Source organism: Myotis myotis, unplaced genomic scaffold (genome assembly GCF_014108235.1).
Source record: "Myotis myotis isolate mMyoMyo1 unplaced genomic scaffold, mMyoMyo1.p scaffold_m19_p_20, whole genome shotgun sequence".
Lineage (NCBI taxonomy): Eukaryota > Metazoa > Chordata > Mammalia > Chiroptera > Vespertilionidae > Myotis > Myotis myotis.
Genome location: NW_023416325.1, coordinates 6,338,452 through 7,491,884, shown reverse-complemented (window position 1 = coordinate 7,491,884; position 1,153,433 = coordinate 6,338,452). Strand labels below are relative to the sequence as shown.

The window sequence follows — 1,153,433 nt, the reverse complement described above, 5'->3', positions numbered from 1 at the left end:
GGACAAGAAGGGGTGAAGGGGAGATAGGTTACGTCAACTTTTACTTAAATGATGTTCATTTTTGGGGGGGGAGGGGGATGGCATCATTATTATCTTCAAAAAACAAATGTGTATTGGCATCTGCTGTCTTTGAGATGGCTCCATAGTTAGTGGAATCGTTCGAATGGCCCTACTTGTTACAAGAGATTATCAAAAGGAAAAAGAACACATTAAGCTAACTTTTTTGTTGTTTTTAGGAGGTCCAGGTTAACCAAATCAGCCTCCATAAGCCCTCCTAAATTCCAAGAAGAAAAACCACATGATTGTTCATGTGATGTATAATTAAATTATTGTAGCTGGTATGCTGATTTGAGGTTGAATTTACGGTACGCTAATGTTAGAGTTTTATGTATGCTATGTACACTTTATAGCACGTTGGGGTCTCTTGTCTAACCAACATATACAATACACTTTTATGCCTGTTTTATGTGAGCCGGAGTACAATTTTACTGTTTTAAATGAGTACGAAAGTATATTGTTATATTTCTCCCATTATATCGTGTTGTTGGTGCTGCCTATGATTTATCGGATGCCCAATGCCTGATGGGGCACACAGCTCCCAATGATAGCAACCTTCCTACAGGGAAATTGGTATTTAGTTTATAACTAACCAGTTTAGTATGAGATTCCTAGGAACGCAGTTACAAAATGAGCAAACCGAATGCATTGTTCTCTAGAAGTAAACTGCTGATTTTGTTGGTTTGTTTTCTAAAGATAAAGATCATAGTTCTTCATGGTAGAACTGCAGGTAACTGCCCCCCTCCGTAAGTGAAAGTGATTACCGGTCTCTCAGTGGACATGACCAGTGTCGGTCTCTAGTGATGTTCCATTTAGAGTCATTCCTTTCTTTCCCCGTATGCAAATGTTCTCACCGCAAATAACACACTGGAAAGGAATTTTCGAAAACCTTCTGTCCACATCCAACCCTGCTTATGAGAATGACTTGCTTTGGACCACAGGGTGGTAAAGGGAAGCAGATCTGAATTTAAGTCCATAGTGTGTGTGTGTGTGTGTGTGTGTGTGTGTGTTTAAAATATATTTTTATTAATTTCAGAGAGGAAGGGAGAGGGAGAGAGAGATAGAAACATCAGTGATGAGAGAGAATCATTGATTGGTTGTCTCCTGCACACCTCCTTCCCCCACTGGGGATGGAGCCTTCAACCTGGGCATGTGCCCTGACCAGGAATCGAATCGTGACCTCCTGGTTCATAGATCGACACTCACCCACTGAGCCATACTGGCTGGGCCACAGTGGTTTTTGTTACTCACATTCTTTCTTCCTATTGTTTGGGCAGTTGTGTTGCTGAAGCAAGCAGGAGGCACCATTACTTATCTGATCCTACGTCCCTGCTGTGGGCCCCCTCTCCCGTCTTCCTCTGTCCAGGTGTTCTGATTGTAATCCATCGCCTTCCGGTGCATCAGGGAAAGTCCGGGAAGCTCTGCAGCCTCTGCAAAGAAGGGAAAATGCCGTTTAAGGTGCCAGAGGGAAAAGCAATGTGACGACCCCCTTACCCCTGAGGCGCGCCCCTTGTGATGATGGCCCCCTTCTTCTCTGACCCTTCCGGCCGTGACATCCCACCCCCAGATTAACCGGCTCCTGTGCACTTGTGTATGTGCCGTCAGCCAATATCCTGCGGCCAGAGCGGCCGCAACCTTGATTTGTTTTCCTCCTTTACAGCTCTGTTGCTGGAAGAGGGGGTTGGAACATTTAATTCGGCATTAAATTCTATTCTGGGGCATCGTCCCCTGTGGCAAAGGTGATGTGGATGGTTTGCATTTATGATTTTGCTCAGTTCAACTCATTTTTATGCCCAGGGAAGAGTTTCTGCTCAGGATTTTTTTTTTTTTTGCTTCTCTTGCAGTTTTATTTCTGATTTCAGAGAGGGAAACAGTCCGCTTTCCTTTTGTATTCAGACTACTGGGGTTTTTTTATTCACTAGAAGTGTTGGCAACAACCTTGTTTCAGCGCACGCGGGCAAAACAGACAGTGCCTTGGCCTTCTGAGTGCTTGTTCCATTCTCAGGTGCTGGCCTGCGCCGGGCAGACGCGGTGGGGCCCACACACGTGTCGGGGAGGGGCTCACCGCAGCTCTTTTTCTTTTTGCATTTTCGTCTCTGGTTATTCACGGTGCGGGGTACAGCGGGGCGTCCGCTTCTCTTCCTCGTCTTTATCCTTGAATCACCTTCACCTGGTTGACAGCCAGCTTGCTCTGTATATTAGCATGTCAGAACCACAGTGCGCTGGAAATGATCATCACTTCTCCCAAGGTGAGACCTCTCACAGCCTCACCGCTTTGCTGAATCGTTGCTGTTCCGCAGACCTGCCGACAGTCCCGGTCTCGCTAGACCCCACAGCATTCCTAATCGCTGGTTCCTGTGAACAGACGCGCCCACTGCCCTCTGTTTCTTGTTAAGGTGTCCCTCGCTTCCAAATCCTTTCTCTACAAACACGAAAAATGTTTGCCCCCAATTTCCTCCTTCTGAGCCAGCACTGACCACATCAGTCCCCTCATTGTTCTTCTGGCTTCTGTCTGGTCTCTTCCTTCCCGGTGTGTCCCTGACCAAGGGCTGCCTGTGTATGGATGCATGAGCCACTGGGGAAGAAAACCAAGGCAAGGAGAGGAGAGAAACTGAGGCAAGGAAGCGTCTCAAGAAAACCTAGGCCTCACTCCCCATTTCTTGCCCCTTGATCACTGATTTTTAAGTCAATCCCTTTTTAAAATATATCTTTAATGACTTCAGAGAGGAAGGGAGAGGGAGAGAGAGATGGAAACATCAACGATGAGAGAGAATTATTGATCGGCTGCCTCCTGCACGCTCCTTACTGAGGATGGAGCCTGCAACCCAGGCATGTGCCCTGATGGGAAATCGAACTGTGACCTCTCGGTTCATAGGTTGATGCTCAGCCACTGAGCCACACTGGCCGGGCTAGGTGAATTCTTGTACCTGGCACCCTTCTGATGGAACCTTTGTTCCACACCTTCATGACACATGTTACAAAAGAGCCAAGAGTCCCAAAATGGAGTCACTTGTGCTAAGCCCCGCATCAGCACACTAAGGCTTAATACCTGATCTAATTGCAGTTGTGGCCGCTCCAGGAATGTAACCTGGAGCCAGTCAATCTGGAATTACCTGGTCAGCAGTAGTGAGGCAGTTGGCCCCAATGACCTCTTCTTTTCTTCAACAAAAGCTGATCTTGCTTGGAACAATCCACTCTTTGCTAGAAACTTCCTTTTCCCACCCCCTTCTGCCTATAAAAGCCTCTTTTTGGAATAGCTCCTTGGCGCTTCCTTATATTTATTTGCTAGATGGGATGCTGCCCAATTCGTGAATCATTAAATAAAGCCAATTAAATCTTTACATCTACTCAGTTGAATTTTTTTAACAGAGGAAAAGAATAAAAAAGGAGAAAAAAAAATCACAATAAAACTGCCAATTCTCTCCAGAGCCGGAGGCTGTTGAAGACAAAAAGGATTGTTGCAAAATATATTGCAAAAGAGAAACAAGGAAAAAACCTACAGTTGTTCGCTGTGCCTCGTCTATTTCTACAATTCCCCTGTTAATGGATATTTGGTCTGTTTCCACCAGTAGCTCAGGATGTGAGTCACCAGGCATCAGTCCTCTAACTGCACACAGACCTTGCTTATGACACTACAAAGTCGTGGTTGTGTCCCACTGGGAATAGAATCGTCCACAGGGCAAGTAGGCACTGTGAGTGATTCCAGCATCCACCACTAGATGGAGCCCTTGCTATGCAAACATCCAGCCCCAAGGGCCCTGGGGTAGCCAGTGAAGCATTTGGGGGGGGGGGGGGGGGGCGCAGGGGAGAAGGGGGAGGCAGCATGTTTTAAGAGTGGTACTTGAGTAAGAGAATCTGTATCTCTTCCAGTAAGCCAGAAGCCCAGCTGCTATTGCAGGTGCTCAAAAATTCTCAGTATGTAGATTTATATACATAATATCCCTGTACACCGCCCCTCCCCCCCCCACACCTCCATTCCCTTATCAACTACTTATTGGAGGTCTGGATGGGTCCCATGGCAGCCTCAGTCCCTCCCAGCATCTTTGCAGTAGCTGGAAGCTCTTCATTTTGGGGTGAGGCTCTCTGGCTTCATAAACATGCAGCTTCCATATAATTAACTGTCTAATTGTTCGCCCACACTGAGCCCATGTGTGTGTTGCTAATTATGATTTATTTAAAAACCCTCTGTTTACCATTCTTTGTTCTCTCTGTTGAAGGGCCAAGGGAGATATTTGATTTGTAAACTCTTCTGAATGGTGGGTTTTGCTTTCCTCTGCACTCTCTGGACGTCTCCTTACAGCTTCAAAATCCAGGTAACTTCTTTTACCTGATTTGCAGTGTACCTGCCTGCTCTTTGCTCCTTCTCCCTCCCAACAACCAAAGGTACAAGGACAGGTGTGGCTGTACTACTTGCAGAAGAAGTAACTACCACATTAAATGCCACATCAATGTATCTGCTGCCTCCAACTCTGTATTAATATCTGTATAACGTGTGCAAATCTGGCCCTAAGCCTCAACCCCATGCCACTCTCCCTCTAGAGAACATGAGGAATCCTGGGCCACACCACAGGTCCTCATTCTCTCCCTTTTAGTTAATTATTACCTAAACTAGAGGCCCAGTGCATGACATTGGAGTCCTGGGGGGGTGGGGGGGATTCCCTCAGCCTGGCCTGCACCCTCTTGCAGTCCAGGACCCCTCGGGGGATGTCCACCTGCTGCCACCACTGCACTTACCAGCCGTGAGCCCAGCTTCTGGCTGAGCGGGCGCTCTCCCTGTGAGACTGTGAGAGTGCACTGGTCATCAGGGGCAGCTCCTGTGTTGAGCATCTGCCCCCTGGTGGTCAGTGCGCATCATACGTTCAGTTGATTTGCATATTCGCTTTTTATTATATAGGATGAAGGCCCCAGTGCACTTGCATATGGCATTTTACCTGTAGCTTCAGGGAGGCTACCTACAAAGTGAAGTTTGCATAAAGTAAGCAGATGCCACACACAGCAGATACGTGCCCTAAGGTGAGAAGAACATTTGATTAGAGAGACCTGAATAAGCAAAGGATTAGAAACCATACAGCTTGGAGCTCAAGCAGCTGGGCTGGGAATGCTGAGGACTAACCCAGGACTCTTAGGTAGAACAGTTGAGCTGCACTTCCTTGGTCAACAGCCCAAGCCAGGCAGCTGAGCTATGGGCAGGGACCCTGGTTAGTAACTGCTGCAGCCCATCTCTTCTCATAGATTCACTGTGGTTCTTTTATGGAATTTAGATTTAATTTAGTGGAGGAAGATTTAATCTAGCGTTTCTGTGATTGGAACAGAAAACCCCCAAAAACTTCTGTTTAAGAGCAGGTGGTAAGAACATAGCCACTTGGTTGGCAGAAAAGGATAAATTACATGTTTGGAAATGGTTTTTGAGAGATTTGACCTCTTCTGCCATCCTCTCACCCAGGCCTTGCCTGCCTTCCTAGGCCTGGGCCTGAACTGACCGGACATACCAAAAGGGTCACAGAGCTCTGGGCACCGAAGTGATTCTCTGTGAGGTGAACTCTGCCCGAAAAGCCTGGAGATAGGAAAGAGAGAGCAGAAAAATTGTTCAGTCTTTTTCTTCTTCATGGCTTATTTGTAAGCGTGGTGGCTTTCTGGAGATGACTACTGGATTGGTTTTCTTGTGATGCTGTGGTCATCTTGTTAACGCATGAACTTGGACCTTGTGTTTGCTTTTCCTCCTTTATTGTTTCTCTTCCTTTCCCTCTCATCCTTGTACCTGGCATTTTACCTGCCCCTCCCCTATTAAGTGTTGCATGAGTTTGGTCCCAAGAACTGTTTTCCAGTAAACTTAATATTTACTGAGTTCTTGCTGAGTGCCGGACATGGTTCTCAGTGCTTTGTACGTTTTAACTGCTCTCTTCTCCATAGCAGCATGATGAAGTAGGTACTATTGCCATTTCCGTTGTACAGATGAAGAAAATGATAAAATGATACACAGAGGGCTTAGGTGACTGGCCCAAGGTTACCACATTAGTACACCTCAATGCCGAAATTTAGGTCAGACATTGTGGCTCCTCAGTTTGTACTCTTGCCTCTTGAAGAAGGAAGCACTGTCAGAGCATCGTCTAAGGCCCTCCTGTTTCGAATATCACATAGACTGGTTCCTTTAGACAGCCTTCCCTAATGAATAAAGTAGAGCTATTCTTTTGAGAGGAAATGGAACTTTTATAAAACACTCTGCATTGCAAGAACGCCATTTATTGAGTTGCTGCTATTGTCACAGGCTGGGTTCTGAAAAGAAATCTATTCATAGATCTATTTGGTTTTTTTGTTGTTGTTTTTGTAGTTTGGTTGTTGGTTGTCAGTTCTGTCTGTCAATGAACAGTCAGATAGCAACCTTTCCCTAGACATACTTAATTAAAATTTTCCAAATATGGGTCCTAGAATTCTGAAGTTTTTTCAGTCTCCCAGGTAATTTTGGTAGGAGGCCATGTTTGGAAACCATTGACTTTGAATTTAATAAGGATATGCAATTGACTGTGTCTAGCTCACCGTTTGCTGTCACCAGTGCCCGCCCAGATTTCCTCTTGGCACTTACCACTCTAATACATGCAGGTGGTGTCCTCATGTGAGCTTTCTAGGTAATTTTAATGATCAGTTTGTTTAAGAAACACAACACTTAAAAGCCCACTTCATGTAGGTGTGACTTGCTCCACCCCTAGGTTTGTGGTGAAAGCAGAATTCCAAGCCCAATATGTCCTACTGCTTCTTCAAGGTCCTCTCTCCGATGCCACCTCTCTTTACCTCCAGGGAAAAGCTGGGACACAGTATATGATGAAGCCTAGAATCCTACGCCTGCCCCCACCGAAGGCATCTGTATTACCTACCAATAGAATGAAACATCTGAATGGTTTTTCAAAAAAAAAAAAAAAGCTCCTTTCTTTTCTTTTCCTCTGCCATGACCAGGTTCTTAACATCCCCTACTGGGATTATTGAAATGTCTTTCTAACTCATTTCCCTGCTTTCAATCATCACTTCTAGTCCTGACACTGCCAATACAGCCTTTATCATGCCGTTCTCTTCCCTAGAACCCCGTGGGGACTCCTCATCCCTTATCTATGAAATGGAGCGAAGCCCTCTTGATGGTGTACAAAGCCCTCCGCAGTCCACTTCCCACCCTGCGTCTCCCGTATCTCCTGGATGATGTATGAGTCAGCATTCAGGCAGGAAGAAAGAGACCTCTCTGGGTATTTGGACAGAGAAACTTTAAAATAGGGAGTTGATTAGACAGGTGTTGGAGGGCTGAAAGAAACCAAAAGGGAAGATTGAGGTATTACAGAGCTTATAACTACAGGAAGCGGCTACAATCCTAAAGTTCTGGAGTGTTTTCACTTTAATGGGAATTCCCAAAGACGGACAGTTCTTCTAGAGCAGTGGTTCTCAACCTTCCTAATGCCGCGACCCTTTAATACAGTTCCTCACGTTGTGGTGACCCCCAATTTCATTGTTACAAGTTGAACATAATTAAAGCATAGTGAATAGTCACAAAAACAATATGTAATTATATATGTGTTTTCCGATGGTCTTAGGTGGCCCCTGTGAAAAGGTCATTCGACCCCAAAGGGGTCGTGACCCACAGGTTGAGAACCACTGTTCTAGAGCCTAAAGTCTATATTGCTAATGGTAGACTTTCAGATATTTAAAACAGGCTGTGAGTGCAGGTATTTTTGGAAGCCCTCCTATTCACACTTGTGTTCTACACAACTCATTTAAATTCACACCCAGCGTGTGCGTATCCAGCATTAGTATATACTAAGCATTCCATGAAGCACTTTTGCATTCGTTGTATCCTGCACTTCATCCTTGCAGCAACTATGAGGTAAAAATCATCATCTCCTCTTTATACCTGAGGACACTGGAGATCAGAGAGATCAATAACTTACCTGTGAGCACACGGCGAGTCAGTGACAGGGCCAGGCTTTTGGATGCCTGGTCACTGCTCCTTTCCAACAATTCTGCTTACACGTGAGCTCAGACCCGATGTGGACCCTGATGCAGAAGGAAACATTCAGGTTCCAGGAAGGTCCCTGGGGAGAAGTCTTTCTTCTCCAGAGAGCAGCAGTATTTGGGTACATATTTCTGCAAAACATCCGCCCCCGATCATGATGCCTGAGTTTCCTGCTCCCAAGAAGAAACTAACCCAAAGGGTGAGATCCACAGCAAGACCCCTGGCTGGGAAACCAGGGCCTTTTCCATTGGGTCATTGGACTTGCCTGACCCTGCTGTCTCAGTTGTGAAATTAGAGGGTTTGGTGACATGATCTCCAAGGCCCTCTTCAACTCTAAGTTAGAATGAATACCCCTTGTTTTGAAAGATGGGGTCTTCCACCTTTAAGGTCACAGCCTCTGTTGGCTCTGTAAGGACTCTCAGAAAATGATGAAGCATCAAAAGGGCTGGGAATCTTGAATCTCTGGTTAAAAATCAGCTATTTGCACCGAAACCGGTTTGGCTCAGTGGATAGAGCGTCGGCCTGCGGACTGAAGGGTCCCGGGTTCGATTCCGGTCAAGGGCATGTGCCTGGGTTGCGGGCACATCCCCAGTGGGGGATGTGCAGGAGGCAGATGATCGATGTTTCTCTCTCATCTATGTTTCTGACTCTCTATCTCTCTCCCTTCCTCTCTGTAAAAAAATCAATAAAATATTAAAAAAAAATCAGCTATTTGGGGAGAGGAGCTTCAACTGCCAATTTGTGATCTGTGAGGGAGATGAATTAGCGGGTGTCAGGCCCCAGCATGGACACGTGGCCCCAGCGTAAACTCTAGTTGTCTAGGCTGACCACCCACGACAAGTCCATACTGATGAACCAACCCAGTCTTCGCTTGCTCAGTAGTTGGAACAGGCCTGGAGTTGCCTTGGTTAGATGCTAAATAATTCATGACACTCTTCCTGCTATTGTTGCCTTGAACAGCTCTTGACTCTGCCCTTTGCTGCTGCTCCCCAGAGCTCCCGTGAATTATCATTTGGGGAGGAGGACATGTGAGAATGCCAGCCTCAGGGGAATGGAGACAAGCATAGTCATGGTTTCTATGGCACCCCTGAGACCCCAAACTGCTGAGTCTCCCACATCTCTTATCGTAACATTTAGAGCTGCCTTGTAGTTCACCCGAGGACATGTTCCGGGGAAATCATAGAATATTTATTAGCATTATTACATTTTCTCCTGCACCTTTCATCCCAGAGGATCCCCAAATGCTTCGCTAACAAAATATCCAGGGAGATTTCAGCTATTTCTAAAATCGAGCCATTGCTCTATCCTTTTTTCTTTTCAACCCACTCCCTCTATTTGCCTTCCCTCCATCCATTGCTACTGAACTTTTAATATTCTTCATTGCCGAACAGATAACACTCAAATGTCTTGACCTGGTTGTATTAATTTCTTATGGTTGCCATAGCAAATTACTACAAGCGTGTTGCTTATAACAATACACATTTATTTTCTTAAAGTTTTGCAGGTCAGAAATTCAAAATTTCTCCCATTGAGCTGCCATCAAGGTGTAGGCAGGGCTATGGTCCCTCTGCAGGCTCCAGAGGACAGTCTGCTTGCCTCTCCCACTCCTAGGCCTGTGTTCCTGCATTCTTTGGCTCATGGCTCCTTCCAGCATCTTCAAGGCCCACAGCGTAGCATCTTCGATTCTATCTCTGTTCCATCTTCACATTGCTTTCTCCTCTACTCTCAAACCTGCCACAACTGCTTAAAAAAACACTTGTGATTTCATTTAGAGTCTATTGGATAATCCAAGAGAATCTCATCACATCTGCAAAATCACATTTGCCATATAAAGTAACAATCAGGTTCCAGGGATTAGAGTTTGGATACCTTTGGGAGCCATGATTTAGCCTGACCGCACTTGGCAATGAAAGCTCTTTCCACATGACCAAAGCCAACATTTAATTTCTCACTGCTCTCTGCCATAGACCATATGCCTTAGCCAAACTGGGCTGCCCAGTTCTCTTTAAAAGTCTTGCTTCTTATTGCTTCTGTGTCTGCACTTACGATTTTCTCTTTGTTTGGACCAGAAATGCTTCCTTTCTCCCTTGATGCCCTGCCCTCTGCACTCACCTCAGGTCGAACAAGTCCCTCTGAAATGTGTGCTGTTCCTGCAGTCTCGCTTACCTGTGCTTCTGTACAGTGCTTATTGGCTTCCCCACTGAGCTGCATGCTTTCCACACATGAGGACTCTGACCCTCAGAGGACCCACTGCCTGCCTTCCACATGGGGAGCCTTTGGTAAACGCCACAAACATTATTTCGTGGGGATGATAGGACGGAGAAGGCTTCCAGGTTGACTCTTCAAGCTATGATTTTGTCATTCAACAAATATTTATTGTTCATTTAGAAATACTTATTAAGTTTTCCTCTGATTCCAGACCAATTCATAGTAATGAACATGATGCCTTAGTCATGAAGGAATTTAAAACCAAGAGGGGACTTTGGACACCCAACAAGTAAGTATGACTCCTGCCAAGCATAAGATAAGAGCACCCAGCAGGGGGCCTATCTGACTTCATGATGAGAATCAATGAAAATTAATTCAGCAATTAGAGATTCTACTAAAAGGACAATCAAACATCCTAGCTTAGCTTAGCCTGCTCTAAACATGCTAAGAACACTTCCATTAGCCTACAGTTGAGCAGTTAGTTATCTTAAGTTTCATTTCAAGATTACTTGCCTTTCTCTTCTTTTCACCAGAAGCAAGAGACTGAGATGGGCGTTTCGTAAACATAATGGATGTGAAAATGCAAAACACAATATCCCAAACCTGCTGGCAACACAGTACACTGTAGAGCAGCAATTTTCAACTGGTGTGCTGCAAGAATTTTAAAAACACGCCATACCTGACTTTTTAGTCAGAGGCATTGACCTCTTTTCCATTAGATTATAAAATAAAAAAGCCAACACAACAATAGCCATCCAGTGTGAATACCCTGTCTTGAACCATTTAATATATAGGTCATATAACAGAGTTGCATCTTTTTGGTCACATCACATAATAAGGTTGTGTCTGATTGTTTAATTCTTGGTACCAGAAATCTTTATATATTAATATAGGCACCTGATTTTTATAATACTCACTTTGGAGCAAAAAGAGTAGGCAATTACTGTTATTTTTTTTTGTAACTCAATCAAAATTATACCATTATTGTCAGATCATCAAAAATATATTTTTATGTGTGTGGCAGAATTTTAGTAATTAGTTTATATGTGCCATGATATGAAAAAGGTTGAGAATCACTGCTGTAGTGTATCAGTTGTTTACTCTTATGATTATATGGCTGACTGGGGGCATCATGAGAGAGTGTCATACAGCACTTTGTTAGCCTGGGAAAATATCAAAATTTGAATGCGCCTTGCTTTTGCACCATCATAAATATGATAAATTGTAAGTGGAACCACTGTAAGTCAGGGACTTTCTGTACATCTGTGTAATCAACACCTCGGTGAAACCTTATAAGCCTGGAAACCAGCTTTCCACATTTGTTCTTCTTTTTAAGATTATCTAGGCTATTTTAGGATTTTTGTATTTTCATACATTTTACAGTTAACTTATTTATTTTTGTAAAGTGTCTGGCTGGAAATTTTACTGATAATGCATTGACTCTATAGAAAATTTCGGGAGAATTGACACTTTAACAATACTGAGTCTTCTAATCCATGAACATTGTATATCTCTTTATTGATATATTTTTAAAATTTCTCTCAACAATATTTTGTAGTTTTCAATGTAGCCTCTGACACATACTTTAACTTTATTCCTAAATATTGTCTCATGGTGTTATTGTAAATGGTATTTTAAAATTCCACTATCCAAAGTTTGCATACTATTTGTATAGTGACTTTGTATATGACATTATTTTAGTCACTTCTAAGTTCTAATATTTTTTTTAGTGGATTTGTTAGGGTTTTCTACATAAATTCTCATATTACCTATGAATAAACAGAATTTCTTACTTTTCAATCTTGATGGTTTTTAAAATTTACTGTACATGCCTTGTCTTACTGGCTAGAACCTCTAATACAAAGTTGAATAAAATAAGTAAAAAAACCCACATTCTGTTCTTTAGTTTGGATAATAAATAGGAATCTGTCTAAGCTCACTGACCCTTTGTTCTGAAATCTCTAATCTGCTCTTACAGTACATTTCATTCAGTACATTTCATTTCACATATTGTCATTTTAATGTTAAACTTTTTGTTGAGTCCTTTTTATGTCTTCTTACATTTTCATCTATTTTCTTAGTTATATTTATATTGTCTTTTAAAATATGCATAATAGCTATTTTAAAGTTCTTGTCTACTGATTCTAACATTTGGGTCATCTTAGGATCTGTTTCTATTGACTATGTGTGTGTGTTTTTTACTACAGGTCACATTTTTTTCTGTATTTTTACATATTAATAATTTCTTATTGTATGCTGGACCATGCAGATGATATAGCATAAAAAAATTGTACTTTTTAAAAATAGATATTTTTATTGATTTTAGAGAGGAAGTGAGAGGGAGAGAGTGATACATCAACGATGAGAGAGTCATTGATTGGCTGCCTCCTACACACCCCCTACTGGAGATCAAGCCTGCAACCTGGGCATGTGCCCTGACTAGGAATCAAAGCCATGACCTCTTGGTTCATAGATTGATTCTCAACCACTGAGCCACGCTGGCTGGGCCAATTGTCCTTTTTAAAGAAAGCTGTATTTTGTTCTAGTAAGCAGTTATGTTATTGGTGTGTGTGTTTGTTTGTTTTTACTCTTAGAATTTTTTTGATTTTTTATTAAGGTGAATCCAGTTCAGCTTTGTCTTTAGTCTTAGGGTATAGTTCTTACTTTAGGTTAAGGTATGGTCCTTACGCCTAAGTGACGACCTTTCTGAAGTCTGAACTGGATGCTGATGTTCTCAGCGAGTTTGCTTTACTCTGTCTCCTAGAAGTGTGTGTAGACTTCTGGTATATCCATTCACCTCTAAGTCCCAGAGTGTCCATTCTCTATCAGGCCTTGTGGACTCTCACCACTTTTGAGGTCACCCTTCTGTGCAACTTTCTCTGCTTCTTTATTCTCTCCTGAAAATTTAAAAATCTTCAATAGTCCTGATCACTGGTATCTGTTTTCAGATCTCAGAAAGGCTAATAATCTCTGCTTGAGCAATAGTTCCTGGTGCCATTTACCAAAGTGTTCCTGGGCTGGAAGCATGTGCAAATGTAAAGCTCATTTACATGTTTTCCTTTACTCTAGGATTGTTGTTCTGTGCTTCCTGTTGTCCAATGTCCATCAGAGTTTCCCTGTACATTTTACTCAGTTTTATAGTTGTATACAGTATGAAGCTAAAACCAAAGTCTCACAATTGCTTTTTAAACTTCAGACTGTTTGGGATACTAATATAGGTTTTTCCTCCCTTTTCTTCCTTTTGCTCCCTTCCTGCCCTCCCTATTTCTTTATCTTCTGTCCCTCCCTCTCAACCTTTATCCTTCCCTTTCTTTTTTCCTTTTCTGCTTTCTTTTTTTCTGCAATCAAAAATGTAGTATCAGCCAATCCCAGAATTAGTAACTTTTCCCACCGCTTGAAATTCATCAGCATATTACCCCCTTTGAATATTGATAGCATGCATTATCTTCCTGGACCCCTCCACAGGTGAAGGACAGTGACTATTTTGAATGGCAAGTTCTAGGTCAGCAGAGAGTATACAATGGAGTTACATAGTAAGTTTCTTTGAAGGCATTTATTTGGCGACTCAGGTCTCTATGTTTCTCGACTGACTGTGTCCCCAGGAGACAGGTAAAGGTGAACTAATGAAATAATGAATGTTGAAAGAGAACGGTCTACCAAATGTCTACCTGTATGAAAAAAAGAAACTTTTAAATCAGTTACTCTTAAAGACAAAGAGGTTAGAGTTGTTTTTTATTTTCAGCAGCTACAAGGGCATCTGCTTAAATAATTAGGATAGAGGAATAATTCCATTATCTTTTGGGGAGCAGTGCATCAGGTGGTCAGTGGACTCTATAAGTCCCACAGATCCTGTCCTTTCCTCCCCATTCTCTTCTTGGAATTAGACCATATGCATTTCAACTACCTTCAAGTTCTCCTCAAGTTTTTGGTCACTAGCCTGTTACAGGTGCTGATCTCTTGCTTCACAGAGGACACAGTAGGCAAATGAAACAAGTGAAATAATATTTGCTTACTAGAGAAGAAAATTTTACATTCAGTGGTCTTGGATGTTACAGATGAAGTTATGAAACTAGCTTATACTTCTGATTCATCTGCTTCATCTCATGTGAAAAAGAAATATTGAGCACTTCATCTCTTTCTCTATTATATCATGTTTCATCTTGTATTGTTTTAAAGTAACATATTTATTTGTTACTGTCTATTTTTCCCACTATAAGGTCCATTAGAACAGACTCTTTGTAGATTTTATGTATTACTCTCCTTTAAGAGTCTAAAGAGAAAATAGTATGTTCTCAGTAAGCATTTTTTTTTTTTTGCATGTGTATCTATTGCTTTCTGCTAGGTTACAAATCCTTGAGGATATGCAGAGTATTACCTCTAACATTTGGCTGCCTGTGGAAGGCCCTCAATTAATAGTGATTGAATGATTTGATGAGTGAATGAAACCTCCGAACATTTGAGTGAATGTCAATAAATATTAAATTGAAAGAGTGTTTGAATACTCAGCATTGAGAAAAAGAGGCAAGAGGCAGAGCTTGGAAGGGAAGGAGGCAGGCTTGATTTTTTGTGAATTTCCTCCTGGCTATGGCCAGCAGCTACACAATCTCTTTCGGTGGCTTCTGTAGAAACACCGATTCCAGGCAGAGTCTTGTCGAACCATGGAGGTCAGGCGCTGGAGGTTGGGATTCCGCAGCCTTTTCCTGGCTCCGTTATGCTGTCTGTGCAGAGTGACCTTGGAGAATCACAGCCTCTTTGTGCTGCTCTCTCCCTATGGAGATGAGCGAGCAGAAGAGAAGAGCTTTCTTCCCCCTTCCCACATAAGTGTTTGTTTTTAGCCTCATGAATTTGCCAGAGTGCTTAGATACCAAGGTGACAGACGTCAGGGAAAATGTGACAGCAAAATAACTTGTTAGGAAGACATATAGAAATAGAGTGCATTCCTAACGGGGTATGGAGCAGGGGGTCCGGAATAATCTAGTGAAAAGTTGGCAGATCTTTTTCTGAATTCAGTAGATGGGCAGGTTAGTGCTGACTCAGACAGGATCTTGGCCAAACTTAAGGACATGAGGTAGTTCTAATGAGCATTGATCCGAGTCACCCCACAGGGATCTTCGGTAGGGCAGGAATGGCAGAAGCTGACGCCAGAAAGAAGTAGACTTGAATGTGCCACCCATCTTCCCTCACACACTTGGCCTGCCGCGACGATTGCCATTCCAGTACTGAGAAGCTGCCTCAGAGGGTATCACGTATCCTAAGGTCCCACAAATCACAGCCTGCTCCTCTAGCTCAGGCGTTCTGCAGTTCCATTTCCGTTAGAGTAGTAAATAATACTGCCAGGGGCCAGCAGAGATGGATAGCCTCTTACTATTGGTGTTTTGGCTTCTTTGTTGCTTGTGTGTAGGTTGGAAGGGGGTGTGGGAGTTTCGGGTAGAGATAGTAATGAGGATGGGGAAGGGTTTAGGGAAGAGACTCTGGAGAGAGTAAAACCTGTCCTTATTTTGTTAATATCTTCATTTACAGTCACATCAAGAAAGAGAGGTACTGAGAGCAGCCTGGGGTTGCCATAACAACTGATAAACTGTAATTAGTCAAAGAAGAGGGGATAGAGTCAAGAATACCAAAAAAAAAAGTCAAAACAAAAAGACCAAAGAAAACCCTAAACAAAAAAGACAAACAACAGAAAACAGAAAGAACGAAAAGAGTAACTTTTCAATGTACATTGATATAATATAAATGTGTGTTTTATAACACACTAGAGGCCTGGTGCATGAAATTTGTGCACTCAGGGTTGAGGTCCCCCAGCCTGGATTGCAAGAGGGCACAGGCCAGGCTGAGGGACCCCACCAGTGCATGATTGGGGCTAGGGAGGGATGCAGGAGATTAGCCAGCTGGGGAGGAACTGAAGGAGGTCTCTAGGGCATGCCTGTCCCTTCTCGCTCAGTCCTGATCGTACCCCAGCAGCAAGCTAACCTACCAGTTGTAGTGTCTGCCCCCTGGTGGTCAGTGCATGTCAGCAGCCTTAGCATATCATTATGAGCATATTACGCTTTGATTGGTTGAACTGACGACTGGACGACAGGACACTTGGCATACTAGGCTTTTATTATATAGGATTAGTGGGGGATATAGGATAATAAATAAAATATTGAATGGGAGATGAAGAAAATGACAACAATTAGTGTAAGATTAAATTTTTTTAAAAATTGAAATTCTTAAGGGGAGGGATTTGATTTGAGATAAACTAGAGAAATCTCTCTCTCTCTCTCTCTCTCTCACACACACACACACATACACACACACACGCACACATGCACACATGCTCATGCACACACTCCAGGAGAGAAGTATCTTGGAACAATCAAGCAAAACCAATGATTTATAAGATTAGTGCCGCGATTTTTAAGAGTGCATTTCCCTGTTTGAATTGATGCATTATACATGGCGGGGGATGGCGGGCAGGGGGGCGGGGGAGTAGCATTTTATCCTCATTGGTCAATGCCATTTCATGCCTTCCCCTTCACCTCATAGCCCACTCTCCTGTGCCACATTCACTGTCCCCCTGGCTGCCTAGAGAACTGTGCCAGCAAGAAGCGACTGAGGTCCAGTGCCTGGGAGATGGGATGGGAGGTAGCAGGCATGCTCTGTAGCGTTCGTCAAAGCCTGGGTTGTTCAATTTCAAGAGATAAGTGTGATTATTCATTCAATAAGTATTTTTTTCAGTCCCACATCCCAAATATATGTTGGGCACAAGGTGTGGGAGAATGGACACATATGGTTTGTGACCACAGTGAAGTTGCAGTTTGTGTCTATAATTGAGAGCAAAATTTAGGGAGTTGGGCAGGGAGGGAACCTCATTGTTTCTAAATGCTATTTACAAGCTCTGCTGGGAATCAGAGAGGGAGCCCCTCCATGATGGCTGACCCAGAACAGGAGGAGAAGAGAGAGCTGAGGCTTGTGTTTCAGGAAGAGGCATAACAAGCCTGTTTTCATGTGGAAAAGGGACCCAGGTGTGTGAATTTCAGGAGATTAAGATTCCCAGTGTTCAGTCAGGCCTGCGTCTTTCACCTTTGCTGACTGACACAGAGATCCCTTTTGCTGCTGATGTTAGCCCACCTTCCTTCCCTCTTTCGAGCAGGGAGGATCTTGGTTCCCTCCCTCGGCTGGACAACTGTGCCTTCAAGAAGAATGAGCCTGATGAAGCATGGCTGTGTCTGTTTTCAGTTAGAAACATTAGCAAACTCAACTACAAAAGGCCACCTCGCAGAACAAAAAAACTTGTGATGTGCAAAGTACAATGGAAATCTCCCGGCTGCAAACAGTAGTATCTGGCTGCCAAGACAGAGGGACCTTGCAGAAGATAGAGCATGAAAGGGATTCGGCACAAAACAAAAGTCAGAACACAATGGTATATATTTCAGGCACATGAAAGGATGTGTGGCAGCAATACTAAAGAGACATGAATTTCCTACAGAATGGGGGCAGAGAGGGAGCAGATACCCAATCAGCCAATACCATTGTGACAGAGAAACAGATTTGGTCCTATAAAGGGAGAGAGGAAAAAGCTTATTTTTTATGAATTAATCTCTAGTCGGGTTTCAGAAGTTGTTCAGAAACAAGCGAGCATATGAATAATACATACTGTACACAGGCCGAGAAACACAGAGCTATCTCCAGTTGAGATTTTGAAAATGAAGGCATTAGGAGAAATCTAATTGAGTAAGGGGACCAGAGAGAAGGCATCTGAAGGTGGGGGTGTGAGCAGCAGCAGGGAACAGATGCCCCTGGGGGGGAAATGTACATTTCTTATCTCCCCAATTAGGTTTCAGATTTTGGGATAGTGGGAGTAATCTTTTCATCTTTTACAGACTTGTATTTCCCAGGTTGCATACCACAATACTTTGCACATAATAGATGCTCAAAAATATTATTAGATGAGTTGATTCAGTGTTGATGGAGCGATGCATTTGTCTGGTTGTTAAGCTGGTAATTATTGTAACACTAGAGGCCCGATGCACAAAATTTGTGCAAGGGGCTCGGCCCTCGCAGCCCCGGCTTCCTCCGGAAGGTCGTCCGTACAGTCGTTCTGCTGTTCGGCCGTCCAGTCTAATTAGCATATTATGCTTTTATTATTATAGATTGGTATAAAAACAGAAAAGAAGAAATCTATATTCATGGGACCAACATTAATACAGGCGAGGCACCCTTCAGTTGCTTAGATTGATAGATAAGTCCAGGATGGTGAGCCTCTAGTGATGTTTTATGTGGTGGTACATTGCATTGATTAGCCAATCTCCCCAAAGTAGCATGCTTACTTTATCTAAAAGCTGCAACAGTGAGCTGAAGTGGGAGGTCTTTATCAGTGCCTCCACAGAACAATAGTCCCACAAGAAGCTCTGTGGAAAAATAATTCCATGGTCAATTAAACTTAGGAAATGCTGCGTTCTATATTCCCCTCATTACCATTTAAAAGACTCAGAGATCCTACAGTAAATTGCCCTGTTGAACCTTGTTTAATCCAAGGCTTTCCAAGCTAAGTTGACCAGGGAAGGTTTCTTTTTTCCTCTGTTTCCTTCTTCTTATTTTAAATACTCATTAGCTTCTTTCAGAACTAGTTTTCCGTGGAGTGAACTTTGAGGAACCCTGGTTTGGGGGACTGCTAAGAAGCAGGGCATTTGCACAGTGTTTTCCATGCTCTATGAATGGGGTGAGGTTGGGAAGAGGATCTAATACAAGGCCCATTTCCCCAGTTGCTTCTGATGTAGTAGGAGAGACCTACCAGCAACCATACACATGCCCTTGTCTCTGACTTTAACAATAGGCTGTGCTCCTTGTCCAGCACACAGCAAGTGAGATATCATCCGGCAGCATCTTCTCACTCCACCCCACCCCACCCCAATTATATATAACTAGAGGCCCGGTGCACAAAAATTTGTGCACCTGGGGGGTAGGGGGGTCCCTCAGCCCGGCCTGTGCCCTCTTGCAGTCTGGGACCCCTTGGGAGATAACGACCTGCTGGCTTAGGCCTGCTCCTGGGTGGCAGAGGGCAGGCCCAATCCCTAGGTGCAGCCCCTGGTCGGGCTCAGAGCAGGGCCAATTGGGGAGTTGGGGCGCCGCCCCCTGTCATGCACAGAGCAGGGCGATCGGGAGGTTGTGATGCCACCCTCAGTCACGCTCAGGGTAGGGCCGATTGGGAGGTTGGGGCACCGTCCCCTGTCACACTCAAGGCAGGGTCGATGGGGAGGTTGCGGCGCCACCCCCTGTCACGCACAGAGCAGGGCCAATCAGGGGGGTTGGGGCTCTGTACCCTGTCACGCACAGAGCAGGGCCCATCAGGGGGTTGGGGCACCACCCTCTATCACCCACAGAGCAGGGCCGATCAGGGGGTTGGGGTGCCGCACCCTGTCACACACAGAGCCGCAGGGCTGATCAGGGGGTTGGGGTGCCTTCCCCTGTCATGAACAGAGCAGGGTGGATAGGGAGGTTGTGGCCCCGCCCCCTGTCACACACAGAGCCGCAGGGCGATCAGGGGGTTTGGGCGCTGCCCCCTGTCACGCTGATCCCGGTGCCGGGAGGCCTCGCGGCTCCGCTGATCCCGGTGCTGGGAGGCATATTACCCTTTTACTATATAGGGTAGAGGCCTGGTGCATGGGTGGGTGCCGGCTGGTTTGCCCTGAAGGGTGTCCTGGATCAGGGTGGGGGTCCCCACTGTGGTGCCTGGCCAGCCTGGATGAGGGGATGATGGCTGTTTGCAGCTGGTCACACACCCTTCAGGGTGGGGGTCCCCACTGGGGTGCCTGGCCAGTCTGGGTGAGGGGCTGAGGGCTGTTTTCAGGCTGGGGGTGACTGAAGCTCCCAACCGCTCCTTTTTTTCTTTTTCTTTTTTATTCTGGGCCAGCTTTAGCTTTGAGGCTTGGCTCCAGCTCTTAGGCCTCCGCTGCTGAAAGTAGGTTTCTGGCCTTTGCTTACAATGTTGCGATCCTGCTGGCTGAAGCCCAGCGGACTAACGCAGGTTTCTGGGGTTTTGTTTAGCTTCTATATTTGTTACATAGTTGCTTAGAGTTGCAGTTCAGAGGCCCGCAGCGGCAGGCGGGGAATGTTGGAGTCCTCCATCACTGAAGCAAGCAAGCCTCATGTTAGTTTCAAGCTGCCTGGCTGCTGGCCGCCATCTTGGCTGGCAGTTAACTTGCATGTCGCCCTGATTAGCCAATGGGAAGGATAGCGGTCGTATGCTAATTACCATGTTTCTCTTTTATTAGATAGGATACCTCCTTTGCTTGGGTCATCGCCTCCATCCCTAACCCAGACAGCCTTAGACCCCAATCATGGCCACTGTGGTTTGTGAGTAAAACTATGAGCATGCCTTTCTGCTGCACAGACCTACTCCTACAAACTACTGCCACCCAGTGGCCACAGAACAGCTGTCACTATTATTCATGAATGCCTCACTTAGGCCCACACCACAGCTACTTGGAAGAGTGGCTCCAAGCATCTTTTGTTATTCAAGGATGCAAGGAGCTGCTCCAGGTGACTCTGGCTGCTGACACTCTGAGAAAACAGGTCATATTGACCCTGTCATACATCTGTGTTCATAGCTACATCTCACAGGGAATGAGACCCACATTCCTGAGCTTCTACCAGCAACCTGGACTAAGTTAGATGAATCTGCTCTCATTTTCCTTGTGTGAAGAGGTCCTACCCAGTAACAGAGCCCATGGGGTAACTAGAGGACCTCTGTGATGATACATTTTCAGCCAATAGTATTATATGATCCCCATGTGCACTTCCCCCTCTACTGGGCAGCGTACTCCTCATGGCTGCTCAGTGCTTCCTCCCGGATCAATGAAACAAGACTGACGTATCCATGGAGATGACAGCTCCTGCTTCTCCCTTTGGAGGTGCATGGTGAAGAAGAGGGAGTTGACTTCTCCTATTAAACTTAGTTATTTGCATTTCTGGCCTAGTCATTCATTATCTTCCATCATTGCACCCATATACACCTTCTATATACTTTCATCTCACTCACTTTGGTCCCATCATAAGACCTATAGCGATTTTGCCCTGGCTGGTGTGGCTCAGTTGGTTGGGTGTCATCCCATGCACCGAAAGGTCACTGGTTCAATTCCTGATCGGGGCACATGCCCAGGTTGCAGGTTCATTTCCCTGTCAGGGTGGATATGAGAAGCAGCTGATCGATCAAGGCTTCTCTCCCTTGCTCTCCCTTCCTCTGTTTCTAAAAAATCAATAAAAACATATTTTTTAAAAAGGACTAAAAAAAAGACCTATAGTAGTTTTCAGATTAGACAGTCCTAGATGTACCAGCTTTGCCACTAACTATGGGACCCTGGGTAGGTTAACCTGCTTGAGACTCCAATTCTTCATTTAGAAAGGGAGGCTGATGTAGTTTATCATATTCAGCGGTTCTCAACCTGTGGGTCGCGACCCCTGAAAATACATCCTGCATATCAGATATTTACATTACGATTCATAACAGTAGCAAAATTACAGTTATGAAGTAGCAATGAAAATAATTTTATGGTCGGGGGTCACCACAACATGAGGAACTGTATTAAAGGGTCGCGGCATTAGGAAGATTGAGAACCACTGATAGATGATCAGAATGTAGTACAGAGATCCTCATATATGGCAGGCACTTAACAATCACTGGTTTCCTCACTCTTCTCAATTTTCCTCCAGATCAATTCTGTCCAGTAGAATTTTCTGTGATGATAGACTTCTTTTAGATCTGTGCTGCCCAGCATGGGAGCTACTGGCTGCATGTGGCTAAGTTGCACTTGGAGTGTGGCCAGAGCAACTGAGAAACCAAAATTTTATTTCGTTTTATTAATTTAAATAGCCACACAGGACTAGCGGCTACCATATTGGATGGCACAACTCCAGTTCTTTGTAAGCGAACCAGCAGCTTTTAATGGGCCCAGATAGGGCAGCTGCCCTGCCTCTCTGCCTCTGAGGCCTCGAGAGAATTCACGGACCTTTTACTGCACATGCGCCTCGGGGAAGAAGGCTGGGTCTTGGTATTTCAAATACATTGGAGCTAGGAGAAAATGTTATGTGCCACAGAAATGTCAGAGAGCCATTAGACTCTATCTGACATTATTCTGTACAACTGGATCTACCTTTCCAACCACTGATCCAGAAATGAAACAACGATATTTGCCAAAAATATTTTAGAACCTTGCCAATGAGCAGGTTGCAGCACCTAACCTCATGTGAAGTCACTTCCCCCTCAGACCGAAGCCAAGTTTATAAAAGTCAGGGTCTTGGAAATGTTAAAACCATTAGCGATAGGGGGTTTGAGGACTGAGGTGGGGGGAGTGAAAATGTGGTGAAAAATCAGAATAACATTCACTATTATTTTTGCAGCCCAATTTACATATCTAAAATCATTTTGCTAAAGAAGAAACATAAAATGTATTATGTATAACGTGATTTGCTTATAAAATTAACATTTAAGTAAAATTAGAGACGCGAAGAACTGGGAAAACAAAATGGAAAAAATAGGAGAGAACAGATTTTTTACCGATTTATTTTCTTTACATATTTATTTAACACAAAGCCTCCTCAGAGGGAAAAGTGCCTTCCAGATATTCCCTCTCTCTTTCCCACTCCATCCCTCCCTTTGTCCTTTGTTCCTCCCTGCTTTCTCTCTTGGGCCCTCACATCTTCATCCGAAATACTTCCTTTTCAATGAAGCCACTTTCTTGCTGTAAGCACCGCAGTGCAGAGCAGCGAGCTACCTTCTCCTCTAAACCACCTCCCCAGTTGCAATGATTTTGGAGATTTCTCAGATGGCCCTCCTTTAGGGTTGGGCATCCCCCATTGTTTCCCATTTCCCTTCCAGCCCCTTCTTATCCCGTCAGTTCCTTGTCCCGTTCCCCCTGCTCTCAAGCCCAGGGCCCCATAGGGAGCTGGTATTGCCCAGTGGTCTGTTTCTCTTTGGCTTCTGTGCAGACTCATGGATCTTGCGAGTTTGGTCTGTGGGTAGGTTGTTGGTGAGTGAGAGGAAATGAGAACTCTAATCATAATGACTCCTACCTCCTAACTGTGTATCATGGGCCAAGTACTCTTCTGTTAAGCACATTGTTTTCCTTATTCCAAATGCCACAAGTACACAGCTATAATCACCCTATTTCCTAGGTGGAGAACGTGTGGCTTAAGGAAGGTTAACTTACTTGTCTGAGGTCATGCAGTTAAGCGTCTGAGCCAGTCTCACGCCCAAATTTAAACCCAGTTTGTGTGACTCCAATCTTTGGCCTAGAACCCACTACCTAGCAGTGCCCTAGAACAATACAGAGCCTGTTTACAAAGAGCTCTATAGTTTGAAATTTTTCTACACACACAGGCTAATGTGATTTTCACTGAAACAACTTTGATGGGAGAGAGATGGGGAAACCAAGGTCCCCATTCTAGAGATGTGCAAGCAGGTCAGGGAGGTCAAGTGACCTTTCCGAGGTCACACAGTAAATGGTGCTGCTTGTGTTCAAATAGCACTTTCTGACCAGAAGTGTATTTCTTGCTTCACACAACAAGGGGAAATGCCTTTGGAAGTGATGTGCACACACATGTGAACCTTTCTGACCTGATGCCAGTGGGGGTGAGGGGGAAGCTGGCATAACCAAGGAGATTTCCACACAGTCTGGTCTCCACATCGAGTTTACAATAAGGACTGCGGGACGTCAGGCGAGAAGGCTTCTGGTCTACCTCGCTGCTTTTGTTTATTTGTTTTTCCTTTTAAAATATTTTTTATGAGGCTGCCATAAAAACACTCATTAGGCAGTGTTGATTTTCATTAATGTTGATTCTCCAAGAGCTTAATCAATCTTCTGTGACCAATGACCTCAGTCCCGAGGGAGAAGAAGGCTAGTTAACAAATTAGCTTTACAGATTGCAGGTAAGGCCTGCAGATGTGAGGTAGCCCGGGCTGCCAAAACAGGACGTGGATTAGTGGTTTCATATGCACAGAAACAACAGCATTAAACTGCCTCCGTGCTGTTAGCACATGCATCACGAGAAAGCAGCTGTCCTCCTTCCCCTCACACCTCTCCCCTCCCCACACTCCTTCCCGGTGCTCACTCTCACCCTCTGTGAAATCTGTGCTTTGAAGAACCTGCAGGCAAACAGCACATCTGTGGTTAGTGGGAGGGAGTGCAAGGCCCAGATGCACAGAGGACAGCGGGGAGGGGAGAGAGCACAGTTACTGGTGTCGACTTAGAGCCTAGCAACCTCCCCGAGCTCTCTGATTGTTCACAGTTGACAGCAGCCACCTTCACTCTCAGATGCTATTCCCCACCCAGCTGACCCCCCCCACCCCCCGCCCCGATTCAGGGACTCCTTGCTGAGTGTTAACGAAGCCCCTGTCCTCTCCGGTGGCTTTTCCAAAGGCCGTATTTCCTGGACTGGTGGCCTCCTCATTCACTGGAAGCCACCCCGGGAGCCTGAATGGGAGTCATGGGCCTTGGGACAGAGACGGGACTACGACAAGCTTTTCCTATTACCCCGTGGCTGTGTCTGGTGGCACGACCTCCCCCCTCACACCTGGAGTTCTGCCGTCTGTGCTGGTCATCTGGCCCTCCCTCTGCTGGGCATCTGGACGGGAGGTGCCCATCCTCCTGCAGATCCTGGAGGGGCTGGAGTTGGGGCAGCTGGACGCCAGCTGCACTTGACTCCCAGAGGGCTGTCCCAGCTGCCACCTAGTTATACCTTCTTAATGTCCCTGTGGGGGCAGGAGAGACAGGGCCATTTTTCTCATAGAGACAGCTTCACAGGGACAGGCAGGGAGGAAGAAAGGAGAGTGGAGGGGTCTCCTTGGAGGAGACCGGCTGGTGGGCTGGGTGAGAGGTCCTGTTGGTTCAGTTGGCAAAGGCCCTTCCCAATTTCTGCTTCTGTCCCCTCAGGCGCAGGCACTGGGCTCACTGCTTGGCTGTGCTCTGGTCACAGATCTCTCAGGACAGGACAAATTCGCATCCTGGTTTTCACCCGAGGCAGCTCTCTGAAATGCCCTCAGCCTCCAGGTGCTGTGCACAGACACGTGGGCAGGGTTGCCTGCAGGTGCTCACAGCCCCGTTAAATGCCGCTCCTGGCCTGGGCGGCGTCCCCAGATGGCCCGGCTTACACAATAGGGAGCTCCTTCCTCACGCCCACCGGCCTCCTGCTCTGCAGCCTGCAGTGCAGTCACATGTGCGCAATCAGGCCACTGCCAGGAGCTCCGCAGCCTCACAGCGCAGAGAGCTGGGTCCTGAGGCTGCAGAAGCCTGCAGAGCGGGCTGTGGGGTCAGGGTGGGAGAGAGTTCAAACCCCGGCGCCTGGGAATGAACTCTGGTTGCCCAGGAAGACTTGGTGAGGCCGCAGATTTTCTTTCTGCCTGCATTCCTCTTCATTCTTATTTTAAAAATGTTTAAATATATTTTTATTGATTTCAGAGAGAAAGGGTGAGGGAGAAAGAAAGAGAAACAGAAATTAATGAGAGAGACTCATTGATTGGCTGTCTCCTTCATACCCCACACTAGGGATCGAGCCTACAACCCAAGCATGTGCCCTGACCGGGAATTGACCCGTGACCTCCTGGTTCATAGGTTGACCCTCAACCACTGAGCCACGCCGGCCAGGCCGCTCTCATATAAATTGATCACATATATTTTTTGAGTACTGTTACTTGCAAAGCCTTTGAGTAGGCTCTGAGGAGAGCCAGACAAGGATAAGACTAAATGTCCTGGCTTTACTCAGGACCATGGTCTCTGACTTCAGTGACCTTTCTTGCTCCCATGGGGAGGGCCTGTTTTATGGATGTAGGACTATTTCCTAATTTCTGTAAGAGTTTACTGATGCAATGACCCCTTAGTTTTGTGCCCCCATTCTTTACTCTGAGCATACTAGCTATTTGGCTAGTATCTAGCACGCTGCCTGTTGCTTGTTGGTTCTCAATAAATATTTGCTGAATGACAAATAAATGGACCTCTTGGGTAGAGCCATAAATATCCCTTTCTATGTCCTGGGAGGAGGGTCCCTATTGATCAGTTGCTATAATTTCTTGAGCACTTGTCATGTGTGAGCCACTGTGTTCGATGACTTAGATACATCAGCTGTACCCTTTACAACAATGCTGCATGGTGCATGTGTAATCCCAGTTTGCCGATGAGAGAAGGGAAAGACAGAGAAGTCAACTAAATTGTTCTAGGGGCATAACCAGGAAGGGGCACTCCAGGATTCAAAACCACATTTTTCAGTCTTCGGAGCCATAGAGTTTCCCCCACTGTTGATGACCAGATATGATGATCTGACCATTGGGCAGGTGTTTCTACCCACTGGTGAGAATATAAGAAAAGTCAACCAGTGGAGGTAAAGTCACGGGCCAGAAGCCCGCTGGAACGGGGAGATCTCAGTGATGTTTTGGGTCACTGCTGAGGAGAGTTTGGGACTCTGGGTCCGACCAAGGCTCCTCTCTTCCTCCATGGCCCTGGGTAACCTCAAGCCAAGAGCTCCCATTACCTTCTCGGGGATCACAGGTGCAGATAGTGTAGAAACAGGCCTGCAAGCTCTCTCCTTGAAGGTGGGCCCAGCCTGAACTTGGAACTCCGACTCAGATGTGTCCCAATGATCCTGGACATTCTCCCTAAGAGCGATGACTTTCAGCAGCAGCCGTCCCCTAGGCCTGAAGAGAGGCGGTGACCTCAAGGTGAAAGTCTCCATATCCTATTACCAATCCAATTACCTGGCACTTGCAGGTTAGATGAGAACTGCCAGACCGTAACCCCACAATGGATCATTTAGTTCTGTGTCTTGTCTCTGACAGTAGTCAGGCCTGAGAGTCCCACTCAGGCGCTCCGTGTTGTCATCTGCAGATTCAGCAGCGGGCTTTTCTCTAAATGAAGGAGTAGAGCCAGTTGTGGAAATGGTGAGCAGCACAGAAACCCACTGTATTACCGCACTCCCACCAGTTCCAGCTCTGATACCCATATTCGCAAGCTCATTGAATGAATATTTACTGAACAGCTACTATATGCTAGGCAAGGATAGATACTGGGCATACAATGGTGGGAGATTTCTGCTCGCATGGGCTTTCATTGTAATGGGGGGATACAGGCAATAAGCAATTAAACAGATGGATAAATATTACGATAATTGTTTTAACTTGTGTGGAAAATAAACAACATAGCATGATAAAGAGGTTGGATAGTGATGGAGAATGGGTACTCTGACTATCAGTGGCCAGGGCAGGTCTCTCCAATGAGGTGACATTTCAACAGAGTCTTGAAGGCATTGCAGGGGCACGAGGAGGCTTTTTGAAGGAAGATATGTGGGAGATATCTGCCTTTTGTCTTCGATATTGAGGGCTGGAGAGGTCTTGGTGCTAGAAGTAGAAAAAGAACCAAGTGCGAAATAGAAATATATTTGGTTGCTTGAGGAATAACAAGGTGGCAGATGTAGTCAGGGAGGAGGATGTGAAGAGAGAAGTAGAGATGATTTCAGGAAGATAGTAGGGGTCCAGATCACGGAGGCTCTATGGACCACGACGTGACTCTGGCTTTTATTCTGAGTGACTCCGGAAGCCATTTGGTGGGTTTTGAGCAGTATAGTTACTAAGCATCCTTAAACAGGTCTTCAGACAAATATTTGTTGAATGAATACATGAGATGCTTGTTGGACGACCGAGAGAACAAATATCACCGAATTACACAAGTAACTGCTCAGACACAAAGGGTTCCTAGAATAACATACTGTGTCCATATTTGCTCAGGAGAGATGTCTTCCCTCCGAAAAAGTGATTAGCTGTTGGCTACTTTGCCCTTTATCCTCAAGCGGAGGGTGGATCTTGTTGCTAAGAGCCGAAAAGCAACAGCATAGAGGGCAGGCCATGCAGTCCAGTATCTCCTGGGTCTCAGCGATTCTCCTGCCTTCTCAGGAGTGGCAGCCCCTCCCTTCCCCAATGACACTTTCTCTTGAGGAGGCATCCTTTCTGTCTCTGCCCAAGTACCTTGTCTCAGGGCTTGGCATTCCGCATCACAGTCCCAACCTTTTTTTTTTTTTTAATATATTTTTATTGATTTCAGAGAGGAAAGGAGAGGGAGAGAGAGATAGAAATATCAATGATGAGAGAGAATCATTGATCGGCTGCCTCCTGCAAGCCTCATACTGGGGATAGAGCCTTCAACCCAGGCATGTGCCCTGACCGGGAATCGAACCATGACTTCTTGGTTCATAGGTCAACGCTCAACCATTGAGCCACACTGGCCCGGCCCATCCCGTCTTGAGTCTTAAAAACAAGTTCATTCTTTAAGAGTCTTCCTCAAACAGAATGGGCAGCTAAATCCCCTACTTGGACATTCCCTGTTTGCACTGTCTCCTGTTTGAATGCCTTGCTTTACCCTTCTCCCTGACTCTTTTTCTTGCAGGATCAAAAACTTCCCTCTCCCCTGATTCATAGTTTGACCAAGGAGCCTGGGCCATGGTTTGCACTCATTGCTCTTCCAGAAGCAAAGTTTCTTGATGCCAAGAACATGATTTTCATCTTCCCCAGCCCGGTGCCTGCACACGGTGCTCACATAAATTTTTTCTTTCACGTCCTTCTTTCCGTTTTAGGCTTCTCTCCTCCTTTTATCTTTGTTTTCTTCTTTTTCAAATTGATTTTAGGAAGAGAGAAAGGGCGAGGGATAGAGAGATAGGAACATTGATGAAAGACAAGCATCATCCATTGGCTGCCTCCCGCATGCCCCCTACTGGGGGTCAAGTCTGAAACCTGGACATGTGCCCTGATCAGGTATAAACCAGTAACCTCTTGGTTCATGGGTCGATGCTCCACCACTGAGTCACACCAGCTGTGCTCTTGCTTTTGTTGTTAATTAAGCAGCATGATAGTCGTTCAGACAGCATGTTTTCAGTTTGGCGAGTCTTTGGGCGCATGGCGTCACATGCGTGCCAGGTTCCAATCAGGTGACTGGATTTTTTAAAAAGCTTTTGTTTTTGTTTATTATACAGGTAACACGTGATCACCATCAAACAATTACAAAACATGGGTAACCCTTCTGGGTATAAAAATCAGCTCTATTTTACCACCCCAAGAAAACTTATTATTTTGATGGCTATCTTTCTGAGTCCTTTTTCTAAAATGCAGGCTTTTTAGAGGCCTCGTTTGCTGGGCTACTTGCAAAACCCAGGGAAGAGGTGAGGGTGGGGGTGAGGGCATGTGCTTGGGGAAGGGCACCAATGAGGCTGCCTACAATCTGACTCTGATCCACCCATGGCATTTCCTTTCCTTGTCAGACCTAAGGCCCAGGCTCACCACCCATCACCATCTATCTTGTGGTCAAAGCCACCAGCAGTGTGGCATTCTCATGTCAAACACTGGCACCTCCGAACTCCCCTTTCCCTTCTACGCCCGTTGTATGTCACCTCCTGTCCTAGACTTCTCGGGCCCTCCCATGCCTGCCCTGGAAGGTCCCAGGCATCTTGCCTACACATCTGACATCCCTCAGTCACAGAATGCAACATGTATCCACCTTCATCAGGGACTTCATGGGCTTGCCTCATTTTCCCACCCGAATGTTACTACTTAATTGACTGAACCCACAGAAAACAAACATGTGCTGATCGATAGAGAAATAATTTTGCAAATTGTGGGCATAAATCTTTAGAGATCTGTGTGCACTGCCATTTGTTAACATGCTGAAAAGGTAAATCAATTTTCTTTATTAAAACACAATTGCTTTATCTATTACTGGTCTAGGCAGAGGCCAGCAGACAGGGTGTGGGGAGGAGTCGGGGAGGAGGCTTGGAACACCTTTTTGCCTCTTAATCCAGCGGTCATTTGTTAGTCTAACAAGGGTCAAGTGTTGGGGAGGAGATGAGAGTTTCCAGGCTGGCAGATGCTTTCATGTTAGGAGAAAGCAGCGGCCATGGGCTGGTGTTAGCATGTAGGAAAGACCAACTTGAGATTGTGGAAGGGGCACTAGATAAAAAACAAGAAATCTTTTATCTCCATCATTCCAGACGGTATCAGCCAGGGGAAATTAGATTAATGCTGTGGTAACAAATTCAACACCTCAGTGGCTTCAAATAAAGTTTTATTTCTTGCTTACACCACATAGCATTGTTTGTCAGAGTGGCTTCCAATTAAGTTCTATTTCTTGCTTATACTGTATAGCATTATTTGTCAGAGGGGACCAGGCTGATGGAGGATTCCCTTCTCAAATTTGGCTGTTTCACATGGCAGATGAAGAGAGGAGATGTCAATTAGTCTCTTCTGCTCTCATTCATTGGCCAAGGAAATGGGGCCGGGGAAGTTCCATCTCATCACGTGCCCCGATGGTGGAGAGGCAGAGCACTTGTGAGAGGTTCTGACAGCCTGCAAGCTGGGACCTCTGGCTTAAGCTGCCTTACAGTGCGTGGTGATGTTGTGTCGCCTCGTCTGTGAGCACTGGGTGGACACTACTTTTTAAAAAATATATATTTTTATTGATTTCAGAGAGGAAGGGAGAGAAAGAGAAATATAGAAATACCAACGATGAGAGAGAATCATTGATTGGCTACCTCCTGCACGCCCCCTTCTGGGGATTGAGCCCACAACCCGGGCATGTGCCCTTGACCGGAATTGAACCTGGGACCCTTCAGTCCACAGGGTGACGCTCTATCCACTGAGCCAAACCAGCTAGGGATGCAGTTTCTTCTTTGGATTTGATATGACAAAATGACAGAAACAAAGATTCAGAGGACTGAGGTTTACTGTGTGCTATGGTGGACCAGGGCATGCGAAGGGGGGCAGGTTCGTCCATTGCCAAGTCCCGGCTGTCCTCAAGGTCCCTCAGACAAGCATGGGCGCGCTCACACTTCTCAGTAACTCACTGTGTGCCAGGAGCTCTTCTCAGCTTATTTCATTTAATTCTCTCACCATCAACACTTTGCAAAAGAGAAAACCAAGGAATGGGGCGTTTAGGGAACGTGTCTAAACAGACACGGGCAAAAGCAACAGAGCCAGACGTGCACCAAGGCGGTGACTTCACACTCTCCACACATGTTTGTAATCTCGTTGGGGCCAGAACATTTGAAAAGTCACATAAGGTCGTGGGGTGCCCGTATAGTAATATCAAAACAGCACACAGAAGCCACCAGGAGGTCATTTCCACCCTCTGGGCTCCAGGTGGCCTGCTGCAGCGATTTCTCTGACTCATGATTGCAGGGCCCTCTTCCCTGAGGTCCTGGGAGGCAGGAACTGTCTCCATCATTTCTGTCTCCCAGCATTCAATCACCCCCTGCATCTGGTACATACTAGGGGCTCGTTAACTATTTGCTGAGAGAATAAACATGGTGAGATTTGGGTTCTTCTCTTTTATAAAGGATTTGAAAAATCTGGGGCTAGGTCACTACCTGAGTAATAAAGAATGAGTAATAAAAACTCCAAAATTTGAGGTGGTTGGAAATAATATATAGTTTGATTTTTTTAAAAAATGTATATATATATATATTTTATATATACATAAAAATAGCAAATGTATTTTTATTGATTTTAGAGAGAGGAAGAGAGAAAAACATCCATGTGAGAGAGAAACATTGATTGGCTGCATCCTGCATGCCCTCTACTGGGGATCAAGCCTCTAATTCAGGCAGGTGCCCTGACCAGCAATCAAACCAGAGACCTTTTGGTGCATGGGACAACACTCAACCAACTGAGCCACACTGGCCAGGGCTAAATATATTTTTTATTTATTGATTATTTTAAAAAGAGAGAAAGAGAGAGAAACATTGATTTTTGTTATTCTACTTATTTATGCATTCATTGGTTGCTTCTTGTATGTGCCCTGACTGGGCATCAAACTTGCAACCTTGGTCAGGGCCAGTATGATTTTTTTTAACCAAGGAAAGAAGGCTGGGAGATATAAGAATGGTTTGTACCTTCAGAGCTTTTACAGCAAGCATGTCAAACTCAAAGGCTAACATGGGCCAAATAAACAAGGTTTAAATTTATGTGGGCCGCAAAAAAAACAAAAGCTTCAATTTTATAGAAACAGGTTTACTTCGATAGAGACATGCTGAATACAAAGGGCTGAAATAAATGAGTCATCATTAACATAAAATAATAGAACATTTTAATAAAAAGTAATATTTTTTTCTTGAACATTAACTTACCAGACACTGAATAACTGCACAAATTAATAAGCGTAATGCAAATAAATAAACCTATTTTTCTTGTTCTCCAATAGCAAAATAATTCCTGTTCCGCACACCAAACAAGTCAGTCCAAGACTAATGATGTGGCAATCAGCTGCTAAAATATTCACTGCTAGTATTAGTGGAGAGAAATGGTGCGCCTGTGCAGAAGGCACAGAAGGGAAATGAATGCAACGGATTATAGTCATCAGTCATTAGTGAAGGTTGTAGTTCATTATTAATAACTAGGGGCCCAGTGCATGAATTTGTGTACCTTGAAAGGAACTGTGGACTGTGAGGCTGCAGTGGGCACAGGGGCAGGTTTCGGCCCCTTGCCACCCCCACCCCTACCCCCCGCCCCCCCCCCCCCCCGGCTGCCGGCAGCCCCAATTCCCCCCACTGCTCCCTCGTGCTGGTGGTACCAGCCCTGCTTGCACCCACTGATGGTGCACAGCTTTTGGGGCTGGCGCCAGCACTTTGATTAGAGTAGCTCTGTTTTGTTCTATATATTGAGGGTCCACGCAGGAGACCTGCAAATCCTGGCTCTGTTGCTTCTTGCCTGTGTCTTTGGACAGGTTCCTTAAGCTCTCTGTTCCTCAGTTTTTTCTTGGGAAAAATAAAAGGATCTTGTTCCTTGAAGCACACAAACACGAATGGCTTAGGAAGTACTAGTGTAGGACTTTGCCTTGTTTGTGTCTCCCTCACAAGCATCATGGGAGCCATGAGGGAGGGAAACTTGCTTCTGGGAAATCGGTTGCTGCATTGACTCTTGAAACAAAACATTCTCTATGCAGATGTGCGGAGGACAGCCTCTAGGTGGGCTGAAGGGGAGGTCCTGGACTCCTCAGCCAAAGAACTAGGAGCACATCAGGCACAGGCTTGGCGAGGGAGGGGATCAGAGCTTCCCCGCAGACAGTGACTCTAGAACAAAGGGGAGTGGGTGGGAGAGGCATCAACAGCAGAAGGTGGCTGATTGGGGTGGAGGCGGAGGCCAAGGGGATGGCCCACCCATCCCTCTTAAACTGATGAACAGACGGGCAGACATGGTGGAAAACAGCAGGCTCTGAGGCAGGGAACTTGGGTTCAAATCCTAGTTACATGATGTCATGGCTGTGAGATGGCTGACATTCTAAAACGTCTGCATATAGTATAAACTCGGCATGTGCGTAGGTATTAACTGGCAGTATCAATAGAGGTATCGATCACAGGCTCAACACATTTTAGCTGAAATCATTTTGAAGCTAAACAAACAAACCTATTGCAAGGAACGTCATTGCTAGAAGGACATACTCCTGCCTTGCAGATGTGTCCTTGCTCATGGGATAAGATAGGACAGGAAACGCTGGCATGGAGAGGAGGGGTCAGTGCGTATGGGGGAGGTGGGCAGAAACGCCCTGGAAAAGCCGCCATGGGTGGAGGGGATCTGCTCAGAGGCACAAAAGGAGGGAAGTAGAATTAGGAGGGTCTGGAGGCCTGGTCCCTGGTGTCACGGGAAGCCATCTGTCTGTCCATCAGCAGTGGCACGAGCATGAGCTCCAATCTCAGAGGCCAGGCTCCGGGTTGGCTGTGAGGAATGGGCCAAGGCTTCGAAGGGCCTTTTTGGAGCTGGTCGTCCAGAGGTGATGGAGGGTTCTGGGGGAGTCGGTGGTTCCAGCTGACAAGATGATGGCGTAGTGAATAAAAAAAGAGAGGAGAGGAAGGAGGAAACCCATGATAAATCCACCTTTCGCAGCTGGTGGAGACAGATAAGCACTCCTCCTCGGCATTAAAGATGGCTTTTCTCCCCTTTGCTTCTTCAAGTTTATTGAAAATGACTGCAGGTGGATTTTTCCCTGCTTGGCCTCCTGTTCACCGGACTCTCTGACCTTTCCTGCCGGGCCTTCCTCCACCAGGTTCTGTGTCCTTGTACATGGACGTGAGGAACTGTAGTGAAGAACATCCTGTGCTCGGTGGAACCTGAAAATGCTACAGGGAGGGTCTCTCCAAGGACCAGCTCAGCCCTTGTCCCTGGTAGGCTCCTTCCAACATGCGATCCCAGTGTCTACACCAGTGATGGCGATCCTTTTGAGCTCGGCGTGTCAGCATTTTGAAAAACCCTAACTTAACTCTGGTGCCGTGTCACATATAGAAATTTTTTGATATTTGCAACCATAGTAAAACAAAGACTTATATTTTTGATATTTATTTTATATATTTAAATGCCATTTAACAAAGAAAAATCAACCAAAAGAATGAGTTCGCGTGTCACCTCTGACACACGTGTCATAGGTTCGCCATCACTGGTCTACACGAATCACTGGTCTTTCTTCCTCCTCCCCTCCCTTATCCTTTTCTTCTTATCATTTCTTCTGTAAGTACTTATAATTCAACTTCTACTGTAGTGACGTGTGCGCACTCTTAACGCTTCCTTTATGTGTAAAGTAGCTCTAAATCGTTCTCTGCACTGTAGTGACAAGAAACCTAGGATTCAGAGCATTACTGAGGATTAGTAACACAAAACTCCCAATAATAGCTATTATTAAAAAAGAAGGACATTTATTTTACTCTTGTTTTAAATAACGCTTGGAAGCAGCCAGTGCAGGGGTAGTATGGTGACTGATGAAATTGTTAGATATATAGATTCTGCCATTATGAGGTGTGGCCCCCATCCGAATGGGTCTGGGATGGCCACTAGAAACAGCTCCAGCCATTATATATATGTATATACTGTCCTGTACTGATATATAGATAGATAGATAGATAGATAGATAGATAGATAGATATAGATATAGATAGATATATAGATATAGATAGATAGATATAGATATATGAAATAGGTCATGAAGGGGCAAAATCTCACATACAACTTGGTCACATGCCATACCTACTAGCAGCTAAAAGGGGGACTGGAAAATATCAGGGCCTGGATAGTTGGGAAGGCAAGCAGAAGTGTTATCAGAGGAAAACGTGTCTTGTCTTCCTCGGTTGTTGCTGGGGGTGGAATCCTTGCCATATTCCAAGAAAAAGGAATTTTCTGAGACTTACACAGGAGAACAGGTGACTTTTATTTGCATGGAATTAAATCCCTGCGTTTCCAAAGCCTTGTTTCCCTTAGTCCAGTCATAGAAGAAGTGTAGCTGGGGTTTCAGGAGAGCTGGAATCAGAGCCAGTGTCTGGAGTTTCCAGGCCATGTTGGAGTCAGGTCCAGTCCAGCATAAGACTAGTTGCAGTCCATTAGTCCATTGTGTGTGGGGGTCTGCTTGGCCATGGGCCACAGGGGTGAATGAAAGGAAGCAGGAACTAAAGGGTCCTGCAAGCCAGGAGCTAAGTGCAACCCGCGAGAGGAACCAAGAGAGTAAACTTCCTCTTTTTGTGTTTTTTTTTTTTTAATTTTATTTTATATTTTTATTGATTTCAGAGAGGAAGGGAGAGGGAGAGAGAAACATCAATGAGAAAGAATCATTGATCGGCTGTCTCCTGCATGCCCCCTACTGTGGACTGAACCCACAACCTGAGCATGTACTCTGACTGGGAATTGAACCATGACCTCCTGGTTCATAGGTTGATGCTCAACCACTGAGTCATGCCTGCTGGTAAAGAAAGTGAACTTCTGCCCTAACCGGTTTGGCTAGGTGGCTGGAGCATCAGCCTTCGGACTCAAGGGTCCCAGGTTCGATTCTGGTCAAGGGCATGTGCCTTGGTTACGGGCACATCCCCAGTGCGGGGTGTGCAGGAGGCAGCTGATAGATGTTTCTCTCTCATCGATGTTTCTAACTCTCTATCCCTCTCCCTTTCTCTCTGTAAAAAATCAATAAAAAATATTTTTTAAAAAAGAAAAAGAAAAAGAAAGAAAGTGAACTTCTTTGTTCAGGGGATTATATATCCCAAATTTCTGTGTGCTTGCAGTGGTCACGCCCATTATGGCCAACCATCTCTGTTCCCAGGTGTGATTGACAGGCAAGTATCTTCCCTATATCATAACTTTACAGGCATGCATCTATCTTCCCTTTGTCCAGTACCCTTCCCCCAGTGTTTCACAGGGAACATGCCTATAATGTCTGGCCTCGTCTTTGTTCCTTTCCTATTATTAATAACTAATCACAATAGTACCATTAGGACATCAGGGGCCCAGTAGATCTAAACTGTCCTGTACTAAGGGATACACATCTGGGTTTTAGGTGTACAGGCTGTGTCCTGGGGGAGGAGTGTCAATTCTTGGAAGTCAGCACCTAGGATTTTCTGGCTGGATAGGGAGGTGGCTCAGAGATGGAGGCAGTTAGGAGGAGGTAAAGGAGAGAGTCCCTGATACATCCCTGAAATAATTCCTAAAGCAGAAATCTGACCTCTGGAGATAGGCTGCCTGAGCCTCCGAGAAGGTCAACTCCCACCTCAGCTTTCTCTTCTTGAAAACGGGGCTTGCTATTTGATAAATAAATCATGCAATCTTCCCTTCACACCCTGCCCCAAATGAAAACACGCGCCACTTCACAACTGGTCACTGTGAGCCCCTGACAATCAATTACCCACCGGAGATGAAATTATTGTTTAATGGCTCCTGGAATGGTCTCCCACTCAGACATTCATCACAATCAATAATGCATCAGCAGGGACAAAAGAAATTACCAGCCTCCCGCTAAGTGAAAGAGCTCATTTATGTGCAGCACGGTCCCTTCATGCCTCCTGAGCAGGCCACCACAGGTGGGTTTCCACATTGTGGAGCTCCCCACTCCAGGGAGGCGGGAAGTAGGCTCTTGGGTGAGTAGGCATGCAGCGAGCAACTCAGGCTGGGCAGAGTCGAGGCAGGTCCGGTGGGCGGGCCAGAGATGGGGATGGTGAACGCACTCTAATGCCTGGTTGAATGACTATTGGGTGCTGACTATGTGAGGACCTGGAAATACACAGATAAAAATACCCCCCACCCCATCTCTCTCAAAAAGCTTGTAGCATGGTGGAGAAAAGGGGTTCTAAGTAAGTCATCATGGAGTAGAACAGTGAGAACCAAGTCTCTGGATAGGCATGGAAGGCTTCTGTGAGGAGGGGAAGCCTGAGCTCCCCACTGGAGGGCAGGACTTTGCTGCCATACAAGGTAGGGAGGGCCTGAGACAGGGGTGTGTGTCTTCCTGCTACTTACTCATCATTTCTCTCATCAGTCCCTTACTTTTCCCCCCAATCTCAACATTTTGTGCTGTGCCCACTTCACAGACGGGTAAACTAATCCCAGGGAAGCCAGTGATTTGTCTGAAGTCATGGAGCGGTTGGGCATAGAGCTGGAACTGGAATTCACTTTTCCTGATTCCCTAGCCTAGAGCTTTGCACCCTTTGCTGTGCCTGTGGATCGCCTTAGAGCAGTGGTTCTCAACCTTAGCTGCACATTAGAATCACCTGGGAATCTTTTTAAAATCCTGATTTCTGGGCCTCATCCTCCGGAAATTCTGTTTCTTTGTTACTAATGTTGTGGCCTCACCCCATAACAAAGAAACAGAGTTTCCAGAGGATGGGGCCCAGAAATCAGGATTTTAAAAAGATTCCCAGGTGATTCTAATGTGCAGCCAAGGTTGAGAACCACTGCCTTAGAGAGAAGGAGCAGGTTTATTTTACAGGCATTGGCCCTCATCAGGATCCGTACCTGCTAAAAGCTATGGGGAGGAAGGGCTGACATAATGATGAGCATGCTTTCAATGTAAGACGTAAGACATGCAAATAAATGATAGCAGGGCCGTTGAATGGGTGTTTAGTAGAAGGAGTATAACAAAGTAGCACAGAGAAAGGGATAATCAACTTTACGGGGGGCGGGGGACGGGAGGTGGGTGGGTGGGAGAAAACTTTCCAGATAGGCTGGCGTCTGGGAAGTTAGTAACAGCTGTCTTTACTGGGATACGCATAGCCCAGCTCCCAGTGGCCTGGCAATAACAACAAATTCTAAGATTATATAATGTCAACATCGCACCTGTCTGTTACCCAGCTGCCCCACCTTCTTGCCACGTGGGCTTCCTGGCTAGGACGGAAATTTACTTCTTCAACTACCCCGTCATCTGTCCCCGTCTGAGGTTCGTTTCCTTTTGAGCCGAGTCTGGGAGCTTGGCAATAGTGAAGCGACTAGGCCTGCATACATGCAGCACTCCCTGCCAGAGCAGGAGTGTTTTATTATGATTAAAAAACGTTATTCCTTAGAACAACAATCTATACTGGTAATTATGTGCTGAGGCCCATCAGCTCTGTGCTCTGAAGGGTGCAACGTTATTGTCGAGAGCACTCGATTGCTTGCCTCTTGCTTTACAGTCTGGTTTGCACGTTAGGCCCCATCCTAAATATTAATGGAATGAGACAGTGGTAAATCCAGAAGCATGGATGGGCTCCACCTGCAGATCCCCGCTTCCCAGCAGAGATGGGCAAGGCGAGCCCCGACCAGAGCAGCTGCCGGCACCTCCACCTGACAATGAGCCGCATGGAAGGTGAGGCTTCTGAACAGAGAGGGAGACGCACGCACGGAGAGGCCGCCACAGCCAAGGCAGAACCTCCTGCCTTTGATCACGTTTGACGCCTCTCCGCCAACTTAATTTTGAATTTATTTTCCCATTGGCTCACCGTCCTGAGCACTCATTACTTTCAGCTAACGAGGCCTCCTTCTTGCTTATTCACTTTCTTGTCTACTCCGGGCCTCATGCTCCCTCTCTCCCTGGCTCCGTTTCAACACAAACACAGAGGCTTATTTCAGTCATAGTTTTACAAAACCCAAATCAAGGAAGTACATTTCTCTGTGACTTGTTTTTCTCTTAACAATGTATCGCAGAAATTCCTCTGGGTCGATAGATATAGATCGAGCAAGAACACATTCGTTTTAGTCGTTGAAAAATGTTTTGCGGTGTGAGTTCTACAGGGCGCTTCACCTCCCCCGTGGAGGGCATTCCGTTTCTTTCCACTCTGAGTCCCCACAAACTGCACTGCGGTGCATGTCTTCGTACATACGCTCTCTAGCTCTCCACTCTCATTCTTAGATTTCGGTGCTAATAAGTGTGATTTATGGGCAAAGTATATGTATATTTTGAATTTTAATAGCTCTTGATCTTGCCAGATCATTATAGCTGTTCACATCCCCACCAGCAGTGTTTGAGCGCACCTTACTTCTGGGATTTTTACCAGGTTAAAATCTCTTTTTTAAAATGCAACTACTCTGAATTAAATAGAACCAGTGGCATGAATACAGACTGCCGGATATCAGAGGGGCGGGGAGTGGGGGATTGGATAAAATAAGGTGAAGAGAGTAGTCAAAGATCGTATATGCATAGCCCATGGACCCAGTCAACAGTGTGGTGATGGCCAGGGGAGGGGTGGTGGGGGCTGGGTGGAGGTGGGCAAAGAGGGGTTGAAATGGAGGACATCTGTAATCGTGACAACAATGAAAAAAGAATTGGAGGATTGATAAAATATAATAAAGTAATCTAAACCCCCACCCCTGAAAAATGCAAATACTCTGGAAAGGTGTTTAACTAGTAGTCAAAATAACAATGCCTAAAATTTATATAATCTTTCTGCAGTTTATGAAATATTTTTATCACAATTATTATCTCACCCAACCCCCATAGAAGTCCTTCCAGATGGTTTTTATAGAAGCAAGAACTCCAGGATTGGAGTGCAGTGACCTTCCCAGGCCAGATGACTAGTTGATGTCAGAGGGACATCAGTGCCGGACCAGATGACTACAGGGCACTTCTTCCTCTACCCAGCTCTGTCTCTCCAGGTAAGCGGATCATTTAACCTCGAGGTGCAATGAAGAGTTCTGGGTCCGTGCTCAGGGCCTGGTCCTGCTACTGACTACCTGGCTGGCTTTGGGCAAATTATTTCACTTCCTGTGCCACCAGTTACTTATCTGCAGAATGAGGGGTCAAGTGAGATGCTCTCCCAGGTCCCTTCTGCCTCTAACAACAATGGCTCTGACAGGACTGACAGGGTACCGAGGCCCAAGGAAAGGGGAATGAAATCTAAGGGGGCACAGGGTACAGCAGGGAAAAGGGGGAAGGAATTCTTTAAAATCACAGAACACGGTACAAGTCACAGGTGTTTGCATATCGTGGATTAAGGCCACCAAGTTTGAAATGTCTAGCAGCGTAACGCCTGGCCCATAGCGCCTGACACTTGGGATTGTTAATACTATTTGCAGTGGAGCTGGTAAGAACCAGACATGGGAAAAACTTGGTTTCTTCTTTCAGCAACTTGGGGAAAATATGTAACTGATCTTGGGGCACGTGTGCACAGTTACTTATAAATCCTGGCATTTAAAGACGTATACCTGCCAGACACAGCATTAGGAGCTTGAAATACATCGAGCTATTTTCCCTGGAGGATGGTCACATTCCCATTCTGTACAAGGGAGTTTCCAGCAGATTCTTTAGGACAGATAGACTTCCACCTGCTCAGCTGACTATGGAGGTGACTTTTTAGAAGCCGCATCTTGAGGTGGGGGCTTTTTCACACAACCCACTTGTCAGTCCAGTGTCACCCATTCTGTTGATCATATTTTTCTGAGTATAGAAGTAAGACATAATAATTATCAAGGTCAAAGTTACCATAAATAGCCTTCAAGTCATTAAAAACAGTTTTTTAAAACATAGTTGAGCCCAGCCAGCGTTGCTCAGCAGTTGAGCATTGACCTATGAACCAGATCACGGTTCAGTCTCTGGTTGGGGCACATGCCTGGACTGTGGGCTCCATCCCCAGTGGGGCGTGTGCCGGAAGCAGCTGATCAATGATTCTCTCTCATCATTGATGTTTCTATCTCTCTCCCTCTCCCTTCCTCTCTGAAATCAATAAAAAGATATTAAACACAATTGAGGTCACGCTGTGTGTATATGTGTGTCTGTAATTTTAAGTCCTATTTCTCCAACTAACATTATAATGTCAGCATTTTTTTGTACTCCCCCAACCTAGATAAGATTTTCTGTCTAGCTTTTCCCATCATGGGCAGGTAGAGAAGCTGGGAGAGGAAATATGTTTACAGCTGCCTATTGTCTTTCAAGGCAATGACTGCCCTTTCACTGTTGAAATGAGGTTCCCTTGGATCCAGCCCATGAACAATCAAATGAGGGGCAGAGCTGAGCAAGGGCAGGTGGGAGTGGTCCCTGGATTGAGGCTGGTCTGGGGAGAAGGGCCCAAGAGCTCCCACTCCCTGCATCACGTGTCCCTTATTGTCTTGGAGAAGACAACGTGATGAAATGGAGACTGTTGGGTACAGATGCCTTGATTTGGTTTATTTCCCTATGAAAAATATATCAAGATATAGGAGGATTGGGCTAAAGAGGCATCTTTTAAAATGTCTGCATATTTGTGCAATGGAATTTTAAAACTGTATGTGAAAATAGTTTAAAACTGTAAAGTGACACCTGAATAACACTAAAATCATCATTAAATTTAACTTTGTTGTTTGGGGACCTCATGTTTAGTCAGTATTTTAAATACTTACGTTTCGTGTGAGTGTTAAGTCACATCTGTAAAATTAGTAGTAGTATTAATGCTTACTTTTTTTATTTTTTGAGGACCCAATGAAATAATGTAGACAAAAGTGCTCTGTAAATTATAAAGTAATAATCAGATGTCAATAATAATAATAATAGGTTATTATTAACTTAGCCATCCTTTCTACCTTTCCATTATCTGAAACTATTCAAGCAAGACTTCCGTATCTTCAATCAATTTCTGCTGATGAGTATTGGAGATGCCCTGACACAATGAAAGAATAGGCCTAGTTATGTGGTCCATGGTGACTCCTTATACATTGCTTGATGGGTAAAGTGGAGGGACTAATGCTATCTCTGGACACTTCATGGCTTTATGGCCCTGACACTTAGAATATGTATTATATATATATATAGTGTATATTATATGTTTAAGTGTATTGATGAAGTGGTATAATGCTTGCCATATCATCATGGCTTATTAATGATTATTGTTAGTTGAAGGTCACCTTTAGCTCCGTGATAAAAGGCCACTTATCACATGTTTTGGCTGACCAAAGAGGACAGGTTCTGATTGGCTAGTGGAGAAACCTGGGGCTGCTAAAACATGTTTCTCTAGAAAAGCCGAATGGAGTGAATGACAGTAAGATTGTTAGCACACATCTAAATATTATGACCTTTATTCATAAACATGCAACTGAGAAAGTGCTGAGCCCATAGATTCGATTATGGGACGCAGATTTTTAAACTCAAAATAGCAGGCCAAGCGCCTGCAACCAAGTCGTTTGAGGGAAAACTAAGAAAGGAGCAGGTTTTTGGTTCAGGTTCTGTCTCATATGCACAGTGTGGGGGAAGAGCAGGCATCTTGCTCCCCCTCTCTCCCCCCCCCCCCCCGACTTGCATGGAGTTGGCATTGAACTTGGGATTCACCTCACGGTGCACTCCTGGGTTGTTATCCCACTCAGCCTGCTGCAGGCTCTGGCGGGGAGGGGGGGGGGGGCTGCCCTGCCACAGCAAGAGGGCTCTCCAGGCAGGGGAGGGGGTTCGGTTAAGTCTGGGGGAGGGAAGTTCCATTTGAGGTCAGGCTTCTTACAGACAAGATGCGGAGCCCTGGGAATTGAAGCCATGTTTCTGAGCAACGCTGGCAAATGAAGCTGGGGATGGAGGGGTGGAGCCGAGCAGGTACCCAGGTCAAACCTGGGAAAGGAGAAGAAAGAGAGCGAGGCAAATAGAAATCGCACCGTGCCTGTGTGTCGCTGTAATCTAACATGACTTTCCCCTCTGTCGGCGAAGGGGGGCACATGATGTTAACATTCATTATCATGTCATATTCGATTGACTGCCAGAATTTATTATACTTTCTGCTGTTACGCACAGAATACTGACAAAACCCATTCCCTTGCCCAAGAAAGGTCTCTGCTTTCTAATCTTCACAGAATAACAGGGAGGTGGAAGGCCATCAATACCAGAGTAATGAGTGTCAGAGTGAGGCCGGGCCCACAGCACCTTCATTCCAGAAGCAGCATGAAGAAGGAGGGAAGAAGAGGCGATGGAGGATGTGTGTCTGCCTCAGGATAATAAAGCACGCAGGTGGGGCTGGGTGTTTAACCAGGTGCAGAGCTGCCGCTGATGGGGTCATTGGCTGTGGGTGTGTCAGTGCAGAGGGTCAACCATGTGGCTCAAACAAGGTTCCAGTGAGAGCCGAGGACAGCGATACAGGAAGGAGGAGAAGTCATTCCCACCGTGAATGTAATCCAGTTTACCGGTGTACATGCATTTGGCGTAAGTTCATTAATTAGCTCAAAAATTATTTATTGAGCATCCCTCCTGGGCCAGGCATTGTGCCAAGCTCCCCAGGATACAGGAACAGACAGACACGATTCTTCAAGTGTAACAGTCTCATGGGGCCCGGGGACAGACACTCTAACAGCTATTGGACAATGTGCTAAATGGGGTAATGGAGTTTCCTGGAGTCACTCAAATACTTATTAAAACGATTTGTTTAAGACACTGAGCTAGACGCTGGAAATATGGGAATACATAAACAGGCTCTCTGTCCTCCGGGACTGCACCGGGAGTGCTGGGAGCACAAGTGGGGAGGCCTCTAGCACAGATCCCACCTGGAGGGCAATGACACAGGAACAGTGCTGGCATGGACTCTTGGCTGGTAACTAGCAACCAGTTAGATGTGGGAGGGCAAGGGTTCAGGAAGAGGGACCCATATGCCAAAGGCTCAGAGCAAGGAAGAGAACGTCTGGTTGAGAAACTTCAGCCAGTACTGGGCGTGCTGGAGCACAGGGTGAGTGAGCAGGGGTGGCTGGCAAATCACCAGTCCCACCCTGCAAAGGGCCATCAGCAGAAGGCATATGGCCTTGAGGAAGTCACTTTTCCAGGCAGTATTTGCTTTCTAGCCTGTCCATTGCCCCCAATTTAGGGTTCCTTTGCCTATTTCCAACCTGCTCCCTCTTGACCTCATCTTACAGTACATTTCTTTCAAAAAAATTTTTTAAATTGATTTTAGAGAGGAAGGGAGAGAAAGAGAGAGATAGAAACATCAATGATGAGAATCATTGATTGGCTGCCTCCTTCATGCCCCCTGCTGGGGATAGAGCCAGCAACCTGGGCATGTGCCCTTGACTGGAATCGAACCCAGCAACCTTCAGTCTGCAGGCTGACGCTCTCCACTCAGCCAAACCAGCTAGGGCCTTACAGTACATCTCAATCAGCGTTTTCATCTGACATAATATTAGGTGACAAAAGCTCATGAGCCTAAGGGGGCTTACATTTTAATGGTGACACTAAACCTTGGTGGGACTCCAGACCGTAGGCCCCAGAGAACTGAGTGGGAGGAAGGTGGAGGCAGTAGTTTTCCCAGCACCTCTCAGATGAAGCTTCCTGCTCATAACCCTCATCTGCATAGGGGAGGTGAGAACAGAGAAAGTGAATCCTGGGTGCCCGAAGTTCAGGTAAATCTGTGATTAAAGGAATCAGACTGCTAATGGCCAGAGCTGTGTGGGGGCCTGAATTCCCCAAGGACAGTACTCAGGCATAGATTCTTGCCTTATTGTTGGGAGACAGAAAAATTCCCGAGAGGTTTTGTTTTGTGCATTTATCTTAGTCCTGAGGAACATCATGAGGAGTCTAAATATCCTCGGTGGGGGCCAGAGACTCAATGTTGTAAATGCCAAAGGGATAGCTCTCAGATGGAAAGCCGGGGTTATTTATATTAGGGTGATTCAGATTTGCCAGAGCCCTAAGGATGGGTCAACTGAGGTAAAGTAATTTTACCAGTTTCCTGTAAACCTACAGATCTATTTGCATCTTTGTTTGTATAAATTAGAATGATCATTTACATATGCATTTGCATACTGTATAAACTCTGTGTACATAAGATGAGATTAATTCATTGCTCTGATATGTAAGTTGTAGCTGACAAGTACAGCCATGAGGTATTGTGGAAATGGCTCAGGCTTTGAAGCCTCTTCCTGCATCCACCACTTATTAACTATATGATTTCTCTTGGAGTCTCTGTTTTTTGTTTTGTTTTCCACAAATAAAAATAGATAAAATGATATTCACCTTACCTATCTATTGTTTAATGCTCAGAGACTTGAATAATAGAGACAGGTGTCTAGCACAACGCCTGGCACACGGAAAGTGTGCAGTATCAATTTGTTCTTTTGACCTCTCAGGATTGTGGCCCAAAATGAGAAGAGCATGAAGAATAGTCTGCAGCATCAGCCCCTGTCTTCCCTTGCTAATCTAGCCCTTGCTAATCTCCTACTGCAATTGTGGAGAGTGGCTACAGCGTTTGGACAGGTTCAAGCCTCAGACTAATGAGAGGGCAAGGGCCTCCCGTGGCAAAGCCACGTGCAAGTCCCAGTTTGGAGGGCAAAGCCCTCCCAGCACAATTATAGCCAAAGGCTATAGTTGTAAACTTGACCTTATGGTCCGAACCTGTGGTCCCAGGTGGCTAAGTGAGGTAGGCTGCAGGAGGTGCAGCAAGTGCTGCCACAACAAAGCTTGATAAAGTTCAAATGCATGTAATTGAGTAGATTTGAAACCCATGAGAACATTGTAAACATCTTGACCACGCCCTTACTTTGCCTCATGGAATCTGGCTATAAAATAAAGACTTGGCTTGCAGGCTGTGGCACTGTCTCTCCATCCGAGAGTGGCATCCCACTTAGCCCCAGCCTTATTTTCTTGTCTGTCTTCTTTAATCCTGAGCTGAGCATGGCACATTCCCTAGTCTAGTTCTCCAAGGAAGGGAGGGTTGTGAGATATATAAGCCTGCCTGACTGCATGGCTTGACTCCCTCACCATTTTAGGAAATATCCCCATTCTCAGGGTCTCATTCCTCTCCTTAACCAGTGTGGATTCCATGTTCAAGATGAATCTGCATATGCCAGGAACTCTCCATTTCTTTGCTCCTCTATCATTTCTTCATGCTCACCTGGGAGAGTCAGTCCCGAGCTTACTTCATGTGTGGATCATGACTGGAGCAACTGAGGAAGCCTGGAGGAGAAGACTCGTGACCATGTGGTGTTAGGTAGAATTTCTGGGAAGCAGATGCCCAATGGAGTTTGAAGTGGGCAGGGGAAAGGGTAACCCATCTGAATGATAAAGTTGAAGAGGGACCAGGGTAAGGAAAACTTTCAGAACGGGATGAATTTGATACACGTGAGAGAGGAAGGAGGGCCTTGGATCCTGCTGCAATTCTGAGAAAGTCTTAGCCAGCCCAGTGAGGAGCACGGTGCAGAGCAGTCCCATGAGGAGACCTTTTTCTGTGCTCAGTTATGGGCTAGGATCTGCCAAGAAGAGCATGGCTTTGACTCAAATGCCTGTCAGATCCCACTGCATAGGGAGGCTGTCAGCTAACTGCCCTCCTCCAGCTGATTCAAGTTCTCTCTTGAAAGGGGGTCTGAGTTACACACCTCCATGGCTACTGCACAGACTACTGGGGTTCCTTTAAATTGAAACCAAAAATATAAAATGGATCTTTAGCACTGCTGGCCCATCCTACAATTCCCTTAGTCCAGCGGTTCTCAACCTGTGGGTCTCGACCCCTTTGGGGGTTGAACGACCCTTTCACAGGGGTCGCCTAAATACATCCTGCATATCAGATATTTACATTACGATTTATAACAGTAGCAAAATTACAGTTACGAAGTAGCAACGAAAATAATTTTATGGTTGGGAGTCACCACAACATGAGGAACTGTATTAAAGGGTCGCGGCATTAGGAAGGTTGAGAATCACTGCCTTAGTCAGTCAGTTTTCCCCCATCTGAGATGACTACTTCACATGTTCATTTCTCGTCTGAAGTAACAAAACTTCCTCTTCTACTCTCAGATAATTTCTTACTTTATTTCACTGAGACATAGCAGTACTCAGAAATAATCGACCACCCTAACCCTATCGCAATTCCTGCATCTGCACCCACATATTCTGCCTTTGTTCCCATAAGAGTTGATGAGCTTTGTGCTTGCCCCCATCTAAAGCAGACCCTCCCACTTGTGTGCTAGATTCCCTCCTGCTTCAGTGCTCAAGAACCTTGCTCCTCACTCCTCATCACCCAGCAGGGATGTCTAGTTGGCATCTTCTGCCTCCCTCTCAGTAATACTCCTTGAGATGGTTGTCTGTACTCCATTTCTTTATTTCCAGATTTTTATTGATCTCAATCCACTAAATATTTTGTTGTCTCCACCCCACTAGTGAAATTGTTTTGTCAAGGTCATCTCACATTACATCTTACTTGACTTCTCACCCACATTTTGCAGTGTTCTTTTGCTCTCCTTCTTGGAAAACTTTCTTCACTTGGTTTCAGACTCTGTGCTCTTGGTTTCCTCCTTCTCCTTGGTCACGCCTGAGTTTCCACTCCTAGTATCTCCTAATCACCACAATCTCTTAAGTCGGAATGCTGTATGGCTCAGTTTTTATACCTCCGTCCTACCTAAATTTACTTCCTACTTCCATGGCTTTAAATAACAACTACTTACTGATGTCTTCCATCTCTAGCCCTGTCCTACTACTTAGAAGTGCTTCCTCTCACCTGGCTAGGGTCTCTCATTTCCTGTAACCCACACAATTGCTCTTCATAGCCGTAGTCATCACCTGGCCTATGTAACCTAGGTAACCTATGGTTTGATTATTCTTCATCTTTACACTGGAATGATTTTTTTTTTGTTTTTGGTTTCTTTGCTCACCACTGAACCTCCAGCTCCTAGAATGTGAAGGACACTTAGAAAGGCCTCAGAAAATGTTAAATATTAAGGAAATCAAGTAGCTTCTTTGTCTTCAAGGAGCTTAGCAGTCACATGTGGAGACCAGGTAGTTATATAGTTTCTCTTATCCTTTCAGGCACCTTGTTAAAAATGGCTTGATTTGACTTGTATTTATTTGCTATAATTACATGTGGGAATCAAGGGAAAAGAAAGTCCCAAATGTGATAGGAAAGAGTCTCCAGAGGGCTTCCTTCCAATCACTGAAGCTGGCAGACCCCAGTGCTTTCTGTTTGGCTTAAGTATATCAGTATAGTCAAAGCATATGGAGAGGGGGAGAGTTCTGGGTTTGCAAATGCTCTTGTCTTGCAGTGGTGGTGTGTGGGTTGAGGTAGAGTGTTCAGTCAGAGCGAACACTTCTTACTGAGAATTCCATGATAAAAATGAGTTCGAAATATCATGGCTCTACCAGCAGATTGTTTTATTCTTTATTAGATTTCCAGCACAGAGCCTAATGCCTCTCACACGGTAGGCACTCAATATATATCAGCAAAATAATCAATTCTATTGTGTATTACACAGGCGGCTTCTGTTGAGGCTGATGCTACAAATGAGAATCCTGGCCAAGTCTGGTTGGAGCTGTTAGCAACGTGTAAAGGTGTGTTCTGGAGAAGTCTTATTGCCCCTCCTGCCTATACCTCTGTAAAATGGCTAAGACCGCTGTGGTTGAAAGCAGCAGAGACCTAATAAGAACTGGCTAAAGCAAAGTGGCCACCCTGATGTAAGTACCTTGGGGTATCTTATAGGATTCATGGAGTCTGAATAGCAAAGCAGATCTGGGCAGACCAAGAGGCAGCTGTGTCTCTGGAGGAAGCATAGCTGGTACTTGAAATGCTGGCAGGAGCCTCTTCATCTTGCAGATCAGTTTTTCCCTGCTGCGGGTTGGCATCTTTGTCTTGTGTTGGATATCAATTTCTACATATGGCAAAAAACATGACCACCTGTAACGTTCAAGATTTATGGCTTCAGTGAAATGAAGGAGGCCCATATGAATCTCTCATAAATTCCAGTAATCAAGGAGAAGGGAGCTGTTGGTCCAACTGGTTATAGGTGTAGCATCTTGAGCAAATCAACTGTGGTTAGAAGGTGGACTTGGATAGGAACACAGTAGCTCACATGGAACTGGCAAATTTGGGGGATGGAAATGTGGTTCTCAAAGAAGGGCAGTCACGTACCTGTTAGCCTCATCCACCCCCTAGGTCAGTGGTTCTCAACCTTGGCTGCACATTAGAATCACCTGGGAATCTTTTTAAAATCCTGATTTCTGGGCCTCATCCTCCGGAAATTCTGTTTCTTTGTTACTAATGTTGTGGCCCCCCCCCCATAACAAAGAAACAGAATTTCCGGAGGATGAGGCCCAGAAATCAGGATTTTAAAAAGATTCCCAGGTGACTCTAATGTGCAGCCAAGGTTGAGAACCACTGTTCTAGCGGCTGGTGCCCAGGCAGCCTCCACAATCCCACAATCCTCTGGTCACGCACTTCCGGTTTTTCTAGCTCCTCCTCAAGTGATGTTTCCTTCAGTCGCGTTGTAAGTCCAGGGCCTCTAGCTGAAGAGGATATTTTTGGGTGGCGTTGATAGCTGTTTACTATTTGGAATCTGAAGTTTCGGGAGCACAGCCACTGCCATGAACATGTGGGTCCCAAGCGGACTCATGAGACAACCGCCCATTCAGTCCACGGCTGGCACCTCCTGGTTCGCAATGAGAAAGGTACTGTGCTGAGCCGTTTTCTAATTGGAGTTTCCTCTTCCTTCCCAGCACACCCCACGCCTACTCCCGCCAACCACACCAACCCCGCAGACCCTAAGACCTTCCCCCCTGTTTCTTCGACTTTCCCCCGTCAAACTCGCACCCTATCACATTGCCTAAGGGCGCCCCTAACCGCTCCCTGGGGGACGGGGCCAGCCTGGGCCAGGGGCCTGGTGTTCTGGTCGCTGGTTGTTCTGATCGTTACGGCATTAGGGTAGCTGGCTTTTTATATTTTATGTATATTTAGATAGCATTATTACATTCTTTTATGTGCAGGAAACCGTAGTTAGAAAGGCTAAACTATTTTCCAGCAATCACAAAGCTGGGAAGTGCAATGATCAAGATTTGAACCCAGGCCACCTGAGTCAAGAGCCCACAGTTGTACCCTCCAGGAATGACTTTGGAATCTAAAGACCTGTTCTGGCTGCTTTACGCCTTTAGAGAACTAAGCATTTCAGAAAACTCTGCTTCTTTGGCTAGTTACTTAATTGCCTGAACTAATCTGTATAGGATGTCACCTGCTACCTGTCCCTGGCATCCAGGTGCCTCCCTTGCTAAAAAAAAAAAGAAATAAAAAGCTGCCCTCCTCCATGCACGTTCTCTTAGCATTTCAGCCCGCTTTAAGCTCTCTTCTGTGTCCTATGCCTTCACTCTATTCTAAAATTACACAAGTGGTAGATGCAGAGATGGTTCCAATGTGACATACCCTGACCACCTCATCTCCATTACACTCAAGATACAATATGCGACCAGTGTTCTAATCTCTCAATCAACAGATGGATTTATTATTATTATTGTTTTCATGCAGTAGTAGAAATCATCCTTTAGCTTCTCCAGTGAAGGACTTCTGGCACTTGTTTGAAAGGGTTAGGGCTAAGCTTGCTTTTTCTCTCTCTTAAATTTACTGAACATTTAACATGGAATTTGAGTATGGGAAACTTTTGTCAAACGTGCTTACACAGCAGTTTTTTTACATCAAACATGGCCAGTTAGGATGAGTCCTTAACTGATTGTTTTCTTGGCATAAGACATTATCTCTTGTTCTAAGTAGATAGGAAACTGAACAAAGTAATTAAACTTTACCACCCCTTCCCTGGGACTCTACCATGTTTGTTATTATTTATGATATCTAAACCCCCTGGCTATCCTTACCACTTATAGTCCCCTTTCTACAAATACCCTTACAAATGATACAAAGGGTATTTGAAGTCAACCTAACAATCTCCTAAAACATTGAAGAAGCAGGAGAAGAAAGTGGGCATCATGGCTAAATACCACTCCCCCTCACATTACACAGACACACACATGCACACACATACACGTGTGTGCACACACATGTGCACATGCACACACGTGTGTATATATAACTCCAAAATATTACACACAAACACACATACACTCACACCAGAAATTTTTTAAAAAAATAAGTGCATATCTAGTCAGGATTATTTATGTAAATGCTTTAAAGAATGGGCCTAAAGCAGCAGCCTTTTGAGCAGTTTCTATCTATTTCATCTGTTTTCATCTAAGCAGTACTTTAATGTCTTTTAACTGTATAGTTTTACGTGTCACCACTGATGTTAGTCATCAGATAAGCACAGTGGAGTGCTGGCATCGATCTTCTTTATGGGGCATATATATACAAAGTTGCTTCCACATTTGTACACGTGCTCCATATTTTTGGGACCTGAAACTGACAGGAGAAATAATAAACCAACTTTGTAAAGTAACAGATTCCCAATAGTTTAGGGCATTGAGGAAATCTTGACAACCCTCTTTATTATGATGTATAGACCGCATTCATACAGCAGCAGACATTTATTTTGTTGCTACCAAGTTCTAGGCACTCTGATAGGCATTGGGGATACCACCATGATTAAAATATGGGCTCTGCTTGAGACTTTTAGAGTCCTGAGAGGCAGGCCTGGGGATAAATGAGATGAAACAAAACAATGCAATGATTTAAATGGAGCATCGTGGGAGCAGAGAGGAGAGAGCAACCAACATTTTCCAAGAGTAGGGTCAGCGAAAGCTTCAGAGCATAAGCACATTTGGTGCTTCCTAAGAACAAAGAGTTAAGCGAGGTAGATTCAGAACTGAAAATAGCATTTATTTTACCTGAAAAAATAGGACAGTAAGTGGGTGACAAATTGCTCCATGTTTATTTCTTCCTTAAGAAATGGAAATATTACAAGTCACTGTGAACAATTTTTCCTGCTTGCCAAGGTCTGACCCTATCTCATGTGGGAGAGGAAAATAATGAAAAGGAGCTATGATAGCTGCCTTCAAATATGTGAGGTGCTGTCATGTGGAGAAGAAATAACACTTGCTCAGGGATCCTCCAGAGGGCCATGGTTGGGACCCAAAGGCAACAATTACGAGGAAGGAGATTTTAACTTCACGCGAGAAAGAGCTCTCTCTCATGGAACTGGCTGTCTTGTGAGTCAATGAGCTCCCCATCACCTGAAGGATTCAACCAGAGCCAGAAGAAATAACCAAGCTCAGGTTTCTTCTCTGTAATTGATTTCAGAGAGAAAGGGAGAGGGAGATAAAGATAGACTATTAATGACGACAGAGAATCATTGATTGGTTGCCTCCTGCATGCTCCCCAATGGGGATTGAGCCTGCAACCCGGGCATGTGCCCTGACTGGGAATTGAACCGTGACCTCCTGGTTCATAGATTGACATTCAACCACTGAGCCACACCAGCCATGCTAACCCAATGCTTTTATCATTGGATACATGGATTTGTGCTTGATTGGGGAGTAGAAAGAGGCTTTGGGGGAAAGGATGAGGCAAGAAGGCACAGAGGTGGTGTTTAGAACAAAGGATTCTCACTTCTTTCTCAAGACCTCCAAGTGGAATAATTCTACCCTAATATCCACTCAAACTTCTTTGCATTTCTGGATGGAAAGAGGTATGGATATTATCGCTCCGATCCTACAGAGCAGGAAGCCTCTGAAACGCAGCCAGGATAACATCTACCTTCCATTAAGCTAGGAGCAGGGGACTTATTTCATTCTGAGATGGCGCTGCTTGCAGATTCTCAGAAGAAAGGGAGGCAGAAGGGCAACGTAGTGTTTACTTCTAAAGCTCGATTTTACATACAGGGCCCGCCAAGGATTCAGGGCCGCGCTTCAAGTGAATAAATCCCTCCAGTGTCAGAGACATAAGACGTTGTCAAGCTGCCTGTGAGACAATGTGATCATAAAGTCTCAGAACTGAAAACCCCCCAGTCACCTTGGTAAGAAAATAATCCTCTCTCAAGTGATGCTTTGTAGTTTAATGGAGTTGCTCCCTATCCGGGAAATGAAATCTGGGGTTGCGCTGCGGGAGGGGCTGGGCAGCCGAGGAAGGATGCTTTTTGCCTCCTCTCTCACTCCTGGGCCTCCCTGGGCTGACCCCAGTCTGCTTTTATAGCCCCAGTTCCCATAACTGTCCTATACGAAACACATGCCGCAGCCAAACTGTGTATGCAGCCTGCCCGGGGAGGCCATGGAGAAGAGTTCCAGCCAGGGAAACGGCTCCGGTGGGGCAGGGAGGGGCCCACCTCTTAAACGTGGGCTTGGCTGTGTAGGCAGGGTAAAGTTCAAAGGAAGGCCAGGCTGGACTTGGTTAGATAGCCAGAGAGGGACCTAGTGATCATACATGCACCTGGAAGGTGACCAGGGGCAGGAACCCAGCAGCAATGCCCCTTTCTTGCCAGTGCAGGCCTGGCCATGGTCCCAGGGAGTCCGTGTGAGGGTGGAGAATGGAGCAGGAGGAGGATGGCGATTAGGCTGAGGCCAGGAGAGGCGTCTCAGGGCAGGAGACGGGGTATCAGCCAGCCCACATCCTTCCCGGAGACAGAGGAGTTTCCCTGAAGGAGGCTTGCAACAAAAGCCACTTCGGTGTGGGATCACACTGGAAAGGACTGATTGAGACAACCCTGTGCAGAAGTGGTGGGCACACCTGGTCCCATTGGGCTGTGTGCTGGAATCTAAATGCCAGTCATCAGAAAGGATCTGACCTCAAGGACCCGGCAGTTCCATCTTACAATGGCCAGAGAGATACTCTACGTGGAGCTTTGTGAAGGCGACAAAAGGATTTAAGTGTGACAGCATTCACAACATGCAATGAGAACTGTCTACAGTCCATTTTCCACCGCGCAACATCGAGCAGAGAAAGCGCAGGCTTTCAGCTGCTTTTCAATAAGGAATTGCTGATAATCCCTACGGTGGTTAACCCATTTGGTTCTGATTAGTCCAGGTGCTCCTTGAGCATCTCCCATATTGCTCTGAACTCAACACACCTATGCTAGTGTAAGCATTTCTTGCTAAAGACACTTACTTGCTGATGCACTTTTTTTCAAAGAACAGTTTTTAAGCCCTGAGTCATTATTATTAGCTGATTTCTATGGAAAGCTATATTTCCCCCTAATATGCTCCTCAGATAGCTGGTTGTGCTGACATGTCTCTGAGGTACACTCCATCCTGAGCACCCTGACTTTTATCTGAGGTGGATGAGACCAGGTGGATAGACAGGAACCAGATCAGAAAGGGCTGGTCATATGTGTTGAAAACCTAGCTTTGAGCTTTATACTATGGGTAGCGTGTGTGTGCGCGCACACGCACGGTCATTAAAAGGCTATTAAATAGAGCAGTAGATGAGTCTAGAAGTAGAACATTGAGAGTGGGTGGCAGAGAAGCTAAATCCTCAGAACCTGTGGGCTTGTTATTTGGTTTATCTCTGGAGACTGGACCTTTCAGACATCCTCCAACAAGGCAGCCCATCTCCCAGACAGAGTGAACTGCTCATTTTTCCCACAGCACATGGACATGAGGAGATTTTTGAATACTTGTACCTAGAGATACAGGGTAAAAATGAATGAAAACAAAAAAGATAGATTTAGGGGATATAGTGGTACTTGGTGATGAAAATGGAGTTGACTTTATTTTTGGAAGGTTAGATTAGAAGAAATTACTAGAGAATCGAATTTGTCCTTTATTTGTCTGGGAATGGATGCGTTTGGACTTGATTCCAGTATAACTCTTTGGCCTTGGGAAGCCTGTGAGACCACATTTCTAGGAGGTTTGTCAGTGGCTGGGCCACCTGCATAAGGGAGGTGACTCACGTACAGAGCTCAGCTCTTCTGTTGTGTGAAGGTCCAGGTGACCTTATGAGGAGCCTCCCAGTGGTGGGTGGAGTAACACTGGAAGCTTCTTCAAGGCCTTTGGTCCTTTCTGCCTGTCAGGATAAAAATTTAGGATTGGTGACTGAGGCTGCAGTGAAGACAAAGTCCTGTCAAAACTAGAACCCAAACGGGGTCTCTGCAAAGCCGAGGGGGTGCAGTAGTTTATGGAGGTGCGAATGCTTCTTGGATAAGTAAGCAGAGTCCCTTGGTCAGAAGAAAGCAGGACATTTTGTGAATGTTGCAATGACTATAAAACTGTTATTTCTAACCCTGAGATGGGTGGTGTCAGTGATAAAACACACCAACCAGGAAACAGGGTCAGTTAGGTTGGAGAAGATTTTCCAGAATTCCTAGTTCCTCCTTTGGCACAAACAGACCTGGTGCAGATATCTCTATACTTTGGTACCTTCTTGATAAACAATCACCAAATTTCTGTTGCTGATTGTGTTGATAATAAGTTAACTCTAAAATAGTCCTAAGAAAGAGAATACTATGTTTGCCAGCCCAAGAGCAGGAAATGCCACATTGTTTTCAGCATGTTGAAGGTATAACACAGTAAAGGAAGAGGAATCCTAAGAAACTGGCTCGTGAAAATCCTTGTAGGCCATTTTAAAAGATTTAAAGTGAAGCCCATTAACACATTTAAAACTGGAGGATAAAGTAACATGTTCATACTTGGAGTTCAGACAGGTAATGATGTTATGTAAGGTTTGAGGTAAAGAGACTTGTTAAGTGACAATGGGATGATACAGACAAGAGATAATGAATATCTAATTATCTAATTAAGGCCTTGGCTTGAAAGCATGAAGCAGATGAGAAGAATTCAAAAACTAGAAAGTACATTTGGTCTGACTTAGTGATTGTATTGGTCAGGCTTCTCTAGAGAAACAGAACCAATAGGATAAAATCCTATATATATAAATTGGCCTCAATGATTTGTTATGGAAATTAGGTAATTGATTATGGAGATCGAAAAGTCCCATGATCTGCATCTACAAGCTGGGAAACCAGGACCGCCAGTGATGTAATTGGGCCTGTGCCTGAAGGTCTGAGAACCTGGGACCATGGGATAAGTCCCCGCTGAGTCTGAAAGCCTGAGAACAAGGAGCATCTTCGTCCAATGTCTGAGGGCTGAGAAGACAGATGTCTCAGCTCAGATGAATGAACTCTTCCTCTGCTTTTTCTGTTCTACCTGGGCCCTCAATGGATTGGGTGATGCCAGTCCACAGTGGTGAGGACAATCCACTCAAGGCTACTGTTTCAAAGGCTAAATCTTCTCCAGACACATGTCACAGACACGCCCAGAAATCATGCTTACCAGCTACCTGGGCATCCCATAGCCCAGGAAAGATGGGACATAAAATGAACCATCACAGTGATGAGTTCATATGAAAAGTGACTTAGAGGGAAGAGACAAAGGTGACTGTCAGGTTTCTGGTTTGGATGGTGGGCCTGTCAAAGTAGATGGTGGACCAATCAATTATGACAAGACACTTAGGCAGAGGAGGTTTTGGGGAATGGAGGGCACCTTTTAGATATGCTGAGTATGAGGTATTGTGAGACAAGCAAGAAAAATGATCTGTCTAAAGCTCTGGTTAGAAGTCAAGGTGGACATTTGGAAGTAGAAGACATTAACTTATGGGTAGCAATTAAGATAATGAAAGTGGATGTGCTGGCTTAGGGAAAGCCATAAGCATACATGAGGTAGAACACATTGGGCCTATGGGGATCAGGTGTTCTGGCCTGGAGATTCATTCTTCCCTATTTTGACAGCTCAGCAAGATGCCAACTAGGCAGTCCTGACTTAGCTCAGTGGAACAGCTGGACTCCAGAGCCCGTCCCTCTTTTTAGTACTGCCATGTTTTTTGAAAAGGAAGTTCCCAGTGTTAAATTGTTGCCTGGATTCCCCTGTCCCTTCTCAGCTCTCCTATACATGTGTAGTGGGACACGAGTTTTTACAAAGTGACAGGGTCTCTCTCAGGGCCCTTCCCAGAGTGCATGCAGCCATGTCCAGCCTACACAGAGCTCTTAGTGGGTGAGCTCTCAAGGCTGCATGTTCTCTGCCACTCCTCTCTCATAGGTTCCCCTCAGTATATATTTTTTTTACATTTTCAATGCATAACACCGGGGTGGTGGTGGTCATGGTAGATGTGTTTCTGTGCCCTTGTCCATGACCTCTGCCCTTAACTGACTTGAGGGAAGTAGACCTGGATCAGTGAGATGACCTGAAAGCAAGGTTCTTGGTAACATAATACCTAGACTTTCACTGGAAATTAGCTAGAAAGATAGGTGCACGTAATTTATTCCAATCAGAAGTCAGTACAAGATTTTATGCAAGAGAATGACGTGACTTTCAGTTCTCCTTTGGAGTATTAGCATAAAATTTCACAATAAAATTAAAAAGCAGACCCTTTCAGACTGTTTTTGAAAGTAGGCTCTCAGAGTAGAGAAGGGGTCCTGGACTCCGGACTCTGGTTCTTCCTCTAGAAATGCCTCAGTGTAATTTCTTTCTAGCTTCTGTTTTGGCCAATTCAGCACAATGGGGACAGTTTCACTCTAAGACCCTTCCTTTTAGACCCCTTCAATATACCGCTGCAAGGCCCAATGTTTTCACTCTATTTTAACATTTTATAAATACTTACTCAAATGAGACTTTACTAAAATTAAGGACTTCTTTAAATGACAAATATTTTATAGCAAATAAGTATTGAGTGTTTACTTCATGCAGGGGGTTGTCTAGAGTGCATCACACACAAAAACGTATTTGATCTCCACAGCAACCCCATGAGGTAAGCCCTGTGATTATTCCCATTTTAAAGAGAATGAAGGGCCGAAACCGGTTTGGCTCAGTGGATAGAGCGTCGGCCTGCGGACTCAAGGGTCCTGGGTTCGATTCCGGTCAAGGGCATGTACCTGGGTTGCGGGCACATCCCCAGTGGGAGGTGTGCAGGAGGCAGCTGATCGATGTTTCTCTCTCATCTATGTTTCTGACTCTCTATCTCTCTCCCTTCCTCTCTGTAAAAAATCAATAAAATATATTTAAAAAATAAATAAATAAATAAAGAGAATGAAGGAAGGTCGTCAGAGAGTTAACAACTGTCCCAAGATTCCTCAGCTAATCAGTGGTGGAGTCAGGATGTGACTGAGGACAGTTGGCCTCCGTGGCTCTTAACTGTAAATGCTCTGATCTGATGCCTCTTTGTAGTAAACAGAAAATAACACACCTCTAAGGAACCTTGCAGTCTATGGCCTGCACTCTCGGGTTCAGAGTCCTCTCCATAAGTACTTCATGGCAAGTAGTAAGTAATTTCTCCCTTCTGGCTCCTAGACTAGTTTTTTGTTCCAGACATCAGCTCAGCATCCAGTGCTCAGGGGTCCACATCTGAACCTCTACCACTGAAAACCCAGGCCCTAGGGATCTTTCACCAAAGAGGGAGGTAAAAGGAGTCCTTTCCTTTCAATAGTCTAGAGTTCTGGCTGAGGCATCTGTTCTATCTGGGAGATTGGCAACAGGAATTCTGTCCTTTATCTGCCTTGGCTCCACCTCCACTAGGGAGTGGGTCTCAGCTTTGTATTTCATGAACAGAGAAACTCAAAATACAAACAGGAACTGCCCACTTGTTCCACCCTTGTGTAGGTTGCTGTGTGGGGTGGTTGGCAATTTCTTGATTCCTCTAGAACTCACCTCTCTCCCTCTGTCTCCGTCTTCATTTTTGTTTCTTCCTCTGTCTCTATCTTTATTTCTGTTTCTGTCTCTGTTTCTCTCTCTGGTTCCCATTGTGACCTGCCTCTGATTTAATTAATCACTAGCTTGCTGCCTTCCCCTCTGGCTAGTCCATAGGTGCCCTGGCACAGCGATTTGCCCTTTGTTCTTGTGGCACCTCTCACTTGCGCATGGCAGGTTCATACAAATATGCGTTTGATGGATGAATGAATTAACTTCATGGAGTCCAATCCTATCTTTTAGTATCCAGTCTCCTTCCCTCAGATTCCTCTCTCAAAAGGCCTTCTGAATTGTTTAATTTGTTGAATATTTTAAAAACAGATCATGCAGTTCAGCAGTAACTTAATATATTCCTCCAGAATCTTCTGTTAATTAACTTAGTGATTTAACAACACAGGACTTTGTCATTTTATAGTGCTTTGCTAATACTTCATTTTTATTCTTATCTTATTTCCCCACCCCCTAAGCTGAGATAATTTTTACTCTCTCCCATGCAGCACTTTTTATCCCTCATAATCAATATTAATTTCATTCCCAGATCATATTTTGAGAGGGAGCTGTTTTCTTGGTTCAGGTTTGGAGATCAAGAGGTAGTTTGTAGAGTCTGTGTTTTCAAAGAAAATTTCTTATTAAGATCATTATCTGGCAGGCTGGCAAGATGATTTCAGTCTTGTTGGTGCAGAACTCACACGCTGATGTGTTGCTGCTTCAAGGTGACTGGGCGACTCTTCAAGGTGGGTTGCCACAGCTTGGGTGAAGTGGGCATGGCAGGTGCGAGGGAAGGAAGCCAACAAGCAGGTGGTGCTTGCCCGGTCGCCCTGGATGCCCATGCAGTTGGCACAGCGGGACTTGGCGTGGGAAGACTGAAGCACACCTCTCCAAGCTCTCAGCGGCATTTGACACTGTACGGAATGAAAGTTCTAGGAACGAAGCCATCAGTGGGAGTGGGCCAGCAGGAAAAAGGTGGGGAAGCCAGTGAGCAGATATCAAAAAGTAACTTTGAGGAGACTTGCAAGTGATTGGAGAACACGTCTCTGGATATTGGTGGGGAACTTTTGCTCCATGTTCCAGGCACTTCGTTAATTCAAGGCATTTCATTTGTTATAACACAAGGGTTTTTTGGTAGATTTTTTTTTTATTCGGGTGAATAATAGGATTTACTTGTTCATCATTTAAAAAGCCAAGAAGTTGCTATACAATTGCAGAATGGGAACAAAATAAGAATATCACTTTTGTTCTTTTTGGAATCAGCATCCTGAAAATTCAGAATGAGTCTTTATTTTCTTGGCTTGTTTTTTTGGTCAGGAGAATATTATCAACTGAGTAATTATGCAGCGGTTCACATGGGGGAAACAAAGACAATGGAGGTAGCTTTTTAAACAAAGGGAAGGAAAGAACATCATGGCTCATTCAAAAAGGAGGCCGTCTGATTCATAACTAGATCCATGAGATGAGGGAACTGGAGGCAGAGCACATCCAGAGGGTGGGAATGAAGCCTTCGTATTTTCTTTACACGCACACTCTATTTCTTTTCCCCCACTCTCTAGTTTAAACAGCTAAGTGAAAACTGTCCTAGCACCATTTCCCTTTCTCCCCGTCCCTTGCCAATTTTCTTCTGCTCCCTCTCTCCCTTTATCTGCTTCTTCTCTCTCTTCTTTTTCTCCTGTTCAACATTTCCTCCAAATTTCTCTCTCAGATACCCCCCAAGAATACATGCTCAGTTTAAAAAATGACCATACTTGCTTGGCTGGGGTGGCTTAGCAGTTGAGCATCAGCTTATGAACCAGGAGGTCATGGTTTGATTCCTGGTCAGAGCACATGCCAGGGTTGTGGGTTCAATCCCCAGTGTGGGGCGTGCAGTAGGCAGCTTATCAATGATTCTCTCTCATCATTGATGTTTCTCTCTCTCTTCTCCCTCTCCCTTCCTTTCTAAAATCAATATAAATATATTTAAAAAGAAATCAATAATGACCATTCTTTTCTTCAGGTGGGTTTCTTTTGGGTGGGTTTACATACTTGACGGCTCCTACTCAGAGCAGCAGGGTCCCCGGTACACCCATTTCAATCATTTCTTTGCTACGAAGGTCCTATTACGGTATGTTTTGTATTTTCATTTTCCCGATTTCATTTAATCTTCAAAAGCACCTGGAAGGAGGCAAGAAAGTATCTTCCCAGTTTTGCAGATGAAAAAAGAAAACCAAACCAAAACAATTCCCATGCTCAGGCTGCCTTGACTAGTAAGACAGGCTTCGGAGCCAAAGCATGTTTATTTCTTTATTCCAAGCCCGTTGCTCTTCCTCCCTCTCCAGCTTTCCGGGAGCACTGCAGCACTCTCCTAACTTGTCTCGCCTTCTCTCCTGCCACTCTGCATTGTGTTCTTCAAGTAGAAGCTCAAGTGGTCCTTTCGAAGTGCAGATCTTGCCGTATCATGCCGTCAATGGCTTCCCTTTGTTCATAGGATCAAGAGTAATATATTTCACGTACCCACAGGTCAGTGCGTGGCCCACCTATCTCTGGGCTTCATCTGGCCTCTGCTTCCCAGGCTCTCTCCTCTCCAAGCACATTGCTCTTCTCCAGCCCCTTGCTTTGCTTGGCCCCTCCCACCACAGCCTCTTGCTCTGCTCTTCCTGTTCCTGCCTTCAGGTTTTGGCTCAAGCATCGATTCTTTGAGTAACCCTTCTTAAATACCTTTCTTGTACACCACCTCCCCCCCCCCCCCCAAGTAGATCCCTTTCTTCTATCTTCTCAGGGCACAATAGAAATTTTACACTCATATGTATGAAATGTTGCATATACCTTACAAATATATGATTAACATTTATCTCCTCCAGTAGACATTAAGCTCCATGAAACCAGAGGCTATGTCTTTATTAGCTCACAATTATAATCAATAGGTGCCCCAAAACATTCATTGAGCCATGTCAGTGATAATAAAATTGTGATTTTATTATCAAGAAAATAGGATTGTACTATGTGTCTTGTCCTGGGAGGGTGTGATTTGGGGGCCTGGCCAACATAACAGTTTCTTTGGGGATTGCGCGGAACACAGTGGTTAAATATGAAAATTAAAGGCAGCTCAGGATATCCTTGAAAGGTAACCGAAATTATTAAAGAAGGTGGTAAGTAGCACACAATTCTCTGTAAGTGTAGCGTCAAATGCCACGTCTTTGGTGAAGTCTTTCTTGATCACCTCAGGTCCAGTGGATGTTTCCAGCTCTTTTTCCCTGCACACCTAATACAGTCTTAAATGTTTAAATACCTGGATCCCCAACTTACCTCCAACTCTTTCATGGCAAGGATCATCTGTTTCTATTTGTTTGTCCACTTCATCACATGGTTTCTAAAATGGCAGGAGTTTAATATTTGTGGAATGAATGATCTTGCACTTACTAAGGAAAGCCAGACCACACCCATCTACAATAGAAAGAACTGACTGAACTAGTGTACACAGAGTTAAAAGGGTAATATTGGATCACAAGCCAATGAGGAGTCATTTCCAGCTTTCTTTGTTCTCGCTTCCACCCCTACATCTGCTTCACTAAAGAATGATGAGAAATAGATGATATGAATCTTGTCCTCCTGGTTATCATCCCAGGTTTATTATATCTCTTCCACGGGACACTTGTGGTTTATTGTCATACACACCCTGGATCTAATTTTGTCATCTGTAAGGTTTGTGACCTTAGACAACTCACTTGGGCTTCCTATCTCTCACCACGAAGTAGAGATAATATCGTCTTCTCGAGGTTGTCACGTGGCTTTTGAGACAGGTACCCATTTCACCAGCCTGTACACTCCCAGCCTCCCCTTCTCGCACCCCAGGAGCCCTGGCCCACCTAAGAACGTTTTGTCTGTCAGAAGCCTCCACAGTTTTCCTTCGCTTCCTCCTAATGAGAACTTGGCCTTTGACAGCTAGTTCTTCGTTTTGTGTGTGTGTGTGTAATGCAGAATCAAACAAATGAGTAAAAGGAGTCATGACAAGAGAAGTGGGAGGTAACAGAGCAAGGAATAAAAGAGCAGGGCCTCATGGGGAGAGACTGGGGGTATCCAGAGAGGGCTCCATAGGAGCTCTGGGGCAGGGCAGCAGTGGAGTTGAGAGTCAATGTGTTATGATTCTTTGTTTTAAGAAAATATTGCTCTGTTGTTTTTTTTTTTTAATTGGATTCTCTTTATATAGTTTAAGAGAGTTAAACTGGCAATTTCTTTTAAACTTAGTTATGACTTCCAGGCTGTGTCCCTTTGCATGAAACACTACTCCAGGACTGCACCACATGGAGACCCAGATCTCCTTGAGTGCAGACCTAGATGATGCCCGGCACCTCATGGCCACTTAATAATAAACTACTTCCATTCTTCCTACATCCTATGGTCTTAACTGACACCATCTGGGTCAAGTAGACAAAGTGAAAAGGCCGACGAAGGAAGTTATTGATGTAGGTCCCCCCCTGAAGCCTCCTTCACTTCAATTATTTGAGTGTTTCTAGGAGAAATGTGTTTGAAGCTCAAATTACTCACATAATTGATCCGTGTCTCTGCTTCACTTGCCCCCGAGTCAGAAAGCACTGCAGTTGCAAAGTTGGTTTCTGGGGTTCACTTTTCTTTCCTGGGTTGTTTGTTGAAAATGGTGAATAACATCTGATGCTCTCAAGCCGGCTGCCAATCACAAGTGAGATGCTTGGGTCCAACTGGCTAGATGTGAGTTGGCAGGCAGGTCAGCCTCTGGGGCCCGGGCTGTGTGATGATTCAAACCGCCAGAGCCTGGAGACCTTTCCAATCGATGTGGGCAGGTTCAGGGCTCTGCAGGGAGGCTCTGAATGGCAGTTAAAAAAAAAAAAAAAAGAAAAGAAAGAAAAGAACTCACAAATAAAACCCAAGTAGAGAAAGATTTTAGCATCAAAGGAAATACATGGTATGAAAGATGGAGAGAAGTTTCTGATGATTTAAACCTCATTGGCTCCCGCCTCTCCCTCCTGACTCTCTTGTCTGCGTTCTGGGGAAAATGGAAAGAAACATTCTTACTGATTTTTGTCAAGTGAAAGATGCTTAATATGGTAATCAGCCCCTCCTGAGGAGAGTGTGTGTGGCAGCTCGCAGCCCCAGCAGCAATGATTATGCAGCCCCAAATTGTCTCCGGTCTTGGCTGAGACCACAAAGGTGAAGGAGAGAGGGGGGAACCGAAAGAAGATATTTTAATCATGCATCAAGGGGCATTCTGGGCTTCTCAAATCATGGGGAGCAAAGCTGGTAGTGGGGGAGGCTATACAAATCCTGGCTAGTTTTAACCTTGACACTTACTGAACCTGGGTTTTGGTCATTACTTCTGTCTTTAATTTCCATCGCTTCGTCCCCCCTGCAGGGACCGGGCACTTGCTTAGGAACCTGTGCTGAATCCTAATCGGCTTGTGTTCTCACATGCCCGCCGACCTTGACATCAAAGGGTATGAGGGACAGCCGTGGACCAGGCGGACCCGCTCCTTTAGCCTAGCTCCCCTGACTGGATAACAGTGGCTGCTGCTCTCCCATTCAGTACCGGTTTGGGGTATTCTCAAGGCCCATCCAAACCAGCTTTTACCCTCAAGGCGTTCAGAGGGAGTCCCTTTAGCAGCGGTTCTCAACCTTCTGGCCCTTTAAATACAGTTCCTCATGTTGTAACCCAACCATAAAATTATTTTTGTTGCTACTTCATAACTGTAATGTTGCTACTGTTATGGATCGTCATGTAAATATCTGATATGCAGGATGGTCTTAGGTGACCCCTGTGAAAAGGTCGTTTGCCCGCCAAAGGGGTCGCGACCCACAGGTTGAGAACCGCTGCTTTAGAGCAAGCCTTGCTTAGGAGCCGGGTCATGGTCTCTCGCTGTACATCCATCACCTGCCCATTCAGCCCTTTACCTGGAGGTGACATGACTTGATGAAGACGTGAGCTTTGGAGCCAATGACCTGCTTGCTCAGTTACCTGCCAGTTGTACCTCCTTGGGAAGGGGTGGGATCACCAGGCAGATTACAGACCAGCCAGGAGAGATAGACAGACACAGAGGCGGAGCAATGGAAAGAGAGAGTGGCAGGAACTAGCTCACTGCCTGGCTCGTCGCAGGCCCTCAGGCCAGGGCAGGCGCGCTCAGCCATCCTGCAGACACGGACCTGGCTCTCTGCCCGACACTGAGCTGGGTACCAGGGTCACAAGAGGAAAAACATCCATCCCACAGAGAACTATTTGGGAATCTAAGATTATTTTTAATCGCTGGCATAAAGAAACTACAGACTACACTGCAATCTTTGCGACTGCGGCAGCCACGCCTGAAGATCGCTGTGCAGTACAAATACCAGGCAGGCATTCTGACATGTTAATGACATCTCCCACCAGAAGCCACCTCAGTGTGCCTCTGGGCTGGTTCACATCACTGGTGATTAAAGAAACAAACACAAGGGCTTGCAATAAACATTGAGAGAGCTGCTGCTGTGGACTATGAAAAACGCCCTGTGGGTGAGAAACAAAGGCTTCAGGGAAGATCTCACTTTCTCAGTCACAAGGCAACGAGGAAGTTTGTGGACTCAGAGACGGGGAGGCACTCGCTCTGAGGTCCGGGTCCCAGGTAATGAGGGCTAAACTATAATCTGCTATGCTCTGTCCCATCTGCTATGCTCTGTCCCCAATGCCTGCAGAAGTGGGACCCTATTGTAAAGAGGGCTCTATAGTGCAAGCTCTTTAAAAAATTTTTTTCTCTCTTAATTGATTCATGTATACATTGCAAGCCTCTCTAGCAGAGCTTCGGAAAGGAGATATTTGGGGATGGGAGAAGGGATAGGGTTTTTAGTCAGTCCCATAGCCCAGGGCCTCTGAACCGTTTTTTGTACAGGGATTACTCAGGAATTTCCTTGATTTGGGGCAGGGCCCGAGAATCTGAATTTCTAAAGATCTGGGGTATTGCTGGTCCTCAGACCACACTCTGAGTCACGAGGTACAACCTTTCCGCTATCATCTGCCCCTATGCTGAGGGCCAGGAGCACTGGGCCTCAGTCAGAGCCAGGAGGGGCCTGATTCAATCGATTTCCCTCTCGGACCACATATTACATCCTGCTGGTTCTGCTGCAGCTGGGCATCACACTGGATTTGTCAGGTGCGTCCCCCAGCCTCCTGGAGACCCCTCGGAAGTCAAACACCCGCTGCACGGCTTCCAGGGAATGAGCCAGCAAGAATTCTACCTCTGATGGCTGCCGCTCTTCCCAGGTTTCAACGATGATAATTAAAGGCCCACATGTTTCCATCTAAGTGTTGGCGATCGGCTGGCAGGCTTGAACCCAGCAGCTTCCTCGGAGGTCGATAAGCATTGGGGAAATATTTGTCATGCTGAGCAGGGCGCCACAAATTGCCCGGCATCTGGAACAAATTGCTGTCTGGGTACCTGGGCTGCAGAGGAGCAGGCGAGAAAAGGTGATTAAAGGAGAGAAGCAGCGGCTCCTGGCTTTGCAGGCAGGAGAGGGGGGCCTGCAGGACCATGGGGATGCTGTGCAGCCTCCGTGTCCAGTGGTGGGGAGCAGCATACTCCTGGGAGAGCTGGGGCGCAAGTCCACTTGCTAGCAACCAAGAGAATGGGGTTTGCAGAGAGTGTTGAGAAAGGTGGACTCCTGAGAGGGGGAGGCACTCACTACGGATAGAGTGTCAGGTCACACTGAGGTCCAAGTCCCAGACCCAGGCATTGAGGGCTAATCTATCACCTGCTGTGCTCTGTCCCAAATGCTTTACTCTGTGAATCCTCCTAACAACCCTTTGATGTATGTAGGTTCTTTTTTAAAATTTTTTTAAACATTTTTATTGATTTCAGAGAGGAAGGCAAAGGGAGAGAGAGAGAAGGAAAGAGGGAGAGAGGGAGAGAGGAAGGGAGGGAGGGAGAGAGAGAGAGAGAGAGAGAGAGAGAGAGAGAGAGAGAGAGAGAGAAACATTAATGTTGAGAGAGAATCATTGATTGGCTGCCTCCTGCACACCCCACACTGGGGATTGAGCCCACAACCCAGACATGTGCCCTGACCAGGAATCAAACCATGACCTCCTGGTTCATAGATCAGTGCTCAACCACTGAGCCACGCCAGCAAGGTGAGGCAGGTAGGTTCTTTTTTATTCCCATTTTATTGGTGAAAGAATTGAGGCTCAGCGAGGTGAAGCGAGTTGTCTGAGAACACACCCCTGGTAGGTGAAGTCGCGGTGACTGAGGAAAGTGGGCAGCAGCCTGTGGAGACACTGATTGCAGACTCAACAAACAGGCCAGGGTGCTACCAGCAGTCTCTCCCCTCCTGTCAGTGCCAACTTCCTGGCCATGGGCACTCCTGCAGGGCAGAATTCCCTCTGCCCCTGACCTTTCCGCCCACTGCAGCCCCAAGTCCAAGTCCGCATCACACTCATTCCTGCCTCAGTCCCTTCCTCTTGGTAATACCATCCCGATTGCCACTGGAACTCTGCATGTCCCACCTCCATTGCCTCTTATATATGTCCTCTGAAATGACCAAGATGACAGGTGGCAGGGCTGACAAACCTTGCCCACGCTGGCCGGGCACTGGGAGTGGGCTGCCCCTCGCAGCCCTACTATGCCATTCTCCCCACAAGGGGCACCTACAGCTTTGAGGCTGGCAGCACACTGCCCAGCAGAAGCTTAGCCCTGAGTTCATGACCCACAACTGCTTCCACTTGGGGCCACAGGCAAAGGAAATGACACATTAACCTGGCAGCCATGAATATTCGTGCCCTGGAACTTAACATAACTCACCAGTGTTCTCACTTGTTCTCGGCCAGTTCCACCCCTAATGCTTCCCACCTTCGAACTGTTCTCTCATAGTTCCTCTCTTCCCACTTCTTGAACTCTTTCTTCCCTTTAATTTCTTCCCCTCTCTCTGGAAGTATACTGCTTCCCCTAACAGGCTGACAAAAGGCCATTCCAAACATATATTCACTTCCTAGACCCTGGAACCTGTGGCTGTCATGTTAGGTGGCAAAAGATGGGATTAAGTTAAATATGTGAAGGAAGAAGTTTATCCTGGGTTCTCTGGATAGGCCCTGCATTCAATCATAAGTGACTTTATGAGAGAGAGATGGGGAAGTTTTGGAAACAGATACACAGAGGAGAGGCAAAAACAGAGACCGACAATTGTACTAGTCAGGATTATATATGTAAATATCTGTGAATATGATTATACATGTATATGTGATTATATACTATAGACATATGAGAATCCGTGGAGAGAAAGAGAGCTTGAGAGAGGAGTTAACTATGAAGCACTGGCTAACATGATGATGGAGGCCGAGGAGCCTCACACGATCTGCTGTCCACAGCTGGGCAGCCAGGAAAGCTGCTGGTGCGGTTCCATTGAAGTCAAAGGCCGAGGACCAGGAGGGCGGATGGAGTGAGTCTCAGTCTAGGGCAGGAGGGGGCCCATGCCCCTGCTCAAGGGTCAGGAGAGAGAGCAATCTCCCTTCTGCCTTTCTCTTCTCTGCAAGCCTCCTGGGGTTGGAGGAGGCCACCCACATGGAGAGGAGAGTCTGCTTTACTCACTTCAGGATTCAAATGCTAATCCCACTGGAGCACCCTCTGGGTACTCCTGGAAGTAATGTTTAGGCAAATACCTGGGCATCCTGTGATTTAGTGAAGTTGAGGCATAAAATGAGCCTCCACAATGTGGGAGTGGAACAGCCACAAGCCAGGGACTGCCAACAGCCCTAGAACCTGGAAGAGACGGGGACCAGGATGTCTCGCAGAGCCTTTAGGGGGTGTGCAGCCCTGCCCACACTCAATTTGGGACTTGTGTGCGAATACATTTCTAGTGTCTTAAGCTACCCTGTTTGTGGACATCAGTTGCAGCAGCTCCAGAAATGAATATACCCCATTGAATAAAATCCTTTTAAACACTGTCTCTCCCCAGCAACTTTTGAAGTTCTTTCCCACCCTTATTATCCCAATTTAATAGTCTGTACTCTTTCCACCTCCTCACTCTGTGTACTTCCCCTCATTGCCCTACAATCAATCTTCCTGGCCCTAAATAGGATGCCAGTAACATGTCCAAGGTCCGGCCCATTGGCCCGGCCTGGTGTGTTCCCGCTTCCTTCCTCTCTGACATCACAATGGCTTTGTCCGTCCTTTCTGTGCGGCTCCTCCTTCTTCTGAGGCTTCCCTTCCCCTGCCAGTCTTTGAAACACTGACTCTCACCTGGATGCTCTCCTTGGCTTACCTCTCCTCTCAGTCCACATGCCCTACCCCCACGGGTCGATGGCCATTTGGGAAGATTCTGCTCAAACCTCATTTCAGACCTGAATCACGGCTCCCAAGCTAAGCTGACTGTAACTCCTCTGGGTTTGCTAGGATCACAAATAGCCATCACACATTGCCACTAAACCAAAAGGGTATAAAATTTATCAGAAGAGGCCATTGACACTGCAGGATTCACACACACAAACTTTAATGAGAGCCCGTGTGGTCAGCCGTCCTTGCTTTCCAAACATTCCTTGTCCTGCTCTGTGATGGCTCCGCCTGAGGGGGAGTGGAAATAGCTTCTCTGCAGCTGGGGGTCAGGCAGGCCTCAACCTTTGCATCAGGCAGCTCCATCACAGGTTGTTTTTTCTTTTCATTTCTTTTAAGCTCAGTCAGTAGTTTCCGGGGAAAAATGGAAGGCCATCATTTGGCATGAGCCGAGCCCATTTGCCACTGGCTCATCTGACCATGTGATACAGTCACTCTTCCAGCTGCTATCAAATGAGAAAGGATGAGCAAAAGGCCTTGGCGAGGAATAAGTAAAGGGGTTGGTGGCTGCCTAGCTCAGCTGGAGAGGTGGCCCAAGGTGCTGGAAAGTACAGTGGTTTGTACTAGGGTAGGCCTGGGCCTTTATATTTTGAGGAGCAGCCAACAACTCTGAAAGCTGGGAATCAGATCATTTTCCTGAGGACAGTTTCCCAGGCAGAGGTATTTTCAGCATTTAGACACGCTTCTCTGAGAATCAAGCTGCCAGGTCGGGGTGGACAATCCCCATCTTCTCCCCTACCCTAGGCTACTCCTCCGCTTTATCTTGGCATCAGCCTGGATGTAATTATTGCCTTGAAGTCCCATGTACACCTCACACTCAGATTCCAAACTGAATGTGTTAACTTTTCCCTCTTACATTTAAATTTTTCAGTTGCCCTTCTAAATCTCTCTTGAATCTTCCCTCTCTCCTTCATCCTGAAACTCCCTTGATTGTACCGCCTTGGACAAGCTCTTGACCTCCGCGGACTTAATTTGCTCTTCTGTAAAATATAAATTTTAATAGTGCTTTTCTAATAGAATTACTGTAAAAATTAAATATGTAATACATTGAATTTGAATGAGGTCTGGCACATAACAAGCCCTCAATAAATATTAGCTCTATTGTTATTGGTTTAAGATCTCCACCATCTTCTCTACATAAAACAATGGTGTTATTGACTAAGAGGCTTTCTTATTTTGTCCTGCTCAACACTTATTCTTTCCAGAGCTCCCTGAGTGACTGATGATTTGACACACAAATCTAAGTGTATCATTTCTCTTTTTAAACTCTTCAATGCTTCCCCATTACCTACAGGATAAGACAAGGGTTTCTTAAGAAGGTAAATGAGCTCCTCCGTGACACAGCTCCTGCCTAACTCTCCAGCCTCGCCCCTGGCATTTCCTGACTCATATTTTATTTTCCGTCAATACTAAACTGTGCAGATAATAACTTCATCGGGAGATAGAGGAGTGGGTGCCTGTACTCACCGTAGTCATTTTCTCTGACGCGCCCTCCCCCCACATCAAACCCACCTCTTTGTTCACATGGCCAACCCTCGTCAATTTCAGACTTAGTTTGTGTGTGTCCCCCTGTATCCCTCTGCCACCACCTTTACCGGCAGTGTACATACCGAACTCACAGCCTCTGTACATGTCTAGATCATAGAACTGAAAAACCCGAACACCTGTGATTTTGTTTCTCTCCTCTCCACACCTTTATATATATATATATATACGTATATATGTATATATATGTATATATATTTGAATTATTACAGAGAGGGAGAGGGATAGAGAGTCAGAAACATCCATGAGAGAGAAGCATCAGTCAGCCGCCTCCTGCACACTCCCCACTGGGTATGTGCCTGCAACCAAGGTACCTGCCCTTGACCAGAATCGAACCCGGGACGCTTGAGTCTGCAGGCCGACTCTCTATCCACTGAGCCAAACCGCTTAGGGCTCCACACCTTTTTCTTCTTCACATTCACCGCATGTGGCACGGCACACAAGTAAAGGTCTGATAGTGTTCGCTGTGCTTGTTGTCCCTTCTGTGGAGGTCCATAACATTTGAAGTCAGTTAAGGCAACAGGGCTGGGTATAAAATGCAGAAGACTAAAACACCAGGCTGAGACGGATCTAGGGGAGTGAAAAGGCTGGGGGTGGCCACATGCACAGTCCTTGAAGTGGTCCCTACTAGAGGCTGACTGAGGGAGGTAGAGAGGGTTTTAGTTGGGTTGCCTGTCACTTAAGGGAACTCTTCTGCCCCTTGGCAAGCATATGGGGCCAGTCCCCCAGTCCAGGAAGGCCCAGGAACCAGAGCGAGCAGGTGCCAATGCCTCTCCATAGCCACACGGGGCATGGAGAGCTGGTTCAAGTCCTGCCATGAAGGATGATTGGCCAGACCAAGGTGAGGAGACTCAGGCAGGACCCAGTCGTCTGAACACAGCATGACAGGGAGAGGGGTGGGGTAGGCGTTGATAGCCACGGTGAGGATGCCCAGTGCCGTCCTTGGCACTGTTTCGTGGAAGAGAGTGGCAGCTGGAAGCCCTCGGGGCCCCGGTGCCAGGGTCCTGGTGAGGAAGGCCTTCATTGCAAACTTACTGGGTCTTGCTGGCCCCGCAGTGTGCCGTGGTTTTTCGTTCTTCGATGCAGCATCGGCTCCGTGACAGCGTGCTTCATTGTTGTAAAAGCGCACACTTCCACAGGCAACAAGCACAGGGGTTGGGAGAGGTGTCCCAATTTCAGAAATAGTAAAAAAAAAAAGGAAGAAGCCACCGAATTCGTCTTCTGCAGAGAGGAATAGCTTTCATTGGCTCTCTGAGGACCCTCTCTGGAAAGGGGCATGACTGGTCCCACAGGGAGGTGCAGGCAGAGCAGGCAACCTGGGAAACAGGATGCCAAGAGGGGGGCAGGGTGCTCAGGTTACAGTGGGGGAGGGGCAGGGAACCCTCTCCTGCCTCTGAGACCTCCTGCCAGCTACACCCAGGCCCCAGTGCTCCACTGTCAGGCTGCAGAGGCCCTGAGGGCTTCCCTGTCCCTCCTTTTTCCACCCCTCCGAGGAGCAGGCTGGCCCCATTCTCCCTTTGCAGGCTGTCTTCCAGGATTTCTTAGGAGATCCCAGCTCCTCAGTCTCCTGTCCAAGGGCTCTGCGTCCTTCTCTGTCGTGGAAATGCTGCCCTGTGTCTCCCCGAACGCAGGACAGGTTGGGTTCTCTCCTCCAAGGAGCCGAGGAGCAGCTGTCTGTCCCTCTTGCGGGGGTTTTGTGCTGGTTCTTCATCTTTTCCTGGGTTTGCCACCCCAGATGACGGATATTCCATATGCGCCCTCTTCACCTCCTGTGCACTGGCAAGAAGCAATTTATCACTGAATTTTTAAAATCCTCATTAAGGCAAATTAAGGCAGCAAAGCTGGCAACAGAGGGTTTTTGGGAAAAAAAAATAGTGTTCATGAAATATTTATTAAAACAGCCATTGTAATAAATATTTGAAAAGCAGTTATTAACGTTAAATCATATCAGTGTCAAGCATACGTTAGACACCGTCTGTTCCGCTAATTGAGTGTCAGGGTCAGACGAGCAGGTCGGTGTGGCAACGTGTTCCTGCGCTCTGCTGGCTCCAGGGGTCTCTAGCCAAGGCCACTCCAGAACCGAGGTCACCCCGACCTGGGGCTCCCCCAGAACCGAGATCACCCCGACCTGGACGGGCTCCCCCAGAACCAAGGTTGCCCCAACCTGGAGGAGCTCCCCCAGAACTGAGATCACCCCGACCTTGGGGAGCTCCCCCAGAACCGAGGTCACCCCAACCAGGGGCTCCCCCAGAATTTAGGTCACCCCAACCTGGGTCCCCCCAGAACTGAGGTCACCCCAACCTGGGTCCCCCCAGAATTGAGGTAACCCCAGCCTGCAGCTTGCCCAGAACCAAGACTGGCCCTACCTGGAGGAGCTCCCACAGAACTGAGGTCACCCCTATCTGGAGGAGCTCTTGGGGAGCATGGCCTCTAACAGCTCCTGGTCCAGCTGGAGAAAAAGGCAGGAGGTTGGAGCAGCGGGAACTTGGCAAATCAGCCGCAGGAGGGAACTGCAGGGTCCCTGAAACTGAGAAGCGATCTGCCCAAGATAAAGATGTCTTTGGAGACGAGAGTAGCAGACTCACTGTTAGTTAATCCCAGGAAGTACCGGTGGGCCCTGGAATAAGCCCTGAGCCTGGCCAGTGTCGGCTTCACTGCACCATGCTGGTTTTGTTTCTGTTTGTTTTGCTTTTCCTCTTCACAGATGCAATCTGTCTGTCCATCTGTGACCCTATCCGACCCAGCGCCTCCAAATCCCACGTCTCCCCATGACATGCACTGGATGTATTCATGAGGGACACAGCACATGCCTGCCTGTGCGACCGTAATTCAGACTTCTCCCTAAATCAGTGACGGTGAACCTTTTGAGCTCGGCGTGTCAGCATTTTGAAAAACCCTAAATTAACTCTGGTGCCGTGTCACATATAGAGATTTTTTGATATTTGCAACCATAGTAAAACAAAGACTTACATTTTTGATATTTATTTTATATATTTAAATGCCATTTAACAAAGAAAAATCAACCAAAAAATGAGTTCGCGTGTCACCTCTGACATGCGTGTCATAGGTTCGCCATCACTGGCCTAAGTCATCCTCTGCATGTCCTGCTCTTGATTTCGCCCGCCTCCATCCTGGCACATGTTTTCTCACTTCCATCCCTACCTCCTGGGTGGCTACTTATTAGTCTTTTTCTTTAATATAAAAGAATTGTAAAGGAGGAAATGCAGGCAGTTCATAAACTCATCACCCAGAACCAACGCTGCCATCTGACCCTGCTCTTTGGGCCTCATTGGTGGGGCTGTGGCTCCTCTGTCCTGGTGGTTGTCCCGTGTGTCCCACCCTCTGCAGGGACATTGACCCTTCTTCAGTTCCCAGGGCTCTCTGAGCTCCTTCTGGCCAGGAGGCTGCTGTGTATGCTATTGCCTAGGCCGGGAATGCTTTTCTTGACATCTTAGTAATAAGCTACCTCTTCCTCCTCCTCCAGTTCTCTGCTTAAATGCCTCCTCCTAGGGTCCTGTTCCTATGATAGGCTTTGGTGGCTCCTCATACCTGTCCTCAGACCTCATCCCAGCTGTCGTTTTTCTGTCTGAGGGACGATTGGACCCATGCCTGCTTTTCCAACCTGCTCTGAGATCCACGAAGAGAAAGATGGCCGAGCCCACTTGAAATGTTAGCACCTGGCACCGAGCCTGGCCATCCACAGAGCAGGTGCTAAATAAACATTTGTTGAGTGAATACATTAAGGAGAAAATGAATAGGTGGGTCTCCTCACAACTGTGTTGCAAAAACCCCTACAATTGACTTCATATAAACACATATTTGCAGATAACTACATTTATGAACCACTCTACACGATGCCGTTTATTTAACACAGCGACCAAACAATAGGCATATTCCCATGCTCTAGTTCTTGTGAAAACAGGACTCAGAGAAGTTAGGTAATGTTTAGGGCCATACAATTACTACAGAGTAGGTCCCAGGCTCATTGGCTTCTGATTTCATTCTCTCTCCAGTACATCTCGCAGCTTCCTTGAAAGGTTAGCTTCCTCGTGAAATATTCCAGCGCATAAACCACAGCGAATATATGAATGTAAAGGCTCGCTTTCTTGGTGCTATTGTTTCCTCCAGTCATTCCCTGTGACCACTGCCCAGGAAAGAAACCTTATATCTGGGCCTAAGGTGGGTTCCTTGCATCTATACAAACACACACAAGGCAGTGGTAAAAATTGGATTTGGGAAGTGGAGCATCGGTGTGTTTAGTGGTGCTGTTCAAAGCAGACAGGTTCTGAGACGGCTGGGAGCCGGGGCCTCACTAAATGGATTCAGGTTACTGAGTCCCTAACAGTCCAAAGCCTGCAAGATGATATCAGCGTACCAGCAAACATAAAAATAATAGAGCTGTTCAAACCTGATGAGGGTGCAAAGCCAATTATTATTTTTCAATACAGTATAAGCAGAATGATTTGCCAATGGGGCAGGAGACTTATCCCGCGAATTCCCCAGAGAGTAGAATAAATGTTAATTCTATAAACTACAATCTCATGCAAAGCAAAGCAAGAAAATAAATCCGAATGTCAGGATAATAACAGACACAGTAAAATCAATATTGATTATTTTGAGAAAAAGGCAGTAAAAATGTTAAGTTCTAAGGCTAAAATTATACTAAAAGGCTGGAGTTTAAGCACAGGGCATGGCTCAGGGATGCATATAAAGCATTATGTGAGCATCAATACGATATTTTATTTCTCGTGTCAGCACGCTCTGCTTTATGGGAGGCTGCGGCTGCATGTCTAGGGCCCTCAGAAGTGGAAGGCAGGGGGAGGCCCAGCGGTTGCTATTAATTAGGATGTCCTGGGGCCTATCAATCTCTTGCCTTTGTGTTTGGCCCTGTCATACGTCCCCCTGGCTGTGGGGAGAATGATGGAGATCTATGTGTCCTTCACACTCAGGTAACTGAAAAGAAGAAACCGAGAGCAGAAACAGCCAGGCAAAGAGTAGCCTGGGCTTCTCTGTAAGATGATGTATCTCACCAGGTGGTCACGTGCTCAGCTCAGCTCTTGTCTCTGAAAGGAGGTCTCTGCCGTCAGGATGAGGAAATCTTTTCCCCCTGGCGACTGGCTGGCCCGGGGAGAGGAAACTGAACACCCAGCAGAAGTAAAATGCAAGATCAGTTCGTTTATTTTGAAAGAGAAAGTGGCCGAAGCAGATGAGGCAACGAGAAAACACATTTCAATGAAGTCAGGCAGTGCCGTGTTCCCGGGGAGGTGTGGTCTCTGTTCTTCACCCTGCAGTTCAGTGAAGGGAGTCGGGAAGAGGCAGAGGAAAGAGCGAAGGGTGCAAAGGGTGCATTTACAGGGGAAGGAAAAACACGGAACTGGGGGAAGAGAAAGCGAGAGGGAGATGAACAGTGGGGGCCCCAGAGGAGAAGTGGGCTGGTAAGGTGAGTCCTGCCCCTGCTTCTGAGTAGTTTCCTGACCCCAGGCAGCCCATTACTCACCCTGCTCCCCATCCTCCTCTGTAAAGGAAGAGAGGAAGGAAGGGTAAGAGGAGGGAAGGGTGGGAGGAGGGAAGGGTGGGAGGATGCCTGCTGACTCCTCCACCCCAAGGCCCAGCAGGCTAAGATGCTCTCGAACCACCATGACCTGTCCTCACCTGGGCTCTGGAACTCAGTGATGTTCCCCTTTATTAAATCTGCTTTTAATGTTGTAAATTAAATTTCCACCAAGAGAATACATGCTTGCGATAATAAACCGAACAGCAGAGAGCAGCTGATGATGCAAAAAAACCATCCCTGGCTCCACCCTCACCAGCCTCTAGTCCCCATCCCTCCTTAGCCCCTTTAGGCCAGTGGACTTGAAAAAAATCTTAGAGCTTCAGTCTCACTTACCCCAAGGGAATGACAGCCTAGTCTCTGGGGTGGGAACAAACACCCCCCTTCTGTGAAGCTCCCCACGTCTCTGTGACATGGAGCCAAGGTGGAGTCCATGTTTTAATCTAGGGCCTAACAGCAGCCTGGGAAATCAACTGAAAATTCCATTTCTTGATTTTTAAATTTTAGTCAGTATCCATATATGACTTCAATATTATGAATGGTGAGAACTTAAATTATTAATGCTCCCTTCTCTCACATGCAAGATCTCTCAATATTTGACATTTTTTATTGTTTTAAAAATATCCTATTTGATTACATTATATAGACTTAAATCCTTATTTTTGCAGCATCAACTTCTGACAGTATCTCCTGCATCGTTTCTGGGGATGGTGAAGGGTATTAAAGCCCAAATTCGCCATTTTTTCTTTCCTCCCCTTCTCTGTCCTGCCCCTTTTCTTGCATCCACACAGCTAATACATCATTTTCTTCTTGGTCTGTGGCCCAAACAAGGCTTCTGATTTTTGTCCACGGGTGTTTCTTTAAAAGTTTAAGACTGGTCCTAGCCTGTTTGTTTCAGTGAATAGAGCGTCAGCCTATGAACTGAAAGGTCCTGGGTTTGATTCCAGTCAAGGGCACATGCCCCGGTTGTGGGCTCGATCCCCAGCGTGGGGTGTGCTGGAGGCAGCTGATTAATGATTCTCTCTCATCATTGATGTTTCTATCTCTCGCTCCCTCTTCCTTCCTCTGTGAAAGCAATAAAAATACATACAAAAAAAGTTGAAGACTAGTAAATAGCATTTACATTATTGTAACCATGAAAAATATTACTCAGTGACTGGCAAAGGAGAGTCCTGGGCTTACGTTTCCCTCCTGTGGGAGCACCCTCTGAGAGCCTGTTCCCAGAGCCCCAGTCAAATAGACTCTTCTCACACCCTGTCACTTGCTTAAAATCATACCTCGTTTTGCATTGTTTCTTATGTAGAACGTGAATTTCTTGTACAATTTTTTTTTTCATGGGGAATTAATTACCTTTCTCTTGGACCACTGCCTTTGTCATGCCTTCAGTTATTTTTCAAACTCTCAATTATACCGTCTACCCTCAGAAGTCCCCATTTCTTCCTGCTCACCTCTATTCTGGAGCTCCATCCTCCATCCTCCAATCTCTATGCTGGACTTTTTAGACTTCACACACCACAGCGGTCATGGTATGTCCTCTACTGCTCTCTTCAATGAAACCCTGTCTCTTGGCTCACACATTTCCCTCCTCTGGGGTTATGGAGTACATCCTAAAATATTTTCCTAACAAACAGTGGCCTAGAAGTAAATTTTTTTAGCTCTTACATTTTAAAATATATATTTTTATTTAGCTCAGAGAGGAAGGGAGAGGGAGAGAGAGAAACATCAATGATGAGAGAGAATCATTGATTGGCTGCCTCCTGCATGCCCCCTACTGTGGATGGAGTCCCCAATCCGGGCATATGCCCTAACTAGGAATTGAACTGGTGACCTTTTGGTGCATGGGACAATGCACAACCAAGTGAGCCACACTGGCCAGGCCTGTGAGTTCATTCTTATGCAATAATGGAGAAAGTATCTTCTTGCATCTCTCTCAGTTGATGATGATATGATGATGATGATAATGAAAGTTATTTTCTGTTTTCAAAATTATGTCTTTTTCTTCCAGGGTCCTTTACTTTGTTTATCTAACCCCTTCACTTTCCCACTGCTGGTTCTCATATTTCCAGCAATTCTTATTTGTATATTAATATTTAAGAAGGAATTATTGAGAATTCTGACTTTGGGTTCTGGGTGGTATGGGGCAGAACTATACAAAGAATACCAACACACTTACCTAAAAGTCTTAACTTTCCACAATTTGTTCCACTTTTTTAGAAGCCATTTCTCCCCTTTGTCTTCAGTTTGACTTTTCATTTCCTCCCTTTGCTGTGCCTGCTCACTCCTAGCCCAGACCTCATCGGGCTCCACGGGGCAAGCAGGATCCCACCTCATCTGTTAGCCCCTCTGAGGGCTGTTAGCATTGCTTTCTGTCTCCACGGAATGCATTAAAGTGCCTGTTTGTAAGCAACGCCCACATATCCAAGCTCCTCTTCTCATAGCTTTTGCATATTATCTTTTTCCTTTCTATACTTCCGTTTTAGTTGTTTCTTAGGAGAAAGAGGAGGCAAAGTTGCGTGCTTCTAATCTACCATTTTAACCCTAGCAGAGTATTTTAAGTATTAAATTGTTTCTAGATAAAAGGTCCTCAGCTTCAATTTATCCTTCAGTCTCCTGAATTTATGTTCTGGATAAGACAGCTATCTGAGCAAGAAAACATTCTCTGGACTCAATTGTTGGGGATCCAAAGAATATTACCCCAAGCTAGATAAAACCCAGTCAAGGACTAGTGGTTTATATCCTCTGTGATAGGCACACTGGTCATAAAACGCCAGTCTCAGAGAGCCAGGCAGAATCCGATGCGCCTCTCAGATGATCTGGTAATAGCTACTCATTTCAACAACGAGGAAGCGGCAGCTCAGAGAAATGAACCTGCCCAAATCATTCAGCCGATGAACCTAGAGCTCCTCTTATTCCATTGTTCTTCACATAATTCCACCCTTAATTTTCATTAAATTGGTGTTGATTAGAATATAATTCAGATCTTTTACCGCGTAGTTAAAAGGCTGGAATGAGTAGACATAGCTCAAAAAGGACAAATGTGATCAGACCCGAGAACCACAGCACCTAACAGCAACTTCAGAACGAAGCTCACCCTATTTTAGGACATTTCTGTGAGGACCACATGGTGGACTCAAGACGACCATGTTTTCTACATGGCATGTTGGGGACCTAGTCCTGCAGAGTTAGTACTGGTGATGGCCCCACCAGAGCAAAGCCGTGTGGCCCAGAGGTCCTGGCTGGGTCAGGGGGAGCACCGTGCCTGAAAAATGACCCCAGGGGGTACCTTCCCAAGCAGGTGGCTGGTCACATCATGCCATGGGTGCCAAGAATCCCTGGAGGTTTTTCTCTAAGGGCAAGTGAATGTGTGTTATTTACAAAGCAAATGATCTGAGTCGGTTGGAGATTATATTTCTTTTTAAGTCAAAGAAAAAAAGAAAGAAAGAAAAAAGAGGATAATGAAGCCCAGCCCAGGCCTGGCTCCCATAAAAGCTGATGTAAAACAGATTTACGGCGGGGCACCGCTGGGCTTTTATGTGCAGCTGAGCTTCAGACGGGGGCACATCCATCTCGGAGGAAGCCGGGGTGAGTGAGATTTAAAAGGCAGCCTTTCTTTGTTCCATAATAGGTTGAACACTTCAGAGTAAAAAAGAATCAAAAGGTGTTAAGCATGATATTTATAACGGCAACATTGCACACCTATTTTGGTAATAAGCTTTAAGTACTTAAGACATAGAATCATCTTATATTTCACATGCGAGGCTGTGTCTCGTCCTTTGTAAATGTGTCACACAGGACGGATGTCAATGCAGCCGGCACACAAATGGTTGTGGAACCCGGGAGATGATGTCCAGGGCCTTAGTTAGCTTAGCGTTCAAAAGGTCTTAAATTCCCAGGATGGTTCGGAAGGCATGTAAATGGATTATTTCACAGAAGAGAAGAGTTTATCTACATAATGGGAAAGCCCTGGGTAGTAATTACAATGTTTATTTCGCCTTCCAGAAGTTTAGTCTATATGTCATGAAATATTCAGAAACTGAACACATCCAAAGAGTCCCCCTCGTCACCTGTGTTTTGTTAATCATGTCAAGCAGAGTCAGCAACAGCCCTGAGAGTTTTTGCATGGAGGTCATTGCTTTATAGGGACTTCACAAGGTCTTGGGAGAGTTGTCACCAACACGTTTGGACAATATGGTTTTCATCCAGATGACTGGGAGGAGAGAAGAGGGGGTTGAGGGAAGCCAGAGAAATGGAGACGTTTCACTAGTGCGACCAGGTGGGAGGAGAGGCCCCAACATGGCACTAAGATCAGGAAAGAAGGCAAGGAGCTTCCCATGTGTGTCTGTGTGAGGAGCTGCTGCAGACGCTAAAGGCAGGTTATGCTGGAGGAGGTGAGAATGTGTGCCAGAGTCAGGTGAGGACAGCGGAGCTTTGTAGAGAAAGTTGAAATGAGAATAATGTCTCCGTCCATATTGAGTGCAAAATAATTAGGTGAGACAGGGGAGAAGATAGAGGAAGACGTGCAGAGAGGGAAAGTTGATTAATTTCCCCACTTCTGGTGTGAAAAGTTCATCAACTGAAAAGCCAAGAGTGCATGAATATCTAGGTAACAATGCACTTCACTGTCACAGTGGCTTCCTTAATTCATTCCTCCCCACCTCCTCCCGGCTCCTGTCTTAGGTGTATAATAGGAATGTACATATTTTTTGCATCTCCATGGATCTCCAAGTTCCTGTATGAACTCCCTGGGAGGGTCAGTGGCAAGCTCCCACTGTTAGATAAAGAAGAAGAACTTAACACAGGGTATCAGGCCAGACTTTCCTGGGCTTGCGCTGTCCCCCTGACCAGGGCAGAACCGTCTATGGCAGTGGTTCTCAACCTTCTGGCCCTTTAAATACAGTCCCTCATGTTGTGGCCCAACCATAAAATTATTTTTGTTGCGACTTCATAACTGTAATGTTGCTACTGTTATGAATCGTCATGTAAATATCTGATATGCAGGATGGTCTTAGGTGACCCCTGTGAAAGGGTCGTTCGACCGCCAAAGGGGTCGCGACCCACAGGTTGAGAACCGCTGGGCTCCAAGGTCATCTTGAGGGCCTCAGTGATCTCTGCACACCCGAGAGGGAATATGAGTTAATATTGTCTGCCTTTTTCTATAAGAATTTTCAGCGCACTAAGCTTTCAGTTTTCAACAAGAACCACACATGTATATTAATAAATATGTATGCTTAAAATTTTGCATAAATTTCATGCCCTCTTCCTTCCTTGTCAGTCATGGGCCCAGTAATAGCAGCAGTGAGTGTAAGAACAACGTATGCATTTTTATGGTCACATCCTCATTTTCTGGAAGATTTCTGAGTAGGGAAGAGAGCTGTTAGCTCTCAATTTACGTGTATGTTTCTCCAGGGTGAGCCAAGTCCAGATGTTCATAACACCAAGCTGAGTACACATTTGGCAGCTATCCGGGTTTTGTTCGGTGGGCACAGCCCTGACCCTAAGGTACCTGAGACGCTTTGATCTAATCTTGTCCAGATCCAGCCCTGAATTTCTCACCCAGTCACCCTCAGGCTCACCCTCATCGGTTCACGACTCGTCTCTATTTTGCTCTGTGCTGTGTAAGTGATCTCCTGCTTAGGTTGTCCCCACCCCCTCCCCAGTCTCCCAGAAGCCTCCCTGCACACTCTCTGCAGTGTAAATGACAGGGGGAATTTCATTAGAGCGATGGAATTTAATTATCCATTTTTAGAATTGAGCGAGGATGCAAGGCTAACAGCTCAACACTTGCCAGAGGCGCCTGGGGGACCATCTTCTGAAGATGAGTGTGCGCGGTGCGTTCAGAGCCTGGGTTTTCATGCTTCCTCTGCAGCCCTTCAGAGACGCTGCTCCGTCCCCCACTGCCAAGCTCACCTCAGACCCTGCTGGGTTCTGAGCCCGGATCCCAGGCAGAGAATCCCAATCATTAGATCTCACAAAAGGCTCTATTTTGATCATGTTTCCATTTATCTTGTTTTTGTCACTTACTCTTTATTCCCGATCATACATGCGACCCGGCCAGTTTATTGCCTTCTTCAATCACGGAGTGCTAGGCCCCTTTGAGTTATTTTTTTAAAGTTGGATTAGCCAGTTGGAGGAGGGAAAAGAGAACCATTTCAGTTTTGCCCCCGTTTGAACCTAGTGCCTCTGCACCTCCCCCTGAAGAAGTGGGAGGATGTGTGCCCTGTGAAGCCACCTGCAGGCCTGAGTGGGTGGATGGAGAGTTACCATGGGCCCCTGGCTGGGGATGCCGCCCTTGGAAGCCTTTCCCCCCAACTTCCTGGATGACATGTGCGGGCTCCCGTGGGTTGAATAATACATGATATGTAGGCACAAGGGGCGTTGAAATGTGAGGAAACGTGTCCAGGTTTTCTTGGTTTGCTCATTTCTCCTTGACATCCGGTTTGACTTACCTAATGTTCAAGCTTTGTAATATTCCAGGACTCGGGGAAAAGAAGGAACCTTGGAGTCTGTCAGAATCTCTTTTTCAAATATCTTCCTCTCCCTTCTGACGGTTGGGGTAACTTGGAGCTTTATAGCTCAGCATCCTAAACTCTCTCCTGAAGTCCAGGTGTGTCTCTCTCTGCTCCGAACCGACATGCCCATGTGAGTGCAGAAGGCCTCTCAAATTAAACATTTCTCAGCATCTTGATTCCCACCCCCCTAAACCTATTTCTGCCCCAGCCTTTCTTATTTTAAGTGATGAAAACACCATTGATTTATTTGCCCAAGCCACTATATTCAATTACTTAATTGAGGCTGTCTCCTTGCTTCGCCTTTTTTCTTAATTTCATCACCCTAAAAATAAACTCTAACAGCAAGTTCTATCAACTCTCACAAAAAAAAGCATCTTCTTTTTATCTCTACTGCTACCCTTTTAGACTTAGCTACCATAAACTTTTATTGGACTTCTTCAAGAACCTCTCATCTCTCTTGTTCGCTCATCTATCAATCATTTATCTACCTAATTTTAAAATAGGGTATAAAAGAACATTTCTTACGGATTAATAAAGCATAAAAGAGCATACAATAAAAAGTGCACTTCACAATATGCTACCACATCTACAACAAATAGCAAATAAAAAACAAAACTAAATAACCTTTAGGCCAAACCATATGCAATTGCCAATGTTTTTTTAAATCATTTTGACCTCTGAAAGTGGTGGTTTAATATGGTTTGACCTATTGGGTTCTTAGTTCTTATAAGCTCTTTTAAATATTTTGCAATGTATATACATACAGATAAATACAAAAAAACCTGTAACTTCTGCACCCCTCCACCAACCCCCATTTTGTACAAAAAGCAACAACCTTTATAATCTGGTTTGTACCAACTTTTTTTCCATTCAGTAATATATTTTGAAGATATTTTGTTATTTGTAAGTAAAGAGTGTCTTTATTTTTAAGGACTGTTGAACAGTCCTATTATATGGATAGACCCTTCCCAAATCACCTTCTCTGCTCTTGACAGACATTTGGGTTGTTTTCAATATTTTCTCATTATACAATGCTGCAATGAATAGCCCTGTACACACCTTGCTTCATAAGCACTAAACTCTCAGCTAAATTATTTTCTGTTACTCTACCCTTCCTCTAATCCATTCTTTAATAACAAAGGTGATCTTTTTTTTTTAAAAAAAACCTTTTTTCAAAAATATATTTTATTGATTTTTTACAGAGAGGAAGGGAGAGGGATAGAGAGTTAGAAACATCTATGAGAGAGAAACATCGATCAGCTTCCTCTTGCACACTCCCTACTGGAGATGTGCCCGCAACCAAGGTACATGCCCTTGACTGGAATTGAACCTGGGACCCTTGAGACTGCAGGCTGACGTTCTATCCACTGAGCCAAACCGGTTAGGGCCCAAGGTGATCTTTTAAAAACATAATTCATGCCTGGTGGGTGTGGCTCAGTTGGTTGAGGGTCATCCCATGTACCAAGAAGTTGCCAGTTCAATTCCCAATCAGGGTACATGCCTAGGTTGCTGGTTCAATCCCCAATGGAGTGGGGAGCAGGGGTGCAGGAGGCAGCCGATCAATGATTCTCTCTCACCATTGATGTTTCTAGCTCTCCCTCTCTCATCCTCTCTCTCTAAAAAAGTCAATAAAAATTTATTTAAAAAAAAACATAATTCAAATGATGCCATCCTTATGCTTAAGATCCTCCAATGACTTTTTGTTTAAAATAAAATCCCCAGTGTCATGACAGGTGTCCAGGGCCCTCAATGGTTCAGCATCTGCCTGCTGAGATCTCCACGCTCAACCTGTGTCCGCTCCCCCATCTCCCCAGCCTCCAGCCTCCTGCCTCCTCTGTGCTCCCTTAGTCTACCTTACAGGGCCTCTGCGTGCTCCCTCCTGGACCTTCACATTGCAGTCCCTTTGCATTTAGACTTTAGATTCATGCAGTGGGGTGCTGGTGAGTGTTCACCAGCCAGCTCTCTGGAGGAAAAGAAGCCACCGCGATACTACGCAGCAGTTGCTAATTGGTGTAAATATTCCGCCTACTTAAAGCTGCCAATGTGACACCAAAGTGCTAGCAAAATTGTGTAAATCTTAACACTCTGTCTGAATTGGTAGCCAGCTCTCCCACCACAGTGCTTCAGAGATTGCTCTTCCTAAACACCTAATATAAAGTAGGCCCCCATCTCTCTTAAATCCCTTTCTTTTCTCTTCCACTTCAACCATTATCACTATCACTCTCATCTTTTCTTGTTCAATTACTTATTCCAGCTGAGTTCCAGGAAAGCAGAGACCTTGTTTGTCTTCATCAAAGCTTCTATTTCCCGTGTTTAGATTGGTACCTGGAAAGTAATAGGCACTCAGGAAATGTTTGTAGAATGGATGTGTGAATGAATGGATTCCAGTCACCGATTAATTTCCCAGCCTAACTTTGACTCCAAAACTTTAAACATTGTTCTTCCTAGTTTCCTACCTCAATGTGTTCCAAAATTCTGATGTGACTCTCTCATGTGACCAGCCACCGTTCAATGTTATTGGTGTATGTGGTAACTGGTTCCTTGATTGCTTAAACTGCAAACCTCCCTGATTCTGACTCCACTGCAGCCTCTGTCCCAGGTACCACCTCCAACTAGGAGCCATTTTGGTTCCCATTTCTGTGCCTTTGCATGTAATACTCACCTACTCCTACTTGAATATTTCCTCTTTTCTCCCTTTTTAATTATCAGTCCTTCACAGTCCAACTCAAACCCACTTCCTTCTTGAAGACGACTCCTTGCTCTTCAACCCTTATAGATATTTTCCTGCCTGAACTTCTATTGTATCTACAGTTGAGAAAAATTTCAACTCTTGACCTAAACATAGAGGGTACACTTAAATATCCACTGTATCCCTGATGATGTTAATAAATTGAAGTTAATTTTCTTATGGGTTATATAGAATGTTTTCCTTTTTGGAAGGAATATGTTAGAAATATTTAAGAATGAAATGTAAGAGGAAAAACTAAGATGGCGGCATAGATAAACACTGGGAAATTGCCGCCTCCCACAACAATTGAAAAATACCGCAAAGGACAGAGTGGACATCACCCAGAACAACAGGAAAGCTGGCTGAGTGTAAATTCTACAACTAGAAGGAAAGAAATCACACTGAGAGCCAGAGGACCTGCGGAGGTGAAGTGCAGAGGTACGGCGGCTCGCGCGCATGCGGAAAGGGGGTGGTACCTGAGGACGCGGCTGTCTTTTTGAATCACAAGCTCCCGACTGCCCTGAACTCCGGTTCCGGGAAGTCTCTGGGGACCCAGGACTCATACGGGGAGAAGCTGGACTGTCGGGCAGCGGGCGAACTTGAGTGCGGCTTTCCCTCAGAGGTGCTTGCAGCAATTACCGGGTCACTGAGACGCGCGACTCCTTAGGAGAATCAGCCATAGCTGCTTTCTCCGCCCTTTGATTCCCTGAGACCCCACCCCACCCAGGCTACGGCAGAGGCTTTTGCATGTGAGTGTACCTAACTGCAGCCGAGCCAGGCAGACCCGGAACTTCCAAGAGAAGGCCCAAGGCCCCGCAGTGGCTTGCATTGCTTCACAGCTGAATCTCTTCGTGGCTCCTGCTGTGTGGCCTCAGGCAGAGGCTGAATTAGCACCTCCTTAGATCCAGGAGCCACTGTACCCCCACTGGTCAGAGGGGGACCATCCAGATTGCAACTCCTCAGATCCATAAGGGACACACTCAGGGAGCAGACTCAGTGAACACCAAAGCCCCACTGAAGCAAGTCTTGCTCCAGAAGGGTGTCTTCAGCACAGAAGTTCTCCCACTTCAGACACAGCTGATTCTCACAGCCAGTTGGCCTGGAGGTCAATTCCTCCCAGTGATCCTACAACAACCAAGGCACCAAGAGTGTCCACCTCAGGTAACTGGGGAGGCTGAGCCACTGGGCCCTACAGGACACCTGGCGCGCAGGGCCACTCTATCAACACAGGGAAGCAGCCAAAATGCGGAGACAAAGAAACAGGTCACAAATGGCAGAAATGGAGGAAAGCAAACGACTGGATATAGAGTTCAAGGCCACGTTTATAAGGTTTTTCAAGAATTTTATGGAAACCGCCGATAAATTTAATGAATCCCTCAATAAGTACAGTGAGACCATGGAGGACATGAAAAAGGACCAACTAGAAATTAAGCATACACTGACTGAAATAAAGAATAATTTACAGAGATCCAACAGCAGACAAGAGGATCCCAAGAATCAAGTCAAAGATTTGAAATACAAAGAAACAAAAAATACCCAACCGAAAAAGAAAAAAGAAAAGAGATTCCAAAAATATGAAGATAGTGTAAGGAACCTCTGGGACAACTTCAAGCGTACCAACATCAGAATTATAGGGGTACCAGAAGGAGAGAGAGGGCAAGATATTGAAAACCTTTTGAAGAAATAATGACAGAAAACTTCCCCTACCTGGTGAAAGAAATGGACTTACAAGTCCAGGAAGCGCAGAGAACCCCAAACAAAAGGAATCCAAAGAGGACCACACCAAGACACATCATAATTAAAATGCCAAGAGCAAAAGATAAAGAGAGAATCTTAAAAGCAGCAAGAGAAAGACAGTCAGTTACCTACAAGGGAGTACCCATACGACTGTCAGCTGATTTCTCAACAGAAACCATGCAGGCCAGAAGAGACTGGCAAGAAATATTCACAGTGATGAATAGCAAGAACCTGCAACCAAGATTACTTTATCCAGCAAAGCTATCATTCAGAATAGAAGGTCAGATAAAGAGCTTCACGGATAAGAAAAAGCTAAAGGAGTTAATCACCACCAAACCAGCATTATATGAAATGCTGAAAGGTATTCTTTAAGAAGAGGAAGAAGAAAAAGGAACTCTTACCATTTGCCACAGCATGGATGGAACTGGAGAGCGGATAAATACCACAGGATCTCACTCATTTGTGGAATATAATGAACAACATAAACTGATGAACAAGGACTGATCCAGAGACGGAGAGGCATTGATTGGACTGTCGGGCCTTGGAGGGAAGGTAGGGGAGGGTAGGGGTAAGGGGGAAATATCAACCAAAGGACTTATATGCAAGCATATAGGCCTAACCAATGGACACGGACAACAGGGGGGTGAGGGCATGAGCCGGGCGGGGGGGGGGGGGGGGTAGAGGGTAACGTGGGGACAAGGACACATATGTAATATCTTAATCAATAAAAAATATATTAAAAAAAAAAGAATGAAATGTAATGATGCCTACAATTTACTTGCAAATTATCTTTGATATGATGTGAGAAACAGAGAAAGAAATTGAGAGAAAGAAGGGGGGGGAATGTTAATAATGGTTGTTTATAAATGAAGAGTGTGTAAGGGCAACTCAGCTGTGCTGATGGAAGGCTTGTGCAATTCATAAGCACAAGAAAGAAACCCAATGTGGAGGGGCTGAGGTTGGAAAGGAAAAGCAGCCTTCAAATTAGTTGGTCAGTCTAGCAGCACTGGCTGCAGGGCATTTCCCTTGCAGGGGCTTCTGTGCTCACAAGAGTGTTCATGAGGCTGTGACTCTCCTGATTACCTGGTGCTGGTTCCCCAGGTATATATATATATATGCCCAGCCACCATGTGGGCCGGTCCCAGGGCACATTCTCATGAAAGGCCATGTCCAATACCTCCATCCCATTCTGTGTTTCCCCAGTCATCTGAGTGCACAGCACCTCACTGGGGCTAAGGCTGGGATATGCAGATCTGAGTCAGAGAAAAAGTGGTTGATGTCTCCATTGCCATGAAGTAGTGGCAGAGAGAGCCACCTGGAAAACTGTAAACTCATAGTGCTTAAGACAAGGCTGGCCCAGCTGGTGTGGTTCAATGGTTGAGTGTCAATCTATGAACCAGGAGGTTATGGTTTGATTCTGGAACAGGGCACATGCCTGGGTTTTGTGGGCTTGATTCCAGTAGGGAGCGTGCAGGAGGTAGCCGATATTTTTTTCTTTCTCTCCCTCTCTTTTCCTCTATGAAATAAATAATACATATATACAGGGTTAAAGGTTAATCCTAGCAATCCTAGCCAGGGAGGATAGTAGCGGGAATTTGGATTAGAAGTTATCTAAAATTTCTTCCCAATTTTATGGTTCTACAATTCTATATAGCTCAAGACAAAGAATGATTTTTATCCCTATATGTAAAACAAATTTGAGAAACACCCTATATGTTTTTATATATTCATTTATAAATTATGTTTTATTGTACTAATGTGTTGCTTACATAATAAAACTCATACATACAGATTTTCAAAGGGAGACATTACTTAAAAATAGACAAGCTAATATTTTCTTCTAGGTTCCTGTTGGGTAAACTTACACCCCCCTTGAGTGTAAGCTTGATAGTTTGGAGACCTCTGCTATACACATAACGTTTCCTTTCTCTGTTTCACCCAGTACAGCTTTGCAGGACCAACGGGATTTGGACAGAACAAAACTTCCAGGTGGGCAGTTCGCAGAGCCATTTCAAGTACAGGCGCTGTGGAGTCAGAGTCACCAGATTTAAATCCTGGCTTCACTAATTTCTAGCCAAGTGACCTCACATCAGTTACTTAATTATATAAACCTCAGCTTTCTTACTTGTGAAATGAACCTAATTATAATAATAGTACCCAGCCCAGCCAGTGTGGCTTAGTGGTTGAGTGTCGACCTATGAACAGGAGGTCACTATTCGATTCCCCATCAGAGCACATACCCAGGTTGTGGGCTCAATACACAGTAAGGGGGGAGGGTACAAGAGTCGGCCAATCAATGATTCTCTCTGATCACTGATATTTCTGTCTCTCTCTCCCTCTTCCTTCCTCTCTGAAATTAATAAAAATACATTAAAAATAATAATAGTGTCCACCTTGCAAGGCTGCTGGGACAAATGGAGATAAAGCATGTAAAATGCTCAGTATCATGCCCATAACAAGGATTCAATAAACACTGAGATTTGAAGATTGATCTACGCCTCCCCCTGTCAATCATCTCCTTCCCTAGCATATAGTTCATTGTGCTTTTGAGGGAAAGTCCACACATCTCAGTGAGCACTAAAGCTCCCAGCTACAAAGTTGGTTGTGCCTGGGCGGAGGTGCCTACTGCTTCTCCCTGAAAAGTGCCTCTGGGACCTGTTCCCATGGAGGTGCCTTAAGGTGTGGTCTCATCATGGAATTCAGTGCTATGGAAAGACCTAGAAAAAGATTCCCCTTATAGGAGATGGGCCCAGAAACACAGAGGAGAGATGCAGAGTGCCCTGATTTTGGAGATGACCTGAGAGGTTCTGTTGACTCCGTGCCCCCCTCCGATGCCTCTCTTCCTAGACATAAAGTTGCCTCCTCTCATTATCTTTCTTTCTTTCTTCTTTTTTTTAAATCCTCACTCAAGGATATTTTCCCATTGATTTTTAGACCGAGTGGAAGGGAGGGAGAGAGACACACAGAGAGAAACATTGATGTGAGAGAGACACATAGATTGGCTGCCTTACACTGAGTCAAACCAGCTTGGGCTCTGTTTTTTTTTTTTTCCCCTTGAGTACAGTGTATTTTAATTTTTTTCTGGAATTTTTCTCCTGGCTGAGATTTAAAAAATAAGAGGTGGAACTGTATTAGTTTTGTGACATTGGGGAAATCATTCATCTGAGTATCCACGTATTAATCTGTACTGGGCATATAAATTAGAACAAAAATGGGTGATGGAAGGAAAAGTGCTTTGTATATATTTCCCTACATATGTAAGGGACTGTTTTTGGTGTTTCCTTTGAGGGGAAATGGTATGATAAAATTATGAACAACAAAACAGAAACTCTATTTCGATATTCCATGCCTCTGTTGATCCTATCATTGAAAGATCCTATCATTTAGAGCGCACGCTAGAGCAAGAGCAATGAGGGAGAGAAGGAGAGAGAGAGTTCCCAGTGTAATTTAAATGAGCAGACTCAGAATTAGAGGGAAGCAAAATGAAGGGTGAGGAATTTAACTATTATAATTCTGATCTATTGCGCCATCTGAAAAGACATCTATATGAACTCCTGTACAAGCAGCAATTACCTGGAAAATAAATGTAATAAGAATCTCCTAAGTTGGCAGTAAAATTAACATTGCTGAATTTTAATTAATAGGCTAGCCTGGAAGAAATATATTTCTCCTTAGATAAAAAGAATGGCCTTAACCATGGAGGAAGCTCATCTAAATCAGTGCTTTCGGTAGTTTTTTTCTTAGCTTCCTGGAGATTTTTTGCACTCCCTGTATCACTGGGAAAACCTTGAGAATCTGAGTATTAGAATATAGCAGCTCACTCCACAGAAATGGTGTTGATCACTAGCCTCCTTTGTGGGCCTCAGTTTCCTCATTTATAAATGGTGGAAGGGTGTTGTGGGTGGGCCAGGAGTGGATCCATGACCTCTTGGTTCTTTTTGCCTTTAATGCTCTTTGTGTTTTGATCTGGACACACATTTTAGGCTTCTCTGTTTTCTGTTTTAAATATGCCCCTAATGGCAATAGTACTGGAGAGGGGTGCCAGACACAGAGTGAGGAACTTTGTGTTATTAACTGTGGTCTTCATGGAAACCTTTTGAGGTAGCCATTATTTATGCACCCATTTTATAGATGAGGAGACTGATGCTTGTCAAAACCTCACCCATGGCCATCTAGCTGGGCACCGAATGGCCATGGGTGGTAACAGAGATAATAAAAATTATCTGAAGTTTTTTCACTGCAACTATGAGGAATCCCAGTGCTGCTTTTGAGAGTCAGAGAAATGCCCTGCTTATGGGCCCAGCAGGGCCACGTCTCTCAGAAGATTCATGAACCCCCTAACCCCCCTTCGCCTGTGGATTTGCTGTTCCTCCCAGTCCCATCAAATGCAATGCAACTCTTTCCTTATTCTGGTAGTCCAGACATTTTATGACTACCTTCGGTTATTTCTTCTTCTTTCTCTAGATTCCAGCATTCATCAAATTCCATTCTTCTCTTACTTAATTAATTCAGTGATAATGTGTCAGATACTGCATGAGAAACTTAATAATGGCTCCTTAATTTATATAGTGCTTGAGAGTTCCAAAGGCATTATCTTATCTTTAATCTTCACAGAGGCCCCTTAAATGGATGATCGGTATTTTACAGATGAAAAGATGGAAGCTCAGAGAGGACCACAGTCAGACAGGACAGAGGAAGGTGTCTAATGGAGCCCAGGGCTTCCCCACATTTAAAGTCCAGTGCGCCCTGCAACATGTGAACAGGAGCTTCTCCTCAGGGGCTCCTGTATTTCTTTTTCATGTTTCATTTTCACAGTTTCTGCCAAAGTCTGTGTCCCCATCAGCTCGCCTCCGTTTCTGTGACAGCCTCGTAGCTGGTGTCCTGGATTTCTGCCTTCTTTCTTCAACCCAGATTTAAGCTCTAATTGCTTGTTTTGAACCATACGTGGATCCCTATTGGCTTAGGTCTAAGTTACACTCCTCTATGAATCTTTCGAGGTTCTCCATAATCTCCAATTGCTCTATAATTTCAAGTGCATGTCCCGCCTTCCAGTCTCCCTATCATCCTCCAAATACAGCAGCCCACTTTGCTGTAGTGCTCACCAGCACCTCTGGTTCATCATTGCGTCTCCAGCACCTGGCACCATGCCATGCAGACGGTCGGTGCCCAACACCTTGAACAAATGGTCATGGCCCTTTATATTCTATCCTCATCAATGAAGTCTCATTTCTTAGAGGCCCAACTTCAGCACATGGGGATAATCCTGAATTCTAGTTAATACTTAGAGTCTATATCTTTGCTATTCAAAGTGTAGACCAGCAAGATAAGCATCACCTGGGAGCTTGTAAGAGATGCAGGATCGCAGGGAACCTCAGGCTTCATTAAGATCTGCATTTTAATGAGGTAGTTGGTATGCACATTAGGTTCCGAGGAACATTGGACTGAAGGCTCATGATGAAATGGGCCAAGCAGAAGCTTTAATTCATAAATGCCCGGGTTTGAATCCCAGCTTTGCCACTCATTAGTTATGTGACCGTGAATAAACTTGTAAAATTCACTGGGCTTCTGTTTCCTTATACATAAAACGAGGATCATAATAGTTCACCATACATGAATGAGGCATTCTGTATGCCTTCTTACTCATGATCACAAACCCATGGGATATTCTTATCCCATTTTAGAGCTCAGAAAACTGAGCCTGCATGGTACTAGCCAAGTAACATCACACATTCGCTGGCAGCGTTGCAATTCAGAACCAATCAATTTGATGATGCATGCCATTTGTACTCCACTGTTCTGTACTCTCTGTCATCAGGGTAGATCACCTGTTGTGAAGACCAGATAGGATTCAAGTTGTTATGTGCTTGGAGCCCTAGCAAAGCTGCATACGAATGTGATTAGGCATTAATTGCATTACTAGCTGGAATTCTCTATTGCTTTAAATATTTTGCTTTGTTTCCTGGAAGTTAATAGTGTCCGTCTTTATTGTCTGGGTAGCTGATGAATTTGAGGTATCAATTCTTGTCGCAAACAAGAAATATCAGATAGACTCTGAATGTACATGTGGATGCTTGCACAAGCTGATTAGTGATGAGCCAGAGATGAAATGAAAGGAGGCAGAAAATAGGGGAGAGGAAGATAAATTGGCATCTGATTTATCGGAGGGATAGGAAAGTGTGAAAGAAAATTGATTAGAAGTCAGACTAGGAAAGCAAAAAAGATGAACTGGGACTGTTTTAGATTATTCAAAGAGGAGAATATCTTAGTTCTGCAAAACCAGGGAAGGAACTGATTATTGGGTTTTCGACATGGATTTCCATAAGCGGTGCATTGAGTGTAGTGGTTTTTCAAGGAGTTAGGCTTTCTCATGCCAGGCTTTTTGTCCTTTTTGTGTATTAAGGTATTATTCACCTACCACTGCTGCTGTGGGAGTTTTAAAATGTGAAGAATAGCCCAAGAGGCGTGGCTCAGTGGTTGAGTGTTGACCTATGAACCAGGAGGTCATGGTTGGATTCCTGGTCAGGGCACATACCTGGGTTGTGGGCTCAATCTCCAGGGTAGGGCGTGCAGGAAGCAGCTGATCAGTGATTCTCTCTCGTCATTGATGTCTCTCTCTCTCTTCCTCTCACTCTCTCTTTCCTCCCTTCCTCTCTGAAATCAATAACAAATATATTAAAATGTGAAGAATAAAAGGGTGATCAAAGAAAGACCTTAGCAATATATAGAATCTAGAGAGAGTAGGTATTGTGCCTAGAAGTAGGAGCACAATTTGTAGTATCACCAAATGCATCTACTGTCACCACTGGACTGTCCTCTTGCCATGGGAACAGGGCGGTCACCACTGGGTCCTGAGCGCAGCTTTCATAGAGGGACCCAATTAAATTTAAATTTCAGGTGAACAATGAATAATATTTTAGTATAAACATATATTTCATAGAGAGTTTGAAACATACTAAAAATCACTTGTTATCTTTTTATTTGCTAAATCTGGAGACCCTAAGCTAGGAAGTAATTGGCCCCAGAATTGTTTAGAATCTACCAGAACCTAAACCTGTGACTTGGTGTCAGGGCTCAGCTGGAACCTGAGCCGAGTTCCTGGAGGGGGAGAGATGAAGGTGGGCGCGATGCGGGGAAACAAAGAGGCCTGGCCTGGGCCTCAGGACATCTGCATCCCAGCCCCAGTGCCGCCCTGCCTGGCCAGCCTGCCACCTCCGCCTGCCCGCTGGCTGTGTGGCCCCTGTGGTTCTCGCCACAGTTCCTGGCAGCAGTGTAGGCTTTGTGACTGGGCTTTGGAGCAGAGGACACTGGAGTCATCGCAGCATAAACAGGTGTCGTTTCCAGGAAGCAAGGGTTTGGGCAGAGCGGTGGCGGTGAGGCGGGGATGTCTGGGGCCTGTGCGTGGAAGTGAGGGTGTGGAGAGAATTTACATGTAGAAACGGAAAGCCTCTCTACCCAGAGCCAATTGCAGCGCAGACCGGGGCGAAATTGCTGTTCAACTTGGCGTTTCATTGCCAGGTTTACCGACAAAATGAAAGAGAAAAAACAAAGCCTCTTTGTTTTATGAACTTGTGGCAGATTATAAAAAAAGGAGGTAGGGAGACTTATACTCCCCAGGTGGGGGCGTACTTGGTTCTGCCAGGCCTGTGTATAAATATGAAAATGCTGACGGATGAGCCCAATGCATCCTCGGTCCAGGATGAGCAGCATGACTGGGTCTTGGGTAGACCTTTCATCTGTGCCTGCACCAGTGAGCTCCGCCCTCCCCTGGAGCCTGGAAGCTGCTTGTCCTCATTTCAGAACTGGGAACGCAGAGGCCAGAGAAGGGAAGTGACTGTCCCAAGGTCACAGGTAGACAAGGTGGTAGTGGCTGCCGGGCGGAGCAGAGGCAATGCTCTGCAGCTGGGCCTAAACCAGGGGTGGGCAAACTTTTTGACTCGAGGACCACAATGGGTTCTTAAACTGGACAGGAGGGCCGGAACAAAAGCATGGATGGAGTGTTTGTGTGAACTAATATAAATTCAAAGTAAACATCATTACATAAAAGGGTACGGTCTTTTTTTTTTTTTTAGTTTTATTCATTTAAAACGGGCCAGATCCGGACCGCGGGCCGTAGTTTGCCCACGGCTGGCCTAGACTCTCACCCCCTCCCACCCGAAAACCTCCTTCCACGCCTGATTGGGGAAAACAGGCTGCCTGGACGGCCTGGGAACAAACATGTGGCATGTCCCCCCCGTCCTCCACACATCCACAGCTGCCTGCAGGCCCGGGAGCCAACTTCTCTGCAGCTCTGTGGTCTGCCGTCCCTCCCAGCTTCGCTCAGTCTGATGTGTGTAGGGATCAGAGCTTGTGGGGTCGAACAAGAAGCCAGCAGCTCTTCCGTAATTGCCACTGATGTGGAAATACAGGAGCAAATGAGCAGCGATTCATATGTCGCTGTGTGACAGAACAGAAACCTCTACTGAGGAATTAAAGCCATAAATATCCTACAGGGCGCTTACCTGGGAGCATGTTCCCGGCATCTGGAATGGCAGCTCATGGCTGTCAGCGTGCTGCTACAACGCGGCTGCAATTAAGCGGGGAGAGCAGAAGGGACAGCGAGGGGAAGTGCTGCGGGGAAGGGATGAGGGCCGTTTGCCACTGGGAACCTGGTGACAAAAAGGCCCCTTTACCCTCCAGTGACCACGGTGACTAAGAGGCCCCCACCCACCCCTGCACAGAAAGCCAGCTTGTGACAAAAGGCCCTGTCCTTGCAAGAGGCATTAGCAGCTTTGCGGCTGGTCTCCCATCTGGTTGACAGCAATGTGACAGCTCAGAGTTTGAGCTCCCGGAGGGGACAGAACTGGAGCCGAGAAGAGGAGAGAAATTGCGGCCTGGGAATGCCCACGTGGCTGCGTCTGGGCATGCTCCAACGGGCCGAGAGAGACAGCACATCGCTGCCAGGGATGAGTGAAATGTGCAGAAACCTCAGAGAAATCAGTCGCCGATCCTTAGCAGCGGGACATTTTGCTAATGGGGATATCTTTGGCCAGATGTTTGCTGTGTCTGGGGCTGGGAGGGAGGTTGGCGGTGTGGGTTGCGTCTTGGGCTAAAAGCAGCTGGCCAATGTGATTCTCTCCTGGGACGAGAATTCCCAGGCCTGGCGCTTCTTGCTGGGACCAACAGTGCTGCTGAGTGAAACGGATCCTGAGTTACTCACAACAGTTTGCAGTGTCTTTGGGGCCTTGAGCTGAGCACTGATTGGAAACACCTCACCTTTCCTTCCCTTTACCGCCTCTGCCCAAAGCCCCAGCCCAGTGGTCGGCAAACTGCGGCCCCGTGAGTGTGGCTCTTCCACAAAATACCACGTGCGGGCGCGCACGTACAGTGCGAATGAAACTTCTGTGGCCACACTCAAGGGGCCAGAGAGCCGAATGTGGCTCGCGAGCCGCAGTTTGCTGACCACTGCCCCAGGCCATGTGCTCCTGTGGGTGAGCTCCTCCTTGCAGACCCTTCCAGGGAGCCAGCCTTTAGGAAGGTGGCTTCGTTTTCCTATTTGCCAAGTGGGAAGAAACATATTGCATGTGCACCATCTTTGGGTACTAAAGGGAGTGACTCATGGTCTGAGTTTGAGGGCTAAAGTCTTTTTTTTTAATTAATATGTTTTTATTGATTTCAGAGAAGAAGGGAGAAGGAGAGAGAGATAGAAACGTCAATGATGAGAGAAATCATTGATTGGCTGCCTCCAGCATACCCCACACTGGGGACTGAGGCTGCACCCCGGGCATGTGCCCTGATGGGGAATTGAACTGTGACCTCCTGGTTCATAGGTCGATGCCCAACCACTGAGCACACTGGCCAGGCGAGGTCTATAGTCTTCATCCTCTGGTTCACCAGAGGAAAGCGCCAACTGAGAGGGGGCAATGAGGAAAACAGAAGGGAGTCCTTCCCCACAATTAGTTAGAGATATAATTGAAAGTACACTTCTTTTTCTCTTTACAACAATTTTGAGATGGAGATAAAAATAAACAGCAGGGGTGGAGATGTAGGTTGTCTGATGTCATATCGAGGCAAAAATGATTAAGCATTAATTAGTTCTAGGTGTTTCCCCTCTTCCATGCAACTCCCACTTTAGTCTCTAGAGCAGTGGTTCTCAACCTGTGGGTCGCGACCCCTTTGGGGGTCGAATGACCCTTTCACAGGGATCGCCTAAGGCCATCAGAAAACACATATATAATTACATATTGTTTTTGTGATTAATCACTATGCTTTAATTATGTTCAATTTGTAACAATGAAAATACATCCTGCATATCAGATATTTACATTATGATTCATAACAGTAGCAAAATTACAGTTACGAAGTAGCAACGAAAATAATTTTATGGTTGGGGGTCACCACCACATGAGGAACTGTATTAAAGGGTCGTGGCATTAGGAAGGTTGAGAACCGCTGCTCTAGAGCATCTCCAGTGAGTGCAGGCTGGGACCAGCAGAGGAGACAAATAAGGGTCCCACGCTGACAATCTCTCCAACAAAGTCAGGCGTGACAGTCACCAACCAGGTGAGAGCGCTGCTCTCTGCCTGCTTTCTGGCGCCTCACGAAGGCCGCAGAGTAAGTCAGGCTATTTTCTCCACCTTAACACTCACACATGTTGCTCTAAAATGCCTGGACTTTCCAGCACTTTCAAGACATTGCGGGGAGGAGTGTGGGCTTAGAAAATAGTCTCCACTCCAAATCCTGACCCTCCCGCCCCCAATAACCATGGAACTGTGAGCAGACTTTCTCCTGAGCCCCGCTGGCTTAGCTGAGAGTGGGAAGAAGAATCTTCATCTGCCAAACCAGGTGCTGAATTACTTCCGTGCCCCTTGCCCTCAGCAGTAATCACCAGATGCCACCGTGTCTGCTAACGGACAGTGAGAGAAAATAGGACAACATCAACTCTTATTTTTGTGTTTATTTCTGTGAGGGGAGATGGCTGGTGTAGGCCCCATGACCTCTGAGTTTAGACCCAAGATAGTGTGTTTGCTAAAAAAATGCAAAGATAGTATGTTTGACCTGCTAGGCACCCAGAAATGGATGGATATCTTTTATTTATGCAAATAAATAAAAAATCAGTCCAACTGGCATAGCTCAGTGGTTGAGCGTTGACATATGAACCAGGAAGTCAAGGTTTGATTCCTGGTCAGGGCACATGCCCCGGTTGCAGGCTCAATTCACAGTCCAGGGCATGCAGAAGGCAGCCGATCAATGATTCTCTCTCATCATTGATATTTCTATCTCTCTATTTCTCTCCCTTCCTCTCTGAAATCAATAAAAATATATTTTTAAAAAATCAAAGAATTGGAAAATCTTCCAGGCATCTGAGGCCCAATCTTTAGGATATAAATATTACATAAATCAGAAAATTAGGTTCGAAGCATTTAAGAATATTTGGAGATCCCCACTAAAGAGACTTGACCTAGAAGAGTATAAATCATATTTTACCATCTATGTAAAATAAAGAAGGGAAAGAACTGATATATTTGCTTATACATAGTACTACACTGTTTCTGGAATGATTCGTAAGAAATTGGTAACTGGGTGACATTAGGGAGAGGAACTTAGTCAAGTTGATGAGGAGCTAGAGGAAACAATTTCATTGGATGTCCTTCATATATTTTGAATTTTGAGCCATGTGAATGTATTGATTACTGATTTGAAGTAAAAAAAAAATTAAATGAAAAAATAGAGATTGTATCTAGTGAAAATCAAGTTACCCAAATGTTTGTAAAAACATGCCATGGAAAATGCACTTCACAAATAAAGTGCTGCCCTGGCTGGTGTGGCTCAGTTGGTTGAGTGTCCTCCCATGCTCTAAGAGGTCTCCTGTTCTATTACAGGTCAGGGCACATGCCCAGGTTTCAGGCTCCATCCCGTAGGTGGTATGCAGGCGATGGCTGATTGATGTTTCTCTCTCTCTTCCTCTCCTTTCGTCTCTCTATGAAATCAATAAAAACATGTTTTTTTAAAAAAACCCAAAATGTCAATTATAGTTAATACCCAGAGTAAATCACCTAACTTTGTATCTGTTTCTGTCTCACCAAAAGTGAATGCCCAGAAGTAGTAGTATTACGTTACCTCGTGTGTGTCTGTGGATGGTGAGCTCACCTGGTTAGGGCTCAGCCCCAGTGAAGCTGAGGCCGTGGATTTGACTGGCAGGTGACCAATGAACTCCACTCTGTTCAGGGGGTACAGATTGTGCCCCTCATCCTGATTAGCTGACTGTGAATGCGGCTGTTGTCCTTGCAGGAACAACACTGAGTGAAAGTCCGATGAGAGCCACCTAAGTTCACTGCTGAGTGGAAAGACAAGAAAGGGATCAGAGGTGCCCCGTGTGAAGGTGGAGGCAAACAGCCGGGTAGTGTCAAGGTGAGAAGAGCTTGGCAGATACAACGGGGATACGTGCACACAAGTGTTCCTCTGTGGCAGGAATGGGTCTGTCAGATGACAACCTAGCACAGCGGTTCTCAACCTGTGGGTCGTGACCCCTTTGGGGGTCGAACGACCCTTTCACAGGGGTCGCCTAAGACCATCGGAAAACACATATATAATTACATACTATTTTTGTGATTAATCACTATGCTTTCATTATGTTCAATTTGTAACAATGAAATTGGGGGTCACCACAACATGAGGAACTGTATTAAAGGGTCGCGGCATTAGGAAGGTTTAGAACCACTGGCCTAGCAGGTTTCATCAGTCATCAACCACCCTCTCCTTCCATTCGTGCACATGCCCCTCTTCCATCTGTGATGCTTCGATGTTATGGCCAGGGTTGGCACAACTCCATAAGTGTGTGGAGATGGGATAGAGATGAGGCTAAACTACCTAAAAAGCTTTACTAGAAGTTCAAACTAAATATCTGAACATATGTTGGGGAGTCTTCAGACCTGGAATTAATTCCTCCTCTGATTTCTGCCTAATAGTTATGCATGAGAAAGTTTTCCGAGATTGGCACGCAGAGGGCATGGGGACACATGTGGGAGGGAGAAGCAGTCTGGGAAGCCTTGACTTCCCTTTTTAGTACTGGAGGTTTTCTAGATTCCACTGAGGGTGGGAGTGGGTTGGGTGGATGGGGTGGGTTCTAGTCCCTGTCTAACCGGATCTGTCTCACCTACAATTTCCTACACAAGATTCTCAGGCCCCCATAGTGTCAGCCAGGCCGGGATCCTAATTTTAATAACATATACTTGTGAAACTTTTTACATTTCTAACCCTGCCCCCATGTCAAGTGTTTCAGTCACTGGACAGAATAAGCCCATGAACTAGACTATCTCCATTTTACAGGTAAAGAAACTGGGACTAATCTCAAGTGTCTCTCTCAGTGCCAGGTATCAAGAATCAGACAGAGCTTTGCCGATTCCTAACACAGCTATTTCTCACACATAAATAACATGTCTTCGGATGCTTAGTATCTATGCTTTGAGGTCTGATGAAAAAGCCAACCAGGAGGGCATGCGGTTGGTAGGGAGTTTGCTCACAAATGAAGTTACAGCCCTTGAACAAGGTTTTCATTAGCAACTAGATTTAAGGCCAAGTCCAGGCTCGTTCTCATTTCACCTGAACTTGGTCCTAACAGCTACCTGCTAGTGTTCATTTGTGCTCACCTGGCAGGAAGTTATTGGTAAATATCATGTGTTTACCCAGTAATTACACCCCCACGCAGATTAGTCACTAATTACACTCAGCAGGTGCAAAAGTCATTAGTACAACACGTCCCGACACTGGTGGTAAAGGAGACACACCGTTCAGTATTAATTTGGGAATTGTATATTATTTACCATATCTGGGGCGATTTTGCCACAGAACAATCACAAAGAGCTCTGTGGCTCACCTGCTGAAGCCACCTGCCAGTGCCAGTCAGGGTGGTGCCATTGCTCCCTCCTACCCTCCCTGTGTGAATTATGGGGCAGCCCGACTGGGAGGGGCACTTGGGGTTGCCATTACCCGTGTGTGTCTATCCTAAGCAAATTTAAAATCCAAGACCAGCATCCCCGGTGCCCCACATGTTCCTGAGCTGCTGTGTTCTCAGGGAATTCAAACTAATTTTAATATTAGCCCTAAGCAAAGCATAATTAGAGAGATAAATCTTCAGGAACTCTCTCCTACCCAGACCTCTCCACTGCCGCCTCCCCCCCTCATCCCACCTCCTGCCATAATGCATTATGAAGCCACATATAAATGGATTGCAGAGCGTCTGTGACAACACTCAACACATATTTTCAGCTAATTGAAACTGGTTCCAACGCCAGGCAGACACCAGTGGTGTGGCACCTGGGAGGGTGGGACTGTCCCCGCCTTCGGACACTGAGAGGAGGGAACATCTGCGTGTGGACCTCCCCTGCTCATCTCTCAGCTGGACACCAGCACATCATTTGTTCCTGGAGAACAAATCACTTGCTCGATGTGGCCACAAGAACCTATAAAGTCAACGGCGAGATATTTCTTCCCCTAAATGGTGCTGCCTCGGACTTCAAAAGCCCATCTTCACCTCCAGAAATAACTGTTCGTCTTTCATAGCTTTTTATCACTGCAGAAGGACTCTCCTTGTTTCTCCTTGAGGGGCACATGCAGGCAAGCAGGCAAGTGTCTGGTAACTTAAGGAAGGAGGGACCATGATGGTGATAGAGTTGCCCCCTGAAAGCCTGGGTTCGTGGTCTGGAAGGGTGGCCAGGCAGGGAGTGAGCTTCTGTACGCCCGGATGGAGCAGGGAGAACTGGGCCCCCGTAGACATGGGCTCAGTTATTGAGAGAAAGGAAGGTATACAATTTAGGGAGAACATGGCATGTGAATTGGATAACTTGGAACTCTCTACTTCTTTCTTTAGAAATGGGCTTAGCTGGTGATTGCAGGACATCCTGGTTTAGAAGACAAACGCTCTTTCTCATTCTTCAAGGGAACCCTGGACAACCAGCACAATTTGCTTCCTAATTCAGGGGTCTCAGTGATTTCACTGGAGGCTGCTTTTAAAGTGCTTAGTACTTTGCTGAGAGCATCACCATCACAGCCTGTGAAGTCCATGCCAGAGAGAGACTTGGGATAAAAGCCAGGCAGCCCCAGTGTGGGATGCACCATGACAGCTGGGTCAGCCACTTCCTCCCGGGAAGGGCATGAAGGATCAGGTCAGAAATCCTCAGGCGCCAACCCATTTCCTCAGGTCCCTGAGCCCGGGCTCTGTCTCCCCAGCCCCACCCCCCGCTGATGCGGTTTTCTTGGGGACACCTCAGGAGTTACTGACAGCAGAGCAGAATTGGAGCCGTCTGTTCCTCGCACATTTCCCACACCTTCTTTACCCTACAACTGTCATCTTTGGCTTTCTTTTTAGAATCCTGCTCTTTATATTACAAGGTGTTAAAATGGGGGAGGGGGCAGTGGATCACAGCTCAATTAGAGAATTATAGAGTCAGCTCGCCCCCTCCACCAACGCCCACCCATTTCTAATCCTGCCCCAAGTTCTAAACTGGAGGGGCCCATCAATCCGCTTACCAGCACCCCAAAACCTTTTCTTCCAGGCCTCCCTGTTATCCCGATTCCATGTGTGGTTAGCACTCTGGAGCAGTGTGGTGTCTGGCCGCCTCTGAGAAGCGCAGGTCTGTGAAGAAGGCTGGTGCTGAAAGAGGGGTACACAACCCCACCCCCACTCCTGCTCCCTACGCTTCTAGCACTCCTAGGGACTTGCAAATACATCCCACACAGGCGTCCCTCCACACCCTTTCTCCTGCTCTTTCCTCTGTTTGAAATTTCTTCTTTATTTTTTTGTCAGGACTCATTCATCAACCAGCTCAACCATCAGCCCATTTATTGAGGCTTTTCCCAGTGACCTATTGCTGACCTGGTCCCTCCCCCGCTGAGTCCCTGTTGCCCTGAGGCACAGGCAGAGCATTGGGGGAGAGGGGAATGATTCTTCCATTACTTTGCAGGCTTCTTGTGGAGAGCTGGACTCTGTCCCATTCATCTTCACATCCTCAGTGCCAAGGATAATACCTGGACAAAAGCAGGCCCCACGTGGGACCGGTGTGGGCCTAACTCCCAAGGGAAGCAAGGCTTTCCCCTGATCGAGGGCCACCTTGACCTTCCTGGGGGATCCATGGGAGAGGACTGACATCTCTTAGACCTACTATGTGCTGAATGCAGTGACAGGTCCCTTCCATCTGTGACACTGGTTCTCAGAATAAGTGGAGTAGGCACTTCCATCCCCTTTAACAGAAGAGGAAAGACTTCGAGAGGCTAATAAATGGCGAGCCCTCTGCAAACCCCTGTTTCTCTTGCTCTAGAGCACAGATATGTTCCCTGTGTTGCCTCTGCAGGGGGTTCTCCTCCTTGCTGGGAGCACCCTCTTCTGAGACCTCTGCCTTCCTTCCTGCCTCACCTCATGGGGGTTTGTCCGTCTTCCTTTGCACAGTCTGTCTGACCCTGCCGGTGGGAGACCAGGTGACATTCTCCTTCTTCCTGTGTCCCGCCTTCTGATGAAGGCTCTGATTTCACCAAAGCGGTTCTGACCACATTTCAGGCCCCCCTTGTGCACGATTGCTGCTTCCTGATGGCCTTTGCATCGTTGCCTGGGAGAGTCAGTCTGGCTCTGGAGTGGTGAAACCATGAATTCATGTTGAATGTGGGAAATTCACAACTGCTGCTTGAAAACAGTTTAGTTTTCCAAACACACTCTCTCTGAGCTTTCCCCTCCTTCTCTCTCATAAAATGCCACTTATTGGGCCTTTCAGCCATAGAAAGGCTTTATATGATCTATTAGATGCTGCCTGAATTGCTGCTGCTTATTTATTATGATTGTATTTGAATTGCCGTGGAGAGCCGACAGTGACTTGGCAAAGGGCACCCAAAGACAATGCCACAATATTGCTTTCATGAGACAGCAGCCTGGACTGCACAGTGGAGAGTCAGGACGCAAGGAGCAGAGGAAGGGACCGGCGGGCCTCTGGGTGGCCTGGCTGGTGTGGGGTGGAGGGTTTGCAATGAGTTGCTCAGTTGGGTTCTGTGTAGGGTAAGTGCCCTTAGACCAGTGGTACTCAACCTTCCTCATGCCATGACCCTTTAGTACAGTTCCTCATGTTGTGGTGGCCCCCAACCATAAATTATTTTCGTTGCTACTTCATAACTGTAATGTTGCTACTGTTATGAATCATAATGTAAATATCTGATACGCAGGATGTATTTTCATTGTTACAAATTGAACATAATTAAAGCATAGTGATTAATCACAAAAACAATATGTAATTGTATATGTGTTTTCTGATGGTCTTAGGTGACCCCTGTGAAAGGGTTGTTCGACCCCCAGGTTGAGAACCGCTGCCTTAGACGCAAACAGCAGAGAATCTTCCCGAATGTTGTGTAGCACTTCCCGAATGTTGTGGGGTTGACTTGAGTAAACGTGCTGAACTTCCTGTACCCAAATCACACTCTCAACCCAGTCACAGGCTTCGCTGGGATCCAGCTACACACCCTCTCGCCCAATCCCCACTGCGATGAGTGGCTAAGGACTGAGGGAATGCGGCATCTTTGCTTTCCACTCACTGGCCAGCCTCACATTCCAAGTGGCCATTGACCTGCAGGGCCCACCTACACCAAAACGCAATACTCAGTGAAAGGGCTATGCTAGGAGCATACAAGCTGGGCCATCACAGTTCATTCATTCATCAGAGCTTTTAGCATATGCCAGTCCTGTGCTCCCTCCTCCCCCCCACCCCTGCCTCCATTCTTGGTGATGGCGTTAACCAGTGGTGGTAGGAGCTACAAAGAATTATAAGACCCAGTTTCCGTCTTCATGGAGCTCAGTCTAGTGGGGTGGGTGAGGGGATGATAGGTACGCAGGCACCCAGGCTAACATCACGCAGCATGAGCAGTGTCGGCTGCCCCTCCTCTCTGCTCCAGCGCTGTGTCATCACCAGATGGCCCACGTGAATGTTTGCAGGTGCACACCCACCTGTAGACACGACCCCTGTCCTCAGGGTCACGCGTTCCTTAGAAGGAAGGAGGAATGACAGCTCTTGAGGAAACAATCACCCATGTGTCTACTGTTTCAGTGATGGCTCGTATCTTTCTTCATCAGAGAACACATCACGGATCTTCCCTCCACACCTTGGGCTTTCTGGAGGAAAAGAGGCTGTAGGAAACAGTGTTTCTGCCTCGGTAGGATGAAAGCGTCAACAGAGAGGCCAGGGAGGAGGGGGTGGAGCAGTGGGCAGCCCCAGCAGGAAGATACAGCTTTCAGCGGTGATGAGTGACGGGGGGAGCCAGGGCATGATCTGCTCCCTGGAGGATAGAGGAAGTGGGCCGTCTGTGTGCAGAATGGCCGGGAGCCAGGCAGGCACGGGGAATCTTCAAGGGGATAAATACTGAGAGATTTCCATCCCTTTGGGACACGTGCCAGGGAAAGAGGCCAAGATTCCAGGGAACGCAGCCAGGACAGGGTTATTCTAATCCCTAGGAGGATTCATTTGCCAGCTCCTAAAGCAAAAGCAAGCAGCGCCCTGAAATGGAGACTAGCTATTTCGGAGCAATTAGCCATCGGTGCCTGCTGCTGTCTTTGGAGAAACTCCAGAAGCCAGCGAGGTAAGGAGGAGGGCAGGGAGTTGTGGTCCACTGTGAGGAGATGACTCCATCCTGGGTGCCTCTCTTCACCTGACAGCTCGCTGTGAGTGCAATGCTGGACTAGGGGGTCCCAGGGACCCCGGCTCCCACGGGGTCCACACCCTGCCCTCAGAATGGCACCGGCCATCACAGCTTCAGCCCACAGGACACTCCACAGCTGCCGAGAGTGTAACATCCGGGAGGTTAAACCAGGCCAGAGTCTCTGCTCCCATCAGGCATTCTCAGCCAGGGACCCAGAGACACTTTAGAGAATTTGCCTTTGGAGGCCAGTGAATCATTAGAAATTATTTATAACAACAGAGAAAGGCCCTAACTCCTCCCATGCTGTCATTAATGTTCCAAAACCATGTCACTCCCCAACATGGCCTCTTTTAGAAGAACCAGCAAGACCCGGACACGTTGGGGGCGAAGGTGGAATTGGGGTACAATCTGCACTCAAAATAATTCGATTGCTACTGCACAATAAAGGAGTAGCCGCTGCCTTTTTCTCGTTCCTGTTCTAGAAAATTTCCAGTCTCTGGTGTTACTGACTTCCCTGCCGTGGGCTTTCTTTCTGGCTTCCTACGGCTTAGCACTCCTGGTAACAGCTTCAGCCCGCCTACCTTGGCCTGGGACCCTACATAATCCTGGGGTGTGCGTCTTGTGTCCAATTCCTGCCTGTTTCCAAGACGCTCCTATGGGCCATGGCCACGCCCTGGAAATAAATCCATTGGAATAGAATGAGATTAGATGCCGCCAGAGTTGAATAAAACAGCAACAAACTTCCAACTTCACGAAGCTATATGATGTCTTTACTGTGCATCGCTGCACTGAACACAGTGAGAACTGATCAGGAGGGAGCTGTCCCAACTGCCCCCATAAATGAACACTGAGGAGGGGAAGCTGAGAGGAATAGGGTACGGAGATGAGCCACCCTAGCAAAGTCAAGTGTAAATGCAGAGTCCCCAGAACTCCTTAAGCAAGGCTGTCTTTTGTACATTGAAAAATTAGTTTCCGTTTCTCATGTGCACTTGACCATTCTAGGTCCTGGTCCATTTCCCACCCCACCCCACCGCCAGCCACCTCCCAACACAGAGGTACTGTTCAGGCACCACCCACAGCCAGGACTGGCGCCTCCATGCCCTTGCTCCGAGCTAAGAGAACATGCACTTCACACTGTCCTTTCCAAGTATTTTGTGATAGGACCTTTGGGGTAGGTTAGCATCTTACTAGCCTGAAGTTGAACTTGAATTACCTTTTGAGGAATCACATCTCTGTGGACCTTTGCTGGGACGATATGTGAGTAACAGGGAAGAAAGACCATGATCCCAGCAATAGTCCTCAGGAAGGAGTCCCAGCCAGTCTGTGCTGGATACTGACATGGATGAGAGAGACGAGATAACAGAATATCATAGAGGAGCTTGGGTGGCTCACCCCAAAGGGCTTCATAGGAGTCCCCACTCCAACTATTAAAGAATAACAGAGTTCCCTGCTACTCTCCCCTTTCATGGGGAGAGCAGGCTGGGAGCTGCTGATGCCTGGCATACGGAGACTTCCAGCCCCCAAAGCAAGTGTGGATGCTTGGCATTTCTGAGAGCTTCCCAGTCTCTCAAGATTGGATGTGGAAAGAGAAGTCGGGGAGGAAAAGGAATGACACTGTTTCAACTCACTGTGACCTCCATAAAGAACAGTAACTGACCCCATATTTCTGACCCCATAGGAAGCAGAAGCTGACCCCATATTTCTGACCCCATAGGAAGTGGTAACTGACCCCATATTTCTCACCTCCATAGAGAACAGTAACTGACCCCATATTTCTGACTCTCAGAGGGAGCAGTAAATGTGCAGGTGACGCCATCTCCCCATCATGGATGGGCTTATATTGCTTTAACTTCCCAACCATGTTTCCCAAGGACTCACATTAAACAAGCTGGTATTTCCAAAGCACCCGCCTTTTGGGAGGCAAGCCCAGGGCAAGGCAGTCTGGGATTCAATTTGTGTGTTTTTTTCAGGGTCTAATGGAGGTGAGGCCTCTGCCTGTGGTGCTGGCCCTTCTCTGAAATCCCTTCGCTTTAGGTCCAGCTCATTCCCCCACAGCACCTAGACGCATCCTCCCTGCACCATGGGGGAGCCGGCTGCCCTGCTGGACCCTAGGCTTCTGGGCGCAGAGGCCTGCCTGGCTTGGCTTAGTCCCCCTGTCCCCCCCCCCCTTCTGGGGCCTAGCGCAGGGCCCTGGGGGGGCCAACAGCTGGGTAGCACAGAACAGGGGTGAGCAAGTCTTGGGTCCATTCCCTCCCCATGTGCTCCCTTGCCCCACAATCCTATATAGGTCACAAAGAAGATGAAAGGATGCCCACAGGATGTGTGGAAAGGAAGGAGAGTCATCTTATTTCTTTGCTTTAAAGATGGGCAACATGGTATACCCAGGATCGTCAAGTCTGCCTGTGTTTATGGTGGTTTCAGCGGGTTGGCTTCAGCGGGTTGGAGGAGTGCTTATCTTGCCCCTGGTGATTTCAGCGGGTTGGAGGAGTGCTTATCTTGCCCCTGGGCCATTGCCAATTCACCTGGGGTGCATTGTCTGCCGGAGCCATAATCAAAAGCGGACTCTGGGCTCAGGTCATGCCTGGGTTGGTACATTAGTTCGCATACCAGCAGGGAAAGCGTAGCTGCCAAGCCCCCTGTGAGCGTTGGCTGTAACTCAGGGTCATATGGACGAATCCCAGGCCAGAGAGGCAGCCTGCTGGGGACTCTGGGGACAGGACCTGGAGGGAACTCCTTTGTGGCCACAGACACCCTCCCCTGCCACCTGGGGCTCCCCGCCTGCTCTGCATCCACTCGCCAGCAGGGGGCTCTGCTAATGGGAGGGAACCTGTTGGCAGGCCCTGCTGAGCCCCAGCTCTGGCAGAAGGGCCCTGACAGCCTCCAGGACCAGAGCCAGAGGGTAAAAAGGACTTTGAGAATTCAGAGTGGGGACTGGCGCGCAGCAGAGAGGCCTGCAAGGCCCACGGGAAGTTGGTAGCCAACTCAGGCACAATCTGCCGGCCTCAGCGGGAAGTAGGGGCTCTGGCTGGCCCGCTGCGTGTGGCTGCACCATCTGAACATCTTGATTTGCTGCTAATTGAACAGCCTGGCACCCGCAAAACCATGTGACCCCCATGCAGCTGAGACCAGAGACTCGAGTGCCCCTGGCTCACCGCAGAGCAGGGAGAGTCAGCTGCCTGGGGCTGCCCAGAAAGCTCACCGTGCCAGGGAGAGCGGTCTGGACAGGGCCCCCAGCCAGCGACATCCAAGGGTCTGGCCTCAGTCCCGCAGAAGGCCTGGCTCCAAGGTTCCTCTTCACAACCCAAGCCCTGCAGCTGGCAGCGAGGGGGTCATCAGAGTGAGGGCAGTGATACCTGGACCAGCCCCCTGTGGCCCAGTGCCTGCCGCTCACAGGCTGCTTGCTGATCCTCTCCACAGCTCACAGCATCTTGGGAATGATGAGGCTGCAGTCTCAGAGAGGTTAGGTACCAGGTAACATCTAACAAGTGGTAAGGCTGGTGCAACTCCAGTGCTGCTGGACTCCAGAGTTCATGCCTGGCAGCCTCAAAAATGGTCCAATCTGAAGAAAAAAGAAATTTTCCTTCTGTGATTGACTTATTTTCACTCAGCATAATGCCTTCCAGGTGCGCCCATGCTGTTGGCTATGGCTGGCTTTCCTTTTCCAGGTGGAGTAATATTCAACTATATACCAGTATATAGACATTTTCTTCATCAGTTGCATTTAGATTGTGTCCGTATCTGGGTCACTGGGACTTATGCTACAGTGGACACAGGAGTGCAGATATCTCTTTGAGAACCCGATTTCAATTTTGGGGGGATAAATATCCAGAGGTGAGATTGTTGGATCCTATGGTAGCTCTGTGATTCCACTTGCATGAAGTAGAGTCCAAACTCACAGAAGCAGGGGATAGAAAGGGGCTGCCAGGGGCTAGAAGAGGGGAAGGGGGAGTAAAATTTCAGTTACGCAGGATGAATATGCTTTTAATGAGTTGCTGTACAACATTGTGCCTAGAGGTTCAATACTGTGTCATGCCTTGAAAAATCTCATAAGAGGGCAGATCTCATGTGAAGTGTTCTTACCACAATAAAATAAAATTTAGAAAACAGGAGTAATAAAAAGAAAGGAAAGAGAAGGGTAAATGCAGTAGGAGCAGGGAAGAGAAAATTAGGTATATGAATAAGCCAACAGAGACTAGAATAATAACACATCAATAAAGCAGATAAAGAAGATATATTTGGGAGAAACCAAGATGGCGGCATAGGTTAACGCTGGAGATTGCTGCCTTGAACAACCACTTCAGAGATATAACTAAAGGACAGAACGGACATCATCCAGAACCACAGGAAGGCTGGCTGAGTGGAAATTCTACAACTAGGAGGAAAGAGAATATCATACCCAGACTCAGAGGAGGCGCAGTGCTGAAGTGAAATACTCAGGTGCGGAGTGCGCGCACAGAGCGGGCTGGCGGCTGAGGGCACGGTTGTTGTTTTCATTCGGGAGGGAGTTTCAGACTCTGAGCTCCAGATCCGGGTGAGTCTCTGGGGACCCAGACTCAAACGGGAGAAGCAGGACTGTCTGCCTTCGGTCGGAACTCGAAGGCAGCTTTCTCTCCGAGGTTTGCAGCGGTTGCTGGGACTCTGAGAGGCAGAGCCCCTAGGGACGGAACTGAGAGCAGCCATAACTGCTTGCTCTGCCCGCCCTGTAGATCCCCAGGGACCCGCCCCGCCCAAGCCCTGCGCAGAGCCATTTGCCGGATAGCCTCAGGCAAAGGCTAGATTAGCACCTCCCTAGAGATCCAGCACAGAAGCTCTCCCACTGCAGACACAGCTGACTCTCATAGCCAGTTAGCCTGGAGGTCAAATCACCCTTGGAGGTCAAATCACCCTGGTATTACCGACAACAATCAAGGCTTAACTACAAGACTGCGCACAAAGACCACTAGGGGGTGCACCAAGAAAAGATATAAAAATGCGGAGACAAAGAAACAGGACGCAAATGTCAGAAATGGAAGATATAGAGCTCAAAACCACACTTTTAAGGTCTCTCAAGAACTGTCTAGAAGCTGCCGATAAACTTAGTAAGGCCCTCGAAAAGACTGGTGAGACCGCCGATAAATGTAGTGAGATCCTCAAGAAATCTAATGAGACCCTCGATGTTGTGATAAAGAACCAACTAGAAATTAAGCATACACTGATTGAAATAAAGAATATTATACAGACACCCAACAGCAGACCAGAGGAGCGCAAGAATCAAGTCAACGATTCGAAACGCGAAGAAGCAAAAAACACCCAACTGGAAAAGCAAAATGAAAAAAGAATCCGAAAATACGAAGATAGTGTAAGGAGCCTCTGGGACAGCTTCAAGCGTACCAACATCAGAATTATAGGGGTGCCAGAAGATGAGAGAGACCAAGATATTGAAAACCTATTTGAAGAAATAATGACAGAAAACTTCCCCCACCTGGTGAAAGAAATAGACTTACAGGTCCAGGAAGCGCAGAGAACCCCAAACAAAAGGAATCCAAAGAGGACCACACCAAGACACATCATAATTAAAATGCCAAGAGCAAAAGACAAAGAGAGAATCTTAAAAACAGCAAGAGAAAGAAACCCAGTTACCTACAAGGGAATACCCATATGACTGTCAGCTGATTTCTCAACAGAAACTTTGCAGGCCAGAAGGGAATGGCGAGAAATATTCAAAGTGATGAATACCAAGAACCTACAACCAAGATTACTTTATCCAGCAAAGCTATCATTCAGAACGGAAGGTCAGATAAAGAGCTTCACAGATAAGGAAAAGCTAAAGGAGTTCATCACCACCAAACCAGTATTATATGAAATGCTGAAAGGTATCCTTTAAGAAGAGGAAGAGGAAGAAAAAGGTAAAGATACAAATTATGAACAACAAATATGCATCTATCAACAAGTGAATCTAAGAATCAAGTGAATAAATAATCTGGTGATCATAATAGAATCAGGGACATAGAAAGGGAATGGACTGACTATTCTTGGGGGGGAAAGGGGTGTGGGAGATGCGGAAAGAGACTGGACAAAAATCGTGCACCTATGGAAGAGGACAGTGGGTGGGGAGTGAGGGCGGAGGGTGGGGCGGGAACTGGGAGGAGGGGAGTTACGGGGGGGAAAAAAGAGGAACAAATGTAATAATCTGAACAATAAAGATTTAATTAAAAAAAAAAAAAAAGAAAACAGAAAGAAGAGATCCATGATGACCCCGTCAGTCCTATCATTCATGAATTTCTTTGAAACTTTTTGATTCTAAACATGAGTGAGGAAGCCCGGCCAGCATGGCTCAGTGGTTGAGCCTCGACCTATGAACCAGGAGGTCACGGTTCAATTCCCAGTCAGAGCACATGCCCAGGTTGCAGGCTCTATCCCCAGTAGGGGGCGTGCAGGAGGCAGCCAATCAATGATTCTCTCTCATCATTGATGTTTCTCTCTCTCCCTGTCCCTTCCTCTCTGAAATCAATACAAATATATTTTAAAAAAACAACAAAAAAACGTAAGAAAGACCTAGAGCCCTGTAGTAATCGCCATCTTGTTCTCACCTGAAACTTCAAGTCTAAACTGTGCTTTTGCATCTATTTGGTCTCCATAGCCATCTAGGGGGTAGATATAGTCTCAACTTTTTTTTCATATGTGGGTAAACTGAGGTCCAGACCATGAGGAGGCACCTCTGGTAGCACAACTGGTGCCCACCTTTGGACGCAAGCTTAAGTGTCCATCCACCCAGCACTTGGGCCATGGGCAGAATCGAGGTGGGAACAGAGCACTGATCTGATCCTGGCGTGAGCTCTGAAGTCCAATCCCTTGCTCCCAGCTTGGATTTGGCAAATGCTAACGAGTCTGTCCCAACCACCTTGCTCATTCCTGTGCCGCCATCCTTCACATCTCTTTGTTCCATTATTAGGTTAATGCCAGGGATTAGGTCAGGGCGAGGAGGCTTTGATGTAGCGGAAGGAGTGTTTAAGTGTCTCTCTCTCTCCTTGCACCTAAGTGCTTCTCCCTCCTGGAGGTACTGAGGCAGGGAGGGCAGGATGCACACCGGCGAGGAAGAGCATGTGTACAAGAGCATGTGTCCCTGTAGATGAGAAAGGTGGCAGAAAGGGAGGGAAAGGTCTGGAGTCTCACATTTTCTTACTGAAAGTAAAAAATCAATCCCTGACCTTAAAGAAGTTTATGAATTTCTAGCGTAGGAATCGATGGCCATCGATTTTGGGGGCTTTGCATGGACTGTGCATGAACACTAGAAAGCGATGAAAGCTGTATTTTGTTGGGCTTGGAATCGGAGTAAGCAGGTGCCATTTCTACCAGGTTGCCAGGAGTAAGAAGGAATAAAACAAACTCATTCTGTGTAGGCCTCGGTGCAGAGCCGGGGCCTCGGGCTGTGACTGCTGAGTTCTGACACCGACTCTGATCAGGTGTCAACATCACGGATTCCTGAGCTCCGTGTCCCAGTCCTTTTCCTCACACCTGCTTCCTCGCAGCCCCAAGCCTTCTCCACACGTAACCTCTCTTCCCCAAGATAGTTGTCTAAGCTTAGATGTACAGGGTGAGGATTTGCTAAGTAACTGGAAAATCTCGATCTGGTAATAATTAGGGCCTCTGGCCAGTGTCCATCGCCGCATTTGCTTGATTCTGAGGGATAGGTTATGAATGGTTGGATGATGAGCCCTAACGGCACAGAGGAGAGCTGACGGGAGCATCAGTGGGGACCAGGGCCCTAGAGGGGGGTGAAATCAGCTCCTTGAGCTCCCCATGTCAAGTCGTACAGGCAGAATCAGCAAAACATCAGCCTTTGAAAGCCCACGGGCAGAAGCCAGGCTTCCTCAGCGCTGGCATTTTTCTAAGACACCTTTCTCTTCACTTTTGTGTGTGCATGCATCTCTCTGAGTGTCCGGGTCACATGTGCTGTGTTCATATACACACATGCATACATATATATGGAGAAAGAATCATGGGAAGAGGAGCCGCTGTTTCCTTTGTTCTCTCTCACAGGTTTGCAGGTATTTGGTCTGGAAGGAGCATCCCCTGGGGGAAGGGATGCTGCTCAAACAGTGCGGAGTCTCCAGGACCCACTGTGGACACAGCGAGGGAGGAGGGGCTGGGAGGGGCTCAGACCCCATCTGCAATGCAGACTCCTACTCAGAGCAGCCCTTTGCACAACAGGTTTATGCATGTGAAAAAACAACCCCTTAAAGGTCCCTGGGAATCCTGGCTGAGAACACACACCTGCTCTGCGGTCAGTAAACAGTCATCTTTGGCCTTGGAGGGAGGAGGCCATGAGAGAATGGGGAAAGGAAATGCTGGGGCAGATTTTAAAAAAGCGTACAATGGGGGAAAGGGGTGAGCCAACCAGATGTCAGAGTTTCTTGCTTAATTTGGGGAAAATTAAAATTCACTCAAAAATATAATAAACAGGAAAATAGACAGCCCGGGAGCCTGCATGAGCCAACTTCTCACAAATTGGTCATTCTAATCACGATGGGGAAGCAGCTGAGAGGATCATCGGGGTTAATCCCTCTCCCGTCAGCACCGAGGCTGTGTCCCAGGATGGATCTCTCTGCCTGGGGGATTCCTCTTCATCTGCACTGGGTGGGGGGATCATCGTGAGAGAGAGGAGCTCAAAGGAACATTTATTGAGCTAGACAAGGGTTTTTTAACCCTGAAACTATGGACATTTGGGCCCAGTAATTCTTTGTTGTGGAGCCGTCCTGTGCCTTTTAGACTGTTTAGCACTGGTTGAGAAACCCTGAGCTAGACTCTGTGCTGGCACCTCACACACGTTATCCCAAGTTGTTGTCCCTGCAGGCAGGACTGACTCCCTTCATTTGACAAGGAGAAACCAGGCTGGATCCAGTTCCTGAGCTGCCTGACTTCAAGGCCTGGGGTCTCTTAGTGACACCAGATTCGCGCAGGAAAGGAGTCTAGTCCACATTCCCTGGCTGAGGGCACATGGCAAAGCTTGGAGAGGCCTGCAGTAATGCCTTCTGTGGTCCAGTTTGACCTTGAATGTGACTTTAAGACTTCCTTTCCCTTACCTCTTCTTCGCTTCAGCCTCAACAGATTCCATGAGTGAGTCTATCCTTTAGCTTAAGTTAAATCTTGGTTTGCTGAGAGAAGGGTAGGAAGTAGAAGAGGAAGACGATAGAAGGAATAATACGATAAGCTGATTCATATCTCAGTATGAATAAATTCGCCAGACTCAAATTCACTGGATTTCAGTACCTTTCCCTACCAGCTCCTATTTCAATGAGAATAGAACTGAAGTCAGAGACTGTGTAGGAAAAAGCAAAGGAATACCCCTTCCTCCTGATATTAGAAATGTCATAAAAATATTGTGTGCGTTAGTTAGGTTTCTAAGTCAGCTCACTATTTTAATGTTTGCAGTGATGCTGTCGTTGTGATGAAATTAGTATTATTAGTGGTGTGCTGTGTGGTTCATTCTCAACCGAGGAGACCACTCATGAGAATCAAAATACTATGAAATGAAAACACTTCTAAATGTTTATTTTCAAAATGTATTGCTATTTTTCTACTTAGGGGCCTATTTATTCTCACCTGAAATTCTCTAATGATCCCTACATAGGTCCCCCTGTCTTTTGTCTTCATTCTACTCATTTACCTGTCTCTACCCTCTATATTTGTGTGCAACTAGTGTTGCCATATTAAAAAATCTGCCCATTCCTGTCCTCTTACAATGCTCCAAAGGCTCCTTCTCAAACCTCAGGATAGATTTTTAAATTCCTTAGCATGACTCAAGACTTTTCTTAATCTGAGTTAGACCTATTCTTTGACACTCCCACACTGAGCTTAGATTTCAATCACACAGAACTGGTGGAAATTCTCCAAATGCTATTGGTATTCTCATTCCTCTATAAACGCTTGCACCTGCTGTACATTTTGCCTGAAATATCCTTCCCATTTTTATCCAGCTGGCTAACTTCTTCTTGTCCTTGAAGACTTATCCCAAGGATCCCTTCTTTCTAGAAATCCTACTTAACTCCTTCCTCCACTGTCAACTCCCATTGCTTCCCACACTATCCCATGCCGGCCATGATGATATTGTATGTCATACCATGTGCAAGATAGCTGGTTATTTCTCTGTCTCCTTCACTAGCCCATGAGTATCTCAAGGGCAGGAAATATGTCTTTGTCATCATTTCATCCTCAGTGACTAGCACAATGGCTGACATTGTGGAGATGGAAGAAATACTCAATAAATGTTTGTAAGATAGCTGGCTAGCTGTATCCATTAATCATTGGTGGTTCAGCTCAATCATTTACCTTCTCTTTTTGACACTCTAACTTAGATAATATTCAAACCTTAAAATCTATCAGAAACCCTCTCAGCCAGATCTTCAGGAACTAGTAAACCATTTTTGGGGGGTGTGTGTGTGGTGGAGGGGTGGAGGGGAGTCAGTTTTTATTATGCCTCTGTGAAGTATTAAGTGATTGAGCCTCCATGTTCAATCTCTTCCACCATTCAAATGCTTAGAAGCCAGAGGCAGTGAAGTTGGGAAACACAGCAGATGTCGGGGTCAAAGCAAAGGGAGTTTCTCCTGCCTTTGATGGATTTGGAGTTCCCTGCTGATTCATAGTTATTGTTCCTTATCCACAGGGCACCTTATATGTTCAGAATGTTTAAGAATCATTGCCATTGGGTCAGGGCCATCCCAAATGGTCGTTATCTTTATCAGCTATTTGTGTCCTCGGCATCACTAAGATGGCTCTTCCCATGCAATAAGCGCTCCATACCGGGATCTGCTACCTGACTGACGTTAGCAGTGCGTTCTCCTGCAGGAGAGCAGGAAAGACAAAGAAACCTGCCCTATGTAGGTTGCCTTACTCCAAGATGGGGGGCGGTAAAACTTCAAGCTGTGCTGAGCTGAGCATTCCATGTAGAAACTCTTTATTTATTTACCCTGCTCACCCCCCTTTCCTCACAGCTGCAAATGACTTTGGATAACGAGTGTGGATGCTGAAAGGTGTTAGAGATGTGTTAGGAACAGAAGGTTTAGAGTTCTTCTCAGCTGTTAATAACTTCTGAGTCCCTGCTTAGCTAGTGCTGACCTAGGGACGCAGCACAGGAGCCCTACCCCTTGGCCTCTTCCCAAAGGGCTCTGCTTTTGCGGAAGGTCATCAGAGCGCTGCCAGCCATGGGGTGGAATGGGGGGCGGGGGGCATGGCCTGTGTGATTCCGGGGAGAAATCACGTGCCTGATGTCATCTGGAGAAGGAAAAAGCTTTCTACTTTCTAGACTTCAGCAGATGTATTTGTCAGCCAACTAGGCTACCATCTTGGCAGTCCACATGGTCAAGCTATGGAGGAAATTAATGAAGACTTTGTAATAATACACACACAAGTCTGATATGTAACCCATTGGTAATGGGTCGAGTGGTTATAGAAAGATAACTGAATTTAGGAGCTCCGTTCCCCCCCTCCAGCCCCCCCAGCCCTAGGAAAGAAAGAGGAGGGTGAGTCTTAGGAAGTTCTGTGGAGGAAGATGGGCTTTTCCCTAGAGAGGAAGGCATAGGTGATAGGCTTGCATTGTAGAGGTGGGAGCTATACATTCAGAGCTAGAGTTGGAGCTTTTCCAGAGAGAGGCAAGAGGACAGGCCCATTCTTCAGCACAACCCGGGTGTGAGACCTGTATTCTGCAAGGCAGGCTGCAGAAATGAACGTATTTAAGCCTACCTAATGCAGAATGCTCGAGAGATGGATGGCGGATGAGAGAAGGACAAGGGCCAATGCTGGGCAGTGATGTCCACAGATGGCTGAAGCTATAGAAAAATAGAGATTGCGACCATCATTAAAGTCCATGGAGGGTAAAAGGGAGAATGCCACAAATTACTGAGACTCAAAGCTGGGAGCTTACAGCAAATTAAGTCTGATTTTGAGAAATAAAGTATAGTGACATTTATTGGACTCTGGTAGCACATCAGCAACATGTTCATGGGGAGGCCAGGAACCTTAGAGACACATGGGGATAAAAATAACCAAATTGCTGGTTAAGCTTCATGCTACATCAGCCATCGTACATAGTGTGGCTATAAATAACATCACTCCCGTCCTCGAAGAACTTGTATTCGGAGAAATTCTGATAGTCTGTGGTTTCCTAGGAGTTTAGAGGTGGTTGGTACTCACTAGAGAAGGTCATCTGGGGACAAGCTAATTTTCAGGCCATTTTGTTGAAGCCACATCTAAGCTTGACTCCATTGGATATAAACATCTAGTCTTCGAACCCACATCCTTCTGCTGTAGCTGAAAGCAGGGACTCCAGAGTAAGGGCGGACTTGGGTTTTACTCTGTGACTGGTGCTTGCACGACCTTGGTGAAGTCCCTCAGCTCTGTAATCTCTCAGTGTCTCCATCTGAGAACGCAGTTCTTAGTAGCACCTTCCTCATGGTGCTGTTTAGTATTAAAAATGGCATGGAATTTGCATCTTAGCAGAGGAGATGGGCTATCTACAAAGAAATAAATATTTATTCTGGTGCCAAGTGATAAAGCGTGCTGTGCAATAAAAGCAGGGCAAGGGGACAGATAGTTGCCCGGGGGTTGATGTTTATTTAGCTAGGGTGGCCAAGAAAGACGGTCTTTCAGCAGAGTCTGGGTGGGGGTGGAGGGGAGGGAGTGAACTGATGTGCAGAAAGCACACACTATCTTTCATGTCCAAACAAAATGCCCCATAACTGCTGGTTACTCTCTCATTCAGATATATAGAGACTGATTCGGGACAAAGTTTCTACTCACAAGCACAGAGGTTGGTAGGCAGAGATGTTAACTCTGTTTCTTGTATCTGAGTCAAGGCTCCAGCAATGACAATGGGAATATGATGTTCTACCTTGGAAGAGCCCTTTACTATCCAGACACCACCCTTGAAAGATTGGTCAAGCAGATGTAAAGGATAAGATGTAAGAAAACAAAGGGATATATACAGGGCAGATATAGAACATACAGGGTGTGTGTGTGTGTAGAGAGAGAGAGAGATTAAAGAGAGAGGAGATGCTTTTCAAGTTGTGTTTTTTTAAAATACAGGATATATTTTGAATCAATGGGTTTCAGTGGATTCTCAGTGGGTCTCTGAGCCCCGAGTTTCTTGCAGTGCATTAGCTGGACTGTATGAGGAATTGGGTTCCAGAAAGCCACGCTCGTTTGTTCTCAGTTCTATATGCTCCCCACCCTCCCACTGCTCTGATGTCAACTTCTGACATTTTCCATCGGGCAATTTATACACTGTCACCTGCCGGCCTTCCATAGTCCTCGTGTTTGTTTGATCTCATACAAACTCCTCTCTCCGGTCTGTTGATGAAATAATAAATCTGGGACCTTTGAAGATAGTGCACGGTAGGAGAGCACAAATGAAAATCTTCTCTTGATACTTAAGCATTCTGAGTGCCGAGTCCCCAGTGCTGATGGGGTCCACGTCGTGCACTTCCTTTCAGACACATCTAGACAAATCCGTCAAGCAGGAATCCCTAAAAGCCTGTAATTTTCCAGGCAATATGGGACATATCCCACTGGTAATGGAAGAGTCTTGTAAAGCCACAGGATCCCGAGCTAAGCTATCTATTTATTTGATTTAAATTGTTTTAAGCACTTTACAGTTTGTGATGTCAATTCTCACATGATTTAACTTCAAGACTTGGACCTGACCTTCAAAAAACTTCAAGTCCCAAATAGCATGCTTATTTAGGACATTAATATTTGTAGAACGCTTTTTGGGTATCTCCCAAAGAAGTAAAAAACTTCAGAAACTTAATTAATGCTGAATAGAGTTGAGGGTCTTTAATCTGGAATCCACAGTCTCCTTCCGGTGTTTTGCAAGCCGTCTCCACATCTCTCCCATAACCCTCTGCTCTACCCCAATGCCGGGCATTGCAGACACAGCCCTGCTATCCATGTGCCACCCATTACTGAGAATTAACTTCAAATCCCACTTCTTTTAGGCACACATCTTGGTGCTCTTTTAAAAATTGACTTTATATGTTAGAGCAGTTTTAAGTTCACAGAGCAATTGAGCAGAAAGTACAGAGATTCCCCATATCTTCTCTGCTTTGCACACTCACAGTCTGCCCCCACCCCCCCACACACACACTCCATTGACATCCCCAGCAGAGTGGGACATCTGTTACCATTGATGAACCTACAAGGACACATTATCACCCCAAATCCATAGTTTACACATTACCACTCGCTCTGAGTATTGTTCGTGTTGTTGGACAAACATATAATGACATATGGCCATCATAGTATCATACAAAATAGTTTCACTGCCCTAAAAATCCTCTGTGCTGCACCTATTCATCCCCTATCCCCACCCTCTGAAACCACTGATCCTTTTACTGTCTCCAGAGTCTTGCCTTTTCCAGAATGTCCTATGGTTGGAATCGTACAGTATGTAGCCTTTTCAAATTGGCTTTTTTCACTTAGTAATACACATTTAAGGCTCCTCTATGTCTTTTGATGACTGGATGGGCCATTTCTTTTTAGTGCTGAACAACATTGGCTGGCTGTGCTGTACCTTCCTGCTCTTTTTAAAATTATGATAGTTCTATAATGTCTAGACCTGCTCTGTCTGGTGCATGAGCCGTTAGTTACATAAATAGTGTGGCTATTTAAATGTTAAATAATTAAAATTAAGCAAAATTAAAAATTTAGATCTTCAGCCACTTCGGCTATATTTAAATTGCCCCGTAGCCATGTGTGGGGGGTGGGCACGGTGTTAGGCCAGATGCGGAACATCTGCATCATCACCAAAACTTCTGTTGGAGAGTGCTGCTCCACACTGCTGCTGCGGCCACCAGGCATGCTAATGTGTTGAGGCTCCACTACAGTTGGATACCTCACCACATTAATATACATTGACTAATTTCATTCTATTACAACCCAGTGAGGGTGGTGCTATTATGAGTCCCATTTTACAAAGGGAAAAACGAAAGATCACAAGCATCACAAGTGGCAGGGATGAGGCTGGGGCCAAGTGTCCCCGACCTCAGGACTCTGCTCTCCACAGCTCCACAGCCTTCCTCCCATTGGCTCTGGGTCATTGCCTTGGGACTTACTCTACTTTCAATCATGAAATATCCTCAGTGAAGCGGGCCTGCACATCATCCATCCAACACTCTCATTTTACAGATGAAAAAACTGAGGTTTCAAAATGTGGATGAGCTGTCTCTGATCACACAGGTAAAGCTATTGGCAGAACAGAGACTGTAAGTCCCACCCCCTCCCTGGCAGCCTGGCAAGCCTTGGCTGGCCCTGTGTCCTGGAATGCAGGGCTGTGGCATGCATTCTATCTGATGAAAGAGCAAGGGGTGTCGAGAGTAGAGGCCATGGTCAAGTTTTCTCTCCCAGGGACATGGGAAAGATTGGTAAGACAGATTATCTGTAACCTTCCTTCCTGGACTAAGGTTTGGCTTCTTCTGAGAAGGACAAGTTGCAGATATGAGGTGGTGACAAAGAACCAGGTGGCCGGCTGTCAGGAGCAATACCTCATTCACCCAACAACACGCAACAGGTATTTATTGAGCAGCCACTGTATGCCGAACACTGCAGCAGGACCTGGTGTCCAGATGTGAGAAAGGCTCAAATGAGATAGAATACGATTTGCAAATTCAAAGCTAGAAGCAGGAGACAGAGCAGGAGCTGGGAGCAGCAGCCAAGCATTTGCAGGATGGGAGGGAGGAGCCAGAGCAAGGTCATGCTTTTTGCAGAGAAGAACCCTGTGGGTGATGAAGTGGCTCCCTCAGAGGATGCCTGGTAAATGCTAAAAGCAAGATCAATTTCTGACTTCTCCTCCGTGTAGGAGGAGCATCGTGACCTGGGTGGAGGTGCCCTTAGCTACAGAACCAGCTGTGGCTTGGTATTTACAGCTGGAATTTACATGCATCTCTGTCTCCCCCTCCCCCCCAACTCCCTCAAACAACAAGGCCTCCTTCCAATGCACATTTGAGCTCAGTCTCCCTGGGGAAAAGAAAGAAAGGGGAGGGTTGGAGGGATGGAGGGCGACGGAGGAAGCGGCTGGCTTCCAGTTGCAGGAGAGAGTCACTGGGTCCTGACTATTGAGAACTGGCCCCAGCCTGCCCGCACAGCCAAGGCAAGCTGGGAGCAGGGCATTGTCTGGAAGTCTTTACAAATGCTGCATGGACTTCCACTCCCCTAACAGCCTGGGAGCAGCCCAGAGGACCAGACTGTGGCAGTCCCCAGCGCAGTGCCAGGCCATCTTGGCTGTTCGTCCTGGGCTGGGCCTCAACTCCACTGGTGCCCACTGCCACAGCTTCTGTGCGGGTGAGGCAGCCCGTGCCCTTCCTGCCAATGGACAGGTGACAGCTGTGGGCTCCTTATGCTCCCCTCCTGCCCTGTCCAATCCAGCCCTGAGCTCACTATCTCTCAGCCCTGTCTCTTGTATGCCTTCCCCCCCTCTGCCCGCTCAGCCCACCCTCCCACCCCCCATTCTATGCCACGTCCTTATTTTAACTACCTGGTGCCTTCTCTGAGGACAAAGTCTCTAAAATATTGGCTGAAGCAAGAAGGGGGTGTTTATTGCCCTCTAATGTGTCTCCTTGCTCGCTACCCTCGTCATTCGTCCATCTGTTCTCAGACTCGGGGTGACTAGAGTGACCCTTTTAAACATCACTTATACCGTGTCACTCCTTAACTCAGAACTCCCTGATGACTGCCATTCATTTTGAGAGGAAGCCATGCTCCCTTCAAGGGACCGCAGAGCTGTACATGACCTGACCCCTTGCTCATCCCTCTCCCTCTTATTCCCTTGGCTCCGGCCACACCGGCTTTCTCGCTGCCCCTCAGACACGCCAGTGTGCCCGGGCCAAGGGCTTCGCTCTTCTCTTTCCTCTCTCTCTTGCCCCAATAAACCATGACCGATGATTTAAATGCCGCTCTTCCGAAATTTCAGCCTTATTCCAAAGAGCTTGCTTGCTTCCTCAGCAAGCCTACCAGACGGAGAGAGACTTTGGGTTTTGTTTGACATTAAGGAAGGGTCAAGGGCCATCTGAAGGAGTTAGAACAGTGATGGCGAACCTTTTGAGCTCTGCGTGTCAGCATTTTGAAAACCCCTAACTTAACTCTGGTGCCGTGTCACATATAGAAATTTTTTGATATTTGCAACCATAGTAAAACAAAGATTTATATTTTTGATATTTATTTTATACATTTAAATGCCATTTAACAAAGAAAAATCAACCAAAAAAATGAGTTCGCGTGTCACCTCTGACACGCGTGTCATAGGTTCGCCATCACTGAGTTAGAAACTCAAAGACCCTTGACATGCTTTACCCTCACCTTCTCTCCCTTTCTTTGTGGCTTCGTTTCTCACACTCTCGCAGATGCCACCGTGGTGGAGTGAGCATTGCCTGAGAGCCAGGACAGCCCGCTGTGTGAGCTTCAGCGTCAGCACGTTACTTCTCTCCGAGCCTCAGTTTTCAAATTTGTAAAATAGGGATAGAATGTGCATCTCACGGTGATTATGCAGACCAGGCGAACAGGTGTGAGGAGGCTGCTGATGGTGCCAGATGCGTAGTGAGCACGCAGTCATCTCCACTCGCTCACCACCACAGACACTGCCCCTCCTCCATCCCAGCTGGCATGAGGTTGCCATCTAGTGGGCATGCAACTCGCAGGCAGCTGAGAGGGGCTAAGCGGGGCTGGAGCAGGGACCACATCCCAGGATACTCCCGAGGAGGCAGCGTGGATGTCCGCTCTGGCTCTGAGGTGTGAGCATTTATCCTCTTGCTTGTGTGGTTCCCAGCTCAGTCCCCAGATGTGGGTCTCTCATGAATCTCTCATGGCTCCCTTCTAATGGCGAAGCAGAAACCCTACTCTGACCCCACTTGGATCTTGGTCATTCTTCCTACCAAGTCCTATTCTACCCTGTAGGGGCAACAGGGCAGAAGAGCATCCCAGGCGGAGAAAGCATCGGGGCCTGGCCCCAGAGGTTAGAGAGTGCCTGCTGCAGTGAAGACCTGCAGGAAAGGCAAAGAACTTGCTGAGAGGTGAGGGTGTAGAGAATTAAGGGCTAAGAGGGTGGATGATCAGAGGGCTGTTGAAATATTGTAGAGAGGCTCAGAGAAAGGGGGGGCCAGGGAGATGAGGAGTGAAGGAAGGATTTGAATGGGGTCTGAAGGACGGGTAGAATGTGGGTACTCAGAAGAGAAATGAGGGTGTTCTGTATGTGGGAAACAATCAAGAGGGAAGACAGAAGCTTGCAAGCAGAGCCTGTGCTCTGGATTTGAAGTCATAGGATGTGGATTGGAGTTTCACATCTGGATCTCGGTCTCCACAATCACGGGGGGGGGGGGGGGGGGAGTGGCCTAGTTCCATAATTGTGGCTTTTCATGATAGTATTCCATTATAGATAGATATAGGTATAGATATAGATATAGATATAGATATAGATATAGATATAGCTATAGATATAGTTATAGATATAGACATAGACATAGATATAGATATACGGTAGGTACATGTAGATATAGATGTAGATGTAGACGTAGACATAGACGTAGATGTAGACATAGACTGGACATGGACATGGACATGGACATGGACATAGACATAGACAAAAAGTATCTATCAATGGACACCTGGGTTGCTTCTATCTTTGGCTATTGTGAATAGAGCTGCTTTGAACATGAGCGTACAGATATCTCTTTGAGACCCTGTCATTGATTATTTCCTAGAATTGGAATTGATGGATGGTAACATGGTAATTTTATTTGTAATATTTTGAGGAACCTTCATACTGTTTTTCATAGTGGCTGCACCATTTTATACTCCCACCAAGATTGCAAAAAAGTTCCAGTTTCCCACCTCCTCATCAACACTTGCTATTTCCTGATTTTCCTTTGTTTACAGTAGCTGTTCTAACAGGTGTGAGATGTGCCTCACTATGGCTTTGAATTGCATGTCCCTAATGACTAGTGATGTTGAGCATCTTTTCATGTGATTTTTGGCCATTTGTATATCCTCTTTGGAGAAATGTCTATTCAAGTCCTTTGCCCAATTTTAATAGGACTTGCTCTTGAGCCAAGCATTTTTACTGTTTACTGTGATAAGTTAATAAATACAAAAGAACAGGGCGAGCTGGGTGAAGAGTTTATTAGCTCCGATTCCAAAATTCTAGCTGGTTGACTTCTCACCTACCCCACTGGCCTGATCAAGCCTCCTGCTCAGAGTGGCTGTTGACACTGGTGGTGAGAAGTTCCCACCCACCAGGAAATGGCTGGTGAGAACTGGGGCTGGCTTCAGGGCCCTACATTTCACCCACAATGAAGTTGAAGAGAAAATTATTTGTATTAAAAAAGAATCTCATTCTTTCCTTTTTCCTTTTTGCAGCCCAACATGAAGTAATATTACTATAGCAACACCCATAACAACTATTACCACCACCCTCTTCCCAATACTCCCCCTCCCCAGCCACCACCACCCTGGAACAAGTGTTCTCTGTGCACCATGTCTGGTACCCCATGCCTAGAATCCATCAGGATTCAAATCCCATAGGTGAGAAATAGCCAGCCATCTGCCATTTGATTGGCCAAACATGCTAAGCATCTGAAAATGGAAGAAAATGTGGGTGTTTCTTTCTTTATTTCTTCTTCTTTAAATCCATACCAGAGAATAATGAAGCTGTGGCTAAGAATGCTAAGCAGCAGCTTCAGTCAGCAGGGTGGTTTATAGCGATTAACTTATTCCCTTGGAGTGTTCAGCAACCAACCAGAAGGCTCTCCCAAGCCAAGCAATTTTATAATTAAGTGATAATTGTTTTTTGGAGGTTTTTTTTTTCTGGATAGCCTAGAGAAAGATAAACAGCTGCAGGAGTCAATAAGCATCAAGGTCATGGGCTGAATTATTTACCCAGTTTCTGCTATTCGTCTTAAACTCATCTCCCTACCAGGAAAACGTATGTCTATTTTCACAGAAGTTGTAAAAGCATACCTGGTTTAGTTTCACAGTTGCTGTTACTGCCTTTGCCTTTTCATGACTGAGCAACATTGCTGCCTCACTCACAGAGCCTAGAGAATGGGCACATGGAAGGGTCTAATGACAGGGCTCCTTCGTGCGCTGAGGGGGTGGGTGAAGCCTGGCTGGGCACCAGGTGGTAGGAGGTACTGGGATTAGGGGGTAGCAGGCTGTGTGCACCTCATCCCTGTCCACTTCCATGATAACCACAATAGCTTCCTAACAGGTCTCCTAACCTTCTGCTTTGTAGTTTCCCACACACTATGATTCTGCAATTTTCATTCTAAATGATCCTTTCTAAACCCAAATGTCAGTGCCCTGTAACAAGAACTCTCCAGGGCCATCCTTGCTCTCTAAGGATCACCTAAATCTACATGCATTTCTTAGGAATTTTGTAGCAGCATGCCAGCTGCACACACCCAGCCTCAGATCTCGTTGCTCTCTGCCTTCGTGTCTAAACTCCTGCCATACTTCTTTGGGTTCCTCAAACATACAGTGCTTTCCCCCCTCAGGTTCATCTCAGCTGTTGGTCCTGCTGGAATAATGTCTCTCTGTTTCTCAGGGCAAGCCCTACTCACCCCAGCTCCATCAGCCCATACGTTTTAGTTTCGGTCATTGCCACTGCTTGGGTCCTCCCAGAATATCTCCCCAACCTCATGAAGGCTGGAGTCATCTGAATAAAAGGACCAGGCTTATGTGAGCATGTATTATATCACTAATAATAGTTCCATGTCTAGATTGTAATAGGTAGTATATATGTGTGCAGTTGATGAAGGAATCTCGTAAGTTACCTTGAACCACTGAGAAGAAAGAGGGCTCCAGGCAAATGCCACTGAGTGGAATGTTGCTATGGAATCCTAACTGTCCCTGTTGAAAAAGCATGTTGCTTGCCTTTGATTGACCCTCACACAGACAGAAAATAGCTGTGATGTTTAAAGAGAGCACAATATATAAAAATTAATGTAAAAATCTGACATATTGAGAGTTGGTTATCTGTTTAGAAGACTGTTAGTCTTCTATGCAAACCAGTCCATTTAATTGTATTTTACAAATTGAATTAATTTGTATACAACCTTCAAAGAATATAACTGTTCTATGAAACAGTTAGACATCTGTATCAAAACTATGCACTATTTTGGTGAGTCACTAGCTCTCTTAGACAAGTATATACATATTGGTTAACATGTACAGGAATAAAAGGAGCTTAAGGGGACAGTGTCTAGGTAGATACATTGACCTCTACCAATTCTGAATTGAGTTAGAAACACCTACATACAAAATAAAATTTACTTATTGTTATTCAATGTCCTTTTCAGGAACATTTCCAGTTTTTCCTCTTTGGTAGGTAGGCTGATATGTAACTTTGGGTTTGCTAAAACATCTCTATATGTCTATATGGTGCCAAATATTTGAATGGAAAGTTATTTGATATGATGTGAACAAAATCTCTGGATAAGGAACTTGGATTTTTCCTTTTCATTTGGAGTTTTTTTTAAAAATATATTTTTTTTATTGATTTCAGAGAGGAAGGGAGAGGGAGGGAGAAAGAGATAGAAACATCAATGATGAGAGAATTATTGATCTGCTGCCTCCTGCACGCCCTGTACTGGGGATCGAGCCCGCAACTTGGGCATATGCCCTTGGCTGGAATTAAACCTGGGACCCTTCAGTCCTCAGGCCGATGCTCTATCCACTGAGCCAAACTGGCTAGGAATTCATTTGGAGTTTTGAGTGCTTGCAGACAAATGTAAAAGTACATGGTTTTCTATTGGGAGGTCCTTTGGTCTCCTCCTGGGCCTTGGATGTTGACCCTGACACTAGGCCAGGGACCAGCTTCCGGCCCAGTGATCTTACAGGACCCTGCACAGCTTTGAAAGAGCTTCTTGACCTCTCTTATGGGTGTAGATCCCAATGATGCATTCGTTTTTCCCTTTTGTCTGTCCTCCACCCCCAGCAGCTATTAATGAACCCAAAATCAATCTGTCTGGTTCCTTGATAAGATTAGAGGACTTCCACTAGTCTCAAAACTGCTCATAGGAAGCCAGATGAAGCAATCAGTTTATTGTGAACTTTCTTTCTCTCCTCACTCTGCATCTCTGCTATTGATTAAGTAATAGCACCCTGGGGCTTGTTCCTGATAAAGCAGCTTTGGAGAAAGCAAAAAGGGATGGTCTCCACACAGTCCTGGCTGTTATTCTCTCTCCAGGAACCAAACCAGGGACAGCTTAACTTAAGTAAGGCAACATGTTAGTGCTCAGCAGCCTCTCCTGAGAATCCTGGTTTGAATCTGAGATTGTGTTTATCTTGAGAAGAGATTTTCCACTGGTTAGACAGGCCCTAGCCTACATAGGTGCCAGAAAGCTCAACAGATACTCCACTGGCTGGAAATAACTCTATAGCAGGAACTTGAACCAGGTTCTCTGAGTGTTCCAAAATCCGATTCTGTTGTTATTCTAATCCTAGCAAACAGGGACTAGGAGGGTAGCAGTGTCTCCATAATGACCACTGAAATAAAAAAGCCTGAGATCAAAAGGAAGTGCTGGTATGCTGGCCAGTGAGGCTCAATTGGTTGGCGCGCCATCCCATACGCCTGAAAGGTGTTGGTTTTGATTCTGGTCAGGGCCCATACCCACGTTGCAGGTTCGATCCCTGGTCAGGGCACGTTTGGAAGGCAACCGATCGATGTTTCTCTCTTACATTGATGTTTCTCTCTCACATCTGTCTCTCTCTCTCTCTCTCTCCTACCCTCCTCCTCTCCCTTCCTCTCTTTCCAAAATCAATTTTAAAAAAAGGAAAGTGCTGGAAGTAGGAGCAGCGGGCCCTGGGAGACAAGAAAGCCTGCATCCTAAAAACAGCTGAGTTTAGGCCCAGGCAAATGATTAGGTGATTAGAAAATACGTACTATGCGGTATGGAGAGCAGGCATACTTCTCCTTTCATGAATTAAACAGCCAACAGAGTTAGAAGAATGATGGGCTCATCTCATTTCACACAAATTGACACTTGAATTTATATATGTGTACATAATGTGTATATATATAAATATATATGTATGTGTATATATATCACATATATATGCTGCAATACTTTATTCAATACCTATCTCTAGAGGGTTTTCACTTTCTTAAAGACTATGAATAACTGCTGGATTTTTAGAAGATATTTTCATTATATCAAGGATAAAGTTAGCAAGCACTAACGTAGGGAGGCAAGAGGTGGGTTTTCTTTTCAGAGTCCCTGTCCCCAGTTAAAAAGTGATAGCTTTTATGTTTTCTTTACATACGGACAACACAGTGATTGCACGAGAACTTTGAATTACTATGCAAAGTTACCAGTTCTGATGGGCAAAGAAAATTTAAGAGGTACTCTATTAGTCAGGATTTATTCTGAGCTGCTATTACAAAGAGACCCACTCTTGTTTAAGCAGTTCTTACACAAGAATAAAAATCTCAGACTCTTTATCAAAAGTGCTTCTCGGTCAGTAGAAATTTGGATAGAAGCATGGGGCTCACACGCTATTTCTCTTAAGGCACAATCAGGGAGTGGCAGACCTTAGTCATGTGGCCACACAGCCGAGGGAGGCTGGGAAACCCACCTTCAGCTGGGCAGCAGTGCTCCCAGGTGAAAGGCAGGAGTTCTGTTATTCAAGGAGGAAGGGTCGAGCTGTATTGATGGACAATCTGCAGGCTCTTCCACAAGTGCACACACAGGAGGAATGCAAGACAACGTGGAACTCAAGATAATGACCTACTGAGATAGTGAGTAAAATGAAAAAGAGGAGAAAAAGTAACTTAAGGAAGGTAAAAGGGGAGTCATCTAGGACTTGGATAAAGAGGGCCAAAGACAGATGTGTACGGAAAGGTGGAATTAGAACAGGAAAGAAGTATGCATAGTCTCCTTTCTAGTTTTCTAAAATTTAAGTTAAAACTAGCTTAGCGAGGGCTTACCTCTAATCATTTGGGATGCTTGATCCCGTTCGTTCTAATTATTTGGCAATCCCACAGGCAGTTCACTTTAATTGGGCTGTATTTGAAGATCTGCAGTTCCTCAGTCCTTTATTTTGAGCTGCCCCTCTTTATTCCTGGTGATATCACTTGTTCTGAAGTGTATGTTATCTGAGGTTAATATCATCTCTCCAGCTTTCTTACTGTTAATGTTTGCATCACATGTATTTTGAAGATCATATTAGTACCTTTATATTTAGAGGAGGTTCCTTGTGCTCAGCAAATGTTGATCTTGCTTTTGTATTCAGTCTGGGAATTTCTGTCATTTACATGGTACATTTAAACCATTTACATTTAATGTATTTATTGATAGAGTTGAATTTAAGCCTACCAGTTTGCTACTTGTTTCCTATGTGTTCCATGAGCTCTTTGTTCTTATTTTATCATTTGCCTTTTGGACTAGCTAATGATTTTCTATTATTCTATTTTATATCCAATATTGGCTTATTAGCTATCTCTTATTTTATTTTTTGGTGGTTGTTCTAGGGTTTCTAATATGCGCTTTACTTATAATAGACTGCCTTGAAACAATATTATGTCATTTCTTGTATAATGTAAGATTCTTACAATAGAATACTTCCATTATTCTACCTATCCTTTGTACAATTCTAATAATACATTTTATTTCTACATATATTGTAAGATCACATAATACATTGCTTTTTACTTTAAACATTCATTTAATTTTAAAGAAATTAAAACATGAGGAAAAACACTGATATTTTAAAATGCTCTTTATTTCTTTGTGTAGATCCGGGTTTTCATCTGTCATCATTTTCTTCTACCTAAATAATCTCTTTCAATATTTCTTGTGGGGCTGATTTACTGATGATGAATTCTTTCAGGTTTTTACATTTTTGTCTGAAACAGGTTTTATTTTATCCTTATTTTAAAGGCTATTTTTAACTTAATATAGAACACTAAGTTACAGGTTTTTTTTTTCTCTTCCCTTCAGTTTTTAAAAGGTGTCATTGTATTGATTTAAGGCTTGCATAGTGTTCCTCTCTCATTCTTATCTTTTTCTATACATAATGTGACTTTTTTCCTCCAGGAGTTTTCGATATTTTGTCTTCATCACTGGTTTTAAGCAATGAATTATGATGTGGGGGTTTTTTTGGGGGGGGGGTTTACCCTGTGTAGAATTCATTAGCCTTATTTCATATGAATTTATAATTTTCATAAAATTTGGAAGAAACTGGAGCCATTATACAGGTGTCCCAAAAAGTTGTATATACACTTTGTCCATTAATTCCAATGGGTTAAGTCTGAAAATAAAGAAACAATTAAGCTATCAGCTGCTAAATTGTGTATACATTCTTTGGGGGAAACACTGTGTTTTTCAAATGTTATTATACCTCATTCTCCTTTCCCTCTCTTTAGGTTCCCCTATCACATGTATGTTAGACTACATGATATTTTCCCCCAGTCATTGAGACTCCCTTCATTTCATTTTCAGTGTTTTTTCTCTATTGGTTTCATTTTTGCTAGGTTCCATTGTTGTCTTCAGATGTACTGATTTTTTTCTTCTGCAGTGTCTAATCTGTTGTTAATTTTATCCAGTGAAAAATTCACTTTAAATATTATATTTTTTATTTCTAGGACAATGATTGGCAAACTGCTTCTGTAAACAGCAGATAATAAATACTTCAGGCTTTGAAGGTTATACCGTCTTTTCTATTGCCTGGTATCCAATCGAGACTAAGGGGATACATATGCAGATTTCTAAGGTTCACTTTCTATATAGCTTCCCGCTTCCTGGAACTCTGTCCTACAACTTCCAGTTGCCACAGGTTCCTTGAACTCCAGTCTTCCTCTCCTTAATTTATAAAGGCTGCTGCACTCTGGTGGGGGTAGGGGTAGGGGTGGGGGCGGCCTCTTCCTGAATGCATGGCTCAGACATTGGCTCCCTACAAGGCACATTTCAGAAATTTTACAGATGGGCACTGTATTGACAAAAGATTCATCAACAATTTTGTTAAAAGGTCAAGGCCAGTGTTGTTAAGCCGAGAAGCCAACATAACAGCAAAGTGTACAACCTAGAGGCATGGTTTCTCAATTGTTCTTGGGGATTATTGAGGGACCTATGTAATTAGTAGCTAATTTTACCCAGATTAGAAAAATGATTGTGACTATTCTTATGGGAATATCTTGCACTACCTAGAAATTGGGTAACCTTGGGTTTTGAAGACATAAGTATTTGAGAGTTGAATAAGGCTTTATTTGAATGTAATTCTAAAGGGGTTATCTGGGCTGGCACATAATATATACGCCTATACTTTCCCATTCAACCAAATGAGGAGGCTCTCTTCATCTCAAAAGATGCTGCTTTGCGAGACCACATTGACAACCATTAGCCAAGGTCAGAGGAAGGTTTTATGTGTGGCCGGAGCCCCAGAGAAATAGCCCTGCTTAGTAGCAGGAATTGCAGGAACCCCACCTTCCCTAGAAAGTAGGAGTCTATCAAGAATCTGTAGAGTTCAAGTTCATTTGTTCAATTTTAAAGAGTGCCTTTATCTAGTGGTGCTTTCCAAGAAAGCTTGCTTTTTTACTTATATTTTTTTTCTTATCTTGGAAAAAAAATATATGCTCCTGTTTTGAGTTCATCTGAGCTCAAATTCTAGAGGAAAATAGTCTTATGCTGGCTTTTCCTTGTCATTAGAATGCAGAATTTGACAGTGTGTGGGAGGTGGGCTTTCCGTCCTGGTGGTAGGACTGGTGCTGAAATAGCTTTGCATTCATCCAAGAAATAGATTGAATGAACCAGTGAAGTGAAACTGCCTTCTTGCCTTCATGGAGCTCATCTAATCTAGTGATAGAGAGAGATATTTAAGAGGAATCACACACATAATTATAAGAGTACAGTTTGGATAGTTTCGGGGGGAAGGGTGTTGAAAAAGCCTAAAGCGGTCAGACCTAGTGTTGGGGATTTACCTTGGTCTGCAGGTGAAGGCTGAGAAGTAAAAGAGGAGAAGTTAGGAGAAAAGGGACAAGTAGATGCGGATGCGGAGATGCAGAAGTGAAAAGGACCTTGACAAGTCTAAGGAAAGAGAAAAAGCAAATGTGAAGGGGCCACAGTGAGAGAGAAGGAGATTTCAGGGCGATGAGGTGCTGCTTAGGAGCTCAGTCATGCTGGTCCATAGAAGCCATTCTAGACCTTACCTTTATTCTAAGATCAATGGAAAACCATCACATGCTTTTCATGACATGATCAGGTTTGCCTTTGTGAAAGAGAATGGACTGGAAAGAGGTAAAAATGGATACAGAAAGATGTTGCAGAAGGGTGAACGTGATTTTAATAATTTACAGATGGTTTCCACCATTCTTTAGTTCTTTTGCATTCTCCAACCAAATTAAACACTCTTTTGTAACACGTAGGGAACAGAAGTCCATTTATTAGGTACGTGGACAATGAGGAAAAGAGAGAAATGGCACAAATTACCTGCCTCCCCCCCCTCATCCCCCCCACTGCATTATGCCAAATGTCTGCCAGACTCTTCCTCGGGAGGGAGATGAATATGGTGCTCACAGGCTCATGATTCCTCTGAGCATGCCCCGCCTTTCTCATCCTGGAGAGCACCTGGGGAAGGATTGTGGATATCAGGGTAAAATTTTACCCTGATAAAAAATTTTAATGAATTTGGGTATCTACCAACCTCAGCAGTCCTGGTCTGTGGCCAGAGTTCTATAATTCCTCCCCCACTTCTGCTTTTTTTGAACAAAACTGGTTTTTCATGCATCTGCATCCTGAGAAACAGAGGGGTTTTTGTCTCTGGACTTACTTCCCTTTCCAGGAAAGGGGGTGGGGGACACCAGGGCCTGGCTCTCATTGGCTCAATACTTCTCTCTGACTTAGGGAGACAGGTTTCATCATTTAAAACAATCAAAAGACAAAAACAAGCACCAACCAAACAAACACCACCACCACCAAAACCTCAACCCCTTATCAGCAACACTTACTAGTAGCCAGTCATAAATTCATTTTGATTCTCATTGTTTAGAATCAAGCATATTGAATAACTGGGTGTCAACACTGACATGGCCTTTCGTGTGTGTGTGTGTTGTGTGTGTGTGTGTGTGTTGTGTGTGTGTTGTGTGTGTGTGTGTGTGTTGTGTGTGTGTGTTGTGTGTGTGTGTGTGTGTGTGTGTGTGTGTGTGTTGTGTTTGCTAATTTTTTCACTTATTTGTTTCAGTGGTGGGGAAAGAAGAAAATCAGGAGAGGAAAATTCCTGTGTAGAGGCTTCATGACTTTTCTTTTCTTTTCTTTCTTTTTAAATATATTTTATTGATTTTTTACAGAGAGGAAGGGAGAGAGATAGAGAGCTAGAAACATCGATGAGAGAGAAACATCGATCAGCTGCCTCCTGCACATCTCCTACTGGGGATGTGCCCGCAACCCAGGTACATGCCCTTGACCAGAATCGAACCCGGGGCCCTGCAGTCCGCAGGCCGACGCTCTATCCACTGAGCCAAACCGGTTTCGGCCTTCATGACTTTTCTTCTCATCATCCAGGGCTAGGTAACCACAAAAACACTGTTTTAGAGCACTTAGGGTAACAGATATTTTAAAAATACCCTCTTTGGAGACCTTCTCTGTGATAAGATCATTTGAGTCTAAAATTATCCTGCTGTATTCAGGCTCAGTTTCCATTTCTCTTCTCAGAAGATCGCCAGAAGAGTTTCAAGTAATGCTACTTAGGTGTGGTCTGTGGACAGGCGCCAAGCCCTGAGGCATTTGTCACTGGTCTGCGATGAGACACATGCACAAACGGAAAGTAATCCTTCAGAAATTTGTTCTGTGGAATCTAATCATAAAGAATTTGGGCTGGTATTCTATATATCTTTTTTTAAAATTTTCCTGGTAATTTATTTCAGTCATATTGTATAAAAGCAATTCATCAATAGCATATTGGGAAAAAAATAACAATGACAACCTGGTCCTCCCAGTACTATTCCAATTATTTTTTGCACCTTTTGGATCTATAGTGGATCTATAATTATTACAAAATAAAAGTAAAAGAAAAAAAGGAGCATGCAAAAAAAAAAAATAGCTGGTCCTTCACTACAGAGAGAGAAGCACCTAGTCCTTACAGCACTAGCTTTGGACTGAGTCAGCTATACATGGAAAGAGTAACTTAAAACCCTAAGTTCATGGTCAGTAGATGTGGGGAGACCCATCAGGATGTAATCTGCTATTTTTTTTAAATATATTTTTATTGATTTCAGAGAGGAAGGACGATGGAGAGAGAGAGATAGAAACATCAACAATGAGAGAATCATTGATCGGCTGCCTTCTGCATGCCCCCTACTGGGGATCGAGCCCACAACCCAGGCATGTGCTCTTGACTGGAATCGAACCTGGGACCCTTCAGTCCACAGGCTGATGCTCTATCCACTGAGTCAAACCAGCTAGGGCTCTACTGCTACTTTTTAAAAAATCCATTACCTATTACTACAATAATGCTGTGTTAGCCAAACAGACACACACACACACATAAAGCCCAGTGGCATAGAGTGATGAACATTAATTCAGCTTAGTGGCAGCTTTTCTGGTCTGTTCTCACTCCTGTGTTGTAGTCAGCTGGTGGCTGAGCTGGGGAGTAGCTGGTCCAGGATGGCCTTGGATGGGATGTCCCGGGTCTGGTCCAAGAGGTCTCTCAGTCTTCAGCAGACTAGCTTGTCCTTGTTCTCCTGACAGATACAGGATGCTACAAGAGCACACAGGAGCGGGCTGCAGGGCCCTCCGAGCCCAGGCTCACAACTGGCCCAGCGCTGTGCTTACTGCCTTCTGTGGGCAAGTCAGGAGGCCGACAGATTTCAGGGCGCGGAAATGAGCTCCACTTCATAAGCTACTGGATAAAGAAAAGGAAAGAATTGGGGCCATTTTGCAATCAACTCAGCGGGTCTGCATCACTGCAGCAGCTTCCACATTTTCCAGGATATCACAGTGATCTCAGATTTCAGAAGCTGGTGCCTGACTCCCCGGCCCTACGGGCTATTGATGAACTCATTCCCCTCTCCCTCCAGCGACCAAAATAAACACAATTAATTGATTATTGTAGACTGCTGATGAACTTGGAAGTGACTTTAGAATCTTTCGGAATTGGATTTACGAATTGAAATCTATCACTCAACACTGCGCTTCTGAGCAGTCAGAAGTAGCTCAGGAGCCACCACAGACCCGCGGGGGCAGCATGTGAGCACTGCCTGGTTAGTGATAGGTGACTCCATCCCTAGAGTTTAACCTTGACCCTATGGGTCCCACTATGAGTCACTGTAGCCAATTACAAGACCCATGGTCATCTATCTACACAACTGAGAGGCAGAAGAGCTAGGCCTTGGTCAAGGAAGGCATGTTGGGCTTCAGGCGGGTGGGGCTGGGGGGCTCCTGGGAGCTTCTCTGGGTTAAGAACCAGTGTCATTGTGTTAGTTTTGAAATTATCAAGGATAGTAAATGTGGTTACAATACTAGAAAGTTTCAGGGATGGCACAAACCAAACCTGAACACATTAGGTAACATCTTCGGTCTGAATTTAGCACATGGATAAAGTCATTCTTTGGTTGTTCTCCTATAATCCTGAGCATTGGAGAAGGTGAAGGGGACTGGGAGCTGCAAGGGAGGAGGGGAGTCCCTACTGCAGGAGTGACATCCTTCCCTGACATGCCTGAGCCCAGCCAGCCCACGTGAGCCACGGAGACTGGCTGGAAGCAGGGGGCAGGATTCTCCACAAGGTAAAAGGTCTCGCTCTCAGCTTGGCATTAGCTAATTCTGTGTCCATTACGGTAACACAGCTTCCATAGACCCATTACGGAGCCCTGGGGGTTTCAGAGAGGCAGATACAATTCATCAGCTTTTCTTCAGAGGTGTCTTTGGGCTCAAACACACGCTGTGCTGCAAACGTCACATAATCATAGTGATTATAGCCCCATTTTACAGGGAGCTGAGAATGGTGATGTTAATTTGGCTGTGGTTCCAGGGGAATCAGTTATAGAGTCAACATTCAACCCAGACACATGATGCTAAAGCCTACATTCTTTTTTTTCTTTTATTTATTTTTTGAAATATACAAAATAAATATATTACCAGATTGTAGATACAAAATAATTAGCCTTTTACATACAATAAACATTAATATTTCAAGAAAAACAATTTTGAATATCATAATGTTACATGCAATAAACATTACTATTTCAAGAAAAAAAGATTTTAAATGTAATATTACTAAAACTGTACTAACAGTATAATATCACAAAAGTTGAAAGGAAATATTAAGAATCTGCAAATAACAGGATTACTTCTATTATATTCTAAGATATTTTTTTCCTCTGGCTCTATTTTTGTTCATCAATTTATGTTCATTATATTCAACAAATGAGTGACATCATGTGATATTTATCTTTCTCCGACTGGCTTATTTTGCTTAGCATAATGCTCTCCAGGTCCGTCCAGGCTAAAGCCTACATTCTTGACCACTGTTCTCTATGACGTCTCAAGGACGGGAAAGCTTTGAAAAAGGTAGGGTTTGGTCTGATTTGCTCCAGGGATAAGCTTCAAGGAGGGAATGCCCACTCCAGATTACAGAGAAGAGGAAGCAGCCAGAGATGGATTACAGGCACCACATGGATCTGAGCCACTTCCCTGTGGAGTTCCTCAAAGACACAGTGCACACCCAGTGGCCTTCCCAGGATGCATTGGTTGGTCAAGTAGGACTCAGCTCACCAAAAGGCAGGCCCAATAGCTGGAGAGGGTAACAAGCTTCAGGGCTCAGGTGCACGACAAACTTTCAGGGGTGGGATCTGGACATGTACAGGTTACTTGGAGCTTCACAGAAGTGAGGAGTTGCCCAATGCTGCCAGGCCAGTGTAGCTCAGTTGTTGAGGGTCGACTTAGAAACCAGAAGGTCATGGTTTGGTTTAGGTCAGGGCACATGCCTGGGTTTTGGCTCAATCCCCAGTAGAGGGTGTGCAGGAGGCAGCTGATCAATGATTCTTTCTCATCATTGATGTTTCTATCTCCCTCCCTCCCTCTCTCTGAAATCAGTAAAAACATATTTAAAAAAAAAAAGAAAAGAGTTGCAGAGTCTAGTAAGTGGGAGCTAGTATATGGCAGAGCAGGAAGGGGAGGGAAAAAGGTTGAGGAGATGTAATCTGGTAACACATGTCCACTGCTGTCAGTCAGGAGTGACCAGACAGGTGAGCAGGCCCTGCCATGGAACAGGGCACAGTAGCAGGGCCAGGTGTTGGGGACAGGGAAGGCCAGTAATGAGAAGGCAGGTGCATCAGCAATGCAGGGAGTAAAGCAAAAAGAGAGGCTGATTGTAAGAGGCACCTATTCCTCAGCCCCTCACACCCTCAGTTACCAGACCCACGACAGACCCTCGAGGGGACAGCCTGAGAACAGGTCATTTGAGGATGCCACCGGAGGTCCCTTTAGTGGCCCCCAGGGGAGGACTGCATTGATCCTCCTCGCCCAGGACTGAACCCACAGACTTAGAGTGATAATGTGTCCCTTGCAGGGAGACAGGAAATCCAGACGGTTTTCACAGTTGGCAAAGGGGAGAGATTTTATCTGCCTTGAACGTCTTTCCCTCCTGTGCCTGTTCATCTGTGAGGCCCTGCTTTCGTACACATTCAAGATTTCAGAATCAGAGCCTGCTGGGCTCTATTTAAGTTGTTATTTTTTACGTTGTAGCATTTTGAATCAGTGAATTGTCACAGTCCCTTACTGGGATGGTCCAGAGGAACATGAAATTGGCAGGAATTACAGAGGAGATTCGAGTTGGCCACGTCAGAGAACTTCCTAGTCTGAAGGGCACTGGCAGGAGAGAATGAAGTTATTTCCATCGCTCTCATACTAGCTCTATTTCTCTGCCCTTTTCCTTCCTCTTTAGAACATTTCTATTCCTCTTTCCTTCTCTATTTCATGCATTTATTTTATTTTTTTAATCCTCACCCAAGGATATGCATATGCTTATTGATTTGAGAGACAGAGAGAAAGAGAGAAACATCCATGTGAGAGAAACTATCAATTGGTTGTGCCCTGACCTGGGACAGAACCCACAACCTAAGTGTCCTGACCAGGAATCGAACCCCCAGCCTTTCAGTGTACAGCAAGCATGTCAAACTCAAAGACTAACACGGGCCAAATAAACAAGGTTTAAGTTTATGTGGGCTGCAAAAAAACAAAAGCTTCAATTTTCATAGAAACATAGGTTTATTTCAATAGAGACGTGCTGAATTCAAAGGGCTGAAATAAATGAGTAATCGTTAACACAAAATAATAGAACATTTTAATAAAAAGTAATATTTTTTCTTGAACATTAACTTACCAGACACCGAATAACTGCACAAATTAATAAGTGTAACGCAAATAAACCTATTTTTCTTGTTCTCCAAAAGCGAAATATTTCCTGCAGTGCACACCAAACAAGTCAGTCCAACACTAATGATGTGGCCATCGGCTGCTAAAATATTTGCTGCTAGTATTAGTGGGGAGAAATGATGCACCTCAGAAGGTGTGGAAGGGAAATGAATGCAACATAATTATAATCAGTCATTAGCAAAGGTTGTAGCTCATTATTAATAACTAGAGGCCCAGTGCATGACATTTGTGCATGGGGGGTGGTCCCTCAGCCAGGCCTGCACCCTCTCGCAATCTGGGACCTTTTGGGGGATGTCCAACTGCTGCTTTAGGCCCAATCCTGTGGACATCCCTCTCCCAATCGGGGACTGCTGGCTCCTAACTGCTCACCTGCCTGCCTGATCGCTCCTAACCACTCACCTGCCTGCCTGATTTTGCCCCTAAAACTCAAGCTGCATCTTTTTTTTTATTTTTAATATTTATATTTCTTCTTTATTTTTTATTTTAAAATTCAAGCTTCTTGAGAACATGAGGCATTTAACAGTATTCCATATTCCTTACAGAGAGCTAAGCATGGCAAACACAGCAAACACCAGGTAATACTTAGGGCTTCTATACAAACACTTTCCAACCAGGAATGTTTTAATAGGCAGTCTCCAAAAACTTGTACTGGAAAACCTAAAAGTAGAGTTCTCAGATTTCAGGGATCAGGTGCTATTAGCAGGATTTCTATCACAATTAAACTCTAATTCTGAGCTCTCAACAGTCTGGACAAACTGCCCTTCATTATCCCCAAAGTTTCTTATTCGTCACTATCCCATTTTCCTCCCCTTCAAACCAAGGTAACAAATGAAACCTTTAATTCTGATCTTCCTCGCTGCGAGGGAACAGCAAACCTCAATCGAAATAATTTCCCGCCAGAAGTCACGTCCAAATATTACTGCGAGACTGAGGACTATAGGGCTGACTAGCAGACGCGCAATAACAGGCCCCCTTCTAGCTGTCAGCGCCCAGGCTCCTCCACCATCCCACAATCCTCTGGTCGCACACTTCCGGTTTTTCTAGCTCCTCAAGTGGTGTTTCCTTCAGTCGCATTGCAAGTCCACGGCCTCTAGTTGGAGAGGGTTTTTCTGTTCTTTGACCTTGATAGCTGTTTACTATTTGGAGTCAGTGAAGTTTCGGGAGCACAGCCGCTGCCATGAACATGTGGGTCCCAAGCGGACTCATGAGACAACCGCCCGTTCAGTCCACGGCTGGCGCCGTCCTGGTTCGCAATGAGAAAGGTACTGTGCTGAGCCGTTTTCCATCGGATCTTCCTCTTCCTTCCCCAGCACACTCCACACCTACTCCGGGCGACCACCCCAACCCCGCAGACCCTTAAGACCTTCCCCCGTTTCTTCGACTTTCCCCCATCAAACTCGCACTCTATAGTGTTGCCTAGGGGCGCCCCTAACTGCTCCCTGGGGATGGGGCCAGCCTGGGCGAGGGGCCGTGGTATTCTGGTCTCTGGTTCTGGTTGTTCTGGTCACTGGCTTTTATATATATATATATATATATATATATATATATATATACACACACACACACACACACACACACACACATATGATTATGTATAACAGGATATTGTAAAAATTAAGTTATGAACTTTTTACTAAAACGTTTCTTACATACCGTTATATTGGCTTGGCCACAAGAATATTCTTTGTGGGCTGCATGTGGCTTGTGGGCCGCAAGTTTGACATGCTTGGTGTGCAGGCTGACACTCCAACCAACTGAACCGCACTGGTCAGGGCTCGCTCACTGATTTTATCAGAGCTAAAAGAGAGCTTCATTGCTTTGAACTTGGTCATGACTGGAGGAACAGAAAGGGAGGTGCTATAATCCTGTGCAGGGGGAGAGCACAGGGACAACAGCCTTGTATTAAATTTGTGTTCTCTCTTTTGTTGAGTGTGACTATAGGTCTGTGCATTTTATTTCATCCTTTAAGCAGGTATATTCCTGTGTTATGATTAAGTGTAGTAAAATATAAAAACATATGAAAAGTTAAAAAAAACAAAACACCACACACAACGCCGCACTTCTCTGGAGTGTTCTTTACATTTCTGTTTTTTACTCTTACCAGCCCTTATTTCGCTGTGCTCTTTTTATCTATTGGCTGCCTTTCTTTCTTTCCCCCTTTTGTTCCTTGAGGCCAGTCCTTTAATCCCAGTTCCATGTTCCATTAGGATTTGCTGGTGCAGAACACCTGCCAGGCAATGGGGGTCCATTCTGGCTATAGAATCAGCTCTCTCCTCTTTCTCTCTCCTTCCCTCTCTACCCCCTCCCTCTTCTCTTCTCCCTTCCACTCTCCTTCTTCATCTCTTCCATTGCCTTCCTGTCATCCCTTCTCTTTTCTCTTTTTCATCCATCTCATCCCTTCTCATTTCCCTATCTCATGTGATCCTCCCCATAATAATAGTTTTATCAGGAAAATGACAGCAACTGATGGAGTCAGTATACTGTCACAAGACCAGGGAAATTCAACACCAGTGGTGACTGGATATCCCTCGAGCCCATGTGCCCATCCGGTTAGGTAGGAAGAGGAGTCCAGGAGACAAGAAGAACATTCCGGGGTCATCATCTCGAACTTGCAGGCAGATAATCTTAATAAAGCAAGTAGCAGTGCAAGTAAAATTTACCCACAAGGTGAGTTTGTTTGAACCTTCCATACTCAGTTTTAAATCCGTCAGAGGACAGACACTGTAGAGTGCTGTTAGAGAGATACCTCCCTACATGGTTTAATGAAGTCACCAAGACCTTGCAGAGGAGGCTCACGGGCTACACTGGACAAATAATCATTTGTCTAAGTCCGTGGTTCCCAAACTTTAAAGAACCTAAGGTTCCCTTGGTGGCTCATTAAAATGCAGATTCTTGGGCCTCCTCGCTAGAGACCCTGAGTCAGTGTGTCTACCAACGGGTCCAATGAGCTGCGTACCAGACCAGAAGCTGCATGCTAGACAAGCTTCTCAGGTGGTTCTACAACAGGTCATTTGTGGACTACACGCTGCAGTCGCTGCTTAAATGAATAAAGACTGTTGTTTTTCTTGAGGGGAGCGTGAGGAAAAGTTGTCAGTCCTCCTTGATATAACACAAGTATTTGAGTCCTCGCCGTATCAAAGTTCAGTGCAGGGCATTGAGTGGGAGGCAAGGAAGCAGAAGCCCAGGCTGTATGCGCTGTTCTCCACGGTCTTTAACTGCTCCTCCACGTTTTAAACCTGGTAATTTCTCCATGTCACGGTATGATTGGGTTCTCTCTTCTTCTGCACTTGCTCCCAGGTCTCCTATGCTGGGTGTTGACTGTGTAAACAGCCAATCATGTCAGGAGAATAAGGCAATAAATATTTTAGTAGTTGTAGCAATAGCTGAATGCAGGTCTAGGGTTGTGTTCAGCCAGGGATGTCGTGCAGCCGATGTGAAGTGTTGCTCATCTCCTCATTTTGCAACGAGGAAACAAAGGCTCAGAGAGGTTAACTTACTGACCCAAGGTCACACAGCGAGTGACAGAAGCCCTGATTTGGGATCTTCCTGACAGCACAGTCAGTGACCTCTGCCCCCTGGCCTTTGCCCTGCTGCCCAAGCCACCCTTCTGCTGGGTGCTGCCTGGGAACCACAGAGCTGAACACAAAATGCTGCTGCCCAGAGAAGCCTCACCTGATCCTCAGGACAACTAGCCCAACTGTAGACCAAGCTAAATGGTTACCCCACTGTTTAAAGAAGGAGCAGCTGCTTAGAGAAATGAAGTGAAATGACCCAGTCAGTATGAGACAGGGCTGGACTCCAAGCCGGGTTGTGCCTGCCCATTGCCACTATCATCTTACATTCCTACTGTGGGCGTTTCTACATCGACCCCCACCCGCCTGCGAGGATGTCCTGCTCCCCATATGGGCACAGTTCTCCTCCAGGGAGCCCCGGCTGCCTCTGCCCTCCACGGGGCTCCCCCCACGCAGCCTCCTGGAGGCTCACAGGCCAGGCCTCCGGACTTAGGTGATGCTCACGGAAGTGACGCTCTCCTCCCCATTGATCACACAACAAAAAACTCTTTGGGAAAAATAAATTAAATCCAGACCAAAAACCCCAGCAACCCTTTCCTGCAAGTTAATTAATTTGAGCACTATTTTCAGGAAAAGCGTTTCTTAAATCCCGATCGCTGAAGGCAATTTTCTTGCCACAATCACTCAGCATCCCTGACAGAAAGAGCATAATCGCGCCGTGACAGAAGGGACTGTCAGAAAGGCTGAAGGGAAAGCAGATTTCTCCAGCCGCTGGAGGGGCTCCCTGCCTCGGAGGACCATGGCCTCCGCAGCCCCGGGAAGCTCGTGCCGATAAACACGCTTCTCTCTGCAGAGAACACTGACTACTGTGGGCGTAGGGTGTGGGGCTGTGTGTGTGTGTGTGTGTATTGGACACGTATCTACATCATGTGCCCATGGTTGGTGTGTGCACACTTGAGTGTAGATGTGATTGTGTGCACGTGTGCATGTGTGTGTGTGAGCGCACATGGGCATGGACATGCATGTGGTTGTGTGTGTGGTGTGCATGTGTGTGCATGTGTGTATCTGTGTATAAGTGCGTGCCTGTATGTGTGTGCGTGTGTGTGTATGTGCTGCTGCGTGGAGGGAGTAGCAGGATGTCTGCATCACAGGGAGCTGGGTGCGTGGCCGCTGACCTCCTACAGGCAAGCAAGCCTGCACCGCAGGTAGAGGCAGTGAAGGGCAGCCTGTGCATGCCCAGGAGGGCCACCTGTCTTAGCTCATCTCCATACCCACTCCTGTGCCTCAGCACTGCTTTAAGCCCAGGTACACTTGGGCCCTCTAGGGAGTGGAATTGACTATTATTGATGGGAAAACTGTGATGGAGCTTTTTCCCGTCCTGAAAATAGAGGTAAAATATGGGGTCAGTGCCCTAGTTCCCTTAGCCATTAAGAGTTATAATAGCTTCCATTAATCAAGCAATCAGGCACCAGGCTAAGCACGTATGTGTTTGCATACATTATTTCTTATAATCCTTCCCCCACCCCTGAGAAGCTGCTATTTGAATCACTGGTTTTTACAGATAAGGAAACTGAGGCAACATGACACCTGGTTCACATGGCACAGCCAGGACTTGAGTGCCAGCCGGCTTGGTTGGCAACCCTGCTCTGAGCCCCACCCTGTCATGCAGCCTGTTATTGGGTCCCCTGCATGTTGCCAGCGGTGGTCTCATGCCCACAGAACCCTGGCTCTAGGATAGCCCTGAACTGGGAAGACAGAGCGAGGGTCCTCTCTCCTCCAGAACCTGAGGTTCCCATGGACCTCATCAGCTGGGGGGAGAACCCTCCCTCTCTGGGTGAGGGGGACACCGAGCAGGGATAGTCTTGAGTGGCAACGAGATGGCTCCTGGACCTGCTGGTGCACATTGTCACACAGGGCACGGGGTGAAGAAGGCAGGTGCCAGAGCCCAGGTCAGCGAGAGCTCCCTCAGTGCCTTGTTCCTTCCCAGCTGTGCACTCACTCATATCACCTTTGAGCCTGGAATGGTTCATGAGCAAATTGAGGATCAAAAATTTGCCTCTCAGGGTTTTGTGAGCAGTAAATGAGAGAATATATTCAAATGGCTAAATAGAGTACCAGGCTTAAAGACTTGCTTGGGAAAGAATAACTATTATTATTATTATTTTCTCCTCCCAGTGGCAGGTAGCAAACCTGCATTTTGTGTTGTGCATCTGTACCCATAAGTCCCCGGGAGGATGAGCCAGGCGTGTCCAGTTCCCACCTGGGTCTGATGCCTGTTAGGCTGTGACACCAAGCATGACACTCATCCTCTGTGAGACCCACGTCCTCATTTGCACAATGAGCTTCAGTCAGGCTTAGAGGAGGTACTCAACAAATGGTAGAGTTTATTGCTATTATTATTATTATATTGTTATTATTATTGATGTTGTATTGTTAATCCATCAAATTATGTAGGAATTCTCCCGAGCTCCCATGGAAATTCGGGCTGCAAAGAGTATTTTCCTTGCCTGGAGATTAGTATATCAGTACAATTCATAGTTCATTAGAGGAGGCAGTGTGCTGCTAAATTAGTCCCCCAGGAGTTGAGGACATTTCTAAAACTTGTTTTAAGTAAATCCGTGGAGTATAAAGCAAGGACAGAGAAGGGGTTTTTCCTCAGGCCTCTTTTGAGCTCACTGTGGTTCAAGAACATCCTACATCTGAGAGGACAGCTCTCTTCTTTCTTTTTCAAATCACACGGCCTAGAAGCATGGCTCTGACATGCTGGCATGTCAGCCGAGAAAGCATCCTGCTGGTAGAAATGTGGGGTGCACTCATGCACTCACCTTGCGCTGGGCATTAGGGTGTCTGTCGGACCAGATCAGATTCAAGGGTCCTCTAGTGTTTAGTCTTTCTTCTCCTGTCTCCTAAATTTATTTATTTAAATTCGAGGCTCCTCTCCAGTTTGCTTCGATCAGTACACCCACAAATGTTTGTCTAATGCAATGGCTCTCAACCTGGTTATGGGTCAGAATCATTTGGGGAAACTTTTAAAATATACTGGTTCCTAGAGGCTGAGGGGTGGGGGAAGGGCAGATATTGATCAAAGGGTACATATTTTCAGTTATAAGATGAATAAGTTTTGGGGAGCTAATCTATAGCATCATGACAATAGCTAATAATAATATTGTGATTCAAAATTTGCTAAGAGGATAGATCTCAAGTGTTCTTAACACACACACACACACACACACACACACACTCACACACACACGAAAACTATGTGAAGTGATATATATGTTAATTAGCCTGATTGCCATAATCATTTCACAGCGCATACTATATTACATCACATTGTACACTTTAAATGTCTACATTTTTATTTGGCCAAAAAAATGAGAACTAGCTGGGAAGCTATACCTAAGAAATGGGAAAGGAAGGAAGGAAAGTGAGCAGCATCAGCGTGTTAGATACTTGGGGTAGGTGGTCCTACAGGGAGGCTGTAGACGAGGTTTAAAACTAAGTGGGAGTGTGGGGCATGTGAGGCAGGGGGAATGGGGGCAGGAAGAGATTTTGGCAAATTGAACATAGACATGGGTTAGCCAACTGTGGCCCGTGGGCCAAATCCAGCCTCTTTCTATCTTTATACAATATAGCTAAGAATGTTTCTACATTTTTATTTTTGCTGCTGTTGTTTTGTTAATCCTCACTCAGGGATATTTTTCCATTGAATTTTAGTGAGAGTGGAAGAGAGAGGAAAAGACAAAGAGAAACATTGATGTGAGAGAAAAAAATCGATTGGTCGCCTCCTGCATGAGCCCTGACCAGGGGCCGGGCCAGGGAGGAGCCTGCAACCAAGGTACATGCCCTTGACTGGAATTAAACCCAGGACCCTTTGGTCCGCAGGCCGATGCTCTAGCCACTGAGCCAAACTGGCTAGGGCTGTTTCTACATTTTTAAATGGTTGAAAAAAAATCAAAAGAAAATACGTGTGGCAAATGAAAATCATAAAATTCAAACGCCAGTATCCATTAATAGTTTTATTGTCGTACTTATGCCAAAATAAATAAATAAATAAAATACTGGCACCCAAGTCCCATCTTCGATCAATTGAAAATGGATCTGGGTTGGGCGTGGGGAGGAGGGGCCTTGGGTACCAGCTGTTCTTTAAAAGCTTCCCAGACACTATGTAGCCCAAGGTGAGAATGAGTAATCTAGTTCTCACTATAAGTTAGTAAGAACCCCAGCCTTGCAAGGTCGATGAGAAAATGCGATTGTGTGTGTGAAAATTCTTTGTGAACTAGACAGCAACACGCACACACATGTTTCTTGTTGCCTCTGGGATCCAGATGTGGGTGCAGCGGGCGAGCAGTGAACACGGCCTCCCCTGTGCCGTCCTAACCTCCCCATGTGCGTACTTTCTGCACTCTGCCTTTGTCCGTGGGCCTCCCCGGGGGACCCGTGTTGATCTGCACCTGCCTCAGGGTGTCTCCTGAGCCTGGCAGGCATCCGAGGTGGCTTCGTACCACAGATCCATGTGGCAGGACAGGAGCCCTCAAATTCATGTCACTTGTAAATCGATTTGACTTGCCGGGTCGGAGATGATATGGTCCCCGACAGGGATTAAGGGGACCTTCTGAGTCCCATTGTGTCAGGCCCCTTGGCCGAGTCCCCTGGACAGTCAGTGCCAGCACAGAGAACCAGTTCCGTGCAGCTGTTCACTAAGTCAGACAGCACCTGTATCAAATCCATTGTCCCATGTATCGCCCTGTCCCTGACTCATACGTGAAATCAATTACCACACATTAGGGCACGTTTAACACTTTAATGGAGCACTTCTCTGCATCATTGTTTGCATAGAAGGGGCAGGAAACATCATCATCGAGTGGTTGGTAATGGATTTTATATGGCACAAAGGGAGGAGAGCTGGAGCGAGGTGGTTTTAGAGGGTGGGAGGGAACTCAGTGGACCCCAGGGTTCAGTAACGGAGGTGATGAAATGATTTGCTCAAACGTGGAGAATGAGGGTAATTTTCTTGATTGTTTTAGGGGTATACCTGACTCCGAGGGCTGGCTTTGTCCACGGTGAGCCTCACACCACACCCTCTCCACTGGAGGAGGTCCAGAAGCGCTCTGTAAAGCATGGCTTGCTGTCAGACACCTTAGTATGCATCCCAGTCCAGCCATGTCACTGTGGGGGGACTTCACAAGTCACCCCGCTCTCTAAAGCTCCACTGCTCTGCTGTAAACGGGGTCATGACAGCACCTTCCAAACACAATTGTCAGGAGAAGCAGAAGAGGCGATGTGTGTAAAACATTTCATCCTGTGCCTGTACTGTTTCTTACACCTCCATGTCTTAGTCCATTTGGGCTGCAATAACAGAATGCCACAGACTGCGTGGCTTGGAGACAAAGAAAATTATTTCTCACAATCTAGAGGCGAAAGTCCAAGAGCAAGTGCAGGCAGATTCCTGGCTCACAGGTGCTGAGCTGTCCTTTGGTGGAAGGGATGAGGGAGGGAGCTCTCTGGGGTCTCCTACAAGGGCACTGATCCCATTCCTGACCCAATGGTGTGACCTAGTTACCTCCCAAAGGCCCCATCTCCAAATATCATCACCTGGGTGATTAGGTTTTAGCACATGCGTTGCAGGGAGGGGGTGTAACACTTTCAGTCTATAACACTAAATAAAGGTTTTTAAAAAATATATATGTATATTTTATTGATTTCAGAGAGGAAAGGAGAGGGAGAGAGAGATGGAAACATCAATGATGAGAGAGAATCATTGATCACCTGCCTCCTGCACACCCCACACTGGGGATTGAGTCTACAACCTGGGCATGGGCCCTGACTCGGAATCAAAACGTAACCTTTTGGTTCGTAGGTCAATGCTCAACCACTGAGCCATGCTGGCTGGGCTAAATAAAGGTTTTAAAATGAACAATTCTCTCCCTTCTTTAACCCCAGAGCCCCTTGTCCTTGAATCATGTTAAAGACCTTCTCAGCAATATTCTGTTGGAAAGTTGGCCTTTTCTCTTGCTCCCTCCTGCACACACATCAATGAAGGGCCTGGCCTTGCCTGTCTCCGCAACCCATCCTGGCTCCAAACGCCTAAGTGTGGCAGGTGAATTCAAATAAACACATACCAATACATGCAACACCCTCCTTTGCTTGCACAAAGACAAAGGCAACGGAGGAAGGTTAATTTTTTTGGCCCCTTCTCATAATGACTCATCCATAACGATTTCTACTGCTTGTATTTTCTTCTGTGACAGAAACAATTTACTGCATTCCTGCAAAGCCCATTTTCTCAGCGTGATCTAGTTGTGTGGTGGTTTGGGAAGTAATTTACTGATATTTGGCTTCAAAATAGCTTACAAAGACAAAGGGGTTCTGTTGACACCAAGGTGCATTCCTTATGGGCTGGAAAAATAGGATAAAACAATTTAAAAAGTAAAAACATGGTATTATCATCACTTTGAACTTGGGCTGTAAATCACACACCCCTAGCTGAGATGGGCCTCGCCTCCCCTTCATTTCTGCATCTTGCCCTGCGTCTCTGCAGCAGACTGTTGTTTGCATGGGCAAATTCAATTCATGCGACATGCTGTTGGAAACAAGGTTTTCTATTTGATCATGAGCCCCTCCTCAGGATGCCAATGCTTGTGTGTGTGTGTGTGTGTGTGTGTGTGTGTGTGTGTGTGTGTGTTTCACACCTATGGAAGGCAGGCAGCAATTGCAAGACCCGAAACTGAGGACTATGGCAGAGCCCTCCCTTCCCTGGCTGCTGTCCTTGGTCCTGGCTCCTTTTTTTTGCCTACCAGTGGTTCTCAACCTTCCTAATGTCTTGACCCTTTAATACAGTTCCTCATGTTGTGGTGACTCCCAACCATAAAATTATTTTTGTTGCTACTTCATAACTGTGATTTTGCTACTGTTATGAATTGTAATGTAAATATCTGATATGCAGGATGTATTTTCAGGGGTTGTGACCCACAGGTTGAGAACTGCTGGCCCTAGACCAGCCGTGGGCAAACTACGGCCCGCGGGCCGGATCCGGCCTGTTTGAAATGAATAAAACTAAAAAAAAAAAAAAAAAAAAGACTGTACCCTTTTATGTAATGATGTTTACTTTGAATTTATATTAGTTCACACAGACACTCCATCCATGCTTTTGTTCCGGCCCTCCGGTCCAGTTTAAGAACCCATTTTGGCGCTCTAGTCAAAAAGTTTGCCCACCCCTGCCCTGGACACTCCTCAGCCTGGGAGTGCTGATTCTAGTCTTTTCAACCCTTCATGTGCAAACTGCAAACTAGAGAACTGCAGGGCGATCCCTGTCAGTCCCTGGCTTTGGGCAGAAGCAGTGAGCCTGTTCTCTTCACACTTGAGCTCCCAGGGAGGGAGAATCCGCAGCCGCCTCCATAATCTGCTCCAGCCCAGGCTCTCCAAATTAGACAGGATTTAGGCTTCATCTTGGTTTTAGAGTTGGCATACATTTGTTATTAGTTTTGCCCAAGGTTTTATACTCCTTTTAAAATTAATAATGATTTTAGGATTTTATAATGGGCAAGGTTTATGATCGTCATTCTAATCCTGTAAGCCTAAATCCTAAACCAACAGGAATTATGCTCAGGACTGCCTAGGCAGCTGCTCAGATCTGATTTCCAGAGCAGCTGACATGCATAGGGGGAGAGAGGAGCAGCCATTGCTAGCTCCACACTGCAGTCTCACTGGCCGAGGGAGCCTGCGGACATTTACTTAAAGAGGGCTTTCAAGGACCTATCATAGATTACGTTTTGTTAAAAGTGCAGTTGTTCAAATTGCATTTATAAAATTAGAACATGATCCTTTGAATTTTTAAGCAAATATTGGGTAACTATACTACATTTCTTGGCACTTCATAATTTACTCTTTAGTCATTTGCTTAGTCACAAAAGTCTGTTGAAGACCTGCTATGTGCCAGGAATTGTGAGGCTTCAACAAAGATTTTTTAAATGGTCTCTGCCTTGGAGGAGTCCAGGGTTGGCGGGGGATGTCCACAGTCTCAAAAATGTAAGTAAGATCCTTTTTTTCCTATATTTGTTATTTTTGGCTCCTTTAGCTAGCTAGTTGGAACTGAAAAGAGACGGGGCTTCCCAGGAAGTGCTGCTGACTTAAGATGAATAATGTTTCCACCCACATTCACTTCGGCCTCCTGACATCTTGACTGTGTTTTTTTTTTTCCTTTTCTTTCTGTTCCTACCAACATAAGAAAACATATGTTTATTTCAAAATGAAAGTACCCATAGCTATGACTTATAAAACCATCCTAGACAAGGTCAAGTTTCATAAAAGTAGTCTAGAATCCTGCCTGTCTCATTTTTGTCTGCCCTGATTTCTGTTGAGTCCTGGGCATGTGCTAATTTGTACTGCATTATCATAATGACAATTGAGTTCCAAGGACAGAAAGTTAATTCTGTACTTCACAAGTCTCCAGAGCTATGCAATCAGGGGGAAAGTCCAATGAGTCTTCAAATAGGGCATTTAAGGCCTGGATTGTGCCATCTTTACTCTACATTCATGGCCAGCACCGATGCCCTTGAGTAACCTAGAAAGACAGCACCAAGAAGACTCCACCCATGATTACACAGTTATCATTGGGCTACTCCTGGGCCACTTGGCCAAATTAAGGGCATTGTCTTCCTCATCCTTCCCTCATAGAAGCTGATGAGCACAGCTACTAGTGAATGGCCCTGGGACCCTGTGGAGAGGCTGACAGTCCTTTTGATATGCCAGGAAGCCCAGAAGACACACTTGTCTGGTTAATAATAGAACCCGCTATTTGACAAGGCTCTTTTAATTTATGAGAGGGATCCTTCAGATGGTAGAGAGCTAGAACCAGAAAGGAAAGAAATGGGCAAATCATCTTTCTTTGGTTTGTGGCACTGACTTCTGAAACAACCCCCACCCCCAATTTCTTTGACCCTTTTGGGGATTATCTGAGCTCCACCAATAAGAAGACTTAGTCATAGGGCCTCTACCCTCCTCTGAGACCAATGCCTTTTATTTAATTGGCCTCACTCTTCGGTACTAGAACATCTAGAATTTGTCCTTCTGGCCTTCCTTATATCCCAGGAAGGACCCTTGAGACCAACCCAAAAGGGCAGTTTTAGCTGTTGAACAGGCAACTCCATTAATTTGGGATGAACCGAGTGTCAACGAATTGAGTTTCAAGAGCAGTCCAGGAAATTGTCAATTTGAAGCAGTCTGCCGTGTGTCCAAAGAATCCTTAGTAGCTGGATTCTGGAGTCTTGTTTATGTTGGTTTGTTAATAACTACAATCCCCCAGGTAGATTAAGTAATTTCTCCATTTAGAACATCCAAAATGGTATGACATTTGAGAGATTTCCTCGACCTTATCAAGGTCAAACACTCACTTTATTGCTTTCTCTGATTCTTTACCTGTAGATAGCAGACTGCTTTCTCCCTCATGGTGACTAGAGGAGCAGAGGTGAGTGGAAATATCACAGATGTTTTATGATGCTCAAGCCCTTGCAGTTGTACTCCCCAAACTGGGTAATAGCTTCTCTCCTGTGTTTTCTCATAGTTTCTCCTGTAATTTTTCCTCCCATTTTCTTTCCAAATCAAGATCTCTGCCCTTCACATGAAACATAATAATACTTAGTATTCACGCAACACTGCATTTTTAAGACCCTAAATGATCATTAATTAGCTAATCCACATAAGATAATGCTTGCACAGCAGGCCAGCTGATACCCCATTGGACAGATGAGAAAACTGAGGTCTCAGTGGACCAACTCACAACCCAAAACCAGGTAACCCATCTTTCACATCAGAGCCTCTGGCTTCAAGAAAAGGCTTCCTCCACACTTGGCTCCAGAAGTAAAGTCAAGAGAGAAAGATCAGCCCTGGCTGGGTAGCTCAGTTGGTTAGCGCGTCCTCCTGACACGCTAATGTTGTGGGTTCGTTCAGGTCAGAGCACGTGCAAGAAGCAACCAAGGAATGCATAAATAAGTGAAACAACAAATCGATACTTCTCTCTTAAAAAACAATAAACAAGAATAAGAGAGCAAGAGAAAGATCAAAAGTTGTTTTCCCTATAGGCCTTCTCAATTAGAATCTAACCTGTTCTTATTTTCAACTATTTCCTCAGTGATGAGTAGAGCTAAAGAGAATTCTAGGCCTGCATTGCACTTTGGGCCTAACTATGATCTAATAAGCCCAGTCTTACTCCTATCAGCATGTCATAAATGAAAATTGGGGATACTTCAGGGCTACAGGAAAACTCCCAGCAAAAGCTTCTTTTGCGGTTTCCTCCGAGTGCACCCACCATCTAGCTGAGTTACTTAGGCTGTATTTTATTTGCATATTTATGAGCCTATCACACTGGGAAGGATCAACAACCTTGCTGTAGTCAAGTTATGATATGTTTATTGCCTCAAATTTCTACATCTTCTTCTTTGGGATGGAAATAAATGGGTTTGGCTGGACAAGATGTATTCCTTTAAAAGCCACATTGGTTATTGTTCCACACCTAGTGACCTTTCTCCCAATTCATTCTCTCATGATTTGTTTTGAAAGACTTGGTCATAGGCAAATTTGGTGTTATGACTAATCTCTGACTTTCTGACTTTGGATCTTTCTGCCTTTTTAAAAACATACATTATGTTGGTCTGTTTCTAATCTTTGTAAAGCGTATCTAATCCTTCATGAGATCTCAAAAATGGGATTTGTTGAAACTAAAATTCCATCAGTCAGTTTTTAATGACGATATCCACCAAGTTATAAGACTCCAGATGGCAGCAGCAATATTATATTCATTTTTTTTCTTTTTTCCCCATGGTGCTGGGACACTGTGTCCTGGAAGATTAAAAGGTGTTTTAAACTTGTGTGAAATGCATCCAGCCTTCTGGGAAATGTTACAGAATGTATTATCTTGCCCAAACTTTCTAGGAATTTTTCATTTAGGTGGGCAAACAAACCCTACATCTATAAAACTCTTAGACAGTAGTAAATGACAGTATGACCCAGGGCCAGAACAGACCGTAAAGATCATGTATATAATGCTCCAGCGAGTAAGATAATAAGAGCAGGATCATTTCTTGACTCCAGTCTTTCTGGATCTTGATTTTCTTTGTAATTTTACACAGATTACATGACTCACTTGCTGCTCCTCTTTCTTTGCAGCCTCCATCTCATCTGCATGGTTGCAGGTAATTTTCTTGTGCAAGGCCAGTGCCCAATGTGAGTCTGTGAGCCTCAGCCTGGAATCCTGCTGGCTCCTGGGTAACTAGCTCCCAGCCCCTGGGAAGAACAGGCCTAAGGTCTCTAGGGCTTGGAATGACTCCCTGGCTGATGTGAAGCATTTTCCCATCTACTGATTTTTTTTTTTTTTTTTGAAATTCAAAGCAGGATTAATTTACATTAGAGACACTATTCTTATAAAGAGAATACAGACTTGGGTTCCAGGCCCTGCCATTTGCTAACTGCACAATTTTGGAGAAATTAAGCTCTTTGATTTTTTCCATTTCTTGTTCAATCATTTGTGGTTAAAAATATCTACCAAGCCCCGTCCGGTTTGCTTAGTGGATGGAGCGTCAGCCTGCGGACTGAAGGGTCCTGGGTTCAATTCCGGTCAAGGGTATATGCCTGGTTGTGGGTTTGATCCCCAGTAGGAGGCATGCAGGAGGCAGCCAATCAATGATTCTCTCTCATCATTGATGTTTCCATCTCTCTCTCCCTCTTCTTTCCTATCTGAAATCAATAAAAAAATACATTAAAAATTTTTAAAAATATCTACCAAATAGGGTTGTGATCAAGAAAAATGATGTGTGTAAAGCACTATATTCTGCCTGGCATATAAGTTATTTTTATTTTTGTGTGTCTTGTCTTTAGGAACCAGGTCCAACCATTCATAAGTTCCCCAAAAGGGATGCATTGGTCCAGAAGTCACTTTTCACACGTAAAGAGAGCGATGCTTAAAGAACCTGCTTCTTAAGTAGCTCTGCCTGTGGCCTGTACTTTCAGACACTGCAGGGTGCTGGGTGCTGCAAAGGGTTCCAAAGACTGAGAAGTTCACAGTCTAACCAAGAGTCAAGACCAACACTAACACCTGGGACTACAGTGCGCAGCACGAGGTAGAATTTAGTGAGGATTTAATGAGGTAGTGCAGAATCTGAGTGCGTTGGAGAAATCTCCATACAGAGGAGAAGAAGGTCAATGAGATCTGGGTGAGTTGGGGGCGGGGGGTCCTTACTGAAGATGCCCTGAAAGCTTAACTGCCCCTTGAAGAATGATCTTGTGTGTTGGGGTGGAGAGGGGAGGGATGATGGTAGGGAGGAGGCTGAGGGAGGCTTTTGCTGTCAGCATATTGTAAAAATAGGAGATTTTTCTGAACCAGACCTACCAGATATCTAGGGGGAGTGTAACTATAAGGCTATGCACACTACCTGCAGTCAGACCCAACCAGCCAAGGAGAAGTCCATGGTGAAAGCAGATGAAGTCTGAGCAGTGACCGCTGTAGTGGTCAAGACCTAAAGTACTCATTGTGGGTGCTTCTGGTATAGAGAACAGGGCTGTAGAGAGCGCTGCAGATAGCATCCTGGCCAGCAGGGGGCATTACGGCAGGTGTCCAGGAAGGAATGCATAGTCCGGACCACTGCCCTTCATAACTCCAGGGGCCACCAAGAACACATTGGGAAAGCTGCTGCTTAAAGTCAACACAAGGTGGCAGCCCCGAGTGCAGTCCACACTGTATGATGGTGTCTTCTGCAGTCAACACACACCTTGGGAAGATGCTATCTGTATTGAAATCGCCCCACATACTCCACTTGATCAGATGAGATGGGTGTTCAAAAATAAATTTACAAGAGTAATTACCAAAGCATTATACATAGTACACTAATTTTGTTACTACTACAACCTTTTACTTTTATATGTCTCATATGATAACACTGCAAAGTGCATTGTGTATTGTATTAATTGTAAGTTGGAATTCCTTTAAAAGTAGTTTCAAAGTAGTTGTTTTTGTTTGTTTGTTTGTTTTTTATAGACACATGTCTGCCACTGGCTGTGTGGGTTGAGATTGTTTTAAAAGAGGGGGAGAAGGTGAAAGCTTCCCCAATTATCTTCACTAACTTGTTCATCATTTAATGTATTCTTCCTCCTTCCTTCCTTCCTTCCTTCCTTCCTTCCTTCCTTCCTTCCTTCCTTCCTTCCTTCCTTCCTTCCTTCCTTCCTTCTTCCTCATTCCCCTTCTCTACCCCTTTCCTTCTCCTTTCCTTCTTTCTTCTGTTGACAAAGGTGAAAGGTATAAGGTGCCTGTAAGGAGCTCTGGGTGTGAGAACCTTCCACTCTGGAAAAAATAAAGAAAGGAGACAGCTGAGAGAAGACACATCTGGCATCTGTCTGCTCTCTCTGTGACACTCTTCTCTTCGCTTCCTGTATTTTATTTCTCATGGTACCTTTGATTCCTGACTTGGTTTTTCTCTATGGATTTTGTATATGCTGGTTTTTGACTGTGAGATATGGTATAAAATATATTTTACATCCTTAACCGAGCCCACATGGACATATACACACACGTACATGTAAGATAAGTATGAAACAATATTTAACGTTACTATGAATGATGCTCTCTGGCATTTATATTCCATTCTGTTCTCTTCTATTTCATTCCATCGATTCAATTTCGTTTAAAAATAATTCACTGGATCATAACCAGGTAGGTTGGTTTCATAACTAATTAATAGGTCATAATTGGTAATTTGAAAAACTCTGTTTTAAATGATTATTGACTTTTGAATTAGTCCCATCTCTGATAGTCTTTTGTTCTGACCTGATTCCAGAATATTTTTGACCGGATCTTTTTTTTCTTTTCTTGAGTTCCCAGCTAAAAATGATGAGGCCAGTAATACATATTGAAGAGCCTGTAAACAAGTTTTAAATGATTTTGTGGGAGCAGCCACAGGAAATTAGTTTAAAACTCGAGGTCTCACATTTTATTCAATATTTTGAATGTTTTCTTTTTTCTATTCTATTATCATCCCTACCTGTGTCTGGATGAAAATCCTGGCAGGCCCACGACTGTTTTGCTCCCTAGTAAACAACTGGGCACACTGGCCAATGGGAACGAGCCCCAGGCAGTAAGCAGCCCTAGTGAGTGCTGCAACCCATTTTTTATGTAAGTCACGAATGCGACCTGAGCTAGTGAATTAGAATACGCCACCTATGATTTTCATCATGACCTGAACTTGCTTTAACATCAAACCAACCCTCAGTCAGCAGGACCATAGCCTTCTCCTCTCCCCACCTCCAGCTCCGAGCAGCCCCTGCAGGGGATACACCTGGGACTGGGGAGGGAGAGGTGGTCATGGGAGCTGCCAAGGAAAAGGTGCAGACCTACTTCAGGAGAGCAACACCAGGGGTCCCAAGTGGTAGGGCTTGTCATGGACCCTCATTCTTTCCCTTCTCTCTCTGTCAAGAGCCCCCTTGGGAGGATTCACACTGACTCTGGCCCACGGCTCTTTCTCTGGCTTGGCCCATGTCTGACCCTAGGAAGCAGGAGTGCAGGCTGATCCCAGAATGGCCACCACCTGACTTACCCTTTTCCTGAGAGTCAGGCAGGGGCCTGCTCTCCCTCACACTCTGACCAACAGAAACCTAGCCAGCTCTCTTGGAAAAAGAAGGAAGCATGCTCTTCCCCATCCCCCACCCCCACCCCACCCTTCAGCCAATCCCACAGGGCTTGGATCTGCAAGCACCATGACAGCTCTTTCTAAAAAAGACCTCATCAAATTCCCCCCTTGACCCCTTTAGGTTCTGAGGTCGGGTGAGGTGCTCAGAGCTGTGCAGGGAGCTTTCATCAATGTCCGTGGGCGGTCAACACTGCTCTGGACGCTCATGGCCAGAAATTTGAAATTTTCCACCTGCTGTATCTTCACACCTCTGCTAAAACTCAAATTTGTATGTCCTGTTACATTATGAAAAATATTTAAGCCCGGCTGATATGGCTTAATGGTTGAGCATCGACCTCGGAACCAGGAGGTCACAGTTTGATTCTCGGTCAGGGCACATGCCTGGGTGCGGGCTCGATCTCCAGTTAGGGGTTGTGCAGGAGGCAGCCGATCGATGATTCTCTCTCATCATTGATGTTTCTTATCCATTACTCTCTCTGAAATAAAAACAAATATTTTAAAAAATATGTAAAATGATGTGAGATTATAAAGAAAACATAGAATTGTTTTTATATCGCAAATCTATCTTATTGTAAGGCAGGTCAAATCAATCAATCGCAAATTAAATAGTCAGCTGCATTACCATTGCTCCCCTTGTCTTCAGGACATACATTCCAGGACCCCCATATACCGAACCCTGTATATGCTATGTTTTTCTTATTCATACATACCTATCATAAAGTTTAATTTACAAATTAGGCACAGGAAAATGTTAACAAAAATACGTAATGATAAAATAGTACAACCATAAGGACACATTGCAGTAAAAGTTATGTGAATGGCTTTGGAACCACTGTGAAGTAAAATAAGGGTTGATTGGACACAAGCACTGCACTGCAGTAATGACTGATCTGAGAACCCAGAGAACTAAGTGACTATGGGGCAGGGAGTTTATGCCGCATGGACAAAGGGACGGTTCACGTCCCAGGTGAGAGGAAGCAGGATGGCGTGAGATTCCATCACGCTGCTCAGAATGGTGCACAATTTAAAACTTACAACTTGTTTACTTCTGGTATTCTCCATTCAGTATTTTGGACTGTGGCTGACCATGGCTAACTAAAACTGCGAAGAGCAACTAGGCATAAGGGGGAGGCGACAGCATTTAATTATGTTTTGCTTCACCATAGATTTATTTTGTGTGTGTTTTTTTTCAAAATTAATATAAATCTGCCTTTGGAATAATCCTTTTATATTTAGGATTCATCACCAAAATAACAGCAAAACAAAATCTGTAATCCACTCTCTTCTGTCTTCACAAATGGAATCTTAAAGCAGGGATTCCAAAAAAAAGAAAAAGAAAAAGAAAAGAAAGAAAGAAAGAAAGGATGTGGTACCTTTCTCCTCAGTTACCATAACAGTGTTTGGAGAGTCAAGGAAGTCCAAGGTAAACCTCCCCACCACATCATGTCACCCCCTATACCCCACCCAACCACACCAAACTATGAAGTAAGGGGCAAAGAGAGAAGACAGCCAAGTTTAGCTGTGAATACAGGGAACTGCTTCAGAAAAATAATGGGCACACCATGGTTCATAGGCTCACGCTGGAGAGAATAGGGCTGGCTGGGGAGGGGAGAGGGAGTGTCCATAGAAGTGCAAGTAGGGCCAAGACCCGTTGTATTCCAGGCCACTGCTGGGGTGGCCAGGCTGCTAGGCCACCTGGCCTGGCTCTGGCTCATATGAATCTTGGTCTCCTTGCTTACTGCGGGCTCCTTCCCTCCCCTGGGTCTTTCAGGCAGTAATGGAAAGATAATTATCAGCTGGCTTTGATCCAGCCTTCCAGGTGGCCATGGTTCCCTACTTTCACTTCTTTCGGTTGTGATAAAATTATTTTTACTGTTAATCAACTACTACCTGAATTATGAGAGTTTGGTTCTGGCGGATGCAGTTTGCCGGGTGGGGATTGTATGAAAACTCTTTGTGGATTGGAAAGGAAAACATAATAAGTATAACCTGAGGGCAAAAGATGGCTATTTAAAAAAATAAATGACTTGATCCACTTGTGCTTTATAAGGGAGTGCAGGTTTTATCTCGGGGAAGATGGCTCTTTTGTTTAGGAAAGCCAATTAACAGGCCTTTGGCTCTGGCTCCCGCCTGGTCTGCAGTGAGGGATTGAGACAAAAGAGAATTCAATCTCTCCTGGTGATAAAGCGGAAGCCTCACCCACATGACCCAGTCCAGGAGCTGTCACATTTAAAGCAGCACAGACCGAACTGGAGTTCTGGGTTTGCATCTCTTGAGTGTTTCCTTGCCAGAGTCTAAAGCGGGGCCGAAGGTTCCGGAGCGCTCATGACTCTTGGGAGCCTGTGGGTCCCTTTCTTCCAAATTATTTTCATACAAACCATCCATCGCCTCCATCTTATAACCTTCTTAACCATTTCCCTCTTCCCCCACCCGCTTCAGGAGGACTTGTTACTAATAGGTCCCCATAGAGCAACAGTCCCTGGAGGGTACATGACTGCGGTTCTCTCACATGGCTACTGTCTTTTTCTCCCACTGAATAGAGGAAGGAGGAAAGGCATGGGGAGTAACACTCACCAGCCTTATTTCCCCCAGAGGGGGCTGATGTAAAAGATGATAAACTCTCACATATTAATAACTTTTGTCCGGAAAGATACTGTAAGTTACCTGGAAAGAAAAAGGGTTTTGCCCTGACCAGTTTGGCTCAGTGGCTAGAGCGTCGGCCTGTGGACTGAAGAGTCCCAGGTTCGATTCCAGTCAGGGGCATGTACCTTGGTTGCGGGCACATCCCCAGTGGGGGGTGTGCAGGAGGCAGCTGATGGATGTTTCTCTCTCATGGATGTTTCTAACTCTCTATCCCTCTCCCTTTCTCTCTGTAAAAAAATCAATAAAATATATTTAAAAAAAGAAAAGAAAAGAAAAAGGGTTTTGCCATCCCAGGAATCTAGAGAGTAAGACCATGGTGTGTGCCTTGGGGATAGAGGATGATACCCAGCCATATCGGTACCATTGTAATTAAGTAGTTACTGATAACAGGAAAGAAACGAAGGGAAGGCCACACATTATAGGCATTTTCCCTGCACATACTGGGGCGGCGGGGGGGATCTAACAAAGAAAAGATAGACATCTGCCCAGTAAAGTATGGGTGATGAGAGAGGGTGCTTGTCTGTCAATCACACCTGGTGACAGAGATGATTGGCCAGAATGGGCGTGGCCACTAGAATGGCAAGATCGTTTGGGAATACATAATCCCCTAAACAAAAGAATGCTAGCTTTTGTTGTCTTGGTTTGTGGGACGCTTTTGCTTTTACTCTCTTGCATTCGCCCTTATGGGCCACAGCCATGAGGAACCCACGTGCAACAGGCTAATGGGCTGCAGTGGTGAAGTCCAAGCAAAGCTAGCCTGATGCTGGACTGGACTCGGCTCTGACAGGGAAAGGAAACTCTAGACACTGACTCTGATTTTAGCTCTGCAGAAGCCCCAACTACACACCTCTTCTATGGGTGGATTAAGGGAAATGGGACTTTGGGAACCCAGCAGTGTAATTCCCTGAAAACAAAGCTTTTTATTATATCTCATTCTCCTATGGGGGCCTCTGGAAATGCTTATCCCAGTTGAACCCCAAGAAGCACTGGGAAAAGAGGAGATACACTCCCTTCTCATAACAATATGGCTCTGGGTCAATGCTCAAGGGCAGGGCTAGAAGGAGAATTCCTGTGCTAGGGGAAGGGTCACTGCTTTGTGGGAAACAGTGGTATCTGACATTGAATTTGGTTTTGTTTCTCTGATGGCCTTAACTGCCCCTCTCTTATCTCCAACTGGCTACCTAAAGTTAGTTAAATTTAACACTTGGAGGTGGAAGTTCTTTGGGGAATGAGGAAAGGGTTCCCTTTCCACATACTTATCATAAAGTTTAGTTTACAAATTAGGCACAGGAAATTACTAACACAAATACGTAATAGTAAAATAGTATAATCAAAATTAATATAAATCTGCCTTCGGAATAATCCAGGGCAGCAGAGGGAAGATGCCAGAGGAGAGAGGACACCGAACCAGGGAGACTGGACTTTCTGAAAAAAGCAGGGGAGGTTCAGAGAGACTGGAAGACTTGGGGATACTTAGGTTATGTGAAAAATAGGAAAGCTAATGCACAAAGTAGGTAATTCCCAGCCTGTAACACAGGAGTTGCCTTTTAGGTTCTGAAGTTAGCACTGGGCATGTCAAACCCCTTCGCCTCACCTCACCCCATTTACCCACAAGGCTGTCCTCTGTCTCATTCACTTTAGTCAGTAGCACAGGTAACATCCTCTAATGACCTGCAGAGAAACTGCCTAAAACAGCATTTCTTCTCCATGGGAATAGATGCCTTCTCTCTCTCTCTCTCTCTCTCTCTCTCTCTCTCTCTCTCTCTCTCTCTCTTCCACTCTTTTCCCCCTTTCACCTTTTCTTTTGACAGATTCATTTGACACCCCCCAAGGAGGCAATCTTTCACAGATTTTCTTTAATCTCCAATTTATTCTCATTTTTAACTCTTGCCTAGTTGCTTAAAGAAAGCTACTTCCTTTTTCCTCCCTGAAGTCTCTCTTTTTCCCATTTTCTTCCCTACCCCTCTCAGTTTCTCTTGCTCTCTTTTTTCCAACTGGTGAGGAACAAAAATAACGGGCTGTAATTATGGGGGATAAGTATAAAGAGTGCCAGCTACGTACCTGAATCAAGCAAAAGGCAACTCATAAGTTTTGAAGTGAAATGAGAAGCGTTGAAGAGCCTGTGCCATCAACCTCAACAGCCCTTCAGGTAACCCGAAAGCCTCCTCCAGGAGCACCATGCAGTCTCCATTCACCTCCTTATCTTTCTCCAATTAATCTTACTTTCTCAAGAATGAACTTTCATGTAAAAATATTTTTTCTTCTGCTCTTTGGTTTAATTACTGGGATGGCACAGTTATTGTTTCCAGCAACTGTGTACTACTGAAACCATTACAGGCTAGAGAAGCATTTGTGGGCTAGGCTAGCACACTATTTATAATGTCGTTTCTAGGGGGAAGTTGATTTCAGGTCCCAAGCAGCTAACTTATCAATGAACTTTTTGGTTATAACTTGAAACAAAGCTTACACATTGGAAACTGCTTACTCAGATGTGGAAGGCGGGTGTGTGGTGGCTAATTAGTGCATGGTTCAGTTAGCACATGCTGTTCTCTTACGGTTCTTACCGGTTAGCAAACGCATGGCTACCAGCCATAAGCTGGGTAATTTACTGGCTAAAATGCAGAAGCGCCTGCAAAAAGGCAGATGGATCCCTACTATGCATAAGGGGCTCCCATTCACACATACCATCCTAGGACTCTGCTTCTGCAGGTGAAAGGTGAGCTTTGCAGGGACTGCCTTCATTCATATGGACCATAATCAGGGGAGGGCTCAGAAGTCAATTCCTTCCCCGGCAGACCTTGGGAGGCAGCAGCATTTTATGGTAGGAAACACAAGTGTTCTCTCCATAGCTTCTGTGGGTCACCTTGAGCTAGTCAACTTAGCTTCTCAGACCCCTTCAAAGATGTTTGGGTGGAGGGATGGGGGGTGCAATAAGCATCTCTCTCTCTCTCTCTCTCTCTCTCTCTCTCTCTCTCTCTCTCTCTCTCTCTCTCTCTCTCTCTCACACACACACACACACACACACATACGACACACACTCTTACTTTCTAATCCTTTGTGAGTTATTGGTTGCACTAGGATGGCCAATGTGTTATTGGTGGGGAGAGCTCCTCATCCCTCTGGTTGCTGGTAGGAGTGGGATTCTTGGGGTGCCACTGGAATAAGAATTTCCGGAGGCCCCCATGGGTGGTTGAGGTATCGTAGGAAGCTCTATTTCTATGGAATAACATCCTGTCATTTCCAAAGTCCCATTTCCCTTCACCCCATCAGAGAAGAAGCATAGCTGCAGCTTCAGCGGAGTCAGGATTAAAGCCCTTGCCCAGAGTTTCCATTCCGTGTCTGCACAGTCTAATCCAGCATCAGCTAGTTGAGCTAGTGTGCCCAGCTGCAGTCCTTCAGTCCACTGTGTGTGGGGTCTGCTGGGCCACACGGCTATGGAGGGAACACGGGGAAATGCAAGAGAGCCACAGTGTGCCAGGAGCGCCAAGAGCCAAGAGAGTGAACTCCTTTGTTTGGGGGATTATGTATTCCCCAATTTTCCAGGCTTGCAGTGGCCCTGCCCCTTCTGGCCAACCCATGGTTTCCAAAGCTAGATTGACAGGCTAATTCTTTCCATACATCACCCGGGTTTACTGTGCATGTGTTCATCTTCCCCTTAGTCCAGGAATGGGCTAGTGGTTCCCGGGGAGGGTGAAATTACAGCTTCCTGGTGAAGCTGCCCAAATGACATCCAAATGACATGCCTATAATGTCTGGCCTTCCTTTGCTCCTTTCCTATTATTAATAACTAGCTAATTACAACGGTATCAGATGGAGGATATTTTCTGAACCTAACAGGAGTTTGCTTCATGGATTGGGGACTTTAATCTTCCAAGCATTTACCTCCAGTGATGATCATCTGGGGAAAAGGAAGTTGCCAGGGCAATGCTAGGCAGGCCCCTGAGCTCCTGGAATGAGTCCCCTGTGGAGAGCCATTTACACTTTGGAAGAAATGTGATCACCTCACTGCTTACTGTAGTGTTTGGGGTGATTTGAATTGCAATGTGGTGTATCCAATCCACAGAGTAAAGGAAACTGAACCAGTATCATTAAAGCTTGACGCGTTGAAATAAGTGGCCTGGGCCTGGCTTCCCTGGGAATAAAAGAGTCATCTGGTAGCACCTAAATAAAAGAAGCCCCGCGGAAAATGGACTGGGCAGGCCTCCTCTCTGTGGACATTCTAGTGTGTGTGTGTGTGTGTGTGTGTGTGTGTGTGTGTGTATACACACACGCATACATGTACCACACACACATTTTTTTTTCTTTTCTGACCACTGCTTTTTTTCTAGCAGCTACAGAATTTGTCAGAAAGCAATTCTCTCTTAGAGGAACCAGCTTGTTTCCTCTGAGGGGCAGAAACATTTGCAAATTTCTCTGAATGCTTTCCTAGCTTCCCCTAAAAGATGAAAGACCCACTGCCTGGGGCTACTGCAGGAGGGTGTGTCCACAAAACATTAACAGCTCCTGATACACAGGCACCTGGGAAGCTGACAGCACCACCCCAGTAACACTCTTCTTTACAAAGTGCTTGTTGTTCAATATTTATGAGGCCTTGCAAGATGGATGCCTATCACAGCCTGGGAACGCACATATGCCCCGCTCGCGGCGTTGTAGAGGGTTATTCTGCAGGAGGGAGAAGGAGGGTGCAGAGTCTTCTCACTCACCTCTCTGTGATGCTGCTAAAAACTCACAGGGCTCTGAGCTGCTGAAATCACCCCTTCAGGGGAGGGATGCTGCAGGGGTGATTGGCTACACAGCCAAAGCGGAGGGGGTGGGAGCAATGAGGGGGTGAGGGGTGGAAAGGGGTATATGGTTGTTTCCAAATAACAGCCAAGGCAGGCTCCTACCATCACCGTCTTTGAAATATTAATGGGACTCAAAAATATGTTCATAAAAAATGAACAATATGAAAATAAAAAGGAAAGCAATAGACTGGGAAACCGTTGGCAGTAAAGATGACAAATGAAAGGCTAGTTTCTCTTTTCCTTGGCCCCATGTCCCTCAGGTAGCACAAGTGTTCAGCAGGCAGAACTGCTTTCCAAGCAGGTGGTGGGGAACCTGAAGGAACTCACACATCACCTGGTGATCTTGTTTTCTGAAGCTTCCCTTGCAGCAGAGCTGGGGAGGGGTCTGAGATCTGCATTGCTCCTGGCTCCCAGGGACCTCTGCTGTTGCTGCCGTCCTTGAAAGGCGGGGCTCTGGCCGTGTTGTCCAATAGGACTTTCTGTGACGACAGACAAGTTCTGTATCTGTGATGTCCAATCCAGTAGTCACTAGTCACATGCAGTTGCTAGCCCTTGTAATGTAGCGGGTGTGGTGTTTTAATTGTATTCCATGTTAACTAATTTAAGTGTAAGTGGCCCTGTGTGACTGGAGGCTGCCTGTTGGAGGTCTGAGGAAGAGGCCTGTGTTGGGTGATGGCCAGTTCTTGTCAGTGGAAGGCGATGTCTGGACACAGCATGAGTCCAGCATGTCCACCAAACTGAGCCACTGCCTCGCTTCCTGGTTTGCACTCCTGCCCTCCCATTACATATTGACTGCACCCAGCTGTCATGGCTCAGTGGTTGAGTGTCAATCGATAGCCCAGGAGGTCCGGGTTCCATTCCTGGTCAGGACACATGCCTTGGTTGTGAGCTCGATCCCCAGTAGGAGGCATGCAGGAGGCAATTGATCAATGATGCTCTCTCATCATTGATATTTCTTTCCCTCTCCCTCTTCCTTCCTCTCTCTGAAATCAATAAAAACGAAACAAAAAAACTGGTGCCTGCTTTGAGCTGGCACCTTCTTGACTGGGCTCTGCCTGCACACCTGTGACCTTGAGGACTAGGTGCTGTGCCACATGACCCCAGGTGCAGATGTCCTAGTTAATATCACAAAGGCATCACCGTAAGTACTTCTATTTGCACACACCTAACTCACATGTCGGCCCCCAGGGGCCCACTCCTCCTAGCTCTGCTTCGAGTTGTTGGTGAGGCCCTCGGGTGAGCAGTGGCGAGGCAGCAGGGAGTAGAGAGAAAGCCTGGACTCCATGTTCAGACAAACAGGAATTCAACATTTGACTTGCTCCCTCCTACCTGTGAGGTCTTGGGCAGTTGCAACTTTTCTGAACCTCAATTCCCACACCTAAAAAATAGAGTATAATAGTATCTCTGTTTCAATAATGCCAGGCCAGGAGATAATATTTACAAAATGTGTTCAGTAAATAGTATCTTTTGGTGACGACGACGATGATGATGATGATGATAATTCTATGCTTTATTTTTTTGAGGTGAACCCATTGGCTCCACCTCCACTTATTCCTAGTTTATTCTCTTCTTTCAATGAGCTCATAACTAATGACCCCAAATCTTTGAAATCCATTATATATGAAGAGAGTATATAAATTCCTAAGAGGAATTGCCAGATTCATTTTATTAAGTAGAGCTCATGTGAGAGAAAATACAAATAGTGAAAGAAAAACCTTGACATTCTTTTTAACTGTGCTGATCATTAAATACATGAAGAAAAATACTGCTCAAACAGTAAAGAATCTGTAGAGCAATATAATTCTGTGCTGGTGGCATTGAAATTGGTGTAATAACTCTGGAAAGCAATCTGGCAAAGTCATTCATTCCGTGGACATGTATTGAGTGCCTACCAAATGCCAGATATTTTGTTAGGCTCTGGGGATACAGAAATGAATAAAGCCAGATCTTTGTCCATGAAGTTATGAAATAATGGGCATTATGTAACGTGTGTTCTCACAGAAAGCCGTCTTACTTGGGATGACTCAGTAAAAAAGAAATAATTTTAGATTTTTTTTATAATGATATGCATTTCTATGCCATCATTACTAGTGAAAGACTAGCCACCCCTCAAATAACCAACAAGTAAGAACTGTTAAAAATTATAATAATTTATAAATTAAAATTTAACATTGACATTAAAATTGCAAATGGGAGAACTATGGAGACATTTAAAATAATGTCAATGAAAAGAACACAAAATAGTATGCAAGAAATAATGTAATTGTGAAAAATTATGAGCAAAATTAGGATTCAGATCCCAGTAACTTTTGTAAATGGGGTTTATGTTTTGAATAGAGTGGCATATTATGAACAGTCATTGCTGCTGCTCTCACATACTACTTCCCACACACCCCGGATCCCAACCTTCCTGCTTCACTGACCATGGTTTCATGGTAGGATGGCAATTCTGAGACCCCTTTGAAGCTAGGCAGGGTCATGAGACTTGCTTAGACCAATGAGATATAAGTAGAAGTGCCACACAGTGGTCTTGGTAAGGTTTTGGCAGCCAGTTACCCAATGATGGAATATTCACCACATTCCCTTCCCTTGCCAATGCCACCAGCACACCTCCCGTGCTAGATGCTGCGTCGGCCTGGGTCCTGGAGAGAAGAGCTCTGTGGCAGAGCCCCAGACAGCCTGACATGTGTATTTAGCATGAGTGACCTATAAGCCTTGTTATTTTTAGCCCCGGAGATCATTTCTACCAATATCCTGATCAATACAGATAGGTGTATTGTTTAGTAATCTTTACGTTTTATAGATCACATATTAGTTCTAAATTGATACAAATATGGTGGGTGGAGCTATATCACAAATCACAAGGTGTCCTGTGCGCTATGACCTTGGAACTCACCTCCAGCAGACCTCCTCATACTTCTATAAGCCTTTACGGGTTTGATCACCACCTGGTATGTGCTGACTCGGCAGTTCTAAAAATCGTGGTCTCAGGATCCCTTTTATACACTTCAAAATTACTGAGGTCCTCAGAAAGTATTATTATGTGTGGGCTTTGCTATCAATATTTGCCAAATTAGAAAGGAAAATTTTAAAAGATGAGATTTATTAATTAATATGAAATAACAGCTCTTTATAAAAATGCATTCATGAAAAATAACCATGGCTCCCAAAATAAAAAGAAAACAATTAGCAAGAAAAGTGTCATTATTACACAGTTTGAGAATCTCTTTAACGTCAGATTTAATAGAATTCAGCTGGATTCTCATTTATGCTTTTGCATTCAATCTGTTGCCATAAGTTGTTTTGATTGAAGTATATGAAGAAAATCTGGCCTCATACAGATATGTTGTAGAAAAATGAAGTATTCTAATAGGCTTTGCAAGTAACTATCAATATTCCTTTTGTTACTACACCAGAACTTGAGAGGTGGTAATAGTTTCTTAAATGTTAATTGCAATATGGAATCTAAAACCATATTAGCAAATTTCTCATAGTCTGTTATATAAAAATTCACTAGTCATCCTAGCTGGTTTGGCCAATCAAGGGCACATATCCGGGTTGCAGGCTCAATCCCCAGTAGGAAAATTGAGGCAGCCAATAAATGATTCTCTCTCATCATTGATGTTTCTATTTCTCTCTCCCTCTCCCTTCCTCTCTGAAATCAATAAAAATATATTTTTAAAAATGTCACTGGTCTATCTTGCCCTGTGAATGGGTCTCTTACCATGTGCGATTTCATAACCACAGGCATTGACCATTTGGAAAAGACTGGTTTGTTGAGTTACTCAGAAAATCCAAGAGTTAACACATTTCACAGTTCAATATAAAAAAAAAGTCCCACTTATTAATATTCTACAGTTCCTATCAGAAAAGTCTGACTACTGGGAAGTTGCCTGTCAAGCTCACGATGGCAGATACACATTTTTTACATTTTGATTTTTGCTCAGAAGCTCCCATTTTATCATTGGCAACAAATAATCTCAGTTGTTTTTAAGTGACAGGCTCACTTTGCTCATTTTTGAGAAAATGTCTGCCAAATGCCCAACTCTAAATAACCATGGTTTGTCTGGGAGTTTTTCTTTAAGCAAAAAAAATGTGTTCCAAGAAAAAAGCAGTTAGTTGAGCTCATAACTTAATCGCACGTGCTTCTCCTTGAAATAACCACCCTGCTTGGTTTCCCAGCCTAGGCGCTTCCTGGGTACATCAGTTTGTCACACAGAATATTAGAACGGTCTGAACTTAAGGCCTGAGATTTAATAACATTGATGATTTTTACTGTTTCATTAAGGTCTGGCTGTCTTCCGTGTGATAGCTTACACCCTTAAGAGCTGATAGCTATACCCTTCATCCTCTTCTTGACTTTTACCTCGGCACCAGCCTGGTCTGAGAATGCACGTTTTCATTAGCAGCGGCTTCTTGTCTTGCTATTAATGAGTAAAGCAATCAAGAAGCACAGGTATGTTTGGTCTTTTACTTTTTTAATTGATTGATTGATTTTTTGAGAGAGAGGAATGGAGAGAAAGAAACATCAATTTGTTGTTCCACTTATTTATATTTATGCATTCATGGGTTGATTCTTGATGTGCCCTGACTGGGAATCAAACCCACAACGTTGGCATATGGGGATGATGTTCTAACCAACTGAGCTACCTGGCCAGGGCTGTTTAATCTTGAATTTTCCCTTCAAGAAACTTCTCTTTTTCTTGAGCAGCATGCAGAAGTTTGTTGCATTTTTTTTTCTGGATGGATTTGGTTTTCGTTTGTTTGTTTGCCTGGCTTTTTAACAGACAGGGTTCTGGAGAAACCAAAGTAAAAGGCAATCTGAACAAGAAGGCCTGAGAAATAAATCATTTTCATATTTCGGAGGCGATAGATGATGGAGTGGACATGCCGGCTTGAAAAGGAAGGTTCAATTAGGATCAGCCCTGTGGAAAGTTTTGAGCTGTACCCTTGGCTCAGTTTGACAAGCACCTTATTTTTCCTGTCAGCAGAGTCAATAAAGATTCTAAAATTCTGATTTGTTACGGATTCATGTCTCCTTTTTAGAGAGTACACTGGGCAGACAAAACCTAAATCTGGATATTTTAAACATGTTCCTATTGGAACACCATTTCACAGAGCACCTCCTACATGTGGGCGTTATCTTGGGATCTAGACCTACTTAGTGAGCAAGGTAGATGCTGTCCTTGTGCCCTAGCTGTGGCTGTGAGTGACAGTTATGTATAGAAATTCATTTGGCTGACATACAAATATGATGAAGCCCACGTTATTAAACTAGATATAAAAAGTTCTTTATGATAAAAGAGCTAAAGGCATGCCATTTTTATAATTAATGTTATTATTATTATATCTGACAGTAATGTAATAATTAAGCGTCCGTACATATATCAACACTTCTTTTCTGCTAAAAGAAAATAAATATGGATTTCTCAAAAGGCTGTAGTAGATAAAATTTTTAGATATAAACTCTTCCTTCTTCCCTTTACCTCAGATACCAAATTTTCATGTACTTATAACCTTTATTGACAATTTTACAACAATAATTTCCTCTAAGCACTGTATTTGGGGAAAGGGTGAACAAATACGAAAACAAAAACAAAGAAGTGCATTGTGTTATTAAATATATAACTGAGTGTACAGCAGAAACAATAGTCTTGAAAATAAACCCTTTGGGTTTGCAAGTGTTGGGCTATTTTTTTTTTTAGTTTTTTATTTTTTATTGCATCTTTACATAATAGATTATTTTCAGATTAATTTTTATTATAATACTAAGAATTCCTGTCATGATACTTTTCTTCTCTCAAAAAGCCCAAGAAAAGTATTGGGATGTAAAATGTATTCTATAGTCATAATTGGGCAGAAAATATGAGATAGCATGAAAGTTAGATTCCACACAGCCAGAAAAGTTATCAAACCCTTTCTGATGGCAATGACTTCCAGAAAGATGTAGAGGGGACTTCAAGACAATGCCAGTTATGAGCCCTACTACATAGGAACCCCAACGCTACACCATCCCTCAGCTAATGGTGAGTGGAGGGTGGATGGTGGATGGTGGATGGTGGATGAATACCCCAGGTACGTTCAATATGAGGAGCACAGAGGAGACTTATACATTTCTTGTTGGTGTAGATTCACTGTATGCAGCAGGCACCTCAGCTGTGGAGAAGCCCAAGCGAATGAGGGCTTCTTATAACCTTTCTTGAACTTTATAGTCTGGGGCAGCCTCACACACCCTGGCACCCAGCGTGGCCACACAAGAACAGCTGGGGTGTCCTGAGTCCCCGGGGAGGCACTGAAGGATGGGAGAGAGCAGACAGAATTGAAGTGGCCTATGCTTGGGACAAAGACGACACACAGTGTTTGCTCCTGGGATGATGGATATCAGGAGAAGGTACCAGGAGGAAGTGGCCAAGACCAGAAGGGCAAACTGCATCTCAGAGGAAACTATAACGTGAAGGATGGGAGTGGGCCAGGTAACAACTCCCCCAATAGTCCTGGCTGACACAGAGCATGCCAGCCACTCTCTCCTCTCCTCACCCTGCTTTGTAGTCAGGGAGAGAAGGGAAAAACGGAATGTATTTAGCAAAATATATTGAGTTTTAAACTAGAAAAAACAGACCAACTTGAGTGGTCCAGGTTAAGTTTTCCATAACAGAGTAAAAATGGGGACTACAGAAAGTTCAGCCATGAAGAAATATTGACATTCTATCTTGGAATAAAAATAATATAATAATAAACTCTGTATTTTGCATACTCACAACTGTAAACCTACTTTTGCTTCACCTTGTATATAATACATACATACATATATGTGTATCCTATATAATAAAACCTTAATATGCAAATCGACCTAATGGTGGAACAACCCACAGAAGCCGGGCTCATGGTTGGCAAGTGCAGCGGCGGTGGCGGGAGCCTCTCCCGCCTCCACAGCAGTGCTAAGGACCCCTCCGGGGATGTCCCACTGCCAGCTTAGGCCCAGTCCCCGTGGGGAGCAGGCCTAAGCTGGCAGGTGGACATCCCCCAGACTGCTAGAGGGTACAGGCTGGGCTGAAGCCCGCCCCCAACCCCTGCACAAATGTCATGCACTGGGCCTCTAGTGTATATATATAAAATGCATATATATTTATGTATCATATGTCTCTCTGTGTCTACATATAAATATATATCACTCATATATATTCAATGACTGATGTGATTTCTACTTGTAGTGGAGACCACACCACATCAGTGACCAGGCTAAATATATGCCTTTTGCATGTGAGTTGAAATTTTCAGTGAGTGCGTTACTTTGGCCCATCCCTGCCAAGCTGGCAGGAGTGTGTCACTCATGTGCCTAGATCGATATAAATATGGATACCCTTGCATGCATTAGGCAGGAAAGTGGGACAGTTTGACAGCCCTTGCTGAGCACAGCAGCTCCCACCCCCGCCAGGCCTGACTGACCGGTGCAGCCCTGATGGACCCGCTGAAAGCAAACAGCAGCAGATGCTGTAGAGAGGTTTGCTCCACAGACTGAAGCCTGTTTGTCATCTGGGCTGTCACCGATAGAGTATTATGTTGGAGCTGTCTATAGGATGTTACATAACCTGCTGTCTCACAGCAGTTCCAGTGGAATGGAACAGGGGGTGGGGGAGGGGGCAGCGTGGAGAAGAAGGGGCCTGTGAGAGGGAGGTCGAAGCCCTGCTATCCTTCCCTTTCCCCTTAATAGATTCTGTGTCCCCTGCATCGCCTGCTACAGCACACAGCCAAGGGATGGGGACACTTGCTCTTTAAAGGCTGTGTCAATCAAGAGAAGAAAATTAATCATGGCAAAGCTGGGAGCAGAGCAGGAGACAATGAAGCAGGTTGTCTGTGGGGCTGGACATCTGAGATAGCGCCCTGGGAAATGCGGGGAGCTTATCCCCAGGGCTGTCCCTGGTCTGCCATGACTGACACCCCCTCCCCTACACCACTTACCAGCTGAAGGCTGGTAATTGAGCCCAATCCTTCCCTTCTGGGAAGGGATGAGGATTCAGTTTCACAAGACTACAGTGCCCCCTCCCCGCCCCCCCATTCCTTGCAGTTTTGCTTTCTGCAGTTTCCCCTACCTGTAGTTAGCTACACTGTGAGCATATTAACAGGAAAATTTCAGAAATAAGCAATTCTTACGTTTAAGTCGTGCACCGTTCTGAGTAGCATAATGCAATCCCACGGGGTCCTGCTCTGTCTCTCCCAGGACTAGGACCTCCCCCTTGTCCAGCATCTCCATGCTGTATGCACTTCCCTCGAGTTAGGCACTTCCTGGCCCTCTCAGCCATGAGCTTGTCATGGTACCACAGTGCTTATGTTCAAGGAACCCTTATTGTATTTAATAATGTCCCCAAAGCTATTCACATAATTGCTCTATTTTAACATTAGTTATTATTAATCTCTTACTGTGCCTAATTTATAAATTAAACTTCATCATAGGTGTGTGTGTATAGGAAAAAGCACAGCATATACAGGGTTTGGTATTATCCATGTTTTTGCACATCTACTGCGGATCTTAGAATGTATCTCCTGCAGATAAAAAGAGACTTCTGTATAATATGAGATGAAATGTTCACATGTTTGCAAACATGTAATGAAGGAAAATCTAAAATCAAACAAAAAATAAAATCGTGTAATGATAAGAGCTTGATAGATGTCCTCTGGGGATAGTGCTGCTGGTTTGATTTATATACTCCTCCAAGTAAGACACGGTCCTTCACTGAGCCTTCTAGCAGGCAGAGGTTACGGCAAGCAGAAGCCAGTCAGAGAATCACCACTACAGGAATGCCTTGTTCTACGCAGTGGGCATAGTCCTGGAAATGTGTGTGTAAAGTTTGGTGGTAAGTTTTCTTTTAGAGACCTTAGGTGATCTGGCTGTTTTAAAGAATCCTGATGTATGACTGAAAAAATGTATTATGATGGCATGAATCACACTACTCCTTTAATGATCCGTTCCGTAAGTTTGGAACTATGCATGTTAAGTTTTTCTTACCTTACATACATTACTCAAGTACTGCTGAGTCACCGAGAGCAAGAGCAGAAAGTGAGACTTTTTTCACATAATCATTACTCTCTTACTGAAGGGAAGATCCTTGTTAATAGATTAAGGGGCTGTTCTAAAGTGTGCCAGGGTTCTTGTTCCAGCATCTAGAAGGGTTCAGCAATCTGGAAAAGGGGCTGTGTATAACTTAAGAGTCCTCAGAGATAAAGCATGATTTTGAAAGGCATATGGGGGTCAGAGGAGCCTAGCTAAACAAACTAAGTTCTCCTTGTCTCAGGACCCCATGCTTTTTATTAACACAAATTGTCCTGAGGCGAGGCAGAAATAGACACTTGAAAGGGTCAGGGTTTCCTATACAGAGGCATTGTCAGAATGGGGAGAATTAGCCTACGGCTGTTCAGGTGTTTGGCCAGTAGGAGGCAATAACATGTAGATTAAGATGCCCTGAGCTGTCTGGCAGCAAACCATCATTTTAATGCATCCTTTTCAGGTTTGGGGAAATGCCCTTGCCACTCCAGATGACTCAGCCCTGCCGTCATGCTGGAATTGGCTTCCGGCATTCATGCATTTGTGGTGTCACCCTTGTGTTATGCAGGGGTGACAACATTGTAAGACATGACATTATATAAGGCGCATGTAATCAATAGCTGCAACTTATACAAATGGATTGGTGAGGCTGCTCTCATTGAGTTCTAATGTAGTGGCAGCTATGCCAATAGAAGATCAGGCATGGGCGGCACACAGTGGTAGCATAGCGTTACAAAGGGACAGTGATGATTTCTCTTGTTCATCCCCTCCCACACCAACTGTGGCTTGCCCTATGCAACGTGTGTTGGTCGCTGAGACAATAACAAATCAAAGATAAGAAGAGATGTGAAAATTGCTTGTGTTTTGTGGCTTGCCGTCTTTGCTGCACTAGTGAATTCTGTGACCACTACCATGAGGAGCCCAGACTAGCCTGTTGGATAACAAGAGACACGTGGACAAGTCATCTTTATTGCTCACCACCGATATCATCAACTAGTCCAGTGATGGCGAACCTTTTGAGCTCGGCGTGTCAGCATTTTGAAAAACCCTAACTTAACTCTGGTGCCGTGTCACATATAGAAATTTTTTGATATTTGCAACCATAGTATAAAAAAGATTTATATTTTTGATATTTATTTTATATATTTAAATGCCATTTAACAAAGAAAAATCAACCAAAAAAATGAGTTCGCGTGTCAGAGGTGTCATAGGTTCGCCATCACTGAACTAGTAAGTAAGGAAAGACAGCCTAGGGTCGCCCATTGGTGGTCTGCAGACCACTGGTGGTCCATGAGGTCCAAAAGGTTGACGCCTGCTGGTTTAAGGAAACCTTTGCAGCAGCAAAGGTTCGTCAACCAGTGGTCTGCAGACCAGTGGTGGTCCTTGAGGTTCGAAAGGTTGGTGACCGCTGGCCTAGAACATATAGCCCTAGCTGCTAGCTGATCCCAATGACTGAACAAACCATCCCAGACAAAAACTGCATAGGCAACTTATCAGAACGTATAAGCAAATACATATATGTTGTTTAAAGCCATGATTTGGGGTGAACTTGTTATGCAGCAAAAATTAATTAAGACACCTGTTAACAGTAAGTTACAAGTGTGTTTGTGCAAGCGGGGAGGGGACTTGTCTGGATGACTTAGGCACCAACCTCATGTAACCCATCAATAAATCGATTATACAATGGAAGATTATAGAATTAAGAAAAGTTCACATAGGGTGTCTGCTGAATTAGAAACAGCCTGACTAAATAGTTAACTGAGTTACATATATCAATAATGAAAATGGTTATAGAACAGGTATGATGCTCTCTCACAAAGGGACTAGCACATTCTTGGAGCTATAGACAGCTCTCGGCAAAATCTCAGTGTTGGTCCCATTCTTCACAGGTTTCCCCTCGGGCTCCACATTTGTCCCTGCAGGCTGGCCCTCCTCTGATGTGATGACTACACCTGTCTCTAGAGGAGGTTGGTTACGAGTGTGCACAGTATTGCTCTAAACTTAAGCCCAACGTATATTGTTTCAAACATTTTTTCTTTAAAAGCTGCAGCTGCCACTCTTAAGGCATTGATCATTCCTTTCAGCTCTGTCTGTATTTTCACATGCACATCCGCACACGGCATGGCATTGTGGGTGTGACATTTACTTCCGTATTGTTAGAAAAAGTCATTCTATTTCAAGCTGCTGCACTTTACATTTGATGTATAGTGTCGATCCCTGCTGCTGGTGGCTTTCCTGACCTTCATTAACAACTGAGCCGTACTTATTTGCATGGCATTTTTTGTGGGTCATTTGTACCCACTTCTCAGTGCTGGAATCTCCATCTTAGTCAGTTGGGCTGCTCTATCAAAATACCATTGACAGGGTGGCTTACACAGCACGCATATATTTCTCACAGTTCTGGAGGCTGGGAAGTCCAAGGTCAAGGCACTGGGCCAAGCTGGCGTGTAGTGAGAGTTCTTGTCCTGGTTTGCAGACAGTCTTTTCCTTCATTTCACATGAGAAGAGAGTGAGCTCTATTCTCTTTCTCTTCTTCTAAGGCAGCGGTTCTCAACCTGTGGGTTGCGACCCCTTTGGCGGTCGAACGACCCTTTCCCAGGGGTCGCCTAAGACCATCCTGCATATCAGATATTTACATTACATTTCATAACAGTAGCAACATTGCAGTTATGAAGTAGCCACGAAAATAATTTTATGGTTGGGTCACAACATGAGGAACTGTATTTAAAGGGCCAGAAGGTTGAGAACCACTGTAAATCTAAGGGCACAAATCCCATCATGGCTGCTATGGAGAGAAAATGCAGGAGTGAACAGGGTACAAGGCGAGAGAGAGTAAGAGCTCTTTGTTAAGCTTGGATTATATTATCTCCGGCTTGGGAAGGACCAGAGGCCTTTTCAAAATAACCAGTCAATTTCCCAATCTTTGCAGGCTTCTGACCAATCCATTTCCTAGATCTTCTGGGTTTCTGTTTCCCTTAACCAATACCATCCTTTCCTCAGGCTAGCCTCCTCCCCCTAACTCTTGCCATCTTAGTTCCTACTGCACGTGCCTCAGAGTGGAAGCACCTGCCCTCCACGATCTTGGCTTTCACTGGGCATGCATCTAGCAGAGGAATTTTCCCTTTATTGTTCTATCCCTCCATCTCTCAAGAATGGACCGGTGGTTACTTGGGGAGTGTGTGAAGCTGTAGTTTCCTCGTAAAGCAGGCCCAATATTGGACTCAGCTTCCCAGTTGAGTAGGCTTCTTAATATCTGATGCCCTTTCCTCTCTTCCTTTATTAATATCTAGCTACAATGATAATGGTAATAATCCTTTTATGACGGTTAATTCTATGTGTCTAGAAGGTACCCAGACATTTGGTTAAACATAGTCTGGGTGTGGCCTGGCCAGTGTGGCTCAGTAGTTGAGCATAGACCTTTGAATCAGGAGGTCACGGTTTGATTTCTGTCAGGGCACATGCCCAGGTGCCAGGTGTGGGCTCCATCCCCAGTGTGGGTGTGCAGGAGGCAGCCAATCAATGATTCTCTCTCATCATTGATGTTTCTATCTCTCTCTCCCTCTCCCTTCCTCTCTGAAATCAATAAAAGTACATTTAAAAAAACCACAAAACACATAGTCTGAGTGTGTCTGTGAGGGTGTTTTTTGGATGAGATTAACATTTGACTCTGCAGATTGAATAAAGCAGATGGCCCTCCCCAGTGTGGGTGGGCCTCATCCAATCAGTTAAGGCCTGACTAGAACTAAAAGCCAGACCCTGCTGCAAGTAAGGCTCCTCCTCAGGACTACTAACTGCATGGAGACACAGCTCCTCCTGCCTTCCGGCTGGTGCCTACAGCGTTGGCTCTCTGAGTCTCCCACTTGCCGATTGCAGGTCCTGGGACTTCTCTGTCTCCATGATCACATGGGCCAACTCCTTATAAATCTCTTTCTACATGTACACACACACACACACACACACACACACACACACACACACACACACATTTTCTGCTGGCTCTGTTTTTCTGGAGGACCCTAACACATCTTTTAGGAAGCTGTTTGACTCTAGCAAACAGAAGATCCTTTTCTCGTTTTTTTTCTTTTATTCTTTTTAAAATGACCCTTCTCTTAACATTGTGGCATAAAGCATAAATAAATGGTCATGCTTCACATACATGATCCGAGTCAAACTTTCAAATCATTACTGTTCTATAAGAAACTTTCAAGGAACATTCTAAAATTCTTGAATCCTTTCCTGACCTCAGATAAGTGAATTTTACTGAAATTTGACTTGAGAAGGACATTAGCCTGGAAATGGGCAGCCCTCTCATGAGCTATTGATGGAATTGTTGAAGAAACACCATTGCTTTGAGGTCAAGGGTGGAGTGGTCCAAGTCGACAGGTGCATAGGGCCTGGTGAGAAAGAAGCACTATTGAGGGAATCTTAATTTATACCTTATTCTGGGTTTTGCTCCGGGGGGGGGGGGGGGGGAGAGAAGTTTAATTCAGCATAATCTGCAGTGAAAACTCAGTGGTGCCACTAAGTTGGGCCTTGGCTGATTTAAAAATAGAAAAATTGTTAAACCTAAGATTGGGGGTGGGCTTGTGCAGGATAGGCTGTACTTCTCAGGTGCTGAGGGGGTGGAGAGACAGCTCCAGGCTCTTGGGCCTGAGGGAATAGAGAAATAGGAGGTTCTGAAGCAGCTACTGCAGGGGGAAAACTATGCCTTACTGACTTGAATATTATGAATCTGTATTCCTGTGACTTTTCATTTGTACACAATTCTACTCCAAGATGCTGTGCCACTCTAGCTCACTAGTTTGTGGCTTTTTATTTACTGACCTGTTGTGCCAGAAAGGACTGGGTGGGAGTCAGGCAGGGAAAGCCACGCCCACAGCTGGAGGATGGACTGCAGACTTGGAGGGCCCCCTGGCTTCCCAGACTTCGGATACACATTTTCAGAGCTGTGTCCCAATGGCTTCTGAGGATCGTTCTAGGTTATATTTGCCAAGAGGTGCCTTCGCTTTGGGTTTTTAAAGAGAAGGGCATTAGGAGAAGAGACTTGTCCCTTCTAAACAGATTTCCTGGTCTTCGGGGCACAGTAAGGGGAGCAGAGTTTCCTTAGAAACTGGGCTCCCCTGTTTCATGTTGGGGTTAATATGGAAATACCGGGAGATCCCACCAGTAGATGCTGGATGGGCGCTGCCTGCAGATGGGAGCTTTGTTTCACGCCCCCCTCGAGGTTTCCATCTCCACAGCATCTCCTTGAGACTGAGAAAGCACTTTGGGACCATGCTTGTCTACTCAGAGGAGAAGCCATGTAGGAAGCACAGGGTTTGCTTGGGTGCCTCCTGGAGTGCTTCGGTGTCCCCAGGCACATGACAGCATCTGAGCAAGGAGCAGGTCGGGACCCAGGGCAGGGTGATCAGTGACAGCCACCAGTGCCCTCCGCTAGTGTTACTCCCTGACAGGCCCGTCACACCTCTGTGCCTTGCCCTGGTTAGTGGAGGCTGGGGTTTAAGTGTAGAATAAGAGAACAGCATTCTAAAAGGAGACGGGGAAAGGGAACTAAGGACCCAGGCTTCCCAGAGCTCTTCTGAGAGCAAGGAGCACCTTGGCCTTCCTTGTGCATCTTGATCCACACTCTCCAGGCACTGGGTCTGCCTCTCCAGACTGGCTGTTCCCCGCTCACAGACTCACAGTGTGTTTGGGGATAAAGGAACTTCCGAGATCATATAAACTAATGTTTCTTTCCTGAGAGTCTTTGAACAATTATGTCTTGCAACATGTTGATAACTGTTATGCCAAGCAAAAGTGTGTGTGGGGCGGGGGAGGTAATGTTTAATTTGGAAAAGGCTGGGATAAAAAAGTTAAAGAGATGGTTTACTGAAAGATAATTTACAGCTTTTAATTTACTATCATAGAGTTCAGTGTTTTTAAAGCATGTTTGTTCAAAACCTTCAATAAAAAAGACACGCACACATCCACATACACAACTTAAAGTTTCATGAGACAATATTTACACTTACTATATGTAATGGCCTCTGATATCTTTTATTCTAATTTATTTCTATTTGATTTTGTTTTTCCTCACCGAGGATATGTCTTTTGTTGATTTTACGGTAGAGACAGAGGAAGGGAGAGAGAGAGAAACATTTGATTGGTTGCCTCCCACACGTGCCTTCACATTTTGGTAAAAAGTTATATTGGCCCCATAAAGCTAGTTAGAGCTAATGCACTATGAAATTCATTTATTAGATTCATAATTTTAAGTTTCCTTTCCCCAGTTCAAGAATTTTTTGATATGTTTATATAAGTTGCATTCTCTGCTGAAATTTTTCATTCTGTCATCCATTTTCTTGAACATATTAATTACAGCTATTTAAAGTCCATTTGTAAAACAGATACGATTCTGTATCATCTGTGACTCTTTTCTACTATCTCATTTCCTTTTGTTTTTGTCTTTTAACATATCTGGTAATTTTCCTGTTTAATACTAGACTTTGTGTATAAGCAATTAGAGAGGCTCCGAATGATGTTATCTTTCTGCAGAGTAGGTCATCGTACTCCTTGGCAGCCAACAAGAATAGAAATAGATCACATCAATCTAATCAGGGAATGAGTTCACAAAAGGCAAGATTTGCAATTGCAAAGCTACTTCCTGGGTCTTTCCCACGCTGAGGAGCTAGCCCTTCAAAGGTGCTGACTGAGACCTGGAGCATAATAAATGCTCCCCCCCCCCGCCCCCCTATTTATTAAATGAATGAATAAATGAAAGAATGCTGGGAATAAAGGTAAAGTGTAACCATAATGGATAATTCAGAAAAGTAAATATTTCCCAATATAAGTAGATTCAAGGAAAAGGGAGATGGAAGTTAAAAAAAATGACAAATGTTTCTGGACTGTGTTTAGTGGTACGAGCAGGATCAGACACTGGGAGCAGGCTTGAGGTATTTGTTGTTGTTTTTAATATGTTTTCACTTATTTCAGGGAGGAAGAGAGAGAGAGAGAGAGAGAGAGAGAGAGAGAGAGAGAGAGAGAGAGAAGAAACATCAATGATGAGAGAGAATCATTGATCAGCTGCCTCCTGCATGCCTCCTACTGGAGATTGAGCCTGCAACCTGGGCAGGTGCCTTTGACAGGAATCGAATCCAGGACCCTTCAGTAGCAATCTGACACTCTATCCACTGAGCCAAGCTAGCCAGGGCAGGCTTGAAGTATTTGTAATGGAGACCCATAGAGGGAGAAGGTAGGGCAGATTATGAGTTCTACTTTAAGTTAGGAAACATTGGGTCATTTAAGACAACTCTAGTGCAGACTTATGGTAGACAAGTAAAAATATGGTATATGGGTTGAGAGATCTAGGCTGGAGGGGGGAAGAATATGAAAGCTACGCCTTAGCCCACAGGTAACAGAATTTGCAAATTTCATAAAATTATATATGTTTGGGGTGGCTAAATATCTAGCAAAAGATATTTAGACCAAATGAGAACAAGAATTAGAACTCAAAAGTTCTGCCTCTAGGTCTGACTTAAGTTTTCTCCGAAGTTCAAAGAGACTTTGAATGAACAAGTAGAAGATATTTGTTCATTTTTCTGGTAGGACACTCTCAAGGGGCTATCCTTCCTAATTAGATTCTTTCTAATCCTGGACTACTAAGCAAAGTAATAGAGAACATATTATTTTATAAAAGAAATAAGCTTGATGGGTTCTTTAATACTCCCTAATAAGCTTCTGGCTATTTTTATGGTCTTGCATTGGTTAATCTACAATCCTGATCAGTTAAATTATTCTTGCATTTGTCTTACTGTATATATATATATATATATATATATATATATATATATATATATATATATATATATATATATATATGAATAAAATACATAATTCAGTCCCAGAGTAAGCAAGTATATAGTCTGAGGACCATTCTGTTTAGAAAATTACTAAACCACACAGATCTCTTTAGAAATCCATCATTTTCTATTGTGGGTCAGTACATATTTCTTGGGAGAAATATTCTAGATAATCTCAGTGATAGCTCAGGACTACCTTTTTGGGTGATGTTAGAGCAGGATCCCCAGTATTTGTGGTTTCCACTGAGCCTCTAGCATGAATTATGGCATATGATCCAGGAGCCCTTTCATATCCTAGAGTCTGTGATAGATGTTTCTAGTAGTCATGAAAATATTGAACAAACATCAAGGAAAGATGTTTTACAACCTGAAGCTAATGCAGAGGGTCGTTAACCTTGTTATTAAAGACAGTACAAATGATTTAGCCAAGACCTTTGACAAGGGTATACACCTATCTGTGAATAACAGGTGTCTGTTTATTACTCATGTTATTAATTAGAAGAAGAATGAGGATGGGAGGGAGTGCTAAAGAGTGTCTAAATGGAGAGACCGTGAGTTAAGAGATTGCAATGACTCAGTCCTAGATGGGATATTTAGCTGCCCAGTTCAGGTAGTGGGCACAAGGACAACAAGAGACTAGCCTCAGGTCTCCTGTTACTCTACCTCCAAGCTTGAATTGCATCTCTCCCAGAATTCTACTTATTGTAAACTCTAGGAACAACTTACTTTATTTCTACTATTGTGACACAAGCTTACGACTATTTTGGGTGCCTGATGAAAGTCTATGCTTTTCTGTTTCTTACTAGCACTATTACTGAGTTCTTTCTGGTCATATTGGGATAGTGTAACTATTACAGGAATCACTTGAGTCTCAGGTTGAATCTTGCTTTGGTAAAGTGAGTACAAAATGCTGGGTGATTACCAGGAAGTAATTTTTTAAAGTAAAATAATACTTATTTAGAAGACTATAAAGTTAACCAATTTACCCTAATCAACAACTTCAGGAACAAATCAAACAATACCAGAATGTTTGACAAATGAACAAGAAGAAAACACACAATAACCATGCAATGCCTTTCTTAATTAACGTGTAACCCATTGACCCTCTTTGGAGCCTGTCCACAGCTAGGCTTTATAGAAAGCTGTGCGCATACTATGTATGGAGCATGCATCCAGTTTTCATCGTCCTCCTGCTCCATCTCTTATTTAACTCACTCGGAGTTGGGAGGTTGAGTCGGTGTCCCTGTCTCTTTTTCTTGTTGATTATTGTTTCTTCATTCTTATAACACTGTAGCACATTCTTAAACCCGTCTTCCCACTTCTCTGTGGTTGGATGATTAGAAATATCAATAATAACCTTCATGTTTACTATAGGAACTTTTTGAATTTTTATTGTGATATGTCAGATGTATTTCCAACAGCTTTAAATGCATTATCTAATGTAATACCCATGAGAGTTCAGTTCAGCTTTTCTAGGTGAAGATAAGAACTGGCTGTCCCCACAGTGAGCGAATGGCACAGCTGGGGTTGAGGCACAGCTAGTCTTTTCTCGGAATTTCCTGTAGTTAAACCCTCACACTTTGATGCACCTGCAAATCACCAGGGAACTCTGTTACAGTGCACACTCTGATTCTGGGGGGTGGGGTGGGGCTAAAACTCTGCATTTTTATCAAGTTTCCTGAAGGAGATGTAGCTGGTCTTGGATCAACTCTGAGTGGCTAAGGCCAAGACTAAATTCCTCCTTCCTTGAGAAAGGGGTGTGTGTGGGGGAGGGGGGAGGGGGAGGATGTTGAGGGTGAGAAAATTTGCCTCACACCCTCTAAATTTTGCAAGTGTCTCCTCCACTCTATCCCGTTGCATTATTTGAATCCCAAGGACAAATAAATTCGCTTTTTCCCCTATTTCCTGTGCCTCCATTTCAACAGATGGCCCCTGTGGACAACCACAGAAGGGCTTTCTCTGTTGTAGAGGTTCTGGTGCAGGCCACTGCCCCTCTGTTTTTTAGCAAACACCCCTGGATGATGAGTTGCTATTGGGTAAGAGCAAAACTTTTGATCTTCTTAGAAAGTCATTCCATTGTTTGCTTCAAAAATGTCCTGAGGCTGCCAGTTTCCCTAGTTGAGGCTTTAAACATATGATGGCCATTTATCTATTTTCAGTCCTTTCAAATTCCTTCTCATTCTTGTGATTTGGGACAGGGGAAGAGGGCAGCACCTGAATGGCCGGCACTTGCCATTCATTATCCAATACATCTCTATTAAGTCAAAGAATTTTCCCCCCAATTGTTTCTCTCCTTCTAGGGATAAAAACCCTTTCACCCATTATGCTTCTGATCATTTTGCTGCCCTTTTCTAAAACTTCACTTTGTTGGCTCTGCTTTCTTTGAGGCAAAGATGATCAAAGCAGCTCCAAGCATGACAGCAATTTTTACAATAAATAGCATTTTCTGGGTTATTTTTCATTCCCATTTTAATGCAGCTCACTCACCTTGCTTGTTCTTTAAACTGTCCCTGTGCATTTTCTGTGGCTTTATATCAAACAAAAAAGTCACTTCAGATTATATCAGAGTGCTTGCCCCATCAAAATTCACCTTAATGTTGAGGTTGGAGAGATTCAGTAAATTGTGTTTTCCACAATGGTTTTTGTTCTCTTTTCCTACCCCCCACCCCGAGTTTTTTGAGAGCAGAGTGGTCTTCCTTGGCCAGAAGTAAATTTGAGATTTGAGAATTTAGGAGTTTTTCAAACCTACATCAAATTATATCCATTTCCATTGATAACAGTGTTCCCCACAGCCTGTTAATTCTCACTTTCTGCATCTCCCCAACAAATAATCAGTCATCTATTGGTTGCGTTTATTTCTGCTTTCCCAACTCCACCTTGTTCTTGTTGTAACTACTTGAATAATCGCCATGTAGGGAGCAATTGCTATCAATGGCTAACATTTACTTATGTGCAAGGCACATTTTAAGAATATCAAATGTTAACTCATTAGACCCTCTGTAGAACACTGTAGGTAGGTACAATCATTATTCTATTTTACAGATGAGAAAATCAAGGCACAGAGAGACCCAGTGACTTGGCCATGGTCACACAGCGAGTGAGCAGAGGAGGCACTCTGGATCTGGAGCTTGAACTTTTCCACACACTTCCTCCTTCCTGTGTAATAGGCAATGTATTCAATGCTTTGTAGACATCACCTTATTTCAGTAGCAGCATGCCTCTTTTGAAGAACTCCATGTTTCCATTCCTCATTCAAAACCAACTGTATCAACAGTCTTTTAGGAAGACCTTGCTGATTAAAATGAAGGAGCAAGCAGAGCTCAGCGATTCTAGCTACAAACCATAAGGTTAATGGCATGTTCATCACATCTGGGGTTTACGGCTTTACATTTTCAAGCTTCTATACTGACACTGGGCCTCTTGAGGGCAGGGTTGTTTGTCTGTGAATCGATCTGTCATGCTCCCTGAGGAAGGTTTGGGCAGTCTTCTCTCCACGGTTCAGGAACTGACTCAAAGCCACATAGAATCTGAGAGGCGATGAGTTTGGGAGGTTGGTTGTGGGAACTCAGAATGAGCTCCATCCTCATGGCCAGTCCTCTGGCAGACTGCTCTGCGCCAAGTTCTTTCTCCTTTCTCTACACTTTGGGAAATCCTTCCCTAGCTTGTGCCTGGTAAATTCTGCAGCTCGCGCTGGCCAAACATTGTTGTTCTTAGAGAGGAGAGAGCCCAACTCTGGTCTCCATGTGACAGTTGACTGGGCATAGCTGAGGGTAGAGCTCGCTCCTCTCCCCCCTCCAAAGTCATTTTATGCCTATAATTCAGCACATTGTCACCACAAGGATGAAGAGATTCCCATTGGTCCAGCCAAGAAATCAATTCTATTGACTTTGCCTCCTGTGACCTAGTACCCCGGCCCTCACAGTCTTCTTTCTACAGTGGGGCCTTGACTTACGAGTGTCCCGACTAACAAGTTTTTCGAGATGCGAGCCATCTCTCAGCTGATTTTTTGCTTTTGAGTTGCGAGCTAAAATTCGGGTTACAAGCCAGCTTCAGATACCCCACCACTAGTTGGCGCAGCGAATGTCACAGTGAATGCCACATCAGCCCAGCATCACGTGTCTCACTCGTTCACTTTAAGATTTGACATACGAGTAATCTGAGTTACGAGCTCCATCACGGAAAGAATTAAACTCGTAAGTCAAAGCCCCACTGTATTCTGAAACTCTTGTAGGTGACAAGGAAGGATGCCAGACCCCAATAACCCACGTCAAATCCCTGGTGGGTGTGGAGGTAGTAGAGACTTCTCAGCTTACTCTGTCACACCCCAACAGGCCCCTTAGTGTTTAGGTGGAAACATACTTAAATTGTAAGGTTGTCAGTTAATGAGATTTGACAGTTAAAATGCCAAACACAATGCAAAAATATAGTAATCATCTCAATAAGTGTTGAGTTCTGCTCTTCATTGTTTCTTAGTTTTCTATCCTGTTTCTTTTTCATCTTTACACTAAACTCTGAGTCCAGAGAGTGGACACTATTAGGCTATTGTATGGAAAGCAAAACTAAGGCGGAGAAGGACTTGCCTACACTAACAGCTGCAGCCACAGGCCCAGCACCTGGTCAGTATCCGTTGATTCAGAGCAGCCTTTATTCTCAGTGAAGTATATTCACTCTCCCTGGTGGAGAGTTGGGTTCTAGGAATCCAAATGCTAGTACAGAATCGTGTCAATAAATGTTTAAAGTAAAGTAGCAATGATAATGATGGTACGTGCATCTGGGCAGTACATTTGTTTACTGGCCATGCTGTATAAAGTGTGCTTACAGATCATCGTCTTCCAAACGCACATCAGCTGAGTGCCAGTGGCACAGTAGAAAATGGAATCACTAGGAACTCTTTCAGTTACAATACAGGTTTATTTTATGTTTTATTATAACAAAGATGTGACAGAAGACAGTGGTTTCTGTTGGTTCAGCAGCTCAGTGATGTGAGGGCTCAAGCCAGCACGTCTGCAATTCCGTTTATCTCCTCATGCTCATAAAATGGCTGCAGCATCGCCAAGAAATGAGTCCTGCATTCCAGGTAGGAAACACAGAGCAGCACTGGGCACTTCCCTTCTCGGGAGGAAACCCCTCCTCACGTACACCTCACTGACTAAACTGAGATCAATGGCCACCCCTGGATTAGGAGCGGCCTCATGTTTCCTAAAATCCAAGGATCTCCTCTGATTCCTAAGCAGATGTGGGCTGAGCTTCTGCCTGTTAGCAAGGAGAACTGGCTCTAGAAGGGCAGTAACAGTGTCTGACACACAAGGACTAGTTAGGCTAGTTGTGAAATGAATAAGTGTCAGGTCCTTTTCTCCCAGTTCCTAATGGAGGCACGTTGTCAAAATCTTTGCTCCTCTCCTTTCTTACCTGTAAATTAGATATAGTAACAGTCTATCCTATCATAAGGATGAAGCAGGGAAATATACACCTGCAGAGACATTTTGAAGATTATAAAGTGCTGTGAAAAAGCAAGTTATTATGTTTAGGGTATTTTTTTCATTTGGGGGGATATTAGAGAAGCATAAAACTGTCTCTTCCCTAATGGAAGTCATAACTGGGTAGGAAACCCAAGCTATTCAGATGCAAAATTTGAAATCATGTAAGGTTTAACTACCAGCTCAAGACAATCGCAAAGTTATTGCAAGTAGTATAAAGAGACAGTAAAATGTAATGGTTAAGGCTATGGGATTTGTAGGTGCACACACCTGTGTTGAAGTCCCAGTTCCAGCTAATGGCGGTTGTTTGATCCTGGGCAATGATTCACTGTTCATTGGAGTCTCACTTTTCTCATTTGTAAAACAGAGAAAAGAATCCTTCCTCGCAATGCTTTCCTAAGTGTTCAATCACATGAAATAATATCAACAAAATACTTCGCATGGAGGCATAGGAGGTGAACTCAATAACTGTTAACTAACCGATAGTTAAGTAATCTGCTAGAAAGGTCTCTTCCTCCAACCCATCCTCCATTCCTCCTGGAACCAGATGCCCCCGTGTCCCTGGGAAATGAAGGCCTTTAACATATCGGAAAGGTCCTGAAAGTTCTCAGCCCTGACACAATCCCCTGAAGCTGCAGATTAACCTTTTTCCCAGGATGGTTATTGGCAATTTACCCTCAGTCTTTACTTCTTGTCTCTTAACTGCTTTTGGATTTGCAATGAGACTGAGCTTCCAGCCCTGAGGTTGCAAATGAACTCATTCCTCTCTTTGCCGGAATCTGGCCTCTTGTTACACTGAGTGAAAATGACTGAAACCCGATTTTCCCCTGGCCTGGAGGGGAAGAGGCAATGAGAGATGACAACATGTTAGGAGATCTAGCAGGAAAAGGGAGACCCCGCACGAATGCTCCCCTCTATCTTGTGTGCAGCTCCAGTTTTACCCCATGAATACAGTTCAGAACTTTAGGAGAAGAGGAAGAAGGTGGTCAAACTGCTACGTGGATTTGGGGCATCATTTTTTCTATCCTTTTTTTAAAGTTTTTATTTTATTTTATTGATTTTTAGAAAGAGAGGAAGGAAGAAAAAGAGAAATATCTGCCTTCTGCATGCTCCTTACCGGGGATCAAACCCGCAACCTGGAATCGAAGGCACATTGGAGGCACATCTAGGATGATGCCCAAGCAACTGAGCACCCCAGCCAGGGCAATTCTTTCTATCTTTAAAAAAAAAGTATTTAACATGTGAAGGCTGTTATGTGGAGACTAGTTGGGGGCTGTTTTGGTTTGTCAGGAATATAAACAAGGATTGAACCTCCACAGTAACATCCTATAATTTACATTCAATTGCAGGAGGGCTGGACGCAGGGAAGAGATTTTAACCCTTGACGGGTTAGAGAGAAGGCTGTGCAGACCTTTTCTGCTGTGAAACTGGAGAGAAGTTTTAGGTGATATCTGTTGTCATTCTCGGCATCCCTCGCCTGCAAACACCGCACTTCCTAACCTTAGTGCATCTCCCCTCCCTACCTCCCGAGCCACACTGGCCAGATGGGCAAGAGGACAACCCCTCAGATGTGTTGGATGGTGGGTCTGCAGAAACCTGTGGCGATGGGCTTGGGATGGGCCAGTAGCCCTCAGAGGCTCATCACGATGCAACCCCCTCTCCCTGGTCCCCAAAACTTGTCTATACAATTAAACTTTGGAGGATTGGATTTCCTGGCTTCCCTCTTGACCAGTGGTTCTCAACCTTGGCTACACATTAGAATCACCTGGGAATCTTTTTAAAATCCTGATTTCTGGGCCTTATCCTCCGGAAATTCTGTTTCTTTGTTATGGGGTGGCACCACAACATTAGTAACAAAGAAACAGAAGTTCCGGAGGATGAGACCCAGAAATCAGGATTTTAAAAAGATTCCCAGGTGATTCTAATGGGCAGCCAAGGTTGAGAACCACTGCTCTTGATGCTATTCTTTGCTGAGCCATCATCTATTTAACTGTTTGCAGCTGCTCTTTCCCACAGATTCCCCTCCAGCAAAGGCTGAAAACAACCTCAGCTCCTCAGCATCAAGCTCAAGCCCACTGCAGTGGGTGGTCACCTCTGCCCAGAAAGCTCAGGCGCTGCCAGCCACACACCAACCTGAGCCTTAATAAGACCCTTGGACAAGGCTGCTGACCTGCCAGCTGCTCTTCTCAGGGGCCAGTCCCAGAATCATAGTAGCTGCTTCTGCTCAGTCTCCCTTCCGTTGGCCTTTCCCCCCAAAGTTTGCTTTGTGACCAATCCACCTGAAACATGAATATCTTTCTCTTTAGTTTTTTTAAAGAATATATTTTATTGATTTTACAGAGAGGAAGGGAGAGGGATAGAGAGTTAGAAACATGGATGCGAGAGAAACATCGATCAGCTGCCTCCTGCATGACCCCTGCTGGGAGCTGAGCCCAGAACCGAGGTACATGCCCTTGACCATAATCCAATCCAGGACCCTTCAGTCCACGGGCCGACACTCTATCCACTGAGCCAAACAGGTTAGGGCAATAAGATCTTTGTCTACATGAACTTTCAGACACCATCTAGATCAGCTTCCCACACTGGGACACCAAGCCCCTGAAGGTGCACAGTAGTGGCCTCGTACACAGCTGGTGGAGTAGACCTATAAGGCTTCAGATCCTGACTCTGCCACATACTGTGTCACAGTGCACTTCCTCCTCGGAGCACCCAGCTCTTCATCTGCAGAGGGCGATAATAAAACCTCACAATGAGGTCACTGGAGTAACACACCCAGTACATGCCTGGCACATGGCAAGTGACAAAAAGTACCCATAATACTGTGATAATGATTCAGGGAGGTAAACCTCTACTTTTATAAAATCTTGTGCCTTCAAGTAGTGATACTTGACTGCAATTTGGAGCATAGTTTAAGATATGAAGACCAACGTGGATGCACTGTGAAGCAAAAGTAGGATACAACTTTCACATAATTTTTAAGATAAAACAGGTGACTTCCAAAAACTTCCGCGCTTGTTGTGAGCTGCCTCGGGCCCCCCTCTGACAGCCTGGGGGTAGGAGCTCTCTTCTCTGCTGTTTGAAGTATTTCAAAGCCTTGAGTAATAAACAATAAAGCTGAAGTCTGAAAGGGAAGGATACAGGAGACATATCTGCGGGGAGCGATCAATGTGCCAGCTAAGGATAGTTAATAAGGAGATTTAGATTGTTCTCGGCCCTATTCGCAATACATCTGCATTTCCCGCATCAGTTGGGTCCACCCCTGTCTACCCAACAAATGCTCCCAGCACGGCCCTGGAGAAAACACTGATCGAGCTGTAATCTGGAGTGGAGGCCAATTTGGAGGCGTTGTGGGTGAGATAATTTTCTGAAACTCTTTGCACCCCAGTTTTCTCATCTGGAAAATGGGTTTATAATTCTGACCTCAGAGAGCTGTAGGGGAACTAGAGCTTGCCACCAAGTTAGTATCTTTCCCAGCATCACTCTTCCTGCCACCCTGGCCCCAGCCACCTCTACCTCTGACCCGGGACACTGCTCCCTCTTTCTGTGGTCCCTGCTCTGCAGCCCCTGCCTCCACAAACCGTAGAGCAGCCAGAATGGTCTTTGAAGAAATAGATTCCACCTGGAACAGTGGGTGAAAGGAGCGAGAAGGCGGGCAAGTCAGTGATGGTGGAGCTCCCACCGCACACCTGATACCAATTTGGTGGACTCCATCCCCACCTCTGTATGGGTCTGGCCTTGGAGGGATCCATGGCAGTGACTGACAGTCTTCCCTTCTGCCCACAAACCTGCAGGGGAGCCCAGCCTCATCCGTGCCTTGTTCTTACTACATACGACTTGACTGGGAGAATCACATTAAAGCCAAGCATGCGATTTGCATACCGGCGTTGGGCGAGGAACCGTCTCCCTAAGCAGGAAATCGCACAGCCCATAGTTGCTGTAGGTATCCAAGGTGTCAGGCCTCTGCTACCCAGCGAGGCTGCAAACCAGCCTTTTCATCATAAAGGAATGAGCTGCCAATGATTTTCATAGCTTGATTAACGCTCTTCGGAGCAATCTCCATTGGGTGTAGAAGTGGAGCCCTAGGAAGATGGATGTTTCCTATTACTTGATGTAATGACTGTGAGGCCGGTAATGAAACCTTTACAGCCTGAGTTTACAGGGGAAAAACCAACAAACACAGATCAATACCTGAGTTATAGTTCCAATGCATTGATAAATGGGTGACAGGCTGCGGGCTGGCCTCATATTAGGGAAGGAGAGCAGGGAAGAGGGGTTGGCCATGTTGAGGGGAGAACTGGAGACAAGAAGAAAACGAAGAAAAAGGACAGAACTACAGTTTTGGACTAATGGGCCCCCAGGGCACACTCACAAGGTCCTGGAATCTGGGAGTGGACTTGAAAGCAGGGAGACGCACAGCCCCGTTCTGTTGCCTCCAGAAAAGAGGACATGAAGGAACCAGCCGGAGGCGACCCCATTTGATTGTTGCACTCATCATGAAAATGAACAGCCCCTCGCACCCCCATTTCCCCCTCCGCTAATTAAAACCTTGTCCCCGCTGTATCTGTTCCTAGTTCTCATTAGGATTTTCCTGTGGCGACACAGACATCCTTCTGGTCCCGTGTCCTAGGATCAGATCCCTGGCTCCATGTTGGCCTCTGTTCTTCAGAAGCAACCCTCCGGCAAGGTGACACCAGCTTCTGGCCGGGCAGCCAAGAAAGTCTCAGCTCTGACCGTGGCCCATTCATCTTCGCAGACAGTGTTCCCGGGCACGCCTTGCGGCGCAGGGTGGAAGCGCGCCCTGGATGGGGGTGACAGTGGGACGACAACCCTCATTTTATTGTTTCTCAGAGTTATTAAAGGAAGAGATAATAACTGTCATTATTATAAATGTAACAGGCCCCCTCTATTTACATCGCCTGGGATAGCCCGTCGCCGGAAACACTGGGGAAGCAATTACCAGCCAACAGACCGTATTGATCTGTTTGTTTCCTTCCTCCGCGGAGACCGCCACCTGCTCTGAACCCTGGTTCATGGAGGTTACCCCTATGTCTTCATTGAAAGACAAGTCGTCGTTTGGGCCCGGCACCCCCCAGATCAGAACGCAGACCATTGCACGGAGTCTGGGGGCCTATTGTATAAGATGGGCACTTCCCGAGTGGAAATCTCACAGGAGCACTGCGGATAGAGTCTGGGCATGGAGTGTCCGGGACCTGTGCTTCAAGTACAAGGTATGGCACCACGGCTCCCCCGGAGCAGAGCTGGGGGCGGATTCTCTGGGGAGAACATTTCCCAGTTCTGCTGAGTCAGGAGGGGCAGGTGATTCAGCAGTAGGCACAGGAAGTTTTTAAAATCACAGTTTACTCTGGGACCAGGACCCACGGACACAATTGGATGTCTAACTAGGGCAGGCAAGGGGACTGATGACATGAGGCTCTGCCTCCTGATCACTGTTCACATCGGGCTGTTTTATTTGTTTGAGGTCAATTTGGCCAATGCTCGGTGCCCAGGCTGCTCCCTGAGCGTTAGCTGCTTCTGGCTCCAAGCTCCAGGGCCCTGCCGTGGTCAGTGCCTGTCTCTGAACCCAAGGCTCCTCTTTTCCTTCCTGTGAGGTTGGTGCGGATTGCACACACGTGACCGCTCCCCCATGATGTTGGTGTGGAGTGCAGACATATGCCCTCTGCCCCATGATATTGGTATGGAGTGCAAACATGTGCCTGCTCCCCCGTAATGATAGTGTGGAGTGCACACATGTGCCCACTCCCCCGTGATGTTGGTATGGAGTGCAAACACGTGCCCGCTCCCCCGTGATGTTAGTGTGGAGTGCACACACGTGCCCGCTCCCCCGTGATGTTAGTGTGGAGTGCAAACACGTGCCCGCTCCCCCGTGATGTTAGTGCGGAGTGCAAACACGTGCCCGCTCCCCCGTGATGTTAGTGCGGAGTGCAAACACGTGCCCGCTCCCCCGTGATGTTAGTGCGGAGTGCACACATGTGCCCGCTCCCCTGTGATGTTAGTGTGGAGTGCAGACACGTGCCCGCTCCCCCGTGATGTTAGTGTGGAGTGCAAACACGTGCCCGCTCCCCGTGGTGATAGTGCGGAGTGCAAACACGTGCCCGCTCCCCCGTGATGTTAGTGCGGAGTGCAAACACGTGCCCGCTCCCCCGTGGTGATAGTGTGGAGTGCACACATGTGCCTGCTCCCCAGTGATGTTAGTGCAGAGTGCAAACACGTGCCCGCTCCCCCGTGGTGATAGTGTGGCGTGCACACACATGCCTATAGCAGAGGAACCATCTCCCTAAGCAGGAAACTGCACAGCCCATAGTTGCTGTAGGTACCTGGACTATACCAGATGCCTCCTTGTATGTCATTATATCACACCTTACAATTGTCCCCTGAGTTAAGTATAATTAGTTCCATTTAACAGATGAAGAAACTGAAGTGCAGGGAAAATAAGGAACTTGCCCAGGGTTATTGAAGATGGAGCTGGGACTCAAGAATCCTGGCTCTGCTTCCAAAGCCCTCGGCCTTTCCTTCTCACCAGCCTGCCTCCCAGGAGACTGACGGTTAATCAGGAAAGCGTCCAGACTGCACAAGTAGTAGACCCTGGGCACGGGACACGCGGCTGGGGAATCACATGGCACATGCCAGTGTGGCCACCGCCACCACCTCGCTGTGCAATAATGAGAAACACCTGCTGCAAAACAAAGCAAAGCAAAGACGGCCTCACTGTGGGCTGGGAATAGCTGCAACGAACAGTATCGTTCTGGCCAAAGCACACAGGCAGAACATGAAGGGACCACAAGGCACAGCCTGGGCCTGGGCAGAGAAACCCAGGGGAGGGTGTTTCCTGAACACCTCCGGCCTTGGACCTGGTAAAGAAGAAAAATGAGCAAGGATCTGTTGAGCTTTTAATATGTGTCACACACAGCCCTCCATCCTCCCTATGCTGTCCTTTATTTGCCACTAAAAGTAATCCTGTGAGATGGCTCTTACTCCCATTCTGCAATGGGGAGTTAGAGACTGGAGTTGAGAGCTACGCAAAGGAAGGCAGAAGAAGTGGGCAAGGGCAGAGCCCAGAGGAACAAAGGGAGGGAGAGCTGTCACTAGGCAGGTGCTAATTCTTCCTGGAGGTACTGCCCATCTCCCCAACCCCATTTCGCCAAGACTGCTCAACCTTTGAGAGTCAGATAAATCATCACTTCTCTGATGCCTTCCCCACCTCCGCAGTTAGACGTTGTAATTGGAGGATCTGACATAATAAACCTAGCACACGGGCTGCACATTATGGATGGCAGACACATCAGTGACATTTAGACGAAAGGTCTAAGGCAGTGCTGCCCAACAGAACTCTGCAGTGGCAGAGGTGTGCCTTCCTCCGTGCTGCCCACTGTAGCAGCCGCTAGCCACATGTAGCTATGGCCATTGTAATGGACAGCACACGTCTGGAGCCCTGAACTTTCTCCACTTTCACCATTGCTGCCATCAGCCCATTCATTAACCATGAAGACCCCTGGGACAAAGAGACCCAGCTGATTCTATACTTGGGTGAATCCAGCCACACTTTTCAGAGCATGAAGTATCCTCTGGGAACTTTTGTTTTCATTAGGTATTGGTCCAGGATAGCCACCAGAATAGCAACACTGAGGAACCCTGAAGATGCTAGTGGTTTATTTGAATATTAAGCATGGGGCAAGGGATTGTGGGAAGCTGACAGTCCCTCAGGTGGTTCCGGGACACCGGGCACAGCAGGGTCCTTCATTCTCTGACTGCTGTCCCTTCACTCCATCCCACCCCCATTTGGATCAGTTACATATTCCAGCAAGGAGAACTCTTTGTTCTCCTTTCTTTTCTATTCCAGCTCCCTTTTCCTCAGGAGCTGCAAAGGCACGTTTCCTTTCCAGCCTGGGCAACACAGATTCGCTAAATCAGGGAGCTGCCTGGAAAGGAATGCTTAGTGACTGATGGCCCCTGGTTGCTAGGCTGAGTGGCTGACTTCTGCACGGAGTGCTCAGGATTCTCCATGGAGTGGCTCAGAATGGAACAAATCATTTGGCTCAGAGTAATGGGTTTCTGTGCTATTAGTCGAGGCAGCTCTGTATCACGGAAAAAAAAAAGGCATTTTTACTGGTTGTCAGGAGCTCTCTAGACCTGTTTCTATCGCTGCCCGCCCATCTGAAGAGCTGATGCCTCTCAGGGCCTAAGTTTCCTAATTGATAGAATAAGGGCATTGGACAAGATCCCATGCTTTTCAAACTATATTCCTCAAAGGTCCTCATAGGAATGGTGGTGGGTGGGATGCTGGAATCCCATCTCTGCCTCCACTGGATTACCTATGCCTTTATCTCTTTTATTGGTGTACATCTCTGCATAAGAGTTGGTTTGGAGAAAATATTTGGTGGCTAAAAATAATGCTTTGACTAGCTGATCCCTAAGGTGCCCCTTTAACTCTATAATTTTAAGGTAGCACCTGCTAATTGGATCTGATCATAAACCCAGGTCAGAGACTAACAGCTTGTGGTAAGGAGTCCTGAGGCTATATTTCAACTCATTTTAGCAATTTGCTCACTTATTTACATTTGACATTTGGGGTTAAATCTGTAGTTGTGTTTGTGTGTGTGTGTGTGTATGAGCATTTTTTAAAAAAATATATTTTATTGATTTTTTACAGAGAGGAAGGGAGAGGGATAGAGAGTTAGAAACATTGATGAGAGAAACATCGATCAGCCGCCTCCTGCACGCCCCCTACTGGGGATGTGCCCACAACCAAGGTACATGCCCTTGATTGGAATTGAACCTGGGACCTTTCAGTCCGAAGGGCGACACTCTATCCACTGAGCCAAACCGGTTAGGGCTGTATGAGCATTTTTTTAAAAATGAAGCTGAAGAATTCTTTCTTTTAAAAAAATATATATTTTATTGATTTTTTACAGAGAGGAAGGGAGAGGGATAGAGAGTTAGAAACATCGATCAGCTGCCTCCTGTATACCTCCTACTGGGGATGTGCCTGCAACCAAGGTACATGCCTTTGACCAGAATCAAACCTGGGACCATTCAGTCTGCAAGCTGACGCTCTATCCACTGAGCCAAACCGGTTAGGGCCAGCATTTTTTTTTAAAGCTAATTCTCTGAGCTCTGGGGGACTGTAATGGGGGAATCTGTCTCTTGTCTCATTGCACCTCTGGGATGGCTGTAGAATGGTGTGAGGAAGACTGAGATTCTGCCTTAGCCCATTTCTTATGGAGAAATTCTTTGGGCAAAGAAATTTTTTGCCCATTTCTGATGCTTTTGCCCATTTCTTATGGGAGGGATTGCCACACAGGAAGTCAGAGTGACTTTAATGCACAGGTCACATGAGATTTTGTACCTCGGGCCCAATATAATGATGCGTGAAGCACTCACTTGCTCCAGAAGGTCAATGGGAAGGATAGACTCAATGTCTTTGCCATAAATACTCATCCTATGTGCTAAAACTTCAGTTCCCCTCTGCTATTTGGATTTATGCTCTGGGAATCACACTGGAAAACCTGCTCTTGGAGAGAGAGCTAGAGAACTCATTGATCCCCAATGGTGTTTTAGTTTTTATTTTCAATTCAACTTTATTGAGGTATAATTGGTCTACAATAAAACAGACTTGTTCAGTGTACAGTTGTACAATTTTGAGCAGTATATTCCTGTGTAAATACCCCCTCAGTTAAGATACAGAGCATTCCCACCACCCATCATTCACTCTCTTACTCACTGTGTCATATGGTTGGTAGGCCAGAGCAGCATTGTGGGTAAGAGTGAGTTGTGGGCTTTTGAAGATGCTCTATGTCTTGATTGGGTTTGAGTATGTAAAATACATTTGTTAAATCCATGCAACTAAACAATATATGTCCAATTTACAGTTGAAAAAAATTGAAGCTTAGAAAGATTGCATACATTTCGCAATGCCACACCCTTCTTAAGTGGTTCACTCTAGAGCTGAACCAAGGACTACTGGGGATTGCAATCCCATGTTCCATGGACCATGCTAATCTGCCTCCCTTCATCACCATACTTACAGATGGAGGTAATACAGGCCTGGAACTAGTAATCTGGTCTAACCTTCTCATTGTACAAATGAGACCTTGAGAGGTAAGATGATTTATGCAGCAAGTCAGTGGTGATGTCCAGACCAGAGCCCACACTCAGTATGTTCTCAGTCCAGTGAAGGTGCTAAGGACAATGATGTCAGTACCTTCATACCAGTCGTATCCTATAGGACCTCCCCACACAAGCAGACCTCTGTGTGTCTTATTTTATTACACTGACGATCCTGTGCATGGGGAGTGTTTTTCTCAAGCAGAACCAGACGTACAAGTGAAGCATGTGGGGATCTGATTAAAGTACAGATTCTGATTTAGAAAGCCTTGCAAATCCCAAAACATTTTGGAAGAATTCAAAAACAAAATTAAGTAGATTTCATTTAGACATTTTCTTCATTTTCCTCTCCCCCTATAGATGAAACACACACACACACACACACACACACACACACACACACACACACACACACACACAGAGGGATGCAAGACCATACATGCACAGACGCACATACCAGCTTTCGTCACAGATCTCCGTGAGCTGCTGATAGCAACCTTAACTTGATCATCAAAAGCCCTGACTGTAAGACAAATTCCTGGACATGGATTGATTAGTCACGCCCACAAACCACAACTGAATGTGTGATCAGCTTACATTCTCTAGCTGGAATTAGGCATCACAGGGTTGAGTATTTTGATTGACTTTGCATCTGGGTCAGTCCAAATTGCAGGTCTCAGGGAATAGTTATGCTGTGCTAAGAGGTTTGCATCTTGTGCTGCCAGAACTACTTTTGGCTAGTGATTGATTGATAGATCCAAAATCAGATCCAATTGCTCATCCTTTCTGCTCAGAAGGATTTTGGATTTATTGATCTCTGTCCAAGCTCATCTGGGGAGAACAAAGCTGCTACAATGGAGAGAGTGCAGCTTGGGGGCCTGCATTATGCTGCCTTTGTTTCTCCTGCCAACTCAGACCAAGGCTTTATCTGCAGCACTTTGGAAAGCAGGCGAGCATGATTCCCTGCCTCAGACAAACCTGATTCGCTGTTCCACTGCTCGTCCTTTGCTGGCATACTCATTTAGGCACGTTGCAGGCGTACAGATGCGGGCTGACCCAGTTTGCTCTACTAGTACATGTGTTATGAATCCAGTGAATTGTATATCAACTAATTTCATAATTTATTTATTAATGAGTTTAATTAAAATCCAGGCACTGCAGCTCTTCTTCAGAGCATCCGGGTTAGTGAGAAGCAGAACTTTGGAGAATGTCATTTTTCATATCCATGATCTTCCCCTGCCTAAAACTTACACTCTTGTTTTTCACGTGGAAAAGGAACTATCTCACGAATGGGAAAGTATGCGATAACAACAAGAACAAAAAAACCAAAGCATAGTGCCTGGCCAGTGTTTCTAAATGGTTAGCGTCGACCTATGAACCAGGAGGTCAGGGCACATGCCTGGTCCTCAGTAGGGGGCATGCAGAAGGCAGATGATCAATGATCCTCATTGATGTTTTTATCCCTCTCTCCCTTTTTCTTTCTGAAATCAATAAAAACATATTTTTAAAAAAACATAGCTACATTACTAAAATACCAATAATTCTTTATATTCTGGTGTATAATATTAGGGAACAAATATTGACAGATCACACTGGTGCCACCAAACAGAATAGTTTGGAGAACACATATTTCCAGTTTAGAAGGAAGTCCAGGTTCAGGTTTTTCTTCCTGTGCCCTCAGCACCTCCTGCTAGAAGAACTCTTTATTGCCCAATGGTAAGGGCCCCATGAGGTCTCTGTTCAGAGCCTGGCCTTGCATTCTGGTTCCCTCAGTAAAAGTTGCATTTTGCCAGCTGCCAGCAGCAACAAGCAAAGGTTCGGTGTTGCTTCTTCCTGACAGTCTGCCCTAAGCAACTACCCCGTCAACATTACCCAACACAGCCCAAATCTGGGGCCAGCTCTCCTCACTGTTGGTCTTGTGTTCTTTCCCGCCATTCCAGGTTTCTTCTTAAATCCTGAGAAATGATCCCAAATCAGGCATGTTGGGGTTAGGCTTGTGCTGAACTTCCTCTCAGTTCCTATGAAGCAAGTAGCAGCCTTGGTGCAGGACTTAAGGGGTTTTCCTTGGGCTTGTGAACAGAAATAGAATGATTTAAAAATAGAAAATATAAACATAAATAGACTCATAGAGCTGCAGCCTCCGTGGGTTTAAAAGAATGAATGTCATGTACCCAGAACAAAACTACCTTAAGCAGAATACATTTGCCTATTTATGCTGAGAGGAGGCTGAAATGAAGCTTGCAGGGTCTTGTGTCACCAGCATCATCTTTATGTTCTTAAATGACTAACAGAGAAAGGATTTGCCTTATTACAGGAGAAAGAGCCAAATATGTTTGCTTTCAAGTGTAGCAAAAAAAAAAGAAATGCCTTTTCTCACTGTGGAACTTCATTTTGATTACTCGCCTGAAGAAGGAGGAGAAAAAAGCCACCATGCCCACCCAAGCTCTCCCTCCCCGCTGTCTTTTATTTTTTATTGAAGCAAATGAGGCCAATTGTTGGAAATTTCTGTGCAGCCCTGACTGCCTCAATGGTGACTCTCACTGAGATTAATGCATTTAATTTACCTCTTCGGTATATCTGAGATGCTATTCGGCAGCCGTTGGGAGTCCCTGGCCCTATTTGCTGCTCCAAGCTGAGCTGCTCCCTGGCTTCCTACATTGGGTCGCTTTGGAGGGCTTTGGCTAAGCCAAGGAAGGAGCAGGGTGGGCCCTGCAGTTTCAAATCTGCCCCTTCTCCATAGGTGGTCATAGCTGAAAAAAAATGGAAAAAGTTGAAGTACAGGGTGAAATAAGCACAAAAATACTGTTTTTCATCTTCTCACGTATTCATACTGTCTTCTCCTACAGTATTCTCATCAGTAGAGAAGTCATTTCCATTCAAGGAAACGTTTCCCATATGTGGGATGAATTAAGGGGACTAAATAGTTTTCTTTAGGGCTTAAATCATTGTTGGCTTTTTAATGTTAAGTATCAGCTTTGCCATCGCTCAGGACTAATGGAGGCAAAACTTTGTTTTACTTTTATTTAAATTTTTAAAGCTATCTATTTTATTCCACGCACTGTGCTAGGTCGAGGGGCACACTCAGTTCAAGAGACACATGACCCTGCACTCCTGGGACCTCTCACCTGATGGAGGAGAGCCATGTACACAGTAATCACATAAAGATCTACTTACAGCTTTGATACATGTCATGAAAGAAACACTCAGCAGACCTAATCTAGACGGGAATTTCAGGAAAATTTTCCTGAGAAAACATGGCTTACATGTTTGAAGGATGACTCAGCATGAAAAGGAATTATTTCAGAGTAGAACCCAGCCCCCCGCCTTCCAACCTACAACTCATTCCTGACAGGTGTCTGATCACGTGGGGGTTGGTCCATTTTGCTGCATCTCCAGAACCTAAGCAGCTTTACAGCAAACACCCAGGAGGTCCCTGGGGGCAGAAACTGCCTCTTTGACCTTTTGGTCCCCATTCTTCAGCATGATGCCTTGTTCTGAGAGTTCGGTAGAATGAGAGATATTTTCAGCATTTCCTGAGTGCTCATCCTCAGTATATGGTTCTTTGCGCAGGAATTGCTCTACCTGCTCTCCTGTCTCCAGAAGACAGGGGAACATTTAGCCCTTATACTTTTGGCTCCTCTTTCCTTCACCCCCACAAGGAATATTTTCAGCAGGAAATTTCTCCAAAGCTTTACCCTTACAAGTTGAAAAATGAAGGTTTGGTCCCAGATTTCTTCAGAAAACTTTATGTGGGGTCAAAATAGGCGGAAAATACCTTATGCTTCCCTACTCATGGATGGATTCTTCCCTCGATACTCAGAAAGTCCCTGAAGCGGTCACCTCAGAAGATGAAATTTAAGGGAACACCATAGTTTCTCCCACAGAAGATAAGCAAACCTTTTAGGCCAATGCAAGTTCTCAAGCACAATGTCCCACCTGCATCATGGCCTGGTGAGGATCCCTCCAATGGACAAGAGCAAACGCAGCCTTAGAAAGGCAAGTCATGACTAACTCACATGGAATATGGAGCTAATGTTTAAAAAGAATATGCATTCCTGTTGTAACACCAACTTCTAGTACAAATAGAAACTTGCTGTATGACACCAGGAGCCCTTTGCTTCTATGGAGCCTTGGTCATTTCAGTTCATAGTACAAGACCACTGCCATCTGATCGTTTTCTGACTGTGAAAAACGGGTGAGGCACTTTCAAAGTGCCCAAGGAGGGTGCTCTCTGAAATTGCTGTTATTATTTGCATCTCTGTCAGAGAGACTGAACTGAGAATCATGTCCCCTGGTCCTTCCTCAAAGTTCTTTAAGAATCTGACAGTGTGCCCTGGAGAAAACCACGTCCCTCTGCAAGATTTCACGGGCTTTGTTGTCAAGCAAGAATTGTCCCCGCTCCCTGCCATCCTAGTCCCCTGACTGCAGAGACAACGAGCTCCAAAGAGCAGAAGCATCATGTGGAGTGATGTGTGGGCCTCAGAAGGCTTCATCGCTCTCTCCAAAATGTTGGCATGGAGTCAAGTTTTCTTATGTGACATTAAAAGCCTCATTCCAGTGAAGAAAACAAACAGATAAAGAGCACCAGCTAATGACTTTGGAAGGCCGGAGAGCAGCTGAAGTATTGTTTTTTTAAACGCAATAGATTTTAAACGGCATTTCCAATAATGAATAAGTCACCCAATTACCGCACTCTTTTAATTCTGAACACCTGTCCCAGTGATTCCTAATCCCCAGAGTGACTTTTATTTTGAACAATATTTATTATCATGAGTGTTATTGCATTAGATGGTGTCAGCTGGAGATAGACGCTGCCCTCATTGATGGCAGCGAGGCACTGTAGATCAGTGAGAGTGTTTTCATATTTCCTCAGATGCTGCGGCTGCTCTGAGTTGCCATCACTGATGGTCCCAGTGGACAAGGAGATGATCTCACACACCCTACAGAGTAAGATCACCCTAGGGCAGGGGCCCTCAAACTACGGCCCACGGGCCACATGCAAATACAAATATTGTATTTGTTCCCGTTTTGTTTTTTTACTTCAAAATAAGATATGTGCAGTGTGCATAGGAATTTGTTCATAGTTTCTTTTTAAACTATAGTCCGGCCCTCCAATGGTCTGAGGGACAGTGAACTGGCCCCCTGTTTAAAAAGTTTGAGGACTCCTACCCTAGGGCTCTCCCATGACTAGCCCCCCAAAGCGTCCCTGAGTATTCCACATAGTGCTTGCTGGAGACAAACCCAAGAACAGCCCCACTGAGCATTGGAAGGCCGGTGCTTTGGGAAATGGGGTGAAGTGACTATCATTGCCACATAGCTTTCCCCATTTGCTCCCGAGGAACTGTAGAGAAATTCCAGGCGCACAAAGGGACAGTGACTCAGAGATGCCTTTGGAGCATCCATTTTGCTCTTTAGACGTGGCCCGGAGAGCAGGCAACATATATTTCTACAGTTGCCATGACATCTCTAGCACTAGGCCTATTGCCCGCCCCTGCGAAGGATCTAACATGGAAAAGTCAATATTTTTTAAATAGCTAGAGAGCAATGTATAAAAGAACATTGTTAGCCATTTATTCAACACTTACAAATGCTTGCTATGCATTTTATGTATGATATCTGATATGCCAATTTAAAGACAGAAACCCTGCATTTAAGACAGCTCTCATGCTAGCTATAGGGAGGTGGCCATGCAAGCTAATAATTTAGATAAGGATGATAATAATAATTAGCATTCTAAGGACTTGGTGAATATTGAGCTATTCAGTCCTCACCACAACATCCTTTTTATAGACAAGAATGCTAAGATAGAAATAACTTGTCCAAGGACACAAAGACACTAAGTGGTAGATGTGGGACTGGAACCCATGAAGTTGGTGTCCAGATTCCATGCCTCTGATCACTGCGCCCCACAGCTTCCCACAGAGATGGGCAACAGGATGAAATAACTACTATTTTGTCATGCTTACACTGCAGGCTGACCAATGTGACAAGCATTTAACACATGCTATATGATTTAATGTTTAGAGCTACCCAGTCAGGTGGTCAGGACCCACAGTTGTAAGAAATAGACAAGTAAAAAGAGAAATTTAACACAAGTAGCTTGTACAATCAAACAAATCAGGGCAGATCCGAGGACCACAGTGACCAGAACCAGAGATGTGAACATTGGCAGGGCTCTCTCATCCTCTCTCCCACTTTGTCTGCCTCTCTCCTTCCTCCCTCCCCCTCTCCCTTCTGCCCCCCGCTCCCCTCTGCTCGCTTTCTTGCCTCTTCTCTGCTCTGCTCTCCACATCAGCTTCACTCTTACCTACTAGACACCAGCTTTGTTCACATGCTGGAGGCACAGAAACCTGGAACATTTGACTTATATCCTCACACTTTTATCATCAGAGTAAAAGTTTCCTCCCCAGCTCTAAGAAATTTCTTTTTTTTCCTTTTTTTAAAAAAATATATTTTATTGAGTTTCTACAGAGAGGAAAGGAGAGAGAGAATTAGAAACATCGATGAGAGAGAAACATCGACCAGCTGCCTCCTGCACACTCCCCACTGGGGATGTGCCCGCAACCAAGGTACATGCCCTTGACCGGAATCGAACCCGGGACCCTTCAGTCCACAGGCCGACGCTCCATCCACTGAGCCAAACCAGTTTCGGCAGAAATTTCTTAATAAAAACTTTGGCTTGTCTTCTATCAAATGCCTACTCTTAGACTTAACACTAAGACTAGCAAAGAAAAGTCATTGGAAAGTGGCTGTGCCCATTCAGACCACACCTGAGACTGGGAGGTGTGGGGAATGAGTGTTTTCTTAAAAGAAGGGGTGAAGAGGAGCAGCCTGGCCACTGAGAAAATCATTATAAACTTAACAGCCAGCCTAATGCATGTTTATGAAGTGTAGATTTGTTGATACCCTTTGGGCAGATGAGAAATTGGGATTGAGGGAGGTTAAGCAACTTGCTCAAAGCCTCATCTATTGTTCATGAGATATTTGAACAAGGGGGATGTACAATCAGGCTCCGTGGGATGTGATTTAGACGCTATCATTAGGGGTTGAGCTGTTCGCTCAAGGGAGAGAGAGTGCTTACCCTGCTTATTGAAGAAAGAACAAAACTTGGGAAGGCAGCAAGAAAGTCATCCCAGATAGAGCCAACAGCAGGCACAAGCAAGAACTAGGTTAACATGAAGTCATTAAGTCTCAAAGAGGTGGAGGTTTAAGCTGGAGTCAGAATAACATGAAGATTGAGTCACCTCACAGAGTCCCATGAGCAATGGGTTCTTGGTACCCAGCCCACAAATGGTGCCTCATGGTTGGCCCCACAGGGATTTGCTGTAGAGTTCATGGCTGTGGCTGGATGGTCAGACTTCCCTCCAAGGCACAGCTGTGTTCTTAAGATTAAACCATCACTATCCACTGGGACATGATGAATATACTTTTATTCATACCTGGAGATCACAGTCTCAGCCCACAACCTCCAAAATCAGGAAATGAAAAAGCCAGGATGTGCAATTGAACCATGCCTAGCAGAGTCTATGACTGAGCCTTGTACGAGCAAGTTAGGCCCAAGCCTGTCTGGAAATCAGAACTTCTTAGGACCCTGGAGTGATGCCTCTCCTCCCTGCATTCATTCCATCCTGTCTTCTTTTCCTTAATCAGGATCTTCACCTTCTCTCCCCTGTCTTCTCTGGTCATACCTACATTCATGCTTCTTGGCTTTTGTTCCTTCTGGTAGGGAGCCAGTCATCTCCCCATAGTCAGACACTATCTTCTAGCTCTTTCTGTCCAGTGGGCTGGAATCCTCAACCTTCTCCAATCCTCTCTTGTAACTTTAACTCCAGTGACAAAATTCGTAGGGCCTCCCCAAAGAAGGTTCCCAGAATTTGCCATTTTTCCACTTGGCTGCTTCTACTTCAGGGAAGAGGAACCATTCACTTATTGGTATATTGCTAGTTTGTATCCCTGCTTTGCCATCAGTAGAGGGCATCTCAACTTAAACATTAAGAAAGGGAGCTTTCTGAATGACCCCATAGAATCTGTCATATCTTATAATCTTGTTTAGGATAAAGAGAGGGGTTGCCTTTTAAGCAGAAGAGAGAGGACTCAGGGGGGGGAAAAATGGCAGAAAGCTTAAGATTGCTAAATTTGAAGCTTGTGCCTTTATTTATTATGCCTCACTGAGAAGAATTTTTCTAAGACATGTGAGTGTGCGTGTGCATCTACCAATACTTTCTTGATTTCTTTTTATGTTACAGAGGTTTCCTGGTTCTTTTATATGAACTCAGAAACCAAGTTTGCTGTAGGGCTTTGACCCAGGAGACACTTACAGGCCGTGATATGGTTCTGAGAGGTTACTGCTATCCTGTGTTGAAAGCATATTTGTACATTTTGACTAAATGGGCAGATAATTTTTAGAGAAATTTCAAACCTGGATGGCAAGAATTGTTGCTCTCTGGAGGTGGGACTGGCTTTTCTCTGAGTTACTTTAATTCACTTAGCAATTACTTCATTAAAATGAAGATAGTCCTAGAGAAAGATATTCTTCTAATAGTTCATAACATTTGTTGAGAGTTTCCTCTTTGTAGGTTTCAAGTTAGCCTGAGGAGAATGAAGATAATAGTTGAATGTTCCTGTCCTAAGGAATTTGGATTTAAGGAGAAAGTCTCTCTGTTTTTTATTGTCTCAGACTTTCCTCCTTCCTCCTTTCCTCTCTCTGTCATACCCTAACCCTCTTTTTCTCTTTCTCTCACCCAAGTGCATACACATATACATTCATACACTGTAGAAACACTTAGAAACCCACATGCAAGCAGATATGAAATAGAATTCAAATGAGTGTACACTTTTGAAGCATGCTGGGATATTCATTGAGACTTCTTGGATAAGGAGGTAAATAAAAAAGATATTCTTAAAGTATATATCTTATAGACATTTGTATTTCGACTTGAATTAGATACTGATTTTATCATTGCAGAAGATGGTTCATAATTTAAAATCATTTACCAAGCCCTACTAATTTTCTCTCTTAGGGAGTGCTAGAATTCTTTTCTTTAATCCCTACCACTATTTCCCTAATTTACCCACCTATTGCTTCTCATCCAGATTAGCAAAACAGACCTCTCGCTGATCCCCCTGTCTGTTCATCGTTCCCAAATCCAACCACAGCACAGAAGGAGCCTTGTAAAATAAATATCTGATATTACTCCCAGACTAAAATTACCACTCACCCCTTTCCCCCACACTGCCTACAGGGAAATCCAAGATGCTTCATTTGGCTTCTAAAACCTTCCTAATCTGGCCCCTCCCTATCTGTTTACTCTCATCTCCCAGCATGCCTTCCTTTGGAATGTATGCTGCAGGAATGTAGGGCCGCCCTCCATTGAAACAGACTTAGTGTCCATGCCATACCTCATCTAGGGGAATCTCTTCTCTACGGCCTTAGATGCAGTGCCTTTAAAACTTGCTCTTCACCGGGCCACTCCCTCCGGCCCTGAAAAACATCTGAGGCTTTGCTGTCTTCAAGAATTCTCTTTAATCACCCGTTTACTGTGTTGGTACTCTGCTATTGTAGTTCATTCACCAAATGCATGACAGGTTGCTGCTCCCACCCTTGCCATCTGGGATGTTAAGGGTAGTCTCATGCTTAGCCAACTCTGTATCCAGGGCTCCCAGTACTTAGTACAGACAATTTGTTTGGATTCATTCATGTCTCAATAATTTGTTGATCCTAGGAAACGCCCCCCCCCCCCCATGCAAAATTGCAACGCCCCTGATACTTTCTCCCTCCCTCCCTGCATCATGTCTCTCCTCAGCCCTTCTCACCATTAACATCTAACTTATTTTATTTTTCTTCCTTACTGTCTGTCTCTCTATGTTAGCAGTGGTGGTTTTGTTTCCAGCTCTATCCCTAAATCTTAGAATAATGCCTGGAATATAGCAGGTATTCAATGAATCTTCCTTGTTGAATAAATAAGTAAACCAACGAATTGATTCTGTGGAAAGGTGGACGAAGGGGAATGGAAAAAGAGAATGGCTGTTGCCCTGTGTGAGGGTCTGTGTGGAGGGTGTTGTGACCAAGAGCACAGGATAGGAGGGAAATGGGAGGCGGCAATGAGGTCTGCAATGGGAGGCAAATATTGTTCAGTCAAAATCCCCTAAGTGTCCCTGGCCAGTGTGGCTCAGTTGGTTGGGCATCATCCCATGCACCATAAGGTTACCGGTTCATTCCAGGCCAGGCAGTCTGGGTTGCAGACTTGCTCTCCCAGTTGGGGGTATGCAGGAGGCAGCCATTTACTAACTTTTAATCTTAAGTAAAGTACAAAATGTCCTTTCAATATCTGTCTTATCTGAAAATGGGGATACTATATATTTTGAGGGTCTTGAAAATAACTCATTAGAATAATTAGGATAGTATAGGGCAGCACTTAATGTGAATTGTTATTGTTAAAAGTATCATAAATTACCTCTGGATTCTTGACACTGAATAAAAGACAAATACACAATCAGAAAAGAAACATATGGAAAGGAGTGTAAGTTGGTTTGCTGTATGTTTGCAAGTCCTGGAGGGGTGGGGTTGGGTGTCTGGCACTCCCCTGGCCTTGGCTGTTAGACACATGGGTGACCCAGCGAGCAGGGCACTGGAAGCAGCGTCCACTTCCCTCTCAGCTGGGGCTGGGCCAGCTGTGACCCTCCTGGTGCTGCCAGGCGAATTGTATGGAGTCAACCAACATTCTAGCCGGTCTCTTCGCTACAGTCTCACCTTCAATAGAAGTCCAGTGAACTCGGCAAGGTCGTTCTTATTTTTTGTTAAAAATATCGACTCTTCCCCCAATGCTTGGATGACTCTCTACATAGGAGAGCAAGGAGAGAAGGCCAGGCAAGGAGATCAGATGTCCTCTGTCGGGTCCCACAGTCTCGGGATGGGAGATGGGGAGCCAGTACCGCCCCCCCCCCCCCCCCCGCACCTCCTTCCTGGGAGCATCTGTGGAAAGTAAACAAAGAATTCGGCTCTAGGGACTCCTTAAGCCATGCTCCCAGGAAACCGGCTTCACTCAAACTGTTTAATTAGCGTGCTCCCACCTTCCTAAAAATAGAAAGGAAAATCGATCCACACTAAATGGTTGCAATCCTCAGATCAAAGTCATTTTAAACACGGATGTGTCAGCTTCAGCCCCTCTCGTGCTCTCTAAGGGCCACAGCGAAGGATGTGCACGGGCTCTCCAGCAGGGGACCACTGTGTCCTATGTGTTAAGTGGTCACCTGTAGGAGTTATACGGTGCCGCCATGGTCTCGCCCATTTCAAGTGCAGGTTAGCAGCTGGATTTGTCAAAAGGGGGAATATTTCCTACTTCCAAACCTTCGCTCCTTTATCGCTGGTGATGGGACTGTTTCCTCAGCTTAATAATTTGGGGTAAGAAAGAAATATGAGTCTAATAAGCACAATTATTTCCATTATGAGCCTCAGGGCCTTTGCATATATGTCCTTGCCTTGGAATACTCTTACTCTACCTGCATCTTCATGCCTGGCTCCCTCAGCAACTCTACGTCTTTATTCAAACATCACTTTCTCAGTGAGCTTCCGCTGACCCAACATTTCAACATTTCTCAGATACCAAGTGCTTTAGCCCACTCTCTGATTCATTTGTGTTCCTTACCACTGAGCACTTTCCAAGATGCAGATGTTTAGCTGATGTAACTCATTGATTATCTTCGTCCCTCCCCAGGAGGTGGAAAACAGAGATTGCCTCTACCTGGGGCTCTGACGTATCCCAGGCTTCCAGTACTAGGCATCAGGAGGACCTCAGTTAACGTCTGTTGCAAAAGAGGCAACAGTTAAAAACCCGGTCTTTATAGGAGTCACCAGGTCATGAAGCGAGCTCCAACACTCACTAGCTCTTGACCTTGGGCAATGCTTCGCTTAGCCTGTCTGTGCCTTGGCCACTTAATCTGTAAAATAGGAATGATGGTACTAGTATCTGCTCACAAAGTTGTTCTGAATACTAAGTATGCTAAAAGGTAAGATCTCTACACAGAGCTTGACACCGGATGTGTGCTTTGAAAGTGTCCGTTGTGACTGTTGCTATTAACAATGACACCCAACAATTATTAAGCACTTACTATGTGCTGGGAACCAACCGTGCTGACTGTTGAACTTCCATCGAGTGGGCTAATGTGTATAAAGTGCTTAGAATGGTACTTGGCACATATTAAGTGCATAATAAATACCAGTTTTCATTTTATTTTATCTCCTTTATTACACAAACCACACAGTGCGGCAGCTGTGAATTTTCTGATCGAGCCCGGAGAGGTTACTTAACTCCCCCGGAACCAGCCTGCGGGGAAAGGTGCGGGTCTAGAGGCGCCTGCCACCCACTGCAGGGCATCCATCACGGAGCTGCTGACCTGCCTCAGTCGTATTTCCACTCACAGGTGTTATCTTTTGCGTCTAGGCTGGGTTCTTCTGGCCCAGTCGTTAGCTTTAAAGACTTGCGAGGGGAAATTCTGAGACTCTATGGATCACTACCCCCGCTAGAGATCAAATTCAATCCACACCTATTCTCTCCTTTTTAATAGCGCGCTATGTGCAATTTATCACACGGAGCCTGTTGATTGAAATTGTTTAAATTGCCTCCGTGCAGACTATAAAAATCCGGAGCATAAAGTTCCAACCCGACCTGGTTTGGGAACCCAGGCGGTGGCTTTTCCCTGAGGGCTTTCTGTGTGTTTGCTGCCCTATAAAACCCAATTTCCTCCCCATCCTTTCTGCAGCGACTGCAGCCTGGCAGAGCCCAGGCTGGCTTCCGTCAGAGCCCAGGCTGGCAGGGTGGGGAGGCAGCCATTGCAGCGACGGGAAGTGGGGACAGGCAGCAACAAGCGCTGACACCATCTTAAGATCTTAGGGTCAAGAAGAATGCTCAGAACTGAAGACAGAAGGGGGTGGGGTGGGGAGAGGGGGGACAGTGAGCAGGCGAGCTGGGCCATCACAGGGTTGAGTAGCAGCCCCTCCTCCAGGAATAGCCCCAGACAGCACTCACTGGGAGGGTTTGAGTTCTTTTTGATGCATGGACTGAAATCCTTTTTGGCCCCAGTGAGGCAGAGTGTCCCAGTCAGGTTCATTGCTGCAGTTGAGAAAATGGAACCCTGGATCTGTAGCCACAGGGTCCAGAGCTTGTCCCCGGAGGATTCTGGGACACGAGTGGCAGGAGAGCCCTTGGCATGGGGCGGCCTTCCAATGAGACTCTGCACTGTGCCAACATCAAACTCAGCGAGAGAGGAGCTGTTCAAAGGCGACTGCAGAAGTCACCACAGGCAGGACCAGGGCTGGGGGAGATGTAAAGGAGAGAGTCCAGTCATGAGGCACTGGGAGGCACAGCAAACATGAAGCTTGATGGGCTCTATTAATAGAAGAGATGGCACTGCCAACCAACGCATCAGCTGCAGGGATGAGAGACAGACAGACAGACAGGGATGGAGAGGGCTGGCCAGAGAGAACACAGGGGACCAGAAGAGAGGCAGAAGGGAGAAGAGACCTCACTAAACTCATGGAGATGATGATATTGCAAGAAGGCTTTCCTCACTGGGAGGCCGCGGTCCAGATAGGTGTTGGCCGACAGCAGCCTGAGATCTGTTAACGGAAAATCATCCAAACCTGTAAAGAATTTTTGTGAGTTTATTTCAGCCAAACTGTTGACAATTGCTGGGAAGCAGAATCTCAACGTATTGGGCTAATGCTCCAGAGAATGGCAGTTTTTCGTCTTGTTTTATACATTACAACCTAAGGAGGAGACATAAGTGGGTTACAGGAAATCCACTGGCGATAGATTAGGGAGGGGGGAGAAAGCAAAAGGGAGGTTGGAAACCTTTGGGATTGGATAAAAAGGAAAATGATAGACACAGACTTCTTTTACCCAGGGGGGTGCAGGATAGTTAACAGTCAACAAGTAACAGGATAACAATAATAGTGAAGGACTTAAGGTCTCTGTCCTGGTGCCCAGGCGCATTTGGTTGTGCCCTGAGGTGTCCGGAAAAGGAAGTTACAAGTTACCCTGACATTTCACAGGTATATTATCTTAGATGCAAAAAGACAATAGATTCAGTTAAGGTAAAGATTGACCTTTTGCCAAAACCGGTTTGGCTCAGTGGATAGAACGTCAGCTTGCGAACTGAAAGGTCCCAGGTTCGATTCTGGTCAAGGGCATGTACCTGGGTTGTGGGCACATCCCCAGTGGGAGATGTGCAGGAGGCAGCTGATCGATGTTTCTCGTCAATGTTTCTAACTCTCTATCTCTCTCCCTTCCTCTCTGTAAATAATCAATAAAATATATTTAAAAAAAAAAAAAAAAGATTGACCTTTTGTCAGAGAAGATACTGGCCTAGGACTTGACTACCCTTAAAACTGCTTTTAGCTAAAGTTTTAATTTCAGGCCATCCTTTGTGGTTACTTTAGGTCTTTGAGTTTGCAGAACTGCCATGCAGGCCTTCCCTGAGCTACTCAGGTTAGCATGTGGCCTTCCCCCCCCCCACCCCCCCACCCCCCATCCATAGCTCTTTGATTGCTGCCTCTTCTGTCAGGAACAAAGTTAACTGCATGCCAACAGGGGCACCCCTAAGCAAAGGGGTGCGGATGGCATGACCATCGTTAGGAGCTGTGATAAGGCCCTCCCTGCCCCCACATAAGCTCCAGAGCCTTCTCCTGTTGTTCCTTTAATATTTACTCAAAATATTCAAATTCAGCACCACTCCTGGGAGGTAAACCACAAATGAACCTCCAGAGGGAAGCTCTTTAACAGCGTAGGAAAGCTGGCGCATCTAGTTGTCTTCTCTGTACGCGCACAGAGCCTGTTCCACTCTCATGGAGGACACGTGCAGCTTCTAGCAGGAGGACTGCTGATGTCCCTTCTGCAGGACTAGGGATGGGGGGCAGGGCACATAGTGGGGATCCCTGCAGCCTAGGGAGAGAGTGTGGGTGTGCCAGGAGGAGGAAGTGCCAGGCATGAGCTGGGAGAGAGACCCAGCAATATGAGAAAATAGGCTGGACCTCAGATATGCAACGTGGTGGCCCTAAGGCAAGCTATGGACCAGAGCCACCTCCAGTCCTCTCCTGCTCTCCTCCTCTCCTCCCCTCTCTGTCTCCTGTCATGGCCCAGGAGCCTGCCCTTCTCGCAGGCCATTTCCAGCCCGTCTCTTCTGCCCTCTCTGCTCAGGATGGAATCTCAGACCTCCCAGACATTTTCTTGTCCAAAGAGAAAGTAATTCGTTATTCTGATGACTCTTAGACCACAATCATAAAATACCAGAGGGAAGCACAACCAGCAGCCTCACGCAGATGTTCTCTTGCCTAAAAAACATTCCTCCCAAGTTGTGTATTGTAAAACCAAAAAGTAAACACTCTTGGATCATATCATTGTCACCTGTGTGTTGGCAACACGGGGTGTCACAGGATTCCTCATTTTCTCTTCATTCTTTCTGTTTCCTCTTCTCATACTGGAGCAGGAAAAGAAGAGGAGAAGGGGGGACAGTTGGGGAAAGAAGGGCTAACGAGAGGCAGAGGGTAAAAGAGGAAAAGGAAGAGAGAAGAAAAGAGAGAGGAGAGGAGGAAGGGGAGGAGTTGTGGGCCGGGCTCTGGAAATGTCTATTAATGTAAATTGAAATGTTGAAAATCAGACGCCCTGTCAATATTTGTTAAACTGTGACTTTTTCCTTTTAACTAGAAAGGAGAAATACTGCAAAGGTGGCAGGGAGGAAGCTAAAGGCAACTTTTGTTTTACTCATGAGATTAAGACCATTTTCTGTTTTGGGCAAATGAGATTCTCTTTGAGAGGAAAGAGGCTGGGGGAGTGGGAGGCTTTACGTATTCTCTAAGCAGAGGAGAAAGAAAGAGAATCCCAGAATCAGAAGCTGTGGCATAATCAGTTCTGTCTAATGCTTTTCCTGCATCTGAGGGATTACACCTAAGCCACTTACACTGGCGTCTGTGGGCTCAGTGGGTCCCACTTCTATTAACATCTGCCTGGAGGAAGCACACCGAGCTTTCTTTAAGGAGGAGAGAGAAGAGAGCTGGGGATAGTCCTAGTCTAGCCTAAATGATACTAGTTCTGCTAATCACTCAGGGAAGCAGTGTGTTTGCCATCTAATTTCATCCCAAACACCCTAAACGGAAAATAAAGTGCTGTTTAACAGGCAGGCAAAGATGTCATTTCATTCTGCTAAATGTTCTAGTAGCAACTACTAATTATTTCAATGTATTTTTTTTCCTGTAATTATTTGAAACAGACTATTCAGAGCTCCCCATTAACTGCAAAAAAATATTTCGGCATCTTACAAAAATTCAATAGTATAAATTTAAATCGCTTCTCCCCTCCTTTCTTCGATTTGCCGGGATACAGCTGCGGGAGGTTGAGGGAGGAAACACATATTGTGCAAACAGAAAGAACAATGAAGGAAAAAGGAAAGGAATCCCAGCCCCAACCACCCCCCACCCCCTACCCCCTTTTACACTTCTGGGTCCCTTTCAGGCTGCAGTCAATTTTCTCCTGGTTCTTGTGGCCGTTTTAGAGCAAATCCCCTGGATTTGCTGGTACTTTCTGATGCTGGGACAGTAGACACAGGGAGCAGAGCTGACTAAGCAGGGCGTGGAGAGGAATCCTGTCACCTCCTTTGACCACATGCAAATTGACCTTCTCACAGAACCATGCCCAATGCCCATTGCTATTGTTTGGAAGAATGAAGAAGGACCCAGCCTCACTGTAACCCTGCAGCCACCCGGGTTAGAGGATCCAACAGGTATGTTTCCCTGAAGAGTATTCCTTCTTCTTCCCATGAGATCGCCACCCTGCTGGCCACATCACAGCCACAACCCCAGCAATGACACAGGAATGAGAGGGAGCTGAGCTCCCACCATGCTCTGCGTGGTCACACACATGTCACCTCCGAAAAAGCAGCAGAACTGAGAGACCCTGGTGGACGGTCTAGCTTCTTCCTTTGACCCTCCTGCGGCATCAACCATAGGAACAGTGGTGGGTCAGTAGCAGGGTGACACTGATGACAACAGCAGGTTCACTCACGCACTGGTGCCAGGTTCTGTTCTGCTGAGTGTACTCATTGTGCATGAATCCATGGGCCTTCGTTAAACACTACAGAGCTTCTAGCAAGTATTGCTAGTGCGCTTGTCATTTTGTGACACCCTTTTAGATACATTCAGCCACGTGGGATGACTGTTGGCGCTGCTCTGAGGAGTGGCTTGGGTGGGAGCAGGCTGGGGCTGGGTTCTGCAGGAATGGCTTCAGCTCAGGTCGCCTTCTTGCTTAGCTGTCCCTTCTTGGTCCTGCTCTTTCACCCCTGACAGGTCTGCTGGGAGCACTTCTTAATCACTTGCATGTGATACAAACAGAAAACAAAATGGAACATATTTTTGCAACCACGGGGCCCAATCGCTAGCTCTGTGGCAGGGATCAAGGAATGGGGGCAGAAGCTACAGAAAATGTAAACTATTGTTTTCCAAAGTTGAAGAGTCCTCATTTTCATGTTACATATTCTAACTCCCATTTAATCTTCTTGGGAATACCCGAAAGGCAATCTCAATTAGGCACAAATTAATCAAATAGTACTTATTTGATAAAATAGGGAGCTTCCCAAGGAATGATCAATTGACGGAGAAAGAATTCCAAGAAGAGGTAAGTCCTACCTGGATGGTACAGAAGCCCAGGACTCAACTGCTGGGAGTCCTTTTGACCCATAGTCCTTACAGCAAGGCTTCTCTAGGAATTTTCCCACCAGGAAGTAAAATTAGAAAGCAGGACCAGCCCTAGCTGGTTTGGCTCAGTGGATAGAGTGTTGGCCTGAGGACTGAAGTATCCTGGGTTTGATTCCTGTCAAGGGCACATGCCTGGGTTGTAGGCTCAATCCCCAGTAAGGAGCATGCAGGAGGCAGCTAATCAATGATTCTCTCTCATCATTGATGTTTCTCTCTCCTTCTCCCTTCCTCTCTGAAATAAATAAATATATATATATTTTTAGCGCTGACCGGTTTGGCTCAGTGGATGGATCGTCGGCCTGTGGACTGAAAGGTCCCAGGTTGGATTCCAGTCAAGGGCATGTACCTTGGTTGCGGGCACATCCCCAGTAGGAGGTATGCAGGAGGCAGCTGATCAATGTTTCTCATCAATGTTTCTAAGTCTCTATCCCTCTCCCTTCCTCTCTGTAAAAAATCAATTATATATATATATATATATATATATATATATATATATAATTTTTTTTTTTTTAAAGCAGGACCAAACTTTTTCCCCGCTGAGAGATTGTGAAGGGACTTCCCCAAAGACTTCAGGGTGAGTCCTGCTGGAAGTCCAGGTTAGATTAGTCCCACCTCTGGAAGCTTTCAACTTTAAAATGCCATAGTCTTTTGCTAATGCCTCTCATTTTTACTGACTGAGGGAGTTGGAAAGTAAAATGTGACATTTACATATAACTTAATGGAATTTAAAAAATCCTTGCATGTCTATTAATCTGTTGATTCTCCCAGTACCCTCACATGTTCACTTCGTGGCTGTGGAAATGGGCTCAGAGATGAAATGTAAGTTGCCAAGCCCATCCAATAGCTAAGTTGGGCAATCTTTTCGTTTGGACTGCCTATAGATTTTATAATTTCTTGATCACTCCTCAACCTAGATGTCCCATGAATATATTGCAGTCCTTATGTTCATTGCCATTTTTGTGACTCTGTTTACCCTTCTTAAATACCTCCTCCTCAATTCCCCACCCATATCACTAAGGCCAAAAATTATGGAAGCCAGCTTTGATTCTTCTCACTTCTTCTTTTAAAAAATTGATTTTAGAGAGAGAGGAAAGTCTTGTCTTCTCACTTCTTCTTTTTAAAAAATTGATTTTAGAGAGAGAGGTAAGAGGCGCGAGAGAGAAACATCAATCAGTTGCCTCCTGCAAGTGCCCCACAACCTAGACATTTGCCTGGACCCAGAATTAAACCCGCAACCTGTCAGTGCACAGTAGGACGCTCCAACCAACCGAACCAAACTGGCCAGGGAGATAGTTCTCTCTTCTTGATGCTATGGTCGCCTGACTCATTAGTTGTCATTTTTACCCGCTGAAGAAATCCTAAACTTTCCTTTCTTCTTGTCTTACTAAACATGTCATCTCTTTATTTCACTCTTATCTGTCATCAGATCTGTCCCCTCAAATGCATCCTCCATACAGAGCAATCTCTGTAAATTCAGTCTGGCCAGCTCAATTTCTACTTCACACCTTTCCGTGGCTCCTCATATCCTTCAACATAAGTGTAGTTGGGAATATGGGGTTCAGACTGCTCACTCCCTGGCCCCTTGAGAGTCCCTGGAGGAGGGACAAGTCTACAGAACCTTAGGGCTCTAAGATATACAGTTTGAAAGTCACTGGCTTGGAGAATACAAAGATCTTGCCATGTGGTAAACACTCTCCAAGACTTGGTCTTAGCACCTCTCTCTAATCTCATTCCAGTTTATATTTCAGGGGGAGGGGGCTAAGGCCTAATATTATTTTTTTATATTTATTTTGCATACGAGACAACCATGTCATGGCATGACCAGATGACACATACATGGCATGACAAGGAGACAGGCAGCACACAGCAGTGTGAGCCCAGAATACACACTCCTCATCACAGCTTGCCTCCTATGCCGCTCACCGACACCTCCCTGAGTGGCTCTTTCTGAGAGGAGTCTACTTTTTGTTTGTTTGTGTAGACTTAGAGGAAGCAGGATTTTTAATCCTGGCCTTCAGAGACTTCAAATAGAAGCACTTAAGTACTGTTAAATGCACTCAAATAAAAAGTGCAATTAATACAGCTCTGGGAAGGAATGATTTCAATCTATAAACTATTGACCTTATAAGGTTGTGAGGATTAGATACGCTAATGTATAGGGAAGACCTCTGTAATCTTGAAAGAGGAGAGCAGGAGTACAAATGCTTACAGGAGCCAGGCAGGTAACAGAGCTAGTGTAGCTATCCCTGTGGAGATAGGGGCATAAGAAGGAGTACCTGCCCACCTTAATCAGGCAGCAGCTACTCAGTTCTAACAGATTATTGTTGCAAGAGATTCTGAAAGTAGGTGTCCAGTATTGCCAATATTTCTATTTTTTAAAAAACACTTTCTGATTGTAAAAAGGTTGGCCCCCATTTTTTTTTTTAAATCATTGTGTGGCTTACACAAGACACCAGAAATCCGGGAGAGATATTTGACCTTGAGATTGCCAGTTTGTGACCTCTGCCCTGGGAAGGGCTTTAGGGATGCTGGCTTTGTTATTAGAACTGAAGAGAATCACAGAGCAAACCACCCAAGGGCAGAGGGATTTGGAGTCCGAGGGGAAAGGTGTCTTCCCTAGAAGGAGACTGCTGATCCTCTGAAGGCAGGAAGCAAACAGGATAGGTGAGAATCATTGAGCAGGCAGAAAATTAAAAGCATCTGAGTCAATCTGCTCTTTACAGTCCAAGGACTCAATCAAGGTGGAAAACAATAAAAAGAAAACTAAAATCAATGCGTTCCAAACGGTTTGTTTTGAACCCTGGCTCCTAAAGGAAGTCACATAAAATGCTGCTAATATCTTCCCCAGGCACTTCAGTTTGCTCACTTCCCCAAAAAGCAGCAGAAAACAAAACCAAACCAAACCAAACACTATGCCTTTTCTTTGAGTTTTGTGAAGGATTCATAAAATGTCTCCTGTCACTCTCCTGCTTGGAACCTTTTATGAGTTCCCCTGCTAGATTCAAGGAGATAAAAGTCAAACTCAAACACTTCAGCAGATAAATAGAAACTATAAAAAAAAACTTGAAAGGAAAAGATAGGAATTGAAACATTAAAAAACATCACAATAAACTGTTTTCCCCCCAAGTCTCTTACCCATTCTTCCTCATCCCAATTAATGGCAATTCTATCTTTCTAATTGCTCAGGCCAAAAAAATCCTGGAGTCAATGCCCACTTCCCTCCCACACTCTTCACTAAATCCATCAGGAATCCCATTGGCTCCACCTTCGGAGTACAGCCACTGTCCACGCACTTCTACCACCGCCATTGCTAATATCCTCACTCAGGCAGCATCGTCTCTCACCTGGATGATTGCGTGGCCGCCTAATCGTTCTCCTGCTTCTGCCCTTGCCCCTACATCAGTCAAAGTAGGACACGTTATGGTGCAGAAATAAATATCATCAATCTTTCAGTGGCTTAACCAACAAAATTACTCCTCACTTACTTTCACATTCAACACAGGCTAATTAGCAGAGGGACTCTGTTAATCATAGTCTCTGCCAAACCAATACTGACAAAGCAGCCGCCATCGACAGTCACGTGGAGGAGAGAAAATTGCCCATAGACCTTTAAAGCTTCCACCTGGAAGTGAGACATATGACTTTTGTTACATCTGTCTGGCCAAGTCGGTCACATGGCCATTCTTAACTTCAAGGGGTCAGGAGAATGCAATTCAGCTATGTCCTAGGACAGTGATGGCGAACCTTTTGAGCTCGGCATGTCAGCATTTTGAAAAACCCTAACTTAACTCTGGTGCCGTGTCACATAGAGAAATTTTTTGATATTTGCAACCATGGTAAAACAAAGACATACTTTTGATATTTATTTTATATATTTAAATGCCATTTAACAAAGAAAAATCAACCAAAAAAATGAGTTCACGTGTCACCTCTGACACGCGTGTCATAGGTTTGCCATCACTGTCCTAGGAGAATGAGAAATAATCCATAGTTAATACAAATGACTACCACCCCACCTTCCAGGATCTAATCTCAACCCCAAAGACCAAGTGATTTTTTGTAAACAACCCCAACATTCTGTGAATAAATATGTTTTGGGGAAAAGTTTCTCTTATGTATCGTCACTTAGTATATTAGAAGCTCTGAGAATCCTTACAGTAAAGAAACCTATTACTTTGTTTAACCCAACATTCCCCAAATGTAATTGGCCACAGAGCCCTGGGTTTTGTTTGTTTGATTTGTGTGTTGTTGTTTTTTCCCCTCTTGACGTTAAAGCTTATTAACATCCTGTAGAACTAATGCTCTGTTGAACACAACTTGAGAAATGCTGATCTAGTCTAAATCTCACACTTACTTGAAGTCTAAACCTTAGACCAGCAGCTTAGTGCTCAGCCCACTGTGACACAGCGGCAGGGTGAGATTGGACCCTGTCTTGGGTTCCTCATTTTACACTCGTAACAAATAAAGTCATCAAACATGGAAAAATAAAGATGCTCTCTCCCTATTTACTGATAGGGGAAGACTCTCCTTCATACCCTGGTTCAGAACTTAGGGTTCTCACAGGCTGTTATCATCCACTCCCCTTGTTCTTGCAGAAATGGATCATCTTGCTTTACCCCTGAGCTTTACCTCCATCCGCTTCATTTCAGGGTGTAAATAAATAAATAAACGAAACTTTGAGAACGATGTCTAGGCAGAACTATTAGCTATTATTTATCTGTGTGTCTAGGAGTCTTACTAGACTGTGTGTCTAAATGAAGGAGAAAATTGCTCTATAAATAACAGCAATAATCACCCCTCGGCTCTACCTTGTGGGAGAGCTAACAGTCCAGAAGCTGCAGACAAATGACCTGCCATTCCCTAGACCCCCTTTCTGCCCTGAAAGCCCCCTGCACCATGAGCGACCTCCCACACGCTCATGCATTCTTTATCATTTTCTCCTGTTCTGTGCAATAGGATGTGACAGGTGGACAGTTGCTGGGGATAAAAGTCTTCAGATAAGATGGATGGCATGGAGCCAGGGATTGTACTTATATTGTTGGAAAACACAACTCCTGGAAGAGTGCTATACTATTTTCCACTAGGCAGCAAGGATATGCACATGGAGTAAAATACATAATTTTCCCCACATAAGAATAGTTTTAATGTGTTCATTTTCCTGATCATAGCATCAGCGCATGTTTATTGTAAGCAATCTGGGGAGCACAGACACTTGTAGGAAAGAATACAAACATCACCCTATTTTCCACTCCCCAAAATCAACCAATATTGGCATCATGGTGGACACTGCAGGCACGTGCTCCCTCACCTGCTCACGTGACTGAATAGGAGACAGCATGGGTCTCTCTAGCCATGCTTTCCCAGATGGTGGCTTCAAATTTCATCAATTTTGGGCAATGGAAAAAGTGGGAAATCCTATCTGGTAGGACTGCAGAGAATCAGTTCTTAACTTTTATGAAATCACAGACCTCTTTGAGATTTTGATGAAAACCATGGGTATTTTTTAGAGGAAAGAAAACCCCATCTACTCACATTTATAAGGAATTTTGCATATAACATTAAGGCATCGATGGAACCTCCTGAAGCCCATATATAATTCCCCGAAGCCTTCAGAGAAACCCCTGTTGTGAAAGAAAAAAGAAGTGTTGATCACACTTATCACAATCCATATGTATGTACTTATTTGTTTACATACTTAAATTTTCTCTTTCCCACTAGATTGTAGGTTTCATAATAGCACAGTTTATTTTATTCAAAGGTGTACAGCCAGGGCTGGCAAGCTAATAGATGGCTCAGTTATTTGTGAAGTGAATTAAATGAATGAGTGCTTATTGCTGTTCCTTTTGTCCCCTGCAGTGACATACGCAATAGGTCAATAGATGGACTGGCTAGGGGAAGAACAGGGAGGGAGATGTTTGAATCTACCCTCTTAACACAGATATATATAAAAGATGGTAGGGTGGCTGGCCATTATAGGAGTAGATGGTTTTTATTGTCTGGTGGGAAAAGGGGGTATAAACGCTACATCATCTAGGCAGGGAAAGGACAGTAGTGGCCTGGGCCTTGAAAACCCTAATGGTTTAGTCACAGGAAGATCATTTCTTCAACTTCAGGGTAGAAGTTGCCTGACCCTGATCCATAGCGGGAAGTTATAACTCAGCATTGCCCATGATTTCCCCGGCCCTCTTTCCCATTCACATGGTTCTGAATTCTCACTTTCCCCTAAATTCAACACCAGCACGCTCAGGCTCCAGCCTCTGTCTTCCTCCTACTCAGTATCTGGAAGGTCCTGTCAGATTGCCCACAAACACTAAGTTCCTACTGGCTACAATCCCACGGAAAAAACACTGCTCTTTGCTCCAAGTCACTGATGCTGCCAGTTACCAGGTTTGCCTCTGAAGTGCTCCTTAGGCTGCTTTCCACTGGGCACCTTCCTGGGAGCCTGTGGTTCCGCCTTGGATACTTAATGCAGCTGGGCTTCAGAGGGAGAGGCGTGCCCCCTTCTACGGAGGTGGTAAGCAATGCACAGAGCCAGGGCATCATTTCTTGGCCTTTGTTGCATGTCATTACCTTGTTCAGTGTACTCAGCACTAATCACACAATAAACACAAATGTGCTTGGTGAGCTGAGCAGTGCAAAGCAATAAACTGGGTGGGGAGATTAGATGAGAGCCTTGGGGTGCGAGGTGCAGGCAGGAGTGGATTTGAATGAGTAGAGACCAGTGAAGTGGCCCTGAGGCTGCCTACAGGGAAGCAAGTGCGATGCTTCCAGATAGAACCACAGGAATGTTCTTGCCCTTGCCTTTCCCTCTCTCTTACCCTTAGTGACCTTGAAGACTGCCTAGCTTCTAATCGTAGGTGTTAGAGTGAAAATGCCTGGCACCTTGTAGGTCATCAATACAATACATGCGGATTTATTTGATTCAATCACTCAAACATTATGGAATGCCTCTCTCCCACTGAAGGGTCATGGCTTTGAATCCAGGTCCAGAGCGGGTTTGTTCCCAGCACCCTCGGCCCCAGTCAGGGTATGTGTGGGAGGCAACCAATTGATCTGTCTCTCACATCAATGTTTCTCTCACTCTCTCTCTCTCTTTGCTTCCCTCCTTTCCACTCTCACTAAAAATCAATGGAAAAAATATCCTCCAGTGATATTTGCTCCAAGTCACTGATGCTGAATTAAAAATAAAAAAAAGGTTTCTGAGGTATTGAAGACAGGGTAAGCAGAGAGAGAAGGATGTGGTCTAGAGATACTCGGGCTGGAACCAAGAAAACATGGCAATTGATGAGGGGCAAAGTAGAGACAGGAAAACCAAGTATTTCCAGGTTTCTGGAGGAGCAATGAATGAATAATGATGCCATTTTCTCAACAAGGGAAATAGTACAGGATTTGACTTAGGGGTGGGGAAAAGAGGGTGGGCTTAATTTGTGGCATAAAGAATATTCGCCCAGTCCGAAAGGCTCAGTGGTTGAGCATCAACCTATGAACTAGGAGGTCATGGTTCAATTCCTGGTCAGTGCACATGTCTGGGTTGTGGGCTCGATCCCCAGTAGGGGGCATGCAGGAGGCAGCTGATCAATGATTCTCTCTCATCATTGATGTTTCTACCTTTCTCTCCCTCTCCCTTCCTCTCTGAAATCAATAAAAAGATACTTCAAACAAACAAAAGACAAAATGTCAATAAAACTGTGAATAATGAAGTAGAAATAGTGCAGGAACGATTTCTTTCAGGTGCAGTGGCTGTGAAGCACCATGTAAGATAGAGCTGTAGGGAGGAGAACATAAAGGTGCTATGAGTTGAATTATGTTCCTCCAAATGCACATGTTGAAGTCCTAACTTCTAGCCCCTCCCAACGTGTCCTTATTTGAAAATAGGGTCATTGCAGATGTAATTAGTCAAGATGAGGTTATTCTGAAGAAGGATGGACCCTAATCCAATATCACTGGTGTTCTTATAGAAAGGGAAATTTGGGCACTGAGGCATGCACATTGAACACCACGTGAAGCTTGGAGTGATGCTACCACAAGCCCAAGAACCCTCAGCAGCCAGGAAAGGGGCCTGGAGCAGACCTATCTCCAGTGCCTTCAGAGGGAATGTGGTCCTTCTCACCTTGATGCTAGACTCCTTGTCTTCAGACTGTGAGACAACACGGTTCTGTTGTTCATGCCACGATCTGCAGTCCTTTGTGGTGGCAGTCCTAGAAAACTAACACCGAGGATGAGGATGGGATTTTGCTTTGTGATTTTCAAAAGCATGACATCATGGCACATTTAAATGGCAGTAAGAAAGGCTTAGCAAAGGAGAGAGGTTGGAAATAGAGGGGAGGAATCCCCTGGAGAGGAAGGGGAAAGAAGATAAATCTGGATCATTGAGGAATGGCAGCAGAAGGAAAGCATGGCTTCCACTGTGGCAGCACCAGTGGGTGTGGATACAAGGATGTTAGTAGGCAAAGGAGAAGAATTTGAGCAATTTCCTGGTTGATGTTCCCTTGGAGTCTCTATTTAGGTATCACCTTATCCATCAAACCTCTCTTTGCCATCTATTTAAAATGTATTTGCCTCTTCCCTTTAATCTCTTAATTTTTCTCCTTGACAACTTCACTATCAGATATACTCAATGGTAGTGAACTTGTTCATTTGTTTACTATCTGTCACTTTCCACTAGCATGTTAGCTGCACAAGGTCAGGGGTTTTGTCTGTTGTGTTTACTACTGAATGCCTAGAACCTAGAAGTATCTTTGACTCATAGAAGGAACCCAATAAATACTTGTTGAATGAATGGGTGAATGAATCATGACTTCTATTTGTTTTCCAGTGAAATCAGAGGCAAAGTCATCTGCCCAGCATGACGATGGGGGAGACGGTTGTCTAGGGAAGAATAGAAATATCACCAGGCAATGTTAAGGGCCCAGTGGAAGTTAGAGACCATTAGATAGTTTGTGAGTTATGATTTCCTCCAAAGGTTCTGAGTAGCTCCCATGTAGGAAGGGAGAAGGCATTTCATTTGGATGGATACAGGGTGGAAGCTTTTACCAGGTCAATATAATGGAAAGAAAAGAAGCAAGGACATTTGAAGAACTTGACAGAATATGGTTGAAGTGTTAGGCCATGGGGGTGGGGGGAGGGTCTTGCCTGAATAGAGGAAAGAATGAAGACAAGAGGGAATTGATGGACTGATAAGGAGGAGGAAACAGAGCTTATCATAATTAAATTGAGAATTCCAGGCACAGTGAGTTGCACATCCTAATGAATGGAGTTATATAATGCATGCCTTATGTGAGAAGGAGCTGAGTGAGATGATTAAAAAAGAGTTTGGTTAATTCCAGATGGGTAAGGGTCTTCTATACCACATTTAGGGAGTGATGTTATGGAAAGGGCTGTGAATTTGGATTCAAGGTCTAGGATCAATTTGGACTCTAAAAATCACTACTGTATGATCTTTAGTGAATTATTTTCTCTAGGTGTCTCTTTTATCATTTTAAAACTAGAGATAATAATATCTTTCTCATCGAACATTTATGAGAATTGGAGGAGATAAGATATGCAAATGCAGCTAGTATATTTAAGAGAATAAATCAGATGACATATACTACTGCACATTGCCTGTAAAAAATAAGTGTTCAATAAATATTGCTGTTTTTGTTGCTGTTTTTTGCTCTTATTTTACAATAGGCCAGAGACGATTATATATAGAAAAATGTTGATGTGGGCAGGGTACAGAAGAAATAGGAGATATTAGGCATGATTTCAATATTCCCTTTATTTTGACTCTCACCCTGCTAAGAATAACTGCAGAAGGCAACGGGGTGCCATTAAAAGTTTTATGTAGATGGATAGCAGGTCATGATTTGCACACATAGCTCTGGTGGTAGTGTAGAAAACATAGGTGGTAGAAAAGGCTGAAGGGCATTGCAGAGAGGGTGGTAACATGGAGGTCACGAAACTTGTCTTGGCAGGAGACTGGGAGAAGAGGGAGGTTCATTTAATTTTTGATTATCTTTAGTGAGTCTAAAGAATTAAATATTGGGAAAAATAACTTGATTCTTTATAGTTTATCTTTGAAAGACTGGTCAAGATTCTAATCCTCACTCTTCCATTCGTGGATGTATGGCTTAAAGTAATTACTTCATCTTGCAGTTTCATTTTTTCTCACATGCAAAATAGAACAAAGAAAACTCACCACAAAGGGTAATTATGAAGATAAAATTGTCTCATGGATCCCAAGAGGTTCCATCTGGCACTAAGTAAGTGCTCACTAAATGGCAGTAGTGGCTATGGCTGATTTGGTTATTATTGGTTTCTATGTATTTCTGCAATGGGGAACTCTCTGAGTTGTAAGAACAGGTAGATAATATTGAGCTCTGAAGATACAAAATAGTGTTTGGCTAATATAATATTTAGGGTAGATGGCAATCTCTGTAATAACATGACTCCAAGTTACAGTGCTTTAAACAAAAGAGAAGGCTATTCTTTCCTCACCTAATGGTCCAGAGGTCATTGGCACAGAGTCTATGGAGCAGCGCTGCCATCCCCAACATGGAGATCTACCTCTGAATCCAAGGCAGTGCTCTAGTTCCCTAGCCTCTAAAATCCATGAGAGTTGTTGCTAAAAGAGCTTCTCTGCTAGGTCAAAATGCTATGGTTGCTCTCTAAGGGAATGATAGGGATCAAGTAAAAATATAATTTATTCATTTATTCAGGACTTATTACATACTAATCATATACCAAGTACTATGTTAGGCACGCATTGTACAAGAACAAATGAGACATGAACTCTGATTTCAAAATGTTCACAGTTGATTTGCAGAGAGAGATCAGGAAGCTGATGATTGAAATAAAACGTGGAAGTGGTAAATGCCGTGATGGAAAGAAGCCCAGGACACGTAGAAATACAAGGGAGTGCACCCAACCAAGCAGAAGGAAGACAGGCAAGGTCTTGGATATAATAACCCTGAGGTCCTGCTTAAAAGACAGATATTCCTTTCTCAGGCCAAGTAAGTGTGGGGCTAAAAAGTGAGCAGAGGTGGAGGGAAGAGACGTTGGTCAGGAAGAAGAGGGAAGGGAGCTCTCTCTGAAGCAAAGAGGGAAGAGATGGGACATAGATCAGGGCAAAGGTTTGGAGTTGAGACTTAACAAGGAAATAAGTTGGTAGAATCACACACACACACACACACACACACACACACACCACCCCTTCACAAACTTCCTTATCCTTTCAATTCTCTCCTTCATCACTTCCTCCCAGACTGGAGTGAGCTGGTTGTGAGAAGCATGTGTGGATCATAGTGCGTCTCTGGAAAGTGAGGTGGCTCCTTTTGAAGTCTTCATCTTTAATCAGTGCTCAGCCTCCTGGACAGCAGGTAGATTAAGTCCATCAGAAGGGATCACACGTGAGTGCAGAAGTGGCCCAGGAGTCCTGGCCCTTGTTCTCAGCCTGCCTGTCCAGAAAGCATATAAATACCACTAGGAAATGGACGCTGTAGGATGCAAGTGAAGTGTTTATCAGTCAGCCACTCCTCCAGAAGGCCTGGTGTTGGCTGCTTGTCTCACTGATGCGGCTGTTAAGCTGTCCTAGGGTCCAGGGAATCATGAAGTTAGATCTTCTCATTGTCTTCCATGAATATTTACTAAAATAAGTAACTCATTAAATCACAGGTTACCAGGATTGAGCCCAATCAAAATCCTATTAACATTTCCCTTAACATCTGCCAGAACTTATGTTCAGTGAGTTCTCCTCCTGAAACCAGGTCCTGGCCCAGTCAAGGTTTAATCTTATAGGCCTCTCTGTCCCAGACACATTATTAGCAACATCAACAGGTAATTGCGAGAGGGCCACATTCCTTGGCCTTGACACACATAACAGTATATCTCCCTGTTATGGACTGAATTGTGTCCCCCAAAATATGTAGCTGATGCCCTAACACCCATTACAATAGTATCTAAAGTTAGAACCTGAAAAGAGGTAACCAAAGTTAAATGAAGTTGCAAGGGTGGGGCCCTAGGCCAATAAGACTGGTGTCTATAAGAAGAGGAAGAGCTATCAGGTTCCCTCCCTTACCCCAAACCTCCATCCTGTTCACACACGGAGGAGAGGCCATGTGGGAACACAGCAAGAGGTGCTGCCAGCCAGGAAGCCTGCCCTCATCAGAAACTGAGTGTGGGCACCTCGATCTTGGACTTCTAGCCTCTAGAACCGAGAGAAAATACATTTCTGTTGTTGACACCACCCAGTCCATGGCATTTTGTTATGGAAGCCCAAGTAGAGGAACTCCCCCCCCTTTAGAAGATGTCCTTTTTTCCTTGGATACATCTCTTCTCCAGCTGGCACAACCCTCGCCTGTTCCCTGAGTGCACAAGGGGAGGAGGAACTTGTTTCTGCACCAGCTCAGCCAGAGAGCAGCACTTTTGCTGAGAGAAAGGCAGCCACGTGGTCCTGCCCAGACTTCTGCATCCTTATCTGGGATCCTCGCTAGTTGAATAGGATGAGCAGTAGGAGGGACTCTTAGAAAGAAAAATACCATAAATGGCTGGCAGTAGCAGGAGGGCGCGGACTTTCTCCTCCATCGGCAGGGTTTTGAGTGTGTTTTGGAGAGTGGTTCAGGTCACATTTTGGGAAAGCTACTCTCCTTGCTGGAAAGGTGTCTTCCATCCTGGCCTGGGCTAATGGGCACCTATATCTCCAAAACCTGCAGGAGGTCCTTTTTCTCTGGAGAAGCTAAAGCCGCCTTTTCTGCCCAGTTGCCTTGCACGAGGAAGCTCCCACTCGGGGCTGCAGGAAGCATTGTCAGTGATGAATATGCCCCCAGTACCACATGCATCCCAGCTGAGTGTGAGAGCGTACGCCCAGAGGAGTGATGAAGAATGCACCTAGGAGGCATCATGGAGAGAAGGCTCCAGGCATTCCCTTGCCTGCACTTATGAAGAATTCATGGCATGCTTGCTGCAGCCACTTCATTTAGCCAGAACCCCCACAGAACCCGCATGTATAATTGAAAGGCCCCAACCAGCACCTCCTCTGAGGGGAGGGGCCTGCCTGCATGCTGTTGGGTCCATGCTCACAGCAGTGTCCGGTGGGCATGCTGACATCATCTCTGTGGCCTCAGCATCCGTTTATATTTAGTGCCTCAAAATGGGCACACTGGTCAGTACAGAATATTTATCTGAGTGGATGGATGCTAGACAGTCACCATAAAGTGGATGATGTCGAGAGGGTATATACGTCTCCTGAGTGGTTGATCTAGAACTGACGTAACTATTTTCTAACCGCAAGTCATGCCACATTATGGGTCACGAAATCAATTTATTGGGCCATGTTCAGCATTTTTTTAAAGAATGGAGTAGATGAGAATAAATATTTCAGGATACACACATACATATATACATGCAGTGTGTCTGGATAGAAAGTGTCGATTACAATAAAAGTATGAAAGGCTGAAATTCCATAATTCTGTGGTTTTTCTACTCTGTTCTGAGCACTGTGCAAGGCATTGTGGGGGACAGATAGGTGTAAGACGTGTTTCCTGAACTGGGGACTTAGTCCACAGAAAGGACAAGCCACCGGCACTTCCAAGTGCCCTTGACCAGACACCCTGCTAGGCTATTTTCGTGTGTCATCTCCTTGAATCTCAGCAAAAAATCCGGTGAGATGTGTATTTTTCATTTCACTTTCCAGGTGAGGAAATGGGCCCAGAAAGAATAATGGACTCCATGCATGTCACATAGTTAGCAAGGAACACAGACTTCACAGGGTATAGCAGGGGATGGATAGAACCCACTCCCAAATGTCTGACGCAGGCAGTGACATTCACAGGGAACCCTGAGAAGAGATGGTGTGACATGCCCATGCAAGCCCACTGGTTCTTGGTGATACCTTGGTGGAGGAGGCCAGTCTGAGCTGGGGGAACAGAATAAATAAAGGAGCAGAGGTGGTTCAGATCTATTCAAAGCACATGGACTGCCTCAGGGTCCTGTGTTAGCACCTGTAGCCCAACAAGAAGTCCCACAGAGCCCCAAGGAGTGTAGGCTCTAGGGCGGGCACCTGCAGAAGGAAGCATGCGGGGTAGATGCTGCCTCTCTGTATCTGAGAACGTTTTTAGGAGACTCGAGCAATTTTCTGGCGCCTGGAACTTACACTTGTAAATAAGTCGCCCATGGAAGAAATACCCTTTCTCCCAGGCTCCCACGTTTTACTGATCAGAGAAAGGAACAATTTACTGAATAGCACGGAGGGCTGGAAGAGCCTGGGCCTTTTTCAGCGCAGCCAGGAATACAATCAGGGAGTTTCTCAGGCATGAGAAGGGCCTTATTCAGCAACTTTGAATAAATCCTGAGGTATATCCAACCAGCCAGCCTTCGGGTTTGGATCAGATTCATCCGGGATGCGTTACCTGCAGCGCTGGTCCCAGGCATCCCGCCAAGGGTCCCATCATCCGTCAGGCGCCCCATCTTTTGCCTGTCAAATGAATGCCTCTTATTATTCTCACTCACCATGCCAGGGCTCCACTACCTCCCTAGTGTTAACTGGTACCCACTTTCAGGTTCTCCCTGACATTCGCTCATCTCTGTATCACATCTTCTGTTGGAGCCAGCTGCCGTGGCAGGGGTTTTACTCTGTGTCCTGTTCCATGTTCCTCTGTGAGCTTTTCTGATTTTGCAAAAAGCTCAGCAAAATGTCTCTATGTCCATCGCCTCTCTTTTTCCCACTCATGTCACTCCCAATTCTTGCCTCAAAGAGTGTCTAGAAGGCACCCGCTACCTGGTACAGGCCAGCAACATCCTCAAACACCTGCCGTCTCCCAGACTGAGCTCCTTCAGAAAGTTTCCCCTGACTGCAGATCACAGAGGCAGCACCCCATCTCAGGAAACATACTTTTCAGAAAACTGCTTCTCAAGATGAATTCAGACCAGCAGAGACACACGGTCATTAAGAATGACAGTTTCAGCCCTGGCTGGTTTGGCTCAGTGGATAGAGCATTGGCCTGTGCACCAAAGGGTCCCAGGTTCGATTCTGGTCAAAGACACATGCCCGGGGTTATGGGCTCGATCCTCAGTAGGGGGCATGCAGGGGGCAGCCAATCAATAATTCTCTCTCATCATTGATGTTTCTATCTCTCTCTCCCTCTCCCTTCCTCTCTGAAATCAATAAAAAGATATTTTTTTTAAAAAAGAATGGCAGTTTCTTCGTCTCTGCCATGTGATCTTGGAACAAGTGTTTCCACTGGGGGACTCTATTGTCCTTATACCACGCTGTCCTGTGGTGCCTGCGCACTGGGAGGGGGTTGAGGCAACAGAGGCGCTATTGGAATAGACCCATCCATTCAATCAGGGAATTTATGTGAGCAGTATCCTGTGCTAGGCTTACATCCTGGGGATCCTGGAGATGAAGGCAGAAACGTGGTCCTTCGGTAGCTTACAGTTGAGTTGGAAAAAAGGGAGGCAGACATATCTATAAAGAATTCACAACAAAAAGCACAATCCCAAGACCTGAGTAGAGTGGCAGGTATGATTCCAAATTGCTCGACTTAGTTGCTTTTGCTTGTTTTGTGTGTTTATTTGCCTCCTTTTCTCGGACCCAACAGACCCACAACCTTCCTGGGAATGATCAGCCAGCTCGGCTGGTTCTTCCTGCCCCCACAGCGTGGCCTCACCTGCCCTGCCTCGCCCCACAGTCAGGAGGTGGCTCCCCGGGGAAGCATCAGAGGCGATTTTATCCTCTTGCTCTCTGCTTAGTTCTGGGAAGAACGTCCTGATGAGCCAGGAGCTAGGAGCCAAGTGCTGAGGGTATTAAATAATACACAGCTCAGTGTTTGTTTCTTTAAATAACCCAAACAGGCCTGGCCAGCGTGGCTCAGTGGTCGAGTGTGACCTAGAAACCAGGAGGTCATGGTTTGATTCCTGGTCAGGGCACAATCCCCAGTGCGGGGCGCGCAGGAGGCAGATCAGTGATTCTCATCATTGATGTTTCTCTCTCTCTCCCCCTCTCCCTTCCTCTCTGAAAATATATTTTTAAAAATAAATAAGTAACCCAAACAAAAGCAAACTGTTTCCTAATTTTAGGTGAATTTCTCAGCTCTTAGACTTTTTAGTATATAACATTATTATGATCATATTATCAGAAGAATGAATATGGAACTATACTGAGTGAAATATGAAAGTCACTCCTCACCCTCCCTTCGCCCCACCCCCAAAGTAAGAAATGTCTGCATATTCATCACCTCCAGTCCCCTCTCAATACATACTAGTATGTGCAGGTATACATCTTTTATCAATGAAAACAAAACTGCTCTCACTGCCTTCCTTTTTATGTAATAATGTGAATCAGAGCTATTTCCATGATATGACACATAGTGCTATCCCCTGTTCCTTTAAACAACTATATAGCATTCTAAAGGATGGAAAAGGAAAATGCATTTTAAACGATCCCCTCCAATGATACCTAGGTGATCCTCATTTCCATCATTACAGCCGGGACTGCAGCCAACACGCTGTGGTTGTTTCTCTGTGGCCTGGGGATTTCTCCTGAGGACGGCACCTCCGAGGAGCAGAGTTGTGGACTAAAAGGGGACGCGCATTTACCACATGATTGACACTGCCCAACGGTGTGTGAAAATGTGCTTTTCTTGCACCTTCTACCACCCTTGGCATTATCACCACTTTTAAAAAACTGTCAGCCTATGGCCAGGGGTAGAGTGGAGAATCTAATTATTATTTAAAATTAAATACCTCTGCTTACCTGTCAGTTTGAAGCTGTTCTCATGTCTTTATTCGTGTGTGTTTTGTATTGTCCGCCAGTGGCCTGTTTTTGGGTTGGGATGGTGATGAGTTCGGAGATGCACTGCCAAGTTGTGGGAGGGCTGCCAGTCGCCCCAGGGGCTGAAACTCTCAGAAGGATCCCTTCCAATACCTTCCATCTCAGTCAGCTTCCCAGACGGGCGGCAGGCTGCCTGTCTTCCCCGGGATGACTTGTTGGAGCCCCACAGGTATTCTGGACCTCACACTTGACCTTTATCACTGCTTTCCCCGGGTTGGGGCCAAGTTCCCGGGCATAAGAGCACCAAGGTGCTGGAGGCAGGATGCCTCTGGCCATCAGACCCTCTAATTTTTCCTCACTGCTTCCCCTGAGAAATACCTTGTGTTCCCTGGTTCTTGATGCTTACCTTACATCTGAATCATCCTTTGTTCCTGTTGGCAGTGACTTTACTTCTCCTTCTGTGCCATCATTTGGTGCGCTGGGAAATTTGATTGGTTTTGTGCATGTTAGGCATGAGAGATACCTGTGAGAACATGCCAAGCCCGTCCTCCCAGACACACCACACAGGTGTTTTCACTCCACCGCTCTCTCGCTACAGGGGGCGGGGTAAGGAGTAAGAACACTGTAGTGTTGCTCATCCCCAGAATGACTGTTCCTGAGTTTTCTGTCACTGGGACCCCACTACACACACACACACACACACACACTGGTTACAAACACATTTTTTTTTTCAAATGTCTTTTCTATGCCACATCCTGGCCTTTCCAGATTCAAACACTGAGAACTGACTCCTTTGTTCTCTCTGTTCTGCATTCTGCTGTGACAATGAACACAACACCCTTGATGCAGCTCCGCTGAGGAGGGAGCCAGCTGGTGGGGATAAGTGCTGGGTATAACAGGAAGTCAGGAAATAAATCAGTTATTATATCAAAATATTATTCCGCCGCGCCAATATTTCTTTTACTTGTCTTTTTACTTTGTTTATAGAGTCTTTTGTCATGCAGAAATTAATAATTTTTCTGCAGAAAAACCTGTCAGTCTTTTCTCTTATAAATTCTAGGTTTTGTACCTTAGGAAAGCCTTCTGATATACAAATTAAAAATATGTTCTCTGATATTTTCTTCAAAGACTAAGAATTTTGTTCTTTTATCTACCCATCTACTGATGGGCACTTGGGCTGCTTCCAAATGTTGGCTATTGTACATAATGCTGGAATGAACATAGGGGTGCATTTACACAATGGAATACTACTCAACTGTAAAAAAAGAGGGATCTCTTTCCCTTTGCAAGAGCATGGATGGACCTGGAGACTATTATGCTGAGTGACATAAGCCAGTCAGAGAAAGACAAGTACCATATGATTTCACTTTTATGTGGAATCGAATGAACACAATAAATTAACAAAATAGAAACAGACTCAAAGATACAGAGAGCAGACTGACAGCTGTTAGAGGGGCGGGGGATTTGTGGGTCTGGGTGAAAAAGGTGAAGGGATTAAGCAAAACAAACAAACAAAAAACCTGGTAGACACAGGCAACAATATAGTGATGACAGAGGGGTAGGAGGAGGTACAAGAGGATAAAGGGGGGATAAATGGTGATGGAAGGAAACTTGACTTGGGTTGTTGAACACATAATACAATATACAGATGATGAATTATAGGATTGTACAACTGAAACCTATATAATTTTATTAACAGATGTTACCTAATATCATTTATGTAATAGTCAATTCCTTCCCTACTGATTGAAAATGCCATTTTTATTATAAACTAAATTCCTGTACGCACACAAGTCTTGTTCTAAACTCTGTATTCCAGACCTAGAGTAGGAATGAGATGGGAGTTGTGTGTTGCTCCTTCAATTGGCTTCCATTCTTGTGTACATTTCATGAAGATGAATGTGACCTAATATCTAAACACTAAAGACAATATGTTTTCATGAAACATGCCTCTAAATTTATTTATTTTTTTAAAAATATATTTTTATTGATTCCAGAGAGGAAGGGAGAGGGGAAGAGAGATAGAAACATCAATGATGAGAATCATTGATTGGCTGCCTCCTGCACGCCCCTTACTGGGGATTGAGCCCGCAACCTGGGCATATGCCCTTGACCAGAATGGAACCTGGGATCCTTCAGTCCACAGGCCAATGCTTTATCCACTGAGCAAAACCAGCTAGGACCATGCCTCTAAATTTAGACAAGCAACTTTATTTCTGAACCATCTCCCAAGAGCTGCTGAACTCTTCTAATTATGGAGGGGGACAAATACTGGACTCCTGAGAGATTTTAAGATAATTTTGATTGTATATAATTTTGTATGTGATGAGACTTCATTGTATTCTGATTAATATGCTGTTAGATACATTTTGAAATGTATTTGATGGTTATCCTTCTATTTATTTAAGTTTTCTGCCTATTGAGTCAATGTTTGCAATTTCATATTTCTAAAAAAAAAACCTATTTTATCTAGATATTGAAAAGTATTGGCTTAAAGTTGTCCCTAGCATTCTCCTAATATTTAAAATATAATTCTCATCTTCTTTTTTATTTCTAATGTTGCTTGTATAATATATTTCTTTTGATCACACTAGCCTGAGTTTTATCTATTTTATTGATCTTTTCAAATAACTACATTTTATTTCTATTGATTAGATTTTTGCTTTTATTGTTGTTTATTTTATATCTTTCTTCTTTTATGCTTATTCATTTCTTCCATGGACTCTACTATTCACTTTCAAGTTTTCCCTTGTAGCTAGCATTGACCATTTGCTTTAGTTCTGGCCCGTAAAAAATGAGTGGAATTTTGGGAAAGCACATGTTTTCCTGATAAAATGAGGTAGACAAAGGCTAATACACTCTTTCTTTTTCTCCTTCCTGCTTGGAATATGAATGTAATGTCTGAGGAAACAACAGACATTTTGAGAGATAAAGCAAAGACTAATAGAATTGTAAAACCATTGACCCTGATATTGTTTAACCTCGGAACAAATGCCAGTAACTGCCCACCTCTGGACTTCTTTATAAGTAAAGAAAAACAATAACAACTGGTTCTCTTTTTCATTGAAGGCACTGCATTGTTTTTGTTTGTTTGTTAGTTGTAGAAAGATTTCTAACAGACGAATATGTCTACTGAATTTATTCCTAATGTTTCTTATTTTCTAATAAGGTCATTTGAGATTATAATTTTTTTGGCTGTATTTCATATGATTTAATATATAATGTTTTCATTGTATAAGTATTTTCATCTGAATTCCTGATTAAACCAGGATTTTTCTCTTTTCAGGTAGATGGTTTCCCTTATTTCTTGTTAATTTCTCAGTTTATTGTATGTTGATTTGAGACCATGGCCCATAGTACTCTGACAATTAAAATGTATTGAGGCTTTTTTTTTTTTTTAAGATTTGTGAATTTTCCATTGTCAATTTGTGAAAATTCCATCATGATTGCAAAGGATAAGCATTATCTTTATTTATTTTTAAAATATGTTTATTATTATTATTATTTTTAGAGAGAGAAGAACAGAGAGGGAGAGAGAGATAGAAAAATTGATGAGAGAGAAACATTAACTGGCTGCCTCATGCACATCCCCTACTAGGGATCAAGCTTGCAACCTGGGCATGTGCCCTGACTGGGAATCCAACAGTGACCTCCTGGTACACGGGGCGATGCTCAATCCACTAAGTCACACTGGCCAGGGGTATTATCTTTATTTTTTTAATTCAAAGTTCTTTCCCTTTCTTTCTGTCTATATCTATCATCTACTCATCTATGTATCTATCTGTATCTACTTACCCATCTATCTATTACATTCATTTATTTTTGGATTGTTAATTTTGTTATTAAAATCTTCTGAGTAATTTTTTCATATTTGTACCCTCATTCCTTTGAGAGTTGTATTAATATTTTTATTACTTTAATTGTGGAACTGTCCATTAATCTTTGTACATAAAAATTTTTTTATTTTGCAACAATTGTTGATTTCACTAATACTGGTACTTATAACTATTATTTCTTCTTGTCTGATCATACTATTTATTCTGTGAATTCCACTCTTCCTCATGATTACTCTTTCCACCTGGACTTTTGTTTCTTTTGATATAAATATTGTTCTTATTTTTGTTATTATTTTCTTAGCATATTAGTCAAACTTCTGTATTGCTTTATTTTATATGTAGCTTTACTCAAAAAGTTAAAACTAGGTTGCCATCCTCAATCTGTGAATCTTTGTATTTTACAAAAGTTAATATACCTACTATTTATTGGTACTAAAATCTTAGTACTTTTTCTAGTCATCTACCTCTACATTTTGTATTTATCATTCTTTGTAATTGCTTAGTTAGCCTTCTCTGGCTTATTTCTACTTGACTATTACTCAGACCTGTATCACCTTGGCACTTAGAATATGCTTGCCTAGCTCCTTATATAACCAAACCAGAAAGGAAACTCATGAAGTCTGGATAATAATTACTATTTTTCATCATAATCATCGTGTTCAGTAAAATTGTCCTGATATTCACCAGTATCTAGTGAAAAGTGTTGTGCAGCCTGGTACCTTCTAAGAGGTATCTCTAAGAATACAATTTCTGCTTGCTATCTCACTCCCATGGTTGGGGATTTCTCACTTCTGGCCTAAACTCTTCTTTTGACTCCTAACTGGTCTCTCTGTCCCCACTGAGGCTTAGAATGAGCTTTTAAAAATACCATTTTTTTTTTTTTTTTGCCTTAAGCTACTGAGATTCTGGACTTCCTTTTTGTGTCAGTTCATGTCATTTATCATGATTAATTCAATATCCATTATATTTGTAACTGATGGTCAGTCTGCCACTTAAGCTGTGAAACACTTTAGGAAACCCCCAACCATGTACTAATAGTTGTATCTATCATACTTGCAAAATGTCGGGCTCACAGCAGGTGCTGAGCCAGCGCTGGACCATCCATCCGATGAAACAATGTGCCCCTCGGGAAGGCAAGGATGCGCTGTCACTCCATCTAGATGGCGCAGGGCCTATCACACGTCTGAGCTAAGTGGGGGCCCAATAAATGCTTGTTTTTATTATTTTTAAATATATTTTTATTGATATCAGAGAGGAAGGGAGAGGGAGAGAGATAGATATATCAATGATGAGAGAGAATCATTGATTGGCTGCCTCCTGCACCCCCCTACTATGGATCCTGCAATCTGGGCAGGTGCCCTGACCAGGAATCAAACCATGACCTCCTGGTTCATAGGTCAATGCTCAACCACTGAGCCACGCCCGGCTGGGCCTAATAAATGCTTGTTGATGGCTTGATTTATGACTATGTCTTTAACTCTCTAACTTGACAGAGAAAAATAAAAACCTTCTATATTCCACTTAAAGGAATAAAACCATTCTACATTTTGCAGTATGTTCTAAAGTGAGCACATTGGTATGGAATCAGTCATAGCATGCGGGCTGAGGGTCAGACCTCAGGAGTTTCCTGTCTCACTTGATTATACAATAACACCCGGATCATTTTGCTGCTCACTTTCCCCATCTGTAAGATGGAGAAGAAAATTAAAGGTGAGCACAGCAGGCCATAAAAACCAATATAAACATATTAAAATTCTGGCTGTATTTTCAGTGCTTTCACGTTCGCATGTGATTGAGACTGAACTATTGCGAGGGAAGTAAACACAATCGGAAGAGAAAGAGGGAGGGTGTGTTTGTGCTGCGTATGTGTGTATGCTGAGCCGTACTTTCTGCTTTTGTTGAGAGCCACATTTCTTGCCCCACGTAGACGCCTTACTTGCGCAGTGACATTTCTACAAACATTTCATTTTCAATAGTATCAAACACAAACACACTCCGTAAAGCCACCTGGCCCCACAGAAGCCTTTGGGATGGTGAGGTCATATTTCTGGATCGGGGAAGGAGGCCCTCCATCTGGGAAGAGACCTGCTTTTTGGATGGGAGGATGCAGAGAGCAACATTTCTAACTGGAATCAGTTCTCCCATAACTGAGTAGCTTTTTTTTTTAAAAAAAAAAAAATCCTTACCCTTGCCGAAACTGGTTTGGCTCAGTGGATAGAGCGTTGGCCTGCGGACTGAGAGGTCCCAGGTTCGATTCCGGTCAAGGGCATGTACCAGAGTTGCGGGCACATCCCCAGTGGGAGATGTGCAGGAGGCAGCTGATTGGTGTGTCTCTCTCATCGATGTTTCTAACTCTCTATCTCTCTCCCTTCCTCTCTGTAAAAAATCAATAAAAGTGTATTAAAAAAAATTTAAAAAATCCTTACCCAAGGATATTTTTTCCATTGATTTTTAGAGAGTGGAAGAGAGGGAGAGGGAGAGGGAAAGGGAGAAGGAGAGAGAGAGAGAGAGAGAGAGAGAGAGAGAGAGAGAGAGAGAGAGAGAGAGAGCCAATGGAGGCTGGGGATTGGGCCTGCAACCTAGATACAGCAAAAGTGGAGATTTATTAAAGAACAAGTACAGACTCCCACATGGGGAGGGGGAAAGAGTCCCACAGAAGGGACTCACACATAGGGAGAGGGGAAGGATTTCACTGAGTTCCTTTTCCTTAGGGCTTATAAAGGCTGAAGATCCTGGTGCCTTGATATCCCCGGATTGGTCACTATTCCTTAGACTGGTTACTATAGTAACTCCTGAGCTCAAGGTCGAACCTCACATGGGACTTATGAGGCTCTCCCCCAGCTTCCTTCTTTATTGTTTTCCTATTCCCTTTGGGCTTTCTTCTTCTCCTTCTGGATGAAGGGCTTCTTTCCCTTTATTTTGTAAATATAGACCTTTTACTGTTCCCAGCTCCCTCATTCTATGGAAATGTACGTGTTGCAGCTTTTCAGCTTCCCTATTCTATGGAAATACACCTTTTGCTGCTCTGCAGCCCTGTGCTTCCTCCATGGTTCTCTTAATTTCCAAATCCTGTCTTTTTCACCCCCCAAAATGCCTGTTTCATTTTTGCTTTCTGTTCTTCTGATTGATAGATTTCCACCTGTCTGTCTTCTAGCTCACTTATTTGTTTTGTGTTTGCTAACCTGCTGTGATTTTTTTTCTGATATGTTTTTATTTTAGTTATTGTATTATTCAGGTCTGCTGGTTCTTTATTATACTTTCTCTTTGTCCAAGTTTTCCCTAAGTTCCTCTGTTCCACTCTGAAATTTGTTGAGCATCCTCATGACCATTTCTTTGAATTCTTTATTAGGCTAATTACTTATTCTATTTTCTTAAGGTTCCCTCCTCCCCCCTCCCCCGTGGGGATTTTTCTTGTTCCTTCATTTGAGAAATATTCTTCTTCTGCTTTTTCATTTTGTTTGACTTTTTATATTTGTTTATATGAATTAGAGTGGATAACTCTTTCAGTCTAGGAGGAGTGGCCTTATGTATAAGTGTGGGTGCCTGTGGGTTTGGTAGTCAAGTAGGAGGCAAGTGGGTGACTAAGGCATCTGAAGCCCTGGCGCCAGGTGGGGAGGACAGGTGCATATAATAATGCCTTGTTGGTCCTGTTTACGTCTTTTAATGTGCTTTGAACACCTTGCAGGTGGGCCAGAGCGCCTGGATAGACCTCCCCACCTGCCTTATGGAGGTGGAGGCAGACATAAACCACGTGCTCACATGCACCTCCCACCCTGGACAATTTTCGCAGTTCCTGGAGAGCTTCCGCATCTCCCCAGTCTTCTCCTTGCAGTTCCTTGACTGCTTCTCGTACAGAAAGTGGTCTGGTGTAGAAGCAACCTCTGCGCAGGCCGTATGTGCTGGGTGGTTTGGGGAAGGTGCTTGGAGCTGAGTAGGCACTTCAGGTGCCTGGAGAAAGAACTGCTGGGCTGGAGCAGCCTCCGCAGGGAAGCCAGGAGGGTGTGGGGCTGCCCCATTGTTCCCTCTCAGTCCCTTTGTTCGGAGGCAAGACGTGCCAGGCAACGTACCAGTGGACCGCTGCCGAGATAATCTTGCAGGTAGGCCAAAGCATCAGAATAGAGCTTTTTAACTTTTGTCATTTTAAATACAGTATGTCTTCCTGTGGGTCTCTTTGAGCTCATCTTGTTTGGAGTCCTGTGCTTCTTGGACCTGGATGTCTGTTCCTTTGGGAACAGGTTGGGACGGTTTAAGGGACCTCTGGGATAGCATCAGGCAGCTGGAAGAAGGCCGCTTCCAGAGGCTCCCTCGGCTTCCCAGCCTTCTCCATTCCATCTCATTTTCTTACTTGTTGCCAGAAGCTGTTCATTCAGTGCTCAGTTGCCTCACAGATGTAATTGCGACCTATGCATGTGTGTATTTGATTTTGTTCAAGGAAGGGGTGAGTTCAGCATCCTCTTACACCACCACCACCTTGGACCTCCAAAATAAAATTAATATTTTGTTTACTTAAAAACCTCCCTCCCTAAAATAATTGTAATTGTCTACCGTATTGAAGCATAATGCTCTTCTAGTAGGAGAACTAATATATACTTTGTGCCATCGAGTGCCAGCGTCTTTACATCTGTGTTATGTTTGAACCTATGGTGTTGTTTTCACTCTCCCAGTTCACTAACGGGGCTTCTGCTATTCAGGCATTTTAAGAATCCTGTAAGGAAAAGCAAGGGAACACTGGGGAGAACCCAGGCCTGTCTCATGCCAACAGCCACACATCTTGTCTTTCTCTGGGCCTCTAATCTATCTTAATACATTTCTCTCTCTCATAAGGTGTTATTTTGGTTAATGTTTTCATTGTTGTCATTACATGATCTGTGTTTGTGTTCTGCATTAGGTAATGATTACCGATGAATGTACCAGTGGAGAGAGGCAGGGATTCAGGAATCCTGGGTCCCAACCCTACCTCCACTGCTGCCTCATCGTTTTTGACTGTGGGCCTCTCTTCATCTGCAATCTCTTTAGGAAATCCAGGTCCTATTTTAGTCCCATCATCTCCCCAAGATTATTTTCAGATCCATTTTCTCTGACTCAGTCTTCCACCCATAAACGAAAACGACAGTAACAAAGATTGCTAATATTTTGTGGAAATATTTTTAAATAGAATATGCAAGCATACTTTGAAAATAGAAATTCTACTTAGAGAAAGATGCACAAGTGTTAGTTTTGTCAGATCTGCCCATAAATGGTGGTCACAGAATAATTTGTTTGCAAGGGACCTCACATTCATTGATTTTATGTCCCTACCATTTATCCCTTATATCATCCGAATCTAAAGCTTCTACAGAATTGTGGGAATGACCTGCACACAATGGACATTGGGTCACGATTCTCAGAGCAGCAAAGGGCAGAGCATATGGGTGAGTGGCCCTGAGCGCTTAGCAGTGATTCAAGCAACAGTCTCTGTCCTTCTTCTGGACAATAAATCAAGGACTCTAGCTTTTGAGGCTGCCAACTCAACACCTTTTATAGGCACTTAATTCACTCAGAAATTAAAAAATATATATATACACACCTTAGAGAATGTACCATTATTCTTCAGTATGACACATGATTTGATTTTAAGCCTTTATATGTGTCTTCTATATCCTATTGTGGTTAGAATCAGTCAAATGTCTGTGATGAATAGCTCTTTCTGCCTAGGCCATTTACCTCCCACATAGACTCCTCAAAGAATTTTTATTTTTCCTTCCTCTGCAAAACTCATCAATGTAGTTTAGGGGGGCAGCACATAGACAAGTCATGTGTTTGATAGGAGTATTACGCCATGCCCTCTTACCACTAGATCTCTGGTTTCCTGCTTTGCAAAGCAATATTCAGAATAACTAAGAAGACCGAGTCACTCATCACTGGTGGCAAAGCTTTGTCCTTGCCTCCCCTTTCCAAAACTCCTTTGTTCTCACATTCTTTCATAATGAAACCCTGTACCCTGAGGTGTCCATGATAGACGAGTTAATTGATCCACTTTTACCAGGTATAGTTGCATTTTTAAAGATTGGAACCTTCAGTTCCAGAGAGAACAATTGTGGGATACATGTGTAGCCAGGGTGTACTTTTTGGGCAGAGGAGACTTTACAAGTAGCCATTCAATCAAACCTTGAACTAAGGAATCTTTCTGAAAAAAAAAAATGAAGAAAGAAAGAAAAAGAAGTAAAGAAAGGAAGAAAGAAAGAAAGAATGAACACTGGGCAAGGAGCCAAAATATTAATTCTACTCCCAGTTCTACTTCTAACAGGTATGAATCTAAGCATATGATTGCCCGCTCTGGACAGCAGTTCTCAGAGAAAAATGGAAATGCCTCTGGATTCTGTTTACCTCCAACCTTCCCCAAATTGGCTGGTAGAGCTCAGCATGTTTTTCGATAGCATTAATATAATATGAGGCCAGATGATTCAGAACTACAGAAATCTTTTCTCAGACCAATTCTCCCTCCTCATAAAGTCTTCAAATTAAACATTTACCTGGAGGGAAGTGGTCAAAAGCTTATTCGTTAGCCACATTTTCTTGTCAGATAGGCTGAGCCATCGACCCCAATGGAGGAAAGGGGGGCTGTTCCAGGGACCCCCCCCAATCCTTCCACCTTCCTCTGGGTTCAGCCTGACTCCCACCATTGCACTCTGCTCTATGATCAATTGTCTGGTGGGCAGCAGACTGCAAAGAAGAGGCTGCCAGGGCCCATGTGCGTGGCAGAGTCACCTGTGTGTGACCTGCACAAAGCCCCCACATCTGCCCAGTTAGCGTGGCAGAAGCAGGAGCTGGGCAGCTGTCCTAGACTAGAGGCTGGGGAGGGGGACCCCTCTGAGGGCGTGATTTCATTTACTGTGCAGTCATCCTTATTCTCCTCCAGAAACACCAATTTTTATTGTTTTCACATTTTTCCCCCTCTCAGAATCAACAGCAGCTAAACATATGTATTTATTTCAAATGTATTTCAAACCTCTTAGATGTCCGAGACCCTGCAGTTTAGGCCCAAACTACTTGCATTCTTGGTCTCTTGAAAACACGGACTCACACCCACCCAAGGTGGCTCACCCTGATCTCCACAAACTCCACCCATGCTCAACTCCGCCCATCAGCTCAGGGATTCTCCGCAGTTGAACGAGCTCCCACCTTCTGTTATTGAACTCTGATCACGGCTGGTGTCCTTTTGGTAGCTCTCACTGACCATGCCAGGCTGCCCCGATCTTTTTTGCTTTGAGTCTCAGTTTCCTTTGACATGAAGCCAAGTGTGGGGGGAAAAGCAGGGTCTTGTGTATACAGGAGGCCTTCCCAATCACTACCTGTGCACAATGGACAACTTAGCTAACTGCTCTACTTGCAAATTAAGGGTAATAGTATTCACCGTGTAGGGACCCTATAATGGCTAAGTAAGAAGGCACGCGCTAAATGCCCCACAGCGCCCGGCATGTGGAGAGGTTCACTGTATGGTGGTTTATTCCCTCCACTGAGCCTTCAGGAGGAGGAAGAATATGCTCTGTCTTGACTCTATTTATTTTCGTTCCAGCTTGATAATCACACTGACTATTTAAAAAAAAAAATAAAGGGTCTCAAGATGACTACATCTCTACCTAAGGTTTTGGATAGTACCGAGATATTTGCAATAATATATGAGGGAAAGTACTGTGGGAGGAGAGGGGAGCCAAGAAAGTCTGTCTTGACCTGCTCTCCACATGGATCCTTTCAGGCCAGAGCTAGCATGTCAAACTTGTGGCCCGCCTGACGCGAGTTTGACATGCTTGGGCCAGAGCCTTTCAGTTGCAATTGACAGAAGTTCAGTTCAAATAACCTAAGAATGCCAGATGCATACTGGACCTGTTGGGGTGACTGAGATTTCTAGATATGTCTACTTACTGTATATACCCGAAGCTAATACAATATTAATGCTGACTGTATCTAAAACATAAAAAGTAAAAGCTGAAAAATAACCTAAGCAAGTAAGGACCTGGGAAGCCTCAGGGTGTGTGTCTGCCTTCGAGCAGGACTGGTCCCACTTTCTTGTTTATTTATGTAGTTAAATGTGTGGGGGTAACACTGGTTAAGAACATTACATAGATGCAATGTGTATGGCTTTACCGTACAACGTCTGTACACTCGATTGTGTACTCACCACCCAAGTCTGACTGGTCCCACCAACAGTGATGCCCTCTTCTCTTCATTCTACTTTCTTTTCTGGTGACTTCATTTCCTTGCAGACTTTCTCCACCTGTTAGGAAAGTTATCCCTCTGGGAGCAGTACCTCTTTTCAAAAGCACCTAGAGCCCAGCCAGTGTGGCTCAATGGTTGAGCATTGACCTATGAACTGGGAAGTCACGGTTCGATTCCAGGTCCAGCCACATGCCAAGGTTGCGGGCTCGATCCCCAATGGGAGGCATGTAGGAGAGGTAGCCGATTGATGGTTTTCTCTCATCATTGATGTTTCTATCTCTCCCTCTCCTTTCCTCTCTGAAATCAATAAAAATATATTTTTAAAAACCCCCACAAAAAACAGACAAAAAAAAAAGCGAAACAAAAAGCACCTATAAAACTCTCAGGGGAAAAACAAATGGATGAGGTCAGGGTCACTTGCTCACTCCTATACCAAGCGGATGGCTGCCCCAGTCTAACCCTAAGGGACTGATGCCCTGAGGATGAACAGCGGGGGGGAATGTGCTGGGCACTCAAAGGCAAGAGCTCCCAGTCTCACCCTAGCCGGTTTGGCTCAGTGGTTAGAGCGTCGGCCTGCAGACTGAAGGGTCCCAGGTTCGATTCCGGTCAAGGGCACGTGCCTGGGTTGCGGACACATCCCCGGTAGGAGGTGTGCAGGAGGCAACTGATTGATGTTTCTCTCTCATCAATGTTTCTAACTCTCTATCCTTCTCCCTTCATCTCTGTAAAATATCAATAAAATATATTTTTAAAAAATAAAAAAAAGGAGCTCCCAGTCTCCTGCAGGGCCCAGAGGAAACTTTGTGGCGATAAGCCTCCTGAAGGCAGTGGCCCTTTCTGGGGAGTTCTTACTGAGTATTATCCAGTCCAGCGATTCGTTTTCCCCCAGTCAGCTGCTTGCAAAGACCTAGGAGCCGATGTGTGTTAGATGTTGTACGAGGGCTTTCATAGCCCTCATTTTGCTTAATTCACATCAACGCTGTCAAGTAGATGTGTCATTATTTCCACTTTAAGGACAAGATGGGAGGAGATGAGATGATATGAGAAAATTGAGGACCACAGAATTGAGGCTGATAAATGGAATTAGATCCAGGTCCTCTGATTTTTAAATGTTAAACTCTTTCCCTTAAACTCCTACTATGCCCTGTTGTTTCTTTTTGAAATGATGATGATAATTCATAGAAATCAAGGCCCAATGACTGTGACGATAATTCCAGTTGGGAAACACTAAAATTGCTTCTTTTGTGGGAATGCAGATTTAAATCTCGGTGCCCTTAATCTCTGTGCTGTGAGGAGTTAGACTTTCATCTCACTATTAGCTTAAGCAAATGATCAATAAATTGGGAAATCTCCTGCTCTGAGTCAAATCCTCAAAATGGACCCCACGTAATTACACGATTCGTACCCTAGACCCATCCCATGCATATCCAAGTGACCTGCTGTGGATCCGGGTCCCAGAGGGATTTCCAGGGAGAACCCCTTGAAGAGATAGGGGACTGCCTCCTTCCTGCCAGGGCTTTCTCCCTCCTTTAATTGACATTGAAAGTCAGAGCTGGAGCCTACTCTCCTCCCCCCGGTGTGGGGAGGGAAGGCCAGCCCCCTCCCCAGCGCTGGGCTGTCCCAGCCTCTGAGTGTGTGAGATCCACCACAGCTCTGAGCCTCAGCCAGGCGGCCGGCCACAGCGGGCGGATGGCAGCGCAGAGCACTGGCTTTTGTTAAGTCCTGAACATTATTTCAGTGCAGCTCAAGCTCCCGCAGGTCTTTCCATAATAGCGGAGAAAAAGAAAATACACTCTCCCCTCTAACTCCCCCCGGCCCCGCCCTGCACCACGCACACCTGCCTCCTCCTCCCCTCCTCTTCCTCCTCCTTCTGCTCCCCCCCCTTCTACCTCTTTCACTTCCTTCTCTTTGTCCTCCTCCTCCTCTGCCTCCTCACTGGGCTGCCCTCTGCCAGTCCTCTGGCCTGTCCACCATGTGTGTAGGATTGGCCATCCCTCCTCCCAGGGCTGAGGGCGGCTGTCAGGGTTCAGCTGCATTTGGACAGCAGGGCAGCCAGGACTCACTGGGTGGTTCGAGGCGGTGACAGGTGTGCGTGGAGGCCGAATACAGAGAATCAATCCCTATTTGTACCAGCTCACCACACACCATGCCGAATCCTCAGCTACCCGAGGATGAGAGGTTTATGAAATGCCATCCGAGTTGCCCTTTCCTCTGAAGTTAAATACCTCCTCTCCTTCCCTTTTCTTATCCCTTATTTCTCATGTCTCCTCCTTAGTCCTTATCTGCAAACGGAAAAGTCATTTCTGTAATAGAGTTCTCTGAACGTCAAGAACGCCCCGGGAGAGAATCCCATTCTGCCTGGAATGTGAGGTCTCTTTCTGACATTCACTTTGTCTTAGGACCCTTCATCCTCCTCTGACCCTCGAACTGGGAAGCAAATGGTGCATAACGTGCATCTGGCTGATCCAGGAGGCAAACGTGGTCCCGCAGACACCTGATTAGACGTGCCCGAGCCTCCTGACACAGAGGAAGGAACTTTGATTGCTGAGTAAGGAACTGCAATTGCAAAGCATTCCCTTCCAATCATAGCTTCCCCCCAATCAGCTTCTCTAGCCATTGCGTCACTCACTCGGTAGCCATAGCGACTCCCCAGCCCAGCCGCAGACACCCTGACAGGCCAGGTCCCAGGTACCCACTGCGGGAGGCCACTGGCTGCCGCAATAGAGTAGCCCAGCGCTGAGGCCTGAGAGCCCCTGAAGCAAGAATGGAAAATAGAAAGGAAAAATGCTGACTGCGTCAATGTGACCCATTTCATTAGGTTGAATGAAAGCCTTCTGTGGATAGGCCAGGATCAGCTTTGCAATCTGGAATGACACCAGCAAGCTGCCGAACGATCCACAGGCCCGTGGGGGTGACATAGGGGTGCACTCCACACCAAAGGGGGGCAGGGAGGTGGCCTCTTCAGGAGGTGAACTGCGTGCTTTTGAGAAACATGAAGGCCACTGGGACATGTTTCTCTGTGTTGTAACTCTGAGCATTGAAAGAGATATGTCTCTCTAGATAGTACAGCACTTAGCAGCACTCAGAGTCCAAATTAGGCTTTTGGTTCAGCAATCCCCAGGGATATATTCAGCCTTAGTGAAGGCACAAAGCAAGTTCCGAAGGAATCTCAGCAGGAGCCTGGGTTCACGGCGCCCCTCCAAATAGCACTCCGAAGACCGCACCCATCTCATTCTGTTTAAAATAGTAAAACAAGCGAAGATGAGCTGGTGGTGACGGATGGTGATGGTTGTAATGGAGCTGTCATCTGCTATCCCCGTTTCAGAGATGGGCTTGAGATGACTCCACCAAAGTCCCACAGCCCCTTGGGGACAGAGCTGGGTTTGAAGTAGCCAGATGCAGCCTGGTCTTGGTTAACAAGCCACGTTGAAGGTGACAAGTGTGTGCTGAGTGTGCTTGCCATGTGCCAGGCATGGTTACACTGTTGGTGTGGAGAGGGTAACTAACATGGATTAGAAACCGTGCCAGCGTACATTGTTTTATCTCTTAAAATTTTTTTTATTACAACATAGCAGGGCGAGATGGGGGATCTTGGGTCTCAGGAGCCCAGATGTAGGTGGTACATTTTCATGTCTAGTTTTATTGATGGTACCCCTTGCCTGCAGTATTATTTCCTCTGCCTCAGACCTAGCCTCTACTTCACTTTCACCATCTCTATTGGACTTTTAACAACTATTCTAGAAAATGCCCACCCATCACTTCTTTGCATTCTGATCAGAGTGACTATGTGTACCAACCATCGGCAACTCAGTTCATTCTTAGAGCAAAATATTGGCTTTCCTATACTTCAATTGATAAATGTGCTGTTTCATATCATTTGTAATCTCATATGCTATTAAAATAGCAAAGAGGTTATAGATAAGAATGTCTGATATGTGCTTGAATCCCTCACCGTATTTAGTAGAAGATAGTAGTTTAGAAGTTGGTCTGAGGGACAAATGTTTGGGTTCGAATCCTGGCTCCATTGCTACCAGCTGTGTAGCTGTGGACACATTTTCTTTATGACTCAATGTCATCATCTAAAAAAATGGGGGTAATTGCCCCCCTTCATAGGAATTAATGAGGAAAACGTGTGCAAAATAGGGACTCTCTTTCCTGGCACCTAGCAAAGGCTCAATAAATATCAACTAGACTTGTTAATGTGTTACTGCTGCCACATGTGTGGGACATGTACAGATTTATTGCAGTTTAGGGTAAGGGCATTTACAAACGTTAGTGTCTCTGCCTATCTGGGTAGGAACGAAAAAGGATGGAAAGAGGATGGTCTTCATTGTCAATCTGGAGGGAGAGGGGCGGTGGTAAGAGCAAGCCATCTTTCCTTCTGCCCTGGGCTGCTAATGCTCGTGCCACAGCCATTCTGAAGCATTGTACTGCACATGGCTCTATGCTGGACACGGCACAAGAAGAGTTGTAGGGAGATAAAAACTTTGTTCTCTGGGAGCTTACAAAATCAAGAACATTTTGATGGACATGTGAATTAGGACACAGTGGCAGGGGAAAAGTCCATTAATATAAAAAACCTTTAAAATGGAAAGAAGCCTTAGACACTATTTTAATTGTCTAATTTTACAGATGGGAAGCCAAGGTTGACAGGCGTCAAACGACATGCCCACAGTCCCAGGTTCGTGGGGGATGAGACGGGGATCCAGGTCTCCAGACCCCAGTGCTCCTTCCGCTCAGGGTCCCTGGGCCGCACACCTGCAGGGGCCACACCCATGCAGAACACAGGTGGATGGCGCCTCTGAGAAGTGGGCAATGCAGTCCCATTTCCGTACTCTCCTCAATATAAACAGCAGACATACGTACATTTGCGTTATGTAAAGAATATATACACTAAAGTTATAATGGGGTTGCAAGGAAATATAATAATTAGCTGTGGAGATCTGGAAGAAATGATTCAAAAATGTGTGTTGAGGCATTGTAACGGCATGAATTTGTCCCAATCAGCCAGGGATGATTCTGGGTGGGGTTGTTTTCCAGAATTTCTGTTCCCATCATATAACGTGCTTCCCATAGGAAGGAATTAGAAATTTGAATCAGTAACTGCTAAGGCCTTAGAGTTAGAAGGTCTCTCAAGAAGTCAGTACAGCCCTAGCCAGTTTGGCTCAGTGATAGAGCATTGGCCTGCAGATTGAAGGGTCCCAGGTTGTGGGCTTGATCCCCAGTACAGGGCATGCAGGAGGCAGCCTATCAATGGTTCTCTCTCATCATTGATGCCTCTATCTCTCTCTCCCTTCCTCTCTGAAATCAATAAAATTTTTTTTTTAAAAAAGCAGTACACCCATTCGATTGTTTCTGTCTGATTTTTATTCTCCCCCATCACCAAAGAGATGAATGTCTGCAACTGAAGACATTTTATAACCACGCACTGTCTATTCTCAGAAAGTTCTTCCGCATGTCTAACTTCAATCTCTCTTGCTGCAGTTTAAACCGCAGCACTTCTATTATACCTTTCAGTGAATGTAGATTATCCGAGGCATGTCGAATAAACTCATCCCTTGTTCTCACTTGGAGAAGGTTTTTCTGTATTCAGACTGCAGTCCTTTTCAAATCTCAGAAGCCTTATTCCTTTACATGGTGTCATATACACATGGATGACTTTAGGAAATAAATTAAGTGAATGAAAAATAGGCTAATACCGAACCAAGGGCGACAGGAGAAGAAAAATAAGCTGTTTTATTATTTTCAAAGCAACTAAGTAGAAGGTTGATTGGGAAAATAGAAGAAGGGGGGGGGGAGAAAAAAACACACACACCCTGTCATTGAATGATATTTTTATCAGAGAAGAAAATAGGTACCAAGAAATGAGATTTGACTTCTCTTTGCAAGTTTCACTGAGCATGAAAATGTCCCTTTAAATTTTCCCGTAAGCCGTTGCTGGCTGTGGGATTTTTCCAGTGCAAAGGGAATCTGAGTTCAGGAGGCCAAAGAACGCCAGAAGGAAAGGGATTTTTTGATGCTGGGGGCTCTGAGACTGTCAGTTTAAAAAATGAAAGTAATATAGAAGGGCCAAAGTGGCATTTATCATTCCATCTCTCCAGGCTCCTGTCTCTTTAATCAGCTAGCCTGATTTGCCCAGTAAATGATTCCTGAGTGAGTGTGTGTGTGTGTGTGTGTGTGTGCCCGCGCGCGGGTGTTGTAGCTCTGTCAATCCTTGGATTAGAACCAATGATTGCAGCTTGTAGGAGGGCTGTCCAGGGCCAGATTGTACGATGTGTCTCGGTGCCAGAGTATGAGTAGAGATAATTACTGAGAAGTCACACTCTCTCACACCCTCGGCTGGCTTTCTTGTTGTGTCCTTCAGCAACACAGTGGATTTACATCTCCTTCCAGGAGCTGGAGAGCGACGCAATCTGTCAGGAAAGATAGGAAGAAAAAACCGAACCTGACAAAAAAGAAGAAAAAGAAGAAGAAGAAGAAAAAAAAAAAAGGCATGAAAACCATCCAGGCAAAAATGCACAATTCTATCTCTTGGGCAATCTTCACGGGGCTGGCTGCTCTGTTTCTATTTCAAGGTAAGCGCTTGCTATTGATTTGCCTACAGTAGACCCAGGGATGATGGTACGGAGTGCTTTATGCGATTCGCAGACTCCCGGTCGGCTCTGCTGCGCGGTTTGCAGGTGGAGGAGAGAGCGTTTAAACAGCATGGCTGGGACTTCATCCTCCCTACCAGGCTGTGAGACTATTGATTCGATTCTGGCTGCTACTGGAATGGGGGGTGTATATGCAGAAGTAAAAGGTGTCTGGCTCCTGTTTAGGTACATGGCTGTGTGCTGCTCTCCCCGGCTTTATGTACATTCTTGCACACACACGCACACACGACAGAGCACACGCAGAAGCAGGGGTGGGGGGGGGGGCGTGGAGAATGACAGATTCCGAGGGCAGCAGGGTTGCTAATGTGTTGCTTATGTTACTGGGAAGAAATGACAAGAGGAAACTTTAAAATATCTGCCAGTAAACTTGCAAAGCTTCCGAAAGGAGGCGAGGAGAAGGCAGGCTAGAAATAATCAGGTAACTGCATCCTGTACGGCTCTGGCCAGAGATCCAGCTTAAAGGGATGAATCAGTTTGCAGCCGCTGGGAACAACTGCATTAGTTTGGAATGTGTTTGGGGGTGTGTTTGTGGCGGAGGGGGGGTGGGGGTGGGGGTGGGGGAGAGACAAGGAGCAGCTGAGAAGCAGTGGGAACAGGCACGCATTGCACGGGGCTCTGAAATTCGGAACAGCTTTTCTAAGTTGAAGGGAGAGAGGCAATAAGAGGCGAATGCTAATGTTCTGTTTATTATTGGTCTGGAAGCCAAGCTGTGGGCTGCAGCTGAGGGCCGGGCTTGCTCCTGGGCCAAGTGCGTGCTCTGATCTTGACGGTGCTGTGTTGGGTGCCTTTGGAGTCGGCTTCAGTCCTGGGTCCATTTGCTGCACCGGCTGGCCCCACAGTCTGTCCCAGCTCTTCCGTTCCAGCAGTGGCATTATCCACTCACCTGCTTCTCCCACCCACCCTGCCCTTTGCGGGGGGGGGAGGGTCTGACTTGCCTTTTTTTCATATTAAAGACAGCTGAACTGATAGGGATGGAGACAGGCAGAGAAACTTTCCCTAGGTAGTCCAGCTGGCAGAAGCTCTGACCTGGAAGCTGTGGTCCCAGAGGAAAGTTTGGCCCTTCAGGGTAGAGAAGGATGGGGAGTCCCACCCACCTCTGCTCTTCTCCTACTGCAATATGGGGTTCTCGCGGTCTCCACTGAATCCCCACCTCTAGTCCTGACCCTTCCCTGAGGGTTGGCTTTGGGGACTGCTGCTGTCCCCTCGACATAGGTTTCAGGGGCTACCATGGGGACCCACACGAGGTGGACAGAGGGACCAGGCTGGGGAGAATCGAATGTGCATGTACACTTGGCTGGGGCTCAAGGAGGAAGGCAAGGGGGCCTGGAGGGCTCTGAGTCAGATGGCAGGGAAGTCACAGTGGTGGGTCTTGCCGGGACAGCCTCGATGGCGCCTGCCGCTCCAGCCTTGGGACCTCTCTCCTCTTCCTTGGAGACGTCGGTGGGGGGAGAGTGAGGAGCTAACTTGGAGGCATCCTTGAATGACTCCTCTTACGTAACATGGAGCAGCGACAGCGTGTGTGTGAGTGTATGTGTGTGTGTGTGTGTGAGCTTCTGTGTGTGCAGGGTTATGTGTGCACCCGGCCTGTTCTGGGTGCAAGGACTCCCCAGTGAGATCAGAACCCCAGCCCTGGCTGTGGGGATGCAGTGATTTCAGGGCCAGGCTCTCCTAGGGAAATGGCTCTGGTGGTGCTAACCACAGAGATGAGGAAGGGAAGCGCAGGTCCGAGTCCTGGGTGACTTCCCACTTGTCCTGAGATCTGTGTCTTTTCTATCTGTAACATCAAACCCAAGACCACAGCCAAACTTCCACCATCGTCAGCCCCACTGGCTGCATGCCAGGAGCCCCAGGGCCAAGCGGAATTTACATATAAATTAGCATACGTGATTATTTTTTCATCAGAAATAAATGCGGGGAAGCATAATATTTGCTCAGACTTTGAATCATCCGTGAATACATGAGTGAGAAGTGCTGGTGCCCCATTCCCCAGGGTGAAGTCTGGTTTTGTGATCTCGCTCCCATCTTGGGGGGGGATGGAGGTTACAGGCTCCCAAATCCCGAATTCCCTAAGAAAAGTAATGGCCTTATCGGTGCTGCCCACTCAGAGCCAGCGCTACAGGCTTCAGTCTGTCATATAGACCCAGGCTGCCCACGTTTAAGGCAGAGGGACCCCCGAAGACCCCCACACCACATGCCAGTCGGACCAGCAAAGGTGGCGGCTGTTTTCTCGTTCAGGGATGGGAGCGGGAACCTGCCAGCTCTCTCTTATCAAACTTGCAGAATTACTGAGGCAGCCCAGGTCTTGGCTGCAATAATCCACCCCTATTGCATTGACCCAGTGGGACTAGTTAGAATGCAGCACACATTCCAAGGCAATTTTTTCTCCTCCTCTGTTTTTGTTTTAAGCTGGCTCTTTCTGGAGCTGCTACTTGGGGTGGTTTGCCTCCTGGAAAAGGTGTGTGCGGGCCAATGGCAGCTTATGGACCCCTGTCTGACCTGCCCCCACCCCTCCCAACCAGCAACCATAATCCAACATGGGGAGAAGGTTTCTGAGGGAATCTTCTCTGATTAGTGATGGGCAGGAGGGAGGGAGGGATGATTAGTGATGGGCAGGAGGGAGGGAGGGGTGATTAGTGATGGGCAAGAGGGAGGGAGAGAGGGGTGATTAGTGATGGGCAGGAGGGAGGGAGGGAGGGGTGATTAGTGATGGGCAGGAGGGAGGGAGGGAGGGGTGATTAGTGATGGGCAGGAGGGAGGGAGGGGTGATTAGTGATGGGCAAGAGGGAGGGAGGGGTAATTAGTGATGGGCAGGATGGAGGGAGGGAGGGGTGATTAGTGATGGACAGGAGTCAGGGAGGGAGGGGTGATTAGTGATGGGCAAGAGGGAGGGAGGGAGGGAGGGAGGGGTGATTAGTGATGGGCAAGAGGGAGGGAGGGAGGGGTGAGTAGTGATGGGCAGGATGGAGGGAGGGAAGGGTGATTAGTGATGGACAGGAGTCAGGGAGGGAGGGGTGATTAGTGATGGGCAGGATGGAGGGAGGGAGGGGTGATTAGTGATGGACAGGAGTCAGGGAGGGAGGGGTGATTAGTGATGGGCAAGAGGGAGGGAGGGAGGGAAGGAGGGGTGATTAGTGATGGGCAAGAGGGAGGGAGGGAGGGGTGATTAGTGATGGCCAGGAGGGAGCGAGGGAGGAAGGGGTGATTAGCACCCTGGGGCTCTGGCCCTAGGGCAGCCTGGTTGATGTACCAGAGCTCCTCTCCCTGGGAACAGGAGGGCGTCCCTGGTTTGGGCGCTGTCCCTTTCAGCACGCAGCCCACCTCAGGCCACCCAGAGGCTCTGAAAGAATGGCTGGTTGTACTGCAGCTTTTCTCTTTCTAGAAACCCGACCATTTCTCTTTCGAAGGATTGCTGCTCTTTATAACACCTTCCGGCGAGCGTGGCTAGATTCCTGTCTTACCTTTCTCATTTCCCCTCATTTCCTCCGGTCCCACATCCGCTTCTCTGCCCACTCGAGCCGCGCGCAGGGCAGAGATGGGAAGGGAGACGGGGCTGAATTCACACTCTCCTTCACTCAGCACCCACGGCATGGAGTCCGCTCGGCTGGGCAGCCCGGCCAAGTTCCTGCCACTCACAGCCAACGTTCGGGTGCCAGCAGCAGCCCGCGCTGGGCAATGCTGCTGAGATGGGAGGGAAGCAGTTGAGACCATAACAATGTTGACTGGCAAAGTGAAAAATCAGTTTGGGATGATGGGATCCTGGCCTTTGTGTCGGTTGTGAGCGCTTGGGAGCGTGGCCACAAATAAAGTGAAGAAATAAATTGTAACAAAGGCAGGGGGAGAGGGACAGAAGCTTACAGAGTGGATCCCAGCTGCTGCGCTCGGAGCTGCCCCGTCGGGGCAGGTTATAGGCAAGCTGACCCCAGCTCAGAGAAGGCCATGCCCCTCCATCCTCCTCCTCAGGCGGCCGGTGAGCCTGGTCCAGGCTGCGGAGATGCCCGCAGGGAGCAGCAGGCCTCGCTGCACAGAGGCCATTCTTGGGATTGCAGCTCTGGTCACCAGGTGCAAAGCCGAGTCCTCGCGCTGGTCCTTCCTTTATGGCACTTTTATTTATTTTTAAATATGTTTTTATTGATTTAGAGAGAGGAAGGGAGAGGGAGAGAGAGAGAGAGAGAGAGAGAGAGAGAGAGAGAGAGAGAGAGATAAACAGCAATGAAAGAGGAACATCATCAATCGGCTGCCTCTTGCACACCCCCTACTGGGGACGGAGCCTGAAACCTGGGCATGTGCCCCCGGACTGGGAATCTAACTGGTGACCTCTTGGTTCCTGGGTTGACGCTCAACTGCTGAGCCACACCAGCTGGGCCTTTTTGGCACCTTTAAAGCCAAACACAAGCGCAAAGTGTTAGCTTCCACTCCTAACCCTGACTTCTGTTGGTTCTCAGTAGGCCCCTCCAGCGGTGCCTGTATATAGGCGTGCTGACCCGTGTCCTTGGGGGTCGTGGTTCCCTGCTTGCCGTGCTTGGCTCCAGGCTGTCCTCTAGCACTTCCCGGGGTCCTGTCCTTGGCATGCATGCAGTCGGCAGCCCTGAGACACGCTAGCCCCAGCTGATGGTCACGAGTGGGCTGCAGGAGCCACTGCTGGCTTCAGCCACAGTTTGCCCCTCGGGTGGGAGTGAGCTCCCTTGACATCCTAAGAAGTGACAGCACTTCTAAACCAACACGGGGGCAGGCACGTGGGGAAACACATGCTGGGAAGAGGCACGGGCTCTTGGCTGTCTGCTCGTGGTGACGACACTTTGGATGGGACTGTGTCCTCTGGGATTGACTCCGTTCCAGGTTTTCCGTTTGGAGCTCATGGCCTGCTCTCTAGCCCACCAACTAGAATGCTGGAAATGCACAAACAAAACAAAAAACACATCGCTTTATAGAACCTCTGCAGACTCTTCAAGCAGTCCAATCCACACACCGGCCAGATCCCAGGCCAGTCCTGGGACGGGCACCTGGACACCTGAGCTCAGAGCTTGCTATGTCTTCTGTAGGGGAACATCGCTCCCTGTGTGAGCCAGTCTCCCCACCTGCCTGCCAGGCTGGGGACCACGTCCCCTGGGTGTTATCAGGACTCATTAATGCCTGTAACACTCCGAACATGTGGTGCTAAGTGGAACTCCATGCTGAGACGGGTTGTATTTATGCAGTTTACTTCCTTTCTGCTCTGTTGGCTTGTTACATGTTTACTTTATGTCTATAGTCATTTGAAATCCAATAAAACAAATGAAAGAGAAAAAATGAAAACATGCAAGAACAAGGTAATCAAGGACATGCAGGCTGGATGGGGCTGGGCTGGGCCTTTGCAGCCGTCCTAACCTCCTGAGGGAGTGTCTCCCTGACCTTCCCTTTCATTAGAGAGCGGGCTGGGGAAGACCAGAGGGGCTTCGGAAGAAGCAGCAGGGAGCATGCCTCCCATCCATTTGCAGAGGGAGACACCATGCTGGCAGGGTGAATGGCAGACAGGAGGAGCATGGGGAGGGCGGAAGCTGGAGCTGGGAATTGGAGAGGGAAGACAACCAGCTCTGAACTGGATTGGAAAAGAGAGGACTCTGTCCTTTGCTTTGACTATGATGTTGTCCAGTAACCCCTGAGAGCTTTCTGTTTTATTTGATATGTTTTTGTTTATGCAACCTTCTGGATTAAGCCTGCTCTTGTGATCGCTGCTTAAACTTAAAAGAGCTTAAACTTAAAAGATAGATGAGTTGATCCACGTCACCGTTCATTTGCTCTCCCCACTTCTCCCCCTTTTCCTCTCCCCATTCCTCCCTCTCTCTGCCCTCTCTCCCCCCTTTTCTTTCCTCCCTTGCCCCCCGCCCCCCCGCCACTCCCCCCACACACCTTTTTTCTTCTTTTCATTTTTCCTTCTCCTCTATGGGAAAAATAATTGATCAGCTGACAGATCTAGGTCAAGCTGGCAGGGGTTGCTCTGCTTCCCGCAGGCTTGCCCAGGAGAAGGAGGGGACAGTCTGTCTTTCCAGTTCACAAGGAGCCCAGATGACAGGGCGCAGTAGGAGGGAGGGGAGACCAGCGAACCGGTGGGCGAGCTGAGCCATCCCCAATAAGGGAGCTGGGGTCCTACTGGCGACAGAGTCCTCAGCCATTGGTTCTTCCCCACAGGGATTCTCCATATCCGATTTGCCCTTGCCTCTTTCCTGCTTTTTGCTCACCTTCTATGCCACGCTTGTTCCAATTTTCCTCATTTTTTTTTAACTTTCCCCTCCTTTGCTCTTCCGCTTCTCTCCTCCTTCCAAAGCCACAGCAGATCGCAGGCTCTCCCCCGTGTAAGTCATAGTAGAGAAACGGCCTTTTGTTTAGTTGCAAGAAGAAACACAGCCGCCCTGCCAGAGAGCTCTGTAAGTCATTTGCAAACTGCAACACAAACCAACAGAGATTCACATTTCCATGGCGGAGAAGAGAGTATTTCAGGAGAGACTGTCAAGCCTAAGAAATCAAATATTGGAAAACACATTCTTCAGCTTTGTTACTAAGGACACCTTAGGTAACGAAATTTGATTTTTCTTTTTCTTTCTTCTCTAAGAGTATCGCCTTTTACAATAATAGACCGATCAAAAGACGGCTGGTTTTGCCTTCACTTGCTCATTCAACCTCACTTTCTAAAGGTGCTTCGTTTGTTTTGTCTTGGTTGTGCCACGAATTCTAACCCCCAGACTCTGTGTAAGTGTTCATTTGTTCATGGGTTCCATCACCCAGCCAGTGTTTATTGAGCACCTCCCATGTTCCATGTATTATTTTAGGTGCTGGGAATACAGCAGTGACTAGAACAGCCGTGGGCAAACTACGGCCCGCGGTCCGGATCCGGCCCATTTGAAATGAATAAAACTAAAAAAAAAAAAGACCGTACCCTTTTATGTAATGATTTTTACTTTGAATTTATATTAGTTCACACAAACACTCCATCCATGCTTTTGTTCCGGCCCTCCGGTCCAGTTTAAGAACCCATTGTGGCCCTCGAGTCAAAAAGTTTGCCCACCCCTGGACTAGAACCAACTGAAGGATGAGACCAAAGACAGAGTACCTGCTCCCAGATTTGGCTTGCCTTACCACCCTTTGTAATACATCTGGCAGCCCCACAGGAATGCCAGAAGCAGAGGAAGGCTCAGGGACCCAGCCTCTTGTTTTTTGTGCAAATGATGATGGGCGGCAAGAAAGCAAATGTCCCTTGATCCGTGTTTGTAGGTCGGGAGCCGTGGGGGAGGATGCACGGCTCTAGCCCCACCTTAGTGATCAACAGGAGATGCTGCCTTTGCTCCACGCTGTCTCCACCAAGAAGGGGCTCATGGACGTCAGATGCACCTTCCGTTAGTATGTGGATGGTGGAAGTTAGTTGGCTTTGTCACCATGGCCTCTTGTCCTTCAAGTTACTGGTTGATTCTTGGCACCATTGACACCCTGTCTGTTGGCCTGTCCACTTCCTTGTGACCTGACTTCTGCACAGAACTAGAGGGCGAAGGAGGCAAGAGGAGAACACATATGAGACTGGGCAAGGATTTGCCTCAGGTCGCTAATCTGGATGAGGGAAATGAATATCAGGGAACTTCTTTAAGGATTCATTCTTTGGGGTTGATTTAAGATGACATCCTTTTGAGAACCTATTTTTTTTTTTTTTTACTACCCACTCATATAACTTAATTGAGAGTTCCTAGAAAAATAAGCTCATCACTTATTTGTTCTCCTTTGGTGCTCTGCTGTGGTTGGGACATACATCTTTCAATTCATCAACGTGTGTTTTCAGCTCTATGTGCTCAAAGGGCATATGGCTTCTCTTATGCTCGCACGGGGCACTATAGCCACCCCTGAATGGTTAGGACGATCGCTCACCTGACTGCCTCCACCTGCATTTCTGGAATGGTGGAGGTGATTGTTCTTAACTTTTCTCATGTAGAAGAACCTTTCTCACGGGTCTGTGATTCTTCCCAGTGAAGCAGCCTAGAGTAATTCTCTATCTTTGACCCCATCTGAGAAGAGGGTAGGTCTTGGGGGGTAGATACAAGATGTATTTATAATACTCTCCTCCAAGCCAGTGGTTCTCAAACATGGCATATCATAGAGTCACCTGAAGAGCTTTATAAAAATACCAATGTCTGGACTCCACCCCAGACCAGTTAAACCAGAATCTCCTCCTGATTGGGCCCCGCACTAATATTTGTAAGAGCTCTCTAAGGGGTTCTAAGCCATGGCCAGGTTTGAAAACCGGACCTCGAAAGTCAACTGAAAATGTTCTTTGAGCTTGGGTAGGAACCGCAGTTGCCACGTCTCTAAAATAAAGCGGGAGGTCTAAAAGATTTTCAAGTTTCATTTCAACTTCAGCATCTTGCAATCCTGCGAATAGCCTTTTTGAGTACAGTACTTGAAAGGTAGCGGTGCTACAAGAAAACATCCAGCAGCGGTTTCCGCTTGCAGGAAGCTAAGAATATAAACTTCCTCACAGGTTGGCTACCGAAGTCAGAACGTGTGAGTGTGTGTGTGCACTACAAACACTGCAGGCCGCATCCTGTAGACTATGCCACGTATCCATACATTCATCTCTATCTTTATATGGTTGGCATTCTTAGGATGGGCGAAAAGGTTAACTAGTCACCGCATTTCAGGTCCCAGGAATCAGGAATGATACTGATTTTAATTGATCAATCCTGTAAGAGAGATTTCAGAGCCATTTGAACGTGGGTCAAGAATGAATGTGTTAGCCCGGCAGGTGTGGCTCAGTGGTTGAGCATCTACCTATGAACCAGGAGGTCTCCGTTAAATTCCCAGTCAGGGCACATGCCTGGGCGTTTGGGTCTTGATCCCCAGTAGGGGGCATGCGGGAGGCAGCCAATCAATGACTCTCCTCATCATTGATGTTTTTATTCCTCTCTCCCTCTCACTTTCTGAAATCAATATATACGTATGTAAAGAAGGAATGTGTTAGAGCTGGATTTAGAGAGTGCTAAGCAAGCTCCATTCCTATGAAGGATGGTCACAGCCTTCGTTTCCCTCCCTAGGAGTCAGTTATCCAGCCTGGAGCTCCCATCACTTTCCTCATTCTCAGCAAAGCCTCAGGCCCAGAATCTCAGTGGTAATGGTGCATCTAGTGTGTTAGGCAGGAGTCCTGCTGGCTCCACCTTCCAAGCCAGGTCCTTTCCTGCAGGGCATGCAGGCATGGACACTCCTCCATTTGGGTAGAGTCAGCAGGGCTAGGGGCACACGCGGAATGGAGCTACCGTGCAGATGTGTGCCCAGAGCCCTGGCTGGGTACCTCACAAAGTGTTCACATTGCTGCATCAGCCAACCCCAGAGTCCCAGCCAGCTCAAGCCCAGAGGAACTCTCAAGATGATTTATTCTAATCTCTTTCTTTGAGCTCTGACACCTCAAAAATGCAGCTGCAGTGGTCCCCCAGCTTCCATCTCTGATAAGGGCAGACTTACATCTCTATAGATCAGTGGTTCTCAACCTTCTTAATGCTGCGACCCTTTAATACAGTTCCTCATGTTGTGGTAACCCCCAATTTCATTGTTACAAATTGAACATAATTAAAGCATAGTGATTAATCACAAAAACAGTATGTAATTATATATGTGTTTTCCAATGGTCTTAGGCGACCCCTGTGAAAGGGTCGTTCGACCCCCAAAGGGGTTGCGACCCACAGGTTGAGAACTGCTGCTCTAGATAGTCTATTGTATCTGACCCTTCAGGAAGACAGGAAGCAAAGGGAAACAAAGGAGAATCTGTCTGGAAAGAAATTACAAAAGTGAGTGTAATCTTGCTGGGCTCAAATGCTGGCTCTGTCACTTCCTAGTTTGAAACCCGTAGCAATTTAATCAGCCTCTGTGTGATTCACTTACCTCTTTTATGAAATGGAGATAACTGGGATTTACTTTAAGGCTGTTATGAGGATTAAATAAGTTACTGCAGATAAAGTGCTTGGAACATTGCCTGGCACATAGTAAGCCCTCAATAAATATTACCTAATAGCGTTATGATTGCTACTACGAATCATTTTTCTTCAACACGACTTTTCCTCAAACATTTGAAAACACGACTCCCTCCCTCTCTCCCTCAATGCTCCCCTTCACTAGGTTAAATATTCCAGGCTTTTCTCCCGTCTTCTCTACAATCATCATAGAAAGGGTGCCGATTGCCCTTTTCTAGAGTTATTATGGGTACTCTGCTTCCTTCTTCAAGAATTCTTCTCCCCCTTGCTCTGAGCAGCCTGAAGTATTACAGAAGATGGCCTCTCCCGATTTTAAGTCAAAACAGGATCAAGTCTCAGCTCTTTGAAAAGGTGTGGGGAGACCCCAAGTTCTTGCCAACCTCTCTCCTAACCCCATGCTCTCCTGGTTCCATGGACTCCTGGGCATCCTCTACCGCGCTCTCCTCAAGACACAGGTGCTCACTGCTCCCTCCACTGAGGGCTACCCTTGCCGGCCTGGCAAATACTGGAAATCAGTACAAAATGTCAGGCTCAGCATCCTTTTGAAGCCCCTTATCTCTTCTTTGATGACTTCCTTGCTCTTGTATTTACTTCATATTCACCACCCATTTGTGTAGTTACCTGCTTACATGTCTATCTCCCCTGCCAGACTGTGAGCTCCTGGAGGTCAGGAATGGCCTTATTTATCTTTACATTCCTAGCACAACCAGCACAGTCCTTGGCACAATGTGGCAGTCAGTGTGTTTTGGTGGACAGAAAGGAGGGAGGGAGAGAAAGAGAGAAGAGAGAAACCTGAGATCCCATTAGGTTTCCAAGAGCCCTATAACTCTGCTCTCTTACAGTGAACTGTTATTAATTCCACCCTTCCTGATCCTATACCTGTGCTGATTACTATGTACACAATAACCTGACTTCAGAACTTACCTTCTCTGAGATCACCTTATTGGAGTCCACTCCCATCTTCTTTCTGACAGGGTCATTTTTGGACCTTGAACTTGTAATCCCATATATTAGTAATCCCACCTGGCTATAATCAATAATAAGCCATATGTTCTAGGTGGCTAGGTAATGGTGGATGAGCTCAGTATTTCTGGCTAAACTTACCCAAGAAGAGAAAATAGTCACTCTAGTGGTCAACACGATCAGATGAGTAAGAACTTACATTGGCATCAGAGGGAGCAACAGGGGCAAGGGAAGGTTGGGTCTAAGAACAGAGGACAGTGGACTGGATGGATTTATGTAGTTGGAGAAGATGGAGTGGTCAAGTGTTTCTTATCTGCTATTCAAATCGACTCTTTCTCCTTCTTCCACAAACTTTCCATTAGGTCACCTGACTCTTCCCCTACAGTCAGAAGGAAACTTGGCCCAGGCTTAGCAAAGATTAATTGATAGCTATTTTTTCTCACTGCGATTGGTGATGCACAGACATACTAGTTGGAGAAACAATTTCGCTAATTCTGAAAACAAAGAATTAACTGTTTTATATTTCTCCTTCTTCCTTAAAACTTCTTAATAGAAGGATCTAAATGCCTTCTCACCATTTTTTTTTTTTACTACTTTCTTGCACTTTGGAAGGCCAAATAAATTTAATCACCAAATCAAAAAGCTCTTTTTACAGACTTGTATAGTTTTGAGATACCTTGGAATTTTCCCAGTCTTCCACCCAAGGCAACACACTTGCACCTGAATGATGGTCACTAATTCCTGTTCAACAATTTCAGAGCCTTTCAGTGAGCAGGCACTTCTGAGTGGTGGTCCCCATTTCTGGCTGTCAGAATTACCTGTGGAGATTGTGATAAGCAGATGCCTAGGTCCCGACTACCAAAATTTCTCATTAACTAGGTCAGAATAACCACAGATGATTATATCGTGCAGATACAGCTGAGAACCACGGTTGTTAGCACCCCTTTACATAGCTGATAAACTGTGAGAAAACGCTATTCTCACAGGCATTTGTGATGCCTCCTCAATGCCAGTTCTATCCTTTTTCTTTATAAACAGTGCTATCAATGTGTTCAGGACAGCAATGTGCCCATTCCAAATGCCTGTCTCCTACCTCCCCTCATGGCTGGGTATGGCCATGCAACGTAGTTCAGGTTAATAGAATGTAAGCGCCCATTCACTGGGTGGGGTTTTGAGAATTGTCGTCAGGAAATCTGTGCTATCGGAAACCTACTCTTCCCCTTTCTTCTTGACTGAGAGACTGGCATACTCCCTGGAGTTCTAGCAGCTAACTTGCAAACAGGAGGACAAACAACACACTTCAAGAATGGCAAAGAAAAGGAAGCTTTTAGGGTGAACCAAATGGACTTGATAAATTAAAAATAGTAGAGTATAGCCTGGCCAAATGGCTCAGCTGATTGGAGTGTTATCCTGTATCCTGTACACCAAAAAGGTTGTGGGTTCAATTCCCAGTCAGGGCACATACCTAGGTTGCTGCTTCAATCCCCAGTCTGGGCACGTACAGAAGGCAACTGAGTGATGTTTCTCACACTGAGCTCTCTCTCTTGCGCTCTCTCTCTCTCACTCTCGCTTTCTTCTCTCTCTCCCCCTTCCTTCCTCTCTCTCTAAAAATCAATGAACATATCCTCAGGTGAGGATTGAAAAAATAGTTGAGTATTGATACTTTGATATGACTCAACAATAGAAGGACCTCAGGTTCAAGATGACATAGCTGTTGGAGCAGCTCTGGAATACATATTTCCATACTTATTATCACTTATGAAATAATCCCTATTTAATTAGGTTTCTATTACTTGCAGCTTAATATAATTCTAATAAATCTACACGGAGCAAAAATTTGCCTCTTCCTAACTTCTACCAATTAGTGCAACTCAAAACACGAGTAATATTATGTGATCCACTTGTTAAGAGATGATTATCATGGACCCTATTTATTTTATCTTGACGTTCGTAGTTTCTTCTCCTGGATATCATAGGTACAACTTCTAGACCACTAATCATCCTGATCATTATCTTCTGAACAGGCTCCAGTTTAATAATGATCCACTAAAAGGCATTACCAGACAGACTCTTCCCAAAGCAGTCTGATGGGCAAAGTGGGGAGTGGACTATTGCACACCATATTTTGGACTTTATAGTTTTATAGGTCTAGTCTATTATCTTTTTTTTCAAGATATACCACACTATTGGCTCACATTGATGTTGTACTCATTCCTCTTGACAAAAATGCTTTTATACAAGACTTTTCCTATCCTTGCTTACAGTAAATTTTAAAAAAAATTTTTTAAGTGTTTGAACTTCCTCTGTACCTTGGGCCCATTATTTAAATCAATTGAAATTATTTTTGTATTCTGATGAGCTGTCACCATTAGCTTTGTGTCATCGCCAACTGATAAAGAAATATCATCCCCGCATCATCAAGGTGAATGATAAAAAAAAAAAAAAAATCAACATAATAGATCCAAGGGCATGGCCAAGCTCTTACTTGCACTTATATTTCATCCACTTCAGAATGATTTATTCAGACCGCACTGTATACCAACCATAAACAACAAGACGTAGTTCTTACACTCAGAGAAGTCGACAATTTAATACAACATGGTAAGTGCTGGGGTAGAAACAAGTCATGTTTGCTATGGCAGCTTCTAGAAGATTTTTCAGGTCAGGGAAATCTTCTAGAACAGCGGTTCTCAACCTGTGGGTCGCGACCCCTTTGGGGGTCAAACGACCCTTTCACAGGGGTCGACTAAGACCATCGGAAAACACATATATAATTACATATTGTTTTATGATTAATCACTATGCTTTCATTATGTTCAATTTGTAACAATGAAATTGGGGGTCACCACAACATGAGGAACTGTATTAAAGGGTCGCGGCATTAGGAAGGTTGAGAACCACTGTTCTAGAAGGAAGAGATGTTAAAATCAAGACACAAAGGTGACTGGATTGAATCAGGAAGGAAGAGAAATTAGTGTTACAATGGAGGAAACTGCATAGTCCAACACCTTGGGGTAGGAAGCATGGTAGGAATTTAAGAATCCAATACCCATTCTGGCTAGATTGGGTGCATTTGTGTGGTTTGGGGGTCTCAAAGGGAAGAGAAGTTGTAGGTAAAAAGACAAGAGATGTAGGTAGAGGTGTAGGCAGAGGTTAGAACTTGAATGGCCTTGCAGTAATTCTTAAAAATGTTATACTGAAGAAAGGGAAATGTTTTAAAGGGTTGTAAGCCAGATAGTAATATGATCATATTTGCAGTTTTAATGGTCAGATAGCATGCTTTGGGTTAGTGAAAAATGTTAAAATCTTACTCTAGTTACAGTGTGGGAAATGAATGTAAAGAAGCCAAGAATAGAGGCAAGGCTTGAGGTAACCAGGTGAGAGTTGCAGAGATGAAGAGAGATGGGAGTATTAGAGAGTTTGAGAGGTAAAAGGTATGACTTGGAGATGGGGAGAGAAGAGGGTAACAAGTGACAAAAGGAGATGAAAGAGGACTTGTAGTTTCTCGGTAAATGGCACCCAGGGGTGTTTGAGAGAGATTGTGGTGAATGCGATCTGGGTCATTATGGATTTGAAGGTGACAGCTAGACAAGAAGCTCTTGCCTATGAAGTTGGCTGGATGAGGTTGGATCTGGAACTGTGGAGAGATCCAGATGTCTGAACTTGAACAAAGATGCTCTTCAACAGATACCGTTACTTACCCATGAAGAGAGTAGAGAGCATATTAAGAGAAATGAGGGCAGGCCACTAGTATTTAAAGATTGGAAAGAGAAGAATATTTGGAAGGACCATTGGCAAAAATCGGCGAAACACATAGGAGGAAAAGCAGGAGAGCATGATGCCATGCAGGTCAAGGGCTTTGCTCGAGGAAGGCAGGAGCATTAGAAGCATCAAATGCTGCTGGGAGGCCCTAGCCCAGCCATGGGCAAACTACGGCTCGCGGGCTGATCCGGCCCGTTTGAAATGAATAAAACTAAAAAAAAAAAAGGACAGTACCCTTTTATGTAATGATGTTTACTTTGAATTTATATTAGTTCACACAAACACTCCATCCATGCTTTTGTTCTGGCCCTCCAGTCCAGTTTAAGAACCCATTGTGGCCCTCGAGTCAAAAAGTTTGCCCACCCTTGCCCTAGCCTGTTTGGCTCAATGGATAGGATGTCAGAAAGGGTCCTGGGTTTGATTCTGAATTGCAGGCTCCACCCCGGCCCAGGCCAGGTCTGGGCTCGTGCAGGAGGCAACCAATCGATGTGTCTCACATCAATTATTTCTCTCTGTCTTTCCCTCTCTCTTCCACCCTCTCTAAAAAAAAAAAAAAAAAAAAAAAAAAAAAAAAGAAAAAATATCCTTGGGTGAGGATTAAAAAACAAACAAAAACAAAACAAAATGTTGCTGGGGGATCAAGTAAGGTTATACTTAGCAACGAGACTATCTCTGCCCCCTTGGGAGAAGAGTTTTGTGGGGTGGAGTCATAGCATTGGGGGGAATAGACGTAGGGTGGGGTGAGGATATAAAACACTTAGATAATTATTTCAATTTTTAGTTTTTGTAAAAAAAGGGAGACAGTAGAAAGACAAGGGGGAGTTGCAGTTGGAGAGACTGTTGTTGTGTTTTAGATAGGAAATAACTCTTTAAATGCTCCTGGGCGGCAGCTAATAAAGCAGAAGCATGAAAGGAAGACATAGGCCAGTGGTTCTCAACCTTCCTAATGCCGAGACCCTTGAATACAGTTCCTCATGTTGTGGTGACCCCCAATTTCATTGTTACAAATTGAACATAATTAAAGCATAGTGATTAATCACAAAACAATATGTAATTACATATGTGTTTTCCGATGGTCTTAAGTGACCCCTGTGGAAGGATCGTTCGACCCGCAAAGGGGTCACGACCCACAGGTTGAGAACCGCTGACATAGGAGCTGACTGGCCAAGGGAGGTTCCTCAGGCGATGTGAGAGCCTGAGGGGAGGGGAGGAGTCATGATTCTTGAGCACAGGTAGACAATGCCTCTGGAAGAGAAGGAGAAAGACCAAGACCAATTCCATTACTCGTTAAATAAGGAAGAAAGAACATGATTGAGAATATCCATTATGACTGGATTCAGCTGCAAATAACAAAAACTACACAACAAAAGAGGTTTAAATAAGATAGATGGGTATCTTTCTGGTTAAAATAATACTCCGCTTTGTTCATGGCTGGTATGGTGGCCCCAGACCCTGGGACCCGGGTCTTTCTGTGGTTTGGGTCTGTTGTACGTGGCCTTGATTCTGTGGTCTAAGATGACAATATCTGTGTGCCAGGCAGGGGGATGCAAAAGGAGAGCAGGAAGAAGGGGCAGAATGCCCAAGTGTCCTGTCTCCTAAGGAAGGTTCCTTCCTGAGAGCCCTCACATGGCACTCTACGTCACATCCCCTCTGCCAGAGCCAGGTCACATTGCCACATGTCAATGCCAGGGAAAGGGGAGGTGTTATCCACTTTGGCTGAGCACCTGCCCAGACAAAGTTAGGGGCCTAGCACCATGGAAGAAAGGGAGGATGGATACTAAGAGACAACTATCATGTTGTATGAAAGGAGGGACAGTTAGAACTCCCCGTGACGAGGATGGAGAAGGTCTGTCCATAGGCCCAGAGGACGCACATATGATTAATGTGTCTACTTTGGGGCATCTAACCATTGGTTTTCAACATCTACAGTCATTAAGGAAATGCAGATCAAAACCATAATGAGATACCACTTTACATCAATTAGGATGATTATTATTTTAAATATGTGTATATATCATATGTTGGCAAGAATGTGGGGAAAGTGAATTGGAACATTTGTACATTGCTCTGGGAATGTAAGTGGTGTAACCACTGTGGGAAATAGTTTAGTGGTTTTGCAATAAGTAACACAAAGAATTACTATATGATCCCATAAGTACTAGTATACTTCTAGGTATATACCCTTAAAATTTGAAAGGAGACTCAACAGATATTTGTACACCAATGTTCCTAGCAACATTATTCACAACAGCCAAAAGGTAAAGCAACCCACGTATCCAATGAATGAACAAAATGTGGTCTGTACATACAGTCAAACATTAATCACCTTCATGAAATTCTGATACATGCTACAACATGATTGAATCTTGAAAACATTACGCTAAGTGAAATAAGTTAGACACAAAAGGCCAAATGGTATATGCTTCCACTTATTTGGTGTCCCTAGAATAGGCAAATTCAAGAGACAGAAAGTAGAGGACTTACCAGGGGCTGGGGGGAGCAAGAATGGGAGTGATAATTTAATGGATGCAGAGTTTTTGCTTGGGATGATGAAAAGTTGTAGAGATGGATAGTGATGATAGTTGCACAACAGTGTGGATGTACTTAATGCCACTGTGTGGAATGCCAGTGTACAGTAACTGCTGCATTACCGATAGGAACTGCCCTGGGAGGCAGTAATCAGACACGTGGCAACAGGTTGTCTGTTTCCACAGAGAGTAGAGATCAAAGGAGATTTGCAGTTAACCCAAATATAGCAGAAGTTTTGGAGAGAAGGCTAAAAAATGGTTAAGATGGTAAGTTTTATGTTATGTATATTTTGCCCCAATAAAGAAAAAAATTAAAAAGAGATAGAGACAATTAGCTGTCCTTAGTGTGGCATGGATTCAGGTAAAAGTTTAAGCTTGGAGCAGGAAGTTGAAGGAGTTTGAATTTGATGGCTTTTTTTTTTTTTTCTCTGAGCATAATTCAAGGAAGGCATGTGTTTGCACACATGTGTGTACAGGTTTATGTGTGTGTCCACAACTCTATAGACTAGCTTTTCAGAAAGCAGGAAAGAACTGAAAAAGTTACTTGAATAGGGAGCAAAAGAGCTGACTCGTACATCAGAAAGTGTCCACGCAGCATTAATCACTTCTCTCCTCGTGGCATTCTTTTTTTCTCTGGCCTTTTAAGATACAATATGATCTACCCTGCCTGATTTTTCCATCTCTTTTTCTGGTTCCGGCCCTACCATTTAGAGAAGATAGCAGATCATGCCCTGAGCACGCTCAAAGCTCATCGCCAACTCCTTTCTTAAGTCAACTCCCAAAGGAATGGCAGATAGTTTTCCAGCTTACACAGGGTATTTATAGCAAATGTATTTGTTGATCCCTACAACAATCAGAATGTTCTGTTCTCATCCCAGTTCTATGATTAACTCAAGCTTTTTGGATTTAGTGTTTTGGGGTGTTTTTTTTTTCCCCCTGAAGCCTTCATTTTTTCTCATCTATAAAATGGGATATTTGAACTTCCTTGGAATATAGTTTCCTATTTAATTGAATTATGTTTGTGAAACTGTGACTCGATATATATCGAAGAAGCAAAAGCCAACAATCCTGCAAGGTGTTGTGGACAGCGTGGATATTAGTGATGCACCTCCCCATTGGGGTCATCCCGGGCTCCTCCCCTCCCTCTCATCCTCCTGCTGCACTCACTCACCAACTTGGTTCAGTTCTGCCTGTGAACGCTCCCCACGGTCTGCTTCTCCTCTCCTGCCTTTGCCACCGTCTCATTTGAGGTTAAATCACTGCTTACTGGATAAAGGCTGCCCCTTCATAGGTCTCCTGCTGCCAGCTTCCATATTGCCAATCATTAATGATCTTGCTAAACAACCCCCACCTTTTGTCACCTTAGCCTTCTACTTAAAACGTTCACTAGTTTTCAGGATACAGCCCGAGTTCCTTACCTCGGCACACAGAACTTCCTTCCCTCTCTTGCCCAGCCTCTCTCCTGCTCTGTCTCTCAGCATCCTCCTCATGTTGCCTCTCTCATCCTGGACACTGGCCCTGAACACGGACTCCGGTACTGATGCCCTGTCTGCTGGTAACACCTTTCCCACGGGCTCAGCACAGTGCAACACTGTACACACCTGCTTTCATGTTGAGGGGACTGCATATATAAGGCCAGGCGAGAATAAAAAAGGCTAAAAAAGTAGACAAGTGTTTTGAGGCCTACTCTAACTCCCCATCTCTCTACCCAGCCTTCATATGGATCCCTCCCAGCCATTTCCCTGTTTCATCTGCATTAGGGAGAGAGGAAGGGGTCTGTGCCACATAACGTGGTTAGAGTCGTGGCTGGCCAAGTGTGGCCACTGAACCAGAAAGCGTGGACTCTCCTGACTTGCAGCTGCCTGCCTTTCAAGAAGCCCTTCAGGCGCTGGCCAGTGTGCTAAGTGGTTAGAGTGTCAGCCCCCTGAACCAAGGGGTCTTGGGTTCAATTCCCAGTTAAGGGCACGGCCCTGGGTTGCAGGTTTGATCCCTGGCCTTGGTTGGGGCACCTTCAGAGGCAACCAATTGAAATGCCTCTCTCACATCAATGTTTCTCTCCCTCCCTCCCTCCCTCTCTTCCACTCCCTCTCTAAGAAAAAAGGCAATGGGAAAAATTCCTCATGAGAAGATTAACAAAAAAACAAAACAAAGCAAAACAAAAAGATGTCCTTCAGGTGATTGACACTATATTCTGAGAACCAAGACTTATACTAAAACCTTGTTTGTTATTTATCTGAAATTTAAGCTTAACTGGGGCATTTTTGTTTTATTTGTTCTCTTTTTATCTGGAACCTGACTTTTGTTCTTAATGTTAGGTCTCTAAGGGCAATAGTCTGATCAGAATCAGGTGTCTGAAAGGTAGAAGTAAGTTTGAATAGCTTTTTGTTTGTTTTAAATTTTCTTCTTTTTTTACTCTTTCTTGGGGAAGTATATGATTTGGCAGGGCAGAAACGGAATGGCTGCTCTTTCTGGCTGATCGGATTATTTGTGAAATCTGCATTTGGAAGAGAGAGAGGAGATGGTGGTGGAAAGTGGCCCAATGCCAGAAAGTTCCTCCCCTTATCAGTTGAAATAACTGGCATGGAACAGACTGACATACCTGGATGTGGGATTGGGGGGTGAGAAGAATGTATGTGCTTACATGCATAGCCCATGAACACTGGCAATAGGGGAGTAAAGACCTGGGGAGTGTGTAGGTAGAAGCTGGGAGGAGGGGGGGAAAGAAAGGGATCTTGAGAGATATCTGTAATACCATCAACAATAAAAAATCTATTTAAAAAAATAAAGAAATAACTGAGCACCTACTATGGCCCAGACACTGAAAGTGCATGCCGGGTGAGAGAGATGCGGAGCAAGCTTCTTGGAGATGGAGATCCTCCCTCAGGGCTTTGGCTCTGGGGCAAGGCTCTCACAGCCACCTCCTTCCCTGTCCTTGGTGACATGATGCCCCCTCAGAGGGTGGGACTGTGGGGCAGCGACTAGAGAAGGAATGGCAGGCTTCCTAACAAAATGCAGCGGAGGGAGCGGCTTGCTGACAGGACATTGTGCTGGTGCCCAGAATACCCGCCCAGCCTCGGGGAAGCAGCAGTTGGGCATCAGGAGACATGTCAGGATTCCTCACTGGCCTCCGTGTCAGGGTGTCTGCGAGCCCGCCCACTTCCCACTGTGCCTCCAGACCTGCAGCGAGCATGCCATCCACCAAGGCTTCCAGATCCCCAGGAATAACTCCTAAAACTAGTCCCTTTGCCCCTCCCGACTCACGTGTGTTTCTATAAGTGACCGGAAAAGCAGTTTTCGGCTTATTTCTGAAGCTTAAAGGTGTCCCGAGAAGCCCGTTATTGAAAAATCAGAACCCGAAAAGCAACCTTGTAGACAATGAGTTAGCAGCTCAACGGCTGCCTGCGTGGCGTGCCCGTGTACAGTAACTGGCTGCATTACAAACAGGAACTCCCCTGGGACGCAGCAATCAAACACGTGGCAACAGGTTGTCTGTTTCAACCCAGAGTGAGCGATCAAAGGAGATTTGCAGTTAATCCAGCTATAACAGAAGTATTGGCGAGAAGGCCAGGGAGGGAGGACTAGAATGGCGAGGGGGACCCAGGGCTCTCTGACCTGCAGCTCTGTGTTCAGCCCAGAGAACTTTCTGGAGCAGCAGCCAAGTTGATCCATCTGAGCAGGGGAGGCACCGACTATGCAGAGGGGAAACTGAGGCTTGGTTTCCCATGGAAGCAAACCAGATTAACCGCAGCACTCACCTCACTGAGCCGGAATGTCCAAGTTGGCAGCGAATTAACTAACGTTTAGTGATTTGCTTCAAAAATTCTGAGTCTGTACTGGTTGGAGGGGGTGGGGGTTGGGAGGTGGGGGGTCAGGGCTGGTGGGGAAGCACTGGCTGTATCTGGAGGCGCTGGTTGGATGGTGGAATTTCAGGGGACAGTTCCGTTGTCTGTCAACCTCAGTGGTGAAAGTGTGCTCCCAAGACCAGCAGCATCCGCCTAACCTGGAACTTGTCAGAAATGTAGATTCTAAAGCCCCACCTCCAGAGCTACAGACTCCCAGCAACTCTAAAGTGAGGCAGGCAGTCTGAGTTTAAGAAGCCCTAGGCCGCAGTGGTCAGCAAACTGCGGCTCGCGAGCCACATGCGGCTCTTTGACCCTTTGAGCGTGGCTCTTCCACAAAATACCGACTTCTGCGCATGGGCCACGAAGTGTCAATCGCACTGTACATGCGCGCCCGCACGTGGTATTTTGTGGAAGAGCCACACTCAAGGGGCCAAAGAGCCGCATGTGGCTCGCGAGCCGCAGTTTGCCAACCACGGCCCTAGGGGAGATTCTGACACTGGCTATGGTCGCTCAAGTTTGAGAACCACAGGCTCATGGGATCACCTGGATGCTGAAGGTGCCCGCTGATGCTCAGGGCTATGTGGGCTCGAATGTGAGTGCACCGTGGCCTGTTCCAGGTCCTGGAGCAGTTCTGTGCTGACCCGCCCTGTCCTGATCCCTGCAGGGGCCGTGGGACTATGGGAAGGAAGTTCATGTTTATTGAACACGTACTAGTGGTCAGTGCCAGGCCCTGGTCAAAGTTTTATGTGTGATATTGTAGCCAATCCTTTCCACAACCCTGTGAGCATTCCAGGTCCTGGTGCAATTGTGTGCTGACCTGCCCTGTCCTGGTCCCCGCAGGGGCCATGGGGCCGTGGGAAGGAAGTTCATGTTTATTAAACATGCACCAGTAGTCAGGGCCAGGCCCCGGTCAAAGTTTTATGTGTGATATTGTAGCCAATCCACAACCCTGTGAGCTAGGTCTCCTCGGTGTGATTGTATTGCTGGGGTAAGTTTGGCTCAGCAAGGTCAACTTGCGAAGGTCTGGGTGTCTCCTGAACCTGTACTCTTTTCAGGATCCCACACAGTGTCTCTGACACATGTGTCCCCTTGGCCCCAGAATGCCTTGCGTGCCACCTACACGAAGGTGGCAACTGCCAGTCTGGCAGGGCCCCAGCTCTTCTATACGTCGGTCGCTCCCCCGCCCACCGGCTCCTTCCTCATGTTAATTTCCCACCTGAGCACTGAGTACTTTATAAATAGCAAATCTGAAATGAATTTTCTCCCAGCGATCATTAGCTCCCCTGACATCCATTAAACATTCTCGCAAGCAGAGAGAAGTGACAAAAGGGATTGATTTTTACAGTATGCTTAATAGGGGAAAAGAAAGAAAGGTGTTGACAAGCCTTTTTTTTTTTTTTTTTTTTTCTGCCCTGATATCAGGAGGAATTTGAAATCAGTCAAATGACTTTTATCTGAAAAAAGAAGGCTAGGACTGGGGGTGGGAGGAGAGAGGGTAGGGAGTGAGGTGCGGCTGCCCCAGCCCCCTGCTCAGGCCGCTTCTGTAGCTGACAGGTAAACATGAGGTTGGTTAGCTTGTGCCCGCCGCCAAGATGAATATGTCAGATTTAATGCTTCAAAATATATAGGGTCCCGGCCAGTGAGAGAGTGGGGGTGGGGAGGAAGCAAGCGGTATTAGGGGAGAGGGAAAATAGCCAATCTTCTGCTGAAACTGCTGGAAGAATAAATGCGTCGATGCAATCAGCGAAGTCAGAGAGTGGCATAAGAGGCACTGTAGCTGAAAATTTAACTTTGATTTCAATTTTCATATTTGTCAGCAATAATTAGATTCACAAAATGTTTTGCCACTATTCTAAAATACTAATAAGTAGAGGCCTTTGTAGTGTCGTTAATGGAATCTTTTTCTCCTAGTGGTCTAGAAAAATCCCATTAAAGGGAAAAGTCACTGTATATTATAGCGCTTCAACATCCATAGGCTCTGCGCCCAGGCCATGCCAGCCCAGAGACCTGAGCCCTCCAGTTACCCACAGAGCCCTGGCTGGGGAGGGGGCTGGGCTTCCGAGGCCTCAGCTGTCCATCACGTCTGCCCTTGACCTCCCTGGGTCAAGGGGGAAGCCAGCCCGCCAGAGACAAAAGAAAAAGCAAATTCAGTATAGCATCGCTGTGGAAGGATGAGCCTTTAGAAGGATCACCTTTGGAGCAGGTTGAAGAGAGGACAGGAGGAGAGTAGTCAGGGGGGCGCCTGGCCCTGGTGGGAAGCCTGCCTCCTGCCCCGGGGTTGGAGATCCATCCCCTGTCCATCACCACACAGACCTCCTTCCAGATGGTTAGGCTAAAGCCCCACCCAGTGGTCGAACTGACCTGTGCCTTTCCTCTCAGTCCCCATCCTACTCTTGAAAAGCCGAATTCTCTGGAGATAGGGATTACTTAAGAGGTCCAAGGTCTCCCCCCAGCCAGTGGCTTTTCCCTGAGGTGCCTACAGCTCTGATATCCCAGGAAACTCCCTGCAGGCCTGTGTGCGGGGAGGGGCCCCGCCACACTCACTTGGTTAAGTGCAGTTATCCACACTCTCCAGAGGCCGGTGGGTAAGGCAGAGCCTGCAGCAGCCATGCCTCCCTCTGCCCTACTTTCCTCTCCACCCTGCAGCCAGGGATGCTCACGTGCTGGCCCACAACCACTCCGAGGGGCTGGCCTTGTCTCCGGGACCTGGGATTCCCTGAACTCTGCCTCGATCCCCTTAAGTTCCCTTCCCTGAGTTCTGAAAAGGAACCCAAGCCCTCAGTTTTATGTTGCCCACGTGCCCAGGAAGAAAGAAAGCCCAGTGGACCTGTGAGATTTCCTCATCTCCTCTCCCCCTCACCCCCAAACACTCCCTTCATGTTAAATTGTGCCTTGCTGGCCTAGTTCAAGAGAGACCTGGAACCCACTAAGCCATAGTGGGAAATGATGGAGGGCTCTGTGGATTAACCATTCAGCCCTATAATAGACACTTTGCAGAAGCCACTCAGAGCAAAGGGGGAGGGTGCATCCATCCCATTAATGCAGGTCAACTCCCTCCCTCCCCACCCTGACCTCCCTCAGGCATCCTGCCTCCTGGGCCTCCCTGCTGCCCACCACTCAGAAGGCACAGACCAGGAGCCTGTGTTCCTTCCCCAAAGCTCAGGCCTTCCCTGGGCCAGGCCTCCCTCTCCACCCGCCTCCCTTCCTGCTCTCGCCACCAACCAGCATTTCCCTGCCGCCTAGCTTTTCCCCAGTGGCAAGCCTGCAAGTGCCAGATCTGATCCCAGGGTGGCCCTTCAGGATGAAAGGAGGAGGGGATATTAAATCCACCAGTGATACGCCTGGCAATTGGAAGAAGCTTTTGTTGTGTCATTTCCTACCCCCTTCAGCCTATTAAGCAAACAAAAGTGCTTGTGGAATGAGAAATGTAAATGGCCAATGCAAGCCGATTAATCCTGGATGTACAATTCCATTAATAAGACCTCTTTTTAATAGGCGGCTCCGGCAGCAGTGGCGGCAGGCAGGCCAGGAATTGATGTATTCTCTGTAATTGTATTGCAACTAATAGGATATGAAGAAAACTGTACCAGAGAAGCAGGACTTTCAACACCATTTTCCAATCAGCTAAAATAATGACCTGCACAAGAAAGCCTTGCCGTGAAAAATAACGACACACAAAAAATATAACATCATCTGGGACTATCCATTATCCCAAATCCTACTTTGGGGATTCTTTTTCTCATATCTTCTCTCTGATACCTCTCTCTCTCTCTCTCTCTCTCTCTCTCTCTCTCTCTCTCTCTCTCTCTCCCTCCCTCTCTCTCTCCTTTCTAGCCTACCCTCTTTTTTCTCTTCTCCACCACAGCTAATAACCAAAACCCAAAGGAGTCATGTTGCCTGTCAGGGAGATCAGCCCCTCCCTGCCCAGCCTTTACCTGACACAGCTCTCACAGGTCCCCATTGCTTTTCCAACTTCTTTGGAGGTGAAGGGGAGAGGGAGAGAGGTACGGTGCTTAGAAGGGACCCAGTGTTGGCTCTTAAACTAGGTAGCTGGGTGACTTTGGGCCAGTCTCTTCCCCTCTCTGGGTTCCCTTCCAGCTCCAAGATGCAGTGAGTCTGAGTGGGGTTTCAAAGGGCAGGTTAGGAGCAAAGCTGCTATCACAGCATCTTAGAGCCAAAGAAGGGCTTCTGCATGAAGGAGGTGATCATTACCTGACCACCCACCTGCCAGAGGGTTCTGCGGAGCCCAGGTGTGTCAAATGAGGCCTGCTGTGCATCCTGAGCCATGGGTAAATGTGCCTGTTCACTCCTTCCTTCACGCCCTCATTCTACAGACATTGACAGGGGACTATGCTGGGCCAGGCCCTGCTGCCGGTTCTGGTGATGCCCAGATCTACCCATCCTTGCCCTCATGCTGCTTGCAGTCTATGGAGTCAGCGCACTGTCTGCTGAGCCCTCACTGTATGTTATATCCAACCTGGGGTGGTTGGGTCTGTGCCAGCACAGAACCCAAGGCTCTTCCGCTGCTGTGGACTTTCCCGTGGGCCTCCTCAGGGCCAGGGCCCCAGGCCCCTCCTCTCACAACCCCTGCCCACCCCTCCTGGCCACCAGGTCACTGTCCTGCCCATTTGTATGCGGACTTTGACCCTTCCTTGGTCGCAGGCTGGAGAGTAAATATAAAAAGAAAAGGCAAAGCACATTTTCCTTGAAATCCCCAAGGAAACGGATGTGATTGCTGTACAGAAATGGTTCCAATAAGGGCAGAAAGGAATATTGCTTTTATAGCTTTTGGGACATAAAACATTTAGAAAATGTGATTGACTGGCAGGGTCTAATTTATCATTTATCTCATTCCCTCTGCTCTCTCCCTCTCCCTTCTCCCCGCCCCACCACAGGCAGGCCAGGAGCTCCCGGGCCAACTTTTCTCCCTTTTGCTTTCCGTTCTCTTTCTCTCCCAGAGACTTGGGTTTATCCTCATTGTGTGAAGCAGGAGAACTCCTGTGGCTATTTATAATTAATGCTCAGAAACCTGCCAATCCATTTAATGACACAGGCAGGTCATGGCCCCCTTATAGCTCTCCATTAATCATCATTAGAACAGCTCTGAGTTTTTACATTCTTTTTAAATGTTAATTCACCTCTGGAATGCTCCTTTTAGTTAGAACTGTAAAGAGGCAAGTGGCTGGTCCCTCCACGCTGCCCGCCAGGGGCCAGGCCTGCTGGAGTTGATAAAGCTGCCTCCTTTCCTGTGTTCCTTTGTTCTCCACCTCTGTCGCCTCTTCCACATGTCAACCCCTCTGTTCTTTGCTTGCCTATACTTATCTTTTAAAAAAATATATATATTTTTATTGATTTCAGAGAGGAAGGATGAGGGAGAGAGAGAGATAAAAACATCAATGATGAGAGAGAATCATTGATGGGCTGCCTCCTGCATGCCCCACATTGGGAATTGAGCCCACAACTTGGGCATGTGCCCTTGACCAGAATCAAACCTGAGACCCTTCAGTCCACAGGCTGATGCTCTATCCACTGAGCCAACCCAGCTAGGGTGCCTATACTTATCTTAAAAAAAAAAAAAAAGCCCAGTGGTTTAAAGTTCCAAGCCAATAAAACACTGATATCTTTGGACTCCCAGGGCCCAGGAAACACTGGTGAGGAGTTACTGACTCAGTGTTGTATGTGGAACATGGGACATGGTTTTGTAGTTCCTAAAGGTGACGGAGCCTGAGGGGCTCCAGAGGTACGTGGAGCGGAGAACTGTCCCTGTGGTTTTGCCAACACTCAAGAATACGCTCCAAAGAAGCAGGCCAAGCGTCATAATCCAAAGGCTTCTCTTCCTTCCTGACCAGAGAGCTTGCCCTGGCCTCATTTTTTTTTTTGCCATTAATGACTGTGAGTCTTTGAGCAAAACATTGAACCTCCCTCCTCATCTACAAAATGGGCCCCTATCTGTCCTGCATAACTGATACCTTTAAATCTGCAAAGATTAAATGGAGCTGAAATTACACTAAACTTTAAAAACTGACATATTGATGAAGGTGTCAGTATGAGTATTGGGTCTTGCCCTATCTGCCACTCCACATGTACATCTCAACCTCCTGCTCCAGCAGTACCCTGTTGTCAGTCAGACCCGTGTGTGTATGCGCTCAAACCTCCCTTTCTGTTGCATTTGTATCATACTTCTCAAAGCAGAAAAATATATTTTGAATCATCAAAATATATGTTATAGTGCCCAGCCGGTGTGGCTCAGTGATTGAGCATCCATCTATGAACCAGGAGGTCATGGTCCAATTCCCAGTCAGGGCATATGCCCGGGTTGTGGGCTCAATCCCCAGTGTGAGGCGTGCAGGAGGCAGCTGATCAATGATTCTCTCTCATCGTTGATGTTACTATTTCCCTCTCTTTTCCTCTCTGAAATCAATAAAAAGATACTTAAAAAAATATGTGCAGTAGCAAAAATGTTAAATTGGAAATGGAGGAACTAAATGTGACTATCAGTTCCGTGTCTTAACTGTGCAACTCTGAGCAACTTATTTCATCTTTCTGGGCCTCATTTCTCTTATTTTGGGACTTCATAGTTTTAAGGCTCTTTATCTAGTAAATCCAGGGCTTGTACTGTTTTCCCTGTGAGTCAGCCCAAAGAACCATGGCAGTGACTTAGGCCCAACAGGGACAAATCGGTCCCTTTGCCCATCTGAGCATTAGATGCTTCTTGTCTTGTCAAGCAAGATGCCCCAGAGTTTGGAACTCTAACAAAAGCCAACACAAGTAGCCGGGGAAATAGAAAATATATACTTAATTCATCTTTGCCTCACTGTCTCTTTCTCTGGCCACCAGCTATCTTTCTGCTAAGCATTTAGAACTTGGACTAATTTTCCAGCTTCCTCAGATCTACGTATTAAGCTGAGATGACCCCTCAGGGTCTACCAGGTACCAGGCACCTCCTAGATTACACTGTGTGATCCTTTTCAATACTCCTCCAAAGCAGGTTAACCTCATTTTATTCAGGAATAAACTGAGGCACAGAGGCCGTGTGCCCAGGCCAAGGTGTGTGTGGTTGGTACGTTACAGATTCACTGGTCAAACCCAGAGCTGTTGAATTTAAGTTCAGATTTTTGTTTCATATCATTTGATCATGTTTTGCCCGTTCCTTCATCTTTTTTTGGGGTGAGGATGAGGTGATACTTGGGTAAAATAAAGATATGCTTTGCAGCTGCCCCTGTTCTGGCAGGAAGTGCACTAGTGACCTATGGTTTGGGCTCATAACCTGCTTCCTGCGTTGGCTCCTCACCGTGCTTCCATTCACATTGGCATTACAGTGTATGAATAAGCTTCTCTGGGTTTTCAACAGGGAAGCCCAGCCGCCACCCTTGTCATTTCCAGGCGCCTACCTGTGTGGTCCCAGGCCCGCTTCCTATAGGTACAGTCCTGCCGCCCTTCCCCGGGCCCTGGAAAGCATCACCGACACCAAAGCAGACACCAGTCCCCACGCGGGGCTGGGCCATCTATCCTGCTGTCGCTGGAGAAAGCAGCAAGACCCGCTGACAGTTATGTCAGCACAAAGGGCAGAGAGCGTGCACGGCCAAAAGCGGTGTGAGGTCCACTCTTCCAAAGGTTGCGTCAAGAATATTTCTGCCTCAAAGAGCCTGACAGCAAGTAGAATGTGTGTCATCGCCTCTTTTTCATTTCACGACTTTGTTTTATTAATGGATTTGTGTTGGTGTCTGCTCGGTACAAGTTAATAATAATAAGACCTTCTAATCGTGCGATGCTGCACACATTTGAAAGGGCTTTCAGGAGCCTATTATCTCTTTAAATCTTCTTGACTGCAGTTGGATTTTAGAACTGAAAGGGCCTGAGAATACAGTTAACCCGATTCTCTCAGTTGATTATTATTGATATATTTTGTTTAGTGTGAGTAATATATTCTTATTAAGCATAATTTGGAAGCCGTACAAAAGTAGTTCTAAAAAGATTTAAAGTCACTCATGCACAGTCGCGTTTAATGTATTTCTTTCCATCCTTTTCTTACTCTTTGCCATGGTTTTTATTATATAGTTATAATCATATCATTTATATCTCATTTTTTTCTTTTAAGAATAGATCAGAAGCAATTTTCCATGTCGTTACATAGTATTAGTGAACATAAGTTTAATTGGTTTCATTACATTACATCAAGTAGATGTACAATACCATTACGGAATGTTTGGACACTTATGTTGTTGTAATTTTTGGCTGTTATAAATAATGTTTCAGTGAACATCTCTATGGATATAGTCTTATTCCAGTCTTATGATCATTTCCTTAGGCCAGATTACTAGTAATCCTATTATCATCGGTTCTCTTATTGAACTCAGGGCAACTGAGGCATGGAGAAATGAAGTAACTTCAGGCCCCATGGTGGATAGAAGAGCAGTACTCAGACCAGAAGTCAGGTCTTTTGTCTCTTGGTTTCACGATTTCTTCCATTATATGGCAGTCTTTGAATTTCTCAATAGAGGGACTTGAAAAATGTCTTGAGTATCTGTATAAAAGTAATTTTATTTTTGGTATCCAATGATTGAAAAAACACAATGAAAACTATAAATTCCGTAGCATTTCTAAATACTGTGAATGAAAGTACTAGGTGTACCAGTTAATATGGATTTTCTTTAATAGATGGAGTTACACATGTGTTGATATGTATGCTATTTTGTTGTATTGCTCCTTCAGATGACCACTTGTTTCAATCTATGGCACACGCACTTTCTGAGCAGCACTTCAAAACATACAAAGAAGTGGAAAATTGGGTCTCTGAATGGTCTGCCTCAAAACAAGAAAAGTTCTATTGGGATGGTATCCACAAATTACCTGAAAGATGGGGGAAATGTATAGCTAGTGATGGACATGACTTTGAATAAAACACTTTTGATGTTTCTCTTGAAATTATCGGGCTTTCTTTGATTACAAAATCCGAATTATTACGGTTAATAATGCGGATTAACTATTAACCTGTTAAAAATGCAGATTAATTATTAACCGGTTAATTGTGTGGATTAACTATTACCTGGTTAATAATGTGGATTTTGTAATCCAAAGAAAACATGATAATTTCAAGAGAAACATTCAAAGTAATGGCCATCAAAGTCTTGGCAGAAGTCACCTTGCTCCTGTGGGATAGTGTGCCCTGAGAGCTGAGCGTCACCCTAAGATGGTTTCTGGATACAGTGCCAACTTTGGGAAGACAGCTGGCAGAAACTGGGATCTTCAATGATTTATATGGATGGGAACATTTGGCTTCCCAGAGCCCTAAGCATAGATTATATTCCAAAAATAATGCTATGGATGCAACACCATGAAAATTGCATGTTATAATATAACTGTAATAATAACATATTGGATCTACATTTGGAAATTATTGTCATTATTGTGATTGTTCTTACTGAACTTAATTCCATACACAGAGCATCACTAGTATTCAGCATTCTGTACTGAGTTATTCGGAAGAAAATGATCAATAGAGACAATTTCTTCTCTCCACGAGGAGAGGTAACTAGGTGATAGAGAAAACAGATCCAAATGTTAGAAGATCCTGCTTGCCTAGAAGCCCAGTGGAGTTTGGTGAATGAGATTCCTTGGGGAAGGTTAAAGATATGAGAAACTAAGAAAAAAACAAGACATAAAAACCCATAGAAGATGGAGGCCTGTTAATTGAGTCATAAAACACACACATGCCAACACATGGGTGGAGTCAATCCAGACACAAGTGCAGGCCACGGGGGGTGGAAAGATACCCAGACACAATGAAAAACTGAACATAAACCTGAAAATAATGCTAGTATCTACAAAGCAATTATTAAAACAAAGCAGATAGTCCAGGGTAAAACCATAGACACAGTGGGATGCCCTGTGGTCATATCAGTTCTATTGAACCTTTATTAGAACCCTCATTAAACATCAGTGGCACCTGTCGTCCCCCAGAGGAGCTCAATGGAAATGATCAAAGGGCCACAGCATAGGGCCTGTCAGGACCATGACAGGGAATAGCATTGTTCAGCAGAAAGAAATCTAAGGGGTAACTAATACAAATTCGCAATGGAAATAAAGAATACTCCGTGTGGTTGACTGGCAGCTGCTCTTCACTGGGACGAAAGAAGGTCAAACCCAACTCAACTGCTGTGGGGGAAGCTTAGATGGCGTAGAAAGGAAACTCCCACCCATCAGTTACACTTCTTCCATGTTCTGAGAGCCTCAGGCCTCCTTGACTGTCATCCTCTGAGAGGAGACGTTGCTTGCTGAAACTCACCTCCTTTCTCCCGAGGTTGTTTCTTATTCCTCCAGTCTACCCCTTGTCCCAAAGGTAACAGCACATTACCTAAATCCTGACCCCGCTCCCCTGCCCTCCCAGTTTTTCACTCATATCCTATTTGTACATTACTTCTTACTATAGATGCTTTGGACCTTCTTTGTAAGTATCCTCACCTCCCTGATTCTCTTTCCTTCTGTTGCATTTCCCTGGAAAATCCTCAGCTGGGTCGAAACCACCTATGGGCTTTCTCTGATTTTGGACTTTGCTGGAAAGAACAACGTGACTGGCATCATTTTAAATCTCTGTGGGTGCTTACTTCCACCCAGGACTCCTACTGTGCATCCCTAGAAGCTTGGCTCTCTCTCCTCTGAGACATCTAACTTATACTTTCTCCCCTCCACTCAAAACTTTTACAATCTTCCAAAATCTCCTTATTCCCATTTGTGGTGAATGAGTCGTATTTCATTGAGGAAATAGAAGCAGTTAGGAACTAACTCATCTTCCAGATACGAAATCTTCTAATATACCTGCCTTTCATAACAGATGTAGTCGCCCTTTGCATTTTAGAGTTCCAATTCTCAGTGTATGCTCTGGGGTTCCTTCCCCTCCTCCCTGGAGAATCTCAATCCTGCAATTATCTTCCTCTTTCTTCTACATCATTACCTCTTTCCTCTCCACTGGATCACTTTCATCTGCACACGCACCTGCTCGAGTATCTTCTGTCTTTAAAACAGCAACTATCATGTCAACCACTTCTCTTGACCCCATCTCCTCCTTCAGCTGCAGACATATCTTTCTGCTCCCCTTCCCTGTAAAGCTTCTCAGAAGAAGGATCTTATTTACCGTCTTCACTTTTTCCCCTCTCTTTCACTCTTCAACTCTCCTGCCTGGCATAGGGCTCCCACAACGCTGTTCTCATCAAGTCATCAACAGTGTTTATATTGTTGACCAAATACAGTGGTCAATTTCCAATCTTTAATCTTCCTCTCAGCTGCACTTGACATAGTTGACCCTTCCTTCCTCCTTAAGAATTTCCCTCTTGGCGTCCCCGGCATTAGACTCTCCTGGTTTTCATCCAACCTCATTAAACACTTATTTTCCGTCTCTCTTGTGGACTTGTCTCCTCTCCCTGATCGCTATCTGCTGGCTGCCAAGAGCTTTGTCCTGGGGCCTTTACTCTGTCCACTTTTCTAGGAGATCTCACCTAGGACTATGGTTTCCATACTGGTTGGTGACCTTTAAATTGTATCTCCAGGCCAGACCTTGCCTGTAAACCCTAGATTTACAAAGATGTCTCAAACTCAATATGTCACTTCATTCATTCAATGACCCCTATTTTCTCACATTCTTGGGATCCATTTCACCTTCAATCGCATCTTATAATCTCCGCCTGCCAAGTGGAGTTGTTTAGCTGCCATTGCCTGCACATGCACAAACTTGGTCACATTTTCTTCACTTCCTGAGTGATAGGCATCGTTTGTACAGCACATGTTAGTTTGAATTGCCATTAAAAGTTTCTTAAGAAATGATTCTTTCAACCACACAATGATTCAGCATTCAAAGAAAAGTGATCATGTACATGGAAATGTATGGAAACAGAACCGCAGGGTGTAAATTTGATAGTAGGGAAGTCCTATTTGTCTGTGGGAGAATGACCACAATAACCAAGTGCCGTGTAGACCCTCAGGCAGAAAGGATGCCCACAGCTGACAATTTTGTTGTTGAGACACATAACAAAGGTTGCCTCTCACACTTCAACCTACGGCAGAGGAAATTGCCAAGTCCTTTGTAATAGAAAAAGACTTCAAATCTACCCAGGCTGGTATGACCAGTGAAAAAAAGGTTTTCTTATTGTTGTTTTCCTTTTTCAGTAGTAATCAAGCTGTGTGTCTTAGAATAGATCCCAGCTGCCATTTGATGTCCAAAATGGAACTCATTATTCCGCCGCTTGCAGCCCACAGCGATACTGTTCTTCCCTTGGTCTTCTCTAACTCTCTTAATGGCAGCCTTCTACACATATTGCTTAAACAGAAAACCCAAGAGTTATTCCCGTCCCTCCCTTTTCTTTACCCCTAATATCCAATTTGTCAGCATTTCTTATTAGTTACATTCAACCTGTACAATAAATCTCCAATCCATTTTCACTCGCCTTCCCTCGATGCATTCATTCAAGCGACCATGCCATCTTGCCCAGATCATTGCAGTAGTCAATTTGGCTGCTTCCACACTTCTCACCCATCCTCTACCTCATGACTCCTGTAATCTATTCTCAAAACAGCAGTCTGTACAATACTTTCCAGCATAAATAAAACTCTGTCACTCTCCCTTTATACTTAGAACAAAATCTACACTCTCCCCACAGCCCCCAGGGCTCTGATGTCTTGCTCCTTCCTGCCTCTTAGAGGTCCTCACACATCACCACCTTCCTCAATGATTTTGCCCCAGCAACTCTGTCCATCCTTCTGCTTCTCGAACTTGCCATGTTTGGTCTTACTTCAGGGATTTTTGTTTGTGAGGTTTCCTGCCTGGATTTTTTGATCTTCCCATGGAGGGCCATTTTCTATAACTCAGATCTCAGGGAGGCCTCTCACGCAGCCTGCTTCAGTGTGCCCAGTGCTCCCTCCCACATCTCCAGGACTACTTCCTGTGGAGTACCGGCTATGTTCTGAAGCTCTTGGTAATTTGTTTTCTCATATATTACTTATTTCCTCCAATTGTCAGAGCCAGACAATTCCCTTCCCCCTTGTGTTAGCATCTTGGTTGGAGGAAATTAGTAATATACAAGAAGACAAATGAACAAGGTAGTTTCAGGAAGTGGTTGGTGCTCTGCAGGAAGTTGTATTGCTCAAAAAAATTAAAATTAATGAAAGAACAGATATGCCCCCCTTTTCCTAGAAAGCAGTGCCTCTGACTATAAGAAAAATGCCATCCTTCCAAGACATCCTATCTAATAAAGAGGGAATATGCTAATTAACTGCCCGCCCTCAAACATGGCAGCACCCACAGCCAATAAGGAGGGAATATGCTAATTGGCTGTCATGCCCTCAAAAATAGCAGCACCCACAGCCACAAAATGGCGGTGCCCAGTCCCCTCAGCCCCTCTGGGGTGGCAGGCATGCAGTCTCCTCAGCCCCCCAGTCTCCCAGAGCTGGTCCAAGGTGCAGGCAAGCCTTGGATGGTGGCTGCCCAGACGCCCAGGGCCGCCCGAGGCTCAGGTAACCAGGACTGGCCAAGGAGCTGCTGGCAGTAGCAGCAGCAGAGGTGTGATGGGGGCGTCACCTTCCCCTGATCCCTGGGTTGCCTCCCACCCCTGAGGACTCCCAGACTGTGAGAGGGGGCAGGCCATGCTGAGGGACCCCCACTCCAGTGCATGAATTTTCATGCACTGGGTCTCTAGTTAAATATAACTCCCTTCTAGTAATCAATTTGCTCAATCTCCATTACTCTCTACTTACTTATATAGTGGTCATACAGAAATCCCTCTCTCTCTGGGATGTTGCAAGAATTAAATAATTTATGCAAACAAATGTTTTTGTCAAATGGGTAATCTCTTATATAAACGCCAGAATGCTCATGACCAAATGAGCAGCAGCTCTCGCAGCGGACAGGGCGGGGCGCAAGCTCCTAGTGGCTGAGGTCTACGCATGGCAGAAGGCGGGGCAGCGAGCTATGAGCAGCGATAAGTGGGGTGGCCTGCTGAGGCAAGCGGGAGAGAGCCACTCGCGCTGGGCCTCTAGTGTTATGTAACTCACTGAGAATCAGATAAAGGTCTTTCCCATGCCCCGAGCGCACACCTGAGCCCAGGAAATGCCCAGATGCGCAGTGACCCCCCCGAGCCACCTCCTCCCATGCAAACAGTTTTACCTTGGCTCCCACTGAGTTCGTTTTTAAGTTGTTTACAACCATTTGACAAGTTAAACTGGCTTTTCAGTTAATGAGATAGGATGACATTGTGTGTTGCAAATTGGAGACCCCAGTCTGTCCCTAGTGCAGGCGCTGGCACACCCCTGAGAGCCACGGCAGTCCTGGTTTGCGTGGGTGGCCTGAGGCTTTCTAGAGAACAGTGACAAGGCTGGATGGGAACAGAACCCTAAAGACCAGGCTCTCGGGAGAGCCCCTCAGTGACTCCATGTGTCTGTTTTGGGATTCAGTGTTTTCATCCTAAATAGATTTGTTATGTGCCCAGGAAAAGACAGTGGCACAGAGGGGAGCCCCGTGCTCTGTGTTGTCCCTTGCTTGTCAGTTTTCATACAGGGGCTGCATGCAATGCCCTGGCAGCGGCCGCCCTGGTAGAATTGTGAAATATTTGATAGCTGCACCCGGTCTGCACGTTTAACAAACCCAGCGACCAAGGACAGAAATGTGACACGGGGATCCGATGTGGGAGACAAGCCTCAGGGCCCTGGAAGGCTTGCAGGGCAGCTGGGGGCGGAGGAGAGCTGGCCCAGGAGCACAGCCACTGGGGTGGGAGGCGGGAAAGAAAGCCCTGACACCGCCTCTGCTCTGGCTCAGGTTCTATCACACGCTCCACCTTAACTAGGATACTGTGGGATGGTCCCCACTGGACTGGCTTTTGAGGGAAGGGAGTCACATGGTCAGAAACACTTCCAGGGACACCACTAGCAGGGAGTTCCTGGCCTCAGCCCACAGCCACTTGGCTCCTGGGTGGAGAAAGAAGGGGATTCCGGATAAGGTTTGCACCCACCCCTTTCTCTGAGCAACTATGCCAGCAGCATTTGGGCTAATGAACTGTGCCTTCTAATAAATGGTTCTGATCTCGCCAGAGTGGTGTTAAATTGTCAGGATTTTAAATGAACTAAATAGTTTGGTGGGTGGTACTTATTCACTGGTTACTGGGAAAGTAAATCCGACCCCCAGCCCTGGCTTCTTACTGAATTATGCAACAGTTAGTTATCTCTCTTGGGTTTAAGGGGAAATGCTTAGGATTAATGTGCGACGCCTCATCGCCCCTCTTAATGGGCATTTTCGGGCCTCTCCCAAACCGAGAGGCAGTCATTCATCATTGGGGCCCTTGGTGTCCTGCAGGCTCTGAGAAGAGAGTCCTCTTGTCCAGGAATGGCCAACAGGCACTTGCAAAGACCCTTCCCTGCTGAAAGACGGAGACAAAATTCCGGTCTCGCCTTCCTTTTGTTCATTTGTGCAAAATATTTACTGAGATGGGCAAACCCGTATTCTGCCCATAAGAAGCTTATCACCTGTGAGTTAGAAAGCTATATGAAAGAGCTAAGCTATGAAATCCCAGGGATTTTGAAGAAAGGAAAATATTCATCCTGTCCAGGGACAAGGAAGAATTGGGGAGAAGCTATGGGGAGCTAACATTTGAGCAGGACCTTGGGAAAAGGCCTCCGATTTATGTGCATGGAGATGTGAAGAGATTCCAAGGAGGTTCTTACTCTTGAACTTCACTTTGTAGTGACCAGCTTAGGGGCAAAAAGAATGGCCACTTTTAGAGCATTTGCTATGAGACTAGTAGAAGCTCTTAGCCAGCGCTCTATGAGATATCAAACAGCATTATTTCCATTTCACAGATGAGAAAACCAAGGTTCAGAGAGGATACAGGCTTTGCCCAAAGCCACACAGCTCGGGGCACACAAAGATCCCAACTCAAGCCCAGGTTGATTAATAACATTGGTTCTGAGGCAATTCCTTTAGACAGCGATTTCCTCCAGCGGGACCCACCTCCCCACAAAGCAGATTCATCCAGCACAGATCAGAAACTACATTTGCAACAAAGGAAGCAACATCCCATGCAGCTCCTGCCGATTCTGTGCCAGGCACAGTGCCTCGCTGGCGCCCGGCAGATACTAAGGTGACTCAGCCACTCTCTACACCTTCCGCAGCTGCCAGGCAGGCACAGTGGGAGCGCTGTCCCTCCCAGCTGGAGACAAGCAACCCACGGCGGCGTCACTGATGTGGGCAGGCAGACACCAGACAGGTGTGCAGTCAATACTAACTGCAGAGCGAGCTGTAGCAAGACTGCAAAGTATTGGCATCAAAGGCTGTTGAGACGGAGAGTGCATAAGGGAGGCTAAGAAGGGGCACGGCGAGTCCTCATTCCAGCTCCCAAGTGGCACATCTACAGCCCCCAGGGGAGGTGGCATGAATGTGGACCTGGTGAGCCACAGCTGCGGGTCTTTCTTCCACAGAGCGGGCCGTGAGGCCCATAGTAACCAAGGGGGACCGCCCTGCTGGGAACTTCAGGTATCTCTGCCCCCGGGCAAGGACTCTACTGTGACGGAGGCGCCACAGAAAACAAAAACCTGGCCCTTTCAGCTCCTCCGCAGGTTCCTGGGAGAGGCACAGGGGGCTGCTGCGGGGAGTGACCTTGAGAAGGTCAAGCAGGCATCTGAGGCGGTGCTGCGCGAGGGGCAGGAGGAGCAGCGTGGCCATAAAGGAAATATTGTGTCTGAAAGACCGGCTTCCCTTTCTTCTGGAGCAGACAGGAGGCCCTGGATTCATTTCGCATTCAGAGAACCTTCCTTTGGAAGCCGAGGGAGGCGGGGAGACGCATGTTGGAGGGTCAAGCACACATCTCCTCCGGCTGGCTTTCATCTGCCTTAAAAACAAAACTCTCTCCTTTTTACATCGCCTCCTCCTGGAAAAAGGGCTAATCTTTTGTGAAGAGCAGCCTCCCAAGGCACAGAGCTCAGCAATTAATACAGGAAATCGAGGGAGAGGGGGAAGAGAGGGCTCCTGGGACTGGGACGAGGGATGGTCAGAAAGGAAGGTGAGAGACAAGGAGAGAGGGAGCTGGCCGCACGCGGTCACAGGCAGTGAGGAAGGGACTGTGACTGCAAGATGCTGACCCAAGCCAGCCCGCCTCAGAGAGGGTACGTTTGGGGTGCAAGTCTGAAAATGTGGCCAGTCAACCCCAACTAGTTCTTTGGAGGAGGGGCCTGAAGGAGGAAAGGTTTTGATGGGTGGCACCCTTGGCACCTCTTCTCCTCAGCCCTGCCTGTGATTTCTTCCATCAACCTATTTCTTTGTCATTATTTTGCCTTTCATAGAGGGGTACATCCCCCAAGCTGTTGTAAGCAGATTATCTTCCTCATTTCTGATCATGGTCTTTGCTTTAGAATTTCATTTCTAAACCAAAATATGCTACCAAACCTCCAGTGGCTCCCGGTGTCTGCTAGGATCCAACTCCAAACGCCTCGCGTGGCACACAGTTCTTGTGCCCTGAATTTTACAGATCTTGCGTTTCTCCTCTTACTTGCTGCTGGGCCCCACCCCTGCTGCCCTGCACCCCATCCTCCTGGATGAGCTGTGTTCTGAGGTGACAGAGCCCCAGGAGTTTCTCTGCCAGCAGTACCTGCATTTCATCCTCTGCCTGCCAATCCCATCTTGTCCTTTAAAACTCAGCCCAAAGATCACTTCCTCTGTGGGGCCTCAGGAGCCCTTCTTGGGGTGTTAGTCATTACCTCAGCCCTGTCTGCAGGTAGTCCATGTGCAGCACTCAGAGTGCGTTTATGCTGTTCTTTTTAACGGTTTGTTTGTGTGGACTTTTTATTTTTTACCTCCATGAGATTTTCCAAAGCATGGAGTGTACCTTGTCCTTCTTTCCAGCGTGATGCCTGGGACCCAAATGACCCTGAACGCCGCTGGTCTATGCTAAAGATTGCCAAGGATATAATACTACTCAGCAGCCACCCCTCAGTAGTCAAAAGTAGGAGGGAAAGGGGGGGGGAAGGATTCCTGGCTTTCCCGATTTCATCAGGCAAGAGTGAGGGGTTGGAGAGAAAGGTGGGCTGGAGGATTTAGATGGGGCCTTCGTGTGTGTGTGTGTGTGTGTGTGTGTGTGTGTGTGTGTGTGTGTGTGTTTGGGAGCTGATGAAGTCAATCATCAGTGAGGAGACTGTGCTTAGAAACTGAGGGGCTCTGAAATCAAGAGGAAATGATGGAAATGATGCTCTGCTCCCCAACTTGGAGGAGGGGTCCCCCAGCAACCCCAAAGCTCCGTTGCAGGCAGGGATACCTTTCTTCCCACTGTACCAGATTTACAGAGCACGGAGCACATTTGGGGCAAATCGAAGCACATGACTGTCGCTTCTCTATTCTTCTTCCACAATGTGTGTTTGGAACAGAGCCCCGAGAACAGCTTTATGCAGCAAAGGGAACAAAACTCTAAGCAGCATTTATCTTTCTTGTGTGGGAAGAGCTGTGTGGATCCTTTGCAGATCCTTGGCTACATCTGAAAACGCAGCCGCCCCTCTGTTCTCAAGCCCGGGGCTCCTGGACCCAGACCCCCTGCGCCCCCTGCCCTTTTCCTGGAGGTGAAAGCTGGGTGCAGGCCAGTGAAGTGTCCCAGACTTTCTAACAGCAAAGTGCCCTTCCGTGTGTTGGACCAGGAGCTATTTCTTTACCTCCGCCTTTCCTGTCCCGTGTTAGCCTGGAAGCTTTCCCCAGAAGCGATGTGAGCGCTAAGGAAGCAGCACAGCGTTTGCTTGATCTCATAAGCCTGCAGATTCTAATCTTGGAACGATGATGAGCTCAGCAGTCTGGGGCCTGCAAAACTTCTCAGGAAAGACCAGCCATGAGCTTCGGCAGGAATGGCCTTTGAGGTGTTCCAGTTTCATGCAGATGATACCGGGTAGAAGGAAGATGGGAGGACAGAGGAAGGAGGAGGGAGGGAGAGAGGGAAGAAAAGAGGGAGGGAGGGAGGGAAAAGGAAGAAAGAAAAGAAGGAAGGGATAAGGGAAGGAAGGCAGGAAGGAAGGAAGGAAGGAAGGAAGGAAGGAAGGAAGGAGAAAGAAAGAAAGAAAGAAAGAAAGAAAGAAAGAAAGAAAAGAAAAAAAGGCGAGACGAGGAGCGCGGAGGAGAAAGGTCGGTTAAGGACTTAGGAAGGAATGCAAAGACGGAAGACGAAGAAAAAAACGAGGAGAAACAAAATGAGTTATTTGGTAGGCGTATTTCCACAACAAATAAACAGTCTGGTTATCTGTGTATACATTTGTGACCCTAATATTCACCTCTGTTATCTTTGTCACCTGACTTCCAAATAATAATTAGAATATTAAGACAAATCTGTCCCCCCTCCCCACTGTGTCAAGTTAGACATGTTCATACTTAGCAGAAATAGAAGAGTTTTGTTAATTCCCCGAAGCAACAGGCATGCATTTGTTTGCTGAGTGAGGTGGTTTATTGATGACGCTTGTGTGGGATCTGCGCTCTGTGCTTATGCGTCCAGGAGTCATGCTTAGCTTGTTGAGTTAATAAGACCCACAGAGTGGGTTCAAAACAGAATACACACTCAAATGTAATTCTTGGCAAAAGCAGCTACTTCTTCACGGGGAGTGTGTGCGGTTTCTGAGTCATCGCTGACTATAAAAAGGGGAGCTGTCTGCTTCCTGCTGGCTGAGATGGAGAGCATCTCTGACAGGAGGCCCATCGGGTCCAAGATGGTTTCAGATTCTGACTGGACCTCTGGCCCGGCCCCCGTCCAGGGGTCTCTGGCCAGAGAACATGTAAGATCTAAGAGGACTTCCTGCTGGGTTTGGGTGAAAATGACAGCATTCCTATGTCTGGTTTTGCAAGGTCGACATAATTCTCTGGTCCCCTCTATACCCCAACTCCCCCCACATTCCCATTGAATAGATAATGGCTGTTTTTGCAAGGGAAAGAGTGGGGGTGCCGGGGTAGACGGGGTGCCCCCCCTTGCCGCCTCCTTGGAGAAGCCACTGCTCACAAAAATATTGTTACCAATGTTAGGGAAGTAATTAAAATGAACTAATCATTTCCTCAAATATTTATGTATTGAAAGCAATTCCGACTGATTGCCTTTAATAGCGTTTTATTCGGCTTCTGTCAGAAGCAGGTGGATATGCTTCCTGGAGCCCCAGGCCACCCACTGTGGTGATGCCCCAGAGCTGCCTTGGCCTCACCTTCTCCAAGGTGAGAAGAGTAGCTGGTCAATGGCAAGGCCAAGCCTCTCACCCAGAAACACTACCTCGGCTGCTCTCTGCTCCACCCAGAACCACTGGTCCCTGCTTTGGGAGAGCCCAGTCTTGAGGTTCCAGTCGTATTTGTCTCCACATGGGAACCCTGCTCAGCTCAGGGCTGCTTCCTTCAGGCACAGCCCGAGAGAAACAGGAATCCGCTGAAATTAAGGCAGACACACATCCAGCCGGGTTGCCAAACCCAAAGGTTTTATTTAAAACAATAGTGTGTGCAGCTGTATTGTCTTTTGCAGTCATATCTAAACTCACGGTTCCTGCCCTATGGGCGGCAGGCCTCTGGCCCTCCACACCTCGGGGGCAGGCAGGGTAAATGGGCTGCATGACTATGCAGTGGTCTGGCTGTGAGGAGGACGGAGAGGGTGAGGGGCCCTGCTGTGGCCGAAGGTGCAGGGAAGTCCCTGGGACAAACCCTGGCAGGAGGCCTAGTTCCTACACCCCGTTTGTTTCTAAATGGCACTGTGACTTCAGGCAAGGCCAAGCTCTTTAAATCTCCATTCCATCTGCCTTTGGTGAAAATAAGTGAATCTTTCAGTTTTCTTCCTGTTATAATGTTCTTGAACTTGGGAGAAAGGAAAGAGTAAGATATTCTGGTTAAAGGTGAGATAACATGAAAGGTGAGATAAACTCTGGAGAAAAAATTTAGAGTGTAGCTCCCTTCCCAAATACTGGGAGATGAAGTGAGCTTAAGTGCCCAGGTGGAATGGCATTCCTTCCCCCAGGGGCTGGGGGGGCTGAGGTCTCCTCCTTCCTGCTCAGGACTGAGCCCATTGTCCATTTGCCACTCAGGCCTCTGGTCTACCACAGAGGCACTTGCCCTTGGCCGAGGCCTAGGTCACTGACCTCAGAAATGGTCTGGTGGCAGAGGCCAGATCACAGTCAGCCTCTCGACGAGAGATGCTGTAGCGGAGGAGGCAGTAGGCCCCAGCCTGCCACTTCACCAAACCTTTTCTTTCTGAAGTTCAAGAGCATTCGGAAGAGAACAAAGTCCTCCGAAGGAGGCCAGAGCAAGGCCAACATTCTGAGATTATTTGGACGCACGCACCTCTGTCTCCCATGGACGGCCTGGCCCTCTGCCCAGAGTTGAGGGTTTGCGCAGGTATCTGCGCGTGCCCGTTGCCAGTGATGGATGGAGGCACATATTGTGTTCCCCATTCTTCTTGTGAAAATCTGCAAGTTTATTCCTCCCATTAGAATGCCTCTCCTTCTCCATCAGTGTAGTACAGTTCTCGCTCGGTATCCACGGGAGATCCGTGCCAGGACTCCCCATGGCTACCAAAATCTGCAGATGCTGAAGTCCCTTGTGTAGAATGGCATAGTACTTGCATATAAATGACGAATATCCCTCTATATAGGCTTGAAATCATCTCTGGATTGCTCATAACGCCAAATACAATGTAAATGCTATGTAACTAGTGGTTACACTATATTGTTTAGGAAATAACAACTAGAAAAGACCGTCTGTGCATGTTGAGAACAGATGCCACCAGCCCAGGCCTGACTACATAGCACACATCAGCAACAATGCGACTTTCTTTTTCGAATATTTTTGATCTGCAGATGGTTGAATCGCAGGGGCAGAACCCTCAGATTTGGAGGACAGACTATACTTGAACTTCCCTAATTTATGGCAGGCTCTTTCTAACCCTTCACAGGCTTACCTGTTCTTTCCCAAAAGATTTGTCCACACAATGCAGCTGCCCAAGCCTTTTGAAGGCATGACAGGGATCCCTGAGATCTCCCGTGTTCCAGTCTGCCAATCCCACCACCTGGCACCCAGTGTGGACAATCCCAGGGACTTAGGGCAGCATTAGGTGTGAGCCTGGAGCTGATCTTTCCCTGGGGCTCAGAGGACCGCTCCTGAGAGCAAATCTGAGGGCAAGTCAACTGGGGCAGTGACAGTGGGTGGAATTGCAAGGGAGTTGAGCTGTAATCATAGATTCTTAGAAAGGATCCGAGGTGATTTTCTAAGTCAGTGGGTTGCAGACAGTTTTTAACGACTGGCACCTTTATACAAAGAGACTCCACAAAGCAGAGAAAGAAGGCTGCCTGGTGAAAGCAGGTTCGCTGCCTGTGAAAGCAGATTCGCCCACAGCCTGCTGTGCAGCTCCTCACGGAGGCCTTAGAAAACCTCCTTGTGCCCCAGCTATGGATCGGAGTTAATAAACTTTCATGCAGTCAGGGTCATTAAGGCAAAGCTTTAGTAACTCACTCATTCCCTTAGTGCTTGGTTCTGTAATTCTGAGGGTGTCGCTATGTACTGTGTTATTGAACACAAACGAAACGACTCCAAATTGTTTATCTAAAGTTGCACATGGGATGAGGAGCAGTACAGAAACCAGAACTGTGGGCTATTGCCTTTTAGGCCAGTGTTCCTCCCTTTAAACCAGAGTCCGGGCCAGCAGCCTTGCGATCATGGGAACATGTTAGAAAGGCAAATTCTCAGGCCCAGCCGGTGTGTCTCAGTAGTTGAGCATCGACCTATGAACCAGGAGGTCATGGTTCAATTCCCAGTCAGGGCACATGCTCAGGTCGCAGGCTAAATCCCCAGTAGGGGACATGCAGGAGGCAGCTGATCAATGATTCTTTCTCATCATTGATGTTTCTATCCCTCCCCTCTTCCTTTCCTCTTTTTTTTTTTTCCTTCAAATTTTAAAACAAGAAAGGCAAATTCTCAGGCCAGATCCAGACCTACTGCATCTGCAACTAGGGAGATGGGGCCCAGAAATCTCCGCTTTAACAAGGCCTCCAGATGAGGCCCGTGCAGGCTGATGCTTCAGAGCTGCTGCGGTGGTGGAGCTGTGATGACCCTGGAATTTTCCAAGTAATTGAGAATGCCTGCAGTGTTATACGGGTGAAGGCCTGGTATTTTTCCCCTTGGTGTTTTTATGTTCATTTTGGTAGTCCATGCAGGAGGTGACAGAAAAGATTTAAAATATATTGAGTGCCCCAGATTAGTTACTTGGAGATTAAGCTTTCCAGATTTAGCAAATAAAAACATAGATGCCCGTTAAGTTTGTTGTTCCGATCAACAATGAAAACTATTTTAGTATACCCATGCATTCTTCTACTAACAAGGTATTTGTTTATTTTTTATCTGAAGTCTGAATGTAATTGGGCACCTGCATTTTATCTGGCATTCGTATTTGGAACAGATCGTGAATTAGGAAAATTCTCCTTTCAGTCTCGTTCTCCTGCCTTCTGTGCAGGCAGAGTCAGACAAGTATCTCAGTACTGTGCCTTATTTCCCAAACCCTTTCTATATTGGTGAGAGATGCCGAGAGAGAGGAACTGAAGTGTATGAGATGGCAAAGAACTAACCTTCCAGCTCATCATTTTTCACCATCATTATTTTACTTGCACATCCACTGCATTATAAAAACTGCTGAGTAAGAGGCCAAGAAAACCTTTGCAGAATCACATGGCTGCCTCTCCCTGTCTTCCCTCCCACCCCAGCAAACGCCAGAGCCCCGGCTGCCAGTGTTTGCTGATGGGCTCACTGTACTGGGGAATGAACTGTTCCTGCCTCAACTAGGCGTTATCCACAAAACCAAGTCCCTGTTTGTAAGACACAGAATCAGAGTTGGCAGAGACTCAGTTTCTACGTGTGTGTGTGTGTATGTAGGAGAGGAGGCATTGGGGGAAGAAGTAGGAGCATTGGGGGGAGGGGGGCGGGTGGCAAACAAAGCACTGTTGTTCTTACCATAAGATCTTCCAAATGAACTTGAAGCTCCAGTAGGACTTGAATTGAAAATCAGAAGAAACATATCTAGTCTTGTTTTTAATGTACGGTTTTATTTAACAGCTTCAGTTATGGAGTGGTTTGGGGGGATTGTTAGTAGAGAAGCGCAAATAGAATGGAAGACAAAAAAAATGTTTTCTCATTATAGTCCTTGTCTGAGAGTCTGTAGACCCATTTTCTAGTCTCAATTCTATTTTAATATTATCATGTGACTTGGACTTAGGCATAAAACCTTTCCTATTCTTGCCCTAACTGGTTTGGCTCAGTGGATAGAGTGTCAGCCTGTGGACTGTAGGTCCCAGGTTCAATTCTGGTAAAGGGCATGTACCTTGGTTGCAGGCACATCCCCAGTAGGGGGTGTGCAGGAGGCAGCTGATCGATGTTTCTCTCTCATCGATGTTTCTGACTCTCTATCCGTCTCCCTTCCTCTCTGCAAAAAATCAATGAAATATATTTTTTAAAAAACACCTTTCTTAGTCTCAATCTTCTCATTTGTAAAGGGAGGGTGTTTGTGAAATTAGACAACTTCGAGTTTGATGACTAACAGATCATTTCCATTTCCTTAGGCTCTGATAAATTCTTTCCCACATCTCTGCTTATCTGAATGGCAGCTTAAACCCATTGCATCCCAGGCAAACTGATGAGAAGCAAGCTGTCGATTGATCAAATATGACTTGTTTCATCCATAGACTTGTGCATTTAACACAAAGAAGGAGAAAAGGCATCTGGTAATTTCCTTGCCTTCTACAGGGATAATAGCAAAACCCACTCAAACTGTGGGTTCAGGGCAAACTTTAATAAAATGTGATTTTGGACTAGGGATCCCTTTGATCTGGTCAGTAAAGGCTATCCTTGGTGGGGAAGGCTTTTCTGAATCCAGAAAGAGCTATATATTATTATTATATTTAGGGATTTATTATTTGATATTAGTGGGAACTGGAGAGGGAAGTGCATTGGTCTAGAGCAGTGGTTCTCAATCTTCCTAACGCCGTGACCCTTTAATACAGTTCCTCATGTTGTGGTGACCCCCAATTTCATTGTTACAAATTGAACATAATTAAAGCATAGTGATTAATCACAAAAACAATATGTAATTATATATGTGTTTTCCAATGGTCTTAGGCGACCCCTGTGAAAGGTCATTTGACCCCCAAAGGGGTCGCGGCCCACAGGTTGAGAACCACTGGTCTAGAGGAAATTCAAAAGCAGTGTGCAGCCCTCCATGCATAGGTTAAAAATGAAATCACTGAGAGGGAAAGATTCTGATGTGAAGAGCTCTGCAGGGGATGGGAGCAGGTGTATTCATGTTCTCTGGTGTGGCTGGATGGGCCTGGTTCCGGTGTGTGAGTCCTTGCCAGCTGCCACAGGCTGTGCCCATGGTTATGGGCACATCTCCCTTGGGGCAGACCTGCAGTGCAGAAGCAAGCACCACTCCTAGCCCCGAGATTGCCGAGCTGGATCCCTGCAGTGGGCAATGCATGGGCAAGGCATTTTGAAACCACAGTCACCCAAAGGTCCCCAAGTTCAAGTTCATACATGATCAGATTACAGTTCACTTCTCGAATCATCTGGGCCTTTTTCCTGTAAGAGGAAGGTCCAGCAGTTAGTTCTGACCTGGAAATTGGGTTGTTCTGAACACAGTTTAACTCTCCAGAGAATTTATGTTGAGGGACATTACAACTGCTGTTCCAGGCTCATATTTTTTATTGAGACGGAAAACAGCATGTTCATGATCATATTTGAGGTGTTCATTTGGGCAACGGGAATAATTGCTGTGAAAGTTATCAAGAAAAGGACAGAATGGAGGAACCTACGGCAATCATAGCCCCTCGAAATTCATCTGGATCGTTCATCTTCCGACAGGGAGATCAGACCACGTCCTTCACATGAGAAGGTCAGTCGGTGGCTTCCCTCGCCTTGATCCGTAGCACACACAGTTGGAAGCTGTATTTTATGTCCCACCTAAGCCTCCCCTTGGCAGAGCAGGTCTTTTGGAAAACAAACAGTCCATGATGGAAAACGTCCTAAGCCTTGGCAGCCTCCCGATAGGGTTGGTTACAGGTTTCATTTGCTCTTTTAATGGGATTTTCTGTGAGTTATTGGCAGTCAGAGGGGTTCAGACAACTGGCTGAACAGGAGGCATCATAGGATCATAGAATTTTAGAGCTGGAAGGAACACTTGGGTCTGCCTTCCAGACAGCAGTCATTTTGTCTTGGGTTCAGTGGGGAGGTAGTGAGGCAGAGCTGACTCTATCCAAGCTCTTTTTCTTTTTTTTTTCTTTTTTTACCACCCGACTAGACTGATGGAGACCTTTAAATGTCAACAAAGCAATTTTGAATGAAAGTCAGAGCTCATAGGAACCTGGTATCAGGGCCGTGATGTCAGAGGAATCATGGGAGCAGAATATTCCAGCGGAAGCCTCCTGCCTGGCTAGCCGCCACCACAGCTTTATCAGCACCTTGGAGAGCGGCCGGCGTGAGGCAATGCAGGCTAGAAGCTATTGGCTCAGATCACTATCAGGGTATCTGCAAGGGTCAGGCACCGCTAAAGATATCCAAATCACCTTCCTTCCCCATTTCCCACTCACCAGGGGATTGGCCACTTCTTTCAAAGACTGGGCTTTGAGGGAATCAGTGGTAGAGAAGGCACAAGTACCTCTGTCTGAACTCGCCGCAGCCTACAAATGCAGAGGAACAGACGAGGTTGGAGGCTGGAACAGTGGACCGTGATGGAGTTGGCCTGAAAGCCTGCCCATCCACTCTCAGACCAGACGGGGCTCTGTTTTTTTTTTCTTCTGCATCCTGTGGAAGCCACTGCTTGTGCCCTGGCAGAAGTCACTGTGGAGGTTAGAAGCAATGAAACCGACAGACTTTCCTGGGTAGTCCATTGATTCTCTATTAAATTGCAAAAAAGCAAAATAAATTACCAAGGTTTTGTCTGCCCATATATTGGTTTTTGTATGTACAGACATGGAAAGAGTCTCAAATTAAGAAGGGTCTGTGCCCCACACTAAATCTGCCATGAATTAAAATCAGGATATGCTTGAAGAACTCCACAGATTTAAGTTTTATACTTTTGTTGCTAAATGGAGAGAGGCAATCACCCAGGCACATACTTATCAGATAGTACACAGAGACCTCACAGGTCAAGGTGAGTCAAGCATCTCCTTTGGGTTAGCTTTCACAGATCTATCTGTCTTTATATGCATCCACCCATATATCACCATTCATTCATTTATCCATCTACCCAACAGATGGCCTAGCCCGTGGTTGGCAAACCGCGGCTCGTGAGCCACATGCAGCTCTTTGGCCCCTTGAGTGTGGCTCTTACACAAAATACCACGTGCGGGCACCCATGTACAGTGCGATTGAAACTTTGTGGCCCATGCGCAGAAGTCAGTCTTTTGTGGAAGAGCCGGTATTTTGTGGAAGAGCCACACTCAAGGAGCCAAAGAGCCGCATGTGGCTCGCGAGCCCCGGTTTGCCGAGCTGCAGTTTGCTGACCACTGGCCCAGCCTATCATGTTCTCAAAGTACACTGATGAGAAAAACAGGCCTGGGTGTGGTCCTTACCATTATCTTGTAGTCTAGTGCAGGAGTCATCAGTCTGAAAAGAAAGAGCTAAATAGCTGCTAAATTATGTCTGATTTTATTATATAGATGTTATGAATCTGTTATTACATGCAAGTAAATAAATATCTAAGTGAAGTTTGTGGTCAGTACTACGACAGTGTATAGAATGACATGAGAGGATAAAGTGTTCCGTGTGTGTGTGTGTGTGTGTGTGTGTGTGTGTGTGTGTGTGTTGGGTTGGAGGGGGAGGGTTCCATACATAGAATGACCCAGAGAAGGGCTCTTGCAGGAGTGATATTTAAGCTGACACCTGAAGGATGAGAAGAGACCAGTGGTGAAAAGGAAAGGCAGAAGAGCCCTTCAAGCAGAGGTGGGAGCATGAGAGAAGGCTGTGAGGTGGAAATAGCTCAGCATGGTTTAAGGGACTAAAAGAAGCCAGTGTGGCTGGGCTGGGCAGGTGAGGGAGAGAGCAGAGCCAAATAAAAGCGAGGGAGACAGAAGCCAGATCATGCAGGGGTTTGAAGGCCATAAAAAGAAGCTGCTTTTCATTTTATGTGCTGTGGCAAGACCTTGGAGGGAGGGACAGGGGTATAAAGGGATTCTTTTAGCTGCTGTGCGTAGAGAAAATTGGAGGAGGGCAATAGCATTCATTGGGAAACTATCATAGTAGCCTGGGCAAGAGATGCCAGTGGTTAGGACAAGAGCGAATGTGGGTCAGGACTGATGGCATGCCATTTTTGGAGAAGTAAGGCTGTGCCATCTGTGCCCAGAAATATTTCTGGAGGATTCTATCACAAAGGTCTTTATCAACCTTCTTCTTCTTTTGGCTGTTGTGGGCAGGTAGTCGGAACCCAGGTACAGAGTCCTTCTGTTACTTGAAATTTGCTTGATGGAATTTTATAAATGACACCGCAGTGGGCTGAACAATGGCTTCTCAACTATGTCTACGTCCTAATCCCTGGAACCTGTGGCTTTGTCACTTTACGTGGGAGAGGTGAATTTGCTGGTGTGATTAGGTTAAGAATTATGAGATGAGATGGAGAGATTATCTTGAATTATCCAGGTGGGTCAATATAATGTCTTTTTAAAAAAAAAATAAATCCTAGCCCAAGGATATGGTTTTTGCTTGTTTGTTTGTTTTGTGGAGAGAAAGCAATGCAGGAAGAGAATGAGAGAGAAAACAGATGTGAGAAACATCAATAGGTTGCTTCCCATATGCACCCCAACTGGGGATCAAACCTGAAATCTACGTATGTGCCCTGACCAGGAATCGAACCCACAACTTTTTGGTGTGTGGGATGATGCTCCAACCACCTGAGCCACCTGGCCAGGGTGCACTATAATGATAAGAGTCATATAAGAGGGAGGCAAGAAAGTCAAAGCAGCAGCAAGAGATATGACAACGGAAACAAGAGGTTGGAAAAATGCATTGATGGCCCACAAGCCAAGGCAGTGAGCAGGCTCTAGAAGGCAGGTAAGTAGGCTCTAGAACAGTGGTTCTCAACCTTCCTATGTCACGACCCTTTAATACAGTTCCTCATGTTGTGGTGACCCCCAACCATAAAATTATTTTCGTTGCTACTTCATAACTGTAATTTTGCTACTGTTATGAATCATAATGTAAATATCTGATATGCAGGATGTATTTTCATTGTTACAAATTGAACATAATTAAAGCATAGTGATTAATCACAAAAACAGTATGTAATTATATATGTGTTTTCCGATGGTCTTAAGCGACCCCTGTGAAAGGGTCATTCGACCCCCAAAGGGGTCGCGACCCACAGGTTGAGAGCCACTGCTCTAGAAGCTGAGAAAAGCAAGGAAATAGATTCTTCACTGGAGCTCCCAGAAAGAACCAGCCCTGTTGAGATGCCCAGTGTGACCTGTGTCAAATTTCTGACCCATAAAACTGTAAGGTAGATTTATGCTGTAAAAGCCATAAACTTTGTGCTGATTTTTTACAGTGGCCATGAGAAACTAACACAGAGGGTAACAATGATGGCGTTGCATGGGTTCAAGGCCCCCTTAATATGTCAGGATATGTTTTCTGCACCCCTCCCATTATTATAATGCGTCTATCATGTGCCTGCCTTAGCAGCCCAGTCACCTGAGGGCATTCAAGCCTGTGGCTTCTGAAACTGGATAGGCTTAAGAGACAAAACCCAGAAAACCAAATAAGGAATATATGTTTTTTTTTTTCTTTTTATAAAAGTCAATTTTAGTAGCAATGGCAAGAGCAGTAACTTATTAGAACCAGTGAGTGTTTGTTGGCAAGGGCCTGGTCTACTCGTCTTGAATGATTTAAAGCTCTCTCTATTTAACTCTCAACCATCTCTTGAGCATTCCCCCCTCACCACCACCATGACACCCGGGGCCTGGCATTGGCCTTTCTCTCCTGTACCCTTGCTCCACTCCCAGGCTCTCTCCACTCCAAACCAGGTGGAGTGTGTCTGCTCTTCAGAGTCTGGAGCAGAGCATGCTGATACCTGTGGCATGTGAGTTGGGCTTGAAGCTTGAACAAGATTCCACCAGAAAACAGTGTACCAACTTGCTTGCTGAGAAATTAAGCATTTGTCCAGAAATAAACATATACTTCTACCTGACAGCAGCTACACCTCCACTGACAACCACCACACGAGTCTGCAGTTGGCCCTCAAGCCCAGTGGCCTGGCTGGCCCACAGCTTCCTGCTCTGGCTGCCCAAAGGACCTTGGTTAGCATTATTTTCTGGGAAAGTGACAGGGAAGGACAAAGACATCTAAGAAAGGCTTAGAATGCTGCCCTGCTGGATGGTCCTTCCCTTGCAGAGGCTGCCGGCATGCAGTCCTGCCTGGAGGAAAGAAAGCGGGTAGGACCTTAACGAAGATTCTTCCAGATCTTTTGACCTTTTCCCCACCGAGACTTTTTTCTGAAACCAAGAGTAAGGATCTGGTAACCCTCCAGACAGGTCTCCCAAGCAGGCTAATTAATGCTCATTTATAAGGAGTTACTGCATATACATTTCAAGCAGCTTTCCCAAGGGCTCCAGGCAAAGATGATGGCAGCGGGGGTTGGGCGAAGGGAGTGGTGACAGCCACAAGTCAACATTTAGGCTCTCTCTTTTCCAGAACTGTCATCTCTAACCTGCCTGGTGCAGGCTTCCCACACTCTATCTCACACTTAAACAAAGCAATTGCCGACTAACCTACATATTTTTCTTAAGAACATTGCACCTTAGCTTCAGAGAGAGGCATATTTAGCATTGTGATTATCTGAGGTTAGCTATTTTCTTTCTCTTATACATACACACGAGGAGTCTCCTCTTCTTCCTAACTTTGTTATGGTGACTGCCTTGCTAATAAGGTTGTACCTATACATGCACTTTACTTCTATACTTACTGAAGGATTCAAATGCTCTCTGGAGATATCAGCTATTCCCATGTCCTGTGAGCAGACAGTGGGCAGGTGCCTATGCTGTTGAAGAATCAGTGGATTGAAGAATCCAGAGAGTTCTCATGTTTAGATCTATGTCCCACGTTTTGGTCATGTGAAGTAAACTTTGTGTAGGTGCCCTGCTTTGTCCTGATGGAGGAGGAAACGAAGTGTGGTTCATCTCCACAGAGCGGAGGAGAGCTTGGGATTCTGATGGGCTGTTCAGAGGGACAGCAGTGACATTTGCGAGAAGTCACATTTGAATATTTCTTACAAGGACTTTAGGAACTGATATGTGCCGATCTCCAATTTGCCACCTGTCACCTGCCAGATTCTCCATCTAGACATGTCACCTGCATCTGAATGTGTCTTCTCCACACAAGGTTTGCCACCCTTGGCCCCTTGTCCTGTCCTATTTGGCTGAGGCAGGTGACCAACGGCCTGTTCTGCTGGCCATGTTCATTGCCCACTTCCATTCCTTTGAGCCCTCCCATGGCACTTTCTGTTTCTCTGGACTCAATATAGGTTCCTGACCATTGACAGGCTAGTTTACGACCTCTAGATTTTCATACCTGTGGCTTATTGGCTGGTGCGATGCTGAAAGAGAGATGGTAAAAGATGTAGCCCTTGCCCTGACTAATTTGGCTCAGTGTATAGTGTGTCGGCCTGCAGACTGAAGGGTCCCAGGTTCGATTCCTTTCAAGGGCATGTACCTTGGTTGTGGGCACATCCCCGATGGGAGGTGTGCAGGAGGCAGCTGATTGATGTTTCTCATCGATGTTTCTGACTCTCTATCCCTCTTCCTCCCTCTCTGTAAAAAATCAATAAAATATATTTTAAAAAAAGATGTAGCCCTTCTGTATTAGTGTGTTCAGCAGCCATAGCAAAGCACTACAGACTGGGGTGCTTACACCACAGAAATTTATTTTCTCACAGTTCTGAGAGCTAGAAGTCTAAGATCAAGGTGTCAGTACATTTGCTTTCTCCTGAGGCCTCTCTCCTTGATTTGAAGTCACTGCCTTCTCCTTGAATCCTCAAATGGCCTTTCCTCTGTGTGTGCTCCCCGCCCCCCGCCCCCCGGTGTTTCTCCGTGTGTCCAGGTTTCCTCTGCTTATAAGGACAACAGTCAGATAGCAGTAGAGCCTGCCCTTATGACTTCATTTTACCTCATTTACCCTGTAAAGAGTCTCCAAATATCCCGGGGTACGGGGAGCTAGGACTTCAACATATGAATTTTGGGGGAGATACAACTTAGCCTGCTACTATGGATGTGAGAGTTCTGACGATAATAGTAACTCCTAAACCACGTGAGTGCTTACTGATGCCACACACTATTCCAAGTCCTTGAAAAGATCTCAAACTTCACAGCAATGCTTCCAAGTAGATATTATGCATATTCTCATTATTATCTGAAGCATAAGGAGCTTAAGTAACTTGCAATAGACCTTCAGCTGGGAAGTAGTAGATACAAGACTTGCACCCAGGAAGCTGAACTCTGAATCCATACTCTTAACCTCTCCACTATACTGATACTACGGATAATGATCACATTTATTGAGAACTTATATGTTCAGGCACGATCATATGAGCTTTAAGAACATTATCTATTTAATCACTACCACAACCCCTCACGAGTGCTACAAAATTACCCTCTTATAGGAGAAAATAGATGTTGGCAAGATAAATGAACTCCCTCAAGGTTACAAAGCTGGTGAATATCAGTCAGGATCTGAATGCCAGTCTGTGTGGCTTTACGAAGCAGAGTCCTCAGCCACCATACCTCGCTGCCTCCTGGCTCTGGGGAGTGGGAAATCGTGAGCCTCTCTTAAGGTTAATAGCAGTCACAGTCATGATTCTGCTAATTTGGCTCTCCCTGTAAGAGCCACTTTGAGCCATCATCTTCACTTTTTATGCCTTAGTTTCCCCATAGCAGAAGTAGAATGAAAGTGATCAAAAATGAAGAGAGGAGCAAACATCTTTTCTCATTTGAAGTGCTGGAGAGAGGACAGTTTATCAAGTATCAACACACGTTCATTCCCGCTCTGGGAAGAAGCAGTTGTGTGGGCTTTAACATTACGGGACGTTACCATTGGAATCGGGAGCTTAGAATCAGTGTTAGATAGGACATGGCTATCAAATACCTGAGTTTTTAAAAAAAATTAGTGTTTGATTAGGTTCAATTTAAATAGCTAACCATAGCTGTGAGCTCTTTCTTTCTTTCTTTTTTAAATATATTTTATTGATTTTTTACAGAGAGGAAGGGAGAGGGATAGAGAGTCAGAAACATCGATGAGAGAGAAACATCGATCAGCCTCCCCCTGCACACTTCCCACTGGGTATGTGCCTGCAACCAAGGCAACCAAGATACATGCCCCCAACCGGAATCGAACCCGGGACTCCTGAGTCCTCAGGCTGACGCTCCATCCACCGAGCCAAACCGGCCAGGGCAACTGTGAGCTCTTTCTGAAACTTCTCTGGTGACACATTTCTTGGGTAAACCTCAGACTCCCCAATCTTACAGTATCTTCTAAAATAAGTTGGCCACTCCTCCCTCCTGCAGATCATGTAAAACCCGAGATATTTTAAATATTAGTTGGGGTAAAAAAAATCTCATCAAAACCTTCTTCCCTTCCCCCCACCTTGAAAGGAACATATTCCGGTGTAAATTAAGAAGGCAGCATGCAGGAAGCCATTGCGGATGCCAATTTTACTTCTTCCTCCTACACTTTAAATCCACTTACTTGTTTGATGCATTTTACATGTGAAATGTATTTCTCCTAAATTTTAAATAGCTGCTGAATATTGAACAAATTTTCAGCTTAAGATCTCAGGGCTCTTGTTTCTACTTTGTAACCGTGAAGGAGGTAGTCTTCAATCAGCAAACAATCAATAATAGAGGGACATTTACTGAGCATGTATTATGTGCCAGGCATTGTCCTAGGGGCACTGTGTCTTCGCTACACAAACTGTGGTGCCAGGACCAGCGATGTTTACTTTGTTGGGAGATTTCTAAAAACACCATCACTCAGGCCCTATCCAGACCTCCTGCATCAGAATCTGCCATGAACAGGACCCTTAAGCGACCTTCATGAACAGTCAGCCTGGAGAGGTCCTGCTTGGGATCACTTCATGTCCACCTTACAGCAATTCTCGGAGGCAGAAATTATTGTCCCATTTTGTAAAATATATGTTATTGATTTTAGAGGGAAGGCAAGGGGAGAGAGAGAAAGATATATATATATATATATATATATATATATATATATAGAGAGAGAGAGAGAGAGAGAGAGAGAGAGAGAGAGAGAGAGAGAGAGAGAGAAATGTCAATGTAAGAGAGAAATATCAATTGGTTGCCTCCCACACTGGCCAGGGCTTATTGTCCCATTTTAAAGATAAAAAACTGAGGCTCAGGAAAGTTAAATAAGTTGCCCAAGGTCCTATTGCTAAATAGGAGTCTGATCAGGGATATAACTCAGTTATCTCTGTCTCCATATTTCAGACCTTTTCTATTTTGTTATAATGATTTAGTGGAGAATCCATTTACAGTCAAGATAGTCAAGATTCAGCTCCAGATACCTGGCTTCCTTACATTTTGAAATTGCTGGGATAAACTGTATGGTACAATACGTCTAAAGGTGCTGATGGGTAGAATCTCCGTGAGTGCAGTTTATTGGCTCATTCATGAAGGGAGCACATTGTTTTTGTTGAGCTTCTCTTGGTACTGCTGCCAGTGGAAGTGGGGCTCTTGTGCTGTTGTAAGAAAAAGCATTTTCGGGGACCCACAAGGGAGGGTGGGGACTGGTGTAAGATTTATTTGGGTGAAAATAGAAAGCGGCTGGGTTTCCGATGTCCCATCTCTCTCCATCCCTCCATGGAAAATCAGGGTCAGAAATAGGGCCAATGTCCAGAGATTCTGTGCCACATCAAAGCTAGTCCAGTCCGGCCTTTCTCATCATTCAGCTAACTTAGCTCCTGTCCCTGGCTGCGATCTGGTGCTGTGCTGTGGGATCCAGGCTCCTGCCTGGCGCCTGTGTTTGGAGTCCATGCAGCCATGCGGCTGCTAGGGCCACTTGGTTATGGAGAGAAATTGCGCTAGCATGTAGGGTGAGCTCAGGTCATCCAGAGAGAGAACTCTTTGGGGTTATATTATCTTGGGCTTAGAAAGAACCAGGCATTTTTTAAAATAACCAATCAACTTCCCAAGCTTTCGTGGGCTTGCACCGGGCCAGCCTTCCATTGAATCCATTATTTCCCAGGCTAGGCTGACAGGTCTCTATAGTCAAGCACTTTCCTCTGAGACACTTTGGCTTCTACTGGGCATGTGCTTAGTTTCCCTGAATTGTTCTATACCTTCCCTCATGATCTGTGGGGAACAGGCCTGTGGTTCCCTGAGGAGTGTGTGAAGCTATGACTCTCTGGTGAAGCAAGCAGGCTTATGCTTCGCCATTGATTATGCTTAATGATGTCCGATTTCCTTGGCTTTCTTCCTTAGGAATAACTAGCTAACTACCTACACTCACACTGCCTGGTGGCATAGTGGGTTCTTCCTGGATACAAAGACTGAGGGGGCTAGTGCCTGCTGTGGAGAAGAAAAATCATTTTCCTTCTACCCTTCTAAGTAGTTCTGCTTCATAATCAAATTAGCATGAGACAGGATAAGAGGGGGAAAATATAACCAATTATATTACAGATGAACATACAGGGGTTTGCTAAGAATGTGGGACCCACGGGTAAATCAGGAAGTTGAGGCTTATATGCTATTCTGGACTAAGGAGAGGGGTCAGAGGTCTGGGACTTTAAAGGGAAAGTGGACAATTTCCAGGTAGATGAGAAAGAGCAAATATGGGGTAAATAGGTTCTGGTTGAGCTACTGAGAAACAGTAGGTCCCAGAAAGGAGTCTAAGCGAGTTTTCTTGGCTTTTCTCTGTCTACCACACCCAGATCCTTCTATAAAGCTAAGGTGATCGCTCCCATCCTTTCAGCAGGTTTTTTGTTTGAAGTTCTTGAGGCAGGTAAGCAGGAGGTAAAAGACTCTTCTTGAGTCTCTGTTTGTCTTTTAAAAGAACCAGCTTAGAATAATATTTCAAAGGCACATTTGGGCGTGGCAAGTCCTGCTTCCCCTCCCTGCCTAGGAGGCATGTTTGTGGCTGAGCAGTCATGAAAGTGCTAGAGACCATGAGTGCTTTCTGATGCCAACCCAGAATCCTCAAAAATGGCAACATGCATGGAGGTCAACAAGCGAACCCACCTCCAGGTAACAAAGTATTCTGTTCCTTCTATGTGGCTGGTCAGGATGTAGCACCTTCCACCTCCTGTGTAGGAAGGGGTTGTAGAGAGTAGATGGGAGTTCCTCCGGTACAGTCAGCAATCGAGCCCTGCATTCCCAGCTCAGGTCTTCAAGGTGGGGCACTTCCATTTTCCTGAGGCTCCTCCAGGAAGGGGCTATCTGGCCACCTGGCCACCTGGTCACCTGGCCCTGTCCACTGACTCCCACTTTATACCCAGAGTGGAGAATGAGCTTAGAGCTGCCATGCAAATAAATCCTAATGGCTTTCCTCCTGCATTTACATTATTAAGAGTTCCTTTGACTGGCGTTATGATGATAAATGAAAAATGCTTTGCACCATTACATTCAAGCACTAATGCAGAGTGAAAAGAATTCCTGCCTTTTTTTTTTTTCTTTAAAGGGAAAAAGAGAGAAAAATAGCAGATGGGAAAGCACTTGGCTCCTGGTATCCTGCTTGGTTATTTGCATACAGGCCTGGGTGGGGGCTGCCACTCATACTGCACAGGGCCAGGTCCTTGCCCGCTGCCTGCCTTCTCAACATTGCACAGGATTTGCCAGCCTGAATTTTTATTTCTCAAGGATTCATGAACCACATAGGACCATTTGATAGGCCGGCAAGCTGAGTTACACAATTTCCTCAAATCATCACAGATAAATGATTGAAGTATCTGGTTGGCCTGTGAACCAACATGCTTACCTCAGAAGGAACATGCTGATAATTTGCTGTGTAGCATGCAGTAGCTTAAGTTTTGTTTTGTAACCTCTTACTCTTAACATGTTTATCTTCTCAATGGAAGTGCACTTTGTTATTAAGATCATGGACTAAGAAGGAAAAGTTCTTAACTGAAGTCCTCATTTTCTCACTTTGAAGTGCAATGTAAGGACATAGTTTCCAATAACTTCCCATTGCTTTTTGCAGAAGAGTATACAGACCATTAAGTCTAAACAGTCCAGGGGCAGGGTCGCAATCAAAAATAGCCTTTTGATGCTAAGGCCAAAAGACAATAAGGTAAATAATCAACATGTAAACCCCTACAACAACATACAGAGAATTTAGAAATCTGAGTGCAAAGGGAGTTCTGAAGCCAGGGTGGAATTCCGGCTTCCCTCAAAGTCACCGACACATCTCTACATAGTCTTCCTGTGCTTCAGAGGGAGAAGGGCATATCTGCCCACTTCCTAAGAGGCCAAGCCTGGGGTAATCGCTGTGCAGTGTGATAGCTAAGGAAGGGATGATTTGGATCCATAAGGATCTTGATGTAATCAGTTAGGATTGGTGGACACACAGTCTTGGGGTAGAAACTATCCTTTGATGTTTTATAATGATGACTTAATGGGTCTTTCAGGAAGTTTCTGGAAGGAACAATACAGTTATGTACCACTGTTATTTTCTTGAGCAAGATTCTTGGGAATGGTAGCTCTGTGCTGAAGAAGACAGTGGAAGGCTGAAGACACTAAGGTGTGTAGAAAGTGGGTCCCACCAGGTCAAGGCTGATCACAGCATGGAGTCTCTGGAACCTGTGATCAACGGCCTTGACTGCTGTTAGATGGCGAGTGTCACCGTGTTAGAAGCAGTCATTAAGGGACTGGTGAGTCCTTCAGCCACAATCTTCTCCCTCCTCATGTCAGAATGGCCCTGTTTGCCCAAGAGGTCAACTTTCCCTTCAGATCCTTCCCAACCTTCCTGAAGACTTTGAGTGGATGTAATTTGGGTGTCAGGATGAAATCTTGGATCTGAGAGCTCTTGATTTCATGTTCATATCTTTCTTTCTTGGTCCTATGAGTAAGGAGAGCAGCAATTCTGTTCTAGGAGAGAGGTGGTGGGAGGGGGCGGGGTAGAGTGGTGTAGGATCACTGGAATCAAACGCATCTCCACACTGACGTGGTCCTATGTTCCTCCGCACACCTGAGGAACTTCGGCTTTTTCCCTTTAAGTAACCCAGTATGCAGGACCGGAGTTTCTCTGCTCCCAGCTTCGAAGGAGTTGTATTGAGCAACTGTGAATAAAAAACAATTAAATTTGCTAAAGGTCTGCAAAATCAGATCTAATCTCTTTGGGGACTTGGAAAAAACAACCAAACAAAAAAGCTGACTTATCGATTGCTGCATTTCAGCAGCTCTTAATCTGAAATGAAATCAGCCTGGACTGGCGCCCACAGGCCAGAGACCCTAATATCCATTCTCCCCTTGTCAGAGGTCCACCTGTCAGAATTGGAGATTCTTGCTCAACAACTGCATCAGTAGGCAGGTGGCAGGTTGCAGAGAGCTGCGGCCATTGGGCTTTCTTGGGGCACAAAAGGCAAAGAAAGAACTCGAATATTTTCTTAAGTGTAAAGCAGTGGAGCAAATTGAGTTCACGGGGTCAACATTGTTCTTCTTCTTCACCATGTCTGCAGAAGCACTGCATCTGGCTGCCGGCGCTTTGCCTCCACCCTTATATTTCCTTTTTATGAGGTGCTGTCACTCTATTACCTTCCCCCGAGTTGGTCTTTACCCCTTTGACCTTCAGAGGTGGAGGGGGAGGACAGCAGCAGGACTGGTGGTCTGGGGCTTGCAAGGGAGGAGACAGATGTTGACCTTGAATAAACTAGGTTGGTAGCTTTCCCTGAGGTCAGGTTCTTCCTGGGATGAAGTGAAAGGCAGCAGGAGTCTCACTGGGGATGTCAGTTCTGAAGCCAAACTAGCACCTGGGAGGTCAAGGTGATCTAATTAGGGTTTTTGTTTTTCCGGCGTTTTTCCAATGTTTTTGGTCATTATAAGAAAGATCACTTCATACTCCCCGAGGCAAACCAAATGAAGGTCTGGAATCAAAACAAAGGGGATCTTTTGGCAATTACCCTGACTGCATGCAGCAAGCAGGTCAGAATGTCTTAGAAATGATAGCTTCTCAGTTTATCTTCTGGGATCCAAGGACAAAAAAGAGGTAAAAGACAATACCTGTGTGTTAGTGAGACCCCTTTGTCTTAGTCCCTTTAGACTGCTGACAGAAAACCATAAACTGAGTGTCTTATAGCAACAGGAATTTATTTCTCACAGTTCTGGAGGCTGGAAGTCTGAGGTGAAGCTGACAGAAGATGGGGTGTCGGGTGAGGGCCACTGCCTGGCTCATAGACAGCTGCCTCCTCACTGTTCTCAAGTGGCAAAAGGAGAGCTCTCTGAGTCTCTTTTTAAAATAAGTTGCCCTAGCGAGTTTGGCTTAGTGGATAGAGCGTCGGCCTGTGGACTGAAGGGTCCTGGGTTCGATTTTGGTCAAGGGCACATGCCCGGGTTGCAGGCTCGATCGCCAGTAGGGGGCGTGCAGGAGGCAGCCAATCAATGATTCTCATCATTGATGTTTCTATCTCTCTCTCCTTCTCCCTTCCTCTCTGAAATTAATAAAAAATATATTTTAAAAAATAAAATAAAATAAGGGCACTAAGGGGAGCAGGGGCAGGGTGGAGATGGGCAAAGGGGGGAAATGGGACATCTGTAATAACGTCAACAACAAAAGTAAAGAAAAAAAATAAGCCCTGACCGGTTTGGCTCAGTGGATAGAGTGTCAGCCTGCAGACTGAAGGGTCCCGGGTCCGATTCCGGTCAAGGGCATGTACCTTGGTTGTGGTCACATCCCCAGTACGTGGTGTGCAGGAGGCAGCTGATCGATGTTTCTCTCTCATCGATGTTGCTAACTCTCTAACCCTCTCCCTTTCTCTCTGTAAAAAAATCAATAAAATATATTTTAAAAAAATTAAAAATAAGGGCACTCATCCCATTCATGAGAGTTCCACCATCATGACATAATCACCTCCCAAATGTACCACCTCCGAGTCTCATCACATTGGGGGCCCAACATATGAATTTTGGGAGGACACAAATACTTAATCCTTAGCATTTTTGAACTATGGTCTCCAGAAAACCACAAAGGGGTTAAACTTACAGCACAGGCGAATTTGAACATCTTTAAATTGATAGCTTAAAATTATTATTTTGCCCAGTGGTTCAGTGGTTGAGCGAATGAACAGTTCAATTCCTGGTCAGGGACATGCCTTGGGTTGTGGGCTTAATTTCCAGTGTGGGGCATGCAGGAGGCAGCCAATCAATGATTCTCTCTCATCATTGATGTCTCTCTCTCTTTCTCTCTCTCTCTCTCTCTCTCTCTCTCTCTCTCTCTCTCTCTCTCTCTCCCTCTCTCCCTCCCTCCCTCCCTCCCTCCCTCCCTCCCTCCCTCCCTCCCTCCCTCTCTCCCTCTCTCCTCCCTTCCTCTCTGAAATCAATAAATATATTAAAAAAATTATTTTGCTGTAAGATTAGACCTCACTTCCATGTCCCTTGCCCCTTCCTGTGCTGCCCACACACCCCATTCACATTGCTTCATGGCTGAACTTAAAAGTAGATCTCTAGCCGAAACCGATTTGGCTCAGTGGATAGAGCGTCGGCCTGCGGACTGAGGGGTCCCGGGTTTGATTCCGGTCAAGGGCATGTACCTGGGTTGCAGGCACATCCCCAGTGGGAGATGTGCAGGAGGCAGCTGATCGATGTTTCTCTCCCATCGATGTTTTTAACTGTCTATCTCTCTCCCTTCCTCTCTGTAAAAAATCAATAAAATATATTTTTTTTAAAAAAAGTAGAACTCTAAACCTTATTTCTCAGCCCACTGCAAATCAGCTTTCATTGTGACCCCTGGTCAAGGTCAACTATGACATTGTTGACTAATTTCCATATTCCTTCTTCTGCTTAAATTTCTTAGAGCAGTTGGGCATAGTGAGCCACTTCTTTCTTGAGTTGCTTCTCAATCTTGATATTGTGGGCACCACACTCTTCTGCCTCCATCGTCACACCTTGGCTAATTCTTCATTTCTCTGACCGAGTTAGCATTCAGGTTGGTTGAAGTTTCCTCTTTGACTCTTTTATAATTCCACACACTCTCTGGGTGAGCTCTCTATTCCTGACACTACTAAACTTACAGCCTTAGCCCAGACCTGGGTCTGTATTCGCAGCCACCAGTTAAACGTGTGTGTGTGTGTGTGTGTGTGTGTGTGTGTGTGTGTGTGTGTGTCTCACCGGCCTCTCAAACTCACTGTGTAGAAAACCATTTTCTCAAATCCCCTGCACATCTCATTACTGGGATTAATGATGTCTCTATTCGCCTAGTGGCCACACTGGAACTTTTGTTATGTCCTTACTCTTCTCTCTGTCCACCTCCTTATTCAGTTTAAGTCCAAACATCTTAGCTTAGCATGCGAGGAGCACCATAAGGTGAGCCTAACCTCCCTTTGCAGGCCCACACTCACATCAGATCTAGGCCAAGTTTCCAATGCCCTTTCACTGCTCTCTAGCACTGCCCCCTAGCACTGCCCCTTTGTTCATTGCTTCTTTATCTACATCAATCCCCTAGGAGCCAGGCCTCTTTCCCCTCAGTGTCTGCAGTGCCTCGTACTCCACCAGACCTGCTTTGTGCCATGGCTCCTTTGCAAAGCGTCCTCTGTTCAACGAGATGGAACTGGCCACTCACTCTAGAGTACACACCCCAGCTGCATGTGTCACCCCACGTAGTGCTGCGTCTGTACCCAGCCCCCAGACTGGAGGAAAGAACAGAAAGAAGTTCATTTTTTAATCTTTGTATTATTCTGACTTTCTAACACAATTTCTGGCACACAATAGAGGCTCGACAAATCTTGGTCCAATGAATGAATTCCTGTTTGGACTAGGAATGAATTCTGCTTCTAGATAGATAAGCCTTAAAGGTAGATGAGGTCATACCAAGGAGCTCACCCCTGACACTTGGAGGATGGTAATACTAGTACAGTACTTCCTGTATGATTTTTAAGGGTCTGAGGGATGGTGAGGCAGGCTGTTGAAAGTTGATGTTTGGATTCTCTAAGCCACACAGTAGGAACATGGTCATAAGAGAGGGTCAGTGTCCTCAGAAAGGAGTGGGAAGGGCACAGGAGAGATGAAGAGAATCCTGGGTGCTCTCTCGCTTTCAAGCTGTGGGCGAGGACCCATGAGCCTCAGATTCCTATTTGTAGACAGAGATAAGACAGCTACTCTGCAAGCATGTTGCAAGAATTTGACAAGTGCCGTAAGTGCATTCACAAGTCATTCATAAACTCAAATTTTGGATGTTATTGCTTTTTAGAGTAATCGTCTGTGATGCTGATGATAATGATTATGAAAACATATGAATAATAAAGACACAAAGTGACACAAAAATAAATAGCTATATAATACACATAGAAAAGTTAAAACATTTAAGAAATTGGAAAATACTAAAGCCACTGGAATCAACAGCTCTAGTATTTCCATACATGCTACTTGGATACTTATCAAAATAGGAGGCGCTCATGTAAAGACATGCTTTAGAATGTATTTGTGTCTAGTTTTTATCACCAGCAATTTCTATTCACAGAGTATTGCTCCAATGCACTTATTCTGTAGCATTGTGAGGCAATTATTATGAATTCATGTCATAACCCTTTCCTAATCTCTCGGAAGAGCTTGTCCTTCCCTCTGACATGTCCCAAGGCACTCTGACCTTACCCATATAATGGCCTTGACATTGCAGTTGTTGGTTGACTTCTCAGTCTGTCTCAAATGTTATTTGAACTTCTTAAGGACAAAGACTGTATCTTGCTCACTCCATTCCTGGCACCTAGAAAAGGCACATCTCAAAGATGTCACAGGTTCAGCTCTGACAACCACCATAAAGCGAACATTACAATAAAGCCAGTCATAGTCTTTTTGTTGGTGGAGGGTCTTTCTTCGATTTATAAGAATGCAACATCCATGAAGTACAGTAAAGTGAAGCACAATAAAAGGAGATGCACCTGTATGGAGTAAAACACTTAATTTGTGCTCAAGAAACATTTGCTGGCATCCATTCATTCATTACCCCACACTCACGGAGTGCTTTTCATTGTGCTCAGCTCCGGGCACACAGGAGTGCCGGTCACACTTCCTCACAGAGACTGTGGACTAACAGAGACTAGCTCAGCCACAAGGAATAATTTAATTAAAGTTGTGGTCAGTGCAACAAAGCAGAAATACAACATGCTAGGAGAATGTGTGAGGGTCCCCATCCATGTATGAGGGAGTAGGAAAGGAATTTTGAGAAAATTCTATACAAATCTGAAATATGAGGAAGACTTATTCATATGGGGGGGGATGCAGGTGGGGAACGGTGGGTACAAGGAATCACCCAGCCTAGGGGAGCCACGGGAGCCTGAGATGGAAGGGTGTGTCCACTGGAAACTGAAAACACCTGAGGTCCCAGCCGACACGAGGATGGGCCTCTGGTTGCCAAGTCAATTAATAGCAGAGGAAGGACTGGAATCCAGGCGTTTTCTTCCCAGGCCACATGACAGAACATGCAGCTGTGGTCAGGCGAATGAGAGGAAGCTGTGAGCACTTGGAGAGTGACAATGGGCAAAGATCCAGACTGATAACGGAAACGGGAAAAGGCAAAAGGCAAGTTCGGCTGGAAAGTCACACCAAGTTCATCAGGACTAAATGGTTCTTCTTAAGCAAGACACCTGCCCTGTGTCTTATCCAGTGCTCAGGAGTAGAGCTGGCAGGTCCTGGACCCCCCACAGTGGAGCCTGCTTGTGCTCCTGTCTGAGTCTCTGCTGGTGACAGCAGCTAGAGGCCTCTCTGGACCACAAGTCCTGGGGAATGTGCTTCCCCAGAATGCTATCTCCCAGCAGCATCCTGCAGGCTGACACCTTAATAGCCCGTGTCCCCACGGACCCCCTCAACCTGTTGCTGGATCCAGTGAGTAACTTCTCCTCCCACCAGGCTGTCCCCCGAGGCATACCCGCAGTTGCCTATGCGGCAGGGAGATAGGCTGTGGTGATTCAGAATAGCTTGATTTGCAGCAACTCCGTGCAAAAGTGTCGCCGAGACCTACAAAAATCCCCACGGTCTTGATTAGGTTTGCCTTTCGCTGTTTATCTGTGATACCTGTCTGTGTTTATAGCCAAGCTCAGGGCTACAGCTTTCCTGATGGGAATCACTCCGGAGGCTCTGGAAATGTGGCCCCTCACTGGGGTGCGGTGGGCAGTGAGAATGGAGAGAAAAACAGAGGATGCAGGAGGGAAATGTCTCATTCAGCATTACGAGAGCTACTGTCCTGGTTAAGGCACAAGCGCCTCGATATTCTCTTTCTGCCCAGTCATTCCCCACACCTCCTCAGACTCACACTTGGGGGGACATGGATGGGGCTGACAGGCAGATAAGGTAAAAAGGTGCCTCTAAGGACACAGCTAGGTTAATGATCTGCTTACCTGCCTCCCCTACTCTGGCCAAACCTGGAGCTCCAGGACAAGAAGGGACCCTCATGTTCAGAATCTACACCCAGCCCCCAGCATCTACTGGCTCTTCACCCCAAGGCTGCATCTCCTGCGGCAGCATCTCTGGGTGGGTGGTGGGGGGGAGGGCTGATGTCCCCAGTGAGTTTTCATACCCAGCAGGGCCCTGGATGAGATAGAGCCCAGCAAGGAGGCCTCCCAACTTCTCAGCACACACCCTCTCCCCACCTAACCTCTCTACTTCTTCCCACTCCCCACCACCTTCCACCACTCCCAAATTTTCTTGTTTTGAGTGGTGGAAGGATGATGATGAAAGGCATCTAAAAAAACACATTTCAAGAAAGAAAAAACTCTTATCCTTAATGAACCTTATTTGAGGACTTAAGAAAATGTTTGAGTGTCAGAGATTTTGGAAGTAGGTAGAGTGGAGGGGGATTCATCCCCTCAGCCTGCCCAAGACCCCGCCCGTGAATTCTTACCGCTGATAATCCTGTAGCAGACAGGGGAGCATTTGATTTCTCCTTAGGAGAGGATGCCATGTTTGATGTAGGAAGACCTCAGGATGAGCTTAGAGGTAGCCACATTCATGCATTACTTGACCCTCTGCTAGGCACTGGGGACATAATGGTTAACAAGCCAAGACCTGTCCCTTTATGAACTCTGTAATCTAGTGTAGGCGACAGATAGCAAATTATTTTCTCATTAAAAATTGAGACGAGTTCTCAGCAGGAGAGAAAAAGGTTTCAGTGAGAGGAACTGACAGAGGACCTCTTTTATTTGGGAAGGTGTCAAGAAAAACATTTTTGAGGAAGTGACAGTTAAACCGAAGGACAAGGAGTTCCATCACCTTGGACCGGTTAAGAGAGGTGATGAATTGCTCAAGATCCTATAACTAGGATGCTGTAGAATTAGGACAAGAGGTAGGACCTCAAGTCTAAGGCTTCAAAACAGAATGTGATTTTATCAAAATAATTAAATATCAATAATACTATCAGTGACACTAAAAATATTGGCCTCACTGTCCTCACCCAAGAATCCCCTTCTCCAAGGCAACCAGTTTCAATTCTCATGTGTTTATTTGGCTATTTACATCCAGATTTCTAAATAACATTCTTGTAAAGTTATTTCATCAATCCTAGATATCAGTTTACTACAGAAAAGAAAGATTTAGGACTCTCACACCTCTCACCCATCACATTTATTTCTCCCATTATCCCAATATATAGTTGTACATCAACTTTTTTGGTTGAATCAATACATATTCAAATCATCAATATAATGCAAATCAAAACAAGTAAATTATAATTCAATTAACTCTTATACAACTTCCCCCTTTTTCTTACAGATATTTTTCCATGTATGTCTGCCTTTTTTTTTTTTCAGAATGTTTCCCACTGTACTATAAAAAGTGAATCAGACTTCACGCCTGAGGCAATCTAGCAGATTTTATTGTTGCCTTTGCAGTGTTGACTTGGAGTATCCCTTCTAGAACCCTCAATTGTCCTGCTTGGATTTGAGGAGGTTGCTGTTTAGACTTGCTTCACAGTTGTCATGCAGAAATGTCCCATTACAGCCATCTGGCACCTCTCTCTCAGTCTGGAATGTTTCCAGGACCCCCTGATTTCCGTTTTCTTAAATTTACCCATGTTTTGGAAAAGCACACTTTCAGCTACTTCCTGAGGAAAGCACTGACAACTTGCTTGTTTCAAAAATATCCTACGTGTTTCCTTACATGTGGTTGTTTGATTCGGTATAGAACGCTCACTTCCAGCGCTTTCCCCTCAGTATCTCCTCCGTGCTCTGCAGGTTTCAGGGATGCTGTGGAGAAATGCTGTGCCTGCTGATTCCTGCTTCTTTGGATGAGATCGCCAGTGTTTCCTAGGAAGCTCTTAAGCAACACTCTTCATCCCTGATATCTGGGGATTTCCTTGTACAGTGCCTTGGTCTTGTGGATGGGCACATTTACAATGATTAATTTTTTTTTTTTTAATTTACTCTCCTGGATACTTAGTAATTTCCTTTCCAATCAGTTTTGGAAACTTGTCTTTTGATAGTTATTTGTGAATTGTCTCCTCTTTTCTCTCTATTTCTTTCTGGAAGTCCCATTAAATGGCTATTGTATTTTTTTTAAAATATATTTTATTGATTTTTTACAGAGAGAAAGAGAGTCAGAAACATCGATGAGAGAGAAACATCGATCAGCTGCCTCCTGCACATCTCCCACGGGGGATATGCCCGCAACCCAGATACATGCCCTTGACCAGAATCGAACCTGGGACCCCCCCAGTCCGCAGGCCGACGCTCTATCCACTGAGCCAAACCAGTTTCAGCGGCTATTGTATTTTTAAAATATGTCCTCATTTCTATTTTCTATCTCTTTGTACTACTTTCTGGGAGAGTTCCACAACTTTATCATCCTATGTTTGAAACTCATATTTATTTTTTAAAAATGTCTACAGCATTTTTAATTTCCAAGAGGTCTTCATTATTCTCTATTTCCTGTTTTGTTTTGTTTTGCTTGGGGAGTCAGTGCTCAGAGCTCTCTGGAAGATCTATATGTGACTGTAGGTTGGCTGTGAGCCTCACTCTAAGTAAATGGAGAGGAGTCATACATCTTGCTGGGGAACCCTCAAATATCAACAAGTTTGATCTGTCCTTGTGGGTGTGTTTTTCAGAAAAGGCTCTTTCAATCTACCTATCTGTGCCTTGTCCCCGAGTTGCTCTTACCTTGAACATCAGGGTTACCTGGAGGCCGGTTCAAGCACAGCTGTGGGCCTCTCCCTCAGGGGTCCTGCTGCAGTAGGGGTGGGGCCTGTGAATTTACATTTCTAATAAGTTCTCAGGTGACACTGCTGCTGCTGGTTTGGGGACCACATTTTTGGAAACCACTGCTCTAGTTCTCCATCTCTTACCAGGATAGACATGCGGTTCCCCAATCTCAAAATTTAGGGAATGTGACTCTTCCTCACAGAGACTTTCATAGTCTCCTTGTTTTTTGCCGCACCCATCACCTCAGCCTTCATTAATGCATGGTGTCTCAAATGCATGAGTGTTTCTAGAGGTTTGCAGCCTGAATCAGCTTGCTTCTCCCATCCATTTCAGTTTTAACTTTCCCTGCTTGATGAGATGAGTTCCTATTCATTCATCTGCTTTCCAGCTTATATAATTTTGACAACGTATTTCATCTGGCGATGTTCTCTCTCTTGTCTAATTTGTCTATGTAGATATATATCTTTAGTGTCAATTTAGAGGGGTATTGGAAGGAGGTAGAACATAGCAGTTATTTAGGCCACTATAATTAGTCATGTTAAGAGTTATTTTGAATGCAGGGTATTGTCTTCCTTCCCTGTAATAAGTACAACTCTCTTTGGCCATAACTCAGAATGAGCTGATGCTGTCCCAACCGAAGCCCAGAGAACCTTGAATGTGCCGTTATCCTGATCACATAAAGCACTCTCCTTTTCATTCCTGCTGAGGGAGGAATGCTCTGCAGACCAAAAATTCCAACCACAAATGGAAGAAAAGGCAGTCTGACATTTTCTTGACTGTTTGGAAATTTTTCTAGCACAGCAAGCTGTTTATCCCCACTCTGGTTCTTATTGAATTAAGGAGGGAGAAAAGAAATCAATTCACTCTCCATATGCTGCACGGTGAAAACCACCACTTGCTAAACACTACGGAATATGTAGGAAAGGGGAAAAAAGATAAATCCATCAACTAACAAGATAAGTGCCTTGTTCCTCCATCTGTTACTGCTGTGTCCTTATCTGGAATGGGAGCACGGCAGCCACGATACATCTTGTGTCAGGTATTATATTCCCAAGTCATATGAGTGAATTTTCATGCTGGTAACCATCCATGATCTAGCCCAGCCACAGCTAAATTTGTCCTAAGGCATCAACTGTCTTTTTGCATTTGAATTCACAGGCAGGGAATAGGGTCGGCTGCTGCCCTTGGTGATGGTATCTGTCTCAAAGCTGTTCCAGCATGTCTCTCTCTCTCTCTCTCTCTCTCTCTCTCTCTCTCTCTCTCTCTCTCTCTCTCTCTCTCTTTCTCTGCTGTGGTGATAACTTAGTTCTCTGAGGAGGTTCTGATGTCCTTTAAGGAGACATGAAAAAAATGGAGGCCTGGAGAAAATGTAAATACAGGTCCTGTGGATGGGTACATCTACAATGATTGAATCATTGATTAGATGATTGATTAGACGTGCCACATCTTAGATCATGGGGGAGAACTCAGAATAGCGTTCCACTGGAATGGCATCTCCGGCTCTTCAGCAGCCCCAATTATACTGTGATGATTTCCTCATTCAAAACCAGGGGTTATTTCGAGGACTCAGCCTTCAGTGAGCATCCAGGTGCAGAAATAGAGATGATGACATGTGGCATCAGAACCCGTGTTTTTGGCACTTCCAACAGGGGCTGAGCATCTCAGCAGAGAGAGATAACCCGTTTGCATCTGTGATCGAGACTTGTTCTCACAGTTTATTATACCGATGGTGCAATTCTTCTATATTATCATCACTGTCACCCTCAGCATCCTCACCAGCAGCAACAGCACCATAACAGAGGGTGCGTTCCGGTTCTCAGCACTCATTGAAAATCTTGCCCATGTTCATCTCCATCTGTATAATCTGAGAGCACTTAATACGTGACACATGCAGTGTGCTGGACAAGGTTACTTAGGCCTAGTGTTCATGAGCTAGATGTGGGTCAGGAGTCCAGGTGAGACACAATGAACAACTTTATGTTGTAAGTGGTGAACAGTTGGAACAGTTGGAAAGAAGGGAAACGGGTTGAAATATGCAGCAAATAAATTCAGAAAATTAAGACACTTGATTTTATTAGAATAAAGAATGAAAAATAAAGTTTGTCTTCTAGGCTTCTAGCAAGGACGCCTAGGTTTATGATTGTTAGCACATTTAGAAGATAGGAGAGAATAGGCTATATATAGAGAGGAAAATATGGCAACTTCTCTTTGGAGTATATTGAGATTGAGATGCCAGAGTCATCTAAGGAGGGATGTCCTGCCAGCAGGAAGTATGTGAGTCTAAAACTCAAGGGAGGTGTCTAAGGATAGAGATACAGACATGAGACCATCAGAGCACAGGTGGTATAGTAGGCAGCCTCTAAGATGGCCCCCAGTGATTCCCAGGCATTGATCTTTATGCTCTGTGTTATCTCTTCCCCTTGAATGTATACTTAACTTATCGACTCACTTCTAATGAGTAGACTATTACTTTCAAGATTATGTTGTAAAAGCATGTGACTTCTACCTTGGGCTCTCTATTATCAGTCCCTCTTGAAGCACTCATCTCAGCAAAAGCCAGCTTCCGTGGTGTGAGGAAGCCTGTGGAGGGACCCCGCTAGCCTGCAAAAACCATATGAATGAACTTGGAAGAAGACTCCCTCCCCCAACTCCCCAGTTGAGCTTCAGAAAAAACCAGAGTCCTGGCCAACTGCTTGACTAAGGCGGCATGAGAGATCTTGAGCCAGAGGACCTCAGTTAAGCTTCTTCATGATTTATTACCCACAGAAACCATAAAATAATAAGATGTTTGTGGCATTAAATTGCTAAGTTTTGGGGTAATTTATTACATAGCAATACATTACTAATAAAGGTAGTTAAACTTATAAGAATATTTGAACTCACCCAGGAAGATGGTGTAGAAAGAGGCAAGTAGAACTCTGATGCTCACCAATGTCTAAAGGATTGGGGAGGTGGGTAATATGGGGAACAGAAGAAACAGGAAGAGTGAAATGAGAAGAAAGGGCAACTTAGCATTATAAAAAAACAGGGAATGTGTTTTGTTTTTGTTTGTTTGTTTGTTTTATGGAAAACAAATGCTGCATATAGCTCAAGTAATATAAGATTGAAATGTTCTATACCTATGGCGATCGGGATATGATCTTGGATGGTCTTACTAAGAACAGTTTCAGTAGAGTAGGGAGGATAAAAACCAGATGGCAGTGGGTTGAGGAATAAATGGCACATGAAGAAGGAAGAGAGAGGAATCACAGACTATTTTTTGATGTGCTTCTGACTATGTTTTGAGAAGAAGAATTTAGGGAGAAAAAAAGGATTGGATGATAAAGGAAGACATGACATAAAATGATGGGTGTGCATGATGGAAGGACTTGCGTGTATTTATGACTCCCATGGGGCAGAAGAGAGTGAGTGAGCATTTTAGAATGGGTAAAAGATGGCCAATGGAAGAAAAACATGGAGAAAAGTGGGAAAAGTTGGGATCGAGGACACAAGTGGAAGCAGTTGGCCAAAATAGGACTGTAGCTCATTAGCTAAAACTAGAGAAAAGACATAAAAGACTAAATATGGGTGTATACGTCTTTGGGAAGGAGGATGAGAAATTATGGGAGATTGTACTTGACCTTGATTTTCTTAGAAAAGCACTTGTTTATATCAAGACAGTGGTTTTCAACTATCTCCACTCATTATCCTTAATGAGAGAGGAGTTCATGCACATCCATAATAGTGTGAAGTCATAGCACAAAATGGCAAGCAGCAAGCTCAACAATGAAAATTAATTAATACCTACTATTTATATTTATTCATATCATACACATATTTTAATATAAGACACTTTGGAATTTGTTATAATATTTAACTTGCCTCCAAAATTATTCAAATGAGATGTATGTTTCTGAAAGCTGCATTATATTTATCCTGTGGCATATTTATCTTGGCACATTGCCCTGTACCCCTGTGTATTTACAGAGCAGTTTGAGAGTCCCAGCCTTAAACCATTAGCGCCCACCTTCACATTAGCGCTATCAGACTGTGAGATTTATTCAGGTCTCAGTGGTCACCTTGGGAAGCCCAGAGCTTCATCAGAGTGAATGAATAAGAAAAAGAAAATGTACCCTTAGTTGTCATAATGAGGTGAGAAAGTAAAGAGGGGCATATCTTAAGCAACATTGTCAGACTTGGGGAGGTCTCCTTGGTGCCCCAGAAATAGGGCTGTGTCCTTGTGGGGCATGACGGAGGAGCTGGTGTTTGAGGTCAGGGATGGTGTACAGCGATCAGCCCCAGAATGTGGGAGGAGGATGAAGACAGGCGGAAGTTGTTGAGGGAAGTAATAGTGTAAGTGACAAGGACACACACTGAACTTCCCTGTTTTTCCAAATGATGGACCTGGTGGGCATGAACAATTCCTGAAGATGAGATTTGTACACACCATTTAACCTCCTTTGCTTTGGGGCACACCACATAAATTATTATGAGCCCAATTATTTTTTTCTTCTAGATCAGGGGTTGACAAACTAAGGCCCACTAGTCAAATACAGCCGGCCACATCTCTCAGTAAATGCATTTTTATTGGAATATAGCCATGATTCTTTGCCAACATCATGTCCATGACTACTTTCCCCCATAACCACTGATGTGAGCAATTGTGACACTTTACAGTCTGCGAGCCTAAGAGATCCACCTATGTCGTGAGACAAAACCCAGCAAACGACTTCAGCAGATCATTCCTGTTCATTGTCTATAATAATTCTGAGTTTTCAGAAATTCAACTAAGGACTCCTCAAGCCTAAGGGAGGAAGTGTGCTACTCTGTACCTCAGAGATTTCTGAGCCTTCACCTGAGCCCCATCTCAAGGTTGATAGTGTAAGCCTGTGAGTATTTTCTGTGCTTAAATACAGTTTTTCTGTTAACAGAACCTCCCAGGTCCAGCTTAGCCCTATAATAGTTGGCCAAATTCTCCAGTTTGATGTTCTATTGAGAATCAGCTTTTACCTGGTCTTTATTCACCTTCTCAGCTCTTCTCCTTTCAAATTTACTTGTTCTCTCTTTTAGAACTTCCCAGCAAGCATACTCGGTGTTCTGGACTCAAATTCTGTTCTTTCCCTCCTTTTTTTTTTTAAAAACAAAAACAAACCCAACTTATATTTTTATTGATTTCAGAGAGGAAGGGAGGGGGAGAGAGAGAGAGAAACATCAATGATGAGAGAGAATCATTGACCAGCTGTCTCCTGCATGCCCCCTACTGGTGATCAAGCCCTCACCCTGGCCACATGCCCTTGACCAGAATCAAATCCTGGTACCCTTTAGTCCACAGGCCGATACTCTCTCCACTGAGCCAAACCAGCTATAGCTCTTTCCCTCTTTTTTGACCCTCAATACAGATGATGACCAGGACTATGTAGCACATTTTAAAAAAAAAAAAATCCTTCATGTAAAAGGTTTTACTCCACCCATCACTTTCAGGCATGCATGTACTCATCTTCCTCTTCTTCACCTTTGAGATCCAGAGTCCTTGGAGCCAATCAAAAGAAGTGCTTGCAGCCTCCCACATAGCCCTGGGTTGCATGTGCCCACCCAGAACCTTTATCAAGTCATAAATGCTTCTCTGATTCAGGGTTTGGGATGAAGCCAACTCTAAGCGCATGTATGTATGGCCAGTGCTGATTACCTGTGACTCACAACGGTTCATGCAGGTTATGAAACTGTGGTGACTGGGTCGTAATGCTTACCCCACTTTGGGGGCCTCCATCTTTCCCATGACCCAGAGTATCCCCAGGAAGCTTGCCATTTGGATTGATCTCAGTTGTTCCAGGGACCCAAGCAGAAAGTTGGCTGTGAAATTTCACAGCCAGCAGCTAATTGTATTTAAAGGCATGTAAGAAATTAACATATAATTGTGGCTGACTTTAAAAATCACTGAGGTCCAATCCAATTATAGAGTCCGCAACAGGAATGCAGATAGTGGTGTGCTGGTTTTAGAACATTGATTTAATCATAGCAGAGACTCAGACGGTGGCCCTGGCCACCTGGACCCAGTCAGTCTGACAGGAGTCGGGGCAGATCCCCAGCTCCCGCAAGTCCGTTCATACAATCTAGGCCCTGCAGGTGGAAGATAGGAGAAGGCAACATTTGCTGGTATATATGGATTCGCAAGGCTCTCAATTAGGCACCTTCTAACAAGGTGACTGAAGGGCAATTCATTTTAAAATATATATATTTTATTGATTTTTTAACAGAGAGGAAGGGAGAGGGATAGAGAGCTAGAAACATTGATGAGAGAGAAACGTCGATCAGCTGCCTCCCACACCCCCACAATGGGGATGTGCCCGCAACTGAGGTACATGCCCTTGACTGGAATCGAACCTGGGACCCCCCCAGTCCACAGGCCAACGCTCTATCCACTAAGCCAAACTGGTTAGGACAAGGGCAATTCATTTTAAAGTCCACCTTGTCCCAAAGCAGTTCCTGACTTGGGCTGGGTGAGGGTATCAGGAAAGGGAGGTGGTGACATTCACAGAGCACACCCAAAAGAGCAGCTGTTCCAAACTCTCAATGCATCGTCTAGATTCTGTTCTTTCTCTCTTTTTCTAAAAAAACCATATTTGTATTGATTTCAGAGAAGAAGGGAGGGGGAGAGAGAGAAAGAAACATCAATGATGAGAGAGAATCATTGATTGCCTGCCTTCTACATGCCTCCTACATGCCTCCTACATGCCTCCTACATGCCTCCTACATGCCTCCTACTGGGAATCAAGCCCTGCCATCCATTGAGCACCTACTAAGTGGCGGTATCATGCTGGGCTCTTTGCATCCATTAACCGCATGGCCAGAGGGTGCATATTTCTGACTGGAATTGCAGCTGTGCTGCTCCCCACAAGAAAATCCGCCCCAGTGGGAGCCACAGATCACTTCCCAGAGATTGTCATGCGCAGGCAGAGCTTCAGGCTGCAGGAGCTTGAGCTCCATTTGGCAGGAGGTGGGGACTTCACATTTCAGGTGGAAGAGTCACGTGAGGACAAGTAGGGCCCTGAGTGTGACCCTTTGGAGAGAAAGCAATCTGTAGTGAGGATTTTTAGGGCCGTTTCACTATGTGACGCATGGGGTAGCCCCTGCTCCCCTCTGTAAAAGCACCTGCCTTCTTCCCACCTGAAATTCTGGAAGGCACATTGCACCTGATTGTGGAGGGACCCAGCTGTGTGCAGGTTCCATGTAGTTAGTTCCCTCCATTGAGCACCAACCATGTATGCTTCAGGCATGTTTTCTCATTTACTCTTCAGAGAAGATCTCTGAGGTGGGTAATATGTTAGCACACAGACCCGGAGAGGTTAAGTGAATTGTACAAAATTACACTGACAGGAAGAGGGAAAGGTGGGTTACCCATCCAGGTCAGCCTCACTCCAGACCTCCACACAGTCCCTGCACTCTGCTGAAACTGACAGGCCTCTGATGGGGTGGGGCCAGAGGCTGAGGGAAAGCAAACTAAAAATAATAGCGATGGACACCCAGACAGTGTGTCTCAGTGGTTGAGCATCGAACTATGAACCAGGTGGTCACAGTTTAATTCCCGGTCAGGGCACAGGCCTGGGTTCCAGCCTCAACCTCTAGTGGGAGGCGTGCAGGAGGCAACCAATCAATGATTCTCTCTCATCATTGATGTTTCTCTCTCTCCCTCTCCTTTCCTCTCTGAAAAAAATAAAAACATATTTTTAAAAATATAAAAAAATAGCTATAGCATAACTAAAAGTAATGTCAGGAAGAAAACAGTAACAGGATATGAATAGGAATGTGTAATGTACATAAAAGCCAAAAATAATTATTTTTACTCTATAGCCTGCTCTTTTACATGACCCATGCCCAGGCCGCCCTCCTTAACATGGGTGCTGAGCGTTTGAGTTGCAGGTGGATGCGTCCTCTCACTTAGTGGTCATTTCTGTGAATCAGATAAGGAGAGGTTCCAGCTTGGTTTGGGGATGACCAAGACGGTTGGTTGTGGATCCCCCAATATGCTCCTTAGACCTCTAAACACTAAGTTTGTTGGGTAGTTCCTCTCTCTCTTGGCTTCTTCCTGGGCTGACGCTTCCCTTGATCACTTTATTTTTTCAGAGTTCACGCACTTACCATTGAATTTACAAGACTCCCCTTCCCTTTGCTTCCCACTGGGTCCTGATGGATTTTGGTTGTGTCTTCAGAGGCCCCCAGTCCCTGCTCTAATTTCAAGTAGAGTGCTCTCCGAGGTGGTGCAGGCCGGGCCTGAGAATCAAGTCCTAATCTCCACATTAGCGCTGATTCATCTCTTTGCTGAGCACTATCATTGACAGCTCTTGGGGAAGGTGGGGGGGGACCTAGCATCTTTCAGAAGAATATATCGGGTTTGTTTGTATTTGTATTTGCTTCCGCGCTGAATTCTGATTGCATCCCGCGCCTTGACACTACAATTATTAATTTCTCCGTCTGCTCTTCCCTTCTCGCTGCCTGCCACGGAGACGTGGTGATGGATAATGTTAGATGTGGGACTGGATGAGCGGGGGGAGGAGGGGGGAGGAGAAGGGGAAGACAGATGTTTCATTATGAGGTTTGGAAACTCAGTTTGGGCCTCGAGAGCAGAGGCCTGGAGCTACGCTGCATCTGGAATTAGGATGAGGAGGGATCCCATTCTGAGGTGCCACAGCCCTGCCCCAGTTCTGCAGCTTTCCTCCATTTAGTCTCCTTGTCCTGGTGTGTCCCGGGCACTTGGATTTCACACCCATTTACGGGGAATACCAAGAAGCAAATAAAACAGAACATAGAAAGCTGGATCATCTTGATTCTTCTGGCAGCTGCATCCCCACTTTGTGCCTCAATAGGCCACACGGCGTGGCTGAGTGACCACATGGCCAGACTAGGTCCTGTGGGCTGGTGAAGTCGGGGCAGCTCCCGCTTGCAGTATCTCCTGATTTTTGTTTACAAATGGGGGCCTGGTAGTTCCTGCTGAGCTCCACAACTCAGGGCTGACGAGGCTCTGAGACCCAGACTCAGGCTTCCCTTGTCCTGTCTGAGCCCGAGGGAGGAGTGAGGGGCAGAGGGCGGGTCAGTGCTGCACCCCCCTCTCCCTGCATTGCACGTCCTCCCACCTGTAACTTTCCCATCTGCCTGTCCTGGTCCCCACTTGCTTTGCTTCTCTGCCACACACACTAGTTTCCAGTTTGATGTGAGGGGAGAGCAGGAGAAAGGCGTGTCTTTGGACTATGCGCCTGTGCACCTGGTGTGCCCTGCCCGTGCCCCGCCTGTGCCCCAGCTGTGGCAATCCCAAAGGCAGACTCTGAAAGCTGAGATGCTGAGATGGGAAGTGGGCTCTGTCCTCTGGCGACCAGGATGACCTGGTGCTGACAGGAGCCCTTGATCACATGAAATCCAGTGTCTTCTTTCGCTGTGCAGTTCTGTGTCCATATAGACCATGCGGAAGGAAAGGGGGTGCCTTAGGCCAGAGCAGCCCCTCCCCTATTCTCATGTGTGTTTCCCACCAAACAATTCTACAGTTCTCAGAGGATACCGATTGGGTCCCACAAACTATCTCAGTTCTGACACTCTACTTGGAGTTGGTATCAGTCACTGCAGCTTAAGACTCAAGAGACTGCCCACTTCCGAGGTCAGTCCCAAGTCCAGGATGTGCTTCTGACCGACTGGCTATCTACTGGAGGTCTCCACAGCTCCTTGCTCAGGTTCAATTAATTTGCTAGAGCAGCTCACAGACTCAGAGAAATAGTTGCTTCTGTTAACTGATTTATTATAAGGGACACAGATGAACAGCCGCAGGAAGAGGTACATAGGAAGGTCTGGAAGGAGCCAGAGAAGGGCAGAATCTGCCCCATGGACTGGCATGCGCCACCCTCGGTTGCATTTACCAACACAGAGCTCATCACACCTTCTTCCAGAGTTTTCCTGCAGCTTAATGCTCCCTCCCCTTCCCAGAGGTCACTGGGGGCATGGCTGGAAGATCCAACCCTCTAATCACTTGGCCTTTCTGGTGACCAGCCGCATCCTCAGGCTATCTAGGGACACCACCCTAAACCACCTCATTAGCATAAACTCTGAAGGGACTTCCTATGAAGGAGAAAACATACTCCTCTCTCTCAGGAAACTCCTAAGGTTTGAGGAACTCTGTGCCCTGAACCTGGGACAAAGTCCACATATATTTCTGACCACACTGTACCTGTCCTGCAAGCGTTCCTCCCCAGGTGCAGTGACTGGAGCAGGCCTCCCCTTCAGCACCTCCATTCAGGGCTGAGGCCGTGTGTTGCAACCACCAGCTAGGAGGCCGGTGATGTTGGTGATATCAAAGATAGATGGCAAAGCCACTGCATGGCAATGGCCTTCGACCTCAGCCAGGCTGGACCACAGCAGAGCCAGAGGCATGGGGGCCATAGCTACCTAAAGGAGTCGTGCTGGGGGCATCTGGTGAACTCCTGCTTCTACTGAGGGAAAGGCTCTTATTGACCCTCCATGAATCCTCCAAGGCAGCGATTCTCAACCTGTGGGTCGCAACCCCTTTGGGGATCGAACGACCCTTTCACAGAGGTCTCCTAAGACCATCGGAAAACACATATATAATTACATATTGTTTTTGTGATTAATCACTATGCTTTAATTATGTTCAATTTCTAACAATGAAAATACATCCTGCATATCAGATATTTACATTATGATTCATAATAGTAGCAAAATTACAGCTATGAAGTAGCAACAAAAATAATTTTATGGTTGGGGGTCACCACAACATGAGGAACTGTATTAAAGGGTCGCAGCATTAGGAATGTTGAGAACCAGTGCTCCAAGGGATAGCAGAGGGGCCACAACACACACGTACAAGTAGAAGGGCAGTAGGCCAGTAGGGAGCAAGAAGCGTTTGGCAGGCAAAGGACTGTGCTGGGTCCTCCCTGGGACAGGAAGGAGGGAAAGGCTTGGGGACTCCGAACTATAAATCGGCAGTCAGATTAGGTGCTTACCTTTATTTTTTTCTCATCAGCACAGACGCTGTGGCTGGTAATGGAGCTGCCGTGCAGTAACTCATGCATGAGATTAGCAAAAAGAAAGGACAGCCCCGGGGGCTGCTGGGTGAGAGGAGGCTGAGGGGGGCCAGGTGTGGCTGCTCCCTTGTGTGGGCTCCCGTAGGACCCAGAGACTGGGGCTGCCTTTGGAATTTATAGATGGGGAGGGGCCTGGAGACATAGTCCAGATTCTGCCTTTTACAGAGGGGAGCAGAGGCTCAGATTGACGGAGGGGCTTGGCCAAGGGCATACAGCCCGCTAGTGGCAGAGTTTGGACCTAGCTCACTCCTCACGGTCTCTATGTAGAAATCAGTCTATGTTAACCATTTACAAACTCATTCAAGCTTTTTCTCAATATTATAAATTGAACAGAGTAAATTCCCTTTCTTCTGTTTTCAAAATTAGGGAGGAAAGGTGTCTATATAGATAAAGACAAATAATTAGTAAGCATTCTGTTCTAAGCATGTATTGAGTGCCAACCAAATGGAACCAAAGGCATAACCAGGTAATGCTGAGGGAGACATACAGGGCCAAGGCATGGGTTTTCAATCCTGGTGGTGAAACCAAGTAGATGCACAAGACAGAGTTTGCTAGTGAGTGTTTTTTCTGGAGATGTTTAAGGAGTGCGTTAGTTGGTACAGAGAGTTAGAGAAGAATGTACCTTCAGGTGTTAACTATGAAGTGCAGAAACAGTGGAAAGGAGCAGGCAAGGGAGGGAGAAATCATTGTGGAATGGTGTTTCAGAGAAGGCTTTGCAGAGGGGAGAAGGTGGCTTCAGGCAGGAGGAATGGGGCCCACGCAGGACTGGGTGTGGGTGGAGAAAAGCCATGTCAGGCCAGAAGATTCCCGTGTGCAAAGTCAGCAATGGACGCGTGCACTCGGGCATTCCTAAAGAGATAGGTCTGGCTGGGACAGAAGGCATTTTGGGGAAGGAACGTGAAATCCACGTGCTTGGGGAGGGAGGACTGAATGACCATGGATTCTGAGGAACGGGAAGAGAGGGGAGAGCAGAACTGGCCATAAGGAGCATGGTTGATTTGGGGTCACAGAGGTCACGGCATGTTAGGAAACTGACTCTGGTGGCATGTGGTGGCATCTGGTGGCAGTGTGCATGAAAGATGGCTGAGAAGCAGCAGCTTAGGGGTCCCAGGGGCATTTGGGGTTATCTGAGCATGTCTTTCGGCTCCCACCCACAGTGCAGTGGAGAGGGTTGTGCATGCTACTGCCGTGGTGTGAACCTTCGAGAATCTCCACATCTGTGGCCAGCAAAGCCTAAAGCACCCCCTGCATAGACCACTTCCACTCACCTGGGCATCGGTGCTGTCACCCATTTCTGCACCCTTAGAGTCCCTCCCACATACAGTCAGAGGAATTTGGGGACCCTGGATTTGGAGCTGGGGTAGAGCTTCATTGGGAAGGGATGGGGGGGGGGGTGGCATGGTGGGCTTGATGCTAGTTTATCACCATTAAAGGCTTTTGAATGTTTGGAGTTTTCTGAGCTTAATGGGCTGAGAAATGGAAACTCATTCCTTTGGCAGCAGCCTGGACGCCCAGCCGGCTGTTGTGCCCGAGCGCTCGGCAGCCGCCCAGCCTACAGGCCCCGCTGTCTCTCAGACCTTCCACAGCCAGGATGCTGCTAGTCCAGACACAATCTCTGCTCACCCCACAGTCCATCGGTGGTCTCAGGTGGGGTCCCCCTCTGAAGGCATTCTCCTTCTATGACTCAGGGAAAGACTTTTCCTTCACCAAAAAGTCTTTCCCTGGGCAGAGGGCTATGCATTCTTAGTGGTGTGCCGGATTGAAGGGAGCCGGGCCAGGCTGGTCCTTTGTAGAAAGGGGCCAAGGATACCACCTTTCAGTTGTGTAAGATGATACATAAGAACATCTGCTTAGTAGGCACTGCAGAAGGAAAACTATTACATAGACATTAGTTTTCATCTCTGTGAACACACGAGGCCTGAGGGCCTTCTTGGCTTTCCCATGGCCTCCCAGCTGGTATGGTCCTTGATTTGAGCCCGGTTCCTCAGCTCTGAGATTCTTGAGAGACACCCCCTCCCCCCATTCTTCCCCTTCAGCAGAAACTGTGCTTAGGGACAGGCTGGCCAGGCCCCTGTGATGCCTGGGGTAGGATCTTTACCACTCAGATGACTGTGACTACTACTTCTTGGTCCAGTGACCCCTAAGGATAAACAAACAAATAGACAGACCCCTCTGTGGCCCGACTCCCCATTGGGACTGCAATGATCAATGTCCTGAGTGATGCGGTACACCTGACTCTGATTTCTTTTTACTCGGCGACCAGCTCTCCCAGGACCATCTTTCCACCATATTTCCATACCTTAGTGGAGCTCTTTGTCTAAAAAGCAGATGTATTTTGGGAACATGGGAGTTTTCTGAATCTCTGAGCCTTCGTTCATGCCTAAGACATGCTCCCAGGACCACTGGCCAAGGACAGACCCTCCACGCATCAGCCCTGAACTCCTAGAACTCATGTGAGGAGTCTCCACTCAGAGTTGCACATGGAAAGCAGATCTAGTTTCAGAACCTGGGGAATCGAGGGAAAAACGATGCATTCTGCAGAAAACCCCACCTCGGCGTCTCCCCAATACGTGCTTTCAAAGAGAGGAGGCTCCTTCCATCATCAGCGATGGGGAGTAACTGCAATGCTTTCATTGTCAGAAAGCTGAGGGATAGGAACCAACTAATAATCCTACAGAAAATCTGGGAGTATTTTTTATGCATGAAGAGCACAAACTGCTTTTTCCTAATGGTGGAGGAGGCGGAGGATACAGATGCAGAGAGGGAGAGAGACAAGGGCAGGGAAAGGGAAGTTTTATTCAAAAAACAAAACAAGCACAAGAAAGGAAAAGCGCTTATCTAGGAATCAGCAGGGCACCAAGGCCGCAGAGCGTCCCCACCTCCCTGATGTCTCTGTAGCTTATATGTTGGTAAGAATGTGCGCTGAAGTGAACTGAGGGTCTAACGTTGCATAACCTCAGCCACCCAGTACAGACTGAAAACACAAGTCGCGTGCCATTTCATTTGTTTGTTTTTTGTTAGTCCTCATCCAGGCATATTTTTCCATTGATTTTTTTTTCTTTTTTAGTGAGAGTGGAAGACAGAGGGAAAGTCAGAGAGAAACATTGATGTGAGAGGAACATACCGATTGGTTGCCTCCTGTATGAGCCCTGACCAGGGCCTGGGCCAGGGAGCAGCCTGTAACCAAGGTATGTGCCTCTGACCAGAAGCAAACCCAGGACCCTTTGGTCCACAGGCTGATGCTCTATCCACTGAGCCAAACCGGCTAGGGTCTATGTGCCATTTCTAGCGTCTGCCCAACAATCTCTCCCGATACCTGCCTGATGAGGAGTGTGATCACTGAAACACCTATGGTAGCCAGGCTGCCAGGAAGGTGAGCCATCCCTCCCTCCTGGGGCTCGGGATAGGGCTGGAGGGCCTGGAGTCAGCACAGGTTCCCGGGATTCTTGACAGTGACTAGATTACTGGCAGTAGTGGGCTGGGGATAGCATGCTGGCCTGAAACGCCTGTCTCCCCTTCTCCTTCCCAGAGCTGGGCCTCCCTTGGTGGTGTCTCATAATTTCCATCTGGGAGCCTTTCTGCATTACCCGTTGCACCATCTCTAATCACACATCGATTTTCGTTGACTTTTTATGAACTGACACCCCTCAGTTCACCTCTGAGAGGATTATGCTTTTTCTCTCTTAAAAACAAGAACTTTCCTCCCTTGCGGGTTTGACTCAGTGGAGAGAGTGTCAGTAAGCCTGTGAACTGCAGTGACTACCAGTGATGACGAATCTATGACACGCATGTCAGAGGTGACACTCGAACTCATTTTTTTTGGTTAATTTTTCTTTGTTAAATGGCATTTAAATATATAAAATAAATATCAAAAATATAAGTCTTTGTTTTGCTATGGTTGCAAATATCAAAAAATTTCTGTATGTGACACGGCACCAGAGTTAAGTTAGGGTTTTTCAAAATGTTGACACGCCGAGCTCAAAAGGTTCGCCAACACTGGACTAGACTATAGGCTAACAGGAATGTGTATTAGGTTACTGGCACAGATTCAGATTGCTAGCCGCCCCCCCCCCCCCCCAAATGTCTCATTTTCCCCATCAAAAGGTCCCGGGTTTGATTCTGGTCAAGGGCATGTACCTTGGTTGCAGGCTCGATTCCCAGCCCCGGTCGGTCAGGATACCTGCAAGGGGCAACCTACTGGTATAGATGTGTCTCTCTCACATCGATGTTTCTCTGTCTCTCCTCCTCCCACTTGCTCTAAAAATCAATGGAAAAATATGCTTGGGTGAGGATTAACAGCAACCAAAACCTTTCCTTTCTTCTCTCCTTCTTGTGTCAAGAAGGCCACCTGTGGCAATAGCCAGTGCTCCTCCAGCACAGCCACGCCATTTCTTTCTTTCTGTCTAGCCCACAGTCCAGAGCTCATTGCAGCTTCTGGAGCCAGGGTGAAGGCGGGGAGGCAGAGCCAGAGCACTTATATCCTTCTGAGGAAGCACACGAGGTGCAGGTGCTATAAATTTGAGGAAGTCACCTCCATGGGCAGTGTGCATGCGTGGAGTGCTGCGGGAAGGAGTGGGAAGCAGGCAAGTGCAAACCGGAGACTTTGAAATTAATGGCATCTGCAGCCTGCTCCCACATCCCGATTTGGTAATAAGCCGGGGCCACAGAGAGAAGAAAAATCACCTGTATACAGATCTTGTGGTTGGCATCGTCTAAATAATTTTAAATGAAACTGTCAGCCTTAAGCTCCGATATGTGCCTCCAGCAAAAGATAAACACGGAGAAGCGAAGACAGGGGGGCCCAAGGGAGGGGCAGGACATCACAATCTTTAATATTTTTAATCAGCCTGTCTTCCCCAAAACAAGATGCACTGTTGCAGATACCCTTGCAGACAATAAATTTTCTCATTTGTGTGTGTGTGTGTTGTTCAAGGAAAGCACGATCGTTCCCTTTCAGAGGCTCAGCAAGCCTCAACATCTCTGCGTGGCAGCTGCTGGGCCAGTGCAGGCATCAGGTGCTGTCAGTGGAGGCTCAGCAATGGACCTGAAATATTCAAGGGTGATGCAGCAGCTGCAGCCAGCCCCTGGCACGCATAGGCTTGGTCTTGGTCCAAGATTAGCAGCAAGAAGGTGCTACTGTGCAGGCAAACAAGGCAGAGTAAGAGATGGCTGTACAGCATGTAGAGGCCGGTGGGTTCTCACGTGTCTCTGCGCTTGGGCTGCTGTGGAAATTTCCACCATCAGACTCTCAGACCACCGAGGTAGACCTCCGCCTTTGAGCTCAACCTTTGCTGAGAGCCTTACCACAAAGGACTAGAAGCGTGAATCTGCTTAGGGTCTAAAATTTTGTTGAAGGAACTCTTCCATGGAGGAAGCTGGCTCTCTGTGATAGGGAAAGAGGCTGAGAAGAATGGAGGAAGAGTCTCAAAAAGCGTGGGAGAGGGGGACTTAGGAATAGTGCTCCAAGTCCAATAGAATTTCCCTAAGTTCCAACTCAAATGGGAAATTGAGCCCAGGACTTAATAGGCCAAGGTTTTGAAGCAAAGCAGCTCAGTGCTCATGTGTGTGTGTGTGCTATGGCTGCAGCACCATATGAGACAATGGAGGCCCTTGCATGTTTCTGATCGATTGCTGAGCCTCCCATAGATGCCTCCCGATGCCTTCATCGGCCAAGCAAAGATTTTAAGTCTTGCCAAGAAGAGGCTCTCTGAGCAGGGCATCAGACACTCCCCAACTCTGCACATCTCTTTCTTGGCTTTGTGGCGGGGACCGCCTCCCTTTGGGGTCCTCATCTGGTGTGCCAAAGTCAAGCTCCCTAGGTGGATAGCCAGCATGGATCCTTGCCTCAGGGAGGGGCGCTGCAGAATAGGTAGAATGAGAAGTTGAAGGTCCACGTCAGCGCCAAGGGAAATAGGACTGAGAAGGGAAAGCAAGGCTCAAAAGCAAACATTCATGTAGAAGAATAGCCTGGAACCAAAGAGCATCTTTGTAAGGAAAATCCTGGTTACATGCAAGGGCTTGTGGGTGATCACATTTTGATTTGGGGCTGGAGTCATGAACCTGAATATTCCTCTGAGGCCTGCAATATACATTTTCATCCGCTCATGTGGACCTCGGCTCCAGCGAAACTGGAATATTTGCCGGACCTTGGATCCTTGTGCTTCCGATCTCTATGTTTGTGTCTAGGCTTCTAACTCTTTTTTAAAAAAATATATTTTATTGATTTTTTTTACAGAGAGGAAGGGAGAGAGATAGAGAGTTAGAAACATCGATGAGAGAGAAACATCAATCAGCTGCCTCCTGCACATCTCCTACCAGGGATGTGCCCGCAACCAAGGTACATGCCCTTGACCGGAATCAAACCTGGGACCTTTCAGTCTGCAGGCCGACGCTCTATCCACTGAGCCAAACCAGTTTCGGCTAGGCTTCTAACTCTTGAACTGTCTTCTTGGTTAACTCAAACCAATATGCCAGCACCATACCAAACAATGGAGGTCCAAAGTCATAGAAGATGCTTCAATCATACTGAAGGACCCCAAAATTCATTTTCAGGAAATTTTCATGTAGCATATTACAAACCAAAAATTTAATGAGTATTTACTGATCATCTACTCTGTGCCAAGAGCTGTTCTAGGTGATGGGTTTAGTGGTGAAAATAGCAGAGTCTCTACTCTCCAGGATCCACAGGAAGAGAGGAAGGAAAAATAAACAAATAAAAACTATGATAAAAAAAAAAGAAAGCAAGATAATTTGCATGGAGGGGGTGAGCTGTACTTCTTCAGATAGGCTGGCCAGGGCTAGCATCGAAGATAGGATGGCATTTGAGCATAGACCTAAAGAAAGTGAGGGCATGCAGGTGATTAGGAAGGAAACACACAGCATGTAGAAGGGCCTCACATGTGCAAAGGCCCTGAGGTGAGCACAAATTTTTGAGACCAGTGGGCTAAAGAGGAACAGGGAAAGGTAGAGCATCATGGGATTGTGTCTGAGAGAGGAGGGGCTGTATCCTGCAGGGCCACGAAGGTGAGGCATTCCCATTTTTCTCTGAGTGAGATGGAAAGCTACTGGGAGTTGTAAACAGAGAAAGGGGTTAGTGAACAGGTGGGAGAGGTAGAAAAAAAAGTGGACAGATTCTGCAATATAAAAAGTCAAATACGATTTGATGACTTAGATTGATATTTGAAAGAGTAATCAGAGATGAATCTAAATTTTTGACTAGAGTTTTGGGGAGAATGTAGATTCCTTTTACAGAAATGTAGATAAATTAAGGGAGGAGGCAGCATATTGGAAATGGGAAACAATACAAGCTGTAGAGCTAGGAACTGACCTTGGATTCTCCTGTGTCAAGGTCATCATGACTTAACAAGAGCTTTCCTGAGGGAATGGTGGAGACCTATGGGAATATATACTTAGAGACAAGCCCCATAATGGGTATTTTTAGGGTACAGTGGCCCACTGTCCCTGGGCAGCTCCTTTCCTGACCTCTGGTGACCCAAATCCCAGCCATCCCTTATGCCCATCATATCTGCCTCATGAGTCACCCTCATCCACCTTCCCTCTAGTATCTCCCTGCCCACTTAGGTAGGTTCACTTTCTCCTCACACACTGCAGGACTTCCATGACACTGACCTGCTCCTGTCTACACTGTAGGCAACGGAAGGAGAGGGGCTGTGGTTGTACCTTACTCACACTTCTATCTCACCTTCAGTTCTATCTCACCCCTTCCCAAGGCTGTCTACACCGATTGCTAAAGGCTGGAGCAAGGCTTCATTTTCTCTCAAATCTCCTGGAGGGCTTTTTAGAACACAGATTGCTGGGCCCCACCCTGGCTTTCCTAGAAAACCTGGCTGTGTGTGTGTGTGTGTGTGTGTGTGAAGGCATCTGGTCTGGCTGCAAGGGAGAATGTGAAAGCCACGTCTCCATCCTGTGGCATGCCAGCACTGTATCATGCATTAGCATCCCACATAGAGCATGGGTCACCCATCTACCTACTGTAAGAGACAGCCAAATAGCTGCTCTTCTGAATCTACTAATATCAAAGGCCTCAGGCCCCTTGCAGCCTCCAGCAAGGCTGCCAAAGAAACAGATGCAGAATCTCCTGTGCCTACTTCTGTACAGTTTCATTACCCAGGTTCTGAAAGGTTTTGGTGGCTCTCAAGTATATATATATTTAAATTATCTTATAGATTTGTTCATATACACATCATTGAAGGCCTACATTCTATGCCAATCTGTAAGGTTGTTGAGAAGAAGAAATGATCCATATTTATCCAGAATATTCAGAATTTTAGTTGTTTCACAGTGCCTGCTTTTAAGAAAACAGACTATTGAAAAAAATTGTTAATAGGATGATTATGCGCACGTAGGAAGGAAAACAGCCCTCACTAGCAGCAAGCATTGAATCACTGTGACACAGCTCAAGCAGTCCAACCTTACTTCCTTTTTATAATAAGTTACTTGGGAAATTTGGTAGCCATCACTTTTTAAATTCCAGCAAGGCATTTCCCAGAGTCCTCAGGGTGATCCCTGATGTTGGGTGGATTGGTACCTGAATGAATGACGGTCTGCATAGTGTTCTGAATAATGGATCCGTGTCAACCTGGAGGAAGGCCTGCATACTTGACCCTATCCTGTTTAACATTTTAAAAATTGGAATTAGATAAAAATGCAGTGGGCACAGGGATCACAATTTCACCTGATCCACAGCTGGGATAGATAGGTAATAGCATGATAGAATTGAATTTCAAAGGCTTGACAAATGCCAGAAGTGGGTCAGGTTTAATAAAAAAGGAACAATGATCTCAAAGCAGTTAAAGAAAACAAGGCTTAGTAGCAGAATGTAAAAAAAAAGTTTAGAAATTTTAGCTGCTAAAAAAGCATAATATGTCATTATTGCAATATAACTTCCCCAGGAGTTGATATATGGGGCTGTACTAATAGACTAACAGAGGCCAGAACAAACTACATTTGCGGCATTATAAGCAGTTAGGGATTCCTAGGCAAACAGAATCATGTCCGAGTGGTCTACATGATGAATAGACTAGATGATGGGTCTATGATTCTTATCAGGGGTACCAGAAGGAATAGAGGAGCTTAACTTTCAGCCTAGAGAGGAAAAAACTGAAGGAGGACACAGTGACTGGAATATTTTTAAATGTCTCATGAATTCCACTTAGTTTGAATGGCCCCAAAGACCAAACCTAAGATCAATCAATGAAATAATAGAGTTACAAATATTGACTTAATATAAAGATAAGACTCCTATTCAATATTATCTATAGGTGAAATGATGATGATTGATAATGATGATGATGATGCTGAAGAAGAAGAAGTGAACATAAGTTCTAACACATCATGGAGGTTCATGAAGCATGGCTCACTTGAAATACAGTGCTTGATTCAATGAGATTTTTAGCATGGTGAGTTTGATCTCACTGGGGAAATGCAGCCACTGGCTGAGCAACGATGTTGCAGAAGAGATTCAGGTATCAGAGCTTGAAGGAGAAGCCTTTATGCTATGGAAACACTGTGACTGTGCTTCTTTAAGTTTGTGCACAGAGAAAACTGTCAGTGTAACATATTACTTCCCCCCAATATTTTAGATGGTTTCCTCTGGATGCTTTAAAGTCTGAGGGAAGTTGTGACGATGAGGGTATTGATTGCAAAGTCTGCTCTTGCCAAACATCTGAGTGAGGAAGTGCCTATGAGTCAGAATCTATAGGTTTATCTTCTGATGATCACTGTTTTATTGCTTATAAATAATCAAGCCATTGGTTGTTTATAGCCGATCCTGTGTCAATATGTCTTGGCTTGGCCAGTGCATTACAGTTCCAACTCCATACGGTGATAAAGTAGAATGCCTACCACTCAATCAGCACGTTGGGTGCCATGTAAAAATCTTAGAAAAGTATTTCATTGATCTTTGTGTCTTCAATGCCAGAATAGTGTCCAGCACCTACATATACGCAAAAACTTTTGGTTGATTAAAAATAAATAGAAAAAATCCTAAAGAACAATGTCTATTGAACTGACCTTAAGAGATGTGAGATAAAAAACAGAGAGGTCCAAGTTCAATATATCCTCACCTTACATCCTAGCAAGAAAAAGGGGGACAGAAGTTCATATGCTGACCTGCATGTGAATATTTGTAGAAGCTTGATTAATAACTTTCCAAGATTGGAAACCCTAAATGTCTTTCAGCTGGTGAGTAGATAAAAAACTAAGGTGCCTCCACACAATAGAATACTACTCGGCATTAAAAAAGAAGGGACTACTGATGCACATGATACTGTGACTGAACCTCAAATGCATTATGTGGAGCCAAAGAAGCTAGATCCAAAGGCTAAACACTGTTTGATTCCATTCACATTCTTGAAAGGGCAATACTGTTAGTGTAGGTAACTGATATTAACAAAGAAGTGAGCAAAGGGAATCGGACATTATTAAGCATAATCAACTGGGGAGAATAAGCCTGCAGCTTCACACACTCCAGGGGATTGAAGCATTGTTCCCCTAAGGGGATTAACTCCTCTCCCTTCCCCCATGTATTGGATTGTCAAGGGGAGCAGGAGAGCAGGGGTGGGGGTTGGGCGGAGGCTGCTTCTATGAGGCATGAGCAGTAGGAGCCACGATGGGAAGCATAGAGGCCTGTCAGTCTATCCTGGGAAAAAGACAGTGAACACCTGGGAGAAGCCTTCTATTTTTTCCCAAATAAATCTTACTACCAGACCTCATATTTCCTTGTAGGTCCTTGAAAATGTTTTTCTCTGACATTGCAAGGACCCCATTTCCACTAGCAACAAAACTATAGTGACGGAAAACAGGGGATGGTGGTTGGAATTGGCAAAAAGGGGAACAAGTGAAATTTATAATTGATGCAAACATCTTGTATCTTAACTAGAAGCCCAGCCAGGGAAATTGCATGGCCCCACCCACCCGCACCCGCCTTGCTGCGCTTGCAGCCCCGCCCACCCGCCCTTTGGTCCTTATGGCGTCATGGCCAAGGGGTTTTTATAATAGAGATTAAGAAGGTTGTTACATGACTAGGTTTGTTAAAACATATAGACCTATACACTAAGAGTGCTAAATTTTACTGCATATGAATTATACCTCGCTTTAAAAACACAACAAAGTAGACGCTGGTAAGGACTGGATCAGCCTCAGAGAAAGTAGGGTAAAAACTGGGCTTTGAAGTCGGTGAATTAGGTTTAGTGAGAAGAGGGATGGAAGATGGCCACCCAAATGCTGCTTTCCTTTATCCTGAGTTCTCTCTTCCTTGGTGTAGAGTTGCTAGCTTTTCTGTTGAGGGACTTTCCCCCCCATTTCAATGACTTCCTTTTGTTCTGCATCAAGGCCCCCACCAGGCAGATCTCCTCCCCTTCTCAGCAGTGGACAGTCACTTCCACCAGGCCCTGCCAGCAGGACCACCTCCCCTGGTGCAGGCACCCCGGAGCCGGAAGCCTCCTGCCTTTGAGCTGAACACAGTGATATCAAAGGTTAACCTTGAATTACAAAGGGCCACTTTCCCACTCATGAGGAAAGGCATGGGAAAGAAAAGGCTTTGACTGTTTCAAAGGTTCAGCTACTTCTCCTCATCCTCTTCAAGTACAGTAGAGACATTGCAACCCAGGGCCTTAGAAAACTGGGTGCTGGGCCTAGGTGTGCTTTGAGGTCAATGACTTTACTTCTCTGAGGCTCGGCTTTCTCTTCTAGAAAAAAGGTTGTAAAAAGATTATAAGGTGTCTGAGGTCCTTTTCCAGTGCCAACATTCTATCTTGTGCTACTGATACCATTGTGATGAGCTAGTTATTAATAATGGGAAGGGAGCAAAGGGAGGGCTAGACATAAAAAGCATGGTCATCCGGGCCACTTCACCAGGAAGCTGCAACTTTTCACTCCCCAGGGAAGCACTGGTCCATTCCCTGCTGGGGGAAAGGACTGAATGAAGGGAAGACGGGGGCATGAGCAGTGAAGTTGGGGTAACATAGAGAAGGTGCTTGCTGCCAAATCTGGGAACAAGGATAATTGGCTGGGGTTAGGGGGGTGGGGGGAGCAGGGCCACTACAAGCCTGTGGAAATCTGGTGATACGTAATCCTCCCAACAAAGGAGTTTGTGCTCTCGGTGCTCTTGTGGCTTCCTTGCGTCCACCTGTGTTCCCTTCATAGCCATGTAGCCCTATGGACCCCACATGCTATGGACTAATGGGCTACAGCTGGAACCACAAACTAAGCTAATCTGATGCTGGATTGGACTGTGTCCCAACATGGGACAAAAATGACTTTAATTCCTTTAATTCTAGCCCTATTGAAGTCACAGCTACACTTCTTCTCTGGTGGGACAGAGGGAGATGAGACCTTGGACACTCAGGAGTTTAATTCCACGGAAATAAAGCTTTCTGTCATACTCATTCGCCTATGCCAGTCTCAGAAAATTCTTTATCTCGGGACATTGCAAGAAACCCACTCTCACCAGCAACCTGTGGGGACTAGGAGCACTTCCCCACCTATAACACCGCCATCTCTCAGCGAAAAGCAGCTGGAGGTTCTTCCACCTGAGCACAAACCCTGCCCTTGACACACAGCTCCTTGGCGTCCCTCTCTGATGCCACCAAGTGCACACGCCAGGATGCCTGGAGCAGGAGCACATATATCACCAGGAGGTCATCAAGCCCACCAACCGGCACAGGGCAGGGGGAGGGCCTCAGCTCCCCCCTCCATGGGTGACGTGGGACAAAGGCTTAACCTCAATTTTCACAGCTGAAAGATGCAAATAATATTCTGTACCTGGCTGAGTGGTGAGAGGACAAACATTGGAGATCAGTATCTTTGGCCAGGCATATAACAAGTATTTAGTAAATAACAGCTGTTAATATATATCATTATATGATAATGACATTATTATTATTATTATCATCATCATCATCATCATCACCACTAACATCAAAAAGTCAGTGTCAGAAAAGTGTCTAACACACCAATGTGCAGGCTATCGTTTAGCTTCAAATCTGACTCTTACAAATCCTCTCCACTCTTCATTGCTAAAGCTGTCTCTGTGAAACCCACGCTGGGGGCATCAGTCTGATTCCCAGGCTCCATTCAACACCGGCTTGGAAGCCCAATCCTGGAGGCTCCAGGCTGCGCAGGAATCAGGGAAGGCTCCAGGAGAACACAGCCTGGGCAGGAGAGAGCAGAGAGCTGGAGGCAGTGGCTCTGGCAGCTTCTGGCTTCCAGAGAGTGATTTATCACCAGGTTTCTGATGAACATGTGAGAAAGGCTGTGGTGAGACAGCAAGCAGCCCGAGCCATAATTAAAGTAACAGCTCTTGTTTTCTGAATGCTGTTTGCGTGGTGCCTGGCTTTCTAGGCAATTTCCCGTCTCGTCTCCTACTTTAGGACAGCGTGTTCCTCCCTCTGGAGACGGCTGATGAGCGTGTGTGGAAGGGGCCGGGGGAGAGGGAGGAGGAAGGATGCTGGCCCCTTGGTTCTTGATTGAAATGCCCGGAGGAAGCAAGTGCTTGAAGGTCCCACAGCATGAAACAGCCTCCTGAGAACCAGCGTTGCAGACCCCTGCAGAGGCCATGGACTCGAGGATACCTGGGAAGTATTTGTCGAGAGGGATGCCATCATTTCCAATGTCTGCGGGAAGGAAGAGGAAGGCCACATCATAAATTCATCACTAAATCCGTTCTTTCTGGCAGCTGTCTCCAACCTGAGTGTATATTTCACAGCGTGTGAATAACCGAGCCCTACCGCAGACTTTGCCTTAGTCTCCAACTGGAGTCCCTCTCTCTTAAAATTCTCTCTCGCTGGCTCCCTCCTCTTTGTCACTTGCCTTTCTTTCCCTTACTGCCCACTTCCCTCCTCCCCACTTGGCAAATGTCCTACAGATTCGGGCACTGTGACACCCCAAACAGGCTCACAAGTCAGAGATGTCTTTTGTGGGAGCCCTGGGAACCAGTGTGCTGGCTGAGCTGTCCCCCACCAGCAAAGATCAGATTCTGTGAGTCTCTGGCAGGGTTTCATCTATCAATGTCCAACCAGGGCCTCCACGGGTCAGGGCGGCTACAAGTCATGCTCAAAAGGTTGGTCAAATAATTTCCCTAAAAATTCCAAGCCCCAGAACATGTCATACTGGGTTGATGTCCCCCCTGGACAAGGCCTCCGATGGTCATCTTTACCTAGTGGTTCTACAGCCTTGATTCAGGGATGAGTGGCATTAACTTGTAGGTGGGAATTACACATTCACACAGACACGGCTCTGGGTCTTGCCATCTCCCAGTTCCCCCCAGTTGTGGGAAAATCCCCGAGCATGCACGACCCTACATGACTTCTGCTTGGGTTTGGTGTGTGTTGGGCAACTGGTGCATGGTGGCATCACCGTCCTCATGGGGCTTTACTCTGCTGGCTCATAAATGAGTTTGTGTTCTGTGAACGCATCCCAGCTGGATGTTGAGGTCCAGCTGTTCAGGGATGAATTGCCAACAGATGACCCCACACACGGGTGGCCTGCTATATCCTCACCTCTCCGGGACCGGTGGTACCAGACACAGTTCCTGCTTCAGGCACCACCCATGTTTTCTCTGCATTGCAGACTAGAGGAGGGAACTATCATCTCTGAATCCAACTGAAATCTGAGAAAAATCCAGCGGGTCCTGTACTCGGAATCACAGACCCACAGGAGCAGGGAGGTATGATGGAGGGGTTTGCCCATCAAGAGAGAGTCATGCCTATGGTTTTCCCATGTTGCCAGCTCACTGCATCATGTTCTATATATAATTGAAGTCCTTGTGGTGTGTGGGACCTCCTGTTCCAGGTTCCAAAGCCTTACCTTTGGGACCTGTGCCCTAAACCAAGGCTAATGGGGCGCTGTGATTTCACAGAGCAGAGCACAAGCTCTGATTTGAAAGTCAATTCAGTATTGAATTCTATAGCGGACACTGTCTCTTTCTCAGAATCCCAAGCTGGGCCTTCATTAGCACGGGCAGACAGGACCGGATACTCCCATCTGAATGCACCTGAACAACTCACAAAGCGTGTTTCTGCGGGTCTATGAGAGGGGTTGTACCTTGGCTGGTAAAAAAGGTTTGTGGTGGTCCCCTGGTTATTCCTGGAGTCACAAAGTCCTTCTCTGCCCTCCAAAGCCAGAACAGGATGCCCTGATGGGTGCTAATAGCCGACAGATGGCTGATGACCACCAGGGGCATGGCCCTTTGAGCCACCATTCGGAGTAGGTGCTATGGCCCAGCAGGGCTTCCAGCAGAGCAGCAGGAGAGCAGGTGCACAATCTATTTGCCCTCGGATATCACTGGTATACCAGATGCCTGCTCAGGGGGTGCCCAGCCCTCAGAGCCAAGGATTAAGCTCATGAAAGGAAAGAGTAAGGAAGAAAGGGAGCAAGGAAGAGAGCAGGAAAAGAGTGAGAAGACCGACCAAGAAGGAAACGTGAAGAAGCAGTATGGGCTATATTCCAAGCTGATAGTACAGCCATAACTCAAGGAGTACTCTCTGAGGGCCAGGCCTTGTGCAAACTGTATCTCATTTAATTCTTGCAACAATAAGTATTATTACTAGTATTACCTTCAATTAGTAGCGGAGGAAACTTACTCTTTGAGAGTTTAAGGAACCTGTCCTGGGACCTATAAAAATAGACAAATAGCTGGCATAAGGCTTAAGAAATTGTGAAGGTTTGCCAGGCTGGTGTGGCTCAGTGGTTGAGCATCAACCCAGGAACCAACAGGTCTCTGGTTCGATTCCCAGTCAGGCATATGCTGGGGTTGCAGCTCAATCGATAATGTTCTTGTCTCATCGATGTTTCTAGCTCTCTATCCCTTTCCCTTCCTCTCCCTCTAAAAATCAATTTAAAAATATATTAAAACAAGGAAAGAAATTGTGAAAGTTTGAGAAAAGTGACAGCTGAGTACTCATCTCGGGTCTTGGGAGGTCGCCCCTCCTTGGAGTCCTGCAGGCTGTGTGCTGGGCCTTTCCCGTCTCCTAGAGATGAGAACCATCCCTCTTGTCTCTCTATCTTGGAAGCTGGGCAGCACAATTAGTTAATGTTTATAATGCGCTTCAACAAGGAAAGTGCCACTTACATGCGCAGCTCCGAAACCTCCGCGTGGCTGTCTTGACACATTCCGTCTTCTCCACTGGAATGAGGTGGTTGAGCGTATCACGGCTCCAGCTCCCCACAGACGCTGACAGAGCAATAGAATCTAACGTAAAACTAATATCCTTAGAAGGGAGACAGCTTTTCTGAAAGCAAAATAACAAAGCAATGATTTCTTCTCTCCTTTTAAATTATTTCCTTGGTGTCAGGGATTGGCAGGCTTATTCCTCTCTCAAAGCCACGCTCTCAACTTCTCCTTTAGCGGGGATGGAATCATCGCCTGCTCTCTAGCTCAACACACACACACACACACACACACACACACACACACACACACAACACACACACACACACACACACAGTACATGGATCGCGACTCGACTGTTAGGTTTCTGGCCTGCAGGGACTTTGAAGAATTGCTTTAGCAGCTTGTGAATGAGGAATGGGAACATTTCAAATATATTTAAGTAAGATGTTTTTGTATTGGCAAAGACAGGGAAGGGAGTGAGTAGAGGAGGAGGCAAAAGAAAGTAAGGGGAACTGAGGGGAAAGGAGGGAGAACAGAGAAAACAGAAGGGGAAATGAATTGTAACTCAGAGAAGCCTGGCAGCCTAACAAGCTTGCCCTTAGTGGGCCCCATCTCATGGGGAAATATAAACAGCTCCCTGTTTCCCAGAGCAAGTTGGGGGCCCAGCTCCCACCAGCAGTGCTCTGGTCGCCACAGCCCAGCCTCACTGCCGCTAGTTGTTGCTTTTACACACTGAGGAGTGGAGTTGCACTTCGGAACTCTGCTGCAGGGCAGCTCTGGAACTGGTCATCGGGAGAGTCCCTCCTCCTTCCCCCATGTTTCTGTGCTGTTTGGTCAAGGTCAATGCCTGCCCCCAGGACTGGTCTGCTTCTTGGCAAAACCCCGAGATACCGAATGTTGGGCTAAATGAGTGCTATGCAAACTGCAGGTTGCAACCCTTATGAAATAATGCACTGGCTTCCACCTGTGCTTTTAAAAAACGAGTAGAATAGAATTATCAAAGTGCACGACACATAGTAGGGATATTTCATGACACATAGTAGGGATATTTTATGAACATTTTGCTTCAGTGGTGGTGGCGCATTGGTGTGTGTGTGTGTGTGTCCATTCAGTGTTGTGATTTAAATAAATGTGTCACTGTGGGTCACACTCTAAGAGTTAAAAGCCATGAGACCAAATGACTCAGCAGCCCTGTGAGAGCCTGCCACCCCTGACTCAGCCACTCCAGCGGTCCCTTGAATGTGGAAAGACTGGGTGGGGACATCTTCTGAATCCACTCTGTCACATTTCCTCTGTTGTGGAGTCAGATATCAGGGAAGACTCCAGCCCAGCACTGACATCTGAAACTCTACGGACACTTTGGAGCCGGCCCTTTGGATTGGGGGGACGAGCTCAGTTGGGGAGAAGGGTGAGCCAGGATCAGGCTAAGCTGATCTAACAGGACAGGCATTTAACACAAGGGCTCCTGCTGGCTGCTGCTCCTCCTGCCCACCCAGCAATGCGCCCGCCTCCCCTATTGCCCATCTGCTCAGTCACATCTGACTGACTGGCTGACTCAGGCAACCTAATGAGAGGTAACACCCCATATGACGAAACTGACGCAGTGTAATGGGGTGATTGACATCCCCAGGATCTGACTGTGTGCGCAGCCCCTCTTGCAGATAATGTTAATGGCTAAGGAATTAAAACGCTGCTCAGTGCCTGATGAATGCAGCATGTGACTCCCGTTAGCACATGCCAGCTGCAGCTCTGGGTATAAGCAGCAACAATTTCTAAATTATGTATCAGTTCCCTTACCTCCACCCCAAAAAAGAGAGTTGGTGTACGGGTTTATTTATTTCATGGGCCGATATGCAGAGTAATTGCTTTGGGTTTTTGTGATTTTTTTTTTCCTATGGATTCTCTTTTTCCAATTCAACAGCAGGGAGGGGAGAAAGAGAAAATATCATGTCAATGTCATTTGAATCATAATAGCTACAAACTCACTCCCCTGAATAAATAGAGAGGCTTATTTATGAAACACAGACAAGATGTCTGTGGGGTTGTTAACAGAGGGAGAATGATCTGAGTAGGCAGAAGCAATTGCAAAAGTTTGCATACCTACAGGGCTCCCTTGGGAGGAGCGAGCAGGCGCTCCTTCCCTGGCCTGGATCCTTGTGCTGTGGCAGCTGATTGGCCACCCATACTTGGCTGTCAGACCCATCACAGGATGGACCAGGAGGCTGAGAGGGGCAGGCAGTACCTGAGGTGTGGGCCAGTGCTGTCCCCTGAGGAGTAAGGCAGCTCCTTGTCCCTTTAAGGGAGAAGGAATGAATGAAATGCTGAGATGAGAGAGCAGACATAACGGGTAGGCTTGTGTGTGGTTCTTTTCTTCTATTTTAGTTTTTTATCTTTATCCTAAAGGGGCTGACTACCTCTCTCTGGTGCAAACACAGGCTTCTGGTGCATCTCTCCCTGTCTCTACTCCCAATGCCAGCCCTCTGGATCCCATCACCACGCGGCCACTCCGTGACCCGCCCTGAAAGAAGCAGCAAGATGTGAACTAATACCTGCAATCTGCCGAGCAGCCATAGCCAGGCTCTTCCTCGTGCTTCGCATATAGGGTCTCATTTAATTCTCACAATAAACTGAGGAAGAGACCCTTTGATGACAATTTTATATATAGATGAGGAAACCAAATCTGAAGTCGGCCAATGACTTGCCTAAGGGCATTCCCACTGCTGCATGGCCAGTCAGGATTTGAGTTCTACCCTTTACTGCTTGTCCAGGTAGACAGACAGACTTCTGGACTGTGGATCAGGAGATCCCTAATTGATCCCTAATGGCTGAGTGATCTTGGGCAACTTGTCCACACCTCTCTGCACCTCAATTTCTAGGCAGCAATTAACTGTACTAGTGGGAAGAGTGTATTGAGGACTAGATTTCTTGGGTGTAGACCCTAGTACTACCACAGCTAACCTTGAGGGAGTTAATTGACCTTAGTTTTTGCATCTATAAATGAAAATGCTAATTAGGTCTCCATCCTGGGAATGGTTTTGATGATTAAATGAGCTACTGCATGTGGAAGAGTTAGAGCTGAGCTGGGCGCACATCAAACACTCAGCATATGTGGGCATTATTATTTAGCATTTGCTGTGTGTCCATATTTCTAACATGAGATGCAGTGACCCTTAAGGCCTCCTTTGGTTTGCAAATTCTCTGAGTCAGGTTTGCTTACACTTCCCTAAAGCTCCTAGTTGTGTGGGGGGCGATGCCGATGAGAACAGAATTAGAGGGTGAAACTGGTAAGACTGCAAGCAATATGATCGACCACCTTGCACATGAGTTATCTCTTTTATATTGGCGATGCCTGTTCATGTCTACATCTCATTTCATGTGAACATATAAACCTCACATGCCAAACCGGCATGGCTCAGTTGTTGAGAGTTGACCTATGAACCAGGGGGGGGTCATGGTTCAATTCCTGGTCAGGGCACACACCCAAGTTGAGGGCTTGATCCCCCGTGGGGGTTGTGCAGGAGGCAGTCAATCAATTATTCTCATCATTGATGTTTCTAGCTCTCACTCCCTCTCCCTTCCTCTCTAAAATAAATAAAAATATATTTAAAAAACAAACAAACAAAAAATCTCATGTTATCCCCTATGGGTAGGACAGCACTTACTTTCCCTGTTTCGAAATATTATTCAGTGATTGGCTCAAGGTCAGAAAGTTGGGGAGCAACAGGATGCCAGTCCACATGTCCTGCCTCCGAGACAGTTCCCAAGGCAAAGAGACTTGAGATTCTGAGTTAAACCCAAGCAAAGAGGCGCCTGAGAAAATGAACTTTTGTCCAAGGGTGGTAGGCATTTTCTACTCCAGAATAAAAGACTGGGCAAAGTGTCCTGGCTGTATTTCACTAGCTCATATTTCTCGAAACATAAAAATTTACTACTTTTCCTTTTTCTAACTGGAGAGCAATTAATCTTGCCTCCTCTAGGCCCTCACACTGGCACACATTACAACTATCTTGAAACCAGATGGTTCCCTGGGAGAAGAGAAAAGTGGAATAACCCAGAGCACCAAGAAGGGTTGGAAAGTTCAAAGCCTGGGCAAAGGGAGGCAGTGGAAGCTGCCCAAAAGGCTCCCCCATCCTCCAGGCTGCCACCCTGGGAGTCTGATCTGCTCCCTGTGGCTGCTGGCAGGAGCGCAGGGTCAGAGCACCAGGGGAATGCTGGTGGGTTATTTGCATGCAGCAGGGCTATGCCAGGTCCTGGGGGAATGGGGAAGGCCAGAGACCTGTGAACTTAAAGGAGAAAGCAGCCAGGATTCTAGAAGCTTCTGTTGAGAGAGAAGCAGAAAAGCAAGGCCTGTTGCCACTTGTATTTCCAGACTTCCGTAGCCTGTATTATCTATACCATGTAACCCATTTCTGAGCTGCAATGTGCTGCCGAGTGGAAATCGCGTGTCCCTCAGGAAATCATAGCTCAGAGATGACAGGAGACCCGCCATCATTTCACATCCTTTCAGCCTAGCATCAAGCTGGGGACATCGTAAATACGCAGTGAATTCCTGAAAAATCAAAAGTGTTGTTAGCTCTTCTTAATCAATGGTGTGGGGACAGGAAGCAGCTGTGACCCAGGAATCCTACAGGAGTGGCTAAATCCACTAAATAATCCTCTGATTCCCCTAAGCATAGCCTTCAGTTTTATGTATCTATTTCCCTTCCCAGGGAGGTTTTTCCTTGTTTAATTCATTCCCCATCCAACTGATATTTATGGAGTGCATGCAGTATGCCAAGAATATTCCTGATAGTTGGAAATAGAGAGCACGAAGGCAGCCGCAGTCTCTGCCCGTGCAGAATTGATCATAATTTGGGGACTGATAATACACCATAATGACAGGAACAGTATAATTGTGATAATGACATATGCTACTGAGAATTAGTGAGTGTTTTCAGAGTATATAACAGGGAGTCCTACCCAAAGCTGCCCCGGGACACAGGGTGGAGGTGAAGGAAGAACCCTGGGGACATGATGTGTATAATGACATCTAGAGAATTGAGTTTCAGGTGCCACATTACCGCTCACACAGGTTGAGGCGCCAACGTTAAAATCAGTTTGCCTTCCTTTCTTGGAGACTCCAAAACTGGTTGTGGTTAGTTGGCGTTAGAAGCCTGACAATAAATCGACTCCATCCTCAATGGCAAAGGCTTGCTCGGCGTCTTCGGGGCAGCCTGCCTTTGCTCATGGGTTAAAGGGTAGAGAAGTTGCCCTTGGAGTTCTGCCTGCTGTCTGGGTGGCTGGCTTCACACAGATTCCCGGCACCTGTCCTTCCCACTGTGTGCCCAGGGGCATCAGCCTGAGATTGAATTCTTCCCTCTAATGACTCCAGAGGAACAGGATCAAAATTTGCTTCTTCAGCCTGGCTGGTGTGGCTCAGTGGTTGCTCGTCGACCTATGAATGAGGAGGTCATGGTTCCATTCCCAGTCAGGGCACATGCCCAGGTTGTGGGCTTGATCTCCAGTGTAGGGTGTGCAGAAGGCAGCTAATCAATGATTCTCTCTAATCATTGATGTTTCTATCTCTCCTCTCCCTCTCCCTTCCTCTCTGAAATCAATAAAAAATATATATATTTTTCAAATGTGCTTCTTCAGAGATTTCATCGGGATCATGCTTCTGTTGCCCAAAAGGGTGGAGGCTGAAAATCTCAAGGGGCTTCCTGAAACTAAGGCCTTTCCATTAACACAGCACTTCGAAGGGGCATCTCTCTTTCCTGGTTCCCGGCCAGAAGGTTGTGTATGTTGTGTATTAAAAAGAACAAGGAGCTGGCCTCGTCAGAGGCTGTGATTGAGCCTCTCCTTTCCGCTGACATCAGCAGGGTTCCCTTGAGGAGCTAGTGTGCGGGTGTTTAATTGGGTGATACATGGGGGAAGCCGGCCCCGCTTTGTTTAACTGCACTGGGTGTGCCCCACAGGTGGCACTGCCCGCCCCCGCAAGGGCTCTTGGACATCACTCATGTTCCAGGAAACTATTAGAACCATGTCAGGGAAGGCCAGGGACAAAAAGGGAACAGCTTAGAGCTTTGAAAAATGAAGGGTATGAGGACAGAAAAGAGGACTGATCTTGTGAACAAAACCTAACATGTATTGACTGAGCGGTGTGTGTGTGTGTGTGTGTGTGTGTGTGTGACAGAGAGAGAGAGAGAGAGAGAGAGAGAGAGAGAGAGAGAGAGAGAGAGAGAGAGAGAGAGAGTGTGAATTTGCAGGAATGGGTGATGAAGGAGGAGGAACACTGGAGAGTACCATAATCACAAAATACAGGAGAGAAAGCGTTAGGTGCCAAAAGAAAGGTGTAGTCATTTATTCAAACAATGTCAGCACCACTTTCTTCATGTAAGAGAAAGAGGGGAGACTTTTACTTTTTATTTTAAACTAATGGATGTCTGGCAATGAATAGATGTCATTTTACTCCTTTCCATAGCCCTCTGAGGTAGTGTTTAACATACCCATTTGTCAGATAAAGAAGCCGAGGCTAAGTAAAACAACTAATGAATGGTAGAGTGTTGGTTGAGACCCATATTCATTCCACTGTGTGCCAGGATATCAGCCATTCCTCAGCCCTTTCTCAGGCTTCTTGTGTATCACACTGATTAAGTAAAGTGTCAGATATTTGAGTTTCCATCGCATGCCTGGGATAGGTTTTGGTCCTATAGGGGATATGAGGAACAGTAACAATACTAACAACAGTACAACAATAGTAGCTAACATTGACATGGTGATTGCTATTTTCCAAGCTGTGTTCAGAACACTTTATAAATATTAACTTATTTCATGAGACACCTGCAGGTAGACAGCTGACTGTCAGGTGCATCACCACCATGCTCGGGAACAGTGAGCCTCTCAGCCCTGATTATATTGGAGTCGGGGCTGTGTAGCATCAAGAGCAGAGAGCAGGCTGTCCACCCGCTGCCAAGGCAGGCAGGGTACCTTGGGCTGTGGCACAGCCGTTCCTGCCGAAAGACCAATTCCTCATGCTTTGCCAACTGCTCCAAGAGTTTCCCAGTGGAGTTCATGGGCAGAGCGTGTGGATCCTGATGGGGGAGGGAGAGGCTGGGAATGTGTGGCTGAGAGTGGACTTGTTCCGCATTCCCTACCAGGCGCTCAGGTTTTCCCTGCAGAACCTGGGGAGGCCACGATAAAGAAGTCCTTTATCCTCTCAGCAAAGAGGAAGGTATGGGCAGGTCTTAAATCATATCAGGAGAAGTAGGGATTAAACATTACTTAGAATTCCCAGGCTGCAAGGTTTTTGAGAAACTTGGGAGCATAATTGAGTTAGAAGAGGGGAAACGGGAGCTTACGCTATTGAGTGGACACTCTCACACATCATGGCGGTGTGCTGGGTTCCCTCTCCCATGATCTCTGTGGTTATTTCAGACCCAACCATTCTCACCGCTTAGCATCATGCATGGCTTCAGTTGGTTCAGTCCTTCTCATCTCAGAAGATGGGGTGTCCCTCTCGCTGCGAAGGGCTGCTCCTGCCTCTTCTGCCATCGATTCTACCAGTTCTACCTCCTCAGGACTTTGGTCCATTCACCTTTCCAGTGTCTTCAATCTATCTTTCCCTTTGACCTCTTTTTCTCATCCTACGTTTTTTTTCAAACTATCAAGTTTTTCTTAAACATTTAGACCAACCTAAATCTTAAACATATGTCCCTTTGTAATAATTGCCTTATCTATCTCTTTCCAGTATCATCCTGATTACTATAAAGAATAGTCCACACCCCCACTGTCTTATTATCTGATAGTCACTTCTCAATCATCTGTAATCTGGCCTCTGTCCCACCATTTCACTGAAATTACTTCTGTGGAAATCAGCATCATTGACCGCCTACTTGACCCAAACTACAAAGAACTTCCAGAGTTTCTGTGCTATTTCTCTGAACATATTTGTATCTCACGTCTTTGGAATAGCTGATGCAACTAACCCCTCCCCCATCCCCAAACTCCTCTTCCTCAGCCTCTGTGGTGCGGCCTTTCTTTTCCAGTTGTCATCTTCCATGGTTGATTTCTTTGAGTTTTACTCTTAGCTCACTCCTTACTCAACATGTTCTCCTTGCCAGTTTCATTTGTTCTCAGATGTGAAACTTCCAGTTATACGGTCATAATTCCCAAGACTTTATCTCTAGTCCATGAGTTCAGTTCCTACCTATACACTGTCTTCTGTCAGTCACCTGGATGTTCTCCAGGCACCAGGTGATTCACATGCTTTATATCCAATATAAAATCCGTCATCTTTATCTCCTACCCTGTTTTCTTCTGGATTCTTTTTTCTTGATTTGTAGCATCGTCATCTGCTCAGTTGCCCATCTCGGAAACTAAACTTTTCAATATTCACCTTCCTCCAGAGCTCCCTTTACACCAGTCATCCGTCCTGAAGTTTCATTTCAAAGATATCTCCTTTCTGTCAGCGCTGATGCCTCTGTCTTAGCTTAGCTTCTCTTTATATCATTCTTGGGCTATTACAATAGCCTCCTGTCTGTTTTCCTTACCTCCACTTTGCCCATCCCCTACGCCACATCCTCCATATGGCCCCAGAGCAATGTTTCCAAAACATGGGGTAACTATGTGACCATTCGGTATTCAATCAGACAAAGTCTAAGCATTTCTGTGCTACCAGAAAGGCTTGATTTATGTGTCCCTAGCCTGCTTTCCTAGCCTGGGGCCTACCTTTGCTCTATAGGGTATATCAATATCCTGCACCTCGCAATTATCCCAACCTATCATGGTTAAGCCTTTTCAAGCCCTCTGCACAGAGTGCGCCTTCTGCCTGCAGCATCCTGCACTCCTCTCTCCTCCTTCGTGGCCTTGGCCCCATTAGCTTTTTATTTTGTCCTCTCTGTTGGCTGAGCACAGTCCTTCATAAACACAAGGGAATGCATGTGGCAAGCCAAGCACCAGTTTTCTAAGTAGACAGAGTAGGTACCCACCCACATGGTTTGAATGGTGGAGCTTAGGGGAAACTCATAGTTATTTTTATTGTTTATAATTATTTCATTATTTCTAAGGTCATAGCTTTGATTGCCTTCGTCTTCCTGTTTTTGGAGAGTCCTCTATACATTTCTCTGGGAAGACTTAAGTCACTTAAATCATTATCAGTTCCTGTATATTATGGGAAGGGTGTCATGGCACGTAGCTGAGGACAAGGCCCTTGGAGAAATGGGATATAGGATAATGAAAAATGGAAAATAGGACATGAAGGAGTGTTCCTATACAGAGAGCTGAGAAAATGTCAAATACAACAGTCCACATCACAGATCTGACTTGGTCGATTCATGTGGATGATGCCAGTAAGTTACAATTCAAGTAATGCCCAGGTCACCAAAAATAAAAATAAAATAAAATAACAATGATTTCTTAAATAATACAGAATCATCACCCATGTAGACTTATGTTCATTTCAACCAAAAAAAAAAGGTACTAAAGATAATTTGTTCAATGGGACCTCATGATATGAGCCAAGGTATGTCTAAAATTTAGAAATGAAAGATATAAATCATGAGCTCAGTACCCTACAGGTTGTTGTAAATAGAGTGAGGAAGACATTACGTTAGCATCAAAAGATAGAAAAGAGAGAGGAAGGGAGAGAAAGACACATTTAATAAGCATGTGTTGAGCATCTACGGCCCAGACACTGCTGTGCCACTGGGACTGCATTGGTGATTAGCACGGACATAATCCTTGCTTCATTATCTATTTGGCACATGGTCGGTACTCGGTATACATCTTGTGGAAAGAATAAAGAAAATAATAAATTAAAAGGGGAAAGAAAGAAGGAAATGAAAGAAAGAAGGAAAAGAGAGAGGAAGGAAGGAAACAGATACCCTATTGGCAATTGGTCTAGGATAGTTTAAATTAACTGAATCTTTATTAACATTTCGTGTTTAGCTTTATACCCTATGGTATGCTCTTGCTCAATGGCATGTTCTTCTAGAAAATTCATACTAAATTCCATTCCCCATTAAGATTAGAGGGCACTTTGTCAGGCTAACCTATAGACCACGTATGAATTTGGCGTGTTAAATTGGATGAGTTATTAAAACAGAGAGCGAGTGAGTGGTAGAGTTCAGAGTTTAAAACCAGGTACCAATAAGCCCCCAGCTGAGCCGGTGCTGGGCCCTGGAGCCATGCTGGGAATTAGACGATGCCTCCCTGCTTCCAGACCACGTGGTGGGCCAGCCATCTGGCTCGTGCCGAGAAGCAGAGAATGGAGGTGGGACAGTGCTCATGGTTGTGGCAAGTCCAGTCTTTATTTCCTAATCATTCTCTGTTATTTACAAGCCCCCGAGCAATGTGCAGAGGACGAGCTTCTAAGTGTTGATCAGAGGGGTTTATGTGTGTTCTGGGCCAGTTTTGTAAGACAGCTGCCCCAATAAAGAATTTATCAAGACAATAAAAAAGAGAGACAAGAGGCTAAAGATACTCTAGTGAAACAGCTCTTTTATATTATGAGAGTCTAACAGGGAGCACTTGGAACAAATGCCAGGCTTTGCCCATGCCCATCCTACCCTTCCTTTCTCCTGCCCAGCCCAACACGTAGGCAGAAGTTCGCTCTAATCTTCCTCCCAGGGTCTAAATACTATAGGAGACTGACATTTGTTTTTGCCTTATGATACTCAGCCCCAATCCCTTTACCCCAGATGGTTTTTTCTTTCATTAGAAATTGCTTTTTGGCTTTTCTAGGAGATTTCAAAAATGCTAGTTCTAGCCAATGGAATAGTTTTTAATAAAATCAGGCATCCCAACTCTGTGAAGGCCACAGAGTGCTTCTCTGCTCACCCCACCACCTACATTCCAACTCAGCTGGGCTCTTTACAGAGTGTCTGCTCTGCCAGTGGCGTGTGTTTGGGTGGTAGAAATACAAGGCAGATTCCAGACCGCTCCTGGAACATGGAGTTCACCACAAACACTCATTTGCTGAGGCCTTCACACTACCTTTGCAAAACAAGCAGCTTAAGAAAGGCTTATTTATGAGCACTCTGACCATGATAATTCAATTCTTCACTTACTCATAATTCATTTGTATGACCATCAAACTTGTGTTGAGCACCTACTGTTGCCTTTTATATAGAGATGAATTAGGGAGAGTCTCCTTGCCCTTTAGAAGACTTTTAGTGTTTGGTGGAGGAGACAGCTGCACCAACAGACAATTACAATGCAGTGGGAAGGTTGTTTGTAAAAAAGTCTACAGACAGGGCAAGTTTTCCAGACAGAAGGAAGAAACAAGTGCTCTAGGCAGAGAGAACAGCCTGAATGAAATGTCAGAAAAAGTGGGAGAGAGCATGAAAGGCTCAGAGGGCTGTGAGAGATTGGATGCAATGAATCATAAGATGAGTGTTGATGGATTATTTGAGGAGCCTGGATGACGAAATGGTAAGAAATGAGGCTGTGGCCACTAAAGGCACAAATTCCTTACTGTAGGCCTGGGAAGCCCTGTACAGTTCTTAAACAGTGGAAAATGTGGGATTGCAATATGAGAAGGGGTAGTTATGGAAATTAGAGGACCAAATAGAGGACTATTATATTAATGCAAAAAACAAAACGGAGATAAGGAAATGAACTGGGCCTGTGGCAACAGGTATGGAGGAAAAGAATGATTCAAAAGAGAATTGGTCAAGAAAAGGTGACAACTGGTTGGTATGTGAATGGGCAGGGCTTCGAGAAGGGTAGAGCAAGTGAGGCATTCACCTCAGCACAGAACTTAACAGGGTGCCAAAACTTAGTGGCAAAGATAAATAAGACTTTAATGCAATACTTACAAAAATAAAATGAATGCTAAAAATGGAAACTTCGTGATTAATAAAATACCAACATTTTAGCAGCAAACGATCCATCAGTATTATTATTGATTTTTCCCTTACCTCTGGCTCCGATATGGCTCAACATGGTAATGGAGTGATCCCGACTTTATTCAAAATTTTGATAGTTCATTATGTTTTTATGAAGTTTTAATTTTTAAAAAATATTCCATTAAATTTTTATCATCATCACCGGTTTTTAAAAGCACTCTCTTAAATTTTGCATCAAGGCAAGTGCCCCAATTTACCTCACCCTAGTCCTGGCCCTGGAACGGGAAGGGGGTAAGAGAGAGGGGGTGTTGTCAGGAATGATTGCAAGGGTGTTGTCCAGTAGGATGCATCCATGCACACCATGGTGCCTGACTCCATTGCAGGAACACTTGATCTGCTTCTAAAAGTGACTGTCTTCCTGGGCACCTTTCATCCATCCGCTGAAGGTGGTCATTTTGCGTGGGTAGTTTCCACCAAATGCAGATCTCGCCTATTGCCCTCCCTCTGAGCAAACTGAGTCTGGGTCTCACATGATGAAACGCACATACAGCTTGTGTACAACTTGCCTAAATGCCACCCATGCTATGGAATAAGCATGGAAATTGGTTTCTAAGCTCCAGCAGTTCCTAAAATAGGGGCAGTTTAAAATAAAGTAGTACTATCAGAGGGATGCCTATGGAGCAGATTGTGGGAAGTAGCAGTGAGCCTCCAATGTGAAAAACCTGGGAAATGGTCATAAAGGACATCCAGCCATTCCTGGGGAAGGACTATGCAGGAGGGAGCCGCGGTGGCCAGGGAGAGCAGCCAGCTGTCTCCGGCTCCTCAGTGCAGTGAAACTCATTTCTCTTCATCCCCCGGAGCTTCTTTTCACTTTATATCCCGGCTCAACGCAGAGCAATATATTCTGTCAGTGCAAAATTGGGGCTGAAAAATATCACGGCCTTTGGAAATCTAGGAAGAAATTAGGTAGGGACTTTCCAAATTAATTGCAACATGCAGATGGAGTACATTGGGGATGATGAGGCAAAGAATGGAGGGTTATTTATAAGGCAACGCTTGGGTGGAGAAAATGATAGAGGGGATAGAATGGGCATTGACCTAGAGAATTTGGTAAGGAAGGAAGGTGGCTAAAATTTTGAGTACAGCTTGCCTGACAACTTCAATTTCCTTAGAGAAGTTGCGGGGGGTAAGATTGTTTTCTGAGAGTATGTGTGGGGTTGGGGTGAATATTTAGCAGGATAGCGGAGAGAGAATTAACCAAAGTCAACGACTGGATTTGGAAGCTCCCATGAATTTCATGTGAGTCCAGTCTACATTGCTGCGTGATTTTTACCTCCAGCCGTGCTCAGCTTTCTGAGAAAGACTTGGGAAGGAGGGCTGTGGGACAGATCCAAGATTGGGAATAGGTAAGGCGTGTGAGAGGTGAGGGAGCTGGGTGGTAGAAGAAGACGGAGAACTTTAGAAGCAGCGAGCGTTGGACAGTGAGGAGACCAATGATGAAGTGATGAAAGACATGACCGATTCTAAAGAGTGCCAAGCTTTCAAGTATTCGGCCACATTTTCCTGGTATGAGAAATAGCTGAGGGATCAGCAGAATCAGCCCTGGGTCAGCATACCAACCATACCGCCTGTACCTTTTGGTGACTGTGGCCTCTTTTGTTATCTTGACTACAACCAATAGGACTCTGCATCATTAACAATACTATCTCCTCTCTTGAAATACAGCCACACAGTCTCCCCTTAGGTCAGTGGTCGGCAAACTGTGGCTCACGAGCCACATGCGGCTCTTTGGCCCCTTGAGTGTGGCTCTTCCACAAAATACCACGAGCGGGCACGCACGTACAGTGTGATTGAAACTTCGTGGCCCATGCGCAGAAGTCGGTATTTTGTGGAACAGCCACTCTCAAGGGGCCAAAGAGCCGCATGTGGCTTGCAAGCCGCAGTTTGCCGACCACTGCCTTAGGTAGAAGATATCCTGTCTGCCTCTCTGGGACATCATTTAGGAAGGAGGCGTGGTGAAGAAGACTGATTTTCTTAGTAGCATGGCAAGCTCCCCCATAGCCCCTCCTGCTCATAATGAAGTTGCTAAAATATGAGCGTCAATAATGAAGGCCACATCCTCAGGTTAACAATGAAGATGGGTACCGTTAACATTGTCTTACAAGCACACTGAATGCAGCTGTCAGGGCAAGAGGGAATTTGAGAAGGTGGTGCGCAATTAACCTAGTTGGAACAGGACCAAGGGACCCAAGGTTAATGGCCCTGGGAAGGGGAGCATTAATGACCACTGATGGTCAAGCCCCTTTGCATGTCTTACTCATTAGAGCTACCTTTCATATTCTATAAGATCACGGCCTTTGGCCCTGGAACCCAGGGTAATGGGGAATTGCCACTCCCCCCAGATGATGTGTTATGCATTCTGACAGCTTCTGTCCAGCCCTTGATCGCCCATCACAACAATCAGGTATAGTGTGCAGCAGATCTCAAAACATAGCAGCCATCTGCCGAGCACTGCTGATGAGAGCTAAGACACATGCACGATGCATATTCATGGGCAGAAACTGCTTCGGGTTTTCATCCAACACACTGACAAAGGCATGACATTCTCTGCTTTCACCTGTTTGGTTCTGGTGTTGCATTTCTGGCACTCTCCTGGGTGAGCTCAAATAGAATCTTGGGTCACTCTGGAATGGGTCCTCAGTCATATTTGACGGTGACAAGAATAATTAACATGTGAATCTTCCCAGTCTTTCGCCCCGACTTGATTGACAAAAAGAATGCCATTTCTGTCCACTCCGATCTCCTTTTCTCTTATTTCCTTGACCCTCCAAAGAGAAATTCAACCTTTGCCATAAACTAATCTTATAGGATAAGCGTTTGTGATGGAAATTTGGGACACAGGTTAGGCAGAAACCGAACTGGAGGAGAGGAGATGAGGGCTATCAGCACAGGGAGAGGGGGAAAAGCAGACAAAGACAAGGACAAAGGGAGAAAAGTAAAATTCAGTACTGGGGTGATTTGTTGGGGAAAGGTGAGCATTGGGGTTGGAAAGAAGGAAGCTTTCTGGCAGCTGTGCTTTATGTGTGAGAGAGAAAAGGCGTAAGGAAAGTAGGAGAAAGTGAAATTTTGAGAAGTATGCTTGATTGTCATCAATTCCAACTCTTTTAGTATTCTTAGAGAGATTCGTGGACATGCTGGCATTAATTTAGCTCTGTCTGGCTGTTGGAGTGAGTGTGGAAGCCCCCCTGAGGCCAGGTCACATGATCTTTTGGAATCATCTAAGTTCACATGTTTAAGTGGAAGGCTGGAGTTAACGCTTTGAGAGAAGCTCACCAGGGACGGATGGTGACTTTGCTTCTTCCTTCTCTTGACATTGGAGTTGGAAACACATTTTGTGGTGCTCCCTTCCCTACATTAATTTTTAAAAGCAGAGTGTGTTAAAAATGACTAAATATCAAGAAGCTCTATATTACCTGTGCCAACATACATCTACACAACATACATCTTTGTGATTACATGGCAGTTTTATACATCCTTAGGTAAGCCTTCCATCCACTCTTCAGAGTGGGTGGGACATTCCCATTTCATCAACGTGAAAACTAAGGTCTAGAGCCAGAGATGGACTTGTCCATGGTTACAAAGTTTATGAGAAGCACCTCAACCCCGGGAAAAAGTTTGAATTCTTATAAAAGGGAGAGATGCAGAAGGAGAGATCTTAAACGTGGAAATTAAGTTTTTAAATAGAGGCAGGACTCCAGTGGAAACTCTGGGCTTCACATGCCCAGCTCTCCACACACTTGGAGCCTTTGTTGAGAGAGAAACCAGCAAAGAACCAGCTACGCCTCTTCCTGCTGTATTTCTCCTGCACAATGGCCTCTGAGGGCTGGGCCTCCTCCACACACCTGACCCTTTTCTCTGGACCCAACAAAAGACCAGTGGGGGGAGCACAGTCTGTCTTCTGTCCTTGGCAGTTAAGGGCCGGCTAGAGGCAGGCCATGGAGAAGATGCCCGGGTGGCTCTGCCAACCTTGGCATTGTCTCAACAAACCTGCAAGATAATTCAAGCCATTAAATCATCCAAAAGCATATACACTGACTATCGTGGGTGTTTTTTTTGTATGTGAACATCTCCCTGGCTGAACAGAAGCACATCAGTAGCCACAGTGCCCTAATTTTCTTTGCCGGAGACAACAAAACCAAAGGGAATGATAGGAGGAGGGGCAGAGTCCCAGGGGCACACTCTCTGGACATCTCTTGGGCTTAAATACCTCTAAAGCAGATCCAAAAGAAGGCAGTGATTACAGGCTAATTTTCTGCCTGCATTATGTTAAGTGCCCTGCCATCTACACAAATAACTATTGCTTTGTGCCAGGAATAGTTTTAGTGAATTCCTCTTGCTGCTAAATTTTGTATTAAAAGGAAAAGGAGACTAAAGGAAGATTTTTCAATTTAAAGGTGAGACTATCAGGATGAGAGTAAAAGATATAGGACTGTCATCTGCCCAGGAGTTGATTTTCCTTTTCAAATGAAAATATTGGGGAGGGAAAAATGTTCCAGTTCTTTTCACTTGGCCTGTTCAGAGGTCTAGGAGGTCCAAGCCTTTAGCTTGAGGAGGACACAGCCCTGCCTCTTGTAAACACACTTGGTTTTCTGGCAAGAAAGCTGGCGGTGGTCTGAGGTGGGAAGCATAGGTGAGGAGACGCCTTTCCTGAGTCACCCAGGGGGGACTGTCCATAGGGGACAAGAGAGGGATGTGTAGGGTCCTCTGTCCCCATGCGTGGACATCTCCCTTTCTCAGGAGAAATGAGAGTTGGCTCAGCCACTTCACTCTTACCCTCTAGTGAGGGTCTCAAGTCCTATAGGCATTTGTATAATATTCATCTATTCACTCAACATCCATTCCATGAACATTTGCAAGGCATCTATGTTGCAGATGGTGGAGCACACCCATGGAATGAAAAAACACAGCTATGAAAAGGAAGCGGAAAGCAGGATAGTTGGACAGGAACGGAATAGGGGCATTGGAATCAGAGGCCTGAATGGAAAATTTCACCCAATCCCTTCTTGCCTTGGTCAAACAACTTATGACCTCAGACTTGTGAATTGGGGGAAGGAGGCGAGGACCACTGTAACCTACCTCAGAGAGTTGTTGAAAGGATTAAATAGTATATGCAGAGCAACTGGCATTGGAGCCTGCCGCCAAACCCATGTTCAGTAACCGTGAATGTATTCCATCCTTCTTCTGAATTCCCATTTGGTACCTGAAGCTTTCCCCCCAGGAATGCCTGTGACTTACAATGATCAGGGCATTGGGACCCCAGGCCATATCAAGAGACTTCTGCCTGTTAAGATCCAAATCTATGAGGGGCTGAAAGGAAGGAGGAGGACGGTGGATGTAGAGTGGGGTGGGAAGAATTTGGGATCAGTTCCAAGGGAAGGCTACAAGGAACAGTGAGAGGTCCTTCCATGCTGGGTACCATGCAAGGATTTGGTTTAGATTATTTTGCAGGCCTATGGGTGGGGTGGGAATCCCTGCCCCATCCAATCTCAACAACTCCAGGGGCATGTCATCGGTGGGGTTGGAAGGACAAAAAATGGCAACTCCCAATCCTGCCAGCATGGATCAATGGTTAGCATCAACCTATGAACCAGGAGGTCACAGTTTGATTCCCCGTCAGGGCACATGCCCAGATTGCAGGCTCAATCCCCAGTGGGGGGCCTGCAGGAGGCAGCCAATCAATGATTCTCTCTCATCATTGATGTTTTTCTCTCTCTCCTTCTCCCTTACTCTCTGAAATCAATTAATAAGTAAATATATATATTTTAATGGCAACTCCCAGAACCCCAGAAGAGTCCTAAGTTCTGGTCTTTGACCACCAAGGCAAGTTCATTTCTGAGGATGTGTGGTAGGACCATTAATTCCTAAAAGGAGTGAAGACTTGTGTTGCAGTTGCAAATAGGCTATAAATTAGCAATTAGTCCTTTTTTATCCAATATCTCCTGCAGACAGAGTTTTGATACCAGGGAAGATCAGCTTACCTACCAAGCAGCCCCGCTGGGAATCTGGGACTTAATTTAAACTTGTCTCCATGTGTCCTGTCCCAGTGCTGAGATGTGTGTTTTTACTTTTCTTAAACATGCTGACCCCAAGCTCCTGCGGTGAACATATTATTAGAGAATCTTATAAATCACTAACGACCTCCAAGGTCAAATGCAGCCTTAAGAGCATGGTTGTAAAGGAGAGAAGGAAGGCGTTGGTCTCCATTTCTCAGAGAGCCTCTGGAATGGACAGGAACCCACACTTTGCCTATGATGAACTCTGTGACCTTGGGCATCACTTTATTTCTTTGAGCAGGTAACGTCCTCTGGAAGATGGGAGTTTTGATATCTGATAGGGTTGTTGCAGGCTTAATTTAGATAACATCATTTAAATACAAGCAGAGCAACTGCCATGCACTGGAGGCTCAGTTAATATCAGTTCCCTGATAGAGAATACAGAATGAAGGGCACTTGGCGAAGATTTAGTGTTTGATGATGATGATAATGATAATAGGCACATCACTGTGTGTGTTCAGAAAGGAAGAAAAACATGGGACTTCATTGCCTCCCGAACTTGGCTGTGAGTCAGGTGATAGGAGTGGGAATGGGGGTAGATGTAGCTTTGCTGATTCATGCTACCAGCAGGGCCCTGGAGCCCCAATTCTGGGCAGAGCGGCCATCTGTGGCATGCACAGCAGCATGTCATACAAGGAAATGGATTGTGTTGCTTGATCACTCAGCTCCGTTTTCTGCATCTCAGGTTCCCAGGGCCAACCAGAGATTCATCTTCTTTTCTAACAGTGAGGATGCTCTCATGCTCTCAGATGGGGTGTCTCTTGGCTCTCTTCCCTGCAGCTACTAGTCCTGCCTCTGATTAACCCCTTGGAGCCTGGCAGAAATGGATTTCCAAGATGGCGTTTCGCTCGCCTGGAATTCGCAGGGACTTATATAACTGAACCCCACACCATCTCTTCTTCCAGATCCACTGGCACTTGGAGGTAGTTTCCTCAGACGCTAGGTTTTCTCAAGGTTAAGTGGAACAACCCCAATAACCCCTGGCCAACTGTCACCCTCTTTCTTTTTCTTTCTATCAGCATTCTTCTCCAACTTCCCTTTCCCTTTGTCCTCTCACTTAGCCTTGTTCAAAGTTGCTGAGTCAAAGATCTTTCTTCCCACAGCCCCTCTCAGGAAGCAGACAAATAGCGAGATGCCAGCCCTGGATGGGCCATAAATAATGCATAGTGCACAGAAACAGCTGGAGAGGCCCTCTGATTACAGAGAGAAGACCTTTCGAAAACATATCCTCTTTACTCTTCGTAATGCCACCAGTTCTTCATTTAGCAGAGACACACACCTACTTGTTCATCACTGTGAAGCCCCTGCAAAGGGCCATTGTTTCTCCTGCTGTCTGATCCCACCTCCACCACCAGGAAGGCCTGTCTGACATCCTCTACTCCTAACGCCTGAGCTACCATTTCCTGGGCCCCTGGAAATCTGCCATAACAGTAGCCAGGCTAATTTCCTTACAAGGCTTATGTTTCCTTATTTTAAGCTCTTGTTATAAACTTGATATCTTGATACTTGCTGAACTTTGGAAGGGACAAAGCTCTAACTCAGTCCCCCCAATGTATTTAAATATAGTGCCTAGAGAGTTGCATATTCAGGACTAAGGGCTTGGTAAATACTGAATGCACGAACACAAACCTGTAAAGTTGATTGTTATTATTTCCATGTTTCAAATTATGACTCAAGTAAGTTAATTGATTAGTTCTAGATCACTGAGCTAAGAAATTATAAACTTGAGATTGAAATCCAGTATCTATGACTTCGTGTTCATATTTATTTTTTCTCTCGGCTGATTAGGATTCAGAATTTGGTAACTAACATAGAGGAGTATATCAGTCAGGGTAACAGCAGAAAACAGAATCCTACTTGCTCACATGAAGACATGGTGATGAAGCGATGGTTACAGAGTGTGTAAAAAATCCCAGGATTCATGATCTAGGGAAGCTATGACCACCTCCAGACCTAAAGGGAAAAGGGGAAGAGATGATAGAATTGGAGCCAAGAGGTGGGCCATGAAAAGGGGTCTGCCTGCCAGGGTCTGTGACTTGAAGACTTAGCACTGTCAGGATAGTCGCTGTGAAGGCAACAGGGAAAGGACCCCTTTCTTTGTGAGGCATTAGGCCAGTGGTTCTCAACCTTCTGGCCCCTTAAATACAGTTCCTCATGTTGTGACCCAACCATAAAATTATTTTCGTTGCTACTTCATAACTGTAATGTTGCTACTGTTATGAATCATAACGTAAATATCTGATATGCAGGATGGTCTTAGGCGACCCCTGTGAAAGGGTCGTTCGACTGCCAAAGGGGTCGCAACCCACAGGTTGAGAACCGTTGCATTAGGCAAACACAGAAGGAACAATCCAGCAAGGGAGCAAGTGACAGTGTGGGTGGCATTAGGTTCCTTGACTTGGAGCAGAGCAGAGAATGGTCTGTTGAATGTTGAACTTGGAGAGTCACCAGGATCTGGGGCCCACGTAGGAGCCTTCATCATAGAGCTGACATGTGGAGAGTCCCTGCTTTCCTCTCAGGCTCCTCCCCAGAGGGGAATATTCCATGAAACTGATCACAGTTCACCTCTAAGGTCTGTTCCCTTTAAGTCTTGCTGTATAAGAGACTACCCAGAAACTTGGTGACTTAAAACAAAAATAATGTATCATGCCTTGTGTTTCTCTGGGTTGGCCGGGAAGTTCTGTTTGTCTTGGAGCTTCACTGGGTCTGCAACATGCAAGATGTCTCCGCTCGCATACCTTGGGTCCTCATTGTCCTGAGCTCTCCCCACCACTGGCTGCTGTTCAGAGCTCTTGGGCAAGCACTTTGGCCGCCTTGCCTCCCAGGGCCTCCTGTGTCCCCAGCACCGGCCCATCCACCGGCTGCCTACTGTCCTCCCCCCACCCCCACCCCCTCCACAGCCATGGCCTTGGACCTTCTCCCTGTTCTGGGCCTTGGGGCCTCAGAAGTGGTGGCATTCACTCTCTGTCAGGCACCTCCTGAGGCCTCTGATCACTCATCACTGTCTCAGCTCCTTCCAGGGATGTGGTGAAGCAATGAGAGTCCACAGAGAAGTACACCTGGGCGGTGCCTGGGAAGCAGGAAGGATCCTGGTCCAGGGCCTCTGCTGGTGGGGCAGGGGAGCTACCCTACCCATGGTCTCTCTCATAACTTCTCTCTCTCTCTTTCTTTCTCTCTCTCTTTTACCAAATCATCATTCAATATCCTAGCCTAAACTTTGTTATGTAGCAATTGGCTTTCAGAAGGGCAAAGCAGAAGCTGTCAGGCCTCATACTCCTCAGTCAGGAACCAGCACAACATCACTTCTGCCTCATTCTTTGGTCAAAGTTGTCATCTCACCCAGATTCAAGATGGGGGCATATACACCGAGGATGGGAAGAGAAGCACACACCTACAGGGGGGGAAGAATTGTTGGTACCTCTTTTCAGATAATCCAGCACAATTGGCTTTCTCACTATAGCAATTTACCTCCCTCTTAATTGGTAAATATATCCACCTCTTCCCAAGACACCCCAAATTTTAATCCCATGGCACCAAGTTCAAATCCAGTACCTCATGATCTGTGGGGATGTGCATGAAGCTCCTTGAGTTTCACACTTGTAGAGCTTAAGAACTGTGAACTGAAAAATATATATTAAATTCCCCCATATTCAACACGCAGCTGTAATATAACGGAAATACAGGAACGGGATAATTGCAGTAAACACCAGCACACAAAAACAACCAGAATGGGAAGTGCATAGCTCTTACTGGTCCATAGCAATTCTAAAATCTAAAGAGGCATTTGCTGCCCATTCACTGTTACTGGAGGAAAAGACTTTCTTTGCTTAGGGCCAAGTTCTGTCTCTGTGAGGGTTTTCTAATTCACTGCTCTTGGTTCCACCATCTGGACTCTTGGTTTTGCCCCCTAATTCATTCTCTTTTTTTTCTTCTCATAAGAGATAACCCAGGTGCAGCTGAAAAACTTTCTCAGCCGGGTTTTTCCTACAGGAAGTTGGGAGCTCTATGCATCTGATCACGATGAGCTTTCTTCTTCTTTCCAACCTGGGAGTTCTCTCATCAGAACAAAGCTCTTAAAAACATTGGGTGCTGCCTATCCATCCTATTGGGGTTTATTCCATGCTCTGTGACCCAGCATAATTCTTTCTGAGATGGACAATGCTCATGATTCCTAAGAGTTCTCGTATCTCAGAGAGTCCAGGGAATGGTGCCATAAATCTTCTGGAGGTCTTAATAGGGGATCCTCCAGACACAACCTTGACCTGATCTCTTGTCTAAGGCACCTACTTTGAGAGTTCTTTGCCACCTGGAGAATCTATTTTGGGGCCCCTGTGTTTCCTCTAAATTTTGCTTGAAGACTGATCACTTCTTTCTTGGCTCCCTTCTCCTTTGCATACACTACCAAAATAAGCCAGTTGGCATCTTCAGCACTTTGCCTGGAAATCTCCTTGGCCAAGTTTGCAATGTACTCACTTATTGCACTGCTTTTCGAGTCTCTACTAACATTCTCCCCTTTCAGCTTTGCCTGACACGTCAATCCAGACCCAATGCCACATGTCTGGCTGCAGTCGAGCTGTCTGTTGCTATTTTAGTTAGCTATTACTGAGCAGAAAACCTTTCCAGAACATAATGGCTTAAAACAACAATTTCTTACTTGCTCATGATTTTGCAATTAGTGCAGGGCTCAGCAGGGATGACTCGACGGTCCTGCATGCGGTGATGTGGGGTCATTAATGTGGCTGCAATCAGCTGGGGGCTCCTTTGAAAGTGGACATCTAAGAAGGTCTCAACCCCTCTGTCATACAGCAGTAGATAACAGAAACGGGGTCTGAATCCTTTCAAAGCCCTGGAAGAGGCACTAAAAAATAGTCATCTGGTCAAATGAGACTGACATTAATTGGGACTTCTTTATTGTTATTCTGACATAATGTCCATGGGTTCCCCTGTATCAAGTGGCATTTGAATGGTCACAGCATTTTGGGGATCCAGCTAAGAGTTGGAGTTGGGGATACATTTAATTTCGCTTAGTCAGATGTACTTTATGTTCTTTACAGTCACTTTCACGCACATTAAATTCCTGCTAGCTGTTCTGATGTAGAGATGGCTTCCAGAATGTCCCTACTGTCTACCAGGAGATACCCGGTGTTCCCCAGAGGTAACACTGCACTATGGGTGTGTCCGCTGGGGCCTGGCATTGGAAATACTTAGCGGGGTGTGGGGGGGGGGGTGAAGAAAAACAGGTTTGAATGGTAAAGCGTTGAGACTGGTCTGTAGAAAATTCTTCTAATATCATAGGACACGGCTATTGTTCTGAAAAAACAATTTGATCACTATTTTTTCAGATTTGGCTGAAATCCTAAGAATCTACATGACATTTTAAAAATATATATATATTTTATTGATTTTTTACAGAGAGGAAGGGAGAGAGATAGAGAGTTAGAAACATCGATGACAGCGAAACATCGATCAGCCACCTCCTGCACACTCCCCACTGGGGATGTGCCCACAACCATGGCACATGCCCCTGACCAGAATCGAACCCGGGACCCTTGAGTCCGCAGGCCGATGCTCTATCCACTGAGCCAAACCGGTCAGGGCTCTACATGACATTTTCAATCATGATTAGGGAAGCTGAAAGAAACTGTCCTGAACTACCAATTGAAAAAAATCAACCATGCTACAAGAGATATTGATTTAACTTTCTATTCTTTCAGTAGAAAATGTTATAAAGTCATGTAGCAAAGTGATAAAAATTATATAGCTAAGGATATAGGGAAAATAGTACTGAAATATATTGGGGAGATATTTAAGACCAATGTTATTTTTCTAGAGTTTCTGATGTTGTGGGTAGTTTTCAGCTTTTAAAAATATACAACTTATGATTTCTCATTTTAAATAAATACATTCAGACCTATTTTTATATTTTAAGTTCATGCTCCTTTTCTTAAAGAGAACCTCAAAACTGTATAAGAGGCCACACTGAATCTGGGCCATGTCTGTACTTAGACCAGAGATTTTCCCCTCAAAGGCAATGGTAGGATATTAACTAATAAAATCCTGGCCTAGGCGCTGTCTCTCAGCATGGAGGCAACACGCTCAGTGTAAAATGACTTATCTGGGTTGTATTTCTGGGGAGATAGAGAATCAGAGTAAAATAAGATGAGATGAGATGAGGGATGAAAAAAAGCAAAGAAGAAAGTTGCCTGACTGGTTGGTGGCTGCCGAGACGGAGATGGGAACAGTGCCTTGTGCCACGGGACATGCTCAAGCCCATCCAAATCTGGGAGCACAGCCCAGCTGGCATGGCTCATTGGTAGAGCATCGACCTATGAACCAGGAGGTCAAGGTTCGAATCCCGGTCAGGGTACATGCCTGGGTTGCAGGCTCGATCCCTAGTGTGGGGTGTGCAGGAAACAGCCAATTAACGATTCTCTCTCATCATTGATGTTTCTATTTCTCTCTCGCTCTTTCTTCCTCTCTGAAATCAATAAAAATATACTATTAAAAAAAAGATCTGGGAGCACAGGGAGAATAATAATACTGCTGATAATAACCCCCAATAATAGCTTAGGTCTCGCATTTGATTCTTGTTTCAGACATTGTTTTGAGCACTTTGTATGTATTAACTTATTTGATCCTCCTAACCACCCTGTAAGTCAGTTGCCACTGTTCTCACCATTTTGTAACCAGTGAAACCAGCCAGCCAGCGAGGGGCAGGGACCTGCTCTGGGGCATGGCCCCGCTGTCTGTGGTGGAGCCTGGCTGCTTCCCCAGCCACTCGCATTGGTAGAGCAACAGGCACTTGATCAAGCAGTTTCACCGGGAGCATCTCGCTAGCAATCCTAATAGCCCTGAAAAGGTGGCAGGACAATTGCAGCCGCCCTCGTTTTATGGGTGATTAATTGAAATCTACAGTTGTAAAGTGACTTCTTCATGATCGCCCAGCTAGTAAGTGGGGGTATTGGAACCGAAAGCCAGCCCTTGTATGCTTTTTATTATGTCACACTGTGGATTAATACATTTCGGCTAGAGTACTTTCCCGTGTCCAAAACAGCTTTATGCTTGATAATAATGCTATCGTGTCTACAGCTTTATAAAAGGGTATTATTATCCTAATGTCCCGGAAGAGGCGTAGCTAAGTCAGGGACTAGGCACAGCCTGCACTCGCATCCGGGCTCTCTGTCAGATTCACAAGCAGCCTTCCCACCTTCGCAGGGGGCAGTTTCCAATCTTCTCGCTGAATCCTGATGACAATCTGGCCCTTCAGATGCAAGGGAAACAGAAGACAGAACCGATACCCCAGAAGTCGGAAGTGCACAGTGGGCACAGGGAACTCTAAGTGGATTGACGTGGCTGGAGCATAGGGTAGATGGATAGCGAGTTGAAAAAAACTGGGACTGCAAGACAAGGGCTTGGAGTACCATGATGTGAGCATTAGTTTGCAGGGAATGCGTGCTGAGAACACACAGAGGTCTGTACTGGACAGTGAGGAAATAAACTGGAGAAATAAAAATGTGTTCTTTAGTTGCAAAGTGCCATGTAGACTGAGTAACAGATGTATGGAAGGAAAGGAGAAGACAACGACAAAGCGAGACCTTAGATGCATTTATAAAAGGATAAATAAATGATTTGGCACAAAATTATTATTGTGTCCCCTGAGTCTCAGGATCACATAAAAGGGCATTATAATAACCGTGATATTTACAATGGCCTGGGGAGCCCAGGGGAAAGAGCCCTGTTCGCTAATTGTTTTCTGTTTAAAGTTGACCTAGAAGGTGGCCCAGATCGCAGCTTGGTGGGTGGCCATTTATTTACAAGTGGGAGGATTCTCATCTCCTGCAGTTCATTCGACTAGTTCCCCTCAGCTCCTCCCTGGTGACGCTGCTGCTGCTGCTGGCAGCCCTTACTGACTGCTTGGCCCACAGCCACCGCCTCTGGTCCGCAGCCCCTCTGCACGTTAGCTGCCAGTGCTCCCATTTCACAGATGAGTCAGTGAGGCCCAGAAACATTGAGAGACTTTCCAAGTGGTAAGTCAGAGTTAAGCTCAGGTTTAAGAGAATATAAACCCAGCATGTTTTTCCTACACTGTCCCTCCCCATTCCTTTGTGCAGAAACCTGTGTTGGGATTCTATTTTCTACGCAGTCAAGGCTGGGCAACTAACACTGCGGCTCGCGAGCCACATGCGGCTCTTTGGCCCCTTGAGTGTGGCTCTTCCTAAGCCTTAGGAGTACCCTAATTAAGTTAATAATAATGTACCTACCTATATAGTTTAAGTTTAAAAAATTTGGCTCTCAAAAGAAATTTCAGTCGTTGTACTGTTGATATTTGGCTCTGTTGACTAATGAGTTTGCTGAACACTGAACTAACAGATCTGTGGCATTTACCACTGAGCCTATCTTCTGTATCCATCGGAACCTTTTTTTCTGTAGCATCCTATTTCAACATTATTTTCTTAGAAACTTATAATCATTTGTCTTCAGATACCTTTTCTTCTTGCATTCTTACATGTCTGTCATTCAATAGATTGTATTTGTACTAAGCACTATACTCACCATGTACACAATCTCCCCTTCTAGAATGTGCTTCTCCCAGCTCTGCAGACCAAAATCCTACATGTCATTAAAGGTTATGCTCTCATCTGTCAGGCGCATAGGAAACCTTCAGTGATTGCTATCAGTATTGTTACTATTTTCAGCATTACCCTTTGTCATCCAATCAATATTCAAGTGCCTACAATGAGTCCGAGCACCATGATGTGTTAGAAATACAATCATACCAAAGACACAGAATTAGCCTCAAGGACCCGTGGGGAGCTGTGGGGGGAAGGCAAGTGTGGCAATAGATGCACACAGGATGACAGAGCGGCTGATGTGGGGTAGGACCGTGGATCCCTTTTGGCATTGTCATGGGAAGCTTTCCCCAGGAGGAACTGGCGGTGTCTAATGAACATGCTACAGTCAGCCAAGCAAATGCAGCTTCATGTGAGAGAACAGGTTGTCCAGGTTGCCGGAGACTGAGGGGGTTCTGAGCTTGAGAGTGTTGAGTGCTAAACCTGGGACAGTCCCAGGCACACAGGGCTGCCTCTCACTCTACTGCCTGTGCAAAGACTCAGGTAGCAGAGCCTGGTATTTTTGAATGAATAAGTGAATGAATGAATGAGTGAATGAATGAGTAAATTGTGCATGAATACATGGGAGGGATCACCACTACAAAATGACTGCTCTGAATAATTGCAAACCCAGATCTGGCCTGAGTGCTTTCAGCTGCCTCCTGCAGGGTCCTTTCCACAGCGAATGCTCATTTTGGAGTTTGTGTGGATGGCAGGACTTTAATAATGAAGAAGATGAAGCTGTCACCAGAGGCGGGGGGAAGGCAGCTCTGGGAAATCTCTTCCTCGCTCCCTCCCAAGCCTGTGTGTCTCATTAAAATATGTACGACAACATTTCTCCTCATATTATTGTATTACACAATCCTTAATTGCATAATTCAACGTTTTCAAGAGTATTTGGAGGAAATTTGGATGGTTCATTGATTGGTATTTAAAGGAAGCCTTGAATTAAATTTAAAAAACATGAAGGGAAATTAGTAGTAAAAGAGACTGATTGAGAGCTGACATGGACCAACTCTGAGCTCAGCCCTGGTGCCCAATGCAGGGGTTTCTTTAGGTTCTTGGCCCTGCATACATGGCCCCTTATTCCCAACCTGGTCACCAAGGGGACAGTCAGGACAGCATGCCACCAGAAGCCTGTGGGGTTGCTCTGTCCTTCCAGGCCCCCTCCCTCTTGTTTGTGTTGGTGGTTTTGCGTGTCTTGCCTGCCCTGTTGTTTGTTGGTGGTTTTGCGTGTCTTGCCTGCCCTGTTGAAGTGCCCTGGCTCTCACATTGATTGCAATCATGCTGATTGGGAGGACGTGCATGCAGCCCAGGCCTGCTCCTTCCCTGCCTGGGCCGAGGTCCCTGGGCTCCTGGCTCGAGCCCTCTGCCCTGCAAATTCTCCTCCTAGGATGCTTCCCTTGAACATCCTCCCACCCAGCATCGGTTCCCCCCTGCCCTGCTCCTGGGTGCGGAGATCATGTGCAGCAGCCTGGGCACGCAGCCAGGAGGAGCTGGCATGGAAATGAGGCTGGGCAGAGAGGCCCCCAGAGCCCCTGGCAAACAGCCCCAAAGCAGTGTTCCTGCCTCAGGAGCAGCCCTCCTCTGGGCTCAGCAAGGGTTCAAGTCCACTTCACATTCTTGCTCCAACTGCCTGCACATCCACCAAATGCCCCAGCAGCCCATGTGCAAAACGATGCCTTCCCCTTCACTCGGGGGCTAGTTTTGGTCACTAGAGAGAATGCTGAGGGTGGAGAGGTGTCATTTTATCAAAATGGATGCTGAGAATTTGGAAAGTGATCGGGAGAAATCTGAATGGTCTTCCAACTCCGGTGAGAGGCAAATGCGAGACGTTTGGCTGAATTTACAAACGAGCTCCTCAGGACTCAAGGCAAGTTGACTTTGTGGTGGCAAGTGAATGAGTGGTCTTTGACCCAACGTTCAGAATGAACCCGATCCCTGCGTTCCCCTGTCTTGCTGCTGGGATTGTCCAAGCACCATCTGCATCATCGGGCTAAGGATCAGGGGCATCCTATGGTCCTTTTCTTTTCTGAGATTTGGGGTTCATGACTGAAACGCCTTGGCAGTGGCTTTAACCCTCTTGCCTCAAAAAACAATGTTTTTAAGGTCCTGCAGACAGTCAGCAGGGTTGAGCCTCTGTGTGAAGAATGGGAGGGGGGGAGCTCCTGGTGACTGTGCTGTGCCCCCATCATGCCCACCATCTGCCCGTGGCTCTCTGGACAGTTGTGTTCAGCTTGCAAAGGGCCTGCCCCAAAGAGCAGGCCATATCCCCGCCTACAGACAAAGCAGGGGAGTGAATCCTGGGCGGACCAGGGGCCAGCATGGCCAAGGGCAAGGGGTGCTGGGGCCTGAGCCACAGACTTACCCCGGGGCCTACAGAGCTCCCCCAGAGGGGCCCCTGTACTCCTGGGGTTGATGCTGAGCGGTGAAGGCACTGAGCCCTCATCACTGAGTGAGCATCTTGACCCAGCATCCTCATCAGCGTATTTGGAGCATTTAGCTCGTTCCAGTTCAGTAATCTGTTCAATAAAACTGTTAGTCCTGACAGGAATGCCGAAGTGCCTTGTGGCTGCAGGCACGCTGGCCGCCCTGCCTGACAGCATGGCCACCTCCCCCTCCTGTCAAAGAAAACCAGGTGACGCTAACATCATTAGCACAGATAATAGGAACACTGACAGCAGCTCAACACGGGCGTGGGGGTCTCTGTGAGGGCTACGCAGACAGCACTCACCCACAGAGCCTTGGCCGCCTCACTGGACCAGCCTCACTCCCCACGCCTCTCACCCCTGCTCCCTCCTCCACACAGAGGGCATTTGCTGTTCTGGATTCTCCCCAGGAGGTGACTGACCACTCAGGGACTGGCTTTGCTGCACAGCAAAGGAGAGAGCCCTGGCTCTGTGTGGTGCTCTGCTAGGAACCGGCGCTTCCCCTTGCATCTCTTTCCACTCCAGCCCCAGGCAACAGGCCCCCCCAATCCCACCTTCACCTGGTGCTCACCCAGGTTGCTGCTGCAGGAGGCACTCCCTGAGCTCATGGCCTGCTTGGTGCTGCGGATGGTGCAAGCCCTTTAAACCTCTTGGTGACAGAGGCCCCTTGTCCAGGTGGTAGGAGTGTGGGCTGTGCACAGACAGAAAGAGCTAAGGTCAAGTCCTGACCCGGCTGCGGCCGGGGACCGTGACTTCCACCAGAGCTGGGCTGCGGTGGCCACATTCCCTCAAACAGGGACAGTGGCAGTACCGCCCTGTGGCACTTGGAAAGACGGGTTTGCATGTAGCTAACATTTACTAACAGCTGCTAAAATAATATGAGCTACTTTGTATTATGATTTCATTGATCCTGTTGTTATTTTGATGATGATGATGATGATGATGATAAGGTTGTTCTCAGTCCTGCAGCTGCCTCTGACCTCTGCCCTCTGCCCTCTGCCCTGGGGCGGGGCCTTTTCCCTGCTTTTCTCTGGGAAGAACCACAGCACACCATTTTCCTTCCCTTTGAGCCTGCCTTTCCCCTGTGTTCTCCTTGCATTACCAATGCTAATTCTCCAGCTGCCTGCCAGTCAGGCCCCTGCATATACATGAACAGCTCCTTCCCAGTCTGGCGTGGGCTGCGCACTGGGCTGAGAGGCAGCTCCGTGGAGAGGGCGGATGGGGAGCCAGGGCCCAGCTGCCAGGGGGTTCCCACTGCTCTCTCCTCTCTGATCTCCTTTCTTCCCGTGCCCTCTTCTGGAGGCACCTGCTGGCAAGCAATGCTGGCCCCTGCCACGGGCACCTCTCACTGGCATGGTCTCCCCAGCATCAGTTCCGGGCAGGAGGCTTTACCTGTGTGCCCTACAGTAGCAGGAGGCTGGTCCTGGCACCGGCATCCTGGGGGCACTGTCACTTGGCCGAGTGGTCCCCTGGACATTCCATCCCGGCCCTTGGAGACCACTCCGGCGTCCAGTGAAGCTAAGCAAGAAAGGAAAGTGATTGCTACAGCCCAGGAAGCACAGGGATGTCTTTATAATCCCACGGGACCACGTCAGGGGGCATTGAAGCTCGGATACTGAGGAGAAACCATTACCAGGGTCTCCCCAGTCCAGGTACAAGGTGATGTTGAGTGGAGATGATGCAAAATGGGTAGATTCAGACTGTTTAGAGCCGTGGTCGGCAAACTGTGGCTCGCGAGCCACATGCGGCTCTTTGGCCCCTTGAGTGTGGCTCTTCCATAAAATACCACGTGCAGGCGCGCATACGGTGCGATCAAAACTTCGTGGCCCATGCACAGAAGTCGGTTTTTGGCCTGGGCGAGCCTATTTTGAAGAAGTACTGTTGATATTTGGCTCTGTTGACTAATGAGTTTGCCGACCACTGGTTTAGAGGACTGTTGTGCCAGTGTTGGCTGTGGGCCTGCGGGTAGGACCAAGGATAAGAGAAAGCAGACTCGATGATCACCAGGGCTTTGGCCTGTGTGACTGCTCAGATGGTGCCATAACTTATGAAAACGGGAGGACAGAAGAGGAACAGGTGCATGCAGGCACACACCTGCGTGTGAAGCAGGACATATGAAATCAAGAGTTCTTTTGTGAGCGTTGCACGTTTAAGAGACCCGTTAGACCTCCAGTGGATGTCATGCATAGGAGATCTGTGAGTTTGGAGTTCAAGGGAGGGTTGGAGGCTGAGGACGCCAGCATTTCCATGCCCTGAAAGCCCTGGCCGGGGTGAGAATACACGGAGGGAGCAGGGGACAGAGGGACGGCCGGAGGAGAGCATATGGCTGCTCCGAGTCTCATGCTAGTCCTCCCAGTCCTCCGTGCCCCCTTTTCCTGCTTGTTTTTCTCAGTGGCACTCACCCCTCCACTCAGTTTAGGGGTGTGTGTGTGTGTGTGTGTGTGTGTGTGTGTGTAGGTGCCTGTAAGTCTACAAAGTGGGCGGGCGCTTGCCCCTCTTTCCTCTGTTTAGAGCTGTGTCCCCAGCACCCAGGCCTGGGCCCGGCACCTCATAGGTGCTTCACAGATACTCGTAGAATGAATCTGTTGTGTGAGATGAGGGCTGAGACCCAGCCACTGGCTTGGACGGGACCGAAGTCATTGGTATTCGTGACAAGACGTTTCCATGGCTTCACTGAGTTCTGTTCAAGGGAAATGAGAGACAGGAGTACAGAGGGAGGAGACAGAACTCCTCAGCAGCTTGGGGAGACCTTGAGGTGGTTTCTGTTTTCACTGGAGACAGGAGAGAGCTCTAGCCAGCCCGGCGTGCACTGACCGGGTTATCCAGGACCGCGGGTGGGCGGAGGCGGCTGGCGTGAAGACAGACACAGCTGAAGGCAGGAGCAGAGACCCGAGTGGGGAGAACAGGGGGTGTGCGTGCAATCCTGAGCACAGACGGGGTGTCCTGAGGTGGCAGTAGAGATACTCGCCCACGGGAAGCAGGAGAGAAGGCAGAGGGATACCCATGGGGTAGGTTTGGGGAGGAAAATTTAAGTGTCACAGTTGTTTCCTGACGTTTCCTAGCTCCTAGAGATAGGAGAAGTGAGGTCTTTACTTGGGAGAAGAGAAGGAGGAGGTGAGGTGTAGAGGCCTAAGGAGGAAGCAGGGGCTGTACGTGGTCGCCTCTGGAGGAAAGGAAAACAAATGTACTGGGACTGTGCTAGAACCATGACCAATTTCAGGCGCACTTCAGACCTGAGGTCCTAAGTTTACCTTCGGCCAGGTGGCAAGGCCGTGCATTCTCCTCCAAGCCACTTGGCTGTCCTGTGAGAGCTGAAGTTAGGCAAAGTGGGGTTTGCCTCCGGGGCCCTCAGCAAGCCCTGCACTGACCACCAGGGGCAGTGGGTGCTTCCAGAGCAGGCAGGTCTGAGTGGGAAGGCCTGGGCCAGGGCCTGCAGTGGACGCTTGATCCCAGCAAAGATGGTTCTGGCTCACTTTGACCGACCCAGGCTCCCGGGGACCCCTCACAGCAGGTCCATCTGCCGGGCAGCTCCCGCCAGGCTCCTGCTTCTGATTCCTACGGTAGATGCCAGCATGTCCCTCACACCAGGCCCGCCTAGTGCCCAGTCCACCAGTTGCCCTGGGCTTGCCTGTCCTTTCTGCCCTGCACAGCCCCACCTGCTTTGGCAGCCCGTGCCCATCTCTGACCTCAGAATGTGGACCCACTGGGCTCAGGCTCCCAGGGGCAAACACTGATGCCTCTCTTCTCCTGACTGGGGGCGGGGGTACCCTCAAATCAGGTGGAACTGCAGCACCCAACTCAGCCCTGATTAACCCCTCGGGGCTTGGCAGGAGTGGCTTTCTCAGATTAAGTTTCTTGGCAGAGAACTAGGAGGGATTTGAAATAACAGCACCACCATACTGCCCACTCCTAGCTCCAAATGCAATTTGGAGTCCATTTCCCATGGCACTGGGGTTCTCTCACTCACAGGTGGCATTGTCAAAATCATGTGGACTGCTTCCCTGTCTGTCTCTACCTCTATCTAGATTTACCACTTTTCCATATTCTCCCTGGTCTGTGTGCTCCCAGCCATCTGGGTGTGGGCGCATGTCTGTCAGCTGTCAACTTCCTGGATATCTATCTATGCGTGATCTGTAGGTTCCCCTGCCTTGTGTGTCCTGCCAGGCTGCCCACTCGTCTCTCCCTCTGCCCACACACACCACACCCTGATGGCAGCCTGCTCCTTCTTTTGGTTCATGTCTCAGAATCCACATGTACACATGGAGGATCAACCCACCGCATCCTCAGTAACATCATCCAGCCGACGACAGGCAGCGGGTAGTAACAGGAAGGCGGGGTGCCTCTCTATGTCCCCAGTGGATGGAATGACATCTAGTCTTAGGGTCATTCCATCTACCTCCCACTTGACCGTAGGGAAATCACTCATCACTCTGGGCCTCAGTCTCCATATCTAAGAAGTAGGAATACTGTGGACTGTCACACAGAGTGGCTCAAGGTTCTGACAATGAGATGTCACTGTACATCGAGGTCAGTGTACAGGATATAGCAGGTCTTTATAAATGATCTTAACTCATTTGTAAATGACTCATGAACCAGGAGGTCACAGTTTGATTCCCAGTCAGGGCCCTTGCCCCGGTTTCAGGCTCCATCTCCAGTGTGGGGTGTGCAGGAGGCAGCTGATCAATGATTCTCTCTCATCAGTGACGCTTCTATCTCTCTACCTTCCTCTCTCTGAAATCAATTTAAAATGTTCTTGAATCTATGATGTATGGTCCAGATCTCAAACATGAAACATTAACAGCTACCATTTACTGAAGAATTAGTCTCACCATGTTAAGGACTTGACAGGCTTTATTGTATTTAATTTTTACAAAACCCAAATGACCTTGATCATCAAAGTGTGATCCCTGATACCTGGGAACCTTTTTCATTGCAGAATTTCAGGCTACATCTCCAAACCTTTTTAATCAGAACTGTCATTTTAACAAGATCTCCGGGATGCTGAAAATGACATAATGTCATTATTGATCCTCATTTTACTGAGCACTGAACTGGGTGAATAATTTGTCTGCGGTCGCATAGCTAACACATGGCAAGCCTGGGTTCTGAAACTGGCTTCTCCGACTTCAAGGCTCACCACCACGGGCTCTGTACTGTGAGCATGTAACACACACACACACACACACACACACACACTCACACACTCACACACACACACTCACACACACACCTACCTGCACGCGGGGAGCAGAGGATAGCCATCCAGGGCATCAGTGCTCATGATCTGAAATGCTGAGACCAGACACCAAACAAGCTGGGAGCCATCAGTCCCCTCCCTGGAACGGGGTGGAACAGCAGGGATGCTGGGCTGGGAATGAGGAGATTTCACCTTTACCGGCTGTGTGATCTCGGGCATGGATGGTCACCTCTCTGAGCCACTGGCTCTTCACTGATAAAGGGAGATGATCAGGCCAGATGTTAAAACAATTTAGCTCTATTGTTATTCTTTTGTCTTGCAGGTGATTCTGTTTTGACAATCCATATGCTTGAGAAGTTTGTCAGTGTTTCTCTTTGATGTCAATTACCGCTTGGCAGTGGAGTTGGCTTGGGGCAGGGAGAAAAAGGAAGTGAGGGGTTGTCACAGAATGGCTGAATTCTGACATTCAAACCCGGCTTCCCCTCACAGGGCTCGTTCTCAAGCAGAGGCAAATCAGATGGCCTGTGTCAGCCGCTGCCTGTGATTATTCTGAGCCTGTTTGCGGGATGAGAGGGCCCTCCATACATCACTCCTAGAACCTTCTCAAGGGGTTTATGGAGCAAGGACAGCTGGTGCCTGCGGCTTTATGTCAGTTGGTGTGATCCTCAAACGGGGAAGGGCCTATAACACTCCAAAGGCTGGAGCCCGAATATATTTAATTCCTTCTGAAGGGTCGGGGTTATTTCTCCAGCGGGAGTACTAATGGGATTCTAATACCCTGGCAAATGGGATTTTTTACAACTGCCATTCTGCAGTGACTGAGATGGCGTGTCACTGGGGCAGCCCTATAAATCCTGCCGTGTGCTCTGAGAAGGAGAGAGGAGGGGACCACAGGGCGGGAGGGCTCACCCAGGGTGCCACGTGTTGGTCCACTGAGGGGGTGGCTCTGGACTAGTTCTCAGGATGAATGGCTCACTCCACTGGGGAGTGGAGAGAAGCCATGGGGATGTGGCAATGTCCACAGCCCCGGGGCCTAAGAGAAACCAGGCGAATTTGATGGAGGCAGTGGGATAGACTTGACTCTTTGCCTCTTTCTTTTTCCATTGGGTTTTCTAAGGCCTCTGTTTCTGAGGGCTTGTGAGCAGCGGGCTTAAGGATACTTGTGAAAAGTAGGTACCTGTCCTTTTAAGGCCAGCGGAATGGAACCACAAGAAGGCTCACGCTGCATTCTATTCACCAGAAACATGCAGTAGGGCCCGTGCTGGTGTTGAGATTAAAATGGATGCTTCTGAGCAAAATCATTGCTAGAAAATGAGATATTTTGAGGGATAGATGGTTAATGTTCAGAGGAGTTAGTTAACCGTAAGCATGAGTTCCCTGGGAACCTGCCCGTGTGGCTTTCCCAGTCCCTCCTCCCAATGTCGCACTCCCGTCCTCCCTGCCTGGCCCGCCAGCTAGGGAGGCTCACACCCTGACCCTGGCTCTGTGTCCCTGAGCCCCAGCCTGGAGAAGCAGAGCCCATAAGGTAGCGTTTTCTCCATCAAAGCAAAACCGCTCCTGGCCCTCTCCGTGCTCTTGTCAGTGCCATTCTCCGAGTGCAGATGGGGAATGGATGGTGGGTCTTCGGACCAGCTCTCCTCCCCTGTTCTGCCATCAAAGTATGGGGATGGGAGCCTGACAACCCTTGGTTCAAACCCAGCTCCAACTCTCACTAGTTGTAAATTGTGGTCAATGTCCTAACTTCTAAGTGTCTAATAGCATCAGCCTCAATTCATTTTCAGTTTGAATAGCAATCCCTACCTGCCACATCACTGTAACTATCATTTGGTTCTTGTTGCTTTTGTTTTATTATCAATAGATCTTTCTAAAAGTCTCAGGGCCTGGATAACGAAGACCTACGATTCTAGGGGAGGGCTCTAGGGGCAGGGCTTGTGCCTGGCTCTGCCTTCTGTGGGCCCCTGGCTGGGTGGGTCTGCACTGACCACAGGCCTTGAGGCGAGCTCTGTCCAGCAGGTGTCTCCTGAAGTTCTAGAAGGGGCCAGAAGCCCTCTGTGTGGGCAGAAGCGGGTGTGTTGTATCCTAAGCCAGGTTCTATCCCCAGCTTATTGTGTGGTTTGGGGAAGTTACTAACCTCTCAGACACTCCAGTCCTTCAGGTTGAAACAGTGTGAAGAGCATAGAGTCTCTGAGGCTATGGGTAGGATCCGAGATGATGGACATGAACACTTTATAAATTGTGTGGCCCTGTGCTCCCGGCCAGGAGAACGTCTGAGCGATGCTTTTAGGAGCTCATCATTACATGTTCCCCTGAGACCCACAGCATATGGACATGCATCTGAGCTGGAAAGCCAGGTGGCTGGTGGACACGGGCTCCTGGGATCAGCAGCAGGAACCTGTGTCCACCAGCAAAGTTCAGACCGAGCCAAGTTACCCCTGCAGGGCCCCAGCCAGGTGGATGAGCCCAGCAGGTGCAGCTAGAACAGCAAAGGGCGGGGGGAGGGGGAGAAAGCACAGTGGTTTCAGCCCTACTTGAATCAAAGTGAGATGGAGGCCATCTGGCTGCCAGGTACCCTAGGTCTTGGCCTGCCCCTAGCCAGGAGTCCCACGGTAGTCATGCCATTACCCTTCAAACTCTCAAACACCCCTCAGTCCACCCCCTCCCCCCGGTTAAGGATGGTTTAAATAGAGCTATGTCAGTTTTTCCCAACCTTATTCTACAGCCCAAGGCCTCATGTAAGCTTGACATTAGGGTTGCACTTTAAAAAAAAAATCATCCATAAAACAAAACAAAACAAAACAAAAGTAGCAAAAACTCTGAGGTTATACATATTCCACGACTGTGTCCAGTCTCTGTTTAGGACTGAATTTTCTTCATCCCCGATTGCAGGAAGCCAGAAGGATGGGATTGTTGTCTTAGGCAATCACGAGCTGAGGCACCTGGCAGCTGAGCCCGCCCCCTCCTCTTTCTACTTGTCAGTAGGCAACGGCCCTCTCCATTCTGTCCCCAGCACCCTCCGCTCTTAGGCACAAACGGAGGCATTTCCCAAGTCCCATGATAACTGGGATCACTTTGCAAAGCCAGTCTCTGTATCAGCGGTGACCTTTCAGAGCATGAATGCACTCGGCCCAGCCCTGTGGTCCAGGCAGAGCTAAGCCAGAGCTCTGCGCTGTCCAAACAGATCCCACTGACACATGAAGAAAAAGGGAGCTGAGCGGAGGGGCTAGAGAGTTAACCACAGCTCAGGTACAGAGAACATAGTTCCAGACTGCAAGCCCCACTGGCAAAGGCCAGGCCCGATCTGCAAAGCTCTCCTTTAGCAGGGAGCCCAGTGGCCAAGAGCCCTGGGGACACAAGTGAGTCCAACTCCCGGCTGCTCCTTTTCTTCGAGTGCCACTTGGTGCGCACACACGGAAGTGTGGACTGAATTGATGACAGAAATAATTTGTTCTGTGTTTGTTCACTTGTCTCTCTGTTCACTTTCTATGTGTATTTAAAGTCTCCATCTGTGTTGTTGCTGCTGGACACCAATCTCAAGGTCTTAGTGACTCCTTCCTGCTGTACTAGGTCTACGTTGCCCTGGCTTGGCCCAGCCCAGGCAGGGGCTCCTAAAACATGGAGCCCTGTGCCTGGCCAGCGTGGCTCAGTGATTGAGCGTCGACCTATGAACCAGGAGGTCATGGTTCAATTCCCGGTCAGGGCACATGCCCAGGTTGTGGGCTTGATCCCTAGTGTGGGGCGTGCAGGAGGCAACCAATTGATGATTCTCTCTCATCATTGCTGTTTCTAACTATCTCTCCCTCTCCCTTCCTCTCTGAAATAAAAAATATATATATTAGAACACACACACACACACACACACACACACACACACACACATTGGAACCCTGTGGAGACGGCTCAGGCTCCACTCCCACCTGGCTGGAGAGCTGCAAGCCTACCCCTGCAGCTATGCTCCTCGAAGACTCAGGCTGAAGAGGCAGTACAAAATGGCCAGGCTGGCTCCTGCCTGTGAGGCTGCTCCTCCTGCCTATGAGGCTGCTCCCCGCCCGTGGTGCTGCTCCACCTTGGGCTCAAGGGGATGCTCTCATGCCCCTCACTCCCTGAACATCACCGACTGTGCAGAAGTTAACGACTGTGCTGAGGGTGTGCACCCAGTGGCACCTCCTTTCTAGAAAGAACCAACCTGACTTGTCAGGGCTGCCACCAGAAAGCCTCCTTTCACCCGTGTGTTGCAGGGACACTGTGCTGAGCCCACAGAGAAAGAGCCATGGCTTCTGCACCCAACCTCTGAGGCTTCCAGAGCAGATGACAGAGACGGCCATGGTCATGGAGAAGGCCAAACCAGCAGGCCGGAAATACTGAGAAACCTTCGCACACAAGGCAGGGGCCGGCTCCTCTGGGAGCCCGTCATGGGAGGGGAGCAGGTGCCGGTTGTGGGAGAGGGAATGAAGGAATGGGAGCTTCCTTCCTGAAGTCCTCCTTCCCCCAAGAGGTGGTGAGGACAGAATGAAAGAAGCAATATCAAAGTGCTTTGAACTTTTTTAGGCTCAAAGGAGCTTTAAGGATCTAAGGTATTATGATTATCTCTTAACCGTGTGATAGTATTGACTACCTGGGGAGGGTGGTGGGGTGTCTCTGGCTGCCTGGGCAGAGTCCTTGAAAGTATTTATAGGTCTTATCGTGTGAGGGTCCTTGGCAGAGTGAGACGCAGAGGGCGGTTTATAAAGGTGGTGAGGGGCCAGAGGTTACGTTTTAGCTTAATTATGTCTTGGGAAGTGGCTTTCTGCCAACTCACAGCCCCTGGGGAGAGAGACTCTAATGTGCCCTTCACTGAGGCACTGTCACCTCCTAATAGAAACCATCACTTTGTGGCATTTTCTCACGGCTCCTGCTCAGATACTGATGCTCCCATGCCCTGGTGTCGGGCTTCACCAGGAAAAGTTATTACTGACGATGGTAATAATAATAATAATAATAGTCACTGACTCCATCACAAACGTTCCAGGTGAGAAAGCGTAAGAAAATGGTCCCTAACATAAACACTTTGATTTCGTTGCCTACGTTGGGATTCTGCTGCAGCCGATAGAGTGGAAACGCCACAGATTTCAGAGTCAGAGAAAATGGGGCGTGAATCTCTGCCCTGATACGTACTAGCCTCGGAGTCCTTGGCAAGTCCCTCGACTTTGCTACGTCTCGGGTTTCTTAGCTTTAAATGTAGAGACTGTTAATATCTCCCTCATAATGTTGCCGGCACTCGAATGGGATGGGGCACATGAGGCGCTCGCTCACTGCCCAGCACATAATGACTCCCAAGTAATATCGGCGATTATTAGCACGAGCATTATTGTCATGCTCTGCGAAGCCTCGGGCCACCGCTCAATGGTCTGAAATGCAGGTGCAAGAGGCCTAATGAATCACAATCTCTTTACTACTAGGTGTACCCATTAATAATGCGGATTCTTTTTCAGTAGATGGAGTTACACATGTGTTGATATAGATGCGATTTGTTATGTATGCGATTCTGTTGTATTGCTCCTTCAGATGACCACTTGTTCCGATCATGGCACACACGCTTTCTGAGCAGCACTTCAAAAGGTATGAAGAAGTGGAACATTGGGCCTCTGAGTGGTCTGCCTCAAAACAAGGAAAGTTCTATTGGGATGGTATCCACAAATGACCTGAAAGATGGGGGAAATGTGTAGCTAGCGATGGACATTACTTTGAATGAAGCACTTTTGATGTTTCTCTTGAAATTATTTTCTTTGGATATAAAATCCCCATTATTAACAGGTTAATAGTTAATCCACATTTTTAACCGGTACACCTAGTAAACCTCTTTTTATACTGATCTCTTTTTATACCAAAAGTCAGAATCCCTGGCCAAACTCGAGGTTTTGGTGAGGATTAATTTAAATCATGCATGTCACGTACCCAACATAGTGCCTGGCTCATGGCAGGGTCTCAATACCTGTTCTTACTGGGACTGGGAGAGGCTGTGGTGTCAGAGATCATTATAAAGAACAGTCTCTTTCCCATATGGGGCACTTCCCGCCTCCCTGCTCACAATCGTGGTGCTGTGTGTCCTTCTCTGCCACCAACAGGAGCCCATAATGTGGGGGATAATTAAAGGCAAAAGGATAGAGCTGGATGGAGTCACCTGCCCAAAGAGCAGGTAACCGATGAGGTAGGAGTTCTCCCAAGTTCAAGGTGAGAATTGGGAAGATCATTTTCTGCTGGAGTCAGGCACATTATTTTAGGAATGTGCAATTCTGGCCTGGGAGGCCAAGGCTGGTTCAAAACAATAATTCACCGTTAATGAACTTGCGGAGTTATCACCCTGGGATCAGAGTTCTCCTCTCACTCATGTGGGCAGTTTGGCTGCATCAGGTGTTCAGGCATAGAAATGAGACACGTTTCAGAGAGATTGCACACATAAAACTTCTTGTGAACACCAGGCTAATTTACAGGCATCTTTGTTTAATTATACCCGAGGTACTAACCAGGTAGGGCTGAGCAAATGAGAATATTTTCCACCAGATTCTAGGTGGAGAAATAGTCACAAAGAGAAGGCTTTGTGGCTGGTCAGCATGGCTCAGTGGTTGAGTGTTGACCTATGAACTAGGAGGTCACCGTTCGATTCTGTCAAGGCTCATGCTCAGGTTGCCGGCTTGATCCCCAATGTGGGGCCTGTAGGAGGCAGCCAGTCAATGATTCTCTCTTATCATTGATGTCTGTCTCTCTCTCTCTCTCTCTTCCTCCCTCCCTCTCTCCCTCCCTCCCTTCTTCTCTGAAATCAATAAAATATTTACTTTTAAAGAGAAGACTTTCTAACTTTTTCAATGAGTCTATTCATCCCATTGATAATAGTAACTGTGCGTGTTTGTGTGTTGTTTTGTTGAAGACATACAGGAATAGAGAAGGCGCTGCTTGGTTGAGGCTTCCTTTCATTAATGTTTCCCTTGTAGAGTGTGCCTTTAATTTCTCAGAGTGCTTTTCCATACATTATCTCACCTGACTCACACAAGGGTCCTGTGTAGCAGGAAGCAGGTAGGATTTATTTCCTGTAACAGATGGAGAAACTGAGGCGTCAGCCCTTCAGGCAGTGAGTCCATCGCTGGAGCTGGAACCTCTGGGTCCGACTCTCTACCTGCGCCCTTTCCACAGGTGACCCCATCCCTCTTGGGAAGTGACACCTGGCCTATGAGGAAATGTGTGTGGTATTAACTTGACATTGGGGGATGGAGCACTTGGAGATGGCACAGAAGAATTTCTTGTGTGACTGCTCAGGGAGAAGGTTGCCACTTGCGGTCTCTCTCTCTCTCTCTCTCTCTCTCTCTCTCTCTCTCTCTCTCTCCTCTGTAATGTAAAACATAATCTTTTTGCCTCCTCCTGGGTTCTTTTAAGTCAGTGGTTCTCAACCTTCTGGCCCTTTAAATACAGTTCCCCATGTTGTGACCCAACCATAAAATTATTTTCGTTGCTACTTCATAACTGTAATGTTGCTGCTGTTATGAATCATAATGTAAATATCTGATATGCAGGATGGTCTCAGGCGACCCCTGTGAAAGGGTCGTTCGATCGCCAAAGGGGCCGCCACCCGCAGGTTGAGAACCACTGTTTTAAGTGGTTTCCACAGACAGATACAGAGCCGCTGTAGATTGCATTTCAGGGTTGGTTGCTGGAGCAGGAAGGTGGCCATGCAGACCAGGTGGCTGTCGATCTTGATTTGGAGGAGCAGAGGGGGGGAAGGTGGTGGTGCATGGGAGAAGGGTCATCAGCATTGGGATAGCTGTGCCCTGGCTCAAGGAGTGCACAGGCTGATGGGAAGTCTTTGCTAGGTTGGGCACAGCCTCAAACCTTTTAGGCGACGACCAGAAACTCTGACTTCTCCTTGCCCGTGCTGTGGCCCAGGGCTGAGCTGCTGATTGGTCTCAATTTACAGCGATCCCCATCATGCCCTGCAAACGGATGCCTGATTGCGTCTGCGCCCGAGACACTTGTGAGAGACTCTCAATAATGAGATTCTCTGGCTGCCGGAGTCACCTGCCAAACAAAGACTCCAGGTCACTGTGATGGGGACCCTTCCCCTTTAGTGTCAGCCCTGCCCTTTCTCTGCGGTGCAGTGTGAATATTAGCATCGGGTGCACCCGGACAGCTCAGTCACAAGCACTATTAGTAACAGGCAGAAATGCTACAAATGCTGGCGGGTAGTGGCAGGAAGATCTGACTGAGTCTGCCGCATTCCGCTTGCTTACATGTTAAATCCTATGTCTTACATACGCCCTTTCTATATCCTGCTTAATTGGTTGCCCAAGCATCAATCATTTTGTTTAGCTGCCCCGAGCGGGATCCAGTCTCTTCGGCATAGCTCCTCTTTGTTCCTGTTCAGAGTCAGGCAGAATGGCCGTGTAATCCTTGGCGTGGTCCCCAAAGAGACTGTATAAGACCCACGTACCTGTATTCACCTGCCTGGCAGCCTTAGGCCTAATTAGCCCATTTTCCAGCCAGAGTCCCCATTCGTTTAACTTCTCTCACTTTCCTTTCCCATTCTCTGCCCCTCCCTCCCGCCCCAGCCCCCGCTGCCATCCGAGGTTGCGTGCCCATCTGTACCACTCCGTATTCTGGATGCCCGCTCAGCCGTTGGAATTAGCGCTAGCACAAACATCCTCATTTACATGGAATGCACAGAAGGTGACATTCTGCCTGTAACAATAGGTTATAATTATCATGTCTCTCATTTGTATTCCATTTGCCAGCTTCGTGAATTGTTTTCACACGCCTTACCCCATTTGATTCTGCTTACAACGCCGGAAGGTAGGCAATTACTTATTCATTCCTTCCCTGGCCAAATATTTATTGCGGTGATTAAGACGAGGCACAGCTCTGCCCTGGTGCCGCTTATATTCTAGACCAGCTCATTACTACTTTTCCCTCTTTACAGCTGGCCTGCGGTCCAGACCAGTGAAAAGATTCACGTCACTCCCATAACAAGTGCCCGAGTGAGAACTGGAACCCAGATCTAAGCACATGTCCCCAGGACTTCCTCGCTTCACCGAGCTGAGTCTCTGAGGATGTAGGGAGTCCACATCACACAGGGGCTGTGTTTCAGAAGTGGAGTACTTGGAATTCAGGAAGCATCCCCCCATAGAAATGGTTCTAAATGGTTCCTATGTTACAAGGCCATTCAACAAAAGCCCAGTTAACTCATTTAACCCATAATATAGCTGAAGCACGCTATTAATAGGACAATTTCTTCCACTGCTACCCCACTGGGGAGGTATTTCATTGGGCTCATTCAACATGGATGCTATGTGAATAAAATCAACTTCTGGCCTTGAAGATTTCCTTAGTTGCTCATTGGCACCAATCCACTGTAACAGATCCTCTTTCTTCCTTTAACAAATTCTTTTTCCTCAGATTTTTCTGCTTTCTCTATTTTTATAATGTTTTGCAAGGAGCTAATGTGGATAAGCACCAAGCTTAGTTTGTGTGAATTGCATACTATTAAGTGAGTAAGTGATTGTCTGGCTTAAGGACAACTGTATGGCTGTTTCCATAGATACCTGATCATAACAACTAATTAGACTAACGTTTTATCCAAAGTCTATTTCAAGGGCATTTCAGATGCAACATACTCCAAATGTCCTATATTGCAGGTATATCTATTTTTTATTTCTCTTTAGTTGCATCAGTAAATAACCTCTGATGCCTTTAATGAATAGCAATTAGGAGTTTTGCCATTTGATGTGTGGAAGCGGGGCTAGGTAAACATCAGGCCTCACCTACATTTTGAACAGTAATCAGATGAGCTCCTTCCAGGGTTGCTTTACAGGAAAAAGCCCTGAGTACAAATGAAGAACCAAGGCTTTTAACTTAATCACCTTTCCTTTCCTTCCCGTGCCCCCATCTCCCATTTGAGGCGTCACTGGGACCCAGAACCTGCTTGGAGGGGGAGGCATGGAGTTCCTTATGACCAACGCAACTCCTCTTTGCCTTGGGGCTTCATGGGAAGCAGAGACTTTGTTTAGTTTCTGCATTAGTGCCTAGGACAAGGGGTGGGCAAACTTTTTGACTCGAGGGCCACAATGGGTTCTTAAACTGGACCAGAGGGCCGGAACAAAAGCATGGATGGGGTGTTTGTGTGAACTAATATAAATTCAAAATAAACATCATTACATAAAAGGGTATGGTCTTTTTTTTCAGTAGTTTTATTCATTTCAAACCGGCCAGATCCGGCCGGCGGGCCGTAGTTTGCCCACGGCTGGCCTAGGAGGTGGCGAATAGTCTTGAATCTCTATCCTCATCTGCTGTTGTATCATAGAATTACCAGATAATGAAACATCAAATTTCTGAGGGATGCTATAATTCCTCTAGAGCCAGTAAAGTAGGAGCTGCAATAATAATAATAATAATAGTAATAATAAACCAGTAATAATAATAATATTTATTGAGCATCCAGTGTGTCAAGACACTGCTGTGGGTGGGTACGTTATAAAGACTGGTTTGAGTCCTCTTGAAAATAAGAAATTATCCACAGTTTCAAGATAAACAAATTAAGCTTAACAGGTTTAGATGATTTGCCTTAGACCTGAAAGCTTATACAAGGGAGAGATAACATTTGAAAGCAGAAGTCTGTTGACTCCACTACACCAAGAAGTTCAAAAGATTCTGGGAAAAATCCAAAGTCTATTATCTTTAATACCTGCCCACCACCCTTAGGTGGTATCCAAGATAGCAGTTTGATTTATAAATGCCCTTAGATCTCGAATCTTTCATAGAAACTCAGGGAGCAAGAGGAGCTTTTTAAAAATTCTTCCAGCCCTGTCTGGTGTTTCTCAGTGCTTAGAGGATCAGCCCTATCCTCGAAGGGTATCAGATTCGATTCCCCGTCAAGGCCACAGATCTGGTTTACGTGTTTGATTCCCTGCCTTGGTCAGGGTGGGAGGCAACCCATCCATGTGCTTCTCTCACATCGATGTGTTTCTCTCTCTCTCTCTCTCTCTCTCTCTCTCTCTCTCTCTCTCTCTCTCTCTCTTTCTCTCTCTCTCTCCCTCCTTCCCTTCACTCTCTCTATAAATCAATGGGAAAAATATCCTCAGTTGAGGATTAACCAAAAAAAAAAAAATTCTTCCAAATACAATTGAACTCTGATGATTGGTTTCAATTCTGTCCTTTGCGTTTTGTGACAGCTGCCAGTCATTATTGGCATGCATGGATCCTTACCTTGATGACTTAACGAGTTAAAAGCTTTGCATGCATACTACCTTTAAGGGGTAAAATTCTCTGAAAACTTCCATTCAGCACGGCTCTATCCAAGCACATACTAAACGGAATCTGCGTATGTGAGCGAAACATGCTGACTTCTTCAAATATGACTAAGACGTCCATGTCCATGTCTCACTGCCTCCTGTTTCCCTTTCGTAATCTCTGAAGACCTTCATGACCAGAATTTTCATAAATCCATGTTGCTCTCATTCATGGAGAGCAGCTCTGGGTTCCTGGATGAAAGAATTAGTAATTTTATGACCAATAATCAAGCTCATGGGTGTATGTCTGAGGTCACCAAGGATCCCCTCTCTCTCCGAGGTCAGCATCTGTAGCCTGACTTCTGAGCAAGTCTTAGTTGTCTTGGGACCATTGATAACTGCAATTAATGGCAGGAGAGATGACGTAGGAGAGCCAAAATACACTCTCAGCTGGCCAATATCTTAGGCGATCAAATGCATTGCTAATATTTGCAGGGCTACAGCAAAAAGCACCCTTGTTTATAGGCATGCTGTTTCACCTTTAGCTGATGTGAGTGTAGAAATAAAACAAAATTATCTGCTGAAATCTTCCCTGACATGCATCTGATAACAGCTACTGTGCATGTGCAATCCACAGTTACATTGATTCGGGAGTGTTTCTGTAAAACAGAGTCTTTTCACTGGGAAAAGCTTTCTCCAGGGAAACAGACCTATTTGAGCTAAATCAAAACAAGATTAAAGAATGATTAAAGTGCTGCTAATACAACCTGTGTAGAAAGGTTGAGGGACCTGGGATTGTTTAACCTGGGACAGGATAGCTGTACAGAGATTCCAGGCAAACTTCGTGTCCAAAACATTCCCCAAACAGTGTTTTCCTCTGTCTCCACAGAGTGCAGAGCCTGGGGAATGATCTAAAGCGGTATTCTTAGGGATTTAGGTCAGTCAATGGCTCTGCATGTTAAAATAACTTAGAGACCATTTAAAACATACCAATGCCTGGGTCTAACCCTAGATTAATGAATCTCCAGAGGCGAGACCCAAGCATTCGCATTTTTTAAGAGCTCTGCTGGTGATTCTAATATGGAGCCAGAGATGAGAACTACTGGTTTGACTAAAGGGATGGATTTCCTGAATACATGTGTCCCGGAAACTGGTCAGGAAAGCATCTATAGAGGTTTTTAAGACTTACATGAGTCATATTTGCGCTGGATCAGTTGTGGCTATGCCAGTTGACTTAATAGCCCCATGTCTGACTTGGCCATTTTGTTCTGCTACTGAGTGGCCTGGGAACCTCAAGTCATAGAGAGTATCTCAGCCATATTCTCAATTAATACTTGTTGAATGAATGAAAAAATGGATGGATGGATGGATGGATGCTAAAAGACCTCAAAGGAGGGAAGCTGACAGTTGGTAATGAATTTCAGGAATGGCTTCCCAAAGTAAATGATGCTTATACTAAGAAAATGCCACTAAATGTTGTGATTCAAAAATATCTGCTAGGCCCTCGATTTTCATATCAAAGAGTTGGTAGGGATAGAAGTCAGAATTCAGTGGTTAACAAGGAATTGGGTAGATGAGAAGTGGAGGTAGTATATGTTGACCACTCATTTAAAAAAGTGTAGAAGTAAAATGAAGAAGAGACAGTAGGTCTACCTGGAAAATCTCCCATGTAAGATTGGATATGGAGAGGAAGGATTGTGGGGAGTAGGTGGTAAGATGCTGGGCAGGGTAGCCCAGCTGAAGGAAGAGGCCCCTAGGAAAGAGGATGGGGACACAGGTAGAAGACTCAGAGTAGTGCAGGTGTCCACTGGTCCAGTTAGCTAATGCTGGGGATCAATCTACCCGAACCTCGCTGATCTGTGGATCAGCAATTTGGACAGAACTTGGCTGGGTAACTCTTCCCCTCCATGAGGTATCAACTAGGGTAGTTGCTGGTATCTGGCTGGTGTTGGTATAAGGAGCCCAAGAAGGCTTGGCTGACAGGCCTTGCTGCCTGGGGAGGCCATACTCACCTTGGCTCCTTTTCTTCTTCACAAAGACTCAGGACTTTTCTACGTGGTCTCTCCAGGATGTCTGCTGGGCTTTTATTTGGTAGCACAGAGCTCTGAGGGACCCAGACGAAGCTGCCCATCTTCTCAGGCTGGCCGGCACTGGTGTACTGTCACTTCTCTGTGCTCTGTTGATCTATCAAGGCACTGAGGCTGGTCCAGATTCAGGGAGGGGGCCGACCCCCCCCCCCCTCAATGGCCACATTATCAAGTGACTTGTGGCCATCTTTTTAAAAAGATTAATTAATTTATTTTTTAAATATATATTTTATTGATTTTTTACAGAGAGGAAAGGAGAGGGATAGAGAGTTAGAAACATCCATCGATGAGAGAGAAACATTGAACAGCTGCCTCCTGCACACCCCCTACTGGGGATGTGCCCGCAACCAAGGTACATGCCCTTGACTGGAATCGAACCTGGGACCCTTCAGTCCACAGGCCGACACTCTATCCACTGAGCCAAACCGGTCAGGGCTGCTTGTGGCCATCTTTAATCTGCCATAGGAACCCAGGAACAAAGAAAGAACAATTTTGAGGTAGCAAATAGTGAAAATTCAGTAGCACATACATTGAATTGCCTATACATGTCAGTAAAATGGGGATTGAGGCAAAAGGGCCTACATGGGCTCTGCTATAAGACTGACCTGGCTTCTGACCAAGCCGGCACTAACCAATTCATGTTGGACCCTTTCCTTCTGCATACAGTATGGTTAATAGTAAGACCTATTTGAACCTGAAACTGGGTTCTTCAGGAAGCAGAATCTGAGACAAAGTTTAGCAAAAAGTTGTCGGTTGGGGAGTGCCCGTAATGTCAACATCTGTGGAAAGGTGGAGCCTGAAGCAGGATTGAGCGGAGGGACAACTCCAGGTGTGAGACAGACCAGTCATCGCCTGTTGGACCTCACAGGGAGCAGCTTCAGATCATTCTAGTAGGCTGAGATGGCCAGGTCACTACTTTGTCCTTGGATGTGGCCACCTGGTGAAGGAAAATGGCCCTTGAGCAAGAGGGCTCTCCCTCTCTCCAGCTGGTGGGCTTGCTAAAGGGGCTGATAGCTAAGGGCATCTGCTGGTGACACACCTGGCAGCTGGGCAGCAGTGCCTCATTGGAGGGTGTTGGGGGTGTGTGAGTAATCCTTACAGACAGCGCACAGCTCTTGTACACCGTGAGCACTGTTTAAATGCCAGCTTTTGTTTGCCAGGCGTGGTTGTGATGAAGGGTTTCTGGGCTCGAAGTAAAAGGCAGTTTGCTGACCAATGATGTGGAGAACAGACGATAGCTAGTGTGCATGTGTGAGGGCTGCATCAGCATTCAACAGAGCCTGGGTGGGCAAGGAGTCAATGGTAGCCAGCAAAAGCCCAGCTCATGGATTGGGAAAATTTGGGAAATTCCTAATACTTTCCCAGGCCAGTGTCAATGGGTAGCATTCTTCTTCACTGTGTGAATGAATGAAAAGGCCATGATCTTTCCCATGATCACTTGGCATTTCTGGGGCAGGAGGTAATGGAAAGGTAATGGGCTCTGAGTTCAGACCCCAGCTCTACCTTCACCAGATGTGTGCACCATGGCAAGTTTATTGATCTCTCTGATCCTCCGCTTCCTGGTTGTAAAATAGAGATCTCATGGCAAACTTACAGCAGTGCTTAGCGGTAATGTATATATAAATTGCTTGGAATAGAGGTATGAGCTCAACAAGTGGAACTTTTTAGGGTAGATAAGGTCACTGCGACCTGCTTCCTTCTCTATGCAGAAAGTCCCTCTAAGATGAATCCCAGAGCATTAGATGCCACTTAAAACATGGGTGAAGCATCCTTTGTCAAGCTCCATTGTGTGCCCTTGCAAGCGTGTGCGCCTGCTCCCGTCTCACAGGTACCGTGGAGGATGGGGGACAGCAAATTGCTGCCTTTCACAGATAAGGCAACTGAGGCAATGAGACGCCAAGGGCCCCGGAGTGCATTAAGCGGCATTGAACTCATGATTTTGACTCCAAGTCCGTTCTTTCCCCTGCGTCACAGTGGCCCTAATTGGAGGCCCGGATGCAGCGTGTCTCTGCACTCTAGGTTCGGCAGGGGTCCTGGGTCCGAGCGGTGCCCACAGGATAGGTTTGGGGTTTCAGATGAGGAATCAGCACAGGCTGGAGTGTGCACCTCCACCATCAGCTTGGACTGTCGGCTTCCTTCGTAATGATTAAAAGAAGGGAAAGGCGGCGGAAAAGAACTAAAGAAATCATCTCTGTACATTTTAATCTGGGTCCTTTTTGAGCGGTGTGATAAGGCAGACGTGGAAATGTCAGCCTCTCCTTATCTCTAATTGACTCAGGTAGAGGCAGCTCTAATCCTTGTGTGCACAGGAGCCTGGAAGACAGAGATGAGGCCAATTGATTCCTCCTTTTTAATTAACAGATGCGCTGCTTAAAAACAATAGTCTATTGGGGGCACTTTGGGAGCAGGAGGGAACGTAAGAGGGGCACCTCCATGGCAGCCACGTTTAGAGCAATACTGACAAGTGTCAGCGTTTGGTTGGAATCAGGCCTGAGCAGGGCTAAGTGATGTCCCATCACGGGCGTGGTCCCAATAGCTGCTGGCAGGGTGACAAAGGAGCTTGCATGATCCTCCATGTTCCAGTGGGCAGACACTGGGATTTGCCTGGCATTGTGTGTGGCGTAGGCAGTGGTCCGCAAGGTGTCCATTTGCAAATTGTCCCTCAGACGGCCCTCTACATTGGTGCGTGTCCAGGGCAGGTCATGAAGTTAGTGGTTTCCGTCCTCGCTGGCCCCAAGCAATGGGAACTCCGCCTAGCTCTGTGTGAGAAGTCTCATTCATACGAATGAATAGAATCTCGGGTAGCTTTGCCCGCACCCTTGCTGATGTGCCCACGTGTCTCCCCACCCCGACCTTCGGCACCTAGAACTCACCACCTGTTCTTATCCCTGTGCCTGGTGTAAGTGGTTGGCTTTTGTCTTCGTTCTGGAAAGTCCTTATTCCGAACTCCAGGCTCCTTGGCTGCTGCCCATATTTTTTACAAAATCATGTCTATTGTCCCTCCCTGGGAGTTGAATCTCCTGTTCTGCACTCTCCTCGCTCCCTTCATCCGTAGTCTTACATCAGGTTGGTCAAACCTATGGTCTCAGTGCACCTTTCCTATTCAATGAGCAACATCTTTACTTGGATATTTTCATCATCATCCCCATTCTATTCCCAGAATTAGTTTCTTGGGTAAAAGCTAGGATTTGCCTTGTCTCCTGGACATTGACCTTTGAACTCTGCTCTGCCCCAGCGGGTGGTGGGGAGGAGGAAGAAGCCTCATCGTTGAACGAGCTTCCCAAAACCCATCCTGGAAATAGAGCCGTTTCTATTATTTCTTTTATCCTCGGCTATTTTCAAGATCCCAGCACTCCAGAGTACTTCAGGGCCAAACAGCCACGGGTCATGATACTTACAACGTTATTGGAGTGTGCACTGGAGGATAATGGGCTTTTAATTAGTGCTCTTAATTTATTAATAGATGGGAGGTAGGGGAATGGACTAGATGGCCTCTGGATGTTTCCTTTCCAGGAGTGAAAGGTCTAACGGTTCTATAGATTTTGAAAGCAATAAATAAAAGGGCCACTCACAATATTCTGTTCATTTAAACTTATTTCTCTCTTTACACTTGTTCTTATTTTGTTTATTTTCATTTTACTCTTTGTTTCTTCAGGAGGACACATTAATCTGGGTTATGTATTTATCCTCCATTAGAATTCATAGAAGCTCCTTAAGGACGGGGGCCATGCTTTATCCTTTGAGGTAGCTCCGTGGTGATAATAAAAGCCATCATGTATGAAGCACTTACCTTGTGTCAGAGATCATGCCCCATCCTTTACATGTTTACATCTGTTCTGGGGGGAGGACTGTTATTATCCACATTTTAGCATTGAGGGAGAGGAAGTTGGAAATGTTAAGAAACCTGTGCAGGTTCCCACAGCTAGTTAAGTGTCAGAGATGCTTACTCCATATGCAAGACAGGCTCTTTGCATCTATCCTGGTGCCTGACACATATAGATTCCCATTTGGTACTAGCTGAATGAATGATGAGTTAGGACTGGGATACTGTTTCCAGTTCTGCTGCTAACTTGAATGTTCTCTAAAAAACTGAGTTTATTCTCTTTATCCACTACCTCCCTCAGGTCCCAGTACATAGCAAGTGCTCAGTTCACATTTAATAAATGAATGCTAACTGAATGGATGAGTGATGGTTGATCCAGAAGTCTTTTCTAGGTCGAACCATCTATACTGCAGCTTACTTTGTTATCTATCTCTTTTGTCTCTTATCTCTCATACCCACTCTGGGTTTAGACCTTTGATTATATTCTGTCTTTTGTTGGTTCTAATTGTTCATTGTGGCCCTGGCCAGTGTGGCTCAGTTGGTTGGAGCATCATCCCATTCATCAGAAGGTGGCAGGTTTGATTCCCAGGTTTCTGGTTCCATCACCAGTTGGGACTCATGTGGAGGCATCTGATTGACGTTTCTCTCTCACACTGATGTTTCTCACATCAATGTTTCTATCTTTCTCTCTCAAAATTCAATAAAAATAAATAATGTTTCAGTATCTATGTTTTGTATTTCCCAATAAATTCTATTATATTTCCCTTGTATCTCCCATGGTGCCTAGCCCAGTGCACAGAATAGAACCAGTGCTCGGTAAATGCAAATCAAAATGGAATTGAGTATTGCTTCTGTCCACTTCAAGTCAGAAGAACACTGGAAAGCAGTAACCCCTGGGCTGTTGTTTCATACTACCGAGAAACTGCCCAGAGGTTTCTGCTAGCAGATGTTTCTGACAGGTCAGGGAGCAACGTCCAGACAGCTGGTATGGGAACAATTTGACATACTGCCAGGGTGTACTTAGGGCCTATCTATGAGCAGGAGTCCCCAGAGGGAGAGGGTGTTATGCAGGTTTTAGGAAATCTCCAGTACAGTGGCCTGAGAGAGAGACCCCAAGGTAATTGCTAACATTCCTCTAATTGAGTGAATAGTGCCCTGAGGTGGTTGTGCCTGTGCTAACACACACACACTCGCACACACACACACACACACGCACACACACTCACACACAGCCCTACTTTAACTCTTTCTCACCCTTACATAGCATGGGAACATGCAGACAGGCTTTCAGACCCCAAGGGAAGCAAGAAGAGCCATGGCAGTTGGTGTGGAGAGAAGAAGGGAAATCATGGCTCCTGGACACTTGGGCCTCCAGGTTGCAGCGAGCACTGCTTGGAAACTGAGGCTGACTGAAGCCCACTGGCTTCATGGGAATTTATCCAAGAGCATGGATTGTCTAGGAAGTAATTAAGACTCACAAAGAGGGTGGGAAATCTGGGCCTGGAGTGACTTCTCACCTACCCTATTTCTCCTCCTTGCGCTGAATCAGTTTGGCATTCGTTGCAAAATAGGCAGAATCACCCTGTGTTAGAATCCCATGAATAATTTGCCCTGGGAGGAATGAATGCTTCCATCCTACTCAGCCCACCTCCTCAGCCACCCTGCCCTTGCCTGCACTCCCGGAACCTCCCTCTCCCTGCACACCTATGTGGAGTTCATTTGAGGTGGGTGCAGATGCCTTCGAGAAAGGAGCAGGCGACATATTGGTCCCCATGCATCCACCTCAAGCCAGTGAACCCACCTGAAAAGGCAGATGAACTCAGGGCTGCCCTGGAACCTTGAACCCCTTTATACCTCAGACAGCAAGTTGCCTGGCAGTGATATACCCATCAGATGCTTCTTTAGGGCAGGGCCATGTCCCGTTGGCCTGGGTCTTCTGGTGCCCAGCACAGTGACTAGTGCACACTAGGCATTCCATAAACGTTTGCCTAATGCACACATGCAAGAGAGTCTAGATGGGTTTGAGATTTACCTGGATTACAGAGATAAATGTTTTATGTCTTCTTTAAATCTATTTTTTTTTCCTTCAAGAAAGTGGGATATATGAGAATTCAAAAGCAAAAAGAAAAGAAAGAAATACATTAACAATGGAAGTCATCCAGTAAAGTTTTGTGCTTAAAAAAAGAAAAACTTACCAGTTATTTAATTGGAGGACTTGAAATCTCACAAAAGAAAAAGGAGGGTGGGAAACAGGAGGGAAAGGAACAGCGCTTTCTCCACTGTCGGGGGGACTGGGACACGAACAAAAGCCCTGTGATTCACACAGAATAGGAGCTTGAAGGGCTGCAACCACCTGCCAAGGCGCAGAGGTCCTGCCAACCCCAGCTCATGTGGGCATTGCCCTTTGATGCCACCAGGGAAAGGGATTTGAGCAGGCAAACAGTGGAGAAGCTATGGAGGCCATTTGGAGAGAAGACGTACCCTTATCCTCATCCTTACCCTAACTCTCTCCCTTCTAACTGCTAAAGGAGCAAAAGCAAGAATTATTAGACTACATAAACCAAGATTGTGTGGCTGATGGATCATTTATGCAGAAAAAATATGGAGGTAGTTAAGGAGTAACTCTGAACTGGGGATGGGGAGAAGGGAGAAAGGTAGCAGGAGGTAAGGCTGATGAGTGAGCAGTTACAATGGGAGGCCCCTGCCTCAGATGGCACAGCCAGCCTCCAGCAATGACCATGAGCAAGGGGCTTCCATGTATCATCTCCCTGAATCCTCACCATCAGCATTTCACGTGGGCCTGCTGTTGACCATTGACCTCTACATCCACAAATACACAGACACAGGTTCAATTGGTCATAGATTCAATCGATCATAGATTCGATAGATCACAGCTTCCTCTGAGGAAGCTCGGCTTCAGCCAGGTTAAGTAAGAAGACCCAGAGTCCATGGTCAGATCCCATGTGTCAGATCCGCAGCAAAGCTCCTGAAGCAGAACATGTTTGAGGGGAGGGGACGCCCCACTTTCATCTTCCTCCACGTTGCTCTTCTAGTATTGAGATTCTTACAGCTTCTTTTGAGCAGTCACGGCTTCCCATCCCCCCACTGCATAGAACAAAAAGAAAACAAAAACACTTCTAAGACCAACCAGTGTAATTAAATATTTATTGAGCTCCTGCTATGAGTTAGAAATGCTGCTATGTGCTGGGGATACAAACACGAGTAAAACGTTGGCCCTGACATAGGAAACTCCCAGTCTACCTAAAGAAATCACTGTAAAGGAAGGTGGAGTGACTTAATCAGGCATGTGGACATGCTTTAAGGAAACAAGTAGGGGAGCATTCAGACCCTGGATGTGAGAGAAAGGAGCTAAGGCTTCTGGGATAGGCTGATAGGATTGAGGGCAGGTGGGAAAGACAGTCCCAACAGCAGGAACAGTATCCACACAAACCCAGAAGCCAAGGACTGGTGCACTCTGGGTATGGGAATGTTTCATGAGGAGAAAATAAAGATCATAGTCAGCCTTCAAGATCTGTTACCTTAACATAAGTTGTTTTTTTGGAGGGGGGAGCAGTTAATGTGGTAAAATGTAGATAATATAAAACTTACCAACATAACCATTTTCATGTATGATACATTGATGTTAAATACATTCACAGTGTTCTGCAGCCATCCCCACCATCAATAGAACGTTTTCATCCGGGACAGAAGCCCTGTACTAATTAATCAGTAACTCCCCATTCCCCATTTCCTCCAGCCCCTGGGAATCTAATATTCTACTTAGTGTGTCTATGAATTTGTCAATCCAAAGTATTTCATATATGCGGAATAATACAATATTTGTCCTTTTGTGACTGGCTTATTTCACTGATAATGTTTTCAAGGCTCATTCCTGTTGTTAGCAGGTATCAGAATTTCCTTCCTTTTTGTGGCTAAATAGTATTCCACTGTGTGTATATACCACATTGTGTCTATCCTTTCATCTGCTGATGGTCAACTGGGTAGTTTCCAACCCTTGGCTATTGTGAGTAGTGCAGCTGGGAACATGGGTACACAAGTATCGGTCTGAGTCCCTAGGAGCGGAATTGCTGTATGATAAGGCAGTTCTCTATTTAAACTTCTGAGAAAATGCTAAACTGTTTACCACAGTGGCTATACCATTTGGCGTTCTCAGCAATGCACAGAGGTTCCCATATCTCCACACCCTCACCAACATTTGTTTTCCATTTGTTTGTTTTCTAATTACGTATAATTTTCAATCTAATGAGTATGAAGTGGTATCTGACTGTGGTTTCATTTGCATTTCTCTAATGATTAGTGGTATTGAGCACCTTTTCATGTGCTCATTGACCATTGACCTCTATATCCACAGAAGTGTATCCACAGATTCAATGGATCATAGATTTGTTCAATCACAGATTCAATTGGCCATAGGTTGAAAAATAAGTTGTGTTGTTTATTATGTAGTTAGGCCTATGATGATTGTGTCTGTACTGAACAAGTACAGACTTTTTTTTGGTTATCATTCCCTCAACAATACAGTATAACTACTGTTTACATAGCATTCAGCATTAAAAGTAACCTAGAGATGATTCGAAGTATATGTGAACATGTACACAGGTTGTATTCATATCCTACGCCATTTAATATGAGAGATAAGCATCCACACATTTTGGTATCTGGGGGGGGGAGGGGGCGCGGGCGCGGTGTCTTAGAACCAACCCCCCGTGGATACCAAGGGAGGACTGTATCTTCTTCAGAGAAATATGTTTTCATGTTCTCTGCCATTTTTTGGGTTGGGTCGTTCTTTTTTATTATTTGGTTGGTGCATACGTTTTGAGTATTGGGGGCTATAGAATGGGAGCTAAATGTATCCAATACAGTTTTAAGCTTGTTTGTTTTTATGTTTAGCAAAACACAGCTCTGCCTCGCTGGGGTACAAGACTGAAAACCTATTTAAAATGTCTTCTTGTCATTGCTGTATATTGTCTTGTATTTCTTGAATAAGTAGCTTCTCCACAGTCCCCCATGGCCAAAAGTAATAAAACTCAGAGCAGATGTGGGAATGCCAAGCTAAATAAAAACGCAGAAAACCACCAGGAAACCATCTGAGAACATAAATCATACATCGTGAAAGCCACTGGATTAGAAACACATGACCCTTGTCTGATTCGCTCTCACCCATATGTTCCAGGGGAGCTTCCAGTGTAATTTACATCCCAGCATCTAGGGAAATGGGACGGCGCGGTCCAGCTTGACCTTGACGGACGCCTTTCTCGGTGTCTGCTACTCTGGCCCAGGAGAACAATGGAGTTGATGCTTCTAACCATGCATGTGGGGGACCTGGGCCAAGGAGGACCCGTGTCCGTCAGTTTAGGGGCTTCTTTCCTGGCCCCGAATTGACCCTGGGTAGTCAGAGAAACTGAAGTAGCTGCTCGCTCTAACAGATTCAGTCCAGTCTGAAAGATTAGAAGTTCTGCCTTCAAGGCCTGGCTCTGCCCGTGTTCCTTGGGCGGCCTGGAGGCTGCCTGAACCTTTCCTTTCCCTTCTGCAAAATGGGAAGAAGGTCGTCATGGAACAAAGGATTGTAATAGAATTCGTGTGAACCAAAGCATGTTCTGTACTGACAAGACAATACAGTTTGAAAGATGCTAGAGATAAGAAAAAAGTGCAGAACGAGGCAAAACAGGCAGTAGCAGCAGAGCCCTTCTACATAGAAAGCAAAGGGCACATTTTATGTGCTGTGTTCTGTGAAGGCTTTCTCCCCACCCAGGTTCCTCTTCCCCGGGGCCCTGAGCAACCAGGCAGCCCGGCTCCTGAGCACTAATCCCCACGGTGCGGTGGAGGGAGGTTTAGCGGCAGTCATGAATTCCAAGTTAAATCCCCATGTCCCCAGTGCAGGGGAGCGGCCGGTGGTGGGTGCTGATAGCAGGAAAAAGAAGTCAGCGTTTGTTGGGTGTTCCCTGGAATAATAAGTGAACTGCTTATGACATTCCCGCCAGCATGAAATCGCTGTCACCCAGCCCACGCCAAGGCCTCGGTAGCAGGCAGCGTGGGCAGCCACTCTCTAGCTTGAAACGTGGGTAATTTAGAACGTCTCCTGATGCTCAGAGGGAATTGTCATGAATGATGACGATCAGACCAGAGCCAGCAGCCTAGGGACTCACGCACACTCAGGGGCTTTCGAGTCAAGGTTTTCTGATTAGCTGGTGACCTTGGGCGCGTTGCGAAGCATTTCTGAATCTTGGTGCCCTCCCCGTGTGAACCGGGGCTGGTCACACCCAACACCTGTTGGGATTAAATAGGACAGCCCTTGAGAAGGTCTCTGGCACATCATAGGTACTCAAAATCTTAGTTCTCTAGTTCCTACGCCAGCATAAAAGGAAATCACATGCTGATTTATTCGCCAGAATTAAAACCTTATTGTGATAATTGAGGGAGAGAACAGCAGTAGGAGGGAGAAGAGACACTTTCCCAACATGCACCTGGGTACCCTTCTTGGTCACAGGGCCATTCATTGAGGAAAAGCCGCGTGCAGATGGCTGCACTGGGGCCTGGGTGGGAAGAGGGTGGGCTTGGCTGAGCCAGGCTGCCCAGTCTCTGCACAAAGCCCCTCCGCCCAGGCCGAGCCATGGATGACTTCTGTGAGCTCAGCCCGCCCCTCCCTGCACCCCCTTGCCCATAAATCCCTGCCTTTTCCATGGAGGAGTCGCTCCAGTGGCCCTGAAGAGACAGGTGTGCTTTCCTCACCGGCGGGTCTGCTCTGCAACCGCCACTGACTGTTTTTAAAATTCACATTGTGTTTTCCTCTCCGGAGCCTCGATGCTCACAGAGGGAAGGTAGGCGAAGCTCATTTGTTTGCGTGCCCCAGTGGCCAGGGGGGGTCCAGGGGACAGCTGGTGGCTCCGAAGCACGCCAGACCCTGGGCAGAAGGAGGACTTCATTAATCACCGCACCGATTGCGCCCCTACTGTGAGCCAGGCATTGTGCTGGGCGCAGCGGGGCACAGAAAACAGGGCGCAGTCTTGCCTTCTGGTCTCTTCAATTCGAGCAAAGGGTGGGAATGCGTCCGTGTGTGCAAAGTTAAATAGCAACAGAAGAAACAAATAACAGCACCGTTCAATACTATCGGAGATGTCACACCATACACCGGTCCGTGATTAATTACCAATTGAACAGCACAGACCTTAATGTATGGGAAGAAATCAGTCAATGTATATTTATTGACAGCCTCCTACAGGCCCATGGCCCTGAAACAAGCGAGATATTTCTCAGGACCCCTCCCCTCACCTCTTCATCGCAGTGGTTCTCAACCTTCAGGCCCTTTAAATACAGTTCCTCATGTTGTGACCCAACCATAAAATTATTTCCGTTGCTGCTTCATAACTGTAATGTTGCTACTGTTATGAACCGTAATGTAAATATCTGATATGCAGGGTGGTCTTAGGCGACCCCTGTGAAAGAGTCGTTTGATCACAAAAAGGGCCGTTCAACTGCCAAAGGGGTCGCGACCCACAGGTTGAGAACCGCTGACCTAGTGCTATTTTGATGTTCCTGGCAGCCCATGAAGTGTTAGGCAAATGGCATGAAGGCCCTTAGAATCCCCGCCCCACCCATTCCTGAAGCTCAGGCTAGGAGCCTCAGTCCCCAAAGGGGAGGAGGCAAGGCAGGGGATCACCCAGTAAGAGGTGAGCACCCTGTTCTCTGGCGTCTCTCCCGGGAGCAGTCATCACACAGCCTTAAAATTGCTCTTGCATCTGGCTCCCTCCTAAGAGCACAAACCAGCCAAAGGCAGGGCCTTGTCTGACTTGCTTTGTAGCTTCCTCTTTGCTGCTGTTCGCTTTGATGGACACGCAGAAGCCACTCCCAAAACAGGGTTGAATGAATGTTTATGGGGTGCTGGGGACCTAGCGAATCACTGCTGCCAAACGTCTCTCACCTCTACAGCAGATCTCATGGGAGCGGCAATGTTTTACTGGGAAGAAGGACTTTTTCCTTGTCAAAGCTGATGCTGAAATAAAGATGGAAGTTGGTTATTTAGGTGGCAGCGCTCACCTTATTCCTCTTTTCCTTTTTCTTTTTTAATATTTTTAAAAATCGATTTCAGAGAGGAAGGGAGAGTCAGAGAGCGAGAGCGACAGTGAGAGAAACATCAGTGATGAGAGAGAATCATTGACCGGCTGCCTCCTGCACGCCCCCTACTGGGGATCGAGCCTGCAACCCAGACATGTGCCCTTGACGGGGAATCGAATCCACAACCATTCCATGCATGGGATGACTGGCAACCACTGAGCCAGGGCACGGTGGGGGATTGTGAGGTCCATCCTGAAGGTATCTGGTGAGGACCAGAGAGCTTGTCTGCCTGCCTCCCGAGCAGGGTAAGTAAGCCCCACCTGATGAGCACCTTGGAACCCCAGGAAGAGCTGCCGCCTCAGGTGGAGCACCCGGAGCGGATCCAGCAGAGGTGGAAGCAGCTCGTGGAGGGAGCAGGCGCCCACAGACCCACTAAATACCAGCCTTGCACGCGGCGTCCTCTTGGTAAGAGGCTGCTGAAGATCACCTTTAAGGGGCCTCTATCACTGAGGCCCTACTCAGGAAGTTTGCTGGGAATGGGAGTCAGGCAGGGAGATCAGGCTTGTGTGGAAAAGGCGAGCAGAAGAGGTGCAGGGCAACTACTGAGTGTGTCTGCACAACTGCGGGAACGGTACCTGTCCCAGCTGGAGAGGGGAAGCCGCCAGGAGCCAGAACACTCTGCCTGGCCTTTTCTCCCCCCTCTTTCCCTCCACTCTCTCCCAGGACCGCCCTCCCCTTTCACCTGCATTGTTTCTCTCCCTTTGGATGGGTTTCTGAGCGTGGATTCAGTCCACGTGGGGCTCGCTGGGGCAGGAACCCAGGCCCTCCCTGGGCAGTGGCCGCCCTGTGCCTGTGCCACGCTGGCTGGAGAAGGGCCAGGGGCTGGTGTTGGCAGGACAAAGGATACCTGTCCTGGCCTGTAACGGTCCAGCCACGCGCAGCCAGCGATTCACGCCAGTGCAGTGCAGGGACGAGCCCATTCATTTTGTGAGGCAGCCTCGGCGCACATTGTCAGCAGGATGGAGAGCGCTCACGATTTTCTGCAGCTTTAGGATTTCCATATTTATTGCTTGTTTGCTGCCACCAGGGAGAGGAGAAAAGGTGAAAAAATCAACTGCCTCTGCTGGAAAGTTTAAACATGAACACAGGCGCCTCCCACTTGCTCCCTCCCGCGTCCCCTGCCCTTCCAGCCACACACAGAGCCCTGGCAGGTCGGAACTGGAGCAGGTGAGACGCCTGACAGCCGCTTCATTTTACACATGAGGAAGCCGTGGGCAGAGAGTGAGGTGCTCGCCAACGCCACACTCCTAGTCAGGGGCAGCCCGAGACTAGCATTTATGGCTCCAGAACCTGAGGTTCATTTGTTATCACAGCCCGATGCAGGCTCTATGTCCACTGCAGTCAGAAGTCAGCTCTGTGGAAGGATCCTACTGTGTGTATGGACCCCACTGTGTGTAAGGCCCTGAGTGAGAGCCTTGCACATTCCCTGCTTTCCTCTTCCCAAGGCCGGTGGTGCATGAATGTCTCCCCATCTTTTCAGTTGTTGAGGCATCAGGATCATGACACACACAAGGGTCAGGGGAGAGGTGGTCGCTGCCCTTAGCACCCCGCCAGCCAGCAGAGGTAATGACACAAAATACGTTTATTGCAATAAGGACCAGCATCCTCTGGGAGCTAATGCACTCCTGGTCTGGCATGCAGCACATGCTGGTTGTTACGGGACAAGAAGGGGCTCCCCTGTGGCAAGGGAAGGCTCCTGGGGGGAACAGCACTGATACCTTCTGGAAGCATTTCCATTGACAGCAAGTGGGAAGGCATTTCTAGCAGAAGGAAGCACATGAAAAAGGATGTGTGCAGGGAGCAGAACGTAGGCAAGTGTGCATGGGCCATGAGTATTTGTGCAGATGTCATGGAGAGAGGGACTAGAAGTGGGTTCAGGCCCCGGCCGGTGTGGCTCAGTTGCTTGAGTGTCATCCCATGCATGGAGAGGCTACCTGTTCCATTACCCATCAGGGCACATTCCCCAGTAGGGGGCATGCAGCAGACAGCAGATGAATGTTTCTCTCTCATGTATGTTTCTCTCTCCCTGTCTCCTTTCTCTCTCTCTAAAAAAAGTCAAAAACTTATTTTTTTAAAAGAAAGAAAGTGGGTTCAGCCACAGGTAGGAAGGATATTTACTGAGGGCATGCCATGTGCTGGGCACTCCTGCAGGCCTGGGACAGAAAGGGTAGGAGGGCGGCACACAGAGGTGATGATGTGACAGGGTGTCTGGGAGTCTAACTTGACTGGGGCCATTTGAGGTAAGACTTGAATGACAAGGAGACACCAGCCATGGGAAAATCAGGGACAGGGAGCCCTCCAGGCAAAGGAAAGAAGATGGCTTTGAAGCAAGCGCTCACTTGGCACGTTTGGAAAGAGAAAGCTAAAGGTTTGAGTGAAATGAAGTTTGGTGGAGTCTACCAAAGGAGAGGAGTCTGGGCAGCTGAGCAGGGGTTAGGTTATATAGAACCTTCTAGTCCATGGCCTGGAGATTGGATTTCATTCGAAGTGCAATGAGAATGAAGTCTAACCTCCTTGCCTGAATAGTGGGCCTGGGCCTCTGTGTCTGTGGGAGCAACTCAGCTGGGTTTGCACAAGACTTTAGCAGTTGAGCCCTGATGGTCCTGTAGGCCTATGAACACCCTCAGTCCCTGGCCATCAGGGGTCAGTCACCTTACCTCCCACCCTCTCCTTGCTTTCTACAGTCCTGCCACAATTGTTTGGGGCCATGCTGTGGAGCCCCTAAAAACATCTGGCTGATTTATTAGTAAATAGATGGTCATTAATAACTTCTGAGAATAGGGGTAACATAATTAAATCTATGTAAGCATTTTTAAGATACTGACAACCTCTAGGGTTATTCAATTTACATAAGGATGCCTTTCTATTGAAATTTGGGGATTCATTTGCATGTGGAAAGGATAGTGGGCCAATAGACATGGCTTCCTTGGGAATAGAAAAAGGCCATCTCTCTCCAGATGTTTCTGTCATCCCCCTCTCTTGCAGATTGATTGGACTCTTTAACTCTCATTCTTCAAGACTTGAAGTTATAAACTTGGACTATCTCTATATAAGAACAACTTAAAGAGACAGCCTTCACATGACGATTGCTGCTGAGTGAAGGTGTCTCCAGGACTATCTAAAGCTGTGGGAGATACAGGAGCTCTGTGATCATTACCTCTGGGGTTGTGTTTTTTAGCTTCTCCTTCAGTTAAGTGTAAAATCTTATTAGAACTTTGCTCCTTTAAGAATCTTTCCCAAGATAATGGAATTCGTGATCTCACAATCACATAAATCACTGCCAGCCCCCTTAAAGTCAATTCATATTTCTGTAGTTCGTTAGTGGCTCGGGAGGAAATTGCATTTATTATAATTGCCTCTAATTGCACCAGATTAGTGATTACAATTATTTATGGCAGCTGATTATTCATTAGGCATCAAATCAATTCCCATGCTTCCTCATTACTCCAAACAGTAACTCTGATGAGGAGAGGTCTAAAGGAGGCCTCGTCCACCCTCTTCCCTGTTTGGCAGGCAACCTCCCAGTGCTGTCTCTAAACAAGCACCTGAAAACAATTTAGGAATTAAAGTGAAAGACTGGCATTTCTCGCCTTCCCCGTGTCCAGTGCCTAATGCCAGGCCCGGCACTGACTTAGGAAATTGTGGAGTCACTTAAACATCACCAAAGGCTATTTGGAGGCCCCAGAATGCTCCAGAATCAATCATTCTTCCAGGGCGTCCTTCTTGGTTATATAATAAAAACTTCAGAGTTCCACGTCTGGACTCTTCTGGAATATATGCTACCTAGAGTGTGGAAAGAGAATAGACCTCAGAACCATGCAGACCAGACTGATGTAAAGCAGAAGACACTTACCCTGTTTGAGCTGTACAAGCATCCGTAGGTTATACGTAAACAAGTGCGAAATCTCTGCTTCTCGGGTTCACTATTGGACCACCTCACCTAGAACAGTGTCAGTGGAGAATAAGTGCCCAATAAACATCTCATGAGCAAAGCCATGAGAACCACACTACCTACCTTGAAGAGCTGTGATGCGGGCTGAATTAAATAACATATTTAAAGACCTTGTCTTGCACCAGGTCAATATGTGTCACATCCTGCCCACTAATACTTCCTCCATCCTTTAACATCTAAATTCTCTCTAAAAGTTGTATTCCTTGTCTCTACAGTTTGCTCAATACTCACTGTAAATATATCATTCACGTATTTTCTTCTCACTGAAGACCGGTGTGTTTGTAATGAAAGAGCAGTTTCCGGAAGACCTTTGCATGGTGGTTGGGTTTTGTTCCTTGACTCATTCACCGGTTCCTACAACCTGCCAGGCACTGGGTCCAGGGGGGATGGAGAGATAAATAAAACATAGATATTGATCTTGAACGTATCACAACCAGACAGGAAACACTGTCCATGCTGTTTCCATGCTTCCTTTGCATTCAAGGAATGTACAAGGAGAGTTGGAGAAGCCCCACTCCGCTTGGAGGGTCAGGAAGACCTCACAAAGGTGGCCTTTGAGATGGGCCTTCAAACTGCGTGGAGTTCTTCAAATGCCTAATGGAGGGACTAAATTTTCAAGAGCAGGTAGCACCTGAAAGGACAGAGAGGCCAACGTGAGCACGTCTTCAGCGCTCACTGTGGGATCCCAGGAGTTGATACCTGACCAAGTGCCAATGGTAGGCACTCCTCCACGGATGTCCCCATGAGCAAAACCTCCATGACTAAGGGGCCTTTCCTCTTAGTGGCTGAGCTTCCACAAATGTAGGGTCACTCAGGGATTTTTCCTGTGTACTTTTTGGGACCGTATTATGTCTTTGATGAAACAGAATCCTACTGTATCCTTTCCCCAAATTTCCAGGCCCTGCAGATCTTCCTTCCTATTTCAGTGTCCTCACCCATCAGCTCTCCTACTTTTCACAGTCTCCCTACTTCCACATATGATTCACTTCAAAGAGCAGACGTGTCAGGAGCGGAGGATTGAGACATTCCTGTGCAGACACAGTATACCCCCTGAACCCCAGAGGAAAAGGAGGAGGTGGGGGTGAGGAGGCACACGGCTGGCCCCTTGTCCACATGGAGCTGGCACTACATCCCTGGTTGCTCAAACTTGAGCCATGTAATGGGTCTGACCTGTGCCCAGATCTCTAGGGAAATAAATACTGATTCCCCCAAACAATCCGAAGTCTGGGGCCTGGAGGACATATCACTGGCGTGCTTTCTCTTTCAGGCCTTACCCACACATCTGCCAATCACTCTTCCTCTTTCAGGGCAGCTGAGGGGATTATACATCTTCTCTGGGCAGAATGAATTTAGCTTCTGCCCAAGTCTCCATGCATCTACTTCTGAGCCTATTGGATCACTATTTTGTCTTGGTACCTCCCTTTCCTACATGCCAGGTTGCTGACCTATGCAGGAGGAAACTGATGCTTTTCTGTAGCTTACATGGTCCTCTACCATCCATCTTCCAAATGTCCCATGCAGTGCCATCTCCTCGCTGAAGGCTGATCACTCGGGGGAAGTAAATACTTCTACTCAGAGCATCGCTTCCAGAAAAACAAGTGATTATCAGTATCACGTGATAGACCAAAACCCCAAACAATACTTTCTCTTTCTTGGCAACTGCACCCCCAACCAATTTTTTCAAGACCCTCTGGAGGGCAGTCTCTCCTGAAAGGCAATAGGACACTTGCCCACTGACTCGTAAAGGAAGTCGTGTCCCATAACCTTATGATGGACCATGAAAGCTGCTGAGGGGAGAGTGGGGGGAGTTCTGTCTGGGATCAGGAACACAGCGGTTGGCCTGGGCTGCCTTGGGAAGCTACCTAGAGCCTGCAGGCTGCTCTGACCTGAGATCAAGGAAGTCCCTGCTCCTCTCCCCTCTGCTCCTGCAGAGTTCTCCCTCCCCCCAACTAAACTTCCAGGGAAATACGGGTCCATCCCTCCCACCCCCCAGCCCTGCCCAGCCCTCCATCAGCCAGTGCCTGTGTCTGCCTCGTCCCAGTGACAGCTGGTAAATGAGTCCCAGTCTAGCCGCTTGTGCAGGATGGTTGTGCAGTAAGAGCCTTCATCCTTATGGCAGGCACATCAATGCCAAGTTTGCTCATTCTAATTAATAACAGTCAGTAAACACCAAAGAGAGCTAATGATGATTACAGGCCGCAGCTCCTGCGTGTTGGCAAACACGCCAGGCAGGTGGCCTCTCCTCCTTCCCGGGAAGGAGGCCGGGTCAGTGTCTCGCAGAGATGCTGGCCCTCCGCAAAGCCCCTCCCCCCAAGTTCAGTGAATCTGGGTTCCTTCCCACCCCAGTTTCTGCCAAACAAGAAGAAAACAAGATTTGCGCCACCCAGTGACATGGGAAGGACCTGGCTTCAAGAACAGAGGGCTGGGAGGGAGGCCTTGGGTTCTGTGAGGTTCCGAGACAGCTCTCCCTGGTATTTGGGATTAAACTACTTATTTCTTTTTCCCTCATTTAAAGAATATTTTCCAGCTTCCAAAGTAATACGATTTGCTTTGAAAAATTAAGATATGACAGAAGTATGTAGAAGAAAGGGAGAGCCTCCCTTAGCCCTACAGGGAGGAGGGCTTGAGACACTGGCTGGTCGGTTGCATTGCCCTGGTCCTCCACATCCTCTTCTCTCACCAGTTCCCACTGTGGTTTGATCCTCTCGCATTCCTGGTGTGCACACATTTTCCTTCAACCACTGAAAGGCCCCTGTTATGGACTCCTTATTCTGCGAGGCTTTTCCCCATGTTGCATTCCTAGCCTCTTTCTCCTGATTCAGGGGATCCTCCTATGACTGCATTTCTAGGTCCCAGAAGGTAGCATGAGGAGCTGCTCTGGCCATGGAGCCTTGGGAGACCTCCTCTTGGAATGTGTTCTTTTTCTAGTTCCAGGGATGAGGCGATGAGCCTCAATTATATAAACAGGCTCCCATTCAGGTCTATATCTCAATTTGGGGAATGTTTTTCTTCTCGGAGTAGCCCCTGATTCCATGCCCCTGGAAATGCAGGCGATTGTGAAGACATTGCTGGTGGGACCTCCTTGGGGGCCATCAACTCCATGCTGTGAGCTCCCCAAGCCACCCCAGAGCCAACTGGACAACTGGATGTCTAGTGACAGGCAACAGTATGACAGAGGGCTCTGAGGAAGAGAGGGCCACTGTGGGGTCAAAATCTCATCCACACTTGAATCTTTTGCTGCAGGACCTAAAGATCCTCTCCATCTCTCTTTTTTTGGTGGTGTTTTTAACCTTCTTCTTCTTCTTCTTCCAGATATTAGTTCCTTTGGCTACAGGAATAATATTTCTTCTATCACTGCAATTCAGGCAGTATGTTTTTCTTAGATGGACTGCTCTGTCTATTCCAAGCAGAACTGATTCTCTGAGGGTTTAGGAACGAAGAGCAGCCCTGGGCTCATGTAGCTCACTTGGTTGAGCACCATCCCATGCACTAAGAGGTCGCTAATTCAGTTCCAAGTCAGGGCACATGCTTTGGTTTGGGGCTCGATCCCCAGTAGAGGGCATGCAGGAGGCAGCCGATCAATGTTTCTTGCTCATTGATGTTTCTCTGTATCTCTCCCGCTCCCTTCTTTCTCTTTAAAATCAATAAAAAACAGATTTTTAAAAACATGTAAAAGAAAAAAGAATTAAGAGAGTATCAAGAACTATGAAAAGTGGTCATGTAGGATTTCTAAGGATGCTGAGTAAATAACAGGGAACAAGTAGAATGGCTTATCTTGTCTTTTTGTTTATTATATATATTTTTATTGATTTCAGAGAGGAAGGGAGAGGGGGAGAGAAACATTAACTATGAGAGAGAATCATCGATCGGCTGCCTCCTACACACCCCACATTGGGGATCGAGCCCACAACCCAGGCATGTGCCCTGACTGGTAATCAAACCTCTACCTCCTGATTTATAGATTGACTCTCAACCACTGAATCACACCAGGTGGGCTTTTATTGTTTTTTTAAATGTATGACACCATATACTTCTGTTTCTTTTCTTTTTTCTTTTCTTTGCTATATTTCCCTCTCTGTGGCTATTAGACTTTCTTCCATTTTCTCCACACTACCACTTTTTCTCTCTCTCATCTTTCTCATTCTCTTTCCTGTCCTTTTGATTACAATAAGGACTCAGAGGGCATTTCTAAATTTGGTTTGGTACCTTTAACACATTCATTTTTCCATCCATTCATTCACTTCACCAACGATCACGGAGTTCTTACTCAGCATGGGTGTCTTTGCTAGGTTTTCAGAACAGGGAGATGAATAGACAATTTCTTCTCTCCAGCGATACTGAATCAGCAAGGGGAGAAAGACAGGAAATCAGAGAAACCATTGAATACATGCAGGGTACGGTGGGGCTTTAAAGAAGGTGATGAGCATGTCTACTAGGATCATATCAGGGAAGACTTCATAGGGACAGTGACATTTGGGATGACTATGTAACTGTGTTGAAGGTGTCACCAAGTAGAGGGTGAGAGGCAGGAGGCTGGTGACAGGATGGATTTGTAGGTAGAGGGAGCTGCTTGAGCAAAGGCCTGGAAGCCAGAAGCAGCCCGAATATTGGAACATCTGAAAGTAATGTAACCTGACGGGGGAGGGCGGCCATGAGAAATGAGCCAGGGAATGGCTGCTGAATGGGATCGTCAGGAACTGGCAAGCTGCTGGAAAATGCAAACAGTATTCTGTGTGGGTCAGTAACTGAGGGAGTAAGGGGAGGGGGGTGCATTTACATTCACCTAATCCCTTGCTGTCCTGTGTGAGTTTGCATACCTTGAGCATGTATTACTTTTATGAGAAAGTAACCCTGATCATTTATAGCATCATGTGGCACCTTAAGGCATTGGGTCTCTTCCCATTTGAAATCAGGGAGACAGAAGGGTGTTAAGCAGGACAATGGTCTTGTTACAGTGCCATGACTAATGCTCTGCATCCTATTCATTCACTTTAGAATAGGTGAGGATATGCTCTTTAGACATTTCTTTAACCAAGTAAACAAGTTGTTTTTTACCGGTAAGTAACCCTTGGTTGGTTTTGTTTTTCTGTAGGTCAGTGAGTCTGGGTAGAAAACAATTAGCAATTTCATCCTACTCTTGTTTATGTCGCATGTCCCCATCACTCCATTTCTAGATTCCCACCTTTCCCTTTGCTTGCTATACAGCAAGGATTTCTGCTAAGGCTGAAAAATTGCCTATCAGTCCCTGGCCAGTGTGAACCATGTCATGTCTTCCAGGCTCCCAGGCCCTCTCTGCACTGGCCCATGCCCAAGCCGCCCAGCTCCTCTCATCCCGAGCTTCTCCATCTGGTGTCACCACGCTCCAAAGCAGCAAGACAGACCTGGCAGCCTCTGCAGCTGCCTCGGTCCCTGGGGGCGTGTAAATGGAGCAGCCATGTAAACCAGGAGTGACAAGCGCCATGCTGATCTGTGTGCAGAGCTGCTCAGTGACCCAGGAACAAGGAGGAATCAGCTGGTCTTGGGGCTTGTGAGGAAAGGGCAGTGTCCAGATGATAAACTCTTCCCTTTCTTGTCTCTAATTCTCACACTATTTCTTTCTTCTTCTCTGGAGCCATCTCCCAGGTCTCAAGACCCTCTGCATGCCCCCCTCCTCCCCCCCCCCCACATCCCTAGGCTGCCCTTATTCTTCCATGCACGGCTGCTCTTTCCTTGTCCCTGAAACCCTAGTCCTGACTCTTGGCTTTGTGCCATGCTATTGCCTTCCCATAATGCCTAGCCCTCTGTGCTTCTGTTCTGTGAGGCCCTGTTCCAACCCTCCTCCTCCAAGATTACCCTTGGACCTTAGTTCTAGTTTACCTCCTTGTCTTCTCAGCTCCCACAGATCTCAGCACATGATCTCACACCTAATTCACATCTCTCCTGGATAGCTTGCTCTTAGTCTCTCTGTGTCTGTTCTATTTCCCTTTGGAAAATCCCTGAGAGTGGGAGTCAGGATCGATGGCATTAGCATCTCTCAAACTCCCAGCAGAGTGCTAGGCAGTAGGTGGCTACGAGGCTTCAGAATAAGGTCATAACTCATTTTCAAGATGATAGCAAAAAGAGCAGGAACTTTAGAAAGAGACGGAGTGGCTCAAACCCAGCCGCAACCATATTAATTAAGGGACCTTGGTCAAGACCCAGAATTTAAAGGAGCTTCTTTTTCATAACTATAAAGTAGGGAGCCTGATACTTCTCTGGGACTCTTCCTGACTGTTAAGTTAGATATGTAAAGAAGTTACTCTGGCTTGGGTTTTCCTAGGTAGTTAATACATCTTAGTTTCCTTCCATCTTAAATCTCTGCAATATTTTTTTTCTCTTTTGGCCACCAGCATATCTTGCCTTTACCACTACCCTCCCCTTCTGCATGTTTCTAAGTAAGTCCCTCCCAGGAAAGAAACAGCCCCCAGGCAGTGCATCCAGGTGATGCCTCAAGGAGAGAGGGAAGGCAGAAACAACTTGTAAAATATATGGTGTAGGTATCTGTCTTTCTAGAAGGAAGGGGTGAAGCTTGATCATTTTCTTTTATACCCAAGTTATTTGTTCTCCCCAGAGACTCGCTGCTGTATAAACGTAAAGCTATAATAATTATGATAACATTCAGATTAAATGTGATACTGACAAGGCTTCGGGAGATACAAAAATGTGCTGATTCCCACTGGGATGGGTAGAGCAAGTCGGCTTCCCCATCTTGATTTCTTCATTCTGATCCTGCAGGACTGCCTGGGGGGCGGGGGAGGGGAAGAGAGGCTGACTCCTTGGTGCTTTATTTATTTATATGATGATCTATATCAAATGCACCCATTGCCTCTAGGCCTCTTAGTATATCTAAATCCAGCAGTTAGCATGTACAGCAAATGAGAAGGAACAAGCCAACAGCAAACTTCCACTAGGGGCCAATAATTTAAAATCAGTTGCCAGATAACTGAGAATTTGGAGCACTGATACAAAAAGGATGAAGGGCTTTATAGCCAGTGATCTGGTTGCCTTAAAAATTGGGGGTCTTTGAAGTAAGAATTCATGTCTTACACATCTTTGTTTCATATCTGGTACCTGTGAATACATGATGGTTAAACATGTGAATGAATAAATGAATGAATGAATGATCAGAGACAGAAAGGAGATGTTCCACAGAAATAAATAAACAAAAATAAAATCAATGGTCACAGAAGCTTGAGAACATGGTCCCTACTATTACCCCCCTCTTGGTAATTCAGTCCTTAATATACAGAAAGTCTCCAGAAAGTCTTGCAGCTGAGAAACCAATTGAACTTTGTCAAAATCAATATGTTTCAAAGACATGGAACCATGGACCAACTCGTCCACCGTTTTTTATTTCTGTTGGTTGCTCACATTCTTGCAGATGTTCATGAATCCTCTATCTATGAGATTTCTCTGCTGCTTATCCCCACAGACTCTTTTCTGCTTGTCTTGCCCTTGAGAGAACACACAGATGTCCTGGTTGGGACATTATCTAGATGACTAGAGAAGCTATGGCTACAATAGCAAACCCTGCATTCTTACACAAGGAAAAGAAAGCAGGGAGCTACAGCCATCCAGCTGATAAGTATAGCAAACAATTAATTTTTGGAGGTTAAACTTCCATCTCTCTTATCAAGACTACCACACACTCAACATAGCAGAAAAGAGGGCCAGGTCCTCCTCGGCCATCCTGAGCCCCTAAACAACAGTCCGGGGAACTGGAGCTTTCTGTTGGTTAGAATTGCTACAAATACCTTCCAAGTAAGTGTCCTGCAATTGACATGTTTTGATCAGAGTCTAAATTTTTCAGACAATCCAGTAGACTCCAGTGAGCAATAGATTTAAAGAGGCTTTTTAGAAAAAAAAAAAAGACCAAAAAGGCCAATTTAACATCACGAGGTATCTGCCAGAGGCAACTTAAGACCACAGTGAGATGCTAAGACACACTCACCAGAATGAGGAAAGAAGGGAGGGAGGAGTGGACAAGGAGACAGGGAGGAAGAGGAATGGAGAGGGAGATGGAGAGAAGAAAGAGAGGGAGAGACTGGAAATGCCAATACCAAGTGTCGGTATGACAGTAAAATAATGCCTGTCTCATACACAGCTAATAGGAGTGGAAATTGGGGCAGTCACTTTGGGAAATAATTTTTCTGTATTTACCAAAGTTTAAGATATTCACACCATATGACCCAGAAATTGCACTTCTAGTTATGAGAAATATGTGCCCACATGCATGCATCAGGGGAGTGTGCTGTGCAAAAATGTTCCTGAAATGTTGTTTAAAAGAGCCTGGAGATGGAAACAATGAAAATGTCTATCACAGTAGAATGAAGACATACATTGTAGGGCAGTCACTCGATGGAATGTCAAACAGCATTGACAACGAGTCAATTCTGAGCACACATCACGAGGATGACTCACGCAATTCACGCGGAGCAACAGTAGCCAGACAGAGAGGAGCACATACTGCATGACATTTCAAAACAGACAAAATTAAACTCTTCCGTTTCAATTTACATACTGAGATGCTAAAACTAACAAAACAAAACAAAGAAAAACAACCGACAGTTCCCAAGAAAGTAGTTATGATAGAATTTAGGATGGGGTTACCCTTCGTGAGGAGGGGCACGTGAGTTATGGGTGCAGGCAATGTTTTTCTCTTGTCTGAGTGGTACTACATTTGCAATAATGAACCAAGCTGTACATCTATATTTTATGCACTTTTTATGTATTTTAGATCCTATACATATTTTAAAATCTAAATGTGAACATAGACCATTTACACTTTCTCGAGTGCTAGATGAACACTTACACTGGCCTTGCAGACACTTTACCTGATGTCCAATAGATGCCCTAAACGCTAAGGATTATATAATTGAGCTCATCACTTCTGGCCTCCCAGTCAGTTCCTTCTTCTGTGTTTTCTAATTTTATAAATGGCAGCATCATCCCATTCAAGAAACCTGGGAGTCATCCTGTCTTTTCTTCCCATATAGAGTATGTCCAGTGAGTTCCTAAACCAGCGGTTCTCAACCTGTGGTTCGCAACCCCTTTGGGGGTCGAAAAATCCTTTCACAGGGGTCGCCTAAGACCATCAGAAAACACATATATAATTACATATTGTTTTTGTGATTAATCACTATGCTTTAATTATGTTCAATTTGTAACAATGAAAATACATCCTGCATATCAGATATTTACATTATGATTCAAAACTGTAGTAAAATTACAGTTATGAAGTAGCAACAAAAATAATTTTATGGTTGGGGGTCACCACAACATGAGGAACTGTATTAAAGGGTCGCGGCATTAGGAAGGTTGAGAACCACTGTGCTAAACCCAACTTGTTTCCACCTCCTACACATTTTTTAAAACCATCTCTATCTTTCAGGCCCACTTCCATAATTCTAGTTAAAACCACACAATCCCTAATCTATATGGCAGTAACACTTCCCTTGTTTTTGTTTCTATTCTCCCCTTCATATAATTTCATTTGCCTCACTAGTCCCAAAGGAATCTTCTTCAAATGCAAATCTTATTAGGTTACAACAGAATTTAAAGGTTTTTGCCATTTCTCTAGCACCTGTAAAATCAAGTTTCAACCTCTCCATATGGCATACACAGTTATCTAAAAGCTGGCACCTGCATATATTTTCATTTTGTTTCCAATGAACTTGAGGATCAGCTACTTCCAGTCTTCTTAACCCATGTACCTGTACTCCCTGTGCTGCCAGTGGCTTTGTTCCCACTCTTTGCTTTGTTGATCCCACTCATTTAACAGTTGTTCGAGGCCCAAGTCAAATGGCACCTCCTTTATGGATGCCTCTCTTCCTGCCTTTACATTTTATAAAAGTTGATTTTCTTCTCATTTTTACGGCTTCAATAGCTTGGGCTCATTTTATTTGTTACTTAACATGCTTTTTGGCCATTATATGTTGACATATCTGTGTCCCTTTCAGGTCATGTGATCCTCTAAATGACTTTGTCATATTTACATCTATGGATCTACAATGTTTGGCACAAAGTAGGATATGACTAAAAGTTACTGACTAAAGTTTTAAAGAATAAATGACTTACACAGTGACCCTGTGATAGATTGACTAGAAGGAATGTTGTGAAGATAAGTTCATCCAAAATTTAGGGGCCTGTCAGTTGTTGATCAAACATCACTTAGGACTTTTGGTAGGAAAAATCAAGATCCTCAGCAAAATAACAATTTATAAGCAACTATTGTTGCACATACTATTTCTTTATATACAAAGTTTACCTAGATTACGGCAAACACTCACATGGACACACGCCTCTACAAAGGAATAGCTCATGAGTACAAAGGAAGACATGATGGTACTTCTTATTACTTCCCTCTACTAATTTCTTCTGGTTTGCCCACTGCTTGGGACTGCTCTCTTAGAAAATTCACAAGTGAGAAGCAAAAGAACATCCAGGATTAAGTTATATATTAACACCATGTTGCTATTATATCAAGAGAAATTGGATATCAATAAGATTTTTGAAATCACAGGGCCTTCCCCTTCCCCCTCCTTATTTCTTGGACAAACCCAACTTCTGCTTGATCTGCTTTGCATTGCCTTCTAAAGGCCCTGCCTCCAGCTCTCTTTCTGATTGGGGAACAGAGACTGTTGATGGCACGATATTCACCCCAACTGTTCTTTCTAATTAAGCCACTTAGGGTGTCTCTGGGTCAGTGATGGAGAACCTTTTGAGCTCGGCGTGTCAGCATCTTGAAAAACCCTAAATTAACTCTGGTGCCATGTCACATATAGAAATTTTTTGATATTTGCAACCATAGTAAAACAAAGACTTATATTTTTGGTATTATTTTATATATTTAAATGCCATTTAACAAAGAAAAATCAACCAAAAAATGAGTTCGCATGTCACCTCTGACACACGTGTCACAGGTTCGCCACCACTACTCTGGGTGAATAGCTAAGCAAGACATAAGAATCTGAATCTTTCAAAGAAGTCATACATACAAGTAGTGAATCCTTCGACAAATTAGTCTAACTCTGTGCCCTTAGCCGCTTCCTTTGTAAAAAAATGTTATAGGGACTTTTGAGAATTAAGGTGAAAACATGCTCCTATCTCTGTCTAACATATGTCTATCTACATGTTTTTTAGGTAATAGTCATTATATATGTACATCTTTTTTACTTAATTCTCAAAAATCCATCTAACATTTTTTTACAGAGGAGGATTCTAATGGCACAGAGTTAGACTAATTTGTTGAAGGGTTCACAACATGTTTACATACATAAAGATATATGTGTGTGTGTGTGTGTGTGTGTGTGTGTTAGATACATAGACTTAGGTAGACATCTTAAAAGACTGCTGTAAATATTAGTTATTATTGTTACTTATAAGGACACTATTCTGGGGCAGAATACTAGTGATGGGAAAATTTATTCACTGTCTTAGTGTGTGCATGTTTGTGTGTATGCATATGTGGCTGCAAAAAGGAGAGTTTCAGGTCATTTGTAACTTTTTTAAAATTGTCTGTCATTCCAGTTAGGGACAGCTCATTCTAGTGTTTTAGAGCAAAGATTGATTGATATTGATTTTGGGGTTTCCCAGCAAAGAAAGCAGGGCATGGCTGATCCTTCAGGGTGTGCTTTGTGTCTCAGGGTGTGTGGGGGGGAATAAGTCCAGATGGAGGAGCAGAGTGAGGATGAGCTGGGATGCATGGAGCATCTGGAGAGGCTTCAGAAAGTGGCATTAACAGGCTCAAGGTACTATGGCCCTCACCACTCTTCTTGAAGCAAATGTTTCAATGAATCTTATCTCTCTAGCTAAGCCACTTATCTTGGGGAGGAAGAAGCTGTGCTTAAAATAGAGTACCTGGTGCCACTGCCTGTCTTTGTGGCTGGAGCATACTCTACAGCCAATGAGATGTTCTGTGAATTGGATAACTTGGCTCTGATGATTGAAAAAGGAGAGCAAGATTCAGAGGGCTCTGTCCATGACCTCTATCTTACCGAGTGCCTTCTGACCCTATGGAAACCATGCCACCTTGCTGTGCTTAAGCTCCTCCTGTGAAGGTACAGCGAAGACAAGAGTCCTTCTTCACAGACATGAAAGAGATTTGGTTCTTTCCATCATCATAACTGAATTATAGTGTCAACCTCTCCCAACCTTTTAATGCCCATTAAGCCTTCTTCCTTTGGGAAACTTATGCTCCATGGCCTAAAACCAACAGTAGATTTACCTTACTTCTGCCTGGAAGACCAGTTTTAAATTAACTTTTTCATATTCTATGCTGTGGATTGAATTTGGAGGACTCTGTTGTTGATCCATTTGTGCCTGATCAATTAGATGTATGTTGGACCTTGAGTATGAGGCTGGGAAGGACAAGGTAGGGGTGACAGGGTGGTGAAGGTTGGGATTGGGGGGCTGTCAAGCCTGAATTTGTGAGCAAATATCAAATGTCGCTTAAGACTAGCATAACAAAATTGCTAAACCCCAGATCCCAACACACAACTCCCATCGCAGCATGGCACTTGGCAATAAGGGCCCTCTCACTGCTTCCACCCAGAGATTATGCCTCAAGGCCACTGAAAATTTAAAAAAATATATTACCTATCAATAGAGCCCCATCCTCTCCTGCTCTCCACTGACATGCACTGTTTAGATTAGAAATGCACAAACAGAATCCCCACAGAACTCACTGAGCCTTTATATACTGAGAGCTCAGCCTCTGAGTCCAGCTCCTTAGAAACAGACACTATTCTATGTATGGCATGGGCCTGGACTGGACCCACATTTATTTTGGTTGGTCCTTCGTCTACTTGCTGCCTTGGGAGCAGTACCTAGGCCCCGTGGCCCTCCATGGGGCTAGCCCTCTAGCCTTTGACTCTTTGCAGTGTCACCTGTACATTTGGCAGACCCATTCGGTTGGGTTTAAGACACAGGAGCTGAAAATATTTGCAACTGTCCTACTAGTTGTTCATGCATATTCAGATTGTCAGGGAGTCAAAGGATAGAGAAGTCTGTTCCCACATCCTCAATGTTTAATAAAAAAATGCTACTGGTTGTATTAGTCCAAAAGCCACAGCTACCTTTTTTTTCCCCCTGGAACTACAAATCAATTTTGTTCTCAAATTGTCAGGAATTCACTTTGTGCATAGGCCCATCTCATTATCGAAACTATTCTAAGAAAATCCCTTGAGATTTTTGGACTATCAATTAACAATGGGGTTGGCAATACTAGCATCCAAGCTGTTCCTTCATTGGCCTACAGAGTGCGGCATTGAAAACAGCTAAGTGCCGTCAGGACTACTGGACACAGTGGTCAGTCTCTGGAGACAGTGGTCAGTCTGACAAGAAGGGATGCGTCGCCCCTCCTTGGGTTTCTATGAGTGCCTGGGAAACCCTGACTTAACTTAAGCCTCTCAGAGGGAGAATTCAGGTTTCTGATGTGCCATCCCAATCATGTTCAGAAAATGAAAAATAAATAAAGATGAAAGAAAACAAAAGGAGATAAGCAAATGCAGCAAAATCACTATTCTTGTTCAACTTGAGTGATGGCTGTATGGGGTTTATTTTATCATTTTTCTCTGAGTGTTTGAACATTATTTAATAAAAATAAATGCAAAATATAAATTGAAGATATAATGATGAAATACATATGAGGGTCTGTGAAAAATTGCAAGACTAAAGATGGCTCTTATTTGTTCGTTTCATTACATGTAACCACCATTTCTTCTGCCCTAGTTGGATTTCTCTTGCTAAGCCAACCTCCATTTTCATACACATACAGCCGTGTACCCAAAGGCCTGATCCAAAACCTTTCCTTGTATTCTCTTTAATGGAACATGTGCCCATTACAGTGTTCCTCGTCTTATACCAAAAAAGCCTTTTAATTAATTATTCCTGGTATTTCACTGTGGTGTCTCTTGACAGCTCTTTGGTCAAATGATAAACTGGCCTTCTCTTTTCCAGTTAAGGATACTGCTCGGCTTCCCCTGTCCTTTTCTCCTAGCCTCTTCTTAATAACATCTACGGGAAGATATGTGATATGTTTGCTTCATGGTCTCAAATTCATTAGCTATAGTTCTGATCCTTAAGAAGTTGATGTTTAAAGGCAGAGGTAAAATGTGTAAAATAATATCTTACTTTCAAAGGCCATTATAATAGAGTTCTGTATGAGTCATGATATAGGCTAAGATGCTTCAACAAGGCAACTCACAATACAGTGGCTTAATCCAGGCATAATGCACCTCTCTTCTGAGTAGGTGGGTGGTCTAGGACTGATAGAATGATACTGATAGCCACAGCTTTTAACTCTGATTCCAAAGTGGCTGCTTCAGCACTTACCATCACATCCGTAACCCAAACACCAGGGGGGAAGAAAGGGAACAAGGGAATTGTACACTGTGCTCCCAAAGGCATGATTTGAAAACAGTACCCATCACTTCTGTTCTCATCCCAGTGGTCAGAACAGTGTCCTGTGTGGACCAGACTGCAATAGTGGATGGGAAATGTAGTCAAAACAGAAAGAGAAGAAGATGCGAGCGAAAACTGGAACTTTCAGCCACAGCTAGCTAGCGGGCTCAAGCTCAGTGTGTCAACTCAGTATTTGGTGCTATTTAAAACACGAAATACCAAATTAAATAATGATTTGCCCCCAAAATGAATGCGCACAATTGCTACATCACAAATCTTTAATGGATCCTGCAGGTAAAGTCTCAGGCAAATCCTGTGATTTGGCTGATCTTGGCAAATCATAGACAGAGTGACGTTGCTATTTCAGCAGGCTTTTTGCTTGGCCTTAACTTTCATGGGAGGCTGGCAGTTCTCCAGTTCTATGCATGGAGAGTCCCAGGTTTCCTTATTTAAACATTATCAAGGTAGCTGCAACTAACATATATCTCCATAGTCACGGTTGCAGAAATTTTGATTAAAAAATCCATTATACAGGGTAAGGGCCAGAATATATGTTCCAACATGCCATAAATTCTCTAGTAATCATATACTATTTTCTTTTTTAAATCAATACTGTGGCGTCAGGCTGTGGTATAACTTCCAAGGAAGAGAACCTCGCGTGGGATTTATTTTCCATTAAATTTGTGTCTGGTGCCCTATATTCCAGAAGAAGTTATCAGCTCCCTACATTCTTTGTTCATTCCGCTGGCTCCTCCCTTCCCCCCTTCCTCAAGTCACATCTTTTGAATATGAAAAAGCTACTTTCAACGCTAAATTTATTCTTCCTGAAAAGCCTTTGAGGCCCTCTTCATAATCACAACCATTTCTTATTTAATAAACAATCGCTGTCTCATTAAATGTAAATTAGTTCTTTATCCTTAGCGGTGTTTGTTGAATCTATTACTTACTGTGTTTACCTGTTTTGTTTCCTATGGCAGGAAAGCTTTCTGTAAACTACTCATAAATATAAAGTTGAGATGAAGGCACTGTCTCTGCGCTTAAGCATCTGTTTTAGCCGCTTGGAACAGCCCTCTCTCTGTTATACTCATGGTCCCAGGATTCCTTGCAACAGGCAATAGGACCCTGGGGCTTTGTCACTCAGGATGGCAAGGTGTGCCTTCTTCCGGGCACAGCTCTGGAGGAGGCAGGGGACTCGCTGCAGGTGGGGAATGTGAGATCTTTGAGAGGAACAAGCACAGTCAGTCCTTTGCTGAGTAGACAGTGAGTCCTTTACAGTCTCAGCACCATTTGGCACTTGGAGTCACTCGTTCCTCGCGTGTCCAAGTTTCCTGGCTCGCAGGGCTCGGGGTAGGCCTTCTGTTCCAGCCGGCTTTCCCTGATTAGATCGGATGCTTGGCAAACAGACTCTCAGATAATGGATAGTTGAATATTTTTGTAATTTCCAAGCTTGTGCCTAACAGCTTAGCAGTTGGCCTTATGTTTAAAGAAAATGGATAATAATCATGACTGAAGCAGCAATTTCCATTGAAAAATTTCAAATGGTGCTTAATTAAATCTCCCAGTAACATTTGGAAGCGAAGGTTCAGCCTGCCCATGCGATCCATGAATTAAAGAGAGTCATAGGAGAGTGGGAGGGACCTTCAGGAGCTCGCTGTGCGAGACCAAATCAAACACAGAGGTGGTGGCCACACATGTAGTGGAAGACCCTAGAGAATCTTCCAGAACTCAGCCCTCTCAATGGACTGGTCCATGGCAGCCTGGCCGTGAAAGTGTCTAAAACTGTCAGAGGCTCCTTAGTACCTGTCACTATTTCCATAGAGTCTATGAGAGAAGTGCTCACTGAGTTGCCTGAGGGTTTGGTGAGGGCTCCAGATGAGTTTCCTCCTGGCCATGTCTTGCAAAGGGGAGACTCACTGCTGCCCAGGCCAAGCAGTGGCTGCTGGCTGACCAGCTGGGCTCATGCCGAGCCTGCCCTAGATTGCAAAGAATTCCTCATCAAAATAGTCCCCAAAGGGGTACTCATTTGGATTTCCAAGTCCTTCCGTATAACAACGTTCCTTAACTCTTCTTGGTAAATTTTAATGTCAAGAATCCCGCAAATAATAAAATCTGAAAATCTTGGTATCTAGAGAGGAAGTCTTCTAGATGGAAGCCCTTATTGTAGAAGTGAGAAGCTGAGCACCCCACGCTCTCACCCACCCAAAAGCTGACCTAAGTTTATTTCAGTCCGTTCCATCCCAGAAGGGCCTGGGGCCCAGGTCTCCAGGTCGTACCTTTTCCGTCAGCATCACAAATGACTTTTTTCACTGTTAAAATCTGAATCTATTTTTATGCCCTCATTTCCCATTGGAGGACAGGCGGGAGGTGGGGTGATAGAACAATTTGTCAGTATCCTGCTTGTATTCATTCTTCCAGTCACATCAAGGCCATTGCTACATGGCCTCTCGCTTCCCCTCACCTAATTCCTTTGGCCTTCCATTATAACCTTTCTTCTTCACCTCCTTTTGTCTCATTTTCTCAACGTGTAAAATCAGGCAAATCGGATTTACCCCTTACCCTCTAGGGATGCTTGAAGATTGATAACATGTCAGGAAAAAGACTGGATTTATTAGAATTTCACAATATCCTCTTTAAGGAGAGAATAGTCCGCTGAGAAAACGAATTGGAAATAACTTTCTCTTACATTATTTTTAAAGTCCCTCTCCCTCCCTCTTATTATTATTTTTAAAATTTGTTTGGTCTGGTCCTACTGCAATGTTAAGTCTTTTATGAAGGTCCCGACTGTTCCCAAGGAAGCAGGCCAGGCACTGAAGCAGGACAGAGAGAAGGATGATGCCGTGAGCCCAGCCCGGGAGCTCAGCTGTCATGCTGACTTATGATGGATGAGGGGAAAGTCTATTTCTCATCCGCAGTGGGGGAGGTGAAGTGTAAAGAGAGATACACCCACAGTCTCGGGCCGATTCATCTTGCAGCAGATAAACTCTCAGAAGCTGCAGAGTTTGGAGGGGAAGAGAGAAAGAATTGAAGAATCAAATTCATTATGTGAAGTGTAATCTCAGGAGGAAATATCAAAATATGTCAGCAGCATCCAAGATGGGGGTTGGGGGTGGTGGTGAAGAGGGTGGGGAATCTGCTGATGGTATTTGTCAGCTGCTAAACCAGGCGTGCAGGCAGTGAGGCAGTGGGCCTGCTGCTCTTGGTACGAACAGCCTTCCCACCAAATTCTGAAAGAGTCCTGGCAGAACCGAGGGCATTTCATGGTGAATGAAATCAGATCCTGCAGGGACACAGGAGGCCTCTTTCAAGGCCCTCCTTCCCCCGTCTCAAATTCATCTTCACCATCGTTTGTTGTCTGCATTGAGGTTAGGTATCAATAATCCCATGAATGGGGTTACAAGGAGCTGTCTCTCCAGGTTTTAGCAGCGCTCTCCCCTGGCACAGGCAGCCTGAATCCTGCAAATGAAAACAGATAGTTTGGGGAGCCTTTCCCTGTCACTGGAACCTGCTTGGTGGCCTGGAATTCCCTCGGTTCTGCATATGCATAAGGCTCCAGGCAGCTCCTGCTCACACACCTCCAAAGCCCTGGCCCCTCCCGCACAGGAGGGAGGAGATGCAGACAGCCCCTCTGACTCTGGGCATGGGGCAGGTTTTGCAATTTCTATCTGGGTCCCACTTCTCATTCCCAGACTGACCTTGGGCAAATCACTTTCACCTCCCTGAGCCTCAGTTTCCACATCTGGAAAGCTGAGATAATAGCCCCCTGCCTCCTGGGGAGGAAATTGCAAGACTTAATTAATTAATGTTTAGCAAAGCCTCGGAGACCTTTGCCCCAAAGAATCCGTGGGAGTGCAAGTTATTATTAGTACAGCACGTGGGAGCCTTCACGCCAATTTTGCTGTTGAAGCCAATGATTATTTCTTTTCGGAAGAAAATAATATTAATTTTGACTCCGAGTAATGTATCAGGCAGTGGGTTGGGGGGAAATTAGCATTTATCCAGGACAATGCTGTCTAAATGAAGTCCCAGCTGCCCTCTGAGGGGGAAGTTGCAGGAACATATTTGCCACTTTCCCTGGGCATCCCCTCTTCACACCCCTTCTCTGGTCCCCGTGCTTCGTGCTCCCCTCAGGGTGCCGGTGGGAGCCTGGGTGGGCCCAGGTGACACCTCTGCTGGAGGCGCTTTGGATCCCCCTGCGCTGTGGGGTCCTCACCCCAGCACTGCGTCCCACCCACTGCCCTTCGCAGCAGCCGGTCCTCCAGTTCCCGACACTTCCTTTGGCTCTGCTCAGAGGCCAAGTGCCAAGTATTTTTAAGAAACATGACTTCATACAATCACCTTGAATTGATTTTAAATAACGGGCACCCTCGCTCTTAAAAGCATCAAACTCATTTACTGTGTCAAATGAACCTCCTCCCCCAAGACAACAAACCATGTTTCCACAGGAATGAAAATTGTGCAAGGCGCCCTAACCAGTTTGGCTCAGTGGATAGAGCGCTGGCCTATGGACTAAAGGGTCCCAGGTTCGATTCCGGTCCGGGGCATATACCTTGATTGCGGGCACATCCCAAGTAGGTGGTGTGCAGGTGGCAGCTGATCAATGTTTCTCTCTCACTGATATTTCTAACTCTCTATCCCTCTCCCTTCCTCTCTTTTAAAAAAAAAATCAATAAAATATATTTAAAATAAAATAAAATAAATTGTGCGAGGCATGGATAGTCGTTTTCTCCCCTTCTTCTCTCTGTCTCAGAGGCTTAACGGGTGCCCCAGCTCTCCCAAGCTCAGCATCGCATTGGCCCCTCCAGCAAACTTCCAGGATTCCGCTGTTTCTCAGAACACCTGCAGGTGCTCACTTGGCCACATTGCTAAGGGACAGATGCAACCCACTCCCTGGGACCCTATGACCTCGGGCCACCCAGAAGGTCAAATTAGTCTGTGTTTCCCCAGGAACAGTGCAATTGCTGGTTAGTTTCAGAGCCCAGGCAGCCACTGTGTGGGAAGCTCGGTCGTGCATGCCCTTGTTTCTGCATGAGCTTTTGGAAACCAAAGTTCAGTCCTTTTTGCTGAGAAAGAAACTGAGGAACAAAATGTAACTTTTCAGTTGCTCTTCCTTTCATCCTGGGCACGAGGATTTCTGTCATTCCTACCCGCCTGCCCTTTATTACTATGCCACACCTCTGGACTCTAACATCCGTTTTCCTCTGTCTTTCCGAATTTCTCTCCTTGAGAATATTCTCACCACACACACACACTCACACACACACTCACACTCACACACACACACTCACACTCACACACATACACACAGTCACATCATATTCAAATACACATACAGATGCACACACACACACACACACACACTCACACTCACATCTCACATGCCTGTCTTCTGTAATGGAAGTCCTTAACTTCCTTTAGGACACTTCACCAGGGTATTACCCAGGCCACAGCGATCTGTTCTCATGTGTTCTTTGTTGGATTCCCAGTACCTGCCACTGGTGCCATCCAGGTGTGTAACTAGAGGTACCAACTCTGCCGCTTCCCAAGTCTTGGGTGTCTGGCCGGTAGGCAAGTAGGAATGACAGTAATCCACGTGCTAGCAGAGGTCTGCTCGCTGCACACTGGCTGGTGTGGTGTTTCCAGCATGTACTCTCTGGACAAGAGCAGTGCCACTACCTCCCCCTGCTGCTGTCCCACCTGGTTCAGCTGCTTCTTGCCTCCAAGTCTACCTCGAGCCTTAATGAAGCACCATGGTTTCCAGAATAAAGGCATGTTGCTGCCTTTATGCTTGTGTGTTCCACATTCTGTCTGGGAAAATGCAACCCATGCTCTGGGCCCAGGCAGAGCTCCTCCTCCGTGAAGTTTTAGGTCTAAGCCCTGCGTCTCCACCCTTGACAGCTGGAGTGGTCACGTCTACCCGCGTGGCCTTCCAAACCTCGTGGGGAACTCGATCGTGACCAGGCTCAGAGGTGGGCTGGACATTGATGTTTTCACGGCACCTCCCCCTCCTAGCCTAGGAGTATCTTGAGAACAGAATCATTGACGTTCAATAGATTTGTTTTTAAAAATATATTTTTATTGATTTCAGAGAGGAAGGGAGAGGGAGAGAGAGATAGAAACATCAACGATGAGAGAGAATCATTGAGGCTGCCTCCCGCACTCCCCATACTGGGGATCAAGCCCACAACCAGGGCATGTGCCCTGACCTTGAATAGAACCACGACCTCCTGGTTCATTGGTTGATGCTCAACAACTGAGCCACACCTGCCACACTTCACTAGATGTTTAATGAATGAATGTGTGAGCAAATAGTGCCTTTAGGTTCCACATTTGTAGAGCAAAAATGAACCATACATTTGTTTTATTTCGTATATGTGCTAGAAAAATACCTAAGCAGTCTATCTAGGGCCCTGCCTCCCTGTTGGGGCTCCGCACATTACTTCTGATAAACGTGGTCTGATGCTGAAATCTCCCAATGCCCCTGTTCCAGACAAACAGTGCACACGTTTTAGTGACTGCTCTATCCGTCAGTATTCTCAGGGGCATCTTGATCCTGTGACCGGTACTAGGGTTCCAACTAAGTAGGGTTCCTTGATCGTCCCACTAAGCAAGTTCCTTTGTTCTACCTTCTATCCTCTCATTCTCTGAGCCGCCAGCTAGAACACACTCTATTTTAGAAGAAAATGAGTGATCGGTGTCTACACACCAAGATTGAAGTGGTTAGGAATGCGCCTGTGATGTCGATATCAGATTATATTATTAGAAACCTGTTTAATGGGTTCCCGGCGTGTGCTTTTAATGTCTCTCCCTTCAACAAAACCGCTCCACACCATGCCTCATTCCATGCAGTCAATGCCACCGTGATAAGACCCATCACAACTCTTACGGCGCGGGAAGAAATTAAACATTTAGGGACTCCTGCAGCACCATGCTGATTGGGCTCAAATGATGCCGCTAAACTGACAGATGCATTTGTCTGCTCTCGCAAGCGAATCAGGCATCCTTGTGGAATGTTACAGATTCCTTAACAGCAAGCAGATACAAACAAATCGGAAACTCCTTTATTTCACCTTTATGCTGCTTTTTTCTGGGAGGGATCCTTGGTGTGCCTGCCTGTGGTGTGTGTGCATGTGTGCATGTGCGCACGTGTGCACGTGTGTGCACATGCTGCATGCCAGGGGGCTACCGCAGGAGAGCCAAATTGCCACTCAACTCATCATTCACGCAGCATGAGTCTGGAACTCTCCAAGGCTGACCCTTTCTTCCTGGCCATTCTGTTAATTGAGCCAAGCGTGCCAACTCCTGAAATGCAAGGACAATCTTTTCAGCGGGGAGAGCACCTTGCGCCTCTCAGCCAAACGCAGCCAACTTTAAACCGCTTAATAAAACTCTTAAAAGGATGATATTGTTGGTCAAAGTGCTAAGGGTTCCTGCTTTTGCTTAGGTTGTATTTTCATTAAGCTGGAAGCTGTGTGTGTGTGTGTGTGTGTGTGTGTGTGTGTGTGTGTGTGTGTGTTAAAGGGAGAGAGATGGGGAGGGAGAAGAGAAAAGGGATAAAGGCAGCCTTTTGTAGCCTGCAGCCTCTTGTTTGCAGATTATTTGTCGAAGATGCTCAGTAGAATAGCAATTGCCTGTGATTAGAAGTCTGCCCAGGTACCACCTTGAATGGAGGCAGCTTTAGAAGTGAGATCAGTCCCTCGGCGAAGCCATACATTTTAGATTTTGGAAAAATGGCTCAGGTGAAATTTGCCTTCACAGTGGGCAGGGCTCAGCAGGGGCTTGGGCAGACGAGCTGAGCCAGGGCGATGGGCCAGGCTTGGAAGGCAGGTTCGGTGCCTTGCTCCCGTCTGTCTCTGTAAAAAGCAGGCTGTGTCCTCATTCCCAGAGAGGCGGTTTGGGGGGCCAGGGGAAGGACAGGCTGGGGTGGGGGATTAGGAACAACTTGGAATCTGGTCAGAGACACTTTAAAAAACCCTGGATCCAAAAGCCTCAAAAACTCTCATTGGACTTGCCGCTGTTTACGGCCTGTTCTCTAAGTCCTTCCATGTCATGAGTAATCCCATTTACCCAAACACTTTCTAATGTTCTTTTTTGGAAATTATGATCATTCTAAATGGAAATTTGATGTTCAGTTGTGGAAATGCTGATGTTTCTGTCCCAGATGCCTTCACAAAGCTGCTTCCTGGGTTCACCTTGTTTGTCCATGGTGAGAAGGTGGTGGCTGGGGAGACGGCACGCCATCTAAGTCCCAGGGACCCAACTTCTTACCAAATGACCTTGGGGTCAGAGGTGCTGTCGGAGCGCACGTCTGTGCTCAGTGACCACGGGCTGGGTGTTCACACTCAAACATCAGCCACGCCTGCTCCCCACCTCCCTGAACATGGGCTCACGCAGCACGCACTCTGCTGTGTCTGGTGCCCTTCGCTCCGCACAGTGGTCTCAAGTCTGTCCACGTCGGGGCACGTGTCAGGCGTCATTCCTATCTATCCAATGCTCTCTTGTCCCCACTGCCTTTCACTGCAATTTCTTCTTATTAATACACATAATTCAGGTTTTCTCTCTCTCACTTTTCTCGGTTCTGGAAATATGGGCCTTCCTGGCTCAGGCCTTGGGTTCACCCTTCTTAGCCTTGTCTAGCCAGCCATGGATCCCGATCCGGCACTGGGCTCCAGAGCTCACCTCCCCATCTTGGCTCCTTTTGTTGATTCTTGCCTTCATCCCAGATGCCCCTGAGTCTGTCTATCTCTTCCTTTTCCCCCTGATCTTTGCTCTGGAGTCTCCCAACCCTGGGCCCATTGTCCTAAGAGCCCTTTCCCAGAACCAAGGATGCTATTGATACACGCAGCAACTGGACATGTTAGACCCCCCCACAAAGCTATCTGAACGTCACCACTCCCCTCCCAGCCCCTCCATCCAGTCTGGGTGTTCCCCCTCCCCATCCCTGCCTTTCCCCCTTGCCTTCGTTTCCGGGCTGTGCTTTTGGATCCCCCGTGTGGCGGATTTCAGCTGCCACCGATGCCCATGCTTCTCTGTCCCTCTGGAGGCCCGTGTGCTCAGTGAAAGGCTTCTCAGAGAGGGCCGCCTGAATGGAAACACGCAGGAGCCACACAAAGCCGGCCGCTCAGACTTCCCCAGGAGCCTGGGAGTTTAAAAAGGCCCTGTCGCCCTGGAAATGAGGCTATTAAGGTGTGACACGGTTCTCACTTTCGGCAGAGACTTTTTCAAGCGCTGCGGAGCCCAATCAGGAGATGAAACTGCGGTGTTTCAAGATGCCCAACTCTTCTGCTGATGAAGGGAAGGCGCCCAGATGCAGGCGGAATGAGAAGCAGGCTCCCGGCCTGCAGAGAGCCACCTGGCTGAGAGCTCACAGCTCCGCCGCCACCTCCTGGCTGCCTGCCTGTCACCTCTGGGCAGCCTTTGGAGTCCATGTGTGTCGGGGGTTGGAGAGGGAGCAGAGCTGAGTCGGGGAACACCACCCCACCTTGGAACCCTCTTTTTCTCCCAGGAGCACGAGATTCCTAAACAGCGGCTAGGGGGCAGCAGTCAGCCCAGGATCTGCTGGGAGAGGGTCTGAGAACCCGGTACATTCCAACCTCCTGGCAGGAGTCCAGGTGCTGTTGTTTCTTCATCCGTCCTCGAAATAAAATCTGACCCGCGAGAGAGGAACTGTGGGACCAGGAAAACCAGGGTTTTCACCCTGGCTCTGCTCATTTATCACGGTGTCCCAGAGCCTCAGTTTGCTCATTTGCAAAATTCTTGCCTTTCAGAACTGCAGAAAGGAACGGATGACATGTTTTATGTAAAGTGCTCACCGCAGGAAGCCCATAGAAATTAGCCTGTGCGGTGTTTTCAAACGGCAAGAAAACGAAGGCAGGGACTCCCAGCCAGCAGGTTCAGGCTCACTTCAGTCGAAAATAAATTCCTCCAATTGTTGGGTTGAAGCAGAATTTCTGTTGTTTTTCAAAGTCTCACCTGTAGAGTCATACAAAATACCTTTCCCAGGCAGGCCCACCTCTGACAAGACCCCTTCTTCCAAATCAGTCCCCTCAGCTAAGACTGCAGGGGAGAAGCAGGAAGGAAAATACAGAGAGATTGTTTTAGCCAATAGAAATTATGCGTGCCCGGCTGGTGTGGCTCAGTGGTTGAGCCTCGACCTATGAACCAGGAGGTCACGGTTCGATTCCCGGTCAGGGCACATGCCTGAGGTATGGGCTTGATCCCCAGTGTGGGGTGTGCAGGAGGCAGCCAATCAATGTTTCTCTCTTTCTCTCCCTCTCCCTTCCTCTCTGAAATCAATTGAAAATGTTTTGTTTTGTTTTTAAAAAGAAAGTACACTCTGTCCTGCCAGCATTCTCTGGCCTCCGAATCCCCCTTGAATCCAGAAAATACCCAAAATGGTTCTTTGCAGAAAGGCTGGAGACTAGTTTCTTAAATAATCAGAACCTGATGACCGGATGGCCAGCCACCTCGGGGTTTGGTAGTGAGAACGAGCTTGCCCCTTCCTGTGGGTTTTTTTCTAGAAAGTTAGACGCATTTTCCACCTGGAACATTCGAATCCCAGAGGCTGCCTCCCTGAGCCACCAGACACGGTCTGTCTGGTGAGAGGAGACCACAGCAGACCATGCTTCTGTGTGATGGGGTCGGTGTGTCCTCTTCCTTTTCCTTCTTCAGTGCAATTTCCTTTATCGCCTCTCCTGGTTCCAGCACAGGGGTGTTAGAATGGAATCCAGCCATAGCCGGTTTGGCTCAGTGGATGGAGTGTCGGACTGCAGACCAAAGGGTCCTGGGTTGGGTTCTGGTCAAAGGCACATGCCTGGGTTGCGGGCTCGGTCCAACGTGCAGGAGGCAGCCAATCAATGATTCCCTCTTATCATTGATGTTTCTATGTCTCTCTTCTTCTCCTTTCCTCTCTGAAATCAATAAAAATCTATTTTTAAAAAGAAGAATTCATATTAGAGGGTGCGGGAAGCGAAAGGTCCAGTGTGTGCCTCTGTGTTATCTGGCAGGTGGAGGAGTTCTATAAAGTGCTTGGAGAGACAGGTCTGGCTCAGCCTTTTGAAATGCAAATAACTTTGAGATGCGGACTTTACTCTGTCCAGCTGCAGGTGGACCAGTCAGTGGTGACTGCAATTTGGAAAATGACATCGCTGCCTTCCCCGCTCTGTTTAGTGAACCAGGAGCCAAAAGCAATCCGAAGTGTCCGTACACAGTAACTTCAAGCCCCTTGTGTCCACCACTCTCCTGAGCTTGGGTCTCTGGGTAGAGAGGAAGGAAGGCTCTCTCCCCTCCCTAGTTCTTCCGCTGGATGAGCCCGAGAGCTATTTGAACAGCAGCAGGCCTCTGGGGTCACCTGCCCATCTCCAAAGAGATGCCTGCCTGGCCTGCAGCCTGAGTCCTTGCAGGCTCGGGGGAGACCTGGGGCAGCATGGGTTTCAGTCTGTGCTGGATGCAACAGTACCCTAGTCAGGAGGGTTCTCCAAACGGTTCCTTGTCAAAGCAGTCCCTTTGGATGGTTCTTGAAATAAAACAGGGAAGAGGGCTCTACAGTTCGCCTGCTTAGGAAACAGTTGGACGCCCTGAAAGATGCACAATGGACTTTGTCATACAAAGCCTCTGAGAAGGTCTGCAACAAGGAACCCATTGTTGAATGATGGCAAGACTAACAGGCTTTTATAGGGACACCGTTTAAACAACTTCAGTAACAGGAATCCCACTAGTACATTAAGCCTTTTCCCCCCAAAAAATGTTCTTCCAGTGTATGTCTTGGGGGTAAAGGTGTATTTTATTTTCTAGTTGAGGTGTTTCTACCATATCACTTATATCACAGTACATACCATATGGAGATGTGCAGAACCGCTCTAATAGGGCCTACAAGAAAATTGAAATAATGTCAAGTGGTACGTTCTGAGTAACATATTTAATGACATAACCTTGTTCCACTGTCAGGTCACTATGACTTTTCGAGTTCAGACCATTGAATTGGAACCTACCTTTCTTTGACTCACAGCCTGTGCCTCCTACTTTCGCCCCATTTCTTCCTATGATTTAGCTGAGTATCTTCAAGAAAAGAGTTTATTGGTGTCCAAAAGCAATCGTCAGGGTGGGGACAGGGGTGGCAACAGTAACGATGCTGTATAACCTTCTCCAACTCCCAGACAGTGCAGGGGGCAGGGCATTTGGCCATCCCTAGGATCGCATTGTCCTCTTACTAGCTGATCTCTCTGGTCCCTTTAGGTTGTTGCTCTCTCCCGGCTGGCTGGGTATTCTGTGGATTCCAGTCGAATTTTCTCAAGTGGCAAATAGACTCTAAAAGGAGGAGAAGTGCAATGCATCCTACATTACCAGGGGTAAAATTTCATTTCGCTCCTTGTCTGATGCTATTCGGGACTCTTATCTTCCTCCGTGCTCAATAGGCAATAGAAATCTATATGTCGGCAGAAAGCCTGCCTGTGACAGGATATCTAGAAGGGCTGGGAGGAGGGTGCCTTGGGATATGGGCTGCCTTCCTTCCAGTTAAAAAGGGAGGGCCCGCCCTAGACCATAAATAACCATGCCCTCTGCAATGCCCCCACTTCAGAGCCTGGTTCTGTCCACATGGGCTGCAGAGTCTACAGGCTGGCATCCCTTTCAACTATTCTCCAGCGCCGTTGGAGAAAGATGAAAGGTAACAGCAGGATGTCAATACTTAAGGGGGTCTTCTTTCCAAAGAAGCAGGATTAGTCCGGAGCTAAATGTGCTGAAGGGAGAGCCTGCCTTAGCACCCTCTCCCCTTCACTACAGTGCCCTGCCCCACGCTTCCCAGGGCTGTGGCTCAGACCCGCCTCTGCCCATCGCTTGAGCTTTTTGCCTTAGTCTTTGGCCCTAAGATCATCAAAGATTACCTGTCTTTCTACTCCTCTCCTTCAATGTTCTACCCTCAACTAAACACACTGAAGAGGCTCTGCTTCACACCAAGCCTTCACCAACGGAGGAAGCCTGCTTTCATTTACACAAAAGGCAATGCCTCCCTCCAAAGCAAAAGGTAATCTCTAACAGTAGATTCACCTGGGGACAGACACAGCTTCCAAGACACCTGCAAGAGTGGCCCATGGCCCAAACCGGTTTGGCTCAGTGGATAGAGCATCAACTTGCAGACTGAAGAGTCCCAGGTTTGCCGAAACCGGTTTGGCTCTGTAGATAGAGCGTCGGCCTGTGGACTGAAAGGTCCCAGGTTCGATTCCGGTCAAGGGCATGTACCTGGGTTGTGGGCACATCCCCAATGGGGGATGTGCAGGAGGCGGCTGATCGATGTTTCTCTCTCATCAATGTTTCTGACTCTCTATCCCTCTCCCTTCCTCTCTGTAAAAAAAAAAAATCAATAAAATATATTTTAAAAAAAAAGAGTCCCAGGTTCGATTCCGGTCAAGGGCATATACCTGGGTTGCAGGCACATCCCCAGTAGGCTGTGTGCAGGAGGCAGCTGATCGATGTTTCTCTCTCATCGATGTTTCTAACTTTCTATCTCTCTCCCTTCCTCTCTGTAAAAAATCAATAGAATATATTTTTTAAAAAAGAGTGGCCCATGGGCACCTGCCTAGGTCAAGTTTGATGATAAGATGAGCCCTGATAGGAATAATAGTCTGATTGCAAACAGCAGAGCCCCTGGAGTCAGGTTATGTGGATTAGTCTCAGCTCTGCCGCTTTCTCTCTGCGTGACCCTGGGGGAAGCTCTGCATCTTCACCCACAAAATGGGGTGTAATGACACCCCCAGCGGTATGGCTACTGTGAGAGCATATGAGATCCTCTTTGTAAATGCTTAGCACAGTGCCTAGCTCTTTGTAAACACTCAAAAGTAGTAGGCCCCCGTACGTTGCTAGTGATACAAGGTCACGGGTTTAAAGGCACATTTCAAGGACTTTGGGTGACTCAAACCTTCATTTGAATTTGGCTCTTTTGATTATAGGCTGTATGATTATTAGCATTTATTTCACCTCTTTTTAGCACTGGCGTCCTCTTTGGTAAACAGGAATAAATCATATTCTCCTCGTGAAGATTGCTGGAGAGGTTGAGGAAATCGTGTGTTTCAAAGTGCATTGCGACTAAGTCCATGTTTGGGGATGGGCACAGCCTCGGAGCAGATTGCTGGGAACAAATGGCAAGGATTCTTTGGGGCATTTATAAGTGTGCGTTTCAATCTTGGACTTGCTGGGTTGCTCCGCCCTGAGGCAATCGATCAACCCCTATAGCACTTGTGTGAGACACTGAGCCAATGTGGGTAATGGTGCCCGGTTTCATGAACGAGGCCAGGGTCCCAAGCACCAGTCAATACAGTGCAATCGGGCACCACTCCGGACAGACCCGTTGCTTTCTTCCGTTAAAGCGCCGTCTTTACGCTGCAGTTTACATCTCGCTTTTTGAAGAAGGACATAAAGTGGAACGTGATTCTAACAGGAAGGGGCTGGCTGTGCCTGCTCAGGCCCTCTCGGCTCCTGCAGTGGCCTGGCCGCCCCTCCAGGGAAATCTGGGACGTCGCAGCAGACGGCTCAGAAAGCGAGGCACTGTAAGTGTGGGGTTTTCTTTTAGTTTCCTCCTGTCCCCGATTTATTAATATCAGGTGATGTCAGGCAAAACTCATTCTTAGAACGTTGCCGGTGTTTTCCAGGGGAATGTAGGCATGATGAATCAGAAATTCAGGCTGGGGGAGGTGTCTTGCAAGGCCTCTTGTAATAGGTTTATTGGGATGATGAAGACATTCACGCCGAATGCTACTAAAATTAGGTATATTAGTAAATGGATGGAGAACCATAGCCAACAGGAGCCGAAAAACCAATTGATCAATGTCGAGCGTGGGCTGCCAGGAGACACGGGACATAAACGTTTCCATCAGCAACCTGGATGAAGACGTAGAGATGACACTTATCCGATTTGTGGATGACATGAAATTGGGAGGGAAACTAAATTTAAAAGGTGATTGAATCCAGAAAGACCTTGTCAGGCTGGAGGAATGGGCCAAATCTACGGTGATGAAATTTAACAGGGGACATGCAATATCTCATAATTAAGTTCAAAAAATAAATTATTCACATACGGGTTTATGTCCTATCTCCTGTGAGATTCATGCATGGTCTAGCTAACTGCAGGGCGTAAGGGCTCTCCCTGAGGGTCCTTCAGGTGGACCTGGGCCCTGGAGGATGGGCCTGGGAGAAAGGCCCACAGGACAGGAACAATGGGGTTCTAAAGAATACGAATGGGTTGAAGCAGAGTTCTGTGTCAGCAGGGTGGAAAGGAAAAGGGAAAACATACTGGTTTTACTGATTGTCAATTTCCTGCAAGTTACAAGAGTGAGGTACTGTCCCCCTTTTATGTTACATAAAATGAAAATATTCTCATGTGCTTCATTGCTGTGAACCAGACAGTACCCGACACCACACTAACCATTTCACCATACTTCCAAAAGTTGGAATTGGCCAGGAGGACATGTGCGTGGACAAAGAACATCAAAGCTCCCACTGTGCCATAGAAAAGACCAGAGCCAGGTCTACACACCGCCATGAGACCTCCACCCCTCATATTTGCAGGGCTGTCTCATGAAGAGTTGACATCCTGGCCCTAGCCAATTTGGCCCAGTGGATAGAGCATCAGCCTGCTGACTGAAGGGTCCCGGGTTCGATTCCAGTCAAGGGCATGTACCTTGGTTGCAGGCTCCTCTCCGGCTTTGGCATTGGTCTGGGTACATGCAGGAAGCAACCAATCGATGTGTCTCTCTCACATTGATGTTTCTCTCTTGTCTTTCCCTCTCTCTTTTACACTCTCTAAAAATCAATGGAGAAATATCCTCGGGTGAGGATTTAAAAAAAAAAAAAAAAAGAACATCCTGGCTCAATATGCTGCCAAGGACCAGAGGATGGGAGCTCCAGGAAATTAACTTTAATTCTGAAATTCAAAGTCAATGAAAGGCCAAAGACTGAAGCCTCCACTTGGCAAAGGTCATACTCGTCATGGGCCGGGCACAGATAGAGGGCATTTTAGCGTCGCTTGAAGACTTGGGCTACCTGGGGTCTTTAAAATCTTTCCCCACGCTGAGACTTGACATTTTAATGACAACTCCTACGAAGCAGTTCAGTAAGTCCCAGGATTTTGGCTGCAGTTCGAGCGCATCCAGGCCATCTTTGGAATGGCCGTGCTGGACTGCATCAGCCCTTGCGGTCAGCGAGCTGTAGTTCTGTGCCAAGCCAGGAGGTGGAGCCGCTCTATGACACACCTGGAGGGCCCCCCTGGGATGCTGGTGGGATGAAGTTGAACCCGGAGCTCTCTGCGTGGATTGGCAGCCATAAAGGAATGTGAGAGCTAATCGGCTGCCATCTGTCTTCATTTTGCTAACCCCCTCTATTGGATGCCACAAGCAGCTCACTTCCTATATTTATAAACATCCCCAATCAGTCATTTCTCTGCCCGCCGTCACATATTTGTGGCATTAACGCCGGCTGCTTTATCACAGATTGGACTTCATTTCAGGCATAACTCTCCCATACTGTGGTTCTGAGGTCTTTATGGCCGCATTATGGTATATGGCTGAGCTGTGATTACACATCAGCACTGTACAGCCACAGACAGTGATTTGGCCCACACCCACCCACCTGCCACCCCTGCCCTCTGTGGGAAGCTATAGACAGAGGAAAAAATGAGATGGGGGGGGAGAGAGAGAGAGAGAGAGAGAGAGAGAGAGAGAGAGAACAAAGGGCCACTTCCACAGGTTTCAGGGCCCACCAGGGCTATCCCACCGGCCTTGGAACTCACAGGACTCTCCTCATTTGGCAAAGCGACCTGACAAATGGAGAGTTGATGGAAGGAAAAGAGAGGTGAGAGGCAGAGTCTGTCATTCAACTGCCGTTTCTCAGGAGCCCCCAATGGGGCCGCACATTTTGTCTTATGTCTGAAATCAGGAGTGTAAGTTAGCCTTTCTTCTCCCTCTTGTCGCATTCATGAGCTTGGTTCCTTTACAGAAACAAACAAAAAAAAACCCCCTTCTTGTCTCATTGCATGGGAGTTCTTGTAGTCCCTAAATGGACCCAGGGAGCCACAGGCACAGAGGAAGTGGCAACAACTCCCTCTGCTGGACTTCACAGTGGCCTTTAAGAGGTGAGAAATAAGGAGTTATATTGGTCTGTAGATAAACAAAAAACTTTGGGGGAGGGGTAAGATTTGAGATAATGATGAGGCCCTGGGTTATTGCTAGAAGGGTGTAGAACAGCCGTGGGCCTACCCGCCCGTTTGAAATGAATAAAACTAAAAAAAAAAAAAAAAAAAGACCGTACCCTTTTATGTAATGATGTTTACTTTGAATTTATATTAGTTCACACAAACACTCCATCCATGCTTTTGTTCCGGCCCTCCGGTCCAGTTTAAGAACCCATTGTGGCCCTCGAGTCAAAAAGTTTGCCCACCCCTGGTGTAGAATATTGGGTATGCCACATGCGTAGTCGAAGAAAATGGGTTTCATTCTGGAGAACCCCACGGTTCAGCCAGTACTTTCTTCTTACTACTCGCAGCACCATGAGAAGCACTCTCCTCCCTTTGCTGGGTGCAGCCTGCTCTTCCTCCCCAGTGTCTCCAGTTTCAGAGGCTCTTCCAAACGCCACAGGTGTCCTTGACTACCTCCTCCCAGACCCCACACGTGTCCCTGACTGCCTCCTCCATCCCCATAGGTGTCCCTAACTGCCTCCTTCAGACCCCACAAGTGTCCCTAACTAACTGCCTCCTGCATCCCCACAGGTGTCCCTGACTGCCTCCTCCATCCCCATAGGTGTCCCTAACTGCCTCCTTCAGACCCCACAAGTGTCCCTAACTAACTGTCTCCTGCATCCCCACAGGTGTCCCTGACTGCCTCCTCCCAGACCCCACAAGTGTCCCTGACTGCATGCAGCTGCTTGGGCTCCCTCACCTCTGGCAGCCCATCATCTCTGCTGTGTCTGTTCACCTCTCGCTTCCTCCTTATCCCCAAGTGTAGATGCAGTCATTTCCTTGTTCCCCAAAGAGGCCTGGCCACATGGTGGTAGCAGAGGGAGTTCCTTCAGGGAACAGAGAAATCGAATTAGATATCAGACTTCACCCTTCTGACATCCATCACTCAGGGCCATGCACTGGTGGCCTCCTCCCCTGCCTCCCTGGTCCTTCTCAGAATTCCAGGTTCCCAAACCTATGCTCTCCTCTCCCTGCCACTTCCCAAGGAGATGAATTAGCTACCTTAGCCATCCTAACCCCCCAGAGGTGTTACTCTGCCCACAAAGAACTCAGAACATTTCCATCTTGATGGCCCTTCTGGACTGGGCTCTGATATTTAAGTCTCCAAATAAAAAAGCACTAAAGGATTCCTCACCCCACTCCCACCCCCCAGTGCCCACCCTCCACATTCTGCAAAAGAAAAGCTTTACTGGGGTGAGGTGCGCGGCACAGTCTGTTGTAAAGGAACATCAAGAGAAGCCTTGCGGGGAGATCGGGACTAAATCTTTGCGACTGGCACAGGGCATCGTATAGATTCTGAGAGGAGGAAAGGGGTCCAGCTCTGGGCTGTCAGCCGTGGCCCGGCTGTGAGTAAACAAATTGCCCGGTCTTTTTTTAGAACCTTAGCAGTAGCTGCACTTCTAGATTGACATGACGTCCCGCTAAAGTTAACTTAGCAGCTCATTTCTGCCTTGGAGTTACCGTCTGCAGTGGAGATGTCAGCTTCACGGCTTCCTTGTTTGGTTTGGTTGCTACCCTGGAGGAGCCTCCATTTTCTAATCTGAGAAAGGGAATCATCTCCGCCTTAGAGTTGGTGGGAGGGACAACCAATCAATGCCTTCCAAGCCCCTAGGTACAGGGGTGGGCAAACTTCTTGACTCGAGGGCCACAAGAGGTTCTTAAACTGGACCGGAGGGCCGGAACAAAAGCATGGATGGAGTGTTTGTGTGAACTAATATAAATTCAAAGTAAACATCATTGCATAAAAGGGTACGGTCTTTTTTTTCAATAGTTTTATTCATTTCAGGCCGTAGTTTGCCCACGGCTGCTAGGACCACAGTTATTGGTACAGAGTTAACACTCAACAATGACACTGATATTTTTCATGATCATCGTTGTCACATTCGCCCCTGGCCACCACTTTTCTATTGGGCAAACGCCTCAACAATTAAAAAGCAGCCCCATGCCCAGCCGGCGTGGCTCAGTGGCTGAGTGTCCACCTATAAACCAGGAGGTCACTTTTCCACTCCTGGTCAGGGCACATGCCCGGGCTGCAGGCTTCATCCCCAGGGCGGAAAGTGCTGGAGGCAGGCGATCAATGATTCTTTGTCATCATTGATGTTTCTTTCTCTCCCTCTCCCTTCCTCTCTGAAATCAATACATATATATATATATATATATATATATATATATATATATATATATATATATTTTAAACAGCCCTTTCCCAGACATCCCCAGCTTAGGGGTAAGGCCATTGAGTCAGATCTGGGCCCTGTGAGCCCCACTGTCTCCAGCTCTCTGTCTGCAGATGTCTTACTCTCCTGTCCATGGATCGTGGTCCAGGCTCACTCTTAACAGAGGCTCTCAGGAAATCTAATGGAAGGGGTTTCCTTTAGGGCAGTGATGACGAACCTATGACACATGTGTCAGAGGTGACACGCGAACTCATTTTTTTGGTTGATGTTTCTTTGTTAAATGGCATTTAAATATATAAAATAAATATCAAAAATACAAGTGTTTTACTATGGTTGCAAAGATCAAAAAATTTCTATATGTGACACGGCACCAGAGTTAAGTTAGGACTTTTCAAAATGCTGACACCCCGAGCTCAAAAGGTTCGCCATCACTGCTTTAGGGCAATGGCTTCGAATGCTACTCGGCTGATACAACTGTTCTCTCATCACTGGGTACCTGTCTCTCCTACTCTCTGATCAGCCCCAGAGTGTGGCTCCCTGTTTCCACAGCCCCGGGGAAGCTGATGGAGACCTCTCCATCCCCAGGTCCCACAGAGCAGACCAATTCCACTCCCGGTTCTGAGTACCACTCTGCTGGCCTTGGGGAGCAGAAAGATGGTTCCTCTGCACCTTGAATTAACTCATTTCAGAGAAATCTGAAGCCTCATAACAGTGTCTCCTCCACCCAACCACCCCTAACACACAATATATACTAATATATATATATATATATATATATATATATATATATATATACATATATATATATTTCTTTTTTATTGATTTCAGAGAGGAAGGGGGAGGGGGAGAGAGATAGAAACATCAATGATGAGAGATAATCATTGATTGGCTGCCTCTTGCACACCCCCTACTGGGGATCAAGCCCGAAACCCAGGCATGTGCCCTTGACTGGAATCAAACCCAGGACCCTTCCGTGCCTAGGCCAGTGCTCTATCCACTGAGCCAAATTGGCTAGGGCTATATGTACTTTCCTTTATGCAACTCTGTAGCCCTTGTGGCAAATAGATATTATAATTAAATCTGTCTTAGATATCCTCTTCATAAAATATTAAGAGAACATGTCTGTGCTAACAGTGTTTTAGCACGAAATAATAAACAAACTGCAGTAATTGGATATTTTTCTTCTGAAGGTCATATGCCTCCCCAAAAATCACCCTGGCAAATGTGCGATTTGGAAAAGCAATTACACCTTACGCTCAGACCCTATGCTTTTCGCGTGTCCAAAAAACATTCTTGAAATATTAGTTATCCACCAAATATCTGAGGGGGCATGGATTAATATCTGCTTAACAGAGACAGAAACTCAAAGAGAAAAACGCTGACTCCCTCCTCGCCCAGCAGTTCTGAGGCAGGAAGTTTTCGCTGAACCCTCATGAATGGACTGGAAGGAAATAAGTCACAAGAGAGGCTAAGAGGGCAAGGATTATTTATCCTAAATTTCTTTTTTTAAGTATGTTTTTTAGTGATTTTGAGAGAGAGAGAAAAGGAGAGAAAGAGAGACAGAAACATTGAGGAGAGAGAAACATCCACATGGACCTGCTGCCTCCTGCCCACCCTCTGTTGGGGACCGAGCCCGCAATCTGGACATGTGCCCTGACCGGGAATTGAACCCATGACCTCCTGGTGCATAGGTTGATGCTCCACCACTGAGCAACAGCTGCCAGCATTTATCCTAAAATTCTTAAGAATTAATTCTAGTCTTTGATTTCCATGAATCCCATAGATCAGTGGTTCTCAACCTATGGGTCGCGACCCCTTTGGGGGTCAAACGACCCTTTCACAAGGGTCGCCTAAGACCATCGGAAAACACATACATAATTACATATTGTTTTTCTGATTAATCACTATGCTTTAATTATGTTCAATTTGTAACAATGAAAATACATCCTGCATATCAGATATTTATATTATGATTCATAACAGCAGAAAAATTACAGTTAGGAAGTAGCAACGAAAATAATTTTATAGTTGAGGGTCACCACAACATGAGGAACTGTATTAAAGGGACGTGGCATTAGGAAGGTTGAGAACCACTGCCATAGATGAACCCCTGATAAATGCTTCCATCTTTCCCCTTAAATCAGAGTCATTTGTCCCAAGAATCTCCAGCTAGAAGTCACAATGAGGGTCTCCCCCACCGTCTCTGCAGACCTGCCCTGCTCCCAGGCTGTATGTCCCCTGCCCCCTGCTCTAGGCTTTCCTTAAGGACTTGTGATGTCCCTTTCACATACAGCCATGGGGCAACCATTCCCAATCATTGCAGAAATGCAAGTCAGCTGATCAGCACCCAGCTTTTATGGCTGGCTATGAACCGAGCCAGCAGTCTCTAACAATATGTTTCTTTCTATCCCGGGATCGCCAAACAACCGATGAAGAGCAATGAGAAGTGCCTGGGGAACGCTCATCCTGGGCGGAGGCAGGGATGGGGGCCACGAGAGGGGAGTTAAGTTAGCGTCCCCCGAAAGTGGGAGGTGAGGATTCTGAGTGGGGCTCTGAGTGGGGATTGTGTCTGAGAATAAAACCCTGTCCCATTCATAGGCAACCCAGAAATGATGCGTCATCTGATATTCTGAAAGGATTCGATTGGGAGGAAGTAACAAGGCTGTGTGTCTATTTTTCATTTGAAAAAGGACATAAATACCCAAATTTATTACTACCCCGGGGGGCCTGGCGACATGCCTAAAAGATCTGTAATTTTGCAAGATTACCGTTTGGATCACCCCAGACACGTGCCTTTCGCATTGGGCTCTTTCCTGACCCAGAGACTCCTGTCCCAGTTTTCCCGAGAGGTCAAAGGTAACCCTCAGGTTAAAGGTGACCTTTGATGTATGGTAGCAAGGAGGCTGCTTCTCAGGTTCCCCCTCGCAATGCACTCTGGGGCCTGGTGATGCCAGGACCAGACTGGCAAAGAGCAGGGAATGATGGTGCAGGAAGGACTGTCTGGGGCCTTTGAGGAAGTGCAGCTGTGCAGGGCTGAGGGGGGGCTGGGGGAGGGCGGGGGCCTGCAGTGACGTCCTGTTTTGTTCTCACTACCAAGGCACAAATTAAGGGAAGATTAGAGGCTTGCTTCGGGAGATTGGACCGAGGGAAGGAGGGTGGAGGACGGGAAGCGGAGCTTTTGGGGACAGCAATTTGGGAGCAGCTGAGACAAATCTGTGGTTGATTTTCTCTCTCTCTCTCTCTCTCTCTCTCTCTCTCTCTCTCTCTCTCTCTCTCTCTCTTTCTTTTTCTGGTGGATTCATTAGTGACTTTCTCTTTGGGTTCCGGATCTGGAGGGTTCCCTCCCCCCTTCCTTTCCCTTTTTGCTCCATGCACATGTAAATGTGATTGAGAATTCTCTCCTCAGATCTGCTGCCTCGCAGCCTTCCTGCCAGCTGGCCTGGCTGGGGAACCCACGTCTGGGGCTGACTGCGGCTGACAAGTCCTCCCGCTTTAAGGGCTTCAGAGACATTGTCAGACCCGTGTCTGGGCTCAGCGCCTGCAGGGAAGGAGAGCAGAGGAGACCAGCAGACCTGGACTCCTAGCTGCCCAGGGCAGGTGCACAGGTCTTGTTCTGCACACAGCAGCGCAGTGGCCACCGCAAGGCCTTTCTCCTATCCTCAGTGCAGAAACCTGAGGCCCAAAGTCCAGATCCGGCTTGTAGGCCATGGACGCCACACCCCTTCCTGTCTCTCACTTCCATTGGCGAAGTCCATTGCCATAGAGCAGTAGCCTTCTTTCCTGCCCCAGTGGCCAGTCACTTGTCTCCGTTCTGTTTTCAGAGCTAGGATGGTCCCCCAGCGGTGCTGGCAGTAGGGCCTGGTGTCAGCAGGAAACTCTGGGGGCTGAACTGGCAGCAGTGGGGGCAGAGCTACCTGGAGTGACCAGAAGCCGGGCTGACCAAGAGCTGAGTGCTCGTCAGACCCGAAGACCACAAACAGCTTGATGCCCCAGGGGCAGGACCAAGTGTCATTGGGTTGGAAGACCAAGTGTGAGCTGCAAACCAGGGGAGGGAGTGGGAGCCTGGGAGGGTCTGTGCCGGGGCACAGAGCGTGCAAGGCCCACCCCCAGGCCGGGCTCCGGGAGAACAACGACTGTGTCTCTGGTGTGTGCGCAGAATTCTGAGTCAGGAGTCCCTCCTCTGTACAAGGACGTTTGGATGTCCTTTCAATGTCCCAAGATCAGGTCCCTGGCTGCACTGACGGGCGTTGCAAGAATGATTTTCCTTCATTGAAAGCTTACTGTGGGCCAGACCCTGAGCTTTACAACATTCTCAGAAACTGACCCACGTGGCATCCTGCTGAAGCAAAGGCCATTCATTCCCCGACTCCATAGACAGCGTTCTGTCCAAGGTGCATTGCAGGGCGTGGCAGACCCAGGTGTACATCCATGCCTGCGCCCAAATCCAAGGCTCTCACCCTGGTTTTTGTGAACCCCACTCACCTCCAAGGATGTAAGAAAGCAAGCTGAGGACCAAGCGGCATCCGGACAGAATTCAGTTGCCCCGGAAAGTGTGAGGTTGGGAGAGCAGGGCTGTGCTCCGCTTTTGTGAGTATCGGGAGCTCCCAGGAAAAGGCTCAAATAACACGAGGAGACAAGAGCAGCGAGCAGGCCACATAAACCCAGAGACGCTTGGGTGTGGTTTCGGTCCACTCATTCTGGAAGCCGGCAACATGGATCCAGCCAGAACTTCAACTTTTTAGGGAAATTTCTCGCCAGCTAAGCATTTAAGTCTCAAACACCTCATGCTGCCCCCCCCTCCCCCGCAAACCCCCATGGATGGCCAGATCTGTAACAGATGACTTCCCAGGGAGACAGGCTCTGCTCAGAGGCCTTCCCTGCGGGCCTGCCTGGCCTCTCCGCTGCTGACAGGTCCTGGAGCTGAGCCTGCGAGGTGGGAAGCATGCTCTGCCCCCTACCAGGCCAAGGACCAGCCTGCTAAGTTCAGCCCCATCTGCCAGACCTGCATGGAGATGCATGGAGGCCCTGCCCAGACGTGCTGTCTGCTGATAAGCAGGGCCAGGAGGTCTCAGGGTGAATGAGGCCAAGGCAGGGGTTGGTTCCCATAAAGGCCACTGATAGAGAAGACCACCTCCCTGCTGCCTTCAGCCTGTCTTGTACCAGGTGGCCTCAGTCACCTGGGGGAACCAAGGAAATGTGCATGGAGGGGACCAAACACCCCGAGGACATGTGTGACTGGCAGGTGGGGCACTGCCTGGAACAGAGGGGAAATCTTATTTGCAGCTGAAATGCACTCTCATGTGTCCAACATACCTTCCTCCTGCTGCAAATTAAGCCAGTTTTCCATTCGGTCTCATTGGAGACATGTCCGTGAGCCAGGCTCTGGGGAGCACCTGTGCTGGGGCACTACACTTTTCCTGTTACGCACCATGGTTGTTCTTATTTCTCTCTGCTGGGCAAGTAGCATTCTGGGCTCAGGTTGGATCATGATGCTCCTCTCGGGAGGAGCTGGTATTGGCCAGTTTGATGAGGAGAAGAAGAAGACTACTTTTTATTGAGCATCTGCAATGAACTCATTAGATTTTTCTCTTATTTAATACTAGAGGTCTGGTGCATGGATTCATGCACTGGTGGGGTCCCTCAGCCTGGCCTGTGGATATCCTCCGAGAGGTCCCAGATGGTGAAAGGGCGCAGGCCAGGCCAAGGGACACCACAGGATGCATGATCAGGGCCAGGGAGGGACTGCAGGAGGGCTGCAGGGCATGTCCAGCCCATCTTCCCCAGTTCCCATCAGCCAGACCTCAGCGCAAGCTAACCTACCAGTCAGAGCATCTGTCCCCTGGTGGTCAGTGCACATCATAGCAACTGGTTGAACAGTTGAATGGTAGGACACTTAGCATATTAAGCTTTTATATATATAGATTATATATATAGATTTGACAAACCCAGTGGACATCCTGGGCTCCCACAAAATATGTAGTAGAGCCTGCAGAGTGCTGGTTTCAGACCTATGCTGGAGTCTTCACACCTCCAGTACTAGCTGAGAAACCTTGGAAATGTCCCTTCACCTTCCCGAGGCTCAGTTTTCACATCTGTAAAATGGGGTTACAAGATCCACCTGCTCAAAGGCAGTTACTGTATCCTTTTAATCTAGGATTCAGAATACTAACCAGGGCCCGGAAGTCATAGATGCGCAATAAATACTCCTTTAGCAGCACGTCAATGCTTGAGTGGTTGTGGTATACAGAGCATTAAGTAACATGTCTAAAATGCCTTAGAAAACTTGGTGCACAGCCCTGGCCCACGTGGCTCAGTTGGTTGACTGTCCTCAGATACACTGAGTTCTCTGGTTGGATTCCTGGTCAGGGTACATGCCCAGGTTTCAGGCTAGATCCCCAGTAGGGGGTGTGCAGGAGGCAGCCAATCCACCCATCCAAGTTTCTCTCTCATCAATGTTTCTCCCTCTCTCTCCCTCTCTCTCTCTCAAAAAAAAATCAATAAAAGCATATTAATAAAAAAAAAAACTTGGCACATAGTAGATTTATAAAAATTTAAAAAAGCCAGTTTCTTCTGCCCTGCAGTGGTGGTGGGAGTCATGTAACTGGGTTCTGAAATTTTCTCTCTCCTATTCACCCCACAACACACATGCTCACATACATACATGCATGTGTGCATGTGCACGCTCACATACACACACACACACACACGCACACACACATACACACTCCCTCATTTGCACCACGTTGACCTGCCAGTGCCGTCTGCTGCTGCTTCTCCACACCTCCTCCTGCTCTCTCGCTCTCCCTCGTCCCCTTGCCAGCCCCGATGGCCCAGTTTCCCATGCCGCAGCCCCAACGTCCTCTCTCCCTGTCCCCATCTGCCACCCTCCTGGCTCAAAGCAGATGTGCAGCCAGGGGAGAAGCACCCTGCCAGCTTCTCAGAAGGCCGCCATCCCTGTCAATCTCTGGCCATGCCTGGCAGCTGGGATTGCAATTCTCCTTGTTTACAATGCATTGTAATTGCAGACACGGGCTACGCTGTCACTTGTAATTCTATCTTGTCCTGTTCTTTCCACATGCTCCCTTGCCTAAGTGTCAAGCAGTTGCCCTTGAGAGAGATACTTTTGGCAGGAAATGTGCTCCAACATCCAGCAAAAATCAAACTGGTATTTATTTCTCTTTCTCTCCCTCTCTGCTCAAGCGATGAAATAGGCCAGGAGCAGACCTGCCCCTCCAGCAGCCCTTCCCACCCCACACCTCCTTTTTCAGATTCTCTCAAGTCCTCCAGCCACTGGGCACCTGGTGCAGCTGTGCTTCAGCAAGTCTGGACATGAGAGGGGACAGTTGAGAAAGCCATTTCTTTGCTGCCTTCTCAGCAGGAGGAGGGTCTAGGACAGTGGTTCTCAACCTGTGGGTCGCGACCCCTTTGGCAGTCAAACGACTCTTTCACAGGGGTCGCCTAAGACCATCCTGCATATCGGATATTTACATTACGATTCATAACAGTAGCAACATTACAGTTATGAAGTAGCAATGAAAATAATTTTATCGTTGGGTCACAACATGAGGAACTGTATTTAAAGGTCCAGAAGGTTGAGAACCACTGGTCTAGGATCTCCTGCAGACAGGCAGCACTCCCTGAGGGCAGGGGAATGAGCCACACCAGAGTGCGTGGGCTTCAGCTGACCGACCAGAGATCAGTGTTCCTAAACAGGGCCCAAGAGAGGTCCACGCACCCATGGCAGGCACTGTCTAAGAAGTTTGCACATGTTACTCTGCTGACTCTCCATTTTAGCTCTGCATTCTAATCCCTGCTTCATAGATGAGAACATCACGTGCCCAGTGACAGGTCGCTCACCTAGTAGAAAGGGAGAAAGCTAGGATTTAAAACTCATTCTATCTAGTTCCAAAACTCCTGTGTTTTGTTGCATTTCTTTTGTTCATTTTGCACATTCTGGACACATTCAATCCTGCACTTACAATTGTGTTTTATGATTACCCATTGGTCAGTCTGCTGTTACATTGCATGGGCCTCGGGGCAGGACCAGGCCTTATCTCATTTGTTCTTTTCAGCACCTGGCACATCCATGGGGTTGATATTTCTTTGCTTCGGTTGCCGTCTGGCAATGGCTAAATTCTTTGCTTCAGCCTCAGGTGCTCTTGTTTCTGATGAACATGGAGAAATTTTTGTCTCCAGATGCATAAGGTTTGTTATTTTAGACAAAATTAGAAGGCAGGGCAATTCAGAGTATATACCTCATGACCGTTAGATTTAAGAAAATAATCCCCACCAGTAGACTCATTTTGGTTTAATTTGGCACTTGGGAGGGCTTTCGCGAGTTCTGATATATTCTGTAGTTTTTTGAAATGTACATAAACTTGTTCTTCTCTGTCCAAGTAGTAACAGTCTTTGTGTTAGGGTAGTGAATGAATGGGTGTTTTTTGGCTCACCTAAGTCTTATGTAATGCTCTCACTTTATGTCTACAATAAAAGCAAAGTTTACTAATTTAAGAAAGATCGGTAGTAATCCTCCTTCCAAGAAAAATGTTGCAGCATCTTGAAGGGAGGTAGAAGGATGAATATAAGCTCTGTCTTGTTGATCAGCCTTAAGACCTAGAGAAGTCGATAGGAAGAGACAGAGGATCATGACACACTGTATCACAGCAATCCTTCCTCCCTTCCTCCTCTGCCTGATGTTCTGCCGTTACTCAGTCACTCACAAGCTGTGTGTCTTTTAACTATGTTCTCAGCCTCTCTGTGCTCCCAGTCCCATATTTGTAAAACGAGGCTAATGATGCCTCGGACTTATAGGATTTTGTGGGGCTAAATCAATCATGAATGTCTGCAGAATGCCCACCCAGAACAGTGTCCAACACACGATGAGCCTTCTGTTAAAGGGGCTCTTCTACCATTGCTGTTGTGACACTGGGAGTAAGAACAGTGACTTGAAGGAGGTTGGGTGGCGGCAGCTCAGTCACAGCATGAAGTTGGATGCTGTTCAGCCTCTCCGTGGGGCAGCAGGCAGCAGGGGCTCACGCAGCCACCAGCCAGGTGCAGCCCACCGGCGGATCACCTGCTGGTGTGTGTCCCCTCCCTCCACATCTCTATGTGCTCAACCAGCTGAAGGCAACGAGCAAGCTTTGATGAGGTCCAATTAGGAATACAGATTCCACATTCAAGAGGGCTGAGCGGTTCCTCCAGGGAGAAGAAAAGACCCTGAAATTAGTCTAAGTGCCCTGCTCATGGAGCCTCACAGCTAAATAGTGGAGAGAGAGATACCATTTAGCGGGACTGACCCTGAGTGTTTGCCTCTCACCAGCTGGGACACTAGTATTATTCTGCCAGTGACATCTCCATCCCTAGTGAATGTGTCCCCCTCGCTCTAAAACACACATGAATCAAAGATATTTAGAGAGCTGCTGGCTGTGGAGAGGCTTGGCTGGGATCAAAGAACCGAGGCCTGCATTCCCGTGGCACCCCACCCAGAGCCCCTAGGACAGGCTGTGCACACAGGAAGGTTTCGGGGTGATGAAGAAGGCACATCAAACCTCTCTTCTTCCTATTTGAAATGAGGAGGGACTGTGTCTGGAACGAGGAGGTGAGGAAGACAAGAGGGGCTCAGGAGAGCCTCAGAGTTAAACCCAACACTTCAGAGCAGATTCAGAGCCAGAGCCAGACGCATGGTGGTTTGCGTGCTGATCAGCAAGCAGAGAAAGCGGCCGGGGCCCTGTCCATCTGGGAGGATGAAAACCAATGGCACACAGCGCCCTAGAGACCGCGCCTAGGCAGATGGACATGTCTCTTTCAGAGGCTGGGTCCTTTTGCCCTCATCATCCGAGTGGCTGGTGGGGAAAGCCCGGGCCTCCCTCCAGTTCCGGGACTGGGCCTCCCTCTTGGTGAGAAGAGGATACCGCCCAGCTGGTGGCTGTACCTACTCAGGATGTTGAACAGTAGGACTCGGTGTTAAGCTCAGAGTGCTCTTGACCCAACTCCTTGTTTGCCTGGCTGAGAGGAAGCCTTGGTCTAGATGCCCCCAAGCATACTCAGGTCAGCCTAGTACTTGTCTCCCTCTTTCAGTCGAATTCAAGATTATTATATAAGGGAGTGGTCCAGGGCTCACCAAACTTTTTTTTTCTCTTAAGAACAGTTAGTGAATATTCCAGGCTTTGAGGTCCATAGGTTTCTACTGCAAATACTCAACTATACCATGGATGGCAGGGGCTGTGGTTCAATAAAACTTTATTACAAAAGAGGCAATGAGCCGAATTTTGCCTGAGGGCCATAGTGTGCTGACCCCTGACCTGCTCCATCCATGTTTCCTCCTCTGCTTACTTCCTCATGCTCTTCCCTCCCCTCCCCTCCTTCCCTTGATCCCTGCTAGCCAGGGCTCAGTGGGGGTTTTGGTAAACCCATGGGGGCAGTAGAGATGCCTGAGGACACCATCCAGGCACAACCCCTGTCCACTAAGCCCTCACAGGTCTTCTACCTGCATCCCTGGGGTGCAGCCCTGTACTTCATCAAACTTGCTTCTCTTGGGACCTCCCTGATCAGAGCCAATCCCAGGAGGCCTCCATTCTGGAATGGAACAGTTCAGGAGGAGAAAACTTAGTCCAATTGCTATAAACAGGGACTATCTTAGGCTACTCACCTTTCCCCCTTCTCCAAGCAGTCCACATCACCTCTCTGAGCCAGCACACCTGTGGCAGTCAGGGTTGCACTGCACAGAGAAAGCTGCCCAGCGCGCATCTCTCATAGATACAAAGTTATTCACAACCCAGGATGCAGCTGTGTGTGGTTTGGAGCCCTCTTGCAAGCAGCCTTCTCTGGGGGGTTGGGGTGAGGGTTGTGGGGAGACACCTTGCTGTTTAATAAATAATAGAAGAGATTCATAAAGTGTCGGGCAAGCACATTCCTCATACAGAAATGTTACGGAATAACACAGGATGAATAATAGAAAAGGTTATTGAAAAATTCATAATTTCCAAAGTGCCAGTGAAGGGCAGCTCCTGAGCAGTCTATTTGCCTGTAGAAAAGTGATTAAAATATATATTATTGTCCTGTCTATAGGAAAATGTATTATTAAGTGGATACTAGCGTGACATTTGAAAAATCCATTTCATTCCATTTAGCAGCAAAAGGGGTTTTGGCTGCTGCTTTGTGTAGCAGCTTCACAAGCATTTTAATAAGTCATTTAACAAACAAAAAGAGATTTTAATTACGGCCCCCTGCCTCCCAGCCATACTACCGCTTTGCATGTACGGTCCTTTTTGCCAAAGAAATGTAAAGCAAGTAATAGGGAATGTAAATATCCTGCTTACATTTATTATGTCAGTTGCCAAGAAAGCAGCCCAACCATTGACCTGTACCTACCGGGTCAAAGAAGAGAGGGTGGGAAATGGATCTCCTGGTCCAGACACAACAAGAAACCAAGCCGCGGTGTGAAAGGCTGTGGTCCCTGCCCAACCTAAAGTGTGACTACTGTTCTAAGCAGACACGCACAATAGCTCTCCTGTGAAACCAGGCCTCACTTCTGAGGTATACGAACTAAGAAATGCTTTTATTTCTGCGTAATGACTGGGGTTAGGACCAGGGCTCATCTGATTTGTCCATGTGCTTCTGGACCAGACATAACTCCTCAGCTTGAAGATCCTTGTGCCTGGTACAATATAGAGGTGGGTCCTGAATAGAGGTAGACTTGGGCTTGCGGTGGGGCACCTCTCTGTTCTTTCCTCAGTGTTAACTCACTCCTATAAGTCAGGAAAGGGTCAGGGGGCCAGATGGGATCTGAGAAGACTGGGTAATATCCTACCAACCCCAAATTCTGGCTTAGCTTGGGCAGCCACTGTAGCCAGGTGGTCTCTAGGGAGCGAACAGATGGAGGGTGGTGGCCAAGAAGTCATCCAGCAGTAGATGAAGGAGTTAAGGCAGAAAGAACCTGGTGTTACAGATAACACAGTCATAGTCCCTCCCTCTTACCAACACACTGTAAAATTGCCAGAATCACCTAACCCCCGGGGCCTCAGTTTAATGATGAAAAATAGAGCAATTTGCATTAGATCATGATTTTCAATGATTTTATTTAAAATCCCCTTTTTCTTAAATTAGAAAATTAAGCCATTTGTTTTCATAAAAATCTCACTTGGGAGCAGATAAAATATCTTCTCTAGTAAAAGAATGGAGAGGATCCAATTGTCTCTTACCTCCAACCAACTTCCCTCTCCGGTGTCAAGGCAACCCTAGGAAGTCCAGAGCTCTGACTCCACGGGGATTCCTAGTTTTTGAAAACCAAAGCATGTGGCCATCTGCAAGTCTCCCAGCTATATAACTTTCTGGTGTTTAACTGTGGCCTATGTGAGACTAGTAGAAATGACAGAAGTGGCTTCTTCTAGCCTCAGTTTTACTTCTATTTATTTAAGTCATCATATACGTATCTATTTCTTCAACAAACATTCACTCATATACTTATGTATTTCTTCAACAAACATTCACTGAGAATTGCACATGTGCTGCATGTAGAATGCTGGGCTACATGCTGCTTGAATACAGAACATGTATAAAACATGGTCCTTTCTCAAAAGGAGCAACAGGAACCTAAATACATTGCTATCATTCGAACCACGGGAAATAAGAGTGATATTGGTAGCACAAGTAACTTTCTTTACTTGTAAAAACTACATATTAAATTAAAAAAAAATTAACTAGCTCTATAATTTTTTTTTAGGCCACTTCATTTATTCACATACCTCTTATCCTCTCTGTCTGCTGCATGGAGGGCCGCTTGCTATTCATCCAGGCTGCACGGGGATGGCTACCCCAGCTGTTAAATATTGAACACTTCCATGGGTGTTGAAGAGACTTTGCTAGGTTCCCTGAATGTTCATTCCCTAATTTCTCTTCTCACTTCCTTCATGCTGTCATTTGAATCATTTTACTTTTAATGTTCATTTTATCTGATTTTTTTTTTTTTTTTTTTTTTTTGCCACCAGTGTTGTTTTGTCATATATAAGAAGCCATTTCCTAATGTAAGCTTGCAAAGTTTTACCCCGATGTTTAGCTATTCTGTTTAGGTCCATGATAAATTTTGAGTTAATTTTGACATATAATGGGAGATAGTTCAAATTATTTATTTTGCATGTGTATATCCAGTTGCCCAGCATCATTTATTGAAAAGATTGTTCTTTCACCCATTGAATATTTTTGGCAAAGAAATCAGTTGACCATAACTGTGAGGGTTTTATTTCTAGACTTTTTATCCTATTCCATTGTCAATATCACTTTGTTCTGATCACTGTAGACTTGGAGTGAGTTTTGAAATCAGGCCATGTGGATTCCCCAACTTTGTGTGTGCCTTTTTGTTTTTTGGTGTTTTTTTTTTGGTTTTTTTTTTTGCTTTTTTTTTAAAGATTGTTGTGGCATTCTGGGTGTCTTGCATTTTCATTATAATTTTAGGAGTAGCTTGTTAATTTGTACAAGTTTTTAAAAGGCAGCTGGGCTTTTCATAGAAATTATGTTGAATCTGTTCATAAATTTGGGAGTTTGACATTTTAAGAATATCCATTCTTTCAATCCATTAGCATGAAATTACTTTCCTTTTACTTAGGTTTTTAAAATTTCTTTCAGCAATGTTTTGTAGTTTCCAAGTCCAAGTTTTGCACATTTTTAAAAAATGATTTCTGAACAATTTTCTCTTCGATGTTATTGCAAATGAGATTGCCTTTTTCATTTTACTTTTGTATATTTAACTTGCGCCCTGCAACTTTGCTGAACTCATTTCTTAGTTCTAATCATTTTTTGTGTGGTTTCCTTAGGATTTTCTCTGTATGAGATCATGTCATCTGCAAATAGAGATGGTTTTAATTCTCCCTTTTCAATCTGGATGACTTGTATTTATTTTCTTGCCTAATTGCTCTGGCTAGAACCTCCAACACAGTGCTGAATGCAAGTGGCCACAGTGGACATCCTTGCCTTGCTCTTGATCTTTGGGGGAAAGCTTTCAGTCTTTCCCCAGTAGGTATGATGTTAACTATGGGTGTTTTGTAGATGCCCTTTATCAGTATGAGGATCCTCTCTTCAGTTTCCAGTTGTTGTTGTTGTCTTTTATGTTTATACTAGAGGCCCAATGCACAAAATTGGAGCAAGGGCCCTTACAGCCCTCGCAGTCCTGGCTGCCTCGCCCCCCACCCACTGGTCATTCTGCCATCTGGTCTAATTAGCATATTAGCTCTTTATTATTTAGGATCATGTAAACGTTTCTTCAATTTTAAGGCAGCTTTGGGAGCCCTAATCCCACCTTCCTGGATGACCTCATCTAAATCAGCTTTCCCAAGCCCTGCTTTAAATCATTCCTCTTTTATAATACTTGCTAAAAATATGTATTTTTTCAACTTCTTTGTTTTGTTTTGTTTAATATATTTTATTGATTTTTTTACAGAGAGGAAGGAAGAGGGGCAGAGAGCCAGAAACATCGATGAGAGAGAAACATCGATCAGCTGCCTCCTGCACACTCCCCACTGGGTATGTGCCTGCAACCAAGGCACATGCCCTTGACCGGAATCGAACCTGGGACCCTTGAGTGCACAGGCCAACACTCTAGTCACTGAGCCAAACCGGCTAGGGCACAACTTCTTTGTTTTTTTTCCCTCTTTCTCTACCCACACTATGTCAATGAAACTCTCCCCAGGAAGGCAGGCACCAAGTTTATCCTGTTCACTGCTTTCTTTTCTGCTTTTGCTACAGTCCCTGGCAGATAGCAGTTAGTTGATCAAGTGATAGATATTTCTTGAATGGTTGAATAGATTAATGAATGAATGGGTGTCTTCTATAGACGACTGCCAGTGGTCACAGAAGTGGAAGGGACTGATGGCCAGCAATTGAACTTTGGAGATAACAGTAATAAGCCTGGGGAATAGTGGGGGCTGGGAAAGCATGTGGGAACTGACACCAGAAAGATCTCTGTCAAGGTGGGTCACCCTCCTACCCCACCCCCAAACTAGCATATATCGTGTTCAATAGCCTGCGTCGTTAAAAGGGTGTTTTGTTTATTTCCAAGGAAACAACCAGTAATAATAGCTATTTGAGTCTCCCCAGTGGGCTAGCATCCTAGGCGCTGGGCCAGCCTGATTTGGGGGGTGGGGGGAGCTCCTACTCAGCCTGCTGTGTATCACAAAGGAAAGGCGGAGCCCTGGGAGATGGCATGGAGGCTGGCTAAATAAACCTCCAAATGTAATGTTATCGGCAGTTTCATCTCATTCCTTTTACCACCCCGGAGTTCAATCTGTCCATTTCCCAGCCTCCTCCTCCTGAGCCCCCATCATGATCATCTAAATTAAAATCTGTTATCGGTTTCTGGGTAATCCCCTCTGATGCCCCGAGTACTGCAGGATCTGTCTTGCTCAAACCCAGCATGCAGGGGCTGATAGCTTTTGAGCAGCTGAAATGGCTTTGTGTATCTCACACCAATGTCTGCATCGCTCACAAACAGCCGGGAGCGGGCGGGAAAGACACATTCGTGGCTGGAAGTTTTATGAAACTCTGAATGGAACTGTCTTTGAGGGCAGCTCAGGGGGCTCCTTGCCATACTCTGTTCATTTCCTCACAGAGCCGGAGGTGTCCCACATTTCTTGGCTGTTGTGTGGAGATGGTCCGCCCTGCTGTTTGTTTTCACAGCAGCTCCAATAGTACTCTACTAGGTTAGCATGGAGAGATGGTGTGTTGCCGAAACCGGTTTGGCTCAGTGGATAGAGCGTCGGCCTGCGGACTGAAGGGTCCCGGGTTCGATTCCGGTCAAGGGCATGTGCCTGGGTTGCGGGCACGTCCCCAGTGGGGGGTGTGCAGGAGGCGGCTAATCGATGCTTCTCTCTCATCGATGTTTCTGACTCTCTGTCTCTCTCCCTTCCTCTCTGTAAAAAATCAATAAAATATATTTAAAAAAAAAAAAAAAAGAGAGATGGTGTGACATTGTTGCGTGCAGAAGGCAGAATCTGAGAAACACCCAAACCAGTGAGAGGAAGAGCTATTTTTACAAACACCGACTATATCATGCTGAGACTTGAGCACTGGTCACTTCCAGGGCCAAATTACAAATTTGAGATTTTCTCCTGGACCAGTCCACCCAATCATGGCATGATCCATAATTTCAACTTTGTTGTCTTCTCAGTTCTTCCTTCCCTGGCTAATGATTTTTCCCTCCTACAGGTGAGAGGTGGCCAGTATGTACAGCAGGAAGAGTATATATTTGTGATTATCAGACTTCAGTTTAAATCCTCCCTCTAGCCCAGCCGTGGGCAAACTATGGCCCGCGGGCCGGATCCGGCCTGTTTGAAATGAATAAAACTAAAAAAAAAAAGACTGTACCCTTTTATGTAATGATGTTTACTTTGAATTTATATTAGTTCACACAAACACTCCATCCATGCTTTTATTCCGGCCCTCCGGTCCAGTTTAAGAACCCATTGTGGCCCTCGAGTCAAAAAGTTTGCCCACCCCTGATCTAGCCCAAAGGGTCTCAGGTTTGATTCCTAATCAAGGACTCATACCTAAGTTGCAGGCTCAGTCCCTGGACCTCTGGGCGGGGTGCATGCAAGAAGCAGCCAATCAATGTGTCTCTCTCACATCAATGTCTCTCTCCTCCCCCTCGCCCCCTGCCACACACACACACTCCCCCCCCCCCCAACTCTAAAAATCAATGGAAAAAATAATACCCTTGGGTGAGGATTAAAATAAAATCCTTCCTCTAAAAATCACTATCTGTACAATGCTGAATAAGGTATTTGAGTGCACTAAAACTCAGTTTCATTGTCTGTAAAATTCAGACTCTAATATTCAAGTAACATTATTTAAAAATATGTAATTGATAACTGCTGTTTTTATTTATTTATTGTCCCTCTCCCAAGCTATGCTCTAAACTGGGTTGTAAACTCCATGAAGGCAGGAGATGACTCTGTTTTATTTCTTGTATTGGCAAAACCTAGTCCACACGATTTGGTCAATACGCAGTTTTGAATGAGTAAAAGAGGTGAGCTGATAGGAGAATGCTCAAGGCTCAGCATAATATAGTCGGTGTTTATAAAAATAGCTCTTCCTCTCGCTGGTTCAGATGTTTCTCAGATTCTGCCTTCTCCACACGACAATGTCACACCATCTCTCCTAGGTGATGGGCCTTGACAGTCTATACTTCCTGACTTGGGATCTGTGCCTTGATCAGATCTGATGAACGCTCTGCCCTGGTTTCTAGGCCTCATTTCCTGAAGCGTCTGCAGGGATTTCATGTACACCATTCTCTTTTCCCTTTTCAACCTGTCATTATCCTCCCTGCCCTCTTTCTTTTTGTCTTTCTCTCTCTTTTCCTTCCTCCTTTCCTCTCTCCTACTTCCCCTCTATCTCACCCTCTCCTCATGCTTTGCCCGTGAAGCCTTCTCTGAAACCTCCTGATGCATCTGCTTCATTTATTTGACAAGAAAACATTTCAAGGACTTTGGGACTTAATGGCATCCCGCCAAGTTGGTGGTGAAGTCATGATTAGATATCAAACTTTTAATCCTGATCTTTGTGGCTCTCCTGTAATTATGCACCTACAGTAGCTGGGAATATTAGTTAAAATAATAATTTGAAACATTAAAAAAAAACAAGGTACTCTTCTTATGATAAAAGGTCTATGTATATGCCCAATAGTGAGCGCCAATAAAAGTAGAGATACTGAGTCAGAGTGTGGTCAGGAAATGCACACTCACATTCCCACTGGACTTTAGGAGCGTGGGGTCTGAAGGCTGCTCTCCTGTAAGCGCTGGATTTGGTGAGGAGGGACTGCTGGGGTTATATTCTCTGGCCCATGCTAGTACTACCTTTCTGACTTTGGTTTAATCTCAGCCACAGTTTAGGTTTGGGTTGTTGGGCAAGGTGGGTTATTTCTTTTTTGTGCCTGGCATCACAGCAGGGTGTTGAGCTATGGTCAAAGCTGTATTACCAAAGTCGTTGAAGTACAGACAAGGCCAAGTCTGAAAAGGCACACTGCAGGCTAGCACCTTGCCCACACTTGGCAATGGGAGCTATGTCCTGAGCCTTCTCCATCTATTCCATTCACCTCCATACCTGCTGGTGTGCTATGTAGTCCCCTAACTGTGATTCAGCTTGGGTTTCCATCAACAGGTTTGGCTTAATCCAGACAAGAAGGGAGTCCTTGGTGGGAGCCAGGCACTGAAAGCAGACTGTGGTTTGCATTTGAGCTGCAATTATTTCTTGTTTTGTTTTGTGTATGTTTTGTTTTTTGGTATAAATAACAATTCCAGTCCCTGAATCTGACACTTAATAGATCTTTATTTGCTAGACAAGGAAATAATCACTCCCCTTTATTCATTCCTCCCTGAGAGCCAAGACTTGCTTCTCCAGCTTCTGTCTTCAACCCTTTGACCCAGTCTCGAGTTCACTTCGTATAAATGCTAGTTAGGATGCGGGCCTAAGGTCATTGTTCCCTCTCAGGGGGAAGACACCAAGGGTAGGCTTTCTTCTTCCAGCGGATGGCAGATCTCAGGGTGCCTGTCTTTCTCTTGCCTCCATCTCTTCATCTAGCAAAGGAGGTGGGAGTCTCTGCCCTTGGCAACAGGAGAAATACATGCCTTTGTTCACTCCCTGCACAGTCCTGGCATTGTCACCCTAGTAGCATCTTGTGGAAAACGAAAATGTGCAAGCACAAATTACACCAGCTTCCCACGGTGGGTAGCCCCAAATAGGACTCTTGCTGATAACACTCTTGCCGGTTAAACTGTCAAACAATAAAGGTAAACTGAGAGAGTGATGAAACCTAGTTCCAGCAAACGAACAACACTGGGGGTTGGCAAGAGCAGAATGACTGGCACATCTCCGAGGGGCAAGGTGCTGCCATACCCCTTGCTGGTGCAGAATCTAATGTGTTGGGTTTAAACCATGACAGAAAACACAAGCTCTTCCTACCCAAGTAGCTGTTGAGCCAGGAAAGAAAAAATGAGATCCATTTAAAAAAAAAGCCTTGTTCCTAGGGCTGTTATTGGGCTGTTTGCCCCACAGAACTCTTAGTAAATATTAAATTCTTCTTGTCCGTAGAACAGTGTGCTCAACTCAGTGTGGAGAAGACCAAGGTCTTGTCTACATGAAAACTGTTGTTTAAGGAGGTCTATACCTGGAGCAAGGAGAGTTTGACTTTAATACTAGAGTTTAATTCTACTGCACTGGGCAAAGGAGCAGAGTGGAGGGTAACTAGAATTGGAGTTTCCGAGAGGCAGGGTCAGGGGGAGCCAGGCCCTCAGAGAAGTGAGGTCGAGAATGGATTGGTATACCTGTGGTGGGCGGGCAAGGCCATTCCAGGAATGAAGAACAGCCTGGGGAGACCTGCAGTGAGAGTTCTCGGATCGGGGAGAAGTAAAAAGGAAGCAGAAACATGTTTTTGGAATAAATTTCAAGGGTCTAATATGCCAAGCCAAGGAGTTTAGACTACCTTGACTCTAGTGGAGAAATACTGGAGGAGTTTTTGAGAAGAAGAAGGAAATGATGAAAGTGGAATTTAAGGAAAATTGATCAGGTCAAAGCATGCAGAAATTCGTTGGCTTGGAGGCACTAGAGGCGGCTAGACGACTTGGGATACTGATGCAAAAAATGTGTTGAGAGGTGATAGAAACCTGGAACAAGGTGGTTATAAGAATGGGAAAAAGGAACAGGGAAGAGAAACATGTCAGTGTGTGTATACACAGGACAAAGGGGATCTTGGTAAGCCAGGGAGATGCTGATGTTTTTAGCCTTTGCACCTTTTTAGGTGGAAACATGGACAGAAAATTGTCGGTCAGGAGAGGAGCCTACTTGAGGAGGAGGGTGACTTTGGCTCTACTGAAATATGTTCAGTATGAGGTCATATATATCTTAGCACCGGTAGCTGGAGAAACTCATATAGAATTTAACTCATGACACCTTGGATCTGTGCAGAATCAAGTCCTGGTTCCCGATGTATGAGAGCATTTTATAACATAGTGCGTGTGTACATGCATTTGGAAATTACGAGATAAATTCTCTGGCTCTTTGCCGCCCTGGCTCCTCTGTGGAGAAGCACAGTGCTCTGGGGCTGAGCAAACAACAGATCAAGGGGGAATCCAAGTATATAAAGAAAGAGGAAAAGAGCAAGAAGGAAGATAAAGGTTTTTAATTCCAATGAAGCTGAGAACCTAAACACACACACTAGGCCTTCTGCTCATGGCAAGGAACTGGAGCGGGAGGCAGAACAGAAGTAAAGGGAAATAGAGGTGTTAGGGAAGACAGTGATGGAGCTGACATGGAATTGGACGATGGAAGAGAAGTCGCTGGAACCAATGAAACACATTAAAATATGTCAACTAAGGTGGGAAAAGCTAGACTTTCCCCAAGTGGAACTAGAATTGTCTGCTTGCATGCCTGTGTTCCTGAACACTTGTTTCAACAAACAGTTCAAAAGTAGATTCCCAAGATTAATTGCTAGTTCTGGTAGCCAACCTTCAAGACAACCCCAATGATTCTCACCTTCTGGTATACAAACCCTCCTGGTATACCAGTCCCTTTCCACAATGGATCAGAGCTGGCCCTGTGTGACTAACAGCAACTGGAGGAAGGGGTGGTATGTGATTTCAGAGGCTTGGTCATAAAGCTTTTACCATTTTTGCCTTGATCTCTTGTATCACTCACTTGGAGAGAAGCCAGCTTGCATGCCTGAAGCACACGCTATATATCCCCCGTCAACAAGTAGCAAAGACTTGGCAGCCATGTGAGGGAGCTGCCTTGGAAGCGAATCCTCCAGCCCCAGTCAAACCTGTAGATAACTCCAGCCCCAGCCTGCATTAACTTTAACCTTATAAATGACCTTGAGGCAGAACTACCCAGCCAAGTTGCTCCTGAATTCCTGACCCACGGAAACTGTGAGAGATAATAAAATATTATTGTAGGTTAAGCCATTAATATTTGGGCTGATTTGTTATGCAGCAATACCTAACTAATACACCGGAGTCAAACAAAATCTACTGGGACTCTTTAGAGTGCTTGTCTTGATTTTTAATGTGAAAAATATCTTGCCTGCTGCGATGCATCACCAAGCTATTGAAATTTATGAAGAAAATGTTTTCAGCCCAAAGTCTACCCAAAAGTGTGTAAAGTGTCATGGCTGGGAGCAGAGCTCCGGGAAAGGAAAGGATGCATATTCAGTGTCAAACATGTGCTTATTTGAATTAAATTGCACTGAAATTGCAGACAGTTACAGATGAAGCACTTTACATTGTCACCTCACATGTTTATCAACTGCTGAACTACTGACAACAGTGTACTACGTGGCACGCTTCCGTGGTTAAATTTAACGTGGTGGAACGCAAGTGTACCCAGCCACGCCGCGGGAAGGTGTGCAGCAGAGTGCCACTAATAGGAACAGCAGCTTCCCTGGCGCAGGCCCCACGCACAGAGCAACAGGAGGCTCAGCCCCAGCCCTCCATGCTCATCAGCAGCCTGGGCCTGGGCCTCTCCCTGGGCCTCTGCTGCAGGAGTTTGTTTCCATGACCCTCACAATTCAGCTTTACCTTAGGTAAAGCAGGTGGAATTATTCAAATCTGATGCCACCAGGCCCGTGTGAAGACACGTAGCCTCAGCTGCCCTCAAGTGAGCCCCCTGCTCTGTCCCTCCCCATGGGGTCTTCATTCAAGCTCCCAGTCCCCAATTCTCACTTCTCTTATGGGGATTCTTTATTTTCCATCTGGCCCAGGTCTTACATGAAAGAGTTGGTTGGGGGCTTTTACCTGGGGGTGAGCCATCAGTCCGCATGTCTGGGCACTGCCCTTGCCCTTGAAGTTCAGAAACCACTCCTATAAGCAGATCCCCAATGACCTTACCTCCTACTGACCATGGGCACTGGCGAGTTCTTATGTGGCCCAAGCCTGGCCCGTACACTGAGGTCTCTGAAATGGCGTTGTCATTATTCCAAAGTCCCTGAGGGCCCTGTAAAGAGCATGGTTCTTCCCTCGGCGGTACCATGAGCATCTTGTGGACCCTTCCCAAGGCTACCCCTCCGGGGTATGCTGTCCCCTCCTTTCTAGCATTGATCCCCAAATGTCAGTCTGAGGAGGGAATCCATAACCTCATGGGTACTTCTTTCAAATTTAGTACAAATTTAAAACTTACCACAATTCAAGTTCAGTAGTCTAATCTATAATAATAAAAGCATAATATGCTAATGAGACTGAACAGCCAAATGACCTTCCGGACATCCTTCGGGGCAAAACCAGGGCTGCGAGGGCTGAGGCAGCTGCCACGGCTGTGAGGGCTGAACCCCTTGCACAAATTTCGTGCACCGGGCCTCTAGTCTTAACATAATCAGAAAGCTGCTTACTGGGCATTGGCGAAGAGCCTGGCATTGAGACTAAAAAGATTACATATGAGGTCACATTACATCCTCAGCACACCACCAGTACTAGCATATTTTTATTAGTTCACAGAGAAACCGAGACTCAGAATAGTTAAGTCTGTAGCCCAGAGCCACACAAACTGAGACCTGAGGTCCTTTATTTCAGTCGCATCCCAGCTCTGAGGTAGCTGGGCAGCCGCATTACTTGATGCAGGAGGAAACCTGGGAGAGTCACATACCAGCCTCGGTTTGGTAGCTGAAGAATCAGGGGCACTCCGGTGCCCAACGCTTAGCCTCTTGCTCTCCTACACTTGGCGGCCTCCCTGCGTGGACCTCCATCTCTGGCGTGCAGACACGTGTTATGATTGCCTCACCCTGCTGTGCAGAGAACCTCAAATGTCGGTGTCATCAGGGGACTTCAAATCGCAAGGTGCCTCCAATAAACAGCTGTCACCAGCCCAAAGCTAGAAGAATGCACTTTGAGGAATGGCCTTCTCATTGGAACTTCCTTCTCGTAATGCAGAGAACACGCATTGGCGATGCAGTGGCACAGGAGGGAGAGTTGCCCCTGGAATGATCTGACCAGAAAGAGCAGTTCCTGCAAATGCCCCGAGGCCCGAGAACTCGCAGGGCCCTGTGCCCACACTCCCTGGGTACTGGCTCCCGCTCCGGCTCATGCTCTGTTATTAGCAATTACAGGTCTACATGGGAAAATAAACGCTTTTCCCCAATGGGTCAGTTCAAGGGAGACAAAACTGCTAATGTTCTCACCGGAGGTGAGGAGCCGCTTGGAGGCCCTGTTGGCCATGCTGCAGAGCGGGATGGACTGCCACCTGCACCTGCCCAGGGAAGAGAGGGACCCAGAGTGAGGCCCTGAGCCTTCACCCAGGAAGCTGTGTGCAAAGTCATCCCCTGAGGCTGTGGCTGGTCTGCAGCTCCTCCACGCGACCTGGCCCAATTTTCTGGGGCTAGTTCAGGGTGACTCTTTCACTGACACCGTCCCTGCTTTGTCAGTTCTTGTTTAAAGGTCCCCTGGGTTATAAAACTGTCGTCCTCTGCCCCAGGTCTCAGAACACGAAAAGCTGTCGCAGCTGCATATTGTCACCAAGACTCCAAAATTGGACAACATGCTTGCATCTGAAATGGGCTTCGTGGAAAGGGAGATGCCAGAGAGAACTCCATCACGTGACCAGGAGGCTGCGCCCCCTCCCAGCTCCTTCCCAGGCCTCCTCTCCATACCTGGCCCCTGGCCCTGCCCCGTCCCCCCCCCCCCCGCCCCCCCGCCCCCTGCCCCTAACCTCTGTGATGTGGTGCCAGGTAGCACTTGTTCATCTCAAAGTGGCTGCAATCAGATAGCTTTATATCAAGCAATAACCTGGCTTCCCCGAAACAGCGCACATGATGGTCAAACACCTGGATTGAGAATTTGGACTCTGAGCGACCTGGGTTCAAATCCTGCCTCTTCCAAATCTACTCACTTTGGGAACTGGATCAAGTTATAAGCTTCTCCCAGCCACAGTTTCTGCCTCCAAATATGGGGATGATGACAGCATCTACCTCCCAGGGTGGAAGTTTAAAGCTTAGCCCCAGGCTAGCTCTCAAGGGAAGGGCTTCATAAATGGCAGCCCCTGTAGCTCCCAGCTTCTGAAAAGCAGGGATTGTTGTCTCGTGCCCTTTTGTAAACCCTCCTGAACCGAGAGGGGTGCTGAGAGTGTCCACGCGGGAGCTCACTGAACAAGGGTCTAATCAGCTGGTGAAGAGGAAGGACACTTAGAGTTGGGGCCGGTGCACTGGTGGGACCTCTGCTGGCTGAGGCCCCAACCTACGGGAGGCCCTGTGTCCGTGACACCTGCCCTGCAAGGACCAAGGCGGAGGGTGTCTGCTGTCAGCCAGGAGGGGAAAATAATGCACAGATGGGCTTTGCATGCTTTGGCTTGGCCTTCAAGAGGACCCTTATCAGAGGGAGCCCAGTGCCCTCCACTGGGTCCTTGGCTCCCCACACTCCCAGAGCCAGTTTCTTCAGGGGCAGCAAATCATGGCCACCCGTGCTCCGGAGCAAAGGGCAAAGGGCACACGGCATCGGCAGGCTGGTGAGACACAGGATACTGCGCGTGGCCTGCTCTCACCCTCCCCTCCTCTCCTCTGCACGTTCCCGAGCCCCCCCCTCCCATTTGACCAACGCAGCATCTAGTCACACGGCTCCATGCAGATCCCCATCACCAAGGAATAGGATTTGGGAGACGAAGGACAGAAGAAAAAGAAATATTTTCTCAGAACTGCAAAATAGGAAATGATGGAGGACACAGGGCAGGAGAGAGCCACGCCATCCCCAAACAGAGGAAGCGATTTGACAGTGAGATGAAAATTGCCCATTCTCCCTGACACGCCAGGCTCTGCCAATTCTCCCTGACATCCTGCTTCTGCTCACACGCTCAAGGAGGCCTGTCACGGGCTCAGGGAAACGTCTGCAAGCACTGGCATCAGTTAGCAATGGCCGCAGATTCTGAGATGGAGGACTAGCTGTGCCAGGGAGATCGCTCCTGCTTTGTCCCCAACATGATGAGACGTGGAAACAGTCCTCTTCCCCGGCCCGGCCCTCAGGATAACCACAGGGACACAGAAAATCCTCAGATTAAGGCGGGGTATTCAACATTCACAGATGGTGAGCGTGTGTGTGTGTGTGAATGTGAGTATGTGTGAGTGTGCACGTGAATGCCTGTGTGAGTGAATGTGTGTGAGCGGGTGTGTCTGAGTATGTGTCAGTGTGTATGTGAATGCCTGTTGAGTGAATGTGTGTGTGAGTGTATGTGTGTGTGCGTGTTAGTGTGTGTGAGAGTGAGTGTGTGAATGTATGTGTGTGTGTGAGTAGTGTGTATGTGAATGCACGTGTGAGTGAATGTGTGTGAGTGGGTGTGTGTGAAAGTGTGTGTGTGAGAGTATGTATGTGTGTGTATATGTGTGAGTGTGTATGTGAATGCCTGTGTGAGTGAATGTGTGAGTGGGTGTGTGTGTGAGTATGTATGTGTCTGAGTGTGTGTATGTGTGAGTTCATGTGTGTGTGAGTGTATATGTGTGAGTATGAGTACTGTGTGTATGTGAGTGTGTGAGTGTGAGTGTATATATGAGTACTGTGAGTGTGTGAGTGTGAGTGTATATATGAGTACTGTGAGTGTGTGAGTGTGAGTGTATATATGAGTACTGTGAGTGTGTGAGTGTGAGTGTATATATGAGTACTGTGAGTGTGTGTGTGAGTACGTTTGAGTACGTGTGAGTGTGTATGTGAGTGTGAGTGTGTGGTTTTTGGCTCTCCTAGAGCTGCTTTAATGAATGTGCCTCCCTTCTTGAGGCCCTCCTCCCTCTCCAGCATATCTCTACTGTCTGGCAAATGGATTTTGATTCTGAAGCAAATTGACCTTGAAATAAGCTCCAGGATCTGAGTCCTTACACCCCAGATGCCGGTTTGGAAGGCAGACTGCTCGTTCAGCAGATACCAGCTCCATCATGTGAATCTAGAGGGGGTGCCGCATCCTGTTAGTCCAGCGGGCAAAGTCGGAGTCGGGGCAGCTGCCGCTGCAGGCGAGGCTGGGAATATCTCTGGAGGTGGCAGACGTGGGAGTCGCCTTGGTTCTCCTGTGTGTGTGTGTGTGTGTGTGTGTGTGTGTGTGTGTAATGAAGGCCACCCTTATATTTAGGAATTGTGCAGTGAGGGGTACGGGACTGCAAGAATCTAGGGTTACACAGCTATAAACGCTCGATCAAAAATCCATCATGTCTCAGGGAAACTGACTATGTATTACATTAATAAAAAGTGTCGGCTACATGCATGCAAACGTGTACACGTGGAAGCTAGAATTTATATCATGCTTATCTTTGGGATGGATATCTTAGTCTCCATTTTGCTGAGCTCCTGGCCCTTCTGTGTCCTAACGTGTCTTTTGCATCAGTAGGATATTGGCATTGCTCTCCTGAGTGTAATTTACAGACTTGATGTGACAGGGCCAGAGACAGCAACTATTTCTTGAGCACCTGCCATGGGCCTGGTGATGGAGCAACTGTCTTTCAGGCGGAAGCCTGCACAGAACATGATTGCATGGACCCAACTGCTGGTGCTCGGCATGATTGTCATACCTGAAGGGCCAGGGCCAGCTGAAAGGTGATTTGGCGCATTACGCATCCAAGTGCTACCTTGCTCATGAACTGAACTGGCACTATAGAGGCTCCTGTCATAGAACCAAAATGTTCTCTACCCACATTCAGCTTCCACAACACAAGCTACTGTGGAAGCTACGCCCTTTGCCCAGGGTTTTTGTTGTAGTTGAGGCTGAAGCAATGAAGCAGATCTCTGTAAAGACAGCCAGATGCCTTTGAGAGATTACACGGGTATATCTAGACCAGGAGGCACATAGGCAGTGAGGGGATAGTGGGGGGAGGGGAGCGCGGATGGGACACAAAGCCATCCAGTGTGCCACCTGACTCTGGGATGGAGAATGATGGAGCCATCACAGAAGTCAGCTCAGCCCCTGTGGGCCAGAGCTGGCCCGCTCTGAGGTGGCCTAGGACCAAACTTTTGGGATGAGAGCTGGGCAGAGAAAGAGGTAATCAGTTAGTGCCAAAATAGCAATCCCAGGAAGCCTTGCGGCTGCTCATTTGCATGCTTCTCATTTCTCTTCTAGTAAGGGAGACCTTTGGGATAGATTTTTTTTTACAAGTAGCAATTAGGGATAACTCTGGTTACAGTAGAAACTCAGCAGGCCCAAGACCTCAAACGCCCCCCAGGGGTTCCTTCATGCAGCCCCTACCCTGAGCAGGTCTGCACTCACAACCATTCCAGGACAGAGGTCTTTTATTTTGAAATATTTCTCAGGAAGGCTATTTCACATACACTATAATGTACTAGTACCAACACAAAGCTTAGCAGAAAAAGAACCAAATTTTCTCTGGACGATGGCCAAGTGCAATCCAATATAGATACAGATGTTCAAAAACAGTCAATTAGTCTGTGAACGTGCCAGTACACCTCTTCTCTGTGCCCTCTAGTGACACGCTTTCCCATCTCAATCTGCTTGATTTTGTACGGGGATCCTATTGGACTCTGAGTCATTCTGGTGGAAGCAACATTTTCAGTTCAAGAAAGAACGGTAGGCAGGAGTCTTTGCTGCTGATAACACAGCAATATGGATCCTGCTTTAGCCTTCCCAGTGTTCAAATGAGACAGGGAAACTGGAATTTCATTGTTAGCTGCTAGCATTCCATAGTTGACTTGCATGTTATCAAGTTCAGGGGAAAAAATGAGAATAAAAAAAAAGTATTCTGGAAACAGAAGGCTTAGAATCCCTCCCATGTATGGATACAAAGGAACTTGTTCTAATGAGCTAGAAGGAATGTGCTATACATGGTAGCCCGTATGTATGAGCCTCCAATTATTTATGCTACCAAAGCAAGATGGCATTCCTAGGAGGTGCTAGTGAAGAAGTAGGAGAAATAACTATCTGGAATGTTTTCAGAGTATATGAGGAGTGAATAGATAGGACAAAAATCCTGTGCATAAAAATATGCTGAGAATGGAAGAATTATTGTTGGGTACAGAGGTATGCAAAAAAAAAAAAAAAAAGGAAAGGAAAATGTTGAATCTGCCCTTGGAGGGTGTAGGCGGAGCCTCTGAGAGGCAGGAGGCTCTGTATTAAATGAGTTCCAAAGAGACTGCACAGGCTCTCATACCTCTGACAACAAGGAATGTTTGGCAGTGCTTGGTAACACCCCAATAGAAAAAAATGGAGGTGCTTAAAAGGAAACCTGACATGGTTATTGAAGAAGCTTTCCTTTTTCTTAATTAAATTTTATTCTTTCCATCACCAGCTTTCTATTTTCTTTTGCCATTAAAATAATATGGAGAGGTAGCCAAGACTGACCAATCCCACCACGGCTCCCAGCCTGGTTTTATATGAAAACACTGGACACAGACAGAGGGTTCTGCAGGATGCACACCTCTAGTAACATCGAAGGCTGAGACAAGGAACCACATGGGAGGACAGATGATGCTAGCATCCTTTCTAGCACCTGAAGGTCAGGAATAAAATGCAGAAAGAAGAACGTTAAAAAGTGGTTATTCATTTAGTGCTAAAACACAGGGTTTTGTCTCAGAAGCCATACTTTGTCAGACTAAAAAGGTGGGCAGTTGGCAACAGACAGAATGTACCCATGAAGAAGATAGTCAAGAGGATCATAGAGCAAAATTTGTGGGGAAAGGAGGAAAATTCCCAGGTGAAACTGTTACATTAGAACTTATGAAGGACCACAGGTATGTTATAGAAAAAAAATGCAGCAGATAGGTGTTCAGGAAAATAACAGGGAAGAATACAGAAGTAGTATTTCTACTTCAAATATCTGTATACTAAAGCACAGAATATGGGTAGTCAATAAAGATAATAAGAGATTTTATCCAAGGAGGTAAATTCTGACTCCAAGTTTAGCTCCATCCGGACTACTTGAAATAAAGTTTTCTTTACATATATTTTCTCTGATTTCTTAGCCCCTTCCATTGCATCAAGGATCTCATATCTACTGCTAATGCCCATTCAATGTCATCATCTTCTTTAAAAATCCGTGACTGATATTCCTGTGTCTACTCTTTTACCCATCCCCCCCTGTTAATTCACCACTTACCAAGGAGAGCTGTCCTTTAAAACATAAATAAGATCGTACCACTCCCTGCTTATAATCCCCCAATGGTTTCTCATCTGATTACAATTCAAATGCCTCAGCCTAACTCACAGGCTTGTATTATCTAACCATTGGCCATTCCACATTCTTCTATCCCAGTGGTTCTCAACCTTCCTAATGCCGCGACCCTTTGATACAGTTCCTCATGTTGTGGTGACCCCCAACCACAAAATTATTTTCGTTGCTACTTCATAACTGTAATTTTGCTACTGTTATGAATTGTAATGTAAATATCTGATATGCAGGATGTATTTTCATTGTTACACATTGAACATAATTAAAGCATAGGGATTAATCACAAAAACAATATGTAATTATATATGTGTTTTCCAATGGTCTTAGGAGACCCCTGTGAAAGGGTCATTCGACCCCCAAAGGGGTCGCGACCCACAGGTTGAGAACCGCTGTTCTATCCTGTCACCCCGGATTGCTCACTTAGCCCCAGCTACAGGGGCTACTTACTATATGCACCAAGTATGCACCTACCTCAAGGCCTTTCGGTTCCCTCTGCCTGAAATGCTGTTGTCCCACATAGTCACATAGTTGCTCAAGTCTTTGCTCATATGCTGCCTCCTAACATAACACATCCTCTCCCACTGCCCTACTGCATCCTTCTTCATAATACATTGCGAACTGACTTCAGATCCCGTATTTATTTGTTTATTATACATTATCTATCTGTACTACAATGTAATTTATGTGATAGCAGCAATTTGTCTGCTGTTACCAGAATGGGCCAGGACCTGGAGTGGGTCTGCCTTGGGCCAACCAATAGTGTGTAGGTTCTTGATCTCGTGCAGGAAATATTTCACAATATGAGTCCAGGTGATTTTGAGAGTATGTTTATTAAAGCTGGGGACAGAAAAACAAAGGAAGGGCTTAGGGCAGAAGAAGCAACAGGATAGAGCCCAGGCAGTACTCTGCTTTGGCTCCCTAACGGTATAAGAAAGAAGTGAGCCAAGGCTGGGCTACTTTTAGCTGCCTGAAAAGTCTAAAATAGAAGGAGACCAAGAGAGGGCCTAGGCCAGTGATGGTGAACCTTTTGAGCTTGGCGTGTCAGCATTTTGAAAAACCCTAACTTAACTCTGGTGCCGTGTCACATATAGAAATTTTTTGATCTTTGCAACCATAGTAAAACAAAGACTTATATTATTGGTATTTATTTTATATATTTAAATGCCATTTAACAAAGAAAAATCAACCAAAAAAATGAGTTCACGTGTCACCTCTGACACACGTGTCATAGGTTCGCCATCACTGGCTTACACAGTACTCTGCTTTGGCTCTCTAGAAATGTTATAGGAGAGAAGTGAGCCACAGTGGGGCTGTTAGCTGACTGAAAAAAATCAGAGAAATGGGGGTTCAGGGGGGGTGAGCCTGGACAAGCTGCTCATGGGGACCCTTAGAGTTTAGGAGAGAAAAGTACAGATGCACACCTGAGACGGAAGAACGGCCTAGGCTGCTCCACAGAGAGCCCTGCTGGGTCTTTGTCTTGATGATTATCTGTTTTCTAAAGGGGGGGGGGATTTTAGAGGAGGTCTTAGGAGAGGCTCTCAATAGAATATTCATCAGCTTTATGCTGATACACCAAAATGAGATTTACTCCCCTGCCTTCCTCTGTCCTGTCCTTGGGTGTGGTTAGCACCAATGGCACTAATTGGATTTCTGCTATCTGTCTCCCTGAGTAGGGTGATTTAAGGTTTTTACCCTCTGGTTGGAGAGAAGTGTAAACCATTTACTCTTAAGTGTCCTTGGTTAGGGAAGATAGGATTTTGCGATTTATTCGATGGCTGTAAATTGCTTGGCCTTTTACCTATCTGTCTCAGTTTCCCTCTTTCTTTTGTCCTGGCTTACTAACCTGTCTCACTTACACATCTCCAGTGCCTAACCAAGTACTTAGGACACAGTAACTATTCAATCACTGTTTGTGAAACAAATGAGCCCATGATGAATCACAACTAGAAATGATGTTAACCAATGACACCAGTCACTAACAGTCATCGAATGCCATCAAACACAACCGTATGATGCAAGAAACCAAAAGACCTAAATGATGTAACCTATGACAGTACACAGGGAATTCAGAGCTAATTAAACCTACTTTGTAGTTTGGTTAATGAAACCCAAAAATGTCTCATTTATGAATGTTCAGAGAGCTAGTACGTGGTGGTCCAGACAATAACTTAGGTCTCTATATTGACTGGCCAGAATTTTGCTAATTACAACATTTAGCAATCTACTTGTCCTTTAAAGTGGTATGACTCAAATTGGGAAGACCAGATGTATTTTGACAACAACTTAAGGACACCTACGGTGAACAGTGATCAGGAGATGAAGAAGGGAGAAGAGAGGTACTCACGGGACACCACAGAGCTCTGTGGGCGCACATCTAAAGAACTGTCATGGGCAAATGCAAGGGAGGGTGGGCTCTCTGTCCCCATGGCACACTGCAGAGCAAATATCACCCTGTCGAAAAGGGAGCTACAGACAGGAACTGAAAGGCCTCTTTCCATGGGGAACTGGGTGAGACATGCAGCTCATATTTGGGGACCTAAATAGCAAAGAACACTACAGAGTCCTAGACCAATCTCTCATTGGATGAGTAGGAACAGTATATTAGGAAGGAAAGCTGAATTCTGAGGAAGGCATCTGTGGCTGTGGGCAGGGTAGGTGTCAAGTTCAAGCCATCTGATGGTTGTAGACACTAGCAAAAGGCCCTGGGTAAGGACAAGCAGGGACCCTCCATAGCAGCGGTTCTCAACCTGTGGGTCACGACCCCTTTGGGGGTCAAACGACCCTTTCACAGGGGTCGCCTAAGACCATCGGAAAACACATATATCATTACATATTGTTTTTGTGATTAATCACTATGCTTTAATTATGTTCAATTTGTAACAATGAAATTGGGGGTCACCACAACATGAGGAACTGTATTAAAGGGTCGTGGCATTAGGAAGGTTGAGAACCACTGCTCCATAGGGATCCAAACCAATTAATGGGGTGATGTGGCCAGGGAGAAAGTCCCAGCAGACTTTATCTATTAAATATAAGGTGCCTCGTGGGTACTCACATGCTGATGAGCCCTGGGGAAAGATGACTAGACATAAAATAGGTGAACGCATGTTTAATTTATCTCAGAGTTTGCAGAATCTTGCGTAAAGAGGCGTGAATGTGGCCGAAACCGGTTTGGCTCAGTGGATAGAGGGTCGGCCTGTGGACTGAAGGGTCGCAGGTTCGATTCCGGTCAAGGGCATGTACCTGGGTCGTGGGCACATCCCCAGTAGGAGATGTGTAGGAGGCAGCTGATCGATGTTTCTCTCTCATCGATGTTTCTAGCTCTCTATCTCTCTCCCTTCCTCTCTGTAAAAAATCAATAAAATATATATAAAAAATTTTTAAAAAAAAGAGGCGTGAATGTGGAGACTCAGATCTCCAAGGCGTGTCCAGCTGTCACCCACTGCATTGCCCAGGGACAGCCTTTCATTTGTATGCCTCACAGAGCCTTGTCTTCAAAAAGCATTTTAGAAAGAATGAACAAATAATTTATGTCCTGCTTGAAAAATTAATTCATTTATATTAATATTTTGTTTATTATCTCTAAATTGAGCCGATTATTAAATTAACCATTATTTGGTAGCCAAATTTTTGCTGCACAAACAGAATACGAATTGATTGTAGCTGTTCTGCCACATCACCGTTAAGAAAGCCCTGAAGATGAAAGGGGGAAAAATCAGGGCATAAAACAGCTTCAGTTTTGCCTCTGGGCCCCTATTGTCCTTTTTATCCAACAGCAGACAGGAGGGAAATATAGGGAGGGTTCTGACTGCCTCCCCACCCCCACCCCTGCAACATGTCCATACCCCAGTAACTCACCAGTGATCATCTGTCTTGGGCTCTTTAGTTACTAAGAGAAGAAATCAAATTGGCTCTGCAGGACTGTCAATGAGTCGGTATTCATCTATTACAATCTTGTTTTTGTGTTTGTCAATCGGACATCGGTTCCCTTCCATGCAGGTGGTCTTATTGGTATATTGGCCTTCAAACTGGAGTTCTCCAGTGCTGGGTAGTATTCCAGTGGGTGAATAAACAACCATTATGGGAATTAATATATCAAAGATCCATACAAAAGGAAACGTTTGAATACATGTAGAGCACATGCTTGTTAAGCAGTAGTGAGAAAGAGATCTAATTGGATGAAGGCATTTATGCTTCTTCAAATAGTTCTTTGTAGCAATTGGTAATTATTGCTTACTTATAATTAGTAATACTAAAAAAATGGACATTCATTATTAATCATTATAAATGATAATGTTTCACTGTTTTAATAAGAATTCCAATTTGTCACAAAACTGAGGGGGGCGGGGGAGGGGGGAGTGCATGAAAAACATACCAGTCATTGAATTGCTTAGCTGTTCATTCCAGCGGTGGCTGCTAACCTCAGCTGCAGGCAAAGTATTCCTCAAGAACAAATGGCCGGTCTCACCCTTGCCCCTGTGGCTCAGTTGGTTAGGCCTTACCCCATGCACTGAAAGGTCACCGGCATGATTCCTAGTCAGGGCACATGCCAGGTTGCACATTCGACCCCTGGTCTGGTGGATGAGGGAGGCAACCAATCTATGTTTCTCTCTCGCATCAATGTTTCTCTCTCTCTCTCCCTTTCCCTTTCTCTCTCTCTCTAAAAGCAATTAAAACATATTTTTATAAAATGAAGAGCCTTTAAAATACTGGTTTTGCAATTTCCTATATGTTGAGTGACAGCAAACATTGCAAGTCATAAGGTGGCAGGCAGTGGGACAAGGCAGGGAGAATTGGGAGATGCCTTTTACTCACTTAAATGAGTCCACAAGTCAGAAAAGAAGGGAGGGCCCAGACATTCTGCACTCCCTCTCCCCCTGAGACCTATGAATAGCCTTCTTACAGGGTCAACTTCTTGTTGGAAGCAATTTCTATCTTCTTAGCGTGCTGAGAAATCATAAACAAACAAAGAAACACATCAGAAAAGGAGCCCAGCTCTCCTTCCTAGGTGCTCCCTCTACCTGCTCCAGGGAGACCCCTGATGAATTACAGTTCCTGGGGCAAGAGCTCTGAGGACTTGTGCTTATCTCCCTCCCCTGCCCCCAGTGTAGGATGCAAGGCTTGGCCTGGTTGACAAGCGCTCTCTCCAGCAGGAGGGTTGAGAGGCTCAGGGGCTGGGGTTGGAGATTAATTAATGCTAAAAGACACAGTTTGATGTGGCAATGAAATTTCGATTATAATAATCTCTAATTATCTTGTACCAGGGGCGCCCGGCCTCTCCCAGGTGTTTCTTCATGGTTGGGAGTTGCTTTTTGTGCATGAAATGAAGCAGACTGCACTTTTGGAGGGGGTGAGGGTGCGAGTGGGAGTGGGAAGGGACCCGGCACTGTCCTGCCTCTGGGCAAGGGCGTGTCTGCAGGACCCCTCTGAGGAAATGTAACCTTTGAGGAAAGTGATCTTGGCATTATTTTATAACAAAGCATAACTGAGGAAGGTAAGGGAGAAGGTGGTGAAGGAGGGAACTGAGCCAGCATCCTTATCCCTTTGCTGGATCATGCCACATCGTGTAACCTTTCCAGGCACCATCAAGGTTTCTTCTCCTGATAGGGATTTCCCGCTGGGAAAGAAGTGTGAGTCCTAATGAGTGAGTGCTGGGGCAAAGGAAATATAGCCTTCCTAGGGGAGAACAGGAGCCCTTATTCCCCCCATAGACAGCTGATGCCCTAAATAGCCTGAAGCCCAAATACCTATGGTAATCACCTTGTCTGCAAAGGAAATGTGGGCCATTCCAGGCTGTGAAAGGTCAAGTTTACTTGGGAATTTTGGAGAACTTTCCCAGCCAGGTGAGGAAATTGACAAAGTTTACCTTCTGGAAAAACACTTGAGGAGGAGGAGGAGGAAAAGGAGGAGGAGGAGGAGGAGGAGGAAGAAGAAGAAAAATGTCTCACACTCTACACACTCTGAGATCATCAAGACATTAGAAGAAAACCAAAAAAAACTTATTCACGGACTCTCCTCAGGGGACCCTTGCACTCCGCTCCCTAAGCCACAGTTCAGGGAACCATGCCACCCCAGGCCATAGAGATGGAAGGACTGTTTAGAGTTCGGCCACACATCTGCTCTGAGGATGTGGGTGAGCCGCTTAGCACCTCAAAATCTGGTTTTTAATTTGTAAAATGTGGGAGAAAATAGTTATTAATAGTTTACAAAGACTAGTTTCTTGTGATAATGTATTTCCCACAGTGCTCCGCATGCAATAAACAATAAACACAGTTGTTACCAAGAATATTTTAAATATTCCCAGATTTTTGTACCCAAGCACGTAGGCTACCTGAGTTGAAGACAGGGGAAGAGCCTTTCTCACTGGAGACATGACATTGAAAGTAGGCTGATGTGGCATCGAAGGTTTACAAAAGACCAGAAAGGGGCCCTGATAATTGCTAAACCCTTGGGATAGAGGCCGGTGTCCATCCGGGGTGATGAGCAGTGTACCCCAGAGCCAGGGCCGAGGGACAAAAGCAGCAGGAGTTACAGGAGATGGGCACAGGTCAGGCACTGCAGTTGGTTGCCTCTTTGGGGGGACATCTGGAACATGGTGGGGGGACAGGGGGCAGGTTGACTGGAGAAGGAATAGGAAGAGCACCTCAGCCTGTTGCTTAGCTCTCTGCTAGGCTCATGGATCCACATAGAGAGACCTTGGACAGCGCCCTTGTGACGCTTGTAACTGGGAGCTTGGGGAATTTTGTAAAAAATTATCCCTTTAAATGAAGCTGGCAGAGGTCTTTCCATGGACTTAATAACAGATTCAATGAAGAGTAAAGCTGTGTGGCTGCAAATACATTAAAGATTTGTTTTAAATCTCTAGAACCAGTGCAGAATGCCTCAGTCATTTAATACAAGGCTCCCTTAGTCTGATCGTTTCTAGTCATGCCAGAATGGAGCCCCGTTTCAGCCTAAACCCAAGGAAGCTCTATTACTCCTCACCCTCCACCGTCCCAGATGCACAGCTGCCCAGCCTCTGAAATAGTCTCACATTTGGAAAAGTTTTACATCCTCACCTGAGGGACAGAGTTCTGGGCACAGGCAGCTCTGTGGTGAGGACATGTGCCAACATGGGTTTCCTTACACTGAACAGTGGACTGGCTGGGGACAATGGGACACTACCGTCCTGCTCACTCTGATCTGCGTCAACTTGCTTCTACTGATGGAAACCCCAGGAAGAAAGCAGCCCGCTTGCAAAAACACCTTGGAGAAGGAAGGGGATACAAGCACGCAGTTTCACAATGGGTGTATCTACAGTTGGTTGATTTGGCTGAACAGAAGACAGACTCTCATCTGTTTTCTATTAGATCCACGATCTGTGTGCAAGGATATAGAATCCAAAGTTGCATTTGTGATAGGAGATGTGTCAGTTAGCACTAGGTGTAGTTGTAGTAAGTAATGGAGGCATGAAAAATAATGGCTTAAATAATATAGAAATCTGTTTTCTAATATAAAATTCCAAAGATAGGCAGTGCAGGGCTGGCTGGGTGATGTCAGCCACCCAGACCGGCATCCTTAGGGTGAGGCTTGGCCTCACGGTCTGGACGGGAGCTCCAGCCATCCCACAATTCACCTTCTGAGCAGCACAAAGGGAAGAGGAAAGTCAAAGGGCATGGACCAATCAGGTCCTAGGACCATTCACGGGAGCTTCCACACAGCCCTGCTGCTGGCAAGGACTTCATCACGTGGCTACATCGAATGGCAAAGGCGATTGGGCCACACGTTCCACTAAAACTTGATAATTCTATGAAGGTGAGGGTGGCTACTGAGATAGAAAGTTAGCAATATCCACCTTAGATCAGGAGAAACCGATGACATTTAATAGCATAAAGCCTGCTGTTCCCAGGAGGAGATGCTTCTCAAATATTTTTTTTTAAATATATTTTATTGATTTTTTACAGAGAGGAAGGGAGAGAGATAGAGAGTTAGAAACATCGATGAGAGAGAAACATTGATCAGCTGCCTCCTGCACACTCCCTACTGGGGATGTGCCCGCAACCCAGGTACATGCCCTTGACCGGAATCGAACCTGGGACCTTTCAGTCCGCAAGCTGACACTCTATCCACTGAGCCAAACCGGTTTCGGCTCAAATATTTTTTTTATCTCTTCCAAGTCCCAACTCAGCGCCTTATGATTAATCTGAGCTTCAAAGATTCAGGTAAGCCCTTTCAAATTGAACCTAGGGACCATTATGGAAATGTTCAGCTTTGCTAGACTCTTCCAAGCTCTCAGTGCTACCCCTGTCCATACTCTGCTTGAGTTGAACAAAAATCTGTGTGTGGCAAGAGTTGACCAGTACTGATGGTCAGCTCCTCACCTTGCTCTCTCATTCCTTGGCATCCATCCTCCGTGCATGGACCACACAGCCCAGGAACGGGAATGAGATCCACTGTCCCAGAGCAAGTCAAGGACTTTGCATATCTGATCCGATCACGATCCAACGGGTTCTTTGGAAACTCCGGTTTCTCTTGTTATATCTCTCCCGGGTGGGATCCTGATCATCGCCTTCTGCACTGGGATCTCTTAGAGGTTAATTAGTTAGCTGTACTGCGGGCTGCGCCTCTTAGTGAATATCATTCTCTCTTTATATCTCGTATATTACGTGAAATTTTATCTAGAGTTTGTTAGGGATTTATAATCCTTTTTCCTCTGAAAACTTAATATTTAATGATATCTTTGAGATTTTTATTCTTCAGAGCAAGGGAACAAGTTTGGATAAAACTATGCTTTCAGAAACCAAAAGCTACTCTGATTTTTATTGTCTTATATGTTCCACAATGGCCAGCTTGCTTTTCAGTATCCTCTAGTAGACTCGATTCTATTGGCCAAAGTGAAATCAAATAACTGAAGAAGTACTGCACAGTAGTTAGGAAATCGGGGATGCATTTGGAAATATGTGAATTTCAGTAGGGATCCAGTCCCTACTAACAATTTGATGCCCTGTTTTTTAGCTTTGACACCTATTAAATGACAATAATGAAACCTAGTGTGGGGTATTGGGGAAAGTTTATGAGACAGTACATAGAAAACACTTAGCTTACTGAATATTCAAGTGTGTGTGTGTGTGTGTGTGTGTAGGTGTCTGTGTAGGTAATAAATGAATTTACTGCTTAAAGTACCCAGACAGAGGAAAACCATCCAAATAAAATAAAGTGCCCAAAGTGTGATAAAATTTTCAGTCAACCTAACTTCTCCGTTGCAACCTTACCATTCCCTGACCATGGTATTGTGACATATTTTCAAGGCCAAGATGAATTTTTAAGTCACTATATTTATTATTTTCTAAAAGTCCCTTATGAAGTTAATAAAAGATATTAATACCATTAAGAGACTGGAGTACATTTTTAAACTATGTATTTTCACTCTAGACAGTAACAATTGATTCACAACTAAAACAACTTGGAAATAAGCATTCTAACACTTCCGCCCACGTCCACATTCATTACGACATTATTTTTCATTGTCATTCACTTTTATTACTACAGTTTTCATTACTGCTTGGTCCTATTTATAAAGTTAAATGCATTAAAGTTCCACAACCAAAGCATCTTTTACTTCCCCTTCCTTCACTGGATTAGCTCATGCATTCTTACATGTCTGGGGGTGTTTGCCAATTGCCTCTAAGGCAGTGGTTCGCAACCTTCTGGACCTTTAAATACAGTTCCTCATGTTGTGACACACAACCATAAAATTATTTTCGTTGCTACTTCATGGCTGTAATGTTGCTACTGTTATGAATCATCATGTAAATATCTGATATGCAGGATGGTCTTAGGCGACCCCTGGGAAAGGGTCGTTCAACCGCCAAAGGGGTCTCGACCCACAGGTTGAGAACCGCTGCTAAGGCAACCCAACTGCCAGAATATTTTGGGGTCGCATTTTATTTTCCTTAGATGTTGGTAAGCACTGCTCTCATATCACCTAGCATTGGTTGTTACCTTGGAGGAAATGGAAATTAGCTGGTATTTATTTATTTCATATTTTCCTGGTGACTTTGCCCCCAACGCATCCTTCCTTTATCCCCAATGTTCAATATGTGACGAGGATGTGTTCCAGTGCTCATCATTCTGAACCATTTGTAAGGAACGTGGTGTGCTCTCTGACCCGTGGATTCAGTTATTCTTTCATGGCTCTCCTCCTGGATTAAATGCTTGCACACTTCTTTGGTGTAGTTTTAGGCTTTTTGGTCCAAGAATAACACCTTTTCTTATGTTGGATTCCCTCAATGGTTATTATAAAGGGTGTCCCAAAATTCACACAAGAAGTAATTTTGATAGAAAACACAGATTTATAATTAAAAATTATAAATTTTTTATTGATTCATAAAGTGTACAGTATAGGGTTATGTATGGAATAGCACATCGGGTAAATGGCCTCCACGGCTTTGCTGGCAAATACACAAAGCTGTGGTCTTCATTGGTCTTCCTTGTCCCTGCTCCTGGCCATAATTGGTACTTGGTAATGCTTATCAAATTAAAGGGATAGAAATCAAAGGGCAACAGATATTAGAATCTGATTCAATAAACCAAGTAAAATTAGGCTTTTATTTGTTGTTGTTGTTGTTAATGCTCACACAAAATTCAAATCTTGCGTGAATTTTGGGACACCCTTTATTTCTTTAATTGCTTTGTCTTTTTCCCTCGGCATTGACAAGAATATCTTGGGTCTTTCCTTTATGCGAGTAACTGAATTCCCATGTCTCCTTTTTTTATTACTGATTTTCAATTTACTAGTTATGAAATAATCCTCAGTTTAGGCCTTAGGTCCATAAGTCTCACTTTTTTCATTCTATGCTGTAGTTTTTCAATCTTTTCTCTAAGTCTTAATTTATTGTACATTTGTTGTAAGGACAAAACACTCACATGGAATATTACTGTGCATTTTTTATTGGATTTTTTTCTGGAGAGGGTTCTTCACTTGCAGCTTGCAAGCCAACTTCCTTTCCCTATTTCTAACCTGGTCTTTTGCTTCTTGTTGTAATGTATTTACAGAGCTGCCATTGCACTTCCTTTCATCTTGATCATTCCTGGGCATCTCTGTTTACACCATCTACTTGTTCTGATTTTCTCTTCTCATGAATCCAGAACCTGCTCTGAGAGCCAGAGGCCTGGCATTCTGCTTCCTGACCCATGTCCTGAGGGCCCAGCAAGGGGGAGAGGTCAACAGAATGTTTGAAGTATTTCTTAATAATTGGGCTCATATTTATCCTCTCACATTTTCTTAGACGTACATTCCCAAGGGGGCATCCTACACTTCAGAGTACAATGGACCCTTGAGCAACACAGGTTTGAACTGCGCAGGTCTGCTTATACCCAGATTTGTTTCCAACAAATACACACAGTGCGGTAAAAGTATTTTCTTAATGACAGTTTCTTTTATCTAGCTTACCTTATTATAAGAAGACAGTATGGAATGCATATAACATACAAAAGATGTGTTCATCGACTGTTTATGTCATTGGTAGGCTTCCGGTCAATAGTAGGTTATTATTAATTAACGTTTGGGGGAGTCAAAAGCTATATGTGCATTTTTGACCACCTGGGGTCGGTGCCCTAAACCTGCATTGGTCAGCGTCACCTGGACTTCATGTGGAAACACTGAAGGCTTCACCTGAGTCGGCAAAACCAATCCTCTTTGAGAGGGTTTTGTGATTCCTCTTCACCTGTTTTATCAATCTCTCCTGGTCCATGGGCTTCTAATGGCACTTGATGTCTGATGCATTGAATTGAAATTGAGACCCAACAAAAGTGGTTATTATGGCTTGATTCATTTTTGAAACTCGGTTTTCCATAAAATAATAAATTTATGGGACTTGTGAAATGGAGTTCTGTCTTCTCAACTTTTAAAGAAAAAGTTTAAGTTGGCTGCATATCCTTCTGTTTTACCTAAGATGCATGGACTCTCTCTCTCTCTCTCTCTCTCTCTCTCTCTCTCTCTCTCTCTCTCTTTCTCTCTCACACACACACACACACACACACACACACACACACACACACACACTGAAAGCCATGTGATTTAGAAGAGCAATCAGCTGGACAGAAAACCTGTCTGGTCTTCTTAATGAATCAGAACTCCTACTATGGAGAGCAATTTCAGAATCGTGTAGGGAGGAGCTCCGTTCCTCATGGTACGTGATGCTCAGCCATTGCACATTAGGGGAGAAGGAGAACATGAAACAATCCAAAGCCCTGAATATCCAGAGCAGCTCAACTCTATCTCTTCAAAGCCGTGCTGAACCAGAACCCCCATGTGAGCCGTTTCGAGTTGCGGATCTGTTTGCAAATGAGCTTGGAGTACATTGGGTGAACCCCATGGTTGGTAAATTCTATTTCACTTCACCAGTGAGCTGAGAAAGCATTGGATAATGTGTTCTGAGTTGTGGATCTGTTTGATTGCATTGTTGCAAAGTGGGAATTGTTTTTGCAACATAGATTCTTAATCACTGAGGCATCTATGATTCAATGCCTCCAAAATTGGCTGAAATTGAAAGTTAACTATACTGCAGACGGCTTATTCTGGTGTATAATTGAAAATAAATTCTAATAACTCTTCTCAAAAGAGCTGTTCAGAGGAAATTTCAAGCACACACGTGCCCCGCCTCCCCCCAAAAGAAGCTTGATCAAACAGACTCTTCCTCTGCATATGCACTAATGAAAACATGCTAAGCTCGTCTTCCTGTGATTTGAACACTTGTAAATGTGTTCCGCAAAGTACTCCTCAAGCCTTCACGTTGGGGAGGTCTCATCCTTTCTCTTTGAAGCCACTTGAGGATCATTTTACACAAGAACAACCCAGCAGGAAAAGCAAACAAACCAGATAAAAATCATGAGTTTTTAAAATCTGTCCCAAGACAGAATTCTGGCTCCAACTCTGTGACATGGACAATTATCCGCCCCCGCCCCACACCAGCTTTAGTTGCTACCTCTGCAAAATGAATTTAATAATATCATTTATGTTTTTCCTGCTTTGCATAGTTATTATAATAATATGTGAGAAATAATGCATGTATGTAAACAGTATTTTGTACATATTTGTTACTCAACTCATTGTAGAAATTATATGTGGATATGTGCACACATACATAAAGTCTATATATTCCACAAATTGATGGTTCTCTCTCTCTCTCTCTCTCTCTCTCTCTCTCTCTCTCTCTCTCTCTCTTTCTCTCTCTCTCTCTCCTCTCTTCCTCTCTCTCTAAAACCAATACAATAAAACTTACAAAACCTTTGTTCAAAAATGGGCTTTAAAAGGTGGCTAATAAGTAAGACAGATAAAGAAGGCATTATTCTGAAATTTCTCTGGCTAAAATGGGGTGAGGCTGGCCTCAAGTCCTACCTTTTTTGACACCCATCTATACCCACTTTTGAATGGCTCGAAGGCCATAACATATGTCTGGTTTGCATTCTAGGAAGCTAGATTCTAGGTCCAAGGTTTGCCTCTAAATAGCTGAGGGATACTGAATAATCCCTTCAGTCATAGTTTTAATATCTCCTTGCATGCCATTTGAAAATATCTTTACAAGTTACAATTTAGAAACTATAGGGTGTCCCAAAAATTCACGCAAGATTTGCAATTCAATTCAATTGTATAGTAACCCTAGTCATAAAGGTGATAGCTTACACCCGTGGTTCTCAACCTTGGCTGCACATTAGAATCACCTGGGAATCTTTTTAAAATCCTGATTTCTGGGCCTCATTCTCCGGAAATTCTGTTTCTTTGTTATGGGGTGGGGCCACAACATTAGTAACCAAGAAACAGAATTTCCGGAGGATGAGGCCCAGAAATCAGGATTTTAAAAAGATTCCCAGGTGATTCTAATGTGCAGCCAAGGTTGAGAACTACTGGCTTAGACTCATGGAGGGCATACAGGCACCCTTTTAAGAACGTTGGCATGAATTGACTTCAATCTTCGCAGCCACCTTAAAAGGCTGGTGACTATCATGCTCATTTGATAAAAGAGATACTGAGGCCCAGAGAGGTCGAGTCACCTGCCAGAGGTCACACTACTGATTCTGGCAAAGCTGGGATCTAAAGCCAGGCCATCTAAGCCCACACAGGCACTCCTATTTCTTGCTGCCTCTCTAACAGATAGGAGAAGATGATAGTCACAGCAGTATAGGCCGAAGTATTCTAGAATGTTAAGGTACTTGTTAGCATCGAGATAATTGCAGTCACAGCATTTGAATTGAAAAGTAATACTAACTTTTTCTTTTCCTTTACTGGTTCGGGGGATTTCCTATGAAGTAACTGACCAGACTTTTCTTCTCTTTGCTCATAGCATTCATTCCCCCCACTCCATGCAAACACCAACATGGCCGTTTATCAAGGGGGCTTTGCTAAAGTGGCAATGCTGCTTTAAATAAAGCCTTAGAAGTCTAAACACACAACCTGTGCTCCCTATCCCCCTCAAGCCCCTGACACCCTGCCAGGTAGATCATGCAGGCAGTCCTGGCAGCATCGGGAATTGCAAGACTCAACTACGTCACTGTTCTACAAAGAGATGGAAGCGGCTCTTTCCAAAGCACAGGTGTTGCCCCTGTCCCACAGGCACAGCCCTCTCTCGTGCTTTCCAGGGAGGTTGGCAGCCTTTCAGGAGGGAGGAGCCATATTCCCCTCCTGGGCCCCTTGAGCCAGGGCAAGACAGGAGTGTCCATCCGTCCACCCTGGGAGAGGACAGAGCAGAGAAACCCCAAGCAACTCCAATTGTGAGCATATCTTTTTGTTTCTGTCTTCTGTGATTTCCTGCTGATCCTCTAACCTCCTTACAGCTGGGGAGAATATAGTCTTAACAGGGCGTTCTTAAGCTGGAAACAGTAGAAAGCCAAAGTGAAAGACAGCATTGCCTCATGCGGGAAAGATAAACATACGTGGCTTCCTGTTGTGATAAAAAGACAGACTAAAAGGAAAAGTGGGTTTCAGAAGGTTTGGAGTCCCAGGGGTGGGGAACCTTTTTTCTGCCAAGGGCCACTTGGATATGTATAGCATCATTCACGGGCCATACAAAATTATCCACTTAAAAATTAGCCTGTTCTATTCGGTCACATGTTTAATTAACTCATCCCTATCTGTTGCCTTGGCTGGGCCAGACCAAATGATTTTGTGGGTCTTATCTGGCCCGCGGGCCGGACATTCCTCATCCCTGGTTTAGACCCATAGATGTCAAAACAGACCATGGACAGAAAGTGGAGATTTGGGGCATTTCATCCTCTGAAGGCACAGATAAGGAAGGCAGTTGCCTTTCCTGGCAAAGGCTCCCCTCAGGCTCTCAGAAGCCATCCTTCGGTGCCTCCTGAACCATAAGATTGACCTAATTTGCTGTTCCCTGTCTTGTTAATGAGGCTAAGTACATCCCACTGCTTTGGAAAGGGCCTTGCAGTGCGAATCCAGAGCCCAGGCTGCAGGGGCTTCCAGCTCCACAGGTGACTTCAATTATATGCTATGCCTTCTCGCCCTGGGCCTGCCTCTAGCTCAGCGGTTCTCAACCTTCTGGCCCTTTAAATACAGTTCCTCATGTTGTGACCCAACCATAAAATTATTTTTGTTGCTACTTCATAGCTGTAATGTTGCTACTGTGATGAATCATAATGTAAATATCTGATGTGCAGGATGGTCTTAGGCGACCCCTGTGAAAGGGTCATTCGACCGCCAGAGGGGTCGTGACCCACAGGTTGAGAACCGCTACACTAGCTCCATAGGGAAACCACCTGTGCAGGCCCCTAAACCAGGGAGCCACGCTTGTCCCACCCCTTCCGACACTATGAAACCAGAACCAACAGGAGGGACCAGACATCAGTGTTTGGTCGAGGTTCAGAATGACCACATGGACACATGGGTCCTCCTCATAGGTGACCAGAGGCTACTAGTGTCTACCTTCTGTTTACCTGCCAGGTTGTGGTGTTAAACTGGTTACATGCATTTTCCAGGCAGTGAAACCAGCTCTGTGTGCTTGCTGTGGGCACAAATACAAAGGGAATTATGGAAATGGCGCTGCTCAGAGACCTGGAATTGGCCTACACAACACACACATTCTTAGGCGCTGTCCCCCTGTGCTCATTGCCACGTAAGGAAAATGAATGGATCGATGTTCACAAGGTCACTGCTTGTTAACTTCCCTGGTCAGAATTGTATGCAGTACCGAGGTCAACAGGATGGCGATGGTGGTGAGCATCATGAATGAGGGTGTTTTCCCCAAACACTAGGCTGAGGGGGTCTGTGAAATGAGCATGCCTTTCATTAGAACATCCGGACTTTATCTAGTCCACCACTGTGGCCTTGGATAAGTTCCTAACTTTACTAAGGATTCGGTTTTTATTATTTGTAAAAACAGGGGAGTTGGACTGGATCGGTGGTTTTCAAAATTATTTTACAGTGGAAGCCTTGTAGACTAAACCAGATTAAATAGGGGTTTCTCGGGCTGCAGCCAGGGGTGGTGGGAGCAGGACTGCACCGCTGTGAGGGCTCCCTGAGGCCACCAGGAACCCTCCGGGTCTGGTGAACTCAGAAGAGGTGAGAGAGCTGAATCTCATCAGTTGAGGCTGGCCTGAGTGCCTGGGGCTGTCAGCCTGCCTGCCTTCTCCCCATCCTTTTACAGTTAGAGGAGCAGGGCTGAGAGCCGGTGGTGGTCACGTGCAGTACACCAACGTGGAAATGCAGTAGAAAATCCCCGAGTTTTCTTAAAGCTCTAATATCCTGGATTGTCAGACCTCTTATCCTTAAATGTCTCTTAAATGAAGTGGAGAAGAAAGAGCTACCCACCAACATTTTTACAGTAGAGCCATTTCCTGGCACAAAGGGCAGCCGCTTTAGAACAGGTGATCGTGTGGAATGGGCAGGGATGAGCATGTAGAATGGACCTGGAGACCCGGGAGGACTGGGAAGAGAGCTCAGGCGTCCTCAGCATATTAGAAAGTCGAAGTGCTTTGGAGCTGAGGCAGTATTCCATTCTAGAAACTGGGGAGAGAGACAGATAGTTGCTTGCAAGAAGAAGAACAGTTTGGGGAAGTGGGGAACTCCCTTTGAACCAGATGAAACAATATAAAACTCCAATAAACTCAGGTATCACTTGGAATTAATGGAGGACAAATTGAAGCTGCTGTTAACTTAAACACCCATCTGCTCACATCCCTGGAGCCCATAAATTTGTGGGGCTAATTAGTGGTTGCTATCCTGAGAGCAGCAGGGGGCTAACCACATTCCCTGGGGTTTTGTTACACACACAGCCCGTTCTCCCTGCCTCTTCCCACACCTGAGCTGGGAGGGTGGGGAGGAAAATGGAGATGGCTCAGCCTGAAGTATTCCAAAGGGTTGGCAAGAGACAGTGGTGGTTGGCCATAGTCTCACCTGGACCTTCCAGAAAGTTCCAGCTGAGAAATCTCCAAGTCAATTTACGTTTTCTATGCTATCACAACAAAGATTGCTTTTCCTCCTCTATCCAATTATCGTCCCTCCCCTCCCTCAGCCCCCCTCTGCCGCCTGACTTGACTTCTCTAAAAGCAATCCTGTCTTTACCAGAACGTGAAGGCTTAATCCAGGCTCTCCGGCATAATCACTGCTTAATTAAGTCAGGCCGTGTCTCGCGTTCCAGGATGGTTTCCAGAGGGCTCAATTTTACTTCTGCTCAAAATTAATATTTTACATTTTACCCTTAAAAGAAACAAGAAAAAAGCTTGAAAAAGAATTCCAGAGGAGAGGCATGAGAGAAACGTCCAGGGAAATAGAGAGATCCCGTTTCCACTCCCATTATAGAAACATGCACGCCTCGGTCCTTCCTCTCAGCAAGTGTACTCGATCTGTAACATTTCGCTTTAGCAAAACAAAGCATGGCTCAAGGTGATTCAATGGCGAGGCCGATCCTGGTGAGTGTTTTGACCCTTTTCATGCCCCTGCTCTGTCCTGGCCCCACCTGTCCTGGCCCAGGGCCGGGGACCCCTGCTGACTGTCCCTGACATAGTGTACCTGGTGCACCTGTGAGCAGGTGCATCAGAGCTCTATGCCAGTGGTTCTCAACCTCAGCTGCATATTAGAATCACCTGGGAATCTTTAAAATCCTGATTTCTGGGCCTCGTCCTCTGGAAATTCTGTTTCTTTGTTATGGGGTGAGGCCACAACATTAGTAACAAAGAAACAGAATTTCCAGAGGACGAGGCCCAGAAATCAGGATTTTAAAAAGATTCCCAGGTGATTCTAATGTGCAGCCGAGGTTGAGAACCACTACTCTATGCCCTTATTATGTGGGTGGAAGACCCAAGAGACAAATTGACATTATACCTTTTTCCTCAAGAGCTAGCCAACGACTGCTCTGTGTTTCAGCTCCAGCATTCCCAGGGGCTCTGTGCGCGAAGCTTGTGCAGACATTTACCCTGAGATGGCAGGGAGCCGACTATTGCACAGGCAGGTGCAGGACTGCTGGCCCTACCCAACCATTTTGTCTGTTATCCATTCAGTCATTCAAAGAATATGCGCTGACTTCCTTCCATATACCAGACTAAGTCCAGTTGCTGGAGCAGCAACAATGAAATGCAGACCTGAGTGTGGCCATCCTCCAGTCTGCAGATCTGCGGGTCACCGGACATGGGTCAGACTGAGTTCACTGCACACTTAGGGTATATGAGGGGGAGCTGGAAAAGGGGGATTAGAGAATCCAAAGATGGGAGGTGGATCCTGAAGGAATAGCCTGCCTACAATGGTCCGACTTGGATTTATGCAGGAAGGTCAAAATCACTTTTTCTATCACCATTAATTATAAGATGACCTCTATAGAATCTCCCAGGGGATACAGGTGAGGGGGGATCTATCCAGAAGCTGAGGTGCGGGAGACATAATGCCATGGCTTCTATGTGTAAGAGACCCTCCTGTGAGAGCCCTTCCTTTTACCCCCAGACTTCCCTCCTCCCTGCCTCCTAGCTGAGCTCGGGGCTGTCGTGGTGGGAGAAGAGGGATGGATGGAGGGAGGTGGAAGATGCTCAGAGCCACCAGTTAGACTGAGCATCTAATCATTTGTCTAACCACATGGAACATGTGAATCTATGAGAACATACCTGATAACCTGGATATGAATATGTCACCTGATATTCTATTTCTGGTAGAATGTGGCAGGATGTTGAAGGTCTTTATCCTAGGGCCTCAGGTGACTAAGGCTGCGCCAGGGCTCTTCCTTCTCCCCTCCTCTGCATCACTGATGAGCCAGGTGGCCCCCTCCATCCTGGTCTCATGGCCACCATACAGCACCAGCAGAAGAGGGTGTCTGCTACTTAGCCTGCTGTTGCTGGGGGACTGCCCAATTCTGTTAGTTGCACAGAAGTGGATTATACCAAATCCTATATAAGATGGTTATGCAGTACCAGCAGGGATTGAGATATCCTTTCATAGGTATATATACCTTTTAGGAAAATACTTATTATAAAGGGCTTAGTTTATAGGCTTTCTCAATTTCTTTCCTAAATTTTTTATCAACATGATTTGTCTTCAGAAGACTGAAAGATACATTTCCCTTTAGCCAACTTGAGTAAGAAGGAAAATATATTTTTTTTTCCTGGAAAGGAACTTAGAATGGCAATTAGTCCATGTATGTTCAGGTGCTTTATAATGGTAGCTGGGACTTCATCGTTTATCTCATTTAGGGCATTGCTACCAAATGTTTCTACAGTGGAGAGGCTTGAAACATTGCCAATATTTGCTTTGTCAGCCTTTACTGGGTGCAGATTTGAGGGTAGCTATCCTCCTGGTCCATACAAAAAGGTACCATGGGTTGGGCCCTCCCTATACTCCAGGCCCTGTGTTAAGGGCTTTATTTACAGGGGCTAAACCACATGAATCACATGAGATAGATACTGTCATTAGCCATTTAATAGGTAGGGAAATTGAGGCACTGGGGAATTAAATGACCACCCAAGGTGGTAAGAATATGGTGGAGTCTAGTTCCAATGACGAGGCATGTGCTTGACAACCATATCTGCTGCTTAGTAGCCGTCCCCTCTGGCAAGGCTCCTCCTCCTCCTCTCAAATGTGTTTATTATTCTCAGTCTTTCTACAGAGCAGGGAAGTTCTGCTAGTCAGAGCCCAGTGGCTAGAGAAAGGGCAAAGGCAGCAGGCTTTCGGGGGAAGGAGTGGGAATGCATTCATTACATTTCAATAACACCTTTCACGTTCAGACCTACTTGCGAAGTAGGGATAGGAATTCTGTAAGTTAAACCAGTGTGAAGTCCTCTCTACCCTTCAAGGTGTGTCTTGCTCTTGTTATAGTCATCCAGATTTAAAATCCACCTCTTCCACGAAGCCTTCTTCTGATTATTTACTTTGTCATTCTTCTGGTTCTTATGCATTTAGGTCTACATATCTAGATTTGTATATGTACACACACACACACATGCACACACAATGCAGGATTATACTGTATCTTTTGATATATGTATCCACATTTCTTGCATCATCCATTGGATTGGAAAGCTCCCCTTGAAAAGAGTTAATGTTCTCTCTTCCATACGATTCTTCCTATAGGACCTTATGTAGGCCTGTTAGCAGTGGGTTATGTGGAGCACAGCATGAATGAACAGCTCATGTTGGGAATTGGATCATGATCTCAAAGCCATTCTACATCAAAGATGTCCATGATGCTTGGTCTTTGCAAAGAGAAATACAAAGTCTTCTAACCATTAAGAGTATGAAAGCCCAAGACCAATCTTAGCTATAACATGTTCGAACAGAAGGACATGTGGAATAGGCTGCTAGCGTGCACTTGCGCAGTCAGCACAGAGGAATAGACAAGAGGGCAAGTCTACTTCATGGATTGGCTTCAAGGGAAAATACCCAACCAATCACCTAGGACAGGGGTCAGCAAACTGTGGCCTGTGGGTCAAATCTGACCTGTGACCTGTTCTTAAAGTTTCATGGAAACACAGCCACCCTTGTTCCTGTAGACAGTCAATGGCTGTGTCAGAGGCAACAGCAGGGCTGAATAGTGGGGCAGAGACTGGAGACCCGAAGGGCTATGTTTACCGCATAACCCTTTTCTCTGCTTCTACTTCTGACGCATACAGCTTTCTTTAAACTCCACATGGAAAAATATCTGAAATCCAATTCTCTCCCCATGCCTTAGCCCACTTCCTCCCCTTTCTACAAATAGCAATTTTAAAAGATCTCCAGAACTTTCATTTAGGCAAGTCAATTATTCTTCAGAATATTCAGTGCTATGATCTATTTAGATACAGATTTGAGATGCGGTTCCAGATTTTTTTAAATTGTACGTTACCTCTTTCCAGTGCATTTTAGCAAAAATGGTACTAAAATCCTTTGTGCTTTGTCTCACACTTGGACTCTCTTTGCCAAATCCTGCAATTCAGCCAGGAATTTCTGGGGGTAGGTGTGAAAAACAACAGACAGCTCTTGACACCTCCAACCAGAATGCTTAGAGGGAAATTGAGAAGAAATGAACTTTAAAGGGGGTTTCGATCTCAGGCAGATCCAATACGATGCATTTCCCGCTTTTCAGTATTTACTTTTCTATTATAGAAGAAGACAAAGATGTGCTCACGGTGTAGGGCCATGTTCACATCATTACGTGTCCACTAAGGAGTATGCAATGCCCTCAGTCGAGAACTGTATGGACCCAGGAAACATGAGAGGAGGATGGGACCCCATATGCTCCCTCGCAGGGCCCCCTGGCCTTCAGCTAAACATAAGAAGTTAGCCTCCCGACCCAGGCAGTTCCACCTGATAACTCTGGGCTAAGTCATCTTAAACCTCACGCATTTATCTGTAGAATTATGTCCCCCACCAACCTTTCTTAACTAAAGGTCAAGCAGATCTTGGGAATGGCTCTAGAAATAGCAAGGCAAGTCCTTGAGATGCCGAAGCATTTGGTCCAGGGAAAATATGAGCCCTGAGCAAAGAAAGAAATGCATAGCTTACTTCAAACGTGAGCGCCTCACCATGCAGGATTTCCTTAAGTGCATGGATGGACCTCAGTAGGTTGTTGGCATGAGCTAGGATGGCACAGAACATCGCTGACCTGTGAGAATGGCACCATAGGGACAACACCCACATTGTCTGTTGTGCTGCACTGTAGGATGTTATAGGAAAGAGACCATTTTAAAATATATATATATTTGTTCATCGACTCCAGAGAGGAAGGAAGAGGGAGAGAGAGATAGAAACATCAATGATGAGAGAGAATCATTCATTGGCTGCCTCCTGCATGCCCACCCACTGGGGATCGAGCCCACAACCCAGGCATGTGCCCTTGGCCGGAATCGAACCTGGGACCCTTCAGTCCGCAGGCTGACACTCCATCCACTGAGCCAAACCAGCTAGGGCAGGAAAGAGACCTTAGCTCTCCATACAAGGAAGGACAAGACATGGAAAACAGCTTCGGGGTGTGGACTATCCAACAATGAGCCTCCCAGTGGGCTATATATTTTTTATACATGAGCTCATCAGATTCTTGCCAAATTTCTTTTTCTTTTTTTTTTTTTTTTAGAAATTTCCCATGTTTTAATGTTGATGATGAATTACATTTCTATTTATACAACAAGCACATGTATTGTGCTTACTAAATTAAGGCGCTACTCTGAACACTTTGCTGCTGGGGTCCAACCCCAGCAGGTCCAGGGGCCCCCAAAGGTGTGGACGGAGTTGGCGAAGAAGGAATGACATGGAGTCAGCATTCAGATGATCATCATAGCGAGGTTCTCTAGCCAGGTTCTGTGTCTAGGTTCTTCAGTCAGGTTCGGTCGCCAGTTTCTGTAGCCAGATTCTTAGCCAGGTTCTGTCTAGGTTCTCCAGCCAAGTTCTGTAGCCAGGTTCTGTCCAGGATCTTTTGCCAGGTTCTCTCGCTAGGTTCTGTCTCTAGGTTCTGTGTGTCGCCAAATTTCTGATACTGTCAATCATGCTCATTTGGTAAATGAGAAAATTTAGTCTTAACGGAGTTAAACAATTTGTCCAAAGTTATATAGTTTGTAAATGATAGACTTGGATACAAATGCATACCTGGTTTTTGGCTGCACACTCCTGGGTCAAAATGTTATTATCCCAAGCTCTTGGGGACCAAAGCTGGGAGAAAAAGTTGACTTTTGTGTAGCTTATAGGTAAGTTTTTTTGTGTGTGTGTGTTTTTAAACCCACTATAAATGGTGAGTTTAACACTTACTTTGGGTGACCTCCATCAGGCACACGCTGTGTCTGTCCTAAGCTAAGCACAGCTTAGAAATTCACTTCTTTTGGTAATATATACTCTTAACAATCCCATCTCTTAGTAATACTGAAATATCTTAATGTAAATACCAGAAAAAGAAAGGAGGTGAAAGTGCATGTAAACCATCACCCTCCTGTCCTCTCATTATTCTTTATCCTGCGGCACAGGAATATGGAACCTGAGATATGTTGAACATTTCCCATGGAGGCCTTCGTAAGGAACATTCATGAACTACATCCAGGAAGAGAAAATGGGCAGATAGAAGTCCTGGGTCATGTAAATACAAATGCAAAGCAAAGGGACCTGGCCAGTATTGAAGCATGAGCCAGAGACAAAAGTGGCCTTATGTTGTCCCCTGAGGTGTGCACAGGGCTGGTCACCTCATGGTGTCACGTGCCAGGTACATGGAGACAGGTGTGTTGCTGACAACCAGGTGTATTCAGATAGGCACTGCCACTCTCCCTAGAACACACAGTGGGAGATGGAAACATTTCTTTCCCTGAATCCTAGGTAAGAGTGATAGTAATTAAAGCACTGCGCATGTCACCATGGATCTTCCTTAGGGAATTTACGTAAATCCATTAAAGGTAAATATCATCGCTTTGATAGCTCTATCTGGGTCTATGGTCGTAGGGGCTAGGAAACTTCCAGAAAGAGAATGCAGTGTCTGTTTGTGTATGTGGGGGAGGGAGAGTGGGAATGAGCATTGATTGTGATAGTAAGTGGTCGGAGCATTCCCAAGCTCCTTTTAATACCTGGAGTGAGCACCATAATTCATAATCCTGAAATGCATAGGCCGATAACTGCCTTAATCACTAGAGAAACATGGCTGAACTGTACTGAAATACGCCATAAAACTTATTACAAGATAACAAGATTCTATCTAGTCTCCAAGGTCACGTTAGAGCTTCATGAGGTCAAGGAGTTAATCACCTGCTCAGTAGAAGCACCATAGATAAGAAACTGTGTGTGTGTGTGTGTGTGTGTGTGTGTGTGTGTGTGTGTGTGTTAGAACTCCCTGGATTCTAGTACAATAGACATAGCCAGGTAGCTGAAAGGAAAGTGGATGACACCCTATGAATAACCAACTATTCTGTGCTTTTTTATAAAACTTCGGAGTGAAAACTTCTGGGGTTTCAGTCATTGCTAAATGGAATTGCTTTGCAAAGTTAGCATTTTCCAGACTGATCCCGCTCCCATGCGGTTCAGGTGAGCTGTCAGCGGGTGAGCGGTGTGGCAGGGCATGGCTGTAGACTGAACAAGACTCTTCCCCACCGGCCTGGTGAAGTGAGCCATGGATAGCAACACAGGGATGGGTTTTATGTATCACCTACTCTCACCTCCTGCGTCCATCATCTGAGGGATGAAGGCCCAGGGGTCAGGGCTGTCCAAAGTCCCCCAGGCCCTTCATGGTGGAGCAGGATGAAGAGGTCATCCAGGGAGCTATTTCACCAAGAGATCAGGTTCTCAGAGAGGGAAAGGCAGAGGCTGTGGGCAACCAATGTCCTTCCCTGGCGATGAAACCCCTAACAGTGCTAAGGACACGCCCTCTTAATGTGTGGGGTTACACCCTCACATCTTCACGCATGCGAGGAGGAGCCTCAGAGTCATGTTGGTGAAGTCTGTCCTGGGCCAGGACTTAACCAACATGTTAGTTGCTCCTGTGTTTTGTTCTCATTTGATGAGGGTGGCCCACACTCACCTTCTTTCCAGGCCCTAAACCAGTGATGGCGAACCTATGACACGCATGTCAGAGGTGACACACGAACTCATTTTTTTGGTTGATTTTTCTTTGTTAAATGGCATTTAAATATATAAAATAAATATCAAAACTATAAGTCTTTGTTTTACTATGGTTGCAAATATGAAAAAATTTCTGTATGTGACATGGCACCAGAGTTAAGTTAGGGTTTTTCAAAATGCTGACACGCCGAGCTCAAAAGGTTCGCCATCACTGCCCTAAACCCTACATTTGCTCTCACGCTTCACCACAGTTTCCAAGAAGCTAGACCTCAATCTGCATCTTAGACTAAATCTCAGTGTCCTGGGTCTCTCAATAAACACTGAAGAACAGCAAAAATAACAAACTGCCAAGAGGATGTTTATAAAGAAAAAGTGAAGTTATGTCCTGGTGCATAGAAAGTTCTCAATAAACATCATCATCATCATCATCATCATCATCATCATCATCATCAATTTAAGAAAAGTTGTGTTGAGGGATATAAGGAAAGGAGTGATTGACTAGTTTTTAATCATCACTATGGCTTTATTAAAGGAGATGGGCTTAAATCACAGCCAAAAAATCTAATTTTGAAAAAATAAAATTACTGGGAGATTCTTTTATTTAATTCCAAGGAAATAGCTAAAAATCCCTCTGCTTTCTTCTTGGGATGATAAATGAGTTCTTATTTAGAGACGGGAGCAACTCCAGTGCTAACTCTAAATGTTTTCAGGCAGTTAGATACCATCAATCATCAATTAATTGCATGTACATTTAAATCTACTGATCAGAAAGTCTCACTTTTTGTTAGTTTTTTTGGTACATGTGGTTTATAAAACTGTAGCTGAAAAAAATAAAGAATTATGTCACTTATTTAGTGAAACAGAACATGATACTCTGGGTCCTGCCTTCTGCAAACGCCAATTCCTCTCCGAAACATCTAACTGGAAGTTTGCTTTGTGAAAAAAATTATTAAACTCCCCAATTATGCACTTATTGAGGATTTACTCTGAGCGATCTGTGTAGGTGGTTATGGCAGAACTAATCCTCAGTAAATACATTTTTTGATAATCAGTTGATTTTCATTTAACACGCACTAATCACCATATACACTCTCATCACGTATATCTAGTAACAAACAAACAAAACAAAACGAATTGAATAAATTCCAACCAGTTTTTTAAAACCATTTATGGAGAATTAACTCCTTGTTGCTATCGGCAGCCAAATCAATTGGACACATTCAGTGGTAAATTTTAAGTGGGATTCCCCGGCAGGTGCCACGGAGTAAATCTTACTCGCTGACCTTGGTAGGATTCTTGGATAGACATTTAGCTTGGGGCTCAGATGCTTCCAATTTGCTTCCTAGGCTGATGCTGGATGACAGAAGCATAAAAACCAAAATGGACCCACGAGGAAGAGGGTGCGTGGGCAGCTCACTGACCATGCAGTCCTGACGGGCTCTGTGAGCGGCTGAGTATAGGCTCCGATAGCCAGAGGTGATGGCCAACAGAGTTGCCCCTGCCCAGGAAGCTGACAGTCTCCCATCAGGGTCCTTAGAACATGGAGGGCACAGGAATCGGGGTCTGCCACTGAATTCTAGACCCAGGGGGTAACAACTTGTGACCTTGGGGAAATGATGACCTCCCTAACATCACTTTCCTCTTCTGTAAAATGGGAACATAAAAGAATATTGACCTCATGGGACTTCGCATCAAATGTGATAGTCAGGAGTGCACAAGAAAGGACATTGTAGGATAATTTACATGGCACAGCACATGCATATTGATGCTATCATTGTGATGTGTTTCCCATGAGAACAGGTATTGAGATAATACACAATGGTTTCTGATGAGGCTTTCTTGGCAACCCAATGCATTGATTGGGAAGGTAGTTATCCAGATACCACTCCGATTTCCAACGGTCATAAACCAAAACGACCAAGGCGGTGCTCCAGTCTCGCTTCCCTTGCAGGGGGTGGGGACCCAAGCCCACATGGTCGATGGCTCTCCTAAGTGCTCAGCCCACTCCTGCTATTGATCTTTTTGGAAGCGTGCTCCTTGGTAGTGCTGTCACATATGTCTTGTCACTTGGAACAAGACAGCAGTTGCCTCGCCATAAGTCTGGAAAGAGCCAGAGCAGTTCCTGGTTTGGGGAGGCTGTTACCCCTCACCTCCTTAGGGACTCTGTGAAGTCAGAATTCTGCAGCTAGGAGCTCCAGGGTATGACCCAGGCCAGCATGCCTGGCCATGGCTGCTCGGGGGCCTGAAGGGAAGAGGAGGAACTAGACCCACTCATTAATGAACAACCAACCACCCGAGGTGCTTATCCCCCCCTGCAGTGGGGCAGGAATCTCAGCAAGTCCAGGGGCTGCTCACCCTGCGAGGCAGGAGTATGTGCTGCGACATGTGGCAGCTGGTGGCCGTGCCTCCTCCTTCAGATCAGAACGCCACTTGAAATGCAACCTGTGCAATTGCCTTCGTCTTTTACTGCTCGGCCAGACTGTGTACTGGAGCAAACTTATTGCCTGTCTCCTAAAACTCCCCATAAAACCCATAGATCATGGCTACAGCTGCCGCCAGCCTGCTCACGCAGTGCCATTGTGCCTGTCTGGGTGACGCGGGCCTCGGTTTCCAGGTCCCCACGGACCTACATTGTATGGACCCCAGAGCTACTCCAGAAAGAGGAGGAAAGGAAGGGACCCCCACAGTCTCTCTTTTTTAAATCCCTCCCTTTTATGGATCTTGTTCTGAAGGTGTTCCTTTTTGTCATCCTTTGTTCTTCCAGTCTCCCTTCACCCTGCCTCTCTCAGCCTCAAGAAACAGATGCGGGACTTTAGAAAGACAACTTCATAGTTCTCCCAGTTCCCCACGGAGGCCTGGCGCAGCCCGCGGGCCCTGGGAGAGGGAGCCGGAGAGGCTCAGGCCTGGCTGGCGGCAGCCGTGGGAGAGTCTCTGGTGAATTTCAAAAGCTGCCTCAGCTTTGGATGTGACCAGCAGTCACAGTGGGGCCTCTGTATTTTGCTTTGTGAACAAGCGCAGAGGGCGGGAGAAAATGCAGCCCTGGGCTCCTTTCCTTCCCTGCTGTCATGTGGCTGAGTGCCGGGCAGAGAGAGACTGTCTAGCTCTGCGCCATGGGCATGTGGCCGCCCAGAACAGCGCAATTCACAACCTGGGAGAAGGTGGAAAGCAGGCACGTCCAACCGGCACCTAGCCCCGCTGCAGCTGCCTCCAACCCTCATCTGTGCAAAATGGGAGATGCTTAGCACAACGTAAAGGTGCATCCTGCCCTCTGCTCCTGCCAGAATGTCCTGGGCACAGAGGATGGGGAACCCGCGTGTGGGGGGTCCTCACACAGCTTCCGGTATGAGAACACAGATGGAGACAACACCCAAGCACCCCCTCTGAGGGTCTTCCCCCTCAGCCTCTTCCAGGCTCTCCTGAGGAATGGATTGTGGGAAGATCAAGATGCCTCGGTGATAAAATGCTGCTGAAAAGGGGGCTGTGAAGGACAAAATCTGTGCAAACAAAAGCCCTGTCTCAGGTTATCACAGCCTCTCCTTATCGAAGAGGTGGAGTGGGTGCCCACAGAAGGTGATAAATAATCATTGATTAAGCACCTGCCTCTCTCTCTGGCAGAAAACAGTGGGCAGTCTCTTGGCTCTGCTGCCTGTGGAATGGGTGTGCCACTCCTTGATTGACCCAACAGACATAGAACACGTGTCTCCTTGTGCTGACAGCCCTACTGGGTGATGGTATTGGTGCTGGTGGACATTGGCTCTTCATGGGATCACGGTGGCCTGGTAGCTCAGTTGGTTAAAGTGCTGTCCCAACACCCTAATGTTTCCGGGCACATACAAGGAATATATACATAAGTGGAGCAACAAATCTCTCTCTCTCCTCTCTCTCTCTCTCCAACCCTCTCTCTCTCCCTCTTCCCTCTCTATCTAAAAATCAATAAACATTTTTTAAAAAAGAAAGAATAGTTTCTAGAGCCTTCAATGAAAGCTTGGGGAACTGGCCTGCCTGGGAGTAGGCATCTGCCAGCATGGACCCCATCCTGAGGCCCCGCCCGTGAGGACAGAGGCCGCAGGCACCTCACAGCTTCAGAGCCCACGTCTGAGGTCCCCCTGGTCTCCAGGGTCTCTGCCCTTCCCTCGTTCCTCCCTGACTTTTACTGAATGAAGTCAGGGAGCCGGTGGTGAGGGGCAAGGGCTTGGGAAGAAGGATAGTGCCTGGAGACAAAATGAAAAAAAAAATGATGACATGATGATGGGAGGCTGGGCCCTGGGGATGGGCATCTTGCAAAGTTTCGAGTTTCCTTAACTACGGGAAGGTGGGAAGAAAAAACAGTATTCACTCATTGTTGCCATTTCAGAGTCAAAGGCCGGCCTTGATTTCAATGTATTTGTATGGAATGTAACGCATGGCTCTCTCTTCTGTCTCTCTTTTTATAGGTAAGTGACATTTCATTCTGCTCATCCCCAAGGCAAAGTTGGATGTTTTTAAACTGGAAAAAGGAACGGGGAAGGTGGGAACAGGTGGCGGTCGAGGGGCAGCACAGGTAGGTGCCCACTGACCTCACTGTCCTTTGCCCAGAGTCCGCGGTGGACGCCTTTTCCCTTGCCTGGAGGTCCGGTTGGGTCTTGGTTTTGGCTTTGGGATGCAGATGTTTTGCTTGTGAAAAGAGGCTGGTTCTGCAGAATGGATGGCTAGCGCTGTCGCCGAGGGGTCTGTCTCCGGTGACATTACTGGTCTGGTATGAGTTTTGGTTTTGCCCCCTGATGCGATGTATCAGGTACTTTGCTGTGGCTGGTGGTCGAGAAAGTAGGGACCACATGTTTGCATCTGGGGAGGCAGAATTCAAACATCCTGAGGATGGAAATCAGGAATGTGCAAGATGAGCCTTCTTGTCGTGTCAGGGCTGCAGTGGTATGGAAATTTCTGGACAGAGGGGAGATTTGAGGGGAAACGGATCTCATGGGATATTAAGAATCATTCACTTAATTTTAGCATCTGTCTAATTGCTGTGGTGTGTCTTTCTATTCCTGGCTGGTCACTTTCTCCTGCGCATGAAGGAGCAGGGCTAGAGCTGAGGGCTCGTTTGTCCCTGCCTCTTCACAGTCGTTCAAGAAAGGCATGTTGAAGTTCAAGACCAGCTTGGGCTTTCTACTGCTCTTAAATTCAATTGCTCTCCCCTAAGATGAAAGAGGGAGTACTTTTATTTTTTCTGTAACTTGCGAACAATCCACCGAAGTAATTGACTGATGGCTCTGCTCAAATGTATTTGCTGTTTTCTTTGAGAGAAATAAATGTCAAACACTGGATTTAACAGTCTATAAATCTAGACGAGGGTCGTAAAACTCGATTCAATAAAAATATTTAAAATGTGCCCAATTAAGGGAGATAAGCAGCCCAGATCTGGACGGGGTTGGTGGGGAGGACAGGGAAACAGACACAACTCTCCTCTGTGCCCATGGGGAGGGTACCACCTCTCCCACACAGACCTGGCAAATCTGGAGATATCAGAAATTCTAGAAAGAGGCCAAAACACCAGAATTTGTCATTAAAGGTGTTTAATTTTGTCTCTAAAATTTGGATACACTGGTGTTCTTTAAATTCTTTTCTTCTCAATTTCAACAAAGATGGGGGTTGTGGGGGGTGGGGGGTGGGCAGAAGTTCAAAGTACAACTTCCTCCTCTGAAAGGGAAGTTTCATTATATATGGAAAATCACAAAACATCTCTTTCATGGTGTCATATCCCAATTCCACTGTCTCTTATTATATTACTGGTGACTCAGTCCATTTCCGTGGCTGTACACAGGCCTGGGGGTGCTTCTTAGTGTCGCCCTGCATAATGGGGACATTGAGCTGCCATCTGTCGGGGTCCCAGTCCAGGAGAATACCCTGCACACCCCGACCTGCTTAGAAAATAAGAAAATCTGCAACCATGAAGCAGTCCTAGACTCCTGCCCTTACAGCAATAAACAGGGGGCCTCCTCGCCGTGGGGCTCCATGGCCCCTCTCTCTCAGTGGGAGTTCTGTTTGCTGCCTTTGCATTGATGTGGTGAGTCATTGACTATGTTGGAGAATACATCGGTTTTTGGAATTTGTCAACAGAACGGGGGCTGTGACGATTTCTTCCTTGCCTTGATAGTCTGCCATTTTATGCAGATGGGGAGAATCAGATGGGTGGGGCGGGGCAGCCAGGCTTCTCCGTTGGGTACCACGGCTTGCCTTGTCTGCTCAGAGCAGGCAGCATTGGGAGGCTCCTGCTATTATAATGGATGAACTCGTGCCTTGAAATTTCCTTTTAATCAGATGGTAATGACTATATGTTAATTTTATAAGAAAAATGTCCACAGAGTATATAAGGACATGAGATCTATTTGAATAGTTTTAATACACTACGGTTCTCAGAAATATGAGAAGGAGATTCTATTCGCACCTCCCTATAAACAACACCTTCCCCAGGATCACTCCCCCCCATGGACCAGGAGGGTAAGTGGGTCATGCTTGCATGCATACACACACACACACACACACACACACACATCGCCAAGCACACACTCCCAAGTATTCACATACATAAGTGCCTATTTTTAAATACAAACATACAAGCTGTGATTTTAGCCTTTCAATGGTGACAAAAAGCAAAGACCTTTTTCAGAACCCAACCAGCCCTCTCACTGTTGCTTCTGAGATATATTTGTGTTCTGTCTCGTTCCCCATCGAGTGTCCAATACCGTGCCCAGACACTGCTTAACTCCGCCCGGTTCTTCGTTTGCTTTGGACCCCATCGATCTGGCTGGTTCCTGGCCTGTGCCCGGGGTGGGACAGTTACTCATGTGGCTCCAGCATCGATCTGCCTCGCTTTGTTTTGCTCTCCCATTTGGGTCCTCTGGCCTTCCTTGACCCTCTGTCTTTTCTCACCCATCTGGCCTGGAAGGAGGCCAGGCTGTCTGATGGAATTTGTGTTCTGTGGGCACTGGGATCTCAGGTGTCAGGAAGCAGCCTTGAGCATGGGGTGGTAGAGACAGAAGCAGATGTACAGGAGGCCACACCCAGCCCAGCCTCTGCCACCTTGCAAAGCCTGCTGGGGGAACTGCTGGTGTTCAGCAAGGAGCATTTTGTTACGTCTCTTGAGTCTCTTGAAAGCTAACCTTGACTGAGTTTCAGGCACCACGTGGGACAGTACACACACATGCACATACACACATACTTTCTTTGTAAAACAATCCTACGATGCTGGTTTCATCATCCTCTTTAAACAAACAGAGAAAGCAAGGCCTAAAGAGATAATTTACCCAAGGTCATCTGACCTTGAATACTAGATTTGAGTTTGCAACTCTTTTATTCCAATACCCATGGATTTAACTGCTTGCATACCACATGTGTTGCCTGTACCACCCGGAGGAGCAGAGGGAACAGGGAAGTAAAGTGGGTAGCTGCACTGGACTTGCCCCTCTCTAGCTATGTAGATCAGCTGAGCTCCGGGCTGTAGGCACCCCCTGGGCAGGGTTGGGAGAAGCCAGTACAGGGAAGTGAAAAAGACCTGGGCACAGACTTAGAGCAACTTGAGTTTGAGGTCTGCCTCTGTCATCAATTCACTGTGTGCCCATAGGTAATTAATTTAATTCTCTGAGCCTCCTACATCCCAACAAAGGCATATGAAGTATAACACTATTTCATCAGCTTCATAGGAGACCAAATCAGAGAATGATGCCTAGGAAAAGATCTTCTCACAAAACGTACTTATTAGCATTACCCAAAAGTCTTCTTTTCACCCCGGCTCCCCGAATCTCTAAGTCTAGTTCTTGATTTTTCTGATGAGGTCTAGAATTTTTCCAAGAGCAAGGAACAGTTCTTGGCAGCTTTCTGAGTCTTCACTTCCTCTCAATACCAGGCCGAGTGGAGAGCAAAATTAGCCTGCCAATCACTCAGAGACGTGTGGGTCCCAGGAAATTAAACTCCCCCTTCGCCCCAGCTGTCTGTCCCCAAGTGCCAGGTACCAAACGCATTCTCAGGCCACAGCTTTTATTCCTGTGCCTCCTCTTCCTCTGTGTTACTGTGATCATTTCAGTAGAACAAAACACACAGCGAGCCAATTTGAGATGTTGTTCATTATCCCCAAAGGCCACAGGGCACAGAATGTAGTTAGTGGGAAGGTGATTATTGCTTGCTCACATCACTCTTTTGGATTCCAACATCTTCTTCCTCCAGCAATATTGAAAACACTCCATTTTACCTTGGTTACCACCCTTTAATGGCAGACTGGAGGGACAGAGGATGGACAAAGGGACTAGGTTCACTCAACACGGCCCTGGAGCTGGTGTGGCTGACTTAGGGCCTTTTATACCTCTACTAGAGGCCTGGTGCACTAATTCATGTGTGGGTGGGATCCCTCAGCCTGGCTGGTGATCAGGGCCAATCTGGGCTGGCCGGCTGGCCAGGGGGAGGGACCACGGGAGGTTGGCCAGCCACAGGAGATTGGCTGTAGGAGTGCACTGACCACCAGGGGCAGCTCTTGCGTTGAGCATCTGCCCCCATTATAGTCAGTGCATCATCATAGTGACTGGTCAACTGGTCGTTCAGTCAACTGATCATAACGGTTGCTTAGGCTTTTGTATATATAGATGTGGCCCTGAGGATGGAACCCACGTGACTGCTTTTTGCAGACCATGCAGGGATGCACCTTGCAGTTAGGAAAAGAACTTTCCAGACTGCTGCTGTGTTTGCCAGCGGCCTCCCCCTCCCCCCACTCCACCCACCATGTTCCTCAGGGAAATTAAGGAGGATCTCAAGACCGATACCTGGAGAAGCCTGCTTGGTCTTACCCATCCTCTTCATACCTCATTTGTGGAGTGAGTTACCTTAATCCTGACATTTGCCCAACTATTCAAGAAAAGTCTTTTTTGTACTGTAGAGTTAAAAAATGTTTTGCTTACATGGGGATTGCATTGACATAAAAAGCCGCGCACAGATCCCATGGCAAGGGAAGGATCCAGAGCTTTATTTAAACTATGTGGTTGCTGTTATGGGGCTGACTTGCATCCCCTTCAGAACGTGTATTGGAAGCCCCAGCCCCCAGTTGGTTAGCATTTGGAGATGGGGCCTTTACAGGGTAATTAGAGTAAAACTGGGTTATGTGGGTGGGCCCTCCTCCTCCGGCAATCTGACTGGTGTCCTTACGAGACACAAACAGAAGACCGTCTGAGGACACAGGAGGAACATGGCCATCTTCAAGTGAAGAAGAGAGGGTTCAGAATGAAACCTACTCCACAGGCACCTCGATCTTGGACTCAGCCTCCAGAACGGTGAGGACGTGAATTTATTCAAACCAATCAGTCCATGGTGCTTTGTCATGGCAGCTCTAACAGACTAATGCAGTCCCAGCATGAGTTAGCTCATCGTGGCTCAGGCTGAGGGCCTGGAACATGCTGTGGCTCCCATGGGCCATGGAAAGGAGAATCTCTTATTTGCCAGATTTTGCTTGACCTTTGGCAAGCTACCATTGTGATCCCCATTTTCTTATCTGTACAATGGGTCTGATAGATACCTTTTGGCAATTTTCAGAATTAATTGAGATAAGGAATCACAAATATTGTAAGACTCTTAGTGCTTAATATCGAGTTCTCTTATTTCTCTTTGTAGTGATAGAAATAAAATAATTGCACATAAAATATTAGGATTTTTAGTATGTACCAAGCATTGTGCTAAATATTTACCCAAGGAACTTCCTTTAACCTGGCCTTTACACTCCTGGTAATTGAAGTCGGCAAGTCTGTTGTCAGGACTCTGCCTGGCTTGTTGAATTCATCAACCTGTAGTTGAAATCTGAGTGAAGGCTCATGAACTTTCCCCTCCACATGACTGATATTCATCAGCTCTCAGCCTTCCTGCCTGGGAGAAGGGCTGTGTTGGGTGATCGCTCATGAAGTCCGTTCCCCTTCCCTGGCCCTGCCTTCTCACTCTTACCATGTCCGGGTGTTCCTGTACTTAAATGAAACTTAGTTACAAATGACCAAAGTCTAAGGATTCTTCCCATACAGTGATTTACACCAATGAGGATGAGATTATTGACCATGAACATATAGTGCACCACAAGACATTGAAGGGGGGCGGATAACCATTCTGCCAACGTCCTGGCCTATTTGGACATGGACCCTTGCCTACAGCACGCCCCTCCCAAAGTGGATCTCAAAATGAAGAAAAACACTCAGTGTCCTCACGATTCTGACAGCCTGAGAGGAGAGAGGCTCTGACTTCAGGCAGAGGCTGACTGAGAACCAAGAAGCCCTGGGTGACATGTCCATTTTGTGCTTACCAAGGACACTGTTCTTAACCTTTGGGTCTACAGACAGAATCAGTCTATCAGTCATGGCCAGACTCCTGGTGACAGACTCACAGAGTGACACACACAGATGATGGGCACACGGGAATTCCAGTCAATACATTGATCACAGAGGAGCGCATGCCTTTCCTAAGGTTACTGCCGTCAACATTTCTGGTACCGGAGCTATTGATCAGTGTCCCGGTGGGGAAAGATCCAGAACAGAGGTCCTCCGAGTTTCTCTGCTGCAACATGTCTGAGAGGCGCAGCCCCCCTGGTGGTGACCATGTCTGGGGCCACATTGATTCTCCATGAGGGGCTGTGCAGAGGATTTCAGCTGGGGTGCAGGGTTCTGAGGGGTCCCTCTCATCCTCAGGACCAGAGTGCTAGCATGGAGTGGGTTAGAGGGTTGGCTTAGTCCATCTTGCCATCCACCTCCTTGTCCCACTTACAATTCCTCCATGAACACCTTCACTTTTCCCTTAGAAGGACCCGAATACTCCACTCAATCTACGAGGCTCCGCAGGTCCTGTCTCTGCTGCTCCCTGCTCATCTCTTTCCTGTGCTCTGCTCACTTCAGCCACATGGTCTTTGCCTGGAAAAACAGCCCTGCTCTCTCTTTACCTGGGCATATTTTATAACTCAATCCAAGAACCTTCCTTGGGAAACCTTCCTGGTCCCTGGGCTGGGCCAGGACCCTGGGATGAGCCCTCCCCCTCAGTGCCTTTGTTCTGAATCACATCTCAGCATTCATTGGTGATTTGCTCCCAGCTCTCTAGTAGACTCCAGCCCAGTGACAGAGTCCCTGGGTCCCCATACTCTGCCTACCACCTGCACAATGTGGGACTAACCCTGCTCAGGAGGGTCCCCTAGCACTGAACTCCTTCAGAGAGCAGGGGTCTACCCGCAGGGGGACCTTGGTGGGCAGTCCTTACAGGAGGGACATAGCCAGGTGACTCTTAATGATGGGTCCAAGTCCAAACTGCTCACCTGGAACCTCCAGATGTTGAGTGGGTCTCAACCTCAACCCCTTCCTACAACCACTGGGCGAGCTTCTAAAACCACCGATGCCTTGCCCCAGGCCCAGAGATTTCCACTCCAACAGCCTGGGTGGGCCTGGGCCTCCTCAGGAGTTTCCATGTGCAGCCAGGCGAGACCTTCCCTCTTCTCACTGCAGGATTGTTGATCAATTTAACTCCAAGTGCGACTTTCTTCCAAGTTCTAATAGTTGCAGCGCACTGTGAGAACCCCTTCTGGCGCCTCAGGTAGCTTGGTCCTCATGCTAAAAAGAGGTCGCCGCTGTCATTCCTATTTTGTGGAAAAGAAACTGCAGTCCAGAGAGATTAAGCATCTTGAGTAAGGACACACAGCTCACCTGAGAAGAGGCAGCTTCAAAGCCATGTCTATCTAAGGGCAGGGCCTAGGCTCCAAGCTCTTTATCATAATATTCTATGTTCTTATGAGGACTTTGGGGATACATATATACTTCCCATGGCATCTACGGGTCTACTGTCGGGGATGCCTGGGTATTCCTACCAATTCCCAGGTAGTAATACCAGGTGAGAGTCAAGGTTGAAAAAGCAACAACTTGATTATATGTTAATTATATGTTACAAATGCCTAAATCCTGGGCTGTTTCCTCAACCCCTGGTCCTAGCCTCGAGTTGAGAAAGAGCAGTGCCCGTGGCCACTGCCTTGAGTGAGCTGTCCTGGACTTTTTCTGGTTGAATGGGAGGGGTGTAGAAGGTATAATGAGGCAGAAGCACAGGCTTAAGACAACTAAATTTTCCCCCTTGGAATCCCCAATTTTGGACAAATGTGGGGCCCAGAAGTGAGCGAGGGAATTAAATTAATGAACACAATTTCTCCCTGTCATTGAACTCTGACTAATGATCTATTCCTGGGTAATAAGAAGGAGCAGGAAGTGACAAGGCAGTGTAATGAATTAGTGGCCCAGAACCTCGTTAGTCAGAATAATCTTTCCACGAAAGATAAATGATGCAAACATTAATTATAAAGCCGGCGTGGAAATGCATCCCATTATTTGGCTTCCTAAGAAATCTATCCCAGTTATTACAGGGCTTTTCAAACAACAATAAAAATAATAAAGTAAAGGCTCAGTGAGAACTCTCACCCCCGGGGAGCCTCGGTGGTGGGGGCAATGGGGACCAGCTCTGCTTTCAAAAGGGGCCTGTTCTCAGCTTCCCAGGCAGCCCGGGCTCTGTCCCAGGGAGGAGGGAGGACTCCCTGCCCCAGCCCCCAGTGCTTTGAGCCCCTCTTTCTCTCCAGCTGGTCATTCAGAGCCATGGACTCTGGGTCATGAAGACCCAGGCGAAGCGAGGCGTTCAACAGAAACATTCTCCCATTGGAGAAAGAGGGGGAAGGTCACGGTTTTGCCAGGAACCCTAGCATCCTAAAAAGAGGGCCCGAGATCAAAACCATGGAGGAAATAGCGGGTAAGGGGTCAGCTCTGGAATCAGCCAAGTTCAAACCCTGGCACTGTGTGTTTGGAAAAGCGGATGATAGTGGAGGTACCTGGTCAAGAGAGTTGTCTACAAGGATTAAGTCAGGTTGAGCACATAAGATACCTGGAAGCCACTAAAGATTCAATGGAAGCCAGGAATAGATGATAGATAGATGATAGATAGATAGATAGATAGATAGATAGATAGATAGATAGATAGATAGATTATATAGATGATATAGATGATATAGGTATGGGTATGGCTATGGATATGGATATAAATATGGACATAAACATAGGCATGGGCATGGAGGTAGATCTAGACATGGATATAGATATAGATAGATAGATATAGATATAGATATAGATAGATATAGATATAGATATAGATATAGATATAGTTATAGATAGATATGGACATGGATATAGATATGGATATGGATATAGATATGGGTATGGACATGGACATGGACATGGACATAGACATGAATATAGATCTAGACATTGGTATGGATATAGATATGGATATGGATATAGATCTAGACAAGGTTATGGATATAAATATAAATATGGACATGGAGATAGATAGATAGATAGATAGATAGATAGATAGATAGATAGATAGATGATAGATAGATAGATAGATAGATAGATATGGGTATGGGCATGGATATGGATATAGATCTAGACATTGGTATAGATATGGATATGGATATAGGATACACATGTGTACTTAATGTCGTGTGAGGGCTGCAGAGCTGGCACAGGCCCTGTTTCACTGAAGGCAGTTCCATTGCCCAGATGTGGGCGCTGGGGCTGGGGGAGGTACATCGCCTGCCAATGTCATGCTGAGGCAGCAAGTGCCAAGCCTCCCGGTTCCAGGCTCCCAGGTTCTGTCAGGTCAGGCTGTGTTCTGTCCCCTGGAATGTCAGTAGCAGCCCAGAGGGGACGGCCGGGACAGGGAGGAGGACGTCCCTCGGAACAAAAGTAGAAAAGGCTGAATCAGTATAAATGTGGTTGCTGAGGCCATTACTCCGGAGAGTGAATAAACCAGAATTAAAAGCTATAAAAAAGCACTTGGCGGCATCCTGGTAATAAAGTTGCCCGTGACTTCGCGGCTTAGAGCTTACGGTTCCCCGACTTCTAAGGATCCGAGCTCTCTGGCGCCCACAGAGGGGCCAGCCCGGCGGCTGGAGGGAGAGGGGTTTGACGTGCAGAGGCTGAAACTTCGAGCCTCCTTCCAGGTGGCGTCTAGTGGAGGCAGAAGCTGAGGCTGCTTTTGTTTTTATGGCTTTAGTATCTGACAGCAACTCTTCCTAATGAAAGAAGAAGAAAACAATTAATCGGGAACGGATTTTAATTGCCTCTGACTTCTCATTCGTAGGCTATTAAAATGTGTTCCCTATTAAGCGATCACACTGGGTTGCATCATTCTAAGATAATGGGCAGTTCTGCAAAAAGCACGCCTCTCCCCCGCGTCCACCACCCTCTTCCCTGGGGGCAAACACTGGCGTCTTGGGTTTTAAGCAAATTGCCAAATGGACAAAAAAGAAAGAAAGAAGAAAAAACCTGCCAATATCTTTTCTTCTTTTTTTAGTCATTCTGCGGCCTTGGTTTCTTTCATGCTGGGAGTGCGTGGGGAGCTTGCTCAGCTGGGCTGGGCCGCTCCCCCCTCAGCTCATTCATTCCAGGCTGTGCGCCTAGAACTGGCTCCACACGGGGCTGCACGAGGCCCCAGATAGAGCCCGGGCCCGGGCAGGGCACCAGGACCACTTGTCCGCTTCCCCTTCCCACCCCACTCACCTCTGGTTGCTTCAAGGGTCAGTGAGCTGGGTTTTTAAATCTTTACCGAGATGTCATTGACAAAGAAAAATTGTACATGTCTAAGGTGTACAACGTGGGGATTGGATATCTGAATACACTGTGAACTGATCACCACAATCAAGCTAAGCAAGGGATCCATCCCCTCCAGAGTTAAAGTGTGTGTGAACATGTGTGTGTGCGTGCATGTATGTGAGCGTGTGTGTGAGCCTGTGAACATGTGTCTGTCTGGTGAGAAAACAAACTCAACTCTCAGCAAGTCTACTTGGCGAGTGTACAGTCCGGCAGAGTTAACCGGTCCCGCTGCCGCACAGTAGGTCCTCAGAACTTGTCATCCTGCATGACCAAAACTTTGGACCCATGACCCACCTCCCTGTTGCCCCCTCCCCTTCCTTCTCTCTGCTTGCATGACTGACCTCTGCTGGTTTAAATTCCACATGTGAGGTGGTGTGCCATCTGTCTTTCTGTGTCTGCCTTTCTTCACTTAGCATAATATCCGGGGCACCATTCACAATGGCCAGGATGTGGAAAGGAACTAGGTGTCCGTGGACAGATTAAGAATAAAGACAATGTTATTCAATGGGATGCTATTCCGCCTCAGAGAAGGAAGGCCGTGCTGCCTGCCATTCAGGAGGAAGTGGAGGGGTCTGCAGCATCAGACAGGTTTCCTTGCCTTGGCCCAGGGCTGTCGGGGGTGAGGCTTGCTCTTCTCTTCCTGCCCATCCCACCCCACTCTGCCTTTGGCTCTTCCCGGAGGAGACCCAGGGGTGCTAGGCACTTGAGCATTTGGGGTGCAGTAGGCCATTAGATGCTGCTAAATAAGATCGAGTCATGTGGTATGGGAATGGAGAACCCCACTTTGGAGAGGGTGGCCCCCGCCTTGAGGAGCTGTGTGAGTTGTGTGGATGTAGACCAGCAGGATGCTCAGTGCCAGGCCCAGGAGGCCCCAGTGACTGCCCGTGCCTCAGCCTCTTCCCTTGCAGCCCCCCATCCTTATCGGACATCTCCCCTGAGTCTTCACCTGCGCTGGCTCATGGCCAACGTTCTTCCTCTTCACCCAGCACCCTTCTTCTTGCCCGTCTTCCTCCCTGGTCTTTCCTTACACAAGAGGCTCAGGAATTCCCTCCTGGAAGGTTCAGCGCAAGAATGTGTTAGGTGGCTCTGGGCGTCTTCCCTTCCAGGTGAGCTCTACCCTCAGCCACGGGAGAGCTGTCAAGAAGAGCCAGGCGTGCGTCCCCAAGGCAAACGCACCCTCTCTGCTCCCTGGGGCTCTATCTGGCTTCTGTCCTCACCCACCCCCACCCCATCACCGAACAAATGATTTATGGAGAGCCAGCAGCACCCATCTCCTTCCTCCTTAAATTACCTGCGCATTTAAGGTGCTTCATTCCTAGCTCCAGCTTGCACTGGCCTTAGCTCTGAGCTTTGCAGAAGATGCAGGGAAATCAATGCTCACTCCGGTCCTGTGGGACAGATCCTAACAGGATCCTGGCCCTCCTCTGGAACCCAGTGGACTGCACATACCTATGACTTGGCAGAGCTGGCATGGAGCCCGGTGAGCACTGGCCCAGAGTCAGTGGTGTGAGAAGGTGATGCCTGGGGCAAATCTTCAGGTCACCAGAGGTCAACAAAGTGCCAATAGACAATAGATGATCAAAGAGATGGCATCAGAAATGGCCAAGGGAACAGTGTTATCTGAGCTCGCTCAGAACGAGGACCTCGGAGCCTGCATATTGCTGGGTGCAGGAGCCGAGGCCCTGTTCAAGGGCAAGCCCAGGTCTAGGGTCTCCAGAACAGGGTGGTACCTTTTGGCGGCAGCAGTTGGTGCAGAAACAGAGGCACCTGCCCGCCCCCACTGGGCCTCAGAGCCCAGGCTGACTGGTGGCTGCTGCCCAGCCTGCCCCCAGGAGGCAGCAGAGCGCCAGGGGCTGCCATGCCACTTCCTGTGCTCCTCTCACCTGCCCCAACCCCTCTTTCTCCTTCTAACACATTGGCTGTTTGGGGAGCAGACTAGACATTCGGACACCATAGGTCTTGCATGATGGGCCTTCTTGGAAGAGGCAGGAAGAACAGACCTGCCTGTCGCTGGCACAATTGTCTGCCTCCCATAAAGTGCATCACGCCTGCACCTCCCTGTGCCCCCCTGGGCTGGAGCACAGAGGCCTCATGTTTGCAGACAGCCTTTTACAGCAAGAGGCCAGGACAGGGGAACAGGGGTGTGACATCTCCAGTCAGGGAAAAAAAAAGCCGCTTTCGCCTGCCCCAACCTCTCTGTCTGTTGGTGGCCGACTGGGATGTGTGGGCTGGCCACCCAAAGAGGAAGGTGGTGGGTAGAATATAGTCGCAGGGAGATAATGGACTTCAGAAAAGCTGTGTCTTCAGATGTAGGGAGAAAACAAGTGGAAATATGTTATTTTACAACCTTGATCCTCCTGACCTCATTCAACATAAACACACACACGCCCTGTGGGCCATGAGGTAGCCTGGAAGAGGGTCCTAGCATGGGGTACTGGCGCCCTCTGGTGGCCGTTAGGAAAATTGCCACATCCCATATTCTGTTTCCAGAGAAGCAGGCTTGTTGCAGCCGCTTTAAAACCAGAAAGTGCAGTTCATAGATGTCTCCCTTCCCTACACAGCACACCTTGTCCCTCTTAGAACCGGCGGGCATTCTAGAAGAGAAGAGGTAGATATAGTGGGAGTAAAACTCAGCCCGGAGCTTGGTTTGGGTTTGGGGACTTAGCAGCTCCATAGCCCTTGTGGGTCCCAGTTTAATCACCGGCAAAAGGATACCCTGGAAATGGACAGTGCTCTGGCTCCTTCCAGCGGGGATCGCCTTTCAAGCCTCCCCGCCCTGAGGAATGCTGAAACATCAAAGGCCTGGCCAGCCATTGCTTTTCCTCTGGTGGGAAATTCTCTGTATGGAATGTCCCCTTTGCATTTAAACTCATTCCCTGTTGTTATCATTCTAGTCTTTCTCTACTAGCCCCGATGCATCTGGTGTAACAGACCAGCCCGATTGTTCCCATTCGCTATTGCAAGAACACTGCCATTGTCACGGCGAAGCCTGACGTCCCTGTCTGATGACTTGTGATGCCGCCTCTGAAGCTGGGGAGAGAGGGGCCTCCCCCTGGGACACAGCTCACGGGCACCTCAGCTCACGCTGGCTGCGAATGGGAACCCGCAGGGCCATCTGAGCTCAGAGCTGGGAATCAGAACCTGGGGCTCCCAGTTAGTTGGCCTTATATTTTCCTTTTCATCCGAGCCTTAAGTCAACCCACTGACTGCCGGAAAAGAAAGCACCCCAGTCTGTCGGACGTGTCCAAAAAAATGTACCATTGTCGGCATGAATCCCGCCTTATGGAACAAAAGTCTGTTTCTTCAAGCATTTAACTCATGGGAGTAGACTTCAGCCCCCACCCAGGGCCCCGCCTCCTGGTCCCCGATGGACGTCAGCACCCCTCCTCCTCATCAAGGCGCCTGTTCTTGGGGAAGACGAACAGTCGTTTATCTTTTCTGCTTAAGCCCTTGGGATGTTTCTCTTTAGCAAGACAGCGATTTCAGGGAGAGGCGCTGTTTTATTAAGTGTATTAAGCAGCCGAGCAGCTCATCCGTTGGCTGGGTTGTCGGCTGGCTGCCTTGGCTCCATCCCAATGGAGCAGGGTTGTTTTCCCAACACGTTTTTAAATTCTTATTACTGGCTATGATGCGGTGTCACTGATGTCGTTATGATAATTAGCTTGTTTCTTGCGTAGCCTAAAACAGAGGAGACCTTTTGCCAAATGCAGTATAATGACCTTTCTGGAATGGTGGTCACATGAATAAATTAATTAGGGCGTGGTGAGTGCCTACTGTGGGCCATGTCGTTTTGCATTTATTTCTCCTATTTTTTAATATATATTTTTACTGATTTCAGAGTGGAAGGGAGAGGGGGAAAGGGAAACATCAATGATGAGAGAATCATGGATCGGCTGCCTCCTGCACGCCCCCCACTGGGGATCAAGCCTGCAACCTGGGCATGCGCCCTGACCGGGAATCGAACCGTGACCTCCTGGTTCATTGGTCGATACTCAACCACTGAGCCACACCAGCCGGGCTATTTCTCCTCTTTTTTGTTACAGCCACAGAGGGGAGATAGTATTATATCATTTTGACAGGTGAGGACACTGAGGCTCGGGAGTCTGAGGGGCTTATTCAAGTTCTCACACTACGAGATCCTGCAGGAGACAACATTCACACCCAGCTCTGGCTTCGAAGCCCTTGCCTGTCTCATGACAACCCTTCGCACACACTCCTGCCTCTGCTGAAATTCCATTGGGGGCCTCTTGTGTAAAGTGACTCAAAATCGGGTGCAGAGTGAATGTAATCTGGGGACCCTAAAAGGGAACGGCCCTGCCTGGGAGGAGGGGACCCGCTCTGACCGCGGCTGGGCCCCTGGTGGAGCAGGAATCGGGCCCAGGTGGGCACTCCGAGAGGGTCTTTCATTGCTTCGGTATTTGGTGCTAGGCAGAGGCATTCGGCCCGGTGATGTGACTCTTAGAAACGTACCCAGGCTGGTTGTACCACTTCTCTGGGAGGACTGACCGCCACGTTTTGAAATAAAACCCTTGGACTTGAACCCTGGGCTTTCTCTTCGGGGGAACTTAAGTTTGGACAGAATATCAGAGGACTCAGAGGTCCGCTGGGCTCTGAAATGTGTGAACATGTGGAGGAAGAGCTGGAAAAGCAGGAGGCTAAGAGCACAGCCGGTTTCTTATATCCAAGTGCTGTTTTGTAGGAAAGGAGTGAGGGCTTTCTCTCTGATCAAGTAAAGCAAAACCAATTGGCCCGATTTTGGGGTGGGGGAGGGCAACTCAATATGGACTAGAAGGAAAGGTCTGAGGTGATCTAAGAAGTAAAGGTGTTTAACTTTGGAGATTTTTAGCACTGAAGATATGTGGGGGGTTGTGGATGCATTTGTGTGGTGAAGTGTGTGTGTGGGGGGGTGGTTCTGAGTGGGTGTGGTTCTCTGTATGTGTGTCTGTGGTTCTGTGTGTGGTTCCCTGTGTGTCTGTATGTGGTTCTGGGTGTGTGTGGTTCTGGGTATGGTTCTGTGTGTGTGGTTCTCTGTGTGTTTCTCTATGTGTGGTTTTGTGTGCGTGGTTCCCTGTGTGTATGTATGTGGTTCTGTGTGTGTGTGTGTGTGTGTGTGTGTGTGTGTGTGTGGTTCTGGGTGTGTGGTTCTCTGTGTGTGGTTTTGTGTGTGTGGTTCCCTGTTTGTGTGTCTGTGGTTCTCTGTGTGTATATGGTTCTGTGTGTGTCTGTGGTTCTGAGTATGTGTAGTTCTGTGTGTGTGCTGTTCTGTGTGTGAGTGTGTGTGTGGTTCTGTGTTTCTGAATGTGTGTGTGGTTCTGTGTATGAGTGTGTGTGGTTGTGTGTGTGTGTGAGTGTGTGTGGGGGTCTGGGTGTGTGGTTCTGGGTGTATGTGTTGTTCTGTGCATATGGTTCTCTGTGTGTGTGTGTGTGCGTGTGTGAGTGTGTGTGTGCGCACTTGCAGGGGCCCATCATACAGGGGAAGGGCAAGTAGAGACAGAAGATCTGAGCAGATGGCCTCCAGGTCCCGTATTGTCGGGGCTTCTGTGATGAGCTTGTAAGATGGCCCTCAGCACCACGCTGCTCTTGGAGAGAGTTTGCTCAGGGAGCCGGCAGGGTGCATTTTCTTAAGAAAATGTCCGAGCCTCAGGGAAGGAACCAGAAGAGCATCCCGAACAGCCCTCGCCTGCTCCGCCTGCATCTTCGGAGAGGCAGCCCTTCTCGTCCACCCCCACCCGCAGTGACCGTCTCGGGGAACTTCGCAGAGACGCGATGCTGCTCTCTCCAGCTCCCTGGTTGTGCAAATCCCCCCCCACCCCGGCCTGCTTGCTCTGAGCGGTCACAGCCCCGCCATGCCTGCGGCTGCCACTCCTTCGCCTCCGTCTTCCTGGCGGGGACCCTGGGGAGGCCACAACCAGGCGGACGTGGGTGCTTCTCAGGCGTCGCTCGGATCACCCGCAGGCGGGCCGGGTCCTCAGCACTCCCCAGCAGTAGTACCAGCGGAGAAAATGGGTGCGGTGGCCACGAGTCCCAGGGCCCTGGTCGCCCAGGGGCGCCACTGAGGCTGGGGACAGCGGGCAGGGGCTGGGGGTGCGGGGCGTGCCGGCGGCTGGCACCTGGTTCTGCTCTCGGATTTGCCTCCTCCAACCCCAGCTCAGCCTCACGTCCGCATCGCACCGGGAGGAATTCTCCTGGCAGCAATGAGAATTAAGTGGCATATTGTAGGGAAAAGTGCTTAGTAAACGATAGCAAAGTGCGAGACCGATGCAATAGATTAGAATTTATTATTAATACGGCGGTGAGGCCGCCCGAAGCTAGGATCGCAGGGTGAGGCCGGAGAGCCTGTGAAGCGCAGTGGGTGGAGAGAATTGGCGGGGGTGCCGGTGCGAGGGCAGCTGTGCAGCGGACACGGTCCCGCTCGGGCGTCTGACGGCATCCCCCCCCCGCGGCACCCAGGTCCGAAGGCGCTCGAGCTGGGAATGGCCATGGCTGTTGAGAATGTGCTGAGGGTCAAGTACTTCGTCCAGAGAAGCCCGATGTTCTTCCTAAGGGAACGCTCCTATGACCTCTCGGCTGAGGCGCAGACTTTCAGAGATGGTGACACACCCAGGAGGCAGCAGGAGCAGAAGCAAACTTCCAACAGCTCCCGAAGAAGCACCGCAGCATGTGTGCGCGCATGTGTGTGCTTGTGTGTATATGCATGTGTGCGCACATATGTGTGGCTGTGTGTGTGCCTGTACATGTGTGTGTATGTGTGTTCTTTCCACTCTTCCCAATCCATCCTTGGTGGCCAGTGACCCAGAGCTTGTCCGCAGCAGGTCCTAAAGTGACAGAGTCTATTGTGTCTGTAAACTATGGAGTCTATGAGCAGGACCCTGTTTATTCATTGGTATGCAGATGTATGCTAATGAGCCCTGGTTCTACCTTTTACCTGCTGGCTTGCTGGGTTTCATTTATTCCCAAACTCCGGGAAGGAAGGGGTGTGAGTGTATCTCTCTAAGGAATCCCTGAGCATTTCAGACTCCAGGGCCCAGGTAACAAGCATCCCCCCTGTCCCTGCCTGGGGCACAGGCAAGGGTTGAGTGGGGTAGTGGGGGAGACTCAGGTGCTCTGGATGGTGCCAAGACTGAGGCCCTAGGCACCTTTAGGTGAGCACGCCCCAGACATTCATTGGTCGCCCCACGCTGGGTACAACAGGGTCCACAGTCCCTCCAGGCCTATGGAATTGACAGCAGGAGTTCAGCTTGGGAATAGCAGGCCATGCACTTTGCCTATGAGCTGCCTGATCTCACAGGGGTGGAGGGCACAGTCCTCAGCCCCTGTGCCCACATGCAGAACAGCACAGGGCACGCAGAAGTCTGCAGGCCCAGATTCCTGCTCATCTCCGCGGCCAGGGAGGCGGCTGTGGGCTGTGGGCAAGGCCTCTGAGTCTTGAATGAGCAAGGCGTAGAGAGAGGAAATGTGTGAAAGGTTGTCCTTCCCCCTCCCCTCCCTTCCCCACCCCTCCTGGACCCACCTGTGCTCAGGGCAGTCCTGGTGGTGGATTTGGGGATTTTAGACATTTTACCGTCGCGATGTCTCTTCATATCACCTTTTTACAAAGACGCCTCTCCTTTTCCTTCTCTCTCTGACCACAGCCCTTTCATTTTCTGTTTACTGGTATTTTCCACTTGGGGCAGGGGTTGTCATGGCTCTGTCCACCCTCATTGATGACCTTTGGCCTCTGACCTCTGACCCTCCCTAGGAAGCTGGTACTGGCACACTGGGGCTGGTGAGATGTTTACAAAGACTTCTAGACTTGGCCCTGCCCCCAGGATTTCATCACTAAAGACTGGGAGGATCTAACACAGTGTCAAGTGACCAGGGGCCCAATGGGAGGCCCAGGAGGGAGCCCCTGGGTTGCCATGGTTTCCAAGGAGGCCAGGCCTGGGGACTTGCTCAGGGATCCTCTGGTTCTGAGACACCGACCCCCCCCCTCCACCCCACCCCCACCATCACCTCTAAGGCTGGGCCACTCAGACACCACAGCAAGGCTGGCCCAAAGGCCTGGATGCGAATGGACTCATTTCCTTTGCTTCCCTTTGATGTTTTCAAAGGTAGAAAATAATTCCTGTCCTCTTCTGGGAATCACCTGGGGGCTGGGAGATGTTCCATCTGTGTGAAATGCTAATTAGAAGCAGTTGCCCCTCCCCCCCACACTCCCAGTCCCCCTCCCTGCCCAGGCCTGACCTGCCCTGGCAGAGGGAAGCAAGCAGCCAGAGCTAAGGGCCCCTGGGCCCTGGGTGAGGGGACAGTGGAGCCAGAGGCTGGGAGCCACGCTCTCCAAAGCCAGTGCAGAAGACCTGCAAGGCAGCGGGTTCAAGCTGGAGACTCTCCACGTGCCGGCCAGCAGGCTGAGGCTCGTGGGGGCTTGCTTTCAATGCGCCTCTCCTTCAGGAACAACCTCCCCCACTGTGTAAAGTAGGAAACGATTTCTCTAACCCAGCATCCCAGGGACAGCACAGCGTCACTGTGTGAAGTGTGGTAGTGAGTGGCCGATGATGGGAACCACTGTTCTGCGGGGAGCCCGGGGTCTCAAGGACCTGCCTCCACCCCAATTGTTTGAATGCCGTGTGTCTGCCCCTGACGTTGTCTGTCTGCCCTTCCACTCGGGTCTAAAGTCTTGGAGAGACACAGGCCTGCTCAGCCACTCAGTGACCCTTAAGGGTCAGGGCTCCAGGGAGGGCAAGAGCGTGCACCTGCAGGGACCTGAATTTCCAGGGTCCACGGAGCCCTCTGTCCCCAACCACCTCAGCAGGCTGGTCCCTGGGAAGGGATCTTGTTGACATTCAGCCCCAAAGAGCTCTTGTCTGTCTCCCAGACCAATGGTCGGCAAACCGTGGCTCGTGAGCCACATGCGGCTCTTTGGCCCCTTGAGTGTGGCTCTTCCACAAAATACCACGTGCGGGCATGCACGTACAGTGCGATTGAAACTTCGTGGCCCATGCGCAGAAGTTTGTTTTCGACCTGGGAGAGTCTATTTTGAAGAAGTGGTGTTAGAAGAAGTGGGGGTACGTTCGCTGAGGTCAACCCCTCAGATTGAGGACGTTTTTAGCAAAGGCCAGCTTAGGAGTACCCTAATTAAGTTATTAACAATATACCTACCTATAGAGTTTAAGTTTAAAAAATTTGGCTCTCAAAAGAAATTTCAATCATTGTACTGTTGATATTTGGCTCTGTTGACTGATGTGTTTGCCGACCACTGTCCCAGACCCTCGGTGTCCCTGCAGAGCTGGGCAAACACAACCTACCTATTGTGCATTAGCGCCACCCAAGCCCCAGCAAAGCCAGTGCCAGGCACTGCTGGGGGGCGGGGCGGGGAAAGCCCAGGATGCTTCTCAAGGAGCAAACAAGTGGGCCTTAGTGTGACCAGGAAGAGAGGGCAAAGGGCGAAGGTAGGAAGGGCACCTGAGTTGGGGACAGGAGACTGGACTGCCCTCCCTTGGCTTCCACCGCTGATCCTCCCCCGGTTCCAGCCCCTGCCTGCTCCCCCCCCCACCACCACCCCGTATCCTCCGCCCTCCTGTGCCCTGTCCTTTGTGCTGGTCTGGGTGCTAAATGTGTTCTAGCGAAGCAATCAAATGGAGGTATTTTTTAAGAAAACTCATTTACGGAGCAGGCCTCTGGAGCAGCTGATGGAATGGCCCTCCTCTGGGTGGAAACAGTGGTGTAATGGCCTCCCCGGCTGTGATTACACTGACATTACAGCCGCTAATAAGCCAGAGGGCGCTACATGTGCTGCCCCCACAAGTGGACAGGCGAGCCAGCAGGTGCATTGGGGCTGCTGCGCCTGCAGCTCCGGGGGATGGCCACGCGAGGGCGCTCCGGAGCTGTGGCTTCCCGGTGAGCCTGGCTCCCTGCATGGAAGGGCTCCTTCTCAAGGACCCTCAGTGGCAGTGGCGCTGCGGGGGGCATGGGGGGTGAGAGAGGGGCTGCAGCAGGAAGCAGCTTGCCCTGTGCTCTCTCCTTACCCCTAGCAGCATGCCCAGAGGATGGTTTGCAAAGCCTGTCTACAGGTAGGGTTGCAAGCTGGGTGAGTGGCTCACATCACTGAATCAGAAACTGGGATGTTAATGACTATTTTTAAAGCTTTCAAACCCCATTAACATGTGGTTGGATGCATCACTTCTTTATGGAAAAGGCAATGAGTTGGGCTCCGAAATCCCAGAGGCAGGGTATCTCTGGCTCCTCCTTTCCACCCGCTTCTGGGGGACGCAGGGCTGTGGTGTGGGTACCCCTCCAGGGCCTCTGACTGCAGGGCAGCAACTGGACTCCTTATCTCTGCAGCCGCAGGACCTCGCTGGTCACAGGAGCCTGAGTGGTTCGTGTCTGAGTTGAACTTGGTATTGTTTCTGGGGAAGGGAGGGGTGGGGGGGTTGACCCTTCTGCCTAAGATACCAGCTACTCCCCGCGGTGTGACAGCCACATCGTCAGTCCTGCTGTCAGACCCTGCGATACCATTTGGGACCGGAACATATGACCATGGGTCTCACAGGCCAATGGGCAGGTGTCCAATTACCCTCTGAGATGGTCTCCTCACAATCTCCAAAGCTCGAGAACCCCAATGCGTCTTAGAAGTGTTTCCTGAGCATTTCTAGACCATCCATGAGCACTGCAGGCAACAATTTATTTATTCAGTTCTTGTCTAATGTAATTACTTTTAATTTTGCATGTCTGTACCCTTCAGTGAGAGCAAAGGCTGGCTGTGCAACTAAAACCCCCGGCCGCCCCCTGGTGGCCAAGGAAGGAAGGCTCGCTAGAGGCGGGCAGTGAGCCAGGCTTCCTTTCTCCCGTGACCTCTGCTATAGGGAGAATTGAACCCTTTCTCCTGTGACCTCTGCTATAGGGAGAATTGAACCCTTTCTCCCGTGACCTCTGCCATAGCCTGCAGCTCTGGGTGGGGAGGGGAGGGATAGCCTGGGACACAGGTGGCAAGAACACGGGGGGGCAGGGGAGCTGTCCTGGCCCTGCCTTAATCCCAGTGTGGCCTGAACTCTCAGAAACCCCCTCCTCCTGCCAGGATGGCTGGGCCCATGGGGGAGGAGCAGGTGGAGAGTGAATGTATGCCCCTTGCAATCCCAGTGCAGGACAGTAACTCTCTTCTTTACCTCTCAGGTCCTTACCTCAAAGGCTAGCTCAGTCCCAGGCCGGATTTAGGGGGTTTCTCTTGTGGAATTGTTTCCCCAAATGCTACTTTTCACTTCGTTCCCCTGAAAGGCTTTCTGGGGGCAGGTGGAGGCGCAGGCCAGGAGGAGGGGCTGGCCAGCTCTGGGACACCCTCCTGGGAGGGGCGGGTCCAGCAAGACCTCTGCAGGGAGGGGACTGGGCCTCGTGACAGGGGGATGAGGTGGGACAAATAGGGAAATTATTATCTTACCAGCACTTTATACTCTTGCTTTCCTTCAAATCATAAAAGATAACACCAACTAGCAGCCCTAACAGTAGCTAGTGGGCACTGGGGGCTAATGACTTTATTACATTCCTTACTTAGTGCCTTTCTCACAATTCATCTAAGAAGTGGGTCCCACCCTGACTGGTTTGGCTCAGTGGATAGAGCGTCAGGTTGTGGACTGGGGGATCCCGGGTTCGATTCCGGTTGAGGGCATGTACCTTGTTTGTGGGCTCAATCCCCAGTGGGGGGCATGCAGGAGGTAGCTGATCGATATTTCTCTGTCATCGATGTTTCTAGCTCTCTATCCCTCTCCTTTCTTCTCTGTAAAAAGTCAATAAAAATATATTATTAAAACAGTGGGTCCCACCACAACCCCCACTCTTTTGATGAGGAAACTTAAGTCTTGGAGAAGTTGCCAGTTGTGTCTGACCACTAGGCGGGGCTGTTGCATAGGCAGGAGCCACCAGCATTGCCCAGGCGGGGGACACCGGTGTTTTCTCTGACACAGGTGGCTCCCTGGTCTGCATGTGAGGAAACTCATTAGAATATTAACCTGGTGGGCTGTGGGCTGGACTCACGTTGCCCAAGGGCAGGGGGAGGAATCAGGCTCCACACTCAGGACTGGGGGCCACGGCTCTCCCCTCATGCACATCTGCCCCTGAGCCCCTCTGATCAGATGGAGCACACGGAGCTGGCAAGGAGAGGCCCGGGTCCTGGGTTAAAGAGATGAAGCTGCCCTGGCAGGTGTGGCTCAGCTGGTTGGAGCGTCCTCCCCGTGCACTGGAATGTGTCAGGCTTGATTCCAGGTCAGGGCATGTACAGGAGGCAAGCAATTGATGTTTCTCTCTCACATCAATGTTTCTTTCTCCCCTCCCTCCCTCTTTAAAATCAATAAAAATAAGAAGAAGAACCCTGACCTTGGTCATTGTGTCTTAGTTGCTTGAGCATCACCCCATGCATAACGAGGTCGCAGGTTTGATTCCCGGTCAGGGCACATGCCCAAGTTGTGAGCTCGGTCCCCCATGGGGGGGCGGGGGGCATGTAGAAGGCAGCGAATGGATGTTCCTCTCTCGTCAGTGTTATCTCCCTCTCTCTCCTTCTCCCTTTCCATTCTCTCTAAAATTAATGAAAACATTTTTTTTTTAAAGAAGAGCTAAAACTTATAACATAGTAGGGCCATCCCTGTATACCCTGGTCCAGATCACACGTTCACACATTCCATCAGAAATACACGGAGCTGCCAGGACCCTGGGCGATTGAGGAACAGGCAGGCCTCCCCCAGAGGAAAGCACAGGGCAGGCCGAGTGTGCACCCCGCACCCAGGGCTGGAGCCCGGGGGCCAAACGCTCTGGCAGCACATCCTTCACCAGCGATGCGGCATCTGAAAGGTGTATCCAATAAACGAACCACCTAATAGAGTGGCAACGACCGTTCCCTCCCACCAATAAAAATCAACCATGAAGAAAGCAAAAGTAATAAATGTTACAGTTAGAATTTCTGCTCTGGGAGGAGATCAACCTGGCCCCAGGAATCGGATGAGAATGAGGTTAAACCTGGGGGAGGAGGTGATGGAGGCAGATCCGGAGTCACTGGGGGTGAGCCTGCCTCCAGGGGTCCTTGAGGCCCAATCCCACGATCCCCATCTGGCCAACATCTGACCCTGAGTGACAGATGAATGGATTGCTCTGACACAGGGTTGTCTGTGAACGAGAGGGCTAAGGGGCTGCTTGGCTATAGGGACCAAACAGCCCCATTTGCCTGCCTCCTTAGGCTTTTATTGTAACAACAGCTTGAACTACAATTAACCTCTAGTTACAACCAGCAGGGTAAGTATCCTTGAGAAAGCACGTGTTTCTACAAGGTCGGGTCTAAAGACTAGGCATAGAGATTCCAGCAAAACACCCAGGGGCTCGGACTAATTTGGAAAAGTCAAGGCAGGGGCTGCCGCCTTTGAGAAGGTCCCCCTAGAGGCCCCAGGCCTTCCAGAGAATCCTCCTTACAGACTTTCTAACCAAGTCCAGTGCTTCCCCACAAACATCTGCCAGGGCTCCGTGGGCTTGGACGCTGAGACACCCACAGGGCAGCTCAGAGCCTCCCAGGATGCCAGGAGGCAGGGGAGGAGACAGGCAGGGGAGCCCAAGGCTGTCTCCCACCACAGGGGGCTGTGTGCAGGGTCCCCGCGCCTGGCAGGCCCAGGTGAGACCCCTGCACTCCCAACCTGGGACCAATTGGATGCCCTGGCCCAACACACATTATGTAATTGGGTTGAGTAGCCACTCCTCTCCTTGGGCAAGAGCCAGGAGGGGCTGCCCTGGCCCTCCTCCTCCATCCAGGCCAGTCCTACCTTCCTGGGTTATGACACTGAGAATAAAATCCTAAGCAAAGAGGGCTTCAAACAGACACCCGACTAAAGTTCAGTGACTCCAGGGGAGAGGTCAAAGGGATGAGTGTCAGTGAGCATCCAGGGCTAATTTTAGGTGCTTTGGCCAAAATATAGCACGGCAGGTCATTACATGAAGTCAGTTGGGATTCTGGGTTTTTATATCATGGTTAATTAAGTTATGCAAATGTTTACAATAGCAGAGAGGCCATCAGCCAAGACCCATCATAAGGAAAGCCCTGGGCCCTCTAGGAATGGATGGGGAGGGGCATGTTATGGGGCGTGGCCTGTTGAGGGGCGTGGCCTGCGGCTGAGAGGGTGTGGTAGGGGTGAGGTCTGGGGCGAGGCCTGGGACCTGGCTGACAGGGATGAGGGTGTGTGGAGTGTGTGGGTCCCACAGAGGTGGGCAGAGGACTGAGCCACAGTCTCCAGCTGAGGGTCAAGGGCCCGGTCAAGGTGCCGGTGAGCCCTCCAGAGGTGCCGTCTTAGTTCTGAGACGGCCTGTGTCAGTGAGGGCCAGGGAAAAAGTGCCCAGCTGCGAAATGTCACCTTCAACCTGCCTGAGCCAGAGCATTTACAAATCTGCCCGTCACCCTGACAGCTGACAGATAGCAGCCCGGGCTGGGACTGAGTTAGATCGGCGCTATAAGTCTTGCAAAAATTTGGGGGCTCTTACGATTTTTATCATCAAGACAGGTTAAAGGATGGGGGGCACCGATTGCAAACAGGAAGGAGACCGGGGCTCTGCGCCTGCCTCCGCGGGCCTCCCCCTCCAACAGCGGCGGGATTATCTGTTACCTGAGGGGAGGTGACAGGAGAAAATTACCCGGCCTCAGCCCCATCTGTCGCTGAGCACCGCTCATTTCACCTTCACTAATTCACTTGGTTTGTCATTTTTCCTTTGTCTCCTTGTCAGCCTCCAAACCCTCCATCTATTTGCCCGGGTGCTCCCAGCAGGATAGGTGGCTGCAGGAACACGGAGCCTCCGGGATCTTTGCAATGAATGGCAGTCACTCCGAGTCCCTCTGCCCCCTCCTCTCCTCATTGTCATCATTCCCTCCATAATTGATTAGGAATGAGAGAGAGAGAGAGAGAGAGAGAGAGAGAGAGAGAGAGAGAGAGAGATGCTGTGATTGCTTTCGCAGCCCGAGTCTGCAGGCAAAGCACATTTCTGTGTTTGCTTCCTCCCCTGGGACCCGCCAGTGTCAGGAGGCGGCGGCAGGGTATTAATAAGGAGTAGCAGACACACGCGTGGCCCTGGGAGCGAGGCTGCGACACTGGTCTAAAGGCCTGGCTCTCCGGTTATCCTGGCACTCAGGCCACCGGCCTCTCCCCGGCCTTGTTTTCCATCTGCAATACAGACCTGATGCCTGCCCGCCTCCCTCCTCCAGGGTGGTTGTCAAGATCAAGCGAGACAGGGCGAGGGGAAGCGCGCTGTGCCTATTGGATGAGAAAATTAATTTATATCAACGGGCGGGCCTCGGAGGCCATCCGTGTTCCACAGCTATCACTGTATCAGCGTGTGAATATAAGTCATTGTGGTTAGGTTTCACCCTGGCAGCATCTCCCATTCTCCCCCTTCCCAAGCTAGTTGGGATTTCTCATTCCACGTTTATTGAGCAAGTTCTGTGTGCCAGGCACTGTATTCTGCACTGGGCGGCTATGGGGAATTTTAAATGGCTCACAAGTGATGTGGCTCCGGGGTCTGGGAGCACCGAGTCCCGTGGGGAGGTGTCAGAGTTGACAACGTGGGGTTAGGTGCGCAGCTGACTTGGAATGAATGGGGCTGGGGTTGCCAGAGAAGGTCCTGATTGAGGAAGTGACATCCCTGCGGGGTTTGGGATGGGTTAGCCATCTGAGTTGGGGGCAGGAAAGGGCATTGAAGGCGAAAGTGGGCAAGGTCCTCTCGGAGACCCTCGGGACCCTTGATGGCTAGACCCCTGATGGCTAGACCCCCTGGTCAGACGCTGGACACTTGGACTAAGGAGATATCACAGGAGCATATTTATGTCGTGACAGGAATCTTGAGCTTTCCAGAGGGTGGTGACAACATTAAGACTTTCAATAGGAGGGATCTGGTCAGAGTCGCCTAGAAGATCACTCCGGATTTGACGGGGCCTGAATGAGGCTCACAACACCCCACCCCCACCCCCGACTCTCAGGGCGCCAGGGAGGTGCCCCCAGATGCTCAGCGTGGGCGGGCCTGGGAGCCACAGCGCCCGCAGGCACTGAGACAGTGTGTCGTTGCCAGCTGTGGCCACCAGAGGGCAGTGGCGGAAGGGCTGAGAGGCAGGCAGCCGCCTCCAGGCCGGGACACAGGGAGGTGGAGCAGGGAGCTGTCCGCTGGGGGGAAATGCAGGCTGTGTTGTCCAGGGCGTTTTCACCTTAAAAATGGGGATGAGGACACATTTGTAATCCCTTAACCAATAAAGAAATTTAAAAAAAATGTTCCGGCGGCGCACGGTCAGAACGAGGTTTTGGATGAAAAACAAAAAAATCCCTGTAATCCCACTGACTTGTGTGAGAAGCCGGGGGAGCCGTGGCGCCGCGCACACACCTGGCCTTCAGGGCTCCTGGCATCGCACTTTATTGCACTGTGTGCCCACCACCAGCTCCCCCCGCGATGGCGCTGAAGGCTGGACTGGGTCAGCCCAGGAGCCTTCCTGAAGGAAGATGCCACGTGTCTGCATGCGTGTTTGCATGCACTGCCCGCTGCATCCTTGGGCAGCCCTGTGAGGTCCGTGTTCACATGAACACAGCAATCCTGATTTGCCAGGAAGTGAGGTGTCAGGTTTGACGTGGAGCCCGGATCCCTACTTTTTCATACCAAGCCTCTCAGTCTTCTTTGTCGTTGAAATAGGATAGGTTTCTGCCTCGCAGGCAGCAGATCTCTTCAGGGAGTGTCTCTGAGAGGCCTCATCAGACACCCTCCTGAGAACCGGGGGAGGGTGTGTGGCAGATGGGGCTGAACCCCAAGTGTCTGAGCATCGGCTGTCACTGAGCTGCTGTCCTGGACCTTTCCCACGTAGTCCTGGGGCAACCCCAAGGGTAGGGTAATTATGCCCATTCTCACATCAGAAAATCGAGGCCCAGAGAGGTTGAAAGTCCCGAGGCAGCACAGCCCTAACGACACCCCCCCCCCCCCCACCCCCAGGTCTGCGCACCTGCCACTGTGCTGCTGTGCTGTGCTCTCCTTGCCTTGGGGTAGAAGAGGTTGAGTCCTAGTGCCCCCTCCCTGCTCCCCACTCCTCTCCCCCCCTCAGGGGAGGCAGGACTGGCCTTCATGAGGAAGGCTCGCCTTGCGGCCTGGAAAAGTGCACATCTAATTACCACCCAAGGAAATCCTCCCCAACACAAAGCGTCCCTGACACAATGTACCTGTGAGATCCCAGGCCAGGAGAGAGCTGGCCTCCTGCCCTATGGGGACAGCAGCTACTTCCTCTTGGGACCCCAAGAGCTCTTCTTTTTAGAGAGAGCATAGTTCTCAGCGGAACTGGTGCTGCGACTGTGCTGGGTGCTCACTGTCCAGTGAGGACTGGGGGCAGGATGAGGCAGGCAGCACAGGGCCAGCCGCGAGAGGATCATGGGGCACTAGGATGGAGAGTGCCGGGGGAGCCCAGGAAATCCAGCTGGTGACACGGCAGGCACAGCCTCCATGGTCCTCTGTGGGAGCTGGTGTGTGCTGGGCTCAGGCTGTCCAGGAGATTCCGGCTACACCAACACAGGTAATTCTAGGTCTAAAGAAGAGAGCATTCCGCCCTAACCGGTTTGGCTCAGTGGATAGAGTGCCTGAAGGGTCCCAGGTTCAATTCCGGTCAAGGGCATGTACCTTGGTTGCGGGCACATCCCCAATGGGGGATTTCCAGGAGGCAGCCGGTCGATGTTTCTAACTCTCTATCCCTCTCCCTTCCTCTCTGTAAAAAATCAATAAAATATATTTTTTAAAAAGAAGAGAGCATTCCATGCAGATGATGTGTCAAAACATTGTATACTGAGACCTGTATAATTTTGTTAATCAATGTCACCCCAATGCATTCAATAAAAAGGTAAGAGAGAGAGAGAGAGAGAGAGAGAGAGAGAGCATTCCATTTCTCCCACAAACACAATCTTGTGCTTCTGTTTACATAGGAATTCTGGATTCTTCTCAGCATTTTGTTGTTCTTTCCTAAAGAGTTAGAGTCACAGCTAAGTGCCCCTCCCCCTGTTACCTCACGTCTCTGGATCTCATTCTCCTCGTTGATAACTGAGCAGGATAGTACTCGCCCCGTCTGATTGCTATGAGAACGGGAAGAGTTGGCATGTGTGACAGTAATTAGCTCAAGCGATGGCACATAGTAAAGCTAAATAAATATTGGTTTTCTCTCTTCCTTCACCTTTGTTGTCTCAAATGCACACACACACACACATGCGCGCGCACACACAGCAAACCACACGCCTCACCCATAAATCTGTGCTAAGTCAGAGTTAACTTAGAAAATGAGCAGAGTGCAGAGGCTTTTAGAGGCCCGACATTCCTCAGGTTATCGAAAACAATCATCATACATCTTGGGGAATGTCACCTTGCCCCCGGCACTGAAGACAGGAACCTGGAAAGGAACGTGGGGGGAACAGCCATGGATTGAGCAGCGAGAAGCTTCGGAGACAGGCCTGCCCACAGCAGGGAGGGGAGGGCGCCTTTCAGAGAGGACGCCGGGGCACAGTGGATCATTCACTTGTCATTCTGTCCTCCAATATTTCTCCAGGTTAATTCCAGGATGAGGCTACCAGGGAAATGCAGCGAATGTCATCAAAGCAGAGATCCCATGCATTGAAATGTTGGCATGGACTTGAGTAGGGGAATAGATCATCAGTCCAGGGCCATTCATACTGTACCTCTCACAGTCTCTCAGACTCTGCTGGAGGCAACTGGTGTCACTACTCGCATGCTGGCATTTTTTTTTCTGGTATAGTTTTATTGGTTTCAGAGAGAAAGGGAAAAGGAGAGAGAGAGAAACATCAATGATGAGAATCTTTGATTGGCTGCCTCCTGCACATCCCACACTGGGGATCAACCCAGGTATATGCCCTGACTTGGAATTGAACCGTGTGACCTCTTGGTTCATAGATCAATGCTCAACTACTGAGCCACACCAGCCGGGTGAGGTGGTGGCAGTTCTTAGAGGTGTGTTGAGCCCACCACCTTGGCTTCCTCAAAAGCACATCACTGTTGAATGGTTTATATGTTGGCTGATTACTTTCAGTGTTTAGGTCCTTTAGTAATGTTAGAGAATTCTTCACCTTCTGTTATCTCTTCAAATATTATTTCTCAGCTCCCTCTTTCTGAAGCTCCTATTAGGCATGCGTTGGGTCTTCTCACTCTTAATTGCTATTTTATATGTTTCATTTTGATTTCTCTGGGTGACTTCCCCAAGTTTTACTTCTCATTTGGTAATTCTCTGGTCATGCCTAGCCATTCATTAAGATTTAAAAATTGCCATAACTTCCTTTTTTTATTTTGAAAGGTTTTCTATTTTAAGGCTCCACATTTTTTTTGCATCTTGCAATATCATATGTTTGAGTCTTGCTTTTTAAAGTATTTTAAGATGAATTATTCCACAGTCTCTATTTAGCTATGTGATGACTTACAGTTTATAGGGACCTAAGAGAATGTCGTTGTTTGCTCATATGTTGGGTAATTTCAGATTGTGAGCACATCTTTAGCAGGAACACGTGGGAACAGGAATTCCTGTGTGGCCTGGGGTGAGATCATGGTTCTCTGAGACCAATTCTGTGTCTGACTCTGCCAGGAGCCCCAGGAGGGAGTCAGCACAGGGAGCAGAAACCAAAAACCCAACCCACTTGCTGTTCTCATGCTAATTATAGAAATTTGTTTTAATCCGACATTTGGAGGCCTTTGAGGGCTCCAACTTTATGTGTAAATGTCATCCAGGTCCCAGTCTCCATCTCCAAGTTCCTGTTAAGACTTGGCCTCTTACCTCCCCCAGAACTTAACTCTCCCTCCCGTAGCCCCGGGCAGTGGGAGCACAGCCATGGCTCTTGCTCTTCTATTTTTAAGTTCCCTCTTTGTTGCTGGTCCTTAGAGAAAGCCCTTATTTTCTTGCAATCATCATCATCATTAGAGCAGCATCACCACGGCTAACATTTATTGAGCCCTTGTACTATGTGCAAGCCCTGCTCTAATTGCTTTATATGAAGTAGCTCATTCAGCCCGCCTAACACCACCAGGAGGCAGATGCTGTAATTATCCCCATTTTACAGATGATACCATTACAATTTCCTTTAAAGAACGAGCACTCCCCATTGGAAAAAAAATAAGCCCTAAACATTTAGGTAATAATTTTATAGAAAAGAAAGAAGAATCAATTCGTCAAACCAATGGCTTTCCAAGGTTCACATAGCGAGGTCACATCAGTGAGGACCAGCACCCCTGTGTTCTTACTCTCAGCACAGTGCCATGTGTCTGTATTCAGTGATGTTCTAGTGACTTCCTACACTGTGGTCAAGATTTGCTTCGCTGAGGAAAACTGAGAGAACGATGACGGCATCCTCTATGTAAAGTTACTCGGTTGCTTTTTCTGATCTCTTCATTTGCGCTGATCTTTCTAACCTGCCTTGTACTGGGAAGATATCAAAAGGGGATTTACCAATGGGCCGCAACATTTTTATAAGAAGTGGCTATTAAATTTTGTCTTACAAGGGGGGCATTTCCTACAAAGGCAGATAGATTTATAAACACAAATGGAACCATCTCTCGACAAGAAGTGTTAAAGTTCCTGTGGACTGCCTCCCTAGATGTGAGTTGTTTGAAAAAAATTATACCTACTAAAATCCTCTAAACAGCATCTGGATTACACTTTGAAATTATATTGCTAGTTTTACAGAGAATTATGGTTTTAAAATGAACAGAAACGGGGGAACGCAGGCTCCTTCCGCCACCTCTTAGTCCTGAAGGATTCTCCCTCATCATTTGGGAAGATGACTGGCCTGGGATAAAAGATTGGACCAGTCAGAAAGGGAAGGATGGGGGACAGCAATCCTTGGGACCTGAAGGGCCTAATCAGGCAGGAAAGGGTAGGAAGGGGTCTGACACAGCAGCCTCCATCTGAGTCAATGAAGGCAGAGAAGAAGCCAGAGTGGCTGAGTGGCTTCCTGTCTTAGGAGGAAGCTCTCAGCTCCCTAAGTTGCTCCATGTGCCCCACTGAGTTCAGTAAAGTGCAGAGCCTGAGGGTACCCTCTCCCCTCCTTGGGCAGGGACGGGATGCCAGAAGGGCCATGAGACATCTACAATGTTCCCTGCTTGTGAGGATATTTGCATTCCTACCTCCATCAATTCCTGTCTCATCAACTGCATTGATTGCTTCCTCTTGACTCAAAACCTCGGCTCTGAACAAACTACCCAAGTTCAACGTGCTGCCTTCCTGACTTTGCCAACATGCTTTCCAACTCAGGCATCATTTTTTTTTCTTTTCTTTGCCGCCAAATCACATATATCACCTCCTACATGACAGCAGTCTTCTGATCAGCACTCGTTCATTGCCTTTATAGACCTGAATGGACTCATCCCCACCTATGCTATGCAGCAAAGCTTCTGACCCGAAGCATGGTGCTTAGGACCATGGGTGGAAGATTAACTGGGGAAACACACAAGGGAACCTTTGGGGGTGATGAACGTGATCTGTACCTTGTTTCCGATGGTGGTTATACAAGTGTATGCAATTGTCAAAACTCATGGGCTGTGTGCCTTTTAATGTTTGTAGATTATAACTCAACACAGTTGACTGAGTCAAACAGAACTCTAATATTGGACAAGGAGGGGCACAGAGCACTGAGTCCTCACAGTCTCTGAGTCTACTCTGGAAGCAGAAGTGGGCATGGACTATACAAAAGATGCTGACATTAAAAATGCACTTTCCCATAATTTTTTGTTACAGGAGAGTCTTTGATAGTCAGTCACTACGCTATGCCCTAAGTTGGGGAGTAAATGATCTGTGTGGTCTAATAAGGAAGACCAATTCAGTGGATGAGTGCCATGGGAGAGCGAGAGTAGAGAACTATGGAGGAACCTCAAACCCAGAGAAATAGCACAAACAACTTCCTGCAGAACGTCCAAATTGAGCTCTGAGATCAGGAGAAATCCTCCATAGTCACTAGCCAAAGCAGCAATCTGAAGATATTGAACATATGTATGTGGTGTGTGTGTGTGTGTGTGTGTGTGTGTGTGTGTGTGTGTGTGTGTGTGTGTGTGTGTTTTCAGTGTCTTGAATGAGACCATGGCTCTTGAAGACCCAGGACTCTTGATCACTTAGCAACTTGGGTACCACGTTTGGGTGTGAAGCTAATTGAGGGGCTTGGAAGTCCTTAGGATATGATGATGCTGGGCCCAGACTGGTGAGCATTGTGTTCAGGCACTAAACAGAGAAGTTTAGATAACTGGGGTCCCTGTTCTCCAGGAGTTGGGTTCATTAATACTTTATTGGTTATTTCTGATCATACTGGTTACCATTCAAGGAATTGTCCTTTTTGGTTCAGAGACCCAGTTCTTCATTGCACATGTAAAGAAGTGTTTCCTCTTTGTTAAAACTTCAGGAACTTTCTAAGGACCAGCCTTTATCCAATATGTCAAAGACCATGTGCATATCTTAAGAGATCTTCTTTTCTCCCTTTACTTCCGGTATCATCTTTGTAAGTTCAGAGCTCTTCATCTTCTATCTCTCGCCAGTTAAGATCCCTCTTCTCAGCTCCATTTGGCCCAGTTGCTTACTGGGTCATACTAATCTTAGCTCCACTATGACCCAGTTGTTTACTGGGCCATAAGAATAGCAAACACTTATGCAGCATTTACTTCGTGCCAGGCAATTTGCCTACGTATTAACTCATTTCATCTTCACAGGGACCCTGTAATGAAGGTGCTGTTATTGGATAGGATCCTCCGGGATTCTTCCAAGCACCCCAGACTCAGCATGTCCAGAAGCGATGCCACCATCACTCCCCTAAAACCCGCGCCTCATCCTCCTGTTTGCAGATTTCATTAAATGACTCCGTCTTCCCACCTGGTGCTCAGCCATGAAACAGAAATCACCCTTGACCTTTCCCATCTATATTTAATCCCGGAGGTTGCTCTACCCTGTCCCAGTTTCTCTTAGGGGAGGCAGCATCGTAGAGCGGCGGAAGGATCTGTCTGTGGTGACAGACTATGTGGGATTGAATCCTGGTTCTGCCACTTAACAGCTGCGGGTCCTTATAAAAGTTCAACTCTCGCCCTAACCGGTTTGGCTCAGTGGATACAGCGTCGGCCTGCAGACTGAAGGGTCCCAGGTTCGATTCCAGGCAAGGGCATGTACCTTGGTTGTGGGCACATCCCCAGTAGGAGGTGTGCAGGAGGCAGCTGATCGATGTTTCTCTCTCATCGATGTTTCTAACTCTTTATCCTTCTTCCTTCCTCTCTGTAAAAAATCAATAAAATATATTTTTTTAAAAAAACTAAAAACAAAACCAAACCAAAACAAACAAACAAACAAAAGTTCAACTTTCTGAGCCCCGGTCTCATTGAGAGAATTAAGTGAGTTAAAACAGGGAATGCACGTAGCCCAGCACTGAGCCTGAGAACTGCATTGAATATAGTAATGAAATATTTCATCTGTCTCCCTTTCCAGTTAGCGGACAATGTGTTACACGAAAAAGAACAAGACAACTGGTGACAGACAGACCCAGAATACATGCCATTTCGTAGCTACTTACTCTACGTGTGACTTTACCTGTACAATGGAGACACTACCACCCACCCATAGGGCCATTGTGAGCAATACCTGGGAAGCTCTGGGTAAAGCCCCTACTGCAATGCCGGGCATAGGACAGACCCTCAATGAGTGTGGTTCTGCCTCTCCCCAGTCACCGCTGTTACACACCATCACCCAAGTCTAAGAAGGAAATAGTCAGGTACCCGAGTGGCACCCGGTACCTTGGAGGGAAAGAGGCAACAACTCAACACACTCGCCATCTTTGCCATGAGCTACAGCATCAGCATCACCAGCAAGAACCGCGCTTCTCTCTGATATCCCCTTCTTCCTCACTTTTTATCCTTTTTGAAAAGATCCGAGTGTCCAGTTGGCTTATAAATCACGACCTATATTTTATCTGTGCACCAATGTTCAGTACTCACATTCCAAAAAAGTACATTCTCTGGTTCTTCTTCCCACTGTGTAGCAAGTGCCTGCTGAGGGCCCTTTCACGTCCTAATTTCATGCTGAGTCATTGGGGCCTGGGGACAAGGGCCTGAATAAGCACAGGGCTGGTGGCCTCACCCCTTCGGACTGAGGACCAGGCAAAGGATGGAAGTGGTGGGATAGGCCAGCGACCTCGTGTGGGGGACCCAGTGCAAAATGCAGATGAGGGATTCTTTTTTTTTTTTTTTTTTTTTTTTTTTAAATATATTTTATTGATATTTTACAGAGAGGAAGGGAGAGAGAGATAGAGAGTTAGAAACATCGATGAGAGAGGAACATCGATCAGCCGCCTCCTGCACATCTCCCACTGGGGATGTGCCCGCAACCCAGGTACATGCCCTTGACCGGAATCGAACCTGGGACCTTTCAGTCCGCAGGCCGACGCTCCATCCACTGAGCCAAACCGGTTTCGGCCAGATGAGGGATTCTTGTTCAAAGATCGCTAAGCCTTTCAGGATGGCAATAGTAGAGCATGAGCCAAATTCAGGGCCCTTCTGGGCTTGGGGTTGGGGGGACCACAGGGGGCACACACCAGGCACCCCACCCTGGTGGGGAAGACCTGGATCCTTTTCCCACAGGACCCCCTCAGCTTCCCTTTGGATGCTTGGAAATAGCCCCCAAAGCCTCTTCTTCAGCCTTAGTGTCTTTCCCCCTCCGCCCCACTCTGATATCAGAGGATTTGATTACCTGAAGGTAATCCCTACATCAGCTCTCTGATCTCTCTTTCACCAAGAGTCGGTTCACTTTTCAAATCCCCGATTCATCAGACTCCGCTTCTCCATGACCTTCGCTCCTTCCCCTTAAAGAGCAAAGATGCTTACCAGGAGGATGTGCTGATTTTTGAGAGTGAGCATTTAGTAATTGCTCACTTAGTTCCACAACGTAGGGCATTGGACATAATTCTCCTGTTTAATCTTTAAAACCATCTTAGCAGTAGTTACGATGATCACTCCATTTTACAGATGAATTTACAGATTTAAAGAGATCGAGTATCTTGTCCAGGATCACGCAGTGAACAAGTGGTGGGGCTGGGGGTGGAACCCACGCTCTGGGTTCCAGGGCAGGGGAGACGGCTACAGCGCCTGGAGAGATGGGAAATCGGATGAGACAGTGACTAACAGCAACCACAGCAAACAAACAAAAAAGGAGAAACTGACTATCTTTCTGATGAGAAGATTGAATACTATCAACATGTCAGTTTTTCCTAAGTGACTTTCTAGTTTTAAGGCAATTCCAAGCACAGTTCTGATAGTTTTGTGTGTGTGTGTGTGTGTGTGTGTGTGCATTTTGTTTGTTTTTGTTTTTGGTCTTGTGTGTATGTGTGCCTAAGAGCTGTCAGGGGAGAATAATACTCACTTTTGGCCATACCAAAAAAAAAAAAAATAGAAGAAGAAGAAAGAGACCCAGAGAGAAACTGAATGGAAGGTGGGAGGCTCAACCCTACATATTCTAAGTCATTTCACCAAACCACACACAAACTGTGGGGTTCTGGCATCACAATCAATAGATTGATATATGTAACAGAATGAATTGCTCAGAAATGGTCTTATGAAATATAAGGATTTGGGGCCTGAATATGACAGTTTCAGAAATCTCTTAGGAAAGAAAGGCATATTCAATAAGTGTTACAGTTTTTTCTAATAGTGTAAAATCTATCTAGGGCCAACTTGAAAATTATAGTTCGATTACAGAGCAGAAATTAAAATATGAAACCATGAAACTCAAAGTAAATCCACATGGGGATTCCAGCTGGAGAAGGGCTGTCTGTGTCCAAAAGCAAGGACACGAGGAAAGAAAGGTTGATGAATTTGGCAGCATGAAAATTAAGTCCTTCTGCGTGTCAAACGTACAATCATCTGGGCAAATAATTTTAACAGCACAACAGACTGTTAATATCTTTAGCACATAACGAACTTCAAAAATCAGTGAGAAAACAAATATTTCAATAGTAAAACCAGCAAAGGATCTAAAGAACTAGTTAAAATATGTTAATAATCAAGAAACATAACAAAAACTTCACATCACTTTTCATCAAAGGAATATAAATTAATGCAAGATTGAAATGTGCCTGGTTTTGCCTCACAGATTGGCAAAGGTTAGAAAAATGTTAACTCCCTCTCTTAGCAGCGGGTATTCTTAAACACTACTGTTGGAAAAGCAAGCTGAAAAGCAGTTTGGCTGCGTGCAACAAAGGTTTAAAATACCTACTCCATTTTACCTGGTTTTCATATTTATAGGATTATATCCTAGGGCGGTTAGACTATAACTAATACAAGGTTTTTATAAAAGGCTATTTGTTGCAGCGTTCCACAAAACAATAAAATAGTGAAAATAACCTAAATGCCCAGCCTCAGTAGAATAGTTACATACAGTGAATATGATGCCAATCCTGAAGTCACATGTTCATTCATTCAACAAAACCAGTTCTACTCTAACTGGTTTGGCTCAGTGGATAGAGCGTTGGCCTGCAGACTGAAGGGTCCCAGGTTCAATACCGGTCAAGGGCACATGCCCCGGTTGCAGGCTTGATCCTCTGTGGGGGGCGTGCAGGAGGAAGCCGATCAATGATTCTCTGTCATCACTGATGTTTCAATCTCTCCCTCCCTCTCCCCACCTCTCTGAAATCAATAAAAATATATATTAAAAAGCAAAGGTTCTAACCCCTTGGGAACGCATCAGTGGGCCAAACAACAAAAACCCTGTCCTTGCGGTGCTTACGTTCTTGTGGAAAGAAAAGAAATAAAAGCATAACATAAACAATTATAGTAAATGTAGGAAGGTGGTAAGTGCTTAGAATAAAAAGATCGGTGGGTTGCAATGGGCACTGACAGAGGATGAGGTGGTGGGGTTGTGGTTTTACAGTGGATGATCACATGTGGCCTCACTTGGAAGGTGTCATTTGAAAAAAATGCATGAAAGTTACAGTGGAGTAAGGTTTGGGGTCATCTGTAGGGAGAGAAAAAGCATTCCATAGAGAGAAAAGGAGCTGCAAAGTCCCTGACATGGGAGCTTGTCTGATGTGTTCCAGAAAAGCAAGCAGGGCCCAGCCAGCATGGCTCAGTGGTTGAGCATCGACCTATGAACCAGGAGGTCATGGTTCAATTCCCAGTCAAGGCATAGGCCCGGATTTCAGGCTTGATCCCCAATGTGTGGCATGCAGGAGGCAGCCAATCAATGATTCTCTCTCCATCTCCCTTCCTCTCTGAAATCAATAAAAATATATATCCTTTTAAAAACAAGGCAAGCAGGGATGTGGGAGGTGATAAGGACAGAGAGGTAAGGCAAGAGGAGGGCCAGAGTGGTACCTACCTAGGGGTAGGTTCTTGTAGGCCACTGTACAGACTTCTGCTTTCACTCCTGGTGAATGGATATCCATTGGCAACTTCTGAGCAGAGGAGGGACATGAAATGACTCATGTTCTCGAAGGATCACTCTGGCTTCTCTGTTGGCCTGAGACTCCAGGGTGACGAGAGTGGAAACAGGAGAGTTTTTGGAAGATTATTTTTCAGTAATCCAGAAAGTAGATGATGGTAGAAGAGACCGAGGTGGTAATACAGACGTGGTGGTTAGTTTAAAGGCAAAAGCCCACAGGGTTTCTTAAAGGACTGGCTGACAGTTACCAGTGAAAGACAGGAGTCAGGTTGACCTACAGGACTTTAGCCCTAGCATCCGGAAGGAGGGCATTGTCAGTAAGATAAGTGGGAAAACCTTAGTTAGGAAAGCCCGGCAGCCACTCTTCATTTAACGTGTTGACTTTGAGATGTCTCTCAGCCATTGGAGTAGAGATTCTGAGTAGATGGTTGGTTACGGGGCCTGCGGTTTGGGGCAGAAGGCTTGCCTGCAGGATTGACACATCTGGAAGTCGTCAGCATACGGTGCTATTTAAGGCCATCAGCCTGGGTAAGATCACAGAAAGGAGGATGGATACAAAAGGAAGCTGTTCGCAGTGCGAGCCACGGACACCCCGCCTCTGAGAGAGCAGTGACTGTTATAGCTCCATCGTGGAAGAATTTTTCTGCAGTGGACTTATTTTACTTGTATGATGAAAGCAAGTGAAAATTGGAAATAAATAATTAAGGGAGGGAGGGAGGGAGGGAGGGAGGGAAGGAGGGAGGGAGGGAGGGAGGAGGAAGGAAGGAAGGAAGGAAGGAAGGAAGGAAGGAAGGAAGGAAGGAAGGAAGGAAGGAAGGAAGGAAGGCCAGGGAGGGAGGAAGGGAGGGATGGAGGGAGGGAGGGAGGGAGGAAGGAAGGAAGGAAGGAAGGAAGGAAGGAAGGAAGGAAGGCCAGGGAGGGAGGAAGGGAGGGAGGGAGGAAGGAAGGAAGGAAGGAAGGAAGGAAGGAGGGAAGGAAGGAGAGAGAAGAGAAAAAGAACAGCACACAACTCCTCTGCAGAATCCTGGGCAGTGTGTTTGGCTGAGGGGAGGGTCCATGGAGGGCAGGGTCGGGGCCCAGGCTGAGCAGGGTGGGGGTTCAGCATGCTTGTGATGGTGTATGTGTCCCCAATACTCCATCTTGTCTATTACAGCTGCTGCCAACGGCCTCTTTAGAACACCCTAGGCTGGGAGTTAAATCTGTCTTTGTATGAGAAAATAAGATGTCATGCTACACGTTGGGTGTGTAATTATAAAGAGATGAAAATGTTTAGGGTCATAAAGCAGAAAACAGTTGAATGCATGTTCTAAAAATAAACTGCATGGGTGCCATGCACGCAAGGAAAAGAGAGAGAGAGAGAGAGAAAAGATGACAATCCAGCTCCACACAAAAGGGTGTTGTCACTTTACATGATCAAGTTCTGTTTCTAACCATTTCCTTTATTGTCCTCCGCATAGCTACACGGTTCAGCCCGGTCTGTCTCAACTCAGCCTCCGCCATTAAGCAAAGTCCAAATGTTAAATGCCTCATTAACACTTCCTGCCACCAGGAGCAATTGTGTCTCAAGTGATTCTTCCTAACTTCTCTAGGTCCAATTCGTTCTTTTCTATTTTTTTAGACAACCAATCTCTGAAAAACATTTCTTTCTCCCTTTCTGCATCTTATCCTTTCTCTTTTAAAAGGCGTATACTACAGACGGTGGCCAGACCCTCTTCTCTTTGTATTTACAAGCCTTATGCAGGCCTGTTCCCTTCATTTTGGAATCAATTTAAATCTTAGACATAGATTAAGACATGGATTAAGCAAATGCCACCATTAGGAGTAGCATAGATATCCTATATCTTCCCATAGAGTTGTCCACTCGGGTCCACTCTAGTTCATAGTCACCCCATGACCTCCATGAGACATTTGACACCACGTTGCTCCTGTCCCTCTACAGAGGCAGGGCCGGCTTCCACAGCCTCTGCTGCTTCCCATGACCAACAAACTAGGTGTGGTGGTATGAAGGTGCCGTTTTACTTGATTTATGCTCATTTACATTTATTAAAATGGGCTCCCAATTTTTTGAAGTGGAAGCATTCCTATAGTCACACTTAATAAATGTGTTGTTGTTGTTTTTTTTAAATGATACAGAGCCAAGGCTTATTTGTGCATGAAATTAGGCCAAGTACTTCAGGAAGGTTCATAACAAACACTAGCTTCTAGGAACTTATAATACAACTGAGAAAAGGCTGATTGTTAGATATGTGGTTATTGGGTAGGGAATAGGCCACCCCAAACACAGTGGCTTAGCCAGGGTAGAATTCTGTTTCTCTCTCACCTGACAGGTCAGAAGTAAATAGGCTAAGGCCCCATAGTGACTCTGTCATCTCCAGTGTTTGTTCCAATTTTCACCAATTCCCAAGTGGTAAAGAGGAAGAAAAAATATAGGACCAATAATGCACATCTCTTTTGCTCATATCCATTGGCTCACAGTCACATGACTACACTACTACAAGAAGCCTGAGAGATGTAGTCTGTTAAGTGCATTGCTGGATGCACAACTGAAATGGAAAATGGGGGACATTGTTTCTGTTACTGAAAGGAAGAGAGGAAAACTGGTTCCTAAAAGGTTCCTTTAGTTTTCTAGGGTTTCCATAACATATAACCACAAACTGGGTGGTTGAAAGCAACAAAGATGTATTTTCTCACAGTTCTGGAGGCTAGAAGTCCAAAATGAAGGTGCTTGCAGGGCTGGTTCCTTTGAACTCTCAGGAACATCTGTTCCAACCTTTGTTTTACATCCTGGTGGTCGCCAGCAACCCTTGGTGTCATCGGCTTGTAGACATATCATTGCAATATCTACTTCTGTCTTTATATGGTGTTCTCCTGTGTGTTCATTGAAATCTCCGTCTCCTTTACCTTAAAAAGATGCTAGTCATTGTAAGGACCACCCTAGTCCAGTATGACTGCAGATCAGGGGTTGTCTGAAGGTTGGTTTCTTGCGAGGCCTCTTTCCTTGGCTTGCAGATGGCTGCACTCTTGCTGTGTCCTCACATGGTCCTCCCTTTATCACCATGTCCCTGGTGTCTGTGTGTGTCTTAAATTCCCGAATACAACAGTCAGCTTGCATTCAGGTCTACCCTCACAGTCTCATTTGAACTTAACCACCTTTTTTTTTGATTTTTTACAGAGAGGAAGGGAGAGGGATAGAGAGTTAGAAACATCTATGGTGAGAGAGAAACATTGATCATCTGCCTCCTGCACACTCCCTACTGGAGATGTGCCCACAACCAAGGTACATACCCTTGACTGGAATCGAACCTGGGACCTTTCAGTCCGCAGGCCGACGCTCTATCCACTGAGCCAAACCGGTTACGGCTTAACCACCTTTTTAAAGGCCTGCTTTCCAAGTATAGTCACATACTGAGGTACTAGAAGTTGGGGCTTCAACATATGAATTATGTATGGACACACACACACAAAACAAACAAACAAAAACCCCATAGTATCTTAACTTGATTACATATGAACAGACCCTTTATCCAAATAAGGTCAAATAAATAGATATCAGGGGTTAGACTTGAACATCGTAACACCACTCAACCGATTACAGAAGCTATTAGAAGTATCCTGCAGCCCTGGCAGTGTGGCTCAGTTGGTTGGGTGTCCTGTACACTGAAAGGTTACCAGTTGGATCCCCAGTCAGAACACTTGCCTGGGTTTCTGGCTCAGTACCCAATAGGAGGAATGCAGGAGGCAGTTCTCACATTGATGTTTCCCTCTCTCTTTCTCTCTCCCTTTCCCTTCCTCTCTCTCTAAAAACCAATAAGAAATCTTTAAAAAAGCATTTTCAATAAAGGAAGTATCCTGATTATGTCAGCAGGATATTTATATTTAACAACTTTGTGAGATATAATTGGCATTCAAGAAAGTACATATAAATTGATATATAATAAACTAGTGTAAAATTTGATGTGCTTGATCTGCACACTCATGAATTTTGTTGAAATCTAATCACCGTAAGCGAGATAGTGAACATACCTTCCCTCCTGTCATCCCACTCTCTACCCATATAACCGCTGATCTCATTTCTATCACCGTAAATTAATTTGAATTTTCTAAAGTTTTAGATATTTGAAATCACATAATATGTATTTGTTTTTGTCTGACTTCTTTTACTCAGCATAATTATTTTGAGATTTTATTCAAAATAATTTATTCAAAATGAACTTGTATCTCTCAAGTTCATTCTTTTATTTTTTTGTAGTATTTCATGGTGAGAATATACTATACAACAAGTTGTTATCCAGTCACATATTGATGAACATTTGGGTTGCTTCTAGTTTTTGTTTGGTAGAAATACAGCTGCTATAGACATTCATAAATAAGTCTTTATGTGGTCATATGGTTTGATTTCTGTTGAGTAAATATCTAGGAGTGTAATTGTTGGATTACATAGTAAGTGTATGTTTAGCTCTTTATGAAATTGCCAAACTCTTTTCCAATATGGTTGTACCATTTTACATTTCCCCCACATTCCTGCCAGCATTTGGAATGTTAATTATAGCCATTTTAATAGCTGTATAGCCGTATCTCATTGTGGTTTTAATTTAAGTTTTCCTAATGACTAATGATACTCAGCATATTTTTGTGTGCTTATTTCTAATGGTATATATTTTTCATGTGTGTTTGGCATTTTCATATGGGTTTTAAAATCTGCTTGTCAATTTCCACACAAAAACAACACACGTGTTAGTATTTGGATTGAGATGGTATTAGATCCATAAATTAATTTTGAGAGAAATTTCATCTTAATAATAACGAGTCTTATGACTGATTAGCTGAGTATCTCTTTGTAAGTCTCCTTTAATTTCCTCCAGCAATGTTTTTTAGTTTTCAATGAACAGGTCTTGAATATCCTTTAGCAGATTTAGCCTGAAGTATTTAAATTCACAATGACTTTGTTAAATAGCATTGTTTCTTTGTCATTTAAGTTTTAGATTATGTATTGCAAGTATATAGAAATTCAGTTGATTTTTACAAAGAATATTTTATCTTACAATATTGCTACTCTCAGTTGTAGTAGCTTTTTTTGTAGATTTCATCAGATATGCTGTAATGGCAGTCATCATATTTAAAATAAGTTTTACATCTTCCTTTCCCACTTGGATGTCTTTTATTTCTTCACTAGAGGCCTGGCGCATGAATTCATCCACTGGTGGGGTCCCTTGGCCTGGGTGGAAATTGGAGCCAGCCAGGGAGGGACATGAGAGGGCTCCAGGGTGTGTCTGGCCCATCTCTCCCAGTTCCATTGGTTGCCTCCTGCATGAGCCCTGATCAGGGCCTGGGCCAGGGAGGAGCCTGCAACCCAGGTACGTGCCCTTGACTAGAATCGAACCTGGGACCCTTCAGTCCACAGGCCAATGCTCTAGCCACTGACCCATACCAGTTAGGGTCAGTTGACATTGTTTTAGAAAGATAGTTGAGATGTTACTAATTATTGGATTCCTACATCGTACCAGGCAGTGTGCTGTTACCCCACTAAAAAAAACACCCTCCTGCCAAATTGGGATAGGTGACCCAGCTATCACTTTTTAATTCTCACAACAAGCACACATGACAACATGATAGCAACTTCATGGAGAAATAAGTGTAAAGTCACAGAGGCCATGCACCTTGCTAGATGCCGTTTTTCTCCTTCCATATCTCAAGCTCTTTGCTTATGCTGCCTGGAGAATCTTTAGGTTTGAATTTATTAGTTATAATTAACTAGAAGCCCAGTGCACAAAATTTGGGCATTCAGGGAGTCCTTCAGCCCAGCCTGTGCCCTCTCGTAGTCTGGGAGCCCTCGGGGGATGTCCAACTGACGGCTTAGGCCCGCTCCCTCTGGACATCCTTCACTCAGGCATCCTTAGCGCTGCTGTGGAGGTGGGAGAGGTTCCTGCTACCACTGCTGTGCTCGCCAACCAGGAGCCCAACTTCTGGCTGAGCGGCACTCCCCTGTGGAAGCACACTGACCACCAGGGGGCAGCTCCTCTGTTGAGTGTCTGCCCCCTGGTGGTCAGTGCACATCATAGCAACTGGTCATTCCACTGTTTGGTCAATTTGCATATTAGCCTTTTATTAGATAGGATAAGTTATTGATTTATTCTGTAAGATAGTCCTGGACAACAGAATGCTCTTGGGCTTTGGAATCAGACTCAGATAGTTTATAAGGCTGGCTCCACCCCAAAAAATCATTCACTCATTCAACAGATATGTATTGTAGGTGATGAATAAGATAAAGAGAAATAAACCAGACTAGATTCTTACTCCAATAATTATGGCAGCGAACTGCTGGTAGCAATGTTGAGAGTCAAACCCAACTTTGCCTAGCATCTAGCTTGAACTCTTCCTCCAATATTCTGCACTCCCAATACCAGTTAGCGCCAGGTTGATTAGGTGAATGAACTACTTTGACTCTAGAGGCAATATATTATAGTGGATAAAAGTATGGATAGTGAAATAGTCTGCCTTCATCGCTACTTACTACCTATAGATCTTGGGTGAATTACTTAGCCTCTCTTTGCCTCAATCATCTTATTGTCAGCTCAGCACAGTGGCTCCAGGGACAAAGATACCTGGGATAGATTCCTGGCTCATCCTGTTACTGGCTGGATGGCCTTGGACTGGTCACCTAAACTTTTTGAGCCCGGTTTCTCATCCAAAACATGGAGATAATAATTCTTTTTTCCATTAGGTTTTTGTGATTATAAAGTAAGATATTTATGATAGAGTTAGCACATTAACTGGCATGGTAGGTATTTAATTAATATTAAATATGCATATGGCTGAGGCAAATATGTCTGGATTTGAGACCCAACTCCATGTGCCAAAGAACCGTGATCCTTGGCCAGTTACTGAACTTCCGTAACCACCCTTTCTGTCTCTTAATCTGTACAATAGGGACTATGTTGCCTCTCTCTTAGGGTTGTGGTGAGGATTGAAGAAAACAATGCTAATCAATTATTTACATGCCTGAAGAGCACCAAATACAATGTCTGGCATGCGGTCAATGTCTAATAAATAATAACAGATGCAAGTATAATGATAATTATTTTATTATTCTTTAAATCCCTTGGTGTCTACTGTCTCAACACCATCATGTGTTTAAATAATGTTGTCCAAGGTTCTAGACCAGTGATGGTGAACCTATGACACGCATGTCAGAGGTGACACGCAAACTCATTTTTTTGGTTGATTTTTCTTTGTTAAATGGCATTTAACTATACAAAATAAATATAAAAAATATGTCTTTGTTTTACTATGGTTGCAAAGATCAAAAAATTTCTATATGTGACACGGCACCAGAGTTAAGTTAGGGTTTTTCAAAATGCTGACACGCCGAGCTCAAAAGGTTCACCCTCACTGTTCTAGACAGTCAAATTAGCTCACTGCACTGTAGTCTACATCTCTAGTCATCCTCACCCTTAACTACAGTCAGTAACATGACAACGTGCCCGCTACCAGGGTGCCAAAGGGAGATTTGGTGAGATTCCTTTGATATGGTCTTGTGATTACAGAGCAAGATTCCAGTCACTCTTCAGGCATGTAAATAATTGAATCTATGTTTCAATTTAGACACACAAGAGTTAAAGGTTTTGGCTAACCCATATAGAGAATAAGGAAGAATGCGAGAGATAAGCTGCTGGTGGAAGTAAACATGCTTATGTTGGTATTTTATTTTCCACTTTCTAACAGATTCTAGTGGGGGGGGATTTCAGGGGTGATCCCAGCAGGACATGTGACTCATTTTGGTTTGGCGTCAACAAACTTGATGGGAGCATCAGGCCTCTAGGGAGTGACAGGGTCAGAGCTATGGTGAATCAGCCCTAAATAAGGGCATCTCAGGCCCTTAGAACTACTTTTTCCTCCTACTATGATTTGTTGCTCTAAAATATCAGCTCTCCTTTGTCTATTGTTGGTGTCACACATTTGCAATATTTGTAATGTTCACTTTAATTTCTAATTTTCCCAGGGAGGAAATGATGACCCAGAAAAGTTGAGTGAACTATCTGAAGTCTCACAGTTGGCTAATGGAGATGAGGGACCAAATTTCAACTCTTTGACCACCATTTATATTATGAGGACCTCATAATCTCAACACAGAGTGTATTCATTATTCATTTCTAATTTTTCAGACACCTCTCTGCCCCCAGAGGTGACGTGACACTCACCAAGGGCCACTTGGCTAGTTAATGGCGGAGCTGAAACTGGGATCCAGTATTTCAGATCCTCAATTCCCTTGAAAGAATACCACTTGGAAATGGGAAAATCTTTTCAGAGTGTTGCCATGGAAAGTTAGGAAGCATTATCTTCTGTCACTCACATCATCCAGTGGTGTTTTAAGCTTGCTTGTCATGGCAACCACTAAAATACGAAGCCCCTCAACACAAAACTAGAAAGGCAACTGCAGTCCTGCTATGATTCCTGGCACTGGAACAGTGCAAAGCCAGGAATCAGCCACCAGAGATGCCTCTCCACTCAGGGGATCGCCAAGCTGCTGGGCCAGAATCAGTCTTCTCCATGATGGTGTGATATCTGCCCTTGACAGGTCCATGTTAACCACACAGTAAACAGAAACAAAGAGTCAAAGCAGTATGTTATTGAAGACCCCTCCTACTCTTCCTTCTTTTCTTTCTCTTCTTTTTCCATCCCTCCTGCCCCTCCTCCAAGCCTTCCTCCCTTTCTTCCATGTGAACAATGACAGAACCCTCAAATTCATGTCCAGCTTCCATTTTTAGCCAACCAGATAAAGCCCATCCATCATACCCAAGACTCAAAGAGACCAGACACCGGACTTAATGAGAACTATAATATGAACATATCCAGATCATTTGCTTCATGTCATCCTCCTCCTTTATGTTATTTCCCCTCTTCTAATACCTTCACCAAAGAGATGTGTGTGTGTGTGTGTGTGTGTGTGTGTGTGTGCGCCCGACTGCATGTATGTGTGTTGAGAGATTTGTGAAGATACTGAGCATGTCTGCTACAGACAGAATGCTGTGTACTGAAAGGTGGTTTGTTAATCACAGACCCCGCGGTAACAAGAATCAGCGGAGGGGTTGGGCGAGGAGATGGCTGAGTTGTGGTAGCAAGTAGCAAGCAGGCCTAAGGGGCAACACAATGTCTTTGAACCAAATAAAGAATTCATGCTCCTGTGATATTTCAAAACAATTCCCCAGTTTGACATTCTCTATTGGGCAGTGGATCTTTCTAAGGAGGTCATTGAGAACAAGTCAGTGAAGGGAAGAACTATACTTTTTTATAGCAGGGTTTACAAACCAATACTGTAATTAGTTTTAAGTGGGCAAGTGGGGGTTGGGGGGGACACAGGTGTCTAGGGCGTTGCTTTGTTCTCCTGTCCAGATGTTGTGCCAGCTGCAGGGTGACGAGGGAGCTCGTGGATCTCACCTTCCCTACTTGTCTGATTCGTAGCTGGAGGCTTCTCTCTTTGGCTGGCCATCTGGCTTCTGGCTCCAGGAAGTAAAATTATTATTATTTTTTTCCAAACGAAAGGCTTTGAATCACAGCTGTTAATTACCCGATGATTATTAAAAACACATATTGCCTACTGAGGGTTGAGCAGACCACTCATGCGTACTGTCTGGCCCCCTCCCAGAAGCTCTTGTCCTCCATCGAAGTACAGGCGTCTTCAAAGAACAAAATGCGATTTTCCTATACATTCAGGCAAATGCAAGTAAGAAGGCCAGCGAAGAGATTCCAGGGCACTGTTTAAAACAATAAAGATGCTTTCTCCCAGCACAGCATGTTCTAGGTTCTCAAACTGCTTATCTTAGCCCAGTGCTTGACGCAGATTACTTCCATGTGGGGATCTTGCAAACCCCTGCAGCCCCTCTCATGGTGCTGACTAAGGCCTGTGTACCAATGATGCCATGAAAAGAAAGAAAGAGAAAAAGGAAGAAAGGAAGAAAGAAAAGAAAAGAAAAAGGACCCAGCAGAAGGGCTCCAATAAACCATACGTCTCAGCTGTCATGCTCAGTTCCTGGAACTCTGGTATGGGGCAGATGGAGGCACAGCCTGGGGGTAGAGGGAGCAGCCAGGGAGAGGCCAGTTCTTTGCATGTCCGGGGAAATGACTGGAAATTATGGCTAGACAGGAAGAGGAAGCCAGCTTGGAGCTTCTACATGAGTGTTGGATTGTGGGGAGGAGCTCTGAATGTTTATGGGGCATTGCATGGATTTTCCATCTTGAATCCCATGCCAGGGGACAATGTGGTCGGACGTATAATCGAGGCGTACCGTGTGCTCTAAATTCTCAGTATGGTGCTAGGCATGGTGGGAAATCAGACATCCAAGATGGGGTATCATTTTTCATAGCTTACAAACCAGTTGGCAACAAAAACTACAATGGACGGGGTAGTTCATGAACAAGGGAAGAAAAAAAATAACTGCTAAATTCACACATTGAGCAAGTATTTATTGAATACTCATCACCACATAAATCAAGCACAGTATCAATGAACAAGATAGGAAAATATGATCTAAGATCTCTGCTCTCTTGGAGCATATTCTAGCAGAATGAAAGAAAATATATCAAATTTAAGAAAGTGAAATATACACAGTATTCTATGTAGATAAATGATAAGGGCAAAATAAGTCAGAAAACAGGAATGGTTGCGCTTGGTGGCCGTGAACCTAATTACAGTGAGGCCTTGACTTATGAGTGTCCCGACTAACGAGTTTTTTGAGATACCAGCTGTCTCTCTGCCGATTTTTTGCATTGAGTTGATAGAGTAATTTGAGTTAACGAGCTCGGTCTCGGAACGAATTAAACTCGTAAGTCAAGGCCCCACTGTATCAGTAAGGTGAGCAGGGCAGGCTTCTTAAAAGAAATGACTTCAAGAATGTCAGGGACTGAGCCTCGCAGACAACTTGGGAGGTGCGTGCCCGGCAGGGAAAGCAGTCCCAAGGAAGTTACTGAGGCAGAATCAAGCCGGGCACATTCTCTAGTCATCAGCCTCAGTAACTGGAGTGAAATAAGTGACAGAGACAGTGGGGGGTGAAGCAAATGAGGTCAGGGAAGTAAAAGGGGAGCCAATGTCCATGGAGGACCTTGAAAGCCATGACAGGCATGTAGGCTGTGCCAGGAGTGAAGTGGGACTCTGTTGGATGGCACTAAGCTGACAGGAGATGGCATGTGACTGCCACTCTAACCAGATGCCCTGGCCCCTGTGTTCTTTTCAAAGTGGAGCATGTGTCAGAATAACCTGAGGGCCTGTTGAGATCCATCGCTGAGCCCCACCCACATTCAGTGGGTCTGGTGCAGGGACTGGGGATTTGCATTGCTAACACTCTGAGGTGGCCCTGCTGCTAGGGGTCTTGAAGATCCCATTTTGAGCTGTTCTAGAAAAGCCATGGGAAGAAATGGGGGGTAAAGCCTCTAAACTCCTTCCTGGAGGAAGTGGATCGACTCTATGCCCTCATGAACAGATAGGATTTGGGCCGGGAAATGGCAGAACCATTCAAGAAAAGAGGAATTGCCTGGTCCTCCTGGGGCCCCTGATTTTTCTTTCCCATGCTGCCTTTCTCTGGAAAGAAGGCTGGGTAGTTTATAAAATGTGGGACGCGGTTATCTACACGGAGACCTCTCGCTCAACCTTATCTCTGCCAAAATCTAGTCTCTCCAGTTCCCTTTTCAAGGTTCTCCTTCTTGTGTTATGTTTCAAAGAAGAGGGAGGTCTCACATATGAATGCCGACCTTGGTCTGCACTGCAGGCTACGTGCTGTCATTATCTCCAGCACCCCTCTCTCCTGGGTTCTGTGGCTGCCATCCGTCCTCAGCTACCTTCTGCAGGGGTGATGTCTGCCCTATAAAGGCATGGGCGTGTCTGTGTGAGCAGACAAGGCTGGAGTTAGAATTTTTGTAATAATCGTCCAATGCGGGGTTGCTAGGGCCATAACACAGAAAGAGTTCCTGAAGGGAGAGAAGAGCAGGGACTCTTGAGCCCTGAGAAACTGCTGCACTCGGCGGGAGAGTAACAGGGAACAGGAAGACAAAAGACAAGATCTGCCAACATCAGCAATGGATACATAGTGCCTCTGTGAGAGCAAAGTTCAAGCTTATACGGATCAGCAAACTGCCCTAGGACAGGGGTTTCTCGCTGAAATAAAACAGTTTCTCAGAAGATCATGGCCAGTTTCAGAGCCCAGTCAGTAAGGTTTCACACACTTTCGTTATAACCAAAAAATTATAGCAGAGGGTACCCAAGGCTTCTTACATCAGACTAACAGGCTCCCTTTGTAAAATCGATGACAGAGGTAACAGATTCAAAATATAGAATTTCATGAACACAACGGTGGTTTCTACGTAAAGTCTTGGATGTCCCCCAGCCCCATTCCCTGGTATATTCTCTCCTTTGTTCCTTCTTCACATCCAATCTCTAGACCCCAATTTTGGGTCTTTGGCTACCTTATGTTCACCTACTTCCTTGAGATAAAAGGCTTGTAGATCAGCTCCCATCTTCCTGTTGCTTAAAATCACTCTGTTTGGGTGGGTCGGCGCTTAGTTTTAATGCTGATCTTCCATCTGTGTCTGAGATCACAGCATCTCCCCGTGTACAATGTTATTTAATCAAGTCCAGACTCCTTGCGAAACGGCCCTTAACTGTTCCTGTTTATCCCTCTTATTTTAGTTCATTTTATGCCGCTTCAAACACAACTGCCACTCACCCAGGTCCATTAATGGAAAATAAAGGTCATGGCTGGGGACGCCAATCATCACCTCCGCAGACTTCCACCCAGGCTTGTGCATGCGTGTGTCAATCTTTTCAATTTTCTTCTTGATTTAGTGGAAGCAATCAGAACAGAATTGGCCCCGAGTGTTGGCTGCAAAGCTTCCTCAAAGAAATGTACCAACAGGCAGGCCGCTGGCTGGCTGGACCCTATGAGCGCGCTCACCAGAACGCATTGACAACTGCTCCCCAGTCTCAGAGATGAAAATCCCTCTTCGGAAAATGCGTCTTGGGCTGGCTATACGGGCAGTTGGTGTCTGTCTGTGCCCTGGCACTGCTTTCTCTGCAGACCTCCCCTCCCCCAGTGCCTCTATCTGTACATATGCTTCATGATGTGATATCCTACTGTGCGTGGTGGAGCATAACAGATAGGAAGAGGCACGCACTTTCAAATCCAACTACTCCTGCCACTTCTTAATTGGGCGGTCCTGGGTATATTTATATAAACTCTCCAGGTCCCCATTTATTTGTCTGCAAAGTGAAGATAATTAAAGGAATTGTCTCAGAGGCCTCTCAGGGGGATCAAGGAGATCAGCTGTAGCAAGTTCTCAGTACAGAAGAAAGTGCAAGACGTATCTTGCATTCTGTTATGTATTAATCCAGTTTGTTATTTATTCATCCAAGTGTCCAAGCTCCAACCTTCGGAGTCTTGGTCACTATCACTTCTCTCCCCATTCCTACTCTCTGTGTCTCACTGGTCTCTTCTCCTGTTCATTGTTTCACAGAAAATCTCTAGGACCCACCCCCTTCTGTCTCTTCCTGCTGCTATTGGTTCATTTGGGCCTCACCTATCTCTGTGGTCCTGCCTCCCATCCTCCACCACCCAGTTCCTTTCATCTTTCCTGAGGGCATCCGAGTTGTTTTTCCCTAAATACTTTCTCAGTGTGAGATTTCAGTAGGAGAATTTTAAGGCACTCTATTCATTGTGATTTTGATAAAATGCTCCCCTGCCCCAGTTTTTATCTTCATGGGTCTTTTTGTTCACACTGTCTCATTATCTCAAGCCTCGTTCCATGCTAGTCCATCATCTTGGCATTGCTAGTTTGATATAGCCTTCAATGGCACCAAATAGTTCTTAGCAACACCTGTTTGTGCAGACTTTTATTATTTTGGTCAGGATACAAGGTCAGGGTCTATAGATGAAACATATTTTTCCATATGTGTATGTGCATGTATTTTACTTTTAAAATATTTTTTCTTTATACTCATGTATAAAAATGACTATACTGTCATGTATACAGATGTATCAATATTTTTCAAAATATATTTTTATTGATTTCGGAGAGGAAGGAAGAGGGAGAGAGAGATGGAAACATCCATGGTGAGAGTGAATCATGGGTTGGCTGTCTCCTGCAAGTTCCCCACTGGGGACCAAGCCCACAACCTGGGCATGTGCCCTTGACCAGAATTGAACATGGGACCTATCAGTTCGCAGGCCGACGCTCTATCCACTGAGCAAAACCGGCTAGGGCCAGATGTACCAGTATTTGAAGCAGTTTGATGATGAATCACATCTAAATTTAAAAAATGCATAAACATTAAAACACTGATTGGTCATATAGAAAGCAGAGTGGCAGAAAAACAAGCATTAGCTATCATTTTCATTTTTATTAAAGAGAGGCTCCCTCTGAGAAGGATCAAATCGGTTAGTAATAGTCATCCATATTGCAAAATAATATATGCTTGAGAAAGTTAAAGTCTCGCGTGCTGTAGTCACTTGTTCCCAATGAGGCATCTCCGCTTCTTTTATGATTGATTCTGTTGGTATAAAATAATGTTTTACATTAGTATGATTACAGTGATAATCACTTATTAATTTATAACATTAGCATGATGAATATCATTATTAACCGAATAGTAAAGGCTTATTTTAATGAAAAAAATCATTTTCGTGTCAGCTGACAGCTATGCTACTCTCTTATACAGAATTTTTGCTATTTCCCCCATCTCCATGAATTCAACCCAAATCCTATTAGCATGGCCTTCAAGGTGTCCCAAAATTCATGCAAGAAGTAATTTTGATAGAAAACACAGGTTTATAATTAAAAATTGTAATTTTTTTATTGATTCATAAAGTATACAGTATAGGGTTATGTATAGAATAGGACATCGGGTAAATGGCCTCCACGGCTTTGCTGGCACATACGCAAAGCCGTGGTCTTCATTGGTCTTCATTGTCCCTGCTCCTGGGCCATAATTGGTACTTGGTAATGCTTATCAAATTGAAGGGATTGAAATCAAAGGGCAACAGATATTAGAATCTGATTCAATAAACCAAGTAGAATTAGGCTTTAATTTTGTTGTTGTTGTTTTTGTTGTTGTTAATGCTCATGCAAAATTCAAATCTTGTGTGAATTTTGGGACACCCTTTACTTTACTAGTCCAACCTCCCCATTCATTGCTCCACCAGCAAGGACTTTGCCCTTGACTTTTCTTCCCTGGTTCTGTTCCCATGTAACATCATCCTATGTCCCTAAGCCACTAAAATTATTTTAATAACTGCACAACAATATATCATATGGCTATGCCATAATTTATGTAACATCTCCATAGTATTGATTTTTAAGATAATTTGCAGTTCTCTGATATGATGAGTAATATTATAAAGAACATTATTGTTCTGAATTTTTGTCACATCCACAGATAGATGTTTGGATAACTTTCTGACAACCTGAAAGTATGCTTACAATAGCCACTATGGCGGACTCCTGCTGGCCATAGACATCTGTGACAGCTAAGGGACCCCTGGGCAGTGCAGGGAGGGAGGAGAGAAGATGGTGACAAACCTATTACCCAATGACTTTCCATCCATAGTGCTGCCACCTCATCCACCAGCTCAAAAGCTGACTTCCTGGGTGGATTAAGCCTGGTCCTCTTAATGGCCACTCTGGGAATGACCTGGTTTGGAGGCCGAGCAGCCCTTCTCTTTGGGATCCAATTGGCATATTTGATAAGGTTCCCCTAAGAACCCAGTACATCCCTTGCTCCTTCCTGACTTACATGTTTTTATTTTAGTGAATCCTTCCTGCCTCCCATCCTCTCATCCTCTCATCCTCTCAGCATGCGCTATGGACCAAACCTATGTTTGGTGGTGAATGGGCTCTGGCCCCGCCCTGAAGGCCTGAGCCTCCGCATGTGTAGGACAGAGAGTCAAGATTATACCCAGAACCCCAACAGTACTGTTTATTTTGGCGACTGCCAGCTATTTCCTGTGCTTATGTTTTATTGTTTTCTCTTACCTTAGGGGAGGTACATTATTCATACCCAGCCTCCTCCCCTTTGCTTCCCCCAAGATGTGTGAGTGCACACGTTCCAATTTCTCTAAAATGCTCTGAACTTCTAGACAGAAACTGCTCTTGTTATGGCCACGATTAGCATCGTTATTAATAATCTAAATAATACCAGATGACCAGCAGCACAGGGTTCACATGATTATTAGACCTCTTTTTATTATTTCTTCACCATCACCCAGGGGGTGCTCAGAAAATTAAAATCCACTCATAAGAATGAAGAATAATTAAAATAACACCAAGAACAATAGAAATGGGATGACAAATATTGAAAAACTAAGAAAACATAACCAAGGGGCTAACTTCACGGCGACTGGCGCTAATAAGATCAACAAGGGGAATATGACACCATCCTTCCCCGAGAACCTGAAAATTCCCTCCTTCATGCTCTGTGGCCTCTGCCACTCAGGTCTCAAGAGGTGCTAGATTGTGTAACACCTATTTAGCTGATCCTGACAAAAATATGCTGCCAGGAGGCAAAAGATGAAGAGAAAAGAAAACCCTTTCATTACAAGCATCACACTCAGAGGCAGACTCTTCGCCTCTGGCTGGACGCTGACAAAGTTTCTAGGCCTTCTCCACCACCCCCCCGCCCCCCCCCCCCCCGCCCCCCGGTCCTGTTCAGGCTTCGTGGACCTCAACAGAGACTTCACTTCCCCCATGTCCTATGCACCCTTGTAGGCTTTGACCTTCAGTTTCTCCATCTGAAAAATGGGTATCTTGGTCAGACGTACAACTCAGGAGAAAAGCGAAGTTAAATGGTTGTTCCTAAGCAAAACACATACAGTAGTCATGTAGCAGTCCTTCTGATGAAGCGTATAGGCCAGGGGTGGGCAACCCCTGGCACGCATGCCAAACATGGCACGCCATTAACTTTTGCTGGCACGCGAAACCCTCTCTTATAATCTTCCATTTACAATTTTTTTCTTAATATCGACTTTTTTATTTTTCAGATAAATTCAGTGTAGGTGCATCTTAGATAAATAATTTTACATAACATGTATACATTAAAAATTAAATGTATTTTTCATCATCATATACTGTGTTTTGGTTGCTCAAATTAATTTTATTATTTCTTCAAGGTTCTTCACATACCTACACCTTAAGAGATATCAAGTAGGTGTAACATGTTCTCAAAAAATTAGGGTTGGCACGCAGAAGAATTTTGAGTCAGAGATTTTGCTGGTTTTGGCACGCACTCAGACAAAGGTCGCCCACCCCTGGTATAGGCATTATAAAATCAGATGTGGTGGAATTTTACTGTCCGAAACCAAACCAGGTAAAGAAAGGAAACAGCTAGAACAGGCAAGTTTTGTTTCCTAGACGCCTTGGTAGACAGACGTCTGACTCTGAACGGAGAATGTGTCACCGAGCTTTACCTTTACTAGACACCGACTTGCCACCTGTGTTCACACGGTGCTTGGCGGGTTGCTCGGGGGCTGTCCTGACCCGTGACTCAGTCGCTCTTTCTATTAGTCTTATGTCTGAGGCCAAGGTCGTTGGGCAGACATGTCTGCAGGGGACAGAGCACTGGAGTGGGAGTCAGAGGCCATGGCCACTCCTTAGGGCTTCCCTCCTGAGATGAATATTCTGTGTGTTCTTGAGCCACTTCTGGGTAAATGGTCAAAGCAGTGTGACCCTCCATACATCGCTCCTCTCCATGTCAAAGTTTCCTCATATAAAATAAGTAAATAAGGGTATTGGGTAAGCTGTCCTTCCAACTCTGATGTCATTTCCGTTACTTCAAAGATAGAAACGAAGAGCTGGGAAAGGTGGTTTATCTAAGTTGACATGCCCGATGGACGCTGAGTGAGAGAACCCTGTGATGCCCGTCCTGGAGTCCAGTGTGGTCTTCATGTCACCAAAGCTACTTTGTATCCCAAATGCCATAAGATAGTTAGACCTGTTCCTTTTTTAATTTATCTTTATTGTTGAAAGTATTACAGATGTCCCCTTTTTATCTCTGTTGACCCCCTCCCCCTACTTCTGACCCAGGCCTTCCCAGCACTATTGTCTGTGTCCATGGGTTATGCATGTATGCCGATACGTTCTTCGGTTAATCTCTTCCCATGGACTCCCTCCCCTCTGAGATTCTACAGTCTGTTCCATGCTTCCATGTCTCTGGCTCTATTTTGTTCATCAATTTATTGTGTTCATTAGATTCCACATATGAGCTCTGTATGGACACACACGCCTTGACTTGTCATCTACCTGTCTGACAGTCTATTTTCCTGCTCACAGGCTAAAGGTACTGAGCAGATCATCTATTAAGGGACTGAGATTGGCCTTGTCTGCCTGGCTCTACCTGCACGGTGCCAGGCCCCAGTCGGAAGGGGCAGGAGGCTGCCCGCCACCTCTCCCTCTCTCTCCTCATATCCATCTGCCCAGTGTCCGCCGCCTCCTCCAATGATTTCGCATTCTGTTCCATCTCATTGGACACTCGATCAGGCCCTGAGACGGTGTCTGTCAGCCCCTGAGATACAGTCCGGGTCTGCCAAAGCCTCTCACTCCTGGCAAGGGAGCCGAGGACACCATCACGGAGTGAAAAAGAGGCAGATGATGAGTGTAGCTCAATTTTGTTCAAATAGCGCCCCCCTGACTTCTCTTAGGGTGGCCTAGAGAAGAGGAGGGGAGAGGGAGGAGAAGGATGGGCGAGGGGAGAGCTGTCCCCTGCCTCTATCCTGGCAGGAGGTGTGTCCCTCTTGGTTAAGAATCCAGTGTTGATCCATCACAGTCTCACGAATTAGGTGTGTACTTCTACAAGGAGCCATGCTAATGGAGGTTTCTATGCCGGGAGCAGCGTCACTACAGGGGCTGATCATGGTGACCGTCCTCAGGAAGCCTGAGCCCTTACCTCCTCTTTCCCGTGGGCACAGCACTGTGCTTTATCTAGGAAGGTGCTGCTTCTAAGCGGCAGGTGTCCGACCCATGGTGTCAGGGACGGGAAGGGAGCAGCACTCCCTGGTTCCCATGTACCTGCATCGCTCAGTCAGCCCCACCAGGAGGCCACTTGTCAGGTGAGAAGAGCACCAGCCATTTGGTGCAATAGGGGCAACGGAAGAAAAGAGGCGGGGGGGGGGGGTGGGGGGGTTGGGGGGGAGTGGCATGGGCTCTAGGGGAGTAGAAAGGGGAGGGGCAGAGCTGCTGGAGCAGGAGGGGACCCGCCCCCTTCCCACCACAGGACCACAGCCTCAGAGATCACAGGAACCCTGGTCCTGAAGCTCGGCCAGCCCATTCGTTCCGCCCCACTTCTCGGAGAGGAGAAACCAGTCATGCTATTTGTTTCCCTGCGCCTCTATTTTTATCCGGCGTAAACTGTGTTGATTTTTCAGCATTTCCTTATTTGTTATTATATTTGCCCTCCAGAGCTCTGGGAAGAAAAGGCATCCGACTTCATTTCGCTTCTCCCCTCCTGATCCTGGGAAGATGAATAGGTCTGGGTGTGTGATGTCTGTGCTCACGGCTCCCTTCCCCCTTTTTCTTCTTCTTTATGTGCCCCCTCGGCCTCCCCTGCCCCTGCTCCCACCAGTATCTTTCCCTCAGAATCTGATCCTTGATTTTGCCTGGAGTGAGACGGGGAGGTGGGGGAGTCCCCATTCCCCTCAAACTCAGTCAGAAATATTAATGCCACCCCAGGCCCCGGGGTGCCATCCTCGGCGTTCTCTCTGCCTTGTCCAACTCGGTTTCAGAAGTTAAATGGCTTCTCTTCTGATATGAAAATTAATTTCTGGACAAAGAGAAATACGGCTGCACAGGGGCCCAATTTGTGTTGTCTCGCAGCACGGCTGTAATTACACTGTAGATCAAGCTGGCTCCCCCGTTTCCACCGGCTTTTTCCCTCTCTGCTGTCCCTGAGGCTGCCTGGCTGGCCAGCAGCGGCGGCTTTCATTAGCGGCCGAGCAGGGGAGAGCGATGGATGGGCTGCGCTGGCCATCATTCCTGGGTCTCTCTCCTCAGCTTGCGTTTCTGGATGGACACGTGCAACCCAGACAAACGCAGGTGGGCCCCGGGGTGGGGTGAATGGCAATGGCGATGGGCGGGACTCCCATCCTCTGGTCTGCAAGCTGCCAGTCTCTGGCTCTGACATGTCGGCACAGGAGGGTCTGACACATGCCCCACGGCCTCTGCACATTCCCTTCACCCTCCCACCGCACAGAAGTCTGGGCGCACCTGCTAAAAATGGTCACTATTGGCATCAAGCTAAGAACTTGTGAAATAGGGCAGAACCAATGAGAAATTTTCCATGTAGCAAAAGAAAAGTGACTTTTATGCTGGATTCAATATTGCGCATTCTAGAGTATGTCCAGAAAAAACCATGCCCTAACCAGTGGTTGGCAAACTGCGGCTCGCGAGCCACATGCGGCTCTTTGGCCCCTTGAGTGTGGCTCTTCCACAAAATACCACATCCGGGCGTGCACGTACAGGGCAATTGAAACTTTGTGGCCCATACACAGAAGTTGGTATTTTGTGGAAGAGCCACGCTCAGGGGGCCAAAGAGCTACATGTGGCTCACGAGCCGCAGTTTGCCAACCACTGGCCTAACCTCACACCCCAGCTCCCAGAGCTAGTTCTCCATCGTTTGCTGGTATAATTACTCACCAGCACCTGTGGCCCTATGGGGGCCATCCGCTCTGCCAATAAACCATGTATTATTCTCCAAAGAAGCTCATCTGATTCTGACACCTACAGGGTGAGTGTGCACTCTTTGTTCACAAATGGGACCAGCATCACTTCACGTGTTGGGTGCAGTGCTTTGGGTGTGGAGAGAGGAGTGTGCACACACACACTCCACAGGTTAGAGTCAGCCCGGGAGGTGCGGACACTCCCGTCAAAGGAGCCAAAGCTAAAGAATGCGATTCCGTGTTCTCTCCTACTGAACTGGGTGCCGAGGGATGTGGGCCAGACCCCTGCTGCCCCCACTGGCCCGCGGGCCATTGATCTCGTTGCTGCAATTGCCCATTGAGGTTCAGGTCTTTCCCCACCGGGCTTCCAGCAGTTCAGAGATGGTGGAGCTTCAGTGTCTGGGAGGAGTAAAAGTTCTCTCTCACACCCCATCTCAATGGACCAATATTCATAGGGTCTTGACTGCTTTTGAGAAGTTAAAAAAAAGTTCGCTTTGTTACAAAGGATAAAAACAAAAGGTGTGTTTGGGAATCAAGCATTTTGAGGTTCAAATTCAAAACGTATTACTATGGATGAGCTATTTGACCCCTTGGAATGTCATTTTCCCCAAATCTGAAAAGTGGGAATAATAATACCTCCCCTACATCAATGCTCTTTCAACAAGGAGAGCAAATGGTTGTTGTGTCTGAGCTGCTAGATGGCCTATGACAAACCTCTCATCACACACACCGGCCTCAGTTTGCTTTCCTAAGCCTGTTATCCTGTCCTTGGTGACGCCTACGGAGGCCTTTGAAAATCAGGACAGCTCAGCGCCAGGTTCTGACGCCTGCCAAGCCACAGGGCAAGCTGTCACTGGCTTCCGGGACAGAGATGAGAGGCAGGGGTCCCATGCAGACTCCAGTCCTGGTTAGAGCAGAGGTTCGCCAGCGGGAGAGGAGGAATGTTACTGTATTACGACCAGCCCTGGGTGGGGAACTCCAGGTGCCAAAGGCTGCCTGGGGTTCTCATTTCTCTCCACCCTTCAAATAGAGACAGATGCAGAACATCTGGCTGAAGTGAAGACCCTGCAAGAACCATGCGTGAAGGGCTCAGATGAAAAGGAAACACTAGCCATAACCGGTTTGGCTCAGTGGATAGAGCATTGGCCTGAGGACTGAAGGGTCCCAGGTTCGATTCCGGTCAAGGGCATGTGCCTTGGTTGTGGGCACATCCCCAGTGGGGGGTGTGCAGGAGGCAGCTGATCGATGTTTCTCTCTCATTGATGTTTCTGACTCTCTATCCCTCTCCCTTCCTCTCTGTAAGAAATCAATAAAATAAAATAATAATAATAATAAATAAAAGATTTTTTTTTTTAAAAAAGAAAAGGAAACACTAATAATGAGTAGGAGCCTCCATGCATAGCCTCTGAGACCCAGGGGTGGGACTGACTATCTGACCTGTGGTTTCATGGGAAAAGAGACATGGTTTGGGAGTCAAGTGTGTGTTTGAAGCCTCGCTTTGATGCGTGACTCAGCAGAGTGCTGAGTAGTTACCTTTGTCACTCGCCCTCAGTTTCCCCCCCGTCTGTTGTAGCAGCAGGATACTACCCCGACCCCTCATGGGGCTGTGCCGTGTGGCTGTGCAAACCTCAGCCCCCGTGTCTGTCTCTGGGTCTCCAGGAAAGCTGCTCACCTCGGGACACCTCAGTTTCCACATGTGGGAAAAGAGGAAGACGTATTGCCCGTCTCAGGGGTGTCCTGAGGATCAAATGACAGGAGGCCCACAGTACCTGACGTAATGAATACTCAGCAGGCATCTCCCTTTTCACTAATAAGTGGCTCTTGTTAACAGTTTCATTATTTTATGATGGTCACTTATAATCCACAAAAAAGATAGTTCTTACCTACTCCATAGACTGGACTTGGGTGCTAATGAAGCCACCTGTATGTTTGTTTTTAAACGGCTTATATTAAAATCCCTAGACATTTTTCATTTTCTGAAAAATACTTTTGATTCTGAAATTTCCTTCCATGATTTATATCCTCTCTCCCTCTCTCTCTCTCTCTCTCTCTCTCTCTCTCTCTCTCTCTCTCTCTCTCTCCTCTCTCTCTCTTTTACACCTCTCTCTCTCTCTTTCTCACTCTCTCTCTCTCTCTCTTCCTCTCTTTCTCTCTCTCTCCCTCCTGCACTAAAACAGAGCTGCAGGCAGTCAATTTCAAGTCAGTGGGCTGTGAAAAGCAGCTAGAATAATAGTTGATTGACCCTGACTGTGGCAGCTGGAACTGAGGGCAGGCCAGGCTCTGCTGGAATATAATCGTCATAATGGATGTTTCGTCGTCTTTGATCATTTCCATGACCTTTAAGACACGGGATGTTTGCAGGGAACCCGGTGAGCACTGCTAGAGGACCCCCATCCAGGGGAGATGGCCTAGCCCAGGGAGGGCTGGGCCTGGGTGGGAAGCACACAGGTGACTGATGGCGAGGGTGCGCTCACCTGTGGGTGTGGGCGCTCCATCACTGCAGAGGATGAATGTGTGAGCTCTGAGAAGGTAGTGCATTTCACAGTGATGCGAATCCCTGATTTCAAATATACCAGAGCCACACAAATATGCTCCATCTTTAGAAACTGGGTTTTTGCTCCTGAATACTGACCTGCCTTCTTCATTCACCGAGGTGATCACAGACTTTGTGGTGAAAACATAATTATAAAGCAAACAGATATTTAAGCTAACTTAATATTTTAGTATTGTGAACAACTTGTTGGCAAGTGGAATTACAAAGAGACGATAGTGGAAAGGCAAGACTAAGAAAGGAACTCAAAGAGGAAGCTGAGAGTGTGGAGAAGTGAATGATGGCCCAGATTGCCTAACTTGTGGGTTTAATGTAGCAAAACAAAATTAGAATTTAGAGTCACCTAATCTTAACTATAATAATAAGAGGGTAATATCCTAATTATACCAGATGCCTTCCAGACGTCATTCCGGACATCCTTCCTGACCAAGCCGGGGTGGAGGGAAGCCAGCCCAGGTCCTGGGTGCCTGCAGGTGGCTGGAAGATGGAAGCCCAGGTCCCAGGTGCCAGAGGGAAGCCGGTGCCAGCAGCCGGGGGAAGGAAGGCCTACTCTTGCACGAATTTTCGTGCATCAGGCCTCTAGTAAATTTAATAAAGACACTCAACATATGTAAATTCTGAGAGAAATTTTGTGGTGACCTTGAGAAAACATTTCTGAATAATAGCATGCTACCTCATTCTATAAGCTACTGCTTGCTTGGTTGTTTTTAGATTTATTCATTTTGTGATCATTCGGTTCAACTATTTATATTGAGAGAAACACTATGTAAATGATTTTTTTTTTCTTTTTAAAACAAAACACTAAAACAACCAAAGAGCGCATGAGTATCTTTGGGTATCTGTAATCTAAATTATGGTATAGTTTTTCTCTGGAGCTAGAGAAATAACCTATGTGAATTACATAGAAATTGTGATTTTAGCCAAGCTGTTTCCAATATTTGATAAAATGGCACTTAAATCAATTTAACCATGTTGTGAGCTCGGGGTAAAATATGTGCGAGGGGGAGCATACATTATTTACTTTCATTTAATTTATTTCCATTTAAAGCAGGGGAGCTCCTGGTAAACAGACTGGTCCGCTAGAAAACAATGGAAGTAGAATTGATTGCTTTGGGAGAAATAGAAAGAAAGAACCATGTATTCAAGTAGCATAGAATCTAGGTGACGGGTGAGGACAGAGAAATGAAATAATAGTTTGTTTTTCATGGCAACAATTCAACAAGCGTGCACATGAAATCTGTATGAACCGCATGCCTACGTGCCGCCTGGGTCCTGGGGAGGCGTGCCCACAGGCATCTCTGAGGGATGACACAGGCTGATAGACTCAAGTTCACTTTTTCAATGTCAGTGCATTTACAAGAAACCCTCTGAGGGCTTTAGCTCTGCTTGATGGTTCAGCTCAATTATTGCAAGAGGGGAGTTCAGAGAACCTATCTTTGTCTCCTTTTCCTCCTCTTACAAAGTGATCAGTGGTTTCAACTAAATTTTTTCTAGCTGAGACTTGGTGGTAATCTTCCAGGTTTGGGCCTAGGTTTTCCACTTAACAAGTTGTTTCTTTATTTCTTTATCGATAAGCCTTTCCTAATTGTGTGTTTCGCTGGTTATTATTAACAAGGTGTTTTTGTTTTTTTTAAATTCTAAAAATAATAACTCTTGGTTAGGACATATCCATTCTGATGTCTGGTGGTTATTGAAGAACTAATTTTGATAGAGATAAAATGGAAGAAGAAAATAAAATGTAAAGGCCATAGTATGATGTTTTTCCATTTACAAAAATTTTCTTAAAAAATAAAGATGGCCCTAGCCGCTGTGGCTCAGTGGATGGAGCGTCGGCCTGCGGACTGAAGGGTCCCAGGTTCGAGTCCGGTCAGGGGCATGTACCTTGGTTGCGGGCACATCCCCAGTGGGGAGTGTGCAGGAGGCAGCTGATCGGTGTTTCTCTCTCATCTGTGTTTCTCACTCTCTATCCCCCTCCCTTTCTATCCCTCTCCCTTTCTCTCTGTAAAAAATCAATAAAATATATAAAAAAAATAAAAAATAAAGATGTTGTTTTCCAGAAATGAGATGTGGCAAAACAAGGTAAAACCAAACAAAATACAATGCTAACCCTTCATGGCTCTTCCTCAGAGGGGTAATTTGCTATGTAGGTTTTAAATTAATTAAGGATCATGGAACAGTTACATTGAATTGCCATATGCAGAGTCCCTACTAAGTGTTCCACCAGAATGAAGGCATATCAGATTGATGACTTACCCCAGTCTTCAAATATATTTTATTTGCAAGCCACTGCACCTTCGAGAATTTTCCCTCTACATTTCAAGGAGAACAGGCAAAAAGACCAGGAAGTCATAGGGCATAGTGGAAACAGATGTTCTTATTTTTCTGAGAATGTGTACATCCCTCGTCATGGTCCAGATAAAGTAGGGCTTTGTGTAGAATAAACATGTCAAACTCGTGGCCCATGGGCCACATGCCTCGTTTATTTGGCCTGTGTTAGCCTTTGAGTTTGACGTGCTTTGGGCAGAGCTGTTGTATCCAGGATGATGCCCCAGTACTGAGATTGGTCTACCCTCTGGATTGGTCATTCCCACACTCAGACCAAATGGACCTTGTGGTCATTCCTACTTCCCTCATGGCATATTCTGTCTCTAATAATCTGCCAGCATCTGATTGGTTCTTAGATTGAAAACTACATGTTTTTTTTTACACTTAGAAACTCTTAACATTCTGAAATTATCCCATATCTCAGAAGCAGGTCCTATTGTGCTTCCTACTTTGAAGATACTGACGTTTCTGTCACTTGAAGCAAATTCCGTCACCTTCCCTGATGTCCCCCTTCTGTGAATCAGAAGTAATTTAATTATTTCTTAACTGTAAGGAGCCACTGAGAGGATTGATTTGTTAATGTTTGTAAACTACTTTAGGTATGTGAAGTGCTAAGTATTATTAAATTCCATACCAATAAAACTGCAATCCGGAACCTAAAGGGACTGAATAATTGACTTTATTCTTATGAGTTTATAATATTTTAGCAAATTTACCAAAAAAGGTGGTTTTTTTCCCCATCTAAATCTATATAGAGATGATGTTTGTAATACAGAACATGCAAATCAATCCCTTCTTCCTACTCAATAAAAACATGAAAGAACTGACTACCATTAGAAGCAAACTAAGCTGTCCTGGGGGAAAGTTAGCTCCCGATGTCAAACATCGCTGGCAATTTCCCCTCCAAGCAGCCTGCAGATGGCCTGTGGAGAAGGTAAGAGGCATCCAGAAGTCTATTAAGGAATCCAATATGGATTAGACAATGAAATGCTAAAAACCAAGACTTCTCTAACTGGGTTGTTTTCTGGACTCTGACACAATTAGGTAGATAAACATAACAGATTTGCCCTTAAGCACAACTTCTTCTGGACACAGGAATTGAATATGAAACTGGTTAGCCCGAGACACTCAGATCCAGCTATCCTTTGTTCCTCTGATGCCATTGTAGGATGGTGCGTCACCCCTAGCACTGACGTCATGCCCGGATTGCTGGAAGCTCACACATCAGACTGCCTGGGCTACGGGCTACCGTGTGCTTATCTCCTGGGCGGATGCACACACGTTACCTACTGACCCCGCGTATTAATGTCTCTGCAGGCACACAGATCTATCCATACGAGCACAGCCCACAGCTGCATACTCTCCAGGAGGAGACAGATAGCACACTGAGTGCCCATCTTCATCTGGGAAATTATACCAACAAATTACTGTAACAAAGACTTGACAGTATGCCCAGTGATGACTCAGCTGAAGCCACTCCCTCTATTCATAAGGGGGCGCTCCTCTCTAGACAGTCCCTGGCACACAGCCCCGGGCACTGCCATAGGGTGGTGCCCACTTACTCTCCAGTTGATGGTGCTGCCAGGAGCCACTTTGTGGAGTTACAGCCTTGGGTGACAATGATCATCGCTTGTGTCATAGCAGCTGTATTTCCTGGAGCTGTCCCTGTAGGATTTAAAGGATTCCTAAAGGGAACAGAGGGTCAGTTCTGGGAACTAGGAGGCCTTGGGGTGGGGTGAGGGGAGGGTTGGGGGTTGAGGGAGCCTGGGCCAGGTCAGTTAAGGGCTCAGCCCCTCAGTCTCCCACTCTTTTAAATCAAGAGAGTTATTCAAGCTACAACTGCCTTACAGGATAAGGCCAAATATGATGGAATGACTGTGAAGGTGTTGGAAATTCGAAAGCTCTAGGAAAATACAGTTGGTGGCTGAGAAGCACTATGTCTGCTAGGACCAGAGCCTTCGCCCGGCTTAACCATGTGTTGGGCGCCATGGCTCCATCCTAAGGTTCCCGCTTAGACCACCTCTAGTCCCTACAGAGAAGGAGTACCGCGGCCGCACTGAAGCAAACTCCCCCAGGGGCAGAAGAAGCCCTACGTTCTGTCCTTGTTGCATTTCACCAAAGGAAGCATTTCAAGGGAGTGTGCTCATTCTCTGATCTGTGCCCCTCTCTGCTGGGCCCCTAAGCCCTGGGCTGCGGGGTGCAGAGGACAGAGCACTGCGGGGAGCTGTGAGGGATGGGCCCCTCCGCCATGTTCTGTACTTACCCATCTGCCAACGTTTCCGCTGCCCTCTCTTTGGGAGTCTTCCTACTCTCCTGCTCCTATGGGTAATCGGAAGGCCCAGGTAAGGAGAGACAGTGGAGAATCCAAAAAAACTTCCCTCAGAAGGTGACTTTCAGGGTTGGCGAGATTTAATTTATGTCTCTGTGGCAACCATTGGGGACGGACATCTTTCACAGAGCTCCTTGGACAGGATGGGGACAAGTGAAACATTGCCCGCTGGGGAGCTCGTGGTTGACTTGCATGTGGGCTGTGATGGAGCCCGTCGGCGTGGTGACAGTTTTACAGGGAGGGGGAGGGGGCTGCGGAGAGCAAGAAGACGATGCCCATGAGTGCGTTTCTTCCTCAGGCGCCAGCCTCCTCCTGTGCCTTCCTTGATCCTCACGGTGTCATTTCCCAGATCAAGATGAGCACTGAGCGTGCTGTCTGTCTCCTGCTGGACAGTTTGCAGTTGTGGGTTTTGCTCGGATGGACAGAACTGTGCGTATGCAGAGACATTAATAAGCCTGAGCGTGTAATCACCTTTGTCTTCAATGGAGCTCAGAGTGTTACAAAGGCTCATTGCTTTTCCCCCTGCTTCAGACGCTGAGAACTTAAAATGTCAGTATCCTCTTTCATGAGGTTAGTGTCCCTTCAGAAAAACAGTGACAATGATATCAACAAATCACTGTGACAAAGACTCGACAATATGTCCAGAGAGGACTCAGAGGACTGAGGTGTTAAGTTCTGATTCGACCACTCACTGACACTCTCTAGTCGTTGTAGCCAAGCCACTTAATCTTAGAAGCTCAGTTTTGTTACCCATGAAATTTGGGTAAAATTATCCAACCTGTACGCTTGTGGGTGAGGGGGGGGAAAAATGAGATGCCTATTTCATTGTAAAACGCTGTACAAATATGCGATGATTGTTATAAACATTTCCTGGAAGCCACTGCATCCTCGAGGAGCAGTTTACTTTTTGATATAAATATGCCAGAGGGAAACTAAGGCCCAGATGGAAAATGGACTTTTTCTCACTGCAATCTATAAACTAACAGCTCCCCAAACTATTAATGCAGTCAAAACTCCTATGAGCTCAGAACTCCCGCATCAAGACGCCGGCTGCATAACTTACAGGCGCCCAACCTCGGCGTCTCCTCTGCGATTTCCCTGCAGACCTTCCCCTCCCCCTGGGTTCCCGTTGCTGACACTTAGATGGGTGCCAGGGACTGGACCACGGCCTGGTCTCCACTTCCCTGGGAGAGGCAGGCCTGGCTGAGCCCTTGCTTGTACCTCCTTCCCCTTTCTCACATCCATCTTGCTACTGATATCCCAGCAAAGCCCCTCTAGTGTTTCCACTAAAGGTAATTGCTTTCTTCCTGGGCTCTCCAACTCCAGTCTCCCCTCCCCCCACCCCACCCCGAAATTATCTTCCACCATCGTGCCAGAGCTATGGATATAACATGCAAAATAAACCATATCACTCCTAAATGTAAAGCCCCCAGTGAATGCCCACAGGCTGCGGATCATCTCAAGCTTCTTCAGGATAAAGAGGCTCTTTGTCATAGAACCCTTCAACCACCAACCTACCTCCAGACCTACCTCTCATCCCAACTTCTAGTAACACCAAGGCATTTACCCGAAAGCCCATGAAACGCTCTTGTCTGTGCCTTTGGCATTCCCTTCCCTTTGCATAAGGTCCCTCCCCTGTGATCTCAGGCAAGCCCCCACAAGGACATGGCCAAGGCATCACCACTGTGTCACTGTGACCAATGGTGGGCGCCCCAATGCATTTGCCTCTGTCAGCTCTCATGATGACTGTAGTCTGACCTGGTACATCTTTCTTAGCAGAATTCATTGATTGGGTTCAAAAAGTTCCAATGCTACTGTGGATGCGAAATCATGGTGCCCTGGGTTCAATCATGGATCAGTCCTATAGGAGAATATGTGTTTGGTCATGTAGCCACTCAGCTGTCTCTGCTAAGGGTTTTTAATGTGCCAGGCACTCTAGTAGATTCTAGGCAACACCGCCGTGGAAGGATTCCTGGTCAGGTATGCAGGGTTCCCCGTGGTCCCTGGTAGCAGAGACAGTTCTGAAAATAGACTAGAGCAGCAGAGAATGATTCTTGCCAGCAGGGGTCACTGCAGCTATCCAGACACCCAGACAGCTCCCATGAAGAGGCATTAGGCTCTCTGTCTTGAATTAATAACACTCTAAACGTTTCCTATTTATATGTGAAAATTCACTTCTCTTTCTGTTTGGGGACCAGGCTAGATCTATTCATTCTCCTTTAATGGCTTTGTAAACACTCTGGCTTCTGTGACCTGCTCCCCCTCCCCCCTCTCTCCCTGTGCCCATTTATTGCCTCTTACTACATGGAGTGAGGAGTGATTTTTATTTTGATTGTATTCCTTTCCTATAAGGAGAGAGGCTGTGAGTGAATAGTACATCGGTTCCAATGACTTTCTGTTTTAAGAATGTTCCCAGAGGGGTGCAATTCTTTTAATTTATTTAATCTGATGTGCTTTTGCAGAATCACTCTCCCCTGCAAAACAGATGGGAGGGGACTGTGCCACTATGTCTGTCTGTCTCTCTCTCTCTCTCTCTCTCTCTCTCTCTCTCTCTCTCTCTCTCTCTGTCTCTCTCTGTCTCTCTCCCCCCCCCCGCCCTCCCCTGGTGACATGGGCTCCCTACATGAGTGGGAGGTGTCCTGTGGGGCTGTGTTGGGCCACAGTGCAATGCGGAAGTGCTTCTCCAGCAGTGGGGTCCTTGACATCCGGGACCTTGGCTCTGCTCTTCTCTTGGGCCTGCCTCCGTGGCCTGCATCCTATTGTTTGAAAGTAGAAACAATGACACAGAGCAGCGCATGTCCTCAGCAGGTAGAGCTATGGCCATTGCCTAGGAAGCATAACCTTCTAGGCAATATAACAGATCAACAGTCAAAGCAGGAGTGGGTGCTGGAGAAGATGGAATAGACACAGTCAACTTCATTTCCCCACGAAAGCTGTTTTTGAATAAACGCACCATCAACAGCCATAAAGTCATCAGGAGCATGGGCTGACAGGTCACATGGCCCTGGGCTTGGATCCCAGTTTGGCTACTTCCTGAGACTGTGACCTCAGGCAAACTGACATGTTTAAGCCCCAGATTCCTAGCATATCATAAAGGAAGGACAATATTACCCATCTCCCAGGGCTGCTCTGAGGGGAAGTGACATAGAGCTTGCAAATTGCTCAGCCCTGTGTCTGGCAATAAGCATTCAGGTTATGCTCACATGTACAGAATGAACACTACAGGGAACTCACTCTTGTCAGGGACATGTCTGTTGTAGCACTTACATCTCTGCATCGTCATTGCTTTACATGCAGGACCATTTGACTTTCTGCTGCCAGCTCTACAGGGCAGACAGAGGCTGAGTCACTGGTGGTCTCTATGTCATCTTGTTTAGGCAGGTTCTGTCACAGAATCACAGCCCCATGACTGCCCAATGTAAAGAAAGCTGGTAAGCTGTCAGTGACTGAAGGTCCAACTCAAGTGGCCTTAGGTGACAATCTGTTTACATGTGACACAGATAAAGCACCAATTACCTTAATGTCTGTCCCCATTTTTCTCAAACTTTGTCTTTCAGAATACCTACGTTGCATTCCTTTTTGAGAGAAACGTCTTTTTCTTTTATTCATGAGCCCAGGCATTGCCAACTTCATCCAAGGCTGTTGTACATGGTTGTTCAAACTGGACAGTACTCAATCTGCACTTCTGTATGTGGTGGCCCTGAGTTTCCCTCAGTGTCCAGTTACAGGGAGACCCCCAATGACATTACACTAAGCACCATGCACATGACCACATACAGTATATTTTTACTGTCTTTATTTTCACACTCCAGAAAAATGTTACTCTGGCAACAAGACTGTCACCTCCTTCCCTGTAGTTGTCACTCAAGCTTTCTGTACAAGTTGCTGTGACAATTACAGGGCTCCTAGTCCTGTTCCCCCTCTATGTTCCCCACTCTCTGTTGGGTATCTCCATCAACTTAGCTGCTCAGGGAAGAGGCCCAGTAACCTCTTGACACTCCCTTTTCTACAGTCCTGTCACCTAAGTCATCACCAAATCCTGTGGATGTCACCTCAAAATTCATCTTGAACTCTTGCATTTCCACTTGCTCCTTTAAGGCCACACCTCATTCCTCTGCTTAAACCACAGCTGTAGCCACTGACTGGCATCTCCCTCTCAGCCTCATTCAAATCATTCTCATCCCTGGAGTCTGGGTGAGATTTGGGGACTGTAACTTCCTTATCCTACATGCACTTACCTACCAGTGAATTTCCATTCCACTTAGAGTCAATCCTAAATGCTTTCCATAATCTGGAGTGCCCTAATGCTTCCAGCCTTGCCCACCTCTGCATCTCATTATGTGTCTTTCTCCCCAGCCTCAGTATTCTCAACTCTATGGCCCTTCTTCAGTACCGAGGTAAAAATGTGGCTCCATCCCATCTTTACACGTGTCTTTTCTTCTATCTGTAAGAATCCCACCCTCCCCTTCCTCATTGCCTCCCTAATTCCTATTCACCTTTCAGGGTATTTCAAATGTTCTTCTTCTAAGAAGGCTCATCTTTCGCCTCCTAGTCTGAATTCGGTGGCCTCTATTATTTTCTCTTGGTGTGCTTTATTTATATTTCTAATGATACTTGTCACCATTTATATTCGTGTGTGTGTGCGCGCGTGCATGCACACGGTTAATACTTGGCTCAAACTCTGTACCTGGTAGGGATCATGTTTGTTATTTTTCATTTTATATTCAGCACCTGTAGCATGGTACCTGACCAAAAAGAAAAAAAAAATAGGTGCTGAAAAATTGCTTAATGAAAGAAGCCAACATTTTTTCCTGAATATTTTAAACTCAATTGACCTCAAGGAAATGCAAACCATTCCCACTACGAAATAGAACTACACAACACTTATAATGACCAATATTTTAAAAGCCTGATCAGCCCAGCCAGTGTGGCTCAGTGGTTGAGCATCAACCTATGAACCAGGAGGTTATGGTTTGATTCCCTGTCAGGGCATGTGTCTGGGTTGTGAGCTCCATCCTCAGTGGGGGGGGGGGGGGGGGCATATAGGAGGCAGCCAATTAATAATTCTCTCTCACCATCAATGTTTCTATCTCTCCCTCTCCCTTCCTCTCTGAAATCAATAAAAGTATAAAAATAAATAAATAAAAAGACTGACCATGATAACCAAGTTTTAGCCAAAATGTGGGGCATAGGAACTAACATACACTGCTGGTAGGAAAGAAAAATACTAGAACTACTTTGAAAAGAGTATAACAGTTCTTTATAAAGTTAAACTTATATCTACCACAAAACGCAGCCATTACACTCCTTGGCATTTATCTAAGAGAAATAGTCATATGTCTATACAAAGGCTTGTACATATATGTTAGGTACAATCTATGTCCTTCAGTGAATGAATGAATGAATGAATACACAAATTATGGTAAATTCATGTAATGGAACATGACTCAGCAATAAGTAGGAATGGAGTATTAATATATGCAACTATATTGGTGAATCTCAAACAATGATTCGGAACAAGAGGAGACAAATACAGAAGACTGTAGATGGTACAGTCTGTGTTTCCATTTATATGAAATTCTAGGAAAACAAAACTAATCTACAGTGACAGAAAGCAGAGCAGCTGTTGCCTGGGACTGGAGGGGAATTCAGATTTTTTGCAAAGGATATGAGGTAGCTTTTTGGAGTGATAAAAATGTTCTCTATCTTGACTGGGGTGGCAGTTACCCAGATGTATATATTCATCAAAATTCATGAGACACATTCCTGAATGGATATTTTATTGCATGTATGTATACATATATACAAATGAATGTACATGTACAATACCTTGATAATGTTGGACTTAAAAGTTCAGTGGGACACATTAGGAAACATCAGACTTAAATGGTCACATATAGAGGATTCACTCTTGACCTAGGAGGAACCTCTGTTACCCCAGGAAGTAGAGACTATCAATGAGGCAGAGGAGAGAGCAAATTAAATTTTGCTCAATAGCATTTTTAGTTTGTCACAACAAAATGAAGCTGGAGACTCAAGGCATTAAGATTCAGATGGACTACACTTAGCATTGCCAGAAAAAAATATGAGATGACCAGCTAAATGTCCATTTATAATATACAACAAATAATTTTAATATAAGTATGCCCTATGCAATATTTGGGGCATACTTACGCTAAGAAAATTATTTGTTGTTCATCTGAAATTCAAATTTAACTGGTTGCTCCGTATTTTTATTTGGTAAACCTGGCAACTCTTCCAGCATGCCATCTTCTCATCAAAATGTTTGAACTCCTTGTGGAAAGATTTTTTTTTTAACATTAACATGTTCTGCATTTTATAATGCTGCTCCTACGGAAAATTGGAATCAATGCTCTACAGTGAAATATTGTGGATTTTGTAGTGAGTCAGACCTTGACTCTAATCCCAGCTTTGCATCCTGTCTCATTTTGAGAGTTTGGCCAAGTTATTTAACATTTCTTCAAAATGGGGATAATAACATCTAACTCCTCGCCTATTTGAAGGGGGGTGACAATAGAAGGAGTTCTTTGTCACCCCAAATCCAGAAGACTGTGTTTCCTTTCTCTCTGCTGCCTACTTACAGCAGCAGAAGCCAGTATCCCAACTTTCAGAAACAGACACATGGCACCTGGACAGGAGGCAAGATCAGTTGATTGTCGGCAACAACCCTCATTCTAAAAGGGATGGTTACCACCACCAGTGAGGAGGTAGTGTCGTAGCAGTGGTGGTAGGAACGGACTAAGATGCCATTTGCAGTGTCTGCTAATGCTTCTTGAGAGGTGGAAGGAGGAAAACATTGAAGAGGAATAGGGAGAGGTCTTGATGTCGTCTGGAAAAACTGGGGAGGGGGCTGTGAAGAGGAGCTCTTCTCATGTCAAAGAATTACTACAATAGTGGATTATTTCTCTCAGGAAGAGCAAAGGAAAGGATGCTTTAGGGGAATAATGAAAACTGCTTACTCCCCTGACTTACTTTACCTGACAATAACACATAGACCTGAGGGCACTTGGTGAAATTTATAGCCTGTCAATTCCTGGCCATTAAGAGGTAATGCTTCTTTATCTGCTGTGCAGTTGACTGCTGTGGGAGGTCTGTGAAGCAGAACCTGGGGCTATGTTCAAAAAGGGGACCCGGCAACTTTATGATCCATAAAATCTTGGCTGGTCAGGCCACTTGGAGCAGGGACATCAGATGCCACCTGGGAACTCAGAGTGACGGCTGATGCCTTCAGCTAGAGCAGACTGTCTTTGGGCCACTTATTCCAGTTGAATATCTTCTTTAACCTTAGTCCTTGGCGCTGGGGACATCTTTCCTTGACCTTTTCTTTGACCTTCTTCTCTTTGACCTTTCTTTGAGCCTGGTTGACACTTCTTCTGGTCACTAATCTATAGGCTGCCTCCTCATCTCCTCTTTCACTCATCCAGCAGCTTCATATCTAGTTCTCACTATGAAATGCCCTCTGTTGGAGCCCATCAAGCATGCAGCCTGCCGGACTGGCCCCTGACCAATGCACGTGGACACACATTCCTCAGGGATCTCTGCCTGTCACACACTATCTTAATTAATTCAACATGGCCTGTGCAGTCGCATGGTTAAGGCAAACTTGAATGGAAGAAGATTTGAGAACTGACTCTCTTCCTGCCCTGGGGACCCATTTTCAGGGATGCACTGGTTCCAGGCAATGCAGTGTCTCTAGGGAGATGGGGGCAATGCCAGCACTTCCGCCTGTGTGACAGGAAGTTCAACCATCAGGCGGCCATTGCAGCTCTGCTTGATGTTTTGTTTTCTTCGGAGAAGATTATACCTAAGATATTCATGCAAAATCAGGATTCAGAGTAATGGCATTTTCTTACAGAGAATCTTAACCAAAGGAGGAGCATCAGGACATAGATTAGTAAAAATGTACCAAAGTTGAGAAAAGAAACCCCCCTTGCCCTGGCTGGTTTGGCTCAGTGGATAGAGCGTCTGCTTGAGGACTGAAGGGTTCCTGGTTTGATTCCAGTCAAGGGCATATGCCTGAGTTGTAGGCTCAAACACCAATAGGGGGAGTGCAGGAAGCAGCGATCAATGATCCTCTCTCATCATTGATGTTTCTCTCTCTCTCTCTCTCTCTCTCTCGCTCTCTCTCTCTTCCTCTCTGAAATCAATAAAAATGTACTAAAAAAAAAGCCCACCTTGATAAAATGCAGAGACCATTTTTAAAAGCATGGTTATGAAAAAAAATAAAAGCATGGTTATGGAAAGTCTATTCTAAGGATAAAATCTGGACAAAGGACTTAATGTTTAGCTACGATTCTACTAGCTTCAAATGTTAAACAGACCTCCCCTGAGTAGTCTATGGGTTTAAATGGGTCACACCTCCAAAACCCAGCTAATCTCTGGGCATCATAGGGTTCTGCTGAGAGCAAGGGTCTTACATAAGCAACAATCAGGAAAACCTACCATTTTAAGTTTAATATAGATAGCTTTATATAGTTTCACATTGTTCTGGTTGGTGGCCCAAAATAAGCTTTATTTAATTACATAGCTTCAAAGGGTACCACTCTTTTCATTATTATCTTTGATCCCTTATTCCAACTTCTGTCTTTTCCCCCACTAGATAGTTATAGCAAACTCTGATGATGTGGGCTTACTTTATTATTTCTGGACATTTGTGGAAAATTGAATGTTATTTACATTTGAAAAAAAGTAAGTCATACGTCATATTCACTACAAAACACTGTCTTTGAAGCAATACCCCCAGAGTTCTGAGAGAGAGAGAGAGAGAGAGAGAGAGAGAGAGAGAGAGAGAGAGAGAGAGTCTTTTTTTAGTACATTATCATCCCCAAATTGATCAGTTTTGTACACTTGGAGTTATCTGGATAAAACATTTACCTGCCTAGATGAGTCCTAATAGAAGTGACTTGGAACATGAGTGGCTCACCCATCTTCATTGACATAAGAGCCAACCTTAATAACTCCAGGCATTTTGTTTTTGAAATGTCTAGGATAATCCAACAAGAAGAGCAGGGCTGTGCCCTTAGAGCTACTATTGGGAATACATTCTTTGAAAACTGCCCCCCCCCCCCACTCCCGCCCTTTGTGATTCCAGTTAGAATATGGCAGCCATAACAACAAGGTTCACAGCTGTGCCATCCTGGCAAGAAGGTGAGGATTCGAAGCAACAAACTCAGTATGCTCTGTAATACCTCATGCTGTTCATCGGCATACTTATAAGTCCTCTAAAAAATTGCTCCAGGCTTTTTAGGGAATTGAGAAAATAATTCCATCTTCATGGTTCCAAGTAATGTATTCCTGAGGCTATAAAACCAATACTACAGAAGCTAAGAGTGGCTGGCATTCCAGAACTGGAGAGCAAATAGAAGATAGTATTCTATTTACATGGCTTTGCCAATCTTATTCCAATATGCATTGGAACATGGAGATTTTCATTGGCTTACGGACTTCTCACTCATCACCCCCTTCCCCCAGCTCTTGCCTGCCCCCCCCCCCTTTTTATTTCCAACTCATTTGTTTGGAGAAAACACACTTATATATTTAACAACAATTTTATTTGCCTATAGGAACAAATTCCTACACATATAAAATATGTAAGAGGTTAGAAAGAAGGCTGCTTTTCCATAGGAAGCAAGTTGCCGGGATATATTCTCATGATGTTAATACTTGGGCTTCTTAGGGCATATTTCCTTAGCCACCATCATACTTAGTGGGAAAGAATATACTTTAGTCAAGGCATTAATTTACCTTCCTGAAGTTGATTAGAAGCCTGAATCCACCTAAAACGTGATCCCAAGTGGATTTATCTCTTCATGAAGAGACAGACCCTAGTTTCAGTTTTATTTTCGGTGGCTCTTTAGGTATTCTTCATAGGAGGAAGAGGGCAATGGCAGAGTGTTAATGAAAAAACTAAATAACTCTCTGAACATGAACCCATCATCTGAAAAACAGAAGCTAATTTTGAATTATTAAAGGAGGCTGGATCACAACTCACCACTGAGAAGCAGAGGGAGGGGAAATGGTGCTGGGAAGTCCAATTATTTCTAAACCAGAGACAGTCTTATTAAGTTGGGCAGAAAATTAATTAGGCTAATTAGAAAACCTCATTGGAATTCAGCAAGGAGTTATGGGAGGAAACAGGACAACACTGAGTGTATCAGCACGGAGAGAAAGTCTGGGGAGAGTGAAGTGAGCTTTGCAGGAAGCAATTGGAGGGTGATTCACGCACATTTCGGCAGATCCTTGGGTCACTGTGGAGGGAAGCAGCAGCAGTTTTATAGACTTTCTGTTCCCAGGGGTGGGTCTTCACTGAGTATTAAAAAATGATGCCTGGTGTATGTGACTAAAGAACACAAAAAGGGGAGGGGGAGAAAACTAAGATTTATTCTGAGGCCTCATGGGGTTTTATATTTATTTTGGTATTTCCGATCTGCTGGTTCATCAGCGTGGCGCATTGTTAAAAAGTGCTGGGTGGGTGGTTTTGTATCTTCACGGATTTATGGAGTCCTGAAAACATCTGTTCCGTTCTGATTCCCCTGCTCAGTACGGAGAGGTTAGTCAAGGGAAGTGTCTCACGTTGCAGTTTCAATGCAACTGACATGGCAGCAACCAACAGAGACAACCCGGGTGATAGAAGCAGTGGTGTCTGGGCTGGGAAGGAAAAGGTTCCTGAACACTGGGCTCCAGCGCCTGGCTTGGTGCTACAGATGCTGATGCTGAAAACTGTGACGTGAGGCATAAGGGCCCAGCAAGGGGACACTCAGGATGGAGAGGGCTGAGGAAACCGGCTCCCAGGAAATCATGATGACGGACAAGGACTGCCATATTTCTCCCAACGCCCTACCACAAACACCTCTTCTTCCACGGGACCCTTAGGAGAGGAGGAGCCATCAGAACTTCTAGGGGGTCATTCTGACTGCTGTTGTTTTCTGAGAAAGTAAGGTGCAACCCAGCCCAACTCATCAGGATGGAGAGAAAAATCAAAGAGGGGTGGGGGTAGGGTAGGTCAGAACTGATACACAACTGATGCTTGCAAAGATCACAAAGTCATTGAAAGGCGAGAGGGAGAGACCAGAGCTCATATTTGTACTAATATGTATACAAGGGGTCCTCTCCTGTAACTCATCTTACTGCTCACACACAGTCGGGTGTAGCTGGTCCCATTACTCACCTGATATAAATGAAGTAACTGAGATCCTAAGCACTGAAAGAAAAAAAAAAGGAAGCTGACATCCCAAACCAGGTGTTGCAGGGACTGGATGTGTCTGGCCCCTTCAGACCATATATCTGAGGCCTCACTCCAACATAATGATATTTTAGAGATTGGGCCTTTGGGGTGAAATTAGACTTAGATTAGATCATGAGAGTGTATCTCTCATGTTGGATTTGAAGCCAAAGAGAGAGAGAGACAGAGACAGAGACAGAGAGAGAGAGAGAGAGAGAGAGAGAGAGAGAGAGAGAGAGATAGATCTCCAAGTCAGGGAGGAATAGCCACATGAGAAGCTCCAGAACCCCGTCATGCTGGCGCCCTGATCTGGAAGTCCAGGTCTCAGAACTTGAGAAAGTGAATTTCTGTTGTGTAAGCCGCCCACCCGATGGTATTTTGTTCCGGAAGTCTGAGCTGAGTCATGTTTCAGGTGTATTTATTTTCAGAACCAGGCCTTTCACCAGCACCTCAGCGCCTCTAAAAGTAATTGAGAACTAGTAATTGAGGAAAAGGAACATTCTTTGCATGGTGCCCATGTGGTTCAAGGTCAATGGAAGGAGAGCTCTTGGAGAAGTTCCCGTGGTTCCAGGATGATGGAATTTGCCCTCCTTACCTAGAGAAGGGCCCTGCTTTCACCTTCCTCTGGGCAGAGTTAAGAGGATTTCAAAGTGAAATATTGAGGCTTGGGGACAAAATGATGCCAAAGTGTCTGAACTCCAAAGTGTCTGAACTCACAGTGTCCTTCAGCGCTGCGGCCCAGGAGCCCAGGCAGATGGGCAGCCATGCCTCGCCACAGGCCAGGGCCCGGCAGAGCTGCAGGTTGGAAAATGACGACCTGAATGTGTGAGGCTGACACTGGGCAGCGCACTCACAGTCCCCCGGGCCCAGCAGGCGGGGATGTCCTCTCGGCCCTTCTGTGGCACCGGCCTGTTCTGAGCCGTTCTTTTCCAATCACTCGCTTTGCCTTGTCACGCTGAGCCAGGTAATGAGACAGGAGTCAATTAGTTCTCCCCGATAGACCTCTCCCCTGTCTGTTCCCAGCCTCCCAGGTGACCCCATTATGATAATGGCCCAACCTGGCTGCTCTCAGAACAGTCCTGATGGAGAAGTGGGGCCTCCTTGAAACGGTGAATTACAGCGAGGCTGGCAGAGTGCGGCGCAGCGCCCCGCTGGCTCTGGACAGGAGCCTGCTGCCTCCCCATTGTCACCGCTGAGCGATGCCATGTGCTCACTCATACCACATGCTGCTGGCATCCCAGGAACGTCCCATCGTGCCATTCTTTCCGACAATGAGCTGGACCTGCCGACACCCGGGGAGACAGGTGGATTCAGAGTGCAAAATGTGTGGCTATCCCCCAGGTATCCCAGTGTGAGCTCTGTCTTTAGAGCAGGTGCACATTTTTATGTCTCAGGTATATGATGATGGCCCTCATACTGGACCTCCATCAACACATCTTTTTTTTTTTTTTAAATGAAATCTGGCCAGCCTCACTGCAAAACTTGGGGATAAAAAATTAACAAATCTGATCATTTGATTTAACATCAAGCATCCTTGTCTTTCCAGATATTTGTGTCTGTTGATATTGTGATAATACAACCAAAGAAATATTGTGATGCAGTGACTGGGTGTTTCAGCGATGTCAAGTAATTTCCAAACAAATCTCTCATTTTCAACCTCCAAAATACATTCCATCCTAAAGCACCTATGAGTCATGGAGACAGAGCAGGTTGTTGTAGTTATACAATATTCAGCCAGGGCTAAAGCTACATTTTGTGATCGTTTAAATGTATGTCACATGTGATAAGCTGTTTAGTTAAGGGGATTTTGCAATCCAGGTGATTTATAGCCATAGACAAATAAATAACTTTGTGTTCTGGGGGTCATTAAATGCACATGCCTGTCTGAAGCTAAATCGGATGCCTGAAGAGACCTCTTACCACACCCCAGACCTCCCATTCTGGGCCATGTTGCTTTGCTTCAGATCCACAGGCAAATCTTTCTTTCTCTCACTTTTTTTTTTTTGTTTTCACTGTATTACTTAATGGTTTTCTTTGCTCCGCCATTCTCTAAGCTGCTTTGTATGGTGCACGTCCCTGTAGTTCTGGATAATTTATTATTTAATTATGTAACCATTACATAATTCTTCAGCTTCAGCCTTCAGTGTTTCTGTTGTTGTTAATGTAACTGCTGTGGAGGCATGCGCGCTTTTATTTATTGTTTCCATGGCGGAGCAATAATTATGTAACTCTGCAATTCTGCAACTATTATTTCTATTTGTTTAATTACATAACTATAATGATATTAAACCTCTAAAACACTTGGCGATAGATTTACGCAGAAGACGCGAGGAGACGGCAATAATATTGATATATCAGAGTAATAACAAAACGAAATAATAGTATTAATATTAATATTAATGGCAATAACGATAATGAGCAGCAACACTACCATTTGCTTTTCCTTCGTGCGGTATTTGGCCTCTTTAATGGGTTCCTTCCCAAATCTCGGTGGCTAATTAGCTCTGTAACAGTTGGTACGCAGCAGTGGGTACAGCCTCATTTCCAGACTCTACCTGGCAAGGCTCAGCCTTATGGAAGAGCAGATGGAATGGGTCTGTTCTCCCCTTTTTATAAGAGGCTGGGAGTGGGCAGGTTTCTCTTTCTCCTACCGCCAGGGGACCTTCCACAGAGAGGATGCCCTGTGCCGAGAGACACAGATGTTGCAGACTCCTAAGAACCCGAGACGTGTTTGGGATGCAGGTGTGTGCTGTGATGAGCTGGACGGTGGAAAGAGCATGGGCTTGGAAAGACACAGATCTGGATTGGATTCTGGCTCTGCCACCAACGAGGTCACCTTGAGCCGTTTCCTTACGCCTTTGGACACAATTTTCTCCCATCTAAAACGGGGCTCATACTATCTACATGGAAAGACTGATATGATAATGAATAAAATAATGGGTGCAGATGACTAGGCCTATTGGTAGCTCTTGTTTTGGAGCTACTAGTCCATGAGATTAAGGGGGAGAAGCCGGCTGGAAGTTGCACCTTTCTATGAACTGCTTTTGCCTAGCCTTCTCAACTCACACATGACCAAGAGTCCCTCCCCTCCCCCCAGCCCCTGTCAGTCAAAGTCACCATAACTGTTAAAAAGCTAATATTTCACCAGCAATCCCTGCATGATGGGGCCCTTACACACATTCTCTGATTAATCATCACAGCCACCCGAAAAGCTAAGTATTATTTTCACCTCGGTGAGGAGATCAAGACACAGGAGTTGTTACAAAGTGCCATCCTCCTTCTGGCTCATGTGTGGAGGTGCCTGGGTTGAGCTCAGCCAGTCTGTCTGCACAGCAGGTGTTCTTAAGCTAGACTTTGTGTTGGTCCCAGGTCCACATCCCAGCAGCTACGTGAGGAAGAAGTTGGGAGTGCCTCCTGCTCTGAGGAACCCACTTCCTCTTGCCTTCTTGTGCGTCCTCTCCAATCCATTCTCCACGGAGCAGCCTTTCTGATCATCTTAAAAGCTAACTCAGGGATCATCACTTCTCCTTTCAGATCATCCAGTGGTTTTCCATTAGTCTCAACCCCTTGCTAGAACCTAAATTTAACTATGACTATGCTTTGACTCCTGCTTACTTCTCCAAACTCACCTCTTCCCACTGCCCACCCCATGCCCAGCCCTGAGAGTATGCCAAGCTCCACCCCACAAGCTCCACCCCCCCTCTCAGGCTATGCACTCAGTTTTCTATACCTTCTGGTCTCCATTTATGTATAATCTTTTCTAAAAATATCCCCCAAAAGCCTTACCCAAATTCACCTGGCCCCATGTCTCACTATCTATATATATGAAAGCCTAAGTGACTGAATAACTGAACAACTGACCGATCTGTCAAGTGGTTGCTATATTGCACACTGACCACCAGGGGCCACCCGCTCAATGAAGGAACTGCCCCCTGGTGGTCAGTGCACTCCCACAGCCAACCTCCTGCGGCCTGCCAACCTCCTGTGGTCCTTCTCCCCGCCCACCAACCTCAATCGGCCCTAATTGCCAGCCAGGTCGAGGGACCCCACCTGTGCACAAATTCATGCACCGGGCCTCTAGTTCACTAATAAACCTCTTGTTTGTTTCATGTATAACATGTATTATTCTTGAAGTTCCTTTCCGGGCACTGTGTCTGGCTGTGCAGTCTTACCCTGGCACATAGCTCAGGAACTTCAACTCAGTAGGCACTGGCTTATGGAGAGAATGTCTGTCTGCCTTTGCATGATCATGTATGCCCTGGGGAGTTCAATTGTTCATGTGTGAGGGGAAGATCGGGAGGTTGCATTTTCTCCCGAGGAGCACTGATTAACATCCACCCATCTTCTAAAGCTTAGACCCTGACAAGCGTAGGTTGGTTACCAAGAGCTGGGAACAGAGCCGGATCATAATGTGGTCAGCCCCAGGGCAGAGTGTGTCTGGGAGAAAGCAGTTAAATCATAGGCACTTGAGAGGCTGACAGAGAGAGGCGCCATGAATGTGAGGGAAGTCAGGGTTGTTCTAAACTGCCATCTGAGTGGGGATTCTGAGTCTCATGCCAGGGGCCCCACAGCAGCCCCCCATTCTGCTTGTTCATACCGTTCCCACCAAAGAGCTCAGACTGGCCAATCTCCATGGTGCCACCTGTCCTCTAGTTATGTGATTTCACTGACGCTTTCCCCTCCCTTGAATTATATATCTGTGATCTTAAAAATGTAAGTGACATTATTTATAGCAATGCGCTCTTTTTCCTTTCCACTATTTCCCTTTTAAAGCAAATGCTATTCATCCTTACGCATCACATTTCAGTCACTGCTCATGAGTAATGGGGAGTGGAGATATTCAGACCCAGCCTCTCCGTCTCCTTCCTAATCCCCATTTTTCTCCTCCCTTCACCTTCATGAGGATATACCTCTCCCTTTCCCCCAGTAGCTTTGTTACCATCACTCTATCTCCTTCAGTAGCCATCACCCCTATTTATCTTTTTTAAACATGTTTTTAAAATCTTTATTGTTGAGGGTATTATAGGAGCCTACTTTGCAGGCTGAGGGGTTATGACCACTTCTAAGCCCTGGCTTCTTATGATTTTCTTTTAATATATTTTTTATTGAATTTTTGTTGAGAGAAGAAAGGAGAGAGAGAAACATCGGTCTGTTGTTCCACTTATTTATGCATTCATTGGTTGATTCTTGTATGTACATGCCCTGACCTGGCATTGAACCTGCAACCTTAGCATATCGGGATGGTGCTCTAACCAACTGAGCTACCCAGCCAGGCTAAGATTTTCTTAATCAGAACCAAGTGTGCTAAATTAAACCGATAGCCAATGGGTGGAAATGTTAGCTGCCTCATGCAGAGGATCCCCACATTCTGAGCTGCGTGAAACCTAACCGAAGTCCTGCAGTCTTTTAGTCATTGTTTCTTTGCCATTGATCCCTGGAAAGATTGGGAGCACTGGCCCTTCACAACCTTGCTCTACAACTTCTCAGTCAGCATGATGAGTGCGGCTGCCTGCTGCCTTCTCCTCTCAGCTCCTGTGGAGCCAGGGTCAGGTCAGAGAGGCCCATCACTGAAGGGACACCATCTGTGTCCATCTCTATACCTAAAGCCTGCAGTTTTCTGTGAGAGGTGCACTTGTTCCTTCTATGCTGTTCTGCACACAGGACACAGGCTTGCACATGTTCAGATTCAGGATGATGCCCCCATTCACAATTTTTGTAGCCCCAGCAATTCCAGCTCACATGAAGAGGTCCTCTAAGCAGTCCATGATCTTCTTCCCTTTTAATACATGGTTTCCTAGCAAAACAGACCACCTCTCTGCATGAGCTGTGAAAATCAACCACTTCCAGATATGAAACTTTCAGACTAAGTCTGGCAATACAAAAGGTGGTTTCTTGATACAGGCATCTTGGAAATGCTCAAAGTGCTGTATCCATCTCACTCTAAAGCTTTGATCAGTGATACTACCCTTGTTCACGATCTCAGTGAAGTGCAATTAGGCTTTTAGAGAATTCTGGAAGCACACTGCTAAACAGGAGGTCTCAGCATTTAAAAAAACCACATAAATATTTACATGTGAATTTCTAAAAATATGTATAAGAATTATTCACTGGAAACTGCAAAATATTGCTGAGGGAAATGAAAGTAAATCTGAAGAAAAGAGAAGAGAATATATACCGTACCAATGGATTGAAAGACAGTACCTTTAGATGCCAATCCTTCCCAAATTATATATAGGCTCAACAAAATTCCAGTCAAAATCTTAGCATAATTTTTGATGGAAATTGACAAGATAACTTAGAATAGCCATACACATGTTCCATTGATTTGCAGTAAAGGTGCCATGGTAAAGAAGTGGAGTTACCTTCATCTTAGTTTCCCATATGATTAATTCCCCATACATGTTATTGTCCAACATTTCCTGTATCCCCTTTTCTCAGCAGTAGTATCACATTGATACATTTTAAAATCAGAAATCCATTAGTAATGCACATAGCTGATGGTTAAGTTGACATCTTTACCCTATCTCATGACACTCTCTTCTTTATGACTGCCCCCATTTTTATATGGCTAATGTGTCGCCTCAAACTCATACCCTTAGCCACCCCAAACCATACATTGTCTTCCCAAATGCAGTATCTCTATCCAAGAGTGGTAAGTAACCCCATTGAGTTCCAGGTGCAGTCTGTCCTGCCTTTCACCTCAGTGACTAAGCCCTGCATGATCTTCCTCCCTTTTATTACATGGTTTGGGTCCTCGTGTATCATTCTGTCAGCTAAGATTGCCCGGACTTACAATGCAATCCCCATAAGTGTTTTAAAGCTTGAATTCAATAGTGTTAAGGACCTCCAATCCCTGACATCTTCTGCCATGCCATTTTTATACAAAATAGTCAATAGCTTTGGTGTCATTGACTTTGCCTTCTTCTGTTTTTCCAAAATTGCTTTGAAACCTTCTGAAAGCTTGGAGTACTTAATCGTCAGTGAATTCTTCATAAATGTCAGTGGGAAACCCATCTATTTCACAAGCTTCCCTTTATCTCGATCGCTTTTATTAAGCGTCCTACCCCTCTGGCGCTGGTTTTTACCCTTACAACCTCAATTTCTTCTCCTGTAGCCATATCCTAGGGAGACCACCAAAGTGCTTCTTCATGTCTTCCTTCTCGCCATTTCTGTCTTCCTCTTGGGGATGGCCCTCCTTATCACTCACGCTAACCCCTGACTTTTCACACAGTTGCACGAACTTTCTTAAGGATCTGGAGAAGTTGTTTTCAAAAGTCACTCAACCATAATCCTTTGGGCGGAAGAATGTGCGATTCCCCACCTTCTGCTTTCTGAATGCCGACTTTCTAGTGGGGCCAATCGAGCATCTATTTGCCCCAGATGTGTTCACGGCAGACAGAATAAATGACAAGGTCATATTTTTGGCTCCCAATATAATTTTCCTCCTCTGTTTTAGGTAATTGTGTGGTTGCCAAACTGCGTGGCCAGACTGCTTTCCTAGCCCTTGCCATCACGGACATCCCGCAGTGCTGTTCTCCTCCTGGTTTCCAGGAAGGCATTAAACTTGAGGTGGAAATAATTTTGCCTCCACACGCAATATGAGTGTGTCGTTAATGAGTTGAGTGCTGTTGTGGCTGCCTCCTTCCTAAGATGCCTGTGGCTTTGAGAGCAGACCAAGATTTTGAAACTGCTTAGAGAGCCTCAGCCCTTTGGAGAAGCCCTGAGATGGCTCATGAGGAAAGCCTATGTGAGTCTTCTTCCCCTTTCTCTTCCTCTCCCTTCCCTGCACATGTTCACACCGCACAGCCATGCGCCTCTCTCTTGGTGTTTTGTTTTGATGGAAGTGGGAAATAATCGTGCCAAAGGTGAATGCTTCCCCAGTTTACTGTCAGAGTCACCACTGCTTCTATTTCAATGTCCCAGGGTTGCAACTCAGCACAGGGCTCCTCCGGGGAGGGCTGCACTTCCCGCTAATCTATAATTTACACAGCACAGCCGGCTGCATCTTAGAAAAAAAATATGTGGCCATGCTCTGCATGGGGCCTGTCCCCTGAAAATGGTAGATACGGAGCGTCACAACTCCACTGCGGTGGGCACCTTTATTTATTGGTTCACTTGGTTTATAGTTTAATATCAGGTGGCTTTTTGCTGTGCACAGCACCTGCTTAACAAGGACAAGATCATGTGTTTTCCCCCAGAGGTGGGCTTCTCTGCCAGGCAAAGATGAAATGAAATGTTGGTGGTTTTTCAGCAGCAGGAATCTACATAATTGAAATGTTGTCATTTTCGTGTTTCTCACTTAATAAATCCCCAATGGAAAACAGGTTCCCCCACGACTTCCCTTTTCCTTCCATTGTTACCACCTGAAGTTATCCATTTAGGGACTATCTCTTCCAGATGTCATTTTGAAGGATCCCTTTTGTCATAAAGGAATAGTCATTAAGTCACTCTTGATGCTCGGTGCATATTACAGCTCTGTCGAACTTGGGAACACCATGGAAAGAGGTGCACGTACTTGGTCTGTTTCCTCTAGGGCAGTGGTCGGCAAACTGTGGTTCGTGAGCCACATGTGGCTCTTTGGCCCCTTGAGTGTGGCTCTTCCACAAAATACCGACTTCTGCACATGGGCCACGAAGTTTCAATCGCACTGTACATGCGCACCTGCACTTGGTATTTTGTGGAAGAGCCACACTCAAGGGGCCAAAGAGCCGCATGTGGCTTGCGAGCCGCAGTTTGCCAACCACTGCTCTAGGGGCCTTGAATTTAGGGTACACAGGAATACAGGAAGCTTCATCACCAGGATGCCTATGTTGAAATGAAGGCGTCCATGCCAGACAAACAAAGTTGATGTGAAATTGACATTGAGCCCATGCAAGTTGCCATGAGAGTTATGCATAACAAGTGACTATTTGGGTGGTGTGTTAGCAAAGATAACTCACCCTACTCATGGTTTTTCCAGCCAGTTCCTTGCACCAGAAATCACACTAAAAGTTCTTTTCTGGAACAATACCGTTGCCTGTTTTATTTCCCCACTTATACCCCCACCCCATGTCTCTCCCTGTAAAGGGAATGAATGGTAAGTTCCCCCAGGCTCTCTGGAACCACAGGCTGCTGCGAAGCCTCATGCCTACTCTGGTGTCAGCTGCCAGGCTGTGCCGCTCTGTGTCACTGAGAAGTCTGAATGGGCCTTTGTGTCTCCGAGGCTTGTAAAGTCTCAGTTCACATTGTTTGTCCTCTAGAAGCAGTTTCAAGTCTGTGCGATTCCAGATTTCTGATATTTTTATTTCATTTCTTTTTTGCCTGCAAAACAACTCATTCTTTTTTGACATACCTTGCCAAACCCAGCAAGGGAAGAGGAACATATGCTAGCGTTCTGGCTCTTGCCAACCGCGCTCCTGAGATGCACAGGCTCAGTAGGCACTCGGTCTGCCTTCCGTGCTAACACGGGTGACAGTTTTACCAACTGTTTCCCTACAGCAGAGCAGGGATTTCCAGCTTGCTAGATCTGTTTCCTCCCTGCCTACCGCGTGACTGCTAAGCTCCTGTCAGATAGTTTAGCTCATTTCTCTAAGGCAGCCTCTATTCCAAGGCCTTGAGTTTTGTATTGTGTTGGGTAATGATAGCTCCTGCGGCAAATGAATCCCCACATTTTGAAGGCATTACAAAGTGGATGTTATCTTTTTATATAAATTCCAGTGCTGGCGTTCCTGGGTTATGGGAGGCTGGCTTCCCTCCACGATGATGGGTGAGGCAGGGATTCAGGTCCCTTCTGTACTGTGACTCCAGTATGACCTCGGCCTCCAAGTCCTCAGCCTCCGGCCAGTAGGGGAGGGAAGAGAGGGAGGCTTTTATGGACCAGCCTTGGAGGTGTGCAGTGTCACTTATGCTGGGGTCCCATTGTGCTAGAACTCAGTCAATGGCTGCACTGAAGTACGAACACACATGTAAATGCAGTTTCTCTCTGGGCGGACACTTCCCAGTGACAACAGTACGCTACTGAAGGTCAAATCACAAAGTTTTGGTGGCAGGAAAATACTTGTGCCATACAATATGGGGAAAAAGTTTTGGAGGAAATTATTGAACTCATTATAGAGAGAAAAGTAATATCCAGTAATACTTATCTGTATTATAAAATATATGTACAGAAGTATTATTATCCTATATAATAAATGCCTAATATGCAAATTGACCGAATGGCAGAACAACCAGTGGAACGACTGGTCACTATGATGCGCACTGACCACCAGGGGGCAGACGCTCAATGCAGGAGCTGCTTTCAGCCCACAGGCCCCAGGCCAGCCAAGGTGGGTGCCAGACAGGGGGAGGGGCCCCGATCACCCTGCCTGTTACCCCCTGATTGCCCCACTGATCACCTCCAAGGTGGGTGCCAGTGGGGCCCTCTGATCGCCCTGCCGGTCGCCCCACAGATTGGCCCTGATCGCCGGCCAGGCCTACGGACCCTACCCATGCACGAATTTTGTGCAGCAGGCCTCTAGTGCATATATAATACTTATATACAAGATGGGGTAAAAGTAGGTTTACAGTTGTTCATATGGAAAATAATACAATAATTAATAAATAATAATACAAAAATAAACTGTTTTATGAACTCACAACTGTAAACCTATTTTTGCCAAACCCTGCACATAATATATTATAAAGTATTATAGTGTTATTCTATGTTATAATATGTATCAAATATAACATTTTCACCATCTAAATGTCGGTTGGCCACTCTGCAGGCCTAAGTTAGACAACTTGGTCTGGGAAGAGTTAATGGTAAGGAGAAAATCTAGGCTCCATGAAGAAAACATGTCACCAAACCAAAGTCCATGTGCCGCCACTTCAAAAGGCCAAAACTCAAAATGTCAGAATGTGGAGTAAGACAATGTTTATCGATTGAGAAGGTGCCATCTGAGAAGATGGGAGACCGGATGGTCTTGCTCCCTGGACTGGGCTAAAGGTTTTGAGGGCTAGGAGGAACAGGTGTTCCGAAATGCTGGCGGGGCAGGTGTTAATTGGAGGGTCTTAGATTTGGCCATTCATGATAAAGGGGCATTAACATCAGAGCTTCCTGGACAGTGGACCCTTAGCTTCTGAAAGGGTTCTGTTGTTCAAGTTCTGGTTATGTCCTGGTTCTTTGGTCCCTTGTGGGGGAGGGGAGAAGGGCATGAGACTTTGATTTAGGGTGCAGCTGGAGATCAACGTTAGTCCTCTCCTCTGCACATGCCTGGGCTCCAGGACCTGCGGTTTGGGTCTACTGTCTCTGAAAAGCAACTCAGTATCTCCTTAAACAGGGCAGAGCGATTCTAAGCTGGTTCTGCAGTTACAAACACACACACCTTCACATACACACACTGTAAATTAAAATATTCCTGTGAACAATGATTCCAATGCATCTTGATGATACAAGGGGTCCTTTAAAAAAAACACCTGAAAGATGTAAACTATGAATTTCCATACTCGATTTTTTATGAGCAAATGTTTTCCCATATGCAGGCCCTGCTGCTAGTCTGCACGAAGCATGCATGCTCAGATCCTTCCCTTGTGCTCACCATTCTCACGCAGAGCTGGAAGTGGATGCCAGCCCTGAACAGTGTGCTCTCGTAATACTTCAAATTATGACATTAAAAAAAACCAAAGAACTTGCCCAGCTGGCGTGGCTCAGTGGTTGAACATTGACCTATGAACCGGGAGGTCATGTTTCGATCCCCGGTCAGGGTACATGCCAGGGTTGTGGGCTCAATCCCCAGTGTCGGGCATTCAGGAGGCAGCCGATCAATGATTCTCATCATGGATGTTTCTATCACCCTCTCCCTCTCCTTTCCTCTCTGAAATCAATAAAAATATATATTTTTAAAAAAACACCAAAGAACTTTACTCTCTTTTTTTTCTTTTTTTTTAAATATATTTCATTGATTTTTTACAGAGAGGAAGGGAGAGAGACAGAGAGTTAGAAGCATCGATGAGAGAGAAACATCGATCAGCTGCCTCCTGCACATCTCCCACTGGGGATATGCCCGCAACCCAGGTACATGCCCTTGACCGGAATCGAACCTGGGACCTTTCAGTCCACAGACCGACGCTCTATCCACTGAGCCAAACCGGCCTCGGCACTTTACTCTCATTTTTGCAAAAAATGGCTCCCAAAAGCATTGTCAGCATTGCTGCTGGTTCACTCCAATTTCCTGGCAAATTGACACGCTCACATATTACAGTTGTTACCAAGTTCCTAGTCACTTTAGAAAATTTTACATTGCATTAATGTAATGACAAAGTTATCTACAGTACCTGTGAGTGCTCCAGCATGCACTTCCACCGTAGTTTTTTACATTAATCATAAAGGGAATTGATAATTGCCTCTGGGGGTTTTACCTATGAGCAAAAAAGAAAAAAAATGTTTGACTTAATTATGCTTGCCTGGTGAGTGACGAATATATTGAATTTTGATACATAGATCATTGGTGGATTTCAGGGGAGAGAAGCACTATCCCAGGGGAATAAGCTATGAGTGAGCAAGTGTTAAAAAATTTTTTAAGTTGATAATGCTGTCATTATATCACCTGTCACAGCTTAGAAGTTTAATCCCATTCAGTGAAAGAGATGAAAAGGTACACCTGGTATGTGTAGTAACACTAAGCACCTGTCAATCAAATTCCAGGATTCAGATGGGTGTGTAGGAAAGCAAAAGACACCCCTCTACAAGGAGCCCAAACTGCCCCTGTTAGCTGCTGACTGGCTTCCTGGAAGGCTAAGCTAAGCTACTGTAAGTGGCTTTGTGCATACTCATGCTTTGCAAAAGGATAAGCTGCCAGTCTCACTTCAAAAGCCATCAACTATATTCTTTTCAACTTGACGTTTAAGATTCCATTTAGAGTCGATAAAGTTGAGCAAGTAATTTAAGAGTGACTGATCAGACTTAATTCCCCACTAAAGCCCCTTTCACACACTTAACTTTTCAAAGGTTGAAGGCTTTTCATTTGTTTGTTGGTATTGACTAAACGGCAATTATAGGGAAGAAGAGAGATCATATTCGTTGCAGTCAGCAATGCTGTTTCTCCCCCAGACTACAAGGTCCTCACATTTTACATTCATTCACAAAATGAAGAGTTCAAGCACATCAGTGTCTAAAATCCAGCTCTAGCATAGCATGATGGTAAAACTTCGATCTCTATATATTTGAATCTTCGTTTATCTTCCTCTTCAATATGGGCTCATTTTCCCAGACTTGTCATGAGCACTTGATGTTTTCCAGCTAACTCTTGTGGCAGGGAGAATTCAAGATGGCCGCCAGATGCCCACCCTCTGCTCGTGCCTGGGTAATTCTCCATCTTTGAGTGAAGGCAGGGCCTGCGAGTGTGATGAGATAGATAGTCTAGCACAGTGGTTCTCAACCTGTGGGTCATGACCCCTTTGTTATGGGGTGGGGCCACAACATTAGTAACAAAGAAACAGAACTTCTGGAGGATGAGGCCCAGAAATCAGGATTTTGAAAAGATTCCCAGATGATCCTAATGTACAGCCAAGGTTGAGAACCACTGGCCTAAGGTCATAGGAAAGTCTGGGCCATTGATTTGGATGTCAGGGACTTACCTGTAGGATATATCTGAAGTTATGAGAATGAGTAAGTGCTTCCAAGCTGATAATTCTACTTCAATTTTATAAAATTGTTAAGACTTTTGCACTCAAGATTTCCACCTGTACTTGATTTTCTCCTCTTCCATCTTATTAAAAGAATATTTATGAAAACACATACATATATCCAATATAAAAAGGTTTAAAGTGGACTAAGCATATCGAGAATCCCTTTAAATTGTGATGTGAGAGGCTTCTTACTGTTCCCAGGAGGTGGGAAGTGATGTTGGAGGAAAATCCACATACCCGTCAATTTTCATATACCTTTGCACACATGGAAAAGGGCAAAGAATGGAGTAATAACCATAGAGTCTTGTGAGATGATTTAGTAGAATCCTTGTTATACTTTCAAGATGAATATCATTACACCCAAGAAGTAAGGGAGAAAACACAATTTTAAAAAATATTTCCACTAGAGAAACAGAAGACAACTTTAGAAGCATGTCTTATATGTATGTAATTTCCATAAAAGAAAAAAAATAAATCACTAGCTCTGTGAAAAAAAAAAGTGATAAAATATAGAAGATGATGAAACAGCAGATTGAGTGAAAGAGAGTTTCATTATATCAAGAAATATTTAAGGAAACTAAAATTCAAGAGAAGTATAGGACAGACATAGCAACCTAAAATTAAATCCGTGGTGCAGAGAACAAATTTGAGATTATTTTTTCAAGAGTAAAAGATGCAAAACAGAGAAATGGAAGAATCAGAAAGAATAGCAATCCCTACCTTAGGAGAATTTGTGTTTTATAAAAACACTAGAGGCCCAATGCACAAAATAAGTGCAAGAGTAGGCCTTCCTTTCCCCGGCTGCCAGCACTGGCAGGCACCCGGGACCTGGGCTTCCCTCACAGCCCTGGCTTTGTCGGGAAAGTTGTCTGGAAGGATGGTCTAATTAGCATATTACGCTTTTATTATTATAGATACCATACCAATTGGGGACAACATACATATAATACATAATCATTCCCTAAGTTACATATCAACTACAGAAATGAAATATTTAGTAAACACCAGGTGAAATAAATAAAAAAGATCATAGGGATATAGAAATTTAATTTAAATATATTATATATTAATTTATAATTATGCCAGTACCATATTGTTTGAATTACTATCCCTTTGTAATATAGTCTGAAATCAACAGATGAAATGCTTGCAGCTTTGTTCTTCTTTTGCAGGAATGCTTTGGCTATTTGAAGTCTTTTGTGATTCTGGGCAAATTTTAGGAGTCTTTTCTATTTCTGTGAGCAATGCCATTGTAATTTTGATAGGGATGTCATTGAACCTGTAGATGGCTTGGGTAGTATACACATTTTAGGAATATTAATGCTTTAGATCCATGAATACAAATATCTTATTTATGTTTGTTTTCTTTTCATTTTTGTATCAATATCTTATAGTTTTCTATGTAAAGATCTTTCATTTCCTTGGTTAAATTTATTTATAAATATTTTATTGTTTTGATCCTATTGTGGGATCCTAACTGGGCTTTCCCCCCCCACACCCCCCCCCACTTTATTGTTATTAGATAGAAATGATTTTGTTTCCTAAAACTTTTTCTGAATTTGTTTATTGGGTTTAACAGTTTTGGGTAGAATCTTTAAAATGTTCCATATATATTCAAAATTATACTTCTTCCTTTCCGATTTGATGCTTTTATTTCTTTTTTCGTGCCTCATTGCTCTGTGGTTGGTAGCTGCCTTGGCCGAGCTTGGAAGCATCTGGGAGAGGCTGTGCTGTGAACCAAGGTTGGCTGCCTCTAGCTCGAGGCTCGGAGCATGCCCAGATCAACCACTGCTTGTTTGGGTTTTGTGGCCTTTGCCAGATTTTATTTATTATTATTATTGGTTAAAAGTATTACAGATGTCCCTTTTGCTTTGAGAGATTTTTGAAAAGTCACAGCATTAGCCTCTATAAAAGGTTCAAGCCTGGTTCATAAATTGTTGGGTGTGATCTCAGGAAATCACCAGGGTGGAGGGGAGAGGATGTTGCCCTGTTCATGGAGACTCATAGTTGGCCCTTGCCTGCAGGTATAGGCTGTGTGGGGGGAGATCCTTAATAAACAAAACAAAACAGTGGTGCCTGCCAGCACTTTAGTGCTGGAGAGAGTTGCCCCTGCAGCCTTCCCCCTGAAGCCAGACAATCCAGTTCCTCCCAGTTTTTTCCCTGCTGCTTTTCAACCTTCTGTTTCTTCTCTGGAGCTTAGGACAAGTTCGGTTCAGCAAGAGTCTGTGTTTGGGCTCTTTAAGCAGATACCTGGGTCTCCAGAGCCCTCTATCCCACCTGCACTGAGCCCCTGATAATCTCCACAGTCCTCAGGGATTACTCTCCCCGCTCAGATGCTCTGGGTTGGGGAGCCCCGTGTGGGGCTGGGACCGCTCACTCCTCATTGGGGACCCCCACAGCTGAGATATCCCTGCTAGCTCTTAACTGCCACATGTTAGTGTGGGACCAGCCCGTTTCACATACCTGCCCCCTTCTACCATTCTCAGAGTGGCTTCTCCTTTATAGCCTCAGTTCTAGTTCTGTTCAGCTTCTCTTCAGGTGGGTCTCAAGGGTGGTTGTTCTGTACCTGAGTTGTAATTTTGATAGGACAGTGGGAGGAGGTGTGCACGTTCTCCTACTCACCATCTTGACGGGAAGTCTCCTTGGTATTACTTATTTAATTGTTTGGCAGAATTCACCTGTGAAACCATCAGGTTCTGAGCTTTTTTCTTTGTGGTACGGTTTTGGATTACTGATCCACTCTCCTTACTTGTTATTGTTTTGTACAGATTTTATTTCTTTGTGATTCATATTTGGCAGGTTGTATTCTTCTAGGAACATATCTACTTTCCTAAGTTGTTGAACTTATTGGCATCGAATTGTTCATAACAGTGTTTTATGAGCTTTTGTATTTTTGTGGTATCCGTCTCCCTTTTATTTCTGATTTTTGTGTGTGTGTGTGTGTCCACTCTTTTTTTCTTGTTAATTTATGCTAAAGGTTTGTCAATTTTTGACTTAGAATCTATTTTGTCTGATGTAAGTATAGCTGCCTCTGCTCTCCTTTGGTTTCCATTCATATGGAACCTTTTCCCATTCCCTCAACTTAGCAAGGCTGATACAGGATCAATGCACAGAAATCAAGTTTATTTCTATACACTAGCAGTGAATTGGAAAATCCTATTTTTAAAAATCCCATTTACAATAGAATAAAAAACTTGAAATATTTACATGTGAATTTCTAAAAATATGTATAATAATTATTCATTGGAAACTAAAAAATATTGCTGAGGGAAATTAAAGTAAATATTAATATAAGCAAAGATAAAACATACCATACCAATGGATTCAAAGACAGTACCTTTAATGCCAATCCTTTCCAAGTTATATATAGGCTCAACAAAATTCCAATCAAAATCTTAGCATAATTTTTTATGGAAATTGACAAGGTGACTTAAACTAGCCATACGCATGTTCAATTGATTTGCGATAAAGGTGCCATGGAAATTAAGTAGGGCAAAAACTTGCCTTTCCAATGTATAGCAGCAAAATAAATGGTCTCAATGTGGGAAAAAGATAAATATCCATCCTTAGATCATGCACAAAGCTCAACTCAAAGTGGACTATAGCTCTAAACATAAAAGCAAAACTATAAACATTCTAGGAAAAAAAATAGGACATCTCTGTGACCTTCTGATAGGTAAATATATCTTAGGTCTAATACAAAAAGCACAAACCAAAAGAAAATAACTGACAAATCAAGGTGATAAAAAATTAAAATCTTTTACTGTTTGAAAGTGTAAGAAAATGGCAAGGAAAGCCACAAAATGAAAGAAATATTCTTAATGTATGTATCTGACAAATGACTTGTATCTATAACCTATAAACTTGATCTTAACACTCAATAGTAGGAGGTCAGATAACACTAAGTATTTTTTAAATGAGTGAATGTTGACAAAACAAATCATTTACAAAAGGAGCTTTATAAAATTTCAATAATCATAAGAAAATAAATTTCAACATTAAGTAAGTCATCAAGCAAATGTAATCAAAAACTGCAATGACTACCACTTCTCTCTAGATTAGATAAAATTAAAAAGACTGAAAAAGAAAGTTTCAACAAATATGTGGTACAAGTAGAACTCAAATATGTCGCTGGTAGGTATGTAAAACTACAATCACTTTGGAAAATAATTTGGTGTTTTTTTGAAAAATTTGACATACATTTAATATATAACCAGTCTATCAATCCATAGGCATTTAAGATAAATAAAAATGTGCTCACACAAAGACTTGCACACACATGTTCATAGCAGCTTCATTCATAATAGTCAAACACTGGAAAAACTGGTAATAATCCAAATGCCCATCCAAAAAGTGAATAGAAAAAAATTTTGTATTATAGCCAGAAACTGGAATTCTATTGAGTAAGAAAAAGTAACACTTGATACACAAAACAGAATGAGTAAATCCCCAAACATTAGGCTGAGCCTATGAAGATAGACACAAAGGATAACATATTATTGGATCCAATCATAAGAAGTTCTAGAATGGGCAAAACCAAACTATACTGAGAGAAAAGTAGAGTTGATTGACCTGGGGTGAGGCTTGGGAGAAGGGTAGAGGGAATGTTGATGAAATAAACTGGGAAGGACAGGAGATAATTTGGGAAAGTTTTGAAAATACTCTATCACCTTATTGTGCTAGTAGTGAACATGGGTGTAGATAATTGTCAAAACTCATTGAACTGTATACTTTAAATAGTTAGGTCTTATTAATAATTGCAAAATATACTTTAAGAAAGTTAATAAGAGTGATTCACAAGTGTTTTTAAATCTCTCCTTTTGGCCTTGCTGTATTTTCCAAATTCTTATACCAGACCACTGTATCGATTTTTAGGTAATTTCCACACAAAGGTGGAATATTGGCGCTAGATGAAAGGTAGATGAAAGGTAGACCTATTTTCTACAATGTGTCCAAGTTCCATCTTATTCTAACCACTTGTTTGCATGTAACTAACATTTTTCTATATTATGTTGGTTTTTTCTCTTTAATGCTCAGGAGCCCAGGTATAGGGGACAGTTAGGTTCAGGGCCTCAGGTCTGGTAGACAATATTTTCATAAAAAGTAAACTAAGAGCTATTTTTATCCACTTGTATTGCTCTTGCAATAGATCTTGTGTAAGTAAGTATTCTTTGCAAGCAACCCAGTCAATTCTACCTAGTATAATCTGGACTTATGAAAATTGCAGCCCTTGAAATCTTCTTACTGTATACACTTGTAGCTTTTCTTTTACCGAAGACGTACTGGATTCATTATGAAAAACAACAACAATAAAATTTATCAGGAGATGATTAGGCTTTGCTTTGGAATCAAGATTTACACTTTCCTTCCTCCATCTTACGGGCTCTGACCTTACCTTCGTCTCATCTTGTTATGAAGAGCACAGGCAGTGGCAGTTGGGACCCAGGCACGTCAGCCATGCACAGAATGAGAGCAACCGAACCGTGCTGAGGTCAAAGCCAGATCAGACACAAAAATCAAGATTATATGAATTTTAACAAGTGAAACATAGTGTGAAATGAGACAAAGCTTAAAAAAAAAAAAATGAACAGACCTGAAATAGTCTCAAAAATGAGAGAGTGGATTTTTTCCCAGATACCTGGAAAGGCTAATGTTACAACTGAGCCTTTGGCAGCTAAGGCGAACACAGAAAGTGTGTAGCACTACTTAATTACCCTTTCCCACTGCAAGGGAGCATGCGGATTTTATGATGGAAAATGTGTTGCTGGAGCAGAACTCAAGACAGAATCTATTATGGGAACGGTGAACTTTCGGTAATGAGGTAAATGATATCTTCAAAAGAATTTTTTAACAGAATCCCTGCTCAAAGACACGGTCCTTGTGCCCAAGAAGGCAGAGGAGGTGACATAGAGTTGGAGACCCAATAAAGACGGTTAATTTGGAACACAAGGTTAAGGCATTACTGTTTTGTTGTTGGTTGTGATTTTTTGTTGTTGATTCCAGAGATGAAGGGACAGGGAGAGATAGATAGAAACAGCAATGATGAGAGAAAATCATTGATATGCTGCCTCCTGCATGCCCCCTACTGGGAATCGAGCATACAACCCGGGCATGTGCCCTGACCGGGAATCGAACCATGACCTCCTGGTTCATAGGTTGACGCACCGGTTTTTGACTGTCTGACTTAATACAGCAGTAAGAGCAAGAGTGAAAGAAAATATAGTTGCTAAGCCAAGAAACAGTCTTCCTCAAACAGCAGATATATCATCGGAGCCTCTGGCTGCTGCTGGGGCTCGTGCACTTTATGATTGAATCCTCTAACAGGTACCTGTAGTGCAGGCGTTCTGTGTTGCTGTGATGGCCATATGCTTCCGACACCAGATGGGAAGGAGGATGTCAGTCTGTGTGGCAGTTAAGGAGCCAGACAGAAGGCTACCTCGCTTCAGAACAGGTGGGGACAGCAGGGTTCCTTCCAGGTAGAGCCAGGCTCTTCTTCAGGGGAGAGCTTTCCGTCTTCTAAAGTAGTTAAGCACATGTTTGGTGAAGACCTCGAAGTTTTACACAACCTGGAGGAAGCGGCTACAGCTTGACACATTTTAAGACAAAGTCGTATGGCCTTGTTCATGAACGGAACTGCGGTGATAACATTGTGGCATCTTTTTTAGACAGACGATATCTTGCTGCGTTTGCCAAGATGGTAAGCTCCATGTGGAGTTGAAAGTTGCACCCATGCATTGGGGTTATGTGCGCTTTAACATACGTGGGCTCATAAATGCTTTCCAAACGTAGGATTTGCAATGTTAGTACAGCGATGCTGGAACTCAAGTTCAGATCCTTCTTGAGACTCACCATCACTAAAGTCAGAGACTGGAAGGAGGCACCGTTTCATTCCACACGATGTAAGGTCCCAGGTGATTCCTGAGAACTCCCCGAGATACCACAGAGACCCAGAAACAGAAATACTGTAGGCAGGTAAGGGGATTTCACAGAAAAAATAAGCGAAAGACTCTTAAAGAGCCTGAAATGTACAAAGGCATAATTAGTCTCCTAGATTTATTATGTTATTATGATAAATGTGATATATTATGAAAGGGGAGCTAGGAAATATGTCAAAGTACAGCTCCAGTGGATGGCATTTAAATTAGAGATTGCACCTGCGGGAGGCTATTTTTATCATTAACAGTGGTTGTTAGCAGTAGGGAGTTTAGATACAAGTCTGAAGAGGCATTCATAGAGCACATTCTGTCCACCATAGATTATTCCTGTCCATTGAGCTAAAGGCCAGTTTAATGAATATTGCAGTAGACTGAACTTTGTCAGGTATTTTCTTAATGTGTTGGCATTATCTAAATAGAATTATACAAATTTTGGGTTTCCATAAACATCCATGCATATGCCATTCTGTGAGCAATAATATTACTAACTCTGTACTTGCTATTATCTTTGACAGCTAAGACCAAATCTCTAATTAACAAGAGAAACTACGCTCGTTAAAGTAGGGAGAATAGATTTTTAAAATCTTGAGTTGAAATAGCTCTCAACTAATTCTAATTTCCAGCAATCTCTTGATCCTTTTCCAACTTTACTTGGAGCCCCCGTACCCCTGTGTTAAAGCCATAATAAAATATAACATAATATAACTTAGTTAATTGCTTAATTCTAATATTTTAATGAGATATCTGTCTCTGTATGCAAGAGTGAAATTCACTTATACTATTTTTGTTAAGTTAGTATTAATGTAATTGTGGATTTATAAAATAAATTTAGAAGTTCCTTTTTTTCTCCCCCTATGGCCCACAATAGTTCAAATATCATTGGAATTTAAATCTCAACTGTGAATCCACATGGTTCTGATTCCTATTAAAAATGGCAGGTGTCAATTTGATCTGTTCAGAGTTTCACTTCTGAGGTGACTTCTTGCAAATTTGCATTTTGCTAAGATAGCATCTCTCTGTCTATTGAGTTTCAGGCAGCTTTCTCTTCAAATGCTTTAATCTGGCTGGAGTGAGTGTTTCTTTTCCCCTTCTCACTCCTAATGTGTCCATAGTTGTTTATTTCTGTTTCCTTGTTCAGGCTCACAGAGGCTTTTCAGTGAACTGGCAGTTGGATTTTCCCTCTTCTCTTTTTTATTTTTCTTACTTTCATCCATGTTAATCTTATCTTTCTAAATGTGTTTATTGGTTTTGTTGTCCTGGCTCTAATTTCTTGTGAGTGTTTAGTTCATACATTTTTCATCTCTCTTCATGAATAATAAAGACAAATATACATTATTTTTTCTCTGGTCTTCTATAGTCTCAATGTGAGATATTTTCATTCAGTTTGTTTATTGGATATCTTGGAATTCCCTATTCTGACCTTAAGATGATCTGGGATATGTTTCTTAAAGTTGCATTATTGTCCAGTGCAAGATTAATTTTTAAAAGTATTCCTTGTCGTTTATCGCTTCGCGGCCTTTTGGCTAAGATCAAGTGTAAAAGTATTCCTTGCACATACATAAATTAATACTGTCTAACTATAGCATGTTAGAATATATGACTACATCTGAGGTAAATTTTATTGACTATAGTCAATTCTCCTACCTTTGCATCATTATGTTTTGTCTACTAAATATGTCAAATTCTATGAAAATTGTATTGTTTTCCATTATAACCATTTTATCTTGCATTATAGATAATTTTGTTTTATAAAATTGACGATAGATAGATAGATAGATAGATAGATAGATAGATAGATAGATAGATACTACATCTTAATCACTTCATTCTATGGCTCCCCCTTCGGTGTTTTTAGGCATTCCTGTCTACATTATTATCACTTAATAGTTTTTTTCTCCCGACACAATTAGACATATTTCTCCTGTTATTTGAAAACAATATAAAATATAATCTCCCCACTAAGATTGACTTTCATCAACAAACATGTTCTATTTTTCTAGCAATTCTCAATCCCCCTCGGGTAGATAGGACGTCCGGAAAACTTTTCTCCTTCCTTTCCTTAACTCAAGTCAAACCTTTGGTTCTCTTTACTTTCATTTCTCCCATTCTCTTACTCCTCCTGTTCACCCCAACTTGAAGTTGTAGGTTTTGTTATAGCTTTCCAGACAGTTTTTATCTTTTTTTTTTAGTACATGCTTTCCTTTCGAAGGGTGGGCTTGCACACACTCTGGGACAGTCTCTCCTGATCCATTTGGAAGGAACATCCCTGTTCCTCATCCCTGTTTCTCCTCTCACCTGTCCCGCCCTTTGGTCTCTGTCCTGTCTGATCCCTGTGTGCTCAGACCTGTTCTTGCGTATTTCCCTCAGATGAGCCTGTGCATGAAACGGGTTCTGAATGATTGCCTACTCTCAATACCTTTCTTTTGCTCTGGCAGGTGAGTGATATCTTGACTGAACATAGGATTCTTATATCACCTTCGTTTTCTCGCAGTCATCTGTGCATGTTATGTCATTGTCTTCTAGCTCCGGTGCTGCCAATGAGTTCAGTGCCAGCTGATTCTTTTGCCTCCGCAAGCCACTTGTTCTTTCTGTGTAGGAGTTTGTAAGATGACATATTGATACGGAATTCTGAAATGGCTTTGCAATTTGCTGAAGCATGTGTTTCTCTTATCAGTCTAGCCTGCAACAGAGGAAACTCACTCAATATTCAGCCTCAGGTTCCCCAGGTTTCTTCTCTTTTTTTCTTTCTTTTGTTCGGATTTTGCCTGTCTCTTCTCAGTTGTTCCCCTCCTCCATGTTAAATAATTTTTAATTGTATATTAGACTTTTGTATCTGTCCTCATGTTTATCATCTTTTTAATATGTGCTTTCAGATACACCTGGCCTCTGATATTCCAGGCAACTTACTTGAGCCTCAACAGTGGCACTTTCCCTTTCCATTCAATTTCAGATTATTTGGTTGAGAAATTATGCAATTTTATTTTTACTGCAGAAATTCTTATGTGCTGCAAATGAATATATATGTATATATACATACATATATTCATCAAATGAATTTATATATATACATACATATATATTCATCCTCAGCAGCTTTATTTAGCTGAGCATGTACCCTCTTTATTTTGAAAGACTCTTACTCTCTAACTGCCACCACTTCCCCCTACCCCCCCATACACACAATTGATCATTTTTCTTTCTCAATAAGTGGGTATTCAGGTCATGTTGAGAAATTACTAGATAGGTGGTAGAAAGCGAAGTGGCCACTCCTCCTGGGGCTCCGTGGTATAGAAAGTGAGGTTTCTCCCTGTCCCCAGTTCCTTCTACCCTCCTGGTGTCAGGAGCAGGGAGGACTCAGCCCACCTGTTCCGCTTCTACCTGAGGACCGGGAGAACCAGACCCTCAAACCCGGCAGATGGTAGGTGTTGATCTTTCATCTGGATCATACAGATTGCTGTGGAGTAGGCTTGTCCCAAGGTCTTCCGCCTTTTGGTCTGGACAAAGACTCCCTGAAGGTGATTTCTAGTTTTTTTCTAGGGCACAGGAGAGCAAGCCCTATAGAAATTCTCTTCATAGCGATGCCAGCAGAGTTACTTGCATCAGACTGGTTTTTGTGGGGGGTTTTATGGCTCCAGGCATGTGGCTCAGGGGAGACCGCCTAAGTTGAAAATAAGGAGAAAAGAGAGGCATTCAGGTCCCAACTTTACCAGGTTTGTTTTAGTCACTCAGAATACCTCTGAAGTGATCTCTATCAAACCCACAATGCCAGTAGCAGCTACAACAATCACGACTAATTCATACAAGTGCTCTAAGGTTTACTAAACACACTTGATCCTTGAGATCACTCTGTGTTATGGGAGTTGTTGTGAGAAAATAGGCTCAAAGTGTTTCAGTGCAATGCCTAAATTTAAAAGTTGGTAAACAACAACAACAACAAAACCAAGGCATTATCTCTCCAAGTCCAAAAATTTTAACACAACTATTTTAATAAGCAAGAGAAAGTCAAGGCTATTCTATCTACTTTAAACTGAATATATAATAAAGTAATAAAGTATACTATATATACATATATCTACATACATATATATACACATACACATAATACTTTATAAAAATGTAAACAATGCTAAACATTAATATAAATACTGTACTTTCAAACATTTTTGGCTAAGGAAGAGTTATTTTCTTTTATGTGGTACAGTAATAATTTTCTAAAGCCAAGGACAGTATTTTTATTTCTTGTTTATTTGGTTTTGTGCATGTTTACAGTTTTTATTAAGTATCGTTTGTGTGTGATATGCACATGTATAGATATGTACGTACAGAAAAGCCCACCTATCCTAAGTATATAGCTTCATAAATTCTCCAACCTGGACACATCAATGTAACCAGCAGCAATATCAAGCAACAGAATATTACCAACATCTCTGAAAGTCCCTCACACTCCTTTTACAGTCATCATCCACCCCTCCAACAGTGATGATCATGCTGACTTCCACAGCCTACAAGCCTTCTGCAAGGACAACCTGACTTACAGCCAACATTTAGCACAGGGAGTTTGTTGTGTTTGATAAATATTTGTTGCTGTATGAGCGAATGAATAAATGCATCCACGAATAGCTGAGTGAACGCAGCATTAAGCGAAGAGAGCTTTAGAAGGTGGGACATAGACAAATTTGGCTTTGGAGTCAGAGATTGGAGCTTAATGGATCACGTAAGTTGAGGAAAGTTAATCTCAATGAGCCTCAGGTTTCTCATCTAAAAATAGAGCCAGCAATGTATTCCTTATAGGGCTGTTTGTCATCAGCCTTAAAGTTAATGTATGTAGAACCAGTGGTTGGCACCTAATAGGCTATTTATTATGGGTGCCTAATAATTGTTGTTGTTATGGAAAGAAAAGGGACCCAGCTGTCTGCATTTGGGACATGACTAATCCCCTTACCATGATCTTTTCTGTTTTAAATAACATTCAAATCCTTTTGAAAATATGTTATATTAATACAGTGGAAAGAGTTTAAATATCCTAGAGAAAAAGAAAAAAAAATCAGAAATCCTCACAGAATGCCAGGGGGCGTGGGGAGATGAGGTTAGTTTATGTCCTTGAATAAGTGTAGTTCTGTTCTGGGTTTGTGCTCCTCTGCCTGTAGTGTCTTTTATCATAGTTGGTTTTCATGGATTTCTGACCCTCCGGGCCTTGGCTTATACCTGGTGGTGGATGACCTGCCCAACTGGATGGATTTTAGGTGGCATCGCATCAAGCCCAGTTCCAACTCTATATCTGATTGTCCCAGTCCCCATGATAACCTAGACCCACGTGACCTCCCCGCTTCCACCACCACCACTAGAGTTTATGCTCTTCACTTCTCTATTGAGCTGCCACCAGATAGAGGTGCTATGGTTTTGTCAAACTGTTTAGCATCTCTGCTACTCAGACTGCCTCTATCTGACACCACTCCAGCCATCATTGTCTCCTCGCTGTTCCTCATCCCATGTGAGGCCGCAAGGGGTACAGGTGAGACGGCCATCACAAACGCACACGCATCTCCACGCCGATCCTCCTGAAATGCCAAGTGTGGTCCTTGCTCTTCGCATCGGCATCGCTTTCATTGTGTTTTCAAGCGAATAGAGTAAGTGTAAAGGGCAGTTCACCTGGTATGTAAGAATGATGAGGCTATAAAAACGGTCTGCTTTCCTGCATATCTCATCACATATCTTTTTAGGAGGTACACATTGGTGGCATATTGACTTGAGTTGAGTTGCTGGCTTTATCTTATTAGCAGCTCCCTTTACCATAAAGCGGAATGTCCAGATCAGGCTCCCCAGAGAGCCGTTGGCAAATGCACACAGGGGCGTGGAGTGGAGGGAGCCCTGTTAGAATGCAGGCCCCGGACTTTTCCTCAGTGAGAATTGCCACTGCTTACAAAGACGTTTCCGCTTCCGGTTCCCATATCAGTCACCAAAACTGCAAAACACTGAGCGCTACCCAGGAATGTGGACTCAGAGGTTCGTATGGAGCCTGTTCTGTTTTGAGAAGAGTTTTCATAGTGATGATAGTGGAAACACTACTACTATTTTACTGTGACTACTTATTAATTTTTATGACTATGATTATTAAGGATAATAACTCTGCTAAGTGTCTGTGAACTTCATGAAATAAATGGCCATCTCTGTCTTTTTTATACCCTAACCTCAGCATTTAATGTAGGGAAGCAGAGATGCAAATCAATAATAGAGCAGTCAATGACTCAATAAAGGAATGCCAGAGACTGCGCCCAACACTTGGCTATATTATCTCCTTCAACTTGAAGCATCCTTAGAAAATAGGAAGTATTATCTCCATTTCACAGGTAAAAAAAAAAAAGACTGAGTAGCAGAGATGCTGAACAGTTTGACAAAACCATAGCACCTCAGCATTTCCTCCTGGTCCTTGGGATTTGAGTCTGTAGAGCAGTGGTTCTCAACCTTCCTAATGCTGCGACCCTTTAATACAGTTCCTCATGTTGTGGTGACCCCCAATTTCATTGTTACAAATTGAACATAATTAAAGCATAGTGATTAATCACAAAAACAATATGTAATTAATATGTGTTGTCCAATGGTCTTAGGCGACCCCTGTGAAAGGGTCGTTCCACCCCCAAAGGGGTCGCGACCCACAGGTTGAGAACCGCTGCCGTAGAGCACCCGAGGCAAACACTTTCTTCAGATCAGTCACAATCCCTATCTTAGGTAAACCTTCCAGTTCCTGTTTCCTGAATCCCTCCCTATTTTTTTTTTTTTTTCAAAAACGGGAATCAGAGTGCAAGGCAGAGAACCCAGCAGCAGATTCCTGAAGCAAAGACCCAAAGTCTCCAGGCCTCTGTGTTGGTCTGAGCCTCAGAACATAGGCCCAGGTCAAGCCCCACCTCCCAGCTGCTGGGCTGGGCACTGCTTCCCTGCGTTTCTTTAATAGAGAGAGAGGTAGACAAATGGAAAGGTTGTCGCCACGGAGCAGCAAGAATGATTAGAGGGCTGGAGGGATGGACTTGTGAGATAAGATTAAAAGACCTTGGTATTTATCATTTGTCTGAGCTGTGACTGTGGGACAGACAGGATAACCATCTACACATATTCGCTGGTGCAATCGCCTGGGACCACTGAACTCTCCAGACAAGTAGATGCTGCTTGTCAGCAGGGACGGGGGCGGGGATGGGGGATAGGAAGGCCATGCAGGAGGATGCCATGCACAGCCCGCCGAATGCCACGCTGCCTCCCCAGCCATGTCAGAGATTCAGGGTCTCTTTTGCACCTCTGGCTTGGGAGGGTAACTCCATCTCTCCATTGGCCCCATGGACAGTCAAACTGACATTTTGGGTACAAGCCAGTGTTTAGCAACAGGCAGTCACTTGGTTGTGGCCTACTTTAAAATAAGGTAACAGAGGAAAAAGGATAATCCTTTAACCCCAGCATGCTCAGCTAGGGAACTCAGGGAATATAGTTGCAAAAGCCATTTTCCAAAGAAGTCACCTGGAGTCTTCATGATCTCTAGTTTCTGTATGAATCATTACCAGAACTGAAGCAGCTGCTTTTATCTCGTATCCATAGTTTACTACTTCATTTGTTGGGAGTTATCCTAAGGAAGATAGATTTTCACTCCTTGCTACTTTTTACCAATTCATTCATTAAGTCTCACAAGTGCTTAAATAAATAATGGCAATAGACTGGTAGAAAATAGGCACTCGATGACTGTGAGTTGAATGAATACACGAGTGACTGCATAAGTAGTACAGACAGGGTCCAATGGCACTGTTTTGCAGTCATTTTTAAGACACGGTGCCCTGGAAGGCATGAAATCTAAATTCAGATTGTGTAGAATTCTTTTTTATTTTTGAATATATTTTTATTGGTTTCAGAGAGGAAGGGAGAGGGAGAGAGAGAGAGAAACAAACATCAGTGATGAGAGAGAATCATTGATCGGCTGCTTCCTGCACGCCCCCACAGGGGATCGAGCCTGCAACCTGGCCATGTGCCCTGACTAGGAATCAAACAATGACCTCCTGGTTCATTGGTCGACGCTCACCAATGAGCCATGCTGGCTGGGTGAGATTGTGTAGAATTTAAAGGACAAAAGAGTTCCACATGACATGTGAAAAACATTCATGTTCTTTAAAAGTCTCCACCTGGATTGCTCTACCAGTGGTCGGCAAACTCAGTCAACAGAGCCAAATATCAACAATTGAAATTTCTTTTGAGAGCCAAATTTTTTAAACTTAAACTATATAGGTAGGTACATTGTTATTAACTTAATTAGGGTACTCCGTTTTGTGTTCCTAGAAGATTTTTCAATTGTTGTGGGAGGCAGCAATTTCCCGGTGTTTATCTATGCCGCCATCTTAGTTTCTCCCTAAGTAAATTTTATTAAGTTAATTTTAGGGAACATTGTGGAGTGAAAGAAGATGTAGTGTCGAGGATTGAGAAAGGTATATTGAAATGGTTTGGACATATAGAGAGGATGAACGAAAGGAGATAGACGAAACAAGTATACAAGACGAGTGTGGATGGGAGAGTTGGAAGGGGTCGACCTCAGCAAATGCACCTCAATCAGATTGAGGACGTTTTTAGCAAAGGCCAGCTTAGGAGTACCCTAATTAAGTTAATAACAATGTACCTACCTATACAGTTTAAGTTTAAAAAATTTGGCTCTCAAAAGAAATTTCAATTATTGTACTGTTGATATTTGGCTCCGTTGACTAATGAGTTTGCCGACCACTGTCCTAGATGTAAGGAAGGGGAAGAGGGGTTTCAGATGAGAGCAAATCATGAGCAAAGGCTGAGAGCCAGCACACGCGTGTAGAGGTGTACCAGTCAGTGGTGGGCAGGAAAACGTGCTCCCACTAGGTGAGATCATCTAACTTAGGGAACTGAGCCACCAGGTGCTGGAAAATTGAAAGGACCAAAGGAAATCCAGAAACCCTGCTGGGGCTGGGAGGACACAGGAAGAAGTTAAGCTCTTCAGCACTGAGCACCTGTTGGATTTGTGGGAGGGGCCCTGCAGAGCTGGGAGCTAGAGGTTGCCACCTGGCTAGGGCTGTTCCTCAGGGGCAAGCAGGAGGGGGCCTCTTCTGAGGGGCATGGCCATTGCCCATGCAGGTTCCTGGGACAGTGAACAGTGAGTGAGCTGGAAAGGGAACTGATTACAGCTGCCAGGGCAAAGGGCCATTGCTAGGGCAACACTGACAGGAACAGCCAGCCAACAGGAGGAGTAGGCTCCTCTGGCCTTTCTTGCCTCTGCCCTTTTTTCATGCCTCTGCTGAAGAGCCTAGCAGGAAGCCAGCTGGCACAGAAGAGATGTTGTTTGTAGCCTCAGCGTCACAGGCAGAATACAGAGGGTGCACTTGGAGCTGAGAGACAAGGGGGCTTGAAAATAATGGACAATGTTTGGCATCAATCAATGAACCAGGTGAGAGGCTGGAGCTGGAGTTAGAGAACCGGGTGAGGAAAGGGTCCCCCTGTACTGAGGGGCCCAGGGTAGATGGTGCCTTCAGGGAAGGACGAATCCCTCTCTCTTCCTCCTGGAGTAGGTGGCATTAATTAATCAGCATAGGAGCCGAATTTATTACGCTTGCATTGGAGTGATCCTAGCCAATCATCGAAACTATTTAGAAAACGATTAAATAGAAATACCTTGCTTCCTTTTGTTTTCTCCTAGCAAAACACTTCATTGCTTAATGAATAACTAAAGGATCGAATAATGTAAGTGTAATTAAGTGCTTTTTAACATAAAAATGATCCTGAATAATGTGTTTAGTAGGCAACGGTGTTCCTCAGTAAGCTTTACACCGAGTCCATGACTTAGGACCATTTATTAGAAGCTAGTGAGGTGGTTTTTCATTGTGTTTCTCTCTGTGGTTTCAAGGGCGAACAGAAGAACATCAAGAAAACAGTAAAAGGCATTTTGCACCCATGAACAGCTCTCTCTGCTCCACATCTTATCCACGCATCTTTATAGAGCATTGGCACTAGGTGTGACTCTGCAGGGGCCTTACAGAAAGGCCTGGTTCCTGCCCTCCAGGAATATATCAGGAAAGAAAGAGGTGGCGGGGGGGGGGGGGGGCAGTGGACACATAGCCTTTGTGCATGCCAATGGCAACATATTTATCTGCCTCAAGTAGAGTCTACAGAAAAGCAGAAAAAAGAGGGCCTCTTAAGCTATGTGTCTTTTCCTCCAGTTGCTGGCCCACCGTGGGAGTTGTTGCTCACTTTTCTGTTCTTTTGCCGATGTAAGCAAGAGCCCCTCAAAAATTGAAAAGTAATAACACAATATGGTCATGTGCATAAATCAATATGCATTTTAGAACGATTACTAATGTAAGTCCCAGGTGTCTTTTCTCATGGATAGATTTTCATATTCTCTTGAAAATAACAATCACTTTAGTATGTATCACTAATTAAAAACTTGAATAATTTCCAACAGATATTACGTAATTATTGGCAATTCCGTGTCGGCACCAGTAAATAATTATCTCACCTTGTATCACATAATTAAAATGGCAATACCCCCCCCCAACAAATATTAAACAGTCATAAATAATTGCAATTGTGCACAAGTAGCAGCCAGGCATTCGACTCGGGTGTGTTTGTAATTTAAAATGACATTTTTCATTTGACTGCTGATTTATGAAATTTTTAAAAAAAATCAATTTGCCTTTCTTAATGGGCTAAAGCCCTTTGGGGATACACCAGATGTTCTTCTGCCCAAGGTTGGCAGCTGGGCAGAAAAAAAAATTAGCCAAGCATATTGAGACAAGACCTAAACAAGAAAAGGGTAGTAATAATGGGTGGCAGGGTAAAATAAATTAACTGAGGATTTGCTCTAAAGTGGTTCTTGTGATCCTTGCCTTGATGATGTGTGTGGACATACAAGCTGCCTTCTACAGATTCGCCTTGGCACCTCTCTATCCTTCTGTAGTGGCCATTGTTATCATGGAGATATCAGCGGACTGGCTCAGTGGTGCAATTTCCTTCTCTTCTGCTGCTGGGAACAGCGTCTAAGTAGAGGGAGGAGAGGGTGCTCTTTCAGATGCCCCCTTGCATTTGCCCTCCCACAGGCTGTCTTCCACCATAGGAAGGGCATGGTAGTTGGGTTGGCACGAAGGAGGAGTCCACAGCCTGATTAGAGCAGATACCAATCTTTCAACTGATTCAATGCACACATATTTAATGAGCATTTACTAGGTACTATGGTTGGTGCTGATTTTAAGATTTCCTAACTTCTAAAAAAGAGAGAAATTGTTTCATCTCAAACAAGTTAAGGCCTCTTGATCTACATCCATAAACCAACATGTGGTCATTGCCCAATTCTACCACTATGTGGATTTCAGATGTGATGAAGCTAGATCACCTCTGACTTTATGGATTCTGAGAAGCTATTATGGGCCATTTAGGGTGTCTGCAGCCTCCTTCCCTGTGGATAGAAAGTGACCATCTGTACCTGCATCTGTCTCGGGTAACTGAGGTGCTTTCAGGAAGCAGATGGTAATAACCGGTGAACTTCTAACTTTTCAATGATCTCTTCCCTGTTAGATCATTAAGTTCCATGAGAGCAGAATCCATGCCCAAATTAATCAAAAATTCGAAAACAGCAAAAAGAGCAGAGAGCAAAATTGGCAACACCTTGCACCCTTTATAATCAATTCATAATATTTATCGTGAAAGACAAATATGACTACATATGCCCCACCCCCAATCTCAATCTGACCCTAATCTTGACTAACATCCTACTTGACTCTTTTTAAAAAAATACATAATATATTGATTTTTTTTTAGAGAGAGAGGAAGGGAGAGGGAGAGAGAAATAGAAACATCCATGAGAAAGAAACATCAACATAAATCCTCTGCGTCCTGCATGCCCTCTGCATGTCCCTTGACTGGGAATGGAACAGGTGACCTCTTGGTGCATGAGTTAATGCTCAACTATTGAACCACATTGGCCAGACCTACATGATTTTTTAGTGGACAGAGTGCTTCAAAATGCCCCAATGCTAAAGCACAGGTTGGGGTGTTGCCTAGAGCACTGGACGGCTCCAGGGACCACACCAGAAATAGTCTGAGCTTGGCTGATGGGAAACTTTATCCCTGGTATGAAGAATGAACACTGCAGGTGCACAAATCAGATCCCCAAAGAATTTCATTCATTTGTCCTATACCTACAGGTAATGTGTTGGCACGTATAAGGTAGGATTCATTAGAAAGTCTAGGTTGGGGAAGAGGAGTGGCAATTAAAAGCCCCTGAAGGCAGCAGGGAAATAGGGGTTCCGGGTTGGAGTCCACCTCATCCATCCCAGCTCTGCGGAGATTCTGTTTCTGTCTGTTTGCCAGACATGGGAAGGCAATTTCTGGAGCTCTGAATCCAGTGGCAAGTGATCAAAGCCACGGTCCCAAGTGGTGGGGTACCCCTTCTCGGAGGTGGGCGCCAGTAAAGAGAGGAGGAGAAAGACACGGAGAAGCGGTATTTCTATGAGTGTGGTGCAGTTGCTGGGTTAGCAGAGTATGTTCTGATATTCTTAATAAAGTATCTGATTCATAGAAAAAGTCATTTGAGGAAACTTTGTTTAAAATAGATAGGTGGGTGAAGGTTCAAGAGGATGGGGAACCACACATAAAAGTTTCAAATTTATGATTGGTGCCAATTCCATTAAACATCTAGGTTGGCCATGGTGATATGTGGAGACGGTGCTATTGAATACAAATGTATCGCTTTTGTAGAAAAGTAGATTCTTGTGGGTGGGACTGGGATTCTTAAGTAGCTGTGTTTTGGGGTGCCATCGTGGTTTTATTAAAATCTAGTGACACATTCAAGAAGGCGATGTTTACTAGATTTCTACATTCGTTCAATTCCCAAAGGATCCAGCACAGAGCTTTTGGCCAGTGGGAGAAGGATACACAAAACACCTATGTCTCCGAGAGTTCTTTCCCAGGTAGCTCTAACATAGATGGTTCTAGATAGGCCCTTGCCAACCTGCTTTTCTTTAACAGAGGCTGATTTGCTGATAGCTTGACGAATGCCAAATACCAGTGATTTAAATGATGTCTCACCTTCACCCTCTCTCAGTCTTTATACTGACTCCGTCCTTTCAGCACTGGTCCTTCTGCCAGGACTGGAACCACTAGAGCACTAGGGCTTGTTGTGTCTCTCCCCGCTCATCTTCAGCGCCCTGGAGTTTACTCCGGCCACAGCCCCACAGGATAACATGAATTGAGACTTCGGCATCAAGTGACTTCCCTGTGTATCCTAGTCCACCTCTTACCACTTAGAAGACCTTGGTCATTTTTTTGAACTTTGATGAAACTTTGCACCTTATTTTTTTTGAAAATGAGGAAACAGTAGCCACTCCAAGGTTATTCCTGGATTGAATGGACTGATGCCCGTGAAGCACCTGGTATGGTTCTTGGCACTTTCTCTATCCTCAATAAATCTCAGTTCCCTGTGCCCTTGGCACCAGGCCAGGTAAAATGGGCAGTGCTGAAGGAGTGCAAGCGCTCTTGTAAATGCCCACACTTAAGAAGCAAACACATTTACCACACAGAGGGCCTGTGACTTTTGGAATCATAGAACAGTGTTTGATAATTCAACAATCCCCATTGAATGATCTGGGGTGGCTGACCTAGAGAAGTGGAATCTCTCACTCATTGAAGAGCCATCTAGGAGGCTTGACTGCCATGTAGCCCCTCATTCTGTGTTTGTGCTGGTGGGGGGGGGGGCGGGGCTTTAAAGCTGAGAGCTTCCACTTGTACCTCACCCTGGTCCCTGGGCTCTCCGGGGAAATTCTGAAACATGGAACCACACGTGTGCCCAAGGGAGGCTACATGTCTTCCGCCTCTCTGCAAAGGACTCTTGTGGGCTAAAGAGCATGGAGGGGTACGTTTTGCTTTGTTTAAATAACATTTGGTTTTGCTGCTTTTAATCATGGGTCCCCCAGAGCATGGCAGGCTTTCCACAGCACACACTGGCTGCATACCTAACAGATCTTTTCAATGCAACAGCTTGACTTCCCTGCTGCTCAGATGATAGCAATTGGCTAGGTGTGCCATCCTCTTCCTTCTCCCCCCTCTATGGAGACAAGGAGATTTCAAGTGCAATTTGGCCTTGCACATCAAACAGCAATTTTCCTGTAGAACCTGCAACCTCCAAAAACTCTCCCCTAATCAAATCTATCAAGCCCAATTTAGGGGCGAGCTTCTGTCTGTTTATCAAGGAAATGGAGTTGAAATTGCCCCCTTTAATGGAATCACAGCTGCCCACCATAATCTCTCACATGGATGTTTGAATTAATGGCAGGACATGGCCCATGCTCTCCAACCTTGGAATTTGATTCCAGTTATAGGAAATTGCTATAATTTCAGGCCTGGGATTCTCACGGATGTTGGGGTGCTTTGGGCCGGGGTTAGAATTAATGTGTCAGAGGAATTAAAGAACTAGGAAGTGCTTGGGGAAGATTAGCACTTTTACACAGCACCCAATGCGTCACCTCGGCATCAAATTAGATCCACTGTGACCCATGTCAACTACTTTTACAAAATCTAGGAGGAAAAACAGAGGAGTAACTTTTTCTGATGTTGAGATTTTTAAGTAAGAATACAGCAAACCTGGGCAGAATGTAGGCCTCCTTCCGAATACAGGCCAACTCACTTGGTTGTATATTAGGAGTTGCCACAGCCGGTGGGCAAAGAACCAAGCTAAGATGCCTGGGTCCTCCCTGTGCCAGGGGACTGGCCAGCAACTAACTGTAGTGCCACCTTCTCCTTCATGTCATTCTGCAGGAACTTGAGGACATGCCATGTCCCCATGGAGACCCCAGTTTTACTCTAGGAAAGCATCATTTCATTTTGTAAAAATGTCCTTACCCAGAGATATTCTCTTCCTCCTTCAGGCATATGAACATCTTGTATTTGTATAGAGCAATTCTAACCCATTTTTCTCTTGCACATTTTAATGCTTTTACCCCATTTTATTCTCGCTGTACAGAAGGGAGGGGAAATATTTAACATGCAATATGATAAATAAGGAAACCCACGTAAAATGCCATCTCCAACAGTGGTGGCACCAAAACAGGCCCCCTTCCTGCAGACATAGTGCCCACCCCACCCCCAGCACTGGCATCTCGCAGGTCCTCCCAGCCCCCTGTGGGAGCCTGAGCTGGCACCTGCCCCTGGCGCAGTCACACACCCCCTCGGGCTGCACCTTTCTCCCTCCAGGTGGTTGCTCCTCAGCCCCAGCTTCCCTCAGGAAGTCATTTCAAGCGAGCTTTAGTCACCAGGTAATAGCCCAGCTTTGTGAAATGCACCTGAAGTTTCCTCCTTCCGTTGAAAAGAAAAGACTCCTAAATTAGAGAATCATGCACATTCAATGCACACAAAACCAGGGGAGAGAGCCTCCTGGTTTTCTAAGAGTGGCTAACGCCTCTCAGGAAGTCTCCCACTTAGAACTGGTTCAGCTTCCCTCTTGCTTCCTTTTCTTCTCCCATTCCCTCCTTCCTGGACCTGCCTCCTTTCATTTAACTCGAGGCTACCTGCAGGGAAATAGCATTTCAGCAACTTGGGGTTTTACCTCCCTCGGAATTCCTAATCCCCCCTATAAAGCCTTCACTCTGCACCCAGCACCTGTGGGGTGTCTTCAGGTAGGAGGGTAGATGTCGCTGGGACAAATGAGTCTTCTGGAGGCCTCGGAGTCAGGGGAGTGTCCTGGCACCCACCCCAAGGATTGTTCCTGGTCAAGTGCAAGGTTTTGGACAGGGCTGTGAGGGTGGGCTGCCCAGCTGTCTCTCCAGGGCATCACCACTCTGTTCTCCATCTGTTGAGTGATTGTCACCTGCTGGCATGTGCTGGGTGTGGCTACTTTCCTGTATAGCAAGCATGTCAAACTCAAAGGCTAACAGGGCCCAAATAAATGAGGCATGTGGCCCGTGGGCTGCGAGTTTGACATGCTTGCTGTACACTGAGGATGCTGGGCTAACCTCCCTTCCCAAACTGCATACGGTTGACTAATAGCCTGAGCAAATGCGGCAAAGAAGGGAAAACCCAAAACAGTGCTATTTTCTGCCACTTTCCAGACTTTCTCGTGGGATTATTGATTGAGTTTTAGCCATCCTGTTGTGCTACATCCTTTGTGGCTGTGAGGATTGTGAAAGGCTGCCTCTTACTTAGGAAAGAGCCTGGTGGGCTGCCCACAGGGGTGCGAGCATTGGGACAGATGCAGACCCAGCGCTGGGCTCAGGGATGGTGCCGGCCATGGCATGTGCAAGCAATGCGAACACTGATTTCCCTGGTGCCCTCCGTTTCCAGACACGCCACAGAGCTGTCAAGTAGCAAGTAAGAGAGATTTGAATAACTTCCCTATCACCAGTGGGCGAGCTTAATTTTAGGGGTGTTTTCTTTCCTTTCACTGACACACTTTGTAAGAGAACATTGTGCACTTTGTGTTTGCTGGCCTGTCGAAGCAACTCCATCCTTCGCCACCTGTTTTTCCCCCAACACTCTTTTCCAAATATTTTCTTGAAGTTTTTCACTGATATGTTGGCTGGATCTCAATCCATCCTACTCCCTTCTGCAACATTGCACGTGGCCACCCCCTGCTCCTCTCTGTGAGATTGGCCTTCCTGACCCTCCTCCATCTCGGTGGCCACTTGTCTTCTGTCCCCCACTTGGCCCCGCCCCCTTTCTCTAGCTCCCAAAGCATAGGTATTCCCAGGGTTGGTTCCTTAGACCCTTCATTTCCTTTTTAATTTTTAGACTCTCTTCTTAGCATTATCACCTCCCACTGTCCAATTATCACCTCGGTGGGAAAGATGCCTAAATATGTCTCCAGTCTAGACTCCCATCTTGAAATCTAATCCCTCATTTATAATTGCCAGAGGAATACCACCAGCCCCCTCTCCCTGGCCCCTACAGAAAAATCTGTCCCTCAGGTCTGTCCCTTCATTGATTCTAACTTTGTCATTCCCCACCCTCTCCTTTCCATCTTTACCACCTTCATCCTAGTTTATTATTTAATTGTTTCTCACTTGAACTATCAAAACAAGCCACTAATAAATCACTCTCCCTTCTGCCTCTACTTTTTTTTTATTATTAATCTTCCCAAAGCACAGCTCTGACCCTGCCATTCCCTTATCAGAAACCATTCATGATACCTCCTGGCCAGGAGAGTTAAGGCTAAACTCCCTTTTCAGACATAAGTGAAGGGTCAGGCCGGACTCTGAAGCTTGACACTCAGTGTCCCGTGTGTACTCTGGTCTGTCTCAAGCCCTCACCTTCTTCCTCTGTGTGCACCAGGCATCCCATGACACGTCCCAACAGCTGCTTTCCTGAACCCGCCAACAAGGTGATGCCTCCGAATTTGATCATGGTGTTCACTCTGCTAGGACTTTCATTCCCTCCCCTGTCCCTCCCACCCGCACTCCATCTCCTCCACTTAACCCAACTCTTTAATGCCTTTCAACATTCAGTGTAAGGATTATGTTTTCCGCAAACATAATTTTCTTTTCACCTAACTTGGCAGGGTTAGTCATTCCCTTCTCACTCACACGATGCCTTGAATGTCTCAGTGTTATAATATCTGCTTCTGTAAGACCGGGGTCATCCTGACCATCTTATCCATCATCATAGCCCTGGCACCCAACACAGAATAAACATGGGATCAATGATCAGTCCTTGCTTTCTAACTGATCTGGACTATTCGTTATTACATGCACATAACTGAGATTTCTCTCTTTGCTTGTGCACTGGCCCTTCCTTCCAGTTGCAATCCCTTCTCTATTATTTACTCCCCAAAATTGTATCCATCCTTAACAAAGCTCAGTGTAAATATCTTCTCCCACAGGAAGCCTCTTCTTCTTTTTAAAAATCCTTACCCAACGATATTTACTCCATTGATTTTTTTAGAGAGGGAGAGAGGAAGGGAAGGGAAGGGAGAGAGAGAAACATGAACTGAGAGAGACACATGGATTAGTGGCCTCCTGGACACACCCCCACCAGGCCGGTCATCGCACATGCAATGGAAGTAGGTGTCCTTGAACAGAAATCAAGGCTTCAACCCTTCGGTCCATGGGCTGACTCTCTAACCACTGAGCAAACCGGCCAGGGTGGGGAAGCCTCCTTTGATCTCTTTTTCCTAACAGTACTTCTATGTGTGTGTGTGGGGGGAGGGGGGAGCTGAAACATGGAAAGAGCATGATTTGTAGCTATCAGACTTGCATTAGGATTTGGACTCAGACAAATAGAACTTTGTTCCTTCATTTTTAAAAAGTTTGCTCTATATTACTCTAACTTCAACTCCCCTTCAAGGACAATAATACTCATGAAAGATCCCATAATAGCACCTGAAACACAGCAAATAATCAATAAACGTTAATTCATGGTCTTCCTTCCTCAAGGCACTTATCGTTTTATGACTCTGAGCACAGGCGTTCATGTCATTTTCTTATTGGTAATAATAGAACAAAGCTCCCAGGGGAAGGGCGGCATCTTCTTCACATCTCTTTTCCCAGAAGTGACTATCAGCGCTCCTCATATTTTAGTTGTTTGGAATATCCGTTGAATTTAATGAAGCAGGCTGACTTAGAAAGCTTTATGCTTCAAAAAGAATGTAGTTTTATTATTGGCACAAAATCAAACCTGATGTTTATGGCCATGCCTATAAAATGTTGGACATCACGCTTTTGGTGAGGAATGTAACCTACATGATAACATATTTCTCTGGGAAAATCAGATTAGAAACCCATCATTTCAATTTAGTGTCTTTAACAGAATTGTTGCTCATTCTCTGTGTGAAGACTACCTCTTATATCTTTATAAGCATAAAAAATGAAACAGCATTGACTAGATAACATTCTTCTCAAAGGTGGTCAATGAGGTAAATTAGATTACCTGGTAGATTTCATGCAGTCATTGAGCTTTTCTATAAATCTAAGTGAAGAAATGTTGAAGACCTTTGTTCTCAACTATGGAGACATTTGTAAAGATTTTTATATGCTTTTAAATGCTATGCCTCAGAATTTTAAGGCTCTCAAGTTATCTTCAAATTTAAAGCTCTCTGAACTTTAGTTTTCTCTTTTGATAAAAAAAAATACATGGTTGCCCTAACCAGTTGGGCTCAGTGGATAGAGCATTGGCCTGTGGACTTAAGGGTCCCAGTTCGATTCTGGTCAAGGGCATGTACCTTGGTTGCGGGCACATACCCAGTAGGGAGTGTGCAGGAGGCAGCTGATCAATGTTTCTCTCTCATCGATGTTTCTCTCTATCCCTCTCCATTGCTCTCTGTAAAAAATCAATAAATATATATATATATATATATATATATATATATATATATATATATATATAAAAATAAAAGGTCAATAATAATCACCTTGCCTAGATTGCAAAGTTGGTGTGAGAACTACATATGAGATTCTTGATTCCAGACTTTGTCTTTGCTTTCGCATCCTTCAAGCCAAATAGTGTGTCCAGACTAGAAAAAGAACACAATAACTATTCATTGACTATATAAGTAATATCAGGAAGCTTTCAAAGATTTAAAAGTGGCCGAAACCGGTTTGGCTCAGTGGATAGAGCGTCGGCCTGCGGACTGAAAGATCCCGGGTTCGATTCTGGTCAAGGGCATGTACCTGGGTTGCGGGCACTTCCCCAGTGGGGATGTGCAGGAGGCAGCTGATCGATGTTTCTCTCTCATCGATGTTTCTAACTTTCTATCTCTCTCCCTTCCTCTCTGTAAAAAATCAATAAAATATATTTAAAAAAAAAAAAAGATTTAAAAGTGTAACATAGGGGAGGGAATTAATGTCCTTATGTAGAGCCACCCTCTCATTTTAGATGAGATAATGAGACTCACAGAGGACAAAGAATTTGCCTAATGCCATACAGCTAGCTATTGGCGGAGCAAGAAGCAGATTCCATATTCCATTTTACCTGGTCTAATGCTCCTCCCACACATCACACCCTATTAGCCATTTCCCAGATGGGATGTGTTCTTTCATAACAGAACCAGTTTAATTCAGCCAATGTTTATTAAGCTCACCTTCCTAATGATGATCAGGAACTGGCAGTACACTTAAAAGTCTTCAAGTCCTTTTTTAAAAAAATATATTTTTATTGATTTCAGACAGAGGAAGGGAGAGAGGGATAGAAACATCAATGATGAGAGAAAATTATTGATCAGCTGCCTCTTGCACAACCCTTACCGGGGACCAAGCCTGCAACCCGGGCATGCGCCCTGACTAAGAATTGAATCCGAGACCTCTTGGTTCATAAGTCGACACTCAGCCACTGAGCCACACCTGCTGGGCTGGAGTCCTTTTTGTACTTCTGTTTTTATGTGTATGCATTTGTTTGATCAGAATGAATTCTTTTTTAATAATAAAATTTCAAATTCTTTAAAAAAATTCCATTTTTTGAAAAGTGAAAATCTCACTAATGAAGAATATTCTTCCATCCACCTTGGTGAACACCTATAATGCACCTGCTATGGGTCACACACTCTGCTAAGCATGATATAAATTAGTGTAAAGAAGCCACAGAACCCACAATTCATGGTACTGTGAACACAAAGAAATCATAACTATAAAATAACAAATTCCATAAAGAGCAAAAGTGCTCTGAGGGAGACGTGTATAAGATAGAAAACAAAGAGGAATTAATGATGTTAAGTGGAGCTGGTGTTGGGCAGGGAAGAGACCAGAGCCATGAGCTAGGTCTAAGTATGAGTAGGCTCATGATCATGGCAGGGGGCGGGGAGCAGGAGAGGGAAGAGAGGGTGGAGAGCTTATTCCAGTATTCCAGGCCGTGGTTAAACATACAGGCAAAGCTTGTACTGAGTCACCACTGTGAAGTAGTCCACACAAGAGGGAGTATATTAAAAGCTAGTTTGAAAAGGAATTTGTCAGATCTATATAAGCATGCAAAGAACACACACACACACACACACACACACACACACACACACACACACGAGGCTGGCTGACAGAAGATAAGGCCTAAACAATGAAGTCAGACAGACAGGTCTGTCTGGAATCCTGGTTTCCTGATCCTTTTGACTCTCAATTTTCTCATCAGTAATACAAGATTCATTATATCTACCTAGCAGTGCTACTATGAACTGAGATGTCTAACACTTTTTATTACTAGAAAATAAAGGAATTAATACATACATATATTATAAGTAGATATACTTGCTTTATTACTAGAAAATACATACATATATGATAATACATACGTACATGACAAGTAGATGTATTTGCTTTAGGGGATGTACATATACAAGTCTACATAGGAAATGTTTACAGAGACAGAGAGACTGATTGACTTGGTGATGGACACCTAGTGCTCAACTTCGTTAATTCTTGCCTCGATTTCTAGAACAGCCTATGAAATGCTAGCCCAGTCAAAAATGGCACAAATGGGTCACAAAGAAGTGGGCGGGCTTCCCACACTGCCAGCTTTCTTGGGGAATCTTGGTAGCTGGTTTGCTATTTATGTGCGTCTTCAAGTTGCAGTGCTGTGCTGTGCAGCCAAACTCACCTATCCCAGGGGATCTGCACCCTCAGTTCATGACCACACCTTCTGGGGCGGCCAGCAGTCACTGATACGGTCGTGGGGAGGGCATTAGTGTAAGATGGGGGGCCAGCGAGGGGCAGAAACTGTGAAACAATGGGCAGCACCGGGGTGGGTTTCTGAGTTACACCAGGACTCAAAATTGAGTTTGAACACGGGTTTCAGAATCACCTAGATGTGCCTCCATCTGTTTTGTGTCAGTTGCTATCTCAGTTTTGTTGCCATGAAACCTCCTTTCTCCTTTTTGGAGAATGCTCCCTGATTTTGATCTGAGGCAGCTCTCCTCTGGTGACAACCAGCGATTCCTGTTAACAGCACTGATAGAGACCCTTGGCTTCCCCCTCAGTTCCTCAAAGACAAGGGGGACAGACGGATGGGGCGCCAAGTGACACAGCAGCTTCCTCGCTCTGTCCCAAGGCACACGGGCTCCCAGCGGCTGTCTTCCAAATCACCTCCCCGATTTGTTTCCAAAATGCTGCCCTGGCGTAGATGTGTGTTTTGATAGAAGGTTAATGCATACGTGAATACACAACTTTTTGATTTATTGTCCATGCGAGCTCATCACTCTTTCCTTTAAATTAAAACTCTCTCCAGATGGGGATCGGTGACACAGATTTATTGATCTGCAATAAAACCTCACTCATAATCTCTACAGCTGCCCATTCATCTTCTGCAGAAAAGGGTTCATTATTCTGGATGTCCCAAGAATGAAAGCAAGGAACCAACTTGCTCTCTTTGTTCCCTTCCTGCCCCACCTTTACCTTTTGGTTTTCTCCTCCCTCCCAGTCCCTGCCCACCCGCTCCTTTTATGTCCTGAGACCAAGTGAATCTCCCAAACAGGATTATTCCCTTTGGCCATCTTTGTCCTGCTCCCTTATATTTTTCTTCACTCCCTGCCACCCACCCCAAGGATGCCCTTTTTTGTGGGCATCCCGGAAGACTAGTGACATTGAGTCTGACTTGTGGCTAGAATCAATAGCCCAACCCTCCACTCTGCTCAATCCAGATGGGTTTGTATTCCCTGGTTCGAACAAACCACTCTGAACTCAGCAGATGAATGAGATCATTAGAAAAAGGAGAAATTAAGCAGCCGGACTGATAGGAATGAGAATACGGGCAGGTGGGCCGGTACCAGGTCTGCGCCTGAAAGGAGGTACGTGTGGATAAAGATGCTCACCACTGTGTGTTTTGTTGGGTCCAAAGAGCCTTCTGATTTATTGCTTGGGAGATATTCTCCAGTGCACACACACTGGAGGCTGTTTCCACCGGTCAGCAGATGGCCGGTCAGTGTGCCAGGAAGCCCGGGAAGTAGCTGTTATCTCAGACTCAACAGAAGGAAGGGCAAAAGGACTTCGGGAGTGATCAGATGGATTGCCTCGTCAGTTCAGTGGAGTATCTCTTCATATGGCTAAAATCCTCTTGGATTTCCCAGCTGGAAAAATAAAGCACAGACATCAACTAGTCTAGTGCATTTCAACTGGAGTGCCATGATACACTGGTGCGTTTCAGGAGCTGTATGGTGTGATGCAGCGTCCCAGCCTGTCACAAGTAACTTCCTACTTTTAAAAATAAAGTGCTGAAGTTTGCAAATTAACTCCTTTTTTTAAAATCCTCACCGGAGGATATTTTTCCATTGACCTTTAGAGACAGAGTGGGAAAGAAAGGGAAAGACAGAGAGAAACATCGACGTGAGAGACACACATTGATTGGTTGCCTCCTGCGTGAGCCCTGACCAGGACCTGGCCAGGGGAGGAGCCTGCAACCAAAATACCTACCCTTGACTGGAATCAAACCCAGGGCCTTTTAGTCCTCAGGCCGATGCTCTATCCACTGAGCCAAACTAGGGAGGGCCAAATTGACTACTTGAAAACAATTAGAATAGATTCAAGGTTACACTTATAATAGTGCCATTTTTACTAATGTGGATTCTGATGTGATTTCTTGCACAGGAATTGGATGTCATTAGAGGTAACCTGGCAGAAGTTACAAAACGTATACAGGGATCTGGTGGGCATGTGGCCAGCATCCATCACTGGGAGCAGAGGTTGACCATCCGCTCTGTCCTTGTCTTCTAGGCAGGAGAGAGGAACTCTTAAGTTCTTACATGTCCTCATAGCATGACAAAAAATGTAGCTTCTCACCCTCATTTTAAAATAGCAAAGCCGTAACCCAAACCCAAGCAGTGATGGCCAAAGTCAGGATTGGAGCGCAAATGTACAAATTAGCATTTGAGCGAATACTGTCCACTGGCCACTCCGTCCTCTCATGGGCAGGCCTGAGGAGTTTGGGACAGTGGCCGGGCACAGGTGGAGGAAGAGCCCGTGGGAAGGGACTCACCGTTTATCTCTGTAATTGGAAGCTACCCTGGGCAGGTTTAATCACCCCACACAGAGCGGGATGCAGAGCAAGTTCATGGTTTACAGTGAGCAGGCTGACACAGCTGATTGATGTCAAATGTGTCATGATGTATATTGTAAAGCAGGGAGATTTAATGGTGTAACTCGATGGCAGGCTCCGAAGTGAGTTGCTGCAAAGTAAGGAGTGATGGATGGGCTCATTTACATGTAAAATTGCCAATGGCATTGACAGCACTGGTATGTGAGGGGGAGATAAGAGGCGCCGAGTGAGTTCACTCTTGCCCTAGTGTTGGAATATTAAAATACAGCTGTGGCAGCATCTGGGATTTGCAATGGACTTTACAGATATAATTTTTTTTAACCTTTAGCCCCAAGATAATCTACATCTTTTATAAAGTTTTCTAAAACAGGAGCCATCCCACCCCTGGATCAGCGTTTACTATAGATGGTGATGCCGGCATGAAATTTATTTGTACAGTGGTTGTCAGCAAACCAAAACCCTTGGTGGTTTTTAATCTGTCCCTGGCATGACAATCTCAAAGTGCTTATAGAGTAACAATGTAAAGGGCCGGAGGACTGGCTTTAAAATTCTGCTTGCCTCCCCCAATCTCTTCCTTTCTCATGGTTTTCTCTGCCCAATGCCAGAAAGAAAGTCTCTCTCTCCCTCTCTTTTCCCTTCTCTCTCTTTCTCCCCTCACCCCCATGTATATATTAGTTTCTTTTTTATTCTATTCTCCCCTTCTTTTTCCTCTAATGAAACTGCCATTAGTATGAGTGGGATAATGTCTATTACACATGAGAGTAGGGGGTATTGGTTCATCCTTTCAACAAATAACGATGTTTGGGTCAACCCCAGACAAATATTTAGCCTCAAGGATAGACTCCGAAACCTACACTGTCCAGTTGAAGAGCACTGTGTATTTGTCCCCCGCTAGGGAAATGGCAGTACGGCGTTAGAGTCTGCCTGCCTGCCTCTCCTTCCTGCCTCCATCCTCCATCCCCCCTTTCTTATGTTCTTCACACAACATACACCAAGCATTGTGCTAGGTGCTGGAGACACAGCAGCAAAGAGGACACTAGGTTAGAACATGAGACACAGGCAAAAATGGCAATAGTTCATGCTCTGTGTTATAGATGCCATGGAGGAACTCTGGGGATGCGCAGCGACATGGGACAAAAGGAGGGGAGGGCTATGGCTGTCGAATAAATAGGGAGAAATTCTTGAAGGAATTAGTATCTGCACCAAGACTGAAGGTAGCAAGGCAAAGGAAAGCAAAGTGGACAGCGGAGATTTTACCAAGAAAAAAAGATATGGTGCCCATGTATCCAAAGCAAGAAAGTGTTTGGCAAATTCAAGGACTTACAACTGCTGTGATGCAAGAAAAAAACACTTGAGAAGGGACAGTTGAGAGATGAGGCTAGAGCCCTAGCCGGTTTGGCTCAGTGGATAGAGTGTACACCTGCAGACTGAAGGGTCCCGGGTTTGATTCCGGTCAAGGGCACATGCCTGGATTGCGGGCTCCATCCCCAGTGGGGGACATGCAGGAGGCAGCCAATCAATGATTCTCTCTTATCATTAATATTTCTACCTCTCTCTCCCTCTTCCTTCCTCTCTAAAATCAATAAAAATACATTTTTTTAAAAAAGAGATGAGGCTAGAGAAGCTATGGGTACCCTGCAGAGCTGACTAATCCAGTTAAAACTTGTGAACTAGGACACTCAAAGGAGCCTTTGGCACATATGATGCTGTTTTAGATTTGCCCTGTCTACGTGTTTGCCTCTCATAAGCTGGGTCTTACTTCTGAATATGATTGTCAATTGTGCAGTAAGAAAGAAACATTGACAATAATAACATTCATCATCAAAGCCATGCTTTTATGGGGGGTGCTCATTGTTTGGAATTAAGTACATAATATTTGAAACTAAGGACTTCCCAAATATTTGTCAATTCAGTTTAATATATTTTATGTACTTTTCAATAACCAGATGATTGTCACAGTGGCAGCAAGTTAATTTAATACATTAGTTAGTAGCATTTATACTTTAACCATTCTTTTATTCCTTTATAACATTTATTGACAACCTACTAAGTTCAAGGCATTTTGCTAGGTGATAGAGACACAAAGATGAATACCTTAAAGAGCGAATGAGGAAGCTACCTATATAGAATGATTGCCAATACATCCTAAACTGAGCTATTTAAAGAATGAACGAGGGCTCTGGAGAGTAGAGGGATTTATGGCCTTTTCTGGAATCTGGGATACTCAACAAAACAGAAATACATGCTTTAATATTTTAAAATGTTTAAGAGTTTCCCATGGGTGAATATTGCTGATGAGGAAGCTAGAGAGTTTGGATGCTCACCCACAGAGAGTTCCGTTGAATTTTCAACAATAACATGAAAATATTATAATTCTTAGGTTTCATTCAGCTCTACACAGCGATGTTTTACTCTTCTAAGGACTTGGTTGTAACATTATTTCTATGATGCAACAGACAGTAAGGTGATGGTCAGGACCAGAACCTTAGGAATCAGAGACCTGGGTTCTAATTTCATTGTTGCCCCTTAATAGTTGTGAGATCTGGGGCTAATTACTTAATCTCTCTAACTTTCATTGTCCTCGCTTGTAAAAGCATCTACTTCATGGAATTTGTAGAATGCTAAAAGAGGTAACGTACTTAGCTCAGTGACCAGCATGCAGTAAGAGTTAAATACATGTTAGCCATACATGATTAATATTATTATTATCATCTATCACTTAACGGCTAATGAAACATTGAATGAACCACAGCAGAGGAACGTGATTGAGCTAATGTATCTCCTGGAAACCAATAGCGCGCTCTACTCACCTCTCTTCAGAAAGAATGTGGTCCCGTTGTAATAAATCACCAAACAAAAGTGGGTGCATAGGATTCTCTGCTCGCCACTTGGTTCTCACTCCAATTATTTTGCTATTTTCCCTAGTGTTTCCTTTTTTTGCTGTTCAGCTAAAAACTTCATGAACGTGCAGTTTACTTTCTCTTCCAGATCATTAACCAAGCTGCTCCGAACATTCACACCTGGCTCGCCTTCCTCAGCACCCCTCCCTCTAGGACCCTCCCCCAGCTGGCTCCCCGCTAGACCAGATTGTGAGTCCACACAGATACGTACATTCTTATCACATGTGTGTTGTCATGTGAGCACAAAGGTGCTCAAGCCCTTCCATGCAGTTTCAGATGGCAATGCATTTTCACTCCTCCCCACTTCCAGCTTAAATGTTTATTTTATTTATTTTATTTTATTTTTACCAATTGCTTGGACCCTACAAGGCACTCCTAACGTTGTTCCGGTTCTTAATCAGTCCAGTGGGAAGAAATGTCAAATCAAAACAAAATAAAACTCGAAAGACAGGATGGAGAAGTGAGAGGCACCCGTTTAGAACCACACCAAGGTCTTGCCCTTTTTCTGCCTGTTACCTCCAATTTCCTATGTTGCTCACAGCTCTGTATTGTGTTTTCCTGGCTGCCCCTGGTCCTGCATTGCTGCACCGGCCTGGACTAGAGACCTGCACTTCACTCTTAGTTCCTCTCTCTTCCTCAGCCATCACATCCAGAGGACCACCAAGTAAGCCCTGGCAGTCCAACCTCCCAAATGTCCCTCAAAGCCAACACCTCACCTTAGTTCCTCGGCCACTTCCAGTACCAACACACTGCTAGTGAAGGCTTGTGGTCCTTTACTCTTTACTCTTCTTCAAGTCTTTTTTCTTAAAAAAAAACCACATACTTTTATTGATTTCAGAGAGGAAGGAAGAGAGAGAGAGAGATAGAAACATCAAGGATGAGAGAGAATCATTGATCTGCTGCCGCCTCATGCGCCCTCCTGGGGATCGAGCCCATAACCTGGGCATGTGCCATTGACTGGAATTGAACCCAGGACCCTTCAGTCCACAGGTCGATGCTCTGTCCACTGAGCCAAACCAGCTAGGGCTCCACGTCTTTTTTCCACTCAGCAATCAGAGATCTGTTAAAGGGCAAAGGTGATCTTGTAGCCCTCCTGTTGAAAACATTCCCACAGCTTTCCATCACCTCAGGGTGAAACCCAGCTTGAACTCTTTGCAGCCAAAGAGGATCCTCCTAACCATGACCCATGGTCCCCAATGCCCTTTCGGTTACCTGTTGCTACTCCCCTGCCTCCTGAGCCCGCCTTTCTGCTGCCATTGGCTAGCTTCAATTTATTTGTTGGTTTAGAGCTTAACTATGACTTCCTCTGAGAAGCTTTCCAACTCTACTATACTCTGCTCTATGACCCATATGTGCTTCCATCGCTTTCCGAACCCCTCAGTCATAGCACCTAGCATGCTACGCTTTGTGGAGCAGCATCAGACCGCTGTCCCCTTGCCAGGCTGTGCTCTGTGAGAGCAGGTGTTATCTCTCCAGCTCAGTTCCAACAGCACAGTAGGTACTCAATCTATATATATAAAAGCCAAACAACCAGAACGACCAGGACGACCGTTCGCTATTATGTGCACTGCAGCCGGCCAACCAGCCCAATCAGGGGTGGAGCCAGCTAGCCAACCTCCTGCAGCCCCTCCCCCCTGGCCGGAGCTGATTGGGGCGGGCTGGCCAGACCCCACCCATGCACAAATTCGTGCACTGGGCCTTAAGTATATTGATAAAATTCTTTATTTATATATATATATATATATATATATATATATATATATATATATTATTGATTTTTTACAGAGAGGAAGGGAGAGAGATAGAGAGTTAGAAACATCGATAAGAGAGAAACATCGATCAGCTGCCTCCTGCACATCTCCTACTGGGGATGTGCCCGCAACCCAGGTACATGCCCTTGACCGGAATCGAACCTGGGACCTTTCAGTCCGCAGGCCGACGCTCTATCCACTGAGCCAAACCAGTTTCAGTGATAAAATTCTTTAAGAATACTTTTAAATCCTTTCAAAGAATCCTTTTGGGAATGGGGGTGAGGGAGAGAAAACCAGTTAGAAATGAAACCAAAATGATCTTGGGTGTGAGCATGAGTACTTTTCTTGTACAGAAGGGATGGCTGAGTTTTCTCCCCATTGTCTGCCCTCCCGCCACCTTTTCTCTCCATAGCCCCTCTCCTGATCAGGATCCGGGCTCTCATTTCTCTTTCCTTGACAGTCAGCAGAAGGGCCTAAATTGGGATATTTTCCAGAGGCAGGTTGAGTAAGCACCGACTGAGCTGACCCTGATAGAAATGCTTAAGAAGCTTTGCAGGAGGATTAAGCAGCCTTCTTTAATCTTACTTCCTTCTGGGCGGCGGGAGCAGAGTCCAGTGTGTGGGCGGGGCTGGGCCACAGTGTCCCAGCCTCTGAGTTTCAGGTGTGGGGGGATTATGCATGGGGGGAGCCGGCAGTGGGTATGAGGAGAGACGTGGTAAAGAGGCAATTGTTTCCATTTCAACATCTTAATACACTCACTGAGCATCTTCTCATTGCTCCTTCTTTACTTACAGTTCTGAAAGCTTTCCTATTTCTAAATGGGTAGTGCTGTCATTCATGGTTGGAAAAGTCTAGATTTGTGGATTAAAAAGAAACCAAGGCTAAACCCAGAGACACCGAAGCAAAAGAGGATCCATTCTGGATCACATGAGTCCCTGGAGGGGACATGGGCGGCTCAGTCACTCCTCGGGAATGCATCTCAGATCATCTGCTATTTTCACAGTGTCCTGTGGTATGACCTGGGACACAGTGTCTGTCCCTCTGTCCCCAGTCCTCCCCATAGAGCAAAGATTATCTTGCATGAGAGTTTCTGAAAAGCCTTGCAAAAGGAGAGTTAACATTTTTACAAAATCTGGGGTATGTACTGTCTTGGCTGATTCATATTTTTAGAGACTTTGTTCATATGGATTAAAGACAAAAGCAAATGACTTCTGAGTGGGAGGGGGAAATTTCATTGGATACTAAAGCAGGAGAGATAGTTAAGGGCTGTCCAGCTCATCACTGACAGAGTACTGAGTACTGAAGACTTCCCCTCAGGTCATGCAATCCTGCATTGGCTGAGGGTTGGGCTTGGCTTGCTTTTTGCCATATCACGTCAGGGGCCTAGAGGTCAGGGTGGTGCCTCTGCCAGGAGCCCCATGCTGAGCTCAATTGGTCCATGCTCCACTGGAGGCTCCTTTCGGCTTGAGGTTTACAGCTGAGTTTCTAGGTGGATTGCTCATCCTTAGCACCTCAAATGTAGGAAGCAGGAGCAAACATTAATTGGATAACTGTTGAGTTTGTGCTGTCTAGTTTCATGTACTCCGAGTGGTTTCTGAGTGTCTGGAAATTCTAAATATTGTACCGAACACCCCCTGAGATTGTTAACTGTTTTCTTTGTTTCCGATGGCACAGCATCTATTTCCAAATATTTCTTACTCGGGCTGCAGGCTGCTGCGTGGGCCTTTTGAAACCCAGGGGAACATGAGGATATATCACCTCATTTCGGTTTACCTCGATCTATTGTTTCAGGTTTTAATTTCAGTATTTGAAAACGAGTCTCCCCCTGAATTGCTCTGGCTTTCTTTGCATTCACATCCACGCTGTTCTTGGTACTCTGTATACCTGCGTGAATTTCTCTCACAGACTCAAGGGTGTCATTGCACTTGTGTATTAATAATGCATCTGATTCATTACTACTGCACCCCGAGCAATATGACCTCAGGGTACGAAGCAGACAGTTAAGACCAAGAATCATTTCACCTCGAACAGATCTGCTTTAAAAAAATAAAACCATCTTTAGGAATTTCAGGAGAGTGGGAATTTAAGAGATGCTGCTGATTTTGAAAAACAACGATTTAACCCTAAAACTGCTTCTCTCAGTCTTTTGTCTCATTAGGAATAGGACACTGGCCTCAGTTAGACCTCCAACCACCAGCCTTCTCCCTCACTGGGCATCTCAGTAGCAGCTCTCCCAGCAGAGTACCACCCTCAAATCTGCAGCTGTTCCATCATGGCTTAGCCAGTAACATAAAGATGCAGGGAGCTCATCTGAATGTCCCAGGAATCCTGGGTATTTTATGTACAGCATGCTTGGGGGTTGGACAAAAACTTGGGGTTTGGCAAAGATTGTCCTGGAGGGGTTGCTGAGCTTCTGTACCCACCATCTGCACTGCCCCATCCCCCAACTCTGGCTCTACTTTTCCGAGTTAACTCATTGTCTAGCACAGTGGTTCTCAAACTTCTGGCCCTTTATATACAGTTCCTCATGTTGTGACCCAACCATAAAATTATTTTCGTTGCTACTTCATAACTGTAATGTTGCTACTGTTATGAATCGTCATGTAAATATCTTATATGCAGGATGGTCTTCGGCGACCCCTGTGAAAGGGTCGTTCGACTGCCAAAGGGGTCGCGACCCACAGGTTGAGAACCGCTGGTCTAGCACAAGGCGCTGGCCTCACAATTCAAAGGAACAACCACCACCAAACCTGCATACACCGACCTGAGACTTGCCCCTGCTGCTTTGTGCCACTGGGTTTATGTCAGTGATGATGGCTGAATATGGTCCTAACCTCACAGGGGAGAAGAAGAAGAGGTTGGTACCAGCCACTGCTGCTGGGTTTGAATTGTGCCACTTGCTGTCTTTGCAAAAAGGGTGAATTCTCTCACCTGTGCTTATTTCCAAACAGATTTTTTGTCACCAACAAAACTGAAAATGATGGGCGTGGAGCAGGTCTTCACAAAGAACATCCCACACTGGCTTATGCTCACACATTAGCAGGGCTTTGCATCCAACAGTTATCAGCTGAAGGAGTCTGAGAGGGACAATGACGCGAAATCTCCCTCCTTGCTCCAGAGCCCACCTTCACGCTACAGTGCATCCTTCACAGTGATTTCCAGGGAATTAATTTTCAGTGGCGCTCTCCTATCCTGTCAGAATCTCTGCCGAGGGGCTCCCACTCCCCCAGGCCTGATCGCAGCCAGACTCTCTCCTGCTGACTTCAGTAAATGGCTGAAACACATTGAAGTCACACAGAAGGCACTATTTTAAAGACTTAGGCGGATCTCTACCCAGTGATGTGGACTAAAATCTCACAAGATGCAGATGTATCCTTCCTGGAGAGGAAACCAGATCCTCCTAGGCTCTGAAGCCAGACATTTGCATATTAATAGAATCTATGGGCTTGTAGAGCTGGGCTGGGATATTAGAATCCATCAAGCACAACTCGGTGCAGCAGTTGGCCTGTTGGAAATGCGTGGAAAGGTGATTATTTAACATCTAGTGAGGCAGAAATACTCAATTTTCAGAGACAAGCCACACTTTGATTCAATATTAGAGGCAACATTCACTCATTCATTCATTCAACCAATAGTGAGTGACTCCCTCCCGTGTCAGGCATTGTCAGTAACTGGAGATACTGGAGAAAAATCATGTCAAAGTCTGTTGCTATAGCACTTATCTCCACTGTTTATCTGGACTCATCAGTTGTCTGTGCATCAGCCTTTCTATCCAGCATCTATGCGGAGTTTAGCAGGAATTATAGTATCTTATCTGTGCTTCTCATTAGGTGCGCATCCTCAGTCTCCCTGCAGAGAGTTAGTACATGGAAAAGGCACTGGGCAAACGTTTGTGCGGGTTGTTTTACATGAGCTCCGGGTCATGGAGTTTTCAAGGTCAAACCCTAAGGGACTGCAAAGGTAGCTAATCATCAGGCTCCCATTTTTTAATAGATGAGGACACTGAGATTTGAAGAATTTGGTTTGCTGGCCAGCAGTCGCCAAGCCAGTCATGGATGGAGGCAAGATTAGATCCCACTTGTCCTAATTGCTTTCTGGTGAATCTTTCTACTGGGTAAGAGCATGATGAAAACCTGTCCAATCTGGCTGAATACACCTATAAGAGACCATCTAGTCCAATAATTTTCACCTCTGGAGACACATTTACAGTCACCTGGAGGAGCATGTAGAACCACCGAAGAATGGGTTCCAACCTCCCCAAATTTCTATGTACACTGGGGCCTTGACTTACGAGTTTAATTCGTTCCGTGACGGAGCTCGTAACTCAAATTACTCGTATGTCAAATTATTAAAGTGAACGAGTGAGACACGTGGTGCTGGGCTGATGTTGTGGCGTTCACTGTGATGTTCGCTGCGTCAACTAGCGGTGGGGTATCAAGCTGGCTCATAACCCGAATTTTAGCTCACAACCCAAAGCAAAAAATCGGCCAAGAGATGGCTCATATCTCGAAAAACTCATTAGTCGGGACACTCATATGTCAAGGCCCCACTGTTCTTGATTTGGGGCCAGGTTCGGACATGTCCTAGCTGATTCTTATGTATTGCTTTTAGGGCCAACTTGAATGGACCATTCACCGATGCAATCTACCACCTAGTTCATTCATCTCCTTCCACATATTTCCTTAAGTTTTCATTTAACAGGAGAGACGTACATAGACAACCTCCAACGACATCCCTATCCTTTGTCAGGGAGATTCTGCCAGGTCCTAGCACATCACAGGCACATCCCACACACCTTCCCCAGGGACTGGACATCCCTACCGAGCAGGCTTAGCCAGCAAAGCCCAGCAAGCTAGCAGCCCGCCCTGATTTCCAAGTTCACCTCCCCCAGGAGCCACCCAGAGCCCTGCCCCCATCTGCTGGGACCACGTTCCTGTCCGGGGCCATCGGGCCATGGCAGAAGGCACCAGGGGCTCCTTTGCCTTTATTTACTTTTAATTAGAATCTTCCTGCGTGGCTCTGTCCTCTCGGGGGAGCAGCGGCCCCCTGTTAATGGGATTGTGTGGTGTGGCTGAGGCTGTGCGCGCGCCGCTCCCCCTGTCTCTGAATTTCACCCAGATAATTGATTTTGGTCTGTTCCCTGACACTTGCCTTGGCGGTACAGGGTGTTATTAGGGCCTTTGTTCCATTTTTGAGTGACAAAGCCTTTACAAGCCAGCCAAGCAAGAGCAATTGTTGCATCTCTCACTTTTCTTATTAACTAACAGAGAATTGCAGGCAGCTTGAAACCCGCTGAGAGAAATAATAACATAAGCGGCAGCTTGGGAGCAAAGTGGGGTCCTTTCAAGCACAACAGCCTGGCGCGATTAACAAGGGCCCTCCGCGCACTTATCTGCCGGATCCCAGCTCTCCACGTCTGCCTCCCATCCCTCCGTCCTCCCCAGTGACATCTCCTGTCTGCGCCGGGACACTCTCCTCCCATCCGGAGCAGCACCGAGGTCCTTGGACAAGAGGCACCATCTGGGGGTCCGGGGGACGGCGGAACCCCCACATCCACACGGGGCCTGCGGTGCACCTCAGTTCTCCCAGGACTGGAATCACCCACCCCAACGATCTCGTTGCTGGCTGCTGTTTAGGAGTTTCTGTGCTCGCTTTTACTTCTTTTCCAATAGACATGTTTATTATGAAAGATTTTAAACATATAAGAGAGAGATAAAAAAGGAAAATGAATATTAGTGTATCTGCCACTCAGATTAACAAGCATTATGTCCCTCATGCTGGGGAGGTCTCCTGAGAACCCTTCTTTAATCTCCTTCGCTCCCTGCTTCCCTCCCTCCCCACAGAGTTCAATACTGTCCCTCCCTCCCCACAGAGTTCAATACTGTCCCTCCCTCCCCACAGAGTTCAATACTGTCCCTCCCTCCCCACAGAGTTCAATACTGTCCCAAATTCATGGGTCTCACTCCCCAGCATGTTCATGTAGCTACCACAGATGCGTCACCAAGCAAGGTGAAATACTGCAGGCACCATACTACAGTTGCACAACTGTTATCATACTGTGTGTATTTGACAACCTTAAAGAATACTGTGTGATACTCTTCCACAGGATATGTGAGCTAAAGTTCCTTAATGCTTACCAGAGGACTCTATTCCTATGCTATGTCACGATAATGGATTTGCCTATTGGTTTGTGGGAGGACATTCGGTGCCTTTCACCATGTTGCAGTGACAACGTCACTGCCATCATTCTGGGTTCATACCTCCTCATGCGCACGCACAATCCTTTCCATGGGCACAACTCCGGATGTGAATTTCAGGTTGCGAGAGTTGTGCGTCTTTAACTCCAGTGCGTGATTCCAAATACCTCCAAAGGGATTTCCTCCTAAGAGTGTAAGAAGAGGAAAAGGAGGACCTACTAGTCCCATTTCACATGCGGGCACAGACAACTGGAGTTGTCCTTTGTGTATCCAGGAAAACCTTAGGCCTGGGGAAGGAAAACCACCTCCCCCAACTTTCCACTCTTGCTCTCCCACTGGCAGGGTATCTCAGCTGAACAGAAGCATCCCAATGTCCTCCTGGAACTGGGAACTCATCCCTTGCTCCTGGTTGCCTTGGTGACCTGGACCCCTCTCCTAGAGTCACTGATGGGCAGGACCCTTAGTCATAGACACACTCTTTCTTGTGGCCCAAGCTGAATGGTTCCCGCTCTGGGAAGGTGCTCTCCCTCACCACCCTGAGCTCCAAACAAACTGGCTCTCTCTCCTCCCTCTCAGTGCACACTTCAGAGTGAGGTGGGCACCCTGGCAGAAACCTGGGCTTTGCAGGAAGAGTCTGCCTTGAATTTGTAGTCTCACCCTCATCGATGTTGTGGCCACACACAAGTACTCAACTTCTCAGGCTGTGCTTCCTCATCCGTGAGAGGAGGATAATCATCCCATCCTTACAGAGAAGCTGTCCGGGTGAGAGAAACGCAGCAGAGCACGAGATGCCCTCTTGGCACTTGGTGATGCCCATGAACCGTGGACATGGCCTCAAGTATAGGTTGGTTCTGTATGTCTGCCAAAGGGTGACCCAGATGCCTGCTGAATGTGCTTCCCTCCTGTCCGACTCCAAATCCCGGGGTCGGAGCACACTGAGGATTCTCACTTGTTGGATGGATCATGTCAGTTTAAGAAAAAGGTGGGTTTAGCCCGAGCTGGTTTGGCTCAGTGGATAGAGTGTCAGCCTGCAGACTGAAGGGTCCCAGGTTCAATTCTGGTCTAGGGCACATGCCCAGGTTGTGGCCTCCATCCCCAGTAGGGGACATGCAGGAGGCAGCTGATCAGTGATTCTCATCATTGATGTTTCTTTCTCTCTCTCCCTCTCCATTCCTCTCTGAAATCAGTAAAAATATTTTTTTTAAAAAAAGAAGAAAAGGTGGGCTTAGGAGAGCACTCTTAGGCCCACCCCCCTTCTTACCCTAAGGAGACAAGTAGAACCAGTTTCTTTGAGGACAACGTCACAGATGTGAATATGTGAGAACTGTGTCTTGAACCTCTTCTTCACCTCTGTGTAATTATACTTTGGGGAGGCGAAGGAATAATTTCCTTTATCTCTCAGTAAAAACTCAGAAGTGTCAACCCCTCTCAGCTCCCTGCAGAGTTGAGAGGGTGGGTTAGAGTCTACTGCATGCCACAGGGCAAGAGCAGTGGTATTTTTATGCTGCTTTCTTCCTCACCATTCTCATTGTTTTTTTTTCATGCAGTTCTCACCCCATTTAATTATCCCTCCTTTCTCCCTTCTGTCTCCAACTCCACCCCCTCCTGGTGCTCTTCCTTCTCACCCTCCACTCATGTTTCCTTCCTCATTCTCTCTGGCCTCCAGGCAGCCCCCCAATACACCCCCTGGGCTCCAAAGACTCTCATGCAGCCCTCTTGAATGAATGACTATTGAAAGGGGTAGAATTGTTAAAAACCACAACAACAATGATTTCCACACACAGTGTGTGAGATGTGCAATGAGAAGGCAGAGCGGCACTAAATAAATTATGGTTTAAAAAATACGAAGTTACCAACCTGTCAAAAACGCTGAACCGTCAAGTCAGTGGGGAGAATAAGAATGTGTGTAGAGGCAGCTTCTCTTTTGTGAGGCACATAGGCCCTCCTATCAGCTGGTTTCAGTGTCTTGAATGAAGAACTGATAAAGGGGAGGAAAAAAAAAAACTCCAGTGAATCCTTTTTCTACTTTTGTGTGGAGTTCAGGTGTGTTCCCATAGTTGAGTGAAGGGCTCATTACCTCTTCACCAGCTTAATGATATCTTATTCCATAGGACAGGGCAGATGGGAAAAGAGAAAATACAAAGACTGAAGTGGGGGTGGATGTGGCATTTCAATATTCAAGGACTGATTTGCTTCTCAAAAACGGGAGGTTTCTGCCAAAACCGGTTTGGCTCAGTGGATAGAGCGTCGGCCTGCGGACTGAGGGGTCCCCGGTTCGATTCCGGTCAAGGGCATGTACCTGGGTTGCGGGCATATCCCCAGTGGGGGATGTGCAGGAGGCGGCTGATCGATGTTTCTCTCTCATCGATGTTTCTGGCTCTCTATCTCTCTCCCTTCCTCTCTGTGGAAAATCAATAGAATATATTTAAAAAACAAAAAACAAAAAACAAAACAAAACAAAAACGGGAGGTTTCAAAGGAAAGCCAGATACACTAGAAAATACTGTGAATAGACTAAAAGGCAATATCCTTCTGAGCACAGAGCAGTAGCTTTTCCTTTTGTTTTCTTTTTAACACTCAAAGGAAGTCAGGAGACCAGTGAGCTGGTCTTTAATCCCCCAGGAGCTGGCTTTCATAGAGGCATCTGAAAGTTCGAGTTAAAAATGGGGGAGAAAATTATAACACCTGGGAAGTGAGTTACACTAATGGTGAGGAACATGGAACACCCTGAGACTATGGAAATTCCTTATTGATTCTTAGCAGGTTAATTTCTTCTCCACGGTTGGATCAAGAGAACCTGGCCACTGGAGTCAGGGCAGAATCCAAACAGATTCTTACCCTGCAGACATTCACAACTTCTTTGAATTCTTCTAAATCTCCTGGTTCTATCTCTCAGAGGAAGATTAAATGGCCAAGGCATTAGTTGAGTATGAAATTAGATTTGGGAGAAACTATATTATAAACAGAGTGAGCTCGCCGGACCCACAGGAGAGGCATATTACATCTCGGTTGAATGAAGGAATTTGCTGTGAGCCACCCAGATGACCTGTGACAAGTTCTAATTAACAAGTATCTGGTTTTTGTTCTCTGTTAACTGTAGATAATACTTCTTGCTTGATCTTAATAGAATGGAAGATACGGCCTTAAAAATGCTTCAAGCCCTAGTCGGCTTTGCTCAGTGGATAGAGCCTCAGCCTGTGGTCTGAAGGGTCCCAGGTTTGATTTTGGCCAAGGGCACATGCCCAGGTTGCAGACTTAATCCCCAGTAGGGGGCGTGCAGGAGGCAGCCGATCAATGATTCTCTCTCATCACTGATGTTTCTATCTCTCTCTCCTTTTCCCTTCCTCTCTAAAATCAATATATATATTGGCCTCAGGAACACTGGATAAAAAGAATAGAAATATAAATTATTTTTGTTATTATTGCTTCGTAGAAAAGAGCATTTTCCTATCATATCTATATATTATAAAGTGTTTTTATCTTCTTCAAATTGCCCTGATGTATATTACTTAAAATAAAATAAATTTTTAAAAATTAAAACTTTCAGCTAGCGAAGTAAAGGTGGTTATGTTATTTCAAATGGAACTAAATGGATTTCAATGGCTAACCCCAAACATGAAAGGCTGTTGCTTTGACCTATGTTTACATTTTAAGTGGCCAAATACAAGGATGTAAGTCGGGAAGACCAGAGAGTGAGTGGAAGACTTCATAGGTTTTGTTTGTTCTCTGAGCATTTCAAGGCTGTGTGTGATTACAGTGTTAGTTGCATTTAAGTGCTTTGTTTTCCCCTGGGTTACAAACATCCAGGGGAGGAGGGAGGATAAGAGGATAAAGAGAATTGAAAAGAATTCTCCAAAGGCCTTGTGGAGCACATCAGCTGAGGAGTGAGTTATAAATGAATCGGAGAAAGAGACATTTAATTTCCTTCCACACAAGCTGGAGGCTAAAGAGAACTCACTGGGCATAACTTTACTTACCAGCAAATTGTAAAAACTCCTCAGTGAAGGGGAAAATAATTCAAGCCGTTTGGTGATTGTTCTCCCTCGCGTTCATGGGGCATGTTGCAGTGTGTTGCTCTCTGCAATTCTGCATTATTCACAACTATTTGTCGTGTGCCCACTGGGTTCTAGATGAGTACTGGACTTGGGGACATAAGGTGGAAAAAAAATCTCAGGTCCGGGTTATGAGAAAGGTAGTGATCTCTATGGGAGTAGATCCTTGAGGTGGACTAGAGAAAAGGTTGTTGTCTGTTACAAGGTCATGAACCCAGAAGTTAGGGTTTTGGATAAGTTACAGAGATTTCAAAGTCTTTAATAAACAAGAAAAATGACAAGAAGGTCAGGAAGAAGGCAACAAGGGGAGAACTGGGTGTAACTGACAAATGAGAAAGAGTCAAAGGAGCAATTTAACAAGAAAGTGAATAAGTAATTGTCTGGAAGGGGCATTGGTAAGCAGGAGGGGCACTTCCACACCCACAGACTCGGAAGCAGCTTGAGAGAATGGAAAGCTAAGGTTCCAAATAGAGCAGGGTCCTCCGTTCATCCAGATGCAGACAGCTGGAACCGTCAGCCGAGTTAAGAAATTGATCATGAAATCTTGAAAAATTAATATAGGAAATATTCAAAATGGCACTGATGTATGAAAGAGGAATAGGAGACAAAGGAGCACAGGTCAAGGGTGAAAGGGTTGGATCTTCTCATGTTGATCCTGACAGAGGTAAACAGGGATGAGAACCAGTGTGGTTAGTGGTGCAGTCTCAGAAGTCCCTTTGAGGAGGATGTAGGAGGATGTGTGCGAGTTACAAACAGCCAGGGTGAGGTTTCTAGAAGTTTCTGAAGGGAGCTCCAGAATCTGCAGTCTCTGCCTGCAGGGGCAGTGCAGTTGGAGACACAGGTGTGCACTTTCTGTATGCACACAGCCCGGGACAGTGGCATTTCAACAGCTCGTGTGCAGATGAAGACTGATGATGGCACTGCTCGCCAGGAGTGCTTTCATTCATTCGCTCATGCATGAATCCATTATTTTCAAATTTCATTCAACAATTGTTTTTGAGTATCTACTTGGTACCGGGCTCTGGGTACACATTGGTGGGTGAAAAATGTTACTTCTGCCTTTGTGTTTCTAATATTTACTTGGGAAAGACAGAAAATAAATAGCAAGCAAACCCAATGGACATAAATGCAATTATATGTCGGGAAAGTGCTGTTCAGGTACAAGGCAAGATGCCATGACAGAACATAAAAGGAGAGATGTATAGAGATTTAGGGTCTGTCTACACCAACAGCTTGGGAAATCTGATGAATCTGGCCATGTGACTCACGGGGAGGGGAAGCATTCCTGGCCGAGGTGGGAAAGGGCAGTGGGAGCACTGATCCTCTTTGTTGTCTCAGAGGAACCTTTTTTCTATTTGGGAGTCATTTCTTTAACAGTGGTCACTTTCAAGATGCTGGAGGGCTTCCTTTCACGTCTATATCTATGAAAATTAACAAGTGAATGAAATTGCTATGGTTTGCTATGGTTTACAAAGCATATTCACATGTTTGATTTCCCTTGAAGGCCCTACATAACCACGAGGAAGCATTAGTGTCCCATTTTACAGAGAAGCAAACCCTGCCATGAGATTACATGGTGAGGCAAAGCAGGGAGCGGAACCTGGGCTTGTGTCCTCCTCAGACTCTAGGCCCAGCGGGACTGGGGGCCTTCTCCAAGGCTCCAGGAAGCCAGGCCTCTGGGTAGTTTTCACAGGGTTCAGGCCACTATTCAAATCCTCCCACTCTTCCATTTGTAAATGTGCAGACCTACCAGGAGTCCTCGCAGGGTGTGGAGCAATACCATGCCCTGGGGAAACCACTCTGTGAACTCCAGAGGAGAGCATTCTGGAACTGTATTTCTACCGTGGCTTTTCAGCCAAAAGTAGGTCACAGATACTTTCCCTCCAGACCTAAATGAAAGTGAACGAATTTTACTTGACTACTCCCAGACCAGCCCCATGTTCGGATTATCCCAGGGTTGACAGGAGTCCCTTAAATATTCATGAAAGCATAAAGGACCCCCACATTAATCTACGTAATGAAGGTAGAGAGCTGGGAGGTCAGATTTCCTAGGCTGTGTGTATGGGAAGAGCCAACATTACTCAGTTCTCCTGCGGAGGAAGATTCTTCTTTATACAAATGGATGAACAAAGGGAAAAAAACCACTTCATTGGAAAACCTACTCGGACTCCCAAATCAGCCATCCAAACTAGCCACACACACTCAAACACAAGCATAAATACTCATGTCGAAGTGCAGGTGTCAGAGGGAGAAAAAAAGCAGAGGGCATATGCATGCCTGCCGCCTCCTCTTTCCACTCCTGAGTTCAGAGTAATTTTTTCACCTGCTAACTCAATGTCAGAGTCTGAGAGACCAAATTCAGACAAAACAGCCGGGGGACTGAGCATGTGATGTTGGGCAAAGCAATCATTACAAAGAAAGCTCACTTCCAAGGGGAAAAAAACAAAACATGGATGCCCTGAGGAGGATTTGACCTGTATATTTGTTCTTTGATGGTAAAAAAGAATTATGATTCTACAGACTCAGTAGCAGGAAAGAATTGACTATGAGCTTTATTTTAATCCTAATATAGGACATATTTTGTTGTGCTAAGTCCCAATGGCCTGTGAAAATTAATTTTGACTTCACCCTCAGCTTGGACATAAGGCGATTGAATGCAGGGAAACCCAGAACGAGTTAGTTCTGACCCCATCATTAGTAATTCTGTGGCCACAGATGAGTTACTAAGGCTTTCTGACCCCCAGCTTCCTTGGCTATAAACCAAGAAAAACAACAGTAACTCCTCCTCAGGAATGTTTTTGGGGAGCAATTGAGGGACAGGAATGCTTGTGTTTGCATGTAAATACACACACATATACACTCACATGTATACACACTTTCATACATAAACACATGTATGCATGCATACATATATGGGAACACTTTGAAACTGTTAAGTGGTTTACAAATAATAAACGAATGTTAAAATATAATTTAGGCTGCTCTGTTGTATATGTTGTCATGAGATTTTTTTCTTTAGTAATTCTGAATGAATTTGCTCTTTCTCATAGGGTAAACATATTATTTGTGAGATGGCAGGATGAGAATTATAGCTAATACACATGCAATGAAATTTTTCTCTATGGTAGTAACTATCCTAGAAAATATTAAACTCACAAAATGTATCCTATCGGCTACATCTTAAATGAAAACTTATAATTCTTACCAAAATATGTAAATACCACCCTACCCATGCCAAATGTCAGATGGAAATTGCCAAATATATGTGCATATGTGTGATATGGGGGCTATGACATGTGCCAGCTAGAATGTTGCTGGGGATGGATTTTAGGTTCACTTGTGTGAGCAATTAGGATATTCACAGTGTATGGTCGGGCAAACATAGCTTTACAGTTGTTGGTATGGAAAAAGATATGCAGGTTATGATTATTACAATAGCTTTATTAACTTTTTTCACGTTCTCACAGCTGTACACATATTTTGCCTACTCTGTATATATAACTTATTAAAGACATATCTATAAAATATAAGCAAATCCTACATATCAAAAATAAAAAGACTGGCATCTATTAGAAATGACAGGGCAATACCGTGCCCTGGGGAAGCCATCTTAAGATTTAAGCAGAAACTTCAGAAAATGACCAATAATTTGTAAAGGAACTAGACTTCACTAATCATTAGGGAACTGTTACTTAAAGCCACAATGATATAACACTGTGTATGGACCAGAATGACTAAAATATAAAAGACTGACAATGCCAAGTGCTGATGAGGATGTAGAGCAACTAGACCTCTCCCACATTGCTTCTGAGGGTCTAAACTGGTACAGACATGTTGGAAAATTGTTTAGAACTATTAAGTACAAAACCTCACTTTATTCTCCCCACACTAGATTCCCCAAGCATCAATATATACAGGCTCCAAACAGCATTTTACAAAAATGCTTATAATGTACTGTTTATTTTAGCTTCAAAATGGAAGCAACTCAGTTGTGAATAGTCAAATGGATACCTGAATTGAGACATAGTCATCCAAAAAAGTGTTATAAAGCAATAACTGACAAGCTATACATCACATGGATGAATTTCACAAATACAATGTTGAGCCAAATAAGCTAGACACTGAAGAATTTATAACAAGTGAATCTGTTTCTATAGGTGTAAACACAAGCAAAACTAACTTGTTGCTAAAGGGAGAGGAGAGATGGGTAGGGGTCAAGGGCTTCTCAGTTTGGGTAATGTTCCATTTCTTCAAATGTGGGTGGCAATGCAGATGCGCTCACTGTGAATATGTGACTATTTATCATGCTGTACACTTATGATGTGTTCATTTTTCCATATGTATCTTCTATTTCTAGAAAACTTTTCTTAGTAATAATTAAGATATTTGCCACTTCCATTTCCTGCTTCTTCCACTGTTTTCCAAGGGTTCTCATGGATATCTTTTTCTGGGATCTTCTCCAAGACAGAATAGTTACTATTAGATATTTTAAATCTTTTGGGACCTAAATAGTGAATCCGTTGAAATAATTGTTAAGGAAATTCTTATTTTTATATGCCATTGCACAGGCAGGCAGTGAATGCTTGGTGTGTGAATAAAAGGATGAATTTATGTTTTCTAAATCACATTAATAAGTTTTTTAGTATCGACACTAATATGTAATTTATCTGAACCTGGGAATTAATCTCATTTAAAATGGTTTTCTAGTGAGCATGAGTTCCCCGGTACGGCTCTCTCCATTTTAAGAGTGGTGGACTTGATTGAGTCGCTGAAGAAGTCAGTTACCCAATAAGGGATGCTTTGTTTAATTTAAATATGTGAAAAAAACAGCTCCAATCCTCAGGGGATTATCAATTCCTGGTTTACTAATTACTCTGGAACTGTTTTTCAAAAAATAAATCTAGGCAGTTGTTTGAATGAATTCTTATTTAATCGAGTAATTAGTTGGATCAAAATAATTGACTAAATTAAGAAATTCTTTAATAGACATTATGGTGTCAGTTTGATTTTGCTACTGGTGATGCGTAACGAATTCATTGCATGATTAGTAATAAATCTGTCACTCCTGAAGGGATCCTTCTTAAGACAAAAGGGAAGTCCCCTGTGAGGTCTATGGAGAAGCAAATATTTCCTAAGCTAATGCATTTTTTACGTTTTGTTTTGTAAACTTTAGATGACGGACAAAACTCAAAACAAAAGAGTCAGGGTTCAGAAGAAATACATATATACTAACATGAAGAAAAAAGCCTGGTAGGCAAGGGATAGGAATGTTTGAGCCATGTTGTGTCAAGACCCAGTGGGCAGAGGTCCCTTCATAGCACAGGCTTCTGGGAAGTTTACTCCTCCTTCAGCATCTTCGGAAAAGGGAAGTCCCTCTGTCCTGCCTTCTCCGACCCTTCCACCCTCAATTAAGTAGCCAGTGACTCTGCCAGCTGGGTTTTCTAACAGACTGTGCAAACTCTAAAACGCTCTTCTCATTATAGGTGCTCGCTGACAGACTGTAACCTGCTCCAGTAATTGGCTCTGTAATCTTAGGAATCAGCCTAGCTATTAAAGAGAGAATCAACAACGCATGAGTGAATTAATATGGAGGAGATTCACGTCCCATCGGTCCTGGTGGAGAGTCCTTTCTCTGTTCCATGAGAGCTGTGATTTTTCTGATGATGACACAGATCACCCCGACGTTTTTGCTTATTCTTCCACCACATTTGCCCAGGCTGGTCCTTCATCATTTGTTTTGTTGTTTGTTTGTTTGTTTTTTAATATATTTTATTGATTTTTTTACAGAGAGGAAGGGAGAGAGAGAATTAGAAACATCGATGAGAGAGAAACATCGACCAGCTGCCCCCTGCACATCTCCCACTGGGGATACGCCTACAACCAAGGCACATGCCCTTGACCGGAATCAAACCTGGGACCCCCCAGTGTGCAGGCCGATGCTCTATCCACTGAGCCAAACCGGTTTGGGCCATCATTCGTTTTGAAGGCCAAGGGTAACAAGCCCAGCTCAGGATTCATAAACTGGCCCCAGCTCCTGGATGGATGAAGTCTCTGTGTCCCTAAGGGCCAAGTGTCATGTTATAGGAGACCCATGGCCATTAACTAGCATGGCATCGGCTCCATGGCAGGACGGCTAACACGGTCCCTGCGGGAGGTGTGACTGGGGGTGGCGCTCCCTGACACTGGGGGATGACTTTAAAACTGCCTGAGCTAGAGAGAGGTCGTGTATAATACCCGGTTTTATATTAAACAAAAATAAATTTTCTCTAACGTGAGCTTCCAGACAGGTTGTCCTAATATATTAACTTCTGTCTGTGTTTTGAATAGTCAATTTCACGGTGAAATGAGTTCTTAATAATATATTTACCACCTGGGAGAAATCTCCCAGCCATCTGGAAAGGAGAGGGGATTTAGTGCCTCCAAACGGAGATTGAATTATTTTCCCAGTTATTTATTTATTTTTACATCAAGAAGCGGGAGTACCTGGTTCCCGCATCTCTGCCGCAGTGGGCGGGGTTGGGTACGGACCGCACTGTGAGCATGCTCAGTTACCACCCATCCAGGGCGCGGGCTCTGCCATGTGTCAGGAATGTAGCCACAGAGGATATCAAAGATCCCGAAGGATTAGCCTCGGTTATATTAAGTACTGGTGGGAACCCAGAAATAGCAAAATTAAGTGGCCTTTTATTCTGCATTTTATGGGGAAGGTGGAAGGTCACAGCAGTGGCCTTAGCCTGGACTCAGACCCCAACTCTGTTGAATTATTAGTTGTGTCTCACATTAATAAATCCCCATGGGTTGCCTTCTCTGCATATTTAAATGGAAATGATTATATCTGTCTTTCAGTGTTGTTGTGAGGACTGGGATTAGTGTAGGTAGGGGAATTGTGGAGTTCAATGCCAGGATGGGCAGTCAATGAGAAAGTCGTCAGTGTGAAAATGTGGAACAGGTGAAAAAGGTTAAAAATGTATGACTTTGTGTGTGTATATGTGTCTACATGTGTGTGCATACACAGGAACCTCAATACAAAATATACACTCAAATAGATCTAATAGAAGATATTGGAACTGGATGGATATAAAAGAAAGGCTTAAGTTCTGTTTTCCAGAATTTTTTTTAAAAAGGTCATTAACCATTCACTCAACAAAAATTAGGAGAGCACCTACTATGTACCAGATACTCTTCAAGGTGCTTAATATACTGTCATAAATTAAACAAATATCCCCTGCCCTCTTTGAGTGTAGATTCCCAAGGTGGAGAAGTGAGCAGACGATAAGTGTTAAATATAATAAGCAAGTCATATGGTATGTTTTAAGGTGCTAAGATAGAAAAGAAAAAGATTAAGGATTGGCAGTTTCAGGGCTGGGCAGGTTGCAGTTTGAACAGGGTATTCAGGGTTGGGATCATTCATAAGATGATATTAGAGCAAATATTTGAAGGAGATGAGGAAATGGATCATATGGACGACAAGGGAAAGAATAGTCCAGGCAAGGAATCAGCAGTGCAAGAGCCCTAAGGCGTATGCCCAGCATGCTCAGGGAGTAGCAAGCTAGTCAGTGGCTGAAGCTAAGTGATCCCAGGGATATTACAGGGGTGAAGGTAATAAAGATCACAGGAAGCTAGAAAGGAGAGACTTACAGGTCATTGTAAAGATGTAGGCCTGTCTTATGGGAGAAATTGGCAGCCGCTGCAGGGTTTTGCACAGAACTTACATCATGAGTTTTTTGGCTTCAGTGTTGAGACTAGATTTGGATGGGTGTGGGCCAATGTAGATGTGAGGAGAGCAGTAAGGAAACTGTTGTAATAATGCTTGGAAGAGATAGTGATGGCTCAAGCCAACCTGGTAGCAGTGCAGCCAATGAGAAGTCATCCGTTTGGGGATATATTTCCAAGGTAGGGAAATACGATTTTCTGAGCGGCTGGATTGGAAGTGTGAGGGAAAGGGAAGAGGCATGTATGACTGCAAGATTCTTGACCTGGAGAACCGGAAGGATGGACTTCCGTAAGTTGAGATGGTGAGGACTATGAGTGGCTCATGGTTGGGAGGTAGGTCGGGAATTCCATTGGAAGACGCTGAGTTTGTGGCACCTGTTAGACATAGGTAGAGTCAAAGGACAGAACACTGCATATCCGATTTTGTAGTTCAGGTTTGTACCAGAGATACACATTTGGGTGTTGTTGGCTTATAGGTGTTATTTAAAGCCATGAAATACGAGCTCTCCAAGGAAATTACTGAGAATAGAGAACAGGGATTAGGGTGAAGTCCTTGAGCACTCCAATATTAAGTAGTGGTGGAGGAGCCCTAGCCAGTTTGGCTCAGTGGGTAGAGCATTGGCCTGCGGAGTGAAGGGTCCCAGGTTCAATTCCAATCAAGATCATGCACCTTGGTTGTGGGCACATCCCCAGTAGGGAGTGTGCAGGAAGCAGCTGATCAATGTTTCTCTCTCATAGATGTTTCTAACTCTCTATCCCTCTCCCTTCCTCTCTGTAAAAGAAAAAAAATCAATAAAATATGTATTATTTAAAAAAGAAGTGGTGGAGGAAATAAGGAGGCCTCTAGAGAAGAGAATTGTAAAGGATGCCTCTAGAGAAGAGAACCAGGGAGACAGGAGGAAGACCAAGACCCTGGCATCATGTGAAGGTGTATCACGGAGGGCGGGTGATTAAGTGCTGCTGATAGGTCAGGTTCCATGTGGCCTGAGAAGTCACCATTATTAGGTTGGGAGGCATGAAGTCAACAGCAATCGTGAGAGCATTTTCAGATGAGCAGTGAGAGCAAAAGCCTGTTTGAAAAGAATTGAAGACAGACTATGAAGAGCTAAATAGGAGACACTGAACTAGACAACCTTCTCTGAAGAGTTGGTCCCTCCCCCGCCCCCCCAACAAAGAGGATCAAAGAAATGACAGGAGAAGTAAGGTAAATTAAAAGGATGTGTTTTTTTAATGAAATGCAAAACAACAGGTTTTTCTGTTGATGGGAATGATCCAGAAGTGAGAGAGAAAATGACCTGTAGGAGAGAATGTAGGCAGGTGGCTGATGACCTGGAGCACATTAGATGGAGCAGGATCTGGTGCTCTGGGAGGCAGCTGTGATCCTGATGCGGGCAGGTGGATGGAGCAGTGCCAAGTTACAGAAGTGCTCTTCTGAACAGTTTTAGTTTTTTCAGCGAAGTAGGACACTTGGCCATGAGGCGAGTCTGAGGGTGCTGGAGGAAGTGCCGGAGGTGGAAGAAGAGAGGAGGTGGTGTGAACAAATCATCTTGGGGGGTAGGACCGAGAATGGATGAGTGGGAATGGTACAGTTCTCCAGGCCCTCTTGAGGCTTTTGATGATTAATTTAAACTGCGATCTTTCTATTTATGGTCAGATAAATAAGTTAGGCATAAGTTTTTGAGGCATTTTATAGGTCATGAGCTACTCTTGGCTCTGGAGATATAAAAATGAGTAGGATGTAGTCTCTGCCCTCAAAGAACTCATCGTCCTGCAGCAAGAGAGACGGAAACACGAAATCAATAACTATAACAAATAGTGATAATTCTATAATGGAGTTATACTCATTGTTCTGGGAATAACTGCCAAGAGCTGTTGCCAAATACAGTGACACGGCAAGCTGGTGCGGTATTACATCCAAATCCGAATGTACTTCTCCACAGTTACCTTGCATTTACTGAATAAACATTTATTGAGTGTCCAGCACTGTGCTGGGTAGCAATGGCACAATGGCAAATAAAATAACGTCTGTACTCAAACAGCTCACCAGCTACCAGCTCATGCAGTGATGTCCAATATTAGCTACACATTAGAATCCCCTGTGTGTGATAAAAATCCAGCTACCCCCACTAAGAAGTCAAAATGTTGAACCTTGTCCAGTGTTTCTAAAATGCAGTCAAGGAAGACAAGTGTTGATCTCCTGGGAGAGACAGATTAAGAAAAGAGATAATAGAAACACAGGGGTGATAAATGCGGTAAGATAGAGAAGGCATGAGGTGCTAGGGGTGTTCAACTGAGGGTTTGCCATCTCAGGTCAAGGGACTCATGAAAAGTTCCCAGAGGAAGAGCCACCTGGGCTGAGAAAAAGGAAGGGCCATGTGGGAAGCGAAGGAGGGAAGGTTGTTACAGCTGAAGGAACAGAAGTGACAAAGACTCGAGGGAAGAATGACCAGGTGAACTGGTCAGTGAGTTCATAAAATAAGACAAGAGCAGCAAATGATGCCGAGTGACCAGTCGCCAAGGAGCACCTTGGACAGGGCAAGCTCCATATGTGTTCCTGCACTATTATCTAATCCTCATTCAGCGATGGACAGGGAAGCCTGTTGATCACACCAAACTGGGTTAATGAACTTACTGAGCAAGGGAGAGCAGTAACTTGAGAGGTTTCAGAAAGGCAGGAGTTAGGAAAGGCACTTGTCTGGGTGTGGGCACTGGAGTTAGCTAGAGGGTGGTGGCAGTGAGCTGGAACTCCCCACGGATTGATAGATTTTATAAGTGATAAATCAGTTTGGTCTATTCTATGGCCTTATTTTGGAGCAAAAGGATCTGAATGATCTGGCATTAAAACGGTTTGAGTTTAGGTTGTGTCTTGTGTCATCTGTCTGGCAAGCTGTGGTACAGTTTTGCAGGCTGTGGTCACTCCTTTGTGCGACAATGTGGCACGCTAAGTAGAGTCCTGACATTTGTCATGAAGCAATGTCCACAAAGCTGCTGACACCTGGGGGTGACCTGCAGATGAACAACAATGTCTACTGATGAAAAAAATTCCCGGAGAACTGACCTTTTTCAAAAAGAAAGGAAATTTGCAGACCTTGTAATGCAAACGCTATTAAAATTAGTATCGACATTTATAGCATGGATATTCCAAATATACAGAAAAACGATGAATAATAAAACATAAAAACATATACTAGCTACCCATTTGTCTTGCTATATTAACATTTTTACCAAATTACTTCAGACCTCTTTGTTACAGAATTAGAACATTATGGTTCAACTGAATTGCCCTGTTTATTCTACTTTAATTTTATTCTCCTCACTCCTTTCTTCCCTCCCCAGAAGTACTCATAATTACGAATTTAGTGAGAGATTTTTGTGGGAGATTTTTTTTCTCACTGTAATAAATTTGTGTGTGTAGATAAAATATATTGTCTTCCATGATTTTTGAACTTTTAGAAATAATCTCAACTTGGTTATGTCCTTCTGGTACTTGCCCTGTTTACGCAACTTTATTTTTCCAAGATGTAGTTTATTGCTGTTGATAATATATATGTATATATATGGTATATATTGCAACATATACCATGTAGATTTCAGTCATTTTAATTGCAGTGAAGTGTTCCATTTTATGAATATACCACGGTTTAGGCTCTATTGTTGCAAAACCATTGGGTTGTTTCCAATTACTACAAACAATGCTGCAATTAACATTCATGTACGTGTCTCCCTGGGTACCTGTGAGAGAGAATCACTGGGTGGAGAGTAAACACCTTCAAAATGTCTAGATATTGCCACCTTGCTTGATAAATGGTCTCACCAGTTTACAATCTATCTAGGGTGCATGAGAGTAGGCAATTTGCTGAGTGCATAATGATATCTTATAGTTGTTTTAATTTGTATTTTGGACATCTTTCAAAATACTACGTATTAGCCATTTGATTTCCTCTTACTGAACTGCCCATTTTTTTTATGAAGGTTTTATTTTTTTTCCCATTCTTAGCTGGTAGGTAATTTAAAATGTATTTTATATACTTTAAATGTTAATTTTTTATAGTTATATGTAATGCAATTGCACTTTTTTTTCTCCCAGCCTGTGATTTGCATTTATACTTCATGATTTTGGGGGGAGATAGAGAAGATTTTTTAAAATATTTGTTTTAATTAATTAAAATTATATAAATACTGTTTGTGTATGCATGAATTTGCATAAAACATAATTTTGTACCAGAAGCACATAAAAAATCTCTTATATTTGTATTCTGAAAATGGAAATGCTTTGCTTTTCATATCTGCCTGCAATTGATTTTTTTGTGTGTGGTTGAGAAAGGGGTCCCAGCAACATCTATTGAGTCCCCAAGAACCTGTAATGTCATTTCTTTCCTAAATCCAGATTCCACATAACTTGGTCTGTTACGGGCTTTTATTTTGTTCCACTGGTTTATTTGTCTTAATTACTGTGGCCCTAAAATACATTTTGATGTCTGGGAGATGAGTCTTCTCATCTTGCTTTTCAAAATCATCTTGGTTATTCCTGACCCTTTGTTTATTCTCCTAAAATTAATGTCTGGTGCCCTAACCAGTTTGTCTCAGTGGATAGAGCGTCAGCCTACAGACTCAAGGGTCCTAGGTTTGATTCCGGTCAAGGGCATGTACCTTGGTTGCAGGCCCATCCCCAGTGAGGGGTGTGCAGGAGGCGGCTGATCGATGTTTCTCTCTCGTTGATACTTCTGGCTCTCTATCCCTCTCCCTTCCTCTCTGTAAAAAAACAATAAAATATATATTTTTTAAAATAATGTTTAGAACCACGCAAACATCTCTTGGGATTTTGACTAGAGCTGTATTACATTAAATTTATAGGATAATTTGGTGTGAATTGACATAGTTATGATGTTTAGTTTTTCCACCCATTTACTTAGGTCTCAGTTTTTGGTTTTCACTAAAATCTTATAATTTTTGCTATAAATCTCTTACATATGTTTTTTGTACAGTCATTCATTCCCACAAAGCGTATTTTGGTTGCCATTATAAATAGTGTCTCCTCTCATTAATTTTTTATTTGTGTACAGCTTATGCTTAAAATTGAATTAATATTTCTATTCAGCAACTTTTTTTAAAGTCACATGTGAATTCTAATTAATCTTCTTATTTACTTGGATTTCTACATAGCTAATCATATCATTAAAAACCATTAGAAGGCAGTTCATTGTTTTTATCCCTCTAATTCCTTTCATCTTTATTTCTTTGCCTTGTCTCCCTGTTCTGACTCTGACCTCAAACTGTCGAAGCCAAGCAGTGAGAATGAGCATTTTTGCTTTGTTCCTGCCATTACAGTGATTGCTTCTAACGGTTGCAGGATTGAATATGATGTTTGGCATATATTTTTGGTAAATACCCTTTTTCAAGTTAAGGAAGTCCTTTATATTCATAGTTTTCTTTGTGTTTCTATCATGAATGTATCACATTTTATTAAATAGGTGCTCTGCATTTATTGAAACAAGTAGTAATGGTTTTCACCCTCAAAGTTGACCATCATTCCAGAAGTTCACGAAAGAAGTCTAAGCAAACCCAGAGCCTGGCATAAGGAAAATGAGACAGCAATAAATAAGGGTTGGATAAGATGGTGTTCTTTTTCTAGAATAAAAGTGGACAGATGTTCCTGACTTCAATGGCAACCTACTCCTTCAAAAATAGTCATCGACATTGTTGCTTCTCAAATATAATTGAGAGAGCAGCAGCTCTGGCATCGCCCAGGAGCTTGTTAGAAATGCAGAGGGTCAGGCCCACCCCGACCCTGCTGAATCAGATTCTGCACAAAAGGAGATTCCCAAATGCACTGTATGCCCCTTCAAGCTGGGGAAGCCTTGTTAGACATCATCCTTCAAACACCAGGGACAAATCCATTCATGTCACTTTGTACATTAATACATTTTCTAAAATTACATCACATTTGCATTCCAAGGGTAAGCAACGTGTCCATTAAATAAAAAGTCCTCTCTGGACTTTGCATTTATATAGGTGAGAGTGACCTATAATTTTCCTTTTCTGGTGCCATTCTTTTCTGGTCTGGGTATCTAGTCTAGCTCAACAAGTTATCTGGGGAGTTATTGCCTCCTTTTATCTTCTCTGGAGAGTGTATTTATCTTTAGAGTTATCTATATACTATATTTTTAAAATTATTTTATTATATGTTTCAGGTGAACAGCATTATAATTTAATATCGGCATACGCTACAAAATGATCACCTTCATAAGTCTTGTTGTCACCTATGGGTATACAGTTGACCCACTTCACCATTTCTCCCACCTCCCAATCACGCTCCCCTCTGGTAACTACCTTTATTTTTGTTTTGTTTTGCTTTGTTAGTTTGTTTTGCTTCTCATAGATTCCACATATGAGTGAAGCCATACAGTATTTATCTTTGTCTAACTTATTTTACTTAGATTTATTACTGTTGATAACATATTTGAGGACTCTCAAATATGGCAACCTACTCCTTCCTTAATTATTTGAGGACTCTCCGTGCGGTTTTTTGGCTATTGTGCAGAAAATAAGGTACATATATCATTTCAAAGTAGTGTTTTCTTATTCATCAAATTGATACTCAGAAGCTGTGTCATATGTTAGCTATTATTCTTAATTATTTGAGGACTCTCCGTGCGGTTTTTTACACTGGCTGTGCCAATTCACACACCCATGAACAGTGTGTTAGACACATTGCCAGGACCTAGTGAATGCCTACCATCTATGTAGGAAGCCAATATGGTCCCTGCTGACCCCAATTAATAGATTTTACCATATAAGAGCCACAGAAATACAATGACAAGTTAGCCAACTAATAGCATAAGAATGACTGTATAGAAATTCCTGACTGACCAGTTCTCTCATGACCAAATAGAACATCTGTGGTCTAAACAGTTTTCCAAGTGGGAGAATGAGCCACCTCATCTTTAAATTGTCTAATTTTTAATCATGTTGCAATTTGTTCTGTCTGCTTCAGGGTAATAGCCCTAACCTGACCATTACCCACAATGAGGTGTAGGGTCAGTTCAATGACTTTGCTTGGAATTGTGTTTAATATATTCTAAATTTGCTTAGGGAGGTGCCATTCATCCCTTCCTTTACCCACTAGGATGTGTTCTACCATATCTGCACTGTGATAGCTGAGGATACATGATGGATAAGACCTAGACCTATTGTCCAGGAGCTCAGAGTTGAAGCATAAAGGCAGACACAGGGGCATAGAGCTGCTCTCAGTGCAGTGCATGCAATGACACCAATAACCCAAGGTTGTATGGGCACCCCAAAGGCTGCCACCTAACCCGAACTATGAAAACCAGGAAAGGCTGGTTGGAGAAACTAGTGTTCTGTTAGGCTCATAATGGATACATGGGCTTTCTATGTGTAGAGATAGAGGCCAGGAGACGGGTGAGGAAAAACCAGCTGGAGAGAAGATGCAGAGCAAATATATGGGTTTAAAAAAAACATGTCACACATGGGAGCACAGGCAGTTCAATATTGTTGTTATGCAAAAATGTGACAATTGATTGGTGTGAGATGGAGCTGGAGAGAGAGCTAGGAGTCAAGCTTGGCAGGCTTTGCACCATGGTAACAGCTTTGAATGCTCTGTGGATGATGGACAGCCTCGGTGGGTTCTGAACAAGGAAATAGGCATTGGCAGATTTGTGTTTTATAGAAGCTTTGCCATAATTTGAGGACAGAACATAAGTTAATAAAAACATTAGTAATCTTATGAGTCTGCACAACTTTATTGAGCACTCATTGTTATATGGTGAGTCAGTTATCTATTATTGCACAGCAAATGACTCTAAAACTTAAAGCAACATACAGTTATTTTCTTACAGTTGCTCTGGGTCAGGAGTTTGGGCCCAGCTTAGCTGGGTCTTCTTGCTCTGGATCTATCATCAGGCTGAGATCAAGGTGTCTTCTAGAACTATAGTCATCTTAAATCTCTACTGGGGTGGACCCATTTTCAAGATCATTCACATGGTTATTGGCAGGATGCAGTTCTTCCATCAGTTGGCAAGATGCTGCACTCCATTTTTGCCACGTAGACCTCTCCATATGGCAGCTCCCAATGTGGAAGCTCATTTCATTCAAGGGAGCAAGCAAGGAGGCAAGAGCTAGAATATGAGCAAGAGAGAAGTCACATTCTTCTATAACCAAAGGCTTCCAGATACTTCCTGTATTGTATTTGTTAGAAGTAAGTGACTAGGCCTAGCCCACATTTAAGGGTAGGAGACTTACCTAAAGGCATAAAATATTAGGAGCAGGGGGAGAGGGTCACTGGGACCATCTTGGAGGCTGGCTACAAGACATAGGAAATGTCCATTTTATATCAGTAGAATGTTTAATGAATGAATAAAAACACTTTTGCTCTCTATTATGTATTTTATCCTTTCATAACAGAATTTTCAGAGTATTATATAAATGTGTCATTGGGTGAAATCTTGTTTAGGGGTTCTAAAGTTCAGCTATAAATTTTGTATGAAAATACAAGGTATCCTGATATATATATATATAAGGGATATATATATATCCCTTAACCTCACCCAAATTTTCTTTCCTCCATGAAGGCCTAACTTTTATCTTTCACCTTCAATTTCATCTAAACAAATAAGGGACCCTTCAAGCAGTCATAACTCTCAAGTTTAAGTTCTCTTGATTATTTATATTACTAGTAGATAGTTGATTCATTTTGTCTCCTCCAATAAGATTAAATAGCGGCCATTTGGAATCTGTCTTGTCTATATGAATGTCGCTTTCCTAATAATGTGATGATATCCATCATAATGTAGCCTTCAGCTGCCTGCAAGTCTGTGGGCAAGGTCATGATGGATGTTATTACAGAGAACGCGTGCATCCCATGAAGTATTCATTCTTTACGTCAGCCCCTTCTTCAATGCTTTCTGAAGAGCTCCACTTTCCTCTGACTTTTGATAACTTTAATGTGCAGGTTCATTTTCAATATATTGTTAGTAACCAACATGTAGATAGTCTCTTACAAAGAACTTTTCGTGTTTGGCATTGCCCTTGATTTTTATCCAAGCACTGAGAGGCAACAGATTGGCATCAAAGCACACTTCTAGGAAATATCAGAGCCAGAACTAAAGACCAAATCTTCTCCTTTGCGAATGATATTAATTACATTACAATGCATTGTGAAGTTCCAACACTGTTTGTCTTGTTTTTCATACATTAAGGAGTGCTATTTGAGACACTAACTTATTATATCACTTCTCCATGTTTCCAGGAAAGAAAAGGTGCCTTAGATAATTTCCAAATAACTGACTTTTCTTATGCAAGCTATTTTGCTTCTTGTAAAACTTAAGTTTCCTCATCTCTAAAAAGAGGTGATAATCTACACTAATGAAAGAGAAACATGCAAATTGGTGTCACTCCACTAAGCCCACCAGCCAATTAGTTGAGTATGCAAATTAACCCAACAAAAATGGCGGTTAATTTGCATATGCAGGCGAGGAGCCAAGACTGAAGACAATGCAGAAGGAAGCCAAGCCAAGCGCTGCAGAAGGGAGCAAAGCTGCAGAGAAGCAAGTGGACGGGTGGCAGGAGGGAAGCCTGCCTTGGCAGGTTTTGCTCCCTTCTCTGCTTCGTTCCAGCCGTAGGAAGCCCTATTCTTGCAGGAATCTTCCTGCAATGGGCCTCTAGTAATCATTATATGAGACTAAATGAACTCAATATAGTTAGATTTTTAAGCTTAGTTATTTTGGCTTACCCATGGCATGTTTAAAACAATGCCCAATATTTAGACAAATTAAGAATTGAGAAGAAGAAGAATTGAGAACACAGATCCTCTTCCCAAGATAGATTATAATTTAGAGCAGTTGTTCCTAGTAAGTTTGGGGTCAAGTAGTTGCTTGGGTCCTTTGAGGACTATGACCCTTACCTGAAAAATCTCCACGTGGTCTGCTCTCATGATGCTTAAGTGCAGGTTACAGTGACCATTACCAGTAAGTTAATGCCCGGGATTAGCTTTAATGGCCTGCTGATAGTCGTGAAAATATAAACACTTGAAACCATTCTATTGACAGGCAAAATGCACTTTCACATTCACAGTTGCAGCTTTGGATATTTGGGTTAGCAATTAAACTGTTTGAAGTGAAGGACTGCTACACAATTAATAATAGACAATGAATATGCACTTAGTCCATTCACTAGATTAAATCTACATCCTACCAGCTATTATAGGGCATTAGCCCATTGTGGCTACACACACACACAAAAGCTAGTGTTATTTCCTTGCCTTTTCCACTTAATTGTCTCTGGGATGGGCAAGTCTAACTTTACACTATCACCCCTTTTTTCTTGTCCCTGCAGAGTATGCATTTCTACCAGTGAGACCCAGAGTAAGGAGGGAGTGTGAGCTGGCTAGAGTAGGATTCTTTCCTTGACATATAAGTTTGTCTTGTCCTTCCAAGTATAAGGTCATTGCTCCTGATTCACTTAAAGAAAACCAAAATACAAACAAAATCATGGATTAGCTGAAATTCCTTTGGGTCGGTAGTGGCTGCTGAAGGGAATGGTCTATCGAGGTGAGCAGCAACAATCAATGTTCAAACGGAGGTCAGCAGGTGAGGCTGTGCCATTGGATTTGCCTCGGATTGTTTAGTCAATACATGACCTGGCAGGAAATTACTATAAACAAAGGGCACCATCTTCAATTCAGGTGAGGGCGGAGGGGAGGGTCTGGGGCCTAGAATTTCTAGATTAGAAGAATAGGCAGCAGGTTATTTTTCAGGCTGCTTTCAACAGCTATGTCTGCTGAGCAGAGCTGAGTGTCCAGAGACGTTCTCTCAGCCCCCCTCTCTTGCCTTCCCATCTTGGCAGGCAGTCATTTGTACCACAGCTGTCTTGATACTTTAGTGGGTACCCCCCCGCCCCGCGAGTGTCCACATCTGAGTTGCTACTTCCTTTAGTCCGAGGAGAACCAAGTTTTACTATGGTCAGTTGGTTGCTTTGCCAAATCTAAAGGAGAATACTTTCAGTTCAAGCTCCGTGTAATTATTGGTGTCAAAAAAAGTCTAAATGAATTATTAAATGAAAGTAAAAACTATAGTAAATATCCCAAGGATCAAAGTCTTTGGTTCCATTCAGCAGTAGGGTGCTTAGTGTCCCAGATCTGTGAAATGTGGGACAATGAAGGGGCCTGGAGGATGTGTAGTCCAGGACCTGCATTCCGCAAATATACAGTGGGAACACTAAGTAATTAAATGATGCCCTGTTCACAAGTCAGTCCTCTTTTTATTTTTATCGTTGAGCTAACATTTCCATTCAATGTGGTTATCATCCTTTAGTAAATATAAAAACCAGCTTCTCAGACCTGGCTGGTGTTGCTCAGTGGGTTGAGCATCATCCCGCGTACCAAAAGGTTATTGGTTAGATTCCTGCTCAGGGCACATGCCCAGGTTGTGATCGCCATCCCCGATAGGAGACGGGCAGAAGGCAGCTGTTGGATGTTTCACTTCCGCATGGATGTTTCTCATTCTCCCTCTCCCTTTCTCTCTGTAAAAATCAATTTTTTTTTTAAAGAGCATTTTCAAATTCAGGAGAGAGGGCTGTTTTCTCCTATGGTTATCTCTGGGATTGCCTGTTGCTAAACTCCCGTACTGAGTTAAAACTCCTTTCCCAGTCGGCTGGCCTCTACTCTTCCATGCTCTGCGAGAACATGTGCTGTGTCTGGTGCCTGGTGGTGTGAGGTCAGGAGAAATCATTCCATTCCTGCGAACCTCCCCCCTTATCCTTTGCAACAGGGTTCAGCATCCTCCTTTGTCACTTTTCCTTATAGAAGTCTCCTTAGAGCACCATATAGGGCAGTGGTTCTCAACCTGTGAGTCGCGACCCCTTTGGGGTCGAACAACCCTTTCACAGGGGTCGCCTAAGACCATCGGAAAACACAGAGATAATTACATATTGTGTTTGTGATTACTCACTATGCTTTAATTATGTTCAATTTGTAACAATGAAATTGGGGGTCACCACAACATGAGGAACTGTATGAAAGGGTCGCGGCATTAGGAAGGTTGAGAACCACTGATATAGGGCATTTGCTATTCTGGTCCTATCAGTGGTCTGCTCAAGGCAGGAAGCATCATCCATCCCCACCCAGCATGGAACAGCCATAATGAATAATTAACATAACTTTGTCAAATGATGACTGTAAGAATGACCCACACATTACTCAAATTTTTGGTAGCATAAAAGAGAAAAAAATTAGAGAGGGGTAGAGAAGAAGAGTGAGAAAGGAGCAAGTGGGAAAAGGGAGTTCTTGTGTGGGTGGGAGTTCTGAGGAAGGGTTGAGGTCACTGTGCCTTTCATTTCCTAAATCAATGTGCCCCTCTGGAGCCAGGGCCTGGGACCCTCCATGCTGGGGATGAGCTGGCTTTCTCACCGGCTGCTGGCCTTGCTGATAGAATTGTCCTGGGTGTTCTGGAGTGGAGAGAAAGGCAGCGACTGACAGAGGGAGTGTGCGGGAGGCTCCTGCAGGGACAGTGCTGTAACCTGCTGAGGCGGCTCCCCGTGGAGCCAGGAGCTGCTGTGTGCCAATGGCAGTCCATGTGGCTTTGAAGCCTCCAGCCTTGGGAACTTCAAACAAGGAGAGAGCAAGCAGACAGATGATCCATGGGAAATTAATATCTAACGGGGCTCAAAACTGCCTCCCTGTCACCTTAATAGGCTGCCTGCTCACTGACAGTATTTACTTTCTGAACATACCAAACATTTACTAAAACAGAGGCTCCCACACCCTTCATTTTTCTAAAACAGAAAACCTTACATTTCAATAACATCCATTTTAACCGTTTCCCTTTTTTTTCCCCAATTCACTTGAAACTGCCTCTTTCTCTAGTTTTGGAAGGTTCCCTTGGGAGCAGAGGTGTGAACAAGGTTTGAGGGAGGAGTTAGGCTGGCAGAGTTCATCCATCCATCCATCTATCCATCCATCCATCCATCCATCCATCCATCCATCCATCCATCCGTCCATTCATCCATCCATCCATTCATCTCTCCACCTACCTATCTATCACTCCATCCATCCATCTATTCACTCATTCATTCATTTGAACATTCGGGCAGATAGTTCATCTACAACAATTTTTAATTAAAAAATATAATCTCCTGCTGCATGCCCAACACTATGCTAGATGCTGGTAATAAGAGAAGAATATTTGGTCCTGCCCTTAAGGAACATGTATTCCACATCAGGAACGAACCATAAGCAGGTTCCTCTTTGCAACCCTCTTTGATATGCACTGGCTCACCTGTCCCCCAAGTCCCCACTTGCTGGCCTGTCCACAGTGCCCTGTTTTCACTGCCAGTTAGGCTGGCCAGCTAGTTCAGATTTGCCCAGCATTGCCCAGACTGCCCCAGCTTCGGTACCAAAAATCTCACTTCCCAGGACATCCCTCCGTTTCAGGAAAACCGGGATGTTTGGCCACCCTCCTTCCACCATCTCAGATTCTCAACCAGTGGTTCTCAAACGACCCAGCACCTCCCATCCACTCACTCCCCCAGGGACCCAGGTGGCCTCGCACCATCCGGGAGCTGGTCACAAGTGCAGATTCTTGGGTGCTGCCCATGACCCACTGAATCAGAAACTTGGGTGCTGTGGGGAGCAGCTATAGGGTTAAGCCTCGGACTGACCTGTTGGCAAAGTCACAAACAAGTCCCAGCTTAGAGGGCACAGTCCTCTTAGCATAAATAGGCTTGACCTTATAATGCTCCCTAGATCTTATCTGGAAGCTAATGGGCTGAGGGAAGTGCAGGAAGTGGTCAAAACAAGTGAAACTCACAAGAACAGTGTAATTATGGTAACCACTACCTTGTTTACCTCTGACTAGAAAATAAAGGCTCAGCTTGCCTCTGTATCTCTCTCTGTGGCCTCAGCCAGGCCCAGGGAAGATCCACGGAAAATCTGTCTCCGTGTAAATCATTCTTCGCCGACTCTGTCCACACCTTTGGGAACCCCTGGACCGCCGGGGCTGGCCCCTGCAGGGTGCCACGGTGATCTGCATTTTAATAAACCTTCCCTAGGATTCTGATGAACACTACAGCTCGAGGCCCGCTGCTCTCAATTGGTACTGACTTCTGACCTGTCAGTATTTTTCTGTCTTGAAGGGTTCTCCGAATCCTGCAGGTGACTGCCCAACTGATTGGGTAAGGTAATCATAGCCAGATGCCAATGCTGACAGTATATTTTCTGAGAAAATCATAATGGATGAAGAAGTAAATGAGCAAGCAAGTAAATGAATTAGATTTGATGGTTGAAATATCAGTGAGGCAGCAGCAGAGAGCTGGGAAGCCACATCTGGCAACCTGGGGACATTTCCCTTGGAAGGGCAATGGGCAGGAGAGACCAAAGCAGGGCCCAGCCTGTGTGTGCCGCCTGCAAAATCACTCCCCCTCAGACCGAAGCAGTGTCCAGCCTGTGTGTGCTGCCTACAAAATCACCCCCCCTCAGACCAAAGCAGGGCCCAGCCTATGTGTGTTGCATGCAAAATCACTCCCCCTCCCAGCCCTAACCCATTTGGCTCAGAGTGTCGACCTGTGAACTGAAGGGTCCCGGGTTTGATTCCGGTCAAGGGCATGTACCTTGGTTGGGGGCACATCCCCAGTAGGGGGTGTGCAGGAGGAGTGTTCTACAATGATTTTTGTATAAAATATATTGAGTATTTGCCCTTCTGTCTTGGGAGCAAATAATTTGGAGAGCTGCCTGGGTTGCCTCTACATGGAGCCAGTTCTGAGAGCCATGCTAAGAGTCCGAGGACCCGGCCTGTCATCTCCGTGTGGGCACCGAGTGATCCCCAATAAGAAATTTAGCAGGTTCTTTTGAAAACGATGTCATCGCAAACTGCTGTTTCTGTGACAATCGATTTATGTGCTCATATTGTGTGTAGTAACACAATATGTGAATCCTTTATACAATCCCACATTGAATAATATATTTGGTCTTTCTATAACAATGTAGAAATGCTGATAATAGGAATTCTCCTACAATGAAAGGGCTTGGGGTAGATGCATATAGGGAGTTAGGAAAGCAGCCCAGACACGTGGTGACCCATTGTGACAACTCTTTTTCTAAGGCTCACAAAGAAAGCATTGATCCTCAGAGAAGGGTCTCGTAGCTGAAGTGTTCTCAGAGGAAGAAGTGTGTTTTCTGAATCTAGAGCATCCCTGAGGGTGAATGCTAGGAGGTCCCAGCCACAGGGTTGGAGAGGGTGTCTGGCCTGTCTTCTTGGTAAAGGTGCCCTCAGGTGTGAGACGTGCCTGGTACACAGTGATAAACAACACCCACCAGGCCCTCCCCTTAGGGAGCTACCATTTGAGCAAAAAGGTACAGCGATAAATAACACAGTCAGAACATAGGTAACGTCTGTGACTCATGAGCACTGAGGAGGCGCTAAAGGGGGAGGCAGAGGATGGCTGCCTGCAGATGGGGAGGGCCTTTCCCGAGGAGGTGGTGTTTGAGTTAAGGTCTGAGAGAAGAAAGGAGGCAGGTGCCACAGGAAGTGGATGGGGCTGTACTGTACGCAGAGCACAAACATCAGGGGCTGGAGTCTGGACATCAGTGTGGCCTCTCTGTGTCGGGACAGAAGAGAGTGGCCACAGTGCAGTGCGTGGGGCAGGGGGCGGGATGTGTTCAGGGAGGAGGAGAGCCAAATCTCTGGCCCTCGATTGGATTTTATTTTAACAGCATCGGGGAAGGCATTGGAGGTTGTTAAATAGAGTGAACATTTTAATTTACTGTCCAAACGGAATTGCTTTGGAAAGTGAAAAGGGCATTCTTAATCATCGCACCTGGACAGTGGGTGTCACGGGCAAATTGGGACTAAGGCTTTCTCTCCTGCTGAGCTGTGGGGCGGGTGGGCCCTGGCTTCTGTGTGTAGCTCACAGGTGAGCTGCCACGCACACGGTACAGAGAGGGAGGGTGAGAGTGGAAATGCGAGTGGGGGAGACCTATGCGATGCGATGCCTGTGGTCGGGAAGGAAGGCCCAGGAATGGAGTGAGCCCCAGGCAGTCACAGTGCCAGGCAGGGAACACAGATGAGGTGGCCATTTTAGGTCATCAGAATGAAGAGGCGCCATGTGCCGATTCGAAAGGTAAATTTAGAGCAATTAAAAGGAAGTACTTCTACACCCAGCAGGTAGCAAGGGCCCGGAACTTGTTACTCTGAGACCTGGCACAGGCTGACCACCTAAAGAGGGTAAAGAACGTGAATGAGATGAGTTGCTAAGGGAAACTTAGGCTACTTTGGATATATCTGCAATGTTGGGAGATTAATTTGAAGGCAAGTAACTGTGGCGGCTCCATACCAACTTCAGAAGCATGGAAGCACAGAGAATGGAAAATCTTTGCATGTAACTCTGCTGGGAAATGTTCACCTTTTGAGTTTCCCACTCCCTAATGAATATGCTCAGATCCCCCCCCTCCTAACCAAAAAGGAAATAAAGCAAAACAGATGACAAAGCAGAAGAATAACATTCTTTTGATCCTGCCATTCCTCAAACTGCCAAATCTTTGTCTTCTTCCCGTCACTGCCAAATCTCTTCAAATAGCTGGTTATACTTGCTCGTCTCATTTTGTTGCCTTTCATTGCTCCTTAAATTAATGCCTTTTAACTTGTATCCTAACAACTCCACTAAAATGTCTTTCTCAAGGATGCTCAAAACTGCTTAGCACCGAGTGCCATGAGGTCTCTCTGCCGATGCCTCCTTTTTGTGTACAGCACTGGGAGAGCTCTGTGGTCCCTACAGATTTGAAACCCTCATGCCCTTCAACAGATTTTGACTTCCTTGGGAATGGGGACTGTGACTTATTCATCCTTGCATCCTTAGTAGCTAGCTTAGTGCCTGACACATAATAGACACTCATGAAATATTGTTTAATTAAATGCCCTATAAAATGGCCGATGGTATTGAGTGCCAGATCCCCATTTCTGACAGATGGCGACTACCCAGTAAATGTTTGTTGAATGAATGAAAAAATGGAACTGTTAGATGGATGAGACAGTCCGCGCATGGCTACTGCCCCCTCTAGGGTGGGGCACCGTGCTAGGTGACTAGTGCTTGCACTAGTGGGTAAAATAAGACCCTAGGGCTACGGTCTCGGTTTCCTCATTGTCCACTCCCTTCCTAGCAGCCTGTGCTGATCTTTTCCACATCTACTGCCCTACAGCCTCTGTCTCTAAAAAGTAGTATCGCCCAGACTGTGTTGCTCAGTGGTTGAATGCTGACCTATGAGCCAGGAGATCATGGTTCGATTCCTGGTCAGGGCACATGCCTGAGTTGCAAGTTCCATCTCCAGGGTGGGGTGTGCAGGAGGTAGCCAATCAATGATTCGCTCTCATCATTGATGTTTCTAACTCTCTCCCTTTCCCTTCCTCTCTAAAATCAATAAAAAGGCATATTTTTTAAAAGTAGCATTGTTCTTGGAAACATAAAAGACAATGACTTTTTTTCGCAAAAATTGTGTGCCATATTATTTTATAATTCAAAGACATTTAGAGATTTACCAACAGTCTCCAAATTTTGTAAAAAATACTAGTCATTGTTTAAATTCCCATGGCACCATTTATAAGAATGTCTCCCTAAGTTTATATTCAGCAGCAGCTCATTTCCCCTTTAAATACAGTACATATACATACACACATATATTTACCATTCAAAGTGACTGGCCAGCATTCATTAATAAGCTGAACACATACATATTAAGTTGCTGTGTCCCAGTGCTGGGCTAGATGCTGGAAATCAAATGATGAACAAAAAACCAGATTGTTCGCTCACAACCTCATAATCTAGAATGGGAGCTACCCAGAACTACCACACGGAATTTATGTGATTCCAGCCTAAATATAAGGCACATTTTCTTTAGATGTTACTGCCCTTTGTAGATAAAAGTATCCTATATAATAAAAGGTTAATATGCAGATCGACTGAACTGTGGAACAACTGGTTGCTATGACGCACACTGACCACCAGGGGGAAGACGCTCAACGCAGGAGCTGCCTCCTGGTGGTCAGTGCACTTCCACAGGGGGAGCGCCACTCAGCCAGAAGTCGGGCTCACGACTAGCGAGCACAGTGGCAGTGGCGGGAGCCTCTCCCACCTCTGCAGCAGCACTAAGTTATGTCTGACTGATGGCTTAGGCCTGCTCCCTGCACCTAAGCTGTCAGTCGGACATCCCCCGAGGGCTCCCGGACTGCGAGTGGGCACAGGCCAGGCTGAGAGGACACACCCCCCCCCCCACCTCAGGTGCATGAATTTCATGCACTGGGCCTCTAGTATATACATATTTGTGAAACATTGAAAACAGGCCTGGCCACATTTAGAGGCTGTAATATGTCAGCAGAAGCTCAACTACGAAGCCACACCCCAGGTCTAATAGCCTACTTTGCAAACCAGAAGGCTGGGCAGGTCTGCTGTGGCTTTCTAAGGGTCACACAGCTGACAACCAACCACGAATCTGGGGCTGGAACCAAGATACACATTTCCCATCCTGTGTGTTTCCCTTTTATTTCTCTGTAGCCTTTATCCTCTTCCTTCTTCTTTGTCTATAATATTAAAGTATCTAAGAAGCCAATTAATAATGGCACCTGTTTAACTTCGCTTAATCCATCCTTTTCCAAACTTAATTTAACCATAAGCCTCTCATTTTATAAAGTGGTTCTGAACATCTCCAGGGACACAGGCCTTTCACACAACAGATTTAGGGAAACCCGGGCCCAGATTTAGAGAAAAAAAAAGTTTAAACTCTTCATTTAAATTCCTTCACCCTCTATTTGTTCATTTTTATCTCCCATAATCCCCACCTATACATCCTCTCCGAAAGTCGAATGCTGAGTTATTTTTCCCTGCTCAGAAAATGCCGTGCTCCCCACTGCTGCACCTGTTCTCCCGCATCCGGGGCCATTCTCTCCCTGGGCCCAGCTCAATCCTGCCCACATTCTGAGCAGTGCAGCCAGCTTCCTGCAAGGCTTGCAGCTGGAAGCAACCACGTGCCCTCTCTCACAGTACTTCCAGCCTCTCTACCTTCACTTGGCAGGAAAAAAAAAAAATGTATGACTCTTCGCTGTGATTGTCTTTGCATGTGTCTCCTTCCCTGTGGACCAGAGCCTTCTCTTGCTCTTTATAATGCCTGCAGGGCAAGCAGCAGGAAAAACTGAGAAATCTGAAAGCTAGTCAGCATTTCCGCTCTTCTCCATGCTCACTAAATGACATCTCACATGTGTACATCTTTCCCATCCTCATTGTTAAAACCTTAATCTTGGCCTGTTATCTCTTGTCTAGCCCATGCCATGTCTCCTAACCAGTCTCCTTATCTCCTGCTCACCCACCTCCAATCATCCTCCGCCCTCCTACGAGATGACCTTTTTAAAATAGAAATTGGATCCCGTTATTCTGATACCTTCCCGTCATCGGAAGGAAAGAGCCCCAACCCCTTCATGTAGCATAAAAGGCCCTTCATTGTCTGGTTCCTGACGATCTTTGTCTTTATTTCCTTTCACTCTGTCTCTTCCTCACTCCCCACCCCTCCCCTTCCTCCACAGCCTGTTTTACCGTTGTGAGCCCTTGGAGATTCTGGACTACACAGCTGTTTCTGTGCACACCGTTGCATATGCCTGGCGTGTTAACCCCCATGTTCCCACACGTTCTTTTCTACCTGGTAGTTTCTCACTTTTCTTTGTCAAACATGCATCTGCTAGTTACTATGCTGAGGTTTTTGCCAATCTTCCAGGATGAGAACATTGAATTGTGTATCAATTTCCCCCCATTGGGTTACAAGCACATAGAAGCCCTGTTTGAATCATCATCGCATCTCTACGACCTACAAAAGAACCTGGCTATGTAAGGAGCTAGGTATTTGTTGAATAAATCAACAAATTCATACATGGTAACAATTCACGGGGCCAAGGATGCTCCTATGTGCTGGTGAGCTACATGCATATTAAAATAAGACACAAAGCTAAGTGAGAAGAGTCCTGCAAGGGAGGTGGTAGCAGTTGCAGGTGTTTTGTTCTCACTGAAACTGGACCTTGGCTCCCTGAACTTACGTGAGTGGACTCTGTAGGAAGTGGAGCCCTATCTGCTGGGAAGCCACACGCCTGAACCCTCCTTCCTGAAACATGGACTAAGAGAATGAAAGACTAGCAAACAGTGTGGGGGGCTTAATTCTTCATTGAAAAATTCCAAATCAGGAGACATTAGCAAGAATCCAGACAACTCCATTTCTCTGCCCATTGCTTCTCCATCCCTGCTTCCACATGGGGGTACTCTCAGCTACATTTGGTACAAAAGGGGATAGGACAGTAGAAAGTTAATTCTTCTAATCTAACTACTTCTTTGCCCAGAAAACTAGGAACATAAAGGTCACAACTTTACCCTTTCAGGGGTTTGCCATACTTCCATTTCTTGGAAATGATTTTAGGTCCTCAAAGTCTATTTTCACCTTCAGCATCCATCCATCTATACATCCATCCATGCATTCATCTTCTAATCCATCCATTCATTCCTCCATCTGACCATCTATCCACACATGCATCATCATCCAATCACCTATGCATCTAAGTATCCATCCATCCACATCCATCCATCTGTCCGTCCATCTGCCTACCCATCCATATATCATTCATCCAGCCCACCACCATTTGACAGACACATTAGGTGCCTGCCTGTTGCTTGGTAAAATTTTGGGGGAATATAAAGGTGTGTTCATACAATTCACGGTTGAGTAAATATTTTTGTGTTATCTTTAAAATTGTTCCATAAATCTGTAATCCTGACCAGTAAAGATAAAACAGTTGAAAATGGAGGTTTCAAAAAAGCTCTTATTTCTGTAAAATTGTATTGAGGGATGAAAATCTGGAGCTAGAAGACAATATCCTTGAATCTTGATGGCTTTCTCCACATGTGCCATGGGAATTCAGGTGTGTTAAGGGACACTGAGGGGTCCTCTTACACTGCCTCTTTTCTCTTTGAAAAATTCCCTTTAGGGGTCATGCTCAATTTCATCTTTCTCCTTCTTCAACCGTATTCACAAATCTAACAATATCGAGTGAGAGAGCATCACTATGTTTGAGACTTCCGTCATCCTCCTGAAAAATACACCTGCATGAGCTCTTGATTCCTTTGCCTACCAGTCCTGTAACTGGGGCACATTATTTACTTTCTCTATCCCTCCATTTAATCATATACAACAGGGATGATAATAATATTACCCATTGCATCCCATTATGACTTATAGCTAAAACCCATGTATGTAAAGGTCTTTGCAAATGCCTGGCACTCTAAGTGCACAATGAACAGTGCCAAAGACGATAGAGTTGTCTATGATGATGGTAAAGGTAGACTCTGAGACATTTTGCATTTCCCTTTTAGAAATCCTCCCTCTCTTTTATTTATTTTTTTATGTTTCTCTTTCTGACACTATTAAAGATTGTTCTCATTAGTAAGGGCATTTTCCCCCCATCATTTCTCACTTTCTCCCCACCTCTCTTTCCTATGTAGGTTCCTAGGCAAGGAGAAACATGTTTTCCTTACAGATGAGTAACTGCAATATCTATTCGAGTCCTCTGAGTGCAGAGAGAGCTTAGTCACTGCTGGGCTGATGTATCTATATTGGGCCACAGCTCATATCTACAGCCTCCATGAGTATCAAAACAAGTCTCAGAAGCAGATGTGAGATTCCGGCTTGAGGGTAGGATGAGAACCAGTTGGGGAGTTTTTATGGCGAGATTCCCTAGGCAGGCTCACAGGACTTAGCATAGAAGTGTACTGATGAATAAACTTGCAGAAATGCAATAAAAACATACAGCTGAATCATAGGGGACAAAGACACAGGTAGAGCCTGGAGGCATCGACAGGAGGCTGGCGTGTGTTCTCTTTCCACGTGTGATCAGAGAGAGCTCATTCTTCCCCCAGAACATGTGTGTGATGTCTGCTCTGGGAAGCCCCTGAGAAACTTAGTGCCTATGAATTTAAGTAGGGCTGGTCATTAGTCACCCTCTGCCTGTCAGGTACCCAAAATTCTAGATTCCCAGAGGAAAGCAGGTGTGCAGCAGAATCCACATCACATTGTCTGCACAAACAGCCCAGGCACAAGGGGACCAGTCTTTCAGGTGGAAAACAGTGGAAATCTTCCAGAATTCCAAGGTCCCTGATGCTAGCCAAGGACCGAGCAAGCTTGCCTTTGTAAGGACAGCAGCCTCAGGCCTGCTGTGTTACCTCCTTTCTGCACAGACCCATTCTCTTGTCTTGGTAACGGCACTGTTTTCCACTCATTGACTCAGCTCTGCGTGATTTCTGAGCCAGTCCTAAGTAGGGTGGGAAGTTAATTTAAGAGCCCTGTAGTCTGCGTGATTTATCTTACTACTGATGATCCAGAGTGAACTTCTGGGAGGCCATGCCGTCCCCTATCCTTGGCTCATCCTCAGCTTTCCTTCCTCACACATTCTGTTCTCCATTTTGCCTGGATCTCTATCCCAGGTCCCGGGTTACCCGCTGCCCACCTCCTGAGTTCTTACCTGCTCTTCCTTGGAGGACGTGTTAATGGGGCTGCATCCTTTCCCTGATGTTCGCACCTTCATAGACACACATTTCTCACCTCATGTGCTACTGGCTTTGGACTTGTGAAAAGGGCCTGGGTTCCAGAGGCCATGACCAGGTTCATGGTAAGTAGGTGGATGCTAATTTGGATGCAGACATTGGGCCTCAACGAATCCACTGGCCTGCTCTCTCGGACTTGCACTACCTAGAATTGAGCCCAGTTTGCCGTGGGCTTGGCGACTCATCCTTGGACTGTCAGCCGCTTCCTAAAGGGTGTGATGGTAGTAACCCAGGGTTTCCTCAGCCCTGAGCCTGGCCTTCTGGCTTCTCCATGAGTCCCTTTTATTGAGAACTGAGCTGGCCTTCTGGTGAAGGGGACAATGGAGTCAGAGAGAAGGCCTCTGTCAGCCACCAAAAGAAGCTGTCACCTTCTGTTCCTGGTGATCTCTTCTATCTCATCCAGAGAGGCCCAACAGCAACCCTCAAATATGAACAAAGAGCAGACGGTCCTGCCCTCTCACCATGTTTTGGAAATACTTCGGACCAGTGTGACCTGTAGCTTCTTTGCACATCTAGATAAAAACGGAACCCCCTGGCAGGGAGAGGCGAGGGCCTCCCCGCCCCCCTTCTTCTCCTACCATTTTATGTCTCTCCCTCTGCCCTTCCCATCTCACTTCCGGTTTAAATCTTCTCCCGTCTCTCCATCTGTTCATCCTTCTGTGCCCTCTACCTATCTGTTCTTTTCTTGATGAAAATTAAGAAAAAAACAAGTTGATAGATTTTCCGATAACCTTCCAGAAAGTCTCACTGGGTTACATTTTGCTTTAATAGCATTTAAGCCAATCTGCCTGATGTTGCTGTAAAGGTCAATTAAATTCACCCTAAAAATTTCACTCCTGGCTCATTATAACATTGGAAAATGAATTAGAAGCACATGCTGCCCCTGAGGTTTCTGATATTTCACTAATGAATATGTCTTAGAATGTGTGGCGGGGGGGAAAAAAGGTGTTGTAGGCCACCCAGCTGCTTGCAGAGTCACTGGCCTAGCACCTATTATTGCTCAGGTAGTGGCTTGAGACTAACTAGGGAGTGCTAGTTAGTCCTGTCTGGCCTCCACCTTAGGGGATGTGCTCACTTGGTGAATGCCCAAGGTGTGGTCAGCTCTCCAGCGCCCTCTGATGCTGAGCCCAGGGAAGACAATTAGCTCACTTTTCTCCCCAGAGGCAGCTTTTAGTGTGAGCTCAAGGACTACAAGTTCGTTTTAATAGGAGCCAAAATAAAACAGGATTCTGAAAGTAAATTGTAAAAGCACCTTCGGGGGTGTATCCCAAAGCCACTAACCAATGGGTCTGGGGATTCTGACCCAGAATGTGAGAGACAAGGTCTCTGTCAAGTAGGGGACAGTGTGTGGAGGAGAGAACATGCATTTCTGCCTTAGCTAGAGCCAAGGGTACAGGGAACACAAAGAGCAATTTGGGTCTGACTTAAGGAAGCAATTTTTTAAATATATTTTTATTGATTTCAGAATGGAAGGAGAGAGAGAAACATCAGTGATGAAAGAGAATCATTGATCAACTGCCTCCTGCACGCCCCACACTGGGAATTGAGCCCACCACCCGGGCATGTGCCTTGACAGGGAATGGAACCGTGACCTCCTGGTTCATAGGTCGATGCTCAACCACTGAACCATGTCAGCCTGGCAAGGAAGTAATTTTTAACTGACCTGCCTCCCCACTTAAAAGAAAAAGCCACCAGATAAGATAGGGACGTACTTGTTCCTGAGCAGAGGAGCCCCCTAGCAGTCTTCCTTGGGGGGTGGGGAGGGGTATGTTCCAGGTAGAAGGCTCAGTCAGCCATTTATTTCTTTGTTCCTATAATGTATGTATTTACTGATGTGCCACAGACAGAACCTCTGTTGAGCATGGATCTGAGCTCACATTCTGAACTACACAGCCACCTTCTTAGGTACTGAGATTTTGTTTGTTTTTTAATGAAGGTTAAGTTATTAAAAACAAACAAACAAAAAAACCTCTCCATCTCTAAGTATCTAGTATCAAAACCCGTCCTGACGTTCAAGTGTTTGCTCTCATGTCCTCCAAGGCTGCGGCTATCCCACTCGCATGAAACTGCACACCGGCTTTGTATTTTAGGGCAAGATGGTTCCAATCCTCACAATATTGAATTTCTGTCTTCTGCTTTAAGTATAAACCTAGCTGGATTGACTACAATATACAGAGACGGCTCCTCGAGCCGCTTGGGGAGGAGAGGGAACTCTGGGACACTCCTCCCGTATGGCTCACATAGACCCATATGGAGTTTTAGAATTTCAGAGCTGGAAGGTAGGATGAGTTCTTCTTTTGGGGAGTTTTACTTCTCAAAAGGGGAAACGGAAGAGGCTTTCCCGAGTAGTAGCACAAAATAAGCCACATTCCCCCCAGGGTCTCTGGGCTCCGGGCCGTGTTCTTTCTTCTCTCTGTGGCATCCTCCATCTGTAGAAATGCTCTGCAAACAGTGTTCTGGAAGACGGAAGCCATCGCCACGTGCTGAGGGCAGCCAGCCAGGCAGCGGGAAGGAGGGTGTGGACGGATGGCAGGTCCTTGTCTCTGAACCCCAGACAGCCACCGCCCTTTGCTGTACTGGGCGCCTCCAGGCCGCTCTGAGAAGGAGATATTCACATGCGCGCGATGTTTCCATTTTCATTTCCTGGTGCCTGGATGTTCTTGTCCTTTATCTCAAACCAAGCATTCATTAGATGCTCTCGCAGTCCTGTTGACCCCGCCGGGCATCAAGCCGAGCCTATTCAGAGTGTCCCCAAGAAGCCCCCAATCTCAGACCCAGGAAGTGGCCAGGGAAGTCACGCGGTCGCTCGTTAGCATCACTGACTCAGCAGTCTAGCCTGGGAGCAGCGGAAATAGAAACTAATGAGAACACCAAGGGCTAGAGATAGATGCTGGCCTGAGGGAGGCCCTTTCCTTCTTTCTGAGCTCAGCCTGCGCGCCGGGACTCTGAAGGCACACAGCCTTCCTATCTGATTCACAAAATCAGGACACGGGGCCGTCTGGGTACAGTCACAGATGCTGCTGCCTCCTCCTCCTCCCTCCTCTGTTTGCCTTCTCTTCCCTGCGCACCCTCCATGAGCCCAGGATGGCCTATTGTCCAGGAACTTGAGCTCAGACTGCCACCTGGGCTTGGGGGGAAGGGGGGAGGGACTATAAGAGCTCGTGGGAGGGGCTACATTTAAAAAGCATGTGACACATTCCTAGTTAGAAATCAGAGCTAGTATACCAACGTGAGCTAACACAACCAAATTTCAAATAAACCAGTGCAGGCCCTGAGAGTGAACCTGATGAATTTGGGGTCCCTGGAAGAAGGAGGTTGGCAAAATCAAGAAGGAATTGCACGGAGCCTCAATTTGTGAGGCCGTCCCCAGCCTGGGAAATCAGTAGGAACAGAGAAGAGAGGAAGGTGGGAAGGAGGAGAGAAGATGGAGTAAGATCCTCAATCCCTGAGTTACCCTGAAGACAAGAAATGGAAGGACTAGGCAGTTTAGAGTGTGATGTATCCTTCTTTGAAGTGTAAGCAGTTAGGAAAGGGAAGGAGGGAGGGAGAAGAGCAATCCAATTAAAGACAAGATAAATCAATGAGAACAAGGTACATCAAGAGGGAAACCGTGAAATCACTCCTCTGCACAGGGCAGGGCTCCTGGTCACTGGAGCTTTGTCACGTGAGGGCATCGTTCTAATGCTACTGGAGGAGAGAATGGGCAGGACTGACCCGCAAGATCCTCTCGTTGGGTTCCCCAGTTTCAATTAAGACTATCACAAAAACTAATTATCCTTTTAAACCTGCCTCCAGACTCACTCTCCCTCTTGCTCTAAACGAATTGCTTAATGGCCCCAGTGCAAGGCTCCGAAACACTGGAGGTTTCCTATTATTTCTTTGCTTCCAGCAGGGACCCAGGACTTCCGGAGCGTTAGGTTTCAAGGGAAAATGGGAGTAGCGGTACCCTCTTCCTCTTTCACAGAAACAAAGAGACTTGGCATTGGGAGGACATCCCATTTGGATTTTGATGTAGTCAGACCTTCCACAGCATCAAAGAGTTTCCCTGCCTGGCATCTCTGACCAGGACGCCCTGGGTTTGTTTGAACACAACTGGTGACGGGGAGCTTGTTACCTCTGGGTCCTTTGTTGGGCAGTTTTCACAGCCAAATGTCGCGCCTGGTGTTGAACTGGCATCCGCTGTCGCTAATTTCCATGCTTTAGTCTCGGTCCTGCCTGTGCTCAAGGCTTCTGGGTGTGCGCATCCCACAGCCCTCTGATCCCAGCAGTGCCTGAGCGTGGGAAATAGGAGAGCGGGTCTGTCTCTTCACTGCTCTCCCTCCGGGGATCCAGGGATCCTGGGATCCAGCACTGGGTGCACCACTCTGTGCTGGGGGCACTAGGTTAGGAGGCTCCCCCTCCTGTGGCCTGGCTTTTTGCTAGATGAACAGGGAGACAGATAGCAGCGTATTGAAGTGGCTAAGCTGTATTATACACAATGTGTCAATACCTTGGAAGGTGGGTATTAGTATCTCCATTTTCAAATAAGAAATGGGACTTAGATGAAGTGGCCTCAAGATCACGTGGGTAGCAAATGGAAAACAGCCATGCTCATGCCCAGGCCATGCTTTCCTGTGTCACACTCAACAACGAGCTAGAAACGTGGTTTATCACATAAGAATGGGATGGCCAGGATAGTACTAATCTCTACTTGAAAGTGGGAATGTCCAGAAAGAGCCTGACTGTGTTGCATGAATATGGACTCAATGGGTGGTTAGCATTAGAGCTTTTCTAAAGAGAGTCCCTTGGCTTGGCTTAACCAGCCCAACACTTCCTGCTCTGTGCTTGATCACTGGTCCAAACTAACAAACAACAGCACTAGCAGGGCCTTAGTATACTCATGCCCATGTGCTTGGCCTGGCCTGGTGGGGCTAGCTCCCTCTGCCACACCCTCCCCACTGCCTGCTACACACACACACACACACACACACAAACACACAGGCATGCACGCACATGCATGCACACATGTACACAGGCATATGCACATGCATACACACACATATATATACGCACACAGACACACACATACCCAGGCATATACACATGCATACACACACACGCACACTTCGGCCTTCTCATCCTTCTTTTTTCTACTTAGTCTTCCCCCACATTTACACTGGGGGAAACAAAGCAAAGCAAAAACATGAATGCCCTCTGGGGGTGAGGGGCCGCACCCCTCAAGATGGCAGTGGATTGCTGGCTGGCGCTTTGGAACTCCCAGGCCAGTCAGTTGTGATGGGTGAAGCCCATTTCCCAGTGGGGTCACCTGGGGGCCAGGAACCTGGCACCAATCCACCCACAGAGCAGAGTCTCTGGGACCAGGGAGGGACATTTGTCTGTAGGGACAGTCAGTTCCCGTTCAGACTTCGGAATCCCAGCAGAATGGGGATTCAGAATGGAGAGCCCACCTCGCATGCACCTGGTGTGTGCATGTACTCTCCTCTACACGCCTGCATGACTAGCAATGCCTGCGCCCCACGTGCCGGGACCACCGACAAAGGCGTTGCATTTGCAGTCAGCATACCCTCAGATCACTTCTGAAATCTCTTCTCTTCCATTTTAAACAGGTTGGCGGATTAATCATTTAGGCGACCGCCAGGAGGCAGCTATTAAGAGGGGTGGCAGGGAATGGCATTTTTCTTAAAAGGTAAAAAAAAAAAAGTGGTTATTTTCATTACAGTGTCATGATCTTTCTGGCTTAAAAATTGAGTCCATTTGAACTTGGGCTTCTTCAGACACACTGACATCTTCAGGAAAAGCAGGCTACTAGGACATGTTTCTGGAGGAACCAGGTTGTCTCCAATCCTTCTGGAAGGACAGCTGGACGCAGGGCTGCACTGCCCCGGTGGAGGGCAGGATGCAGGGGGTTGGAGGGGGAGGGAGGAGAAGGGCAGCCTCTTCCCTTACTTGCCTCCTGGACGAGGGAGCAGAAATGGGAGGAAGCTGCAGGATCAATTAGCGCCTGCAAGTAAATTAACCAGCAAATTAACTTTTTAGATATCCAACTGTTTGCCCCCTCAAATAGTGCCGTCCTGCTGGTCTGTTGTCTCCACTTTGCTGAGGAAGGAGTGTGGTCCAAGTGAACTCCAGGGCCTTCCGGGGAGCAGTCCTCAGGGGCTGGAGAGTGCCCTGGGGGTTCAGGAGTAGCCCCGAGGCTATAGGGCTAGCTCAGGGAAGCAGTGCATTTGTAGCAGGGACCTCAAATAGGGCAAGAGCAGGGCATGTGTCTGGGTCTGTGTATGTGTCTGTTGTGTGTGTGTGTGTGTGTGTGTGTGAGAGAGAGAGAGAGAGAGAGAGAGATATGCAGGGGATGGGAGGTGGCCAGTTAGTACTGAGGGCACAAAATGAGGATTTTGCACACCATACCATCACTGGCCACAGGATCCCACACCAGCAGATGGCGCTGTGGGTACAAGTTTAAAGGAGGTGAGGTTATAGATTTGCAGGAGACTTCGAGGTGCCTCTTCTGTTGAACACAGGAGTTAAGGGAAGACCACACCTACCCCCATGGAGAACGGGAACACTCTGAACATGCCTGGTGGCTCTGCTTCGCCACGTGTTGTTTTGATTCCATTGAATTGCAGGCTGCAACTAAATAATACCCCCTTTGGTCTCCTCTCTGATTATAGGCTCCCGGCGCCTCCCACACCCCACCAAGCCATAGAACTTTGTAGTTTGGGGGTGAACCTTAGAGCACAAGGCGGGGTCCCCTTTGTCTTGCAGATGAAGCAATGGGGTTTAATTCCCTGCTGCTTCCCTCTCCCTCACTCTATCCCATCAAGTTTTTTCAAAACATCTCTCCCATCTCTAATTCCCACCCCTCCAAGGAAATCCTTCCTCCCCTCCCATCTGAGCTCACCTAATCCTCTCCGACTGCTGTCCCTGCCTGCAGTCTTTCCCAGGGAAAGCAGGTTAATCTCCCCAGCACAGCTCTGAGCACTGGAAGGCCAGGCACGTCAGCAGCTCCAGAGGCAGCTGCAGACTCCAGCGCAGCCTTTACCTCTAGTCTGGAAACAGCACACCCTCAGCCCTACCTTGTGTCACCTCTCCGCTCTGCCCACGCACCAGCCACGCTGAGCTCCCGGCTATTTCCTGAACTCCCTGAGCTCTGCTTGTCTCTCAAAGTTTGTGTTTTCCCCCCAAGTTTGTCCTTCTTTTATTTAACTTTCAAATGTTCCCATCTCATCAAATCTCTTTTTTGCACGTGCTGCCTATTCCATGAAGTCGTCCTGATAACACCAGCTTAAAAAATATATTTCCTGCTCTGCACTGTCCAGGCCTCTCACCCAGACCTCTCCTCTGGCCATCTGCCCCTTTTAATTGCCCTTGGGGTTCCTTGGATACATTCCCCCTACCTTGAAGGTGACACCCTCTTCCCACTCCCCCAACTATTGTATAGAGCAGGGGTGGGCAAACTTTTTGACTCGAGGGCCACAATGGGTTCTTAAACTGGACCGGAGGGCCAGAACAAAAGCATGGATGGAGTGTTTGTGTGAACTAATATAAATTCAAAGTAAACATCGTTACATAAAAGGGTACGGTCTTTTTTTTTTAGTTTTATTCATTTCAAAAGGGCTGGATCCAGCCCGGAGGCCGTAGTTTGCCCACGGCTGGTATAGAGGGACTCAATACAGCTTATGGGTATATTAACACGAGAATTGTATTTTCTATGCCTTTTTACTGAGCCCAGCTTCAGTTGGAGGCAGCTGATGGTGGTCTTTCCTCCAGCTCAGAAACAGGAGACCAGAGCCCCAGTCTTTTCCACTGACAGCTGCCTGGCCCTGAGCAGTCAGTCTACTGTTCCACTCAGCCTTCACTCTCCTTAAATGAGGGTGGTAGCTGGGAGCAGGAATTGTCTACACTACCCCCTAGTGGCTGACAAGTCTACCCTGGGATCCCTCTCCCATAGTGTTTGTTCAGAAAAAAAGATAGACTTTGGCTTCTGGCAGAAACTTCCTTCACCTCTCCTCTCCAACTCGTCTGAAAACCACTGTTTCAGAGAAAGTCATTTCCAGCCCCATCGCTCCTCATGTAATTCTGAGATTACTTAGTGCATCCTTTGTAGCTTGAAGAGCGTTCTCTCCACTTTTGGGGTGGATGTGAGAGAACACCAGGAGCTAAGAAACCCTGCTGTCGCCGTTGCTGACAGCTGTTGACATTCACCGACTTCCCCAAGAAATTGGCCTGCCCTTCCTCACTCGTCTTTGGAACCAAATACATTTGCAAATTATTTCAGATGACTTCGTTTATGCCAGCTTTCAGCCTCCTGGTTGCTATTTCTGAAAATGTATGCTCTTGTCTTATTTTATTCTTAGTAAAGCGTGTAGACTTTTAGATGCACGAGGAACTCTTCCTGATAATTTGGAAGACTTCGCTGTGGATGTCACGCCTGCGGCTGCTGTCGCATCTCTGCTCTCTGGTCCCTGTCCTTCTTGATCCTAGATCACTGCTGGTGGAACTTCTGCCAAGATGAGAGCCAACCTTGGGGCTACACCTGGGCCCAACTATCTCGGAGCCATCGCTGTGATGTGATCTCTGCAGCTCGCTCTCACTCAGCCTCCCTTGGCCCCAAGGAACTTGATGGTGGCTTTGGCTTTCATGGCTGGCATTTGCTCTCACCGACTAGGTGTTATGTAAAAGTCATCTCACTGAGCTCACACCCCAACTGCACGGTGCGGTTACCGGTCTCCCAAGATGTAAAACCTGAGGCAGGAGAGGTGTAACTACCTTGACTAACAGCCCCCGTCTTCAAGGGGTGAAGCTAAAATATGAGCGGGGAATTCTGACTACAGAAGCTTTGCTTTTATCCATTCTGCTGCATTTTTGTGATGGCAAAACCCTTGAGAAAGGAGAAATAATTCCACCGTGAAGTCACAGTAGAAAGAGAGTGCTTGAGCGCTGGGTTTAGACTGAGTGCAATCGGATCCTGGTTTTCCCAATCCTTTGTTGTCTGATCTTGAAAAGGTTATTTTAACGTTTCTGAGCCCTTGTTTCTTTACTAGCAAAATGGGGTGGTAATGCTATTTCAAAACAATAGCGCATTAACTGAAGTGTCGGGCGTGGGATGCCTGGCAGCGGTGCCTGGTGAGTATTGGGTACTCGCTGACCCTCGGTTTCTTCCCTCCGGGTGGAAAGTTTGGGAGTCTTTGCTTTCCCTGGTGGATGCGCCAGTCCCAGGGAGTCGTTTCTCTGGAGCTCAGCCCCAGGTCTGGTACCAGGTTTTGAGCCTCTTTCTGCCATACCCCTGTGTAGCTTTGAGCGGAATCTCTCTCTCCCCTCCCCACTGGGGCAAGAGATGACTGTTTTCATTCTCAAGGTTCAAGGCATTCTAAAGGGTGTCCCAAAATTCACACAAGATTTGAATTTTGGGTGAGCATTAACAACAACAACAAAAAATAAAAGCCTAATTTTACTTGGTTTATTGAATCAGATTCTAATATCTGTTTCCCTTTGATTTCAATGCCTTCAATTTGATAAGCATTACCAAGTACCGATTATGGCCCAGGAGCAGGGACAAAGAAGACCAATGAAGACCACCGCTTTGCATATGTGCCAGCAAAGCTGTGGAGGCCATTTACCCGATGTGCTATTCCATACATAACCCTATACTGTATACTTTATGAATCAATAAAAAATTTACAATTTTTAATTATAAACCTGTGTTTTCTATCAAAATTACTTCTTGTGTGAATTTTGGGACACCCTTTATATCTCTTGAACTTCCAAGGTAAAAAAAAAAAAAAAGGGCCGATTAAAGACACCAACTTGCAAAATTTAGAGGCCAATTCTCCAAGAGAAAAAAAAAATAACTGAAATAAAATGCTTTCAGGCCAGAGTATAGTGTTTTCTCAATCAGGAAGGAGCATCAGAAATGACCTGTGTGTACTGCTAGCATTTAATTTTTTTTTTATTGATTTCAGAGAGGAGGGGAGAAGGAGAGAGATTGCAACATCAATGATGAGAGAGAATCATTGATTGGCTGCCTCCTGCATGCCCCACACTGAGGGTCCAGCCTGCAACCTGGGCATATACCCTGACCAGGAATTGAACCATGACCTCCTGGTTCATAGGTCGATGCTCAACCACTGAGCCACGCCAGCTGGACTCAGTATTTAACTTTTTAAAGACATCTTTGAGTCCCCCCACCCCCTGAATCCCAATGAATCCTAATATTTGAGATGGAAACTCAGTCTGTATTTTTAAAACATCCCCGTTTCAGATCCACGGTGCTAGGCATGGCAGAAGGTGTGTGGTTGAACCTATTTAAGGAGCTGACCCAGGCTAAAAGCAGAGCGGCAAGCTGCCACCACGGGGAGCAGATGGAAGAAAGCCCACCGGGAAGCGTTGGTATAGATTTTATAAAACTGGAGCTAAAGATATTGTCAGTTCATTATCTGGTGCTGCACATGCTAAACAGCACGGAGAGACAAGTGTGTGATCGCGTGAGCTGGTTCGCTTCTGTTTTAATCAGTGAGAGCATGAAACCGACATACATCCTCTCTCTGTCTCTCTCTGTGCCATGACAGCTTGCAGCTAAATTTAGTGTCTAGTTGTGCAAAGTTGACCAGCCCAGGTGGCGCCTGGTGTATTTCCTTCCTTGTTCACGTTAACTGCTCTCTTGTTCCTGTTTTCATTTATTTTTTTAGCTCTTCTGCTTTATATTTATATATATATATATTTTTTAACAGTACAGACTGGGACGTTTCTCTAAGTAGGTGGAATATAAATCATGAGTAAATAAATAAAGCTACTGAGGCAGTGAGTGATGTGAAAAAGTAGAGGTATCAGAGGCAGACAGACACAGCAGGACTGGTTATTATTATAATGGGTTTTTAGACTTTGGTGATGGAATTATAGCTATTAGCCATGAAATATGGCTTATGCATAGTTTCCTGTTCTATGTTTGTTAATTGATTTGTATAAACATCCATAAATAGTTTATCAATATGGATACTTCGCATGTATGGGCTTGTCCCCCCCCCCCCCCCAATCAATTCAAGGAGAAACGTGGTGACAGAATTACATAGGCTGTTCGCCCCGCCCTCCCCTCCAAGCCCCACCCACCTTCCCTGGCTGCTGTAGGCCCATCCTGCCTGGGCTCCCTGGGGAGCCCCTTTCTCTGCATTGGCAATGCGGTTCCCTTGGTCCTTCCTTTCTCATCTTGTACCTTGTCTTCTTTTTCTTGTCTCCCTGCAGCTTCTGTAGTTTCCCCCAATTAAGAATGAAGAGGCTCCGCCAATTTCAGTCCCGGAGCTGGGAAAAACTGTCAGCGCCTTTAAGGATTTCAAGGCTCCTGGTGACGGCAGGCTGTGTACATACACAGAACTCCCTTGGCACGTCCATAGCTTCCTCCTCTTCTCTCTTCTATGCTGGTGGACTGTGCTTTAGTGCCCCCAGGACTTCGTCTCACCAACTCATTCTCTGCTGGGTACAATTCTGCCAAGTCCCAGGCATCCTCCAGCCAGAGCAGTGGCCTCAGGCAGATCTGGTGCAAAGTACTCACAAACAGGGGAGGAAGCAGAGTTCAGGTGCTGGGGCCAGACCTTAATTAACCTTCAGGAAGTCCTTCCTTAAGTTTTCCTGGGGATCAGCAGCATCTGGCTTTGGGGTGGGGAACTTCGGAAAGATCATGCGCAAGGAGAAATAGATATCGACAGACTTAGGAATGCCCAGATCCATCAATTTCCCAGTGTCCTCGCACCTGGCTTCATTTGTCTTGATTCCTGGACAGGACCGGTCGCTGCCTCACATATTGGCTTATTCAGCGAAGATCCATGTTCATCCATTTTCCTTTCTGCGACAGCCATCCTATTTGTATTACCAAATAGTTACTTAATCGTTATCTGGTTTCTTTGTCATAGCCCGGTAGCGTTGGTACATCTATGGGCCTGTACCCAGGTAGGTTGGAAGGATGGGGATGGTGCATGTCATGAGTACAAAATACAGTTTTAGTATTTAAGAACGTATCCAATCTGATGATCTATATTCTTCCCTCAGTGGATAGTGGCTATATTGAAAGCTGGCACTATTAAGATTTATCAATGAATTATGCTATTATACTGTTGGGTATTGAGCCAGATTTAAAATGGGTAGTGTTGGTACAGACTCCGTCCCTGGCCCTGGTTGGGGCATGTGCAGGAGTTAACCAATCAATGTGTCTGTCTCACATCAATGTTTCTCTCTCTCCCTCTCTCTCTCTCTCTCTCTCTCTCTCTCTCTCTCTCTCTCTCTCTCTCTCTCTTTCTCTCTCTCTCTCTCCCTCTCTCTCCCTCTCCTCCCGCCCTTCCATTCTCTCTAAATATCAATGGAAAAATATCCTCAGGTAAGGATTAAAAAAAAAGAAAGAAAAGAAACCAGCAACAGAGTATTTAGTACCATGTCTTGGTGGTAGCTTCAATATGAAAAGAAAATAGAGATAAAGGTCTTATTTAGGCTCTGCAGTTTATAGAGCTTGGGGAAATGTGGCCTACCACCTCTCCTTCTGCACACAGTGGTGTCAGTCACTTTGACTGACAGTCCAGCAAGACAAAGAATGAGAGCTGTGAAACTAGGCATGTGGCCTGCTGCGTGTAATCATGTTTCTCATCCTGATTTTAAGTGATTTCTTTCAAGATGAATTGTTTTCATTATGCTGCTTAGTTTTCCAATTGCCATTATTAAAAACAAAAACAACACCAGTAGCAGCAAAATAACAGTAAGATGTTCTTCATTAAAGAAATATTGCTAAGCACCATATAAAAACCAAATCTATAGATGTCTATGCATTTAATTGGTCAAGCGTCTTCATTATAATATTCAAATCTTATAGGCCCTGACTTTTGGGGTTGTAGCTAAATCTTTACTATCTACCAATTCTTGTGCAGTCTCAGCACTTGTCTATTAATTGGTTTACGTCAACATCTGTTTTGGATAAATCTTTCTCCAGTCCTTCTAAACCTGCCTAAAGTATACTATAATACTCTAAACTCGTTCATATAAATGTAAGGAATAATTAGAACATTTTGGCTTGGCTAATCCATGTATACAAAATGATTGATGAAGTTCTGCTTCTGATCCAGAAAATGGATCAAAACACAGATTCTTTTATTTTTTTTATTATTAAATTTTATTGGGGTGACATTGGTCAAAATGAACATATAGATTTCAGGAGTGGGTTTCTATGTTACAAGACCTAAGACCTAAAACACTGATTCTTTTTTTAAAAAAAATTTAATTTTATTTTATTGTTTAAGGTATTACAAATAGTAGTACATGTGTCTCCTTTTTTTCTCCCCACTGACCTCCCCCCAGCCTCCCCTAACCCCCGCCCCACACTTGCCCTCGTTCTCCCCCCCCCCCAATTATCTTGTGCCTGCTGGTTGTGCTTATATGCATGCATACAAGTCCTTTGGTTGACCTCTTACCCCATCCCCAACCCTCCCCTACCTTCCCACTGTAGTTTGACAGTCTGTTCGATGCTTCTTTTCCTTAGTCTATTTTTGTTCAACATTTTGTAATGTTCTTTATTATCAATAAATGAGTGAGATCATGTGGTATTATCTTTCACTGACTGGCTTATTTCACTTAGCATAATGCTCTCCAGATCCATCCATGCTGTTGCAAATGGTAAGAATTTCTTCTTTTTTACAGCAGCATAGTATTCCACTGTGTAGATGTACCACGGTTTTCTAATCCATTCATCTGCTGATGGGCATTTAGGCTGTTTCCAAATCTTACCTATTGTAAATTGCACTGTTATGAACATAGGGGTGCATATATCCTTTCTGATTGGTGTTTCTGTTTTCTTGGGATATATTCCTAGAAGTGGGATTACTGGCAGTTCCATATTTAATTTTTTGAGGAAACGCCATACTGTTCTCCACAGTGGCTGCACCAGTCTGCATTCCCACCAGCAGTGCAGGAGGGTTCCTTTTTCTCTGCATCCTCACCAGCACTTGTAAAACATTGATTCTTAATCGCAGTTTGGATTCTCTGTGCTTGGTACAGGATTGCAGATATCAGAAATTTAGTTATCAATTGTGATCAGAAAAAAAGCTTAGCTATGTCAACTAATGGTAAGCACCAATTCAATGCTAATAGCAATCCCCAGCTTGGGGTCTGGTGTGGAAGGAAACTTTATTCAATGCAAAACAGCTCAATTGTGACACTGCACAGCTGTGAGGCAGCCCTGGGGCCAGGCCCTTCTCTGACTATACAGCTCTGCTCTGCTTTGGGGAATCAGGGAGACACGGTGTTCAATTTTCCTCCAGGACAGAAGTCTCAGCCCCTGGTCCCTGATTGGTCCATCTTCATACAAATGAGAACTCCAAATCCTTGCCCTCTTATTGGTCCAAAAGGCATGTCTGATTCACCAAAATAAAGCTGATTGGTTAAAATAGGATTCCAGGAAATTCTTTATAATGACTGGCTCAGATAGCAGGACAGGCAGTTCAGCTCAGAGGCAATCAGTTCGATGCTGGCTTCTCTATGAAGTGCAATTTGTGGGAGAGGTCCCTGTGCAGAAATGGTTGGTAGGCTCAGGGGCCTCTCGCAAAAATGTGAGCTTTTTTAAAAATTTGAGCCCAGTTAACCACAAGGGTCCTTCTTAGTAAGTGCCTTTTTTTTTTTTTTAGGGTTCACAGATATTATCTTATTCTGCAAAATGTGAACTCAATGAGGCAAGACCTGGATTCCCTCCCCTGGTGCCTTTTTGGGTTTTAGAACCCAATGAAGCAACAGCTGGGAGAATGACAAGAGCAGGGATTCAAGCTCTAACAGAATTAGTGCCACATCCTGTTAACTGTAGAAAAATTGGGAAAAAAATACCAAATCTCCCTGAGCCTCATTTTACCACACATTCGACAGGATGAATACTTTCTCCTTTAAAAGTTTTCTTCCATCAATCTTTCTCCCCCACTTTAATGAAAAACCTAGCTTATTGGCCTCATATATTGCATTTCCGGGAAACTTTTTTTTGGTAAAGATAATTTTTTCTATATTTCAAAAGTAAAAAAAACAAACAACTGCATATCACACTTATAGTGGTTGGTGAGTTACTTGGCAGGATTCATGGTTTGTTTATTGCTCTGTCTTTAGACCACACCAAGGGCCTGGTATATAATATAGTAGACTGCATTGATTTTTAGGATGTCAGATGGCTGAATAACTGAACAAAAAAAATCTATAATAATGCAAAAAATCTCTTGCCCCATGTCCCTTTGGCCAAGCACTGCTATGGTTGCTATTATACAGAAGTAGAATAGAAAGTAACTCAGGGAAGCTCTTCGCAGGATTGTGAAATATGGGATGGATTTTATGTTATAAGAAGGCAAAGTATCCCTATGTACTTCCCTGTTTATAGTGACCTGTAGATAACCTTGCACAATGAGTCATTTAATAAAGGCTTTGATAACAATGACATTGAAAATGATGATAAACCTCCATTATATAGTTTCCAATGGACATTGTCCCAGAGATGGCCATGGTCGGTGGGCAGAGAAAGATCTCTTACCCACTCATTTCTTTTTCCCTTTGTTTATTCTCTATTCTCCCCACTAGTGAAAGGCTGGGCTATTTTTCGGTGCATCCTCCTCTGGAGGATCGAGAAGGGGCAACCTGAGGGGTAAGGGATGGAGAGACAGTGAGGCTGTTACAAGGCAGGGAAGAGGGGCCCTGTGTGCAAGGGAGAGATGGGCCAAGGGAGTGACACTTTGTGATTTTGTTTTGAACTTTTCTGTTATTTCCAGTAAAATGATTTCCTTGACATTTTCTGGTGGCATTTAAAGGGGGGAGAAAGTAGATTTTTTTTTTGCCTTGTCATCTATTTTTTTTTCCTTTTCTCCTTCTTCAAAGTGATTTATCTGGTCTTCCTCCAAAAGCCAACACTCCTCAGAGTGTAATAAACAGTGCTCTTGCAGAAGGCTGCACATTTGCGCTGCGTGGGGGTGTGTACATGGACGTGTGTGGATACATGTTGAGTCAACAGCTGCGGCCCCCATGAGGCAAAATACTGCCACATCAAGCTGGTGAAAGATCCCTGTCACTGAACCAGCTGCTGGAGGCACATTCAGAGGCCCGCTCAGGTGTGTCCTGCTCATCTCTCACCACCTTCCAGCCACCGGGCTGCGGATGGCTCACAAACAATCTCTAATCTCTCCCTGGTCCTCTGATGCCTGCCTCTATTACTCACCTGATGTGTGATCATGAAAAGACCAATTAATTTCCATCTTAGCCCCAGCAAAACATAATTAGAGAAACCTTCTAGAAGGATAACATATGAGGCATTTCAAAGGCAAAAGCAGGTCATATTCTGCCATGAGGAATGTCAGGAGAGTGGAAGATTTTGTCTTCTGTCTTCATGCTAGGACCGCCTTTAAAGAGATACTGTCTAGGAGTACAGCCTGGGTAGGAGCGGAGAAAGACCTGGGTCCATGAGAGATGTTGCATTTTCTCTCTCTTTAGAATAAAAATCACCGTGGCTATGCCAGAGGAGTAGTGTACGATTTAATGAAATTACATGTATGAGCTATGAAGTGCTATATGAACACAAAGTGAGCTGGTGCTGCAGTGATGCTTGCTCTACTGGAATTGTGCCCAACTCACTGACCCACAATGACAGCTCTTTCCCTTCCTGTCATGTCTCCTCTTGAAGGATGCGCCCTGGTCAGAGCTGCCGGCCAGGACCCACACACACTCGCCACCTTGCTTTCCCTCCCCTCGCCTGTCTCTTAGCTTGATCTGGGCTGTTAAGGGGTAGGCTGTCTTCAAGTTCACTCCCAGAAGGAAGGTGTTCAGCATTCCTGGCTTGCAAAAACCTCCTGGAAATGCTCTCACTTGCCAGAGATTGCACCCAGAGTACCAGAGGGACAGAGAGGGCCCTTCTGTGGCTGTCCTGGCATGCGACACCCACACAGCGATGCTGAAATGTCTATTGGGCCTCCATTTTTCTTCCTTTAAATGCTTAAGAGATAAATGGAATTTATCATCAGAAGCCATAAGATGTCTGATTTAGTTCTCATCTTGATGATAATATTTAATAACTTGTGTGTATTTCATCCCATCTTTCTAATGCTCTGTTGTGGAATTTTACTTAAAGGGATTCCATCCTCCGTATCAAACTATCTTTGGCACAAAGTAGCCTTTGGAGTACGGGGTAGAGAGGTGTTGGGTGAATTCAGATCTCCAGCAGGGCTAGCCTCTTCTCACGTGGCAAGATTCTCACTAAACCCATGTGTGAGGCTTGCCAGGGCTCTGATATCTACTTCCAGGGCTGGAAAGTCTACAGTCTGGAGATTGATTCCTTTGAGCCTGGAAGACGTTTCCTTTTCAAGTGTTTCCTAATAAAATTGTGGTATCCTCGCCAAAACCGGTTTGGCTCAGTGGATGGAGCGTCGGCCTGCGGACTGAAAGGTCCCAGGTTCGATTCCGGTCAAGGGCATGTACCTGGGTTGCGGGCATATCCCCAGTGGGAGATGTGCAGGAGGCAGCTGATCGATGTTTCTCTCTCATCGATGTTTCTGACTCTCTATCTCTCTCCCTTCCTCTCTGTGAAAAATCAATAAAATATATTTAAAAAAAAAATTGTGGTATCCTCGGAAGGGAAATTGTATTACCAGGGAGATCGGGGATTTATGTAATAGACAATTGAAAGAAATGTCCTGTAGAAGGAGATACCAGGTAGTAGCTAGAGATGGGGAGAGGACAAAGCTCAGGACAAGAAAAGCAGGTGGGACCACAGCTAAGTCTTCACTCTTAGTCACTGTGGTAGGTCAGGGGCAGACTTCTCCTCTGAAGCTCCTGCTCCTTTGTCCTGGGTGAGAATGAGAGAGAGAGAGAGAGAGAGAGAGAGAGAGAGAGAGAGAGAGAGAGAGAGAGATCTTTGTTTGATATGATGCCCCATCACCCCTAAATAACTCAGTGTTCACCTCCCCCAAATAAGAAGTCTACCTTCCTTCCCTATCCCCCAACCAGGAAATCTATCTGATGCCAAAGCCACCTTCCAACCCACAGTAATCACTGGCATGTCATAACCATGTCTCTTTTCCTTTCTGGCCCCTGATTGGTCCCAAGCACACAGGAAATTCAGTTGTACCTCAGTCTCCTTCAACCTGGAACAGGTGCTTGGCCTTCTGTCTTCCACGTTCTTACAAACTTTGTGTGTCCCCAGACCTTCCGTTCCAGAGGAGGGCCCTGCACGTAGGTCTGTCCATCTTTCCTCTGACCAGCCCCAGGCCGCACGTTCTGGTGGGAATATCACACAGGCGATGCGGCCTTCCTTACAGGGCAGCGCCTTAGGCAGCATCACGGCCCCTGTCCTATGCCTGGAGATGTTTCCCCTGCCAGGCTTCTTCACCAGGTGGGAAACCAGTTGGGAAAACCCCCGGTGGGGCTTGGGCTGCTTGTCACTGTGTCCAATAACAAAGGCAGGGCTTCATCCTATAAGGCGTTTATTGAGAAGGCTAGCCCACCAAGAAGACAGGGCGCTTATAAGCATCAAATCCTGTCTTCACAGCACTGTGCATGGGACAGGATTATAAAGGGGAAGGGGTGGGGGTGAGGAATGCAGCTAAGTCTAGTCCTGGAGGTCCTCAGACTCTAGCTCAGGGGTGGGCAAACTTTTTGACTTGAGGGCCACAATGGGTTCTTAAACTGGACCGGAGGGCCAGAACAAAAGCATGGATGGAGTGTTTGTGTGAACTAATATAAATTCAAAGTAAACATCATTACATAAAAGGGTAAGGTCTTTTTTTTTTTTTTTAAATATATTTTATTGAGTTTTTACAGAGAGGAAAGGAGAGAGATAGAGAGTTAGAAACATCGATGAGAGAGAAACATCGACCAGCTGCCTCCTGCACACTCCCCACTGGGGATGTGCCCACAACCAAGGTACATGCCCTTGACCGGAATCGAACCTGGGACCTTTCAGTCCGCAGGCCGACGCTCTATCCACTGAGCCAAACCGGTTTCGGCGGTCTTTTTTTTTTTAGTTTTATTCATTTCAAACGGGCCGTATCCAGCCCGCAGGCCGTAGTTTGCCCACGGCTGCTCTAGCTATTCTCATGAGGAGATGAGATGATATTGATGAGATGTTCTTTTGACTCCTGGTGGGTCGGCCTGACCTTGCTTATCCATTCTGTTTGCTGGATCCACCGCTGAGTCACCTCCTCCATTGCTTCGCACAGGCCTTGAAAAGGAAACTTGAGAAAAACTTAGCCCCTTAGTCACATCTGAGAAAGTTAACCCCCATTCACCTAAATATATGTATTCTAAGATTTAAATAATATGATTACTTTTCAGCTTGATTCAGGTGCTCTGTCTATCAGGTTATAGGCCCCCCCTTATCAAAACCTTCCCTGAAAACAGCATGAACAGTCTGCATTTGATGTTGTCTTGATACCACACCCACTTGTAAACCCCAATCTTCAACATGTCTATGCTGAAACTGAAGGCCAAATAACAAGGTTAATGTAGCCATGTAGGAGGCAATAGAGGGTTTCAGCAAGGTGGGGATGGGAAATAGTCGTACCTGTTAGCTTAGTAGCATCATATGTCTGAGGAAGAACACAGCAGGCTTCAACTTCAAAATATTCTTATGTTTTTGAAAAAAAAAATTTATTTGAAAAATATTGATTTTTATTCTTCACCTTTCGAATCACAGGAAGAGATGAATTCAGCTACTTACGGTTTTATGGATAAACTTCCAAAAAGATGCCTGGTTCAAGCTATCCCTCTTCTCCTGCATCTTTTAAATGGTTGTCCCAAATTCCTTTCTTCTCTCTAAATCTCATACATAGTCTCCACGTTTCAGTGGTCTGTGGCCTTAGAATCATAAATAACTGAAAGAAGCATCTATGTTATAAGGGGGCATTTTGTGATTTTTTGTGTGTGTGTTTGTGTATAGTGTTTATGATTTGTGTTTTGTCTGCTTTTTGGTTTTGCCACCAAGCCACAGTGGACCAAAGATAGAGACTGGGACACAGGAAAATCAATTTCCCTCTTTCTACTCTACGTCCCTCCCCTCCCTCCACACACATGCATACTGCCCTTGGGGAAAATCTCTAAATCTCTTCTAACCCAACAGACAAATCATAAAACTTTCGGTAAAGCACAACTGAGAGGACTAATTCTGAGAGGGACTTCTTTGAACATCTGCTGAAACCTTCATGAGGCTCCAGTCCTTCCTGCATCAGCTCTGGCAACAGAACTGGGCATGCTCAGCTCCATGACGAACAGACCTGGGTCTACTGCTAAATTATAGTCTAGAGAAGGAGAGGGCTCAGGGGCTAGATGACCAGAGGCTATAAATACCTGCAAGATGACTATGCAGATGAGCGAAGGGGATTATTCACTGCTCAGCAGATGCTAGGACCAGGAGCAATAGCCTAGAGCTGAAGAAGAGAAATTTAGGCTGGGGATTAGCAGCAAAGCTCCCCCTACAGGGTTTCCTGCCCAGGGGGCTGGACTTTGGAGTACAGTGCCAGGTACCAGGAACAGTACCATGTCAACAGGCAATTGGGAAGAATTCCTCCCAGAGTCAAGGGTCACTGGGGCTAACCCAGAGCTTTCCAGTTATTACCCAGGATGACATCAACATAAACTCCTTTGCCTCAGGCATGTAATTTCCAACTTGACTGTTCAGGAGACAAATTCATCATGTTTGCTCCTCTGTGGCAGCTGGAGACTGACTCCTACCCCGACTCACTCTAATTTCCTTTGCCCCCAAAGCTGGGGATATCTATAGGTATAAGTTTAGATTGCTTATTTGAGATTGTTCTTGTTTCTTAAGGTAGTCCTGCAGTGCTATGAATGTCCCTCTAAGGAGTGTTTTCACTGTGTCCCGTAGATTTGAGGTTGTTGTGTTCTCATTTTTATTTGTTTCAAGGTATTTTTTTATACATTCCTTGATCTCATTGTTAACTCATTCATTGCTTAGTAACATGTTATGTAGCCTCCATATGTTCATGTGTTTTGTATTTTTTTCTTGTGATTTCTAGTTTCACACCATTAGAGTCAGAGGAGATGCTTTGTATGGTTTTGAACTTCTTAAATGTATTGAGGCTTGTTTTGTTTCCTAACATTGGTCTATCCTTGAAAATGTTCTATGTTCTCTTGAAAAAAATGTATATTCTGCAGCTTTGGGTTGAAATGCTCTGAAGATGTCATTAACATCTATTTGATCTAGATTGTCATTTCAGTCACTGTTTCCTTGTTGATTTTCTGTCTGGAAGATCTATTCATTAATGACAATCTGGTGTTGAAATCCCCTACGATGGCTGTATTAATGTTGATCTCTTCCTTTATGTCCATCAAGATTTGCTTCATATACTTAGGTGTTCCTATGTTGGTTGCAGAAATGTTTATAAAGGTTATACTCCCTTGTTGTATTGCTCCCTTTATCATTATGTAGAGTCTTTCTTTGTCTCTTATTAAAAACTTTGTTTTAAAATCTATTTTGTCTGATATAAGTATTGCTACTCCCAAGTTTTTAAAATTTCCATTTAATGAAATACCTTTTTCCATCTCTTTACATTCAGTCTGTGGGCATCTTTCATTCTGTGGTAGGTCTCTTGTGGACAGCTTTCTTATCCATTCAGCTACCCTATGTATTTTGATTGGAGCTCTTAAGTCATTTATATTTAAAGTAATTTTTGATAGGTATGTAATTATTTCCATTTTATTCCTTACACCTATGTTCCTCTTCCACATCTCCTCCCCTCCTCCTCCTCCTCCTCCTCCTCCTCCTCCTCCTCCTCCTCCTCCTCCTCCACCTTCTTCTTCTTCTTCTTCTTCTTCTTCTTCTTCTTCTTCTTCTTCTTCTTCTTCTTCTTCTTCTTTTTCTAAGATACTTTCACATTCTTGTAATACTGTTTTTGTGGTAATGGACTCATTTAGCCTTTTTGTCTGGGAATATATTTATCCTTCAATTTTAAATAATATATTTGCTTGGTAAAATAATCTTGGTTGTAGGTCCTTGCTTTTTATCACTTTGAATATTTTGTGCCAGTACTAAAAAGTTTCTGTTGTGAAATCAGCTGATCGTCTTATGGAAAATCCCTTGTAGGTAACTATCTTTTTCTTGCTGCTTTGAAGATTCTCTTTGTCATTAACCTTTGCCTTTTTTATTATGATGTGTCTTGATGTGGGACCACACAGCTGACTCCTCTGCAGGGCATTAGCTCCCCAGGGTGGAGTTACAGGGAGTATGTAAGAGGGGACCATTGCATTCTCCCGGTCTGATGCAGTATTGAGGGGAGTGTCCCACCCTGGAAAGATGGTGTCTGGTATAGAAGGGGGTCTCAGCATAGGGACCCTGGCAGCTTTCCCTTCAGCTCTTTCCCTGGAGCCAAAAACCTAAGTGTCTCCTCATATGACTCTAGTCAGCTCCATTGTGCCTCCACCAGAGCCCAGGGTGAGTGGCTGCAAATGAGATTTTGTGTGCTGACCCTTTAAGAGGGCACCTGGGTTTCTAACAGACTCCTGTCTCTCCCTGGCCATCAGAATCCCCATTGATTTTCACAGCCAGATGTTATGTGGGCACCTTTTTGCAGCTTTGGTGCTCTGTGCTGAGACCCCGTGTTCCCTGGGGGAAACTGTTGCTGAGATTTCCCTCCAGTTTTTCAGCCTCCAACCTTGGCAGCAGGGCCAGCCCTTTTCATGTGTCCACCCTTCCTACCAGTCTTGATGTGGCTTCTTGTGTAAATCCTTGGTTATAAGACTTCTCTTCAGCTCATTTTCAGTTATTTATTCAGGTTCTATATTATACTTGTAATTCCACTTTGGTCCTGCGAGGTGGTGAGTGTAACTTCTGCCTACTCTGCTGCCATCTTGGATCCTCCCAGTCTTCCTATTAAAGTCTTCCACTGATTGGATGAGATACATCCACATTATGGTGGGCCGGCCATCTGCTTTACCCAAAGTCTATAGATTTAAATGTTAACCCCATGTAAAAACTCCTCTCACAGAAATATAATGTTTCACTAAATATCTAAGTGTTATGGCCTAGTCAAGTTGACACAAGATACTAACCATCATGACATGATACAGAGGTTACTTTTGATAGCATGCTTAATCTTCTCACTGCAGTTCTGGGGTGAATCACAGCGAGTGGGGTTGGACTGCGATGGCATAAGGGCGGATGTGGGGGGAAGCTGATTCACAACTGAGTTGAGGAAGTAGGTATTTGCAGAATAAAAAACAGTAAATAGTCTCTATAATTTGTGATGGATGTTGACGTAGATGGTTCTTAGCCTAATTATAGAGAGGCTTGAATACCATATGGGAAAGTTTAGGCTTGATGAATAAGCAATTGATAAGAGTTAAGAGTTTCTACTTCATGTTATTCCTTTTTTTCAAAAGAGGAAACAGATTAGAAAAGTTAAAAAAAAATCATGAGTGACTGGATCAGGGTATTAAATGCACAAGAGCCACACTCCTTGGGACAGAAGATGTGTGACATATTCTGGTTACACATTCCTACTGAGGATGGGAAAAATGGCCATATCTGGGGGAGCAAAGAACTCTGCTTCTCTTTATCCTCACCCCCAGGAAGTACCCCAAGCAGTTCCTATAAATGAGAAAATCAGGGATGTCTGTTCACTGCTTGTCAAGACCTACACGTCAGCACAACCTTTTTATGCCAATTACAGTACATCTCAAATAATTAAAAAGGAAAAAATCAAAACATTGATATTTCATATTCAAAGGCCATGATATCTCCGGACTCCGTTCCAACACTGGTAAGAGAGAGCTGGTGGACTTCCCCACCATGATGCCATGAAATCCAAACAGAAATCACAGGTGGGCACATTCCCGCTCAAGGCACCAGGAATCAGAGTCTGTCCAGATCATGACCAGATTCTTTGGGACCTTCAACTTACAGTCATATTCATAGAGTATCTGAATTAAAGGAGAATAAAAAACAGCACCTGCTATCCAGCCATTATTGTTCAGATGAGGGGATCAAAGTCTTGAGAGAAGCTACTTTCTCTGTGCTACACACTAATTTTTGGAAGAGTTAATAATAGAATTCAGTTTTATGACATCCAGAGAGGTACCCATTCCCTTTGGCTTATGTTAGAAATTCAAGGTCTAAAACGTTAAAGAAGAAGGGTGGGAGGGAGAAGATGACAAGCCAATGCCAAAGAGTGCCTGTTCAAAGCACTTTATTTTTAAAGTAAACCTTATATTTTTACTGGGAAAGAAGAGAAGAAGCAGCATTAAATCTCTGTATGAGGGAATGACCTGCTAGCCATAGGCAGATGATATCGAATGGAAGGAGTTTTACCTATAATTAAATGGCTGTGTGTGTGGATGTGTTAGGGGGGTACATATGGTGGCTACAGATTGTAACATGTAATGTTTATTGAATACTTAATACGCAGCAGGAGCTATTCTAAGACCTTCAAGGGAATCAACTCACTTAATCTTTACAAAAATGGTAATGAATACTATCAGTGCCTTTAGTTTACAGCTAAGGAGGCTGAGGTGTTAGGAGTTATTAATACACCTAGGTTCTCCCGCTAGATAATGGCAGAGCTGAAATTTGTGACTCTGGAGGAGGGTCTCTCATCCAGCTTTGGATATCTGCAAAAAGAGGTCATCTGTGAAATGTATGTCTTTCCCCAAAGAAAAGACCTTTGAGTCTAGCACAGGCAAACACTGGGGTCCAATTGGAATACCAGGGAGCTCCAACGGAGAGCAGGTTGTGGGAAATCGTGGCAAGAGAAGACATGAAGGAAAAAGGAGAGCAATCTTATCTTGAACTGCTGAGCGGATCATGCCCTTGAGACATGGATTGGCAAGTCCTGGAATAACTCGATCCCCAGGAGGTTTCTGGGTTGAAGCGCTCAAATACAGAGAAAGAAGACTACGGGCCTCTTTTAGAACTTTATAATGGCTAGTAATTACCGAGTCTTCCTGTGTGCCAGGTTCTGTTCTTAGCCTGTGAGAGACATTGTCTCTTTGACCTTCCCCGCAACCATAAGGCAGGAACCATTAGAGTCTCTGTTATCCCACAAAGAAAAGCTGAGGTGCCTAAAGGTTGGAAATATGAATCCAGATTTACAGCCAGGTAACAGCTGAGTTGGCTTGATGCTTTGACTCATGGATTCATGTCTGAGCCATGTAATTCCTCACTCTCGTGTAAGGACTAGTCCTTGAAAGTGGACCAGGGTTGATGGAGGTCTCAGCTGTGAGGAGTCAGCAGGTATGCAAAGGCTGGCCTGGGAAGCAAGTGGATGGGATTCACACATTCACTCATGTTGAGTGCTCACCATGTTTCCGGCACCCGGGTACAACAATGGAGAGGCAGAAAGGACTCCTGCCCTCACAGAGCCTATAGGCATTCCTCATAAGGAAAAGAGAAGAGAGCGTTGGCTTATCCATGATGATCAATCCAGTGTAGCAGAGCCATTTCCTCAAACCAGCACTTTCTACACTATCCCAGGCAGGTGGGGGTCCCCGCCGAGGCCACTGACACATAAAAATGGCCCTTTGCATTTCTGCTGACACGTCATCTGTATCTGATGGAGCAACATCTTCATTATGAAATTAGATGAAAATCCTGGTGCACAGACTAATAGATAACATCCCCCGCTCTTCCTCGGGAGCTGAGCAATAGAAGCAGCAAAGACCAAGGAATGAAGACAGAGCCTGCCCCCACCCCATCTGATTCCATTTTCATACCCACCTGTCATCTCCCCACAAATGTCATTAGCTCACAGAGGGGATGGTGTCTCATTGCATTATCAGCCACCACCACAACTAAAGAGCTTTTTTGTACGGAGGTGGTGGTTGAATTATGGAACAACTAGATGACTTTGATTCAAGAAGTTCCCGGATGCAGTGGTGCTTCCTGTGCACCCAGGACCTCTTACTTCCAGCACAAGAGTGAGCAAAGTTTCTATTCAGCAAGTCTGCACACAGAGGCCTTTGAAGATCAAGAGCTGAAGTTGATGGAAAAATGAAGGAGGACATCTTGAAACTCTGATTCATTCCTTCCCTGTGTGGAAGGAATGTGTACATCCTACAACGGGAGTGTGTACATCCTAGAGCCCAGGGTCTCTGCCTGTCCTTCATTCTCCCTGGTTTGTCCAGGAGACATCGCTCTGCCATGCTGACTCTGTCAGATGCCATGGTTTCACTGACTGCTGCATGAGGGCAAGGTGGGTACAAGCAGGGCTCAGGGGAGCCTGGGCACAAATGTAACTTCACCCCGTTTGGTTACTCTGCCCTAGTTAAAAGCTTCCTTTTCCTCAATCTCTGCCATCTATCTGTATGTGCTAATGGATTCCACCATGAAAACCACCAGCTGCCACAGAATAAAACCAACCCACACATTCACGGGTGGCTATGAGCGAAAACTTCCACATTGGCTGCAAGACAGGCGGGATCTCCTGGTGTCTCTAATTCCTGAGATGTTATTCTTGGAATAACCCTCTGCCCAGGAGGTAGGGGGCACGGTGGGGCGGGGGGGCCGTGGGGGGGCACTGCCCTTGGACTGTGTAATGGAGTCTCTTAGCTTCTCCCAGCCAGGGTTCTAGTTTTTAGCTGGTGGAGCAGAACACTATCCAATCCTGAGTTATTTTTGCTCATACATAGACACTACATCTGAATGAATTCTTCCTGCCTGGGTCCTAGGCATGCCCCATGGGTGTATACTGTGCTCATGTGGTACCACCTTCCTCCTCACCAAATCGGTAAGGAAGGATCTCTCTGAGGTGCTGATATAGGTGTGCCCCCTTCACTTTCTCAGGTGTATGGATGTGCTGGAGATTCCGATGCAATCCTACACCTCAAAGATTAGATGGTGGCAAAAAGAGGTGGGAGGTGTGGAGGGATCTTTCCTAAAAAGCCATGACCATGACCATGGCAACGCCACCCTTTGCTTGCTATCAGCTATTTTACTTTATTTTATTTTATTTTACTTTTCTAGAAAGGAGGGGGGGTGGGGCTCACATGGACTGGAGTTTCCCCGGAGACTGCTCCTGCTCCTGTATTTTCCCTCTATCCTCCCTGGGTGGCACTAAGGGCTCCTTTATAGAGTGCCTACTGTGTGCTAGGCCCTGTCATGTGCGTTATCTCTTAATCCTCAGGGTAAACATGTAAGTGGTCACTGTCATTTCCATTTTAAAACTTGGGAACCTAAGGCTTAGAGTGGTTAGGTCACTTGCCCAAGGTCAACTAGTTGGTAAAAACCACATCAGTCTAACTCAAAATCCCTGATTTCTCTACATTTTTACATCTAGGTCCTTTTATCTCCTGCCCATGACTAACTCATGTTGGTTTAGGCCCCAGTCCACTATAGCTCTCCCTACCTCTACTTTAAAAATATTAGCTTGAGACTACATTGACTTCTATGCCTTTCCTTGATCTCCCCAGCAACATTCCAACCAGGCCCAAGGGTGCTGCCTCCCCTTTGACAAGCCTGAATCGAAGCGACTAATGTTATGCAGGGGGTCACCTTTCGTCTTCATGTGAAAGACACATACTTGGCCCTCACTGGTTTGGCAAACCTTTCATAGTCAGCATTTGTCCTTTGGCCCTGACAGTTCTACCTTCTCTCTGAGGTCAGGTACATGGTAGCTGAGCCTTTGAGGTTCAGGGAGACTTTTCTTCATAGGCTAACAAGAGATCTGTGATTAACACCTGTCAACAGAGAATAATTTAGGTTGTGGGTTACTAACATGCAGGGAATACTGATGAGACACGGACCCTTTGTTCCAAGTGCCAGAGAGAAGCCAGTTTTGCTTGTGATGCATCAAACCATTGAGCCTTAGTAGCATGTGCATTAAGCGAGACATTTATCTACACAGGCCAACCGGTATCAGAGACTGCATTCCACTGCGGGACACAGGAACCTGGGTTCGTGCACCCAACCACAGAGCTTGAAGTCCAGAGATAGGCAGGCTCCATCTGCATCCCAGCATCTTCTCATCTTTTCTCTCTGAGATCTTTAGTGTCAGATTCTTGTCCTCACCATTGAAAGATGATTGCTTCACCCCCACCTCACTTTGGTTCCCATGCAGGGAGAAGAATAAGAAGTTAGAAGGGCCGAAACCGGTTTGGCTCAGTGGATAGAGCGTCGGCCTGCGGACTGAAAGGTCCCAGGTTCGATTCCGGTCAAGGGCATGTACCTGGGTTGCGGGCATATCCCCAGTGGGAGATGTGCAGGAGGCAGCTGATCGATGTTTCTCTGTCATTGATGTTTCTAACTCTCTATCTCTCTCCCTTTCTCTCTGTAAAAAATCAATAAAATATATTTTTTTTTTTAAAAAAAAGAAGTTAGAAGGGGGAAGAAGTGGTGCCAACATCAGGGAAACAACACTATGCTAAAAACCTATAGGAGGTTTCCCCTTTTGGACCCCTGGCCAGATCCTCAACATGCGGCCACTACTCCACTGCTAGGAAGGAGCTTTTGGTTAGGCCTATAGTGACCTAAACCGACTCAGAAATAGAAGCGTAAGAAAGATGGGGAGAACTCCTATTAGGTGGATAACTAGCAGTGCCTGCCACTTTCAGTTTCCTTCAACTACCTAGACCCCGAATCTAGGATAGAGAGAAGCTCTAACCTTCTACACTGCTCCTCAAGCCAGAGCCCTCTGTTGCAGCTCACACCGCCTATTACAAATGTTCTCCACAGTATCCCATCCATCAATCAATTACACACTGCTGCGCAAGACATCTGTGTTGTTCTGCTGTGGTTTGGATAATCCCTCTGCCTTTTCTTTAAAGCTCCAGTGAATCCCCATTTACAACAAACGGAACCAAAACTCTCTAGGAAGCCAGGGGGGGTCCTTCTGTCCAGCTTCCCTTCTCACCCCATCCCCCCCACCCCCAGGCACAAGTAAATGCTCATTGTTTCTTCAACAAGCCCTGACCTTTCACACCTCCATTTCTTTGTTCTTTCTATTCTTTGCTGCAAGTAATCTGATCCCTCTTCTCCCATAAATCACTTTCTACTCACCCTGCAAAACCTACCTCTTCTCCTAAGTGTTTCCCAACTTCTTTGACCCTTAGATGACCTCATGTGCAGAATTTCAGACTTCTAGGTGATACCACTATCTTAGTTCTCATCATGTTGTTGGGATTTGGATACATATCTGTCTCCTGCATTAAGTGATGAGTCACTGGAATGCTAGCACAGACCTTATAGACCAGTGGTTCTCAACCTTCCTAATGCCTCAACCCTTTAATCCAGTTCCTCATGTTGTGGTGACCCCCAACCATAAAATTATCTTCGTTGCTACTTCATAACTGTAATTTTGCTACTGTTTTGAATCGTAATGTAAATATCTGATATGCAGGATGTATTTTCATTGTTACAAATTGAACACAATTAAAGCATAGTGATTAATCACAAAAACACTATGTAATTATATATGTGTTTTCTGATTGTCTTAGGCAACCCCTGTGAAAGGGTCATTCGACCCCCAAAGGGGTCGTGAACCACAGGTTGAGAACCGCTGTTATAGACCATTGGAACCCTTGTACCTAGTAGAGTATTTGCTCTGCTGGATTTACTTATTAGATCTTCACCATAGCATTGTTCTAGGCACTTTCTACAAAGTGGGTACAATTGTTGTTCATCCCATTTAACAGATGGGAAAACTAAGACAAGAAGAGACAACTCGCCACATTTATACCCTTAGCAAGGAAGGAGTCATGATTGGGACCTTGGCTTCTGGCTCCAGGGTCTGTGTTTTAGTCATTGTTCAGCACTGCTTCCCAGTAAGATGTGTGGATACAGAAGGAATGACACCGTAGTTACTGTGTAGCCTGTTTGGGAAAGGGTATCTCATACACACTGAAGAGAAGCAGGTCCTTCGTTCCTATCCGCATATGACTCACTTCTGACCCATCCGCTGGCCCAGCTCTCCTGCCTTCAGCAGTGAGCCTGTCCCAGGTGTGGCTGCCCTCCTTTGGGTTCAGCCTCAGGTTCAGTCCTTTCAGGTCAAAAATCACATTGTAGAATCTTGACATGGCTCCCTTGTGGTGCCTGCTCCTTCTCTCTCCCTCCCCACGCTTCCCTCCCTCTCCCTCTCTCTGTCTCTCCATCCCCCCTCCTTCTCCTCCTCCTTCTTTTCTCTCCTGCTTGATCTCTCTCTCTCTCTCTCTCTCTCTCTCTCTCTCTCTCTCTCTCTCTCTCTCTCTCCCTCTCCCTCTCCCTCTCCCTCTCCCTCTCCCTCTCCCTCTCCCTCTTCCCCTCTCCCTCTCCCTCTTCCCCTCTCCCTCTCCCTCCCTCCCTCCCAGCCATTCCCTGTCATAGATGTAAAATCCACACAGCCATCTCTGATACCGCTAACCACAGGCATTCAGAAATAGTCTTGCTCCAAATCCTGCTTCCTATTTTCATATTTCCTGTGGCGTTTTGTAGAAATAGCAGAACAATTGCTCATCCACAGGGGGTAAAGGCAGTGGAATTTTATATAATTAAATGTTAAAGTGACAAAGGCTTCAGCCTCTGGAGGGAACAGAGGGAAGGGAAGACGGGAAGGGAAGACAGGAAAGGGATGATCCAGGGGTGCAAGAGAAACCTGGGCTCGGCGCTGTGCATTGGTGATGGGATCCAGCTTTCATACTGTGACCAGGACGCTGAGCTTAATCCGCGCTTTCCATGCTGCTCTCCTCCCATGGAGTTGCCACAACAGGCTCCCAGTGGCGAAGGGGTCTCCGCCAAGGAGGTTTGCAAGGGCCTGCTTCCAGAGGGACCTCTGGGTTGTGGAAGTTGGATAATTTATGTCCATCTTCTGCACGGGTGGGAGAGAAACAAATGGCGGTTCACCCCCCAAAAGGCACATTCTTCACCTGATGAAGGACAGAGATCAGGAACATCTGCCTGTGGCAAGCCGGCTCAGAGTTCCCCCATCAACACGGGTTTCCATGAAAACCAAACAAAGGAACCTGAGAGAAAGGCCAGGCACATTCCTGGGCAGCTCCCTCCCTGTTATAAGTGCATCTCAGGCCTTTCTCACTCCTTTTAAGGCCAGCGCTGCAGCCAGCACCAGGGCCAGCCCCACGCCACCATCCCCATCCGGGCAGGGCGCACAGGCACATGCTCCTGTCATTGTGTCTTTGATGTGCTAAGTGAAACATAATTGCCCCCTTTGTCACATCGCTTGTGACTTTGAAGACCCAGTGTGTGGGTGTTTTTTAAATACATTAGAAAGTCCTCCAGGAGAAACAGTGTTCTTTGGGGGGAGGGGGTGGTTCAGGTCTTCTCCATGGTTTTTATCAACAGAGCACCAGGGCAGTTCCTCCCATTAGGGGCAGCTGCCTCCCTGTTACCTACAAATAGATGTAAAAAAAAAAGACAAGAAAAGGAACACAGAGTGGGGAGGGGCACAGAGAGGCTCAGCCCGGGCTTTAAGGAAGAAAGCTGGACTGTCAGGAGGTCGGGACAGCAACGATGGGACAAAAGCACACAGTGACACACAGCTCCTGCATGAAATGCCGTTTCCACAACCACAGCCACAGGTGGGCGTCCCTGCAGGAGCCCTCACAGCCTACCCAGCATGCCAGCACCTTCCCCAGATCCTTGCACCCGGAGCCCCATTTCTCTTCTCACAGGCCCCTCCTCCCAGACCTGCAAGGTCCTCCCTTCTCCGCAGCATTCACCTCTCCCCACCAGCACCCACTTCCCTGACCCAGTTCCTTTTTCCACGGGAGGGCGGCGCCTGGTTACTCTGAGATACTGCCCATGTGTGCACACACATGAAATGCACACACGTGGACTCCCTGGACCCTGGGAGCCTTCCTTCTTTGTGGACACACACTATACCCCATGGTAACAGAGCTTCCTAAACACATATGGAGCCTATACATGTTGCTAGGGATCAGGCTGTGAGTTTCCTTAATTGCAAAACCTGCTCATTGCTACAATTAATTGGCATTGCTGCGCTCATGCAAGGGGGCTGCCTGTAATAGCGGCAGCCCGACCTGCTGCGTGCCGGGGGAGCATGGTGGGAACGGAGTCCTGGGTCGTGTTTACAGTAAGGATATAAGAAATCCATATGTATTGTCATCTTTTGTAAAGCAAGGTTGCACTATTGGGTTTATATTAGCAATTTTCAATCATCTTTTATTAGTGCTGGATTGATTTTCTGTTCATTTTTTTTTAATGTATTAAACCATAATCAACTGAAGAACTTCTATCCCTGGTTGGCTGGTTAAAAACAACATCACCACCCAATCGCTCATTAAGAAGCCTGAATGAGCCTCTTGTGAAAACCCTCTTGTGTGGGAACAGACTGTGCTAAATGCAATGGTTGTCTTTCACATGAAGTCGGCTTGAGGATTCCATGCCAATTGTATGTGTCTCTCTCTGGACCACCTTTGGCCGTGGAAGGGCAGGTGTCAAAGATGTGCCAGATCATTCTCCTATTCCAGTGGTCGGCAAACTCATTAGTCAACAGAGCCAAATATCAACAGTACAACGATTGAAATTTCTTTTGAGAGCCACATTTTTTAAACTTAGGTAGGTACATTGTTATTAACTTAACTAGGGTACTCGTAAGGCTTAGGAAGAGCCACACTCAAGGGGCCAAAGAGCCGCATGTGGCTCGTGAGCCTCAGTTTGCCGACCACTGTCATATTCAGCCTGTTGTTCTGGCCTTATTCTAGGCAAGTACTCCCCAGAGCCAAGGGTGCAAATGAATTTCATCTCTCTGGGGGCCTAGCCAGAACTTGTCTCAACCGTGTAGGCTGTAGGCCTCTGTTTCCTCACCTATAACATCTGGACATTGAGCTAGCTGAATGATGTAGGTCTTTTCAGCTCTAACGTACCTTGATCTAATGAAGAGACGAAGACCCTCCTAACAATGAGTCCGTCTTCTTGTTGGGAGGGCGCCATTGTCTTTATACCCAACTATAATACAGGCGATACATTTTATCTGCTACAGGGGATTCTAATAATGCAGGAATTTAGAAGGAAAAGATCATTTCTGACTGGGATGGCCAGGGGCAGGGGACTCTGGCAGAGGACTTATCCAAGGTGCGCCTTGAAGCATGAGTTTTCTGTTAACGGGGCTGGGTAGAGATGGGCATGCCGTGTGATGTAACTTCTCACTCGTGGAGAGAAAGCAAAGGGGAGCTGGGATGAGGTATGGTGTCTGGAGTTCCAAAGAGAGAGGCCAATTGAGGAAGGAGGAGAGTATTTTCAGGGGTCCGCTGCTGCCAAGAGGCTGACCATTATATCCTGGACAAACACTGTTCCTTAGAGCAGGCCTGGGTCCTCCTCACGGGCCTGCCCTGTCTGCCTGGTCTATGAAGCCACCCCCAGTGCTCTGGTGGGAGCTGCATCCATGCTCCCCGAGCCTGTGGTGCTTATAAATCCCGCCTGTTGTTCTGTGGACAACCAATGCCGCTCTTCCAGGACCTCGGGGTGGCTCGCTGGGAGAGGAGTGGAGGCCAGGGCAGTACTCACACATTTAGGACTGTCTTCCTTTGCTTTCACGGGACCTTTGGCTTGACCATGGTTCTGGGTCTCGTTCCATCTCTTTGTGAATTGTGGTCTTCCTTTGTCCCCCATGCATTGCCCCCATTGTCCTGTCGGAGAGCTCTCATCCTCCCTGTGAGCCATGGCACAGGTTCTCGTGCACAGGGAGGGAGGCTAGATTCCTGCCTTTATTGATCCGCAGTCGAGAAAAATGAGTCTTGACTTTGGAGTTAGAGGATTGGCTGTGAGGCTTCGATTTTTCCCATTCTACCAGGGGAACTCTGTCAGCCTCCTTTATAGGCACGTGCCTCAGTTTACTCATCTGTCAAATGGGGACACAGCTTCTTCTGGACAAGGTGAATGAGAAAGAATCAACGTGACCAAAGATCATTTATTTTGCAGATTCAACGTTTTGATATTTATTATAGTTATTATAGCTGTGCAGAGAGAGAGAATATCATTTTAAAAAGTTTAATAACCACTCCATAAAAGAGTAATGTATGTGATTTAAAATGTTGTACGCATATGCATAGCTCCCGTGATTTTTTTACTGTCAGGAAATCCTGGCTGATTTCTAACTTAAGTCGGGTCTCCGGCGGTGTTGCACCTATTCGCTCCCATGAATTTTCTACTGGACATGGGCGTCCCTCGGCATCTCTGCTGGGCATGTGGCTGCATTGCTGACCTGAAGGGTTGCCTCGCCCTGCCCTCTGGGTGCCTGCACTTAGGTGGTGGCGGAGTTTAGGGTCCTTGCCTCCCAGCTCAACTTGTCCCCCAGAGGAGTAGATTTCACGTGCCCAGGACTGAATGGGATCCCAGCTCTGCACCCTCAGTGGCCCTCCTGCTGCCCACACTCTCTGGGAGGGTGTGTCTTTCTCCAGAAGGCCCTCCACAGCTGGCTGGAGCATCTCACCACAGGAGGCTCACCACTTCCCACCCCTCCCCCGCCAGGCCCACCTCAGGGGCCCCAGCCTGCCTCCTGCTTCCAGACAGGAAGCTCCTCCCCTGCCCCTGCTGCTCCTTCCCTGGGAACAGTCTGGGCACATCCTTTCTCTCCCCTAGCAGAGCTCCAGCATCACTTGTAGAGATCAGAAGTCAATTTGAAGCTTGGAGCCCTGCGTTGGAAGATTCTTCCTGGTCTGAGAAGATACAGGGAGGCAGAAAAGGGCAAGGACAAGAGGGAAAGATAGCGTATTCATCCCCAACTGGGGATGTAGACACTGTGAGGTGGGGATTTGGAGGAATTCCTGATAGGGTTAGGGGTTTTAAAACTATGTGCCTGCGGGTAAATTACTTGGTGGTGGTGGTGGTGGGCGGGGGGCTCAATTGTTCAGGAGAAGGCCCTGTGAAATTGAATCACCGCTGGTCTAAAATATATTGTCAAGTGCGAATGTTGGAGGAGGAGAGGGAGAACCAGAAGCCCACTCATGCAAATATAGGGACATAAATGACTCAGTTTTCTTCTCCATAAAGAAGATAATGACGCTGAGTTGCTTTGCTGGCAGGTTAGCTAATGAGTGGGTGTTGTGTTAATTAATGTTGTAAGATTTGCAAAAGCTTAAAAACTTTAGAAGTACTTTGGTGTATTGTGATTCCTGGTGCGTTAGCCACAGGAAGAGTCTGGGAAAGAGAAAGCTGGCGGTAGAGAGCAGAAGACTGCAGACCCCCAGGCAAGGCCAGTTCAAGGTTGAGTCAAGGAATCTAAAGTAGGGAGAGGACCTACTCAGGATGCTAATACATTTTTTCTTGATGAAATGGGAACGAACTACTTTAGATGCTTTTGGCTGCAAGTAATCAAACCCTTACTAGCAGAGGCTTGGAAAATTAGGGCATCAAAGAAGCCTGGAGGCAGGGTGTCTGATACTCAGTAATAGTCTCTGGAACCCAAGATCTCATATTCTTTCTTTTTTTTAAATATATTTTTATTGATTTCAGAGAGGAAGGGAGAGGGAAAGAGAGAGACAGAAACATCAATGATGAGAATCATTAATCAGTTGCCTCCTGCACGCACCCCTCTGGGGATCAAGCCCACAACCCAAGCATGTGCCCTGACCGGCAATCAGACCATGACCTTCTGGTTCATAGGTAGATAGATGCTCAACCACTGAGCCATGCCAGCTGGGTTAGGATCTCAGATTCTTCATCATGCTTGAGATCTGTGGTCTCTAGTCCATGCGTGGGAGGTGGCTGCATTTCCCCAGCTCTCACACCGTCACCTGAACATGACCAAAGACAGGAACCAAGGGGGCCTGCTTCTTTTCCATCAGGGAGGGATTCTGAGCCTGTCTACTGTGCAAGGTGCTCATCCATCGCTGCAAAGGAGACAGGAAAGTGACTTTCTAGCATTTTAAGCCTGTGTTGCAGGAGGCAGGCTCTGCCAGTAGACAAGAAAGGAGTGAAGGCCATAGCTGGTTTGGCTCAGAGGATAGAGCGTCGTCGGCCTGGGGAATGAAGGGTCCCAGGTTTGATTCCAGTCAAGGGCACATGCCTGGGTTGTGGGCTTGATCCCTAATAAGGGGCATGCAGGAGGCAGCCAATCAGTGATTCTTTCTCATCATTGATGTTTCTCTCTCTCTCTTCCTCTCCCTTTCTCCCTGAGATCAATAAAAATATATATATATATATTTTTTTTTTTTAAAAAAAAAAAGGAGGGGAGGAAATAAAGGACTTTATATAGATGTCAGCACCTTATGCCTTTGTAAACAATGGGTTTATAGATAAAGATCCGGAATTCATTGGGAAATCTTCACTCTCTGAACACCTGAGACAATTGTGCAGCTTCTGCCCAACTGCCCGCGATCCGCTTGTCTAATTAGTCTCTCTGCAGGCCCCGCTTCTCCGAGTTCAGGCTGTTCCATGCCTTGTCCCACTCCCGGATCATACACACACACACACACACACACACCTAGATATACCAGATTCCTCCCTGGTAGCTCATGCAACAGAGAGCACATGGATGAGCACTTGGGGACCATAGCAGCTTTGCATTCCTCTGAGGTTTACTGCAAAACCGGATATGGTGAAATAGGTGCATGGCAGCCCTGAACACTAATGCCCAACCCCTGCTCGGGCCTGGAGAAGTGGGGGCAGGCCATTGAAAAACCAGGCAGAAGGCCTGATGAGAAATTAGTCAGATGTGCAGTGACCCTGTCTCACCCACAGGCTTCCATCTGCTTGTGCCTTTCCTCCCAAGCGCGGCACCAGTTGTGTGTGTTCACTAACCAACTGGCCATCCTGCCTCTCATCTCCTCCAACTGCCCACCGGCAGCGGCAGAGGTTCCTCCCCGCCAGACCAGAGCAGCCCGGGAAAGATATTCCTTCTCCTCCCTCTTTCCTGCTGCATTTTTCATCATTAAAGGGAAAATGTCACTTGGGTGACAGATATTAGTATGATGGGTGTCAGGAATGAATCTTCCTTTCTCTGTCGGCCTGGCTTCACACACTCCTAAGACAATGTTCTGTTAAAAGTCCACTTCCATTTCCCAGTCGAGTGGGAGAAGGGCAGGCTTTGGCCGTGATGGATGGATGGGCTCAGCTGCGGCGGGAGCCCGGCCAGGGGCGCAGCTGCTACCTGACCCTTCCACCACCAGGCAAAGCTTGAGGGGGTTTCTGGGAAACGCCTGCCTTATTTCTGGCCGAATTCTGCTAGAACAGAGTCTTAAAAGCACAAAACCTGCAGCTCTACTTGGTGACAGGCTTCTGAGAGAGAGAAGATTTGCCACCATCAATGGCCTAGAGGTTGATAAAAATCCAACCCCGGATGTTGGGCAGCAGGCCTAGAAATGAAAGGTTTGGTTTTGTTTCAGCAGAAATGTGAGCCGACCTCTCTAGGTGTTTTCCTAGGTGCAGCTCTGAGACCTGAAGGAGCTGGAGGTAATAGCATGCCCCTCCCACCCCTGCTCACCCCCCACCCCCCAGTAGCATGGCTCATCTGATGCTCCACACAAAATACCATTCAGAACTAATTTACAGCTCATTTTCCTCCTGTGCGAATTAAGGTAATAGTACCTAGACATCTCTCTCAATTACTCAGAGACCCATTCAATTCCATGCGGGTTTATTGAACTCATACACTGGGCCACATACCTGGTTCAGCCTTCGGAAGGAACAGAATGAACAAGAAATGGTACCTGCCTGCAGAGAGCCGTGGCCCACCAGGGAAGATCAGACAAATAAACATTCAATTATGATACAATATGTATAATGAGGTTTATTTCTCTCATTGAAAGTATTTGTTTTTAACCAATGGGGGGGAATGGGGGTGAGGAGCATGGGCATCAGTAAAAGTAACGTTTCATGAAGGAAATGGAAGTTTAACTGGTGCTTGATGTTTGGATGGGATTTAGGCATGTGTGGCTGGAAGGAACGTGAATCCTGGCAGAGCCAAATTCTGAGTAAATACCAAGTTTGAGATGTGCAAAGTAACCGAATAGTCACAGGATGGTGGATGAGGTGGGGGTGGGGCTAGCTTGGGGTATTTTCAGGGCCTTGACTGCCAAATTTGGAATTTGAACCATACACCACAGGCAGGGCGGCCCCTGAAATTTCCTGAACAGATATAGACCATTAAAGAGCAGGGGAAGCTCATAGCCAGGATTTCCTGACAGTAAAGAACCATATTTTATTTTTTAAGTATATTTTTATTGACTTCAGGCAGGAAGGGAGAGGGAGAGAGAGATAGAATCATCAATGATGAGAGAGAAGCATTGATCGGCTGCCTCCTTCATGCTCCACACTGGGGACTGAGCTCACAATCCGGCATGTGCCCTGAGCGGGAATCGAACTGTGACCTCCTGGTTCATAGGTCAATGCTCAACCACTGAGCCACACCGGCTGGACAGGAACTATACTTTAGAAAGATGAAGCTGGCTTCTGTACATGGAGTTGTTTGTATCAGCAGTTATGTACCCAAATATTATTAAAGAATATTTGTAATACCCTTATAGCTTTGAAAAATTCAGTTTAGAGATAAAATAAGCTGCCTACACACCTACTTAAAAAATGACCTAATTGTTTATATAAGAGAAATAAATAAGAAAAGATTGATAAATAGATGTAAAATACATCTGTAGGCACACCCACACCATAGGATTCCCATAAACGTACTTGGTCCAGAGCAGACTGGCCCAGGGATGTAGGATCGGGACTCAGGTGCCATGAGAGGCATTCCTGTTGGTCCCGTGACTTTCTAAACTAGAGAAAATCTCTTGGTGACGATCCAAACAAATCAAAACACAGCCTTCCCTTCGCTTACAGGTGGCTTCATTCCTGGAGGTTCAGGGAACGGGAAAACCTTGCAGACACACTTTATGTTTATATCTCAAACGCAACAAATGTTAGGCTTTTGATTTTATTTTTTTAAGTAAAAAGATTCCTCCCACCTGAATGTCCGGCAGGCATTTGACATGTGACTGACTATCTCTACATTGTTGAGAGCCTTGCCTCCCTGACCCCATGCACCTACCAAGTGGCAGGAGTGCCGCCCCAATCATGGTGACAACCAATCTCCCCCCAACTTTTTACCACTCCCCATGGAGGAGTCCATGCCGCCCCTGTCGGAAAGCACTGGCAGAATTGGGGGCCGATGAGTTAAGATTAAACAAAATAGTGGAGAAAAGAACCAGTGGCGCCTTAACTGTATCAGTGAAGTTGGAGGAAAAAAGGAATTGCAGGAGACATTCCTACCCAAGTGAGATCAGGGATGCAAATGTTCACAGTAAAGTTTAAAGCACTATGCAAATATTATTGCTGCGAGAGCTAAATGCCATTACATGCACTTCACAGAAAGGAAATCCCAGGCACTAAAAAGGTACAGTGATTTTTCCAAAGACATAGAACAGGTCAGAGATTGCATTAGACACTCAGTGCCTCAGACCCACACTTCCACTGTAATTGCTCACGCAAAAGAGCTTCTACTCAGCGTGGGTCATTATAAGCAGAGAACTAGAGCGGAGCAAATGCAAAGGTGGATACGACTTCTAGAAATAGTCAAATTCCAAGGGCCCATTTAGCGCCCCCTGATTCCATGGAATGCCTGGAAAACTCCAGCATCCCCAACCAGAGATCAAGATTCTACAATCCACTCACTTCGGTGTTTGCTTAAGCCTCTAAATATTCAGCAGTAACATTTAAGACAAAGGGGAAAAGATAATTACAAGGAGAATTTTTTTCAAGATATTAAAGGTTAACAGGATTCTTGGCATTTGTGTCCTGTCAATTTCCATGTAATTATGCTCAATTCCCAGAATTCAGAGTCAGTTGTAAGGTTTAAAGATGATATCCTTGGAAAATAATTTATAAGATAGTTTCTCAAATTTTTCAGGTTCAAACCAAGCACCCTGGCTAATAGTCTGATTATTATTAATGTTATTCTTGGATGGAGAGTGGTAGGAGGTCATAAATTGGATGTTGGGATTAGAGTGGATTTTTTTTTTCCTGAGAATGCGATGAGCTAGCTTTCCTAAGAGCAAAATGAGTGTACTGAAAATATTTATAAATTTCTTTTATTTTGGTTTGATCAATAATAAAAATATGAGAAGGGCATCTCAGTTTCTTAGAACCCTACCGCCTCTTGGAAGATAAAAGGGGTCTGTGTTAGAGATGTCTGTGTAGGGAAAGGTACAGCTAATTGGCCTCATGGAGAAGTGTTGAGATGTTAGATTCTAGATGTTTTTACATCTTTATTCATTCAGGCATCCTTCTTACATTGATTTGTTGTTGAATACATTTTACCTTGTTCTGAGCTGAGACAGAGTGATTATGAATAAGACACTGCCCCGTCCCTTTTCTGCTCTGCTGTAATCTTGTACTTTCCCTTTGTAATATGTATTCCACTAGTGATTCATTGATTATCTGTACAGTTATTTCTGTTGATCTCTGCGGCAGACTGTAGCCTTGATGGCTGGATGGAGAGTAGAACAGTTCCTATTGTACCACATCACCTATCCTAGTACATACTCCTTCAGGAAGTGTGAAAAGGGTGTTTGCATCTCAGCTGGGTAATCAGAAACAGTTTTTCCAACTAACTTACTTGAACCTTGATTTTGGAGAACATTTTCTACAGCTTTCTGGTCCTGGGCATTCCATTTCTTTGGATCTCTGGGGTCAGTGCTTATCAGGAAATAAAAGTGACTCACACAGCTTCCCAAAAGAAGTTCTAGTTAGACACCTTCTGGAGAAGCGAGTTATGGAATATAAGCTAAGAACCTAGCTAGGCCTCTATATGCATTCATTATCTATTGTTTGGGGCTAGTTCTTTTCCACTAGATTGAAAAATGTAGAATAACATACAACTGACTGGTCCCCATCATGCCCTGAAAAGGAGGTTGACACAGAGAAGCAGGGATGGAAAAGACTTTGAGACCAAGAGTTAAAGACTCTGCAATGCAGCTCTTCTGCTAATCACAGTTGAGCCTTTGGGAGGAGGGAGTTGGTGGAGGTGTGGAAAGTGTCTAAGTCTATCAGGAGGTGACTGACTATCAAGGAAGCAGTGAGTGCAGGGCAGGGTAGGAGTCCCAAGCCTTTGTTAAGAGTGTGAATCAGGAGTCAGCCCTGGGGGAAGGGGCTGAGGGATTGGGTGGTAAGAACAGAAGGCAGGCCAACGAGTTCTGTCCAAAAGGGGCTTTCCCACTGCTCTGCGCTCATTTTTGACACAAATCTCTCTCTCTCTCTCTCTCTCTCTCTCTCTCTCTCTCTCTCTCTCTCTCTCTCTCTCACACACACACACACACACACACACACACACACACACACACACATACACACAGATTTTCTTGCAGCATTTTAAACATGCTCTCACCAACTGTTCACCCATATGCTAGAATGGGTGGCTGTAAGGTGTGCACAGGAAAGATAAGCATAATTCCTTATCCCTGGCAATGGAGATAAATAGAATGACCACGTAGATAGAAACTTGACATTAGAAAGGTCGGACTGGGTCATATCAATTTAGATGTCCTAGTTACCAGTTTTGGACAGTGGCAATTCTGCATGGGAATCATATTTCAAAGGTTAGAGCTATGTATCAGACACCCCTAACCTAATAAACCAGTGAGGGTCTGTCACCCACTAATTTATCCAAACCCTTCCTTATCTTATTTAGATATTATTTTTGCCTGTATAACCTTTTATGCAGACATGTTTGTTTTTATTAAAAGAAAATCTTTTAATTTATTGGGGTTCTTTTTTATTTCTAGAAGAGTTTGGTCATTAAATATGTGGACATCCTACCCTTATACTTCATAATTACCAAATGTCTTCATCTCCTTAATGTTCCTACATTTGAAGTCCCTGCCAGAAAGTCATTTTAATATTTGAATTTTTCTCCAGTTGTACTATTCACTTACACTCAACAAATATGTCTCAGAAACCTACTATGTGCCAGCAATTGTGTTAGGCTTTAGGAATATAACAGAGAAAACACAGAACTTAAATCATTATTAGTATTATAAATGTTAAAAGTACCAATTCAATGGGCATTTACCTTAGAATAGAATGGTTAGCTAAGGTCTTTAGAGGAAGTTAGAACTGAAAAGGATGGATAGGACTTAGTCAGGAAAATGTAAGGACAGTTTTTTAGTGTTTTAGGCAGAAATGCCTCAGGCACAAAGCCTCAGAGTTGAGAAAGAGGAACCAGCAGGATTAAAATAATAATACAGTGGGACCTTGACTTATGAGTGTCCCGACTAACGAGTTTTCCGAAACAGGAAAGCATGATGGCTTAGGACAGCAGGAGGCAGTAGAGAAAGGTGACCAGCTGGCCGTAAACCCACAGAAGAGAGGAGGATTAGGTGAATCATGTGGGAGGGTCCGGTGGGGAGGCAGGAGAGATTAAAAGTGACTCCTAATTTCTCACTTCAGAAATTGGATACATGAAGTTTTCATATTATTTGTGAGGCACAGTGATAACTTTTTTTTTTTTCCTTTCGTGGTGCTTTTATTTTTTTACCAAAGTTTAAGGGTCATGAGACCAAAAAGTGATAACTTTTATTAGTAATATTTGAATGCAGTATAACAGTATCCCACATATTACGCATAATATAGAATACTGTAATTTTTCATAAAGACAACAGTTCTTTATTTCTATTTTTCCCCCAATATCCTAACAGCCATAAAATGTTTGACTTAACATTCATTTTTTGGCAAAAAATCCAGATACCTGCAGATAATAATATGTAGTCTCGTAGTCCAAAATGTGTTGTAGGATGAGAGCTCAGAGCCACTTGCCATGACTGCTTCCAAGGTGGTCCTCCTGTGTTGTGAGGGAATAGTCACTAGCTACCATGGGCGGAGTCTGTGCCACACACCAGGTACTGCATTGGGTACTTTACAGTACTATCTCATTTAACCTCGCAGCAGATATATGCCGTGGTGCCATTCCTATTTAGTACAGGAGAACATTGAGGCTCCAATAGGCAAGATAATTACCCAAGGTCAAGCTGGCAATTTGCTGAGCTTGGACTTAAAGTCAGAGCCATTAACTCCAAATTCCATGCTTGGTTTTCTCCTCATCACTGCTCCTTATTCCACTGCCCAGAGTCCAGCATCTTAGAAGCACACTTTAGATGAATTTTCGTAAAACATGTTACATGGCCTTTGCCATGGCTTCTTTACATGCTCTCATAACTTTGTGGATTATTTGCAGCTCATCCATGTCAACTAAAGATTTAGTTAATTAAGGAAATGTAATGTCTCCACAAATTTAGGAGAGTTCTTTATGAATTCCCTTTGACAGATCGTTGGTAAAAATATTACATTGCACACGGCTTGGCTCAGTGGTTGAGCATTAACCTATGAATTAGGAGGTTGTGGTTTGATTCCCGGCCAGGGCATATGCTGGATTGCAGGCTCGATCCTCAGTGTGGGGCGTGCAGGAGGCAGCTGACCAATGATTCTCTCTCATCATTGATGTTTCTTTCTCTCTCTCTCTCTCTCTCTCTCTCTCTCTCTTTCTCCCTTCCTGTCTGAAATCAATAAAATATATTTAAAAATATTACATTTGGGGTGAGAAAGGAGTCCTAATATATGGTGACAGGAGAAGATTTGACTCTGTGTGGTGGGCAAACAGTGCAATATACAGATCCTATAACATAGAAACCCACACCTGAAACCTATATGTTCAAGTTGGCCAATGTCACTCCAATACATTTCATAAAAAAAAATAATAATATCACATTTGGTTTGTCCCAGCAAGTCTCCCTTGGGGAAATCTAGTATTACTACGTCTCCATATAGAAACATGTCAATCTAGCCTTGATTTGTGTTTGAGCTTTAAGCTAATGTTCTACCTTTGGGAAAAAATAGTATCCTCATTACACACTTTTTTTTTTATTAAGGCATCTTTGATCTTGACACCTTGTCAAAACTGTTGTGAAAGCCTCGATAAATTATTTTCACGTGTTGTCACTTCTTCACATGTACACTCCCAACATCTTCCCTGTTCTCTCCCTTAGCTTACAGCTACCTGAGGAGCATTTAAGTCCACGTTTCCAAACCACTGACAAATTGCTCAGGCTTTCTCACTACCTGTAGCTTTTTAGTCAACTAGGTAGAGAAAGTGCACAAAAGGTTCAGGGGAGTCATTCCTCTCCAGGAGGGAAGACATCTCAACTCCCAGGAGGGAAGACATCTCAACTCCCAGGCGAGAAGAGAGGTGACATTCTAGCCGCAGCCTTGCTTGCTTCACTGCGAAGGCCCTGAGCTCAGAGTGGTAATGAGTAAAGATGGAAAAGATGGACCGATATGGTAAAAGCCAGGATAATGCACAAGCATACAGCAATGTGTTCACTTATTTCCTGCATTTCTAAGGCTCAATAAAATAAAGAATAAAGAACTTGGAATACAAAGGATTTTTTAAGACACTGTGAGGATTATGTAGTATCTTTGGTCTCACTTGACAGTGACTGAAGTAAAGGGGCAAAAGGAAAGGGGGTGGTTTGTGTATTAGCTTGATTAGAAATACAAAGAAGCATGGCTCCTAGAGGCAGGGGCAAATGCAAGCCTTCCACAAGCAAACAGCAGAGAATATGGTTAGTCCTCTTACCAACGTGCGGTATGTCTTCCCATCCACCTATCTTCTTCTCTCCCATGCCCTCCTATTTCTCTCACCATTCCCTTCTCTGGCTCCATGCTCTCTGCCTCACCACCTCCTCTCCAGGCCCTGCAAGGCAGACAGTGAACATGTATAAATCTAACTCAGGGACTAAAACCTTTAAGGTAAATTATTTTAGTCTCAACCAATTCCCACGTCTTGAGGAAAATTAACTCAGCTTGAACACGAACCCGTCTGATTAGGTGTTTATCTTTAATCCACATGGTTCACTAGTAAACTGATTGGATGAAACCAGTGAGTGTGTGTGTGTGTGTGTGTGTGTGGGGTGTGTGTGTGTGTGATGTTGAAATGTTGTAAATGTTTTATAAACACAGCAAAATAACATCCCAGAAGTTCAGCTGGGACCGCATTTATAATAAAAAATATTGATTGATCTCAGGGATAGCAAAGATCAGTTCTACCCAATTACACTCTCACTGCCCCTTATAAAGCAGTGTGACTCAGGGATTATTTCACAGCTCTTCCTCTTTTATATACAACTGCTATTATAAAATGTTGTTTGTGACACATAAGATACTATATATGTATATGTATGTGTCCATATATGTGTATACAGAATTTGCTCTGTACCCAAAATGGCTTATCCTAAGATATTCAATAGACTGAGACAAAAACAGCAGAATGAGAGTAAAATACAAATTCCAAATGGAAAACATCACTAGTACAAGAAAGGAGGGGAGAGAGAGAGAGAGAGAGAGAGAGAGAGAGAGAGAGAGAGAGAGAGAGAGAGAGAGAGAGAGATTAAAAATACAAAGGAGAGGAAGGAGAGGAAGGAGAGAAATAGTTATAGGGAGCACATAATACTCCCTTACTGAAGAGTTGGGAAAAATAGGCCCCCAGAAAGTCCAAAGACACAGGTTATTAAAACTTATTGGTCCAGTTGACCTCTACAGCTCTTCCAAGCATGGTGTTCTATCAGCCCCATCTTAAAAGGATGGCTTAAATATTCTCTTTATGGCTGGATGCCTAGCAGAGACCACGATCTAGACGGCCATGCTCCAGCTAGGCTTTAGGAGAAGATTCCCAAATGGGCAATTAATTTAGATTTAATAGGACAGTTACTGTAAGTTTAAATAAATGCCAGTTAAATATTAAGAGCATATTTATTGAAGATGAACAGTGCCGGTTGCATTGTGGGGTTTTCTCTTCCTTAAAGAAACCCTTTATCAGAAGAATTTCATCTTCTTGGCTCTCCCATCAGCTTGGCTTAGAGGCGGTGCAGCTCAGTGATTGCCTTGCACAGCGCTTTTCTGGCCTCTGAAGGGCGAGTGAGAAGAGTGGAAGGACACGATGCGGAGGGCTGTTTCCCTCCGGGGGATGAATAGGAAGCATAAGCTGCTTCCGACAAGAGGGTTAGGCAGCATCAAACTATAGCCTATCAGAGTTGGAAGGGTCCTTGGAAGTCATCTAATCCGAACTCCTCCTGTAGACAGAAAGCGGAAGTGACTTGGGCAGCTTCATACAGTCAGTAAGCGGGCGACTTGAGGCGTGAATTCAGTATCCTTGACCTCCAGCCCCTCCACTGAGCTGTCATCTTATTCTGGAACAGTTCTTTTAACTTTCTAAAGGGCATTAGTCCATTTGGCTGCACTAACATTCCATCTTCTCAAAGATCCATTTATGAAGTTGTTGTTTCTCTTGAAAAAGCTAAATATTCAAGAAAGCAAGTGGCTTATCTAAGGTAACATAACAATGGCCTTAGTTGAGACTAGAACCCAGATCTTCTGGCTTAAAAATGAAATTTATAAAATTGTCACCTCTAATAGAAAATACAATGGAGCTCATATGTTATTTTTATATATATATATATTTGATTTCTGAGAGGAAGGGAGAGGGAAAGAGATAGAAACATCAATGATGAGAGAGAATCATTGATCAGCTGCCTCCTGCATGCCCCACACTGGGGATCAAGCCTGCACCTGTGCATGTGCCCTAACTGGAAATCAACCATGACCTCCTGGTTCATAGGTCAACATTCAACCAATGAGCCACACTGGCTGGACAAGCCTGTATATTATTGCACAAATTCTTGTCTCATTACAATTTTCCTCTTCTGCCCCTGCTCCTGACTGAGGAACAGTGAGTAAAACCTCTAAAGAAAATGAAGAGAAGGATGAAAGGCAAACATGTGTAATAGGTAGTTGTATAGGGAGAAAAGCATGCGGGGGCAGACGTAAGACAAGTTCCTCTGACAACAAATTTAGGTTTTTAAGCTCCAAGTTGGGGACTGGTGAGCTGGCATTCAAAGAGCTCTTTCTAAATGAGAAGGCACCACCTGACTGCTTGGGCTGCATCCTGAAAACACTAGAATGTGTCTATTCCTGCTTATAGATGAATGTAACCTTGCTCCCTTCTGCAGAGGGTACCAGGTGATCTTGAAGCATGGCCCTGGGATGGTCAACAGTAGAAATAAAGAGCAATGAGTTGGGCACAGGATATTATTATCAACTAGAGGCCTGGTGCAGGAAAATTTGTGCACTCTTGCAGCTGGTAGCCCTCGGGGGATGTCCACCTGCCAGCTTATGCCCACTCCCTGGAGGATCGGGCCTAAGCTGGCAGTCAGACATCACTCTGGCAGCCTGGGAGCCCTCAGGGGATGTCCAACTGAGCGGGTCTAAGCCGTAGTTGGACATCCTTAGCGCTGCCTAGGAGTTGCCTGCCACTGCCGCTGCACTTGCAACCATCAGCCTGGCTTGTGGCTGAGCACAGCAGCCCCTGTGGGAGTGCACTGACCACCAGGGGCAGCTCCTGTGTTGAGTGTCTACCCCCTGGTGGTCAGTGTGCGTCATAGCGACCGGTTGTTCCACCATTAGGGTCAATTTGCATATTACCATTTTATTATATAGGATAGGATAACCAGTCTGCAATGTAGATGGAGGAGGCTCTGGATTCAGCCACAGGCCCATGGGAGCAGAGAAGGGCAAACACCTTCAGCAGAAGGCAGTCAGAGGGTAGCCCTCACCTTAGGATGAGTTAGAGCTTTCTTTTTTTCAGTTTATTTCACTACCTTTCAGGTATACATGGGAACATGACAGATACAAGTTCCCAGATGCCACAGACAGACAAAGCCCTACCCTGTTTCTCCAGCTCAGGCCTATATCCTGTTTGTGTTTTTGAAGAACACCCCAGGGGTTGCGTGCGATACTGGGGTGAGAGCCAGAGGATCACTCCTCTTCTGTCCTGGTTTGAAAGCTAAACCACTTCCCCTTCTGACCACATCTCAGCATGAGGTTTCTGCTCTGTCCCTGGGATGAAACCCTCCAGGATGTGTACACAGATGGTGTTCACAGGCCCTTGCTCCTAGGGCTCCTAGGTCCTTTGAATGAATGGCACGTGGAGCTCCTGTGAATGGGGGGAGCACTTCCACTGGTGTCCCCCCTCCCCCCGCCACCCTCCCAGTCCAGGAGCACAGGAACTGCCATGTGGGTCATCCCTGCCGTGTAGCAGGCCCTGCGCCAAATTCTCTACATCTCTCGTCTCATTTCATCCTCACAGCAGGTCGGCAGTGGGTACCATTATCAGCGCTATTTTACAAACAGGTTAACTTATTTCCCCAAGGTCACCCCGTTAGTAATGGAGAAGATGAGTGTTTGACTCCTGGTCTGTCCGAGTCCAAATCCCATGGTCATTCCTAATCAATAAATATGTACTGAATGAATCGATGCAGGCATGAACACAGCATCCTGGAGCAGTTAGAGGTTTTCAATCAGACACAGCCCTTCAGACATCCCATCCTTCCTTTACATGAGTGCCCTCTGAGGCCATAAAGGCAGCTTCTGCCCACACTCCTCCCAGGCTTGAGCTGGGAAGATCCTGTGGAATCTGCCTGCACCTAGAGTCCTGCCCACACTGCCAGTCCCTTCCTCTTCTTCTCACTGTTATGTCCCGAGTTAAAGTCATTTTCTTAGGGAAACTTTTCCTGATCTTCCAGATGCCAAGACAACCTTCTGTCACAAGCATCCTTCCATGCACTCCTCATAAGGTTTTTCCTAATTATCGCCACTGTTTTGTAAAGTTCCCCCTTAACCCTTTGTACGCCATAAGCTTCTTTAGACGCCAGCAGCAGGCCTTCCCCACACGCCACGCGCGTCTATAGCTGCAAAAAAAAAAAAAAAAAAAGCTAGCAATGTTACACTTGGTGAGTTCCAGTTACAGGTAATCAGGCAATTACTTCAAACACATAAATTAGCATGACCTGAGAAAAGAAAATATTATGCCACCCACTTGCCATCCAGATTGTACGAACGACATTTTTTGGGGGGAATATCCGCTGATTGGGGGAAAAAAATCTACGTGGAAATGGTATTTGCTATGCTCTTCTACTAGTATTGGTACAAAACAGTGAAAAGAAACCAAATACTTTTGTAAACCATGTAATGTTCCGTTATGTGTTGTATTGTGTTTCGAACTTTATCATACACTGAGGCAATTTTAATTTTTTAAATAATAACTAAGTGTAAATACTACTTTTTTTTCAACTGTGTATGTAAAAATTATTAAAAACGTTCTTTGGAAGAATTAAAAAAAGATGTTTTCCCTAAGTGGCAGCCCTGACCAACTTTAAAAATCATTTTTCATGAGAATTGTCAACTGAAAATATTCAAGAACACTCGAATTGTGAGGAATATATTTATTGTTATAAGATTCATTGCAAATTGATTTTTTAAAATTAAATTCAAAATATCGTGGCGTGTGGGGATGGTTTCTGTTTTGGACGTGCGGCAGTTCACTGCTTTTACTTTTTAAAAGATATATTTTATTGATTTTTTTACAGAGAGGAAGGGAGAGGGATAGAGAGTTAGAAACCTCGATGAGAGAGAAACATCGATCAGCTGCCTCCTGCACATTCCCTACTGGGTAGGTGCCCGCAACCAAGGTACATGCCCTTGGCTGGAATCGAACCTGGGACCCTTGAGTCCGCATGCCGACGCTCTCTCCACTGAGCCAAACCGGTTAGGGCCAGTTCACTGCTTTTAAAACCTGCCTCTCCGGCTACAAAGGGTGCTTCCTCAGGGTAAGCCTCCCTCCTCCACAGCTTCAACCCACCACCCCGAGCCCAGCTGGCATCCAGGGTGAAGAAACACTTGTCTCCTGGGTCCATGCATTTCTTCCCTACATTTATAAATCCTTGAGAGCATCCCTTCCCCTCCTAAAGCCATTCTACATGAAGCTTGGACAGCCATGGTCAGTGTCTGGCTCTCAGGACAAGTGTAAAGGGACAAACTGTTCCCAAGAGCAGGCCTGTCTCAGCTTGTTCTCAGCAGTGAGTGTTCTCAAGGGCTTACAGGGAGCCTGGCCTTGAGTTCAGTGTCACTTCAATCCTGAATCCCTAAACAAAGAAAACCACCCGCAAGCCCCAAAGCACAATACTACAAGCAACTTGAGGCAGTGCCTTCCATCTTAGTATCTCTAACTTTCCTTTTAAAAGAAAATATTTGTATTGATTTCAGAGAGGAATGGAGAGGGAGAGAGAGATAGAAACATCAATGATGAGTGAGAAATCATTGTTTGGCTGCCTCTTGCACGCCCCCTGCTGGGGATCAAGCCCGCAATCCGGGCAGGTACCCTTGAGTTGAATCGAACCCGGGACCCTTCAGTCCGCAGGCCTCTGCACTTTAGACATCTCTTATGAGGTTTTATGGCTTTCGGAGTCCATAGGTGTCTAACCTTTGCCATTTCTTTCTCTCCTCCTCCTCCATTCTCTCTCTGAGTGACCTCTTTCTTCTCTGTGGAGCCTTCTTCCTTGCTTTTGCTCTTCCTATTGAAATCCTAACAAGCTAGAGGCCAGCCCAGCTGGACCATTTAATCTTGACCCTATAGTCATCCAAGAGGAAGCATGGTGAGTAGTTTTCCCAGGGCCCAGCCCTGCCCTACTCCTCTGAAGGCCTCTCTTTACCCAGATCGGCCCCGCCTTTTCTGATGACAGCTTCCAATATCTATTCGGTGCCAGGCCACGCTGACCGCCCTGCATTTATCATCTTCTTGCCTGCGCTCCAATTTGGAATCTCCACCAGGAGAGGGGGGCCTTTCGCCTTTTTAGAGAAAGAAGAGGAGCTGGCATTTCTTAAGCGAGTGCTCCTGTGTGACTTATTCACAGCTCTTTAACTAACCCAGGCTTGCTGTCGGTAGTCGAGTAAAACAAAACAGCAGCTGACTTCTCTGTCACTGGAATCCTTCCTGTTCCAACCCTGCTGTAGCGCGTAGATGCTTCTCCGTCTGCCAGAACCCTCCCCGTACCTCTGTTCCCCCCCCCTGCCTGCCAGCCCTCGCAGTCTGCAGGCCAGCGCCTGCTCACCCCTGCTTTGCGGTCATGCGATCATTAAAGGGAATAGGATTGTTTTCTTTTGCTCACTCCGTGTGTACATGTGCGCGCGTGTGTGCGGTCCGTGTGCTTGAAAGGAATTGTCCTGTAGATATTTTTATAACCTGAAGCAATTACAGCTGTCAGCGCAGAGACAAGCTGTGACAAGTTGATTTATGTGTACAGTATGGGTGTATGTAAGCGGGAAGGGAGGAAGGACAGGGAGACAGGGAAGAAGGTGGAGGTGGGTGCTCCTTAGGAGTCTGCTTTCCAGGAGGCAGAAAGGAAGTTGTTTCTCTAAAGAGCACAAATAATGAAATGGCTCTGACTGTCATCCCTTTTTCATTAACTTGGATATGCTGGGGAAATAAAGCAAATCCAGCAGTTTCATGAAGCCAGAGACAGGATAGAAGATAAGCCGCTAAATGTTGGTTATATTTAGGGATTAGGGGATGGGCAGGGAGTTGACATGTGATTCGGATCTTCATCTCTTCAAACCACTTCCATAACGAGTTTGGAAGGGATGGGTTCTGCCTTGTTCATTGTGGGCGCATCTCCGGCCTTTCTCCACTTTCTAAACTTCCGTTTTTGAAGAAAGTTTGGGTCCCTGGGTCCAGAGAGCAGGTATGGAGCTGCGAGGGGCTTTACTTTGCTCATCCTGAGCCTCATGTGAGCTGGGTGGGGCCTCCTTTCAGCCAGGGCTGGGATGCCCCAGCTCAGCACCCGCCCTCCAGGGCCAGGGCCAGAGCCAGAGCCAGAGATGGTCTGCCTGGCTCAGATCAACTGCATGCAGACTGGTATAAACGGAACATCTTAAAGAGCCCGTGAGAAGAATTTTCTGCCCAGCCATAATAATGAACCGGTAACAGGCAAAATGTATTAATAAAGCATCTTCCACCTTAAATAGATTTCTAAGTATTTTACTGTAGAGTTAATCATGTATGTAGGCCCCTCGGGAAGGCCTGTTGTTGTCATTATCCACATTCCTAGATGCAAAAACTAATGCTTATTTGTACCTACCTGGGAATTAGATGCAAGAGCCAGGATTAGAATTGATCATGAAAGGAATCGTCGCTGCCATTCTCCAGCCTGCAGGGAAATGGCTCCGAAGACACAAGGAGTCCCTCTCCCTCACGGCTGGCCTTTGTGTCCACAGGAGGCAGTAAGGATGCTTTTACAAAGAGGGTTTGGCAGGGAGGAATAGGGGTGGTTAAAATGGATGGATGATTAGAGGTGGCTCCTTGGGTTTTCGGGAAGGAAGAACCCCCAATTCAGCTAACAGAAAGTCAGCAAACATAATCTCACACCTTATTCTGTTATCACGAAATATCTGAACTTGGTGAAATCATTCAATTTCCTATCTCCACAATTTCCCATTGTAGAAAAGTGATGGAATAGGGTCTTGCAAGAATGAACTGATGCTCAAATAGGGGAATTATCACCCTTTTCTTGAAAAAATAGAAATAAATCTCTCCTGCTCTCCATAAATGCTCCCCCCCCGCCCCCCCACTGGTAGTAAAGTCTTTCCTTGTGGCTGTAAGTTGACAATTGATTTTTAGGTGATATATCAAATGGTCCCAGGGAGCGATACACAGCAGATGGGTTTCCCTGGAAATTTAATATCAGAAAGTCACCAGAGGACAGTAGGGAAAATGGGTCTAACAATAGAGCAATTGTGATCTTCAATGTAAAGTTGCTCAACTTTGCATTTTCTGGTCAACTGTTAGGAGAGAAGAGCAAGCCTGCTCAGTCTTTCTTTGCTACCCTGGAGTTTGGCATCCATGCCTGCAGCCCTGACCTCAGTCGCCCATCTAGAGTAATCAGAGAGAGGGGGAGATGGTGGGTGAAATGCTGTGTCCTCCCCAACACACACACACACTGCTTACATGAACGTGGCGGTTACTACTTGCAAGGTGCAAGGACTTTTATGGCACTAAGACCCTTATAGTTACAATGCTTCTGTCTCTCTGGTGTTGGCTAGATGGCTTTTGGGAAATAATATATTTCTGTTACTGAACAGTTATTATATATTTAAAAAAGCTTCCTGGTTAAGATTTGATAGAAAATTGAGGGGGGAAAGCCACGGTTGCCACCTCTCCATCCCCAGGGAGAATATGGGTCAGTGCAGGGACCTGGGATCTGGAATCCGGGACAAGACCCCACAAGCAGAGCTAACACAGCTGGGCAGGCTGGGCTGCTTCCGGCTTCCCTCCTGCTCAGAAGCCAGGCCCAGGAAGGAGCGTGCACCACATTCCATCAGAGCTGAAGTTGAGAGAGAAATAAAAATGTAGGTACCCAGGGACCTGCAGCATCCAGAGAGGGGACCAGGAGTGAACTGAGACGAATCCCATTTTCTCTCAGGTTTCAAAAATGGGAGAAACACACCCATTCAGGTGAAATCATTTCTGCAAGAGGGTGAGCCCAGGAAACCTGGGAGCCCTCTGCAAGCCTCAGGGAAGAGGCTCCCTGGATCCGGAGAGGGCCCTTTTGCAGGGCCAGCATAATTTAATGTCGACAAAACCAGAATCAGGAATGTAAGTCAGTGTCAGAACTTGAGCAAGATTTCCATGCGATTTTTGTCAGTTTCACACGCGAAGAGGCTTCTGTGATTCTGCGTTTGTTTTGTATATGGAAGATCTTTATTTTGAAAGGTGGTGTTGACGGTGGTGTTTTAAACTAGCTTTATTTTTTGAGGGGGGTGGTGGTGAGATGGGCGTGGGCTGTTGAATAAAAATGAGATTACTCTCAAACCTCCTCCCCAAACTCCAAATGTAGTCTACATGCTAATGGAATTAATCGGATCATTTTAAAGGCGCATGCATGCATGCTGCAGGGTTTTCCTGTCCTCGTGAATTCGCTGGTGACCCTGATGAAGCTGTCTCTGGCTTATTAAAGACGGCCTGGTAACTTTGCCTTCTTCATTTGGAAGTGGCAGTTTTTCAAGGCGGGAAACGGTTAAACTGCTCGCCTCCGCCGGTGCAGGGCCGCCCGTGGTGGCTGCGCGGCGCGGCGGGGGTTAAGGTGGGCGCCCGCCCGCGCCCCGCGCCGCCCGCCCGCCCGCCCGCCGGGATGAGCGCGCAGTCCGCCCGCTTGCGTGGCGCCGGCACCGGAGAAAGTGGCGGTCAGTGATGGAGCTGCTGCCATGACAACCCCGGCGGTCGGGGCCCGTGCGCTTTGGGGCTGCTCCCGGGAGGAAGGCGGCGCGGAGGCCGGGGGCGGCCGCTGAGCGTGGCGTCCGCGCGGCTCCGGTGTCGGCTGCGCCTCGCTTTCCCCAGCGAGCGAGGGAGCGAGCGAGGGGCCGCCGCGGGCTGGGTCCGGTCCCCCGCCGCCTGGCCGCTCCTGCCTGGACCGCCGGGGCCACTGCCTTCACCGAGACCTGCTCCATCGCGGCAGCTGCTGCTGCGCGCATCTCGGCTCCGAGGAAGTTGACCCGGGCGGGCGGCTGCGGCAGGATCTCGCCCAGCCTGGTCCCTGCGCAGCCCGCGCCTCCTCGCACACCCCCCGCTGCCTCCTGCGCGCTCCACTTTCCATCTCCGCTATTGTTACCGATTGCATTTCGCCGGCCATCCTGCCTCTGAAACTTACAAAGAAAGTGTGGCATCTCCCCCGGCTGGAAGCGAGGGATTGCAGCCTGCTCTGCGTAGCCGGATCCAACCCACCCTCCGTTCCCCTTCGGGTACCGAAGTGCTTATGCCACCCCGAAGTGCCATGTCGGAGCTGCTCAAGGGAAGAAGGGACCTCTGAGACGTGCCCACGCCTCTGCACCTGCCCGGAGCTGCCCGTTTCCCGGTGGCCACTTTCCCCGGCCGAAGCCGCACCGAGGAAGCCCCCTCTGGTTCTCCGAGGCCGGAGCGCTGAGGCTGGGTTTGGGGGAGGAATATTAGACTCGGAGGAGTCTGCGCGCTTTTCTCCCAGAAAAAAAACAACAACCGCGCCTCTCCATCGCGGCTAGTTCGCTGCTGGGTCCCAGTCTCCCCCACCCCACCCACTTCCTGTGCTCGCCCGGGGGCGTGTGCCGCGCGGCTGCAGGAGGAGTTCTGAGAAGTTGTGGCTGTCGAGGATGGGGGTCTGTGGGTACCTGTTCCTGCCCTGGAAGTGCCTCGTGGTCGTGTCTCTCAGGCTGCTGTTCCTTGTACCCACAGGAGTGCCCGTGCGCAGCGGAGATGCCACCTTCCCCAAAGCTATGGACAACGTGACGGTCCGGCAGGGGGAGAGCGCCACCCTCAGGTAGGGAGCTGCACTTCTTCTGTGACTTGACATTGACTTGAAAGGGGGCCCGGGAGAGAGGGCTAGGGGTGTGAGTGTGTGCGATGGAGCCCAGATGAGCCAGATGCGATGCTCTGCGGGGGGAATGTTGGTAGTTTCATGGGGACCTCTCAGAGGTTCAGGAGGTGAGCTGTTTCCCCAGCACTGGCTTCCTTGGCCGGAGACTTGGGAAGCACGAGGGGTGGCTGGGCCAGGAGGTCGCCAGGATTGAGGACTGTGGGACTCCCAGGCTGGTGGCCATGGTGCCTGGGGCCTGGATGGAGCTCGGTGTGAACAGTCTTCTCTGAAGTGAATGAGTCCCAAAGGACGGGTCTGGCTTCCTGTGCATGCCCTCACTCTGCCCATGGCACGGGGAGTTGCCAGCTGGGCCCCGGCCTCTGGCAGAGCTGCTGTTTTGGGCCTGACTGGGGGGCTTTCCTGGGGGCCTTCAGGCCACCAGCTGGTGGGCAGAAGGGCATGCGTTTCCTGGGTGAGCGTGGCTTTCTGCGACCCAAGTCGTGGAGATGAGTCTGGTTTGTCTGTGGGAAACAGCATTTGTCCGGGTAACTGTGCTCTGGGTCCACCAGCAGTAAGTCATCTACGGGCAGGAGCTGAGCTTCAGTGTTGAGTCTGGTCCTGCTTGGCCTGTGGGGTTAAGGTTTACAGCAACTGGAGGAGGAGGAGGAGGAGGAGGAGGAGGAGGAGGAGGAGGAGGAGGAGGAGGAGGAGGAGGATGATCTTGGTTGTGTTTTGTGTAATGTAGTAAGACGGTCTCCCTGACCACCCTGCCTGCTGAAATGCTGACTGGATTTCCAGAGCCTACAAACTACACCACTCACAGGAGGGCAACACGGGATTAGCGATTGCAATGGAATCTTACTCTGGAATTTTGTGAGAGAGTCAACCTAAGGGGGAAGTTGGGAAGGTTGATGGGAAGAAGGATTTCCCTATGTGTCTTTGATGGAATATGCCTTTTTAAATAAAGTTTTCCAAATTGGGGCCATTGAGGCCACGTGACCGTATTCCCATCCTTTGCACATGACGATTCTTGTTGCTGGTGTCCACTGTTCGACCCCCTGCTGACTGTTCTTCTAAGCTTGGATTGTTTGTGGATAATGCACTTAAAGCAATACTCAGGGGATGGAAAATGGGGAGGAGGGGGCACTGGGGGACATTGCCAAAGGAAGTGTGTGACTTAAGGACCCTGCAAGACCTACAAGCATCCTGTGCGCCTTTGACTTCAGGGAGCTAACCCCCATTGCCCCAGCGAACCCCTAGTCACTCCTTAGTCCCTGAAACCGGCCTCTTCCACTATGCCCTTTGGGGACTATTTTGAACGAAGGTTAAGCATCTAACTACCTCCCGCCCTGAAATAACTGTGCATCTGCTTTATAGAGAGATTCAATGGGAACTCCAAATGGGCCTTGATTTCAGACCACTTAAGAGAAAAACAAAATGAACTTCTAAAGCAATGTGGTTGATGCCATTAGTGTTCTCTGGATGCCCCCTTGTCCCTAACCTTTGGCTGCGAGGAGTAACAGCTCAAGAGATAAAATGGAGACTTTTGCACAGGGAGCGCATTTTAGAGAGAAATGGGATGGTATTTTCAATGGGAAGGTGGGAGGTAGCTGTTAGAGATTTGGCGAAATAGGAATAGCAAAGGATCCCTGACGGACAGTAGCTCCCAAGTTATGGGCACCATGAGGGGTGTTGGACAGGCCAGGATCTGGTCTCCAAAGGCATCCCCCAGGCTCATGGGAACCAGAACGCTCCAGCGGGTGTCTGAAGTTTGCAGATGCTCAGCCAGGGGATGGGCCTGGGTTAGGAGCAGCTTCTCTTTAAAATCAAGTTTTCATGTACTGGCTGGCTTCTCCTTCTTTGTCTTTCTTTCCATGCCTCTTTTTTCCCTCCTCACTCTGGGGGGTCCCTCTTCCTGTCTCTTTTAGACACTCATGTTTGTTTGCATTTTCACACATGCTGTAGGCACACTGGCCTTGTTTGGGTGCAGATGGAGGAAATGGGATGTGGTGAGGCTTCCTGTCTAGACCAGCCCAGCCATGGCACGCAAAGGCCCTCCTGGACCAGCTCCTGCCATCTGTGCCAGCCCCTGGGCTGATGGTCTTCCTGACATCAGGAGAAGACCCTCCCAGTGAGTCCAGCCTTACAGGGTGGGGGTTAGAGGAACTTCAGTCTGCCTGACAACAGCCCACAGGCCATGGGCCTGCTTTAGGATGGGAAGTGGGCAGCAGGGGTATCACAACCTGCATAGAGGATGCTCCCGCCTTAGTAGAGGGACCCTGGCTCTTCTCAGGGTCATGGGCAGAGGGACCCTGGCTCTTCTCAGGCCCTGATGCCCTGGAACAAGGAAGGGTCCCATGCAGGGTGGACCTTTGTGGAATGGAAGCCCTTGAACTCTCCACACAGGCTCTGCATTTTGTACAGAGAAACAAGTAGGAATTTTAGAGTGTATTTTGTTTACGTAAAATTTGCACATAACCCGATTTCAGATTGCAGCAATCTAGTGGTTCAGGGCTCTGGGTTCTTTTTTGCTTTGTGTGTGTCTATGTGGGTCTCTTCTTTCCTTTTTCCTCCCTCCCTCGTTCCCTCTCTGCTTTCCTTTCTTCTTGTTTTTGCTCAGCATGTGACCAAATGACACAGAAAGAACCACAGCGAGGCCCTCAGCACCTCTGCTCTGCTTGAGAGCCACCCTGCCCACATCGCCCTGGGTGACAATGAGGGTGATGCTTGTAGTTTTCCCCTCAACCAGCAGAGGGCCTTCTGCTCTGATTTCCTTTTCTTCTGCTTTGTTCTCTCCAGTTTCACTTTTGGAGATTTTTCAGTCCCCGAAGAATGAATGCCTCAGCAGCGATTCCAGTGTGAGGAAACTTTTAAAGATGTTTTATTTCATCTAATTAGCGCTAACGATCCTTGTGGAGGTATTGGGAAACCTTTCACCTAACATGCCATCGACAGCCTGAAAAAAATTGCAGACAATTTGCAGTCTCCCACTCTTTCTGCCCTCCTGCTGATAGTATATGCATATTTTCAAAAGGGTGAGGTTACATAAAACAGAATGTGCAGTAATAATGGATAATAATCAAGGTTTGTTGAGCATTCACTATTTGGTAGGGAGTATTCTAAATACTTTATATAATATCTCCCCCATCATCCAACCTCATAATATTAGCATTTAACCCTAATAAAAAGCCCTACCATGCAGGTGCTATTATTATCCCCATTTGCAGATGAGGAAACTGAGGCATGGAAGATTGACATCATTTGATTAAGGTTGCACAGCTAGGAAGTTTTGAAACCATAGTGTGTGGCATTCGTAATAATAATTTTTAATAAGATGACTATTCTGTCAACTACTGGCCAGTTATTGACAGAAACCTTTTTTATACATGGTGACATTTAATTCTCACAACCACTCTCTGAACTAGACTGGATTATTCCCATTGTATTGATGAGAAAGCTGAGGCCCAGAGAGGGGAATTCACCTAAAATCACACCAGGGGCAGCGATGGGATGCCGACTCAGGACTTTGCTCCTTGACATTGGACAACAGCCTTCCCCAATGCATTCTTTCTCCTGATTCCACGCTGGTACTTAGTCTCTCCCCCACTCATTTTAGTGTACACCTGTGTTGTTGAACTCTCTGTCTTCTTCCTCCCTGTGGACTGGGGGGCAGCTAGCTCGTGAAAAGCAAGAGATCATGTAATGCTGTGAGCCCGGTGTGCTTCCGAATGTTCACTGAACAAATGAAAACGAACCCAAACTATCCCCAGCCTATATTCAATTTGTCTCCTTACCACATTTCTCCATCATTGGCTTTTAAAATACAGCTGTGGCCAATCAGCGGAGATTTATTGAGTGGTTCTTACATGAAGGCCACTGAGCTGGGGGTTGGGGTGTAAAACGGCATGTGGCGTGGGCTCCCAGCTGCAGGGCCTTGGGTCCAGCTCAGAAGGCGGGCTGTGGGCAAGAGGCCATCGGCAGCTGAGGCAGAGTGCCCATTGACAAGTGCTTGGCACACCGTGGAGAAGAGCGCCCCTCCCCCAGGGGGGCAGGACAGCTCTGCTGATGGGCACACTGAGGAGGCAGTGAGAGCAGCAGAGCCTGAGGCCCACCTGTATGGGTGTCATTAATTAGAGACCCCCGCTGCATGTCCCTGTGTTACCTGGCGATTTAGCTGAATGTATTTCATGTGTTTATAGATCCCCCAAATATTTCCCTGGGCTCATCTGGAACGTGAGTACGGGAGGCTGAGCTACACCCCTGTCCTCTTCCTAGACTCTAGTTTTTGCCACTGCACGGTGGTTTTTTTTGTTGTTGTTGGGGGAGGAGATGAGTGAGTAAAACATCTGAGAAATGTACCAGGTTGAAGTTGAGCTTTGACGTAGCAGTTCCATGGAACAGCACAGAGTCATGTGGTTTTGATACTTGAGAAAACTCACCGAGTCCCCTTTCAGATGTTGGAAGGCCTGGCACTTTATTTCTATCCTGGAAACCACTGAGCATTGCATTTTTAGGCCGATGGAGTCTCTGTTCGTCTGTCCAGCTACTCCATGGCCTCTGGAAGCCGGAGTGATGCCTTCTTCAGGGTCACATCCCAATACCCAGCTCGCGACATGGCCCCTGGTTTTTTGCTAATAAAGTCTGAGGGACTGTCCTCCTGGCTTGCTTTCTGATTCACGAACACAGAAAACTCGTCCTTGCCACACGGCCTTTGCACTCACGGTGCCACTGTTGGGAATGCCCCTCCTCCAGGTCTCCTTCCCATGGGCAGTTGTTTACCATCTTGGCCCTCGCTCACGTGGGACCCTCACTGAAGCCTTTCTGGACACTCACATGAAATAACCCACCACCACTGCCACCAGCCCTATATCGGCAGGTCATCTGGAAGTATTTCTTCGGAGCAGTCATCTGTATCAGAAAGTGTTCCCTTTCATTTATTTGCTATGTGTTCATGATCTCTTTTCCCCAACTGGGCTGTAATTTCCTTGAGGGTAGGGTACCTACTCTGTCTTACTTACTCTCCACGATGTCTGGCATATAGAGGGTGCTCAGAAGAGAGGTGCTGCACGAATGAATGAAGGACGCGGTCTCTGAGATCCTGATCTTCTATTCGCCCTTCTCTTTTCCCTTAGCTGTCTTGTGATGGCCTTGCCCAGAGCTATTGCTGTCCAGGTTGTGCCGCTGTGCGAGGTGGCTCTTCTCTGTGAGGTGAGGCTGCTCTTGAGGACTTGAGTGACTGAGCTGGTGTCTCTCTGTCCAGGACACAGATGGGCTGTGTCAGTTGCCTGTTCTTTCATCGCTGCACCCATGACACACGCCCTCTTTCTGCCAGGTTGCTCCCCTAGCCAGCACCTTTGAAGCAATGCCACTCTCTGTTGATGTGGTCAAACTCAGGTGGACCTCAGGGAAATTAACATTTTCAAGGTAAGAAGGAGCCCAGAAAAGCAGATCTCTGCCCATCCTTCTCTCTCTCTACTCAGGGAGTTGCTGGCAGCGGTTGTCTCGTGGTGGAACTATTGATCTGTTGTTTATGAGTTAACTCATTCGGAAGAGCAGTGTCACTCAGGAAGCCTGTGCTGTCCTCACTGGCCTGCCCCCTCCGAAGATCCACCACCCGGTGCTCACCTCCAGGCCTGCCAGGCTTCCAGCCAGCGGACCGGGGCTCCAAAGAGCATGGACAGATGGGGCTGCAGAGGGAGGCTCCTGGAAGCACACTCAGTCTGTTGAAGGAGCCAAAACCTAAAATGGGAAAATGAAAAGCCCAACCAACCATGGGGCAGAAGGAGAACCTAGTTGCCAGTTGACAAGGGTGGAGAGGGACACCAGGCCTTCAGCACGCCTCACCTGCACGTATAGGTGTTTTGCAGAAATGTTTCTTTTGCTTTTGGAAGGATTAAGAAGTCCAGGGAGTTCGGCCACCTGGCTTTACAGATAATGAGGCTTCTGGTAATGAGTCTCGCACAAGGATGTCTTTCTGAAAGGGCGAGAAGGAGCTGACACCCAGCCCACACTTAATCAAGTGTGAGCCCTAGTCTAGGCCACCGGCACCTGAAGGAAGCCCCTTTTCCCCACTAACTACAAAACGCATGGCATTGACTGTGTTTCTGGGGCAATTAGCTAATGTTGATTATCATGCTCTCTCCTGACTGCTGGTTTTGCCTGGTACGAGGATCTGCTTTCCTAGGCCTTAGGCTCCGCCTCTGATTTTGTCTGGGGCAGCTCTGTTTACTAGGTGTCAGGTGCTGAGCGCGCCACTGACAGGTCTTATTTAATCTTCATAGTTGCTCCATGAAGTGGATGCAATTGCTGTTACCATTTTACAGATCAGGAAACCAAAACACAGAGGCAAAGAGAGGCATTTCCCAAGTCACAGTCAGATGGTGGCGGAGCCTGGGACGTCTAACTTCTAGGCTCATATTCTCTCTCTCTCTCTCTCTCTCTGTCTGTCTCTCTGTCTCTCTGTCTCTCTCTCTCTCACCAAAGGGATGTTTTCTTGCTATCACTTCTTCATTGCCAAATTCTTCTCTTCCTAGAAAGGGAATTTGGTTTTTCCTTCTTGTCCTGGAGCACAAGAATGTATTTTCTAGAAGTACATTAGGACTAGGGTGTGGGAGTATGTAAGGCTGTATGTGATCAGTGACATGGAACACAGAGATGACCCGTTGGCCTCCAGGTGTCCCTTGTTGTCCGAGAACCCTAGAATCTCCATAGTTTGTTCAGAGTAAGACTTTCATTCCAGGTTCTTCCACCAACCTTTGCTTCGGCTAGCAGCAATCTTGGACTCTCTCACGGAGAATTAATTCTTTCGCAGATGTTATCATGCATTTCTCTGGAATGGGCTTGAACAGATCCAGGTGGAAATGTGGCTCTATGACGAGTCTGCAAGCCAGGCTACCTGGATGCCCTGGTGTAGGGGGCAGAGTAGGTGGGGCCTTGACCTATCAATCTCCTTCTTTGTTGTGCTAGAGGTAGGATCATTGGCATCTCTCTTGGGGGAAATCTTGAAAAAAAAATGCCATTAATATTAATAGCATATTTATTCTAAGTACAGAGTCTCGATGGGTAAAGTATAACATTGTCCTTTCATTATCCGAGGTCAGTTTGCTTCCCTGAGAGCAGGTTGATGGGTTCCCACTCTGTGTAATAGGATACTGAAAATAAATAAATAATGTCATTAACATCACATAGATGGCTAAGTAAAACCATTTTTTTTAGGAAATTAAAAAAAAAACAACCTCATTGGATTTAGGTTGTAATTTCAAATTGCCTGTGTGAGGCAAGAGAGAGGAGTTAGCAATAGGAAAGTTTAATGGAAACGCACTTGTTGGAGTCAAAGATCTCTAACCAGCAAAGCGTTACTAACTCATATTCCATCATGGGTGGTATGCCAGGAAGAAAACAGACTGTGAGGCAGGATTCCCAGAGCCCTGGTGTAAGTACTTACCTTGTGTGATGTTGGATGAAAACTTTTTAATCTCTCTGAGTAAAGGGGACAGTCATTCCCTACCACAAATGGCTCTTTTGGGCTAAAATTAAATAAAGGACATAAAGCTTAGTGTGTAATTACAACTTACTTTTTCCATTCATACACACATATGCATGTATCTGTATACATGTTTATTCATGCATTTAGCAATTTTCATTAAAAGTACTGTAGCTTAGTCCTAACTGGTTTGGCTCAGTGGATAGAGCGTTGTCCTGCAGACTCAAGGGCCCCCCAGGTTCAATTCCGGTCAAGGGCATGTACCTTGGTTGCGGGTACATCCCCAGTACGGGGTGTGTAGGAGGCAGCTGATTGATATTTCTCTCTCATCAATGTTTCTAACTCTCTATCCCTCTCCCTTCCTCTCTGTAAAAAATCAATAAAATATATTAAAAATTAAAAAAAGTACTGTAGCCCTAGCTAATTTGGCTCAGTGGATGGAGCATCAGCCTGTGGACTGAGAGGTCCTGGGGTTGATTCTGGTCATGGGCACATGCCTGGGTTGCAGGCTCGATCCCCAGTGGGGGGCATGCAGGAGGCAGCCGGTCAATGATTCTCTCTCATCATTGATGTTTTTCTCTCTCTCTCTCTCCCTTCCTTCCTGAAATCAATAGAAATGTATTAAAAATAAAATAAATAAAATAAAAAAGTACTAACAATACATATTTTTTAAAAAAGTACTGTAGCTTAAGCATCCATGTAGCTACACCCACATACCATCTATTGCTTCTGAGAGATCTTGGCCAGAGGAATGCCTCTCCACTTTCCTGGAATTATACTTTTCTGTGTTTCTCTTCCACATCTGTTTCTATTCTAGGTATCTTCTTCAGTTTAAATAATTTCTTGAGCTATTTTATTTCAGAGAGGGAGTGAGAAGACAGGCATTTCTTTATTTTTCATAACAAGATTGCTACATAGCAAGTTATAACAGTTCATGGCTCCAAAATAAATTTCCTACCAGAACAAACCATCCAGAAGGTTCTATGGAGCCAGGTTATCTGAAACAAATAGGTGAGCCAGGAATTTAGGTATAGATTTAGAATTTACTAGTATAGATCCTTTTCCTTGGAAGACTGATTTTTCCATGACAATTCCCTGGAGGTAAGGAAGCCATTGCTTGCAGGGGTTTAAGCCCTCACAGTGTTAATGTTCTCTGATGGCATTTCCCCTTCGTTCACATCTCCTGTTCACTGGGAGTGTAGCTCAGGACTTGCACGGAGATGGTAAAAGCAGGAGGAAGGCTGTCTGCATTTGGTAACTTTTCTCACATGCAAATCCGGGGCAAGACCAGTGTGTCTGGCATTAGCAGATGATCTCACAGCTCACTGATGGAACCACCGAAATAGTCTCACTTCAAGCCGATGCCATGAGTGTAAATTGGTTTAAATTATATTTAGCAGTCTCAGCCTCTCATTCTCTGTTTTCCCCAAGTCTCATTGCTTCATGTGGTTAAGTTTGTTTGGGTTTATATGGGTGCCTTTGGCCAGCTTGCTGTCGTGTCGTTGTGAGATGTTTTAGCTTCAAAAGCTTTTGGGAGGGTTAGAATTATCTTATAAAATGAACAATGAACTTATGACTTAGTCTTGCAATATTGTTGATGGTTTTTGCCAAGAATAATATTTGTAACAAGAACAGCATCAACCGCTAGACTGGTGGAAAAATGACAAACCTGAAATTAATCCTCAGACAAAGCTTTGTTTGCCCCGTGGAGGCAAAGGAAGATGTAACTGTGTGAAAATAATTTGCTGATCTTGTCTGGCTTTCAGACAGTCTGTGGTGTAGGGGATGCGTGGAGAAGTGCTCTTGCCCTTAGAGTAATCATCTTTGGGGAAATTTACTCATCAGAAAAGCTGAATCTCAACAATTCTAACCAGTCAGAACCTATGAGGAAGAAAGAATATATGCAGACTATTTTTAATTTGCTGTAGTTGTTCTACATGAGACCTAGAAAAAGCAACACTTTCGTGTTGTGGGTTGAATTGCATCACCCTTCCCCTCCCCCCTTCTCAGCCCTTCCCCCCCAACAAAAAAACAAAAAAAAAAAAGATATGTCTGAGTCTTAGCACCCAGGACCTCATAATATGACCTTATAAGGAAGTAGGGTCTTAAAGATGTAATTAGATATTTACGCTGAATCCATGTTAAAGTGGGGTGGGCCCCTAATCTAGTGTAACTGGTGGCGTCCTTGTAAGAAGATGACGATGTGGAGACACACATGGGGAAAGGCCATGTGACAACAAGGACTGGTAGACGTTATGTGGCTGCTAGCCAAGGAATGCCAGGGATTGGAAGGAAGCACCAGAAGCTAGCACCAGGCAAAGAAGGATTCTTTCCTCCAGGCTCCATAGGAAGCATGTCCTGCCAACACCTTCATTTCAGAGTTCTGGCTTTCAGAACCGTGAGGCAGGAGATGCCTATGTGCCCAGTTTAAGATGCACTTTTATAACAGCTCCAGGAAGTGGATATGCTTGGGTATTACTGTTTTCTTCAATAATCATGACATGTAAAGGGCCAACGAAGGCTGGTTAGACCGCCCTGTCACCCACCATGACACCGGCCACTGTAGTCCACAGAGGCAGCGTCAGAGCTGTGGATGCTGTCAGAGTGACTGCTCCCGTGCCAGTCCTGCCTTCCCAGCCTCTCCCTGGCAAGCCCAGACACACCTCGCTTTATTGCGCTCTGCTTTATTGCGCCTCACAGAGGCTGCTCATTTCACACATTGAAGGCAAGGCCCTCCACCAGCAGAAAGAGCGCAGCTCACTGTATTGTGATGCTCGCTCTGCTGTGGTAGTTGGAAACAGACCTGCAATATCTCTGAGCTATGCCTGTGTCTAGGAGGCCGATCTGGCATAGGAATATAATGAGAATTGATTACAATCTTTTTCCTAAGAGACCATAGGGACAAACCCTATTGAATCTTACTTTTCAGGTTATTGTAGCCACCTCAGAAGGCAAAGACCACCCAAGGCCATGTATCATTCTTTAGATTCTTATTAACCATGGAATCCTATACATCCAAGAATCTGGCCCGATTGCAAACCTCTCCCTCAATCCTCCAAACAATCCTACTCTCTGGTCCTTGTGGCCTGTCATCGGCAAAATCCCTCTGCCCCAGTCTCTTGTCTTCCCTGAAGGGTCCCATCTCTTGTCTTCTCTCACTTCACCCATTGCGGACGGATCACGAGAATTCTCGCTTCATATTACGCAGTGTTTTACAAAGCTATCATACTTTAAAAAGATATTAGCTTGTAAGAACATATAATAAATAACTTCAAAGTGCAATGGTATTTAATTTTAAAGGGTGCCTTTAACATATATATATATAATTTTTTTTGTGTGTACTCATTCAATAGAAACTTACCTGGCCACTGGGTAAAGCTAGCAATAAAACTACTTCAATGTGTTAAGCTGAAACTTGGCCACTTCTTGGGTTATTTCCATACCTAGATTCTGCTGTCCACCAGGCCTGAAAGTTTGGTAGGTGCTCTGCCTGGTGCTCTGTGATGGCTGGACAGTTCTTTTTCTATCTTTCTCAAAATCCCCAGTTACACTGGAGCACACGCATACTACCCAGAACCCCTTTCTGGCTGTAGTCCTCGCCTCTCTCTCCTGAACAGTCTCTGTCACTTGGAGTTCCAGGCTGCACAGCCTATTGTTAATCTGCAGATCAATGTATGACTCAGACATCTCAAACCGGAGGCCTCCCAGCCAATGCTCTTTTTTAAAAAAAAGAAAAAAAAATTAATTATTTTTAAATCCTCACTCCAGGATATTTTTCCATTGGTTTTTAGAGAGAGTGGAAGAGAGAGGGAAAGACAGAGAGAAATATTGATGTGAGAGAAACTTGTTGATTGGTTGCCTTTTGCATGCACCCTGACTAAGGCCCAGTTCAGCAACTGAGGTACCTGCCCTCGACTGGAATCGAACCCGGCACCTCGGTCTGCAGGCTGATGCTCTATCCACTGAGCAAAACAGGCTAGGGCACAGCCAGTGCTCTTAATACCAGCCCCCATGGGAGCCATCGTCAGCCACCACCAACATATCTTCTCTTGCTCTGTCCCTGTCTTAAGAATGGGCACCACCATTCATGCCCAAAATGTAATAGACATATTTTTTCTTTCTGTCCTTATGGTATATTGAATTTATCAGTAAATTGTGTTTGTCTTTACTTTTTAAGATACCTCCTGAATCAGACCACTTTTAACCATCTCAGACCCCACCTCTGTCTATGCTGCCATTAACTCTCTCCTGCACTATGCCAGTAACATCTCATCTGGCCCTTTTTCTTCCACTTCTGCTCTACCAGAGTCTATCCTCCAACTAATAGGCTGAGTTCTCACTTAAGAACATAAATCATCCCTGGCCTGTGTTTCTCAGTGGTTAAATCATCTGCCCATGCACCAAAGGGTCATGGGTTGGATTTACGATAAAGGGCATGTACCTGGGTTGCCAGCTTGATCCCCAGCCCCAGTTGGGGCATGTGTGAGAGACAACCCATTAATGTGTCTCTTGTCACATTGATGTCTCTCTCTCTTTCTCTCTCACTATCTCTCTGTCTTTTCCCTCCCTTCCATCCTTCCTTCCACTTTCTCTAAAAGTCAATGGAAAAAAAATATCCTTGGGTGAGGATTAACGACAACAAAAAATAAAATAAAGAACATAAGTCAAATCACATCCCTGTCTATTCAAAACCCTACAGTGGCTTCTAGTTATATTTTGAATGGAATGCAAACATTCACTGGGATAAAAGGCTTTTTATTACCTGGTGCCTGCCTACCTTTGGTCGTCTTCCCTCCCTACTCACAAGGAGGCAGCTCTCTGAACTTCCCTGTTGTTTCTTGCACCTGCCAAGTCCACACTTGCCTGAGGGCATGCTCTTTCCTCTTCCAGGACTCACTACAGTGTTGTGCTCCTCATGACATTTGCGGTGTCTCTGTTGGAATACCCCGTTCTCAAAGAAGGCTTTCTAGACCTGCGATTGGATATAGCCGTACCCACCCGTGTCACTCTGTCCCTTCTGTCCCTTAGCTCGCTTTAATTTTCTTCAAGCCCTCAGCACTCAGAAAACGCTGTTATTTCTCTACCACTTATCACCTCTCCACAAAATGTAAGATCTGCTGGGCCAGGGACTTTATTGCCCTCATTTATAGCGGTGAAATTATTGCCTGGAACGTGGGATACAGTAAGTAATATTTGCTGAGTGAATGAAAAGTTTATTAGGAATAATAGCAAGCTGTTCACAGTGAATATTATTTATTTTTTTATTAGAAGCCAGACTCAGGCCTATCTCTGTCCTGGCATGAGTTTGGGTGTTCTTAACAGCGCTCGGCCAGGGTATATGTGACTGAGCATTGGTTTTGTCTTCTAGAACAGTGAGGGGAACGGGACACCACGGTGCGACCATTGGGACAGGGTGACACTTAATAAAATCTGCACCTGCGGAATCTGAGAGACCTTTAAATCTCCACTTTCTCTAGAAGTCTATAGAAAATCTAATAAACACTTGAAAATAAGGATTCATTTCTAGCTTAAGGCCTATGAAACTGGGGGGGAGGGAAGGAAGGCCCAGCCAGGCAGAAATCAGGCTGTGAGCCTGAGATGTATCAAGTTATTCAGTGTCTGTGATTTTATTGTAAACTTTTTTTATTACGGGAATTTTACTTTAAGGCTGTAAACCAGAGTGTTAGAACCAGACCGCTCCCTGGGTTCAAATCCTGGTTCAGCCACCTCTCTGATGTATGACCTTTGGCACATGGATTAACCTCCCTGGCCCTCTGTTTTGTCACTGTTAAAGGGAACTAGTGATGGGAATATGGAGCCAGGAGTGAAATATGAAGTGTTTAGGACAGGGCCTGCCGCTCATTGTGTGTGAGCTGTGCACCGCTGGGGAGGAACCAGGCGTGCGATGTGTCTGCTGTGGGCAGGTCGCACTGCTTGAACCTTATGCTGCTGGGAGGCCTATGGACAGGTACCCAGGGCTGGAGGCGGGGCCAATATTGGTGCACATCCTGCAGCTCTACAGCATCTCTGTGGAGGAGTGATTCTGAAAAATCTTGGCAAGTGTCACTGTTTTTGGAATGTGAGTCGTGGCCTAGGGCTAGGATGACCTGCGCTTTAGTCCTGGTTCTGAGGTCACCATGGGTGCTAGGACAATTAGCTTGTCCAGCCTCAGTTTCCCTGTTTCTAAACTGAGAAGGCGGGGCATGAGCTGCACTGCTCTTTTCAATTCTTCACCCTTGAGGGGGAGGTTCTTAGCTGTTCAAAAAGATTCATTTTTTCTCTTCCCTGGGCGCAAAGCTCCATTGCAGTTCCCAGCCTCTTTTGATTGTAGGCACGGTCACGTGATGGAGTACTACCCACAGGAGTGTGAGCGAAAGTTATGTGTGGATGGGCCCATAAAACGCTCCCAGATGAAATACTTTGTGCTTTTCTCCTTAGCCATCTGGATGCTGATGTCCAAAGTTACCTTGGAAACCCGCGTCCTATTTGGCAGATGCTCCTGCAGCCAGGTTGTGAGATGCCTGCACAGAGCCGGCTTCCGCCCCACCCTGCAGGCTGACCCAGAACCTCCTGTGCTGGAATCCTGCACAGAGGAGAAATACACTTCCCTAGTGACAGGCTGCCGAGATCTGGGAGTTCATTATTTTAGAACTAGAGGCCTGGTGCAGGAAATTTGTGCACGGGGGCGGGGTGTCCCTCAGCCCGGCCTGCACCCTCTTGCAATCCGGACCCCTCGGGCAGGGTCCCTAGGCCTTGCCAGCGATCAGGGTCTATCGGACTTTCCTTCACCCAGATGCTGGCAGCTGGCCCTCCCTCTCCACCCTCTTCCCCCCTCCCCCCCTCCCCCCGCCCCTGGCTGCCACTGCTTGCCATCTATGCTGTGCTGCCCCCCCCCCCCAATGGTTGCCTTTCTCTGTAGGCGACAGTGGTGGGGTACAATCACAGAGCCCTCTCCCCCCACCCCCATCAGTCACCCCACTGGCCCATGGCCTGGGCCTCCTTCTCCAGGGCTATTGTGTGGCAATGCCCCCCACCCCCACCCCGCCAGACCAATCGCATCGCACCCGCCTTGGCTGGCCTGCCGCCAGTGTGTGTCATAGCGTGGTCGTCCAGAAGGTTGTCCAGACAGTAGTTCTGCTTTTTCATCGTTCACTTGATTTGCATAGTATGCTTTTATTATTATAGGTAGCTAGCCTTCACCTATGGGATTCACCGCCACTATTATCATTCATATTTCTGATTTCAGCTGCATGAAAATACACAGATGCATGTCTAAAATCCACATGTAAGCACTCATTAATATTTCTTGGCAAGCCTTTGGGTGACTTTTGCATGGGGCTGAATGTGAGACCCGTGGCCTTTTCAAACTGAAGCCTCAAGGGTTTGCTTTTCGTTTGCTTGGCTCTTTACTCTCAGAACCAAGTGAACCGTCTGCCTTTCTTTAGTCAGGAGAAAACCAGGGACAAAGGACAGTCTTACGTCCACGTGAATGTGCAGGTGCCCTCAGTGGAGCCAGTGCAGACGCTGCAATTAGTGAAAACACCTCTTAGATGACAGCTTGCTTATTCATGGCTGGAGGTTTGTGATTTAGTGTCACCTTTTGTGCCAGAGATATTCTAGCATTTTTGCGTTTGACCTGACATCCAGTAAAGAGGCAGATGGGATGACTTGTAGGCTTGCACTTAAAAATGTTGAAAAGAAAAGAGGGAAAACCATTGTCAGAGGTCAGGTGCGAGAAGAGCGGCCAGTGGTGAGGTGGTCCCATGTGCATCTGCTAAAGGGGGAAGGATGCTGTGGACAGGGAAGGGAGGGCGGCAGTGTGCGTGGAACATACAAGGACCACAGGCAGTGCAGGGACATGGAGGTTCAGTGGGTGGTGGGGTCAGGGACCTGTCTCATTCTCACTGTCATCTCAGTGTGCCCTGGACGACTGGCCCCCGCTAGGAGCTAATGCCATCCTGAAGGTGCATGGAGGAGCTTGCCTGTGCCACCTCAGCACTCCTTACTGTCCATCTTGGACATGCCAGGCACTGGTCTAGACACTGAGTCCTCCACCTCAGAGAGCGATTGGTAGTGAAGGGAGAGTGGGCTGTAGCCCCACACATTGGAAAACAGCATCCTCTCCCAGCATGCACCTTGTCCAGGCCAGTCAGGAACAGCTTCCCTGCCTCTAGTCTGACAGTCAGTCACTAGGGCTCCTGGTTGGATAGAGGAAGCTGTGCTGCTGCTTCTTTTTTTAAAAATATATATATATATTTATTGATTTCAGAGAGGAAGGGAGAGGGAGAGAGATAGAAATGTCAATGATGAGAGAATCATTGATCAGCTGCCTCCTGCGTGCCCCACACTGGGGATCCAGTGCGCAACCTGGGCATGTGCCCTTGACTGGAATCGAACCCTGGACCCTTCAGTCCGCAGGCCGATGCTCTAGCCACTGAGCCAAACCAGCCAGGGGGGAAGCTGTGCTTCTTCACCTCCCTCCATCAGCACCCATGAGCAGCACACACCTGCACAGGTGTACCCAGCAGGCCCAGCTGTCCATCAGCGTGGGAACAGACAAAGCATTGTGCCAGAAAGGACACTGTGGGTAAGGGACAGGTAACCCGGGTACAGCGAGAGGGCGTTTGAAAGGTGGTCAGAAGCAGAGCATGGCAGCAGGGGAGAGCCCTGCAGGGCCAGTGGGAAAAACGTCCAAAACGGAGGAAGCAGCCAGCTCCATGACCTGTTAAAAGAGGAGCAGGGCAAGAAGGGGGCAGTCTCCAACCTGGAGAAGGGTAAGGAGTGAAAAAAACAGGTTTAGGGCCTTGAGTGACTGTGAGAACTAGCATAGCATCCAAATGAAGGAACAAGTGATGAGGGCAGCACAAAAGCTAGGCGATGAGAAATAAATTTAAAATTCCCACAGAAACAAACACAACACCTGCGCGGGTTTTATTTGTTGTGGAGGATGCCTGGCGGTTTCCATGGGGACGCTCTCCAGGCTGGTCCAGCTTCCTAGTGGCAGCCAGTGCTGGGGTCCGGCCCCCTCCGCACACACGCCTAGCCACGTGGGGCTGGTGTTTCCTAACTGAAATGCCATCCGTCTTTGGTCTGTTATTCTTTGTCATTTTTATTTATCACACCTGAAAGTTATAAATATTTAAGATCTGAATACTGTCCAATTTGACATGTTACCTGTTGTCATTTCCAGGGTATTACATTGTGAAATTAGGCCGGCCTTTTTACGATCGTGTGTGGATGTGTGTGGATGTATAAGCAGATGCATATTTGGAATTAATGGGCCCATAGAAATCAGAGATGGATTAGGCCTAATGAGCTGTTCAGAAGAATTATTTAGCACATATTTCATATCTCTATTCAGTAATCAAACCTATACACTGTGTATACTAAGGAGGCGAGCTGCTACCTTTTCCCGCTACTCCCTGAATTATTTCCATTTGTGCCTGAAAACTTAACATTTCACCCCGCAAGCATTTCGCACCAACCTTATTAAGCATTCAGTTTGACATTTCCCTGCCCTTAGGGTTATATGCGGTATTGAAAAAATAGTTGCTTGGATTGTTTCCATTAATATATAGTTCGTAATTGGTGTCAGGCTCCAAGGACCCCACTGGGATGCTGGGCTGGCTCTGACCAGGGGCTGGGGGTCAGAAGAGACTAAGTCCTGCCCCTCCCCCTTCCCTTCCAGTCCCTTGGAGAGTTGGCCTAGATGAGAGGCATATTTACATATATTTTTTGAATTTTCTGAGAGCAGAAGAGTTCCCCCTGCCTCCTGTTTTCACCTAAGGGTACCTCTATTAGAGCTAGTGACCTTTCTGCTGGGAGACCAGGAGGATCTGGTTTTACACACTCTGTTCCTATTATTCCTTCAAGCGCACATTTTGACAGACCTTCAAATCCTATTCACAACGTGGTTTTCTCTACGAACACAGAGGAAGAGGGAATGAAAGGTGGGATACTCAATAAGATGGAATTTGACCCAGAGAAGGATTGACTTTTTGAAGCTGTAACAGAGACATGAAATTATGGGACTTAAAGGAAGCCGGCTATTGGGAGCTGGCCCAAAGATGGGCTACTACATCGCCAGCTCCCAATAGTCCAGTCCCTACCCTGTGAATTTTCTTTACAGTGAGGTTAGCTACTGTACATAAATATAGATCCTAAACATGTGTACTCACCTATTGTCAGTCTTACACAAAACATGCTAATTTAAGAATGTATTCAGTATGGTGGAAAAAAGACTCTGAAGTTGGGACAAAGTTGAGCTGGAACTTAACTTGATTTATAGAATTAACTTCTGTGAGCCTTTATTTTCTTATCTGTGAAATGGGGCTAAATAGTACCTTAATAGCTACCTGACAGTTATTGTAAGAATGAGGTATAATAATAAAAACAAAACACTGTATCACCAGCAGCATTTAATGGGGACCTATTATTCTTTGATAAATGCTTTACCTGGATCATCTCATTAAATCACAATTATTTATAATAATTATATAAGATGACATGTAAAAGCTCATGAGTTGTGCCGGGCATATATTAGGCATCAAACGTGTTATTTTCTATTAATAATACATTAAATTAACATGAATGAAGTTAAAACTGTCATGGACAGAAGATGGGGGAAGATGGGCTCTCTTACCCACATTCTAGCTCTTGGAGAATTTGCAGACACAGATTTCTGTGGTCTTACTCCTGTGTTTTATGCTGCTGCGGAGGTACCCTTCACATGTTCCTATACAGCATCCTCTGGGCTTACTTAGCCTGGTTGCTTTTCCATCCTTTCCCTCCTCATCTTTCTTTCTTTCTCTCCTCTTTCCCAGACACAGGTCCAGATTTATGCTTCAGAAAGCATAAATCTCACTCCTTCCTTACTCCTTCCAATTGGAACAAAGCTCTTATTACTCTACTAGAGGCCCGGTGCACAAAATTTGTGCACAGGTAGGATCCCTAGGCCTGCCAGAGATCAGGGCTGATTGGGGCCTTCTGGCTGCCAGCCGGGGTCTTTCTTCTGGCTGCTGGCTGGGCCTCCCTTCCCTGGTTGCGGGCTGTGGGCCGGGGTCTCCTTTCCCCAGCTGCCAACTGCTGGCCAGGGCCTTCCTTTGTTCCGCATCGCCCCCTGGTGATCTTAGCAAGTGATAGAACTCCCAGTCTCCCAGTTGAACTCCTGCAGGGGACACTTTGCATATTAGCCTTTATATATATATTGATATTTCTATAGTTTGTTGTTTACAATCACTCACTCATTTATTAAACAAATAATTATTCAACCCCTACTAAGTGCCAGACACTGTTCTAGACCCAGGGACATGAGAAGGCAGTGAACTAAGAAGCTGTCTAATGTAATATCAGGCGTTTTGCATGCTCTAAAGAGTTGCAAGCAGGTAGGGTAGTGGAAAATGAAGAGTAGGCATCATTTTAGGCACTTTTAGGAGACGTCTGTCTGAGGCAGGGCCTTTCACTGAGGTCTCATGAGTGAGAGAGTGAGCAGCTGGAGATCTGGGGGAGGATGTTCCAGACAGGAGCATAGCAAATGCAAAGATGGAGAGGTGGGTGCATCCTTGGCTACCGATGTGGAGGGAGGTGGGAACCCGAGCCAGGCCACTTGGCCACAGTGTTATAGTGAATGCTTTGGATTTTATTCTTAGAATTATGGAAACCACTAGAGCAATCTCATAATTTTTGCTATTGTATATTAATATTTTTGTTCATTTTTCTGTATCCTATTATTATTTTTACATCTTACCTCTGTTCAACTTTAACTTCTCTAAGAGCAAAGACCATATTTGACTTGTATCTTGGTGTCATTGATGAGACAGAGACCTCCAGCTGGCTCAGGGAACCTCCTCTGAGCTCCCACAATTCCCTAGCCACCTCCTCTTATCAGCAGCACTTACAGTAATATATGGAGAATCTCTCTCTCTCTCTCGGTTAGGCTCACACTGATGCACAAAGTAGGAGGCTGCTTGCGGCTGTTGCATTGTGGGTGTTTCCCTGAGTGGTCATGAAAGTCTCCTGGAGCGTAAGCCATTGACTTCCCTGAGTGAATGGACAGTGCGCCACCCCTAGACTTTCATTGCCATGGCTGGCAGAGGCTCAGCTACATGGCAGGCCCTGTTGCTCCTGGTCTTCTGAAGGTTGAAACTGATGAAATGTCCTGAAAGCATGACTTGCAATACATGGTTCAGCAGAGAGATTGTAAACTGTTATTCTATTCTTATCTTATTATTTCATTGAGAAATTTTAATTTACTCTAACAAAGTAAATAGTTACTGTTTACTTCACTTTGTGAGTGTTGCCTTGGCTGTTGCTGGGTTGTTTGTTAACTGTACAATGTGAATTGATGGTCCTTTTGGTCTATATTTCATAACAATTACTGCTGAGTTGCAAGGACAAATATTGATTAAACATACTCCTATTTTTAAGGGAGATATTTGCATATAACTCCTGCAAACGCATTTCGAAATTTTCAATTAATTCTTTATTTTTATCAGCAAATTCATTCCTACTAGAAAGTGGGAATGGGTGGGAGAGGTGTGATGAGGCTATTGTTCCAGCAGATGGGCAGCGATGAGGAATGTGTATTACTTGTTGCCCAGTGATTGGTCCTCTCTCTCTATGTTCGCTTTTGACTTGCTGGCCTCTCCCACTAGGCCTGATTCCTGGTAGGCACTCAGTAAATGTTTAATTAAATGTTCACTTGTGTAGCACAATATTCTGCATAGGCTAGGAGACAAATATATATTATTTTTCTTTTGATGATAATATATTTTATACATCAATGTGCATATGACATGTCTATGTATGAAAATCTAATAAATTGATCACCTCCATGACTTCCACCCACTCTAAGAAATAGAACCTCTGATGTTCCCACCTTATTTTATAACTTGTCTCTTCTGAGCATTGGACCACTGCCCTGAACTTTTTAACCATTTCCTTCTTTTCTTTAGGGTTTTACCAAACATATACATATCCTCAAACCATATATTATCTAGTCTTTAAATTTTTCTTTATATACAAATACATTTATTTATTATACAGTACATTTTTTCATTATTTTATTTTATAGTAATTTGAAATTAATACCACCCTGAATATGAATAAAGGCAGAATTCTGCCTAAGTCATTTCAGGTAATTAACTGGTCTACAACTCATCAATCAAAACAGTTCAATACCTGTGAATGTGAGTGTGCATGTGTGTGTGCCTGCCTGCATGTGTGTCCATAAACACCTGCTAACAACAGTAAACACAGAAGAGTCTTAAACTAAAATAGTAACACTCACGAATTTTCTGGGTAGTGGAATAAGTGGCTTTGAGTTTCTTCTTGTATTTTCTATAATTATTAAATTTAAAAAAATGAAGTTTTCGTCTTCTAAAATCAGAATGAGGTCAACATTATAAAAACGAATAAAAGTAAAAATATTTGGTTGCCCGGAACCCATCCTGCTCCATCTGGGTCATGGGGCTCTTGGCACCCACGCTGCTACGCGTAGGCCCTTGTGCTGAGCACCAGAGATAAATAAGCCACAGTTCCTGCCCTCGGAAGCCTCCAGCCTGGCGGGAGAAGTAAGCAGGAGCCCAGAAAGAGGTACAAAAGGATGCTACTGAGGTCCGGGAGGTCACTTGTAATCTGGAATGTGGGAGGATCACTGAAGGGCCACTCTGGCAGGGACGGGGCGGGGAGAAGAAAGCAGGATGGGGCCTGAGTGTGTGAGAGAAAGGCCAGAATAGGACACTTCTGGGGAGCAGCAAGAGCCCAGGACCTGAAGCTGGCCGGGTCCTGGAGGGAGAGAGGGCAGCAGGGCTCTGGGCCTCCTGGGCTGGTCCCTCCCCGGTGGCCACACTTCAGGCCATCTCCAGTGGGAGCCTAAAGCAGTCGGGTCTGTCTGTATAGACGGGTGAGTGAATGTTTGCGTTCGACTTGATTCAGCAGCTATTGTTTGCCAACCGTGTGCCAGGCACTGTTCTAGGCACTGCGAACGACAGCGGTTAGCAAAACATAACAACCCCAGGCCTCACGGAACTTCCCTTCCAGCAGAAGAAGACAGTGAACAAAATTACATTACGTATGGGGTAGATCACCTGGTGATAACGCTGTGGAGAAGAATGAAGAGCGTGAGGAGGTGGAAAAGAAGGCCGAGGCCACAGCTTCCAATAGGGTGTCCAGACAAGGCCTGATCAGTTTCCCTTTGCTTATCTGTGCAATTTTGAAGGATTTAAAAAAATGATTTATTTTTTATTGATTTTTAGAGAGAGGAAGGGTGAGAGAGAGATTGAAACTTCAATTGGTTGCCTCCCACATGCACCCCAACCTGGGATCCAACCTGCAACCTGGCTACGTGCCCTGACCGGGACTCAAATCTGCCTCCGCTTGGGGTATGGGCGATGCTCCAACCAACCGAGCCATAGCATTCAGGGCTTCTCTGTGTATTTTAAATTGTCAACCAAACAGGCATCGCATTATTGTGACATAAGAACAGACACATTAGAAAAGAATTAAAGATAACAGTTTAAGGCAGTGTCTCTTTGTTTCAACGTGTGAGGAAAAGCGATTGTACAGCGGTATCAGAAATATGTTTTTATGTCTGAAATGCTCCCAGCCAGAATGTCGATCTCTATCACCCAAACGCTTTCCCTCTATCTTAATTGCCCTTGTCAGAAAGAAAGAACCGGAAGCCGTGGGCCCAGCTCTCGCATGAGCAAGCTGTCTCTGACCAGCAGACGAGGAATAGGGAGATGGTGCTGATTATGCATGGCTTCATGAGCCCAGGCCGCTCATCGCTGGGCTGTGGGAGGACAGGCCTGAGTCCTACTCTGCCCTTAGGAGGTTTTCTAGAAGGCTCTGTGGTTCTGAGTGTGAGCTGGTGCAGGCACAGGATCCTGGGAGCAGCCATCCTCAGGATGACTCTTAGCCAAAGGGCCTTTGGAATTAGACAGCGTGGAGCTGGTTCACTGCCCGGACACCCAAAGCCTTTTCAAAGCAGTGGCCGGTGCATGAGGCACACGTCACAAACACCCCCGCTAACCAGCAAAGAGTGGAATTGATCAGCAGATAGGGGAGCCGCACCAGGGCTGCGAGCACCCGCTAGATCAAGAAATGTCAGCTTCTCTCTCAGCTTTTCCTCCATGGCGCCAACTGTCAGTAATTTAACCAACATTTTGTAAATAAATGTGGCACTCGGACAGCTGTCAGCGTGCCTGCTATAAACACTCCTTTTGTCACCGGGAGCTGGCAGTGCCACGGGTTCTCCTGCACCGTTGCCCGCACCGCCAGCTGGCTCCTGGGCCCGGGACTGTCAGGGACACGCAGAGACCCCTGGCGGGGAGGCCCAGGCCCCCAGGCCCCTGGCAGGCCCCACCCTTACATGCAGACCCACAGGCTCACATGTCGGTTACTCGTGGCCAGGTTGTGAGGCGTTGCATCTTCATGCCTGTCCGGTTGCCCAGGTTGAAACCAAGGCTGCTGTTTTCCAGGCAGCGTGGTGCTTGTTAGGGAGTCCACAGCCCCGATCCTTTCGTTGCCCCAGTGGGTTGGCTCTTCCTCAGTAAGACATGTATTTATGTAGGTCAGGAGACTAAGCCTGCTGTTTTGTACTGTGGATGCCAGATGATGATTTAATGGGATGTGGCCAGATTCTCTCCCTGCGTTGGTTTCCTTCGGTGCATAAGACAAATGGCTCTGGACTGTGCGTTCACTCTCCCAGGTTGAATCACAGGATTTTACTAAGTTAGTGCTTTTGTGCACCCCGTTTCTCTCGGGGACTCTCTTGCAAGGATTCTTGACCTAAACCCCAGCAAAAGCGGAGGGAGAGGGGGATCTGTCTCAATAGAAGAGTCCCGAGGGCAGTGCCTTGGGGTTATTGAGATATATGGAGTCTAGCGCAGTGAGAAAGAGGGTGTACTGTGTCATTAAGTAGCCAGAAATAGATTTACAATAAAAATTCTAGCGAACTTTGACTGAACTCTTTCTGTTGGCCATGTTCTTTTCCTAAGTGCTCTTTGTAATATCTCATCTAATGAGGGCCTGAAGTACAGAGACTTTGAGGAACCTACTCAAGGCCTGATGCCTGAAGCATGTCAGAGGGGGGGCATGATTGCAGACAGCCAGTTCCAGGCCTGTGCTCGTGGCAACCATACTACACGTCCCTCTGGCAGTTACCACGTGTGCTGGGTATGGAATTACCAGTTGTCAAGCAGTTAGGGCACAATAAAGTCAACTCACACTAAAAACGAAGTAACCAACCGGCTTTGGTTCTCTTCCCCCGGTGAACGAGAAGGCTTTTTATAGTATTGTGGCAACCCATCAGAAATATTATCCCCGCGAGGCTCTCCCTGGTCTAGGAAGAGGCTACAGGAGCGCAATGAAGAGAATGGACCCGCGTGTTAGCTCAGAAATTTACTTCACGCCCCTGGTAAAGTGAGAATAGCAATTCATAGAAGCTACCGCGTGCGGGATGTTTTCAGGATTAGAGAAAATAATTAATGGGAAGTACTTGGCAGTACCTGGTGCAGAGTAAATATTTATTCCCTCGTGGTTATTTGCATGCACACCATGTGCCTTGGGTTCTGCGGTGAATGAGAGTGGCAGAACGTGCTCCCGGAGTGTATATTCTTGCGAGTGGAGATGTGCACCAACACGGAGACCTAGACAAATACGGCCCATTCCGTGCAGTGTGGTGTCCCTGGTCACCTGAGTGGCTGCTGTCGACGGGTGGGTTAGTGACAGGCTCTCAGAGAGGAAGAGGCATTTGAGCTGAGATCTAAATGGAGAGAAGGGGCGGGGATTAAAGCCCTAAGGCCTGGGGACAAGCTTCATGTGTAGGAGGAAGAAGGAAGAGACCATTGTGTGTGAAGCAGAGTAGACAACGGGGAGAGGGATGCCGGAGGAGGTGGGAGAGGTCAGCGGGACCAGGCTCTGGGAGCCAGCAATGGACTTAGATCTCATGTCATTATAAGAGGGAGCCACCAGAGTATTCTGAATAGAGGCGTGCCCTGGGTTGCAACGGGATGGTATTGGCTGGCAGTTTTGGGGAATGGTTTATAATGCCAAGAAGTTGAAACTATGCTACTGAGAGAGGTCATGCCAAATCTAGGTGAGAGGTGAAAGTGGATTTGGCAATGGTAGAGGTTGTCAAGATTGAGAGATGCTTTTAAATACCTTACCTCATTAACCAGACTGAGCTGATGGAGCTAAGAGAAGGGCGTTGGTGATGGCAATATGTGTGCTCTGTGCATTTTGAAATAACAGAGCACTGTTGGTTTGGCTGGAGTGCCATTGTTGTGGTATTTACATAATGAATTATTTATGTCTTGAAATATACTCAGAATTACTCTCCACATTGCCACTTTGAGTCAAAGTGGCGTGTTCTGATTTAGAACGCATCACTACCCACCTCCCTAACTTAGAACACATTTAGGGGTACCTGTTTGTAGTTTTAATTTCTTTCCCTCCCTTACTTATGAGATTGAGATAGATTTTTCTTGTTTATTATTCATAAAAATGTCCCTAAGAGTCAGTTTGTGCCCCAGCTCAGATCTAAAGTTTCCTGGAATTCTTTTGGAATTAGAGTGTGTGAGTGTGTGTGTGTGTGTGCGTGCGCATGTGGCTGGCTACATATAATTAAATAGAAGGAGGGTATGAACCGGGATTTGGTGAGGAGAGGAAAGGGGGTAGAGGGCCCCCTAGTCTTGTTAGCTGTAGATTTTCATTCCAAAATGACAGAGGAATCTCAGTCCTATATTCAAGCCCTAGCTCACATAGAATAAAGAACAAAGCCTGCAAATGAAGACAGTGACACATGGCACTTTTTAATAAAATCCTGGCATTCACTCTCATTAATACCGATATTTTGTTCTTATGTAAGATCAGTATTAACGTACCAGGATTGTAATTTTGCTCAGGTATTGCAATAACTAGCAGTGATAAAAAATGAGAAATCAAGGAATTTGCAGCTATATATGCATATATAGTACATATTCTTAAATATCTCATTAGCTCCTACGAGTATCAATATAAAAATTGATGTTCAGAATGATGAACGTGAGATATCAACATTTTAAAACATATTAAATTATATTCAACATACTCAGTCTCCAAAGGCATTGAAGTGAGCCATATATTTTCAGCAATTTGTCATCAAAATTGGTTAAAATTAAGATGATAATTCCTCTGCATGTAAAATTAAACTTCAGTTTGTGTCAACATTCATTTATGGGATGCTTTGTATTCTTCTATATAATACCAGAAAACGGAGTTATCCCTGGAAAATACGTGTTTCTTTTTTATGCTAGGTTTTAAGTGTCTTTTAAGAAAGTACTGTTTCTTAGGGTGTTTTTTTTTTTTTTAAATAAAGCCTTGGATATAGTTAAATGCTGAGTTATCAAGCCACTGGCCAAAGGAAACTGTTGCTCACCATCAGCCACTGCTCTGGCAAGAAGACCCAACCTAACCCTACAATCCATCAATTAATAGAACCGAGGCGCAGGTAGCTCTTAGACAAAATTAATACCAGGAGTCACCAGTCACTTATTATGTACCAGATAGTATTCCAAGTGCTTCTGTCTGTCTCATAACCACCTATGACATAGACTCTACTAATATTCCCACTTTACAGGTAAGGAAACTGAGGCCCCAAACAGTTAAATAACATGTCCAAAGTCACATGACTAGTAAGTAATGGGACCACATTTCTCAGTCAGTCCCCAAGGAGATTCTTATCCTAGCCTTATCCTAGGTTCAGAGGGAAAAAAATCCAGTCCATCGACTATTTTAAAAAATATATATTTTATTTATTTTTTACAGAAAGGAAGGGAGAGGGATAGAGAGTTAGAAGCATTGATGAGAGAGAAACATTGATCAGCCGCCTCCTGCACACCTCCTACTGGGGATGTGCCCGCAACCAAGGTACATGCCCTTGACCGGAATCAAATCTGGGACCCTTCAGTCCGCAGGCCGACACTCTATCCACTGAGCCAAGTGGGTTAGGGCTCCATTGACTATTTTAACTTCTTAGATTTCAGCTGTGAAAATAGAAAGAAGCAAGAGGGACTCTCCCACCCTGCCCGTGACCGTGTTCAGCACATCTCCTCTATTATTCCCGCAGAAGCAGGAGCTCTGCATTTTCACCCAGGAGTAGAGTCAGCAGTTTGTGTGTGTTCTTTTAATACTCTCTTAGCAATTAATTATTCCTTTTAATAAGTGCAATGAAAAAGAATCGTTATTGGACTCGTCCTTTAATTGAATTAATAATTTATTCTGGCTATTAATGTTTTTTTAATATTCTGTGTATTATTTCTTGTTCTATTAGACGGATATGGCAGGGAGATAAAGTGTGAGGCTGCACGGGGCCTGTGTGGATGGAGCTCTCTGTATAATGCATGGGCTGCTGACAGTGATTGGGATGAAGTGGATGCGGGTTGCGGGGAGAGGGTATGAGATGCACTGATGTTTGCTCCTTGCTGCTGGAGTGATTGAGGGCTTTGGGATCATTTCCTGGGCAGAGGTGGATAAAAGAGCAAAGCCATTCACATGTGATGCAGAATTCCCCATCTGCAAGTGACTTCTATATAGAATCAAGTCTCTTCCCATTTCTCTGGTCATGGACTTAACCTAGGCGAAGGGGTACATGGCACTTAATACCATGATCATCTGGCTCTGGGTCTAACTATAGAAATAATTACAATATCTTTATAACCAGTATTCCATTTTAAGAGATAGCCCCTTTGTTACAGATACAATAAAGGGCATGAGAAATAGATGATCATTATTTTCTAGGGAATGTCTAACAAACTCAAAGAGCAGAGAAAAGATGAAATTCTTTTTTTAAAATATATTTTATTGATTTTTTACAGAGAGGAAGGGAGAGGAAGAGAGAGTTAGAAACATCGATGAGAGGGAAACATCAATCAGCTGCCTCCTGCACGACCCCCACTAGGGATGTGCCCACAACCAAGGTATATGCCCTTGACCGGAATCAAACCTGGGACCTTTCAGTCCACAGGCTGATGCTCTATCCACTGAGCCAAATCGGTTAGGGTGAAGATGAAATTCTTTTTAGGTTCTATCAAATCTGTCCTCTGTACTTCACGGCTTTTTGAATAAGATTTCTTAGCCAAACCTCAAAATAATGTTGTCTGATATGTCTGGATAATAATAGGCATGCTTGATATCCATTTAGCTAGCACACATTATTAATTCATTTATCTGAGGTGCATTGAGTGCTTAGTATATGCAGGGTATTATCCTAGGTGGCCGGAATACAGAAGTGACCAAATACCGTCCCTACCTTCATGGAAATCCACATATCAGCAGACGATACACACACAATTAAACAAGGACAGTTGTGAGGAGGAAAAGGATGGGAAATAACTGGAACAGGGTGGTGGGGAATGAACTCTGGAGACAGGACTGGTTGAATTGAGCCTTGAGGGATGGGGAGGAGCCAGCGGGCAGAGAGCCTGGAAGGATGCACAGAATTCCAATGAGAGAGAAAACAAGTACGAAGCTTGTGTGGCTGCAACCGTCTTGGCATGTTCGGGAAGGACAAAGGCAGTCACTGTGGCCGAGCAGAGCGACAGGAGTGAGCAAGAGAGGTCAGGTAGGTAGGCAGGGACCCTCTTGTTGGCCAGGGTGAAGCCTTTGCATTTCTCTGGGTGCCATGGGAAAGGTAAGAGGTTTAATGCAAAAAAAAAAAAAAATAGCTTGGTCCTATGTCTGCTTCTAAAACATCATGACTGCTCTATGGATATGCAAAGTGGAGGGGGTGACAAGAATGGGGACCGCTTTAGAGACTCTCATGCCAGTGAGAGTCAGTGGTGGTAGCTTGGACAAAAGGCGTGGCTCTGACTATACAGATGTAGATGTGGAACTATACATTCTGGAGGAGAATCATAGGACATGATGCTGGAATTTGTGATGAGAGAATGGAAGCAATCAAAGATAACTTCTAGGGATTTGACTTAAGCACTTCATGAATTGTGATTCTTTTTACCCACATGGAAAAGACTGGAGAAGATGTAGGTGTGGGTTAGGGGGAGGCTGATAGATTGAGGAAGAAAGAGGATTGCCATAGGTTTCCTGAGTTTAAGATTTGGAATCAAGAAGAGTTTTCAAGTGGATTCAGTATTGTGGAGTTCAGGGAAAAGATGAGAACACATGATATCAGTTTGGGAGCGATTCACTTAATTGGTTGTTAAAATCTTGGAATTATATAAAATCACCAAAATACAGAGAGGGCGGAGCTAGAGTGCAGGACCAAGTATTGGAGCCTTGAGGTTCTGTAACATTTAAAGTTTGGAGAGAGGAGGATCCAACAATGTGCGCAGAGAATCAGCAACCAATCCTTCAGGGAGAGAACCAAGAGGGCATGATATCAACTAGTACAAGAGAAGAAACATTCTAGAGAGAAGTAGCTGACTTTGTGGAATGCTGACACAACTGGGAACTCAAAAATGAGAAAAGAGAAATATCCATGTGATTGGATAAGATGAACTTTTGGTAATCTTTGCAATAGGGATTTCAGAAAGGAAGTAGAGATGGGGAGCCAAAAAAGAGAGTGGTAGTTGGAGCTGTAAATCAAGTCAAAATAATTATGTGTGTGTGTGTGTGTGTCCAGACGCATGCTAACTGGAGTCTGGTTACATGCAGATGGGAAGGTCCTAGTAGAGGTGGAATCGTTAAGATGCAGGAGAACAGAGACAAGAGTCAGAACATAAGTAGAGAGCTGGCCTTTTACAGAAGGAAGGGCTCATCTTGGTGTAAGAGTACTTCTATTGCTTGCTTCTTAAATTATTCATTCCTAAGGAACCCTGGATTCTTGTAAACTACTCAGCTGGGCTAATTCTATTATATAGTTTTATGAATTTTCCAATGGGGCAGTTGAAAGTATGAGGAATATAGCATACAAAGAAGTGGATGTTCAATATTTCTCATTCACCCCCTTGAATGGATGATAAATTGTTTTTTGGACATAGTGGGGAATCAGGAGAGGAGGAAGGATGGGCACCACTTTGGAGGGGGCAGGGCGCGGGGATGTGATCCAGTGACAGTAGACCTGTGAGAAAATGTCAACATTGATTTGAGACGACCCAACATGGGTTACTTCAGTACCCTAAAGACTTTTACCTATATTTTCTCTCTTGGCAAAGTAGCTTTGTTCTACAGATCAGAGCTGAACCAGGAGAAATCTATTTTAAATGTAGAATGTCTCACTTAAGAGAACCTTCCTCACTATTTTTAGCTTCAGTGGAGATGGTCTCCATATGGGAGGGACAGTTCTGAAGAGATCTGGTTTGTCTCTATATCTCATCTCCAAATGAAGAGCCTTATCAGACACTGTTCAAACATAGTTTCTTGTTTTCACCCGACCTACTGCAAAGTGCCATATGCAACTCCTGTACAACTCTATCTCGATCTATATATATAAAAGCCTAAGCAGCTGTTACGACCAGACTGCTGGCCGGTAGCTATGATGCACACTGACCACGAGGGAAGAGGGATTCATTGCTGAATACTGCTTGCTATCCTAATGTTGCTACATCCTTGAAGCATGAGCATAGTTCCAGTAAATTGACCAACCTTGTTTTAATGACATAATGAATTTATACGTCAACACAATCAGTGACTTTTTATTTTATTTATTTATTTTGATTGTTGACACTATTACAGATAGTCCCCTATTTTCTCTCCCTTTGCCCACCCCACCCCTTCCCTCTTAAAAACACCACTTCTGAGTATGGGCATAAATTACCAAAATATTTTATCAAAGTGAATGCATTCTGACAAATACATTGAACGTTTCTTGTTCATTGATTCTGTTGGCCAAAGCATAAGTCCACCTGACAGTGTGAAGGCGTGTGTGGAGGGGCCTGAGGGAGAAGGAGGAGGCTATGGAGGACACAAGATGAGAGGCACAGTTCACAATTTCTCACGCATCATATTTATGTTTACATAATTTTTAAAGGGCGTTCACTCATCAGTCTGTCGCTTTGATTTCACTCACTCATTGGCATGTTTCCATCTCACATGTGTGGGGCAGGTAGAAACTCATGGGCCTGGGGCAGGAGGTGCACCTCCTACCACTCTTCATTCCCCGCCAGCCCCAGCCTCAGCCCCAGGCCCAGCCCCAGCCCCAGCCCCCACCCCCTTGTGGGAGACAGAATGACACAGGAATAAGAGCCCTTTGGGATAGGAATTCAAGTCCTGCCTCTCCCACTCTATAGCTGGGAGAGGGCTTGCCCCCCCCAATTAATCACTTAGCTTCCCTTTTCTTATCCTCAATCACTTTTCTAAATGAGGATTAAAGGAGATGATATTCAAAGGAGAGGGCTCAGTGCACAGGCTTTGAGCCCATTGTAGCTCTGAGCCATAGTGTTGCCAAAGATCCAGGTCCTCTCCCCCCGCCCCCAATTCAGCTCCTCTTTTACCTGGGGGAGAGGATGAGCTGTTAACCATGGTTCAGGCCTTCTCAAGGGACAGGTGCTGGGAAGGCATTTGAAAGTACGTGACCTCATGACTGTGAAGGTCACGGCTAAGCAGAGGTGGCCTGGGATTTCAACCAAGCCTTTCTGACTCCCGCATCCTTGTTCTTTTTCACTAAACCATCCTGAGTCCCCAAACTGATTATGGGATAATGGCTTCATCTATCTGGGTAGATCTTTCCAGGTTATAAAGTACATTCTCAGATTCTCTTTACTTATCTGTTTCCCTGAGACTATAAGCCCCTGGACAGCAGGGAGTGTGTCTTTGATCCCTGTCATGGTTCTTGGCCAATAATATTGTGAACAAATTCAGGCTAAATAAATGACTGACATTAATTTCACTCCTTCCGGAAGCCTGTGAGGTGTCAGGAGATTGGAATAAAGCTGGCAAAGCACATAACACAGCTCAGTAAATGCAGGTTTTTATTGTTATTGGGGAGCAGGGATTATTCCCTGGGAGTGATCAAAATAAAACCAAAAAAAAAGAAAATGCCACTAAATAATGGATTTGAGCTCTCAACTCAGTTCTTGTGTTCTGCTTGACTTCACTGCCCTTCAGTACAGGTGAGGCGCAGATCCATTCCCATGGGCAGGTGCTGGCTGCATGGTTATCCGCAGTAGAGAGCGCACGAAGTGCCTGGACATCACCCCATATTACATAATGGATTTTCTTCCCTCTGCTTGCTTCCTTTTTTTCGTTCCTTCCCCTCCCTTCTGCAGACATTTATCAATTATCTATTTCATGCCAGGGTTTTACTAGGTGCTGGAGATTTAAAGAAAAATAAAGAAAGCTATAATCTAATGAGAAGAGAGACACTTAAACAACTCACCGTAATGTAAATGGAAAGTGGTGTAGCAGAGGCAGGGACAAACTACTTTGCAAAAACAGAAGGGAGGGTGGCTTAGTAGGGAAGTTATTACGGCGGCTGTAATAAACCAGTTTCAAATTCCAGTGAGCTGACGCGGCACATATAACTCCTTGCTCACACAATGTCCTCTGCAGGTGACATGGCTCTCCTTGGGGACCTCTTGCAGGTGCTGATGTAAGGACCTGGGCTGTTTCCATTGTGTGGCTCATTTCTTTGGGAGCCTTTGCTTCCTTGCAGGTGGACAGGCGAGATGAGTTTGGGAATCATGCCATGCCTGGTGGGGCCAGGCCTGGAACTGGAGCCCAGATGTCACATGTCCCAACTAGATGCAGGAGGAGAGGAGCAGCCTTGCTCTGGGCCTAGGAGGAACATGATAATAATGGTTTGATGGATACACAAGGTTATGTCTGCATGGAAAATAGTTCTTTCTATTGAGAGCAAGAATGGCAGTCCAGGGATCAGGGAAGGCACTGCAGATGGGGCCACATTGGCTTCACTCTTGAAGAATGCCGGGGGTTTAACCGTGTGGAAATGTTGCAAGGCATTCCAGGCAGAGAGATGCACAAACCCAGGCCTGCACCTTTAACTCACAGGTAACACAGTTCAGGGGAGTGGTTGCTGGGTGGAGAGGCATTCAGGCAGCATTTGCTGTCGCTGCGCCCTCCTGTCTCCCTCTTATTGCTCCCATCCACCATCCCACCTGGTGGTGTGTATTAACCTTTGGTGTTAACACAGAATCCGAGTCTCCTACTAGAGGTGATGGTTGTGTGTGCCACAGGCGCCGAGGGCCCATCCTCCCTACGTAAGCTCTCTTTATTGCTGCCTTGCTTATTCCTTGGCAGCTAGCATGTGGACACATGATCTAGGCTCAGCCTAACCAAAGCCACATCCAAGATGCCAACTCTGGGCTAGTGACACAAAGGAGGAGGGGTGGCTGGAGGTCAACAGAGCTGGAGGGGTGGGCCAAGTAATCTGTGCTTTAACAAATCCTTCTGATACACCGTGCAATTTGAGGAGCACGCCTTGAACCTTGCTGAGTCCACCCCCAAAGTTTCTGACCCAGTAGGTGTGCGATGGGGCCTGAGAACTTGCATTTCTGACCAGTTCCCAGATAGCATCTCTGCTCCTTGTCCAGAGACCAGACTTGGCCAGGTCTGTGCTACTGACTGTGCTCAAAGGCAAAACGAATAGAAAACTGAGCGAGGAGGCTCATGGTGGATAGACTCCCCAGCCAGAGTGAAAGAGACAGGCCTGGGAGTCTGCCCACATCACTTTCTGCCTCTCTTTTTAACCCTTTGCCCTCTGAACACCTACGCTCCTTCCTGCCCATCACTTCCTGTCTTGCTGGCCCGATTCATTCATGGCTAAGAATTTTAGAATCGCAACTTCCTTTTCTTCTCTCTCTCTCCAGGTACCGGTTCTGTCATTAGAAATGTCTTGCCAAATTAGATCACAAATAAGCTGCGAATATCCTTCAAAATGCAGGTAATCAAAAGCGCAGCATCCGAACCCGATCGCTCCCTGCATATCCATGGTGACGGCCCAGAGCTGCTCCAGCACAGCCTGGCAGACAGTCTCATTCTGACTCGCATTTTTTTTTTTTTTAAAATGGAAAAAAGAAAAAAATTACCTGCTAGAGTGACATTCCATAAAGAAGATTCTTTCTTGGAGGAACTTTATAAAAGCCATATTTGGGTATTATTTGTATGTGAAAATTGGGCTCTTCCTGCTCCTAAACTTTTCTGAAACAATTTTCCTCCCTTTCTTCGTGAGAGCATAGGAAAGGCTGGTAATTTTAAAACGTCCTACGTGACACTGATATGCCTTTGGAAGCCGATAAATGCCGCTGGCTGGTGTGAGGACAATTTGCCTGGGAAATAGGAAGTGCTATAGAACCAGGTTTGCTAGGCGCAGAGTAAGTCTCCATTTGTTGAAAAAAAAAAAAAAATCACCAGATACCGCCTTACAGTTCAGTTCTCTGCTTTATTAACTCTCTACTCATGTTGCACCCCACAACCTTTATCATCTCTCCACACACACACACTAATTACTAAAACTCAGCAGCGCACCAGAAAATATATTAGAGCTTTGGCCGATCTGACCAATAAAATAGGTATAATGTTGATTGACTCACACTGGACGGCTATTGTTGTGTTGGCTGTTGTCATTTTTTTTTATTTGATAACCGAAGGCAGCGGTTCTCAACCTGTGGGTCGCGACCCCTTTGGGGGTCAAACGACCCTTTCATAGGGGTCGCCTAAAACAATCAGAAAACACATATATAATTACATATTGTTTTTGTGATTCATCACCATGCTTTAATTATGTTCAATTTGTAACAATGAAAATACATCCTGCATATCAGATATTTACATTACGATTCATAACAGTAGCAAAATTACAGTTATGAAGTAGCAACGAAAATAATTTTATGGTTGGGGGTCACCACAACATGAGGAACTGTATGAAAGGGTCGCGGCATTAGGAAGGTTGACAACCACTGACCTAAGGGAAGAGAGGCCAGTGCCCCTGACTCAGTGGTCTGGTATTGCATATGTGAAGCATTCCTGCAGCCCAGCATTTGTGAATCGCTGGGTTCGAGGCGAGTCCTTAATGAACTGAGCTGGGGGCGTCCCCGTGTTGCAGGCGGGAGCTCAGGCAGGTCTCTGATCCACACGCCAGCCAGAGGAAGCGGACACGGCCCTTTAAACACCCCCATCCTGGTTCCACCGTCACTTCCACACAGGGAACAATGATATCTGCGTGTAATCTCAGCATTCTGCCCTTGAAATCAAATCCCACCCGCGGCTCCGATATCCGGCAGCTCACTCCTCACTTATTCGAAAGAGGTCCCAGCGGGCCACATGCCCTCCGCCTGAACTGCTACACGCACCGCATCTGCCCAAAAGGAGGATGAGCGCGCCCATGGTGAGGGAGCGCCTGGGGCTGCTGCAGGGGTCGGTATCTGGCGTTTCATGAATTATTTATTCAAGCAAATGTATACGCGGCATTTCCGCTGGAGCAGCAGCCCGGGGCCACTCGAAGGGGCCTGTGGCCGGGCCTCGTGGCGCAGGTCCCCACTTGGACACGTGTAGCGTGGAGGATCAAAACCCTGCGCCGGGGACCGAGCGGATTAGTTCAGTCTGGAATCATTTGGCGCTGGTGATGCAAGACTAAGCAAATGTGTTCTATCATCTCCCCTGTTGTGCGAGGATAAAGCCCAGCCTGGCTCTTTTTGGGCTTCATGCCTGGAGTGTTGAACTAAACACAGTCCCACTGGTGTGGAGTCGGGTTTCATTGTGTGTGTTTTGGTTTTGTTTTTTCCTTTCACCAAGCACAAATCCCGGGGAAACAGCAGAATGGGCCTCAAAGGTTTACGGCGTTTTCCTTATAGGGAGACTCACAAAGCACAAATCAATTCAATTTTTTAAAAAATATATATTTTATTGATTTTTTTACAGAGAGGAAGGGAGAGGGATAGAGAGTTAGAAACATCGATGAGAGAGAAACATCGATCAGCTGCCTCCTGCACACCCCCTATTGGGGATGTGCCCGCAACCAAGGTACATGCCCTTGACCAGAATCGAACCCGGGACCCTTCAGTCCGCAGGCCGATGCTCAATCCATTGAGCCAAACCAGTTAGGGCTCAATTCAGTTTTTAAAAATGTTTGTGTAAGACCAGGTTTCTCCTTGTTTTATGTCCTTAGCATCTCCCATCACGAGTGCGCAGGTAGCCAGAGGTTTATTGTACCACCTACGGAGGCATTCAGGTGTTTAGTCTGAAGTAGTGCAGGAAGTGAGATGGCTGAAGGTCCTCTCAGAGGTGGACACAGCAGCCTCAAGTTCACCTGGGACCTTTTACCCCTCCAGGTGGGGTGGGGGGTAGGGGGGCAGCTTCCTGAGTCTCTGGGCTCTCAGCCTGTTCCTTTCTGGTCAGCTGGAGGTTAAAGATTAAAGTGAGGCCCAGCCAGCCTGGCTCAGTGGTTGAGTGTGGACCTATGAACCAGGAGGTCAGAGTTCAATTCCTGGTCAGGGCACATGCCTGGGTTGCAGGCTCGATCCTCAGCAGTGTGGGGCGTGCAGGAGGCAGCTGATCAATGATTCTCTCTCATCATGGATATTTCTCTCTCCCTCTCCCTTCCTCTCTGAAATCAATAAAAATTTAATCAAAAATGATTAAAGCGAGGGAATCTTGGATTTGTGTCTTAAAACGTAGGGAAGCAAGATACTCCTCTTTGAAAATGATAGGGGCTTAAATATCAAAAGTACAAGGTTTACCAGGTCTTCAAGTTCTTACCTACATATTCAATAATTCCAATATCATTGGAGGAGTGAACTCCGAAGTGAATCACCAGCCAGCCAATGTTTGTCAAAAAGAAAGGGCGAATTGCATACATTACCTGGTTAATTGCCCCTGTGGGGTCCTCTCTGGATTGCATGGTGACCTCCTGTACCTTTCCCGATACCTCCACAGTCCCCCATGGAAGGGTTGATATAATTGCTCACTATGATGTGTCGGTCCTGAAATCTCCGGGAGACGGGATATTAAAATGAATAGATGGCGTCTGGCAGATCGCTTCCTGCAAGTGATAAGCAATCTTACCTATTAAGTGTCTCCCAGCGCCGGCAGATACTTCTATTCCATGCGCAGTCACAGGCGCGGCGTGGATGATTGATTGAATATATCTGTACTTTGTATACAGCTAATGAACTGGGGATGGTTGCTTAACAGGAAGACTGATAGAGCCCAGAAGGCTACAGGCAGATTCTGGCCAGAGGAGAATGAGAGAGCAGCCCAGGGAATCGGGGGGAAAAGGGGGGAATAAATCAGGCAGACACTATAAACAGGCCTGGGAAGCTGGGGCTCGCAGGCTGTGTGAGGAACTCAGGAGACGGGGAAAATGAGGAGATGGGCTGCTGATGAATGCCTCGCTGCTCTCCACCCTCAGCACGTTTGTAAGAGAGAATCTTCTTTCTAGGTCCTAGGGACATGCATCAGAAGAGGGGACTGAAATGGTACCAATGCCTTGATTTTAGATAGGAGAAAGCCCCTAGGAAAAAGAAACTGCCTCAACATTTAACCAGGCTGCTTTTCTGACCTTCATTGTTCTTTAAAATAAAAAGATAGATTTTATAATTGTTGTTTAAAATAGGAAAAAGAAAGGAATAAAAAGACTCATGCTCACTGGAAAAACCTAAACAAGCCCTGGCTGGTTTGGCTCAGTGGATAGAGCATTGGCCTGTGGACCAAAGGGTCCCGGGTTTGATTCCAGTCAAGGGCACATACCCGGGGGTTGTGGGCTTGATCCCCAGTAGGGAGCATGCAGGAGGCAGCCAATCGATGAGTCTCTCTCATCATTGATGTTTCTATCTCTCTCTCTCCCTCTCCCTTCCTCTCTGAAATCAATAAAATATAGGAAAAACCCACATAAAAAAACCCACCTAAACAGCTCAGTGTTCAGAAGGAGGATGGGGAAGTTTCCTTGGAGAGATATGGGACCTCCTTCAGAGTCCATGACTTTGCATACATTTTACATTCATTTCTACCCAAATACACTGCACACAATGTGAACTGTACACAGATGAAATATGTTACCCGTATTGATCTGTGGCTCCTTTTATTTACAAGCAGTGTACCGGCCGTATGTGTCCTTGTCAGTTTGGATAAATTCATCTTGCTTTTTTAGCTGGATGAATACTATTCTGTTTTGGGAGATGACATAATGTACTTCCCTAGTTCCTTATAAATGCATGTGCAGGTTACTCCTAGCCAGTGGTCGGCAAACTGTGGCTTGGCAAACCGCGGCTCGCGAGAGCCACATGCGGTTCTTTGGCCCCTTGAGTGTGGCTCTTCCACAAAATACCGACTTCTGCACACGGGCCACGAAGTTTCAATTGCACTGTACGTGCGCGCTCGCATGTGGTATTTTGTGGAAGAGCCACACTCAAGGGGCCAAAGAGCCGCATGTGGCTTGTGAGCTGCAGTTTGCCGACCACAGGCCTAGTCCATCTGGTCTACCAAACAAGGTCGCTGTAACCACTTCAGGGCACATATGCAAGTTTCTCTGTAAGGCAAACTCCTAGGTGGGAACTGCCAAGACCGATGGGGTACAAATTTAACAGTTTGAGAAATATTGTACAATCACCTCACGAAAAGGTTACCATAATGTGCCATCCTGCCTACTGTGTATAGAAGTTTCCAGAAAACCTGGCCAATAGTAGATGTTTCCAGACTTTTCACATTTGCCAGACTGGTAGGTGAGAAATGTTTAATTCATATTCCTTTCATGATGAAGGTGAGCATATTTGAATATATTTACTGGAGGTTTTAATTTTATTTTCTTTGTATTGCTTATGTATATTATTGGCCTGTTTTTTCTTTTTCCTCTTTGTTCATCTTTTCCTTCTAAATTTGCAAGAGTACATAAATGTGCTAAGGTATTGAACCATTGTTCACCATTGTCCTGCGGTTTATAAATTACTTTCCAGTGTGTTCTTTGCAGTCTCATTTTGTTTATCAAATATACTTTTCTACATAGAATTTTTCATTTTTTTTGTAAGTCAGATAACTTTGCCGTTATGACTCTAAGCTCTTCTCTTTCTCCAATTCAAGACTTTGAACATTATGAATTCGTTCCCTAATGGTTTGAATAATTTAATTTTATGTTTAAATTGTTGATCCGTCTGAAATGTATTTTATGGCAGGAGGGGGATGCAGCATTTTTCTTCTGTATAACTAGGCTCACAGTCCCAACATCGTATATTAAATAGTCTACTTCCTCCCCCTGATTGGAAAAGGCAACTTTATTATGTAAAAATTGCTGGATGTATCTGGAACAAAATCTAGATTCTCTTCCATTGATTTGTCAGACGATCACTGAGCCAGTTCTGTGCTGTGTTTAAGTATCATAGTTTGGTAAAGTCTTTGAATACTTGTCAGGGATAGTTCCCCACAATAGGAGTCCTTTTCAGCCTTTTCCTGATGGGCACCTGGGGGGAACGACAGGAGGGAGGGAGGTGGGGCCCACTGTACTGGTGGCTCCCTGCAGTCCTGATGACCCTTCGGCCATCCTGGCTCCTCAGAGCCTTGTCCCTCTGTCTGAGACAGTAGACCTTCACCTCGTGAGCCCCAAAGGACTTTGACTTTCTTAGTAACAAGCCCTCCCTTCTGTGGGAAACTGGGGGACTCGAAGGCAATGCTCTGGTATGTGGCTTCCCATCTGCCCCAGCTCCACATGCAGCTGGCAGGGAAGGCTTCCTCCTCTGGAGTAAGGGGGTCTTTCTTCCCTCCCTCCCTCCCTCCCTCCCTCCCTCCCTCCCTCCCTCCCTCCCTCCCTCCCTCCCTCTATCCCTCCCTTCCTTCTTCCTTTTTTAAAAATATATTTTTATTGGTTTCAGAGAGGAAGGGAGTGATAGAAACATTAATGATGAGAGAGAACCATTGATTGGCTACCTTCTGCATGTCCCCCACTGGGGGGACTCTCTTGCCTGTGAAGCAGTGTCTACCTTCAGGAACAGTATGTTTTGCACTTCTGTCAGCCTGGTGTCTGCTCAGACTGTGATCACCGGTTTCCACTGAACCCCAGCATCAAGCAGAGAGGGAGAGAGGAGCAGGGGTGATCCAAGTGTGCACTAGCATTTGGAATGAATGTAACATCTGCGAGGCACAGGGCCCTGAGGTGTGTCTTGGTTCTGATTCTGTGAGCTTGTTTTCTGCTTGCACACTCTGGGGCCTTGTTTCCTCACACAGCGCTATCATTCAGCTACCCGTGTGGGGAGTACTTAATATGCCCGTTAATAACATTGACTTTAGCATCAGTCAGATCTGGATACGAGTAAGCGCTGTGCCACCTACTGGTTTTGTGATCATTTTAATTTATTTTTTAAAAAATATATTTTTATTAAAAATATATAAACATTTATTGATTTCAGAGAGAGGGAGAGAGAGAAACATCAATGATGAGAGAGAATTATTGATTGGCTGCCTTCTGCACGCCCCACACTGGGGACTGAGCCCACAACTCGGCCATGTGCCCTGACCAGGAATCAAACCGTGAACTCCTGGTTCATAGGTTGATGCTCACCCACTGAGCCATGTTGGCCAGCCAGCAATTTCTGTTTTACAAAGCTGGACTAATTTACTTTTTTAAGCCTCAGTTTTTCCTCTTTAGATTAATAGTGAGGTTAAAATAGGATAAATCATTGAAAGCATATGAAACAGAGCCTGATATGAAATAAGCACCCAATAAATATTAGTTCCTACTAATAGGATTTCTATTATTTTATTTTTATTATTATTACTACTACCTTATTATGAGGTGGCAAGGTGATAAGTGTAATTATACCTTTGTCCATAAGGCCATAGGTTACCCTGAGCAAGATATAATAAAAAATTAGGCCTCACAATTATTATATCCAAAGATATATTTGGAGGGAACTAACCAAATTTAGTCATTTTCATTTAACAAAGCATGGAGTTCCCATTCCTCTGATGAAGGATTGCTGTTGACAGAGGCTTCTCAGCTTTGCCCCTGGTGTGAAGTTTGAATGAAAATTGTGCCTCCTGCTCAGCTCTTTAACCTCAGGTCTTACACTTGTTCCTCTGCCCGGAAAGGTCTTCCCCTTGGTGCCCCAGTGACTTGTTTTCTTCTTTTAAAAGAGGCCTATGCTGCCTGGCCAGTGTGGCTCAGTGGCTGAGTATTAATCTGTGAACCAGGAGGTTACGGTTTGATTCCCATGTTGCAGCTCGATCCCCAGTAGGGGGCAGGCAGGAGGCAGCCAATCAATGATTCTCTCTCATCGTTGATGTTTCTATCTCTCTCTTCCTCTCAAAATCAATAAAAATATATTTAAAAAAAGAAAGAAGGAAGGAAGGAAGGAAGGAAGGAAGGAAGGAAGAAAAGATGGAAGGAAAGAAGAAAGGAAGGGGAAGGAAAAAAGGAAAAGAAAGGGAAGGGAAGGGAAGAGAAAGGAAAGGAAGACCACCTTACTCCAGAGGAGGAAGCCTTCCTTTCCTTTCTGAAATCAATAAAAATATTTTTAAAAAATTAAAGAGGCCTATGCTGACCAGCAATATAACAGCACTACCACCTCTACTCTGGGCAGTTCCTTAGTACTTACTAGCACCAGACCTGCCCAGGTATTTTTAATATTTACATTTTGTTTTATTGTGGTAAGAACATTTCACATGAGAGCTATCCTCTTAACAAAATTTTAAATTTGTAATACAGTATTGCTAATTATAGGGATACTAGACGCCTGGTGCATGAATTCGTGTATGGGTGGGGTCCGGCCAGTCCGCCCCAATCTGCCAATTGGGGCTGGCTGGCTGAGGGGAGGGGCCGAGAGAGGTTGGCTGGCCGGCCCCGACCCTGAGAGGGGTGGGGGGGGCAATCAAGGGCCAGGCTGGCCAGGGCGAGGGCCACAGGCGGTTGGCCGGGGGCACTGCCCCCATCGGGCTGGTTGGCCAGCTGCAGAGTGCGTCATAGTGACCGGTCATTCCAGTCGTTCTGTTTATTCTGGTCAGTTGGCTTTTACATATATAGATTGTCATACAGCAGATCTCATCTTGCATAACCGAGATTTTATGTCAGCTTATTAGCAACTGCCCATTTCCTCCCCCTCCTAACCGCACAGCCTCAGAAAACCAACCTTCCACTCTCTGATTATATGAGATTGATTATTTTACATATCTCATGTAAGTGGAATCATGAAGTATTTTCCCTTCTGTAATTGCTTATTTTATTTAACATAATGTTTTCTAGGTTAATCCATGTTATTGCATACGGCAGGATTTCCTTCCCTTTTAAGGCTTAATAATATCTGGCTGTATGCATGTACCACATTTCCTCATCCATTCACCCATCAGTGGACTTCTGGGTGGTTTCCACATCTTAGCTACTGTGAAGAGTGCTACATTGGACCCTGGAGGGCTAATACATTTCTGTGTATTGATTGCTTGCCTGGCTATTGCCCATCATCCCCCAATAGAACCTACGTGGCATGAGGGCAGTGGTTCTGTTTTCCGCACTGCTGGATCCTCAGAGTCTAGAATAACACATTGTCTTAGACTCAGATCCAGCACCCATTTCCTCTGTTCTTAACTGTTTACTGAGATGGAAAGCAATCTCAGTCTAAGATGTTTGCTCAAGAAGAAGGTCCCAGTGGGATTGGAGGACTGATCAGCTTTGCCCTCCCCTCCCCTCCTTGGAAATTCAGGGTCTTGTGCCTGGTCTACCCTGAATACTGGTCCTAGACCCTCATTCTCATGGTCTGAGGTACATTCTTTTGAATCAGGAAAAGAGTCCTGTATGAGGCCCAAGTCACTTCCCAACCTGGTTTTAGTTGCAGACCCAGACCCGCTCAGGACTAGCGCAGTCCGTCTTGCAGGTCTTTTTAATAAGGAACACTTCTTGTTCCTTTTCATGCCCTGTACCACTATTTTTCCATCCTGTTGAGACTTTTATATATATCTACTCATCTTTCTCTCTTCCAGGTTTTGCACACTTACTATTATTTACTAATTGTAATAATTCTGGTACTGTTTTCCTCACTAGGGTGTAAACTCCTTGAGGGATTGCTGCCCTGTTGGTTTTGTGCACCATCCTGTCCTGGCTGCAGGCATAGTGCTTGGCCATAGTCAGAGACTATTTAGTTAGTGCTGGTGGATGGGTCAACTTTGTCACGCCTTCCTGTCCATATTACAGGTGAGGGGATCAAGATGCCGGCCCCTTTCCAAACTTGCTTTCAGCGCCACATGTCTTGGTTGCTCCAGTGGCCTCCTGTTTGGTCATTTTTCCTCTAAATCCATCACATTGCCGTCTAGCTTTTGCATCTCAGCCATCCCAGGAGGACGCTCCTGCAGGGTGGTACAGAGCACCTTCCTTCTTCCTCTTCTGCACACAAATCGTTGCCAACTAGATGGCATCTCAGTGCCCTCGCCTGGTTTTCTGGGCATTCAGCACCCTGGCTTCACTTTTCTTTCCATCATACGGCCCCTGTCTCTGCACTCCTGCTTCAGCCACACCAGACAGCTCATCTTCACCAGATAGACTGTTTTCTCTCATTTGCTTCATTCATACAATACCCTCTGTCTGAAGAGCCCCCTCTCTCCCCTTTCACCTCATCCTCTTCTTTGCATATTTAGGTCCTTCATAAGCTTTAAGGAAGGGACACAGAATCTGGTTGTGTCCTGAATCTGCTTGGCCAATGAGAACCCTCCCATGAGCTGTGTTTACTATTCTGTTTGGTGGGGTAAGTAATGTCACCGCCCTTATGAGCATTTAGCATATTGTGAGGTTAAATTAGATGTTGTGTATAGATGCTTTGTCATAGGGTAAGTGGTCCGGAAATATAAGCTATTATTTCTCTTCAAAGCCCAACTCAAAAAAAAAAAAAAAATCCCCGTCTGCAAATTCTCTTCTAATCTTCCCTGACTTGCTTCCTCTTCTTCCTTCCCATTCTCTTGGAGATGGTGACAGAGTTGGCCACTTATTGGAACTCCTCGTCCACGTTTTACTTCCCCTTTATCCTTCTAAGATGAGACATGCCTGGAAGTCAGAATCCTGTCCTGTGTTCTCCACGGTACTCTGAACATTGCAGCTGTTCCAGAATTGTTCTTTTTCGTTAATGAACTGATTGTCTTGCTGCTGCCAGATTTCTTTCTACCATCATATCCTATAGCTTAGGTTAAGGAGAGCCTCGTTTTCACTTTGGTGATAGGTTTACAGGCCCTGATTTTGAGCTCTTCATAGAACATCACTACCAGGGAAAGGAATAAGATCCAGGGGTGACCACAAAGGCATTTGAGGCTCTCAGTCTAACAGTATGTCTCACTCATCTTTTATCTTAATCTTGGAAACAGACAGTTGCCTGGAGGCTTCTCGGCAGATGGACCATGTTTGTGCCTTAGCCACTTAACAGCCATTAGCCTAATTCCATGCACTGCAGCCAAATTAAATAATAAGTAGGAGCCCATGAAAAGCTGGTTTGGAGACACTGTTACTGCCTCTCACTCGATGGCCTTCTCTGAAGTGGATGCTCCCTCCCCACCCTGTTAACCTGGCCATGGAATAAGGAGCGCTCCACAGAGACAAGGTAGGGTCTTGGAAGAGAGTTGTCTGGGCTCTAGAGACGGGGACAGCCCTGATTCGGAAGGTCCAGCTTCCATCCACCACTCCCCTCCTCCATTGTCACCTACCAACAGGCAGGACTCCAACCCAAGTCACAATAACGTCACTTCTGCCTTCCTTGGTTACGAGGTGCTATTTGTGTTAGTGGATAATATATGACCTTCGGAAGTTCTCAACAAGGAAGCAACGCCCATTCTTACTCCTAATAAGTCTGATAACACTCTCTTCTTTGTCAGCCCTCGATTCTTGCATCTGTGTTCTTACTGTAGATCCCTTCTTCAGGGGTGTCTCCCCACCACCCCCAAATCCTGTACACCTGCGAGGACCAGACCAAATACCCTTGTCCCTGTGTACATGTCCCTGATTCTCAACTTCGCTCCCTACTGAGAGCGACTGCATTCTCCTCTGAGCACCCTCAACGCTGAATCTGAACATAACTTTGAATGGTAATTACCATGTGGTTCACACTTATATAGGGATTGGCAAAAGTAGGTTTACAGTTGTGAGTCCAGGAAACAGAGTTTATTCTTTTATTGTTACTTATTAATTATTGTATTACTTTCCATAGGACCAATGGTCAACCTGCTGTTTTTTGAGTATTTGTATATGTTCTCTACTACCCCACCCCTGTATTTTGAATATTTGTATATGTTCTCGACTACCAGGATCTAGGATCCTCGAGGGCAGGAGTTCTGTATTGTTCTCTTATACTTACTACAAGATAAACTTACTTGTAATAGGCCTCTGCGTGTACATATATGTAAATCAATATACTATAAATATTCTGTTTATCAATGCAGAAGAAGTTATAGGCATTTTCACATCACCCTCTTTCTCAGCTCTCCTCAGTGACCCCAGATTCTCCCTGCGTGAAGGCAAACAGGTCTCGCAATCTATGAAACATCTCCACCAGCTGCCAGTGCTCATACACGGTGGTCCTAGGTTAGATTCAGGTACATTCTCGAAAGTGTATTAAGTGCATTCTAGAAAGTGTGGCTGCATTTTTGCAACGTAAACCTTGGCAAAAACAACACACAAAAGAAGCAAACTCAATTAATTTTCATTAAAAAAGAGCGAACTCATTACTCTCCTACAAGAATTCTCACTCCAAGTTCTACTTTAGGCAAATGTGGTTCCCAGGTGTGGAGCTCTGAGTGGTGGCCAGGCCACTTCTGTTCTCTCCTGCTGCCTTTGCTACCAATTCCCAGATGACAGAGAAGCAAGGCCAGTTAGAGTTATTATGTTGTTGTGTTCCTGCTGGTGAGATTGCATATGGGTTTAAGAACAGGACTAACACACCAACTTGTGTTTTAGGGTCAGTTTTGCCAATGTTGGAAAATCATGGCTCCTGGCAGAACCATCCAGTTAGTTCCCTACAGCTGCTGGCAAGGAAGGATGTGGGGCAGAGAAGCCAGCTACTGGTTAGTGATTAGGCATCAGAAATAGACTGAACGGTCTGGGGTTATGGCAATATTTATTAGATGTTGCATGAATGTGGAAAAGGAGATGCTAAGTTTTAAAAGAAGTAGAGGGAAAATATATCCTGTAATCATGATATTTTAAAAATATGTTTTTATTGATTTTTAGAGAGAGAGGAAGGGAAGAGGAGAGAGAGACAGAGAGATCCATGTGTGAGAGAAATATTGAGTGGCTGCCTCCTGTACATATCTGACTGGGGATCGAGCCTGCAACCTGGGCATGTGCCCTGACTGGGAATTGAACTGGTGACCTTTAGGTGCATGAGGCGATGCTCAACCAACTGAGCCATGGTGGCCAGGGCTCCTGCTATATTTATAAGATATTTCACAATCTACCTTGGGAATAAAATTTGGGATCCATTTTCCTGGTTATAAGGGTGGGGTAGAATATGGTATGCAAGATGGTGTGTGTGTGCGCGTGTGTGTGTGTATGTGTACAGTACTAAGAACAGGCCTTTGCAAACCACTTATTCTACCTAGCAGGCATGAAATAGAGTGAGATATAGTATTAAAATTATGTTAAATTCTCTGGAAAAGTAGACAGTTCTTACCACCTACTCCAAAGGAAGGAGCTTGTACTAGGAAGGTAATTTTATTTGATTTATGGCTTTCTGTGGTCAGTTTTCAGCGGTATTCTTGGCCAGGGCAGCATACGTCTGGCTGAGGCTCAGAGCTGGACAAAAGACAGAACGGCCTCGGGCACTCCAGCTTCTGGAGAGCAGCAATTCACTTTCTGATGAAAAAGAAAGAGGATAACAAAGTAGGAAAGAAAAATTGTTGTTAGGCTAAAAAGAGTTTAATAAACCGAGAGGAGAAAATATAAAGAGATCAAAGGTGAGAAAAGAGAGGGGGAGAAAGAAATGGTCTGCCAAAAAGAGAATGCAGACCTGTAGCCAAGCCACTCAGAGCTGGGGATGGGCCCCGGTCCTTGCTGCCTTACCGAGCAGTTACTGTCTCTGGTAATAGCAGGCCCTCTCGCTGGTCATAGAGATGTCTTTTTTTAATTAAATGATTTGTAGTGAAATAAGTCCCATCAGAGGGATACACCAGCACTTCCCAACACTGCCCTAGGGTGAGATGCTGACAGAACTGTGAGTGACGATAGGACCCCCTTCCTGGTCCTGTCCTAAAGGATGGATACTTCCTGGTACTGGAGGGAGTTTGCAAATCAGAGGTCTGGGCTCAGGGAAGGAGACACAGGCATTGCCCATAGCACCTGGGACTTCTCTCAGCCGCCAAGAAGGAGCCTCCATGGGCCTGTGGGAAGGGCAGGGTGCAGGACCAGCCTGCTGTGCTGCAACCTGGGCCCCAGAAGAAGGGGCACAGCTGCTACAGCTTAAGAGCACCCAGCTGCTGGCCACGCCTTCACCTGGATGTGTGCAGAAGCCCAACCTCTGCAGGGAGGTGCCGGCTATGCTTCCGCTCTCACTGGGCCATCATCGGGCCAACAGTGGCTTACTCAGGGCTCCCAGTGCTGGATCAGGGTCTGGCAGGTTCTTCCCTGTCCATCAGCGCCTCCCCAGGGCCTGTGTGCCTGATTGAAGCGACTTCTCCCGGGTACAGTCGTGTCTGGCATAGAGTTTCTGCTCAATCAACCTTTATAGAACACATTACGTTTTCTTAGGAAAGAAAATCATTATGTGTTTGTTGTGGAAAGTTTTAGGAAACACTGATAAGAACAAAAAACACACTCATTTAAAGCCATCTGTAATTCCCCATCCAAAATGCTCATCGTTGTTTACATAGCGGTGTAGATATATGCTTTCTGCATCTTATATAGTTACGCATCTAATTATATTTTCCATCTACAAAAATGAATCTCTACAGTACACAATCCTTTTGTCAGACGGGAAGCCATACTATCGAATATATACATTATAATATCTTGATGTGACATATATATATCTTTTTCCATGCCATTACATGGGTTATAAATTAAATTTTGTGGCTCCACAATATTCTCTTTTATAGATAGATCACCATTGATTTACTGATCCTCTGGGGTTGGGCGGTTAAGCTATATCCCCTTGTTCTACTGTTGGAAATGTCATTCAAATGCGCATCTTTGTTGATAAGTCTATTCACAGCCACGATTGTTTCCTTAGGGCAACTTCTTCCAGGTGGGACGGTGGGGAGAACAGGCAAGCAGCCAGTGTGTGCTGATCCCTGCTGTCAAAACGCCCTCAGGAGCCCTGCGCACTCCCAGCGGGAGAATATCCACCTGCTCGTTTCTCTGCCCGCCTCCGCCCCAATCGATGCTGACTGCTATAATTTTGTTTAGGTTTGCTAGTTTGCTAGGCCGGCACGCCATGCCGCTGTGTTAAGTTGCATTTCTTTGAACAGTAATGAGTTTGAACTTTTCCCCGCAGGTTGATTGGCTGTCTGATCTTTGTCCCCAGTTTCCTACCCACGGTTCGGGGCTGGGATCCTGAAAGTGCCAGGATGGCAACTTTTCAGCTTCCCTTTCTCTTGGAAATATATTAGGTAGAAAATGTGCCTCATCGAATGTGTCCAATTTTTTTTTAAATATAAGGGGGAAATGTACATGAGCAGAGAGGCAAATTACAAACCAAAGGCAGTGATAATACCTTTAAAGAAAGGTAAAAACTCAAAAAGCATATAAATGATAAAAGGAAAAATACGTTTCAGAAAATGTGCTCATTAGTTGGGAATCCTATATTGAGTATGTTCTGTCAAGAAAAGCTGGAAGGCCCAGCCAGCTTAGTTCAGTGGATGAGTGTCAACCTATGAACCAAGAGGTCAGGGTTCGATCCCCGGCCAGGGCGCAAGTCTGGGTTGCAGGCTTAATCCCCAATGTGGGGAGTGCAGGAGGCAGCCAATCAATGATTCTCATCTTAGATGTTTCTCTCTCTCTCTCAAATCAATAAAAAAATATATATATATTTTTTAAATATATTTTATTGATTTTTTACAGAGAGGAAGGGAGAGAGATAGAGAGTTAGAAACATCGATGAGAGAGAAACATCGATCAGCTGCCTCCTGCACATCTCCTACTGGGGATATGCCCGCAACCCAGGTACATGCCCTTGACCGGAATCGAACCTGGGACCTTTCAGTCCACAGGCCGACCCTCTATCCACTGAGCCAAACCGGTTTCGGCTAAAAATATATTTTAAAAAAAAGGAAAGCTGGATGAAATGTGCCCCTCCCCCCTGCTCCTCCCCTCCCCCCTGTTCCTCCCCTCCCCTCCAGTGCTGCACTGCGACAGAATGACAGTGTCATTTTGTACAAGTGTCACACCAGGGACACATCCTACCCTAGCTCACTGACACCAAAACATTCCTCTCCTAAATATAAAGCCCAGGCTTCAGCTTTCCAAAATAACATCAGAAAATGACCAGAGGGGCACCCTGTGACGTCTAAGGATGCTGGGGCCAGGCAGCCTGTTCTTAAGATAGCCCCCTCCTTGTCTCGCTGAATTATTTACAAAACCCGTGGGGGCCGAGGCTGAGCGGAGGCGCTCCTTTCCGACGCGGCTGGTGGAGGCCCAGGGCCAGGCAGGCAGCGGTGTCTCTGGGATGTCTGACCCCTGGAGTCAGGGAGTCTACCATCGATTTCCTTTCGAACGGGCGTTGCCGCAGAGGCCGCAGACCTGCATTAGCCTGCACTGTGGAGACCTGGTGCGAGGCAGGCGGAGAGGGTGGGGAATCCCACAGGCTGATGTCACTTCTGCTCTGCACCGTGGTTCCCTTCCACTTCCCTATCTGATTGGCAACAAGAAGACAGGGCCCCCACATGTGAGCGGGCATAGCGACCTCGGGCATTGGAAAGTCTCTAGCCATTAGACACAGGATGAGCCCTGGCCGGTTTGGCTCAGTGGATAGAGCGTCAGCCTGCAGACTGAAGGGTCCCGGGCTCGATTCCAGTCAAGGGCACATGCCCGGGTTTCGGGCTGGATCCTCAGTAGGGGATGTTCAAGAAGTGGCCAATTGATGATTCTCTTTCATCATTGATGTTTCTGTCCTTCTCTCCTTCTCCCTTCCTCTCTGAAAGCAATCAAAATATATTTTAAAAAATAGACATAAGGTAAGAGCCATCTGCAGTGACAAGACTTTTGGGAGTGGAGGGAGCTGGAAAAGACGAGGGCTTGATGCTTGAAGTGATTTCTTCTCCGCAGAGGTGACAGCAGGCTTCCCTAGACAGTTGAGAGCACTTTATCATGACTCTGGGGCTCCGGCCAGCTTTGCACTTTTGTAAAACAGGGAGGCTCTTAGGCACCAGGAAACCTTGAGAAGTGTCCTAGCCTTTGGGCTACTTGCTGAACAACAGGTTCCCCTTACTATTCCTCTCCAGATGGGTTGGACCCGCACAGAACCTTCCTTCCAGCGCAGGGACAGTGTTCTCTCATCACATTTGTTAGCTTCCTTCCCAGTCTCTTCCATTTGCATTTCTTCCCTAGCTGGGTGCCTCGCCCTAACTGATGGAGACCGAGACCGGGCAGGGGCGCGCGTCCTCCCTGCCTTGCTTCTTTCCTCCAAGGTTAGCCTCCTCTGTGCGGGGCAGTATCAGCCAGAAAGCGCTGGAAGCCGCGTCCTGTAATTAACAGCGCCTGGGGCTTGGAATTGGCAGAGAGAGTGAATCCAAGGCTCTGCCTCTGCCATTAATCAGCATCCCGAACTGTCCAGAAGGATGTCTGGTCACACTTCTCTTCCTCACGCGCCTACGCTGCGCCGTCTGCTTCGCGGCCTGCCGGTCATTTCACTTAATATTTCACTTAAAGTGAAGGAGAGACTATCACCCTAGTTTCCATAGGTGGTTGCTGAGGTTGGGAGTAGCCTGAGGCTCTATAAGTGGCTCGGGGCCCGTGCTTGGATTCCAAGCCCAGTTTTTATTTATTTATTTATTTATTTATTTATTTATTTATTTATTAAATATATTTTGTTGATTTTTTACAGAGAGGAAGGGAGAGGGATAGAGAGTTAGAAACATCGATGAGAGAGAAACATCGATCAGCTGCCTCCTGCACACCCCCCACTGGGGATGTGCTCACAACCAAGGTACATGCCCTTGACCAGAATCGAACCTGGGACCTTTTAGTCTGCAGGCTGACGCTCTATCCACTGAACCAAACTGGTTAGGGTGTTGTTTTCCTTCTTTAGCAGAAACCTTATAAACGTGCTTACTGCCATTCATTCTATTTTAAATTTTGCTTTATTTTATTTTCAAAGCTGGTTACTTAAAGAGTTTAGTAAGACAGGACATGTTTGGGAAGGGAATTCAAGAGAAGTGAAAAACAAAAACACAAAACCCCACACATTTCAAATAAACAGAATGTAATGAAAAGACACAATTTAAAACATCCATATCAAGACAAGAGTATTATTTATTATTAAAAGCGAAATTCTAACCTTGTGGGGAGCTCAGTTGGTTGGAGCATTGTTCTGATACATCAAGGTTGTGGGTTCGATCCCTGGTCAGGACACATACAGGAATCAACCAATGATTGCATAGATAAGGGCAACAACGAATCAATGTCTCTCTCTCTCTTTCTCTCTCTCTCTCTCTCTCTCTCCAAAATCGATAAATAAAAATTTGAAAACCTATATTTTATCTCATATCAAACATGAGTGAAAGAAATGTGCTTCTTAAAAATGTATAAACTGCTAGGATTTTGATGAATAGAAAACTGGATTCATAATCAGACCTTCAAAACTTCCCAACACATAGACATCCTCGTCTTGTTCCCAAATTGAGAGATTGCATCCAGAGTTTGACTAGTAAACATGACATTGGATTTAGTTTCGGGTGTGTTTTTTGTTAGATTAAAAAAGTTAAATTTAATCTTTATCCTGTAGTTTGTGTATGCACCTATATAATCATGATATATCATTAAATAGTATTTTCTTTATGATTTTACATTTATATGCAAAAGTGGAATGAGCCATCATTTTCTTTCTTTTACTGCCTATAGTCATTTTTTGGGGGTATAACATTTATTGTACTCTCATAAAATTACTACAATAACATTTCCCACAAACTTTCGTAAATAAGAGATTTATTAAGTGGACTTCAAAGTTTTGGATACAATTAATTTTATTTTTGTTTTCTGGGCACGCATTACAAGTACCAGTAAAGGTAATACATGTAAGACTATTTTAATTATCATCCCACTAGTTTTAAACATCTGTTCTTCCTATGCGTCCCTCTCCCACCCCGGGACATCTAGGAAGAGGGAAGTTTAATTTATCATCTTATCCCATGTCCCTAATCTCCAAGTGGAGGGTGTGGAGTTTTAATATTAATACAGACTTTTTTGGAGTAGAGATTGCTTCGAGGGATGTGTGTATATGTGTGTGTGTATATGCGTGTGTGTATGTGTGTGTGTGTGTGTGTGTGTGTGTATTTCCCTCATGGCTTCATGGGGAATGTTTAAAGTTCCTGGACACTTGGCTTGAGGAGTGAAAGCCAAGGAAGCGAAGGCCTCATGCTTGATTGCTTTTCTGATTGGTGCCGTAAAAAGAATGCATTAGAGAGAGAATGTTTGATTTAAAAAGCGCCCCGATGCCAGCACCACCTCTGTTTGTTTTCCTTCCTTTAGCAGAAACCTTATAAAATTTTTATGAAGCATTAATGGATCTGAGATTTTCTCAAAGCAAATTTTATGAGGTGGACTTAATCCCACACATTCGACCTAATTTAGCCGCCTTTACAGACACAGAAGGAAAAGGCGCCGGGAGATTACTCCTGGGTGACTCAGCGCCCCGGGGAGAGTGGCAGAGGGCAGGGAAGGGGGTTGCTCACACTCGGTGCTCTGCTATGAAGTCCCGGAGGCTGCTGGGTGGTGGAAGTAATTACCACGCCGGGTGGAGTGAGGAGATACCCGGGCCACAAAGAGTACCACCCAGGTAAGCCGAAGTGCAGGTATTGAATCTGAAGTCACCATTTAGTGCTGACTTCAAGAACGTCTGTACAGTTCTATTCATCAGTGAGAAAATCACATTAGGAAAGACACACATGTATTTGTTCTGTGATGTCAACCTGAAGCCAATGACTTTGATCTCAGCAAAATACACACACAGGCGTGCACATGCACATACAGTACTCTCTCCTTTCACCCGCTTAGTTTTCTGTATCTGAAACAGATGAGCTTTGAAGGTGACGCATTAAATTTCAGTGAAAGTTGATGAGCGGAATTGCATTCTGTCATGTGACATTTGTTATCCCCAAACCCAGCAACTCAGTGGGTCTCAGCACAGTAGGGGAAGGTGGGCATTGAGAGGCACCCAGCCTGTCGATGCTGCTTTTGTCTCACTATGGAGGGTGCTTGTCACTCCCTGTGGGCGCTCTGTGAGCTTTATGATCAGCATAGCAAGGGGGGGGGGGACGGGCACCTTTTGGAAGAGAGACAGGAGCTCCTACCCATGGAGACATCTCGGTGCCCTAGTCAAGAACTGTGGAGGTTCTGAGATTTTACCTGACAGTCGTGCTGACAAGGTGGTCTGCCAAGTCTCAGGGATGCTACCAGCAGCAGACACGAGGCTTCTGGGTCAGAACAGAGAACTTCGTACTCCTGGCCCAGCAAGTGACAGGAACTACTTTAAATCAAACTGTTGCTTAGCCTGTGTGGCTCAGTGATTGAGCATCAACCTATGAACCAAGTGGTCACAGTTAGATGCCTGGCCAGGGCACATGCCCAGGTTGTGGGCTCGATCCCCAGTGTGGGGCATGCAGGAGGCAGCCGATCAATGATGTTTCTATCTCTCTCTCCCTCTCCCTCCCTCTCTGAAATCAATAAAAATATCTTTAAAAAATAATAAATAAATCAAACTGTCCTTCAAGTTCCAAGAGGGTGATGTGTCTAGCCCAGGCAGATGCTCTATCCATGCTCACTCAGTTTGTGTGACTATGGGAAGGCCGTGGGGCAGGCAGCTGAGGATGTTGGCAGAGAGTGCTAGGAGCTGGGCCATCCCCTGCTATAGGTTCTGATCAACGTTTCTGTAAGGACAGGCAGAGTTGTGATCAAATTGTGGTCAGAGCCACGAGGAGTGGGATAGCAGACCCAGCGGTTGGTTAAATTAAGGTGTTTGCAGCAATCGGGGAGAGCCACGCTAGGTCATTTCCCTCATGAAGACGGCTCCACAGTCAGGTCTAAAAGACAAAGAGGACTCATATCCCTTCCTCCTTGAATTCCCAGGGTCTGAGGTCCCCAGGGTCTAAGGTTTGCTCTCCAACCACAGAATTGGTGTGTCATATCCCATAGCTATAACTTTACCTTTTCCAATGATCTCTTGTTTGTATCTATTTTTTTTTTTTTGTAATTTAATGCGGAAGAGTCAGGTGCAAGAGGGTTAAGGCCATTTTTATAGCACAGAGATGCCTTATGTTCCCACTGCAGAGGGTTTGTGACAAGAGTCAACTCAACTACATGGTCGTTACCTTTGGCTCTGTGACTGTCAGACCAACGAGGAATCCAGGAGGCTAAACAGGAATTAAGGTTGAATTCTCTGGGTCCCATTCGGACAGACTGCTCCCCAGAGGGTGAACCAACCCGACTGGCCTGGCATAGTCGTCAGGGGAAAGAGACCATCATGCCCAGGAAACGTTAGGGTGAATCCTTGGCTTTTCAGGACAGGCTTGTAGAATACCCCGCCCTGGCCCATTTATTTTGTCCTGTTCATTATCCAAGAAGTAGGTGAAAAGAGATGATCTCTTTCTTGGACCAGACACATTTCAAGTATCAAAGTGACCTATACAGGGGTTCTCAACCTTCTGGCCCTTTAAATACAGTTCCTCATGTTGTGACCTAACCATAAAATTATTTTTGTTGCTACTTCATAACTGTAATGTTGCTACTGTTATGAATCGTAATGTAAATATCTGATATGCAGGATGGTCTTAGGCGACCCCTGTGAAAGGTTTGTTCGACTGCCAAAGGGGTCGCGACCCACTGGTTGAGAACCGCTGTATTAAGCTGTGTGTCCTGGGAGGAGGCAGAGGAAATCTTTCTTATTCCATGTTTTGGAGGCTCTTCCAACAGTCAATAGTTTCAGATGCCTGCGGCTGATAGGGAGCATACAGGCCCATCCAGTACCCTAACTGCCAGTCCTTTGTTGAATTGCTTTCATGATAAAAGGTGCAGCATTTGGATGGCAGAGGCTCTAGAAAGCTCAAGAAAACACAAAACCCAGGTTAGTTTCAAGGGCCAGAGGCACTGTGGCTGGAATTAACAGACTATCCCGGACTAGCCACACTGCCCTCTGAGAAAGTGTGCACTGTAGTGAGGCAGCGTCAGTAGCTCTGAAGTGGGGGGCAGTCAAATGCCAGATACAGTCAGTCTCCCGGGAGTGGCAGGGCAGATGCACCATGCAGGGTGGCATCGGCCAGCTCCCTGCAGGAGTCACGTGGAAGCCCTTGTATTGGAAACAGAGCCCATTCCTATGTGCCCAGTCTAGGATGCGTTGCCATGTCTAGTGCAGCGATGGGTCCAGACATCACTGGCGTCCATAAAGCTGGTGCAACTTGATTGCAGTTGGTCTCATGAAAGAGGAGACCCTTGCCGTGGGCATCCGTGAGTGACCCCGGCGGTTTGATTAGTAGCTTTGTGATTTGTTTCCACAGCTCACAGTTTTCTAAGTGACAGACTAAGTGGCTAGGCTGTTGATAACAGTCCAAGAGTTAGTAACTATGCGATAAGACTCATCAAGGAGTGTTAACCGAGAACCAAGTAAGGGAGATACTATCCTTATTATGTGGGCATAAAAGGAAACATATCTTCTGCTCAGGAGGGAGGCACTACCTCATCTAAGGTTATTTATTCTACAAATATCTGTGAAATGATGGGCAGGTCCTCTGCTTTTAAGATGGGCAGAAACACAAGCGACTCATGGCAGATTTTTCCTGGATCCAAACCAGAGGCACGGGGCAGATGTCTGCCAGGGCTCTCGTTCTGGTTTGAAAGCAGCCCTGATTCAGCAAGTACTTACTAGAGCCTTCTAGACTCTGGAATAGGCAGAAAATACATAACAAATAACATAGTGATGGTGTCTTCCCTGCCAAAGCTTCTATAGGCAAAATGATAATGGTGGCTACACTTACACGGTGCTCACTCTACCCGAGGCCTTTTGTAAGTAATTCCCATTATGATCGTCAAAGTGAAACTTTGAAGTAGATGCTATTGCTTTTATTCTCTTATTTACAGATTAGACAATGGGGGTACTGAGAGAGAGGGCGATGGAGTCAGGAGTCAAACAAAGCAGATTCTGAGTTTGTGCTCTCCCTGCTCTGTCTTATACTGCTTCCAGTGGAGTGACCACACAGTGTCATGAATTCATTGGTTTTATAATACAAGAGGAGCTGGAATCATCTGGGCAGGGGTGGGGGGGGCAGTTTCTGAGCCAGACTGAAGGGCATCCCAGAGGAAGTGACATCTAAGGACAGTCCTGACGGTGACTGAGGATGAACCAGTGGAAGGTGGGGGAAGAGGTTTGTCCAGTAGGGAAACTGCCTTGCAAAGGCATTGGAGGTGAGTTGGGATGGCCCATGAGTGATATCTACTTTGATATGTCATTTACTCTAAGGCACATGTTTCTTTGGGAGGAGTAAGCTTGATGAGACCTCCTCCAGACTCCTCATTCACAGCTTTTTGTTGCTGTGCATTTTTAATATAAGTACTCCACCCTTTTATTGTTGAGATGGCCCAGGAGCCTCTCAAACATCAGCAAAGTGAGCCGGGGCATCACAGAAGTGACAAACAAACCCCCCATTACCCGAGTTTATTTTGATTTATGTAGGATTCATAAACCTCGGGTGCCTAATTATTTAGCAAGTAGAGAAATTAAGGCCAGCTATGCATGGGGTTACGGGAAAAAAGAAATAGATTCAAAGCCCAGGAGACCGTGTGGGCCTTAATAGCTTCTTTACTGGCATCTCTTCATTATGGGAGTCTACTGGGCATCATTTCCCCACGGCACGTGGCCAACTCTTACCTTTATTGCCTACCTCCTGGCAGCCAGGGTGGGTTCTCTGGGTTGAGACACCAGCCTCGTTTTACTGGCCTTCCCCACACTAACCTTCCCTGTAATCATCCCATATTTTCCTACTCAGTATCACCAGATGGTGAGTGCCCTGTGATCTGACAGCTCTGAATAATTGATACCCGCTCCTACTGAAGTCGAGTTTAGGTTTTGTGGTTCAGCAGGATGCTTTACTCTTGTTGACCTTAACCTTCAGAGGCACTCGGGCATTACCGGGAGATCAATAAACCTTCCTCCGCCTGGCCTGAGAGGACAGGAGCCTGACAGAGAGTGATGATCTAGAGGAGAGGGAAGGGAAGATTGTGCTGTAACCTAGGGAACAAGAGGAGGGGAGCGAGGCCATGGGGGCAGGGAAGGGGGTAGGGTCGGGGGAAGTGTGGGGAACATGTTAAGATTAAGAGGGAAATGAAGTATTAAGAAGGGTGAAATGAAAAATAAAGACATCGGGGAGAAAAGGAGTTTGAAAAGACAGAGGAGTATGGGAAGGACAATAGAAGCATGAGGACAAATGAGGGGAATACGGGAAGGAAAGATGTATTCCTTATCTCTCAGGAATTGAAATCTACAGCATGAGAATCCATATACTATGTTGGTCTCAAGGAACTCAACATCTCATGGGACACAGACAAGTAATTAAACTGTGAGGCAAAGTAAAATAAGAGTCCTAATAAAGGATTGAGTATCTGCTGGGCTTTGGAGGAAAAGGGAAAGGGACTTAATGTTTGAATGCCAAGTATATGCTAAACAGGCATTTGCATACTCTTTAATTATCATTTATTTTATTTATTATTATAGGCAGTATATAACATGTTGCATATTCTTATTAATTGTTCTTTTGTTTAATTATCAAATAACACTTTGAGGCAGGAATTATTACCCTCATTGAAGAAGAAACGGAAGTGTCCAAGGTTGAGTGCTCTGAGTAAGCGCATTGCTAAGCGGTGGCGCTGGCCTGTGTATGCTGTTTCTTATAACCCTTAGGCCTATGTGTTCTTTCACCCCTGCCCCCCCCAAGCTGCCACCCGCAAAGTGCAACATTAGGGTGATTTACTTATGCAGAGGCATTGGGGAAATCTTCAGTAGACGACAACCTACTGAAGGTGGGGCTATGACTGATTTTTCAAATCTACCAGAGCTGACATAGTAAATACTGCATAAAATATGCTAACATGGGAAAGAAGGAAGAGATGGAGGGAGGAGGCATGGAGGCAGCAAAGGAGGGAGGGAAAAATGAAGGAAGGAAAAAAGGAGGGAAGGAAAGAAGAGTGGGAGGGAGGGAAGGAATTATAGTTGAGTTGAATCTAAAAATATAAATTGTATTTGTCTGGAGCTGATGTTGGGAGGTTGACTAGTATAATCAAAAGTACAGTGTGTCCCTTTGTGATAAAGAACAACATGCCGAGACCGGTTTGGCTCAGTGGATAGAGCGTCGGCCTGCGGACTGAAGGGTCCCCGGTTCAATTCCGGTCAAGGGCATGTGCCTGGGTCGCGGGCACATCCCCGGTGGGGGATGTGCGGGAGGCGGCTGGTCGATGTTTCTCTCTCATCGATGTTTCTGACTCTCTATCTCTCTCCCTTCCTCTCTGTAAAAAATCAATAAAATATATTAAAAAAAAAAAAAAAAAGAACAACAGTTTATTCTAGCTTTATCCTAAGCAGAAGAAAGTAGTGGAAGATTGCTAAAACAGAATGGATCCTCATTCATTCATTTCTTCACTCCTTCATTCATGCATCCATTTAACAAATGTTTAGTCAGTGGTTACTATGGCTAGTCATCGCCAAAAGGGCTTAAGGTATGTTAGGGAATGAAACAGGTAAATACACCTGCCCTTATGGATCTTAACATTCTAGTGAAGAGATGCAGGAACTAAATATAACAAGTAAATTATGCAGAATGCAAAAAGTAATAAATGCTGATGACTTATTACTAAAAAAAAGAGAGAAAAATAGTAGAATGAGATACAGAGGAAGGGGCAATACCATTTTAGGGTAAATCTCTGGAAGGTGACATTTGAGTGACTTGAACGAGGTGATGGGATGACTAACACATTTGTCTAGGGAAGCGGTTCTCAACCTGTGGGTCGCGACCCCTTTGGCGGTCGAACGACCCTTTCACACGGGTTGCCTAAGACCACCTTGCATATCAGATATTTACATTATGATTCATAACAGTAGCAACATTATAGTTATGAAGTAGCAACGAAAATAATTTTATGGTTGGGTCACAACATAAGGAACTGTATTTAAAGGGCCAGAAGGTTGAGAACCACTGGTCTAGGGAATTAATTCCAGGCAGAGGGAATGGGTTGTGTAAGACTGCAGGACCCAAGTGAACCTGGGATACTCATGGGCATCCAAAAGTCAGCGTGGCAAAGGTACATTGGGTGGGGCAAGGTTGGAGGTCAGAGGTGACAGCAATCTAGATCATGTCAGGCCTCCAGGACTCTGTCACCATGGGAGAAATAAGATGGTCTTGGGCAGAGAGGTGACATGGGTTTGAAAAGGATTCCTCAGGCTGCTATGTGGGGACAGGTGTGGCAGCAGGGGACCAGCTGGAGGTAGCTGCAGTCGTCCAAGCCACTGATGATGCTGAGGAAGATGGTTTCAATGGGCATGATAGCCAGGGCCAAATTCCAGATACTTATAGAAGGAAGGGCTAGGAAGATTTGCTGATGCATTTGATACAGAGCGTTAGAGAAATAGAGGAACCAAGGGTAATCAAAGGCTCTGGGCCAAGTTGCCCAGATCTGGGATGGGCATATTGTGGGCACACAAGTTTGTTGAAAAGATAAGGAGTTATCTTTTGCACTATGAGATGATTATGAGATCTCCAAATGGATATGTCAAGTGGGTAGATGAATTTAAAAGAGGTTGGAACTTAAGGGAGATGTCCAGGCAGGAGGTTTACACTGGGAAGCCATGAGCACATAGTTGGCATTTAAAACCATGAGATCAGAGCCTGGCCAGTGTGGCTCAGTGGTTGAGCATTGACCTATGAAACAGGAGGTCACGGTTCGATTCCCAATCAGGGCATATGCCCTGGTTGTGGGTTTCATCCTCAGTCTGGGGCGTGCAGGAGGCATCCAATTGATGACTCTCTCTCATTCATCATTGATGTTTCTATCCATTGCCCCTTCTCCCTTCCTCTCTGAAATCAATACAAATATTTTTTTTTAAATAAATAAAACCCTGAGATTAGAATGGACCACCAGAGAGAGAAGAGAAGAGGTCCAAAAATCATAGAAGGTCTCAAATGCCCTACTCATGGTTTGAAACATTATTTTTGGATCAATGGGGAGCTTTTTTTTTTTTTTTTTTTTTTTTTTTTTTTTTTTTTTTGAGAATAGGAGTAACAAAATCTCAACTGGGCTTGTTTTGTTTGCCTGCTTTGTACAGATGCCACTCTGGTGTCCTATGGCAGGTGGCCCGGGAGGACCAGTCAGGAGTTGGTACAGGAGCCTCATGAAGCTATAATGAGGACCCGGACCAGAACCAGGGCAGTAGGGATGGAGGGGAGCAGGGAACAGCGGGAAGATAAAGAAGAAGGGGAGACAGCAAAACCAATTTTCCTTTCACTCCGTTCAAAACACAAATCACCGGATCAATAGAAAAGAAAACATAATTTAAGCCTGAAAGAAGGTCTTTGTGTTATTTTCTCTGTTTTTCTTTTGTGTGTCTTTTTTTTTAACGGCTTGAGGCATGGCCATGGTTCATAATGCTTTGCCTCCTGGGGCCTAGCTGACAGCGGTAGAAAGGGAAAATAGCCACTGAGTTTTCAGTATTTCGGAAAACCAGTTTCCATCTGAACCGTGGAGGGCACGGAAGTCATTCTTAGCATGTTCAGAACGTGGGAGATAACCTGTGAGACATATAAATCCGAGTTCATGCTTACAGAAAGATGGAAATGTGACCATCCCCCCAGATCCCTTGCCTGTTAAATACCACCTTATACAGGAAGCGATTACAAGCAACATATGTAAAGTAGCTTGCCTGACACACAGTGACTAGATTTTTATCAACTAGAATGCTTTATAGCTTAAATTCACTTTTATTACTTTAATCAGAATGAATTCTCACAATGATCATGTGAAGATTCCCGCCCCCCCCCCCCCCTATTTTCCTGAGAATAAAGACACTAAGCGGGTTGATTTGCCCATATCACAGAGAGATGGAACCAGGAATCAAACTTGTTTGGGAGCTGAGGCCTGCTTCTTCCATGGCACGTGTTGTCCGGAAGTATAGGGACCATGCCACTGAAGACTTGGTGTCTAGGGCACCCTCTAGCCCAAGGGTGGGCAAACTTTTTGACTCGAGGGCCACAATGGGTTCTTAAACTGGACTGAGGGCCGTAACAAAAGCATGGATGGAGTGTTTGTGTGAACTAATATAAATTCAAAGTAAACATCATTACATCAAAGAGTACGGTCTTTTTTTTTTTTTTTTTTTTTTTTTTTAGTTTTATTCATTTCAAACGGGCCGGATCCGGCCCGCAGGCCATAGTTTGCCCATGGCTGCTCTAGCCCATTACATGTCATTAGCGGGCTCATAACCTCAGCATCATCTTTGACAACTGTTTCTTTAGAGTGGTAAGGTTACAGAGTGGAACTATCCCAAAGTGCATGGGGCAGAGGCAGGCCGCGGGCTTAGGGAGGGGAGAATGGTGGCCGCTTTTTTTAAAAAAAATAATCTTATTGATTTTTTACAGAGAGGAAGGGAGAGGGATAGAGAGTTAGAAATATCGATGAGAGAGAAACATTGAACAGCTGCCTCCTGCACACCCGCTATTGGGGATGTGCCCGCAACCCAGGTACATGCCCTTGACTGGAATCGAACCTGGGACCTTGAGTCCACAGGCGGACGCTCTATCCACTGAGCCAAACTGGTTAGGGTGGTGGCCGCTTTTGTGTGTCTCTACGGTAAGGACCTCATCTGGCCTCCTCAGCGTTGGCCTCCTCACTCTGCACTGGCTCCGGGGCCTTGCTGGCTGCCCCCACGAGCTGCCGTAAGAGTGTGAGCTGCGAGGATGTGGCTGGGCTAGTTGATCTCTAACAGGGCACTGGTGTGATGGTTTCTTTTTCATTTGTATACGTCATAGCTATCCTCTCCAAAAGGCATTAAAAAACAGTATTGCTACTGATTACAGAGAGGGAGGGAGAGGGAAAGAGAGAGAGAAGCATCGGTGATGAGAGAGAATCATTGATCAACTGCCTCCTGCATGCCCCACACTGAGGATTGAGCATACAACCCGAGCATGTGCCCTGACCAGGAATTGAACCCATGACCTTCAGGTTCATAGGTCGACACAACCATTGAGCCACACTGGCCGGGCAGAAAGCCCCACCCCCTCCTTTTTTTTTTTTAACTAAGGTAAGTGTACTTTTTATTGCAGAAGGAGTGGGTGCTCCAATGCCAGGCCCTCCGTGCTCCACTGGCTTGTAGGTGATGGGGAACTCACCCAGGTAGTGGCTCATCATCTCAGGCTTGATTTCCACCCGGTGGAAGGTCTTGCCATTGTACACGCCCACCTCGGGCAGGATGATCAGGTCTCGCAGGTGTGTCTTCCTCACCTGTGGCTTCTCCGTGGGCGGCGCCTCCTGCTTGGCCTCAAGCAGGCGCTTCAGCAGCGGGTACTGCTTCCCTCGCAGGCCCGGGTTCAGCAGCAGCCACCGCAGCCACAGGGCACTGCACAGCCGCATCAGCTGCTCCAAAGACATGCCAAGCAGTTGCTGGAGATCCACGCCCCGGTAGGTGAACTGTGGAAGGTCTGCTTCTTCTTCTGCCCACTTTTGCCATCGCGTTGCAGGGAAGCGGAAAGGCCTTGTGAATACAGCTTTCAGGTGTGGGACACAGCCTTCCACCTTCTTCCCTCTCCCCACGATTATTTTAACTGTTTCTCCACGACCGCGTCCCATACTGCACTTTGTGTCTATTAAAAGTCCTACCTGATGGACTCGTTTGTCATCAGGCAAGGGGACACTACCTCTGGGCCCGAAACAGCTGTAATCAAAGGTAGTTAATTGGAGGGCAAATACAATACAGCAGCAGGGCGTTTAGTAATCAATCAGCGTGCAATTAAAGATGAAAACCAGGAGAAGACTAATTCTGTTTTCCATTTGGGTGGTCGGCTGCTTAAGGAACAGTCACACAAAGGACAGAGCCTTTGCAGGGATATCTCATCAGAAGTAAAGAAAGTTTGCCCAGTTGCCTCTGTTAATCATGAGCTGTGGTAGAGTCCAGGAGAGAGAGGGGTGGTTGGAGGCAGGTCACATTCTGTAGGAGACCTTTCATGATGTTTTGTCTTCTTCACCTCAAATCTACTCCATGCTTTTAGCTATTGTCTGTATGAGTTAAATGTACTTGTTCATGTTGTTCTGTAATTATTCAAAACTGTGTCTCCTTGACCTGTACCGTGTTCCCATAACGCTGTAGAGCAGAGCCCTTTGATCCATTGCCTTTGGAGGCTGAGTCGGGTCCGGGTGGAGGGCACAGGGTGAGTCCGCCATGACTTTCACTATAGATTAGAGCCACATCATAGATACCAGGGGGTTCATGTGGGGAGTTTAGAGGTATATGATGTGAATAGTGGAACTTAAGACACCAGATAGATCTATCCCTTTAAAGCCCTCCTAGTAGGCCTGATTTTGAGGACTGCACAGAATGGACTCTCTGTACATTTTGAAAATCCTAACCTGATCTCTAGGCTGAAGTTTTTTCTCTAACCCCAGGGAACCCTCTCCTTTTTTGACTTTTTCTGTGTTTTCAACTTAGTATAAAGAAAGGAAGATATTAATTCCTATATGAAGGCAATGAAAGTAGCGCAGGCAGAAACTTCATTCACACCTTATCAAAACCAAATTCTCAGTGTCCTCATCAGGACTCTGATATCCTTATGTTTTACCTTAACTGAGGTTGTGTGGGTCCTGAGATTCAATTGTGTCTTTCCTGTCTGCTTCCCTGTTCTGCCTGCCAGTGAGCTTGAGGTGAAGTTCATTGCCTTTGGGCCTCTTTCCACTCCTGAACAGGGTAAACGATAATGCCACCTGGACCTTCCAGTTGTCATTCACTTGTCAAGTCTTATGTCATCGATCCTCTTCCGCAGGCTTTGTCCTTCTCCAATGGGGCTCCTCGATTCCCACCTGAAGATCCACGTCTGCTCCTTAGTCCCCAGAACGCCTCAACGGAGGCAGCTTTTCTTTATGTCATGTAGTCTTGATGCATGTTTTGTTCCTCTGTAAATTGCCAGGTATGGTGTCAGGGGCAGTTAATTAAGATGTTTTCAAGGATGAAAAAAAAAAATGGCAGCACTTACCATCTCAGCATGTCATTGTAAATGAAAGGAAGTCAAATGATCTTTGTGCACTGTTGAATGATTTGTGAGTCAGCCTTCTGATTTTGAACCCATGTCATTCCCAGAGGTCTAACTCATTGTGTACCCTCTACCTAAGCTGAAACAGTTCAGACCAACCAATAATTAGGTAAACAAGTAAGCAAGAAGACTAACAACAACAAAGTAAACACCACACTCTTAATAGTCTACTTAACTTCATGGGTCTTCAGGATACACAGAGAGCTCTAAATTCATTAAAATGGACTCCAGTTTCCATAGGAAGAATTTCCCTGGACAGGGCTATCTCACCGTTCTGTTTTCCTCTATATTTATATCAGCAGGATGATTACATGAAAAGGGAATGAGGGGGGAAAAAAAGGTCAGATCTCATATCCCTTCTCATTCTTGGTTCATTCAGCCTTTTTGGTGTTGCACAGAGAAGGGAGTGGAGCACAAGACTTTGCTGCAGTGACTGAGGGCTTTGGGGGATTCCAGAGCCTAGAATTCTCAATCTGGGGGCTCTCACCATAGCCCTTACTTCACAGTGCATGGATTCAGTTTACCATCTTCTCACCATCCAGGGGGTGACTTGTGTGTCTTTATTTAGTGCTTCTCCTTTGAAGTATCCATACCGTCCCCTCCACGCCACAGCGGTGAACTCTTTAGGCGCCTTGTTCTTTTACAGCTTGCATTATTTAGAAGAGTGACTGGCACAGACTAGGCATTTGAGACATATTTGAATAAATGAAAACATAGATGAGTGAATTGTGAATACATTGTGGTAACATTATGTATGCAATACCTTATTACTTACCCCAATTATATTTAACCTGACACTTGTAAGACAGGAATCCTTTTGCATCTTGCCAGGATATTTGTCCTCTAGGTAACTTGAATGATGATCAACATTCACATGTTTATGTCATTTACATGTGAGTTCATGCCTCTCTGCTCTCATGCTAATTAATTCAGTAGGCATTGATTTAATATCTACCATGAGCATGGTATAACGTCTGAAAGGTACATGAAAGGAATGCATAATGTGAAAATAGATGAAAAGATAAACGGGCTCTTGGGTCAGATTGCCTAGGTTCAGATTTTGACTTTATTGCTTCAGTGCCCTTTACCTGTCTTCTCATCCGAAAATTGCAATTTTTCTCATAGAGGTACTTTTTTAAAAAAATATATATTTTATTGATGTTTTACAGAGAGGAAGGGAGATAGAGAGTTAGAAACATCGATGAGAGAGAAACATCGATCAGCTGCCTCCTGCACATCTCCTACTGGGGATGTGCCCACAACCAAGGTACATGCCCTTGACCGGAATCGAACCTGGGACCTTTCAGTCCGCAGGCCGACGCTCTATCCACTGAGCCAAACCAGTTTCGGCTCATAGAGGTACTTTGAAAATTCTATGAGGTAATGTGAATGCAAAGCCTGGCACAGTGTTAACATATCCTAATTATTAGGTACTGGTGTTATATAGCCTTACCCGCAAAATTTACATGGGAAATAAGACACCGTCGGGTCAGTACCCACTATTGAAGGGACATACACATATCACCATCACCGATGTTCTAAGTCCTCTATGTCTGTATGTGTCTTCTGAGCCCCACCCCCTTTAGTTTGCAAACTCCTTGGAGGGATCTCCCCTCATTGACAAGTGAACATTCTGCTCTCAGTGGCTGCTCTTCAAATTTGTAATCCATTCCTTATGCCTTAGGAAGTATGTGGATTCAAAAAATATTCTTCTTTCCCTGTTCATTTTCTGCTTTTTCCCTCCTCTATATCTTTAGGTAATGGGTAAGATCCAAATAAGGGTTTTTCTAATGAGAAGTCTGGTCTCCTAGGTTTATAAACCACAAAAATGTAAGAAAAAAAATCCAACAAGCTATAAAAGCTTAAATATTAGACCCCTCCATGAATACATGTGTCATCATCGCTGCCCCCTTTACTTGAATGACCCTCCCCCCGGGGATTATGGAAAGGTGAGCATGTGAGTGTCTGCCTGTCGCCCACATGTATGTTGGAGATGCTTCTCACCCGATTGAGCCCTGTGGTTGTTTGGTGCTGTTTCAGTCCGAGTCTGTGTGAATGTCTTTTCTCAACAGTTTCCTACTCGGGAGGGGGAGCATGGGTTGGATTTGAGAGTCCTCAGCTTACAGCTACTACACTTGAAAGGAAGAGGATCACTAGAGGAGAACATCTCTGGAGTGGAATTTCAAGTCTCTGTGCTCAACAGAAAAAGGAAGAAGTTCTGCCCAGAATTTTCTCTTCTTTATCTTGGAGAGCTTTGGGGTATGTTCTGTGCAACACCGGGGATGCAATGAGCTAGACTGGGGACCCCTGTGGCCTCAGCGGTGAATCCGGTGCCTGCAGCACCAGCAGTCAGTCCTTGGTGACGCCGAACTACATTCCACAGGGTCTGGTTACACTTTCAAAATGAACTAAGTAGCATTTGAAACATGTGATCAGTGCAGTTGGATTGCTGTGTTCTTTCCTTTTTAAAAAAAGTTATTTGGAAAATCTTGAATGCAGTTTAACTCTGGTTTCAATCTATTTAATGGGATAAAGTTGAAGCAATCACAGGACTGTGGGTGGGCTTAGACCCGAGCCTGAGTGAATAGAGGAGATGAGGGGTTAGGCTTATTCTTGTTTCTGTTTTGTCTCAGCTACCAATTGGCCCGGTGGGAGGCAGTTTGGTCTACTGGACAGCAGTCAGTCACCACTTCCTTATAAACTGCCTTTTCCATTCGACAATTTTCAATGTTCTCTTCACATTTTCTACCCTTAGGGATTGTCTGATGTGTTCATGTTTTTGTAAGTCCTTCCTGTCTTACTTCTTGTTTTGTTTTTAAACAATAGGAGGTGGGCACACTAGTTAACACACACACACACACAAACATTTACACACACACACACACACACACACACAATATAGAATGAAGCTTGAGGGTCATTTCTCTCCCCTTCACTGGCTCCCTTCCCCCTTACCCCCACTCTGGTTCAGCAGAAACCATCTTCACAAATGAGTGGACCCAGTTAATAGTATCTATATAATAAAAGCTAAGCAACCATTAAGGCAGAACGACCAGTCGCTATGATGCGCACTGACCACCATGGGGCAGACGCTCAATGCAGGAGCTGCCCCCTGGTGGTCAGTGCGCTCCCACAGGGGGAGCGCCGCTCAGCCAGAAGCCAGGCTCATGGCTGGCGAGTGCAGTGGCAGTGGTGGGAGCCTTTCCTGCCTCCGTGGCAGCGCTAAGGAGGGAACAGCGAGCCGAGTGGTAAGGAGCAGCAAGCAGGCGGGCGGTAAGGAGTGAGGGTTCCCGGACTGCGAGAGGGCACAGGCCAGGCTGAGGGGACCGTCCTCCCCCAGTGCAAGAATTTTGTGCACCAGGCCTCTAATAAATAATAAAGTCCAATATGCTCTTTGAAGTTCCAAGATCCACAGTTCGGGGGCATGCTCTCAGGATGCGGAGACTTTGTCATACCTCTGTTTCTAACGCGAGGAGGGAAGCAAGCCCATGTGGTGAGGAATCTTTCACATTGAAAAGTGTCCCAGCCAAAAGGCCCACGTGATGACACAGCTTCCATCCCCGTAGTCCTGCTCCCTCCAGAGCACGGGTACATTTAATTTCTCACCACTGTTACCTAAATGCAGAGCAGCATGAGGAACACAGAGAATGAAAAATGTCCACCTGTGTGGGTAGCACACGGCCACTAATCTTTTCTGACATTTACTCTCACTCATGAGCGCAGGGGTGACCAGCCCCACCAGTGCTGGATGCTAAAGATAAATGTCATCCCATCCATTGGAAGCTTCCTGTGCATACATGCATATTGGAAATCAAATACATCTGGCACATCACACACTGAGGCTCGAGTGCCCATCCCTCAGACGCGCATTGATTGCTCTCCGCCACCCCACTTCCCACCACCCCTTGATAGACTTGGAGAATGGCGGAATAGTTGGCTGCATTTTTAATGGCAGCGAAAACACCCACTAAGCTGAACAGTTTTCCCATCATCCGCCTTTATGGCTGTGCTTTGTCTCCCCACGTGCTGCCAAATTTCCCAAGAGCATCTGCTCTTCCCATTGTGCAAACACTGAGCCGGTGCATGTCATGCAAGGGCTATTCTACCCCTGCCAGATAGTGCTGTACATTTTAATTGTCCTTCAGATTGGGCTCGACCAGTCACTCAGGTGCAAACCGCTTCTTCAGCCACAGGCAGCAGAAGTCATACTATCTGTGAGCGATTGCTTCGCTCACATAAAGAAAAAGAGGGTTTTGATTTTCTGGTGGTGCCATTTCATTGACTGATTGACTCTTAACCTTGAATATATAAAGCTATTTGAACATTGTGCTTGCATGATATGCTTAAAGGCTTATGTAAATATACCTCATAAGCGCTAGAATCATACAATAGAAGATATTTTGTTTTTTGGATACTGTAGAAATCTGATGTCCAATTAAGATCTGAAGCAAGAATCTTTGTAATCCAATTCATTGTGAGTTGCTTTCCGGGGGCAGGGTGGAGAAACGAGGGAAGGAATATATTTTTTTTTAATTCTCAGGGAACCATTAACAATACAGTATAATGTGGCCTCTGATATGCACGAACAGCCCAAAATAATTTATGGAGAAAATCAATCATGAGCTAAAGGAAAAAGGAAGTGGCCCAGATTAATTACAGAGTCAGGCGGGCCTGTCAGAGCAGCCGAAGTGATGTTCAGGGAGAGGCCCTCCCTCCAGGGCCTTCCATGGTCGGAAAGAAAGGAAGGAGCCATGTGAAGTCTGGTTCAGGTGTAACTTCCGGAATGTTAGCAAAGAGAGCATGCATCACTTATTCAGTTGAGATAAAAAAGGCTGCTTCAAAAATGAAGGTGTCTCTCACCTTCTTGAATAGGAAGTGTGAATTGTCAGTGGAAGGCATGACAGCATGGCCTGGAAAACCCAGAACAAAATCATAATAAATTGAATCTAGGGAATGCAAGGGAGCTAATGATTTGAATATTTAACTTGTCACATAGTTTTCTTCAAAATAGCCATAGATTCATAGAATGCTTGCAGTGGAGATATCCAGTCTAGTGGTTTTCAAATGACTTTGGTCAGAGAACCTGTTCTTCTGAACAAATATTATCTAATATCAAGAAATTAGCCAAAACCGGTTTGGCTCAGTGGATAGAGCGTCGGCCTGCGGACTGAAGGGTCCCGGGTTCGATTCCGGTCAAGGGCATGTACCTGGGTTGCGGGCACATCCCCGGTGGGGGATGTGCAGGAGGCGGCTGATCGATGTTTCTCTCTCATCGATGTTTCTGACTATCTCTCTCCCTTCCTCTCTGTAGAAAATCAATAAAATATATTAAAAAAAAAAGAAATTAAAGCAAACAGACAAAATCAGATGACAAAAAAGTAGACCTGCTTTGGCTGATGAGCTGACGAGGTATGAAGCTCTTTCCTTTCTGTCTGTGTCTGTCCACAGCAGGACCCCAGGGCTCTATAGAACAGGATTGGAACACAATTTTCCCTGCTGTTCGTTCCCAAATGCCTGCATATTCTCAATCCAAACATGTTTCCATAGTTTAATAAGTGCTTATTATTATTATTATTTTACTTTAAATATATTTTTTTATTTTTCAATTACAGATGGCATATAATATTATGTTAATTTCAGGTGCACAACTCAGTGATTAGATATTATATAACACACTTAAATTATCAACCTGATAGATTCAGTACCCATCTGACACTACACATTCTCATTATAGGATTACTGACTATATACCTTATGCTGTACCTTACATTCCCATGCCCGTCCTTTCACCTTTTTCACCAAACTCTCCAACTTGTCCGGGAAACTTTTGATCTGTCCTTCCATTCTAAATGATAGCTTTGCTGGGTACAGTAATCTTGCTTGTAGGTCCTTGCTTTTCCTCACTTTGAATTCTTCATGCCAACCCCTCTGACCTGCACAGTTTCTGTTTGTGAAATTAGTTGACAGTCTTATGGGAGCTCCCCTGTAGATAGTTAAATGCTTTTTTCTTGCTGCTCTTCAGATTCTCTCTTTGTCTTTAACTTTTGGTGTTTTAATTATGATGTGTCTTGGTGTGAGCCAATTTGGGGTCATCTTGTTTGGGACTCGGTGCTTCTTGGACTTATCTTTTTCCTTTACCAGGTTACAGAATTTTTCTGTCATTTTTTCACATAGGTTTTCAATTCCTTGCTCTCTTCTCATTCTAGCACACCCATGATGTGAAAGTTGATATGCTGGAAGTTGTTTCTGTGTTTGTTTCTATGTATTAGGTAGAGCTGCTATGTCTCCTGGGCTTGGTAGAGGGGCCTAATTTCTGTAGGGCCCAGTGGTACAGCCTCTCCAATCACTGGAGCGGGGCACTCCAGGTATGCCCCCCTGTGTGGGCTGTGTACACCCTTCTGTTGTAATTGCCCCTTGATTGCTATTGACATCTCAATGGGAGGGATTTACTCCCAGGCCATTCAGCTGTAAGAATTGGCATCAATCACTGTGGAAGATCAACTGTGCAGGGACCAACCCCACATAGCAAGACTTACTTCAGTTGGGCTCTTGTGCTTGCTGAGTCTGCCCCTTGAGTGTGTTGCTTGTAGAGGTGTCTCTGGGGCCTCCAGAGGTGCAGGCCAAGGTCAGTCACCAACTGACATACTAAGGTACAAAGCAATCTGAAGAGTGCTGCTACTTTTGCTGGACTTGAATGAGCCCAAGGGAGGCCAAACTGCGAACCAAGGACGACTGTCACTAGTGCTGGGCCTGGGGCCACTTAGTGAGAGGTAAAGGACATGCTGAGTCCAGATGCTACTTGTTTGAGAGATTTTAGGAAAGTCTGAAGCATGAGCCAAGACATGTCTCTGAATGGTCCACAGACCACTGGTGGTCCGTGAGGTCTGAAAGGTTGGCAAGCACTGCCCCAGAATGCAGTTTAGGAAACACAGATATTGGCAAGGTTCTGGTTTAATTCCCTCACTTTTTAAATTGGGGGTCCTGGGGCTCAGAGGACCAGTGAAATAACCTGTTCTGGGTGGCAAAATTGAAACAGAGTTGAGAACCAGATGTAGGACTTCTGGATTCGTGAAGCTAAGGCAGTTTTCAGGTATATTCTTTTCACTGTCTCAGCATGCCTATGGGCAGGTAGCAGTCATATCCTGGTCTGTCCATGGCGAATACTGAAGCACAGAAAGTCAAGGTTACCTGGTCAGACCCGAGTATAATTCCACCTCTGTGCCCTGGTCTGCTTACTGCATGCTGAGTCATTCTAGCTCTCAGGGTGTAGGGAAGAGTAAGGCTGTTCAATGTTTTCTATATTAGGACACCGCTCAGGCTGAAATTTAAGCCAAACAAGGCGAGTGATGGCATAATTAGCAATGTCATAGTAGTTTCTCAAGGTTTAAAGACACCAGTGCACATCCACAACCCTTTGTAGTGATTTAAGCTGTTTTGCTATGTTGTCATTAGACAATTGGGCAAACCTCCGGCCAAGGTTAAGTACTACCCATGTGGACTATGGGAATGCAATGAAGGCAGTTACAGAACCCTCCCTGCTGCTTGTGCTTAATTAAGATATGACCAGGCAGTCTTTCTGTGGCCATTCATTTACTGTCTAGCAATTCAATGAGGGGTAATTGTTTGAGGGTGTTTGAGAGACACTTGCCTAGTTATTAACTCAAAAGTGCCCAGAAGGCAGCACTAATGGTCATTCTTTCTTGACACCCACTTTTTGACAGTACTTCACGTTAGACATTATGGCTCAAGCATTCACGAGTCTGTGGATATTCTAATGGACTTGGTGACATCTAATTACTAATGGGCAATTAATGATAATGGCCCTTTGTGAATATGTAGAGAGATTCTTTACCAGGAACTTCTTGCTCTTTGCACATATTAATTAAGATAGATAAGCAGATTGTTATAGACAGGTAGCTTTGTATCTTTATAGATGCTGAGTAAACTGAGTCATATTCAAATTGTCCCTTTTTTAAAAAGAACAATTAATTGTTTGTTGATTTGAAACCACATGGATTATAGTTTTAAAAGTAATTGAATAGGGACAAGAATTATAGGGAAGTGGAGGGAATTGATGTCAAGAGAAAATTCAAACTTTTATTACATTATATGGGGTGCCTTAGTTAGTTCTATTCATATATTTTTGGAATTAGGAATTGGTAACTTTACTGGATTGTCATCTAGACCTTAAACAGTAGGTAGGCTTTTTGGCAAAGTGATGTCTATCATATCCAGAATAAGGTTCATTACTATGGCCCCAAAGAACCCCAAAGATGCTGGATTCTATTGTCAAGTCAGATTTAGCCTGGGTGGTGTTATTCCATCAGTACTGACAGATATTATCAATGTCTACTTGCCAAAATCTACTTGAAAATGGACATTTTAATTAAAAACAGAAAATTGATTATATTACCCCTACTGATCATCTCCAAAATCTCTAAATTATTTTATGATGCCTTATGGAATTAAAAAACAATTGTTTTAAAATACAGATAATTACTCACTCTTTAGTGTTAAAACTAAACATGAGACAGTACCATTATTTTACCCCCAAGTATTTTTAAAATATATATATTTTAAAATATATTTTTATTGATTTCAGAGAGGAAGCGAGAAGGAGAGAGAGGGATAGAAACATTAATGATGAGAGAGAAGCATTGATTGGCTGCCTCCTACTAGGGATGGAGCCTGCAACCCGGGCATGTTTCCTGAGTGAGTACCAAACCATGACTTCCTGATTCATAGGTCAGTACTCAACCACTGAGCCATACCATCCAGGCTATTCCCAAGTATTTAATGAGCACAACTGATGGGGTCAAACACTGTGCTGAGTTGTGGATGTAGTAATAGAAGAAGCTTTGGTTGTGACTCTTAAGTATAAGACAGTTTGGTGATGGAATGGAAGGTAAACAAATAATTATAATACAGTGTATAAATCCCACTACAGACATCTGAACAAGTTATAGGGCAAAATGGGGGTAAAGAGCAAGAGTTGACTTTGCCAGTAGACCAATGTGTGTGTATATATGTTTGAATCAGAATCTGTATCAATTAGGGAGAGTATTTTGCTCTACAGACCTACCCACCTGCCATTCAATTTGATTTCATAGTTCTGCAATGTGGAACTATTGGGAGGGCAGAGGAAGGGGGCATGAGAGAGGGAGCAGGAAGGAGAGAGAATGTGTGTGGATAATAAATTTAAATATCTTGATCTTTTCCAACCTCACTTATACCTAATGGTGCCTATTTGTTTTGACCTAAGTCGTGGGGGGTGGGAGGGGGAGATGAGATTTGGCATGTCGTAGACATTTAGTATAAATATGACTTCAGCCTTCAGGTTAAAGTGGACAAGTCCTGAACTATTGGGGCAGTGTAGTAATTCTCCTATAAATCTGAATTGTATACAGCTGAGGGCGGGAGAAGGTAGAATTGAGGTGTCCTGAAACTGACTTCTGGGCTGCGTAGCAGTGGTCAGCAAACTGCAGCTCGCGAGCCACATGCGGCTCTTTGGCCCCTTGAGTGTGGCTCTTCCACAATATACCGACTTCTGCGCATGGGCCACGAAGTTTCAATCGCACTGTACATGCACGCCAGCATGTGGTATTTTGTGGAAGAGCCACACTCAAGGGGCCAAAGAGCCACATGTGGCTCGTGAGCTGCAGTTTGCCGACCACTGGCCTAGGGTATCAGTAGGCAGCGTGGTTTCCAGCTAAGAAGCTCCAGCATGGCTCTGTTTGGTGGCTTCCCGGTTAACGGTGAGACCACAGCTGGGTGCCCCTGCAGTCATTCTCTGGCTCTCGCTCCAGTCTGAGGCTGGAGTGGTCTCCATAAGTCTCTGCGGGCACTTCCTCCTCAACCAAGGGATGACTCATTGGCATGAAGCTGTTTAAGCGATCAAAATATAACGCTTTTAAGGAAACACTCTGCCTACCCTGTGTCCCCTGGCACCTCTGCAGTGTCTCTGTGGCCAGAGCGGACCAGAGGGACCCACGCATCATCCTTGGTTTTGGCTCTTGTTGGAATATCCAGTATTTCTGTGCTGGGATCGGATTTGAAAACTGTTCTGGTTTAGTTCAGATCACCCTGCATGTGTCCTAGGGCCCTGGAGAAAAGAGGGGAAAAACCAAATACTGCAGCTTGAAATGATGTGAAAGACTGCCCATCTGCTTAAAGGGAAAAGCAGGTGACGAGACACACTGGGGACAGTGGAAGACACTGGGGATGGTGGATGATGACACTGGGATGGTGGATGACACCGGGGTTGCCATGTGAACGGAATGCTCCTGTTTGTGCACAGGAACCGGCTCTGAGGAGTTTGTGATCACCGCCAGTGTGCGGCCACTTTGTTAAAATGATTAAGAGAATGCACGGGAAGCGAGAGTGAAAGGTTAAGAAGGGGCACAAGCAAAGATAAAATGAACTGGAGGATGGAAAGGAAGACCAAGTGCTGGGGCTCAGGTGGGGAAATGGGTCGGATACTACTGCTGCTTGAATTGCAGGAGCAGCTGGGGGCAGTGCCAAAGGACCTGCCTGCCCAGAGGAGAGGGTCCTTCCATCCAGGGTGACCTCCGATGAAAAGTAGAGTTTCTGCTTCTCTAACATGTGTCCTCTGACGCAAACAGCATTGGGAACATATAAAATGAAGGGGAAGGAAGGTGGGATAAAGGGGAAACCACTGTAATTCTTTGACAGATGGTTTTTAAAAGCAGTGATTTGGGTTCTTTATCCCTCACACATCATGAAGTACCCAGGCTGTGTTGCCCGTACCTTTAAAATCTGGGATCCTATTAAAACCTTTTCTTGTTTAGTCACTCAGTGGTTTGGAAGCTCACTAAGAAAAAAAGCCAATTTAATCAAGGCAAGATTTAGCACAAAGAAAGGCCCTGATCTTGCCTTTCTGCAGAAAAACTTTCAGGATCAAATGGCTTAGGGTTTTCATTTCCCTAAAGAATCCCCGTGGAATCAACAGTCCGGAGGGCACACCCAGGTCCTGCTTCTTTACATGGGGGCCTCACCACTTCCTTAGCTACTTAAAGGAAAGGACAGTTTTTCAGTAGTGCTATTGGGGAGAAAACCAGGACCTACTAGTAAACCAGGGGCAAAAACAAACCTACCTGATACCTGAGGTAGGAGAAGGTTGGTTGGTTTATCTTGACCCCAAGAGATCCCTTCCTTAATGACAGACAGCATATCATCAATTGCCAAATTGGGGGGGGGGGTGGCACAATGACAGGAAATGCTGGAGTTGGGGGGACACAGATTTGAGCCCAATTGCTGCTTGTGATCTCTCTAAATTATGTAAATTATTTCCCCAGGCCCTATTTTTTGTTGTTGTTTTGTTTTGTTTTAAATCTGTAAATGGAGGGGATAGTATGAAAAGAACAAAGTGTCACTGAATTCACTCAGTGTAAGTTTTTGTTGTGCTCACTTACATTTTAAAATGAGTGTTTCTGATGGTTGGTGAGGATGACGGTCCTACTCGCTACTTACTCAGGGATGCAGGTAACAAAAGCTCTGCCCCTCTGAGCAGGTGACATCCAGGGTCACCCAGGCATCATCTTCCAGCCAAACAAAGAGGAAAGAGTACAGAGGAACATGGGTAAAAGGCTTGTAAGGGCCATCAGGTACATGTCATATCTCCTCCTATTCCTTTGGCTGAAATGAGTCATCTGGTCTACCTACCTGCAGAGCCTGAGTAAAAGAAGTCTAATGCTAAGAAAAAGATGGGACGTGGATTAAGTATATAGCTACCAATTATAGCTATAATATTTCACCAAATATCCATTTGCATCCTTCTTTACATATTCAGAGCACACATAGCCTGGGTTAGATGACTCAAAATCCAATCCAACTATTGCATCCAGCTTAAGAATCTAAATTCACTTGGGCATATTCACTGCTTTTCTTCATGACTAGACATGGGTTTTCATGGAAAAGTGATCTATAACTGACAAGAATGCCACTTATTATTCCAAAATAGTTTTTTGTTGAGGTATAATTGACCTATAACTATATTAAGTTTCAGGTGTACAACATCATGGTTTGATTTTTGTATATACTGCAAAAAGATCACCACACACATAATAAAAGTCTAGTTAATCCCAATCACCATACATAGTTACAGGCTTTTTTTTTTTTATGTGTGTGTGAATTAGGATTTTTAAGATTTACTCTCTTAGTGACTTTCAAATATGCAGTACAGTATTAATAGTCACCATGCTGTGTATTTTATCCTATGACTTATTTGTTTTATAACTGAAAGTTATGACAGTGTTAAAATATATATATATTATTGATTTTAGAGAGAAAGGGAGAGGGGGAGAGAGATAGAAATATCAGTGATGAGAGAGGATAATTGATTGGCTGCCTTCTGCATGCACCACACTGGGGATCAAGCACACAACCTGGGCATGTGCCCTGACCGGGAATGAAACCATGACTTCCTGGTTCATAGGTTGACGCTCATCCACTGAGCCATGCCAGCTGGGCAGTTATGACATTGTTTTAATGGGGTTGCAGGACTGGATTATCACTATAAAATGTTTGGAAATTGGAGAATTTGGGGAAGAGAAGAGTTGGAGACAGGAAGCAGTTGCTGGTCCAGGCAGTCGGGATGCCTGTGCCTGGCCCTGGGAGACAGTCCTTCCTTAGACTCTAACACTCTACAAAGGAAGTCTCTCATCTGCTGTTCATGCGCCGTTCATCCCCATTGGGGAGTTCTCTCTTCCCTGTCCTCCATGCGTATATGTAACGTGGTCATTGTTGCCCACAGACTCCTTGAGTGATTGATGGAGCTCATTTCCTGTTAGTGGATGCTGGGGAGCTAGGCAGTTGTTTCATCGTCAGAGGCATTTTAAAGTAGACCCCTGGTTTCTTTAGCTGGAAATTCCTTCAACAATGCCATAAACTTCAGCTTTATTTGTTCCCAGGCCACATGAAAAATGTTAAAAGTCATACCTTCCTTTCTCAACTGAGCATGGCTACCCTGAGGTCATGGAGAGAAAGGCCTTGGTGAGAAAGCTAAGGGGGAGTGGCCATCCTGTGCTGATGTCCACAAAGATGAGCTCTTTTATCCAACATGGGTGTCTTAGTGAGCTTAGACTATTTGCTATCTTTCTATCTTCCTGATATGTGGGATCAAGTTTCGGTAGGTTTTTCCAAACCTGGGAGGCCTCAAATTTCTGGAATCTTTATCTATCCATCTATCTACCTACCTCTCTTTTTAATAACTGCTTGAAAACTGACTTGTTTCTTCTGGAGCTCATCTCTTTCTTGTAACCATTGGTATAGACAGAGAAGTATACCTAATTAATATACGTGAACACTTTGAGTTTATTTATTTATTTATTTATTTATTTATGTATTTATTTATTTATTCTTTGAGAACTACAGGCTCAGTAGGCCCTTGGTTTGCTTTAGAAGTTACCCAAAGTGACAGTTTTATGAGATTTTTTGCTATTTAGAGCAGGGGCCCAGCCTTGTAGCCCAACTGTCTGAACTATTGACATTCATGGCCCAGAGGGGTGTTGCATGCTGTAAAGAGTGGAAGGCTCTGCTTCTTGCGGTCCTTTGGAGGTGCTGTGTGACTTCCAGGTTTGAGCCTGTGTCTGGGTGATGGGGAGAGCACAGAGAAGCACCTGAAGGAGCCTTTAAAGGGCCAGGCCTGGGAAGCCCGTGCATGTCACCTCCACTTTCCTTCCACCAGATAGAACTCGGTCCCGGCATCACACATAATTGCAGGAAAGCAGGGGAAATGGTATCCAGTGAAGCACCCGGGAAGAAGAGAAAGCAAGTTTTGGTGAATAGCCATCCATCTGTCTCATAAATACGCACCATGTGTAACTGTTGTAAGGATTGAAATAGGCTATTTAAAGGGCCTGTCATGAGGGTACATCTCATCATAAATACTTGTCGTTCTCCTCAGCTGCCTTCTCTCTCTAGATAGACCCAAATTAACCAATAAGTCCTTAATAGACGGAATAAATGAATGAATAAATATGAATCAATATTTATAGTTATTTCTCCCCTGAATGGGGGATCTCTGAAACCTGCCCTATTTTGGACAGATCTATGTTAAATCTCTTCGGGCCTGATTTTTCTTTGAATTAGAAACATCTGTGAGGAAACCTAGACTATTTTCCAAAGAACCCCATCTGGTCCATTGGAAACTGTTTCAAAGTTGAAACATCAACCCTGACAGGTCCTCTGGCCACTAAAGATTCAGCCCTCAGGGACATGTCCATGCTGGCTGTCAACATGGAATAACATGGCAGACACAGGATGGAGGCCACCTGCTGGGCTGGGCTTCGTGTCCTCTTTAAACTCACCTGCCTTGAAATGCACGCTCCACAAATGTTTTCTTTTCTTTTCCCCAGCTTTTAAACCACTTGGTTTTAGTTCCTTCGGCTACCTACCCGGAAGTGGGATTGCTGGATCATATGGTAGTTCTATTTTGAATTTCTTAAGGAACCACCATACTGTTATCCATAGTGGCTGTGCCAGGTTACATGTCTACCAACAGCGTGCAAGGTTCGTCTTTCTTTCAGACCCTCGCTGCCACATGTTAGCTCCCATCGTTTTGATGATGGCCGCCCTGACAGGTGTGAGGTGATAGCTCCTCCGTGATTTTGATTTGCATTTCCCTGATGATTAGTGATGTTGAGCATTTTTCATGTACCTGCTGGCCATATGTATCTCTTCTTTGGAAAACTTTTTATTTGGGTTCTTTGATCAGTTTTTAATTGGGTTATTTTTTTTGGGGGGGGGTTTGTTTTGCTTTTTTGCTATGGAGTTGTGTGAGTTCTCTTAGGGACATTGACTCCTTTTTGGATATGTGGCTTTCCATACTTTGCCTTTACATTTTGATAGAGGTTTCCTTTGCTGTGCAGAAGCTTTATATTTTATGTGATCTGACTTGTTTATTTGTGCTTTCTTTTGCTTTTGCTTTTGCTTTGGTGTCAAATTCAAAAAAGCATTGCCAAGCCCAATATTAATGAGCTTACCCCTGTGGTATCTTCTAGGTCAGGGGTCCTCAAACTTTTTAAACAGGGGGCCAGTTCACTGTCCCTCAGACCATTGGAGGGCCAGACTATAGTTTAAAAAAAAAAACTATGAACAAATTCATATGCACACTGCACATATCTTATTTTTAAGTAAAAAAAACAAAACGGGAACAAATACAATATTTGTATTTGCATGTGGCCCGTGGGCCATAGTTTGAGGACCCCTGTTCTAGGTTTTTATGGTTTCACGTATTATGCTTGTCTTTAATTCATTTTGAGTTGATTATTGTGCATGGCACAAGTTAGGAGTTCAGTTTAACTCTTTTGCATAGTATATGAATTAAGTATTTATTGTGTCATGGAGTCTTTGGGACCTGTATGTACTTAACCTCACAAGAGACTCTCCCTAACCATCCTTTCTAAAATCACAGCTCCCTTTATCCAACACTTTCTGTCTTTATTTTTTTAAAGAATATATATTTATTGATTTCAGAGGAGAGAGAGAGAGAGAGAGAGAGAGAGAGAGAGAGAGAGAGAGAGAGAGAGAGAGAGAAACATCAATGATGAGAGAGAATATTGATCGGTTGCCTCCTGCACACCCTGTACTGGGGATGGAGCCTGCTATTTGGGCATGTGCACTGACCTGGAATCCAGCTGTGATTCCTGGTTCATAGGTCAAAGCTCAATCACTGAATTACACTGGCCGGATATCTCTGTTTCCTTAACACATAACTACCAGCACATTACTTGTTTTTGTTGTTGTTTTTTGCTTTTTTGCTTGAATTCCTCATTCTATATAATAAAAGGCTAATATGCAAATAGACCAAACAGCAGGACAACCGGAACAACCGAACAACCGGTCGCTATGACGTGCGCTTACCACCAGGGGGTGTGCGCAGAACATGGCGGGCATTGACCACAGTGGGATGGTGGAGCAGGTGAGCGGGGGTGCCAGACTAAGGTGGGGTGTCGGTTGCTGCCATCAGCACGAGCCTCTGTTGGTTACTGAAAATTCTTTGCTCCCGCGCCCCAGTCCTGCCCGGCGCTTGCATCTGCTGCTGGTGCCGGCCCCACTCGCACCTGCTGCTGGTGCCAGAGCCACTGCTCACACCCACTGCTGGCACCCGGCACATGCCCTGATTGCTGTGTGTCGTCAGTGGGTGCGAGTAGCAGCTGCAGGCCCCAATCGCCCCTCAGGGCATTTCCCTCTCCCCCTGCTCCTGATGGGAGATTGGGACTGGCACCGGGCACTAGCAGTTGGTGCGAGTGGGGCCAGCACTGGCAGCAGGTACAAGCTGTGACTTTGGCACTGGCAGTGGGTGTGAGCAGTGGCTGCCGCCCCGATCGCCCCTGAGGGCTTCTCCACCTCCCCCTGCTCCTGAGGGGCGATCGGGGCAGCAGCTGCCACTCATACCTGCTGCTGGTGCTGGCCCCAATCACTCCATGCTTTCAGCAGGTGAGAGCTGGTCCAGCATTTTCAGCGCATGGGAGCTGTGGTGGGAGCGGGGCTGGTGGCAGACAGGGGACCTGGGGCCATGCAGGAGGGGCCGGGGGGGGCGGTGAGGAGGATGGGCTGGGACCCACCCCTGTGCCTACCACAGCCTTGCAGCCCATAGTTCCTTTCAAGGTGCACAGATTTGTGCACTGGGCCCCTACTCTATAATAAAAGCTATGTGAGATCCAGGATTTTTTATTGCTTTTGTTATAGCTCTTTTGCCACTGCCTAGAATATTGTCTGACTATAAAGGCATTTAATAAGTTGGATGGATAAATGATTCTTATTCCTTGCTCTTAAGTAACTTAAATTCTAGCAGGAGAAATCTAAGACATAACCACACAATTATGAGACCAAAAAAAGAGGATATTGATTACCTTAAGAAGTTATAGAAATAACAAAGAAGACAAAAAGAGAAAGAAGGGAGAAATAGTTTTTATTTATTTGACTCCATTATGCCAAATGAACTTTGCTTACATTATTTTATTGATTTTAGTCCATAAAGTAGTTCTGCAAAATAGGTGGCCAGTATTTCATTTATAGACAAGGAAACTGATGCTCTAAAAGGCAGTCATTTGTCCAATGTTACTTAAGCAGCACATAGTGGAAACAAGATATTAATACGGAATATCTGGCTTGTTTATCTACACCAGTGATTTATAGAGTTCTTCATATTCTCCCATAAGAATACATATATTTTAATTATAGTGTACAGACAGTGCTCACACATGTGTGCACGTACACAAACACATGGACACACAGAAGTATGTACTTTGTTATGTGTAAAGCTTTCCAATATTTTTTATTCAATCTGTTCAATATATTCAGTTCTATTCTATAATTTCTATTTCATTTCATCCCTACCAGCCATATCCTATTTCTTAATTTGATTTTGACCCATTCAGTTGTTTTTGCAGCAAAGCAAATAAGTTGCAAAGCAGAATTGAAAATATATGCTCTTTCTGGTGTTCCCTGATGCTGAAAGGAACCAGAGAGCTCAGCCACACGCTGAGGATTGGAGGGTGAGGGAAGAGTTAGTTCGGAGGTAATGTTTGAGCGGAGTCATAAATGGTGGTTTGGGTACGAGGGAAACTTTAAAAGTAATAACAATGTCACCCATTCGGGCAATGGTTCTCCCATAATTCAGACTCCTATCAAATAATCCAGATGCTTGCAATTTATGATGAGCCTGAAGAAAAGTCAAATGCTCTAATGCGTCGCTTTCCTCATTTGTGGAGCCCATCAGTCAGTCAATTGGTGAGTCATTGTTTTCGCTCAGGAAGTAATTATTGAACTCTAGTTATGTGTTAGGCAGCGGGCTCGGCGTGCTGTCTGCCCTTAAGGAGCATATGTTTATATTTCTTCCTGTGAGCTGACTTGGCAACTACCCCAGTGCACTGGGTATACGTACTCTATTCTACTGTCGCTAGGGGGCTGGTGTTCCCCCCTCTCCTTGGCTGTAGGCTGGGCAGCCTGGGTGTACAGCATTACTCTCTCCTTTCTTGGATCTTGAAATGGGATTTTTAAGTTAAAATGGAGCTATTCTTTGTGGCCTGATGGCATATTGATTGGTGGTGGTGGGTGTTCTGTGTAAAAGCCTTGTGTACGCCAATGGTTCCAGACACGGTGGGGCAGGATTATAGATGTTGTCATTACCGCTTTTGCCTGAGATCAGGTTTTTGTCTTCAAGTCAGGGAAATGAAAGCTGTCTCATTCATTTAAGTCAGGGGTTTTCTAGAGAAATGTATATGTGTGGCTCCATGGGCAGTACCTTCATTTTAAGAGTTTTCTGGATCTGAGGAATTGATTTCCGGCAGACGTGGTTAGGTAGGTGAGCTGAGGCAACGAGGCCTCTGATGAGATGGGTTCTAACAAGAGCTCCGTATTGTACATGGTTTTCAGATGACTTACTAGTAAACATAACATCAAACATATCAATATATTTTTCTTATGTTAAGCCCATAGTAATGAACTTGAATTATTTTGGAATGGACATATAAATAAACCAAGATACATAAACACCTAGTGAAATAGAGACACCACCTTCCTGACCTTATAATCCAAGCTACAGTAGTCCTGGAACATTCTGTACCATTTTTATTTTATTTTTAACTGTTGCAATAGAGATTATTGGTACTATGATCAATCACTGAGGTATGTTGCTGAAAATGTAGCTACTAATTTTTATTACAATATGCTGAGCTAAAAGTCCTTTGAGGATCATTCTATGTTTTATGCCTCATGTTATTTTCTGCCTAGTATTTTATAAAAAGTAGCTGCTCAACAATGTACTAACGGACAAGTTTGTACAAACTAGTATATCAACACAGCAATTTGTCATTTATAAAATACTTTCCTATACATTTCATCACTTGATTTTAAAAAAAAAGAATTATTTATTTTGTGATTTGTTCTTATTAAGTCTTTCTAAAATATTTAACTTACTCTTCATAGAATGAAACTACAATATGAAATTACATAGAATAAAAGAAACTAATTCCTGTCTGTTATTTACCTAACTTATGGAATCAGAAAAGTGTTAATGTACTAAGCATTAGTCTAACACCTCTGGGCTTTTTCAGAAGAAATAGAGATCATCTGTTCATCTGGTGGTGGATTTAAGTGAAAATTAGCTCAGAGAGGTTCCAAGATGTATCAGTAAGCTTTAGCTCAGTTGTATGGCAGTAACAAATGTTCCCAATATGTCAGTGACATACAAGCACACATGAGACCCACAACTCTCTGTGGATTCTCTTTGTTTCTCTCTTCCTATGTGTATATGTGTGTGTATGTGTGTGTGTGTGTGTGTGTGTGTGTGTATACATGTGCGTGTACACATACATATACACACATTTAATTATTTAATACTTGGGCCAACATTTGCAGGAGTAGGTATGATGTGGAACATTTAGTCTTACCACATGATAGCTTTTCAAGCTTCTATTTTATAGTGATGTGTGAGATTTCTCTTCCTATTGCATTGGCCAAAGCAAGTCAAATGGCCAAAACTGATGTCAGTGGGGTAAAATGTATACCCCTATCATTTGGAGAAGCTAAAAATATTTGGAAAAATAAAACAATATACCCCTTACTGCTATTATGAAATGCTGAGATCAGGGTAGAGGAATCAATCGCGTATTGATTGATCATCAGAAGCAACCATACGTTTGGCAGATTAGATTTTATGCACTGCATTTGATAGACAAAACAACCTAAGCCTAATTTTTAAAGACAGATTTTCAAGTCTCATAGCTAAATAATAAATGACAAATTCTAAATTTGAACTGAAATTTAAATCTGACTCTCTTCCTAACCTGAATCTACACCTGATACTCTTCACGACCATCCTCCATATGTGAGTGTCTGCATGGCAGAAACTAGAATGAAAAATGAAAAATTTCTAGCTCTAGGATCCTGGAAAATTTGTTTTTAAGTTTTAGTTTATATACTTTATATTCCTTAAGGTGACCAGGGCAGAACCAGGGTAGTTCTCTCTCTTCATGGATATGATAGTCATGTTTAGCTTTATTATTATTATTATTATTATTATTATTATTACAATTTCCACTTTTGACATATGCATGCATGTGTGTGTGCATAATGGCAGGTTTCCCCAGTCCTCTGCAGGACTTTAACACAATATTCTTACAGATTCAGCTAAAACTGCCGAGTTTCAAATCAGAAATTAGTTCTGATTCTGTTGATGTGCACCTGAACAGAGAAGGGAAACATAATCCAGCTTCCTGCATTATTAAGATTTCAGATATACCGTTTTGATAAAAGCTTGCAAGTACAAAATTATGCTTTCGAGCCTAATGTAGCATGGAGGATTTTGTCTGAGCTAGCAAAGGATCACATTTTCATCTCCTATGAGGCAGGGACTGAGCTCTATAACCTATTTTCCACAAGCACACTCTACGAAATAATGAGTATTTCATTGTGAATCTTGCCTGCTTTTAGAATGGGTGGCTCTCAACCCAGTTCCCTGATAAATCATACTCTGTGTGGGTGATATACACACTCACTAACCTAAGCAGGAACATTGACTTCAGCTACAGGAAAACCAATACTGCACAACAGATGGGCTGGATGACTCATTCAGTTCAATTCATAGTTGCTGTACATTTCGTACTATAGTGTGTGCTATAGAGAAGATGCAGTACTCCTCCTGCTAGGAAGGGATGCGTTATATTATCTTGGGGAAGTGCTGAGGAAGCAATGTTTAAAAGAATCTTCTTTCATTTGACCTGCTTCCCTTTTCCTAAAATGGTGAGGGTTGGAGAGAAATCCATCTACTATGTTGAATAGTTGAGAACAGCCATCCCATAACAAGAGGGTGTGTGGCTTGGAGGTCAGAAATGGAGTCATTACAGGCCATAGGTAGTCACTTTTCAACGTTTTCTTCATTTGGCACCCTGTTCTGATTAAAGAGCAATTAATAGATGATTCATTGATTAAATGATTACTTCAGCCCTTCATTTAATAAATACTAAACGAGGTCATTCTTTGTACCCAGCTCTGTGCTGTATAATAGAGACCAAAGGTATGCACATAGCCCTCACCATTCATCTTTAAGTTGAATGGGGAAAACAGATAAGTCAACCCCAAATTCCAATGCCATGTGACAAAAAGTATAAGCATAAGCTGTTCGAGGGCTCAGGGGAAGAATAAATATTCTAGATTTAAACATCCTAGGAAGGCATTCTAAAGGAGGTGGCTCTTGAAGTCAAAGTTCATGGTTGAGAAGGTTAATTACCCAGATAGAGAAAGGGGGTGGGGCATTCAAGACATATTACATGGTATCTTGTGCACAGGAAGATGATCAGGAAACTGCAGGTACCAGTGGTCATAGCAGGCAAGTTAGGTAGAGTGGAGACGTGGGGTTTTGGAAGAAGGAGATATGTGGGGGGTGATAGCAGACAGGTAAGATAAAAGTCCAAGTCATGACACATTTAAAGTCTCCATTTATTTATCAGTGCGATTTTGGACTTACGTACAGAAACAACTCAGTCTAGCTTAGGTAAGAAAGGAAATTTGCTTAAAAATATTAGGTTCTGGACCTAGCCGGTTTGGGTCAGTGGATAGAGCATCAATCTGTGGACTGAAGGGTCCCAGGTTTGATTCCAATAGGAAAGTTGCACATGCCCAGGTTGAGGGCTCGATCCCCAGTAGGGGGTGTGCAGAAGACAGCCAATCAGTGATTCTCATCATGATTCTCTCTCGTCATTGATATTTCTACCTCTCTCTCCTTCTCCCTTCTCCTCTGAAATCAATAAAAATATATTTAAGAAACAATAGATTCTGTCCTGGAGTACAAATGCAGCTCTACAGCTTGACTTCTAAGTAGACTGTCAGTGAAGGCAGGAATTCCATCAGGGACCTCCGTTCTGCTGTTCTCGTGTTGGGTTCTTATTCTCCTCCTTATGCAGCATAGCTTATCTACTTTTCTATGAATTTTGGGGACATCAAAATGTAAGGGGGAATAACTAAGTTGGGAAAGAATAGCTCCAGAGTACACATATCAATAGATGTAGAATAGAAATCAATAAATATTTATGTCTTTTAAAGGTAGGGAGATACTTTTAAAAGACAGGATTAGCCATTAGTATGAAACATCAGAGTCAAAACTGTACACTGTTTGGTAGCCACTCAATTATGACCTTGATGAGAACAGGTTTATTCTTTAATAGCACTGGCCTCTACCAGCCATTCCATCTAATGGTAAACTTCACCCATATACTCAATGAGTAAATATTCTGTGGGCAGGGCAGGGAGTCCTGAAATCCACCATTCCTAACTCAAGGAGCTAATAATTTAATGGAAAGACAAAGGTAAAGATTATAGTAGAAAGTGAGAAGCTCTAACTGAGGCAGAGAGAATATTGGGGGAGTCCAGGGGGAGGATGTCTAACCCCTAACTAAGTAGGCACTCAATGCAGTTTTATGAAATTAGCATACTCATTAAATTTAATGGAGCAGAAATGAGTGATGTCATCGGCTAGTGCACAGAAACAGGGCCAGCTCGCGTGGGCTGGTGTGTGGGCAGGAGCTTGCTAAGAAAGGCAGCAACTCTCTGTGGTTGGTTAAATGATCACGTTCTTAAGGGTTTTATCATAAGACCACTCGCCTCTTCTGGCTCCACACACAAGGACTATTTCCTTACACTTCGGTGAGTTTAGCCTTTGGGCCACTAACTCTTTAATTTATGTTTCTGGCCTTTCCTGGGTACCAGAACCAATGCTCTGGCTGCCTGCTGGGTATTTCTACCGTGCGTCTCACACATGCCTCATTTTTAATAAAGCCCGTATGAGACTCTATGTCCAACTACACATTCTGAATTCTTATACCTAAACCCGTTGTCTACTGGGCACCCAGACCAGATATGTGAGGTCATGCTCGAGTCCCCTACTTCCCAGTTTCCCATTGTCCGTTGAGTTTATTTTGAACGACTTTTATCTCTCACCTGCATGCTCCCTGCCACTGGAGTAGATCAAACTTTTTGCCATTTCTTTCCTGAATTACCAAAATGAGCCAATGTCCCTGAATCAAACCCTCGCCCTCGGGTGACCCTTCTCCAGAACCTGGCATAGTCATCTTTCTCTTCCTGCAGGCCAGTGCCCTGTTTCAGCCATTGGTGGCGCCAAGCTAAGTGTAGGCTCCATGCCACCCCTTCTTATTCTGCTTCCAGTCTAGGTCTATTCAGAAATTTATCAGCATTTTCTGTTTTCATGCTATGTATCTGCCAGGCACTGAGATTGTCCTTTGATGGCCGAGCTCTGCTCTAATGGGATTTGACTCCAGTGTGGCCGACAAAAGTGGAATGGGGGATTGAGAATCTAGTGAGCGTTTGAAAGAAATGATAGGGGGATGTGACAATATAGCTATGGTCTTGGTTAACCTGGCTGGCATGGTGGTTCTGTGACATGGTGTGCCCACCACGGGGACTTCTCAAAGGAAGACGTGTCTGGGCTGTGGCCTGGGCGGTTGAGGAGGCGTTGCAGGGAGGAGAATGACACTTCCAGGGTTGTGAGTGGAAGAGATGTGGTGAGTAGAAGATGGAGAAGAGTGAGCCAAAGGGCCAAGGCATGGAGATGAGCCTGTTTGGACCTCAGTCGGAGCCAGATCATGTGAGACTCATAGACTGTGCTAGGGAATTTGGACTTCCTCTTATGGGCTGCAGCAAGAGCCCACAGCTCAGAGGGGTAGCGGCTTGGCCAGTCTATGCCTTAAGAAGACAACTCTGACGACTTACAGGGGAATGAAGGGGGTGATCTCAAGAGTCAGGGCAGGAAATCAGCCACTTGGTTTGTCTCATGTGCTGTTGTCTTCTGAGCCCACTGCCTGGCTCCTTCCTAACCCCACATGGCACCTACTCAGGCCAGTGATTAAACCGCAAACCTTCTCTACAAGTTGCAGATGCCCTGGGCATCCCAGATGTTCCCCTTTACCTAAAACATGGGTGCGCTTTTCCCTCTGCTGCCACTGGGCGGGTTTCCTTTGCAGAACACGCCCTCTCCTGTGGGCACGGCAAACACCCATCCACCCATTAAGAAGCCACTCAAATCCCACCACGGGCACCTTCTCTCCTTCAGTCCTCAGAGCAGCCAGATTAGGCAGCTGTTTTATCTCCACTTTTTTACAGAGGAGGAACAGAAGGCTCGGAGAGATGTGGTTGCCCATGGTCACGCAGTGGGGTCTTAGAACTTATATCTCAGTCTCCTTGTCTTCATACCTGCTTTCCCCACTCAGCAAGGCTCCTGGCAGCATGGCACACTGAAGAGGAGCAGTCTCTTCACTGCTGATCAGTCCTGCACACCCCAGGGAAACCTCACTCTTTGGGCTTCTCCTCTCTACCTTCCTCCAGGAGGTCCCTAGTCTGCCTCTGACTCATCGCCTGCCTTGCTCTGCCACACCTGCTCCTCAGGAGGGAGGAACCAGCTCCACACAGCAACCCCACTGTCACTGCTCCCTGGGGGTTCTTTCTTCTCCAACCTAGAAACCCAAAGCCGCAGAGGTCAGTCACAGTTCAAGAGCACTTTCTGCTTCACAATGACCCTCATCGACCTGGACATTCTGGGGGCAAAGAGCAGGGTGGCCGACTCCTCCTGAGGCGTTCCGCCCCACCATCACCTCTTTCTTTGATATTCTCAGAGATCTGAAGTCAGCATCCATTACCCCCGCTGCCTCCCCAGCTGTGTGTGGATGCCCGGTGGACCTGCCTGGTTCATTCTCCGCGATGCCACCCAGCGCCTCACCTGCCCTCTGTGAGCTCCCGCTGGGAACACACTGCGTTCCTCCAGCCTCTGTCCATGGCTGCTGGTGGTATCCTGTGGGAACACGCAGAACACAGGGCATGGGCTGATAAGGCTGGATGATTTAAGTTTCCAGAGCAAGGCCTGGGATCAGGGGGTTTCAGTCCCAGGGACTTAGTGGGGCTGTGGTGGCCTTGAGCTCAGAGCCCAGCTGAGGAATGGAGCTCACCGATGTGCAGCACTGGGCATGCGCTAGCTGCGTAGAAAGTGTCCTCACACTAACGGACACAATTTCTCCAAATTACAGGGACACTCAAAGTGCTCCAAACTGGGTGTCCAATCTCTCTCTCTCTCTCTCTCTCTCTCTCTCTCTCTCTCTCTCTCTCTCCCTCTCTCTGTCTCTCTCTCTCTGTCTCTCTCTTCCTCTCCCTCTTTTTCTCCCTCTTTCTCTCCCTCTCTCCTCTCTCTCTCTCTGCTCATCCCTCCCTCTCTCCCTCCTACCCTCTTTTCCTCATTACCTCCCCGCTATGATGCAGATGTCATAATGGGAAGATGTCCTTGAGAAAGTGCTATGGGGCCTGTGATTCCCTGGAGGCCTTGCTGTTTGTCTTTCCAGTGAAAGTGCCTTTCTGCCCAGCGCCCTCGTCTCCCACTGTGCTTGGTGAGTGGTGTTGGATTTGGGCATTTGGGTGCTCCCAGTGCTCCCAGTGGAAGGCCATGTTCATCTCTTATATCTTCCCCTACCTCCCCTTGCTGGCCTCCCCTTGCTGCTGTCCTCCACTTGCTGTCCCTCCTTTGCTGGCCTCCCCTTGTCTCCCCTCACTGTCCAGTCTGGCCGCCCCTCCCACACCTGCCTTCACTCGGGGCAGCCCCCGTGCGTCCCAGCATCCTTCCTCCAGGCCTTGTAAATGTACAGACCATTTAGACTTTAGGACAGCGGGGCCACTTTTCATCGCAGGCCAGGCTGCTGCCTGGTTTTACGGGGTCATAAAAGTCCTGACAGGAGTCATAAAAGCCTCCAATTGCACTGCAGAAACCCTTGGAGTATATTTTAAGGGCCCCTGAGTTTTCATTTTGCTGCTTTTATGGGGACTCGTAAAAGCTTCGTGGAGAGATCCCTGTGATTGGCTGCCCAGCGCGGAGCTAGTTAAAATTACAGCTTTAGACAAATTGTTCCAGTCCCCATAAATCAGCATCGGGCATGTGGCAGGGGGAAGGCCTCCAGCTCTGCTGCATCCTCCTGGGCTCCCCGTCCCTCCTCCCAGGCGGGGCAGGCCTGGGCCAGCCTCCCAGGGCCGCCAACACCCCCCAAACATCCCTTGTAAAGGGAAAACGTGTCCATCACCCAGCTGTTTTTATGCATTTTACAAATAGCTGGTGACTTTTTTATTTGCATAAACCTGATTTTTTTCCCAACAGATTGATTTATTTTTAAATTGATCGCAGTTGAAGATACACAATCTCAGACTCTGGTTCGCATGGCCGCGGTGTCCCTGCTGGGTGTAACCTACATTCTCCCTGTAGATCACCTCCCCTCCGGCCTCCCCTCATGTCTCTCTTTCTCCACCTGCTGCTGCTGTCTTAGCGGGACTGTCATACCCTGCGATGGAGCAGGGCCACTACCGGGCCGGCGTGAGCAGCGCGAAGGCCACTCTTTGTGTCTGTTCCGATTGTCTACTGTTGTACCTGGCAGAGAACCAAACGGAGTGGGTGTCATGGGAGGCTGCTTTGTTTTGCACCATGATCAACTTTCTATTAGCTTACGGCTCCAGTGTGCATCATCGGGCCATAGGATCCTCCAGATGTTGAATGGAGATGCAGACTTTGTTTCTCTCCTTGCCAGCGATCAGGCAGGCCTAGGTGAATTCCCCTGCCAACAACTCGAGGCTCAGACCCTTCAACCAAGATTTGGAGGTTCAAAAGAGAGGGGGTAACCCTTCCCCACTGTGCACCCTCTTCTTTCCCAGGCAGAGAAAACTTTCAGGAGAGGCTCCGATGGGGGTGAAGCAAGGAGCAGGCTCTGCCCACGCCCCCTTAGGAGAAATATGCTGCTCTTGTTTGTGTGGCCGCCTCTGTTCCCATGGCAACTGCCTCTCTCCCCTGCTGTTTCCTAGGAGGACCTGCATGGGGGAGTATGGTTCTGGGTGGGGGAACAATGATGGTTACTTCTCCTCTGGAGAGAAGCCAAGTCAATACTTGCAGCAGCACAAGGTATCTTATTACTTGGGAAATGCCCAATTAAGGGTAGATTGGTGGGCGAGCCAAGCGAGGTGGGGAGGACAGCTAGGAGGAGGAAAAGGAAAGACAGGGAGTGCTGCTAGGCCGTGGGCTAGCCTGAGAAATTCAACCAGGACACATGCGAGGACAATCCTGCCACCATTAGTTCACTGTGGGAGTCAGGGGTGACAGATCGGCCCATCTGAGGTGTGTGTGTGGGGGGAGAAGTGGGGGTGGCGGGAGGCAGGCGCTGCTGCAAACCATGGAGGGAGACAGGTTCTCCCGGACACACGCCTCCCTTTTGACCTGATTCTCTTCTTAAACAAATGAACCCATCGCAAAGGTTACCGGCCACAGGAGAGAACAACACGTCTTATTTCTGTCGTGCTCTCGTTTTATGTAATTACGATATCAACTGTGGGCGATCAAAGCATTCATTAAAGAGGAACTATCTCTCCTCTGCTTTTGTTGCCGTTGGGAGAGGTGTGACAGGCTTTCTGCGTCTCTGGCTGTATTTCCCCTTTTCTCTTTTACGGTTGATTTCTCTCTCCTTCCTCTCCTCCTCCCCTTCCACATATTGGTGAATTCTAACAGGACATTCCCCGCCTCCCCCTGGCTTAATCAGATCCCTCCTAAGGCATCCAGGGCAGCACGGGGCAAAGCAGCTCCAGGAGTGAGACCCGTGCGTCTGGTGTGTGCGCATGACAGCAGGTCTCCACTTTCAGAGAAGCGATCATCTGCAGGGACGTTTGCGAGGCATGGCCCCTACCCCCAACTAGCCCATTCCCGTGTCTTCTTCATGGACTGATCGCTGTGCTGTCTGCGGCTCTGTCCCAATAGCCTCCTCCCAAAGACAGGGCACATCTGAATCCCTTTGTCAAACCTGGGCGACTTCTGGGCCAGCACAGAATTTCCAACTGTCACCTCTGTCTTTGCAAGCTCTCCTTTTCAACATGTTTGTGCAGCTGTTCCTGTCATGATCCCAGGGCTATTTTTCCTGTGGAGGCTGCTCCACTTTATTCCTCACAAAGGGTTTTCCCCGAGGGATCCCAGCAACCATTCCAGGAGGGTAGGACTTGAACGTGGAGAGCATTCAGGGTAAAAGTGTGGAAGTACATTTTTCATGTTAACACGCCTCTGCGTCCCATTGTGTGGCATAGCTTTATCTTATTCTCTGCTGGGCTAAGGACAGATTCCTTCACAAATTTATAAAAGAGCTTGGGTCTTCAGTCTGTATTCCATCATGCATGCATTCACTCACTCGGCGCGCAAAGCCCAGGCTGTGTGCATGCGCAGTACCACGCCAGTGCCTGGGGACAGGGGCACAGATGAGAAACAATCTCTGTCCTCTTGCAATTCATAAACAAATAGGGCAGGAAAAAGGTAATCCATTTCTTAGTCAACATTGTGAAAATACAATGATGTATCAGGAGGAAGTAGGAGTAATCGATGACTTTCTGGGAGTGTTTAATCTTATCTGGATTTTCCCCGAGAGGAGAGAATAAGGAAAGGGCACGCCAGGGAGAGGAAGCCACATGGGAAACCCCAGGAACATAAAGCAGCATGTTTGTGGCTTTCACAGATCTCTGTTGAGGAAGAGCAGGTGAGAGAAACCGTGAGCGATGAGGAGGCTGAAGAGGAATTCATGGATCAGATTTTGATTCATATTGGCATTGTAGGATACATGTGTGGATTTTAGGTTAATAATGAAAAAAGCAGTTTCCATATCAACGAGGGGCTTGCATGTCCCTTTAACTGAGAAACACTTATTGAGTGTCTGCTGTGTACAAAGTAGTGCACCAGGTGTGGCAGAGATACAAGGATGAAGAGATACAAAGTTGATAGGAAGGTGTATCTTAGCACTAGCTTTCTAAGGATCAGAAATTTTGTTGCACAGACTATATATATATATATATATATATATGTGTGTGTGTATATATATATAGAGATATATAGATATAGATATAGATATAGATAAATAGATATCTATATAGATATCTATATAGATATAGATATAGATATCTGGTTAATACCAATACACACACATCAGACAGCAATGAAAAGGGAGAGACAAGATGTTAGAGGAGTAATTGTCATGTAATCTTAAGGGTGGACATTAGAGAAGTAGAGGAGAGAGCAGTTACATAGATGTGGATGGTCAAAGAAGCCTGTTATAGAGGAGGTGAATTTAACTGAACCCAGAAAGGTGGGAGAGAATTGGGAAGGAGGAATCTACATGCATAGAAAGACTTGACTTTGAAAGTGCAATGGCAGGAGAGTCCAGGTCTTAATTAGAATGTAGGGAATTAGACTTGCTGGGAGGAGGGGCTGGTGGCTGGGACTGGACATATTTTGCCTGTGGGTCTCTGAGTGTCTTCAGATGTCGGATTAAGGATTGGGCTTTGCCCAGTGGCAACAGGGAGTCACTGAAGGTATTAGCAGGGAAGTGACAAGGTATTGGTCAGACTTCTCTAAGGGGCTGTTTGTGGCATCTTTATTGTCCCAAAACCATCACAATGAATAATTCTTCAGTTACCTAGAACATTACTATAGTAAGATATCATATCTTTTAATGGGAATTGAGGAATGGAAGTTTACTGATAAGCAACTGAATTAGGAGGGTACCAGCAGGGAAAATTGTGGTTGAAGAGGATAAGAAGGTATGTTTTGAGTGGCAATGGTCCTAGATAACCCTACAGTATCAATTTCTCCTAAGGGGATACAATTAATCCTCTAAACACTGCAGAAAACTGAAACAGACCTTTGTGATTATTCCCAAAACTAGGAGGCTTCTGGCCATTCCTTGTATAACTTTCTCTCATTAGTAGGCACAGACATGTTTTTTTTTTCTCCTTTCTTCTTTATGTCTTACTACCCATGATTCTCCCGAATCATCCCTCTCCCCACAAATCTCAGTCTATATATTGTTTTATGGCACCAAATTGCCTGGGTTTGGACCCAAATTTTGCCACATCCTTGCTCTGTGATCTTGAATGAGGTGTGCCTCAATCAATTCGTGTGGGAAATGGGGGAGGGGGAATACTAGTAACAATTTAATAAAGTTGAGGATTAAGTGTGGTTTCTGCATATAAAATACTTCGATCAATTCCTGCACTTAGAAAGCTCTTAACCAGTGTTACCTTCCTGGGTCTGGAGAGCTAGATGTTTCCGGTTTAGAACTTATTTCTCACTCAGCCACACAGAAGCTCAGTAAAGCTCAAGGTTCTCTCCTTTCCTTTTCTTGAGCATCCTTTAGCCTCTGGATAACCCAGCTCTCCCACCCTCACTTCTCAGGTCTCACAGTCGCCTTAATCAAACGTTAGCATAATATATTAGCATATCTATAGCACAATTATATTTTGATTACTCTAGCCCCAGTCAGACTAAAAGATGCCTTCAATCTAGATATAAATAATTTAGCATGTTTACACAGAGGGGAATTACAGAGGAGGGAAGGAAGCAGAGAGAATATGTATGCATGGGGTTGGGTGGGGGTGGGGTGGTGATGGCAGAAAAAGACAAATTAGATTGCCATTTTATCCTGCACCTCTTCTCTTGTGTATAAATACACAAGAATGTGTATTTGCATTCAAGGGAGAGACACCATTTTGAATTGCTTAAAATCTTCTTCCTTTTTAAAATATCCCCACCGGATATGTGGACATACCCATATGTAAATACACTTTCATTGACTTGAGAGAGAGAGAGAGAGAGAGAGAGAGAGAGAGAGAGAGAGAGAGAGAGAGAGATGAGAGAGAAACCTTGATCAGTTGCCTATGTGCCCTGACCTGAGATCGAACTTGCAATCTAGGTATGTGCCCTGATTGGGTATCAAACCTGCATCCCTTTGGGTACAAGGAATGATGCTCCAACCAACGGGGTCACCTGGCCAGAGTCTCCTTCCTTTTAATCTCATTCAATCTGTCAAAATCAAATTCTCATTGATTAGGTAAAAAGTAGAGGGTGATTTTCAGTTTCCATTTCTTCTTTTTGGCCAGATCCCCCTTGTAATTTGCATCCTCCTATGATTCATCTTTGGAAGATCTCTCTTTCCTTGTCCAGTTAACTTCCTCAGCTCATCATTAATATCAGGTCTTTGTGCTTTGTTGCTCTTAATTTGGAAACCTGATTTCCCTTGATTGGTGTACTCTGCAACAGGCTACAAGAAATTTTATTATATTTTGGCTCTAAATAAGTTACACACACACACACACACACACACACACACACACACACACACACACACACACATCATATCAGCTGGAACAGGGGCGTATCTCTGGTAGGATCACAATCACTCAGAGCTTGAGAAGTCCCGGCTACCTTGCAGATTGATTCATCTTTCGAGCAGCTGTGGATGATAAGGTAAAAAGACATCTCTCCTTGGGCTTTTTAAGTAATGGCTTTATTGGCTGTCCCCTGAGCAGCATGGAGAGAAATTTAAGGCCTGAAATGGGAGACACTTTTTCTTTTATAGTTACATTTAGAATGGGTGACATGTATAAACCCATTCATGGAAATTGTTAGTTCTCTACCTTTTCACCTAGAATGTCAACGGGATGCCGGAGACAAGCAGTTTTCTTTTGCATTTGGTGTGAAAATGTAATTGATGGTGGCTGGGATGGTGTGGGGATGCTAAACGTAAGAGGATAACACTGTGAAATGATAGCATTGGTATGGCTGGTCATTAGATTAGGTTCACCAAGGGAGTTTTTAAAACAATACAGATACTGCCCTAACCGGTTTGGCTCAGTGGATAGAGCGTTGGCCTGCGGACTGAAGGGTCCCAGGTTTGATTCCGGTCAAGGGCATGTACCTTGGTTGCGGGCACATCCCCAGTAGGGAGTGTGCAGGGGGCAGCTGATCAATGTTTCTCTCTCATCGATGTTTCTAACTCTCTGTCCCTCTCCCTTCCTCTCTGTAAAAAATCAATAAAATATATTTTTTAAAAAATGCAGATACCTAGACCCCAAACCTGGCAATTCTGCACATTGGGAGGTGGAATTCCATCAACGGACTCTGGTGGTCTGCCAGATCTGGGCAGTCTGGGTTTAGATGGTATTAGAAGGACCTGAGCTTGAATCTTTTCTTGGCCAATTACTGTCTGGAACACACATTCTCCCTGAGGCTTATCCTATGGTCTAACTCATCTTCTCACTAGATGATGAACAACTTTATGGCAGTATCTCTATTTTCTCTCTTTCATCAGCTCCTTGCATAGTGCCAGGCAGAGAGTAGGGACACAGTGAATTGTTTTAGAGTGAATGAAGAGTGAATGAATGCGTGTTGGATGGAAGAAATACATCCATGATATCTCCTACATTTGTGTGTATATTAAATGAGGTAATCAGATATAATACTCCTGACATACAGTGGAGATTCAACTAAATTTCCTTTCCCCTTTTATTTTTTGTTTTCTGCAATCCAGCGTTCTCATTGTGTTGTTTTCATATTCCTTTATTTTCTTTTCCTTTTTTTTTTGTTAAATGGAGAAAGAAATATTATCTGGTTCATCCACCCGCAGTGGATCCCTTAGCACACCTAGATTTACAGACTATCTTTCTGACTCAAATCCTTCTTGTTCCTCAAAACAAAATGCTTCTTTTACTTATATATCAAGAAAATATTAGATAAAAAAACAATTTTTTAAGAAATACAAATGAAAAGATTTAAATTAAGTCTGTGTATTTCGGTTATTGGTGCTTACCTGTTTCCTCACTAATGCAGGTGAGACATCTTTGCATTGTAACCCTTTTATAGGAAAGGGTTTATAAAAACACAATCCTTTTCCTTAATCTCTTCTGATGAGGTAGTCCCATCTTTTGGAAGCCTCATCTAATTTGGCTAAAACATGACGACAACTCCTTTAATAAGAGTGCTTGGTATTAGTGTCCAAGGAAGTGTCAGAGTTGACAAAAAATCTACCTTGCAATTTTCTCATGGCTTGAAAATAAACCACTTCGCCCTGGGAGACCTTGCACCTGCATCTCTCCACCCAAAGTGGTGAGAAAGCTTGAGGGGAGATGAATGGGCATTGACTTAACGGAGAACATGTCATTTCTTTGTGATTCTTCTCTTCCTGGTAAAAAAGCTAGAGGGAGGAGGAGAATTGAGGAAATAGAAAATGTTTCAGTCTACCCCTCAAAAAAAGGAAAAAAAAAAAGAACAAGGCAGGTTGAGAGATATGATGAGACAGTCTCCCTTTGATAAGGATTAAAGTTTCTATTGTGAGAACATCATAGGCCAAAGGTGTCTCTGCAGGACTGGACACCTAAGTGAGGTACATACAACCTGGTTCTCTCACGTCAAGACGCCCTGGACGAGGCATCCCACAGGGCAGGTGTGGCCAGGCACCTTTTCTGAGGTTAGAAGTCACTCCCTTAGGGGACAAGGTGTAAGGGACTGGGTATAATCAGAGATACAATTAGGACTCTCTTTCTTCCATGAAAGTAATATAGACCAGGTCATCTAGAACTCCCATTGTGTATTTTTTCCCCAGGGTCCCAGGATCGAAGCTCCTTGTTCTCCATGGTCATGGAAGAGCCTTGGGTGGGCATTCTGATGGACCGTGGAGATTATTGGTGCTATTACCAAATGTTTTAGACTCTCTGTGTCCTGAGTGCTTCCTTTGGTAGGATTCAACCTCCTCTCTTTTGAAGAGAGGGTATGTGATGGGTTCTGACCAGAAAGAGGCAAGTAGGAGAGGCATGTATCACTTAGTGGGTAGGTTAAGCATTTTCCTCTGTCATGATAACCAGTGATTTTAAATATTGTGACTGGTCTATCAGCCTGGGTCCCTGAGTTAGTGGATGAAAAGGGTCTCTGGGCCTCTTCTTGCCCACTCTCCCGTGATGGACATCTAGAGTGAGAGACCCGTAGACATATGTTGTTTTAAGCCATTTAAGACTTTCTAGTTATTTGTTATTTCAGCATAACCTAACCAATCCTGACTGTTGCAGAGTCTGATTCCAATGTAAAAAAATGATCATGATCTGAAGCTTGGCTCACCACGGTGGCTGTTTATTTTTGAAACTCGGCATACTGTAGGGTATCTGGTGAAATGGAATAGTAGCAGTTCACACCAGGATGGTTTCTATACACAGATAAGAATGGCACCCAATGCCAGGTTGTGACAGAAGGGGGCCACCAGGAGAGTCAGTGGGTGGGCATGGCTTCCACTAAACATTATGAACCAACAAGTGATTTGGGGCCTGGCAACAGCTGAGGGCCATGAATCAGCCCAACGTGTGTGTTCTCCAGGCAAATATTTCTGATGCTCCCTTTCACTGCAGTCTGCTTTGCTTTATTTATGCAAAGAATATATCCCTGGGGGAAAATCAAGTCACATCATAAATGCATCAGAGAAGCTTCCTACTTAAGGAAGTTTATGAGGAATCCTTTTGTGAAGGAATAATCATCCACCATGATTTGCGTTCGCTTTGTAAATTTCGGGTGTTTGTGTGTGTCTCAGATTTTATGAATTTGGGGCACATCATATCATCACGCATCATGTCAAGTGTAGAGTGCAACAGAGCTGAAGTTTAATTTTAGTTCGGCTAAAGTACGTTGCTTGGCATCATAGTGGGGACGAGCGAGGGGGACAACCAAGTGTGACCTTTTACCTATTAATCTCTGCAACTGGAGAAGGTAGGTGCTAGGTAGATGGTGAGAATGACCTGGGCGTGTAGGTTTGATATAAGGGAGGCCAAAGAAGTCAAGAAAGCACTGAATGGATCAAACGTGGGTTTTAGAATAGGCCTTAGTATTGGAGTGAGGAAATTGGGGGAAATCCCCCCAGCCTTCTCTTAGAACCCTCAGTGAGGAGAGGCAAGAGAACATATCTGAATGTACAAAGAGTGACCACGATTGGACAAGATTTGTAATGGTTATATCATTACTTAATCCTTTCTGAGCCTTGGTTTTCTATTCATATGCTGAATATCATAATTCCTCCTTGCCAAACTGTTGTATGGGCCCACGGATGTTGAGTACTTAATGTTATAACTGACCCCAGATAGGACTCAGGAAATTACAACTATCAATATTGTTGACTGGTTATTTATTTATTAATATCCTAAATGTGAAGTGTTAGTGATACCATTGCAATTAACCCAGTTATTAATTAACTAACAGGAAAGGAGCAAAGGGAAGGCTGGATAATAGGGACATGCCATTTGTGCCTCGAAGCTGGAGCGCAGCACTCTCCGGATCTGTTTCCCGCAGGGGGAAGGGACTGGACAAAGAAAGAATAGACGCATGCCCAGTAAAGTCTAGGTGATGCAGGGGGAAATGATTACCTGTCAGTCACACCTGGGAGCAGGTCGTTGGCCAGAATAGATGTGGCCACTGCAAGGGCATAAAATTGAGATCCATAAACTCCTGAAACACGGAGTTCCCTTCTTCTCTCTTGCTGCTTGTGCCTGGCTCTTGGCTTGTGGGCTCTCACACTCTGCACCCCCCCACATGGCCCACAGCTATGTGGACCCACACACCATGGAGTAATTGGCTCCACCATGGAACGGAAATCCTGGGCTCTGGCTTGCTTTTGGCTCTGCTGAGTGACTCCCCAGTTGCACATATCCCTGGACCAGTTTAAGGGAAATAAGACTTTGGAAACCAAGGTATATAACTCCACGCAAATAAAGCTTTCCACCCCATCGCTTCCTCCCGTGGGGGCCTCCAGAAATGCATATTCCAGTGGCACCCCAAGAACCCCACTCCCCAACAGCAGTGGAGAAATTCCACCCCTGCCATTCTCCGATAACATTAGTGTAGTGTCCAGTCCATGACAGGGCTTTATAAATATTTGGCGAAAGAATAAATCATCACCGTAGAGCAAGGAGTTTGAAGAATGAAAACGATGCGAGAACAAAGGGGTAATGAGCCTCACCCCGCAACCCTTTGCCTTTCCTCCCCAGAAGGAATGCCCCGATTTCCTTCTTAAAACCTGTCTGTCTAGCAGCACCCACATTGCTGAGAAAGAGGAAAACCACTTCCGGTGATTCCGTGCGCGTCTTCATCCTTTCTCTCTCGCCGTATCAGGTTCTTTGACCAGCGGATTTCAACAAATTATCGAGCCTTTCCCCCCTTCTTTCCTTTTTCCTTGCCTCTTCTTTGTTTCCCTTTTTCCCCCTGTTGTCAGGGCCCTAGGAGTTTCTTTTCCCTTTCTTAATTAAGAACACATGAAGGTAAGAAAGTGTTTTATAACCAGAGAGAACTCACCAGCAGGGCACGGGGTGGAAATTCACATCATGAGAGAGAGGCAGACAGATACCACACCAGCCCGGTGGGGATGGTGACCTGCGATTGCTCTGTGTCCCGCTGTGTTACTGCCCACCCCTCCCTCCACCCGTTAACCTGGCGCTCACCTCTGGCAGAGGCCTCTGTCTTTTGTTAGAAAAGCTGCAATGGGGAGCTTGTGGGGTTTTTGTTGTTGTTTAGTTTTTAAAAGCGTGTTTAAGCACACAGTGTGCTCTCCTGAAACGTCCCCGTGTCTGTAAAGGTCCTTCCTACAAGTCAATGCCTGCAGCCCAGGAAAATGTCCCGATTTTCCCTGCCTTTCCCTGACCCACTCTTTCTACCGCGTACCTGGCTGTCTGTACCCATAGGTCCAGTTTGGGGTTGGAACAGCAAATCCCAAGGACGTGTCCATCAGATGTGTCTGCATGTGCTGATATAAAGCAGAGATCGGGGCCAGGAGACTAGAAGGCGTGTGAGCAGGGAGAGCAGGAGGACGTCCTGGTGCAGGGCCCCGTGGAAAGAGAGCCCCCCCCCCCCCCCCCCCCCAGTCCCCAGACTTGGGCCAGGGCAGCGCTGGCCTCACGCTCTTCCTGCAGCCTGGACTTTCTGATGCTGGGAGAGCGGGGCCCAGAGCCTGACTCGGTGCTTTCCTGAGCCGCGTTCTGCACCCCGCACTCGGAAGACGGCGTTATGAGATTCCTAATGAGGAAGGCTCGCTGTTATTAAACTGCTGCACCAAATTGCCTCCCTGTTGCCCTTTCTTTTTCAGGAGACATGACGGGTTATTACATTTGTGATTAAAAAAATCCGTCATTGGTTTGTTTCGCCTTTTCAATTTTGTTGGAAGGTGGTTGTGACACCGGTTCTCGGAGGAACAGAAAGGTGGGAAAGAGAGGGCATATTTTGATATTTAAGGAACTCGCCGTGCGGAGAGAGTTGACCTTTTTTTTTTTTTTGCTTCCTGAATTCACTGCTAACCATGGGCTCAAATGGCTGTGGAAGGTCACGGAGCTGACCACATGCTCACTGTACCAAGTCCGCACAGCAGGAGTGAAGGAAAGGGGCAGTCCCTGCTTAAGCCAGTAACTAGCTGTTCACACATATGATTCTGAAATTAAAAAAAAAATTGAAATGTTTATTTTCATCATGGCACCCATAATACCCAATAAGCTTTTAAAAATATTTTATTGATTTGAGAGAGAGAGAGAGACATCAATTTGTTGTTCCATTTATTTATGCATTCAATAGTTGCTTCTTGTATGTGCCCTGCGTGGAGATCGAACCCACAACCTTAGAGTATTGGGATGATGCTCTAGGCCAGTGGTGCTCAACCTTCCTAGTGCCGCGACCCTTTAATACGGTTCCTCATGTTGTGGTGACCCCCAACCATAAAATTACTTTCGTTGCTACTTCATAACTGTAATTTTGCTACTATTATGAATCGTAATGTAAATATCTGATATGCAGGATGTATTTTCATTGTTCGCGGCCCACAGGTTGACCGCTTCTCTAGTCTAACCAACTGACCTATGTGGCCAGGGCCCTAATAAGCTTTATGCGTCATGTTAGCTTTGTACTAACTAACTATTTGGGTTTTCATGTTTCAGAAATGACATTGTTCATATAAAACATATTGACCACAAAACTGACCATTAGAAATTCAACTGATGGGTGGTACATCTAAAGCTCCAAGCCTCCAGCTCACCTTGGCTACTCGGATATCAAAGGAGGACGAGGGTGAGGATTCTGCTTCTCTGTGGTTAGACCACCTGCTTAAGGACCAAGATATCAAGTTGTAGGGATGACGGATACTGTGCACATGTCGGTTTTCTTCAGAGTCCCACCGCTCTTCCCAAAGGCTTGGCTCACACTCGGACTACGAGGATGGCTTCCTAATGAGTTTCTTCATTTCCAATCTGAAGCCTCCCATCTGTTCTGAATGATGGTATAGTTCTTTGTGTTCAAAGAATGCCTTGATCATGTCGATTCTCTCCTTGAAAAAACTTCAATGAATCCCCCCTTTAATGGCCATTCTGTCTTATCCTGGCACTGGAGGCTGGCTCTCAAGTTCCCCACTTCCACTTCTGTTTGTCTTATCTTCCACTAGACTCCCACTGGACTCTTCATGGCCACTGAATGGCACTATGAGCTATCATTGAAGGGTCTCTCATACTTCCCCTGCTTTGGGACTTTGCTAGTACTTTCTATCGCCCTGTAAAACCTTTCCATCCTCTATTTTCCCTATAAAATTTTACAATTGTCTAAAGACACAGCCACATGATATCCTTCTTAAAAATTTCCTGCCCAGCTGGCATGGCTCAGTGGTTGAGCATTGACCCATGAACGGTTCGATTCCCAGTGAAGACACATGCCCAGGTTACAGGCATGATCCCCATTGTGGGGTGTGCAGGAGGCAGCCCATCAGTGAGTCTCTCTCATCATTGATGTTTCTGTCTCTCTCTCCCTTCCTTTCTGAAATCAGTAAAAATATATTTTAAAAAAAGAATTTCCTGATGGAAGTAGCATTTACTTAAAGCCGGTGATTGGGGTGTATCCTCAGCTCTTGGATAAGACACTTAGACTTCTCTTGGTGTTGGCTGCTTGTGTGTGTATAATCTCCAAGTGCTCTTGATCACCATTCTGTATCAGTAAGTGACATAATGCTTACAAATCTCACATGGGTATTGATATGTACGCTCTCTCTCAATGCATTGTTTGTAAATTAAATCATAAGCCTGGGCAAGCATGGAATCATTTCTTAGGTGATTGGCATCCTGATAGCAATTCATTATATGATTTGTAAAGTTTGTTCGATAAATATGTGAAGAACTGAATGGAACCACCCCTAGTGAAAAACTCCATAATGATTCTGTGGTTTGGAAAATATGTAAATAAATAAATGAATCAAGAAGAGGAACTCCTAGAGCCAGTGGTTTGTTGCAGTGTTTCTAACATTTTCTTTCTTTTTTAAAAAAATATATTTTTTTATTGATTTCAGAGAGGAAAGGAGAGGGAGATAGAAACATCAACGATGAGAGTGATTCATTGATCGGCTGCCTCCTGCACACCCACTACTGGGGATTGAGCCCTCAACTCAGGCATGTGCCCTTGACGGGAATCGAACCTGGGACCATTCAGTCTGCAGCCAGGGCTCTAGCTTTTTCTTAAGGTTAAATGCACCAGTTTTAGAAAGTGCACCTCTTCCTGAAGGGATTTGGGTGCCAGCAGTCCTCAGGAGTGAGAGGGAACACGCATCTCTGTTAAGTAATGCAAAGTAGCCGGTGGCAGGGAGGTCCTATCTGTGCCTCGGCGCTCCCTGGATGGTGATGGCTAGCATTTGTCCTCTTGTTGCTTTCCTATAAAAAAAAATGTTTGCATTTCTGATTTACATCCTTATTCCCTACAATGTACCTGACTGAGCTTTGTAAGTATTATCCCAATGAATGACCACAGTAATTCTATGGCTGAGCTACTCTAACGCACATTTGAAAACTGAGAAAACCAAGACTCAGACAGTTTAAGTAGCTTGGCGAGGGTCACACAGCTGGGAAGTTGTCGAGCCTCTCTTCCAGCCCAGACCCATCTGATCATGTGATTTCTGCTGGATCATGTGGTTTCTGAGTATCCTCCACATGTTCCTGCTTCTTGGCCTCTGTGTGCGCCCATTCCGAGCCCTTTCTCTGTTCCACCTCTCTGCAAGGGTCCTGTGATCCCCAAGCCCTCTTCCCCATCAGTGTGGGAGCAATCACCCCTTTCATGGGGATTCCCACTGCACTTCAGTTTTTAGCTTAGATTCCTTAACATAATTAACCACTTTCATCTATGTGATTTAGTCATTTATGTGCTGGTTTCATCTTCCTTCCCGCACCGGAAGCTCCTTGAGGGCAAAATTGATGCCCGTTGATTCATCTGTAGTTGTCACGTGCACTGTTGTCCCCCTCTGTCACTCTGTGCTCCTGTGTGGAGGATGGGGTCTGGGAGGGAAGGAGAAGGGAAGAAAGGAAGAAATTAGAGAACATGGAAGATGGTATATAATTAAGTGTTAAATTGTGTGGTTCGGTCTAATTATAAAGCCTTTTAAAAGAAATGCAGTTTTATTACTTTTAAGAATATAAAAGTAACGTTAATTAATGCCTAACAAAACGTTGTCAAGTAGCTGCCGTGGCCTCCTGACTGTAATTAACACGCTTTGCATAACTGCAAAAGTGGACGCCGGCCCAGCCTATCTCCAAACTATTGAGAATTTTAAATTAAGTCTGAAATAATGAGTTTTGTAGAGACTGAGATAGATGTCTAAAGATGAGAGCACATATTGTTAAAGAAGGTATTGGACACTTGTAAAAAGGTTTACTCTTTAACCAGTGCTAACCAGGGCCTTCATAACCCTTGAAACACATATAGGGTCTTGGAGCCAGAATTACAGCACATTGGGTTAGAATTTTAAATTATTTCTTTCTTCCCCTTTTTTTGATTAATTGAATAATTCATTCACTTAAAAATGGGGATCTAAAATGACTACTTTAAGACTGTTTCAAAAATGCTAAAATGATACAATAAGAAAGGTGCTAAATCCAGTAGCAGAGAGGGTGGAAAGGAGGAGATAGAATAGAAAACTAGAAATGACGGGGTGGGACTTAGAAAGAGTCTAGTGGAGGGGTCAGGGAGAGAAAGTAATGCTGAATAGCTTCCAAATCTCTTGCTTAAGTGACTGATGGAAAGGGTTTGTGAATACAGAAGAGGGAGAAAGAAATTTGTGAAGAGGAATATCGAATTTAATTTTAGACGTACAGTGTCTGGGCTGCTTATGAGATCAAGAATTAGAGTTCTTCAAAGGGCAGTTGCCATATAGACCTAAAGCTCAGGAGTGAGGGTCACTTGAAGATAATACATTTTGGAGTTATTGGCCAATGTGGTAGGTGAAGATTTTTTACAAAGAACGGTTGGGTAAATTTAGTAGAGAATGGAACAGGGAAGGGGCCCACACAGATTGAAGGTAAGACTCAGAGACCTTTGTCTAATAAATGGTTTTGAGAAGGAGTATTTAGAGAAGTCAAAGGAAAACCCAGAGAGAGTGGTATCAACAGACCTCAAAAAAAATTTGTGCCTGGCCGGGTGGCTCAGTTGGTTGAGCATTGTCCCTTAAACCAAAAATGTCGGGGGTTCCATTCCCAGTCAGGGCATAGACCTGAGTTTTGGGTTCGATCCCTGGCGGGGGTGTGTATGTGAGCCAATGATGTCTCCCTCTCTTTCTCCCTCTATCTCCCTCTCACACTCTCTCTGTCAAATAAACATATTCTGCCCTAGCTGGTTTGGCTCAGTGGATAGAGCGTCAGCCTGCAGACTGAGGAGTGGCAGTTTCAATCCGGTCAAGGGCACATGTCCAGGTTGTGGGCTCGATCCCCAATATGGGGCATGCAGCTGATCAATGATTCTCTCTCTCTCTCTCTCTCTCTCTCTCTCTCTCTCTCTCTCTCTCTCTCTCTCTCTCTCCCTTCTTCACTGAAATAAAAAAAATATATATTTTAAAAGAAAGAAACAAACATATCCTTGGGTGAGGGTTAAAAAAAGAAAGAAATATTTGTCAGGGATCTGAGTAGGACATCCTCTAGCTCGCACATTTAGACTGTCAGAGATGATGAGTGCAAGGCTTCTTTCATGGTGAAGAAGGAAGCCCCACGGGAGTGGCTGTGGGAGGAGAAGTGATAAAGCGGCCCTTCCCATGGTAGATCGTTCTTTTAAGAAACTGAGCAAAGAAGGAAGCAGCCAGTGGAGAACTCGGAGGAAACAAAGGGCTTTGGGAATAAACAGGATCCAGAAAAGTGTGATGGGCGTAGTGCTGAGCGGGGCCAGCAACATCCTTTCTCCCCCTGAGAGGAGTTGGAGCATGGGAACATCTGACTTGGGGACAGAGCTGAGCTAAGAGTTCAGCTCCCCGTTGTTTGTTTTTGATAGCTTTGTGCAGGTATCATTTACATACCATAAAATCTACCCACTTTAGTGTAAAATTCAATTATTTTTAAAGAAAGTGATAGAGTTCCGTAACCACGACAACCACCTGGTTTTATGACTTTCTATCACCCCAGAGAGTTTCTCTGTGCCTATTTGCAGTTAATCTTCACTTCTCCTCCCTGCTCTGGGCAGCCACGGAGCTGCTCTGTATACCTGTGCGTTTTCATTTTCCAGGTATTTCCTATAAATGGAATTGTCCAATATGGAGTTTTTGCATCTGGCTTCTTTCATCATGTTTTTGAGGTTCATCCGGGATTGTATTGCTTAATAATATTCTGTAAAAACATAACTCGTTTTTTGTTGTTGTTTACTCATTCACTCGTTGTTAGACGTGGATAGTTTCCAGATTTGGGTTAACATGAGTCCTGCTGTTATGAACATTCACATACCTATCTTTATGTGAATATAGGTTTTCATTTCCCTTGTGGCGATTCCCGCAAGTGGAATCACTGGGTCATATAGCAAGTTTATTTTTAACTTTAAAAGAACCTGCCACCTGGTTGTAACCTTCCAAAATGGCTGTAACATGTTACATTTACGCCGTCAGTCAGTTTATGAGTTCTCCATCTTCTCCACATTCTCACCAACACTTGCTTTTGTCTCTCTTTTTTATTATAACCATTCTGGGGGATGGGGAAACCACAAGGATTATCGCCTAGTGGCTTTAATGGGAAATTTATTAATGACTAATGATACTGAATATCTTTTCATGGCTTATTACCCTTCACATATCTTCTTGGGTGAAGGGTCTATTCAAATCTTTTGGCGATTTTAAAATTATATTCATAATCTTAAATTGTAGGAATTCTTTATATATTCTGGATACCAGTCCTTCGTTAGCTGTAGGATTTGCAAATACTTTCTTCCATTCTCTGGCTTGTTCTTTTCATTCTCTTAATGGTGTTTTTTTCAAACAATAATTTTTTACTTTTTTGAAGCCCAAGTTGTCATATTTTTTTCTTTGGAAGATTTTTAATTTGCCGTTATATCTAAGAACTTTTTGCTCAACCCAAGGCCAGGAGAGTTTATCCTGTATTTCCTTGTAAAGGTGTCATCATTTTTTAGTTATTATAGTTAGATCTGTGATCTAATTTGAATTATTTTCTGCATATGATGTGACATAAGGATTATATTCACTTTTATTTACATGCATATTCAACTGTTTTAGCTCCATGTGTTGAAAAATACTTTCTTCCATTGAATCGTCTTAGCACTTTTCTCAAAATTCAATTGACTGCGGGCGATGCTCTTCTTCCTGAGAATGTCATTTATTCTGCAATTTCAGTTCTAATCCATTAATCAAAAGAAATGCCTATGTTTGCATAGGTAGTGTAAGCCCTCCAACTCTGATCTCCTTTTCCAAAATTGTTTTTGCTCTTCGACATTCTTTTCATCTCCATACATAATTTAGGAACAGATTGCCAATGTATATCAGCCTGCTGAGATTTTGATAGGGGTTGCATTGAATTTATAGATCCATTTGGGGAGAATTGCCATCTTGACAACACTGAGTCTTCAAATCCATGAACATGGAATGTCTCCCCATTTACTTAGAACTGTTTTAATTTCTCTCCACACTGTTTAATAGTCTTCAGTGTAGAGATTTATTCCTAAGTATTTGATTCTTCTTTATACTATTGTGAATGGAATTGTTATCTTAATTTCATGTTTGGTTTGTTGGTTGTTAGTATACAGAAATACAATCCATTCTTTTTTTATTGGTGCTCTTTTCTGCAGCCTTGCAAAAATGTTTATTAGTTCTAATAATTTCTTTGTGCACGCTTTAGAAGCTTCTACATCCAGGATTATATCACCCGAGAATAAAGATAGCCTTAGTTCTTTCTTTTTAAACCTAGATTCCCTTCCATTTCTTCCTTTTTTTCTCTCTCTCTCTTTTGCACCGAGCAAAACCTCCAGTACAGTATTCAATAGAAGTGTCAAACTTGGATATCTTTGTGTCTTTCCTGATCTTAGGAAGAAAGCATTCAGTCTTTCATCATTATTGTATGATGTTAACTGTGGATTTTTTATAGATACCTTTGTTATGTTGAGGATATTTCTTTCTAATCCTCCTGGTTGAGGGTTTTTATCATGAATCGGTGTTGAATTTTATCACAGATTTTTTTCTTCATCTATTGAGCTGTGTGGCTTTTCTTTTATTCTATTAATGGTGTATTTCATTAATTGATTTTTCAGATGCCAAATTAAGTTATTATTTCTGTGATAAGTCCCAGATAAGCCTGTGATAAGTTGGTGTTGGTATATAATCCTCTTGATATATTGCTAGATTTAGCTCACTAATATTTTGTTAAATGAGGAATATTTATCTGTAGTTTTTTATTCTTATGATTTCTTTAGCTGGCTTTACTATCATATAATACTAGCCTCATAGAATGAGGGTAGCACTCCATTTTTCTATATATTTTGAAAGAGGTTGAGAAAGAATTAATATTTTTCCTTTTGAAAATATTTGCTGGAAGTTACCTGTGAAACCTCATGGGCCTGGCTTTTCTTTATGGGGATATTTATAATTACTAATTTAATTTTTATTTAGGTCAGTCAGATTTTCTGTTTCATCTTGAGTCAGTTGGATAACTTGTGTCTTGATAGGAATTTGTCAATTTAATCTAAATTGTCTTAGCACAAAATTGTTAATATTTCTTTCTAATTGGTTTATGGCCATATGTTTTAGGATCATGTCTTTATATCTAATTTTGGTAATTTTTTTCTTCACTCTTTTTTTCTTGGCTAATCAAATATTTGTCAGTTTTGTTGATCTTTCAAATAACTAATTTTTATTTTTTGTCTATTTTCTGTTTCTCTCATTCTATTTTATTGATTTATCTATAAATCATTATATTTCTTCTGTTTAATTTCAATTTCATTTTCTATTATTTTCTAGTTTCTTTTTTTAAATAAATCTTTATTGTTCAGATTATTACATTTGTTCCTCTTTTTTCCCCCCATAACTCTATTTTCTAGTTTCTTAAGGTAGAGTTTAGATTATTTATTTGAAATTTTTCTTCTTTTCTAACATAGGTATTTACAACTATAAATTTCTCTATACTCATTACTTTTGCTGCATACTATAAATTTTGACATGTTATGGTTTTATTTTCATTCAGCTTAACATATTTTCTGTTTTTTTCTTGTGATGTCTTCTTTGATCGATACATCATGTATAAGTGCATTGTTTAATTCCTAAATATCTGGGGAATTTCTATTGATTTATAATTAATTCTGTGAATATTGGATGCATACTTCTCATGATTCAGTTCTTCTAAATATTGAGACTTATTTTGGTTACTATGCGTTGGGTTCTGGGAAATGTTCTATGTGCACTTGAAATAAACATGTATGCTGTAGGCATTGTCCAGAGTCCTTTAGTTAAAATAGTTAGGTCAAGTTGGTTGTTGGAGTTGCTTAAGACTACTGATTATCCTATCAATTATCTAGAGTGAGATGTTAACACATTCTTTGCGGGAAACATGTTTACACGTTTTACGTATTTATACGTTCTACCAGTGTAGTAGAGCACGGGACACGTATTAATACGTTTTTTATAGACTAGTGGTAGAATGCGGGTAACGTATAAATACGTAAACTAAAGTTATCGTAATTTTACTGAACGTTGCCATTTGCGCAAAAAATTAGCAAAAATGGCCCGCGCCACCTGTTAGCGCACGATAAAAACTACCCGCAAACAATGTGTTAAAATCTCCAAATTTAATTGTTGACCAGTCTATTTTTTTTCTTGCAATTTTGTCAGCTTTTGCTTAATGAATTTTGAAGTTCTGTGTGTGTGTGTGTGTATATATATATACACACCATTCATATATAACTAGTGACCTGGTGCACGGATTCATGCACATTGAAAGGAAATTAATTAGAAGGTGGCCAGCAGAGTGGGACTGGGCACTGGGCAAATGGGCTGGACACACCCTGGACCCAACCTCCTGTGGTCCCTCCTGGCTGGCCACACCTTGGGTGTCTGTGGAGTGAGCAGGGTCCCTCTGGCAGGTGGGGTCCCTTGGCCTGACCTGCGGGGATCAGGCCAAAACTGGCTCTCCGACATCCCCTCGAGGTGTCCAGGAGTGCAAGAGGGTGCTCTGCAAAGTTGCTATGTTGAGCGCCTGCCCCTGGTGGTGAGTGCACATCATACCTACTGGTAGGTCACTTAGCCTTTTATATGTAGATTCTAGAGGCCTGATGCACGAAAATTGTGCAAGGGGCTCAGGCCCTGCCACCGCAGCAGCTGCCTCGGCCCCCGCCAGCCGTGGCTTTGTCTGAAAGGACTTCCGGTCTAATTAGCATATTAAGCTGTTATTATTATAGATGATAGTTATTTTTGGATTTACATTTGGCCTTTTGCTATTTGTTTTTCTGTATGATTCCTGTATGTTAACTTCTTTTAAATTGACTTATTTTGTGTTAAATGTTTTAGTGTATCATTTTAATTCTATTGATAATGTATCTACATGTTTGAGTTGTGTTTTTATTGGTTGTTCTAATGATTTTACTATTCAGTATGGCTGATTACAGTCTACTTAAGATTAATGCTAACTAAAGTCTGGTAAAATATGGAAATTTTGCTCCTTTATAGCTCTTTCTCTTTTCCCCGCTAGTTTGTGCTATTGTCAGATATGTCATGTCCATAAATGTTAAAAAGACAATAATATATTATTAAGATTTTAGCTTTATTTAATTTTAGATTTTAAATATGTTAGATGAGAAATGAAAAAAAATATTCTTTTTAGAGACATTTATATGATTCTACATATTTACTATTTCTGTGCTCCTCATTTCTTTGTGTGAATTTAAGTCATCATCTAGTCATATTTTTCATCCTGAAATACTTTCTTTTATATTACTTGTAATGTAGGTCAACTAGCAACATTGTTTATCTGAAAATGTCTGTATTTCACCTTCATATTTGAAGGAGGGTTCTGCTGGATATAGAATTTTTGGTTAAGAGTATTTTTTCCTTTCAGTACTTTGAATATGTCATCAACTGCTTTGCCTCCATTGTTTCAGATGAGAAGTCAGCCTTGGCCATATCACTTGGCGTCCTGTCCTTTTCTCTTACTGCCGTCAATACAGTATTTTCTCTTTCCCTTTGGTTTTAATAGTTTGAATATATTATGTGTCTAGATGTGGGACTGGTTCTTTGTAGGTATCCTATTTTGGATTTGCAGAACATCTTAAATATGTAAATTCATGTATTTCATTAACTTTGGGGAGGTTTTCCAATTATTTCATTGAATATGTTTTCTGCCCTTTTCTCTCTTGAGACTCCCATTACATATGTGGTGGCACTCTGAGGCTCTGTCCATTTTTCTTCTATCTTCCTTTTCCCCTGTGCTTTTCAGTTTAAATAATTTCTATTTATCTACTTCCAAGTTTATTTATTCTTTTGCCTCTTCTCTCAAATCTGCTATTGAGTTCTCTAGTCAAATTTTCCTCTTCTCATTGTATACTTTTCCACTCCAGGAATTGCAGTTGGTTCTTTACAATTTCTGTTTCTGTGTTGCAAATCTCTGTTTACTAATTTATCATTGCCATAATTTATTGTAAAAGCATGTGTGTGTGTGTTTTAGTTTTTAAAATATGTTTATAATTGCTGCTTTGAAGTTTTGACTTCTAAACTCAACATCTGGGACACTCAGGCAGTTTCTGTAAGTCTACTTTTGTGAGTATGGGTCACAGTTTTCTTCTTTGTGCCTCTCATCATTATTTTAAAGTAGAAATTTTAGATAATATGTTGTGCCAAATCTGTCTCCTGTATCCTTATATTTCCCCCTTGAAAGTTGTTGTTTTGCTATTTTTTGTTTGTTTAGCAAACTGGCTCGAACAAGCTGCTCTGTCTTGTCTGCTGTGCAGTGTGCAGTCAGTAATGTCTTTGTTCAGATTCTTAAAAGTGTCTTTGTTTTAATTTTTAAGCCTAGCCTCCTACAGGTTGCTCCTGTGTCTCTGTAGCGGAGCCAAGGATGGAACAGAGGTTGTGCTCAAACACCTCAAGCCAGGAAGCCTTCTGTTGGTAGGTTTGTGTGTGGGTAGAAGAGCACAATGAAAGTTCAACAGTAGCCCTAGCTACGTTTGGCTCAGTGGATAGAGCATTGACCTACGGACCAAAGGGTCCCGGGTTCGATTCTGATGAAGGGCACATGCCTGGATTGCTGGCTCGATCCCCAGTAGGGGCTGTGCAGGAGACAGCCGATCAATGATTCTCTCTCATCGTTGATGTTTCTATCTCTCCCTCTCCCTTCCTCTCAAAAATCAATGAAAATATATATATATATATATATATATATATATATATATATATATATATATATATATTTTAAAGAAAGTTCAGGCCATTTTCAAATGTCCTGTGCTTTTTTTACCTTCTCCTGGGGTCCTTTGTGTCCTTTCTGCTCATGTTCACAGACTCAGCGTGAAAGAAGAGTATAAGGTTGACTTGAGCGCTTTTAGGCAATACTGTACTATGTGCAGTCAGATATGTTCTTGCCCAACTTTGACCAAAACCTTATCCTAATAGAATCATTGGCCTTACTCCAGAATCTGAGAGCGTCATTTCTATCAACAACACCAACACCGGCATCACACACTGCTGTCACTCAAGTGAGCACCATAACCAGTGGCAGCAGAGTTACTGGTCCTCACAGCCTGCCCTACCCGGGAAGACCCCTTTGTGTTGACTGGGTGGGGGTCAGGGTCAGCACACCACAAATCCCTACAGTTCTTCAGCCACAGCTCAGCAGTTTTACAAGAACAGATGCTTCTCAGATTGTTGTATGCCCTTGCTGAACTTTCACCTCACTTCTGTGGTTGTTTTTGTCAATTTTGTTCATAGTCTATCTTTGTGTGTGTGTGGACAGAATTTTTGCCAGTCTCCTTTCTTCGCCACAGCAGAAGTCACTGATTTTTATTGAGTACTGTTCTCAGACCTTTCTATTTGTAACTTTGGGGCTGTTTCTTCAGAGTCCACATGCTATTTGTTATCACAGCTCTCTCAATTTGTAAGGACACTTTTAGACCCATGTGACCCTGCAAAAGGCACTGCCCCCTCTTTCTGCCAGTGGCCATGAGCTCACCTGGGAGCCTCACAACAATTAGCTTCCAGGATGCTACTTCTGACTGTGTAGTAACATCATAGGCTCATATTTGTTGAGCAGAATAAGGTCAATGGTAGTCCCCAATAAATGCTTTTCTTAAATAGCTTTGGTTAAACTTAGGACACGCGTTCCATAGGCAGCATTAGCTCTGAGATTGTCACATGGGCTGGGTGCCTGTGAGTGCACTGACTAATGTTCAACCCGAAGAATCTAAGAAATTGTGCGTCCTGGTCCTTTACGACTTGAAGGCTGCAATTCAAGGGCTGTTAAGACCTTCAGTTGGTGATAATTGGATTTGTAAGACAGTGCAACATGTGATAAAAACACTCCTGTTGGATGGGGTCCCAGTTTTCTATCCTTCCTATTAGTGTGATAAATGGTGCTGTCTCAGCTGATAGGGCCATGTTGGATAATCAGATTGGAATCAAGTTTGAGTTCCTCCGGCTGGTTTCATGGGAAGCTCCTGGGAAGACTTGAAAAAAATACTACAGAGAATAAAAGGGGGCCTGGGTTTGAAGAGGGGAAAATTTAACTTTTTTATGAGGCTCTGAGGTTTAGGGAAGACTCATTAACCACGGACTCCGGTCATGTGCTGCCTCCTCTCCTGTCACATCCCATGAGGGGCTGTGGGAAAGGGCTGGGCACAGACCATGGTGGAGGCTGGGGGGCGGGGAACAGCAGCCTCTCTTGTTGTGGGTGTTGGGCCAGGGAGGAGCCAGCAGAGTGTTGGAAAATTAAACCTGTCTTAATTAAAGCTGATGGCAAACAAATTCGAGTAATATGGCACTGCAGCTGGGAACCAGAAGTACGGTTTGAAACTCAGCAGCTGTGCCATTGGGCCCTTTGGTCACAGCTGGGCCTTGGAGAAGGCCAGAAGCCCTGGCAGAGGGGTTGCCCTGCCTGGAAGGCTGACCGGGCCCAGGACGGGCAGCCAGAGTGGCTACTGTCCTGATTATTTCTGAAACATTGTACGCCACCCAGACATCCAGCTCTCGTTTTCCTGGACTCCTGTGCTCTGCTCATCAGCAGCACCATCTGTCCCACAGGCTTGTGTAGGATGCTGCTTTCTGAAGTCAGGAACATCATTGTAAGGGCTGGCATTGAAGGGAAGAGTCCCAGAGGGAAGAAGGGCACAGCATTTGTTTGCTTAGTGGTTTTAAAAGTTTTTATCCATTCATGTTTTCAAAGACCTCCAGGCTGTGCCCTCCGTTGTCAGTGTGGTGCATTGGTCAGTTCTTCACACTTTATTTATGATCATTGTCTTTTTTACAATTTACTTATTGATTTGAGAGAGAGAGAGAGAGAGAGAGAGAGAGAGAGATTGAGTTGTTGTTCCACTTATTTATGCATTCATTGATTGATTCTTGCATGTGCCCTTCACATGGATGGAACCCACAACCTTGGCATATTAGCCAGGGCACTACTGCCCATTCAGTTCTTGATAGCCCTGTGTTGGGCAAACCCAGAGCTGCTATATTTTCTTTTACATTTACTAGTATACCTCATGACCAGCAGACTGTTCAGATGCTGATGCTGGGATGGGAATATTTTTATATATATATATATTTTATTGATTTTTTACAGAGAGAAGAGGAGAGAGATAGAGAGTTAGAAACATCAATGAGAGAGAAACATCGATCAGCTGCCTCCTGCACATCCCCCACTGGGGAAGTGCCCGCAACCCAGGTACATGCCCTTGACAGGAATCGAACCTGGGACCTTTCAGTCCGCAGGCCGACGCTCTATCCACTGAGCCAAACCGGTTTTGGCGGGATGGGAATATTTTAGGTTTCTGCTGAATTTTTCAACTTCTGACTCAGTCACTTTTTTTTTTTAAAGTAAATATTTATTGTTGTATTAAGCCACTAATTTTATTTTTAATCCACACCTGAGGACATGTTTATGGAAAGGAGGAGGAGGAGGAGGAGGAGAGAGAAACATTGATGTGAGAGAGAAACATCGATTGGTTGCTTTCCTTACTTACATGCCCCAATTAGGGATCCAGCTGGCCACCCTGGGATGAGTCCTGACCGGGAATGGAACCGGCAACCCAGGATATCTGCTCAACCACTTGAGCCACTCCGGACAGGCTCAGTCACATCCTTCACTCCTGAGGCTTGCAGCTGTCACTTCCTTTTGAATATTTTCCTTAGGCCTCTTTCTTCCTTGTTGTCAAACTTAGTTGATCTTTACAGAAGGTTAGGAGCAACCCCAACAATGTACACTGGTCATTCTGTGTGTGACAGAGTGGGCTAGACTGTGCTGCAGAGAGAAGCACTGAGATCTTAGAAGCAAAAAGCACTCCAGTTAGTTCTTACTCCCTTTCCTGCCTGCAGTGGGTTGCACAGACCCTCCGACTGTCTCAGTTAACTGGTGAGTTCTGGACCGGAGTTCCCTTCTGTGGCATCACCATCGTGGAGCCCCCCGGCATCCAGCCACGAGTGAGAGGCTAGAAGGCTGGGCAGTGGGAGAATGAGGAAGATGGAGCAGGGCCTTTCATGCCTGGGCCCAGGAGTGTCATTCGTTCCCACCCTCCATGGCTAGTAGTCAGTCCCATGCTGTCAGCCTCCCTGTAAGCGACACGAGAATGCCACCTTCCTGTGTGTCCAGGATTTGACCAGTCTCTACCCACCATGACTGCTAGTATCAGTCTATCCAGTTATGAAAGTCTCAGGACATGGGTTTGAAGTGATCGTGGAAAAAAATTAGTAATTTTTATAGCAGTATCTAAAATACCTTAGACCAGTGCTTCTTATAGCGTGGTTCTGGGCTAAGAGTGGTCCTTGGCCTCTCCTGAAACTGGTGAGAAATGCAGTCGTTGAGCATCACTCCTGACCGGCGATATCAGAAATTCTGGGAGTGGAGCCAAGCAATCTGTGCTTTAATAAGCTTCCAGGTAATTCTGATGCTCCCTAAGGTGTGAGAGCCACTGTCCTAGATCAGCAGTTCTCATGCAACCTTGACCCCCCCATTAGGAGGGCTTGGGGCGCTTTAAAAAGTACTGATTGCTGGGCCCACACCCAGGAGACTTTCCTTGACTTGACCTGGGGGTACAGCCTGAGCCAAGGATGAGAACCACTGTGCTGTGCTACAGTGACTTTTGAGAAATGCTTCCCCACCCCCTGAAGTTTTATTATGAAAATGGATTCAATGTGATTTCAGTTGCACTTAATGCCAACTCAAAGGCAGTGGGAGTGATGATGACATTTCATGTCCTAGGACCTAGGCACTTCCCTTTCCCTTTCAAATGGAATCAACCACCCAGCTTTGCAAAGAGGGAATACAGTGGGGCCTTGACTTACAAGTGTCCCAACTAATGAGTTTTTCGAGATACGAGCCGTCTCTCGGCCGATTTTTTACTTTGAGTTGCGAGCTAAAATTCGGGTTACGAGCCAGCTTCAGATACCCCACCGCTAGTTGGCGCAGCGAACATCACAGTGAACGCCACAACATCAGCCCAGCATCATGGTGTCTCACTCGTTCACTTTTTGATTTGACATACGAGTAATTTGAGTTATGAGCTCCGTCACAGAATGAATTATACTCGTAAGTTAAGGCCCCACTGTACAAAACAGAGATTCTGGAGCTTAGAAGTGGAATCCTGATTCTGTCAAAGACTCATCATGTGGCCTTGGAAAAGTCAATTAATTTCTCTGCATCGTCTGTCTGAAGAACAGGAGTAATAACACTTGCCCACAGATGTTACCAGCATTCTCTAATTAATGAGCAGAGAGTGGAAACTACCATGTACTGTACATGTACAAATGTTAATCATTATGATGAATGCAGTGCATTTTGCAGCTACAGAAGTATTGTGTATATGCTCAGAATTATTATAATTATTGCTAATATCAATAGCATTGCCAACACTATTACGTTTACCTTGCAGTGGCATCTCAGTATGTCCTTTTGGTTAACATCTCGCCCCACATTGCCAGGGAGTCTTGCTAAGCAGTCGTTTAATGATCACTGCTCTCCAGCTCCCCGGATAGTGCCATCATCAGGAGTATAGATAGTCATGTATGCAAAGCATTCTAGGGTCTGCTTGTGAGATGTCCCTGACTGTTAGGTCACTGGCAGATCATGTTACAGAAGCTCATTTTTAGGTTAAGGAAGTGCCAGAATATAGAACTCATCCATTCTTTCTAGTATTTTCATCCGAGGCATTTTTTCCCCCCCTTCTACTGCTGGTCTTTTATCTGTAATAGTTTTGCCATCTGCTTTCATATGGTGGTAAATGTGCGGAAGAAAATTCTAGTGTGTGTTCGTGAGTGTGAATAGGTTCCAATGCTGACAATTCACAGATATTATCAGCAGCAGTTGGTGTTGGGAACAGGGACAGATATTTTTTGCTGAGGTTTTGTTTTGTTCCGTTTTAGCTTGGATTTTGATTGTGGGGAGGGGGCACCGGGGGAAGACAATTGTGTCCCTCTTTTCCCCTCTCAACAAGGAAATGAACGGAAGCTTGTGGGACTGGCTTGGGCAAAGCAGATTGGAAACAGAATCAATAGATGATATTAAGATACAGTTAGCAATTAAAAGGCCATTGGCCCATATTTATGTTCATTCTGATACCCATTTCCTGGTCATCAGACATGGAAGTCTTCATTGCTTAGACATAGTCCATACTCCTGCTTCCTGATTTATTCATAGCAAAATGGAATGAAGCTTACAACATAAACTCAACCTGAGAGTTATTCCAGTTCAAACTAAGGCTTTGGAAAAAATATGCAGTTGCCTGATTATTCCCACCATAGATCCCTGCAGGCCCTCCAGTTATCACCACCATTTCAAAATCCTAATGACCATCTTCCTTTTCCTCTTGGTGATAACTGAAATGCCTTTGCTTTAGGCTGGAACTACATTAGTTCAAAGAATTAGTGCTGATTTTCTTATCCTGATGAGAAGCTCTGATTGACAGAGATGTCTTCAATTAAAACAAATGAGTAAACAAAATTATTATCACTTTATGTGGATCCAAGTTTCTGTTCTACATCCTTCTCTTCCGGAAGAACTTCCGTGAGCATTTCTTGCAAAGAAGGTCTACTAGCAACAGATTGAAGGATCATTTTGCTGGATACAGAATTCGAGGTTGGTGGTTCTTTGCTGTAGACACATGACGTATTTCACTCCACTCTCCTCTTGTTTACATGTATCCTGAGGAGAAGCCAGAAGTAATTCTTATCCCTGCTCCTTTAGAGGTAAGGTGCTCCCTCACTGCTGCCACCATTCGCTTCTTTCAAGATTTTTCCCTTTGTCTTTGATTTTCTGCAGTTTCAATACAATGTGCCTAGGTAGAGATTATTTTGGTGTTCTCTGAGCTTCCTGCTTGATGTTTTCTGAACTTCGTTCATCTGTAGTTTGGTATATATCATTAATTTTGTGAAATTCTCAGTCCTCATCACTTTCAATATTTATGTCCCTTTCTCTTTCTTCCCTTTCTGAAATCCCCATTATGTATATTACATCTTTTGTAATCATCCCACAGTTCTTGGATATTCTGGGTGTTTTTTGTTTGTTTGTTTGTTTGTTTTTTTACTTTATTTTTTTGGGGGGAGGGCATTTTTTCTTGTTTCATTTTATTTTTGGAAGTTTCTATTGGCACTCTTTTTTTGTTTTTTTCTAATTTACTGATTTTTTTTTCATAGCTGTGTCTAGTCTGTTAACAAGCCAATCAATGCCTTTCTTCATTTCTGTTACAGTGTTTTTGATCTCTAGCATTTCCCTTTGATTTTTTCTTAGAGTTTCATCTCTTTGCTTACATTGCCCACCTGTTTTTACATATTGTCCACCATTGCCTTCAAATCCTTAGAATATTAACCATAGCTGTTTTAAATTCCCAACCTGGTCATTTCCATATCTCTGCCATATCTGAGTGTGGCCCTGATGATTACTCCTTTTCTTCAAACTTTGTTTTTGTCTTTTAGTATGTCTTGTGTATATCAAGTATCTATTTGGTGTTATTAGAAGCCATACAGGATGTCTGGGGTAAATGGCACCGAGGTAAATAGATGTTTAGTGTAAAGTTTTATGTTTATATGACTAGGGGTTAGGGGCCAGGGGTGGGCAAACTTTTTGACTCGAGGGCCACAATGGGTTCTTAAACTGGACTCAGAAGAAGGAGCTGCGGCCATGTTTCCCGACGTTGCCATGTTAGCACTGCTGCTGGTGAAGGAGCGGAGGGGAGAGTAAGAGAACCCTCCACTCTTTCTGGTCCGCGGGCCAGATAGAACAGCCAAACGGGCCGGATCCAGCCCGCGGGCCGTAGTTTGCCCACGGCTGGGTTAGGCAGTGTTCTCTGTTTGCTGCAGCTGTAGGTGTCAGAAGCTAAAACTTCCTCTGGCATCCTTTACACAAAGGGTTCCCTAAAGACCTCCCAAAGAAAGCCTGAGGTTCATAATGTTTTCAACTGTGTTCCCCTCTTATTACTAGACAGGCCTTCTTTTGATGTGGTGGTACATTGTGGGAGGAGGAGCAGCATTCTGTCACCCTATTATTAGGTCTCAGTGTTCTAGTGCAATGGTCGCCAATTGGTGGTCTGCGGACCACTGGTGGTCCCTGAGGTCCGAAAGGTTGGCGACGGCTGTCCTAGTGAGCCCGTGTCTCCGGGCTGGGATCCTTACAACTGCTTCTTGGTTTTGTTTTGTTTTGTTTTGTTTTCCCTCTTTAGGTAAGACAGGAAGGCTGAAGCAGGATGCAATTGGGCATTTCCTTTTCCGCAGATCATGTCGACTCTGGTAAAACTGTTTCTGCTGAGACCAGGCCTTGTTAATAACAGAATGCCTTGGGTATATTTCAAAATGGCTACCTTAAATTAAATTCAATAACTTACATTAAAGTTTACGATAGGTTTAGACTTGCATTTGTCTTGGATGTTGGAAATAATATTTCACTTAGAGTCAGAAGTAGGAGAGGGCTTATCACTGATCTTCACTGCAAGAAACTGTAATATTTACAAATGTGTGTGGAAGCCCCTTTAAGAATGGGGCCCCCTGGAGTTATTAACTGTCAAACTTGTCCACACTGTGCCTGCAACAATTCGTCAATTACAGTTTAAATTTTTCTATCCCAGTATTGATTCTCGCAAAGACTTTTGTTACTGGTCTGCTCCTGTAAGTTGTGACTTTCTGTATCCATTTATCTGTCTCTTCAATTTTGGGGGCAGCAGTTTGCCCTGTGACCTTAGTTCTCTGATGAATCCAGGAAGAGTGGCTGATTTTCAGTTTGCTCAGCCTTTATTATTGTTGTGTGATGGGAGTAAGGGCCTACAGGTTACTTACATGCTGGACTGGCAGCTAGAAGTTATGTTTGCTGTAGTAATCATCACATAAAAAATTCAGTTTTTGTAGTCCATCAGGCAGAAAAACCATCCGATGGGCCTATAGTGGTGAGAAGGTGGGAAATGCGGTATACGTGAACTAATACTACAATGATTTGTTTTTACAAACTGCCCTTTTAAGAGAAAAAGAAGAAAACATGTAAGGGTGGGAGGAGATGGGCCAGGAAAGAGGAATGGGGGAAGAATAATCAGCAAGTTCATTACCAATTCTTTCGTTTATATGGGGAAGTCTCATTTCGGAGGTACCAGCAGCGTTCTACATGAATGAATTTGTCATATAACCAAGCTATCATTCTTTAAATTGAACTTAAAACATTACAATCCTTTCTGATAGAGTTCTCCTTCTAAAATATCTTATTGTTCTGTCTTATTGAGCAAAGACTAGAGAATGCCATTTGTCTTATTTTGTTACTCAGGTCATTATCATAACATCAGTCGCAGAACAACTCGGTTGTGATGCAGAGCAGCTCTCAAGGGCTTTGGAGGTGACTGGGATCCTGGCCTCTAAGCACAGGTCCTGCCTTGCTTCCTCATGCTCGTCTTTACCACCTCTGTTCACCAGTTACTAAACCTAAATCGTAATTGCATATCAGACGACCATCCCAATAAATGTAATTTAAAATGAAATTAAATATATTTATTTCTATAAAATCTGTCCATTTATCTCCTAATATCTCTCACATTACCTCATGATGCACATACAACAGTTGGAAAAAAATTCTCCCTATCGGATAAGGAGAATTCAAAGTTCCTATAGGATAGGGAGAATTTAATTACTAAGCAGACTATATGCACAGAAGTAAGTTATAGGCCAAAAATAAATAAATGTATATAACTTATCACTTATATGATGAAGTACTATGGGGGGAAATAAACCAAGGCAAGGAGTAAGGGAGGGCTGAGGGAGGGGTGGACATGAATGACCTCTTGTTAAGATGATGATTGAAGTAGGGACTGAAGGAAGTGAAGACTGACACTATTTGGTTATTATGGAGTTGGGGGGTGGTAGCTGCATGTGAAAAGGCCCTGTGGCAGGGATATGCTTGAGATCAGGAAAAATAAGAGGCAGATAAGTCTTTGGCAGAGGGAGGGAGGGAGGGAGGGAGGGAGGGAGGGAAGCAGAAGCTGAGAACTGTGAGGTCATGGGAGGTGAAATCATCAAATTATCCAGCTATTATCATACAGTGCTGCATATAACACTTAGGGGCTGTGATGGCTGTTGACTGGGAGATTGGGCTCAGGTCTCTGCCACATATATTAACTCTGGGGTTAAGGCTGAAGAGCCAGAAGCTACCTCAAATCTCTCTTCTAGGTAGAACACCAGAGTGCAGGAGGAGAGCCTCATCACCCATGCACTTTGCAAGCTTCAAGCCTGCTCACATCCTAGCTACTAATATCCCGCAGGCCAAAGCAAGTCACATGACCAAGAACCAGATCTACAGATGAGAAGAGTACAGCTTGCCCACATTGGGAGGGAAAATAATAGAGAATGGTGCCCAGTAGTTCAATCTACCACAACCAGGGAGGGATTTGTAGATTGCACTAAAGTCTTTAACTTTTACTCTTTGTGAGGGAAATTACTACTATTGAGTCACCATGTGACTTGATCTGATTTTTCAAAGAGGAACCCTGGGAACATGAGGAGAATAGATTCTAAGAGTGAAGTTGAATGCAAGAACAGGAAGCTGACTGATGCTTCATTGCCGATGAGAGACAATGGTGGCTTTGATCATGGTACAGAAGTGGGGATGATGTGGAAGAGTCATTCTCTGAATTTGGCGAGCCATCTGGCTTGGCCGGTAGACGGGATATTAAAAAAAGAGTGTCAAGGGCAGGACCCCAAAGCTTTTGGTGGGAGGATCTGGAGTGATGAGTAGGGAGATATGCTGTAGAACAGGCCTGAGAGTTGGGGGTGGGGAATCCGGGGTTCTGTTTGGATCTTATAAGGTTTGAGAGACCCATTAGGCTTTCAAACGGAGATGCCAAGTAGGCGATGGCATATATGGACCCAGGGCTTAGGAGATAGGTCGAGGCTGGAGATAGGGTTAAATCAAAGTTTATAATAGGTTTAGACTTGCATTTGTCCTGGATGTTGAAAATAATATTTCACTTAGAGCCAGATTTTGTTATATCTTGTGGGTGGGAGTCTCTAATTCTTCTTGTCCTCTCCTGGCTTTCCTCCCAAGAACAACACATCAAAATCCTTTGTTCCATCTCTTGCTCTTTCCTCGGATCATTTTTTATATTCTTAATTTACATTTCTTGAAGAATAATCTACTTCTTTGTTTCTATTCTTTTCTTAGCCAACAAGAATCTACATTCTAACTGCAACAGCTATTCAAACTGCTCTGACAAAAGTTTCTGAAGTGCACAACCCAAATGCACTCTGAAATACCTGTGTCACTGCCATGTTCAAATCTTGTTACCTTCTTCCCTTCCTGAAACTCTCTACAGCCTGGCTTCTGCAGTGCTGCCTACTAGCCCAGTTCCCTTCCTGCTGCTCCAGCTGCCTGGCTTTGTCTACTAGTGTGCATGTTCCCTCCTGTCTTTTAGACTTTGGTTCTATTCATGACCCACAGATGTTAGCCCTCTCAATGGGAAATATCATCTATTTCCTGGACTTTAACTGTTGATGTGTAGGAGCTGCCCAAATTACCATCTCTGAGTCTGATTGATCCTTTACTTGAATGTAATCAAAGTGTTTCCAACTACATGTTTAGAAACATCCAAACCAATGTCCAATAGGCGGCTAAATTTCAACATATCCAAATGAAACATTCCCTGGTTATTGGAGAAGTAGAGGCAATCACTCTTCCTTTAAGCTCTAGTGACGTGTGTGTGTGTGTGTGTGTGTGTGTGTGTGTGTGTGTATATATATATATATATATATATATATATATATATATATAGATAGAGAGAGAGAGAGAGAGAGAGAGAGAGAGAGAGGAGAGAGAGAGGTTGGAGTGGGAACTGGGATATATTTATAAACTTATAAATTCTAACATTCTAATATATATTTATAAGTTTATAAATATATCCCAGTTCCCACTCCAATACCCATTTGCGTCTGAGCCATCTTTTCCATTGTTTTCCTTGTACTTTATGAAATCTGATTCAAATGGTATCTCCTCTAAAAAGGCTCCATTGAACTTATACCTGGGATACACTATTCCTCCTGGGTGTTCAGCCAACAACCTAATCACATGTCTCATCACATTATATTGATATTGTACATCATTTTGCCTAACTTTGCAAATTGAAGTCGTCCAGGGAAGAATGCTTTATTCGTTGGTGTAGCTCAATCACCTAGGTCAGTACTCAGCATTTGGTAGGATCTCGATAAATGGTTTTGAATTTACTAGACATGACATTTGGACCAATGAATCCAACTAAAGATAACCAAGGCCCAGACATAGCAATAGACACATAGACTTTTAGACCTCAGAGCCTCACCTCTGGAATTTGTAATAACTTTGGTCCATTTGAAAGCTTTTTCTTCATGCCCAGGAAACACACATAATGAGAATGTGTTCGTGACTGTAGGCAAACTCGCTGGATGATTTTCAGGAGGTCTGACAATTCCTCTGAAAGAGAAAGTGGCCCAATCATCCCTGGCTAGACGATAAGTGTGTCTCATGTTATTTCCAGGCAGTGCACGGTTTTATTTCTGTCGTGCACCAAATGGACTTGGTGTCAGGCAGTCAAACATCTGGCAATCTGCCAAGCTGAATAGATAGCATGAGTCGTGAATAGGACATTATTGTGTGATAATGATTTTCAGCAGCTATTGAATATAAATTCCGATGCAAAATAGAAAGCTTTATTTTCAGGGTAGGTGATATTGATCTTGTGGCCACTGTAAATAAAATGAGAAGAGCAGACGTAGAGAGACAAGTCCGGTCCTAGCAGAAGGAACTGCCTCCTGGAGCCAAATGAAGACCCACTTGCTGATGAGCCCTTTGAAGAAGTTCCCCGGATGCTGCTCCTTCCTTGAGGAATGTGTCATGGGAAACAAATGCAGTGTGTGACATGTAGGTTTCACCGCAGAACAGCTACAGTCCCTACATGTGAAACCAAACAAAGACCTCTGCAGACCAGCAGTGATTTGTCACAGGGTAGTCCCTAGGATCTTGCCTGGTTCTTTGAGAGAAAATGTTTTATGACTCAGAGATAGGTTAGGAGCCCAGATTACTGGATTGCTTTATAGACATAATGGTTGGTTAAAACAAGAGTCTTTTTTCTCTTTATCTACAGTTTGAGATTGAGGGTGTGATTATTCTTTATTAGCATTTGAAGAACTGATCATTACAGCCTTTCTAGTTCATAGACTATTCACACTAGGTAAGACCTTAAGGATTATCTCATCTAATCCCTTTATTTTTCAGCAAGGAAATGATGACACAGAGATAAGGAACACAAGATCACACAGTAGTTTACTTAAAACATTCTTTTGAAGCATAATCAATATGTACTACTCTCTTTAACTTTACTAGAATCCTGGTGATTGTAGAAGGTATTTTCTTTGGGGTAGCGCTAATTTATTCCATAATGGAAACATCTTAAAATGAGACCTTGCATATTCTTAAGGATCTGGAGGAGTGTTAACTTCCTCTTGTTTCAGAGGCTAGCAGGTATATTGTTATAGTTCTTCCACGGGTAAATGCAGAATACCTGGTGCCCTCCTCTTATTCTTAACCAGGGATCAACTACTAGCAAGCATGATCAATCTAGGGTTTGTATCTTCAATCACTTTTAGGGTCCTGAACTTCAATGTCTAATGTCAAGTTCTATACCAAGTGTATCTGTGCACCTCACCCATCAGGGAAGAACATTTGCAGGCTAAATGTTGTTGGATACCTGTGGCTGGAAGGTTAGCCAGTCAAAAGCTTGCTTAAGTGGGTGACTAGACAATGGTAAGTGGTTTTATATTACATCCAGAAAAAATATGAAGAGGCCATTTTAATTCACCCTCAGCAGTAGCTGCCCAGTAGCTCTATCATGGTGCTGTTCTCTTGACACCTAATCATGAATATCAACCAGAAGGTTGAGAGTTTAGGGGTAACTGGTAACAAGTACAGGGATGGGTAGACCCTTTCCTGTCTCAGAGAAATATCCCCCTCCCCGATTTGATCTCCAATGGATTGCGTTCCATATTAACTGAACATAGATGGCTGGATGCTTTGATTAAGGATTTTGTACTTTCTTAACTTGATGATGGTAATTCTCCAGGTTTTGGGCTAGTTACTAAATCCCTGCATTGATCAGAGCATGCTCCTACTGCTGCGGACAGATTATCTACATATACATCCAACTTACTAACACGCAGACGCTACAGGGATGCTGAAGCTATTAGTGTATTTCTGGTCTCCTCACCCCCTGGCTACACAGTTTTAAACTCACTCACGATCCTATTTGTGATGTTTTTCTTCCCAGGGTTCCTCTTTTTCATTAATGAAAAAAAAAAGTCTGTTCTATTTTTGTTATTGTTGTTTGTTTGCTTTTGGAGGACTAAGAGGACTGAGAAGCGAGAGGAATTTGCAATGTATCTAACAGACCTTCCGTGAACTTGGCATTTTGGCTGTCTTAGATGTTCATTTTCATCTACGAGGAGCTATATTTACGATTGCACTACCCAAAAGTGCACTCCCTCCATTTTTCTACTTCTGCGGCTCCCATTGTCTGTACCAGTCATTTGGCAGTTAATTATGTACTGCCTTGTGGCATGATCATTTAACTTTTTATGCATCTGCATTATCTCAGCAAGTGGACTCGGATTCTTGAGGGAGAGGATTGAATATTACGCTGCTTTCTTTCCTCTCTAACACCTCGCAGAATGCTCTGTGCACAGTCAGCTGTCAAACGGTATTTGCTGAAGAATCTACCACGCGGAATTTCGTTAATGCCTCCGCATAATGGTCCCAGAGAGAATGCTGCATCAAGAGTGACTCTACTCTTCCCCGTGTTAAAATATTTGGTGAACTGCTACCGTCCTGATGTTGCCTCTCAAGTCTGCAGATGAAATGTTTCGAGTGTGTGGATTGGCTGTTGGTGTGTGTGTGTGTGTGTGTGTGTGTGTCCATGCAGGTGTATCCTATTTCTTGTACTTATGTCAGGGAGCCTGTGCCTTCCCTCCCCAATATTGGGAGCCTTAATCAATTTCTTTGATTAAGGGTGAAGGACACTGTCTGGGTAATGGATATCTAGCTGTGGATGGCAAGACTAATGCCTCCACGGGAAAATCATTAAATCCCAGATTTCAGCCTCTCTCCCTGTCACCTATCAGCGGCAGCAAATCTGCTTTGCCAGCCCAGCGCGCTCCCTTATCTCCCCGTGACTGGGGACCACGTGCGGCTGCTTCCTGTAGATGGGAGATAGAGCTGCATCATTACCCAGAGGTGACAGCGATGTAATTTACAGGCTCAATCAGCTCTAGTTACCATGTAATTACCGAGTTATTACATGGCCATTTGTTCCTGACGGACACCAGCGATCTCCTCGCCGGCTCTCCTGTCGTCTGTTCCTGTGCAGCGAAGATGTTTCGTTTCCTCTGCATGGAGTGTTAAATGGGGTGCTGGGGAGGAAGGACAGAAACAATTTGGGAGAAGCTGTTGATTATGCGGAGATGCTATTTGTTCTCCTCAATTGGCCTGGTGGTAATAACAGCATCCTGCAGCTTCCCTCCCCTAGGCTTCAAGTTCACATTTGCCGCATAAGAGAGAGGATGGAGAAGCTGTTCTCCTTGGCAGCGTGGGGGAAATTGGGTGTGAGGAATATTCTGACCCATCCCACCCAGCAAAGAGACGGCAATATCAACCTCCAGATTATGCCACTGCTGCCTGGTATTTGCAGCCGGTGTGAACACGGTGCCTGTTGGAAGAAAAAAAAAATTCCTCTTTCTAATGAAAAGGAGAGGAAAGCATTTAGGTGTGTAATTTAGTAGGATAGAGAAATCATGGGAAGGTGCAGCCGCCTGCCCAGGGTCAGTAAGTGAGTGGTATGTCTGGAATCCAAACAACAGAGCGACAGAGCGTGGCTCCTGTCACTCCAGCACATTGAAATGACTTCCCATCATTAGGGGGCCACATGCTTTAAAAGCACAAGGGCTAGCTCCCATGCGGGGAAATTTGAATATTTACTACACATTTGGCCCAATGACCGAGGACAAGCTCCTTAACCCTGTTCCTATTAATTATTCATTGATGTGTGTGATTGATTCCACTTCATTTGCTGCGAGTGTCTGATATGTGTGATTCCCAATTTGGGGTAAATGGACCGAATGCGGCATTTTTGTCACCATCAACATGTGGGACCGCCATGTTGTGACGCGGTTGTGTGCTGGGGTTGGCCCTGGAATGCAGGTCAGGGGACCTGGGTCTGGTCTCAGTTTTCTTCATTCATCTGTACAATTCAGAGTTTCTGAGTCTGTCTGCCCAGGCCTCAGCCGCCTCCTCCGGAGAATGGGTGCCCAGGCCTCAGCCGCCTTCTCCGGAGAATGGGTGCCCAGGCCTCAGCCGCCTTCTCCGGAGAATGGGTGCCCAGGCCTCAGCCGCCTTCTCCGGAGAATGGGTGCCCAGGCCTCAGCCGCCTTCTCCGGAGCATGGGTGCCCAGGCCTCAGCCGCCTTCTCCGGAGAATGGGTGCCCAGGCCTCAGCCGCCTCCTCCGGAGAATGGGTGCCCAGGCCTCAGCCGCCTCCTCCGGAATGTGGGTGCCCAGACCTCAGCCGCCTCCTCCGGAGAATGGGTGCCCAGGCCTCAGCCGCCTTCTCCGGAGAATGGGTGCCCAGGCCTCAGCCGCCTCCTCCGGAGAATGGGTGCCCAGGCCTCAGCCGCCTCCTCTGGAGAGTGGGTGCCCAGGCCTCAGCTGCCTCCTCCGGAATGTGGGTGCCCAGGCCTCAGCCGCCTCCTCCGGAATGTGGGTGCCCAGGCCTCAGCCGCCTCCTCCGGAGAATGGGTGTCTGGACCAGACACTTGCCGAGGTCCTTCCCAGCCCTGACAGTTGTCCGTGACTCCAGGATTTAAGTTGGCCTGCAGACACATCTGAAGGCAGCTTGGCATTTTTGGCCCTGAGGTCACGGGAAGAGCATATTCAGTGTTGTTATCAGGACAGCTTCACGCTCAACGTGCACCTCACATTTGAGTAGACGCAATACTATGAGTCATTGGCACCCTCTCCCATGCCGCTCTGCTCCAAACTCCTTGCTGACTTAATTAAAATACGTTCTTTGCTTTTGAATGGCTGAGAAATGGCGCTAATTGTAATGTAACTGCTATGTAACTAATATGTGCAGGTAATACTGTGATTATGCACCGACAGCCATATGCTCCTCTGCAGCCATTTCCCATGCTGTTCAGCTGCTGACGCGGATCACGCCGTGTCCGTGCACAGAGTAATTGCATCAAACTAATGTCTGTTTGCAAACGAAACCCAAATTAACTATGTAAATAGGCAGATCTGCAAACATATTATCATGTGCATGTGTGCACACGCATGGGCCGAACGGAAGTGGTTTCCTCCTGCATGAACACTGGCAGACTGGGGCTTGCCCGTGGCACGTATTGGCTTCTTGGTCTCCATGTTCCTCTGAGCTCTTGTCCTGCGTTAGTTATCCTGAGTCTCTTGTTCCAGTGGAGGTGACTGAAGGCGACATGGATTTGTTTTCACTAGAGGCAAAGGGTTACTTTTCTCAACCCACCTTTCCTGACCTCACTTCCTCCCTCAAGCATTACTTGATGTTATGGTGATGTTACAAGACGGTCTTCTCTGGCCCAGGGAAGGGGGTGAAGGTTTCTCACTGTAAAAAGAATGGAGATGGCCCCAGCCAGCATGGCTCAGTGGTTGAGCATCGACCACCTATGAACCAGGAGGTCATGGTTCGATTCCCAGTCAGGGCACAAGCCCAGGTTGTGGGCACGATCCCCAGGAGGGGCCTGCAGGAGGCAGCCAATCAGTGATTCTCTCTCATCATTGATGTTTCTGCCCCTCTCCCCATTTCCCTTCCTCTCTGAAATCAATAAAAATATATTTAAAAAAGAAATTCTGTTCTATATATGTCACCTGGCCACATCGCTTTGTCCTGGAGTCATTCTTCTACTTAAAGGAGGCCCTGTCTTACTGGGCTGAGTAGTGGTGCTGCCATTGTGTTAGCCTAAAGGGCAGATACTGAGGTGTGTGTGTGTGTGTGTGTGTGTGTGTGTGTGTGTGTGTGTGTGCGTGCACATGTGTGTGCATGCATGCTAACATTTGCAATGAGCCTTGTGCATCTACTCTGAGGCTGTGCTATGATTTATGACCATTTGGTCTCTCAAAATCTCAGCCCCCACCGCTCATAAGCAGGGCTCCGGTGGCAATAACTTTGCGCATGTGACTCTTTCTTTCAAGAACATATCAGACCTTTGCAAGTTCAGGTTTACATTACTGCTGCCTGGTATTGAAATCAGCAGAGATGGGACACTTAGTGTTTCAGAGATGGGAACTCTGAGGCCAAAGTGAATATGAATGATAGAAATTGGTGAGTCCGTTCTAGAGAGAGGATGCCTCCCCTGAATATTGCCATTTCATATTACCTCTTGTGCGCGTCTTCCCGTGGATCAAGATACTTTCTTATTCCCATACCCCCGAGGTGGTCCAGAGCTTTGAGAGATGATGAACAACACAGGACGAAGGAGCTGGGAAATGGGAGAGAGCCAAGCTGCCCCATTGGCTCTCATGGGTATTTCCTGGGGCACAAGGAAAAGTAGTCACCTTCTCAGGGATCTAGACAAAGCAAGCTCCCAGGAGATCGCATCTCAGAGCCTTCATGGAGCTCCTCCTAGGAGCCTGCAGTGAGATGAAGGGAAAAGGCTGTTTTCATTGTGTAGTAACAGCCTTAGAGTTTTGTATCAGGGTGTTGGTTGCATTGGTTTATTCTTGGGAGACACCATCCTGTGATAAGCAGTTACACATCTCTTTGTTCTCATCAAAGGGTTAAGCTCTGTGAGGCAGTTGCAGACCTATAGGAAGCGAGTAAAAGGTGATGCAGACAGTGTCGCCTGGAAGGAAGAAACATGGGAAGGAAGTCAAAGAGAGAAAGGAGGGGACAGGGGCAGGAGGATGGAACTTGCCCTCGCAAGCATATTAGATTACCGTCTTTAAAAATTGATAACATTTTTTTTTCAGTTTATAGCTCTACACCTAGAGATATGTGAAGTTATTCTTTTGGTATATCTCCTTATAATTAGCTTTTTTTTACAAACACAATGATATGATTTCCCATATGAGTAATTATTTTTTAGTTACATGGTTATAATGGCCATCTTCTATTCTATTCTATTCTATTCTATTCTATTCTATTCTATTCTATTCTATTCTATTCTATGGCAAGTCCACTATTTCCTTAAATATAGTTCAACAAGAAAGGCACAGCGAGTCTTTAACTGCCAAGTTTGGGAGCAGCTAGATAGAGGCAGGGTTTCCAGGAAGCACGTTCCTCCAGGAGGAAGTGGGTCATTGTTGGTAGAAATGTTCTCTTCCGGGCTCCTCTCTGTCCTGTGGCACAGCCCGGCCCTCAGCCCGCACTCCAGGTCCCTGGCTCCCTGTCCCAGACCCCCTGGAACAGGCGGTCATCTTTTTCTGAGTTCTTCCCGAATTTCCTTTATGAATCCATCAGTGGGGCCCCAGCAGTGTTTTGGACCGGAAATGAAAGGACGGGGGATACTGCCGTCTTGATTCTGTGCAGATTCAGTATAGGAATGTGGCTGCTGTTATACAGTTAAGAAGCTAAAATGGAACTTTATCTGTTGGGCTGTCTTTCTACCAGACTCTACATGTACTTACTACATGACCTTAGATGAGTTTCTCAACATAGTCCAGTCTCCATTTCCACAAAATGGGGATAAGAATGGTGCCGACCGCACAGGGTGGCTTAGAGGACTGGCCGGGATAAGTAAGGAAATGCACATGAAGTGCTTAGCACTGAGACTGGCTCCCAGCAAATGCCCAGGAATGGTGACAGTTCTTGTCATTTTGTCATTATTGTTATCATTCTGAGATTTTCCCACAGCAGAGACAGATACCATATTTGTCTTTGTTGAAGACATCAGTAAATGCTTGTTAAATGGAACTAAGTCTCCTAAGTAAAAATAATTAAATAAGAAAAAGAAAAAAATTAAAGATTCCTTTATAGACCCACACAGCACTTCTACTGGCCCATGGAGAACACACATCCTTACCGCTATGCGTTATTATAGCCTCTGAATAAACGTGAGCCTTTCCTATGACCTAATGATTAATGACTTATGCAAAGAAATTTTAATACCATTAATAAGAAAATTAAGCGGCAAGCTTTCCCCACCTTTTTTTGACAGCGTCAGGCTTTCACCTGTTCTCCTGGGGACAACAGGTTTCTGGGAACATGCTGAGCACAGAAAATGGATCACTCCCAGATGGTGCGCCCCTGTTATCTGTGTTCCTGACCAGTGTGTAGGCTCAATACAAGGCACTCTCTAGAGAGAAGGATCTTTGTGTCATGAAGAAAGGAGGGCAGTTGAGTGCCATATCTATCATCTATCTGTCTATCTATCTATCTATCTATCTATCTATCTATCTATCTATCTATCATCTACCTATCTATCTCCCTATCTATCATCTGTCTATCATCTATCATTTATCTATCTATCATCTATCTATCTATCTATCTATCTATCTATCTATCTATCTATCATCTGTCTATCTAGTATTCTTTAGCCTTCTTTGCTAACTCCAGTCTTCTGTGCACTATGGACTGGGATCTGAAATGAATATCAGTCATTCAAGGGAGAATGAGTGAGATTCTGGCCCCGAATGCTCAGGAAGGGTGTCTTATCCAGTTAACTACATAATCTTTCAATGTTGAGGCCAAAATTCAATCAGTGCATGCAGGCCAAACAGAGGCTGATTCCTGAATATCCCTTATGAATATGTTGTCTCCAAGCCTTTGGAGAGCAGTGTTCCCAGCACAGATGGCATATTCCTTTGCTTTCAAAGACTTGCTCTCGAATGCTGTTAATTCATTTTGAAGCAAAATTCCCAAATGTCCAAAACCAGAATTCTTAGACTTCAAAACTAGGGAAATCTGGAAGAACCCAGTCATCAGTGATCCTGAGGAAATACCAACTACCCAGCCATAGCTCCATTCTTGATCACAGTGGACTGGGCAGGACAATATGCTAGCTCCGTGAAATACTCATGTCTTTGGCAAACTCTTTCTCTGGGACCCCACTGTTTTCTCCTATAATTGTTTGGAGGCCAGGAAAGGAGATCTCCATCTTTCTCAATGAAATACCCCTCAGTATGATTTTGAGGACTCCCTTGCATCCTTGACCCACAGAAGAGCTTCCCTTGAGGTCAAAGTTGAGTGGACCAACTATGTGCTACCCTGAGTGTATGGTTGGAGTGCCCTTATAGCCCTAATGCTCTCACTTCGTATATTGACCCAGCATTTAATTCTTAATCAGTTCACATTCATTTTTTTTTTCAGCTGTGTGCACCTAGGCGTATGCTTGCACACATATTCTTCCTAGTGACATTTAAACTCTTAGGAGGAGGAGGCCCTTTATTCTTCACATGCCCTGTGGATAAGCTTGGAGCGTAGGACTGCACACGAGAGTCTCAAGGTCCACAGCTGCCTCACCAACATGGGCATCCTCTTCTCTGCTGAGTCTGAAGGCAGAGGAGCAGTGACACACCCCACCCAGGCATGCCTGCACCACTCCCCAGCTCCCAGAAGCCTCCCTTGAATACCAGATTATCTTTTGAGCTCTGTAAAGGCCTCTGGGTCCACACACACACACACACACACACACACACACACACACGCATCCCCATTCTTTGGTGCCAAGATAAGCCAGTATTGCATCCTGGGGGTGAATAGCAGAGCCACCAAAGCCCTTGAACCTTAGGTTGTGTTTGCTCTGAAAATGGGAAAAGTGCAGGCTCTCCTTGCTCCTCAGAGTGGAGAGCGTTCTGCCTCTCCTACAGGGTCCCAGGGCCTGCTGGAGCCATGTGTGAGAACGCAGTCTGAACGCCATGGATGCCTATGGATGGTTGGGTCCAGATGGCAATGACAATGGCTCAGGGACCTAGAAGTCAAGAGACCCCAGAAGCAGTCATGTTGGTCTCAGCATTCGCATCCGACATCCTCAAAAGGGATAAACAGACAAACCAAAGCAAACAGCAGCAGCAGCCACAACAAACAAAATGAGAAAGCACATGGTCCCCGGAACTAAGGGGCTGTTTCTTTCTGTGCAGCTGCTGCCACAGGAGCAGAGCCGGAGTTTCGTGGCTGCAGCGGCCACCCGTGCACAGTGGGGCTGGGAGGTGGCCGGAGGGCCAGCCGGGACCCTGCAGGCGGCCCAGTCTGACTCACAGACAGAAGGACTTCTGTGGTGTGGCTCTGGGTTTTTGTTTTTATTTTATTGGAAACTTGAACCCAAAGGAAAGGAAACTCAGTTTTTCAGACATGGCCAGGTCAGAGGAAATGCAATTGAAGGAAAATGTAATTGGAGGGTGAGGCAGCCCCCTGGCTTTATGGCTACACACCTCAAATACTTACAGGAAATGGAAAGAACAAGTCGGACACATCTGACAGAATGGAGAAAAATCCGAGCATAAGCGTAGCTGGGGGAAAATTCTTTAGTGACCCCTGGAGGAAGATGTCCCCCAATGGCCAGGAATGGAGCCCATGTGGGGGGTCACGTGGGCACAGAGCAGTTCGGAGGATAATGGGGCGTGGATGTCATTCCCTTCACCTCTTCATCTGTCTCCTCTACGGGGACTGGCCGTCTCTAATAAAGTTCACTGGGTCCTTCTTTTATCCATCTCTGGCTCCCAGAGCCCTCTGAAGCCATGCTTGAGAACACAGCCTTGCACAGCCTTGAAGCTGGAAGCGGGGCTGAGTTGGGGCAGGGATAGCGATTGCAAAGGAGAAGGAGGCTGCATTTCCAGGGAGCTGGGACCAGCTGCCCCCTCAAAACACCGTTCTTGCAGCCTCTGCAATCTTTCTGGCAGAGGCAGCCAGTGGAGAGCTGCCCTTACGTGTGACCTGCTGGCCATCCGCACAGCGGGAGATGCTTTTTGCTTCCATCACACTTGTCTGGAACCAGGTTTTACTCATGTCTGTGGTAGAGTGGCTGGTGGGGATGCGACTTGTGTGGGGAAGCTGGGGCTGTGTTCAGCGAGAGGTGCAGTGTGGGGAAGTCAGGAGAGGAAGAGACAAACCGAGGAGGGACAGGCAGCTCTGCGTGGCTCAGTCAGGAGGGCAGCCATGAGGCTCTTGTCTATTTGACACCCATCTCCTGCTCAGGAGGCCTGCCCTCCAGGAAAACTGACGTCCTGTGTCCACGTTCCAGTCTCTTCCTGTGCAGCCAGCGATGCTCCCAGGATTGCCACCCTCTCCCCAGGTTATGTTGAGACATGCAGTGTCTTCTTCCCAGCTTCCCCATTGACCTTTTCTGAATATCGGGTCGGGGCTATCCCAAAGGCAATCGGAAATTTGCTCAGTGACATTTTCCTAACTGAGGCCACTGGCAGGGTGACATGGTTGGGTGACTTTAGGGTTTACAGAGAAAGTACCAGTAGGAGAGTGGGGAAGGCAGCAAGAGTGGAATGGAGATGTAGGTTTGCCTTTCTTGTAATTCTGTGCAAGGCTGAGCGATGCTGTGCAAGGCCATGCAAGGCGGTGCAAGGCTGGCAGGCAGGCTGGTTGGCTAATCATTCCAGTGAGAGGCAAGCAGTGGGAGATCCACTGCCCCCCGCGGGGCTGCTTGAGAGACATGCAGACCCTGGGGCTGAAGCTGGCAGGTCTCCAAGAGCTGTCTGTTCACAGCCTCTGTCCTGCTGCAGCCGCAAAGCACTCCCCAGCTGGCCCTCACAGCCAGCGTGGACAGGGCCACCTCTTGAAGACTCATCCTGCTCCGGAAACTCCTGGAATAGATTCCTGGGAGACAAAGAAGGGAGGAGAGGCACCATGCAGTTCTGATCCTGGAGGAGGTGCATTCAGGAATCATTTATTTTGTGTCCCAGACACTGTACTCCCCTATTGGAGCGAGGGAGCCGCTGCCCTCATGGATGCTGTTGTCAAGTGAGGACACAGACACAAACCCAAAGCTACACGAGGAATTGCGTGCAGTTGCGATCTGGGCTTCAAAAGGGAAGCGTGTGCTGTGGGAGGGCTCAGAGGGGACCCAGCCCGGAAGAAGTGCCATTTTGGCTGAGACCTCTGGAAAGAAGAGATGTCTTGGCCAGCGGTTCTCAACCTGTTGGTCGCGACCCCTTTGGCGGTCAAACGACCCTTTCACAGGGGTCGCCTAGGACCATCCTGCATATCAGATATTTACATTATGATTCATAACAGTAGCACCATTACAGTTATGAAGTAGCAACGAAAATAATTTTATGGTTGGGTCACAATATGAGGAACTGTATTTAAAGGGCCAGAAGGTTGAGAACCACTGGTCTAGGCAAAGTGGGGGATATAGAACATTCCATGAGCCCAGGTCCTCAGGCCAGAGCAGCAGGACACAGGGACCCTGAAAGGCCCCTGGGCAGGGGCAGCAGCAGTAGAGGGGAGCCTGGGGCTGTCAGGTGCCTCCTCTCTCGGGCTTTATTCACTTGCTTCCATTGGTTTCCTTTTTATAGTGAAGGATCGCTTTCCCACGGGCGCTAAGCAGCTTACACGGTTTCATTCCTCTTTGGCATAACTGATAGCAAGAGCTCCATTAACTGGCCTTGATGAATTGAGGACCGTGCTGTGTGTCGGGGGCATGGAAGGAGGTCTCAGTGCCAGCCGTCCGACAGAGCTTGAGCAAGAGAGACATCTCATGTCCTGGGGAAGGATTTGCCTTCCAGAGGCAGATAAGGGTCAGTTCCTATCCTGCTATTTTGGCCAAGTTACCTCTTCTCCCCAAGTCTCCATAATATTGTAGGAAAATACAGGTGATATCTGCCTTTACTCATCTGCAAATAATACCGATCCTAGCCCTGGCCAGGTGGCTCAACAGGTTGGAGAGTCATCCTGTATATTCAAAGGGTTGCATGTTTAATTCCTGGTCAGGGCACATAATTAGGTTGCAGGTTCGATCCCCAGTAGGGGCACATATGGGAGGCAACTCATTGATGTTTCTCTTTCTCTCTCTCCCTTTCACTCTCTCCCTCCCTCCCTCCCTCCCTCTCTTTTCCTCCCTCTGTAATCAATAAACATATCCTTGGATGAGGATTAAAAAAATAAAATGATCATCATCATAATTACACTTTTATGCCAGGCCCAGTTCTGAGTGTTTCACAGACATTAACTCATTCAATCATTTGAGTGACTGTGAGGCAGATAGTATTGTTATACAGATGAGGAAACTGAGGCACTGAAGTTATTTTTGCAGCTAAAATGGGTTAGAGCCAGGGTTTGGGATGCATCATGGATTCTGGATGTTGAGTCTGCACTCTTATCTACTGTGCTATTTTATATGTTCCATTTCTTTGGGGTCTGGAGTTGCTGGCGATGCTGAGTTCACAGTGACCAGAAGGGAAGGAGGGGAGGCGGCCACAGTGAGCCGTTCTCTTCTCACCCCACTTTGCATATGGGCATTTTGTCCAAGGCTATTAGATGTTAGTCTCCTATGCTGAGGATGGAGGAGCCTGAAGGGAAGGAAGGCTTAGCTTCTTGAATAAGCAGTCCCGGTGGGAGACAAGCCGCCCAGCTGCCCCAGGACTGGCACCGAGCCAGAAGCCACCCCCCTTCCTTCAGAGGGTCTCCACAGGAAAAGTTCCAGCTAAGCACTAGCCGCTCCTCATTGCTCACCCAACTGCCTCCATCTCCAGTTTTAATCCGGAATATGAGGACCAAAGCCCTGCATGAGCTTTCTCAAGAGCTGAGTCTGTTTCAGAAATGATTGTGGGCAACTCCGGGCTGCTGGCTGCTTATTGCACGGTGATCCCTGAAGATTGCATTCTGTGCGGTGGGAGCTGGCAGGGAGCTGGGGCTGACCTTGCCAGGGGGTCACCTGCTGATTGCATCAGCTGGGCCTGTGCTGAGCTCTGAGGCTGCAGGGGCTGGAGGCAGGGGGATTAAGGGCATTGGTGGGGGAATTTTCCCCTTTACCAGTAAAATGTGAAAACAACAACACTACAACACAATTCAGGCCCTTTCTATAGAAGTTCATGTAATTATGAAAGGGAAATAAACCTATTGGCATGTTAAGAAAATATCCAACTGGTTTAGAAAAATCTTTTCTAAATCCTCAACAGACACTGATCCAGAGGAGGGACGCTTCACTAATCCAAATTTGCTCCTAATCCTTAATCCACAAAGCTATGATCCCACAATTTCACCAGGTAGGAACTGGTGTGAATGCTAACTGGATCTCCACCCCCCCCCCACTCCCCGCCTCCCTCCCTCTCTCTCTTTTTTTTGGGCACCAGAATTCTCTCTGAGTTTGGGAGTCCTGTCTTGTTTTCTCCCCAGAGAGTAGTGTGTGAATCCCACACTAACCACTCTCTCTGGCATTCATAGTGTAAATGGCACTTTATCAGGCGAAAATGTGAATCTTGTCAACAGCCCCCAGCTCTGCCACCTTATCAGGGAAAGAGACAGGGAGAGCAAGATGCCGGGAGATGTCCCTGGTCCTGCTCATTCCAGGAGAGTGATAGATAATAACATTTCCAGTCGAGAAATGGCAGGGAATCTGACGGACAGGAATTAAGGCGCCAAATGGAAAAGTCAATCGCATATTCAGTCCCAGTTTCATATTTGAAGGAAATGTGATTTGATTTGGAGTCTCCCTCCCCTCTTCCTTCTAGGAGGCAGGCGGAGCAGCAGACTTAATTCTCTCTGCGCAATCAAATTTCCAGGCTCAATGAATGTGTGTGTGTGTGTGTGTGTGTGTGTGTGTGTGTACATTCTCACTTAACCTTGCACTAATGCTTTGCAAACATACATTTCTTAACCATGTTAGGTATTTTAGAGCTCCGTGTATGTAAAAGAAAGAATCTGTTGTTTCTTATCCTGTGACGTCTCTTGTCACCTCTAAAATAGACCAAAAGCCAGAGCTAACAGCATGCAAACAAAATTAATACTGATATTGCCTCTGTTATGTTATCCATCTCATTTGGGCAGTGGTTTGGTGGCTTTTTGCTGCATCTGCATTGCACTTGACCTAAATCCCCAATGGCAATGGCATACCAATCATAACAAAAATAATTGTCAACTGAACACTGGGCATGCATGATCACACATGATCTAAGTTAATGCTTACCTTCCTTCTATGAGGGAGCAGCTCTCATGGCCCTCACTTACCAAAAAACACATTTAGGCTTATAGCGTCAGTGCTGCGCCCAAGGTCACCCACCCAGTAAGCGGCGGAAGAGAGATATGATCCCAGGCACATCTGGCTCTGGAGCCTGACCTCTTACAAATTTCACTCAGGTGATGAGAATGAGGCAAAGGATTTGTGAAGGCACAGATGAATGAAGGAGGATCCAGGCTCTGAGTTCAGGCTGTGCCAACTCTCACAGCTGCTCTTCTTACCTTGCCCAGGCAAGAAAAAAAGAATCTGGTCACCAAACACACTCATTTCTATAGGGTAGATACCTCATTGTCCCTTTCTAAAAGCAGCAGCAAAAGGCAGTGGAATCTGGACCGAGCCCATAGGTGTTGACTTGGGACTGGAGGAGGTGGAGGGGTGAATGAGGGTGGGAGGCAGATCGAAGGGTGAAATAACATGAAGCAAATGAAGAAGAAACACTGTCTCCTCTCCCACCGTCCAACCTTCCCAACAAAATTCTTGCAACAAACGCTGGCTTCTAAGGCTCAGATAGAGAATTCATCTTCTCTGAAGCATCCAGATGTTTCTAAGTTCTCCCCCCATGTGTTGATTACCTAACTGGTGGATCCCCTTCTAGTTGCAGCTGTTATTCCACGCTGCCCTGCCCCATAGTAGCTGCATTGAATCTTGAGGTCTATTTACAATGAAGTGGTGACCCTCAAAAATCAACCAGATATAAAAGAAAAAATCAAAACAAAATAAAAGGTTGCGTGTTAGCTGCCCACTGTACAAAGGGCCTGAGGGTCGGACGTAAGCCGTGTGCACTCCAAGTCTAGACCTTCAGTCTTGACTTCTTTCCCTTCTTTAAGCAACGCTGTGGCTTTAGCCTCAGAGACACTGTCTACACCAGGGGTCCTCAAACTATGGCCCGCGGGCCACATGCGGTCGCCGAAAACATTTATCCAGCCCGCCGGGTGTTTTTGCCGCCACTGTGTGCATAGGAATTTGTTCATAGTTTTTTTTTTTTTTAAACTATAGTCCGGCCCTCCAACGGTCTGAGGGACAGTGAACTGGCCCCCTGTTTAAAAAGTTTGAGGACCCCTGGTCTACACCATATGTGGATGAGCACAGATGGTTCTATTTGGAGTCATTCACTGCAAAGAGCCAAATACTTTTGAATGCACGTCGATGTGAAGTCCCTTTTCTGAAGCATCAAAGCAACTGTGTTTGTTATGTTGTTTCTTCTCAAAATATTCCCTGAAAACGCTAGGGTCACGGTGATAATTTCCACCTCGTGAGAGGGAGAGGAGGCACAGTTATTCTGCCATGAGGCACAAGAACGCAGCGGCACCTTGAACATGCTGCAGACTGGCAAGTTCATCCTAGACCCTAGGGTGCAGGGGGCCGGGGCGGGGGGATGGAAGAGAGAGACCGGGGCAAGAATAGACACACCAGCTTACAAACCTGAGACTTAGGATCACTATCAATGTACCTTGAATGGAAGACAAAAATCTCTTTAGGCGGTACTGGTACCCTTCTGAAAGCTCAGCCAGGTATTCTGTACTTGATAACATATTTAGCCAATAATTGAGCTGGAAGAAGTGGAAAATAAGCGCCCCTTCCTTCAGGGCTGCAGCTCAGAATTATCCCTGGCCTGGGAGTAGCTGAGGAGCCGAGGCAGGTGGCTCTCAGGAGGACTCAAAGGGCTGGGTTCAGGGATGTGGTAGAGGGGGCGGGGCGTGGGCAGCAGAGTCTGGGAAGATCTCAGAGGTGCTGCCATGTAAGTTCACGGGTGGTCTGCCCACGGGAAGCGGCTGCTCCTTCAGGGAGCAGAACTGCTCTGAACATTGAGCTATTCAGAGTTCTGCTGACAACGCAGATGTAAGCAGAGCTGTCAAGTGCTGGGATTCACACCAAATGAATAGGTGTGTGGATTTGGGTTTGCTTTCTCCTCCGTCCTCTAGAAAGCTGGGCCCAGGTTCCTCCATATTCAGTGATGGACACCGGCAGTGATAACTGAGGGCCACCCTGGTGCACAGGTGACCGTGTCCATGGCCTTCTCTCAGTCACCTCGTTCTACCTTCACAGCCTGCTGCCAGACCCCCATTTTGGAGGTAAGGCTTTTAGAGATTCAGAAACGAATCCAGGGTCACACAGCAGAAAGTGACTGCACGGCCTGGGGGCGCAGCCCCTACCTCAGGCCTTCTCTCATTGATCTATATAGAAAGGACTTTTAAATCCCCCCAGATTGGCTTCTAGGTCTCAGCACACGTCTCAAATGGAGTGTCCTTTACCCAGATGACATTATAGTTAACTCCCCGTGTTCAAATCCTGGATCTGTCACTCACTAGGTGTCACTGTGATCACCTTATTGGACCTCTCTGTGCCTCCTAGGGCTGGGGTGAAGATCAAATGAGCAAATGTTTGTAAGTGACTTAAGCAAAGTTGTTTGGCATTACAAGGGTTTGAGCCAGTCTGTCTGGATGAATGAATGAAGGCAGAGCTGGTCTGGGCTCCCTGCTCAGCGTTAGGCAGAGCGAGCCATAAGCCAAGGATGAGCCTGGCATTGAGGTGGGATCCACTCTGGCTGCATCTTTGTCAGTTTTCATCCTCACATCTTCTCACTCGCACACCTTTCAATGGCACGGAATAGGTTTTAGGTAAAGAAAGCAGGGGCCCCATTTATGCCCTCACCCCGCTCCCCTACCTGTCTCATTGCAAAGGCACACTCCCTCAGAACTGACCCGGGCCGAGGCTGGCACTCAGCGAGTTGCTTCTGGGGAGCCAGAGCCTCAGAGGGGTTAATGTGTTATCTGGGCATCGGCAAATAGTGTGAGCCCATCCGATCCACAAACGTGATGAGTAGAAACATGTCTATTCGAGTGGAAGGAAAACAGCTTCTTGGCACTGTGAGCACCAAGGCATCAGGAGTGGCAGCTGCGGCCTGGGCAGCGGGCAGGGAGAGGGAGAGGGAGAGAGTCAGAATGCGTTTCCAAAATGCTTCACGTCTGTGCTGGATATATCCATGCCTCTGTGTGTGTGTGTGTGTGTGTGTGTGTGTGTGTGTGTGTGTGAGAGAGAGAGGGAGAGAGAGAGAGAGAGAGAGAGAGAGAGAGAGAGAGAGAGAGAGAGAGAGGAGATGGAGGGAAGAGATATGTAGCGTCACAGGGACAGAGACACAGCAGGGTGGCACAGAGGTAAAAGAGCAGTAGCAGGTGGTCCGGAGACCCAGGTGGACATGTGACCCAGGTGGAACTGGGTTCGAATCCCATCTCCACCGAGGAGTTGGGGAGCTTTGGTGCCATGACTTGACCTCTCCGGAAGTGCCCCTTCACCTGCACAACCCCAGTCCTGGTCTGTGGGTAGTCTCATGTCTCAGGATCCCATGAGCTGTTTTCAGCATCTAGCACAGACTCTGGCACACAGAAGTCGCTCCTTCTGTGCTAGAATATTCTAAGAAGGCCACATCAGATCTGTGGTTCCTGAAGGAGAGGTGCGGTGTGAGGCAGCAAGAAATCACAAAGGGCCTAGTTTTATTTATGACTTTATTTGTGCAACAGGGAAAGAAATATGAAATGAAGAAAGTTCCTTTTAAAACTAAGAATTAGAAATGTCTGTTTTGTAGTCAATAAATATAAAATATGACGAAACTATATCCTTGTTCCAAACTTGAGCAATTCAAAGTGGAGAGAGAAGAGAGAGGGAGGAAGGGAGAGAGGGGGAGAAAGGGAGGTAAGGAGGAAGGGAGGGAGCGGGGAGGGAGGAAGAGAGAGGGGGGGTGGTGATGAGGATGAGTGCTGGACTACATCCTGGTTTTCTACATATTCTCCCATGCCAACCCCGAACGAGCAGCTCCGTTTTTATAACTCCATAAATTTCTAATATACAATTTCTTTGGGAGAGAGGATTCCGCTATATAAAAAACAAGTTTCATAGTCACCAATGTCTCTAATCTGATATCTGTTCTTCCCCACTCAAATGCAGGAGAGCAGGGATCCATAGTGCATACGGTCGGTGATGTGATACACAGGGTGATTCCTGAGCGCATGAGCAAATGGATGGAGGGACAGGAGGAGAGAGGGAAGGAGAGGAGGGCAGGAAAGGAGAATCAGAGGAGCTCTTCTCCAATTCCCTGGCCTTTATTCTATGGATCCATGAGTGTCTTCTGTCATCTCTTCGTTTGATGTGCCCCTAACCTCATTGCTAGCCAGGTTCTTACTCCCGCACAGATGCTCCTCGCCTTTGCATGCTCACCTGTGGCACAATCCTGGCCACTGCACTGGAAACCGAATATACAGGAGGCAGCCGATCAGTGATTCTCTCTCATCATTGATGTCCCTATCTCTTTCCCTCTCCTTTCCTCTCTGAAATCAATTAAAAATATTAAAAAATAAGTGGCCCTAACTGGTTTGGCTCAGTGGATAGAGCGTCGGCGTGCAGACTGAAAGGTCCCAGGTTCGATTCCGGTCACATCCCCTTGGTTGCGGGCACATCCCCAGTAGGAGGTGTGCAGGAGGAAGCTGATTGATATTTCTCTCTTACCAATGTTTCTAACTCTCTATCCTTCTCCCTTCCTCTCTGTAAAAAATCAATAAAATATATTTTTTTAAAAAGTGCCTGTTATGCGAGCCACCCAGTAGATGGTGTTTTATTATGCAGACCATGCCGACGGGAGCAAGGTGTTCACCCTTCTTCAACTCATAGAATGAGAGAACGGGGAAAGGCCCATGATTAATTTGCACTTCTATTAGAAATAAAGTGATTTCCAAGAGAGTTGGTGGCACTGGCCAGATTAGAATTCAGATTTCGTGATTACCAGCCAGGGTATTGATGAGCTAGTCCTTCCTTCCTAAGCCAGGACACTCTCTCCAAAGGCTATGCATCCTAATAGGCCCAGGGCATGGGCTTTGTGACTTGTTTCCATGGAGTCCATTGGTGAGCCCTTCCAGTCTACTGGTGAACTTCACCTTGTGGTAGAGTCTGGTTTATTTCTCCGGGGTATCCATTTCAAGAACCCCCTCTTCCCCTCCCCAGTAATTCCCAACTCCATCCCTCAGCTAGAACCAAAGCTTCACAGTATCTCATTGGCTCCTTCCCTGGGCTCTCCAAAGCTCCCTTGCAGTGTAGTGAGCCGGATGCTTACTTTCTCCAGGTCAGGGTCTCCTCCAGACACCTGGAACCATCCAAGATCCCCAGACAGGAGCCTCGCAGCCCCTCTAGGTCTCCTCTGAAAGTCTCATGGCTCCAGCAATCGGAGGAGGTTCTCTAGGTCCAGGGCTAGTTGCCCCTCATCACGAGACATAGGCCCCTGGTTCAGTGACGCAGCTGTCTCCACAGGCCCAGACAGTCCTGTTGCTTCTCACAAAGGCCACATCCTGGCTTTAAACTTGTTCCTGCAGACACAGTGCATCCAGCAGCTGCGACTCTCTGTTAGTTCTGGTGTTCGTTCTGCACATAAGTGTCTTATTACAAGTTCCCTCTATGTAGGAAACTGGCAATGAAGCTATGAGGGAGGACTCAGTTTACCTGCTGCATTCAGGGCGGACTAAGGAAGCACAGAGAAAGGAGGTATTGTCCTCAGCATTCTCGTTTTCCTGAGCAAGTGTAACCTAGAAGGCGGACTTCTGAAATTTTAAATGCTAATGTGCTGTGGATAGAGAGTGCCCGCATTTCCTGGGGCAAAGGCAATAAGATTAAGTGAAATGTTTGAACTGCTGTCCACCATCGATGTAAGGTGGATAGAGGTAGCTCTGTGCTACCGATAAGCCAGTAAAGCAAATACAGAAATGTCGAGCAGTGCAGAAAACATTGCACCCTTTCCCATGTAATTGGTAGAAACTATTCATAGACACCAAAAGGCAGACTTTGACTTCCAGTCACAGAAATAATATACTACATTGGATTTCCTTGAGAATATACAGGCTTTTGTGCAGTTGCAAGCTGCTAGCATTTTCCTTCCATGAGGGTCTAGACCTGAGGTTGCAGAATCATTTGGGAATCAGTGTACCGCCTGCTTCATACGGTGTGATTAATCTTTTATTTTTTTGATTGTACATGTCTACAAATGGTGTTAATGGTCATAGCTGCAAACTATTGCTATTTTTATTGGTCTGGAATGTGAATGTTTGTGTTGGAGCATCTGCAAAAGCAAACACGCTTGCAATGTTGAAAAAATAATGAAGATCTAAGTGATTTTAAGATAGCATTTCGTGAATGAACACTAAAATGCTGCTAGATTTTTATTTGTTTTTACTGTTAATGCTGCATTGAAGCTATAGTCATGCTGCAGCACAATTTTCCCCGTTTCATCTTTTCCTTTGTCTTTGGAGACACATCCATTCCAGTTGCAATTTTTACTCAGGACTAAAGATAGCCAGGCATTTAGATAAGTTCAGAATCTACAAAGCAAATATATGTAATAGCAGTCTCAGCTATTTTGTGTCATACATAAGCAATATTTTGCTTAGCCCGGTCACATTTTCTGTGTACATTTGAATAGAATGGTCAGTATATCACCATCATCTAAATGTCCTAACAACACCTTGAGTATTGCCTTCATTGATGTTTAGCATGCTTCCGGTTGTAATTATAAAGGTCCCTCAGACCCTGGCTAGCACATTGTTTTGGGTTTCTTCTAGGGAGGGGTTGTGTTTCACTGATGTTAAACCAGTCTGCACCTAATAGAATATGTGGCTAATGAATGTGTTGAATTACATCGAATTAGATTGGATCAAATTGAATTGAACAGAAGTAAATTGAATTGTATTGAGTTATAAATCAGAGAGTGAAAATATATGATGATTTCATAACATCTGATAATAACAGAACACTGTCTTTATATGTCCAACGTAGGAGACATTTGATAACTCCTAAGTGAGAAAATTGCCTTCTTCCTATGATATCGGGTATCCTTGCCAAGTAGAGCTGAATATCCCATGAGACCCACTGCAATTATACAGCTCAAGCATCTCCCGTATTTGTGAGGTGGTAGACCATGCCAGGGCAGTTACAACCTTGCTTTATTATTCTATATGTCACCAAGTAGGAGCTCCATTTTTTAAAAATATATTTTTTAAATTTTCCTTTTGTTCAGCAACAGCTGGCTCTGTGTGAGCCCTGAGAATACAGTGATGTGAGTGTGTGTGTGTGTGTGTGTGTGTGTGTGTGTGTGTGTGTCAGATAGGGGGTATCATTTGCTGGTTTTAATTGGTAGATTCAACATCTTCCCCTCACAGTGCAGAAGCCACTGGCTGAGACGTTACCATGGTAAATCAAACCGCGGTGTCTGATTGGTGGACTTCTGAAGCAGGTACAATCGTTTTAATCTACTCCGGGAAAGTTGAGGCCATCTGGTTTTGCCTCACCTGGAAGTAATTTACCACCCCAGGTGCAAAAAAAAATTGCTCCGAGGTCAGTCACAGTGAACCTGTCTCATGATGCTCCAGCAAAGCATGAAAGAGGAGCAGTTCACAGAGCAATTTTTCTCTGTTTGTTTTGATATTTCTGAGCTTGGGAAAGTGAGGGGCTAATCATGCAAACGAGCCAAGAATAGGTTTGGCAGGGGTCCACCCAGCTCGTTCCACATACCGGGGCAAAATCTCCCACACTCATTCTGTAACAACTGCTTCCACGGTCCAGCTCTGACTGGGGAACAGATTGGGGCTGTATAAATGGAACTTTTCCTGAGCTTCTCAGGAATACGGCTGAAGAGAGCTGTGCTTTAGAGGAGTCGGGAGTGAAAGGGGACACGTTCACAGTGGGGGAAGTCTTTCCAGAAAGCTCTCCCTTCCAGAAATGTATTTTGGGCGTATACGTTTTATGTAGCAGTCTTTTAGATATTCTTGTGACTACATAGGATATAACCAGCCCTAACCCAAATATAGTTACTGAGAAGATTACAGAATCATTAGGTCTTTGCAGTAGTTAGAAGGATTTATCTGGCTCATGTGACATTGATTTGTTTTGGCTGCACTTGAAATGTGTGGTCTTTGCAAGTCAATAGAAATGAAGTCCTTTATTGAATCGGAAAGGCTCCATGGAATGAATTACAGAAGGAATCAGGGGCAAGGGCTCCCAGGCTCCCATGTGTTGGTGGGAGTAGAAGGCAGGATGTATGGGCGGGGCTTCGAGAAGGAATGTCCATGGGCTTGGATTACAGGGGACAGCCAGGAGTGGCAACATCAATGTGAGATGAAGCCATGGGAAATTTTTGTTTGGAAATTGGCAAAATGAACCAGGTGGTCATGGGAAGCCCAGGAGGCGTAGATTGGCCAAGGGCAGAGCTGATAAGGGCTGATCAAAGCCAAGGTGGACCTCGGTTTTCGAGAACTCACCCTGGGATCTTCTGATCCACCAGAGCCTGATAATGGACTGGGGTCAAACCCGGCTCCTCCTGCTGCTCTGTGTGCTAATTGCGTAGTTATTTCAGAGCTGGACTTCAGTCATGTGACTTGATTTTAATATTATGAGGATTGAGATGGGATTGCTTGCTGTTCAGATTCTCTCTGATCATGGGCTCAGTGCATAGAGGCCGGAGCAGGAGGGAAATTAAAGTGCAATTCTCTCTCCCCTCCCCCAGGCTGCTTCTGGAGAGGAAACACAATTAGAAACCCTGACTGGTGAGTCAGTCTCCCACTTGTCTCCTCTACAGAGAGGGGGCAGGCTTGCTACCTGCAATCAACCAGCCCCTTTCCCTGTCTTCACTCTCCCCAGGCCCTGACCCAGATAGAACTCACTTCACTTGGCCTAGAGGGCCAATGTTGGAGCAGGATGTCCTGCCCCACACAGAGTGCTGCAGGGACACCATGATTAACTGGAAGCCGGCTCAAGGCTGGGGGACTGAGCAAGGGTGCTGCTGGATGGCAGTGTGGGGACCAGAAGAGAAGGGGTGGGGGAAATGAGAGAAAGAAAGAAAGGGTGGGGAGGAAAAGAGAGAGACTTTTCTAAGGTCAGCCTTTTGCGAGTTAAACATCATATATATTATTGATTTCAGAGAGGAAGGGAGAGGGAGAGATAGAAACATCAGTGATGAGAGAGAATCATTGATCGGCTGCCTCCTGCACACCCCCTACTGGGGATTGAGTCCACCACCTAGGCATGTGCCCTTGACTGGAATTGAACCAGGACCCTTCAGTCCTCAGGCCAACACTCTATCCACTGAGCCAAACTGGCTTGGGCTAAACATCATTTTTAAGAACCCTGGTAAAAATGATGATCATTTTTCTCCAGGAAACAAGTCTCTTCTATGGACCTTGGATAAGATATATATATAAACTTGTGCCTAATTTATCCATAATTTAGAATAGTTATGTGTATGATATAATAGCAGTTAATATGGATAGGTATGTGTGTAGATATGGGTGTATGTATACATATATTTGATAAATTCCAGTTGGGTTAGGCACGTGTTACCAAGTGGAAACCGGACATAGATATCCAGTCCAGTCCCTCATTATGTAAAAGGCACAAGAGTGAGTGATAGCAGGGAACTGAGCAGAGACCAATTTAAGAAGACTGTCGGGAGTCAAGCGTCAACTGTGAGGTCCCCTCTCCCCTCCTGTAGCAGCTTCTTTAAGGGAAAGGGTTTAAAGACACGGGTTTGGGTGAATTAAAATGAGCTTCTCTAAAGCCCTGGATAACACAGTGCAGGTAACAAACCCGAGAACAGCTGGAGGAGCAGGCAGAGCACGCTGACAGATCTTTATTTTTGAACTTCATGGTTCCCTTGCCTTTCCTCTTTCTTCCGGCAAACAGCTTTACTTTCCAGAGGGGCGGTAATTTCAGTGGCACCACCTCACATTGTGGGTCAGAACAGTGCACCTTGCTATTTCACACGGATGAACATTTTCTAAAACCGACTGCACTGCATTTGTTTTCCAGATGATTCCCCGCGCGTGTGTTTCTGCATTTCTGCTTAGTTGTGGAATGCAGGGCCATATTATGGATTCGTTGTCACACCTGCGAGGAGGTGCACGTTGGCTGAAATTCTAAGAGCACATTTGTCTCTGCTCCCAAGGGAAGAGGTTGGGGAATTGCGTGTTCTCATTGGCCTACCCATGCCCAGGAATGTAGGGTGTATGACTCCAGCCATCAGGATCGTTAGCAGTCAGGAAAGCCGGTCTTTGTGAACATAGCATGCAGGCCTCGCCATCGAACACTGTGCATTTCATAGCCGATCCCTCAGAAGAGATGCCAAGTTCAGGTGTCCTTCCTGGAGTGGCCTGCAGAATGAGGCTGCCCTGACTCTTCATGAGCACAAACATGCATGCAATGTCTTCCTGCCCTGAGTCATCATATGTGCCTGGCCACTTTCCCGCCTCTTCAGAAAATCAGAAAAGCAGAGTATTGGAAAGTACTGTCTTCGTCCTTAATCGGGGCCTCATTATCTCCTTCCTGGAACCTCTCGCTGCAGGTTTCAAACTGGCTCCCGTCTCATGATCTTTGAATGTTCCTGTCTTTCCTCTACCAGACATCTGTCTGTCTAGATCAGCCGTGGGCAAACTACGGCCCGCGGGCCAGATCCGGCCCGTTTGAAATGAATAAAACTAAAAAAATAAAAGACCGTACCCTTTTATGTAATGATGTTTACTTTGAATTTATATTAGTTCACACAAACACTCCATCCATGCTTTTGTTCCAGCCCTCCCGCCCAGTTTAAGAACCCACTGTGGCCCTCGAGTCAAAAAGTTTGCCCACCCCTGGTCTAGATTCTAGAACACAGAAAAAATGCTATTCCATACTTAAAACCTTTCTGCAGATTTCAACTCATATCATAAAGTCCCAGACCCTTGGTATGCCATTCTGAAACTTCACTCTCCGACTTGAATTTAAGAGACGGGAATTGTGGGACATCAGAAGATGCTGTTCACAGTGGAATCAGCCTCAAAACAGGGAGGTCTCCTCACCTGGAGCTCCAGGAGGTGTGAGCTTCCCAGAATCATATGTTGTAAACACAACATATGTTTACAACATATGTTTGTGTGTTTGTGTGTGTGTGTGTGTGTGTGGTGTGAATTGAGAGAACACATACATTTTTCTGAAATGAGAGTCCAGAATTTTTATCAGATTCACAAAAAGTTCACTGTTTTAACATTTAACATGCTATAAAATAGTACCTCATTTCCATGGTGGCCCGGTCATCCATCGGTAGAAACAGTCCTGCGTTATGAGTCTAGACCAGGGGTGGGCAAACTTTTTTGACTCAAGGGCCACAATGGGTTCTTAAACTGGACCGGAGGGCCGGAACAAAAGCATGGATGGAGTGTTTGTGTGAACTAATATAAATTCAAAGTAAACATCACTACATAAAAGGGTACAGTCTTTTTTTTCAATAGTTTTATTCATTTCAAATGGGCCAGATCCGGCCCGAGGGCCGTAGTTTGCCCACGGCTGGTCTAGACTGTGTATCTAATACAACCTCGTGTTCATAAACCCACACCCACCTGGGCATTCCAGAGGCAACTTTTGGAGAACTCAGAGGTAGAACTTTAATGGTTCTTATGGGGATTGTTTAGGGCAGAATCGGGTGGGGCCTATTACCCCAAAGCCCACTAAGGGATGTTTTCCACTAAATCCGGATGCCTGCTGGGCCCAGATCAGTGCCTGAGTAGAGCAAGGCAGCAAGAAGTAGGCAGTGTAGCTCCGGGAACGAGCCAACCCCAGCCCCTCCTCTGACTTAGAAAGGCTTTGGTTCGTGCACACAGATGGCTGCAAACCCCCCAAGCAGTCAGCATACTGTAAAACAATATTAACATCCCCGCCTTTTGAATACCACGTCTTGTAAACCCCAGGATATGACAAGCCTCTTTAGGATCTTCTTTGATTGTGTTACTCAGCCTCCCGTAGGGAAGTGGGGAGGAGTAGGGGGTAGATACCAGAGGAAACATATAATTAGGAGTCTCTTAGAACAATGAGGGTTCTCAAACACATATGCACGAGGCTCGTTTTTTGCTTTTGGTGTTTCTGTTGGTGAGTAATTAACCAAGATGTGGGAGAGCGTGTGCCAGCTCGGGCAGTCTGACGGTGGTGAGCCATGGGGAAAGCACAGCTCCCTCCAGCGATGTGTTCAGAGAAATACTGAGTGGAGATGCGAATGGAAGGGGAAGAGCAGCCTTTCTGGAGTGATGCCATCCCGGTAATGTCAGCCTCAGATAAATCTTCCTTGTTATCATCCTTAGCTTCAGTTTCATGGAAGACAGAAGACAGCATCCTGTGAGAGGGGGGATGCTGTGTCTCCAGATCGCCTTGCCACCTCCCCAGGAGAGACCGCGCTGTCTCCACGGGTCCCTGGTCCTTGCCGTATGCTAGCCATTTCTCATCACTGCAGAGAATGTGTGCTGAGCTGGAGGACTGGGGGCCGTTTGTTTTACTGCTGAGAGGAATAGAGGTTCCCCCCCAGGAATGCTTCTGAGAGAAAAACAAGTTCCTCACAAACCCTTTCATGAGAGTCACTCTGTGGCCATATCTGAAGATGGTGTCGTTTCTGAAAAAAACGAAGCTGTTTTAGGAGCCTGGCCCTCGGTAGCACTGCCTGCAGACACCACGGCTCTCAGCATTGAGATGCCCTCACTCTGCTCGTTCTAGGCCCCCTTGGTCTGAGTGTCATTGGCATCAGAGAAACGTGTTTGGCAGTCCTCTAGGCTAAGGATTGCCAATGTAAGTGGCCTTCTGAATTAAAAGCAGAGTGCCCAAATGGGAATTTTTGTCTTTATGAAGGCGATCTAAGGAAAGTAAAATATTTTTGTTTATTTTGGGGACATAAGGCATGCAAATTATCTTCCCTGGGTCTCAGAAAAGTGGGAGCAGCGGTGCCTTCTTCTCCATAGGGGTGCTGTGCTATGTGACTTAAGGAAGCAATGCTTCGGTAATGATTTGCGGATATGAATGGCTCCAACAGTACAATCCGTTTTTGTTTTTTTTTAATTTATTTGTATTGGTTTCAAAGAGGAAAGGAGAGGGAGAGAGAGATAGAAGCATCAGTGATGAGAGCGAATCATTGATCGGCTGCCTCCTGCACGTCCCATGTTGGGGATCGAGCCCAAAACTCAGGCATGTGCCCTGACTGGGAATCGAACCATGACTTCCTGGTTCATAGGTCCACACTGGACTACTGAGCCATGCTGGCCAAGCAGTACAAGCCATTTTTTGTAGTAAGTTTACAAGGCCCCTTGGATAAAAATGGCTTCGCCTGCTTCTCAGAAAGGTGTTTGAGGAATATAGTCCACTTGGTAGCCTGGGATGAGATTCACAATACCCTGGCCTGGAACAACCATTAAACACCAGCCCCCACAATGACATTCACCAAACTGACCATCAAGGTCAATTCTGTTTGGAAGTAAAGCATCTTTAATCTGTCTGTCCAGTAGCTCAGGCTCCAGTGTGGCCCAAGGTTGCAATCAGAGGCAAAAGCAAGTGCTGTGACTGAGGAGTCACTCCTATGAAAAGCTCCCCATCATTGGCAGTCTCAGTGCTGGGGTCCAACCCCATCAGGTCCAGGGGTCCCCAAAGGTGTGGACGGAATCGGCGAAGAAGGAATGACACGGAGGCAGCCTTCAGGTGATCACCATAGCTAGGTTCCTCTAGCCAGGATCTCCAGCCAAGTTCTGTCCGGGTTCTCTTGCCAGGTTCTGTAGCCATGTTCTCTCGCTAGGTTCTCCAGCCAGGTTCAGTCACCAGGTTCTAGTCAGGTTCTCTTGCCATGTTCTATCCAGGTTCTGTCTCTAGGTTCTGTGTCCTGTTGTCTTGTTACATCTGTATTTATACCAGTTGATTCCAATCCTATCAATCTCAATTCCAAAGGTTAGGGTGTTTCTTATCTCCATTCCAGGGAGTAAAGATTATGTAGCTTAAGCGTGATTGTTCACAGTTAAAGTGATTAACTACCCACCTGGCACTTACTTAAGGGGTTTTATTCCCTCCCTAACTTCAGGGGAAAATCCCTACCTGGGGAAACAACCTTTCTCGGAGAGGTGACCTTGGTTAAAACACATAGCGCCAAGAAGGTGAGCAAACATATTAAGAACAGTATGCCATATACGCCGGGTCCCTTGAAACATATGCTGTGCAGATGTTTCTTCCCTGCAGTGACTGTGTCAAGCAGCAAGGACGGACCGGCTTCCGGCATCTCAGGATCCCTCTTCCTTTCCCTGTTGTCCCTCATCTCGGGCCACAGACCTGCTTTGGGTTTGATAGGCCATCACCCCACACTCACTCCTGGTCTTCCATCCAGGCACAAGCTGCCAAGGACCCTGCAGGGTGGAGAGCAGGGGTCCTCAAACTACAGCCCATGGGCCACATGCAAATACAAATATTGTATTTGTTCCCGTTTTGTTTTTTTACTTCAAAATAAGATATGTGCAGTGTGCATAGGAATTTGTTCATAGTTTTTTTTGTTTTTTTTTTACATTATAGTCCGGCCCTCCAACGGTCTGAGGGACAGTGAACTGGCCCCCTGTTTAAAAAGTTTGAGGACCCCTGGTGTAGAGGTTTCTTGAGGGACTCTTGGGGGCTCAGCCTGATTTGAATGTGTGCTGTCAGGTTGCTGTCCCAAGGATGGTTCTCATTGGTGGAGGATGAGTCTTGCAATGTCACAGAAAGACTTATCTCTCAACACAGATTCTCCCTGGACTGAATTTGCAACAGGCCACGGGGACGATGGGTTGTTTGGAAAACAAAGCACCGTCTCAGTGGCTTTTGTTTTGAATGAACTTGGTTGGCTTCTTGAAGCAAAAGGGCACCCTGGGAGTGAAACCATGGCTGGCTTAGAGGCTGTTGGCAAGGGGTGGGAGAGGCAGCCTCTTTCACCAGGGAGTTGGCCGTGTCTCTGGTTCTCAGGTGGGTGGAGAAACCTGCTTTGAAAGTCAGGGCTTGTGAAGAAATACGGGGCTTGACATTGTGAACCTATTCTATCAGCACCAGGGATTCGTTCCAGGGAAGATAATTCATGAAACACAGAGTTTCCTCACTCTTTTTCATGTCCCAGGGAAATATATTTAGTTGATTTGAAGGTGCCATCAACTGTAAGGTGCTTGTTGATTTAATAACAGCTTTTTGGCATTGGGAGTAGGAAGATGGGTACCATGTCCCATGCACATACAGATTGCAAGATACATTTCTAATTCAGAAATGTGAAAATGTGAAAACCTGAAGGCAAGCAGTCTTTTTGGTGGCCCAACAGCAAAGATTCCAGGGACATTTGGACTAGAATCGCTTTCCAATGGGATTCCAGATTTATATCTTACGACAGCCAAGGATTTTAACTTTTATCTGTTGTTTTATACACGTGTACACTAAGTAAAAAGAGCAATTCTAATGATCTTGAGTTCAAAGCCTCTGACATCTCCAGACAGCTCTGGATTTCTGAGCTATTATTAGCTTGGAGAAAATAGATCATGGCAAGCTACACAGGCATCTAAAAATAAAGTGTTTATTCATTATCTCTAAAGAATTTTTTTTTTAGCACATAGCCATTTTCCCAAAAGGTTTACAAGTGGGTAGATTAAAGGATGAGTCTTTTCCTTTCTCCTTCCTCCCTCTAGAAGTTTGAAGAAAAAAGTGAAATGTCTAAAATTAGGAGAGAAAAGAGAGTGCAGCGGAGGTCTTATTAATCTGGGGGTGTTTGAGAATGGGGTGAAAATCTGATTCTTCTTATGCAATAGATAACCTTTATCTTGCTGGCATTTACCTGAACCAAAGTAAACATTGATAGTGTTGGTGGGTATGTAATCAATGCATGCCTTTATCATTTATTTTTTTAAACAACAGACATAATAGTATTGATTACTCCATACATTTTACACTAATAGCTGCATTAATCTGACTTAATGAGTACGTATTGTTCAAAGGGTTGTCCTACAACTGTAACCTATTTTTAGCAGCAGTCCTGCTTGCTAAATATTTCTTTACTTCATCTATAACTTGGACTTGATTCTTATAAACCAAGTGTCCACAAATAGTAAGTATTTTAGGCCTATGGGCCATACTGTCTCCTCTGTAACTACTCAACCCTGCCATTGAACCAAGAAGTAGCCATGGATCATTCCCAATCAAAGAGGCACGGTTGTGTTCCAGTAAAGCTTCATCTGCTGAAATAGTGGGTGGGTGGGATTTGGACCATAGGTTGTATTTGTTAACCCCTATTGTGGTCCAAGTTTTGAGAAAGAAACCTGCATCACCGCCATGACCTGTTGAGGGCCAAATATGTAGAAGGCGTCTCTCAACTTCCTGATGGCCAGCTGGTCAGCTGCCCTGTCCTGGAGCTCACATTCTCACGGAAGGTAGGGAACAGAGAGCTATCAAGTAAATAGGTTAAAATAATTTTAGTTGGAGATAAGCTCTATGTGGGAAATAAAGATGATTTGCTAAAGAATAACTTATACTTGGAGGGAACATAATTTGTAGTGAGGATCCATAGGGTTTGACATGTGAAACCATTCTTTTTGAGACCCACACCAGCGCTGTCTGAGGAATCTTACATTATCTCCCTCTGTATCCGTTTTCTCATTAATAAATTAATAGCAATACCTATCTCATAGGGTCACATTGAGGGTTAAATAGGATTCATGAAAGGCCTTTTGTGAACCAGTAGAGTCACTGCATGTTCATTCCATCTTATTATCAGTATTATTTTTATGCTGCCTTTATCACCCATATCTTCACTCTCCCTCACATTTACTTGGAATTTTGTTCCAAAACATAACAGAGATTCTTTAAAAAGACTGTGTGGACTGCAGTTCTTTGCCTTTCATTTGCACTTAAGAGAGAATTTCTCTAAGTCACTGGCAAGTTGAAGCCGCTATCTTCATATTCAGCTGACATGAGAAACCAGTGTTTAATATTCATACTTTACTCTTACTAGAATATCTGTCATTGTCAGCAGCCTAGTTGGAAACATAAAACAGCAGGTGAGCTGGGCTAGACACTCAGAAAGAGTGTGAAAAAATACCTTGCCTATCAGAAGCTTTATAAACATTCATTGGTAAAGGTGATGCGTGACAAACTTAAATAATTAAGCCTTATCATGTTCAGTTCCCTTTCTGATTCAAAATAACCATCCGAAATGTATATTCGGTTTCGACTTACTGCAGGAAGATTTCAATAAGATCCAGAGTTCTTAGAGAATTTATGCCAACACAATGGAAACAGCAAGAAGAAAACACAATAGCAGCTAACTTTTGCTGAGTCCTGGTAAGTCAGAGACTGTGCCAGGTACATGGGATTCAGCTGTTTTCCAAACCCCATAACAAACTACCGCAGCCTTCCAAGTGTAAAACTCCCATGGCACAGAAAAGGAAATGGAGACTCAGACATTCTAAGTGTCTTCCTCAAAGCCCTCTGGCTGGTAATTGGCAGAAGTAGAACTCATGCCCAGGGCTGCCTGACCCAAAGCCAAGGAGCCAACACTCTGTGTACCAAAGAGTGGCATCTATGTTTTCTGATTGCTTATATGCACCACACAAGATAAAGCAAAGCACAGCAATTGTAAAAAAGCATCACTCATAATATAAGCATGGATGCATTTGTAATATATGTCTGCCTATCACCCACAATATAAAAATATAGATGTACTAATGAGTTAAATTTCTGTACCATTATACTAATATTCGCTGAGCAAATTATCAAACAATCACAAGAGAAGAAATGTAAAAAGAATGCATCAAGGAAATGAACATAAATGGAAGCACTCATATTTTCTTTCTTCATGTGAGGGGTTTACCACCTGCTTCGAATGATGTGTATACTATGCAGACCCCTACCCCGGACCACTCCAGCAGGCCAACTCGTCACCTCAGGTCCAACAGCACATCAGGTTCCTGGTAAATCCAGCTGTGTCTGTGTGTAGCCTACACAGGCTTTATCTCCCAAGAATCCCCAATGAGGGCTGCATGGCCCTTGAACTGGCTCAGGCTACAAGAGCCAGACACTCATGGTCTTAACCCTAAGGAAACCCAGGGCATGCCGGTTAGATGTCACCAAGAGCAGAGCGTATCCTCCTGGCAGCTTTCTGCAAGGAGCTTACCACCCAGGCAATTGGGTGTGTGCTGCTGGTCGACCCACGCAGTAAGCTCTGGCCATTTCAGAAATGGACTGCTTCTTCCAGCGCACAGATATCTTGCTAATTAGCAATTAGTTGTCAAGGGAGAAGAAACAGAGGAGAACTGGATCGGAAATAGTCTCCTAAGAGACATAGAGGGGGGGAAAGCAGCACTTAAAAATAAGCCAGCAAGAAATGGGGAGCTGCCTCATTTGGGCAAGATGTCTCCAGTTGTTTCCCTAAATGTTTTAGATTCAGGGTAGGGCCCCAATGCCTTCTGCCAAGTGCTTTTCCCTTTAATTTTTAAATGCATTCAAATTTCAAGGGGAATTTAATCCTTATGTTTCTGGTTCTTTTACACTTAACTCATCAAAATGTTGTTCTTTAAGAGCTGTTTGATCTGTAAGGCTTATGGGCCTTTGTAATAAGCCTCTTCAAAAACCTCTTCCCCCTTTTGAATCAGCAAATGTAATTGTGCCAGTGCTGAATGGGATTTGAATACAGAGGAGTCCAGCTTTAGGATTCAATGCAGAACGTCCAGGGTATCTGAGTGGACTTTGCAGAGATGCACTCTTGACCCTGGCATGGTGGCAGGACCAGTGGCATCCTGGGTACACTCAGCGCAGGGAGAGATGCTGGGAGTGAGCCCAGAGCAGAGGCTGGGTGCCTCAGAGGGCACATCGTCTTCTAGAGCAGCCGTTCTCAACCTGTGGGTCGCGACCCCTTTGGCAATCGAACGACCCTTTCATAGGGGCCGCCTAAGACCATCCTGCATATCAGATATTTACATTATGATTCATAACAGTAGCAACATGACAGTTATGAAGTAGCAACGAAAATAATTTTATGGTTGGGTCACAACATGAGGAACTGAATTAAAGGGCCAGAAGTTTGAGAACCACTGGTCTAGAGAACCAGGAAACCTTACACTTAGGCCTTAGAAGCCCCTGGCTCATCCTTCCACGCAGTGACACCTGTGACACATAATAATGTATATCATGACATTCATAACATGAGTCAATATTCAGGACCACCACCTACATGGCCAGCTGCTTTTCTGTACCTTCTCCCTTCCTCCTCATCACAACTCCATGAGGTGGGTGGGGAAGTAGTAACATCGAGTGGACAGGAGCTTAGGGTTTAGACTCAGCTGACATGGGTTTGAATCCAGCATGGATATTCATAAACTCTAGCACATCAGGCAAATCCTTCTGTTCTCCCCAAACTCTGCTTCCACCTGCTCTTTCTGTTCTTGGTATTGATGCTGCTGTTGTTGATCGTTGCTCAAATGTCTTATGGGGCAGGCATGTCTGTTGTTAGCTACTATTGTTAGAGAGCTATTCCTTTTACTTATTTTATGTTTCTGTGGCAAAATCTCCTATTTTACAAATTATGCCTCTTGGTTCAAAAATAGAGGTAAGCTAATTCCTACATGTTAGGCCTTCGCACACTTGAAGACAATTATAATGTGCACCAAACTTCTCTTTTCCAGGCCTAATAGCCTGTATTTGACTTGTAGTTCCTGGTGGGATTGGGTTCCTGACCTCTGTCTTCCCTGGTTGCATTGTCCCGACCACAAGGAAGAGCATCATGCCTCAGGCGAGGTCTGAGCAGTATGGAGCACAGGGGAATCCTGCTTGCTCTTGTTTATTTTTTATTTTATTCTTTAAATAGATTTTTATTGATTTCAGAGAGAAAGGGAAAGGGAGATAGAGAGATAGAAACATCAATGCTGAGAGAGAATCATTGATCAGCTGCCTCCTGCTCATTGCCCTATAGAGGATCAAGCCCACAACCTGAGAATGTCCCTTGACTGGAAATTGAACCGTGACCTCCTGGTTCACAGGTCAACGCTCAACCACTGACCATGGCCAGGCTTGTTTAGTATTTTATACTCTGATTACCATTGCCTTGCAATCCTTTAGCTAGGGGAAGTCACGTTATGGCTTTTTGTTCATAGAGTTAGTGTCAATAATATAAGATGTTCTACAGGTGAATGTTTTTGATGCATTACTGTTTCCTGTGCTCCTGCAGTTGATTTTGTGGTCCATTTCTTCTGGAGCCTGTTGAGTTAATAAAAATGAATAGGGAGTTAATGGGAAAATGCATGTTGTACTATTTAGATGTTAAGTGGGGATGTGGTCAAACAGGAAGAGTTTCGCGAATCCTTGTTCATATGGTAACTAAATTCATAGCCTAAGCATACCAAGCCTTCAAAGCCTTATTCTGGAGCATCACTGTGAAGCTCAAGTGAGCTTTATCAGGAAAGAACACTGAGAAATCTCTGGCATTTGGCCCTCCCATTGGGCAAGCAGCTGAGGATGAGCTTGCGTCTGTGTAGAACATCTTCTAATTTGCCAGGTGACTGAATGTGCAGTCCCTGCAGCAGGCATTGGCCGGCTGTGCCCACACGGCCCACTCCACTGGACTGCTTCTCAGTGGACAGGGCTCATCCACCTTTTCTCAGTATTACCATCCCATGCCAAAGAGATCATGATTGGGTTTGGACATTTGCATGAAACGCCCAGCAGCCCAGGGTAGAAGGCCTTGCTTGGCAAAGCAGCTCTCCTCCAGGCCAGTGGGTGGCTTCTGGGGAGTGCTTTGTCCACTGTTGGGTACTGTGCTAAAACAAGTAGGCCCAGGGGCTGACAGTGGGCCATGCTGGTGACTCCAGCCACCTGGCCGTTTACCTTTAACTGCATTTATTCTCTGTTTTCATGGCTGTGGCAAGCCCTTTAAGCTTCACTGACCTGCTTTGCCTGTGAGCTGAGCAGTCCCTGCAGGTCCTTACTTAACCTGAGAGCTTTTCAGATGCATCTTCATGGAAATGTCTTCTCGTGTTAACAGCCCTTGGCCTGGATTTTAATCTCAGGAAACTGGTAAATGTGCTTGTTTCATATGCTGTTTTGCTGAAAGAGATTGCATAGAGATCTAATAGTTGGGTAGCTTATGACAAGTGGGAATAAAGAGAATTGATTATGCAACAGCACCTGCATTGCTAATGTGTACCCAGCCCAGTGCTAGATACAGAAAAAACATGGAACTTGGAGGTGAGGTCCTCTTTCCTCTAATCAGTCTTGATGACTATTTGATGCGGTGGAGGGATGCCATTCATGTATAGGAAGTGATATAAGCATAGGAGAGAATATGCAAGCAGGTGCTAACGAATTTGGCACCGGCTGTGAATTCTGGGCTCATTCAAATGAGGAATAGCTCCCTGTAGGCAAAACAACCCAGAAGACAGGACAGGACGGGCCTCCTGAACTGGATAGGGTTTAGATGGGTGCAGGAAGTGGTCAGATTTGAGAATGAGGATGGGTCCTTGGGACATGATCTTGTACATGGAAAGGGGAAACCCACTTACACACAGCACACATGCAGACATGTTTATACACCATAAAAACCATAAACCAACCGCATTTTCCCCTTCTTTAATTTTCTTGTAACTAAAAATAATATAAGTGCTGTTGCAAATAGTGAAGTCCATTTGGCATCTTTCTAGCAAGACCTCCTTTCACTCCCTAAGAGGATGGACTCTATCCCTTTTGAAAGGCAGAGTAGCTCTTTAAATCTACTAACACTTGTCTAAGATAATGTCCAAAATACCATCAAAACAGTATATAGAGAAGCCCAATGACTGGCACACAGAAGGAAAGCAGCCCCTACATTACTTTATCATTTGTACTTTGTAGACTTCTTACTGTGTGCTCAGCACTCTCCCATGTAATTATTGCTCTCTCTGTGTCTTATATAATAGACATCTTATGTATATTTCATGTACACAGGCATGTAATCCTCACAACCACCTCTGAGGGGGGTGACATTGACAGACAAAGAGAACAGTGTACTGAGATTAGGTTGATTGAGGACAGAGTTCTTTAAAGGCTGGAGGCAGGCCCGGAAGCAGGCATTCTGACTCCAGAATAAGGGGGGAGCATGGAGACAATGTGCTGTATCTAATGCAATTATCCAACTCTGCACAGGAATCAACGGTTTGAAGATAACCTTCTTGTGCTCGTGCGTTGTCCCCTTGGTCCTTCCCAACTTTCCCTTGGCAAAGAGCCTCACATCTATCAGGCAGCTGAGGCACAGGGCCACTTCCCCTAAGGGCCATGGGCACCCTGCTCAGTGTCTCACCATGCCATGTCTGTGGATGACTCACCCAATATCTTCTCTTTCAGTATTTTTACTTTCCCATCTCTAGTGAACTTCCTTGCATTTTAGCTCATTCTCTGAACTCTGCGATCATGCCCAGCTTCTCTGGCTCTACCATCCCTGGAGCATATGTGTCCACAACTTCCTGTCCTGTTTCAGTTTGTCCGTTCAGCCAGCCACAAGATATTGGATGAAGCATTCTTTTCCTTCCTTTCCCCAAAACACACTTCACCTGGCTGTTTCCCGCTCGGTATCAAGCACTCTCCAGAGAATTGTTGTTGAACATCACACACACACACACATGCTCACACACACTTCTCTCTTTTCAGATGTCGCATTGTACCCCGAACTTTCCCCATCACGGCGGCTTCTTTCAGTCAGCAGTTTGATGGCCTCTCTTGTATCAGGCATTGTGCTAGCCACTGGCCACAGCATATAGGGCCTGTCTACGTGTCTGTGTCCATAGGAGGATATGTGCTCCCTGTGGGCTATGAGCGTGAGCATTTCACAATGCATTGTGCCATGGTTAGCAGTACTTCTGAATTTTTGGTAGACTATCAACAAGCCATTTGTTGCCTGGCTGGCTGGCGAGGTAGAGAAGTAAGTGGCAAGCCTGGTCTCTGGTTCCACATTCTGTGCTCCGTGAACCATGCCCTCTCTGGGCTCAGGGAACATGCGCTGCTCTCACAGGCCCTCTGATATCCCGCAGGGGCGCCAGCTACTTCCAGTGGGAAAGGGTTTCCAATCCCTGGCCACTCTGCTCTCCCCACCTCCTTTCTCCCTGTTAGAGTCTCAACCGTTAAAGACCTTAGTCCTGCTCTTTAGGGAGGTCTGGAAAGTGACTCAGAGTTCCATGTACCTGAGGCATGAGGCTGTGGTAGGAAGGTCAGAACCCTCTGGTTAGAGCTTGGCCATCCATGGAGGACACTGGCCTCCAGGTGTTGGCAAATGGAGGTTCCTCTCAGCAGAGGAGCAGCAGCTTCTCCTCCTCTTTTATTATGATGATGATGATTATTTTTGTGGTTCCCATGGAAACAACCAGAGTGAGAGAACAAAAGTCTGGGAGGTTAGAGTGATGAGACAGCCCCCATATGCTTAGGAAGACTGAGTGTGTGAGTGTGTGTGTGTGTGTGTGTGTGTGTGTGTGTGTGTGTATGTGCGCGCGCACGCGCACGTGTCCTGCACTCACTCACTTTGTTCTCCAGCACGCTGCGGGATCAGGAGAAAATTGTGTTGTTTATTCACAGCATTTGTTACAATCGGGCTCAACAAGGAGACAACTCTCAGCTTTGAGCAATTAGGGAGCCTTTAATGACAGTTCCATCCGATTAATAGCAGGGCGAGGGCAGGCAGGGATGGAGACAGTGGGAACACGAGCCAGAGGAGTGTCAGAGAAGGAGATATCACTTCAAACATGGACTCACCGGCTGGGCTGCAGCCCCCTCTCCTTCTCCTCCGAGTGGGCCCCCTCCTTTCTGGTTTCAGTGGGGCAGGGGGCTGGCAGGCGCCTGGCAGGCCCCGGAGGCCCTGGGCGCTTCATCTGTGGCTCTCACTTCTGCTCTTCCCTCCTCTCTGATCCTTTACCTAATTTGGGGGTTGGAAGAAAAGCCAGCCCAGGACCCCTTTTCAGAATGGCCAAAGCAGAGAGCATCAACTCAACTTGAGCCACCAAGAGAAGGTCCCAAGAACCCTCCCCAGTGAGCTCCCCCATTCTCGACCTCCCCTGAGGCTCCACGGGTCCTGGTCAGGCGGCCTTCTCAGTATCCTCTGTGGCCCCAAGGGCCAGGAGGCGCGGCGATCTCCATGGTGTCTCCATCAGGAGCCACAATGAAGTAAACAGGCCTGAAATCCCTCAACTCAAATGATTCATTCTGACTGGCGTTTGAGCAGAGAACTCAAAAGCCAAGAACCAGAGAGGGCACCCATGTCCTGTGCACTTCAGCCCACCTTCCCTCCTCCACCCTGTGCACTAGCATCCGACCAGCTGAGGACTTTTTCCCAGCAGTCCTTGCATCTGGGGATGGCCAGGCATCTAGTCCTCACTCCTGGGATTCCCTGTGACACTTCCACACGCCCCACCAGCTCTTCATCCGCAAGCAGGGCAGTCTCAGAAGACACGCGTTAAAAACAGAAAAGCCTCCCAGCCTGGGCCTCAGAGAGACATAGATCCGAGCAGACTGACCACCCTCATGGCCTGAGCACCCAGGACTACACCAGAGCCAAGACTCCTTGGTGCCGGCCATGGCGATGCGAGGTCACCAGTAACTGCATCATCAGCCCTCTAACTAGTACAGCATCTCACTCGGGGGAGGGAAAAAGTGGGATGCCATTTTCTGACACGCCCCCAATGCCTTATCAGCCCCTTCATTTGCCACAGCTCCTCTCTGACTCAGTCAGTCATGCTGAGTGACAGATCCCATCTCAGCCCAGTCCTCCTCCTCCTCCTTCAGCACCACTGCCAGCCGCTGGCCCCTCAAACCTTTGTGGCTCTTCTTCTTCGAATGATCTTTTTATTTTTTCATCCTGAGCAGTGTCCTTTGATTGCAAGAAGCGTCTCGGTTGCACATTACCAGAGTAACAGAGTGTGTTGTAATTGGCCGGGAATCGGTCTTGAAATGTCAAGGAAAGATTTATTTCCTGGTGCAACCTCTCTGGGTGCTAATTTTGCCATGGGCTGCCGGATAATGGTTACCGCGCACAATGGGCGAGAGGTCCTCATCAGATTCCAGGCCCGTAATTGGGTTGAAGGGATTTTAAATCATTAAAGTTGCATTTAGGAAGGGGAATGGAAATAGAACCCCAAGATCGAATGACTCACTTAGTATTTAATGAGGGAGTCATGGAGTATTACTTATAATATTCTCTTAATGACCTCACAAGCCATGTAACTGTCCCCGCCCTCCAGGGCCTGTTCACAAGGCACAAGTCTGCTGTCTCAGACCCAACACTGGAGCCATTAATTACGCACCCATCGAGGAGCAATCTGGCTCTGCCCCGGTGGCAGAAGCACGGATTTCTGTCCCCATCGTCTCCTCACTCTTCTTCCCCCCCTTCCCTCCCCATCTGCCTTGTTCTAGGGCCACCGGGCGGGCGGGGCGTTGACATTTCCTAAGCCATAAATCATCCTGTAGCGGTTAGAAAGCCCAGCTTAGCATGAGGGCAAGAGGGCGTCGGGCAGAACCACGTGGAGGGTCTGAGTGAGGGCAGGGCGTCAGGAGGACCGGAGGCTCTGAGGAGGGGACAGTCTGCAGGAATCCGGGGACATTCTCTGGTGAGTCCACCTGGGCTGGGAGACACCAGTGTACCGTTCTGAATCGCTAGTTTAGTTCTTTAACAACTGGATCTACACATTCCTGGGAAACACGCTGCTCACCACCAGAATAGAGAGCAAATGGTGTCAAGGAAAGAGAGCAGCGGTTTAGGCCCTGCAGATCGGCCCTGCCTCTTACGAGGGCATGCTACCACGTGTCTAGCACATAATAGGTGCTAAACAAATGGTAGCTTCCTTTGCTGTGGTTGTGACCAAGGCTTGCCAGTCCCCTTCCCTCAGGCAATGTTTCAGGTGGAATGAAATCCCAGCACTTACTTTGGGTTTTATCTCCAAGTCGATCTGCAAGGTACCGATCCATAAACAGAATCCCCCAGAGTGTTCGGGGAGGGAAGTCATGTAGTACACATGTGGCTATTCCTGCTGCAGGTTCAGGGAGGGCCTGGCCTTCCTGAGGGAAGGGAGCGTGCATTGTGCATGTTCTGGCTGCGTCATTGCTAGCACCACCCTCCTACGAGGGACACACAGTTTGCTCTCTGTGCAGTGACCTGGGTGGCCCTGGGGTCAGAAGGCCCTGAGTCAGGCTCCCTGGGCCACCAACTCCATGGGTCACGCTGCTGCTGAAACCCTGGTTATCTGCACTGGCAATGGCCATGTTCCTGGGCAACATCAGCCTCGAATTCTAACTTGTCAGGAGTGTCCCCTGCTCCACCCCAAGTTAGGCCCTTGGGGAGGTGGCTTCATTCCTTCTCGTGTGTGAGACTCAGGCTGTGGTTTCTTTTGTGCTTCTGTGTAGTTCCTATGGCCTTGTGACTTGGTCACTGGTGAGTCACACTTCCATGGCCTCCCAGATCAGGCTGGCCGGGAAGACTTGCCGTTTGAGAATGCCTATGACCATGACCCTGGAAGAAGCAGGGGCTTCATTAACACCGTAAGAAGGAATTCATGGGTGACACAGGTTTTCCTCTTTAAAATTATAGTGTTATGTTTCCCTTGGGCGATAGTGAAGAGAACCGAACCATTCCTCACAAAAGGGCGAAGGGAAAAGGGACTCTATCCTGGGGGCAGGTGGTGGGCTGGCCCTGGACAGAAGTGGGCTTGTTTATTATGCCCACTGTGAGTTGAGTCAAATCTCACCCAGCTGCGTAGGTTTGGTGACAGCTTAAAATTTCATTTCCACCAGCTCTGCCTTTGTCCAACGAATGCAGCTAACGATGTATGGCAAAGATTTTGTTATACGTTATTATCAACACCCATTGAGCCTGCTAGAAAGTAATGTATCAAGATTCAAAAAGTTAAAAAATAACTGGAATTCTTTGATGATGAAGTATTGATTGATTTAAATTTAGTAACTGTGAAAATACCATAGTTAGATTGGTTGTTTACCAAAATTTACAAAGGATAATGCCACTTTCATACAAATCAAGACCAAAACAATGTAACATTGTGTGAGGAAAAATACTCTGTACTTTATGCCATAGTCTCCCCCCCCCAAAAAAAAAAAATTGTGACTCATTGATTATAAATCTAAGAATGGCTTCAGTGCAGAAAAGGTGGTCCATTATGTTACAGACTCCAACAGATGCTTTTTGTGCAGAGACTGGTTGACTTTACAGCGTCTCCAAGGGGTCATCCATCCGACACGTCGAGTCTGGACTCTTCTGTGAAGAGGGCCACCTCCATGCATTAGGAACTGGCCTGCCAGACAGTCCCTTCCCGGACTGCAGCCCTTACTCACCCCGGTGCTGGGATGACTGGGACCTAACTCCAGGCCACACCCCCAGTTGCTCAGGGAATGTGGCCCTTCCCCAACTCTAATGCTATTGCTCTGGCTTTTAAGTCCTCAATTTCAGTTCTAGAGGGGCTGGCCGCTAGCCAACAGGGCTCCTTTAAGAAGTAGAAAACAGCCTTGCCAGCATGGCTCAGTGGTTGAGTGTCAACCTGTGAACCAGGAGGTCACGGTTCAATTCCAGGTCAGGGCACACGCCCAGGTTGCAGACTCGATCCCCAGTATGGGGCGTGTAGGAGGCAGCTGATGGCTGATTCTCTGTCATCGTTGATATTTCTTTCTCCCTCTCCCTTCCTCTCTGAAATCAATCAAAACGTATAAAAAAGAAGTAGGAAACATGGTCTCGTTGGCAAACCGAACTCCACATGTGCAAAGCTTGATAAACAGACAGCATCTTCGTGCAAATTAGATTAGGGGATGCAGCCCGGACCCGGGACTCAACATGTGGATTGAGCCCCCGTGTGCCCCTGGCCAGGCGCCTTTGTACAGCATAGTCACAGCAGCCTGCTTCCCTGAGCCTGGCCTGTGTCCTCACAGCCAGTGTCCCAGGGCTCTGCTTGATAGTCACACGGACTTGCTGTTTAGGTTTTGTCGGGAAGGATCGTTTTGTCTTCCTTATAAAAGCAGCGGCTCCCCAAAGCTGGGCAGGAGAGCAGCTGTTTGCCGCCCCGCAGAGCTCTGTGTATCTCTTGCAACAGCCTGCCTTTCAGAGATCACATCTTAATTAGCTCCGTGTTATCGAAACTGAAATGATAGCAACGTTGTAAAATCAAATTATAAGGGAAAGATAAAGGGGGAGCTCTGCCGACCGGAGGCCAAGCATAGAACCTCTCTCCCCAGCTGACCGCGGGCTCCAGGCCGGTGGGTGGGGACCTGCTGAGGATCAAAATGTGCTGTGGCCTCTTTGTGTTCCTCTGGGAGGCTCTTTGAATCCAGCTCCTGTCAAATATTGTATTGAATGACCCACAACTTATTCTTACGGTGTTCAGTACACTCTGATATTTTCTCTTGTATCCTGTGGATTCCATTTAAAACATTGCTGGTTAGAAATCGCTAAATCCATGACATGACCCGCAAGTACAGCGTCACAGCATAAAGACGGAAAAGCCGTGATCAAGTCCACTTCCTAAATGTTCCCAGTTAAGGACTGAGGGCCAGAGAGGAGGCGTGACTTGTCCCAGGTGGATGTTCAGGGGAGAGCTTGTCTGAAGCCCAGCCATGCCGGCCGACTCCTTCCCAGGAGGTCTGCACCTGCCATCTGAACAGGGGCATGCAAGCAGCAGGACGTGGTGCCTTTCAGTGTAGCATGGGCTGAGCGCAGCCAGGGTGCACCCCTGAGGGAGACAGGTCCTTTCTCCTGCACGAAGTATTTGCAACTATCGCTGGTCCCTGGTACACTGCTCTGCACCCCCACATGAAGCAGTGGGGGGCACACAGGAACCTAAGCACCCATAATGTCATGCGACCCCCCCCCCCCCACCAATACCCCGCCCTCCGTCTCTTATGCCCTTTGCCCATATTGCACCAACTATGTGAGTTCAGTCTGAACTCACCTTCACGCGAGCCACTCCTTCTGAGTCAAGGCTGAAATGGTAAATGAACTAGGCAGTCCCATGGAGACAATACTTCCAAATTGTAAAAAGGAAAATGCCTGGGATGCATGACAGGCATTTCTGATTTCTGATTTCTCTGCCCATCTTTGCAGATTTTCAATGTACCGAGAGAGAAGTTCTCCAAATGAAAGCCTTCTGGTTGTTAATCACACCCATTTGCCTCATCTCTATCACTCTTTAAAGCAAGGTATGGACCAAAACAAGATTTCTTCAGTATCTCCCCATGATATTGATCAACATCATTGATAAAAATGCACCTGGCCCAGCCCACATGGCTCAGTGGTTGAGAATCAACCTATGAACCAAGAGGTCAAAGTTTGATTCCCAGTCAGGGCACATGCCCGGGTTGCAGGCTTGATCCCCAGTGTGGGGCGTGCAGGAGGCAGGTGATCAATGATTCTCATCTTTCGTGTTTCTATCTTCTCTCCCTCTCCCTGCCTTTCTGAAATCAATAAAAAATATATTTTTAAAGAATGCACTTGGTCTTGTTTTCAGAGTGGGGATTGATTTAGAAGAGAGTTACCAGTCCGGCAATGATGGGCAGGCAGGTGACCCAGCCAGGGGAAAGAGTGGGCCAAACTGTAGAGCACATTAAGTGTGTGTGATGCGAGTCTCCTCTGAGTTTCACCCACTGGGCAGTGATGGCGAACCTATGACACGCGTGTCCGAGGTGACACGCGAACTCATTTTTTTGGTTGATTTTTCTTTGTTAAATGGCATTTAAATATATAAAATAAATACCAAAAATATAAGTCTTTGTTCTACTATGGTTGCAAATATCAAAAAATTTCTATATGTGACACGGCACCAGAGTTAAGTTAGGGTTTTTCAAAATGCTGACACGCCGAGCTCAAAAGGTCTGCCATCACTGCACTAGGACACACTTCTGTGACAATTTAACTACAGTAGATAGGATTGGCGAGTGGGGGGCAAGGGATCTCTATTGACTTCTTATCATTTCATTGCCTCATTTCCATTGCCCTGAGCATGTGGGCTGGGAAGTTCTTGAATGGCTCCATTTACAGAAGCCCAGCTTTCCAGAACAAGCTGTTGCAACCTCAGCTGCTATGAAATACTTTTATTCTCTTCTTGTTGAGGGAAATCTCCCTTTCCCTTCTCTCTGAATGTTCCTCCCAACCCTCCGCCCCTCACACGCACAGACACTGAGCTGTGTTTAGATCTGTGAGGTGGGCTATCAGCTGTGCTTTAATGACGAGTATCATGTCAGATTCACAGAAAGAGATCTCCTCAGACGGTGGAGGAAGACTTCTGCGTAGACACGACTGAGGGAAATTGAGCAGCCTCTGCAATCCAGTTATCAAAGCATTTGCAGTTCAAAGCAGGTGAAACAATAATGCAATCTTAGCACCGAACGCTCGTTTGTACCTGAGTGTTTCAATAAATAAAATGGCGGGGGAAATGAAAGCAGACCTGTTGCCTCCAATCCACTAAATTTAATATCCAGAGTATTGACTGACAGCTTTTTATCACCATAATTAGTATGGATTGTTCCCGAGGCCGTTGATCAATCTTTCCTACCTCTATGGACTTCAGTCGCTGTTTTCTTCCCCTCTTGCCCTCCTGCCTTTTATTTTAATATCGATCTTGCCAGTTGCCTTCCACCATGGGGAAGCTGCTCACTTAGACAAAGGAAACCTCAGAGTGAGGAGAGCAGGCCGAGCTGCGGCCATTCCTAAGCGGGATTCCAACTTCCACATCACTCGGCCTCATGGGCGGTGATCTTGTGATCTACTTCCTGGATCCCCATGACCTTCAGCTCCTCTGAGGTAGTCAGGTACCCTGTCTCTCCCACAGGGTGGGAGGGAAGCTGCATGAAGCCAAGCCACAGGGTCAGTGGTCAGTGGCTACTTGTTGAATGGATATCCCTTCTTTAATGTCACCCAGCTAAATAGAGGGTTTGAGATAGACTGGTGACCTCCGCTCTGTGTGTCTCCATGCACACAATATGTTCTGTGTAATTCAAACAAGAAGCCAAGGTCTTCTTTCTCTCCCAAGTGTTTGCAGTTTCATATCCTAATGCCTTTATCCCATCCTCTACTCTCTCTTTCTCTCCTTTCTCAGTCGCCAGTTATAGAGTTGCATTCCTCAGTCGCTCTTCCCTTCGCTATTATAATCATTTACTACCTGGTCTCCTGCCTCAGCCAACCTGAACCTTCCATCCTTAAACCCTCTACACAGATAATAAGTACATTTATGTAAGATACCCAGTCGTATGTCCCTTGAGGGTTTCTTACCCAAGCTCTGGGTCACAGCACAGAAAGCTTTCTGACCAGATCCCTCCCCACCTCAAAGTCCCATTTCCCAACATTCCCTACTGGTCCTTCACACACCAGGAAAAACTGTCCATACAGTTCCTCTTACTCACCTCCTGCCTCACACCTCCTAGTCCTTGCTCACATTGATAAATTTGCCTGGACTAGCCTTCCTGTCCTTTTCTCCTTGACTACTCTCTGTCATTCCTTAGGAATGAGCTTAGATGGCGTCTTTTTCAAGAAGCGTCCTTTTAGCCCCCAGAGTACCCTAACTGTGCCTTTCTTCTATCCTCTGAGATTTTGGGGGGGAATGTGCATACATCTTCTTTTTAAAAATATGTATTTTATTTTTTTACAGAGAGGAAGGGAGGCAGATAGAGAGTTAGAAACACCAATGAGAGAGAAACATCGATCAGCTGCCTCCTGCATACCCCGGACTAGGGATGTGCCCGCAACCAAGGTACATGCCCTTGACTGGAATCGAACCCGGAACCTTCAGTCCTTAGGCCGGCGCTCTATCCACTGAGCCAAACCGGTCAGGGCAGAACAAATTGATTTTTATTTCTGTGCAATTACATCCCTGAGTATCCTACTTGTCCTGCCATTATGCCTCCAGTGGGCCTAAAATCAGAGCCAGTGTCAAGAGTTTCCTTTCATGTTGGGACAGTCCAGTTCAGCCCCAGGCTGGTTCAGCTTGTGTTTTCTGCTGCGGTTCATCAGTCCATCGCATGGGGTCTGCAGGGCCGCATGGGTCTGGAGGAAACACGGGTGAATGCCAGGAAGCAGGAACGAGAGAGCCCCATGAGCCAAGATCTGAGAGCAACAAGAAAGATAACTCTTTTATTTGGGGGTTTCGGTATCTCCACATTTTTGTGAGCTTACAGTGGTCCCACCCCCTCTGGCCAATGATCCCTGTGCCTAGGTTTGCCTGACAGGCACGTACCTTCCCTATGTCACCCAGCTTTACTGCACATGCATCTATCTCTTCCCCCAGGGATTCTGCAGGGAATGACCTGATGGTTCCCTGGGGAGGGCAGAGTTGCAGCTTCCTGGTGAAGCTTCCCGAATGACCATGCCCCTAATGTCTGGTCATCCCTTTTGCTCCTTCCTGTTATTAATAGCCAGCTCATGACAATGGCATCACTCTCAGCATCACTTTTCTGAAGGGCACCTCCGAAGGGCATGCACATTTCTAAAGGTGCCCACGTGAGGCCTGAGGGACTGGCATGGCTTCCGTGCTGTCTTGGAGACAGCACCCCTCCCCTCTCCAAGTCTGTCTTCCCCACTCCCCTGGCCCAGCAGCTCACCCGCACAGTTCCAGGTGCCTGTACACATCCTGTGCCTCATATACAGGCATGAAGCTGACTGCAGCTCTTTCCTAGCTGAGCACAGCTGAGCTAAATCGGACTGTGAGGACACGCGTTCCTGCGGGCCCCAGGGAGCCCGTGGCATCTACGATGCAAATCGGCCCCACAGAGGAGCACACAGGTGCCAGAGCCAGCCCCCGTGGTATCCCCATCACGCCTTTTGTGGAGCAGCAGCAGCAGATGTTGGTGGAGGTGACCCCCAGATGCACACAGCGCCTCCTTCCCAGGCATCTGGATCCCGGCTTCCATGAGACAGATTGGACAGACTGAGAGATACCACTTGGCACCTCTCCCCTACCAGATTGGGATCGGGCCCCTCTTCCATCTTTGGGGTCCATTGTGGTTTCAAGGAAAATCTACAGAGGGGGTGTGATTCTTAGCTACACGGCCGATTTTCCCTTTGCTGGCGTGCTGGCATTTCTAACCCCGGGCATTTGATTGCTGTAGAGCGCGTAACGGCAAATGCAATCTCCAGCTTCGGAAGGCTGATATTTGCAGGCGTGTGGAAATGGCCCTTTCTGTTCATACAGTTGGTCTGTTCTGTTTGTTTTAAAGTCAAACTATGACATGGGCTTCAGATTATATCGGTACATTCTTTCTAATTGAGTTATAGATGGCTGGGTGGAGGTGGCTAAAATGAAGAAAGACACCTACTATGTGTCTTTCCCTGAGGTTTTTGTGGCTTCTGCAGGTGTACACGTTAGCCAAGAAGGGTGTGAGAGCTCACAGTCTACCTCCTGGGCCCATGTTCTGACTGTACCACTAACTGGCTGTGAATTCAGGCAAGACACTTAATGAGATTTTATTCCCTCACTTCCGAAGTTCCTTGGTTGGTGTGCAGGTGAAACGAGGTGACGTGTGAAGCAGCCTTAGCACAGAGCCTGGTGTACAGCAGGAGCTCAATAACTGTTTCCTTCCCTTCCCAAGCCAGACAGTATTCCCTCAGACGGCCTTCCCCTGGGCAAGTCTTTACACCTTTGACCTTGAAAGAGTTGATTAAAGGAATAATCCCATCGTGTGTTATGCATATGCTGTACATGCACATGCGTATCTGTTATATATGAATGTGTGAGAGGATATATTCCCCCAAATATATCTAGTAGACATTTCTGAGTAGGGTGATTATGGAGACATTTTCCTTCCTCTCTTCATTTTTCCTTCCCTCCTTTTCTTCTTTCCTTCCATTATCTCCCTCTTTTTCTTCTCTGCCTCTTCATCATCCCTCTTTCCCTCCCTCCCTTCATCTTTCACCCTTCTACTTGTTTCCTGCTTTCTCTCTCCCTCCCTCCTTCCTTCACTCCTTCCCTCCCTTCTTCCCTCCCTTCCTTTCCAATAACAAACATGGTATAAACTAGTAAAAGATATAAAAATACTCTAGCTCTTTAAGAATGCATTTTAGGAGAAGCCCAATGAAGAGGCCACCGCGACATCCCACAAGGGATCCTGGCTGCGCTCTTGTCTTAGCCATGCCCCCCTCCTCTCGCTATGAGGAAACCACTGTTCTGGGATATTCAGTCAGCCCCCGGTCTGACCCAGATTCCTGCCGCCTTCCTTCCAGCCCAGGGAAGGATGATCCCGAGGCTCCCACAGAGCACACCGGGAAGAACCTGATTTGGAGCCGTAGGTCTGAGCAGAGTGGGAAATGGATGCGATTTCGGAAGCTGCATCCCATTTAGTGAGGAGGAATGGCTGCCCGAAGAAAACCTCCCCAGGGAGCGGGATGCTGTACGTTCCGAGTAAATAAATGTGCCTGCTTATTCATTTAATATGTGCTATTAGAGCGGGGACCCATTCGTGTTCGTGCAGAGAGAGAGAGAAAGAGAGCGAGCTATTAAAAATCGCCTCTTAGGAGGGAAACATGAGACACCAAAAGGGAACGGAGCAGAGTCACAGCCGGTTGTGAGGTGGGGGGGGGGGGGGGGATCAGAGGGGCAGAAGGGACCAGGGGACAAGCTTATTAGGCAAGAAGAGCAGAGAGAGGAGAAACTGGGAAGAGACGAAGTAGTGAAGCTGGCATCCCAGGCTTCCGCCTCGGGTATAAAACAGGGTCTGCAGCAGCCTGTGCACATGGCTCATTGTCCTTAATGATCATTCCTTGACTCCTCCAGACCCCCAGGCCGGGGCTGCAGGCTCTTCTCTGGTTGGCTGGCTGGCACGGCAGGCTGCTGCCACCACACAGCCTTGAGGGGCTGGCCACCCAGTGCTGAGCTGATGGCTTCATGCTGGGGGACCCTGGCCTCGGGCCCACCTCCAACCTACCCATCTTTACCTCCTGAACCGAAGGATTTTCTTGGGACCCAGGAAGAGGGGTGTGGTGGGTGCACCTGTGCATGCTGGGAACGGAGGGAGGGGCAGTGTACCTTGTATCTGGCTCCACCATCCAGCAAAGGAACCGAGAAGCCAATGGCTCAGAGGGCGGTCGGGAGCCTGGGCTCCATGGCGAATAGCAAGGATGCTGGTCTGTAATAAGTCAGTGAAATAGCGAGTTTCAATTACTTACATGTTCCCTGAAGCTGAAACAATTGCCATTATCCCACATCATATTGCTTGACCTACATTTTTGACTTGAAAGCCTTCAGCTCATAATTAGTTTGAATGTTGAGTTATAAATAAACACATTCATATTCCAGAAATGAGAGGGGGGAGGGGAGTGGGGCCCGGCGCTCCTCCCTCTCTCCCCCACCCTTTTCCTTTTGCCTCATGTTTGATGTTTCCACGTCGCTTTTCCAAGGTGATGGTCATTGGGGAGTTCTTCTAGAGGGGCCCCTGTTCGGAAGTAATGAGGCCACTGGGCTTTCTCTGGGAAAGTGGCAGCGGCTTCGGTGCCAGGGAGATGGGAGCCATCTGGATAAAAAGGGTCAAACTATCCGCTGGCATCAATTAAGCAGCCCCGTGTGGAGCAGCCATGTGACCGCGCCAAAGGAGCTGCCAAGAACAGGAGATTAGTAAACAAAAGTACACACCAGAAGGTGTCCGGGTTGGCTGCTGCCCTGGCCACTTATCACTCGCCCAGCTTCCTCTCTCTCTTTGCTGTCCATCTGTCTACGCCCACGGCCCACCTCTAAGCTGTCTGCAGAGTTTAAACAAACTCAGACAGAGCTGAGGTTGTGTAAAATGTTGGGAGTCCAGAGCCAAGTCATTCGTGCCGATACATCTTAGGCACCCACAGCATCCATCCCAATGCATTCCTTGTACCCCTGACGTTGGGGTTGCCCTTCAGTGCTTCCCGGGATAAGCCAGAAAGGTTTAGTGTTGATCAGAGGGATGCTTCATCCTCGGATGTGGATTATGACCGTTTATCCATTGCCTTTTACAGCAGGTTAGGGAGCATATGCCTGGATTCTTAGGGCAGGTCTTGGGGACGGTTGGAGAAGAAGCAGGGTGCCTTTCTGAGTTATAAACATCCCATAAAAGGCAGGCAGAACTCTCAAATGTGTGCCCTTACTCATTCAGCACCACTTCCCTGTGGCTGTGAGAGAGCCCTGTTCTTACAAGCAAGGATGAACCAGCATTGGTCTGTGGGGCTGTAGACTGCCCCTTCACCGAGCCCTCCTGATAGCCAGATGGAGTCAATTTCCCATGACACGAAACTCCCTTTTCCCAGTGATTTGTTACACCTTGAGGCTTTCCTGTCCTCTGCAAGTGGGCTGACTGAGAATGGCCCTTTAAATCAATGATCTACGTACACTTTCTCGACAGGAATTAAAGACAGCACACCATGCGGTAACCTGTGACGCATTCTCACTGCTCCCAATTTTCTTAGTCTCCATGACATTGCACACCCCTCGTTTTCTTTGTCCAACTTCACTGGACATTGCTTGACCCCCATCCCATCTTGAAGGTCAGCATGCATGCTAACGGGCTGAACCCCGTGTCCTTGTACCCCAGCTGTGCGTATGTTCTCAAGATCTCTTCCGTGAATTCACATCTTTGTCCCAACCTCTCTGCCGACCCCCAGACTTACAGGAACGGTGATTTGATTATCGGTCCCATGCAAACTTACCATGAGGCTGGTGTGACTCGATTGGAGTATCATCTATGCACAGAAGGGTTGCTGGTTTGATTCCCAGGTCAAAGTACATACCCAGGTTGCAGGTTCGATCCCCAGTCAGGGCACATATGGGAGGCAACTGATCGATTTTTCTCACATAAATGTTTCTCTCCTCTCTTTCTCTCTCAAATCAAATTTTTTTTAAAAAAGGAGTCAAGGGGTGAGGCCATTATATATACATGTCTAACAGAAAATTATTGTGTGTTTTTTCACATCCTGTTCTATAAGCCTACCGATTGCTCAGAACAAATATGTGGAAGTGGGACTTTATTCTTCTTTCATTGTTTCTCCAAGCCCTGCCATCTTCCCTGCTTCCAGCCCATCCACAACTTTTTGCTGAGTTGACTTCCAAAATATAACCCTAATCCCTACTTGGATCTTCATCTCCACTGCCTCTAGTTAAACCCACTATCATTAAAAATGACAATAACTACATGAGTTTCTTAACTGCCCCCTTGCTACCTTGATCATTCCTTCCACTCTGTTCTCCAGAAAGAAGTCAAAGACATCTTTTTATAAAATAAGTCAGACCATGTAACTTCTCTGCCTAGAACCCTTTAGACCAGTGATGGTGAACCTTTTGAGCTCGGTGTGTCAGCATTTTGAAAAACCCTAACTTAACTCTGGTGCCGTGTCACATATAGAAATTTTTTGATATTTTCAACCATAGTAAAACAAAGATTTATATTTTTGATATTTATTTTATATATTTAAATGCCATTTAACAAAGAAAAATCAACCAAAAAAAATGATTTCGCGTGTCACCTCTGACACGCGTGTCATAGGTTCGCCATCACTGCTTTAGACCAAGTTCTTCGCACTTAAAGTCCTTCCTGTCTCCTTACCATGGTGTCAGGTCCTGTAGATCTGGCCCCTGCCTGTGTCTCTCCCTTGAGGCTCACAGAGCTCCACTGGCCCCACCGAGCCATCTGCACTGACCTCTGCTGTGGATGAGCCCAGATTCTCTCCTCTCTCAGCACATTTGCATCGTTCTCCCCTCTGCTGTCCCCAGACCTGCCGTTGGCTAACTCCTGCCCATTATTTACATTTCAGGACAAATGTCATCTCCTCAAAATGGACTTCCCCAAAGACAGAAACACCCTCCCGCCCCGCCAAGCCGTCTACTCAACTCTCTCATGAATCTCTAGTCCTTTGCACAGCCAGTGGTCTTCAGAGCACTCACTGCTCTCTGAAATAAACTTGCACCTTGATTTAGCGTCTCTCTCCTCCAGCCAGCAGGAGGGGGATGGGGACTCTTGTCTTTTGCGTGCCTGACCCCATGGGCCTAGAAGCGTGCCTGGCTATAACATGGTGCTTGATAGGTATTCACTAAGTGAATGAATGACTGAATAAATACGGAATGAACTCATTTCCCCATAATCTTGGTTTTCCTAGCCCTGACGAACTTGGGAAATAGTATGCCCTTCAAAGGTCCTACATGCCTTCTCTCCATCAAGGGCAGCTGCCTCTCTGGAGGGCTGACTGTCAGCCTGTGGCTGACGTGTGACCGTGTGGACTGTGGGCATGGACAAGTATATTCCTTATTTCTCCTGTGCTATTGACCTGGGGTTCAATGTCTATTCATTTTTGGCGAATTGACTTTACTGCCAATGTTTTTAAGCATAGTCATGTTTAGCTGAAATTAGAGGACAAGAAGAAATTGAAGAGACTTTGAACATTTTTTAACTTGGACATTTTTAAATTTTTTAATGTTGATCCAAAACTTGTGGGTGGGTTGGAAGCAGGGAAGACGGGAAGGCTGGGAGGAACAAGGAAAGAGGAATAAAGTCCCACTTCTACATACTTGTTCTATTATTTCCGGATCTATTTTGAAGATTTAAATGAGTAAATACAGAGCTGTTTCTTGAATTTCTATATTCGTATAAATGACATTCAAAAGTCCTCTTTCTGAAGAGGAAAACTGGGATGTTGCATTCTCATTTTGTGATACAAGAGAAGTGAAAATATGGTAGGTAGTCCTCGAAGGTTTCTGTGTGAGTGTGTCCCCTAAAAATATAGATACAGGGTGTCCCCCAAAAATCTATACACACTTAAACAGCTGATAGCTCAATTGCTATTTCTTTCTTTACAGCTATAATCCATTGGAATTATTATAATCATTCAAAATATGTATACCTATTTTGGTGGCACCCTATGTAATATATATATATATATATATATATATATATATATACACACACACACACACACACACACAAATATGTATGCCTCTATTATCTACCTAAAGTTTTTAAGACCTGTTGACTTTCTTTCTCCTTTCTATCTCTTTTTGTTGGAAAATTGGGGGTAGAAAACTCCAAATCTAATCCTTAGAGCACAGTAGGTGAACGGGAGGAACATGTTATCCTGAACTCCTTTTTATAAGCTTGAGTACAGCCTTAACACAGCCTGGAGATTTAAGCACAGGGATGAACTGGGAAATGATGTCTAGTTCTTAATGGTGTGCCTTCTGCCTTCCTGAGCGAGCCAGGCGCTCCTCAGAGCTGTGGCCTCCTACGTGTACGATGTGAATTCTTTGAGAGATATTGGTGAGAGTTGAACACACTGACCTTCTGAAAAGAGTTGTAGGAGCCTCAGACATCAACGTCAACTCAAGAAAAAGAAGCACGTAACTTCAGATTCTCCCACTCAATGACTTCCCTATCGCAATCCCTTAATAGGTAAGACAGAGAATGTTCATCCAGCCAGGCAACACCAACTGGGATTGGAGTCTGTCTTCATAATCACGATTATTAATAAAAATTCTTTTTTTTTAAATGTTAGATTTTTTTTTTTAAAATATATTTTATTGAGTTTTTACAGAGAGGGAAGGAGAGAGATAGAGAGTTAGAAACATCGATGAGAGAGAAACATCGATCAGCTGTCTCCTGCACACTCCCCACTGGGGATGTGCCTGCAACCAAGGTACATGCCCTTGACCGGAATCGAACCTGGGACCCTTCAGTCCGCAGGCCGACGCTCTATCCACTGAGCCAAACCGGTTTTGGCATTAATAAAAATTCTTAGCACACCTTTGCATCTGCTGGCAAGGTTGTCCACGATTCGTGCTTGAAGCAGAAGGAAGCCAGTTTGATGCTAACAGAGGCATTTTGGCAAAGGGAGAGGGAAACTTCACTTGTTTCAACAGAAATGACTCAGATTGCGAGTGGCTGCTCAACCACCCAACCTTAGGTCTCTCCTCCCTGGCACTTCGCCTTCCTGGTTGTCTGGAATGCGGGTCGAGCTATTCATCATGCCTCCCCCTTTTTTTCCCCTCATCTCACAATGCGTGGCCTTCTTTCTGGGGTGCGTTCTGGTGAGCAGTGGCCCCTGATGAGACAGCGCTGCGCAGAGAGACGCATCGGAAACAGACCGCGATGGAAGCGCCCTTGCATCGTGTGTCCCATCCACACTAAGGCGCTGAGTGGTAAATGAACGGAACCAGTGTGCCTTTACCACTTCACACTGTTATCCATCTTGAAAGACAAGCTGTAGAAAGGCTGCAACTACCCTATGGGGGAGGGGACTACAAAAGGGGGGAAAAAAGGAAAATCATAAATGTTCAGAAACCATTCACTTAGTCAATAATGGGACTCTGTAGAAAAATCCTTCGAGTGTCTCCGAATTGATAGAAAATGACATTTCAGTCCTGGGATGGGCATGGCTGGCCCAGTCCACAGCAGGAGAATCAGACCCCCCTGGAGAGCACGTGCCGCTGAGTGCAGTGTGGGCAACGTGGGCCTGGCCCGCCGAGCAGCCTTCCATTAGCGAAGGAAGGCGTTAGAGCAGTGGTTCTCAACCTTGGCTGCACATTAGAATCCCCTGGGAATCTTTTTAAAATCCTGATTTCTGGGCCTCCGCCTCCGGAAATTCTGTTTCTTTGTTACTAATGTGGTGGCCCCACCCCATAACAAAGAAACCGAATTTCTGGAGGATGAGGCTCAGAAATCAGGATTTTTAAAAGATTCCCAGGGGATTCTAATGTGCAGCCAAGGTTGAGAACCACTGCTTTAGAGAGACCTGCTCTCCATCCTAAACCCCAGACTCTCGGTGGGCAGGCTGGACCTGCATGTCTGTGTTGGTCTAACAAACATTACAGGACCCAAGAAACATGTCCTCTTACATGTTTAAGGGATAACAGTATCCCAGTTTAGGGGAAATGCCTACTAATCAACTACATCCCCCGCTTCTTTTCAGGCTAGCTTTGAATGAAACAATAGCTACTCTTTTTATATTTTAAAATATAGCCCTGGCTTGTGTTGTTCAGTGGTTAGAGTGGTTGCAGGTTCAATTCCCAGTCAGGTCACGGGCACATAACTGGGTTCGGTCCTGCCCAGGTCAGGGAGCATGTGTGTGTGTGTGGGGGGGGGGGGGGGGGGGGCGCAACTGATCAATGTCTGTCTCTCACATTGATATCTCTCTCTCTACCTCTCCTTCCCTTCTACTATCTCTAAACATCAATGGAAAAAAATATCCTGGGGTGAGGATTAACACAAGTCAATAATAAAATAAAATATTTAGAAATATACATAATTTTAAAACTTTAAATAATACTTTAAAATATTTAAAAATATTCAAAAATTACCAGGATACTCTCCCTTCGATCACAGTTGGTGAAAAAGCCAGAGGAGGTCCTGTCACCTCCAGAGAATCTCTGGAAGGCACTCGGATTCCTGCTGGGCCTAGTGGACCATTCTCTGCTTTCAGACTGAGGAAAGCTTAGCCTCCTAGGGATCTTAAAATCCACTCCTCCCAGTCACGGCTCCTACTGCTTGTGCCCACCTCTCAATGTATGTCTTTTTTTAAATATATAACATTTTTATTGATTTCAGAGAGGAAGGAAGAGGGAGAGAGAAATAGAAATATCAATGATGAGAGAGAATCCTTGATCAGCTGCTTCCTGCACGTCCCCTAATGGGGATGGAGCCCTCAACCCAGGCATGTGCCCCTGACCTGAATTGAACCTGGGACCCTTCAGTCCGCAGGCTGATGCTCTCTCCACTGAGCCAAACTGGCTAGGGCTGTATGTCCTTTTTGTGCACATGATGCCAGTTGCCTGCCTGCCTGCCCCAGGTAAGGGCAAGAGCGGCTCTCTGCTTGCCGTGTTCTGTAGATGCAGGCCGTGCCTACCGCACTGAGCCACTTCACCCGGGTAGGTGGTAAGATATTCATCCAGTGACTTGCTTTTTAAATAACTTGGGAATCATAACCATGGTGGTAATAAATGCCTCTGTGATTTGCATTTAAATAGTATTTGCATCCAGAGATCACAAAGAGAAAGCTATCTTACTTAACACCATGACCTGAATGCTCTTCAGCTCAACACCAGCCCATTGCACCAAGCACCAGTTTCCCTCTGTGGCTCCTGCAGACCTGCGTACCCTAGCAGTTGGAACAAGTGTTTGCTTGTGTGCTGTTGGCAGTGCCCGGACAGCTTGGCCATGCACTGGGTGCCCTGCCTTGCACGCCCACACCATCAGCCCACACCCCAGGGAGCTCTGACTGCAGAACCTCTATCCCAGGCTGGGGGCGTGAGAACAGGACACGGGCCTGGCCTCCTCCACTCCCAGAGGGTGTGTTCAGCACCAGGCAGTTAAGGAAATGCCTTGCTTCATCTCCTGAGTTGTCAGTGAAGCTAGTTTTACCTGGAAGTGATTGAGAGGCAGCGAGTGTGTCCCCCGAGGTCCCGTTAGCAGTCACCTTCTGAGTGCAGCTGCACTTGGCGGGGCTCCCTGCACTCCTGGGGTTCATTGACTTGTCAGCTCCCGGGAAGGGCTGGGAGACAGGGAAGGAGTCTGAAGTCGGCATCAGGCGTAGGACTCCAGCCCTGTCCTGACAGCTGCCTCCTGTTATCCAATTTCCCCGTCGCTGCGCCCTTTCTCACCAGCCTCCGGTCTCTTTGTCCCTTTTCATGTCACTCTCCCTCATCTTGTGGCAGGATTTTTTTTTTTTTTTTTTTTTTTGTATCCTGTGCAGTTGAACTTATTTCATCATCCACACATTTCCCTCTGTCCCGTGGCTTCTTTAAAAGGCGTCCTTTGAAGATGCGTTTTGATTCAGACACACGCTTTTGTTTAAAAAAAACAAAAAAGCGGCGTAAATATGGAAAGTTATTGAAAAGGTCTTATCTTGCTTTAGACATGACATCTCAAATGTGTTTGAAATAAAGAGTAAGTGTTGTACACGGCGTGTGTCAAGGTAGCTGCTCCCTGCAGAGCGAGCCTCGCCGGTTTAAGCACATCTCCGCCCTCACAGAGCTTTGCCCTTACCAGGTCCCTGCGCCCACTTCTTCCTTAGTACAGCCCCTTCCCGGCCCGCCACAGGGGGACGCGCAGGGCCCTTGGTCTGTTGCCTTGCTCAGATGACCATATTAGACCATCTAAATGAGGTAAAATTATTTGTCCAAAAATAATATCGCCCTCTTCAAAAGCACAGCTTTCTGGAGTCCCTGCTGCCCTCCCCTTCACTGCCCACCCCCTCCCCCACTTTGCGTTTTCCACTTTCTCTGCCTTTGCATGGAACACCTCCATCACACGGTAGGCAGAGAGAGTGGGGGGAATTGAAGTTTGCTCTTTAAACCCCAACTACAAGAGTAGATCATCAAAGGAGAAGGATCTTGGAGATCCTCTCATTTAGCCTCTTTAAAGAGACCTAAACCCGGAAAGGTAGTTTGCCTTGCTCAAGGTCACACAATACTTATTGAACCTTCATCAGTGGAACATTCTGAATGTCTTTCAGTCCAGAGCTCCCCTCTGCAGGTGCCCAGCAGTCTTCTTCCCCAATGTCTGTCAACTCCAGTGCTGGGGACCCTGGGCTGTATTGCCCTGTAAGTAAAGGGAAGGGTCGGCATATGTCACACTTTCCTATACAGCTTCAGGTAGGTGTGTCTGAAGGAGTAGGTGACTGTTTTTTTTTTTGTTCAGAGAGGTACAGCCATGTCACCACAATGGCTGGTGACATTCCAGTGTGGTTGGTATGGGAGCCCCGGGCAGCCTGGGATACCAGCCCTGGGCCCGGGATCTCCTGCAGATGCCATGACTTACTGTTCCCCTGACCACTTCTCCTTGCTGTTCTAATGTGTATTTAATTTATAAAACGATGATGCTGCATTCCTCCCCCTTCGTTGATTAGCACTCAAACCTTCTAGGAGCCTGGGAACGCAGATCATTCCAAATGATCGCAGCAAAGGTGGTTGAATTCAGCTCCTCCACGGTCTCTAGACAGTGAAGGTCCTCCGTGCAGTGGGGCTGTGTGTGCCAAGCAAGGCGACCTCGACGTGCCTTTGCAAAGCCTCCTCCTCCTGCTGGACGCACTTAGCCCCGTCCATCCTAGGCTCACTGCTGCAGCTCCTTCCACAGTCAGCTCAGGGGTGATCTCTGAGTACCTGTGAGAACTTTCATTCCCTCCTCAATCTGCATTAGGAGCCTGAACCAGTCAGAAACCACTCTTCCTGTATCAGTACCTGGTTACACTGATGAAGGAGGTGGTGGAAGAGCCGAGAAGCCAAGCAGGGGATGACAAGGTTCAACGTAGCTAGTTATACTTCCCTCCTCGGCGACCATACACATCTCCGCAGCTAGAAGGACACTGGTGAAGCACTGGTTTGAGGCCCAGGCAGCAGACCCCAGAGCCAGCGTGCAGGGACAGGTGGAGTCCCTGGGAGACACTGCCCCTGCCTTAGATGCCACTCAAACAGAAGAGGAGGGTGCCTTCTCCTACCTCCTGCGTTTCTACCAAAGCCAGAGGATAAGGACGCCTGGGAAACATCGGAAATGTGGTGCTTGGCGTACAGAGCAGAGCAGAGAAGAGGAAATAAACAAGAGAACGGATGTGGAGGTGGCCATGCCCTTTTGCTGGACTCTGAGCAACCTGCACTGACTGCCCTCATCGTGGTCACCACCTCGCGCCCTCACTGGCATTAGGGTTACTTGAAGGGACAGAGGTGCTGAGTGCATGAGCGCCCAGGTCTGGGAAACGATCATACACCAAGGAGATGCCAGTGATCCCGCCAAAAGCACAAGCCGCTGAGGCTTACTGAGTTATAAACCTCTCTTCACCACGGGCAACCAATGGCTCAGCCCTTTTCCCTGCTGCCATCCTCGTTTGCTGACTTGAAGATGAAAAGTCACACAGTTCATTAAAACACTGTGAGCGAGTGAACTGCAGGTTTAGGGAGAAAGGGGAGTGTGGTGATGAGCGGGGTTACAGGAGAGGTGTCCACACAGCGCAGTATAGAGTGTAGGCTCCTATCTTCTCAGGAGGGCAGACTGTTTCTGGTAGGGACTGAGCAAGGCAGAGACCTCTCAGCCCCCATGAGCATGGGGGTCCACAGTTTCTGAGCAATTCACATCCATTCAAATGCGGCGTTAGACGAATTTTCATTAGATTTTAAACTGTTGTTTCTTTGTATTGCAACTATTTTCTGCTAGTCTAGTAAACCCTCTAGCAATGCAAATTGTATTCACTTTTGCTACATGAAGACAAAAGGCCAAGCTCTTTATACGGGAAAGAAACACCATTTTTGTTGTTTCTGTTATTGAGGTTGAAAAGATCAGGAAGGTGTGTCAGGCGTCACTCTGAGGCCCCCTGCGAGTGGACCCCTCTCCGTGATCTGTGGGTGCTTCCTGATCCAGCTTACTGGCCATCCTCCTATATAATAATAGGGTAATATGCAAATCGACCTAACAGTGGAATGACCGGTCGCAATGACGTGCACTGACCTCCAGGGGGCAGACGCTCAATGCAGGAGCTGCCCCCTCGTGGTCACTGTGCTTCCACAGGGGGAGTGCTGCCCAGCCAGAAGCTGGCCTCATGGCTGGCGAGCGCAGCAGCGGTTGCGGGAGCCTCTCCTGCTTCCACAGCAGCACTAAGGATGTCCAACTGACATCCTCCAAGGGCCCCCGGACTGCTAAAGGGCGCAGGCTGGCTGAGGGACCCCATGTCGTGCACCAGGCCTCTAGTATCACATAAGATCCTTTCGTTTTTTAAGCTTTACTGGTGGAAAAAGTTACAAGTCATTACTGCCAGAAGCAGGGGCTGTGATTTGGCCTGGGGCTTTGAAATTACTGTAATACATAAATCATTACCATCATTAGTGTAACTCACACGAAGAAACAGTGCTCGAGGCCTCTGGATTCCTCCCAGGAAGAAAATCCCAGGGCAATGGGCTCTACTCTGCGTGGCCAGTGTGATGCAGTCATAATACAATAGTGAAATAGTACCATCGTCCACGTTTCTTGTCCTCCTCACACTTGTTATTTTTCTCCATGGCACACTCATCACCTGATGCATTTGCTTATTGGTTGAAATTTTTGTATGTGTCCAAGCTCCACAAGAACAGGGCCTTGTCATTGTTTAAAATGCCCGGCTGTCCAAGCCGGCACACGGTGGGGGCTCAGGGAACATGTACCCCACAGCGTGATGCATCCTCTAGACACCTGTCCTGCTTCACGGCAAACCTAGCCAATGGCTGTAGGCGTCCGTCCAGTCCCTGACCGTCCCCACACCCCCGAGTTTCTCATTCAACACAGAACAACTTGGGCTGCTTTGGAACAGCGACACTGGACTATCTTGAATGAGATCAATCTTGTCACTCCCATCTGCCGGCCTCCATGTCAGTGTGGATTAATTGCAACATAATATAGAACGCATTTATACACCATCTTTACAATAGTCTCGGGTCCTTTACAGCCTTACCATCTAATTAAATGGTAGCTTCCGACATAATTTTCTTTAGTTTAAATGCATAAACTAAGCAGACAAGCCTTTTTTAAAAAAAAAACAACACACGTTCTATTCTAAAACTAAAAGACCAGCCGATTCCAAAGTCCCTGAGCATTATTAATTACCAGTGGCTCAAATCAATGCACAGAGCTTGTCTAGAAAGCTATTTCCTCCTTAGGTGAATGGCTGGGAATACAATATGCAGTAATCAACAATCGGACGTGGTTGGAGATTGCCACTGCAGATTGAGGCTGAGAAAGGGCCGGGGCTTAGCATTGACCCTCGCCCTCCCTGGGCGGATGGCGCAGGAGGAATTTGGACTCTGCAAGACTGGCAAAGCAAGGGAGAGGCATTCTCCATGCAATCACACGTGGCGAAATGGCAGAGAAGAGATGGAAGCCCCAGAACCCGGGCTTCTTCTCCAAGGACAGCTTCATGCTGTTGGCTATAAGCGGATCCTCTTTCACCATGAGACCTGAGGAGCTGAGGAGCTGTGGGAGGGACCAGGAATTGCCTAGAGTCCACCGATGAAAAGGATGATGAAGTGGCCCTTTAAATATAAATCTCTGGAGCCCCGAACCGGTGGATGTTCCCTTAAGTATTCAAATGAGATTGCAGCATCAGATTGGTATGCATTAGGCTGGTTTCAATGAAAATTAACATGTAATTGCTTCAAATGAAGTAAGTGAGGAGGTAATCTGTTCTTAAATTGGATTCCCAGGATTTTGTGGTACCATAATGCAGCTGTGAAATGAAATATATTTTAAGGATGATGTCCTCAAGGGGGTGAGTGGGGGTAGGAGGGGAGAGGAGTGGAGATAGTATATAGTAGGAGCTCCTCTCCCCTAGCCTGCCTCATTTTTTTTTTTCAGGCTCATTCTCCAATTGCCAATGGATGAAAAGATATTCTCTCACCCATGGGTGACTCCCATTTCCTGCTAATAAACAGACGTAGCCTCCCCACTAGGCATCAGCTGGTCCTCTACCTTCTTACAGTGTCTGGGGCTGGTTCCCAGAGGCACTCGATACTCCCAGATGCCATAGCTGTGCGGTCTTCCCTTACAGCTGGCTCTGTGGGAAGAAGATGCTTCTGCTGTGACCATCCGTTCCCGAGGCTTATGCTGCCGGGGCTGGTTATGTCGCCCAGGGCACGCCGTGCAGAGTTCGGGATCATTGTTTCCTGCAAGCTGGAATTTGGGGAAATGCATGCTTGACCTCATGAGGGGGACCCTTCCTATATCAAAGATTTCAGCTGGAGCAGCAGCCAAATTCATGACCACTGTGGTCCTCCAAAGCCTGGGCCTAGCCAGACCAGTCCCTCCACCTCCTCCCAGCAGCCATGATATGGTCCGTGAAGTCCAAAGACGAGCCTTGGAGTAATGAACCTTCTTACCCTTCAATCAAGGCAGGAAGCAGCTGGGTGAGGAGTCGGTGCAGGTTAAGGCATTGAATTGGTTGCCTTTGCCATCCCAGGCTGAACCGGGGTTTCTGGTCACCATGGAAACGATCTGGTAGTCCCCTGGTCTGGTGGCATCACTACTCTCCACCAAAGAGCCATCTCTGATGGGCAGAGAGGGATTTCTGCACTAAGGCCACCGGTGGGCAGAGCTGGGGCGGACGTTCACAGGAGGCTGTGGTGGTCCAGATGACATTCTCCATTGAGGGGCCAGAGTCACATGGCAGGGCTGACTGGGCCTCAGCGCCCGAGGAGCGAAGGGTTCATCATCTGCTGTATGAGGAATATATGTTTCAATAAAAGAGCCCCCGTTAGGCCGAAACCGGTTTGGCTCAGTGGATAGAGCGTCGGCCTGTGGACTGAAAGGTCCCAGGTTCGATTCCGGTCAAGGGCATGTACCTGGGTTGCGGGCACATCCCCAGTGGGAGGTGTGCAGGAGGCAGCTGATCGATGTTTCTCTCTCATCGATGTTTCTAACTCTCTATCTCTCTCCCTTCCTCTCTGTAAAAAATCAATAAAATATATTTAAAAAGAAAAAAAAAAAAGAGCCCCCGTTAGAGCTGCAGAGCAAGGAAATTAATGGGAAATCGAGAAGAATGAGCTTCTGTGAGTCCTCTCCTGCACTGTGGAATCGGCCGCGCTGGGACCCTGCCTGCCTTTCCCTACGGTCACGGCTCCGTTTTACAGCTCAGCGGGTGATTTTTAAACCCTGTCTTTGTCTCCCCCTCTGTTTTCTGTTGCTGCTTTTTTCTCCACGCGCATTGAACGGTTCTGGCTTTAAAACAGAGCGGAGCTAATGGCGTTCTCAAATGCTGGTGGTGTGCTCCTGGAGCCCTCTCCGTCCATGCGACCAAGAAGGACTGTGAAAGAACGGCAGCCTGATTCCCTTCTCCCCGGGTATGTGGACTTGGATGGAGTCGGAGAAGATACAAGTGAAGTGAGCAGGAGTGAGGAGAGGAGACAACGCTGAGCTCACCTGGCTGAGCCTAGATCTCTATGGAAATCATGGGCTGAGACCCGTAAGAGCCTGGCTGGTGGCTTTTGTTTCCTACTGCAGGCAGGCCATAGGCTGTAGAGAAAGTCCTATACCAGTGATGGTGAACCTATGACACGCGTGTCAGAGGTGGCATGCGAACTCATTTTTTTGGTTGATTCTTCTTTGTTAAATGGCATTTAAATATATGAAATAAATATCAAAAATATAAGTCTTTGTTTTACTATGGTTGCAAATATCAAAAATTTCTATATGTGACATGGCACCAGAGTTAAGTTAGGGTTTTTCAAAATGCTGACACGTCGAGCTCAAAAGGCTTGCCATCACTGTCCTATACAGTATTCTCTGTGGGCGATGGTGATACTTTTTAAAATATAATTTTATTGATTTCAGAGAGGAAGGGAGAGGGAGAGATAGATAGAAACATCAATGATGAGAGAGAACCATTAATCGGCTGCCTCCTGCCCTAACCGGTTTGGCTCAGTGGATAGTGCGTCGGCCTGTGGACTGAAGGGTCCCAGGTTCAATTCCGGTCAAGAACATGTACCTTGGTTGCGGGCACATCCCCAGTGAGGGGTGTGCAGGAGGCAGCTGGTCGATGTTTCTCTCTCATCCATGTTTCTAACTCTCTTTCCCTCTCCCTTCCTCTCTATAAAAAATCAATAAAACATATTAAAAAAAATCGGCTGCTTCCTGCACGCCCCACACTGGGGATCGAGCCCGCAACCTGGGCATGGGCCCTGACTGGGAATCGAACCGTGACCTTCTGGTTCAGAGGTGGACGCTGAACCACTGAGCCACGCTGACCAGGCAACAGTGACATTTTTAATCACCCCACAGAGGGAGTCAGACCTCTGCCTACTTTTAAGATAGAATTTTTTACAGCCCATTGGACAGATCATCTGTGTTGATTATTCCTTTCTTTCTTCATCTGTGGGAGGGGGGGAGGAATAGCATATGTCACTGCGTGAGGCTCTGCAAGGATTCACAGCCACCCAGTCCTGTAGTCTCGCAGAGAGAGAGGAAGCAGCAAGAAAAGAGCTTGCCACCCTTTTCTAGATTGTCCACAGATGCAGCATCTTCTTTACCATCTATTTGTTGTCTAAACCCCCAGCCACACCTTGACAGAATCCGACTGGGCTACTACAAGCTGAGCCAAGTTAGAAGAGTCTGGGTGAAAATGGATTTTGTGTGTGTGTGTGTGTGTGTGTGTGTGTGTGTGTGTGTGTAGGTATGTGTGTAAGCGTGTACACTATTAATTTTTGATGTATTGATCATTTTGATACCTTTGCTGCTATCAAAATCTTTGAGTGACCCCCTTGACACGTTCCTCTGGCTTAACACTCTTCAGATTTGCAGAGTTCTCAGGAGAAAAGTAGGGAAGGCCAGTGGTTTGATGCCCGTGTTGGAGACAGGAGCATCTCACAGAACCCTGGGAAGTGCGGTTCACCTTCATCATCTCCTGTGATGGCACCATTGCCATTCTCCCCAGGACCGCACTTGCCTTGTTTATAAAATCAGGGTCATGGTGTTATTCCCCTGCTCTTACAACACAAACCAACATCAAGGCCCAAGTAGGGAAAGTAAAATATAAATCAAACACGTCAATCAGTAGCAACAAACAGTTGATACTGTCATCGAACCGGGAATACTGAAAAAAGATCCGAATTATGTGTAGGACCCCTCGGTCATCAGGGGCGTGATGATGAAGGGGAGGAGGACCTAAATGGAAAATGCCTGACTCCGTTTATTGAAGTAAAAGGACCAGGGAGCACAGGAAATAGAGGTGCAGAGTTGGTCCCTTACAGGATCCTATCCCAAGCTCAATTCTTGCCTTTCCCCCTTGGACCTATGACATCCCCTCCTGGTCCTCTCTGAAATACTGCTTCAAAAGCTTTAGTTCCCATGTTATCTCCCTTTCTCACTTCTACATCTTCACATCACTGCTCCCCGTCCCTCTCTTCCAGCTGGCAGACCCACCCCTCCTGTTCAATCTCTTTCACTAAAGAGCCTGGATTGACAATGTTGCCAATCGTTTCCATACATAATAACTTGAGTGCATCGCTTTCCCATAAACATGTTATCCTCAGGGTTCCATTCTCCGGCTCCTCGCCTTTGTGCTTGGTAAATACATTCCTTGGACGTGTGTTTTGGAAGATGGCTCTGTGTTATGCATGTGCCATTAGTGTCAATTGCACAAAGCCGAAACACAAATTACCTGCATTCTGCAGGCATATTTAATAACCCAGACACCGTGGGCTGGCATTCACTGCGGCCCCCGCCTCTCTGCCGGACGCTGAAAGGGGAACATCTGAACCGCCTATTAATCTGCAATGTGGGGAAAGTGCTGCGGGCACTGAATACCGCCTTCAGGGCAGCGGCGGCCCAGCCTGGTGCTAGGAGCTGCGGGCTGAGCAACAGGCCTCGCCCAGGGCCAGTGGCCATGTGCCAGTTTCTTTAAGGCAGTGGTTCTCAACCTTCTGGCCCTTTAATACAGTTCCTCATGTTGTGACCCAGCCATAAAATTATTTCTGTGTCTACTTCATAACTCTCATGTTGCTACTGTTATGAATCGTCATGTAAATATCTGATATGCAGGATGGTCTTAGGCGATCCCTGTGAAAGGGTCATTTGACCTCCAAAGGGGTCACGACCCACAGGTGGAGAACCGCTGCTTTAGGGAGATCCAAGACTGGGGGGGAGGGGGGTGACTTTGCATTCTACCAGTGCTGAGAGTTGGGATTAAAGGCGATTGCTGCCGAAACCGGTTTGGCTCAGTGGATAGAGCGTCGGCCTGCGGACTGAAAGGTCCCAGGTTCGATCCCGGTCAAGGGCATGTACCTGGGTTGCGGGCACATCCCCAGTGGGGGATGTGCAGGAGGCAGCTGATCGATGTTTCTCTCTCATCGATGTTTCTAGCTCTCTATCTCTCTCCCTTCCTCTCTGTAAAACATCAATAAAATATATTTAAAAAAAAAAAAAAGGCGATTGCTGTCCTAGCTGGTTTGGCTCAATGGATAGAGTGTCAGCCTGCAGACTAAGGGATCCCAGGTTCGATTCTGGCCAAGGGCACATGCCTGGGTTCCGGGCTCGATGCCCAGTGGGGGGTGTACAGGAGGCAGCCAATCAATGATTCTCTCTCATCACTGATGTTTCTCTCCCACTCTCCTTTCCTCTCTAAAATCAGTAAAATATATTTAAAAAAATAAATAAAGGCGATCGCTGCTGGAGGCTGAGTGCGACGTTGGGAGACTGGAGGGCGCCCAAAGGGACGCCTCTTGGTGGGCAGGACTCCTGGAGCGGCGTGCACGCGTGGCTCACCCTCTCGAGTGTCTATACATTCTCTTCCAGTGGCTTTTATTGAGGCTGTGCCATAGTCAGCGACTCAGTCTCCCCTGGGGCCGGTAAAGTCAACGCAACGTGGTTTTCAGGGGAGCAAATATTTATAACAAAGAACCTGAACTCCGATTCCGCCAATGCCACCTACTGTCAGGCTTCGTGACTCCGCTAAGGGAGCCTGAGGCTGTGGCTCATCTGCCGGGAAACACCAGGGTCTCTCTGGCCCCGGGCTGAGAGCCCGGCTTCTCTGGGCTGGAGTTCGGCAGGACGGACCCAGCAGTCCAGCCTCAGAAAGGGACCGCTGACCTGAGACCCAGGGGTGCCCTGGCAGACCGAAGCCCGCCCAGGCTGCTTGGCGTGGGCGCCTCCTGCAGGACGGACAGATGGACAGAGGGCGGCCCTCTTTCCCAGGAGGTCCCGGGACCCAGTCTCCATGGCTCCTCAGTCAGGTTCTTTATCGAGGCTGAACCTCGCCCTGCTCAGAATTTCTCCCGGATTGGAGCTTGTCACGCTGCTGCTCAGCACAGGATTCCTGGTTTCCTGTGACACACACACACACACACACACACACACACACACACACACACACACTCATCCCACAGGAAACCGAAAGAACCCAAGAGAATGAGCAACCTGCATGGGTTTCTCCTCCCTCCCATTTTCCCTGTTGCTCCTCGCTGGGCTTCTCACAGGACTCTTCCCTTTCCCTCCTGTGCCTGTCCCGCCAGCCTGGCAGTGTCTTGGTCTTCACTCTCCCCTTCGCCTCTTTCTGCCTTTTTCCCCTCATCAGGGATGAGGCTGCTCAATGCCGGAGGGAGGGTCGGTGCCGTATATCACGGAGGGCAGCGCGAGGGCCACGTTGACAAGGAAGGCTGTCATCAAACTTTACAGCTTCCTATAAAATGCACCGCCGAGCAAGGACAGAGGGACTGCAAGGGCACAGGGCGACTCGGGGAGATGGCAGACAGAAGGGAAGCTCTGCGGAGGGTGAGGGGGTAGGTAAATCTCTGCGCTTCCCACAAAAGTGTATTCACGGAGACAAACCTGCTCTCTCTTCTAAACCCACACGTGTCCCCGGAAGCCTCCCTGGAGACCCATCAGCTGATTAAAGCTCTGCTTACGGGGTGTCTGTGGTCCATTGCACGGAGCTGGCGTGGAGGAAGCCGGTCAGGGCCACCAGAAGGCACGGGGGCCAGGGCTGTGTTGGGACCTAAAGCCACTCCTCCTTGAGAAGCACTAGGGAACTGGCCTTCTGCTGGTCTTCCCCAGAAATGATGCTATATGCACAGTGGGCTTGCCAATCCAGAGGGGCCTGCATACCTGCGGCAGGGCAGCTGGTGGCCACTGAGGCCCAGCTGCAGGGCGGGTCCTCCAGGCACTGACACCCTGAGCAGCAAGGAAGGCCACCACATGGTCAACTAGGGAGCCACCCCAACAGTTCACTGCAGACTGCGGTGCCTGCATGCATGAATCCCTCCTCACGTCCCTGTACTTCGTCCAGGGCCCTGCACTCCCTCCACCAGCCAAGCCAGCACCAGAGGAGCAGCAGGACCTGGTTACTGAGGCTGGGACTCCTGGAGAGGGGCTGCCAGGAGCAGCTATGGGGCCTCAGGCTGTGGACTGAGCAGGCCTCACAGTCCTGCATGGAAACTGGGGATTAACTCGCCATTATTGCTATGGTGCCACATGCCTGCCTTCCTTCCTTACCGAATCCCTCCCACACCAAATTTTTAATCTGGATGAACAACTTTAATCTCTGTCCCCAGGGCACGGGCTGGGGTGGCCCTCAGGGGGTGGTCTGGCCAGTGCTCTCAGTGTCTCCTCCATCTGTCCTCCTGTGGGCAGCAGCGAGCCCTCAGAGCCCAGCCGAGCACACGCCTGTCCTTTATGGGACAATGTGTACCCAGCCAGGTACTCCGGTTCCCGGGATGACCCAGATGGGAGGCCTTGCATGACAATGCTCTGATCACCTAGCCAGGTTTTTACATCAGGTTCCGACTCAGACCCTCCCAGCCACTCCCAGTGATGAGTCTTGGTTACACAACAATAAAAGCGGTGGAACTCATTTTGAATGCTGCCCACGTGTGTGTGTAGGGGGTGGCTTTATAAAATGTAGTGTTTTACATTTTTTAAAATTCTTACCTGAGGACATGCTTCTCTATTGATTTTTTAGAGAAAGAGGAAGGGAGGGAGGGAGGGAGGGAGGGAGGGAGGGAGGGAGGGAGAGAGAGAGAGAGAGAGAGAGAGAGAGAGAGAGAGAGAGAGAGAGAGAGAGAGAGAGATGCATGGATGGGAGAGAGAAACCTCCATCCGTTGCCTCTGGTATTTGCCCAGACCAGGATCGAACATTTTGGTGCATGGGATGATGTGCCAACCAACTGAGCTACCCACAAGTGTGTCTGATGTGCATTTCAACCTGGAAAGCTTCAGCATGCCCCGCACACACCCTGCCTTTGACCAGACAACAGCCAGGCATCCTGGCATGTTCTTATTTGTGTACTCGGCCCCTAGCACACAGTAGGGATGACATGTCACAAATATATTTGCTGATCGACTTTACAAGTGAATAAAGGATGTTTCCTCTGATATCCAAGGCAGTTAGACTAAATCACATGCACCCATAGGGTTCAGGGAAGTAGAAGAGTGTTGTGTGCTGGTGTGTGTGTGTGTGTGTGTGTGTGTGTGTGTGTGTGTGTGTAGTGTGTAGATCAGATTGGGGTCCAGGCTGGGGAGGGATGTGTGGACTTTGGCAGGGGGAAGGGAGAGCCCCATGTTGTAAGCACCTGTGCAATGGGCAGTGGGGACTGCGTGAGAGCCAAGGTCTGGCATCTGTGTCTGAGTGACTGTATGCGGAGGAGAACAGAACTGTAAATCCAGAGGACCACGGTTCCATCGGTCCTTCCCAGAAGAAAGCCTGATGGATGGAAATTGTAGGTACAGGAGCACTGGGGACAGTAGTGGGGGGACAGGGTCCCTGCAGCCCAGCGGGGTTCCTCATGGCAGGTAGAGGTGCAGGGACAGTGCTGAGGCGGACCAGAGGTGCCCACATCCACCATTCCTTATGGAAGACCAAGGTGGCAAGTTCTTTTTTTTCCTTCCCTCCCCCTTCTTTCCTGTGATAGATGGGGCCATGCTGTTTGCGGTGTGGTATGCAGAGGCTGACAAAACGAGGCGCTCAGATTGGAAATCAAAGCTCCCCCCATTGCTGGCAGCGAGCCTGAACTTCGCAGCCACCTCCCAAGGAGAGGACAGAAGAGGGGGAAACAGCTGCTGTCATTTCCCCCATAGGAGTTGTTTTGGGTTTTGCTTTTATTTCTCCCAGGAGGCGAGGCACTGGAGAGGGTAGCTAAGGGAGCCAAAGAAAGACAGGAAGAAAAGGGTGAGGGCTGGCGTGCACACAGAGAGGGAGCCAGGGAAGGGGCAGCCGCAGGCAGAGCAAGGAGGCTGGGAGCATGCCTCGCTTCTGCTCCTGGCTGGGCTGGCCTAGGTCTCTAAGGCTGCCCCTCCAGTGGTGTACTGTCCAAGGCGCTCTCTGTGGCCTATAAAATGGTTTTACTCATGGGTGCCTGGGGAAGGATTCATTCCTTGGCTCATCTGCCAGGCTGGGGAACTGAGGCACTGCACACCAGGGCCCTTGAACTCACTCCTTTTGGTCCTGCTCCCAGTCTTTTGTCCTGGGAGTTCCGGGCAGTATCCCTACATTCACCTTAGCAGTGGTTCTCAACCTTCCTAATGCCGCGACCCTTTAATACAGTTCCTCATGTTGTGGTGACCCCCAACCATAAAATTATTTTCGTTGCTACTCCATAACTGTAATTTTGCTACTGTTATGAATCATCATGTAAATATCTGATATGCAGGATGTATTTGAAGGGGTCGCGACCCACAGGTTGAGAAACACTGCTTACAGCAAGCATGCCAAACTGGTAGCCTGCCGGCCACATGCGGCCCACAACAGATATTTTTGCGGCCCAGACAATACAACGGTGTTAGCAGTTATTTACAATTATGAAAGGAAATAAGTCTCCTGTCAGATCCAGAATTACTGACATTCACCTTGGGTCAGTTTTGGAAGTAATCACTGCGAACAAGATTTCCCCCGAAGCAGGAAAGACAGTAGCAGAGAAGAGATGCCAAGTGTCAGGAAGAAAACATTAATTTTATCATTGCTCTTGGTTTTTGGTGTGTTTTTTTTATACTATACTTTTCAGAAAAAAACCCTACATTTCTGTGAAAATTGAAGCTTTTTTTTGGCAACCCACAGAAACTTAAACCTTGCTTGTTTGGCCCGTATTAGCCTTTGAGTTTGACATGCGTGCCTTCCTGGATGAACATTCATTCATGTCTGTGCTTTTCTGGTCCTTTTCCCTGGACTCCTGTGCAGACTGCCCCCCTCCCACCCCCCGGGGCCAGGCTGGCATCTGACAGGGCGACTCTGCCCTCTGCTGGAGCAGAAGGTGGAGAATGAGACAGAAGAGTGGACTTGTTCCAGAAAACATATCCTGGCATGCCTCCCAGGAAAGTCTTTGGTTAAAGCAACCTGAACCCCAAATGAATACAGCTCAATATGCGTGTGATGTACGAGTACCCTGATAAGCCGGTCGGAACGTGTTTCTAAATAGACCTATTGCCTAAGTGGCAATAAATCCTCCGTGGCTCCCTGTCTGTGGTCTGTGCCGAGGGGAGGATCTCAATGCAGGAGCCCAGGGCTGCATGGATAGAACCTTGGGGCGTCCTGAGCCCCTTCTAGCACAGGTCCCCGTGGCACCCGTGGCACCCATGGTGCACGGCCGTGCCCTTTGCCCACCACTTTAATGACTTTCTTTTTGGTTTTACAACCTGCAATCTGCCGCATGTCCTGGTCAACGGATCTGTTTTTTCTGTGTTGCTCGCTGCCTCGGATGCGTTTATGGGCATTGATCCCCTCCCCTGGCTCCCCAAAGAGGTGCTTTTCCTTGAGCCAGAGAGTCATTGCGGCGGATTACAGCGCCTGCCACTCGGCACTCCGATTTATTGCCATCCTGGGCTTTATTCTGTCCTACACTTGCAGCCAAGCCTCATTCATTTCGTTTTTCTGGGGCAAGCAGGATGGGAGACGCTGCTATTAATAGGAGAAAGGATGGCTCGCCGGCAAGCTGAGCGATGTCTAGGTTTATGGTCTGCGTGTTCCAGAGCCCAGCTCTGGCCTCCCGTCTGCCCTTCTTCCTCCAGTGCCTGCGCCAGGCAGCCCTGTCACGTGGCTGTTGACCCTCTGCAAGTTTTACACTCTTTTTCAGGCTTTTGTGGACAAATGATATTCTTCCATTGGGGCCAGCTCACCCGCGTGTCCTCCACATTCCCCCGGAAGAAGGCAGGCGGGACAGGGCTTAGATGAAATCTTGGTGCAGAGGGAGGGGCAAGAAGAAAGACAGAGAGGAAGACAGGGCATAGGGCATGGGGCAGGCGTTGCCGCAGGTCCTCTCAGAAGGGGTCTGCTTTTCAGGTTGCCCAGATATGAATGTATGTGAATCCAATTAAAGCCACTCTACAGGTTTTATTTACTTTGATAAACATGTTTACTAATCGTTTATCACAAATCAAATAGCAGAGCAATTTCCAAACAGTGTTCTACAGATAATACATGTCTTGTGAATATGCATACGAAATATTACATCTCCTCTGCTGCCAGGCCCCTTACTCTCTCAGCACCAGGATATAGAACAGTGATGGTGAACCTTTTGAGCTCGACGTGTCAGCATTTTGAAAAACCCTAACTTAACTCTGGTGCCGTGTCACATATAGAAATTTTTTGATATTTGCAGCCATAGTAAAACAAAGACTTATATTTTTGATATTTATTTGATATATTTAAATGCCATTTAACAAAGAAAAGTCAACCAAAAAAATGAGTTCGCGTGTCACCTCTGACACGTGTGTCATAGGTTCGCCATCACTGATATAGAAGCTACTGAGGGACGGCAGAGAGGGAAGTGGCAGAGGTGGTCTCTGCAGAGACCTCCCTGTGGGCTGGCCCGGGCTGTAAAGATTCACATCTCCTTCCTTCAGGAATGGAAGCCACAGGGCATTTTCCAGTGGGTTGTAGTTGGGGTGTAGGAGTTCATCTGGCCGAGCTGACTCTCCAGGAGACCACACACATACAGACAGCTGGTAAGGTCAGAAATCGTGATGGGCAGCGCTGGGAACTTTGCCTGGAAATGGAATGGTGTTGGGGGGCAGGGGGGAGCTAGGCTTTTATATAAAGACTTCACTTTATACAGTTTGCAAAAGCAGTTTGCAAAAGCAGTGCATGTGTGGGGTGTTGGGGGATAGAGTCAGATGAGATAGATTCTATTTGGTCATATACTCTTGCAGTTTGGAGATGGTCATGGAAGAACTTTGTATCTAAAACTACCTGCATTTCTAGAGAGAGCAATGTTGTATCATGCCTACAACAGTGTAGGAAGTATTGCTACTATTGGGTCTCTAATGATGATTTTATTGCCAACGTGGAGGGTTGTTTTCAGCCTCTTGCATATGCATGGATCCAGAAGGTTTGACTTTATTTGTAGTAACATAGCAAAGGGGTACAGACAGATCCCCCAGCCCGAGCCCTAAGGAGCCTACCAGGACTCGGAGAAACTGACCAATCACGTAGACCCTCTGGGCTCCTGTCCTGACTTTTGGGACAGGAGCACCTGAAGGTGGGATTCATCAATGTAAACCTTAGGTGGGTTTTCCACACCCACCAAGAAGTGAGGTCAGCTTTGGGTCAACCTGCAGCTTCCTGTCCCTCCGATTTAAAGCCTCTGAATGAAGACTTGTTAGGCAATAAAAACTGGATTTCTGCTGTTAATACCCTCATTTTTCTTCAACACACACACAAAATAGTTGCCTCCTTCCACCAATCCTTTCAAATCCGGGTTTGTAGCACACGATTAGAAAGACGGGAAGAAGGATATATGGGGTATTGGAGGGACCAGCAGTGCAGGCCTGGCCACTGGGAGACAGTGGAGCTCTGGTCACCCCCTTCCCCCACCTCGCCTCTGCTCCCCTCCTTGTTTCCCGTTTATGGATTTTCTGGTGCAATTGGGCTTCCGCATTTTAAGAATCATCTCAGCTATTGCAGACAAGCTATCGCCACCCCCTTTCTCCTTCGGTTCTGCTGACCATTGAACATTTCAAACAGGTTCTGACAAAGCTAAAACTACCCAAGTGCATCCTGTTCTTAATTAGAAGAGCCCATTGCCAGAGACCTTCGGGACTTGGGGCCGTAGGAGATTCATTTTCACATGAATATTCGCAGAAGGAGAATGGAGGCCAGAGGTGACTGATATTAGATCATCTTGGCAGGCAGGCCACGTGCATCTAGAGATCAACTGATTAACCGGGAGGTAGGGGGGTGGGGGTGGGGTGAGGGGGAGGGACGAAGCCTCACACAGGAGACCAGGCTGACTTTGTCAGGGGGCTGCTGGGAAACACCGCCTCGGCCACAGGAAGCACAAGATGAAGGAGAGGGAAGTGTCTGGCAAGCGTGAGGAAGGGGAAGATGCTACCTTTTTACCCCTCTGACTTCTTTGTTGGGTTCTGGTGTGATTCTCCTGATAATGACAATGAAAGGAGCAATGATGGTTCTAATTTCACTCCCCTGCATTTAAACTCTAATTAATATCATTTGATCCTTTGTGTCCTGCTGAGGTGAAATAGAATGTGCACTTTTGCACTCACAGCCCTCTTCCTCTTAAGAATTTGCATAATATGTGGAGGCCTGTTTGCATGTATTGCATTTTAGTAACGGGCATCCTTGCCTTCATAATTCCACCCCACTTTGCATTCTAACCTGCTAACCTTGGAAAACAGTGGAACAGCCAAGGTTCCAGGGCAGCGTGGCGCAGCAGGCACAGGGCAAATGTGGGGGTGCTGGCAGCAGACCCGGGCACCCCTGCAGTGCCATCTGAGTACACCGTAGACAGGGCTGTGATCGGCTCCCTTGCTGGGTGACGAGGCTGGATGAGGCTGGCGGCATCCTGTGGGTTATCCTGAAAGGTTTGAGCTTCATCCCGAGGACTGTGAGAGTCACTGAAGGCTTTTGAACAAACAAACACATCTCACTGGTGGTCCGTGAGGTCCGAAAGCTTGGTGACCGCAGGACTGTAGGGTTGACTAGAGAGGCCAGAGGCCAGTGGGAGAGGCTGGTGCTGCAGCCAACCTGGCAGGTGAGGGGGGATTAGATCCTCCCACCCACCCCCAGTGCCTGGCGTTTAGAAGGTGGTCCATTGGGATGAGATTAGGGAACACTTTGAGCTTGTTGAATGAACAAGATCAGGGAGCGATTCATGCAGAGAAAGAACTATCTGTGCGTCCTAGGGAGACCAGTTAATTGAGAATTTCACCAAAGGCGCCGAGAGTTTCTGTGAAGGACTCAGACAATTACTTGCCCATCACTGGTTGGAGGAAATTACTTCGGGAGGCGCGCTGAGAGGACTGATTCCCCTGGCTGACGTTTGCATCTGCAGACCCTCTGCCTCCCCCTCCATCTCTGCCTGCACCCACCTCCTTCAGCAGGGCCACCATTGCTCTGTCTGTTGGCCCTGCCATGGGGGTCAGAGAAACGACCTACAGAGCCCCCCACGGGCATCCTGCTTTAGGTACCGGGCCGAGTATTGTGCTTCAGGGTTAAGCCAGAGCCGCTTCTTCTCTGTATCTGTACCGTGTTTGCTACGAAATTGCCTGTGCAGGTCCCCTGCTTTCTTTCATTTAAGTAGCTGCTATCTTCTTGGTATCATCAGCTCCTAAACTACAGAGAATAAGGAATATGCTTTGTTCTGAAGAGTGAGCACTGCTCTCCACAGGCGGAGTCGCACAATAAATAAATGTTTAATGCCGAGATGGCGATGGCGGCATGTATATAGCTGCTTGACAATAATATCGAGGATTTGTAAACTCCAACACCTGCCTATTCTTCTAGAGTCCTTCATACTCTTCCCTTAAATATTGACTCGGATCCTCCTGAAAACCACGAGAAAGGAGGGAGCAGAGATTTTCCCCGATGTGTGACACAGATGACAATGGCGCCAGAGGACGTCTAGGCACCCAGGCTTGTCACAGCAGATTCGGTAGTGCAACAAGCACCCAGCCAGCTGGACTCCATGGAAATCCAGCCCAAACCGCTGGGCATGGTTACCGCTTCCCTTACATAGGAGCACGCAGGCTAAGGCTAGGCCAGATGAAATATACAGATGCAGAGCCCCTTCCAGATGGCGGAGATCCTGTTAAAATCCGAGGAACACCCACCGCGTTGTCAAGACTTTGGGATGTTCATTACAGAATCTCTCCTAGAAGAAAACACTTATTTTTCTCAGGTGAAGGAATCCGGAAATGCAGACTCCCATCCTGGGCCTTCCTCGAAGTAATTAGCTACATAGCCATAGGCCATAGGCTTCTAAATGAAGTAGTGGCATCATCTTCACGTCTCTAGCTCCTCATCTGTAGGTCAGTAGATGGTCTCTGAGGCTCTCCCAAGCACCAAATGTAGACCGGGTTTTAAAGTTCTCAGCACAAACATCACTTCTACAAGACCCTCCCGCGCCCTGAGACTAGGGTCCCCAGCACCCCGTGTCCCCTCCTGAGACCCTACACTTCATTACAATCTGCCTTTCCTCGCCTCTCCTCTGCAAGAGCCGTATGTCTGTCCGTGTCTGTCTTGTCTATCTCTGTAGTGCATTGCATTGCTGAAGCGCTAATACATACATGGCACACAGTAGGCGCTCAAATGAATAATTCAGTCAACCTGTTCTTGCACCCCTCGGTCTACTCATATCTTTTGAGATAACAACTAGAAATGAAGTGCAGATAAGGAGAAGGTGAAGGGTAGGCCTGGTGGAACATCCTTGTCAGTGGAAAGGTTATTACATGGGCCTCGGGGATGTGTAAGAGGCCTGGGAGCCACAGCAGTCCCTCGGCCACAGCATGGTTTAGGCTGATCATGTCTCCAACATCTCTTTAGATATTTGATGGTGTGAATAAGAACCACCATATCTGGAAGGGAAACCCATGTGGGCAGGGGACCGTCAGCATTGACATGGTTCCTGGCAGTGTCTGGCTCCCACCCCATTGTTGTCACTCTCCTACATGGCTCTCAAAGGGGAGGTCCTCATGCCATTCAGCCACCCACCCCCCTTCAGCAGCCGTCCACTGGTGCTGGTGAGAGCAAACCCCTCAGCATGGCTTTGGGGGCCTTATGACAAGCTGACCCTAGTCTTCCTTATTATGCTGGCCCCTCTGCATCCCCACAGAGTCCCTACATCTGTCACAACAGACACTTAACATCTTCCCTTGTCCATAGACACGTTTGGACTGCATTTTCCTCCTGTGGAGCACACCCTCTCACCTGTTCTCTGTTTATGCAGGTGTTTTTCATTCATCCTGAGTTCAGGGCTCACTCCCGCAATGGGATTTCCAATCCCTATGCTCTCCCCTCACCACACACTGTGGAAATGTGCCCCGATGTCTCCTGGAGGACCCACGCCTCGCTGGGTTGTATTCCCCTGGGTGTCTGTCCCCCTGGATGTCCCCAGCTCCCTCTGCTCTTCTCGGCTTCAGGCTCTCCTCAGCCCCCTCTCATCTCCTCTCTCTGAGCCCAGACCACCCACTCTGCCCTCTGCCCAAAGCCTGGCGGCAGAGCCCTGGGCATCTTTCTGGCATCTGCTCTTTGCAGCCTCCCAAGCTTCTCAGGCTCCTCTCCTTAAAGGTTTCCCCTTCTGATCACAAAACGTGTGTGGGAACTACAATGGGCTGCCTTAGTTCAGAGCCCAGAGGCAGGCCCTGGGATTGGAATTGGTGAGAAAGTGACTTGTTAAGGAAGTGATCCCTAGAGAGACCTCAGGAGGAGTGAGGGAAGCAGGGCAGGGAGGGACAGAAGCCAAGTGGAGGCTTCATTCCAGGTAAATAGCCAGGAGGGTGAGGGTGAGACCCAGCAGGTACGGTAGGGAGAGCGGTTTCCAGGCCCCCCATGGTCAGCCCCTGCTGGCCACTGTCCCTAACTTCCCCTAACTCCCTTGCGGGCCCTGGGCAATCATTTCAGACACAGGGCCACCACCAAGAGGTGTTACTACGTGGCTAAGGTCATTCAGTGAGAAGCTGGGAGGCCCTGGGACCCGGGAGCCTCCTTGTCCCTTTGGATGGAGTTCTGGCTCCTTCAGGCACTGCAGGGCTTGATATAGTGGATGGTCTCTTCCCAGGAAACCGAATGAGCCGCTGTGGTCTTACCCTGGAACATCCATGTGACCCTCCCTCTCCCAATAGGGTTCACAATTTTCTGGGTGAGAGCCAGGGAGTGAGGCCCCACCTCCTGAGTGATCAGACCCACCCGGGTGCCGGCTTCACACTCCCTGGAAGTAACACGTCAGCTGCTCTTGACCTTGGTTGCAGTTTTGGTCTCCTAAACGGTGAGGTTCTTTCCAAGGGGTGGTGTGCAAGTCCTAAACAGAGGCGGTCCTTTAGAGATGACAGGAGGGGCCCAGGCCTGGGGGAGGTGCTTTTCAACAAGAAATTGCAGTTGGGACCAGCCCCAGAGATGGGCCAGGAGTGACACGCATGCTGATTTCACAGGAGGCTCACTCCTGTCACAGGCCTGCCAGCCTGGCACATTTTTTTTCCTCACCATTCAAGGCCCTGGCTTGGGAGGAGCTTCGAGGTCCCTTGCAGCATGGATGTCACAGCGTGCTTAAAGTGGCCTCCATCCCGGGTTACCTGAGAGGGTCCTGGTTTTCCGAGTGTAATTGTAAAATGTGTCTGGATCAGACAGCAGTTAGTAGTGCTCGCCCCACCTGTGCTGGGTCCAATTCTCCAAGACACTGGCCCTGTCTCAGGTGCAGGCTGCACACAGTCCATCAGGGAGCGTGGGATGGGAGACGAAGCAAAGAAGGAAAGGGGATTTCAGACAGATTCATTGCCGGGTCCCATCTCTTCTTCCCAGCCCCATCCCGCCGGGAGGACCCGGTCCCCCAGGAAGAAACACACAAGCTTTTGTGCCTTTTATAACCATCTGTACTTTTCTGATGTCGCCATTGCAAAGCTCTTCATTTTGGTTCTCTGGTCTCTCTTGTCTTCGGGATGAAGTTAAAAAAATCTACGAGATGTGGCGCACCACTGAAATCGTCAGGGTTACCATAGGAAAAAGATGGCACGCTCCATTGGGAAATTTGAGGAGAGCTTAATTAAGTGGATATTTACAAAGGTGTCACCACAGTGCAGGAAAACGGCAGGACCTGGGCTAGAATGGAGGCATTATTCACCTCTAGGCCCGAATGGATAGAAGAAGGGGGCCACAGCTCCCACCAGAGGGACAGGGCTGTGTGGAGAGGGCCCGGGCCAGGGGCGGTGATCTTTGATGGGGCCACATAGATAGCCTGTGGCTGCCCATCCCCTTCTCCCTCCACCCTGCCTCCACCACTGCTTCCCAGGCTGTCTGTTGCACCAGCCAGAAGCTGGAGGATTGGGGAGCCTGCTTATGGTAACCGCCATTCTGCAGCGGGCCGAGGAGACACAGAGATAGCGGTGTGCTCACTCACTGGCTTCATCTCTTCTCCCAAAGCCTCATCCTCTTCACAGATTGAATTTCCATCCTTCCACATTCACGCCAGGATTTTCACAGCTGCGTCGTGCTTGCTCCTGTCCTTCCCTCTGCCCTGCCCTCTTCTATTTAGCAAGCTCCTTCCAACCTAAACGGCCACCTTAACTCTCACAAGATCCAGATTCCTCCCAAAGTGACCAGGAGTCCCTGGAATAGAGAAGCACATCACATCATCTCCTCCCTGTCCTGCCTGAGCTCCCCCTGTCCCAGGAGACATAGCATGGACTGCTGCTCTCTGTACACACCAGGATGGTGTGTGCCTGGGGACCATTTGTGGAGGATTAAAAATGTTTGCGGAACAAAGGTAGTTGAGATAGAAAATGATATTTAACATTGGCCTTGGCAGGGAAATAGGCATTAGGGTAACAAGCAGTAAGGAAGGCATTGCAAGTAAAGCGAGCCAGTGAATCCAAACACTGAGCAGCATGCACAGGTCCTGGTGAGAAGCGGTTCAGTGTAACAGGTACAGGCCTGCAGCCGTGCAGTGGGAGGTGAGATGGGGCTCTGTGGAGGTCATTCACTGGAGCCCAAGGTCATTGGCAGATGATGTCCAAGATGGATCTCTACTGAACTCTCCCTCAGTGCTCTGGGCTCTCCCCGCTTGGAAATGTTGGTCTCCACAAAGGACCTAAGAAACCCTCTGTATTTGGATGGTTTTGAATATGTTAGGACAGTGGTCAGCAAACTGCGGCTCACGAGCCGCATGCAGCTCTTTGGCCCCTTGAGTGTGGCTCTTCCACAAAATACCGACTTCTGCGCATGGACCACAAAGTTTCAATTGCACTGTATGTGCGCGCCCGCACATGGTATTTCCCCATTGTGTTTGGGGAAAAAAGGGAGAGAAGAGCCTCCAGGCAGCCTGGTGTTGGTCACCATAGGATTGTGTCCATGGTCCTGTGGCACAGTCAAGGGTCCCTTTGCCCAGATCATCCCTTGTTTCGAGTCCTCCCTCCACATGGCGAAGCACGTGGTCCCAGAATAAAGAAGTGGCTTGTGGGAGCCGTGACTGAGGGGCGTGATGTGACTTATGGAGCAGTCCCAAGACTCCCGTAGCCTGTGAATTAGTATCGGGTTTTTGTCACCGGGACAAATCAGAATACTGTGCCATTCATTTCAGCAACGTCACAGGCCACCTGACTCAGCAGAGTTTGTCTCCCATTGTGCCGCTGTGGCTCAGACAGGAAGGCGGATGGATAGGTGGGCTTAGCGAGGGCCCTTCTCAGAGGTGCTCAGCCACACCTTCTCGTTACCGGACACATGGGAGACGTGTAGGTGAGGCCTCCACTGCTCTGACCCCCACAGCAGGCAGAGGGAGGTGTGTGCACGTGTTTGTGATTTCAGGTTGGTGGGACACACAGAGTAGGTAGGTATTCTCACAGCCCGGGCCTTCCTCAGACACAGGCCCATGGTCTTTTACTTATCAGCAATTTGTGGAAGGTGGGAGGTTTTAATCAAGCATTAATCAGTTCTCAGATATTTATTGAGTGCTTACTTCATGTTCAATCCAATGTTGCATAGGGGCACATAAGGACAATAAGGCAGGGCCTTATTCAGGACTTAGCATTTACTCAGTGATGTAATGTGTCTGAACACCAAGATAAGAAAGCGGCATGTATGATAGATTGCATGATCATAGTATTTGCTGGGTTTCTATTACATACAAAGCAATGCATTTACATGCATGGTTCCATTTAATCTTCTCATGAACGCCCTGCAGGGGGAAGCATTATTTCCATCACAGGTGAGTTAAATGAAACTCAGTGAGGCGAGAGGACTTGTCGAGGCACAAGGAGAGAGCTGGGACATGGATTCCAGCAGTCGGACGTCAGAGCCTTCTCTCTCCTCTCCCCTGGCCTCCTCCACGCTGCCCTCTGCCAGCTCTGGATCCCAGGGAGCATGCGCACAGCTGCAAATTTGCCGAGTCCTTTCACCTCTATTATGAGTCCCTTCTGCTTCTACCCAGGCATGATCAGCCTGTCACTGTTTTCTTAACTAAGAAAGATTTTGTACTGCACAGCCGTATTGTTTTTTTTTTGTTGTGTTTTTTTTTTTACTTACAGTGAAATAGTAGTGGTTGAAATCTGCAAGGCCTGTGTGAGCTGTGTGCAAGTTTATTGTTTTTCTCTCTACATGACCCAAAGCAATGTTGTAAATACTGAGATGAGGGCGGATTCCAGTAGGGTCAAAATTAGCATCCCCAGTAGGGGAGGTTCTTCTGCAATAAAGAGCTAAGGTGCAGTGACATCTGAATGGTCTGCAGGTCGGTGGTGAAGCCACCTGGCTTCCCATTGGTTGGTTTCCCCCAGAAGCACATCTGGAAGATGCACCTGCCAACCCCAAGCAGCTGGGTGTTGGTACTTCTGAGCCATCCGGTCTGTAATGTTTCTCTGTGAAGCTCGAGGGGCGGGCTGGGCACAAGCCAAATGCTCAGAGAAAGTGAACTTAGGGGCCGCTGGAGCGTTTCTGTGCGATAAGAGGAGATTGTGACCAGGTGCTGCAAAGGGTGGACACGCTTATTTCACCGTAGCCCCCCCCGCCCCGCCTGGCTGGAGATGTGTTGCTTTTCAAAAGCAGTTAAAGGGCCATTTGATGGAAGGACTGGCTGGATTACCCACTGCCTGAATCCATTATAGTCCTCAGATCCCCAGGCAGGTGGGATTAAGAAAGACCAAGCCTGGATTTTTTCCTCTTTCTTTAATAATCCTTCTCTTTATTTCAGCACACTCTTAGTCTTTAGAAGAGTCCAAACATTCATATACGTTGGGTCTGTTTTTCTAGCAATTTCAAGCTCGCTCTCTGTCTCTCTCTCTCTGTCTCTCTCTCTCTCTCTCTCTCTCTCTCTCTCTCTCTCTCTCCTTCTCACTCTCATCGTCTCCCAAACCCCAAAGTAGCTGGAGGCCCTGAGTCCACGCTTGTATGGCTTCATCTCTGTAGCACTCATCCTGGGCTTGCTGAAACATCTTTTGCTATCCCTCTGTGTAGAAACGCAGCAAGTGTAATGAAGCCACATTTATCTGCAAGAGAGTAAGGCCACAGACGGCTGCATCATAGTGTGTTGGCACCGTCAGCGCAGCCGCAGACAATTGGAGGTGTGCAGCTTTCTCCACCAGGGGCTGGACTCAAGTGCAAGGTCCAACACGGGCCCCTGTGGCTGGTCTTCTGGTTAACTACACATGAGGCTTTCACCATCGAAGAAAATGCATTGATGGTCCATGCAGGCTGGACATCCTTGAGAATCTGTTCAAATCTAGCAGGCCTGTTCTCTCTAAGAAGAAACTTCTCCAAGAAAAGGAACAGAGTGCAGACAGACACACAGACAGAGCAGGGCACTGAGGCTTAGCAGTGAAATGGTAGCAAGAGTCCCTCCCAGGCTCTATTTGTCTGTCTGAACTCTGCCAGGATGTGGCCTTGGGCAGGCCATGGGCTGTCGGTGGGGCACACTCAGGAGGGGAGAGCATCAGGCTTGGTGAGAGGAGAAGGCCACTCCCACCAACCCCTGAGGCCAGCGGCCAGTGCCTGGAAGGCCGGGGTATGAGTCACTGAGTCACTGAGGGCAGCACTAAGGCTGGAGGATGGAGGCTTTTAGGGTTGAGAGATGGTTGGCCTTTGGGGAGTTGGGAGTTCCAGGTCTGAATCCAAACGCCCTACGTGTGCAATGGCTGTCCTTCTGTTTTCTGCATGTGGCAGGGTGGGTGGAGAGCATGAGCCTGTGGGAGCCCAGCTTATATCCAGATTGTGGGGGGAGAGTGAGAGACTTCCCAGGCTTGGGGAGGTCATTTCAAACCTTCCTATATCTCCAGTTCTCCTCCCAGCTGCCTCCCACCAGCCTGTGACTAGTTAGTTCCCTGAGGACAAGGCTGCCTCCCTGGGTTAGCCGGGGAGAGTTGAGTCTGACACCTTCCTACTCCTAGCCAATCACCTTCATGGGGGAAGTGACACACCACGGTGTGTTTTGGGAGTCTGTGTTGAGGGCAGGTGTCTGCATGAAAGGGAACCTGTTGACTGAGCCTCCCCCTTCCTGCTCCCCATCTTCTCCTGAGTCCCACCAACCACAGCACTGGCTCTGGTTGCGAGAGCATTTTGCTCAGTTTGCTTCTTTAAAACACTTGAAAGAACTGTCTCCTCCGCATTGTTGTGGAGACTCGATAAATGAGACAGGAAGATGGGGGCAGGATGAGGAGGTGACAGGAGCTGGCGGCCAGGTTCCCTCTGCGATCCATCTCTGCAGAAGCCGGCGTTAATGCCAGGAGCCTCAACAAGACCGATCTCCTGCTGTGATGGTTTGGACATCTAAACATGACCTTGGATGTGCCCAAACCGCAGCTGGAGCTACGCCAACGCCTCAGCACAGTATATCACAGGGGCCGCACCGCCGCGCCGGGAATGGGCTGCGTTTGGAGTGTGAGTGCACCTGCAGATGAGCATCTTTGGCCCTGTGAGCACGGGGCCGTGTGGTGAGACTGCTCGGTGCCAGTTAATCCCAGGGATTAGACGCTCCCAGGGAAGCCAGGACAGCCCTCCCGCATCAGCAAGAGGCAGCGATGCCCACTGTGGGCATCAAAACAGGGATTCAGGCGGTTTCGAGGCTGGTGGTCAGCGTTTCCTGCATCAGGGCCGTTCACCTGTGTCTGGTCAGATCCTCGGCTGCTGGAGGGCAAAGAACTAGCGCTATGCCTGCCGGAGCATATTGGTCATTAGAAAGTTCCCCCCGTGAAGTAATGGAAGGCGGCTTCCAACAAGACTCATTTCCTGGGGCCCACGAGCTCGGCTGCTCTCAGCTCACCGGGGACCAGGTGTCTAAATGAATGGGTGTTCAAGTGCAGTCGCCAGACCAGGTTGGAGCCAGCAGTCTGTATGCATCAGGGCTTCCTGGTGAGTCAGATGAGCATTGAATTTAAATGTGATGGAGTCTGATAAGTACATTCAAGAACACTGAATTTAGGGAGAAAAAAGAAGAAAAAGAAACCCGACAAAGAACAGCCACAACAATAACCCTGGTTCTGAATGTTGGTTCTACAGCTTCCTGTTGGAAGCAAGGCCCTGCCCTCAGTTCAGTGCTCTGATGTCACCTCCTTGAAGTCGTTCATAATCCTCGACCAAAGGGCTCTGCGTTTTCCTTTTGCACCAAACCCCACAAATCATGTAGCAGGTCGTGGCGATGCACCGCTCTCGCTCAGTGTTTTTCAAGCGTTGGTGTGGACATGACCAAACTGGGATATTGTTAGAAATTCACATTTTGGGAGTTCCCAAAGACTCTCAGTCAGTAGGAAAGAGAATCTGTAACAAACTCCTCCTAGGATTCTGATGCAGGTGCTCTGTGCCCATTGTCAGAAAGACCCCCGGGTCGTTTCCTAGTTAGGTCTCTATCATTCCTACCCTGTGCTGCCCGGGAAACAGTCGGCAGCCCAGATCCCACTGGACAGCAAGCAAGGCGCTCTAGTTGAGTGGTTTTGTCTGCGGGAGCTCTCAGCAAGGCTTCCAACCTGCGCCTGAGTGGCCCTGCAGGATCGGGTGACATTTGCACAAGTACAAGCGGAAAGGATGCACAGCGCAGGTATCGCCTCTCGAGAGGGACCGCCTAGGAGGCTGGTGCACTCCACAGCGGTTCTCAGGCTGTTTATGGTCACAGACCATTTTGAGGATTCAGTGGAAGTGATCGTGCCCCCCGCTGGCACTCACCTTTGCATCCCGAAGAGCACACAGGACCAGGAACTAGACCACCTGAGTGCCAGGGCTGACGTCACCTCCTGGCTCTTTAACCTGGGGCAAGTCACCAGGCCATTCCAAACCCCGGAGTCTGATCGTTAAAGGAGAGAGTGGGTAAGGTCACCTATGTCACAGATTTATTGCAGGAATCAGATGAGTCAGTGTGGATGTAAGAGTACTTTGACACCACAAAACATATATAAAATCCAGGCACCATTATAGCCACTGGGCTACGTTGCTATTTCCAGCATTATAGTCAGGATGAGGAAACGGTTGTGAATTTAGCCTAACACCATAGGACACAGTGGGTATAGCAAGAGAAGGAAACGAATGCAGACAGAGAGAGACAGAGAGATTGATGAGGAGTTGGCGAGAGCAACTGGGAAATTTGAAAGTGTAGGGAAAGGGAAGGGAGCTGCCACATTTTGGGGACTCCAGATGCAAAAATAAAAAAGAAAGAACATCTGTTTTTACATGTGCAGCCAGTGTTGAGATCTCGGAAAAAGCCTTTCATGTAGCAATAATTGAACATTTCTGCCCCCGAATAGAATGAAGACCAGTTGCAGTGGGGGTGGTCCCTAGTTAGCTTTGACTTCAGAAGCCTCCTGTCAGAACTCACTCATCTCAGATGAGAAGAATGTTTAGGAGTTACCATCTGGGTCTCTGATCTGTTGCATATTATCTGTGTGATTTGGGGCAGCGTTTAGCTTCTTTGTTCTTCAATGTCTTTGCCTGTAGAACCTCCCTCATAGGGTTGTCCTAAGTATTGAATGACTTCGTGCGCTTGGATCACCTGGGAAGGAATGTGAGGGATAATGCATCATGGAAATCCTGGAGCAGGAGGAGGGCTGGCCGTGCTGGAAGGGCCCAGCCATCTGCTGGGGAAGATGCCTCGGGCTCTAACTGTGAATAGTGTGGACCATTGCACTGGCCCTGTGCTCAGTGGTCACAGAAGCACTGACCTGCTCAGGACCCAGAAGTCTGACATATCTAATATTCTAAGGCTCTAACCAGCGGTTCTCAACCTGTGGGTCGCGACCCCTTTGGCGGTCAAACGACCCTTTCACAGGGGTCGCCTAAGACCATCCTGCATATCAGATATTTACATTACGATCCATCACAGTAGCAACATTACAGTTATGAAGTAGCAACGAAAATAATTTTATGGTTGGGTCACAACATGAGGAACTGTATTTAAAGGGCCAGAAGGTTGAGAACCACTGCAATCCCATGAGACTTCTGCTGCCAATCCCAGAAATTGCCATCCGTAACCCGTCACACCCAGGCCATGCATGCGTGTAGACTGGGGCAGGGAGCGGGGACAGGCACAAAAACTCACCCCACCCTTGCCAGGGACCCCACCCTGATGGCTCCCATTTTTTCTGACGTGTCCATCTGGTCTTCCCTCCAGGTGCACCATTGACAACCGGGTCACCCGTGTGGCCTGGCTGAACCGCAGCACCATCCTCTACGCCGGGAACGACAAGTGGTGCCTGGACCCCCGCGTGGTTCTCCTGAGCAACACCCAAACCCAGTACAGCATTGAGATCCAGAACGTGGACGTGTATGACGAGGGCCCGTACACCTGCTCTGTGCAGACGGACAACCACCCCAAGACCTCCCGGGTCCACCTCATCGTGCAAGGTAGGCGGGGTCTGGCTGGGCGGTCTGAACGGGCAGCTGGAGAGCCTGTCAAACACTTTGTCTGTGATACTCAACAGAAACGGGTTCTGTCTGTCTGTCCCATCCAGCCAGGACACCTTCTTAATTGTCATCTTGCCATCCAATGGGAAGTTTTCAAATCATTTTCCCATTGAATAGGACTAGGATTTTTTTTTTTTTTTGGCATTTGTTCCAATAATATATTTTCTCAGAAAATTCTCCTCTAATTATTGCTTTCCTTGGCCTTTTTTCCTCCTCTTAAGATTTTTCAGTTCCTTTCAATTCTAAGCCCACTTGATTGGAAGAGCAGCATTTCAGTTCTTCCCTGTCTCCCTGCCACACCCTCATGCGGCCTTCAGAGAAAGCAGAGCCCAATATAGGGGCGCTGGCAGCTACCGGAAGCATCCTGTACCCCACCTCCATTGTTTTCCACTCACTTCAACTTCCCTCACCTCCCAGCCCCAGGGTTCTCCCCGGCTCCGGTTCACTTAGTTTGGGTTGTGCCCCTGAGCCCCAGCTTCGGGAAGCTGTACATTCGTTTCCTCCTTGGGTCTCTCTTGGTTGTGCTCTCTCCTTGATGCTCAGGCCCTGGGAATGGTGTTCGCCTCTTCCCCACGAAGCAGAACCGGTCCCGGGGCATTCAGACAATACTTAATCACGGTGGACGCATCCCTAACTAGCGTGGAGGACCTCGGAATCAGACTCGGCCACTTTCTGGCTGTGAGACTTGGACCCGGTTTCTAACCGAGCCTCAGGACTTCCCTCTGTGCAATGGGTCCGTGTCGTGAGAAACTGTGGGGAGGCCCACCTTTTACGTGTGTTAATGTGCAGAATGCTCAGAAGAGGGGCTGGAACATAAGACGCTGCTTAAGTGATAGCTATTCATTAACCTACTGTTTTTTTTAAAAAAAAAAATTAAGACAACTTTTACAGTGGACCGATTCCTTGCTTTATGCTTCAGCCCTTGAGCACAGAGCCTGGCTTCTCTGTGGCTGCTTCTTTCCCAGTTCCCTTCACCTGCCCAAATGACAGGCTCGGGCAGTAAACTTCCCTTTCAGAGGCTCCTTCCCCTGCCCCTCCTGGTCTGTGCCCAGGGAATGTAAGGAGACCTTGGGTAGAGAACGGTGGCTCAGGAAGGAACAAAGCAAAGGAGCTGGAAGAATGAAGGGAGAGCTGGCTGTGGGAAGGCAGGGTGCACGTGGATTGTGGGCAGGAACTGTGAAGAGCGGGACAGTGTGACCAGGGATGCGGAGAACACACAATGGGAGTGAGAACAGCGTGGGCCCTGGATGGGACAGGGAATCACACCACTGGGACATCGGAGCCCTCTAGGTGTGGCCAAGCTGGGTCAAACCAGGTTGTTTTTATTTGTTTTTTTTCTTACTCTTTATTTCCAAAAGGAAATTTTTCTTTTATCAGTTGTATAAATGAATATTTTTTCCAACTGCTGGGTGCCAACAGCAGTTTTTAAAGGAAATAGAATTGCATAGAAGCTATCAGAGTGTATTACAAACAACCAAATAGGTATTATTAGATAAAATTCTGTGTCATTGAAAGTTTTTAATGTAAAAATGCATGTTTATTGTGGATATTTGGCCAGAAAGCTTGAGAATCCCTATTGTCTGAGGAGTTTCCCAGAATGCCCCAGTGGCATCATTTACATCTATACCAGGTGGTGCATTTGAAACCATTCCCCAAGCCCCAGCCTGCCCCCCATGCATGTACTGTTGAGAGCGGACTATCTAGCAATGACCATGACACCAGGGCAGGACTGTCACAGACATTTGCTGTAGGAAGCAGGGCTGTTATGAACTGGAGAATGGAAGGGATAGTGATGAATTTAGAAGCCTCCTTGAAAATGGGCACCCCTTTTTTGTAATTTTTTTTCCTTACGCTTATATGTTCCTGCCCTAAAGTAAGTGCCTTATCCAAAGGGAACATTTAGTAAATGCTTATCGAATCAAATGGCAGGAAATATAGCTCCGAGGTCTTACATAGACTCACAGAGAGAAGGTTGGATATGTGGAGGATAGGGAGATGGGAGGAGGGGAGGGGAGGGGCCCTACATCAATTTTCGCTCATGTCCAAGCTAATGGAAAACGTCTAATCCCCAGCGAGGTGTTCCCATCCGTGAGTTGGCGAGGTGCCCTCTTAGCCTGACACACCACCTAAAGTATCGGAATCTCATCTCGGGCTAATTTTCGAATGCTGATGGGTGTATTGATCTGGAGACAAGCTGGGATAAAAAAGGCACTGGTCTTGTACACAGACTCAGCCCAAGCTAATCCGCTGTCGATATGCCTGGCCTGGGCATTATTGACACTCTAATGAATAGAGGACCATCGTTTTCCAGGGCCAACCTGCCTCCCCTCTTTAAAGCAATCAGACAAACTAAATAGAGGCCGACTCCCCTGTTTCTGTATTGGAAAGAGGATGCATTGCCATCCGGGATTAAATATAATATATATTTATCTTGGGAGCTTTTATTGTACCGAGCAGGGAGCCTGGTTCCCCTGCTGAAGCTGACTGTCTGGATTCTGTCGAAATTGCTCCTCAAGCCAGAGTGGGAGGCAGCTGGCGTGGAAGTTAGGCATGTTACCGTCTTCAAAACGGTATTATTATCATTAAACACACACACACACACACACACACACACACACACACACACACACACACAGCAGGAAAAAGGAGTAAGCTGAAACTCTGCCCATGAGTCTGTGCATTTATGTATACGCAGCTAGCTTTGTATGTAAATAAACCCACACAGAAGGAAGGTAATGCATTTCTGTCGTATCCCAAGAGCTGCTGAGGGCTGGGATTGTGTCTTTCCCTTTCCTCTCAAGCACGCCTCCATCCCACTTGTTCTTCGTGCTCCATCTTCTCTGTGGCTGTGATCCGACATGTGTGGTTCTTGCCGAGAGCCAGGATCCATCCTTGCATCTGCCTAAGAAGCAGACCCTTTGCCCAGTGCATGCTCCCATCATGCCTCACGCATCCATGCAGCTGTGACCATTGGGAAACAACCCTGGTAATGCTAGGCTGGCCACGCACAGCCTGTGAGGATGAATAACAAACTGCCCCAGACGAGCTGGTTCCCATTCGTGGACAGTGTTTGCCCCAATCGTCCCCAGAATTCAGCCGCCCAGAGTACGGCTGCTGCTGGCTGCATCCTGACGGGCACTGTTGCTGTGGGTCTGGACACACCTGCACAGTGGGTCCTCCATCCCTGTGTTGGCTGATTAGATATATTTTAAAAATATGTTTTTATTGATTTCAGAGAGGGAGAAAGAGATAGAAACATCAGTGATGAGAGAGGATCATTGATCGGCTGCATCCTGCCTGCCCCCTAACTGGGGATTGAGTCTGCAAACCGGGCATATGCCCTGACCAGGAATTGAACTGTGATTTCCTGGTTTGCACAGGTTGACGCTCAACCACTGAGCCACACTGGCTGGGCCTGATTTAACATTTAGATAGGATTCAGAAAGGACCTGCACAGGAGTCAGGTGGTCCGCTTACCCGGTGGCTGGCTTCCCCAGTGCAGCTGAGCCCCGGGCTGTTGGCCCGTGCAAGTGCAGCAGCGATGGGCCAGCGGCCTTTCCTGGGCTCCTTGCTTCAGATCTTCAGCTGTGAGTGGCACCTGCAGTCCCAGCCTCAGGACAGCCTTTCACTGGTGGTGAGATCTGGGTTTGTACTTAGAATATTTTAAGATCTGCTGATAATACTTCATACCCTTGTAGTAAGGGAAAGGGGACATGCTTATTGCTTTTTTTTTCAGTGGGTCAGCTCTTTTTTTCTCACTGCCTGTGGCTGTCGGACTGTATCCTCCCTTTGATTTTTAGGAAAATAGCTCAAAGGCCGCCTAGTGGGCCACATGGTTTCCCAAGGTCCCAGCAGGGCTGGAGAATGGACTGGGGTCCATCCGGCCTGGGCTACAGAGGATTGCCCCTGCAGAAGGCAGCATAGGAGGATGGCGGGACAGTGATTAAGTAGAGCAGGTAGAGTATGGGTGCGTCTCACAGCACAGAGGACTCAGCGTGCCTGGCTAGGGGTGTGGGACGAGCCTGCAGGAAAAAGGTGATGTGCTTGCGACTTGCACGGGTCGGCATGACAGGAGCAGGCTCAGGGCTGGAGACAGAGCCCAGAGGTGCATGTGGGACAAGTCTCCTGGGCAGGACAGGGACGGGGACAGCCTTGGGGAGGAGAGTGGCCCTGGGCCTGTGTGGAGGGAGATGGAGGGGAAGGCAGAAGGGGCTGGTGGCAGGAAGGGGGAGGTGACTTGAAGACTGAACTGAGTAGCTACTCATCATAGTGTCCATTTGAAATTAAATGTAAATGAGCTAAAACCATACTTGCCTCATTTCAAATGCTTCAGTAGCTGCATGTGACCAGTGGTACAGCGTTAGACAGTACAGACATATAATATTCCCATCACAGTAGAGAGCTCAACTGGGCAGTGCTGTAAGTGACTGTATCCTGGCCCAGTGGCTCAGTTGAAGCATCGTTCCTTACACCCAAAGTTCTGGGTTCAATTCCCAGTCTGGGCACATCCAGGTTCAATCCTGATTGGGGCGCATACAGGAGGCAACCAATCGATGTTTCTCTCTCACATCCATGGTTCTCTCTTTCTCTCTCTCTCTCTCTCTCTCTCTCTCTCTCTCTCTCTCTCTCTCTCTCTCTCTCTCTCCTCTAAACATATCCTCAGGTGAGAATTAATCATAATAATAAGTGATTGCCATTATAGTCCAACAGGAGTTAAAGCAAGAGGGGGATTCACTGACCCGAAGGGCCAGGTGTGGTGTAGAAAGGAGTGGAGTTTTGTGGAGAAGATGGAGATCTTTTAAAGACAGGAGGGAATTGTTTAAAAGGATGGAGGGCTGGGTTCCTTTGTTAGCAAGGACAGAGAAGAAGGGCCAGAGTCTGATGATGTAACTAGGGAAGAAGAGACAGAATTAGGGGACTGGTTGAATGTCAGGGGAGGGGTGGGGAAAGGTGGGAGCCCATTGGGACATTAAGATTTCCAGTCGGAGCGCTGGGAGAGGTGGGCACTAAGGCGTCCGGAGTGTCATCTGGGAATACATCCTGTGGCAGAGGTGCAGGGGTCAGGCATGTAGACTGTTGATTTTACCTTGAAAACTTCATTCAGAATGAGTTTGTGAGAGTAAGAAATACCACCCATGGATGTCCATGCCCACTTAGGCAGCTGAATATAATCTTTCAGGCCATGGCGAGGGAGCTCTCTCTAAGGTTCATTAAAACTTGGGCTGAGTGATTTCCCTGGCTCTGACCTCGGGGTGTTCTGCTTTATGAGCGTAATTAATAAGGAGCTGCTTCGGAGTCCAGCTGCGGGTTTCAACCCTTCACCCCTCCCCGTCCTGCTGCTGAGCCGGGCTTCTGGGACTATCTACAATGGCCTCACTCCTGTCTCCATTTTCCCTTGAAAGAGAACATAACTTTCAGAGTGAATGGAAAGCTCCACGGGCTTGAATCCTCTGACAAATTAAGGACAGTGCGGAAGGCATCTCAGAACCCTGACTGTATTTCTTTTTATTTGTTTATTTATTTATTTTATTTTATTTTATTTTATTTTTTTTCTAAATATATTTTATTGATTTTTTACAGAGAGGAAGGAAGAGGGATAGAGAGTTAGAAACATCGATGAGAGAGAAACATCGATCAGCTGCCTCCTGCACACTCCCTACTGGGTATGTGCCCGCAACCAAGGTACATGCCCTTGACCAGAATTAAACCTGGGGCCTTTGAGTCCACAGGCCAATGCTCTATCCACTGAGCCAAACCGGTTAGGGCCCTGACTGTATTTCTAAGAGCCCTGAGTGTGGAGGTGCTGGAGCTGCAGAAGTGCCCTGAGATCTGCAGGGATGGGGAAGGTACGCCTTGTCCAAGCAGAGGCCTGCTGGGACACCCTTGGCCTTCACCTCACTCACAGACATGTTTGCAGGACAGACAAGGCAGAATGCGGTTATGCGGTTCTTTAACACATGGGGATGTTGGGTGACAGTAGTAGCAGTAAAAGCTTTTGTTCTCTTTATTAGTTTTCCAGGCCCCAGCTAGGTCCCCGCTTTGTTACTGAGCATCTAACCACCCCTTCCCTTTTGTTTGGCATAAATGAGTTTTCCTATTTCTCCCTGGGCAGAATTAATCCGAAAATCCCTGCTATTGTTTGATAGTTAATCACCTGCCTTTTGGATCCAGCAGCTCTGAGTCTCCTGCAAAAGGGGGAGGCCGGCTGGTGTCTACAGGATGAGACAGGGATGAGAGAAAGAAGCCGGACTGCCCTGCATTCCCTCTGGTAGTGAATTCCAGGGAGGGAGGGCCAGGCCTGGGAGATACCAGGCAGGCGGGTGCCACCTTTCCCTGACCTTTGGCTGTCTTCCTGTTCTGAACCCTCTCCTCTTACCCACCTGCTATGTGCAATCCTGTTGCTTTCCAATCATGAATAATTAATTGACCTTGTCAAGCCAAACTCATTATTATGATGAAAGAACGGGAACAAAAAGTTTAAATTCCTAGACACCTACACGCCATAGCCTCCCCTCAACCCTGAACCTGAAAGAAAGGGAATTGGAAACAACTTATCAGAGAGAATAATGGGCTCTAACCTTTACATTGAACGCAAGGATTTCCGTCTCAGCCAGGTCACCCAGAGCACAAGGTGTCCCCTGGCCTGCAGGCTCCCCAAGAGCCAGGGAGACCTTCACCAACTCATTTCCATTCTGGCTACATCTCTGCTGGGTCCATGGAGGAAAACATTGCCATCCAGCTCTGAACCAAAAGAAGTCACCTCCTGAGTACATCTGTGTTCTTCCGGTGTCAGTAGCCACGGTGACAGCAGGTCCCTTTTGCCATCTCAAACTGCTTTCTCCATTCTCTCTCCTCTCCCCGCCCGGTTCAGGAAATAGATGAAAATGCACATTTGACCTGGCCATAAGACCGTGCATCAGAATTCGACAGAACTTTCTAAAAGTCAGGAAATTAAATTCCACAAAAAATTAGTGTGTTCCCCAGCGCACTCTGGAGAATGACAAAGAAGTAGGTAGGGCATTTTATCTGAAATGGATTTACAGAATTTAGGCAGCCTGCAAATGAGGCAACTCAGTTTTACCTGGTGAATTTTAAAATTTTGCCATGCAGTTAACTGACAGTGGAGGGGCCAAATGTGTTGGTAGGTTCAGTAACATTTCAGTAAATCCACAGAAACAACATCTGTCTACAAAGCCAAGTAAAGCAGTCCTAGACTAAAGTAATCTGAGCAAATTGCTGCAGTCCAAGTCCTATTGGGTTTAATAATGACATTTTCTGTGTTTTCTGCTAAGGCTGGGGAAGGTCCTTAGATTTTCTCAGCGGTTTCGAAAGCTTGGCACTTGCCTCCTGGTGCTGCCTGGCATGGGGTCCCTGTGTCCAAGCCATGCACACTCCTTATGGCTTTAGGGAGGCAGCCAGCTCAGCTGACTCTATTGCTTCACAATGAACACTTATAGGCGTCAGGCAGCCTCGCTCCAGGTAAGCAGTTAGAGGTCCCAAGGGACCGTCTGTAAGCAACCACCCAGTTCTTATCCGGTAGGTGGTTTCCCCAGGGAGGCTGTGCTGCCTCAGATTTTAATGTCATAAGATTGAGAAAAGTGATTCTGATTCCTCCTGGAGCATATATTTCACAGCCTCCCGGTGAGGCACGATGCCATTTTGTTTGGGAGGAAAGGCAAACTTTACCTAAATGCATTTATTTCATTTTATTATTTTATTTATATTTTTTTTATTTCAGAGAAGAAGAGAGAGATAGAAACATCAATGATGAGAGAGAATCACTGATTGGCTGCCTCCTGCATGCCCTACACTGGGGATCGAGCCCACAACCCAGGCCTATGCCCTCACAGTGAATGGAACCGTGACCTCCTGGTTTATAAGTTGATGCTCAACCACTGAGCCATGTGGGCCGGGCCTAGACTGCCCTCCCCATATCAGAAGCCCCCTGCGGTTTGTTTAAGCTGAACTTTAAAGATCGCATGAGGTCTCTTTATGATCTCATAATCCACTCGTGCAGATCTGACTAACCCTAGAATATGTCCAAAACAACCCTCATCACTACATTCCTAAAGCTTTCATTGGCCGCCCCTATAACGTGTGTATAAAGTGTTATCAAAGGCAGCATGATTGATCTGAGTGGCATGGCTGTTGCAGACTGTTAGGTCCTCAAAGGCCAGCGAAAGCCCGGGGCAATCCTCTTCTTGCTGAAATGGAAATACCTAGCTTCTCAGGGCAGGGGGAGAAGTTGGTGACCAAGTCTCTCCATCTGGGGGGTCACGATGAGAACCGTCACTGGCACGTGTCAGTTGTAGGTAATCGTGTTTTGAAGCCAGGTCCTGGGAACACAAAGATTCAGCTAGTCCCTGCCCTGTCCAGCCGAAGAAACAACTATATTCCCAGATCAGACTCCCGCACCGTAGCTGGGTCAGGTGCTTATACATGCAAAGGTTAGGAACTCACCCAACGGGACTGGTTGAATGTATCTGCAAGATTAGGCAAAACTAGAGGCTTGCATTTCACCGGGGTCTCAGTGGTGAGTAGGACTTTTCAGGGGATGCGGAGAAGAGAAGGCATCTTGGACTGGAGTGAGAGGATGTTCAGAGCTTGAAAGTCTGAACATGCATGACACGTTGGAGGAAGAATGAGGACCCGAAGTGTTCCTGGGGTGAAATCACTGGACATACAATCAGAAAGACAGGCTGTGTCTAAGTTGTGGGTGGCCTTTGGGGCACTGTTAGGAGCACAATGGGAAGCAGGAGGCCATGGGTAAGGTACATCTTCAACACAGGCTTGGTTTTCCACTTCTCCTCCTCAAGGGAAGCTGCATTAGATTGTCTTGGCAAAGGACCAGTATCCAGAAGGCTATTTGTTTAGTAGAAAAGGACAGGTTCCGAATGAGGGAGGGAGAAGTATTGGAAGAGTACAGTGGGGCCTTAACTTACGAGTTTAATTTGTTCCGAGACCGAGCTCGTTAAGGAGCTCGTTAACTCAAATTACTCTATCAACTCAATGCAAAAAATCGGCTGAGAGACAGCTGGTATCTCAAAAAACTCGTTAGCCGGGACACTCGGAAGTCAAGGCCCCACTGTATATCTAAACCCAGCTGTGGCTAGGTCCCGTGCACAGTAAAGACACAAGGTGGAGGGACTACCAAAGATTCCTTGTGTCGAATGAGCTAAATTATATATTTAATAATTGCAATTACATTTTTCCCCACAGCCCAGGTAAGGTGCATTTCTTTGTACACTAGCAAATATAGTATACGTTACCAGGGATTTTGTTTTGTTTGTTTTTAATCCTCACCTAAGGATATTTTTCCATTGACACATGGATTGGTTGCCTCCTACACATGCCCTGATTAGGGCCTGCAACCAAGGAACATGCCCTTGACCTGAATCGAACTCAGGACCCTTCGGTCCACAGGCCATTGCTCTATCCACTGAGCCAAACTGGCTAGGGCCATTACCTGGGCTTTTGGCTCTGTTTTCATCGTGATGATTGTACCAGAGAAGGTGAGGATAAGACAGAGGATAACAGGGCTGCAGGAGGGGCTCACTGTTCACAGCAGCCACCTCTCACTGTACCTGCGCGCCCACCTGCAGATGCCGAGACACAGTGTTCAGATGTCTTCAGGCTGATTTATGTAGGCTCTCAGGTGTCACCGCTTGGAGTATATCTTCAGATTTATATTCCTGTTGAGCATCACCCGTGGTAAATTAGTGTCTAGCGTCGGTACACCATCTAATTGGCTACCGCTGGAGTTGGTGGAGCACAGTATTCTTCTTTGGAAAGATCTTCATTTCATGTTCTTTGAGAAAGGATTTATTGATTTAAAATTAGGACAGTTTAATTTGGTGGCATGTTTGCTTTATGTCTCAATTATATATTCATGTCTTTGTGGTAAACTCAGCTGGTAGGGAGATTAAGAATTCAAAACAGAGGATCCTGCGTGGAAAATGGTGCTTTCTGCTGTGATTAATTGGGAATCTGCACCGTGAACCCGGCGTGGGCTCCCTCGGGGACTGAAGGGCCGAGTACAGAGCAGGACATTTCAGGATTTAGGAGACCTGGATTCCAAGCTGATCTTGACAATAAGTACCTGGGAAATGACCGACTTCTTTAATCTATGTTGGATTAGGTGCTCTTTATAGAAAGGTTTTGATCTATCACATAATCTAATTTGAAGGAAAGTATCAGATAGACGCCGGGAAGCCGGGCACTGCTGCATATTAACATCCTTCATCTTTGCAACCGCTTATTAGCAATAAAGGCTGTCAGGCTCTGCTGTTTATCTTATTGTGACTCCTTTACACAGGCTTCATCCTCTGCACCAAGAATTCCTGCAGAGTCTGCGGCTGACATGGGTCCTCACTCCCAAGAATTTCCCTGGATCGTGTCCCCTTTTTCCCAGCTCGATTCCCTCCTTAAGCTCCAGGGTTCCTGGTTTCTTTTGTCCTGTGGACCGGTTGTTGTTCTTCGACTCCCCTGCTGTCGCCCCCTTTGATCTCAGCATTCCATTTGTACAGGTGTTATGGTGGTCTCAGCGCCTGGAACCTGGACCTCAGAGAAGCATTTGTGCTAATGCTGCCCTCACTCTCAATACCCAAACTGCCACGCCCTTTCTTCCTACCCCCAGAAAGGGAGATGAGAAATTTTGATTTTTTTCCCCCTTTAGCTCCTGCATAGACTCCCATGTGTCAATTACTGATGATAGAAGATGGATGAGACTGGGCCCTCTGATCAGGACACATAATGTGGGTGGGGCAGCAGTTAACTGTGAAAGGGAAGCTGCTGTCATAGAGCCATGGGAGAGAGGGGGGACTCAGACACCGGAGCCCCCAGCCTGAGGGTGGGCTTGGGGTCTGGGAAGGTCTTTTGAGATGGATGGTGGGACACTTTAGTTCTAATGCGTTAAAATGAAAATAAAATAGGTAGTCTGCCCTCGCCCACTCTGCTCTCCATAACCCACCCTTTCTCCACTCCCACCTGAATGACCTTTTCAAACCCGAATCTGATGGTACTTCTAGGACTTCTGCTTAACCTAAGAGAGCCAATCCCTTGTGAAGGCCTGGGGGGAGCTTCATCTTCACTCCTGGTTCACACCAGCTCCTGCCTGGCCAATCTCCTTTTATTTTATTTTACCTCCATTGTTCTTTCTGGTCCTGAGCTCAGTGTGCATTCCCCCCCCCCCTTCCTTGCATCCCCTCCTCTTTTCACTCAGTTAATCCTATGTATCCTTCAAATATTCATTGAAATATGCTTCCTTAGGGATGCGTCCTCACACTTGCTTTACCCTCCTCCCAACCTCCCCTGTCCGCCCCCCCCCCCCGCCCCCTCCGATTTAGAGCCATGATCTTGCATTTCTTGTTTCTTGCCACAGTTGGCATTTGTTTCTGTGATTAGCTGGTGATGGCTGTGAGCCTGAGGGCAAGAGCCTGTCTGCTTTCACTTGAGTGCCTGGGGCTCACAGCTACTTGTTGAGTAAGCTTTTTTTTTTCCATTTTTTAAAAATCATTAAGCCAAGTAATTCGGTGTGTGTTGGGACTGGCTATGGTAGGTTGAATAAGAATAAGGGTCACTCAAAGTTATCAGATTCTAATCCTTGGAATTGTGAACATTACTCATATGGTATCATCTCTGCAGATTAAGTTCAGGATTTGAGATGGGACATTACCTGGGGTTATCCAGGGGGGTCCTCCATGGGATCATGGGTAATTAATAAGGAGGAGGCAGAGCAAGACCCGATGTAGCGCACACAGAGAGAGGAGGGGGTGCGAATGTGGAGCACAGAGAGACATCCAAAGCCCCTGGAGTGCTGTGGCCATAAAACAGGGAGTGTCACCAGCCACTGGGAGCCAGAGGTCCCAGGAACAGGTTCCCCCTAAAGCATCCAGACGGAGTTTGACCCTCCTAGCACCTTGACGCCAGCCTAGTGGAACTGATTTGGGACTTTCCTGTCCCTAGAACCACAAGGGAATATATCTCTACTGATTTAAAGACGCGGAGTTTGTGGTAATGTTACATACAGCATTCACAGGAAACTTCTAATCCCTGATCGCTGAAAATCAGAAAAAGCTGGTATTCTAAAATGGCTAGAAATGTAGGTTTGATCATTGTGAGATGAAGTAAGACTCACCTTTGTGGAAGACTATTTTTATTATTTCTTTTGAAAGGAATCCCTTTGGAGATCCTACACTAAGACTATACTTTTCTGATGTTGAAATAACTGTCCCTGGGTCCCCAGGGGAGGGGAGAAGCCACATATGATTTTAATGGAAGCAGGCTGATGTTGCCTCATACTGAGCTGTGAGATGTGGCTGGGGAAACGCGGAAAAGAATTGAAGATAAAATTGCTAAGTGTTCTCTTGTTAACCGGGAGTGGGGGCTACTGCCTGGACTTGACCTCTACTGTTTGTCTCATAGGCATCTCAAATGCAAATGGTACAAAATAGATCTCTTGAGTTCTAGCCATCTTCCCCACTGTACCCTCAACCTGGCTCCAAACTTACTCCCCCTGTGGTCTTCCCATCAGTCACTGGCAACTCGTCTTCCCGTAGCCTGTGTCAAAGACCTCAGCATTGATCTTGACTTCCTTCTTCCTCCCATACTCTTCCTCAGACTTGAGTATGCCCTATTAGATTGACTGAATTTTGGAAATTTATCCAGAATCCTACCACTTCTGTCCACATTCATCCCCATGGCCCTGGCCCAAGCCAACATGAGGTTTAAACGATTTTACAGTTACCTACCTATGTGGCCCCCATTTTTCACCCTTGTTCCTTATTGCCTGCTCTTCATACTCAGCAGGAGTAATTTTTTACAGACTGACATTCCTCAGATCCATCCTCATAGTCACTGTCTCACTCAGGGGAGAACCTAAAATATTTACCATGCCTGAATCCTTACACCATCTGGCCCCAGCATCTCTCTGGTCTCCCTTCCTAATATACTACCACTTTCTAAACCCTTGCTACTCCTGGATGTTCTCACTATATGCCTAGGGAGCTCCTACCTCAGGGCCTTGCAGCCTCCTCTCCTGGTACCCATTCCAGGCTCCCTTGGGCTCCCCTCTTTTCTTTAGGTCTTTGCTCAGAGTTCACCGTAAAGGAGAGGCCTCCCCGAGCACCTATATGAAATAGATCTCCCCACCCCACCTCATCACTCCCTAGTATTTTTCTTACTTGTTTTTCTTCCTAACATAGGTCGCTTATGACAGGACATATGTTTCTATCTTCAAAATTGTAGTCTGTTTCACTCCAATAGAACACATGTCCCATGAGGTTAAGGATTTGGCTTTGTTCATTGTTGAATCCAAGTGCCTAGAACAGGGTGTGGCGCGCAGTAGGCACTCAATAAATATCGATTGAACAAATGAATCAAAACGAGGGCCTGCCATTAAGTAAACTTATTTATTTATTTTTTACACCTACTCTGTTTCTTTGCTTGAATGTGAGAGTGTGAATGTTCCGTTATTTCTTTCAAGATCATTGGGTCACCCTGTTCTCTGACCAGATGGCGTTAAGTTGGATTTCACACAGTGGGTCTTCCTTGCAAGGTAAAGAAAGGGGATAGTGCTTCAGACATAACGATCAACCTGCAGCAGGAAGGGCTTGTGCGCCTCAAGTATGGGTCACTCCCTGTGGTGGACTAGATAAAAAGCATGAGCTTGTCAAAATGCCCAAGCCTGGAGAGCGGACAAGGACCAGACCTCTGACTACCCAGGAAGCTCGGGTCTCATCATGGAGGGGATGGGGAACCATAGGAGGCTTTAAGCAAGGAAATTGCATGAATTATTTTAGGAAGACCTTTGGCATCAGAATGGAGGATGGATCAGGGGGTGGGTGTTGAGACAGGGGCACTGAGAGAGAATAAGAACATGGCTAATACCATGTTCCTCTCTTCCTGACCTGGAGAGATGCCCTCTCCTGAGGGGCTGGACTAACAGTGCCTCAGAGACGCTGACTGAGGCCAAAGGTCTGCACAGGCAGTTAGAGGGCGTTATTCCAGTTTCCCCTGATGGTTCAATTCCAGAGGGACCTGCATTCTTCTCAATGTGTGATTTGTTATAAAATTCATTGTTTACACCTTTGCAAACATTTATGTTTATACACCTACAAAGGAGAAGGTGGAGGAGGAGGAGGGGAAGGAGGAGGAGGGAGAGGTTGACCACTTCCCAGACCAACTGGACCTGAATCGCCCAGGTCGGGGTGTGGGGGTGTGTAGGTGGGTTTAGAAATCATAGGTCTGGGGCCCAGCAGAGCTAAGGAATAGAGGCAAGTGAAAGTCAGATTGAGAACATTTCATATACAAAAGCCTCAATTATGTTCATGCTCCTTAGTAGGAATTGTGTCAAGTCAGGCGAGCAGGCCCGTTCCATGTTTCTATGTGAGCGTGGCTTTCATCTCTCTGAGCTTATTGCTGTATTGTTGTTCGAATGAGATGTAGGAAACAAAGACACAGACACAAGCTGTTCACAGAGGTGGGTCAGTACAGTCTTCAGCTCATCTTCCCAATTTGTTTTAAGGTACTTTCTAAAGCGCCATTAGGCTTTGATCCTTCTATGTGCGAAGACATGTCCAGCCCGCCCTTTCCTCTCCTTGGGCAGGCAGCATTCAGCCCACTCAGCTCTCAGCCAAGGCACATGTAGCCCTCTTCCGGGGCTCCGATGGCTCTGTCTCCCAGAGCCAGGATTAATGGGCTCAGGAATCACGTGATGGAAATGGGAGTAGGGACCCCTCACCATTACACCTACTGACCCAGGAGTAAAATGTTCGCTTCCTGTTCCCCCAACTTTATGCTATGTTGGCATGTAGACCTTAATTTTAAGGGGAGGTATGTATCTTTCACCAGGGGATACAATAGTAATTCCACTGGGCTGGAAGTTAAGACTGTAGCCCAGGCACTTTGGGCTCCTCATGCCTCTGAGTCAATGGGCAAAAAAGGGATCTATGGTGCTGGCTGGTGTGATGGACCTGACTACCATGGGGAAATTGGACTGCTACTCCACAGTGGGGGTAAAAACACTATGTTGTAGTATAGGAGATCCCTTAGGACAGGGGTCCTCAAACTTTTTAAACAGGGGGCCAGTTCACTGTCCCTCAGATCGTTGGAGGGCTGGACTATAGTTTAAAAAAAAACTATGAACAAATTCCTATGCACACTGCACACATCTTATTTTGAAGTAAAACAAAACGGGAACAAATACAATATTTGTATTTGCATGTGGCCCGTGGGCTGTAGTTTGAGGACCCCTGCCTCAGGACATCTCGCAGTATTACCATGCCATGTGATAAAGCAAAAAAAAAAAAAACAAAAAAAAAAAACCTAGACAAACCATGTCAAACTCAAAGGCTAACATGGGCCAAATAAATGAGGCATGTGGCCCTCAGGCCACGGGTTTGACATGCTTGAAAGGTTTCTATGCCAGGTGCTTGCTGAAGACTAAGAGAATACTGAGTGGTCAGTGGAATAAGGTAGTTATGAATACTAATGACAACCATGTGACCAGTTAAAGAAATGTGGACTGTCTGATTGTTATGGCTATTTCAGTAGTTCCTCCTGATTCTGAATATCTTTGTGTGTATATATGTACATAGGAAGCAAATACCTTTTTTTCTTTGATCTTTTATTTTTTTGTCATGTAGCATAAGATGTATTGACTTTATATCAGTATTTAAGTGTCATAACTCTGTATCATACTATTTAAGATACAGGATATCAGAAGAGTAAATATCACTCAAGGACTTTGCCTCCTTTTCTGGGAGAGATTTTCAGTTGTACCCAGGATACTTGTAGGTGGAGTTACGACCTTGTTATTGTCTGTATTTGGAGATTAAGTCTGATTTAAGAAGATACATGTGAGTGCTACCTTCACAAGAAGTAGACTTGTGATTGTTAATTTTACTTTCCAGCTTGCCGGGGCTAAGGGATGTGCAGATAGCTTGGGTAATATGATTTCTGGGTGTGTCTGTGAAGGTTTTCCCAAAAGAGATTAGCATTCGATTCAGGTGACTGAGTAATGACCGCCCTCACCAGTGCAGGCATGGGCCATCCAATCTGTTGAAGGCAGAATACAATAGAAAGACAGAGGAAGGGCGGATTTGGTCTCTCTGCTTGAGCTGGGACATTCATCTTCTCCTGCCTTCAGACATTGGAGCTCCTGCTTCTCAGGCCTTCGGGCTCAGACTGGGACTTACACCATCACCTCTCTGGGTGCTCAGGCCTTCGGATTGGGGCTGGATTTCACCACTGGCTTTTCTGAGTTTCTAGCTTGCAGACTGCAGATTATAGGATGTCTCGGCCTCCACAATTGCATGAGACAATATCCTGTTATTTCTCCTTCTCAGGGAGCCCTGACCAATACAGATGACAAGTGAGTCTTCCACACTCAAAAGCTACCTTAGAATTAGAATAAGTGTGACTCTGTGGGTAATAGCTGATGATGCTGGGCAATGCAGGCACAGGCAGTCCATAGCACTCAGAAGAACAGGGAGCCCATTTGCCTGGCAACAGAAGTGAAAGAGAAGCAAGGTCATGACAGTATCTCCTGCCAAACACATAGACACTCCTGGCTCACCTTTCAACCCAGCTCCTGGTTGAAGAAAGAAGCTTTTGTAACATAAACTTGTTCCTCCTTCCTTCAAATGTCCATATAGTTTTTGCGATGAACCAGGAATCATGCTAAGACTCTGGGTGTAGAAGATACCTGTTCCCCACAAAATAATATTCCAGTGAGTGACAAGAGAAGTAAATAGTTCATTGTAGCACAGGGAAAGAGGTGTGGGGAGTGCTGGTCTTGCCTCTGAGAACCCAGGGGCACCCAAAAGGAAACTTTTCCTCAGCTGTGAATGGAATAGAATTATCTAGGTGAAGTAGGGAAGGTGAGCTATTCTAGACAGGGAACAACATCATCAAAGATTAGGAGATGAGCAGGAACACGCCCCATTCAGAGAACAGAAAAGCATCCCACAGGCGGGCCCTAGGAGGAAGAAATAGGGGGTGGGAGGTGGGACCAGAGAGGGGAGCAGGAGCTGGATCAGAAGAGGGTTGGTGAGCCATGCTCTAGAGTTTGGATTTTTTCTTAAGGGCAAAAGATGCTCAAATTAGGGAGGTGCAGACCCTATTCAGGAGGATTTCCCATAGGGTTTTAGGTTTGATAAGAGGGTGTGTGGGAGCAAAGCAAAGACAAAGAGGCCCTCCATTGCTCCTCATTTTTATCTGGTTCATCCCTCACCCATGCCTACCCAGAGCTGCCCTGGGTTAAGAAGAGGCAATTTCAATGCCTAGCTCATGATCTGTAATTTAACCTCAAGCTGGGAATAAATCATAGACTGATTCCCTGACATGGTTGCAGGGAGCATTCAGAAGACCAGGAGAGCCATGTGGAGGTAGAGGCATGGGCTGCCCTTCCTGCCATGGGTACTTCCCTGCCTCTGTCCCTCACCATCTGTCTCTCCCAGGCCACTTTTCATCTGGTCTCACCAGCCACTTCGTTTTATTTCACCTTTACTTTTTGTTGTCTTCTGCCTGGGGCAGGTTTTCAGCTCTCCCCCTTTCTGTTTAATCTTGTCCTGTTTTACTCCTCGCACCCTCCAAGGGACCCACTATTCCCTGGCTTGTCACCTGGCCCATCTTCATTTAGACCTGCTCTCCTCATGACTCTCTATTCTAATGCTTGCCGTATCTTCTCCCCTGCCCCTGACATTTTCATTCTTTCCCTTTCCTCTTCCTCTTTTTCCCTGGTCCCTTTATTCTCTGGCATCTCTCACTGCCCCCACCTCTGTCTTCTCTCCCAGTTCACGCTCCGTGCTCCCCAGCCTGTGGTCCCCTCTGGCCTTCAGTCTCCTGTCCATTAGAACTGTTCCCCTCCGAATGGCACCCAGAGGTTCGCCTTCCACACTAGGACCTCACATCAGCGCTGTGGGGAGGAACACACACTCCGATGCGCCTGGTTATTTATTTATGTCTCTTTCACCTAATAAGCATGCTGTGGAATTGAGCCGCGGTTCCCCTGAGGAGTCTGCGGTCAGCCTCTGTTGAAATTCACTCCCTGCACAGCGCAGAGAGGGAAGGTGGAATGTTTAAGATGTCTTTGTTGAGATTCAGACGTGGAGTCTGTGTCCTTTGTCCCTATTGCCATGTGTATGTGCATGCCATGGCGCGTGTGTGTGTGTGTGGTGGGAGGCTCTTTCTATTTATGAGTGAGCTTCTTTCTATTTATGAGCCAGAAGGAACATGAAGTGGATCAAGGATGTCATGGACACGTGGTGTGTATGCAGAGCAAACGTGAAGAACTTAGAGGGTTCCGCCCTGGGGCTGGGACTGCCAGGAAAACTTGGGGAGAGGGGCAACCCAAAGGCCTGGTGCTTTATCTGCGTCAGGGAACTCTCCGCTGATCCCCTCTAGAGAGTGGCCAGGTGTAGAGATACTGATCATCTGAAATGTCTACTGAAAGAATGCCCTTGGTCGGCACAGCCCCGTCCTCATGAGGCTGAGCTCTGGCTCGGCTTTCTCGAACCTTCCTCTTGCTAAGTTCTGCTTTTTTTTCAGAGAGCCTTGTCCTTTTCTTGTGGGGGGTCTTCCCTGTTCCCTCAGCAATGTTGATTTCATTGCATTTTCATAATACGTCATGCTTTAATGTAGTGTCTTTAGTGATATTTTACAAAGGACTAACATTGAGGCTTTTATAAATAAAATAATGATTACAGCTGCTCTGATGGCAGCCCCCGAGCTGTTTAATAGAGATACCAGTTTCTCAGTGTTGAAAATTTTCACCCAGAGCTCTCTATGGCCCACACCTTTCTTGTCTGTTGCTGCTCTGTTTTGCTTGTTGTAGTCTTGACACAGCCATGTAGCACTACTTACTATCCCCATCAGAACTGAGCAGAGAGCAGCTCAGCCAGAGGTCCCTGCACTGTATTCTGGGGAACATGACCTAGTTTCTTTAACCTTTTTTGACTCACCGAAGTCCCAAACCCCATTTGGACTTACAGTGTCAGTTTCGCAGTGAGTCAGTCCTCCTTGGCTGCCTCATGCTAAATGAGATCTCATTATGTTATCAATCTGCAGCAGCAACTTCTTCCGTGACATATGGATGTGAACTGATCACAACAGTTATTTGGAGCCTGGGGTTTCAGGATTGCAAACTTTGAGACCTGTGTGGACAAAACTTGGGTCGGTATTTAAGGGAATTGCAGCCCAGACAAGGTGAATGGGTAAAGGTCACTGTATAATTGACCATCATTTCTAGCATCAAGGGTACTTTCTGGAACCTGCCTGCTCCCTCACAATCCCGTGGCACTTTACCAGCAAGAGATGTGAGAGGGCCGTTGTCCTCAGCTATAGAGTGTCAGTGACATGCTGAGCCATTCACAGGATAGACCAGTGGCCAAGCTGGGGTTTCTCCCTAGACATCACCCAGGCCATGCTTGACCTTCACTCTCTCAACTCCTCACATAGCGTGCTCCCTTCCCATTCTTTTCTTTTTTTTAATTGGTTTTTATTGGTTTCAGAGAGAAGAAGGGAGAGGGAGAGAGAGTTAGAAACATCAATGATGAGAGAGAATTATCGATTGTCTGCTTCCTGCACGCCCGCTACCGGGGATTGAGCTGGCAACCCCAGACTGGGAATCAAACAGTGACCTCCTGGTTCATAGGTTGACACGCAACCACCGAGCTACACCTGCTGGGACTTTTCCATTCTTTTTGACACACTTTACTCAGGCACTCATTCAATGCAAATTAGCTAAGCACTGGCTATGCACCAGTTATATGGCTGGCATGCACAATGACAAGCAAGGCTGACAAAGCCCCTTATTCCTTTTGGAGTCTGGGTTCTTCACTTTTCATTTCATCTCGCCTTGCCTCTCTCTCAAGCATATATTCTGTTCATAATTTACAGTTGTATTAAGGGTTTCTGAAGAAGTTTCCTAATTAACCAGGAGCAGTACACTGTTCTCTCTCGATTCGGTGTTTTTTTTAGAAAGCAAATGCAAGTAGCCAATCTGTCCATTACAAATGAGTTCATTCCTATTCAGGCAGCAGCTGTCACGTACCTTGCCTGAGGCTTCTTATGTTATGTGCAACATATTGGCTTTAGTTGTCTGTACTTCTTCCCAGCCTCACTGTGAGCCCTAAGTGAATGGGAGACACAGTAACTCAAAATAATCTATTGTATCAAAATGGTGGCCATGCATATTTTGAGTAACAGGCAGCACAATCAACTTGTTAAAGGTAGATGCGTGACCCAAGTATCTAGGTCAGCAAGAAATAAAGAATGAAGCCTTTTTGTTCCCTTCGTTGGAAGAATAACTTCTAGTGACAAGGGACTAACCAGAAATATTTACATTGCTATAAAAGATGCAGCATAGTGAACTGTCTAAATCATTTCTGTTTTCCTACAGCTCATAAGTACTTGGCAATCCACATAGTAATCAGAGAGGACTTGGCATTCCAGGACCAGTCTTCTCAAGATGCATTAAGCACTCAGTGACAATTTGCATCCCTACTAAGAACAAACCACTGTTCTTGGTGTTGCCTGTGCTCAGTAGGTGCATTCCATCGTAGTTCCTCATTGTATGATTAGTTAGGCCAGAAACACTCATCATGTGTCACCTCTCTGGAATGTTCCTCATGAGTTACAATTCTAGGACTATCCTCCCCGTCGCATTCTCCAAATAGATTGTGAACTTTGGAGGCCCTCTTGCATGGGTCAAGACGATCCTGGACTGCTAATTGAAGGCTGGCTTGGCCCATTGGTCCCCACTCTATTGGGTATCTCACATCACTCTCATTGGAATTCTGTGTTAGTTCTTTAATAAAAATGGCCAGCAAGCCCAGAGATAACAGAACAAGAATCAATGGGACCTGCGATTGTCTGCATGCCAGATGCTCTTGTCAGCCTGGCCGCCAATCCATCCTGCCAACCCAACCTCCTCCGGGACCGAGACGTTTGAAAACAGTGCAGCAGCCTCATCTCCCGGGCAGTGTTTTTCTCCATCATTTGCTTTATTAAATATTGATTTTCTGTTGCATTATTAAACCTTAAGTCCAGAGCATAAATTCTGGCCTGATACTTTAATCTGGCTCTCCTCATTTTTTTGGCCTTCTAGAACTGATTTTCAGGCCAGCTCTCCTGGGGAATCTTTAAGTCAACTCAAGGCCTGAGAGAAACAAACATGCTTGCAGGAAAGGGTGGAGCCCAGACTTGAGAAGTAGCTTGTCTCACCAGGGACCACAAAAAAGCCTGTGCCTGTGTACAGCAGATTTTCATTGCACCCTTGTTCCAGACACAGATGCCTGTCCCTACTGGGATTCTTGTGCTTGGAACAAGGGAGGTCTTCGGATCCACATGATGGAAACTGGAGCAGGCAAATGGTATGCTGTGCCAGACACCACACAGCTCTGCAAACATCACCTAAACCATTATTTGTCCACTCCCTTTTCTTTTGGTCTCTGCTATCCTAGGGCTTGAATTCTCGGTCCTAAATAGATGGCCCTTTGGCTTTTCACTTACTGTGCACCTCTGGCTCATTCTCATTTCCTCTTCTCCCTTTTCTCTCAGAGCCAGTGGATGAATGGTCAGCTATCTCAATCTGTCATAGGATGGAGCCATCACACATTTTGTGAAACTCTTTTGGAGAGATGTGGACCTCTCTAGCCAGCCATGGTAGCTAGGATGGTCTCCAAGTTTAATTCCCCATCCCTTGAATAGCTTCCTAGCCTGGCACTGTCATTGGCCTAAGCCTAGGGGCTTGAGCCTGAGGATAAGAAGCAGAAGGATCATGATGTTCTCTTTGTCTTCAACAATGACAGATAAACAGAAGGGGGAAAATGGAGATACATATTCATGGGATTTCTCTGGCAGGACTGAACATGTAGCTGTCTACATGGATGTGTTCAGAGAGTTCTGGCCTCTTCCCTGTCTGGTCTCCGTTTATCCCAGCTTTCTCTCTGTGCCTTATTAGGTCCTGCATCTCCAGAAGTCTAGTGTTAAGAGATTATTCCAGGAACTGGCAGAGGCACTGGTAAAAGGCCAGGGATCAGGAGGAGTCTGAGCAGTGGCTCACTCGGGGATACGGAAGAAGCACAACGAAGTCAATTTGACCTCTGATACTTGCCAAATGTGAACCTTCCGCATGCTGTGGAGAGCTCTCTAAGCCCTGTGTGGCCACATGAGATACAATTTGAAAAATATTCTTGAGGAATATTTCACAGAAAATATGCGAAGGTCAAGGTGCCAGGGACTGTCTACTCTATTTCCTCCATCCTGCCTCCTGTCACCAGCATCCTTAGGCCTCCAAAGAATGAGAGATATATTCTTGAAGATCATGGGAGTTAGAGGTCACATACAGTATATAGTCCTACAATTTTTCCCAAATCTGAATCTCTTCATAATAGCTAGGTAGGTAGGTAGATAATACTGGTCACTCATTTAAACACTGTCAGTGATGGAGAACTAGCTACTCAAGTAGGTCCTGTTTCCATTAGAAAAGCTCTAGCAATTTTTTTTTTTAACATTAAGACAAAATTTGCCTGCCTCTAATGTCTGCCTCTTGGTTATTTCTACTAGAAACACATGGAATAGTTGAGTCCTATGTAGTAATAAAAAGTCCTTGGTTTTTAATTAAGATATATGAATTTTGAATCTTACTATGCATGGAAATTTCCACAAATTATAGCTCAAAATGGCTGAATATTAGCAGTTGCATATATTTCAATTTGATATTTAATCTCTCTGAGTTCTAGCTCTTTTCATTTATAACAGCATGAATATAAGAACACATCAGGTTATTGTGAGTGGGATTGTAATTAGATGAAAGAATCAATGTTTAAAAAAATTCAGTATATTTTAAAATTCAAGTTGACATGTATTTGTAAAACTCTTACTGTGTGTCAGACACCTTGGCAAGTGCTGGGAATAAGAAAACAAATCATAAATGGTCCCTGACCTCACAGTGGGAATTATAATATAGGAAGATGCCCATGACACCCCTGAAGTCTCCTCTTCTACATAGTTCAGGCACGTTGCACGTTTCTATCACGCACTCACCTCATTATATTGCAATTACCGCTTTACCCCAAAGATGGAACTCTTTTGAGGCCAAGTGTCATTCCCTGAATGTCAAGTATTTTTCTCAGTAAATGTGGGCTATTGAACGTGTTTCTAATTCTTCATCATTTCTTTCATGAAGGGCTCCAATGTATTCATTTCTCTCTTCAGAGGTTGGCTAACTTTCCCCGGTCCTCACACCACTCTGTCTGGAGGCCAAGCAAGCACCCTGGCTTGCACCCAGTCACTATGGCTGACCCCTTTGGTGGCCCTCCATGTACTCAGATGACCTCTGTTTTCCCTTTGACTTTTTTCAAATACAATATCTACCCAACAAATCTGTATCATGGTTAAAAACCCATTTGTGTTAAAGAATTCTCTCAAATAGGAAAAGAAGTTTTATTAGAAAGATGGGAAAGACTTGTGGAAATAAGTGCAAGAGGAACAGGCTGATCCCGTAAGAAACAACTACCCTTGGCATTTTCCCCATGGGTTTCTCTTGTTGGGTCTCCCTGGTCTCTTTGTTTGTGCTTCTTTCTTTCTTTCTTTCTTTCTTTCTTTCTTTCTTTCTTTCTTCCTTTCTTTCTTTTTTCATTAGTTATTTTTCCGCCTTTATTGAAGTATAAGTAACAAAATTGTACATATTTAAGGTACAATATGTTGACTTGACACACATGTACATTGTAAAATGATTCCCACAATCAAGTTAATTAACACATCCATCACCTCAGAGTTACCATTGTGTGTGTGTGTGTGTGTGTGTGTGTGTGTGGTGAGAATACATACGATCTACACTCAGCACATTTTTATATATTTAAATCTGTTGATCTCTTCCTTTGTGACTTCTTCTATAATTTTATAGCTTACAAGGTTATATATCCAGGGATTTGATAATTACCTATTTTCTTTGGTCTTATTTATCAGTTTTGTAAGAGTCACATAAATATAGTCTCCTATAATCCTATATAATAAAAGCCTAATATGCTAAGTGTCTGACCGTTTGTTCAACTAGTCGCTATGATGCGCACTGACCACCAGGGGGCAGATGCTCCGACTAGTAGGTGAGCTTGCTGCTGGGGTCCAGCCGATGAGACGGGCCGGACACGCCCTGGACAAATTTGTTATGCTTCTTTCTATACATCTTATGGTCTCTTGAGTCTCTAACTCAGAGTGTCTCAGATCACCACAAATTTCATCTCATGTGTGGCCTTGGTCTGCTTGGTACACACCCTAAAGAGCTTGATAAAACACAGTCAACTGGCTGGGTTTGGTGCCATAAGTCCAAATTATCAGGAATGTTTGCAAGACTGTCTCCATTTGAGTCAGGTGGCCAGCCTTGTTCCCATCAGCTGTGGTGAGGTCAGGGTGGAGATTGTATCATATGTGATGCCATCTAATGTCTATTCTTCAGGGTTTGCCTATTTCAGAAAGTTAATATGGGAAAAGCTTTAGCAATCGACAGCTCTGTTACAGAGATGTTTTTTGTTGTAATGTCTGCAAAGTTAAACAAGGATGGTCTTCTCAGACCATCTCTGCCTCCCTCAGTTCTTTCATCTACCACAATCCCTTTCTGAGCACTGTCCAGGATATTTCCCGACCTAAGACACAGTCAGAAAATGTGCCCATGGCATATGAAGATTTTCTTTGAAACACCAGAGTTGGTGAAAATGTGTCCAGTGGCTAGAAATCACCATAGCTTGAAATGCTGTGGCCTCAGAGATGAATGAGACTATTACAATCTACTGAAATGTCAATAATTGAATTCAGGAACAGTGTGGGAAAGGCCAGCCATGTTCTGTGCGAACTCCCAGTTCTCCCCTGCATGCAACCTCACAAGAAGTATAATTCTCCATTTATACGTAGTGGAAGGCCTCAGGTCACATGGGAACCTAGCCAATGAGTTGAGGACCCAGGATGCCTGGGCTATTTCTGTCTCAAGATATTTTGATTTTTCCGTTTGATGCTGTCAGAAACTGATCATTTGTGCTGGAAATAGCACAACTTCTGCCCTTTGTTTTGATCGCTTTTGCCATGTTTGATTGGTGAATTTGATTCCTGGCCACAGAAAATTGCATTTGCGTCAAGAGCATTCTGAGCAGATCAATGTAAGAGGAAACCAGGCAAGATCAATTGTAATACCAAAGGACTGGCATAAAAAGTCATGTAACTCACATGCCATCCTGTAACTTTCAGTGGCTCAATGTCCCCCAGGTTCTTCATCACAATTCATTAAACCTCACAATACCCCATGTAGCCAGTTAGTGTCTGATGGTAGACATCTAGAAGAGAGGGCAATAGCACTGTCAATCTAATCGCCCTTACACAGGAAATTAGCAAAACGTGAGCTAAGATATAGTAACACAGATAATTATTATTATCGCTTTACATTGTTTCCAGGCACTGTGTGTCTTCTGTGCACATTTCTAGTTTAAACTTTGAAAGAAGATTACGAGTTAAGTTTCTATATCATTACCATTTTACGACAAGGGGACTGGACTGAGAACAATTCAGATGTTTGTGATTGACAATGAGTGTACAGACAGTGGGTATGGGGACTTCTGTTCTGACTTCCAAATCCCATGCTTTGCATATCTCCATGTCTTTTCTTTGTAGTTTTGAACCATGGTGCTGTGGACCAATATGAGTGAGCATGATGCTTTCTGCCATTGTTCTTGTTATTTTGCTAATTTCAACAGATATGCAGTAGGCTAGGCATTTCCCCTTCTCCATGGAGGGACACTGGGCTCCTTGGAGGACAGTTACTCAGACGTTTGTTACATAGGTAACAGTTGTATGCATTTCACTTCATAAAGTGGTTTCCTATCCCTTATATAACCAGCTTATGAAGTATGTAGGGCAAGTATTATCAATGGCGTTTTCTAGGTGAAGAAAATGAGGCTCACAGAATGTGACTAGTTTCCATCGTAGTAAGGATTGAAGGCCCCTAGGTATAGAGGCGCTGCCCTTCTATAAGATAAAACATTTATTTATGTATTTATTTAAATATACTTTTAATGATTTCAGAGAGGAAGGGAGAGGGAGAGAGATATATCAACATTAATGATGATAGAGAATTCTTGATTGGCTGCCTCCTGCCCCCTATTGGGGATCAAGCCTGCAACCAAGGCATGTGCCCTTCGCCGGAATCGAACCCAGGACCCTTCAGTCTGCAAGCCGACGCTCTGTCCACTGAACCAAAACAGCTAGGGCAAACACATTTATTTTTAAATGTAACAGCCCGAATGGTATGAACCTTTTTGAAAAAAACAACAACACATTGGCCTGCCTCCGTCCCTACTCCCTTAGAAAATGAAACAACAACCAAAAAACAGTTGAGAATGCTTTAGCCAAAGAGTGTGTCTTGTGCTCTTTGTGGCTAGAACTTTCTTATGAGCCTGTACTGCCTTACCCCGCTATTGCTAGACTGCCTTCAACAGAGGGATGCATTGGCAAAAAGCCTTAACTGGCTACCAGACTTTAAAATACTTGATGATGTAATCACATCACTCTTTCTTACCAGAAAGTGTATCTTGATGGGCTCCTGCCTTCTAGGCCCTCAGCTGGGCACTTCATACATGGTTGACCTTGGACAAGACACTGAACTTCTCCAAGCCTGGATTCTGCCATCTGCAAAACAGACATCATAATGCTCGTTCCCCACTTCAAACGGTTATTGTAAGAATGAAATTAAACCATGAATGTAAACTGGCTTTATAAACTACCACGTCCCTGTACTTATATGATGCATTGTTTTAAACTCTAAAAAAAATGTTTGTGAATGGATTATCAAATTAAGAATGTACTTCTCTACATGCCCCAGGGGTAACGGTAAACAGTGCTGAAAAAAGTGACATCAGGGGCTCAGGTGAGTTGGGTGAGGGAAGTCACTGTGTCCTGTGTTTTGCCCTCTGGGTGGAGGGGGTTCCCTTTGGCAGGCTGTAGCCCCCCACCTTCGCTCTTGCAACTGCTTGCTCAGAATGGGGTGATTTTGGTGACATGTTCTTTTTCTTTCTCTTTCTGGCAATGACTCTTTGAAATATTATTTCTGCTTCCTTGACGGCAGGGCTGTATAATTGATAGCCTCTCTGGGTTGCTGGAGCCCTGCATTTAAACTACGCTTGTCTTGGCTCCAACGCCTCGGAGTTCATTACTTTTTGAAAAGCGTCACGTCTGTTTGTGTGCAGATTATTGTTGCTCTGGAGAGGGAAGGTTATTGTCAGGCAGGAAGAGGAGCGTGGCTCAGAATTCATGATAATCAAGTCCGCTCTCCTCCTTAGATGAGTATTTCTGGGTAACAGGACTTCACATTTATCTGCTGTGGCTGTTGGGAACCAGGGGACCAAGGGCGTTCGCTTTCCCCTGCAGCTTGCTAGAGGGAGTGCAGCAATGTTCAGGCCGAGGACCTGGGAGGCTGCCGCTATGCAAATAAAGTGGGTAATAAAAGTGCCCGGCTCTGGTACTAGAGAATGATTCAGTGCAGAATATATACATGTAGGATTTTAATTAAAGGTGTGGGTGTACTTGGTTCTCTGGGCAGTGTGGGTGCACTCCCCCTGGGCCTGTGATCTCTCATCTCTGCAGTGACCACCATGGCATTCTCGGCCCCGCCCCTCCCAGCAAGCTGGTCCTCTCACAGGTATCACTCATGGATGTTCGCACCCTGTTTTCTGCTCTCCATGTGTTACCACCTCCGTAGACAGTAGAACCTCAAAATTGGTAAAGCCAACCAAGTATGTCTAAAGGTAGAATATACCAGAGCATAGTCTTTATGGCAGATGCAGAATGATTCTTCTGCTCTTGAGAGATGGAGTCGCAGAGACTGTCTCTGAAGTGGTTATGGGAGATATAACCGGAAATTATTCATCAGGATTCTGCCATTCTCTGCATCTTCCTTCTCAGCCTGAAAAAATAAATCTTACCCCGTGTTTTTATGATTGAAATGACCTGCCTTTTTGAGAAGTAAACCTTAGATACCCCATACTCCACCCCACTCATCTCCATGAAGTTGCTGGGTTCAGAGATTTTTATTTGTATCATTACTGTCGTTTTCCTCACACCTCTTGTGATTGTCCATCTCATGGGGGTTCCCTTGCTTTCATTGAATCCTGTGAGGACAGGAGCCAGGTTTGTAAAATGTATTTCTATATTATCATCATCTCGTGGGGTCCTGACCTATGCTTGACACTAAAGAGAGGTTCACTGAATGAATCCATGAAAGGATTCAGCTTGATCAAAGCATGTTCGGATTTTCCCTCCAGTTAAGTGTTACTGTGAGCAGAGGAGAATCCGTGTTGTGTGCAGAAGGCTTGCTCATTTATCTGCTTTAGGGAAACTCGTACATCTTCTCATTCTGGAGGGAGAGGTAGTCAGGTGCAGTGGCTGCAGATGATGCTATTTGCACAAGGCTAGGAGATAGAAAGCAGGCATTTAAAAATAAGATGGGTTTTTGACATTGTGGTCAGTTAGAGAGATAGATTCAGCCTTCAAATAATAAAACACATAGAAAAAAACCCGTTTCAGAAAGAGTTTTCATCTCTATAGGAGATGAAACACTTTTAAGTTGAAGGCGGTTTCTTTCCTCCCTGCAGTATTATGAGTCGAAGATAGTCACATCTTGTCATTTGAAGAGTGTAAAACTGGGTTATATGAGTAACAAAAGACATCATGCATATGTTTGTGTTTAACAAATAATAAATGTTTGAAGGATTATTCTTTATACATAACAAAGGATTTTCCAAATAAGAGACCAAGAGGTAGATTTGCTCCCAGGCCATGCTTGAGATGGGGTATTATATCTATGTATTCATTAGTATACTGGGGATGGATTTTAGCCTCTTTAAATCCTAGTTAAGTATACCAGCCTAAAGTTTTTTTTTATTGTTTCTTTGTTACTCAACCTTCTCCTTGATTCATTCCATGCTAGATTGTGTGAATTATAACAGTCTAAAGCACAGTAAAGTGGAGGTGATTATCAGAATTTGAAATGCTGTGACATTTTGCTGCCAAAAAGTAATTGATTTATTAGAGACATTACAATACATGCATGATTCAACATAAGAGGTTTCTTTAAACTTGTTCAGTATCAAATCCTGTGGGAGACGATTTGCTTTCAGCACCACGGACAGAAACTCGCTTTCATTCCTATTCAGTTGGCCTTATACAAGCAAATATTACAGCTCAACAGTAGCACTCAATCCAGTGGCCACTGTATGATTCAATTTAACAGCTTTAACAATTCCAACTGGCAAGTACCAGAATAGTAATACATTGTTTTGCACTTACGTTGCTACAAAGTGGAACCAGAGAGGGGATAGGGTGCATTTATATTATTATTATTACTATCCCTGTGTTACAGCTAAAAATAGTGATAATATTTCACAACAAATCAGATAAAATACAGAACATTTTGGAAGACATTTGACTTTTTTCTAACAAGCCGCTTCTTAGTAACGCTGTACTTTAAAACTCTATGTGAGGAGCCGTAATTGAGTTCAGTGGCCCCACACCTGAGCAATGAACCAAGCAGACTAACAAAATGCCGAACGCTAATGAAAGTCTTGTTGTGAAAGCCCCAGTGAGGCATGGGGTAAAATGCTGGGAGGATTAGGATCTATACCTTAATGGCTGTGAACTCATTCACACACTGACCATGACGAGGTAAACCTCTAGCTACTTTCAAAAGGCTTCAGGCAAAACTGTGCAAAAACTTAAAAAAAAAAAAAAAGAGACGGTCTTAATTCAGGATACTGTTTGCTTCCATATACAAAGCTTATTGATTATAAAAGTTTCAAAGCCACTTTATTCCTCCTCACACACGTGATAAGAAATGAAAACTAATAATGGAGTAATCTAAGGGGCTTTTCTGGAATAACTCCCATTAAACTGAATTATGGGATACCTATCAATGCTGGTGCCTGAATTAGAAACATTTATGGAACATAAGGTGATGTAGGTTTTAGAGACCATTTAGTCCATGTGGTAGTTAGGGAAACTGTCTTCTCACAGATGGGAGACTGTGGGTCATCAGGATCAAGTCACTTGTCTGGGGTGTGACGGATATGCACATGGTATATGCTTATTACCTGTTTGGGGAAAAAAGAGGTGGGGATAAACTTTAATAGTATGTAAGTTACGTCTTTCCTTTGTTATCTAGAAAAGCTTCAACGATCCTTCTTACTTGGCAAAACGTCTATATAACTAAACATCATTCCCATTTCTGTAAGAAAGCTCAAAGTGAAGTTTAAAGCTTAGCATCAACATGTATACTGACATTTGTGGTTGCCATTTGAGGAATTCTCCTTTTTTTTTCTTGGACCTTATTTTATGCGTTTATTTTATTCTTTTATTTTATGTTTCATTATAAGATGCCTCAAATTTATTGTGAAAAGAGCGGAATAACTGTGAATAACTTGATAAAGATCATTTTTATGGATAATTTAATATTGTTTTAAATATACCCTGGGTAATTGGCCACTGTGCTTTCTGAGGATGCAGGTCATTTGTCCATTTTAAAACTTCGGGGTGGTGGATGAGTGCTCATTTGTTCATCAGTAAAGCATGGGGGGGGAGAAAATTAAAAATTAGATGCAGATAATAACAATTTCATTAGTGTAGACATAGGCCACCTAAGGGAGGAAAGATTTTTATTCAGAACATTTTTTTTAAATATGGAAAGATATGTTATAAGAATGCAGTATTTAACTTGTCAATGGATGAATAGAGTCAAAACAAAAAAAACGGGCAATTCGGTTTTTCAGTCAAATAATTACATCAATTAAGTGAGATGTGTCCACTTTTTGTACCTGACTTTATTTTGTCACTCATATGTTGGGTACCTGCTGTGTTTGAGGTGCTCTGTCATGCCTGAGGCTTCAGAGATGGAAGAGAATTACTGATCTCAGGAATCTCTGGTCTCTATTAACATCTGATACACTGAAATGCTGTAAGACGCTAGAGAAACAAAAAAGAGGGTCACACTAAACTGCTTCAAGGTGGAAGGGATCAGGCGAGGCTTCCAGATCTGAGTCTAGATTTAAAGGGCTCAGAGGAGTTAGCCATGTGAACACTGAGTGTCTACCAATTCAAGGAACCAGAGTGGGCGCACAGGAGGGAATTCTGGGGAGAGGAGGGTAGGCGTGGTCAGGGAGAAGCTGAGAGAGAGGGGGGGGGGAGAGAGAGAGAGAGAGAGAGAGAGAGAGAGAGAGAGAGAGATGGAGAGGAGAGAAGAGAGAGAAAAGAGAGAATGAGAATGAATGAGAATCTGGGGCACTGCAGCAAAGGATAAGATTGCAGAGATGTAAATGTGCCAATCCTGAAGATTCTTGTTTTATATATTTAGCAGCTAAGGATGTTACACATGATTAACCTGTAAGAAAAGTGAATATTTTAAAATATTGTAAGTAGGTGACATTTACACTTCTGAGAAGATAATGAAAAGTCATTTTGGAAGATGGTTTGTAGAGGGGACAACACAGGCACACTCCACTATAGCAATTTCAGGGGAGCAGTGAGAATAGCCCAAGGTTATTAGCCCTGATGATGGAGAAAATAGGGAGTCAGATGATTCTTCCTCAGCAAGGATCTATGGGACTTGGTGACTGATTGGAATGGGGAGTAAGGAAACTAAGGAAGGGCTGGAAAAACCCTTGATTGAGGTGTACTGTGGCAGAGTGGTTTCGTGTGTGACCACTGGGGGCAGGCCGGCTGTTTTGAAACCTGTCTATAGTACAGTGATGGCGAACCTATGACACGCGTGTCAGAGGTGACACACACACTCATTTTTTTGGTTAATTTTTCTTTGTTAAGTGGCATTTAAATATATAAAATAAATATCAAAAATATAAATCTTTGTTTTACTGTGGTTGCAAATATCAAAAAATTTCCATATGTGACACGGCACCAGAGTTAAGTTACGCTTTTTCAAAATGCTGACACGCCGAGCTCAAAAGGTTCGCCATCACTGCTATAGTACTATGGCATGTTCCTTAACCTCTCTTTGCTTCTGTTTCTTCACCTAAAAATGGGAATGATAATAATGGTAATGTTATTTTACACACACTTTGAGAAAGTTGTTAGAAACTCTGATTTTCTTGAACCTCTTTATTTTTTATTTTATTTTTTTATTTTAATCCTCACCTGAGGATATTTTTTCTATTGATTTTTAGAGAAAGTAGAAGAGAGAGGGAAAGACAGAGAGAAATATCGATGTGAGAGAAACACATCCATTGGTTGCCTCCTGCATGAGCCTGGGCTGGGGAGGAGCCTGCAACGAAGGTGCATGCCCTTGACCGCAATTGAACCCGGGATCCTTAGCTCCACATGCCAACGCTCTGTCCACTGAGCCAAACCAACTAGGGATTGAATCTCTTTAGATGATGATGGGTGTCAGTTTAAGAGCTCTTGGTATATATAGAAGAGGCACTGAAAAAGGTGACTGGGTTTGGATTAAAAAAAGGTGATTCCTTCAGTACGGGGCTTCTCATTCACTTTGTAGTGTGTATTCACAGTTTAATAAATTATTACACAATCTGTGAAGATGAAAGGGTATAAAGGTGGGCGAAAGAATCTAATAGAGAGCTGTTGGAGATGATTAGCAAGGGTATTAGGACGACAGAAAGAAGTTGACAGTCACTCTAAGTCCAACATGACTTTTAAGAAAGCTACTGAACAGTGATGGATTATTATTAAAGGCAGAAGTTAGCCAAGAAGTAAAGCAAACAACTTCAAAGGAACAAGGAAAATGGAGAGAAAAAAAGTGTTTAAGTCTTTAAAGTAACAGAACAAGTGATAGAAATTGCATCCAACTGAACAGCTTTACTAAATAAATAGTTCTGGTCTGCTCCTGATTGGAGAACTACAGGCTCCTAGGTTTCTAAGCCCAGAGAAGAAAAACAAAACCAAATTCACTCAGCGTTTTCTGTCATTTGTGTCCTGCAGCTGACCATAAGCACAAGGGCCCGAGTCCCTAGTCTCTGTAAGTCAGATCCATTTGTAGTCACCGTGGTTGGTAGTTCAGCTCCCACCTTCACTCCACCTCTCCTCAGGAGATGAGCAATTAAAAACCATGAAGGATCTGCCATGAAGTTACCCTCCCATTGTTATTCTACTGTCGCCAGCCCCAGGCAAACATTAGGCCTTGCCTGGAAAGAGTTCCACAAGAAGAAGAAAAAGAAATGAGCAGAGAGAAGAGGAAAGAAGTGATCAGTTGGGTTCACCACTATTTGGATAGGGTCAGACACCTGAACTATAAGTTAAAGCCACTTCATTTACTTCAGGTTCTCAGAATAAGTGGGAATGCATGAGGTGAGCTGTTCTCCTAAGGACACCAGTGATTGTTGTCCCATCCCATGACATCTTTTTGGTATGCTTTCTGCCGAGATGGATGTAGTTGCTACCACTCTTCTTCTTGATATTCCTCACTTTTCCAATTTTTCATGAAACTAACTCTCCTGACTTGCACCCAGCTCTGATCCACTCCATTTCAGCACCCCCCCCCCTTTTTTTTCACGTTGGTCCGTTGGTCCTTTTCATTATTCAGAAATGTCTGCGTTCCTCTGGATTCCATCTTTTAAAAAATATATTTCTTTATTGATTTCAGAGAGGAGGGAGAAGGAGAGAGAGATAGAAACATCAATGATGAGAGAGAATCATTGATCGGCTGCCTCCTGCGTGCTCTCTACTGGGGATCAAGCCCTCAACCCAGGCATGCGCCCTTGGCCGAACTGAACCTGGGACCCTTCAGTCCTCAGGCTGATGCTTTATCCACTGAGCCAAGTCAGCTAGGGCTGGGTTCCATCTTTGAGTTTCCTTCCTTTATATATTTTCCAGGTAATGCTACCCAGACATGGAATGAGCCTGGAAATATTGCTTTGGGCCATCATCAGGGTGTGCTCTGCCTTAGCTCTTTCCTAAATTCCCACATGATTCCACATTTCCTACCGGGCATCTGACTCTGTATGTCCTGCAGACAACTTGAACTAAACATAGTTCAAGCTGTTCTTATTATTTCCCTTACCTAACTGGGTGCTTGGTGTCAATCAACAGAGATTGATTCAGGCTGACTTAACAGAAAAAGGAATTGATTGCGAGTTATTTTAGAATTCAAGTAATTGACAGAAGGTTGATTCAAAAATGGGAAGGAGGTCAACACACAGAAAAATATCACTATGCAGAGAGTCTCCAGGGCACTGCAGCCACCACAGCTAACACAGGCATTTTCTTGGTACCACTGTGGCCCTCCGACACCTCTGAGCACTAGACATCTCAACAAGAATAGATTCCAAACTGTCTCTGACTCTTTTCATCACTTGCTATAGAGGCAAAGTCCTTGGCAAGGGCATTGGTTGACAGAGAGCAGTAGATATGCCCATTTTACAGCGACTAGAGTACAATAATGCAACTCTTTGACTGTATCGGATTTCAGATGGGACTCAAGCCATCTAGTATTTCTTAAATAGAGGAAGAGGATTCACATTCTGGGTAGTAGCTTGAAATAATGGCAAATACACTCTGCATACTCCATGAGATTAGTTTTTCCTTCAATTGGGGAAGGGAAGACTTACCTCATGGAATAGGCAGCGTGCATTTGCCATTCTTTTCTTAACAAATGACACCAACATGCATTCAGTCAACTAAGCTAGAAGCCTCAAATTCATCTGGAATTTGTTTTCTTTTTCTTCATTATACACATCTGTTTTGCTGGTGTTTATTTAAGTCGCCAAGCCTTGCAATTCCATCTATCAAATCTTCCTTCACTCTTTTTCACTCTCTTCTTTCTATTCTTAGATCAACCCTATGCCATTTCTAAAGAGGACTTTAGATACTTTCAAGCAATGATGAGTTTAAGGGCGTTAAAGGTGTGGGCTCCCATAGAAGACCATATTTCTATCGCTCTCTAGCGGGGTGATGTCAGACATTTTACCTAATCTTGCTCTATGTCACATGTAAAATAGAGTTACTACAAGGATTGATTGAGGCAGTATGCTTAAAACATCTTGAGTGCTCACAAACAACAGGTATTCAATGAAGGTAAGGTCATGCGAAAAGTGAAAAGTGGTGATGGGTGAGGCCATGAAGATGGTAATAGTGGTGGTAGAGATAGTCTTAACTACCTCTAATCGGTACTCTTTGAGATATGCAGTGTCTATTGCTGTCAGCATTATCTTCCCAAAACATAAATTTGATTTTGTTACTCTCTTGTTTGGAATCCTTTGTTTCCTATGAGATAAAATCCAAATGCTTTAGTAAGTCATATAAATTCATGCAAAACAGCCCAAGTTATCTTTCTACCACTGTCTTCTGCCACTCATGCTATTTCGGCTTCCTATAGCATGCTTCTTTGCAGCCTTGCAACTCCTGCATTTCTTATGTGGCCCAAACACAGGGCAACTGTCTTTGCATTCCCCCTTCTGACTCCCTCCCTCCAGACCCACTCCCTGTGTTCCCATCACACTAGGTTCATGCCTTTCACATAGCGGCACTGCAGTAATTATTGCAGGTGTCATCAATTTCTGCAGCTGCTCTTGTGCTCTTGAATTGAATGCTCCTGTCTTATTTGCATCTCTCTTATGTGGGGCTGGCACATAGTGGGTGCTCAGCGAATGCTTATTCAGCTGCTGAACTCGTGACAACACTTGTGGGGTGCCTGTAAAGATGCAGAGGAGTCCTGGGAGAGGTGTGCCAGCTTCTTTCAGATGAGTGCACCTTGTCCCCTTGGCCACCTTGGCAGTGACAGGAACCGGCCGAGCATTTGAGAACCTTGACTCCTGTCACTCTGCTTTAATCATTTCCAGTTTGCGCTTGGCAACAGCCACCATGCTAGAAACTTTGACAGAATACCGGGAAGACCTTTTTTTTCTGAAGAAATATTAATTCCAGTAGAAAGTTTAGATTAGAGGACATCATACTTAAGGGACTCTGGAGCCAAATTTGCAATCACCATTAAGGGAAAGAGCCAAAGGGCTGTGTGTGTCCTAACAGGATATTCTGAAATAGAAATTACCACCTTTGCAAACACAGGTGCCATTTGCATAAGCTCCTTGTCCCTGGAAAGACCCAAGGCAAGTATATCTTCTCTAGATCTAAGAAGTTGTAGAAACTTTACATCCTCTGTGCAAAAAATAAAATAAAGTCACAGATTCTTGCTCAGGTGATCTGCCACATTCTTCATGGCATTTGAAAACAAATACTGGTACTGGATGAAACAAAATTATCTAATTGGAAGCAAGAGGAAGAGACCAACTGAATTCAGAACATAATTCTCAAAAAATTTAATTACTGAAAAATACTTTTATAAAAATGCATGAACACCTTCCAGACTGTCACGTTGTCCAGAAAGAATCCCCATGACATGTTAAGTTCTGGCAAGTAGGGTTGGGGAAATACTGGTGTGAAATGCTTTCATCCTAGTCACCACGCTCTGATGCAGAAATAAAGGGTTTCAGTGGGCACATGGATGTTATGAATAGACACGTGTGACGGCACAGGCACAAGCACCTTCCTCTCGCCGATGTAAAGACTTGTACTGATTTCCTGCGGTCAAAGCCCACATCCCCAAGTCCTCTATAGCCAGACAACCACCATTATTACTTTAGAATCTGATGCCTTCACCCCTTTAACCTCCTGCAATGCCAGCAGCACTTCCTCAGGAGTTATTTGGTGAATGTTACCTGTGTTGTTACTGTGGAAAATTACTCCATCTCAGCATCGTCTGTACCTACAATTGAACTAAAATAGGAAAGAGAAGAGGGATTGCATGTTTCAAACAGTCGGTTTTGTTGTTGGAGACCCTTGAATGGACTGTGTGTGGCGGTATCCCTGGTTCTTCCTGCCCCATATCCTCTCTCAAACCCCAGGAGAGGGAAATTCCACTAAAACTTCCGTCTTCTTACTAGGTCTGAAGGAAAGGTTCCCTTCCTTCCCTCTCTCCCCTTTGCTGTCTTGGAGAAGCGTGGTTGAGGCTGGGCTGACCCAGTGACCTGCAGATCACTGCCTCCTTGCAAAGCAGGCTCCTGTCCCCAGCCCATTCTCTTTGGCTCCTTCTTGGCCTGGGGGTGGAAGGCACTTGCCTTTCCCCAGTTCCTGCGGCCCACAGATAGGTGGGACTCTCTTCTGTCTAGTAACACTTTTCTAGCGACTATTGGGTAAGTAGAACAGGTTGGCTCCAGGCAGAGCTGCTTCCTTCTATGTCAGGCCCTGCCACACTCCCAGTCCTCTGCCCGGCAGCGAGGCAGGTGGAGCCCCACCTTTGATCCCAACTGAAGCTTTGTTCCATCCTTTAATGTTAGTACCTAGAAGGAAGGACCAGGGAAGAAACTTGAACCCTAAAACTTCAATGGTGCATCTCTCGCTTTTATGTTATTTGTCATTCCAGCACAGGATAGCATGTGGTATGCAAAATTAGCTGCCCAGTGTTCTGGTGAAAAGACTATTCAGTTACAGGTAGTTGGGGTCACATGCCATGATTAATGTACGCTCCCTATCAGCCTATGCTACAGGTCATCAGGTCAGATTCTGCAATTTAGGGGCAATACTCCTGAAACTGTATGGCTGGGCCTTCTGTTTTCAGCTCTTTGTTTTGTTGTTTTAATTCCCGTTGACTTGGATTATGATATTATTCTGCCTCAGCACACCAGACTCCTCTGCTGAGACTGTTTATACAGTATAACAGCTTGGTGATGGTATCTGATCTGCTACCCTCCTAGTTCCTTTAAAAAAAGCCTCTGGTCTGTTCAGTGCTATAGAAATTGGAGAACTCCTTGACAATGGAAAACAAAACGAAAAGTTCTATGTATTTGATGTAGAAGACATTACATCCTTAAACACCAAATTCTCTATCTATTGCTCACACTCTCCCTCCCTCCCTAATATGTGTGTATGTATGTCAATCTGTGTATTTATATGGGTATTTATAGGTCTACATACTTATAGTCAAGGAGATATACAAACAAACATATTTGCATACATTTTTGCAAGAGATAGCAAACCTTTTCCAGTTTCGTTTGAGGCTCTCATCTCACTTTTCTTTCTCAAGAGGGGAATTTCCCTCCATGGGAGCATGGCTCTGAAATAAGTCCTCATTTGCAGTTCATTTGAAGTTTCTCCTGTGCTTGTCTAATGAGAAACAACACCCCAAATGGGAGTGTGATCCCTTCTGGTTATTCCATTGCATGTGATTTCGTTATACCACAAATAGTTACCTCCTTCCTCCCCAATAGTTCATAAATGGGCCATGGTAATTTACTCCAAGACAAATGGACATGCATGCTAATTTTTCTGTATATAGAAACATATTTTAGAAAGAATATCTGGTTAATGTCTGCTGGAAAAGTCACCAAAGAAGGCTCCAGGTCTCAGCATGGAAGGCAGTGGAAGTCAGTTCACCAGGAGCACAGCTTTGCTGAGAGCTGGGAAGGGAGCTGGAGATAGGCAGCAGGACGTGGGAGCATCCATGACTTTCCCTTTGTTTTTGGCCTTGGATTCTCTGATGTTGACCCTGCTTTGTGCTCAGGCAAATAAAGGGTCAAGGCCTTCGGAAGCAGATAACTGTGCTGGACCGGATTCATCCTAATCAAAAATAATGGTGTGCTTACCTGCTAATCCTTTTCCAACTTAGAAAGGAGAGATTAGGAGAAGAATGAAGGCAAATCTAACCTGTTCTGCCTCGGATGGTTAAGATGATGGAAATCAATAAACTCCCAGGTTTTGGAAAAGCCCCCTGGATTCCACAATTACTAAGGACAGAAAGGAACCCCAGTGAGAGCCTTCGGTAACCAGAACCTGAGCACTGAGCCATTGCACACAGCTCTCCCTTCACTGGGACCTCCCCGGAGGAGCCCAAGGCTTCCTTGACTCCACCTCATGATGATGTTATGCCCAGGAGGAGTGTAGATCATAGGGAGAGCGTGATGAAGCCAGTGGGGGAACAGATCTGCAAAGTTAAAGGAATCGGTCCATGGCCGGCCGACCCAGGAATAGATTAGTTTGTCTAGTTCTCACAGCCCCAAATTCTCCTCAGTGGGAATCTGACAAGTCTCAGGTATCTCAGGTAGCCTCCTCTTTCCAGCTGGGCTCTGGCATCAGCTCCCCCGGGAGCCCGCAGGACACCTGGCCTTCATAATGACAGCAGCAGATGGAGACACCATGGTGTCACCAACAGGACCTGCATCAGATAGCTATCCTCCCCCCCCCGACCCCCCGTAATGTTCTAGCTCCCAGAACAAGGCATCCCAGCCAGACCTTATTTTTCTTTATTGATACAAACACAATATCAGTTACGTTGCCTAATTTGATTCTCCCCAAAACTCTAGAAGGCAAGGCAACAGTAATAATTTCCATGATGAATTGAAATTTTATTTTAACCATGGATCTGCCATGTTGTATCCTGAGATATCAACCCTTTGGCCTTAAAGTGTACTGTCCCAGCGCCCATGACATTGCCCCTTAGGTACCCATAGCTGTGGTCTCTCTGATCTTACCCAGGAGGGCTGAGTGCCTGGATAACTGGGCATGGAATACCCTTGAGATCATACTCTCAGAGAGGGGTGAGGAATGCTGACAGATGTGTGTGTGTGTGCACACGACTGCTGTTTGACCGCACGTCAGAGAGAACATGACTTGTCCCTGAATGACACTATCCACTCATGTGCCCTCCAACAGTCTCCACTCTGTGGGCACAGAGCTGGCCTGTGGCCTGTGTAACGTCACCATGAAGCCCCACGGGAAAGGCGCTCATCTGTGGACCTTCCGGTCTGCCTTCTGCTTGGCTTCCTTTTCTTCATCTTCACTGGGAAGTTGCTCAGATGGCATGATTTGTATGTTTCCCTTTGTTTTTATTGTGTGCCTTTTAGACTTGTGTATCCTGAAAAACCACAATGCTCAGCAACACCATAGCTGGCTGCTGGCACCCCCACTCCACTTCATCTTTCCTTGGCTGTTCTGTTCCGTTAGTCCCAATATAGCGCTCCGCTCCCACACATCCCTTTGGGGTGAAATGCCTGCTCAGTTTGCTCGGGAAGGCAGTCTATTTTAGGCAGCGCGATCAAAGGCTCTAATAGCCCCAGATTAATGCATTCATTCCTGGCCAATTGAAGGAGCCACTGCATTGCTCAGCCTGAGTTCCTCACTGGAGGATGTGGCCTGGGTAATGAGCCATTCAGTAGTGACCACCCTGCGCTGCTGGGGACCGGCAGAAGGGGGCAGAGATGGCGCCCAGCAGAGGCAGGGATGGTGCAGAAAGTGGGGAGCCTCTGGGCACCCTCCCTGCCCTGGGGAGCAGTTGTAAGAGCTAGAAGGTGCTTGTGGACACATACCTGCCTCCTTGTGCTGAGGATGCCAAAGTGCGGATAGCACCGATGTACTTGTGGAAGCTGAGAAGTGAGGTGCCTGGCCCACAGAGTATGTCTCTGCTTTGAGCATTTAATTTCCCTAAAGAGTTTTCACTGCTCATTTGCTTAATAACCCTTTCTATTTTTTAAAATATATTTTTATTGATTTCAGAGAGGAAGGGAGAGGGAGAGAGATATAGAAATATCAATGATGAGAGAGAACCATAGATCAGCTGCCTCCTGCACGCCCCCTACTGGGGATCTAGTCCGCAACCAGGACATCTGCCCTGACCAGGAATCGAACTGTGACCTCTTGGTTCACAGGTGGATGGAAGCTTAACCACTGAGCAACACCGGCCAGGCAGCCTGTCTCTGCTTTGAAAGCGATCCCTGATGGTGCAACTAAGAGAGTGACACGGGAGAAATTACCGAAAAATTGCAGCATGTGCCTCTGAGTAACTTTTCCATGGGGAGATTTTCAAAGAGGGAGAAAGAGACAGAGTCAGAGAGGGTTAGGAGGCATCCCAAGATTGTGTGAGCCCAGGGGTTCTGTGGGGTGGCGAGGGGTGTGCTGATCACTTACCAGGGGACGTTCGTCTGGAGACATTCTTGTTTGTCCAGGTTTTTGGGGTGGGGGCAGTGTGAGGCTGTTGGCATCTAGTCAGTAAAGATCAGGGATGTTACTGAACATCCTACAATGCACAGGGCAGCCACCCCCCCACCCCCCAGGGCAAGGACACCTCCAGGCCCGAATGACAAAAGTGCCAAGACTGATGCCCGACCAGCATGGCTCAGTGGTTGGTCGTTGACCTATGAACCAGGAGGCCATGGATTGATTCCTGGTCAGGTCCCATGACACTTTGCAGGCTCAATCCCCAGTGCGGGGCCAGCAGGAGGCAGCCGATCAATGATTATCTCTCATCATTGATGTTTCTGTCTCTCTCTCCCTCTCCCTTCCTCTCTGAAATCAATTATATATTAAAGTGCCAAGGTTGAGAACCTCTAGTTAGCCCAAGGCTGTCCTATCATAAGTGAGAAAGCTGAAGTAGTACAGAACATGCCTGGCGCAGGCCACCCTGAGGGAGAATGCAGCTGGGAGGGCAGAGCTTGTCTTTTCCTTCCATGCCATGCGCTGAGATCTGGAGGCCTGCCTTCAAATTCCTCACTGATGAGGACGTTCAGAAATGAACTTGTTTCCAGTCTCCAGAGCACCCCGCCCAGCCCACATCTCCAGCAAGGAGAATTCCATGGCCTGCCTGTATGCACTCATGAGGCTCCCTCACCACTTGGTCTGGGCAGATGTCTTCTGGGGTTTAACTTATTCTATTTGCTACCCATTTTAGAAGTAGATGGTTCCGCGGATAAAATTGGAATCGCCAGAGGAGCTAGCACCAGCCATTAGGAGGCGCTGTGTATGCAATGCTGTTGCGAACAGATCCCCAGGAGGGCGGAGAGGAGACCCCTTCCATGAACATGACTGCATCTCACAATTATTAAATATCGATCCATCTCAGCAGGGCCTGGGCCTGGTTTCAGAGGAAGGCGGTGCATTAACTCGTGCTAATCTTGTCTAGACCCAGAGCGTTGCACTCCTGGTGGTCTCTGCTGACCCTGGTTCTCTGATTGACAGTGTGGATGGGAGCTGACTCCCTTGCCTACCAGTTTGATTCTGGGAATAAGCATATATGAGTTTTTGTCTGGAGTTAGAGGAGATGTGGGGTGTGAACACCAGAGCTTAATAAAAAGCAAAGAAGCCCAGCTGAGGATGCAGAGCAATTACAGGGAATTCGATTAGTCTCCGTGCATGATAATCCTGTGCATTTTCTGGTGCTGATGTTGGATGACATTGGGAAGGTTCAGGGTGTTGGGGGGCAATAAGAATGGAAGAGAGGACCAAGATAAGAGCAAATATGAACGTCCATAGTGTGTACTTCATGGAACTGAAATTTATTTTTCTGGGTGTCTTTTTTAAGCGTCTAGGCAGATCACCAAAATATACGGCCAGCCAGAAAAGAAATAGCCCACGTGTATTTAAAGGACAGCGTTTTAACCAATATTTCAGCTTGGAGACACCAGTCCTATGTTCCCTGGAGATGCCTGGCTGTAGGGAGGAGAACTGAGGTTACTGATTCATCTTCAGTAGCACAGACCTGTTTTTAATATATTGCCCAGTGACAGGTTTTCTGTTTAGCTTTTCTGGGTTACTCAACACAGCCATCTCAGTAAAAGAAGAGCAGCTCCTAGGCCCTTGTTTCCTTTGAAGACCTAGTGCCTTCAAGAAAGAAACTGAACTTGGACTTCAAAGCATGTTGACACTCTCTCTGGCTTCATGGCAAGCAGCAAGTTCTGTAATCGGAAATACGGCTGCCCTGCCCTCTGATTCACACAAGGGGTGTGTGTGTGTGTGTGTGTGTGTGTGTGTGTGTGTGTGAGAGAGAGAGAGAGAGAGAGAGAGAGAGAGAGAGAGAGAGAGCGCACAAACACACAGAACACCTGTGTGGCTTTGAGGTGTGCATGGCAGTAACAGTTTAATCATTCCAGTGTCAATCGTTAGGCTGTGAAACGTTTTACCAGAAATGTGTCACTTAATGATGTAGAGCCACAGGAAAAATAAAGTGCATAATTCAGTTCAAGCGTACACATGAACAGTCATTTGTTGTACCCCTACTATGTGCAAGGAACACTGCTCCATGCTGTAGGTGTGAAGGTGAAGCCAGGAAAGAGTTAAATGTATTAGAGATCTTTCCTTTATGAGTCTAATCATCTAGTGAAGGTGGTAGGTGTACATACCAACAGTTAGTAGGACAGAATGTGACATCTGTATATGAGTAGATTGAACAAAGGGCTACAAAAGGACAAAGAAAGGAGAAATTGATTCTGACCAGGGATATTATACATTCCAAATCCGTTTATTGTGTCCTCACTATGTGCTGGGCACTGTTGCAGGTGGCAGGGAAGAGTGGGGAGACATGAATCTTGTTCTGTCCTCCTGCGGTTTACAGTCCAATGAGGATAGACAGACGACAGACAGCAAACACATCCAGGAGAACTGGAGGGATGGGTAGGTGCCATACAAAACGCTAAAGCAGAGCGATGGGGAGGTGCAGGGAGCTGGTTTAGATAGTACGGTCAGGAAGGATGCAAAGTGTGACCATGGAAATGAGACATAACTGATAACTCACCATCTGAATACCCAGGAAAAAGCATTGCGGGAGAGGGGAAAGAGGCTGCAAAGGCCCGAGGGAGGAACCAGCTTGGCACCTTGCAGGCACAGAATGTGGGCCTTGGGACTGGAACTGAGTGAATTCTGGGCAAAGTAGTCCACGATAAAGCCAGTGCTCCTCTGGGGCCAGCTGTGCCAGCTCTCAGAGACACAGGTGCACACTTCAAATTCCTTTCTAAGTGCAAGCAGGTGCCAATGGAGGTTTTCAGGCAGAGAATGATAGTATCTGATTTATATTGTTTTTAATCATTCCCGCTATGACACAGAGAATAATACACTGTGTAAATAGTAGAAGCAGGAAAACCAGAAGAGAGATGTCAGACATGGGTAGGAAGAGGGAGGAAAATGATATAAAGTCAGTGTGAACATTTTTTTTTCTTCTTTCAAATATATTTTTATTGGTTTCAGAGAGGAAAGAAGAGGGAGAGAGAGATAGAACCACCAATAATGAGAGAGAATCATTGATTGGCTGCCCCTTGAACTCCCTACATTGGGGATCAAGCCTGCAACCCAGGCATGTGCCCTGACTGGGAATTGAATCATAGCCTCCTGGTTCATAGGTCAATGCTCAACCACTGAGCCAGCCTGGCCAGGCAAGCATTTTGTTTTTGAGATAAAGGGAACAGGATTTAGGAAATGGGGGGAAAGAGAAACCACAGATGATTCGTGTGCTGTTGTTTCTAGCAGTTGGGTAGATAATAACATCATGAACTAGGATGGGGTAATTAGGATGGGAGGTAGGGTATTCATAGTAAGGAATTACTATGTTTGGGACATAGTAAATGAATCTGTCTATTGAACCATTAAATAAAGATGACAAGTAGGCTAAATCACTGCCCTTTATTGAGCGCACAGTATATGCTCAATATCATGCATATGGATTCATTGAATCCCCAGAGTAGCCCTATAGGAAGGGTACTCATTAGATCATATTTTTTTACAAAGAGAGAAAATCAGGTCTATGTCCACACAGCTAAACAGTGTGTTGAACCAGAATATGATATATGAGAATGAAGAAGAGAGATGAGGGCCGGGCATGGACTTGGAAACCATGAGCATCTGATGGTAGATAAAGCCATGGCTGACATGAGAGAGCATTGTAGTTTGAGAAGAGACCAGTGATCCAGCAGTAGGACAGGCCAACACAGAGTTTGAGATTGAGAAGGTGTGGCCAATAAGGTAGGAGGAAAGCAAGGAGAGTGTGACCTTGCCAAGTCAAAGAAGGAAGTAGAGATCTGGGTCAAATGCTGCTGACAGGTTAATGTAACAAGGACAGAAATTGGCCATTAGAGATAGTAAGATGTAGCACCTTGGATTTGTTCATAGAGAGATTGGGCAAAACCATTCTGGTTGGAGTGGTGAACATGCATGTTTGTTTGCTTGTTTCTATTTTTGTCCATTTAGCATGTGCTAAGTAATTTATATGAATTATCTTAGTCACTCATCATAACCACCCTATTAGGTGTTATTATTATATGCACCCTGAGGCTGAGGACACGGAGAAGCTAACTGTCTCAAAAACACATGATGAATAGAGAGTAGGCCAGGGTTGGAGACCGAGTCTGATTGGCTCTGGAGCGTGAACTCTTGGCCTCAATATAGCTGGGAGCTTTCTAGATGGCTTCGGAGCCTGAGCTCTTGGCTGCAGTGATAGTCGGGAGCTTTCTAGATGGCCTTCAGTGCCTACTAATGCAAGCAGATAGAGAGAGGAATGCATACTTGTTGGTCAAGAATAATTAGGGAGAAGAGGAGAAAGGTAAGTGGAGAGAAGGGGCACCCGGATATGTCAAACCAAGGACTTGAAACTTTATTCCCTGCATGGTGGGAACCAGAAAACATTTGAGTTGTAAATTAACTCACTCATTCACAATTGGTCTTTCAGCCAATGTGCGTTGAGAGTCTGCCCCATGGAAGGCGCAGGCTGGGTACTGTGGGAGACACAAAGGTGAGAGCATGCTGGCAGACCTTAACCCTCACCAAGTAGAGCAGAGAAAAGGACAGCCCTAACAGAGGTGGGACCTGTGCTGAGATATCAGCAGAGTACAAGGGAGGAAGTACAGTTCCAGCCGAGGAGGCGGCGGCTGTAACCGCCCAGTGGGGACAGGGGTGTCCCTCTAAGATCAAAATGTTGAGCAGTTCCATATGAGTGTCACTGAGAAGCCAGTCTGGTGAGAGGCAGAAGCATCATAAACAAAGACATGAGTAACAGAGATGGTCATGCTGGAACAGTCATAGTCTAGGTGCCCACAGGGTTAGTTCCCGATGATAGAGGACCTTGAATGACAAAGTATGGATTTTTAAATTCTATTCTGACAACACCTGTGAGTAAAGCATCACCAGTTGGAATCCAGGAATGGAAGAGTGTCCTGTGTAGAGAATTTGGGAGACTGCGCAGCTTGGTGGAATAGAGCAGTCTTCCTAATTCGTAGGGAGGAGGTTCACTCCAGGTGGAAGATGTCAAGGGACTTAGGTTCTGAACTTTTGTCTGGCAGGAAGCACAATATCTGCGTCTGTGTGCTTTCTGTGACTGGACATACTTGGGAGAGAGTGACCGGGCTTTCTAACATGCACAGATACATGAGTGTTGTTCAAAGAGAGACAGGCTGGCATGAGGACCATGCGATTGCATTTCCCACAATAAATGATCAGAGACTCTCCACTCCTCTGTACCAGGAGAGGAGGCCCTCCCCAGTGATGCTGGGAGCAGCCGGCCTCCTGTCAGGATCCACCCACATCCTGATGGGCCACTTCCGCCCGCAGAGCTGATGAGGGATAGAGAGTTCTTGTCAAATCCCCAACTGCCCTTTTGGATATGAAGTTCACGTGTAAATATATATATATATATAATATTTTACTTCTGTTGCCGATGCGTTTTGTTCCTCCGGAGTACGAGAGGCCCAGGTCCTTTAATTAGTTTCCGGATGATGGCATCTCCACCGAGAAGCGAGTGGTTCCATCCCTCCAATCTCAGGGGGAGATAAAGGAATGTAATAAAGACATTCGGTGCTTCTAGGTGATGCGTTTGACAAGCTTTGTATTAACAAGAAGTCATGTTGAAACTTCTCTCTCTCCCCACCGCACTCTCTCCTCTCCGCACTGTGACATTTCACAGGGGATTAGCAGAGCTCTGCTGTGGCTGAGAACTTGTAGCTGGAAACCGCCTGCCTGCCTCCCGCCCTTGAGCTGGAAAGGAAGGGCCTGCGCCTTGATCTGCTGCAGACCTTAACCTTTAGGAGGGATTTAGTGGTAATAAGGCCTCGGAACAAAAACTCACTTGAAAACCAACTGACAAGTTACTCTGGACAGCTGTGGGACCACGTCCGGGGCTGCAGGATTCAAGGCCAGATAATGAGATGTTTCTCCCACTTCTTCAGTTATTCCCAGAGACAACGGTACAGGGAGTGTGGGCGTAACTCTGGTTTGCAAGTTTCCAGCTGGAGCCACATGGGTCTCTGATGGAGAGAGGCGGGAATTCCCTCCGGGGCCACCTGCCTTCCGCTGAACTCAGCCCTGCAGGTACCTGGGGAGAAAGGAGAGACTGTGGGAGAATCCGTACCATTCCCCAGCCGGGGGTGGGTGTGGGGGACTTCACCACAGCCCTCCTCCTGCGCTCAGCACAGTTCTCTGCTGCCTATGGTTTTATAGCTTGTGTTGAGTGCATAACTATTAGTGCTTTCAGGCAATTAGGAATTAAAGTGCTGATGATGCCATGGAGGCAGCGGAAAATGTAAGCGAGCCTGGCACTGTGGGCAGCCAGCAGATCGACAGCCCGGAGATGCAAGCTTTTGCAGAGCAGGTCGCAGGAGCACCGGGAGGCAGGTGCCCTGTCCCTGCCCTGCTGCCTCCATCCAACCCGGATGGGCAGCCTGGGAGACGGGCATGGTGGTGCCCGCCCATCTGGCAGTCTTAAGGAGACTGTGAGCACAGAGCAGCGTTGCCAGGAGCCTGAGAGGCTATGATGGCATGTACATACATGCACATGCTGGTTTACTTGTGCTGTCACAAGATGGGGAAGCGTGGGCTTTACCTGAGGGTGGTGAGGGCATTGACTGTTGTAGGAAAGCCATTCTTCTCTCCACAAGGTGGCTTGCTGAGCAGACGCAAGAGCATCTATCTATGGCAGCGGTTCTCAACCTGTGGGTCGCAACCCCTTTGGGGGTCGAACGACCCTTTCACAGGGGTCGCTTAAGACCATCCTGCATATCAGATATTTACATTACGATTCATAACAGTAGCAACATGACAACATGAGGAACTGTATTTAAAGAGCCAGAAGGTTGAGAACCACTGATCTATGGGGAAGAGTTAGCTAACCTCTTTATGAATTTGGAAAAAAAGGAGCCCTGTTGAAAAGGAGGTGGGTCCTAGTTGGTTTGGCCCAGTGGATAGAGTGTCAGCCTGCGGACCAAAGGGTCCAGGGTTCAATTCTGGTCAAGGGCAGGTACCTCGGTTGCAGGCCCCAGCCCTGGTCAGGGCTCCTGCAGGAGGCAACCAATCGATGCGTTTCTCTCACATCAGTATTTCTCTTTCCCTCTCTCCCACTCTCCCTAAAAATCAATTTGAAAAATCCTCTATTAACAAAACAAAGCAATAAAAGAAGAAGAACAACAACAACAAGAAGAAGAGGAACAAGAACAAGAACAAGAACAAGAAAGAAAATGAGGTGGTACCGCGGGAACTGCAGACCCTAAAACTGAAATGTATGAAAAGGGTCCCTGGCTAAGGCCAGGGCTGCCAGGGGAGCCGGACACTGTGCCCTGAGCCAGATGGGGTCTGTGTCTCCTTTCTCTGAAGACCTTTTGGAATTTGTGCAAAAAATCTTTCTGGGGGAGAGAAACAGCTGAGGGGACATGGGATGTGACAGAAGTCACAGATGCAGGTGTAGAGCTTTTCCTACCTGGTCACTCGAGTGTCATGGACATCAGCTGCATTTTTGCTTTGGGAAGAGAAACCTGGAGAGATACCAGATGCCTAGGGAGCAAAGGAAACTGCTTAAAGAGGCCTTGAGGCCAGGCCTCAAAGAATAAGGCAAAGCTCAGGCTGGTGGGAACCAGAGGGATGAACAGTTCCCAGTGAGGAGAAATTTGAAACAGGAGGGGTCAAAATTTCTATTGAGCCCCTACGTGTGGCATGCAAGTGAAGAAATTGTACATGTCATAAGATGCTATAAAGAAATCCAGCCAGCAATTCCAGGTTGCTTTTTACAGCAGATAATTATGCTGTTTACCACTAATTGATGGAAGTCTGCATTACCTCAATCACAATAGCATTTATGTATAGAGTGATTAGCAGCTCGCTGAGTGCTTTTAATTATACCTACACATGTCATTTGATCCCAAACCCAATAGGAAAAGGTTTGGTTTGACCTGGAGAGTATTATGCTGAGTGAAATAAGTCAGACCCAGAAACTGACAAATACCATCAGATTTCACTTATTTGTGGAATCTAATGAACAAAATAAACTAACAAACAAAACAGATTCATAAAAAACAGACAAACTGACACTGTCAAAGAGGAGGGGGGCTGGGTGAAAAAGGTGAAGGGATTAAGAAAAAAACGCATTAAAAAACTCATAGACAGACAAAACTGTGGTGATTAACAGAGGGAAAGGGGGGTGGGGAGGTAGGAGAAGGTAAAGGGGGGATCAATGGTGATGGAGGGAGACTTGACTTTGGGATGGCGAACACACCATACAACATGCAGATGATGTATTATAGAATTGTATCCCTGAAACCTATATAATTGTATTAACCAACGTCACCCCAATAAATTCAATAAAAGGTAAAATAAAATAACAAAAGAGAAAAGAAAAGCTTGGACTTGAGTTCTGCCATTTTCTAGCGTAGTGTCTCTGAGCACATTATTAGCTATTTAAAGCCTAGTGTTCTGGATTAAATGGAAAATATACGGGAAGTAGCTAATTTTTTTAGATACACCGTACTAGAGATATTGCAATGGTCTGACTTCCTGTATGATGAGGCTTGTTGCTTAACCTCCCTGAGTTTGTCTTTGCCGAACAGTGGGAATAATGCCTGAGTTATTGTGAGGATTTAAGAGGAAGCAGCAAATGCTAAGCCCCCAGCAAAGTGCTGGGCATTGATGGTGTCCAGCAGTCCTTCCTTCCCATCCTGCCTGAGCTGAATTTCACGTGCTTTGGGTTGAATGCCCATGATTGGTTTCATGTCCACCCCCCATGAGCATTCAACCCAAAACCCATGCTCTTATTCTAGAAGCTGCCAAACAACTAGGCCTATCTGATGTCAGATCCATGTCACAATTAGCAATAATTCCCCTCTGTTTCCACATTCAATCCTTGATGAAGAGATAGGTCTTAGCAATTTCTTGGGCGTTGTCAAGTATGATGGAGCACTGAGGTTGCAGGCTGGTTGCTGTGAAATTCAATGGGTACTAATCTGCCCCAAAACAGGAAAGCCTGGAGTAAGGCATGCGTGGTGCTGTTTTTGGCCTCCTGTGTCTCCATCAGGAATGACTACGCTGGGTCGGGAGCAGAGTCCATCAGCACTTCCTTCCACATTTCAGCTCCTCCTGCGAGGAGCACATTCCAAACCACGGAACCAGTGGTTTATGACTAATCCCGAATAAAGCCCCTGCTTTCCTCCCCGGGCTTCCTGGCTTTCCAGCAAACATGAATGCTTTTAATGTGGAGGCAGAGGAAGAAAGAGATGTAAGCAATGACAGGAGGGTCCTGGTAAAGGGAATAACAGTCTGCCCGGGGCTGTGTCGCCAAGGAGCCCTCCGCGTGTTCAGCATCTAATTTGAGATTCTGAATGGAATCTGACCTGTGCCTCCTGGGAAGGGGAAGCAGCAAGCACATTGCTGGCCTAGAGAAGGGGCCCCCTCGGGGCTGCACCCTGTGCCCTCACATGGGGCAGCCACCAGCGCCTCTGAAGAAGAGGTTGGCATCTGCCCGGGAGGTGGGAGGAGGCGTGCTCCTCGTAATCTCTAAACCAAAGCGCCTCCACTGCACCTAATGTCCATATTTCCCCTAATGTCCAGGAGTATGCATGTTTAGTAACACTGACAAGTCACATTTGAATAGTACTTCACGTTTAACATATAAAGTCTTGTGAGAGGATGGTGGGGGAGAAGCAGATCTCCATGTGGCTGGATGAATTGGCAAGACCCCAAGAGCACTGTGCGGAGAATCCACATTCTATGGCCCTTAATTTTATGTGAAGAGAATAGATTTGGGAGCATACATAATCAAAATTCAGGTCCCACCTTTGCCACTTAGCATCTGGGTAACCTGGAGCAAACCACTAACATCCGAGACAGCCTTACTTTCTTTATCTGTAAATAGAAATAATAATGGAACTGCCTCGGTGGGTGCCTGTGAGATGTGACCAATCTGTGGAGTCAAGTGCCTTGTCAACTGTCCAATGCACAACAGAGATTTATGGTGTGTCAGAGTGCGTGTGTGTGTGTGTGTGTATGTATGTGTGTACATGTATATGATTTTTGTTTATCTTTTTATGTATGCATCCATGATTCTGTGTGTATTTATTGTCTAACCCACATAATCCCTCATTAAAACACAACACTCTGTAACTCTACAATTTTTAATTAAATGTTTTTGAACACGTTTCTTGACCACTCTAAATATAAGTACCCTCTTTGTAGAATGTGGGAAGGGAAATAATTAGGGTGACCAACACTTGCTCATTTGCCTGAGACTTTTCTGGTTTCAGCGCTAAAAGTCCCATATTCTTGGAAACCATTTAGTTCCAAGTAAACCAGGACAATTAGGAGTAATATCGCTTTAGAAATAATATCTACTTGTGGGGTGAATGCAGGGGTAAAATAAATAAAGGTAATATATGCTAAACACCAGTTATACAGCAGGTATTTAACAAGCAGTAGCTGCCAGTATTATTATAGATGCTGAGAGTCTTTGGAGGCTATTGAAAGATCTTGAGCAAGTTTATTCATGTCAATTTATTTGCATTTCCATTCAGTCTCGTGAAAACACCCTCATTCATTCAAAAAATATCTGTTGAACACAACCTATGCCAGATATTATGGTATGTACGGAATACATCAATGAACAAGACACATTTTATTTGAAAGAACTGACAGTTATGCAACAATCTAGTATGGAGAGTTCTACTTTTGAAAAGGTGATCAAGGCTGCCTGCCTACAGGAGCAAAGATTTAAAGCATGAGACAGAACCAGCCAGGCGAAAGGCAGGAAGAAAGGCAAGCAGAGAAGACCCAAGTCAAGGGATGGTTTGGTGTTTCAGGAGGAAAGGAGGCCAGTGGAATGACTAAAAGAGAATGACATGGGATGTGTGTGGAGAGGGAGGCAGGACCTGGTTCATTAAGGGTCATTGAAGCCATGCTCCATGATGGCCTCACTTCTTTCTTTACTTTGGGTGAGAGAAGGAATTTTCTAGATCAAACGTAGTTTTCATAGCCTGAATTCAGCTTTGCCCTAGAGTTTGCCTTGGTCCACAGTGGCAGTGTGAAAGGACAGATTAGTCCACGAACCAGCATCAGCTCAGTTGTGTCTGTAACAGTTTTCTGATCCAGATAGAACTCTCAGGCACCAGGCTATTGACAAAGGCCCGAGTGTCTGTGTGAGGTCTGCAAAGCAGACTAGTTGGGGGGCACTCCAGATTGGTTGTTGTGATTCCATAAAGACAAAGGTCCCAAGCCATAGAAGCGATGCCGCCTTTGCTATGGAAACTGTATGAGTTGCCATGGGCATCTCAGATCTTCACTCCGTGGAGGAGGGAGGAGGCAGGAGGCAGGGGGAGAAATGCCACGGGCAGCAAAGGAAGCCATCTGGGATGCATAGATTTGCTGTGCAGAGTAACCCGGTCCGGGCAGCTCAGCCCCACAGGACTGTGCAGTGCTTAATAAAGCATCTTAATTTGGATTTAATAGGATATCTACCGGGTACTAAAAACAGCAAATTGCTATTTATTAATGACATAGTTATTAAAACGTAACACCTGGGCAGTAGAAGCTAAACCAAGACTGGGGAGGTTCCCTATAATACTGTTTTAATAATTATCTTATTTAACTGTTTGCACATTTGAATTAAAATTCAATACCAGGCAGGCTGAACTTTAACATAATGTAATGATGTGGAACTGTATCCAGTGGGCTCATCAGGCTCTGCTTTTCCTCCCAAACATCACCTGCCCACTTCCCGGTCTCCCTGTGTCCACATGTGTGTGTTTTCTAGATTTATGGCATGCACGTCTGGAGAAACAAGTTGATTGCCTTTTTTAGGAAGCCATGAACTCTTAGCAGATCTCAGATCTCACCCCAGACCTTTGATTGTTTAATTCCAATCATGCTGCCTCTTGTCACTCACTACAGAACGTCTAAAACAGAAAGTAGTCAAACTGATGTTCTCCCCAAGAATAGTTCTCTCTATACCACCCAAGGACCTGCTAGCTCAGCCATCAGCTGCTCTTGAACACAGCGGTGTTTAGATTGGACTCTGTATTCCCATTCCCCCATCCAGGGTACAGCCAGCTCTGGCTCATCTCCCATGGCAATGCTTTCAAATCCATCCTTTCCCTCCATCCTTATAGTGACACTGTTTAACCCAGGCCTTGAATATCTCATATGGATTGATTTTCTCTGAGTCCAATTTCTTCTGTTTTCACTGTGATACCTTGTTACCTGGTTATTTTGCTTAAAGTAAATTTAAAATACATAGAATTCCATTAAAATTTTTTGAAGCTTGCAATTACCTGTAGGATAGCGTTAATATCCAGAACCTAGCCATTTAGGCTGTTCCATAATCTGGCTCTAGTTTAGTCATTGATCCTGTATTCCATTTCTCCTTGAGTCGGATACAATGCATTGATCCTCCATTTGTGTTGAAGCTACATACGTGTCTTTGCCAAGCACACACAATATAAAACTCACTTATTGAGCACTTGATATTTTTAGGAGCTTCTCTAAGTATATTTTATAAACTTACCCCCTTAAATTCTTAAATAAACTCTCTGAGGGACTTGCAGTTATCAGCTCCATGTCAGGGATGAAGAAGAAAGACACACAGAGGTTAAGTAGCTTGGCTAAGGTTACCCAGTTTGAACAAAAAAAGAGCCAGGGTCCCAACCAGGACTCTCTATTGCCTCCTGTAGTACAGACCCCGTATTTTCAGACATGGCATGGGCTTCTGCCTAACCTTCTGTGCCCAGGTCATTCTGCCTTGCTTGAAACAGCTTCACGTTTTCAGCCTATACAACTATCTCTCATTTGCAGATGTTCAATCTAGACTCTCCATCTGAAGTCCAAACTAGACCCTCTACTTGAGGCCCAAGCTAGACCCTCTATCTGAGAAACCACTCGATGCTCCTACTCACTATGACCCTCCCTCCACGCACAGAACTTAATGTTTGCACCCTTCCTTTAACATTCAATCACATGCCATTTGTTAATCAAGTTTCTGGGATATTTATATGCAGTTTCCTCAAACCGATTGTAAGTTCACGGAGGCCAACAAATTGTGTATTTCTGCATACCATTCATATACTTCACACACGGTTGTGTCTATAGTAGGTGTTCACTAAATGTTTCCTGAACGACTTCTGGCCCAGCCTACAGTAGAGGGTATTGTTACATTAATGATTATGCCGGTGATTTTTGGTGGTATCTTCTTTGCCTAGCATGTCTCGCCTCCTCTTCTTCCCAGAATAACTTGTGCTTATCTTCTAGGGCTTAGCTGAGGTGTCGCATACCCCAGAAGCCTTCCCTGGCATCTGTCTCCAGGCTGATTTAGGTGTCTCTCTGTATTGCCTGGACACTTTTATTCATCTCTCTATGTTGGCATGCATTAAAGGGGTTTGCTCTGTACCTGTTTTTACGTTGCTAGACTGGGAACCCCTTGGGGATAGGGATTGTGTCCTTTTCAGGGTTATGTCCTCCGTGCTATGAACAATGCTATGGATACTGATGAAGAAAGGGAGGGAGGGAGGGAGGGAGGGAAGGAGGAAGGAGGAAGAAAGGAAGGAAGGAAGGAAGGAAGGAAGGAAGGAAGGAAGGAAGGAAGGAAGGAAGGAAGGAAGGAAATTAACAAAAACAAACAAAGCAATCCTAGTATGTTTCTAAGAGCCTGCATGATTAAAAGAGGTATAAGAAAACCATTCTCAGTTAGTCACAACTTCTTTATGAATATGGATTAGCTAAAACCACGGTACATCCTATTAACTCCATGTAATTTTAAATACTGACAATGTGTTAGAAGTTGCCACCTAGAAAGCGATACTGCCAATCCCCTGGCATCTTAGGCACTTTGCTGCTTTAGTTCTGAGAGTGGGGAGTGTACCTCTGGTCAACCACCTCAGCCCATTGCCATGATTGGGCGGCCTCTGAAACTTGCCCAGGGGAAATTTTCCACCTTCAGGTTACACTCCCAGGCAGGATTAAAAGGACAGCAAGCATTTCACCAACTTCTAGTTCATGAGTTGGATGCTTTCCAGGTGCTAGTGGGGAGGGAGACAATTCTAGATCATTCTTCCAAGGATGGGATGTGATTGTCTCATTTAATATACTGACTTTGCTGACAGCTCTGGCCCAAACCACCTTCTGATCCACTTGGGGACTGTCCATTGTTCTCCAGTGTATGATTAGCAGATTAGCTATCATGTAAGAAGCCAGGAAAATGAACTTCCAGGAAGCCCTTCCAAAGCAAGAGTAATTCATTACTTGACCTGATTTCCACTTAAAATGTACTTTAAACACACTTCCAACTACAAACCCTAAATCACCCCGTGTCCACAAAGTCCATCATTTTTTATTTTATCGCATGGCGTTGGCGTGACTTAATCCCTTGCAGAGCATCTCGGAGTGCTTTCCAGATCCATAAATTACTCACCTGCACAGTGGAAGCACTGTCTCCAAGGCCACCACCGTCACTCTGCAGGCAGCCTGTCCTCCGAGAAGCGAGCAAGACAGTGGGTGCCAAGGATGGGCAGGAGCAGGGGTCAGGATGTATGGATTGGTGGAGTGGTGCTTGGAGAACTGAATACTCCAGTTAAAACACTGAATAAATCCCATCAAGTTGAAATGCTGTTAGCACTAAGAGAGTTTAGAAATGTGGGTCTTTCAGATAGTCAGCAAATCGGGTGTTTTGTCCTTAACTCATCAATTATTATTCTGTCTTGGAAGATTCGATCTAGCTTTCAAAGTGACAAGGCCATTAGTTGCAACATGATGTCTTAGAAGCCCTGGATTGTAGAGCCAGTATTCACTCCTCAACCCTCACCATACTGACTCTCCGTTGCTTTTGTCCCACCAAATACCTGTGAGAGTACAGGTAAATGTGTGCGCAATCACACACATACACACACACACACATACACACACACACATACACACACACACACACACACACACACACACTGCCTTTCTATCTGAAGGTGATGTGAATTTTAACATAAACATGATGAATTGTGCCCTAGCTTGGTGGCTCAGTTGGTTGGAGCATCGTCCCATATACCAAAATGTTATGGGTTCAATTCCTGATCAGGTCAGGGCACATACCTAGGTTGCAGGTTTGATCCCGGGTCAGGGCACTGATGGGAGGCAACCAATCATTGTTTCTCTGTCACATTGACATCTCTTTCTCTCTCTCCTCCTTCTCTCCCTTGCTTCTTCCCTCTTTCTCCCTCTCTCTTTTTCTCTCCCCTTCCTCTCTCCAAAATCAATGGAAAACATATCCTCAGGTGAGGATTAAACAAGTAATAAAAATTATTAAGGTCCTTACTTTATGGAAGACACCCTATTCAGAACAGCGGATTTTTTTTTTAAATGAGAAAGGCTCTTGCTCATTATCTCATCTGATAATTCATAGCATATAGAAGAAAGATGAGAAAACGTATCATAAGAAAGTAAATTTAAATACTTTGAAGAAGCTATGGAATCTGTAGTAAGGGAAAGGCCACACCCTTTTGGAGATCATGCAGAAGACCTTATAGAAGGTGTGGTAACACAACCAGGCCTTGAACAATTCCAATAGGAATAGGTAGTTGGAGAGAAGGAGAGAAGAGTCTAAGAGATCAAAATCAGCATCAAAGGCAGGAGGACAAGGAAACAATGTGCAACTCGTGCTTATTAATGAGTTGTCCAGTGTGTGCAGTATGGAAAAGAGGGGGAGTATTTTAAGAAGGAGGAACAAAGGCTAAAGGAAGACGTCTGCTTGATAACCCCCTTTTGTGTGGAGGAAATCCAATGCAATAAAAAGTGCTAGATTAATGCTTCAGACAGAGGAAAGATGAGCCTTGAGATCCCCAACCGTCTCATCTCCATGTGAGGGTTGCACTCTAGTCTTGGAACAGGGCATGGGGGTGATGGTCAGGTTCCCTGGGATCTCCAGGAGGCCAGATGGCGTTGTATGCTGGTGGATGATGTGCCCTGGAATTGCCCGCTGTGGTGGCTTTGACAGGTGTTTATTCAAGGAAATAAACTAACATGAAGAAACTAAAGAGAGCTGGATGGAGGGGCCGGTTAATTTGTGAAGAGTTAATGAGTCAGATCTACTGTCAGTAAAACTGAAATGGTGTGTGTTAACGATCCGGTTCTGAGGTTGTTACAAACATGTAGCAGGTTGGGAAGGTGCTGGAACAACCATTATAATCCCCATCCTATAAATATCTGTTGAGCTTTGACTACGGATATAAATATAAGTCATGGCTCAGGCCATCAAAAAGCTCATGGCCTAGTGCAGGGGTCGGTAAACTCATTAGTCAACAGAGCCAAATATCAACAGTACAATGAAATTTCTTTTGAGAAACAGATTTTTTAAATTTAAACTATATAAGTAGGTACATTGTTATTAACTTAATTAGGGTACTCCTAAGGCTTAGGAAGAGCCACACACAAGGGGCCAAAGAGCCGCATGTGGCTCGCGAGCCGCAGTTTGCCGACCACGGGTCTAGTGGATGAGAAATGCTAAGACAATAACTTGCATAGTGGGATAGGCGCCAAATGACATTCTTACTTTATAAACCAATTGGCAGACAAATGAAGGGTCATACATGGACCAAAAATCACATTCACTAGTTTTGATGATACTGGAGAATTAAGCTTAGATGTGTAGCAACAATTACCTCCTCATTCTGAACCCCAGATGAGATGGATGGACACAGGCAACTGCTGGCTGTGCGGTGGGCCCTCCCACACCTGTAGGGCATTGGCCTGTGACACATGCACTAGGACAGTGGTCGGCAAACTGCAGCTGGCGAGCCACATGCGGCTCTGTGGCCCCTTGAGTGTGGCTCTCCCACAAAATACCATGTGCGGGCACACATGTACAGTGCGATTGAAACTTTGTGGCCCATGCACAGAAGTCGGTATAGTGTGGAAGAGCCATACTCAAGGGGCCAAAGAGCCACACGTGGCTCGCGAGCAGCAGTTTGCCGACCACTGCACTAGGAGGACCACAACAGAACATAGCTTCTTACGGGGAGCCTGGCCCCAAAACTAAAGACCAAACAGAGTGTGGTTCCCAAATTTACCAATTAAAACGAACCCCTCCCTTCCTTTGAGGAATTGTTTTAGGGGTCTTAGAGAGAAAGCGACCAAGTGTGTCCGGCTAATTGACATTTTTTGATTCACCATCAGGCTGTGAGTAGGCAGATGAGGAGCAGCTGTCATGTAGAGTCATCCAGGAGGGCAGAGAGGTGCAAGGGTCAGAAAAGGTGCAACATTGCCCAGCCAGTGTGGCTCAGTGATTGAGCGTCGACCTATGAACCAGGAGATCACACTCCAATTCCCAGTCAGGGCAAATGCCTAGGTTGTGGGCTTGATCCCCAGTGTGGGGCGTGCAGGAGGCAGCCAATCGATGTTTCTCTCATCATTGATGTTTCTATCTCTCTCTTCCTCTTCCTTCCTCTCTGAAATCAATAAAAATATATATTAAATAAGAAAAGAAAAGCTGCAACAAAGTGGCATTTGATTTGGACTTTAAAAGATGACTGGAAGTTTTCTAGGAAGGACATAAGGAACAAGATAGACCCCAAATGCTTAATGATCAGAAAGGGCATGATGTGTAGGGGGTGACAAGGGGATAAGTTGCGATAGAATCAGCAGGAATACCAATGGAAACAGGCTGATGCTTGATTCTGAACGGCCTGCTATCCCAGGACGAAGTGGGTGGATATGATCAGCTGGGCAATAAGGAACAATTGGAGTTGTTTAGGCAGAGATGTGCTATGCTCAGAATTGTATTCCATCAACTCTGAATGCACTGTGGAGAATGACTTGTGGATGCGTGTCAGAGGGGACTTGAGTGAGAGTGCAGACAGGAAGAGGGTGGAGGCGAGGACAGTAGTGTTGCATTGAAATCCATTCCCATCAGTACTTCCTGACTTTGAGTTTAGACAGGAGGAAATAGACAATAAATTCTAGGTAAGATGTTCCTTTTATGTTTAAGATAATTCCTCTAATTTCTCTCCATTTGTTTCCATCACCCTTATACTTCAGTCCCCGAGCTATTCTGCCAGCTATTATTGTGAGACAACAAAGAGATGTTTCAAAAGGATATTTATTTTCCTTCCACTGGCTTTTGTCTCCACAGTATCTCCCAAAATTGTAGAGATTTCTTCAGATATCTCCATTAATGAAGGAAACAATATCAGCCTCACCTGCATAGCAACGGGCAGACCAGAGCCCACGGTTACCTGGAGACACATCTCCCCCAAAGGTAAGAGAGCATTTTGGTGCATTGTGTGGTGAAAGGAACTGAGAGAATTGCTGGCCACAGCTAGGAGGTCATGGTGCTGGTGACTTCATCCAAAGGGTCCTTCGTTGTTGGTAGCCTGATAACAATGCTCGAGGCTCTGCGAGGGTTTGGTGTTCTCCAAAAGACAGGCCTATCCTCTAAGGTTTCAGCGGCCATATATATATATATATATTGATTTTTTACAGAGAGGAAGGGAGAGAGACAGAGAGCCAGAAACATTGATGAGAGAGAAACATTGATCAGCTGCCTCCTGCACATCTCCCACTGGGGATATGCCCGCAACCCAGGTACATGCCCTTGACCGGAATCGAACCCGGGACCCTTCAGTCCGCAGGCCGATGCTCTATCCACTGAGCCAAACCAGTTTCGGCTCAGCGGCCATATTTGAGCTCCTCTCCAATCCCTGGGAACTGCGTCCCAGCTGGTGGTGGATGAAGTGGGGGTAAGATGTCTGGGAGAACGTCATTGGCCATATTTGATGGTGGACAATTCGCTTTCATGGCATTGTTCACCTGGTTGTTTTATGAGAAAGAAAACACGAACACAAAATAAATGAGAGCTCCAAATGGCCACATTCCTAAATGCACAATTTCCAAATTGGGGCTTGTTCGGCATTGCCAGATATCCGGTCTCTATTCCGTTAGTTGTTTTGTAGCCTTGTTGTTGTTTTACTGTGATTAATCCAAGATGACCAAATTGCAAAATGTACTTTGTCTTAATGCTTAGATGCTTATAGACCAGACCAGACTAAGTGGTGTTTTGTGCTTTCATGGCTTGAACATTAAACATTTAGAATCTAAGTAGATGCCATTTATCATTAAGCTGGCTTTTATTCACGGTACATTAAATTATTTTATTTGTTCTTCAATATCTCTTGAATGCTGGCAATAATCTGGGCACACGTCTCAGCATGGGGGATATAGCAATAAACCCAAACAAGATCACATTCTCATGAGGAAAATGACCATAAAAGGAATATACAAGACACCAGGTGGTGATAAGGATGAGAAAATAGAACCGTATATACTGACTAAAAGAAAAGAGCTTTGGTCAGGGAAGGCCTTTGAGAAGGTGACTTTGAGCAGAGACATGAATAAAGAGCCTTCATTTCATTGGTTATTGTGAACGTACACATATGGATGTATGCATGAAGGTGTGCGCATTGCTGAGTAGTAAGGATGGAAAAGGAGCTGTAGTGGTAGTTGTTTGCTCAATGTTGAAGGCCAGGTGCCCCAAAAGCGTGTAAGACTTTTATTCAAGATGCTCTTGGAACCAACCTCTGCAGAAGGAAAAAAAAGAAAGAGGGTTGGGTAGTTGGAGAAGTTGAGTTGCACTGCAGTCACTTGGAATATCTCAGCTGACAGGATGGGGGGCGGTTCTGAAGCTGGGGTAACCCTTCAGACAGGTTCTTTATTTGAGGTGAGGGGGCTGGCACAGCAGTCCGTCGCTGAAAGTGGTCTGTCCGCAGAAAGGCTGTGACCTGGGCCAGGCATCTCTTCACAGGACACAATCCCCATAGAGCTGCAACTGAGCGAGTGCTGTCCACCAGCAGCACACGACCCCTGGGGCAGACATCCTCTCTTCCCGAAGGTGGCAGCGCCTCAGCATCCACTGTACTTGGGGACATTTTAAAATACCTGTCAGAGCTGTGAGGGGGCCTCAAATACCAAATCCCCTTTCTTACTAGCAGACATTGACACTTTGCCCTGCTAGAGGTCTTTGGAGAAATCACGATATTTTTAGTGTTGGGCCTGAGTTCCCAGGAGCTTCCCCAGGCCATCATTCCTGACTCTACCCCATGAGCAAAGGCATCAAAGAGCCTCCTGTGTCTGTCAGTCTCTTGATGGATGTGAAATGACGCTAAGTGAGGACAGGCCCACGATCCGGGGGGAGGCCTCAGGTGTGTGTGAGATCATCATTGATGAAAGGGGGCCTTGGCACCTCTGAAGCAGGGACCCTCCCAATGGACAGGCTTCCGAAGACCGTGGTGTCCACCAGTCAGCGCTGCCTAATGCTGAGTCCCCGGGGCTCCTGGATGCCAGGGCCGCTGGGCCTGCGACTCTGCAGGGCCTTTATCATCCCAGGTAGACGTGCTTCGCCCTCTGTCAGGCAGAGGCCCCGTGGCCTCCCTCTCGCAGGTCTCCCTCTGTCTCTTGTGTGAGGCCTTTTCTCATGTCCTCCTTTCTCCCTTCTCCTCTGAGCCTCTTCTCCTTTTGTCTCGCCCTTGGATGCTTTTTCCTTTTGTCCTTTGCTTTCCTTTCTCTCTTAGCCTCCCACATGTTTCCGCTTTAATTTCATGTTTTCCCCACATGTTTTTCTTCCCCCCTCTTGCTCTTCTCCACGCAATTACTTGCGTCTTCCTTCTGACAGTGGAGCCCTCTTCCGTTCATCTCCCTGAAGTCCGCACCGTTGTGCCTTGGACTCCTCTTCCCGTTGGGGGGCCATCAAGTAGATTCATTTCCCCGGGGGACGTTCCCTGCGCCTGGCTCACAGGCGTCCTTTTTACCGGGGTTTTTAGCTGCTATGGAAACAGAAGCTGGATCAAGGGGAGCGGAGCAGGATAATCAGAATCTACCTGTGGCTCAGTGTAAAGGAGATGAAATCTTTCCAGATCCCTGGTCCAGATGAGCTATCCCAGATTCAAACTGATAAGACACAGGGAGCAGAAACAAATCCCCAGGGACTCACCAGGCAGCCGCGCTCCCGGTGACGGATGGTTTGGGGATCGGAGCTGCCACTGGGCTGCTGCCAAATCGGAACTGAAGCTGCAGACACTTAGCAGCTAGACCTTCATCTTTCCCCACTAAATGGCTCCAAAGGACGCTTATCTTAAACAAGTTAGGGCAGGCGTGAGGTTCCTCGGAGAACAAGGTACGCTGCACCTTAGCGAGGGCTCCGAAGGGAAGGGAGAGAGCAGCTGCCAGCTTTGTCCCATCCTCTATGTGTGGATCATGTCTCATCCAGGATCATTCTTACACACACCCCCATTAGAAGTGCCTTTGGCGACCCTGATGGCTTCATTGGATCTTCTCTCTCTGGACTGACCTGTCTGGTCTGTACATTTCTGAATAATCCAAGTGTCCCCCATCATAATACATGTCACTATGTGCAATAAGCTAAGCTGCCTTCAAATATGCATTTCCAGTGGTGACCGCCTTATATGTGGAAAGGGGAGGCAGAAATGTCAACACCGTTTTACCAGGAATGGCTCATTAAATTCCATGCACAGAAATTAGAAGGATGGAGGTGACAGGGAATTGCCCCTAAGGTTGTCTGCCTAGCACTTCATGTCAGAGGGAGAAAATGTCAGCTGTCCATATCCAAGAGAAAGAGGGGGGTGAGGCCCTCCAAGCTACCTCTCTGCATTGCCACTGAGCCTGAGAAGTAGTTTTCCACCTATTATGATAGCACTAGAGGCCTGGTGCACAAATTCGTGCATGGGTGGGGTTCCTCGGCCTGGCCAGCCATTGGGCCAATTGGGGCCATCTCATGGGAAGTTGGCCAGCTGGGGGAGGGACCATGGGAGATTGGGTATGGGAGCACACTGACCACCAAGGGGCAGCTGCTACTCTGATTGTCTGCCCCCCTGGTGGTCAGTGTGCATCATAGCTACCAGCCAGTCATCCCGTCATAACAATTGCTTAGGCTTTTATATATATAGATTCTTTTTAGTTCCTCATATGAAGTTGCTACTCCCAAGGGTTCAAGGACAAAGGGCATTAGCTGTGCAAAGATACCTGCCCTCATCTGCACTCCTGCTGGGAACGTACAAGTGCTGTGCACACCTGCCGGGTGTTTGCAAAAGGAAACGCCCCCATCTCATGGTCTTACGCCAAAACGCCAAATCCATCTTGATGAACGTTTTACTGTCCATTCTTCAAATCCCATGTAAATGCTAGGAGTCTACTCGAGGGCCCAAAGTACCACCAGCTTGCCCACAGCCCCCTTCAGACACATGCCCCATTCATGACTCTGCGCCTTGTATTTCTCCTGATCTAGGGATATAATAATTTGTTAGCACAGCCCTTAAGCGCTAGTGTTTCTATCTCCAAAAGAATGCCTTTGGTGTTCTTGATTCCTCAAGGGCTTCCCTAAATACCCAGAGACACCATCTCTGTAATTGTATCCTAAAGGATGCTTTTAGGACCTCACTCTTCAGAGAAGAGTGTTCTCAAAACCCAGTTTTTATGTTTCCAGTTTCTGATGGATGGCAAGATCTTTAAAGAGAAGGCCAAGATTCCAGGGTCTTCACATTCCTGGGAGGAGAACATAGAGCTGAGGTGAAGGCATGACGCCAGTCACTGCTGAGTGGATTCCGTACATTGGGGCAGGGATCACTGGGGGTCCTAATGGAGCTCCCGCATGGCTGCCCCTCCCTCCCTTTCTCTCCCATCAAATGAAGCACATAAAATGAAACCCTCACTGAAGCTACTGAAAGAACACCTTGTGCCCCGATACTGGCTGGGGCTCAGTAAGGCCCCGGAGGCTGTTTACAGAGATGCCCCGATCTCTAATTCACGAGTTTTCTGAGATCAGGGCCTGCCTCTCAGTCATCTTTGATTCTTTGCCTCCTAGCACAATGCTCAGCACCTGGAAAGCATTCAAGGAATATTTGTTGATTCCGAGAGCAAGCACTTACTTGTGCCAGTGCCCGAAGGGGCACGCCTTTCCCCCATCTGAGGGCTTCATCTGGATTCATGAGGAATGCTCCTGCACTTTGATGATGCAGTCGCCACTGCATCTTTCCTCTTGATCTCCGCTGGTGAGTCTTCAGGACATTTCTCTGGTCTTCACAGGCTCTTCAGAGCTTTGCTGGGGTCCCCTAGGGGGAACCCCGCTGTGGCAGGGCTTGACTTCTCCTTGAAGGAGACACTCCTTTTCACGTTCTCTTTGCAGAAATGGAGGAGGCTCATCAGTGACTCTGAGGAGGGTCTTCAGAGAACTCCCTTCGCCCTCCTCTTGCTATATGTATTGTGTGTGTTTCTCTGGCATGTTCTGTGTCTGGTCTTTCTGGGACCCTTGATCCTTTTGGTGTCTTAGTGTTTGGCACCCTTCCTGTGCCTAAACCCTCAGTATCTCTCAAGAGATTTTGTAAAACAACCCTGGATGTCGCCAGGGACAGTTAGTTCAACTGTATGTGAAAATGGTCTGCTGCCCCTGGGTTACCAACTGAAAATGCAAAGAAAGAAATCAGTACAAAAAATAGAGAAACATCATTTTAAAAATTCTTCCTACTCCCCACCGTGTGTGAGTTGAGACGGAACAGAGATTGATGGGTTGGTTTCCCCAAGGCCATGCAAAGGCCCTGGGAGCATGGTTAGAGCAGAACCATATGCCCATTGGGTCCCCAACCAAGCCCTCGGTACAGAAGCCTTCTCTCTCCACAGGGAGGAGTGGGCACTTCTGCAGGCCCCCCGCACCCATACCTGCAGGACCAAGCAACCTTCCCCTACGGCCAGATCTCTTTCCTCTACACCTCGCTTCTCCTGTTGGACTTGGAGAGACCCAGTGGGCAGTTGGTTGTCCCAGCCCTTGTGTCTCTGAGTTTCAAAGGGCACAGAGTTGATGAAGACAAAGTGACCCTTCATGGAAGCTCTTCTCCTGTTCCATGCCCTACGCCGTCCCCTGCACCTGCCACCCACCCACCTATTTCCCCATTTGTTAGCACTGACAGGACTTCCTCCCCAGCCAAGCAGGACACGGAGCACTAATTGGCACTGGAGGTATCACAGCTTGAGTTCGACCAGAGCTGGCAGGCTCCATGACTCCGGTGACAGCTCTGCGAAAAAGTGTCAGGAGCGGCGCTCTGGCATGCCATCGGCTGACGGCAGCACCTTGGCACTAATGAGCAGCCTGTCAGCACCAGCATCAGGGGCCCCGTGTGGCACAGGGATCATTAGGATGGCAGATGAGAAAGTTTTCTCCAGCAAAAGAGCCAGAAAGGGAGGGCAGGAGCACAAAGTGGAACTCACGGTATCGCCTTGCCCATGGAGGGTAACCACCCAGCAGGAAGGAACCAGTATTAAAATAAATTAAAGAAAAGGAAAAAGATTTAGTGAAGATCTCTATGCCAGCCCTGGACAACTGTTGGACTCTCTCTCATTTTGGTTGCGTTGCCCCGTGACTAATCGATGCATGCTACAGATATTTCTGCAGTAAGCCAAGAGGGAACCCCAAGAGAAAATTAACTCCCCAGTGAAGGCCATGGCGCTATGAGACCAGGAAGCGGCCCAGGTTCTCAAGTAGGAGGGACTGAGGAAGAGAGAGAGCCTTGAGATCGGTGTCTTTGCTGTACGTGGGGCAGGCTCCCTGTCTCCAGGGCCTGCTCAGCTGCCACCTCCTGTCTGTCTTCTGCTGGAGCGTGAGAATCCAGGAGAGGCAATTATGTACGATAGGGAGCTTTCCTGTCATTTCATCTCAGAGCTGGGCATGGGGACAGCCACTGTGCCCGCTCTACTTACCTGCTCCCTGAGGGCAGGTGGCAATTCCCCAGCTTGTTCATCCCTGTGTATCAGGCTGAGGATGGGGCGGGGCTGGCCCTTCTTTGAGGCTTTGGCTCCCTTCAATGGCTCCGTCTCCACCAGTGGAGGCCGCCTGAGAGAAGACGGCGATCTGCCTGTAAGAGGTGGGCTTTGAAGGCAGGTCCAACTGGATTTTAATTCCCGTCCGCTGCTCACTGGCTGGGTCATTCCGCGGTAGTGATACACCTCTCTGCAATGCGCTTCCTCATTCATGTTCTTGCTTCTCTGTGTAGCAGGCAGAGTGTTAAGGATCTGGTCTGGAACCCTGATGGCCACACACGCTGTGGTCACTCTAACCACTTCATGTTCCCCGCACACTTGGCCCCCTCACCTCACACACACCTGTTCCCCAGAGCCCTGTCCTGCACGCTCCTTTTGGATAAAGCTCTGGGTTTGTGCTAAGGCCCTGCTCAAATGCCCCACTTTGAAAGCCTCTGGTGACCTTCGTCAGGCAGAGTGAGTTGCCCTTTGCATGTGCCTCTAGCGATGGCCGTTCTTCCAGGTGCCCACGGGACCTCCTGTTGTCCTAGGGGTCAGGGAGGCCAGGAATCGGCCTCACACTGTGTGATTGTACCCCAGTGCTGAGCACAGCAGCAGACATTTGCAGGCCCGGCTAGTGATTGTCCAAACAAAGACATATCCAATAGGTAGACACAGTGCCTTTCTTTTCCTTTTTAAAATTAATTCTCGCTGGTACATAATTTAAAACAAAATCAATTTTAATGAATAAGGGCTAAGCTACAGGAGCCTCATCCCTTCGCAGCATTCTCCACTTTTGTTCCCCAAATCATCAAAGGGATCCTTAAGCAGAAGCTCTCCCTCACCCATCTCTGGGCTACCCCTACACTAAGGCTTGGCCTCTTCTACAAAACAAAAATAATGCCTTTGTGACATGAACAAGGATCAAACATTGTCGCCAATGCCATATAGTGGGTGCCCAACAATGCTAGCTTCCGCTTCCGTGGCCTTGGCCAGCCCCTTCCTCCTCACTCCCACCCACGGCACAAGCACAGAAGGGGAGGAAATTAAAATTCTTTTGTCTGAAAGGTTGAAGTCCTACAAAAGCCCAAGCTCAGTCAATTGCCAGGATGGATAGCTATCCAAAGGTGCTTAATCAGCACCTCCTTAACCCCTACCATTTTCTAATTAACAAAGGTGCTTGATTAAAATTCCCAGAGTACCCCCAAGTAGCTATCCCAGGAGGGCCCAAGTGATTGCTCTTGCCAAAGGTATTACAGTGGTCACCGATGGTGGGAGAAGAAAATAATTGCATCCTAATGGGAAGTGGCAGGTCCCCGTCCACCATAGCAGCCAGCACACCATGTCGGTGTGAGGCCCACCCTATAGAGAGAAAGCGTTTATCAGGATGAAGGTAAACCGGTGGCACAATGAGGAGAACCAGGGCAAAGTGATCCAGCCACTATCTGAGCAAATGATTTAAGCACAGACATGCAGAGGAAGGTGGGAGAGAAGAAAGCGGGGGAAGACATTCATAGATCACTCTTTACCTTCGTAATTCTCTTTAACTATAAAATTACAGCGAGACGGATACGGCGAGGGTGAAATTTGCCAATGTCAATAAGGGTTTTTGTAAGTTTAATATTTATGATCCGCTTTAAAGCAATATTATAGCGGTGCAACTTCCTACTTCAAAGAAAAGAAAAATCATAAAAAGGCTAGTGGGGGAATTAATGAGTTCAGCGTGCTGAAATTGAGAACATATGAAAGGAAGCCTCAGTCGAGAAGCCAAGGGCAGGAGTGCACACCACAGACACTGTTTGTGGTTTTACCCAATTATTTTAAAGCCCTTGAAAGATGTTGTAGCATCAGACGGCTGCTGAAATCAGACATCGCTAACAGCGTCCTCCCCCACACTCCCCTTGAGTCTTAGGCTATTTATGCTGGCACTTGACGACCGTTACCATGCAGAACTGTTTTGATAGACCAAAAACAAGGAAACAAAAAAACCCAAAAGGCGATTGTATCATCTTCCCCTCAGACACTAACCAGCCCTGACTCAGGAAGATGCAAAGGCTTATTGAAATGGCAACCCCCCTAACCCCTAGCACAGCGACCTTCATCTCTGAGGCTCACCCAGGACAGATGCTGGAGGACCAGAAGGGCCTCAACAGGGTGCCACCACCCACCACAAGCACCGTGACCCTCACCCCATAGCACCCTTGCCCAGTGAAAGACTAGAGGAGTCCCATGTCTAGGATCTACCATGACTTCCACATGATCTTGGAGAAAGTTTCCATTCAAAATATCCTTGTCACCGGGACGTCCATGTGTGGTTCTGGCTTTGCATCTACTTTCGGATCCCGAATCTTGTCGTGACCTGCGAGGGACGGCCTTTTCCCTAGAGTCTAAATTGCAACCAGAGTCTTTAGGATTCAAAAATAGCAATAACTAATCATCTCTCATGCTTAAACTGTGCTGGGCGTCCTTCTGAACATTTGCATGTAGGGATATATATATATGTTTTTGGCAATCACAGTCAGGTCCTATGATTAACCTGCTCTACCACGTGAGAGGGAGTTGTAGAGAGGTCAGGCTCATGGGCCAAGGTCACAGAGCTCCAGTTGGCAGCAGTGAAGTCCCACCCCAGGAAATGTCTCCAGTACACATGCGCCTATACTGTGCTTTATACCCCAGACCTGGTGAGGGGCATAGAAACCTGCACTTTAACAAATTTCACAGGTTAGTATGATATACACTCACATTTAAGAATTATTGGCGTATTAATATTTGCTATGTGCTGGGCACCATGCTTTATATACATTATACCTCAGAGTTCTCACAAATGCCGTAATAAGTAGGCATTTTAAAAAAATTAAATATATTTTATAGATTTCAGAGAGGAAGGGAGAGGGAGAGAGTGATAGAAACATCAAAGGTGAGAGAGAATCATTGATTGGCTGCCTCCTGCACACTCCCTGTTGGGGATCAAGGATGCAACCCCGGGCATGTGCCCTGACCTGGAATCAAACCATGACCTCCTGGTTCATGGGTTGATGCTCATACACTGAGTCACATGCTGTAGGCATGATTTTCATTTTAGCAATCAAGAAGTGGTGTGTGGGGACAATGGGCTCACAGATGTGAAATAGCCAAGGCACAATTCAACTCTGAGTCATTTTTACTTCAAGACCCATATTATTAATGTATGCTGATTTCCTGCCTGATTTCTCACCCTTGCTTCTTCTAGATCAACGATTTTCAAACAGTGTGCCCTAGGAATGTTTAAAACATGCAGTACTTGACTATTTAGTCATGGGCACTGACCTCTTTTTTCTTAGGTTGTCAAATTAAAAAAAAAAAATGACAACAGCCAACACAATAGTAGTCCAGTGTGAATGAATCAAAATTATACCTATTTTTTGTCATATCAGCCAAAAATATAATATAGGGTGCCTTCACTTAATTTTGAAGATGAATTGTATGGTAATAAACACTGACATTATAGGCATTTAAAGTGTGTATACCAGCTGACAACTCACTTAATTTTGAAAATGAACTGTATTTTAATAAATTCTGACTATATAATCATTTAAAGTCTGTATATTTTGGGGGGACACCCTGTATCTATTTTTTGGTGTGCCGCAGACTTTTGGTAGTTGGTTTTATATGTGCCGTGAGATGCACAGGGTGGAAAACCACTGTTGAAGGTCTAGGGCAGCGGTCAGCAAACTCATTAGTCAACAGAGCCAAATATCAACAGTACAACGATTGAAATTCCTTCTAAGAGCCAAATTTTTTAAACTTAAGCTATATAAGTAGGTACATTGTTATTAACTTAATTAGGGTACTCCTAAGGCTTAGGAAGAGCCACACTCAAGGGGCCAAAGAGCCGCAAGTGGCTCGTGAGCCACAGTTTGCCGACCACGGGTCTAGGGGATGCGGCTATTCTCAAGTTCAGACCTCCTGACAGCCTCGGGCCTTGGGATGTGCTCTTCTTCACAGCATTCTGGCAAATTCATGCGCACTCTGTCCAATGGTGGAGTCCAGGTTGAGCACTCTAGCCTCCCCGATACCCTTAGGCCCCTTTCAGCGGGTCTTTGCATGAATATATCTGCACCAAGGGCATAACCCCAGCATGGAGGGCTGACCTCTCTGGGTTCTCTGCCTCTTTAGTTATACACTCTCTCCCCCTCCCTTGCCCCTGACCATGACTCACAGCAGTGAGAAGGATGCTGTCTGACTTGATTTATTTTTCCCCGTGTGAAATGCTATCATTCACTCACACAACGGCGGGTCCTCTGCTTGATTGGCATTAGTGGGGTGTTTTACACATTAGCAGCTTTAGATACGGAAAGGAACTGCTTGATTTCCGAGTACGGTTTTCCTTATCTGACTCTACTCAGTTTCCCTAATGTCCCTGTGGTAGGTGGAATACTTCATCTTCCTAGTGCCCTGCAATGCTTTTCCCACTGGAGCCCGGGCAGCTGGGAAGGAGTGAGCAGAATACCAAGTCAGCGCTCCTGGAATCTGGCTCCTCCAGATCCTGCTGTCCAGCCGACCTGCTCATGGCCTTGGTGTTGGGGTCAGGAAGAGGTAGCCCTTCCTTCCTTTGGAAGGTCACATTAACCCCTTACTTCTCTCCAAAAGAGGCTGGATTCTCTCTGCTCGCCCCTCCCTCAGTCCGGAAAAACAAATTCATTCTTCTTCCCTCTTCTAACAGGGAGATGAAATGAATGACTTTGGACTTTATCGTTCCTCTATAATAGATTCAGGACTCATCCTGCTTAACTGATCCGCAGCCCAGCAGGCCTTGTGGTCCTCCTCTCACGCCTTGCATCACTGCTTTGCCCTTTCCGGAATGGTTCACCAGGGTCACTGCGGTGGAAGCTATTTGGCCAGTCATCTGTATGACAGAGCAAGACGAATGGCTGTCTCCCTCTATTGATTTATTTATGCCATCACATGCCATCCCAGAAAAGGACGTAAGCAGAGAAAGTGGCATGCATTTTGCCCCCAGGAACACTCCTTTGAAAAACAAGTTTTAGTCCTCAAACATTGATTCATTCATTTACTCGGTAATCATTGAACACTCATGGAGCACCAACTGCTATGCACTGTCCTAGGCATTGGAGATACATGAATGTACAAAGCAGACCATGCCCTTGGCGTCATAGGGCTTATATTCTAGGGGAGAGACAGAAAATGAGCCCCTAGATAAGTCAATCTTTAATGCTATGTATATGCTTCGGGAAAGTTCATCAGGATAAGAGGCAGAGGTTATCAGGCACTGTTTGGGGGTAATGATCTCAGCAGAAGTAGATATGGATGGTTTCATTAAGAAGACGACCCATAAAAGTTTGCAGAAGAAATGATGCTGTAGCAGGAGTATTCTTGGTGGGGCTGGCGGTGGGTACCAAGGACACTTTGAGTATGTTAGAGGGTCACAAGGAGGTCATGTGGCTCCAGATTTATTGGATGCCTGCTCTCCTCTCCACAGACTGTAAGCTTTATGAGGGCAAGGAGCATGCTGTTCCCTGCTCACCGCCGTGTGCGCCTATACTTAACAGGGTGCCTATCAATTTATAGATATCCTGTAAATATTTATGTACTGAATGAGTGAATAAAGTAAGTGTGGTGTTATAGTATGATGGTTGAATAAGCATGCTGGTAGGTTACAAGGCTCAACTCAGAAATTGCGGTCCCTTAATTAGTGGTGTCAGGTTCCAGAGAATGACATGTCAGGCCACTGGCAGTGGTTGCACGTATCTGAGGCAGAGAAGAAGGTCCCTGGAGAAGAGGGATCCAGCTAGTTGACAGTGAAGGTGCCTGATAAATCATCAGTGGGAACACTGAAGCCGCCCAGATCATGGCTGAGGTCATAATGGCTGAGGTTAGTGGCCTGGAGGGCTGCGAGCCAAGTGTGAAAGCCCTCAACCAGTCGCAGGGAGTCAGCACCTCAGTCACTGGGAGCAAGGAAGACGGGTGGATGCAGCATTGCAAGAGGGCAACGGTTTTGAAGGGTTTCAATGGAAATGTGGAAGAGGAAGGGTTCCCAAGTGATCTTGAGGAGTGAGGGAGACCATCACCCCAACCTCCATGCCAAGGCAAACAACCCAGCAGTTCCTTGCGAGAGCTACAGAGGAAGCACTGCGCTTGGGAGAGGGGCGTGATGAACACGGGAAGTTCAGAGAAGCTCAACTTGGAGGCTTCGGGCCTCGGGCAGCATTGTGTTAGGTAGTGAGCGTTTCAGGGAGCACAGAGGTCAGACTTGGAAGGTGAGAAGTGAGGGATAAAAGCGCCGCATAGCATGATGATGGGGAAGAAAGGGTCCCCCTTTGCATGGTCACCTGGCAGTGAGATGTGAGGCATGTTGGATATAGTCCCATGTCCCAGTGGAAGACAGTGAACACACGCCTCACACATGTCAGCTGCAGCCTGTATCTGCGGTAACCCATAGAAACCCTTTTCTTCCTGAACCTGAAGGTCGGTCGGTGACGGGAGGTATCTGTTAGCAAGGTCAAGCTTTCTTGTGGTCCAAAGCAAGGAGACCTACCTGTAGGAAGCCATTAAAGGGCAATGTGAAGATCATGAGAATAGACATGGCATGTAGAGATACATATAGGGTGTCCCAAAATTCACGCAAGAAGTAATTTTCATAGAAAACACAGGTTTATAACTAAAAATCGTAAATTTTTTATTGATTCATAAATTATACAGTATAGCAGGGGTCCTCAAACTTTTTAAACAGGGGGCCAGTTCACTGTCCCTCAGACCATTGGAGGGCCGGACTATAGTTTAAAGAAAAACTATGAACAAATTCCTATGCACACTGCACATATCTTATTTTGAAGTAAAAAAACAAAATGGGAACAAATACAATATTTGTATTTGCATGTGGCCCACGGGCCGTAGTTTGAGGACCCCTGCAGTATAGGGTTATGTATGGAATAGCACATCGGGTAAATGGCCTCCACAGCTTTGCTGGCACATACGCAAAGCCGTGGTCTTCATTGGTTTTCATTGTCCCTGCTCCTGGGCCATAATTGGTACTTGGTAATGCTTATCAAATTGAAGGGATTGAAATCAAAGGGCAACAGATATTAGAATCTGATTCAATAAACCAAGTTAAATTAGGCTTTTATTTTTTGTTGTTCTTGTTCTTAATGCTCATGTAAAATTCGAATCTTGCGTGAATTTTGGGACACCCTATAGAAGGCTAAATTTCCAAAACCTGGGACTGAGTTTAATGTGGCTTAGGAGTGAGGCTGTGGAGTAAGCTGAGAGGCAGTTCCACATTTCTGGTTTGGCTTCCGTCATTGCCTGTTTTGGAGGACTAAGGTTTATTTGTCTGACTTCTTGCCCGTGTGGCAATAAGTAGAATATTAGAAACTAGCAGATGTCTAATTTATTTCTGTTTATTGGACTATGTAGGTTAACTCCCTTTTCTCCAAATATGATCATAATAACCAGACTTATTTATTTATTTATTTCGAGAAGCAGGATTTATTAGATTGAACAGGAATGATCGAGTACTACAACGATATGATAAATAGGCAGAAGGAATCATCTTTTATTCAGTGGATATTTGTTGAGTACCTAACACACAACAGTGCATATTTTGATGCTTCAGATTGTGCTGTGAACACAGCATATACGTCTCTGTCCCATAGGACCACAGAAGGGGAGTATTGGCAATATAAGACAGATTAATATGCAACCTGATATCAGGGAGAGATAGTACTACGGAGAAAAATAAAACAGAAATGGGGTAGGGACGGTAGATGGTGCTATTCTCTGGTGTTGAGAGAAAGCCTCAGCAGACACCTGAGTGAAGAGGGACAATGAATGGGACACATCACGAGAGGGTGTTCCAAGCAGAGGTATCTGCTGGTACCGAGGCCGTGGATTGGGAATATGTTTGGTGTGTCTGAGGAGCAGCAAGAATGATAATGCATGGAAAATTGACATAGGATGTGCCAAAGAGAGCCAAGAGTCAGATCCTATAATGCCTTGACAACCATGTTAAACACTTTGGAAAGTGTTCCAATAAAAGAATACTGGCAGGTTTTAAAGAGGAGAGTGAAATAACATAATGAATGTTTTTAAAGGATCCTTTTAACTGCTTGAAGGGAAAGACAGGGGTCAAGGGTAGTGTGAGGGCAGCGACTGGAACACCAATTAGGATACTGTAGCTCTGGTCCATCGAGAAGTGACGCTACATGGAGTAGAGTGAGTGGGAGGGTGTTTAATCTGGAATATATTCTGAAATTAAAGCTGAGGAGATTTGCTGATTGATTACATAGAAGCTGTAAGAAAGAATTAGGAATCACAAGTGGCTCACAGATGTGTGGCTTGTACCACTGGTGATTAGTGTTATTACTTCCTGCTATGAACTCCAGAGGGACAGGCTAGTGGGAGAAATAAGGAACTTGGGACTTTAGATACACAAGTGGAAATGTTCAGTAGATAGTTGGCTATGCAAGGGTACAGGGGCTAGAAGACTAAAGCTGGGGGTCAGCATCGTGTACATGGTATTTATGACCCTGACACTAGTCGTTGCCATCTACAGATCGAAGATAGATGAGAGTCCTGTGGATCAATCCTTGGGACATTCCAACATTTAGGTGTCAAAAGAAAAGGATGATAAGTTCCCAAGTTCCATCGAAAATATTTCTCATCAGAGTCCTAACAAATTCATTCTTGTGGCCACCAGGTCCCTAGAGGCAGTCTTAAAAAAAAAAAAAAAATCCTCACCCGAGGACATTTTTCCATTGATTTTTAGAGAGACTGGAAGAGAGAGAGAGAAAGACAGAGAGGGGAGGAGCCTGCAGTGGAGCTATATGCCCCTGACCAGAATCAAACCTGGGACCCTTCAGTCCACAGACTGACACTCTATCCACTGAGCCAAACAGACTGGGGTGAGGGGCACTTCTTTTCTTGGAGACAGAAAAAAACAAACCAAAAATCCCTTGATTGATAGGGCACACTGTGAAGCCTGGAAGCATTGGAGAGAATTGGTTTCATTCCTTCTGCATCTCTGTTTCTAACCCAAACCCACGGCTGTTAAGAATCCAGTGCAGCTTAGCATGACCACAGTGTTTTCTTCGACATCCGGTTGCTTCCCTGGATTTTGCAGCCAAGTGTCCACACTGACCAGTCCCTGTTGTGCTCTTGAATGGCCACATTCCTCTGTGTGTTGATATGTTTTCTCTCTTTATCACAGCACTTTCCTAGACCTCTTGATTTTGGTCACTCGGGTGTTGTCATGGCAATGACATCCTCAGTAGAGTGGTGCTGTTCATGTTGTCATGGTTATAAGGACCCCTTGATGAGAGCCCTACTTCATTGTCATCATGCCAGCAGCAGTAGGAAACTTTAGGATCTCTTGGCAAGCCTCAAGGCTTAGACTAGGAGCTAGTGATTCTGCCCCTGAAAATGCAAGTGGCAGTAATTAGGAAAATAGCACAGTCTAAAATGGTTAGATTTTATCCATTAAAAAAAGAAGACTGAAAGAGGAATCACCATCACCATCATCCTCATTATCATCATCATCATCATAGCTAATATTTTCGTTATAGTTTGGCTATGCTCCAGGCACTGTTCTGAATGTTTTACATTAATGAACTCTTTAATTTTCTTGACAACCTCATCATGTAGGTATTATGGCTGATGTTTTATAGATGAAGAGCTTGAGACACAGAGAGCTCACTTAAGTAACTTGCTAATGTGTAAGATGGCCAAGACTTCAGTAGGAAGTGTGGTTGTAGAGGACACACTCTGAACCCATTACCTTACTGTTTACTATCATCCTGTTTTATTACAGACTAGAGGCCCAGTGCACGGAATTCATGCACAGGTAGGGTCCCTAGGCCTGGCCAGCAATCAGGTTCCCCACCTCCCCACATCCCCGCCTCCACCTTCCCTTGCTCCCTCAGTACCCCGCCGCTGCTGGTGGTCGCCCACCATGTTCCACACTGCCCCCCTGGTGGTCAGTGCACGTCATAGTGAGTGATCAAACTCCCATTCTCCCAGTTGAACTCCCAAGGGGACACTTTGCATATTAAATAGATAGATAGATAGATAGATAGATAGATAGAGATAGAGATAGCAAAAATCAAGATGTAATCAGCTGGAAATTCAGATCTTCTTTTTTCCTTAGAAACCATTTTTAAGTTTTGAATTCTTTTTTATATTTTAATTGGATTTTCTAACAACCATAGGAGGTTAGAATTGCTCTGAAGCTTATTTTACAGATGAAAAACCCCAAGTTTGGAGAGTCTGTGACTTCCCCGGGAAACTTCACTGCTACACTGCTGGTCAGGCTAGGCCTGAACACATGAGGGTCTATTGATTCAGGATGTAGTGTTTGTTACGCTCTACTGCATATCATAGCACATTGCAGAGCCCCAAATTCAGCTCTGGGGAGGAGAGTGGCCAGAACTTCCAAGGCAACTTGTTGCCAGCAGTCAGTGCTATAGGTGACAGAAGGTAGAAGGGTCCGGACTAGGACTTGGCATGTCCTTCAAGTAGCCATGTGTCCTCTTTGGCCCTCCTTATTCAATCATAATTACTCCAATGCTCACTCCACTAATGATAATAATAACTGATCACTCCACTGTTACAGTAGCTTCTTTTATCTATCACAATATAGGCAGGACAACGGCAGCCGTCACTCCATTGACAAACACAGATAAGTCACTTAGAAGGTAGCTTGGAGGGAGGTAGGCTGAATAGGGGACAGTAAAGTTAATAGAGATGATAAAACAATAGTAGCAAAGGCTCATCTTATTCTTATTATGTGTCAGCACTTTCCTATGAATCCATTCAGTCTTTGGAAATACCTTATGAGTTTAAACACTATTATTATCCATAGTTAACAAACGAGGAAACTGAGGCACAGAAATGTTAAAGAATTTACTGAAAAGACAAGAAGTTAGTAAGCAGAGGCTCTGGAAATAGAACCCAGCTCTCTGGATCTGTGGGCGGGTATCAGCAAGTTGTCCTTCCTGGGTATGGACTGTGCTGCTAGAACTGGGTCTGAGCTTCATCAAAGGCCTGGCACGTCTAACACCCAAGACTTGAGTTCCAATCATTTCACTGACTGACCAGGGTCCCCTTGGCCATATTGCCAGCCCTCTTTGAGCCTGAGCATCTCATCTGTCAAGAGCAGAGCAGATAGGATACACACACACACACCCTGGGCTTGCTGGAAGGGTTACATGAAATAAATACCTGGAATATAATAAATTCTTAATAAATGTTTGTCAGAGAAGTGATGGTATGAAAGGTGGTACAAACAGCTAGTAATATAGAGGGTGTAATTAATCCTGTGCTTGGCAATAGTACCTTACCTCATTTTAAAGATGCACAGGCTGCTCTTAACACTTCAGTGAGGTGCCGTAGGTCATATGTGGCAAGTGAGCTATGGATGCCCACCTCAAATGCCTTCCCACCGCACCCCATATATCTCATGCAGAGCTTGGCCTGTACAATGTCTCAGTGACCTCTTGACAGCCTTTTCCTGAGCCTCAGTTTCCCCTTGAGTCAAACCTGCAGCCTCTTCTAAGATTCCCAGTGGACACGGGGGAAGGGCTTCTATGAATGTCGGTTAAGTGGAGACGGTGAATGCCTTGCTGCTGATTTTCTCCTCACCACGCTGTCTTTCATCTGAAAAAAAAAAAAAAGAAGAAGAAAAGCAAGTTCACAATTAACTGCATCTGACTTGGATAAACACAGACGCTTAATTAAAGCAGCAGAAAGTGACTGCAATGTAACCAAAGCAATACTGGATTTGAGATTTTACTGAACAAAAATGAAAATAGAAAATTCTGTTTTTCTACTTTAAAAAGACACCCGATGTGTGCCGGCCTGGCCTGCGCCGGGATGGGTTCTGGTCCTTTGTGTGTAAGCAACATGCTTTGCAGAGTAAACTCAGTGGAGGTAGCCGTAGGCCACAGTGAGGCCTGGAAAAGAGCCCTCCCACCCCCACTTCCAAAAAAACGTAGCTTGGAAATATGGCCCACCATCCTTGACAATATCCACATGCTCTGCTGCTGTCCTCACATGCGTGACATTGCACATGGCTGTGTGCGTGTTTCCCCGTGCCCTTTACAATGACACTCTCCTCTACCTCACTCACCACTGGGGCAGCCTAAGTGGGTGCAGCCGCCTGTGCCCTCCCCGAGCACCAAGGCTGCCAAGTAACTGGGAGGCAGAAAGCCAGGAGGGTCACAGCGGTGTCTGTTTCAAGACACAAGTTAGATCCAAAGGGAATGAAACACTTCCTGCTGAGTTGTCGTCACTCCACCCCTGTCTCGCCTCAGAGGTTTCTACAGCTGGAGAGTGCTGTGAATTCAGCCCTTTAGAGCGATTACATTCCTGTTGACTATAAACTTCCCACTGTGCGGATAAAGGAAGGGAGGCACTCGTGCCAAGTGCTCCGAGGGGTGAATGCACGTTATCCCACCATCTGAGAATACACACCATGTTGGGAAACATTAGGGGGAACGGGAAAAGGAGGAAAGAAAGTAATGAGTGTGTTGAGAAACTGACATCCGATCATTGGGCTTTCAGTGAGGAAACTCTGGTTGAGACACATGGGGCTTCTCTCAGGCCCCTCTCTTCATGAATGACGTGTGTTTGTCCCTGGTCCACACATTACAAAGGAAAACCTTGACCACACAGATGCCCACCTAGCACCCAGGGTCACACGTGGTGAAGGAGGGGGCAGGGGACACCAGGGCAGTGAACAGCACCGGCCTGGCTCCTTGCTCTGCCAATTAGTGAGTGAGTGGCCCTCAACCAACCCATTAACCTCTCCGCACCTCTGTTACCGCATCTATAAAATCAGATCAGAGCAAGCAAATCAGCAACCCTCTGCCACAGGAGCTCCGAGAACAGGAACAGCTCAGGGGCATTGCCCTTTGGTGAAGTTAACAATCAGGCGCGTTCTCCAGGGCAAGGCCAAGGGCGAGAGGCCTGGACGAGAGGTGAGCACAGGACAGAGACATCTTCTAAGACAAAGATGTTTTAACATGGTGTTTTGTGGGTTTTTTTTGCAACACAAACTCAAAAAGCAAATGATGTGACTGTTGTTTGTGACCGTTGCTATAACAACAGCAATGGCGCCCCAGTGATCTCTGGTAGGTCCAACATTTCTTTCTGCTGCATAATTAATTTGAAAGTGCACCTAAGCATTTCACAAGTGCCACAGAGAACGTAGCCCAGGTGAGGTTAGGGAGTTGAATGTGGAGCTTGTTTTAAAAGGACACACTGTGGAGAACAGAAATCAAGAGGGAAACCAGGGGCGGATGGAAGGTCTGGTTTGTGCTGGTTTTGCATGGGGCCAGGATGTTGGACTCCCAAAGGGATCAGGATCTCAAAGCCAGCACTGGGTCCCATTGTCCCGTTTCATGATGCCTGGGACTGGCAGCTTATGCCGATGGGCCGAGTCCCACTTGCTGGCTGCTTTTGAGCTGTCCATGAGCGCAGAAAGAATTTTACATTTTGAAATGTTTGGGGCGGGGGGAATAAAGAAGAAAAATACTCCATGAGATATGCAAATGATTTGAAATTTAAATGTTAGTATCTATAAAAAAGCTTTATGAGAACACAGCCACACCCATTCCTCTACGGCTGCTTTTGTCTTAGTGTCGCAGCTGAGTTATTGCAATTAGACCATATGGCTTGCAAAGCCTGCAGTAGTTGTTACCTGGTCCTTCAGACAAGTTTGCCAATATCTGAGCTACACAAAGACTGACTCTATATTTCTGATCCCTGCTATTACAGTTCTTGTTTTTGTCCACACTCACTTCCTTTGTCCCCCTTATCCTCACTCTGTTAAGTTGTAGGTATGGTAGCTCTCAAGTACATGCAATCCCCATGTACCCATCTTTTCAAGAGTGGCCCGTACCATTCCTCTCTGGTCCATAGGTTTCGGCTCTGGACAGCTATGTCTTAACCTTGGTTTTGACCTCTGCTGACACAAGGCACTGATATGCTGGCCCCAGAAGAGTACTTAGCTGATTTCCAAAACAATTCTGTACTCTATCCCCTTTGACTTTCAGGACTCTTTTTTATCTGGAGGTTCCAAAAATCCAGCCCTAACCCTGGGTTGATCTAGTTCAGTGATGGCGAACCTTTTGAGCTTGGCGCGTCAGCATTTTGAAAAACCCTAACTTAACTGTGGTGCCGTGTCACATATAGAATTTTTTTTTGATATTTGCAACCATAGTAAAACAAAGACTTATATTTTTGATATTTATTTTGTATATTTAAATGCCATTTTACAAAGAAAAATCAACCAAAAAAAATGAGTTCGCGTGTCACCTCTGATATGCGTGTCATAGGTTCGCCATCACCGATTCTAATCTTACCCTTGGGAAGCTTGTTCTGATGCAGTGGCTGTTTCATGGAGCATTTTGGGGGAGCATCTGAACCTGCCTGAGTGATAGTCTTAAGGGTGGCCGCCGCCTTCCATGTCATTGCAGACTCCTTAGCACTTCTGCTTCTGCGCCCACCCTTGTCCATTAGCAGCACCGCCCTGTCCTCCTTGTTCTGTCTGAAATGTACCTGCAGCCTGAAGGTGACATGACTGAGGTGTCCTGGGTCACCACAGTCTTAGGAGCTCTACTCACTTTATTGCATTCCTTTTGCATCTGCAGGCACGTAGACCCGGGCTGGGGAACGTCTGGTGGGAGGGCCGTATAAAGCCCCTGAAATCATTTGGTCTGGCCCTGCCAAGGCAACCGCAGGCAGGACTCGAAATACAATAAATCTAGTAGCTTTTATCATAGCAACATAAATTCATCTTAAGTGAATTGTATTAAGCAAATGACGTTATAAATATCCAAATGGCCTTTGGCAGAAAAAAGGTTCCCCACCCCCGTCCTAGATGAATAGCCTTTCAGGACCCCATCATTATGATTTCATAGTTTCCAAAATACTTTCCACATTTATAATGATAATTTGACCAGCGCCAGAAAAGGATCATTCTATCAGAGAGATGTCTTTTCTGTTGAGATGGACTTTGAAACCCTGTCATTCACTTTCAAACGTGAATCCCAGTTGACATCGGGAAGTTAATTAGTGGTTATTGCTAACTGTTGGGAGTATAGGTGTTATTTACATTCTTCATAACTTTTCTACTTTTAAAAATGGGTCCTATGTGCTTGCAACAATTTTGTCATCATTGACTTAGCCTCTAGGAAGAGATGGTTAATTTAAATTCTAGAAGGTTGTTCTTGGAAGAGACAAGACCGGGAACAGAAGGCCAGGCCTGTGGTGAACTCCCAGCAGGCATGCCATGTCTTAGATTAATTCTCACCTTAGGATGAAGCTGGGGTTCATTACTTCATCTCCTCCTTTCCTGCCCCGTGTGATCTTAAAGCTCAGTTTTAGCGGAAATCGGAATCATGGCATTTCCTAGTTGCTGTCAATGGAATCAATTCTGGAACAAGCTCCCATCTTAAAGTCGGCCCACAAGGATTTCCCGATGCCAAGACAGGCAACTCCGCTTCCACATCCAGTCAAAACCATCTGAATCATTGTCAAGCCCTTTGGGGAGATGAAAAATGATGGAGTCCTCCTATGATGCATCCATGGCAAGCTGAGCGTGTTATCAAATACCTATCACGCTATCATTATTCTGTGCATGTGTGCGTGTGTGTGCAAGTATGTGTGTGTGTAGCTCCTATGCATCTGTCACCTTCAGACTCTGCTTCCTCTTGTGTGTAGCTAAACTGAATTGAAAAGTGATGATGTTTTAGAATTAACAGATGCCTAGCATTCAGTACTCTGCAAAGCAGTAAAATGGGAGGGCAAACGATCAAAATGAAATTCTTTCTCTTTTCTGTATTTTTCCCCTCTTTTTAAAATATTTGTATTACTTTTAAATATGTTCTATTGATTTTAGAGAGAGGAAGGGGGAGAGAGAGAGAAACATTGATGAGTTACCTCCGGTACAGACCCTGACCAGGGATAGAACCCAAGACCTGGGTATGTGCCCTGATGGGGAATCAAACAGTCCACCTTTCCGTGCACAGGGCAATGCTCCAACTTACTGAGCCACATCAGCCAGGGCTCTCTTTCCACCCTCCCCACACCTCACCCCCTGCCACTAAAAACTCTGTGCCTTTATGAGAGTCCCTTGGGCTTTTGTCATTTAGCTGAAGGTAATTTTTCCTGAGACATGTGGGACTCTGAGCCTGTCCCACCAGAAGATCTGATGGATAAACAGCTGACACAGTGGAGTGTTGGATGGATTTTCCACACTAGCTCCTCAGAATACTCACATGACTGCTTATTATCTCATTATTATGGATTTTAAAAGTGACGCTCTGGGAAAGCTTGCAACTAATTACTATTCACCTTTGCCTACACCGTCTGTTTGAAGAATATAGTGCTGTTGACAAACATCAGAAACTAGTGCTTAATGATACCCTCAGCCATCAGCAGAGCTGCCATTGCTGAGAATCATCTTAAAATACCTCTCAAGGAGGTGCCAGTTTTTTTAATTGATTTTTTTGACTGTAGACAGAAAACTATGAATGTAAAACCATCCAGATTTTATATATACGTATACATTTTATCACTCATTTAATTCATGATACTCTTGACCCAAAGGGCTGTTTATAAAATAAAATCTGTGTTGGAAGCATGATTTTGCTCTCACTGAAATTAGTTAAAAGCATCATTATGTAGGTTTCTTGAGCATGAATCCTTGGCCAAGCCCTGTGAACACGCTCTATGTCCCCATCACAGTGAACCTTCATTAGACCCCAGTGAGGTGAGTACCTTTATAGCCATTTTCCAGGTAAGAATATTGACGCTCATAGAAGTTAGGTTACTTTTTCAAAGTCTCACAGAAATAATGGCTATAGCTATTTTTTTATTAGCATCTTTGGTATCTATAGAAACTGATTTTACATAGAAGGAAAACAGCACACTGGAGAGAACTTAGACTTGGGATCAAACAGAGTTGTGTTTTGATTTCTGGATTGCTGTTTAACCTTTTTCAGCCTGTTTATTTATAAATTGGGAATAGTATATATTTCTAAAAGCAGGAATATATATATATATATATATATATATATATATATATATATATATATATATATATTAGTATATGGGCCTAAAGGAGCATTTCATCAACAGCAGCAATGATTACTAGTGTTATCATGAAGAGATGAGGAGGAGAGATTTATCTATATTTGAGTCCATTTAGGGATGGGCAGAGCAATGAAAATGCCTTGAATCAGAGTTGGAGGCAGAGCGGTGGCACTGCTGTGGAAAGGCAAGGAGCAAGTGGACCTGGCCCAGTGGGCTGAGCTGGTGTGAAAGCATGTCCGGGGATTCCCTGAGGCCATCCCATCAGATTCTAAGCCCCTTCCCTGGACGTGTCTGGGTTCCCTTAACATCCTCCTAGTGAATGGAAGGAGGTGACCTTCAAGGCCAGATGACCAAAGGCCATGGCGTTTCTGCTGGTTTCTCCTGGAACACACTCTGGGGAGCCTTAGGCCACCGAATAAGACATTCAGTTAACCTAACATTGCCATATGGAGACTCCATGTGGAGAGACCCCAGGAGAGCAAAGCTGCCAAGCTCCGGCCCCAGCCCAGCTATTGGGGTTGGATGAAGACACCTTCTAGAGGGTGCGAGCCCCCCACTATCTGACTCACAGCCTCAAGCTAGACCAGTGAAGCCCAGTCATCCCCAGCTTCCTGGACAAATCCTAGGACAGTTTGTCAGTTTGGGGGTGGTTTGTTACAGTAAATCGCTGGAACATGGGCACATCATAGGAGACCGTTGTAAAACTGTTCATGCCAGCCTGCTGCTTCTCACCTGGGTCTCCCCTTTCCTGCTGCACTTTGCCCTTTGGCCAGACACTGCGGAGACATAAGAATCGGTCACATAGGGGCTTTCCAGTTCCTGGAGTTTCTGAAATCAGAGTTTTCCTTTTGGATTTCAGTAACTCCGTGAGCCCAGTGTTTCTAGCAGATGCCAGGGAGCTTCCAGAACTGCAGAAGGCTAAGGTGGGTGCTGGGCCAGGAGACTAGCTCACTGCTCCCTCTCTCTGCCTTTGGGCCACAGTGGCTATAAAATTGGGGGGCGCCCTAACCAGTTTGGCTCAGTGGATAGAGCGTCGGCCTGCGGACTGAAGGGTCTCGGGTTCGATTCCGGTCAAGGGCATGTACCTTGGTTGCAGGCTCATCCCCGGTGTGGAGTGTGCAGGGGGCGGCTGAGTGATGTTTCTCTCTCATCGATGGTTCTAGCTCTCTATTCCTCTCCCTTCCTCTCTGTAAAAGATCAATAAAATATATTTTTAAAAAATTGGGGGGCATTTGCAGAAGTCTGTCATGCGAAGACCCTAGTTTCCACCCCACATGCTGGGGTTGCACTCCCTCATGACGCCCTGCTCCCCAGTGTCTGAGGCCATGCAGGTGGGTACAACGCCCTGCCCACCTTCTGGAATCCATGGGCACTGAGACCTGGAGCCATTGTCCCTGCCCTTCCCTGTCAATCAGGACCAGACAAGCAGTCAGTGGATACAGAGAGCAGAGAGGGGCGGGGGACCCTGAGCAGGGGCTACAACTTCACCCTGCACCCTCAGCCAGTCCCAGGCCTGGGCTCCCAGGAAAGGAACTGAACCGTTTCAACAGGGCTGGGTTCTGTCGGCAGCTCAACCATGCCCTTGTTTACTGTGGAAATAATTACTACTTTGCCATAATATTAGCTCTGAACCATGACGCCATTACCATTATCACCGGAATATTACCCATTTATTATCTCCCAGCAACCCTGGAAGATGAATACTGGGCTTCAGAGACCGATCGCTCTGCACAGGCAGGACCTCGGCTTGCATTGTCTAATGAGGTAAACTGCATTACAGCCGGCATTCGTTTGGCTGCAGCGCAGTCCACTAAATCACTCTTAACCGGTAAATCGGTCTCTGCTTTTGATGTGCACTTAATCAGTGAGGAGGGGAGACCTCACTGGAAAAGAGGATGGAGCCCCACGCAGAGGAGAGGAAAGGGTGAATGTGAGCAGGCCCGTGTTCCAGGTGTGTGTGCAGATGCGGGAGACCATGGAGGTGTGGCTGGGCCACCGGGAGCAGGAGGTGGAGGCAGACAGAGTCGCTCAGCCTCAGATCCTCTGGGCAAAACTTCTGAGATGACGGGAAGGTGATGAGATGGTTTGGACATAATCCATACGCCTTCGCTGTCACCGCCCAAGAGCTAGAGATCCACCGAAACCATTTTCTGATCACTTTCAGCTTTTCTACTTGGCATCCGTAGTGTGACCACAGCAAGGTGCAATGGACAGATTAGGAGCAGCAGAGACAGAGTAGACAATGCGATTGTCCTTTGGAATGAGGGGTGGGGGAGACTCCAGACACGCAGCCCTCCCCACCTGCCGGGCTCCCAGGAGCCTGCCTGCGGCCCACAGAGCTCAGCGCATGGCGGAAACGCAAAGGCAGCTGGAAGCCATCCAGGGAAAGGAGCAGCCGATGAAAGGAGTCCCTAAGTCAGGCCTCCCTTATCGCCTACATTCCTGCTTGTCAAGCTTGAAGGGGCATAGACATCGCCTGGGGATTTGTGAATGTGCATATTCCTGTCTGGGTTCAGTGGGGCTGGGGCGGGGCTGGAGAGTCAGCATTTCGTATCAGCTCCCAGGAGACTCGGGCTGCAGGTCCTCTGAGCAGAGAGGGCCTACTGAAAAGCGGGGAGCCTCTGCCATCAGAACAGCATTGCCTCTGGAAGCACCATCAGTGGCTCAGGCCAGCGCATGCTCAGAGCCCTGGGATCCAGATCCAGCAGCAGCACTGTCCCCATTGCAGAGGTGGGCAAATGGAGACGTGTGGCTTTTGCTCCATCAAATGCTAGCGACTTCTGCACAGGCCCTGGGGTGAGCAGGGCATGACATCTTCTCAGAAATCATGTGCGAAGAACAATGGAAAGCAGGAAGCCTGCCAGGCATTGGTGCCTTTAGTGTTGAGGGTGGGATGCATTGCATTCCTGAAGTGTCCCAAGACATTATTTTTTTAATATATTTTATTGATTTTTTACAGAGAGAAAGGGAGAGGGATAGAGAGAATTAGAAACATCGATGAGAAAGAAACATCGATCAGCTGCCTCCTGCACACCTCCTACTGGGGATGTGCCCGCAACCAAGGTACATGCCCTTGACTGAAATCAAACCTGGGACCCTTCAGTCCACAGGCCGACATTCTATCCCATGAGCCAAACCAGCTAGAGCCCAAGACATTATTTTTATATTGCAAATTGAGGAAGAACCAAAAGGGCTTCAGTAGAACTGGATGCTTGAATCCGCAACCTAATCCTCTTGCTTAAAGAGATATATATCCTCTGCTGTGCCACTTCGGAGTGTCCCAAATAACCTGCGTTCTTGCTTTTGAAAACCTTCTCTCCTCACAGTCTTAATAAACTTGAAACTTAAGCAATCATCCCATATATCCAACCCAGGTTGTCAGGGTGAAATTAATAAAACTTTTCCCTAGAAAGTTCTAGAGATTTTTTTTTTATTATTTTGAGTGATGTTGACATGCATCTCAAAAATCGTGCCCTCCAGTTTGTTTTGCCATGTACCACTGAATTGGAGAGAGAGAGAGAGAGAGAGAGAGAGATTGAGATTTAATAGGTAATCTTGGGAACAACACTAACGGGCAGACAATATAAATTACGAATTTTTTACTGCATATCTTCCCTAACAAAGCTCTTTGTTGTATCCATCTTGAAAACGTATTATTACTACTCGTGACCCAGTGCAGGGATCCGTGCACATTGAAAGGAAATTAATTAGAAGGTGGCTGGTGGGGCAGGACTGGGTGAGATGGACCGGACATGCCCTGGGGCCAACCTCCTGTGGTCCCTCCCCACAGGCCACACCTGGGGTGGAGCTGTGGCTCAAAGGGTGTCTGTGGAGTGAGCAGGGTCCCTCCAGCAGGTGGGGGTCCCTCAGCCTGGCCTGCGAGGATCAGGCCGAAACTGGCTCTCTGACATCCCCCGAGGGGTCCCAGAGTGCGAGAGGGCACTCTGCAAGTTGCTGTGGTATAGGGTGTGGAATGCAAATGCAAGTGTGCAATAAACCAGATTCGGGGCCCACAGTGCCCTAGCAACAATATATATAAAAGCCTAAGTGACAAAATGACTGAATGATCAAACAACTGGTCGGTCGGTTACTATGATGTGTACTGACCACCAGGGGGAAGACACTTAACGCAGGAGCTGCCCCCTGGTGATCAATATACTCCCAAAGCCAACCTTCTGCAGCTGGCCAACCTTCCACAGTCCCTCCCCCCGGCCAGCTGGCCTCGATGGGACCCCATAGGGACTGAGCAAGATGGCCCCAATCGCCCTGATTGCCAGCCAGGCCAAAGGACGAGGGAACCCACCATGCATAAATTTGTGTACCGGGCCTCTAGTATAAAAATAAATATATGTTTTATTACTAATGTGTGTGTGTGTGTGTATGTGTGTGTGTGTGTATTTGTACATGTATATTATATATTATACAATATATCATTGTTTTTTTCTTCTGGGACATGGACATATTTTATTTGGTTGATAATCATTCATGTGGCTAGTGTTCCTGATGCAGATTTAACCATATTTATTGGATGGTTACCATGTGTTAGATACAGTAGTGTGTAATTATGTTTAATATTATTCAGTCTTCATTCCCTTCTAGCAATACAATTCAGTGATGTCTAGTTACATGATCCGAATGAACCAAGGGATGTTTTGACAACTGAGCAGGGACAGACAGAGTAATTCAAGTTGTGGATATAGTGTCCTTTGTAATTGGCTCTGACCTGGGACCTCTGCCTCTTACCATGACCTATCACATTGTTGTCTAGAAATGAAGGTAATAATGAGTTGCTCCCTACTCTTAATACTCAACATATCTATGATATTGATATAAACCTCTTGGAGCCTGCCTTAAAAGCGATCATGAAAATGCAAATTCTTTGGCATGTGTTTATTTATAAGCCTTTTTATCCATCAGCGTGCCCTCCTGCCCTGCTCCCTCGCTTCTGGTATATCTATCAAGCCCAATTGCCCATAAACAGCAGAAATGCTCTATTAAGAAGCAGCATTTTGGAGGAAGCATGCAAACTAGCCTTTGTTGGGATGGTCTCAGAATGTGTGTGCTGACTTCTGGCTCCCTCAGGGGGAAATTGCTGTGGATAAAACATGTATTATGCTCTCAGATGCCATCCCAGCCTTTGTTCAAGTGCACTTTGCAGAAGCTCATAGATTGTGCCCGTTTGATACCATCTCCTTGGTTTCTGTCATCATGTGTGTTTGTCTCTCAGCTAAATGGGAACATACTGCAATGTCCCGAAGCTCTCCGCAGGGCTTTCTGTCCTTGGCCCCAAGTCAACCAGTCAGGTCTCCAAGTCCCTGGGGAACCTCTGGGAGTCCAGCTTTCTTTATTTACATTATTATTTTATCCACTTTTGAGGGATACAGCGTCCCAACAATTAAAATACATACACAAAGTGACTGATGCCCTAGCCCCATGGTCGGCAAACTGCGGCTCGCAAGCCACATGCGGCTCTTTGGCCCCTTGAGTGTGGTTCTTCCTAAGCCTTAGGAGTACCCTAATTAAGTTAATAACAATGTACCTACCTATATAGCTTAAGTTTAAAAAATTTGGCTCTCAAAGAAATTTCAATCGTTGTACTGTTGATATTTGGCTCTGTTGATTAATGAGTTTGCCGACCACTGCCCTAGCCTGTTTGGCTCAATGAATTGAGCGTTGGCCTGCAGACTGAAGGGTCCTGGATTCGATTTCAGTTAAGGCAGTGGTTCTCAACCTTGTGGCCCTTTAAATACAGTGTCTCATGTTGTGACTCAACCATAAAATTATTTTTGTTGCTACTTCATAACTGTAATGTTGCTACTGTTATGAATCATAATATGAATATCTGATATGCAGGATGGTCTTAGGCGACCCCTGTGAAAGGGTCGTTTGACCGCCAAAGGGGTTGCGACCCACAGGTTGAGAACCGCTGGGTTAAGGGCACATACCTAGGTTGCAGGTCCCAGGCTCTGGTTGGGTGCATGTGGGAGGTAACCAATCAATGTGTCCCTCTCACATCGGTGGTTCTCTCTGTCTCTCCCTCTCCCTTCTACTATCTCTAAAAATTCATAGAAACAGTATTCTCAGGTGAGGATACAAATAACAAAAAAGTGACTGATGTCTCCTTTTGACTTCCTTGGAAATGGGGGAGGGAGGGTGTCATCCTGAATGAGATCTTTAAACTTCTCAATTTGTAAAGACAAATGGCAAATGTTTAAGTGTTTCTCCTTCATTTAAAAGAGGGGGAGGGCAAGAGCAAGTGGGAGAAGAAAAAATAGCAAAGATAGAAGAGGAAGTCATGTGGGCACTTCACTTGTCTTTCCTCTTTCCTAGTCACCAGAAGAGCAGAGAAACCCACTCTACTTGCTCCGCCCAGGTGCCTGCCAGGGCTCAGGCTGTGTGGGGTGGAGGTGGCTTTGCTGTGGCCCAAGTAACCACCCTTTGAACGGAAAGCCAGAGCAGCTACCAAGTATCTGAGATTCCTGAGATCAGTCCACAAATTAAACCCTTTTATCAGCCTCTAATAGCTGCGCAAACAAATTATATTTTGGCCAACTTTGCCAATGTCTCCCCCGAGGTATTATTATAGAATTTTGAGCTTGGAAATGTGTCCCCATTCTGTCACCATCAGGACGGTTCGCTGTAAGAGCCGGGCTCCTTTTAGCTTCCATGATGTGCTGTGCATACCCGGGACAGTGCTCACTGGGGTCCCGGGAGGGGGGCCGAGGGGGCGCAGCTGTATTTGAAGACACACCAGGGTGTGTTTCCAGCAATCAGACTTCAGACACCGGCTGAGTTTCCAGAAGAATCCATTTTTGCCCCTAACCTTTAAGGACAGGCTACAGAGTTCTTGGCTGTAGGTCAGTGGTTCTCAACCTTGGCTGCGCATTAGAATCACCTGGGAATCTTTTTAAAATCCTGATTTCTGGGCCTCATCCTCCGGAAATTCTGTTTCTTTGTTACTAATGTTGTGGCCCCACCCCATAACAAAGAAACAGAATTTCCGGAGGATGAGGCCCAGAAATCAGGATTTTAAAGATTCCCAGGTGATTCTAATGTGCAGCCAAGGTTGAGAACCACTGGTCTAGGTATGAAAGTCTGGCTCACCATCTCTTTTGCCACAGTTTCTACCTTAAGGGGGCTGGCACCTCCCTTCTCGGTGATTCCATTTGCCTGTGAGCAGGAGCAGCCCTTCCCAATATGTCGGCCCTTGGAGCCTTGGGCAGGTCTCAGAGATCATCTGGAGGAGAGAAACTTTCCAAGAGAACTCAATAAGAATTGGTAGGCCCTGATTGTCTCAGACAACTTAGGTTTAAAAAGAATATGAGCCCTCACTGGTTTGGCTCAGTGGATAGAGCATCAGCTTGCGGACTAAAAGGTCCCAGGTTCGATTCCTGTCAAGGGCATGTACCTTGGTTGCAGGCACATCCCCAGTAGGGGGCGTGCAGGAGGCAGCTGATCAAAGTTTCTCTCCCATCGATGTTTCTAACTCTCTATCCCTCTCCCTTTCTCTCTGTAAAAAATCAATAAAATATTTTTAAAAAAGCATATGAGTTCAACCCTATGTGGTTCAAGTAGAGATGAATCCGCCAGTCAACAAGTGTTTATCGAATGCACCGGGGCAATGTGGCGTGATTAGCGGGAGGTGACAGCGTTCACTGTGTCCTTGCGGGCCAGCGGGTCCCTTCCTCGCCTTGCACTGGCTAACAGTCCTCTGCAAGGCTGGCCTCCAGGACAGCATCGCTGCGGGAAACACGGCCTTCCTCGTGCACAATTTCCTGAAACCATCCCGGGGAGACTTCTGGCCTTCTCCCTCCCCCTGGGCTGCCTATGGGAGCCCAGGAGCTGCCCCTCATTTTCTTTGCTGGCTCAGTTTGGTCCAGCTGAAAGCAGGACACAGAGCAAGGTGACCTTCCAGTGTACCCAGGCCCCCTAGGACAGTGTGTGTTGACCACCGCCAGAGCGGACCATCTGCCTAACTTTTTGATCATCCACGGGCCACTGGCGAATCCAAGGAGCCTGAAGGGTCAAGGAAGTGGGAGGCTCTTGCCCAATAGTGGGGGCGGGGGGATGCGGTGATGTGAGGTTGGCCTATCAGGATGCAAACCTCCAGCCTCGCCACGTGTCCCGGAGCCCTCCCAGGCCCAGAGCAGAGGCAGGAGATGTGGAGCAAGGAGGCTGCCAGGGGCCAGCCCCTCCCTCACCACAGGGTCCCCGGTTCATTTTTGTCTCTGCCATCTGCCATTCTTTCTCCAGGGCTCCCATGATGTGCTTATCACAGTCCTGAATTCCTTCCAGTTGTCACTAATTACACTGCAGATGAGTAAATCATCCCCGGCTGGGCTGACAGGGAGAGAAACGGGCCCGGGCCACGCAGGGCTGGGGCCCCCGCCACACCTGCAGCAGGTGCGCTGAGGCGGCCGCCTGGCCATCAGTGCCCCGTGCAGACCAGAGGGACGCCCAGTCGCCATGCCCCATACCTCTCTTCCCCTGCGTGCCCCTGCGTACAGCCCGGTACCTGTCTCAGGCAGCACCAGCAAGACTGGAAGGCGTGAGGGGTGATGTCTCTGACCACAGGTTTTGATTGATGGCTGGATATTGAAGGCAGCTGAGGGGTAAGGCGATGTTATTATTTCATCTGGAGTTTTATGAAGTCGGACAGCTTGTTAATAATGTTATGGATCAACTGCTTGATTCAGGGATGGGGTGCAGAGATCTGCATTTGAAATGTCTGCCCCAGGTGCTGTGGGTGGAGAGGCTGTGCCCCCTGTAAGACCCTCGCTGCGGCCGGGGGCTCTAGTTGACCTGCTGTTTCTGGGTGGAGTGCTGATGGTCTCTTTACAACCTTGCTGTTTTGATAAGGTCACCTTTCCTTCTGACTTAAATCACACTCGGCCTCTCTATACGTTGGGAGTACATCCACAGCCCAGGCGCACAGGCTAAGGACTGCAGCTCCGAGGACACCTGTGACTCTCGGAGTCCTGCGGCCACAGCCTGGGGGGGGGGCAGGAGCAGCACCCCCAGTGCACCCCACCCCTGCTTCCCAGCCCGGCCCTCCGCTGCACAGATTGCTGGCTAATGGGGCGGAGCTAGCTGAAGTGCCTTCTATTAATGGAGCAGAATATAAACAGAATAAAGCCTTCATTTCCCAGGCTGTGGTTTCATTATTAATATACTTTACAGTTCACAGGTTGTACGTCTGCGCCGTGTTTTCTCAGCTGGTGTAATCTGCAGCTCCGAGTGAGAACAGTCATAAAATTTTCATTTCCAGTTGAATGTGCGTCCAATTCGCCGTGAAATGTTCTATCTGTCGTGAATATTAAGTGCACTGGAGCCCTGGCTGCGGGCGGGATTAGGGCGAGGTGGGGCCCCTCCCGGGCCTGGCCCAGGACAAGAGGCTTGCTGGCTTGCTGGGCTTTGGGGGACCCTAGCTGGGAAGCAGCGTGGCCTGTTGCCTTGGGTTCGACGGCTGCCTCCTGGAGCTGTGGTGGAGGAGAGAGGAAACATGTTCTCGAGGCGGCTGATGGGTGAGAAATAATGGAGAGCGTGCACCTCGGGGCCCATGGAAAGCCATCAGACAGGAGGTGAAAGGGCATGGGAGGTTCAAGTGCAGAGAAGAGGAGAAGGCGCAGAGGAAGTGCTGGGCAGGGGTGAGGAGGCAGAGCGGCAGGAAGGAGGGGGCCGCAGAGGGGAGAGCCGCCTGCGTGGAGAGGGCACCAAGGCGGCTGGTTGACAGGCATAATATTAGAAAGAGCAAGCAAGCATTTCGTGCACTGCGCCTTTTTAGACACATCAATAAAGCGGTGAGGAGAGAGCACGGGGGAGGCGTGGCGACAGCAAACAGGAAAGCATTTCTGTCTGATGGCCTGCGGGCTTGGCGTGGGCAGGAGTGGCACGGGGCTGGGCCCGAAGAGCACAGGTTGCCTGCTGCCCACAGGGAGTGGTTCGCCCCCCAGCACTCACGTCTCCTCTCTCTCTGGCCACTACCTGTGCTCTTCCAGCTGCTCCTATCTTCCCAGTCTGTCTCCTAGTGGTTACAGGGTTGTGTGTTTCAGGGCCCGACCCCTGTCCCTTGCAAAGCGGGTGTGCAGGGGCGGGACGAGGAGCGCTTGAAGGACTCCTGGAAGCTGGCGGTACTTAGTCATCCCAGCTGTTGCGCTAGGCCCTTTCCTCCCCGTGGGCCAGGTGCCCGTCCTGGAAGAGTTTGATGTGATAGCTGCCTCCGGCTGGAGGGGAATGAGAAGCAAAGAGGAAGACTGAGGCGGCCCGTGGAGTCTCATAGCCTCAGGCCCTCAGCCTCCTTAGCAAGTGGGAGCACAAAGCTGGTTGTGCCCTGCGGGGGAATCCCAGGAAGGCACCAGCTTGGAAGCCAGACCGGGGGCCCAGCCTACACCTCCTACCCAGGCAGGCACTCCTCCAAGCCCAGCTGGCACAGAGAGAGGGAGGGGAGGAGAGAGAGAAAGAGAGAGAGAGAAAGAGAGAGAGAGAGAGAGAGAGGGAATGAGAATGAATGTGCACATTGGTGCCTATATATACATAATCGTACATATAAAGTCAAGCGTTCGCTCCATTCTTGCTGTTTAGAGTTACAGCTCATAGCAGCTCAGGGAGGGCGGCTTCCCTCACTGTGGCCAAGGCTACAGCATAGACACAAGGTCACATGATGTCTCTGAGATCCCAGAGTGGAAGTCCTGGTGGGACAAGAAGAAAACAGCCATATTCTGATTTGGGCTTGGGCCCCGCCTCCTCCCCAGTCTTCTGACTCCCTCTCTTATGTGTCCAGTTGTTTTTCTTTGGATATTGACCTTTTTTATTTTTTTTAAACACACACCCACTGGGAGTAGTACATTAAGAGAAGAAGCAGAAAATGTGATGGGCAAAGATGGTACAGTGATCAAAGGTGAATAATATCCCAAGGAAAACCTAAACGTGTCCACGTGGAATCGGTGTAGCTAGCCCCATTCCTCCTCACACCAATCGTACCCCTGCTCACCTTACTGCTCAGCAGACCTGGAGCTCAGTCCAGCTTGGCGGATGCCTCACCCAAGAGTCGTCCCAGCCCGGCTCCGTCCAGCCCTTGCTCACTGCTGTTCTGTAGACATGCTGTTCATGTCTCTGCAGATGCTGCTCCCTCTGCCCCGAACACCATTCCATCCTCCCTGCCCTCCCCCAACCTCATGCTCACCCTGCAGTCCTTCTAGAGTCCCATGAAAGGCCCCTTTTAAACTGAATGCAATTTTATTTTACATGGCAAACAGAAAACACTGTATAATAAAAATCAAATAAATGCATTAATCAAAAGATCAAATATTAGATTGAATATAGTTTGGGATGCAGTCATTTTACTTATTTTTAAATGTTATCGTTGACAGTATTACCGATGTCTCCCATTTTCTCCCTTTTTGCTTCCCTCTACCCCGGAACCCTCTTTGGGAATGCTTCTTTGGTCCCTATTTCACCCCAGAATCACCACCTCTCCTGCTGGACTCTCCATGAGCTCCAGCTGGAGGCGCACCCCTCAGCTTCAGCATCGGTCGCAGGGCGGTTGGCCATCTATCTGCACCCCCAGCTCCCTCAAGAGCCCGTGGGTTTTCTCAGGACAGGGTCTATGGGATGCCCACCTCTCAGCAGACTCCAGCCCAGAGCCAGAAGCACAGGCGCTGCACTTAGAGCAGGGGTGGGCAGACTTTTTGACTCGAGGGCCACAATGGGTTCTTAAACTGGACCGGAGGGCCGGAACAAAAGCATGGATGGAGTGTTTGTGTGAACTACTATAAATTCAAAGTAAACATCATTACATAAAAGGGTACGGCCTTTTTTTTTTTTTTTTTTTTTTTAGTTTTATTCATTTCAAATGGGCCGGATCCGGCCTGTGGGCCGTAGTTTGCCCACGGCTGACTTAGACCAATCTGGGTTTCAGGCTCTCTGACGTATGGGCTATGAGGCTGGCTGAATCACATAACTACTTGTGCACCCATCCTCTCATCTCTAAAATAGAGATCATCAGCTTCCTTAGAGGGCAGCTGGTAAAAAATCAGGGAGGAAATATATGCAATAAAAAACTTAGAAAGATACTGAACATAAACACAGACAATAGTGTGGTGAAGGCCTGAGGGGGCCAGGGGCCGGGTGGAGGGGGGAGGTAGGGGGGCAAGTAGAGGACATCTGTAAAAAAACTGTCAACAATAAAATCGAACTTAAAAAAGTTCTCAATCATGTCAGCTCCCTTTTATTTAATAAATAGCTCTTCTTTTCAATAAGTGTTTATGGGAGTGGATGAGTAAGAAAAATGTACATAAGAAAGTGCAAGATTAATTAATGGTTCAGATTGAAATTGTTCTCAGATTCAGAAGGAAAAGATCGCCAAGAGCAGGTGTGGCACGGTCTTCTGGGAGGAGCTGGGCCCCCAGGCGATCTTCAATGTCGAGGTCAGAGTCTACTTCTGAACCTAAGAGGAACCTCTGCACAGGTGTGGTCTCTCTCTCTCTCTCTCTCTCTCACTCACTCTATCTCTAATTCTCTCTATCTCTACCTCTACCTCTACCTCTATCTCTATCTCTATCTCTATCTCTATCTATATCTCCCTCCTATTCTGTTATCTGCTGCCTTTCCTTTATTGGAGCTGGAAACTTAGCTGGCACTTCCTACCCCACAGAGCTTTCACCTTACATCTGAAACTCTTTTTTTTTTTTTTTTAATATATTTTATTGATTTTTTACAGAGAGGAAGGGAGAGAGATAGAGAGTTAGAAACATCGATGAGAGAGAAACATCGATCAGCTGCCTCCTGCACATCTCCCACTGGGGATATGCCCGCAACCCAGGTACATGCCCTTGACCGGAATCGAACTTGGGACCTTTCAGTCCGCAGGCCGACGCTCTATCCACTGAGCCAAACCGGTTTCGGCACATCTGAAACTCTTAATCTCTCACAAAGGCCCTTTGGCTCTTAATTCCTGGGATCATCCAGGAACTTCATCTTCTCTCCATAGGCCCCAGGGAGACAGGCCTGAAATGGCACTAAAGGGTCACAGTCCCGAGCATCTGCACGTGGGAGAAAATGGGGAAATTAGGAGAAAGCGTTCTGAAAATGTGCGGGCCTGCCGGGTCTTTAATTCTACCCTGTTTGTCAGAGCCCCCGTCCTTGGGCTGCATTCAGAATGAATTCCTGAATTCCACCGGTGGCCCGTGCTCAGGGAGAGACGGGGGAAAACTCTCCATCCTTCTCCTGGCTTGTCACTGGAGAGTTTAGATAATAATAGTCTTTTTCTGATCCCCTGAACTTTCCCATCTGCTTCATAAAACAATGGCAATTTTTCCCCCTTGCTCGGTCTTCCTCTCTCTCTCCCTTTTATTTTTATCCTCCTGCACTATAATTTAAAACCGTGGCAGCGCTAGAGCCTTGAGTTGTGTTTTTTTTTTTTTTTTCTTTCTCTCTTCTCCCCTTGTTCTAAGACATGACTGTTATTTAAAATGGCCTTTCATCTGAGCACCAGGAAGCTGCCTGAACAAGGAAACTGCCTGTGCTCTTCCAGAGGGAGAGGAGGCCCCGTGGCCCTGGCCTTGCCCAGCACCTGGTCCCCCGCAGCACTGCCGTGACCCTGGGAAGTGTCCTTTGTGTGTTTGTCTGGTTTCCTGCCCAGGTCCTAGATATGCCCTGGCCTCTGCAATGCCCATTCTCTCAAGCTGGTGACCGTCAGTGGTCCACCAGGCATCAGGTCCAAACAGAGCATTTTCTCCTGAATTCGGGACATTCCGTGTGCCCATAGATGCCAGGAGGGCACATTTGAACACAAACTTTCAGCTGCTGCTATGCAAGCTTTTCCTCCGCTCCTTTGCCAATGACACCCATCCCATGTGTCTTTGCCTCAGCTGGGTGGGGGTGCACAGGAGGGGGGCTGCACTCCCAGGGGTCACACCATCTACTTTAGGTGTCTGGAAGGAGGGGGCCTGACCCCATTGCTTCCATACACACACGCTGCAGCACCCGGGCTTCTGGTTTGGATCCCTGGCTAGTTATCACTGTGCTGGAAAGTTCTTCACACACCACCTGTCTCTGTGTCCGTTCATCTCCATGTACACACCTGTACCTCCCTGGCCTTGTCTTTTCTCCTTGGAGCTCCCTGCGAACTGGCTTCAGCGAAGCAATCATGTTGTAAATGATCCTCCTGGAGGAAGATGCCACTGCAATAAAACATAGGAGACAGAGCAAGGCTGAGGGCTAGGGGATGTGTGTATGTGCTTACATGTGTGTGTGTGTGCGCTCACCTGTATTGGGAAGGTGCCCCAGCCCTCATGGAGGCAATTACTCTATTCTTTGGAGTATGCAGTCATCCTGCCAGCTGGAGAAGGAACTCTGTGGGGAAGATAGGGACCACCTGTCCCCAGCTGCTCTGTAGGGAGGCCCACACCTGCTGGAAGCAGGGGAGGCTTTATCCTGGCTACAGAGGGCTGCTCCCTCAGCCCTGACCCCCGTAGGGGACTGGTGGCAGGAGGAAGTTCTTAGTGATCTGGCATCTGGTTTCAGGTAGTTGGATTCGGTCATCAGTGTCATTGCTTTAATCTCTCCTTCTCTTCTGAAAATCTCCCTTCTCTGAAACACTGGAAATGACCTTTGAAACTATATAGAAATATTAAGGCAGAGGCTAAGGAGCCCAAAGGACTCATGCATGTAAATACCCAGCCCTGAAGTGGTGACACAGGTTAAGGCCCATACACCTGTGCCCTCCATTTATTATTTCTTGAACCTTTCAAAGGGTGATTTCCATCCATATCTCCTCCTCAGTCCCTGACAATCCAGGTATCTCAGAATATTTTACATGATCTGTCCTCCTTCCCATTCCTTGCCATTGTTGGCCTACAATTTAATTAAAGATATATTTTTAAGATATTGTTTTGTGCAGTGTTCATCTAGCACATATTTATCATACGCTTTGCTCATGCCTCCCCGCACCTCTGTCAGGGATTTATTTATTTTTTTCTTCTCCTGCTTGAAGTTTTCTCTGTAGGATTTTTTCTAGTATAGGTCTGCTGGTGGCATACTCTTTTGTTTGTTTGTTTAGCGAAAATGACTCATTTTGCCCTGATTTCTGAAATGTGTTATTTTTGAGTAGAGAATTTTGAATGGAAAGTTATTTTCTTTCAGCGTGATGACGGTCTTTTGACTTAAGTTGTCCGTCCTACTCTTGTCTCCATGGAAGATGCATCCGTCTTTCTCCCCGCCTCCAACAATCCTTGATTCCTTAAGACTTTTTCTGTGTTTGTTTTTAGATTTGTTTGCAATTTCACTAGGCCTTGTCCAGGTCTAGTGTTCTTTTTAAAAAAACATTTGCTTGGGGTTTGTTATTCTTAATTCATGGGTTGATGTTTTTATTAATTCTGGAAAATTCTCAGAAATTATGGCTTCAGATATTGTCTCCTATCCCATCCCCTTTTCTCTTCTCCGTTATGGGATCCCTCATTAAATGTTTGTTAGACTTCCTCTTTCTGTGTCTTTTATTCATTCTTTTATTTTTTGTCTCATTATTCTACTTATTGAATATTTTTCTTACTTATCTTACAGTTAATTGATTCTCTTTACCTGTGTCTCAACTTTTAAACCTTTTCATTGATATTTTAATGTTACTATATTTTTTTTTCATTTTAAGAAGTCTTAGTTTGTTTTCCTCAAATGTGCAATTTAATCTTTATAATTTTTTTCCTATGAAATTTTTTTAAAGTTTGTTCTTTATTTCTATATAAAGTAAGCCTGGTTATTTTATAGTCTGTGATTCATAGCTCCATTATCTAACTTTTTTGTTTATTTGAATCTGGTAGCACTCTTGGTATTCTGTTTTCTTGTATGCCTTAATTATGTTTGCTGTATGATGTTTATTTTGTTTTAAAAAATTGAGCCTATCTGGTGTTGCTCAGTGGATGAGCATTGACCTCTGAATCATGAGGTTTGATTCCCTATCAGGGGAATGCCAAGGCCATGGGTTCCATCCCAAGTTGGGGGCATGTAGGAGGCAGCCAATCGATGATTCTTTCTCATCATTAATGCTTTTATCTCTCTCCCCCTTCCTCTCTGAAATAAATAAATTTTTAAAAATTAAATTAATTTGAGACCAAGGATTACAATACCTTTATTCAGAGATGAGACAGGATTGTGTCTATAAGATGGTTGGGGTTCAGAGCCACTTTAAAGTCTTCTGGTTCCCTAAAGAGCCCTTGTCATTCAAGCCATAATGCAATTTCTTGGATGGGATGTTCAGCTTACAGTTCACCCTCGTCTTGGGAGTGCAGCCTTCTGAGGCCTCAACTTTTTGTTGAGAGGATTCCTATTGGACACCCCACTTTATTATTTTTGGACACCTCTCTTTAAAAGGGGATTGGACTTTGCTGTATGTTTCCCCTGGCCTTTTGAGGCTGTTAAAGTAAGGTTGACTTTTGCCTAGCTCAGCAAATGCACTCAGGGCAGGGGCCAGCTGTGTCTTGATCTCTGTCTTTTCTTTCATTTTGAGTCTGGTCATTCCATACAAGAAGGGAAACTTCTTGGTGTTTTTAAGACATATAAATGCTGTATTACCCAGCTCTTCCGGTTGTTTTCAGGAAAGCTTCTTGAATAGCCTAATCTGTCCTTTCCAGAAATAAGAAGATTGGTATGTACTTAACCCAGGTCACTTTCCTGTCCTCATGTGAAAATGATCATGTGGTGATGAGTGTGCTCATGGGGAAAGGGCAAGGCATGCGATTCCATGCCACTGCTCATTGGCCATTGGACTTGATATGAAGTTTTATTTTTCTGGGTCTCAGTGTTCTCAGATGTGGGAATGGGAAACCAGTGACCTGCACTCCTACCTCTCAGGACTGTTTCAAAGCTTCAGTAAGATGGGAAATGTTTGATTTTGATGGTGTCTGTGAAAGTGCTTTGTGCTGGGCCAAGGCTACTACACATTTACTGGGCTTGGAATTGCCTGCTTCTCCAAGAGGGAGAGTCCAATGACAGAAGTAGACTAGGACGAGGGGCAGGGCCTCAGGCTGCCACTGGCCCTGCCCAAGAGAAGAAAGGCCTCAGAGAGTAGGAGCTGATGTAGGTATTGTCCAGGACTCTCCTCAAGTGCGGAATCTGTCCCCCTTGACAAGGCACAGTGTCATGAAAGCCCGTAAGCCTGAGGGTTCGCCTCACCTGCCCTCCTGCCAGTGCAGAGAGACTACAAGGAATTGTGGGGGCAGTGACCTTCTGAATGAAATAAATGCCTTTCAAGGGGAGTTCTTCTTGGCACCTTACCTCCCACACTGCCCCGTTTCCCTCCTCTCACCTGCCCTGCCCTCCCTATTACCCAGGCTGTCACCCAGTGGCAGTTCTGCTTGGCAGACCGTCTTTTCCTCATCTCTGTTGTAACATTGGTTCCCTGTCTTGAATGAAACATTGGAAATTTATCTACCATCAGTGCTGAGACTCATCTCCCTATCGGCTGCTCATCTCCCTATCAGCTGCTCCTGCTCTTGCTTCTCATTTATTTCTGACAGGCATCACAATAAATTCCTACTTTGATGAGCTAGATACTACCCTACTCCCACCCCCAGGCAAATCATTGAGCAGAGCTCGGGGCTGGCTTCAGGTCCAGCGATCCTGGATGTCGCAGACCATCCACCGCAGAGTTCCTGGGAGGAGTGGGAACAGAAGCTGAGTGGCGGTCAGCAAACACGAAAGGAAAGCCCACAAAGATCAAGGCTTTCTGTGAGGAAACTGGGAGGAGGGTTCTGGATGGGAGCCCAGGAGGCTCCAGATGTGGGTGGGTAGGTGACTGTGAATGAGAAGTTTATTGCTGGTTGAAAAAAGTCAGAAAGTATTTGCAGCTTTGGGATACTCTGATAAGGGTGGGTGAGAACCCTCGGCTCTTGGGTCTTTTCATGGCTGACATGGCTGACAAGCAAGGGATGTGTCTGCATGGACCCCTTTTTCTGAGATTGTGTTCAGAGTAGCGCTGATAGATCTGAGAGGTGAGTAGGTGTTTCTGGGGGAGGAAAAGCACGTTGGTCAAATAAGTTTAAATATCAGTGTGCTCTCTTCTCCTGTGGAGATGCATTTTATGGAAAAACCAATCAAAGATTCTGAAGAGCCCTACACTTCTTCTCTGTTTTCCCAAGGTTTCCCCAAACTTGTTCAATAAAGAAGTCTTTTTTTTTCTGAATACTTGCAGTATCTTGCAGGACACTTAGATTTAGGGGCAATATTAATTCTATAGCAGTAGCTGTAGCTCTGTTTTACCTCTGCTATTCAGAGATTAGCTGTCAAACATGTTTTCAGCCTGGGACCTGTGAGCCTCACTCTCTTCCTGGAACACATCCGTGTCCTGGGAGCTTATTGCCTGTGGCTGAAGATACTCCCATTGACTGAGGGTCGGCTCTGTGTCCGTGTGCCCTGCCCATGCCTGGCCTCTAATCCCCACAATGGTTTTACAGGGCAGACAACATTATCCTCATTTCCTGGTTGAGAAATCTGAGTCGGGCTTGTTAAGGAATTTGGCCAAGACCAGTGGGGATTTGGCCTGAGGTCTATGAATCTGCTGCAAGTTTTTTCCTACTATACTACATAGATTATGACAATGGGCATGTTTACCAAGCAAAACAATTGAAAAAGTGAGAACATATACCAACCTTATACATAGGTACCATTTCATATTAGTTCCAGAAAAAAAGAAAACCACCCTGAAATTAATCTGGTCCCATTTTTCTTGTCCATTTGCAAACCAGGAAGCTGAGATGTGGAGGAGGTGAAGGGACTGGCCTGAGGTCACATGGCCAGCTGGCTTCAGAGTCCATATGATCCCCACCAACCACCCTGACCCTGGTCCAGAGCTCTTACCAAGGGCAACTCTCTTCCCTCTTCTTACTGGGATGTGCAGACCCTTTTTGTCACACTTACTAACCAACACGTCCAACTTGCATCGTCTGTGCCTGCTGAGGGCCTAGCCTGGCGCCTGGCACAGAGAGTAGGAGCCGATGTAGTTACTGTCCAGGACTCTCCTCAAGTGCGGAATCTGGAGAAAATAGTCTTTGAAGGTTTGGCTTTGAACTCGAGCCAAGGAGGGGCTGGAACACAGCTCTGGTGCTCTCTGCCTGAAGCCTTGCTCTCACATGTGTCCCTGGCTTCACTGTCTCTCTGCCTCCAGTCCACCCACGACGATGTCTAGATGTGAGCTGCTGAATAGAGCTGACAGGGCCATTGTTAGCTCTCAAACTGTGTCCAGCTCAGTTCCTGAGTGCAGATTGATGTTATCATCTGTGTGCCTTCCCACGGAAGCTCCTGACCCCCTTGATTTCTCAGTTCTCCAGGCCCTTCTCATCCCAAACTTGCCTTATGCATTATTTCTATGATTTTTGTCCTCCTCTTACTTTTGCCTAGAACTGTTCTGTTTTCTTCTTACTTTATTCACGTTTCACAGAATGCCAATCTCATTGCCTCACCTCTCTGATGCATGCCCTGTAGATACACCTTGTTCTCCCTCCTGAGCACATCGTGTGCCCAATAGGGCTTCTTCATCCTCCTGCCCATCAACTCTCCCTCCTAAACTTACGTCTACCATCTCCATTCCTTTGGCCATGCTTTCATCATTTCCCTTCATGTTCTTTTATCCCTACACTAGAGACCCAATGCATGAAGATTCGTGCAAGAATAGGCCTTCCTTCCCCTGGCTGCCTGAGCCACCTTTCCACCTCTCACCTTGTAGCATCAATTTGCATATTCCCTCCTTACTGGCTGTGGATGCTGCCATCTTTGTTGTGAAGTTACAGTCAATTTGCATATTCCATCTTTATTAGATAGGATATTGCTCCTCTGCCACCCTGATTTTTTTTTACAGAACACCATTTCTTGTTCCAACATGCTGCCCCTCCCTTTGACATTCCTTAGGCAGCCCTTCTATATCTCCTAACTGTGGTCACTGTGGTCATTGCTTTCCTTGGTGCTGGAAGACAGAGTGGCATATTCCATGGAGAGGCAGTGTCAATGGGTCAGAGGAAGCCAGGAATGCTGTGTCCACCCGATTTGGAGAGGGCCCAGTTGGCTCCGCATCTCTGAATCCTGCCTGTCCTCTGTAGCCCCAGTTTCTCAGCCTGGGTGCAGTTGACATTGGGGGCTGTGTAATCCTGTTTAGGGGGCTGTCTGGTATATGGTATTTACAGTGTCTCTGACTTCTGTTCACCAGATGCCAGTAGCACCCACCTCCCAGCTGTGGCAACCAAAAATGTTTCCATACATTGACAAGTGTCCCCTGGGGGCAGGATTGCGAACCGCTGCCCGGCCCAGTCTGCAGCCTCACTTATGAAACCCCATGCTGAGGCGAGGACACAAAAGAAACAGATGTTGTCAGGATGCATTTGAGCTTTGCCTTTTTTCAGTGTTGTTTTTCTGGTCCCTTTGGCTCTGCTCTGACCTTTTCTCCTCCCTTCTTTCATCTTTTTATCCTTGTTCTCTTTAGCCTCCTTTCCCTATAATCCACAGTTCTTTCTCACATGACGACATGACATTCCTGAGTCCCAGGCTGCTAAAAACAGCCCCGGTTAAACCCTGTCAATGACTCTTCACCAGGGGCTCTGCCATGCTCCATCTGTAGCCTCAGAAGGTCAAGGTGTCACTCGGTTGCTCCAGGGAACTCAGCTTCTTGGTCAATGCCTGTTTGATTAGCTGTAAAACAAAATCCAGAACAATGCCAGAAGGCAGGTCTCAATTCTTCTTTTAGAGTGAAGCTCACTGCCCAGTCAGGGAGGGGTGAGAAGAGGGTGGTAAGTTACACAGCTGTGGAATCTGCAGCAGGTAAGCAAGCCCGTGGGCTCAGTTCCACCATGGCTGCTCACCTGCTGTCCCCTGACAACCAGGTGGGGCTTCCACTGGGAGACAGCTCAGTGCTATTTGCCTCCCTCTCTATCTATTGAGTCTTCTAAGTTGGGTGCTCACCTCTATTCCAAGGAGCCTCCCACTTAACTATCCCAGTGACGTTTTGTTCCTTTAGTTTGAAGCTCACTTTCTCAGGCTGGTCTCTGGTTCTATGGCTTTACCCTGCTTCTCTAGAAAGTGTATCTGACTTGCACATCTGCATAACAATGAAAACCAAAGAATAAGAGGAACCAGACATGTACAAGGATACATAAACTGCTCCCCTCCTTCTCCTCTCTCTCCATGTACTGGGTCTGCACATTCATAGTCCCTCCTGAAAGGCACACATGGACCACAAAGTCAAGGCCATGTCCATGGTGGGTCCCAGGGATCGTCTCCTCTGATGTCCTCCTGCACACACACTGGCCTTCCAACACAATTGTCACCTTGCTTCCCAAACATCCTTTTCCAAATCACAGCGTGGTCCTCCCATGCGTGTCCATTTATTTGGGGAGATAGCAGGACAGACCCCGCAGTAGTTCTTACCACAGCAGCAGGAATAGCTAGGGGTGATCATCAGCGTTTCCTCTCTTCTGCTGGTGATCACTGAGGCAGCGTGCGGAGAGAGCAGGCCAGGATCACCCACGTCATCAGTGGCCTCTGTAACACGTGTATTTCTGTATCTGCCTGAGCCACTTCACTGCCTTCCACTTTTGAGTCACAAAACCCTGCCCACTTTATGACACTCTTTGCCTTTCTGCCCATTCATGGCTCACCAGGTCATGTTTACACCAGGCCATTCTTAAATAGGAGTGACTCTCACGAGATTGGGTTTCTTCCTGGGCCTGTGTGTACAGGCATAGCTATCTTCAGGTGTGTGTGTATGTGTGTGTGTTTGTGTGTGTGTGTGTGAAATTGCAGAGGCCAGGCAGGCCCATTCACCATAGACTCCAAGCCCCACAGCTCACCTGTGACACCTGCTGACTCCAGCCAATGGCAGTGGGCATGCCTCCCCTGGACCCACGCTGTCGCCAGGGTCCCCAGCTTCCATCAACAAGATGTGTGTGTTTGTCTGGCTGACTTTCTGCAGGAGCATCTGTCACTTTCCACTATTTCCTTGATCATTGCAGCAAAGTATTTAAACACTACCCACCGAACCCCATCTGTCACCGCACCGTCGCTGTCAGGGCCCGGCCTCCCCAGGTCTGTGAAGAAACTCGCCCGCCAAGGCTCGGTGCCAAACAACAGGGCAAATTAAATCAAAGCGCGCTCCGGCACCCAGGGGGAAAATGCACATCAGCTTTGACTTATTGCACGGAGCACGCTTACAAGAGAGAAAGCAGAGCTTTTGTCACTGCGAGGGGCCATGAAAAATGAATTAGGGCCTCTGCTGAGAGAGGGCATGGAGGAGAATCTTTCATTCCGAGATGCTGTCCTCTCTCACCTTGTGAGAAGGAAATAATAAAAGAAGAACTTGTGGTGGCTCTCAGTCTCTCCAGGCTTTGCATCCTCAAGCACTCCCGGGTGTCGACAGGAAGTGAGGAGGTGGGGAGAAAGGACTTGGCAAGGACTGATCATAACCTGAGATCCAGCCACTGCTGGGGGCAGGAAATGGAGCAGTGACAGCCGAGAGCACACAGAGCCCTGCGGATCGGAAGGGCACCTGGGGCCACAAGGGGGGCTGAGGAGGACACTGAGTCTGGTCCCCATCTTGCCCATCATTTCACGCCAGGAACCCCAGAGAAACTGGCCCCGATGCCTCCCACTCTCGCTCCAGGCCCCCTGCTGGGATGGCTCTTCTTCACACTTGATTTCTTGTCATCCTCCTATTCCATGAGATAGGGATTATTTTCGCCCACTTGGCGGACAAGGTAAGCAGTGGTAAGCCACTGCTTACCACTGCCTGAAAGCCATGCATCTGTGTGTGGCAGGGCCAGGGTTCAGGTCAGCATCGGTCTGATGTCAAAGCCCACTGCCACCCTTTAGGAAGGAATCTCCCCTCTATCTCCAGCCCCCCACACGACACAGCTTATTTATTTTCTATGATGAGGGCGGAGCCTTTGATTTCCTAATAGGCTGCTCACCTGCCTCTCTAACGGAGCTGGCTCGCACTCTGGGTTTAGTCGCAGAGTCTTCCCACCAGACACATCTGTACATCACGACAGCATGGGCCACGTGGACAGCTGCTCAGGAATGTCTAACACAGCCCTTCCCAGGCAGGATCTCCACTGCAGACAGCATGACTGCATCCTCCAGGGGAGGCCGAGCCCACGGACTATCCCTAATTAGATCCCAGGCTGGAAGGCTCAGCCTCATGCCCTGGGAGTTGGAAATGAGCAGTGGGTGTGAGTCAGGCTAGCAGAAAGGACTCGGGGCTGGGGTCAGATTTTCTCTATTCTGGCCTCATCTCAGCCATTAGGCACCTTCTCTCCCTGAGTGGCCACCTATGGGTTATCACAATTTGTGATTGGGCGCTTTGCTCAAATTCCGAATTGGGCATGGATCAAATATATTAGGCATTGGCTTCAATGCCTGGGAAGTGTTTGCATTTTCTTCTGGAGGATTGCTGAATGTTGCCACGTGTCTGGGCCGCTTGGGACGGCTGACACATTTCAAATAGCATGTGTACCCTAAGCAGTCGCTTTGCCTTTTGGACTCTCTCCAATCTGGGGAATACCAGGCCCAGTTTTGTGCTATGCTCATGTGCTCTATCTATATCTCTATCTCTCTATCTCTATCTCTATCTCTATCTCTATCTCTATCTCTATCTCTATCTCATCTATATCTATATCTATATATTGCTTACCTTTGGCCATCGTTCAAAGATCATTGACCACAATGAGAAAGCAAGCAACTCCAGACCTAGGGCCAAAGTGTAAACAGATGATGTTCTGAAATGAGCCTCTTACCAGACTCTCCATTTCTTGTCGGCACCAGCAAACAGGGCCCCGCATCGGTGAGAGTAGTACTTGGCTTTGTCAATAATCCATGAGCATGTTATTATAGCGAACAAGTGTTCGTGCATGACAGTGACAGACACCCTTCATGCATGTGACAGTCACACTGAATGTTTGGGTGAATTTTCAGTCAAAACAGTCCAACACGGTAAAACTTCAGCTGTTCTGTTCGGAGACATCATCTGTGCTTACTCACATACGTTTCCTATTTGTAGACTCCCCAGGATTTAACTGCTAGAATATTAACCATCTACTTGCTGATTTAATGTAAGCAATGACCACCTCCTACTCCGCTCCCTGCCCAGCCTGCTATCCCTTTGAGAATTATTGTTATGTAGGGTGGATATGTAAGAATATTCCTAACTTTTCTCCTCCCAAATATAAGATTTTCTAGGACAGTAATGCCTTTAGAGTAGATAACACCTGAAGTGTGAACATGTTTTAATGAAAATAATATTGTAAACGATTAAATTCCTGCACATACTTCCAAGGAAAGGAAAGGAACAGGTACTGGGTGAGGATTCCATGAGCGGCTCTAATAAAAATAAAAGAAACATAGAGACTAGAGATTGGACTGTGCTGCCCCTGCTGAGTCAGCCCAGCAACGGCCCCTTAGTGGGTCAACAATGAGTTAACTAGGGCAATATCAAAAGTGTTGAGAAGGATTAGTCAGTGAAGAGATTTGTCAAGGAAGGGGAGAGGGGCACAGGAGATGTATCCCCAGAAGACCTATAGGGTATTGTGTAGGTGGGGCACTGGGGAGGGAGAGGACCGCCATTGAGAGTATTTGGTGACTTTTTGCATATAACTCACCCTGCCACTCAACTCAAACTGACAGCTTGGGTTAAACAGCAATCTTCCTCGGTAATCAGAGTGTCATCGGTGAAACAAATGTCACCTGAAAGGAATTTTTAGTCACACAGCCTAGCCCCCCCCCCCCTTTTTTTTTAAAGACAAGAGAACACAAGTTTAGAGTAGTTAAGTCAATTTCTCAGTCACACAGCTCATTAGTAGCAAAAGCATGACCAGAATCTGGGAAGTTGGACTTTTACGTGAATGTTCTTTCTGGAGTAGCATGCTGTCTCTTAGAATTGGATTTGGAAGTGCCCAGATGAGGCCCAGCTGTGAAGCAAGGCAGGCTGGTGTAGGTGCCGGGTCTTGGGCCTTTTATTGACAGGTTTGGGGCTCCCTGACCCAGCTGCAGCTTGTTTGAGAGATTTTACCTTGATCGAAGACAGGCCCTTCATATGCAACAGCTGCTGCACACAGCGTGGGTGGAGTTATAAATTGGCTGAGGCGGGGTCTTAGGGAATCACCAGTGCAGAGCAAACAAATGGTGCCAGTCAGCCCTGTGACCAGGGAGGTCCCAGCATAGGAACAATGATCCCTGCGAGCAACTCCATCTGGGAGAAAGCCACCCTCGAGTTCCTGCTCCGATGTTGGACAACCCAGTTCCTCCTCGTATGTGTCTGTGTTCCCCAGAGCCTCGTCCTGGTGCTAGAGTTCAGAGGAAGCAGGACCTTATAAGTGCAGTTCCTGGTGCCCCAACGTGCACTTGTTTTTACAGCCTGTAGTTCTACTGACCCTAGGGGCTTCTCTTCCCAGTTCTGGAACCCTGGGCTCGGGGCCTGGTGTGGGGCTGGGACCCCTTGCTCCTCTGGGTGGCCTCCACAGAGATGTTCTCCCTCCCAATTAAAAAAAGTGGCCCAGGTGGGTACTGGCCCAGCCTGTTGGCGTCTCCCCACCTCCTACCAGTCTCGGTGAGCTTTCTTCTTCTCTGCTTGTAGGACTTCCACTCAGCCAGCTTTCCAGTGGTTCTGGATGATGGTTGTTCTGTATTTAGGTTGTAATTTTGATGTGGCTGTGGGAGGTAGCGAGTATAGGTGTTTACCTATGTGACTATCTTCAAATATCTTCTAAATAGTAGTGTCTAATGTTTTGCTCTATCAAAGGCTACTTCCCCAAATAGTCTGGTGCATCCAAAGGTTGTACATATCTGAGTATTTCCATGGGTCTGAGTCGTACAATGGAATGACGTGGTCATAGGATGTGTTTATTTCAGTATTTTATATTCCCAACTAGATTGACCTGCCTCTCCCCCATCCCCCTCGAAGGCTGTAGCAATTAACAATCTCACCTACACCTGGAAGGGCCCACACTCCTCAGCCCTGAGTTCTAACAGGCCTGGAAGGAGTTGCATTTCTGCCAATGCGGTGGGCAGGAATCTGCACCTCACATTAATGTACATATGGCTGTTAAAATAGGGAAGTTACTATACATATTTTTATCTTTTTTATGTTTATTGGGTATTTATATTTCTTCTGTGAATTGCTTGTCAGTGTTCTTCATCCATTTTGCTCTTGTGTATCATGTTTAAAATTGATTTTCGGAGTACCATGTATATAATAGATGTTAACCCTTTGCTCTAAATGCTGCAGATAGCCCGCCCGGTCTGTCTCTGTCGCCTTTTACTTTATTTTATGGACCCACTTATCATACCGCAGCTTTAGGTGTGTATGTAATGAAATCGTCTGTCTTTTCCTTTGCGGCTTCCTTCATCCTGTGTTTGCTTAGGCAGGTTTTCATACACAGAGACACTTCATTGTGCATTTCTGTGAGCTATCTTAAATCCCTTAAAGAAAACAAAGGCATGACATTAAAATAATGAATGAATTAAAAGAAGAAGAGTTCCTCCCAGGCACGGCACATGGAGGCAGAGGTATCTTATATTTACCCAGCACTTTTACTTCCCAAGTGTTTTCAACTTGATTGTCTCATTACTCTGGTCGGCAATGTATACAGGAGACAGATCTGCCAAGGGCTCCCTGGGGCAGCTGCTGGCTGTATTTACCTCCCTTCTTTCTGCTGCCACCTCTGGGGGGATGTGCAGGCCCCTCTGGGTTTGTAACTGGGGGCATAGCCTTGCCCCACAGTCCCAGATTACCCCCCAGTCCTCCCGTTGGTCATAAGTAAGCAGATGTGGTTTAGGGGGCCTGAGCCACCTGTGAGGTGTTTCAGGGGGCCCCATTAATGGATGAGTGGTTGTGGACCATTTCTGGCATCATTTGCCCTGGTGTATACAACTTCCAACTATTTACTCCCTAAATTCCAGACAGTGTGAGATGCCAGGAGGCTTTCCAATGCTACCCTGAGTGGGCATTTAAGAAACAGAGAGTGGCCTGGCCGTTGTGGCTCAGGGGTTGAGCGTAGACCTATGAACTAGGAGGTCATGGTTCGATTCCAGGTCAGGGCACATGCCTGGGTTACAGGCTTGATCCCCAGTGGGGTCCCATCCTCCATTTCAGTATCATTTTCCATGAAGGTCACTCTGTCAGGGCCAGCAGAAGCCACGGGTAATGTGGGGAGAGGCCTTTAATCTCTGCTTCTGAGACAGCAACATGACCTGAGCTTTAAAGAGAGCAGCCCCGAAGATGAGAGTGATTATGTGATTTGAGCGAGATTTTTCAAGCTATTTGGACATGGTGGTGGAGAGAGAATCCAGGTGCCTTAGCCTGCCTGAGTGAAGGATTCGGAATTTCTGATTTTCGTAGGTAATGGAGATCTAATGTGCTCAGGACAGTTTGGGGTTAGAGTTACAGAGAGGAGGGGTGTGGTGTGTGTCCATTGATTATGACCCCCTGTCTTGGAATGTCATGGTTGAATGACTTAGGTCACATCTGAACCAAAGGAATCCATGAATGGATTTCAAATGTGCATGTTCTTTTTGCAACAAGTGAGCATGTCAGACAAACATCGGGGACTATCTCTTCTCTTTAAAGCAGTGGTCGGCAAACTCATTAGTCAACAGAGCCAAATATCGACAGTACAACGATTGAAATTTCTTTTGAGAGCCAAATTTTTTAAACTTAAACTATATAGGTAGGTACATTGTTATTAACTTAATTAGGGTACTCCTAAGGCTTAGGAAGAGCCACACTCAAGGGGCCAAAGAGCCACATGTGGCTCTTGAGCAGCTGTTTGCCGACCACGGCCTTAAAGGAAGGTTGGCATGTCAAACTGTGATGAAAACACCCCCCTCCCCACATGCTCAGGTAACTATGGGGCACTAGCCATTGGTTAGACCTTGTATGTGCTCACAATCTGTAATAAGGGCAAGCAGGTAGGTAGACACTGTGTTTCTTTCCCCTGGAGTAGCTGGATCAAAATAGTTCTTACAAAAGCTCATTTCGTCTCAACAAAGATTCAGCAGATGAAAGACTAGAAGGACAGTCCGGAAGTGCAAACCAGCTAATTTGAAAAACACAGTGTAATATGTTATAGATGGTTACTTAGATGCTGCTGCTGAAATATTGTACAGATCATTGGAAGACGCATTATCATCTAGATACATACATTTCTCACCCTTTGGTGACACTGCTCTCCTTAAATCACTAGAATTTACATAATCTCCCTCTCTCAAACTTTCTTTACTCATATCTAATGGGTTTCAAATACACACCTAAGCCCTCATCTTCAGCATTTTTCTTGGAGCAATCTTTCATCTGAACTTTGCCCAGATGCCTGTTTTTATGGGTTTTTTTTTCTTTACTTAAAAGCTCATGGACTATTTTCTTCGTGATTTTGCCACGTTAGAGCAAGCGGCATTCCAGTGAGTCCTAGAGGTTGTGCTATTCCACAAAGCTGCTAAAGACTCAACTTATTAAATAATTCATGATCAAAACTAGATTCCAGCCCAGTCGGGTCTGGCTCAGCGGTTGAGGGTCGGTCGACCCAGGAAACAAGAGGTTACTGGTTCAATTCCCGGTCAGGGGCACATGCCCAGGTTTCTGGGTTGCTGACTCAATCCCCAGTAGGGGGCAGGCAGGAGGATGATTCTCTCTCATCATTGATATTTCTCTCTCTCTCCCTCTCCCCTCTTCTCTGCAATCAATAAAAAATATTTTTTAAAAGCAAAGCAGCAAACAGGAGTGCATGTGGTGGAAGGTCGGGGGAACAGGCTAGAGGGGAGCCATAGGCATTTCTGTTCTCCCTCCTCACCCAAATGCAGTCCTTTTTAGCCAGTGTATTCAGTGCAGACATATGCAAGCATGTACATACTCCAACTAAACTGCAGTTTCTACCCAGTGTTCTGCATTTTCGGTTAGTTTAGGATTTTCCAAAAAAAAAAAAAAGAAGAAAATCATGGTTAGTTAACTATTTCCTAAAAGATTCTCATGGAAAACCATACCAATCATATCACACTCATGAAGTCTGTGTGTGTGTTCCCTTCACTGTTCAGAAAAGAAACTAATATGAAGGCAAGCTAGTTACATGCATGGCCAAGAATACTCTTGTCTCCATTGGGCACTAGGTTCTTAAAAGTCAGAAACTGGGACTTTGAGTCTTAGCACGTGTGCTCACACCTGCGCTAACACCCAGTCATGAATCTAATACATATTTATTGAGTGCTTGGTTGTGCAAAGGTCAGTGCCAGTGTGGAGAGGGAGACACACAGACAGGAAAGATCTAGACCAGGCCTTTCAGTGAGGTCTGCAGGGCAGTTGAAATTAGTTCCAACCAGGTGTCTTCTAAGGTAAACTTTGAGAATCCTTTGTTTTTCTTTTTTTTTTTTTTTAATATATTTTATTTATTTTTTACAGAGAGGAAGGGAGAGAGATAGAGAGTTAGAAACATCGATGAGAGAGAAACATCGATCAGCTGCCTCCTGCACACCCCCCACTGGGGATGTGCCCGCAACCCAGGTACATGCCCTTGACCGGAATCGAACCTGGGACCCCTCAGTCCGCAGGCCGACGCTCTATCCACTGAGCCAAACTGGTCTCGGCCCTTTGTTTTTCTTAATAATCCCAAACCTAAACCAAATCTGTGTGACAAAAAGAAAAGGGAAACTTGTAGTGAGTATCCCTCTGTGTCAGGCACTGTGCTAGATAAACGTGTATTACGATTTTGTTTGAAGCTCCATCACACACATGCAAAGTAAAGAATATCATTATTTTTCAAACGAGGAATTCAGACTCCATGAGTAGTTTCGTGAACATTCAGTAGCACCCATAGCGTAACAATGAACACCTCCTGCATTGTGATTTATTTGTGTTATAAGATTGCCAGAGGGTCTTGTTTGGTGAGGGAAGAGGCTGCCCTATTTAGGGTTGGCTGATGGTTGTGATTGCTGATTCAGGTGTGCGTGTGCTTGTGTTGGAGAGATGAATTTAGACTAAACAAGCATTGTTCTTAAAGGTATCCTGAGCTAGTGCTAGTTTGATAGTTCACATGCACACACAAAAGTCCAGTTTGCTGAGAGGATAATGATATTTATAATGACATGTCTAATAGAAAATTAATAATGGTGAATCTGACCGGGGGTCTGATGAAGGTCAGAGAAGCCAGCTCCATCCCTGAGTGACCGGAAGTGACCATCCAGGTGTGATTAGTCGTGATGTAATGGAAGGAGTATCAGAATCCTATTCCTCCTGATGGCCTTTACCCCCTGCATTCCGGAGCATAATCGGTACGAATTTGGGGGTGGGACGAGGTAGTAGTGAATCTCAAGGCAGACTGCATGTGTCCCATTTAATTGAATGTAATAGTGGCTGCCCTGTGAGGTAAAGGGAGAAAACTCAGGAGAGAAGATGCGATATTCTTCTGAATCCCTGAAGCTGAGGACATACAATAAAAATAAAAAAATAAAATGAGGGGAAAAAAACTAGTATGTCCCATGCTTGAGAATTTGTCTTTCACTTAGACCTGGGGTGGGGAATGTCCGGCCTGAGGGCTGCATAAGGGCCTCAACATCATCGGGTTTCTGGCCCTGCCAAGGCATGAGGAGTGAGTTCCTTGAGCAACTGTAGCAGGCTAATTTTAAGTTGATAATTTTGCGTGGTCCACAAATGATGTTATAAATATCCAAATAGTCTTTGGCAGAAAAAAGGTTCCCCACCCCTGGCTTCAATTAAGGTTCCATTGCAGATGAGAGATCCAAGGGGAAGGGAAGGGAAGGGTGATGCTAGTGATTTGTTCTCTAAAATTAGTGTCTGAAGATAATTGCATCTTCCCTTTGTATTCCAATGGCAACAAAAAGAGAGGACTCTCCCTGCAGGCTGGCGTGCTCCCTGGGGTGGGGGACCATTGTTCCATCTCATCCTACTAAGAACCTAAAATATTCCAGTGGAGTGGGGTACTTCTCTGAGCAGACGTGTATTAGTAAAATACCTAGCAACAACCATCTCATCTAATATGGCAGATGGTTATACAGTATTGTACAGGCCAGGGTGCATCCTGAGATTGCACAGCTCGTAAGTGACACAGCTAGAACAGGAACCAGGATCCCTGACTTCGGGGTTCGTGTTTCTGAACCACAAGACACTGGACTGAGCTGACCAGGTCACGGCTGCCTGGCAGGGAGGGGGTGAAGGCATAGTCAGTGTGCGATGCTCTGGGCTCCAGGCAACCAACAACTCAATAATGCCCCCTAACATCTCATCACTCAGGAGCAAACCCCGCAAACATGTCTGAGGGATATGTGACTCACTTCACCAGGGACTTGTTTTTGTGAAGTCAACTTTACTGAGCTCTAATTTACATACGATGAAATTCACACATTTTAAGGTTGATGGCTCTTGACAAATTGTATCATCATGTAACCACCCTTTCAATCAAGATAAAAAAAAAATAAAAGCCTTCCCCATCTACTAAGAAGGTTCCTTCAAGACCCTGGATAGTCAGTTTCTCTTCTCAGCACCCAGCCCAGGCTACCGCTGTAATGTTTCCTGTAACTAGGGAGTAGTGTTCATACATATGAAATCAAACAGTATGGTTCTTCTGATTGAGGCATTTTTCACTCTGCATAAAGTCTTTAAGATTCATCCATGTGGTTGCATGTAGTATTACTTGCATTATTATACCAGAATATTTTATTCATTTATTTATTCAAGGACACTTAGGTTGTTTCTAGCTTCGGGCTATTATGACTACAACTGTTATGAAAACTTTGTATACATCTTTTTTGTTTGTTTGTTAATCCTCAGCAGAAGATATTTCTTCCCATTGATTTGTTAGAGGGAGGGAGGGAGTAGGAAGGGGAGAAAGAGAGAGAGAGAGAGAGAGAGAGAGAGAGAGAGAGAGAGAGAGAGAGAGAGAGAGAGATGAAACACATTAACACATCAATTGGTTGCCTCCTCTATGTGCCCCAACTGGGGCCAGGAATTGAATCTGCAACCCAGCTATGTGCCCTTGACCAGGATTGAACCAGTGACCCTTCTGAGGAACACTGGCCTGAGCTATATGCCTGTCTTTTAATGGCTATATATTTTATTTCCATTGGATAAATACCAAAGATCACAATGGTCACATCACATGTTAAGTGTATGTTAAGCTTTGCAACATATATCAAGACAGTTTTCAAAAGTAGTTGAATCAGTTTCACATCAGAAATACTTGAGCCTTTCCATAGACCTACATCCTAGCTATTTGCAAGTATGTCATCTTTTCACTGTTATGATTAAATAATTCACCCATTTAAATGTATGCAATTCAACCTATATATTCAGAGCTGTACAGTATAAATTTTCTTATGCAATACACCTTTAGAATATTTTTTCATCACCATCCAAAAGAAACATCTATCCTTCAGAAGTCAGTTACTCTTCATCCTTCCCTTTCCCTGCCCTCAGCCCTAGGCAAATGCTACTCTGCTTTCTGTCCTTACAGCATTGCCTGTGTGGTACATTTTAGGTAAATGGCCTCATATAATACGTGAACTTTTGCCATGGTCTTCATTGAATTAACATGATGTTCTCAAGGTTCCTTCATGTCGTAGCATGTACCCGTACTTCACTCCTCTTTATGATCAATAACATCTTTTTTTTTTAGTATAACCATCCTAGTGGGTGTGAAGCGTGATCTCCTTGTGGTTATGATTTGCATTTTTCTCATGGCTAATGAGGTGAATATCTTTTGATGTGCTTCTTGGCCATTTGAATAGCTTCTTTGGATAAATGTCTATTTAGAATCTTTGCCCATCTTATAATGGGTTGATTTTTTTTTTTTAGTGAGTTGTAAAGAGTCCTTCATATTTTTAATATATGAATACCTTATCAGATTTATGATTTGCAAGTATTTTCTCCCATTATGTGGGTTCTATTTTCATTTAAAAAAAAAAAGCCTCACCCAAGGAGTGAGGATATTTTTTTCCAGTGATTTTTAGAGAGTGAAAGGGAGGCGGGGGAGGGAGGGAGGGGAGAAGGAAGGGAGGGAGGGGAGAAGGAAGGGAGGGAGGGAGAGAGGCAGGGAGAGAGACATTTATTTGAGAGAGACATATAGATTGGTTGATTGGTTGCCTCCTGCTTGCACAACAACCAGGGTAGTGGATCAAACCTGCAGCCAAGGTATAGGCCCTTGACCACGAATCCAACCTTGGACCCTTCAGTCCAAGGGTTGATGCTCCAACCACTGAGCAAAACCCGCCAACGCTATTTTCACTTTTTTTTTTATGGTGTCTTTTATGTTAATAATTTAAAGTTTTAAATTTTGATAAAGTGAAATTTATGTATTTTTTTGTTTTGTTGCTTATGCTTTTCATGTCATATCTAAGAAAGCACTGCCTAATCCAAGATCATGAAGATTAACCCCTGTGTTTTATTCTAAGAGTTTTAGTTCCTACATTACCCATTTTAAGTTAATGTTTGTATATGCTATATTGCAGGGTCCACTTTTATCCTTTCATATGTGGGTATACAGTTGCCCCCCATCATTTGTTTAATAAATTATTTCCCTTATGAATTATTTGACACCTTTGCTGAAGATAAACTAACCATACATGTGGGGCTTTGCTTCTGGACTCTCAATTCTATTCTGTTGATCTGTCCTTATATATAAAAGCATAATATGCAAATTGACTGGACCACAGAATGACCATCAGGGGACAGACGCTCAACTCAGCAGCTTCCCCCAGCCCACAGGCCCCGATAGCTCAATTGGGGCTTGCCGACCAACCTCTCAGTTTCTCCCCACAGCCAGCAGTCTCTGATTGCCCAATGGGGAACAGGGAACCAGGGGAGGGTGATGGCGGACGCAGGTGATGCCAGACCAAGGCAGGTGTGAGTGAACGGGGGCTCAGATCGCCCCAGCAGTCACCTCATAGACAGAGGGTGACCGGCGGTGGCAGGGGTGCGGGGCCAGCTGTCGGCAGCCAGGGAAGATTGGCCCTGATCACAGGCCAGGCCTAGGGATCCTACCCATGCACGAATTTCACGCGCCGGGCCTCTAGTATATCCATAGGTCAGTACCACACTGCCTTGATTACTGTGGCTTTGTGGTAAGTTTTGAAATTTGTAAATTTGAGTTCTCCAACTTTGTTCTTTTTCAAGATCAGTTTGGCTATTTTGTGACCTCTTAAGTACCATATGAAATTTATTATTAGCTTATCAATTTCAGCAATAAAATCATTTCAGATTTTAATAGCAATTGCACAGAAACTGTAGGTCAATTTGGGAATATTGCCATCTTAATAATATTAAGCCTTCCAATTAATGAGCATTGAATGTCTTCCCAATTATCTAGATTTCCTTTAATAACTTTCAACAATCATTTATAGTTTTCAGAGTATGGGTTTTACGCTCTTGTTAAATTTATTACTAAATATTTTATCCTTTTTTATGCTGTTGTGAATGAAATTGTTTTTGTAATTTCATTTTCAGATTGTTCATTGTTGGTGTAGAGAAACTCATTTTTTAAAATATATGGACCTTATATCCTGTAATATTGCTGAGCCCATTTATTAGTTCTAATCGTTTTTAGTGGATTCCTTAGGCTTTTTTTTATGTATATAAGATCATGCCTCTATGAACAGAAGTAATTTTACTTCTTCCTTCCTAAACTTAATGCCTTTTATTTCATTTTTTTTTTAATGAATAGCCCTGGCCAGAGCCTACAGTACAATGTGGAAGAGAACTGTGTGATAGTAAGCATTCATTCCTTGCTCCTGATTTTAGGGGGAAAGCATTGTCTTTCACCATTAAGTTTGATGCTAACAGTAGGGTTTTTTGTAGATTTACATTAACAAGTTGAGGTAGTTTTATTCTAGCCCTAGTTGTCGAGTATATTTATCAGGAAGGAGTATTGAATTTTGTCAAATTCTATTTCTGTTTTACTAAGATGATCATTTTTTGTACTCTATTTTTTGATATAGTGTATTAAATTAATTGATCTTCAGATGATGAATTAATCTTGAATCTCTGGTATAAACCCCATTTGGTCATAGTGTATGATCATTTTTACATGTTCCTGCATTTTGTTTGGTAGTATTTTTGTTGAGGACTTCCACAGCAATAATTATAAGACATAATGGTCTATAGTTCTATTTTCTTGTGATATCTTTTTCTGGTTTTGTATCAGGGTAATACTAGCCTCACACAATGAAATGGGAATGGTTCTACTTTTCTTTTTTAAGAATGTGTAAATAATTACATTAAATTTCTTTAAATTTTTGGTAAAATTCAACAGTGAAGCCATCTGGGCCTGAGCTTACTTTGTGATAAATTTTGGTTACTAATTTAATCTCTATATTTGTTGTAGGTCTATTTAGATTTCTAAATTCTTCATGAGTTGGTTTTATTACTTTGTATCTTTTTATGCATTTATTCATTTCAATTAAGTTATCTAGTGTATTGTCATACAAATATTCATAGTATTCCTTTATATATTTTTTCAAAGGTTGGCAGTGATGTTTCCTGTTATATTTCTGATTTGAATAATTGGAATCCTTTCTCTTTATTTTCTTGGTCACTTTTTCTAATTTTCTGGTTTTCTTATTTGTTTTCTTGTCTCTATTTCAATAATGTTTGCTATATTGTCTATTCTTCTGCTTGATTTAGGTTTAGTTTACTCTTTTTCTAGTGTCTTAAAGTGGAAGTTTAGGTTATTGATTTGAGATTTTTCTTCTTTATTTTAATATAGACATTTACAATCTCTCTGTAAGTATGGCTTTAGCTCCAACCCATAAGTTTTGCTATATTTTTTATTCATTTTAATTCATCTCAAAGTATTTTCTAACTTTCCTTGGACCCTTTAGCTACTTAGGAGTGAGTTGTTGAATGCTCACATACTTATGAATATCCCCAATTTCTTCCTGTTACTGATTTCTGATTTCTGTATCTTGTGGTGAGAGAACATACTTTGTGTGATTTCAACTCTTTTAAATTCATTGATGTTTGCTTATGGGCTAGCATATGGTTTATTTTAGAAAATATTCCAGGGGCCAATGATATTTATTGGGTGGACTATTTATTGGATGGAGTAATCTAGTCAAGTCTTAAAAATGTTTGCCACTCAAGCGAGCATTAAGGGTTATTTCATTGTGATTTTAATTTACAGTTTTCTGCTGAACAATAATTTCAAATATCTTCTCATGTTTTAGGAGCCATCTATGTATTTTTTCAATATATTTTTATTGATTTCTGAGAGGAAGGAAGAGGGAGAGAGAGATAGAAACAACCACGATGAGAGAAAATCATAGATCGGCTGCCTCCTGCAAGTCCCCCACTGGGGATTGAGCCCACAACCCGGGCATGTGCCCTTGATCAGAATTGAGCCTGGGACCTTTTAGTTTGCAGGCCAACGCTCTATCCACTGAGCCAAACCAGCTAAGGCATCTATGTATTTTTTTAATAATTTTTTTTCAAGTTGTTGTCAATTCATAAATAAAATATATGTTGTTGTTATTGAGTTATAAGAATATTACATATTTGGGATACACATCCTTTGCCCAATTTATGTTTTGCAAAAAGAAATCTTTCTTATTCTTTGGCTTACTTTTTCATGTCCTAAGATACCGTTGGAAGAACTAAATATTTTACTTTTGATGAAACCTCCATTATCAATTTTTTCATATATACATAGATTCTAGGACAAGTCTAAGGATATTTGTCTTACATCATGGTCATGAAGATGACCTTCTGTGTCTTCAAATTATTTTTTAATTTAGCTTTTGTGTTTAGAAATACAATTCTTTTGAGTTAATTTTGCATATGATATAAAGGGGGATGGGGGAGGCAAGGGTCTTCTTCACTTTTCTGGTAGTCTAGAACATTTGTTGAAGAGACTCTCCTATTACCCACTGAATGACATTGACAACTTTGTCAAAAATCAGCTGAGCATATATGTGTGGTTACTTGGGGACTGACTAACCTCACCCATCAATCTGTATGTCCATCTTTATGCTTACACCACAATGACTTGATTATTATAACATTACTAGAGGCCTGTTGCAGGAAGATTCCTGCAAAACAGGGCTTCCTGCGGCCAGAGTGAAGCAGAGAAGGGAGCGAAACCCACCAAGGTGTGCTTCGCTCCTGCCTCTGCCGCCCCACTTGCTTCCTTCCCGCCTCCATCGCCCTGCTTGCTTCTCTGCAGCTTCGCTCCCTTCTGCAGCACATGGCTTCCTTCTACGTTGTCTTCAGTCTTCGCTCTGTGCCTGCGTATGCAAATTAACCACCATCTTTGTTGAGTTAATTTGCATACTCATCTGATTGGGTGCTGGGCGTGGTGGAGTGACACCAATTTGCATGTTTCTCTTTCATTAGTGTAGATATTAAGCATTAAAGGAGCTAAATCATCCAATTTTATTCTATTTTTTAATATTTTTGGCTGTTTAGGTACTTCTCTTTTTATATATTTTTTAGAGTTTGTCAGTTTCTCTGATAAAACTGCCTCTTATTGGAATTTGTTCTGGAAGAGCTAATATAGCAGACCCAAGACAGCTATCTCTGAAAAGAAAGATCTGCTTGCAAGGTTGGCCCTTAGGGGCTATCTGGGAGCTTGTCTGGTGCACTGTGGCCGACATTGTATAACTCTCTCCCTAATAAAGGAGGCTCATTCTGCCTGGCTCATTCTATTTGTACAATGTGGTCTATGCTGCACACCTGCTTTCCTTCTGGGAGTCTGGAATTTGGGTACATAGCAGGCAGAGGGCGCCTTTATGACCAGCTGCAATTAAAACCTTGGACACAGAGTCTCCAATGGCCTTTTTAGGCAGAAATATCCCACACATATTGCTGCATTTTCTTTGCTGGGGGAAGACTGTGCTCTCTGTGACCCCTCATGGGAGGGAGAGAGCATCAGAAACCTCATACGGATTCCTCCAGACTCACCTGGGCCTTTGTGCCTTACAATTCAGCTGTAAATCCCCACTGGGTTTTTATACTAAATCTCAGCCAGGAGCACAGCTCTATTCTGAGTCCCATGAAGTCGGCTAGTGAATGTCTAAGTGTGTGAGTGGTTGTAGGGCCCGATACAATGCTCTATTCCCATGAGGCGTTGCTACTATATAGTATTGCGGTTGATTGTTATGCGTGGACCTTGTATTGCGTGACTTGATACATTTTATTCATTAATTCTAGCAGGCTTCATAGATTTCTCCTCTTTCTACCCAGACAGTTACATATCCTGAGAGTAAAGATGATTTTACCTCTTCTTTTCTAATATGTAATCCCTTCTACTTTCGTTTATTATCATATTGCCCCGGCTAGTTCTCCTTGTGAATGGAAGTGATGAGTATGCATTCTTGCCTTGTTTCTATCAAACATGGAAGACATTAATTGTCTCATTACTTATTTATAACTTACTTTCTCAACTGACCTATGACTGAATAATTTTATCATTGCTTATTACTTTTCTAAGAACATATTTGCCCGGAATAGGACATAAAACCATAGCATGGATGGTGTGGGTAGCAGGGGATCAAGGATTGAAAGAGAAGATCTTTACTGATGAGGAAAAAAAAAAATAATTGAAAAGTATTATTGTGGTATCTAAAGAACTACTTAGATTCCTTTATTCTTATTGCACATACTGTTTCAATCATTTCCAATCCTTCTAAATCTCCTTTCAGTCTTTTAACTTATCTTCATCCTCACTGCCTTTGCCTAGTTGAGGCACATACCATCTCTCGCTGGGATAGCTGCACTATTTATCTGACTCAGGGGTCCTCAGACTTTTTAAACAGGGGGCCAGTTCACTGTCCCTCAGACCGTTGGAGGGCCGGACTATAGTTTAAAAAAAAACTATGAACAAATTCCTATGCACACTGCACATATCTTATTTTGAAGTAAAAAACAAAACGGGAACAAATACAATATTTGTATTTGCATGTGGTCCGCGGGCGGTAGTTTGAGGACCCCTGATTACTCATCTGTATTTTGCTTATGCTCCACTCCCTCCTGCCTTCTGCTGCTAGAGGGCGCTGTTGATCACATGTATCTCATTATGCTTCTCTCTTGCTCAAATTTTGCAAATGGTTTCCATGCTTCTCAAGAATACCCTAAAGCCCTTTGCTTGACATATTTAGGTACCTGCCCAAAGGTTCACACTTGGTGCTCACCATTCTTTCCACGGTGGCACTTTAAGCCCTAGGAGTCACACATGACATATGAACATCTCTGAAAACACTGCATTGTTTTATGCCTCTGAGCCTTTGCACATGCTAGTCCACTTGCCTACCCCCACCCCCCCACCACCACCCCTTATCCTTATCTTCCAGCCTTTTTGGTTATATTTGACTTTTTAAAATTTCAACTTAAGTGTTACCTCTTCCGTGAATAGATTCCTGATAAGCAACCCCTTCAGCCACACACATGCCCATACCCACCAGAATTAACAAGTGGATGTCATACCAAGTGGTTTCATGGTTTCCTCCATGCACCTCCAACATACAACACCGCAATGCCTTATAATGGCTGTATTATACAACTCTTGTTAGGCTGTAAGCCTCCCAGTGTGAAAATGGTGCCTCAGTGATCCTTTATGTATCAATTCTACCAACAAATGATGACTGTCTCCTACTATAAGCCCGTCACTGCTGTCAAAATGGGTGCCTTGGAAAAAGAACTGTATTTATAGTGCATCTCTAGCTCGTGGTAGGAATTCAGAACATCTGTTTTGAACTTTTCAATAGCTAAACGATGAGCTGTTGTAGGGCTCACTGAGGGGTGTTTAAGGCTGAGAGAAGAAAGGCACCTCTGTGAATCTTAGCTGAGCTCATCGGAGAAGTCCTATGTGCACAGGGCAGGGACTGGGATCAAGGAAGTAAATCTGAAGTTTGCTACTACAGCTCCTGTGATTTACCTTAACAGCTATGAATGTCTGTATTCCCAGCAAAGTATAGTGATTTGACACCATGGAAAGCCAGGCCTCTCCATCAGGCACCTGCTCTCCACATTACCTGCCCAGCCTGGCTCTTTGCTTCTCAGGCGAGGCGAGCCTGCATCCCCTGGACCACACCTGGCCGTGTGCTGTTCTGACAGCCTCCCTGGTGGGTTTTCCTGGGATTTGCCTCCATGTGCTTCTGGTTATTTAGGCCCCACCCAGATTCCAAAGCGACACATGTGAATTGCTCACCATTCCGTGGAGTCGGCTAGCATGGCCCACAGAGCTAGTGGACTCCGGAGGAAAATCACGCCTTTGGCAAATAATGTGATCTCATTTTTAGCAGCTTTTATCTTTTGTTGTTGTTGTTTGTTTGTTTTTTGCCTCTATGGCATTGTAGACATTTTGATAATGGGCATAAATCTTTCTCTGATTGCATTTAACATGCGCTTCTTTACAAGTGCCCCGGTATCACTCCTTTATTTACTGAATTCTGCTCACAGCCATGAAGGAGTGACCCTGCGTGTGACTAGTGGTAATTTAGAGCGTGGCCACATTTTGATAGGTTAGATTTTCTCTTCATGCACTTAGTTCACACATACACACACACACACACACACACACACACACACACACACACACACACCAATTGCTGAGCATCATCACAAGCCTGAAGGGGCAGGGACTTTTCTTACAGGGAAGCAACATCACCACTTTTCTCAGTGTATGATTGTGTTGCAGTAAACATCTGACAGCGTCTAGGCCAGCGGTTCTCAACCTGTGGGTCACGACCCCTTTGGCGGTCGACAACCCTTTCACAGGGGTCGCCTAAGACCATCCTGCATATCAGATATTTACATGATGATTCATAACAGTAGCAACATTACAGTTATGAAGTAGCAAGGAAAATAATTTTATGGTTGGATCACCACATAAGGAACTGTATTTAAAGGGCCAGAAGGTTGAGAAACACTGGTCTAGGCAAATCAATTCTATGCATACTTAAAGCACAATACCTGTCTCCCAAAAAGGCAAAATAATTGGAAAACACATATCATATATTTTACACAATTCTACTTGTGCAACTAACACAGAAACATGGGTCCACTTTTAATAGGGGCTGTTTATCGTGTCCTATAGACGCTGGGGGTCCTTGTCTCCCAACGTCTGTGGGCACTGACTGGGAAAACCTTCTTTCACTGATAGAGCCCCAGTCTATTCTTATTAGAAATCTGGAAACATAGACGTCTGATGCCCAGAAATAGCCTGTGAGGCCTGATTGCAGAGCGCAGAGCATGAAGCCCAAAGTACTAGGCTGTAAGCATTCACGCACATGTAGGTCAAACACAGGCACATTTTTCTCTGAGGTTTGGAATAGGGTTAATCACACAATCTAGGCAGCGTTTAGGAATACAGGCTTGTGAATTCTCACAGTCACAGGTAATATCAAAAATTAACCTCACACAGGATAAAAAGAGCAAGAAAGCTGAGAATTCTTTCAAGTCCTAAAAAAAACAGTAGTGTGATATTAATAAGATAGATACTATTTATTTTTATTCGCTCCTACTTCTAAAATTTCAACCAGTGTGCTCTGAGCCCACAACTTACAATACCATTATATTTCATTGCCAGAAGTAACTACATATTGATATTTTTTAAATGCCACGGGCCTTTATGTAACTAGTTGCTATTTTACCTCAAAAAAAAAAATAATAATACTTCCTGCTTTTACTTTTACTTATCTGGAATAAGTAGCTATTGACATCTGGTGAAGTCAGAATAAAGATTTATCTACCCGAGTGCAAATATTGACCAATCGGGAGCTGGCTCAGTGTTTATATTGAAGGGCAATAAATTGTGGTATTGACGGGGCTGAGGCGTCAATATTTGCATTGTGGTAAACATTTTACAAATCTCCCTGAAATGTTCCTCAGAAATTCTCCTGTCATCAGACTAGCCGAGCCGGAGCCGTTTGGGGAATAGCTTGTGTCTGCAAGCAAGTGGTTAATGTGAAAGAGCTATAAATTGTTCTGGTTTCCAAGTTTACACAAAGACACGTTTTTATGGTGATGGATAATGGTGATTATTAGGAGCTTTCAGAAGACAATCCACAGCCTCACTCCCAAACAGAAGACTCGTGTCTAAAATAGCTCCCTGAGCCAAAATAGTCTCCATGATCAGCTTAGGTCTTGAAAACCTCATATTTTCCAAAGAGTATCTGATCCCCAAGACAGTGAACCATCAATTCCCAGCTAGACTAATTCATAACTTGGGCTATTTTAGACTCAGTTGGGGTGAATTTGTGTTTACAGTGGGGGGAAAAATGGTTTCAAACAAATGAGGGCACGTAAAACGATAAACTGAATACTTATTCAACGTAAGAGAGAAATCTATGTAAAACATCCTAACTACCTATACATGTCTGTATTCACCTGAAAATTCTTGAGTACACCTGGTATGTGTGCGCATTTATGTAGCATATGTAATTTTCAACCAATTGATTGGATTAGTCAACGTGTTCATATGAACTTAGGAGAAATAAGACACAGGCAAGTCCTATCATGTAGTGTATACATTAAATTTCTGGCTACCTGTTAATTCCGAATTATTTCCAAGCTGGTGAAGTCATCACCCATGTGGCCGGCCTAGTAGTACTAGGTGGGTGCCTCCAGGAAAGGAACCCTCCCTTTTGGAGAAGCACAGTGTGGGTGGCCTGGTGCAGGGTTTGAGGCCGATGGTCTTTTTTTTTTTTTTAATATATTTTATTGATTTTCCACAGAGAGGAAGAGAGAGAGATAGAGAGCTAGAAACATCGATGAGCGAGAAACGTCGATCAGCTGCCTCCTGCACATCTCCCACTGGGGATGTGCCCGCAACCCAGGTACATGCCCTTGACCGGAATCGAACCTGGAACCCTTCAGTCCGCAGGCCGACGCTCCATCCACTGAGCCAAACCGGCTTTGGCAGGTGGTCTTTTTAAATAAATACATCTATGCCAGCATCCTGATCCTCGTCAAAGAGCTGGGAGGATGAGCAAAACAGGATGCCTATTGCCCTAACTGGTTTGGCTCAGTGGATAGAGCATTGGCCATGGACTGAAAAATCCTGGGTTTGATTCTGGTCAAGGGCTTGTACCTTGGTTGCGGGCTCGATCCCCAGTGGGGGGCGTGCAGGAGGCAGATGATTGAAGTTTCTCTATCATTGATGTTTCTAACTCTATCCCTCTCCCTTCCTCTCTGTAAAATCAATAAAACTATATTTAAAACATAGGATGCCTATTCATGTTTGAGCATGAATTTGGGTGAAAAATGTGGCATGTTAAAAATTCTTTGCATCGTGGGTATATTCCTAGAGGCTGAAAAAGAGAGAAATGAAAAAGAAGCAACCAGCATTCCTTCAGTTGTTTAAGTCTCTTCTCTCAGATATTCTTCATGGCGTCCTGTTCTGAGCTCGCCTTGGAAACTGACAGTCCCTCAGCCAAGAGGGCTGGGAGGGGGCCATGAGGGCAACACTGGAATGGCCCTCCCTGGAAAGGAGGGCTTCTGAGGGGGAGGGGCCATTGTTCTGCCAGTCATGGTGGCTGCAGATACAATGCTACAGCCCCAACCAGGCTCCCAGGGCAGGTCCCTGCTCTGTCCTCACTCTGGAGGCTCCATTTCTGCCTCCTCCTCCCACCTTATCCTCATCCCTTACCCCTCTGGTCCCCTCCCTCTCTCCTCCTTCCTCCCTATGGGGATGCTGCCCAGTGCAAGCAAGGGGTACTGGCTCCCAGCCCGGTGCACCTGTCCCAGGCCCTCAGGTCTGTAGGGAGAACTGTTGTGAGGCTGCAATAAATAAGATATGCAAATTACTTGGCAGTGCAAGCCCCTTCACAGATGTGAATGCCTCTCTCTTCTGTAGGTTTTCTCCTCACCCAGGGGAGACAGCAGACAGGCCCAGTTTGCTTGGGCTGCCATATCAAAGTACCATGGCCTGGTGACTTCAGTGCCACCGAGTTGTCGAGCTCAGAAACACAGGTGCAGAAGTATCTTAGGAATTTGATCTCCTGGTTTTGCCACAGACACACAATGAGGAAGGCGCGGCTTAGAGACAGGTGAGGTGCTCACTCACCTGGTGGGCTGCGAGGCGGAGGAGGAAGGTTTTGTCTGGGGAAACTCTCACAGAACAGTAGGAACAAGCAGGGAGCAAAGGGGAAGCTACTCTGGCTGGTGCTTTTTTTGCAGGGCCCCCCAACCCCTCGTCATCACACCCCTCCCACCCGACCTCTCCTTTCCCAGGAGCCTCTCTGGAGTGCGCTCTCAGCCCACCTGCCCTCAGAGGACTGGAGCAGGATGCTCAATTCTTGTGGCTTCACTTTGGCATCAATTAGAAGTCCTGGCTTATGCCCATCCCCATCCCCACCCTGTCTCCACCTATAATCGCAGGAGCATCAGAAGCTAAGGCTCTGAAGCCTCTTTAGACCTCTCTCCTCTCACCTTTTTGAACATTTTTTTATTCCAGTTTCCATGCACATCTTAAAGAAAATGGAACAAAAGTTTTGTGTCTGGCGACTCTGTTTTTCTGTCTGTTCTCCATCACTGCCCTAGCCTGGTGGGCACCCCCTCTCTCACGGTCTCTCCTTCTCCCCACTCCAGGCCTGGGATCCTGCTGGTCAGGATCACCCAGGCGTGGCCCTGGCATGGGCCTTGGCTTGCCATGCAGCATGGCACTACCCACCTCACCCTGCTTCTCCTTGGGCCCCATCTCCAGTCATTCCCGTGAGGTCTACTTCGCAAAACAAGTTGAGCTCTGTGGTCCAAAGGCCACACCGAGGTAATTTATTCTTCCCAGCAATCCCCCCTTTCTCGGGGAGAAATGAATCTTCCCTGGCTCCCCTCCTGGCCTTGTTTGCTGCCAGTACCCCAAGCTGTCTGCTCTGTCCTGGCCTTGACGGATGAGTCTCGCTCCACCGGGGTCTTTACTATTCCAGGCACAGTCTCCCCGCTTGTAGATGGTAATCGTGTTAATGTATCTGTGCAGCTTATCCTGCTACGCCCAGCAGAGCTCAGCTCAGGCCTGGCTTCCCAGGTAGGCAGAGCTGGCAGACATGGGCAAGCTAAGAGTGGTCGGTGTGAGAAAGACTAATCACCCCAAGTTCTGGCCCCAGAGGCTTGGCTGCTGGCAAACAGCCAACTCTTAGTACCTTTGGTGTGAGTTTCTGGTTTCTGTGAAATAATGGCTTCTGGTATCTATAACTGCTTTACCGTTTACAGAATGTACTATATATTGAAAATATCGAAGCTGATCTATACACTGTAGGTTAGATGTGAGTTGTCTCTCGTTTTACAGGGAGCATAAGGTAAGCAGCTAGAACTCCACTGCCAGGTGTGTGACCCTATGGCCGTGGTTGGCAAACTGCGGCTCATGAGCCACATGCATCTCTTTGGCCCCTTGAGTGTGGCACTTCCTAAGCCTTAGGAGTACCCTAATTAAGTTAATAACAATGTACCTACCTATATAGTTTAAGTTTAAAAAATTTGGCTCTCGAAAGAAATTTCAATCGTTGTACTGTTGATATTTGGCTCTGTTGACTAATGAGTTTGCTGACCACTGCCCTAGGGGGGTGCGTCCATTACTGCAGGCTGCCTCTGTCATTAACTGGAAGAGAAGTGGTACAAACTATTAATAGTTTTGTTTTTGTTTTGTTTTGTTTTCAAATGGGGTTGTGTTTCTGTCCCTTTCTTGGGAGAAGGTCTAGTTTGAAGGATGGGAAGACGATAAGAAGGAAGGAGACTTGGAACTATCTTGTCAGTGCCACTAAGGAAAAAGCTAGGGATGGAGAACCCAGAACACACACACTTCACATCCCTCACGGCCACTACCACCACCGGAAGGAGCAATTTTGGCCCATTCATCTCGCTTCTCTACCAGGTTGTTGCTGATAGGACTGTTCAGACTTCCTCACTCTGTCTGAAGAAACTTGATATCCAATGGTTCTCAAGTGAGTGCTATTGCTAGGGGGTGTTTGAATATGTGTTAGGGTATTTGAGGTTGTCAGCATGACTGGGGAGGGGGTGTTGTGGCATTCAGGGGAAGTGGGCCAGGGATAACTAAGCATCAGCACTGTGTAGGTCAGTGCTGCATGATGCTACTCTCACCCAACTGTCACACCCCTAGAGATCCCACTGAGAAGCAACAGTGGAGGGTCCATTAAACCAAGGAGGCTCCGGCCTGTGTTCTTGGTCTCCCTGAGAATCCAGGTGGCTACCCGGCTCTCTTTTCCTCTTGCTTCTACCCAATGGGTCTTCCTTTGAGAGTTCACCCCCCACTCTTTGTGGCTGTGTCCTTCTTACTCTTGAAATGACTCAACCTAGAAATTCTTGTCCCTGATACATGAACAAGGACTTCATTCTTCAGTTCTCTTTCGAAATATTCCCTAGACCAGTTGAGACCCCTCCGGCTGTGGACGACAGAGGATGTGCTGTCCAATGCCCATCAATCATTGATCCTTATCAGATCTGTCTGGACAGTTGTTGAGCCCTGGAGCAAGGCCAGTTTTAGTTCAGTTGGGTGCAGAGCCGAGGGCTTTCCTAGCACACAAATAATGGTGAAATAATGGTGGTCGTAATTAGAATCATGGCTTGGTAAGTGGAATATGCTAAACTTTCCAGATGCTTATTTTTCATAATGTATAGAATGAATAAGCAAAGGAACATGGAGCTCGTGATTCAGATGCTCTGTTTGAGTATATTTTCTCCTAATAATTTGAGGAGCCTTTTGGATTCAGCACTGGGTCTATGAGTCAGGCCAAGTGTGCATGTGACCGAGCAGTGTGAGGCTGTGAGCATGGATGAGGTTGGAGTTCTGTGAATTTCTGGGGGAGAACAAAACAAAACATCAAGTTGGTAAGGAAAAATAAAACACTAGGAAGACTTAAGTCCTAGCCAATTTGGCTGGGTGGATAGAGCATCAGCCCGAGGACTGAAGGGTTCCAGGTTCGATTCCGGTCAAGGGCATGTACCTAGGTTGCAGGCTTGATTCCCAGCCCTGGCCGGGCACGTGTGGGAGGTGATCAATCTATGTGTCTCTCTCACATCGATGTTTCTCTCTGTCTCTCCCTTACCCTATTACTCTCCCCAAAAATCAATTGAAAATTATCCTTGGGTGAGGATTAACAACAACAACAACAATAATTTTAATAAAAGACTTAAGAAAGAGATCTAGGAGCCTGAACAACTTCTGGAGAATATGATTATAGTAAGTCAAGTCCAAATGAATCAAGGACTTGTGATCCCGTGAATGTTTCCCAACATAGAACATCTGAAAAATAGATTTACTAGTAAAGGTAATTAAATGGCAAAGTATTATGCTAAACAGAGAAAGAAAAAATATGCTAACATGCACACAAGTGAGCATGCATGTGTGTGTGCTTCCATTTGACTTACTGTTTTGTGAGCTTATAATATGGGGTCTGTGTGCATGTCCAAAGAGAGTGGATGGGTGGATGGATGGATGTGAAAAAATGGATGAACACAGTGTAATGGGATGTGTTAAGTGTCTATTTTGAAAAATACTGAGGACTAATTATGGCCATTAATTCAATAAACATTTATGTGGTCGATGGGGACAATGTTTATTATCCCTGGAAATATGACTGTTTAAAAGTAAAATTTTAGTTACTTTTTATGCTTTGGCTTCATAAAATATAATGTCCTCTCTTGTCAAAAATATTTAGTATCATGTGCTCTATACAGAGCCTACAGTCAGTGTTTCTCTGGGAATTGAAGCAGATGGTTCTACCAAATGGGATGGAGAGGAGACAGCTGGGGTGGGTCACAGAGCGTGGATTGGAGAATGTGATAGTCATTGGAATCCAGAACCAAGAGCTGTGGAGGCCAAAGGGCTATGAGCTTCCCATGAATCCCTACACTTCTTGAAAGTACATGAGTTTCTCAGTGATCAGACGATCCAGATATGCTTAACCTGAAAGGACAGATTGGTTTTAAGAAACTTGAGGACATACAAGATTCTGACATATGAAATATAACGTGTCACCTATGTAGTACCACACACTGTTAGCTAGTGAAGTTAGCTGTTTTTTAGTGTACGTTTCTATGTGTTTTAACACACGTTAGATTCATGTACCTCCCACCCCTGGAACTAAACAGAATTCACAACAGTCCCATCACCCAAGGCTTTTATTGTGCTGCCTTTTTGTCATCAAGCTCTCGGCCCTCTCTAACCTCTGTCCTTCGTACCGATGGTTTCCATACATCTATCCTCAAGTTCACTGGCTCTTCATCTCCCTTCTACTTGGGAGCCCATCTAAAGTTCATTTCTATTTTGTTTTATTTGTTCCTTGTTTATGGCTTTTAGCTCTCGGTTGAACATTTTTATCTTTGTATTCATTCCAAGGGTGTTCACCTCTACTCCCTGGGCGTAGTTATACGAGCTGCTTTAAATCTTTGATAATTGCAACAGATAGGTCTTCATAGGGTTGGTTTCTGTTCATTGCCTTTTCCCATGTGACTTCCTTAGCTTCCCTTTGTTCTTTGTATGCTTAGTAATTTGGGGTGATATTTTGCACACTTTGAGTGATTGATATATTAGTAGGCTCCTATTAAAAGCCTTTAAGAACACAACCAGAGGGAGAACCGACTGTGTTAGCAGCCACTTAGTCCAATTAGGTCCGCGCCATGAGTCCTGACCTGCCTGGCCCCGGTTGTGGTTCAGTGCCAGCCCTATGATCAAAGGCTTTGCATCACGGTAAAGGTGTGCCCTGCACTGGCCAGGTGGGCCTCTGGCAGTGGTGCCCACACAGGTCAATTCCCAAACCTTTGGTATGTGCACTGTTTGGGTGAGTTCTACACATGCTCCACAGTGGACCGCGGGCTCTTTACGCTGCTCCATGTGATCCCTTCTTGAGCTTCCTTCTCTCTACGATTTCTGTCCGCTCTCCAGCTTTCATGGGCCCCTTTCTGTGCTCTCTGCCTAGAAGGCAAAGCATTACCCTCCCCTTCATTTTTCTCATTTGTTGTGACTGAATCAACTCCAGGGCAAAGCAGTAAAAGCAAAGAAAAGGAGGGAAGCATGTCATGGAAATTCCTTCTACTTTTCAGACCGCAGGGTCCACTCTCCCCGGTTTCTCTGGTCACAAAGAAGGATTTTTCCCCAGTTTTAAGTGTTCGTGTGGCCACTGGTGCTCAAGCACTGCTGCTGCTGAGCTGCGGTTTCAGGATTGAGCTGTCGCTCAGGGCAGGGCCCAGAGGAAATCAACAACAACATACCAGGGCATGCCCTTCCCTCTTCTCATCCTGAAAGTTTCCCTTCCCAATCCTCAGACTAAAAAGAGATTTATCTTGAAGCTTTTGCAGTTTGCACCTACCTCACAGTTTCAGGCTTTTGGCTGCTCTGAGTCTGAGCCAGGAAAGATGGTGGGAGGGAGAATAAAACAGGAAATGTACCGCCGTATGGTTCTTCCTTCATTTTTTATTTCCTTCTCCAATCTGGTTGCTATTGTTGACTTTTCATAGTCCTCAAATAAGTTTTAATCTATTCTGTTTAGTTTGTAATGAGTGAGAGAGGTCAGTTCAAGTGTGCTTACTCCATCTAAACTGGAACTGTTTTTAGTGGTAGAATGAACAAGGACTGTAAGAATTGATAATAACTACAATCAATCCAATTTTTAAATGATCACCAGGAATGTGTAATTTTAAACAATGTCAGTGGACAGACATGCCTCTCCCACCCCCCATGCCCTTGGTAAACTACCGGTACAGGAAAATTGGAAGCTGCCGTGGGTTATCAAAGCATTTACTAAGGGTAGATTGCTTCATTTTAGGGTTCCGAATGTGCATTTGAATGTAGAGTGGGTTACTTCAATATACTATTGACAGAGACTTAATGTTGACCTAGTAAACTGTAAATTCATTGAACAGGGAACATATAAATGAATCCTTTTGCTCATTAATCCATTCAATATCTATATAGTATTGTGAATACTAACTACTGCAGATAAAGACATATTGTCTGCCCTTAAAGGGCTTTTAGTCTGAAGGGATAAACAGATAAATAACCAGAGACTTTCAATATAATGTAGTAAGTGTTATCACAGCAAAAAGCACTGCCAAATTGCGATGTGCGGTGAGGAGAGGGGCGAGGAGGTGTTACCTCAGGGGCACCATGGAGGTTAAGGAAGGATTCTCATAGAGAAGAAATCTAAGCTGTGACCTGAGAGACAAGAAAGGAACAGCCCAAAAAAGAAGGTGTTTCCAGGTGACCGCATGAGTGAAAACAGGGATAATACATAAAGTCACATCATTCTTGAAGTATAAGTATTTTCAGTGAGATTGAGTCAAATATGGAAATATATTAAGACAAAAATTGTAAAGAAATAAAGAGGAGTTAGGCCATTATGGGCCATATAGTAATGTATGCTGAGTTTTGGTTGATAGGAGTGGATGTCCATGCCTACCTAATAGTATTATGGAAAAAAAATAAAATAGGTAAAATCTGTGAACAAATTGTATAAATTAGAAAATCCAGAGTCTATTTCAGTTCATGAAGCACACGATGATAGAGATGAAATAGAGAAAGGAAGATAGATTCAAGACATATTTTAGAGGTAGACTTAACAAGGTTTGTGGCAATTCAGTATTGTGGTCGGGGAGAGTAAGTGCTGACAGTGACTTCCAGAACTTTGGGTTCAGTTAAGTTACCATTTGTTAATCAGAGAAAGACTTAAGGCAAATAAAGTTGGAAGGAGAAAATAAAGAATTCCATGTTACACGTATTAAATGGGAGATGCCTATGAGACTTCCAAGTGACTCTGTTAGGCAGGCCATTCCTAATACGAGTCTGTGGTCCATGGAAGAGAAAAAAGGTAGAGATGTACATGTGTATCTAACTGGATGTTCAAAACCACTGAATAAAAGACACCCTGTGGGGAATGATCATACAGTGAGAAAAGAAAATAATGTCTGGGACCTGGCTTTGAAACATCCAACACAGAGAGGTTGGATGAAATAGGAGAAGTCAGCTGAGGAGTTTCTGAAGGAGTGTGCAGAGAGGTAGATGGACAGGTAAGGGGGCAGGACATCCTAGTACCACAGAGAAGTCTTTGCAAGAAAATTAGTTGTCAACAGTGTAGATTGCTGCCAAGAAGTCTCTTAAAGTGCTAAAATGTGTGCAACAAATTTGGCAACTTGGCAGTCACTCGGTGACCTTGGGGCAGGGAGGAGGTGGGCAGAAGCCAGAATGAACGGACTGAAGTATCAATATGAGGTGAAGAATTCCAGATGGCACATTTGGACAATATTTTCAAGAAGTAGGCTGTGAAATATGGGGTCAGTGGAGAGAAGTGGTATCAAAGCAGACATTTAAAATTAAAAAAAAAAAAAATCAGTTAGATTACCACTGTGAACTAAGACTGGGATAACAAATTTGCCTTTTATTGCTTGAGCAAAGTCAGTTGGTGTGACTGCCCAGAATTATATACTTAAGCATATATAGGTATGTTTATATTTAGCCTATATACATGCATATGTATATACTATACATATCCTAGAGGCCCGGTGCACGAAATTCATGCACGGGGAGGGTCCTTAGGCCTACCAGTGATCAGGGCCGATTGGAGCCTTCTGGCTGCCATCTGGGGCCTTCCTTTGTTCCCTGCCGCCCCCTGGTTGTCATCACATGTCATAGCAAGTGATCGGTCTCCCGGTCAAACTGCCGTGGAAACAATTTGCATATTAGGCTTTTAAATATATAGATTCTGGTAGAGCAAAAAGCATATGGAGATATAGGAGAAACTAGAAGTAATGGATAGAGTGAAGTCTTTGAAAAGATGAGGAAGGAAAAACGCCATAGATCAAAAGGAGGAATTGGCTTTTTAAAAAAATATATATTTTTATTGATTTCAGAGAAGAAGGTAGGGGGAGAGAGAGAGACATACACATCAATGATGAGAGAGAATCATTGATCGCCTGCCTCCTGCACGCCCCCAATGGGGATCGAGCCCACAGTCCGGGCATGTGTCCTTGACCAGAATCAAACCCGGGACCCCTCAGTCCACAGGCTGATGCTTTATCCACTGAGCCAAACCAGCCAGGGCAGGAATTGGCTTTTTGATAGGGGAGACAGACAGCGTTCTGTTGGACAGCTACTGTAGCACAGGAATAGAGGCAAAGGGGTTGGCGACATTTTCCAATGAGAAATTTCAATGATGGACCATAAAATCTAAGTTTTCTAAAACTTAAGAGACAGTGGGATGATAAGCACAGATATAGAAGATTTTTACATTTGATCATGAGTGATGCCTGTCTAGTGGCTTCTGGGTTTTGTTGTGTGTCTTTTCCTCCTTCAGCAAAGCATAAGACAAGATCATTAGCAGGGGAAAGCATAAACAGAGGCAACGAGATGTTTCAAAAAGTATTGGAGGGCAAACTAAACTTTGAGAGTGAAATAATGGTTATCACAGAAACACTGAATTCCATGGTGGTGATGAGTGCTTATTGAGGTAGGAGGTCCTGAATGCATGGGGAAACCAAACTCCCTGCTTGGGTGGTATTCCCAGAGAATACACCTACTCAGGTATCGATAGTGGGGTTTCCTCAGGCCAGTGGGACATACAGATAGAGGTGAAATATTTGGGGGCTATTTTGCAGTGAGAGATTGCAATGATGGGTCATTAAAATCTAAGTTTTAGCAAAAGGGATATAAAAGTAAAAAGACTAAAAAACGTTGAGTCAATAAATTTGAGTCCTCAGTGAAGTAAAATAATTGTTCCCATAGTCACTGAGCGAATGTCATACTCTCCTATCCTCTTCACTCAATCTCTATCTATCTATCTATCTATCTATCTATCTATCTATCTATCTATCTATCTATCCATCCATCCTGCTACTGACTTCATTGGTTCTGTCATAAGTTTCGTCTGCCCACTTCTCCACTGTGCCATGGAAGGTGCCCCTCAAGTCTTATTATTTCTATGTGACAATGAGTCTCCCGAAGTTGAGAATTGGAACAGAAATGAAGAGTAACTTGTGACCCGTCAGTCAAGGTTGTTAGTTTTTCTTCAATTTAAGGACCAATGGCATTTTGGCTGGTGATCAAGTAAAACGTTTTGTTACCCTCTCTTCTTGGAGTTATGGGAAAGGAGGAATTAGGTTTATGGGCTTCAAGACTGGTAGAGGAGCGGGAGCGGGGGCAGTCTCAGTAGAGCCATTGAGGACAAGTCAAGGTAGATGGGACATGGCACCCAGGGAAGGAAAAGTCCTGGGTCCTGAAAACGAAGGGGGACAGGGAAGGCAGGTGAGCATAAGCGTGAGAACGCGGACATTCTCTCCTTCTATCCATGCATTTTAGTTTCAAACCCCTTGAGGCCGGTGACGGAGATTTCTCAGCCAATTCAGTATTTTCTCAGCAGAAGCAGCTGTTGCTTGAGCCACATCCCTCCTTGCCAGCTTCCATTCCTGGCCCTGCACCGCACACGGTGGTGCTTGTCGTTGACTCTGTGTCTGCGGCAGAGGCCACCCCTTCTTCTGATGAGCCCCATTTTGTGTGGATGGCAGCACTTTGCTTTCTGCCTCTCCCAGGAAGGTAAAGTGCCTAATCACATTCCCTGCAATCATCCCGCGACTAATTACATGGAGACAGAGCTGAATCACCAGGCTGATGCCACTCGGAAAGAATTCAGCCGAAGTGGTGATGCTGGGAGAATGCGTTCCGTCTGAGACTCTTCTGATTAGGGCGTGCTGTATCCCCGCTCGCTCAGAGAAGCAGGGACCTCGGCCACATGAGCTTTTAACTAAGGATATTTGTGGAGAGAGCCAAACCTGGCTCTTGTCTTATTCACTTCGAGCCTTGCTCCAGGAAGACATTGTTAGTCTCCCTTAGGAAGCGTGGAATAAAATTCTTTAATCTTAGGCGATTTGAGAGGTCTCCTTATGTGGCCAGGCTTTATCAGGAAAAAGAAATAAGAAACACCCTAAAAGGTAGATATCTGCTATTTTCTTGAAAGTCACCAAGGAAGATTTTTTGAATAGTTCGTTTTGACAGCTGGCACAGGCACCGGAGTTATCATCAGTCAGTTCATTCATCAGTGTTTGACAGCTTGTGTTACCTTCTATGTGTTAAAAACTGTAATTGATATTGGAGATATAAAGATAAAGAAGAGTGCCTTCTGTCTTGGGAATTTGAGTCCAGTAGGGTAAACATATGTACAAACATCACAATGCAAAGTAATTAGTATAAGCATTAGAAACAAACAAAACAAAAAACTGGGAAGAGAGGAGGCAAGGACATTGGCGTACTAAGAAAGGGTGCTGAGAGGATTTACATCGAAGACTGTTTTGAAGGATGCATAGACATCTGAAAGTAGAAAAAGTGGGTATTAGATTCTAGACCAGGGGTGGGCAAACTTTTTGACTCAAGGGCCACAATGGGTTCTTAAACAGGACCGGAGGGCTGGAACAAAAGCATGGATGGAGTGTTTGTGTGAACTAATATAAATTCAAAGTAAACATCATTACATAAAAGGGTACGGTCTTTTTTTTCAATAGTTTATTCATTTCAAACGGGCTGGATCCGGCCCGTGGGCCGAAGTTTGCCCACGGCTGAGACAGAGCAGGCATGATAGGTAAAGAATTTTGCCTGAGTGCAGTGACTTCGGGGGTAGGAGGAAGATGGGGCGGGTAGGAATTGGAAATAGAAGAATATGGAAATGTAGACAAGAGCCAGCTCCTAGGAGCCTTTATATTCCACATCAATGGGAAAAGTGAGCAGTGAAAGGATTTAAGCAGGGGCGAGGCTGATTTTTTAGTTTGGGCAATTATTTTGACAAGAATAAAAATGTAGAACAAGAGGCAGGGAGATCAGTAAAGAGGGCATTATAAAAATCCAGAGTAGAGATGGGTGCCTGAATTAAGATAGTTCACCATGAAAGGGGAGGGGCAGGAGATAGGTAAATAAAAATAATTAATGAAGTTTTATATGTATAAAAAATACAAGTTCTAGTGGAATTCAAGTCTTTGGCTGGTGGTCACTTTAGTAGACATGGTATTTCCCCTCTCTCAACCACATCTGTCTAACAGGGTCACTGTAAAGATGAAAAGATAATGCCTGCAAAACACTTGGCGTACCCTCTGGCCACAGAAATGCCCAGTTCACGTTAGTGATTTTTTAAAACCAAATTTTAAAAAAAAGATAGAAAAAAATCTATAATACTAAAAGCGTAATAGGCTAATTAGACTGGACATCCTTCCAGACGAAGCTGGGGCTGTGAGGGAAGCCTGGGTCCCAGGTGCCAGAGGGAAGCTGGTGCCGGCAGCCGGGGGAAGGAAGGCCTACTCTTGCACGAATTTTGTGCATCGGGCCTCTAGTAATAAAATAAGAAAATAGATTTGAAAACTATAAAGGCAGTAAAAACAACAGGATTTATTGAGGAATCAGAGAAAGGAAAGACTCGAATGTGACCCTCCTCTCTATTTTAGGAGAATGGGGGGTTAACCTTGCCAACAGCAGACATTAGTGGGCATTGGGGTGAGAGCAAGTTTGAGGGGCAAGATGATAAATGCAGACTGTGGTGTCTGTGAAATATACAAAGGAGGCATTAGGTTGGACCTAGAGTTCAGCAGATCCTCTTAGGATGGTGATGTCCATGATGAGATCATGAGCATAGCTGATAATTTAACATGTAGGGATGGGATTTGGCAGTGTAGATAGCCTGGGAGAGAGGACAGATAGAGGAGTGAACCTGATTGGAGGGTTGAGTCTCCTTCCTCTTATAGCTTGTTCCTTCTAGCATGTATCAACCATCTGTTAATGTGCTAATAACTCTTCTTTGTATTTGCAAACATTATCTCATTTAATTCTCAACCTCAATCTAGGGTGAAAAAATAAAGTCTCCACTGTTTACTAGTGGAGTTCAATATCGTATTTAAAACAACTTAGTACCTAAGAGAAATAGCCATGACCAGGATTCAGGAACACCGTGCTAGCGAGCTCTGATAAAGCATGCTTGTTTGGGTCTCACATGTTGCGTTTCACCCAGGAGCCAGGCGTGTATGCCTAGGTTTAGGTTCTATGTGAAATGGAGAGGTGTAAGCAAACAGTAGTAGTGTAACTTACGAAAGAGTGAATCAACTAATCCCTTCCATGCACTCTCCCTTTTTATGGATTTTCATGTGGTTGACAATTTCACCTGTCAGCCATTTCACCTGTGTGGCATGGAACGCTTAGAACCGACCAGGGGACAGGGCCCATGCTCATATTTCAGGCAGTGCGATTCCATAGCCGTATGATTTGGAAGCAAATAGCTTTGGTGTTGGGTAGATTTTGAGATCTACACTGCAAAGATTAGATAGATCAATAGATAGATAGATAGATAGATAGATAGATAGATAGATAGATAGATAGACAGACAGACAGACAGGCATAATGGATATTCAAAGACTGTAGTTAAATATGGCAAATACACAGATTTTCTGTCATGTCTCCCTTTTTCTGTGGGCCCAAATGATCCCCCACCAACAAGCTATTCTATGGGTATTTCCATGTGGTTTTCTTGAGTCATTCTTTTATACACATCCTCCTACCCCATGCCACATGGAAATGCCTGTATGGCATTTCATTTTCTGGTATTGATGGTACTGGATAGTTTTCTCTCTATGATCTGATCTGAACTTATTCATTAGACTGTCTTAATGAAAGATTTGACCCCACCCTAGCTCTTCTACTTTTTATTTTGTCATGTCATTGAGCGTTTGCTTGGTTCAGTCATCAATAAATGGAATTCTTGAGGAGGGCTTCATCCTGCTCCACATGTGAGGATGCTGATGCAGAAGGAAAACACACCCGCACATACACAGGCAAGCGCACAATGTCATATCCTCAGGTTCCAAACACTCCTCGGGTCACAGTGCCACGATTCTTAGATTAAGAACTCCTATCCTTAATATAGAAAGCGTCTCCGTGGCTAAACAACAGACTGACTGTACAGTCTGCTCTGCTTTTCCAGGGCAGGTCAGAACCAGGTGGTGAAGGTGACCCCACTACACGTGACCTTCTGACCTGAGGGTCCCAGAGATGGAGTCGGAACCTTAGCCTATTAGCAGCCTCTCAAGTTAAAATAATTTTCTTAAATTATTCCTGGGAAGGAATTTCAAAGCAATTAAATTCTTCACGTTTCTCAGCACTGGCTTATATATCCAGAGATGTAGAAAAGAGAGCGCAAACAGCCAAGATACGAGGCGGTGTGACACTGCGGAATTCTATATTTACCTGCTATCCATGTCTTTCATATCCGCTTGCCTGAATTCACAAATCAAAAGCTGATTTCTCTCTTCTTATTTTTTTAGCAGCCATCAGCTGCACCGCTGCAAATACCCAGGCTCCAACATCAAGCTGCAAACTGCACACACACACAGCTGTTTGCTGTCCTGACATCATCACCCAGGGTCTGCCTGCACGCCCAGCTCAGGGGCCTCACAAAAGGCCCGCAGCAGGGGAGCTCACAGCCCTGGGTCCCAGCAGCTGGAGCTGCATCTGCACAGAATGCCAGTGGCATCCTGAGGGAAGAGCTAGGCCTCAGAGAGTCACAGGACTGGCTCTGGGGAGCACAGGGCTAGCTCAGGGGAGCACAGGACCTCATTTCTATATAATTACATGTGGGCTGCAGCTCCTCCTTAATACAAAGCTAATAATTATTCCCAGAAAATTTCCTAATCAAAAAATTCTAACAACAAAAGCTGAGAGAGATGGTTTCCCAGGTATATGAAGAGTCCTCTCTTCACATGGAATAGATACGAGTCTGAGACTACGAGGTGGGAATGGCACAGGGACATCACCACACGTGTTCAACACTCTACGACAAACATGTCAAACCCAAAGACTATAACACGGGCCAAATAAACAAGGTTTAAGTTTATGTGGGCCACAAAGAAACAAAAGCTTCAATTTTCATAGAAACAGGTTAATTTCGATAGAGACATGCTGAATACAAAGGGCTGAAATAAATGAGTCATCATTAACATAAAATAATAGAACATTTTAATAAAAATTAATACTTTTTCTTGAACATTAACTTACAAGACACTGAATAACTGCACAGATTAATAAGCATAACACAAACCTATTTTTGTTGTTCTCCAAAAGTGAAATATTTCCTGTTGCGCACACCAAACAAGTCAGTCCAAGACTAATGATGTGGCAGTCAGCTGCTAAAATATTCACTGCTAGTATTAGTGGGGAGAAATGGTGCACCTGTGCATAAGGGAAATGAATGCAACACAATTATAGTAATCAGTCATTAGCAAATGTTGTAGTTCATTATATATAACAGGATATTATAAAAATTAAGTTATGAAATTTTTATTAAAATGTTTCTTACATACTGTTATATTGGCTGGGCCGCAAAAATATTTGTTGTGGGCCACGTGACCTGTGGGCCGTGAGTTTGACATGCTTGCTCTCCGACTTCAGCTCCTGGCTCACAGCAACATCCACCATCATGTTTTAGAGAAATGCCATTTACATATCGGAAGCCAGCTAGTCAGAACAATTCAGCCTGTCCCCTTCCCCAAAGATGGTGGCTATCTTTGATTCCAAAAGGAATTTTCTCAGCGCTGGAAGTGTCCCTCTGTCCTATAACAAGCAAAAGCAGGTCTGGGCCTCCAGAATCTTCTTCCAGAAGAGATCTTGTAAGGTTATTCATTCTGGGAGAGATCATCAGGCCATCTTTTCTTTTGTTGTTGTTGTTTTTTAATTTAAATTTTGTATTGTTGACACTATTATAGATGTCTCCCATTTTCCCCTCCTTTGCCCACCTCTAGCCAGCCCCTCACCCTCTCTTTTGGCCCTCCTACACAAGTGTCTGTGTCCATGAGCTATGCACATATGTTCTTTAGCTAATCCTGCACCCTCCTTTCGCTCATATCCCCTGCCCTCTGATATCTGTTGGTTTGTCTCATGTATCATTGCCTCTGGTTCTGTTTTGTTCATCAGTTTATTTTGTTCATTAAATCTCACATATTAGTGAGATCATATGGTATTTGTCTTTCTCTGACTGGCTTATTTCACTTAGCATAATACTCTCCAGATCCATTCATGCTGTTACAAAGGGTAAGAGTTTCTTTCTTCCTCTCTCTCTCTCTCCCTCCCTCCCTCCCTCCCTCCCTCCCTCCCTCCCTCCCTCCCTCCCTCCCCCATGTAGTGTTCCATTGTGTAAATGCACCACAGCTTTTTTCCCACTCATCTACTGATGGGAACGTGAGATGCTTCCAAATCAGGGTGCACATATTCTTTCAGATTGGTGTTTGGGATTCTTAGAATATACACCCAGAAGTGGGATCACTGGGGGAAAGGCAGTTCTATTTTTAATTTTTCGAGAAACTCCATAGTGTTTTCCACAGTGGATGCACCAGTCTGCATTTCCACCATCAGTGCACTAGGGTTCCCTTTTCTCCACATCCTCACCAGCACTTGCTCTTTGTTAATTAATTAATTAATTAATTAATTAAAATTTATTGTGTCAAGTATTACATAAGTCTCCTTTTTCCCCATTGACCTCTCCCCAGCTGCCCCCACCTCCCAAAGGACTTGTATGCATGCATATGAGCATAACCAATGAACACAGACAGTAGAGGAGAGAGGACAGTTAATTTATTGAAGGTAGCCATTTTGACAGGTGTGAGGTGATACCTCATTATCATTTTAATTTGCACCTACCTGATGATTAGTGCCCTTGAGCATTTTTTCATGTACCTATTAGCCACCTGTGTATATTCTTTGGATAAATTTCTAACTATGTAGGTCCTTTGCCCATTTTTTAAAAAATATATTTTATTGATTTTTTACAGAGAGGAAGGGAGAGAGATAGAGAGTTAGAAACATCGATGAGAGAGAAACATCGATCAGCTGCCTCCTGCACATCTCCTACTGGGGATGTGCCCACAACCTAGGTACACGCCCTTCACCGGAATCAAACCTGGGACCCTTGAGTCCACAAGCCGACGCTCTATCCACTGAGCCAAACCCGTTTCGGCTCTTTGCCAATTTTTTTAATTAGATTGTTTGTCTTCCTGGTGTTGAGTTGTATAAGTTCTTATATTTTGCATATTAACCACTTATCAGCTGAATTATTAGTAAATATGTTCTCCCATATGATGGGTTCCTTTTTGTCTTGATGATGGTTTCTTTTGCTGTGAAGAAGCTTTTTAGTTTAATATAGTTCCATTTCTTTATTTTTTCCTATGTTTATCCCTTGGAGACATATTGGCAAAAATATTGCTCTGAGAGATGTCTAAGATTTTACTGCCTATGTTTTCTTCTAGGATTTTTATGATTGTGCTTCTTACATTTAAGTATCTTAACAAATTTGAGTTTATTCTTGTGTATAGTGTAAGTTGGTGGTCTAGTTGCATTTGTTTTTACATGTACCTGCCCAATTTTCCCAGAACCATTTATTGAAGAGGCTGTCTCTGCTCCATTATATATTCTTATCAAATGCTAATTGAGTGTAATGGCTTGGATCGATTTATGGGGTCTCTGTTCTGTTCCATTGATCTATATGCCTGTTCTTGTGTGAGTACCAGATGGTTTTGATTTACAGTGGCTTTGTACTATAGTTTGATACCCAGTAATTGGATTCCCTCCAACTATTTTTTCTCAAGTTTGCAGAAGCTATTCAGAGTCTTATTTATTTCTGGAATATTTATTCTACATCTGTGAAATATGCCATTGGTCTTTTAATAAGAATTGCATAGAATCTATAGATTTACTTTGAATAGTATAGACATTTTAATGATGTTCATTTTTCCAATCCATGAACACTTCCATTTGTTTGCATCTTTCTCTATTTATTTCTTCAATGTCCTATAGTTTTCTGAATACAGATCTTTTACTTCCTTGGTTAGGTTTATATCTAGGTATCTTATTTTTTTTGTTGTCATTGCAATAGTAAATGAGATTCTTTTCCTAGTTTCTCTTTCTGGTAGTTTGTTATTGATTAATAAAAATGTCACCAATTTCTGCATATAAATTTTGTATCCTGCTACTTTGATGAATTCATTTATTAGATTTAGTAGTTTTTTGGTGGAATCCTTAGGATTTTTTATATATAATATTGCACCATCTGCACATAATGACAGTTTTACTTCTTTCTTTTCAATTTGAATGCTTTTTATTTCTTCTTGTCTGATTCCTGTGGCTAGGATTTCCAGCACTATGTTGAATAAAGAGGTGAAAGCAGACATCCATGCATCCATGTCTTGTTCCTAATCTTAAAGGAACACTTTTAGTTGTTTCCCATTGAGTATGATATTGGCTATAGGTTTATCATTCATATATATATATATATATATATATATATATATATATATATATATATATATATATTTGATTCCAGAGAGGAAGGGAGTGGGAGATACTGCCTCCTGCAGTCCCCTAATGGGGATCAAGCTGCAACCTGGGAATATGCCCTCGCCAGGAATCAAACCAGTGACCTGTCCATGCCAGGGATTATGCCCAACCAATTGAGTCACACTGGCCGGGCTCCACTGTATTCTTGATGTCAGATACTAGTATACTGTTCTGCACTTCTAACTGCTTCTTATTCATGATTTTATATCCCTTTTCATGCCGATGTAGTTCCCATTACATTTCTTGTTGTTCCCATTAAGTTCCTTATAGTTCTCACTAAGTTTATTGAGCATCCATTAACCATTACTCTGAACTCTACCTCTGATAAATCGCTTGCCTCCATTTCATTTAGCTCTTTTCATGGATATTCCTCCTGTTCTTTCATCTGAGGCCTGTTTTTTTTTTTTTTTTTTTGTCTCCCTATTTTAGCTGTCTCTTTGTGTTTGTTTCTATGTATTACAAAGAGCTGCTATGACACCTCATCATCATGGAGTGGTCTTAGATAGTAACTATACTGTGGGACCCAGTGATCTCCTGAGCTGGATGCTTTAGAAATGTCTCTTTTGTGAGTTATTTGGGTTCTCCTATTGTAATCAGGTCTTGATTGTTGTTTTCCTGTTCATGGGTTGGAAAGGTTGCCGGACTGTGAGGCTCAACCCTGACCATGTCATGCTGAATAAACAAGGAAGTGGAGATTTCCCAGAGCTTCTAATAAGGAATGATGCCCCGATGACACCTTGCTGTTAGCTCAGTGAAACATGTGTCAGACTTCTGACCTATAGAACTGTCTTGCAGGCCTGTTTTCAGCAGTGGCAGCTCATTTATCGGAGTCACTGCCACTTGGCCCCCATGTCTCCCCAGACCAATCCCACCTGCAGCTGTCCCCCAGCAACTGCTCAAACTACCCTTTCTGTATCCAAAGGGATAGTCAAGTAGAAAAAAAATATATAAAATATGTGTATATCCTTCTATTATTAGCAGCGAAAGTAGAGACATTTCTCAAGCCCTCAGCAGGTCTCACATGGGCTATGCAACTCTACTGACTTTCTTAGAAGTAATCATCCTGAAATATTGCATCCCTTGTAAATCAAATCCTCTTTTAATTGAAGGGGATAGAACTTTCTAGTTAAAGGATCTGTGGTGAATCCTTTGTAAAGTTTATTACTACGAAATTCCTACTAGGAAAGCAAAGATCTGATTATTCTTGCATTTCTGCATTGAGATTTTCTTGTGTCGAAGATCTTGTGTATTAAAATGCTTTCAAACTGAGTTGTGATATCAGTGAGAACAACAGTCATGAGGGCTTACCATTTATTGACAGTTGACTATGTTCTACGTACTTTCCACACATTTCCTTCTTTCATACTCACCAAACCCTATAATGTCGTGTTCTGTCCCCCATTTAACAGAAGAGGAATCTGAGGCCCGAATAAGTGAATTGTCAGCTAGTACATTCTACGGGGTCAGTGTGAGGGCATTAGAGTCCAATCCAGCCTCACAGTTTAGCCAGGGCAACGGTGCCAACAGCCATACTGCACCTGCCAAATAATCAGACCCTCAGAAGCTGTTCATTCTGTGTAGACGTCACATTTGGAAATGCTTTTACTATTGATAGTCTTTCCTTGACACAGCAGAAATTGCTGTCGCGATTTGGTGTGTAGCCCACATGCTCCCAGCAGCACAAGGATTGCGTCAGTGTCACACCATGTGGCTCTTAGGGCCCTCCGTTAAGTCTGTGAACTTCAGCTTTCCCTCAGAGTTTCCTCTGCCAACTTCTTGGAGTCCATACCATGTGCTCAAAAACAAGTCTTCTCATGGTCTTCCCTTTGCCCCTGTCAGTGCAGCCCCTCACCTTCTGAGGTTCTGTTCTGATTGGCTGATTTCCGGCTGCGCTGAGTCATCAGGTGGCCAGGGATGAGGAGGGACTTAATAGAATCACTGGCAGGTGTTGGCACGGGATCTCACTGCAGCACCGCCTACCTCTAACATCTTTCAGAAACATGTCTTCTGTAGTTTCTGACCCTAATCACTTTTTTTAAGAAAAAATATTTGTATTGATTTCAGAAAAGAAGGGAGAGAGAGAGAGATTGAAACATCAATGATGAGGGAGAATCATTGATGGGCTGCCTCCTGCACGCTCCCAACTGGGGATCGATCCCGCAACCTGGGCATGTGCCCGGACCAGGAATCGAACCGTGACCTTCTTGGTTCATAGGTCAATTCCCAACCACTGAGCCATGCCGGCCAGGCTAATGACTTTCTTCATGAGACAACAAAACCAGCCCCTCTGGCTATGCAGGGGTTGGTGTTGAGAAAGGGTAACTACACCTCTGTCCCATTGTTCTTGTGCTGTTCTTTTCCACCTGACCTTCCAATATCTGAAGAAAGCCATGTCTTTCACCATCAAAACACAAAACCTCCCATGCACTTCAGCTTATAATGAAGGCACCTGGAGGGACCCCAGCTTCCCTGTCCTGTCAGCAGCTATCCCTGGAGTCCAATCTGAGTTTCACAGGAACATCTTTATGAAACCAAGAAGTTGAGGGAGCAGTGGTGGGAGAACTAGTCTAGTACTAGACTAGGCACAGTATTTGAACTATTTTTTTTTTTAAAAAAATAATTCATCCCAACTCTCACTTCTGGGTTCCTATGTTATGCACTTTTTTTTTTTTTTTTTTTTTTAGTTTCTGAGGGCCCATGATTTTTATATCAGCTGGTGTAAATGCCATAAAAATATTAAACAAGCAGACAGCTGTGCCCTCTCCTCTCCAGTAGTGACAGCTGTTCTCCTGACAAGCTTATTCTTAGGTGTGATAAAAATGATAATCATGGCTATTATTATTTGCAGTTATAAGCACTGTTAATCCCCAATCTATGAACTCGGGAACGTGGGGTTTTCTCTTCCAAAGGGTGTTACTTACACAGGGCACTTCTGTCCATTATTGTGGGAAGCTGCTGAGCTCAGCCCATGGGCAATGCGAACCTCCTTTGGGGATTGGAGGGCAGGTGGAATCACGTTTCCAACTTGCTTCATTTCCCCAGCTTGAATTGTCAGATTCCACTTAATGAAATAGCTGTGTTCCTGAAAAGTTGGCTGTAGAACAAATTCTGCTCAATGCATCATACTTCCTCATTGATCTTCATTTTTAAATTAAGGATGCATTTCCCTGAGGAAATAATTGGCCCCAAGACCAATATAAATTATACTAAACACTCAATAAACCTTTTTAAATTGCACATTTAAAGAAAGTCAGTGCTGTTAGAACATTAATAGTGATGATATGTTTAACGTCAGGAAATACAAATATTATGCTAAGAAGCTAAGAACAATTACCAGAGTGGTGTTGTGGTGGGAATAGAGCCACGTGAGGATTAGGAGAGCAGCATGGAGTCCCTGGATTTTTTTTTTTTTAATTAAGTACTTCTGAGCCTATCAATCCATCTATTAATAAGAATTTAACAAACTTCAAATTATGTAAACTATTTCCCTCGGTGTCTTGAGAGCCAGGATGTGCAAGACTCAGTCCTGCTGAGAGAGGGTTTCAATTGCACTGGAAAATGAGACAGTGAATATAGCAAAAACCACCTGTGGATTGGACATCAGAAGAGCTGGTGTGATCTGGCACTAAACCGACACGGGCTCCTCTAAACTGTAGTTGCCCACATGAACCATATAGGGATTGAACAAAATCACTAATTTCCTAACTTGACTATATAGGAGACTTTTCCTGGTAAAATTATTAAAACTCCTTATTCCAGGACATTTTGTAGTTATGGTAGGATCTAGAAATCTATATTTAAATAATTCTTCTAGGTAATCCTATTGAATCAGACAATGCCTTAGCATAACAACAATGGGATTAGATAACCTTTACTGATGTTTTGAGCTCTTTAGTTGAATATTTAAAGACGAACTCTAAATGAACTAGATGAACTCTACACTCAGACAGCCATAGGCACTGGGAATTAGGAGGGAGACAAGAGTGTATTAGTTTCCTAGGGTTCACAAGAAAGTAACAAAGAGGAGGCGGCTTACACAATAGAATTGTCTAGTCTCCCAGTTCTGAAAGCCAGAAGTCCAAATTCAAGGTGTCAGCTGGTCCATGTTCATAACCAGAGCACACATGGTGTTTAAAGGAAAACTTTGCTCAAGTCATTGACTCTTATAAATTCAGATTTTGGTTTAGTTTGTTTGTTTTTTCTTGTTGGCTTATTTGTCTTAGGCATCCCCTTTAGGAACCTCATTTCTGGTGGCTCAAAGTTGAATTTGTTATGTATATACTGACTCTCTTTCTCTCTGGTTTTGCCATCTTTGTTTTTAGTAGAGAAACAATCTATGTGAGGAGAAAGGTGAAAACAATGGCAAGGAAAGCTAAAATATATAAAGCATGTTTCTATGTATGAGTTAGTTTTCACAGGCCTCACCCAATTGAGTCAGAGAGTGCATGAAATTGGTGAGTAATGGAGTCATTGTGGTTTTCCTGTAATTCTACACTTGGTTTGGGGAACACAGGATAGTAAAGTTAAGCCTCATTGTTTTTCCGCATGATGACCTAAGTGTAGATTCCTTCCCCGTGGTAATACAAATCTGGACCTTCCCCAAATCGTAAGCTCTCCAACTTCCTTTATTACGTAAGATTGCCTGATAGAAATATATAAAATTACACACATCTTCACAGAAAATGTGATGACTTCTTGATTGTGGCTATCCTAATATCTGTGACCTTGCAGTTGTGTCTATGACTGTAATCCCCCTACTTGTTTCTCCCTTTGTATGTCCTTATAATGAGCTCATGCAACTGAGTCCCTGTATATCTTACTGGGTTCACACAAGAGCATATTTGGACGGTAGAATAAAATTAGATGTTTGGTCTCTGGGTGGAGAGAAGGGCGAAAGACGCAGAAAAACCTATGTAGTTGTGTTTCATTGCTCTGATGGTGCAGTACACAGCCTTCCCAGGGATCTGGGGTCCGATCACTGCTCAGACACGGAGCTCAGTCCAGAAACAGCTGTCCAGAACTAATTTATTTCCTAATGCTACGGCACTGTTAATTTATAAATTACACTGGTAATTCAAGCTATTATTAATTTCAGATGGTGTAGGGCAAGCCTAATTAAAATATGACATCAATTGCCACACATATGTACCAAAGACTACCATTTAAAATTAATGGGAATATTAAGTGTGACACTGGTCTCCGAGATGCTTTGCACAGTAATTATAGCATTCTGGCAGGGAAAGATCTGACTAATGTAGGCTCGGGCCTGGTAGCAAATAAACAACAAGATGAAAGGAATCGCCAACTCTTCCTTTAAACCTTTGCTCCTGGTTTTCCTCATCCTTCCTCACATCAAGGCGAGTACTTCCCTCCCCCCCCCCCACCCGAAGATGCTTAGGAAGCAAGAACAAAAGGCTACCATGATAATTAGAGAAGTTTCTTAACTGGTTTGGGACTGTGAGTTCCCACGGGTCAATGTTGAGTGTCTTCTCCACATCCTGAACTTTCTGACCCTGTTTTCTACTCATTACCATGTTCCTGGATCTTCCTGAAAATTTATGAGTCTTGCTTGTCTCAGTAGCTACAGGCTGTTCTTTCGCTCTTGTGTAGGTAGTAGAGGCAAGAGTTCCCGCACATATGTAGCGTGGATTCCCTAGGTCATGCGAGTACATGAGGAAATGGCAACCTAATTGAACGTATTACTGGAGGGTGACACAGCGGGATCATATCCAAGGAGTGGTGGTCGAGTTGGGCAGGTCGTGGCCCTTTTTCACAAGATGGTTGTTTTGTTATTGTTGCCATTGTTATTTCTACTGTTGTTACCTGGCCAAAGTAGCGACCTTCATGTCACATAACAAATACAACTGTAACTTACATAGCACGTCTATCATTTTTGTATTATAGCAGTTTCTCGCTGCTGTTATTTTCATGCTTGGAGCAGCGGGTGCATGTGGCATTACGTGGCAGTGCTGTCCCCTGGAGAAAGGTGCTCCTCTCTTCCCTCCCTGCTCATGTGGAGCCACGCATGTTAATCTAGCTCCACTCACGGAGCCTGCGCCTCCGGGCTGATTACAGGAGTGCAAGCGAAAACAGGTGCACAGCACATGGAAGCTTTCAAAGTGCTTTCATGTTTGTGTGTGTTTCCATTTGTCACTCCCAACAACACTCTGAGGTGTTGGGATTGTGTCTACATTCTGCCTGGGCAGATGTCTCAGTTGCTAGTGACAGTCTCAACTCATGCTACTGCCCCATTGTCACTTTTTTTATTGAGTTCAGATAGGAAGGGAGAGGGAGATAGAAACATCAATGATGAGAGAGAATCATTGATCGGTTGCCTCCTGCACACCCCACACTGGGTATCGAGCCCACAACCCAGGCATAGGCCCTGACTGGGAATTGAACCATGACCTCCTGATTCATAGGTCGAAACTTAACCACTGAGCCATGCCTGCTGGGCTCAATAGTCACTATTAATAGCACCTCCTTATACTCCTCAAGGTATCCCAGTTTGCACGATGCATGCATCATCATGCTGGTTACTTCAGTGAGCAGAAGAGGCCAGATACTTCCCTGGGAAGGAAGCAGTGACTTTTGTTCTCCATTGTCTTTCTTTGAGGAGGCGGGAACTCAGGGCAACAAGGGAGAAAAACAAGAAATGAACCTCCTAGGCTTGAATGTCATGGCCGTTCTATCATCAGATCCTTGCGGCCAGGCCTCTGGTGTAGAGTCCAGTAGGCAGGGGGTTGGTGTTATTATTCATGACTCTTCCATACAGAACTGATGATGATGAAGTGGCAGTGAGATCTGTACCTGTCCTCTTGTCCTTTCCTTTCTGCCATGTTTGTGATTAGAGCGTGGAGTCCCTGGTGTTGGCTTGTCTGCAGGATCTTATACCCAAGAGCTCTAGTAGATTGAAGTTTGGGAAATGGACTTTTGCCTATCAGTTGACTGTCTAGCTGTAAAAATAAATTAACTTTTATTTCATGAGCATTCCCACTGTCTTTTGTGGTGTGTGTGTGTGTGTGTGTAAGCTATTGTGGTATTTCTAACTGATACTGGTATGTGGTCTGGGAATGTAGTCATTGGCTCTACCCAAGGTTCAGTGTGAATGGCACCTGGAGTCAGAAAGAATTGAGATACACCTCAGGTGTCTTTCTCGGACCCAGAGCCAGAGGGTTCGGTAAGGTCAGGGCAGGACACAGGTCTCTAGGCATTTGTTTAGTCCAGGTAGGAATACAGGCATCTCAGCTAGTCCTTTGGGGAGCTAAAGAGATGGTGGTGGTGGCTGTGGTAGGAGAAGGGAAGTGTGAATCCACACAGTGCTGAGGAAGCTGAACTTGGAAGTGGCTGACATAACCAGGTCCTACGTTGGTTTCTAAGAGCATGCTTTTGCTGTTTTCTCTCCTGTGCTATCACACCTCTGGCAGCCGTGGGCTTTGTGAGTGAAGACGAATACTTGGAGATCCAGGGCATCACCAGGGAGCAGTCCGGGGACTACGAGTGCAGCGCCTCCAACGACGTGGCCGCACCCGTGGTGCGGAGAGTGAAGGTCACCGTGAACTGTAAGTGGTGTTATGGAACCCTCACCCTGTGTGGATGGGAGGGGGGCTGCTGGCATGGCCATGACAAAGAGATGGATACAGAGCCAACTCTTAGAGAGTGGATGGCATATGTGTGTTTTTAAAATATATTTTTATTGATTTCAGAGAGGAAGGGAGAGAGAAATAAAAATATCAAAGATGAGAGCGAATCATTGATCGGCTGCCTCCTGCATGCTCTATACTTGGGATCAAGCCAGTAACCCAGGCATGTACCCTTGACCAGAATCAAACCTGGGACCCTTCAGTCTGCAGGCCGATACTCCATCCACTGCGCCAAACCAGTGAGGGTGAAATGTCATCTGTCTTCAGGGTTATGTCCATCAAATAAAAGCCAGCTAGTTGCTTGGGAGAGACGCTGCTTTTTCTGGTCCTGAAACCAAGGGGAAGTTTATCTTTAGGGTCCCCCACAAATAGAGCACCTTGAAATGTAGTCAACCACTTGCAAACAGTGTTTCTGTATTAAATGGAATGGCGTGTTTTTTACACCTGTGCTTCCTACTGCACTCCCCTGCAAGCTGTTGGAATTGTCAAGCGTTCTTAGGAAAACTTCAAATGCAAGTAGGCCAACTATATAGGTCTGGCTGGATCTGGTGGATGCGGGAATCATTTTAGAAGAACCTGGAAGAATGACTGATCCGTACACCCTTCGGGCAATTCTCTATGAATATTATTCTTGCAACTGTGCTTTTGATGGGAATTGAATAGTATGAGGTTATATAGTCTGGCAAGAACCTGGTTTGCAGAAATTCTATGAGGCTGATTAAAACTGCTGACTGCCAACCCAGGGACTGGAGGGTTGATGGGTTGGCATCATCCTGTGCAAGTTAAAAAGTTTAAACAGAAAACGGGCCTGCATGCGCACCTGGTCATCCCCCTCCCTTCAGAAGGGGATAGCAGCATCCCACGCTAGGCAGCCCAAGGTTTTCCTTAGAACTATCGCGAGTGATTTCGTTCCCGCAGCACAATTTGTGTAGTGAATCTATCGGCTCAAGTGAGCGCGGTAGATCAGAGAGTGAAAAATACAATCAGAGAGGGAGGCAGCGGCCTGGCTGGAGAATGCATTTTCAGATGCTACAGGGCGTCTTCTCTCTGCAGATCCACCGTACATCTCCGAAGCGAAGGGGACAGGCGTCCCCGTGGGACAGAAGGGGACCCTGCAGTGTGAAGCCTCGGCTGTCCCCTCGGCAGAATTCCAGTGGTACAAGGACGACAAAAGGTGAGGACCCCCTCCCTGCACCACCCCCCCCCCCCCGCACCCAAAGAAGGCATCTTCTCCAGGTTCCTGGTGCCAGGTGGTTGCAAGGGAAACCCTGTAAATTCCTCCCTGAACTCCTCCTGCCTAGAAGGGGAGGCAATATACAATCACGTCTCTTCCTGGTATTAATGCATTTCAGCTATATTTCCAATATTGCCGTGCATTGGACTAACCGGCCTGAAGGAAAACATTTCATAAGGAAGGAATACCTTACAGGAAGGGCTGCCAGTAGCATGGGAAGGCCTGTGGATTTCTCATAGGCCAAGAAAATAGTATGTTCCACCTGAAGCTCTTTCTAACACATTCCTGGGCTTGCATGAGGTGTTAGGAACACTCTCGGGACCCTAGGGGTGGCTAAGAAGTTAGCTGGAGCTAGAGGTCTCGGTTCCGTTTCGATGCTGTCAGGATTGGTTTACAGGAGTCCATGACCCTAGTTAGGCCTCTCTTTGTACCCAGGCTGTTGGCTCACTGTAGGAAAGAGAGAGGGCAGGGTTCCCTCCCCTCACATTGCTGCAGCCACCACCAGGACATTTGTTGTAATTCACTGGAGATGGTCATTGCGAGGAGCTAGCGAATGACACGTTAGCCCAGGGTCAGAGGCTCAGTCCACCGGGCAGCAAAATCACCGCTGTGAAAAATCTCCATTTTAAGGTGGGGGAGCAACCAATAAAGGTGCAAGAACACTTTTCTAGAAATGGGGAGGGGATGATGCAAAAGAGTCCTGAGGTATATGTAGGGCAGAGAAGGAAGAAGGCGTTTCAGAGGTTCAGAAGCTGAGAAAGAAAATACCCAAGAGGGTGATGGGGAGGAGGGGAGCGATGTGAGCCACTCCAGGCCAGGAGGGATCCAGCTGTTGCCCACGTGACGTAGAACCTCTTTGTGGGCTTGTGTGTCTTTTCTTTATGGGGTCAGCCACCAGTCACACACCAAAAGCTCTTCAGGTCTCTGAACCGACCCTTGGTTTTTGTTTAGGACCAAGTCACTTAGTCATAAGATTCATTGTCTGATTATATTCCTTTCAAAGATACACAGTGTGTTTCCATTTTAAGTACAAAAGACTTCAGTTCCAAAGTCTTTGTAGTGGATTCATCTAGCCCATTTTCTAGATGGAAGAACAGAGGCTGAAAGAGGGAAACAATCTCATGAAGAGATAAGATAAGAAGAAATAGCTGGCTCTCCCTCTTTTCCCAAGAATTCAGAATCAAGCAGAAGAGGGTAACCTTTTCCCATTAAATAAACACAGTTGTCTTTCTTAGAAATGCGGCTTCACCTGTCCTCCCTCTCTCCCTCCCTTCCTCCCTCTTATTGAAGGATCTCCTATATCAGTGATGGCAAACCTTTTGAGCTTGGCATGTCAGCATTTTGAAAAACCCTAACTTAACTCTGGTGCCGTGTCACATATAGAAATTTTTTGATATCTGCAACCATAGTAAAACAAAGACATATTTTTGATATTTATTTTATATATTTAAATGCCATTTAACAAAGAAAAATCAACCAAAAAAATGAGTTCGCATGTCACCTCTGACACGCGTGTCATAGGTTCGCCATCACTGTCCTATATGGATATCTAACATCAGAAAACACAGCAGCTGTGGAGCTCAGGGTCAGCTCCGCGACCTTCCACTGTCTAGGTCTTCACCAAAATAAATCAGCTGCATCCTCTTTTTCTATTTTTATGGAGGAAAAATACAATTAAAACGTATGGGAAAGCAGGGTCCTAAACTATGTGGAGGAGAGCAGGGCAGGCCACAGGCAGGAGTGGCCATGGTGAGGAGGAGGGGGTGGGGGCTCGGCTGGCAGGAAGGCGGTGCTATTGGAGGGCTGGTCTCCTCCAGGATTTTCCCAGAGGAGGAAGTCAGGCAGCATCACTGGGAGGGACTCAGAGGCCTGTGGCTCAGGCAACTTTGAGAATTTCTTTATCTGCATTCTCATGGCAGCTTCTTTTCTCTCCTTTAACCAGTTCGGATCGGTTTTCCACTTGCTGCTCATTTATTTTTTTCCGGTGTTCTTCCATCGGATGAGTTGTCTGTCCTCCGGGCACCCAGTTTAACAAGAACATCTCTGCCTTCAAGGCCCTTGTCGCTGCCCGTCTCCCCACCCACCGAGGCTGGCAGGAACCCCCGACAGGCAGGTCTGGGAGGGCACATGACCTCTGCCCGGGGGAAGGTCAGCTCTAACCCAGCTCACATTTCCCGGGAGAGGAGTGGACTTCTGAGGCACATCAAGGGACTCTGTGTGATGGGGACAGCAGTTTTCTCAAATGTTAGGGTAAAAGTGTCCTTTTGAGTAGATGGAGCACCTGTCACTGCAGGCCATTGTGCGTGACATCCATCAGAGCGAGGGAAAATGGGGTGCTGTCATTACTAAGGGCCACCCATCCTCGGGGAGCTGAGCCAGGAACGAGCCTCCAGGTGCATTAAGAAACAAGCCTGGTAGCAGCGTGGCTGGGAAATGTGGGAGCTCCCAGAAGCCGCAAAGTAGCGCAACCTGCTGCTGGCGCTGTTTTTAGCTAAAGACATCTCAGGGCTGTCAAGGAGGAACCTGCTTTGGGTCGGTGGCTCCCCACCACAGTGCTGACATCTAACTCACAGCCTGGGTATGAGCTGAAGCCTTCTTTGTCCCCAGCCCAGGAATGGCATCCAACAGGCAAAGAGGGTCCGTAAGCTAGAACAGTTCTCAGAAGCCTCCTGACGGGTGGGCCTCAGCACCTTCTTTGCACAGCACCCCCTAGAGCAGCGGTTCTCAACCTGTGGGTCGCGACCCCTTTGGGGGTCGAACGACCCTTTCACAGGGGTCGCCTAAGACCATCAGAAAACACATATATAATTACATATTGTTTTGTGATTAATCACTATGCTTTCATTATGTTCAATTTGTAACAATGAAATTGGGGGTCACCACAACATGAGGAACTGTATTAAAGGGTCACGGCATTAGGAAGGTTGAGAACCACTGTCCTAGAGGTTCAGTATTGACATAGCAAGCTGGAACTGGAACTGGTGTCTTGCTGCACAGCCGGACTCCTCATTCCATGGGGACAATGCTCACATTTTAATGAAGTTCATGGGCTCAGGCCAGTTCACTGCCCCTAGAAAGAAAGGCTCCCCAGGGAGAATCGACATCATGAAAAGCAAGGCGAGTCCCTCCAGCTAACTCCCCACTCCCCGGGGGACAGATGCTGGGTGGGAACTGAAGCCAGACCCGGCTTCTCTGTGGTCATTGGTGCTGTGGGTCTGGCAGAGAGGGGCATCCTGGGGTCCTACGGAGATAACACCTTCAGATAATGACAGAGCCGCTGCCCTCTGTGCCAGCCCTGCTGTGACCAGGGACAGGCAGGAGCTCTCCGTGCCCAACTCCATAGAAATAGATCAGATTGAATAACATTTTCCAGTTTACAACGCGCTTTCTCATCATTGTCTTGCTGCGCTCCACTTTCTATTTCCGCCAGAATATTGTCTTTCTCAGCGTGATGACTCTGATGCCAGCCATTTGCCCTAATTCATGTCCCCAGAGCCTGCTACCAGATGTGTTCATCTTGACATTGTTTACTCTGCCCGCATCCTGCCCCAGCCAGATTCTCAACAGGCGCTGAAGTGTACGACCAGGTTCCCCGAGATCCTCCACGCAGAAGGATTTGTTCCCCCCACCAGTATTCATTTTCCCCAAAACACAGACTCAGCTTCTGGGCTGGGGAGACAGGTCATTTCAGGGAAAGGGACATGTTAGCTTAATGTCCATTCTCTGAAAAAGAACATTCCAGAATTTTTCAAAAGAAGAGAGTTGGTCTTGTGATATCTGTGTAGACATGCCATCTTAATAGGAATTGCTGCTAGCAACCCCTACAGTGGAAGATAGGGCCTCACCCTCTTCCTCTACCCAGTAATAGAATCCATGGCTCTCACAAGTGTGTCTGATTTCCTCACTAGCTACCTGTGGCACTTCTGTCATGGCCCCCACCACCAGCATGAGCCCTGCGGCATATGGGACTGCCAGGGCGGGTTGTCCCAGAGACTGTCCTGGCTCTGTGGGTTCATATCCTCAGGCGTCTCTAATCCCTCCCAGACCAATTGCTAGGATACTCTGCACATCACCTCTCTCAGGCCTCCAGAGCCCACGGATTCAGAATGATCCCTGGTTCTTGTTTCCCATTCACAGCCCACAGTCAGGTATTATGTGTAGAATACCTCAGACTCTCAGGGGAAGAATTTATTGCCCAGGTGCTTGAAGAGCATTGTGGGTGTTTTGTTTGTTTTCTTCAAACCCCTCAGGTTGTCCTTCTCTTTGAAGTTTGAGTTGTTCATTTTCATAGTTGTCATCATCATCACCATCACCATTTCCATTATCATCATCATCGACGTCAATTAAGTCCACACTTCTGAGCACGCGCTCCGTGAATGTCACACAGTTGGGACAGCGTGTATTTTGGAGGCACCTGCCTTCAGAGGTGTTAAATGTCTTCACAGTGCCACATGGGTCTCCAGGCACCTACAGAAAATAGAGAAATAAATCACAGTCATTGTGCGTGAAGTTACTGTGTCGTTAAGTGGGGAAGGTGGGCATAATGTCAGAAGGCGGGATGAGATGATCAGTAATTCCAGAGCCCACGTCCTGTGAGAAAAGTATAACTGTCTCTTTTCTCTTGTTCTTGTTTTTCTCTCTCCTTCGTCGCAGGCTGGTTGAAGGAAAGAAGGGGGTGAAAGTGGAAAACAGACCCTTCCTCTCGAAGCTCATCTTCTTCAATGTCTCAGAACACGACTATGGGAACTACACGTGCGTCGCCTCCAACAGGCTCGGCCACACCAATGCCAGCATCACACTTTTTGGTAAGATGAGCCCTGAGCTGGGCAGAAAGGAGGGGGTCCTGCAGAGCAGGAGGAGTTGGGAAGAGAGGCCCTGAGGGAAAGAAGAGAATCAGGAGTAGTGAGGCAGGGGTGAGGAAGGAAGGATGAGAGCAAGCGAGATGCCGGAAATAGGGAGAGTTTTAAAAAAAGAATGCTCATGTTTCTTTCTATAATGGGGAAAAATCCTGAGACAGGAGAAAAGGATTTGGTGATGCTGAAATGACATTGTTTTTCTCCTCTATGATATCTCTTAAACTGAGGATGGGGACTATGATTGGGTGGAACAGTAAAGAGCCCAGGGAGGAACATTTACTGTATCAATGCTTTGTTCACTGAATTCGTGTGAGATGGTAACCACTTCTGAAACTTTTTCTGGCCATTGGGACATGAGAGAAATGGAATTCTACGTATAGAAGTGGAATCGTGGGCCTGAATTGGGATCCTGAATACTATTAGTTTCAGGGGGAGAATAAGCAGAGAATATGGGGATTTCCCTAGTTTCCATGTGTATCAACACGTGTTGTCTGGCTGGATTAAGGAATATGTGTGCAAGGAAGCCGCCATCGTGACAGAGTGACATAGTCATTCATGCATCGATTCATTCAACAACGACTTAGCGAAGGGCTCATGGGTTCAGGGCAAATGGCTGGGCACTCGTTACGTATTGGCGATGCTATTGGTGCTAGATGGAAGCAGAGGAGGCCAATGAACCACCCCCCCTGTGGGGCCAGGGTCTCCTTCTGTGAGCAGAGCAGCTGCCCAGCGTGACCTGGAGGAGCATCTTCCAGGTCAGGCCCCTGGGGAGGTCTTCCTCCCCTCAGTAGTTGCAGATTCTCCTTATGGGCCCCAGGGTTCATTTCTCCTTGCTTTGGGGGCAGTTCCCTCCAGACCTCACCAAGTTCAGGGAGCGCATTTTTTCCAGTCTCTACCCCGTCAGTCTCCTGTGCAAACACACATTCTCCAAGGGGATGAGGAGAGAAAGGTGAGGTAGTTAGCAGGTGATTGGCAAGAACGTAACTTCCTTTTGTTCAGAGAACTCCCAGATAATCCCGTAGCTTCATGTACCTCGCCCGCATCCCCTGGCTCGGCCTCCTGCCCTCCATGCACAGTGTACCCAGCTTGCCCCTAATAGCCCGTGTGTGCCGCCCATTGTCCTACCTCTGCTTCCAGATCACACCCAATCTTCCTTTTACCCAGCGCATGACATGAAGCCCAGCTTTATCCAACAGGGCTGGGAAGGGTGAGGCCGCCCTCAATCCCAGAGCTGGTGCTGGGAATGGACAGCGGGCGCTGTGATGCGGGTGATTGATCTGTCTGACATCCCTCACGCAGGGAGAGTCATAATTGCCTCTCACATTTGTCAGGCCTTTGTGGCTTTTTGGCAGGTGTCTGTCTGCATGAGCAGAAGGGCCAGGATTAGAAAGGAAGGCGCCCTTCCTCCCCTTGCTCTGCAAATCTCAGGCTCTCCCTGGCTCTCCTGCCCGCCACCCGCGTGCTCTCTCCACCCTCAGTGGTCCTTGTCCCCCAGTCTCCCTCCACCTCTGACCCTCCTCTTCTGATTTGGATGCATGAAATGGTGTTGCAATTGGCTTCATCGCTCCTACCTAATCCCCTGGCTTCTTCCCCTTAAGATGAGAACAGGAGGAAAAAGCAAACTTTAAAAGTGAAATAACTATTATTTGTGACAAGAAGGGCAGTGGAGGATGTGTCCTGAATTCGCTCTTTTCAGCAGACCCCAGTGAGACAATTAAACCTCCGCCCCCACCCCTCACCCCCACCCCTGTCCTGCCGTTCTGTGGGCATTCACCCCCTGTGGCATTGGGGGCATTGCTACAATTTCCAGCTTCCCGCAGCCCAGGGTTCTCTTTGAAGAACACATTAAAGATGGTAGCAGGTATTGACACACATGTAGAGAATCTGGGTCAAGCACCAATGCATGGAGCACACACGGGTTGCTCTTCAATGCAAGAGGTCCCGGGGCCTTTACAGGCTAAATCTCGAAGGAGGAAAGTCTGTAGCATCTTCCCCTTTTAATCAAGCAGACGCCAGTATTTTAGTCTCTAAAGAGACCGTTTCGGAGGAGCCCTCCACACAAATGCTGCAGGGGAGACACGGTTCCCTGGAAATCAGGACACTCATCCCTGAGCCAGGTGACTGTTTCCAGGCCCCTCGGCAGCCCCTGCAGCCCCTGAGCTCATTATTGAGGCCACCACCACCAAGGCCTTTGGACAAATATTACCCAATTAGGAGGGTTTCCATGTCATTTTCTATCCTTGGAAAACCCCCTCAGCTCACAGCCATCCAGCAAGTTCTAAGGCAGCCTTTACTTTGTGGGAATGCACAGATTTGGTGAGGAGGTTCACTCTTCCATAGCATCACAACAAGCCAGCGACATTACCACCTAAGCACACCCATCCACCTGACCCGAAGGTTGGAAAGTGAGGAAGGCTGGTGCTGGGAGAAACCCACCTTGGCCAGAATCTAGCCCAAATGGGGGCAGGGGTGGCCCTTCCTATCTGGGCCCAGAACCAGTAGGGTTCTGAGCACCTAGCCCCTAAGACTGCAGGCATGGCAGGGACTCGGAGTCCTGCTCCCGTAATCCCGACTCACAGTGGCTCCTAGGGGACCTCCTTCCCGCCCTGGAGCCTTGGGAACAGAAATTTCTGGACTTGGTTTTCCAAAGTGAAACAATGGGGTGGGAGTGGGGGACAGAAATCTCATCTAGAAAAAAACACAAAAAAACGTTGGTCCTTTGTTACCATATCCGTACCCAGCTCAGCAGAAGCTAAGGGTGGACGCGTCTGCACTGGACAACGTGCCAGCCTCCAGCCCCCTCACTTCCCAGCCTTCACGTCCAAGTTTGGAAGCATAGAGCGCTCACGTTTGTGTCCCCCACGCTGCATTGTGCCCCACCACCTTGGTCGGTTGTGTCTTCCTTTATGTACCCATTGCTCCAGAGATGTTTGTGAAAGGCAGTATACAAACTATATATGGCCAATATATAGCTACTGTATATAATATATGTGTTTGTTTTCATTTTTCTCTCCTGTATGTCCCTCACCCGATTTAGAACTAAATGAGCCCACAAGCTCAACTTTGTTGCAAGGTCAGTATCCCCCTTGCTTTATGGTTTCTCCCCCTCCCCCTCCCCGTCTCCCCCGCGCCCTTCCCCTGCCCCTCTGTGTGTTACCTGAGGCTCCTCTGTGTCAAGTGGCTTAGAAGATGGCAGGGGAAGCTAAGGTGGTTACTGGGAGTTGGTGAAACCCTTGCCCACACTTCTCTAGAGGGGCTGGTGGGAGGAAAGGAAAAAAAAAAACATTATTAGCATCTCCAGGCCCAGAGACCCACAAGTTTGAGGGACTGACAGGACCAACAGGAAGACAGCTGCGACCCACTGAGCAGTTTTCATAACTTGGGTCCTATTGATGGATGCTCAGCAAAGTGGCAAATACCAGGTACTGGAAGGTTCAAATATTCCCTAAAATGCATCACCTGGTTCCCATGGAGGTTCTTGGGAGCAGGGGAGGTGTGGGGGGGGGGGGGCATGGCACAACATGCTCGCTGGTCAGCATGCAGTTGTCTGGAGTGGGATGCCCTTGAGATCTAGTTCAAAGCCTGGCTTTTAGCAGTTCTGTGCTCTGGGACAAGTCACTAAACGTTGCTTAGACTCAGTTTCCTCTTCTACAAAAGGGAATTGACCTGCCTTATGTACCTTAGAGTTGTTCTGCCATTCAACTGAGGGCGCAAAGTGAAAAGGCTTTGACAACTGGGCGGTGCGTTTGAATCATTAAAGCTGAAAGGCAAGAGCATCTCTCAGTGTACCCTAGGGGTTCATTAACTCATTTCTCCAGCCCTTCTCCCCAGCCCCCTTGCATCACCCTCCACTGAGAGCCCGTCCAGGTGTAAGACTCCAGCATCTCTTGCCTCTGTTTGGACAGTCCTTTGCATTCTCTCAAGGTCCACTAGCCTAGCGAGCATCATCTAACAGGGGTCCTCAAACTTTTTAAACAGGGGGCCAGTTCGCTGTCCCTCAGACCGTTGAAGGGCCAGACTATAGTTTTTTTTAAAAAAAACTATGAACAAATTCCTATGCACACTGCACATATCTTATTTTGAAGTAAAAAAACAAAATGGGAACAAATACAATATTTGCATTTGCATGTGGCCCGCGGGCCATAGTTTGAGGACCCCTGATCTATGAGGACTGTGGCCAAGCCTTTGGGCAGAAGTGGGCGCGGTCTGAGTGGGAGAATGCAGCTGTGTGTGCTGCTGTCCCCTCCTGAGGGCACTGCCTACCACAAGATATCCTGGCAGGAAGGCAGCTGTGGAGACAAGGAGGGGAATGGCTTTCTCACCCTGCAGCCCCACCTCCTGGCCTTTCTCATGCCCCCTCACCAGCCTGTGCGTCCATTCACATCCAGCTGTGCAATCATTGGAGGAGGGCATTGGGCTTGGAGGGCTGGGGAAGAGGTGGGAGGAAATGGGAAAGTGACTGAGCAAGAAAAATACTTTTATCATGAAAAACTTGAGGGCTGCATGATTCACCATAGCCATGCAGGGTGCCTTGGAGATGAACCACAAATGGGAGAATGGAATAGGGAGGGTAAGTGAACTCGATGGAAACGTTCAGGTTTAACGTATGACTCGCTTACATTTATTGCGCCTCTGTGAGAGGCACATGCGCAGATCTGACAGAGAGGGCATCGGACAATACCTGGCATGGAGGGCCGAAGGGAAGCGTGAGACGGGAGCTAAGACACTACTGCTCCAAGATGTGCTTTTAGAAGCGACTGAGCTCATTCTGATCCCTTAGCTCTTCATCCTCAGCGGGAACGGGAGCTTTAAACCAGGTGGTGGTTGCTAGGGAGGTAGTGTTTGAGGGAAGGTGCACTCAGCTGGTGGAGGGAGCAGTGTCTACACCAAAGACAGGAAGAAAGCCGACCAGAAGCAAGCCCATCGCTACCAGGCCGCTGAGCTAGGACCCGAGCAGGGACTCCATTGTCAGGCTGCACCTGCTGAGACAGAGCCGCCCTGCCTCGCTCCCGGCAGCTGTCTGCTGTGCACAGCTGTCTACGGTGCCTGGCACAAGAAGGGTCTCTCTGCCTGTCTCCACCCTGACTCTTGGGATGCTCTCAACCCTCACGCTTCTCAGTGGAGGCAAAGCAAGGAGAAGGGCCAGACGGTGTAGAGTGTGGGCATCTGGAACATTCCAATATTCGGGTTAGTGTGGTTTTCAGGGTAACTGTTAGATGTTTTTGTACAACTAAGGAGTATTTTAGAGAAATATTGTATCTTGGGCATTTACTTTCTTGTTTAATTTTAGAGGATGTTTATAAAAGTTTGGGGACAGTGAAACAAGAAAGGGCTGGGGCGATGAGCCTAGGCTGACAGAGAAGTGAGAAGAGAGGGGATCTTGGGGACAGGGTTAGGCGGTTTGCCAGGAATGAATTGCCACTGACCATTGTTGCTCTGGTTGTAAGCCTCCTGGGGTCCCTCAGAGTTTAGGAGATGCATCCCTGTGGGAAAAGAAAGGGAGGAAGGCTTGGGCGTCCAAGCATGCCATCTCCGGCTTTTTTCTCATTCATCTGTGTCTGCCCCCCACCCCTTCCTCCTCCTTTGCTAGTCTCTCACAGAACAGAGAACTACCTGTTTTCTCAGAGTATCGCCGCCCCTCTAAGTTCTGCTCACTTTGTCTCAGGAATACCAAGCGAGATTTGAACAGGTGCCTGGATCTCACTGACAGGGAGCGTCGCTTTAAGGGACGTGCCGAGCTGTCTTGCCTCCCTCCTCTGGATAGACTAGAAAGATTCCCGTACAAGATTTCATCCCTCCTCAGCATTTTCTGCCACCCTTGAAATATTCCTCTGCTCCCCTTTTGCAAACACAACAGATGGCCTGTCACCCCCTCGTATTAATATTTGGCGGGGCCGGACTCCTGCCATGAGAAATACGGACTCGGGGACGCGCCGCCATCCCTCACTGAGCTGGCTGGCGGGCAGGAGAGCGGCCCGCACTGCAGACTCAGCTGCTGGGTGGCTGTTCGTCTCCCATCACGGTCCTTTGTCTTTTATCTCCTAGGCACGGAGTCAGATCCGATGGTATCAGTGGGCTGGGAAAGGTGGGCTGATTAATGCCTGTGAGCCTCACCGTGACCGTCAAACCAACTTCCTAAAGAGTGGGCACTAAAGCACACTGCATCTGGAGGGGGAAATTGCAATAGAGAGAGGATGGGTCCTCCCCTGCCGAGGATTACAGATGGTTCATGAGGCCCAGCCCTCCAGCAGTTAGCATTTCTTTCTTTTTTCTTTTTTCTTTGGTTTACCCTCACCAAAGGATATTTTTTCCATTCGTTTTTAGGGACAGTGGAAGAGAGAGGGAAAGTCAGAAAGAAATATGTATATGAGAGAAACACATCGATTGGTTGCCTCCCGCAGGAGCCCCGACCAGGGCCCAGGCAGGGGAGGAGCCTGTAACCAAGGTATGTGCCCTTGACCGGAATCAAACCTAGGACCCTCTGGTCCTCAGGCCGATGCTCTATCCACTGAGCCAAACTGGCCAGCGCCAGCAGTTAGCGTTTCTATGGCACTTGTGTCTAAATACCAGAAGGTGTAAAAACAAAGAATTCTTATCCTTTTTCTAGAAGGTTTATCTATTCACCCTGACTGAAGCCAGCCTTCCCCTGCCCACGAGAATCAGAAGGCAGCCCTGGGCTTCCCTAGGTACCTGGGTTCAGGTATGAACATTGGCTTTGGTGCCAAAAAGATTATTTTGTGGGTTGACCAGAGACACTGGCTTAGAGGCTTGGGGGTGGGGTTCTTTAGTTTTTTTCAACCCAGTTTTTCTGTCTTTTAAATATTTGCTCCCATTTTACCTTGCCTGCCATTAATATAGTGACAGGAAAATCACACATTTAGTCAAGCTCTTAGTGAGGAAAACACAGGCCTATTTTATTGCCCGTAGGGGCTTCTCTTCCCAGTTCTGGGACCCTGGCTGGGGTGTGGTGTGGGGCTGGGCCCCCTTGCTCCTCCAGGCAGCCTCCGCAGAGACCATCTCCCTCCAGATTTAGACAGCAGCCCACGTGGGTGCTGGCCCAGCAGCCTGTTCCGCACCTCCGCCCCTCCTACCAGTCTCAGTGCGCTTCCTTCCTTCTCTAGTTGTAGGACTTCCATTCAGCCAGCTTCCGGCAGTTCTGGATGATGGTGGTTCTGTATTTTAGTTGTAATTTTGATGTGGTTGAGGGTGGTGGCGAGTACAGGCATTTACCTATGTGGCCGCCTTATTCAGGAAAGTCCTGCCCTTCGTACAAGTAGCCTGTGTTGGAGATTCAGGGGAGTAGCTGGGTAGGAACAATTCAGCTGAAGTTGTTTTCAGAACTTGATTGACGCTACAGAAAATCACTTCTGCAGAAACATGCTCTCAATTTTGTTCTTTTATTGAGCCTTCCAACAGGACAGATGACCAGGTAGAGCCCTTCCCTGCATCCTTACTCCAGAAACAGCACCTGTCACTTTATGGGCCCTGCACTTGCTCTGCTTGGGTTCTGGGGTGAAAGGCCTGTGACTGCTCTATCCCTCTAAGAACCTCTCTTCATACACCCTCCCTCCTTCCCATGACCCTCCTTTTGGGGACAGAGACTCAATTCAGTGGAGCCTGAATGAGACAATTCATGAACATAGTCCCTCCTTAACTCCTGGGCTGGCTCTTGCAGCCCAGCAGTCACCCCACGGATGGTCCTTGCTAAACACAGGCGCATGGCAGCAGCACGCCCATCTTTTCTCGGCCACCCTGCTCTGCACAAGATCATCTCTGGATCACTCTTTGATCAGAGGCCCCCCCACACCCCTTCCATTTTATCAGAGTGGCTTCCCAGGGTTGCTAATGCCCACTTAGATCAAGAGGGATATGGTATCTCAGGTGCCTTTAAGAATAGATCGAGAGCTTGAGTGCAGAAGTATGCTTCCTGATTCTAGTCAAATGCTTTATTTTAGTTGAGGTCAAGTTATAGCTAAGTTGTCTTTCCTCCTGCATGGGAGATCTTTGCTCAGAGAATGGCCTCACTTCAATGCAAGAGACTTGAACATCATGTTCTCATTTTTTTCAGCTTTGCTAAGGGATAAATGACAAAACTGTAAGACATTTAAAGTGTACATTGTGGGGCGTTGATGTACAGATACATTGTGAAATGATTTTTCATCCTCTTTATATCCAAGGTGAACAACTGCAGAGGCCTCTAGCTAAACATGGAGGTAGATGATTAGAGATTATCAGCACTTCAGGCCACTCAAGACAGGTGATCAAAAGAAAAGGCTCTGTGGGTTGTTCTGAGAGCTTGAAGTTGAGGAAAAGGGGGTATTTGATGGTCTAGTCAGCAGAGAAGAGCTGGAGCCCCAGTAGTTCCATAGTCAGGCCCCAGCAAGTCCAGCAACATAGATGCAGGTCTTACAGCCTCAGGTTGGCCCAGAGAGATGGAAGCCCTCTGGCCCCACTCGGTATAGTCTGACTCATCAGGAGAGGTCATGTAGCCAAGTTCTGGGCTCATCTGGCTCATGCAGTCTAGCCCAGTAGTGTTTCTAAGATGAATCCATGAATGCTGGTCAAACTTTTACATCTCAAACATAGCTTGGATACCTGTTAGTACGTTCAAATTGCTGTAGTATAATTCATTTGTGGGTGACAATTTTATACTTAAGCCCTACAGACTTCACCTAATTAAGGGATAGTAGGGTGGTCAAAGAAGGAAGTTGTTCTACAAAGAAGAATCTATTGGCTTGGAGCCTCAGGCTTGAAGATATACTCACGTCTCCTGCTAAGGCAAGGGGGAGGTGTTGGCACTCTGGGTCAACCGATCACTCTTTGGGTCAAAAACAGCAGCTGAATTTGGACATCATTCATATCTTTCCCCAACTCACCCATTATGGCAAGTGGCTTTCCAGCACCCTGGAGGGGAGCACATATGAGGGTTGGGCTGCGGCCAGGACAGCAAGAGGCAAAGGCAAGAGGGCTGGGAGTGCTGGCTCATCCTCCACACCCTCTGAGGGCCGAGCAGGTACCTCTGACTGCTTTCTACCTTAACGGTGGCTTGTTTTTTCATTTCTTTTAGAAGTGAAATCTACAGCCCTGACCCCTTGGAAAGGTTGGTATGTTTATTTCCTAGGCAGCTACTGCCTTGGTGAGGATGGGATATGCCGAACTCTGCCTGCTCTCAAGGTGCCTTCTGTTCTGAGCTAACCGCAGGGAGCAGCCCAGCGGGCCTCCACCCGGCCCTGGGGCTGTCTCAATTCAGATTAACCCATCCCCGAGGACATGCCTTTCTCCCTGGGTAGCTTCCCCTGGCAGAAGTCTAACTTCTCTGCTAGTAGCACTAATGAGCACCTGTCAGGGCCCGGAATGTCTCCACATCTGGGTGTCCCTGTACCAGGCCTGCCTCTTTCCTTGCTCACTGATGCTCTAATGCACCCATCTTCTTAGACCTTGCATGCTGCCCTCTGCTTACCCCATTCTCTCCCTCTTTCTCTCGCGCTCTCTATCTTGCTCTGACTTAGAACTGGAAGGGAAGTGGTGGGAGAAAGAGGAAAGTGGAAGGAAGGGGGAAGGTCTGTGTGAGTCACTAGGCTAGGAATAAAATGGGTCTTGTTTGAGGCTTTCATTCTTGCCAGATGTTTCTGATGAATAATTGACACTCATTAGTTTTCCTGGATCCTGTCCTGATAGTCTCTTTAGGCCCCTGCAGCTCCCTAGTGAGACAGAGGCAATAAAGGCATCCAGCATGGAGTGGAGGTGTGACTGGATGACTAGCGGAGGTCTCACAGGTGTGGCCCATGCCACCAGGTAGATGGGCAGAGCTGTCACCTGGCCACAAAGGCTCTGGGAGAGCCTTGCTCCAGGACCGGACACAATGCCTGGACAAAAGGTCATGTCATAGCATTCTTCCATGTGCTGGGCAGCGGGGGATGGCCTGTGTCGTCCTCACTTTAACCAGTGCCCGGATGGGGCTGGCCCAAGTGCTCTCTCCCCTCTACACTTCCCACAGAGGAGTGAGTCACGTGAATAGCTGTGAGGGAGGGGGAAGGAAAACTGCATTTAGAGATAGAAGCAGAGGGACCTTGGGGGAAGTCACTGGAGCTCTGAGGTTCAGTTTCCACCTGTGGGAGTGCGGACAGCAGTCCTGATCGTGCGTGCGGCTCTTGGGGCTGGGACCCCACTAACTGCACGCACATGTCCTGATGTCCCACCCAGAGGTACACCTCCCTCAACCAAGAAGTTTGCAGTGACTTTTACTGGAAAAGAGGGGAACGGTGTTTGGAAGAGAAAATTGAGGTAAAGCAAAAGGCAGGACAAGAGTTAGTTTTGTTGTTATTTCTTAAGAGAATGGGGAAAAAAACAACAGAGAAAATATGGGCTTATCTATATGTATGGCAATGTTCTGGCTCTTTTTTTCCTCCAACAAGCACTTATCAAATACCCGCCAAGGGCCTCATTAGAGACAGAGGGGCTTTAAAAAGCTTGCAGCACAGAGGAGGGAATCAGAGAAGTATAACGCAGGGTGGTAGGCATTTCAATAGTGGGATGTATGTGGTGCTGTGGAAACAAACCACAGCAAGTCAAGGAAGGCTGCCTGGAGGAGGTGACTGGAGGCCAGAACAGGACCTGGAACAAGGTGTGAGTTGAGTAAAAAGCATTTCAGGGACAGGGGGTGTGAGGATGAGAAGGGAAAGGAACATGGTTGGTGGGTATATGCTCATGTGTGCATGTATGAGTGTGTGCAGGTGACATGAGCTCATGCTGCACAGAGTTGGGGGAAGGGAGACACTGAAAGACATCTGGCAGGAAGAACAGCTAAGGAGGCAGAAAAGCGAGATTATGAAATGTGGAGCACTCTGCCAGGCAGAGGGGAGCTTTGTGATGGCCGGAGGAATCTGGGAGATTTGTAGCGTGATCCATTTGCAATGGTAGAGACGTGACCCTGGAATTATCATAAAGAATAAGCCTGAGGGGTCAAGGCCTGAGTGGGAACCTTCATGGGAGGGACAGGAGAGCTGCTTGGCTGCCTAGGAGAGGATGTGTGGGAACCCCTGCCTGTATCCTCCTCCTGTGCAGCTTTGTGCTGGAAAGAGGATGGGTTAGGGCAGTGGGCGGCAAACTGCAGCTCGGCAAACCACGGCTCATGAGCCACATGCGGCTCTTTGGCCCCTTGAGTATGGCTCTTCTACAAAATACCGACTTCTGCGCATGGGCCACGAAGTTTCAATTGCACTGTACGTGCGCACCCGCACGTGGTATTTTGTGGAAGAGCCACACTAGGGGCCAAAGAGCCGCATGTGGCTCATGAGCCGTGGTTTGCTGACCACGGGTTAGGGAGAGGGGATAATGTGTGGTCGGGGTGAAGGCAGACTGGATGAGGCTCCCACAGTGAGAGACAGCCCCTGTGGGTCGAGACAGGATCACCAGAGAGTTCCCTGGAGCTTGTCCAGGGTACCAGTGCACCAAGAGGAGGCTCTGGGTACTTGACGGCCTTTTCCTGCTTCTATGGGAAGAGTTTTCTGACACAACAAGTCAAGACCCCTTCTGATGAGCTCTCTGTGGTAGCACCCAGCAGGCAGCAGGCCCACAGAGGGACTCTCAGGCCCTTGGCAATGGGACTGAGCACAGAGGCCCAGAGGAGCACCTGCAGACTGCCCTGCCAGGCGAGGTGCCCAGGGGCGGGGGGGACCAGTCACAACAGCCTCCCCTGCATGCTGCAGAGTCCCTCACCCGCAAACAAGGTTTCCTTTCATGGTAAGGAATGAGCCAGGCCCTGCTGGGCTGTGTGCCTGGCCTGTGGCATCTCCCCTGGTGGAAGGCCTGCAAGGAGGGAATGCAGGAGAGCATCCACGTGCTGGGCACTGTGCTTTGTTCCCCTCTCTTCCCACAGGGCCTCTTCTAGGCATCACTAGGAGGAGGGAGAGGGAGGAGTGAGCCGGTATGAATGGGAGCTGGGTCTCAAAGCTGTGTGAGTGTTGAGGGGAGCAAGAGAGGAACAGCCATGTGCATGTGGGGTGATGGAATACAGCCACTACCTCTGCCTGAGAACATGGAGCCCAGCTCCCACAAAGGCCTGCTGGTCCCATGGACTGCGAAACCCACATGTGCCTTAGACCAGTGGTCGCCAACCTTTTGGACCTCACGGAACACTGGTTGGCGACGGCTGCCTTAGAGTCAGCCTCAGGCACAGGCCAGGCTCTTGGTCTGAAGGACTTTGGGGGTCCAGAGCAGAGGGGATCCCTCATAGGAGGAAAGCAGAGCCTCTCACCCTAGAACCGTGGTCGGCAAACTGCGGCTCGCGAGCCACATGCGGCTCTTTGGCCCCTTGAGTGTGGCTCTTCACAAGCCTTAGGAGTACCCTAATTAAGTTAATAACAATGTGCCTACCTATATAGTTTAAGTTTAAAAAATTTGGCTCTCAAAAGAAATTTCAATCGTTGTACTGTTGATATTTGGCTCTGCTGACCAATGAGTTTGCCGACCACTGAAGCATACTGGGGAGAGAACAGAGTGACATAGGCAACCGTGAGGGACTATGAGGAGGGCTTCCTGGCGGAGGCCTAGGTTCTGTGGAGCCGGGAAGGTCCCCTCCCTGCAGGGTGGAGCGTAAATAGCCTCCCTTGTGCCTCTCATTATGAGAACGCGCCCTGCCAAGAAATCCGGGCGTTGGGAATGTCAGGTCCTGGACCACAGGACACAGGAGGTTGGAGAGCATGCTGTACTTCAAGCTCATCATGATGTAGCCACTGCCCCGTAGTCAGAGATTTCTCCCCACGGCCCAGGAAATACAACCATATGGGCAGCGCTTCCCATCCACGAGTTTTCGGATCCCAAGAAATAATCTCACCTGGAACCAAGGAGCCAGAAGTGTCTCCGATGGTTGGCATCCGAGGCAGGTTCTTTCACCCCCGTGAGCACATGCACTTAGTGGGGACACAGTCTCATTAAACTCAGTGCAGCCGAGCATACAGGTGCCCCTGTCTTGGGTGCCTGATTCGTCTGTGCCTCAACACCCCTGTGTGCTGTTCACGAACTATAGCTCCATCAGTTGTGGGCATTCTTGCCCCCGGGGCTCAGGGAGCCTCCTGGCTTATACTTCACGGTGATAGGAAAGCTCCTGGGGAATTCTATGACTGCATAGTTTTCTTGCCTCTCATTCTTCGCTTCATTTCAGATGTCTGTCAGCAGGCCCGGTGGCGTGTGCCTTGCAGGGGAAGGTGCCGTCCACCTCCCACTCAGACATTCTCCATGTGGTTCCACATCCCCATCTCCACCTAAACCTTCCTGCACGTCCATGGACACAGCCAGAGGCCACCTGTGTCTTTCCTGGTTCCCACCTCCACTTCCTGGGAGCTGGGTCTGGCTTTTCAGGCATGTGATGCCTGAGCTAGGTCTGCTCTTAGCGAGGCCAGATGGGAAGAGGCTAAGTGCTCCAGGCAGACGCCAGGCTCGGCTCAGAGAGGCGGTGATTGGCAGGAGGATGCTGAGCCTGAGCAGCAGCCATAGCAGGGAGGCAGACTGGTGTCCAACAGGTCCTTCCGGCAACAGGTGGAGCCGCTGCAGGGCAATGGGAAGGGTGAGGCAGGCAGTGCGCAGAAGTGGTTGAGTGATGGTGCACATGACACAGGGTCTTATGTTATTGAAGCTCTGTGTGGGCTATTCATACACCTGCCACCTTCTCCTTGAAGTTGACCTTGAGCCATAGCCTTAGCCTAGTACACAGGAAAGGAGTCCTGGCCACCAGCACACTTGGACTTGAGCCTCATGTTCTCTCCTGGCCAGGGAAAACTCCCCATTATACAGTGTGTGTCATGGGATGGAAGCTGTAGAAGGTCCATGTGTCATGCAGCCCCTACATAGGGAGCGGGAACAAACCAGATGCTCCCAGTTAGAGAGATGGCTTACCAGAGGCGAGGCCTAAGGACAGCCGGCCAGGCAACGGCCATTCCTTCTTCCTCTGGCTGCTCGTGACTCACGTGCTCTCTCCACAGGCCCGGGCGCCGTCAGCGAGGTGAGCAACGGGACGCCGAGGAGGGCAGGCTGCCTTTGGCTGCTACCTCTCCTGGTCTTCCTCCTGCGCCAGTTTTGATGTGAGTGCCACGCTCCCACCGGGGAAGCTGCCGCCACTGCAACCACCAACCCTCCAGCAAAGGCACCTCCGACAGCAAGAGCAAACCCCTTTCCAACTAAGATGTAATCAAACGCCATTCCGAGACACAGACGATTGGGACACAAATTCGAGGGAGGGGAACAAAGAACACTTTGGGGAAACACGTTTCAAAAGGAAATCGAAAAATCGATCGCCTTGCAGGCCGGGCAGATATGTAGGTACAGCTGAGTTTTCTTTCTTTTCCCAAATGGGAGGAGCGCACCCCTGGCTCTGGATACCCGCCCGCCAGCGTCATTGTTTCCGGGGTGGACGAGGGCTCAGCTGCTCTGCCCACTCCAGGGCCCCTGCCAAGGAAAATTCCGGAGTCGGCCATCCCCAAATTCAACCTGTCACTAGAAGCGAACACAGAGTGAGGCCTGCGCCCCCGTGTGCCGCGGGGATCCCCCCCGCTGTAGACTGTGCCACTGTCATGTGTGCTATGAAACGCAAATTTAAAAAGCAAATCAATAAAAAGGAACCTAAATAAAACAGCCTGACGGCGACCAAACCCCACAGTCAGCAGTCACACAGGCCCCGTTCACCTTTGTGTCCCCCTCACTACATGGGCATCGTGGATCATAAGGGATTCTGGTTCACTATTGATTCTATTTTCCGACGTGATTCTAGGACTTAGCTGGAAAACAAGGCAACACTAAATACCACACACACATGAAAGGGGTGACGAGAAGTATGTTTGTTAAAAAAAAGATGAAAATGAATAGTGCACTTCTTAACTAGGTTTACAACCGGTGGACCCCACGCCGGGCATTAACCGCCCGGTGAGGATTTGGCGACTCCACCAAAACAAAACACACACACACATATGATTTAACCAACACGTCCACCAGCGCTACAGCCTTCTCCTCATCCTGGCATTTAATGCAGACACGACTATGCTTCTCCGTGCTGTTTAGAAGTGGAAGGGGGTGTCTGCACCCGACCTTGCGTTTGTTGGCACTGCTTCTTTTGATGACATATATTATACAGTATATATATACATATATATACATATATTTTTTTTGTTAAGAGTTCTAGCCCTTTTCTTTCTCAGCAGGTCCGTTCTCAGACATTACTGCATGCTGTATATGGCGTTAGCTGTGTGTTGACGTTCTAAAAGATGATAGAGTTTACTGGTACTTGTGTAATCAGCTCCTGCCTCTATTTTTTTTTTCTTTTTTTTCTTTTTTTTTGCGTTATCCACATGTCAGAGACATTTATACGCAGTGAAACGAGAAAACGACATTAACACCAGGCACAGCCTCTGTTCCAGGTGTGGCTCCAGGAGGAGGTCCGCCCAGGCGCCGCCCCCTCCATCCCGCACAAACACGCCACCGAACCAGCTAAACAGCCAGTAACCACTCGCTCGAGCCCTATGGGAATCTCTGATGCCTTTGTGACCACTGGAGAATTGAACCCTCTTGGCTTCTTTTATTTAATTTCCCACCTGTGTGTGCGTGTGTATGAAAGAGAAGAAAATGCAGTTTTTAGATAATCTTTTGTCCTCCCCCCGGAGTCTGGGGACCAAGAGAGGCCTCGGGGAGGGGTCCTGCGTGTGATGAGGGAAAGTGGGATTGGGGTTAGGGGAGGGAGGGGTTGTCTCTGACTTGACATTAAAAAGTGTTCCATGTCCCTCTTCACCTGGTGTGGTGCCTCATTCTGAAGGTAGGGTGAGGGGGTGAGGGGGTGTGGGGAGCAGAGCCTGGCTGGCTCCGGTGTGAAGGACACCGAGGGGGCGGGCTCCTGACTCAAGAAACTGCTCTTTCAGCCCCTCATTGGCAGGAGCTGGGCTCTTTCTGTGGTCTGTGCTCCGGTGACAGGACAGTCAGAAACCCCTTGTCCTCCTAACAGAAGCACGGGGGCAGGGGGCTCACAGGGCTGTCTCCAATGCTGGCCGAGGCCGGCCGCACCCTGCTTGTGCCCAAGCAGCTCACCTCCTAACCTGGGCAAAATGTCAATCTAGTGAAGACAGGCTTTTCTGTGAGAGTATTTCGAGGAGGCAGCCCAGGGCGGCTATCACGGAAAAGAAAAGAAGGAAAAAGAGGAAAGGAACTTGAAGCAGTGTGACTGGATATTAAAAAATCCCAAGTTCCATCAACTGATGTTTGGGGGACTCTTCCCACAAGGCCTGTTCTCCAAAGCTCGCCTCCAGTCACAAATTAAGAGGAAAAGTCCATTTTAATACAAAATAATATTCAAATCATTCTAAGCTGCTCTGATTCTGGGAATTAAATTGGGGCTGAGACTCACCGAGAGGCGGAAACCAGGCCAGAGCTGAGACGCACAGGACTCCTGTACCTGAGTCCTCAGGGGTAAGTCCACCTGAGTGGCATAGGACGTGTTGGCAAAGGAAGCGATTCATTTCCGGTGGCTGCTAGAAAAAAATGAAAAAAGGTCGTTGGCTTCATGGCTTGCCCTTCTATCCCCACCCCCAGGTGTCAGACACAACAACTGCTTCCTGGCAAAATTGGCAGGGACAGTGTGGCTAAGCCTTGCAGATTTAGGCTGAATCGGTTCTAGAACAGCCGAAGCCAAGGGCTTGGGGACTGTGCCCTTCCGATGAGAGTGGGTGGGTGAGACTCGCTAGGCCTCTCATGCCTGGAACTTCTGCAGATGCCCATTGGAGGGTCTGGATGCCCAGCATGGCTCCTGGACCAGAGAGGGAAACACAGGTAGTTCCCATGCTGCACTGGGGCCCGGAAGCACCTCTGCATAAAACACACCAAGGCATCTGCACAGAGACTTCCCAGACTTTGCTGGGAAAAGAGAGTACAGCGGCACACGGCTTCCATTTGAATCAAAAGTTCCTTTTCTTTTAGCGACTAAACTTCCTTTGACCGCTCCGTCACCATCCTCCCAGGAGTCATTTGTAAAGGGACTTTGTAAAGTGCCACTCGTGAGGAAGACTTCACTTGACCTGTCTGCAACTCCATTCCCCTTCCTGTCTGTGGTTCCTTAGGGCCCTGTTTCATGGAGAGCATGTCCCTGGTAGACCCAGCTGTGCCCTAACTGATGGCTTCAGCAGCTGGAACTTCCTAATCTGCCTCAAGGGGGGGCACTGGGGTAGTTAGGGTTTGAACAGCCCCCACTCCTCCCCACCACACACACACTCATCTGCTGAGTGTGCCACCTGAGCCCCCATCTGCTGAATTTTAGTCTTTAACAGAAGCTTCAGGTGCCCATGTGCAAGGAACCTCAGCCAGACTCGTTTAATCCACGAGGCCATGGCTTTGAGAGAGCTGGTGGGGACAATCCCAGGCCTATTTGAACTCAGGAAACAGGAGCATGGCAAACAATGTTCATTCACATAAGGAGAGAAAAACATGTTGAATACTGCATGCAGTTACCTTTCTTTGTGCAAGCACTAATGGAGACCACTATGACAGGCTGGCCTGGATGTCAAGTGCACAAGACCACTGTAGACTCAGACATACGTCACTATCATACTTTAGGATTCATCCACTACCCCTAACAGGAGGGTGGCCCCTTGAGGGGATCATGTTTTAGGTTTGGCAGATTTTCCCATGATAGTCTTTCATATGTGTGTGTGGAGGGGCGAGTGTGGAATGTGCAAGCCCTAACTAGTCTAATCACTCCTGTAGAATCCCATTCATCTTCTTCCAACAGAATATCTGCTCCTCTCCAGCCACCCAGATGTGCAGCAGCTCCCCAGTGTTTGCAGTTAAAGGGGTTCAAATGCCTAACTTGGGGCCTCATGAGTGCTGATCCAAGGACTGCCTTGATGAGTGGGACTTACAACATTGGAGCAGTAGTCACAGTCAGTGACCCAGGAATGTTCGTTTTTTTCTTATTGTAGGTATTGATGATGATGGTGATGAGGAATGACAGTTAACTGTTATTCAAGCTGGAAAGTCTGATTGAGGTTAACACATTTCGTTGGATTCCCCATCTTTATCTTATGCCCTTGACCCATGAGCTTAGAAGGAAAGAACATCACGCTCATCAGTCACAGGACTGACCCCTTCAATGTGTAGATTTGATAAAAATAGAAAATTAAAATCAGCAAAACATCCATACATTTCTATTCTTATCATTCTTAACTTTTTGAAGTACTTCTCACCAGAAGAGACAAAGCTATATGAAAGGAGACATGTGGTAAACTAGATAGTCTTTGCTAATGATGAGCCTACCTGCTCCTATGTCACTACTGGCCAGATGTACATGCACACACCAGCCATTCAGCCTCCATTCAAGCAACGTAAAGGTTTAGAATTAGTGGTGTCTGAGAGAGGCACTAAATAATAACTCTTTCTGGCATTTTTTTAACCAAATCTCAGAAGTAATTTTGAATTTAATTGTGTAGTAGTGCCTCCTTTGTCATCCCATAACTGCTCAATCAAGCCCTTCTAAAGTCTTAATTCTTATCTTTCTCTGCTCTTAATTCAAATCCCATTTCCACGAGTGTCCAAATCTATCTGCCTCCAAGGCAATAAACTCAAATTAATATTCCCATGATTTGAGTAACTAAGATCTCTGAGTCTGTGTCTTCATTTTCCTTTTCCCGTCTCCCGCAACTCCATATCTTTCACAACATGTCCTTATCATGTGACTAGAACAACAGGGCTTTGTTTATAAATCAGTCCTAATTCCTGAGCTCAAGTTAAGATCATTTTTTTCTTCTTTTTTAAATCCTCACCCAAGGATATTTTTTTCCATTGATTTTCAGAATAGAAGGGGGTGGGGGAGGGGAGGGGGAGGGAGAGAGAGAGAAACATAGATGTAAGAGAGACACATCGATTGGCTGCCTCCTGCACTCAGGGATCAAACCCACAACCAAGGTATTTGTCCTTGACCCAGAATCGAAACCTCGACCCTTCAGTCCATGGGCTGATTATCTAATCACTGAGCCAACCAGTCAGGGCAAGATAAGATCATTCTTACAATTTATGTCTGATGCATTATATTTTATAAAGGAGTCTTGGTTTGGCTTTAGATATGTTTTTGTTGTTTTTATCCTCACCCAAGGATATATTTTCATTGATTTTTAGAGAGAGGGGGAGGGCGTCCTGTTTTCTTTAGTCACATTTTCTATATATTTTCTTTTATCTCTTTTTCTCTTCCTCATTCACTTTCTCCAGCACAGCCTACCTTTCCTCATTCACTTTCTCCAGTACAGCCTACCTTTCCACTCACAACCGAAGAAGCAAGATATCCAAGAAGAACCAATTTGGAAAAAAAAAAAAAAAATCAACACTTAGTTTCACAAGGCTGTTTTAAACCCCTTTGTTTACACCAGGCACTTAGAGAATAACATTATGATTTAGAGCAGGGGTCCTCAAACTTTTTAAACAGGGGGCCAGTTCACTGTCCCTCAGACTGTTGGAGGGCCGGACTATAGTTTAAAAAAAAACAAAAAAAAACTATGAACAAATTCCTATGCACACTGCACATATCTTATTTTGAAGTAAAAAAACACAATGGGAACAAATACAATATTTGTATTTGCATGTGGCCCGCGGGCCGTAGTTTGAGGACCCCTGATTTAGAAGAAAGCAATCTGATCTGGTTGGGCTGTACCCTGGAATATCCATTACTGATTCGTTGAGTTAGATATACGATGCCCTAAACCAGTGGTTGGCAAACTCATTAGTCAACAGAGCCAAATATCAACAGTACTTGTTCAAAATAGACTCGCCCAGGCCGAAAACCGACTTCTGTGCATGGGCCACGAAGTTTCAATCGCACTGTACGTGCGTGGTATTTTGTGGAAGAGCCACACTCAAGGGGCCAAAGAGCCGCATTTTGCCGACCACTGCCCTAAGCTACACATCAGCGCAGATCATTTTCAAGGGCTTAGTTGACATCTGAGGCAGTTCTATGCTACATGGTGCATCAACAGATCCAAGCAACTAGGTTAACTTAGGACAGTTGGCTGAACTCCGGTACATTCTTCAGCTTTGGGCATCTGGTGAATAACCCGATTAGCCACATACACAGAGTAATTAACAAAGAAGCCTAGGTTCCATTTCTTCAAGAGTTCCTTGAGGAGTGATGTCAGCCACATGACTGATCAGATGCCCATGTCGTACGTAAACCCCTTCAACAACATTTAGCATGCCAAACCGGTTTGGCTCAGTGGATGGAGCGTCGGCCTGCGGACTGGAAGGTCCCAGGTTCGATTCCGGTCAAGGGCATGTACCTTGGTTGCGGGCACATCCCCAGTAGGGAGTGTGCAGGAGGCAGCTGGTCGATGTTTCTCTCTAATCGATGTTTCTAACTCTCTATCCCTCTCCCTTCCTCTCTGTAAAAATCAATAAAATATATTTAAAACAAACAAACAAACAAAAAAAAAAAACAAAAAAAAACCCAACAACATTTAGCACCATCCATAGCCAAAAGAATGCCTTTGTGGTTCTGTGGGACCCAGCACCATACGTCCAGGGACTGGGAGGAGTCCTGCTCACCTGGGCATTGGGCAATAATCCTATAAACCTCAGTTCTGCCCTGGACCCTGCAGTGGCCCTTGAACTAGTTGCAGCCTCTCTCGGCCACAGTCAGGGGGCCTGGAGAACACTGTCTTACACAGTAAATGACACTCTTGAGAGCCTTTATGGAAGTCAGGTTTCCAGCAGAGAAGTTCCAGCAGAGCATTAGAGCTAAAAAGAGTTGGGATGCCTTGGAAAGGGAGAGAGGAGCAGTTTGCCTTTAAGTGTGTAACCCACCGCCCACCGCAGCACAGCTGAGTCTAAGTAAGACATTCTCAGCCCATGAATTTTTTCTGCAGGGGAAGTAAGAGGGCGTGGCTCCCCCAGATGTGTGGAGTGTTGCCAAAGAGACCCTCTTCCCCTTGGCTCCACCCAGAATACTTAACCAGGAGCTCATGACTTGGGGGCTGGGAGAGGCTAGGAGAGTGACTGACAGGCCTCCAGGAGGGGGCTGAAAGGATTGTGGGTCCTACTAACTGGTTGCTGACTCCAGCAAGAAGCCTTCCCATGAGCTGCTGGGGATACCTCACTCATGGATCCCCCACATGGCGTATGGACACCTCATCATTTTGCACGCCTCATCCACCCACCCCACACTCTGGACCAGCTCTCTGTGTGTGCTCCCGACCTTGGCAGGAGTGAGCTTAGCTGGGCTCACAAAGTCAGCCCAAATCTGAGGGTCAGGGAGAAATCCCAAACTTGAGCTTTAGTGGGACCCTTGGGAAAGCAAAAGGGAGGCATCAGCATGGCCTGGTGCATGACAGGATTAAGAAAACGCATACAAGCTTCAGAATATTGTCCCAGGAGAGAACAAGGAGCTGGCATATCCATACAAGGCCTGTGAAAGCCCCAGAATCCCTAGCAGAGCTGACAGAAGGCATTTCTCTCCCTAAGTAATTTGGTAAATACTGGAGGTAATGACCACTGCCAATGTGAAGAGAGCAATTCAGGACTCCAAAGAACATCTAAACAATTAAGAAAACATGGCACAACCCCAAAATCACAATAATAATCCAGGAGCCTACCCCCAAAGACATGGGGTTCTGTGAGGTTCCTGATAAAGAATTTAAAGAATTCTATTTTAAGGAAGCTCAATGAGCTCCAAGAACACATAGAGAGATAAGTCAACAAAATCAGTAAAACAATACACAAACAAAACAAGTTTAACAAAGAACTAAAATAATTTAAAAGAGAACAAAGTGAAATTCTAAAAAATACAGTGAATGAAATAAAAAGTAGAGGTCATCAACAGCAAAAGGAACCAAACAGAAGAATCTGTGAATTAGAAGACATGGTCTTTGAAATTATCCAATCAGAGGGGAACAGAGAAAAAAAGATGGAATAAGAGTAAGAAAGCCTACATGATCTATGGGCTACCATCAAAAGGAGCAATCTGCCATTTATTGGTCTCACAGAGGGAGAAGAGAACAGAAAACTTGTTTAGATAAATAATGGTGCAGAATTTCCCAAATCTGAGGAACTTGGATATCCAAGTTCTCAAAGCTCCATAGGTCACCAAACAAACTCAACTTAAAGAGATCTTCTCTAAGACACCTTATAATAAAACTGTCAATATCAAAGACAAAGAGAGAATCTTAAAAGCAGCAAGAAAAAAGATGCTTGTAACTTACAAGAGAACCCCTTATAAAGCTATCAGTAAATTTCTTAGCAGACACTGTACAGGCCAGGAGAGAGATGCTATATTCAAAGTGGTAAAAGTAAAAGAAAAAACAAAACAAAACAAAAAACACTACCACAAAGAATGTTTTATTCAGCAAAGTCATCCCTTAGAAATGAAAGAGAGAGAGACTTTGCAAGAAAAGCACAAAGTGAGGGAGTTCAGCACCACTAGACATGCCTTACAAGCAATGCCAAATGGAGTTTGTCAAGCTAAAATATAATGACACTAATTAGTAACATGAAAAGTATAAAATATACAAACCACTGGTAAAGGTAAGTACATATTCAAATTCAGGATACTCTAATACTGTTATTTGTTGGTACATTAAGCACTTAATTCTAGCAGAAAGTTAAAGGACTAAAGTGCTAAAAATAACTATAGTAAAAATAATATGTTAATGAACACAGTGTTAGAAAGAGGTAACTTGTGATATCAAAAATGTAAAAGGGGGAGTAAAAGGTTAGAGTGCTTATATATATTCAAAGTTAAGTTGCTAGCATAAAATAGACCGTGATTTCTACAAGATGTTTTCTGTGAGCCTCATGATAGCCTCAAAGCAAAAACCTAGCACAGATACACAAAAGATATAGAGAAAGGAATCAGAGCATCCCATTACAGAAAATTATAAAGGAAGGCATAAGAGAGGGAGAAAGAAATAAGCACACTACGAAAAAACATCAGAAAACAACCGGTTTGGCTCAGTGGATAGAGCGTCAGCCTGCGGACTCAAGGGTCCCAGGTTCGATTCCGGTCAAGGGCATGTACCTTGGCTGCGGGCACAACCCCAGTAGGGGGTGTGCAGGAGGCAGCTGGTCAATGTTTCTCTCTCATCGATGTTTCTAACTCTCTATCCCTCTCCCTTCCTCTCTGTAAAATATCAATAAAATATATATTTTTTAAAAAAAGAAAACAATAAGATGGCATTAGTAAATCCTTACCTATGGATAAGTACTCTTAATAGAAATGGATTAAACTTTCAAAATCAAAAGTCATTGAGTAGCTGGATGGATATATAAATAAAAGCCCACTGTATGCTGCTACAAACTCACTTCAGCTTTAAGGACATACACTGGCTCAAAGTGAAGAGGTAGAAAAAGAGATTCCATACAAGTGGAAACCAAAACAGGAGTAGCTATACTTATATGAGACAAAATAGTGAAAAGTCAAAAACTGTAGCAAGAACAAAGATGACCATTATCCTATATAATAAAACCCTAGTATGCAAATCGACCAAACACCTGAAAGACCAGTGGAATGACCGGCTGCTATGATGCACACTGACCACCAGGAGGCAGGTGCTGAACGCAGGAGCTGCCCCCAGCATGGCGGTGGGGGGTGGGGCCAGCCAGCAGGCTGAGCCAGGCTGCCAGCCAAGATGGGTAACAGTGAAGAGGTTGTAAGGGGGGCGATTGCCCTGCCCTCTGGTCGCCCTGCAGATGGCCCTGATCACCAGGCCTAGGGAACCTACCCTATATATGGGCAACAGTCTCTTAGATTTAAAAATTAAAATCTGGCAAGGCTACTCTAACACTGAAAAAACAGGATGATGCAGCGATGATATGCATGGACTCTGGCTTGCACATTTTGTGGTCAACCCTGATTCTGATACTTATAACTGTGTGACAAAGCCAATTACTTAACTTCTCTCTGCTTCAGTTTTTCTGCCCATAAGATGGGGAAAATGGTACTACTGCCTCAGAAGGATCATGTTGTACAACTTTTTATAATCAGGGCAAAAAAAACGTAGCTGCCCATACAACAGCAAGATGCCTTTCACCTGTGTGAAAAGTATGATCACTGGTGCATGCATGACCTGGATTGCAAGAGGAATGTCCGACTGCAAGTTTAGGCCCAACATCCCCTGAGGGGTCCCGGATTGTGAGAGAGTGCAGACCGGGCTGAGGGAACCTCCCCCACTCCCCGTGCATGAATATCATACACCAGGCCTCTAGAATAATGATAAAGAGGTCAATTTATCAAGAAGATAAAAAAATCGTAAGTATATAGGCACCCAACATCAACATAGGAACACCTAAATATATTAAGCCAGGGGTCCTCAAACTACGGCCCATGGGCCACTTGCAAATACAAATACTGTATTTGTTCCCGTTTTATTTTTTTTTACTTCAAAATAAGATATGTGCAGTGTGCCTAGGAATTTGTTCATAGTGTTTTTTTAAACTATAGTCTGGCTCTCCAACAGTCTGAGGGACAGTGAACTGGCCCCCTGTTTAAAAAGTTTGAGGACCCCTGTATTAAGCAAATACTAACACATCTGAAGGGAGAAATAGACAACTATCAAATGATAGTCAGGGACATCACTACCCCACTTTCAACAATGGATAGATCATCCAGGTGGAAAATTAACAAGAATATACTTTAGCCAAACTGAACTAACAAACATATACAGAACATTCTATCTAACAGCAGTAGGCAGTGCACATGGAGCATTCTCCAGGATAGCTTATATAATAGGTCACAAAGAAAGTCTTGTTCAAATTTAAGAAGATTAAAATTACACCAAGTATCTTTTGTGACCTCAATGGTATGAAACTAGAAATCATATACAGGAAAAATTCTGTGGAGGAAAAACAACTATGTGGAAATTAACCAACACTCCTGAACAACCAAAGATAAAGTCAAAAGAAAAAAATACGTCGAAACAAATGAAAATGGAAACACAGCATACCAAAACTTATGGGGTGCAGCAAAAACGTGCTGAGCAGGAAGCTTGTAGTGATGAATGCCGACATTTGAACATAAGACCTGAAACCATACAACTCCTACAAGAAAACATGGGAAAATCTCCTCCACATTGGTCTTGGCAATGATACCAAGAGCCCAGTAACAGAACCAAACTAAACAAATGAGATTACATTCAAAAGCTAAAATCCTGCATAGCAAGAGGAACAATCGAAATGGAAAGGTAATGAACAAAATGGAAGAAAATGTTTTGCAAAACCAACATGTATCTGATAAGGGGTTAATATAAAAAATGTATAAGGAACTCATACAACTCAATACCAAAAAATAAAATTACTTTAAAAAATTGGGCAGAGGAACTGAATAGACAGTGTTAGGACAAAACATACAAGTGGCCAACAAGTACATGAAAATGTACTCAACATCACTAATTATGAGGGAAATGCAAATCAAAACCAAAATGTGTTATCGCTTCATATATATGGGACTGGCAATTATCTAAAAGGTGAGAGAGAATACGTATTGGGCAAGATCTGGCGAAAAGGGGACCCTTGGACATTGTTGGTGGAAATGTAAATTGGTACAGTCACTACAGAAAGCAAAATGGAGTTTCCTCAAAAACATAAAAAAATAGAACTACCTCATGATGCGGCATTAGGGGATCTATCAAAAGAAATGAAATCAGGACCTGGAAGAGATATCTGCACTCCCATGTTCATTGCAGCATTAGTCACGATAGCCAAGACAAGAAAAGAGTCTATGAGTATGTGTATGTCTATGGATAAATGTATAAAAAAGATATTATTTATGTCATATGTATAGACTGTGTATGTATATACAGGGTGTCCCAAAAATGTTTAGAAACTTCAACAGCTGACACCTCACCTAATTTTCACTCCTTCTCAAGTTTAATTGATTTGAAATAATGGGGGAAGCCTGACTAAGCTTTGAACAAAGAAAATTTATCCTAAAATGCCACTAGACTTTTTTTATGGGGACACATAAAAGATAACATTTACAGTGCAAAACCAGCCACGGTTGAGGAATTGAGGGCCCACAAATACCGAACAAAATGATTCTTGATGTTTGCGATTGCATTGCTTTGCATTATCAGCAGTGACTGGACCAGAACGGTCATCAGTTTGAAAATAGGCATTGACAAAAAACACACATTCATTTCTGTAGGTTCTTTTAAATTTTGAAAATGAGCTGTATATTAATTAACACTGACTTTATAATCATTCAAAGATTCAAAGTGTGTATACGCTTTTGGGGACTACACACACACACACACACACACACACACACACACACACACACTATTCAGCCATGAGGAAGAATGAAATCCTGCCATTGTGGATGAGCCTTGGAGGGATTAGACTGAGTGAAATAAGTCAGAGCAAAACACAAATACTGCATAATATCACTTCTGTGAGGAACCTAACAAAGCTGAACTCAGAGAAATGGACAGTGGTTTCTGGGGGCTGTAGGCTGGGGAAGTGAGATGTTGGTCAAAGGGTACACACTTCCAGTTGTAAGGCAAGTTCTGGGGATCTAATGCACCGTGCATGGTGACTATAGTTAACAATACCATCTGATGTACTTGAAAGTTGCTAAGGAAATAGGTCATAAATGATTTACCAAAAATAAAAATAAATGGTAATTATGTGGAGTGACAGAGGTGTTAACTAACCTACTGTGGTAATCATTTGGTAATCTATAAGTGTATCACATCATCATATTGTATTCCTTAAATTTAACAATATTATACATCGATTATATCTCAATAAAATTGGGGGGGGGGTATTGCCTTAAGAGAAGGAGTGGGTCGCATTAACCTCCAGTTCCCAGGGATAGTGGCTTCTGCCATGAAAGGTACTCAGTACAGGTTCACCGAAAGTTCTCCCTTCAACACTAATATCACATGAGCACTTTAAAACACCCTTTGGGGACATTAGGACTCCACAGACTGTTGAAAGAGGCATTCAATAGATTTTTGAGGTCCCTGACATTTAAGTTTATGTAAGGACTTTTTTTCAATCCAATTATTTTCCTTATATTTCTGAATCACATTTTCTTCTTTCGGGTGCATCTGTGTTTAAGGGTAGGCAAGTACCCTTCTAGAAATCAATGAACAGCCACCATTCAGAAGAACAATAATTACACTTGGAACTGGATAAGAAACTGCATGGATTCATTTATTCCCCATTATTCACTGAGGACCTGCTATACTCCAGACACTGTATTTGGTGCTGGAGATAAAATCTTGAGCAAAAGAAAATTATAGTTCCTAAGTTATTTCCAGGTTGGTTTTTTTATGAGGTTTAAATAATAAAACTCTCTCTCTCTCTTTCATACACACACACACACACACACACACACACACACACACAGAGAGAGAGAGAGAAAAGAATGTGCTATGAACACATGTAACATGAAGACCTATCAGGAGTCCAGGAAATTTTCCTGATAAAGTGAGATCAGACTGGATCCATTAAGGATGTGGGGTTACCTGTGTAGGTTGGAGGAGGGAGGGAGTAAGGACACAATAAATATAGGCATAAAGGCCCTAAAGCCAGAGGGAAGACCACCATTACAGAGGAAACCTTCCCCTACAACGTTAATCTTCTCATATACATTATTTCATTATTATTTTTTTCAGGTGCAGGGAATCTTCATACATATAATCGAATGCAAACCATTATAGTTGCCAACTTAGCTCACACATATTTACACAGACTTTTCCCCAACCTGAACACCGCACATCTGAATCTCTGATGAGACACCTATCAAATGAGAATCTCCAGGGACAGCGCCATGGAAGGTGTATTCTAAACAAATCCCCCAGGTGAGTTCTCCAAATGAATAAATCCAAACCAGAACACATGATTCTTCCAAGTTCCTTTATCTCCATAAATGGCACAAACTCAACTCTAATGAAAAACCTAGGCTGTATCCCTCACTTCCTCTCTCTCACCACCCCCATTCCCACTGTGGCTCTCCTATGTGTCCAGTTCTCTCAGACTTTTCTACCAGCTTCCTCCAAGCCCTGTTATTGATCCAACTACTCTACACTAGTCCCCACAATAGCCCCTAATGGGCCTTCATTTCCTATATTCTCCACATAGCCACTGACATGATATTAAAAAACAAAAAAGCAAGCTCACACAAAGCCTATCATTCCACAACCCATTGATAGCTTTTGACTCATTTCAAGCCAATTAATCCAAACAACTCCCCCTTGGGGCAAGGACTTCTGGACTCTAATTTACAGATCCTTACTCCAAACACAGGGATCAGTCAAGGTCATTTGAAGGGGAGTCAGGGTATTAACCAGGCGTCTGACTCTGAAAGCTGCAAGCTCAGTCTCTGAGCTATATAGGACCACCAATAAATACCACTCTTTTTCAAATGCTAAGATGCATATTTTTTTTCACTTAGAAATTTTGAAGTTGAAGATGTGCCTTGCAATCAATGGCATGACAGTGTAATTGGCATCATTTTTCCTTGTGGCGCATAAAATAATGGCATGTCTTGCAACTGATGGCTCATAGAGTTGGGAGAAATACAATATTTGTTGAATGAATGGGTGGGAATAGGAGGTCAGTGGAACTGCCCTGAGCATCTCCGCTTTAGTCTTTACACCCAGAGGAGCAATACATACACAACACGATGAATTCTTTGGAAAAAGTCAATAGGGACCCACATAACTATTCTTATCGCCATCAATTATGCATGGCTCCGATTAATTATATTATCACCTATTTAGTAAAAAGAACCAAAGAGAAAGCTACATTAGAGCAACCCTCTCTTTGCTTAACATTTCTTAGTGACTATTCAATATTGACACACTCCAATATTTCTTCCAAACGTGTGTGTGCCGTGGCACATACACACTGGGAAACACTGCATCCTGGTATAACCCATGCCCTATGTGTGCTGTGGCACATGCAAGGCCAGGAAACACTGCATCCTGGTCTAACACATGCTCTATGTGTGCTTGACACACACAAGGCTGGGAAACACTGCAGACTTCATGGCATATTTACCCTTCTACCTGGGCCTGCCCATGCACGTGTGCCTCACTGCCCACATCCAAGGCGTGCCACACCTCTGGTCTACGTGAGGGCAGAGCTGCAGAGACGTGGCATGTACAGCCCACACACATGGCCTCCTGCTGTGATCCTGCCTCTCCGCGGCCTACATGCTAAGACTCACCGTCCAAGTCTGAATATTGCCTCCTCCCCAAATATCCTGTGCCAACTCAGGGGCTTTGGAAGCTTTGGGGGCTCGGGAAAATTTCTAGAAATATTCTGATGATCTCTAGGGAACTCAAACTCAGAGTTAAAAAACACAGCGTGAAACCCTTTGTCTGCCTGCTCCTACTCTCCCAGTGACTCAGAGCGCGTTCAGACTCCTTCCGCCAAGACGATTTTCCTAGGTGAGCTTTCCTGCTGGGCTGCGTAATGCTGGGCCAGGTGCATGGCTGGGACCCCATCTCCATGGTCAACCCCACAGTGGTGCGCTTTGAGCAAGACAGGTGGCTGGGACCCGTGGGTACAATGTGCACAGCGGCCCTCTACGTGAAAGGGCATTGCAGCCCGGCCATGAAACAGGGCTATGATGCCAAGGGTTTCAGGCCTTCCTGGAGCCCACAGCCTCTGGGAGATTTCCCTCCAATTCCATTTAAATGCAAGAGGCCCTCAGCCCACAGAGAAGCCGGTAGGAAAAGCAGGGCTGTTGCTAAGCAAAGGAATCTCAGGGAAGCAACTGACACAGCATAAGCAGCACCTGGGTAAACTGAAGCTGACATGCAAGCTCCTCTCAAGCCTTCCGCTGCTGCTGCAAGGGTCCGAGTTCCACCCCGAATACTGAAAAGGCACCAAGCACAGAGAACCACAGTTCCTCCAGCCACGCATTGCCCCGGCAGGGGGTGCACAGTGAGAAGCCACGAGGGGAAGAAGTTGTGTCTGTGTACTGCGGTCTGAGAGGGCCCTCAGCATGTCTTGGGTGCCCTGGCGCCCTGGGTCCTTTGTGGGGGACAGGGACGCTGCATGGAGGAGGCAGGTCGTGCACCTGACATCATCGGCCAGCCTCTCCCCACTCCCCAGGAAGAGGACCCGCGGAGGAAAAGAGGCTCTGAGACCCTGGTTGTGAGAGGGTGAGGCTCCTGGCATTAGTGTTTCTGGGGCCTTGAACCAGAGGAGCCACCAGGCTTTTCTCCTTTGGGAGCCTCTACCACGGATGCAGCCCTGTGCCAGGTGTGGGAGGGTCAGAGGGATCCGAGCATGGACCCTCAAGGTAGTCTCCTCGCTGCAGCTCTCGCACACACACAGATTTATTTTATTTGAGTAATTTTGTTAATCCTCACCTGAAGAATTTTTTTTTCATTGCTTTTCAGAGATAGACAGTGGAAGGAAGGGAGCTGTGGGGAAAGTGGAAGGGAGAGAGAAAGGAAGGGGAAGGGGGAGGGAGGGAGGGGGAGGGAGAGAGAGAGAGAGAGAGAGATGTGAAAGAGACACATCAAGCTGCTGCCTCCTGCACACACCCCAACCGGAGAGAACCCACAACCCAGGTACATGCCCTTCACAGGGAATTGAATCCACGACCCTTCTGTGCTCAAGCCAACACTTCAGATAGAACCAAATTCTCCTAAGCACACGATGTCCTGGACCTTCAGTCTGAGGCACAGAAGCCGCTTCCCACCGCTGCCAGATCTGGGCTGTCTCACCATCCCTTGATGGCTTTTTCTAACCTCAAGTGCATCATTATTCTCCAGCCCTCGGCTAATCTCTCTTCAACCGCCCTTTTGCGTAGGCCGCACTTCTCACAAAACCCCTGGATGATCCATACATAGCTCCATATGGAGAGATGCGGGTGCTCTAAGGCAGGGTGGCTGGGGTATCCCAAAGGAACAGAGACATCTGGGGACTTGCAGCAGGGACCATGTACCAGGCAACATGGAAGCATTTTCATATTTTAGTAGCTGCTATAACCACAGAGGAGGGTGCTGTCTGCCTACCAGCCCCGTCCTGAGAATTAACTGGTTCTGTCTTTTCTTTTTCTTTTTTAAATACGAAACCAAGACTCAGGAAGGTCAAATGAAATGGCCCATTGTAATTTCCTCGTCTGCCAGGGTTTCAGGCTACGGCTTATGAGTCCTTTTAGGATGGTGAATGCCACATTCTATATATAAAATCCTGACCAATAAAGGAAACATGTAAGGATTCTTTCAAACGGGGTCAGAACCCTGGCTGCATTTATGTTCTTTACCTCTGTTTTTTTTGTGTGTTTTTTTTTCTCACCAACTCAATGAATTCCGTTTCTCTGCTCCCTGGGAAGAACCTCTATCAGAGCAGAGACCTCACCTGATTCTGTTTTGGTACAATGTGTAACGTGTGTTTGGCATTTAATGAAGGTCTAATAATAGCCGCTCTCCATGGGGGGCCCTGCGCTCCCTGGGATCACTTGCTGTGTCATACAGAGACCTGTCAGAACAAACAAGGGGTTGACTTCCTCCCCTAGGAAGTCACCAGCAGCCCCTGAGAGGGCGGGCGCTCAGAGGTTCTCTAGCTCCACTTCCTGTCTCTACCAAGGACTGCCCTTGAATGGTGACCATCAGAGCAATGTCTCCCATGATACTTCTGCACAGGTTCCTGCCACCGGCCCCCTCCCAAATAGTACTTGACTATTTATCAGAAACGGTTATGATTAATTCTGGAGAGTAACTCTGGAATGTAAACCTCCTGAAACATCCCGAGGTCTTTCAGCACAGAAAGGAATAAATAACAAACCATAGTACCGTTTTCTGACACCCTTTTTAAAAAAGGAATGCATTTATGTTCTTTACTTGTGATTTTTTTGTTTCACCGACGCAATGAATTTCATTTCTCTGCTCCCTGGGAAGAACCTGTACTAGTATTATAGCAGAGGCCTCCGCTGATTCTTTGTTTCGGTACAATGGGTCCCATGTGTTTGGCATTTAAGGAAGGCCTAAGGATAGCCCCTCTCCATGGTCAGTACCTGGAAGACCCCCTCACCCTTTGAAACAGTGGTTCTCAGTACTACCCACGCATCCTGGCTCTGAGAGCCGGACAACAGAAAGGGGCCTCCTCCAGTCTGATCTGAAGCCCTTCTGGCAGGTTCTGCCTGCAACCCTGAGCTCACAGGGAGGGAGAAAAGCCCGTCACAGGCCAGGCAGCAGGAAACAGGTGAAAAAGAAAAGCAAGCCAAGTGGGGAATGATGGCAGCGGGCTCCTTCCTTCCGTCAAAGGCAAAAGCATGAGCTGTTTTAAGACTTTTCGAAGGCAGTGGTGCATCTACCCACTAAGAGAACAGATGCCGAGGATGCCTGTGCTTCAGGCCCTGCGTTAGGCACTACGTACAGCGGGATGCCTGTGGGTCTAGAGCAGGGGTGGGCCAACTTTTTGACTCGAGGGCCACAATGGGTTCTTAAACTGGACCGGAGGGCCGGAACAAAAGCATGGATGGAGTGTTTGTGTGAACTAATAGAAATTCAAAGTAAACATCATTACATAAAAGGGTACGGTCTTTTTTTTCAATAGTTTTATTCATTTCAAACGGGCCGGATCGGGCCTGCGGGCCGTAGTTTGCCCACGGCTGGTCTAGAAACAGGACAGAGGAATGAGCCCTGCCCAGGAGAAGCATTCCTCTTTAAAAAGGATGGCCATCAAAAAACAGGACTAAGCTTTGTTATTCCTTCCCATGTTGAGAGAAGACCTACATGAGGGAAGGGTTTCAGGATGTGTATCTTCCCGCAGTGACTTCCCAGTGTGAACAGTAACCGTTCTGCTGAACAGTCAGGTACTAGAGTACGGAGGGCATCGGTTTGGTTAGGATTCAATCAGTTACTATAGAGAAAGCACTTTAAACAGTGCCGGGCCTGCGGCAAGCCATCTCAGAGGAGAGGTAGACTATGAATCCAGAGAAAAACTGGAGGCCTAATCTGCTCTTGGAGACCAGCGGAGGCCTCCTGGAGAAAACAAAACTTAGGTGGGGGTCTAGGGCGTGGGTCTGGGCGGATCAGGCAACGGTGGGGAAGGCTCTCTGGGAGAGAACCTTCCAGACAGATGAACCGGCCTGTTGCAGATGCCGAGGGGTGCAGGTACCGCGGGTAGCAGGCACCCCACTGGGCAGGCACCATGGAGCAAAGAGCTGGGGTAAGAAGGGCAGGCTGGAGCGCAGATAAAGAAGAAGAGAACAGGGGCCCGGGGGGGCTGGGGGGGCAGGGGCGGTAAAGCTGGCTTCCAGTCCAGCGGACTCCCGCCCTGCTACGGCACACCCAGCACCCTGTAGTACTGAGGCCACTGTTTCACTGGTGGGGGCTCCTTCAGCTTGGCCACCCTGATGCGCTTACCTTGGATGGGCCCTGGGAGCCGAGCGGAATCCTCCTGGGTCAAGTCCTGTCGCGGAAACACAGCTACGCCCCCCGTGGCTGGTTCCCAGTCAAATAGGCCCGCGTCCTGCGCCAGGTGATGGGAATAAAACTCCTCGATTCCCATCACCTGGTGCAAGAAGCTCCCAGAACAAACAGAATCAAAACACCTTGGAGTCAGGACTCCAGGGCCCCGCCTCCCGGATGGGAGGGGAGAAGGATTGATACCGTGGGGACCCTGCCCAGGCCCTGAAGGAGCAGCCCCCGAAGAGAAAGCAGCAGCTCAGTGCCCAAGGCCAAGGGCTTTGTGGGAAAGACCGAAAAGCCTCAGAACTGGGCCACAGAGGCCGATTGGGGATGTGGGGTTTCCCACACCTGTCAGGCCTCCTCACTGCCCGGTTTGCAACTTGGTGATGGAGGTGGAGTCTGGGTCTTGAGCTAATGCTGCCCCCCTGTGGTCCCCACACCTGGAGCCCTCACATCCCCGGGGCCTGAACCCAACATCAGAGTGCCAGGGCTCCACTTTTGACGTGAGGGCACCGCCCTGGCAGCTCTGCAGCAAGCCCCCCAGGTCCCCAGCGCCCTGGCTGCCCTGACAGCCAGCGGGCCCCAGCAGGAGAGCCTCCATTTTCCCTCACAGAGGTCCTCTCATCCTCTCCTTAGGACAGACTCCACGCCTGCCCCACCTCCCTTCCAAGGGACTCGCCCAAGGACTTCTTGGGTCTAAAGGTGGCCACTCAGTGATTCTGCGGAGACGGTTCTGAATTTGCCCGAATGCGGCCAAGTGGCTGGCGCTACCTCAACGAAGAAGAGAGGTGCCTCCCTGCACAGGGTTTGGGGGGAGTCAGCTTACACTTGTTCACACAGAAAACAGTACAATACAATACAATACAATACAATACAATGCAATACTCCACAAGAATAAAGCATGTTGCGCATGCTCACAACTGTAAGCCTCCTTTGCCCACCTCATCTATCATTTCCATGGCAGTCCCGTTACACAGCCTTTAGGATCATCCTGGTCAGGGAGCCTGGTTTTAGGAGAATGGACGGTGAGAGACCTCCACTCTCTGCCCTGGCGGAGTGAGTAGAAGGACAGGGTGTGTCCTCAGGCCTTAGCCACGAGAAGACAAAGTGAGTCTGGGAAGCAGATCTCCCTCAGGGGGGGATGCAGCCAGGGCAGCGTGGGAAGCCTCCATGAGAAAAGGAGGAGATGGGTGCGGTTGGCAGCGGCCCAGCTCCTGCTCCAATGGCCTCCAGATTTGGGCACAGGCCCACTCCCAGGCCCGGTGGTGCCCAGGCTGGGGGCGCTCAGAGTTCAGGGAGGTCAAAGCTGCCAGGATTCCCAGGCAGGAGATCAGAGAGAGGAGGCTGGGCAGCACAAGGCTGCCGAGGATGTGCCAGGTTCCCAGGCATGTTGGCCCAGCAGCACCGGATTTGAAAATGAAGTGTCTGCTCCAGCAGCCGCCTCTCAGTGTCGTGGAGTTCAGGTCCCGGCAGCGCACGGAGTGGCTGTCTGGTGGAATTGGCTTTTGTTTACAGTGGGGCCTTGACTTACGAGTGTCCTGACTAATGAGTTTTTCGAGATACCAGCCATCTCTCGGCCGATTTTTTGCTTTGAGTTGCGACTAAAATTCGGGTTACGAGCCAGCTGCAGATACCCCACCACTAGTTGGCTCAGCGAACGTCACAGTGAACGCCACAACATCAGCCCAGCATCACTTGCCTCACTCGTTCACTTCTTGATTTGACATACGAGTAATTTGAGTTACGAGCTCCATCACAGAACGAATTAAACTTGTAAGGCAAGGCCCCACTGTATTTCAACAACTGATTCTAGAAAGAAAGCTGAGGGGTAACTGGTGAGAATGAAGATAGCTGCCACCTGCGGATCAAATCAGGACTTTGAAAAAATTACCTAAAACCCCGAAGTGTATAGTCAGTCCTGTGCTGGTAATGACGTTTTGGCCAAGGACTGGCGGCATATACAGCAGTGGTCCCACAAGATTACGGTGGAGCTGAAAATTCCTATCACCCAGGGACACGGTCGCCCTCCTAGCATAGCTCAGCGTGTTCCTCACCTGTTTGTGGTGATGCTGGTGAGAACCTACCTCCCTGCCAGTCGTATGAAGTACAGCACCTACAGTGATGGACAGTGCATCATGCTTGACAATGAGAATAAACACTGTTACTGGTTTAGGGAGAGAGAGAGAAATATCCATAATGAGAGAGAATCATTGATCAGTTGCCTCCTGCACGCCCCCTACTGGGGATTGAGCTCACAATCCAGGCATGTGCCCTGGACTGGAATCAACCCTGGCACCCTTCAGTCTGCAGGCTGACGCTCTATCCGCTGAGCCAAACCAGCTAGGGCTTTTATCGTTATTTTAGCGTGTACTCTTTCTGCTGATTAAAAAAAAAAAAAAAAAAAAAAATTTTCGCCTTAACCCGTTTGGTTCAGTGGATAGAGCATCGGCCTGCGGGCTGAAGGGTCCCAGGTTCATTCAGGTCAAGGGCATGTACCTGGGTTGAGGGCACATCCCCAGTAGGGGGCGTGCAAGAGGCAGCTGAATCAATGTTTCTCTATCATTGATGTTTCTAACTCTGTATCCCTCTCCCTTCCTCTCTGTAAAAAATCTATAAAATATATTTTTTAAAAAAGTTTTCTGTAAAATAGAATGCTGTGTTGCGGTGGCAAGAGCCCCATACACACGGTGTTTACCGCATCTCTTGATTGCATCTTATCACCCTGTGCTCCACTTAATCTCGCGCTGTTTTGTAAGGTAACATGCTTTGCAGGCTTGTAGCCGACGAGCAATAGGCCATGCTGTGCATGCAGCCTGGGTGTGTAATAGGCTAGGCCCATGGTCGGCAAACCACGGCTCGCGAGCCACATGTGGCTCTTTGGCCCCATCAGTGTGGCTATTCCACATAATACCACGTGGGGGAGCGCGCGTACAGTGCGATTGAAACTTCGTGGCCCATGCGCAGAAGTTGGTATTTTGTGGAAGAGCTGGTATTTTGTGGAAGAGCCAAACTGAAGGGGCCAAAGAGCCCCATGTGGCTCGCGAGCCGTGGTTTGCCGAGACGCAGTTTGCTGACCACTGGGCTAGACCATCTAGGTCCAAGTGCTGTTCACACACCATGATGTTTGTACAGGTGGGGAATCAGATGGCTGTAATATTCCCACAATGACGAAATCGCCTACCAACACATATCTCAGAATGGACCCCACTGTGAAGTGATGGATGGCTATATTGATTGCCAACCATCCGTTGCAAACGGACAACCATTCTCATCCAAACCCGTTTCACCCTTCCACCAAGCCCTGATGAACAGATATGGGCAGTCGGTGGTTGTTTCATGTTTCCTCTGAAAATCAGCAGCATCATTTTATCAGCAACTAGCATTTGAGAAAATAAGTGTCAAATTCCATATCTAAGCAAAGTAGTCAAAATTAGACAAATGCCCTATTTTTCTCTTGTGTCCATATTCAGGGACAAGTTGCCCCTACTACTGTCACTAAAGTGTCAAAGTTCAGGAAAAATGTGTTTGATCCCTTATTTAACACACACACACCCCTCAACCTCCCCCTCCCCACAACCACCCCTACTGCACGGTTTCTCAGTCTGGCCACCGCCTCCTGAGGGGTGTCCTAGGGAATGCCGGGATAGTTTGATGGTAACACATAAGTCACCATAAGACAACTTTTCATATGTAGCCACCCCTCCAACATGTTTCCGGCACTGTGGGTCAAAACCACAGAAATCTTAAAAATCTGTTCAGCGTCCTGAACACTTTTCCCAATAGTCCTCTGGGATCATTCTCCCCAGAGGACTATCTGTGCCCTGAGGATGCCCTGTGTCAGGCTGGGACCCGTGCCCTGAGGGATGCCCTGTGTCAGGCTGGGACCTGTGCCCCTGAGGGATGCCCTGTCAGGCTGGGACCTGTGCCCTGAGGGATGCCCTATCAGGCTGGGACCTGTGACCTGAGGGATGCCCTGTCAGGCTGGGACCTGTGCCCCTGAGGGATGCCCTGTCAGGCTGGGACCTGTGCCCCTGAGGGATGTCCTGTCAGGCTGGGACCTGTGCCCCTGAGGGATGCCCTGTGTCAGGCTGGGACCTGTGCCCCTGAGGGATGCCCTGTGTCAGGCTGGGACCTGTGCCCCTGAGGGATGCCCTGTCAGGCTGGGGGACATGTGCCCCTGAGGGATGCCCTGTGTCAGGCTGGGACCTGTGCCCCTGAGGGATGCCCTGTCAGGCAGGGACCTGTGCCCTGAGGGTGTCCCATCAGGAACTGGACACATCAAACAGGGAACAGCACCTACACAATTCTTTATGAACTTTCTAACCTCCCTCGAAAGCATGTGGAGGAAGAGCCTGGGAAGGTAATATGTGTGTCAGCATCTGCCTACACCCAATTCCTAAAATGACAGAAGACTCTTCTCCATCGAGACAGAGGTCTGTGCAGACGGACTGAGAGGACAGCCAGCCCTGCCTATTCTGTGTGGACACCTGTGTGGGCAACGTGACAGGCAGTGAAGCCCCGATAAAGTCTCCAGAGTCCCTCTGACTGCAGGAGGTTTTGTGTGTAAGCTGTGACCCTGCCAAGCTACTTAGATATTATAAGACTGGCAGGTCCCCGAGGCAAAGCAGGATAATAATTTTAAAAGTCTACAAACCCTTGCACAAAAGGTCATCTGTGACCTGAAGGTCATCGTGCCTTAGTCCCTGTTGCCACGTGAACAGCAGCTGGTCCTGCGGAGGCCCTGGGGACCTGCAGCTCAGCGTTCTTCACCCCGACATGCAGGGCAGAGCAGACCCCGAGCAGGTGCGGAGGTTAGAGAAGCCGCCACAGGAGGCTGCGGGCAAGAGGCACAGGATGGGGGTGAGCAAAGGGATCCAGGGGACCTGTGGGCCTCGGCACCCTTTCACTTGAAATGCTCTCAAATGTACATGCTTGGAACTGCATGCTCACTGCTGGTAAAGTTACCTCTGGAGGCAGGAGAGAGAGAGAGAGAGAGAGAGAGAGAGAGAGAGAGAGAGAGAGAGAGAGAGAGAGAGAGAGAGAGAGATTCTGGGGTAACAGGAGGGAGAGCTCAGGGGGCAGCCAGGGTCCGGGGACTGTGTGAGGGGGAATCTTGTCCTCTGGGAGGGGCTTTATGGGTGTGAACCTGCCATCTGTGAGCCTAAGGAATTGGAACATGAGCCAATCCACAAGGAAGCAGCCCTCCCTCTAATCTCTGGGAGCAGGTCTGGGAAAGAGCAGTGTTTTCGAGGCCAGGGATTCAGCAGTTTATTTTTTGGTGGGGGTTGGGGGTGGGGGTCCTTGAAGCTGCTTCTATGGCAACCACATCAACAGGGTCCCTGATCAGCCATCACAGAGGGACACTTCTAGGAAGTTCGAAGACTCTGTGAGAGCAAAGGCTTCCTTTGTCAGTAAGGTAGGCGTATTAGTATCCTGTCGCTGCTGTAACAATTAGCACGTGCAGAGTGACTTACAACAGCACACATGTACCATCCTAGATTTCTGCGGGTCAGAAGCCCAGCCTCAGTCTCCCTGGGCTGAATTCCCGGGATCAGCAGGGCTGGTCTCTTCTGGAGACTCAGTAGGGAAAATCGTTGCCTTGCTTTTTTCAGTCTCCTGAGGATGTCTGCAGGGCCCTGAGGCAAAGCGGGAGAACTATTGTAAAGGTCTACATGTCCCTGAGCAAAAGGTCATCTGTGATCTCCAAACTCCTAAGGCCTCAGCGCCTGTCACCAAGGATTTCACTGCACATAGCCCGCAGCTGCCATGTGGAGGCAGTGGGGACCTGACCGTGGATTCTCTTTGCCCTGTGTGCCCCCGCCCCCACTTCAAAGCCAGCACTGCAGCGTCTCCAGTTCTTGGACCCTCAGACCTCTGCTTCCTTAATCGCATTGCTTCTCTGACCTCCCTATGCCTTCGTTACCACGGTAGCTCAATATTAATAAGAGGGAGCAATGGGAATCAGACAGGGTTGAACCTAATGGGCTGGGGAGCATGAGCCTGTTTGCTTCACTAGGAAGCTTCACAACCCTCCCTTCCCCCCTTAGGGAGCAGCCCTCCCTCCCATACAGGATTGGGGGGATGGGGGTGGGGGTAGGGGGAGGTAGGTGCATGCCCAATAGAAGTGAACATGGAGCAGGGGAGGTGCTTGACCATGGAGGCCTGTCAGTCTAGCCTGGGAAAGAGATCATTGGTCAGGGGGTGGGTCCATCAGAAGTCCCCCTCCCCCCCAAGCTTGGGAAGTTGATTGGTTATTTTGCAAAAGCTTCTGGTTAAAGCCCCAGGGAACAAAGAGCTCTCTCTCTCTCTCTCTCTCTCTCTCTCTCTCTCTCAACACACTGCATCCAGAAGGAATGGCAGAACAGGTAGGCTACTCTCGATCTTTCTCTGCTGGCATTTGGGGGTTCCGATCCGTCCCCTCGCTCCTCATTTGGACAAAGTGGGTTCTAGGGTCTTGGCTAATTTAGCCTGTGTGCTTTAGAGAGTGAGATGCTCCTTTCATTAATGTGGGCATGAGGGTCCTTGAGTAACCAATTGGAAATAGAAAACAGATATGATTATATGTGCACTCAAAACTGGTAGAGCAGCTCATGAAGACATTCAGATAATCAAATTGACACCATGACTAATGTGTGCTACCAAGTTAATACCAACACGTGAGCCTCCGTTTCCCATGTGTGGAAGAGAAGGTATTTGATTTGCTTTCAATATGAGAGAAGCCCAAGGAATACTGCCCATGAGTATTCGGAGTGGGATGGGGGACAGAGGGACTTCAAGCTCTTCTTCAGAGAAGGAGGGAGAATCCTGGGGCAGACAGACCTCTCTGTCCTGGCAGCTGGTTGACTATAGTAGCCCGTGGGCCATGCCGGTGGAAGAACTGCAAAAGCTCAGAGAATGTGCAGTCCGCTGCTCTCATCTCAATGATCACACAAGGCAGATTGCGGGTCAGTAGCCTCATCCCTGGGCACCTAATGCAACAATCTGAAATCATGGTGATAATTTCATGTGATCTCTCCAAGGCGGGGGCTCAGGCAGGGCGTGTCCCCAGGAAGTAGGGGCTTGGGGATGTTTCCATTGAGTTTGTGGCTGTGGGAGGGACACAGAATTTAAGTCTCTGCCAGACAGTCCAGTCAAGGCATCTCATCAGGAAAGTGAATCAGATCCAGTCTGAAGCTGAATGGGTAAAAACTAGGTAGGTGCCCACCGCACGTGGCCCACGCAAAAGCGGTGCAGACCCTAGCTCAGCCGTGGGCAAACTACGGCCCGCGGGCCAGATCCGGCCCGTTTGAAATGAATAAAACTAAAAAAAAAAAAAAAAAAAAAAAAAAGACCGTACCCTTTTATGTAATGATGTTTACTTTGAATTTCTATTAGTTCACACAAACACTCCATCCATGCTTTTGTTCCGGCCCTCCGGTCCAGTTTAAGAACCCATTGTGGCCCTCGAGTCAAAAAGTTTGCCCACCCCTGCCCTAGCTGCTGCTCTCTCGCCTGGGACCCTGGGTGGCCAGGGGAAAACAATAACAGAGGCATGAGCTCTAGGTCTCTGGGGAGACGGCTGGAGTTCTCTCCTCTGTGTAGGAGGAAAGTAGCTCTCAATGGTCTGGGCTAATGAGCCGTGTCACAGTTGGTCTGGAGGCACCACCAGCAAATTTGTTGGTAATAACAAAGTAGCAAGTTTTGTCAATGATTTCTTTCTTTATAAATTAGATTAATGTGTTCAGGCTTTTTTTATTGCAACTGAGAGATAACCAAATAGAGTTAGGTTGGGGGTGGGGGTCGGGGGAGCAGAACTCCCTGCAAGCTGCATGTGACTACAAGAATAGGCGGCAAACAGCGGGATGTCAGGGTCCCCAGCTCATGCTCATGTCACCTTTCAAATCACACTTTTCTTTGCATGTTGGGTTCATGCTCACTGCCGGTCAGTGTCCTCTGCATGGCAGGAACCACAGCTACAAACAGCTCACGAGCCTTGGATGTCACACGCATTTTGCCCAGGGAGCATCCTGAATCTCTGTTCCAAGTTCATTTGAACATGTCTAAGGAGCGATTCCCACTGGTGTGTCTTAGAGCATGCAGCCACTGTGCGAACAGACCGCTGTGGCCAAGGTGTCAAGGTGTGTCACATGTCCATTCACCTGCCTCCAACAGAAGTCCATACCGCCCAGGCAAACCTTTATCAGCCAGACGTCTCCACTCTCCAAACCACTTAAATGGCCATTACTCTGGTTCAATCTTCCACCTCTCCCCAAATTAGATTCTGGTCTGGAACTTAAATCTCCTTGAATTCCCTACATGTGACTGTCATGTTCTTACCCAATTGCCCTCCAAGGTACTGCATCTCCAGTTCTTTTTTTTTTAATTTTTTTTTTGTTTGTTTAGTGGAGGCTGATCCCTCCCTCTCTCTCTCTCTCTCTCTCTCTCTCTCTCTCTCTCCCTCTCCCCCTCCTCTACTCTACCCCCTCTTTCTGTCTCTCTCTCTTTCTGTCTCCTAAATACCTCTGGGTCTGTACTCCTTCCTCTCTCTGTTGCTTCCTACAAACGACCCTTTTCTTACTCAATATCCCCAAGCCTTGAATCAGGCCATTTAAATGTATCTGCCACTGTCGCTCTCTTTCTTCTCCTCATCCATTGACATATTTCCCCTCCATCATTAAAGGTGTGAGCACTTGCCTCAGGACCATCTTGTCGACCCCCATGTTTCTTATCCATGAGAACAATTCACCAGATATCCTGCTGTTACATCTGTATTACATTTGGGCCAGAGGACTGGATGAGGGGCAGAGGACAAAAGAGAAGGAACATGTAGTTTAAAAAAAGCAAGGCTTCAGCTCCGCCTTGAATTGTGTGTGATTCTTCTGCAGGTAGTTCAGGAAAGGGAAGTCAGCACGGACAGCTGCCCAGGGACTGGAAACCGTCTCGTCCATTTCAGAAACTGGAAGCAGTGGTGCTCATGCTCATGTCACCTTTCCAATCACACTTTTCTAGACTTCGGAAGGCTATCTATGCCACATTCAGAGTTCCTTCTTTTTCCCGGGTTTCTAATCAAGGACAGTTGAATAGTTGAGCTCCTGTCCATGTCTGGGTCACAGTTTTGCACATGATACAATAATTTGCCTCTCAGACTCTCCCCTTTGCCTGTGGATTCCTGAGGGCCAGGAACGTTTTGTGCACCTTGCTGCCTCTTTTATCAAACACACAGCACACACAGTAGGTGTTCCCTCTTTGCTGGATCAAAGAGTAGACTTCTGTGAGGCGCCTGAAGATTTACTGCTCATAGAATTTTTATAGAGAAAAAAGATAATGAAAAGCGTATTCCACGTTAGGAAAAATAGTATTACAGACAAACTTTAGAAGCTCAGCCAAACCACAGCCCACAATCCATGGGGGTGAAAATGATGTGACTGGCAATTTTTCAAGTCTGCTCTATCCCACCATGATTAAGCTGGCTTGTGGAGAGTCTGTGAACGGGGCTAATGCTTCACATGGCTTTATTGGATTACCATTTTCAAAGTGCTTTTCAGGCACATTATTTTTATTATTTATTTATTTTGAAATATGTTTTTATTGGTTTCTAGAGAGAGAGAGAGGAAGGGAGAGGGAGAGAGAAATAGAAACATCGACGAGAAAGGAACATCATCGATGGGCTGCCTCCTGCAGGCACCCGTACTGGGGATGGAGCCTGCAACCCTGGCATGTGCCCTGACCTAGAATCGAACTGACAACTTCTTGTTTTTTTGGATCGACTTTTAACCTCTGATCAGGCAGATACATTATTTTTTTTTAAATCCTCTCCATCAAGTTAGGGACAGGAAGAGAGAGGTGAGTCTTATTATCTTACAGTGAAGAAGGTGAGGCTGAGAGTGTTAGTCACTTGGCCAAGGTCATGTAATCATGAAGTGGCAGAGCCTGAACTTGAGCTGCAATCCTTGGTTCCAAGTTCAGTGGCCCTTTGTAGCCTTGCACGGCCTCTAGGTCACAGTGAGGACATCTGACATGGGAGACACTGTAGTGAACAAGTGAGGTTGTTAGATGGCACCACTATAAAAAGTCCATGGAAGGTACAAGCCGGCCACGCTAGTAAGTGTGTGAATGGCCAACAAAAACTGGCAATACTTTTAACCTTTCACTGCTTATGCTATTAGTAGACCCTTGTATTACGTCTAGTCTGGATCTTAGTCTTTTAAGAGCACTGTGCAGGCACGTAAGAGGGATTCAGTCCGTTATATCTGATCCGTGGAAGAATATTACAGGGAGGATTATGTTCAGCATCACCACAGAGGGCACAGCCTCACAGGAAATTAGCAAGCTGCAGCAATGCAAGAGCAGGCTAGACGGGAGAAAAACCTTACTGACACCGAAGGCTGTGAGATGCAGGGAATGTGTTTTCAAAGCAGGATATGAAACCTCTATCACTACAGATTGGAAGAATGGGGAAATTCAGTGCAGGGTGCGGTGTGTTGAAAAGTCAGGGCGCCGAAGGATATATAACATTAATTCCGCTTCCATCTCCTCCACGGCAGCCTTGGGGCTTGCACTGACCTTCTTTTGTTCACTCATCCACCCCTCTCACCTTATGTGACTATGTGGTTTGCTTACTACAAATAAATGTTTGTGCTCTTTTTATGGTTTTAAAACTTTTCAAGTAGGATCAAGGTTTATATTCCCAAAGAAAATCTGTGGTCGAAAAAGTACCACCTGTTGGTGAGAATTGAAGGTGAAAGCAGAAAAAGGAAACTAAGCCATCTGTCTCCTTCCTAGTTTGGTTCCTCACTAAACCCATAACCATGTTAGAAATATTACACAACACTTTTATAGAATTGGGGTGGGGGGGCTGAGATAGCAAGTAGCAGCTTAATGATAACTGACATGATAGTAACTCACACCCCTCACTGAGTTATCAGATTCAAGCTAGTTCACATAATAAGAACCCATTGACTGAAGAGAGGGCAATGCCCTCATGAAATATTTGCAGTAAATATTTCTTGGATCCTGCCCCAAAAGAATTTCAGAAAAGCCCTCACTATGCAGTGGGGAAATAGATAGTTCTATAATTGTTAGCTATTAAGTCTGAACTTATACCATGAAAGGAAAATGCCAAGAGTGACCCATGATTAAGATGTGAGCTTGGGGGCTTCAGTTAAAAATAGATTTTGGCCTGAGTTTATCTCAACTGTGGTTTCACTGAGTCGGTGGATTCACAATGTGGTTATTTCTCTATTAGAGGCCTGGTGCACGGATTCATGCACATTGAAAAGAAATTAATTGGAAGGTGGCCAGCAGGCAGAACTGGGCAAGATGGGCCAGACACACCCTGGAGCCAACCTCCTGCTGTCCCTCCCTGGCCGGCCATATCTGTGGTGGTGCTGGGGCTCGAAGGGTGTTTGCAGAGTGAGCGGGGTCCCTCCAGCAGGTGGGGTCCCTCAGCCTGGCCTGCGGGGATCAGGCCAAAACTGGCTCTCTGTCATCCCCTGAGTGGTCCTGGAGTGTGAGAGGGCACTCTGAAAAGCTGCTGTTGCTTGGCAGCTCCTGCATTGAGCATCTGCCTCCTGGTGCTCATTGCATGTCATAGCTACGGGCCAGTTGCTTAGGCTTTTATATATATAGATATCCCAAAAGTATAATTGGGAGAGATATTTTTATCATCTAGCAGAACTTTCACTTTGTTCTCCTGATCTAGGCATATCATGGTAGGTACTAATAAGTAGAAACTTCTGAAACATCTTCCCCATCATTATTCCTCTCCCCATTGCCAAGAAGAAATACTGAATTTCTTGAAAATCTATATATTTATAACACAACTTAAGACAAAAAGATGTAAGAGTGATCATCTCTATCATAGCTCTTTGACCAATCTGTCTGACCCTTCAAAAATGGCAGATGGTTGTAGAATGCACAATAACTCAATGAGAAGTTAGTCTAAATCACAATTGTTGTTTCAAGTGTCATCTTTATTGAGAAGATGAACACAATGTCTGCCACTTGGTATATGGCCAATAATCTGAAAAATGCTATTGTCTGTTGTCTTAATTTCTGATAATAAAAAGGATAGAAAATGGCTTGCCTTTGCATGGCAAGGAAAGCAGTATACCTTAATGCCCTGCTTTAGGGCATGTTAAATATTATGCTTTATGTCATAGCATAGCCATTTCACAGCCATTTTTATTTTCTTGACATTCTCCAGAACATCAAGCTAGTGAGCAGTGACTCACTGCTACTCAAACTGTCTGTGACAAAAGTCAATATAAAAAGTTTTTGTTGTGTTGTTTTGTTTTAATTTCCCATAATTCTCAAACCAATACTTTTGTAAAATACAGAGAGGAAGGCTTGGATGTCCTGCAAATGTTAAAATGATGAAAAAGTATCTCATCACTCTCACTCTCTGTACTTATTCTCTTTTGAACTTGTTAATTTATCTTTTGGACTTGTAATAAACAGTTCATAGATCAGTTGTACTTTCAGGATTATATTGTGTATATCACTGCTCTAAATGTCTGAGTAAGACATATAAACATATGCACACATACATATATATTTTCATACATATATACTAAAAACATTTTTATTTATTTGTCTATCATGTAAATGTATGTGTGATAGGTATATGTATAAACACACGCCAACATACCAACCATAGAATAAGAACTTTAAAAAATTGCAGAAATTTGGAAGCATGGCCTATCAATGAAGATTTTAGTTATCTTATGGTCTGAAGTATTCTGTGACATTGTAAAGTACAGCTTGCTGCATTTTGTAACTCCTTCAAGAAAACAAAGGTATAGCATTTGGCTGCTCGCTTTGGGATAGGGTGGTAAAATATACTTCATTTTGAGATGTTGCTTCAAGTACCAGGGTATTTATGGAGTCATCTGTAGACTGCCTTAGAAAGGTTTTCATTTGGTATGTGCTGTTCTGCCCCTTGGACCATATATTTCTGGTACTAGAAGAGTGAGAGCGAACCTTTTGAGCTCGGCGTGTCAGCATTTTGAAAAACCCTAACTTAACTCTGGTGCTGTGTCACATAGAAATTTTTTTATATTTGAAACCATAGTAAAACAAAGACTTATATTTTTGATATTTATTTTATATATTTAAATGCCATTTAACAAAGAAAAATCAACCAAAAAAATGAGTTCGCGTGTCACCTCTGACACACATGTCATAGGTTCACCATCACTGTACTACAAGGACTGTGACTGATAAGGGCTCTTTATGAAAATTTTACCAAACTCTAATAGAGGTCACTGAGACGATATCTAAGGCTCTGGCACAAAGCCATTGCTTCTCTATCAGAGAACTTCTTTCCACTTGAAAAAATAGCTACTAATGAGATACTGGGGCACAGTAGAGACCGAGCAGCTGATCCCAGAAAACCAAACAACTGTAATTTGCAATAACAGAGGAGCAAGAGGGCAAGTGCAGACATGGAGGCACATCCTAGCATTCCTTTGGCCCAAGGAAGTCACAAATCTAACCCAACATCAAGGGGCAAAAAAGTACATTCTACCCATTCTGAGGTCAAAGTACGTCAAATGACTGAGACAGACATCAGTGGAAGCAGGGTATATACAGTGGGGCCTTGACTTATGAGTGTCCCGACTAACGAGTTTTTTGAGATACCAGATGTCTCTCGGCCGATTTTTTGCATTGAGTTGATAGAATAATTTGAGTTAACGAGGTCCTTAATGAGCTCAGTCTCAGAACGAATTAAACTCGTAAGTCAAGGCCCCACTGTACTCCTCTCATGGAGATGAACTGGGAGAGAGAATATTTTTTAACAATGACATAATCCATCACACATAGCAAACTGTTATGTTGACAGGCCGATCAGAAGCCCATCCTAGAATGGAAGTTGTGCATTTAGGAGCAAGTTCAAATAGATCCAGGCAGCTCAAATGTGTCATGTGAACGGATATTATCTGCATTTGAGATCCTACCTTTGTTTCTCTAACCTATACTTATAACCCCATGGTATTGTCAGAAGGTTCCTATGACAAATTGCCAGAAGAGAAAAGGACTTTGATGTGATTCCCAGATGTATCAGTACAAAATGTTAGCATTAACAGGCATGAACTACCACCTCATGGTTTCCAAGGCATAATAGATAATTGCAAAAAGACAATGTTTTTGGGTCAGCCATCTTCTATAGAGGGGGGACCAGAAGAAAGGGCGTATTCTGACTTCTGAAAAAATGGCTTGACTGATTCAGCAGAGGCACGAAAGGAATGAGACGAGGAGAAGGCAGGTAAGTAGGTCTATGGAAAAATGATGTAGATGGAACTCTGAGAGTGGAACAAAGTGTGGAGATCCTTTTGTCTCACATAATGCCCAGTAACGAGCATGCACTGTAGAGTCAGCTGCTCAAGATCTGGGTGGGAAGGATGATTTCTGCAGGGCTTGTCATTCAGCCTCTGTCCTTGGCTACCCTAATGCCTGTCCAGTGGGCCATGGTGGCAAAGATGGAGGCTCTGAATGAATCCAGCAATTTAAACTTGTCCTCACCAAGGTATCGCTAGCTAACCCCTCTGCCAGCAGAAATGGACATGTAACTGCTCCTTGGAGTACCTGCTAGTCATTTGGCAGAGATCAATTTCATTGGAATGTCTCCGTGAAGGAGCATTAACTGACCTTTTAGAATAAATGTAAACATGGACCTGTGCCTCTACCACCATCATCATCCAAGGCTTTCAGAATACCTCATCCACATACATGCTATCGCATAACAGTGCTTCATATCAAAGGATACATTCCACATGGACAGAGACTTGACAGTAGTCTTATGATCATGAGGTTCTCCACTCTTGTCTATCCTATCACCCAGAAGTGGCTAACCTCAAAGAACCGTGACATGGCTGCCCATTGAAGCCTCAGCTAAGGTACCAGCAGTATGGCTTCTACCCTCCAGGATCTGGCATGTGTGTTCAATTAACCACCAGATACATGGCTCTGTATCTCTAAAGACTAGAAAACGTGGGTACAGGAAACAAGGTTGGAAATAAGGCTGGCTCCTGTCACTCTCACAGCCAGTGGCTCAGCTGCAGAACTTCTGCTTCCCGTCTCCTCAACCTTGGGCTTTGTTGAGGCAGAAGTCTCAGTTTACACGGTGTGAAGAATGCTGCCAGGGGATACATTAAATGTTCCACTGAACTAGAAGCTGCAACTGCTACCTTGTTAATTTTGGCTTCTCGTGTGAATAGATAAACAGGCAAAGAAAGGAGTGACTGTAACTGGTGTGGCTAATAGGTCTTGCTTACCAGGAGCAGCTGGGATTGGTACTACATGAGCAGGGTAAAGGAGCATGGCCACTTCACTATGGGGTGTCTCTTACAACTCCCACACCTGATGATAACTGTCAATGAGCAATTGAAGCAAACACAACCCAAAATGTATGGAGAAACGAATGGCCTAGATGCCTCTGGGATCAGAGTCTGGAGCCACCCTACCCTGACCAGGCTAAATGATTTCCAAGAACGAGGGAAATCTAGAATTGCTGCCAGAGGAGGGAGATGACGAATATCAACCATAGGCTTGGGACCAGCTGCAGCCGTGGGTACTGTTCTTTCTATCATCACCCTCTTTGCTTAAGCGTTGCAGGAGCTCACAGAATTGGCTATCACCTTACAGAGGGCTCTATAAGCAGTGGGACTTGTGCCTCAACTCCCTACCCTTTGGGGAAGGCATAGAGTTGGTCATTGTCTCACAACACTCACATGCACACACAATGAAGGTCTTACATTGTGGGCAGGGAGTTAAATATAAAGGGCAGGTACACTTCCTGCCTCTACTACTGCCCTTCTGCCCAGCCCTGCTCTTTGGCCACTGCCACACAAGCTTCCTTGCTCAGAGTTCGTAGCCCCTAATAACATGTCTACACTTTGATGAAACACCACTCTGCATGGCATAGGATCTCATATCCCCAGTGGCCATCAAAGGGGTCAGATGGTACAACCCAGAAGTACTTACACTGTACAGACAACTTTGACTCAGGAAAAGCAGGGCATGGGTACCACAGAGAAAATAAATTCCCCTACCAGTGGTCGGCAAAATGCGGCCCGGCAAACTGTGGCTCATGAGCCACATGTGACTCTTTGGCCCCTTGAGTGTGGGTCTTCCACAAAATACCGACTTTTGCGCATGGGCCACAAAGTTTCAATCGCACTGTACGTGCTCACCCCTACGTGGTATTTTGTGGAAGAGCCACACTCAAGGGGCTAAAGAGCCTCATGTGGCTCGCGAGCCACAGTTTGCCAACCACGGCATAGACTATGTCAACACATAGGTGTTCCATGTACACCATGCAGAGAAGACCCACATGTGTCTTGAGCAGCAGCACCTTCTAAGTGATCCATGTCGTCTCTTCCCTGCCGGGCTCACTGAGAAGCGGTAGCCAGAATGGTAAAGCATCATGTTATTCTGTGCTTTAAGTCTCTTATTGTCACACCCACTTTTCCCTCATCCTTGCTCTCCTGGGTCTGCAGCACCCAAATGAAGCATCCGCTGCCTGTTTCCTTAGGAATCCTGACCAAGGGATGAGCCTTCGTCTGTACACTCGCATTGTAATGTTTCTCCTCTCCCAACAAATCTTACCCTTATTTCTATTGAAAGGTAACCCTCCTTGTACAGTGAAATTCATATCCTATTTGCCCACTTTAGGCTCACACTTTTTTTTAAAAATATATTTTATTGATTTTTTACAGAGAAGAAGGGAGAGGGACAGAGAGTTAGAAACATCGATGAGAGAGATCGATCAGCTGCCTCCTGCACGCCCCCCACTGGGGATGTGCCTGCAATCACGGTACATGCCCTTGACCGGAATCGAACCTGGGACCCTTGAGTCCGCAGGCCGAAGCTCTATCCACTGAGCCAAACCGGTTCGGCTAGGCTCACACTTTTGTCTTGTAATTATTTCCACTGTCTCCTGCATTACCTTTCTCATTCTCTACTGGATCATTCCCATCAGATCACACACATGCCAACATCCTCCCGCATGCACATGAAAGCATTCCGGGCCCACTGGATAATCCAGGATAGTGTCCCTATCTTATGATTCATAACTATTAAATCAAATCATTAAAGCCCTCCCCCACTTCTTTTTTCTATATGAGGGTAGGGTCACAGGTTGCAGGGACTGGAATGGGAGTATCTTGTAGGGGACCATTTTCAACCAACCACATATGGTGATGATAACTATAAACAAGAAAAGTTGTCCGTCTTTTCCCAGCCTCCTAAAGACACAGCTTGAGAGGGAGAAGCGGGAATGATAGATAGCATGTGAGACAATACTAGGAGAGTTGATTTATGTAGAGGAATCAACAAGGAGATGAATCGAGTCACAACTGAAATGCACATTCGAGAGACGGTAGTTTTGAGATGACTTCATTCCATGGGGAGTTCTAGGGAGAAAATTGAATACAAAGAAGATGATGCAGCTGCCTCTGACGCTCCCAGGTCTCCACAGCTCAATTGATTTTTAGGCAACAGTATTTACTTTGGAACGAAAACAGTACACGATAGCTATGAATGGCTAATGGAAGAAATCTGTAAATTTGTTATGTCACGCTCCCCTTCTTCAGTAATTCCAGAAGTATAAAGAGCGCATGGCTCCTGAGGAATGGGGTCAGGCGGAGATCAATACATTCATTTCCAGTTCACTGGGGTCAACCAAAGGTCAACAAAAGTTTTCAAAATAAATTGAGGCATTTTCTGCAGAGTGTATATTTTCTAAATTTGAGGAGGCTGAGAGGAAAGGCCCTGGTATACAGGGGTCACAGGAAAAGAAGGGTGGGGTTGCATGAAGATCGATAAACTAAAAAGTTTATTTGGGTCAAAAAGAAATGATTACAGGTCACTCATGTCAAGTTAGAGTCAAATGGAGCACTTTTTTCTTTTTAAAATTAAGTTCAAGTTCCCTGAAGACAAAAGAGGTCAGAGAAAAGATAGGAATCTTCCATAAATGCATTAAAATTTCTTGAGATTGCACATAAACACTAGGCAAGCTACCTTTTAAAATATATTTTCTATATATTTCAGAGAAAAAGGGAAAGGGAGCGAGAGATAGAAACATCAAAGGTGAGAGAATTATCCATTGGCTGCCTCCTGCACAGCCCCTACTGGGGATCAAGCCCACAACTGGGGCATGTGCCCTGACCAGGAATCGAACTGTGACCTCCTGGTTCATGAGTCCACACTCAACCACTGAGCCACACTGGCCAGCCACAAGCTACCTTTTAGACACGAGGATCCAAATAATCAATTCACTTCCTTCTGCACTGGGACAAAGGTGCTCTCTGAGTACATGTAGGCCTGCTGGGGTCCTAAGGTGAGCAGAGCTCATCTTTTTAATTCAAATCAACCCTGGAAGGACAAGTATCCGGGGCACTTATGACCTCAGTGTGACTGTCTGTAACCAACAGCCTTGGCCTTTCGCGAGGGCCGGTTCTCAGGGCTGGGGGACCGTCTTGTGATTGGAGCCTGTGTGAGGCATTTAGAAAAGTGAAGCGAGTGAAACTTGGGCCCCCCTAAGAGGGGGAATCTAAAGAGGCCCTAGAGCTGTGAGGTTTGGTCAGCCCGAGGGAAGGACAGGGAACCTGAGAAGAATTGATTTTCAATCTGGTGCCAAACCTATTGGCATTATTAACTCTTCTTGTTTGTAGTTATCACCATCTGTGGTCAGCCGAGAAACAGTCCCCTACAGTATCTCCTTGCAATGCTCTCCACAGCACTGGGGGTGGGGGGGCTGTCTCAGTTTTCCAGAAGCGGGGTAAGAAGTCCAACCTCGGTTGCTTTGTCATGCCTCGCAGTCAAGAATATTCTGGGGATGCTGAGGAGCGGGGTTTGACAACAACAGAGGAGTGTGTGGCCCCAGGTTCCTTCCCTGCATCTCAGAGTCCTCCGATCTGGGGGAAGAGGGGTTCCATCATCTTCCCAGCTCCTGCTCCCTCTTCAAGGCAGGATAAAGCCCTCCCATGTGGCCAGCATCAGACCTTAGCATCTCTGCTTTACATTGAATTGTCCTCGTTCCTGTTGCCCCCACCAGGCTCCTTGAGAGCAGGAACTGTCTTTGTTCGGGCGCTTACCTGGTGCCCAGCGCAGGGCTGGCTAGGAATGAATGGCGCAGACAGCACGTGCTAGCTCGCCCTGTGCAGAGTAAGGGAGTAGTTCCCACAGCACGTGGACCTGGGGAGCGGCCAGCGCAGTGGTTTTCATTCATTCATTATCAGAGGTCCCTGTGGCATAGCTATGATTCTTAATTCCACAAAGAAACGGAGGCTCAGAGAGGTAAAAAGCGCCGCCTAAAGTTAGGTGAGCACAGGTCTGGTGGCTCCAGGTTCAGTGCGCCTCACCCAGTGCCCTCCGAGGACACAGCTCTCTGGGGAGCACCCCAGAAAGAAGGGCCTGTGTGCGAAGCAGACAGAAATGCCTAGGGAGGCTTTACAAAGCCGCAGCTTCCCTGTAAAGGTCAAGTGCCAAGTGACCCACGAGCTGGGGAGACAGGGCCATCAGTGGGGTTCATCAGAGAAGGCCAGGCTTCAGCCAGCACCCGGTCTGCAGTGCAGAACCGGCTGGGGAAGAGCTGCTGTGCTCACTGGAAGGCTGTGATGAAGTCCCACCCCAGGGCTCAGAGCGCAATGTGGCTGGGGCTGTCGCTGCGTATTGCTAGCGCCCCCCTGTGCACGAAGAGAGAACTGAGCCGCTTATGGGCAGAGGAGGGTGGCACAGCAGCCTGCATTTCAATTCTGACTTCCCCAAACCAACAAGTTGAAGCGACTCCTTCAGTCAGAATAACAAGTAAGAAAGCAGGTCTCCAGGCCCAGAGTGGGCCCCAGTCCCTTCTCACCGTCCCCTCCCTGTACCCTCCAGGGTCTCAGGTGCTCCCCTTCCGGGCAGCTGTGGACAAGGATGGGCTGGAGAATGCACCCCTAGAGGAAGTTTGGGTTTGCACTCCTGCCTGGGGCTGAGCAGGCAGCCAGGGGTAGGGAAAGGGCCCGAGCTGGGCGCCAGTGTCTTGGCCTCGGTTTGTTCACTGGGCACCCTTTTCTCTGGATTTCAGTTTCTTCATCCGCAAAAGAACAACTGAATTGCCTTGGTGTCGCCCCCTCCCCAGGCCCTCCCTCAGCTCTGCAGGATGGTGTCTTTGCTCACTTCCTCAGCCCCCCCATTGCTCCCCACTTTGTTTTTCCTTGGAAACGGTCACCAAGAATTTGGATGATGTCATGGTTCAGACTGTTTATTTTGAGTAGGAAATGAATGAGATGCTTACTGGGGCTCTTCTGTCTGCCGCCTGAAATTCCATGCCAGCTGGGCCTTCCTGGGCCTTCACCTGCCTGTCTGCTATTTGAGCAGCACTTCTGGCCCTTTCATTGAACTCAACCAACATGCTTTTATTGAGTGACTATTATATGCCAAGTGAAGCTGTCCCTCACCCTCTGCCCAAGTCATAATCTGGAGAAGATACCCATTTTCCTTTTAATAACTGTGGTATATAGCAAGGATTATATCGTTGCTATATGTATGCCTCTGTACAATTACCTATATGAGGACCCAAATTGGAGAGAAATAGAAAATGACAAACGTAGACAAGAGCTGATAGGGTAGGGTATTGGGAAGGGGGGAGTGGGCAGCTTTTATTGGTATAATGTTGCCTCTGCAGACATACACGGAGACTTTGACAAGTAGGTCTAAGACAGAATGAGCACAGTACACATCGGGCACCATAAGACCGGGGGCAGCACAGACTCACTTTCATGCCGGCGCCTAGAGAGTCTTGGTACAGATGTCATTGCAATTTCAAGATTAAAGGGGGAATTGTACAAATCCTATGAAGCAGGCTATGGGATTTTAAAAAAATAAATACATAGATTCATCCATTCAGTCAGTCACTCATTCACGGCTGAAAATACACAGATAATTAATACACAGTCCGTGCCCTAGAGGCAAACACAGGGAGAACAAATAGGAATGCATCAAGAAATGTTTTCTACCAGGTAAACCCAAATCCAAAAGAAGGGTTTTCTTAGTTAGCAATGACTGATACCTTCCCATCTTCACAGCTCACTGTGTATAAGCCACCTGGCAGTTGTAAGTATTATTACTGTTGTTGATGTTATTATTTACTCTGTGTCTGTAGGGCTTTCTGGGAGACCTGGGAGGGAGCAGAGAAAGTGAGTACATCTAAGGGAAGAGTGCATTTTAAATGGAGACCTGGATGGGAATGATAGCACTTAGAAAACAAAGTCCTAAAATAGAGTTTGTGGAAAACTTGGAAGAAACATCCTTAACATGTGAGTGAATCCTAAAGTTACTCACTGATGCCTGCAGCCTCCCGCCTCCCTCCGTGCCCATGGCTGTCCTAAGTAAGATGTCGTGTTTTGTTGGATAGCCCTTCTTCCTCCTAGCAGCACGTTACATGCTGGTCCTCTCTGTGGCCTGGAGCTGTGCTGACACCGGGCAGCTTGTACCTAGAAATCTCTTCACCTCCCACAGACACTCCCCATTTGCTTTACAGGATCAAGGCCAACACTGGGAAAAGGTGGTTCCGTGGAGAGCTGGGGATTCTGGCCGCTTTCTCTCCTTGCCAGGTGGTTAAATGTGAGAGCATTCTGGGAGAGACAGACTCTGACCCTTGACTGCATTCCTGACCCTTGACCCTAAGGGCAAGTTCACAGAAGGAGAGAACCCGAAGGACAGAGGGAAATCTCCTGACCCTCGCCAAAGGGGCTAGCTGCAGCTGGCTGGCTCCATTCTGCCTCATTGGTGGGCCTTAAGGATGAGGTGCTGAGTGGACATGCTCTGGGGTGCTAGCTGGCTCCACACTTGCCTTCTATTGGCTGACAAGTGATGTGGTTCATCAAAAACAAACACACCAAAAGCAAACAGACAAACAAACCCAGATTGTAGCCCATCACCACTATTACCACCTAAAATGTTACTCTCCAAAGAATTTGAGGTTTAAGTTCATCAGAATAAAAGAATTCCTTTCTCTCACCTGCCCGCCGCACTGTACATAACATTAAGCATTTCTATGAAAAAAGTATGTCTTTCAAAAAACACTGTGGAGAGGTCACAGTCTGTTTTGTTCGTTTATGTGGGTCTTTTAAAACAAGCTGCCATATTTGCTACCTCTTTTCTTGAGCTCAATGCAAAAGTAAAATTTCTGTAACTAAAATAAATTAGAAAATTTAGTGCAGGATAATTTGACAAAAAGAAATCAGACTCTTTTCATTTAAAGAATACATTAAGGTTAAACATACAACACACACACACACACACGTGCACACACAGGCACACATACACACACACACATACACAACAATCCGCCTCTGCAGGAGAAAGCACACCAGAAAAGGCTCTGCATATTTCTATTCATTTCATTTTTTGAACAATTATATCTTCCCATTCACATCGAACATAGGGAAATGGATTCGGGACAGTCCGGGGCCAGGAGGGGTTAAACACCTTTTTCTTCTTCTTTGCCAGTGTGCTCTGGGGATGCGAGAACCCGGGTCAATAGACAGATATATTGACTTGTTATTATTTAAAGTTGTTTAACCAGGTAGAGATAAACGAAAGCTTTCAGCAGCTGAACTATCACACAAATCACAATTAAGGTGGCATATGTGTTCGGAAGACGTAAAATCAATTCCCACGAAGATAATGTTTTAGTTTCTATTTGAACTTGAAAACAGAAGTAAATTTTCAGCGGCAGCAGCTGGGCTTTTTCCATCCAGGAGGCTCTCTATTAACTGTACAAGAAGGCCCTTTATTACCTCTCCTAATGGTTTTCCTCTATGGTTTTGTCTTCATCAAAGAAGCCAAATTGATTGCTGCGGTGCTGTTTACTGATGTGGCTTTGAGGACAGCGGCAGCTGGGCGCTCACCCAGCCCAGTTATTTGGACCTCTCTCCCTTCTGTGAGTGCTGTTTATAGTTTATGAGGAGAGAACAATGGACCCCTTGAGGCCACTGGTTGCACTGGGCCTGGGAGGGAGGCGGACTGGCCTCTTTCTCAGCCTCACTCTCTCAGGTAGCCTGCCCTGAGCTTGCCTGGCTGGAAAAGCCTGTGGGTAGGAATGGGAGGCATTTTAACCTAAAATCAGCTCTGTGATTTAATCACCCTCCAAACTTACTGCCAATGGGATGCCACATCTAAGGACTGCGCCTCACCATTTATCATTTTAAACATATAATCATGAGTGTGGTCCTTCTAATTCCATCCTATACTCCCAGGTGGCCAGGACCACATTTAATGTCACTAGACTCCTAATTGGACTTAGTATGCTGCTGGCACATAGTGGGTGCTCTTACAAAGGGGGTCGTGGATCTTGGGAATCCTCTAGTGCAGTGGTTCTCAACCTGTGGGTCGCGACGCCTTTGGGGGTTGAACGACCCTTTCACAGGGGTCGCCTAAGACCACCGGAAAACACATATATAATTACATATTGTTTTTGTGATTAATCACTATGCTTTAATTATGTTCAATTTGTAACAATGAAAATACATCCTGCATATCAGATATTTACATGACGATTCATAACAGTAGCAAACTTACAGTTATGGAGTAGCAACGGAAATAATTTTATGGTTGGGGGTCACCACAACATGAGGAACTGTATTTAAAGGGCCAGAAGGTTGAGAACCACTGCTCTAGTGTGAATCCACCTCCTTATCACATTGCCCTTTGCTATCTTCATTCATGATGATTCATGGGAAATGGGGCCAGTTTAATGCTTTCCTCCTGCTGAGTTCTCCCTGTCCTTCGGGTAAGGTATGAAGGTGCAGGCTAAGCTGGATGAAAAATGAAAGTAGACAGAGATTGACCTTTGGAGGCCACTGGGCTTGCCTGTGAGTAAGAGAAAAACTATTTTGAGGGCATAAAAGTTTGACTTCCCTACAGGAGAAGGTGGGGTGCAAGGTCACGATGATTCTGGAATGAGGACAGAAGCAGATTTGGAAGGAAAAATGACCAGCCAAGGACTAGCAGCTCCATCTGGGTGCTAACTAGTTAGGTGTTTGCTAGGCAAGCCATCAGCTTTTGTATTGTAGATAATTTGTCTCAATGGTGAAGCCCAAGCTTCTTAAAACATGAACACTTATGGAACTACAAGATCAGCATTACTGTCGAAGAGAAACAGACAAACAAAATATGCCAACAGAACATGATTAAAAGAGAATACCTATTCTAGTCGGACCCATTTCCTTTGGGACAAAGTAATAAGTAGGTAGATACCATGGATTCTCCCTTCTCAATATCTTCCATATCTGTATGATGCTTTCCAGCCCATGACTATCTCCTACCCTCATGATCACAAAAATGGACCACACAGAGATCTTTACCTCCCCACCTTCTTTCCTACTGGTGTTGACTTTCTCCCTTCCACTCTGCCCAGTAGATTTCTGTGAGGCCTCTGCTCAACAGGCTTGGGTTCATTCATTTAACCAATACTGTGGTTCACCATGTGTCAGACACCATTGGAGATGTTTGGGAAACAGCCAACACAAACTGTCTGCTGTCATTGAGTTTGGTGTAGTGGATGGTGACAGAGGATAGATGAAGGATGGGTTGGTAGGTAGGTAGGTAGATAGCTATTTTTATAGACATACATTTATATTTATTTAAAGTCAATAGTTCCCTTTTGCCTGAAAGAAGTCATATTTGACTGAATATATTCTATATTTCATTGTCCATAATCTATTTTCCTAGGCTGTGATTTTTGTTGATTTTTCTTATTTTGTCCAAACTAGAAAACAAAGAGAAGTGATATCCTTTTACTCATATGACACTCTATTGTGTATTAAATTATTAAATTGTGTATTTAATAATTATTAAATTATTTCCTCTTCTCACTTCTTTGTAGGATTTACTTTCCCTCTTCTCTGTCGCTTCCCTGAGTCTCTCAGACTCATGGATAGTTTAGCTAACAATACCAGGGGCTTGTCTTCAATGGGAAAGAGGAATGGGTAAGTGCTGAAGAGCCCAGCCTTTTCCTAGACCTGACCCCGGAAGCCAGATCTCTGGTGGTAGTTTTCCCAAGAGATAGAACCCCTTCCCCCCACCTTCCATGCTACCACCTTCCTTTCTGGAAGCTCAAAAAGAAGGTGTACTTACAAAAACCACTTACAGGACTCGTTCTTGTGTTCTATTAATAGAGAGCCCAGTGTGCTTTGGAACATGGGGTCAACCCTGAGAACGGCAGGCAACTTGGTGTGGAACTGGGGAAAGCATGCCATATGGAATCAGACCATCTTGAACTGGGTTCCCAAGCCTGCTAACCTCTAGCAGTGTCCTCGGAGCTTCAGTGAGGGCAACACATTACTTCTGAGGTTGTTTCCCATGTTATATGAATCCATACCTGGGAAGGCTCCTTGCTACATGGATGATTTCCATAAACATATAAATGTTAGCAGCTTTTGGCCCTTGCTCAGCTCCCACTCTCACCTGCCTCCTCCCTGCACACACATTGCTGTTGCCATATGCTATTGTGCAAGGAATGGGTATGATAAAATATGTTAGCCTGTGGACATCACTGTGCTAAAACAAATAGAATATTCACACAACAGAAATTTTACACACACACACACACACACACACACACACACACACACACCCCTCCAATGGCCCCTTCCACTCCTTGCGTTACTCTCTCCCTCAGCAGTTTCAACATCCTTAAGGTAAGACTTAGGAGGAGGGAAGGGACAGTTGAAGAGTGCTGATACTACCCACAGAACAGAGATCAGTACAGGAGAGAGCAAGGCGGGGGCAGCAGGGAATTCTGTGAGTAACTCAATGAGAAATTGACATGAAAGGGGACACAGTCAAACAAGCACACCGACTCGGGTCCTGGAGCCACCATCTCACAAGGGGGGGAAGTCAGGTTGTCTGGGCTGCCTGCGTAGCACGGAGATGGAGACTCTGGCTTCAAGAGAGCTGGTGCCTTTGTAGCTGAGGACCTCCGATAAGTCTCTTTACTGTCCCCGTTGACTCAACCATGCAGCTACTACTTCTCTAACAAGCAGATTCCCCAAAGACCTTTACTGAGAAGAGACAGAAACTGACTTGGTCTTGTAACCAGAGCAACCGTCCTTGCAAATCCACCAGGTGGGGAATAAGAGCAAGAGCAAGATATGCAGGCTCCATGGGCAGAGCCCAGCTTGCCTTCTTCCTCAGGGACAGCCAACCGTGAAAGCACCTTCACACTCTGCAGGGTCTCAGGCCCGGGACATCCATAGACAACCACGATGCATGTGTAGTTGATTTCTTATACCCTAAGGACTGCACTGAGAAATAGGGGGAAAGGGTAGAAGGAAGTGGATAATATAAAATACATAGAGAGCTGGATTCTTTGCTAGGCACTCTACCCATTTTTATCTCATGCTTCCAACAACAAACCTGAGAATATGATTTAGAACAGAATCATCTCTTAGCTTACACTATGCCTTCTAGACCATCATGTGTGGTAGGTGTGGGGTGGTTTGGCAAAGGAGAAGACAGAGCAGAGGGTGGTGAACAGAAATTAAGTAACTGGCTGCCTCTCTGTGCCAAGCATCTATATTCCAGGAGCTTGTCAAGTCCTTCTGTGCTGCACCTTATACTATACACCTCACAGCAGTGTCATGGTATAGTTACTAACTCTACTTTGCAGGTGAGCACACTGAGGCTATAAGTTGCACTAGTGTATGACAGAATCAGGGTTTATATTCAGCTCTCCCTCACTTGCAGATCCTGCTGCCTCAGCTCAGAGCAGTGAACATACATTGGCTCAAACTCTGTGTTCACATACACTGATGGGCCACCTGGAAAATTGTGTTGCCTTGACAGGCAGCCAGACACCATGGCTTCCTGCTACGATGCAGGCTTCCCTAGTTTTAGGAGAGCTGCTCTGTGAATATTGGCGGGGGGAGGGGGAAATTAAAGCTTGAAGTATATCTATATTCTTGAATCATTCAAATGAGTCAGAAGTAGCTCTCTAATGAGGTTTGGAAGCTTAAGAACTTTTCTAAAATTTGTTCACAAGCAAGTGAGCATCAAATTATATGGTAAGAACACAAAGAGGACTCGCCTTGCTGTAACAAAGCAGATGGATTGTAAGAAAATACGTCCAAACACTCTCGGAGCCCAGCCATTCTCTCACCACACAGGGAATGGTGGTTTGGCCCTAGTGTTAGACGTGAGAGGTGCCAGATCCCATCTGGGTGGTGAGACAGCTGTGTCAGTTTCCCCTTCCCTGCTCAGTCATCTGTTAGTTGCTTCCTGACTGCCGAATCCAAGGACTGCTCTCTACCCTGCCATCACAATGAGCAATGAAAACAGTACCTTTGTAAGACAAAATCAGGAGACACAGGGAATGGACAATGAGAAATGACTGGCAAATGACACAGGAGCTGGAGTTCCCATCAAACTAAAGGGAGGGAGGAAATCAGCACCCCTTCTAGATGAGGATGGGTATAATTACACGACTCAGGAGAGTGCTGATGGTGCCCTAACCGCTCCACCTGGGACTTCTAAGGATGCTTAAAAAGATATATAAAAACTGGATGGAACCTTAGCATCTTCCTTAGTTTTTAGAATCACTGAAGATACCGTCTTCCACCCAGTTGGCAAAATTGGAAACCTGGAATATTGCCCATATCTCCGTCACCACATGCATCTATTCCTTCCGAATTGATCTGCCCTCTAACAATCACTTCAACTTCTCTGCTACTTCTTATTGCTCCCAGGCATTTTTTTCATCTGAATTATTTCAGTTGCCCTTAACATGTTTTGCCCTTGCCAGTTTAACCAATGCCCATTAATCTACCCTCCTGCAATAGTGACCTTT

At 45.9% G+C, this 1,153,433-nt stretch overlaps 1 protein-coding gene, 1 non-coding gene and 1 pseudogene across 5 annotated transcripts; 2 read left to right on the top strand and 1 right to left on the bottom strand.

Moving 5' to 3' along the window:
- The first annotated feature begins 249,863 nt into the window (after positions 1-249,863).
- On the top strand, positions 249,864-1,107,940 carry NTM (neurotrimin). Of its 4 annotated transcripts, XM_036354306.1 has the most exons (10): positions 249,864-250,339; positions 723,334-723,418; positions 933,987-934,219; positions 993,438-993,563; positions 1,085,928-1,086,062; positions 1,087,197-1,087,317; positions 1,092,031-1,092,182; positions 1,095,271-1,095,306; positions 1,101,301-1,101,333; positions 1,106,213-1,107,940. In XM_036354306.1, the coding sequence occupies exons 1-10, from the start codon at positions 250,258-250,260 to the stop codon at positions 1,106,308-1,106,310; spliced, it is 1,101 nt and encodes a 366-aa protein (XP_036210199.1). In that variant the 5' UTR covers positions 249,864-250,257; the 3' UTR covers positions 1,106,311-1,107,940. The 4 variants fall into 4 exon arrangements, with proteins under 4 accessions (XP_036210199.1, XP_036210201.1, XP_036210200.1 ...); XM_036354308.1 differs by lacking the exons at positions 249,864-250,339; positions 1,095,271-1,095,306 and having other exon boundaries at positions 722,272-723,418; XM_036354307.1 differs by lacking the exons at positions 249,864-250,339; positions 1,101,301-1,101,333 and having other exon boundaries at positions 722,272-723,418.
- On the top strand, positions 266,916-267,040 carry LOC118678697. Its single transcript, XR_004974981.1, has one exon. It is a non-coding gene; the product is annotated as a U6atac minor spliceosomal RNA (small nuclear RNA).
- On the bottom strand, positions 784,819-919,231 carry LOC118678331 (annotated as a pseudogene).
- Positions 1,107,941-1,153,433: the final 45,493 nt, after the last annotated feature.

What these genes read in the sequence shown, in the direction of transcription:
- NTM (XM_036354306.1), top strand. Translation starts at nt 250,258, where the DNA reads ATGAAAACCATCCAGGCAAAAATGCACAATTCTATCTCTTGGGCAATC. An exon ending in GAGACACATCTCCCCCAAAG is followed by an intron (nt 993,564 to 1,085,927) that starts GTAAGAGAGCAT and finishes CACCTCTGGCAG; the next exon opens with CCGTGGGCTTTGTGAGTGAA. An exon ending in AAGCTCAACTTTGTTGCAAG is followed by an intron (nt 1,095,307 to 1,101,300) that starts GTCAGTATCCCC and finishes CATTTCTTTTAG; the next exon opens with AAGTGAAATCTACAGCCCTG.